This window comes from Schistocerca serialis, chromosome 7 (assembly GCF_023864345.2).
Source record: "Schistocerca serialis cubense isolate TAMUIC-IGC-003099 chromosome 7, iqSchSeri2.2, whole genome shotgun sequence".
Classification (NCBI taxonomy): Eukaryota; Metazoa; Arthropoda; class Insecta; order Orthoptera; family Acrididae; genus Schistocerca; species Schistocerca serialis.
In genome coordinates, this window is record NC_064644.1 from 373,467,878 (window position 1) to 374,621,310 (window position 1,153,433).

The window sequence follows — 1,153,433 nt, forward strand, 5'->3', positions numbered from 1 at the left end:
CTGCCTAGTATCGTGTAGGGCTCACGGAGCACGCAGAAATGCCGCAAACCGACGTGGCAAGGACCCGTCTAATGTTTGAACTAGTGCTGGAGGGAATTAACAGCATGAGTCCTGCAGGTCTGTCCATAAATCCGAAAGAGTACGAGGGGGTGGAGATGTCTGCTGAACAGCACGTTGCAAGGCATCCCAGATATGCTCAATATTGTTGATATATGGGGCGTTCGGTGGGCAACGGAATTGTTTAAACTTAGAAGAGTGTTCCTCGAGGGACGTGTGGGGTGTCGCATTGTCCTGCTGGAATAGCCCAAGTCCATCGGAATGCACCATTAACATGAATCGATGCACGTGATCAGACGAGATGCTTACGTGCGTGTCACCTGTCAGAGTCGTATCTAGACGTATCAGGGGTCTCATATCACTCCAAGCGCACACGCCCCACACCAGGGATTGATGAGGTCGTCTTCATACCCGTACACGTCCATCCGCTAGATACAATTTGAAAAAGAGACTCGTCTGGCCAGGCAACATGTCTCTAGTCATCAACAGTCCAAAAACGGTTCAAATGATTCAAATGGCTCTGAGCACTATGGGACTTAACTGCTGATGTCATCAGTCCCCTAGAACTTAGAACTACTTAAACCTAACTAACCTAAGGAAGTCACACACATCCATGCCTGAGGCAGGTTTCGAACCTGCGACCGAAGCGGTCGCGCGGTTCCACACTGAGGCGCCTAGAACCGCTCGGCCACCCCGGCCGGCCTTAAAACAGTGTTGACGGGCCCAGGCGAGGCGTAAAGCTTTGTGTCGTGCAGTCATCAAGGGTACACAACTGGGGCTTCGGCTCTGAAAGCCCATATCGATGATGTTTCGTCGAAAGGTTCGCACGCTGACACTTGTTGATGACCCAGAATTGAAATGTACAACAATTTGCAGACTCTCTTCAGTCGCCGTTAGTCCCGTTCTTGCAGGATCTTTTTCCGGCCACAGCGACGTCCGAGATTGATGTTTTACCAGATTCCTGATATTCACGATACACTCGTGAAATGGTCGTACGCTCGTTCTCCAACTGCGTTCAAACTCACTCAAATCTCGATAACCTGCCATTGCAGCAGCAGTAACAGATCTAACTGCGCCAGACCCTTGTTGTCTTATATGGACGTTGCCGACCGCAGCGCCTTATTCTGTCTGTTCACTTATCTCTGTACATGAATACGCATGCCTGTACCAACTTCTTTGGCGTTTCGGTGTACATAGGAACCAATGCAAATAATATAACTGAATGATTTACATTTAATCACTCTCCCGAAAAATATAAATGCTTGGCAAGAGCTGTTTTTGTAATCAACTCTTCGGTTTGTCGCCTGAGTTTTCATTAACGGGGCGGACGGCAGCGAAGTCCGCGCGGTGCGACGGCCGCCCGGGCCCGGCGCCGCGGCGGCGAGCTGATCTTATTTGGGAATGCGCGCGCAGATTAGTTTTCGCCGGTAATTGGCGCTAGTTTACCAGCCGCTCCGCTCGCCTGCAAATCCGCCGTAAGCCCGCGCGCCGGCGCTAGGGCCAAATTAATACCGACAAATCCGCGCCTCCATTAAATGCGCGCGCAATATAAAACGTAGCGCGGCGCAATGCAGTGTAACGGTTATGTACAACAATTTGCTTCGCGTTATTGCAAACCGGATTTAACGCATGCAAACGGCGCGGACTAGCCCGGGGCCGCGTAATGCTATTAGAGGGGGGCCGATGGGAGAGTGCGGGAGACGCCGGCGGCGAAACGTTGTGTATGCGCGCAGTGAACAATTACGCCCGCGGAAATCTATTTGGCTGTTCCGCAACCGAGTTATCTGAAGCCGTGGGTTGCACTGATTCTCGTGTAGAAAATCAGAAAGAAACGTACAGCATAACAGAACACATCGATCTGAGTCCGCACTCTCTCAGTAGCGACTACTCCACCGTACCTACAATTTGTAACACCAACACCGCATGTAATTAGTAATATTCAGTTGTTTGCAAATAACATTTTCCTTGCACTCTGCGTATACTCTGTTAATATTTATGTTCATTTATGATTTTTGTAATCAATATCAACAATTCCGATGTACAATGTGATTATAAATGATTAGAGCGATTTTATAAATTAATTGTAGCTACATTAATTGACATATTGTAGAAAACTCAGCACTCATATAGAAAAACTCAAGAAATTTTGTATTGTTGCAGCCGCTGTTCAGGAGTCTGTCCAGTGTTAGCAAATACAGCTTTTTTAGAGTTTACCATGGATTCTTTTTAAGATTGTGTAGTTGGTGAGAGCGGAAATATGGATTTTTTCACAATCATTTGGCTTTTTCTCTGGCTTTATTATTCTTGACCATAGGTAAGCATTAAAATCCATGTTGAGCAAAGGAAAATTATTTGCATTAAACTAAGTTTTCAAAAACACGCTTCAATAGCCCACAAAAATGTATTGTTAGATTGAACTAAAAAGCGCAACAAAGCAAACTAAAGCAGTGTTGGTAAGCATTCCGGACTCGTTAGAACACACACGCACAAGAACAAAAACATAACTACGAAATAAAAACGTTTGAGAGAGTTACTGGAAATGATGTTGCAGCGTAACTGACATCACCGAACTATCGCAGCTTCACAATAATAAGGAAGCTGTTCGAAGCAAAACAACCTTTGATTTATGCAAGATCAGTGTTGCCAACGCTGAAATGGAATTTTCCACTAAAAAGCTTATTCAAAACCACCAGAACCAATTACATATTTTGTGCGTTTAACAAAACCACTAGATTGTTGTTTTATTAAGCACTGAGTGTTTTGAGCAGCCAAAAACACGAGCCAATTCATTTTCTCACTTACGGTTAAAGCTAGAACAGTATTATGATACGTGTCAGAGTGAACTTATCTAAGAGAAAATAAACAGCTCGTATCAACGTCTTCCCCGACAGAAGGTTCAACACCAAATGAGAGGTAGTACTGGATGAAGTGCATTCAGGTACTTCAAAGGCCGTAACAGTTCCTGTCTGCTTCAGCACTTCTTTAAGCACTTCATAATTGTGGCAACATTGTTTCTTCCTTCTTAATCCTACTCGAATCGACAACAGCGAGTCCATCATTTTGCATTTCATCCTATTCCTCGTTTTTGTTCTAATAACGTTCATCTCGCTAAAAAAGTCTTTCCACTTCTGCATTCGACCACGGTAACACTAGTCGTGACAATGCAAATGTTGCCAATTCGTGAAATGAGTTGCTGTCATTTGCATATTTATATTTAACCACTTCACACCAGAAATACACAGTGTCTGTTGTTTCGGACAATTTGACAGGAGTGAAATTTTGCAACTGAAAATTAAATTTTGTTATTGTACCAGGATAAGCATTACACGTTTCAAGGATAGGAACCAATAGCTCTTTAACAACGCGATGAGCACTGGGCACGGACAGATGTGAAATTTTTTTCAAAATTTCAGTGTTGTCTCGAAGTCTTTGTAACAACTGAATCATTAACTGGCAGACAAGCTGGATGCTTCTCTGATGTAGGACGTGTTCTTGTTTTGGTTCTAATTGAGATTTTCTCAGTTCATCGATCTTTTTTTCGAATTCATATCCTCGATATGGTTTGCACAGCATATGTGGGGACAACAACTTTTTTACATTAACACAACGAGGTCATTTAACACCTTGCATGAATTCCTGTGCTGTATTCAAAGTGCGTATTGACCACCTGCAAATCTGAAACAATCGGCTTTTAAAATGTTAAATACGCCAAATTGCATCCATCAGAAAACACTGCATAAAGCATTTCTGCAGTGTAATACATGTCTCTGATTTGAGTTATTTCAAAGTGCGTCCTAAGCTCTAATCATTGGTCTACAATTCTTGTTACCGGAGGCTCTATGGACAACCATCGCTTATCCCCTCTGCGTGCAATTTTGCGGGGTTCTACTCCTTCATTGATTGACTGATAAATATCACTATTCAAGTGTTGGCGAATTGAAGAATGCCAGAACTAATTATTTGTTTCCCTGACTAAGAAGTCAAGATTTCTTGGCAGCATTTCACTCGCAGCAGAAGTAGGAAGCTAAATTGAATAGCATACACATTTTGTAGGGATCAAATGCGGAATAACTGTTTTTTAAATTTGATGGACACCATTGTTAACATCTACCATTCCATTCGCATTGTTTGTGCCTATACCCTGCAGCTTCCTTAGATCTAATTTGAATTCCTGAAGCGTGTCTGTAATTGCTGTTACAACAGACTGTGCATTAAAATGCTCGAGGTTGGCTACTTTCAAAGGTGTTGAAATGGCAGCACTGGCTGCAGCACTGTAGTATATTATTGTTATCATCCCTAAAACTTTGATCACACTGATATCTGTTAATTCACAATTAAATGTGCTGTACATGCAGTCACCGGTATCTTGCCCAAATGTTTCGTAAAATTTGGCCTCAGCACATGTTTTACAATTGCACTACACTTTGTTCTGTATATTTGAGATTTTCTGGCAGCATCACTGTCCGTGAATTTATTCTTGCACAAATCAAATAAGTGATGAGATTACACGATCGCACAATTGCTAGAAACAATTAATGCAATGGAACTTTCAGCTTGTTGCACTTCTAAAGATTCTTTCGCGGTTTTGAAAGGTATTTTTGTTCGACTCACGCTGGAAAATAGTGCTGCAGCTGTCTTGTGCTTTGTGTGTGTGTGTGTGTGTGTGTGTGTGTGTGTGTGTGTGTGTGTGTTGTGTGCGTGTCACGGTGGCGTACTATGTCAGCATCTACATCTACATCGACATATACACCCCCCCCCCCTCCCCCTCTGTTCCACTCGCGGATCGCACGAGGGAAAACCAACAGTCTGAACCTGAACGCCTCAGTACGATCTTTCTATCGGATAGATTGTAAGCGCGCAGTTTTTTGGAGCAAGTGACAGTGCGGAACTGAGTCGGCTTTCGAAAGTCGAGAAATATGGCATCAACCTGGGAGCCGGTATCTAGAGACGTATATCATGCACAAAGAGGGCCAGCTGTGTCTCGCATGAACGCTGTTCCCAAAAACTGTGCTGGGTTCGGCAGATGAGCATAACGCGCCAACGAAATACAATGATAAAATTTACAATATTCTCTTGTGTCATCACCTTCAACTTTTTCTAGACACTGCAAATTTACGATCGCGCAGCCATTCAGCTCGAAATTTCTATGTATCCTGTGCCTTTACTTTACCCATGTTTAGCAGTGAAACAATACTGACTGACGTAAAAAAAAAAAAACGAAAAAAACACCACTTTAACACAGGCACTACGAGTATCACTTGCACAGTGTGTCCTGCACCCTGGCAATCGGCGGAAAACCTAAACAAACGAGGACTTAGCAGCAGGACTAGCACCCAACGTCCGTGTTCGCTATTTCTGCGAAAGCTGAACCGACTTAATGGTCGCATGGTACGCTAATCCCTTCTCATGTTGTCAGAGCCGTATTCGAAAACGGCAACAGATCAAGAGTACTCTCTCAACCCATTTCAGAATAAGAAATGGATACACCGAGCAACGCACAACACAAAGCAAAGCGGAATACACTAAGCATTCAGTAATCGCTAAGCCGCAATTGTTTCTTGAGATTGGCATTGTCGTAAACGCGATAGCTCACGTCCGACCTCTATCGGTACCTTATACAGGCATAGACAAACCCCGCCCCCTCCCCCACCTAACCTGCCACGTAAAAGTGTCCGCATAATATGTACTATGCATGCAGATGGAGATTCATTAATACTCTAGTGCATAACAATATGAGCGCACAACTATACCGGAATGTAGACAGGATAATGTGTATTATAAAAGTTTAGCTGATATAAATTTAAGAATAACTAGACGTTAGAAAATTAAATAGTGCTGTTACTGTACGTTGCTTGGATAAAATATATAATTTTACTGTAAAACTACCCAAAAATTGTAAAATCCACCATATTTCCCACTAGAATCTAGATGCAAAATTTGCACACCAGACAGGTTTTCAAAACGACGAGACTTATTGGGAGAACCACTAATTGGCACCACTGCACAGGATGAATCAGAAGTTGTATGCTTCACAGTTGCTATAAACGATATGCCGGTGGCTGAAATGAGGGGAGGAACAGCAAACTTCAATTCTGTGAAGCAGTTTGCTTAGGTGTCAGCCTCACTGCAGTGCACAGATGACTTGGACGAAGCAATACTAAATAGATTTTATGAGTACAATTTAATATTTAAATTAACAAATATAATGATGCATATCATCCATTTCGAACTTTTAAAAATGCAGGTCCATTGTTTCTGTATTATCAAGGATATGTAATTCAAATAATGCTATAGATTCCGAAGTAACTATTTGTATTACTGTAAAGCCAACCAGATTCCAAATTAAGGAAATAAATATAAATTCATACTAGACTGTTACACAGTATAAGTACTCCAAAAATAAAACTTCACATAATATATGTTTTTTTTTATTTCAGCCTTTTTATGCTTCATTTATATTATTTCCTTTTGGAGAGTTGGCAACACTGATTCTGCCACGAGAGCATAGCAGTGAGCAGATGGACAAGACGGTGACAGACGCCGAGAAAATGTATGTTCTGCTTTAAATGCACTCACATCAGTCTGGCGTAACAGTGCAGCGATACTTCAGAACGAAGTTCAACGAAGATGCACCAACTGCCAAGTCAATTCGGCGATAGAACGCGCAATTTCAAGTTTCAGGATGCCTCCGCAAGGGGAAAGCAACGGGTCGGCCTGAAGTGAGTGAAGAAACGGCTGAACGCGTGGCGAGTTTCGCACGTGGCTCCCAGAAGCCGACGAACAGAGCAAGGAGACAACTGAAAATACCACAACTGACCGTTTAGAAGATCTTTAGGTAAGGACTGAAGCTGAAGCCTTACCTCTTGCTATTTCTACAAGCTCTGACCATCGATGACAAACTCAGACGCTTTGAATTTTCGGCCCAGTTGCAACAGCTTATGGAAGACGATGGGTTTCGGGAGAAACGCATCTACGGTGACGAAGCAACATTTTTTGTGAACGGCACAGTGAACAGTCATAATGTGCGAATCTGGGGGACAAAGAATCCCCACGCTATCGTGTGTCACATTCGAGATTCACAGAAAGTTAATGTGTTCTGTGAAGTGTCACGGTTAAAAGTTTACCGTCCCTTTTTCTTCTGCAAAAAAAAACACGTGTTTCTGGACATGCTGGAAAATTGGCTCATGCCGCAATTGTAGACTGACTGTGGGACATCGTCTACCAACAGGATGGTGCTCCACTCCACTTCCATCATGACTTTCGCGTGTTCTTAAACTGGAAATTGAGGAACTGGTGGATCAGTTGTGATGGGGTTAATAATTAGTAATTCATGTCACGGATTCCACGCTTTCCTCACGTAACCCCATGTTATTTTTTGGGTATCGAGGTATGTGACAGATTCAGTGGTTTCGAACAGACTGATACAGACGTACTTCGCCGAACGTGGGGAGAGCCTGATTATCGACTTGATATCTGCAGAATCAGTACGGGCACCTCTGGAACACATGTAACATATTAAAAAAGCTTTGCGAGTTTTTCTATGTGTGTACAAAGCCCTGTGACAATATGTTAAATAATATAATTACAGCAAATTTGTAAAGTCGCTTCTATAATTTATAATAAGCTTGTACATGTTGGGGTTAACGAACGCTGTTTTCTTCTCCCACGAAGTTTTATTTGAAAGTGGATGTCTTTACAAATTTTATTCATGAATATGGAATAAAATATACGAGTATATATAAAAACTACAGGCACCTTCATTATTGCAATACCTCACACATATTTTGCGGAACTGGCGACGATCTTTGACCTTAGTTTTGGACTATTTAACCCCAGGGCAGGGTTAACTGGGCTGTATACGAGGGGCGTCCACAAACTACGAGTAAGTTCCCTAAGGTCCCTAAGTTCCGTTTCTCTGCGGCAGCGCTACGATCGTAGTTCCGAGCATGCGCAGCAGTTACTCTGACTCAAGGAGAAGACATGTGCGCCACTTTCATTCAGATCGCTGCTGCCGACGTGTGCTTTGTAGTGCTTCTTTGTACTGTCAGCCGTAAAGGAAAATGCCACCGCGTGTGAAATCAGATCTGTGGTTCTTTTTCTAAATGCAAAGAAAGTTAAACCAAAGGAAATTGATCGGCAATTCTGCGAGGTTTGCGGACAAAATGCTATGAGTGGTTCAATGGTTAGAAGATGTTCAATCAAGGAGGTGATCAAGTGCACGATGAAGAACGAAGGTCGGCCGGGATGGCCGAGCGGTTCTAGGCGCTTCAGTCTGGAACCGCGCGACCGCTACGGTCGCAGGTTCGAATCCTGCCTCGGGCATGGATGTGTGTGATGTCCTTAGGTTAGTCAGGTTTAAGTAGTTCTAAGTTCTAGGGGACTGATGACCTTAGAAGTTGAGCCCCATAGTGCTCAGAGCCATTTTTTTTCAGCTCGTCATTATCGTTGAAGTGTTGACCACCAAGAACAGATTTTAGGTGTAAGAAGAGATGAAAGTTACGAGGAGGGAGGTCAGGGCTGTACGGAGGAAGGTCAAACGCGTCCCAGTGAAATTCCCGTAAGAGTTATTTGGTCACATTCGCCGTGTGAGGTCGGGAATTATCGTGGAAAAAAACAACACCTTTTGACAGTAATCCTCGCCGCTTGTTCTGTATTGCGCTGCGCAGTTTCTTAATGGTCGCTCAGTAACCATGTGCATTAATTGTTTGGCCTTTTGGTAAGAAATCAATCAGCAAAATGCCTTTTCTGGTCCAAAAAAAGGCGCACATGACTTTTCGTGGTGTCAAGATTTGCTTAGTCTTAATCTTCGTTGGGGATGAAGTGTGCCTCCATTGATTGCTGTTTTGTGGTGGTGATGGGTAGTGTTTAACGTCCCGTCGACAACGAGGTCATTAGAGACGGAGCGCAAGCTCGGGTTAGGGAAGGATCGGGAAGGAAATCGGCCGTGCCCTTTCAAAGGAACCATCCCGGCATTTGCCTGAAACAATTTAGGGAAATCACGGAAAACCTAAATCAGGATGGCCGGAGACGGGATTGAACCGTCGTCCTCCCGAATGCGAGTCCAGTGTGCTAACCACTGCGCCACCTCGCTCGGTTTGCTGTTTTGTTTCAGGGGTGTCATACGATACCCAAGTTTCATCCCCCGTGACTACCCGGGAAAGAAAACCATCGCCTTCTTCATTGTAGCGTGTCAGAAACTGAAGTGCACTGCCCACCCGTTGTTTTTTGTGTTGTTCAGTAAGAATTTTGGGTACCCAACGTGAGCAACGTTTTCGAAATTTTAGTTTTTCAGTAACAATTTCATTAATTATTGATCGTGAGATTTGCGGAACTTCCATAGCAAGGGCACTAAGTGTAAACTTACAGTTGTGGTTAATCTTCTCTTCAACTGTGTGAACCAGTTCATGAGTAACTACAGACGGGCGTCCACTTCGTTCTTCAAATGGTTCAAATGGCTCTGAGCACTATGGGACTTAACTTCTGATGTCATCAGTCCCGTAGACTTAGAACTACTTAAACCTAAGGACATCACACACACCCATGCCCGAGGCAGGATTCGAACCTGCGACCGTAGCGGTCGCGCGGTTCCAGACTGAAGCGCCTAGAACCGCTCGGCCATCCCGGCCGACCTTCGTTCTTCATCGTGCACTTTTTTTGTCATCAGTCTACTGACTGGTTTGATGCGGCCCGCCACAAATCCTTTCCTGTGCTAACCTCTTCATCTCAGAGTAGCACTTGCAACCTATGTCCTCAATTATTTGCTTGACGTATTCCAATCTCTGTCTTCCTCTACAGTTTTTGCCCCCTTCAGCTCCCTCTAGTACCATGGAAGTCATTCCCTCATGTCTTAGCAGATGTCCTATCATCCTGTCCCTTCTCCTTATCAGTGTTTTCCACATATTCCTTTCCTCTCCGATTCTGCGTAGAACCTCCTCATTCCTTACCTTATCAGTCCACCTAATTTTCAACATTCGTCTATAGCACCACATCTCAAATGCTTCGATTCTCTTCTGTTCCGGTTTTCCCACAGTCCATGTTTCACTACCATACAATGCTGTACTCCAGACGTACATCCTCAGAAATTTCTTCCTCAAATTAAGGCCGATATTTGATATTAGTAGACTTCTCTTGGCCAGAAATGCCTTTTTTGCAATAGCGAGTCTGCTTTTGATGTCCTCCTTGCTCCGTCCGTCATCGGTTATTTTACTGCCTAGGTAGCAGAATTCCTTAACTTTATTGACTTCGTGACCATCAATCCTGATGTTAAGTTTCTCGCTGTTCTCATTTCTACTACTTCTCATTACCTTCGTCTTTCTCCGATTTACTCTCAAACCATACTGTGTACTCATTAGACTGTTCATTCCGTTCAGCAGATCATTTAATTCTTCTTCACTTTCACTCAGGATAGCAATGTCATCAGCGAGTCGTATCAATGATATCCTTTCACCTTGTATTTTAATTCCACTCCTGAACCTTTCTTTTATTTCCATCATTGCTTCCTCGATGTACAGATTGAAGAGTAGGGCCGAAAGGCTACAACCTTGTCTTACACCCTTCTTAATACGAGCACTTCGTTCTTGATCGTCCACTCTTATTATTCCCTCTTGGTTGTTGTACATATTGTATATGACCCGTCTCTCCCTATAGCTTACCCCTACTTTTTTCAGAATCTCGAGCAGCTTGCACCATTTTATATTGTCGAATGCTTTTTCCAGGTCGACAAATCCTATGAAAGTGTCTTGATTTTTCTTTAGCCTTGCTTCCATTATTAGCCGTAACGTCAGAATTGCCTCTCTCGTCCCTTTACTTTTCCTAAAGCCAAACTGATCGTCACCTAGCGCATTCTCAATTTTCTTGTCCATTCTTCTGTTTATTATTCTTGTAAGCAGCTTCGATGCATGAGCTGTTAAGCTGATTGTGCGATAATTCTCGCACTTGTCACCTCTTGCCGTCTTCAGAATTGTGTGGATGATGCTTTTCCGAAAGTCAGATGGTATATCGCCAGACTCATATATTCTACACACCAACGTGAATAGTCGTTTTGTTGCCACTTCCCCCAATGATTTTAGAAATTCTAATGGAATGTTATCTATCCCTTCTGCCTTATTTGACCGTAAGTCCTCCAAAGCTCTTTTAAATTCCGATTCTAATACTGGATCCCCCATCTCTTCTAAATCGACTCCTGTTTCTTCTTCTATCACATCAGACAAATATTCAACATCATAGAGGCTTTCAATGTATTCTTTCCACCTATCTGCTCTCTCCTCTGCATTTAACAGTGGAATTCCCGTTGCACTCTTAATGTTACCACCGTTGCTTTTAATGTCACCAAAGGTTGTTTTGACTTTCCTGTATGCTGAGTCTGTCCTTCCGACAATCATATCTTTTTCTATGTCTTCACATTTTTCCTGCAGCCATTTCGTCTTAGCTTCCCTGCACTTCCTATTTATTTCATTCCTCAGCGACTTGTATTTCTGTATTCCTGACTTTCCCGGAACATGTTTGTACTTCCTCCTTTCATCAATCAACTGAAGTATTTCTTCTGTTACCCATGGTTTCTTCGCAGCTACCTTCTTTGTACCTATGTTTTCCTTCCCAACTTCTGTGATGGCCCTTTTTAGAGATGTCCATTCCTCTTCAACTGTACTGCCTACTGCGCTATTCCTTATTGCTGTATCTATAGCGTTAGAGAACTTCAAACGTATCTCGTCATTCCTTAGTACTTCCGTATCCCACTTCTTTGCGTATTTATTCTTCCTGACTAATGTCTTGAACTTCAGCCCACTCTTCATCACTACTATATTGTGATCTGAGTCTATATCTGCTCCTGGGTACGCCTTACAATCCAGAATCTGATTTCGGAATCTCTGTCTGACCATGATGTAATCTAATTGAAATCTTCCCGTATCTCCCGGCCTTTTCCAAGTATACCTCCTCCTCTTATGATTCTTGAACAGGGTATTCGCTATTACTAGCTGAAACATGTTACAGAACTCAATTAGTCTTTCTCCTCTTTCATTCCTTGTCCCAAGCCCATATTGTCCTGTAAACTTTTCTTCTACTCCTTCCCCTACAACTGCATTCAGTCGCCCATGACTATTAGATTTTCGTCCCCCTTTACATACTGCATTACCCTTTCAATATCCTCATACACTTTCTCTATCTGTTCATCTTCAGCTTGCGACGTCGGCATATATACCTGAACTATCGTTGTCGGTGTTGGTCTGCTGTCGATTCTGATTATAACAACCCAGTCACTGAACTGTTCACAGTAACACACCCTCTGCCCTACCTTCCTATTCATAACGAATCCTACACCTGTTATACCATTGCCCGCATCTCGTGGTCGTGCGGTAGCGTTCTCGCTTCCCACGCCCGGGTTCCCGGGTTCGATTCCCGGCGGGGTCAGGGATGTTCTCTGCCTCGTGATGGCTGGGTGTTGTGTGCTGTCCTTAGGTGTTTTGGGTTTAAGTAGTTCTAAGTTCTAGGGGACTGATGACCGTAGATGATAAGTCCCATAGTGCTCAGAGCCATTTGAACCATTTTTTTTTGTTATACCATTTTCTGCTGCTGTTGATATTACCCGATACTCATCTGACCAGAAATCCTTGTCTTCCTTCCACTTCACTTCACTGACCCCTACTATATCTAGATTGAGCCTTTGCATTTCCCTTTTCAGATTTTCTAGTTTCCCTACCACGTTCAAGCTTCTGACATTCCACGCCCCGACTCGTAGAACGTTATCTTTTCGTTGATTATTCGATCTTTTTCTCATGGTAACGTCCCCCTTGGCAGTCCCCTCCCGGAGATCCGAATGGGGGACTATTCCGGCGTGATGACTGGGTGTTGTGTGCTGTCCTTAGGTTAGTTAGGTTTAAGTAGTTCTAAGTTCTAGGGGACTGGTGACCATAGATGTTAAGTCCCATAGTGCTCAGAGCCATTTGAACCATTTGACTATTCCGGAATCTTTTGCCAATGGAGAGATCATCATGACACTTCTTCAATTACAGGCCACATGTCCTGAGCGTCTTGTGCCTTCTTCACTGTTTGGGCTACGGCGGAAGCTTCTGCCTCCAATGACGCAATCTGATGTAGCCCCGCTAACATTGGAATTAGAAACGGGAAGTCCCAGGTATTCGCAGAATCCTAATTATTTAACAAAACTTCTTCTTACTCCCTTCTTCCTCCTGTTCTTCAGCACACTGTTTCGCACTACCATCACTGATTGGATACAATTTTTTAATCATCCCATAGGTTTCTTCTTCTTCAGTGTATGATGAACAGCATTTATTATTTGTTTGAAATTTATTCCAGCACACAATTTAAAACTGATATGAACTGCTTCATTAAATTTGAATGCCGTAATATGTTGTCCTGTTATAAACTAGCCAGTAGCTATAGAAGCTAGCTTACTCTCTGTCAGCCGGCCGAAGTGGTCGAGCGGTTCTAGGTGCTACAGTCTGGAACTGCGAGACCGCAACGGTCGCAGGTTCGAATCCTGCCTCGGGAACGGTTGTGTGTGATATCCTTAGGTTAGTTAGGTTTAAGTAGTTCCAAGTTCTAGGGGACTGATGACCTCAGAAGTTAAGTCCCATAGTGCTCAGAGCCATCTGAACATTTTTTACTCTCTGACAGATATTACTTTACCATTACTTCACCATTCACTCCGAAATACATCATGAATTTAAATAACCAAGCCCAGATTTTGGTTTAATCGCAAGTTATTTATTGTCCACCATTCTTTTACACAGAATTAATAAGCAAAAATGCAAATATCATCCCAACTTTGAAAAACATTACTTACTGACTGTCCTTGCTCTGTACACATCTCAACCCACCCCCGCTCTCTCTCTCACTCTCTCTCTCTCTCTGTCAGAACCGCCAGACCACTGACTGAAACAATGCGTAAGTGCTGAGGACACAGGAAGTCAAAGATACTCTCTAAACTTATCGACTAGCCGCAGAAATTTTACAAACCCACAGTACAGCATTATTATATGCAAAGGTTGATACTGGGAGAGAGCCACTGACAGCATTTCACTATGCCTATGTCCCTTCTTCAAAATACTTGCTTGGTGTTATCGGCCAAACGTCGGTCTGCAGTGTGACCTTCTGCAAACCTTGATTTGTAGCATACACTAAATCATTCTCCTTGCCCGCCTCGTCAAGTAGATTAATCCTCCTATTGCCACGAGCCAGGCTTTTTTTCAGTTTCGTTCCAGGTCCACAGAAATTATATCCAGAAATGTGAAGTACAACTGGCAATTTATCGAGAATACTACCTCTGCTGATGCACTTCCTAGAACTCGCGGTACCTTACTGCACTGTCTGAGGTTTGCGCGCCCTTTCGTATTGCAAATCACGAGCGTTCATTCAAATGTTTTATGTTGCTGGAAACCGAGCCATACAAGTAAAGCCGTGATTCCGTGACGTCTTATAATACACTTGCTCGGTTCAGAAACCTTCTGTAATTCCTCTGTGTAAAAACTCCCTGTGATTTCTTCACTATTTCGTTACTATCCTCTGGAGTATTCTAATGAAATCACAGGCCAGCTACAGCTACTGACAGCGTAAGCCACAGAGAACGCAGGTCACACGAACGAAATAACATCAAAAATTTTGTATTTGTGGGGATCCACAGCCTCCAGATGCTTAGTAAACGTAAACATCGTCCGTAGTAGACTGTAACGCGATGTTTATTTCATCGTGTGTGGTCGGCTAATTTCGACTAAGTGTCATTGTCAAGCATCTGTAAAACCGACATGGAGAAGCTGGCAATATATGTAACGATTTTTTCGTACTCAATGTGTTTTTTTTTAAATAATAATTTGTGTATAGACATGACAGTTTAACATTTAGGACACTACCGACTAAACCACACCTTTGCAAGAACTATTATTTCATACTTCAATGAGACAAACAAGAGCATCGCTCCAACTGGTCCATTACTGAGCGATATGTCACCTGGTCGAAGTAGGGAGGATATAAAATGTAGACTGGCAATGACAAGGAAAGCATTTCTGAAGAAGAGAAATTTGTTAACATCGAGTATAGATTTAAGTGTCAGGAAGAATCGTTTCTGAAAGTATTTGTGTGGAGTGTAGCCATGTATGGAAGTGAAACATGGCCGGTAAATAGTTTAGACAAGAAGAGAATAGAAGCTTTCGAAATGTGGTGCTACAGAAGAATGATGAAGATTAGATGGGTAGATCACATAACCAATGAAGAGGTATTGAATAGAATTGGAGAAGAGATATTTGTGGCACAACTTGACTAGAAGAAGAGATCGGTTGGTAGGGCATATTCTAAGGCATCAATGGATCACCAATTTAGTATTAGAGGGCAGCGTGGAGGGCAAAAATCGTAGAGGGAGACCAAGAGATGAATACACTAAGCAGATTCAGAAGGATGTAGGTTGCAGTAGGTACTGGGAGATGAAGAAGCTTGCACAGGGTAGAGTAGCATGGAGAGCTGCATCAAACCAGTCTCTGGACTGAAGACCACAACAACAACATGTCACCCCGTGGGTGGGCGCCAGCAGCCATCTTCGGGGACCCGATAAGGCACAGGCCTTTGGCTCTGTTAGTGCAGGCTCCGTACCAGGGAGTCACTCACATGTGTTCGACTCGGCGGCATCGGCGGGCAGCATCAGGTGGTGGCCAGAGGTGGGGACTCGGGCACAGCACAAGGACAACACCGCCACCGTAGGCAGATGCAGTGGTAGCGACAGCGGCAGCGGCGGCTGTGGCTATCACCTGGGGTGAAGGAGTGTTCTGACCACCAGTAAGAAGCCTTCTGCCCACCATCTTGCAGCAACTCGACGTCGCAGGACCTCAACAAGTCGCTCGAAGCCCTCTGCAGAAATGTTGAGCCATGCGGCCTCTGTAGCCGTCCATAATTGCAAAAGTGTTGCCGGTGCAGCATTTTGTGCGCGAACTGATCTCTTGACTATGTCCCGTAGATGTCGGGCGATTAGAGTGGCCAAATCATTCATTCGAATTGTCCAGAATGTTCTTGAAACCAATCGCGAACAGCTGTGGTCCGGTGACAGGGCGCATCCATAAAAATTACATCGGTGTTTGGAAACATGAAGTCTCTGAATGGCTGCAAAATGGTCCCCAAGTAGCCAAACATAACAATTTCCAGTCAATGATCGGATCAATTAGACCAGAGGACCGAGTTCACTCCACGTAAACACAGCCCACACCATTATGGAGCTACCAGCAGTTTGCACAGTGCGTTGTTGACAACTTGAGTCCTCGACTCCGTGAGATCTGCGCCCTACCCGAAACCTACCATCAACTATTACAAACTTAAATCGGGACTCATCAACCAGGCCACGATTTTCCAGCCGTCTAGGGTCCAAATGATGTGGTCATGACCCCAGGAGGAATGCCGCGAGTGATGCCGTGTTGTTAGCAAAGACATGTGGGTCGCTCGTCTGCTGCCACACCCCATTAGCGTTAGTCGCATGTCCCATATTGATTTCTGCCGTTCTTTCAAGCAGTGTTGCTTGTCTGTTATCACTGGCGACTCTACGCAGACGCCACTGCTCTTGGTCGTTAGGTGAAGGCCGTCGGTTGTTGTGCGGTTTGTGGTGACAAGTAATGCCTGAAATTTGGTATTCTGGACACACTCTGTGTGTCTAGAAATACTGAATTCCCTAAGTATTTCCGAAATGGATGTCTCACGCGTCTACCTCCAACTACCACTCCGCTTCAAAATCTGTTAATTCCCGTCATGGGGCCATAATCAGGTTGTAAACCTTTTCACATGAATCACCTGAGTGCAAATGACAGCTCTGCCAATACAATACTCATTTATGTATTGTGTACTCTATACTACCGCCATCTGTATATTTGCATATCGCTATCCATGACTTCTGTCAGTCACCTCAGTGTATTTCCTTCGGGCAAGATAAGAAAATACGGCTGCGAAATTTACTTTTTTTTTATCGCAAAGCAATATGTGACTGTACTCTCAGAGGTGTTATGGGGTGATTTCCGTTGTCAGAGTGTGGTCCCCTTATTCAGCCTAAGAACTCTCTAAATGTGGGATGATATGAGCTCATTTCACATAATTATGTTCTGAGTACATTATAAGTGGGCTGCTTCTGTGTTGGCAGCACTGTGTAGCACTTTGCATTGGATCTCTGACTGCGCTTTCTTTGTAAGAGACTCTGTGGCTGTTTGGGCTCGTTGTTGGAAGTTAATCGCCAGTTGTGTTGAGCAGCTCGTGGTCTCGCGGTAGCGTTCTCGCTTCCCGAGCACAGGGTCCCAGGTTCGATTCCCGGCGGGGTCAGGGATTTGCACCTGCCTCGGGATGATTGGGTGTTATGTCGTCATCATCTCCATTACGATCAGAGGAAGGCAATGGCAAACCACCTCCGCTAGGAACTTGCCTAGTACGGCGGTGCGGGTCTCCCGCATCGTCCCCTACACTCTGTCGAGGAGTATGGGACATCATCATCATCAGTGTTGAGCAGTTGGAAGTTAGTCGCCAGCAGTGATGGAAGTACTGTTCGGCAGTTGGAGGTGAACAGCCAGCAGTGATGGATGTTAGATGTGAGAAGTTAGCATTGATGGAGGGCAGAGGTCTGAAGTGTTAGCGTAGGCTAACGATCTGTACATGTTCGACTTGGAGATTGAATATTATTCATGATTATGTACCTTTGTACTAGATGTCAATGACGTTTCATATTCGAGTTTGAACTGGATGTCACATTATTAAGGTAAAAAATACATTATTTGGTTTGCAACAAAATCTTGCCTTTGCTAACCACATGCCTATTAGTAGTTAGTGGCTTTAGTAGTTAGAATCTTTTATTTAGTTCGCGTAGTGAAAATTTTTGTGAGTTAAGTGCTTAATGAAATGTATAGGTTATTGTTGAGAATTCTTTTTAGTCAGGGCCATTCTTTTAAAATAATTATTTGAAGTCAGGTTGTAATTTTTTTGAGCAGTCAGATAGCGCTGCGCTAGAATATTGTGGGTCAGTGTTGACATGATAAGAAAAAGTAAAGAGAAAGTAGGCTCAGTACGTTCAGTTTTACTCAGCTGGTTCACAATCAAATACCGTAGAAGCTTCATCTTCTCAGTCATTCTGCAATTTAAGTGCAGACACACTCATTTAAATAAAGAAGTTTCAACATTAGAGAAACAATTCGGAGACGATGACTGTATCAGAATGACAAAGCACGCTGTCATAAAGCACCATCTGTGAAAGAACGGTTTGTTGATAGTAAAATTCCTGAAACAGGCTGACCTGACTGGACTCCATCTCCTGAACCCAATGGAACACGTTTGGGATGAGTTAGAACATAGACTTCGCTCCAGATGCCAGCATCCAACCGTCTCTGATATCCGCTCTTGAGGAAGAACGGGTTGCCATTCCTCCAGTCTTCCACAGACATTCAGACACCTGTTTGAAAGTGTCCTCAGCTGATTCCAAGCTGCCATAAATGTGAAGGGTAGACATGTCCCATATTAATGTTCATTAATTAAAAAAAATCTGTAAATTTGTGGTAAGATCTTATGGGGCCAAACTGCTTAGGTCATCGGTCCGTAACCTTACACACTACTTAATCCAACTTAAACTAACTTACGTTACGGACAACACACACACCCACACACACACATGCGCGGGGGAGATCTCGAATCTCCGACGGGGGGGAGCCGCGCGGACAGTGACAAGGGGCCTAGACTGCGCGGCTACCCCGCGCGAGCGTTCATTAATAGGTGTGCTGATATGTTTGATTAAAGTGCGCCTTATTTATGACGGCGGCCGAGTTTAGGTTCGTTCTGCGCGTCTGACGTCACAAAACACAGTCAGCCAATGAACAGAGAACGACGTTGCCAGAGCTCGACTGCAGTGCAGAGCACAGATGAGTGTCTTCAGTTTTAGAAACGTTCAGTTATAAATAAAGTAATTGAACAAAAGCAATGTATTGATAGCAGACTCTCTTTTATAGAAAGTTTGGAAAAAGCATTCTTTATACCAATTGCTTCATATTCTATTAATTAATTAAACCAAACAAGCAATCAGCCTCCTAATTCAGGCGATAGCAAGGAAAGGTGTTTGTATCATTCTCACTAACCGCTTTTTCGCAATAAAGAACAGTGGTAATTGTTTAGTTCCAATTGTACTTCGACGAAACGTGAGTAATTCATAACCATACCAACAGTGTTTGTCGGTATTTTGCGTGATATTTTAAAGTCATCCGGGAGATATTTTGAATGATGAGCTGCGTTAGTGAAATGGTTATAAGTGTATGGCTGTTAAGCGAAAGGTTCTGAGTTCAAACCTAGGTTGGTGTTTAATATTTTCTTTATTTAAAAACAATATCGAAGTGTCTTACTTCATGAATTTTATTCGTTTGAATGTAATTTTTTGAAATTTCTAGTGGCAACTAAAATCGACCATACGGATAGTATATGCTATGCACTTTTACCTCTGCAAACTCTTCAAAATTTCGTGCAATGGTTTACTACATCTAATGCTGCACAATAACTGCGTTGAACATCGAAACAAAATTAAGTCGTTTATGGGGGGAAGGTATCAGTCAAGAATATGTGTAAAAATCAAATTTTTGGGCCAAATAGTTCTTGTGAAATCGAATGATAAAGTGTGTCAAAGCAGTCGAAACACCGTGTATGTGCCTGCACAGGCGAGCAGTGCAATGATGACACAATCACGCACATCGCGGAATGCGGGGAGCACGTCTCTGTAGCATCGAAAGGGTTAATGCGGCCGTGGTGGCTTTACTTCATAAACTGCGCGCTCCCCCAAAACATAAGTTTGCGAACTATACTATGGCGCTGCTTCTCTTGGCGCGTACAACTGGCAACGGAGCAACCTCCCCCGTCTGGGCGGGCATGCGCGAACCGCCAAGATAAATTAATTGAACTATAGTTAATGTAGTGAGAAAACTTCACTGACTATCCTTCATATATTAAATAAAAATCTTTCTGCACACCGTCACAACAGATATTTGTGACAATTACAGATTGTATTCGAACAAGAATTAACTGTTTTGAAGCCGGTCGCTGTAGCCGAGCGGTTCTAGGCACTTCACTCTGGCACTGCGCGACCGCTACGGTCGCAGGTTCAAATTGTGCCTCGGACATGGGTGTGTGGGATGTCCTTAGGTTCGTTAGCTTTCGGTAGTTCTAAGTTCAAGGGGACTGATGATCTCAGATGTTAAGTTCCATAGTGCTCAGAGCCATTTGAACCATTTTTTAACTGTTTTGAAGAACGTGGGGAGGTTAGAAACTGAACAAGCATTATAATCAACCTACCTATTTCAGACGAACCTTCGCAGTTCAAAGAGAAATATATTTTTCAACATTCGACACAATTTGGACGAGTACAAATGAAAATGCGCATACAGTCACTCTCTTATTTTACAGGAACTGAACTAGTGGCACTGTGCTATTGGAAGGAATACAGGAGTTCATTTTACATTTCGTCGTCAGTCAGAAGTAGAAGGGCCAGACTTCATTATGATTCTGCCGTGCAGAGCCGCTCGTACAAACTCGCTCCAACAACTGTGGCCCCCCCGCCCCCAACCCCGCGCACAAGTTGGCTGCGTCAGCCCGCGGTCAGAATCAGCTGTGGTTACGCGCCCCACCGCTGCAGCATTGTTCCGCCTCCATCATCCGCGTGCTCCTGCTTCCCATTTTCCGGTTGCTGCCCTACTGCCTCCCTGCACTGTCCTCGCAACGGGGGAATCCCAGGAGAGTGGGGAAAATTCCTCCGCTTCCCTCCCCCCCCCCCCCCCCCACCAGGCCAACAAACCTCCCACCCTCACTTCCTCCGCCGATCCAACCGGCGACGACACCCCCCACCAGAGTGGCTCCAGCAGCCAATGCTCCCACCCCCTCACCCCCTCCCTTTTCTGCCCCACCAGCGCACCCAAAACAAAACGAGTCAACGCGATGAGCGTCGCAGTTAATTCCCCCACGTTATTTAGTGAAACCGTAATTAAAATCTTCGAATCAGTTAGCGCTGTGTTTAGGCTCGAAATTCGTTCATTTTAATGACATTTCAGGGAGTCCGCGGTCTCCAGCGGAGCGACACGCCGACGAATAAATATGGATGGCGAGACGCGGCGCCCCACCGACTTGCAATTTCGCGAGCGCGATATGGGGCGCGGGGAGGAGGAGAACCGAGTTTCCGCCGAAGTGTTTTTCAATTATAAACTGGATCCGAGCACCGCGCGGGAGGGGGACGGAGTGGGATTGTGTGCAGTCGCGAAAACAATGCCCCGCGGATTCTCTACAAGTGCGGGGATTGGCTGTTTCCACGGCTATGGCCCAGAATAGCCCAGAAGGACTAATGCGCTCTCCAACGTGGTTCGTCCGAGCGCATCGTAATTCCCCGAAGGCGAGAGGGCCGAGTGACGATCTAGTGACCCTAATTTGTCCTAGTGCGCAATTGTTCACCGAATAGACGACGAAAGGTTAATAGCTAGCCATCTGCACACTGCACCAGCGCCTCCTGTAGCTTCCAACATAATTTGTGGAACAGCCTACCGTCGCCGTTTGAAATTCTCGGCAGTGGATGTGGATTCGCCTCCGGTACCAGTGTACACCTGCGCTGCCGGATACGTAACCACAATGCTGCAATTAAATCTGAATCACCGTGAAGAAAGCTCCGGAAGAATACGAATTCGAAGATATGTCTCGAAACTGAGCAGCACACTTATATAAAAAAATGGCAAATCTCCTGTGTCTAGTCTTCTGGACAAATTCTGTGGACGCCCAGGTTCTGATCAGCAACGTTATGGAAGTTGTGCTAAAAGTCTTCACACTTGCATTTGACGGACGCAACATTCCACAATGTGGACCCAAGTGCCAAACAGACCGCACTTGGAGAATTCTGACTTTTACTTTTGCAGGGTTCATATACACTGACGGAAAACAATCGAAACACCGAGAAGGAATTGTGCGAGACAAACGAAAGTTGGAAGGCCTGTTTCTACATCTGAAAGATCATGTCTGTTGAAATTTCGCGCCTGTCGCAGAAGAGTGGCGCTAGTAGTGCCACTATGAGGATGCAAATCAGATTTGTTTTAAATACACGCTATAATGTTCGGGGGCGTTAGTTGCCTTTGAGACTGGACGTGGTGATATTAGTCGAGAACGCCTTTAATGCGGCAAAGTCGCCGTTATCGAACCCTAACTGAGTGTGAACGAGATCGTGTGATAGGGCTACGAGATGTTGCTTCTGCGACACTGCAGGAAAACTTGACAGCAATGTAGCAATTGTACGTTACGGGCAGCGGTGGTCGCGAGAATGTACGGTAGCCAGAAGGCCGAGCCCTGGCACTACCGAGAGAGAAGACCATCGTGTTCGGCGTATGGCTGTCGCACACTCTACTGCATCTGCAACAGCAGTTTGAGCAGCAGTTAGCACCACAGGGACACAACGATCTGTTACAAATTGGTTACTTCAAGGACAGCTCCAATTGGGACGCCCTGTAGCGTGCTCTCCACTGATCCTAAACCACCAGGGGTGTGAAGCTCACTGGAGGGCAAGGTGGAGGAGGTCTGTTCCGTTTTCTGATTAAGGCTGGTTCTGTCTCGGTGCCAGCGATTGGTGTGTGTTGATTAGGAGCAGGCCTGCATCTGAACTTTCTGTGTGCTAAACACACTGGAGCCGCGCGGGATTAGCCGAGCGGTCAAGGCGCTGCAGTCATGGACTGTGCGGCTGGTCCCGGCGGAGGTTCGAGTCCTCCCTCGGGCATGGGTGTGTATGTTTGTCCTTAGAATAATTTAGGTTAAGTAGTGTGTAAGCTTAGGGACTGATGACCTTAGCAGTTAAGTCCCGTAAGATTTCACACACATTTGAACAATTTGAAACACACTGGATCTACACCTGGAGTTCTGGTTTCACGTGCGATTTCGTATGACAGCAGGGCCACTCTCGTGGTTATTCCACGCACCCTGACTGCAAATTTGTACTTCAGTCTTATGACTGGACCTGCTGTCCTGTCATTCATGAACAGCAATCCAGGGGGTGTTTTCCTGGTGGAAAACGGTCGCCAATATACCGCTGTTGTAACGTGACTTGCTCCACAGAGCATCGACACGTTACCTTGGGTTCGATCACTGATCTGTCTTCAAGTGGGCACATATAGGACATCATCCGACGACGAGTCCAGCGTGACCCACTAACTGCACTAACCGTCCCTGTGTTGAATGACCAAATGCAACAGGCATGGAACTCCAGCCCAGAAACTGAGAATGGCTCTGAGCACTATGGGACTTAACATCTGAGGTCATCAGTCCCCTAGACTTAGAACTACTTAAACCTAACTGACCTAAGGACATCACACACATCCATGCCCGAGGCAGGATTCGAACCCTCGACCGTAGTAGCAGCGCGGTTCCGGACTGAAGCGCCTAGAACTGCTCGGCCACAGCGGCCGCCCAGAAATTGACAACCGGCACCTGTACAAAACAATGCATGCACGTTCGCGCGCTTCCATTCAAGTTTCTGGCTGTTACACCAGTTATTTACGTGCCAGCATTTCACATTTTCAGTGGCTCACCTCACGCTTACATTAACCTGTGAGCTTCCAACTATAATTAATCACTTAAATATGGTACCTAGACACACGTATTCCTGAAATTTCATTGCTCCACGTTAATTTTTTTTCTTTTTTGGTGTTGCGATTTTCTTCCGCCAGTCTAATTATTAATTTCTGTATTGACACCACCTAATCATTACCCAATCTTTACTGATGTGTACTTTTATTTCATCTTTTTCCTGTTTTTACATATGACACAATATGCATGTTTCTTGTGGTAGGATGATTTTGCTGACTATACTTGCCACTGATAAACACTACATTTGTACTTCCGGTTTTGCCTATTATGTTCATAGCTTTAAATTTACCTTTTTTATCATAGCTTTTTTGTAAGTCTTTAATAAGTTATATCATGAATTTATTGAAAAAAAATTTATATTACCAATGCCAATATTGTAATTACTTACGCATACATGCCACTTTCAATGCCTACATTGTAATCGCTTTTGAAACTATGTCATAACGTCTCCACATTTGTATTCTGCACCTTATTTTGATTAACGTTTCAGTTAATAATTCCTCTCGTTTTGTAATGTTTAACACATAATATCCTACATGAAGTCTGTATATTTTGTCTTATGTATTTATTTTCAGTACGTACATTACGTAATATATGTTTCTATAGTTTCATGCCAGCATGGCCCTCCATCGCTTTCAAGTGCATATAGTACATAACCGATATAATCTTTGCATGCTTTCTTGGTGGTTATGCTCTTTCATCGCCAACTATTGTCTGTATGATTGCTAAGCCATCTGTAGATGGCAGCTGCTTTATTTACCACTCAGTTCTCGATGCACGGTTTGGCTCCCGATTCCACACATATTGGAGCTATTTTTTCAGTACCTTATGTGTTCGTTTTTGTATGGTTTGTTTTCGTACTTCACTGTAAGTATTGACAGAAACTGCTGTCTCCAGTGCATATATCTTCCTGAGGCATACATTTCTATATTGTATTTCTCTTGCATATGTTAACAATATTGCATGTCTTTGTTTTTACCACCGCTATATCTGATGATGTTGCATCGAAACGCGTCCATAAATTAATCTGTGACTAAGACCTTCTACAACGGTACGTCCAAGTCAAGAATTCTTGGTAAGAAAGTTTGGTCGTTGACGTTACATTGGGGGGGGGGGGGGGGGGTTAGGCAGTTTTACTGCCCGCTAACATCAGATGTTAACAATTTTCGTATTCTTTATTTTTATTCTATCACTTTGCAATGTTTTCGCGAAGCAGTGCGAATGGTCAATGACGACTTGTATACTTTCTTTTTCCATTGACTATCCCTCAATAAGAAAGGCCAGATATTTGAAAGAGAGATGATTTAAGTTTTACAGTATCTGACTGAGAGAACATCTATACTGTGTATTAATAAGAACATGAATTGATCAAGAAGTTTCCATTACGTCAATGTTTTAACACTGAAAATGTTAGCTTTATTGAAAGGGAGAAAAGCGGTTGTTATTTATTTTTTTGTATTATAAAGAAAACAACATAAAGAAGGAGGTGAACAATGACTGTCTAAAGCCATTTTCAGTTTTCTTACACGTGTTGTCGGGCGAAATAGTTCATGTGCTGCACAGACGGTTTTGTTTCTGTGTTTTTTGTAACCATTTGGGAACAGAATAAACATGAGGCGACAATTTTTTTATGCAACAACCAGCTTCCCCTCATTCTCCACACCTTATCCAAGAATAATCTCTGTAAATATGAATGAGTGAGTGTACGTGCCCTTGAGGAAACAGACTTTCATGTGCTTTCTCGCAGTGTACCAACCTGCTAGACCTCTCCAGTGAGGCTTGACAATGGCTTTATTTTTGAGTCAAAGCGTTCTCATTCGTTCCTCTCCAAAACATTGAGATCCACTCCCACTGCCTTAAGTTAAGGATGGTCTTGACGGTGACTGTCATTGACTGGCCTACTTGAGCGGTTGGAAGATTTGTATTTAGGCGAATGAGAGCTTTTCCCGCTCTCCTGGCTTCTCGAATCCCTGCTCTCTCAAAACAAAGGGGTCCTAAGAGCAACTACCAATCATACCACTCATCGGCGTCTGGGAAGGTTAGTCCTAGGCAGGATGGCGGCATAGTAAGCAAGAGTTCCCTCCGGAACATGCTTTGGTACGTTCTGTGTTTGGGTTAGCGAGGGCAGATACTTACCTTTAGCTACGAGAATGCTACCTCAATTTCGCTAAATGTTCTGGAATATTTTTCATTTCGAATTATGGAGTTTTAGCGAGTAATTCTTGCAAGTGATGTCTGTACCTGAGTTCTCCCTTTGCTCTGGACTTTACAGTCACCTCGCATACATTTAGAAGCAGTGTTTTTTTTTTTTCAATTTCATTGTGTGACGATACTGATGTAAATTAAGAGGGCGTGCTGAAAAGCAATATCGGTTGGTGTATTACGTGTCTTGTATATTACTCGTTTGACTTTCCCGTTTCGCTGACGCAAGTTGCAACCCTCTGCTGCTAGAAGGCCCCAAATTTCAGTGTGTAACATGACGCTGTGTAACGTAACTACGGCGGTGCGTGAGAAACAGCTTGCTTCTAATGGCGGTTCCTAACCACGGAATACGAGCATCGAAATTAGAGATGGGGGATTCGCTCTTGAACTAATTCATAGAGTTGAATCTTTCAAAGGAGTGAACAATCAGTGATTCAGAAAAAAAGAACGGTAGCTCCAAACGTTTCCCACGGCAGAGAGAGAGAGACAGAGATGGAGGAGCGCCTCTGCTGGTCAGAGCACAGTGCACGCCACACAACACAGCCAGCGCCGGCCTCTGCCCTGCTTCTACCTTGGCTGCCTGCATTGTGCAGTGCCCCATTGGATTTTGTGTTTCACATATGCCGTGCCGTCTCTGTGCGTCGTCTGCCGTGTGCAGTGTCTGGCGCAGCTTAACTTCGCATCGCACTCTGCCGGCGATCGTTTCAGTCGCACGTCCTGCCCTCTGGGCAGTTGATGCGAGCAACAGGACAGAGAGCCACCTAGCGGATAACATAGGAACTACTTGCAAAAACCTGCTCGCAAGGGAACGGACGATTTGTCTCGGAGCGGGTGAGTTCACCGCTCCCCCCACCCTCGGAACTCGCCCGCTCAACGCTCACCCCACCGTCTCGACTCTAGCCAGAGCGTCGAGCAAAGCGACTCAGGAGTCACTCTGGTCTCTGCGGTCTCGGCTCATGCAGTAATACAGCTCGCGGCTCGACCTGCTCGACTCAGCACCTCTGCATCGGAGTTCGTCCCCACTGGATATTGTTCTTCGTAGTAATACTGCTATGTATATTACATTATTATGTTATGTATACATCAATTGTTTTTATTTTATTTTTATTTGTTTAAACTGATTAGATTAGGTTCCTGATGACTCCTCTTACTATAGGATTTTTATTATGGACACTCGAATTTACGCTTTAATTACGAACGAACCGATAAACGTATCGCAAAATGTGATACACCAATATTTTCCTTGTTTTATTCTGCGTAAGGCTATATGCAGCACTTTCGTTTTACAGTCAAATTTATATTTTTTTTTTTCTTATTCTGGTACGGATTTTGCGATTTTAGGCGTCTTTGGAAGGAAATGTTCACTTTAAAAATATATGGCTTGCGATGTATTTGTAGGAGGTTAATGAAATTTTAATACATTATAGCCAAATATATTGTTAATGTAAATCTCAAGTTACAACATTTTCCGATCACCCAAAAAACCACGATAGTGCAAAATAAATCAATAATCAAAAACTTTGTCATATCGTGGAAATTTCAATAAACAATACAAAATTCTTACTCATTATCTGTGTTACTTCAAAATAGGATGAAATAAGATCAAAATACAGGTATAGTACTGGAATAAACCAAATTTAAAGGGCAATGTGCCTTCCATTTATTTTCTATTGTAAATGAGTGGTGAGTCATGAAAAAGAGCTAATTCATTTCAGGGAGTGAACAGTTCTGATCCAATCTCTGAAAAGAACAGTTTTGCCCATCTCTAATCGAAATGAATTCCGTGGATGAAAGAAGTCACACTCAAGAACTGTTACATCTGCAACAATCCGAGCCTTGGCTTCACTGTCATCGATCATCCTCCACACAGTTTCGACTTAGCCCCTTTCGATTTTCATTTGTTTCCAAAACTTAAAAAACGCCCTCGAGGACTTCACTTTGACAGCGATAAAGCATTGTAAGCAGAGGTGATGTTGTGGTTCCGTTAACAAAGTCAAGTATTCTACAGTGACGGTGTCAACAAACTGGTCTCTCGTTGGGAGAAATGTGTTCGTCGCCAGGGTAACTATTGAGAAATAAGTATATCAATATGAGGAATAAAGATGTAAAAAAATACGAGGTTTTACCTAAAAAATTTGGAGGCATTACCGCTCAGTATGCCCTCGTAATTCCTTGGTACAGCAGGTTGGTGAGATTGCGGCTTGTGTATAACATAATTAAATTTGGCTACAACCTCATCAGATACATATGTCTTGGATAGGGTCCACCTTTAGCAAAATACAGTTTTGTTTTTTATTCCAAACATGTTTAACTGCAGTTACAGCATCATCAGTGGGCTTTTATTTTATCGCTGCTAAACATAAAGTATGTTCTTTACTGTTTGTATACATGTAAATATTAGTTTTTAAAATCGTAATTACAGATTTTCGAAGAAACACATAAAACTATGAATTCATACCTTTTTACCGCATGGTGCGGTTTTCCTGATGTGTTATGTTTTTACAGTGACTGATTTATTTCAAAGTTTGTCACCTGCAACCATGTACAACTTAATATATACAAATTATTTAAGCAAAAACTTAGGATTTGGAACCTGTAATGGCTATGCCTGAAATTAATTAATTCTTTGTGGAAGGTTGTGTGTGTGTGTGTGTGTGTGTGTGTGTGTGTGTGTGTGTCTGTTTACATTATGTTTCACTTACGTTTTCTGTTTTCCTCATCTTCTTCACTGTGACGATTAATGTATTGAGCTGTCACTGTGCATGGTATAAAGCGTAAAGTATGTGTGTAGTGGATAAACCACCTGCATTCGTTTTACAAGCTGTAAGACCCACAACATTGTGTATGTGTTTATGGTAGTATTAGAAACATGTAGTTATTGGTATCTTCTGTAGTAAATATTACGGTCATAAAAATTGTGGTAACAGTAAAGCTCTTTTAAAATTAATGTCATGATCGAAAACAATTGAACCGTTCAGTTTTTACCCTCAGAACATTTCAGTTTACAACCCCCCCCCCCCCAAGGTTGGGATCCACTGACCTAAGTGAAGAGTTCAAACGAGTATCCATTTTCCTGAAAGTACGACAGAATGCGCACTCTAACGCACCTGCGCCCCGCGGACCCGCGGACGAAATGTGAAGTTGCCGACGTCTCGGAGCGAAAAGCTACCTCTATGCTCTCTTTGCCATGACCAGTTAGACTGTAGAATGTATACACTGTCGTATACAAGGCAGATCAGAATCCACAACCAAAATTCGATCTGTCACGGATATTGACGCGGAATAAACTGCATTCACTTACAGTGAGTACGCTGGCCTGCTTCTGTTGCTTGCCGAATGCCGACACGATGGCAAAGAAGCAGCCAAGGTTATGCTGTGAGGTATTCCGGTCAATGAGCTCCACGTACGGAAACTTCGACGAACAACTAGTTCGAGAAGACGCGGCGGTAACAGATGAATGATGATGTTTGGATTTGTGGGGCGCTCACCTGCGCGGTCATCAGCTCTCGTAATTTTGACACAGTCCAACTTTTACGCAATCCAATCCAGCAACCGTCACGAATGCTGGTGAAATGATGAGAACAACACAAACACCAAGTCCCCAGGCAGAGAAAATCCCCAACCCGGTCGGGAATCGAACCCGGGACCCCGTGATCCAGAGGCAGCAACGCTAGCCACAAGAACACGAACTGCGGACGTAACAGATGAAGACCAGAAAGAAGTGAAGGTATGAAAGCCTTTGTTTCAGATGCAATACGCCACGATCTGCGTGTCAGCTTACGAGAAGTTGTTGCTATCACTGGTAACAGCCTTACCCTGAGGAGACAGCAGCCATGGGATACCTCCTAATATCGTGTCGGACCTCGTTTTGTTCGTAACAGTGCAGCAACTCGACGTGGCATGGACTCAATACGTCGATGGGAGTCCCCTGCAGATATACTGAGCCATGCTGCCTCTACATCTGTCCGTAATTGAGAAAGTGTTGCCAGTGCAGGCTATTGTGCACGAACTGGCCTCCCGATTATCTAACATAATGTTCCGATGCGATTCATGTCGGGCAATATGGCTGGCCATATCATTCGCTCGAATTATCCAGAATGTTCTTCAAAGCAGTCGCGAACAACGGTGGTCCGGTAACATGACATTGTTGTTTGGGAACATGAAGTCCATGAATAGCTGCAAATTTTCTCCAAGTGCCCGAACTGGACCATTTCCAGGCAATGATCGGTTCCGTTGGACTAGAGGACCCAGTTAATTCCATGAAAACACAGCACGCACAAGGATCAGTTCTCTCACCCTTACTGTTCAACCTATATCTATCCGATCTACCTGACACTTCGTCCAGAAAATACTGCTATGCCTATGACCTTGTAATATTGTTACATTAATTTGGTATGATGATATCGGTGCTAATTGACAATGAAAGTGGGTTAAAAGCTGTGATCTGTCTGGGGACGTTAACCGTGGATTACTGGGCAACTGTTTCATCAGATATTTAGTCTAGGTTTACCAAGCAGACTAACATTAATGATAATCTTTTAATAGTCATACAAAACCGGTAATATATATATATATATATATATATATATATATATATATATATATATATATATATAAAGAGAATTTAAATAAAAAGAAAGAAATCAGTTTATATTTGGAAATTTATTTTATGATTGTTCATTGAAATTTCAGCATATTATACGTGAGTTATAACTGAGCTGGTGCCTTATTTACGATTGAAAAATGTGAGATTGTAATCTTACGGAACACATAAAATATGGAGCCAAGATTGGGAGACTGCATACGACACTGCATTCATAAAATAACTCACGAAGAACATTGAAACATAAGCAAGAAGAAATTAACCACAACCAACAGATTCAGTTTTTACCCAAAGAAATTACGTTCATACCACAATCCTGTCCGTCATGTAATTACCACACACTGGTATACTAAATTCATATTAACTCTTTGTGAAATCTTCCCAAAAAGAATAGCTGAGGGCTACTTTGATGATTACACCACATGCTCCACGTGGTCAACTTGGTTTACACAAAGCGTACAACTCCACAATAATTTTGATAATTAAAATACATTAGATCGAAAAGCAATTGACAAAAGCAAAACCTTGAACTGGTTACTAACGTCTTACTATTAACCTGATGGGTCAAACAGTTATATAAGCACGTGGTACTGGTCTCGCAAAGTACACTCCACGTGGGTTGAACATAAAGAAAAGCATAAAGAAAAGTTGTTATATTGTAAAATATTGTCAAGACGAGACGTTATAATCACACAAGCATTCACATTTAAGATTGATGAACTTAGTTAGAGTTACTGATCAACACGTGGTTCCACTTTACTCGCAAAGTAATGACAAAGCAACTACCCCAAAATAATCTGAACTTCACACGAGAATTACACTACGCTGCAATTTAAGATAACCTTAGATATTTTAGAGCTAAACCCGAGATAAAGATGATTAAATTTTCAGTTAGGCTGAACTTAACAAATCCATTGTCCTATGGACTTAGCAGACACGCGCTTAGCCGGAGATCTTACCACTTCAGACGCTCGCCACCGCCAGACTGCCACTGCCCACTGCCGAGCGTGTTTCCTGAGGGTGGCTCACAAAGACAAAACGGAAGGGGCCAGAGGGGCAGCTTCCTATACCAACATGACAACGGACGGACAGAACCATACTAAGGATAGAAACCTCTCTGCTTTAAGAAAGCGTAGCTACCTGTTCCGACGTTGGTCCTACTGTTCTCTAGCAGACAGCCTTGTCTGCTACCCTCAAGCATGCAACTAGAAATACATATGCTCATTCATCCTCTCACACAAAAGGGAAGGGGGATGACAGTATCTTATCATATATAGTATATAACAGAAAGCGGATGTAGGTTCCGTATGAGACTGTGTGACATGAATTAGATATAAGAATTACATATAAACTGTGCTTTAAAGTGTAGTAGTGTGCAGATCGTTCTTGTCTACGTGTAAAGGTAACACGTTCCACTACTCAGTCTCCTCCCAGATAGTCAGAAACGCCACAGTAAATTTAGAAGAGGAATTTACTCCATAAATGACAACAGATTTACGAAATCAAACATGAAAGGAATCCAACAGAGACCTTTCATAACCCCAACGCTCCGGGAAAAGACTGTGCAGGGAATTTTCTGGCCATGCTAGGACATTCCCAAGCAGGCTTCTCACACCCTACTTAAACCAAAAGTGTAAAAGAAAAGGCAAAAGGACACCAGCTACTTGCTAAAACATAATAATTTCAACACATCTTTAGAATCTACCAATTTCAAACAGAAAAAAAAGAACACAATCTGTGACACCTATTTAAAAGGTAGTGTAGATCTAATTCGGTCAGCAAGTAAAAACAATGGTTCCTGTGTCATTAATATGAAAACAATTTCTGGTTGTTACCCTTATGGAGTTCACCAGTATTTGCTCATTGCAAGAGCCAACTGATCACAGGCAAATTTATGACTGTTTATTAACAAGTAAAATTTATGAAAATAGCAAAGATGCCACAGCAATTAAAAAAAAAGAACATCAAATAACATCGGTATTATAAAGCAGAACATTACAATGCACAATCCGCAAAAGCAAAAGTTGATAAGAAAAAAAAAACATGTTTTACAAAGTGGTTATCGCAAAAAAAATTCTATATCTTATAAAACTAATAATTTGTAGAATTAACATAACTATGTGGCATTAATTTAATCACTCTACTATATTTCAGTTAGTTAGCAAACAATGAGCACTGTGTCATTATACTGAAAATACAATTAATTATGTGATTGTTACCCTTAAGGGGTTCCTCACTATAAATATGCCCCATGCAAAGGCTAATCGATCACAGTCCAATGAGAATGAATAGCAATCTGACTGATAAACGAAGCAATGCCACATGAATGAATTTACGAAACAAAATAACACAAATCTAATACATCACACAAGAACAAACATTGATCAGTAAAACAGTACAATAGTCAATATCTAATAAAAAACACCAATAAATAAAACACCTGCAAAATACGAGAGTCAAAGTCTAAAATAAACAATAAATAGAACACCTGCAAAATACGAGAGTCAGTCTAGTAAACACCAATAAATCGAATCCCTGCAAAACACACGAGTCAAAGTTTCTGTGACAGAAACACACCTATATGCATTGAACTAAGAACCGTATAATCACTGTTCACTGATACACTCACTAGTTCCACTGTTCCGAGGCACAATATAAGGGGAGGGGAAGGGGGTGCGTCGCCGCCGCTGTCAGTAGGGATTTTTTGTCCATCTGTTGCGTGCAATCCCGCCGTCTCTGCCCTCTCATGAAGTTTCTCTTGGTGGTCTGTGTCATGTACATCTCGATTTGGTTCCATGCTTGTGTTGTCAAATTCGTGCGGTATCCTCGTTTGACACGCCAGGTTGATATTCCTGGGCAAGGATGACACTTAATGGCTCTTCTTTTGTGCCACCCTTAGCGACCAGAGAACATCGAACCATGATTTACTGTCACTTGACAGTGGGCATCCGTCAGGAGATGTTGATAGGCGTCATTGAAGTCTGTCAGTTACTCTGGACAGTATGTGTCAAAAGGCTCCACGCCCTTTGTGTTGTTACCTTCTTGGGTTATCCTCAATTGGCTCGCCGGTTTGATATTCCTGGGCAAGGATGACACTTAATGGCTCTTCTTTTGTGCCACCCTTAGCGACCAGAGAACATCGAACCATGATTTACTGTCGCTTGACAGTAGGCATCCGTCAGGAAATGTCGATAGGCGTCGTTGACGTCTGCAAGTTTCTCTGGACAGTATGTGTCAAAAGGCTCCACGCCCCTTGTGTTGTTTCTCCGCGGCCGTCTCGTCACGGTCGCGTGCGTGTGGTGCGTTGCCAGCAGATGGATTTCCGCGCGGTGGACCGCTCGCCCATCACAGGTCATCGCCTCGAGGAAGGGTCGCCCGGGGCGGCCGCCTATTAGCTCCAGGTGCAAGGGAAAGTGTTTGCCGCGTACCTTCTTTTGTTGTCGGCCGCGCTCCCGAAGTGGCCTGGCTGACAGCGTGTCCTGCTGGGAAACCCGCCAGTTTACACTAGTCCGGCTGCTCCCGCTGTCTCTTAAGAGTTTTGCCGGTTCGCTTTCACGTTCTCAACTGCATTCACAGAAATTTTTCATCATCCTTATGTGATTACACAATATCATACATATTACCACTTAGTATTGTCTTTCACAATTTTTAAGAACAACCGTGAGACTTAATTTTTTTTTTTTTTTTTTTTTTAAATTAGATGAATCGACAATATAAGATAAAATTTAAATGACTTGACAATGTAAAAGAATAAAAATGAAATGACTTTACAATGTAAAAAAATAAGAATTAAATGAACTGACAATATAATATTTAACTCCACATCACTAATGTGGTTCACTTACGTTTTAATAAATCCAATGCTACTTATTAATTCACTAAAATGAATAGGATTATCCCTTGTGCAAGTATAGGTCAGGACAGCATAGGGTTTACATGTTATTTACACACACATACATGCACACCTGTTGTCTATTCTACAAACTAACTACCCATAAACATGCATTACTCAATATTCTACTTCTATCCACCACTAGTTAAGCCAATAAGCTACTTCAATGCTATTTCAACACCGTGTATATACCACTACAACATTGTTCTAATTCGTCCTCTTCTTGACGCTCGCGGCATACGTCTTGTCACATGATAAATATGGAGAAACTTTCCTTAAACATACACAGTAAAAAGAACAATGGTTATTTACACACCAAAACATTTATACCAGTTCGCACACCTGAAAAGAGACTCGCAATTATACATTTATCATACTCATATATTCACACATAAAACAGTAAGAAAATTTCATCTAAAATTACGTTATTACAAGAATTAATCACACAGATGGCTCTGAGAACGGTAAAAATGTCTGCACTATACAGGTTATACTACATTTTCTTACCAATTTTGCTGCGATTTCGTTCCTTCTTTAAGTTACCTCTCGCTTCCAAATCAGTCATTTCGCCTGTGGTGGTTATTCTGGATTCATTTCTCATGAATGGCAAAATTGTGGTCACCTCTATTCTGTAAAACAGTTTCATCTTAACATGTTGAACTCACAACAGACACAAAAGATCCGAATCCTCCTGCAGTTTAAATGACAAATGTTTTGCTTCATCCTTATTACCTTAAACCAAGCTTTCCTTCGTTCCCATAATCAAAATTATTTAATCGTCCTCTACCTTCAAGAGGGAAATTTCCTCAGTACAAATCATATAGGCTGCAGTGCATCCCGCACCAGCGAAAACGGTAAGCTGTAATGCTCACAGAATCAGCAAAAATACATAAACGTCTCTTTTCTAGGACAAGTATTAACGCAGAATAATTTTTTTAGGCTTTGGCTCAATATCAATCAAGACTACAAAAAGGATCCATATTTCTGTTCCATTCTCCATTAGCTGAAAAACTGCTCGTATCTGACTACCACAATAATATTTCAGGGCCACGTAAATTACACAAACCACAATTCTTCTTTCACCTTGAAGGGAATCAATATACTTACGAAATCCACAGACAGCACTTCACGTACTCAGCTATAAAGAACAAAAAAGACATATATCATCAATATTAACATACCATCGCATATTGGGAAGCCAATGGTTAAACAATCGTATTATCGCATCCTGTTTTCAAGATTCCAAACTTACTCATTCCTTTCTCAGAGTTCTCCTATCTTAAAATATTCATACAGCACGCATACTATAGTAAGAGATCCTCATTTATACTGACAGATATAGAATAGTAATAGATAGATAGTAGCACTGAAAGCAGAAAATCGGAAACAAAGCTACTAACAGCTGGGGACCTGGGTTTGCCAGACCCATAATACCCACAGATCGGATATTCCCCTGAGTTTAGCATTAATTCAACACAGATCTTGCCTCTCTCAGGAGCGGCTCTTTTCAATTTACACACACAAAAAAAACAGCATTTCACTCGTTCACAAGGAAACCTTTTATCTTTACGTTTGAATCAAACTAAATCCTAATTTCACAAGGAAAGAAAACAAATTAACAACATCACTTCAATCAATCACATAAAAACATCTTTATCATTAATTTTTACCAACATATTATTCAAAATGCATGTCACAAACTTAAACTAATCAATTCATTCTCTTCACCATCCTCTCTACTCCTCACTGTCCTTTCTACTTATTTGCCATGTCGCTCATTTGTTCTGATTGGGCGCCTTCTGCGCTGATCATTTGTCATTGCCGGTTTTGTTCATTTCCATTTGCTGGATTATGTCTAGGATTGGCCGGCCGAATTTCAACATCATGAGGTGCTCCCCCTACAGTCCTATTCTCACCGTATTCATCGTAGTATCGATTCTGGTTGCCGTACCTGTAGCGTTCACGATCTTGTCCACGTCCTCGATCATTTCCGTTGTTCCACCTGTGTTCGCGACTGTTACTCCAGTTTCTATACGGCCGGTCCCGATTATTGTTCCGTTCGCGTCGCGACGACCAGTCACGCCGTTGATTAGTAATACGGCCACGACTGCGGTCGCGCTGCTGTGCCCCGTAATAACTTTGTGCCTGATTAGGCGGGCATTCTCCTGTATTGTATTCCAACTCTTGGAGAAGCGTCTTAAACGTTTCCACGTCCTCTTTGCATCGTCCCGCAAGAATGACGTGCCGCAAGTGCATCGGCAATTTGGTGATGCATATCCTAATTAGTTCCGCAGGCCCGTGTGGGTCGTATAGGAATTGATTTGCCTGCAGCATGTGGTCGAATAGGCGTGCAGGGCTGCCGAAACCAGACTGGTTCAAATTTGGCAGCATAATTATGCCATGTTTGACCCTATCTTGTGCCGCTTCCGACCAATAGGCGGACAGAAAGGCTTGTCGAAACTCCCGAGTGGAGTTGCAGTGACGCGCTGCCGACCTCATGCGAATCGCCGGTTCGCCTTCCAAATAGCCACACATATATTCTATCTTATGTGAACTTGCCCAGTCGGGAGGAAGACAGAACTCAAATTGCTCGAGCCATGCTCGTGGATGTATTCCTTTTTGCGAATTTCGGAATATCTCAAACTTTCTTACCGTAAGGAAATGTTTGAAATCAAATCCCCGCATTTCCTCCTGTCGAGGCCCTTGAATGTTTCTATTTTTTTTATGTCTGCCCCTCAAATTACATTCTTCCCTGTCGTCAAAATCTCCCTCGTGGCCGGAGTCCCTCTCTGCACTGTTCGTACGGCTATTTTTAGTGCTATTGGCGAGTTCGGAATCACACGCCATGCGGTTTTCCAGATGCGCCACGCGTTCTTGTAATTCGCCTGTTACAGCCTTGTGTTGCCTGTTCACTTCGAATTGTCCCTTCTGAAATCTCAGAAGCGAACGCACTTCTTCGGTCTCTGCGGCCGCTACCGGTGTAGTATTGTTCTCGCTTTCCGTCAGCTTCATCGTGCCTACAATGTCCGCTAATGCCGCAATCTTATCATCTATTTGTCTCTTGTCCTCCGCCCCAGTCTGCTTCAATTGTTCTACTTGCTGTTCCAACGCGTGGATCGCTAAACTGTTGTCCGCTATTGTGTTGCTAACGGACGTGGGACAATGCGTTTCTGCCTCTTGGACCCTCGAGAGTACCTGCTGATGTTCCCTTTGGCATTCTTCCCTCAGCTCTTGGAAATTCCTAAGTAGCCGTTTTTCGCTTTCTTTAGATTCGGCATCGCGACTCCTCTTGCTCTGTTCTAAGGCTTGCAGACGATCATCGATTTGTTCAAATGTACGGCCTAATTCTTTCATAATATCACTTTTTATTTCACTTGCCAGATTGTTTATTCTTTGTGAGATATCATCGGACACTCTCTGCATCGACTTGTCGACTTTATTTGTCTGCTGGATTAGTTTTTCGTCTATTTGTTCGCCTAGCTCGCGGATCGATTTTTCGGATGATTCTTTTTGTTCTCGGAACGATTTTTCTGATTTCTGCGTCATTTGTTCGCCTAGCTCGCGGATCGATTTTTCGGATGATTCTTTTTGTTCTCGGAACGATTTTTCCGATTTCTGCGTCATTTGTTCGCCTAGCTCGCGGATCGATTTTTCGGATGATTCTTTATTTTGTTGCAATAAGGCTTTCATGAGTTCTGCCAAATCAATTTGGCTAGTAGGAGGCAAATTTATTTCTGGCTCTGCTGTGAGCCCGTTCGTGCTGTTTTGCATTTCGTCTGAAGTATTCCCCATTGCATTTTCGGAACCGCCCGACGCGTTAATATTGGAAATCAAATTATCCCCTTGGTCCATGTTGCTTAAGTTGTTGGACCGCTTACTTTTAGCTTGGTTACGTGTTTGCATTAGTGCAATTTATACTCAGTACGCAACACACTAATCACAATAAATGTGTCCCCCAAAAATTACGACAGTCACACGAAAGATACCCAACCTAGTACACACTTTTTCACATGCAAAACAAATTTTTATCTTTGATCGAAACAGTGGAATATACAAGCGAGAATAAAAAACACACAGACATATAAAACACACAAATATAAAAAACAAAACAAGACAAACAACGCAACGCCGATCAACAACGCCGTGAATCTTTTGAAAGTCTGCTCGGAAACAACACAGAAGTTGTTTGAGCGCTGTAGAAAAAAAATTAAGATTATAACACGCTCGCAATCTAACGTTTCAGAGATTCCAGAGTCTAGCGGAATCGCAGAACAGGGTCGCCATGTGTAATATTGTTACATTAATTTGGTATGATGATATCGGTGCTAATTGACAATGAAAGTGGGTTAAAACTGTGATCTGTCTGGGGACGTTAACCGTGGATTACTGGGCAACTGTTTCATCAGATATTTAGTCTAGGTTTACCAAGCAGACTAACATTAATGATAATCTTTTAATAGTCATACAAAACCGGTAATATATATATATATATATATATATATATATATATATATATATATATATATATATATATAAAGAGAATTTAAATAAAAAGAAAGAAATCAGTTTATATTTGGAAATTTATTTTATGATTGTTCATTGAAATTTCAGCATATTATACGTGAGTTATAACTGAGCTGGTGCCTTATTTACGATTGAAAAATGTGAGATTGTAATCTTACGGAACACATAAAATATGGAGCCAAGATTGGGAGACTGCATACGACACTGCATTCATAAAATAACTCACGAAGAACATTGAAACATAAGCAAGAAGAAATTAACCACAACCAACAGATTCAGTTTTTACCCAAAGAAATTACGTTCATACCACAATCCTGTCCGTCATGTAATTACCACACACTGGTATACTAAATTCATATTAACTCTTTGTGAAATCTTCCCAAAAAGAATAGCTGAGGGCTACTTTGATGATTACACCACATGCTCCACGTGGTCAACTTGGTTTACACAAAGCGTACAACTCCACAATAATTTTGATAATTAAAATACATTAGATCGAAAAGCAATTGACAAAAGCAAAACCTTGAACTGGTTACTAACGTCTTACTATTAACCTGATGGGTCAAACAGTTATATAAGCACGTGGTACTGGTCTCGCAAAGTACACTCCACGTGGGTTGAACATAAAGAAAAGCATAAAGAAAAGTTGTTATATTGTAAAATATTGTCAAGACGAGACGTTATAATCACACAAGCATTCACATTTAAGATTGATGAACTTAGTTAGAGTTACTGATCAACACGTGGTTCCACTTTACTCGCAAAGTAATGACAAAGCAACTACCCCAAAATAATCTGAACTTCACACGAGAATTACACTACGCTGCAATTTAAGATAACCTTAGATATTTTAGAGCTAAACCCGAGATAAAGATGATTAAATTTTCAGTTAGGCTGAACTTAACAAATCCATTGTCCTATGGACTTAGCAGACACGCGCTTAGCCGGAGATCTTACCACTTCAGACGCTCGCCACCGCCAGACTGCCACTGCCCACTGCCGAGCGTGTTTCCTGAGGGTGGCTCACAAAGACAAAACGGAAGGGGCCAGAGGGGCAGCTTCCTATACCAACATGACAACGGACGGACAGAACCATACTAAGGATAGAAACCTCTCTGCTTTAAGAAAGCGTAGCTACCTGTTCCGACGTTGGTCCTACTGTTCTCTAGCAGACAGCCTTGTCTGCTACCCTCAAGCATGCAACTAGAAATACATATGCTCATTCATCCTCTCACACAAAAGGGAAGGGGGATGACAGTATCTTATCATATATAGTATATAACAGAAAGCGGATGTAGGTTCCGTATGAGACTGTGTGACATGAATTACATATAAACTGTGCTTTAAAGTGTAGTAGTGTGCAGATCGTTCTTGTCTACGTGTAAAGGTAACACGTTCCACTACTCAGTCTCCTCCCAGATAGTCAGAAACGCCACAGTAAATTTAGAAGAGGAATTTACTCCATAAATGACAACAGATTTACGAAATCAAACATGAAAGGAATCCAACAGAGACCTTTCAACCTGGCTCTAGCCGTAAAACACCAGGAAATGAAGACAACAGAAGAGATTCTAGCCAATGACCTGTCTGCATTAGATAATTGCTTCAAAATCTGGAGACTCCAACCCAGTGTGAGTAAAACAGAAGTGTGTTGCTTCCATCTAAATAACCGGTTGGCGAACGTAAAACTGGAAGTAAGTTTCAGAGGCAGAATTCTTCGTCATAATTGGAACCCAAAATATCTTGGTGTCATCCTGGATCGTACACTATGCTTCAAACAACACCTTCTTAACTTAGCTCAAAAGCTGAGGACTCGAAACAACATCTTCCATAAGCTATGCGGAACTACCTGGGGATCTTCAGCAACCACCCTGCGATCTTCAGCTCTGGGCTTGGTGTACTCAAGTGCTGAGTATTGTGCACCTGTTTGGATGAACAGTCATCATACAAGGCTTGTTGATACCCAGCTAAATACGACAATGCGCATAATATCTGGCGCAATCAGATCTACTCCAGTTTATTGGCTTCCACTGTTAACCGGTATAATGCCTCCTGATCTACGCAGATGAACTGCCCTTATGAGAGAATTCCACAAGATCTCCAGGAATCCTAACCTACCCGTGCATAGCGACCTGCCACTTTTAAATCGCAAGAGACTGAAATCACGCCATCCAAGTCTGTGCGATGCTGCTGACATGGTTGCTAAGAATTTCAAATCTCTTGAAGAATTTAAAGGTCGCGACTCCTCTTGCTCTGTTCTAAGGCTTGCAGACGATCATCGATTTGTTCAAATGTACGGCCTAATTCTTTCATAATATCACTTTTTATTTCACTTGCCAGATTGTTTATTCTTTGTGAGATATCATCGGACACTCTCTGCATCGACTTGTCGACTTTATTTGTCTGCTGGATTAGTTTTTCGTCTATTTGTTCGCCTAGCTCGCGGATCGATTTTTCGGATGATTCTTTTTGTTCTCGGAACGATTTTTCTGATTTCTGCGTCATTTGTTCGCCTAGCTCGCGGATCGATTTTTCGGATGATTCTTTTTGTTCTCGGAACGATTTTTCCGATTTCTGCGTCATTTGTTCGCCTAGCTCGCGGATCGATTTTTCGGATGATTCTTTATTTTGTTGCAATAAGGCTTTCATGAGTTCTGCCAAATCAATTTGGCTAGTAGGAGGCAAATTTATTTCTGGCTCTGCTGTGAGCCCGTTCGTGCTGTTTTGCATTTCGTCTGAAGTATTCCCCATTGCATTTTCGGAACCGCCCGACGCGTTAATATTGGAAATCAAATTATCCCCTTGGTCCATGTTGCTTAAGTTGTTGGACCGCTTACTTTTAGCTTGGTTACGTGTTTGCATTAGTGCAATTTATACTCAGTACGCAACACACTAATCACAATAAATGTGTCCCCCAAAAATTACGACAGTCACACGAAAGATACCCAACCTAGTACACACTTTTTCACATGCAAAACAAATTTTTATCTTTGATCGAAACAGTGGAATATACAAGCGAGAATAAAAAACACACAGACATATAAAACACACAAATATAAAAAACAAAACAAGACAAACAACGCAACGCCGATCAACAACGCCGTGAATCTTTTGAAAGTCTGCTCGGAAACAACACAGAAGTTGTTTGAGCGCTGTAGAAAAAAAATTAAGATTATAACACGCTCGCAATCTAACGTTTCAGAGATTCCAGAGTCTAGCGGAATCGCAGAACAGGGTCGCCATGTGTAATATTGTTACATTAATTTGGTATGATGATATCGGTGCTAATTGACAATGAAAGTGGGTTAAAACTGTGATCTGTCTGGGGACGTTAACCGTGGATTACTGGGCAACTGTTTCATCAGATATTTAGTCTAGGTTTACCAAGCAGACTAACATTAATGATAATCTTTTAATAGTCATACAAAACCGGTAATATATATATATATATATATATATATATATATATATATATATATATATATATATATATATAAAGAGAATTTAAATAAAAAGAAAGAAATCAGTTTATATTTGGAAATTTATTTTATGATTGTTCATTGAAATTTCAGCATATTATACGTGAGTTATAACTGAGCTGGTGCCTTATTTACGATTGAAAAATGTGAGATTGTAATCTTACGGAACACATAAAATATGGAGCCAAGATTGGGAGACTGCATACGACACTGCATTCATAAAATAACTCACGAAGAACATTGAAACATAAGCAAGAAGAAATTAACCACAACCAACAGATTCAGTTTTTACCCAAAGAAATTACGTTCATACCACAATCCTGTCCGTCATGTAATTACCACACACTGGTATACTAAATTCATATTAACTCTTTGTGAAATCTTCCCAAAAAGAATAGCTGAGGGCTACTTTGATGATTACACCACATGCTCCACGTGGTCAACTTGGTTTACACAAAGCGTACAACTCCACAATAATTTTGATAATTAAAATACATTAGATCGAAAAGCAATTGACAAAAGCAAAACCTTGAACTGGTTACTAACGTCTTACTATTAACCTGATGGGTCAAACAGTTATATAAGCACGTGGTACTGGTCTCGCAAAGTACACTCCACGTGGGTTGAACATAAAGAAAAGCATAAAGAAAAGTTGTTATATTGTAAAATATTGTCAAGACGAGACGTTATAATCACACAAGCATTCACATTTAAGATTGATGAACTTAGTTAGAGTTACTGATCAACACGTGGTTCCACTTTACTCGCAAAGTAATGACAAAGCAACTACCCCAAAATAATCTGAACTTCACACGAGAATTACACTACGCTGCAATTTAAGATAACCTTAGATATTTTAGAGCTAAACCCGAGATAAAGATGATTAAATTTTCAGTTAGGCTGAACTTAACAAATCCATTGTCCTATGGACTTAGCAGACACGCGCTTAGCCGGAGATCTTACCACTTCAGACGCTCGCCACCGCCAGACTGCCACTGCCCACTGCCGAGCGTGTTTCCTGAGGGTGGCTCACAAAGACAAAACGGAAGGGGCCAGAGGGGCAGCTTCCTATACCAACATGACAACGGACGGACAGAACCATACTAAGGATAGAAACCTCTCTGCTTTAAGAAAGCGTAGCTACCTGTTCCGACGTTGGTCCTACTGTTCTCTAGCAGACAGCCTTGTCTGCTACCCTCAAGCATGCAACTAGAAATACATATGCTCATTCATCCTCTCACACAAAAGGGAAGGGGGATGACAGTATCTTATCATATATAGTATATAACAGAAAGCGGATGTAGGTTCCGTATGAGACTGTGTGACATGAATTACATATAAACTGTGCTTTAAAGTGTAGTAGTGTGCAGATCGTTCTTGTCTACGTGTAAAGGTAACACGTTCCACTACTCAGTCTCCTCCCAGATAGTCAGAAACGCCACAGTAAATTTAGAAGAGGAATTTACTCCATAAATGACAACAGATTTACGAAATCAAACATGAAAGGAATCCAACAGAGACCTTTCAACCTGGCTCTAGCCGTAAAACACCAGGAAATGAAGACAACAGAAGAGATTCTAGCCAATGACCTGTCTGCATTAGATAATTGCTTCAAAATCTGGAGACTCCAACCCAGTGTGAGTAAAACAGAAGTGTGTTGCTTCCATCTAAATAACCGGTTGGCGAACGTAAAACTGGAAGTAAGTTTCAGAGGCAGAATTCTTCGTCATAATTGGAACCCAAAATATCTTGGTGTCATCCTGGATCGTACACTATGCTTCAAACAACACCTTCTTAACTTAGCTCAAAAGCTGAGGACTCGAAACAACATCTTCCATAAGCTATGCGGAACTACCTGGGGATCTTCAGCAACCACCCTGCGATCTTCAGCTCTGGGCTTGGTGTACTCAAGTGCTGAGTATTGTGCACCTGTTTGGATGAACAGTCATCATACAAGGCTTGTTGATACCCAGCTAAATACGACAATGCGCATAATATCTGGCGCAATCAGATCTACTCCAGTTTATTGGCTTCCACTGTTAACCGGTATAATGCCTCCTGATCTACGCAGATGAACTGCCCTTATGAGAGAATTCCACAAGATCTCCAGGAATCCTAACCTACCCGTGCATAGCGACCTGCCACTTTTAAATCGCAAGAGACTGAAATCACGCCATCCAAGTCTGTGCGATGCTGCTGACATGGTTGCTAAGAATTTCAAATCTCTTGAAGAATTTAAAGGTCGGTGGGAAGCAGTGACAGATGTGCACCTGCATAACTTCTTCTCAGGTGCTAAACTTCCAAGTGGATTCGACTTACCACGCAAGACCTGGACTACTCTTAACAGAATCCGTACCAGCCATGAGCGATGCAGGGATGCTCTCTTTAAGTGGAAGAAGCTGCCTGATCCAGCTTGTGACTGCGGGGCTCCATACCAGATTGTTCACCACATTGTCAGTGAATGCAGGATTCGAGCCTATCACGGCGCCAAAGAGGACTTCCTGCTAGCAACTCCAGATGCAGTGCGCTGGATTGAAGGACTGGATATTCAGTTATAAAAGACAAACTTAAGTTTCTTGTGTGTCAATATGTACATATGTATAAGTAATGTCATGATATGTCTGTATTAGCCATACGCTACATAAAATAACAGCACGCACAATCATGGAGTCACCTGCAGCTTGCACAGTGACAACTTGGGTCCATGTCTATGTAGGGATTGCGCCACACTGGAACCCTACCATCAGCTCTTACCAACTCATATCGGGGCTCATATGACCAGGTCACGGTTATTCAGTCGTCTAAGCTCCAACTGATATGGTCACGAGCCCAGGAGAGGCACTACAGGCGATAGCATACTGTTAGCGAAGGCTCTCGAGTCAGTAGTCTGCTGCCATAGCCCAAGACGCCAAACTTCCCAGCACTGCCCTAACGGATACGTTCGTCGTACGTCCTACTTTGATTGCTACTGTTATTTCACGCAATGTTGTTCGTCCCCTGATGGACCTACGTTAACAAATTATGTTGCAGTGAATCGTCATAACATGCATTACTTAACCACAGAAAATCGTAGGTGTGTCATGTCGATCTCCAACTGCGGTGATCCATTAACCATTTATTCACTGTAATTGCAAATCACATAAAATCGAGTTCCAAATTTTAATTTTAATACTTGATGAATTGTTACTAAATTACTAACAAATTATTTTCTTCCAAAAATGTTCCAGTCATTAAAATACATAAAATGCTATTTCTAAATGCAATTTTAAAGAAATCGTGAATGTAAAAGTAGCAAGAAACAGGGAATTTGATCTGATGGTTACCCGACTAAAATTAAACTGAAACTTCTCCCAATAAAAACTAGAAGAGACAGCAAAAATTAATTAAATATAATACAGACAGGCTCAACATCACCAAAGAGGAAATAAAAAAATTTCAGGAAGAAATTAAAGTAACTAAATCAGGGAAATTGGGAAGAAATATCGAAAGAAATCAGCAGGGCAGCGAAAAATGAATTTGGAACAAAAATGAAGAAGAAAGTCTGGTGGAATGAAATCTGTGAAGAGCAGTCACAGAAAGAACAGAACAGTGGAAGAAATGGAAATGTTCTGGGAAGCCCGAACACCTTGATGAATTTAGAATGAAAAGAAAAGAAACAGCAAGGATAATAAAGAGTGCTAAAAGATCTTTTAAGAAATCACAACTTCTTGACATACAAAACAACATTGTAAAAAATAACTCCAGGAATTTCAATTAAATGTTTAAAAGTCAGCTAAAGGGCTACCGAGCTCCAAGTATTTGCTTCACAGACGAAAATGGTAAAGTAGGCCTAAGCAACGGTCAGAATTGTGAGAAACTAAGAAAGTACTTTGAAAAATTATTGGACTATGAAGAACTGACAGTAAGGTAAAATTTCCAGATCTCCATTAAAATACAGAAGCAGCTACACCACCTACAGCAGAAGAAATTAAAAAAGCAATAAGTACCCTGAAAAACAACAAAGCGTGTGTAGAAGACTCTATTACAGCTGAACTTATTAAATGGTCTCACCCAAAAATTATAACTAACCTTCAGCACATGTTTGAAGAAATATGGGAAACTGAAAAGATACCAGAAGACTGGAAAGTGGCTCTCATCCATCCCTTGCAAAGGAAAGGTGATAAGCAAAATGCAAATAGCTACAGGGATATATCTTTGTTGCCAGTGGGTTATAAAATACTTTCAACAATACTACTAAACAAGGTAGAACAACGCTTGATAGCCATTTGGGAGAATATCAGAGTATATTTAGAAAGGGCAGATCCTGCTCAGAACAGATCTTCAACCTAAAGTCCATAATTCGTCACAGACTAACAAACTCCAAAGATATAGTTGTAACATTTATAGATTTTAAAAAGGCACTGACTCGGTTGATAGGGAAACGCTATATAAAGTGATCAGAGAATTTGGTATCAAATCTAAATTAGCAAACCTTACTCGTGAAACGCTCACAAACACCAAATCAAAAGTAAAGTTTCGGGGTGAAATATCGAAGGCATTCAACATAAAAACAGGTGTAAGGCAATGTGATGGCCTGTCTCTACTCCTGTTTAACTGCGTACTAGAGAAAGTAGTAAGAGAATGGAAACAACAAAGAGAACAGAAGCTATCACAAATCAGATTGGGAACTAAAAACAATGGTACTGAAATTCACTGTTTAGCATTTGCGGATGATTTTGCCATTCTTTCTGAAAGCCTAACAAATGCTGGAATACAAATCAATCTCTTAGAAGAAACAGTCAACAAAGCAGGTTTAAGAATATCTGCAGAAAAAAGAAACTTTATGATAAATATAATAAATGTTCCGGAACTCCTAGCAACAGATATTGGCCAAATAAAGAGGGTAAATAAATTCAAATATTTGGGAGAAATTATCCGACAAAATGCCTTAGAAAAATTCGCTGTAGAAGAAAAAGTACATAAAATGGAGAGAGCTTATGGAATAAGGAGGAATGTCTACAACAAAAGGTGTCTGTTCAAAAATTTGAAGATGTAGGACTACAAAATAGTAGTAAAACCAGAATGTCTTTATGCAAGCGAATATTTAGTACTGAACTACAAATTACACAAACTTGAAGTCCTAGAAAGAAAAATCATACGAAAAATACTTGGGCCACCAAAAAATGCAGAGGTATGAGAATTAAGAAGCAATGAAGAATTTTATCGCAACATAGATAACATAAATGAAACACTACGAAAGAGGCGACTGCTATTTTTTGGACACTCATACAGAATGAACAGCAACAAGTTAACCATACAGATTTTTAAATATCTGTGGGACAAGAAGTCAAAAATAGCCTGGATTCAAGAAGTTAGGAAAGATTTAGAAAGAAACAACATAAGTGAAAAAGATGCAACAGAAAGAGGGATTTTCGAGGGGAAAGTGTTAAAAATGGAAGGATTCCAAGGCAGGAGGGAGAAAAAGACAGGGTCAAAATGGTCCGTGGGGAGAAAAAGGATACATAGTGAAAACATGAAATAATACTGGAGGAAAAGGAAAGAACAACAAAGAAGGAAGCATTGAAATTGGTGCATGGTCCATGACCCAAACGGAGAAAGTAGAAGAAGAAAATGTTCAGAGGGCTTGTAAGTCCTGAAGGGATTATACTGGCGAAGTACATTAAAGGATTGAGAAGCCCCAAAAGAGTTATACAGCAAGGACTCTTGCTTCTCGTGATACTTGTAAAAACATTTCTTTTTTTTCTTTAATACACAAAAAATATTACGCCCTGGACACTTTGAATTGAGTCTATATTCCATCTTCGTAGATGAGAAAAGTTCACATCTGCCAATTGAATTAACAAATGTTGTCCAGTAAGATTCTGTATTCTGAACTCGCACGTCATTTCATAGTGAAAATACTGCCTTTTTTTTCTCCTTGGAGTTGAAAGAGGATAATTTTTAACATTTTTGGGTTTACCCTGGTTTTTGGACAATTTGCTTTCCAAGTGTGAGTAAACCAACTGTAGTTTTACGTTTGAAATCAATCAATGGGAGTCTCCCTTATACGTCATAGCATGAATTACAGGAATTCACAAAGGCTCTTTCCAGCAGTGTAACAACAATCTGTATCAATACTTTTTTGTCTTTGTGTCTATTTCATAAAGATACGTCACCAAGTCAGCTTTACCTACTTCTTGTACACCTGTCAGTGCCCCCACTTCAATCTTTGTTCCATCCTTCTGGGCTCTGTATACACTGCATACTTCATTTAACGATAATTTGACAGAAACTGAACACGCACGATTGTCACTCCCTATTCTGTGAAGTATTGACACATACCTGAAGAGACACAGTCTGAACAGTTTCTTCTCTCCTCATTAGCTCTTAGTTCATGTTTTGTAATATTTTGTGAGGTATCGTACTAGCACACGCCCAAAGAATTTCTTGCAGTACTAAGCATCATTCCATCTTCACTGTCACCCGTACATTTAGATACTGTATCAGTTGACTACGAATTTCTTCATCTGTAAGACCACTTCTGTAATAATAGACATAGCCTGAAACAAAACAGTGTCTTAATAAGTTCATCAATGTTTTACAAGTCATGCATTATTTCTATCGTTCTTTATAAAATGAAATGCCATATTGTCCTCAACAAGGATATGGTTTTATTTACAAAAGGTCGTGAAAGCAGGAAAAGCTTTAAACATCAAAGCAAAACAACCAAAATTCAATATGTAAGGTGGTATAATAAAGTCAGATTCGCATCTTACATGAGAGCTTTATACATCACAACGGGAAGGTGAATATAACACCTAACGTAATTCGGCGGTTATGAGAACATTTGCCTATCAGTATATTATGCAAAAGGAGATGAGTCAATCGACGGTAATTAACACGCCATTCCTATACAATGCATGTCTTTGAGCAGAAGGTGGAACAGGCAATGCGAGTCGTTTTTAGTCTGAAAAGCCAGGTGGACAATAGCATAGTGAAGGCACGCTGCAGGGGTTACAATGGAAGCCACATAAAGGGGTGGCAGGAAGTAGGTCAGCGACCCCGACCAGGCGATTCAGGAAAGAGGACCTTGTGTAGAGGCACATCTGCACAAGGGACAGAGAAAAAGCTTTAGAAAGCTGCGTTTTGGAATTCCAATGGGATACGAACAAAAACTAGTAACGCATTTCGATCACATGTCCAGCGAGTGCGACACACGGAAAGGTCAATGTACTTTAGACGTCTAGAACTGGCATAAAACGTCCGATTGGCGGAAACGCACTGGGAAGGAGAAAAATACTGAAGTTTCGGAAGTAACATCGCGATTGGTAGAGAGAGTTTCCACAAAATAAGAGGAACGCTCGTATTGGTCGAAAAAGGCCGTGACGTGGAGAATGAATGAACCCAAGTGAGGGAGGAAGTTCTACCATGAGTAGGACAAGAGAGATATTTTCGGGGACTCTTCTCTGAACTGCCGTCAAGTGCAGAACAGAGCGCTTAACTCTCTGTATGACACAGAGAAGAAATTTGTGTGGACACTGTGTTCACAGCGGCTGCAATCCAGCTAGAGATTAGCTGCAGCAACGCTTAGCTCCAACTGTGGAGCCAAATTAGTTAATTGTTCCTGTGAGAACTAAGAGGGCTCTATAAAATGCACGCTGCTCCAACCATGCGCGTGTATATCGCGACATACTAAGACTAGGGCTGAGTACATGTTCTCTCACATAAGGAGAAACATAGGGAAAGTTTCTGCTGGAAAGTTCAGCAAAGGCCTGGTTAGTTTTGTAGGAATTGCAATGGGAGAGAGTGGCCTTGCAGTCGGCAACTCGTCGCAGCTTAAGGTAAATACCGTACGCAGAGGCGTAAACTTTGTTGGTTCACCAGCTTGCGTCCACTGTAAACCCGAGCGGCCTTGGGTAGTCTTGCGCTCAAATTTGTCACACAACTAACATCCACCGTAGATTTGATTGTCGTCCTAAATAGTACCGACTTTGAACAGGAATCAGACGATTTTCGTAGTACTGACCAACATCATAATGTATGTGTAGGAGCAGTTTTGTAAAGAAACTTCCAATTAAACTTTCATATTATTGTGCTTAGGATTAATGTTGTTTCAGAGAGTTAATATTTAATAGTGTTGAGTATAGGATTATTTCACTTTTTGATGTTGGCGAGATGCATTACCCATTGCCCCACCGAGCGAGGTGGCGCAGTGGTTAGACACTGGACTCGCATTCGGAAGGACGACGGTTCAATCCCGCGTCCGGCCATCCTGATTTAGGTTTTCCGTGATTTCCCTAAAATCACTCCAGGCAAATGCCGGGATGGTTCCTCTGAAAGGGCACGGCCGACTTCCTTCCCCATCCTTCCCTAATCCGATGAGACCGATGACCACGCTGTCTGGTCTCCTTCCCCAAACCAACCAACCAACCAACCATTGCCCTGTTTTTATGTCGTCGAGTTGAAAACTGTGTAAAAGCTGTAATTTTTGTGCTAAAATTTGTGACATTAAAATTGTCATTTCAATTTACACAGTTGTTCTCAATTCTAGAATAAGCACCCACTTTACAAATGTAATATCAACTTGTGAAGTCACTGTCTGAACCTGAGGGACTACTGAGTCAAAATCGTATTTTACGTTCTAACTGAATATTACGAGGTTACTGTATTGATGTTTTATCTAAATTAATAGTAGTATGTATAACGGTAACTATACTGTCGGAAAAATAGTAGCAACATCAAAAAACAATTATTGTAGAGTTATGAAATTTTGGGAATACATATGTCTATGTACCATATATAAGCGCTTTATATTGCAAGACCACTGGTTAATGTGTGCATGAGAAAAGCTATTGCAAATGTGAAATACTTTAATAACCAGTGGAATCGCCAGAATGTTCAGTGCAAGCACGCAAACGTGCACGCACTGTGTCGAACAGGTGTCTGTTGCACTTGGTCGGTCAGTACAGGAACGGTTAAGGCTGTTTCTGGATCACGCTGGAGTTGTCGTCATATGCTGCCCCACATGTGTTCGATTGGAAACAGGTCTGGGGATCGAGCAGGCCAAGGTGACATGTCTACACTCTGTAGAGCATGCTGGGTTGCAGCAATGGTATGTCGGAGAACGTTATCCTGTTGGAAACACCCTCTGGAATGTTGTTCATGAATGGGAACACAACAGCTCGAATCACCAGATTTTCGTACAAATTTGCAGCCAGGGTGCGTGGGATAACTACGAGAGGCTTCCGGCTGTCATGCAAAATCTGATCCAACACCATAACTCCAGTTGTAGGTCCACGGTGTCTAGCACGCAGACAGCTTGGTTGCAGGACCTCAGCTCACCTCCTTCTCACCAGCACATGGGCCATCATTGGCACCGAATCAGAACCAGCTTTCATCTGAAAACACAACAGACCACCATCCTGCCTTCCAATGAGCTCTCGCTTGGCACCACTGAAGTCGCAAAAGGCCGTAGTTTGGGGTCAGTGGAATGCACGCTACAGTGCATCTGGCTCTGAGCTGTCCGACTTGTATCTGTGATGTCACTCTGGTGCCTACTGCTGTTCAAATTGGTGCTGCAAATGCAGCTCCAGAGCCATACGGCGAACACTGTGGTCCTCCCTCTCGGTAGTGCCATATGATGGTCCGGAGCCCGGTCTTCTTGCGACCGTACATTCCTGCCAAGTCTTTCTGCAATATCGTAGAAGAAATGTTCAGCTTCTCGTAGCCCTACACACGACCTCGTTCAAACTCAGTGAGGTGCTGATAATGGCGTCTTTGTCGCCTTAAAATCATTCTTGACTATTATCAGTTCACCACGTCCAATTTCAATGGTAACTACCGCTCACGATCGTTGAAGCACGTATTTAAAGCAAACCCATTTTGCATCCTCGTAGTGGCGCCACTCGCCCCACTCTTACGCTACTGGTGCGAAATCTGAATAGAAATCATCTTTCAGATGGTGAAACTCGTCTAGCAACTATCGTTTATATCGCACAACTCCTTGATGTTGCGATTTTTTTTCCGTCACTGTACATGTAAATTATCACTTCTCTCAGTTCACATATAAACCTCACTTTTATTTGCGTAACATTGCCAGCTTTATTTCACGCACAAAGCAACAATTTGCAGTACAGCTGTTCACATTTCAGGTTGACGTCTAGGCTTCGGAAAGGCGTGGAGGCAATAGCACCGATACGGTAGTTTGTGCGTGGGGGAAAGGGGGGGGGGGGCGAGAAGTAAGACCTTGGGGGACAGATTGTTTATTTTTAATATTTTGGGAGATGAATGACGACTTGTAAGTAGCCATAAAAACTTCCATTTCCGACTTGTTATAAACCAGCATAATATCGACTTTTAAATCATTTTCTTGAAAGGAAAATACCATACATCACTGCGATTTTTCATTTCCCTTAGAGCGCGGTGGGGAGGGGGCGGGGAGAGGGGGTGCCGTGGCCTTCACTTGCCCCCAGGTATGGGCACCCATCCATGCAGGCTGTACTGACATCCAAGCAGGAAACAAAAATTATGTAGTATGGGATATTCCGGTCCCTACAGGTCAAGAGTCTCGTTTGTTCCACACAGAATCTGCCGGGACTCTTTAAGTGACGTCAGTAAATACTTACATCAAATAAAGTTTTGCATCACCTCGGTTCCGAGTGTTCCGGAAGTTGTACAGAAAATTAGTATAGAGATCGACATAAACAAAATATCCGCCCTTTTTCTTGCTCATGAAAACCGCGCATTGCATGTTGTACCACCACACAGCGAGACCTTCAGAGGTGGTGGTCCAGACTGCTGCAAACACCGGTACCTCTAATACCCGGCAGCACGTCCTCTTGCATTGATGGATGCCTGTATTCGTCGTGGCATGCTATCCACAAGTTCATCAAGGCACTGTTGGTCCAGAATGACCCACTCCTCAACGGCGATTCGCCGTAGTGGTTGGTGGGTCACGTCGTCCATAACCAGCCCTTTTCAATCTATCCCAGGCATGTGCGATAGGGCTCATGTCTGGAGAACACGCTGGCCACTCTAGCCGAGCGATGTCGTTATCCTGAAGAAGCTCATTCACAAGATGTGCACAATGGAGTCGCGAATTGTCTTCCATGAAGACGAATGCCTCGCCAATATGCTGCCGATATGGTTGCACTATCGGTCGGAGGATGGCATTCACGTATCGTACAGCCGTTACGGCGGCTTCCATGATCTCCAGTGGCCTGCGTCGGTCCCACATAATGGCAAGGCAAAACAGTAGGGAACCTCCACCTTGCTGCACACGTTGGACAGTGTGTCTCAGGTGTTCAGCCTGACCGGGTTGCCTCCAATCACGTCTCCGACGATTCTCTGGTTGAAGATATATGCGACGCGACACTCATCGGTGAAGAGAACATGATGCCAATCCTGAACGGTCCATTCAGCATGTTGTTGGGCCCATCTGTACCGCGCTGCATGGTGTCGTGGTTGCAAAGATGGACCTCGCCATGGACGTCGGGAGTGAAGTTGTGCATCATGCAGCCTAATGTGCACAGTTTGAGTCGTAACACGACGTCCTGTGGCTGCACAAAAAGCATTATTCAACATGTTGGCGTTGCTGTCAGGGTTCCCCCGAGCCATAATCCGTAGGTAGCAGTCATCCACTGCAGTAGTAGCCCTTGGGCGGCCTGAGCGAGGTATGTCATCGACAGCTTCTGTCTCTCTGTATCTCCTCCATGTCCGAAGAACATCGCTTTGGTTCACTCTGAGACGCCTGGACACTTCCCTTGTTGAGAGCCCTTCGTGGCAGAGAGTAACAATGCGGACACGATCGAACCGCGGTACTGACCGTCTAGGCATGGTTGAACTACAGACAACACGAGACGTGTACCTCCTTCCTGGTGGAATGACTGGAACTGATCGGCTGTCGGACCACCTCCGTCTGATAGGCGCTACTCAGGCATGCCAGCCGAAGTGGCCGCGCGGTTCTGGCGCTGCAGTCTCGAACCGCGAGACCGCTACGGTCGCAGGTTCGAATCCTGCCTCGGGCATGGATGTGTGTGATGTCCTTAGGTTAGTTAGGTTTAACTGGTTCTAAGTTCTAGGGGACTAATGACCTCAGCAGTTGAGTCCCATAGTGCTCAGAGCCATTTGAACCATTTTACTCATGCATGGTTGTTTACATCTTTGGGCGGGTTTAGTGACATCTCTGAACAGTCAAAGGGACTGTGTCTGTTATACAATATCCACAGTCAACATCCAACTTCAGTAGTTCTGGGAGCCAGGTTGATGCAAAAGTTTTTTTGACGAGTGTGTAATCCAATAACTCGACAGCGATATGAGATATCGTTCAGACTCGATTTCAAATAAAATTTCGATATTTTATCCACATTTCATGTACCGTAATATCTGAGCTGATATCAACCATTCGCAAAGTTTATGTAATGCGTTACTACATTTGCAAACTCTTTCAAATTGCTTGCAGTTTTTTACTTAATTGGATGCAGGTTAGTAAGAACGACGGATAATGAAAAGAAACTCAGTTCAATATCGACTGAAGATATCAGACAGTAAAATGTGCGAAAATCAATTTTTTTCGCCCGTTATTTTTCTAGAAATCGGAAGACAAGTGTATCAAATCGGGCAGAACGTTATGTCTCAGCACAGGCACCACCATTTGGCGACCAGTACAGCCATAACAGAAGTAGCGCGTAGCATGGAATGTAGGGAACACGTCTGAGGCAGGGAAAAAGGCTTCGTTTGCAACTCTCTTGGAAATATGTAAGAAAATTATTTATATACTGGTTCCGATGCTATTTATCCATAAACTATTCTGGTGTGCGAACCTTAAAGCTGAGAATAATTTTCACATGTTATGTCACTTCCATATAATATAGCTCTTTGAAACTTGAACCATACATAGAAAGAGCTGCTACAGTGTAGTACAGAAGGTAACTGAAAGAAATACAGAGATGAACTGAAATGACACCTGTATACAAAGACAGAAGTTGCACTGAACTCACCACGATATATGATGGATCCTTGGACATTACAAAGAGCACGACATGGTTATTAATAGGCGTGTGATCACCGCAGGTGCCGTCCGCCCTGATAGCTGAGTGGTTGCCGGCACGGTAGCTCAGCTAGCTGCCCTCTGTAATAAAAAAACTGAGTTAATGGATCAAAAACGAACTGAAACGGGTGTCTTTCGACGTCCGCCCAGAGCAGGTACAACTTACGGAAACGAACAAAAAAAGTTCGGTCAGAGGGTTAGCTGCCCTCTGTAATAAAAAAGCTGAGTTAATCGATCAACAACGAACTTAAACGGATCTTTTAAAAGCAAACGCTGATTTCCATTTCCACGCCGGCACGGTAACTCAGCGTGTTCGGTCAGAGGGTTAGCTGCCCTCTGTAATAAAAAAAACTGAGTTAATGGATCAACGACGAACTGAAAAGGGCTGTCTTGCGACGTCCGCACCGAGCAGATGCAACGAACAAAAGCGAACAAAATGAGATTAAAAAAAAAAAAAAAAGGTGGTCAGCGTGACGGATTGCCGTCCTAAGGGCCCGGGTTCGATTCCCGGCTGGGTCGGGGATTTTCTCCGCTCAGGGACTGGATGTTGTGTTTTTTTCATCATCATTTCATCCCCATCTGGCGCGCAGGTCGCCCAGTGTGGCGTCGAATGTAATAAGACCTGCACCAAGGCGGCCAGACCTGCCCCGTAAGGGGCCTCCCGGCCAATGACGCCAAACGCTCATTTCCATTTCTACAGGGCTATTACAAATGATTGAAGCGATTTCATAAATTCACTGTAGCTCCATTCATTAACATATGGTCACGACACACTACAGATACGTAGAAAAACTCATAAAAGTTTTGTTCGGCTGAAGCCGCACTTCAGGTTTCTGCCGCCAGAGCGCTCGAGAGCGCAGTGAGACAAAATGGCGACAGGAGCCGAGAAAGCGTATGTCGTGCTTGAAATGCACTCACATCAGTCAGTCATAACAGTGCAACGACACTTCAGGACGAAGTTCAACAAAGATCCACCAACTGCTAACTCCATTCGGCGATGGTATGCGCAGTTTAAAGCTTCTGGATGCCTCTGTAAGGGGAAATCAACGGCTCGGCCTGCAGTGAGCGAAGAAACGGTTGAACGCGTGCGGGCAAGTTTCACGCGTAGTCCGCGGAAGTTGACGAATAAAGCAAGCAGGGAGCTAAACAGACCACAGCCGACGGTTTGGAAAATCTTACGGAAAAGGCTAAAGCAGAAGCCTTACCGTTTACAACTGCTACAGGCCCTGACACCCGATGACATAGTCAAACGCTTTGAATTTTCGGCGCGGTTGCAACAGCTCATGGAAGAGGATGCGTTCAGTGCGAAACTTGTTTTCAGTGATGAAGCAACATTTTTTCTTAATGGTGAAGTGAACAGACACAATGTGCGAATCTGGGCGGTAGAGAATTCTCACGCATTCGTGCAGCAAATTCGCAATTCACCAAAAGTTAACGTGTTTTGTGCAATCTCACGGTTTAAAGTTTATGGGCCCTTTTTCTTCTGCAAAAAAAAAAAAACGTTACAGGACACGTGTATCTGGACATGCTGGAAAATTGGCTCATCCCACAACTGGAGACCGACAGCGCCGACTTCATCTTTCAACAGGATGGTGCTCCACCGCACTTCCATCATGATGTTCGGCATTTCTTAAACAGGAGATTGGAAAACCGATGGATCGGTCGTGGTGGAGATCATGATCAGCAATTCATGTCATGGCCTCCACGCTCTCTCGACTTAACCCCATGTGATTTCTTTCTGTGGGGTTATGTGAAAGATTCAGTGTTTAAACCTCCTCTACCAAGAAACGTGCCAGAACTGCGAGCTCGCATTAACGATGCTTTCAAACTCATTGATGGGGACATGCTGCGCCGAGTGTGGGAGGAACTTGATTATCGGCTTGATGTCTGCCGAATCACTAAAGGGGCACGTATCGAACATTTGTGAATGCCTAAAAAAACTTTTTGAGTTTTTGTATGTGTGTGCAAAGCATTGTGTAAATATCTCAAATAATAAAGTTATTGTAGAGTTGTGAAATCGCTTCAATCATTTGAAATAACCCTGTACTTACCACAGGTAAATTTACCACAGCTCTGAAACAGGCTCCCATGATGGTCATAAGGCTGTTAAGGAGTTCTTGTGGTAGAACGTTAATTTCCTCCACAGCTGCTGTGTGGTTGTTCGCGCATATGGACATGCTGCAATGCGTTTTCCCAAGCACTCCACGCCACTCCAGGAGCTGCAATGACATGTATCCACTTTTGTTGGACATTTTACTGTTACCAGCTGGAGTCTACTCCCACTGCTGTTCCCACAGCCTTGGTCCATTGATAGTGACCGGGCCAAATATCTCACCAAATAAGCATCAAACGAAAAAACTACAAAGAACGAAAATCGCCTAGCTTGAAGGGGGAAACCAGATGGCACTATGGTTGGCCCGCTAGATGGCGCTGCCATTGATCAAACGGATAACAACTGCGTTTTTTTTTTTAAATAGGAACCCCCATTTTTATTACATATTCGTGTAGTACGTAAAGAAATATAAATGTTTTAGCTGGACCACTTTTTTCGCTTTGCAATAGATGGCGCTGTAGTAGTCACAAACGTATAAGTACGTGGTATCACGTAACATTCCGCCAGTGCGGACGGTATCTGCTTCGTGATACATTACTCGTGTCAAAATGGACCGTTTACCAATTGCGGAAAAGGTCGATATCGTGTTGATGTATGGCTATTGTGATCAAAATGCGCAGCAGTCGTGTGCTATGTATGCTGCTCGGTATCCTGGACATCATCATCCAAGTGTCCGGACCGTTCGCCGGATAGTTACGTTATTTAAGGAAACAGGAAGTGGTCAGCCACATGTGAAACGTCAACCACGACCTGCAACAAATGATGATGCCCAAGTACGTGTTTTAGCTGCTGTCGCGGCTAATCCACACATCAGTAGCAGACAAATTGCGCCAGAATCGGGAATCTCAAAAAGTCGGTATTGAGAATGCTACATCAACATCGATTGCACCCGTACCATATTTCTATGCACCAGGAATTGCATGGAGACGACTTTGAACGTCGTGTACAGTTCTGCCACTGAGCACAAGAGAAATTACGGGACGATCACAGATTTTTTGCACGCGTTCTATTTGGCGACGAAGCATCATTCACCAACAGCGGTAACGTAAACCGGCATAATATTCACTACTGGGCAACGGAAAATCCACGATGACTCCGACAACTGGAACATCAGCGACCTTGGCGAGTTAATGTATGGTGCGGCTTTATGGGAGGAAGGATAATTGGCCCCCATTTTATCGATGGCAATCTAAATCGTGCAATGTATGCTGCTTTCCTACGTAATGTTCTACCGATGTTACTACAAGATGTTTCACTGCATGACAGAATGGCGACATGATGAATGTCCGGCACACAGATCGCGTGCGGTTGAAGCGGTACTGAATAGCATATTTCATGACAGGTGGATTGGTCGTCGAAGGACCATACCAATTCCCGCACCTTCACCCGATCTGACGTCCCCGGATTTCTTTCTGTGGGGAAAGTTGAAGAATATTTGCTATCGTGATCCACCGACAACGCCTGACATGCGTCAGCGCATTGTCAATGCATGTGTGAACATTACGGAAGGGGAACTATTCGCTGTTGAGAAGAATGTAGTTACACGTATTGCCAAATGCATTGAGGTTGACGAACATCATTTTGAGCATTTTATTGCATTAATGTGGTATTTACAGGTAATCACGCTGCAAGAGCATGCGTTCTCAGAAATGATAAGTTCACAAAGGTACATGTATCACATATGGAACAATGAAATAAAATGTTCAAACGTACCTACGTTCTGTATTTTAATTTAAAAAACCTACCTGTTACCAACTGTTGGTCTAGAATTGTGAGCCATATGTTTGTAACTATTAGAGCGCCATCTATCACAAAGCGAAAAAAGTGGTCCAACTAAAACATTCATATTTCTTTACGTACTACATGAATATGTAATAAAAAATGGGGGTTCCTATTTTTAAAAACGCAGTTGGTATCCGTTTGACCTATGGCAGCGCCATCTAGCGGGCCAATCATAGTGCCATCTGATTTCCCTCTTCATGCAAGCCAAGGTTTCGTTCTTTGTAGTTTTTTCGTTTGACGCTTATTTCGTGAGATATTTGGCCCGGTCACGATCAATGGACCACCCTGTATAAGGTAATTCAGTAAGCTTCTACCATTATACTGTGACAATTACAGGGTGTTACAAAAAGGTACGGCCAAACTTTCAGGAAACATTCATCACACACAAAGAAAGAAAATATGTTATGTGGACATGTGTCCAGAAACGCTTATTTTACATGTTAGAGCTCATTTTATTACTTCTCTTCAAATCACATTAATCATGGAATGGAAACACACAGCAACAGAACATACCAGCGTGACTTCAAACAATTTGTTACAGGAAATGTTCAAAATGTCCTCCGTTAGCAAGGATACATGCATCCACCCTCCGTCGCATGGAATCCCTAATGCGCTGATGCAGCCCTGGAGAATGGCGTATTGTATCACAGCCGTCCACAATACGAGCACGAAAAGTCTCTACATTTGGTACCGGGGTTGTGTAGACAAGATCTTTCAAATGCCCCCATTAATGAAAGTCAAGAGGGTTGAGGTCAGGAGAGCGTGGAGGCCACGGAATTAGTCCGCCTCTACCAATCCATCGGTCACCGAATCTGTTGTTGAGAAGCGTACGAACACTTCGACTGAAATGTGCAGGAGCTCCATAGCGCATGAACCACATGTTGTGTCGTACTTGTAAAGGCACATGTTCTAGCAGCACAGGTAGAGTATCCCGTATGAAATCACGATAACGTGCTCCATTGAGCGTAGGTGGACGAAACTAAAATGAGCTCTGACATGGAAATTAAGCGTTTCCGGACACATGTCCACGTAACATCTTTTCTTTATTTGTGTGTGAGGAATGTTTCCGGAAAGTTTGGCCGTACCTTTTTGTAACACCCTGTATATCCTGCACATCATCATGATGAAAAGGTCAGGCAGCAGTGGGAGCAGCAGTGAGAGGACAGTGGCAACAAGATGCCTCATTTCATTGATGTTGATGATGACAGCGTATCGTCATTCTCTCTTGATGAGGTGTTTGCTGTTTTAATGCTTCGTTTTGCAGAGGATGAGCATTTTGCGCGTAAGTAGCAGTTATTTTTTGTGTGTCTGTACTTTCGATATTTATTGACTGTTCGATTGTTGTTTTAGGACTGATAACGGACGATAACGTCACCAATCAGGTGAACTATGACCCCAAGATCTTGAAAAAACTGGATGATAAGCTCAATCAAGGGTACACACCAAAAACTCACTCGGGCGAGGTAGTGTTTTTACAGAAGTATATGCCTGTCAGTCTTTAGATTTTTGTGCTGTGGCCCGCAGCGCAAGCATCATCAGTGGTCACCCAGTTATGAGCAGCAACTTTGCTGACATCCTGGCCATCGTGGACAACTTTTGCACCAGCTGGTTGGTATCTTGTAGTCTTAGTGACGATCAGCTATCTGTCAGCAGCAGCCTGTCTGCCTGTTCTGATAGTGAAAATTTTTGGTGGTTAGAGGCGCATTTGAACCCATGATCTTGCTTACCTGTATCCATAATACGCTTTGTATCGCGGTCCGATCCTTTTCATGAGTGAGTATCTACCCATTCTGAAAAGGGTACTTTCCAAGATCTTAAACGATCTGTAGTATTCTGGTTTAAGTACAGCACCACGTTATGCTGTGAGTTCGCTCTCTCTTCTAAGGAAGATGTCGCCAAACTCAGAGTTGTACATAAATGAGCTAAAAACGGAAAGCCAACGCAGAGCATCTCAACTGCTGAGTGGTTTGAGAAATTTACTCTGAAGCCAACGCCGGATGTGCTCTTATGGCGAGAGATGTAAACACGTAATGCACTAAGTATCATTATCAAACATGATCATTTTGGTGGTACAGGCGTTATGGAGTGTGTGTGTGTGTGTGTGTGTGTGTGTGTGTAGGGGGGAACACGATGCACTCACTGATCACCGTTATTGTGACACAGTGTTTCTTACCCACGCGCAGCTTTTCCGGTGTGCTTTCGGCGCTGACTTCATTTCTGTCGATGACAATGCACGACCACACCAAACATGATCATTTTGGTGGTACAGGCGTTATGGAGTGTGTGTGTGTGTGTGTAGGGGGGAACACGATGCACTCACTGATCACCGTTATTGTGACACAGTGTTTCTTACCCACGCGCAGCTTTTCCGGTGTGCTTTCGGCGCTGACTTCATTTCTGTCGATGACAATGCACGACCACACTGCAGATGAAGCAGTGCAGAGGATATTCGGCGAATATACTGGCCTGCCTGTTCCTCCTAATGAAATCACACAGAGCGTTTGTGAAATAAGAATACATTTGAGATAGTATTGAAATCATTTGTTTACAGAACAATTACATAATAGGTTTACATATCTAATGCACATACAAACGCCGGCCGGGGTGGCCGAGCGGTTCTAGGCGCTACAGTCTGGAACCGCGCGACCGCTACGGTCGCTGGTTCGAATCCTGCCTCGGGCATGGATGTGTATGACGTCCTTAGGTTAGTTAGGTTTAAGTAGTTCTAAGTTCTACGGGACTAATGACCTCAAAAGTTTAGTCCCATAGTGCTCAGAGCCACTTGAACCATTTGAACCACATACAAACAATTCTTCTTCAGCTCAAGGAGATGTGGACAACATCCATATTTTCCTAGATTTATATCAGCGGATTGCTTGCAGACTTCATGTACCTATTAAAATTTCTCACTACCCTTCATGTAAACAATCAAGCCAATATTATTGAAATTTCGGAGTATTTTCACCATACCTTCAAACATCATCCCTCCTTCAGCCCAGTAAATACCATGATAAATTCAACTTAACCGTAACACACTTTTATGTATTTTGAGGCATTTCATATCTCTGAAAGGTTTACTTCAAATAGACAGTTGTAGAAAACGTTGCGGAAACTGATCTCTCGTTTGTGAAGGTGATAACTGCGATGTCTTTAAAGACAAAACGTCAGTATTCGTCAAGGAAGCCTTGGACAAATGTTTGCATTTGAAGTTCCTCGAGAAATAATTTAATTTTTGTGCTACATCTATTATTTTATACAAGTTCCTCCACAGTTCTGGTAAATGGACTGTAGTTGACGATGCGATAGTGTAGTATTAAAATGAATGCTTCTGTGCCTATTGGGAAGTTTTTAGACACTTCAATTTGATATGAACGTCAGTAGGGCCATATTTTACACTTTTGTTCTGAATAGAGTAGCCTATAACGACAATAGGGCCAAATTCTTAGATTCCTTTGGATTGAAAAGACACCCAGCAATCTCTTCACTCTCATAGTATGCTGGACAAAACCTTGCATAGATATGGAGAAGCAGGCTGTATACTTTACTGAGCCACTGTTAATGTAAGTTGTCACATGGTTAAAATTCAAAATTCAAGCAAAGTTTTCCATTTGTTATATTACAGTTGTCGAATTCATTCGAATCACGCTTCACGCTTCAAGCTTGAATTGTAAATTTAGATAATTCATTATGTTTCTATTTGAACCAATGTTTCAATTGTCAGGATGAGTTTGGCAGTAGAGGATATTCAAATAGCAAATGTTAACTGAATGCCAGATCCAAGTACTTTTAAAAGTTTCAACACTTTCATCGTTTACAGAGGCATGAGGCATTTTCCAAATTAATTCCTTAAGCACTACCTTGTTCTCTTCTGCACTGACACCTTGGATATGTACATATTACCGTCCGTTCCCCTTCCTACTAATAAGTTCCGGCCTGACATTAATCAGAATCCTACTCATATGCTCAAGGTATCTCATATGCATTTTGAGAGGTATGCACGCACTAAATCGCTTGTAGTCGTCTGCTGATCGAGGTTCCTGCATTTACTAAACCGTTCAAGTCGGATTTTGATCTGAAATGTATGTTTTTAGCGCTGATGTGGTACCTACATTCCTATATCAGTTAATTTCAACATCACTCAGCTTGTATCTTATTTCTTTATTTCTTGAAACAGGAAAGTGAATATGTTACATGTAAGATAGAATGCTGCTGTGAGATTTTTCGTGAATTTCTGCTCGAAGTATATGAAACTGCTGCTTAAAATGGCGCTGGATGAGTATGCAAACCTTACCATTGTTCTCAAATGTTACTGAAATAATGATTTGTGCAAGAAGTATTCCCAATGAATGATTCGTTCATCTTATTCAAATCGAGCAGTTATGTTGAGGGCCGACATTTTTCTTATGTGGTTGCAAGCCCAAGGAATTAATGGTTCTTCAGTGTTAACACACTGTATTTCGGTTGTAAAGTAATGTGCTGCTGGCCACATGTGCTTGTTTTTATACAATACAACCATCCTGCTTCAAATGTTGCCATATCACAATTTCTTCACCGCAAAAATCAATTAGATGATCGTTATGATCCACAACCCTCAAGATGATCTTATGTGTGAATCTTCACTGACTTCGTTTGGCGTCTCTACGGTTTTATGTCCTGGTCTGACTATTGGGTCGAATCATTAAATTGTAAGAATCAGTTCGTCTTTGAGAATGAATGGGTCACAGTATTGCGCTTTACGGAAATTGTGCTGACCACTGAGTGGTTCAAATGGTTCAAATGGCTCTGAGCACTATGGGACTCAACTGCTGAGGTCATCAGTCCCCTAGAACTTAGAACTAGTTAAACCTAACTAACCTAAGGACATCACACACATCCATGCCCGAGGCAGGATTCGAACCTGCGACCGTAGCGGTCTCGCGGTTCCAGACTGCAGCGCCAGAACCGCGCGGCCACTTCGGCCAGCTGACCACTGAGTGAGCTGACATAAAATTTACTCGAATCCTTCTGCAGAATTTCATCCTCAGAGAAACCTAGTAGTGGGCCTATTGAATTTTCTTTTGTAAGGTGTGTTACATGCTCAGTAGTTTTTCTTATTTTCGTTTTATTGATTCTCACGCATAACTCGAAACGTGGTGCTGTCTGTTTTAAATTTTTTTTAAATCATCAGTGTCAAAAAAAATGGCTCTAAGAACTATGGGACTTAACATCTGAGGTCATCAGTTCCCTAGATTTAGAACTACTTAAACCTAACTAAACTAAGGACATCACACACATCCATGCCCGAGGCAGGATTCGAACCTGCGACCGTAGTAGCTTCTAGAACCGCTTGGCCACAGCGGCCGGCTCAGAGTGGTATATGCTGTGGATTGTATTGTATTGTATGTTAACCGGGCGCCTAGAAACGACGGAGAGGCTCCGTCCCCGCCGCAGTCGCAATGGTCCACAACCCCACGACGACTACAGCAGTCCACTTCACCCCTCCGCCGCCCCACACCGCCGAGCCACTCTTTCAGGGTTATTGTACGGTTCGGCCCCCCGTGGGCGCCCCCCCCCCCCCCCCCTCCAGGGAACGTCTCACACCAGACGAGTGTAACCCCTATGCTTGCGTGGTAGAGTAATGGTGGTGTAAGCGTATGTGGAGAAATTGTTTGCACAGCAATCGCCTACATGGTGTAGCTGAGGCGGAATAAGGGAACCAGCCCGCATTCGCCGAGGCAGATGGAAAACTGCCTAAAAACCATCCACAGACTGTCTGGCTCACCAGACCTCGACACAAGTCCACCGGGCGGATTCGTGCCGGGGACCAGGCGCCCCTTCCCACTCCGGAAAGCCGTGCGTGAGACCGCTCGGCTAACCGGGCGGGCATATGCTGTGGGTTACTTGCACAACTTTACCATTTCCCAGGTATCGATTGCAGTTTGATGCTATGATATTAGGAATAGTGTTTTACATTTCTAAACTGATCAATGCAATACTCTAATCTCCTTTTCTTAGTTCGATTGGTGGTAAGTAATGTACTCTTAGTTACTAGGATTGCTCTTTTTAAGTCAAAGTGTATGACTTCGATCCTCAAGCTCGACTGAAAAACTGCTATGTATGATTTTTTTTAGCTGTCAGGATAAAAAAGTATTGGTAACATTGAAAATTGTAGAATATGTGGTTACCGGTAAAGTAGTGTTGTAATTCTTCTGAAGGCTGTAAGTCACCGAATAGGCACATTAGAAGACATTATTTTGAGTTCTTCTTCTAACATACCCACCCAGCGAGTTCCAGGACCTCCAGCAACTTCTAAATTTTCAATTCCGCGTTAATTGGTTTCCCACATAGTCTTGGGTAATATATTCCACATAAACACTCCATGAAATCTAGAGATAGTGATCTTTTTCGCGAATTTAAGAAGATCGGTATTTGTAAGCAGTCTGTTGGGCAGTGTAGCTAGTAGCTTTTTTCTTCATGAACAATCCAAGCTCTTTCCTGAGCGGTTTTAAATACAGACCTTTCCCAATAGCTACGGATTCTATAATCTATTCTATCCTTTTGCCTCGTCAAGCTGCTGCTGTGCGTTTTCGACATTTTTCACTGTCCTGGCTATAGCTACCACGCCACCGTCCAAAAAACCAATCGCTGATAGCCTCATCATGGCTGAAATGATGAATGGAAGGATTCCGCCTCATGTGGTAGGCGGTGATATGATCATAGGCATTTAACCAGTTTTCCTTTTGAGGCCCCTCAGCTGCGGCCAATGATAACTAAATACATTTTTTAAACTCCCCAACATAGCCTTCTTCTTCTTATTCTCCAGCGAATGACGAGCTGCATTCATAACTCGTCAGTAATTTAACACCACATCCACTTTAAGTTTTTCATGCAGTGATTCTCTACTAAAAGCGTAGCGATATGCTGGCCAGTACCAATATCCCTTCTTGAACATACGAGGGCTATTAGAAAATTAAGGTCCGATCGTGCGCAAATGAAGCTTTTTTTTTTACAATGGTTTCCATTTTGGGACCGATCGGACCTTACTTTCCAAATAGCCCTCATATGTCCTCGGCTAGGCTGACTAATATTCTGTCTACAGTGTGACGTCCTGGTGTATAGTTACATGCTGCATATATGATATCGTGTGCTAGCCTCGTCTAAATGATTGATTCCATTGTCACCATGTGCAAGTTGCTTCCCAAGGATAGTTTCAGGTGTACGGTAGTTATACACTTGGGCAACGAAAGTCATGGACAGCGATATGCACATATACAGATGGCGGCAGTATCGTGTACACAAGGTATAAAACGGCAGTTCATTGGGGGAGCTCTCATTCGTACTCAGGTGAATCGTGAAAATGATTCCAACGTGATTATGGCCACACAAAGGGAATTTACAGACTCTGAATGCTGAATGTTAGTTGGTGCAAGACACATGGGGCACTCCATTTCGGAAATCGTTAGCACTGCCATGTACATCCGCTAACATGGGTTTAACAATGTTTTTGTATTTCGAACTGTTGGGGCAATTTGCTCCTGCTCCAATAGCTTTCCTATACAGGGTGGTCAGAAACAGTGTGGAACGCTCGTAAGGGTATAGCAGGGTAGGTTGTGCTGAGAAAGAATTATTCAGAAAAAATTCGATGGATTGAGCAGTTTCGGGATAATTAGCATTGAATCAGCCAATCAGGCTATTGCATATGCAAATTCTAGCGACTCACCAAATATAATTAGTATCAGTTGTTCTCATAGCGTAGAAGACAGCGCTAGAGACTGCTTAGCCATTGGATTGGGTTCGATCCTTTCTACCGTCCGATGTCCAACTTCGGCATCGCTCTCTGGTCCACTTTCAGGAAACCAAATGGAGAACACGTCTGGTGACCGTATCTGACGAGTGACTTGACTTTGCGCACACGGTGACCTGTGCTACTTAACTGAGAAACGGCGTAACGTATCGAATTTATTTTTTAACAATGATTTCTTAGTACATTCGACACCCTTACAAGCCTTTCAGTCTATTTCTGACCACCTTGTATATTTCTGTCGTATGTAATATCTGACTATGCATTCCTATACCATTTGGAAAATAGTTTACTAGACTGAGTATAGCAGGTGTACTTTCAAATTCTCTATCACTGGTCTGTATTGCAATCTTGGTTAAACTTATAGGTTGCACACCAAGCACTCATGGTTTTTCCCTCCTTACTGTGTACCTTCAACCTACCCAACTATCACTGTAATGAAATCACCAATAGCATTTTCTTCTTCCTCTTCTTCTTCTTCTTCTTCTTTAGTCGTTGAGAGTCGTTCAAAAGATACAGGCCTAAATTGAGCAACTGGTCTATATTCATACGCCCTCACCGCAACAGTCACAGTTTCTCTCGAATAGTCTCAGCACTTCCATGACTTCATGTATAATGGACATGCTGTTATATCTTAAGTGTACTTTGGAACTGTATACGACTTCCGTACACTCTTGTCTTCCTTCTTTTTAATTATATTAACCATTACAGTTAAACCGTTTGCTTCTTTTCATTTATACCAACCCTTGCAATTAACTCATCGATTAACTTCACCTGGGAATAAGTATCTAATTCCCTGACACTTTTGTTGAATACTTCAGGTCTAGTAAAACATTTAATTCAGTCACTCAGCATCTGAATTTACTTGTCAATGTACTGTTGAATGTCCTGCCTTCCCGTCTCAGACCGTTTACTGGGGGATACCTGTGCAAATTTGTCCATAGTGTAACATATAATATGTGCCAGAAGTCATGATCGAAAATTAGTCAAGTGACTTAAGATACAGTTTCATGGCTATGTGAGTGTGGAAATGTATTCTAGGTTGAAGATAGTGTTCCCTGCCCATAGTACATCCATCTTCTGGTAGAGGCCACTCAAATTATAATAATGCAGGTGTCACTCCATGAAAATATGGCATGTAATCGTGCTGTTTCGCTTGCGGTTCAGGATGATACTGTTGTAAACATTTGTGTTGTAATGGCGGGTACAAGCAGATTCACAATTGAAGAATTTCTTCTTCTCATCAATGGGTGCATGAAAAGGAACAAATGGGGTGAGACATATGATAAAATTAGGGAAAACGTTTTTAATCACTTCAAGAAAGAAGCCCTTTCGGAGGCTACTCCTCATAAACTGGAAAGAAAGGTGTTTGCAACTGGATCTGTGACAGATGCACCATACACTGCAGGACACAAGAAGTATGACAGTGATAATGAAGTCACTAAATGCTTCAGAATCGACAGGGAAGTGGTTAGCAGAGACAAACGTTCCCAGAAATACCAATTATCATTTATGGTCTAGATGAACAAAGAAGTTTACCATTCATTTCGTTGTGTCAGCATCAATTAATTTAGTAATCATGATGTGAATTAACAGTGGCGGATACAGTAAACCTCAAGGAGGAGGCGCTAAAGATATCTTGAGCTACATTTACTTTTACTGTAGTTAAAAATAATCAAGTCACATGCAAAGTTCTCCGGTGACAGAGAAAGGCTTTCCATTCTTCTTAGAATCGTAGTACCTTATACTTCACCAGTAACGCTACGCTCTTCATCTTGACTCTTTTCAGGTTCATCGTCAATGTTTCCACTACAATCATTGTCTTTATGGATGTCATCGAAACCCAAAAATCTTTCGTTTAATTTGCCGTCACCTCCAACATATCTTGCAGCTAAACTCAGTTGGGCGATGTGCGCTATGTCCGTAGTCTCATCGAATATTATGCTGTAATAACGAGAATCTTTGATTTCCTTCAGTATTCTCGATTACATCACTGTTTCACAGCATGAAATATAGTAACAATACGTTTTGAGGAATCTTCTCGAAAGCCACTACTACCGGAGATAATACGCATCAACAGTTTCCCATACCTAACTTGTATTACTATTGTTACATTGTTAGTAAAAATATTTTTACTCAGAAATTACTATGAATTACTATTATTAATACTTCACAATCAACTGATCACTCTCGCTCTTGACTAATCTTCACACTTACACGTGCTACAGCTAGGACTTTTTACTTATTCATTCTTCAGTCTTAATATTTCTGCTTCTAAATGTAAACTAGCTTCCTGCTCGGCGAACAGTCCGTATTTATAACGCTACGTATCGAAGGTTCTCTGTACAAGAAAACAGTAGAATATTCGCGACTTTTCCCGAGCAAATGCCAGACAGAATAACGTATTGAGATCACTAGAATGGCCGCGACTTTTCTCGTAGGTATATGTCAGCTATCTATGTGCCAGACAGAACTGCATAAAAATACGATGACGCGGACGCGTGTGCTACATAGGAAAGTACGACTCGGTAACTCGATTCAGTCAAGTCGACTCACGAACGAAACAAACGAATAGCGTGTGGGTTGACTGGCGGGGGGCGGCGCCCCACGGATTGTCCCCCCCACCCAACCCCCCCTTCCCCTCCGAGGCAACCACTAGGTATGCAGCGTGATTAGTGCAAAAACAGTTAGTTGTAGCTTTCCAACATTAGCGGCTCACCGTAATGTTATGATGACAGGTGAATGTGATGCATGTCTTAGCTCCCTGTCTGTTTATGTATGTATATATGTTTATGGCTTGGTGAAAGACAATCCTGAGAATTTTTACTCCTGAAATACTGTGTTAGGCAAGCAGACGCATATGGCAGCAAATCTAACTCTGAGCTGAGAATGATGATCAACATACAGAGAGAGTCTGAAATAAGTATCAAGTATTTAGAAAGAACATTCGTTTCTTTGATATTCCATTCTTACATATATCTGCTTCTTGTTTCAATACAATTCCGATTGTGACATTTGCGATTGTGGCTTCTGACCCATCCTGTGTAATTACATGTTTACCCATATGATTTGCTATACCTCCCATAGTATTTGAAATACATCTTGAAAGTTCCGCGGGTATTAGCTGTCATTATCAATAAACTGCCTCATTTTATTGATAACCAGCAAGCTGTACTGTGAATGATTCCAGCAGTCTCTACAAATAAATCATAAAGTTGTAAATTCATCGAATGTTTGGTTCCAACATGTGCCTGGTGTATGTGTTTTGAATGTATATTATACAGTCTGAATGCAATAATAAGGTTCCCATTACCTCTTATCAATTGCTTTGGGATCCTAGAATATATGTGACTTAGGTAAAAGATGTCAAAATCTCACTGGCAGCCAGAACAGACGCATTTTCATAATTGATTTTGATTATCCACCATGAAATCATTCAATATGAATATTATACAAGGTATTACTCCTTCAGTCCGTGCAACACCGTCACTTCTCGACTTGTTGGTATTTGGAATGAAATGGTGTTTTTGAAAATACATAAACATTCTCAATGTGAACAGCATCTAGATGCATTAGTAGGGAGTGAGAACTTTATAGTCTACCCACAATTACTGATCTGATACTGTCTTGCTGCAGTGGTCCATTCTTCTTACTCTGGTTTTATGAAGTATTCTCTGATCAATAAGTGACAGTAACATCCTTGTGAAGAGAACCTTTCATCCATATGTTCATGTTGAACACTATATGATAACTAGCATGCAAGTGTTTTTATAGGTAAAAAGAACACATATGTCATACACACTTCATTTATTTTTTTACATAAAATCAGGTATACATACACACTCAAATAAGAAAGCAATTCTATACCCAAATCAAGTACTGTAGACTCATGTATAGTTCCATGTAATGACATGCAAGTCTCATCAAAATACTGAGCTACATCTTCTTCCGTGGGATTTGGAATTTGTCATGACAGCTCTAGTAAATTAGTTCACAACGTTTCATAAAAGGTATTCACATAAGGCTGCCAGCTCAGTCTACAGCCAAGCACTTGCTGTATCGTGTAACTGTTATCCATTAAATTCTTTGAGGTCTGTTCCTGCTGGCCAGTCAATTTTGTTTTGTTGAAAAGTTTGATTGTTTGTGGGAAGTCACATGCAGTGATTGCATCACCACCTATAACCATTATAGGTGTTTGAGTGTTTAAAGTAAATATGTCTGCAATAGCTACTGACTTTTCACTCAGCCTAAACCACTCCACAGGGGTTAGTGCCACTTTTGTACCACAAAAGTGGCACTCCAGTGTGGATCTTGCAGGCAGCTCATAATTTGCTACCATGGATGCTCTCGGACGTGCCTGGCAGCAGAGGCAGAAATTGGGATGGTGGTGTCGCACAGAGTGGTCCCTGATGCAGTGTTTGTTTAAATAAAGGCAAAACATCCTTGCCCTACTCCAGCAGCTGTTTAAGCACTGCACAAGTAGACTTACGACAGGTCAGATCCAATCGTACAGAGACAGTTGTTTCAACAGGGACATCGGAGATGAACTGTTTAAACTTAAGATCACTGGGATTTAACTCAGGAAAAGTGGTATGTAATGTCAGGGGAAAGCTAGTGGCCATCTTGAATTCTATATTTAGAACAAGTAATCCGACACCCATGCAGGGTGCACCATCTTGAATGCTGATATCATAGATTTGTGTCAGTATCTGTTGTCAGCCATATTGGGTCGCCATCTTCGATTCTGATGTCATACAACTGCACCAGTGTCCTGGTCAGCCATATTAGATCGCCATCTTGAATTTTTTAATTTCACATCAACAGCACCATGCGCTATTTTGGATTTCCTGCCAGTGTTTACCTAGAACAGTAACCCTTCTTCTGCAATGACAGGATAGGAACTGGGCAAAAACAGGAGCGTAATTAAGCTACTCTGAAATCCCTGTCGAATTTTGCATTTCATGCCATTTACTTAACTTCCTGTCATTTTAAACATAGCGGAATTGACCTATGTCACAACAGTGTGTGCCATTATAAGGGAAGGGAGAAACCTGGCAATGTTGCATGATGTCGTAGGGGCACAGGAAAGGGATGGAAGCATCCTTTGTTCCCAAACACCCCTTGTTATACTACTACCAACGACTTTCCAGCAGCTGTCAGCTGCACTGCTGGAAGAATGGAAAGCCCTGCCCCAAGAACTCCTTACCAACCTTATAGCCAGCATAGGAGCATGTCACAGAGCATGCATTGCCATCCATGATGATCACACACCTTATTAAGAACAATGTCCTGCATTTCATAATGTTCAGGGGCCATCATGAATTGTAGTGACTTCAGTCTTCGAGTAAAGTATAATTTTGGCTCATCCCAGTACATACAGTGCATATTTCTTTCAGTTACCTTCTGTATTACACTTAAGCCATTCTTTCTGTGTATGGTTTATGTTTCATTGAGCTATGTTACTTGGCAGTGGCACACCATGCACAAGTTACTTTCGTTGCGATGACTTCTGTCTTCGAGTAAAGAATAATTTTGGCTCATCCCAGTACATACAGTACATATTTCTTTCAGTTATCTTCTGTATTACACTTAAGCCATTCTTTCTGTGTATGATTTATGTTTCTTGAGCTATTTTACTTGGCAGTGGCACACCATGCACAAGTTACTTTCGTTAATAAATTGTGCATATCAGTATATAGTGTTTTTTTTTGTTTTTTTTTTTTTTATGGACTTGTAGTCCGGGATGATATGTTACAATACAGCATCACCGGTCTATTGCGGTCTAACTGTGTTGGTGAGGCAGTAAATTTCCACAGGGCAGTGACGTATGCGAGAGAAAGTGCTATTACTATTAACACCATCAATACTGGTAGGTATTTTCTCGTGAAAATGTAGACTGTTTATCTGAGCCAGTACACTTTAACCCTGTGGCGCATAGTGTCCACTACAGTGGACAGCTGTTAATGGTCGTTTCTGTGGCATTTTCAATCAGTCCTGAGGCTGCAAATGCACACAGTTCATTGCAGTGGGCACTCCCTATTGGTGCTGTATCCTGCTTTCATTTTCAGCCTCATGACTGATTGAAAACGCCAGAGAATTGACCATTAAAAGTTTTCCACTGCAGTGAAATTCATGCACCACAGGGTTAATGTGACCTTCAGGTGGTTGTTAATTTTTGTACTACACACCTTTAAAGATGACGGCTGACAGCTGATCATTGGATCACAGGTATGTCCTACCCCATGAGGACTGCAGTGTGGTTCGAACTCGACATTGAATCATGGGCTTTTTGTGGTCTTGGCTGATGACCTCACGCCCCCGAGCACCTAGTGTGCCGCAAGATTTCACACTCGGCGAGTTGTTCTTTTGCAGAGCTGTAAAAATGACTGCAGTGTATTTGAGTTATTGTCGGATTTGTTACCCACTCTGATTGTGTTTGCACTCTGTTCTGACAGCATCTTGCGCAGGACTACGCTGGACATGCAGTATGTTTTCGAAGGCAACAGGCGACTCTAACTTACGGCTCTGACAGCAATCAATTTAACTAGTAAACCTTCCTCTTGACTAACTGGCCCATGCGTCTACTAAACTGATTTTCCACATTAATTGTGTTTATTGTTGATAGCTTGCATTTAAGGTTATCACAGTTAACAGAATCTTAGTGAACCTAAATGCTGGAACAGTTAAACAAAATTACTTCGTCGGTATGTTGATGGGGTTGATCAAAAGTTATGGCACAAGTTTACTGATTAAAATTGGACAAAAATACATATTAAGTGTGATGACAACAATAAAACATGATCTAATGACAGCGTAAATATGCGACGAACAGTCAACAACCCTGTGTGGTGGTTGGTTGGCAAAGACTAAGGTTTGACTGAACTATTTGCTCTGGCTCAAAAATATGGATAACGCAATCTGAAATTATCTAACACTGAATAGACCTTGATGGATTTATTCTACACAGAAGTTATACCACGTTGATGCAGCTGAAAACGAGTGGCAAAATTGTGATCTCGTTTGCCTAACAAGCTGGAGCAGCAATACAATATCCCTTCTCTCAAAGTGCGGCACTGCCTCAGTTGTTGGTTGTGATTCAAGATACTGCAGAACAGCGATGTGGAGCACCTGCATCTCCCTATCACGGGCACGAAATATGCAAAGTCACGGCTAGCGATCTGTTAGGTGGATTCCAATTACCCTCTAACAGAGTCCTGAAATCTCAGCAGATTCCAGTGAGTGACACTCCCGTCTGCCGGTCATATCATTGACCAATGTGACTCAGTTATACGGCAGTGCACACAGGAGATCAAACGTCAAAGTAGCAGACCCGTCACAAATCTATTTCTACGTGATTACTCTGCTACTCACGATAAAGTGCCTGACAGAGGGTTCAATGAACCACCTTCAAGCTGTCTCTCCACCGTTTCACTCTTCAACGGCGAGTGGGAAAAACGAGGACTTAAATTTTTTGTCCGAGCTCTGATTTCTCTTATTTTATCGTGATGATCATTTCTTCCTATGTAGGTGGGTGCCAACAGAATGTTTTCGCAGTCGGAAGAGAAAACTGGTGATTGAAATTTCATGAGAAGATTCCGTCGCAACGAAAAACGTCTATGTTTTAATGATTGCCGCTCCAATTCATGTATCATGTCTGTGGCACTATCTCCCCTATTTTGGGATAATACAAAACTAGCTGCACTTCGTTGAACTTTACCGATGTCATCCGTCAGTCCCACCTGATGCTGATCCCACATCGCACAGCAGTGCTCCAGAATCGGGCGGACAAGCGTGGTATAAGCAGTCTCTTTAGTAGAGCTGTTGCACTTTCTGCGTGTTCTGCCAATGAATTGCAGTTTTTGGTTTGCTCTCCCCCCAACATTATCTATGTCATCATTCCAGTTTAGGTTATTTGTAATTGTAATCCCTAAGTATTTAGTTGAGTTTACAGCCTTCAGATTTGTGTGACTCATCGCGTGATCGAAATCTAGCGGATTTATTTTAGTACTCATGTGAATAACTTCAGAATTTTCTTTATTCGGGGTCAATTGCCACTTTTCGCACTATACAGATATCTTATCTAAATCATTTTGCAATTCGTTTTGGTCATCTGATGACTTTACAAGACGATAAATGACAGCATCATCTGCAAACAATCTAATAGGGCTTCTCAGATTGTCTCCTATGTCGTTAGTATAGATCAGGAACAATGGAGAGCCTACAACACATCCTTGGGGAACGCCAGATATTCCATTTGTTTTACTCGATGACTTTCCCTCTATTACTACGAACTGTGACCTTTCTGACAGGAAATCATGAATCCAGTCACACAACTGAGGTGGTATTTGACAGGCATGCAGTTTGGTTAGAAGACGTTTTTGAGAAACGGTATCGAAAGTCTTCTGGAAATATAAAAATATGGAATCAATTTCACATCGTCTGTCAACAGCATTCATTACTTCATGAGTATAAAGAGCCAGTTGTGTTTCACAAGAACGAAATTTTCTGAATCTGTGCTGACTACGTATGTGTCAATAAATCGTTTTCTTCGAGGTACTTCATAATGTTTGAACACAGTACCTATATGTTCCAAAACCCTACTGCAAATTGACGTTAGTAATATGGGACTGTAATTTATCTGATTACTCCTACTTCCCATCTTGGGCATTGGTGCTACTTGAGCAATTTTCCAGTCTTTAGGTACGGATCTTTCTGTGAACGAACGGTTGTATATAACTGGTAAATATGGAGCAATTGTATCAGCATACTCTGAAAGGAACCTGACTGGTATACAATCTGGACCGGAGGCCTTGCCTTTATTAAGTGATTTAAGCTGCTTTGCCACACTGAGGATGTCTACTTCTATGTTTCCCATCTTGGCAGTTGTTCTTGACTGGTATTCAGGAATATTTACTTCGTCTTCTTTGGTGAAGGAGTTTCAGAAAACAGTGTTTAATAACTCTGCTTTAGTGGCACTGTCATCAGTGACTTCATCGTTGTTATGGCACAGTGACGGTATTGATTGCGTCTTGCCACTGGTGTGCTTTATGTATGATCTGCAACTCTTTGGGTTTTCTGCCAGATTCCGAGATTTCGTTGTGAAAATAATTAAAAGCATCTCGCATTAAGGTACGCACTATATTTCGAACTCCTGCAACACTTTGACAATCTTGGGGATTTTCGTTCTTTTAAATTGGCATGCTTTTTTCGTTGCTTCTACAACAGCGATCTGACCCATTCTGTGTACTATGGGGGATCAGTACCATCACTAATTAATATATGTGGTATATATATCTCAACTGCCATCGATACTATCTCTTTGAAATATTTCCACATCTTTCCAACACTTACATGATCAGACCAGAAGGAGTGAAGACTGTCTCTTAAAATGCCATTAAGAGAATTTTTATCAGCTTTTTTAAATGGATATACTTTGCTTTCTTTTTGATGGTTGTAGGTGTTATGGTATTCAGCGTAGCAGCAACTGCCTTGTGGTCGCTAATCTCTGTATTCATCACAATACTCCATAATTGAGATTGCCCTCGGCACAGTGAGTTGTCCAAGATGACTGAGGTCAAGTCTGTTGGGACAGCTAAGCTGTCACCACAGGCTCGCCAATCAAGACCAGTGTTAGTGCAGACTCACTCCCATGACAAGTGACCCAGTGCACCTCAATTACAACAAAAGTCAAGACCAGTTTCCTCTCCAGAAGATCCACTCCAGACAGCTGTGTGAATCAGAAGACCAAGTATCACCTCTCCTCATTTTCCATCAAACCTCGGTAAAATCCTAAAAGCACTTACCCAACTGCCCCCACAAGGGTTTCATGCCAATCACAAGACTCCATGAGCTCCATGTCTCCCCTCTAACTCATCAGCTCTACTCATCGGTGAATCCAAATCCATGTTAACAATATTCTTTTCTTTTCAGAAGAAGCGGCCAATCCCTTACTTGCAAATTCCCACACAGAGAGATGGAGACATTGTGCTCCCATGTTTTTTTTTTTTTTTTTTTTTTTTTTTTTTTTTTCTTCCCATGACCACTTTAGGCAGCACGTTATTCTGTGTTTCCACCAAGCTCTAAAATAAATAGCACATTTATCTTGGAGATCATTATTGGGGGAGCCTGAATCTTAGGATGTATCCGACCACAGGCCCTGACTAAACTGAGAGAAGAAAGAGCTTTTGTGTCCAAACATAGATCATTTTAGAGCCATCATTCATGTTATGTCCCTTCTAAGATTGTTTTGGAGGCCTGAGGCTTCCCAAAAACCTCTGCAGGCCATGGGATGGCACCAACTGACTACTCCCTCAATAGCATCCTGTCCACAGTGAATGTGGAGACTCTCAGACTTTTATAGCCACCATTCCTGTTCACAAAGGCCATTTATGATGCTGTCATAAAGCGTTGGCTGGATGACCTAGACTTCTTTCACACCCCCAGCCTCTGCTGCAGCAAGAGGAACCTAGCAGGTAGGTCCAGGTAGGCCATTTTTCCTCCATGTCGACTGAATGCATTGTTTGCATTGTCTGCACACAGCAAGACAGCTTCTTGGCCCCAGCATTCTGTCCCATTAAGTGCTTTGAGATGTTCCTTTCCCTAACAGCTGCATGTGGCTATCAAGCCCCAAACATTCACCATAAGATTTACTGTAAAATGACCAAATGCCTGCTTGTTCTCCTCTCCAGAAAAATACTATTCAAAGGGGAGTCACCAAAAGATCACGCTTACATTAACAATGTACAAGCATCCATCACTGCCTGCTCATGCTGATAACTTGCTGTTGTCTCACAAACACGATGTCCTAAATAAAAAATCAACATTAAATTGTAGCCTTGAATATGAAGAATAGTGAGAGAGTGACTTGTCCTCTCTCAGTTGTATAAATTTTATGCCTGTGAGTACATATATGAGATTTTATCTGACAACGGGTCCTTGTGGACTGGCCCTTTTCAGTTTTCTGTATTTATAGAATTTCAAATGTTGTGTCCAGACTTCAGTTTCCTAAACAGTGCAATACAATTTTAAAAAAGAAAACTCAATAAAGTTGCCTCTAAAAATGAGATGGTTTTCCAAGTTCTGTGTACAAAACAATTCTCTGTACAAAAGTAGGTGCTTGTAGCGGAATGAGTAGCATAGAAGCTTCCTAATGGAAGTGTTTCAGGTTGTAAACAACATTACTACACTTTCTTTTCTTCTATTTAAATTCTATACTTTTGTCCAGTAGAAATTACAATAAACAAATAGGCCTATAACAATTTTCTAATGAAAACAATATCATTTTTTTCACTTGTGGATCACACAAAACAAAATTTGATGCATACATTTAAAATGACTTATATACATTAATAATAATCCAGAATGAATTTTCGATCTGCAGTGGAGTGTGCTCTGAAATGATACTTCCTCACAGATTAAAACCAGTTTAATCTGCCAGGGAGTTTCAGCAATAATACTGGTGCATTTCAAATGCTCATTTCTCCACAGGATGAGGGAAGAAGAAGTTAGTGGACATCAGCACTAAATTCCCACACAGAGAGATGGAGACATTGTGCTGAGTAATACTAAGGGAAAATGCAACTGCAGATGACCAGCAGATCTTTCTGTAGAGAAAGTGCAGCCTTTTGAATTTTTATTTACTAGAATCTGTGAGTTATCTACTGTGAGGAACACCTATCATGATATATGTTTGCCTCTCCAGTTTTACATGACTATATTAGCTAGTTTCTGTAAACATCATTCGTCCCAAAAAGTATGGAAACGTACTGATTTTTTGATGGACTACATTGTCTAAATTTGTGTGCGAACAACCACCATCCATTATGAATGATATATCTCCCTGTCCTTGTTTGTAACATTAAGTTTCAGTCTCAGTTTTATCATGATCCAGAACACAAGGCTTTGTTTCAGTTTCGTTGTTACTGTTTACTGTTGGTAAAGGTAAATTGTGAGCACTTATTCTTTTTTCGCATTTGTAATTGGTTGGTGGTGGACCGTTTACTGTAAATAAGCATCTGCTTGAAGGTATTTTGCTAAACAAATTGCCTTGATAATACTTTAGACTACAAAGTTTGTAGTCTCATGACATAGCACACATGCAGGTTTACTGTCTAAATTGAGACATTAGTATTTATTGTGGAGTTTTTCTTATTTAGTGTAATGTGTGTCTCACATTTAACTTTGTGGCCAGTACAACTTTAAATATGTCAAAGGTATTAATAAATTAACAATAATTCAATAATGACAGTCAGTACTGTGTGATATATCAATGACTGTGTTGATCTTCTTTGGAGTTTGGACTGGTGCTTGTTGCTGGAGTGTTGCTCTCTGTCTTGCCATATGCAAATAAAGTGTTTGATATAAAAAATGTGTCCAAGCCTCGCCCCAAAACTTCTTGCCCTTGATAAAAAATGTCTCAAAGCAGCTAAATTTGTAGTACATGTGCTTGTTAGTTCTGTGATTTGGCTGCTGAGCAAGCTTCGAAGCTGAAGTACAAAGCTGCATAAACAACTTAATCATCCATAATGAGCTCCATGTACTGTAGCATAAGCTGTGCCAGGAAGATGTATTATTTGTCCAGTGAGCATACAATATTTCAAAACACATTTACTAGCCTGTTTTTCACAATTTCATATTATGTTTTTGCCTCAGTGCAAGAGATACAGCAGCAGAGTTTGACCTGGCTATTAAACGCTTGTACGTACCACAGCAGTTTGGCGGAAACATGGCTGCCATACAGTAGCGACGTTGGTCTCTCTCTCTCTCTCTCTCTCTCTCTCTCTCTCTCTCTCTCTCTCTCAGCACTAGGTACCTGTTGTGTAACATAACATGCCATGTACCCAGAAGGCTTTTGATTTAACATTGAGTTGGATCTATGGTGGCAATATTCTGCTGTTCTTGAATATCTCTGAACTGGAGTAATCAGCAAAACTGAAACAAATTTTTATTGCTACTTTGGCTTGTTCTTAACCATCAAAACATTCACTATAAAACCTAATTGTTTTCAACTGGAGAGACACAAACGCTGCTCTTTAACAATGACAGCAGCTTAATTATGTATTCAGATATATAGCTGTCAGTTTATTATTCCACTGAAAATGAAAGATTGCAAGCTTGAGTTTCACACTTCTAAACAAAGTTTTGTCTAAAGGAAAACACAGTTCTGTGTATATAAAATGTTCATTCAAATTCCACTGATATGCACTTGAAACAGCAAAGTTAGCACAACAGATGAGCGGCAGCTTTCATAATTACAGCAGCACACCAAGGTGCACCATCTCAATCTGTAATATGACACAGCTTCTAATAAAAGTGACATATTTTGAAATTCCTCTGTGCTCTTTAGTCAAATCTCTCATATTTTGTGCCTGTTTGTGTATTTATCAGGTACAATTCTGCTCTCAGTTGAGTGGCAGCTTTTGTTACAACAACAGCACATCAAAGCACGCTGTTTCGTTATGAGAGTTGACAAAGGTTCTCATAATGAGAAGTGACTTATTTTAAATTTTCTCTGTGCTCTTTAGTTTAATCATCTATTCTTCATGCTTGTGTGTGTATTTATCAGGCACAGTTCCATGCTTTATTAACTGTCTACCCATGGTCGAGTGGGAAATAGTTTCAAGGCAACGTGTGACAGGCTGTGATAAACTTCTTGAGAGGCAAATTGGGGGACCACTCAATTTATATGACAAACAGGCTTCAGATGTTATCAGTAGCTAACAAATACCCTGAGCTAGTTGGAGTCTCTCATCCTGTTCCAGAGGGTGCCTCTTGGCCTGCAAGTTCTGGGCATTCTCAAAAGGGGGGGGGGGGGGGGGGGGTTACTGGTGGAACACCAACTTTCGGCACATTATGGGGTCCTTTTGGGATATGGATGCTAAGGAGAGAAGGACTCAGTGTGCACTCTGTGTGCATACCAGGAGGAGTCATTCCAGATGTAGAACAGGTGCTTCTGGATACCACAAAGAACACAGGGTGCAGACAACTGTAGATTGTGGCTCATGTCAGTACCAGTGATCAGATGAGAATCTCTCTGGTTTTGAGCAGAGAGCTGGAGTTGTAAAGACTGCCAGTCTTGCTTCTGCTGCATCATCGAAAAAAACTGACTGTGGTCCTTTGCTACAGGTCTGAGTGAATGGTCTGAATCAGAAGCTCAGATGATTCTGCAAGCAAGTAGGCTGCAAATTCCTCAATTTGTGTCATAGGGTGGTGGCTGTCTGAATTCTGCTTAGTAGGTCAGGGGGTCCACTGCACACAGGATGATGCTACATGAGTAGTGGGAGCTGTGTGGAGAGGACTGGGCGATTTTTTAAGTTAGAGGGTCTCAAGAAACTACGAATATGTTGTCAGTCTAAAAGCACACATGGAAAACGCAGTAGTAAGGTAGAAGCAGCAACAATTGGTGTTATAGTTGTAAATTGTCGTAGCTGTATTTGGAAAGAACCAGAGCTCTAAGCGCTAATAGAAAGCACTGAAACTCAAATCTTTATAGGTAAGGAAAGCTAGCCCAGGCCAAAAATAAGTTCAGGTGAAATTTTTACGAAGGACCGAACCGTGTTCAGAAAGGATAGATTAAGTACAGTTGTGGTGGAGTGTTATTGCTGTCAGAAGTAGTTTACCTTGTAGTGAAATTTGAAGTAGATGGTTCCTGTGAGTTATGTAGTATGGGTAGAAGCTATACTTAACAACTGGAATAAATTAATAATTTACTCCTCTTACCAACCTCTCAACTCAGATGATACAATTGCTGAATAGTTCAAAGAAGCCTTTAGTCTTATTTCAAATAGGTACCCCACTCATACAATTAAACTTGGTGATGACTTGAATCTACCTTCAATATGGAGGTGAATTTGTATGTTTAAAGTTGATGGTAGGCATGCTTTATCTGAAAATTATTTTGAACATCTAGTTCAGTTGCCCACTCAAAGTGTAAATGGTTACAAAATGTACTTGACCTCTAAAAACAAATAATCCTACACAAATAGGGATCATTATGATGAATACGGGGATTAGTGACCACAAGTGATGAGACTAAGTACTATAACACCCAAACCCATCAAAAATAGAAACATTAAATATATCTGTTTAAAAGTCCAAATAAAATTTTGCTTGACACCTTCCTATGAGTCAGACTGCATTTCTTCCATACTTACTATGAAAGTGTAGACCATATACAGCTTAAATTCAAAGAAATAGTATTGACAGAAATGGAGATGAAACTTCCTGGCAGAGTGAAAATCGCATTCTAGAAATGGAGATATTTATACCAAATAAATTAACAGTGGACAGAACTGACCGCCATGGTACACAAAACAGCTCAGAAACACAGTTGCAGAAGCAACAAAAATAGCATGTCAGTTTTAAAAGAACCCAAAATCCTCAAGATCGGGAAAGTTTTACAGAAGCTCGAAATTTGGTGTAAGCTTTGATGCACAACAGAACTCCATCTCGAAATCTGGCGGAAAACCCCAAAGAGATTCTGGTCATATGTGAAGTGCAACAGTGGCAAGAGCAGTCAATACTTTCACTGCACAATAATGCTGGTGATGTTACTGGTGACAGTGCCACCAAAATTAGTGAACATAGTTTTCTGAAATTCATTTGCCAAAGAAGATGAAATTTGTTTTCCAGATTTCAAATCAAGGACTACTGCCAACAGGAGTAACTTAGAAAAAGATATCCTTGGTGTAGTGAAGTAGTTTAAATCACTTAATAAAAGCAAGGCCTCTGGCTGAGGTTGTATACCTATCAGGTTCCTTTCAGAGTATGCTAATATAATAACTCAATACTGAGCAATTATATTGAACTGCTCACTTGTCAAAAGATCCACACCTGAAGACTGGCAAGTAGCACAGGCCACATGGTACCCAAGAAAGTAAATAGGAGTGATCTGCTGAATTACAGATGCATATCACCAATGTCGATTTATGGGACGATTTTGGGACACATATGGTGTTTGAATATTATGATTTACTTTCAGAGAAAATGATTTATCGACAAACAATCGATACAGATTCAGAAAATATTGTTCTTTTGTATGTCCATCCTTTTAGCAGGATGTCTCTGGGATGACAGCTGTTTACTATCTTGACAAAAAATAAAAATACCTACAGCCATCCTTACGATTTTATTTTATGTTGTCACTACCAGTTTCGAAACTTCATTGCATCATCTTCAGGCTGTTTTGATGCGGTATAGGTGGATACGATCCCCATGCATAACCCATCAGTTGCCAGCCTTACTGGATTCGCAGATAATCTGAAACTCACGTGTCAGCACTCCAACCATCAACTGTCAACTCAGTTGACAGTTGACAGTTGATGGTTGGAGTGCTGACATGAGAGTTTCAGATTACCTGTGAATCCAGTAAGGCTGGCAACTGATGGGTTATGCATGGGGATCATATCCACCTGTACAGCATCAAAACAGCCTGAAGATGACAAATGAAGCATCAAGTACAGCTGTAGGTGCTTTTATTTTTTGTCAAAATATTGTTCTTGGTTCAAATGATTCAGATGGCTCTAAGCACTATGGGACTTAACATCTGAGGTCATCAGTTCCCTAGACTTAGAACTACTTAAACCTAAGGACATCACACACATCCATGCCCGAGACAGGATTCGAACCTGCGACCGAAGCAGCAGCACGGTTCTGGACTGAAGCTTCTAGAACTGCTCAACCACAGCAGCTGGCTATTGTTCTTGTAAAACATGAAATAGTGAGTGCTTTTGACAGGGGATATCAAATTATTTCCATATTTTTAGATTTCCATAAGGCTTTTCACAGCATACCTCACAAGCGACTTCTAATCATACTGTGTGCTTATGAAGTATTGTCTCAATTGTGTGACAGGATTCTTGATTTCCTGTCAGAAAGGTCACAGTTAGTAGTAATTTATGGAAGGTCATTGAGTAAAACAGAAGTCATGTATCTGCCATTTCCCAAGGAAGTGTTCCGGAAATATTTAAGTGTTGCTTTTACTGCACGCTGTTCAAGAGTGAAACAGTAAAGAAATAGCTTGAAGGTGATTCGATGAACCCTCTGCCACACATTTGATTGCATTATGTAACTTGAAGGTGGGGAGGGGGAGAGAAAGGAAGGGAAAGGGAAGGAATTATTTGATATCAGCTGCATCGTGCCCTAATGTGGTATCAGCAGTGATGAGTGAAAATGTGTGCCAGACCGGGACTCAAAACCAGGATCTCCTGCTTACTAGGCAGTTGTGTTAACAATGCACATACTGTTTCAGCACACTTCATGGCTGACCCACATTTCCACCTAGCGTCGCCTATCTGCAGTCCTGGTCCATGTCCTCCATACTTGCTAATTTTTAGATTCCCCTATGATGTCAAATGAAATGTGAATCAGCACTAAAGATTGTGTATTCATTGCCCATCAAGGCAAATATCATGAAATTAGTTTGGTAGGCTTCTCAGAATAAAGCCTGTGTAATTGTATTCTCTTGACCTGACTGCTGCCCATTCTGTAGAGTTCTGTGACTCTATGGCATCATCTCTTCTTCAATGATGTTTTATGCAATGATGTTTTCTTCAAACTAGTCTTCTGGCATGAAATCTCTTCTTTTCTTCTCCTGATGTTTTTTACTCTTGTGCCTTCCTCTTCTATGTCAATTACAAAAGAAGTTCTTCTTTTTAAAGTTTCAGTAATCTGTAGCAACAATAGTGCTGCAGTCCATCTTCTAGAATGTTCCAAGTTGAACTCATATTTCCTCACAAATAATAATTTCCTCCATCTCGAAACTACTGCTTTGTATTTCCCTCTAACAATACTTTCATCCACCACAGCCAAAATCATTCATTTTTCCACAAGTTAATGAAACATTTTACCAATTTACACTGAACTTGTGACCAACCCATCTCAACACCTATAAAATTTGCAATGTATTCACTACAGTGATACATTTAATTTGTTGTGTGCAATATTTGTTACCAATATGGTCTGTTTAACCAATATCTTTCAACAACATCTTATTTTTATTAAACCTTATTTTTATTACAGTTATCTACAAAATTATAAAGTCTGCTAAATCTGTGTAAAAAAATTACAGGAGGGTACTTTTATAGGAGTGTGGTGGGGCGGAGCTTTGAATATTCTGCCAGGGCTGCAGGACCATCTCAGTATGGCCTCAGTATGGCCCTGTCTGGGATATAATAAGTTTTTTGTCACCTAGAAAATGTAGTTCTTGTGGCATGACACATATTGTAAACCACCCACTCATCTATGTCACAAATGATAGTTTTAGTCTTGCTCCCCGCTCCTGGATAAATTTATGTGGACACTCAGGCAAATAGTAATCCACAAGTCGAGAATATCATCCAAGACTCAAGTATTTGTGAAAGTAAAAGCTTTATTTAGCTAAGTTTCAGGCATATTTTCATTGCAGGAATTTAAGTTTAAGCAGAGGACACAATAGAATTTCACCCATTTAAGCTCAATTAACTTTTCCCTTATGCTCATCTTATTAGGTCAACTAAGAGCTGGGCAAAAGTCAAGTAGAGATGACATTCCAATTGGAGTGTAGGGAATGTGAATCTCACAATTTGGACCAGTTGTTCTTCAGAGACATGCGGGTAACTGCCTATTATGGCTGAGGACATGACACTGGAGGAAAGAAGATTAGATCTTAATGTCCAATGTAGAGTGAAGTCACTAGAATTGTAGGTTTATGAGAAAGTCACAAGCTCTGCTACTGAAAGAAACAAAGGAGGCATCATCATCCCTCCATGCCCTATCAAAATACAAAAAGCTCTTCCCTGTGACCTTCATAAAGAAACTTGTACAAAGCCTTGTACTTCCAATTATTGATAATAGGAATGTTTTCCTCAAGAAAACACATGATACTTAGGCCTCAGACCTAGTGATGAATGTCAGCTTAAGATTCATCTGAGATGTACATAATTTTTACAATATATTCTGGGTATATGCAGACAGGCACTGATGATTCCATATTCTCTGCCTACCTTACCATCTGATCAACATTTACAGTCCTTCCTAACTCTCTTCAGCACTAATACTTTTATCTGCACAATACACAAAGAACATTTCTACCTGAGCACAGTCATTTCCATCCCACTCTAACACACAGCATTCTTCTTTAAATACTTTTCACTAGTGGAATCTGGCTTTCGAATGATCTCCTTCACAGAAACAGAGAACTGATTCACACCTGCAGCTAAGGATTTATCTCCCAAAACAACAATCATGTCTGCACTTGTTTTTGGATGTATCCATTATCCAATTAAAACTATGTACCCTCCCTTCCCATCAGACTTTTCTCATTCCCAAACGCTTACAATGGCCCAGTTATTTCTGCTTCTTTTATTCCCTATAAAATATTAATTTAAAACAAAAGGGAGTAGTTAAAAGGTTGATCCAGTACTGAGTGACAGATAAAGGAGGACAATTAGGAAAATTCCTGTAATTATACATTTTGTATTACTGGCTGGCCCAAAATATCTGAACCATCACTCAGTATGGCATAGTGTTGGACTGAGTACCTGGAAAACTAATGTGGATGCAACTGAGGCTGTGAAAAATGGGCATAGAATATGATGAGACAATGTCCATAGCCCGCACTTGTTTCCCAATAAAGAAAATTAACATTGTGTTGCAGCTAAGTCAGTCACTGCTTTGTGTTTAAACTAGACTGACAATAGTTGGTTGAACCACACTAGGAATGTTTCGACTTATTGTTCCATTTTCTGAAAAAAGAGATCTGGTTAGTTGATACAATGAAGTGCAGTGTCTGTAATTTTATTTCAGCATTAGCATTTTAAGGAATTTAAGTGAAAAGAAGAGAAAAGGGTGCTGTCAATCTTTCCTTTAGAGGGATACAAATTTTTAAAAGTAAAAGTCTTAATCAGTGCTTACATGTTCTTACACTTGTTTCTTTTTCAATGGCATTCCAACATTCTTCAAGCCTTTCACTTGATTCAAACACAGGGCACTGTGATCTGGACTGTGGAATTCATTGAAATTCTGTGATCAAGGCTAGTCTCTCAACCTTCTCTGTCAATCACTGGAATGATCCACAAGCATGACCTCAAAGCCCAGATGGCAGGCATCGTTTATTCCAAAGCGTGCCAGAATCTGCAGTTTGGTTGCACACTCCTCTCTCAGTGTCCACGGGAACAGTTTCTTCAAATGCTGAATACTCCTTCACGCATACACACTGAGTGCATAAGGTGATCGTTCTTATCCTTCTCTAAGGAGTACCATTATTTGCCATACATTTGAACTGCTGATGATTAACAGATCTGTACCCTTTACCATTTATTTCCACTAAACACAGGGCATGGCAGTCTTCCCTACAGGTGAAGTTGCTGCACTGGCTCAGTTTCAGCCTCAGTTGGGAAGGTGGATGAACTTCGTACCCTTCAGCTTGGACTGATCTCTGTGCACCCTGTGTACCTACCACTGACTCATTACTCAGTGTAATTGTTGAGTAGAAACAGATAACTTGTTTTTGGAGAGGAGGCAGTATCCACAGGAGAGGACAGTACTTGAGGTGCCTTTAGTATCTCTGGTATGTGACACTCTGTAATTCTCAAAACACACCTACTCGCAGCAGCTTCCAAATAGCAACTAATTTGTATGTGCCTGAGAATAACAATCACAAAGAGTCTGCATTCTGACTGATGAAACATGGACTTAAATTGAAATTAATCTACTTTTTAATTTCAAGAACTGTTACAATACAAGCGTTACAAAGTTCCAGAAGCTGTTACATCTCAAGCATTACAAGTTTCTCTCAGGAACTGAAGCTACAAAGCCCTAAAAAGTGGTATATGCTATAAGAAGAGAAAAAAACTAGGACAAAGTTTACTGGTTCCCTGATTGATCAGTTAAGAAATTTCATTACAACATTCACTATACTGCAGAGTGAAAGGTACACACTAAGAGTCTACAAGTATTCTGTATTAAATAAAGCAATGCTGAATGTAGAGAAAAGCGAGCACAATGGGAGTCATGTTGAGTATAAAAGGACACCATAGAATAAAACATTTACGTCTACCATGGGCAAACCCCAGTGAAGAGTATGCCAGAGAGGACTTCCAACTGTACCAGTTATCAGGACTTCTTCCCATTCCATTCACGTATGGAGCAAGGGAAGGATGGTTGCTTAAACACCTAAGTGTGCACCATAACTAGACTAATCTCATCTTTGTGAGCCCTCTGAGAGCAATATGTATGGCAGTGTAGTATATTCTTAGGTCCCTCACTTAAAGCTGTTATTTTAAAAAAATTTTAAGTACGCTTTCATGGGATAGTTTGCATCTGTATTCAGATTTTCCAGCATCTCTGTGATGCTCTCCCATGGGACAAACAAACTTGTAATAATTCAGGCTGCCTTTCTTGGTATATTTTCAATATCCCTTGTTGGATCTATTTCATACATGTCATCCACTTGAGCAACATTCTGGAGGGGTCACACAAGTACTTTGTGAGCAATCTGCTTTGTAGACTGACTGCATTTTTCTAGTATTGTACCACTGAACTGAATTCCCCCACCTGCTTTACTTACAACTCAGCCTGTGTGATCACTCTCATCATATTCCTACAAACTGTTACATCCACATATAAGTGCTAGTTGACTGATTTCAGTTGTGTCTCAACGATATTTTACTCATAGGATACTACTTTTTTCATTTTGTGAAGAGCATAATATCCCATTTCTGAACATCTAAAGAAAATTGCTAAGCTTCGTATCATCTTTAAACCTGATTAAGTTATGACCTGACAAATTTTGACACAACATTGCGTTTGAATATGCACATGTTTTTATATACCTTTTGGAGTGTCATATACATGTTATACCAAATATCTTGAAAAGTTTTTGACCAATTTACGTCAAAATTTTACATGGCACAGTAATACACAATCAGATGTACATAGGCTATACATTTTTTTTTTTTACATGACAATTTGTATTTACGGCTTATCGGCTTATGATTATAGTACTATTATAGAGTTTGTATTATTTGAAACTTTGTAATCCTACCCATTCACAGATTAAAACTATCTGAAATACTGTCATTGAGACAACTATCCTCACAGGTCCAGCAGCAGGACAGGTCTCTGTCATAGCCCGCATATCTGTGAAACCAACTGATCTACCCATTTATTTTAAGTGACTGCAATTCCCAATCAAGCTTTCGTTTGAAGTAACAATAAACAAGGATCAATGTTAGAAAGAAGGGTAAGGGAACAGGCAAGAGGGAGGGAGGGGTTATGAAATAGACACTGAAAGCGCAGAGGCAGTGATAGATGGGCAGAGAGAGAGAGAGAGAGAGAGAGAGAGAGAGAGAGAGAGAGAGAGAGAGAGAGAGAGAGGATGTGGGGAAAGGGTTATGATGTACATCCAATACCCATCAAGGAACCAATACCTCGTCAAGGAACAAGAGTGGCAGTATGTTTATAGTGCCGAAAACATAGATGACAAATATAATGCTTTCCTTAACACATTTCTCTTGCTCTTTGAGAGCCTCTTTCCATTAGAATGTTCTAAATGGGGCACTATCAGTAAAATGTAGCCTGGGTGGCCGACAAATGGGATAAGGATATCATGTAGAACAAAACAGGATTTATATCAAAATGTTAGAAGTAGCTAGAATCAAGCTACAGTAGCCCATTACAAACAGTATTGTAAGGTACTGAAAAATGTTATTTGGAAGGCAAAGGGTTTGTGGTACATAAATAGAATAGCTAATTTACAGGATAAAATTAAAACCATATGGTCAGTTGTGAAGGAAGTGTCTGGTCAGCAGCACAAGGTCGACATATAAAGTCAGTTCGTAGTAAAAATATTTTTTTTACTGATAAATCAGGTACATGTACAATATTTAACAATCATTTTCTGAGCATTGCTGGGGAATTAAATAAAAATTTTGCTTCTACAGGGCATCATCTAACTCTGTTGGCAAATGCCTTTCAAAGATTGATGTCTGAAACACCCCTCTGTGAAACAGACAAGGGGGAGATTGAGTCAATAATTAAATCACTAAAGACTAAGGACTCTCATGGAGATATATGATGGAGTGCCTAGTAGAATATTGAAGTACTGTGCTGCACATGTTAGCCCTGTACTTAGCCATATTTGTAATTTTTCCTTTAGGAATTGTCAGTTACCTGAATGATCAGAGTACTCAGTAGTAAAGCCACTTTCTAAAAATGGAGAAAGTCACAATGTAGACAATTCTATATCTATTTCTATGCCATCAGTGTTTGCTAAAGTTATTGAAAAGGCTGTGTATAACACACAATTTGCTATCAAATGTGCAGTTCGGCTTTAGAAGTCATTTAACAACTGAAAATGCTATATTCTCTTTTCTCTGTGAGGTACTGGATGGGTTAAATGAAAGGTTTTGAGCACTAGACATATTTTTTTGATGTAACTAAGGCGTTTTATTGTGTTGATCACAAAATATTGCTCCAGAAGTTGGACCATTGCGGAATACAGGAAGTAACTCACAATTGGTTCGCCTCTTACTTTAACAACAGACAGCAAAAGGTCATTATTCACAGTTGAGAATGGCTGTGATGAGGGGTCTGAGTGGGGTATGGTCAAATGGGGGGGTGTCACAGGGATCAGTGTTGGGGCCACTTCTGTTCCTTATTTATATAAATGATATGCCCTATAGTATTATGGGTAACTCTAAAATATTTCTGTTTGCTGATGACACTAGTTTGGTATTAAAGGATATTGTGTGCAACACTGGCTTGGTTTCAAATAGTGCAATTTATGACATTAGCTCATGGCTAAATCACAGTAAGACTCAGTTCGTTTCTAACACAAAATTCAACAAAACTCGTTGTTTTAATTTCACAGAATGGGCATATGATTAGTGAAACTGAACAGTTCTAATTTCTAGGTGTTCAGATAGATAGTAAACTATTGTGGAAAGCCCACATTCAGGATCTTGTTCAAAGACTTAATGCTGCCATTTTACTATTTGAAAGGTGTCTTAAGTAAGCGATCATTCAACACAAAAATTAGTCTGCTTTTCTTATTTTCATTTGCTTATGCCATATGGTATTACATTTTGGGGTAACTCATTCCATTCTAAAAGGATATTTTTGGCTCTGAAACAGGCGGTTCAGCAATAAGTGGTGTAAGTTTGCGAACCTCTTGTTGATGCCTGTTCACTAGTCTGGGTGTTATGACTCTGGCCTCTCAATATATAGAGTCTTTACTGTCATTTCTTGTTAACAATATCAGCTTATTCCCAAGAATAAGCAGCTTTCACTCAGTTAATACTCACCGGAAATCCAACCTGCATTTGGATCGGACTTCCTTAACTCTTGTGCAGAAAGGTGTGCAGTATATTGCTGCATCCATTTTCAATAAGCTATCACAATACTTCAAAAATCTTAGCAGTAATCCAGGTGCTTTCAAATCAAAACTGAAGGGTTTCCTCATGGGTCACTCCTTCTATTCTGTTGAGAAGTTCCTTGAAAAATTAAGTTGATTCTTATGTTATATTGTTGATTGCATTTACATAAACTTATGGCTTGACTTCTTTTGGGTTCATAAACATTTTATTTTTATCTGTTATTACATTTATGTTTTAATTTCATGTACTGACACATTCCATGAGCTTGGAGATTTGCTCCTTAATTTGGTCCTATGGAACTTGACGTGTAAATAAAAATAAACAATAAACAGTTCCAGAAAATTACTCCAGTATCTTCTTCTAATATGCCAGCACACAAGCTAGCATTGTAAAAACAAACCAGGGTTGCCACAAGTTTCCCCTAATGAAATTTCTGATATTTCCCTGATTTCCAGACAAGTTTTTGCATTTTTCCCTGACACATTTTGAGATCTCAAGCGGAAGTAAAGACGTAAGTTGACAAAAAAAGACTTCTGCATTTCTCCCCTGTGTGAGCAAACATCTTAAGTACTAACATCAACATCTTTTGTAATGAACTGTTTTTAAATGGAGAAAACAAGCCAAATGGTATATGTGTTTCATTAAGAATACTGTTGTTATTTTATTTCAATAAAATGAAACACATTTGGTGACAAATGTATGCATTTTGTTGGAGTTGCAAGACAGATTTAAAAGACCTTCACTGATTTCAGAAAAAGTAGGCCTCTTGGAAGAAGTGTATAAGGCAGGCAAGAGTTGTGTATATCAACACTGTAGGAGACCACCAATAACATGTTGGTACTACTATGTTCATTATAGTTGGTTATTAACCACAGTGATATGTCTATTATATTACAGGTATTGTCTGATTTTTCTTTCAAGAATAGTGTACAAACCACCAGCAAGTGCCACAATTTTCTTTTTCTTATCATCTATACTTTCTAATATATCAGTTATTTTTGAAGTGCCAAAATGTACTAGAATAAATAAAGTGTCTGTAACACGCTGCACTGAACAATGTACTTGATGTGAGATAATTGCAATTCATGAAATCCATTGCCCATGGCCTGTGGCCTGCTGAGGAGCACCACAGTCCTGGATCCTTGGATAAACCACGAAAATGAACCGCATTATGCCACACACAAACAGACCCGGCCTGATTGGTGGGACTTGCAGGGCTTGCACTTTAGTGAGAAATGATGGGCTTCGAATTGGCAGGCCCAATCCGTTAAAGATACCAGCAGAAATGGCCTGTGGTTCTGGCCCATCCTGAAAGTCCATTCACATGTCACAGACACCATGTCAATAAATGAGACTGCAGTGATCAATCCATGCAACACATAACTTGCACAAATACTCTGAGAATCAATACTAATGAGGATAGTTTGCAACTCGCTGCACAGGTGATCACTGAGCCACAGACAGAAACATAGACAAGACAATCACACTCTCACAACTAAATTTTCAGCCTTAGCTTTGTCCAGAAAATGAGAGCACACACACACACACACACACACACACACACACACACACACACACACACACACACACATATTCGAACAGTCACTCAAACACAACTCATGCACATGTGACTGCCGTCTCCAGTCACTGTATCAACAATCTCTACGAATCAGATCCAAACAAATCATTCCTCACACCTCCGTGCCTGTTGGCAGCTGCTAGGCTAGTGGCAGCACTGACTGCAAGCTGAGAAGCAGTAAGAATGAGGGAATAGGAAGCAGTGCATGTACTCAGATGCACCCAGCCAGTAATGATGGATGACATCTCAGTAAACAAACCATTTCATTTACCAAGACAAAAACAAGATTTTCCAGGGTTTTTCTTTTTTTCAAATTTCCCCGATATATCCCTGATTTCCCTGACACTTTTGAAATTCCCTGATATTTCATGATTTCCCTGATTACCAGAACTTGTGGCAATCCTGCAAACATATTAAAAACATGTGCTTCCTCTTTTCTTTCTTTTCCATTTAACCAGACTGAGCCACAGCAATGCATGGCCATGTGGGTTTGAAAACCACAGTACTTTATTACAAATTCCACTGTTGGAGGAGGTGTGCAACTTTGCAGTTTTGACATTTGCAGACCATTCCTAGGGATGAAAGAAGTAATTAGTGAGGAACTGCTATGACAAACCAGGAAACAAAGAAACTCCAACCGTTAACTTTCAAATTCACCTACTCAGCACTGAGCTATACACAAAACCTCACTGGATGATGGAGCTGTTCATAATGAGGCAATATCTAATTCCCAGACATATTAAAGTGAATACTTTCAGTTGAAAGTGGCTCATATTAGTTTCATCATAGAAGACTGCATGGTTTAGAAAACACTAATTTGTTGATTACCATCACTAGCAGATTGTTCTCAAACTTACTCCCAAGACCCTTTTTCTCAACAGCATGGAAAGAATAACATTCAGAGTTACTTAATTGCTTGTAGATGTCTCTCTGGGTTTGTTTGCTCTCTGTATTAGGAGTCTTGTAGTTTGCCAATTTCTACCATGCAGTTGTCATCCACAAATAAAATTTTAACTATACTATTGAATATTAGCAGCAGTTTTAGTCCTAATATTCACTGCCTTTTTTTTTACCACAACCAGCACCTATGATTGGAGTTTTCACTAGCTGCATTTCCTACACTTAGTACTCCTACTTTGTTTAATATATTATGGCCAACATTTCAAATGCTTTAAGAAAATGTAATAATATAGGAATTACATATGCCTTTGATGAGAGATGAAATCATTCACAGGAGGAGAAATTATTTATTGTACAATTTTTTTCCAATTTATATAATAAATTCTGTTAATTTTTGGATCAGTGTGTGTCCTCTAAGCTGTCTACCAATTTCCTGGTAATAGCAGGGATTTTGACCAATTTTCCACCCTTCATTTTGTAAATTTCTTTTAGTGCATTCTTGCAACTATGATATCAACTTCTTTAGTGAAATGTGTTGAGTACCCAAATTCTTGCACAAACCTTCCTTTATTTGTAAGTATCAGACATGACACTCTTTTTGAAATTTTAATTTCTTCAGTTGTACTGTCGTCCAAAGTGCTGTGACTACAATCTTAAAACAGTATTACCATTTTGTAATCAATAACAACTAATTATTACTTATTTCTTGCAGATTTTTCACCTTATTAAATTGCTATATTAACTTTTAAATGGTTTGTCATTTCTCACTTCATAACATGTACCATTACCCACACATGCACTAGGCTCCCCAGTGCTGTACAGTTAGTGTTACTGCAGTACTGTAAGGCTACAGTTCAACAAATAGATCTTTTAGTTAACATTTAACTGGGTAATTGTATAGGGAAATGATTGGGAACTCATTGTGATCTTGTATCTTGCTTTGACAGCCTCCTCTTCAGGTTTCACATTTAATAAGTAAGCTGTCAGAAATACAGCAGTTTACGTTTATGCCTCCTCCAAGGTAGTTACTGCTGTTACCTAAATGTATCCTAAAAAACATGACTTATTGCAACATCAATTTGACAAAATATTGCCAAATACCGATCCTCTACACATTTTCATTAATTATTTCAACTAAGATTCAGCTCCAAGTCATTTTGGCATAGGCTAAACACAGTAAAGCTCCAACACTACATCTGCATGGCTACTCTACAGTTCACATGGTGTGTGCCTGGTGGATGGTTCATCAAATCACTTTCACACTATTTCTCTACCAGTCCACACTCTAACAGCGTGCAGGAAAAATGAACATTTAAATCTTTCCATGCAAGCTCTGCTTTCTCTTAAATTTTAACATCAAGGAGGACATTGGAGATTCAAATTTCATGAAAAGATCTCACTGCAATAAAAAATGCCTTTGTTTTAAGATTGTCACCTCAGCTCATGTGTCATATCCATGATACTCTTTCCCCTGCTTCACTATAATATAAAACAAGTTGTGTGTCTTTGTACTTTTTTGATGTCCTTGTCAATCCAACCTGGTAAGGATCCCATACTGCACAGCAGTGATATAGCAGAGCATGAACAAGCATAGTGTAGGCAATCTCTTTAGTAGACCTGTTGCATCTTCTAAGTGTCATGCCAATAAAACATGCCTTTCCCACAACATTATCTATGTGACTGCTCCAATTTCAGCTCTTTTTAATTGACATCCTTTAGATTTTTGTGAGTTATCATGTAACTGAAATGTAATGGATTTCTTTCAGTACTCATATCAGTGAATTCACACTTTTCATTATTTAGTGTCAATTGCCACTTTTCACACCATACGGATATCTTGTCTAAATCATTTTGGAATTGGTTTTGATCATCTGATGACTTTAATAGATGCTGAATGACAGCATCATTTACAAATAATCTAAGGTGACTTCTCAGATTGTCTGCTAAGTCATTTATATAAGTTAGGAACAGTAAAGGACCTATAATACTTCCTTGGGGAACACCAGATATCATTTCTGTTTTACTTGATGACTTTCCATCAGTTACTATGAACTGTGATCTTTCCAACAGGAAATCATGAATCCAGTCACATAACTAAGACAATATTTCACAGATACACAACCTGATTATAAGCCGTTTGTGAGGAATGGTATCAAAAGCCTATTGGAGATCTATAAATATGGAATCAATTTGAGATATCCTGTTGATAGCATTCAGTACTTCATGAGAATAAAAAGCTGATTGTGTTTCAAAAGAACAATATTTTCTGAATCCATGGTGACTGTGTGTGTCAATGGTTCATTCGGTTCCAAAATTCTACTGCAAATTGATGTAAATAGTATGAGTCTATAATTCATCAGATTACTTCTATTTCCTTTCTTGAGTATTGGTGTGACCTGTGCAACTTCCCCACCCGTAGGTATGGATTTCTCATCAAGAGAGCTGTCATATATTATTGTTAGGTACAGAGCTATTATATCAGCATACTCTGGCAGGAATATAACTGGTGTACAATCTGGACTGGAGCAATTGCCTTTATTAAGTGATTTAAGCTGTTTTACCACACTGAGGATATCTACTTCTAAGCTACTTATGTTGGCAGAAGTTCTTGATTAAAATTCGGAAACAGAATTTTAGAAAACTGTATTCAGTAATTCCTCACACTGAAGTTTGTGCTAAATTTTGAGCTTTTTAAAACTATCCAGTCTTGGTAATTTTGCATTCTTTTAAATTTGGCATTCTTTTTTTTACTGCTTCTGCAATAGTGTTCTAACCTATTTTACATACCATGGGAAGTCAGTTTTGTCTGTTATTAATTTATTTGGAATAAATCTCTCCATCACTGTTGATGCTATTTCTCTAAATTCAAGCCACATCTGGTCTACACTTCCATAGTTTGGAAGGAATGCAGCCTGTCCCTTAGGAAGGCATCAAGTGAATTTTTACCTGCATTTTTAAACAGATATTTTTGCATTTTTTGGTGGATTTGGGCGTTACAGTACTCCGTCTCGTTACAATGACCTTGTGATCACTAATCCCTGTAGCCATCATAATGCTCTCACTATCATTTACACTATAACTGGGTTCTTGAACTAGACATTCACAATCATTTTCAGAGAAAGCATTTAGTATGATTTCGGACAACGTTGTATGCCCACCACCGACTTTAAACATGTAATTTTTGCCAACATATCAAAGGCAGATTGAAGTCACCACCAAGTGTAATTATGTGAGTGCAACACCTACTTTAAATGTTATTCAAGTATTCTTTAAACTGTTCAGCAACTGTATCATCTGAGCTGGGAGAGTGGTAAAAGGAACTAATTATTTATTTATTCCAGTTTTCAACTGTAACCTTAACACATGCTAAGTGAGAAGCATAATCTACTTCAATTTTGCTACAAGAAGGACTACTTCTAATGGCAACAAACACACCACCACCAACTGTCTTTAGTCTATCCTTTAGGAACACCTTTAGATCCTATGTAAAAATTTCAGCTGAACTTATTTCCAATTTTAGCCAACTTTCGGTATCTATAGTGATTTGTGCTTCAGGAATTTCTATTAGTGCCTGGATCTCTGGTTCTTTCCCAACACAGCCATGACAATTTACTACTATAATACCAATGGTTCCTAAACCAATGCTTGGACTGCGTTTGACCTGTACCCTTCAAGACTGAAATCTTTTTGTTGTTTCCCAAGACCCTCTAACCGAAAACACTGCCCAACCCATTCCACACTGCTCCCACTTTCCATGTAGCCTCTTCCTGTGTTTAGTGGGCCCGTGATCTTATTAAAAGGGGCCTGATACCCCACCACCCATAGTGCAAGTCCAGGAATCTGTAGCCTATATGGTTGCAGAACTGTCTGAGCCTCTGATTCAGATTCTCCACTTGACTCTATACCAAAGGTCTGCAATCAGTGCTGTCAATGATGCTGCAGATGGTGAGCTCTGCCTTCATCTTACAAGACTAGCAGTCTTTATCAATGAATTGCAGTCTTTGGTTTGCTCTATCCACAACATTATCTACGTGATAGTTGAATTTACAACCTTAAGATTTGTGTGACTTATCACTTAATCAAAATTTAGCAGATTTCTTTCAGTACTCATGTGAATAACTTCACACTTTGCTTTATTCGGGGTTGACTGCCACTTTTTGCACAATACAGGTATCTTATCTATATCATTTTACAATTTGTTTTGGTCATCTGATGACAGTAAATGACAGCAGCATCTGCAAATGATCTAATAGGGCTACTCAGATTGTCTCCTATGTTGTTAATATAGAGCAGGAACAATAGAGGGCCTATAACATTTCCTTGGGGAATGCCAGATATTACTTCTGTTTTGCTCGATGACTTTCCATCTATTACTATGAACTGTGATCTTTCTGACAGAAACTTATGAATCCAGTCACATAACTGAGGCGATATTCCATAGGCACACAGTATGGTTAGAAAACACTTGTGAGGAACGGTGTCGAAAACCTTCTGGAAATCTAAAAATATGGAATTAAATTGACATCCCCTGTTGATAGCAATCATTACTTCTTTAGTATAAAGAGCTAGTTGTGTTTCACAAGAACGATGTTTTATGAATCCGTGCTGACTGTGTGTCAATAAATTGTTTTCTTCATGGTAAGTCATAATGTTTGAACACAGTATAGGTTCCAAAACCCCACTGCAAATCGACGTTAGTGATATGGGCCTGTAATTCAGCAGATTACTCCTATTTCCCTTTTTGGGTATTGGTGTGACTTGAGCAATTTTCCAGTCTTTACGTAAAGATCTTTCTGTGAGCATTGCATCTTGCCACTGGTGTGCTTTCTGTATGACCAGAATCTCTTTGCGTTTTCTGCCAGATTCCAAGATAGAGGTTCATTGTGGAAATATATGAAAGCATCTCGCATTGAAATATGCACTATATTTCGAACTTCAGCAAAACTCTGCCAATCTCCAGGATTTTGCATTCTTTTAAATTTGGCATGCTTTTTTCGTTGCTTCTGCAACAGCAATCTGACCCATTTTGTGTACCATGGGGGATCAGTATCATTACTTATTAATTTACGTGGTATATATCTCTGAACTGCCATTGATACTATCTCTTTGAAATCGTTCCACATCTTTTCTGTGCTTACATGATCAGGTTGGAAGGAGTGGAGACTGTCTCTTAAAAAGGCGTTAAGAGCATTTTTTCAACTTTTTAAAACAGATGTACTCTGAGTCTCTTTTTTATGGAACTGCCCAGATCTCACAGGCGGAGAGGCTTCCTCCAAAACAGGACAGATGACTGCATCTGGTTCAGGATCTGTATCAACTACAGATAGTGCTGTAAACCTGTTTGTCAGACAGAGTGGAGAGGCCTTTCAATCAGCTCCCTGGAAAGTCTTTCACAGCCTGCCACACCTTGGAATAAATTCCTATTCGACCAAGGGTTAGGGGTCAACCACAGTGTGGGCAGTGACTGAGGCATCAATAGTAGTGGATCAGTGGAGGACAAGTGCAACATGTTGGACATCCCTTGGATTCCCATATCTGCTCCTACACAGTGATGCCCACTGGCAACAGCCTAAAGCTGCATGACCAAAGCCAGCACCACCCGAAGCTGTGGGTGAAGGGTCACCAGCTCAGTCTGCATGCAAAGACAGCAATCACAGTCCCTATCTGTACAGAAGACAGCAAACCTCCACCCTACACAGTTATTAAAAGTGCTAGACTGTGCATAGTAAGCACACAAACATGCAAGAAATTTAAGAATTAAACTAATAACCACTCAGATAACTGAAAATAAGTCATGCCTATTTGGAGATCATAAAAATCATTCCCAAATGTGTGCTGTACTCATCTGTTCTGCTGCAGGAACGGAAGGAGCTGCCTCAATGAGAGCTCTGTGACATACCACAGTAACAATTGTAATTTTAGGCATTCGTTCCGTTTCACAGATCCACCATGAAGTGGACTGAGTCATGGTACAAACACAGCGAGAGAGGTGTTTCCACAATGGGGCATTTTCAAGGGGAGTTGGGAAATTGTGCACAAAAATTGCAAAGGTACATCTTGTATAGTCTGTGGGTGATGAGGATGTGATTGAGTGGGGAAAACATCCAACATCAATATCCGATTTTCAAATACGAATGAGAAGATTTTCTGTTTCTGAGTACTTGCAGATTGCTACATTGGGAGTAATATGTCCAGGAGACAGGTAAGATTTTACTAATTGAAATCTCCTGCATAATATGTCCTTGAGGTGATTTCCTATGTTAATCAGAAACTAGTGTATCCCAGAAGTATGTAACAGTTACATTATTGGTAACATAAAGTGTACATAGTTTTTAGCATCTGCATCTCTTTGTTAATCTCTACATTGACTATTAATTATTAATTAATGTGGTTGAGTATGTTTTTAGACACAGTTGTCTAACATGATACATCCTAAATCACAATTTGTCAATAAGAAACACATATTGCCTTTCCTATTTCATGGTGAAGCTAGGCCTCTGGCAGCTAGTCAGTGGAACAGGACAACAGCTACAATAAGCCTATAAGGGAGATACATATTGAGCCATGAGCACTCTGCCCTGTTATTTGGTTTTAAGTGTAAGATTAGCCCTGTATACTCTGCTGTATTACATTAAAAGTCTGTAGTATATTTCCAATTAGTGTATATTTCCAATTAATAATGATTATGTTGAACTGAAAAATATTCAGTAGTGAAGTTCCATAATAAAATGTAATGTTACGGATTTGAGTCCAACAATGGCATCTTTGGAGTGATAAATTCGTATAGCAGTGAAATGCACCTACTGGTGATACTGTAAAACTCCAGTTGTAAGTAGTAACATGGATCTCTACAAATTATTATATTTTATTATATTTTTGTCTCTAGCTAAGATATTACTTTCCCTGGGCAATCATGCTAGGCAAGAACAGTTGCCGCCACATGAATGCTGAACTGGTGGACCACAGTCCAAGGACAGTACAGACTCCATACCAAGACGCAGCATACCCCAGCTTCCTCTCAATAACCAATCATCAGGCACGTGACACAGGCCATGTGAGCGGCTCACACATTTGCTTGCATAGACACACTCATGAGTCATGCTCTCTTGCATTTAGCCTCTCCTCTAGGGCAAATAACTTAAGTCATCTTCTGCTGCTCTCTCTCTCTCTCTCTCTCTCTCTCTCTCTCTCTCTCTATTCCCCTACATTCGCCCCGAAATATCTCCACCCCTTTCAAATATCTTTTTAGCTTTGGCCACTCCTCTTGTTGTCTATGAGAGTGTCTTGTGGAACAACTCCATCCTTCCTGGTGGAACCCATTGTAAACCAAAACTGCAATAAAAACAAATATTATTTTCATTGTATTTATTTATGAATTGCTCCTGACAAACACAATCTCCATCCTGCCCACATCCCACTTGTCACCCTGTACAATACTATATGCAGAAAGAACTTCTGGGATGTTAGAAGCACAAATTACGGCAAATTTATGATGCATATTTCTACAATTTCCTAGGACAGCTATTATGTGTTCACATATGAGCTCCGAGACAGCAGATAATTTACCTTTCTTTTGGTTCAGTTTCCATGCAAATAGTTGAACTAAAGCAACAGTGTTATGGAGTAAGTAATAATATACAGTTCAGAGAATAAGAGAAGCATTCATGTACATCCTGGGCCAGATACACATAAGATTCCACACTAATTACCATGATGTAGTTATGTAAATTGTAGGTAAACTCAACACACATTAATTCATGCACAGATGTTTCTTAAAAAGAGACACAGAGGGAAATAATAGTACATTTAAAAATAAAGCCATGATATTCTAAGAGATTTGTCATATACATACACTACAACAAATATGAGTACTTCATTATGTTGAAAAGCTCTCATTACTGATAAAAACGTCCGCGGTTCGTGGTCTTGCGGTAGCGTTCTCGCTTCCTGCGCACGGGGTCCCGGGTTCGATTCCCAGTGGGGGGTCAGGGATTTTATCTGCCTCGAGATTTTTTTTTTTTTTATTTATTTATTGTTCCGTGGGACCACATTTAGGAGAAGTCTCCATGGTCATGGAACAAGTCAATACATGAAATTATAACACGATTGTAGAAACAGATAAAATGAAATATAAGAAACATATTCAGGCGACAAGTCGTTAGTTTAAATAAAGAAAATCAAGAATGTAACACTGGAATTTGCTTAATTTTTTAGCTCTTCCAGGAGCTCCTAGACAGAATAGAAGGAGTGAGCCATGAGGAAACTCTGCAGTTTAGACTTAAAAGTGTTTGGGCTACTGCTAAGATTTTGAGTTCTTGTGGTAGCTTATTGAAAATGGATGCAGCAGAATACTGCACTCCTTTCTGCACAAGAGTCAAGGAAGTGCATTCCACATGCAGATTTGATTTCTGCCTAGTATTAACTGAGTGAAAGCTGCTAACTCTTGGGAATAAGCTAATATTGCTAACAACAAACGACATTAAAGAAAATACATACTGTGAGGGCAATGTCAGAATTCCCAGACTATTGAATAGGGGTCGACAAGAGGTTCTCGAACTTACACCACATATAGCTCGAACAGCCAGTTTTTGAGCCAAAAATACCCTTTTTGAATCAGAAGAATTACCCCAAAAAATAATAACATTCGACATAAGCGTATGAAAATATGCGAAGTATACTACTTTTCATGTTGAAATGTCACTTATTTCAGATACTGTTCTAATGGTAAATAAAGCGGCATTTAGTTTCTGAACAAGATCCTGAACATGGGCTTTCCACAACAGCTTACTATCTATCCGTACGCCTAGGAACTTGAACTGTTCCGTCTCACTTATAACATGCCCATTGTGTCTGATTAAAATGTCAGTTCTTGTTGAATTGTGGGTTAGAAACTGTAAAAACTGAGTCTTACTGTGATTTAGCATCAAATTATTTTCCACAAGCCACGAACTTATATCATGAACTACATTATTTGATAATGTTTCAATATTACACACAAGATCCTTCACTACCAAGGTGGTGTCATCAGCAAACAGAAATATTTTTGAATCACCTGTAATACTAGAAGGCATATCATTTACATAAATAAGAAACAGCAGTGGCCCCAGCACCGACCCTTGGGGAACGCCCCATTTAACAGTGCCCCATTGGGACTGAACATCATTACCACTCTCAATATTGCGGAGGATTACCTTCTGCTTTCTGTTCTTAAAGTAGGAGGCGAACCAATTGTAAGCTACTCCCCTTACTCCATAATGTTCCAACTTCTGCAGTAATATTTTGTGGTCAACACAGTCAAAAGCCTTCGTTAAATCAAAGAAAACACCTAACATTCACAACCTTTTATTTGTCCGTCCAAAACCTCACAGAGAAAAGAGACTATAGCATTTTCAGTTGTTAAGCCATTTCTAAAACCAAACTGTACATTTGACAGCAAATTATGTGAATTTAAATGCTCCAGTAACCTTGTATATACAACCCTCTCGATAACTTTAGCAAACACCGATGGCATAGAAATAGGTCTATAATTGTCAACATTATTCCTGTCTCCCTTTTTATAAAGTGGCTTCACTACCGAGTACTTTAATCGGTCAGGAAACCGACCACTCCTAAAGGAAAAGTTACAGATATGGCTAAGTACTGAGCTAACATACGTGGAACAATACTTCAGTATTCTGCTAGATACCCCGTCATATCCATGAGAGTTCTTGGTCTTTAGTGATTTAATTATTAACTCAATCTCCCTCTTGTCAGTATCATGGAGGAGCATTTCAGGTAACAGTCTCGGAACACTTTTTTCTAAGAGCGCTATATGATTCCCTGTTGGGACTAGGTTTCTATTTAGTTCACCTGCTATATTCAGAAAGTGATTATTAAGTACTGTACGTATATGCGACTTATCAGTAACAGATGACTAGATGTTGTGTGTCTTTCATCATCATTTCATCCTCATTCACTCGCAAGTTGCCATAGTGGTGTTAAAGAACTTGTCGAGCGGCGGCCAAACCGCCCCGCGAGGCATCTCCCAGCCACCAATGCCATATGCTCATTATTATTATTATTATTATTATTATTATTATTATTATTACTGATAAAAACTCTTACACAAAATTAAACATGTGCACCATGGGAATCTTTTCATTTTAAAATGTGAAAAATGGAACCTGAATTCTTGAAGTGTTAACTAAGCACTGAGTTTTTCTGGCTTATGTTCAGAATGGTGATACTGTGGTCCATTTTGAGTGAATCTGTCTTATTAATTGGTACTAAATCGATAAGAGACTATACCAGTAGGGCAGCTTTAAATTTTTAGGATTATAAAAACTGCCATGCAAGAAAACTGTAAACTCATACAGTAAGAAGTTTCATGGCTCTTTTTTTTCAACTAAAAACACTTTTTCACCACAGTATGACATATAACACATAATGTAATGAAAATAAACAAAGTAAACACACTTTTCCACTGAAAGTTTCAGCATTAGCTGATCAGTTAATTATAAACTGTCAGCTGGCACTATTTTTACACTGAGTTTTGATGAAAAATACCTTTCGAGTGCATGAGACAGTGAAGGTAATTTTGTTATTGCTTGTTGATTCTGGGAAAGTGATTTGATTACATTGAAGTGCTGTTAAAATCACTGACATCAGATGACTGGGTTCTGATATTTTGTAATTTATATTTTTAAAAGTTTAATTTTAGTGAATGTGTAGCTTTAATGTTATTAGCATATTTGTACCTCTAGTTCACACAGCCAAGGAAGATCTACAGCAGTTATCCACAGTCTCAGTGAGACTGCTTCACGTGCTTGTCATGACCAATTGCATAATGTAATTTTGCTTAAGTTTCTATAGCAATGCCTCAGTGTTTCTTAGGTTCTAGGCAACTGTGGCTTGTGTTGTGGCAGCTGTTTCCACTTTTCTCTTGAAAGCTGGCAACAGTGCTGCTAGCTTTCAGTGATCTACTGTCATTCAGTGTAGTACAGCAATTACTGTATATATGTGTTAAATTCACAGTCAGAAAAAATATACATATAAATCTGTATACATACTCTGCAACCATTGCGAAGTGGGATGACAGTGGACATTTATTGTGATACCATATATTAAGGTTTCTGCCCATTCAAGTTGTGTATGGAGCTGTAATTAGTCTAATATCATCTTTACAATCCTTATTAAAGCAATAAATAGATCCTGAATAATATCACTGGATGCTTCATGTAATACTAGTTCTTTAACTTTGTGAGTATGCTTTCTCTGGACCATTTGCAAATATCTTCAAGAACTTGCCAATGTTCACATTTTTCAGTATTTCCATGATCCTTTCACATGAGTCAAACAAACCTGTGACCATTCGTGCCAACTTTCTTTGTAAATGTTCAAGGTTCCCTGATTGTCCTATGTGGTATGGCGGTATTGTAAGAAGGAATGAACAAGTGATTTGTAAGCAGCATCCTTTATAAACTGACTGCATTTTCCTAATATTATGCCAGTGAACTGGACATCTGCCTGCCACCTCCTTGACCTACAACTGACTGAGCCTATGTGATAGATCCATCTAATTTCCTATGAATTATTATGTCCATGCATTTGAACGTATTGATCAATTCTAATTTTGACTCACTGTTATTTTAGTTATAAGATACCATATCTTTTTTCCTATTTAAAGCAAACTGCCAATCTTTGCAACACTTTGAAATCTTATCCAGATCTGAATTAGTATTTCTCAAGTTTCTCTCAGACAGTGCTTGGTCACAGATAACTGTATCATCTGTGAAAATTCTGAGGATTCTATTGATATTGCCTGCCAGGTCAATTAATGTATAGTATGAACAACAAGAATCCCAATAGCTCTCCCAGGTGCATTCCTTCTGTCGATGACTCTCCATCCAAGATAATATGCAGCAACCTGTCTACTAAGAAATCCTCAACCCAGTCACAAACTTTGTTTGACATCTCATACAATCACACTTTGTTAATAAACAGTGGGGTAACAAATCAAATGTCAGGAGTCAAGAAATACTGCTTCAACCTGGTTTTCTCAAACCATGGCTTTAAGGAAGTCATGCGAGAAAAGCACAAGATGAGTTTCTCTTGATTGATGTTTTCAGAATTTGTGCTGGTTGGCTTTGGAGAATGTCATTCTGTTCAAAATACCTTATTATGTCTGAGCTCAGAATATCTTCTAAGATTCTACAACAGCTGGACACTAATGAGAATGGATGGCAGTTTTGTGGAGCCCTCACATTTGTTCAAGTGATTTATGGCATATAAGGATTAAAACTGGAGAAAACTCAGCTGGAAATTCTGTTTCAAATCTGACAGGGTCCCATATATCACAGCATATGAGCTCAACAAAGGCCAAGCTTCAGTTTACTCACTTATGTTGCATTATAAGTAATAGTGTACACTGTAAACAGACTTCCATTGTTATGAATGTAGATGAAGTGCAGCATTTTATAAATCCCTATATGGTCAAGTGAATGTTTAGCTCAGTGGTGCCCACATGTTTTCTGTCAGTTGGGGCAATACAGTTTCCCCATACATGCTGTTTAGAAAATGCTCATCATTTACTCCTATTGGTATCTACAAAGCATGTTTAGTGACTGATCTATGACAAACATAAACAAGCTAACAGTATAATTATAGTAAAACCTGTTTTTACATTATCAGATGTTACATTTTCCCACCATTTTTGTGATTTTCTATTGGTACTGTTGTAAGCCCTATCCTCTCAATTAATTTTTTTCTGCTACTAAACAGTTTATGGAGATAACATTTCTCTCTTTTTGCAGTTGTGAACCACAACTACAAGTTTCACGATCGATCTTTGTAGAAATTACATCATGTAGATGCACAACCTGTAAGATAATGCATTGACATAAAACTGTACAGTTAGTTTAGAATCTTAATCATTTTTTATTTTGTGAGAAGTATAGGTGACATTTTGAGGGACACTTTTAAAATGTTCCCACAATGTTTTGTCAACTGACAGCACTTTAAACTGCACTAAATCATCAAAAACAGTATTTTAATTTGTTTTCCCTCTTAAAGGTAAGTCATATAATGCACAAAACAATACGCAAGAATCATTTCAATTGATGAAATTAGTTTTTACTAATTTCAGAAGATTCTCACTGACAAGCTTTTTCACACTCTCAGTTCTGTTTCTTAGAACATTAACAAAAGTACTTGACTTTTCAACTGCATCTTTATGCCATTTGAAATTCACACACATTTTTGCAGATTGGTGAAATTTTTTGAATTGGTGTATGGATGGCTTATGAATGCATCATGATGACTGCAATGCATTATTTTTGGCAGAATAAGAACACACAACTTACAAAGTGCTGCTTTAGCTGCTATAGAACAAACCAACCATGGACATAATGATAACCAAACAAAATATTCTCTTTATTCCATCTATGACAGTTTGAAATAATAATTTTTTGTCAGGCTGCCATGGATCCAATACTATCTGTTCTTCAGTTCATTTTCCGAAATCAGAATTGCTGACCAGGAAACTACTATTCTTTTCATCTAAGCACATGAAGCCAGCAGAGGTACTGGCTAGACCTATATTTTCATCATCAGTACAATTACTGCAATTTTGATTAGAGGTATTACAGTTTGATTCACCAATTTCTCATAATGTTCTGTCAATTTCATACCTCATTTATGAGGTACAAAAAAAACTTTTGAACATCAGTCATTTTTTTCACTTGGTTCACTATGCTTTTATACCCAAAAATGCACACATTTCTATGTAAACGACATTCATGCATCACTGCTCACTTACAACTCATTGTGGACTATGAAAAATTGAGAGATAACTTCATTCACTGCCAACAAAACTCTCACATTGTACTTACCATGTGAATTTCATGACAACACATTGTAAATACATTCACGATCAAATGTGGACTTCATTTTCTATAGTCATTATGAAATTAATTAAATGAAGGCTGTCATAGAATACTTGCTCAATGAGAGATACCGACTGTTAGGCTTCATAGGTTTTTAGTAGTTCCAGTGATGACAACTTCATGTTTCCAGCAACTGCTACATCAAATTAGGGCCCAACAGTTGTCAACAATTATTTGAATTCTGCAGGTACACTATGTATGATCAAAAATACCCAGGCACTCCTATATAATGCAGAATTGACCATTATGTGTCACGAGTGGCAGACTCACAAGTATAAAAGAAGGTGGAGAGTATTGTGTTGTCAATAGCAAAGTAATAACAGTAGAATGGGATAGTCAGAAGAGCCAAGTGGCTACAAACGTGAATTAGTCATTGGATGTCACCCAAGTAACAAATCCATCAGGGGCATTTCAACTCCGCAAAAGCAGCCCAAGTTGACTGTTGCTGATGTGACTGAAGTGAAAACAACCATATCTAATCCAGTACCAGACAGATCTCACACACCGACAGACGGACCATCGGACATTGTGAAGGATGCTTGTAAATCATTGCAAGAAATCAGTGTAATGAATCACTTGTGAGTACCACAGTGCTACCAGCAGTGCAGCTAACACAATGATTGTGCATAGTCAGTTAAAAAGAATGGGGTATAAGCATTGAGAACCTCCTTGTGAGCCACACATATCTGTAGCCAATGCCAAGTGCACCTGGCAATTCGGTGGAAGGGTTTGAGCTTGGCAAATGCCTAAATAATGTTACTTGTCATCATGTGTAATGCCGACAATGAAGCATGGAGCGGGTGTTGTTGCAGTACAAGTCTCCCCCCCCCCCCCCCCCCCCTCTCCCCTTGTGTTTAGGATGTGATTCCCTTATTGCACTTAAGAAAAAGCTGACAGTGCACCGTGTCACAAAGCAGCATCTGTGAGGCAATGGTTAGTGGGAATAACATTACTGAAATGGACTAGTCTGCCCAGAGTACTGACCTGAACCAAATGGAACACCTTTAGGATGAGTCAGAACATTGACCCCAGTGTACCACATCACTGCCTTCTCTGGTTTCAGCTATTGAGGAAGAATGGGCTTCTATTCTTCCATAGACGTTTACACACTTCATGGAAAGTATCCCCAGCAGAGTTCAAGCTGTCAAAATGACTAAGTGTGCACAAATCCCATACTAATGTATACTAATAGGTGTCTAGATACCTTCGATCCAATAGTGAATAAACGCCTATTGAGTATGTGTTCTTTTGCTTTTGGTTATCACGTGAACAGCCATTTGATGTGTAAGATGTGCTCACCTGGTGATGGGCGAACTGGAAGGGTGACTTTTTCGTTCCCTAGGAAGGTGACATTTTCAAGACAGAACTCTCACGTGTTATCTCAGATTTGTTTTTGAAACTAAAGGACAATATCAAAGTGCATGCTCCAGTAGTTTCGGCTAATGTTGGAAGACAAGCACATGTTTTAACAACAGATGTTCCCTCACTTTCAAGAACCTCTGCATGCTGACTGTCAAACATGGCATAGCTCTAAGATGGTTATACAACAATTTTTGTACATCTTCAAAGAATGAGATTTCGTAAAGAAAGCCATTGCAGTTTTGAATTAATAATCCTATTTGTAGTTTGAGTTCCAACTTCATAGAAAGTTTTTCATTATTCTATTTCATTTTTCAACTCTGTTTTAATATGTTTATATCATTTTTACGTAGTTTTATCGATATTTTCAGGTCATATTATTGATATTTTCCAGGTATTTTAGATAATAAAAACCCAGGACTTGCAGTTACAGGTCCTTTATCATATTCATAAACTAAATGACTTCTCACTAGGGCAGCTGCCCACCCCCCTAGCTGGTGCCTCAGAATAAGCTAGCAGTAGAAGATATAAACAGCCGTTTTCAAGTATCAGATTTTCTACTTACAAGGCGGTGATCGAATAGTTTCCATTTGAGGGCATTGCTGCAGCATATATAAAACATAGTACAACTCTAGTGTGTGTGTATACACACTAACATGTAGGCAAGGGATTAGTGTCTTTTTGATGTGCAAGTGTGGAAACATGAGCTATGGCGACATTATTACCAAATGCATCCAAAGAGACTGCCCAACCATTGTGGAAAGGTGTGCCAAGTTCCATGCTGGTCGCTCTCCAACACAAGACACCGTTCAATCTGTTAGGCCAGTCACATCCATTACATTTGAGCACATGCCCTATAGTCCTGTTCTCTCCCCACGCAGTCATCATGTCTTTGGGCCCTTAAAAAAGGCCTTGAAGGGTCTATGATCCCTCTCAGATGAGGACGTGCAGCAGGCAGTTATGAAATGGATTTCTTCATGCAGGAGGACACGTTTTTCACCTAACGGGTGTCTTCAACCTGATGCATCAGTGGGATGATTGCCTCAATGCTCATGATTTTGCCCGAATGGCATACTGATTCTGGACTGCATGACCTTCAAACAGATACTTTTTGATTCCCCTTTACATTTTACCACTTTAAATTGAGCCTTGCGGTATACAAATGATTAATAATAGTGAAGTAGCAGTTTCCTGTTCATACAGTTTTTCTTTCTACCACCCACTTGTCTTTTCCTGGGAGTTGTCTTTCATTATGGGTCTTGTATAATGAAATTAATTAATGAAGTACATTTGAGATCAGAACAACTTCAACAATAATCTTCTATACTTCTGAAACTATGACTACATTAGGACCCAGTTGTAACAGTATGTACCACTCATCTGTCAGATTGCAGTTCCAGGTCAATATAATTTGTGTGTGTGGCTTGTGTGTTTCCTTTTTTTGACCTGTTTGAAAGCTCAGCAATATTCAGTCTTGTTTATGTGCCTATCCATCACTCAGCACATCAGCTACACATGGTGTGCTTACCATTACCTCTTCCATTACTTTTATTCCACCCAGGACATTCAAGTATTGTACTCTGACTTTGTTGTACTGACTGTGTTGTGCATGACACATGTGCCTTGAATTTCCTAATGTTATCTTTGTGTCACATGCCCTTGCAATCTGAAGGAATGTATAGGCATGAATTTTTTGTTCAGAAATTGATATCTACTTGTCTTGACAATGGCTGAAAGTATTCAGCTGAGCAGTGTTACAAAGAATCAGTAATGGCCTGACCCTACACTGAAAAATTGTTGGACTATCCAATTCAACAGAAAACAGTCAAGAATCACAATGCTTTTGCTATCAGAGATATGCAGGAGACACCTTGAGTAGTACTGAAGGTGAGAGACAGGTGCTGGCTGACAAGATTTTTAACATGCCAGATGCTGTGGTGTCACACATCACTCCAACATTCCACATTCCACATCCCACGAGTAACCCAACATCTTCCTAGCCAACAAATGATGGTCACAATTGTTACACTGTATTATAGTTTAGTGGTTACAAACAGGAAGCCATTCAGAGATCTTTTTTGTTATTCGTTTGCATGGAAGGTGATGCAGATGGATGCTTCTTCACGGTGGGACACAATAGCAGTATTACCATGAGCCGCAGTGCCTGCATGAGCTTTGTGTTTGTTCCATCATTCCACATCCCAGTTTGGAGAAGTGCGATGCACCACAAAGTAAAAGAGTGTACCATAAGAATGTATAGTGTGATGGCATTACAGAATAGAAGTGTCCATTGAAATGTCAAAAATGTCACTCATTCAAATGTCAGATCTCAAGATGTTCATACAAGAAGTGTTCTCTGATATGTAATATTTACCACTGTGAGTGCATTATGAGATCCCTCAAAACTGGAGAGCAATGAGAATATTCATCTCTGTAACACAATGTCAGTACTACAGTATCAAGTTGGTATAAACATTACCAAGGTAATTACAAAACTTCAAAACTGAAAAGAATTTCGCTGCAACCCCAAAAAGAATTTCTAATAGAAGAGGAATTCTATAGTGTGGCTGAGTACATCAGACAGTGAGAAATAATAATACATAAAGCACAGTATGAGAAACTAGCATTATAAAGTAAATCAAAATGAGAATCACTCATGTATAAGGGGCATTCAAAAAGAAATGAGCCAGAGTCTGGAATGCGCAAACCGATGGCAGGAGGGTAATATTGTGGCATGGGTAATGAGGTGTGGTTCCGACCACTGTGTGGAAGTTCACAGCCCGTCGCTACAGGGCACACGTGCACATCACATAACTATACAGAGCTAACAGCAGCATGCATCAATTGTCCAACGCTGCCAGTCACATTGCAAACAGTGACATGGAGACGTCGACAGAAGAGCCAAGATGGCCCCCTTCTGATCCACTTCCTGCAGCTCGGGAAAACAGTGAATGCCCAACATTACTCGCAAACCTTGACCACCCTTCACCAAGCGATCAAATCAAAACAACCAGGCAATCTCATCCATGGGCTCATTTTGCTCCACGACAATGCAAAGCCTCATACGGCCAACACAGTCGCGGCACTCCTGCAGAAATTCAAAAGAGAGGTTTTCTGCCACCCTCCATACAGTCCAGACCTCTCCCCCTGTGATTATCCCATTTTTGGTCCCCTTAAAAAGGCTCTGAGGGGGAAACAATTCACCTCGGATGATGACGTCCAGCTGTACATGCCCTGGGAATTTTATGGGACAGCCATTCACCACCTTGTGTCACAGTGGGACAAGTGTCTCAACAGCCAGGGTCAATACCTCTAACATACTGGTGCTGGCTTCTGTAATTATGCCTCCGGCTCATTTGTTTTTGAATGCCCCTTACACAATCAGAGATATTACTTTAAAAAATTTTAGTTTTTAAACTCTGGTATTTTAAATCATTACAGACTTGTAATGCTATGTATTGTAAAAGATTATGTATTGTAAATTATTGTGCATTATGTATCATTATGTGTATGCTGTGCAAGTTATTGTGTGTATTTACTGTGTAAGATATTATACGTATATATTATTTAGATTGTATATGTAATGTGTATTATGTTACAAGTACAGAAGGCAACTTACTGGACCAATAAAACCACAGTCATTTGTTCTCATCTCAGATTTTGTATTTGTTCTAGTTTTCTTTCATTTCACACACTTACAATGCTTTCCAATACATACAAGTAGCTGAGGGGATAGGTAGATGTTCAGCAATACATGATGCATATTAATTAGAGGTAAAACAAACACACAGATACAGATATACATTATTCTTACATTTCAAATTTTATCATGTAATACAGACCACACTTTAACCATCACACTTAAAATATTTCGTACTGACATTTTCTGTATACAAAAATTATATACATTCATACCAATACACAAGATGGCACAATAACTCAGTATTATAAGTAACAACACAATTAAGTAATCAGTTGTGTCAAAACTAAATCAATAATAGCAATGGATGCCAAAGTGTAATTTCAAATGGTACCTTATGTGGTACTAGCACAGCAGCACTCATTTAGTTTTTCACTGTAAACTAAATTTTAATTCGTGACAAATGTACTTTATAACTATGTAAAAAAATTTTGCAACATTGCTAGTGTCAGTTTCATCACTGTAACAATGAACTGCTATTATAACTATGTAGTGTATATGCATATTTAGAAAAAAATAAATAATTATCAATCTTAAATTTCAGCAAGAACATCACATTCTAAATATTTCAAAATGGGTCAACAATGATATATTTCTGTAACACTGGCATGTTCCATATTTATAATAATTTGTTTCTTTTTAATACTGTTGCTGAATTTGAAAGGACTGAATGTCAGACACATTTGACTGATATGCACTTCAAAACCAGAAAGCTGTATCAAGAGAAACATAATACAATACTTGTAACATTTACATCTCAACTTCAATAACAGTCCATATAGTGAGTAATTTCATGTATACTTACATAGCACACAAATCTAACTTGTGCAACCTATTTTATATTACCCTCAGTAAAGGGTCACGGAACCAAAATGAAAGCAATGGCATGCAAGTGATCACAAACTCATAATTTTGTGTTTTCATCCACATGCTTATAAAATCTGCTGGAACAATAATTTTTAATCACACAAAAATTATATAAGTAAGTAAAAAGATGTCATATACCAACACTCAGAAAATATTATAGTTGAGTCTTGAATATTATGTTTCATAGTACACCTGAAGTTCTTTAGTATGCCACAGATATACATGGAATGTTTACAGTAGACAACTCCCAAAACATATCAACATAAATGCATAATATTTCATATGCCATTATGGGATACAAATTCCTTAAACACTGAACATCAGACAAACACAATCTCTCAACAACTCAGTCGTGTACTTTCATTAACATACACAAACACACACTCCAAAATGTTCAACACTCAAAAATAGCTAGATTCATAAGCTGCTAGACTGCAAGAAAATGCAAGGACTTTACACAGTCCTCTAGCGTAATAATTGCTGAAACATATAGTCATCAGTGGTATACATTATTTGAACATCCATCAGTACAGACAAACAACAAGAATTTCATAAGGAGATGATTCACAGAGCAAGTTTAACACATGAAATCTCAAGAACACTTATTGCTTATGTCATTATCTTTCTGTGAGATAGGAAGAATGCGTTCAGGAAATGAACTCTCTCTGACAGGATAGCTACTATAAGAATACTATGAGCCATTAGAGAACACACACAGTTGCACTTATGTAAATGTTTTAAGATGCTCACTGAGAAGCTTTTCTTTACTGATGTAATCAAGTGTAAACAAATATGACTACAAGATTATTTATTTCTTTGTAAGAGAAATGTCAACCATAAGGACAAATTGCATACTGAAACTAGGTAATTAAATGTGTACTTGTAACAAAGTTCCTTAAAGCAATATCGATAATATGGATAGGGCAAATTTCCTCACCAAATGGTAAGAAATGGAAATGTACTGTAAGTCTTCCTTGACTCAAGGTTCTGCGTGACTTTTCCAGTGTTCTTAAGCCTTACCAGTCTTTTTTCATTCAACACATTCCTCTCTTATACTAAAAGCAGCAGTCATTGGTTTAAAAGCTAGATTTTTATACCTTTCTCCATAGTTTTACATAATGCTGCTTGGTGAGTAAATATTCTCTATCCACATTACATTTTCAGTTCATTGATCAGTTCTATTACAATAATATCTGTTTGCTTAAAACTTAACTGGTAGGGAGCTTTACAGCTGCCTTCCATATGAGTTTATGTGACATAATGTACACTGAACAACATGGTTCCATTTTTGTGTTAATAATTCTACATCTAATTTATCATCTCTCCTGATTACAGTTCAGTAAATATTTGTACAGAAACACTGATATTCTACAGTTTCTAAATTCTCAATTATGGATTTAAATTAACAATTGTATTTATGAAATTGTGCAGTATTGCATCTAATAATCTAATATTTTATCAAATTGTTTGCTACAAGAGGACATACGCTAAAGCACTAGATGAAACAACACTGATAAAAAATATTACTGTATGTATTTATACATGAAAAATAATGGCCTTCACAATATCAAGAACAGGGTTTTCTCAAAATATATTGTCTGCTCTCCCCAATATTGTCAAGATACACAAGTCTAGAACACAAGTGCAATCCATTTCTTCAGCATATCCCGAAGTACAGGAGCATATAACTACTTGGCTCTTTTCAGTGGACTCACATGCAAACAATGACATCCCTGTCAAGTGATGGTTTGTGTTCCAAACATTAAGAACATTTCATTAAATGATTCCACCCACAAGTTATTCAACTATGTTAGAGAAAGTAGGAGGAAAGACTAAGAATTTCAAAACATTTCTCAATAACTATTGAATTACAACACACAACAATGAAAAAAAAAATTCCAACAGGAAACAAGCATATATCTTGCCACAATACTGAAGTATTTTAGAAGCAACATATCTCCATTCAGAGTTCAAAATAAGTAAGGTTTGAAAATACATTGCTTTGGAAGGTTTGATATTCTAATCATCTTTCATTTTCCTGGTTCTTTAGGCAATGTATACTACTGCAGCACAGGCATAGGCACAGGCAGAGAATTTCTTAGGAGGCTTAGTGTAAATTAAGAAACGAAAGAACAGAAAGTTAACAACAATACTGAGTTATTGCTTCCAATTTGAATTTGAAAACTGTTCTGGGATAAGGTACTTAGTCAAAAGAGCACAAATAAGAAATAAGTTCCAGCCCAGTTGTTCTTAAACAAAACCTTAAAACCTTTTTTTAAGTTAGATAATGTTACTGTTTCCATTTAAGTTCAATATACGAATGAAGTGGAAAAAATTCTCTCTTGTGGACATTTTCCTATATAAAGAGATCACTCATTGTTACTAGATGTGTTGCACTGCAAAACAAATAATTAAGAAGTTCTGTTAATCTGCACTGTGTAACCTCAATCAACTGAGTAATGTTGCATGTCATTATTATGTAGCACACTTCAAACTTCATTTAAATGCAGGTGACATAGACTTCATCCAATGTGTTAAACATAAATATCACTTCTTAATAGATTAAGCAGTCTATAGACAATCAAATATAGGTTGTACACTACACATACATAACAAATTCAGTTTCACTATGTTTGTGGCACAATAAGATAAAAAAAAAAACTAATCAACCTTCCCTATGATTACTGCAGAAAATTATCCACATCATTAATAACCCACCGGGATACTTTCTGAAATTCCATCCACCTTGTCATCTGAATTGAAATTTCGAAAAAAAAAAAATTATTTTATAAAAAGACTGCAATTAAAATTTACACTGAAAGACCATATTACCAATGTGCTGCCTATCTGAGAGCTTACAATCCAACATTTTTTCTTCAATGTTCAGTTGCAGGAAAAACTTATCTTTGGGCCTTAAACTTTTCAAAATATACTTTGGCATGTACAAAAATAGAATTGCATTCACATAACGCATGATCAATCACATTGTTCAATGATTATTTAAAAAGAAAGCATTTACAGTGATTTTTAATGCTGTCTTAAACATGGCCACCAATCTATGTTTAAAATTCAAGAAAAAAAACTAGAAACTTGTTGGTTTCAAGCATTATAGTTTATTATTCTGATTTTAAACCACAACAGATGACTAGAAAGGGGTATGAATATCATCCATCACTAAAATCATAAAAAAATGTTATTTGTGAAAGCAATTAATGTTAGCAATCCCTCATACATTTGTGATGCTTTCATGACTGACTAGATTCCACAGTCAAATCTTGTACTAACTACAGATCATGAGTGCAATTTCCTAGATAGAGAAAATAAATTAAAAAATTTAAAATGAAAATAATAAAGAAGCAGTATGAAGGCAATATTAACATTTTGATTACTTACTGTTCTATTAAATGAATCTGAACATTTAAAATACCCCTCTGAGACAATATGAACATCCAATAAATCTTAAGAATCATCTATATTTGAATAGGTCAATATCACAGATGATCCTGGAATGCCTGGACCAAGTTTCCCATATGAGGCTTCTTAAACTCTGCTTTCATTCTGAAGGAGTACTGAAGTATTTTCTTTCCTCTGTAGCTTTGTTTTATTCAACTTTCTTCCAATTTTCTACTGTTTAAGAACAATCATTTAGTTTACCATACCTGCAGAAGGCCCCTTCAAAAGAATGACAGCATCCAATAAAAGCTGAGCCACTCATTTAGCAAATGAAGTACCAGGAAATAATTAAGTTGCTGTTTCCATAAATGCATGCAATGAGAAAAGAATGAATATTTTATTTTTCATCAACAAACTCATCTGCTAAATGAGTGGCACATTACCTTCATTTGAAGCTTTATTGTTCTACTAGAAGTTCTCACCAAGTAATGATAGTATTGTCTAAGAAGGAAAGGAGAAATGATTCATATAATATGAACAAAAAGTTTTTAATTATTTTGTGAATGCATCAATATGCAATGTAAAAGGGACAGCTGATACAGTTTCTACCACACTATTTTTCTCCACTATCACAAACCTTGTTGAAAGCTGAACAAAATTTGTAGTATTTTTTAAATATCCTGTTTAAGTACTATGTTAAATGTACAGAATACTAGACATCATTTTAAGAATAACAATATATCATTTACATGATGCAGCATGCTCCTAAGTATATTTTTATATTTATAGTCCATCTCTAAATTCATTATATTTATTTTTTATTTTTATTTATTCAGCAGTTTTTACTTACACATTACTTAAGGAAATGCAGACTTTTTCATTTTTAATGTGTTCCATGAGAAATTGCAGTGAAATGGTATGTGTATTAACTACTTGTAATACAAACACAAAACAATACAGATGTAACAGTCATATCGCAAGTTATACAATAATCTGTGTGCCTCAATTCATGTGTGTGTCATGCATACTAATCTTATTGTACTCACACTTAAGTGAGCATTGTACTAAACGAAATTAAATCACATGACAATGAGTTTGACCATGTTTTGTTTTGGAATGCATCATTTAAAACTAGCAGACATATGAGATTAATAACACAAATCTCATAAATATTTTTAGTTTTCATTGCTGCAAGGACTATCTACAACCCTTCTCTCTTCCCATTATGAAATGGTTTCATGAAGTATGGTGTAATATTACCTCTGTAACAACCATGTTCTTTTCCTTTTTGGAAAAGAAACGACTATGAGAAAATACTTGTACAAGGGTTATAAACAAAGAAATACTTTTTCGAAAATTACTTCTTAATGCTGAATGCTCCAAGAAATAAAAGAACTACTTTTCCTAAATTGCTCATATATATCAGTTTATAGACAGCGAAGGTAGAGTACAAGTAATAACATTAGTGCTTAATTCATATTCTACAAGAGAATCAACACTGACAAGAACTTTCAGCAATAATTATTGTCCCTGCACTGTTTGAATGCAGTCATGAATCAACAGACTCTTAATCAGACTGACAGAACCAATACTGGGTATTAGCTCTGTTAATGGCCGCACCCCACCTAGCAATCAAGTAAATTACTCAAAGTGGGTACAGCCTTCACAAACAATTTCGTAATTAACAAAACACCAACAGAGCAATCAAATAGTGAAAGTACATAATACATGACAGTTTCCAACAGTCTTACCTAAGAGTATTGTTTTCTGATTTCACATAAAAAAATCTGCTTATTCCTTGGAACATTTCAATCCAAATAAATTGGTTTTATGAATCAGCATGCAGTATCATTCATAAAATTGTATAACTGAAGAGCTTACTAACAATTACCAAGTATCTGGATGGAAACAACACACATGTCAATATGAGAACAGTAGTAACAGCTGCAAATTGTAGTTTAATACAAGAGACAGTTCACGGCAGAGGGACAATAACCTGTACGTAAGTTACAGGGAAATATCCAGTTCGGCCATTGACGGTGCCTTCATACCAGTTCTCATCAATTTTGTTTGTTAGTGTTATTGTTTCTCCTTCCTGAAAGTGAAATACACAAAATAACTGTTAGCAGATCTGTAAAAACATAGCTTAAAAAAATAACATTTCTACAGCTTGAAGTTCCCATTCAAAAATATAAAGAATAAAGTGAAGAAGATAAGAACATACATTTCAGTAATACACAAAACTTTCATGGAAGAAATATATATAGTACTTACACAAAACAGAAAGTTACTTCACTCACAACTAAAAGTAGATATTTCTTCTTAATTCTAACAATAGATTTAATAACAGACTTATCATCATTAATAAAACATATAACTATTAGCTGTTCAAGCCTCCAACAGCTCCTAAAACGTAACTTTGTAAACAATTTAAGTTTTGAAATTCATTGACAAAGTCAAAATTATGAGGAATAACCATAATCATAGACATGTGCTTAAAATAGATATTGTTGCACTGTCTTGTTTGTTTAAAATAATGCCAATAAGGTCTACTTCTTCAGCTTGCATTACACTTACTTTTCTGAAAACTATGAGGATTACTGTGAGGAGCAAAATGAGTACTTTCACAAAGATATGTAGGAGACAAAGGGAGATGCTATGATTATTGGGCTGTCAATGAGCTTGATGACTACTGACTGTGCTTCAAGAGTAACATTTCACAGTCAAAACCAAAACAAAATTCTTCAACTGCTTTCTTTTAGACTCATGTTATCGGATTTTAATGCCATGTACAGGATTGTTCAGTGACTGAAAACAATATTTGTTACAATGATCTCCGGCAACATGACTGCCAGACTGGCAGAGAAGGCATTCGGCGTGATGAAGTTCTGTGCAAGACTTAGCCTGCAACCGTAGTGTGTGAGAAATTCAGGACCACATTCCAAAAAGCTCCACCTGCCAGACAATCCAGTTATTTGTGGGTACAGATGTTTAAGGAAACAGGATGTCTTTGTAATGGCAAGAGTGGGTGGGCATCAACATCTGAGGAGAAGTTGAATGGATCAGGGAAACATTCCTCATTCAGTATTATCTCGTTCAAATCAGAAGCTAGAAATTCTGCAACCAATTGTTTGGAGAATGCTGGAAAAATCCCTCAAAGCTCAACCATGTTGAATTCAGCTGTTCCAAGTCATTTCACATGGCAATAAATGTTTTCAGAAATGAAGGACTATTTTACCTGCAGGGTGATTTTCAGTGATGAGGTTACCTTTCACCTGAACTGTGCAGTAAATTAGAATAACATGTGGATATGGGGAGCAGAGAATCCCCACAGAGAACTGAACATGTCTGTGGATCTGCAAAGGTTAATATATGTTGTGCTTTGCCAAGGCAAAAAGTGTGTGAACCCCCCTCCTTTCCATAGGCAACAATCCGCGTGCTTCCTAACCTGGACATGCTTCTGCTATCGCTTATCCTGAAATTGCAAGAGGCCAGCGATGATGTCATTTCTCAACAGGATGGCACTCCAATATACTTTCACACTGATGTGCTTGAGCTATTAACATCATATTTAAATACTGAGAGTGAACATAAATTTAATATGATTTAGCAAACTGAACCACATTTGCAATTAAAAATTGAGAAAGAGAAAGAGAGAGAGAGAGAGAGATTAAAAGATGGAGAGTCTACTAAGCTCAATACTGGAAAAGTGGCTGGTGTAACCTGTAACATCAGTGTGACCATCACTCAGTTACACACACTGAAATACATATTTCCATTTTGGTGTCCTGTATTAAGTTTCCTAGACTTTTATATTTTACAATAAGCTACACTTCACGCTGCATCAATAACAAAAATTTTCGAAATATTTGTACAGCTTCAATCTGCCACATTTAAATGAGCCCTCCAGAGTCCCAAGCAAAAATTAGTTTTACTTTAACAAATTTCTGAATAAACAGCTTCAATCACCATTGCCCTTATAGGTTCTCTTTTGCAAACTCCGACTGGGTGCCTCCACTAGCAACTACAAACACTATCAACTGAATGTGGTTTGGAGACTTCCACATGAGAACACACTGTTGCAAGATCACACATGACAATGTCGAGACTAGACCTTACTGACCTTGACTCTTAGGTGAACAGACTTTTGAGATGAAGTCCCAAATTCTTCCCCTTCCAGACTGAAATGCCCCCTAAGACTTCAAGAAACCAATTTAAAGATAATAATAATTTACATGATAGTATCTGCAAAGTCTGTGATCCTCACATGTTCAGCAACAAATTCAAAGTGCTCCATCAAATGCATCTTAAACATACAGACACAGAGACTAATGGCATTAATTTACCTTAAAACCTAGCTCTCCTGGGTTCTCTGGTTCAAAATCGTACAGTGCAGTGCAGCATGGCATTTTTGGTACAGCAGACCGTGCAGGAGAACGCATAGGAGATGGAAGAGGAGATGCTGAAACATGGCATTTTAAATATTAACAACCAGACATATTTTATAAGAATTGATACAGCAATAACCATAATATTACAAATGAATGATATATTGTAGCAAAACATAATTTACTAACATCCTAAAATGTTTGTTATTGATGAAGTGTAAATAATAATTTCCATTTTTTAACTTACCAAAGAGATCAAGGCACTGAAAGCAGTACTATAGGCAATTAAAACTAGAAGTAATTGCTATTCTAAGAAAGGAAAGATGTAGTGTCTCTTGCAAGTAATCATCAGTATTCAGACTTGAATACACATCTCATCACAGCAGTAGCTTGCATGTGTCTAGATGTAGACACAGTAAAACTAGCTCAAAACAGAATCGCCTGGAACTAAAATAATTTTCCAAACTGGGCTGCCTAAAATTTGTCAGGTATCATGCACAAAAGAACAGTACAAATTTTTGATTACGTAACTTCACTCCAGCACAGCAGATGTTCATTTACTGTACACTGGAGAACAGAACACTGGACTATTACACTAACTGGTACACAACATGGCATTTCTATGTTTTTACTCGAACTGTAAATTCATTTATTATTGTATGTACATACATATTATTCCCATATTTATTTGCTTTACATTTCACTTTTTTTGCCACATATCAACGAGGGAATTTCCTATTCAAAATTGTTTTTTCTATACAATTTTTTGCACCATATAATAGTTCCAACAAGTTGGGAGAATTTTTGTGTGCTGCAAATTGCATTACATCGTTTACGCATGCAATGGCTTCTTCAGGCATATTAATTTTTCTAGGGAGATCATTTTGTTCTTGTTCTTCTTCCTTTGTTTCTTCTTCATCATCCTCTGTGTTGCGGATTTCTATTAAATCTGTTGCTGAAGTGAAAGTGGAGTGAATTACAAAAAGTCATCACTTCAAATATAATCACCTGCACTACATGAAATGTTTCGCATTTTCATTAATTCAGCAATTGCTGCAACATTTTCTTGAACTTTGATGGCCACCAAAGCATCTTGTTTCTCACCCCCAAACCCCACTTTGTTGAAGCACTTGGTGACAGTTTCAGGTTTTATTTCCTTTACTGCCAAACCAATCCAATTTACTGCATCCACGACGGAAACTGGCCATGGAAGAGCAAATGCAGTTTCAGCTTCTTCAACACTAAGAATAAGAGATTGCATCAGTAATGACCTATAATAACACTTGAATATGTAAATAACCCCCCGGTCCATGGGTTGAGAGAGACTGGTTGAACCTGGAGGGAACCAAGTCAATTTCATGTTTGATAACATTACTTTCGGGTGGCAGGCTGCATTGTCTAGGAAAAGGAGAACTTGGCAACTTCCTTTTTTTCATTTTGGCATTGAAAGAGCCCAGCCATTCTTCCATAAGACCACTCACCATCAGCACCTTTATATTGCTTCGCCATGTGCCTTGAAGCTTACTGACGTCTATGTTTTTGAAACAACGCAGTTTTTCCACCTTTCCAATCACCAGTGGCTTGTCCATTTCATCTAACATGTTCCCTCACAGCATTACAGTGAGTCTTTCCTTGAACACTCCTCCACCCGGGGCACTTTTCACCTCGAACTGATAGTGATTTTGAGGCAGTGCATAATAAAGCAGTCCCATTTCATTGGCATTGAACACACATTTTGGGTCATAATTCACAATTCAGATGCACATTATTGTCTTCCATCCTGCTGCTACACTTTCCTGCACATCTTTAGCCTCCCCACACACTTCAATTCACGCATTGTTGTGCCTAGCTTTGAAACTGCCCAGACATCCTGTGGATACCTTAAACTCCATTAATTCCAAGCTCTTTAGTGACTTTCAGGGACTCACTTTGCAACAAGGGTCCAGATAAAGTTAAGTTTTTTGCCTGTACACGTACGAACCATTCCCACATTATTTCATTAATTTCTTCGTTTCCGGTCTTCTTTGCCTTTCTTTTCATCTGCCTATTCCCTTTCATCCATTCATCCTGAATCTTATCCTTGTTTCCTAAAGTCTTATAAATTTCTCTTTTACCGCACTTGAAACACAACATAATTTTGCACACAGGGAGTCAAGTTTGAATGACAAATACCATTTGTTCGAGATCATGTTACTGCATGTCTTAAAGTGCTATTAGACAACTGAAACTGGCAGAAAATAATGACCTTGCCAAGTAAAACCATTGTACAATGGAACAATACCCACCTCTTTCACTGCGCACATTGCAGCAGAGTGTTGGTAGATGAACAACAATGTTCCATTATGTGCTGGCATGCGTCAATAGTGAGGAAAATGTGAAAGCCGACAAGCAGAGGGCTGATGAACGAACCGTTTCCTTTGATGAACTGTACTGACACTGAGTGTAACTTATTTGTTGTTGTACAGAGTGGTGCTGTTTTATGTCTACACCAGCAGCGCTGCGCTGCACTGGACCTCTTTTCTTGGTTTTGCGCCGGTTAACAGAAGTGTTAAAAGTAATATCCTTGTAGAGACATGATGATGTTTGGTTTGTGGGGCGCTCAACTGCGTCGTCAGCAGCGCCCATATAAGTTCCAATTTTTACACAGTCCATTTTCTTTCCACAATCCAATGTAGACACTCTCACAAATGGTGGTGATGATGATGATGATGATGATGATGATTATGAAATGATGAGGACAACACAAATGCCCAGCCCCCGGGCAGAGAAAATACCCAACCCAGGCGGGAATCGAACCCGGGACTCCATGCTCCAGAGGCAGCAACACTAGCCCCTAGACCACGAGCTGCGGACTTGTAGAGTCATGAGTAACTGATGAACTGTAATACCGTAGTATCGTATAGCCTCTTTTCTGCATTATACAATGAACTATTAAGTATGTTCTAAGATTTGCTTTCCATTTCCACATTAGGCATGTTCTGCATTATACAAAAAAACAGCATATAAAAGTGCAATGAATGCATCGGGACTGAAATACTTGTACGGTGTGGGCAGATTTCCAAATTATACATGTGCCAATTTGAGCAAGTTTTAAATCCAGCAAAGAATTTAAGTAAGTATACTAATATCTGAATGTTAAGCATAGTCCAAAAATGATAGATTATTTCCTAAACAGTATATCAGAAGGTTCACGGAACGGAATAGTGCTTAATCACAAGACATCTGACATATAATAGCACCTCAAACAAGTCATTATAAAAGTTTTGAAACTGAAGATACACTTTTAAAAACCAGAAAATCTCTTCTATAACAGCAGGTAAGTAATAATGGGAATATGGTAACACCTAGCTGCCACATAGCTTCGTTGTGACATGGCATTTCTATTTAAGATGGTTCAAGAGCTCTACCAAACAATCTCGTTTCTGAAAAAGAGCTGTGCAGCGGTCTGAAAGAGTACTTGGTGGCAGCTGTTGTACTTGAATTCATTGTGCTAGTTTCTCCCAAACAAGCTCTAATGGATTACGATATCTAAATAACCAGTCAATATGGAGGATATCTTCACCTCCAGAAACTAACTTCATCTACCAGATGATCTCAGCACAGATGGGCATTATCATGTAGGAAATGTAGGACTGAACCAACTATTCTACTGTCTGAAAAGTTGCTCATACCATTGCTGTGCCTTATCTCTGTACTTCTTAGCATTTATTGTATTTCTCTGATGTCCAACTAAAATGTAAAGCCCAGTATGACCATCCAACATGACATCTGCCACTCCAGGAACCCATTTCCACCAAGCTGGTATTATTCTAAAGTGATCCTATGGCTACACTGATGGCAACTTTGCCTTCAGACAACTGAAAACTGAAGTATAGTTCCTGTGTGAAGAGCACATTGCTTCACTCATCCCTGGTCCTGTCTCGTTGTTGAGTCCAAGAAAAAGAACACTAGTGTTCACTACCATGAGCAGAATACAAACTGCCAGATTTGCAGCCTACAAATCAACTGCTCTGAACTTCTTAAAGACAGTTTGTTGGAAAGCTGTAACTCCTGAGGAAATCACTGAAGATTAATATCTTGTACACACCATTGGATTTCATTACACACTTAATGCTACGACATATTTATCATCATCTGGGGTACAATCTCATTTGTTGACCTAGTAATGGCCTAAAACAGACACGTCCTGTGTCGCTGAACAGTCAACAAAAGCCTGAAATGCCAATATGTGTGCCTAATACACCTCATGCACACATGACCATTAACTCCAGCATCTCAGGCTCGAATGCCAGCATTCTGGCCTGAGATGCTGGAGTTGCCAGATGTGTGTGCATGACTTGTGCTAGCTTTTGTGTGTGTGTGTGTGTGTGTGTGTGTGTGTGTGTGTGTGTACGCGCGCGTCTCTCTCTCTCTCTCTCTCTCTCTCTCTCTACTGACAAAGGCTGTGGTTGAAAGCTATATGTGACTGTCTTTTAATCGCCTGTCTGCAACTTGACGTGTCTTCTTTATGGTAAGTAGCAATTTATCTTTTGCTACAAAGCTGATATTCCTACCTGGAGTTTCCATTGTTTGATTAATCTGTGTACCAAGTAATTCCACCCTGCAAAACAGGATTCACACTGCATATTTCTATTGAAGATGTTGCCAGGCACTACATGCTGCTTACTGTGAAATAGAAAACATGATAGATAGCATGCGTCTAATGAATGCTTTTAGTTACCTCTGAATCATGTGCTTATTCAGAATAAGGAGTACACCTTCCCTGCACAAACAGGATTATTCCACTTTAAAAGAAGTCTTTGGGGTCACTTCGATCTACCACTTTTCCTGATTCTTTAACTTTTGATATGGGTGTAGACCACTACTCACCATGGGAGGCATTAAGTAGTGGACTGACACATTAGTTTGTGAGATTTCAGACACAGTCCTTTCTCAGACCGCTAACAAACACACTGAGCTCTGTGCATATTGCTATTTATCTTCACAGTGCTACAGCCTGATTTGGGCACAAAGTGGTTTGGAAGAACTTGTGGATGGAAGAAAATTGTAGCATAATACAGGAAGACCTGCCGAGGGTCAACACTGTGTAGGGAGTGATAACTGACCCTCAGCATAAACAAATGTAATGTACTAGAAATACACAGACAGAAAGACCCTTCATTGTACAGTTACACAATTGCAGAACAGTTACTTCCATAAGGTACCTAGTAGTATGCTTATGGAAGAATTTGCAATGGAACAGTCACATAAAGTTAATTGTGTGAGGCAGATGCCACACTCAGACTCATTGGAAGATTCTTCAGGAAATTTAGTCCATCAACAAAGGAAGTAGCTTACAAACAATCGTTCAACCAGTGCTTGAATACTGCTCATCAGTATGGGATATATGCCTGATAGGACTGAGAGGAAGCAGAGCAGGTCCAAAGATAGGTGAAACATTTCTTTACAGGTTCATTTAGTAAGCACAAAAGCATTACAGAGATGATCAATCAACTCCAGTTGCAGACACTGCAAGAGAGGCATTCTAGCATCACAGTGATTTATTGTAAAAGTTCTGAGAGTGTACGTTCCTAGAAGAGTCAACAAATGTATTTCTTCCTCCAACATATATCTTGTGAAAAGCCCATTAAGGTAAAATTAGAGAGATTGGAGCCCACAAGGAGGCTTATCAGCAATCGTTCTTTCCATGAACCATTCGCAACTGGAATAGGAAAGAGGGGGAGTAACAGTGGTACACAAAGAAACTTCCACCCCACATTGAAAGGTGGCTTGCAGAGTATACATGTGGGTATAGACGTAGATGGATAAAGAGCAGGGGCAGCAGTGTATATGGCTGGAAAAGATCACACAAGTGTGGAAAGCATAAGCACATATGGTGAGATGCTATTATGGTTAATGTATGGGACCATAACAAAAATTCTAAGATGAAAGACAGGAGAAGGTTGAGGATGCAAAGTGAGTGAAAGTGGTAAGCAAAGGAAGAAACAAGTTAGCTATCATAAAGCAGGAAAGTAACTGGAGCAAGGAAAGTGGGTTGGTGTAATGATGTGTGAATTGGAGTGAGTATTTTGGAGGCAGGAGGGTGGGTGGGGGAGGGGGGGGGTATCAGTAATGAGGAATATACTGGAGAGCAATATGGTTCAGAAAATTTGGTCTACTAGAAAATATACAGATTGCAAAATAGCCCATAATAATAAGTGAACTACATTACCACGGAACTAGGCTATCTAGAGTCTTTTTCCTAATCCCAACCTTCCTTAACTACATAGGCAAGAAGTGCTCCTTGAACTTATTCTTCATTTCTATAACACCCCCTACCCTCTTCTAGCCTCAGTCTCCAATAACCCCTGCCAACTACTCCTGTTTGCACATCATCCACACACACTGCCTCCCACCCATCCCCCTCTCCAATCCCACTGGCTTGCCACTCATGTTATTATTTTCCAGTTCTAATTAACCTATACCATACTTTGTTTATCCCTTGGGGTTCACTCTTAACACTCCAACCACTGTTTTATTTTATTCTTCAGCACACACTTGTCTCTCATTTTGTGCATTACCTTAAAGTATTGGGGTTATCCATTTCCCATTAAGCATTTCATCAGTTTCAACAGCTGTACAATCATTTGTAGCCCCAAACCCAGTAGTTACCACTCTCCCTACTGCACCCTTCTTCCCAGTATCAACCACAACGGAGACCATACTTGTCCCACTTGACAGCAGCACAGGAAGTGCACAGGAAGTATGTATGCAAGTTTTGTGGGTTTGTTACATTTTTGATGAAAGATTTTGGCTTTAAGCTAAGATGCTGTTTGACTTTTCCTAGTTGCTGTTTGCTGCTGAACATCTTCTCCACTTGGTGAGTAGTAATATATCCTCATACAGAGGCTTTTTTAAATACTGTATTTACCCGTGTATAAGGCAGCCCTGAATATAAGACGACCTCCTTTTTTTAAGAGGCTCGTTGAGAAAAATCTACTTTTTAACATATTCTGACTCATCAAAATTTCAAACTTTTATGAGGTAATGGATCTGTTTAAAAAGTTATCATTATCCTTTCGTCTTCCCCTCTCCTTCCCTCTTTCCTGATGAGGCAACAGTTTGTTGCGAAAGCTTGAATTTTGTGTGTATGTTTGTGTTTGTTTGTGTGTCTGTCGACCTGCCAGCACTTTCATTTGGTAAGTCACATCATCTTTGTTTTTAGATATATAAAAGTTATCATTACATTCATTTTAAATTTATGTCATTTATTGACTGCATATGTTTAGATGATACAGGCAGAAATAAAATAAATGAATTATATTTATTTTTATCTTCACTGCCTTTTTTGTTTACTTAGCCTGTTGTCTGTGGCATCACCATTTTTAGTCATCATCATCCTCCTCCTAACAGGACAGCTGTGAAATGTACATCTCTGTTGTCACAAATATTTAGCGTTTCTTCCTAATATGTTGCAAATTCTGAGGTTGTAGTTAAGGTGGAACCTGAGAACACAGGACCCCCCCCCCCTTTTCCTGAACATTTCTATAACATTTCTATAGTATTTCATTTCTATAGTGCTCTGAGAATATTACAACATCTCTTTCTTTGAAACATATCATCCGCCCACTGCTCTCTCATTGGCTGTGTAGAACCAGCAGGTGACACACCCCCAATCAATTCCATCATACTTCACAGTAAGCGTCAACAACATTGCTGCATGAAGTACGTAAGTACGCTACTGGTCTCCTTCTAGACTTTCAGCATCTCCTGCAGAAATCTATGCTAATGTTGAGTATTTGTCCAATTTTAAAGACAGTTCAATTCTGAGTACAAATGGATCTAGGAAAACTGCAGTTTACACATGGTAAATGTTCATAAAAAGCCAAAGTACAACGAAACTTCTGCCTGCTCAACACTCCCCTCCCCACACTCATTGTACTTCTCAGCCAAGCTGGGTCACTGTTTCTCCTCCAATTTTCCGTAGTGCTGTACTTGAGCAACAGTGAAATATGGACGGCAATATCTTCTATGGCACAGGTCATAAATAATAATAGTAACTAATACATAAATAAAAGATCACAATCACTATTCAGTCCAATTTTAGAACTTTTGCTCGTCCCACAATCTAGTGATGTATGTTCATACTATCTCCAAAACAGGTATTTCGGCTGTAATTTATTCTCGCGACAACAATTACAGTCCATTTAATATGATTTATTTCATTTATTAGACATTTCAGTTTGGATTAATTTTCAAACATGATTAAAAACTGAATGATTTTCTCCTTTATTCTAACTTGTGTACAGCGACCATATTTCTCATTTGCAACCCACTTGGAAAGTTATTACTCAGCTCAGTTGGTAGAGCACTTGCCCGCGAAAGGCAAAGGTTCCCGAGTTCGAGTCTCGGTCGGGCACACAGTTTTAATCTGCCAGGAAGTTTCATATCAGCGCACACTCCGCTGCAGAGTGAAAATCTCATTCTGGAAACATCCCCCAGGCTGTGGCTAAGCCATGTCTCCGCAATATCCTTTCTTTCAGGAGTGCTAGTTCTGCAAGGTTCGCAGGAGAGCTTCTGTAAAGTTTGGAAGGTAGGAGACAAGGTACTGGCAGAAGTGAAGCTGTGGATACCGGGCGTGAGTCGTGCTTCGGTAGCTCAGTTGGTAGAGCACTTGCCCGCGAAAGGCAAAAGTTCCCGAGTTCGAGTCTCGGTCGGGCACACAGTTTTAATCTGCCAGGAAGTTTCAAATATGGTATAATCCAGCATTTTCTTCCCATGTATGAAAAGGTCAATCATTACAACACACTTTCCTTTTAGCAGAATATTAACTTCATTACGAGTAAATAGAACAAACATGGCCAGATGAAGAACTTTACATGATATAATTACACGATGTTACTTGCAAAACTAAGAAACAAAGACAGTGTTAATTTTCTAATATCTATCACTAGGTGCACTATACAAAAAAGTCAATAACAACCAACAGCAAATTCATCATTGTTTACACATTCATTACCTACAGAATTATATACACTTTTAATGATCTTTTTTAAGGGTTTGTATACTTGTAATTTCTTAGATTAGATTAGATTAATACTAGTTCCATGGATCATGAATACGATATTTCGTAATGATGTGGAACGAGTCGAATTTTCCAATACATGACATAATTAGGTTAATTTAACAACATACTTAAGTTAATATAACAAATTTATTTTTTTGTGTTTTTTTGTTTTTCTTTATTTTTTATTTTTATTTTTTTAAATATTTTTGTTTTTTTTTTCTTTTTTTTCTTAATTTATATCTAAAAATTCCTCTATGGAGTAGAAGGAGTTGTCATTCAGAAATTCTTTTAATTTCTTCTTAAATACTTGTTGGTTATCTGTCAGACTTTTGATACTATTTGGTAAGTGACCGAAGACTTTAGTGCCAGTATAATTCACCCCTTTCTGTGCCAAAGTTAGATTTAATCTTGAATAGTGAAGATCGTCCTTTCTCCTAGTAATGTAGCTATGCACACTGCTATTACTTTTGAATTGGGTTTGGTTGTTAATAACAAATTTCATAAGAGAGTATATATACTGAGAAGCTACTGTGAATATCCCTAGATCCTTAAATAAATGTCTGCAGGATGATCTTGGGTGGACTCCAGCTATTATTCTGATTACACGCTTTTGTGCAATAAATACTTTATTCCTCAGTGATGAATTACCCCAAAATATGATGCCATATGAAAGCAATGAGTGAAAATAGGTGTAGTAAGCTAATTTACTAAGATGTTTATCACCAAAATTTGCAATGACCCTTATTGCATAAGTAGCTGAACTCAAACGTTTCAGCAGATCATCAATGTGTTTCTTCCAATTTAATCTCTCATCAATGGACATACCTAAAAATCTGGAATATTCTACCTTAGCTATATGTTTCTGATTAAGGTCTATATTTATTAATGGCGTCATACCATTCACTATACGGAACTGTATGTACTGTGTCTTATCAAAATTCAGTGAGAGTCCATTTACAAGGAACCACTTAGTAATTTTCTGAAAGACAGTATTGACAATTTCATCAGTTAATTCTTGTTTCTCAGGTGTGATTACTATAATTGTATCATCAGCGAAGAGAACTAACTTTGCCTCTTCATGAATATAGAATGGCAAGTCATTAATATATAATAAGAACAACAAAGGACCCAAGACTGACCCTTGTGGAACCCCATTCTTGATAGTTCCCCAGTTTGAGGAATGTGCTGATCTTTGCATGTTACGAGAACTACTTATTTCAACTTTCTGCACTCTTCCAGTTAGGTATGAATTAAACCATTTGTGCACTGTCCCACTCATGCCACAATACTTGAGCTTGTCTAGCAGAATTTCATGATTTACACAATCAAAAGCCTTTGAGAGATCACAAAAAATCCCAATGGGTGGTGTTCGGTTATTCAGATCATTCAAAATTTGACTGGTGAAAGCATATATGGCATTTTCTGTTGAAAAACCTTTCTGGAAACCAAACTGACATTTTGTTAGTACTTCATTTTTACAGATATGTGAAGCTACTCTTGAATACATTACTTTCTCAAAAATTTTGGATAAAGCTGTTAGAAGGGAGATTGGACGGTAATTGTTGACATCAGATCTATCCCCCTTTTTATGCAAAGGTATAACAATAGCATATTTCAGTCTATCAGGGAAAATGCCCTGTTCCAGAGAGCTATTACACAGGTGGCTGAGAATCTTACTTATCTGTTGAGAACAAGCTTTTAGTATTTTGCTGGAAATGCCATCAATTCCATGTGAGTTTTTGCTTTTGAGCAAGTTTATTATTTTCCTAATTTCAGAAGGAGAAGTGAGTGAGATTTCAATTGTATCAAATTGCATAGGTATGGCCTCTTCCATTAACAGCCTAGCATCTTCTAATGAACACCTGGATCCTACTATATCCACAACATTTAGAAAATGATTATTAAAAATATTTTCAACTTCTGACTTTTTGGTCGTAAAGTTTTCATTCAATTTGATGGTAATACTGTCTTCCTCTGCTCTTGGTTGACCTGTTTCTCTTTTAATAATATTCCAAATTGTTTTAATTTTATTATCAGAGTTGCTGATTTCAGACATGATACACATACTCCTGGATTTTTTAATAACTTTTCTTAATATAACACAGTAGTTTTTATAATTTTTGATAGTTTCTGGGTCACTACTCTTTCTTGCTGTCAGATACATTTCCCTTTACCGGTTACAAGATATTTTTATACCCTTAGTAAGCCATGGTTTGTTACAAGGTTTCTTACGAGTATATTTAACTATTTTCTTGGGGAAGCAGTTTTCAAATGCATTTACAAAAATGTCAGGTCAGGTATTCAAGGTTATACTGTAGTTACTGCTGAAAGCCACAGTTTGCTCTAGTCTGCAATCACTGGTACTTCGTCATTAAGACACAAACAGAACTAAGTGTAGTGGACAAGAGCCAGCTATCTAAAATATCAGGTGAACAATGTGGCACCAGACGAAGTGTCTAACGTTCAGTGATTGCAAGAACAGAGCATTCTGTTTTTGTTCTACAAGAAGTCTTAGGACATGATGTAATATGATTAATGGAATGATATGATAGAATGAGGAAGAAATGATGAGTAAAGATGCCCATCATTGGTGAGGAAAAGGTAGGAAACTACTAGAAGAATGGAAAACAAACAGGTGTGAACAAACAGATTCTTAAATGAGCAAGAATAATATTTAAAAAATATTGCAAAGAAGTTTCGCAAGTGGAAATACAGAATGCCACCAAAAGTTCGACAAGAGGCAGCAGTAAAATAGATTAGATTAAGACATGACAAGAGCCTTGGAACAAGCACTCAGTTGCTGAATTTAAGAGGCAATGGGCAAATGACCAATGAACAATGATGTCATCTCTTCCTCATATACACTTCATTAAATGTTTATTGGTAATGTTGATAACAGAAGGTATGTCATGATTAAATCCTTTTTAATGTCTTAGCTCAAAAAGATGTGATTCCCCTTAGTATTGGCTGTAGTACACTGGCCAGATTTACAAACACTGTTTTATTTTACCTCAAACACCGAAATGACATTCATCATAGCATGCAGGTGATAAATTTATGTGCAAAAATTCATGTTTACAATATGATGGCCATACGCTATTGTTTTCAAACATTATCTATTAGCTATACTGTCTTCAAAGTAAAGTTTCATAATATATTACTGTACGTTTCAGTCACCAAGAATAAAAATTACCAACTTATTTGAGTAACTACTGAGTCAGTTCTGTGCCAATAACATCGTCCAACTATAAATTAAATGCCAAAATTCCAGGTATGAATGTTAAACACTGTATAACCCACCATATCAAAATAACAATTGTGGATAAAAGTCATGAACATTAACACATTTAGCTGACTAGAGAGATTATTTAAAAAAAAAATCAGATAGACATTAGAGAACTTATGATACTGACATTAAAAACTGCAATAAGGACAGATCAAATAGAGGTAGTGAGGAAATACTTCTAATAACGAATATAAGAAATAGGAATTCTGGTAAATTACTATGAACAATATGGCAGACAAAAGTTGAAGAGGCTTAACCCATGACAAGAGCTGCCGTAAGGCAGAATACCATACTATTACTATGAGCAATATAGTGAACACATTATTGTAGTCAAGATGGACACATAGCCAACTACCTTTAAAGTAGTAAAAATTTATATGTCTTCATGCTCTGTGGATGGAGAAGAGAGTGAAAGAATTTTTGAGGAGATAAAAGAAATTATTCATATTATTTAGGGAGACAGAAATTTAAATTTGATGGGGAACTTGAATTCGATGGTGGGGAGAAGAGGAAAGATTGTAGGAGAACATGGACATTGGTAAAGGAATGAAAGAGCTAGCCACCAGGAAGAATTCTGAAGAAAGTACAATTTAATCATTGTTGATAGTTACTTGAAGAATCATGAAAGTAGGCTGTATGCATGGAAGAGATCTGGAGACATCAGAATGTTTCTGATAGATTATGTAATTGTATGACAGTTTTGTAAATCAGATTTTAAACTGAAAAAACTTTTCCAGGAGCAGACATGGACTCAGCCCAAATTTATTGGGCAAGTCAGAACTAAATAAATAGCAGAAAAGTAGAAAATTAAGGAGTGGACCTTGATAAACTGGAAGAACCAGTGACTGTTGATAGCTTCAAAGGGTCCAACAGGCAACAACTGATTGAAACATGGGAATGGCATACAATATAAGACAAATTAGTGGCTTTGAGGCATGAAATAGTGAAGTCAGCAAATGATCAAATAGGCATAAAGACAAGGCTTACCAAGCAGAAATCTGGAATGGAAATTAAACTTCAAAAATAAGGAATAAAAACTTTGAGGTCTGCTGATGGTATTGTAATTCTGTGACAGATGACAAAGGTCTTGGAAGATCAGTTAATCAGTCATGAAAGGAGATTATAAAATGAATAGCAATAAAGGCACAACAAGAGTAACGAAAGAGTCAGACAAATTCAGGCGATGTTGAGAGAATTACATGATAAAATGCTACAATTTGAGTTTTGTTATTTGAGCAGCAAGATAACTTAGTAAGGTACTGAGGAATAAAAGCACTAGCAAGAAAAGTGTTTCTGAAAAAGAGAAATCTAACACTATATACAAATTAAACCGTGTTTAGGAGTCTTTCCCAAAGGTACTTGTCTTGGTAGCCTTGTACAGAAGCAAAATGAGGACAATAAACAGTACAGACAAGAAAGAGAATTGAAGACTGAGTAACATGGTGCTGCAAAAGAATGCTGAAGATGACATGCTTAAATCAAATAACTAATGAGGAGGTACTGAATACTACCTGGGAGGAAAGTAATTTATGCTATGCCATGACTAATAGAAGTGATCAGTCAACAGGACACTTCCTGAGGCATCAAGGAATTGTCAGTTTGGTAATGGAGGGAAGTGTATGGAGTCCACTTCCTTAGCTGAGTGGTCAGCACTTCTGACTGTCCTGCAGAGGACCCAGGTTCAGTACCAGTACTGGCAAGGATGTTTCCTTAGTGGGAGGACTGCAATGCGAAGTAGCAGCTCCAAGGTCATAAAAGCCAACTGGTGAGGACAGCAGCGTGCATACTACATGCCCACTCATTGCATATCTGAATGATGCCATATGGCAGAGGACAATACAGTGGCCAGTAGGCATTGTGCAATCCTGGGTCTAATGACAGAGTTTAGTTTATTTTAGGGTTGTGTAGGGGGGTAAAAATGGTAGAGGGAGACAATGGCTTGACTACAGTAAACAGTTTTAAACTGATGTACAAGGGAGTGCTGAAAAGTAATTCCACTAGAATTTTTAATGTGAGTACTTTTAAACCTTATTAAATAAAACAAAAAATTAACATTCTACATCTTCATTCTTCATGTCTATATATGTTGGCTGCACCTCGCTGCCCTACCCTCTCCCCACCACATCCCTGTACATCCCCACAAGCACCATTTTACTGTCCCTCACATCTACCCCACTCTCCCTCTCCCTCCCCACACCAACCTCCACCTTACCTCCATCACCCAGACTGCTTCTCCCATCATGCATGGTCGCTCGTAATCTGGCCTCAATGTTTAGCAGACTTTCTGTCATGCCTGTCTGCAATTCAACATCTCCCCTACATGGTGAGTAGCAATCCATACTTTTCATAACACTGTCATTATTTCATCCTGGATTTTCCAGTGTTTTATTTATTTCCAAACACAGACACCCTGGCAATAAACACCTTTCTCCCAAGAAGAGGCCACTTTGTTGATACCATCACTCTAGAATGTTTCACTTTGTTGACAGAGCTACAATTTCACCTCTGCTTGCACCGCTTCATCACTATCTAAGTGAAGTCCTCAAACGTGTTCTTTAAATTTTGAAAACAGATGAAAATCAAATGGGGCCAAGTTAGGACTGTATGGAGGATGAGCAATGACAGTTAACCCAAGGCGTCAGATTATTTCAAATGCTGCAGCACTCATGTATGGGTTGGCATTGTCATCATGAAGGAGAGGGTGCTCCATATGTGGACAAACTCTTTAAATTCAAAACTGCATAAACGCATGCTATTTCTCACACATTGACATAGTTATGTTACACCCACCATGTTAGACGCTACAATTCACAGGTCTTGTGTCAGAGAGCTGCAAATATGTAGAAATGAAGATTAAAGTTGTTGAATGTTAACCACCTCTGTTTTATTTAAAAAACTTTAAAGAGTTTTCACGTAAAAAATTTGGAGGCATTACTTTTCAGCATGCCCTCATAGGTTGCAGTAGTTATGCAATGATGAAGAGGTTTCCACATGAGACATTAACATGTACAGCAGCATCAAACTAGTCTTTGCTCTGAAGACCAAAACAACAACAGGGACAGATAACCACCTGCTATACAGAATGTCATCAAATAATGTCAGACAGAGGAAAAAGTGTGAGTGATGCTTTGATGAAAAATTTAACAATAGTCAAGTAAAATAACCTCTATATCTTATTTGTGTCTGTTCACAACTAATGTATCTTCCACATTGTAAATGGTTGCCTGTCCTCCAACCATTTTTTAACTTTCAACCAGAACTTTCATATTAAGACAGTCATAAGTACAATGAATTTGAAAAAGTAATAATTACATGAAGACCTGAAAGCAATTAGTTAGTTGTATATCAGAATAACAGACATAGAACAAACTGCACATCACAGTTGATAAGGGAAAGAAAAAGACGAATAACAAAAAGGAAACCATGTTCTTGATTAGTTGCCCTGACAAATGTTGTTGAGAAAATATATATGGATTGCGAATGCCTGACAGTCAGGATACCAGTTACTTTGGAATAAGGTTGGGCATCTCGGACATATTCTGAGTCGTGGTCACCTTTGTGCTCGGATGGCAAAGACTACCAAATCCAACGGTTAGTCCCTCAACCATTAGGGGTAAAACCCAATGGGACCTGGGGCAAGTAAGACTAGCAACCTGCTTCCCTGGTGCTTCAAATATGATGCTGGCAACAATCAGAGCAAAATGCCTTGGACCTTTGGAGGTGATGGAGTCCCACCTCTAATTTACAAACCAGGGACTCCTAATATATGACTCGGCAAACGAATGGTAACGAGATGGGGAGCTATTAATATCAATGGGGGCTACTCAGGGAAGGAGGTAGAGTTGCCAGAGGCTGCAAGTAAGATGGGGTTGGACGTTTTAGCTGTTAGTGACATTCGAGTAAGGGGTGAGAAACAAGAAGAAGTGGGAGAATACAAAGTTTTCCTGTCAGGAGTCAAAGCACGAATAGCGCAATGGGGTGTAGGGCTTTACATCAGGAAAGAAATGGAACCCAGCGTAGTTGCAATAAGGTACGTAAACGAACGACTGATGTGGATGGATTTGACAGTGCCTGGCAAGAAAATTAGGATCGTGTCAGTATATTTGCATTGTGAAGGGACAGATCAAGATAAGATGGATAGTTTTTATGATGCACTCAGTGACGTAGTTGTTAGAGTAAAGGACAAGGACAGTATTCTGCTCATGGGTGATTTTAATGCCAGGATTGGAAATCGAACAGAAGGGTATGAAAAGGTTATGGGTAAATTTGGAGAGGATATGGAGGCCAACAGGAACGGGAAACAACTCTTGGATTTCTGTGCCAGTATGGGCTTAGTAATCACAAACTCCTTTTTTAAACATAAGAACATTCACCGGTATACTTGGGAAGGCAGGGGAAGCAGAACTGTCTTTGACTATATAATAACAGATCAGGAATTCAGGAAGGCTGTGAGGGACACATGTGTATTCAGGGGATTCTTTGATGACACTGATCACTATTTAATCTGCAGTGAAATTGGAATTGTGAGGCCGGAAGTGCAGGAGGTCAGGTCCATTTGTAAGAGGATAAGAGTGGAGAAACTTCAGGATAAGGAAATCAGGCACAAGTACATAACAGCGATCTCAGAAAGGTACCAGTTAGTTGAATGTAGCCAATTACAGTCATTGGAAAAGGAATGGACAAAGTACAGGGACACAGTACTAGAAGTGGCTAAAGAATTTCTTGGAACAGTAGTGTGTAAAGGTAGGATGAAGCAAACAGCTTGGTGGAATGACACAGTCAAGGCAGCCTGTAAAAGGAAAGGATGGCGTATCAAAAATGGCTACATACTAGAACTCAGGTAGACAGAGAAAGTTATGTCGAAGAAAGAAACAAAGCCAAACAGATAATTGCAGCATCCAAGAAGAAATCTTGGGAAGACTTTGGAAACAGGTTGGAGACTTTCGGCCAAGCTGCTGGAAAACCATTCTGGAATGTAATTAGCAGTCTTCAAAAGGGAGGTAAGAAGGAAATGACAAGTATTTTGGACAGGTCAGGAAAACTGCTGGTGAATCCTGTTGATGCCTTGGGCAGATGGAGGGAATATTTTGAAGGGTGAAAATACGATTATTAATGTTTCAGATTTCGATGTACAATGGGATAGGAAGGATGATGGAAATAGGATCACATTTGAGGAAGTGGAGAAAATGGTCAATATATTGCAGTGCAATAAAGCGGCTGGGGTGGATGAAATTAAGTTGGAACTCATCAAATACAGTGGAATGTCAGGTCTTAAATGGCTAAACAGGATAATTGAAATGGCGTGGGAGTCAGGACAGGTTCTGTCAGACTGGACAAAAGCAGTAATCACACCAATCTTTAAACATGGAAACAGAAAAAATTGTAACAACTACAGAGGTATCTCTTTAATCAGTGTTGTGGGTACAATCTTCTCGGGTATCGTTGAAAGGAAAGTGCGAGTATTAATTGAGGACAAATTGGATGAAAATCAGTGTGGGTTTAGGCCTCTTAGAGGTTGTCAGGACCAGATCTTTAGCTTGCGGCAAATAATGGAGAAGTGTTACGAGTGGAACAGGGAATTGTATCTATGCTTTAAAGATCTAGAAAAGGCATATGACCGGGTTCCTAGGAGGAAGTTATTGTCTGTTCTACAAGATTACGGAATAGGAGGCAAACTTTTGCAAGCAATTAAAGGTCTTTACATAGATAGTCAGGCAGCAGTTAGAGTTGACGGTAAATTGAGTTCACGGTTCAGAGTAGTTTCAGGGGTAGGACAAGGCTGCAACCTGTCTCCACTGTTGTTCATATTATTTATGGATCATATGTCAAAAACAATAAACTGGCTGGGTAACATTAAGATATGTGAACACAAAATAAGCAGTCTCGCATATGCGGATGACTTAGTTGTGATGGCAGATTCGATTGAAAGTTTGCAAAGTAATATTTCAGAGCTAGCTCAGAAATGTAAGGACTATGGTATGAAGATTAGCATCTCCAAAACGAAAGTAATGTCAGTGGGAAAGAAATATAAACGGATTGAGTGCCAAATAGGAGGAACAAAGTTAGAACAGGTGGACGGTTTCAAGTACTTAGGATGCATATTCTCACAGGATGGCAACATAGTGAAAGAACTGGAAGCAAGGTGTAGCAAAGCTAATGCAGTGAGTGCTCAGCTACGATCTAGTCTCTTCTGCAAGAAGGAAGTCAGTACCAAGACTAAGTTATCTGTGCACTGTTTAATTTCTCGACCAACTTTGTTGTATGGGAGCGAAAGCTGAGTGGATTCAGGTTACCTTATCAATAAGGTTGAGGTTACGGATATGAAAGTAGCTAGGATGATTGCAGGTACTAGTAGATGGGAACAATGGCAGGAGGGTGTCCACAATGAGGAGATCGAAGAAAAACTGGGAATGAACTCTATAGATGCAGCAGTCAGGGCGAACAGGCTTAGATGGTGGGGGCATGTTACACGCATGGGAGAAGCAAGGTTACCCAAGAGACTCATGGGTTCAGCAGTAGAGGGTAGGAGGAGTCGGGGTACACCAAGGAGAAGGTACCTCGATTCGGTTAAGAATGATTTTGAAGTAATAGGCTTAACATCAGAAGAGGCGTCAATGTTAGCACTGAATAGGGGATCATGGAGGAATTTCATAATGGGGACTATGCTCCAGACTGAACGCTGAAAGGCATAATCAGTCTTAAATGATGATGTGAATGAACAAAACAATAACCCGCAGATCAATATTCCTCCTACCTTTCAACATATTTATCTATGAGTCTCTCATTTTTTAAATTAATTGTCTCAGTATCAGTAGCACATTAAATTCCAAACAAATCTGAAAGATACAAGAAAACTAATCAGGAAGACCCAAGTGAGACTTATTGGACAAGATGGAAGGGCAAGATAAGAAATCCTGATAACTTAGGAGTGGGGCTAATAGGAAAAGCTGAGTCAGAGTTGAGAAAATATATCAAATGAGTCACAAAGATGGAGAGTGGGAGAACTAAGTAGTGGAAAAATGTTATGGGAGGGGAAAAGCAGAAGAATTAACATGAAAATGGAAGACAAGTAAAGAGAGAACAAATAAAAAAAGGAGAATAATACCACAAAAATTGCCGTCTTGTACAGCAAGTTACTGCCTATAATGTTCTGAGGATTTGATACTGTGAGGGAGTACCCAAGTAGTAAGTGTAGTAATATAAGCACTGATGTCAAATAACTACCATTTAGAGGACTTAGGACATGGTATCACAGGGGAAAGTACAATAAGAAAAATTGTGTTTTAACAGGATATCTTTTTTGTTTTGGTGAAGTGGGTTCGGAGGAGTGATGTGGGGGTGGGGTGGGGGGAGAACATAGATATTATCCTTTTTAAAAAAGGCCACAGTCTGCTACAAGAGGACACATCAGCATGTAAGAGTTAAAGTAGTGTGTGGGGTGGCATTCTTCATAGATTTATGAACAAAACAGTTTTAGTCTTAACTTAATTTAATTTATATGAACTTTTAGTCAACAATTATTTTCTAATGATTGTAACACACAAAGCGTTATATTAATAAAGATGAAAGATGTTTTTCTTAAGTGCCATGAGAGCTTTATGTAAGAGCATGCTCAACTTCACCTTAACAAAAGCCAGGTAGCAACTGCACTACACTGAAAATGAGACCCCAGATTGATCAAGAGCAGCAATAGGTGAATATAGCATGAATAATAAAATTCTTCATTACCAATATACTACAATTTCATCACAATTATCTTTTAGGTTTCTGTTTCACTAATATTTCAGCATATAGCAGTGATAATCATTCTTGCTGTAAGACTGGCCACCTCAGGTCATTTAAACAACAAACTCAGCAATAGCAGTAAAAGTTGTTCAACATTGCAACTGAAAATAAAACTATTTTATATGAACTAACAATTGCTGAATCTCCACCATCATATGGCTCCCTGAGGAGCAGCATCTTTAGCTACCCACCATCAGGTTTGGCAACCTGTAAGACGGGACTCGTGGAAAACTATGCAGACGCAGTGCCACTAAGCTAGTGCCCTATGTTAAATGAACCAAATTGTATGTACAGGAAGTCAAATGTGTACATGCGACATACACTCATACACTGCTCTAGACAGGTCATGAGAGTCTGTCAGTCCCACCTGGCCACAACTATCCATGTTAATCCCAGTCCACACACTTCAGAAATCAGTCCACTGGTCTCATCTTCTATATCCAAAATGCCACAGAGGCTTCCAAAGTTCTTAGCCTGTTAGGGAACTCAGCAGGATTCCCACCTCCTGATGACTCCCAGGGTTTGAAAGGGCAGAGTGTTCCTATTACCCACTCTCAGCAGATAATCACGTGTCCATAATGACACCTGGGACTAGTGACACAAACCTGCCTGCTCTGCATCTGTTCCACTTAAGAGGAAGGACCACCCCTCTGTATCAGAGAGGTTTAGGGCAAGTGATGAGGACAAAGAAATTGAATGCTACACTACTGTCAACTCCCTCAGGGCTTTAAAGTCAAGAGCCATTTATCCAGATAGCAAGAAACAGCCTTCTTCAGAGCTTAAGAGGCACGCATGATCCACCACACGCACCTGCTTGGTTGTGTGATGTAATGCACCCTCCAAGCCTTCCTGGATGCCTGGACCTTAATGGGGGACACGTGAAAGGATACACGGGTATATATAAGGTAATGTAACTTTTACTGTTTGAGAGATAATTGAACCAAATTTTACACACACTGTCATTATGTTACTGGCTGTAATCTGGATTTATTTATTTATTTATTTTTCAATTTTCTGTCAAATAATTTGTTCAGGATATTGCTGGGTACTTTTAGAACACAGAGTACCACATGAGGAACTTTCTCACAGGTTACTTTACTTATCACTTCCAAAAATATACTAGGTTATTCTCAGTAATTAGATAAAAAAATCTGTGTGCCAATTTTTTAACCAATGCAACAATTTTTTAACTTTATTTGTACAATACATAGCAATTTCTATTTAACAAAAATTTAAATAAATTTGACAGCAATGCACTTCGAATAATTTTGTACCACAGGAAGTTATTATAACATGAACAAATTCAGAGGCAAATTTTGCCTTTATATGTCCATGGGAAATGGAGAAAAAAATATTTTATCAGCACTTAAGCCACAAACAAGTACCCTAATGCTGCCCATAACCATATATTTCGTCTTTTTGGTCTTCACATAGCTCTTTTCTTGTACTCTGATCCTTCTGTCACATGCTTCTGGCATTATCCTTCACTGACATTTCAGAACTGGCAATACGCACATCATCAATCTTCTTTAACAGGTTTTGAGTGAAGCAAAATGCATCAAATACCCAGTCTCATAAGGGTCCTGATTCTTCCATTGTTTCCATCATTGAACACCAGAAAAGCACTATATAAGGAAATTTTAACAATAGGAGATGAGCAAAATGGTGTCTTTTGGTGCCTCTTCTAAATCAGTTTATTAAAGCTTTTGTTCAGGTTTTGTGTTCCACCATGTTTGCATTTCTTTAACAAAAAGTAATTAATTGCTTCATAAATGGGCTCGCAGCCTTCTGTACTCTACAAAAGTGTTCTCTGATTGCAAGAAATAATAAAATATTGTAAGAAATAATAAAATATTGCATATAAGGATAGAGTTGTGTACAAAAGGGGCATGGCACTGCACATTGAAACAAGATGGTTTTTACACCATTTGTAGCATGAATTACACTCTGAAAATTGGCAACAATACTTATAACAGGCTACAGAACTATCTGGCGGAAAGCAAAAAAATTCAAAATTTGTAACAAATTTTACATACATCCCCCCATTAACCAGAACAGAAGGCCTTGCTGTACTTTGAGTTTAAACAAGCAAATCAAGGGGTAACCATACTTCCAGCCAGGAACATGACAGACAGAAAATCACTTCTTTGGTATCCAAAATAATTTTGGGCAATTACTGACCTCTAAGCTCCATACATGAGGCTGTCTAAGATATTATGTGGTGTTTATATGATTACTTTCTTGGTTATAGACTCTTCCTTCCTCAGTAGCACTGTTACTTCTGACTCTCTCACTGAAAGATGTTTGGGATCTCTAATTAACCAATTAACCAGAGAAATAACAAACACAATATCATGTGTTTAGTTTCACTTATTTACAAATTTATTTCTACCAGAACCCAACTGAGTGGTGATAAGCAGCACTTCATTAGTAATTCTCATATGATCTGATCTGATCAGTCCAGTTCCCTTCATAAGGTTTATGAACAACCAAGATAAGCAACCTTAAAACTTTACATTAGGAAGAAATGTCATAACTTAGTGGTATATTATTTAACCAATTTATTACCGATGTCCACCATTAAACGACTTGCCATGATATTGCTCTAGTATACACTTAGTTCATACCTAACACTGTCCGTGTAATCATCTGCTAATCAAAGTTCATGGGCCAACAACACTAAATATAGCAAGACACAATCAATACCTCCACTGTCCAACAGTGATGGTTTGACAATGCCACAACAGCAGTGTTAATAAAAACTGTTTTCCAAAATTTCTTCACCAAAGACAACTAGAAAATATTCCAGAATTTGAATCAAGAACTGCTGCCTATATGAGTAACTCCTCAGTGTAGTAAAGTAACTCAAATCACTTAATAACGGGACATCTTCCAGCCCAGAATGCATACCAATTAGATTCCTTTCAGAGTAGGCCAATATAACAACTCCATACTTAGCAATCATATACAACCACTCACCCTCCCTAATGTCAGTTTTCAATAGGATTTTGAAACATATACTGTGTTCAAACATTATGAATTACTTTGAAGAAACCAATGTATTGACACATAGCATGGATTCAGAAAATATTGTTCTTGTGCAATGCAACTAGTTCTTTATTCTCATGAAGTAATGAGTACTACTGACAGAGCATCGGAAATTGATTCCATATTTCAAGATTTCCAGCATGCTTTTGATAGCATTCCTCACAAGCTTCTAATCACATTGAATGCCTGCGGAGTATTGTCTCAGTTGTCGAATTGAATTCATGGTTTCCTGTCAGAAACATCGCAGTTCATCATAATTGATGGACAGTCATCCAGTAAAACTAAAGTGATATCTTATTTTACAATCTCTGTTGCTTCAGACATTCATGCATGTCCAAAGGAACAGACAATGATCTGTAGCTGTATTAATATTATGAAATATATTCACAACTGCAAATTCTGCTAACATCAGCTGTATCAAGTACGGAATTATTACCTATTGGTAACACAAAAAACTATGTACCAGACTGAGATTCGAACCCAGATTTCCTGCATATCATGAGCAGTTGCCTTGCCCATCTTGGCTGTCTATATATGCTCCCCAGACTGGCCCACACTTCTATATGGCACACTGTTTATGGCATGTGATTCAATGCCTCCTTTATGTGTTGAGTAGCAATCTATTCTTTCCATATTATGATACACAGTTCTATATGTTTAAGCATCGTCTCATCTATGGACAGATGCTAAGAACTAGTGACACAGTAAATTTTGAGGTTTTTCTTCAAAGTAACATCTTGATGTCTGGTGTACAACATTTTGCTTTTGTAGGTTTCCCGGTGCATTCAAGATATGATCAAACATCTCCCACTCTTGTCATGTTTTCTGAATTACAAACAGTTCACAAAAAATGGTGACGGAAACTGACACCTACATCTTCTTCCCTGTCTTTCTATTTTGTATCTAATGTCATCCCTTCCTCACTGATATACTAGTTTTCTGTAGCTGCCGTAGTAGCAGTCATTGACACAATTTAATTTCTTCACACAAATCACAACTATTTTCCATCCACTCAACACTGTCAAGACTATAATAATCAATACTAGTTTCTACTTGCCTCTCAGTTTCAATACCTTCAGAATCTTGCTCTGAAACACTCTGCAAAAGTTCTAAATTTTCTATTACTTCCTCATCTGACAGCCTATGAGTTATTTTCAATACCTGCATTATTACTTACACACAATAAGTACTTGAGGTAAAGTGAGATGCAATAATCAGCTCAGAAACTTCAGTATACATTGTAACATGTGGTCACAGTCACGTGAAACACAACTGAGCATTTGCAGTATGCCAGCCAGAGTGGCCGAGGGGTTCTAGGCGCTACAGTCTGGAACCGCGCGACCGCTACGGTCGCAGGTTCAAATCCTGCCTCGGGCATGGATGTGTGTGATGTCCTTAGGGTAGTTAGGTTTAAGTAGTTCTAAGTTCTAGGGGACTGATGACCTCAGATGTTAAGTCCCATAGTGCTCAGAGCCAGCCATTTGCAGTACTCTCAGGAAACAAGTGCATAAACAAAGTTAAGCAGTCAAAATGACCACTACCATGGTTCTAAGTATACAATGAAAACTGAAAGCAATGAGTATAGCTACAAATCTGTAAAATCTACAATGCAATTTCTGTTGAAAAGAAATAAAAGTCGCAAAATTTCAAAGTGTTATGAAAAAAAGTGCTATCATTACACACAAATACTGAAAACAGTCAATTTGATTGCCTCTACCACTCTAGTGGTAAACATTAGTCTAGATTGACAAGTAAACAACTAAGTAGTAATTTTTGATCAGGCACTATGAAAGTGAAGTATTAATTTTTGCTGTACAAAAATTTGTGGCCTCTCACTGTTTTCCATTCATTTCTATGGTATTCTTGTTTTGGATTATTTTGTTTTAGTATATCCTTTCTCTTCCTTTTTCCTCCTCTTTCCTTTTTCCTTCACTTTTGCCAATGAAGGACCTGTCTCCTTCCGCTTGACTTCTGTTCTCTTTTCTTCACTTTCTATCACTAATTGATCAAATTATCATAACATTTGGTCAACTTTAAAGTACTTGTACATGAACTGTTACAACCCATTGTCAATTTTCATTTTCTCTCCGGCTTTCCTTGCATACTGAACAGCTTCTATGAGCAGCCTTTCCCCTATTTCTTTCCCTCTCTATTTCTCACCTCCAGGAACCTCTTCTTTTCAGACAAATCTGAAACTATAACCATCTTCTGCCCTCATACACAGAACCTATGTTTCTGTTTATTACCTTGGTGAATTATTTATGCATTATTCTACACAAGGATTCACCTAACATTCAAATTTAAAGGTAAAAATACTATCACTGTCTATCCCAGTGAATTAAAATAACAAAATTTCCAGGTTTCCTGCTAGATAAGGCCATCAAAATGGAGTGATGCTTCAACAAGTACCACTCCCATCATCTTTTGGTGAAGTGAGATGATGGAAAAAGGAAGGAAAGAAGATCAGGATTTAACATCCTGTCAACAGTGAGGTCGTTAAGAGACCAAACACAACTGTCCAAAGGAATCATCCCTGCATTTGCCTGGAGCTATTTAGGGAAATCACAGAAAACCAACTTATAATGGTCGGATACGAATTTGAACCTTCATCCTCCCCAATGCGAGTCCAGTGTACTGACCACTTTGGGTGACTCTCATCGAAACATCATACCATTCTGGTGGATTCTCCTGGCTGGAAACCTGAGAACTTTATATTAGTCAGACAAAATACTTAAGGTATCTATAAGAATATAATATAACTACAGGAAGGCAGCACAGGCAATGCATCGTATATGGGGAAGAATGAACGTGATATCACAAAACTGAAAAACACTAATCAAAATCAGGTACAAGATCATAGTTGGTAATATCACTATTTTCGATTGTATAAAAAATTGATTTTTCTATTTAAAAAAAAAAAAAAAAAGTGTTTCAAGTATTCCAAAAGCATTGTGCATATTTGTAGGGAGGTGACATTCAACAATAGGCTATTTACGCTTATAGGAAAAGGAGGAAAGAATCTTCTCTCTACCAACTTCACAAGATGCTTCCCATAAACAAAGACATATTTTTCATGCGTGTACGTGCAGAGAGAAGAGCTAGATAGAAAGAGTTTACCATTAGCAGAACGTGGCACATTGCCTGAGGGAAACAGCTCCAGTTGGTTCGGTTTTGGGTGCACAGGAGAAGAGGCCAGTGAAGAGCCTACACAAGACATCAGAAGGAAAGATACAAGGATATAGTTAGTTAAAACACACACACACACAAACAGCCACTGATTTTGGAGAATTAAGGGCAAAAGAACAGATGCTATTACAGAGAAACAAGCACACAACAATAAAATCTCTTGAACAAAAAGGGTGAATGCAAGAAGAATGTCATAATAGTTTTTTGAAAAACTTTGAATACTTTTAGAAACAGATTTGTATTTACATGTGTTAAATAACATCAAACAAGCTTCTTTACACACACAAAGATATTAGAAGTGCTTGGATGTAATACTTATGATGACTGATAAAGCAGTGGCAAATGTTGTAACACTTATAAAAACAGTTCAGGTTAGTGAGGCAGAGCATACCACACAGCAGAAGTCAAACTACGTGGCTTAAGTCATACTTACAGTTCAAACATTGTAGAACAATTCTGAAATGTAGGTATGCAAGCAAGTAACTGGAAACACAGTCTTGTGCAACAATCGTATATATAATTCCAGTGTGTGAAGTGGAATGGTGCAGACAGTTAATGAAGTTAGTATTTCAGATAAAAACAGTTATGGAAAACAATATTAGATTTCACTCAAGTTCAAAATTTGACATCAAGTGCCTGCCAGTCTGGCCTGTGTGGCAGTGGATAGAACCAGATATGGACACCAAACACCAACACCATTCAAGCAAGGTGAGTGGGAGAGTGTTACAGAAACACTTATCAGCACCAACACCATTTCAAATGCAAAATCATAAATTTTGTATCACCTTTTACTGGTGGGGCATGCCAGGGATCAAATGGATCATCATGCCTTGCTCTGCCGTACTGACCCGTACTGGCTGCAGGGTGATGTGGATGCGTACCATTCAAACCATCTGTCAGGCCTTCAACATGCAAATCATGCAGAGTCTTTGGCACAAACTCAGACTTGGGTCGATTTGCTGCTTCCTGTTTCCTGCAAATTTAAAAGTAAATTTTAGAGACTGTTTTGTGTAAACTCGAAAATCTTAAATTAGGACATCCTACAAACAATAAACGTGAACAATGAAGTCTAAAATTATAAAAATTTAATACTATATTACCCCTTGCTCCAGTTACCATTTCATCCTTCATGAATACTTCTACTGAATAACAGCAATTCACCAATAGCACTGTCTCCACAGGGTACCTCCTTGTGGTTGCCACTTCTTTTGAATGGTCTATTCTCTTACATTCTCATAAAGTTAATAATCATAACTTTCATAAAATATTGTGCACAGATAAGGGAAAACAAGGCAAAAATTTAGTTTCTTTGCTAATTTAAACTGAACTGAACTGACTTTATTGCCCAAAAATAAAGCATTTATATGAGTCTAAGGCTTGTATAAGCAACATCAATTTCAAACACAAGAAGGCACAAATGAGTATGTAATTATAAACTGAATCTTAAATAGTTCTGGAAATCGTATAGAAAAGACAATTGCCAATAAGGACTTTTCCTCAACAGTTAACAATAACTGAGAGGACAGACCACTAGTCACCTTAAAGAAAGAAGAAGAAAAAAATAACCAGTGACTACGTATATAAATAAGTAATTGTTAATGAAGAGCTTTTGACCTTAGTTAATTCTGATGACACTGTGTAATTGGGTAAATAGTGACAAAAGCTAAGAAGAGTGAAGAAGAAAGTGAAGAAGATGACAAAAGAATGTAAAGAGCGGAGAGGGAGATGGGAGAAGAACAAGCGAATGAGAAAGCAGGAGGGACCTGTCAAGTGGTGAGTGAAAATAGGAGCCACATTATATTATACAACAGGACAGAGAAGTAAATGGGGAGGGGGGATAAGTAGAAGAATGAAAATTGAGCTTAAAAATTATGGGAATTGTGAAAGGGTAGAGGTTGAGAACAGAAAAAAAGTGTAGGGGGGAGGGAGATGTATGAGGACAGAAACTAATCAAGGTTCAAGTCCTCTGACTGTATGTGCTAGAGGTATTCTTCTGTTTTTCAATTCTTCCCTGTACTGTGTACAACAACAAGGAAAAAAATTGTAAATATTATTTTTGAATGCCCGAAATTTTAAGTACATACAAATATGCTCAGATATTGAAGTTTCAGTATCTGTTTACTGAAAGTTTCTATAATTTCATGAAATTGCTATCTTAGGAAAAGGTAAAAACTGCAGGTTTTTTGTAGTGTGATTCACAAAAGAATGAAGTCATAAATGAAGTAGTACATGCAAAAGTGTCCGTACTGCAGTTACTAAAAACATACTGTATAATGAGACATATCAGAAGATGCGTGCTGAAGAGTTGCATTTGTGGCATAAATAGTCTCTAGGTACACATGATAAATGCAATACTTATGCCTGGTAGCCTTAAAAATAATATATAAAACTGAGCCTGTACCTAACAAATATAATGCTAAACATATAAAAATTAACTTTGGTATTATCAATAATAAAAACCACAGTCATGAATGACACACTAATAAATTATTTAAATAAATATTAGTGGTTTGGTAAAACAGGGGTTCATTTCAGAAGTACTATGTACTATATTTATTTATTTATTTATTTATCCATCAGAATACATGCCATAACAAAACAATAAAAATAAATAACATGGCCACAACCTGCCACAATAATACTCATTCTTAAAACATTCAAAAATAATTATTTTCGGGATGGTACATGCAGGGGACAAAAAAGTGGAAACACCGCAAGCTATGCATCTTTAAACATAATCAATGCAGAAGGTATCCAAGCCTGCAGGTGGTGCTGTTGTATTTGATCATGGACAGCATATATATGATGTCCTTAACATGTTGCAACTGTCAGTTATAGTCAGAACAGTGTTCTGCGTAGTTGTGAGTGTATTATGTTGGAACTCAGAGCATTCAAATGTAGGAAAATTGCTGGTGCTCATATGATGAGAGCTTCTGTAATTAACATAGCCAAAGTTTTCACTGTTTCAAGAGGCACTGGATCAAAGATTTGTGCCACAAACAGGGAAAGCAGAAAAACATAATCTGCTAAGTCACAAATACAGTGAAAGTGTGTATTGACTGACTGTGATAGATGGTCATTGAAGAAGATAGTGACAAAATATAACATGATAAGAATTGCAAAATCTCCTGCAGAACTGAATGTTGCACTCATGAACCCAGTTAGCACCAGAACAACACGAAGCAGCAAACTGGAGGGCAATCTGGAATGCTAGAAACACTTATCAGTGGTGCAAATGTCCACAATAGGAAAATGAGGTGCCAAAGCCATAAAACCTGGACTATGGAGCAATGGAATAATGTCATATGGTTGGATTAGTCTTGTTTCACTCTGTTTCCAACTACTGTCCAAGTTATATATCCCAAGAAGAAACATGGTGGGGTTTGGTGATGATTTGGCCAGCCTTATCATCACATTCCATGGTGTCCACAGTTACTGTGCAAGCACATATTACTGCCAGGTATTAAGTGACCATTTCGGCTGATAAGGTCCTTCTCATTGTACAATGATTGTTCCAAATGGTAAGCTATGTTCCAAGACAACGAAGTCCCAATTCACACAACTCACACCATCCAGGACAGGTTCCATGAGCAAAAAGATGAATTGTCACATCTTGCCTGGCCACCAGTGTCACCAGCTCTCAATATTATTTAGCCTTTGTTGTCTAGTTTGGAGAGAAGGATGTTTGATTGCTATCTACCTCTGTTATCATTAACTGAACTTGCCACTAATTTGGGGGAAAATAGCATAAACTTCCCTTGAAAACCATACAGGACGTGTACTCATTCATTCTCAGATGAATGGAAGCTGCTCTGAATACCAACCAATGGTTTTCTTACATTGTATTAGGCATGGTAAAGTGTTTTTGGCATTTTGTATTTTTTTCCAAACCCTGTATGTTAGACCTGGCCAATGCTATCAACACTGTGAAGCATCAAATATGCATCCAAGATTTTTGACAGATAGAAATTCAGGTACAATGTTGTCAGAGCAAAGCAACAAGGTCAGGCTAGCTTCACCCCGACAACACTATGTAATAAAAGCCTCACCACAGTTGCAGAAGTGTATGTTTGGATGTCCGTGTGGCAGTGTGTACAAATGTGTATAATTTTACCAGAAAGAGAGTAAGAAGCGGAAAGCTAGTGTGAAACTGTTTTCTGTTATGTGTTTCTATACCCCACACATTAGTCCACTATAGGTGTGTGGTTGTCTTTCCCTTATTTTACATAACGGATAAATTGGGTAGACTACATTTCTGCATTTTGTGATTTGGATTCAGATAATGAATAACACTGCTCTAGACAGAAATGAACATTTTTGGTCATATGACCTGTAATTAATGTCGTACTTAAGGCCTCAGGATAATTTTGTTTGACTGAAACTGATATTTTAATTTATAAGACACATCCATCTACTATGCCAAAGTAAGATTTTTCAAAAATATTAACAGCTGTAAACAATCACCTCCTTAAAATAACATAAGTATACCATTTAAACTTACTTTTCCAGGAGTGTTTCTGTAAGGCTTCTCAGAATTTCAACACACTGTTGATGGTAATCAAGTAAGGCTTCTGCAAAAGTTGCCAACTGTGAAATTTGCTCGATCTGAGAAAAAGAGTTGACATCAGTTTCAAGCACTGCTTTAGTAAGAACAAATAAATTAAAAATGTGAGCTGCAGTCATTAAACTTTGGACAACAAAACATATTTAATAAGATACAAAAAAGGGAACTAATTTTCTGAATAAGGAGAGCTTCCCATGTTAAGGGTAGGAAACAATTTGTGTTACAAGAGAAGAAATAACCAACTGAATACAAAAATTAATTGAAAGTGACATGCTAAGAAATCAAACAAAATGAGAAATGACAGAAGTTGAAGAAATTAATTAAAATTTGTGCCAAGGCCAGAACTTGAACCTGGGTCTCCTGCTTACTAGGCAGACGTGTTAGCCATTACACCACAATAGCAGTATAGGTAACAGCTGCATGGACTACCCCAGTCCAAAGTCCTCCCAAATAAAAACTTCAATTCATGACTTCAGCCCATTTCCCCTTCTTAAACCATCAGTATTACCGAGGCTCTCCAGTATTGGAACAGTACCCCAGCTTTATACACAATGGGGAAATCCTGCCTGTAGTTCAGGGTGGAGGTGATCTACAGATCTTATATAATCAAATTTTCCTTGAGAATTTGACTATATAACATGTATAGATCACTTATGCCTGATAAGGAATGTTGCAAATAAGAATGAACACCATTTCTTCCAACATACAGCAAGTTAATTTTTTTAATGAAGAAACTGAGGAAAAGGATCACATCAGTTTGGATAGGTAATTATTGACATGTTAAATTATACAGCCTCAATGTAAGTTGTCTACATGGAAGGCAAGCAGACTGCTCCAATTTCTGCTAGAAACTGTACCTAATTTTATATGTGACCAGTTGTTTAGCTGACTGTATAGTACTTGTAGCTGCTTTAGTAATGCTTTTTCGTTCTTGTTTTATTGTAATCACATTTCATGTAAACTGGCATCAAAGGTCACACTACTGTTCACCCAAAGAGGCTAATCGGTCAGTCAGTGAGTCTCTCTCTCTCTCTCTCTCTCTCTCTCTCTCTCTCTCTCTCTCTCTCTCTCTCTGTGTGTGTGTGTGTGTGTGTGTGTGTGTGTGTGTGTGTGTGTGCGCGCGTGTTTATCCCCCCCCCCCCCCCCCCGATCTGATCGAAAGACGACATCCAAAATGAGGTTATTAGAGATAGAGCAAAAACTCTAATTGGTGATTGGCTAAGTATGGAGAAGAAATCACTGGTATACTATTCAAAGGAATTGTCATGCCACTTGCTTTACGTGATTTGCAGAAACTACAGAATACCCAAATCTTAGTGGCCAGATGGGGAATTGAATCACTGCCCTTCAAAATGCAAGTCCAGTGTCTCACAATACATGCAGGAAGGAAGGGAAAGAAAGATGGCTGGAAACTGCACAGAATGGAGGGGGGGGGGGGGGGGGGGGGGGGGCAGGGGAGCATGGACAAAACAGGAAGAATTGTGTCCTCATGCACAAAGGAAGCGAGGTGGAGGGTGGAAGGAACTAGTGGGACAAGCCAAAGAATAAAGCAGTCATACTGTACAGGAGGGGAGTAGCTCGTCAATCGATTTAAATACTACTACTATCACCACTACTACTACTGTCACTACTACATGGCAGTAAGAGAGAGAAAAACAAACAGTACACAAAAAGAGAATATAAGCTGTCAACAGAATACACTAAACAAGACAAAGGCAAACACTTCTCTGTAGGTAACTGGGAGAGCTTTTGAGCTCTCATTCTTTTCCTAGAAAGAGTACATAGACACAACCACACAGACATCCAAACGTAAATTCCCGTGGTGGCGGCAAGGCCTGATTACTGAATATTAATCATTGAAAGCAGTTGGCTCTGTAGATGGAGGTGGAGAGGGTGTAGTGAAGGATGCATGAGGCAAGAAGGAGCTATGACAGGGTGAGGCAGGTATTTCACTAGATGACTCGATGATGTTCGGAGGGCAGAGCATACTAGGGACTGAGAGAGGGAGAGGAAGGAGAAGGTGGTGGCATGGATGAGGGTGACAAGAGAGTACATTATCTGGATGGGGGAAAGAGTGGTACCGATAGAAGTTGAGGCAGTGGGAAACAAGACAGTGGAGGTTTAGGCTAGTGTAACTGCAAGAGTGCACGATATGCTGGAGAATCAATTCCTGCCTTCATAATTCAGAGAAACCTATGCTGGAAGGGAGTATCCAAATGACCTATTCAGTGAAGCAGCAGTTGAAGTCATCTGTGTTGTGGTGCACAGCACGTCAGCAACTGGGAGGCCAAAATTGCAGTTTGGCTGCAGCCATCGATGCAAGTGGACAGTGAGTTACTTGTCATGCTCACACAGAACACTGAAAAATATCTGCAGCATAACTCATTTATAACATGACTGCTTTCACATGTGGCCCTTGCCTTTTATTGGGTAGGAGGTGCCTGTGACCAGACTGTGATAGGAGGTGGTGTGCAAGATATGGCACAGGTCTTGCACCTGGCTCAACAACAAGGGAATGGCCCATGGGATGCAAGATAACGAACAGAATTGGATTAGGGATGGACAATGGTATTTTTGTAGCTTGGGTGGGGTGGCAGAACACTGCTATGGATGATGTGGGTGGGATTTTGGGAAGATATCTCTCAATCGAGGTCAGAAACAAGAGTTAGTCACAGCCCTGGTGGAAGAATGTGGTTGTGCTTGTCAAGGCCAGGATTATACTGGGTGATCAGAGGAGTACTGGTTGGTAGTTGGTTACCAGGGCTGCTGGTGTCAGAGGAAGTGAGAGATCAGTTTATGGATGAGGTGAGAGCATCTATTGACAGACAGCATCCTAACCAGTTCACCCATAAACAGATCTCCCATGCTGTCTCCTTCTCTGACACCAGGAACCCCATCAAACAGCACTCCTCTACTCATCCAGTATCACCCTGCTCTTGAGAAACTCAATCATATCCTTTGACGACATCAATCATATCCTTTGACTACATCATGTGGTGCCCCAAAATTAAAATATCCTAGTCAAAACCCCACCCATGCTAACCCAAAGTAGTACTCCATCACCCACCCAACCTACAGAATATCCTGTCCATCCCTCCTCCAATCCTGCTTCCAATCTTGCACCCCATGGTCATTCCCTTGTGGTCAACCCAGGTTCAAGACCTGTCAAATATATCCACCCACTATCTCCTATGGCAGTCCAGTCACAGGCACCTCCTACCTAACAAAAGGCAAGGCCACATGTAAAACATGCCACGTTATGCATCAGCTATATTGCTATTACCACACAGCATTCTATGTGGACATGATAAGTAACTAAATGTCCACTTGCATCAATGGCCACCACCTAACTAAGGCAAGCTGCAAACCATCCAGGTGCTGCTAATCATGCTGCACACCGCAACACTAATAACTTAAAACAGTTGCTTCGCTGCATAGTCCTTTTGGATACTCCCTTCCAGCATAAGTCCCTCTGAAGAACACAGGTGGGATTGTCTCCCCAGTATATCCTCTGCTCTTGCAATCCCACTGGGCTAAACCTCCGCTAACTTATTTCATCACTGTGTCACCTTACCTTTTCCCTTCTCTCTTCTGTCCACACCACTCCTTTCCCATCCATTTAGTGCACTGCCTTCTCCCCCCCACTCCCCCCACTCCCCCCCCCCCCACCTCCAGTGTCTCTCTCTCTCTCTCTCTCCTCTCTCTCTCTCTCTCTCTCTCTCTCTCTCCCCCCCCCCCCTCCCTCTTCCTCTATCCCTTTTTCTCAAATCTCTCTGTCCCCCCCCCTCTCTCTCTCTCTCTCTCTCTCTCTCTCTCTCTCTCTCTCTCTCTCTCTCTCTCTCTCTCTCTCTCTCCCCCCCCCCCCCCTCCCTCTTCCTCTATCCCTTTTTCTCAAATCTCTCTGTCTCCCTCTTCCTTCCTTCCTTCCTTCCTCTCCTCTCCTCCACCCTCCTCTTCCACACTCTATCCCTTAAATTTGCGACCCTATGAACTCCTTTGCCCTTGCTAAGCAGCTGATGAGTCATCTGGTGAAATATCTGCCTCATGCTACGCTGCTACTGCCTCCCCTTGCCTCACATGTACTTCCCTAACCCTTCCCCACCTCCCGCTAGCCAGATAACTGCTTTCAATACTTGCTGTTACTGGAAGTGTGTACAGTTGTGTGTCTGTATAGTTGTGTATGTAAATGTGTGTACTCTTACTAGAAAAAGAGCAAGACCTGAAATGCTTGTGTTACCTGTTTTCTATTATGTGTTTCTGCAAGCAATGTACCAAACCTCCATAAGTATGTGGTTGTCTTTCCCTTATTTACAAATGTTTCCATCTATGAATTTCCAGTTGTCAGTATAATATTTTTAAGAAAAGCAGTTGGCTATAAGCTATCATACAGTACAAAGAACACAGCAATCAGACACGAATTAAGAGAGCAAAGTATTAACAAATGTATCTAAGAAGAATAGAAATAAATGGAGAGACTAATGTTACAAGAATGAAAGAAAGGAGAATAACTAAAATGATGATGAACTAGTGAGCAATAAGGAAAAGATCATCAGATAGACCAAGAAAGAGGTGCAATAGCAGAATACATATAACAAGAGGAGTAACAGGCAGAAGCCTAATAGATGAATAAAGACAAAGGAAGGAATACGTGAAGCCAAAAAGGAAGGTAAAGGTAGGGGGAAAAGAGATCATTAAATGGGGCTGGTAGGATGATAATGTCTGATGAATAAACAATCCAGTGAGGCCATGGGATATGAAGATGTACTGGAGGGCAAATCCCATCATCTGCACAGTTCCTGAAGCACATCTTGTGTCTGTGGCATGTATATCACAATGGTTGCAAGCCGCTGTTAAAAACAATTGCACCGTGATAGATAGTAGCACACACTGCAACCAGACCTTTTTTTTTTTTTTTTTTTTTTTTTTTTTTTCCTAGGGAATATCTGCGATGAATATAGCCATTTACCTCTGTGGATAATTGACTGGTTTTCATGCCTCAAAAATGGAGCACAATGTTTGCAATGGCATCAGAATATGTTCTCACAAACTGTTTTACATTTTACAGGATAAACTATAAGGCAACTCTATTATTAACCAAAAGAATAGTTTGGAAACTGCAGCACTTTACTAAGTATGGTGCTATGGCAGGCAATATGCCCTTGGCTTCTTCCAACCTTTGAGTTGACTCACACAGCTACTTATAGTTGGGCTAAAGTTTAATCTCGACTCAAAACATGGTCCAGCTTGGCATTAACAAAGCACTTTCAAAGGTGAAAGAAGTGATAAATGATAAAATGAAAGCCCCAGGCTTGGCCAAACACTGAATCCCCCATTTTTGGATCTGTGGTCTCACATGGGCCCAAAAATGTAGTTAAACTGTTCAAGTATAGTATGGTACTGCATGCTTTGTGAAATAGTTGTTTGCGACTGGGTAATAATTACTGATGTACTGACAAGGGAGTGAGAGAATATGGTAAAGGAGATATGCTTGTGAATGTTAAAAAATTCAGAAATAACCATTTCCTTTTCGCATAATTGTCAGACACTAATCATTTTAAGATGGGTTACAATCTGTCATCTCGATTATCATGATAAATGCAGCCGTCAAACTGTCAGAACTCTTATCACCATGTCACGTGGGGTAGTCGCGCAATCTGAAGCATCTTGCCCCTGTTCGCACGACTCCCCTCATCGGAGGTTCGAGTCCTCCCTCAGGCATGGGTGTGTGTGTTATCCTTAGCATACGCTAGTTTAAGTTAGATTAAGTAGTGTGTAGGCCTAGGGACTGATGATCCCAGCAGTTTCGACCCACGGGAACTTACCACAAATTTCCAATTTCTTATCACAATAAATACAAGAGACCTGACAAAACAGAAATGACATCATCTGCATTGCTAAAGAAATTTTTGTTGCAGCACATTTTTCAGCCTTTAACAATGAACTTACACTGTGCAAAGTTTCACAAAAATCTGTCAAACCAATGACAGCTGATGCACTGTTTAGTAAAAATGTGGTCTTGCATTATAGATTGTATACAAGACATGAAACAAATGAAACAAGACAGCTGCAATAACTGTATGTACAGCATCCATCTTAGTACACTTGCTCCTTTTACTACTCAGAACTTTTGCACAAGGACATCATAGCAGTTGTCATAGCAAAGAAACATAGTTCAATACTAAAAAACAGTTGTGCACTAATACACCATGACAAATAGTGCCTTAGTAATTTAAGTATTATCTGTGTGTCCAAGTTTTTAATAATTGATGAGAAATACACTACATTTGTACAGGCTGCTTAAGACCATCATAACTATATGGCAACAGCAATATGGCAGCAACTATTTGGCATGAGACAGCAATGTTCTCAAAGGTGCAACAGTAGTGGCTACACAGTGGTGTAAGTATAATTCAGTGAATAACCTTCAGTCTGTTCTTCACAGTCCCATCTTTGTCAACAAAAGCCTTAAAGAAATGATTTCTTTCCATACACAGTGAGAAATTCCTGCCACGTCGATCTGCTACCGTTTGTGAAGAATTTCTCTGATGGACAGATTGGTATCTAACAATTATTTTCTGGCTAGCACAGAATGCCAAAGAGTTGTGCATGCAACTGATTGAAGACTTTATCAAAGAAGGTGGAGTGGTAAATACAGATATTATAGTTGCGCCTCATGATGCACGATGTCTTATGCTATCACGAAGTCTGTGCAGAATAGATGCTTTATGTACTCATTCCATAACAACAGAAAGGAATGAGCCTGAAAATATTACATTTAGACTACATTATCACTCGTTTTGAGTTTTTATGTACTACAACCAGCTGAGATAGAGTATGTGTCAATGTGGCAGACACAAGCTACATTTATCCATTGGGAAAGTGCAATTCTCAGTTTTCTAGAAAAATCAACAAATGCCTACTGCTCACCACAGTAGAGCCTCAACACGCATTTACTGACTTGTATTTTACATACACAAAAGATGCTGACATACAAACATCAAACCAGAAAATACAACCAAAAATTTAAGAAACAGTTTGTGACTTGGTAACTGAATACACCCAATTGTAAGTCACTGACATTTGAAAAACAATACACAAATAAGGCAACCATCTTAAAATCTAAACAGTTTTAAAACTCTTACCTATAAAACTATAAAAAAATTCTCATTTTTATGTTGACTGAAAATGTTTTCTTTGAATTAAGTAAACCATGCTTTGCATGTTAATAAAATTGCCCACAGATTATTTTAAATTATACTCATCAATTTCTAAACAGTTAGTGTGAGGGTATGACATGTAGGTTACTGATTTTGATCAAGTTTTGCAAGGGTGTTCTATATTGAAAATAAAGAGGGACACATATTGGCTTTTTGCTAGACACTCCGTAGTTTTTCAACAACTCGAGGTCAAAGTTGATGACGGAAAATGGTATTTTCAATTATATGAATTGAAAGATTGTCCAAAAACATTTTTATTAATATAAAATGGAGTCCAAAGTTAATAATATTCGAAGTATTAACATTTTTTTGTGTTTTCATGCTGTACCTTGAGTACCTGTCATTCGACATGTCCAGCAGAGTGATGTCTGTGGTCAAGCAGTTAAGGCATTAGACTACCAAACTGCCGATCCATGTTCAATTCTTGGATGTGGCATTTTTTTCCAATCAATATTCTTTTTATCGTATCTGACAATATTCTGACAATGGGAACACCTCCCCCCTCCTTCTTTTAATCAAGTAAGACATTTGGAGATGACATTAGTAATCAAATAAGCATATATAATGTACTGACAGTTATTTTCATCGTGTTACATGACCCACTACAATAGGACTTTCGTAGATTACAATGCTCATCTCACCTGCATCGTCAAAGCAATACCACCAAAATGTATCTCTATTTTTCAGCTGCGTACATTTACTACCTCCAACAGACAAAGAACTTCATTGCATGACTTCAAAATCATGTGACATCACAGCAGAGTAGAGGATTACAAGAGAGGGTGGATGCTATCAAAATTTATGCATTGGTCTGTAATCAGCTATCCATGTCTGTCTTTCAAGATATTTATTTTTTGCCTGTGTCTGTGGTAGGTTTCATCCCACTGTTTGCAGGAATGTTCGCAAATAGACGAAAAGTTAAGATTATGCTATGTATCATGATGAAAATAATATTCAATATGTTATAAATACTTATTTGATAATGAACCACACCTCCCAATGTTTTATCTAAAACAAATAGAAAAGGAAGGACAGGTATTCCAATTACCACAATATTATCAGATATACCCAAAAATATTGAATAAAGAAAAAACCACAGTCAAAAATCGAACACAGGCCAGCAGTTTGGAAGTTTAATGCCTCGACCACTTGCCCACTGACCTCGCTCTGCTAGACATTGAATGACGTGTACCCAAGCTACAGCATGAAAACACAAAGATGTTAATAACTCTAACATTACTGGCTTTGGACTCTAGATAACATTAATTTAAAAAAGTTTGGTTTTAGATAATTTTTCAATGTGTATCACTGAAAATATGATTTCCCATCATCAACTTTGACTTCGATTTTTTCAAGAACAAGGGAGTGTCTAGCAAAAAGCCTTATTTTCAATGTAGAACATCCTCCCAAAACTTGATTAAAATCAGTGACCCACATATCAGACCCTCCCCCTATATGTGACAAGCCATTATCACTGGTACAGAAGTGTCTTGACTTTATAAATTAGTTATATGGTTGGTAGAAAACTCGCACAACAGTCTGCAAGTTGTTTAACACACTTCATTTTACGTTTTAGTTACAGATGCAGCTGCACAGATCAGTAAACATAAGAGTGGGAAAATGTTTAGCAACAATAGTAAACAATTTATCTTCCAAATTACAAGTGGATTAAGTTTCTAAATAAAATTTCAGTTAAGAAGTAGGCTGACAGAAAGAACTGGTTTTATTTGCTTCTGATGTTAATCTTTCATGAACTTCATGTCGTTGCCCACTGTAATGGAGATAAATAAAAAGCATGTTTCATTTAGTACCACACATCGTGAAGCAGAATTTGAAATTCACAACTCTATAAAGAGACATGATTTTCTCTACATGATTCACTGTTCTTATGAAAAATTTCAGCTGCTTTCACACCTTTAGCACTAAGAATACAAATCACAGTGTGTATTTCAGTTGACAGGATTCTCAATTGGGGGAGATATTTGAGATATTCACAAAGATAGGTAGACTCCCTGAATACCAGGGTGGATGATGTGGAGAAGTAGGTTAAAGTACGAGCTTTCATGTAAAAATAAAATTGTTAATAAAAGTCTACTTGATTTATCTATTTATTTATTTTTTGAAAACAGTACTTACTTCAAAAACATGCCTCATATTACTTTTGTCATTGCTAATTGAAATGGGATGTGCAGTTTATTTTGTAAAATTACAAGGAGTCAGAATGTCTGGTCAATACTTACCTTCAGGAGGCAAAATTCCATGTACTACCAATAGAAACATATGTAAGTAGAAAAACCTATCTCAGCTTTCAGAACCGTTAGTTCCTCAGGGAGGAAAGACAGAAATGTTGAGGGAGGTTTGAAAGGAGGGACAGATCACTTAAATCTCAAATCATCTGAATATCTCTCACCTTGGGGACTGTGTACCTGTACTTCGAACGACAAGAGAAGAGCTCCGACAACTGGCAGCGCAGTTGCCATTATTCAACATGGATGAGCAGTGAGCCAGCAGTGGTCGCCCAGCACTACAGCAACACTGGGGCGTTGCCATGGTAATGTAAACAAAAGCTAACGATCTGACTGGTCATCGCCACATCAACTGCCAGAGCTCTTTTCTCGCTGTACGCACTGTAGCCCACATTTCTAACTTTCCCCATCTCATTCCACTTTCTTTTTGCAGAAGGTAATCACCATACCTGAATGCTAGGATAGTTTCTCCCCCCTTCTAACTGCTGTATGTGTCTGTCAGTGGTACTTGGAATTTCACGTCCTGGAGACAAGCCACTCATGCTGTCTTCTTATAATCTCACAGGTTTCTGAAGTTAATTTTCCTTTTGATATTCCTATACAATTTTCATAATTCTGCTTGTTGCAGATTAAGTGGAATGTTATTTGTACATATGAGGAAGAGCAGTGGACCCAGGACCCAATCTTGTGGAGCTTCATTAGCAATTTTACCATAGTTACAAGGCTCCTGCTGTCTCCATTAGCTGAATTACTTATTACAATTCACTGTCTCATATTTCTTAAATATAATAGCAACAAGCTGTCTGCTGCACAACTACTCCCTAAGACCTCCGTTTTTTCAACTAAATGTTAACAGTCTCCATGTGTAGATGCTTTGAACACATTAGAAATAAGATCAGCTAGAACTATTTTATTATTTAAGCATCAAAGTATTTGGAAGCTGAGCAAACAGCTGTGATTTTTGTTCAACAGCACTTTTTCTGACAAGAATCCAACTTAAAATAGACATTAGTATTACCAAGTGGTAACTACAGAATACACTCACTTCCAAACTATTTTATAAAACAATTTCATTAATTATTTATGTGTTTCCTATCACTGTTCTTATATCTTTGAGAAAATGCCAAGTTACTTATGTCATTTAAAACATATTTATTGAGTGAGATGAATTCCTAGTGAATGAGTTGCGTTTCTAACCTGGAAGTTGTTTTAATGGGAACTAAAAGCACTTACTGCCTTTGTGCCATCATTTACAATTGTTTCATTCAGTTTCATGATAACACTTTGTTCTGTAGCAAGCCACCATTTCAATATTACCCACAAAGAAAAAATTATATTGCTTTATTCATAATTTTTGGCTTATTGAGTATAATTTTTGTATTTTAATAACTCTTCACAATATACTGGATTAGTTTTATGGTATGCAACAACTATAACATTTCGGTTGTGTTAGCAAATATATAAACTTTCCTTTCCTATTTATAAGTATTTTCATCCCTGTACAGGGTGTTTCAGTGGCATTTCAAATTGCTATAATGATAAAATAATTACCAAATAACAATAAAACTGTATTAATGAAAGTATTAAATTTTATACTGGTATCTAATTTGTTGTAGGTATTGTCGTAGTCAACTTCTTGACATTCCTTGTCTCATCAAGTACTCAAACAGATTCCTAGAGTTTCTCTCTGTGGTGCATGGTGGTACGTCATTTAACTTAGTTAAATGTGCATCAAAATGTGAATGTGCAATTACTATCAGGAAGACATTTATTCATCTGTTTTACACGTGATGATCTATGACAACATGATACATCAGGATTCTACTGGAGACTTCTCTTATAATTTTCTTCACAATAGTTTACTTCAATCCTCACTCTCCACATAAAAATTAGCCTCTCACTTCAACAGAGAAGTGCATCCCCATTTCATAATAGCAGCAAGCAGCCATACATCTGTGAGTGACCCTTCATTTTAGTCATAAGTAACCTGTTTCCCTTCAAGTTTCCACAGCTTACAATAATTTTAACTCTGAATTTTTCATGGCACTGAAAAACCATGACAAAACTCACCCTTTTACATGTTTTCATTGTTCTTATTCCAGACAAGTGAACTGTAATGCTATGATCTCTATCTTTGGTCAAGCTGTTAGCTGCTATGTCTACTCAATATTTTTTGTCAAAACTCTTTAAGTACAACCTTTTTTCTGTTATAGTGCATTATATTAGGAGTTCATTACAACCCAACAAAAAAAATTGCTCTGTAGCTGCATGTCCATGCAACTCCTCCCAGTACCCTACAAATACTGCTCTTTCTTTCTATTTATACTCCCACTCCAAATGTTAATCCCTTTATTTTTCATTTCTTCAGATCCACGTTTAAGTAATGAGGAAAGAAGCTGGTAGATGTAAAGAATATATTTGAAATCTTACAAGGGAGTAGAAGTGTCCAGTAGTGAAATATCAGAGAGATCACTACACCACTGCTTCTCAAAATGCAACACTGTGAAGGAAGCATGCCAATAATATGAAAGTTACTGGACATTCAAAGCATGCTAAGATGCATTAACAATAAGAATTCTGAGTGGCAGAAAATGCAAATGGTGAGCAGCACCATTTAAAGAGTTTGTGTGTGTGTGTGTGTGTGTGTGTGTGTGTGTGTGTGTGTGTGTGTGTGTGTGTGTGTGTAACAGTGCACATAATGTGATGATACTCAGTGTCTTATTAAGGCTCAAGTAACATGGCTGACCACGTGATGTATCAAGCTGAGAGGGGCACCAGAGGCACCCCTAGCGCAAAATTTGTACACAGGATTTACCATAATCATAAATAACCAGAATAATAAAAAACTCATTTCAATGCTCAACAGATTTACATTTACTTTTAAAGGCCTTACCAAGAACTCCAATAATGACAGGTAATGTATGAGGAAGGGAGGGAAGAGGGGAGGGCACCAAATTATATGTCGCTTGTGTGGAAAAATGTTCCCAAATGGACCCTAATGAGGAGACAGAAAAACCAGGCAATGACTGACATTCAAGGAGACAGTCTGTCATAATGCACAACAATACATGATGTGGAGAATAATTCTGGTGTTAGAGAGACATGAGCTGAAGAGAACCACGTGAGTGAACTCTGACTGAGGATTATGAAATTCAGTAGTAACATGGAGTGACAGACACCACAAGGTTTCAGCATTGGAGCACTGCCACATGTGTGTCATCATCTGCTCTATTATCGATCAAAACTGTGTCAACAAATTGTTTTGTGCAGGTTCTCTTTGACACCAAATTATAGGTTGCTACTAAGAGCGTATCAACACTGACAGTGAGGCAGCAATTACCAACAAACTCACTCTAAATAGTTTTGATTCTCTTTGGAAGACAATGATATGGTGTTCAAGGATACCTCCTGCAGTTTTTTTTATTGAATGTTAATGCAGATGAAAGCTAGAAGTGACCACCTGATGCTCCACCAAGAATCATGATCAACTTGTTACACCTAATTCTCAGTTCTACTAAAACTTAGGCCTTCCACATGTTAAAATAAATGTACAAGAGTTGTTAGCTGGTTGAAAGCAACATCTTCTCTGATCTCTTCATTCATCTGGTATATTGCCCATTGGCAACAATCTAAATTCAACAAGTAACTAGATAATTATATGACTAATATGGCTAACTTTGGTCTTTGATAGAATCTATTTGAAATGTTATTCTTCAGAGACATACGTATTTTATTCAGTGATATAACATTTGAAGACTCTATGCCAATGCATGATAGTGATGTTGGGCATGTAATACAATTTTACTGCTCTGTACATTTAATCATTTCTTTGTATTGTTGTGGGGTCACACATCAACTAAATTTATTAATTTCTGATGATTCCTTCGTTGTGTTGCAATTTTCACAATCAGTGGTCTAAGATGCAGGAGACATACCGTCAGATTTCCAGAAAATATTACCTTTACTGTTCCAAAGATAGCAGAAGCAGATATCTGTGAAAATTAAATAAGAATGTTAGAAATGGTGAGTAACACTAAGCAGGACAAAAGAAGTGCATATGCTTATCAACTTCTGAAACATGAACAACTGGAATAGAGCTGAAAGTGAAAAAGAAGGAGTTTCATATTTAAGGGAGGTAAGACTGGATCATTAATTTTTAGAACTTCATACACAGCCCCTTCACCAGGAAGAGAGCAAAAAGCATCAGAGAGACTTACATGTGCTGGAGGAAGAGAAGACTGCTGTTATCCCTAAATTGGGCAAACTCATGGCTTCAGAAAACTGATTTGATATCTCTGTGTGTATGTGTGTGTGTGTGTGTGTGTGTGTGTGTGTGTGTGTGAGAGAGAGAGAGAGAGAGAGAGAGAGAGAGAGAGAGTGAAAGAGAAGAATTGTTTCATCCAATCGTTCGTGTTTCAGCAATTGGAACATATACATTCCTCTTCTGCACCACATAGAGTTGACCATTAAAGCCATAGCAAGATCAGTTTCATATCTCATGTGTTATAATCCTAACAAGGTAATTTGTGTATGTGTGAAATTGGAGCAAAAAAAGAAAAACAAGAAGACTAAAGAAGTAATGTTTAATGATCAGTTTGGGCTTTGGGAAAATGAAAATTTCTGGAAAGTAGTTCCAACTCTGTTTGGTAACAACTGGTAGATTTGAGAGGGAAAGAGGGGGATAAGGCTGTTATAACTGCATTTATGAAACAAAGTGGCAATGACAGACAAAAAAAAACAAGAATGCCAAGCTCATAGTGCACTACTTGACAACTACTGCAGAAGAGTCATACACTGTGATGTACTTGCTGTTAGCATTGTATCTAAAGACTGTGCCAACTTTATTTATGCGATCCAGGAAGAATTACCCTAATGCTTTACAACAGAACACTTATGAGTACTCTCACCACAAACTATTCATGTCTGTAGTTACCTCCATATAGTTGTTCATAACTTTCATAGATATCTTGCCACATTAGATCCTCAATGTGATTTCTGTATCTTGAAAGGACTGAGATGGTGGCATCGTCTTTGCAGCATTTCTCCTGAGGGAATTCCATCCATGTTCATGAGATTCAGATCCAGCAAATACACGGACGCACAAAATATCCAATTCTCATACATTATGGGCCAGCAGTTTGTGGGCATGGAGCTTTCCCCCGACAACATACCAGATGAATTCTACTGGATTCAGACGAGGAGCATTTGGTGGCCTCAAAGTATACTCCTCAAATCTCTACAGCATGATTCTGGCCTTATGATATGGACATTCATCCTGTGTGAAGATGCCATCATTGTTGGAGAAGACATCAAGCAGGGAGACAAGTAGGTGGTCTGCAATAATGTTCATTTAGCCTACGCCTGTCACGTGCCTTCAGTTACTGCTATGGGTCCCATAGAAGCCAGTAGCAAAGAATAATACTGCCCCCACTGACCCACATCTGTGACACAGTGCACATTTCATGCAGCTATTTACCTGGATGTTGGTAGATGAGGACATGGCCATGGAGTGGTGCAGCAAGAAACGTTAATCAAGAAGCCACACAACACATTTTCATTGACCTATGGTCCAATCTCAATTATCCCGTGCCAACTTCAATCATCATTGATGATGTCATTAGGCCAACATGGTAATACATAGGAGTGGTCTGCTGTGGAACCGCATGTTCAAGAAAAGTGTTGAAAAGTGTGCTTCAGAACACTTGGGCCTGAATATACATTGTACTCTGTCATCAAACCTGCTACAGATTGCCACCTATCATGCTTTACAGAGCAGGCAAGCCTCTGCCATCCACATTCTCTGATGAGGCACAGACTTTCAACATGTTGCTGCCTACTCACAGTTTCATCGTCCTTCAACCATTTTCCACAAATGCTTATGACCTTAACACACAAAAATTTGACTAGATTTCCTAAATCCTCATTCCCAGAAACCCAGCAATAACAATCTGCCCTTTGTCAATGACACTTTTGTCAGTGGATGTCTCGATTTGTGGCCTAAGTTGTTGTTAGAATGATTCCTCATTCATCTCTGCGCCATTTATACATTTTCCTTATTGAGTCAACATGCCTCCAACACTTACCAGGTGGGCAGTGGTCATGATGTTTGGGTTCATCGGTGTATATAGCCCACTCCAATCACTATACTTCCTTGCCCAGAGTCTCATCAAGATCTCTCTTAGTATGGGCACTATTATACATGAACATTAAGTCTGGGTGAAGTACTATAAACAATCCAAATACAGCACTTGATTATCGACAGTAATAGCATTCTTCTGTGATTAACTGTGCTGAAAAAATAGTCAGTGCCTTGATACTGGGCACTCATGAACATGCTGTCCTAGAAATATAAGGAGCAGAGGGACTAACAAAGTCTCTAATCATTCTTGCATAAGAAGCAGACTTGCTCATATTCACAATTTTCTCTATATGCTTTACACCTTTCATGTTCTCCATGAATTATAGCGATATCTATTCCTTGGTAAAAGCAATTCTCTGTAGTTGTAAGAACGTAATGATTCCCATGTCTATCACATTTGCAGAAGTAGTGACAATTTACATCACCCAACTGCTCTTACATTATCAAAATTACTCATATTCTATCCAGTAGGATTATTTCATGATGCACAGCAACAGAGCAGTTGGGAATGTGAAAATCCTATAGTTCCCAAGAAAACTGCTAAATGGTACACAAAACAGTTAAGATACTAGCCCAGTTTCTTGCTATCACATGCATATTATAAGAACAAGTGAATGAATTCAAAGACCAGTTTAATTTTACAAGTTGCTGTGACACTGAGTTTTGTTCTGAATACATGAAACATTTAAAAAAAAAAAGAGGAAGAACTAAAAAACAGAATGGCAGAGTTAATTGTTAAATCAACGGGATAATGAGTCAACAGAAATGTAAAAATAAAAGGCACAGCAGAAGTGAGTATAACAATCTACTAAGCAACACAATTTAAAATAACATGACAGGAGAAGTAGAAATTTTGATATTTGCAAAGTAGTAATATATAATATACAATGGAACCTTGCTTAACGAGCAATTCCTATAATGTGCAATTCACATAATGAGCAAAAAAATTGTAAAAAATATTATTTGCTTAACAAACGAAGTTCTGAATAATGAGTGATGACGATTTAGCGTGACGTCACCAGCCATTCACGCGCGCTTGGGGAAATGTTCAATGGTATGAACATGTTTCATTGTCAGCTGCAGCATATGAGCAAGTCTTTAATACATACCACAGTCTAGGTTTAGTGCTCTTTATGCTACCATCTTAGTCAGCTTAAGGTGACTAAACTTGTGTTCACACGGTGTTTTTGTGTGTGCAAATTTTGATAACCTTTGTAGAAATGTTCCTGAAGCTAAAGCTCCAAGAAGACAACCATGAGAGAAAGAAATGAAACATAAAATCACTGAGTAACGAAAACATGGTGTGAGCACTGCTGATTTAGTATGCACATACAATCGGTCTACATCAATTATCTGCACTATCCTCAAGAACAAGGACAAGATTAAGGATCTAGATTCTTCACAGGGAGTGACAAGAGTATCTAAATAATGGTTTCATATTCTGGATGCTGTGAAAATGTTGCTCCTTATATGGATAAATGAAAAGAAATTGCAAGGTGACACTATTAACAAGAATATCATTTATGAGAAGGTGAGAATGATTTTCGCCAACCTCGTTAAGAAGACACCAGGATCATCAGCAGCTGAAGAAGTGTTTAAGGGAAGCCGCGGGTGGTTTGAGAAGTTTAAGAGAAGAACCAGCATTCAGTATTGTGAAATTGTGAGGGATGGCAAAGCATCCAGCTCAGACATTAAGGCAGCTGAGAACTTCATCAGCAACTTCAGTTCCGAGGGTTATCTGCCACAATAGGTTTTTAATTCTGATGAGATTGGTCTATTCTGTAAGAAGATGGCGATGTGTACCTTTATAACAACAGAGAAGAATGCATTGCCCAGTCACAAGCCAATGAAAGACCATCTCACACTGCTATTCTGTGCCAATGCAAGCGGTGATTTGAAAATTAAACTGCTGCTTGTTCACCATTCAGAAACTCCTCTATCCTTCAAGAGTGTAAAGTCCAGAAGAGCAGGTTAAAAGAGATGTGGAGGACCAACAAGGATTGAGCGACACTTCATCTTTTTTGTGATTGGGTCAATGAAGTGTTTGGTCTATCAGTGAAAAAACATATGCTTGAGATGAACCTGCCACTTCATGTCTTGCTTCTTGTGGGCAATGCTTCTGCCCATTCTCCAGACCTACAAGACCACCTCCTTGAAGAATTTCAATCCATCAAGATCCAATTTCTGTCTCCCAACACTACTCTGCTGCTCCAGACTATGGACTGGCAGATTAACTCTAACTTTAAGGAGCTCTACATTAAATCATTCTTTGAGCATTGCTTTGAGTTGACTGAAGCTACCAACCTCAGACTGAGAGAGTTTTGGAAATATCGTGTCAACATCATTTTCTGCATCAAGATGATCAAAAAGGCATGGGAAGGCATTACAAGAAAACTCACATCTGCTTGGAAGAAGCTCTGGCCAGAGTGTGTTGTTGAATGTGATTGAGACATTTGAATCAGTACCCATGGAGTCTGTAGTCAGTGAGATTGTGCCTTTGGTCAAGAGCATGGAGCAGAAGTGGATAACAATGATACCGATGAGTTTGCCAAAAAATGACCACTAAAGAACTCATGTAGTTGCAGTGTGTTTCACAGCAGGAAGGTGTGGGGAGGAGTTCTTCAGAGGAGGAGGAGGAGGAGGAGGCAGTAACAGCAAAGCAGCAATCTTTTGGCGCAATACGAGAAATGCTGAAAGCATAGAAATCTGTTGCATCATACATTGAAAATCATCACCCCAATAAAGCAATGGCTATGCATGTTACAAATCTATTTGACAATAATGCTCTGTTGCATTTTCACCAAATGTTGAAGTGTCAGCAGAAACAAATGATTATAGACTGCTTCCTAGTAAAAAAGAATTAGTTATGTATCATGAATACTAAAATATGTATTACTACATGCGTAATTTTTTTTGAATAAATGGCATGAATAAGATAAAACTTTTAGTACTTTTTTGGCATGGAATGCATTATCCTACTTTACATTAATTTATTTGGGATAAATTGTTTCACTTAATGAGTGTTTCACACTACGAGCTAGGTTCGGGAACAAATTATGCTCAATATGCGAGGTTCCACTGTACAGCACAGCACTGCACAGAAGTAGAATAACGATAGCAGGAATTCTATGCAAGCTGAAAATTCCAGAAAAATGTATTGTAGAAGGATATTAAAAATACACACGCACACCAAATACGGAATGAGATATGTTTTTAGATGATTGGCAAAGAAAAAACAATTGTGGAAATCACATGTGAGAGTAAGGTGAGAGAATCATTTAAGTATGTGGAACTACTTCACTGATAAAACATGCGACAGGGAAGAGCAAGAAAAGTGAGGAAGCTATAATGAAGACATGCAACATATATGTGTAGGAGGGAAGCAGTAATATAGTACAGAAAGAATTAGATGAGCCAGAGATCTTGTGACTAAATAGGAAACTAACTTTGCTTTAAGAAGTTAAAAAGAATGTACCGTATCCTAGCTCTGCAAGTTTAGTTTGAGGGGAACATCCAAAGAAGACTACTGGGGGAGAAAAGGGATTACACAAAAAATAAGTACAAGAGTAAGAGGAAAGCCCCTGCTTGGAAGAAAAAATTGAATATTTGAGACAATATATACAGGTAAATATGAGAAATATTACAATGATGACAAATGTCCTTGTATGTCCAAAATAATAATGTTTCAAGTAACACTGTACAACATTAAAAGCACATACAAATTCATTCAGATAACTTACACACTAAATTGGTTTGCATCTTATTTTAATATCAAAGATACTAACAGAAAGTCATCAAATACTATTCAAGGGGCCAATCTACTCTACTACCCCCCCCCCCCCCCCCCCCTTTTTCAAGATTCCATTAGAGAGTAAGAGATTCTTGATCCTGGTAAGAATATAACTTCATATGCAATATCTTACACATTAAAATCCAGTCAGTCAATTTACAATGGTTGTCTCATGAAAAATTTGAAGCATTTTACTTGAAAGTGCCACGTGAATTGACACTGTAAGTTATCTGAAAAAACTGTATATTCTGTGCCTTGTAGCATCAAAATATGTATTCAATAACACTTTCCTTGTGCCTCTGCTATAACTTATTTTACTGTAAAGTACAGGACATGTTCCATACTTCCCACTATATTCAACTGTTCCTACATAAAAAGCAAAAAGCACATTAGAAAGGATCATATGTATACAGGCTCCAAATAAATAATGAAGGCTATTTTGACATGGAACTTACAACTGCAGAACAAAAAAGTTAAGCAAACTACTTCATTTACACATAAAAACATAAAGGTAATGAAGAACAGATGGGATATACGTACACAATGACACTATATCAACCCCTGCTTACCTGCATATGTGCATCTCTCTCTCTCTCTCTCTCTCTCTCTCTCTCTCTCTCTCTCTCTCTCTCTCTCTCTCTCGAAAAGGAGAGGAGCATAGAAGGAAAAAGACTAGTGGGTGCATTAGCAGAGAGTGGCGCACAAAGAGGATGAGGGGACATGAAATGGGAGGAGGCAGAAATTGTTGGTTGGAGGGTATGGGGACAACAGGTTACTGTAGTCAAAGGCTGGGATAATTTTGGGAGTAGAGAATGCATTGTAAAGATAACTCTGATCTTTGCAGTTCAAAAAGGCTGGTGGTGGAGGGGAGGATACAGATGGCCTGGGTTGTGAAACAGCCAGTGAAATTAAGCATGTTATGTTCAGCTGCAAGTTGTGCCGCTGGTGGTCCATTTTGGTCTTGGTCACAGTTTGGTGGTAGCCATTCATCCTGACGGGCAGCTGGTTGGTAGTCATAACAATACAAAAAGCTGTGCAATGATTGCAGCACAGCTCGTATATGAAATGGCTGCTTTCACTGGTGGCCCCCACCTCAGATGGGGTAAGATAAGCCTGTGACAGGACTGGAATACGAAGTGCCGAGTGAATAGATTGAGAAGGTCTTGCATCTGAGTCTTTCACAGGGATATGATTGCTGTGGCAAGGGGTTGGAACTGGGAGTGGCATAGAGACGGACTAGGATGTTGTGAAAGTTGGGTGGGCGAAGGAACACAACTCTAGGAGGTTTGGGCAGCATTTCACGATTTTGGGTAGGATGTCCCTTATTTCAGGGCATTATGATAGATAATCAATGCCCTAACAAAGGATGTGGTTAAGTTGCTCTAGTTTGGGGTGCTGCTGGTTGATGAAAGGTGTGTTACTTTACAGCTGGTTCTTGGAGGTGGTGGGAGGACTGGGGGGCGTGTGTGGGGATATGGCTGGGAAATCTGTCTGCAGACTAGATCTGGGGGATAGTGCCTGCCTGAGAAGTCATTTGTGATACCTTTATGGTGACTAATTTACCCTCAATATGTTGGCAGACATACATATTTAAATCTGGAGGTACGCATAAAACATCATCCGAAATTGTGCTAAACGTATTCGCTGAAAATTATTTTGAGCAGTTAGTTCATGAACCCACATGAATAATAGTAAATGGTAACACGAGTAGTAAACAGCTGTAAAAACACACTTGACCTCTCAGCAACAAATATTCCTGAGCTAATAATGAGCATCAAACCGAATATAGGGATTAGTGAGCACAGGGTTCTTGTAGTGAGATTGAATCTTGTAAACCCCAAATCCTCCAAAAATAAACGAAAAATATGCATGTTGAAAACAGCAGATAAGAATTCACTTAATGCATTCCTGCGTGACAATCTATACCCTTTCCAAATTAACAGTGTAAGTGCAGACCAGATGTAGCTTGAATTCAAAGAAATAGCATCAAAAGCAATTGAGAAATATGTACCAAATAAATTAACCGACGATTGAGCTGATCCCCCTTGGTACACAAAACAGATCAGAACACTGTTGTAGGGGAAAAAAAAGAAAAAAAAATGCCAAATCTAAATGACTGCAAAATCTGCAAGATTGGCTATCTTTTTCAGAAGCTCAAAATTTAGTGCAGACATCAATGTGAAATGCTTAAAATAGTTTCCACAATGAAACTTTGTTAGAAACCTGACAGAAAATCCTAAGAAATTCTCGTCATATATAAAGTATGCTAGCAGCAAGATGTGGTTGGTGACTTCTCTGCATGATGGCAATGGAAATACTGTCCTGTCAACGAGAGTGCTACAAAAGCACAGTTACTAAAAAAAGCCTTTCGAAAGTCATTCACCAAAAAAGACGAAATAAATATTCCAGAATCCAAATCAAGAACAGCTGTCAACATGAGTAACTTAGATGTAGACATCATTGGATTATTGAAGCAACTTAAATCACTTACTAAAAGCATGTCTTTGGTCCAGACTGTATACCATTATGTTCCTTTCAGAGTATGCTGATGCAAGAACTTCATACTTAACAATCATACACAACCGTTTGCTCAACAAAAAATACCCAAAGACCAGAAAGGTGCACAACCCACACCAATATTCAAGAAAGGTGGTACGAGTAATCCACTAAATTACAGGCCTGTATCATTAACATTGATGTGCAGCAGGATTCTGAAACATGTATTATGTTTGAACATTATGAATTACCTTGAAGAGAATGGTCTACTGGCACATAGTCCACATGAATTTAGAAAACATGGATTTAGAAAATATTGCTCTTGTGAGACATAACTAGCTCTTTACACACATGAAGTGTTGAGTGCTATTGAAAAAGAATTTCAAATTGATCCCATATTTCTATATTTCCAAAAGACTTCTGACAATGTACCATACAAGCGGCTTGTAGTGAAATTACATGCTTATGGAATATCATCTCAGTTATGTGACTGCTTTGTGATTTCCTGTCAAAGATGTCACGGTTCGTAGCAACTGACAGAAAGTCATCGAGCAAAACAGTAATGATTTCTGGTGTTCCCCAAGGTAGTGTTATTTATCTATATAAACAATTTAGAAGACAATCTGAGCAGCCATCTTACATTGTTTGGAGATGACACTTGTTTATCGTCTAGTCAACTTATCAGGAGAGAAAAAGAAATTGCAAAATGATCTAGAAAAGATATTTGAATGGTGTGTAAAATGGCAATTGATTCTAAATAATGAAAAGAGTGAGGTCATCCATATGAGTGCAAAAAGGAATCCATTACACTTCAGTTACACGATAAATCAGTCAAATCTAAAGGCTGTAAATTCAACTAAATACCTAGGAATTAGAATTAGGAAAATTTAAATTGGAAAACTGGTTCAAATGGCTCTAAGCACTATGGGACTTAACATCTGAGGTTATCAGTCCACTACTTAAACCTAACTAACCTAAGGACATCACACACATCCATGCCCAAGGCAGGATTCGAACCTGTGACCGTAACAGCAGTGCGGTTCCAGACTGAAGTGCCACACCGGCCAGCTTAAATTGGAAAGAACACACAGAACATTTTGTGGGGAAGGCAAACTAAAGACTGCGTTTTATTGGCAGAACACTTAGAAAATGTGACACATCTACTAAAGAGGCTGCCCACACTATACTTATCAATCCTCTTTTGGAGTACTGCTGTGCAGTCTGGGATCCTTACCAGATAGGATTAACAGAGCACATTGAGAAAGTTCAAAGAAGAGCAGTATGTTTCATATTATCACAAAATAGGAGAGATATTGTCATGAACATCATACAGGATTTGGGGTTGACACCATGAATACAAAGGTTTTCTCATTGTAACAGAATTTTCTCACAAAATTTCCATCACCTACTTCCTCCTCCAAATGCAAAAATATTTTGTTGATGCTGACATACATAGGGAGAAATGATCATCATAATAATATAAGGGAAATCGGAGCTCGCACAGAAAGATATAGCTGTTTGTTTTTTATGTGTAATGTTCGAGATGGGAATAACGGAGAATTATTGTGAAGATGGTTTGATGAACTCTCTGCCAGGCACTTACATGTGATTTGCTTAGTACCCATGTAGCTGTAGATGTACATGTAAATACTGGGCAAGGAAGATTTTTCACTGCAGATATCTCATCCCAGATGGCCAGGCTGTATGAAAGCAATTTTTTGGTGTGGAACAGATGACAGTTATTGAAATGCAGGTACTGTTGGTGGTTGGTGGGTTTAATGTGAATAGAGGTGTGGATGAAATCATAAGAGAGGAGGAGGTCAACTTCCAGGGAACTGGCATGCTGGGTTCAGAAGCACCAGATGAATCATATGGGGGATAAGCTGTTGACACTGTGAAGGAATGAGGACAGGATGGCTTGGATCCAAGTCCAGATCATGAAGATACCTTCAACGAACCTGAACAAGACCAGGGGTTTGGGGTTTTGGGATGCTAGTAAGGTTTCCTCTAAAGCAGGGGTGGCCAACTCGTGGCCTGTGGGCCATGTGCAGCCTGCGAGGTGCTAATTCTTGGCCCATGGAGCTGTTTCATATGACTTAAAAATTTAATTTTTATTTTAAGTAAAACCCCAAAAGGGCATTCCATCAAGTATCTTTCATATCATATCCAATTACAATAGGAATATCTCAGTTCACTGATTCAACTATTGTTAGATTATCATCTATGCTCTTGTTTGAAAAAACTCACTATGTTGGATCTCTTTCAAAAAGCCCACACACCATCTTGAAGAAAATATAGTTCACTTTGGCGATTTGCAGCCAACAATCAGGAGTAGTATGGACTGTGCAACCAGATACCTTTGCCGGCCAGAGTGGCCGAGCGGTTCTAGGTGCTACAGTCTGGCACCACGCGACCGCTACGGTCACAGGTTTATATCCTGCCTGAGGCATGGATGTGTGTGAAGTCCTTAGGGCAGTTAGGTTTAAGTAGTTCTAAGTTCTGGGGGACTGATGACCTCATAAGTTAAGTCCCATAGTGCTCAGAGCCATTTGAACCATTTTTGAACCAGATACCTTTGTTGCACTGCACGAGTGAGGTGAGTGCCAGACATAGCCAAAACATTGCAATTTAATTTTACTGCAATCTCACAAAACTATCGACTGTAAAGTTACGGCTCTTCAGGTGCGTAAGTGGTGCACATTCGATTGTGATAGATCTATCATCACTTCTGGTAAGTAAAGCCGACTTTTATCTTTTTACAACGTATCTGTGATGCCTGTTTTTAATTTTGGTAGGAACACATTTATTTTATGTATTAAGTTATGATGCGTAGGTACAACAGCCAGCATTAGCAATGGTTACTGCTTCAGTACCTTCCTTTAATTCTTGTACTACAAAATAGATAAATACTTAATTGTAACAATGTGTTTCAACTGACGACATTTAAGGATTGTGCATTACAAACGCAGAAAAGGGGCCCTCATAGTGAAACCTCATCCACCTGTCTTTCTCTCTTACTTACAGCAACTAATGATGTTATCGACTTGGAAATAATGTAGAATAGTTTTTTAAGAAAAAATCATAACAAAAGAAGTCAAAATGGGGATTGAAATTTTAAAATAAGGGTGCTAGGTTAAGAGAAGCACATGTAATTTTTTATATTTATGATAAATGACTTTCAGAAATAAAATATCAGTTTCCTAAAGCAGTTGAATACTACTCTCAAAAATTCTCAGGAGAACAGACAACAAAGTTTCCCAAGAGTGTGTAATACTCATAAGAAAGACCAACAACTCGATGAGCAGTGTGGCTGTGTAGTTCAATGCTAGACTTCCTTGATGATGGTTAGGCTTCTATTCCTCGGTGGGTTGTACTTTTAATCATAGGTGCACGTATTTCCTTGAAGCACGAAATATATAAGACTGAAAAAAGAAGAAGCATTTGGGAGACTGTTAATATCTGGATTGCTGGTTCAAGTCTAGTTTCAGTCATTACTTTTATAGTTTTTTTCTGTTCAGTGCGAATACCTATATCACATAAAAATATGCTAATTAGCACATTTTTAATTTGTCTTCTTATTTCTAATTACATATCTCTCACAAAAATCCACTTTTCATTGCAGATCATGAATCCTTAATCACCCATTTTATATATATATATATAAAACAAAGATGATGTGACTTACCAAACGAAAGTGCTGGCAGGTCGAAAGACACACAAACAAACACAAACACACACACAAAATTCAAGCTTTCACAACCCACGGTTGCTTCATCAGGAATGAGGGATGGAGAGGGAAAGACGAAAGGATGTGGGTTTTAAGGGAGAGGGTAAGGAGTCACATATGTGTGGATGGATATATGTGTGTATATGTGTGTGTGTGTGTGTGTGTGTGTGTGTGTGTGTGTGTTTGTGAGTGTATACCTCTCCTTTTTCCCCCCTAAGGTAAGTCTTTCCGCTCCCGGGATTGGAATGACTCCTTACCCTCTCCCTTAAAACCCACATCCTTTCGTCTTTCCCTCTCCTTCCCTCTTTCCTGATGAAGCAACCGTGGGTTGCGAAAGCTTGACTTTTGTGTGTGTGTTTGTGTTTGTTTGCATCTCTATCAACATACCAATGCTTTCGTTTGGTAAGTTACATCATCTTTGTTTTTAGATATATTTTTCCCAACTGGAATGTTTCCCTCTATTATATAATTGGACAGATGGAGGTCAACGTCAAGGAAAGTGGCATGGGATTTGGAGTAGGACCAGGTGAATCTGATGGAACCAAAGGAGTTGAGGTTGAAGAGGAAATTCTGGAGTTCTTCTTCACTGTGAGTCCAGATCATGAAGATGTCATCAATAAATCTGTACCAAACTTTGGATTGGCAGGCCTGGGTAACCAAGAAGGCTTCCTCTAAGCGACCCATAAACAGGTTGGCGTACGAGGGGGCCATCCTGGTACCCATGGCTGTTCCCTTTAATTGTTGGTACGTTTGGTATGTTTGGCCTTCGAAAGTGATGAATCTGGCTAAGGTAATGAGGAAAGAGGTTTTAGATAGGGTGGCAGGTGATCGCCGTGAAAGGAAGTGCTCCATCGCAGCGAGGCCCTGGATGTGCGGAAAATTTGTGTATAAGGAAGTGGCATCAATGGTTACAAGGATGGTTTCCAGGGGTAAAAGATTGGGTAAGGATTCCAGGTGTTCGAGAAAGTGGTTGGTGTCTTTGATGAAGGATGGGAGACTGCATGTAACGGGTTGAAGGTGTTGATCTACGTAGGCAGAGATACGTTCTGTGGGGGCTTGGTAACCAGCTACAATGGGGCGGCCGGGATGATTGGGTTTGTGAATTTTAGGAAGCAGGCAGAAGGTAGGGGTGCGGGGTGTCGGTGGGGCCAGGAGGTTGACGGAGTCAGGTGAAAGGTTTTGTAGGGGGCCTAAGGTTCTGAGGATTCCTTGAAGCTCATCATCAGGAATGGGATTACCTTGGCAAATTTTGTGTGTAGTGTTGTCTGGTAGCTGACGCAATCCTACAGCCACATACTCCCGACGATCAAGTACTACGGTCGTGGAACCCTTGTCCGCTGGAAGAATGACGATGGATCAGTCAGCCTTCAGATCACAGACAGCCTGGGCTTCAGCTGTGGTGATGTTGGGAGTAGGATTAAGGTTTTTCAAGAAGGATTGGGAGGCAAGGCTGGAAGTGAGAAATTCCTGGAAGGTTTGGAGAGGGTGATTTTGAGGAAGAGAAGGTGGGTCCCGCTGTGACGGAGGATGGAACTGTTCCAGGCAGGGTTCAATTTGGATAGTGTATTGGGGAGCTGGATCATATATATATATATATATATATATATATATATATATATATATATATATATATATATATATATATATAAAAACAAAGATGAGGTGACTTACCGACCAAAAGCGCTGGCAGGTCGATAGACACACAAACATACACACAAAATTCAAGCTTTCGCAACAAACTGTTGCCTCATCAGGAAAGAGGTAAGGAGAGGGGAAGACGAAAGGAAGTGGGTTTTAAGGGAGAGGGTAAGGAGTCATTCCAATCCCGGGAGCAGAAAGACTTACCTTAGGGAGAAAAAAGGACAGGTATACACTCGTACACACGCACATATCCATCCACACGTACAGACACAAGCAGACATATTTAAAGACCATATGTCTTTAAATATGTCTGCTTGTCTGTACGTGTGGATGGATATGTGCGTGTGTACGAGTGTATACCTGTCCTTTTTTCCCCCTAAGGTAAGTCTTTCCGCTCCCGGGATTGGAATGACTCCTTACCCTCTCCCTTAAAACCCACTTCCTTTCGTCTTCCCCTCTCCTTCCCTCTTTCCTGATGAGGCAACAGTTTGTTGCGAAAGCTTGAATTTTGTGTGTATGTTTGTGTGTCTATCGACCTGCCAGCGCTTTTGTTCGGTAAGTCACCTAATCTTTGTTTTTATATATAATTTTTCCCACTTGGAATGTTTCCTTCCATTATATATATATATATATGTATATATATATATATATATATATATAGAGAGAGAGAGAGAGAGAGAGATATAATGGAAGGAAACATTCCACGTGGGAAAAATTATATATAAAAACAAAGATGAGGTGACTTACCGAACAAAAACGCTGGCAGGTCGATAGACACACAAACAAACACAAACATACACACAAAGTTCAAGCTTTCGCAACAAATTGTTGCCTCATCAGGATAGAGGGAAGGAGAGGGGAAGACGAAAGGAAGTGGGTTTTAAAGGAGAGGGTAAGGAGTCATTCCAATCCCGGGAGCGGAAAGACTTACCTTAGGGGGAAAAAAGGACAGGTATACACTCGCACACACGCACATATCCATCCACACATACAGCTGTATGTGTGGATGGATATGTGCGTGTGTGCGAGTGTATACCTGTCCTTTTTTCCCCCTAAGGTAAGTCTTTCCGCTCCCGGGATTGGAATGACTCCTTACCCTCTCCTTTAAAACCCACTTCCTTTCGTCTTCCCCTCTCCTTCCCTCTATCCTGATGAGGCAACAATTTGTTGCGAAAGCTTGAATTTTGTGTGTATGTTTGTGTTTGTTTGTGTGTCTATCGACCTGCCAGCGTTTTTGTTCGGTAAGTCACCTCATCTTTGTTTTTATATATATATATATATATATATATATATATATATATATATATATATATATATATATATATATATTATGAGGTGACTTACCGAACAAAAGCGCTGGCAGGTCGATAGACACACAAACAAACACAAACATACACACAAAATTCAAGCTTTCGCAACAAACTGTTGCCTCATCAGGAAAGAGGGAAGGAGAGGGGAAGACAAAAGGAAGTGGGTTTTAAAGGAGAGGGTAAGGAGTCATTCCAATCCCGGGAGCGGAAAGACTTACCTTAGGGGGAAAAAAGGACAGGTATACACTCGCACACACGCACATATCCATCCACACAGTAGATGTGTGGATGGATATGTGCGTGTGTGCGAGTGTATACCTGTCCTTTTTTCCCCCTAAGGTAAGTCTTTCCGCTCCCGGGATTGGAATGACTCCTTACCCTCTCCTTTAAAACCCACTTCCTTTTGTCTTCCCCTCTCCTTCCCTCTTTCCTGATGAGGCAACAGTTTGTTGCGAAAGCTTGAATTTTGTGTGTATGTTTGTGTGTCTATCGACCTGCCAGCGCTTTTGTTCGGTAAGTCACCTCATCTTTGTTTTTATATATAATTTTTCCCACGTGGAATGTTTCCTTCCATTATATATATATATATATATATATATATATATATATATATATATATATATATATATATATATATATAGATATATAGAGAGAGAGAGAGAGAGAGAGAGAGAGAGAGAGAAACATTCCATCTGGGAAAAATATATTTAAAAACAAAGATGATGTAACTTACCAAACGAAAGCGTTGGTACGTTGATAGAAACAATAACAAATGTGTGTGTGTGTGTGTGTGTGTGTGTGTGGGTGGGTGTGTGTGTGTAAGGCTGTTTAAAAAAAAGAAAAACATCACAAATTAATCATTTTTTCATCTTCATGTGCTCTATGTTTCATGGAAATGCTTGTGGAACACAAACCTTTGTTTAAAAATTTACCACAACTGGGAACTGAAGACCACCTACATGACAGTTGGGCACCCTACCACAGAGCCACACAGCCCATCAAAATAGTCAACTTGCTTTATGGTGTTAAACAACACAGAATTTTTGAGAGTTGCATTGAAATACTTTAGGTAATTGACACTGAATCTGAATTTCACGTGCCATATACAGGGTGTCCCATTTATCTTGACCACCCTAAATAACTGTTTGTCCAGATGCAAATTACAAAATGTTTCAAGCAAATGTTCTTTAGCCATCAGGGGGACAGCAATCAGCATGATTGCTTTCGTTGTAGCTTTGCTTTTTTACAAAGATATGAACAGCGGTATGACTTTTTTAAATGGCACCCTGTATTTTTTATTCGGTAATTCATTTACTCTCCTAAAGACCTATTCAAAAATGTATCACAGTGTACCATTCACTGAAACACAGCATTATTAATTACATAACACAATATTGACGTTGATGCTCCCAGTGCTTAGTGCAAGTACTCGGGGTAATGGAACACATCTACATGCTGACATTGACAGAGGACAAATGTAAACATAAGTAGACTGCACACCCATCATTCCGTCAACCATCGTCAGTTGACGAGTTGTGCGAGTAGAATGTACACCAATGAAGAGAAGGTAGAAACGCTACTCATTTATCGGGAACGTAAGTAAGCAGAACAGTAACTGCAATACTGTTTTCTTATATACAGGTACATTTAGTACAGCAGTTTAGTCCTTTTAAGTACTGCTGTGTAGAGTAGGCATAAAGTAAAGGCTGTCCTTCCTACAAACTGCATCGACACAATGTTTCTTTCATTGTTGTTGCTGTTGTTGAAGGTAGGCGAAATGCTACGCAGTCAGCGGAACTGCACAGAGAGCAATATCCTGAAAAGAACTCACCTTCCCGACAGATGTTGCGATGCTTCAGGAAACAGGAAGTTTTAATCCACAACAATGCAATCGTCGTAGCACTCACACAGACGAAGCTGCCGAAGTCACTGTTCTCGCTTCCGTTGCTATGAATCCACATGTGAGCAGCTTGAACATGAGATTGGCATTCCTAAAACCAGTGTACATCATATTCTTACACATCACCAGTTCCATCCTTACCATGTACACCTACATCAAAAATTGCATGGGAATGATTTCCAGAATTGTGTACAGTTCTGTCAGCGGGCACAGCAGCAAATCCTCATCAATCCGAACTTATTTTCCAATGTTCTATTTACCGATGAATGTTCCTTCTCAAACAAAGGAGAGGTAAATACAAGAAACATGCATTATTGGTCCAGCAACAACCCACAATGGTTTAGACAGGTGGAACATCAGCATCAATGGGGGATGCTTGGTACTACAATTATTGGCCCTTATTTCATCAATGGTAGTCTAAACGGCACAGCATATGCCAACTTCCTCAGATGAATTCTTCCTCCTCTTCTGGATGAAGTGCCGCTAAGAACCAGAATGCTTATGTGGTATCAACATGATGGATGTCCAGCACATAATGCCTTGCGTGCACGTTATGTTCTGAACCAAAGGTATCCTGCCAGATGGATTGGTCAAGGAGGAACAGTTACTTGGCCTGCTAGGTCTCCTGATTTAAATCCTCTGAACTTTTTTCTTTGGGGATATATTCAAGACGTCTACCGTGACATTCCAACAACTCCACAGGACATGCAGGAACGTATCGTGCTTGCTTGTAATTCTCTTCAGCAGGCAACACTGGAAGAAATAAATAATTATTTCATTCAATGCGTGCACCAGTTTATCGGTGTCCAGGGTCATCACTTTGAGCACCTTTGAATGTTCTACTCCTGGGCAGTGGTACAGGAGAGACAAAGTCAATTTTTTGTTATGTTTTTACTTGGTTTTCATTTGTTTTCTGACAACTCCAGCGAGTGGATGAGTTTGTGATCCCAGGCTCAAAGTCAATGTTGTGTTATGCAATTAACAACGTTGTGTTTCAGTGAATGGTACACCGTGATACATTTTTGAATAGATCTTTAGGAGACAAAATGAATTACCGAATAAAAAATACAGGGTGCCATTTAAAAAAGTCATACCACTCTGTATATCTTTAGAAAAAAAAACAAAAAAAAAAAAAAATACAACGAAGGCAATCATGATGATTGATGTCCCCCTGACGGCTAAAGAACATTGGCTTGAAACGTTTTGTAATTTGCATATGGACAAACAGTTATTTAGGGTGGTCAAGACAAATGGGACATCCTGTATACAAAAAATTACAAAATTACAATTACCTTGCGATCAATTTGTCAGTTTCAGACTTATGGTAAAAAGATATCTGTTTCACTTCCAAATTTAAACATCTTTATGGCATCAACTAGTAAGCAAACAGAATCTAAGGAGAGGAATGTTACAGGGGAGTTGAGAACTTTTCAAGACACGTGAACTATTTTTTGGTGAAACGCAAAAAAAAACCATATGTCTGACACGCAATGAATCTGTCTCAGTCCCAAAAGAATGTAACATCAAACAGCTTTACGAGACTAAACATGCAATTATGTTTGATAAGTACAAGGGACAATTTTGACAAGACCACATAAACGACTTAAAAAGGAAACTTTCTGCTCAACGGCAGATATTTACAAGGGTGAACTGGGAGTCAACATGCTGAGTTATGCAATAGCTCTGATACTGGGAAAAAAAATCAAAGCCATTTTCAGATGGAAAAATGGTTAAGGAATACTTAGAGACCATCACTGAAACTGTACGAACAGAAAGAAAAAGGATTTCTCAAAAATAAGCTGATCTCGCTGAACTATTACTAGATGTTGTAATGCTTCGAGAATTTCTGCATTAATTCTAGAACCACTTGGCCTTCCTCCATCTCGAACACACGATTTTAAATAGAAGTGTGAGAGAGACAAATTTGACCTAATGTACATTGCATGTTTGTGTATGTAAGTGTAAAAACAGTCACAAGCAAATTGTGGACGCAGCGGCTGAATGGCGGCCGACAAGTACCTGCTGTACGATCCATAGAGTTTCAGTGTATGTGTAGAGAAGAACAAGGAGTGTTTATGTATTATTCTGTGCTTTTAGTGACTGTGATGATTGTTAAGGACAAATGAAGAAATTAGATTAGACTTTCAAGTAATTCATGTGTTGGACTTGCTAGAAGCAAGACATGTTCCTAAATTACGAGTGGTTCTTAAACCAGCTCGCTTATGAATGTCAATTTAATGCATTTCTAAAGATCGAAATATGAGTGAAATATGAGAAAACAGAGATATTTACATGTGAAATGCAAGAATGTTATTCTGCATAATCCAATACATCGTTAATTAGTGAAAACATAAAGTTTGTATATTTACTCCCCACGTTCCATCATCAAAAAGCATTAGAGCGTGGCGACCAGTGAAAAGGACTCAAAAAACAGGAATTTTGAGAAGAAATCAAAGAAGAAGATGTGATGTGTTGTCATAGCAACCACATATAACAAGACAAGAGAACTGTTTTGTGTAATTGGATTAAGTCCAAAAACCAAATGGAAAAATTTATGGGCAACAAAAGTTAAGGACTTTGAATTACCACATTTATCAACTGCATTAATGCCTTTACAAGTAATAGGCAAACCCTTTGTAGTAGAACTCTAATTAAATGTTTATTTGGCCTGAACAACCTACTGTCAATTATAAAATGAACCAGGCAATAGGAATTTAGCTGAAAAGGCCCAACAAAGGGTGAATAAGCATAATGAGAAAGCTGTAGAACCTCAATACAAGGTCGATGACCTAGTTCTAATGAAACAACATCTTCAAAGCCCTGCTCTGAAGAAAGAGACACAGAAGTTTTTACAAAAGTATGAAAGACCGTACCGAGTACAAACAGTACTCCATCCCAACACATTATTTTTAGCGGATCCAACAACTGGATCAGTTGTATACCCCCCAGGTACGTTAGCATTCTGGGTTAATGGGCAGAGTGACAACCATTGGATCCAGAGTTGTTTTCGGTGTTACTTCCAAAATAATTTCCTGCACCGAATTCCCTTCAAATCTTAAACTGTTCTGCAATCGATTATTGAATTCCCGAACTATCCTATAATTTTAGTACTGAGAAAACTGGATATGACAACAAAATAAAAAACAATTTAAGAGAATCACAGATAAACAGTGATCTCTAAACGAACTGAACAGAATAGAATACTATATTTGTGGAAAAAAGGTAATATCATGTAACTAATTGAACAACTGTTATACTATAGTGTACGGATTTTCTATTTTGTATAGAATACATACACACAAAGAAATATGAATACACAAACAATGAAATCACAGATTAGAAGGATGTTAGAACCACCAAGGGTTGTAGGGAAGAAGATATATGTACATCTAGAGAGAGAGAGAGAGAGAGAGAGAGAGAGAGAGAGAGAGTGTGTGTGTTTGTGTGTCTTTTATTGTGTCTGTCTACCAGCACTTTCTCGTTTGGTAAGTCACAGCATCTTCGATGCTGTAACTTACCAAATATATAATAGGTAGACATAGTGTCTACCATGAGTAGAATAATATGGGTAGACATAGTATCTAGTAAGATTATAGAACTATAGAAGTTGAAAAGTAGAGGAGGACTCTAGGGTATTAAATGAGATACTAAGAAGTGAGAGGGAAGTGTAAAATAGATTTTTATTTTACCAGGAAATATTTAATTATAGTGTGCATAAAGATGTATACTAGGGCAATGAATCATGAGGCCTATTGCTAAGGATATAGGGCAGGCGTACCTACACAGAGATAGGACAGCCTGTGGCCTGATGAATAGGGATGTTTTATAAAGGTGCGTACCTACCAGAACAGAAGGATGAAGTGAACTCATAGGGTCAACCTACATGTATGGTATAGGTACTGATCCAAGGGGAAAAGGATAGCATCGTGACGGAAGTCACACATTTAATAGGAATTATTCTGGTAAGTTTGAATTCTATATATCACTAGCATTATTATGTTTTTTGTGAATTTACAAGGGTCGAAAAATACACATTCATTAGCCCAGAGTTCCTCCAGACTACAAACTACTATAAATAATGATACTAGTACAAAAAATAGTTCAAAGAATTAGAATAAAGAATAAAGTGTCATGAACACCTGGAGCTTATGATTGGAAACTAAAGGTTTAGTCCTCATGATTCCTAGATATAAGGAAACGAACTCCAACACTGATTGAAATGTTCACATTTTACAGTTAACGTAAAAAAGAAAAAAAAAAAAGTATAGCTAAATAATAAGAAAAAGGGTATTCACAGTTATTGACAGAACGAGGTATACCATTGAAATATGAATTGTTATTATATGTGATATAAATGTACATAATGATTGTATATAAAATAACACATGTTCAATCTGAAAGGAGGGGGGGAATATGTAGTGCTTCAAGACTTTCTGTGTAAATTATAGAACCCTAGAACCACTTGGCCTTCCTCCATCTTGAACACATGATATTTTAAATAGAAGTGTGAGAGAGAAGAACCCAACCTACTGCGCATTGCACGTTTGTGTGTGCAGGTCTACAAACAGTCACGAGCAAATTGTGGACACGGCAGCTGACAAGTACTTGCTGTACGATCCGCAGAGTTTCAGTGTATGTGAAGAGAAGAACAAGGAGTGTTTATGTATTATTCTGTACTTTTAGTGACTGTGACGATTGTTAAAGACAAATGAAGAAATGAGGTTAGACCTTCAAGTAATTCATGTGTTGGACTTGCTAGAAGCAAGACATGTTCATAAATTATGTGGTTGGCAAACCAACGCTATTGTAGATGTATTTAATTGAGCCTAATGCAAGATGAATCAGTTGACTTGCAAACTTTTGAATATTTATGTGAGAAATTGTGAATTTGTTCTTTGTGGAAGTTGAAATATACCAACACTAAACTAAAAGTATTCTGCAGGTATCTACTTACTTCATGAATAGAGAGATAGATAGATAGATAGAGAGAGAGAGAGAGAGAGAGAGAGAACATGTGGATGACACTGGAAGGCTAACTGAAGATAATTTTTAAAAAATCATGCACCTGAGTTTATATTTTAATCTCTATCTTCAGGTAACTGCACAGATATGGCACATACTGCCCAAGTGGCAATTTATAACAGAGGTGCTGATGCCGATTTTAATAAAACAGAAGAATTAGTGGCATTGTATCCACTTAAGGATATTGTGAAGTCATGATATTTGTCAGAAGTAGTTATATCAACTAACTATCAAGGCCAACAACAGATGATGCTCTATGAATGGCTGGGAAACACGAAGTTGATTGCAAATGAGGCCAGCAAAACTGGCAATACATCAATGCTAAACTTTCACTGCATTATCCATCAAAAGGATTTATGTGCAAAGTCCCTCAAAATGGACCATGTCATGAAGGTAGTTGTCAAAACAGTGAACTTTATTAAGACAAAAGGATTGAATCACTGTCAATTCTAAGAATTTCTGAGGTCTTTGGATTCAGAGCATGATAACATTTCATGTTAAACGGAAGTAAGAAGGCTAACCCATGTGAAAATATTGAAAAGTGTGTTTGATTTGAAGAAAGGAATACAATCATTCTGTGAAAGAAAGTCAAACAGACTCTTGGAGTTTGAAGATAAATAATGGCTTTCTGACTTTCCATTCATGGTCAATATAACTGGCCATCTAAATGATGTTAATACTCAACTACAAGGAAAATATGAGCTGATTAATGTCATGAATGATCTTATTTCCACATTCCAAATGAAACTTGGGCTTTGGGAACACACTTATAAACAAAAAACTTCCCACATTTTCCTACACTGTCAAAGTAATCAGACATCACACAGGTGGCAGCAATTAAATACAATTCTTTGATATCTGACTTGAAATATGAATTCAAAAATGGACTTCAAGATTTCAAGAAAGATTGTATACTTTTTTCTGTATTTGCTACGCCATTCTCCATAAACATGATTTCACTACTGGGACATTTACAAATGGAATGCTGCAAAATGCAACTTGATGCAACATATTTGGACAAGAAGAAATATCCAGCACTTTACAAACATTTTTTAAAAATGATTTCATTATTTGGAAACACTTACATGTGTTGACAGCTTTTTAGTCAGATGCATTACATCAGATCACAAATGTGAACATGAATTAACTGATGTCCATCTAGAAAACTCTTTGCGTGTAGCAACAACTTCAGTTGACATCAGCACTGACTCATTGAGTTCAGTCAAACAAAGCCAGACATCCTACTAACAATGTATTTCATTAAATTGTATAACAAATGTTCTTTCCTCAGATTTGTTTTCTTTTCTTTAAAGAATAAATGAATATTTCTTGCATTTTTGGTTCACAAAACAAAAATTGGTAATGCAGCCTGCGGGATAAACCCCTCTCCAAAATCTGGCACGCATGACGAAAAGGTTGGCCATCTTCGCTCGAGAGGCCCATAAATAGGTTGGCAAAGGAGAGTGCCATGCTGGTGCCCATGGCTGTACCATGGATTTGTTTATGTAAATGCCTTCAAATGAGTAGTAGTAGTAGTAGTAGTAGTAGTAGTAGTAGTAGTGTGTTAAGATAAAGTTAGTAATGTATATGAGGAATGAGGTGGTGGGGTTTGAAATCTGAAGGACGTATGGAGATTACCGAGCTGTCAACATCAGTGCATATCTACAATTTCTGCTCTGTACCATGGTCTCCATGCATCATCACAGGAGAGCGGTCCAAAGATAAGCCACTCAAGTTGAAACCAATCATGACATATGAATAAAAGTGTTTTTATGTAATCAAGATTGTTCTATATAATATTTTATTACTACTTACTTTAGCAATCTAACCAGAAAAATCCAGAGTAAATTAGCTATTTGTGACAGATGTCAGCATGTAAAAGTCAGTAAGCAGACATGTAGGGGATTTGTACAAAACATAATTAAAAAACAAAAAAAAAAAAAAAAAAAATAGCCAGATGGTGCTTCTAGGTTTGACTTGTTTGCATAGTTACCAAAAACAAAAGGGGATTTCAGTTATATTTTTCTTGTGGTAGATCTGTTTTTCATATTCATGAAATTGTATTCATTAAAGAAGTCAGCCAGTAAAAACATAATTATGAAAATTAAAAAAGATTATTTTCAGAATATAGTTACTCTGAAAGACATTCTTTCTCATAATCGACCTCAGTTCAATTCTAAAACTTAGAAAAAATTTTGTAGAGGAAGAAAATATACGTAATTTGTTAATCTCTTCTTAGTAACCTACAATGAGGTATATGAAGAAGGCACAAAGACCAAGTAGGGCTTATTACAATAAGACCTTTATAATTGGATTGAATATGAACAGTTTCCACCCCCCATGAACCACGGACCTTGCCGTTGGTGGGGAGGCTTGCGTGCCTCAGCGATACAGATAGCCGTACCGTAGGTGCAACCACAACGGAGGGGTATCTGTTGAGAGGCCAGACAAACGTGTGGTTCCTGAAGAGGGGCAGCAGCCTTTTCAGTAGTTGCAAGGGCAACAGTCTGGATGATTGACTGATCTGGCCTTGTAACAATAACCAAAACGGCATTGCCGTGCCGGTACTGCGAACGGCTGAAAGCAAGGGGAAACTACAGCCGTAATTTTTCCCGAGGGCATGCAGATTTACTGTATGATTACATGATGATGGCGTCCTCTTGGGTAAAATATTCCGGAGGTAAAATAGTCCCCCATTCGGATCTCCGGGCAGGGACTACTCAAGAGGATGTCGTTATCAGGAGAAAGAAAACTGGCGTTCTACGGATCGGAGCGTGGAATGTCAGATCCCTTAATCGGGCAGGTAGGTTAGAAAATTTAAAAAGGGAAATGGATAGGTTGAAGTTAGATATAGTGGGAATTAGTGAAGTTCGGTGGCAGGAGGAACAAGACTTCTGGTCAGGTGACTACAGGGTTATAAACACAAAATCAAATAGGGGTAATGCAGGAGTAGGTTTAATAATGAATAGGAAAATAGGAATGCGGGTAAGCTACTACAAACAGCATAGTGAACGCATTATTGTGGCCAAGATAGATACGAAGCCCACACCTACTACAGTAGTACAAGTTTATATGCCAACTAGCTCTGCAGATGACGAAGAAATTGAAGAAATGTATGATGAAATAAAAGAAATTATTCAGATTGTGAAGGGAGACGAAAATTTAATAGTCATGGGTGACTGGAATTCGAATGTAGGAAAAGGGAGAGAAGGAAACATAGTAGGTGAATATGGATTGGGGGACAGAAATGAAAGAGGAAGCCGCCTGGTAGAATTTTGCACAGAGCACAACATAATCATAACTAACACTTGGTTTAAGAATCATGAAAGAAGGTTGTATACATGGAAGAACCCTGGAGATACTAAAAGGTATCAGATAGATTATATAATGGTAAGACAGAGATTTAGGAACCAGGTTTTAAATTGTAAGACATTTCCAGGGGCAGATGTGGACTCTGACCACAATCTATTGGTTATGACCTGTAGATTAAAACTGAAGAAACTGCAAAAAGGTGGGAATTTAAGGAGATGGGACCTGGATAAACTAAAAGAACCAGAGGTTGTACAGAGATTCAAGGAGAGCATAAGGCAGCAACTGACAGGAATGGGGGAAATAAATACAGTAGAAGAAGAATGGGTAGCTTTGAGGGATGAAGTAGTGAAGGCAGCAGAGGATCAAGTAGGTAAAAAGACGAGGGCTAGTAGAAATCCTTGGGTAACAGAAGAAATATTGAATTTAATTGATGAAAGGAGAAAATATAAAAATGCAGTAAGTGAAACAGGCAAAAAGGAATACAAACGTCTCAAAAATGAGATCGACAGGAAGTGCAAAATGGCTAAGCAGGGATGGCTAGAGGACAAATGTAAGGATGTAGAGGCCTATCTCACTAGGGGTAAGATAGATACCGCCTACAGGAAAATTAAAGAGACCTTTGGATATAAGAGAACGACTTGTATGAATATCAGGAGCTCAGATGGAAACCCAGTTCTAAGCAAAGAAGGAAAAGCAGAAAGGTGGAAGGAGTATATAGAGGGTCTATACAAGGGCGATGTACTTGAGGACAATATTATGGAAATGGAAGAGGATGTAGATGAAGATGAAATGGGAGATATGATACTGCGTGAAGAGTTTGACAGAGCACTGAAAGACCTGAGTCGAAACAAAGCCCTCGGAGTAGACAATATTCCATTGGAACTACTGACGGCCGTGGGAGAGCCAGTCCTGACAAAACTCTACCATCTGGTGAGGAAGATGTATGAGACAGGCGAAATACCCTCAGACTTCAAGAAGAATATAATAATTCCAATCCCAAAGAAAGCAGGTGTTGACAGATGTGAAAATTACCGAACTATCAGCTTAATAAGTCACAGCTGCAAAATACTAACACAAATTCTTTACAGACGAATGGAAAAACTAGTAGAAGCCAACCTCGGGGAAGATCAGTTTGGATTCCGTAGAAACACTGGAACACGTGAGGCAATACTGACCTTACGACTTATCTTAGAAGAAAGATTAAGGAAAGGCAAACCTACGTTTCTAGCATTTGTAGACTTAGAGAAAGCTTTTGACAATGTTGACTGGAATACTCTCTTTCAAATTCTGAAGGTGGCAGGGGTAAAATACAGGGAGCGAAAGGCTATTTACAATTTGTACAGAAACCAGATGGCAGTTATAAGAGTCGAGGGACATGAAAGGGAAGCAGTGGTTGGGAAGGGAGTAAGACAGGGTTGTAGCCTCTCCCCGATGTTGTTCAATCTGTATATTGAGCAAGCAGTAAAGGAAACAAAAGAAAAATTCGGAGTAGGTATTAAAATTCATGGAGAAGAAATAAAAACTTTGAGGTTCGCCGATGACATTGTAATTCTGTCAGAGACAGCAAAGGACTTGGAAGAGCAGTTGAATGGAATGGACAGTGTCTTGAAAGGAGGATATAAGATGAACATCAACAAAAGCAAAACAAGGATAATGGAATGTAGTCTAATTAAGTCGGGTGATGCTGAGGGAATTAGATTAGGAAATGAGGCACTTAAATTAGGAAAGGAGTTTTGCTATTTGGGGAGCAAAATAACTGATGATGGTCGAAGTAGAGAGGATATAAAATGTAGGCTGGCAATGGCAAGGAAAGCGTTTCTGAAGAAGAGAAATTTGTTAACATCCAGTATTGATTTAAGTGTCAGGAAGTCATTTCTGAAAGTATTTGTATGGAGTGTAGCCATGTATGGAAGTGAAACATGGACGATAAATAGTTTGGACAAGAAGAGAATAGAAGCTTTCGAAATGTGGTGCTACAGAGGAATGCTGAAGATTAGATGGGTAGATCACATAACTAATGAGGAAGTATTGAATAGGATTGGGGAGAAGAGAAGTTTGTGGCGCAACTTGACCAGAAGAAGGGATCGGTTGGTAGGACATGTTCTGAGGCATCAAGGGATCACCAATTTAGTATTGGAGGGGAGCGTGGAGGGTAAAAATCGTAGAGGGAGACCAAGAGATGAATACACAAAGCAGATTCAGAAGGATGTAGGTTGCAGTAGGTACTGGGATATGAAAAAGCTTGCACAGGATAGAGTAGCATGGAGAGCTGCATCAAACCAGTCTCAGGACTGAAGACCACAACAACAACATGAACAGTTTACAACACCCATCAAGTGGTTTATCCACATATGAAATCTTGTGTGATAATAAACCTGCTACTCTTATTAATGAGCTAATAGAGTATCCAGCATGCAAGAGTCTTACTACCAAGGAAACGAAAAAAAATAGTTAGGAAGACAATGGAGCAACAGGAAAACATTAGAAAGCAGAGACACAACAGGAAGTTAAAAGTGATACAATTTAAAACAGGTGATCTCATTCTTGTGAAAACTAATGGAAACTGTTGGGCACAGTAGACCATTTGAAATTTTGGAAACTCCTCATCAAAATACTTATAGGCTAATTTACCCAAAATAAAGGAAGTTGTTTTGTCTGAGAAGTATAACAAAATAGAAACAATATGAAAAAGCAACCAATGCAGGCTGCTAAACTCGACTAGAGTAGTGATTGTAAGACTTCTATATGTATTGATTTTCTCCTTTCTCGTAACTAAAAAATTTTTTCCCTTAGGGAGGCATACTTGCATTGCATGTTATGCATGTGGCAAACACAAGTGCCCCATCCATGTGGCATTTACTTCTGTACTTCTATTTCCTGTGTCACATTTTCTCTTTCTTTCCCTTAGTGCTGTTGTGTAAGGTGAAAAATAATTATGTTCATTAGTCGTGAGATATTAGAGTGAAAGTATGAGAAAGTATGACAAAAGATCTACATTGAGACTCTGTGTTTACATTGGGTAATTTGTTCATCTATCTTAACTTACATAAACATATCCCCTGATATTACCATGTAAACATGTATACTGCTACACCGTGGTCACAAAGGTGATAGTGTAATAGACATGTTATGTTTTCTTCTCCATGTCTTCAAGGCTTTTCATTACTGACATTATTATGTACAACATATAACACTGATCATTTCTATTTCACTCATGTATGAATAACTTTATTGCCAATTTTCATTTACATGGTATATATGAATTTCACAGATTGTGCAACCCTCGCAGTCATACTGGTCTACTTCCACTCTGAAAGGTATATAACAAGCTATGAATTTTCATATGACCACATGCCTTTCAAGTGAGAGTGACAGACACACATCCTGTACTACCTATTGAATTGTTTACATACTTATCACTCTTTTACCTTGCAAACGTCACTTATGTGGCAAAACATACACAAACCAATCGTTTTGTCATTACCTTATGTCACTTATACATACACATACATATAATACCATCACACTAGGATCTCTCTCTCTCTCTCTCTCTCTCTCTCTCTCTCTCTCTCTCTCTCTCTGTGTGTGTGTGTGTGTGTGTGTGTGTGTGTGTGTGTGTGTGTGTGTGTGTGTGTGCGTGGGTGGGTGTGTGTCATCATTTATGAAACAATAAGCACTTATACAAATTGCCTAACATGCATGTGCAAAAGCCGTATCACACTTGCATTACGTGCCTCCTTCAGACTAACTTGATGCTTGCCTTATTCACTTGTATATTTCCTTTCACATGAAGGAACTCTTACACAGATTTACACAGAATACTAGTACTATGTATAACACATTCACTTCCCTTTAACACTGTGAGATCAATGACTCACTTAACTACACCCCTGTATTAAGATAAATTTTTTAAGTCATACACATACCACACCAGTGCGTTTACACATCTTGCTCATTCACTACTTCCATCCTTATTTGATTCATATTTATTCCTTAATTTATTTGAGTGTTATTTTATGAAGAAACAGGTCTGCAGTGTTACATTTTTCTGCAATATCTTTTCAGTAATATATCATTAGTTTCTATGTTGAATGTGACTACTCAGACATTCTATATGCATAATCTATAAACTACCACACTACATAGATAATATGCATACACACACTGTAATATTACAAATGGTTATGTGCTACTCTGTCAATACTCACTATTTTTATAACATAGTCACACAATATATCCAATGCCCTGTTCCTCTCCCCACATTTACCATTGTCATTTCCATAACTAGAGCATGTAAATTACACATTCACAGTAAACAGCAATCTAACACTATGTGAAGATAAGCATCTCCACCATTTCTACACTTACTGTTTTGTACACACTTTATGATTGCTATCTCACAGCCATTTGGCCACAGACTTCACATACGTAAACTTGAGAGGAGTACAAGTTATCAGGTTTCTTCCTTTTACCTACAACAACAGTTATTACAAAAAAATTGAAACCTTTGTTTTCACCTATTTACAACCCTACACACACAAGGAATTACACATGCCTTGTGGATGATGTTACTCAATATTTTCTTTGGTGACTTGTCACTGAATTCAGAATTGTCTCACTACTCTTTAATTGGTAAAATATATCCCGTCCATATGTACATTTATATTATGAGCATATTTATTATGAGGGGATGTCTTTTGACATTATGCCTGGCCTTTTCATACCTTAGCTATGTAATAGTTAACTTACTACCCTTTGAATCAAGCAGTCCTCATTTATACTTCGAGCAGTAGTTGTCAGAGCCATCTCTGAATGCAGCAGTCCCCGCTTACATTTGGAACAGTATTCATCACACTCATCTTGTAATGCAGTACTTCATGTTTAAATTTTCTAACTTACACTCTTTCAATAATACTCACAACCAATACTTCTAGAGTTCTAGAGACTGGAATTATTTCAAAGATGTTTTCCTCACATTAGTCCCCATCAATTCCAAAATTCTCTTTGACACATAAGATGCTTTCCATGTAGCCTCTTACCTATTCCAAGACAATGACCCCCTCCCCCCCCCCCCCCAACATCAATCACTTGTATGAATTTACACACACACACAAATGCTTGTTGATTTATATGACAAAAATTTAGCTGAAAGCTAATCTACACACTAGACCATTAAAAATACTTTCCAAGAAATCATGAACTAAATCACTCACTATACGCGCTATGTAGATGGAATGTATGTTTTTCAACTACTAATAAATTAACATGCAACTGTAATATTATGAAGCAAATGTGTCCAATACATGCCAGAGCATTTATACATACAATTTTAACTTAAAAAACAAAGAGGTGATTGTACAAGGATGAAATTCCTCAGACTAAGATTGTTTTGTCGATATACAATGTCCTAACGAGAAGGTTACTGTGGCTACTACGCATGACTTTTCACAGTTATAAAAATCTGTGATTACTAACATGCCATTTCCATTTGTCACTACACTGGTTTTTGCTATTGTGTGATATGGTCAAACTTGAGATGAGAACACTAAATGATTCATAGTTCTGTTTTATTTGTGACCAATTGATTTGACAGGTAGTTTTGTGTGTTCACTGTAAAAACTGACATACTACTCACACTGCCATGGTGTTCGTACAAATAAATATGGTGACTAAATAATTTTGACACACAAGGATTTGTTGTTGTTGTTGTTGTGGTCTTCAGTCCTGAGACTGGTTTGATGCAGCTCTCCATGCTACTCTATCCTGTGCAAGCTTTTTCATCTCCCAGTACCTACTGCAACCTACATCCTTCTGAATCTGCTTTGTATATTCATCTCTTGGTCTCCCTCTACGATTTTTACCCTCCACGCTCCCCTCCAATACTAAATTGGTGATCCCTTGATGCCTCAGAACATGTCCTACCAACCGATCCCTTCTTCTGGTCAAGTTGCGCCACAAACTTCTCTTCTCCCCAATCCTATTCAATACTTCCTCATTAGTTATGTGATCTACCCATCTAATCTTCAGCATTCTTCTGTAGCACCACATTTCGAAAGCTTCTATTCTCTTCTTGTCCAAACTATTTATCGTCCATGTTTCACTTCCATACATGGCTACACTCCATACAAATACTTTCAGAAATGACTTCCTGACACTTAAATCAATACTGGATGTTAACAAATTTCTCTTCTTCAGAAACGCTTTCCTTGCCATTGCCAGCCTACATTTTATATCCTCTCTACTTCGACCATCATCAGTTATTTTGCTCCCCAAATAGCAAAACTCCTTTCCTAATTTAAGTGCCTCATTTCCTAATCTAATTCCCTCAGCATCACCCGACTTAATTAGACTACATTCCATTATCCTTGTTTTGCTTTTGTTGATGTTCATCTTATATCCTCCTTTCAAGACACTGTCCATTCCATTCAACTGCTCTTCCAAGTCCTTTGCTGTCTCCGACAGAATTACAATGTCATCGGCGAACCTCAAAGTTTTTATTTCTTCTCCATGAATTTTAATACCTACTCCGAATTTTTCTTTTGTTTCCTTTACTGCTTGCTCAATATACAGATTGAACAACATCGGGGAGAGGCTACAACCCTGTCTTACTCCCTTCCCAACCACTGCTTCCCTTTCATGTCCCTCGACTCTTATAACTGCCATCTGGTTTCTGTACAAATTGTAAATAGCCTTTCGCTCCCTGTATTTTACCCCTGCCACCTTCAGAATTTGAAAGAGAGTATTCCCGTCAACATTGTCAAAAGCTTTCTCTAAGTCTACAAATGCTAGAAACGTAGGTTTGCCTTTCCTTAATCTTTCTTCTAAGATAAGTCGTAAGGTCAGTATTGCCTCACGTGTTCCAGTGTTTCTACGGAATCCAAACTGATCTTCCCCGAGGTTGGCTTCTACTAGTTTTTCCATTCGTCTGTAAAGAATTTGTGTTAGTATTTTGCAGCTGTGACTTATTAAGCTGATAGTTCGGTAATTTTCACATCTGTCAACACCTGCTTTCTTTGGGATTGGAATTATTATATTCTTCTTGAAGTCTGAGGGTATTTCGCCTGTCTCATACATCTTCCTCACCAGATGGTAGAGTTTTGTCAGGACTGGCTCTCCCACGGCCGTCAGTAGTTCCAATGGAATATTGTCTACTCCGGGGGCTTTGTTTCGACTCAGGTCTTTCAGTGCTCTGTCAAACTCTTCACGCAGTATCATATCTCCCATTTCATCTTCATCTACATCCTCTTCCATTTCCATAATATTGTCCTCAAGTACATCGCCCTTGTATAGACCCTCTATAAACTCCTTCCACCTTTCTGCTTTCCCTTCTTTGCTTAGAACTGGGTTTCCATCTGAGCTCTTGATATTCATACAAGTCGTTCTCTTATATCCAAAGGTCTCTTTAATTTTCCTGTAGGCGGTATCTATCTTACCCCTAGTGAGATAGGCCTCTACATCCTTACATTTGTACTCTAGCCATCCCTGCTTAGCCATTTTGCACTTCCTGTCGATCTCATTTTTGAGACGTTTGTATTCCTTTTTGCCTGTTTCACTTACTGCATTTTTATATTTTCTCCTTTCATCAATTAAATTCAATATTTCTTCTGTTACCCAAGGATTTCTACTAGCCCTCGTCTTTTTACCTACTTGATCCTCTGCTGCCTTCACTACTTCATCCCTCAAAGCTACCCATTCTTCTTCTACTGTATTTATTTCCCCCATTCCTCTCAATTGCTCCCTTATGCTCTCCTTGAATCTCTGTACAACCTCTGGTTCTTTTAGTTTATCCAGGTCCCATCTCCTTAAATTCCCACCTTTTTGCAGTTTCTTCAGTTTTAATCTACAGGTCATAACCAATAGATTGTGGTCAGAGTCCACATCTGCCCCTGGAAATGTCTTACAATTTAAAACCTGGTTCCTAAATCTCTGTCTTACCATTATATAATCTATCTGATACCTTTTAGTATCTCCAGGGTTCTTCCATGTATACAACCATCTTTCATGATTCTTAAACCAAGTGTTAGTTATGATTATGTTGTGCTCTGTGCAAAATTCTACCAGGTGGCTTCCTCTTTCATTTCTGTCCCCCAATCCATATTCACCTACTATGTTTCCTTCTCTCCCTTTTCCTACATTCGAATTCCAGTCACCCATGACTATTAAATTTTCGTCTCCCTTCACAATCTGAATAATTTCTTTTATTTCATCATACATTTCTTCAATTTCTTCGTCATCTGCAGAGCTAGTTGGCATATAAACTTGTACTACTGTAGTAGGTGTGGGCTTCGTATCTATCTTGGCCACAATAATGCGTTCACTATGCTGTTTGTAGTAGCTTACCCGCATTCCTATTTTCCTATTCATTATTAAACCTACTCCTGCATTACCCCTATTTGATTTTGTGTTTATAACCCTGTAGTCACCTGACCAGAAGTCTTGTTCCTCCTGCCACCGAACTTCACTAATTCCCACTATATCTAACTTCAACCTATCCATTTCCCTTTTTAAATTTTCTAACCTACCTGCCCGATTAAGGGATCTGACATTCCACGCTCCGATCCGTAGAACGCCAGTTTTCTTTCTCCTGATAACGACATCCTCTTGAGTAGTCCCCGCCCGGAGATCCAAATGGGGGACTATTTTACCTCCGGAATATTTTACCCAAGAGGACGCCATCATCATGTAATCATACAGTAAAGCTGCATGACCTCGGGAAAAATTACGGCTGTAGTTTCCCCTTGCTTTCAGCCGTTCGCAGTACCGGCACGGCAATGCCATTTTGGTTATTGTTACAAGGCCAGATCAGTCAATCATCCAGACTGTTGCCCTTGCAACTACTGAAAAGGCTGCTGCCCCTCTTCAGGAACCACACGTTTGTCTGGCCTCTCAACAGATACCCCTCCGTTGTGGTTGCACCTACGGTACGGCTATCTGTATCGCTGAGGCACGCAAGCCTCCCCACCAACGGCAAGGTCCATGGTTCATGGGGGGGCACAAGGATTTATAATAAAAAAATCAAGTAGTTAATCATTCTGCTCATTATGCATACTTATTTGCAAACCACATCCAAAGAAAAAAGAGACCTGCACAATTCAGTTGTATACTTATTTATTAAGCAAAATTGTTAGCTGCTGCAAGTAGAAGCCGTGCTTTGTTGTTGCTCCACAGTTTTCATAGTTTTGACTGAGATTAACTGATACTGCAGTGTTTACCATCAGCATGCCACTGTAGAAGTTGTCATCACAGAACGAGCTAAGTAAACTTGGATATTTATTTATATGACACAGCCAATTTCCAAAACTTCCTTTGTGTGAGACGGCATATGCCAAATTCTTAAGCACATTTGAAATTATAGATTCTAATATTTTACTGTTTGTATTGCTTCTGTGTAATCATTCACTGATTGTGTCGGTTCTCTAATGTATCTTCATATATTATGAAATTTCAAACATTTGTGAGTGCCATGACAGACTCATACTACTATTGTCAGCTGTATGCCTAAACTTAAACAGTTCTCTTTCAGAAATTTCTGATAACAGCAGCCATACCCTCATTCAAAAACAATCATTTCCTAATTTCATTGTATAATTACTTGATAAACAGGCTTATTTTGAGACTTTTTTGATGTTTACAAAAGCATAATTTTGAAAAATTTTTAAGCTATGTGTGTCGCAAATCAGCATTTGTGATTTACAGTTGCAGTCAAGAATAATTCACATTGAATTTCAGAGTATATCAATGTGAATAAACATACATTTTTGAGATTTTTCAGAAGTTATTATTGTGTGCATAAGCTATTTCACACTAAATCAGTGTCTGTGGTTTAGTTACTGTAGCACATTTTATAACTAAATTATCATAATACATCTATTTCCCTTTCAAGAGGAGAGTATATTATCCAAAGTTATCATAAATTAAGACAATTTTTGTGTTTGTTACTGACTACAACCTCAAAAAGTTTTATGAAATAGTAATTTTTGCCACAGGTTTTTCTGCTGCATTAATAGAAATCTCATGTTTTGTGTACTAGTTGATTCAGTTCTTAAAGGGAATTTGTAATATTTAAGGATAATCATCAGGCTTAGTTCAAAGTTATTTGTTCACGATCCTGTAAAACATTGCACCAACCACAGTGCAGTCCCACTGTGAGTGCTGTTCTCAAACAGAGGATGAGTTAGTTGACAATCGTAAGCAGCTGGAAAACGCCCTGACTACTACAAAATAATATGCAGCTACTGCAAATCAGTGTGTTGGGGGAGCTTCCAGGAGTGGTGTACCACAGGTATCTCAAGTACTATCCTCTCCTGTGGATCGTGCCTCCTCTGCAGGAAGTATGGAATCTGGCATTACTCATCTACCTCACTGTGAGTAGCACGTCAATGGTATGTCTAGGCATCCTTTATAGGGTAGTGGGGATCACAGAGAACTCATATGGTTATACTGATAACCTTAACCAACAATTCTAGGTGCTGCCTTTCACTGAAACTGAAGCTGAGTCTGAGTCCGAGTCAGTGAGACACTCTTCATCTGTTTGTCCTGCGTCCAGAGAAGGAAAACGCAAAAGGTAGGGGTCTATTAATCATTGGCAGTTCAAACATATGGCGAATAATGGTAACTCTTAGGGAAATGGCAGCAAGGGACCGGAAGGATCAACAGGCACACTCAATGTGAATGCCTGGGAGCATCATTCAATATGTGAAGAGCTATTCTGGTAGCCATTGATGGAACAGAGTGCAACCAACTGCAGATTGTGGTACACACTGTAACAAACGATGCCTGTCGTCTGGGCTCGGAGGTCATACTTGAATCATTCCAGCAACTAGCAGAGAAGTTGAGAAGTCCTGCCTTGCACATGGATTTTCAACGAAGATCACAATATGCAGCATTGTCCCCAAAACTGATTGCGGTCCCCTGGTTCTGAATCGAGTCAAAGGACTGAACCGCAAACTCTGAAGGTTCTATGACAAGCTAGTAAGTGACTTCCTGGACCTGTACCATATGTATGAGAACTGTAGCTTCCCCCTAAATGGGTCATGTGTGCACTACACATCAAAGGGTGCTACCCAAGTAGCTGACTTTGAGTGGGTTGTACACAAGGGTCGTTTGGATTAGGTAACTCTCCATCCAATCCACATAATGACAGCTGTAGGAGACCAAAAAGTATTAGCATAAGATACAAAGGAATGCCCCTCATGGGTGAAAGTATTAAAATCCTAGTAGTTAACTGCCAAATCATTCGCAACTAAATACCAGAGGGTGAAGTGCTCCTAAAAAGCAGTGAAGCTCACATAATACAATGTACAGAAATTGATAAGTATATATCAAAAGGACAGGCTAATGGGATTTGGAGGCAGTGAATTTGTCACAGTAGAGAAGTTACTCAAATTCACCAAGATTTGAAATTAAAGCTGCATATGAGACTGGGCAGAACTCAGAGGTGTGCATAAAATTGTAATTAGATCCTTCTATTGACCACCACACTCACCTCTTGATGCAACCGCAAACTTTAGAGAAAATGTCAGTTCACTTGTAAGTATGTTCCCTGATCATACTGTGATCACTGGAGATTTTAATCACTCAACAATAAATGGGGAAAATTACACTTTTGTTAGTGGGAGGCATGACAAGATATCCTGGAAATCATTAATAAATGCCTTCAGTGAAAACTACCTAGAACAAATGGTTCAGAACTTCACTTGTGATGGGAATATTTTAGATCTAATGACAACAAATAAACCTAACCTCTTCGAGATGTCCATATCAAAAATGGTCTCAGTAACCATGGTACAGGGGTGGCAACAATTATACAAAACAGATGGGAAGATATATATTTTCAGTAAACAATATAAAAAAAGCAGTAGTGTCCTGTCTCAATTAGGAACTTCAAACTTTTAGCAGAGTACAGGAGCATGTAAAGGAGCTATGGCTGCAGTTTAAAAGAACAGTAGAACAGTTGACCATGCACCAGATAGATCTGTACCTAGTAGAACAGTTCACAATGGGAGGGACTCTCCATCATATAAGCAGAGGGCTATAGACAGAGAGATGCTAAATGAAAAACATTTAGCTTGAAGAGAGCAAAGAGTGAAGCCTTCAATGGCTACTGTAGCAGAATTTTGTCTAATAATCTTTCATAAACTCCCAAATGAATTCTGGTCATATGTAAAGACTGTTAGCGGCATCAAAGTTAGTGTTCATCAGTCACGGATGAGACAGAACTGGAACTGAGGGTAGTAAAGCAAAAGCTGAAATGCTTAACTCTATTTTCAAATGTTCCTTTACAAAGGGAACACTCAAAGAACAGCCCCAATTTAATCCTAATGATGACTGAAATATATATTAGTGGCCATGGCATCAAGAAACAGCTGAAATCATAAAAACTGAACAAAGCTACAGAGCCCAATGGAATCATTATTTGATTCTATACTGAATTTGTGACTGATTTAGCCCCTCTTTCAACTCTAAGCTCTCATATATCCCTTGAACAAGAAGTCTTTTCCAGTAGTTGGAAGGAAGCACAGGTCACACCAATTTATCATTGACATCTATTTGTTACTCAAGCTGCAACATGGTTGCAAATCAAACAGTGGCCCACATATAGAATAAATTTCCTTTTTTTTTTGTCATCAGACTACCAGTTTCGGTCTATAATAACCATCTTCCAATCTGTTTTATAAAAACATGTCCTGATGTACTGCAGCCATAGTTGCATCGTCAAATGTTATACACAAAATCAGCACCAGCATCGTCAAATATATGTAAATAAAAGCATATGCAAGAGTCATCTTGTCAGCAGCACTACTGTTCGAAACAAACTGCCGTACAGTAGCCACAAGATGTTTGTCGCTACTGTACTTGTGGCTACTGTAAGGCAGTTTGTTTTGAACAGTAGTGCTGCTAACAATATGACTCTTGCATATCCTATATATGCTATATATTTGACAATATTGGTGCTGATTTTGTGTTTCACATTTGACGATGCCACTATGGCTGCAGTACATCAGGACATGTTTTTATAAAACAGATCTGAAGATGATCATTATAGACCAAAACCAGTAGTCTCATGACAAAATATTTGTGGCCATAGATGTAAAGTAAAGGAAATATATTTGTTATATAATCAAAGAACATATTCTGAGCTCAAACATAATGAAGTACCGCAAACAGAATAGCCCCCTCCATGCCAACCAGCATGGATTCCAAAAACACTGATAATGTGAAACCCAACTAGCACTATTCCCACAAGACCTGCAGAAAGCCTTGGATCCAGGCAGTCAGGTAGATGCTGTACTTTTTTATTTCTGAAAAGCATTTGACTCAATACCACATCTACACTTGTTATCAAAAATATGGTCATAATGGGTATCATGTAAAATCTGTGACTGGATTGAGGATTTTGGGACAGGGAGAACATTGCATGTTATCTTGGATGGGGAGTCATCAACAGATGTAGAAGTAACTTCAGATGTGCCCCAGGGGAGCACATTGGGAACCTTGCTGTTCACATTGTATGTTAATGACCTTGCACACAGTATTAATAGTCACCTCAAACTTTCTGCAGACAATGCACTTATCTACAATGAAGCACTATCTGAAAGAAGCTGCATAAATATTCAGTCAGATCTTGATAAGATTTAAACATGGTGCAAAAATTGGCAATTTGATTTAAATGTTCGGAAATGCAAAATTGTGCACTTCACACAAAAAAATATAGTATCCTGAAACTATGATATCAATGAGTAACAGTTGGAATCGGCCAACTCCTACAAATACCTGGGTGGAACACTTTGTAGCGATATGAAATGAATTGCTTACATAGCTTCAGTCACAGATAAAGCAGGTGGTACACTTTGATTTATTGGTAGAAAGCTGAGGAAGTGCAATCACCCTACAGAGAAGACTGCTTACAAATCACTCATGTGACCCATTCTAGAATACTCCTCAAGCATATGAGACCCATTTCAAATAGGACGAACAGAGGATATTGAACATGCACAGAGAAGAGCAGCATGAATGGTCACAGATTTGTTTGGACTGTGGGAGAGAGTTGTAGAGATACTGAAGAAAGTGAACTGGCAGACTCTTGAAGATAGATGTCAACTAACTCAGGAAAGCCTACTTATGAAGCTTCAAGAAATGGCTTTAAATCGTGACTCTAGAAACATACCACAACCCTCTATATATTACTCCTGTTGGGACTGTGAGGACAAGATATGATTAATTACAGCACACAAGGAGGAATTTAAACAACCATTTTTCCCACACTCATATGTGAATGGGATGGTAAAAAACCCTAATACTCATACGGTGGAATGTACCCTTTGCCATACACTTCACAATGGTTCGCAGAGTATAGATACAGATTACTTGAATCCAATTTGGCACACTGATATAAAAAAGTGCACAGATCTTGTTACTTATTTGCCTAAACATCTGACTGACAGAAAATATTATGTTATAACACTGATACACGCACACACACATTCGCATGCCATGTACAGTTTTTCCAAATGAATAATAATTTTCTATTTTAATTCATGTGGCTGTGTGCCACCAGAAGTCCACTATATCTGACTCATAAAGAATTAATGATAGTATCCTTAGACTGTTTGCCGATGATGCTGTAGTCTACAGGAAAGTAGTATCACATGAAAGTTGTGAACAAATCAATGAGGATTTGCAGAAAATAAATGCGTGGTGTAATGACTGGCAGTTATCTCTCAATATTAGTAAGTGTAACCTACTGCGTATAACAAGGCAAAAATCCCCATTAATGTATGAGTACAAAATAAATGATCAGTCTTTGGAAGCAGTAACATCAGTCAAGTATCTGGGTGTGACTATTTGAAATGATCTCAAATGGAATGATCAGATTAAACAAGTAACAGGTAAGGAAAACTCTAGATTGCGGCATATTGGTAGAATCCTGAAGCGATGCAGTCCTTCAACAAAGGAAATAGCTTACAATATGTTAGTTCATCCAGTCTTAGAGTATTGTTTATCTTTATGGGACCCTTACCAGTTGGGTCTGATTCAAGAGATTGAGAAGGTCCAAAGAAGAGCGGCAAGATTCGTGACTGGTACATTTAGCCATCGTGAGAGTGTTACAAACCTCATAGGAAGTTTGAAGTGGGACACACTTGCAGATAGACGACGCGCTAAACGAAGGGGCTGCTCACTAAATTCCGAAATCAAATTTTCACCAAGGATGTAGAGCATATATTATTACCACCAACTTTCAAATCGTGTAATGATCATCATTCAAAGATAAGGGAAATAAGAGCTCGTACTGAGGCATTCAGACAGTCGTTTTCCCCCACGTGATCCGTGAGTGGAATAGAGGGGGGAGGGAATATGACTTTGATGCGAATTGTGCCCTCCGCCACACACCACTTGGTGGCTAGCGGAGCATATATGTAGATGTAGATGTAGATAAACAATGATTGTTTGTCAAACTTTTTCTTTATTAACCTTAGCTGTGCTCTGATTAGACACTTGGTAATGATGACAATTCATAATATCTTAGACTACCTGATGGGTTAAGGTGGAACTGCCTGACTGAAGTTGTGTGTGAGAAATGGGACACAAGATGGTGAAACTTCACGTACTTGAGTTTCGGAGCTGTTCGCAAGATTATCTAGCAAGATTATCTAATGAAAGGCAGACATATGGGAGGTATTTACAAAAATTTTATATATTAAAACAAATAGATATATTAATAGGTTACTTATTATCGCTATTTTGCCACACATCCAGAGACTTCAGAAGTATGGAGTTTTGTAACAAATATCCCATTTCTGCTCTATGCATGGCTCGGCAGTCTCTCATATAAGTCTTGTGTGCAATCTTCTGGAGGGAGTGGGTTATGAATACATCATGATGTATCTTCACTCATGATACGCATGATTTCAGAGATCGCACATCCCTACAGTTCACAGACCAACTTATAGAGGCCACCTGAGTCAGCCCCCTGGTTCACTCTGGTGAGCTACTAAAGAAACAGGATTATTTAAGCAATCGCAAACGAGTACTTAGCCTATTCTGTAACCTGTATTTCTGTTGTCCAGTCAATGTGTTCAGTGCTATGCCCAACCTGCACTTTGCTGTATCTTACGTGTTGCTCTATAAAGTACTATGTTCCATAAATTGTGTTTGTTCTTGCTATAGGACTTTGATACCACATGAATCTGAGAATACGTCGTGACACAACATTACCTGAAAACAACTTTCAACATTATTTGTCAATACATCTGTTACAGTACTTTCAGTAACGTGGTTAACAAGTCATGTTTAAGTGCATTAAAAATGAGCAGTCAATATAATTACAAAATTAATCAATGATGATATCACATGGTCTTTGTAACAACATAAACATCAACAATAATGAACTTTGTAATGTTTCCACTGTAAAAAGCATCTATTCAGTGAAAAGTGTGAGTACTATGAATTACTGTTATTATTTTGAAGTAAATTACCTACATTCCTACAATTATCACAAGTCTTTATTAGTAAAAGTAATTCCGTATAATTTTACATACTATATGTATACAACTGATGAAGGTATTAGCAGAAGTGATGGGGCTTGTACTGTTATTAATTAATATGTGCTTGATTTTCACAAACTTAAAAATCATTAACTGTAAATTCACAAAAGTTATATTTCTAATTATGTATCCTGTGTATTGTTCTGTTATAATGTTATTTAAACATGTCGTTGAAGACATGAGTAGTCAGCGTTGCATCCATTTTTGTGATGTCCACTATGTGCTTGTCCTGTCACAACTTGAGTGTTGTAATAAATAGCTAAAATTACACTTTAGTGAGTTGACTTTGTTATTCAGTAGAACCTATGCTGCAAAAAAGTTCTGATATTGCAAAAAAGAAATCACAGCTCATGTTTAAATGTAGAGGACATTATTTCACTGAGTTACATCACCCATAAATGATCTGCAGAAATTAAGTTAGGTATTGAAGCATACTCGTAACAGAACAGTAGTATTTCAACAGCCTTACGTAGATTTTAATGACAATATTATGAAAATGATAGATTGCTACTCACCATATAGTGGAGATGCTGAGTTGCAGATAGGCACAGCAAAAGGACTATTTAACAAGTAAGCTTTCAGCCAAAAGGTCTTCTTCTGAATTAGAAAATATACACACATTCATGCAGACACAATTCACACAGACATTACCACTGACGGTGACATGAGACAGTGGTTATGTGCATGTGAATTGCATTTGCATGAATGTGTATGTATGTTTTCTAATTCAGAAGGCCTTTTGGCTGTAAGCTTACTTATTTAGCAGTTCTTTAGTGGTACCTGTCTGCAACTCAGCATCTCCACTATATGGTGAGTAGCAATCTATACCCTTCATAGCAGTGTCATTATTTTATCCTGGATTTTTCATTGATTGATGAGTAGATTTGTGTACACCCATGTATGCAGTAAAGTTGCTACAGTTACATTGTCTGTGTACTCCCTTCACTTTCTGTTTCAGGATCTTTACCAGTACGTTTCAGTATAGTGATGTAAATCAAGTAGGGTGATTCAGTTTTTACTTTTTACTTCTGCATTGACAAAGCCTTCATTATTTTTTTTTAACCTGTAAACATACAGTGTCTTTCACTTTATATGGAAAAGACTACTGAAAATAGACACAAAATCTGAAATACATCCTGTACTTTGAAGAAAAATAAATAAGTTGTAGTGGTGGTACTATCTTAAATGAAATATAGACTATCAAATACACCAGTGTTTCTCAAAACTGCAACACCAGGAATGACATATGTGATTGAAACAAATTTTGATTAGGAACATAGCAAAACACAAATGATTAGGGTTAAAGAACTGGACAAAACCTGTGCCTTATATTCTTGCATGCTGCAATCACAGGTTCTGGTTATTTGTCAACCATATGCTAGCTGTGTTGAATGGGTGACATGTCAAGCAAAGTTGTAGACACAAGTGAAGCAGTGGTGCCAACTGCTCTTCAAATGAGGCTTGAAAATTTCCCACCACACATACCTTACATGGTCATGATAAAATACAGTTTGTAGAAATGAGTGAAGGGAGGCAGCATGGTGTAGTTCAAAGCCTCCAAAAACAGCACTGATTCATATGTATTCAATATACAGGAATCACTATAACATGTTGTATCAATGGCACTTCACTTCAAACAATGATGTGTTTGTCTGCTAAGCCACTCAACAATGAAGGCTGCCATATTGCAGTCAGCACAGTAGCAGCAAACACTTCTTTGTCCACCATTGCAGGATGTTTAAAACACAACAGGTCAGAAATCATTATGTTTGCTTTGCCATTCAGCATGTCAGTACTGGCATTCATGTGTCTAGTATAATCTGAAAATATTGAGGTTTCTAAACAATGGAAACTTACAAAATGCAAAGATACATGTGCTCCAATTTGTGCTGTATCAGACAATGAAAAACCATCAATACAGATGCATGGTCTGTTGTGGTTGTGTGAACAAAGATACAGTCAGCCTGAGCAGTAGTTACATTACATGGTTCAGTACCAGTTCATTGCTGCATACAACTCTGTTTTATTCACCTGTTGCCATAGCGGTGTCTCGTGTACCAGTCAAAATTATATGGTGTGGTACACACACTTATCAGAGTTAAGTTCTTCTACCCTGTTTGAACTCGCTCACATGTTGATATTGAGCTTTAACACATGCATTCCACTTTGTTAGATGGCTCTTCAGACCTGACCTTTCCAGTCACACAAGCTAATGCATATTTGTGCACAATCTCTCTGCAACCTTTATCAGCTGTTGCTACTGCTCTGGTCTAAACATCCTCAGGGCAACTCTTTCTGGATACTGCAGTTTCCACTAATTTTAGTGCACGCAGAAAAAAATTTATCTTACATCAAACTACAGTTGTAAGGGCAAAGGTCTACTTGAAAGAAACTTCTGCTTTAAAACGAAATAGGAAATTCATCTGAAACTTCCACCTCTCGTGATACTCCAGAATAGGAGTGATACCAACAATTAAATGCTAACAGCAACAAAGATTTGTAATTCTGAAAAGTTAGAAGTGGTAAAAAGGGCAGCTGGTATGTTAAATATAGCAGAGATAACTGGCATGGAGAGAAGCAACTGAGGGAAGAAGCAACTAGAGAGAGAGAGATACACAAGAGAGAGAGAGAGAGAGAGAGAGAGAGAGAGAGAGAGAGAGAATGACAAAATAATACAAGTGAAAAAATGCAAAAACAAGAGCAAAAACAAAAGGATGAGGAAAAGATGAAGCAGATTTCAGATTGCTTTCCTTTTGACATAATAGTTCTTTCCGGTGATGGAGCAGGAGTCTTTAGAAGTAGTGCAAGGTTTTCTGTGGATGGTGGTGACAGGGATATAAATCACATGCTGTGGGAGTGGTTATAAAAGATCCTTCAAGGGCAGCAACCATGTTGAGGAGATTCAGGGGATGAGAAGAAGCTACAACAAAGGTGTGAAGAGAACAGTGTGCTCTGTTGACAAAATTGTGGCCCATCCCTTGCACATATTTGGTTAAGACATTCAAGGCAATGAAAGAATTGTGTGATGAAAGATACAGTCTTTCTTAAGGCAATAATCCTCTCAACATCATGTCACCTAGCATAACTTTGTTACTATCTTCCAGAACAGCAGATGCACAAAAGTGGCGTTAACTCTCATTGAACTGTTTCTCAAACTAATTCACATATGCAGCATTTATTCTTACCTTTATGGACACTGAGTTCCTACACTATGTGTTACACTTTCTCCTTAATCAAATTCAGTACCTAGTTCATGCAGTAACACATGATTACACCTTACTATTTTGAATACTAAAAACTCTGCCCTCAAGAAAAAAGACATTACTATTATAATTAAGCTCTAATTCTCTGATCTTTCCAAAAGATGACTTCTTGCAATAATTATTTCTGTTACAAGCTTCCACATATTGCAAGTTCTCACAATCTTCTGTAGCAGTACTGCGTACATAAAAAATACACGGAATTGTAACGGTTTAACATTGTTAACCTTACTGTATCTCATATGACACTCAAAAATAAACTACAAATCCAGTGAACTAAAATTCAACAATCATCACTACAAGAGAGCACAAATACACACACAGCCAAAAGGAATGATTTTTTGTATGCTCTTTGACATTAATGTAACTCACAATTATTAAGTATGTGTCTACGATAATCATAGTTAAGCAAACACTGGAGACCATACAGCTGAATCAAGACCGTACAAAGTTGGTTGCTGACAACTTGATTCAACTGTATTTGCCCCTTTTAGAAACTTCAATTTTAATCTATGACCTTCATTTTTTAATATGATACTCAGACAATGTCCCTTGAAGTTCCGGATATTTCTACGTCACATTATAACCTAGTTACTTTCACTGCTCTTAATTATATTAGCTAAAGGTTTTATTTTTAATATAAATAAATTTTAACATCAAATGTAATAAAAAGACAAAATAATAATATTACAAATTTAGCTGTTGTATTTAAAGAGATATGTACATAATCAGCATGAAGTTATCATTTGTTGTTTAGTAAAGGCACTTAAAACCAAATGTGTGTCATTTTATCATTCAACATATATTCCAGCAAAAGAAAAATCTATGTTTCTCTCAACAATGGCATCCTTCGCATAGTCCTCCTGTCAATTCCTCTTTCCGCTAACACATTCAGAAAGTCCTGGCAGTGTGTACATCAGTATGGAACTCAGATCATCTTTTTGTTCAGTGTAAGCTATTTACCAGCCATTACATTGGTCATAACCATTAGTTCTCTGCTCTGTGAGATGGTTCTTGTTACCTCAGCTTTTGCAGTCAATCACTTCTTCCTTCAGGTTCTTTTGCAGTCAATCACTTCTTCCTTCAGGTTGTTTACTTACGTCCAATAAAAGACTGCCTAGGATATAGTCATCTTTCATTTCCTTCTCTTCTGCTCCTCTCTATACGCCCTATGATGGTATTTACAGTTTTGTCGTACTTTCTCCATAAGTGACTTTTCCAATATCTTTTAATACATTCAGTTTCATCCAGTAATTGCTTATTTGTTCCTACTCTCCTCAACACCTCTGTTTGTCACTTTGTTTCCCCATTTTATTTTTTCAGTTGTCTACTATGACTACATTTCGCAAGTCTTCAACCACTTGGTACCTTTTTTTCTCATGATCCAACTTTCCACACAGGGCTGTAAAACACTTCAGACACTTCAGTAATTTTTGCTTTAATCCCATTTCCACACTGCTACAGAAAATCCTCCTCTTCTTAAAGGTTGCTGATTTTTCCATTACTATTCCCTGTGCTGCACTTCCCACTTCCCCCCCCCCCCTCCCCCCCCCCAAATACTTCCTATTGTATTTACAAAATTCTAAAATCTGGCATATAATCTAGTTCATGTCCAATTAGCCTAATTTTTACTCTTTCATCTGCTCCTACTGTCATTATTTTCATTTTTAATATTGATTTTCATTCCATAATATTTCTTGGTAGCTTTGATTTCCTCTGAAATTTCTTTGAGCTCTTTCCATCCCTGGCTACGAAAACCTTATCCTCAGCATATCTCAAATACCTTATTCTTCAACCAGTGATTTCTAACCCTTGACCCTTAATAAACAGTGCTCAATCATATATATTGAATAGTGTACTTAATACACAACAACCTAATCTTACACCCTTCCCTTATTGTATCCTGTTGTTCTCAGCTCCTTTCAGTCTCAACTGTTCCTGTTGTGAGCATCCACAGAAAGTGGATGGAGGACTGTAAAGCTACATGTAGGCGACAAAATGTTGGTAGCCCATGTCTCGTCACAGAACGTGGAGGCTGAAGGCCCTCCCTCATAAAGCAGGACACGTGCCTCTGGAAAACTACCCCACAGTACAATCCCTATGCATTCCCATCTTTTTCCAATAACATCATCAATTATGACTGCAGTGGGCATGGGAGGATCACTGTAAGTTAATGGAAACCTGTTACTTGGTCAGATTCACCATCTTTGTCTGGATACGGAGTCATCTGGGAGAACAGCTGCTCACACCACATACCATGTCATGAATGCAGGCTGGAGGGCAGTATTATGATGTATGGGACATTCACTTCTTCCACAGGACTATGGTAATAATTGAGGGCACCACAACAGTTGTGGACTACATTAACATTACTGCAGACCACTTGCATCTTTTCATGCATGATGTCTTCCCCAATGGTAATGGCATCTTCCAGCAGGATAATGTTCATGTTGCAAGGTCAGAATCATGCTACAATGGTTTAAGGAGCAAGATAGTGAACTCACGTTGATGTCTTGACCACCAAATTTGCCTAATAAGGACCCAATTAACTCTTCTGGGATGTTATTCGGGCACCATCTCCATGCCCACAAATCATCTGCCAATATTTATGAGAATTTCACGAGGTGTGTGTAGACATGTTATGCCACATATCTCCACAACTTACCAAGGACTTGCTGAATCCATGCCACACAGAGTCATTCCTACATTGTGTTCCAAAGGTAGACCAACACAATATTAACCACATGGTCATAATGTTTTGACCCATCAGTGCCTGTATGTAATCTTTTGTTTACAAAATATAACATTATCTTGGCAGCATGAAAAATGAAGCTGACAGTTTTATGCTCACTGCATTTTCTGATACACTGTTTCTTTGTCAATGGGATCATCAATGGAGTCAGGAAATCCTCTGTCAATCCCTTTGAGTCATCTTATATTTCTTCACTCAAGCACTTCAATATTTCCCCTGGGGTCATATATGTTCTTATTTTTTTACTTTTCATTTGTCGGTATTAAGTTTGTAACAAAGTAAAATGAAGGAACCTCCAAATCCAAACAGTATGTTATAACTTTTCTGTAACTTAGTTAACAATTAATTATTGTTTAATGATGTTAGAAAAGTTTCTAATTTTTTAGTAGTAGTAATAGTAGTAATAATAACAGACAAAGAATAAGTTATAAACCACAATATTAATCAGTAATAAGGACTTATAAATTACTTGCAAAACTAAAATAGTACTTACATCATTCTCTAACAAATTGTGCATTCCAACTTGAGCAAGTTGGAGTGATTCTGCAAATTTTTCTTCTGACATCTTTATTTCCTCATCTGTAATGTGAGACCCTATAGAGTAAGGATGAGTTGAAAATAAAAAAAAACAATATTTCAATAGTTTTCTCATATTAATAAACAGAAGTAAAGAAATTGAATAATAAAACAGAAGCAATGAAATGACTTGTTGGTAGTTATATTACTGGTTCTTTCTCTACTTATACATCATTCAACATAACCGGAACACACTTTAGCTAACAGCTTTTTTATTCATACAAAGCATAATGCTATATAAAGATTAACAAATCATTGCATTTTCAGACTGCAAGCATTAATGCTCCTGCACAAATACAAACCTAAATCAGACATGCCAGCTTCCTTACCACTGTTTTTAGGACTCTTAATTACTGGCCATCATCAAGACTTTGTTCAGTGACAACTAACTGACCAAACTTGTCTGTAACACAAATAGAATGGAATCCCCATTGGGAAGTATAGGATTATTCATAGTATGCAAAGCATGCATGGCAAGACGAAACTACTCGTATACATTTACAATGTAGGTAATAAGTAACTCACGAAGCGGAGAGTCTTAAAATTGAGAGACTAGCGTTTATGAGGATTCATATCTTATGGTTTCTCTAACGGCATTTCCTGTTCCACTGTTTCTAATTAAATCATAATAGCATATCATAAATCATAATGCCCAGATGTTAATGGAACATTATTCATATTTCTGCTCCAATATTTTACAAACCAATAAATAAATGTCATTCTCATGAAAAGCAAGAATCCAGGTATCAAAAACAATAATGCACAACACTCACTCATATCTCAGACTTTTGTATCTTGAGATCTTGTCACAGAGCACTAATGGCAAAATGGGAAATGAGAAAGAAAGGATTACAAGTGTAGGAAAGTTACGAAAAATCATTAATCACTTAGGATACCAACTAAAAAAAGCAATAAAAATAAAATGAAAGATGTAATGTACATGCTAAACAGTGAACAAAATTATTTAAGAAAAAACTGATTCAAGTTACAAGACAGTCAATAACAGACGGAAGACAAGTGCCTGGCCAAAGGTTGGTGGGAATAAACAAAAGCTTTTTTTTTTTTTTTTTTTTTTTTTAGGGGGGGAGGTAACAATGATACTAACGATACAAGGATACAAGCATAAACTTATTTAAAGACAAGGTGGAAATGACTATGGTCACTGCCAAATCTCAGGTCTCCATATTTTGCTGGAATGATCTTTGAAGTGATAGCAATTCTGAGCCAGACAACCCACTTCAGAATAAAACTTTGACTACTTATAATGATAAACTGAGCTGACGGAGTTATATGTGAAATGCAAACAGGGTTAGAAGTAAATGCAAATGATAAGCCATATATATACTTCAACAGAACTGAAAAGGAAAATAGTAGAAGAAAAGACAAAAGGGGACTATAACAAAAATAAAAACAGAAAAAGAGAAAATAAATATGAGAAAAGAGGTGTAGGAGAGAATGGAACACAGGGAGAAAAGAAATTGAGTGTACACACATGCAAGTGAAGCAGATAACTGATATGAGGCCCAGGAAATAGAGTAAAAGACGAGATGGAAACGAAGGGAAAAAAAGAGGGGAAATTAGCATGGAGAAGAATTCTGTAATTTAAAATCAGTTGGATGGTAAGGTTTGATTGTAACCATAGTTATAATTGTTAAGAAACTACTGATAATGGAAAGAAAGAAAGAACAAAATACATTGCATGCAGTTGCAATATGATTCAGTTAATCCCTACTTCATATATAAATAATGAAAAGAGAAAAGATAGCCAGTTGCCATGTAACTGAACCCTTGAGCAGAAGACAGGAACATAAACAAGATTAGTTAGGCTGCAGAGAGAGAGAGAGAGAGAGAGAGAGAGAGAGAGAGAGAGAGAGAGAGGTCAATTTGAAGAATGATGTTATCCAAAAGTGAATCTACAAGCTCTAAATCTTGTGTAAGTGCCTGTGTGCTGTTCCCAAAGCTCAACTATATAGCGAGTTGTTATTTGTACACTTTCTATTATTTAACTGGTCACAAGACATACTCTGAGATACCTCTTAGGATGTGGGTGCTTCTTCATAGTTGAAACACACAAAGTAATGATGTTTCAAAAACACAGAAGCTGCATCTGGAATATATTGGTGCCTGATAATTCTTAAGCATACATCAGAGTTACTTATGTGTTCCGTAGATCATATTCATGATGAAAGTTATGCTGTGGAAAAAACTACTTGCTGGTCACTTACAGGTGTTTTTTTCTGGGTAAACGACTAATGGAATGAAATGATCATATGGCATTATTGGCTAGGAAACACTATCCGGGGCTGTTAGTGCAAGTCTTTTACTTTGGTACCTCTTCAGTGACTTGTGTATCAATGATGCTGACAAGAACACAACACCCAGTCCCTACGAGGATAATATCTCTGAGCCCAGCCAGGAATCGAAGCTGAGCGCTCAGCATGGTAGTCAGCTGTGCTGACCACTCAGCTGCAGAGGTGGACAATGACTAATAATTTCTATTCAAGAATTCCTCTACGGTATAGGAGAAGATGTAAAGGAGAATCATCTTTAATCTACACTGATCACCAGCCCTTTGCCTTTTGTTTTGTTTTGTTTTGTTTTAATGTGCAAAAACAACTGAGGTCATAAGCACCCACATCGTAACCTTAGAACATCAAGGAGCAAAAGGAGTTAAAAGCGACTATATGTTAAGCTCTATCGACAGAAGGAAAGGCAGCTAAAAACAAGGACTTCCTCTTGAAGAAAGGCCTATAAAATACACCGTAGAGACAGCGGAAGTCCCCAAACCAAAGATTAAATGTCCTTCGCTTATTGCTACAATAGATAAAAGTAAAACGTGATAAACAGCCCACGCATCATTCATTAAAACAGCCGATAACTCATATGGCAAATTTACACTAGAACGTAAGCAGTTAAAAAAAAGGCATTCAGTCAGGAAAAGGAAAACTGTCAAAGGTTGACGACAATGAGCACAAACCAGTGGGGGATCACCACTTAACAAATGGCTAAAAAGACAATGTCCAATACGCAACCTAGCTAAAATGATCTCGTGGCAAGAGGGCCAAGAGGATGTCAGCCAAGCCGCTGGGAGAGGTTTAATTCCCTGGAGCTTGGACCTGTGAGAAGACCAATGGTGATGCCAAAGTGACACCACCTGTCAACAGACGGCAACATGGAGATGACCCAAAGGAACAGAAGAGCTAGAAGGCGAAGGCAGGAGGATTGCAGCCTGAGCAGCAGCATCGGCAGCCTCATTTCCTATAAGACCGATGTGACCAGGAACCCACATGAACATCACAATAGCTCCCTCAACTATGAGCAAGTGGAAGCTTTCTTGGAACAGCTCTTTGCATTGGCATCTACTTTATGTAGCAGCAGAGAAACATAAGCAAGTGAGGGCATACATTTTTTAAAGAAATCCTCTATGAAAAAAGTGCTCATACATACTTTACATTAACCACCTAAACATTATGTATGTTTTTCATCTAGCAACATAGGTGATTTAACTTTCATCGTTGTATCTCTGCTATTTCTTCAAATTTGTCTTTTTTCCACGTGATGCAATAGTCTCCAAATTTATCTTTACACACTCTCACATGTTGTACGTTTCTGTCAGTTTTATTCTGATTTATACTTTTAATGAATGTGAATATTTTATATGTATACCATGTTTTATCTATTAGCATGAACTCTCTCATTTTAGGGTTTACATAGAATGCAAGAAGTATCAGACAAAGCTCATACTCATGAATGCAAGAGCTGTTGTGGAAGCTGATAACAGACAAAGTGGGCAGTGGGAATCAAATTAAATGCATTGAAGTGAAATGAATGGATTGACAGATATGAAATCAATGTAAATGCAGTTACATTAGTCACGCTGGGAAGTATGCTCACACAGCCTATTGGTTAAGGTGCTTGCTCACAAAAAGCAGAAAATCTGGGTTCGTGTTGGAGTACAGCACAGATTTTTAACTGTCATGGTAAAGTAATGAATAAAAGAAGACTGCCAAAGGTTACACATATAAATAAAACACAAAAATTGTCTTTCTCAAAAGGCATTTTTCTTCCTCAACAAATTACACATGACTTGTATCTCCGAGATGGCATCATTAAAATTGTGTCATTTCCTTTCTATTATTTTTCTTCCCTTAACTTCTTTAACAAACTGATCATTCATACCCAATATTCACTTTGTCAGTGCTTGAATTTCCACACTGCATACACCACATAAAATTTCTTATTTTTCCTGACTACCATCTTAAACTGACCAACAATTTATTATCTACAGTTGTGTAATGCATACGAAATAAAATATTTTTGTCAAAAATTCTGTCACTAGAACTAAAGTGGATTTCTTCCCAATTCTTCCCAGAATTCATTACACAAAACATCATTTTTTAATCGTTTATACAGTCTATCACAATCTTTCTCCTTTCAAACATATGTAGGAAGAATTGGTAAAACCAATGTAGAATAACAATTACATATTTTTCCTGTTTTGTCTCTTAGTCTATCAATAACTATAAAAAATGATGTTCAGTAAGACAGTGCTGCATAACTACAACCATCTGCATATTAGTAGACACTGGCCAATTTACACTTGCCACTAAAATTTTAAGAAATTAAAGAAGGAAAAGTGAAGGAAGTACCACAACTTTTACATTTCACTTGCAAAAATAATTCTTTGGAGCTCCGTGATGTATTTAACATGAAATAAGCAGTGAAATGTTTTCATCTGAGCTTTGTACACTAAGTATGACTACAAAATCTTTGTAAGATATCAATGGTGTGCTTGAGGTAATCTACAAATATACACTGCTCATATTGTCTATAATAACAGGTTTGCAAATTAATATGAGCAATAAATCAACTTTACCCTAAAACTGTTGTCCACATCTTTTTATGGAATATATGACACAAACTGTGGAAAAGGTAATGATACAAAAATAATTTTTCAAAAATGTAGCCTGCTACTCTTAGCTAATATGTGATTCTATGTGATGGCCACTAGTATTAACTGTTGCTACAGATATGGGAGCTCAAATACTATGAGCTTTTCCACATTTAAAGTTTTAAAATGTAATCTTCTAGCACTTCTGATAAATACAGGTTTGGATAATGACTAGATCATGTTTATGAACAAAAATTTCCAAGCAATTTAAATCTGAGAACAAGTCATGTTACAGTATGCATACGATACAAAGATACAATATGTGGGAGCTTTCACGTTCAGTGCCCGGACAAAAATGTTAAGCTCCAATGACAAACAGTCTCATTTAAATGCCTCAACTGCCAAATTCAACAAACAAAAAAAGCTTCTGATTAAAGGGTGGTCAGGTGAAGCCAAAATTATATGGGACACACGTACCCCCAATGGGGCTCCGAGCAGGACTCCCATATGGACTGCCATATGGACTACTGCTTAATCCAGCCTTCTTATGTGCAGCTGCTCAGGTATATAATCACACAAATAATAAAAAAACATTAAACAAACAGATATTAGATTCAAGTAACAAAAATACTTTCTGCAAAGAGCTGATTCTGAGACAAAAAGATATCTGTGGGCCATTAATGTGAAAAATACTTAGCTTTCAAATATTTCTCGTCACAAAATACAATAATTCACAGTTACTGATTTAACATATTTTAAAATGCAGTATTAAATATCCTTCTTTGTAATGATATTCAGAACTATCCAAGGTTTAATCCCTCATGTTCAAGTACAAGTTAATAATAATTTTTACTTCTCCCATTCATTCATAAATAATCTTTGCAAGTACCTAAGTATTCATGTGTGTTCTATGAGTTTCACTGAAGTTTCTTAAAGTTCCTGGAGTTTTTAAGTTCTTCCTACTTTAATTTGGTATCAATGTCTCCAGTAAGAATTAACAAAACAAAATATAGATACCACCAGCTGTACAAGAAATTCAGGTAATTGTGCAAAGCTTCCTCTTTTGATTTTAAAATTTTGTGAATTGAATAGCATTTATCCACAAAAATCAAAGCATCAATATTGCTACGCTACACTCCAGTGTACTTTTGCAAAGACTGTTTTTATTACCAAAAACACATATATTGCTCGGTGATCAAATTATTACATATCAGGTTACACAAAAATATAAATAGGGCCTTACTTATAAAAATTAGCATCCTGCTGCTATTTTATATAGAAGTTAGTCACATGAAAATGAGACAGATGGAAAACATAAGTAAACTGTTTAATATTTCAAAAGTAATACCATAACATGATGGATGAGTAAGGGCTTCCGAGCAAAACATCTTCTGTGTACTCTAAACAACCTTGGCAACATTTGGCCTGCACAAATATTGAGATAAACTGCATCTGTAGCTGCCCATAACTGAGAAAGTGTTATCAATGCAGGATTCTGTGCACTACCTGACCTCTCGATTACGTCCCATAAATGTTTGATGGGTGGCAGAACCATTTACCCGAACTGTCCAGATTGTCTTCAAACCAATCACAAACAATTGCTCTCATATCTCAAAAACAAAGTTTCTATTAATACAAGGGTGGTCTGAAAAGTTCTTGGAACAGAATAGAAAAAAAAGTACTTACATCACTTAACCTTTTTTTTGTTTTTCAAAGTAGTCTCCTTGTAGATTAATGCACTTGGTCCAACAATGTTCCAGTGCCTTGATCCCATCTCAAAAATGAGTTATCTCCAGGCCTCCAAAATAGTTGTCAACTCCGGCAATCTTCTTCGGTTGAAGTGAATCTTTGCCCACCAAGAAAAATTTTCAGTTTTGGGAAGAGATGGAAGTCTGAAGGAGCCATATCAGGTGCATAAGGCGGGTGTGGCAACAATTCATACCTTAGTTTGTATAATTTTGCCATGGTGACAGCACATGTGTGCGGGCACACATTGTCTTGATGGAAGATGACTTTCTTCCTTGCTAAACCTGGCTTTTTTTCGCATATCATTTGTTACAGTATTCTCCTGTAATTGTTTGCCCAGTGGGGAGATAATCTACGATCTACAAACATAATCCCTTTCACAACCTAGAACACTGATGCCATCACCTTTCCTGCCGAAGGAATTGTCTTTGCTTTCTTTGGTGGTGGAAAATCAGCATGTTTCCACTGGTTTGATTGATGTTTTGTCTCTGGAGTATAGAAGTGCACCCAAGTCTCATCTGTGGTCACAAACCGGTGCAAAAAATCTTGTTATTTTATCCTAAAACGGGCCGAACATTGTTCCAGTATGTCCATTCTCACGTGTTTTTGATCCAGCATCAAGAGTCGCGGCACCCATCTTGCAGATAATTTTTTCATTTCTAATTCTTCATTTAAAATGTGATATACTCTTTCAGATGACATCTGGGAAGTGCGAGCAATTTCACGCAATTTCAACTGGCGATCCTCCATGACCATTTTGAGCACTTTTTCAATGATTTCTGGAACAGTGTCACATCTTGGCTGACCACTGTGCGGTGCTCTCCCAACCAAATTTAAACACTTGGTAACAGTTGAATATAAAGGAGCAGAGTCCCCCAATGTATTCTGTAAATCGGCAAGAATGTCCTTTGCTTTCATACCTTTCTTTACAAAGTACTTAATCACTGTTCGAATCTTGATTTTTTACATCTTCTCAAATCACTACACGGGAACAACAACAGAGCCATGTCACCACTGCAGCTCTCTTCCAAAAACACTGATGTGGCACGTGTTTACAGATAACAGTCCAATGAATATCATGAGAACAACTCGTTGCACTAGTGCTGACTTCTCTTGGTGATTCTGAGAACTTTTCAAACCACCCTCATATTTTCTTCTCTGTTGACAAGTACTTAACTTACCAGTGTGAGAGAAAAGGGGGGGGGAATGTAACTCTTGAATCTGCACCTATTTGAAGGAAAAAGTTGTTCCTGTAACTATCAGATCAAGTCTATATAATTATGGAAACTGAAGGAAGGAACTAATGCATTGGGGTATTGGGGCTTTGTGCAAAATCAGTGACAACAAGTGAAAATATGTGCCAGACCGGGACTCAAACCCAGGATCTCTTGCTTACTAGGCAGTTGCGTTAATCACTGCACCATCCACTGACTACCCCAGATGCCCCCAGCAGAACCACAGTCCATCTAGTGCCACCTATCCACATTCCCCATCAGTGTTCTCCATGCTTGCTAATTTTAGATTCCTTCAGCAAATCAAATGTAAATGTGCATTCACACTGATGTCCGAAATAATACACACCAGGCATTCATATAATTGATTTGTCTTGATGGGCAATGAATTAATCTTCAGTGTGGATGCACATTTACGTTCGACCTCCTGTGAGAATCTAAAATCAGTAATTCTGGAGGACATGGACAGGGACTGCAGGTAGGTGGCGCTAGGTGGGAATGCGATTTGGCCAGGTGGTGAGCTGGGATAGTCTGCACGTCTGTGATAAACACTATGTCCAAATGGTGCAATGGTTAATGCAACTGCCTATAATCTGTTCATCATAAGAATAAACCTGATGTAAACAAACACAAACGCAATGATTGGCCAGAAGCCGTAGCACAAGTACACTGGTGGTGCTACGCTCTTGGAAGTAGGTCCTACTTATGTATTAGATATATTATTACTAAGTTACGTTAAATAGAACTTTTAAGATATTCAAATGTATTAAGATCCATCAATGTTTTTCTTAATCACGCTTTAGCTACATAGTTTTTATTTAAAAAATCATGTACAATCACAGTCTCTGCAGCGTTGTGCTCAGATTGTCGCGCTGTTAATGCGCAGTATGAAAATGGCTGAGGCTGTTTTCTGTTCTGTGGTGAAACACGCACATGGAATACGGTTAAAAAGTGCCAAGAAATGGGCTGGTCTTAATGTTTTTCATAAATTTATGGAGATAATCAGCTTAGAAGTTTTGCCAGTGACTTTATGTAATACAGTTGAGTTATAGGTATGAGTAATGCAGTCGATGGCATAATGGCATGTGAACTAAATACAGTTAATGGTTCGTTGGTTCAGATCTCCCCAGTATCCTTCCCCCCCCCCCCCCCCCCCCCTTCGTTCGATTTGAAATACCTACATCTCTTAATTACAAAACTTATCATCATTTTTTTATGAATAATGCACCATTTCTTGTTTCTAATTACATACTGGACATGAAATCCCTGTTTCCTTTTCAAATACAAACTCTTAATTATGGATGTTTTATGAAAGACTGTTCATAAAAGTTGCTGAAATTAAGAAAATTTAACAATTTAATTTTTTAAGGCAAAAATGAAAAACCAAATCCTCTTTGTTTGGACTTTTTCCATCGTTTTATACCACAGAGGTAGGTAAGTATTGTAGAATCACAAAAAACAATCATTTTCACAGCATCGAGCAAATCATACAAATGCTGCATTTTTACATTTGCTACTATACAATTACAATATGAATCCAACGGAGCCAAGTTGCAGGATTTGGCAGGAGGGGTAACAAGATTGTTAAGCTGCCAGACGTACTGGAACTAATGCACGCAGCTTTTTCACATGTCACGACCAAACGCTGGCGGTATATAGAATGGCTCATCATAAAAGAAGAAGAGAAAATGTGGCACCTGGCTGACTTTCTGGATTCTGTTGATGACAGGCTCGTTATCAACATAGCAGGTGACATTTCAGAACTGAAATGTACTTCTCGGATTCGGATAAGGAAGGAGCTAAGAGATTACCAGACTACTAACTGTAATCAATACCTCCAGTGGCTTCAGTATTCAACAGTCTGATGAAATCCCTGCAGTATGCTGTTGCATTACACACAACTCGCTTAGAAAAATTACCCTATGCTTAAGTTAGAAATTTTCATCACTCTTGTTTATAATTGCATTTCATGCTTTCCGTCTGGTCACCTAAGAAGTGCGCAGTAATGCTGGAGTTCCTCTGAATATTATTTCAGTCTCTTTAAAAATTAAATGAAATTCGAAGCTATATTGTTTCTTTGCTTGTCTCTTTTTACATCTGAACTGCAATGTTCACATCATGCGCCGGTAAAGCTGTTGTCCCACCTTATCACACAGTCTATGTGTGTGTAACACAGCATACAGCATATCCTTATTATTGTACTTGACTGTACTGGTCACAGCTTGGCTTCCACTCCACGCAAAACGAAATCCATTGAGATTCAAGCAAATGTGGAAGAATAGATGGTGTAATGTTTACATCAGGTTTATTCTTATGATGAATGGATTATAGTAAGCAGATAAAGGGGCAAAAATAGATGGAGGGAGGGGGGGGGGGGGGGGGGAGGTCATAGACAGGGAGAGGAGGAAGGATGTGCTAGACAGAGATAGAAGGGAGAACAAGGTTACCATGTATATCCTATTTCCATACATATCAGAAACATGTGCTTTCTCGTTTCTTCCTTTTACATTTAACCAGACTGAGCCACAACAACACATGGCCAGGAACAGCTAATACGTAATGAAATAAGAAAAGCTATTCACTTGCAAAATACGAATGTACTTCAACAGAGAAGTCAGAATGTTGTAAGTAATAAATGTAATCATTGCAAAGTTATTGTGTTGTGTCTTCCAACTTGATGAATTTAATCACAGCTTATACACTTATTGGCAGAGGACAAACATTATTTGCGGAGTTCATGTATGGCCTCAGGGCAAATGGCAAGCAGAATTGTTTGGAGCAATGGAAGAAACGAAAATAGAGGTGTATTGGCTCAAATGAATTATACTTTGAAAGTGATGACACAAATTTGCAACAGTGGTCTCATTTCTTTTACGCTGTTCCTAGACAAAATATTTTACACTGGCGTGCAGGAGTAGTGTTCATCCACTGGCTTGGAGCTTATCAATTTTGATTAAAATTGTGATAAATGACAGACACAGTCCAAGGTAAAAAAAGTCTTGGATTAAAATATCACATCGAGCAATTTCCAAGCAATGAAATCAGCCTCATTTCATTTCTTTATTGTGAATTTTTGTATACCATCCACTTATTAAAACAAGATTTGGAAATGAATGTTCACTATGTAAGAATGATTTGAAAAATAAATTTAAAGTGATGATGATGAAAAATAGTCATCTATTTTTACCTTTGGCTTGCCGTCTTCTCTTGCAGTCAAAATCTAGTCTTCGTCCCTGCAACTTCTTCCTGTGATGCTGTAAAAATATGACCAAAGCACAATTTACGTACAATCATCATGAATATAAATATGAAGACTGAAACAACAATATAATCAGTGTGGGATACTACTGACCTTAAGAGTAGTTTTTATACATCAAACAGATATGCCATTATTAGGCTAAGTCCTTTACATCTCAACCTGTACAAACCAACATCATTGGGTATGTGGATATGAATGGAATAGTATGCATATTTTTTAGTATTTTATGGTTTATAGATCACATTTGTAATTGTAAGTGTAAATTCAGGCAGTCTGTGGTGTAGTTGTTATTTATTTATTCTGAAAAGCCAGCAACCAACTGCTTCAGCCAAGTCAGTCAGGTTCTAACTGCCAACTGTTACACACCTACAGAGCAGCTAGTTACATATTTAGCTTTTACTTTGTTTTCTTGGTATGTTATTTTTTAAATACCATGTATGTTTTTTCTATTTAAGAGGTGTAGTATTGCATTTTTGTAACTGAAATGTAGAGTTAGGCAGTCTGTAGCACAGTTGTCATTTCTTCTGAACAGCCTGCTACACAACTTATTAAGCAGTCAGCCTCCATCAATGACACGTCAGGAGCATATCAATTTGCACAATTAGATATCTTTGTGTTTTTTATACTTTACTTTATAAGTTAGTGACAATGGATGGATAGGATGTGTGCATGTTGCGTGCAGATGCCGGTGGAGATAGTCACAATTCACAAACAGCTGAAGGCCTTTTGGCTACGGTCAGCTGTTTTCCAGATTCTGCCTCTGGGTGTAGTGGTGGCGGAGAATCTGGCACATTGCATGGGCACCTCAGGTGCCACTTGTTTTGCCCATAGGCTCTGCTGCTGAGGTTCTTTCTAGTGTATCCAACATGATGGACCTGCCTTGACTATAGGGTGAGTGGCAGGTGGTGACGCATTCATGTCACTCGAGGTGAATGGCCAATGTGGATGATGGCAATCTGGCCTCATCCATTAACCATGTGAGTGGACAGGTAGCCACTCCTTCAGCAGTGCCTGAGCAGGAACATGGGGGAGGGGTTTGCCAGTTATTAGGAACTCCAATGTTAGGCCTCTTATGAAGCCCCTTAGGGAAATAGCATTCAGGGCCAGAAAGAAATCTCAGAAATCTCACACACACTCGGTATGGCTGTCAGGTGGCCTCAGGCTGAGATGTGGAGGCTACTGAGAACCCAAGGTGCAGTCGTCTGCAATTGTGGCTCGTGTCAGTATCAATGATGCCTGTCACTTGGGTTCGGAGGCCGTCTTCAATTGATACAGGCATCTGGCGGAAGTGATGAAGGCTGCTGGCCGTGCACCTGGGATGCAAGTAGAGTTCACAATTTGCACCATTGTTACCTGAGTTGGTTGGGGTCCTTCAGTTTGGAGTAAAATGTGGCGTCCCAACCAGGGGCTTTGTACAACGTATACTCCGTGACAGTGTTCGCTGCAGATCTCTGGACCTGTGTTATTGGCTGGAGAGTTGTAGGACTCCCCTCAATAGGTCAGGTGTGCACTACACAAAGGAAGCAGATATTTGGGTAGCAGAATAGTTGTGGATTGCATACCTTTTTTTAAAAATTAGGCAGCAGTCTGAGGTACTCTAGTAAACAGTTACCAGATGATGTGCAGATAGTGAAATAAGACAGCGTTGAGAGTAAAGGCACTTCGACTTTCAAAATTTTATCAATAAGTTGTTGCAAGGGTATAAGCAACAAAGTTCCTGAATTTACTGCCCTCTAGGAAATATGACACACACAAATTATTCTGAGGACAGAGAACTGGCTGAAACCCAAAGTAGAAACATCTGAAATATTTAGTGTGGAATGGAATGTATACTGGAAAGATAGATTAGAACAGTTATGGAGGGGGGAGTGTTCATTGTAGTTGACAAAAATTTGTTTCTACTGAGGTCAAATATGAGTTTGACTGAAGTTATAAAGATACTTACAACAGGTCTAGGTGAAATTAAGTTGTTGGATGTTTTTAGCAGCAACCCACAACATTGCTGTTTCAGTTTTAGAGACATACAAAACAAGTCCATGCTTAGTGCTACAGAAATACCCAGATCAAGCAATACTAGTTGATGATAACTTTAACTTACTAAGTGTAGACTGGGATATCTACAGATTCATTACAGTGGGTACGGACAGTCTTCTGAAATACTTATGAACACTGTACTGAAAACTGTCTTGGGCAGCTTGTTCAATAGCCCACATGTAATAGAAATAATGTAGACCTTGTCGCTACAAACAGCCCTGACTTCCCTGACTGTGCCAGTGTTGTTAGCATCCCACTTAGGCAATGAATGGACATCATCTAGTTCCTGTATTATGGGACATAGAGGAATTACAGGCTAAGTTTAAACAGACTGTAAATTACAGTCTGGAGAAGAGTGTACCGAGTAAGTGGAGTAAGGACAGAAAAGACCGACCATGGTTTAATAACAAAGTTAGTAAAATGCTGAGGAAGCAAAGACTGTTGCATTCTTGGTTCAAAATAGAATTTGCAAATGATGACTTGCTAAAGTTAGTAGAGATTTGTACGTCTGTAGAAAGATCAACGTGCAAAGCATACAACAACTACCACTGTCATACATTAGCAAAAGGTCCAAGAGAATTATGGTGCTATTTAAAATCGCTAAGCAGGTCAAAGACTTCTACCCAGTCATTCGTCAACCAGTCTAATGTGGTATTAGAAGATAGCAAAAGGAAAGCTGAAGTTTTAAATTTCAGGTTTAAAAAACCATTCATGCACTAGAATCATACAAACATATCATTGTTTATCCATTGCACAGATTCCTGAATGGAGGGCATAGTAATAGGTATCCCTGGCTAAAGAAGTGACACAAAGAATTGAAAACAAATACGTCACTACGTCAGAATGGTAACCCAATACGGTTTCACATAGAGTATTCTATGGTGTTGGCCCCTCACTTAGCTTGCATTTATCACAAATCTTTCACTTTGTGAAAAGTCCCAAGCAATCAGAAAAAGCACAGGTGACGTGTGTGTATATGAGAAGGATAAAAGAATGGACCCACATAATTACAGACCAATACACATAACATGGTTTTCTGTAGAATTCTTGAATATATTCTCAGTCTGAATGTAATAAATACCTTTGAGATGGAAAAGCTCCTGTCCACAAATCAGTACGTTTTTTAAAAGGAAGGAAGATTGGGTTTACCATCCCAATGACATTGAGGTCATTAGAGTTGGAGCATAAGCTCAGATTTTGACAATGATGGGGAAAGAAATCAGCTGTGCCCTTCAATCAAACCATCCTTGCATTTGCCTGGAGCGTTTTAGGGAAATCATGGAAAAGCTAAATCTGGATGGCCGGGCGTGGGTTTGAACAGTCATCCTCCCGAATACAGTTTTAGAAAGCAGTGTTTGTGCTGAACTTTGGTTGTCCTTCTCCCGCACTGTATCCCGCAAACTATGGATGAAGGGCAACATATTCCTAGATTTTTGAAAAGCATCTGACACAGTGCCCCACTGCAGACTGTTGATGAAGGTGAGTGGCTCTAAGACTTCTAATGCAATAGAACCCAGTATGTTATCCTCAATGAAGAGTGTTTATCAGAGACAAGGTTATTGATGAGAGTGCCCCAGGGAAGTGTGACTGGACTGCTAACATTGTCTAAACACATGAATGATCTGATGAACAGGGTCAACAGCAGTCTGTGGTTGTCTGCTGACATCGCGGTGTACAGGCAGGTGTCGTTATTGAATGACTGTAGAATCATACCAAGATGATTTAGACAAAACTTCTAGTTAGTGTGGTAAATGCCAGCTAGCTCTAAATGTAGAAAAATGTAAGACAATGCATAAGAGTAGGGGAAACAACACCATAATGTTCAAATACAGAATTGGTAGTGTGCTATTTGACACAGTAATGTCAATTAAATATCTAGGTGTACTACTGCAAAGTGATATGAAATGGAACAAGCATATAAGGATTTAGCAGGGAAGGCAAATGATTGACTGCAGTTTATTTGGAGAATTTTAGGAAAATGTGGTTTATCTCTAAAGGAGACCATGTATAGAACACTAATGCAACCTATTCTTGAGTATTGCTAGAGTGTTTGGGATAACCACCAGTTCAGATTTAGGGAAGATATCTAAGTAATTCAAAGGAGACCTGCTAGATTTGTTACCGATATGTTCCGTCAACATATCAGTATTACTGAGATGCTTCAGGAACTCAGATGGGATTCCCTGTTCCCTGGGCAGGGGAGCAGGGGGTGTTCTTTTTGAGGGGCACTGTTGAGAAAATTTAGACAGCTACTATTTGAACATGACTATAGAATGATTCTATGTACATTTCACGTAAGAATCATGAAGATAAGATAAGAGAAATTAGGGCTCACACAAAGGCATATGGTCAGTCATGTTTCCCTCCCTCTATTTGCGAGTGGAAAAGGACAGGAAACGATAGCAGTGGTATAAGGCACCCTCCACCATGCACTATATGGTATTTTGCAGAATATGTATGTAGATGTAGACATAGAGCAGTGGGTTAATTTTCCTGTACCTATAACTCCTTCCAGCTCCTTTGTGATACTCCTGAGTAATCTGTGATCAAGTCTGTCGCTTACAGTGCAAATGAAATGGAGAAAAGAAAGGTACTGGGATTAGAGGTCAACAGTATCTCTGTCACTGAATTATTCTTCATCTTTCTTTTTGCCATAGAAACATGTAAGTAATTATAAGAAAAGTAATGTAGGTGTCAGAAAATGGCTGTAGAATTGTTTCAATGGTAGAAGTTTTAAGCAAGACTTCATCACCTAAAATTGTTATTATGTGAAACAATTTATCTTCATTTAACGACACACATCAGAAACACCAAGCATAGATCAAAACTTGTACTGTAACTTACCATTACTTCTTTCAAATCCTTTGTCTGTAGATGATGGAGTGGTTCTAGGAAATTCTGTTTAATGTTGTCATCCAAGGAATATTTTACATCAGCCATTTGTTTCATGGACTCGCCCATTTCACATAGTGCGGAGCCTGGAAATGATTATAAGAGGAGGAAAATTAAAGAAAGCAGCACAGAATATGTTGTAAATTGTTAAACAAAGAAATCTTCATGAAGGGTCACGGAGTGCGGGGGGATCCCTCAATAAATTCAGCGTAAAAGTAGCTATGGGTGGGAGGGAGGAGGGGGGGGGGGGGGGGGGGGGAACCTCAATAAATTCAGTGTAAAAGTAGCTGTGGTGCACGTAAGTTTATTCATTTCTACTGGGTTAGAATAAATTTTAGCTGGCCGCTAAGAACATTTGATAATATCTAACTTATTTTATCTTCAACTGTATATCCATCTTCTGCAATCATTGTTTACAGTTATGAGGTAAGGAAAACTGCTTAGTTATTTCTTCACTATCATCTGAAATGTATTGCTCTTGTATCACTGCCCCATCACATGAGATATATTTTAAAATTCACAACAGAATCAGTCTCAGATGTTAATCTTAATACAAAAGGCAGTTTGTGAGTATACAGATATATAGTTTAATGCTTACATGTGTGATTCATTTTGTTGGTCATCACATGAACATAACAGGGCAATTAAAATAATAAATATTTGTCTCAATTGCCTGTCTCACATTCTTTGTTTTACATATCCTGCAGTTTCTGTTTTTAGGTAATTAACATCTTTGTAGTATTTAAAAGGTCAGAAATTTAAAACATTTTGTTTGCAAATTAAAAACAGTATCAAGACTATTCCTCAATATTTTAGTGCTTTGCAAGCCCCTTCCCCCTTTGTTTTCTTGACTCTCTGGATCATTTTCAACTGACAAAGTTTCATTTGAATAAAAATATGTTATTTAAGGATGCTGTGTTAACAATAAGTACACACTCGGAAACTAAGTAAGCTTGATTACAAAAAAGAAGTTATTAACTATTTACTAACAACCTCACTGAATACAATCAAAACACTACCAATCCACATAATAACTAATATACAGAGTAGAATCTAATAGTAAAGATAAGTACTGAAGAATTTTCAATTTGTTCAGTCTTCCCTTCTGCAGCCTGTTTCTTTTATTTCTTTATCACCAGAAGGAAGAATCTATAACTTGAAATACTTAGCCTAATGCCAATTTTTGAATGTGCCTAACTTTTCTATCATGAACATAACTGTTTCATGCACTGTTTTTCTGCTATACATCATCAACAAATTATTTTTCAGCTCGGAGCTTTTGTTTTCACTTGGTATTTATGCAACTGCAAATGTTTACCTCTCTCCATCGTCTCACAAGAAAGAAGTCATCCAACTATAATATTACATCGGCATTATGTGAAACAGCAAATGAGAATCCACTAATGGATCATGCCCATGAACACAACAAACATGACAACATAAATATGACCAGAGAAAAATTTTGCCAGTTACTGAAACTTAAAAACAGTTCTTTCATCAGCAATTACTACAGAATGTATGAAGTGATACAAGGTTAAAGAGAGGGCAGGGAAACTTATCCAAAGAATAAATCAGAAGAAACAAATGAACAATTTATGACTGATCATGGAGTTGGGAGACTCACTTCACAGGTCACTCAATGACATTCCAATGCAGAAAATCATACTGCCTACAAAAAAATGGAGAGAAGAGGCCGTGAATATATGAGGGACTCTAGTCAGACAAGCCAAAACATTGCCTTACAACAGACACAGACCAGCTTCCCTAAAGAGAAGCTGGCATGGGATAGGAATAAGTGAAGTAGAACATATCGCTTAATCCCTTATCCATGCCAAGTAACAATAACTAAGTTAGTACCTATGTATACCAACAATTACTGAATCACTGAACTGAATTGTAAACAAAAGTAAAACTTATTGATTACTCCAAGTAGGTAACTGAGAGAAATTCCCAGAAACATTTTTTTTTTTCATGTTATTACAGCAGCACCTACTGAGCATAATGACATTACAATGATAGTGACTTGAGCTTATCACTGATCCATTCTGACCTTAGGTCTGGGCACCTCTGGAGCCTGAAGAATATGTAGCAGAGGTCAGATAGGTAGTGAAAGACTACAATGAATATGCTTGAAGTACTATGTGCATGATTATTTCATTCTGAGGCATCACATGAGAATCTCATGATATGATATAAACTACTCTAAATTATTTAACTTTAGGATAACACTGGACAACCAGATCACATTTCTCATGCACTAGTATATTACTGGTGCGTCAGGCTGAGTCAATATCTCCAGTATTTCTTTGCATTCAATTTAATCTGGAACATTTTGGAAGCACATTGTTTATTTAATTACTCATTTTTCCTTCTGCTCCATTTTAATCCTACCCTATATATCCTCTATATCCTGTGCTTTCCCTATACTTTTTAGTTCTCAACTTAATATCTCCATGGCCTGCAGCACACCATTAATAAGTAGGAAACTGAACCGCCGCTGGTGTATCGACTATTATTGTCATCTGTTTCGTATTTCATGGCCTGGTGTTTGGGGTGACGGTTGTTCTCTCCTCGACTTTTATGCACTTTTCTTCTTTAATTTAGCTGTCTCCAGTCTGCATTATTGCTTAATGAAGGAAATATTTTTAAGATTTGAAAATTGATATGCATTTTCTCTCACTCATATCACTCAGCACAGCTGCAGAAGCTCCTGCCCCAGTCACTAATTGGTAGGTGCATCTTTCCAGTCCCATGCACACTTTGTACTTCAAAATCTACGATAAGTGGAATTAAGATTTTCTGATATACCAGTTATTTCTTGTCTACAAAGTCCCACTGATTTAGTGACGAGTAAACAAATACAAAAGATCTTTCTATAAAGCAAAGTTTTTTTTTTAATATAGCTACTTACCGAAAAGAGAGTCATCACCAAGCCTTCTTCCATAGGTTACCATGCATTCACCAAGAACTCCTTCTGGCTGTGGGTATGTTGAGGCTTTTGCTTGCCCACTAAGCTTTGAGATTCCTTTAACAGCAGCCATCTTTGCTCTTGCTGTTGGATTAGGTTGCAGGAACTCCTTTGTTTTAATTTGTAGCTCTTCAACCAACTCGTAAGTGACATCCGTTTTCTATAGTAAGAATAGAATCAATGCATATAATGATCAATGATAACACAAAGTGAGGCATAAAGGTGATTAAAAAATTACATCCTGTGTCACAAATATACCACAAACTGAATGTTTTACACCAAATAAGAAGTTATCAGAATTCATAGAGAAATAAGTTTCCACTGTATAACTAACAGCAATACAACTGTGTAGCTAAAGTAGGCATTTTCAGAAATGGTTAATATTGAAATTCAAAATAGTGATAAACAGAGTTAAATTTGAGGATATTTTACATATTTACGACCATGCAACATGAAATTGTGGCGAAAATTCAATACACATTGAGTTTACTGATCCAGAAAATGAGAGACTCACATACAGATGCGACTGATTCATCGATCTCCAGACATATCACACAATATTTTCCACTTCTGATAATAAGCTAATTGCTTGATTTATTTGAAAACATTTAGTGCAAACAGAGCACTACTCTCACAGATTAATAATGTTTTCAAAGAATATGTAGTACAAATGTTTTTTTGTAGACAAAGCAGCAATATAACCATACCAACAATTGAGGAAAATTCTTTGGGGCAGAGCCACAGAGGCATACAACTGGAATGTTGTATAGTTATATTCTTCCATCATCCTGATATTTTAACAATCTCCCCCCCCCCCCCCCTCTCCCCCAGATTTACCTTCATATCAATGTTCTGTCTTAACTACAAAAAAGAACCAGTCCTTCATCTTTGTCTATTCCTTGGCCCACACTCATATTATTTTCGTCTTCTTCTTCTTCTTCTTCTTCTTCTTCTTCTTCTTCTTCTTCTTCTTTTGCCAATAATCTTACACCGTCTTACTTCACACATTCCTCACTAAGGAGGAAAGAGACTACAATAGTATCTTTCTTCCGTTTTCAGTCCCTAAGCAATGTTGGAAATGAAGTGTCTCATGACATTCTCGAATGAAGTATTATCCGGCTTCTTTCCAGATCTGTTTTAATATGAACATGACTGACAATTTCCTTTATTAGTCTTTGAAGCAAACGATTTTTATAAGAAGTCAGCACAGTAGCAGCCATGACAAAACGGTTAGCTTAAAATTGGCCAACCTTTGCCATTGTGATTTTACACAGAAGTCTAGGAATTTTCCTATGTTATAGATTATGTCAATCTCTATAAGAGAGAGACATAATCTGTGAAACACTCCCACTGGAAATTTATGTGACATATTTCTCTGTAGTATCTAACCATAATGTAGACTACAACATCCATTGTTCTGGCTAATGTAACAGCACATTTTGATTGTGAGAGGTGACTTGATGAGAGAATGCCAGTCGTATACATAATTTTGTTGTTGTTGTTGTTGTCTGGTCATTTTAAAAAGCTAAGTAACAGTCAGCAATATGCACAGACATCTAGGCAGACCAATAAGATTTATTTGTAGTGTCTTCAGCAATAGCAACTAGAATTTTTGTCTGGATGTTTTTACCAGTTTGTGATTTCGAATACAGGAGTTAGTTAATGGAATTTCTGATAGTGTACAGTTTAGTGATTTAGACTCTTTCTGTAAGGAATGCTCTGATCTATTAAGTTGGTGCTTAGTTCATAGCATTTTTGTTTTGCATGTAGGTATTCCAGTTGCTATAGGCTTATTTACCAAATTTCTTTTTTTTATTTATGGTTCACTGTTCCTATTTGAGTTAACATATTGCCATTTTGAAATAGTGAGTGGAGCTGTGGATGTTAGAAAATGGAGTGCAATGAGGAGAAATAACAACATTTTGGACATACTCCTCTGTTTAAGTACAACAGAAGGGGGACAGCAGCAGAGGCAGCCAGAAACATTTGCACTGTGTGTGGAGAAAATGCCATTGGACAAAGCATAACAAGAAAATGGTTTTCTCATTTTAAGAGGATCATTTTGACATTAGCGACTCTCCATGTTCAGGAAGACTGTTTAAACATATTAACCTACAGCAACCCATGTCAGAGTACTCGAGAACTGGCAAAAATGATGAACTATGATCTCACCATAGTGCGACACTTACATGCAAAGAGGAAGGTTCAAAAATCGAGTGTATGGGTATCATGTGCTCTAAGTCAAAATCAGAAAAATCAGTAGGTGGCCATATGTGCAACTCTGCTTGCTCGTCATCAACTGGTTTGTAAACAACACTGACTATTCCTATTCTGCATCATTACTGGTGATGAGAAATGGTGTCTTCATGCAAACATAATGAAAATAAAGGAATTGTTGAGCTCAAACAAAGCAGTAACTCCCAGTACAAAGACCTGCATGCATCCACAAAAGACAATGTTATGCATATGGTGGAACAGTGACAGTATGGTGTACTATGAATTGTTTCCCCAAGGTGTAACTGTCATTGCTCGCATTTACTGTAAACAACTGAGATGTCTTGAAGATGCAGTCCAAGAATAATGACTAGGAAGACTGCACAAAATGATGATAATCCACAGTAACATCTACCTGCACTGTTAGACTGGCAAAAAACACTATACAGGAGCTGGGTTGGGAAGTCGTTCTGCATCGACCTTATTCACCTGATCTTACACCCTTAGATTTTAACCTTTTCTGCTCTCTATCGAATAACATTCAAAGAACTTCTTTTCCAGTAGAGCATGTGCTCTAAATGTGGCTCAACAAGTTCTTCATCACAAAACCACGTCATTTCTACAGTTGCGGAATTGAACAGTTATGCCAGCATTGACAGACTTTTGTAAACAGTGAAGAAGAATATAGTATTGATGACTAAAGCCTCTGTTATGTGTACCTTTTGTGTTTACTAAACTTAGAGAAAAACATTATGAACTTACACACCAATCTAATACTTTTTTAAGCCAGATTATGTACAAAACTTTGTAGTGCACATGTCATTCAAAACTAATGCTTTTCTTTATTTTTCTGCATTAGCCTATAGCTTTTCCTATCAAGGAAGTGATTAAAGTGGAAGTCAGTCTGTCACGAGTCTCAATGTGAGCAAAAATGGTCAGGCCCATGTCAGCCCATGTTGAAATGAATGGCAAGCTTCCTGGACCCAAGGATTTGAATGAACTCCAGTTTGTCTTGGGAAAGATGAAGTATTATGGCTAACTTATACCAAATGCTGCACAGGTACCATTCCTCCTGGAGCAATTTTAAGGTAAGGTTGTGAAATTTCAGTGGTTCACCCTTTAACCGGACAGTGTTCTTGGAGCTAAAGTAGTGTTTTAAGTCTGCTCTCTACCGGCACATTTACACTTGGAAAACATTTAGTCCTGGAATCAGATGGTTCACAGTTTGGGATAGGCACTTTTCTATCAAGGAAGTGCTCCAAAGATACAGAACATCCAGTTACATGTGTGTCTAAAACACTAACAGCTGCACAGGTGAATTACAGCCAAATAGAAAAGAAGGTACCAGTTATTATTCACTGTATCAAGAAATTCCTTGTTTCCTTATATTTAACAAATTTACATCTGATCACCAACTGCAAACAACTGAGTTTGCTATCTGGTCCCTGAATGAACACACCAGATAAGATGGCACATCAGTTACACTGATGGGAACTGTTTTTGAGGAATTACCATTTTGAGATCCAGTAACAGCTCATTGCTCACTCAACACACCAACATCAACAACCTGTTTCATGTACCAATAGGTCCAAATCAAGAGCTCAATAAGAAAGAGGTATTTTGTTTCCAGCTGACAGAAAACATTAGGTATACAGTGGACAAATTCCCTGTAAAAACTTGGTAATATGCTGGGCTTACAAACAAGGACCCTATGCTATGGAAAGTAGTGTGTTGCACCCAAAGCTATGGAACTGGCACTATGGACATATTTCTCAATGTATCACAGACTCAATGTTAGACAAGAGGCTCTTCTTCTGGACAAAGAAGAGTCAAGAGTGCCAGATTGTGATCCCAACTACAGTCTGGCATGTAAAGCTAGTGCAATGGTGAAGTTGGGGGATATGAAGTATGAAGGGACTGGATATTGACACCAAATTTAAAGTGTAGTATATGATTCCTTTACAAGGGCAAAGATGATTTCCTTCCCCCTCTTCCCCAATCTCAGCTTATCTTCCATCTCTCATAAACTGGTTGATGGTCTTTAAGCATTAATATTCCTTCCTTCCTTCAGCCACATGGCACCAACACATATCTGTAACTTACTGGTCAAATGAAAGATAAGCATATCTAGTCAATGCGTGAGGTGGAAGGAAAAGGAAAGTTGCCATTTTTATAGTCTGGTTAGAAAGAGATGAATGAGAGCCCTCTAGTTCTGGCCTGGCAGAAGTCAGTAGAGGCCAGTCAAGTTTGGTCCACTCACATTTTGTGTCTGGGTACTGCCAACCACAGAGATCTAATACAGGACCTTGTGTATGTAGCCACTTAAATTGACTGTTGAGCTGAGTTGTTTTATGTCACAAATTAATAATTCTCTTGATGAGTGATGAAGTGGATCCTGACCCATCAAAAGTAGTGCCAGATACTCTTTCCACTCCTCAGAGAAACCAAGGGGTATTCCACTGGTGTCCAAAACATGCAGACAAAAGTAACTTTCACATGATGTGCCACTGCAATGCAAGTAACACAGTCTGATGAAACTTGGACCATATATAGAAAGAACTGCTACAGTATAGTATATGAGGTACATGAATTAGATATTCAATGACAGGAATGAAATGACACTTTTATTCAAAGGCTATAATTATACTGAAGCCACTGCCATTTAGTCATCTCCGAGACATTACAAAAGGCAGGACATGGTTCCTAACTGGGTGCGTGACGAGCCCGGATGACAATACATGCTCTACAATGTGTTCCCATGCTGGCCACAAGTTTGGTGAGGAGTATGCATAATAGGGTGCTCCATTCCTCCACCAGCTCAGTTAATAACAGGTGGTTGGCCGTTGGTGCATGTGGATGTGCTGGCATCCCACGTGTGCTCGATGGCATTTAAGTCGGGGGAACAGGCAAGCCAATCCATTTGCCGAATATCCTCTCATTCCCAGAGCCCCTCTACCTACGCCGTCCAACGCAATCATGCTTTGTCAGTGATAAAAATGTACTGTTTCTAAGACTTGGAAGTCAGTATGCTCATACAAAACCATAACAACTGGAGCACCAAAAAGATTATATTCAACAATGTTCTTTGATATATTGTATGTTCCCACATCTTGCCACATAAGGTCCACATTTATGTAATCCAGGTGTTATGGTGTGGAGAGACTGCATGGACCTACTGACCTCCAAATCTTTGAACATGGTACACTCACAATTCAACATTATTGTGACATTTTACTGCTTACCCAAGTATATTCAGGGGCGCATTCAGGCCTGACTTCCTTTATATGGATGACCATGAGTGACTGCATCAAACATCGCAGGTGGGGGAGCTCTCGGAGTGAGAGGATCTTCGGCGTGTGGACTTGTTTGCCTGTTCTCACAATGTAAATTCCATTGAGCACATGTCCGACGCCAGCACGTCCACATCCACCAACAACCTTCCAGCAATCATCAGCTGCACTGGTGGAGGAATAGAATGCCCTACCACAATAACTCCTCAACAAACTTGTAGCCAGCATGGGAACACATTGGAGCGTATGCCCTGCAATCTGAGGTCATCACGCCCTATATTGCAGTAACTTCAGTGTAATGATAGTCTTTGAATCAAAGTGTTATTTCTGTTCGTCTCATTGCATATTTCTTTCACAAAATTAACCTTTATTTTCATAGGAAGAAACCAATACTACAAAAGAAGAAATTAGGAAAAAAATAAAAACAATCTTCCTTTTAATTTTGATTTCACTTTGGAAGCCATGGCGCATAAAGTTTCAACCAGGACTGTGCTGAGGGCATGGCAAGATAGGCTCCCATCACAGGTGCAACACAGAGAGATTTCAAAAGTAGATTCAAAAATTAATCATGAGAAGTACCATTCTCCTACCTCATACTGTAAGGGTTACCTCCATACCTACTGCTTTCGACAATTTTTCCTCAGAGAGATCAAAACGATTTTCAGATTCTTTTTTTGATGCAATGTAATGAATTTGGTCCATTCTTGTTGCTGAATTTGTGTGCTCGGAAATTGCTAATGGTTTATGGTATATTTTAATCTATCAAGTGGTGCAATGGCATTGTCTAGTAGGATTCATATATTTGTTCTTTATTATACATCACACTAAAACCAAAGTATAGTAGCTCAATAAACAATACAATACCAGTTTACTTTAATTTTTTTAGAAAGTTTATAGTGCATGTGATTTATTTACTGTAATGATACATTTAATTTGTAGTGTGCAGTATTTTATGTAAACATAACTCAATTAAGTAATTTTTTCATTTATAAAAAAAATGAGTGGATGCGGGGAGGGGGTGAGCACAGATTTGGTGGTTCTGCCAATGGCAGAGGATCACCTTGGCACAGTTCTGTTTTTGACCACCTATCAGTTATCTTTGAAAGAAACTTCACATTTTTCTTGGATACAATCCCACGTCTCGAAACTTCAAGAATTCCTAAAACAAACTATAGTCCCAAATAACAAGCAAAAATGGGCCAAAAATTTAAGACATTTAATCGGAAGTACGTACTGCCCCAGTGGTTAATTTCAGAACAACTGATAACAGCAGTAGTATAAACTCAAACTTACATTACAATAATTTCGATATACTTTCTTTTGTTATCTGCACAATATGATCATTATAAAATAATTACGTTACAATCTCTTACATCAATCATGTAGCACAATCTCTGCACCGACTGTGCTGGTACCCAACGGCTTAACTTTTGTTTACCACTGTGCTTTATGGAGTGAAGATTGATAAATAATTAATGATGTCGCTGAATTTTTGGAGGAGCCAATGAGCCGACCAGTGACGAGCACAGGAGCAAGTTTCACCTGTATGAGAAGAATACACAATTTACACGAAGGTAATGCTTAGGAATCCCCAGAAACTGGACTTATCATTAGGGACAGCTTGGCCCGAAATAAGAATAAGCAACAGCATTTCACGGTATTCGGGTCGGATCACGTGACACCCCTCGCCCGCTACTCTGGAAACTCCATATTGGATTTAATCGTAGGGAAGGGAGACTGGGTTTAACGTCCCGTCGACATTGAGGTCGTTAGAGACGGAGCACAACCTCGGATTGTGTCATGGAAGGGGAAGGAAATTGGCCGTGCCCTTTCAAAGGAACCATCCACGCATTTGCGTGGAGCGATTTAGAAAAATCACGGAGAACCTAAATCTGGATGGCAGACGTAGGTTTGAGTCGACATCCTTCCGATTTCATGACTTCAGTCTGATTAAAAACCGAAAGATGAAACTCCTGCAAGTGAAACGACCAGCAATGATGTTTGTATTCTAGCTTGTAAGGAATTCTTTGCTGTTTATTCCAAATGTGCTGTATTTTCCGAGGGTGTAGATAGGCAGGAATGCAAAAGGACAGCTTAAATTGCTGCAAGTGAAACGTATAGAATCATAATTAACTTCGTCCAAAACAGAATGGACACTGAGGTTACGATGTCCAACTGTGATTTGAACCACAATTACCATAGTTCATGTTTCACGTTTCGCTAAATAACCACTTTTGGGCAAAATATACATTTAACTGTAGCAAGCAGCACTATTCTTGAAGGCAACCATTCAATACACTAACTGCTACAAATTATTAAATAATAGTTTTCAGTGAATCTTCGCATTATATGAATGTTCCAGAAGCAGAAACCGGACCAAGCCTTTCTCCCCTCCCCTTTTTCAAATGTAAGCAATCTGCTTTCGTAATGTCTGTCACAGCGTATGCAGAAAAAATGGCTCTGAGCACTATGGGACTTAACTTCTGAGGTCATCAGTCCCCTAGAAATTGGAACTACTTAAACCTAACTAACCTAAGGACATCACACACATCCATGCCCGAGGCAGGATTCGAACCTGCGAACTTAGTGGTCGCGCGGTTCCAGACTGTAGCGCCTAGAACCACTCGGCCACCTCGGCCGGCGTATGCAGACAACCAAAAATAAAAAAGGTCTATGCCCGACAGCATACAAGCTCGTCTGAAACAAATCAAGCCCATTGGCTCTCGCTATCCTGAAATGCTATTGTTATTCTTGTTTTGGGCCGAGCTGTCCCACACTCACCACTCGACAATCTAAGTGCTATAAGAATCGGTGGCCGGAACGAAAAGACAATATATGTGTTAAATGAATTTAAATCCGGTGGCACTGCTCAACCAATGTGCAAACTGCAAACAGATATATACAGAGTGACGTCTCAATTTGCTGAGGTTTCATCAGTCAGCCAAAAAGAGAGCAGTTGGAAACACAATGGTTTACATATCACCAACTGTTTCCTTACTGTCTGGATTCTAAGAATAAACATCCAAAGCACATTTTCTAAAAGACTGCCTGCGTACATTGAACAAAGCAGACACTTTAGGAAATGAACGCGCAACCATGTTGAACATTACAATACTCCGTTTTATGTGAGGCTCCATTCAGCAAAATTGTCAGGATTCTGGACACACTAAATATTAGGTCAATTCTTTTGACCACCCTAAAGATGATAGAAACCCTACCCTTGGAATTTACAACATTTCTTGTGGGTGTAGCAAGTCATATTGGTCAGTTCTATCTGATTATTTTATAATTTTCTCTAGTTAATTAATTAAAAAAGAGTGATTATTTAGAGATATTTTATTTCCCAAGCAACTTGCATTCTTCCAATGGGCAACCTGAACCTTCCCTTTCAAGGTAAAAGGTTGTTTTTTTTAGCGCTCACTGAAGTTTTATTTGCTTTTGTTTAAACAGTTATAATTATAGGGAAAGGCAAAGACGTACCCAGCGATGGACAAGGGAAAGTAGTGCCGAACCCTCCCCACCCTCCTCCGATCCCATAGAAAAAAAAACTTCGACATCTGAACTTCCTCGCATAATGTCCCCCCATACAAATAAACACCAAGTCAGTTTGAGTTTGAAGAAAGCCTAAAAATTTCCTCATTCTACGCGAAATTAATACGAGTTGCCGCCCTTCCCATTTTTAGATCCTGCGCACGCTCTTGGGCGAAAGGGATACTTACTGAAATTGTAGCGTAAAGGATTATAAATATTCAACAATTATCACTGCTTTTAATTAACTTAATCTAATGACAGAAAAGCAATGTTGCTGAAAATAATACCTTTTCCATATCTGTGAAGTCTTCATCCATCTGGGTGCCCTCGGCACCTCCCATTTTTTCCGTGACATACTGAAAGAAAGAAAAAATATTGTTATTACCAGCAAAAGTGAAACAACAGATCAAATTTCATGTATCGAAAACGAAGTATTAACAAATATTAACTTTTTTACTAGAGGTCATTCAAAATCATTTCCAACTACTGTGGCTGACGGGATTGATAATAATAATAATAATAATAATAATAATAATCATCGCAGTATCATATCTGCTCCCTTCGATAGAACGGGCTGTTTCCTCAAGAATCTCACAACAGGATCTTGTAGTCCCATACCAACAAATATCTTAAGCTCTGGAAGCTCAAAATGCCGAAAATCTGCATAGAAGGATAGAAAGTAAATGCACACCTAAGAGGGAGGAGGGAAGTGTGAGAGGGCACCCCCTCTCCACCAACTCCCCCCCCCCCCCCCTCTCACCAATTGCAGATCTGGAGTAAAGACTTTTTATTTATTATAGGATTCTCCTACACTTATACACACCGCTGGTTCAGGCATTCTAGCATAACGTGGACGACCATAATGAACGCCATCATGGTTTTAGCAATCGCTGCATAAAATATGTTTGTTTGACGGCTGGGTCGCTCGTTGAAATATTGTGCTGAAAATTGAAACAATAACCCGGCTGGACACCCGGAAATTCGCTATATTTGTTCGGTTGTGACACTGTTCACAGAAAATTACGCCATTTTTGCGCAACACAGATGCGAACGTTTCCTGAACAGTGCTGAAGACGAGCCACCAATCTTTTTTTCTGTCAATTCCGCATACCCGATATTGTTCAATACAGACCCGACGGATGGAGACTTATCAATCTTACACGGCAGATCATTGGACTGATCCACGAAGTACACGGTTGTGTTATACACAAGGTTTGCTTGTTTCCGCCATAGCAAGGCCCCTCTGTGACAAAACGTCTGTCATCTTAAAGGTAAGGCTTTTAACATTAATACGTGTTTTTATCCAGCTCATAGTCTACAGAGGTGATGATAGAATGGCTCATAAACCGGAGGAAGTGTTGGGAAGGTGTCAAGAACGTCTAGAGCGCCTGTAAGAGGCTGATCAAAACGAAATAATATTGGAATAGAAGAGGGAACGAGAATTTTAGAAGAGTGCAAAGGATGCTGCATCTTGGCACCAGAAGGTGAAAAGGCTATAAGAAAGATAAAGAAAAAAAAGCAAGTGGAAGTGATGTATTACTAGCAGAGTTGTTTAAGAGCCTTGAAAGTATTGGCGCGAAGGAGTGAACTGATCTGTGTAATAAGCTACACGAAAAATGTGAATGGCCGGATGACAATCTCTCGGCAGTAATGATACCCATTGAGAAGAAAAGCAATTCCAGGAAATGTGAGAATCTTAGAACCATAAGTTTGATTTCTCATCAGCGAATGTCCTACTAATGGTGATAAAAGGAAGACTTCGTGGAAGACTGGAAAACTGCAAAGGAATAGTGTGGATTTAGAAGAAATGCAACTAGATTGTTGAGAATTATAGATGAGAGATACATTGAAGGGGGAAGAGAAGTTTACACTGTTTTAATTGACTTGGAGAAAGCCTTTGAGAGAGTACAGTGGAATAAATTAATGGGCATTCTAAGGAAGGATGGAGTCGACTAGAGGGATAGAAGACTCATTAAGAACAGAAAATACGACTACAAATTGAGGATGAGGTGACAAAAATCACAAATGCAAGGGGAGCGAGGCAAGGCTGCTATCTCTCCCCAATACTGTTTAAGTTATATTTAGAGCACATTAATTATCCGGATATGTTTGAAATAGAAAAAATGGGCGCGAGTTGGCGGTAGGGGACAGAATGCATTCGAGCTACAGATGATCTGGTTGGCTGTTTTGGGGGAGGGAGCCAAACAGCGAGGTCATCTGTCCCATCGTATTAGGAAAGGAAGTCGGCCATGCCCTTTCAAAGGAACCATCCCTGCATTTGCCCAAGGCGATCTAGGGAAATCACGGAAAATGTAAGAAGAGGAAGCTTCTTTGTGAGTGCATGGATAGGGTATCCGAGGAAGAGACTGGCGAAGTGCTTTATATGGAGCGTGGCATTATACGGAACTGAGACATGGGCACTGAGGAAAGAGGAAAAAAGAAGAACAGAAGCATTCGAGAGGTGGATTAGGAAGAGAATGGAAGGGATACAAAAATGGTTCAAATGGCTCTGAGCACTATGGGAGTTAACTTCTTAGGTCATCAGTCCCCTAGAACTTAGAACTACCTAAACCTAACTAAGCTAAGGACATCACATACATCCATGTCCGAGGCAGGATTCGAACCTGCGACCGTAGCGGTCGCGCGATTCCAGACTGTAGCGCCTAGAACCGCTCGGCCACTTCGGCCGGCCGGAAGGGATACAATGGGTACACAAAGTGAGAAACTGTTGAGAAGAATGAGGGAAGAGTGAAAAATTTTAAAGGTAATCTGGAAGAGAAAACACAAATAGGTTGGACATTAGATGAGAAGTGACTGTTCACTGACGGAGGTTATGGAAGGAACGGTGAATGGAAGAAGAACAAGGAGAAGAAGAAGTAGAAGATTCCAGATCGTGGACACCACAAGGAGAGAAAACAATTATGAGAAAATGAAGAACGTATCAGATGACAGAGCTGAATGGAGAGCTACACGTGAGGACGTGAGGAACTACCCCAGGGTTTACTGATGCTGCTGCTGCTGCTACTGACGATGATTATGATAGTCTGTAGCTGGTTCAAATGGCTCTGAGCACTATGTGACTCAACTTCTGAGGTCATCAGTCGCCTAGAACTTAGAACTACTTAAACCTAACAAACCTAAGGACATCACACACATCCATGCCCGAGGCAGGATTCGAACCTGCGACCGTAGCGGTCGCTCGGCTCCAGACTGTAGCGCCTAGAACCGCACGGCCACGCCGGCCGGCTCGTCTGTAGCAAGCACGGTTTTATACGAAAGCTTTAATTTATTTAGATATTCACAAAAATCCGTCTTTAAAAAGGTGAATTAATTGTTTATTGTAATTAGATATTTTTTCGCTTTTCTGAAGAGCATAATCAGTGGTTTTTATGCTTTATGGAATCAATTATACAGGTTTGTGAGAGTACGGACAGATCCAATAATATGTACGCACTCTAAGAAGATTCTCGGCGAGGTCACGGATGTGATTCGCTGACTGTCAAAATCGACTGCCGATAATTGATAGTGACACATTTCCTATCGCTACCAACTTTAGACTGAGAGCCACACTGTTTTTAATGTGGCTAACTTGTCAATTAAATAACATGCTTCTAACGTTAATTACATATATAACGTCAGTGATCGTTAACTCACTGTATAACTTCTGCCCCCGTAGATGCAGAAGCACAGAACAGTGTTGTCTGCTAGATCATCTAAGAACCGGACAGAAATCAAACTGTTGTCATTCTAGGTCCTGTCCCACACCATTCAACATCATCATCTCTAGCGAATTCTCGAGCACGTTCCTTTCTACTTGAACTTGCTGGACCTCCAAATACGTTCCACCTACAGATCTAATCCGGGAAGCAGCCCCGGCAGCTTACGTTAACGGCACGTTTAATGCAGGTGCGACGAAACGGACCGCTTCGACCCCAGGCGACAGCTGCACAATGCGGCGGCGAATGCAGTACAGCGCGAATTCGACTGTGCCCACAGTTTTTTGTCGAGAACCTTGCCCACCCCTGCCAACGGCCTTGCTGCTGTGGTAATCGCTGTCGGGCTTGGTTAGCATTTGGATGGGTGACCGCCTGGGTCTGCCCAGGGCTTCTGGCAAGCGCGGTGCACTCAGCCCTAGCGAGGCCAATTGAGAAGCTATTTGACTGAGAAGTAGCGGCTCCCGCCATGAAGACTGGAAATGGCCGGGAGAGCGGTGTGCTGGCCACATGCGCCTCCACATTTGCATCCAGTGACGCCTATCGGCCGAGGATGACACGGGGGTAGGTCTGTACCGCTGGGTCTTTCGAGGTATGTTCGGAAGGAGAGGAGTTTGCCCACATTTCTGTGGCTCGAACGACCAAGCTTTTTGTAAATTGCTATCCTCCGCGATAACTTTCATTCAGCTAGTACGACGCCTAATGCGAAGCTTATCTTAGCATATTCGTTGTATTTTCCGAGCGATGCACTCTATTGTACGTTACATTAAGTTCAAGTCCCTTAAGGAGTAAGGCCCCATCCTCGTTAACCAGTCATGAGCTGTAAACAGTGGTAAACTCTACTGAGGACACATCACATGCCATTATGCACTGTTCTCCAAGGTAGGGCGATCTACGTCGATACGACACAGAGTTGATTTGTAAACTACTTTCATTTAACAACAAGCACGTACCAAACTTGTACTGGTCACTCAAGTCATAGGTACAAACTGAAAAACTCATTTCCGAGGATCGGATCGTGATCTCAACCTACTCAGATTACAACCATCGATATGGTTCCCATATGAAAGCTCCCTGATATCCGAACGCAATTAAAAAAACAACTACGAGACATAAAATACTTGCACTTTGCGACAAAATGTACTGCAATCCAATAAATTTTGTGTACTATTTTTGCTAAATGATTCCTTTTTTTCCGTCCCAGGTGGCAAATAATCACCACAAATGACTATACCTTAAGAGTGAGCCCAATCTGTGGAGTTGTTTGCGCAAACGCAATCACTCATTGCAGTCCAAAGCAATTTCCAACGTGAATTTCAAAGGCACCCACCAGACGTTAAGGCGAATACGGCTTGGGATGACAAGTTCTTAGCCACTAGGAGTGTGAACAGTCAGTCGGAGAGGGGAAGGTTCAAATGGCTCTGAGCACTATCGGACTCAACTTCTGAGGTTATCAGTCCCCTAGAGCTTAGAACTACCTAAACCTAACTAACCTAAGGACATCACACACATCCATGCCCAAGACAGGATTCGAACCTGCGACCGTAGCGGTTGCGCGGTTCCAGACTGTAGCGCCTAGAACCGATCGGCCACTCTGGCCGGCAGACGGGAAGGAAACAAACAACTGGTGATATGATGGCTGAGGTCAGAGAAACCTTCCAAGGAGCCCATCAAAGTCAGTTCGCCGAGGATGACGAGAACTAAAAATCCCTCGCTCAACAGTTCACGAGGTGCCGCATAAATAACTTTGCTTGCACGCTTTTCAAGTTCAGAATGTGCACGTATTGAATCTAAACGACTTTCAGCTTCGCCACGAATTTGCTATTGAGATGTTGAACCAGACTGGGTTTAACTGCAGCTATCTAGACAATGCCGTTCTCTCTGACAAGGCAACCTTCCATACACGTGGAAAATAAATCGGCACAAACCCTCACAATTTTTGGGGACATGCCCGAAACAGCGAAAAGGTGAATGAATGGTAGGCACTGATGAAAGACAGCACAACTGGACCTTTTTTCTTCATGGAATATACAGTGTCAGGAACCGTTTATCTGGACATAGTTGAGCAATTTACTGTCGCCTTCAGTCAAATTTTATCTTCCATCCGGATGGTGAAACATCATACTGCACTTCACATACTCGTGAATTCCTGAACCAAACGTTCTCACAGCGATGGATGGGACGTGATGTGTAACGAAGTGACGACTGCGATCTCTGGACGTAAGCCCTCTGGATTTCTTCCCGTGTGGTTACGTGAAAGATATTGCTTATGCCTCTCCTGTACCTTACTTTGGCGACTTCCGCGAGACCTGTGAATGCAACAACCTCCATCACACCAGATATGCCTGTGCGCACATGGTTTGAGACAGACTACCGTCTAGACAGTCTACTGATTGAGAAACTGTAGAAGTGTTGTTAATTTGCTGCACAAAACTTTTTGCTTTATTTTAGACGATGCTGCAAACCGCATGTATCTATGTCTCTTTCTCTTACTGTGTTAGTAAGTCAGCGATGTTTCATGAGGGCACTCCGTAATTTGGACACTGAAGGTTCGGGATATCTCGCGTAGGAGAGTACTAATTCTGGAGACACTTATAAAACGTACATCTATTCTTGGAACCAGCTAACCCACTGACTTACTAATATTTTTCGCCAAGGTCGAGATGCAATACTTATTATTTAAATTTGCGAAAATCAGCATATTTTGTCTTGCACACTTTGTCAAAATTACATACTTTTTTTGGCAGGAATTTTTTATAAATGTATCCTTACTATTTTTTGAAGAGTGAAGTGAAAACTGTTTTAGAAGGTTTTGTTGGCGTGGTATAGCCGAAAAAATACAGACCTGTGCAACGTCACCAGACATTTCTCACACTCATACCGTGCATCACTTGTCTTCTTCCATGCTTTGCACATTACACAATTTCTGGAGAGTGTTTTCTTGATGCTCGTTGTGTTGAATAGCCTCGTCAAGCGTGGCTCGCAGCAAGCCTGTAGTGTAACATGTAACAACCCCCCCCCCCCCCCCAACCCCCGCCACTTCAGTCGATCGATCACAACAAATTTGTTTTAGTCGAGCTATAGTAAGTCAATCGTCAAAATATTCCCTTCCTTCCAACGGTGTCGTCAACTCGACTGGGAATATGGAAATACGAGGGTGTGCTGAAAAGTAACGGCTCCAAATTTTTTATGTGAAAACTCTTAAAACTTTTTAAATAAAACAAACTTTATTAATATTCTGCACCCTTATTCTTCATGTCTACATATTTTCTCTCCAACAGAGTCACTCTGGCGACAAATACGTATCTCCCAGTGAGATACCAGAGCCTCACCTCTGCTTGCATCGCTTCATCACTATCAAAGAGAAGTCCTCGAAGGAGTTCTTTAAGTTCTGGGAACGAATGAAAATCGAATGTGACCCAGTTGGGACACTATGGAGGATGAGCGACGGCAGTGAACCCAAGTCGACGGATCGCTGAAAACGTCGCAGCGCTCGTGTGTGGTATGGCATAGTCATGCTGAACTAGCAATGGTGGTTATTGCTGAAACAACCGGTTTTCGCTTACACCGGCTATTTTTGTCTTCAGTTTAACCTGAGTGTTGAAAATCCCTCAAAATAACCGGTTTCTGAAATAACTGAATTTCGGTTTTTTTATTGCTATTATTTCGAACAAACATTCAAAAATTCTAATGAATGTGAAGGAGTATGGCACCACGGGGTTGAGGCTGTAGCAGAAATTGGTCTCATTGACTCCAGCAAAGTTTGCGACGGTGGACGAGACGGTCCCAGTGACAGCGAGAGCAAAATGTCACAAGTCGTTGACTCCCCTCTATCGTCAAAATGGCTCTGAGCACTATGCGACTTAACTTCTGAGGTCATCAGTCGCCTAGAAATTAGAACTACTTAAACATAACTAACCTAAGGACATCACACACATCCATGCCCGAGGCAGGATTCGAACCTGCGACTGTAGCGGTCGCTCGGCTCCAGACTGTAGCGCCTAGAACCGCACGGCCCTCTATTGTCACTTTTGTATGGTATCAGTTTTTCACTCTGAATAACCACAAAATTAAGGGTTCATTTATTATCCGAAGTTTATAGCACGTCACTAAAATTATAGCTATATCACTAAAATTTACTTTCTTTTCCAAAGAAGAGTGTGGATTTTTTCTCATTATATGATGTTGCAAGATTATTGTGCGTCCTCCCGTTTTTAATCGTATAAAGCAAATGGAGCACTGTACTTTACTGGCACTACACTTTGCGAAATTCTTCCGGATTAGGGATGATACCATTCTACAATAAACTGATGTCCGAGGACAACAGCGAGACACTACGGCACAGACCTTGTGGGAGTAAATCTTGCAAAATGGCTCTGAGCACTATGGGACTTAACATCTGAGGTCATGAGTCCCCTAGAACTTAGAACTACTTAAACCTAATTAACCTAAGGACATCACAAATATCCATGCCCGAGGCAGGATTCGAACCTGCGACCGTAGTGGTCACGCGGTTCCAGACTGAAGCGCCTAGAACCGCTCGGCCACACCGACCGGCGTAAATCTTGCACACTGGACGTAGATGCGTACCGTCTAACATGCCACGCCACATGGTACAGGTGCATTATTGTCTCTGCAGTGCTGTACCGATTCTTATGTCATTGTTGACAGTTCCTAACTGTAGGAGGTGTTATCAAAATAATGCTGATCGCTTTTCCCAGTTTCTATACTAATGCAGCATTTCAAAGCAATGGAAAAGTTTACGAATAAACATTACTCGTGTTTAAAAAGTTCTACTTAAAAATAAAAAATTTTAGCACTGTTACCCGGTTATAAGTAAAAAATGAAAAAAAATCTATTATAACGGATGTCAAACCAATAGCGAAAAATACTGGTTATTCAGAAATAAAAAATACAGATATCGGTCTTAACGGCTCGGTTTTTCCCATTCGTACGTTGAAGGAGAGAGTGCTCCTCTTCCAATTAGAAACTCGATTATAGCACACGCATCGACATAATAACGTTACACACCGTCATGTTACAAACTAGAATTCGGATCCCCCTAGCGGCAGTGGGTCACAATTGGCGTCAGCGATCCGGAGAAGTCGACCGAGTAATATGCATCACGTGTAATACATCAGCCGATATTGAGAACAGAATAAAAAAATTAGAGGCATTACTTTTCATCACCGGCTTCGTACATAATCAAGCAAGAAGTAGGTGGTCGCATCCCACTTGCGCTCTGATAAAACAGGATGACGAAATGCTGCAGGTGGGCATTATTTGCAACCAGCAGCTATAGAGAACTGTCGCTGGCGCCTGCGTGGGACGTGCAGAAGCGGATAGCTTCCGCTGCTCGTTTAAAAGTGAGGGAGCGACGAGATGCCCACTAATTGCCGCGCCGCGCAGAGCGGGCCCGAACCCGGTAGGGCGCATCCCACGCGTAGTGCGGGTGGCCGGCGCAGAGCAGCGTGGGCGCCAAATGTCAGACGGGTACGGCGGCGCGAGCAGTGGCCGGCGCAGGCAGAGACACAGACACAGACTCACACTCGGGTTCAGCTGCCGCTGCCGCCCGCGCTGTATCGACCGGTGGGCCCGCGGGCTGCGCCCGGAACACCGCGTAGCGTCGCGCCGCGCCGGAGCAACTCTCTTCGCTGCCTGCCGAACCCGCGGCCCTTGCTCCCTGATGCCCTTACTGTTAGGACACCAATAGTAGCGAACTGCAACATCTCGCTTCCGCTTCTGTCTACCACCTGACATGCAACTACGGACCTGATCTCTCACGCGAAGAGAGCAGTGGGAAAACGTATTCGGTTGTTATAATCAAGTGCAGCTGCTCCTGAACGTCTATTGTGGGCCTGTAATTACCGTGCGGCAGTGAAACTTGGTAGATATGCTGATGCGTTAATGCGGAACCGATTTATGCTGGAAAAAACTAGTTCCAATTGTGGCCACCAGGTGCAAATCTGGCGCTGTACAGCATCTCGTCGACGTCCAAGGTGCACATGTTGAACAAACTGTGTAAGCGGCGGTTAATACACTACTGGCCATTAAAATTGCTACACCAAGAAGAAATGCAGATGATGACGGGTATTCATTGGACAAATATATTATACTAGAACTGACATGTGATTACATTTTCACGCCATTTGGGTGGGTAGATCCTGAGAAATAAGTACCCAGAACAACCACCTCTGGCCGTAATAACGACCTTGATACGCCTGGGCATTGAGTCAAACACAGCTTGGATGGCGTGTACAGGTACAGCTGCCCATGCAGCTTCAACACAATACAACAGTTCATCAAGAGTAGTGACTGGTGTATTGTGACGAGCCAGCTGCTCGGCCACCATTGACCAGACGTTTTCAATTGGTGAGAGATCTGGAGAATGTGCTGGCCAGGGCAGCAGTCGAACATTTTCTGTAACCAGAAAGACCCGTACAGGACCTGCAACGTGCGGTCGTGCATAATCCTGCTAAAATGTAGGGTTTCGCAGGGATCGAATGAAGGGTAGAGCCACGGGTCGTAACACATCTGAAATGTAACGTCCACTATTCAAAGTGCCGTCAATGCGAACAAGAGGTGGTTCAAATGGCTCTGAGCACTATGGGACTTACCATCTGTGGTCATCAGTCCCCTACAACTTAGAATGACTTAAACCTAACTAACCTAAGGACATCACACACATCCATGCCCGAGTCAGGATTCGAACCTGCGACCGTAGAACAAGAGGTGACCGAGACGTGTAACCAATGGCACCACATACCATCACGCCGGGTGATACGCCAGTATGGCGATGACGAATACACGCTTCCAATGTCCGTTCACCGCGATGTCGCGAAACACGGGTGCAACCATCATGATGCTGTAAACAGAACCTGGATTCGTCCGAAAAAATGACATTTTGCCATTCGTGCACCCAGGTTCGTCGTTGAGTATACCATCGCAGGCGCTCCTGTCTGTGATGCAGCGTCAAGAGTAACCGCAGCCATGGTCTCCGAGCTGATACAGTAGTCCATGCAGCTGCAAACGTTGTCGAACTGTTCGTGCAGATGGTTGCTGTCTTGCAAACGTCCTCATCTGTTGACTCAGGGATCGAGACATGGCTGCACGATCCGTTACAGCCATGTGGATAAGATGCCTGTCATCTCGACTGCTAGTGATAGCCGTTGGGATCCAGCACGGCGTTCCGTATTACCCTCCTCAACCCAGCGGTTCCATATTCTGCTAACAGTCATTGGATCTCGACCAATGCGAGCAGCAATGTCGCGATACGATAAACCGCAATCGCGATAGGCGACCGAGACGGAAACGTGATGGTACGCATTTCTCCTCTTTACACGAGGCACCACAACAATGTTTCACCAGGCAACGCCGGTCAACTGCTGTTTGTGTATGAGAAATCGGTTGGAAACTTTCCTCATGTCAGCACGTTGTAGGTGTCGCCACCGGCGCCAACCTTGTGTGAATGCTCTGAAAAGCTAATCATTTGCATATCACAGCATCGTCTGTAGCACGTCATCTTCGTGGTGTAGCATTTTTAATGGCCAGTAGTGTATTAATCTAAGTTGTAACCAGTGCTTTCGAGAGATTAACTTATATAACACAAAATCATTGTTACGACTGTTATATCATTACAGTGTAATAAGAAATGGTATATCCACAGAAACGTGGAAAAGATGTGTGCCTTCATCCTGGATGGGAGGATAGGGGCGGGGGGGGGGGGGGGGGTTAATTTTCTCATGTCAGAAACTTCATATGTTGTTAGAAGGCATCGCTGATGTTTATGTTCCCTGTTTCAGTGAATGGTAATAACTTATCTTACTCTGTTTTAGCGCTAGGCAAGGGGGGCTAATATTTGTTGACAAATATATCGCGCCACCGTCGAGGGAGCGGTTACTGTAGATGCACTCCGTTACCGAACATTGCAGGGACTGGGCTAATATTAGCGTAATATCGCATGCTTTTAAGTCGTAACAACAAACGTATTACTCACAAGTAATGTCTCTGCTTTTAGTGGCAATTTATTAAACTAATCCTCGTTTCGAATGCCGGCCTATGCAATAATTTTCATTCGTCGCTAGAACTTTTTTTTTTCTTTTCATCGTAAACCAGTTCCGATTTACGCAATAGAATATCTACCACGTTTCGCTGCCTTTCGGTAATTATAGCCCACAGTGGTTCTTTGTGAGTAGCTGCTCTTTAAATTACGAGCACCTGCTACGTTGTTCTGTTGCTTGACGTCAGATTTTTACAGTGAGGAAAAAGCTCTGATTACAAAGAAAAATTAAGAAAAAATACATTTCATGCGCATCCAGAAAACTCAAGTGTATCGTTCCACAATACGGGGTAAAAATATTTAACAAATATTTGTATAGTTAATGTGGCAAACAGTTTAAACAGGTTCGTAATTTAATGTGTGAAAGAAACTTACGTGCATCAGATAATCGTACTGGTATGAAAATAAAATGTCCACTGACATTTCAGTCGTTACTAAGAAATGCTGCGTTGATCACTTGGCACTGAATCACGACGTGTCGATCGCGTCAAAAGTCTCTGCATTTGAATTTCTCTAGAAGTTCAGTCACTGGATTGAGCAGAAAAAATGATATACGTTGTCATTTTACGTTAAAAAGGTATCCGTAGTTCCCGAACAGTTGTGGGCGTTTTTGGCTACAGTCAACCGTACTCCTGCGCTAGGCGTAGCGCAGGCGGAGAATCTGACGCGTCGCATGGGGCATTTCACGTGTCGCTCGTTTCGCCCACGTGCTCCGCTGCCATGGCACTTTCCGCAGGGTAGAGTGGCGGGTGGTTCGCGTCGCAGGTCAATGGCTATCTAGCCTCGATCATTCATCCTGTGAGTGGTCGATCTGAGCAGGCATACAGGGGGAGGGGGGGGGGGGAGCGTTACTAGTTATCGTGAGAGGGGGGGTTTGGTTGGTTGGGGAAGAGACCAAACTGCTAGGTCAAAGGTCTCATCGGATTAGGGAAGGACGGGGAAGAAAGTCGGCCGCGCCCTTTCAAAGGAACCATCCCGGCATTTGCCTGGAGCGATTTAGGGAAATCACGGAAAACCTAAATCAGGATGGCCACACGCAGGATTGAACCGTCGTCCTCCCGATTGCGAGTCCAGTGTGCCAACCACTGCGCTACCCCGCTCGGTCAGTTATCGGGAGATCGGGAGCTCCAATGCCAGAGGCATTATGGAGCGCCTTCTAGAAATAGCAAAGAAATCCAGAGTGCACTAGGTATGACTGCCGGGAGGTCTCATCCAATATGTAGAGAAGGCCCTGCCTGCTGCTATCGAGCTTGCAGGGTGCAGACGTTTTCAAGTTGTGGCTCACGTCGGAAAGGTCGACGCCCCTCTCGTGGTTTCTGAGGGCATCTTCAGTTCATACCGGCGACTGGCGGAAGTTGCGAAGATTGCTGGCCTCGAGCGCTGGTCGCAACCTGAGCTCGCAATCTGCAGCATTGTTGCCAGGGTTGATCGGGGTCCTTTCGTTTGGAACCGAGTGGAAGGTCTGTGATGGTCTTGCCTGCAATTTTTCTGGACATGTATTATGAGGTGCAGAATTATAGGACTCCCGAACAAGTAAGGGTGCATTGCAAAAAGGAAGCAGAAGTATTTGTGGAGTATAAATGGCTTTTTTAGGCTAAGAGGTATTCTGAATTACTCTGATGAACACGTCGACACGCAGATAGCGAAATCAGATCTCATTCAGGGTACGGACACTTCGACTGTCAAAACTATATCAGTAAATTATCAATGCATTAATAACAAAGTTCGCCGGCCAGAGTGGCCGAGCAGTTCTAGGCGCTACAGTCTGGAACCGCGCGACCGTTATGGTCGCAGGTTCGAATCCTGCCTCGGGTATGGATGTGTGTGATGTCCTTAGGTTAGTTAGGTTTAAGTAGTTCTAAGTTCTAGGGGACTGATGACCTCAGAAGTTAAGTCCCATAGTGCTCAGAGCCATTTGAGCCAATAACAAAGTTCATCTACATCTACATCTATATCTACATTTATACTCCGCAAACCACCCAACGGTGTGTGGCGGAGGGCACTTTACGTGCCACTGCATTACCTCCCTCTCCTGTTCCAGTCGCGTATGGCAGGAAGAACGACTGCCGGAAAGACTCCGTGCGCGCTCGAATCTCTCTAATTTCACATTCGTGATCTCCTCGGGAGATACACATTCGTGATCTCCTCGGGAGATATAAGTAGGGGGAAGCAATATATTCGATACTTCATCCAGAAACGCAACCTCTCGAAACCTGGACAGCAAGCTACACCGCGATTCAGAGCGCCTCTCTTGCAGAGTCTGCCACTTGAGTTTGCTAAACATCTCCGTAACGCTATCACGCTTACCAAATAACCCTGTGACGAAACGCGCCGCTCTTCTTTGGATATTCTCTGTCAACCCGACCTGGTACGGATCCCACACTGATGAGCAATACTCAAATATAGGTCGAACGAGTGTTTTGTAAACCAAGTTCCCGAATTTACTGCGCTCCAAGAAATTTGCCGCGCCCAAATTATTCTCCGAGCAGAGAGCTGACGCTTTGAAATATTTGGCATATCACTGAACGTGTATCAGAAAGACACCTTAGACGCTGTAAAGAGGTGGGGGGAGGGGCGAGGGGAGGGGGGTGTTCATTGCAGTCGTAAGGATATTGTTTCTAATGAGGTAGAATTTAAGTGACTTTTACCGGCAACCCAATTCTACCCTGACAGTTTTAGTCATTCAAAGGAAGTTTACACTCAACAGCGCAATAGCAATCAGGCAATATTAGTTGGAGGCGACTTTAATCTACCGAGCATAGAATGGGACGTCTATAGGTTCATTGCAGGAGTTACGGACAAACAGTCTTGTGGAGCACTTCGGAACACTTTTCAGAATGTCTGAAGCTGCTACTTCAACAGCCCACATGCACGAAAATATTTTAGACTGTGTAGCTAAAAACAGGCCTGACCTTATCGATGGTGTCACTATACATACAGGAATTAGTGATCGTGACATCATAACGGCGATAGTTACTAAAATTAATGCATTGATCAAGGACGGTAGGAGAGTATTTTTACTAGAAAGAGCAGATCATGAATGGAAATCATTTACTTCCAATATGATGGACATAGTGGAATTATGGGCAAACTTTAAACGCACTGTAAATCGTTATTTGAAGAAATATGTGCCGAGCATACGGACTACGGAGATAAAAGACCTACCGTGGTTTAATAACAAAATAAGAGAAAGCATTGATGACGACAGCTAAAAGTTTGTGGAGATTCGTGCGTCTGTAAAAAGATTGATGCGCGAATCATATACCACTTTAAGGGGCGGTCAAATGAAAACCAAACACTTGCCACTAAGCGGGCATGGAAAGGTTCCATTCAAAAGCAATCACCAAAAGCGTTAAGACATATATTCCACTGGGAGACGAGACAATTAATTCCTGTTCTGTACAACGCGGTCGGCCGCTGACGGATCCATAACCGCAGCCTCTCTTGTACTTCCTCGTCCAACAAAATCCACGTCCACGCATGTCTTTCTTCAGGTCGCCAACGATGTGAAAATCCCACGGTGGAAGAGCCGAACAGTACAGGGACGCTGAAGTGTTTCCCAACCAAGTCGCTGCAGCATAGCCTTCGTCCAATTGGCAGTGTGGGGGCGGGCATTATCGTGCAATGGAATGATTCCTAGGCGCTTTGACTTTACGGCATGTAACAGTTTCTTCAAACGTCTCCATAGCGCTGCACACTGATTATGGAACACGGCGAACAGAGGGCCCCTGCAATCGAAGAAAGGGGTCATCATGACCTCACCGGACCTTGAGTGAGCAGCTTTGGATTTCTTTGGCAGGTGAACTGTGGGAAGTTCCCACTGCTGGCTTTGCCGTTTGCCCTCGGCTTGTCGGAATGCTCAATAATGCGTTGTTTTTGTCGTGATCTTCAATCCGAAGACTAGTTTGATGTAGTTCTACACGCTGGTCTATCCCATGCAGGGCTCTTCACCTCCGAACAACTATTACAACGTTCATCTATTTCAACCTGGTTGCTACATTCATGTCTAGGTCTCCCTCTACAATTTTACCCCACTTTTTGTGTTCTATCAACCGATCCCTTCTTTTATTCAAGTTGTGCCATAAATTTCTTTTCTTTGCAGTACTCATTAGTTACACATCTAATCTTCAATATTTTTCTGTTGCACCGCACTTCAGTAGCTTCTATGCGCTTCTCGTCTGAACTGCTTATGTCCACGTTCCGCTTCCGTACAAGGCTACGCTACAAATACCTTCAGAAATAGCTTTTATACTACAGTGCAACAAATTCCTTTTTATCCACAACTCATTCCTTGCTCTAGCTATTGTTCATTTTATATTCTCTCTACTTTGGCTACCATCAGTTATTTTACTACCGAAGTACCGAAACTCATTTACTTTCATTGTCTAACTCCCTCAACATCGCCTGGATTAATTGTACTACATTCCACTACCCTTGTTTTACTTTCGTTCATATTCATCTTACTATCGTAAAACAAGGGTAATGTGGCGATGCTGAGGGAATTAGTTTAGTAAATTAGGCACTTAAAACATAATGACATTATTGTTGAATTATATGTTTGTTGTAACGACTTACAAGGGTGCGATATTACGCTAATATTACGCCAGTCCCTGCAATGTTTCGTAAAGGGCTGTATCTGCAGTACCTACTCCCTCAACGGTGGGGCGATATATTTGTCAACACACACTAGCACCCTCCCAGAAAAAATAGTGTCAGACGTGTTATGCAACCCGCAATCTTACTGCTGGCCTTGAAAACCTACGCGCGCGACTTTCGTATTTTCTCGCTCGCTACGCGCAAACTATTAGCCCTCGAAATAAAAAGGAACATGATCTCTCTGCAGGAAATTTAATGTAGTTAAACTTTGTACTGGGATACGTTTACGTTTGAGTTCGTGGTTTTCATGTTACTCCGGAAAAACGCACCAAAGTGACCTTCAAACGCACCCCCATTCCCACATTGAGCCCCCACCATTCAGCATTGTTTCAGTGCAGACCCTCCTACCACTGCACAAAAATTTACCACTGCACGAATTATTTCCCACACTCAATCTTTTTTTTAGGGGGGGGGGGGGGAGCAAAGGCCTTGCCGCAATGGTAACACCAGTCCCCGTCAGATCACCGAAGTTAAGCGCTGTCGGACTGGGCCAGCACTTGGATGGGTGACCCTCCGGTCTGCCGAGCGCTGTTGGCAAGCGGCCTGCACTAAGCCCTTGTGAGGGAAACTGAGGAGCTACTTGATTGAAAAGTAGCGCCTCCGGTCTCTTAATCTGACGTACGGCCAGGAGAGCGGTGTGCTGACCACATGCCCCGCATCCAGTGACGCCTGTAGGCTTAGGCTTAGGATGACACGGCGACCGGTCGATACCGTTGGGCCTTTCAAGGCCTGTTCGGACGGAGTTTAGTTTAGTTTTAACCTCTTTTTGGTCCTCACTGAATGGCCTCACTGCGCCGCTGGCTTAGTCGGTGAAGCTAATGTTTGCGTAAATTTTACCTAACAATTTTTTTGAATCTTAGTAGCATAAAATAAATAATTACCTCATTGTATTCGTCAGGCCTTCTGGCAACATAAATACTGTGCTTTTAAGGGATCAGTTTAAATCGAACTGTCAAGGTAATTAGTTTTAGTCTAAAGTCTACAAAAGTCGTTTTCCTTTCATTACCCTAAGGGGCACACTTAAGCCAATAACGTTAACGAAACAGCCCATTATGCTGGTGGCGTAACAGCTCAGTCAATAGAGACCAAAAACGTCGAATATCGGGAACAGAGTAGTCAGCAATTTTTGTCAAGTTGTAGGAGGGAGTCTCACGAATAACATACTAGAAACCCTCGCTGAAAGAAGATATTTAACATACTTAATACTAACAATAACCACTGGTAAAAAAAAACACCTCACACACACACACACACACACACACACACAGGACGGACCCACAACAGAAAGAATAGCATCGTGTGGCGGGAGTTACAAACTGAATATTTTAGTTTATCATAACTTTACATAACTTGTTTTTTGGTACCAATCGTGAGATAGATGCTCACGTCTTGGGCCGCAGTGATACTTGCTTTGGGTCGCATGCGACTCGTAGGCCACGGGTTGGGCACCCCTGCTATATAATATAATCTAACTGAAGTTGTTTTGCTTTGGTGTATATTATATGTGTAGGGCATTCTCTATTCCCCTCTCTATTTCTGTGTGCTTTTCCTCCTTTAGCTTTTTTAGGCAGTTTCAAATCACTGTTTGTACTTTTTTAAGAACATGATATATATTTAAAATTAAAAGAATAACAAAGCTGTAGAAACTTACAATCAGCTATTGTAACTAATAAGGCGGATTAAACAGTTGCACCAGCAAAAGAAAATTTTAAGAAAATAAAACGAATGAAATAACCTGCATCGAACTGCAGGAAGATCTACCTAGGATCAACGACTGGTGTATGGATATGGGATCGGCGACTGGTGCAGGGATTTGCACTTTCCGAACTCGGAAATGCTATGCGGTCTGCTAAAGAGTTCACGAAGTTCCCAGAATCAGTAGGAAAGCGCGACTAAATGTTCCGCAAATCGGCCATGAAGAAGGTTGGCGGGGGGAGGGGGCGGGAAGCGCCTAACAGGGAAGCTCCAAATGAAAAGTACGAGCTGTTGTAATACAGGAACACAGCCGTCGAGATTAATCTCAGAGTTGGCTTCCGCCTGCGAGAGAAATTCCCTCGCCAGGAGCTTGCGACTGCTCCCACGAGGGGAACAGCCGAGAAAGCAACACCTTTTAGCTTTTCCTGATCTACCACGATCAGCGCCCAAAAGATACGGTGGACGGCCTGGACGAGTTTCTTTCTTTCCACAAATAACAAACATTTCAAATCACATGCATCGTTCAGTAAGAAGAAGTCTCGTTTTTCGACTCTTTCTTTTAATATATACAGATAATTACAAAGTTCCTGGGGAAGATGGGATCATTGCAAACCCTCTAATTGCGCTAACGATAAAACTGTTATCGAACTGAGAGAGTCAAATGGTGCTCAGAAAGGCTAAACAGCGGACAGTTTTGTAGCAGTGTTTTCGATAAGCTTTCTGTATGTTTTTGAGGGTGCTGAAACCGAATTGTCAAAGTCCCACCAAAATTTCGACCCAGAAATCGGCCGAAAAAGGGGAAAAACGAATAAATGGCACAATTTTGGGTTTTTCGCTTAAAACTCGGAAGTGACGCAATTTTCGGCGCAGTTGTGTATTATATGGAAACAAAGAGGATAAAATTTCCCGCAAAATAAGCATTCATGATCCCCTTTGTCACACCAAGTGTTTTGCATGCAGCTCATGTTGAAGTTAGCGCGATTTCAAAGCTGAGGAGATGGACCATTTCAGAACACCACCGTACTTTGTTGCACATTCATTGCCGACTTCCATCCTCCAGTAGTGACGAGATGTTATCGTACTGGTTAGTAGTCGATACTTGCCGTGATGGAGGGCTAAGTTGCTTCTGAAAGGGCACTGACCACCTCTCCTGATGAGCGATTCCTGTAGCATCGAACTGTTTTGCACAGTTGGCAGTCATTTTCAGATATCTGTGACAGCCTCGTTTCTTTTATTCAATCGAAGTACAATTCAAGATCTGTGTCTAGTGTTTGGTGGTTACCCTGACAAATTGAGCATCAGCACGAAGGAGAACGAGCAAGTGAGAAGGTCCCACAAGCACAGCTTACTAGAAACAACCTTCAAGGAAACGATGGTGAAGTGTGTCACTGATTATCTAATTCGAAGAACAAGAACCACGTAATACCATTATTAATGGGCAAACTGGCCAAAGGAGGCAGTGCTTCCAAGCAACCTGTGGAAGATGCCGATACTTTATCAAAACCCTTAGCCCCCCCCCCCCCCCCCCCCCCGCACACAGTCAACCGTTGTAGCTGTTGTTGTCATTCTAACAGGCCTCAAGCAACAAAATAACATATTTTGATGAAACCAGGGAGAGGGAAAATACCTCATCAGTTTTACGTTCCTCAGTGAATTGGCCACCCTACTAGAGAGAATATACCGATTTTTGCATGCAGTTAGTGGCTGTGACACTACTTCCGCTCTTTATAATCAGAGCAAAGTGAAATGCATCATTACACTAAAGAAAAACTCTGAACTACAAAACAGCATACAAATATTTAAGGATCCCAACACGGACAAGAGGCCTTTGTGCAGTGTGGTAAACAATTCTTCATCACGTTATATGGTTGTGCAACAGACAGAGTCTCTGAACCACCTCGGATACAGAAGCTACAACAACTCTGCATTCAGAAACGGCATATTAGACGCAGAACAAATCTTGAATCTAAAACTGGCACTCGCCTATCAAAAACAAGTTCCCACAGTCCTAGGCTTAAAGAAAACATAATACTCAATACATAGACAAAAACTGTTTCACATTTTGGAGAAGGCCAGTTTGGGAGAAAATCCAGCGAAGTGATTAAATACACCTTAAGCGACACGACAACCTATGTCAAGTTCCGAAGAAAGCTCTCAGACACTTTCAAAATCAAAGTCGGAGTCGGACAGGGAGACGGGCTCTCCCCACTTTGCTCTTTACCTGTGTGGCAACGAGAAATGAAGAAGAGTGAGTGGAATACAACTGGGTGAAAAAAAAGGAACAAGAGTAGATTCTTTGGCATTCGCACAAGATATTGTGATATTATCGTAATCATTATTTTATTTATTGAACCTGAGTATATCGGGGCCTTCAGGCCTTCTCTTACATCGGACTAGGGTTTCACATGTACAGTAGTTTTACTTCATAAATATCTACGAAATAACAATTTTAATATGACAAACAGTAATAACATGATTTTAATGTATGTAGAGGCAATATGAATAAACAATACTGACTAAAAACTAATGAAGTTAATATTGTCAGGCCTTCTACTACTGCTGCGGCTGCCAATGATGACAATAATAATAATGATAAGAATAATGGTGGTGGTGGTGGTAGTAGTAGTAGTAGTAGTAGTAGTAGTAGTATTTGCAGCAGCAGCTATAGCAGTAATAGTAGCAGCAGTAACAATAATAATAATAATAATAATAATAATAATAATAATAATGTAGTGAAGATATAAAAAGTATTTACCGATTTTCTGATATAGCGAATTCTGGGAAATGCAAGTTTAAATAGACTGCACCAGTTAAGGGCATTAGGGAACTAATATGTGAATGGAAAGAAGGACGTATGGAGGTACCGAGTACGTACAGGGACGAAGGTAGACATCGTTGTTGCATCATATTTATTTATTTATGAAATTTGTGGTAAGTTCCTATGGGAGCCAACTGCTGAGGTCATCAGTCCCTAGGCTTACACACTACTTAATCTAACTTAAACTAATTTACGCTAAGGATAACACACACATTCCTACTCGAGGGAGGACTCTAGCCTCCAACGGGAGGAGCCGCGCGAACCGTGGCAAGGCGCATAGACCGCGCGGCTACCCCGCGCGGCCGTTGCTTTATTAGATATGACATTACGTGCCTTCTGAAAGTGGAGATGTTATTCAGTTCTCTAATATAATGTGGGATATTCTTCCAGAGTCGGGTTCTCGCTGCAGAAAAAGACTTTTCGAGACAGTGGCTAAAGTGGCTCAGCGATGGAGTGTGAAAAGAAGGATTTTTCTCTGATGGAAACGGGTGTTCTACCATGTTGTTCAGACAAGAGCATTCAGGCCGAGGAGAGATATGAGGGACAGTGTAAGTTGATAAAACAGCAGAGGAGACAGAGTGGAATATCTCTGCGCGCGTCTGCACAGAAGCCAGCATGGCTACGCATATGGTGGTGAAATACGATGAAAGAGTCGAAAGTCACACATATATCGAACACAGGCGTTCACAACCAGTTCCAGGCGCCATGAGCTTCAAATGGTTCAAATGGCTCTGAGCACTATGGGACTTAACATCTGAGGTCATCAGTCCCCTAGAACTTAGAACTACTTAAACCTAACTAACCTACGGACATCACACACATCCATGCCCGAGGGAGGATTCGAGCCTGCGACAGTAGCGGTCGCGCGGTTCCAGATTGAAGCGCCTAGAACCACTCGACCACAGCGGCCGGTGCCGTGAGCTTGCCTGAGAAAGACCTTGCCGGATAACATCGCTGTAAGCAATAACTGGAAGTATAAGGAATTGTACAAGTTTCTTTTTCAAGTCAAAAGGACAAGCTTTTACATTTTCGTAGAGCATGGAGAGTTGTTCATGCCTTCTTGCACATTGCAGTTACGTGTTCAGTCCAATTTAGATTCGTATCTATTATTACTCCTCGAGTCTTTGCTGAACACGAGAAGTTGATATTTGTCACATTTAGGGTTAAAGTTGGTGGGGATTCCCGATAATTCCGGCTGATGATCCTAGAACGATCAACCATTACCGCTTGAGTTTTGGATGGCTTGAGCTTTAACCCTACAACCTATGCTCATTTTGATAGCTCAGTACTGAAATCATTAATAGCTGTCTTGAAGTTTATTGGTTTTGCCCTAACATACAACAGGAGATCATTAGCACAGTCATGTGGTATTTGCAGTAGGATAAAACTGATGACACTTAACTGACATACAATGAGAGGAGTACAAGATCTTATAACGAACCTTGGAGGGGGGGGGGGGGGGGGGGAGGACGACGACGCCTGATACTATCTGTATCGATTGTGATTTTGTGGTGCCGGACACGACGCATTGCTGGCGAGACGTTAGATACGAGGCCGGCCTGGATGGCCGAGCGGTTCTAGGCGCTACAGTCTGAAACCACGCGACCGCTACGGTCGCAGGTTCGAATGCTGCCTCAGGCATGGATGTATGTGATGTGCTTAGGTTAGTTACGTTTAAATAGTTCTACGTTGTAGGGGACTGATGACCTTAGAAGTAAAGTCCCATAGTGCTCAGAGCCAGCCGTTAGATACGAGCGAAACCATTGGACTGCAATTGGCGACAAATTTGTAAAATTGTAAAATGTCGAAGTCGACTGTGTCAAAGGCTTTTCTGAAGTCTAAGAAGCACGTAACAGACGCCTCTCGTCTACCCACGGCAAGCTTCAGGTGATCTGTTACCTTTACTAAGGCACATGTTGTGCTGCCAAGTTTATGGCCACATGATTGGCGTTAATCTAGTAAGTAGTTGGTTAAGAATCGGTAACCAAACCACGTAACTACAGAGACAAACCTCTAAGCTGGCATACACATCTGTATCGAGAAGAGACAGAGTGAGACGAAAATCAATGCGGCTCCTAGACGGGTGCCAATAGAAGGGTGGATTTCAGAAAATGGAGAGATGTAAGTACCTAGGAGAACGGATAGGAACTGGTCTAACAGAAGAATAAGCAATAGGAGCACGAATAAACAAAATGAATTTAATTTACAGACAAACTGTGAACATCTACAACAAATCGAATATTTCGTTCAGTGCAAAACTGAGACATTACCAGTCAGAGATTCGGCCTGAAGCCTTTTATCCAGCAGAACGTGGCAAAATGGCTCTGAGCACTATGGGACTCAACTGCTGAGGTCATTAGTCCCCTAGAACTTAGAACTAGTTAAACTAACTAACCTAAGGACATCACACACATCCATGCCCGAGGCAGGATTCGAACCTGCGACCGTAGCGGTCTCGCGGCTCCAGACTGCAGCGCCAGAACCGCGCGGCCACTTCGGCCGGCTCCAGCAGAACGTCTGAACCGTGTAAGAACAGGAGTACTTAGAGAGAGAAGATTGATTCTCAGGATGATATTGGGACCTCGTAGAATACAGGAGACGATCAATAAAGAAAGGGAGCGATCCATGAACTGCATAGTCGGATAAAGATAATCTGGGACATCATCGGGAAAAAAAGGATTATGTTCTTCGGACACGTCCTTAGAATGGACCAGGGGAGGTTGACACATCAAATACAATTTGTTGTGAACAAGATAACCGAAGTATGCTGGATCCAAGAGGTGAAAAGGGATGTGGAAGAAATGGGCATTAAGAAACGAGAGATTTACAACAGGGCGATTTTCAAATGAAAATTTCAAGCTTTCACAGCTTTCCCTGACGGAATTAGACCCAAAGCAATATCATCAAGGGAAGTAGAGCGAAGAAGTTTGCGAAGAATGAGGGTGAAATAATAATGGAGAAGAATAACGATCAGAAGAAACGAAGCTGACCGGAATTAACATGGCCAAAACATAACTCGCAATTAATCAGCTGGCAGATAACTAGATAACTGGAAAAGAAGGCAACGGGGGGGGGGGGGGGGGGGGGGCTGGAGGTATGCAATGATGAACACAGCATGAGGCTACGGAGCATAGTTGAGGTGCTTATCGATGAGTAACTCACAACAGTGCTACAGTGCTAATAGTGATGATACAGAGCAGAGCAATGGCAACAATAAACAAAGCAAACATTGCATTATATCTACACCAACAGTTGCTGGAGTTGACATTTCGTCAGAAAAGAACACAAGGAACTTCATAGAGTGAGAGAGAAGTGGCAGACGAAATATTAGCATTTCTGTAGGATAAGTCAGTGGAATGTGTGTTGTCGTATATCCTCGACTGAGCGGACAATGTACATGACGAATACAATGATGATGATACGTGCCTTACTAGTGAAAGTGATACTAAAACAGATCTCGTGCCATGTAGTCCATCATCCTTGTTGGAGAGAGAGCCACAAATCATGTCTCTAGTGATACGTAGGAAAGGACAATCGTTGTCCAAGAAGGGGGTTCTAAACACGGAAGATCATCCGTAACATGGTAAAAACAAATGAATAGAGTTCGAATAAGTCCGCAGCAATATCACCGTGAAGTGCATAAGAAAAACTATGCATATTCAACGGCGGACAAGGCGCACTCGTTACAAGAACTGGTGTTTGGGCGTTTCAGTTCGGTACAAAATACAGCATGTGCATGATAGTGACCTAATACATTGTGGACATCAAATTGCGTGCGACATAGATTACAATTATTTCAAGGGAAGCAATGGATGGTTGCGTAGCTTCAAACAGTGCTACAGAATTGGAAATTTGGCGATCACAGCATACTGGGAAATGCCGGCCGAAGTGGCCGTGCGGTTAAAGGCGCTGCAGTCTGGAACCGCAAGACTGCTACGGTCGCAGGTTCGAATCCTGCCTCGGGCATGGATGTTTGTGATGTCCTTAGGTTAGTTAGGTTTAACTAGTTCTAAGTTCTAGGGGACTAATGACCTCAGCAGTTGGGTCCCATAGTGCTCAGAGCCATTTGAACCATACTGGGAAATCGGCCTGTAAATCCCATCAATTCAGTAAGGAATTAGTTTTCAACTCCGACCAATCGTGTTTCGAAGAGAAAATGCATATCAAAGGAACTTGAAAATTAGAGGAACCAAGAGAGTTGCATCAAGATCAACTAACATCAATGCTTAACACATTCGTATACAAATCCACAGACTGTTAATCAGGATAATAAATTGGGTGGAAAGTTATTTGTTGTGTTGCGAGAAGTTGAAGGTGTTCTGGCCGTACGATTCTGTCTCGTGTGCGTGATCTTGCAAGGACAGTAGGGAATATTTTCGTCACAGCAAGCACAAGTGGGAAAATAGGCGTAAGAGAATTATAACTATGGTATGAGCACTGCTTTTGGTCTGCTTGATTCCTGGTCTGCGTATAAAAATCATACTACGTTACATGAAACTACCCTCATGACAAGTGTGTGATACTGCAATACATAACACCTGGAACCACTTTACCAATACAGCCTCTGGACTTTTTTTTTCTTTCTTGCCTATAAAATATGATCGATTATCGCACTATCTGCAGCTACGCCATAAAAGACAGCCAGTTTCACGACAAGCTCCACGACATACTGGTTCGCATTCGGTTGCATGCCATCACATACCACCAGTTACACCAAAATGATTCTATGTGCATTGTTTAAGAGTGGATACCTAGCTGAACATCCTGCACGGGTGCAGCTCCCCAGGTCTTCGCCTTTCGTATTGATGGTGAGAACCTGTGTGATTACAGCGGCACACCATTTTTCATTCGGTGTTCACGGCGCAAGTTAGTTGTTTGTTTTGAACGTTTCTTGAATGTCGACGATGTCCATTTTGTGAAGTGTAATATATGCGTCCCACAGAAGGTCGATCTCTGCACTTCCCGGACACTCATTTTCTGTCAGCCTTCTCATGCACATGATAAGTCATAAGCAATTAACAATTTTCTTGTCATTATTGTTAACACGTTTTCAAGTGCGCCCTACTAAATATTGAACTTGCGACGTTGCACTCAAGGGGTCCCTTGTTTACCTATTTCCCGGTCGTGCGACGGATGGAGAGGAAGACGGCGTGCCGGTGGCTCACAGCCGCTGGCAGACTCGGTCGGGCTTGGCGCGCCACGCCACGTGGTTGTAGTTGTGGTTGTCTGCTCAATCGGCCCCGGGCCCACCTCTGCCCACGCGTCACAGCTCATTAGCGGCGCTGCCTGCAGCTGACATTGCCCTACATTAACCGGCTTTGCCCCCCGTCTCCCCCCCCCCCCCCCCAGCGGTCCCTCACCCCGCCTCCTCACGAAACAACCATGTATTACACCAGTCTCTGTCGCGGACGTTTTCACTTGTAGTCTGCCATTCTTTACATAAACGACTAATTTATGGACAACAGACTCCTACGCTCCCGTGTAATACAGTATACACAAATCATTCTAGAATAAACTGTCTTATAAGAAGGTAAACATTAGTTACGTAAAAGATTTTTTTTTTAAGTAATAGAATTCCATTAGTATCTACACTACTGGCCATTAAAATTGCTACACCAAGAAGAAATGCAGATGATACACGGGTATTCATTGGACAAATATATTATACTAGAACTGACATGTGATTACATTTTCACGCAATTTGGGTGCATAGATAGTACGCAGAACAACCACCTCTGGCCGTAATAACGGCCTTGATACGCCTGGGCATTGAGTCAAACACAGGTTGGATGGCGTGTACAGGTACAGCTGCCCATGCAGCTTCAACACGATACCACAATTTATCAAGAGTAGTGACTGCCGTATTATGACGAGCCAGTTGCTCGGGCACCATTGACCAGACGTTTTCAATTGGTGAGAGATCTGGAGAATGTGCTGGCCAGGGCAGCAGTCGAACTTTTTCTGTACCCAGAAAGGCCCGTACAGGACCTGCAAGGTGTGGTCGTGCATTATCCTGCTGAAATGTAGGGTTTCGCAGGGATCTAATGAAAGGTAGAGCCACGGGTCGTAACACATCTGAAATGTAACGTCCACTGTTCAAAGTGCCGTCAATGCGAACAAGAGGTGACCGAGACGTGTAACCAATGGCACCCCATACCATCACGCCGGGTGATACGCCAGTATGGCGATGACGAATAGACGCTTCCAATGTGCGTTCAACGCGATGCCATCATTATGCTGTAAACAGAACCTGGATTCATCCGAAAAAATGACGTTTTGCCATTCGTGCACCCAGGTTCGTCGTTGAGTACACCATCGCAGGCGCTCCTGTCTGTGATGCAGCGTCAAGGGTAACCGCAGCCATGGTCTTCGATCTGATAGTCCATGCTGCTGCAAACGTCGTCGAACTGTTCGTGCAGACGGTTGTTGTCTTAGAAAGGTCCCCATTTGTTGACTCAGGGATCGAGACGTCGCTGCACGATCCGTTACAGCCATGTGGATAAGATGCCTGTCATCTCGACTGTTAGTGACACGAGGCCATTGGGATCCAGCACGGCGTTCCGTATTACCCTCCTGAACCCACCGATCCCATATTCTGCAGAGAGTCATTGGATCTCTACCAACGCGAGCAGCAATGTCGCGATACGATAAACCGCAATCGCGATAGGCTACAATCCGACCTTTATCAAAGTCGGAAAGGTGATAGTACGCATTTCTCCTCCTTACACGAGGCATCACAACAATGTTTCACCATGCAACGCCGGTCAACTGCTGTTTGTGTATGAGAAATCGGTTGGAAACTTTCCTCATGTCAGCACGTTGTAGGTGTCGCCACCGGCGCCAACCTTGTTTGAATGCTATGAAAAGCTAATCATTTACATATCACAGCAACTTCTTCCTGTTGGTTAAATTTCGCGTCTGTAGCACGTCATCTTCGTGGTGTAGCAAATTTAATGGCCAGTAGCGTATGTGACGTATAAAGGGTAGTCGAAGGAAAACCCATCACCGCCACAGCGGCTCGATAGAATGGTTCCATTCAAAAGTATTCACCACACGCGTTAAGACATTTATCGCACTGAGAGACGAGACGATCAATTCATGTTTGATAGAAGGTGCTCGACTGCTGACGGTTCCACAACCGCACCCATTCTTGCATTTCCGTCCGACTGAAACCAACGTCCACACATGTCTTTCTTCAGGTCGGCAAAGATGCGAAAATCACAGAGCGATAGATCCGTGTCGTATGAAAGATGTTAAAGTGTTCCCCAACCAAATGCTGAAGCGTAGGCCTTCGTTCGATTGGCAGCGTGGAGACGGGCGTTATTGTGCAGCAGGATGATTCCGTCTGACAGCATTTCTGGGCGTTTTTACTTATGCCGTGTCGCAGCTTCAGTGCTCTGACTGTGGTTTCATGCACGAGGAATTCGACGAGAAGAGGGCCCCATGCAGTCGAAGGAGGTCATCGTGACCTTACCGGAACTTGTGTGGACAGCTTTGGATTTCTTAGGCGAGGGAGATTGGGCATGTTTCCACTGCTGACTTTGCCGTTTGCTCACGGGCTGTCGGAATGCTGTAGGACGAATCATCCTGTTGCAGTATGACGCCCGCTCCCTCACTGCCACTCGGACGAAGGCTACGCTCCAGCGATTTGTTTGGGAAACACTGCAACATCTTCCGTACAGTCCCGATCTTTCACCGTGTCATTTTCACATCTTTGGCGATCTGAAGAGAGACAGGCGTGTGCGTAGGTTTCAGTCGGACGAGGAAGTGCAAGAATGGGTGCAGTTATCGATCTGTCAACGGCCGACCGCGTGCTATAAACAGGAATTGGTCGTTTCATCTCCCAGTAGGAAATCTCTTAACGAGTGTGGTGATTACTTTTCAATGGAACCATTCCAGGGTCCCACTGTGGCAGGTGTTCGGTTTTCATTTGACTGCCACTCATATAATAAACAGCCAAAAAGTTATGATCACTGCCCACCACCGGATACGGAACGTCACCTAGTGGCGTTGCAAGCACGTGACATACTTATAATGAGATTCTCAGTAGCAGATAAAAAATTGAAGAGGCATACCAAGTACAGAATAGTTATGAACTAATTAACTGCTTAAAGGACATACAGGTTCCTGAAACGGCTTAAGTTCTCATCATTTGACATCACTAACCTCTATCCAAACATACCTGTCTATGAAACAATAGAAATAATGAAAAATTACTTGCTTAAAAACAAAAACTTGGCTCTACCAGAAATACACTAGTTCACTAACTTCTCTCTACTAATACTGTGACATAGCCACTTTTCTTTTAATAATGAAATGTACCAGTAGGAATATGACCTAGCTACTTTGGGCAACTGCCTTGCCAGTTTACTTGCCGATATTCTCATCAACAACGCAGAACGTAAATTCTTTAAAGAAAACGCCATGAGAATTAAAAAGGTATATATTATAAAAAAAAAATATGGAGATGATATACTATTCTTATTTGATGGTACAGCAAGAGAAATTGATGACCTTGCTAAAGAAATGAACGAAATGCATCAGAATTTCATCTTCATTGTTGAACACAGTACAATTAAACGTTTAAATTTCCTGGGTTCCTCCCTACGTAGCTCCTGCACCAGAGAAAAATTTATGCATGCAGGAAACCAACATATGAAGAAGTCATAATCAACAAAACGTCATGCCACCCACATGAGCACAAAAAGGCTTCATACACAGAAATGCTCAACAGAATGCACAACATCTCTTTACAAACAGCGGCCCAAACTGATGAACTCAGCACCATTAAAACAACTGCTTACAGTAATGGCTGCAGTTCTAAATTATTACATGAGCTACATTTTAAAATAAATTCCGACATAAGAAACCACAAATAAACGCCAACAGCAAATAACATCACATCACAGCTAACAGAAAATATGTGAACATGCTGTTTTTTTTTTTTACACAAACCATCATATAAAGTTGCAAATCTTTCCTGAGGAACGAATATCAGAATCAGCTTTTTCACACATAACAAAATGAAGGACAGAGCCATCCACAATATTAAAAATAACACCAAGCCATACGATCGATCAGGAATATAAAAAGTTAACTGGAATTCATATTTGACGATGTACACTGGCCAAAGAGAAAGAAATCTCAATTTACGATTTCATGAATATATGAATGTCTATCGTTTAAAAAACTTAAGCGAAACCACATTCGCCATACATGTACCTGAAGCTGAACATCAAGTGGCATGCATAGCACACAACCTACAAATACTTCACCTGGAAAACAAAGGTAAAAGAATGGACTTACTCGAAGAAATAGAAATTTATTCTCACATATGTGCGTCCCCAAATTACATCCTTAATGACCAAGCATAGTTATCCAACGAAATGTTGTTTAAAAACTACCATAACGTACTTACAGTTTGTACAACAACACACTAAGAACAGTCGTGAAAAACATAAAACTAATCATAAACAGAAGACCAGGTATTTCTGTTGTCACATCCAATGTGAGCCCATCCATTATATACTGTAGATCTGCAGAGTATGAAGTCAGTCTTTGTGCTGTTGTTAAATATAAAAGCCACTCCAACATGTGAAATTTATCAATTCTAACTAAAATGGGTATATTAATTACTTATAATTCAATTAATCATCAATACGACTCTTATTAAATAACCATACATAACACTCAGTACATTCACGCTAAGCAATTTTAATTTTTGGCCACAGAAGCTTCAATTAGATATACACTACTGGCCATTAAAATTGCTACACAAAGAAAAAATGCAGATGATAAATGGGTATTCATTGGACATATATATTATACTAGAACTGCTATGTGATTACATTTTAACGCAATTTGGGTGCACAGATTCTGATAAATCAGTATCCAGAACAACCACCTCTGGCCGTAATAACGGCCTTGATACGACTGGGCATTGACTCAAACAGAACTTGGATGGCGTGTACAGGTACAGCTGCCCATGCAGCTTCAACACGATACCACAATTTATCAAGATTAGTGACTGGCGTATTGTGACGAGCCAGTTGCTCGGGTACCATTGACCAGACGTTTTCAATTGGTGAGAGATCTGAAGAATGTACTGGCCAGGGCAGCAGTCGATCATTTTCTGTATCCAGAAAGGCCCGTACAGCCGGCCGCGGTGGTCTAGTAGTTCTAGGCGCTCAGTCCGGATCCGCGTGACTGCTACGGTCGCAGGTTCGAATCCTGCCTCGGGCATGGATGTGTGTGATGTCCTTAGGTTAGTTAGATTTAAGTAGTTCTAAGTTCTAGGGGACTGATGACCATAGATATTAAGTCCCATAATGCTCAGAGCCATTTGAACCATTTGAAGGCCCGTACAGCACCTGCAACATGTAGTCGTGCATTATCCTGCTGAAATGTAGGGTTTCGGAGGGATCGAAAGAAGGGTATAGCCACGGGTCGTAACACATCTGACTTGTAACGTCCACTGTTCAAAGTGGCGTCAATGCGAACAAGAGGTGACCGAGACGTGTAACCAATGGCACCCCATACCATCACGCCGGGAGATACGCCAGTATGGCGATTACGAATACACGCTTCCAATGTGCGTTCACCGCGATGTCGCCAAACACGGATGCGACCATTATGATGCTGTAAACAGAACCTGGATTCATCCGAAAAACGGACGTTTCGCCATTCGTGCACCCAGGCTTGTCGTTGACTACACCATCGCAGGCGCTCCTGTCTGTGATGCAGCGTCAAGGGTAACCGCAACCATGGTCTCCATGCTGCTGCAAACTTCGGCGAGCTGTTCGTGCAGATGATTGTTGTCTTGCAAACGTCCCCATCTGTTGACTCAGGGATCGAGACGGGGCTGCACGATCCGTTACAGCCAAGCGGATAAGATGCCTGTCGTTTCGACTGCTAGTGATACGAGGCCATGGGATCCAGCACGGCGTTCCGTATTACGCTTCTGAACCCACCGATTCCGTATTCTGCTAACAGTCATTGGGTCTCGACCAAAGGGAGCAGCAATGTCGCGATACGATAAACCGCAATCGCGATAGGCTACAATCAGACCTTTATCAAAGTCGGAAACGTGATGGAACGCATTTCTCCTACTTACACGAGGCATCACAACAACGTTTCACCAGGCAACGACGGTCAACTGCTGTTTGTGTATGAGAAATCGGTTGGAAACTTTCATCATGTCAGCACGTTGTAGGTGTCGCCAACGGCGCCAACCCTGTGTGAATGCTCTGAAAAGCTGATCATTTGCATATCACAGCATATTCTTCCTGTCGGTTAAATTTCGCGTCTGTAGCACGTCATCTTCGTGGTTTAGCAATTTTAATGGCCAGTAGCGTATATAATGTATACACCTTACTGACTGCAGCAGAACTAAAAATGGTTCAAATGGCTCTGAGCACTATGGGACTTAACTGCTGAGGCCATCAGTCCCCTAGAACTTAGAACTACTTAAACCTAACTAACCTAAGGACATCACACACATCCATGCCCGAGGCAGGATTCGAACCTGCGACCGTAACGGTCGCGCGGTTCCAGACTGTAGCCCCTAGAACCGCTCGGCCACTACGGCCGGCTGCAGCAGAACTTCCAGAACATATAAGTAAAATGTAACTTTTATCATCGATATAATTTCCTTGTGTAAACAAACGTATCAGCCGACAACATGGCGGATAATGCGATGTTTTCGTGAAATATACAAAGAAAAAGTTTTTTGCGACGATTATAATGGCGGTAAATTTGAGCAACAAGCTGAACAGAAAACAAGTGCGTCTAACGATTAATATATTGTAAATACACAACCCGCTAAGTATAATAATCCAATAAAATTTTTATTCCGCACAAGGCAACTGCAACAACCGAATTGCAGTCGATGTCTTTAACGACGTGCTAACTGATGCTGTCAATATGTATTGAGCTAACTGAAGATAAAGCGCGAATCGCGTATTGGCATAAATAAAAATACGTAAAAGCGATTGGTTGCGGTGTTTGTTAAAATAATGTAGAAGGGGAGCAGAGGCCAATGGGGATTCACTCTAGCACGGGCAATGACATAAGCTACTCTGACAAAGGGCAGATTGTTATGGCCGGGCTTCTGGGAATCGGAGTTGCTGGTCTGCTGTTCGCGTGTTGTTGTCATGAGCTTCAACGGAAATTGGTTGAAGGACGGTAAAAAACGAGTGGGCGACAGACTGCTGAACGTCCACACTTCCACAGAGAACGTAAGCGTCGGAGTCTTGGCCACTCTGTGAAGTGGGATAGGCGGCGATCTGTGTGAGCAGGCACAACTGTTTCGTGTTTCGGAGCACACCGTGCAGTGCACATTGTTGAACATGGGTGGCAGGCTGGGAGCTGTCCGCAGCAGATGACCCGCTAAGCGTTCAGATGTTGACCCAACTACATCAATTCGTCGGCAGTTATTCATTGTGAACAAGGACTGAGGCAATAAACCTCACGAAACAATGCTCTATTGCGGAACAATTACGAAACAGTAATCAAAGTGATGAGAAGACTCTTCAATTCTTTGCACATCTATGAAAACAAAATTTTATATCCAGAACTTTGTGCTTCGGTGGAACACTGAAATTTCAGGGTAACTGCTTGGGAATCGCTGCCTTTATATACGGGTTGGCAGCTGCATTTGTCAGACGTCGGTGAGAACTGATGGCTCGCGTTCGGCTCTGAAACTTTAACGACGCTGTGCGGAAAATTTCGGTGCGCCGCTCTGCATCGATACGTCTACCGCACTATCGATTGGTGACGGCAAAAATAATATCCAGCAACCTTCTTTTGTGCCACGGGAAACCTCGATGTAGCCGGGTCTGTTTATCCTATTTGCTCAACACTAATTTCACCCAGCAAGCCACTGTATAGTGCATCGCGAAGGATATTGTTCCCTACCGTCTTCTGTCCAATTCCATTCGTGTACTGACTGGGGGAAAGATAAGTACCTATACGTCCTTATCGTCGGAAAATCTGCGAATTAGTTCCTAGATTGCGAGGGCATTGTCATCTGTGGCCGATGTTGATGGCCTTGCTTTCCGATTAGCATCACCGACGTCGGTGTCGCTTTGGCCAATGGCACCTTTTTATTACGGCAGGACGCGCCTCTGCATTTGGTACCTCTATCGCCAGAATTTCACGGTAAATCTGTGTTCAATTTAGAAGTTTTGTCCACAGGAATCGTCCGTGTCCCATGTGCTTCAACTTCGGAGTACCTATCCAGTTCTCGGCCCATTTCGTTCGCACACCGTGATTCGCCTTTTTCCGTACCGCAGCAGAAAAGTGTCTGCAGGGAACCCGGAACACGTACTCTCCTCTGACAATGCACCATCTTCGTTGCACAATGGTCTCAGAGTATGACGACATGTTATCCCTGATTTTGTAATTGCATACTACCCGGATTTCTGTCTCTGTAAGTGGCATTTTCTTGCATTTATGCACGTTTACAAGGAACTGTCACTTAGTACAGAAAGTGCAAGTACTGCCTAAGGTACTGTACGTCTCCTTACAATCATCCAGCGACGATGCTTCACAGTAGACAATAGTATGGTTAGCGAACAATCTTACAGTGTCGCTTATCGTATATGGCAAATCGTTTATGTGTTTTTAAAACATTAGCGGTACTATTACAGTTCCCGAAGACACACACGGTATTACTTTCTTTTCTACTGAACATCCGCCGTCTGAAACGTAATAGGCCAGTTTGGGAGGTATACTGAACAGATCGGTATCACAATTCTCAGATCATTGACGGCAAGTCATCATCCAGATTCCAATTAACAAGATAATTATAATGTCAGAATCAGTGATCTCTGCTTTGTGACTATGAAATACGAACATATTTACCCTACGAGACCCGGTCAGTTCGTAGGAACATCTGAAAGTGTTGCATTCTGTTTCATTAACATATAGTGATATTGTGTAACACCGTATCGCTAATTGTCGTTTTTTCAGCCAAATTATTCACGTGAAGTTTGCAATAAAATGAGCCTATTACTACCCGTCTCGGCAACTAATGTAGATAACAAAACTTACTAATTTTCAAAATATATGAGATTTTGTGACTCAGAGCACTATGGGACTTAACTTCTGAGGTCATCAGTCCCTTAGAACTTAGAACTACTTTAAACTAACTAACCTAAGGACATCACACACATCCATGCCCGAGGCAGGATTCGAACCTGCGACAGTAGAGGTCGCGCGGTTCCAGACTGTATCGCCTAGAACCGCTCGGCCACCCTGGCCGGCTCTTGTGTAATTAATGAAATTGTTATGATCATTGATCGTTCTACATATTTGATGTAAATTCATGTGATAATATATGAAACGAATAACAGCGATTGTAACACTTTTGCAAGTATGTCAAATTACCTAGATGTGATATTTTTTACTGTACATCTAAAATTTGTAATATCAGTTATGAAGTAATTGTTTGGAAGTTTATTTAAGGGTTTAAGTTGGAGAGCTCGGAGTTCACTGTTGTTCTGATATGCATGACGGACCACAGTTGTTGCTTTGAGTAACAAAATGCCATAAAACATAAATCGGGGTATGTTTTACTTGATTCACTTAGCAATAGACATAGATCGAAATGCTATTCTTTTAAACACTTCCAGGACATCGAATGAGAAGAAGTTAAGCACCTGAACTGCACCACCCATCTGAATCGCTTATATTTCGTCGAATCTTAATTCAACAAGCTACTATCATTTTAACTGTCAAGAAATAAAATAACATTTGGTTGAAGATGAAGTTACGTCACAGTGTTCGGTATAACACACTCTCTTCTATACAGCACGGTCGTCTCTTCATTATTAGTGGTACAGTGTCGAACGTTGTTTGAAACTCTAGGAAGAAGCAATAAAATTTTTACCTGCATCTACTATTTTTCAAGATATCCGTTACCCTAAATTCGTGGCAGAGGTTTCCTTTCGCCCGGGAACATACATCACGCAACAGCTTAGTTACGTTGCGCACTGCAAAGTAGACAAAACAGTGTGTTTTGTTTACACGATTAGAGTTCCGTTTAGTAACAATCGATGCATGTGGACATCACTCTTATATAAGTGCACTGGAGTTTTAAGGTAGATCCAAATGTGGCGCGGGCTGTCTACGGTATTATGTGCTTTTCGTTTGAAGGGAATACTCGTGTGACATATCCTGTAGCAACTACTAGTTTATGGCTCCTACCTACACTCCTGGATATGGAAAAAAGAACACATTGACACCGGTGCGTCAGACCCACCATACTTGCTCCGGACACTGCGAGAGGGCTGTACAAGCAATGATCACACGCACGGCACAGCGGACACACCAGGAACCGCGGTGTTGGCCGTCGAATGGCGCTAGCTGCGCAGCATTTGTGCACCGCCGCCGTCAGTGTCAGCCAGTTTGCCGTGGCATACGGAGCTCCATCGCAGTCTTTAACACTGGTAGCATGCCGCGACAGCGTGGACGTGAACCGTATGTGCAGCTGACGGACTTTGAGCGAGGGCGCATAGTGGGCATGCGGGAGGCCGGGTGGACGTACCGCCGAATTGCTCAACACGTGGGGCGTGAGGTCTCCACAGTACATCGATGTTGTCGCCAGTGGTCGGCGGAAGGTGCACGTGCCCGTCGACCTGGGACCGGACAGCAGCGACGCACGGATGCACGCCAAGACCGTAGGATCCTACGCAGTGCCGTAGGGGACCGCACCGCCACTTCCCAGCAAATTAGGGACACTGTTGCTCCTGGGGTATCGGCGAGGACCATTCGCAACCGTCTCCATGAAGCTGGGCTACGGTCCCGCACACCGTTAGGCCGTCTTCCGCTCACGCCCCAACATCGTGCAGCCCGCCTCCAGTGGTGTCGCGACAGGCGTGAATGGAGGGACGAATGGAGACGTGTCGTCTTCAGCGATGAGAGTCGCTTCTGCCTTGGTGCCAATGATGGTCGTATGCGTGTTTGGCGCCGTGCAGGTGAGCGCCACAATCAGGACTGCATACGACCGAGGCACACAGGGCCAACACCCGGCATCATGGTGTGGGGAGCGATCTCCTACACTGGCCGTACACCACTGGTGATCGTCGAGGGGACACTGAATAGTGCACGGTACATCCAAACCGTCATCGAACCCATCGTTCTACCATTCCTAGACCGGCAAGGGAACTTGCTGTTCCAACAGGACAATGCACGTCCACATGTATCCCGTGCCATCCAACGTGCTCTAGAAGGTGTAAGTCAACTACCCTGGCCAGCAAGATCTCCGGATCTGTCCCCCATTGAGCATGTTTGGGACTGGATGAAGCGTCGTCTCACGCGGTCTGCACGTCCAGCACGAACGCTGGTCCAACTGAGGCGCCAGGTGGAAATGGCATGGCAAGCCGTTCCACAGGACTACATCCAGCATCTCTACGATCGTCTCCATGGTAGAATAGCAGCCTGCATTGCTGCGAAAGGTGGATATACACTGTACTAGTGCCGACATTGTGCATACTCTGTTGCCTATGTCTATGTGCCTGTGGTTCTGTCGGTGTGATCATGTGATGTATCTGACCCCAGGAATGTGTCAATAAAGTTTCCCCTTCCTGGGACAATGAATTCACGGTGTTCTTATTTCAATTTCCAGGAGTGTATATTTGGAATACCAACCACATAAGTGCAAGACACGAATATCTCTGACAAACTCCGGTGGGAAGAAGAGTAGCTGGAAGTGACGCACAGTAAGTTGCGGTTGGTACATTCAACAAATTGGCTGAAGCCTAACTCCTCTCGACCACTGAGACGAAACGAAGTACTTTTCATTCGCTTTCGGGTAGGGCACAGTTTGATCATACATGCTTTCCAGCTTCGGCGAGAGGACCCTTCAATGTATGATGCTTGTGTCGTTAAGATTTCAGTATAGTGCAGTGGTTCCTAACCTTTCTTAGACCATTACCCCTGACTGCAACTAGACATTAACTAGTACCCTCGCTCTTCCCCCCTCCCCCAGCCCTATCCCCCACATTATCCATCTTTAGCATCTAACTAAACTGTAGAATGAAAGACTAGTGTGTGTGTGTGTGTGTGTGTGTGTGTGTGTGTGTGTGTGTGTGTGATCTGTGGTGTATCGCGAGTGCTACTCACAACTTCTTCTCAGATAAGAAAGCTAACTATCCACAATGAGGGCAGACACCTGTTACAAAACACACTTCCCCTTCGTTATTCGTCTCTACTGCGGCACTTGCTTGACCTGTACACTGCAACCCCACTCAAAATCAACCAAGTTAAAACGTTTACACTATACTAGCTGTTCGTAAATCACTTGATTGCTATACTCCTTACTTATGAAATGGAGAAATAGGGGAAGACTTCAGGCTGTTAATGCTTTGTATGACCACAACCACTAACAGTAGTAGTAGTAGTAGTAGTAGTAGATGCCAGTAATGAAGCAATTTCTGGACTCCTGCAGGTACTATCCACAACTTCGACAGGGCATTTTCTTGAGATATTTGGCATTTGTTACGTGTATGTCTCAGCTTTATCATCAGCGATGTACGGGACAAAGCACAACATGTGTGTGTAGTGGGTGGACTATGTGAGGAACCTGTAACCACCATCGCATTAATGCTAGTAACTGAGAAAAAGTGCCGGCCAGTGTGGCCGAGTGCTTCTAGGCGCTTCAGTCTGGAACCGCGCGACCGCTACGGTCGCAGGTTATAAAACCTGCCTCGGGCATGGATGTGTGTGATGTCCTTAGGTTCGTTAGGTTTAAGTAGTTCTAAGTTCTAGGGGACCTCAGAAGTTAAGTCCCATAGTGCTCAGAGCAATTTGAACCATTTGAGAAAAAGTAATCACTAATAACTTATATAAACAATATTAGAGTCTTACAAAATGGTGATAATAGCAATGATCTTTTGAAAATAGTTTAGTTTCGTGACTGAAACAGAATCGAACCGTTTAGTTACTATTCCTCCGAAAATTTCATTTTACCCCTCAGGGGTGATTACCTCCAGGTTGAGAACCACTGGGTAGAAGTCAGAATGCTTCAGTTAGTAGTCACTTGTTATAGTTTAGAGCCAACGTTAGCCAGCCGACACAACCGTACGACGTACCTATTGTTACTAATGTGTACGGGTCGCCTGGGTAGAAAGGCTCACACACGTCGCATTAGGTTTAGGTGCTTGAAGGAGGACGGTGGAATTGTGACAGTGCGAACAACAAATTAGTGACACACGAATATAAATTTTATTGCGCTGTGATGCGTAGGTACGACTAAGCAACGGCCTGTCAAGGCATTCGTTACTGAATACAATATCAACAGGAATACGTCGGTCCTGGGCGCCACACAATCAACCACTGCAGTAAATACTTGTCCCTATGCGAAGGCTGAATGCGACTCCACTTGTCTCGCAGGCTGATCTCCACTATGAACGGCAACACCACACGAGAACTGTCGTACATGAACGTCGAACATGAACCGCAGTTGCTGCCTATGGCCGCAGCTTGTCATAAGGCGGAAGTCCATCTCATTCTCATTGGCGGCGGCGCGGAGGTTACTGATTGGGCCGCGCTTGTGGTTGGCGGCAAGCTTCAAAGCGCCGCCGGTGGCGCCAGTCTGAAACTGTCTCAGCGCGCCAGTTCCGGTTGCGTCCACTGGCGAGGACACAATATTTACCTCTTTATTACAATTTTGAACTTCAGTCTGTTTCATCCTATTTCCTTTTCTTGTAGTTAGTGTACATAACTGTTGCAGTTACGATCTAATATTAAACAAATCAATACAGGTGACAATTCAGTTTCGATTACGAATACCGTTATAGAGCTGTTCTATCTCTGTGCGTGACATGCATTCACGGAAGCGTGAAGCACAGGTTAAGGACGCTAAGGTGTCCGTATTGCGGTAGGGAGGTGAACTTGCGTCCCCCCCCCCCCCCCCCCTCAGTGCACACCCAGTTGCAAGCTACGGAGGGGAAAGGGGTGTCCGGGCTTCCTCTGCTCCCTGCAACCACCTCTGGCAATTTTCCCACTAATCTGCATCAGTGGAACGCACATAAACCTAGTGGGACTGGTTCACACTGAGGTGACAGCGATACAACATCGAAACATATCTATGACGTAGCGCCCAACCCAATACGGAGTGCTGGTGCTCCATGCAACTAGTGTCGTACGACACACAGGGAGGGAAATTTCAAGTCATCCGATGTGCCTCAATATATTTATTTATTTTTGGTAGATACGTACGGTACAAAGAGAACGAAATTTCAAGTCATCCGATGTGCCTCGGAGTATTTATTTATTTTGTACAAGTGAAACAAGCAACATCCGTCTGTGTAGTTAGTTTCTTAGGAAAACATTTGGTTTTCACGTAAAAAATTGAAAACCATTGTTTCGGGATTCGCATTGCTATGCAGTCTATCTCATTCGATATTGAGGGAACTATTAGGTAAAAAAATCAATTTTTTTCCCTCAACTTACAGCCTGACGAGTTTGATAATGAACTGTTTTTCTTTTCACTATTGCACGTAGTTATTGTTGTACTTCAAAGAAAATTTAAACATTGAAACCTAAATTGTTATTAATAGTGGAAGGAGAGTCATCTCTCTTTTCAGGATGGAAAAAATATGCAAGGTATATAGGGCGTTGTCCGCGACGAGGTTGGTGCGAAGTGCCACGTGCGCTATGGCCTGCTATGAGTTCACGGACGAGGCAACGTTTGAAAAAGATGGTACAACAAATTTCGACGAATAACACAATCCTCACGCTACGGCATACGTTCTCCCAGTTCCTCTTACACGTGCCGTCTACAGAGACTTCACTAAGAACACCCACGAAGACCTATTAGAAGATGTGCCACTGCAAATAAGAAGAAATATCCTGCACGTTTCACCGACCTCAATCTTTTGAACCATTATCTCTAGAGGCACCTTACTATTGAGAACAGTTCTTGCAAAACTCAACATCTACCTAATTTTCGATTTTGAGTTATATATGAATTCATATATTTTAAAGTGAGAGACATCGAATGCACTCGTTAAAATTTAACAAGACTCAACATATACCACATTAAACACGCGTCTATTGCAGTATTTGCAAAACTTAACATTTGCACAACACTCTGTTTCGCACCACGTTTTAAAGCAAAATACATCGTGGTTTTCCGCTTTTGTAACGACGAATTTCGATTCCCTCCAATGGCAACATTGTTTTTGACTGTTCAACAACAGCAAAACATTTCCACTGGCTGTCTTTCTTTTGCAACAAAGGCTCAAGTTTAGAATTTGGTTGTTCAAAGACTAAACACCAAACACGAGTGTAAACTTCTTATGTTACTTAAATGAAACAACAAGTTTACTGTCACCAGTCATTGTTTATCTATGTCCACGACGCGTTTCAAAGGTTTAAACCTCCATCATCAGGCAGATTTACATTTGTTAGTATGACATTTGTGTGTGTGTGTGTGTGTGTGTGTGTGTGTGTGTGTGTGTGTGTTGTATTACAATTTTTTGGAGGATCTTGTGGCACTGTCTAGTGGAGAAACAAAACACTATTTCAGAACACAGTGTTGGGTTTCTTTTGACAATAAATTAAACGTGTATCTAACGGTAAACATAAAATAAGTAAAATAAAGTACCTCCAGTGGTCACAGGTTCCTTTCACTGTCGTAACACATCAAATGCATACTGTCATGTTATGTAAACAAATATGCCGTCGGAAACTATTGGGTTTGGGTGCATGGATCGTATAGCAGAAGAGAAAACATTATCACAAAGTACAAAGAATATACGTCCTAACAACATTATTACAGAATGAATTTTTTTAAAGGATTTGAAGGTGTTGTTTGAGGTGTTGAATACATTCGTTGGAATAAATACTTCAAGTGGTATATAAAATAGTAAAGTAAGTTAAAATAGCTTAAACTTCATACTCATTTATACAATCAGGTGAAGTGTTAGAAACTGTAAGTACAATAATCATATTGGCTAAGGTGGTAAAATTGTACACAAATAACAATTTTGGTTGGGATTCATAGATAGATATGAAAGGTTGGTGGCAGAGGGGGAGGAAGAAAAAGAGAAAATGAGAGGGAGAGAGAGGGTGGAAAGAGTGATTGTATGAGAGCAAACTTTACAAGGCAAGGGATCTTAAGATTATATTTGTTACATGTAATAACTGCCTACTACTACAGATATGTAGATGATACCATCACTTTAATCAATGCAACTAAAGATCACATAAGTGAGTTGAACCAGTTATTCAACAGCTCCCATGAAAACATAAAATTTTGCGATCGAGAAGCGTATTCACCCTCAGCGGGTGACTGTGTGGTGTGCAATGTCCAGACACAGAATAATCGGTGCGATATTCCTTGATGGCACGGTGACTACAGAACGGTACGCGAAGGTTTTGGAAGATGACTTCATCCCCATTAACCAAAGTGACCCTGATTTCGGCAAGATGTGGCTCACGAAAGACGCAGCTCGACCCCATCGAAGCAGGAGAGTGTTTGGTGTCCTGGAGGAGCACTTTAGCGACCCCATTCTGGCTCTGGGGTACCCACAGGCCACAGGCATGGGCCTTGATTGGCCGACATATTGCGATTACTTTTTGTGGGGCTATATTAACGACAAGGTGTACAACAATAACACCAAAACCATTGCTGAGCTGAAAACAGCCATTCAGGAGGTCATGGACAGCATCGATGTTCCGACATTTCAGCGGCCATGCAGAATTCTGCCATTCGTCTGCGCCACATCATCGCCAATGACGACATGCATATCGAACATGTCATAACCCAAATCCGAATATCTGTAGTGAAGTTTACATGTTGAATGAAGTGTGTGCACGCCGTAGTTTGTAACTAATTTACTTTTTTTTTTTTTTTTTTGCTACAGTTCAATAATTGTCACCCTGCATTTCTTTTGAAATGTACTAGCTCATACTTGTTACTCCAAAAGTGGAAAATATCTGGACTCGTTCAATAGAATTTGTGGGATTTGTCTTCGTGTTAGGAGAGCTCACGAGAAAGCACAGTTGAACTCTGTATCATATTTATAGCAGTGTACCGGTGCACCCAGTGCTTCCTTTTCTTTTTCAGGATTTTGAACTTTGTATAATGACAAGCCGCAATAACGTCGTCTTCGGAAGAGCTCATAATTGCAACTGACAATGAAACATGAATGTGAATAGTGCCATCTTGTTGCTTATCGGACGGCGAGTCGCATCGCGTATCCTATAGCATATTGTATCGTCCCAGTGAGATCACGAGCGTCACATCGATAAGCATCGCGTCGTGCTGTCTTTAATGTAAAGTGCTGAAATGTGTATCGTACCGTCTCGGTGTGAAACGGGTTTTGTTTTCATCACAATGCCCGCGACACTTTTAACTGAATGTATTTTATATTAGACAGGGAGGCATAGGCAATAGTTGGAATCACCAACGATGGCGGTAGAGTTTAGGCTTGATCTGCGCACCTACGTCATGCGATCTCCGACAGCCAATGAGCGTTCAGTAGTGTTCTGAGCGCTTTTCTGTACATGCCGTAGCTAATGCGAGCATTAAACGTGATCGTAGCGAGTTGTTTCCTATATTTCTGTTCCATTTGTTGCCAGTTGTCATAGCTGTGGTGATGGTAAATGATAAATTCTGCATAAGCAAGCGAGAGACATCAGTTAGCTGGATATACGCTTTCTTCATGCGCAAATCACGCGCATACGCGTGCTTCAACTGTCTCTTGGAACAGACAACAATGCAATCCCCGTCCATGCCTCGACATGCGCGAACCACCATCGTTCGTCGATCGGGTTATAGTATACCAGCCGACCTGTGCTTTACTTTAGCGAACGGCGAGGCAAACGTGATCCGACTTTTAAGATTTTGTCAAATGTCAGATTTGCTCCCTAAATATTAGGGAGAAGATTTTAGTGCTTTATGAGGTAGCCGGCTCATCGTGATGTTTTGTAAGTGATCACTATTACTTTCACGAATATATTTTTCATCTTTTACTCCACAGTTCACAGTTACCATTTTAGTAGCACATTTTAACACTGACAATTTTACATTATTCATGACTGGACACAACTAGGCAAGTGAATGTGAGTGAAAATGGGTGAAAATGATTGGAATATTAAGGACATTGTATTTTACGCATTTGTAGTTTTAGAGACATTCGTCTCAGACTATTTCATCAAGGGCGCTAATAATCTAGCTGTTGGAAACACTAAGTCCACACACACATCACTCCCCCCTCCCCTTTCACACACACGCACACACAGCGAGAGAGAGGGGGGGGAGGGGGGAGGGAGGGAGGGAGAGAGGGAGAGGGAGAGAGGGGGAGAGAGAGAGAGAGAGAGAGAGAGAGAGAGAGAGAGAGAGAGAGAGAGAATCTAACGGAGTCGAATCGAGTCATGTGATAGAGATGGGCGTAACGCATGTCTATCTCTCCTGCTCCCACTGCCTGGATATATTTAACCAAACGGTGGACGCATCTCTCGTATCAACCAAGGAAACTATATGAGTTCTCCTATTTTGAGACGAAACTCCCCAAAATAGAACATTCAGCGTTTTCACAGAGACAGGCCTTTGCTCTTCAGTTAGCTCGCTTCCACACACACTGTCCGTTGATCTCCGACATACAGAACGCAGAAGTTGGTGCAGTATTCGCTACACTCTAGGGCAGCGACGTGACCAGCCATCTACTGTGTTTGACCATAGTCCCCCCACACACTAACCGTGCTGGCGCACCGACAAGCGGTAATCCTCTTACCAGCAACGTGCTGCAAGCTTGCTGTGATAGGCTGTGGCAGCTTTTCGCTGAGTGGGCAGGGCCACTAATCCCCGATACGGCGCCCGGAAAACTCCCGTTGCTCGTTCTACAGCAAAAGGGAGGGGGGGGGGGGCGAGTGAATGAGAATAGGGGGAAGAGCTCTGCGAGAACTCTGCTCAGTGTCAAATCTACTAATAGTGGGTACGCTTTTTATTTTACTTAAACTACATACCTTTTTTTTTTCCTCGAAATGTGTTACCGTGGCGTTTCAGTCTCTAAACTGACTTTAAAAGAGTAGACTCCTGTGATAATCTCCTCAAGGAACTTGAAAAGGAGAAATGACCTTGGCAGGAAAACAGTGCTGAGTAGAGTGAGTGGAAATAAAATGTCTCGTATAACGTTTCAATAATAAGAACTGACAATTTTTCAACTCAAATGATCCAATAGGACTCTCATGCTGAAACGCGCAACGACATGGAGGTCTGGTGAGTGGAGACGTGGTGTGCCACACCTTCTACAACTGTTAACTGTATGCCCTTGTTGGCACGCAGGGACGCTTTATGAAAACTGGACATACTTGTCAAAGAGAGTTAGCCGCGATCTATTTCGTAGTTTTACTCACTTTGAAAATGACAGTGTGTGCTCGGCGCAGAGAAAGAGAGAGTGACAGAGAGAGAGAGGGGGGGGGGGTGGAAGTGGTTAATAACGGCGATAAATAAGACGTCTGACAAATCACGTAAATGCATGGGAATTGCAGGCACATGACTTTGTACATCAGTGAATGGTCCATACAAATGCGAAAGTTAGTCCACTGCAATAAGCTATCGGGTGCAGACACCTCTATTATACGTAGACTTTCTGTGAATGCTATTGAAACCAGTCGTAACTGGTTTTAGACCTGTCCACAAGGTGTTGCATCATGGTGTATGAGCTCAATTCGTTTGGTACCTGAAACCACATCGAGCGGGCGCCTGGTTACCAAGTAGTGACGTCGAGCGAGAGAATCCGAGAACGAAAATATGTTGCTATTGTCTTCAGTCCGAAGACTGGTTGGCTGTAACTCCCCAAACTAGTCCATTCGGCGCAGGTATTTTCACATCTGCACAATTACTGACACTGCATCCCACCGAACTTGCACACCATATTCAAACCTTGGTCTCCTTCTATAGTATTAACCCTGCTCACTTTACTTTATTACCAAACTAATTACTCATTAATGCTTCAGACGGTTCCTCTTCAAAATATACATACACATGTTGAAAAGTAATGCCCCCGAATTTTCTATTCTGTTGTCAATATCGACTGAGGTTTTACCTGTCATACATAATGCTCGGTCGGCTTTCCCGGTTCGCTAATGGAAGTCGCAACCCTCTGCCACTGGAGGGCTCCAGATTGTAGCGTGTATCCTTGTGGTATGCAACGTAACTATCTCGGTGCTTGAGAGACCACCAGAAAACTGAAAGCACAAATTCGGGCCACACACAGAGCACCCACTCCTTCAACATGCCGCACGGGGTAACCACGCGGTATAGGGGGACCTTGCCACGGTTCGCGCGGCTCCCCCCATCGGAGTTTCGCGTCCTCCCTCGGGCATATATATATATATATATATATATATGTGTGTGTGTGTGTGTGTGTGTGTGTGTGTGTGTGTGTGTGTGTGTGTGTGTGTGTCGTCCTTAGCGTAAGTTAGTTTAAGTTAGATGAAGTAGCGCGTAAACCTAAGGACCGATGACCTAAGCAGTTTGGTCCCACTGTCCTTACCATAAATTTCCATTTTCCTTCAAAATGACACTGCCAGGCCACATACGAGCGTTGGGACATCTGAAATAATTCTATGCCTTGAGTTTGGTCATCAATTATCATCCATACAGTCCCGACTTGGCCCCATCCGATTTTTATCTGTTTCCAAAACTTAAAGAACACCTTCGAGGACTTCACTTTGACAGTTATGACGGGGTGCAAGGTGAGGTGACGTTGTGGCTCCGTCAACAAAGCTTTTTGATGGAACATATTAGAAATGAATGTTATGATAGGCAACTGGCTGTATCCAGAGAAATAAATTGTAATGTAAACCACTAATGTAACTACAGATGAGACTATAGGCCCTTGAAGCACGTCGTGAAAGAAAGTAAAAGTGGCTGACACAGATAGCTGTTTTAATACGTGTCAAGAACAGCAGCAGTATCCAAGTCGAAGTCCAATGCGGATGACATAGTGTTACTGCTAGTATGGCACAGTGAATGTACACTGGAAGTTTACGACACGAGTTATCCAACTCGTTTTAGCACATGCATTCATGACAGTATGTATGTACCGACTTGACAGAAAATCCTAGGAAGTTCTGGTCTTACGTTAAATCATTAAGTGGCTCGAAACAGCATATCCAGACACTCCGGGATGATGATGGCATTGAAACAGAGGATGACACGCGTAAAGCTGAAATACTAAACACCTTTTTCCAAAGCTGTTTCACAGAGGAAGACCGCACTGCAGTTCCTTCTCTAAATCCTCGCACAAACGAAAAAATGGCTGGCATCGAAATAAGTGTCCAAGGAATAGAAAAGCAACTGGAATCACTCAACAGAGGAAAGTCCACTGGACCTGATGGGATACCAATTCGATTCTACACAGAGTACGCGAAAGAACTTGCCCCCCTTCTAACAGCAGTGTACCGCAAGTCTCTAGAGGAACGGAAGGTTCCAAATGATTGGAAAAGATCACAGGTAGTCCCAGTCTTCAAGAAGGGTCGTCGAGCAGATGTGCAAAACTATAGACCTATATCTCTGACGTCGATCTGTTGTAGAATTTCAGAACATGTTTTTTGCTCGAGTATCATGTCGTTTTTGGAAACCCAGAATCTACTATGTAGGAATCAACATAGATTCCGGAAACAGCGATCGTGGGAGATCCAACTCGCTTTATTTGTTCATGAGACCCAGAAAATATTAGATACAGGCTCCCAGGTTGATGCTATTTTTCTTGACTTCCGGAAGGCGTTCGATACAATTCCGCACTGTCGCCTGATAAACAAAGTAAGAGCCTACGAATATCAGACCAGCTGTGTGGCTGGATTGAAGAGTTTGTAGCAAACAGAACACAGCATGTTGTTCTCAATGGAGAGACGTCTACAGACGTTAAAGAAACCTCTGGCGTGCCACAGGAGAGTGTTATGGGACCATTGCTTTTCACAATATATATAAATGACCTAGTAGATAGTGTCGGAAGTCCCATGCGGCTTTTCGCGGATGATGCTGTAGTATACAGAGAAGTTGCAGCATTAGAAAATTGTAGCAAAATGCACGAAGATCTGCAGCGGATAGGCGCTTGGGGCAGGGAGTGGCAACTGACCCTTAACATAGACAAATGTAATGTATTGCGAATACATAGAAAGAAGGATCCTTTATTGTATGATTATGTGATAGCGGAACAAACACTGGTAGCAGCTACTTCTGTAAAATATCTGGGAGTATGCGTGCGGAACGATTTGAAGTGGAATGATCATATAAAATTAATTGTCGGTAAGGCGGGTACCAGGTTGAGATTCATTGGGAGAGTGCTTAGAAAATGTAGTCCATCAACAAAGGAGGTGGCTTACAAAACTCTCGTTCGACCTATACTTGAGTATTGCTCATCAGTGTGGGATCCGTACCAGATCGAGTTGACGGAGGAGATAGAGAAGATCCAAAGAAGAGCGGCGCGTTTCGTCACAGGGTTATTTGGTAACCGTGATAGCGTTACGGAGATGTTTAACAAACTCAAGTGGCAGACTCTGCAAGAGAAGCGCTCTGCATCGCGGTGTAGCTTGCTCGCCAGGTTTCGAGAGGGTGCGTTTCTGGATGAGGTATCGAATATATTGCTTCCCCCTACTTATACCTCCCGAGGAGATCACGAATGTAAAATTAGAGAGATTAGAGGGCGCACGGAGGCTTTCAGACAGTCGTTCTTCCCGCGAACCATACGCGACTGGAACAGGAAAGGGAGGTAATGACAGTGGCACGTAAAGTGCCCTCCGCCACGCACCGTTGGGTGGCTTGCGGAGTATAAATGTAGATGTAGATGTAGACAGTCACGTTACTGATTCCATAGTTCGCATAAGCATAATAACAATGCTAAAATTATTTCGTGACTGAGCTAAAAGGAATCACAGCAGCAATTAGATACAGTAAAATGGTTCAAATGGCTCTGAGCACTATGGGACTCAACTGCTTAGGTCATTAGTCCCCTAGAACTTAGAACTAGTTAAACCTAACTAACCTAAGGACATCACAAACATCCATGCCCGAGGCAGGACTCGAACCTGCGACCGTAGCGGTCTTGCGGTTCCAGACTGCAGCGCCTTTAACCGCACGGCCACTTCGGCCGGCTTAGATACAGTATTTTAGCTTCCTTTTAACAAGTCGAGATAGCAATGAAGCTGGCTGCGGAAACTGAATGAATAAACAAATAGATAAATACGATTATCGGCACAGTCAAGTGAGAAATTCCGCCTTTAGACGGGACGCCCACTACTCAGGAGGTCCGTACCGAAATACTCGTGGCCACATGCCGAGGCGAGCAGGCGACGGGCATATTTCAGACAGATGCAGTACACGCAGCAGACCATTTAGGGAACTGTGTAGCAGACGCCTCGTTTGAGTGTTCCAGAATGAACCTACGTACTAACGCAATCCTGCTATGAATCAAAATAAATTAAAGCCGTAGCACAGGAGATCGCTATATGCCAAAAGTCAGTAGCGATATTTTATACGACAGAAAGAGCACTTTAGAACGAAACATTATATACAGCCTGTTTCATTGGACACTCCGTATGTTTATATTACTGTAACAGAAAATTTGTAACGAGATTACGATGGAAAACTGTCGGTACATTCACTAGAATTTCAGGTTAACGTTTTTCAGCCTTTACTTTGTTGGAGACAAATAACGGCCTGTACATTACGTGTGGAAGAGAGAGATACCATCAAGGAGAGACCACGAGTGGTTAACTGTATTATCCATGAGTAACTGTATTACGCATGCAAACGCGGTAAATTCCTAAGAACTTTTGGTCCAATGTTAAACCAGTGACCGGATTGAAGCCTCTGTCCAGACACAGTGTGAATAACAGCATCGAAATGGGGGATTGTAGAGAGAAGGCAGAAATAATAAACTTTTTTCTCCAAAGCTATTTCAATGAGGCATGTCTTACTGCGGTTCCTCCCTTAATTCGTTACACCAACGTCAATGACAGATATCGAAATTAGTTCCCTCGGGATAGAAATGCTACTAAACCCAGTGAACACACGAAGAGCCAATGGACCTGCTGGGATACCAATACGGATCTATGTGGAGTATGCGAAATAACTCGCTCCTTTCCTAGCAGCAGCGCACCACAGGTCGCTGGAGGAGCGAAGCGTTTCGAATGATTGGAAAAAAAAACCTTAGAACATTCTCGTTTTCAAGAAGGTTCGTAAACAGATGAAAAAACTATATGCCTATATTTCCGACGCGTCTGTTGTAGAACTTTGAACAAGTTTTATGCTCGCGTTCTATTAGGTTTCTGGAGAATGAACATTTTCTCTGTAGGGATAAACAGTGATTCCGCAAACAAGGATCGCGTGAAACCGATCTCGCTCTGTTCGCCCAGACGCCCAGAAAGCAGTACATATCAGGACCCAAGTTGATACCGTGTTCCTTGACTCCCGGAAGGCGTACGCACTGCTGCCCAGTGAAGTAATTACGAGTGTAGGAATAGCAGACCAGCTGTGTGATTAGACTGAAGAGCTTTGAGTAAAAAGAACACAGCAAGTCATTCTCAAAGGAGAGGTGTCTTCAGGCGAAAAAGTAACCTCGGGCGTATCCGAAGGGAGTGTTATAGGACCATTACTTTTCACATAAATTATGTGATGGATAATGACGCAAGTTGCATGAGACTTTTCGCGGATTATCATTTTGTGTAAATAAAAATTGAATACTAGAAAATCCTACCAAAATGCAGAAAGACCTCCAGAGGGCCGACGCTTGATGCAGGGATTGTCAATTAACCTACAACACAAACAAATGTAATATATTGCGCATAATTAGGAGAAAGGTCCATTATTCTATGATGATACAATTGTAGAAAAATCACCGGACGATGCCACATCCATTAAATATCTAGGAAGATGCGTACGAACCGGTTTAAAGTGGAAGACCACAAAACTACTGGCAGTAACGCAGATGCCAACATGAGATTCACTGGAAGAATCCTTAGGAAGTGTAGCCCACACACAAAAGGGGTAGCTTACAAAATCCTCGTTCGAACAATACTGAGTATTGAACGTCTGACTGGGATCTGTACCAGAAGTCCAAGAAGAGTCAATCAATCCTTCTACGTGTATCTCGTGAAAAGACCATGAAGTTAAAATTAGAGAGATCCGAGTTCACTACTTGCCAACAATTCTTCTCCTCGCTGATCATTCGCGACAGCAAAAGGAAAGATGAGGGGGTAGGGGTGTGTGATTGATAATGGTACGCAAGCAATCCCCGTCCACACACCCATAAGGCGGTTTGAGGAGTGTAGATGCAGATGGGTGAAAGTGGGGAAAATATCGCGCTTTATGCAAAACCGATTAAAAAAGGGCTTTGGAAGCTGTTAACGAGGAGCAGTGCTGGCAATGTGAGGAGATAAAGAAGTCCGTCAGCCTCATGCACAGGCACCGACGTTGCTGCTGCAGAGATCACTGCTGTATTGTCTTGCGATTTTGACCTACCACTTTATGTGATTTGAAGCATTCGAGCAAAGTCCTTCCTCTTTAATAAATGGAAAACTAGAGCTCATGAAAAATTATGGGACATATGTAAAAAAAAGAAAGAAAGAAAACCACATCTCTTTGTTGCGAAGATGCGGCCGTTTTAGTTTGCTGTCGCCTGCTGAGCTGTTGTTTTCGTCCGTTAGAAACCGCCATCTCAGTTAATTACATGCTGATTTTCGTATTCATTACTCTAGTCAGAGACTACAGACTTGTCGAAATACTGATCGTACAGGCATAACCTGGTAACAAGATCGTATGCAGACTCACTAGCTGCAGCTTTGGAGTTTTACTCGCGAGAAAGCTCCAGCTGATGAACTACACATCTCCTACCGCACGATGGCTGCACGCAATTAATCCCCACCACTACCGTTGTCCCCTCCGTTTCCATACTGTCTTTGCAGGCAGGAACCAAGTTATTCTGTATGCACTGTACTTAAGGCTATGAGATCGGAAGACTGAGTTTGCTAAAAATTGTAAATTCTCAAAATTATGAGAGTGGATATAACTTACGCAGACGAACATAAAAAACCAGTTGAAGAAAAAATAGCTACCACATTGTGATTCATCACAAAGAATCTGAAGATAAGACGAAACTAATAAAACGATTCTAGAGAACCGTTGATAAGTTTGGGGCCCATAACAGGTAGGAGATAGAGAAGACCGAAAGAAGAGGAGCATGTTTCGTCATGGATTCGTTTGGTAAATGCGAGAGCGTCATAAATAAGCTACTACAGCTGAAGTGGTGGCTTATGCTAAAGAACATGCGTTATACATCACAGAGAGGTTTATTGTGAACTTACCATTAGTGTACATTCCGAGAAAAGTCAAGCAACACATTACTCACTTCCTCAACACATTTCGGCGGTATCTGAGCTCAAATGGAGTCTTACATTCCACGATTCTCGAACGGAATCGGAAAGGATGGTGGTAGGGATATGGGTGTAGATACTTGGACCGTCGTGATGAATGAGAAGAACTATCTGACGTCACATGAGGCCGTGTTTCACGTTAGCGTGGTTGGAAACATATGAAGTGTCAACGTTCGGTGAGTGTGACTGCTATCATTAACGGCTGAATGGAGTAGGTACGTCCTATGGTAACAGTGTGGTGCAGGATTACTGTGTTTTCTTTTTCGAAACTTCAGGACAAAGCCACACTGGGTCTCGAACCCGGAATCCTGCCTTTCCTGGGGAAATACCTTCCTGACTGAGCTGTCCAGCCAAGAAATGTGATTGCCCTCACACCTTTAGTTGTGCTAGTGCCCCAACCTACTTCCCAAAGTTCACAGAAGTTCTCCTGCATACAGTGCTGGACTATCATCCTGGAAGAAAGGATGTAGTGGAGAAATGCCTTACACAGGGACCGTACTACTAATCAAGGAATTCGCAGCCTAATGAGTAACCGCATAGTTTCAGAAGTGAAAGGCCTCTGGATCGAATCTTGTTGCTGTTACTTCTGTTTTGTTTTTCATTCCGACTAACAAGATTCCTGTATTTATTACGACTATGCAAATTAGTAATATTTTATGATTCATTTGTTATTTTCATAATCTTTATCCTGAAAAAAGAAGAAAACTTTTAGCTGTATGAAGATTCTTAACTAGTGTAATGAGAACCTTCAATTAAATGCCGGCCGGTGTGGCCGAGTGGTTCTAGGCGCTCCAGTCTGGAACCGCGCGACCGCTACGGTCGCAGGTTCGAATCCTGCCTCGGGCATGGATATGTGTGATGTCCTTAGATTAGTTAAGTTTAAGGAGTTCTAAGTTCTAGGGGACTGATGACCTCAGATGTTAAGTCCCATAGTGCTCAGAGCCATTTTTCAATTAAATCCGTATTCTAATTTTATTTATATTATTGTATTTACATTTGTGACAGGTATCATAAGGAACACTGCACGAGTCAGATTTCGCGACTTACCATGTATATCGAAATACATCACCGAATACGGGTGCAAACAACCTATAGTGTATGATTAACTTTTGTGCAGTTTTCTCTAGAAGCTATCTCTCTATTATGTGTGATGATGTATGCGCAGTTTTGTAGCCTTTTTATAAGGATCTTCGCCTGTCTCTAAAACAGTACAGGCAGCGAGATTCGACCCAAAAACCTTGCGCTTACGAAACTAAGCGCATACTCGCTCCGCTGTGGAAAAAATTTTGAAGTCCTAATCGCGCCCTCCATACCTTGTCAATATGAATCAGATCGATAAGCCGAAGTTAATCGATCCCCTTGTTAGCCACAGCGTACAGGGTTGAATCCTAGTGCGGCAAACAATTTTAACCTGTCATGAAGTTTCAAAAGAAAAAAAAAAAAAAACCGCACACTCTGCAACAAAGTGAAAGATTTATTCAGAAACCGATATCCTATACTGCGGCTAGACCACTTCTCCACAATAACGTACAGGAGTCGTATTTGGGAGCACTACGGTGCAACTCTCCGACCGGCTATTCAGGTTCAGGTGTTCCGTTGCTTCTCTAAATCACGAAAAATAGATATTAGAATGGTTGTTGTGAGAAGGATACCGATTTCTTTCTCCAGGCCGAGCCTGCGATTTGCCTCAAGTGACCTTGTTACTGATACGGTGAACCGTGATTTTCCTTCTATTGCTGGTCTTTTTACGCCCGATGACGACTGGTGAAATACCAGTAACGTCCCCACCCTCAAGAACGCCCACACGTTAGTTTGTAAAGAAGAGCCTGGATCTGGGGGTATGGAGTATTTTCAACATTTAGGGAAACAAATGTCGAATTTTAAGTAGCCATAAAAATCCCAGTTCCATTCCTGTTAAATCCTATGTAATACCGACTTTCAAATCATTCTCTTGAAAGAAAGACATCTGACTACACTACATTATTTTTACTTTCTCTGAGAGCAAGGTGGTGGAGGCGCGATACCCTCACGTGCGCGCGCGCGCGCACACACACACACACACACACACACACACACACACAGAGAGAGAGAGAGAGAGAGAGAGAGAGAGAGAGGGGGGGGGGGGGGAGGGCGGGGGAGTGTGATTTATCACTCAAATAATTATGCTGGTATGGACTTAATAGAAGGATAATAAAAAGAGGCTAAGTCACAAGTAATGATTCAGCCATTACTGAATGACGGGACTTCCGAAGTTTTTCGCGCGTGGTTGCCAACGAGGTTTTAGAGTGACCAATCGGGTCACTGCGTTTAATAAACATTAAACGCAATATTCCTGTTGAGCGCCAAAAATTCATTATTATTAATTACCGCTTGGCTACAAAAACTGTAATCCATCATCAAAACAAATTAAAACCTCGTATTAGTAAGAGAACGAACGTTAAGAAAGCTTTGAAAACTGCTCTGCATTCCAAATGTACTCTGATCCCTGAAAAACATGTATTACTTCACATACTGTCACAAGCCTCAATTATTTCAATCGGCGGTGTCTGGTTTTGAAGCGAATAGTCTGCGTGTGTATGCGCTACGGAATGCGTCTGCTTTGTACAGTGCCCAGTGTGAGCATGGATTATTTACATGTGTGAGTTATTTTAACAGCAACTCTGATTTGTCACAGATACCACCATAGAAATCTGTAGTCTAGTTTCCTCAGTGTACACCACGCACAAATACCCACTTTAATGTTCCCCCACTAATCATGGTTGCTGCTACTAACAACAACTGCGACAAACACGATGCATCTGAAAATGCTTATAATTGTGTTTCCTATTTCGTGCCACAGCCACAAATTTATTAAAAGACAATTGGATTTTCCTCCGTGGCTGTTTTACGATCACAGCCAATTAGTTCACATGATCAGTTGATTTCGCCGAAGTGCCATTTTTATGTGCTTACTCATCACGTCTTAATTTTACACAGTCGTCTCTGCGTGTATACAATGCACGACTGTCATCTAAATACGTAACTTCTTGTCGTAGCAGATTGGAACGTGTTCAGCGTTCCATATTCGTCAACAATTTGGTCAATTCAACCCGTGGAGAGCAGTATTATGCGCTATATACACCGAAGCGCCAAAGAAACTGGTATAGGCATGTGTATTCAAATACAGAGATATCTAAACAGGCAGAATACGGTGCTACAGTCGGCAACGCCTATACAAGACAACGAGTGTCTGGCGCAGTTGCTAGATCGGTTACTGCTCTTACAATGGCAGGTTATCAAGTTTTAAGTGGCTTTGAACGTGGTGTTATACACTCCTGGAAATGGAAAAAAGAACACATTGACACCGGTGTGTCAGACCCACCATACTTGCTCCGGACACTGCGAGAGGGCTGTACAAGCAATGATCACACGCACGGCACAGCGGACACACCAGGAACCGCGGTGTTGGCCGTCGAATGGCGCTAGCTGCGCAGCATTTGTGCACCGCCGCCGTCAGTGTCAGCCAGTTTGCCGTGGCATACGGAGCTCCATCGCAGTCTTTAACACTGGTAGCATGCCGCGACAGCGTGGACGTGAACCGTATGTGCAGTTGACGGACTTTGAGCGAGGGCGTATAGTGGGCATGCGGGAAGCCGGGTGGACGTACCTCCGAATTGCTCAACACGTGGGGCGTGAGGTCTCCACAGTACATAGATGTTGTCGGCGGAAGGTGCACGTGCCCGTCGACCTGCGACCGGACCGCAGCGACGCACGGATGCACGCCAAGACCTTAGGATCCTACGCAGTGCCGTAGGGGACCGCACCGCCACTTCCCAGCAAATTAGGGACACTGTTGCTCCTGGGGTATCGGCGAGGACCATTCGCAACCGTCTCCATGAAGCTGGGCTACGGTCCCGCACACCGTTAGGCCGTCTTCCGCTCACGCCCCAACATCGTGCAGCCCACCTCCAGTGGTGTCGCGACAGGCGTGAATGGAGGGACGAATGGAGACGTGTCGTCTTCAGCGATGAGAGTCGCTTCTGCCTTGGTGCCAATGATGGTCGTATGCGTGTTTGGCGCCGTGCAGGTGAGCGCCACAATCAGGACTGCATACGACCGAGGCACACAGGGCCAACACCCGGCATCATGGTGTGGGGAGCGATCTCCTACACTGGCCGTACACCACTGGTGATCGTCGAGGGGACACTGAATAGTGCACGGTACATCCAAACCGTCATCGAACCCATCGTTCTACCATTCCTAGACCGGCAAGGGAACTTGCTGTTCCAACAGGACAATGCACGTCCACATGTATCCCGTGCCATCCAACGTGCTCTAGAAGGTGTAAGTCAACTACCCTGGCCAGCAAGATCTCCGGATCTGTCCCCCATTGAGCATGTTTGGGACTGGATGAAGCGTCGTCTCACGCGGTCTGCACGTCCAGCGCGAACGCTGGTCCAACTGAGGCGCCAGGTGGAAATGGCATGGCAAGCCGTTCCACAGGACTACATCCAGCATCTCTTCGATCGTCTCCATGGGAGAATAGCAGCCTGCATTGCTGCGAAAGGTGGATATACACTGTACTAGTGCCGACATTGTGCATGCTCTGTTGCCTGTGTCTATGTGCCTGTGGTTCTGTCAGTGTGATCATGTGATGTATCTGACCCCAGGAATGTGTCAATAAAGTTTCCCCTTCCTGGGACAATGAATTCACGGTGTTCTTATTTCAATTTCCGGGAGTGTAGTAGGCGCACGAGCGATGGGACACAGCATCTCCAAGGTAGCGATGAGGTGGGCATTTTCCCGTACGACCATTTCACGAGTGTAGCGTGACTACCAGGAATACTGTTAAACATCGAATCTCCGACATCGCTGCGGCCGGAAAAACATCCTGAAAGAACGGAACCGACGACGACTGAAGAGAATCGTTCAACGTGGCATAAGTGCAACCCTTTCGCAAAATGCTGAAGATTTTAATGCTGGGCCATCAACAAATGTCAACGTGTGAACCATTCAACGAAACATCATCGATATCGGCTTTCGGAGCCCAAGGCCCACTCGTGTACCCTTGCTGACTGCACGACACAAAGCTTTACTCCTCGCCTGAGTCCGTAACACCGACATTGGACTGTTGACGACTGGAAACATGTTGCCTTGTCGGAAGAGTCTCCTTTCAAATTGTATCGAGAGGATGGATGTATACGGGTATGGAGACACATCATGAATCCATGGACCCTTCATGTCACCAGGAGACGGTTCAAGGTGGCGGAGGCTCTGTAATGGTGTGGGGCGTGTGCAGTTTTAGTGATATGGGACCCCTGATACCTCTAGATACGACTCTGACAGGTGACACGTACGTAAGCATCCTGTCTGATCACCTGCATCCATTCATGTCCACTGTGCATTCCGACGGACTTGGGCAGTTCCAGCTGTACAATGTGACACCTCCCACATCCAAAATTGCTACAGAATGGCTCCAGAAACACTCTTCTCAATTTAAATACTTCAGCTGCCCACGAAACTCCCCAGACATGAACATTATTATGTCTGGGATGCCCTGCAACGTGCTCTTTCGGATTTATTGACAGCCCTGCAGGATTAAAGGTGTCAGTTTCCTCCAGGTGTACCAGTTTCTTTGGCTCTTCAGTGTAGATCATGATTTTTTATGTTTACGTGCGTAAGCCACTATGGCTGTAGTGGTCTTTAAGTCGTTGACGAGTAAGGAACGCGTCTACTATGATAGCACTCATACGCAATGCGTGACAAAAAAAGTTAGGCATCAGGAAGACATGATCGAATCTCAACATAACATCATACAATTTCGCATCATCGGCGGGTATGTAAATCATTGCAACTGCAATTCTCTGCGGCAATTAAAGCAGTCACCACAATGCATTAGCGGAATTCGTGTTCAGTGTAGCTACCAGACCCACTAGAGCATAAACGGGCCGCCATTGTTGAGTGATCATTGTAAAAAAATAAGGAGCTTCCACGCCCCCGTGTAGAACTGTGTTATCAGCACCTGACAGAGTTTGTTAGTGGCGTCAGAGTTTGTTAGTGGCGTCATTGAGGCTCAACAAATGACCTGCTGGTCGAAACGTGCAGTATCCAGATTTGTGAGGCATCTGGATACTATAGTGGCACGAAGATGAAGTAAATGGGAACATGACGACAGGGACATTCGCCTTGAAGGTCCCTGGTCGACGACGTCCGACAACCACAAGGTAAGATCGCCGTATTGTGCAACGTTGGTCGGAGACCAGCCTAAGCTACACCAGGGTATTACAGTTCCTTACGTAAGCTGCCGTTAACACCACAAAAATGGCTTTGTTTGGAGTGCGGTGTAACCGGTAACAAGGACTGTTGATGAATGGCGTCTCACTGTTTCAGCTGTGAATCGCGCTTCTGCATTACCCTGAATGACTATCATCGACGAGTATAGCACCGATCTGGGGAAATGGCCCATTATTCCCATGTTTTGGAGAGGCACAGTGATGTTACTCCTACGTTATGGTATGGGGAGTCATCAGGTATGACATCAGGTCACGGCTGGTAGTGATAAGGGGGAGTCATCAGGTATGACTTCAGGTCACGGCTGGTAGTGATAAGACCACTCTTATAGCACAACAGCACGTCATGGACATCCTGCTTCCTCTTATGTTATCACTCATGCGACAATATAATGGGGTCGTTTTTCAACACGGCAATACTCGTTCACTCATGGTACTTGTCTTCACGAACTGTCTGTTGCGTGGCCTCAAGATCCCCTGGTCGGTCTCTGATAGAACATGTGTGGGAACTCAACTCCGTCCCAGTGTCAGCATCGGATGTGTCACGGACCAAATGCAACATTTGTGGGCCAGTTACCCCACAGGAGAGGATACGAACGGCTTTATGATACCCTTCTCAACCGAACCAGCGCATGCTTCAGTGCTACTTCATACTGATAAGCGAGCTCATACTGCTAAAGTTTTTGTAAATTTGACTCGATATTGTAATCACGGAAATAACATCAGATACCCTCTTATTCCGTAATGTTTCATTTGCTTCCTGAATGCTTCAATTTTTTTCAAGCACTGTATTTAAATGACGCATGTGCTTTGCACACCACCACAATCAGCTGAACGGGTGAAATAAATGGCTGTGAACGTAGTATAGCCAGCTGAAAATGGAATAGTCCTCAAGAACAATAATTGATAGTTAATACGTGTCGCTCTTCCGTACATTAAAGATGCGATCTGCGTCGTCTTTCGGAGATGTCCTGAAGTGTCAGTTTTTTCTTTCACCATAACGGGAAAAACGACTCGCGCACACTGCGTTAAAAATATGCAGCTCTGTTTGTGACGAGTTCAAGCACAATATTTTAATATACTGGAGATACAGCAACTCAGTCCCATATAAAAATCGCTTCAAACGAATAACCAAATCAAAAATACTACATGAGCGTATAATTCTTGCTTCCACAGACATTACTTCCAACAGTGATGAGTCAAATTAAGATGACCACTGCCCATCGCGAGACTGAATCCCGCCTAGAGCCGTTGCGGTCACTGACACGGTACGGAAGCCTATAAACGGAGCAGAGACGAATGGAGAATCATACATGTCCTCTTGTCCGACTATCTCTCTGTGGTGTCCTCAACAATAGTGCGACCAATCTCCAGTCCAAGACACGGTAACACATCTCCGTGAACTCAAATGTTAATCACTGAAGGGTAGGAATCGTGTTTTTCTCGAATAAGAACTGAGAATCGGCATTTGTGACAAACTGCGGCAGGACTCTGCTAGCACCTATGTAAATCTCGCGTAGGCGGCGCGCTGACAAGATCAGGTAATTGAGGGCATACACGTAAGCACATAGACAGTCGTTTTTCCCTCGCTCTGTTTGCTAGTGGGGAAAAGAAATGTCTAGTCGTGGTAGAAGATATCCTCCATTATGCAGCGTATGGTGGATTTCCATGTGCATATGCGAGAAATGCAAGTCCGAATATACACATCAAAAAAAGTTTTGCATCACCGCGGTTCTCAGAACTCCTGAAGACAGAAGTTGACTGTGGATACTGTATCACAGATACAGTCCCTTTGACTGTTCAGAGGCCGTGCGGTTCTAGGCGCTTCAGTCTGGAACCGCGTGAGCGCTACGGTCGCAGGTTCGAATCCTGCCTCGCCCATGGATGTGTGTGATGTCCTTAGGTTAGTTAGGTTTAAATAGTTCTAAGTTCTAGGGGACTGATGACCACAGATGTTAAGTCCCATAGTGCTCAGAGCCATTTGAACCATTTTTTGACTGTGCCCAAAGATGTAAATAACCATGCATGAGCAGCGCCTATTAGACGGAGGGGGTCTGACAGTCGATCAGTACCAGTCATTCCACCAGGAAGGAGGTACACGGCTCCTGTCGTCTGTAGTTCAACCATGCCTAGACGGTCAATACCGCTGTTCGATCGCGTCCGCATTGTTAATTTGTGCCAGGAAGGGCTCTCAACAATGGAAGTGTTGAGGCATCTCGGAGTGAACCAAAGCAATGTTACTTCCTGGCAGATTAAAATCTGCCAGGAAGTTTCATATCAGCGCACACTCCGCTGCAGAGTGAAAATCTCATTCTCAAAGCAATGTTGTTCGCACATGGAGGAGATACAGAGAGACGGGAACTGTCGATGACATGCTTCGTTAAGGCCGCCCAATGGCTACTACTGCAGTGGATGACCGCTACCTACGGATGACAGCAACGCCACCATGTTGAATAATGCTTTTCCTGCAGCCACACCACGTCGTACTACGACTCAAACTGTCCGCAATAGCCTGCATGATGCGCAACTTCACTCCCGACGTCCATGGCGAGGCACATCTTTGCAACCACGACACCATGTAGCGCGGTACAGATGGGCCCAACAACATGCCGAATGGACCGCTCAGGATTGGCATCAAGTTATCTTCACCGATGAGTGTCGCATATGCCTTCAAGCAGACAATCGTCGGAGACGTGTTTGGAGGCAACCTGGTCAGGCTGAACGCCTTAGACACACTGTCTAGCGAGTGCATCAAGGTCGAGGCTCCCTGACGCATTGGGGTGGCATTATGTGGGGCCGACGTACGCCGCTGGTGGTCATGGAAGGCGCCATAACGGCTGTACCATACGTGAATGCCATCCTCCGATCAATAGTGCAACCATGTCAGCAGCATATTGGCGAGGCATTCGCCTTCATGGACGACAATTCGTGCCCCCATCGTGCAGATCTTGAGAATGACTTCCTTCAGGATAACGACATCGCTCGACTAGAGTGGCCAGCATGTCCTCCAGACATGAACCCTATAATATGTATGGGATAGATTGAAAAGGGCTGTTTTTGGATGACGTGACCAACCAACCACTCTGCGGGATCTACGCCGAAACGCGTTGAGGAGGGGGACAATCTGGACCAACAGTGCCTTGATGAGCATGTGGATAGTATACCACGACGAATACAGGCAGCATCAATGCAAGACGACGTGCTAGTGGGTATTAGAGGTACCGGTGTGTACAGCAATCTGGACCACCACCTCTGCAGGTCTCGCTGTATGGTGGTACAACATGGAATGTGTGGTTTTCATCAGCAATAAAAAGGGCGGAAATGATGTTTATGTTGATCTCTATTCCAATTTTCTGTGCAGGTTCCGGAACTCTCGAAACCGAGGTGAGGCAAAACTGTTTCTGATGCGTGTGAACGCAGACGATAGACAAACCTGCAACTTGTGCTGCTATTGTAACCGACCACGAACGGAGCTTGTGGAATGTCCTCAGTATGCAAAATCACAACGGGGACAAAAGTGCGAGACGGTCGTTGAAGAGGATTGTGACGATAAATATGATGACAGTTGCAAAAGTCATTGCAGAACCGAATGTTGCACTCGCAAACCCTGTCAGCATCAAACCAACACGAAGGGAGGTGTAGAAGCAGTGAACTGCAGGAGACCTGAAATACGAAAACCACTCTTCAGTGATTTAAAGGCCCGTAACAGAAAAACGATGTGTCAAAGCCATAAAATTTGGACTACGGAGCAATGGAAGGTATTTGGTAGGATAAGACTTGCATCACACAGTTACAACTCCTGGCCAAGCTTACGTTCGAAGAGTGAAAAATAGTGTTAGTCTGGTGATTATTTGGCCAGCCATAAAGTCTGTTCCATGGACCCATGCTTGCTTTGTAAGGTCGCATTACTGCCACGGATTATGTGATCACTTTCGCCGAGCAGGTCCGTCTCATGGTACAATGTTCTTCGCCAAAGGTGACGCTGTGTTCCAAGACGACTGGGCCCCTCCCTTCACGCAGCTCGCATCATCCAGGACTGGTTTTGTGAGCACGACGATGAACTGTCGGATCTTCCTTGGCCACCACAGTCACCAGAGCTCAACATTATTGATGTCATTCTTTGACACTGCCAATAGGGAGACACGAGATCTGTTGATTTAAAACATGTGTGGATAAAAACCCTACGTCAAGATCGCAAATATTCTTTATTGATTGCCGATTTCGGCTCGCTGACGAGCCATCTTCTGATCTAAAATGAAGAAAATTGCACATAAAAAGTCAACAATACAAAATACATTAAATATTTTAATTTCTTTTATGCAATACACACCAATCTAAAATGTTTTCAGCGTGTTACAGTCATTACACATCGTCATATTCTTAGATCTAAGTCGTCCTAGTCTAATAAAAATAATCATATAGGCATAACGCGAAGAATATTACAACGTGATCCAATAAAAATATGCAGAAACATATGGTGAATAACATGAAATATCTTCCGTAAAATGAAGAATCGTAGTTGATTATGTAAATTGACAACCTTAATCACTAAACAAATATTGTCTCAGTGCCTATTTTGCCACACAAATGTACAAAACGATCGACAGCAATGATACTTACATTACCCGTGAGTGGATGTAAACAAAGTATCGCTTCTAATGTTCGTAGCAGGAACACGGATATGTCTGTGTGATAGCTATCAGCCAACTGGCCGAGGTGTAGCTTCATAGCTACCCGAAAACACTAACTGCCAGATGGCACTACCATCCAACTAATTAAATACAGTCGTGCCTCTAACAAGACAAAGGATGTTAAGATAATGAACATTTTTTATAAATTTACATTATATAAAAGCGACAAATTAAAACAGTACATTAGCAGTAAATAAACTCTGAGTATTATCCGTTTGTTAAATAATAAAAGAAACGAAAAACAGAAAGTACCGAATGTCAGGGAATTACGACAGGGGACGGAATATTATTTTAAATACAAAAAATATAACAATATTACTGACCAAAAAATATAAATTCGTAATACTGAATAGTAGGAGGAAATAAAATCTTAAACCGATTTCTAGGTGCCGGATACAATGAGCTCGATGAATGGCTATGATATCCAACCAGTACATATGAGGGTAATCAACAGTAATAGAATATAATACCTAAAGACAATTTTTTTAAGGTGACCTTATACTGACCTGTTTGTTGCAGAATGTGACATGAATTGCTGACGTGTACAATATATGTCAAAATAAAATAAGCGAATAACTGACTAATGAGCAATATTCCACTTTATTTTGTAATATGTTCGCGACGTCCATCACATTCGAAGACTGAAATCCAGAAGCATCAGGTTACGATGTTATTTCGTTTCCTAATATTCAGTATTAGGAATTAATGTTTTTTGAACAGTAAATATTTTATATTTTTTACATTTTTTGTATTTCAAATAATTTACTGTCTCCGGTCGTATCTTTGGAGGTAATTGCCTCACAATTAGTACTTCCTGCTTTTTTTATTTTTTATTATTTAATAAGGAACGGATAATATTTAATGTTTATTTATCACAAATGCACTGTTCTAACTTTTTGCATTTACATAATTTAATTTATAAAAGATTTTTATTATATTAACAAATTCTGTTTTACTACATTCTTATTTTGTCTTACTATATTCAATTACGTGCGTGATGCTACCGCCCAGTCAGTTGGCTGACAGCTGTCACAAGGGACTTCCTTGTTCCTGTTATAAATATTAGAAGTGATAACCTGTTTACATCCACTCACGGGCGATGCAACTATCGTTGCTGTCGATCGTTTGTACATATGTGTGACAATATGGACACTGCAACAACATTTTGTTTAGTGATTAACGTTGTCTATTTACACAACCAACTACGATTTTTCATTTTACGTACAGTATTTTATACTATTCACCATATACTTTTCCATGTTCTTAGTGTGTCACGTTTTAATATTCTTCGCGTTATGCCTATATGATTTATTTTTATTTGACTAGGGCGACTTAGACCTAAGAATATGACGATGTGTAATGGTTGTCACACACTGAACAAAATTTAGGCTGGTAAGTATTTCCTAACGGTAATTAAAATATTTAATGTATTTTGTATTGTTCACTCTTTATATGCAATTTTCTGTATTTTCAATCACAAGATGGCTCGTCAGTGGGCCGAAACCGGTAACCAACAAAGAAAATTTGTGAACTGGGCGTAGAATAGTTTTCCCCACATATTTCAACATTACTGAGCCATCGTCGTCTACTTTGAAGAGAAGGGTGCGTGATCGCTATTCAGCTCCACCGTCGTAACCTTGAAAATCATAGAAGACCTGTATTTATCCATTCCGAGACGTTTGGAAGTTGTTTAGGATGCCAACGGGTTTCCTACATCGAATTAGGCATGGTAATGTGCTGTGTTTGTGGGGTATCGATATTGCTGTGTACCGGGGCCCTTTAGATGTAGAAAGAATCCGCTAGCTACGCGTGTTAAGGAAGCAATATACGCCCCCTGCTACTGTACACGATGAGACAGCCCGCGTGGTGCGCCAGGTGGCTGGGGGGCGGCGACTGCAGCAGCGCGTGTCTTCTGGTCCCGGGCGGTCTCGCAGCCCGCCGGCCTGGCCGGTCGCAGGTATTGATCAGCGCCCACAGCGCAACGCAGGCCGGCGAAGCGCCAGCTAGCCCACGGCGGCGCCGGTGCCTGGCCGCCTCCCCGCTATACAGCTACGCACACCACGGCTGGCTCAGCCAGACCTACCACAACCGCCCAGCGCACCTGTCGTACGCCACCTACACGTCCACTCACTCACGCCGCCTGCTAGTGTCCACAGTAATTGACGACTGCAGGTCACAGGCAGCAAAGAGGATCTGGGAGTGACTCAATTAACTGCTGCTGGGACTCCAACGCTGTCCTAGCACGGGACGCAGACGTGGATGTGGTCGAGGTCTGTAACGTCACAACGTGGCATTTCAAGCCCCGAAGCGTGTAAGACTGAATCGGACACGTCACTGGTCGATTGTTCCAGCTGCGAGAGTCGAAAGGGCGAACTCTACAAGGCAATAGTCAAAGTGCAAATTCCCCTACGCACAAGTTAACGAACCTTGGTCGGCAGTCACAAATCCCATGTCCACTACGTAAGATATTTTCAAGATACGAACATTCGTCTCTAAAGTCCAACATGTGAAGACACTGAGCGACAGCAACCGCTATACTTTGATTCCACAGGTACGCTCCAGCAACTGATACCAGTACAATAAACCGCTTACAGTAATTCTACAATTCTTTATTTGTGTACAGTGTTAATCTCTTATACGACTAATTATTTACGAGGGTTATTCGGAAAGTAAGAAACGATCGGTCGCGAAATGGAAAATACAGTGAAAATATGATGAAGCTTTGCACAGATGTGTTGGGCACTGTGTCTAGTATGCCCGTCGATCGCATCACGTCGCTCTTTTCAGTTCTGAGCTCACAGTGAGAACGTAAAGGTGGTTAGAAATTAGCGTCTCCCGCCAATTATGAGGGCCTGGTGAAAGATTTCGCCTGAAGCTATGCAATCCATATAAAATAACTGTCATGCGGTTCGTTCTACACGACAATTCTCGGCCGTACTCTGCAGGGGCAATGAAGATGCTCCTGCAGCGTTTCCGACGGGAAGTGTTTGATCACCCACAATACAGCCCAAAATTGGCTACCCCTGAGGTTCATCTCTGCTGAAATGAACCGCTGACTATGAAGACAATATTTTGACACAGACAACGAGCTGCAGTTCAGAGTAGAAAATTGTCGAAAAACACTGGCGGCTGTCTTCTATAACGAGGGAATTGAAAAGTTGGTACAACGCTACGACAGATGTCCGTCTGAGCGAATGTGTAGAGAAGTAGCTGGACGATGTAGCCAACTGTTTAAAAAAAAACAGTTTTGATTTTCACTGTGGTTCCCATTTCGCGACCTATCGTTCCTTACTTTCCGAATAGCCTTGTATTTCCAAAATGAACACCATAAATCTTACTCGAGTGAAATATAACTGGCCCCTGTTAACACTCTCATCATAACAGTAAGAAAGTAAATTTGTTTGTGTTATTTGTAGTGATAATATGTAATTAAGAAATACAGGGTGTACACAAAGTCCGGGAACACTTTCAATTATTTATTGCACAAGAACAAAACATGGTACAGATGTCATACATATTGTATTTTGAAGAGAAACTCTGAAAGATTTTTATTTTTACAAGCAAACATTCGATGTACGAACCATGAGTGACCCGGCAGACGTCAATACGATAATCGAATTCTTGCCATACCCGTCCCAGCATGGCATCGTCGACTGTGGCAGTCGCTTCCCGTATTCTCTCTCGGAGCTCTGCTACATCACGTGGTAGAGGCGGTACATACACCAGATCTTCAATGTGTCCTCACAGAAAAAAGTCACACGGAGTGAGATCTGGTGATCGGCCACGCCATTTCATGAAACAGCTGTCACTTCACTTACACTGGGACGTTTGCTTCTCTTGGTCGGGCACAAGCAACCCGTCGTAAAGAATTTGTTTTGTCAGAGGTAAATGGCCTTCCTTGTTGGTGGCCTCTTAGCGTACTTGGTTCTAAACATCCGCTGAACAGCTGTAGCACACTTATTTTTAGCAGGCCGCTGTGGCCGAGAGGTTCTAGGCGCTTCAGTCCGGAACTGCGCTGCTGCTATGCTCGCAAGTTCGAATCCTGCCTCGGGCATGGATGTGTGCGATGTCCCTGGGTTAGTTAGATTTAAGTAGTTCTAAGTCTAGGGGACTGATGGTCTCAGATAGTGCTTAGAACCATCTGAACACTTGTTTTTGTCGAACTCTCCAACACCCAGAAAGCTCGCTCCGCACCTGAACTCGCCAAGTTTGCGACTAGCTCTGACTATCGGCAAATTACCAAACCACACTGTGGCGGTATACATGAAAAAAAAAACTTTCAGCGTTTCTCTTCAAAATGACATAGTATAATATCTGTACAATGTTTGGTTATGTCCAATAAATAACTGAAAGTGTTCCCGGACTTTGTGTACACCCTGTAGTGAGATTATTGAAAATTCACAGTTAACAAACATGCACTCGTAAATTTGAGGGGCGATCAAAAACTTCCTGTTTGAGGTGTTGCTGCAGCGTAAATGCAACGTAGCACGACTCCGATGCGGCTATGTAACCACAGACATGCAGACAGGGGATTAGTGTGGCGTTCACGTGTTTCAGACGTGAGTGCGTTGTTGCAGGCGACCAAAGCCGGTGCTTCGACGATGTAGTGGTGTTATCCGTCGTCCCTTCGTCCCAAGAAGCTCTGCTGGATAGGTGATACTCTTCCTGTTCTCTGATTACTGCGACGAGGCTTCTGCTGTTGCTGTTTCTTGATAACTACATCCCCATACCGCAAATTTCGTAACGCACAAGTTACGCCAACTCAAGTTGGAAACCACCCGCCCCATAGTCCTGATCTCTCAAATGTTCAAATGCGTGTGAATTCCTAAGGGACCAAGCTGTTGAGGTCATAGGTCCCTAGACTTACACAATACTTAAACTAACTTATGCTAAGAACAACACACACACACACACACACACACACACACACACACACACACACACACACGCTCGACGGAGGACTCCAACCTCCGGCGGGAGGGGCCGCGCAGTCCGTGACAGGGCGCCTCAAACCGCACGGCCACTGCGCGCGGCTCCTGATCTCTCACCATGTGATTGTCGCGCCTTCGGTCTCCTAAAAAAGACCTTCAAAATCAGTGATTCCTGTCGGACGCTGATGTGCAGCAAAAGGTTAAGGACTTCTTCATGCAGGAGGACACGGTATTTTACCAAACGGGTATTTCAGGCTGGTGAGTCAGTGGAATGATTACCTCTGTGCTCACGGGAACTTTGCCTGATTGGTATACCTATAGTGGATTGTATGGTCTTCAAACGGAACCTTTTGAATGCTCCTTAGATATTAAATATCAATGCAACCGACTAAGTTGCTGGAAAGCTGGAGGCCAAATAAATACAATAAATTAAGAAGGTCAGACGAGCCAGATTTTTGATTCGTGGAGAGGAACAACGTCAATGAGATGTATAACCGTTTTTAAGTCAGAAGCAGAACTCAATCACATGGTTTGCAGTTCAAGCTCATATTTGTGGAGTTTTGTAATATAACTTACGTCCTATGAATATATGCTGCCAATAGCTTGGCACGCTAGATACGCTGAAGTTAAACAACGTCGGTTTGTACCTGGATGGGCGATCACCTACGAACACTAGATTCGTTTCCTCACAAGGGAACCTCCCCATCGCACCCCCCCTCACATTTAGTTGTAAGTTGTCACAGGGATATGCCATGAAAAACTGAACACAGATCAATCGAGAAAAACAGGAAGAAGTTGTGTGGAACTATGAAAAAATAAGCAAAATATACAAACTGAGTAGTCCATGCGCAACGTAGGCAACATCAAGGAGAGTACCAGCTTACGAGCGCCGTGGTGCCATAGTTAGCGTGAGCAGCTGCGGAACGGGAGGTTCACGGTTCAAATCTTCTCTCGAGGGAAAAGTTTAATTTTTTATTTTCAGACAATTATCAAAGTTCAGGCTCTCACACATAATCAACTTCGCTCTCCAAAATTCCAGGGCATGTTCAGATTTGCTTGGACATATGCACAATTTTACGGTCTACACACGGGAACATTTGAAAACGTAAAAAACATGTGTTTTGACAGAGCACAGAGAAAACTGTGCGACTGTGAAACTGTTGGCTTCATTTGTTGCAGTTTATGTGACAAACTCTTGTGTTTTCATCACTGTTTTGGGAGTGATTATCACATCCACAAGAAAACCTAAATCGGGCAAGGTAGAAGAATCTTTTTACCCATTCGCCTAGTGTGTAAGTTAGGTGGGTCGACAACATATTCCTGTCATGTGACGCACATGCCGTCACCAATGTCGTATAGAATATATCAGACGTGTTTTCCTGTGGAGGAATCGGTTGACCTATGAACTTGCGATCAAATGTTTTCGGTTCCCATTGGAGAGGCACGTCCTTTCGTCTACTAATCGCACAGTTTTGCGGTGCGGTCGCAAAACACAGACACTAAACTTATTACAGTGAACAGCGACGTCAATGAATGAACGGTCAGATCGTCACTTTGCGAAAATAAAGAAAGTAAAATTTTCACTTAAGAGAGGACTCGAATCAAAGACCTCTCGTTCCGCAGTTGCTCACTCTAACCACGGGACCACGGCGCTCATCAGCTTATATTGTCCTTAAAGTTGCATATCTTGCACATGGACTACTCAGTTTGTATATTTTGCTTATTTTTTCATAGTTCCACACAACTTCTTCCTGTTTTCTCGATTGATCTGTGTTCAGTTTTTCAAGGCCTATCCACTGTGTCAATTTATAACTAAATCTGAGGGGGGTGCGATGGGGAGGTCCCCTTGTCAGGAATACCCAAGCCGCCGACGTGGCATCCAACTGGAAGACTTGCACCAGACCGTTGACCCATACGACATTATTTTTTAATAAGCGCCGTTTCAAAGCATTAATATGTTGCCTCTGTCTCTGAAACGAGTCATTTTGATACGATTTTTGTAATAAAATTACGGGAAACGTCGTATTGATGGCTAGCGTATTTTCGTCTTTGGTTGTGTTCTTCTCATAATTTGAGCGTTATGAATTTATACCGTTTTAAGGCAACGGCGCACTGAAAATTTATCGTTCTTGGTACACAATTAAATAGATGTTAGTTAATGACATATAGCCGTTTAAAGCCGTTGTATTACGACGGTTCACTGTATGTAGTCAATAGAATCGCCGAATTGCGAACTGAAAGATTACTGGTTTGCGCACTAGTACCAGTATTTTTTTTTTTTTTATTCGGCTTCATATTTTCTAAAAGATTCTCCACGTTTCTACAAGCAGATATCTAATAAAAATGACCTTACGCTTTTAATAAAAAGTGAAACTGATGAAATAATTTTTATCCTTTATGGAAAACTACCGTAAGTTTGCATAATAATATTTCTAATACTAATTTTTAAAGCTGGTGTTCTTACTGACTTTATATGGAGCTTTCCTTTTTGTCTTTTATCATGCTCATAGTTATCGAAGTGTTTATAATGTATACTAGATAAAGAATGAAATGGGTGCCATAACATAGTCAAGGGAGAAAATGTGAGCCTTGATAAATCTAATGTAGCAATTCTCCGCGCATCCGTTTTCGTAAACAAACTGTGCTATTTCCATTTTGGATACAGCCGAGAAGTGCCGCTGGAGAGCGCTGCGATCGCAAATCACGATGAGGAGCACATTTCGTGTGAAGTACAAGCTTGTTTTTAAGCACCAACCACGGTGAAAACCACGTTTGGCGTGCTTCGCGATGAGAACCACGTTTAACGTGCTTCGCGATGAGAAACACGTTCCGTGTAAAGACGGCTTAACGGTAGTTAGCGCCACGCTGTCTGCAGTTTACCCACTACCACTGGCGAAATATCAACACTCGACAATCGCGTTGGCCCCACAGATATTCATTTGGGTTACGACCACAGAAATTTACGGGCCAAATAAATACTATGAAGTCTCGTTCATGGACAGAATCTCTGGAAAGTTCTAGCATGATAAACCAAGAGTCGGTCCATCCTTCCTGTAAATCAGAAAACAAAACTGCTGTTTTTGTACAAAATTATTAAATCGAGATACGCTGCCATAATTTAACATCATTTACATAGTTTTAAATGCAGTGATTTTAGGTCATATCCAGTTCTCGTCCATAGGAATTTAAGATACTCGCCTATTTATTAATAAAAAGTTAATTACTGCAATGAAACAGGCTACAGACAAGTTTTTGTTGAGATAGGTTGGGCCTTCCACCGTAGTATACATGTTGTTCTTTACGTATGCCTGCAGTCATCGTCCCTCGCGTCTTATGGCAAAGGAGCTACACATTTTCAACGATGTTTATTCACAATAGTGGCTTTATTACACTCACAACCTATTTTCGCTAAGAGATACGCAAACAAATGAGCAGTTTCAGAAACAACGGAGAACTCCGCCATGAAATTCTTCAGAGGCGAACGAAAACGTATATAGGGTGTTTAAAAATCCCCGTTACAAACTTCTACGACTTGTAAGAGGGGAGCAAGTACATTATATTTTGAATAGGAATACATGTCGTTCTACGATGGTTTCATATCAGGTGTGTAACGGGTCCACTTCCGCTGAGGGAAAGAGAAAAGTCTCAGAGCTGCTTGTCCTGGTATGTAATAGGAAGACAGGATTACGTGTACTACATCAAACAGTCACCTGATGTACCTTAACGTCTGCCTTGCGAAGTTTAATTTACGAGACTCCTGTAGACACAGAAAAGGACCTCCTGGCACGAGTTCTGGCAGCTGCACTGGAAACTAAGACACCAGGTGGGGTGGAGAGTGTGTACCGGAACGTGCTTCGTAGGTACAATGTCTGTAACAGCATTGGTGGTCGCCACATCGATCCGCTGTTGTAATGCATCAGTACTGTTCTGCACGTGCAGTAAGCTGGATTCTTTTTTGTTTTGGAACAACATAAACACATAAGGGTTTAAGTGTTAATACAAACAACTGTGATTACGTGATAAATGGGTATTTCGTTATGTTTCCTTCCGAACTATTACTTAATAATTGTGTTGTGTCATGCGCAATTCAATCCCTCAAGCAGAAGTGGATGAGTTAAACACCCACACTGAAACCGTCGCAGAGCGGAAACGATACGTTGCCGGACATAAGTTCCTATTCAAAACATTAGGTACTCATTCCCCTCTACAGGTCCTAGAAGTTTGCAACGGGAATTTCCCAACATCTTGCATACAGTTTTAACGGTGTTCCATTCTCATTTTATCGGACGGGCGTGTTCCTTAGTACTATTTTAAATAAATGTTGATAACTATTCGATGCATTCCATACAAGAGTTTTACGTAAGCACCCCAGAAAAATTTTACATCATCTGGAAATGTTGTATTCGAGTATGTGTCAAGTTTTTGTAGAAATCATTTCTGTCCAGAAAACAGATTCAATCTGAAAAACATCGTAAGGTGAAACAAAGCAAGAAGGTCCAAATTTTGTATTTTTACAGTAGAGAAACTGAGTAACCGGAAGGAAAAATGTTAGAACATCCATCCCAATAAGCACCTTTGTGGGCAGATGCACTGTCATGTTGAAAGAAACTTTTCGTTTCTGTTATGAATGCCTCTGTTCAAGTAAATCATCTATCTGGTAGAGAAGACTTGCGCAGTATTCCTCATTTATTGTTTTACTCTTTGCATGATAACCAAAACGAAGACTCTGTCCAACATCGTAGAAATCATTAGGCATAACCTTTCTGGCACATGAAATCATCTTCACTTTTTCTGTGGAGGTTTATCGTCGTCAACTCAACGCTTTGCTGTTTCGCTTTTAGCGTGAAGGGTGAACGAAGTTTTCATCCTCAGTAAATAGTTGTGACTATACGAGTCACAGTATCCACTGAAATGTAATGCACTTAGATAAATGGTGAAAGATGTATTTTAAGTTGCAACCTTCTACAGTTGGCGGATGTGATCACACAGTAGTGGCGGAAAGGGCCTTTGCTGTGCAAGGACTGTCCCTTCTGTTTTTGTTGGCCATGAGGGCATCAACTCTTGTGTAGGATAGTAACCTGTGGTACTGTGCAGACACAGCATTGCCACAGGAATGTTGGCAACGTGAATCGATACTACAGATATTAGCGTGAGCTCGCTCCAATCAGCAACGAGGTACGGGATGCGGACCTGAAGACCACACCTCCCTTCTCAGCACAGCGGCGCCCTCACGCTGAGGTCAATATACACTCCTGGAAATGGAAAAAAGAACACATTGACACCGGTGTGTCAGATCCACCATACTTGCTCCGGACACTGCGAGAGGGCTGTACAAGCAATGATCACACGCACGGCACAGCGGACACACCAGGAACCGCGGTGTTGGCCGTCGAATGGCGCTAGCTGCGCAGCATTTGTGCACCGCCGCCGTCAGTGTCAGCCAGTTTGCCGTGGCATACGGAGCTCCATCGCAGTCTTTAACACTGGTAGCATGCCGCGACAGCGTGGACGTGAACCGTATGTGCAGTTGACGGACTTTGAGCGAGGGCGTATAGTGGGCATGCGGGAGGCCGGGTGGACGTACCGCCGAATTGCTCAACACGTGGGGCGTGAGGTCTCCACAGTACATCGATGTTGTCGCCAGTGGTCGGCGGAAGGTGCACGTGCCCGTCGACCTGGGACCGGACCGCAGCGACGCACGGATGCACGCCAAGACCGTAGGATCCTACGCAGTGCCGTAGGGGACCGCACCGCCACTTCCCAGCAAATTAGGGACACTGTTGCTCCTGGGGTATCGGCGAGGACCATTCGCAACCGTCTCCATGAAGCTGGGCTACGGTCCCGCACACCGTTAGGCCGTCTTCCGCTCACGCCCCAACATCGTGCAGCCCGCCTCCAGTGGTGTCGCGACAGGCGTGAATGGAGGGACGAATGGAGACGTGTCGTCTTCAGCGATGAGAGTCGCTTCTGCCTTGGTGCCAATGATGGTCGTATGCGTGTTTGGCGCCGTGCAGGTGAGCGCCACAATCAGGACTGCATACGACCGAGGCACACAGGGCCAACACCCGGCATCATGGTGTGGGGAGCGATCTCCTACACTGGCCGTACACCACTGGTGATCGTCGAGGGGACACTGAATAGTGCACGGTACATCCAAACCGTCATCGAACCCATCGTTCTACCATTCCTAGACCGGCAAGGGAACTTGCTGTTCCAACAGGACAATGCACGTCCGCATGTATCCCGTGCCACCCAACGTGCTCTAGAAGGTGTAAGTCAACTACCCTGGCCAGCAAGATCTCCGGATCTGTCCCCCATTGAGCATGTTTGGGACTGGATGAAGCGTCGTCTCACGCGGTCTGCACGTCCAGCACGAACGCTGGTCCAACTGAGGCGCCAGGTGGAAATGGCATGGCAAGCCGTTCCACAGGACTACATCCAGCATCTCTACGATCGTCTCCATGGGAGAATAGCAGCCTGCATTGCTGCGAAAGGTGGATATACACTGTACTAGTGCCGACATTGTGCATGCTCTGTTGCTTGTGTCTATGTGCCTGTGGTTCTGTCAGTGTGATCATGTGATGTATCTGACCCCAGGAATGTGTCAATAAAGTTTCCCCTTACTGGGACAATGAATTCACGGTGTTCTTATTTCAATTTCCAGGAGTGTAGTATTGAGCTAGCAAGGACTCAGTTCGAGGCATCAGTTACAGCAGTCAACATCATCGTCCTGGGGCAACGAATAGTCAATAGTATCAAGTATCAGATGAAGTTGTAATGTTGTTCAACATGATCGTATAGGAGCAACGAATAGTCAAAGTTTCAGACAAACTTGTAGTGTTGTCCACATTGAACGTTGCACTGCAAGAGAACAGTTTGTTAATTAGTGTATCAAGTGCCGGTTTGCTAGTCCATGACAGTTGTACTCTATCCAGGACTCCTATGGCAAAGAAGATTATCAAAGATACGTAAATCTTTTATTCATTTGTGTGTTAAAGCGAACTAATATTTCATGTGTTCTAGTTTGATGTGTCACCTCAACTAGCAATCAAAGAACCCATAGTTGTCGCCGGACGAAAGTAGTTTCGCCTGGTCACAACATAACCTGTGAGTTCAATAAATGTGTGTTCAGCGCAAGAGGACAAGTCTTACTTTTATTTCATCCAATCACGAAAATATTTAAACATTTAAGAATGCTTAGCAATTATCACATCAAAACTGTGATAGAATTTCTTATACTCTGCTCTTAAAATAAATTTGACCCCTATTCAACGGGTCTCAACATTGTTGCCAAATTAGATTCCGCATTTCGTTGTGATCTTCATTTAACAAATGCCGTACCCATTTTATATAAAGCTTTCTTTTAGTTAATTCCTTACTGTAAAACGCGCCATGCATTTTCTTCTAGTATGTCTACCGAATAAACTTTTCACACTCCTTCGGTTAAAGGCCGCTCAACAGAATACTGTACATTTCATCGGTATTTTAACTTGTGGTTGAAGCTTGGGGACGTGCTTCACGTAAAGCACTTCAAGATAAGTGCAGCGGCATCTGAATTTAGTTACCATTTCTTTCAGCTGTTCAAAATAAACTTCTTATATACCTTCAGCATCTTCACATAACTTTCCGTTTGTGATAAATCGTCCAAAATCAAAAATTTTTTACAGCGCAGTCTTATCTCAGATTAACCTTTTTAACGTAACGCCGTGTAAAGCAAAGTATTCTGTGGCCAAGCTATCACCCTCAGCTTACTGCATTTCATGTTCCGGTATAACAAAGTAGAAGTTCCTTTGACATCAGCACTGTCTCAATGGCAGGTTGACAAAGTTTCATCGTCTTGACCTAAAGAGCGACTCTTGACTCCACGCTCCTCCTTTCGAGGCGAAGGCCATCTATTTCAGAGTATCTTCCTGAGTTTTTGACTAATTGGGTTACATTTACGCGGCTTAGTTTCGAAGTAAGGTCCCCTCGATTATGAAAAATTACTCGGTAAAAGAATCTTTTATTGGTGGTTTTAGTTTCGCACAAACGTTCTTCACTTTTCCACGTCATCCCTCGCTTCTATGCTATTTTGTCTCCCTCGAAATTGAACCAGTTGACGACAGTGGTCTCGAATGCCCCGTAATCTTCAAACTGTTTTCTACCAAACCAATGGTCCAAGTACGACGAGAAGCAAGATCAGAATATGAAGTGGGTGATAGAAAAGTTGTCGAGGAGTAGGGCTATCCTCGACGAAAGTTTCCTGTGCAATCGGTTTCTGATGACATGTCTCAGTTTGGTGAGTGATTTGCAACTGACGTCAGCCGTAAATCTTTACCAAAGTTCCATGAAGTCAGTCAAAAAGAACCCCCTATTCATCCCAGAAAACAGTAGCCTTCATTTTTTAACTCGAGTGATGACTCGAAGATGGCTATTTCGGTTTTGCGTTTGTGTAGATTACGCAGAAAGACGGAGTTGAAGACCAATGGTATGGCGGAACTGGCGGAACTGGTTTTAGATTAAATATCGACACGTAGCTTCTGTTCTCCACTATAGGGGCGGCTGAATATTAACTCACCAACACACCTGGCAAAGGCAACGCTTTAAATGCCAATCGCCTTACAAATTCAAATAACGACGTCGAATTGTCAAAAGAAACTCCCCCAGGTGAGTAGAGTTAAATGCTCAGAATATCGCAGTGATGCCTCAATGATTCTGTGGGAGGCAAAAATTCGAGAAGAAAGAGTGAATAAATATGAGTAGCCAGATGCAGCGTAAGAACTATGAGACAAGCTGAAGACCTTGAGAGACTAGAACAAGAACTGCGAGACATTAAATGGGATATACTGGTCTCTGAGACATGTACACAAGGAGAAACGGCTCAGACTCTTCCATCACGTCACGACGGCTTAAGAAATAGTGGGGATGCTTCTGCAAATAAAGCTGCTATTCTAGTCAACACGAATCCCAAAGAATTCATATACAAGATGGTTTGCGTTCCTCCTAGAATGATATACAATGTTCTCAAATTGAACAAAAAAGTTACAGGCCATTCAAATTTACGCTCCAATCAACAATCCTGTTGAAGATAAGGTTGAGCGATTAAATGAAGATATCACTAAAGCAAAAGACTCTGAGAAGACACAACTGTATATCATCATGGGAGATTTCAATGCAAAAGTAGGACAAAAGAAAGATGCAGACCAATGGAACAATGTTTACTTTGGGTTAGGCAGCAGGAATGAAAGAGATGAACGAATGAGAGAATATCTTAGAGCTGAAGATCTCTATTGCGTGAATGCCTTCTTTAAGAAGCTCATACAACTTTAATGGACATGGAAGAGCCCTGATGGTCAATGCAAAAACAAATTGACTTCATTCACACGAACAAAGAACAGAAATGCATAAACACACAAATGAGGTAAGCAACCATTCCCACTTTGTGACTGGGGAGAAACAAAGCCCATTGGACGTAGAAAAATGCCACACAAGATCATACTATAGTAGCCGATACATTACATAAATACACTAAATGTTCGTTTGTGACATTTTGTATGTATTCCTATACGTTACGTTAGTGGCTATGGTGGTCTAGCGGAGGGGCAGTAGACTCTGGCCCAGGTTCGATCCCGGCAGGAACTGGGATTTTTGCTCATTGCAGACAGTCAGGACAGCCCCAGGTCCACTACGCCTGGTACCAAATTGGAGGACCTTTCTCAGGGGTAAAAGGCAGCTGGGGTGATAGGCTCGCCCCCCCCCCCCCTCTCCCCTTGCGTCTGTACTCTACCTGCAGCCAGGCCAGAGGGCTGTTCAGAGTTTTAATGTGTCAAAAAGCCATACAACAAATAAATTTAGAGAGCGCAGGGATTTGCCTGCAGGGGAGCAGCGTTCGTTAGAAATTAGAATTGTGGGGCTCGCAGAAGTCGCAAGTAATATTTTCTTTACTTTTACGTGTTTCATTCGTCCAGCGGAAGCATCTTCAGAACTGTGGAAAAAAAGTGTGTTACACAACCATACAATAAGATAAATTCACAGGTGTATCTTACAACGTTATAAGTTACAACATTAGCCGAGGGCTACACTTTCAAGTATCAGTCTATGTATAGCGCCGCCGTCATACATAAAATTGAGAACGTTGGTTGTGTACAATTAACGTAAACTCTCTGGCCAGCTACAGGCGCATTCTAAGATTACAGAACAAGACACATAATTGAGCGAGTCAACGCCCTATTAATATGTGCTTTGGTTGAAACTACCTTATAGAGCCTAAAATAAAGCCATGCAATACAAAAAACTCTATCACTAAACTACGGCAAATATCCGCAGCTTTTTCGGGCATTCACACACATAAGTCTAAAAACCGTACCTGGTTGTTAATATAATTTTAAAAAGACATAGTAAAACTACAAACGAAAATTATAATTGCCACATTAGTTGTTGGTCGTTTTTAATGACCACTCACATATACGACATCCGCACGCCAACTTCCGAAAAAACGGACTTTATTTCTTTTTTATGTCAATTTAAAAGGTACTTATAACCAGTTACGAATGTTAGTAATGTGTTCATGCCCGTAAAAGTCGCGACCTTTTTCCGTGTTTATGATGTCAGCATTAATTGTCTTCCTAATTGGAGTCTGGTTTAAATGCGAAAGTTCCGTGCAATTTGAAATTTGTTACCTTCATGAGTATAAGCATACACGTACACTGAGGTGGTGACTAATATCGTGTCGGAGCTGCTTTTGCCCGGCGCAGTGCAGCAACTCGACGTGTCACGTACTCCAGAAGTCGCTGGAAGGCCCCAACAGAAATACTGAGCCATACTGCCCCTGTGGCGGTCCATGATTGGGAAAGTGTTGCCAGTGCAGGATTTTGTCCGCGAACTCGCTTTTCGATTGTGTCCCATGAACGTTCGATGCGGTTCCTGTCGGGCGATTTAGGTGGCCAAATCATTCGCTCGAATTGTGCGGAATATTCTTCAAACAAATCGCGATCAGCTGTGGCCCGGTGACATCGTGCACTGTCAGTCATAAAAATTCCGTCGTTTTTGGGATGATGAACTCCACGAATGGCTGCAAATGGTCTCCACGTAGCCAAACATAACCAGTTCCAGTCGGTTCAAATAGACACGTAAATACAGCCCACACCTTATGGAGTCATCACTTGGATCCATGGGTTCGAGGGGTCTTTGGCACACACGAACACTGCCATCAGCTTTTACCAACTGATATCGGAACTCATCTGACCAGGCCACGGTTTTTCATTCGTCTAGGGACCAAGTGATATGGTCCAGAGCCCAGAAGACGTGCTGCAGGCGATGTCGTGCTGGTAGCAAAGGCACTCGCGTCGGTCGTCTGTTGGCATAGCCCATTAACGACAAATTTCGCCGAACTGTCTTAACGAATAAGTTCGATGTACTTCCAACATCGGTTTCTACTGTTGTTTCACGCAGTGTTGCTTCTCTGTTAGCTCTGACAACTCTACACAAACGCCACTGCTCTAGGTCGTCAAGTGAAGGCTGTTAGCCATTGCTTTATCCATGGCGAGAGGAAATGTCTGAAATCTGATGAGAGGTAATGGCTTAAATTTGGCATTCCCGGGACACTCATGACACTGTAAGACTCAGAATACTGAATTCCCTAACGATTTCTGAAATGTGATGTCCCATGCGTCTAGCTCCAACTAGCATTCTACGTTCAAGGCCTGTTACATCCAGTCGTGCGTCCATAATTAGTCGCAAACCTTTTCACATTAATCACTTGAGTACATATGACAGCTCCGCCAATGTACTGTCCTTTTATAACTTGTGTACGAGTCACTATCGCCATCTGTATACGTGCATATCGCTATCCTATGACTTTTGTGATCTTAGTGTATATGTACGAAACATGTACGTTGTAAATAAATTTTAGTATATTGTAAATACTTTCCTTTCGACATATTGCACTCTAATAACTAAAGACGTAAGAGGAATAATGTCACCAGGCCTGAAGATTATGTTTAATATACATTAATATAGATTAGCTTTAATGATATTAATAACATGCTACGTACATGACACACATACATTAACGCCTGTAAAAGTGGCAATTATAATTCAGTTTTTAATTTTAACTACATCTTTTGAAGGCCAACGGCCTTCCGGTTCCCGTCAGGGGCTGGGCTAGCACTTGGATGGGTGACCATTCGATCTGCCGAGCGCTGTTGGCAAGCGGGGTGCACTCGGCCCTTGTGAGGCAAACTGAGGAGCTACTTGATTGAGAAGTTGCGGCTTCGGTCTTTTAAACTGACTTACGGTCGGGAGAGCGGTGTGCTGACCACATGCCGCTCCATATCCGCATCAAGCGACGCCTATGGGCTGAGAATGACACGGCGGCCGGTCGATAACGTTGGGCCTTCCAAGGCCTGTTCGTACGGAGTTAAGTTTTTTATATATTTTGAAAGTTATTGTAATAAAAAACATATGCTTTTTAGCCTTGTGTGTATGAACGCCCGAAATAGCGGAGGATGTTTGTTAATTTATTTATTTATTTTTTTACTTCAGGTTTCACGAGGTAGTTTCAACCAAAGCGCAAATCGACAGGGCTTTGACTCGCTCAACAAGAAATGATATGTCTTGCTGTTTAATGTTACAATGAATTTGACCAGAGAGTTTATGGAAACTGTTTATAACACACTTACTCCATTTTAAGCACGACGGCGGCGTTATACACAGCCCGATATCTGTAACTTGTGGCCCTTAGCTTCGTGATGTAATTTATCACGCTGTAAGCTGAATCTGTGAATTTATCTTATTGTATGGTGGTGTAACACATTGTATTTCCACAGTTCTGAAGATGTTCGCTTTGGTCGAGTGACACACGTAAAAATAAAAGGTTACATGCGACTTGCGAGTGCGCTGCTGTCTTAATCAATGAAACTACCTCGAACAACAGGGTAGAACAAAACTAGCAGGAACAATGATGAGGCGGAGGAACAGAAACGATGCGGAATGCGAAGGAAAGGCAACAACAACTGCACGATCAGCTTTTAACGAAATTGCTAAAGTTCTGTATAGTAATTGGAAACACGTAATGCAGTTTGCATCAGGCGCTGAGTGCCAACGGCAGAGCGGCTGCGTATTCGCAGTTAAGACACCGCCATGGCCGAAATAGCAGCCAAGGCTGCGGTGGGTGGAGAGCAAGGGAACTGCGGTTGCGCACCGGCATCTGGCAATGCTCCGGGCGTGTCTTCCAGAGGCCGCTGGCCAATCGATTCTGAAGGCTCAGCTCCCTAGAAGTGGTGGCTAAACGTACGCCAGTGCGGATTAGCCAGTTCGAATCGTGCCAGTACTAAATTTTTAGTCTCCAAAATTTGGTCAGTGCAGGAAATTGGTAGGAGTATAGTCAGTCATTTCCAGACTGTGCATCGCTGTTCTGGTTACATTTGAGCTCGTGGTACGTAGTAATAGTAGTCATAAAACCGTTATCTTCATCCCAGTGACCAACTTTGAGACGGGTGTACTCATGTCTTAGCGGCGCCTTTGGAGCCACATCTGTACACTCATTGCTTGTCATTCTGGTCATTTAACTACAGTGCGAAACGTAAATTCGTAGGCTTTCAAGACCAGTGCCAACTGGAATAGAACTATTTTGGGTATTACGCAAAGTCATTATTGAACATTAAAATAAACACAGCACTGATCTATCGACCGTTTTTCCGCCGGTCCTCTTCAGGGCAAATAAACTCGTTAGCCGCCCTGAAGAAAACCGCTCCAAGGACTGTCAAAGTGATGGTGGTAGCGAGTGGTTATAATTGGAGTGCAGCTACCTACACAGGTATTATTGTATTACTGTAATTACTGTATGGCAGCGAAGATTGGTAGATACGCTAATGTGTTAATGCGGAACCAACTCACGCAGGAAAAATATCAGTTCTAGTATTGGGTTTCAGGTGCAAATCAGGCGCTGTGAATGCTAGAAAGAGGTGAAGAAATGTTTCCGCATGTAATCGATCAGGAACGGGACGTGGGCAGAAAAGATCAAACAACTGAGAAAGGCGTAATGTTGATTTTATCATTAACTGCCGCCTACAGAATTTGTTCGAAATGAACATCGGAGACGTCGATGAGACGCTGTACGGCGCCAGATGTGCGCCGGGTGGCCAAAACTGGAACTAATTTTTTCCCGACGTTCATTAGTTCTGCATTAACGCATTAGCGTATCTACCGAGTTTCGCTGCCATACAATACTTACAGCCCACATTGTACGTCCGTGAGTACCCGCACTTTAATTTTAACCACCCAGTACATTTGTTTCAGTGTTTTATAACGCCGTAGCGTAGCAGCCACACTGATATTATTCGAACAGAGGGATAAGCTTCAACATGAAAACGCTTATCAATAAAAATAGTTGCTACTGTTGCTATGATACAACTTGTCTTTGGGCATTTTGATAGTCAAAGCGTTAAGGTCAGTTCTCAGATTCGCTGATGGGTGTGTAGAATGAGGTGACATTGTGTCAAAATTTATAAGACTGTCCTGCACTACCGATGGATGACTTCGTCGCACTCAAAGATGGTGTGCAGAGCGCCTATTACGACAGACGATGACATTCTGGAAATCATTCAGAGCTCAAAAGGTCACATCGATTTGGACGATGACGACAACAGAGTCAACATTTTAGTTCCTGTGCTATCCTTTCTATTCGACGTGGCACTAGGAAATGGGTGGGGTGGGGTGGGAAGGGGGGGGAGGGCTGGCGGGTTACTCGCTCGGTCGCTTATTACACCCGGTAAAGATCCCCGGCATTCATTCTGACAGCAGGCTGAGTGGACATGAGGCCGTACTGGCGAGATTGGAATGATGAAAAATCGCCGCCCCGGTCATGTGGTAGAGCCTAGTGCTGTATCCGCTAGGCCATCACGCCCACCTGTTGTACCTTCCTGCAAGAGTGGATTTTAGCACTATTGAATTACTGCACTTTAATCTCAAGATATCGGAAAAGTAATCTTTTTTTTTCCCTTCCGCCGCACGCTTTAATTTAACACGAAGGAATATTTCGCGTCTCCTCATGTTCGTGTTAAGCTTTGTCGCTGTATTAGACTGCACGCTACAGTTCATGGAAGCAAGATGTATAACAACTGAAGCGCTCGGGCTAGATAATGGTAAGCCGCATTAACTAAATTTTACAGCAGACACACATGAAGATTCAAAAAAAATTCATAAATCAGGAGATGGGCATAAGAGGTATATTTACTTTATTATAAGGCTCTACATACACGGTGTTTCATTCAAGTTACACACTTCTAGAGCTTGTAGGTACGACTTTGTAGAGCGAGTTGTCTCTAGGAAACCATGTCCGGAAACGTCATCCAACGACAATACAGAGGGTCAAAGTTACAGCCACCAGCGCCTGTAAATGTATGTTATATATATACAAGATGACTCGGTGATGACATTACAAACATTCAAGGATGATGGAGACGGACAAATGAATCAATTTGAGATAAGGGTCCCTGGTTCCGAAACGAACGAGTCCAAAGTTACAAGCGAAAATCATTCTGATACCTCTGACAGTGGAATACATGTACTAGTACTGTTGTTGATAAGACTGTAGGGTAGGCAGCTTTCAGAGGTGGTAGTATGGAACAAGACAAGAAAAAATGTCAAGTAAACATGGGCTCCAAAAAGCATGCCTGAGAAGCTGTGAGCACTTGTTCATCTGTGCTAATGTGGTATACAGGGAAGCTGTCGTAGCGGCCCCTTATCCTTTAGAGGGCCCGCACAACAGACCAGCACGGCGGACTGCCGACCTCCCTTCTAGGGCTCATATCAAAACATCGCCAGTGAAAGTAAACATCACCAGACCTGTCGCATAAACACGGCACTACTTCGTGAAAAATGATGTGACAGAGACCCAACAATTGGAACTAATGTGACTAAGTGTAGCACTCCGCAGAATCGGCGTTATAAGCACGCCACCAGAGTCAGACTGGCAGTGTGTACATACAACCAGGACAGCTCCGGCCAATATCCACACCTAGCCCAGTAGACACTCGCCGTAGTCTTCTGTAGAAATTTTTATCCTGTTAGGAGTAACGCCACTCTGGAATTGTGTAGCGTAGTATTTTGCTTGTTGTTATTTCTTTTCATTGTCTTGTAACCACAAGAATTACTGTGTATCTTGTTGTTCTTGAGCCTGGAAATTAGTGCACGCTAAGAAGGCGTTTTAGTTAAATAAAGTGTGTTCAGATTAGATCGTTAGTTCTTTCCTGCCGACCGCAGGACACTACAGAAGCAGTCCATGACGTCAAGCAGTTCCTTATGTTGTATAAGAATAGGACGACGACGTTTTGACGTTAAAGATCTTAATCCATTATGTCTGTGTAGGACACGCTTCTTGACACTAATTTCGCCCAATTCTCCGTGGACAGCGTGCTTCAGAAAATCTGAATCATGATTTGAGGCCAAAAATTTGAAAGCTGGAGCTTCTGGAAAGTTAATAGACCGTTTATCCGTTGGTGTATTTCTTTTTGTTGTGTTAGGACTTAAGCCTGCCTCCATACATGAGAAAAACATGCAAAAATTTCTAATAACATGACCCTACGAAACTATGCTGAGTAATATAGCAATTTAGCAGTTATATAATGGTAAGCTACAATAATCCCTATAATAGCCACCTAGTGATACCGATCACAAGTATAACATCATTTACGGATAATGCGGTGCAGACATAGACTTAACAAATTATCCCACAGTTCGCTGTTCCATTAATATTAGTGTTATTCAGGATTGCCACATGTGCCGCATTGTCATGATATACCGCATATTCACATTCTATAATATGGCATGCCACAAAGTTATATTTTGTTGTTGCTTACCTCTGCCGATGATGCAATATCACATGGTTTTGGCTGATAACACACATTTACAGCCCTATCACTGCAAGAGGGTTCTCTCTCTATACAATTGGGCTTCCGTATCGGTTCTACAATGCATATTTTCATCTGAATAACGCGCGCTCTTTCCTCAACAAAATGCCATCTTGCTGTGGCTTATCATACTAAAGCACAAAAATGACATGCTGTCTCTTAGTGTTATACATAACAAAGTGCGTGCTGGCATCTTTTGGTTTCATCAAGTACTACTCGACCAATGGCTTGCCATCCTCTCCAGCAGACAGGAAAAAGAGTATAAATCTTCCAAAAAGCAACAGCCATGCTTGACCGCTTTGCGATACTGGAAATATGGCGGCGATGGCCGATGGGAGCGGTAACAATGATTCGCCGCCCACCAGGTATTCTGCCCAGTGTACCAGGACTCACAGTGCAAGATAACATTTTTGCACAGACACGTGGCTGTCAAATTGGGCAGCTTTAGGAAGGCGAACGCCAAGAAACAATCATTCTTCAATTGCAGTGATTTTCTTCAGCGATTGTCGTCGATTGCATCTGGCGCACCAACCACACAGGTTTTGCTTCCGAAAATTGGCACCCTTGAAATGACTGTGTTAACTTCATTAGTGATTCTCGAAGTTGCGCGGGGGAAATCCCAAACAACACTATGGAGGCGGCATCAACATGTCGAAAAGAGAGCTTTTTTTATTCAGTTTTCTCCTTGATCAAATACCACTGAAGGTTTAATACATTCGAACAAGCATACGTGGTTTCAACTTTCATCGATAAGAACACCTAAACGTTTTGAAGTTTCCACCCTAGTTATTATTTCCTCATTATATGTTACATGTATCATAGGATTCCTACCTCTAGAGGTGCAGAACTGAATAATTGTTATGTCTCACTGAAATTGAGAGTGAAACGATTTGCAGAATACTTTTAAGAACATTATTTACCATTTCTTTTGTTGTTGGCTACATGTAATACTAGTGTCATCTGCAAAAAGGATCAAGCCTGCTTCCTGTACATACGGGACGAAGTCTTTAATATATGCACATAAATAAACCGCTAATCTTTGATCACGTTCGCATCGCAGGTTATTTTTTGAGTGTTAGGTATTAATATGTTACAGGAACACAGTATCAATGAGCTGTATCTATAAGAAGCGAGTGGGACTCCACAGAAAAGTGAAGCCGTCGATATCGACTTTAATCTAATGGAGGTAGCCAACGAAGCACTCGCTAGTCAAGCGCGCTCAAGTAGTATCGACCGGAGACCACTCATGCCGGAGACCTTGGAGGCTTACCACGGGAACCCAACACCAAAACAGCTGAGCCAAGACTCTGTGAACTGGGATGGCGGGGGAGCGTATATCGCAACCTCGTTCTTGTTACGTCTTATTTGTGCAATCAAAACGTACGGAACTACAAAAAATTGAAAATAATTACAACTGTATCGGGTATTTGCAATATATTACTGACAGTAATATACGATAATAGTATATGAGGTGGGCCGAAAAACTACTTTTTTTTAATATCTTACCTTTTAACAGAAATCGTACTTGTCTTTTGACCATCCCGTCGTAACTAGTTTTGTCTCGATGAGAAAAGATACGATGAAGTCACGTCTTTGGCCGCTTCTGGATTCGATATGTTTGAATGACATTCTAGACTATGTCGGTAAGAAGTTACTGTCGTCTCTTCTCAACATGTGATGTGTCTATGTGTCCACTTGTAGCGAACAGAGTGTGAAGTGAAACCACGGCTGGTACAAGTGTGCGAAAAGAGAACAGGAGTACTTTGAAGGAGAGAAGGACTAAACATTTGCAAGCTGAATGAAATACTATTATAAAAATTTCGGTAATTTTCTGGATAGACCTCGTAGTTCATCGAACTTCGGTAATTTTTTAGATGTACCTCGTAGTTCACCAACACAAAGCGTTCTACGCATCGCTATATTCTCGTTCCTTGGTTGTGTTTTCTCTAAAATATAGCATGATAAACTAGAAAGTGTGCGTCAGCTCCGATAGGCTGTATTATGTTGTATAAAAGCAACACGATAAGCAGCTAACCTCTACAAATGACACCATAATAAAACAGACACCCTGGTCCACGAGAGAAATTAGGTTCCGTGATTCAAGACTAAGACATAATACCTAATGATCTCAACTGAAGTCGTTATGTCAGCATCCACCATAATGATTTAGTTACACCACGAAAGAAAAGACTAAAAATCACAAACTAAGTCCAACTTATACGGAAGTCCTTGTAGGACATTTCGTCATCCCGCCCGTTGTGTAGGAACAGTATGCGTGTCAAATACCTGCAGTAATTTGAAACAAAGTAGGCCTCTGGAGACAAAGTCGTTTCATCGAAATCTACTCTTTTAGTATTATCCAGTAACAAATACTTTACTAGCAAAAAGGAATCTGAAAATCGATAACAGTAATAAAAATGCAAGCACGCGTTTTGAACTATCTCCAGACAGTGAACAGGCCACGTATGGAACTTTTTGCCGTACTCTCAAGAGATACCTAAACGCATTCACCATTTTTATACTTGTAGAAAAACTATAAGTATGTCAGCATTTTCACGAATAAGAATGCAGTAAGTCAAACACAGCTACAGCGTTATTGTAAGAAATCGTCTCACACTTTCGGCCAATAAAACAAGTAACCTTCAAATGGATGACGATACCAGACTAGCACAAAATCCTTAACAGATGAGACTACGTTTGAAGTCGAAGGACGTTTGATAAATGCAGTGCAGCAAAGTTCCGTTCACGAAATCTAGTCATCGTCACTGCTACGATATGAAACGGTGCATTGTCCTTGTCTAAGAGCTTCTGTCAATACATGACAATCCTCGTTTTTTTTTTTTTTCATACAGCTGATACATACTTCAAATACTCAAATAATGCAGTATAATAGGTCCCACTGATGGTTCTGTCCTGTTACATATAATGCATAAAGATTGAGCCTGCGATCGCAACCAAACAACAATAACAATAATAATCCAACCATTAGCTTACTATGTGACGAATCAGTTTCTCTCTTCTTAGAACCATTCTTACCAGATACGACGATCACACACTCTGTGCTTTGAATTCTAGTTCTGGAATGGGAATCACTACCGTAGACGTTCTTTCAGCTTGCCGACTGCCTGGACATTGACGCCTCTGGTCGGTGTTTATGGCCTTCCTTGCCGCTCAACATCACCCACGTTTGTGCGGCGTTGGTCAAATTGTTGTCACCATGTGACTACAGCTGGACGCGACATTGCATTTGGGTCATATACCGCCACAATTTCGCGGTGAATCTGTGTGAAATTTAGACATTTTGCCCATTAGAATCGTACTGTCCCGCGTACTTCCACTTCGGAGAACCTTTCCAATTGTGCCATCTTTTCGCTCTGACACTGTAATGGGCCTGTTATTCATACCTCAGCAGCACTATGTCTGCGGGAAACCCAGAACATGTACGCTCTTACGAAAAACGTCACACTTGTTGCGCAACTATCTTAGCGTGAGACGACACGTGTAACATATTTCCTGAAGTCCCTACAAAAATCTCAGACGTTAACTGCAAGGGATATTTGGTTCAATTTTTAGTTTATAGCTGCTACAAGAATGATGCTTAGCGAAAGAGATGTCGTACACATATCTGCCGCCACTTCATAACAAATTGGCTTGTTCATCAAACTGTTCTCGTAATGACTCTGTGGTGTGGCTCGGTTGTCCAGTGGGCATTTCGACATACTTACAGCAACTCATTTTTCTTGCCAACATCTCTGAGAATCGTTTAGTCCTTTAGAAATTTTCCTTTTACGAAAAAATGCGTTTTAATTTCAGTTCAACGTTTTCTGTGGAATTCTTTATTTTAACCTGCTTGAACAGTCCAATGGGTACCTGGGTAGGGGAAAACCTATCGAAATTTGTTCGACATACGTTGCACGAATATAGTTAAAGGAAATTTAGTTTACAGCTGGAGTGTTTGTAGCGATACCAATGTCAAAGCAGTGTTAGTTACCCTAGCAAAAAAAATACAGTTCAATTTTTTAAAGTGTCCCAACTTCGGTTACCTCATAAAATAAAACTTTCAAGGGCGTGGTCAGAACCGCATTTTATGCAATGTTTTTTTTTTTTTTACTGTATTGCAGAAAATGACAGCTGTCCCAAAAATTTTAAAAATGTTATTTTAAATAAAATAAATTGTTACTGTGAACACGAAAAATGTGGTTGAAGTATGTGCTTATGAACTACGAATGCACGTATCTGATTCTCAGTAGAGACAGTATTTATTTGTAAAGTAATAGCCGGCCGGAATGGCCGAGCGGTCCTAGGCTCTTCAGTCTGGAACCGCGCGACCGCTACGGTCGCAGGTTCGAATCCTGCCTCGGGCATGGATGTGTGTGACGTCCTTAGCTTAGTTAGGTTTAAGTAGTTCTAAGTTCTAGGGGACTGATGACCTCAGATGTCATGTCGCATAGTGCTCAGAGCCATTTTGTAAAGTAATACTTCTCATAAAATGCTCAACTTTTTTCAGGGGGGAGGGGGGAGGGGAATGTGGAGATGAAATTTAATAATAGTGATTTAAAATTACAAATCCAAATGTTTAATCGTCAATTTGTTTTCTCTCATTCATCACTAGTTTTATCTCTGACAAAGATTTCGGTATGCGCCAATGACATCAGCACTATTGTTCGGACATGTTAAACTGCAGCCCTGTAAGTGACTGGGCAAGTCAGTTCAAAGGCTGGAGGAAGGCAAGGGAAAAACATCACCTGCAGTACAATACCTACTACGGCACTGTGATGAAAGAACTAACCTGAGTTTTGAGAACAGCTTTACGTGTTAATGACGCAACCGCACAGGCACTAGAATTTTACGGGCGCGCGCAAGTACAGCCGGAGTTTGACAGATATCTTATACAGTTTCGTGGTCGTCGTCGTCGTCGTCGTCGTTGTCTACTACTACTACTACTACTACTACTACTACTACTAGTAGTAGTAGTAGTAGTAGTAGTAGAGTACGTTGGTCTGGAAAACTTCATGACGAAAGCAACTTTCGCATAATGCGTCACTGCCAAGTAACAGAACTCCATGAAACTTGGACCATACACAGAGAAAAGTGGCATAGTGTGGTAGAGAGGTAACTGAAATAAATTGTAATGATTTCTTGTGTTAGTGTGTTCCATTCCTCCACCAGTGTGGTTGACAACTGGTAGATGGGCGTTGGCACATGGGGACGTACTGCAATACGTCTCCCAACGCATCCCATACGTACTCGATGGGATTTAAATCCGGGAAACGGGCAGGCTCGTCCAATCGCGAATATCCTCTCACCGCAAGACCTCCACCACTACCGCTGTTCCATATGGTCGCACAGTGTCATCCACAAAAAATGAGGTCAGGGGCGAATGCACCGCTGAACAAACGCACGTGGGGAAGGAGTACAGTGTCACAATAACGCTGGCTGGTGAGTGTACCGAATTCAACGATCTGATGGTCAGTACGCCCATGGTACATGATGCCTCCCAACACCATAACACCTGGATCACCAAAAGGACCATGTTCAACAACATTCCTTGTTGCATTACGTGTAACCACCTCTCGTCCTGCATTGTTGTCAGAGGTACTGGTGGAGGAATGGGACGCACTGCCACGAGAATTCCTCACCAGCCTTGTGGCCAGCTTAGGAGCACATTGTAGAGCATGCACTGCCGTCGGTGATGATCACAAACCCTATTAAGAACCACGTCTCGCCCCCTGTAATGTGCAGGGGATCATCACACATCGCATTGATTCCAGTGTAATTAAAGTGTTTGAATAAAAGCGTCATTTCTGTTCGTCACATTGCATATTTCTTTCAGTTACCTTCTGTACTGTATTGTACTATACCAATTCTTTCTATGCATGGAGCAAGTTTCATCGAGCTGTGTTAGTTACTTGGCAGTGACATATGATATTGTTACTTTCCTCTTAATTTTGTACACGATTGCGGTAGTTGTAGTAGCAGTATGATGATGATGATGATGATGTTTCGTTAGTGGGGCACTCAACAGCGCGATCATCAGCGCCCATACACATTCCCAATCTGTACACACTCCAATCTAGCCACTTTCATGAATGATGAGGACAATACAATCACCCAGTCCCCGGACAGAGAAAAATCCCCAATCCGGCCGGGAATCGAACCCGGGACCCTGTGATCCAGAGGTAGCAACGCCAGCCACTAGAAGAAAGTAGTCGTAGTAGTAGTAGTAGTAGTAGTAGTAGTAGTAGTAGTAGTGTTGTCCATTCGCAGATCACTTTTACAAGGATATTGGACATGTAACGGTAATACCGTTTAAGAACAAGGAAGAAACATAGTTCATATATACAGTCATTTACATACTTCAAAAGTCTAGTTTGACAAGGATGGACACTTTCTCGGCCGTGGCCTTATGGTAGAAATCTTTTGCCTGAAGTATTTTTAGACAACCACGGAAAACCCGAATCAGTATGGCCGGACGGGACTTAGAACCTCCACCCTCCCGAATACACGGCCAGTCTGATTAACACTGCGCAACCTCATTCAGCTTATCGTTAGTTTATAGATTGTTCGAAAGAATTTACTTGATAATGTAAATAGCCAGTGACATGCTGTTCATTAGTTTCTCGACACGTCACCACATACACGAGCCAAACACTACACTTCTTCACTCATTTTCCAACGCCAACAACTGCACACACTACACAAACGTTATCAGCTGGCGCTAGGATCCTACCATGATTTTTCTTTCCATCTTTCATTTGATTACCTAATAAAGTCGCTCATTATCCCTCTCTAATGAGTGAGATGCTGAGCTCTTAATATGGATAAGATGTTAGTATTATCCACTGTTGAGCTTTGACATAAGGATTTCCAGATAAGTACGAGAATAAAAGAAAACCTAGACTCAAACTGAAACTTCTTGGCAGATCAAAACTGTGAGCCGGACCGAGACTCGAACTCGGGACCTTTGCCTTTCGCGGGCAAGTGCTGCCAGGAAGTTTCATACCAGAGCACGCTACGTTGTAGAGTGAAAATCTCATTCTGGAAACATCCCCCAGGCTGTGGCTAAGCCATGTCTCCGCAATATCCTTTCTTCCAGGAGTGCTAGTTCTGCAAAGTTCGCAGAAGAGCTTCTGTGAAGTTTGGAAGGTAGAAGACGAGGTACTGGCAGAACTGAAGCTGTGAGGACGGGTCGTGAGTCGTGCTTGGGTACCTCAGGTGGTAGAGGCCTTGCTCGCGAGAGGCATAGGTCTCGAGTTCCAGTCTCGGTCCGGTTCAAATGGCTCTGTGCGCTGTGGGACTTAACATCTGAGGTCATCAGTCCCCTAGAACTTAGACCTACTTAAACCTAAGGACATCACACACATCCATACCCGAGGCAGGATTTGAACCTGCGACCGTAATGGTCGCGCGATTCCAGACTGAAGCGCCTACAACCGCTCTGCCACACCGGCCGGCTAGTCTCGGTCCGGCACACAGTTTTAACCTGCCAGGAAGTTTCATATCAACGCACACTCCGCTGCAGAGTGAAAATCTCATTCTAGCTTCAAACTGTTCAGTGGGACTCTCACGGCAGAATTCAATGAGAATTGTGCTATTTATTTATTGTTAAAAAAATATGGTTGCATATCAACAAATCTGTCTCCTACTGGAAAGCTTTAATTGTTGTTGTTGTTGTGGTCTTCAGTCCTGAGACTGGTTTGATGCAGCTCTCCATGCTACTCTATCCTGTGCAAGCTTCTTCATCTCCCAGTACCTACTGCAACCTACATCCTTCTGAATCTGCTTAGTGTATTCATCTCTTGGTCTCCCCCTATGATTTTTACCCTCCACGCTGCCCTCCAATACTAAATTGGTGATCCCTTGATGCCTCAGAACATGTCCTACCAACCGATCCCTTCTTCTGGTCAAGTTGTGCCACGCACTTCTCTTCTCCCCAATCCTATTCAATACTTCATCATTAGTTATGTGATCTACCCATCTAATCTTCAGCATTCTTCTGTAGCACCACATTTCAAAAGCTTCTATTCTCTTCTTGTCCAAAGTATTTACCGTCCATGTTTCACTTCCATACATGGCTACACTCCATACAAATACTTTCAGAAATAACTTCCTGACACTTAAATCTATACTCGATGTTAACAAATTTCTCTTCTTCAGAAACGCTTTCCTTGCCATTGCCAGTCTACATTTTATATCCTCTCTACTTCGACCATCATCAGTTATTTTGCTCCCCAAATAGCAAAACTCCTTTACTACTTTAAGTGTCTCATTTCCTAATCTAATACCCTCAGCATCACCCGACTTAACTCGACTACATTCCATTATCCTCGTTTTGCTTTTGTTGATGTTCATCTTATATCCTCCCTTCAAGACACCATCCATTCCGTTCAACTGCTCTTCCAAGTCCTTTGCTGTCTCTGACAGAATTACAATGTCATCGGCGAACCTCAAAGTTTTTATTTCTTCTCCATGGATTTTAATACCTACTCCAAATTTTTCTTTTGTTTCCTTTACTGCTTGCTCAATATACAGATTGAATAACATTGGGGAGAGGCTACAACCCTGTCTTACTCCCTTCCCAACCACTGCTTCCCTTTCATGTCCCTCAACTCTTATAACTGCCATCTGATTTCTGTACAAGTTGTAAATAGCCTTTCGCTCCCTGTATTTTACCCCTGCCACCTTTAGAATTTGAAAGAGAGTATTCCAGTCAACATTGTCAAAAGCTTTCTCTAAGTCTACAAATGCTAGAAACGTAGGTTTGCCTTTCCTTAATCTTTCTTCTAAGATAAGTCGTAAGGTCAGTATTGCCTCACGTGTTCCAGTATTTCTACGGAATCCAAACTGATCTTCCCCGAGGTCAGCTTCTACTAGTTTTTCCATTCGTCTGTAAAGAATTCGTGTTAGTACTTTGCAGGTGTGGCTTATTAAACTGATGGTTCGGTAATTTTCACATCTGTCAACACCTGCTTTCTTTGGGATTGGAATTATTATATTCTTCTTGAAGTCTGAGGGTATTTCGCCTGTTTCGTACATCTTGCTCACCAGATGGTAGAGTTTTGTCAGGACTGGCTCTCCCAAGGCCGTCAGTAGTTCCAATGGAATTTTGTCTACTCCGGGGGCCTTGTTTCGACTCAGGTCCTTCAGTGCTCTGTCAAACTCTTCACGCAGTATCGTATCTCCCATTTCATCTTCATCTACATCCTCTTCCATTTCCATAATATTGTCCTCAAGTGCATCGCCCTTGTATAGACCCTCTATATACTCCTTCCACCTTTCTGCTTTCCCTTCTTTGCTTAGAACTGGGTTTCCATCTGAGCTCTTGATGTTCATACATGTGGTTCTCTTATCTCCAAAGGTCTCTTTAATTTTCCTGCAGGCAGTATCTATCTTACCCCTAGTGAGATAAGCCTCTACATCTTTACATTTGTCCTCTAGCCATCCCTGCTTAGCCATTTTGCACTTCCTGTCGATCTCATTTTTGAGACGTTTGTATTCCTTTTTGCCTGCTTCATTTACTGCATTTTTATATTTTCTCCTTTCATCAATTAAATTCAATATTTCTTCTGTTACCCAAGGATTTCTACTAGCCCTCGTCTTTTTACCTACTTGATCCTCTGCTGCCTTCACTACTTCATCCCTCAGAGCTACCCATTCTTCTTCTACTGTATTTCTTTCCCTCATTCCTTTCAATTGTTCCCTTATGCTCTCCCTGAAACTCTGTACAACCTCTGGTTCTTTCAGTTTATCCAGGTCCCATCTCCTTAAATTCCCACCTTTTTGCAGTTTCTTCAGTTTTAATCTACAGGTCATAACCAACAGATTGTGGTCAGAGCCCACATCTGCCCCTGGAAATGTCTTACAATTTAAAACCTGGTTCCTAAATCTCTGTCTTACCATTATATAATCTATCTGATACCTTTTAGTATCTCCAGGGTTCTTCCATGTATACAACCTTCTATCATGATTCTTAAACCAAGTGTTAGCTATGATTAAGTTGTGCTCTGTGCAAAATTCTATCAGGCGGCTTCCTCTTTCATTTCTTAGCCCCAATCCATATTCACCTACTACGTTTCCTTCTCTCCCTTTTCCTACACTCGAATTCCAGTCACCCATGACTATTAAATTTTCGTCTCCCTTCACTATCTGAATAATTTCTTTTATTTCATCATACATTTCTTCAATTTCTTCGTCATCTGCAGAACTAGTTGGCATATAAACTTGTACTACTGTAGTAGGTGTGGGCTTCGTATCTATCTTGGCCACAATAATGCGTTCACTATGCTGTTTGTAGTAGCTTACCTGCATTCCTATTTTCCTATTCATTATTAAACCTACTCCTGCATTACCCCTATTTGACTTTGTGTTTATAACCCTGTAGTCACCTGACCAGAAGTCTTGTTCCTCCTGCCACCGAACTTCACTAATTCCCACTATATCTAACTTTAACCTATCCATTTCCCTTTTTAAATTTTCTAACCTACCTGCCCGATTAAGGGATCTGACATTCCACGCTCCGATCCGGAGAACGCCAGTTTTCTTTCTCCTGATAACGACATCCTCTTGAGTAGTCCCCGCCCGGAGATCCGAATGGGGGACTATTTTACCTCCGGAATATTTTACCCAAGAGGACGCCATCATCATTTAATCATACAGTAAAGCTGATGCCCTCGGGAAAAATTACGGCCGTAGTTTCCCCTTGCTTTCAGCCGTTCGCAGTACCAGCACAGCAAGGCCGTTTTGGTTATTGTTACAAGGCCAGATCAGTCAATCATCCAGACTGTTGCCCTTGCAACTACTGAAAAGGCTGCTGCCCCTCTTCAGGAACCACACGTTTGTCTGGCCTCTCAACAGATACCCCTCCGTTGTGGTTGTACCTACGGTACGGCTATCTGTATCGCTGAGGCACGCAAGCCTCCCCACCAACGGCAAGGTCCATGGTTAATTATAAGGTGCAAAAAAATGGCTCTGAGCACTATGGGACTCAACTGCTGTGGTCATAAGTCCCCTAGAACTTAGAACTACTTAAACCTAACTAACCTAAGGACATCACACACATCCATGCCCGAGGCAGGATTCGAACCTGCGACCGTAGTGGTCGTGCGGTTCCAGACTGTAGCGCCTTTAACCGCTCGGCCACCCCGGCCGGCTATAAGGTGCAGTCAAATGAAAGCGAGACAGATGGAGAAAAAGTAAGTAAACTGTTTATTATTTTGAAAGTACTAGCCATAGCTGTTGGTACATTAATCCATCTGTGAGACAAGACGGTCAGTGCCTTCATGGTAAAATGTTTTTGGTTGTCTAAGGAACCATGATTGTATCTAGGCGTCCACCTCTTCGTACGAAGCAAATCAACGGCTACGAACGTCTTTCTTCAGGCTTCCAAAAACGGGTAAATCACATAAAGACTATATGATGGATGTGTAAGGGCTTCCCAGCGAAACGTCTGCGGCGTAGTCGGAACAAGAGGCACGCCAGCTCCGGGAAAGTCACGATGACCTTTTCCTTTGACTGCATGGACTTGCTGCTCACTGATTGTCTGCATCACAGCGCCGCTACTAACGCACAACAATACGTGGACACTTCACAAACTATGAATCATAGCATCAAGTCTGAACGCTCAGCATTGTTAACAGACTGCATTATCCTGTTGCAGGTAACGCCCGCCGATACTGTATATTGCAAAGGTTGTTCCGAGTACGCTGCAGATATTTCACCCTGTGACTTCCATGCTTTTGGTGCCCTGAAGAAAGACATTCATGATCGTCGATTTGCAATGGGCGAAGAGTCAATCTTTCAGACAAGCAAATGAGAAGATGGAATTCAAACAACAGCCTAGGGTCCTGGCGCCAGCTGATAATGCTCGCTTAGTGTGTGCAGTTGTTGGCGTTTAAAAATAAATGAACAGAGCAATACTAGTGTATTGCGTGCGGTGACTAGTGTTGAGAAGTGAATGAACAGCATCGAACTGGCTTTTTACATTATGAAGTAAACTGTATGAAAAGCTAAGGCGATTTCTTTTAAAATAATAAACAGTTTACTTACTTCTCTCCATCTGTCTCGTTTTCATTTGACTGTCCCGTATAAAACGACACAGCAATTATTTAAATGGAGGGATGTTCAGTGTAGAAACAATAAGAACTTAACAAGCTGGAGCTATCAGTGATTCTGAATAGTAATGAGTCTGAGCACTTTCTAGACAGAAATTTCTGCTTGCAGACACAGCCGGTGGACTGGACCATATTATGCGGCAGATAGCGATCCCCAAAGCCGAGCGCTGCCTGGACGGTGGCGAAGAACCACGCACAGTGGTATCGACCTGTCGGCTGCTCGCATGCCAGGCTGTATAATGCAGCAGCCGAAGCCGACAACACGCACGTCAGCCGGCGAGTTCTCTGGAACGCCGTTCGGTCTGCTCCTTTTGTTTGCAGCAGGTTCAGAAGCCTATCCGTGCAATGCGTACAAACTGCTTTACGTTATTAACGGACGTTAGCATACATTACGGGTAAGAAAAGAATGGTCGCTGACTGTCAGGCAAGTAAAAAAATTGCGCAACATTTCCGAATGCTGCTCTCATCCAACGTAACAGGTATGTAATGTACATTACTCTTTTCCCGTACAGGTCTCCCCAAGTGCAAAAACACAAACTCGTTGCGGATAGTAATTAAAGAGGAAAAAGCTATCAGAGTAAGCAGGTTATTCTGCTTCTCGTTTCTATCTATCTGTGTATAAGCCCACAGAGACAATCAAACAATACGGTCAAACTATTTAGCAGTGTACCGCTTTGACTGGCGTGTTTGTCAAACACAGACGTTTATTAAACAAAACCCAGATGCCTGCTAGGCTCCCTAGATGGCGGCCCGTACGCATGCAGACATTTTGAACGACAAATATTGTGGTGTTGGTGTTAATCTCGTAGTAACGTGAGTTCCCTCAGTTGTGCCAACTACGATCAAAGAAATATATGTTAAAAAATAAAATATCACAGCCATTACAGGAATGATAGACGTGTTACCTTTCCCTGTACCACTGAAACAGATGAAAAATGTAAACTAAAAACATAAAAATTTACCCACGACGTGTGTGAATCATACAACCAACATTACATCCGTTAAAAAACATTGTACGAATCGTCATGTAATTTCATACTGACCGACTAATCACCAACGCAATATCTCAAATTCCATAATAATGTCATTCCCTGTACAAGATGCAATGCAAGATCCATATCTTTGAAATTTGCTCTAGTTGCAAGGCATCTATAAGTTATGGATAATCGCTGAGCAACTGAAATAGATTTTCGCCTGTGTATTCTATTTTGATACGACGTGAAGGATCACGGATCAGTAACGAAGAGATCAAGTTTGCATACTGTAACTGATAAAAAGAAGCAAGCAGTGTACATAAGCTGCGCACGTACCAGGGGCAAGGGAACCTTGTTCTATTGATAACACGATACTACTTCGTACACCAAAATAAGTTTCTTCAGATGACTGTTACATTTGAATGGAAGAATTACTTAATCGTAAATCTGTTACCAGACTGAGTAAGTCTTGATGCATATTACAGTACATTTTTGCCATATCAGTAAAGAGAAAGAAAGGAGAGGAGGGCGTTGTCAGAAGAGAGAAAGAAAGGTCAATGCGTTGAATCTCGTGGAAATCGATCTGATGAGGAGCAGGATCATTATTAAATATTTAGCATTTTGGTCACGGCAGGTGCAATCTTTTCTAGCTGATGTCTTTTGGGCGAATTGCGTGCCAGATGTCCTGACTGTAATTGTCTGTTTAGGCGACTGTGTGTGGGGGTTGTTTCTGTAACAGTAAATAAACTACGCCGTAACTTCTGTGTTCACTTCGAAAAGTTTAAATCGCTGGAACTTGCCACATATCGGCTGTATTATACAGAAGCCAAACTTGAGAAATGCGAGCAACAGAATGGCGATTATCATATTCGCCCTCACACACTCAATATGTATTGGTAATACTGAGAATAGCCGCGCGGGGTCAGCCGAGCGGTCTCAGGCGCTGCAGTCACAGACTGTGCGGCTGGTCCCGGCGGAGGTTCGAGTCCTCCCTCGGGCATGGGTGTGTGTGTGTTTGTCCTTAGGATAATTTAGGTTAAGTAGTGTGTAAGCTTAGGGACTGATGACCTTAGCAGTTAAGCCCCATAAGATTTCACACACATTTGAACAATACTGAGAATATTTTATTCGGCATCAAAGCCGTTTGTCAATATTTCTAGTACTCAAAATGTGACAATACTCACCCGTCGATGATCATTATATTGAAGTACTTATAATACTATTGTATGTATGACTGCCCATTATTATTACTATACGACATTTCTATCCTTGCAGATGACACGCACACGTGTTGTTAGCAATGTGCGAAATGGCCAACATTGCTCAGACCAAAGATAGCAGCAGAGCTTTCAAAAACTTCTAAGAGTTGTACGGCCAATACGGAAGCAGTACTTAATGTAGCGAGCTGTGAGCGGAAATATCCGGAAACGCGTTCCGGGCGGAGTACAATGCGAGCACTTCTCCGCTCTCCCACGAATTTCTTCCGTTGGCCGAATTGAGACCAATCGCGGATCAGATCCAGCCCGCGGGTCGCCGGGTGCACGTTCCTGATATGAAGACTCAATCGGTTTCACACTTAAAGTGAAGCAGCAAGCCAATCATATGTATCCGCGCAACTGTTGTGTCCTGACGTCAGACTGCTGCTCTCACCTTTCTTGTTGGTTCAAACACTATATCAATGCTGTGTCTTCCAGTATTCTGATGAAGCGATGACTTTTTACGAATGGATGGAAAACTTTCCCTTTAGTTAGGCACAGAAATAAGCCTGGGACCACTGCCGAATACCGCAAAACAAAATTCACCAAGGATGCAAATATCGTCCGTCTGATCTGTAGTGGCCTGGGTGGATACCTGTACTACTGTCGGGGTGACGCAGTGTGGAGTGCGATGGAGCAGGCCAGTCTGCAGGCTGTGCGCTAATTACACAACATTGGAGGAATAAGAATTTATTCATTTACAAACGTATGTTCTCCTGTGAGGTGACGCTCAGGCCAGGGCGGTGCCGCGTCGCGGCCTCGGAAATTGCTGATGCTGTCTCAGCGGGCGTTGCTCTCGGCGCGCGGGTCACGTAATCAAGGTGTCGAGCAGGTGGCAGGTCTCGGAGGCGAACGGCGTAGCAGCTATGCCGTAGCCTGTACGTCAGACGAGGCAGTCCAGGATGGAGACCGCGAATCATCAGAGCACTCTGACGTCGAAGAGGTTGTGCTCCAGCAGCTCTGCACGGTATGGAGATGGTCCACAGCGTAGTCCTTCCACCAAGGAGGGCCGAGGATCTCTATGACTGACTACAGGTACCAGTTGGGGACAGCAGCGGTTAGCGCATCTCCCGAATACTGTGACAGGTATATCGTGCGTCAAGGACGATCAGTTGAGCTCAAAAGCCATAAGCCTCCAGTTTCCTCATCAGTGGTTGCAAGATCGGCAGCTCACAGTGACAGTGTATGGTAGACCAGACAGGTAGCAGTCTCGGAAGAGGAAGCCATCTTGGCGAAGCAGCGCATCACAGCATCGGCCTCGCAGCTGGTATACTGCAATGTAAAGATGGAACCAAAAGGCTCTGAAGAATGTGTATTTATTACCACTGGTTTGAAACAGTGAAGTTACGTCGAGCCGCCGATGAGCGAATGTGACCCACTTTTCACGTTCATAAGTGGTCTTCACCGCTCTCCGATTAGCAAGAAAGGCTTTCAAGGGCCTCAGCTGTTTTGTGAAAATTTTACATATTCTTATGAAATCGAGCTCAGCTGTTACAGTAACGTCGTGACTTCTGCTCACGTAGGACATGTTTCTGAGTTCACGATTCAATCTGCCCATGGCCGAGCGAGGTGGGAAAATTTCTGCCAGATTTGTTCCATTTTTCGGAGTATCTGCTTTGCATCTGTTTGTCGTTTCATTACATCATAGGGCGCTCGCCAGCCCTGCTAGGTACTGGCTGGAGAGGACTTTGAGAAAATGCTTACATCTGTCTATATGAGAGGGTTGGAACTAAAATAGTGGGAACTATTTATTCGCAACCGATACAAAATAGTTACATGTTTGCACCTGTCACTGTCCTTCAAAGTACCAGCGTTGTGTAGAACCCGTTGCCAGCGATGTGGAAGGCGTAGTATACCGTTAGCAGAGCCTGTTCTGTTGAGGGTGCGAATGGAGCTGTCTACTGCCTGTCGAATCTCCGGAACAGTTCTGAAGCGAATGCCTCCGTCAATGCACAGTATTACTGTTCGTTTTTGGAGCATCACCTGCGACCAGCTTTGCGAAACAAGCGGCGACACTTTCTGCGCAACCCATCCATCATTCTGCACGACAATGCGCGGGCGCATACAGTGCAAGCTGTGGCTGCTCTGTTCAGTCGATACGACTGGGAAGTACTGTACCACCTAATATACTCCCCGGACTTAAGTCCTTGTGACTTTGATTTGATTCCGAAAATGAAGGAACCATTTCGCGGCATTCGCTTCAGAACTATTCTAGAGATTCGACAGGCAGTAGACTGCTCCATTCGCACCATCAACAGAACAGGCTCTGCTAACGGTATACTACGCCTTCCACATCGCTGGCAACGGGTTCTACACAACGCTGGTGACTACTTTAAAGGACAGTAACAGGTGCAAATATGTAACTCTTTTGTATCGGTTGTGCACAACATGTCAAAGAAAAGTACGTTTATTATTTGAGAGAAACATTATTATAGTTAAACCCTTAAAAATTCTCCAAGTAAGTAGCACATTACGAGTGGGCAACCAATTCTTATTTCGTTCTGCAGAAGGTTCAAAGAAGAGAGGCTCTGTATCGAAGCACCATAGATTAAGGTGACCATATATATATATATATATATATATATATATATATATATATATATAGGGTGTTACAAAAAGGTACGGCCAAACTTTCAGGAAACATTCCTCACACACAAAGAAAGAAAATATGTTATGTCGACATGTGTCCGGAAACGCTTACTTTCCATGTTAGAGTTCATTTTATTACTTCTCTTCAAATCACATTAACCATGGAATGGAAACACACAGCAACAGAACGTACCAGCGTGACTTCAAACACTTTGTTACAGGAAATGTTCAAAACGTCCTCCGCTAGCGAGGATACATGCATCCACCCTCCGTCGCATGGAATCCCTGATGCGCTCATGCAGCCCTGGAGAATGGCGTATTGTATCACAGCCGTCCGCAATACGAGCACGAAGAGTCTCTACATTTGGTACCGGGGTTGCGTAGACAAGAGCTTTCAAATGCCCCCATAAATGAAAGTCAAGAGGGTTGGGGTCAGGAGAGCGTAGAGGCCATGGAATTGGTCCGCCTCTACCAATCCATCGGTCACCGAATCTGTTGTTGAGAAGCGTACAAACACTTCGACTGAAATGTGCAGGAGCTCCATCGTGCATGAACCACATGTTGTGTCGTACTTGTAAAGGCACATGTTCTAGCAGCACAGGTAGAGTATCCTGTATGAAATCATGATAAACGTGCTCCATTGACCGTAGGTGGACGAAACTAAAATGAGTTCTAACATGGAAATTAAGCGTTTCCGGACACATGTCCACATAACATCTTTTCTTTATTTGTGTGTGAGGAATGTTTCCTGAAAGTTTGGCCGTACCTTTTTGTAACAACCGCCATGATCAAATACTAATTTGGCAACTAACACTATACGTGATACATGTGATATACACAACGTCTTACGCCGCTTGAGTTACTTGTCAGAGGAACATTCTGCAATGAAAAATGACGTGAGGAACCTAACTGACTAGTAACGTGCTAAAAAGCATACAAAATACCAGCAATTCTTTTTCTTGACTTTTATGCTTGCTTCGGGCCTCATGAATGCTACGTATATGTAAAAAAAGTACCGAACCTCGCTCTGTTCTTTCCCTCTGTTCCAAATTGGAAGTTCTTATAAACGTCCGTAAGAGCTGGTTCTCTAGTCAGGTAAAGGTGCTGGTGTATCACGTCCAACAGAATTATACACAGTAAAGACCTGTGGCGTCTGATTAAACATCGGTTTGATAACTGCTTTATTTGAGGAAAACAACACTTATAGATATCCCTCTGTATTAGAGAGAGAGAGAGAGAGAGAGAGAGAGGCGAGACAAGATTACAGGAATCAAGTTTATCTGTGCGCCGAGGGGCTGTGGTACCCTCCCCTTCCTATCGTTATTCGCTGTTGGCTGCCGAGAAGCCGGTGGTCTGCTGCTGTCGCTCTATCGAATTACTGGGAGCACTCTCACTTTATTTCCCCTAACCGTCTTTTGCCGCTTCCTTCTAAATAATGAAATTACTAACGAAGTCACGCGAACGGCGAAATTCAGCCGCTCTGCTGGAAACCGCAGCGTGGTCGTCCTCGCGGTCTTATCGGATTATATGTATGTGTGTGTGTGTGTGTGTGTGTGTGTGTGTGTGTGTGTGTGTGTGTGTCGTTTGTATTTTTCTTTTTCCCCTTCTAGATGAGATATACTTCATGAGAATGATGGAAGAAAAGCTAAAACTGCTGCAAGTAGAGAGAGGATTACAAAATTGTTTAATGTGAACACTACATGATAACATTAAATTTAGGCGTACAAACGTTATTTTGTGACCCGATATCATTGGCACAGTGACTGTTAAAAATGTATTTAACAATGGGGGATTGCCGGCTAGTGTGGCCGAGCGGTTCTAGGCGCTTCAGTCTGGAACTGCGCGACTGCTACGGTCGCAGGTTCGAATCCTGCCTCGGGGCATGGATGTGTGTGATGTCCTTAGGTTAGTTAGGTTTAAGTAGTTCTAGGGGACTGATGACCTCAGATGTTAAGTCCCATAGTGCTCATAACCATTTGAACCATTATTTGAACAATGGGGGATTAATGATTGTCCTTCTTCGATTTCATTCATATTTATAGGACTTCAACGTCGTTGCCCAGGCGTTTTCTACAGTAGTACGACGCACTTCTCAAAAAAACTCTCGCCAATATATTTCAAGCAATTTATCAGAGTCCACACGTAATTTGCGTTCTGTTTAATGGAAAATACTGGCATTCTCATTCGATTAGTAATTAAAAATACAAAATGTTCTTACTAAAAATTATGATACAGTATTTGTTAATTAACATTTCGATTTCATACGAGGGAAGGTTAAATATGAACTGTATCTTTTTAACTTTCCTGCAGGGGTTTCCAGACGGTGGTACGTGTACTACTGATGGTGCGCAGGGGCACTTCAGGTGACACGCGTACAAGTAAAAACAGCAAGTATTGATATAAGTAAAACGATTGTCTTATATTACCCTCCTTTTAAAGCAAAATGTCTGCGAGGAACTGATTTATAAAAGAAGAAGAATGTTGGTTGATGTTCTTTCACCACAATATAAATTTGAAAACTGACTAATTGCTGATTTTGAAGTCTCATTTAACGTCAAACTTTGATCTGATTCTGAACTGTTTCGCTTTTCGGACTCTAATTTACTATTCTCCGTGTTCAGTTTATTACTCTCTTGCACAACTGGTTTACATTATTCGTGTCGTAAAAGAAGTACAACATGAAAACATGGACGACTCTGTGAAAAACTGCTTCCACGAACCTATACTGGTTATGATTGCCAAATTTCTACCATAGCATTTGACCTGCACGACCCAAAAACCGTATGTGTTTTGTAAGCACTGAGCAATATGGCGAAAATTATACTTTCGGCACTGTTTCCCACCCCTGCGGCAAGGGTAGCTCAACCTCACGGTTCGCTAAAAACTGAACAATCTATACTGGTACCTCCAAATTTCTAAAAATGTCAACTGGTACGCAGCGACGAAAAAGTCTTGGTACCTCTGCTTTATTGAATCAACCAAAACAAAAACATCCATTTTTCTACAGAGTCACCAGACTTCACTAAACATTTTTCCCATCGAACTGCCAACTTCTGATGCCATCCGTGAAGAAAGATGAGGAACATGTGTGCAGTCACTTGCGCACGAAATCCTTTTACCGCTACGTTGACATCAAACTGTCCATCAACTTCTTCTTTCAGGTTTTCAAACATGTGGTGATCGCAGGGAGATCAATCTGGATTGGAAGGATGATGTTCGAGAGTTTCCCAACGAATTTCATCCAGTTTTTCCCTCGTTAAAGCAGCAGAGCGTAGCCTTGCACTGTAGTGCAAAAGCGTCATCTTTAGGATAGGTTGCCGGTGTCGCCTGAACCAAAAGCCGGTAGTATGAGGTATTCTGCAATAAAGTCCTGTACGGCACTAATGTTCTTCTGCGGTCTTCCTACGTGGGATACGTTTTCCACAGCTACCCGTCCTGCCCCAAATGCTTTATGCCATTCATCCACTTAGGTATTCGAAATTGTTTCTTCCCAAAACTGTACATGAAGCCTCCTCAAAATTTCCGCAACTTTGGTGCCTTCATTCGCGAGAGACTTGACGATTACGCGCTGCGGAACACCTTTTGTATTTCTTGGAAGCACGTGATGGCCTGATTCGAGCGGCAGCGGTACACTAACAGCGGATCACACGGCTATTCCAGACATCCCCACCATGATCCTGTCAAGGTCTCGCCCAAATTTAAGCGCCGGTTCATGCTGGTACACCCTAGTAACAAATAATTGAATTCAAATAGAAGCAAAAACTAATTAGCCATCAGCGAGAATCGAACCAGTGAATACTAGGAAACGGAATGGGTATGAGTCTTATATTGCGGATACTTTATACATCATTGCGTCGCTGTTACATCAGTGCTAATGGGCTTCTTTCGTTCACGCTGTAGCTCCGTTGTTACGAGGCGTCAGAAAACTGTGGCGCTGCGGTTGACTCATAGACTTGCCTCTCTTACTAAAGTACGCACAAGTGTTAGGCTAGTCGTAACTTACTGTTACGACGGAACATGACCACACAATCTTGCTGCTGTCAAGTACCACTAACAAGGCGGAAAGACCGATTGCACGGATCAGATGGCTTTTAACGAAGCTGTGTTTTGTGAGACTTTAGAGGGTGTAAGACGAAAATCAATTGATGCAAAGTATGTAACTGCAAGTATGTTCCATGTGAGAATGAGTTATTTCTGGGATAAGTTTCATGCTATAATCCACGCTTCAGACAAGGCACGTAAAAATTTCGTTCAGTGGAAACAAAATGGTTGTATTCCTTTTTATTGCACCTCCGCCATGAGATAACATAGTGCTGCGTCAAACGAAAAATGGCTACAGAGGAAGGTCACTGTTGTATCCCTGCGACAAAAAAGCACGCTATATTGAAACATCCCCTTAGAAAAATTAGTGAATTACTGTGCTGGTAAACCCCTTACGTTATTTGATTTTCAAACAGCTGAGCAGAACTGAACGTACTCAGACATTTCTCTCTTTACTTATTCTGATCAACACTAAACTGACACACAATATTTTTAGCGCAACGCAATCTGACTTTCAATAATCACTACAAAAGAATGGCCCTGACTAACAATAACCTACACCTTTCATGAATCACTTACCTCACAAAATCTTCGTTACTCGAACTACTGCAATACAGCGAGCACCAATACTGCCAGCTAAATAAAAGATTCTAACTACTGAAGGCACTAACTACTGATAGGCATAGCTAGCAAATGAAAGATTCTGATAGAGAACAAACAATGTATTTACCTTAATAATGTTCAAAAGTCATCATATATATACATCAGTTCATGATATCCAGTATTACAAATTTACTCTTTCTGATGGACACACGTCCAGATCGTCCGCTCTCAAAATTCTGCCATCTCTCTCCCAACATCCACCACTGCTGGCGGCTCACCTCCAACTGCGCAACGCTACGCGCTGTTCACATCCAGCTGCCCAACACTACAATAGCAAATATTCCAACAATGCAAACCAGCCACTGACTGCACACAGCACAATCAGTGATTTTCATACACAGCGCTACGTGGCGTAACCAACATAAAAACCTAAACAGCCGACTTACAATATCTATATTCATTTGGTCATGGGGCTTTGCGTTTATGGGCTAACAGCGAGTTGTGTAGCTTATCATTCATTTTTGTAACGTCTTCGAAAATTCTTATAAATTTATTTTAATAATTAATCACCGGACATTCTCCGAATAGATATTAAAATAAATTTACAGCATCTTATATATATATATATATATATATATATATATATATATACATATATATATATATATAAGAGAGAGAGAAGAATTTCACTGCTAACCGATCAGTCATTATATTGATATGACGATGCCATATGGTTGATTATGTCATTCAGGCAGTTTGGACATTTTGTGACATTTGAACTAGCGTTTAAGAATGGCTACAAAGCCGAAATTATGATTGTATGAAACAAATGAATGGTACTGTTTAATGGCGAAGATTCGTTTCAAAAAGGCTTTGTATGTAATAGAAAAGCCTCGATTTCGCGTTTGTACTAGCGAACTCGGGTACTCGCTCTGCTTTCTGAGCGAGTCGAGTCGACTTGTACCCAACAATCAGGCGACGAGCGGGCAGCGGCGGAGACTCGTGAGTCGAGCCTACGAGCACACGGAGACGATGAGTTCGAACATGACGTCACAGGACTCGCTGGCGAGTTTAAACCGAGAGTGCGGAGATCATTTCTGATCTTTAGGGAGTACGCGACTTACGCACTCACCTACCGCCGGCTCTGTTAAATTTTTTGAAATGTACTTAACAGCGTTCCAAAACTTTCAAAGGAGATTTTTTTTTGTTTTTTTTTCATATAATTGCGTTGTGCTGCTTTAGGAAATTCGTGTCCGAGCACTGATCTTCAAACACTGAAGTATCAAGAAAACTGAAGAAGACCAATCCGTAATATCACCTTGTTAGACGAAACCAGAAGTTATCAAATAAACTAAGCATGATGGCCATGAAAGTAACTATGAAACTCTCCGGAAAGTTGGAGTTTTCATGGTATCGACTCGCATTCAAAAATGAGGACACAGAAAGATAGTAAAAGTCGCCGAAGTGGCGTCCAACTGAAAGACTTGCCCCACACCGTTGAGCCACGCGACATTATTATTTACAAAAAACTCGTGATTTTTCAATGCTATGAGAAATTTACAGAAAAAAATATAATTACAAAAGATACATGACTCTACAACATTTCGAGGTAAGCGACAGAGAGCGTAAGGGTCCTGATTACCTTGTTACTGAGCGCCGTATACATAATATACCGCCACCGCCATCTCTACCACCACGTCCTCAGATTCAACAAGAACATAATGAAGGAAATGCTTAACGGCATGTTCATAATACTGACATAATTTAACCGCTATATATTTTTACTATAAATATACGGCGAGTAAATAAACAACGTACACAAAATTTTATATTGTTAGAAGAGATGAAAAAGGCAAGATATACTATCTTGGAAAGCGATGTGATACAAAGCTAAGCGTTACATATCTTGGTAGGCAACTAATTTCCACTGTTTCCTACTATAATCGCGATGGTCTTGTGAGCATTGCATCTAAGTTGACGAGGGCATTTGTACGATCATCTGATGGGATTGTGGGACTTCATTTGCGACAGAGCACTCAGGGACATTTGCTCCTTCCGCAGCATCGCACTGTACTATCAGATGCGCAACAAACTGCCACCGATTCGAATGATTTGACTTACAGAATATGGCTTGAACATTGTATATCAGAGGCTTGCCCCAGTCATTTGCCCACTTTCAGTACAGACCAGGTGAGAACACTGCAGGAGCCTCACCAGTTTCGTGGTACTAGTTTCAAGCTGTACGGACGTCACAATATGCGATGTGTGAAAGACGCTGAAAGTAACAACGTTCCTCAGTCTCCGGACACCAATTGGAACAAATCACTTTTCTTCATCCCCAGCATCAATTCCAAACCGTTTGCACGCGTCAAGCGCACTCCACGTGACCTGGGCTTTGGCGTCACATGACAGAGGGGGCTCGTTCTGCAGCGGATTATTCGCTCAAATGACAATCCTTCATGTGTTAGTTGCGTGGAGTCCCGAAAGTATGAGCAAGACCGTCGCAGACCGCAGTTTCAGTTCGAACCGTGCGACCTATCGAGATATCACGGTTGACACGAGCATCGTCCACGAGATCCAACGGAATTAGGTTGATGCCGTACGCCTTGGCTCTACACGCTATTCGATACCGTTCCACAGTCTGTTAATGAATGGAAGAAGGAGCAAACGGAGTAGCGAACCAGCTTTATGACAGAATTCAGACCTCCCTAGCAGGAAGGACTGTACATGGCGTTTTTATCTGCTTAAGATCGTCGAAAGTTAACGTAATTTCGGCCGTACACCAAGGAAAGGTTACATGGCCATCATTCTTCACGATATGTACTACCGATTTTGTGATTACATCGGAAGCTCTTGAGACTAGATGCGTACCGTGCTGCTGTTTACAGGACTTCATTACACATTTTTCCCATCGGACTGCTAACTGCTGATGCCAACCATGAAGAAAGAAGAGGATAGTCGGAAAGCAACGAAACTATTCTCGAGAGCTACTCGTCAGGTTGCGACGCTTAGCAAGTACGATTTATAACAGAGAAAGGGAAGTCCCAAATAAAAGCGGCGAGTTTCATCAAAGAGCCTCTTAGTAAGTGTGAGAGCGCCATGAAAATGTTTATCAAATTAAGTTACTAACATTAAAAGAAACGTACAGCTCTTCACAGAAAGATTTGCTATTCATCAGTGAGACACGAAAGGGGGAAAATCATGAACGATTTTGCAGAATACAGATGTAGATGTTGAGTGTAGGTAAGAGGTTCAATGTGACACCACTATTTTAACATATCTGAAAGTTTCGTTATTGCCAGCCGCGGTGGCCGAGCGGTTCTGGGCGCTTCAGTCCGGAACCGCGCGACTGCTGCGGTCGCAGGTTCGAGTCCTGCGCCTCGGGCATGGATGTGTGTGATGTCCTTGGGTTGGTTGGGTTTAAGTAGTTCTAAGTTCTAGGGGACTGATGACCTCAGATGTTAAGTCCCATAGTGCTCAGAGCCATTTGAGCCAAGTTTCGTTATTGCCGGTCATTATGATGTCTCTAACCAACGTAAACTGCGTGACGGTCGCAAACTCGTCCGAGTTTAGGAAGGTGTCAGCGGGAGTGTAATGGGCATCGCAAAGGACAGCGTCAGTAACTCAATACTGCAGAGTCCAATCGTACAAGGGAAACGTCACGGGAACTCATTCTTCTTGAGCAAATTTGTTCCAGTTGCGAAACACCAGCGTAGTAACTTTTCCGTCGGCTTATGTGGAGGACGTATAGAGTTTGTATGTAGTATCGCTGCCTGTCTCAGGATCGACATTTGCCTGTTACGAGAGCGCGGTGAATGATTTTTAGGTGAGTATTATTATTATTATTATTATTATTATTAGTATTAGTATTATTGGTTTGTTGGGTTCGGTTGTTTTGGGGGAAGGAAGTCGGCCGTGCCCTTTCAAAGGAACCATCCCGGCATTTGCCTGGGGCGATTTAGGAAAATCACAGAAAATCTAAATCAGGATGGCCGGACGCGGGATTGAACCGTCGTCCTCCCGAATGCGAGTCCAGCGTCTAACCACTGCGCCACCTCGCTCGGTAATTGGTTTGTGGGGCGCTCAACCGCGCGGTTATCAGCGCCCCTACAAATTCACCATTCTTTGCTCAGTCCAATCTCGCCACTTTCATGAATGGTGATGAAATGATGAGGGCAACACAAATACCCAAGTCCCCTGGCGGAGAAAATCCCCAACCCGGCCAGGAATCGAACCCGGGACCCCGTGATCCAGAGGCAGTAACGCTAGCCATTAGACCACGAGCTGCGGATGTGTTTTTAGAGTCGTGTGTGATGTTTAGTTGTGGGCAGTAGGAATATTGGCGGAATAGCGGTTTATACGACGCTAACTGTGGCATTGTAAAAAATGTATCGCTTCCGAGTCAGCCAATCACGCCGTTGCGAGCGCAAATTTAAACGGCCCGCCAGAGACGGTGCGGCGAAGAGACGATGCGGCGAAACGTGTTCTTCATTATGTTTCCTAAAACCGAACAAGAGAGCGATACTAAAGTTGGACGGTAATGAGGATCAACCACGCGTCAAAGATTGAGCAGTCTCGTGCTCTATCATCTACGCCATGAGAACAACTGACACTAATTGTATCCGGGTTCGCGCACGCAACGGCTTGACTGACTGACTTCAATGCTAATTAAATCGGGAAACGGCGCAACGTATCGGATAATTTTCTTAACAATTGTTTCTCAGCACAACCTATACCTGCAAAACCCTTACAACTTTTCAGTCTGCTTATGACCATCCTGTTCCACTATGATAAGTACACTTCCGTTTTCGTGTGTCATGTCGCCGAGGTAACAACTACCTAACGCAATCATAAAACATGGACTAGGGCATCATTTGGTGAGCATTGTAGCTGAGAGGGACTATAAATTGTGTGCAGTTAGAAATCACTAATGAAGGTACTTTCATTCGTACATCGTGTAGCGAGATCGGCAGCCAACCACACGTGAAAGATACCCCGCACGGTCAAGGTGAGCCAATGGTTGTTACAATGATGTTGACTGCCAAAATCAAAACTCAATATTCGCGCAGTGACTCAAATGATTGAGGTGCTAGCACATCAACTACAGAATGAATTAACGGCACGACAATACATCACAAGGTATTGCAAACAGATTACTGTGACATTATTGCATTATTCAAAGAGTTTGTGAATAGTGCAACCCATAGTTGCGTGTTTCTTGGTGAAATACACGTTGATCTTTACCACATACTTGTGGTTCCTCGTTATATGTACGCTAACTCGAACCTGCAGTTAATTACACGATTTCAGGACTGGGTGGAGATTGCAGCAAGGAGAAGAAAAGCGACGAGGGAAAAAGGGAAACGTGTGATCTTGGCACACGCTCGTTAAATATTCTCATGCAAGTGGCTGTAATTTGGAGGAGGCAGAATTGTCTTTCGTACACCCCTCCCTCAGCCAGTAAAAGCTTAATACCTGTGCCATTGTGTATCTACGTTTCGTATGGTTCTGTGTATTGCTCCTTGGTTACCGGTGGTACAGGGGCGCGGCACGAAAGTTTGAGGGAAGGGTCTCGGGCAAGCTGCCCTCACAGAGACCGCACAATGCCCTCGCCCGGCACAAAGGGCGCCCTGTGTATGTACTCAGCGAGGCAAAGCCGGTCGCTAACCGTCGGTCCAAAGCAGTTTCGTCGTCTGCGGTCGGAAGCCACCTGGTAAGCTCCCACTGAAGCGGTGTTCTGTTTGGAAAGGTTGCCTCAGTAGTTCGTGAGAGCGCTACTAGGTTCGCAAACTATCGTTGTTTAGTTACGCCGTATCCCATAGTCGTGTCCCCACTTTCCTTTGAACTAGGGATGTTCGATGGTCATCGATATTCACGAAACATCAATGTTTCGTATTTCAAAATCGATGTTTCAATGTGGGTAATAATGTCCTTGAAACATCGTCACATCGGTGTTACAGACAAAAACTTGAGGGAATACTGGAACATTGGCTACTGTTGTATCTAAGCGAGGACTCTACTTCGATTACGACAAGTTCGTGATTGAAAGAGTGCATGGAGGAGGTGGAGGGGGAGAGAGAGAGAGAGAGAGTCTTGTCGCCATGCAGCCTGGCACGCTTGACAAGCCTCTATAGGCACCTAAAAAAATATACAACGTGGCGCTCGAAAAAGAACTATTGTCTGGCGGCTGCCGGCGCTACCACTCGACTCGCCGAGACATCAGTCACAAGTTTATTTTAGTCGAAATACACTATCCGTCCAAAACGTCACGAAACTGATTTTATTCCCAATGTTTAATGAATTACGGTGGTAGTTTGAACGACCAGTCAGTTGACGGTACGCAGTGTTAAGCAGGTGTGCGGCCATTGTTGTGTTACAAACTGCAATGGAGCAACGTCTCTAAATCGAGTGTTCGAGACGCTCTCCAGAATGTGTGTGCTAAGTGCGTCCTGCACTCCTGAACAAAAACAACGACACTCAGACGCCTGCTGCGACTTGATTGAAATTACAGACCTAGACAACTCTTTTCTGGAAAAAAATCATCATGGGCGACGAGATTTGTTGTTATCAATACGAACCTATCTTAAAACGACACACTGCAGAATGGTTCCCTGATGCTTCGCCAAGACTGAAGAAGGTGCGAATGGGGCGCGCAAGTTGAACAATATCCCAAAGAAGGACTTTTCTGAAAGTTTCACCCGATTGTGCGAACATTCTGGCGTTGTAGTCAAGTGAAGGAAGTCAATATAGAACACCTAAAGCATTAAAATACAACCTTCACTTTCTACATTCTTTTTTTTTTTTTAACCCTGTCTCGAAACTTTTTGGACACACGGGGTATAATATCTTTAACTGTTCATTCATCTATGCTTTCGTGGCTCAAGTAGTGTGCGCACGCATTATTTGGAAGATTTCTTTTATTTGCTGAAAATGATACTTCGCGTCACCTACGTAAAATTTCCGTTTATCATACGTAAGAGTACATCTGATCCGCGTAAATGTTGGTAACTTACACATATTTTGTGCTTGCCACTACTCAAATACTTTACTCCTTTCATTTCTTACTTTCAAAGATTATTATTCGTAATGAGTAACACTTGCAACTCCCTTTTATTGTCACGCGGACTGTGGTAACATCACAAATAATTACGAAAGGATACGGCAATATAAGGAAGTCGTGCTCGACAATTATCACTGGTAGAAACTGTTGATACCTTTCATTAACACTTACGTAGTTATGAAACGCACTACAAAAAGGGAGGGGAACTCCATATCACTTTAAATGTGGAATGTGCAGCGACAGTAAGAATCAGTTTATACAGGGATCATCGTTGGAACTACCAACAAGTCGTAAAAGTCATTATAGTTTGTAGGCAAAAATTGAGAGTTAAGCAATGTTAATTATTGCTCTATTTACTGACTAATAAATTTGACGTTAAATGTATCTGCAAGCTCTTTTTTACGCCATTCCTACCTATTCACCACTTCACATCGATGTTAAAAACATCGACAGCTTCGATTATTAGCGGACATCAACGTTTAGAGGTCGATGATGTAATCGAAATCAGCACTGTTGATTTTCCAACATCGCACATCCCTACTTTGAACTGCTCGACATGTAATATGGGTTTTGTTTACCACAGCGATTTGAAAAAAATGGATGAAATGTGAGGGTTTTCTTATTTCATAGCCCCGTACATAGTTATTTTTGACACGCCTTATTCTGATCAGCTTTAAGCAATCATAGTTCGTTGCTACCACAGTTTCAAAAGAATGGATCTTCTCTTACTTCACAACAATGAGAGACGGACAGTACTTAATTTGGTCTACTATCTGAAGAATTACACGCACAGTTTACAGCAATATCAAATTTAGTGAATGCCCCTATGTCTGTAACTAAATCACTGTACTCGAAAACGTGTCTCACTTTCAGAGTTCCAGATGACCAAGCTTCGACCGTTCCTCCAATTATATTAACTAAAACCGTATTCAATATCCACGTCATCCATTTTATTTTCTTCGGTCCAACCTTGCTAATTTTCAAACAAGCACCACTTACAAGCGTCCCCGTGTAAATGCCGATGCGCAGAATAATCTTAGAACAGTGAACAGTAATCATCATTGGTTGCATAGAGTTTTTACTTAATAAGAGCGTAGTAACTCCCACCGGTCACAACAGTACATGTTAAAGAATTGCAAAGGAGGCAATGAAACGGGTATACAACCAGCACAGCTTAATAGGGCAAAAGGTTATCGTGGATTCAAACTGATATTAAACAGGGCCCAATTGTAATTTTACTGTATGATTATCCATCATGCACGAAACATATAGTAAAGCAGCAAACAGTGCTCTCAAAATGGATAGTGCGAACCATCGATGAATGGTAACAGGCAGGTTCCATATACCTAGATTTCCGGAAACCGTTCGACGAAGTGCCTTGTACAGACCCCAAACGAAGGTACAGATTATCCGATATGCGAGTGTCCTGAAGACTCGTTAATAAAACCCAGTACGTTTTACTTGGCGGCGAGTTTTCATCAGAGACAAGGGTATCGATTGGAGTGTCCCAGGGAAGTGTGATAGGACTGCTTTACTTGCTGTATACAAAGAGAATCTGTGAATAGGATGCGCAGCAATCTGTGACTGTTGCTGATGACTTAGTAGTATACGAGAAAATATCGTCGATGAATCACTGCAGAAAGAGAGCGGAGGAGCGGACAGAGGTTCAGGGCACTCTCTTGTTCTTGGGGTGGGAAACTGCTTCTAAAGGCGGAAGAATCAGCAACGATCAACGGCATGAGGATGCAGAAGGCAATGGAAAGCTACATTAAAGACACACAACCTGTCTCCACAGGACATGTGACCTGTAACTCAAAAATTGTCATGATGATCTCTACATTGGCAACAGATTCCAGAATAGTCCCCCATTAGGACCTCCGAGAAGCGACTGCCAAGCGGGAGGTGACCATGAGAAAAAAAAAAAAAATGGTCAAATGTGTGTGAACTCTTATGGTACTTAACTACTAAGGTCATCAGTCCCTAAGCTTACACACTACTTAACCTAAATTATCCTAAGGACGAACACACACACACACACACACACACACACACACACACACACACACACACACACCCATGCCCGAGGGAGGACTCGAACCTCCGCCGGGACCAGCCGCCGGCCGCACAGTCCATGACTCCAGCGCCTTAGACCGCTCGGCTGATCCTGCGCGGCCCATGAGAAAAAGATTGCATAACCAAGAGAGGAATAACTTTCTACGAGTCGGGGCGTGGAATGCCAGTAGCCTGAACGTAGCAGGGAAGCTAAAAAAATCTGGGAAATGCAAAGGTTCAATCTCAATATAGTGGGGTCGGTGAAGTGAAATGGAAAGAAGACAAGAATTTCCGGTCAGATGAGTATGGGGTAATATCAATAGCAGCAGATAATGGTGCACCGGCAGTAGCATTCGTTAGGAATAGGAAGGTAAGGCAGAGAGTGTGTTACCGTGGACAGTTCGCTGGTAGGGTTGTTCGTATCAGAATCGACAGCAAACCAACACCGACAACAATAGTTCAGGTATACATGCCGACGTTGCAAACTGAAGATGAAGAAATAGAGAAAGTATGTGAGGTTATTGAAAGAGTAATACAGTATCCCACTCCGTAAACGGAAATGGGAATCTAACAGTCATGAGGGATGAAATGCAGTTGTACGGGAAGGAGTAGAAGAAAAGGGTATAGGAGAATATGGGCTTGGGACAAGGAATGAGAGAGGAGAAAGACTAATTGAATTTTGTAATAAGTTTCAGCTCGTAATAGCAAATACTCTGTTCAAACCTCGTAGGAGGGGAAGTATACTTGAACAAGGCCGGGTGATAGGGGAAGATTTCAGTTAGAATACATCATGGTCAGACAGAGATACCGAAATGAGATACTCGATTGTAAGGCGTACCCAGGAGTAAACATAGACTCAGATCACAATATAGTAGTAATGAAGAGTACGCTGAAGTTTGAGACATTAGTCACGAAGAATCAATACACAAAGAAGTGGGATACGGAAGAACTAAGGAATGACGAGATACGGTTGGAGGAGGAGGAGGATATTGGTGTTTAACGTCCCGTTGACAACGAGGTCATTAGAGACGGAAGTCAAGCTCGGATTAGAGAAGGATGGGAAAGGAATTCGGCCGTGCCCTTTCAAAGGAACCATCCCGGCATTTGCCTGGAGTGATCTAGGGAAATCACGGAAAACCTAAACCAGGATGGCCGGACGCGGGATTGAACCGTCGTCCTCTCGAATGCGAGTCCAGTGTGCTAACCACTGCGCCACCTAGCTCGGTACGGTTGAAGTTATCTAAAACTATACATACAGCAATACGGAATAGCTCAGTAGGAAGTGAAGTTGAAGAGGAATGGATATCTCTAAAAAGGGCCATCACGGAAGTTGCGAAGGAAAACATATGTACAAAGAAGGTAACTGCGAAGAATTCAATTGAACGAAGTACAAAAATGTTCCAGGAAACTCAGCAACAGAGAAATACAAGTCACTAAGGAATGAAATAAATAGAAAGTGCAGGGAAGCTACGACGAAATGACTGCAGGAAAAATGTGATGGCATCTAAAAAGAAATGACTGTCGGAAGGACAGACTCAGCATACAGGAAAGTCAAAACAACCTTCGCTGACAAATGCAATGGTGATAACATTACGAGTGCAACGGGAATTCCACTGTTAAACGCGGAGGAGAGAGCAGATAGGTTTAAAGAATACATTGAAAGCCTCTAGGAGAGGGAAGATTTGTCTGATGTGTTGAAAGAAGAAACAGGAGTCGATTTAGAAGAGGTAGGGGATCCAGTATTAGAATCAGAATTTAAAAGAGCTTTGGAGGACTTAAAATCAAATAAGGCAGAAGGGATAGATAACATTCCTTCAGAATTTCTAAAATCATCGGGGGAAGTGTCAACAAAACGATTATTCACGTTGGTGTGTAGAATGTATGAGTCTGGCGTCATACCATCTGACGTTCGCAAAAGCATCATCCAGACAATTCTGAATGGTGCAAGATCGGACAAGTGCGAGAATTATCGCACAAGCAGCTTAACAGTTCATGCATCCAAGACGCTTACAACAATAATATACAGAAGATTGGAAAAGAAAATTGAGAATGTGTTAGATGACGATCAGTTTGGCTTTAGGAATGGTTAAGGCACGAGAGAGGCAATTCAGACGTTGCGGTTAATAATGGAAGCAAGACTAAAGAAAAATCAAAACACGTTCATAGGATTTGTCGACCTGGAAGAAGCGTTCGACAATGTAAAATGGAGCACGATGTTCGAAATTCAGAGAAAAGGGGTAAGCTACAGGGAGAGATGTGTCATATACAATATAACAGCCATGAGGGAATAATAGTGGACGACCAAAACCGAAGTGCTCGTATTAAAAAGGGAGTAAGAAAAGGATGTAGCCTTTCGCTCCTACTGTTCAATCTGCACATGGGGAAGTGGTGATGGAAATAAAAGAAAGGTCCAGAAGGGGAATTAAAATTCAAGGTGAAAGGATATCAATGCTACGATTCCCTGATGACATTGCTATTCTGAGTGAAAGTGAAGAGGAATTACATGACCTGCTGAACGGAATGAACAGTCTAAGGAACACAGAGTATGAATTGGGAGTAAATCGGAGAAAGACGAAGGTAATGAGAAGTAGTAGAAATGAGAACAGCGAGAAACTTATCAGGATTTGTGGTCACAAAGTGGATGAAGTTAAGGAATTCTGCTACCTAGACAGTAAAATAACAGTTGAAGGACGGATCAAAATCAGACTAGTACCCCCTAATATCAAATATCGGCCTTAATTAGAGGAAGAAATTTCTGAGAATGTATGTCTGATGTACGGTAGTGAAACATGGACCGTGGGAAAACCGGAACAGAAGAGAATCGAAGCATTTGAGATGTGGTGCTACAGCCGAATATTGAAAATTAGGTGGACTGATAAGGTAAGGAATGAGGAGGTTCTGCGCAGAATCGAAAGGAATATGTGGAAAACACTGATAGGGAGAAGGGACAGGATGATAGGACATTTGTTAAGACAAGAGGGAATCACCTCCATGGTACTAGATGGAGCTTTAGAGAGCAAAAACTATAGAGGAAGAAAAAAATGGCTCTGACCACTATGGGACTTAACATCTGAGGTCATCAGTCTCCTAGAACTTAGAACTACTTAAACCTAAATAACCTAAGGACATCACACACATCCATGCCCGAGGCAGGATTCGAACCTGCGGTCGCGCGGTTCCAGACTGAAGCGCCTAGAACCGCTCGGCCACACAGGGTAATTCATTGTTAATTAGCATTAACACAAATCAACTAACATAATAGCAACTCGCTTGTCTTTTAACATATGCTCGGGACTGAAGGGGATAAATCGTTAATGCGCCGTTGACTTGAAACGGCATACGATCATAACATGCAAGTTATAATACGAAAACAACGAAATAATTTACTGAGGGAGCCGTCAGAAATTCAATATTTATTGCTCAGTACATAGTATTGCTCAATAATATTGTCCATCTAAGAGCTGGATTACGGTTTGCGCAATACATTGACCGAGACTGCGGTGCCAAAATAGCACTGCCAGTCTAACCTCTACGATCGTGCTTCCAGCATTGTTGAAAGTGCAAGCAGAGGTATATATATGAACAATATCTTTTCTGCGTTCGTAAGGTGTCACCAGGGTGAGTTCGTTCAAACATTCATACTTCATCCATAAAGAATGGCCATAGGCATCGGGCTCAGCTGTAAGTTCTCTAACCATGTTAGTAAGGCTTTCCAAGCCACCTTTTCACCTCTGGCTGCTTCCTCTTGTTTTTCTATCTCCAGCACACGGCGACGGAAATCGCAATGCATGTGAGGTCATCATGGAGCAATGGCAATGCTCTAAGTTACGCGTCGACGGCATAAATATTGCGCAGTAATATTGTGTCGTTCTTGGCCTCGCAGTTTCGCGCAATATATTTAGACATTATTGCGCAACAATTACTGAGCGCGTGAGGGCGCCCTACAGGCGACGAAAACCAATGTCTCGTCTGCAAAGTTCTTTATTTGTCGACTGCTATCAAGTTTCGTGGTCTTATCATTTTGACTTCACTTCCCAGTGACAGTGGCTTCTCCCAGAGCGGACAGAGGCGTCGGCGAGATCGGCTGGACAGGGTACAGCGCACTCGACCCGCCCGCGCCCGTGTGCCATGGACTGGCGGCGGTCCTTCGCGACGCGTCGTCGCGTCTGGCTGGAAGCGTGCCAGCTGGACACGGGCAGCCGGCACAATCGATCGCCGGCCCAGTTCCCCAGCGCCGGGGCCCGGCGCCGCCTCTCCCGCCTGCCCGTGCTGCGCTGTGCTGTGCCGTGCCTCTGGCTTCCTCAATGAACTGCGTGCTGCGCTGCGTTGGGCCGTCCATTCACCATTCACCCGCCACAACGGCCGTATCGAGCGCCAGCGCCGCCCACGCGCTCCGCAGCAGGCCCCAGGCCTACGCCGCGACCGCTAAAAAGAAGGCCACACGCCAAGTTTCTTCGGCGCACCTGCTTTCCGCTGTCGGTCGCTCCAAATGCACCAAACCGACATGGAGCCGGCGTAAAATATAGATCGCGAGCGTAATTACAATCCTAGAGCTACAACACCCAAGCCACCATACATTATGTGGCGTTGGGTACATTCACTTCTTTCCTTGCCGGCCGCGGTGGCCGAGCGGTTCTAGGCGCTACAGTATGGAACCGCGCGACCGCTACGGTCGGAGGTTCGAATCCTGCCTCGGGCATGGATGTGTGTGATGTCCTTAGGTTAATTAAGTTTAAGTAGTTCTAAGTTCTAGGGGACTGATGACCTCAGAATTTAAGTCCCATAGTGCTCAGAACCATTTGAACTTCTTCCCTTCCCTGTTCCAGTCGTGAATGGTGCGTGGGAAGAGCCTCTGCTCATATGTCTCTGTTTGAACTTGTAGATCTCCAAACTTACCTTCTTGGTCTTTTCACTGTCCAGTCACATTAATGTGACCACCTATCAACAGCCCGAAAAACAACCTTTTGAAGATGTTCTAATGTGTGTGAAATCTTATGGGACTTAACTGCTAAGATCATCAGTCCCTAAGCTTACACACTACTTAACCTAAATTATCTAACGACAAACACACACACCCATGCCCGAGGGAGGACTAGAACCTCCGCCGGGACCAGCCGCACAGTGCATGACTGCAGCGCCTTTGACTGCTGGGCTAATCCCGCGCGGCACCTTTTGTAGACGTGAAAGTGGGAGAGCCAATGAAGTTCTGAAAGCTACCGTGCTGTGACCATCTGCTATAAGTTTCTAGATAAAGGATCCATGGCGCGAACAGCCCGATCGAGGTGGTACCACAGGTTGTCAATCAGGTTTATATCCGAGGAGCCTGGTGGCCAGGGGAGTACGATAAACTCATCCTGCATCTCTTCCAACCACGCACCTACACTATGAACTGTTTCACACGTTGCACTGTCCTGCTGGTAGACGCCATCGTGTTGAGGAAAAACAGACTACATGTAGGATGGGCATGGCCCTGAGGGACTGATGCATACTTGTGTTGATCCGTTGTGCCTTTCAGAATGACAAGATCACCCAGAGAATGCCACGAAACCATTCCCCAGGCCATTACGCCCCCTCCTCCAGCCTGTATCCTTTAGACGATCCAATGGACATATGTCTGGCGAAGCACAAAACGTGATTCATCTGAGAAAGCCACCTGTCGAAACTCAATGGACGTCCAGTAACGATACTGGCGTGCAAATTTCACATTCGTCGCCACTTAACAGCAGTCAGCTTGCGTGCACGAGTCTGGCGCCTGCTGCGGGAGGCCACACAGAGCAACGTTTACTAACAGGTCGTTGGGGAGACACTGTTGGCAGGCCTTAGGTTTATCTGGGCGGTCAGTAGCTTAACAGCTGCAAGTCTATCCGCAGCCGTCGTTCACCCCTGTCATTTGTGGCCCATGGTGCAGCACAGTCCGCTCGACGCCGGTTTTGAATAGTGCTATTTTCTCGTGCACGATGCACTTGAAACACGGCGGCACGAGAACGGTTTACAAATTTGCCCGTTTTGGCAATGCTTCCAGCCTTGGACCGAAAGCCAATGATGATATCGTTTTGGACGTCAGATAAATCGCTTCGTTGCCGCAGCACGACAGCGACTGCACTGTTTTCCGCCTCCCCACGACACGCTTTATATACCCTCGACAGATAGTGCTGCTACCTGCCGTCTGTGAGTGGTTACTGTACGCTGACATGGAACACAGGCGGTGGTCACATTAATGTGACTGGACGTGTATGTGCAGGAAGAAGTGCTAACAACAAACAGATAATTAGTCACCACCAGGACACATCACGCTAATGTCTTCTAATATCCCTGTAGCCTTGATAATGGCTTCAGTTCAGAGAAGAAGAGATAGTATCAAGGATTTTCTATGCTATTCAGATCGGGTGATTTAGAGAATCAGCCGATGTGCTGTCAAACACTGATGGGAACAACCGAATGAAAGTAACCGATTTAGTTTGCTGTTCGACAATAGTCCCTCATTCTGCTATAATTTTATGTATCGGTTGAATTACTCATTTATCCTTTCGAGGAAAACCAATCTGTGGGACCCACGAAATGGAAAAAAAAGGTCCATCGTGGCTTTACTCACTGAATTATTCAATCTTCTTTTTCCAATAAAATCAGTACATAGTTTTTCGGTCGGATGAAACCTGTACTCGTTGTTTCAACTGAAAACTTCTTTTGGTATTTTAGTTGACTGAGCTAGCCATTCACTGTTCTATGTGAAACCAGTTTGTGGTATTTTCATTGATAGACCGAAAGCAGTGGTGTGGCAACACATAACCCCCCCTCACCCCGAGGCCGAGGTGAGATGGTTTAAATGGCTCTGAGCACTATGGGACTTAACATCTATGGTCATCAGTCCCCTAGAACTTAGAACTACTTAAACCTAACTAACCTAAGGACAGCACACAACACCCAGCCATCACGAGGCAGAGAAAATCCCTGACCCCGCCGGGAATCGAACCCGGGCGTGGGAAGCGAGAACGCTACCGCACGACCACGAGATGCGGGCAAGGTGAGATGTCGGCATATCTCAAGCGTGAATGACCATTATACAAGTTCCATTGATTATTTACTACATATGCTAATTCTTCTTTGCAATTTAAAGTTATCTCCGGAAGTGATTTTACGTATACTGAAATAGTCTTCAATTTAGTGTTACTGTCCGCAGCTCGTGGTCTAGCGGTAGCATTCTCGCATCCTGCACACGGGGTCCCGGGTTCGATTCCCGGCGGGGTCAGGGATTTTCCCTACCCCGAGATGACTGGGTGTTGTTGTGTTGTCTTTATCATCATCATTCATCCGCATTACGGTCGGAGGAAGGCAATGGCAAACCACCTACGCTACGACCTTGCATAGTCGGCGGTGCGGGTCTCCCTAAACTCCTCGAAGTATGGGACCTCATCATCATTAGTGTTACTGTGTATAAGGGTGCGATTAAAAGTTTCGTTTCGAGGACCGTACACTGCAGAATCGCTATGCTAATCACACAAAATCGCCGTGAGCATTGAGACAATCATCCCACCAAAGCACCAGGTTCAAGATACCCGTTTGGCAAAACACCGTATACCGCTGCGTGAAGAAGTGCGTAACTGCCTGCTGCACATCTCCGGCCGACAGGAATGGTCGATCCTTTACGGCCTTTTTTATGGGACCGAAAGCTTGATAATCGCATGCGGAGAGATCAGGATTATATGGTGGGTGTTCGACTGTCTCCCATACGGGTTGGCGTACTTCTGCGTTACGACATTTGTGATATGGGAACGTGCGCATCACGATGCAGCAGCACCCCTTGTCGTAGTTTACCCGGATGTGTCGCCTGCCCCATACACATTCTTCGCTCTCGGCTTGATCTCTACCGATGTTTGTCGTTCGGCAGACTAGAAAAGAACAACAGCAAGTTGATCCTATTGGGACACAATTAGTAACAACGTCACCATCGTCCACGTTTCTGCATTCACCGCACGTACTTCGGAAAGACACGAATGCCACAGTAATAACTTGTCTGCATGTCGGTGCTTGTATGCCTGCACAGGAGTCGCGCCACGTTGCATATACGCTGCAGCAACACCCTCAATCTGGAACTTTCTGGTCGTCCCTAATACTACGTTTTTCCTGTTGTAAGAGATTTTGTATCGTGTTAGTGATGCGGAAATGGCTAATCAGAGGTGAAGTTTGGTTGATCTCCGCAATGAGCTTACTCATTACATTTCAGTACTTTCACCTAATCCTAGATCACACTTTTTGAGCCTAGGATCCAAAATTGCCGCTCTGACACTGATGTCTGTGCTGTCTTCTTCATAAGGAGTCATCCTTGATAGGATCGCCATTAGATGTTTGCTCAAAGCAATACCTGCTTTCGTAGATGGCGTTTGTCTATCACTATTCTGTGGCATCCCTGGGCCAGTTGGGCCACAATGCAGGAGACTGCGGAAGTGCTCTCCGGACATTTCTTCTGAACACAGAGATGGCGGTACAGAAAGGTCGTCTTTCAAAACGCCCCACTCTTCTTCCGCAGAACCTCATAGTTGACACATGAACATGTCATTTTGGGGGTATTTCTGATCAACACAGGGCTTTTCGTTTTAAGAAACTTAGAGTCGCGCCTGACGGTGTCTCGTGTTTCAGGTGAAACTATCATTTGATCGTCAGCTAAACTTGGCAGTCTGCCAGTTTCACAGTGGCTACAGGAGTCCTTTTAGACAACACGATCATTTTGCGATATTTCCGTCTTAAGAAGCCAAGCGCTGCTAATGCAGGGTAGTCAGCACAACTGACACTACTAAATAAAGTGTGTGATCAGTGCAATCGAACTGAACCTTTATTGCTACGTTCACCAGAACACTTGCGTTGTCAGTGAAAAAAACATTTTGCCACTTATTCCCCAACTGTTGTTTAACACTCACACTTTCGGAATGCGTCGATTAGCAACGTTACAGTAGGCAGAGCAGAAGACTGAACTTCGTGCTGCTCAACAAAGAAGACTGTAACTGCCAACAGCACTTGTGAATTTACTGTATGTTGATACACACGTCGGCAGTCATTACAACTTATTCCCTTTCAACTACATGAAAAACGAAAGCAGCTTACTTCTACCAGTACTACTTCTATATTCCAAAAAAGAGGTACTAGCGGAAGTGAAGCTAAGGAGGATACATGAGTTGTGCTTGAATAGCTCGGTCGGTAGAGCACTTGCTCACGAAACTTTCGAGTTCCGGTCCAGCACACCGTTTTAATCTACAATAAAGGCTGAAGTGTCCATTTCACACGTCACTTAATCCCTTCCATGGGACGGCAGTCTGCGATCTGAAACATGCTCTGCACTCGCGAGTGTTACCTTCACAGGCTACGAACGTCAACGTCTCCATGTATGCACAAAATACCAATGGCTGACCTAAGTGTTTGTATAACGTGCATCGTCTTGAAAGCAGTTATTTGTGTTTTGGTTCACATCAGCGTGCCCTCAGCCTTCACGGAAGAGCACCAGTGGAAAAGTTCCTTCTGAGACTAGTCAGCCTTCTCACAGACGCGGGAACTCTGAACCTGGGACATCCACACGTCCGCGATTACGTCATCCCCTGACTCAGCGGCACACGCCGGCGAGGTTGCCCCAGTGCCACCGCCTGGAATCCTGACGCAGCAGTTTCGTCACAGTTCTGTACGCGCCTCTAAAGAACACCAATGACTATGCGCCATCAGTTTCCACGATACATTAACTGTATACTCTGATTACTTTCTGCAGCCTAGTTGCTGCTCCATTCTCAAGACCGAGCGTTGTCGGAACGAACCCTAAATAACATCAGGCAAAGTTCTGGATAGTTCCTTCAATATGATAGGCCAATGTTCTTCTCATTCTTGATTATTATATCCCGAACTACCACTCAAAACCTATACGTTTCTTACGTCCTTCAGATATAGGCGACTGAAAAATCTTCTAAAATTGAGGTAATAGCTCAGTGGTATCAGAATAAAAAAAACTGCACGGCGGTTTTACAGCTCACCAAGATGACTTTATTCTTCCGCCCTCGACTCGGCTACAGTTGAATCACTTACACAGAAATGGCACGTTTCTACACCGCGCTCGTATCTTTCCTTTCTACGTCCATGCTTTAGCGCAATCAGAACAGGAGTAAATATTTTAATGTTTCTATATTTTTCCTGACTGAAAATATTTTATGATCTCTCACAGGAGTTTGCTTCCCACGTAAAATTCCACGGCGCTGCCTAATCTATCGAAACAGTAGAGAAGTACAAAGATTTTGCCGATGCGAACGTACTCCGATAGCCTTACAGACAGACTGCCAGAGAAGATACGTATTGTTCAAACAAACTAGTGCCCTGTTACGGCCTCACAGTCTACAACATCTGAAATTTTAATCTTCCTGTAATTTTGACTAATATGTTTATACACAATACTCATCTATTTAACGCTTCTCGTTCAGTATTACCGAAAATGGTGACCCAGAGGTATAAAACCGGACTCGATGCGAGAGGATGGCGGTTCGAATCCCCGCCTCCGAATAGTTTAGATTTCCTGTTCTTTCCCGAAATCGATTAAGGCAAATGCTGAAATTGTTCATCTGAAAAGAGCACGGCCAATTTCCTTCCCTGCCCTTCCATATTCAGAACTTGTGCGCGGTCTGCCATGAGCTCGAAGTCGATGGGACGTTAATCCCTAATCTACCCCATCTATCTCTCCCCCCCCCCCTCCTTACTGTCAGAAAATATTAATTCTCAAGTCAGCAGGAAGAAAATCAGTCCTGTATTCTTAGCACAACTTCATCCACATCTATACCCCATCAATCACTACACCGTTTGATTCAAGGGGTACTTTCCATTGTACCATATATTAAAGTCGCTTCACGTTCTGATTGTGGATGTAGCATGAGAGGAATGACTGGCTGTACGCTATTAGTAGTCTAATACAGAAGTAGTTGTCACATTAATATTAGTTCGTGAGGGGATTAAGAAGCATAATTCCGACAAAATAGGGACTATGTTAGTTCTGTATGACAATTAGTGTAATACCACTGACTAACGTAGCACACGAAAAGGGGTCCGTAAATAAAGTACGACGGCGTTCTGACAAGTATTGCCACCGAATTTTTTTATGTGACAAGTCTTAGAGCTTTTTAAATAAAACTAACTTGTTAACAATCTACAACTTCATTCTTCATCTCTACATATTTGCAACCCTTGTCGCTTTAGGTCTGCGAATTGTAGCGTGTAACATGGTGGTTTGTAACTTTACTATGTCGGTGCGTGACAAATAGCGCGCTGTAATCGAGTTTCTAATTCGAAGAGTACGTTCACACATGTAGCATCCTGTCCTTCAGCATGAGAATGTCAGACCACAAATGAGCGCTACGATATCTGCAATAATCCGATGCCTCGGGTTCATTGTTGTCGATTATCCTTCATACTGTTCCGACTTGGCCACATTGGGTTTTTATCTATTTGCAAAGGTTAAAGAACACCTTCGGAGTGTTCGCTTTGATAGTGATGAAGCGATGCAAGCAGAGGTGAGGTTGTGGCTCGTGAACGAAAGCAAACATTCTACCAGTATACTGACGGTATCAACAAACTGGTCTCTCGTTGGCAGAAATTTGTTCGTCCCCTAGATGAGTATGTTGAGAAATAAATATATTGTTATGAAGAATAATGTGTAGCATGTCAATTCGTTTTATGTTAAAGGCTTAAGAGTTGTCACATAGCCTAATAAATTCCGGAGGCAATACTTTTCAGCACGCCCTCGTGGAATCCTCCCAAGTTTAGGGTGTACACATAGATGAAAATCTGAACTGGGACAAATGAAGTTAAATTTAAAATTGTTCCAAAGAAATGGTTAAGTAATAACATGTTATTCTGAGACGCTCTTCTGGTCATTTTACGTAAAAACAAGCAACAAGCTTATGGAGCTAATGAAATACTGTAGTATAAAGTCGGTAGAATACCTAGAGAAAGAAGTGAAAAGTGTGAAAACATAAGACTAAAGTAAATAATCAGCGACGTACGTTGGCGTAGCCGCCAGAATGCAGCATAAGCGAGAGAAGTCGGAGAACTTACCTGCCACAGGGCCCTTCGACACGACGTTCAAAGATATGCATACGAGAGGCGTTCAGTCAACAGTTCCACTCCACATTAGAGCTCCTTTCTCCTTTGCGCTCTACGCTCACCCTTACCCCTTCCTTCCTTCCTGTGCCACCACCCGCTGCCCACAACTTTATTCCTCATCCTCTGCCCTTCCCATTGCCTGTATTCCCACATCTGCTTCAGCTCCTACCTAAACTATATGATCAAAAGTATCCGAACACCCCCAAAAACATTAATTTTTCATATTAGGTGCATTGTTCTGCCACCTACTGCCAGGTACTCCATATCAGCGACCTCAGTAGCCAGTAGAAATCGTGAGAGAGCAGAATGGGGCGCTCCGCGGTACTCACGGACTTCGAACGTGGTCAGGTGATTGGGTGTCACTTGTGTCATACGTCTGTACGTGAGATTTCCACACTCTTAAACATCCCTAGGTCCACTGTTTCCGGTGTGATAGTGAAGTGGAAACATGGAGGGAGATGTACAGCACAAAAGCGTACAGGCCGACCTCGCCTGTTCACTGACAGAGACCGCCGACAGTTGAAGAGAATCGTAATGTGTAATAGGCAGACATCTATCCAGACCATCACTCAGGAATTACAAACTGCAACAGGATCCTCTGCAAGTACTATGACAGTTAGGCGGCAGGTGAGCAAACTTGGATTTCATGGTCGAGCGGCTGCTCATAAGCCACACAGCACGGCGGAAAATGCCAAACGACGCCTCGCTTGGTAGGAGCATAAACATTGGACGACTGAACAGTGGAAAAACGTTGTGTGGAGTGACGAATCACGATACACAATGTGGCGATGCGATGACAGGGCGTGGGTATGACGAATCCCCGATGAACGTCATCTGGCAGCGTGTGTAGTGCCAACAGTACAATTCGGAGGCGGTGGTGTCATGGTGTGGTCGTGTTTTTCATGGAGGGGGCTTGCACCCCTTGTTGTTTTGCGTGGCACTATCATAGCACAGGCCTACATTGATGTTTTAAGCACCTTCTTGCTTCCCACTGTTGAAGAGCAATTCGGGGATGTCTTTCAACACGAACGAGAACCTATTCATAATGCACGGAGTGGTTACACGACAATAACATCCCTGTAATGGACTGGCCTGCACAGAGTCCTGACCATAAACCTACAGAACATCTTTGGGATGTTTTGGAACGCCGACTTCGTGCCAGGCCTCACTGACTGACATCGATACCTCTCCTCAGTGCAGCACTCCGTAAAGAATGGGCTGCCATCCCCCAAGAAACCTTCCACCACCTGATTGAACGTATGCCTGCGAGAGTGGAAGCTGTCAACAAGGCCAAGGTTGGGCCAACACCACACTGAATTCCAGCATTACCGATGAACGGCGCCTCGAACTTTTAAGTCATTTTCAGCCAGGTGTATTACCTCCACAGTTTACCCACCTAATAGTACCCTATCGCCTTACTTTTCTACCCAGTGCAGGTCATTCATGTGTGAAGTGTGTATAATCTTCGTACTTTTAGCTATGCGTCAATAATTTTTTTAAATTAAAACGTAAACAGTCTCCATATTTTCATTTGTTTATAACCTTTGTTATCTTTTGATGAATGTTCTTGGCTGAAGAGCGGAGTATTGTACCGCAGACAGCCCACTCACAGCCCATATGGGGCGTCCAGAACGAAACAAAAACATAGATAAAAAGCAATGATCAAGGTAACGATTTATCAAATAAAGCAAAGTACTCAGTGGACACAAAATCGCGTTACCAATTGAGCACTTTTGCTGGCTCCTGCTTTTTGGCTTTATAGATTTCAAGCTCTTCGAATAAATCGAGAGCACAACCTTTTTGCGCTCTGTGGGGAATAAGTATACTTTTCTCAACGCTCCCTATAGTATGGCCGGTTTCTGCTAAGTGTAATCAAAAGGCAGTTTTGTTACTTAAACCTCACATTAAAAGGGCTGCCGGTTTGGCCGATATAACTATCACAATTATTACATTCTATCCTAAATCTGAAAATGGTCTTAGCTGACCGAAACCATTAGACTAAGGACCAAAAGTTAGCCTAAGGACCGAAAGTTTTGTGAGCACTGACGGAAATAGACGAAATTTATTCTACGGTCTAGTTTCAAGATCCAAGAACGTTACCCACCCCCACTAGATTTTAGCCTATGAACATGGCTGAACTGCGAAGTCTACAAAAAAAAATAGTATACTTAAGACATGAATATATCGTTAGGATTACGAACATTTATGCCCTCATAAAACAATGCCAAGACGACTCCAGAAGAGTTACACGTGGTGTCGTCAAGATAATTTGGAAGTCAATTGAGAGAAGAGGCGAAACTGATGAAAATCAACTTTGAACTTGATCACTTGACTTTCTTAAACACCTTCTGTGGTCATCAGCTTGGGTTACATGCTAACTACTGTATTCCTGCATCAATAAAAAGTGACATATGTTATATGCAACGTTTTATTCGAATTAGTCTACGCTACCAGCTCCTAAAATGTTTACAATTTCTCCTAAAACACACCGTGTATCATAAATAAAGGATATTCGCAGTGAATAAATACCAACTGTGACATTCTAGAAGTATTTTAATAGGCTTAAGTGGTTATGCAACAATATCGGCGACTACGGTAATGTATTAGGCCGTACAGGCTTCCCCCTGTGTTAATGGTTCATTTCGCGTGTATTACAGAAACAACAACGGTGACAAAGCCCTTAATCGCAGCTCTATATATAACGCTGCTACTGTGTCGCCAAACAGGCTTCAAAGAGCTCTTTGATTCCGCAACAACGTCGACACGACCCTGCAAAATTAGCTCTGCCGGCGGTACCCTTGTCGGGCGAACGCATAAAAGAGTGGAAATTGAGTGGGCAGCGTTACAGTGTGTGACGAACGGTAACGGGACAGACACTGTTTTAGCGTTTGCACGCTTATGGAAAAGGATATGAAGGAAAAGAAGTGGGTGAAATCATGTACCATGAGCACAAAGTGTACCAGAAAAAGAGGGAAAAGAGTCTTGGACCTTAAGGCTCACATGGCTCTGAGCACTATGGCACTTAACATCTGTGGTCATCAGTCCCCTAGAACTTAGAACTACTTAAACCTAACTAACCTAAGGACATCACACACATCCATGCCCAAGGCAGGATTCGAACTTGCGACCATAGCGGTCACGCCCTGCGGACCTTAAGGCCTGGGTAACCATCAGTAACGTGTTGTACTGTCGCCTGTCTGAGAGCTAAGGAAAAGTTTGAAATTTAATCGTGTGGAGTGTATATTCGAAGTAATCTTGTTGCCGTTGATGACTTATGGGGGGCGCAAAGATACAAATGTGCTCGTCTTCGATAATCTCCACGTATCAACATTAGGGAATTTCTGTCATATTCCATCGCGTATTGAGTAAGGGAAAATGAGACACTATATGCCTCTGTAAGGGCCCTAATCTGCCTTATCTTATTCTCATTATCCTTACGCGTAATATACCACGACGGCAGTATAATGGTCGCACAGTCTTCCTCGAATACTAATTCTGTAACTGCTGAGTGCGTCACAACATTGCGGGCATCGGTGCGCGGTCGGGCTGCTCTACGCGGAAGTGTGCGCCGCGCTGGATCCGATATAGGGCTCAGCACTGCAGTGCCTAATGTCCTAAGTTGTCATCTCTCACAAGTAAGTTCTTAAAATGAAGTGTACTTGGAATATTCTCTATTTTGAAGTTTCTAAAACGAGATAATATTACAAACAGGCAGAATACGATTCCAGAAATAAAATGAATCACGTGACTATTGTCTTTTCGATGGCACTTGAAGAGAGAGCTGCTGAGCAGAGAAGCGCAAGGCTACTAATCCCTAAAAACTACTGCTGACACTAAAAGACTCCGGGAAAACACTCGCCATTTCCAGTAACAAAAAGAAGGAAGACATTGGTTAAGCCGGAACCGAGTCACGGGCTGTGCCTGGATTGGCATCCGCAACACGAACACGGGAATCGCGGCCTACCAGGCAGTCGGAACGGTGCCTCGAGGTCACCAGCTGCGCCGGAAGCGAGTGCAGCGAACGCAGGGCGTCGATGCCAACGTGGGACAGACCTCGCTACTGGCCCGGAGACCGCATTACACCACCAACCGAGGAGTGAGCTAATGTCCAGACACCGTTCAGGTACTGTCTCAAGTTTATAAAATAACGAATAGGCACTCAGAGCTTTAGAAGTACCTCCGCACGAATTGGCTCAGTCAGCGGAAGTCATCCACAGACATTGAAGTAGCATCTGGTGTGCCCCAGAGGAGCGTAATGCCACTGCTGCCTTTGGTGTTGTACCTTAATGACTTAGCGGCGAGCACTGATTGCTATCTCAGGATTTTCGCAGATGATGCAGCTTCCTATGATTAAATTCCATCTGGTAAAAATTGCAGTAACATCTACATGATCTCAACCTGGTGCAATGACTGCACTTCCCTACATAAATAGCTAGTTGCCAGAGTTGTGCACTTCAAGAAACGCGAAACTGTGGTATTCTTTGACTAGAGAACTGATGAGTCACAACAAGACTGTCACGTGATACCAATGTTTCGGAGTAGTAACAATATATAAGGATATGAAAGGAAAGGATCACTTAGGTACAGTTACCTAATGTGTAAGTCAGGTTATGATTGATTAACAGAACGCTGAGATACTAGCATTTGTCAGTTAGTTACTTAAATGTTCCGCAAATACTTTGAACGACTATTTCGTCGAAATGATGTGGAACGAGTCAGTTTCCAAGATGATACATGATTAGTATCAGTGAATGGTTACATGCTGGCCATTTACAAGTTCCTAAATCGCACACTGGCCTACATTCAACATTATTGAACATATTTTTCAGTCCCACTTACCCTTCAGTTACACTTAAAGCAAGTTCTTTTTAGTGCTCCGTACCTCAGTCGGTAAAAACGGAGCCATTGTACGGTCATTTTGTTACGCGTCTGTCTGTCTGTCTGTTTGTCCGTCTGTTACGACTCCCATTTCTCAGAAAAGAGCAGAAGTATCAGATTGAAATTTATGTCAGGTGCTATGGTCTACGGTCCGTCGGCGGTGTAAATAATTTAAGCTCCTCAGTCAATGGAATCATATATTCTGATACTCGCAAACTGGCTTATCAAAAACCATTAGATGAACAACTATCTATACGGAAATCGGAACCTGGTGGTCTGGTGGCAAAGCGCGTGCCTAGACACCAAGAGGTCGTGGGGTCGAATCTCTGTCGGACAACGGATTTTTCGCCCGCATCTCGTGGTCGTGCGGTAGCGTTCTCGCTTCCCACGCCCGGGTTCCCGGGTTCGATTCCCGGCGGGGTTAGGGATTTTCTCTGCCTCGTGATGGCTGGGTGTTGTGTGATGTCCTTAGGTTAGTTACGTTTAAGTAGTTCTAAGTTCTAGGGGACTGATGACCATAGATGTTAAGTCCCACAGTGCTCAGAGCCATTTGAACCATTTGAACAACGGATTTTTCAGTCTTCGCTTTAGCCTAGCCTTCACCTCTCAACGACGTGTGGAGTTGTCAGAAACAGCACGTGATTCGTATTCGACACCAAACGGAAGGTCCCGTTTCCCTGGTTGGATAACTGGAACACGCTTAGGGGCACGCAAGTCGACAAAGTGACGTAAAATATAAAGACTTCCACCAGTCCATTTGGTTATCAGCTCACACGAAATTATTATTACAGCAAGTTGTAAAGCTACTAAGAAATGCGGATCTTCCCTTTCCTTTCGTTTTTAGTAATAAAGGCAACGAATGACAACCGTTAAGTGTAAACATTTACTAACTTTTAATACAGGAAGTATCGCCCGTCTCTTATTTTAGTTGGTAAATTATATAACTTTGAATAAAAATTTTAATAAGTACTTTTTCACAAATGCCCAGATTTTGGGCATTTAAATCTGCTTTGGGTAAATTTCCGGCCATAGGCCAATTTATAAATGTGCTGCGCACTGGATACTTGCCGGGCCCACGTCACTAATTACACATAAGTATTGCTGGGATTTCAGGAGACGATTGCGTGAAAACTATGTGTGTCTGTTCGCAATGAATGTTACCTTATTTAATCTTGACGATCACCTTGTTCTATTTTCTTGAAGCAGTGGACCTGCAACTCAGCTCCACCAATTATATCGTGCGCACTTCTTCCCAGTCTGCAGAGGGCCGAGGCCTGTAAGAAAGTTCACAACTGCGTCAACTCACTACAAAACGACGTTACCGCCTCTGAAAGAACTCTTCTGAATTTTGTTGCTCAAATAGAATCAGTACCCAGCTGTGTGAGAAGATCTCACATTAACTCGAGCAACATGTATGGAGTGAATCTTATGGCATCGTCTCAAAGACTATATAAAGTACCAGACTTAAAACATTTCAATTGTTTTCTTGGGCGTTCACATTGCAGACAGCTCACCTTTCTCTCTTCCCCAAAACACTGTCAAACAGCGACGCCAAAGCATAAGCGACCCCTTTACACCAGGTGGAGACGTTCAATTATTGTCGCGCTTTGTCAATGTTGTGTGTCCGAGCTTCGTTCATCATTTCTGCACATACCAATATAAAACGTGCACAGTTCCATGTTCGCTATCTACAAACTACCTTAAAAAGTTTTCTGCTTCCACGAGTATCTTTCGTCAACCTAAGAGGATTACAGTGAAACATGTTGTTCCGGAGAATTTCATGTTACACTTCATTACGTGTGTGCATCCACTGAAGTCTCCTGCGTTGCTGCCGCCTGATGAAGCGCGACAGAAGCACGCTATGGAAATCTGTTCACTGGGTTGCATATCTTCAGGCGCGGACTAATACGATGCGACAAAACAGAGATGACGATTTGTCTACATGTTCTGACACGCATGCAGCATAGTGGTACATCTGCAATTACGCCATGGCGCGTGTTACGAATCGAAACTTGTGCAGACTCGATACATGCGTATGTGTCATTTTGCTGTACGTCTTTTAGTTTTCACACTATCGTTTTCTAAAATCCCCAGAAGTATTTCTGAATACCCCTACATATACAGGGTGATAGGGGTGTAACTGTAGATATTTCTATTAGTGACTGAGAACATTATACTCAGAAACATAACGTCACTATTTACTTCCTTTACACACTAATTATAGTCATTAGAAGCAAAATGTTTTTAGGTTCAAGTAGCAAGATAGCAAGAGCAAACCATTACCGGACGAGGTGCCGCAGTGATTAACACGCTGGACTCGTGTTCGGGAGAACGACGGTTTAAACCCGCGTCCGGCCATCCTGATTTAGGTTTTCCGTGATTTCCCTACAGCACTTCAGGTAAATCCTGGGATGGTTCCTGTGAAAGTACAAGGCCGACTTCCTTCCCTATCCTTCTCTAATTCCTTGGGAGCGATGACCTCGCTGTTTGGCCACCTCCCCCGAACCAACCAACGAACCAAACATTAATGCTTATTTTCCCCTAGGCAGCGAGTCAGGTGTCAATGCGTTAATGCGTGGAAGCAAAACGGTTAGCCTATACTGTCAGGCGTAGTCCACTTAGTGGTGCAGTTACAACCATGCGCAACAGATAAGGTAGAATATTATGTAAAGAGTATTTGAGGGAAGACTGTTCAGTGCAGAGAGAAAACAACCAACACACTGAAGTTTGTACGTGTTAAGGTACCAGTTACATCCTGTAACGTGAAAGTGTGCCTATCTCCTTGAAAGGCAACTACAAGATGAATACAGGTGAACATTATATATTATTCTCACTTCTCGCTTTTGTTTAATCAATACTTTCTTTCTACGTTATAAATTACCCAAAACTTATTCCCTGAGTAACTGATGCAGTTTCGCTGCATTAAAACAGCATCCTCAGGTGAATTACATATTACAGAAAGGATCCCATATAATACATATGACCTCAGTTAGTCCTTTGCTGTCTTATTATGGTTAGGTTGTCCTTTCGCTTGATATATTCTGCCTGACAAAAAAAATTCTCCGACACAGAAACTCTTGCGTTACAGGAGAACTACCACATCCATTCGTTCAGGGAAGTTACAGAACTACGCTAACATAGCAATACCCTCAACAAGAATGAGAGAGGCCTCAAGGTGAACGGATGATTTATTCTCGTGCTGCAATGAACGACCATTGTAGGTGGTGCGGACAGCACCACAACGGTAATGACCACGGAAAAGTCCTTGGGCGTTGACGAGCCAGTTACCTACATTGACGGAAAAAAATTCAACGCCTGGAAATAATTAACGTACAGCAATGAAATTCCGGAAATACATTTATCTACGTAATATTTTAAGCGATTAACGTTGTCAGATCATAGGTTAATGGAAGCGCGAGAAAACCATTCGGAAATGTGAAATCGTTCTACATTAATAACCGGTGTAACAACCAGAATGTTGAATGCAAACATGCAAACGTGCATGCATTGAGTTGTACAGGTGCCGGATGTCAGATTGTGCGTTGGATTTCCATGTACTTGGTCTGCCAATAGAGGAACGGTTAATACTGGTTGTGGGTGACGCTAGAATTGTCTGCTCGACTGGAGACAAGATCTGGTGATCGAGCAGGCCAACGCAACGCTATGTAGAGCATGATGGGTTATAACAGCAGAATGTGGGCGAGCGTTATCCTGATGGAAAACAGCCCCTGAAATGCTGTTCATGGGGCAGCACAATAAGTCGAATCCCGAGACTGACGTACTAACTTGTAGTCAAGGTTTGTGGAATAATCACGATTAGTGTTAATGCTGTCATCACACCCAGACGCTGCCTTACCCCTTTCCAACAGGTACGGGGTGCTTCCTAGTGGTGATGACATCGTTTCCGAGCCACCACAGGATGCCTCGCCTGTTGGGCCAGTGGCCGATTCTCCGGCAAGGTCCCGACAGTCACAGAGGGCGGGCCTATTAGTTATAGGGAGCTCCAACGTTAGGCGGGTTATGGAGCCCCTCAGGAAAATAGCGGGTAGGTCGGGGAAGAATGCCAGTGTGCACTCGGTGTGCTTGCCGGGGGGTCTCGTCCGTAATGTGGAGGAGGCCCTTCCGGCAGCTATTGAACGCACTGGGTGTGACCGGCTGCAGATAGTAGCACATGTCGGAACGGATGACGCCTGCCGCTTGGGTTCTGAGGCCATCCTTGGTTCCTTCCGGCGGCTGGCTGATTTGGTGAAGACAACCAGCATCGCACGCGGAGTGCAAGCTGAGCGTAATATCTGTAGCATAGTGCCCAGAGTCGATCGCGGTCCTCTGGTTTGGAGCCGTGTGGAGGGTCTAAACCAGAGGCTCAGACGACTCTGCGACTATAATGGTTGCAAATTCATCGACCTCCGTTATTGGGTGGAGAACTGTAGGGCCCCCCTAGACAGGTCAGGCGTGCACTACACACCGGAAGCAGCTACTAGGGTAGCAGAGTACGTGTGGCGTGCACACGGGGGTTTTTTAGGTTAGAGGGACCCCCCCTTGGGCGAAACGATAAAATACCTGACGGCTTACCAGAGAGGACATTATCATCGTTGATAAAGAACGTCCGTCCTCAGAGACCAAAAACAGGAAAAGTTAACGTAATATTGGTAAACTGCAGGAGTATCCAGGGCAAGGTTCCTGAATTAGTATCTCTTATTGAAGGAAATAGTGCGCATATAGTATTAGGAACGGAAAGTTGGTTAAAACCGGAAGTGAACAGTAACGAAATCCTAGACACAGAATGGAATATATACCGCAAGGATAGGATAAACGCCAATGGTGGAGGAGTATTTATAGCAGTAAAGAATTCAATAATATCCAGTGAAGTTATTAGCGAATGCGTATGTGAAATAATCTGGGTTAAGTATCAAAGGTGGGTCAGATATGATAGTCGGATGCTTCTATAGACCACCTGCATCAGCAACCGTAGTAGTTGAGCGCCTCAGAGAGAACCTGCAGAACGTCGTGAAGAAGTTTCGTGATCATACTATTGTAATAGGGGGAGACTTCAATCTACCAGGTATAGAATGGGATAGTCACACAATCAGAACTGGAGCCAGGGACAGAGACTCTTGTGACATTATCCTGACTGCCTTGTCCGAGAATTACTTCGAGCAGATAGTTAGAGAACCAACTCGTGAAGCTAACGTTTTTAGACCTCATAGCAACAAATAGACCGGAACTTTTCGACTCCGTGAATGTAGAAGAGGGTATCAGTGATCATAAGTCAGTGGTTGCATCAATGACTACAAGTGTAATAAGAAATGCCAAGAAAGGAAGGAAAATATATTTGCTTAACAAGAGTGATAGGGCACAAATCGCAGAATATCTGAGTGACCACCATCAAACGTTCATTTCTGAGGAAGAGGATGTGGAACAAAAATGGAAAAAATTCAGAAACATCGTCCAGTACGCCTTAGATAAGTTCGTACCGACTAAGGTCCAAAGCGAGGGGAAAGATCCACCGTGGTATAACAATCATGTACGAAAGGTACTACGGAAACAAAGAAAGCTTCATCATAGGTTTAAGAGTAGTCGAATCATAGCTGATAAGGAAAAGCTGAACGAAGCGAAAAAGAGCGTAAAGAGAGCAATGAGAGAAGCATTCAACGAATTCGAACATAAAACATTGGCAAACAATCTAAACAAGAACCCTAAAAAGTTTTGGTCATATGTAAAATCGGTAAGCGGATCTAAATCCCCTATTCAGTCACTCGTTGACCACGATGGCACCGAAACAGAGGACGACCGAAGAAAGGCAGAAATACTGAATTCAGTGTTCCGAAACTGTTTCACTGCGGAAAATCGTAACACGGTCCCTGACTTCAGCCGTCGCACGGACGCCAAAATGGAAAATATTGAAATAAACGATATCGGAATTGAAAAACAACTGCTATCACTTAGTAGCGGAAAAGCATCCGGACCAGACGAGATACCCTTAAGATTCTACAGTGATTATGCTAAAGAACTTGCCCCCTTTCTATCAGCAATTTATCGTAGATCGCTGGAAGAACGTAAAGTACCTAGCGACTGGAAGAAAGCGCAGGTCGTTCCCATTTTCAAGAAGGGTCATAAATCAGATGCGAATAATTATAGGCCTATTTCGCTTACGTCAATCTGTTGTAGAATAATGGAACATGTTTTGTGTTCTCGTATTATGACGTTCTTAGATAATACAAATCTCCTTCATCATAACCAACATGGATTCCGCAAACAGAGATCATGTGAAACTCAGCTCGCCCCATTTGCCCAAGAAATTCACAGTGCCGTAGACACTGGCGAGCAGATTGATGCCGTATTCCTGGACTTCAGGAAGGCATTTGATACGGTTCCGCACTTACGTTTAGTGAAAAAAATACGAGCTTACGGAATATCGGACCAGGTTTGTGATTGGATTCAGGATTTCCTAGAAGAAAGAACACAACATGTCATTCTTAACGGTTCAAAATCTGCAGATGTAGAGGTAATTTCGGGAGTACCGCAGGGAAGCGTGATAGGACCTTTATTGTTTACAATATACATAAATGACTTAGTTGACAACATCGGTAGCTCCGTGAGGCTATTTGCAGATGACACGGTTGTCTACAAGAGAGTAGCAACATCAGAAGACTCGTACGTACTCCAGGAGGACCTGCAGAGGATTAATGCATGGTGCGACAGCTGGCAGCTTTCCCTAAACGTAGATAAATGTAATATAATGCGCATACATAGGGGCAGAAATCCATTCCAGTACGATTATGCCATAGGTGGTAAATCATTGGAAGCGGCAACGACCGTAAAATACTTAGGAGTTACTATCCGGAGCGATCTGAAGTGGAATGATCACATAAAACAAATAGTGGGAAAAGCAGGCGCCAGGTTGAGATTCATAGGAAGAATTCTAAGAAAATGTGACTCATCGACGAAAGAAGTAGCTTACAAAACGCTTGTTCGTCCGATTCTTGAGTATTGCTCATCAGTATGGGACCCTTACCAGGTTGGATTAATAGAAGAGATAGACATCATCCAGCGAAAAGCAGCGCGATTCGTCATGGGGACATTTAGTCAGCGCGAGAGCGTTACGGAGATGCTGAACAAGCTCCAGTGGCGGACACTTCAAGAAAGGCGTTACGCAATACGGAGAGGTTTATTATCGAAATTACGAGAGAGCACATTCCGGGAAGAGATGGGCAACATATTACTACCGCCCACATATATCTCGCGTAATGATCACAACGAAAAGATCCGAGAAATTAGAGCAAATACGGAGACTTACAAGCAGTCGTTCTTCCCACGCACAATTCGTGAATGGAACAGGGAAGGGGGGATCAGATAGTGGTACAATAAGTACCCTCCGCCACACACCGTAAGGTGGCTTGCGGAGTATAGATGTAGATGTAGATAACTCCAGTACAGGTCCAGTGTGTCTTGGCCGCAGACAGGTTGCTTGCAGACGCTCACCACGCCTGTTTGTAACCAACATACAGCTATCACTCGCGCCGAGGCAGAAGCAGCTTTCATCAGAAAACACGACAAACCTCCACTCTGCCGTCCAATGAACTCTCGCTTGACATAACTGAAGTCGCAAATGGCGGTGATTTGGGGTCAGTAAAATGCACGTTACGGGGCGTCCGGTTCGGAGCTACCCTTCACGTAGCCGATTCGTAACAGTTCGTTGTGCCACTGTGGAGCTAACTGCTGCTCGAATTGCTGCTGCAGACGCAGTACGATACGCCAAGGCTGTACGCCGTACGCGGTCTTCCCTCTCAGGAGTGTCATGTGGCCATCCCGAGCCTCGTCTTCTTGGATTGTACCTTCTCGTGACCACCGCTGCTACCAATCATGTCAGTGGCTAAACTCCTGCCAAGACTTTTTCCATTATCGCGGAAAGAACATGCACCTTCTCTTAGCCCAATTACGCGATCTCGTTCAAACTTGTTGAGCTGTTGATAATGGTGTCTTTGTCGTCTTGGATAACATGAATGCACTGCGGCGTATCTCAGAGGTAACTAACGCTCACGACCGTTACAGTGTGTACCTGATCTGTATCCTCATAGTGGCGCCACTAGCGCCTCTTATGTGACTGGCGCGAAATTTGAATGACATCTTTGAGATGTACAAACACGCCTAGAACTTCCGTTTATCTCGGTCAGTTCCTGCATGCTGTTGGGATTTTCTTCCGTAAGTGTATTAGGGATGGCGATGAAATTACCGGATTTCGGTTATGTCTTTTTTTTCAACGACCGCTCAGAATAAGCGGATTCTAGAATAATCGATCATTGATTTTTTATTACATTTATATCCTGTAATAAACGTAGGAATCGATCGCGGATTGCAAAATTCTGATTACCTCAGTTTCAATATACATAGGCTATAAATATTAAATTAAATAAGCAAATAAAAGAAAAGTTAGTCGCCCACAGTTCGCTGCTTTTCTCGAAAACTGATAAGTTGTTGAATACCACAAAAATCACCAGTATTCTCCTAATGATTCCAATTTTTTGGAACTCTGCTCAAAAATCATGTCGTAATCGGGAATCAAGGCAATATTTGGGCATTACGAATGACCAGCGCTAAAGGGTGGAAACTGAAGTTGAAGAAGTCTGTTTTTCGTGTTAATTTGTCCGTTTTCAAGGGTTCCAAGCAGATGAAGGCATATTATGTAGACAGAGGCAGCAGATGAACTACTTTCTATTTTTACCGTATACTATGAACAAACTGTTGTTAAGTTTTCAATTTATTACTGTCACCATAACTTCCTTCTTCTTTTATTATTTCACAGAAACGGCAATCAAATCTTTAATCTTTTAGAGCGAGTTAAGCATTGTACTTAATTGTTGCGTCACTTCGTAAAAATATTTCCAGACTAGGGGTGGTGCCATTCTGCAACACAACGGACATCTGGCGACGACAGGGAGAAGGCAACGCATAGACCAGTGGGGGCACGTCTTGCACACTGCGCACACACACACACACACACACACAACAACAGGGACACTGTTCTCTCAGCAATGCTGTTTTGGGTTATCGACATTTCGATTTTTTGACTTGGTTATTAGTAAAAAGTAAAAAACACCTGTGATACCGAGACCAAAAAAACACCGAAAATACCATTTATTCTGAACTAAAATACCGGTATCAGTTTTAAACCGTCCGTTTTTTCTATCTCTGGTATCTAATCTGCGGCCGTGGGCTCGACTCCAGTCCACCACCAAGAACGGAGGGTGAATCTTTGACAATGCAGGTGACTCGTGCTGGCGAAACGTCAGAAAAATCATCAAACGTCGGTCGAAGAATCCGAGACAGAAACGAACATGTAATTTGTCAACAAGTGGCGACGAAAGCCTTAACGATTTTGTATCTTACAGCATCACTTTGCTGTCCGTCTGTCTGTCCGCTGGTTAAAAACCCTTTTTCTCACGAACGGGTAGACGTCTCAAGTGGACAATTATGTCACCAATAAGCTCTACGCTCCCTTGGTGGTGTAAAAAATTTAACCTTCTATGTCAATCCAATCAAATGATAGAGGCATTTACGTCACTTATTTTGATGCAAACTTACTCATCAACACCTACTTACTATGATAGGCAGCGTTGATCCAGAATTATGAAATTTGGAAGACAGTACAAGTAAAGGTAAAAATTCGAAACTGTTAGTTTTTAATTATATAACACGAAAAAATAATTCTTTTGTCATCAAGATTCTCGTTTCCCGGGAAGGCCGAACTGTCTGCATACAAGCACGTAATTAAGTTTGTACGGAACCCTCAGAGCGCACGTGGACCACCTTTTAAATACACTACTGGCCATTAAAATTGCTACACCAAGAAGAAAAGCAGATGATAAACGGGTATTCATTGGACAAATATACTAGAACTGACATGTGATTACATTTTCAAGCAATTTGGGTGGATAGATCCTAAGAAATCAGTACCTAGAACAACCACCTCTGGCCGTAATAACGGCCTTGATACGCCTGGCCATTGAGTCAAAAAGAGCTTGGATGGCGTGTACAGGTACAGCTGCCCATGCAGCTTCAACACGACACCACAGTTCATCAAGAGTAGTGACTGGCGTATTGTGACGAGCCAGTTGCTCGCCCACCATTGACCAGACGTTTTCAATTGGTGAGAGATCTGGAGAATGTGCTGGCCAGGGCAGCAGTCGAGCATTTTCTGTATCCTGATAGGCCTGTACAGAACCTGCAACGTGTAGTCGTGCATTATCCTGCTGAAATGTAGGGTTTCGCAGGGATCGAATGAAGCGCAGAGCCACGGGTCGTCACGCACCTGAAATGTAACGTCCACTGTTCAAAGTGCCGTCAATGCGAACAAGAGGTGACTGAAACTTGTAACCAATGGCACCCCATACCATCACGCCGGGTGGTACGCCAGTATGGCGATGACGAATACACGCTTCCAATATGCATTCACCGCGATGTCGCCAAACACGGATGCGACCATAATAACGCCGTAAACAGAACATGGATTCATTCCAAAAAATGACGTTCTGCCATTCGTGCACCCAGGTTCGTCGTTGAGTACACCATCGCAGGCGCTCCTGTCTGCGATGCAGCGTCAAGGGTAACCGCTGCCATGGTCTCCGAGCTGATCGTCCATGCTGCTGCAAATGTCGTCGAACTGTTAGTGCAGATGGTGGTTGTCTTGCAAATGTCCTCATGTCTTGACTCAGGGATCGAGACGTGGCTGCACGACCCGTTCGAACCATGCGGATAAGATGCCTGTCATCTCGACTGCTAGTGATACGAGGCCGTTGGGATCCAGCACGGCGTTCCGTATTACCCTCCTGAACCCACCAATTCCATATTCTGCTAACAGTCATTGGATCTTGACCAACGCGAGCAGCAATGTCACGATTCGATAAACCGCAATCGCAATAGGCTACAATCCGTACTTTATCAAAGTCGGAAACGCGATGGTACGTATTTTTCCTCCTTACACGAGGCATCACAACAACATTTCACCAGGCAACGCCGGTCAACTGCTGTTTGTGTATGAGAAATCGGTTGGAAACTTTCCTCATGTCAGCACGTTGTAGGTGTCGCCACCGGCGCCAACCTTGTGTGAATGCTCTGAAAAGCTAATCATTTGCATATCACAGCATCATCTTCCTGACGGTTAAATTTCGCGTCTGTAGCACGTCATCTTCGTGGTGTAGCAATTTTAATGGCCAGTACTGTATTAGCACCATCAGAGAGCAAAGCCTGCCGGTTTTTTTCCTGTTACGAGGAATTCTGTATCAACGGTGGTAAAGCTTTAATTAATACGTGGGGAAGTCCTACGCTCACACGAAGAATAGGAATCTACCGGTAGCACAAATCGTATAAAGGCCCCATGGTGACTAATGTTGATCTCACCACAGCCCGATAATGTCCTTTTGGTTATGTCTTCGTTCATGGCGATACGACATATCTTTCTATATGTTAATGGCCACCTATTTATTTTCAAGCACGAGGAAGAGGGTTGGGTTGGGTTCTTTTGGGGAAGGAGACCAGACAGCGAGGTCATCGGTCTCATCGGATTAGGGAAGGACGGGGAAGGAAGTCGGCCGTGCCCTTTCAAAGGAACCATCCCGGCATTTGCGATTTAGGGAAATCACGGAAAACCTAAATCAGGTTGGCCGGACGCAGGATTGAACCGTCGTCCTCCCGAATGCGAGTCCAGTGTCTAACCACTGCGCCACCTCGCTCGGTCACGAGGAAGAATTAGCCCTTTTTGCAGACTCAGTAACTATCTTTGTCAGTCCGAGAAAAGAAATATCTATACACAAAATACCGTTTTACTGTTTTTTTTCACAAAATACTATTCAGAACCGGGTGATATGAAATAATTTTAATTTTAATCTAGGAGTGTACGTCCCAGACTAAACTATGAAACCCTCACGTATGCTTATTTGCTTTGCGTATAATGTAGCATCGTTGATGACTTCCTCGAGTTTTGCAGTACACCTGTACCGCTGCGGATAGCGTGGATCGACGACGACAACGATCGACTGATAGCGTTGCAACCTAGCACATATGTCATGTTAAAAAGCGCGAGTGATACATGTAACTGGGAGAGTATTATGCGAACACGTCACATTTGATGTTCATAAAGTGGACTTCGTCGGAGGGGAGTTATTTTTGGACAAACCTGTCAGTAACGTGAAACGGCTGTAGAACCAGTAAATGAAAAAGACACATTTGTTGTTTTTTGGAGGAAATACAGCATTATTATTCTGTTGTAATTTCGCAGACAAGCTGACGATGTCCATTTGTTCACGTTGGAAGTTTCCTAACGATTAACGAAACTGGATTCGGACGAACGCTTTATAAACAATCTTTTACATTTTTCTTGTTCGTGTGATATACGCAATCCTTGGTGTAATTACGTTTGTCATTTTTTTTAAAAATGAGTGTAATAAGCGTTCTTCATTTTTTCTTTCTGTCTCCGGCTTTCATAAAGTTACTTTCTCTAGCTTTCATAAATGTAAGACATACTTATTATTATCTTTAATCTAAATGCTAATAATTACCATAATTTTGGCAGATATTGGATTTATAATTTTCCTATTGAGCTATCCCACAACCTAAACTATTTGTGTGCCAGTAATCTGTGTTTCGTATTTAATTTTTCGCTGCGAAGCGTAAGTTCGGTGATGTGGAGACTACGCGCCATCACGTACTTCTACATGAATGATAACTTTGCTCATTTGAGAACTTTCAGACTTATTTGCTTTTAAAACGAAGTTCGAAGATTTATTGCTGTACTTTGCGATTCATGTTGCCACATTGTACTGCAATATTACACGGTCGCACATCACCCGACTTATTGCTGTCCAACAGCGTACACTGCGGCTGCAAATAAATCTTCAAACACAAAAGGTAACTAGAACAAGCGCAAAACCAGCTGTGGAGGGAGTCAGGTACAACGAAATATCATGTTCCTTTTTAGAAATTCTTTCATTAGCCATTTCCACTCAGAAAGCAGCTCTTTTAACATGTTACGTAGTGAACAAAATAACAATCTTGACATTTTAGCTTATAGAGATTATGGGACAAATTACAACTTCCGCAGGTCGCGAAAAACAACTAGCATATTATGAATTAAAGATGAGTTAAGTACTACAGTACTCTTGTTGACATTGTTAAACCCACGTCAGTAGCTAAGAACTACATCTACCAATATCTTCCATATACACTGACGAAATGAGTACTTACCACAATACGATGAACTCTAATATCGATGGACAATGTTATTGCCTTTCTGGATTTACTGCAACATATGTTCACGACTCAAAGTTCTTCCCTACTCATGAAAGAGGTCAAATACTATCTCACTGTTAATCCCACTGCCCGCCAAATGTCTCAAGCATCCTTAAAATATATAGCTAACGATAGCACAAATCGTACTAAGCGAGAGCATCCCGACAATGTGGTAACAAGGAAGGAAACAATTTAAAACAGACATTTCGAAACAGACATTTCGAAACAGATGTGGAACTTACTTTAGAATGTCGTTCACAAAAATCCATTGTTTTTGAACGTCATGTATTAGGTCCAGACTGAATCGCTGATGCCTGAAACCTATAAACAAAAATACTTTAAAAAATAACCTTCACGACATTACTTTTACACGAGAGTGTCCGAGAGGTCCTTAGTATTTCTGGCAACTATTTACTTTGAGAATTTGAAAGTCACCTGTAATGCCAATTTTCTGCTGAATTTATGTTTGCATGTGGAGGTCTCAATAATTTCACTTCGTTAGAGAACTACAAGAAATTAACTGATCTTCACAGAAATACAGGGTGGCCCAAGAGGAATGGCCAATATTCAGGGGTGTGACAGGAAAGATCATTCAAAGCAAAAAAGTGTAGTAAACGTGGGCTCTAAAAGGCACTTGTTCAGCAGAAGAGACATGTTTCACAGTAAGGAAGATGATGAACTCTAATAGCTCTTAAGATGTCCATTTTACAGCCCATGTTTACTAGACTTTTTTTGTTTCGAATGATAGTTCCTATCATATCCCTCCTGGAACACCAAGTATAGGCTAAACTATGAGAAAGTGTGTAGTTTTATTATGGTATTTTTTGTTTCATTCTGGTACAGTGATGAAAACCGTGCAAGCGTAAAACAAAATACAGTACGTTGCACTGAACAATTTTCTACCTATTGTATCCCCTGGGGGGAGCATCGGAATACGCTTCTTTGTATTTTGAAGGACCAGGAAAGACAAACATATTTCAAACAAGGCTGTTGGGACACCCATCCGTAGTAGTAAATACAGTGAGAAGCAGAAAACACTGAAAATCATGGGAACCTCCAGCGAAAACGCTCAAAACAAGGATCGAATGTGTAGGCATCACATTACGAGCACCACTGTCTCGTCCATTGTATTTAGAATCGATTGTCAGCATTCAAAATTACGATATAGCAGGTCGCTTATTTGAATAAACATCAGGACAGCCTCTCTGTAAGAGTTAATGATATTTTTTCATGTACACCGCTGGGAAAAGAAACAACACCACCATGAAAGAACCATTCAACACTAACAAAAGTTATCCAACGCTTAAGTAGCTAATACAACTATGTTACAGCTCTGAAGTAATTTACGTATTGCTCCGACGTTCTTGTCTCTAAGTTAAGGAGTCAATTCAAAGAATTTCAGAAAATTCAAAGAGCATTTGCTGTATTTTAGACTTGGTACCTGTTAGCTTTTGGTAATTTAGACTGAAATACAGTCTCTGAAATTCTCAAGTTGTAATGGATAAAATACACGGAGCAGAAGGTTATTTACAACTTGTACAGAAAACAGACTGCAGTTATAAGTGTCTCGAAAGACATAAAACGGAACCAGAAATCGCGAAGGAAGTGAAACAGGGTTGCTGCCTGTCCCCTGCTTTACTCAGTGTGTACAGAGTGTCATAAATTAAGGGAACCAATGAGAAATTTGCAAAGGAGATTAATGTTCTTAGACAAGAAATAAGAATTTAGAGGTTTCCCGAGCACATTGTAATTCCGTCAGAGATGGCAAACGGCTTGGAAGAAGAGTTTAAGGGATGGATAGTATCTTGAAGTGAGGTCTGAGATGAACATCCACAAATGTAAAACAAGGGTAAAGGGGTGCAACGAAATTAAATAAGTATTTGATGAGTTTTTGACAGTTAGATAACAAAAAGGCTGACGGCGGCGGTAGTGAAGGGGATACAAAATGCAGACTGGCAATGTCAAGAGAAGCGTTTCTGAAAAATATTAACCTGTTGCATCGATTACAACTAAATTCCAAGCACACCTAACTAAAAGTATTTAATTTACAGTGTGGCTTTGTATGGGAAGTGACATCAAAATACATCTTAAAGCTGATCAGACTGACTTCAAGTTTTCCAGTATGGTGGCTACAACAGAAATAAAATGTGAGTCCATTTTGATGTCTAATAATTTTATAAAAATTTCCCTGGATGATACTAAAAACCCTCGATTTACTAAAAGTAATATTTTATTCTAAGTCGGAAGTCTAACGTGTTTCGAATGTTAGGTCCCACAACATTCACCAGACTAAAAGCCGCTTTCATTCGAAAGGTTTTCACTGTTACTCAATCAACTTCGAATTAGAACTGAAACACGCTGGCAGGCAACGCCTCAGAAAGATATCAGATTATGTCTCCTTGACTGAATGTCATGATGTATATAACGTTATTGTATCTTTAGAAAACATAACTTAGTGGAACACGTGCTTATTTGGAATTTTAATCGTTTACCTACCTCAGCGTTAATCTTCTGGACACCAATTTCCCTCTCCTACTATGATTCCTTCATGGTGGTACGGATTTATTTATTAACTTTTTTTCAGGAGTACAGCTGAACTGTGTCTTTTCCCTCTCCTGCCGCTGAACAATCGTACGGCCTATTGCGGTGGCGTTACCAATTCACATGTTTCTACTAAGCTAAGGAACCACTAAACGAAAAAAACCGGTTGCCCGATTATGTAGCCAGCCAGAACAGACGATGACGTTCACCGAGTTGTACTGAAGGCCACAAGCAGTTTCGGAACCAGCGGTGTGAAGCAATACTCTGTCTCGTACGGTCCTATTAGAACAACGTGTCAGCATGTGGTATGAGTGTTTCTGAGGCGCATATGACTCTAGCTTACAGGCAAGCGCAGTTTCCTCAGAACTATGTAAAAGTATCTTGGACGTACGAGCTAAGTTTCTGACTTAAAAAAAACTATTCGTTAATAGTTTTCTTGCCAAGAGGCGAAGCGCAATTGAAGTGGAAAGTTTCACTTTTGCTTGCAACTGCGTTTTGGTCGTCCGGATTTAGCTTTTTGTAACTCAGTCTATCACTTCTGGTGAATGCTGGAGTGGCTCCACAGACGAAACCTTCTCATTCTCCTTCTCAACCGAGTCGTTTCAGTTCTGATGACTATGATGCCAGTGACAGGTAATACTTTTTATTCTGAATGATTTTTTGTCGGAGTTTATTACTATACTGTAAGCCTTCGATTTTACACGTCTTCGGTAACTATGTTACAATTAGATCGTCGTTTCCGCGTTGTAAAATCTAAGGATTCATATAAATTAAGGTACCACCACTGAACGCCTGGCCTTCCACAGTGCCCATGTTGCTGACGAAAGAATCGCCTTTCTGGTACCAGCGCCGTAGCGACGGTAACGATGAGGTGTTTTTCACACCTAAAGTCGGCGCACAGAGTTGGGGTTATCAGAGGCAAATGTTTGCTACTGCCGTGATTAACAATACGTTACTAGGTAGGTTACATACCGTAACGCAATTCAGGCCCAAAATGTTTGATGATGACCGAAATCCGAGAACCTTGCGTCTCGAGTTGACAATTTTTTTCCATCATTGGATGTTTATCACATCAGTCTCAATCAAATTGATCACTTCATCACTAACACAGTCAGCAGTTTGAGTATGTAGATGAAGGATTTAAAACAAGTACTACAATTCTTATTTTACCGCAAATCGATCTACCATCAAGATATATTTTCAGCTTGATGTTTTGCTCATAATCAATTTTCGCAGCCGAAAATTTAAATAGATATACAAGAGAAACCTGGTGTTTTACAGCGAGGTTTACAAGGCATGCGAAGAGCAAATGTAATTTGGCGTACCTTTACGTTTCTACTTTCTTACATGGGAGCGCGAACCCATTCAATGGTACTTGGGCATAGAAAGCAACCTACGCTTGTTGCTGTTGCGTACGCCCAGAACCACTATGCAGACTATCTGTTCCCGTCCGTGAAGAGCACGCGACCCCACCACTCGTTGGTTCAATTCTTATGATCTTGGAATTATCGCAAATGTTTAAAAACGGTACGCTCATCGGTCAACGTTATTTTGACACTGTACTTCTTTCCCGCAGCGTATTTTCACGGATACATTCGGCCGGAACTGCTTGTTTACGGATGCCTATGCGCGACCGCATCGAACAGCGCAGGTGGAGAACCTCTTGGAACGAGAGAATATGCGCCGAATGGACTGGCCTGCCCGTTCTTTGGCTTAAACCCCCGTCGAGCACAGTTTTGATGCGTTGGAGAGAGATACTGCAGCACGTCCACACGCACCGACGACCATCCAGCAGTTATCAGTCACGCTGTTGGAGGAATTGAACGTCCTACCCCAACAACTCTCAACCAACCTCGTGGACAGCGTGGGAGCACGTTGCAGAGCATGCATTACTATGCGTGGTCATCACTAACTCTGTTAAAAACTATGCCCCGTCTTTTATAATGTCCACAGGACCATCATAAATCGAGGTGACTTCAGTGTTATTATTCATGAAACGGATTCGCAGCTGCAGATATGCAGAACCATCAGCTGTATAATGGAATGATAATGAAAATTTGTTCCGTACCGGGACTCGAACCCAGATTTCACGCTTATCGCGAACGGAAGCGTTACGTTAGGCTATATGTGCAGGCCTCACGGCCATACTGAAACTTACAGATATCATCAGCCATGTGTCTACAACCTGCACACGTACACCTATTATGTATATTCCTGTACAGGGGAGATATGTTAATAGAAAGTTGCTTGTCAGGTGTCGGTGGATAAATACGATACTGCAGTGTCTGTTTCGTTCAAGACTACGATGCAATGTTCCTTCGGACTTCGAGCGACCGACTTTCAATTAAGATGTCTCCCCGTACAGGAATATATATAATGGATGTACAAGTGCAGGTTGTAGACTCATGGTTGCCGACATATGGTAAGTTCGCGTCTGGCCGTGAAGCGTACACGGAGAGCGTAACGATAAAGCGACCGCTCGCGATAAGCGGGAAATCCAAGTTAGACTCCCGGTCCTGTACAAATTTTCCTTGTCGTCATTCGATTATATACCTGATGATTGTCCATATTCGCAACTGCGAATATATTTCATGTATTTCATAAAGGCTGTAGTCGGAGCAGATGATGTTCCTTCAGACATACATGCATGTCCAAAGGAAGATTGCATCGTATTTCTGAAAAACACAGGCACTGCAACATCGTATCACTGTTATTATAATCTCATTCCTTTATTGCGTTTTACTTCCATTATTTTCTGTACCATAGTGAAGAAGTTCTTTCTGTATACACTATGTGATCACCAGTATCCGGACACTTGGCTGAAAACGATTTATAAGTTCGTGGCGCCCTCCATCGGTAATGCTGCAATTGAATATGATGTTGGCCCACCCTTAGCCTTGATGACAGCTTTCACTCTCGCAGACATATATTCAGTCAGGTGCTGGAGTGTTTCTTGGGGAATGGCAGCCCATTCTTCATGGAGTGCTGCACTGGGGAGAGGTATCGATGTTGGTCGGTGAAGCCTGGCGTGAGGTAGGCGTTCCACAACATCTCGAAGGTTTTCTATAGGATTCAGGTCAGGACTCTGTGCTGGCCGGTTCATTACAGGGATGTACATTACAGGCCGTGCACTATCAACACGTGCTCGATCGTGTTGAAAGACGCAATCGCCATCCCTGATTTGCTCTTCAACAATAGGAAACAAGAAGGCGCTTAAAACATCAATGTAGGCCTGTGCTGTGACAGTGCCGATCGCCACATGGTGTACCGTGATTCGTCACTCCACAAAACGTTTTTGCACTGTTCAGTCGTCCAATGTTTACGCTCCTTACATCAAGCGAAGCATCGTTTGGCATTCACTGGCGTGATGTGTGGCTTGTAAGCAGCCGCTCGACCATGACGTCAAAGTTTTCTCACCTCCCACCTAACTGTCTTAGTACTTGCTGTGGATCCTGATGCAGTTTGGAACTCCTGCGTGATGGTCTGAATTGATGTCTGCTTATTACACATTACGACCCTCTTCAACTGTCGGCGGTCTTTGTCAGTCAACAGACGAAGTCAGCCTGTACGCTTTTGTGCTGTACGTGTCCCTTCAGTTTCCACTTCACTATCACACCGGAAACAATGGACCTAGGGATGTTTAGGAGTGTGCAAATCTTGCGTACAGACGTATGACACAAGTGTCACCCAATCACCTGACCACGTTCGAATTCCGTGAATTCCGCGGAGCGCCCCATTCTGCCCTCTCACGATGTCTAATGACTACTAAGGTCGCTGATATGGAGTACCTGGCAGTAGGTAGCACCACAATGCACCTAATATGAAAAACGTACGTTTTTGGGGGTGTTCAGATACTTTTGATCACATATTGTATAGTCAAGTTTCATCGTGCAGTGTTACTTGGCAGTGGCACATCATCGAAAGTTACTTTCGTCCTTAAGTTTTTCACACCAGTGTTTTGCGAGCTTGTAGCTTCCAACGAAAGTCAGCCTCAAATGGTCTTCCGGTTTTCACTTCAAAGAGCACAAGGAGTGATTACGTCCCTCGTGCATACCGTCTGACTCCAATGTGAACTGTTAAGCGTATAGAACGACTACAGAAAAAAACGATCTCCTCTGTGACGACAAAACCTAATACTCACGCGCCACTGGGTATCCTCTTCCCGTCCCCCTCCACACAACCCTGTGCCAACGTCACACAAGAGAGCAACTCTAGTGACGCAATTAACTGGCTGGCAGACTGGCGACGAGAGCACTGCGAAACTCAATTAACGGAGTTTCAGTTATAATTAATCTCACTTTATTGCCGGACGCGGACGGGAACTACTGGGTCGTGGCTATTTGCACAGCCGGAGCTGGAACCGGCGCACAGCGGGATGGGTCCGCGACCGATGGCATCGCTGAAGCAATTGCTCTGCGCAGCGATGAGGGGGGAGCGGATCCCCGCGGCACGGAAATGTAGGTCTCCTGACCCGGGGCATGGAATAGTAGTAGCTTTATTCATCCGTAGATCTTCTTTACAAAAATATTGCAAACTAGAATAATATCACAATGAATTATCTGAGTCTCGCATCAGTTGAAGATTGGTAGATATTCTAATGCATTAATGCAGAACGGATCTTTCTTTTGCTACCGCCTCTATCCCGCATTGTGCGCAGGGTCGGCAGGGTTAAGTACGGATTTGGCATGGTTAATTTAAGGGGTGGCCGGATGCCCTTCCTTCTGCCACCCCATACCCCCCGTGACGGAATTAGTGTATCCCAGCTGTCTGCGCCTAGTGTAAATTGTGAAATAGTGTGAATGTGTTTCAAATGCCTGCGAGTCGTGGATATACACTGTAAAAAATTAGTTACAATTTTGGCCACCAGATGCAAATCTGACGCTAAGAAAGACGTGTAGAAATGTTTCATATATAATGGATTAGGAACGGCACGTGGGAAGAAAAGGTCAAACAAGTGAGAGGGGCATAATATTGATTTTATAATTAGCTGGCACGTACACAAGCTGTTCAATATGAGCACACGAGAGGTCGACGAGATACTGTACAGCGCCAGATTTGCACCTGGTGGCCAAAACTGGAACTAATTTTTTCCAGCATAAATCCATTCCGCATTAACGCATTAGCATACCTTCCAAGTTTCGCAGTCAAATGATACTTATCTTCGTGAGTAGCTGCACTTTAATTATAACGACCGAGTATAAGTGATTCTTACATATGATGTCTCTTTCGTAAAATATATTTTAAAATTTTACGTGCTAAAAATGGTTTTGACGTAAAATAACACACATTTTAATCCACTACATAAAAATGCTGGTAATTTCATGTATTATTCATACAATGTGAATCTGACAATCTCCTGACCACCTGTTTGGAAAGTAAACAACGGAAGATAGGTAGATTTCAACCTCTAAATCGAAAAAAGGAAGCCCAACGCCGAAACGCAGTGCTCCCTGGCGTAAGGACCAAATCGGTTACAAAGGAGACGCTCTATATTTGTGAATGAGAGCGTTTAGTAACTTCCAACTAACTTTACATATATATCAAGCCTTTACCAAACATTTTCTCGCTGACATCTCCCACACAATGATGAAACGAAATAATTTTATCGTTACCTACACTTTCGCTGTTCACGCACTGGAACTGTCGCATTAGGCGTGACGTTTTAATTTATTGCGTCTTTACTACTAACTCTATTCGCAACACATTTTGCAGACAATATCTATATATGCCACTGAATGTACCTGCAAAATTATACCGTTGTATGACATGTAGTTATGACATCATATACTTTGAAATGGGTGAAAAACTAGATTTTCTTAACACGAAGAGCAAATTACCCAGACTAGACTCATCTTCAGACATGGAAGCTGGGTCCCAAAAACAAATTTAAGCTTCACAGGCTTTTGTTGGTCTTACAGCTGTCTGTGATACAGTGTGGAAATGAGGACTCCTGTACCAACTCGCAGGTGTTACACAATGACAGACCATGGTTAGGCTCATAAACTATATGTTACCTGATAGATATTTCCAAGTGGTCCTTGGTAACCTATTGAGCAGACAGAAGACACTTAATACTAGCCTTCCCCAGGGTTTAGCTTTGGCAACAATTCTGTTCAACATAAATACATCCGATCTCCCTGAAACAGGCTGGAGGAAGTTCATCTAAGCAAGTGACTTGGCTTTGGAAGAAGAGATACAATGCATGAATACTTCAAAATGTGGAGATTAACACCAAATCCAACGAATCTGGAGTTAGCTTCTTTCATCTTGACAACAGAATGGCCAATGTAAAGCTAAATGTTACCTTCAATGGTCAAGTCCTCAACTACCAAGACCTTGCAAAATATTTATGAGTAACTTTTGACAGAATCTTGCCATTCAAGAAATACATAGAAAACACAGCAAAGCTCATACTGTGCAGTAGCTTGACACAGAAGCTGAGTGGTACCTCATGGGACACAGGAGGTACAACACTACAATGTTCCTCCTTAGGACACTGTGCTCAAAGAATGAGAGAAATTAATTAAAATCCCTCAACTCCCAATGAACTATAATGTACCTGCACTTAGAATGAGCTGATTAAAATGCAGTCACCTATCATAATGGCAGAATCGCTGCAAGCAGTGCATTTTAACATGACCAGGAAGTGATCACAAATGTGGAACAGAAATTGCCCATGAGGTAATCAGACCCTCATAAGAGCCAGCATGGAACAACAACAACATGCTTGGAAGAGAGGTAAGAGGATTCGTTCAGGCCATCGCATCCATCTAGAAAGCCTCCACCAATGAGAAAAGGCTTCATCTTCTACATGTGACTGTGACAGAAATCAATTGATTATCACAAACATTGTAACAAGCTGTAGCAGATGAGCTTATCCTGGAAATCTAGAAGATTTCTTTGAAGAAACAGAGGCAGCCCCAAATGGCTTAACAATTTACATATTACTCTGTAGATGTTTTAGTTCTTTTTATTTTTTAAAATTATCCAATTTATGAGTGTTAGTTGCACTTCAGTTTATATGGTTTTTCAAAAAATGTTGTAGATATAAAGCAGTGTGCAGTTTATAACTACTTAGCTCCAACAGGAGCAGAGGTATGGGCAAAAATGTGTTTTTCCAGCCCCTGGCATACAGGCATGTTATGTAGAACAGCAACGGCCTGCCAAATCAAACAGCTTGGCAGGGCAGCCTACAAAGAGCTCGGCAGGGCAGCCTACATGTTGGGAGCAAGAAACAATTTTCTGAGCGCTGAGAAGTATGCTGCACTCTATAATAGGGGTGTTGTGTTGGAGTTCTATTCGCCTACATTGCATAGCGGCCATTATGTCAGGGGCAAAGCAATTATTTTCAAGCCCCTGATGTGTAAACTGCTCTGCATTACAGACAAGTTGTAGTAGGAGAGTAGTAGTAGCAGCAGCAGTACGCGGTAGGCCAAATAAAAGTGGCCCAGAGAACAGAGTTTTGGGGTACAAAGAAACACAGCAGAGCAAAGGATAAACAGTACTAACCAGAACACAGCAAATGTTAAAAATAAACAACGTTCATCTCTTGGCACTTTTGGGCACTTGACAGCAAGTTTCTGAAGGTGGATTGAAGGTGGACTGCTGGAACTGTTGCAATCTCATACGAAATGTTCTGCTGAAGTTCTTGAAGACTATGGTGATTGTTGTGATACACCATACATTTTGGGCTCCCCGCACACACTGACATATCAGGTGACCTGGGTGGCCAATTAGAGTTGCAACGAGACTGCACTCTGCTAACAACTGTCAGGTGCGCAGATTGCATACATGTGCTCCAAGGTTTGGCTAGCTCTAGAGGCAGTTGCTACATGCTATTGTAAGTATATGTAAGGTCTTTTCCTCTTCTGTTAATGCTGCCTCAAATTCAAGTTCAACTGTATCCACACATCTGAGCCACTTTTATTTACCCCACTTTTATTTTGGAGTATCAGGCTGCTTTGTTGAACTCTCTTGCATGGGCTATATGTACTGATAAGATTGGCTAGGGAAAGACTGAGATGGGTAAAGAGGAGGACAGAAAGGGGGGGGGGGGAATGAAGTGAACAAAGACAGGGGAGGAGCAGGAGATGCACGGGGCACGAGGAAGATGTAGAGGAGCAGTGGGCAGGTGTAAAAGGAAGAGGGCATGGAGGCATGGAAAGAGAGAGGAGGAAGAGGATTTGGTCAGAGAAAGAGGACAGAAATATATGGTCATAGAGAAAGGGTGGTGGAAATGGACAAAGAGGGAAGGGTGGAGGGGTTGAAGAGACAGAGAGAGGAGGAAGAGAACGTGTTCTCAATATATAGGATGGCAAGTATTGAACTATATCAAATACAATCGTCATAACTTCTGAATGGTTTGTGTTAGGATGTTCAAACAGCACAGTTGGTCGCAGCGTATCATGGGAATTAGTGTGCAGATGCGTGGTTTGTTTTAGCTGCAAAGCCACTTTCATTTGGGTGGGTTCAACAATAAGTAAAACTGGCGCATTTGGGGGACTGAGAATCCGCATTTCACGATCGAGAAGTCTCTTCATCCTCAGTGGGTGACTGTGTGGTGTCCAATGTCCAGTCACGGAATAATCGGTGCGATATTCCTTGACGGCATAGTGACTACCAAGATTACATGATGGCACAGTGACTACCAAATGGTGTGTGAAGATTTTGGAAAATGATTTCATCCCCATTCATCAAAGTGACCCTGATTTCGACAAGATGTGGTTCATGCAAGGCGAGGCTCGACCCCATCGGAGCAGGAGAGTGAGTGATGTCCTGGAGTAGAACTTTGGGGACAGCATTTTGGCACTGGGGTACCCAGAGGCCACTGGCATAGGCCTCCATTGGTCGCTATATTCTCTGGATCTGAATACAAGCGACTTCTTTTTGTGGAACTATATTAAACACAAAGTGTGGAGCAATAACCTCAAAACCATTGCTGAGCTGATGACAGCCATTCAGGAGGTCATCGATAGCATCAATGGTCCAATAGTTCAGCGGGTCATGCAGAAATTCGCTATTCGTATGCGCCATATCGCCGCCGAAGATGGCAGACATATCAAACTTGTCATTACCTAAATCCTAATATCTGTAGTGACGTGTACATCTTGAATAAAGATGCCGTCGTTTGTAACGAATTTACGTTTTTTTTCCATATAGTTCAGTAACTGTCACCCTGTATGTGACGAATGCATACGTGGGGGAAGATGCGGTGAAATGGCTAGTAAATACATAATCCGAAACTAATAAAACCAACATCATTAGGGTCTTGCGTCTTCAACCACACAGGTTTTACATGCTTTACGTGAAATACTGAACGAAGTAACTCATTTGTAAAGCTATCACACGTTTGAAGCTTTTTTATACATGAGAGTTCGATTCTTTACAGAATGGGGGGAGGGGGGGGGGTGCGGTTATTGATAGAGCTTTAGTAGCTGAAGACGAGTGACACGTCCTCGCGCTGCTGCTGTAGCTGGTGGTGGTGGTGGTGGTGGTGGTGGTGGTGGAGGTGCGGTCGCACCGCATGCTTGTCCTGCTGCACCGGGACTGGTGCTGAAAATTGCAGACGGCGGTGGCGGCAGGCAATTTCGGCGTCTGCTTTAGGGCCTGGGGGGAGGGGGGCGGGGACATGGCGGCAGTAAGAAGTTGCGCCGTTACGGCAGCGGAGCAGGCCCGCGCCATCTGTCGCCTAGCTGCCGCTCTGGCTCGGGTTCTTCCTCTTTATGAGGGGGAGGCCAGGCCATAGGCGAGAGGCGACAGCTGCTACCGCGCCACGGCGAGAAACCAGACCTCCAGCCCGCACTCACACAGCCCTTCTTAACAGGAAGGCCCCACCCGTTATGCGTAACGTATTGGCGCAGAGAGACTTCAGGAGGGGATTTCAGGAACGCAACATTATGATAAAATGACTAAGAGATTTTCTCCGCGATACGTTAACGCGCGGTCATATGATCGGTTATAATTCAATGTTCGACGTCTAAACGCGCGATTTGAAAACACGCATCAGATGTCGAACTCAGCCCTATTTTCAAGTAAACACACAAATTATACGTTACTTTCACATATTATGATCGGATATTATACTGGATCTGTACAAGGAGACACATTTGAAGGCAGTATTATACAAAGGAAAGATGTTGTAGATGCATATGAGATGGGAGATATCATGCTGCGAGAAGAATTTGATCTAGGTCGAAACAAGGGGCCATGAAGTAGAAGACATTCAGTCAGGACTTCTGACAGCCTTGGGAGTGCCAGCCATGAAGAAACTGTTCCATCTGGTACGCAAGATGTATGAGACGGGCTAAATACCATCAAACTTCAAGAAGAACATAGTAATTCCAATTCGAAAGAAAGCAGCTGCTAACAGGTACGAAGGAAAAACTGGTAGAAGCCCATCTCGTGAAAGATTTGGATTCCGGTAATATGCAGGAACACGCAAGGCAAGTCTGACCCTACGACTTCTTTTACAACATAGGTTAAGGAAAGGCAAACCTACGTTTATAACATTTGTAGACTTAGACAACGCTTTTGACAATGTTGACTGGAACACTCTCTTTGACATTCTGAAGGTAGCAGATGGGTCTGCCGAACTCTGTGAACTCCATGTTAAAATCAGTGAATTTTTTGTCCAAACCTTTTGGTATTCTTAGTTTTAGTTGCACAACAGTACATGTATTTTTTAACTGCAACGTCTGAGAAAGCACGACGACAACAAACTCCTATTCGTTTAAAATTAAAATGGCATTGCTTAACACACATGTGGAAAAACGGAGATCAGAATCGGAAATCTCCCGTTGCTAATTCAACATGGTCTACAGCTGCTAATCTTACACTATTATTTCACGCTCTTTTTCTGACCAGTCGACTTCTTCACCACATTTTTTCTACTTGTAATGCTGCCACACATTTCTGCTTGATGTCATTACTCACATCTGTATTAGTGACTAACCCAGTTTATGGAGAATGGTTCACGATTCGCAGTTAACGATCCTAGTTGCAAATTGCCTGCCTAACGGGTTGCAGGGCAGCAAAAAGGGTTTTCAATATTTCAGCTAATCGCTAACAGAATTTAGAAATTTAACAGGCTGTGACAACCTACTCGTTAACAGATTGTCTTATGTCAAAGGTTTAACACAGTACGACACGTAGTATAACTAGCAACTATGTATAATCGTACGTCTTGAGGCAGCGTAGCTCACTAAGTGCAAACTACCCCCCCCCCCCCCACCCCCCCTCCCCCCCGTATAATCAAAGGGCTCTGAGCACTATGGGACTTAACATCTGAAGTCATCAGTCCCCTAGACGTAGAACTACTGAAACCTAACTAACCTAAGGGCATCACACACATCCATGCCCGAGGCAGGATTCGAACCTGCGACCGTAGCGGTCGCGCCCCCCATATATTCATTCAACATTTAATGACGAGAGCACTTAGCGACTTCCAACAAACTTTACACATAATTTCAATCCTTTACGAAACTTTTTCTCGGTAGCAACCACCCCAAAATGATGAAAGGAAAAAAGTTTATCGCTTACTGTCTCTCCGCTGTTCTCGTACTTTTAACTTCAGCATCAGGCATGATGTTTTAATTTATTACTTCTTTACTGCTGACTCTATTCGCAACACGGTATCCACATATACCACGGTATGTAACTCAAAATTAGATCATTATGCGACGCGTAATTGCGGAGATATGACGTCATAAATATTCACATGCTTGAAAAACGAGCTTAAGACGTTAACTCATTTGTAAAATATTCAGACGTTTGAAACTGTTTTATACACGGGAGTTCGACCCTATTATCAACTGTATTAATTACTACACATATACTGGGTGTACAAAAAGCATGTAGACAATACTGTAGAGTGTCTGGACACCATGAAAAGAAACACTTCTTTAGAGATAACGCTGAAAATGTCGTCCAGCTGTATCAACCCACAACTGGCATCCGCGAGCTAACGATTATATCTGCATCTACATATATTACAAGACCCCAAAACAGCAGTCCCTGTGTGTGGTCAGTGTAATCTCAGGGTCTATTATAGGGATTCCGTACGGTTTCGACTAATAGATACATTGATTCACAAGGAAGGTTTGTTTTATTACCGCTAAGTAATGATGAGTGTGTAATAAATGTATTCTTATCTCTTCCAAATTTAATTGGCGCTCGGAGCGACATCTCTCGGCAATGATAGGAGGTACGAGATGGACAGCTACATAAGAGCGGTATCTGGCAGGAAAAGCACTGAACAGCCTCCCCAACCTCAGAGAAAAGTTTAGCTTGGCCAGAAACTACACATATCTATAAATGTTACTAATTCAGTTCCCCGCCGCGTTTTTCTGTCTGTAGATGAAGGCTAATCTGTGGAACTATTGTAGGGGTTTTGATACATTAGTAAATTGATTCACGGGGAAGGTTTGTGTATCATTTATTATGCTGCGTTCGACAAGGCGTCCAGCCGCAGATAGTTACGGCTACCCGAGCGAAGCTAGGGCGGGTCGCTAGGGTATACACAGGGTGTTCCAAAATTATCTGTACCGCTTTGATCGGGTATATTTCCGGAGTGTGGATTGACAGGAAGTTGTGGTTTGCGCCGTCATGTTTACATACATCTAAAGTCTTCTTTTTTCCGCAGGTTAGCTGTTGAAGAAAATGGTCTTGTTTACAATCCCTTCGAAATCGCTTCTCCGTGAAAATACTTATCCAAGAAAGTCAAGGAGTTGTTGATTGTATGAACCGTAGAATTGTCATGTTGAAACCATGTACACCATATATGGTCTGTATGTAGGGTTCAGTGTCCACTGTAGCTTGAAAGAACATGGTGATAACCGCCTGTGTGACATAGCACACCAAACACACTTGTGCTTTCAAAGAGCAAAAGTACAGCTGACGTACAATTTCGAGCATTTACGCGACTGTCAACGTGAAGTCATCCCTCGTCCACCCAAAATAAATGATCGAGTTCGTACCCATCTGGCTTTAAAGATGGCATTGGACTCCCACATAAAATTACACGTTTTCCTTCGCTCTTACTTTAACAATTGGGGAATAGCATGAAATCTGTCCATTGCATCTGAGTAATGCCACGTCGACCAACTTTTCTGGTATAGCTCTTTAAGTCAACCACTTTTGGCTGAATCTGCCACGTTTCACTTCTTCTGGACCTTGTCGCACAGTTGTCTGTTCGTGGACCTAGTTGGCACATTCTTAACGTACTTTTCTGTAAAGGCATTCCGAGTCTCGGCATAGCTCGTGCATCTAACTTACTTTGTGGGAATACAGGTCCTCTGCCGTAATATGTAACCCATTCTTCGATCAATTAAACGAGGAGCATACCTGCAACAAAAAAGAAACATTTTTCCATAAGATTGAGTCACTTTTTGTACGTCACGTCAATAATTTTGTTTACATAGTAGGATACATGGAATTCATAAGGCATTAGCAGTAGAGTGTACAAGGCAACAGGCCCTGACGCAATCTCGATTACATGTTGCACCGGATACGGTAAAGTAATTTTTAAGCACCACTGGTCCGGAAGAAGCTGGCAGTACATGTTATGTACAAGCGTTTTGCTCGACCACAACGTGATATCATCAGGCGTACTGGCGGACTTACAGCCTAAATGTTCAGGAGGAGCGTGTAGCTGAGATAAGCGTGAGGCCATTCGGCGGAAGATCAAATGCAAGCGGATATTCTTCATCAACAGCTACAGGAGATTATGGTCAAAAAGAGTGTACGTGGCGAAGTTCAATTAAAATGAATAAACTGTGCTGTTTCCAGGAACCCAAACTGTTTCATCTCATACAAAGACTTGGTTCTCCTGTCAGTTTTTGCTGAGAGAACCATTTACCATCCAAGGTAGTTCTGTGGGGCACCACTAGCATTCGGCGCCTACTGCGACGAGGCGCCACAGGGTTCATCTTTTGATGCAGTGGCCGGATCTGTGAAATTTTCTGAGTAGCATTCATACTGCTATATAAAGATGCATTTTCACTAGACCAGTGATTCCCAACCTAGAGGTAATTACCCCCTGAGAGTAAAAAAAAAAAGGTTCAGTAGTGTTTGGGTCTTGAAACAGAAATATTTTCAAAAGATCATTATTGCTGTCAGCATCATTATTTCGTAAAACTGTAATACTTATAAGTTACCAATAATAACATTTCTTTATTTCAAATACAAGCATTAACTTGTGAGACAATGTGGTACAGATTACAACTTAAACGAATGTATGAACATCATTTGACTTGTTCCTCGCGTAGTGCACCAATTGCAAGTATACTTTGTATTATCCATCTGTGACAGTAAAATTGTTACATTTATGCTTAAATATGTCATAAAATGCCTTCGCCGATTTGTATGTAGTTCTCACAATGGACAAGAAATGCTTCATTATTCACTTCGGTACAACAAACAATCTGATTGAGATCAGAACACAACTCTAATTATGTAGAGGCTGCTACATTGCTGTGCAGCAGTGTACCACTTCAGGGGTAAGGAGCCCAGGAATTCAGTGGCACACAAGCAGTAGATACAGTGTACACCCTTCGGCTCGATTGATTTTAAAATGGGGTTGCGGGGTGTGAGTGAAGGAATGATCACTAGGGAGAGGTGTAATGCAGAGGAAGCGCGTTTTGTAATAAGTATTCACCATCAATGTGGATAATTAGCTTTCTTTCCGCAGGAGGAGTTGTAGGTAGCACTCGCGATGCATCGAGAATACTTAATCTTTTTATAAAAATAACGAAAATATTGTTGGAATTAAGCCATACCAATTGTCTCATTGTTTCATTATTTCAGGGTTTAATAAGAGACCTACGAAAAATAAATATCATTTATCTTCCATCATTTAAACAATAAAAGCGTTCAAAGAAAATTCGTTTTCATTGTAAAGTTTAGTTAGGCGCTAATGCTGTTGGTGGGGGGAGGGTGATGACTGCACTCAGGGGTAACAGTCTTAGAAAGGTTGGGAACCACTGTACTAGACGGAACAGCCTTGTGCAGCACTTCCAGTCCTGCGAACCATTCTGCGCGAGGCTGTTTCGCAATGAGCCGCCCTGTAGGTGGTGGTGGTGGTGGTTAGTGTTTAACGTCCCGTCGACAACGAGGTCAGTAGAGACGGAGCGCAAGCTCGGGTTAGGGAAGGATTGGGAAGGAAATCGGCCGTGCCCTTTCAAGGGAACCATCCCGGCATTTGCCTGAAACGATTTAGGGAAATCACGGAAAACCTAAATCAGGATGGCCGGAGACGGGATTGAACCGTCGTCCTCCCGAATGCGAGTCCAGTGTGCTAACCACTGCGTCACCTCGCTCGGTCCGCCCTGTAGGCTTTAGGGGGATAAAGTTTAAGTGTCTCGCTTCTCTTCTTTCGCGTAGTGTAAACGTCGTTCCTTGTTGCGCACGAGACACTGAACCATGGCAAAGTACAGGGATAGTTCCCGATATCGTACGCTGAAATTTTACAGGGGTGCTGTAAACGTATGTCCAAGCCGGTCGGGAATCGATGCCGGGCCAGCTAATCAGGCGGACTTTTCGTACACAAACTTTTAATCAGTTTCAGGCAGGTACAATTTCGCTATTCTCTCACGAACATTCTGACGAAATTTCTACTTCCTCTCCTCGCTTTGTCAAATTCATTTTGTTCGTTGCCTTATATTACCTCATACCCGGACCTCACATCTTCATTTCTGCTGTTGTTTCCATCCAAATAAATTAAACAACTTCTCCCTAATCGTCCTTTAAGAAGTTCACAACATCATCGCTATGGTGGAAGGCAACGCTGAGACAAGACGGATGCACAGAATGACTAAGCACACAGAAGCACTCTTTAAATGCCTTCCATAGCCTAACGACTTACACTCTATAACATCCGTCAGTTGCTGCTAACGACTTATCAATTTACTGCTCCTTTAGTCTAGGTTACTGTTTGTATGAAATATTTTAGTTTCAGTACAAATTTAGTAAATTCAGGAAAAAGTCTCAAAACAACTAAAACATAATCATTTAATCACACGTCGAGCAGTACATTGCGAATAGTTTGTTAACCCCATGATAGACAGCTAATTTAATGAAAATTTTAACTAAATGTTGAAACACTACAGATTTTACTACAGGAAAGTTAAAATATTCCTAGACCTTATACTATTAAAAATGCAGTTTATCATAATAATGCTCCAAGTTCAGGATGAGTGAACTCACTTCATTCTGGAGAAAGAAAAAGATGGTAGTCAGTCACTTATGAGGAGAAGTACAGCAGGATAATCTACAAATGACGCTGGTTTACTTTAAGAATATATTCTAAAATCAAGTGAATGTCTTTAGCTGAACGACGTTAGACAATTACTTAATGAACTGGTGGAGGAAACAGGGCATGATATAATAACGATCATAATGAAGTGTTCAGACAGAGGAATTTGTAAGGATATTCTACATTTGATAAGACTTTTGATTAGCCCCCATTTTGTGACTCTTAAAAATAAACGAATAGACAAATCACATGAACTAACAAACCTTCTCTTTAAAAAGGGTATCACGGTTATAGTAACTGTCGTCCCACTATACAATTAGATGAAAAAACTAGCAAGTAAATGTAAAAAAAACAATTAATACAAGTATCTGCTATTGGTAGTTATTGGAATCAATTAATTGTGGAAACACTCTATAACGTCAGTCACATTCACCTGCTACTTCAGCGACGTGATATTTATTGAACATCTGACTAACTATCTCTAAAAGTAAAGTCGTATGGCATGAATGTATAAGAGACCCCATGGGGCAAGTTCATCCACCTAATTGGAAAAGTTTTTCTGTCCTCCGTGCACGCTGGCTCCTCCCTTGTGAGACTTGTATGTTTAAGAGTATCTGATAACCTTAGGCAACTGTAATTTGAGGAAGAATTGTGAAGGTAGTTGGATGAACCCTCTGCCAGGCACTTAAATGTGATTTTCAGAGTATCCATGTGGATATAGATGCATAAATCATTTTCCGCAAGGAATCTAAGCGCCACAGCCAACCTTCCTCGAACACATACTGCTTCCTTTAGCTTCGTATCAATTTTTTTTTCTGTTTTCGGACCAGTCAGTGGCCAAGTCACACGGATGACGTTCCTGATGGTATCTTCGATGGGTTCCGCACAATTTCCCTCGTGATTTGTCTCCCGTATTGCCATCGCCGACAGAAGAATTCTCTACTCCACCAGCGGCGAACTCGTTTTCTTTCCTTTTTCAAATAAGACATTGTCACGAGAACAAACGTGGTTGCCGGAGCTGGAGATACAACAGGGAGCGGCAGCATGGTTCTCCGTCAAATTCACGGCCCACCATTTCCCTTCCTGTTTCGAGCAATGTATCGCTCTGTGTATATGAAAAGGCTAGACAACTGTCTCACGGAGCAGTCTCGCGTAGTGTAAAGGCACCTTAAGAGAGTCTAGCGACATGCACGTAGTAACTATTTACCAATTATAGGAGATTTTGGAAGTTAGTCCAGTTCTGCCAAATGATACTGATTTCGCGTCCAGTGGCGTATTTCTGACACACAGTGAACATGCGCACGCGCGCGCGCGCGCATACACACACACACACACACACACACACACACACACACACACATACACAAATGACGCTGGTTTACTTTAAGAATATATTCTAAAATCAAGTGAATATCTTTTGCTGAACGACGTTAGACAATTACTTAATGAACTGGTGGAGGAAACAGGGCATGATATAATAACGATCATAATGAAGTGTTCAGAAAGAGGAATTTGTTCTTAGTATGTAGACTGCAGTCGTGGATGCTTTTTCATGACTACGCGAGGAAAACGAAAATTTCCAGAATCAGATGTGTAGATCGAATCGGCGAGCCAGCCTGTAAACAGGGGACATCAATGTACGTGGTCCATCCATGAAACAGGAAATAAGAAAGAAACACCGGTGCTGAGGTTAAAAAAAGTTATTTGATTTTTTCCTTGTAATATGGAAATAGCTGTTCGTGGGTATGTTGTCGTCGCTGTTACTGTATTCAGTCCGAAGACTAAGAGTAGTTTGACGCTCTTTCCACGCTACTCTGTCTCGTGCACATCTGCACATACATCCATATCCACTCAACCTACATCATTTCTGAACACGTTTACTGCTTTCACGACTTGGTTTCCCCCCTACATTTAACACCCCCCCCCCCCCACACACACACACACACAAATACACACACTACCCTCCCCATCGCAGAACTGACAATTCCATTATCCATGAACGTGTTCTATCACCCGATCCCTTCTTTTAGTCATGTTGTGTAGTAATTTCCTTTTCGATTTTTTTTGTACCTCCACATTACTTAACGAACTATCCATATAGTTATGAACATCCTTCTGTACTAACACATCTCTTATTCTCTTCTTGTCTGAACTGCTTATCTTTCACCTTTCACTCCCACAAAAGGCTACAGTCAAGACAAATCTCTCCGAAAAGGGTAACATAGAAATTTATATTCGACGTTAACAAATTTCTCCTGTTCAGTAACGATATTCTTGCTGTTGCCAGTCTGATCAATTATACAAGGCTATTACAAATGATTGAAGCGATTTCATAAATTCACTATAGCTCCATTCATTGACATATGGTCACGACACACTACAGATACGTAGAAAAACTCATAAAGTTTTGTTCGGCTGAAGCCGCACTTCAGGTTTCTGCCGCCATAGCGCTCGAGAGCGCAGTGAGACAAAATGGCGACAGGAGCCGAGAAAGCGTATGTCGAGCTTGAAATGCACTCACATCAGTCAGTCATAACAGTGCAACGACACTTCAGGATGAAGTTCAACAAAGATCCACCAACTGCTAACTCCATTCAGCGATGGTATGCGCAGTTTAAAGCTTCTGGATGCCTCTGTAAGGGGAAATCAACGGGTCGGCCTGCAGTGGGCGAAGAAACGGTTGAACGCGTGCGGGCAAGTTTCACGCGTAGCCCGCGGAAGTCGACGAATGAAGCAAGCAGGGAGCTAAACGTACCACAGTCGACGGTTTGGAAAATCTTACGGAAAAGGCTAAAGCAGAAGCCTTACCGTTTACAATTGCTACAAGCCCTGACACCTGATGACAAAGTCAAACGCTTTGAATTTTCGGCGTGGTTGCAACAGCTCATGGAAGAGGATGCGTTCAGTGCGAAACTTGTTTTCAGTGATGAAGCAACATTTTTTCTTAATGGTGAAGTGAACAGACACAATGTGCGAATCTGGGCGGTAGAGAATCCTCACGCATTCGTGCAGCAAATTCGCAATTCACCTAAAGTTAACGTGTTTTGTGCAATCTCACGGTTTAAAGTTTACGGCCCCTTTTTCTTCTGCGAAAAAAACGTTACAGGACACGTGTATCTGGACATGCTGGAAAATTGGCTCATGCCACGACTAGAGACCGACAGCGCCGACTTCATCTTTCAACAGGATGGTGCTCCACCGCACTTCCATCATGATGTTCGGCATTTCTTAAACAGGAGATTGGAAAACCGATGGATCGGTCGTGGTGGAGATCATGATCAGCAATTCATGTCATGGCCTCCACGCTCTCCCGACTTAACCCCATGCGATTTCTTTCTGTGGGGTTATGTGAAAGATTCAGTGTTTAAACCTCCTCTACCAAGACACGTGCCAGAACTGCGAGCTCGTATCAACGATGCTTTCGAATTCATTGATGGGGACATGCTGCGCCGAGTGTGGGAGGAACTTGATTATCGGCTTGATGTCTGCCGAATCACTAAAGGGGCACATATCGAACATTTGTGAATGCCTAAAAAAACTTTTTTTTGAGTTTTTGTATGTGTGTGCAAAGCATTGTGAAAATATCTCAAATAATAAAGTTATTGTAGAGCTATGAAATCGCTTCAATCATTTGTAATAACCCTGTATTTCTGCCCAAACAGTCGAACTCGTCTACTGCATTTAATTTATCATTTTCTAACAAAATACCCTCAGAACCGCCTGATTTACTTCGATTACATTCCATTACCCTGGTTTTACTTTTATTGGTGTTTATCTCATAACCTCTTTTCGAGATATTATCCTCTCCGCTGCTCAGGTGCTCTTCCAAATTCTTTGCTATCTCCGACAGAATTATAACGTCATCGACAAACTTCAAAGGTTTTATTTCTTATCCCTGCAGTTTAATTCCCCGATCAAATTTTTTATTGGTTTATTTTCCTGCTTGTTTATCGTGCAGACAGAATAACATCGGGGGATAGGCTACAACCAACACCGACTCAAAGGAAGGCCTCGGCGCTTGTAGGTGACGTCACGTCAGCCAGGCACGGCGAACGCCAGGACTGTTGCAGGCAGAAACGCCTGGGCGTGCTTATCACTATAAATCTCTTATTTTTGGGCTAAATGTTTGGTATTGTTTTGGATTCTGCAGTTTTATTTAGATGAAAGATTTTCTTACTATCGTAAAGCTACAAATGAAGATCATAGTTCTGTATTACTGAATCCTGTCGAAACAAACGTAGATGGCCGGCCGAAGTGGCCGTGCGGTTAAAGGCGCTGCAGTCTGGAACCGCAAGACCGCTACGGTCGCAGGTTCGAATCCTGCCTCGGGTATGGATGTTTGTGATGTCCTTAGGTTAGTTAGGTTTAACTAGTTCTAAGTTCTAGGGGACTAATGACCTCAGCAGTTGAGTCCCATAGTGCTCAGAGCCATTTGAGCCAAACGTAGATGAATATGAGAAGATGCTTTGCCCCATTGCAAGCTTCGGAAATTTTACATTCAAGTAATTATATTTGCTTGATCCATTTTGTTATCTAAACTTACGCCAACCCCCTTACAATGAACTCGTTTCTTTTATTTATTTATTTTCGTTTGACATCGTCACTGGAAATGTGAACTAATTTACATGTGTAAATGTCCAACTGTTGCCAGTCATTAGATTACAGTCGTTTTCAACAAAAGGAATTCAAAACAGGAAACAAAATAGCTTCATACATCGAAAATACTGCTGAGCTTAAACTTTTTTGAACATGCACATTAGAAAAGATAAATATTCCCCTCTTGCTACTGAAAAGAGAAACTTTATAAGATAAAAAAATTTTATTTGATAAAACAATTATCTCTCTTTTGCCTCTTCTTCTGTCCCCCACCCCGTCCCCCAACCTGTACAATCGCAAGACATTTCATTAACATTCAGTGCTCCTCACTCCATAGTCAACCAAGATACCTAAAGAAGAGCACCAATATGTTCACAGTTTCTTGTAAAAGCAACCCAGTACAAACGTAACTTTCTCAGATTCACAAATAAGGTAACGAAGCACGAATTCAGTTGCTGCTGGACCATGAAGTTGTTTTTGTATGTCAATCCTTAAAATAGGTGGAAATTTAAGTTCAGGAGTACACTATTTGTTAAGAAGTGTAATGAATTGCACAATTAATTGATTGCAGAAATCTCTCAGAACAATGTGTGTTGGTCAACTACCGCCAATAGTTTCACATTTTCCTGTGTCAGAGAGGGAGGCACCACCATTATGAATATGCCTGCAACAGACCTGGCGTTCGCCGTGCCTAGCTGACGTGACGTCACGAACAAGCGCCGAGGCCTTCCTTTGAGTCGGTGTTGCTACAACCCTGCATCGCTCCCTTCTCAACTACTGCTTCCTTCTCATGTCCTTCGACCAACATAACACCAGGCCGCTTTCTGTACAAGTTGTAGATAACCATTCGGTCCGCGTACTTTATCCGACTGCCTGCCGCCAGAATTTCAGAGTGTGGACATACGTTCCTCTAAACAGCTGTGACTATTAACTGCCCTCTACAGCCTCCAGAAGAGCGTGGCAGGAACTGTGAGACACTACGTATGTGACAGTAGAGATAAATGTCCCTAACGGGAATGTCCGCAGAGGTGAGGTGCGAGAGCAGAGCGCGGCGGCTCCGGTGTCGGGACTGGATCGAACTCGATACGCACACTCGGTGGCGCACGACGCCGGTGAAAGCCGGCGGCGCGCCCAGGGCGTGTTTGGCCGTCGGCAGGCGGCTTTACGTAACACGCGCCGGGATGGCGACCGTGACCACTCCCCCCGCGAAGCGAGTTCGCTACCTGCACGGCGCGTCCCGAAGTACTGACGCATCTTTGGCTAATTGCTGCGCATTTCCACTGATACAGGTTTTTACAAACGAAATTTGTTTTTCCTAATGTTCTTTCAAATTATTTTTTCGTTTCAATTTCATCGAATTTAATGTTTTCATGTTGCTCGTTTACAGAGACACAAATTTTTTGCAAATTAAAATTTATTTCCACCTATGAACACAGTAGCTTAATGCGAGTAACTTCACTTGAAGGAACTGATTTTTAACGCTTAAGGGGGGTAGGACGTGAAACGGGCCGACTTGGAGCAGGAGAGGCACCATAGGACATTTTAATTTACACTGCCTATACTTTTACAAATAAATTCATAAAACTTTGTTAGCATGACCAGGAAGGATTCAGGATTCACACTCATAGCAAAAACATAACAAAACAATTTTTTTTACATGTGAAATTTCATCATTTTTTCACTTGGTATTGGCTGCATTTGTTGCTGTAGGTACACTTTTCTTCATAAGTAAGACAGATACTTCGATGAATTTTGCACAACACACAAACCCTACTTACAGGTGTATGAAAGTCTAGAATTTCCCAAATCTGTTAAAACTGTGGTAAAAATTGAGACAATTAACTATACAATTCGAGTGTTCTCTAAACACAAAGTTTAAAACATAACAGCCCATTCATTTTTCCATAGATTACATAAATTCTAGAGTTTCATACACCTGTACGTATGGTTTGTAAGCTGTGCAAAATTCATAGAAGAATCTCTCTTACTTTTGAAGAAAAGTGTATCTATAGCAACAAATGCAGCCAACAGTAAGTGAAAAAAAATCATGAAACTTCACATTTAAAATATATTATTTTTTCGTGTTTTTGAACTTCCACTGCTACGAGTGTGAATCCTGAATCCTTCCTGGTCATGCTGACAAAGTTTTACGAATTTATTTTAAAAGAATAGATAGTGCAAATTAAAATGTCCTGTGGTGCCTCTACTTCTCAAAGTCGGTCAGTCTGACGTACTATCCCCCTTAACGCGAGTAACTTCATTTGAAAGAACTGATTCTTAATTCTTCTTCTTCATGTGCCGTCTCCTCTAAGAAGGTTGGCTGTCATCATGGCAATTTCTGATCTTGATTTGGCTGATCTAAGGAGTTCTGACGTTGAACAGTTGTACCAATTTTTTAAATTGTCAATCCAGGATGTCCGTCTTCTACCCCTCGTTCTCTTCCCACAAATTTTCCCTTCTAGTATTATTTGCAATATTTTGTAATTTACTCCCCTAATAACATGGCCTAAATATTGTAGCTTCCTTACTTTAATAGTTTTAATTAATTCTTTTTCCTTTCCCATTCTTCTTAGGACATCTTGATTAGTAATCCTCGACACCCAACTAATTCTAAGTATTCTTCTATATGCCCACATTTCAAAAGCTTCTAAACTGTTCATGTCCTTCTTTTTCAATGTCCACGCTTCCATTCCGTATAATAATTTTGAGAATACATAGCATCTTAGCAACCTCATTTTTGTGTTTAAACAAATGTCTCTCGAACAGAATGCATTTTTCATCTTATTAAAGATACTTCTGGCCTGTCCTATTCTCGATTTAATTTCTTCTGAGCTTTCAATCTCCTCATTTACAATTGTTCCGAGATATTTAAATTTACGTACTTGATCGACTCTTTCCCTATTGATTGTAAGATTTTCTTGTTGGTGTGTTTTAGATATCACCATGAACTTAGTCTTGCTTACGTTAAGAGTCAAGCCAAATTCTTCACTTTTTTCTGCGACTTTTTCAAGAAGTAATTGTAGATCTTTGAGGTTTCCAGCTAGTAGTGCAGTGTCATCAGCAAACCTAACATTGTTAATGTTTAGCCCATTCACTTTAATGCCAGCTATTTCATCTGATAGAGCTGCCTGGATTATGTCTTCTGAATACATATTAAACAATAAGGGTGAGAGAACGCAACCTTGTCTCACACCCCTCTTTATTTCTATATCATTCGATAACTCATTTTCTACCTTCACGGTTGCGGTTTGATTGTAGTAGAGGTTATATATAATGCAGATGTCTTTCTTATCAAGTGTTTTCTTTTCTAACAATTCTATGAGATGATCATGACGAACTTTGTCAAATGCTTTATTATAATCCAGGAAGCACACATATAGTGGCTGGTTAACCTCCATACATCGTTGCGCTAATATGTTAAAAGCAAACAATGCTTCTCTTGTACCGAGGGAACTTCTAAAACCGAATTGTGTTTCACTTATACCTTCTTCTACTTTTTTGTATATTCGTTGGTGTATAACTTTTAGAAATATCTTTAAGGTGTGACTCATTAAGCTTATTGTACGGTGATCATTACAAGTTTTGGCATTAGCCTTTTTGGGTAATGTAACAAAGGTAGATGTCAACCAATCCCTAGGAATAATTCCCGAATTATAAATATCATTAAACGATTGTACAAATATATCTATATGGTCTATTCCTATGAGTTTCAGGATGTCATTTGGTATCTTATCCGATCCAGGGGCTTTTCCTGTCTTTGATTTGTTGATAACATGCAATATTTCTTCTTTCGATATGCTTGGTCCTCGTTCTCCGATCATGTTATCATAAAATTTTTGATCTTTTCTTGTATCTTCAAACAGTTCTTTGACATATTCTGTCCACCTGTCCAGTTTACCTTTAACATCAGGAATTATTTTGCCATTTTTATCTAACAATAAACTTGTACTTTTCTTTTTATTAAGTCCAGCTAAATCTTTAACTTTTTTGTGTAAGTTGAAACTATCATGTCTTGTTTCATAACTCTCAATTTCAGAGCATTGTTCCTTGTACCATTCTTCTCTTGCTCGCCGTGTTTCTTTTCGTATTTCTGCATGTAATCTTTTATACTCACTTTCATCTCTATTTTTAAGTATTCTTCTTTGTTCCATCAATTGTAATATCTTCTCTGTCATCCACGTCTTTTTCATGTTGTCGTGTTTGGTCGCCATTGTGTTTTTACATGCATTATTTAATGTGTCTTTTATAAGTTCCCATTTGCCATCAATGTCTTCTGTTTGATTATTCTTTATCCTAACTAATTCCTTATTAATCTCTTCAGAAGTCTTTTGTTTAGTCAAGGGGTCTCTTAGAATAGTTGTATTTGTATAGTCCTTCTTTTGTTTCTTTTGTATGGCTTTCAGTTTCACATGGAACTTTGCTACTAAAAGGTTATGATCAGAAAATATATCAGCTCCTGGATATGTTTTCACACCATGAATAGAATTCTTGTACCTCTTGTTTATAAGTATGAAATCAATTTGATTTCTGCAAACTTCTTCATTGCAGTCTCTTGGTGATTTCCAAGTATAAAGTCTTCGTTTAGGGAGTTTAAAAAATGTGTTTGTAATAGACAGATTGTTTTCCTGGCAAAATTGTGACAGCAAATCTCCTCTTTCATTTCTTGTTCCTAAACCAAAAGGTCCAATAAGATCACCTTCACTTCCTTCACCTATTTTGGCATTAAAATCTCCCATGATGATAATAATGTCTCTGCTTTTTGAGGTTCCTATTGCTTGTGTTAATTCCTCATAAAATTTTCCTATTTCTTCTTGGTCTTTGTCGGCTGTTGGAGCATAGATTTGGATTAAATTAATATTTGTTTGTTTCGTTTGTAAATGTAGACTGATTACTCTATCTGAGATTGGTAAAATGCTTTTGACAGATTTACTAGCATACTCATCTAAAATTATTCCTACCCCATTCCTGTGCTGGCTATCAGAATTTCCCGAGTAATATACTTTCATGTTGTCAATGGTCATTTCTCCTGAGTCAGGCCATCTTGTTTCACTTACACCCAAAATGTTAATTTTTAGGCGTTTCATTTCTTGTATAACATTATTTACTTTGCCTGGTTGGTATAATGATCTTACATTCCAAGTTGCTATTGTTGCATTATTTTTTGTATTTACTTGTGGCATTGTTCAAGGCTCTCCCCCCCCCCCCCCCCGGAGATCCGAGTGGGGGAGTTGAAACTCCGGATAATTTGACATTGAACCCTGCCATGATGAGTTTTCCTGGGGATATCCATTGGATCTTTAATGCTGTGGTTTCCCGTTGCCTTCAGCATCCTATGCCGTTGACCACCCTTGGTGATTCTTCCGTCTTTAGGAGTGATTTCTCACTCCAAGGACAAGAGGGTGCCCTTGCTCTACCAGCTCATCCGCCCTCTAGAAGGTCGTTGACTTAGTAGAGGGTTCTCCTTATCCCGGGAGAAACTCGGTCGCCAGAGCCTCGTTAGCGTAGCAGGGGATACCACGTGCCGGAGAGGTTGACATTTGTGTGGGAGAGGCTATTGGTGACGCATCCCACACCTTCTTAATAACATATCTATAAATCAAAAAGCTTATTAATTACTTTTTCTTATTTCAGCAGGACTAAAACTGGATCAACATATCTCAGTTTGCTAAATTCCTTGTGCTTGATAACGGTAAGAAATATAAAGCTTCTTTTAATTCGTTAATACAAATATTGGGAAGACAGTTAACTGTATTTTAGAAAACAGTTTCAAAATTACCTTATCTGACATATGTTACGTAAATTGACAAAAATCCTTTATAAATGCTTAATCAGAAATATATTTTCATAAAACACAAAGGTAAGGGCGTGAAGAGTGTGAAGCGTATGCTTGAGCTTGAATTTTCTCAACATTTAACTGATTTCTGTCTCTGATTTATTTTTTTATAGATTTTTAAGATTGTATTAAATAAGATTTATTTCACCTTAAATTTACGTATTTTAGAAAAAGGCATGATATTTCATTGATTTTTCTTTGAATGTACATTTCTGTCCATTTTTAAGCAATTTTCCGTGTAGGGGCTTTGTGGAGAAAAAACAGAGTAACTGTACTGCAAGGCTGTTGTCAGAGCTTAGACCTTTAACAATATCCGTAAACTGTGATTTTCAGTTCAGCATCTTATCAATATGAGCACCAAAGAATTTAGAATATTCCGTTTCACTTACTGATTTATCTCTCGTGCATTATTTCTAATCATGTGGACAGGGCTTGTTTTATTTGGATTCAGTGACGGTTCATTTATGGAGAACCAGTTAGTAATCAACAAGAAAATATTGTTTACATTTTAAAGAGTTGAAGTAACTCCACTAGGTGTAATCTGACAATTCATGGCTTCTGATTTATAGTGGAAGATCATTTATATATAATAACAGAAACGGATCCAAAATAGATCCATGCGGTACATCTGTAGTGGTTCTTCATTCAGAAGGTGCTTTTCCATTTGTAGACTTCTTGAGTTTCTTAAGGTAGCGTTCTGGAACGTTTTAATCAATTCAGTTACTGGCAAAATCTCGTGCGCTTATCAGAAAATGATTTGAGTGTCTTTGTCACGGTGTCATGTCTTTTGTGGTCACTAAACGAAATGACGAAAACGTATAATGCAAGGGTAGTGAACTTTTTCACGTACCATCCACTTTTGTATGTCTGTTAGTAGCAAAATTTTCTAACCGCCGACTCGTTCCATAATAATGGTGATTTTTGAAGTAGGGAAGTAACTTTACTTTACAAAATTTATAACGCAGAGTTTCAGCAGTTTAAAGCCTGTAATAATGATTACTTACCAAACGCTTTATATTAAAATTTTACGAAAACCTAATGAAAGTTGTTCTAAAAACCCTACCGTTTGCCGACCACCTCGAAAGCTGGAACGCCCCAAAGCAGACGGAGGGGGAGGGGGGGGGGCGCAAGTTAACTACAATTCGTTCGTATAACATACCTTTTCAAGACACAAGGTTGAACCTTTGTGCCTGACTGAAAAGACCCGAAGAGACATGATAATAATAATAATAATAATAATAATAATAATAATAATGTCAAGTACTTTTCCTGCATACGCATTGCCATGTAACAATTCCTAGTATTATTTCAGTTAAAATATTTGCAATATTACGCTAATTACATTCAATGAACAGTAAAGAACTATTTCTTGGTTGTACTTAGCGTATAAAACCAAAGACTTGGAAAAATTAATATCTGTAAGCCATTGATGTTATGTGAATTTTTGTTCTTCGATAATTGATAAACGATCTATCATTAGTTATTTATCATGAAAAAGTTGAGCCTGTATCTTAATTCCAAGTCCGATTAAACTCTTACAAAATAAATCCTTTTGTGTAAACATTAATTACATACACAATCATTCTTACCAAGCGCTCCGTTAACCAACATTGACCTTTTAGCTTGAGACTCCCCTTTTTTATCGGTTTTGGTGTGGATCCTTTTGTTTGAAACTTTATGATACTTACAATCTGAAAAATATAAAATCAATTCAATGTACAAGATGATGACATCATGATTGGGAATACCCGTGTTCAAATGCGAAACTGCCACATGGAGTTAGGCTTCTCGTAGTTTTCCTTAACTAATACACGCCACGATAAACGCCCTCTTTGTCGACGGGTTGTAAAGACCTAGGTAGATACACCTTATCTGATTACTAGGGGCTCAGATGCTGGGCCAGAGCCCCCGCGGAGATCCTACTAATGAGTCTCAATGTAACAAGGTAAGGTGTGTGTGAACTGAGCGAGAGAACTGTGCAGGGACATCGGTGCCGCGGCTGACCAGTTGCCCATTTCCGCAGCCGCAGCGTTTCACGAAAACGGATTTCCGAGCAGCGAGGGGCCCCAGCTGGCTGCTGGCGGCCGGAAAAGCGAGTTAAACGCCACTTCTCCTGTTAGCCCGCCGCCGCCCATTACCTTCCATTTCCCCCGCCATTTACCTAACGGAATCAGTCGCTCAGACGGTTAGGTCCTGCGCCACTGCCCGCTGACAACTTTGTCAACCCCCTGTCCCCGCGACGGAACACCAATTACCAGCTAACTACTGCAAGAGGACGCTTGCTCCAGCCCGCACTTTGCTAGTTACGCTTCCACAAAGAGTTAATTACTGAGTTTCTTTTAACAGTAACACTTACACAGTGTGACATACGAGTAATTCTACTGAACTCGTCGCTCTTCTCATCAATCCGAAATGGTATGATCTGATACACTGCTTCAAAAAACTTGTTTTGTAATGTATGTCCCAATTTTTTTACGTAGTCAGAGGGGTCAACACATACTTTCGTGCGCTATATATCACTCCGTCTTCAGGCCACAAGTGGCCTATCGGCACCATCCGACCGCCGTGTCATCCTCAGCTGAGGATGCGGATAGGAGGGGCGTGTGGTCAGCACACCGTTCTCCCGGGCGTTATGATAGTTTTCTTTCACCGGAGTCGTTACTATTCGGTCGAGTAGCTCCTCAATTGGCATCACGAGGCTGAGTGCATCCCGAAAAATGGCAACAGTGCATGGCGGCCCGGATGGTCACCCATTTAAGTGCCGGTCATGTTATTAATGCAGTTCTCCTGCTGGTAAAGTTGTTTGGTGGCTGTGCGTGGCAGTGGGTCAGTGTGGTGGGCAAAAATCCGCGAAATATTGAGGAATAATACTCTTAAGGAAGGCTATTTAATATATGACTTACGAAATTTATCGCATATGTGAAAATGTTTTTATTGTTTCTTGTATGCAATATACTGGTGATAGTCATCAACGCATTTCACCCATATCGTGGTTGGTGGAAGTGGGTGATTGTGGGTGGCAGATTCCCCAGTCTAACGCGCGATATGGCACACTTAGTTCTCTTATAAAAAGCTATATTCTCTATGACTCTTGAACTTTACAGTATTAGTGAATATAATTCGTATATACAACCCTCACTCTGTCCCATCCATACTGGCATTAACATTTTTACGCAGACATATGAAAAGGATCATGCTCACGAAGAAAACATGAAGCGAAATATTTATCCGAAATCACTCTAGCGTACCATTAGATTATTCATTAGTTAGCTACAAGTATTTTTATATTTGAACCTATCTGGATTTTTTCTTTGTGTCTTTGTTGATAGTCGGTAATGTGTGATTGACGAAGACGTGCCGACAAATTAGAAACTGATGTATTTGATATTACACGCCGTTATTGAAGTCTGAATGGCGAATCTGCGCAAGCGTCGTATTATGTCAGACGAATGAAACAATAAGCGCATTTTCATACGTACGGTAAAGCTCATAGTCACAGAGTATATAGCTTTTCCTAAGAGTATTTACTGCTCCATATTTCGCGGATTTTTGATCGCTGCACTCACCCACCGCCAGGCACAGCGACCAAACTCCCTTACTATCAGTATGACACCAACGGCTATTTACCATCACATCTGCGAGTGGGTGGCAGTGTGTGGTCCTTGAGAAAATTCTGTCAATGCGTGCACACACAAGCCTTTTATATATAGATATAGATCTGCTTTACCAGCTTTCTTCGTGCATTTCATTTGACATTTGCTTCCCTTTCAAGGGTTCCCTACCTCAGTCTGTAAAAAGGGAACCCTTTATAGGATCACTTTGTCGTCTGTCTGTTAAAAGCCCTTTTTCTCACAAACGGGTAGACGTATCAAGTTGACATTTACGTCACATACTATGGCCTACGGCCCACTGGCAGTGTAAAACATTTAAGTTCCAAAGTCGAGTCGAAAGATACGGCCATTTATGTCACATATTTTCATACTCGCAAACTCACTCAACAACGTGCAATAACCTTTCCTGTGTATCTGATTATGGATAAATTTCGAAAAACTTGATAATAGCAACAAAATCCATTCCTTGCCTAATGTTTGACCTTTAACATTGCGACCCAGTCAGCCTGAGTGCAGAACTGCTGATCGTTATAACAGTCGCCTGCCTCCTGCGTGACTTTATGTCACATATATATCTACAAGTCTACTCAGCAAATCACACTTAAATGTCTGGCCGAGAGTTCACCGAACCACCTTCACAATAATACTCTGACATTCAGCTCTCAAACAACGAGCGGGATAAACGAACATCCATATCTTTCCGTGCGAATTCTGATTTCCCTTATTTTATTGTGATGATCGTTACTCCCTACGCAAGTCACCGTCAACTAAATATTTTGGGATACGGAGGAGAAAGTTGGATAATGACATTTGGTGAGAAGATCCCGAAATTTCAATCAACCAGTTTCTCCTCCGAATGCACAAATATTTTCTTGACGCCGGGATTTATATTATTGAAATTAAAACATTCCCGTAAATCTCGGAATATCTGGGACCGATATCTTGCCATTATCAATGTCGATAACACTCAAAATTTGTCGAAATTCTCGATTCTCGGAATGAGTGATCTACCTATGTACATAATTACGTTTGCACGGAAACGTCAATGCGCGATTCCTACTCGCACGTGGCCAATTTTTAGGAATAATGTCTAATGCCAAGAACATTTATTTGAAGTCAGAACCATTGAACTGCCAAATGTTGTCCAGAAAATCGACAGATCCGACGAAGGAAGTAACGGAAATAGAATCAATAAACTGATCTCCATGAGCAGTGAAAGGAATATACAGAGCCCTTACTAACTATTTCACAAAATTTTACCAGAAAGGATTTAACTGAAATTAATAATTTAAGGAGCAACAGTGCTTTCTCCATTTATGGTGACATAATGGTAAAAGATAGGTGCTATGAAAGTTTGCGAAATTGGTAAATCAATGAGGAAATTGAGATGCTCTCCTAGGAATAAAAGAACGTATCTAACGCTGACGGAAGGGAACAAAAGTATAAATCGAGCAGGAAGTGTGGAGGAAACGTATGGTTGACCATAATTTTTGTTAAAGATACACCCTGATACTGGTTATGGAAGAGTCTAATTAATTTTAACTAAGTGACAGAAATTTGTTGGAGGGAATCAGTTTTTCTCTGTTTATTTGAGCAAAACGTTTCGCTCACAAGACAAGCACTCTGCAAGGTTTCCCGCCAGCATCCAGTCACCAACGCAGTTGCAGGCGACGACCAGTGGTGTCAGAAAGGAGCTAATTAAATTTTGCTTGTATTGTACTTCGCATTACTGTAAAACTGTTTCCTGATGTTGTAAAACAAAAATTTAATGTGTGCGACGTCATCTAGACATTCAGTCGCCTTTAACGTGCCCATTCGGAAGATTATGTATGGTCTACATTTAGCTCTGGCGAAGACTTGACTTAAATAATACTGCAGCAATATGTCAACAAATTGATAATATAAGAGAAAACTGTTATTAATTGTTTTAAGCTGAAGATGTATGTATTTAAGAATGGCCTGAAGTCTCAGATTATGTTGAACCACATGAGTTTTTCACTGAGGTAATACTCAATGCAGTAGTTGCAAACAGCTTCATAACTTTCTTTTCCAATACAGACATTAAATACTTTACAATACCGAAAAACGAAGATTGTGGAGGTGTTCCGGGCGATTCTCTACTCCATTCTCGCTTATTAAATGAATCTTCAATATTTTCATCTACTTAAGTGGCACGATCATCATATCGGAAGACGCCCTACGTGATGTGCTCCCTTTCTTTATCACTGAATGATCACTTGAAATGCTTTCTTAGACCCAACCAACTACCTTTCCTTGTTCTGCAAACAGCGGACCCACTGAAGGAGGTAAGAATAGGATTTAGTGCCTTGTCAACGACATGGTCATTGACAGTACAGCTTAGATTGTGGAAGGATGGAAAAAAAATATACTGTGTCCTTTCAGAAGAACCGCAACGGTGTCACGAGAAACATTTATCATGAGGCCTTGGTGGGATCTGAACTGCTGTCCGCAGCTCGTGGTCGTGCGGTAGCGTTCTCGCTTCCCACGCCCGGGTTCCCGGGTTCGATTCCCGGCGGGTTCAGGGATTTTCTCTGCCTCGTGATGACTGGGTATTGTGTGATGTCCTTAGGTTAGTTAGGTTTAAGTAGTTCTAGGGGACTGATGACCATAGAAGTTAAGTCCCATAGTGCCGTTCTCCCGAATAAGAGGACACCGTGCATCACCACTGCGCCACGTTATTCGGTATCGGATATTTGAAAAATAAGATACGGCTTCTAGCCATTTCAGCACCTTGACCACACGCCTTTATTGTTTGAAAACACTCCAATTAGAACAGATCCTGTAACGTTCTCATTACATAAGATGGTAACGTAGCTGGGAACAATCTACTACCTGACAGATCATACTACAGCGCATGCCATTAACTGACGGTAGTCCAGGTTATGGGCAAGTCATTTCCGCAGTCTCTGCTTTGCATTTACCTGATCGTAAAAGATTTCGCATTAGTAGCTATATCACGAATAATATGGTTATGTACGAGGGGACATGAAAAATGAGTTACACGAGCTGAGACCATTTCGCAAGAAATGTGCTCCATTGTCAAAAGAGTGTACGTGCTCTAGGTTTCCTGTAGACACAGGTCTGCTGCGGTACGGATAAAAGGTGCATCACAGTGTGCGAGTGAAATGGCGGGACGACAGGCAACTTACTCCAGTTAAAAGCACGCAGGACAATACGATTCGCACGGGCAAAGCGTCTAACTTGCACCCAGGTTCACCGTGAAATTCTGGCGGTAATGGACTAAATGCAACGTCGCGTCCAACCGTAGTGAAATGGTGCCAACAATTTGACCAAGCCCGCACAGACGTACGTGATGCTGTTATGGAAGGAAGACCATCATCGACATGTCCAGGCAGTCGAGGATTCGGAGCGGCTCTCGAACGGGTCCCTGATCATGGAATAGATCTCTATCGTTGAAGTACAAGTCCCTCCGTAATTCACAAATCGCAGTGTCTCACCCCCTGCATTCTCTTAAATACATGATGACTTGTTTCTTACTACGAAGTGATAATCGTCTTAAAAGCTCTCTTCTCTGTCAATATTTTAGTTTTCCTTCGAGATTTCTACGTAGCTGACCAAGTTCCCTTAGACACTCCCCAGGGTAATGACATTAGATAAATTTATTCTCAAAACACACCTTACATTTGCTGCATAACAAAAGCACACCAAATAGGAGGGTGCCAACACTTTACCTTCACTGAAACTCTATGAACCGAGCGAGGTGGCGCAGTGGTTAGCACACTGGACTCGCAATCGGGCAGACGACGGTTCAAATCCGCGTCCGGCCATCTTGATTTAGGTTTTCCGTGATTTCCTTAAATCACTTCAGGTAAATTCCAGGATGTTTCCGTCGTATGACAAAAGTTAGCGAGTTGTTTAGACATTCGAAGACAATTATAATAGAGAAGATGTTGATTTATTCCATTTTCAACCGAATGAAGAAGTTTTGTGCTTGTCAACGCCGATTTAAAGAATTTTATAGACGACTGATAGAATCGAGGCTGTCAGAGTCGTCATTTGTGCTCTACGTAAGTTCAGGAGGAGGAGATTAGTGTTTAACGTCCCGTCGACAACGAGGTCATTAGAGACGGAGCGCAAGCTCGGGTGAGGGAAGGATGGGGAAGGAAATCGGCCGTGCCCTTTCAAAGGAACCATCCCGGCAATTGCCTGAAGTGATTTAGGGAAATCACGGAAAACCTAAATCAGGATGGCCGGAGACGGGATTGAACCGTCGTCCTCCCGAATGCGAGTCCAGACGTAAGTTCAAAATGTGTGTGAAATCTTAAGGGACTTAACTGCTAAGGTCACCAGTCCTTAAGCTTACACACTACTTAAATTATCCTAAGGACAAACACACACACCCCTGCCCGAGGGAGGACTCGAACCTCCGCCGGGACCAGCCGCACAGTCCATGACTGCAGCGCCCGAGACCGCTCGGCTAATCCCGCGCGGCTACTCTATGTATCCTAATTCTTTTCCTCCTCACGGTATAAAAAGCCGAAACACCAGAACCAATGAAAATTAAGACTATCCGTCAACAACGACGAAACAATAAACATAGTAAGTACAGGGTGTCCGAGTTATACGCATAATAACATAAAATGTATCCAATCTCTATTTCATTTCTGTACGAGTGTTTTGCAGCAGTGCAGGCGCGACATTTGCGACAGCTGTACGAATCCGATTGCGCAGATTTGATAATTACGAACTGCTTCTGATACACTTCTTTCTTGATAAACCCCCACAGAAAAAGAATCAAGTAGCTTTATATCGGGGCCTCTAGGGGGCCAGGCAATCCATGGAATACCTCTCCCATTCCAGCGATCTGGGAACTCATGATCCAAGAGATCCCTCACGATGTTCGCAAAATGGCATGGTGCGCTATCTTGCTGAAAGACCACGTCACGAGGAAGTCGTGGACAGTATTTAGCTCCAAAATGACTACGTTCGTTGTTGCATTAAATGTAGGTAACGCGAAGAAGAATGGGGCTATAATCCTGTCCTTCAGCTATCCACACCACACATTCCCTTCCATTACTATGTGGTGAGGTTCAACTGTTCGTGTTTACCGATGCAGGACGACAAGGGAAAACTCCAGTTGGTTACAGGCAAGTCAGAACAAAAAATTCGAGAGAACAGTGTTCACAGGAGGGCGTTCGAATACTTTGTTCATTCCCCGTGCCACACTAGTTTTTCTACCCCTTTTCCGTCTCGTTCGCAACCAAGGAGGCCGCTAGGGTGAACACCTAGCCAAGTGTGCGTCCCCTCGAAACTGAGCTGTCACAAAGTTGTCTGTCCTGCAAGGTGTGGGTACGGCTATGTTCAACAGGTGCAGTATTTGGTGTCAGCTGAAGAAGGCAAGGCGCTGACTTGTCACGTCCGCGACTCTGCGCGTGCCCACGCCGTGGACTGGCCAGCTCACGACGCACGGTTGCGTCGCCAGACAGGCCGAATCAGGTCAAGTGGGACTGCCCGACCACACGATGGATGGCCGTCGCCTCTCCAGGCCACTGCAGCTGCTCTGGTTTTCATTGATCCCAACTTACTCCGCACACGCGACTCCAGGAATCCGCGAATGTGCGGTTCACTGCCTAACGTCCTATAGCGCGACACGGAGTCTCGACTATATGATTCAGCTCACGGGCCCCCACCATTGAAAGGTGAAAGCGCTTGTGTCTGCTGTCACAGATATTGCAACACCTTTGAGGAAGTGTTCGGCAAGAAGTAAACTTCATTTAAAACACCGTTGACATTAAATTAATCTTTTACTCTACCCCAGGGTGTGAGATATTCTGAAACTTCCTTAAAGATAAAAGCTTTGTGGGACTGGAACCCGGGATCTTGCTTTTTGCGCAGCGCTATTACCTACAAGTGGTGGTGGTTAGTGTTTCACGTCCCGTCGACGACGAGTTCACTAGAGACGGAGCGCAAGCTCGGGTTAGGGAAGGACTGGGAAGGAAATCGGCCGTGCCCTTTCAAAGGAACCATCCCGGCATTTGCCTTAAACGATTTAGGGAAATCACGGAAAACCTAAATCAGGATGGCCGGAGACGGGATTGAACCGTCGTCCTCCCGAATGCGAGTCCAACCTACAAGTAAAGCCTGGTTTGCACCAGAGATAAAACAAGCGATCGAGACGCGTCTCTGGTGCAAACGGTAAGTGAGCGCGAGCGAACTGCATTTAGTAAAGTTCGGTAAGCCTTCTGCATCTACATACAGTACATACTCCGCAAGCCACCTCACGCTTCGTGGCGGAAGGTCTCCCGCACCGTTAATAGTTGTTTACTTTCCTGTTCCACTCGCAAACACAGCGATGGAAAAACAACTGTCTGCAACCCTCCGTGTGAGTCCTAATTTCTCGCATCTTGTATTCGTAGTCGCTACGCAAAATATACACTCCTGGAAATGGAAAAAAGAACACATTGACACCGGTGTGTCAGATCCACCATACTTGCTCCGGACACTGCGAGAGGGCTGTACAAGCAATGATCACACGCACGGCACAGCGGACACACCAGGAACCGCGGTGTTGGCCGTCGAATGGCGCTAGCTGCGCAGCATTTGTGCACCGCCGCCGTCAGTGTCAGCCAGTTTGCTGTGGCATACGGAGCTCCATCGCAGTCTTTAACACTGGTAGCATGCCGCGACAGCGTGGACGTGAACCGTATGTGCAGTTGACGGACTTTGAGCGAGGGCGTATAGTGGGCATGCGGGAGGCCGGGTGGACGTACCGCCGAATTGCTCAACACGTGGGGCGTGAGGTCTCCACAGTGCATCGATGTTGTCGCCAGTGGTCGGCGGAAGGTGCACGTGCCCGTCGACCTGGGACCGGACCGCAGCGACGCACGGATGCACGCCAAGACCGTAGGATCCTACGCAGTGCTGTAGAGGACCGCACCGCCACTTCCCAGCAAATTAGGGACACTGTTGCTCCTGGGGTACCGGCGAGGACCATTCGCAACCGTCTCCATGAAGCTGGGCTACGGTCCCGCACACCGTTAGGCCGTCTTCCGCTCACGCCCCAACATCGTGCAGCCCGCCTCCAGTGGTGTCGCGACAGGCGTGAATGGAGGGACGAATGGAGACGTGTCGTCTTCAGCGATGAGCGTCGCTTCTGCCTTGGTGCCAATGATGGTCGTATGCGTGTTTGGCGCCGTGCAGGTGAGCGCCACAATCAGGACTGCATACGACCGAGGCACACAGGGCCAACACCCGGCATCATGGTGTGGGGAGCGATCTCCTACACTGGCCGTACACCACTGGTGATCGTCGAGGGGACACTGAATAGTGCACGGTACATCCAAACCGCCATCGAACCCATCGTTCTACCATTCCTAGACTGGCAAGGGAACTTGCTGTTCCAACAGGACAATGCACGTCCGCATGTATCCCGTGCCACCCAACGTGCTCTAGAAGGTGTAAGTCAACTACCCTGGCCAGCAAGATCTCCGGATCTGTCCCCCATTGAGCATGTTTGGGACTGGATGAAGCGTCGTCTCACGCGGTCTGCACGTCCAGCACGAACGCTGGTCCAACTGAGGCGCCAGGTGGAAATGGCATGGCAAGCCGTTCCACAGGACTACATCCATCATCTCTACGATCGTCTCCATGGGAGAATAGCAGCCTGCATTGCTGCGAAAGGTGGATATACACTGTACTAGTGCCGACATTGTGCATGCTCTGTTGCCTGTGTCTATGTGCCTGTGGTTCTGTCAGTGTGATCATGTGATGTATCTGACCCCAGGAATGTGTCAATAAAGTTTCCCCTTCCTGGGACAATGAATTCACGGTGTTCTTATTTCAATTTCCAGGAGTGTATGTCCGCGGCAGTACGATCGTTCGGCAGTCAGCCTCAAATGACGGTTCTTTCAATTTCCTCAATAGTGCCTCGAGGAAAGTGTGTCGTTTTCCCGCCAGGGATTCCCATTTGAGTTCCCGTGGATTGGGTGTCTGTGTTGTCCTCATCATCTCACCACCATTCGGGAAGTGTCGAGACTGGAAATGGAAAGATTTGGAACTTGTATGGGCGCTGATGACCACGATGTTGAGTGCTCCACAAACCATCATCATCATCGTCGTCACCACCACCACCACCACCACCACCACCACCACCACCACCACCACCATTTCAGTTCCAGAAGCATCTCCATAATACTTGCAATACTGACGGAATCCATCGATAACAAATCTAGCAGCCTGCCTCTTAATTGTTTCGATATCTTCCTTTAATCTGACAAGGTGCGAATCCCAAGAACGGGTCGGACTAGTGTTCTACATGCAGTCTTCTTTACTTTCCCAAAAGTCTCCCAATAAACCGAAGTCGACCATTCGCCTTCCCTACCACAATCCTCACGTGCTCGTACCATTTCACACCGCTCTGCGAAGTTACGCCTAGATGTACGTAACTGAGGTGACTGTGTCAAGCAGCACACTACTGATGTTGTATTCGATCATTAAGGGTGTGTTTCTCCCGCTCATCTGCATTAACTTATATCTTTCTACATTTAGAGCCAGCTGTCATTCATCATCCGGTAGTGTTCACTCTTGTTCCGCTGGTTGTCGATATTTTAGCGAACCAAAAAGGAAGTTGTGTTGTGTGAGCAACGGACTGCGCTAAAGAGAATATAAAGTTGTTGACAGAAGCACACAGATATCACGGGTGATTGTGAGATCCAAGAGACCCACAGCACAAATGCCGAAGAAAGCGAAATATGATTGGTACGAAATTCACGTAGCACTCGAATGTTCAACAGGGATGGGAAAAAGACACTGAATTCATTTGATTACATCAGGAGAGAATGGAATCAGTAAGCACAGCTTTGTATTTCTTCTAATTAAAAAGAAAAAGAATAAATTTTTCTGAGTGTAAACAAATGCGAATATGTATCCATTATGCTGATTAAAGTTAAACATACACGGAGGTCCAGACCATCCTCATTGCTTACGTTCATGGTGGATGTAATGACGTGGCTTCAAAATGGTTCAAATGACTCTGAGCACTATGGGACTTAACATCTGAAGTCATCAGTCCCCTACAACTTAGAACTACGTAAACCAAACTAACCTAAGGACATCACACACATCCATACCCGTGGCAGGATTCGAGCCTGCGACCGTAGCAGCAGCGCGGTTCCCCACTGAAGCGCCTAGAACCGCTCGGCCACAGAGGCCGGCAATTAAGTGGCCGAAGTAACACATATACGTTAGAGATTGTTAGTGTTCAAGATAAATGAACAGGATTTGCCCAGGATGTCGTTACGTGGCCTCTCACAAACGCTGTACCAGATTTTATTAAGTAGCTTATAGGGCAGGTCGCACGTACTAGAATATTTCACATTTATTAATCACATTTTACTGACATCTCCCTCAAACATACTTCAATAAAATATTTGAAGTGCTTCAAATACAGGGCGATCAAAAAGTCAGTATAAATTTGAAAACTGAATAAATCACGGAATAATGTAGATAGAGAGGTACAAATTGACACACATGCTTGGAATCACATGGGGTTTTATTAGAACCAAAAAATACAAACGTTGAAAAAATGTCAGACAGATGGCGCTTCATCTGATCAGAATAGCAATAATTAGCATAACAAAGTAAGACAAAGCAAAGATGATGTTCTTTACACGAAATGCCCAATATGTCCACCATCATTCCTCAACAATAGCTGTAGTTGAGGAATAATGTTGTGAACAGCACTGCGAAGCATGTCCGGAGTTATGGTGAGGCAATGGCGTCGGATGTTGTCTTTCAGCATCCCTAGAGATGTCGGTCGATCACGATACACTTGCGACTTCAGGTAACCCCAAAGCCAATAATCGCACGGACTGAGGTCTGGGGACCTGGGAGGCCACGTACGACGAAAGTGGCGGCTGAGCACACGATCATCACCAAACGACGCGCGCAAGTGATCTTTCACGCGTCTAGGAATATGGGGTGGAGCGCCATCCAGCATAAACATCGTACTTTCCAGCAGGTATTTATCAGCCAAGCTGGGGATGATGCGATTCTGTAACATATCGGCGTACCTCCCACCCGTCACAGTAGCAGTTACAAAACCAGATTCACGCATTTCCTCGAAGAAAAAAAGCCCGATAACGGTAGATGTGGTAAATCTAACCCATACCGTGACTTTCTCGTCGTGCAATGGAGTTTCCACGACAGTTCTAGGATTTTCGGTAGCCCAAATTCTGCAGTTGTGGGCGTTGACAGGCCCTCGGAGCGTGAAATGAGCTTCGTCGGTCCACAACACGTTACTCAACCAATCGTCATCCCCGCCATCTTTTGAAACGCCCACACCCCAAATGCCCTCCGCTTTACTAAATCGCCAGGTAACAGTTCGTGATGCCGATGGATTTTGTACGGATAGCATCGGAGGGTACGCCTCAGTGCCAACCAAACAGTAGTGTATGGAATGCCGGTGCGACGTGCGACTGCGCGAGCGCTGACTTCCCCGTGCATAGAAGAACCGGCTATCTCCATTTCTTCCCGAACTGCCGCAGCAGCATTACGCCTTGTGTTCGGTCGGCCACTACGGGGTCTATCGTCTAAACAACCTGTGGCTTCGAACTTCGAAATCATTCTCGCCACAGCTGCATTTGTCAACGGACCTTTACCCGTTCGAATCTCTTCCTATGGCGATAGGATCGTAACGCTGAACTAGCGCATTCCCAATTCTGATAATACAGCTTCACTAAAAGCGCCTTTTCAGGTAACGTCAACATGCTACGACTGCTGGCGCATCTGATTCTCTCTCTCATTACAGCTCCTTTTATACACGATTGTCATGCGCAGTCACTGACGTTTTGCTGTCCAGCGCCATCTGTCAGACAGTTTGTGAACTTCGTTCTTTTTTTTTGTTCTAATAAAACCCCATGTCGTTACAAGCATGTTTGTCAATTTTTACCTCTCTATCTACGTTATTCCGTGGTTTATTAAGTTTTAAAATTTATACTGACTTTTTGATCACCCGATATGTCACTGCAGACATCAGAAACTACCTGAAATGAGGCAGTTAGTTAAGTGCGAAAGAAACACTAGCGTATATGTCTCCAGTTCTTAATAACGAAAGTGTAAATAATAGCCTTTTTTCAGTTTCTGTCCGAGACGCAAATTACGGGCAAGAACAGATGAATGAGATGGATATGGAGGTTATAATATGAACATTACTAAAAGTAAAATGAGATCAATGGGATGTAGCGGAATTCAATTAAGTGATCCTGACAAACAGATTAGGAGATGAGACACTACAAATAGTTGATAAGCTTAGCTATTTGGGCAGCGAAATAACTAACGGTTTACGTACAATGCAGGCTGGCTACATCACGAGATACATTTCTGAATAAAAGCAATCTATTAGCATCTAACATCAGTTTAAGTATCAGGAAGTCTTTTATGAAGGTATTTGCCCAGAGTGTAGCCTTCCTAGGAAGTGAAATGTGGTCGACAAGAAGAGAATAGAAGCTTTTGATATGTGGCGCAGCAAAAGAATACTGATGATTAGTCGAACAGCTTGCGTAACTAATGAGGAAGTACTGAACAGAAGTGGGGAGAAAAAAAATTTGCGGCGTAACTCGAATAAAAGAAGGAATCTGTTGACAGGACATCCTGGGGCACGAAGATATCGTCAGTTCATTAACAGAGTCAAGTGTGGGAAATAAAAATTGCAAAGGGAGACCAAGAGTTCAGGAGAGTAACCAGATTCAGATGGATGTAGGATAAGACAGTTACGCACAGGTTAAGAGGATTGAGTAGGAGAGCTGCATCTAGCCAGTCTTCGGACCGAAGGCCTTGTTCGCATGACAAAATTTTTGCGAATTTAAAGGTACACTGAGGCAACTGGTACCCCACTTTTCAGACAGAATCTTTTAAATAAACAGGTACGTATTCGCAATTTTTGTGCTCCGATAGCAGCATTTTTCCACTTGATCCGCGATCTCTCTCACAGCTGGGTGACAGTTTACCATTTAGCTTCCCTGTCAGTCATCAATGCTCACGTATTTGAAAGCCAACCCAGGTAACGTAAGCCAAATCTTCAGACAACTGCTAGAGGTAATATCAGAACCTAGCTCTTTTGCAATTATTACCTATTAAATTGGCGCCTAGTTTGATGCAGAAGTGATTGTAAAGAAAATTTTTGTAATAGGTGTCGTATTTCTTGGCCTTTCTGCTAAGGTACTTCCATTAAGAGCAGTTTATCCCAAAGCAGACAATTATTTAAGGTACCTAGTAATTCTATGGGCAAATATTCTAGCTTACAATCTTCGTGTGGGGCGCTTCCAGGCTGAAGCCTCTACTGTTATTTCGCAGCGCTGCTTCCCCTCTATCACTACTGAAAGTTCGTCCCTGCAGCTGCAGAGACTGAGGCACCGTGTGTGCGCCCTGGACGGTGCGTTCCGGGAGAAGACGGAGTGGGCGGCTCTCCGATAGCTGCAGTGGCCGCCGATACGGACGCCAGCGTGGGCGTCTGCGTGGGGCGCACACCTCGCGCATGCGCACTCTGCTCGGGGCTGCTCCGCCTACGCCCACCTCGGCTGCGGTCCTGTCAAAGTTGCCCTACAGCCGCCCCCTCACAGTCCCGCATACATCAAGTTAAATGCTTCGTAGCGTCTGATGAGAGTTTTCAAACTCTTGACAAGCAGAAATTGTATGACCAGACTTCGTTTCAGTAGCGCCTCGAGCAAAATTTTACCAATGTAATATAATGTGGTGACCTCTAGCCTTAGGACTTACAAAACAGTAATTGTAATAAATTGAAAATATTAATTTTACGTATATAAAATGAAATTTTTAAATATATCTAAGTTTTATAAAATAAAAAAATGTTGGCAACAGTTGGAATCGAACCCTGGCATACGAATTGCCAGTCTGAGCATTAAAGCACTCTGCCACAGCACGGTTACAGCAATAGTTCCTCAAAAATCCCTTATCTTGAACAATACGCTACACGCAGTTTCGAAGAAAAGTTCTGACCTGGTGCTGTGAGCAACATAACACTCGTAGTGCCGAAAGGGATGACGTCACACCAGGATAACCGCAGTAGAAATAAAGACAGCTACGTTCTATGTCTCAAGGTCTGTGGAAAAATAAGGTTGGCTGACTGTGACATCACTAAGGAACAGCACCTGCCTCGTGGACAGTTTTATAACATGTGAGTCGCACATTATTGCGGTGTATTAATGGTCTGTTTCAGTTTCTTCTGAAACGTAAATTGCTATTCTGCTATTGTTACTGCTAAATTCTGTAATTTGTCCAGCTTTTAAACTCACATTGCAGATTTTTTTTTTAAATGAGCATCTACTGCAACGAAACAAAACCAGCTCGAATTATAGCCTGTTTTTGCAGTCCTGTGTCAAAGTAAATGCTCGAAATGGACATATAATTTTTAAGTGGGCTCTGAGAAATGTTTTACCGAATTAATATCATCTATGATTTTTTTTTCAAATTTCGTATTCATCAAATGTTTAAAAGAACTTCCATTAATAGGTAGATACTTTCGTTTTCACTCAAGAGATTATACAAGAGCCTTATTTGCAGAAAGGATTTGAATTAGCTAATCTAACTGAAACATCCTTCAAAATACTCGGATGGCAAACAAAATCCTTTTTGCCAAATGGAACTGTGGTTTATCCAAGAACAGAAGGTCGACACTGCAGGTAGAGGATGTCCTACTTTTTCCCTGAGAAAACTGTAACTTTTCTGCGAAATGGTGCGCAAAGTAATTGGCTTGTAAATGTCCTCTGTGACCCATCGCCCTTTTCGACTCTTATAAAAAATATACAATTTGATTGTTTTGTCAAGTATTTGATTAATTTCATAAGACACAACTGCATTTTTATTACTTTCTTCCTCGTACAGACACCCTTTCGTTGATGAATACAGACTTGGAAGATATTTATTGCGTGCTCCCAATTTCATGTACTTATTTTTCAGAGGAGCAGTTCTCCTCTGTAATTCTGCTACGGAATTCTGTAAAATGGCTTTATCTGAATCACTTCAGCTGTAATGTACATTTATCAGCAATCTTTTTCTGTCGTGAAAGCTTTTCTAAGGTCTCTATGCTTCCTTTATCTATCTTACGTTCTGTTGCGCGTGCTGTGCTACCACTGGCGCTACTAATACAAGGCTAACTAAGCGATGGAAATGCATTGCTCTTAAGCGCTAGTTCCGCGGTAAATTTAGCAGTCCCGAACGCAAGTCTCCAGCATAATCTGTTACTTTGAAATGGCGAGAGCATATTCTAGCACTTTCAACATTCATACCGTCTTTTCTACAGCATTTCGACAGCCAAATCTTCCGCACATAGGCATTGCGTAGGAAACCATGAAGCACTACTTCTGTCCCTTTAGTGTTGCGATTGTGAGAATTACAGCCAACAACGGCACAACCTGACATTGCTTACACACACTCAAAACACTTTCATCTGTAAATCACTCACTGCACAAAAGCAACTAAGCAAACCGACAACGCTCAAGAAATTTCAGTCATCAACACGCTGACGTCATGCGCACATTGACCGAGGCCTACGAGAAAGACAGGCCGCGGCGCGTACGTCACGAAGGTAGGCCTGCGCTCGCTCGCTCCACTTATCAGACAAACTACGTTTGTACACCTGTTAACTCGTAACTAGGTGTGTACGTACAAACGAGAATTGCATCTTCTAGTGGAATCCGCTATTATGGAGCTTACTGTTATTAGTCCTACAATGATCGGAGGTCCGTAGGCCTACTTATAATTTGTGACGGCTGTACTGGTTCAAATGGCTCTGAGCACTATGGGACTTAACATCTGTGGTCATCAGCCCCTAGAACTTAGAACTACTTAAACCTAACTAACCTAAGGACATCACACACATCCATGCCCGAGGCAGGATTCGAACCTGCGACCGTAGCGGTGGCTGTACTGGGGTACAGTAAAATTAAAATCATGCCAAAATGATTAACAGTTGCATAAGGCACCACTTCTTGTATGAAATGAGGACTGTTAAGCAGTACAGACTAAATGCTATCAACAAGCCGTTATACCATTTATACCGAGTATTGATTTTAAATTAAATTTTGTTGTAGTACTGTGAATCACTAAGACATCATAATAGCGGATTCCAGTAGAAGATGCAATTGTCGTTGGTACGCACGCGCCCAGCTGCGAGTTAACAGATCTAGAAACGCATTTTGTATGCTGAGCTGAAATGTCGTGTGACGAGGGCCTCCCGTCGGGTAGACCGTTCGTCTGGTGCAAGTCTTTCGATTTGACGCCACTTCGGCGACTTGCGCGTCGATGAGGACGAAATGATGATGATGATTAGGACAACACAACACCCAGTCCCTGAGCGGAGAAAATCTCCAACCCAGCCGGGAATCGAACCCGGGCCCTTAGGATTGACAGTCTGTCGCGCTGACCACTCAGCTACCGGGGGCGGACTATACTGAGCTGAGCGAGCGAGTGTGTGTGTGCAGACCTACCTTCGTGACGTAAGCGCGGCAGCCTGTCTCTCGTAGGCCGCGCACAGTGACAGAAATGAGTTTGCTTCTACGCAGCGTTTACTGCGCCCCCTGTCCAAATTGATGGTAGCACAGACGACCATCATTTTAGCACTCCACGCTGGTTCCTAGTTACCGCGGAGACAGCGCTTACAGAACATATTTTCGTCCGTTTTATTTGCATACTAGCACGCATTCGAATAGAAATGACGTAATTTTAGTGCAATTTCCGGCTCGCGTTCCAAGAGAAATGGTGTAATTGTTGTGCGATTTCCGGCTCGTATTCGAAGAGAAATGGCATAATTTTAGTGCGATTTTTACAGCATGCCGTAGCACATGATAACCAGCCGTCACTGCTCGTTTCCTTTCAAATTAAAAACTAACTGGAAATGATTTTTTAACTTCACAACGCACAGCCATCTGAATACTCGAGGAAAAATGAAACCTGGATTTTCAATGCAGTTCAATAGAGCGGCAAGTGTTTCTAATCATGTACAGGGCAACGCGGCATGTGCGTACTGCTCAGTCGGTAAACATGCTTCGCAGGTTTATAGTAAGCTTAGGCCGTGCGCACATAGTCACTGCAAGGCAGGAAGAGTTGTCACTAAAGAAAGTTGCTCGTTAATTGGCTTACACCACAGCGATGCAGTTCGAACACTCAGCACCTATCGTGAGGGACAAAACCTGGATGATCTGCCTCGAAAGCCAACGGTCAACAACGCCAGTTCGCCCATTTAGACCACAGGATGTAGTGTTTATCTCAAACGGAACAACTCTTTCGTTTCTCTGATCGTAACAGAACTGTTAGAAATTGCTTTTCCCTTTACTCCTTTTTTAATGCAATGTCGCCGTTACTCTGTGACAACAATGAAATGCGACATCCTAGCAAAGAAAACAAACAGTTTCAGTTGTGTATGGATTTACAAGCAAGCAGGAGCGTAATGGAGTGCGCATATTTTTCAGTAGTAGGTATTATTATTATCGTTACAGCGTCTGTTATTATCGTTGTTACTGTTAATGCTATTGTAATTATTATTACTACTGTTGTTGTTATTGATTCTATTCAGAGCTGAGAAGGAACTGCAAGATGAAAAGGTTGTAGAGATGCTCATGATGTCCAGTGATTCAGATACAAATTATGATCCTTCCTATCTACCACATGAGTCTACTTATTCTAGTGACCAGACAAACAACTAGTGGATGCTACTGCATTCCACAGCCAATTTCCTTTTCTCATCCTCGGAACACTTACCGTGTTAATGCTATAGACAGCAGTATTGAAGACGGAAGCTCCGTTGTAAAGAATGTTACAAAAGCTGGCAATGATGTACCTAGTGGACAAGTAATTCATCACAATCAGGGCAGGGAAATTAGATGATAATGCTGATATTGGAAATAGTGACAAAACGAGGGTACGAAGAAGGGTAACAGTTAAATAGGAGTGGAAAAGAAATCAAAAATCAATCGACTGCATATAGAGCGTATATTTCTAAAAAGAATAGCGAAGTTCCTGCAATAAATGTGAAGCTGAAAGATTACTCTAAATGTCGAAGGCAGTGCAGTAGTTAAGTTTATTGGGCCAGACAGACAAAATATCCATAGAGCCTACTGAGTACTGGATTAGTTGAGCTACTTCAGCTTAGTTAGTAAGTTAGTGGAGGAAGAATTAAGCAAGATGGGAAATCAAATACGGTAGCTCACGAAGCAATAAGACCAAGAAATTATATCTGATGAAAGAAGCTGATACGATTTAACTGTGTATACGGTTTTTTCTTAAGACGTTTGACATTTCTGAAACCTTCATAAGAAATACTATTAAAAAAAAGAGAGATGAACATCACGTAACTGACAAAGGGACTAGAGGAAGTCATGAGCCAAGTTAAAGAGAGCAGACGAAAGTGGAGGCTATAAGGAAGCACAATGATATATAATCCTGGGTTCGGTGTGGGGCGGCGGGGAGATGAATGGACTGCTGTAGCCTGTTGTGGGGTTGTGTACCACTGAGGGCTACGGCGGGGACGAAGCCTCTCCGTCGTTTCTAGGTCCCCGGTTCAATACACACACACACACACACACACACACACACACACACACACACACACAATGATAGTTTCCCTACCCTTCCTTCTCATTACAAGAGAAAGCAGTGTACAGCAGATTATTTACCTACTGACATGACTATTAAGACAATGTATGAGTTACACCTGGAACAACGCCATGAAGAAGGAAAGACAGTGGAGAAATTGTGGTTGTATCTGCAAATATTCACAGCAGAATTTAATCTTAATTTCCACACACCACGAAAAGTTACGTGTGATAAATGTTTCAAGTTTTCACATCCTTTGATTGAGGTCCAACGACAACAACGCCACTCAGTTGACACTTCTACCCACAAATTACAATGCACAGATGCTCTACGGTGAATGAACTGAACTGTTGGTTCTCTTGAGGCAAGTGTAGACCCATGCAGTACGCAACCCTATCTACACGATTAACTTCCGCCAACAGGCGTCGGTTACGAAGAGCAGTACGAACCTCCCTCTAGCACCTTAGTGTGCGAAGAAGGTGGCCAGGACAACACCTGGAATGGAACCGGGGTCAGTGACATCACGTTCTTTTCATTGACGAGTGCTGGATTTTTCTGAAGCCTTGTGATCGTGGTGGAAGAATATGGAGGAGGCCAGGTATCAAGGTACGGGTTCTCCGAGATGGTGGGCCAATCACGTTTTGGCCTCATATAGGGTAAGGATGTGGAACGGCTTTCATCGCTATGGTTTTGTAATTTGACAGCTGTACAGTATTGGGACGGGGTCATCCGACCTACTGTCCAGCCCTACAACAACATTTCTGTCTCCATGAGACAAGTGTCAATCGAATCGAATAGCTTGTGATACATGATGACACGAACCTGCTAGAGTATGCTTGATACCAGTTGGAACTCTCTGTGTATCGACACAAAACACATTTACACATTGGACATAAGGTCCACTGCCTAAGAGTAGGGCAAGCTTGAGTAGCAATATCTCGACCATCTTGTGAACAGCAAGCCAGGGAGGAACCAAGCATGTTAAAAAGCACTAGGTAGAGCAACACAGTATACAATGTTGCCCAGTAATGGACTTCTATTTCACAGATGAACACTTTTGAACAGACTGCCTTCACTTAGCATACTATTTTTACACTGAAATCTTCCTTTTTAAATTTTATAAGGCTACTTCCCATGAATTAAATCCACATACGTTTCCACGTATGTAGGTGCTGCAGAACATTTTATGAACAGTTTGTGTTCCATTCATTTTTATCTTTTAAGTAAGGACGGTAACTGTACATCGTGTTAACTGCAAGTTGGTCCATTGCCTGTGGAGTTTGCAAGGAGCAGAGGAAGCAAGCCCAGTACCCACATACACTGAAGAGCTAAAGAAACTGTTACACGTGCCTAATATTGTGTGGGGCTTCCGCGAGCACGCAGAAGTGCCGCAACACGACGTGGTATAGACTCGACTAATGTCTGAAGTAGTGCTGGAGGGAAGTGACACTATGAATTCTGCAGGACTGTCCATTAACCCGCAAGAGTACGAGAGGTGGAGATCTCTTCTGAACGACACGTTGCAAGGCATGTCAAATATGCTCAATTATTTCATGTCTGAGGAGTTTGGTGGCCCGCGGAATTGTTTACACTCAGAATAGTGTTCCTGGAGTCACTCTGTAGCAATTCTGGACGTGTAGGGTACCGCATTGTCCTGCTGGAATTGCCCTAGTCAGTCGTAATACCCAACAGACATGATTGGATGCAGGTGATTAGACAGGATATTTACGTATGTGTCACCAGTCAGAGTCGTATCTAGATGTATCAGATGCCCCGTATTACTCCAACTGCACACGCCCCACACCATTACAGAGCCTCCACCAGCTTGAACAGTCCCCTGCTGACATGCAGGGTCCATGGATTCATGAGACTGTCTCCATACCCGTACACGTCCATCTGCTCGATACAATTTGAAACGAGACTCGTCTGCCAAGGCAACATGTTTCCAGTCATCAACAGTCCAATGTAGGTGTTGACGATCCCAGAAGAGGCATAAAGCTTTGTGTCGTGCAGTCAGTCGTGCACTCATCAAAGGTGGATGAGTGGGCCTTCGGCTCCGAAAGCCCACATCGATGATGTTTCGTTGAATGGTTCGCACGCTGACACTTGTTGATGGCCAGCGTTGAAATCTGCAGCAATTTGAGGAAGGGTTACATTTCTGTCACGTTTAACGATTCTCTTCAGTTGTCGTTGGTCCAGTTCTTGCAGGATCTTTCTCCGGCCGCAGCGATGTCGGAGATTTGATGTTTTACCGGATTCCTGATGTTTGCAGAACACTAGTGAAATTGTCCTACGGGAAAATCCCCACTTCATCGATACCTCGGAGATGCTGTGTCCCATCGCTCGTACGCCGACTGTAGCATCACGCTCAAACTCGTTTCAATCTTTATAACCTGTCACTGTAGCAGCAGTAACAGATCTAACAATTGCGCTAGACACTTGTCTTATATAGACGTTGCCCACCGCAGCGCCGTATTCAGCGTGTTTATGTATCTCTGTATTTGAATTATTTATTTATTTATTTATTTATTGTTCCGTGGGACCAAATTAAGGAGAAATCTCCATGGTCATGGAACTAGTCAATACATGAAATTATAACACGATAGTAGAAACAGATAAAATGAAATATAAAAAACATATTCAGGCGACAAGTCGTAAGTATAAATAAAGAAAATCAACAATGTAACACTGGAATATGCTTAATTTTTTAGCTCTTCCAGGAGCTCCTAGACAGAATAGAAGGAGTGAGCCATGAGGAAACTCTTCAGTTTAGACTTAAAAGACTTTGGGCTACTGCTAAGATTTTTGAGTTCTTGTGGTAGCTTATTGAAAATGGATGCAGCAGAATACTGCACTCCTTTCTGCACAAGAGTCAAGGAAGTGCATTCCACATACAGATTTGATTTCTGCCTAGTATTAACTGAGTGAAAGCTGCTAACTCTTGGGAATAGACTAATATTGCTAACAACAAACGACATTAAAGAAAATATATACTGTGAGGGCAATGTCAGAATTCCCAGACTATTGAATAGGGGTCGACAAGAGGTTCTCGAACTTACACCACATATAGCTCGAACAGCCCGTTTTTGAGCCAAAAATACCCTTTCTGAATCAGAAGAATTACCCCAAAAAATAATACCATACGACATAAGCGTATTAAAATATGCGAAGTAGACTACTTTTTGTGTTGAACTGTAACTTATTTCAGATACTGTTATAATGGTAAATAAAGCAGCATTTAGTTTCTGAACAAGATCCTGGACATGGGCTTTCCACAACAGCTTACTATCTACCCGAACGCCTAGGAACTTAAACTGTTCCGTCTCGCTTATAATATGCCCGTTCTGTCTGATCAAAATATCGGTTCTTGTTGAATTGTGAGTTAGAAACTGTAAAAACTGAGTCTTACTGTGATTTAGCATCAAATTGTTTTCCACAAGCCACGAACTTATTTTATTAACTACATTATATGATACTGTTTCAATATTACACACAAGATCCTTAACTACAAAGCTGGTGTCATCAGCAAACAGAAATATTTTTGAATCACCTGTAATACTAGAAGGCATATCATTTATATAAATAAGAAACAGCAGTGGCCCCAGCACCGACCCTTGGGGAACGCCCCACTTAACAGTGCCCCATTGCGACTGAACATCACTACCACTCTCAATATTGCGGAGAATTACCTTCTGCTTTCTGTTCTTAAAGTAAGAGGCGAACCAATTGTAAGCTACTCCCCTTACTCCATAATGGTCCAACTTCGGCAGTAGTATTTTGTGGTCAACACAGTCAAAAGCCTTCGTCAAATCAAAGAAAACACCTAGCGTTCGCAACCTTTTATTTAATCCATCCAAAACTTCACAGAGAAAAGAGAATATAGCATTTTCAGTTGTTAATCCATTTCTAAAACCAAACTGTACATTTGACAGCAAATTATGTGAATTTAAATGCTCCAGTAACCTTGTATATACAACCTTCTCGATAACTATAGCAAACACCGATGGCATGGAAATACACTGCTTATTCCAGTTTCTTTGGCGCTTCAGTGTAGAATGTCACGGGCTGAGGAACTGTGCGGGGGGGGACAAGTCCCACCTGCCTCTCGCAGTACCATCACCTTAATCTGTGCGTTATGTGTCGCAAAAGCTGAAGTCATGCACTTAGGTAAGAATAGCTTAAGTTGTCCGTAAGTTGAACTGAACTCGTCTTATGTATCTACATTAATGATCCCAAATGCAACAATTATGTGCACTTATCACAAGGAAAGGCAAGGAAAAAAAATAGAGTGAAGCACAAAACTGAAACATAACAGACAAGTTATCTCACACAATACGGTCAGCTTCTAACGACTCAGTTCCAGGGAGCCGATCGGCCAATTTAACGTTAACACACGGTACGCGCAACATAGAAAAAGGGCACTTCAGAGCAGAAAAGACATTTTGCTACCCGAGTGAAAGTGACTAAATTACAAAATGAAAATGGGCGAACAAACGACGACTAGACTCAATAAAGGTCGAGCTCTTAACGTTTATCTGCGTCCACATCAACTTTTTTTGGCATTTTTATACTGTTGTATCCCACATCGCTAACGTTGTGGGTAGTCTACCCTTCTGACATAGCGGCGTGTCAGTGTGCCTACGAATTGCATTCACGCGTAACGCAACATTTTTTTTTTTTTGCCACATTCGGTTGAAGAAATGCGGAATTTGTTGTGGAACATCGTGGAATATTCCCACTTCAGCCCCTATAGTCTCATGAAATACCGGTAAGTGGCTGCGCTACGCGTAGTCTTCAACATGGCGTCTATAACACAGGTGCATTTCGAGCAGAGGGCTGTCATTGGGTTTCTTTTGGCAGAAAACCAGAGCATCGCATATATTCATAGTCACTTGCGGAATGTCTGCGGAGATCTGGTAGTGAACAAAAGCACATCGAGGCGAGGCCAAGAGCGGTGAGGACTGTGGCGATTGTCACCAGGTGACATCAGCAGTGACCGCACTATTTTGCCATACATCGTCGCGAGCGGCAATCTCGCACAATGACGACATGAGTCCGCTTGCTGAGCCAACAAGCGGGGCACACGTTCTTGCCAGCTGCGTAAGTCAATCGCACAGATTCAGTGTAGTAATCCACGCTGTTTTATAACTTGCAACCCAGCGAGTCAGAACACAGTTCATCACTTCGGCAGAGTTCATTATCAACCAGCAGTTTATCACTGGCAGCCGGAAGTCGTCTTTACGAGTTCTCAGACAGAGGGATCATCTACGTAGGCCGGAACTCGCATTAGCGGCATTCGGAAGAGAGTTGCGAGCATCCCGAGTAAACAGCCCACGATGTTACAACACCATTTCCTTACAGTGCCAAGGTAACTGTCTCTGGATGGGTTTTTACTTCTGGAAGAGAGTGATCGTTTATGGGACTTACTTCACACCCTTGACCGATTCATCCTGTGTTTAATCCGAACTAAACGTACAGTTGTGTTTATGTTGCAGAGCACTTTTACTAATTACATTGTGGAGCAGTGTGGCATAACCTATACAACAGCGGCACAGTCGTACTGATTAACGAACGAACTTACTACCATCCAGGTAGTAGGAACCGGGAAGTGCACTCACAGGCAGCCACTGAAGAGGAACTTAAGCGTACCACACCGACCAGGCATTTCAAGTATCCAGGGTGCAAGGTAGAATGTATTTTCTACGTTGGCTGACTCTCTGTGTGACTTCGAGACAGTGTCCTTAGTGAATCTTGAGATTATTCTATTCGGAACTATGCAATCAGATAATTTTTCTTGTTGGAACCTTTGGTACAGCTTATCTCATTACCATATGAAGTTGGCTAGAACAATAATCTCACAGTAATGTGTACATTCCCGATGGCGCAGCAAAGTGATTTTCCACTGCAAAGATGGAACCCACTCTGGTCCACTACTGTTACTATGGAAAAGTTGAGAGCTACCAAGGAAAATTTGTTAAATGGTTGGAAGAAAGGGACCGACGGTAAGACGACATCAAGAGGACGCCACTGGCGTCCCTGTCATTCGATCCAGCAAAAGTAACAGCGGGTACAGCTATGTAGACAAGCTAGAGCAACACTTTTAGCATATGGAACTTCACGTAATGTAGCCAAACATGCTTTCTCATTATTAAACGCCGGGGCGCCGTTCTATACCTTGGCGCAGCAGATCTTTAGATAAAAAGATTCGTTAAAGTTAGAATACACGGTAGTAAAGCACAAATTATCTGAATATTCTGAGAATAAGCTTCTGATGGCGGTAGGACGCCATAAATTTTCTAGGGATGCGTTGTCATGTTGCGAGGACTCATTCAGGACTGTAAATTCAAGTGTGAAAGCCAGAACTTTCTTATGGCAAGAGATCAGTTAGGAATACGCTTATCGTTCATCCTCCAGACACAAAATTGTGAAATGATCTTATTCGCCTGAATAATTCCAAGGTGGCAGAGTGTTTATCGGATATTCAAGCTAACTGAATAAGACGTAAAAAGCAAAGAAACCGAGACTTTCGGTAGCGATACACCTTTTAGTCGCAACGGTCAACAGGATGGTACAGTCTGCCATAGGTCTAACAATAGTTCCGCCCCTCAAAACAGGGGGGAAATCAAAAATCTGTTGATTACCAGTCTTCTGGGAAACAAGGTCACAACGCAGATGTTTGTCTATATAAATAACGGCGCACCGTCAGATACTGTGCTTGTACAGGTGACATCGAAGGCATGGGCGAGCGAGGTGGGGCAGTGGTTAGCACACTGGACTCGCATTCGTGAGGACGACGGTTCAAACCTGCGTCCGGCCATCCTGATTTAGGTTTTCCGTGATTTTCCTAAATCGCTCCAGGCAAATGCTGGGATTGTTCCTTTGAAAGGGAACGGCAGACTTCCTTCCCCGTCCTTCTCTAATCCGATGAGACCTATGACCTCGCTGTTTGGTCTCTTCCTCCAAACAACCCAACCAACCAAATCAACCGCCCAACCGAAGGCATGGTGGATGAGTTTGAATTTAATGTTCACGATTTTGAAAATACTCGTTACAGTATTCTTCCACACGATAATAAGGAAATGTTGGTAAGATGTTGAGCTACATGGATGCAACATCTAATTTCAAAAAAATGGTTCAAATGGCTCTGAGCACTATGGGACTTAACTTCTGAAGTCATCAGTCCCCTAGAACTTAGAACTACTTAAACCTAACTAACTAAGGACATCACACACATCCATGCCCGAGGCAGGATTCGCACCTGCGACCGTAGCGGTCGCGCGGTTCCAGACTGTAGCGCCTAGAACCGCTCGGACACTTCGGCCGGCCATCTAATTTCAAGTTGACATTGTGCCTCGAAAACTATCAAACAGTACTACATATGCTTTTGTTTGTGCTCCACAGTTATCCAATTTTCACGGCAAGATAAAGAATTATATTGAACAGACAGTTCAAATCAATATGTGAATCAAACTATGAAAGTCAAATATAAAAACAAAAATGTGCAGGTAACGGCACCCAGTTCAAGAAGTTTCGCTGGAGAGCTTCTGTGAAGTTTGAAAGGTAGGAGATGAGGTACTGACAAAGCTGTGAGGGCGGGTCATGAGCCGTTCTTGTGTAGTTCAGTTGTTAGACCACATGACTGCGAAAGGCAATGGTCCGAGCTCGAGTCTCGGTCCAGCAAACAGTTTTAATCTGCCAGAAACTTTTATTCCCGACACACCATGATTTTTCTTTTGTGGAGGCACAGCTGTCGGGATGTAAGCGTAATTCAGTGACTGACAGAAGAACGCTCGGCAGAAGCTTATAGAGGCAAGTGCATACTTCGTGCGGCCCCTGTTTTCCATTGCTTCCATAACATATATACAAACGTGTATTTTTTTAATTACATGAATAAAAAATACGTGAGCTTTTAACTGTTGCAGACAAAATGTATCCTCGACAGGTATCTACGGAAATTTTTTACATATAGTCAGAACTAACAGCTTCTTCTGTAAGCTTTGTAAAAAAAATTTAGGCCCTTCTCTTATGAAGCATTAGCTCTCTATTGGCACGGCGCTTTACAACGTTAAGATGAGGGACTTCATCTTCATCTCAGCTCTACACATGTCTATTTGAGGACGTCCTAAATGCAAATTTAAATTTCCCTTGAAAAATGTTACTTGCGGTGACCTTTATCTGGGGATGTTTCTCCATAAACAACTCATAACAGCACTAGAACGTTAAGTCTGGTACCTAAATATTTTATATCTATGCCTACAAAATGATTTCCTTTTGTGGAAAACTTTCAGTGCGTTGCCGGATAGACTCATTTGTTTATGCTGGAAGGGCTCCCTTGACTTGCTAGACGAGCTTCAGTCACTGACTGAAGTCCTTATCCCATGTCTAGCCTATTATAAATGCTAAAGTGTGTGTGAGTCTGTTCGTTACGCCTTCACGTTTAAGCGGCTGGACGGATTTGGATGAACTTTGGAATGGTGATACCCTATACCTGAATTAACATATAAGCTCCCCTCTAATTCGAAAAAAATCGTTGTTCCCGTGGGATGGTCAACGTATTACTGTAGATTTCTGGCCCTCCATACACACCAAGATAATTATGAGTTTTTCAATGCTAGGCGTGTCGCAAAAAGTCGTGAAATTATTTACTCCTCTTTCCTGTCACATTTTTTAATTCGCTACTAGGTCGCGTAATTTTTTCCCCGTAAGTAAACCAGTGAGTTGTGAGCAACACGTGTTCAGTCAGGTTTTCCTACAATTTCAAAATTTACTGTTTTTTTCCCCCTGCTCGATATCCCGCGGTTTGCTGGGCCGTAATCGCTCGCGCATCGACACCCCCAAAACATACCTTTCGTGATGAAACGTAAGTGTGGATAGTGAGCTTCAGCATTAACATTTCTTTCCAAATAACTGTTTAACCGCGAGCTAAGTCGGCGGGACCCAGCTGGTAGCATTTAACTTACCAAGCATCTGACTGAGTACCTACTAGCATTAAAAGATGCGGCTACTTTCTAGCAACACGTCAGTGTGCTTATCTCCATTTTGGATATTTCCTGACTGAGGCCGTTTCAGCATGTGGCGATTTACAACATATATGTGTAATTTTTCTGTATTACCTATTTGCATAGCAATAAATAATTAAGGCAATTTTGTCATATGATGACATGGTTGGAGACCGTGGCTGTTATTTGAAGGCAATTGTTGATGGTGTTGGGACAGGAACCAGCCACAAATTTACTTTCAGTTCCCTTATTCAAAGGGTACCGTTACAGGTTTCGTATCGTTGTGGTTCATCTTCAGACTGTTTACACACTTTCCTTATAACATGTGGTGTTTTTTTTTTACAGATTAATTGTCCTAAAATATAAATAATACATAATTATAAGCACGCCACACACAGATGGTTGCGTTACAATTTTCGTTGCATGTGGCTTACGTGAAATGTCGGTCTGGAGTGTTCGTTTTCATAACATTCGTCCAACAGATGTGAATACATTCCCACTGCATTCTTATGGTTGCACACGTAAATTTTTCTCACTGAACACTTTAGATTTGTCACTGACGAGATTTCTACCACGCACCACATGTTTGGATACATACAAAGAGCTTACAAACATATGAGTATCAAAGATGCTATGATGTTGTTGTTACGGTGGTCTTCAGTCCTGAGATTGATTTGATGCAGCTCTCTCTCTCTCTTGGCAGCTATGATATATTGTAACATTTGAAGATGTCCTATGTTTGGAAAGGATCATATTTTCACTTACGCAACCGAAATGCATTTTACACTAGTGCAGAGACATTGAATTTTTGAGTTGATACTGTTACAGTAATTATAATGTTGTTCCTATTTTTACTGTATAGGTAAAATAGTACATTATTTAATTACATTTAGCATCATGAGAATTATAGTAACATATAATTTGCTACTTGATCTGCAGATAGGCGTACCAATATTATTTGCTTTGTAGGTTGGAAAATAATTTTTGGAAATTTTTCAGGAAAGGGATGTTAGCTAACTCTGTTTGTTCATTAAGGATATAGTCTGGGGTGTTGTTTCTGTGTGTGTATATTTCAATTTCTTCTAATATATTCATTGTGGCTCCTTTTTCTGCTAGATGAAAATTTTTAAGTTGTTCTCAATGTTTCTCACTGAATGGTTTTCTTCAGCAGTATGGGCTGCAAATGCAGATTTGTTCAATTTACCAAGTCTTAAAGCATCAATGTGTTCTTTGTATCTAATTTCAAAACTTTTGCCTGTCTGTCCAATGTAGAATTTTGGGCATGTATCGCATTTGAGTTTGTATATTCCTGATTTACGGTAGGGGCTCTTGGAGGTATTCACATCATGGATTACTTCTTGTTGTAATTTATTATTTGTGGAAAAGCTGATTGTGGTATTTTTCTTTTTAAATAACTTTGCTATTTGGTATGATAGTGAGCCTGCGTATGGGTGAGTAGCATATTTAGGTTTGGCTTCTGTGGCACACTGATTTGGCTTGAAGTGACTGCTGTGAAGTGGATCTGTGGTTTTTGTCTGCATTTTGTTGTGAAGTTTTTCTATTATTGTAGGTTTATATCCATTATTATGAGCGAATGTTTTAATTATATTGATTTCATTTTGTTGGTCTGTGTCACTCATTGGTACTTAATTAATAATTAAGGTTTTCATTTGAATCATCCTCGTACATATGAAAGAGACCAGTGACGAGAAACGTAACATCACTTCCCGTTGGGAGCCGACTACCTCTGAACTCGTCCCCCTCCCCAGCCCCCAGCCCGCTCGCTGCGCAGGGCCCCCTCTCGCCACTCCGGGACGCGAAACTCGTCGCGACCGGAAGCTGGCGGTCGCCCGTCACGTGCGCCTTTCTGTGACGCGTGTGGCAGCGCTGGTGCCGGCGTCCTGCCAGCACGCCGGGTCAGGCGGCTGGAGGTGAGGTCAGTAGCGCGCCGCCCGGCAGAACAACTGCTCACGTGACCCATCACGTACCGGTCAACTCGTCTCTGGCCCCGAGAGCCTGGTTTGCAGAACTTCCAAGAAATCACGTAGCCCGCTACGTCGCACCACCGTGGCACCAGCGTTCACAACGCTTGTGCCGTACAGCAGTCCTAAATGTGTAGATCAAGGGAAACCGATAAATAATACGCTACAACCATTTTAAATTTAGTGCTACAAAAGATCTTAAAACTGAGTAAACACGACTGCGGCAGCATAAGTTACAAAGTTGATTCAACTGTAAAATCCTTAATTATTTCGTACTTGCTCAGTACCAAGCGTTATCCTGGTATGTATTTATTTATTTCAACTTTATCGTCTCCTCTTCCCACTCTCTCTGTCCATCTCCCCTACCTCCTCCATCTCCCGTCTCTGTCCGTCTCCTTCTTCCCTAGTATCTCCTGAACTACGTGTCGGCCGGCCGGAGTGGCCGAGCGGTTCTAGGCGCTTCAGTCTGGAACCGCGCGACCGCTACGATCGCAGGTTCGAATCCTGCCTCGGGCATGGATGTGTGTGATGTCCTTAGGTTAGTTAGGTTTAAGTAGTTCTAAGTTCTAGGGGACTGATGACCTCAGAAGTTAAGTCCCATAATGCTCAAGAGCCAACTATGTGTCGTACAATGATATAATTTCGTAAGTACATACAGCATCATACGTGGATACCAGATATTCTCTACTACATGTGCTGCAAATAAAGTTAGTAGCAAAGAAGCAATAAATGTAAACATCATGAAGTCACACCAGATGCGACAGTTTTACTGCAAGAACAGCGAAAATTTAGTAAGCGATAAACTTTTTCTCCTTTCATCATTTTGTGGGGGCTGTGACCGAGAAAAAGTTTCGTAAATTTCTGAAATCGTGTGTAAAGTTCGTTGCAAGTTACTAAGTCACTACGTTCTCCCGTTGTAAAATACACGATAAATGAAATCTGGGTATTCGCGCGTGATACCCTACACTTGCTTTTTACAGCCCCCCCCCCCCCCACCCTACTTGTTTGATAGGTAGGTGGTTCTTACCCCCACAATGATTCTTTCCAGGCATTAAGTGATACGTGTACAAGTTTGGTTGAAATTTCACCAGTGGTTTAGAAGATGCGGTATATACAGGGTGTTTCAAAAATGACCGGTATATTTGAAACGGCAATAAAAACTAAACGAGCAGCAATAGAAATACACCGTTTGTTGCAATATGCTTGGGACAACAGTACATTTTCAGGCGGACAAACTTTCGAAATTACAGTAGTTACAATTTTCAACAACAGATGGCGCTGCAAGTGATGTGAAAGATATAGAAGACAACGCAGTCTGTGGGTGCGCCATTCTGTACGTCGTCTTTCTGCTGTAAGCGTGTGCTGTTCACAACGTGCAAGTGTGCTGTAGACAACATGGTTTATTCCTTAGAACAGAGGATTTTTCTGGTGTTGGAATTCCACCGCCTAGAACACAGTGTTGTTGCAACAAGACGAAGTTTTCAACGGAGGTTTAATGTAACGAAAGGACCGAAAAGCGATAAAATAAAGGATCTGTTTGAAAAATTTCAACGGACTGGGAACGTGACGGATGAACGTGCTGGAAAGGTAGGGCGACCGCGTACGGCAACCACAGAGGGCAACGCGCAGCTAGTGCAGCAGGTGATCCAACAGTAGCCTCGGGTTTCCGTTCGCCGTGTTGCAGCTGCGGTCCAAATGACGCCAACGTGCACGTATCGTCTCATGCGCCAGAGTTTACACCTCTATCCATACAAAATTCAAACGCGGCAACCCCTCAGCGCCGCTACCATTGCTACACGAGAGACATTCGCTAACGATGTAGTGCACAGGATTGATGACGGCGATATGCATGTGGGCAGCATTTGGATTACTGACGAAGCTTATTTTTACCTGGACGGCTTCGTCAATAAACAGAACTGGCGCATATGGGGAACCGAAAAGCCCCATGTTGCAGTCCCATCGTCCCATCGTCCCTGCATCCTCAAAAAGTACTGGTCTGGGCCGCCATTTCTTGCAAAGGAATCATTGGCCCATTTTTCAGATCCGAAACGATTACTGCATCACGCTATCTGGACATTCTTCGTGAATTTGTGGCGGTACAAACTGCCTTAGACGACACTGCGAACACCTCGTGGTTTATGCAAGATGGTGCCCGGCCACATCGCACGGCCGACGTCTTTAATTTCCTGAATGAATATTTCGATGATCGTGTGATTGCTTTGGGCTATCCGAAACATACAGGAGGCGGCGTGGATTGGCCTCCCTATTAGCCAGACATGAACCCCTGTGACTTCTTTCTGTGGGGACACTTGAAAGACCAGGTGTACCGCCAGAATCCAGAAACAATTGAACAGCTGAAGCAGTACATCTCATCTGCATGTGAAGCCATTCCGCCAGACACGTTGTCAAAGGTTTCGGGTAATTTCATTCAGAGACTACGCCATATTATTGCTACGCATGGTGGATATGTGGAAAATATCGTACTATAGAGTTTCCCAGACCGCAGCGCCATCTGTTGTTGAAAATTGTAACTACTGTAATTTCGAAAGTTTGTCTGCCTGGAAATGTACTGTTGTCCCAAGCATATTGCAACAAACGGTGTATTTCTATCGCTGCTCGTTTAGTTTTTATTGCCATTTCAAATATACCGGTCATTTTTGAAACACCCTGTACATGCATACATATACATCCATCCATACATGCATACTTAATTGTAATATTTTGTCCGTGATCTGATTTTTACGAACCTATATGTTGCCCCAAACCATGTTCAAGTTACCGGCGAAAACCCCACGAAAATTCAACTTGTAGTTTTGAGGATTAGCCAGTGCGAGGACATTAGTATAGAGCAGGAGTTCCCAACAAAATTTTCTCGAGGACCCCCTCATCTAGCATGATTGATACCTTGTCACATCACAGTATCAAGTACCTAAAAAAGCCAAATTAAGAGTCTTTTTCATACGTTTTATATTTTTGGTACTTACAAAAAACATTGACATATTCATGAGCTTAAAACTGCTCGTGCAGGAAACAGCCAACACAAAAAAATCTGTTATCATACGAAATATATTTAATATATTTTTTATTCTAATAGCATCTTGCGGACCCCTGGGGGTCCGCGGACTACCTGTTGGGAACCACTGGTGTAGAGTATGCAAAATTACAGATATAACATGATGTGGGATGCACACATTCCACCGTTTCGGAACTGCATGGATACCTCGTGAGAAGAACTCTTGTAAATTGAGCTTCTCGTGTACAACGGTTTTTCGCCTCTTCGCCGCTTCTGAAATGCTTGCCCACCACCGTCCAAATTCATGACAGACATTCAAGGCCAGGTCTGGTGAGTAAGGTGGGTTTTCGAGACATTCAAATTTTGTAACTTGTACTGCTGCTTCTGTTATACGGTTTGTATGACGACGCCGATGTCGTGTTGCAGCAAAATGCCTGCAGTCAGAAGTCATCGTCGTTTACTACTGACTGAAGGGTCAATGTGACTTCGAAGCAGATATGAATCTGAATAAATGGTCACTGACAAACTCCTTTCTATGTAATGCTCCAAAGTTACCCATTTTACATCTCAGAGAGTGAGCGTGAATTTTCATACAGATGGTTCAGTGTGGAATCGTTATGGTAGTAACCAACAGCACTGGCGCCACTCCTTGCTGAATCTTTTCGTTTCAGGTAGATAATAGTGCATCCAAGTTTCATCTCCTGTAACAGTTTTGTCCTGAAATCCATTACCTTCGACCTGGAAACTACGCCAAATGTCCTCGCAGGCATCTACTCTACGATCTCTTAATTCAGTAGTCAAGTGACGTGGCACCAATCTTGCGGACACTTACCTGAATCGCAAACGTAATGGACAATACTGTATGGTGAACCACTACTAATATCATAAACAACGGTTATTTAGTTTACAGTAATGTCACCCTTTTCTACAAAAACTCTTCCACTGAGGAAATGTTTTAGTTAGTGCTTGCACAGTGCTCCTGGGCGCGGAGCTTCTTTCGCAGAAGTCACCCCTCTTTCTGCACAATTCGCACACTTGATGCGGGGACACACACGAATCATTATGTTCATTCTGCGATACATTCGCGCATCCTTAAACAGCTTCACTACACGAAGAGAACACGGCAAGTGCCAAAACCCAATTCCTCAGAAACTTCGCTCAGTGGAAGAGGTGTCAAAACAAGCGACAAACTGCCTCTGCTTATCCGTACCGATTCTGAGAAAACGACGACTAAAGTTTTGGATGTAAGTTAAGTTCTAACGAAGTGATGGCACTGTGGCTAGCGTCGCGGCTCCACACCTTCGCGCCCCGTGTTCAAAACCCAATTAATGTTTTTATATTTTTCATTTATCTTCTCATTTCCGTAGGTTGGTACACGAATTTTTCTTAAGAAGTTAATGGATACATAGTGTTATATTAATTTTAAAATTATAACTTGGTTTCTGCGCTGTTGGTTGCTAGAGTACGTTGAACATACACCATCACACATTTATTATACCATACATGTGCGTTTGGTATTTTCTGGAGTTATAATTTTCTTAAATTCTATTTTTCATTCTTGTATCAATTGGTATTTTAATTCTTATATTTTATTCTTCTGTTTATTTTTCAGGAAGATTTGGCGCATTCATTTGTTGTTTTATGCATTCGCGTTATAACCTTCCACGGACACGGGTAGATAAACTAAAAAAACAGAGTACATGACAGACGTGAAGGAGGCACTGAAATATATGGAAAATGATTATGGTAGAATACAAAAGGCTACAAAATTTAAATATCTAGGTAAAATAATACAACGAAATGCTTTAGACAAAGAAGCTAACCTCAAAAATGGCTCTGTGCATTATGGGACTTAACATCTGACGTCATCAGTCTCCTAGAAATTAAAACTACTTAAACCTAACTAACCTTAGGACATCACACACATCCATGCAAGAGGCAGGATTCGAACCTGCGACCGTAGCGGTCGCGCGGCTCCAGACTGAAGCGCCTAGAACCGCTCGGCCACAACGGACGGCAAAGAAACTAACCTAGCAAGGGCAAAGAAAATGGAGTGGCTTTTCAACTAACAAAAACACCTGTCTTACAAGAAATCTATTTCCATTAATGCAAAACTTCGGCCCTACAATACTGTCATTAAACCAGAACGCCTCTGTGCATCAGAATGTTTTTCGTTAAATACAGCCAAACAATCAGGTGAAATGAAAATAATCAGGAAAATCTTGGGACCAAAATATGAGAATGGGAAAGAAAATTAAGAAGCAATAAAGAATTTTATGAAAAACAGAATATCAGCCACGATGAGGAAGAGAAGAGTTCAATTCTACGGAGACCTCAAAAGGCTAGATGAAAACAGGAAAACTAAAAGAATTTTTAGCTACTCTGACAGAGACTCTAAAACATCAATGGCGTGGATAAAAGAACTTAAAACAGACCTGAGGGAAATGGAAATAATGGAGGCACAAATAGAAGAAAGGTTCAGAGCAAAAGTAAAAGGTTTCAAGGGCTTCTAGGAGAAAACAAAGGAAAAGAGACGTGCAATATCGTCAGAAGAAAGAAAAGAAAAGCATAGGGAAGGAAAGAAAAAATACTGGAAAGAAAGAAAGGAGAAAACAAAGAGTACATAAGTTACTTCCTGTAATCCTTAGAAGGCCAAACCAATTTTTAAAAAATCAGTTTTGAACAGGAGGCGCAAACTTGTAAAGCCTAGAAGCTAGCCTCTGTGCCACTATATCAGTTTATCGTGATGCGCGTTAAAACGCACATAAAGTACCTTAAAAACTTTGACTGCCATTTTCTCAAAAAGGGTGAAGTATCTACGGATAAGCTGAGACATGTGCTAGCTTATTTTGACCCCTCTTTCACTGAACAACGTTCATAGGAAATCGGATTATGTATTCGCCGTGTTCTCTTCGTCAGGTCACTGCTCAACAATGGGGCCGCCGCCTTTGCACTGACATTCCTGTTGCGTGATGCAAGTGCATGCTGCCAACTGTTCGTCATTTGTCGAAACACAAATAACTTCTGCAAACTGTCAAAATGATTGTACAACATTTGAAAATCTCATTGCACTATTAAGGTTTAGATTTGAATTACCCTCGTTTTAGAAAAACTATAGGAGGTATGAAGTCTTACGAAAAACAGCTACCAGAAAAAGGTGAAATGTGTGTGATATGTGCTAACAGATTCACATGGTTAAGGCGGCACCGACCGGAGTAGTGTACCTAAAGAAATTTAGAACGTGTAGAAACTGGAGATTGATAACCTTGTGTACGGTAGCTATACAAAAAAGATTAGTCTTAGACCATTAGGTTAGTACTCGTACACTTACCAATCTAGGCATAGAATCTGCCTCCATTTCAACTTTAGAAAGAAAGTAAAGGTGTAATCAACCTGACGGTTGTTTACTAGGCACGGTGCTAATGGAGGTAGGTGTTCTGAACTTTCTACTGATTTACCCAGCCATTTACTGGAGGACCCACAGTTTAACGGGCACTCCGAATCACCGAGCACCTCGGCTTTTGTCACATTAAAAACCATTGCCGAGGATGATAGAAGAGACAAGAGATACACAAAAATCCTAGGACCTACCAGGAATCGAATCCGGGACCTTAAGATCCGTAATCTGAGATTTGACCACCGAGTCACTTTTCTTCCCTCTGAGCCACATTACAGTAGGTTAAATGGATGAAAACTTTCTCATGTATAAAATTTCACACGTACTCGATGATCACACTAGTTGAAATTGGAACGAACTACACTGGAAAAGCATACCTTTGTTTAGTAGCCAATGACCTCTTGTGCTTAGCATCCCAGGGTTTCTTGGTTTAACTAAAAATTGTGTGTAGCAGTCGCTGGTGAAATGTGAGGGCAAGCACACAACCTGAATTTCTTAGACATCTACGTCCTCATAACACTTGCGCCCCGTCTGCTCCTGGCCTGATAAATTTCGACACCACGGCTGATTTTCTATCAGTCGGGTTTTGCAGCAGTGACATCAGCAATTATCACAACCTGAAGATGTCGAGCAGATGCATCGATGAAATATTGTGGGATTTACACAACATGATCCAGCGACAAACCCAAGGAGCGTAACTGCAACAGATCCGTCGGAAAATCTTGTAAAGTCACATCGGGAGCCACACATATTATTGAAAAGTAAATGTATATACAGCCTCTCAACAAGAAACTGTGCGTAGTTAATCTGACGGAACGTTAATTACGGTAAAACTGAGAACACAATTAGCTGATTACCAATGATTGTTCGGATCGTAAAGCTTCGAGGTCCGTCTCATTGTTTTGTGCGTTGCGGAGCGTAAATGTAAAAACGAGTAGGCGACCCAGAACGAAGGAAGGGGCGAGTGGGAGGGGGGGGGGGGGGAGCGGGGGGTTGGGGGTTGAAGCAATAAAAGGTGAACTAGCGCAGGGATCGATCGCACTTTTTTAATTTAGTTACAGCGCCACTGCAGTTCCCAACGGAAATGAATAAAAAAAGGAAAGCGACATTTCAGTGGGCCGGTAATCTGTGGGAGCATCGACCGCGCGTCGCAGATGCCAGAAAACAAACTGCGTATTTTATTTTTTAAAAATAAGACTAAAGGACAGAAACAAAATTCGAGTAACGTTCCATCCAAATGCCACAAAACCAATTTGGAGGGAGTAAAATATTTACACATCTGGCGCCAAAGCTCCAATTCAGCCGTGGCACCCATCAGGCTAAGTAGCTGAAATTAATTGCAGTAATTCTTTTGACAAAGAGCCTTTCACTCGCTGGAATTCCTTCTTTCGTGGACAAAATGTTACATACTGATGCGTTAGCAAAGCATGTAAACCTCCTCCAAGAGCAGATGTAAATCTTATAGCCCGCATCCGTAAGATAACGACATTGAAAATTCATCGTTTTGGCAGTTTGACACATTCTGAAACAATTTGCAGTTCTTTATATGTACATCATGATTGGTAATTGTTGACTACGAAGTGATGCTGCAACATAATTACAAACTGTGATTATAATGTTGAATGACACACACACACACACACACACACACACACACACACACACACAAACACACGCGCGCGCGCGCACAGAGAGAGAGAGAGAGAGAGAGAGAGAGAGAGAGAGAGAGAGAGAGAGAGGGGGGGGGGGGGAGGGAAGAGAGGGGGTAAGACCGGGTACTGAATATTGATTGCAGTTATTCCACAAGAAAGTAAGAAACATTTAACATTTACAGGTGTCCAATTGCGCGCCATTGTGCGCAGAACGCAGCAATCGCTCTTGCATTGCAAATATATTCCCTTGTGTTATGGCGTTGGGGTACACAAGTCCTGCTTATACCCTCAAAGCCAGAAGTCACGGGTTGCAGAATCAGGTAATCGCGCTGGCCTCAAAACAGATCAGAGTCAACCTCCCCCTCCCCTCCACCCCTGGGATAATGTTAGCACTACATATTTTGGTGCGTTATTTGGTAAACATACTCCAACAAGTGGGGAAGAACAGACTGAATATCCCTCATGCAGTCATCATTTCGCAGTCAAGCAGGCAATCTAATTGGGCCAAGAAGGCAACCAAGAGTGTTCGCACATACCATAAACACAGTGGTCCCGCAGTATCAAAATTTCAGTGCTTTTTTTTGTAATTTTTATATTCCACTGCTTTACTTTGTTATCAACAAATGAAGAGTGTAACCAAACACCAGCTATGTGCCATTTTTTGAAATAAATTCGCTTTCCCATTACAACTCATTTAGGTAACATTGCCAATGCATCCAAGACATTGCTATGTGCCACAGTGGTTAATTTAGTTCATAAATTCGTCGCAAGATGGAAGCTTTGCTATGCTACTCACCTTTAAGTACCAATATGTGAAGTGAAAAATGGAGGGTAATAGTTCGTGTGCTTTGCACGCAAATGTTGAATTTCGGGCGAAAAGAAGAAAGGAGGGTACACGACATAAGTTAGATGTGCAGAAGCTGAGAATTAGTGAAACAAACAGAACATCTACGATTGAGCAGAAACCAGAAAAAAGCCGCCAAGTCCACAGGTAAGATACATAACCCGAAATACTAACGCCACAATATTTCACTTTAATAGAGAATGTGGAACAGTCATTATTTTGAACTTTTAAAGCTATATGTAACCGCTGTTCTTCTCTCTGTATAAGTTGCATACAAGTGTAGGGACAACTTCAGTAATGTGTTACCTCAACCAGAAAGAAAATTTATTTACTACATTTTATACACGTTATTATACTACCGAGAGCAACTACGTGACGAGGTTAGTATAAATTGTACCAGTGCAGCGGCGAAGACATGATACGTACACAGTGTCAGAAAACAATCGACGACAGCCTACAGTTGCATACTGTACATCAGGTGGAGAAGGTAATGATGTCAGGGCACGTCAGCAAACGTCTATAGATATTTTCTGCAGCATCTAAATGCCATATTCTACCTTCCGATATGTTTTGTACGAGACAGTTATCATGCTATAATTTTTTTTTCCATGTCTGGGATTTTAATAAATCCTAAATCTGCATGTGGCATCCATCAACTTACTGCAGCCTGAGGAGGCCATGAGATAGAGTCCTGCCTCGTTCATGTACTAAACAGTATTGACTTAAAAACACACTTGATATTATGAAGTGACAACTGCGCCGCAAAGAATAATAACAGGATGATGACCCTCCTTTTTGTTTATCTTGTGAGCTTGAAATCTTTGACTTAATCGAAGAACAGTTCTTAGTACCTGGCGGAGGTTCGGTCCTCCCTCGGGCATGGGTGTGTGTGTTTGTCCTTAGGATAATTTAGGTTAAGTAGTATGTAAGCTTAGGGACTGATGACCTTAGCAGTTAAGTCTCATCAGATTTCACACACATTTGAACATTTATTCAGTACCTGGCCGTTGCTACTTGCCGCGTGATAGGGACTTCCGGCTGACAGAAAAGGAAGCGGCTGTGCAATGCATTTGTGCCCGAAGACCTGCACGACACGATAAGATTCGCTACATAGGCTGACAAATTTGAAGTCGCTGACTTAACAAAATTTCATCAATATTCAGTCTGCTGCCGATTCCTTGGTAACGATAACGGTAATGGCGGTACGCTTCTCAGCAAGGAATTCCAGAGTCATAGAAGTGAAATATACCTTGAGCGAATTGAGAAATTGGAAGAATATTAATACTCTGGAAAAGGGAGTGGAGGTTTCTCACACCATAAACGTAATATTCAACGAAATTGAAGGGCAAAGAGTACTTAGAAAGAAAAAATGAAAATTTCTTATCAATGAGAACAACTTGGGTCACACAAATTTGGACTGAATTGAATTTTGAGTTTCTTTCAAATGGTGTACTGATATTGAGACTGACACTACCTCTGGCACTTAGCTGATTTTTGAGTAAAAGGGTATACACACTTACAGATTAGTAGAGATTCGTGCGTCTGTGAAAAGATCTATGCGCAAAGCATAGAACAGCTACCACCGTCTTACTTTGGCTAAAGATCTGGCGGATAACCCGAAAAAATTCTGGTCCTATGTAAAATCGCTAAGCGGGTCTAAGCCTTCCAGCCGGTCCTTCGGCGACCAGTCTGGTTCGGCAGCAGAAGATAGCAAAAGGAAGGACGAAGTTTTAAATTCCACGTTAAGAAATGGTTCATGCAGGAGAATCGTAAATCGCACAAACGCACCAGTATGAATGACATAGTAATAAGCATCACTGGCGTAGAGAAACAATTAAAAGAGTTGAAAACAAGTAAGTTGCCAGGTCCGGATGTAATCCCAATTCGGTTTTACGAAGAGTGTGCTACGTCATTGACCGTTTACTTAGCTTGCATTTATCGCGCGTCTCTCTACCAGCACTAAGTGCCAAGCGACTGGAAAAAAGCACAGGTGACTGCTGTATAAAAGAAGGGTGAAAGAACGGTCGCGCAAAATTACACACCATTATCTTTGACATCGGTTTGCTACAGAATTCTACAGCGTATTTTAAATTCGAATATAACAAATATCCTGGAGTCCAAAAAGCTCATGTCCACGAATCAGAACGGTCTTAGAAAGCATCGCTCATGCGAAACTCAGCTTGCTCTTTTCTCGTATGATGTACTGCGAACTATGGATGAAGGGCAACAGGCAGATTCCGTATTTCTAGATTTGCGAAGAGTATTCGTCACGGTACCCCACTGCAGACTGTTAAGGAAGGTACGTGCAAACGGAACAGGTTCCCAGATATGTGACTGGTTCGAAGACTATTTAATTAATAGACCCCAGAATGTAGTCCTCGACGGCGAGTGTTCATCGGAGACAGAGGTAACATCAGGATTGCCCCAGGGAAGTATGACAGAACCGTTGCTATTTTCTACATATATAAATGATCTGGCAGGTAGGGTTGGAAGCAGTCTGCGGTTGCTCGCTGATGATGCTGTGGTGTCGAAGATAAGTGACTCTAGGTTGATACAAGATGACCTAGACAAAATTTATAGTTCGTGTGATGAATGGCAGTTGGCTCTTAATGTAAAAAAAATGTAAATTAGTGCGGATGAGCATTAGTAGTGTCCTGCTTGACGCAGTCACGTCGTTTAAATATCTGAGCGTAACGCTGCGGAGCGATATGAAATGGGACGGGCATGTGAGGACTGTGGTAGGGAAGGCGAATGGTCGACTTCGGTCTATTGGGAGAATTTTAGTTAAATGTAGCTCATCTGCAAAGGAGATCGCATCTAGGACGTTAGTGGGACCTATTCTTGAGTAGTGTTCGAGAGTTTGGGATCCGCACGCGGTCGCATTGAAGGAGGACATCGAAACAATTCAGAGGCGAGCTGCTAGATTTGTTGGCGGTAGGTTCGATCAGCACGCAAGGGTTACGGATAACTTCGGGAGCTCAAGTGGGAATTCCTGAAGGGAAGAAGACACTCGTTTCGAAGAACACTACTGAGAAAGTTCAGAGAAGCGAAATTGGAAGCTGACTGCAAGACGATCCTACAGCCGCCAACAAACATTTCGCGCAGGGACCACGAAGGTAAGATTCGTGAAATTAGGGCTCATACGGAGGTATATAGACAGTCGTTTTTCCCTCGTTCTATCTGTTAGTGTAACAGGAAACAAAACGACTAGTTGTGGTACAGGGTACCCTCCGCCACGCACCGTGGCTTGGGGCATATGTATGTAGGTGTAGATGCAGCTATGTTTAGTATTTCTGCCTTTAACAATTCATACTATGTAAGCGACAAGCAAAACCATTAATTAAATAAAACAATCTAACTTCAACAGTCCTCCCATTTTGTGTACACTATATTTGATACAATTTAAAATGAAATTTCCTCGGCACATTTTTTGGCACTTAGCAAGTTTCTTGAGTTACACTCTTCGGTTACGTTATCAGCTTGTATAAGTCAGTGACTTGGCTACTGTGACGGTCTGTTCATACGTATATAGCCCTGATGTCTACGAGGCAAGCTGTATTTTTCCATGCTTCAAATAGTGGTGCAAAGCTGTTTCCATTATTGGAATAATCATGTTTATCTTCTGTGTACTGTACCGATTACGGGCAGAATCACACACATCCAATCGCGAAGTTGTAAACAGCGTCCAGATCCAAATGTGTAAATTAGTATTACAGTAAGTAGTGAAACATGTTGCGTTTTGTTACGGATGTTATTATTTCAGTAATCTCTTTTTATATCTGGAACTGAGACGATTGCTTGAATTTATTCAAGTTGCACTTGCTTCTCTGTTTCGTGATCATTTTTATGGAATACCAAAATCCTGTTCATTTCTCTACAAATGGGCATTAAGTCCCCTGAATAACAGTATTTGACGGTTTGGTGGATTTCTTCCTGAATGCATGTCTCACATTTCTTTATAAGCAATCAAGCTTGATGTAAATAAAGTAATAAAACGAAATGTCTTTGAGATTAAATAATGAGGAAGTAGACGTGTAAAGAATGTCTTTTTGTAACGGGTAAAAAACTGGGGGGGGGGGGGGGGGGAAAGAATATAGTACATCCAGCGTATAACACTAATTTGATTTGAAATGACAACTTATATTTAAGATACAATCTAAAAATTATGTTCTTGACAGATCGTCTGTCTGAAACTTTTGTCGCGCTGGTGCTGAACAACCAGTTAAGAAACATACGCAACATAATGTTGCATAATCTATGTGTAGGCAAAATAAAACGATTTAAATTGGTTTTAGCAAAAATGTCGAATAACAGGGTTGTAGTGACTACGAGTTCAGGAAATTATATAGACTGTCTGATAAAACGTGAAGTACACAGAAGACATGATCGAATGTCGATGTTACTTCGTACAATAGCATCGTCAGGTATGTAAATGATAGGAGTTGGCAGGCAGAATGACCACAAGAGTGCATTAGCACTGTTCGTGTTCAGTGTTGTTACCAGGCCTGGAACGCATGTAAGGGGCGTAATAACGTCAGGTGTTGAGTGATGGACACGGAGAACAGGCTTACTCGTATGTGTCACCGTTATCAGCACCTGACAAAGTTTGAAAGGCGCCTCATTGTGCGTCTCCATTTGGCCGGCTGGTCGAATCGTGCAATATCCATATTTGTGGGCGTTTGCATGTGGCAGAGGCCCGACGCTGGACTGCATGGTAACGTGAAGGCAGGCATACTCGTCTTCAAGGTTCCGGTCGACCGCATCTAACCACCACAAGATGGGATCGCCGTATCACGCGGCAAATACATGGTTAACACCCGTGCGTGCCGTCAAGTAACATAGTGTCTGCAGCATTCTGTGTCGGCCACCACCAATGACTGGAGGGTAGCAGCAATCGAAGTAGAGAACTACCATCCCATGCGTAGAATGCCGTTACCACTTCACCATAAACGGTCGCGCTGTAGTGTCTGGGGCGGTGCTGTGACCGGGAAGCAAAAATGACCAGGAAGCACAAACTGTCGATCAATGGCGTCGTACTGTGTTCAGCGATTAATCGCGGTTTTGCACTACCCCAAAGGACCATCATTGGCGAGTACGGCGGTGACCTGGTGGGAGATCCCATGCTTCCAATGTTTTGGAAAGACACAATGGTGTTAACTCCTGGCGTCACGATGTGTGGAGCCATCGGGTATGACTTCATATCATGGCTGGTAGTGATTAAGCAACTCTGACGGCCCAACGGTCCGGCACGGACATCCTGCGTCCGTATGTGTCACCTCTCACGTGTCGTTATCATGGCGCCGTTTCTCAACAGGACAACGGGCCACACGTGTCCACGAACCTGTGCGTGATACTGAGGCACTCCTGTGGCCAACAAGATGCCCAGATCTTTCCCCAACAGAACACATATGGCACTAGCCTACATCTCAACACCGTCCCTGTGCCAGTATCCGGGTTGTAGGACCAGTTAGAACAGTTATGGGCCGGCTTGCCTCAGGTGTGAATGTGTCTCCAAGCCTAAAGTGGTGGATATATCCTGCTGTGCAGTCCGAAAGCATCGACTGCTCACCGACCAGCGCAGCGCCGCGCACCAATGGAAAGGGCGGGCAGCGCCACACCTTCAGAAGACAAGGTTCAGCGCCCGCTGTCAACGCTGACTTAATCAGTCGCTCATCGCTGCTCTGCCTCAGTTCGGTCGCGGACTTCGAGAGCATAAATACTAAGTAAAACGACGACGTTACTTAAGACTGTTCTGCGAGTAGTAATAGATCGTCAATGTAATTGCATGTAGCAAGCACAGGAACTGTTGTTTCTTTCCTTTTTGGAAATAAAGTGTTATTACTAATCGGCATGTGATACGTACAGATAATTTTGGATTCCTGACACCAGCCATGTCAACTTCTCTCCTTCCTTGTCTGTGTCAGTGCTGACTCCCACAGTAGCCGGCGCAACACCTACGATCGTGTCCTCCTCGGCTGGTCCACATTTTAGGTTAATACAGTTAACTACTACTACTACTACTACTACTACTACTACTACTACTACTACGTGATCAGGCCCAGTGGACCGCACGCATCTACAAGTTTCCTCCTCCACTGTATTCTGCCAATTGATGCTATCTACCATCCGACCACATCTATTGACACTTGGTTTAAATCTTCATGGAGTCTATCCCTCCAACGCTTCTTGGGTCTCCATGGCGGTCCCTTTCCTGTAAGTGTGAAATCCAGGAGCTTCCGAGGCCATCTGTGATCCTGCATCCGGCCACATGGCCGGCCCATTGCATTCGTTTGACTTCGACAGTTCCTGCTATGTTGGGCTGCTGATATAGTTCCTCAAGCTCTTGGTTGTATCTGATCCTCCATTCCCCTGTATCTGCATCCAGAACCGAACCGAAGATCTTCCGAAGCTCTTTTCTCTCAAAAACAAGTAGCTTATGGAAGACCTGTTAATACGATTAAGGTTTTCAGAATTTTCTCTTAGGTACGAGGCAAATATAAAAACTGACCATCGCAAAAAAGTCAGTTTCAGCTTCCTTTATCCCACCCGCAGTTGTTTGGCTTCTAGATGCGTGCAAGAAAGAACTCCGTAAAAGTACATCTCACTTGCACTTAGTAAGATAAGTCTGTCATCAGTCAGATGTTTGATTTGAACACCGCATTGCTCTACTAGGGATGGTTTTATCTGAGGTGGTGAGTCTTCGCCTTTTATTCAACAGACATACCTAGCCAGTTACATGCGAAACCTAGAGTTTGACTTAGCTGCTATTCGCGATGCATCATGACAGTTTTCATGTTAAAAAATTATTGCTAGAGATAAACACGAGGTAACAGACAGAAAATTCGAACAGAAGATTAAACCTAACGGCATTACCCTTATAGTCTGACACGTGCCTATCTATTCATATCATATTAGGAATGAAAAATATACAAAACAATTAGTGGGTCTTGCTGCGCACAACTGTTTTGTCACTGTCCTCCTCAGGATTCCGCTAATGAGAAGGGAAGAAGGTCAATGACACGCGTGCCGGCGACGCTCGCTGCATCCGGGTCTTATCCCACGCTGTGATTGCTCCCGAGAGCAAAAAAAGACGGCGCGGTCTATCTGGTTTCCTGTCTAACAAAAAGGACCAACAGCAGCGGCGCACCAACTAGCTTCTAACACAGCGCGTGTGCCACAGAAACTAGTGAGAGGACCTCGAGACAGCCGAGATGTCACCAGAATTGCTGGTTGTGCAATCGGATACGACAGGTCTGCGTTCAGTGTAATTATATACACACAAAAAGCATCGCGGCAACCCCCCCCCCCCCCCACACACACACAAACAAAAAAATGATGAAATGTTGGGATTTGCATACCATCGATGACAGGGACATTAGAATATTTTTCACAGGAACAGTCATGACATTTCCCTCACGCGATTTAGGAAAATCACAGAATTTGGACGACCGAACGTGAATTTGAACCAAAGTTCTCTCTAACTCGAGTCTAATGCCTATCACTCCATCACAATCGGTTCACACAAGTAGGAGAGATAACAATACTAAAAATGACAATAATACATAATTATAATGTAAAACATATTCATTTCTACACAACTGGATACTACAGCAAATTGTAACTGTAACACATGGTGAGGAAATAATAAATAGCGTGGAAACTTCAAAATTCTTAGGTGTCCAAATTGATGAGAATTTAAACTGAAAAATCACACTTTGGAACTCCTAAAACAACACAGTTCATTCACATTTGCACTTACAATCATTGCAAATCTTGGGAAGAGACAAATTAGTAAGTCGACATATTCTGCATATTTTCATTCAGTAACGTCATAGGGAATATTGTTCTGGGGTGATTCATCTTTAAGAAAGAAAGTCTTCGTTGTTCAAAAACGTGCTGTAACTATAATATGTGGTGCTCACCCACGACCATCTTGTAGACATCGATTTAAAGAGTTGGGCATTCTGACTACTGCTTCACGGTATATTTATTCCCATATGAAGTTTGTTGTAAATAATCCACTGCAGTTCAGAAGAAACAATGATGTACAGAATGACAATACCAGAAGGAAAAGAGGCACTCATTACTGCACAATACAGGTGCCTTTAGCACAAAAAGGAGTGCACAATGCTACTATTAAAATTTCTGATAACTTATCCTGTGAAAAAGTCTAAATAACAGCAACTTTTAACCTGAAAATAAACTGAAAAAGTTTCTCCCAGACAACTCCTCCTACTCCGTAGAAGGATTTCTGTTATTTTAATACGTAAAGGGTGGTGGGTACCAATTACTGACTCACGTCTGTATATTTAATAACAATAATTTTGAAATACTTACAAATATTTAGCATATAGCCATGTTTACAAAATTAATGGGTAATATGAATGTGAAATGACTCGTTCCATATAGTTATGATTTACCAAACAAATGTCTTTGGAACATGAAACTAACTGACCGAGAGAGGTTCGGACAGTAATCGCCGTTCTAGCGTGGCGCCAGTACCATTACTTGTGCGCAGAACGCCGCCATTGTCTCGTCTGCATGTTATCTGAGTCAGCAGGCGCCCAGCTGTGGAAGTGTGAAACTTGTTTTTTCACGCGTACGCTTGTGAAAACAGAAGCGCTGTAATTAAAAATCCTGCGAAATGTGAGCAATAATAAGATTTTTTCGGCGCAAAGTGTTTCAACACCAGACATTCAGCGTCAGATGTATACCGTAAACGGTCCGAACATTCGTAAATAAGCATTCGTGATGAGGAGAGAAGTGGGAGGTCTTCTGTTGTGAGTAAAGATCTTGCAAAGAAAATTGACGAAACAATTCGTGAAAATCGAAGATTCATCATCTCTGAACTTTCTGAACAATTTCAGCAAAGTTCTATAACGGTTTTGTGGAACGTTGCACCTATAACCTAAGCTATCGAAAGTTCAGTGGTCAGTGGGTACCGCAGTGCTCAAGAGGGGCACAAAATGAAACGAATGGTCTCTGCCTTAGACTGCCTTTCACGGTACGGTGCAGAAGGAGAAGGTTTTTTGACGGAACTGTACTGCTGACGTAAGCTGAGTGACATACGAAAAAGCCGAAACGAAACAACAATCGATTGCTGGGCGTCATATCAGTTCTCCATGCTAGCCGAAGGAAGCCCGCCAAACTTTGTCATCGTGGGAGGTATTGACAACTCTTTTTTGGTACACCGAGGGGAACTTCGCTGATTGAATTTATGGAACGTCGATCACTTCAGATGACTTCGGAGACACTTCGATGAAACTTACGTGAACCACTCAAAATAAACGTCGCAGTGTGCTAACATCTGGTGTAGTGTTATCTGCATGACAACGCTCGTCTTCCCTGAGTTCAAAAAAACTCTAGAGGTTTTGAAGCAGTTCAAATGTAGATTTTCGATCATTCCCCATACAGATCGGACTAGGCGCCAAGTGATTTTCATCTCTTCGCTTTCGCTCACATGAAATTGCTTGCGTCGCGGCACTTCTACGTCAACGACGACGGCGAACCCAAAATGCAGTGAAAGATTAGCTTCGCGCCCAGGCGGCATAATTTCATGACTAAGGAATTCGTATATTAGTGAAACGATATGGCAAATGATTAAATTTAAACAATTACTATTTTGAAAAATTACAAAAAGCTGTAGCTTCAAGATATTTATAATGATTTTTCCCCATGTAACTTTACTTTTTGAACTGCCCGCGTAGTAAGTAATTCGAGGAAAACAGGTCTGGAATACAGAGGAAAACATGGAGTATTTTCACGATAATCTTAAACTAAATCAGCTATTAAAAGGTTGACTATCCAAAGCAAAGTGGGCTAAGAGGTATTACCCCAGCGACGACGTGTACTGCTTTATGCTTCCAGGCTGAGAGATACTGAGCAGCGGCACGAAATGCGACTTTGGAATTCGCAGTATAATAATCACAACAGCAGACCATCAGTTCCTACAACAATAGTAGCCGCAGGCGAGAATTACATACCATTCAATCTGGGGGAGACATCGAGAACAGTCTCACGTCAAACATAGAAACAGACACTGAGCTAATAGACTGGCTTCTAAAAAGACTGCACCCGAAACTTGCTAACGACCTCAGCCAAGATAATGTCGATCTGCAAGTATCGAACAACTGCTTGACGAATACAGGTTTGCACGCAGAAACTGACGGATTTCTAGAGCAGCGATGCAAGATCAGGTCGCTGCAGCGACATGCTATCGGAAGTATAACCCGAAAGAGCAAGAAGTCGATGATAGCTGCAGGAAGTGTGGTGATTAAAAGGAGACGGTATACACCAGTATTAATTACCGAAAGACTTTTCTCCATGCTACATATACGATCATCTCACTGTTATAGAAAACAAAAATTTCAAAATTTAGTACAACCGTAGAATAATAACTATAAAACAATTCGCCGTAACAGACCTGATATGAAATAAGACTAAACAAGTCACTTTCCTCAGAGACATCGCTGTGTACCAATGTCCACAATTTGCAAAACATTTGCAATGAGAACGTGGCCAAACGCAGGGGCATGACAGATGAAGTAAGAGCCATTTGGAAAAGAGAAGTCAGTACACTTCGTCCCTGTGATAATACCTCGCACTGACGTTTGCCAAAATGGACTGCGAAGAATCTAAGGGACCTAAAACAGCATACTTTGCTGTGTTGGCTACTGCAGAAGGCAGTTTTAATGAACACCTGCAAAATAGTCCATTGAGTTCCTGAATAGCACTGGCAATTTAGTGATAAGTTGTTATTTAAACCTTTATAACAATATCAATACCGTGCAAAAATATATGAGCCAATCAATAATTCTAAAAACACTAATAATACATGTGGCGTCTCCATTCGTTGCATTATTTCTACTTGAAGCCATCTAGGCAGCTTGCATGTTAATTTGCTGTTTCTTTTATCACAGGGCTTCTCATTCGACCTCACAAAGCCGAGAAAATCCCAAAAACTATAAGGAATTAAAAAAAGCTGGCTGATGAGGAAAAACAAGTACTAGATGCTTTTTAGACCCGTTTATTTTATTCTTCATTACACGTTTTGGGCTCTGCCCATCTTTAGATGACCTGATAAGAATACAGAAACAAATATTAAATTACATGATGTACGTAAAACACAGGTGTCTTAAATAAGCAGTGTATTTGCAACACATTTGCACAATAACTGTTTTTAATAGACCATTTGAACTAAGTGTTAAATGTAACTTTCACAGGTGAGTCGAAAGCCGTCTGGAGAACTATGATTTTAAGAAAACAACAGCAGTAACTAGGTACGATGACCTAACAGGGGCAAAACTGAACAGATGAATGATAGGATCGGCCTCTTGTGCCTGCTAGGTAAACAATCTATCAACGGACGGCATGCTATAGATTATTGTATTATATTAATGAATAACAAACTGATTTAAATGAAGTTTTAATTTTCAGACATTTTAAGAAACTTTTTATCTAATTTTTTTTATGTTTCATTCCCTGAAGCCGCCAATAAAAGCCACTGTTTATACCTCAGAACTCAAAATTTTCATCCAATTGAGTGGAATACTTTACTTCTCACAATCACGCCCTAGCAACATGATGTCACGAGACTGTTACAGAATTATGTGGAGAGCAAAAGGCCTTATACAAGTATCAATCTACAATCTCCAGAACATTAATCTGCATGTAGTTGCGAAAAAATAATAATCAGATGATCAGTTCGCTACAAACAACTGCAACGTAACTTATCACAGTGAATTTAAAGGAACTTGGAATAAAAATTAAATCAGCTTGCACAGGTCAGGTTTGAACATGTCATTGAGTCTGAAATGTTACTTACGCCCATTCTTTGTTCTCAACGTTGTGACTTCAAAATACAGATGGTAAGGGAGTACCATTCCATCAATCGTTAACTGTGTTCCTTCGAAATTCCTTACAGTTTCTACAAAGTATTGTCCAGAGCCTTTATGTTATCCGTGAAAATGGACATACCTGCTTTCCGAGAACTGAGGTACGGTACATGACGGTTTCTAATCCACTGTCATACAGGAACTGTGTCTCACTAAGGAAACGAACATTCTTAAGCAGTTCAATTAATTCCAAATCCGTCAGCGTTTTACTGCTACAATGAAAACCTATTTGTGGACACGCTTTGTGGCATTTACATCATTCGTCTTACAAACGCCACTCTTGTTTAGAACCTGCCCACTGTCAAGCTATTTTTAGTTCGGTGGAAGGTCACTAGTGGAGAAGCGTAAACACTATGACCGTCTCTGCCTCACTGCCAGCTAGCAACGTTGTAATGTTCCACAAATCTTGTTCGCGATTTCTTGTTAGGGTGTGGTGCGAGTTAACTGGTTTACCAAGAAATTACACTTTCTCAGTTAAAAACTGGCTGCCTGTTAACCGTTTTTACGAGCAGTTTCAACTCATACGTAACATTAACTGATTACTCGGAGCTGTCAGGTTATTTATGTTCACAGAACAAAGACTGGGCAAATGTTCTTGCACGTTTACTTCTGATAGAATATTCTACAGATTCTATTCGTCACTGAAAGGAATTATTCGACTAAACCTGAAATAAAATACCGTCAGGAATGCTAATAAATCAGAAAACTTAGGATTCGATACAAATATTGATCGTTTTCGATTACTTTTACATGTGACCACACTCTCATCTCAAATTCTCTCTCTGGGGAAGCTACGTCTGCCTTACTCCGACAGTACCACTACTACTATAGTTATTTTTACTGTGAAGTATGAAGCCACAAATAGGCCAAGTTTGGTTGAAACTGCCACGACTTACAGACCTATGCAGGAACCACCACTCACTCCCCATTCCCATATAACGACCAGAATTAATGTACATTCCGTCCCTCTTCGAAATAAGGGAAGGGGTTGGCATTGTTCCTCCACTGCTCTCGACCACACTGAGCAGTTTTCAACCAAACACGCGAGTTCGACTGACAAATGCCACTATCCCTACTTATTTAAAAATAATTTTGGCATGTAAGTAAATAACGGGTCAAGCGCCAAAAAATGAAAATTTGAGTTATGTAAAATTCCGTTGTAACAGCCAACGCCAATTAACATATATTCTGATACAAGCGCTCAGCGCGAAACAGTATTTACAGCTGTCACAAGATGGCACCCGCGTGAAACACCAACATCGATGTTCAAATAACGAGTCATGCATCCTCTGTTCTCTGTTATTGTCTTGGCGCGTACTTGTGTGAATTTTTGACAGCAGAAGTAGCTCTGTGGTTCGTTTGCAACAATAGGACACTGCTGAAGTAATTATTACAGATACATAATAAACAATATACAAAAATGAAAAGGAAAACTGAGCCAAAACGGAGGAAAAGAGGTAGTGCTCAAAGCGAAAGGAACAAATTGCGCAGCGAAGGAAAGGAATATACTCGAAAAGACAGCACTATGGTTTCAGCTGAACAGGCTCCCAAGCACCAGGTAGGCCTTGATCGCCGTTTTAATTTTTACTAAAAGAGTTGGAACCCGCAGAAGTTATGTTCTAGTAGTTTAATGCGTTTAATTTGTTATTGAAACGAATTTCGTATGGACAAAAATAATCGTTCTGATTATGAGGTTATAGTTAACTACTTGAATGAAATCATTTGCTTACCTGCAAATACCTAGGCATGTTGATTTAAACATATTATACATACTGCTTGAGTGTTTCAGGTCTCCTGTGAAGGTCAGTTTAAATGCAGACGCCTTGCATATGACCTGAAACTTAAATTGTTTAAGGAATTCCACTCACTAAACGATACAGTGAAGCAAAATAACTATGCAATGTCTCAATACATGTTTGCAAAGTGAAGAGGCGAAGGCCAAAAGTATATAATGATAGCAACGAAACTGCTCAGCTGCCTACTGACGAAGGTGCAGGACAACTGGTCGTACCCAACAAGAAAAACGTAACTATGTGTTAAACATTGCCTGATGGCGAGGGAGATGTAATAAGAGTATGTAAAGGAAAAATTATTGACGTTCTCGCTTTGACCAAAAGAAGAGTTCAGACATTAACGCAGTTGAAGCAGAGTGGTGAGGTTGTATATGAAGAAAAGCGAGGAAATAAGACAAAACACCGTAAATATACAGAAGAACATGAAAAGCTGGTTGTTGCTCATATTAACGCCATACCAAGCCAAGAAGGGCGCTTGTCAAAGGAAATATCGGGTAATAAACAACACTTAGTGAAGACCTGACTGTTTATCGTTTATTTAAGGAATTTAAAAGGCAACCTGAAGACACTAACATCATATACCGCTTCTATGCAAAAGTCTAAAGGCAAATTCTCCAAGCTAAAATTTCAACGTTCCTCAAGTGACACTTGTTCTACATCTCACCTTCTTAAAGCCACATTGAGGTGTGATCCCAATAATAAAGACGATGAACTGCAGCTAGAACGCCATCACCGAAATGCAAAGAAAGCTATGGATTCCATGAAATCTGACACAATCAAGAGTCAAGAGCCTAATTCGGAAGTATGAACAGCTGCCATGGATGTGCAAAAAGTGATTTGTCTTCCTTCATTAAAGCATAGTGAATGTACTACCTATGACAGCTCTCAATTATTACAACTTTTACATTCATGTTGGTGATAATCAAACCGGTCACATGTTTTTCTGGCATGATCCCGTACGTGGCAGGGGTGGGAATTAAATTGTTTCCTGTGTGCACAAACCTTTTACTTCGACACTTACTTGTAAAAAGAAACTAATAATTTGGAGTGGCAACTACTGCGAGCATAACAAAAACAAAATGATGTTTTCGTGAGTTCACCTCACAGCAAAGGGTTACTTCACGGAAATTGAACGCAAGTTTTTTGTGAAAGGACACACTTACGTCTTGCGGTCGTGATTTTGCTCACTTTGAGAAACGAAAAAGGCTAACTGTGTGTGAAGTTCCGAAAGATTTAGTTCGCCTCATCACTGAAGCTACGCACACAACACCATTCATAGTGATATTATGCAAGAAACAGTCAGCCGCTGAAAAATATATGAATCTCACCAATGTGCATATTTCAAAAGCACAATGGATCAGACTGACTGCTAAACTGCCTGGGGTACTGCAAGTTCAGTCAACTCTTAGTGAAATTGAAGATTTCAAGGAATATTACATCTTGAAGAGAAAGGTGAAGCCTTCGGATCTTCAACACGTGCAGCTGGAAACACTACACCGTGAATGTAGGCGGTCAGAAGAAAAGAGAAGGGATTAGCTAAAGTGATATCATTTGTAAAAGAGGAGAATAAGTGGTTTTACGTGAAACTTGTGAAATGAGTGAAAATGGACATGATGGCACTTTTATCGTCATTTATTTTAAACCCATTGCAAACATAACGTTTCATTTTCTTCAAATTTTGTATAATTTTGTACTTAAATACATTATCACAGAATAAAAACACATATGTGACAAGAAACCTGTGCAGCTTTTGTGTTTGTATAGTGATCTCCAACATTTATACTGCTTTTGTTGAAGTGCTGTACACATTTTGTTGATTATCTCTAAATCAGTGTTTTTGGCGCTTGGCCCATTACTTACTTACACGCCACGATTATAATAGGATTTGCAGATCAACGACGTATAATGGGTATTAATAACTAGTAGTCAGTTAGCTCTTCATTACGTAAAGGCAGCAAACTCGATTTTGGTCTTTACTTATAATACCGAAAAGCAATACAAAGAAACACTACCGACCTCAGGTACCGCACTAAACCGAGCGACTGTCACATTTGGATTTTCAACTACTATGTAACATGCCGTCCGCTATTACATCAGAGCAGTCTTGGTGTCTGACTGCTATGCAAATGACCAGCGTTCGATTCCTGCTACTGCCCCGGACTGTTCCTTCATGATTGGATTAGAATGCGAATTACTCAGCATCAAGAGAACAACTGGGTAGCTACTTGTACGGGAAGTAGCTTCTTCGGTGTGGAGTTGCTGACATCAAGCACATGCTACCCCATTCTGAAGTCCGAATGAGGCAGTAGGCACACAGCTGATACGGGGGTTGATCGACATTGTGGGATAACCTGTGCCTCTGGAAGAGTTTAGTTTGTAAAACGTACAAAGCACGTACTAAAAGGCATGAGAACATTTCTTGTATTATGACGCGTAGGGCACCTTATGCGTTCGGCGAAATGTAGACAGAGATTTTTTTTAAATTCAGCCCAAAAATCTTTCCTGTCGCTTTTTATGAATCTACGGTTGTGATAAAAGTAGTGTTGTCACCCAGTGTTAGAGTCCATTATTCAATAAAAGGTTGTTGCTTGAATATGGCGTATCACATCTCGTATTTTTTGAATTAAAACAACAATAATTATCATGCCACGAGCAACCACGTAAAATAAACTGGATTTATTAACGCCCACATCACTTCGACGTAAGATCGGCCTCCTGTACTCCATGTCTGATAAGAAAACATCAAAAACTGGAGCGAAAAATTGCGTTATTGTCTAAAATGTGTCCCACGAGAATAAATTTATTTGGCGTTTAATGCACAACAGAATAATGATTCCAGTAACTCAGCAAAGGTGACCCACTGGAGTAACGTGCAGAGCTGGAGTGAGCAAACTGAAGTAGTGAGCTTCAGAGACAACATTTATTAACCCATATAATCCTAGAAAATTGTTTAATACGGTGTCTCATGATTTTCACATATTTCACTTATTACTGACCGTAGACAAGAGCTGTAACAGTAATTTGTAGTTGTCAGTTCTGAAACGAGTTGGGTAGAGAATGACCCGCATCGCCGGCCGGTGTGGCCGAGCGGTTCTAGGCGCTTCAGTCTGGAACCGCGAGACCGCTACGGTCGCAGGTTCGAATCCTGCCTCGGGCATGGATGTGTGTGATGTCCCTAGGTTAGTTAGGTTTAAGCAGCTCTAAGTTCTAGGGGACTGATGACCTCAGATGTTAAGTTCCATAGTGCGCAGAGCCATTTGAACCATTTGAACCAATGACCGCATGGACACAGAAGGCCGTGCACTACTACTGAACACGAATACTCAAAAAAACATTTCACGCTAATCAGTGTTTATTATTACGATATTGATAATCAGTCTTTATTATTACAAGTTGTGACGTACTACATAATCATATTGATAGGCAAGGAACATAAAATATATCACTACGCATGAAACTCTGCAAAGTATTTCTCATGCAAATTTACGTTACATTTGCGGCACATATTGACAGTTTTATTTTTACAAAGCGCACATGTTCCTCTGACCTGACCTGGCCAGAGAGGATAATATGTTGACCTTTTCGTATCGGAGCAGGGCCATTGTCGACCCTGTGGATGTATGTATGGTTAATCACAAATGAGACATTGACGAAAGTAGCGATTCTGACAGTCGGTGCTATTTTGAAAAGCGTTAAATGGGGTTTTTCTTATGATGAGAATATAGCGAGAGACAATTTTTATCTGAATGTCAATCAATGGAAACGCTGCTATATGCCGATAAAGGGCAGTTATTCCTAGCTACGGCTATTTTCAGCGAGTAATTATAACGGGACCGATTTCAATTCTGTCTGAAAGGACGCGCGGCCGCCATTCACATGGAAGAAGCAAAAGGCCGTTTTGATGCCAGTACGCAGCAGATCGCATGTGAAGCGCTGCTGAAAAGCTTGGGTGGGCTGTCGGAAAACGGTCAATTGGCTGTAAGTAGCAGGCCCACACAATGTTTGTTCCTTCGAACTGTGCACAGATTAATTATTGTCGAACTTCAATTGCGCGCTGTACTCCCTAGCTGTGAAACCGTAAGTAGTCGGAAGACTTGATTCACTCTCCACCTTGCAGATCTAACAATAACAATACTGCAGGGACGACAGTAATAACAATTAAGAAGAAAATATTGTGCTGTGTTGTCGGTCTGGGATATTAAGGGTCTTTCATTAAGAATGATACTTTTTAAAACTTGAAAAACAAATTCACCACTCAACGGATCAAAGAAAACTGTGCTTTATTTTGATGCTAAGACGTAGCAGTTATGCTCTGAACAAAATATCGTTCAAATGTCCACCACTTACGCGCACGGTGGATCCAATCGTTAATCAAGCTGCCCAATAATAGTGGCGTAATCTCGGCGGTAGCCTGACGAATGTTCGCCTCCAAATGTTAGAAAGTTTATGGCTTGTCAGCATACACCTGGGCTATAACGTGACCCCAAAAAAAAAAAAAAAATTGTGAGTGTTAAATAACACGACCATGGCGGCCACTTCACACAGATCTACGTCTTGAGATGATCCGGTCGCCAAACTGCCCCCACAGCAAATCGAGCTTAGCATCACCTGTGACCCAAATAGTGCAATCCTGCTGGAACCACATGTTTTCAATATCTATGGTACTGTTCCGGCCACAAGAAATACGCGTTGACGGTAACGGTTCTTCTCTCTGCATCTACAAAGAATAAAAAGGCCAACGACGCCGACACGCCATAAACCACATCACAAAGCCAGTTTTTTCTGAACGCAATGCCACCTCATGGTCCACTCGTGAGTTCTTATCGCTCCAATATGAAAATTTTGCATACTGATAAAGCCACTCAGACAAAATTGCACCTCGTCTAAAACTCTTCAGTCAGGAGAGCTTTGTACTGAAGCAGGCTCAAATCCTTTCGCACAATTCACCAAGCTGATGTTTCATATAGCCGTAACCGCTGAGATAGTCTTGAAACTGACACATCTAGCTCTTCCTCAATACTGGCCGCTGCTGCTGCTGCGATGTTGTCCTCACTTCGCGCTTTACGTTGTCTTGTTTGTGGCTTCTCGACAAGTAGAGTCAAATCCCGATCAAACTTAGCCACAGTGCTGCATATTGACTGACTAGAGAAACGACAACTGAGCTGCCAATAATGGATTCTGAATGTTCAGGAAGCTTGAGTTGCTACATGATTAAACTTCAAACTGCACTGGATATTTTCACAACTGGAAGCACACAACAAAATATATTAGAAACTGGAAGTTTAAATTTTAAAAAGTATCATTCTTAACGAAATGCCGTTTATAGCACACTGACACCAGACGTCAGGTTTGGCCATGACGCCATCATAATGAGAGACATCAACTACACATCGACGTCCAGTTCGTGTACATCAAGCGCAATATTAAGAACTACAGTTAAAAATAACTTTCATCCACTATGGAAGCGCAATACAGCAACCGCGATGAAATGAGCACCTCCAGATACTGTAGTTATTTCTTCCATTCGGTCCCATATCCTCGTCTACCTGTCTCACCATGCAGATTCCACACAACTGACAGGAACGTGCGCGCGGGCGCGCGCGCGCGCGCACACACACACACACACACACACACACACACACACACACACACACACACAGAAACTCGCTGCCGTGATTTAAGGTGGTGCCCTCTTTGAAAATTAGAAAAAAAAGATTTCTTTGGTTTAAAATATTCTCTGTGATGCCTACTTTATTCTAGCGTTCATCTAGGTTCGCAAGAATGCCGTTATCGAGTTACAGTCTGATCTGTGAAAAAGTTTCTCCAAAAACAATTCACAGTGGGAACAAAATAGTCGACGTATAACTTCAACGATGGTCTAACATTCATTATCGAAATTATGAACATGCTCGAACTTGAGATCGGACCAGCCTGTTACAACTTCTGCAAAAAAGCGGATGAAAAGCTTATCGAATGAGTAGAGCTATGGATGACACAACCTGCTAAAGTGGCCGCAGGATCATTATGGCCACGAAGATGGTGGATGATCTGCTATTGAATCTGGAAGGGTTGCTGTATGGTCCAGGGATTGTTGACTAGAGGTATGTTTAACTCAACTACTAAAAATGTAACACAAAACTTCAATTGCGGTTTTCTCGAAACTGTATTCTTCAAACTGGCGGGAAATATAACTTGAGAACGGTACATGTAATAGACGGAATTCGATAACGGCATTCTAACCTGAATTCTGTATTCGTCTGCTTAGCCGTTTTCCGATATCTTCAAAAGTCTGTTTCAGGCGCACGCTTTTCTTTAAATTTTCTGGACGAGGAAAATGACATTTGTTTCAACATGTCACCATTTCCTAAGAACTTAATATTTTTCAATTGTACTACGTACGCTGATATAAAATATATTGAAAATTGCTTTTACAAAATTATTTTGTTACAGTTTCAATAGGACGGCTTCGGTAATTCCCGCCGATGACCAATGTTGCGGCTACAAGGGGTCCTTCCATCTGATGCAGCAGTTGCAGGGAGCGTCGTCCGATGTGGACACAAGTAATTTCTTAAAAACAAAGGTGTAAGGAATAAAGCACCTATCATCATTTTTAGCATTACCTTTTTTTTACTTGAAAAATCACGAAAATAATCTATTGCCCATGCTTTTTAAAGAGGGATTCCCCCTTAGGGTCAGAGGGGGAGGCTGACACTGTACGTCTGTCGTTTGGTGAACTTACCGAAGTATTCAAAACGTATTTCCAATCATCCTCGGATGTGTTGTCGATAAAGTTCGGGTTCGTCCTGTAGTAGTAGAGACTATCCTGGCCTGAAGTGATTTTTACGAGGGACGTTCCATGTGGTGTCACCGCCAGACACCACACTTGCTAGGTGGTAGCTTTTAAATCAGCCGCGGTCCGCAAGTATACGACGGACCCGCGTGTCGCCACTGTCAGTAATTGCAGACCGAGCGCCGCCACACGGCAGGTCTAGAGAGACTTACTAGCCCTCGGCCCTGTTGTACAGCCGACGTTGCTAGGAAAGGTTCACTGAGAATTACGCTCTCAATTGCAGAGACGATAGTTAGCATAGCCTTCAGCTAAGTCAATTGCTACGACCTAGCAAGGCGCCATTTATCCTTTGTTATGTATCTAATGAAGCATGTACAGTAACAAGACCAATGTTCACCAGTTGTGGATTAAAGTTAAGTATTCCAGCAGCTACGTACTTTTCTTTATAGCATTCATTACGTATCCTGTTTCAGATCTCACGCCAGCCTGCGTGAGTTTAAGCGCGTGCCTTTCGGTTACCCGTCACTGTGGACTGGCTGTCTTGTCAGTCCACAACATTCCAAAAGTAAATTTTTCGTCGTTGTTTTTCACACGGAAACTTTATTTCTAAAAACAAATACACCATGGCACAGTGAAATACACACATTGTACTATTTCCCGACATGGTCGCCACCGACAAAGATATTTGTCGTAGTGTTCAATCAGTGTGAAGAAACCACTCTGTGCCCTGCGATGCACGGAATTGTTGCACTGTCTGCTCCGCCTCACACCTAGTTTGGAACTGATGTCGCGAGAGTGCGGTTTTCAATGCAAGGAATAGGTGAAAGTCAAATGGGCAAGATCGGGGGGTGAAGGCCAGACAATTCAATCTCTCCCATCCGAAGCGACGAATCTGATATCCTGCGTATGATTTTGCGTTGTCGTCCAAGAGTACAAGACGTTCACTCAAGAGCCCTTGTCCCTTTCGTAAAATGGCGAACCTGAGTTTGGTGAAGGTGTCGCTGTAGTGTGCCGCAATGGTGGCCCCTTGCTGGAGGAAATCGTGGAGAATCACACCTTTCACGTCCCGGAACACTGTGGCCATTACCTGCGGAAGGTGACACTTCGAATTTTTTCCTTACTCAGATGCTTCCATGTCATTCACACGGCCTCGGATTATGGAATAAAGTGATGCACCCATATCTTATCGCCTGTGCTGATTCTGAAGTCCGTTAACACCGTGTTCCGAACTCTATCAATATTGTTTTCATTCGTGGATGTGGAGGGATGCCCACTCCGACCTTCATCCTCCACTCTCTGCGTTCCTTCTCTGAACATGTAACACCAGCAACTAACCATTGGACGATACATACCCCTTCATCGCACACGGTCTGTAGGCGTTCATGGATGAGAGAAACACTAGGCCCACATGCCCGATCGTACTGGATAACAGCAAGCACTTTCATTGGTGACCATCTTGTCAGTATATGTCCGCCTGTCATCGTGATGTGTACTCAAATAACCTAGCGCACACCGGTCTGCTGCTACTCTCTTTTCTTTGATCCTCTGCGCATGTCATACCTCCTCCGCTGATGCCCTTTCCGTCGTTTAACCAGCAACGGGTGTGGATTCATATGGCGTTTGATATGTCCTATGGTGTACTATCTTCTCTTTCAAAAACAATGACGAAATTTACTTCCGTAGAAGCCCCCCCCCCCCCCCCCGCGGACTTGCGCGTGGATACACTATCGATGAGACAGCACGGCCCAGTAATATGTGCAAGATGTGGAACACTTTGGACAGGTTTAGGGATCTTGCGAGCGGGGGACGGGGGGGGGGGGGGGGGGGGGGGGAACCAAAAGAAACCGGATTGTTGACATAAAAAAATTTATTGATGAACCTTTTTACAAAATTACTTCAGTCACCTTCAAAATACTCTCCATTACATGCGATGCACTTGTCAAGTCCCTTTTCCCACTGTTGAAAGCGTGTTTGGAACTCTTCAAGTTTGATATTGTCCAGTGCCCTTTGCGAAGCTGTTTTTACCGCCTCCACATCGTCATAACGCTCCCATTTTAGCGTTTTTCTCATTCGTGGAAATAGGAAAAAGCCGCACGGGGCTAGATCCGGCGAATACGGAGCGTGGGGAACGACAGACCACCTCTGAGATGCCAAATAGAGGGTCACTCATAAGGCCGTGGGTGCTGGAGCGTTGTCGTGATGCAGAAACCAGTCACCTGATCGCCAAAGTTCCGGGCGTTTCCTCCTCACATCCTCTCGCAGACGCCTTAAAACATCCAAGTAAAAGTGCTGGTTAACAGTCTGGCCAGGGGGTACGAATTCCCGATGCACAATTCCACGAACATCAAAAAACACAATGATCATCGTCTTCACATTTGACCTCACTTGCCTTGCTTTTTTTGGTCTGGGAGAGTTGGGAGTCCTCCACTGGCTTGACGCTTGCTCGGTTTCTGGATCATACCCGTAACACCAACTCTCATCCCCTGTAATGACTTTATTCAAGAAGTTTGGATCACGTGAATCTCTGTTTTCAAGTCCTGACACACATTCATGCGGATGGTTTTATGCTCCTGTGTGAGAAGGCGCGCAACAAATTTAGCAGCAACACGTCTCATGTGCAAATTCTCACTCAAAATCCGCTGGCACGAGCCCCAACTGATTCCTGTCTCTGCTGAAATTTGGTCGATGATCTTTTGGCGGACCTTTTCAATGTGTTCCTCATTTCGCGATGTTGAAGGGGGTCCAGAACGAGCTTGGTCTTCAACACACATCTCACCACGCTTAAAGCGCCCAAACCACTCGAACACCTGTGTGCGGCTCATAGCGTCCTTCTGGAAAGCTTCCTGAAGCATTTGGTGTGTCTCCGTTGCAGTTTTTTTAAGCAGGAGCAAAATTTCACACACACTCTTTGCTCTTTTAAAGTTGCCATAACGACTTCGCAGAGGTAACCCGACAACAGTCAGAAAAACACAATACCGCACGTTCAGCTCTACACTGACGCCGTCTGCACAGCTGTTTCATGAAGGTCTCTACTAACACCATCCAGCGTGAGAACCCTGAACTACGTCTTCGAGTGGCAGCGCCCTCGGAGTCCGGTTTCTTTTGGGTCCCCCCTCGTATGTCAGCATCCCCGATGCATTGTTCTACCTGTCCGGCAGGGCGTCAAGCAGAAGCACGGACCTCCGCAGCTCCTCGCAGCGGACAAGGCTGGGCAGTGAGGCAGAAGGAGAGCACACGTCACGCCACGTCACCGTGCTGAAGCGGGGCGCTGAAAGCCCCGTCGCCGCCCATCGATCCCGCCATTACGCCGGCCACAATGGCGGGATTACTGCCTGCGGCGGTCCCTCCACTCTCAGCACGCCCAAGTTTCCACTGGATTACCTCCTCCACCGCGACGACAGCTTCCCAGTTATCGCCACATTACTTCGCTTGTTCAGCTCTTCGGCAGGTACGTCCTACGTCTCTCTCTCTCTCTCTCTCTCTCTCACACACACACACACACACACACACACACATATACTGGCCAGTGCCATGTGGCGCTCAATCCCTGAACAAGTAAGTGCTACTGTTTCTTTTTCTTCTACACGATTTTTCTACTTGTTGTTGTTGTTATGGTCTTCAGTCCTGAGACTGGTTTGATGCAGTTCTCCATGTTACTCTATCATGTGCAAGCTTCTTAATCTCCCAGTACTTACTGCAACCTATATCCTTCTCAATCTGCTTAGTATATTCGTCTCTTGGTCTCCCTCAACGATTTTTACCCTCCACGCTGCCCTCCAATGCCAGATTGGTGATCCCTTGATGCCTCAGAACATGTCCTACCAACCGGTCCCTTCTTCTTGTCAAGCTGTGCCACAAACTCCTCTTCTCCCCAATCTTATTCAACATCTCCTCATTAGTTATGTGATTTACCCACCTTATCTTCAGCATTCTTCTGTAGCACCACATTTCGAAAGCTTCTATTCTCTTCTTGTCCAAACTATTTATCGTCCATGTTTCACTTCCATACGTGGCTACACTCCATACAAATAGTTTCAGAAACGACTTCCTGACACTTAAATCTAGACTCGATGTTAACAAATTTCTCTTCTTCAGAAACGCTTTCCTTGCCATTGCCAGTCTACATTTTATATCCTCTCTACTTCGACCATCATCAGTTATTTTGCTCCCCAAATAGCAAAACTCCTTTACTACTTTAAGTGCCTCATTTCCTAATCTAATTCCCTCAGCATCACCCGACTTAATTAGACTACATTCCATTATCCTCGTTTTGCTTTTGTTGATGTTCATCTTATATCCTCCTTTCAAGACACTCTCCATTCCGTTCAACTGCTCTTCCAAGTCGTTTGCTGTCTCTGACAGAATTACAATGTCATCGGCGTACCTCAAAGTTTTTGTTTCTTCTCCACGGATTTTAATACCTACTCCGAATTTTTCTTTTGTTTCCTTTACTGCTTGCTCAATATACAGATTGAATAATATCGGGGAGATTCTACAACCCTGTCTCACTCCCTTCCCAAACACCGCTTCCCTTTCATGCCCTTCGACTCTTATAACTGCCATCTGCTTTCTGTACAAATTGTAAATAACCTTTCGCTCCCTGCATTTTACTCCTGCCACCTTCAGAATTTGAAAGAGAGTATTTCAGTCAACATTGTCAAAATCTTTCTCTAAGTCTACAAATGCTAGAAACGTACGTTTGCCTTTCCTTAATCTTAAGATAAGTCGTAAGGTCAGTATTGCCTCACGTGTTCCAACATTTCTACGGAATCCAAACTGATCTTCCCCGAGGTCGGCTTCTACCAGTTTTTCCATTCCTCTGTAAAGAATTCGTGTTAGTATTTTGCAGCTGTGACCTATTAAACTGATAGTTCGGTAATTTTCACATCTATCAACACCTGCTTTCTTTGGGATTGGAATTATTATATTCTTGTTGAAGTCTGAGGGTATTTCGCCTGTCTCATACATCTTGCTCACCAGATGGTAGAGTTTTTTCAGGACTGGCTCTCCCAAGGCCGTCAGTAGTTCTAATGTAATGTTGTCTACTCCTGGGGTAGATTAGTTCCGGCACAGACGACAATGATCTTGTAAGATCAGTTGAAAATAGTACATAGTGACTCGAAAAGAAGTTATAGGACCACAGGCGTCCGCAAAAGGATGGGGTGCAAATAGGTCACTTGCCCCCTCCTTGAATCTAAACCTTGCAGTCATCACAAAATTCTCTGGATTTCTAGCAATGACTGTCCGCGGTCGTTCTGAACAGCCAATATTGCACGGTCAAGCACGCTAAAGAATATTGTGTGTTTTTCGTATCGATAAGCATAAATGCTTAAGATTAGATGGGTAGATGAAGTTACTAATGGAAAGGTGCTGAATCGAACTGGGAGAGAAGATCTTTATCTCACAACTTGACTAAAGTAAGGGCTCCATTGATAGGACATTTTCTGAGCCACCAGCATCCCTGCCACATTCTGAACTTTCTATGATTGTCTCTTTCTGTTTTGTTTCTGTTTTCTTTCTTCAGTCTCATCTGCTAATGCTACCCCATTACTTGCCGCCTCTCTTATTCAGACCTACCAACTTCTTCACACTGTTACCTTCTGTATTGCTGTCACACGTTTCTGTTGACGTCACTACTCACATTCGACAAGAAAATAAAGAGTAAACTGTTTAGTCCAAATAAGAGTCGGGGCGTGGAATGTCAGAAGCTTGAACGTGGAAGGGAAACTAGAAAATCTGAAAAGGGAAATGCAAAGGCTCAATCTAGATATAGTAGGGGTTAGTGAAGTGAAGTGAAGTGGAAGGAAGACAAGGATTTCTGGTCAGATGAGTATCGGGTAATATAACAGCAGCAGAAAATGGTATAACAGGTGTAGGATTCGTTATGAATAGGAAGGTAGGGCAGAGAGTGTGTTACTGTGAACAGTTCAGTGACCGGGTTGTTCTAATCAGAATCGACAGCAGACCAACACCGACAACGATAGTTCAGGTATACATGCCGACGTCGCAAGCTGAAGATGAACAGATAGAGAAAGTGTATGAGGATATTGAAAGGGTAATGCAGTATGTAAAGGGGAACGAAAATCTGATAGTCATGGACGACTGGAATGCAGTTGTAGGCGAAGGAGTAGAAGGAAAGGTTACAGGAGAATATGGGCTTGGGACAAGGAATGAAAGAGGAGAAAGACTAATTGAGTTCTGTAACAAGTTTCAGCTAGTAATAGCGAATACCCTGTTCAAGAATCACAAGAGGAGGAGGTATACTTCGAAAAGGCCGGGAGATACGGGAAGATTTCAATTAGATTACATCATGGTCAGACAGAGATTCCGAAATCAGATACTGGATTGTAAGGCGTACCCAGGAGCAGATATAGACTCAGATCACAATATAGTAGTGATGAAGAGTGGGCTGAAGTTCAAGACATTAGTCAGGAAGAATCAATACGCAAAGAAGTGGGATACGGAAGTACTAAGGAATGACGAGATACGTTTGAAGTTCTCTCACGCTATAGATACAGCAATAATGAATAGCGCAGTAGGCAGTACAGTTGAAGAGGAATGGACATCTCTAAAATGGGCCATCACAGAAGTTGGGAAGGAAAACATAGGTACAAAGAAGGTAGCTGCGAAGAAACCATGGGTAACAGAAGAAATACTTCAGTTGATTGATGAAAGGAGGAAGTACAAACATGTTCCGGGAAAATCAGGAATACAGAAATACAAGTCGCTGAGAAATGAAATAAATAGGAAGTGCAGGGAAGCTAAGACGAAATGGCTGCAGGAAAAATGTGAAGACATCGAAAAAGATATGATTGTCGGAAGGACAGACTCAGCATACAGGAAAGTCAAAACAACCTTTGGTGACATTAAAATCAACGGTGGTAATATTAAGAGAGCAACGGGAATTGCACTGTTAAATGCAGAGGAGAGAGCAGATAGGTGGAAAGAATACACTGAAAGCCTATATGAGGGTGAAGATTTGTCTGATGTGATAGAAGAAGAAACAAGAGTCGATTTAGAAGAGATAGGGGATCCAGTATTAGAATCGGAATTTAAAAGAGCTTTGGAGAACTTACGGTCAAATAAGGCAGAAGGGATAGATAACATTCCATCAGAATTTCTAAAATCATTGGTGGAAGTGGCAACAAAACGACTATTCACGTTGGTGTGTAGAATATATGAGTCTGGCGATATACCATCCGACTTTCGGAAAAGCATCATCCACACAATTCCGAAGACGGCAAGAGCTGACAAGTGCGAGAATTATCGCACAATCAGCTTAACAGCTCATGCATCGAAGCTGCTTACAAGAATAATACACAGAAGAATGGAAAAGAAAATTGAGAATGCACTAGGTGACGATCAGTTTGGCTTTAGGAAAAGTAAAGGGACGAGAGAGGCAATTCTGACGTTACGGCTAATAATGGAAGCAAGGCTAAAGAAAAATCAAGACACTTTCATAGGATTTGTCGACCTGGAAAAAGCGTTCGACAATATAAAATGGTGCAAGCTGTTCGAGATTCTGAAAAAAAGTAGGGGTAAGCTATAGGGAGAGACGGGTCATATACAATATGTACAACAACCAAGAGGGAATAATAAGAGTGGACGATCAAGAACGAAGTGCTCGTATTAAGAAGGGGGTAAGACAAGGCTGTAGCCTTTCGCCCTTAATCTCCAATCTGTACATCGAAGAAGCAATGATGGAAATAAAAGAAAGGTTCAGGAGTGGAATTAAAATACAAGGTGAAAAGATATCAATGAAACGATTCGCTGATGACATTGCTATCCTGAGTGAAAGTGAAGAAGAATTAAATGATCTGCTGAACAGAATGAACAGTCTAATGAGTACACAGTAGGGTTTGAGAGTAAATCGGAGAAAGACGAAGGTAATGAGAAGTAGTAGAAATGAGAACAGCGAGAAACTTAACATCAGGATTGATGGTCACGAAGTCAATGAAGTTAAGGAATTCTGCTACCTAGGCAGTAAAATAACCAATGACGGACGGAGCAAGGAGGACATCAAAAGCAGACTCGCTATGGCAAAAAGGCATTTCTGGCCAAGAGAAGTCTACTAATATCAAATACCGGCCTTAATTTGAGGAAGAAATTTCTGAGGATGTACGTCTGGAGTACAGCATTGTATGGTAGTGAAACGTGGACTGTGGGAAAACCGCAACAGAAGAGAATCGAAGCATTTGAGATGTGGTGCTATAGACGAATGTTGAAAATTAGGTGGACTGATAAGGTAAGGAATGAGGAGGTTCTACGCAGAATCGGAGAGGAAAGGAATATGTGGAAAACACTGATAAGGAGAAGGGACAGGATGATAGGACATCTGCTAAGACATGAGGGAATGACTTCCATTGTACTAGAGGGAGCAGTAGAGGGCAAAAACTGTAGAAGAAGACAGAGATTGGAATAGGTCAAGCAAATAATTGAGGACGTAGGTTGCAAGTGCTACTCTGAGATGAAGAGGTTAGCACAGGAAAGGAATTCGTGGCGGGCCGCATCAAACCAGTCAGTAGACTGATGAACAAAAAAAAAGAGTGACATTTGTTAAATTCCATGTATTCACTACTATTACATATAATCGTCGTAATTATCGTAATTACACTCCTGGAAATGGAAAAAAGAACACATTGACACCGGTGTGTCAGACCCACCATACTTGCTCCGTACACTGCGAGAGGGCTGTACAAGCAATGATCACACGCACGGCACAGCGGACACACCAGGAACCGAGTTGTTGGCCGTCGAATGGCGCTAGCTGCGCAGCATTTGTGCACCGCCACCGTCAGTGTCAGCCAGTTTGCCGTGGCATACGGAGTTCCATCGCAGTCTTTAACACTGGTAGCATGCCGCGACAGCGTGGACGTGAACCGTATGTGCAGTTGACGGACTTTGAGCGAGGGCGTATAGTGGGCATGCGGGAGGCCGTGTGGACGTACCGCCGAATTGCTCAACACGTGGGGCGTGAGGTCTCCACAGTACATCGATGTTGTCGCCAGTGGTCGGCGGAAGGTGCACGTGCCCGTCGACCTGGGACCGGACCGCAGCGACGCACGGATGCACGCCAAGACCGTAGGATCCTACGCAGTGCCGTAGGGGACCGCACCGCCACTTCCCAGCAAATTAGGGACACTGTTGCTCCTGGGGTATCGGCGAGGACCATTCGCAACCGTCTCCATGAAGCTGGGCTACGGTCCCGCACACCGTTAGGCCGTCTTCCGCTCACGCCCCAACATCGTGCAGCCCGCCTCCAGTGGTGTCGCGACAGGCGTGAATGGAGGGACGAATGGAGACGTGTCGTGTTCAGCGATGAGAGTCGCTTCTGCCTTGGTGCCAATGATGGTCGTATGCGTGTTTGGCGCCGTGCAGGTGAGCGCCACAATCAGGACTGCATACGACCGAGGCACACAGGGCCAACACCCGGCATCATGGTGTGGGGAGCGATCTCCTACACTGGCCGTACACCACTGGTGATCGTCGAGGGGACACTGAATAGTGCACGGTACATCCAAACCGTCATCGAACCCATCGTTCTGCCATTCCTAGACCGGCAAGGGAACTTGCTGTTCCAACAGGACAATGCACGTCCGCATGTATCCCGTGCCACCCAACGTGCTCTAGAAGGTGTAAGTCAGCTACCCTGGCCAGCAAGATCTCCGGATCTGTCCCCCATTGAGCATGTTTGGGACTGGATGAAGCGTCGTCTCACGCGGTCTGCACGTCCTGCACGAACGCTGGTCCAACTGAGGCGCCAGGTGGAAATGGCATGGCAAGCCGTTCCACAGGACTACATCCAGCATCTCTACGATCGTCTCCATGGGAGAATAGTAGCCTGCATTGCTGCCAAAGGTGGATATACACTGTACTAGTGCCGACATTGTGCATGCTCTGTTGCCTGTGTCTATGTGCCTGTGGTTCTGTCAGTGTGATCATGTGATGTATCTGACCCCAGGAATGTGTCAATAAAGTTTCCCCTTCCTGGGACAATGAATTCACGGTGTTCTTATTTCAATTTCCAGGAGTGTATACGTTGTGTCCCTCCTAAAGGTCACCAGGCGCATTTTCGTGGTGTTTCGGAGGCTATTTGTAACTTTGTTTCCGCGATGTATAGCTGGACTCGCCTAAAACAAATGACGTCCATCACGTCTTTCATGCGACGGCCAGTGTCGTCGGAAAGCGTCGGTTTGTTTCCCATTACAAATAAAATGATTTATAAAGCGGAATGCTACGTGACCACTCGATAGAGCGGTCACAAAATAGTGTAGTGCGATATTCGCATTAACGAAACGTATTCACAGGGACAATAAAACAGGAAGAACAATCAGTACTCCAACTGCGACCGAGCAGCACTGCTCCTCGGCGGCAGCAATCAGCTCTGGCAAGGATAGCGCAGTCGCTGCTGTGTTACTAGTTATTCTTCCTGTTTTATTCTCCCTGTGAATAAGTTTCGCTAATGCGAATATCGCACTACACTATTTTGTGACCGCTCTATCGAGTGGTCACGTAGCATTCCGCTTTAAAAAGCCTCTTGTTTTTAACGAGAAACGGACGGTTTCGTCGACGCTAGGCGTCGCATGAAACATGTGATGAGCAGTACCTGTATGCACTGGCTCCAGCTACATACTGCAAAAACCGAATTTGCAATATATGTCCAAACACCAGAGAAAATGCGTCAGGTGACTTTTAGGAGGGATACCCTATATATGCAGGCGAAAGGAGTTGCAGACGTCTAAAAAAAATGAGATTGACAGAAAGTCCAAATTGGCTAAATAGGAATGCCTAGAGGACAAATACAAGGCTGTAGAAATAAAGAAGTTTTCTGGAGAAAAGAGAAGCAGCTGCATGAATATCAAGAGCTAAGTTGGCAGGCCAGTTCTAAGCAAAGAAGGAAAACCTGACACATGGAATGGATACATAGGACGGCTATACAAGGAAAATGAACTAGAACGCAATATTATAGAAAGGAAAGGGGAAGTAGATGATGATGAGATGGGAAATATAATAGTGCAAGAAGAATTCCTTGACAGAACAATGAACGGAGAAAGTCAAAAGAACGTCCCTCGATTAGACGGCATTATCTCGGAATTTCTGAGTACTTGGCAGAGCCAGCCATGACAAACTACTCCACTTGGTGTGCAAGATATATGAGGCGGGGAAATCACACTCAGACCCCTGTAAGAATGTAATAATTCCAATTCCAAAGAGGCACAGTTGCTGACAAGTGTGATTACTATCGGCCTGGTAGCCTCAGCAAGGTCAGTTTGGATTCCGGAAGCATGTAGGAACACAACAGGCTATTCTGACCCTTCGACTTATATTTAGTCTGAAGATAGGAAAACCAACATCTATAGCATCTGTAGATTTGGAGGAAGCCCGAAATAATGTTGACTGGACTACAATCTTTGAAATTTTGAAGGTATTATACAGATAAAAATAAGTAGTAAAAAGACATTTACAAACTGAACAGACTGCAATTATTAACTGAAGGACACTCAAGGAAACAAGTGATTGAGTAGAGAATAAGACAGAGTTGTAGTCTATCGCTTATGTTATTCCATCTGTACACATAGGAAGCACCAAAGGAAACAAAAGAAAAATTTGGAGAGTACTGCAAGTCTGAGAGAGACGGATAAAGACTTGAAAGAGCAGTTAAACTGAGAGGATAGCGTCTTGAAACGAGATAATAAGATGAACGTCATTAAAAGTAAACTAAGGGTGATGAAATGTAATCGAAATAAATTTTTAAATCAGGCGATGCTGATGGAATCAGATTAGGATCTTAGCCGCTGAAAGTTCTGCATCAGTTTTGCTATTTCACCAGCAAAATGAATGGTGATGGCCGAAACATCGACGATATAAAATGCAAACTGGCGAACACAAAAAGCGTTTGTGAAAAAGCGGAATTTTGTTAATATCGAATATAAATTTGAATGTTTGGAAGGCTTTTCCTTAGATATTTGTCGTGTGTAGTCTTGTATGGAAGTGAAACATGGACGGTTAGCAGTTCAGACAAGAAGAGAATAGAAGCTTTTGAAATGTGGTGCTACGTAAAGATACTGAAGATTAGGTGGGGGATGATCATGTAAGCAGTAAGGAAGTACTGAATGAAATTGGGTGAAAATGAACTTTGTGACCCAACTTGACTTAAAGAATGGACAGGGTGATAGGATTCATCCTTACACATCAGAGAATCGTCAGTTTGCTAGTGTAAGCAAGTGTTGGCGGGAGGGGGGGGGGGGGTGCATTGTGGCGGGAGACCAAGGGATGAATACTGTAATAAGGTTCAGTTGGATGAAGCTAGCAGTAGTTATACGGAGATGATGAGTTTTGCATGGCATAGAGCAGCCTGGAGAGTTGCATTAAACCAATATTCGGACAGATAACGCGAGTAACATGCCGAACTTCTGTGTCTTCCCGAATGAAACCTTCACGCCGCAGCCAGGACTTCGCTGAAACATAACTTTCATGCAGATCTGAACTTTGAGCCAGGCAGAATTTGAATCAGGATGTTATTTTACCGCCTTTGCAGTACCCCAGTGAGCAATACCAGCTCACGTAAGAAAAGACCTGCTAACTTCTCCATTCAGTCATTAACTCCCTACCTTTATTTCACGACGTATTTTCAGGTGCCATCCATTATGCTCGATGTTTCGATTGCTGACGTAGTTGTCTTCGTCAGGTGATGCGAGAGACTGTGTTAGACCTACTCACTCCCTGAATTCCAACCATGGAATTAACTTTTGCAGTCCGCAGTCCGCTTCCATAGCTGAGTGGTCAGCGCGGCAGAATTCCATGCGCGAGGCCCGGGTTCGATTCCCTGCTGGGTAGGAGATTTTCTCCACTCTGGGACAGGGTGTTGTGTTGTCCTCATCATCATATCATCCTCATCGACACGCAAGTCGCCGAAGTGGCGTCAACTATAAAGACTTGCACCAGGCGACTGGTCTACCCGACGGAAGGCCCTCGCCAGACGACATTTCATTTCAACTTTGGCAGATATTCAAACGACATCATCGCCTGATAGCCTAGCATAGTTATTTGTCCTTGTCAGGGAAGTTTCTGGGCCCCTTATTTGATTACAGACGGATATGAATACGACATCAACAGCACGAAACATTCTAAAATGCCGTAGTGACCGATCATGATGAAGCGACAGAGCACGTCTGCTCCAGATTAACAGACTTTAGCGGGGTCCTGATTGGCTCTCGGACGCTATTTCTAGCCTAAGTACACTGGTTTGTAAACCACGATCTACCGTCTGATGGAGCTTCCCACGATGTCAGACATACAGATTCTTGCCTGACCCGTAGTTGTCTACTACATGATAGAACAATCAGCCATAGAAATAGCGTTCTCGAATACCCTTCGAGCAACAAAGCTATATTTTGAGATCCGCCCGAAAGAATAGCAATTGGTATGTACAAAATACGTCCTTTACCTTTGACTGCAGACGGTTTCCGAGATTATTTTATACTGAAAGTAAAAGACGATGTAATCAACGTCGTATTACTAAAATATTACTTCATAATGTTCTGAAACAGTTATCGCAACTACGCACCAGTCATGATGGATTTACTCGTATGGAGGTTCCTTGCCTATACTGTGATTTTTCCCAACCGTCTCCTCAAAATCCTCTTACTAAGTGAGTTATCACCTAAAACGCAAAAAAAGGAAAGAGGAAGATAAGTGTTTAACGTCCCTCGAGGACAGGTCATCAGGGACTCGGCTCAGTTTCGGAACGGCGACTGATAAAGAAGCATATCCTTTTCAAAGAAACCATACTGTCATTTGCCTTAGGCGGTTTAGGTAAGAAATAGAAAAATAATTGTTCACATGGGATACATTTGTGCTATGCAATTGCTAATCTACTCCGACTTCATGAGTGCACTGAAATCCATCCACTGTCTGTATTCCCAGTGTTATTTCAGGAACTGCATTGCAAATTGACAGTCTCTGTATGGCAAATTGGAAATTTGTGGTAAGGTCTTATGGGACCACACTGCTGAGGTCATCGGTCCCTAAACACACGCACTACTTAATCTAACTTAAGCTAACTAACGCTAAGGATGACACACACACACACACACACACCCTTGCCCGAGGGAGGACTCGAACCTCCGACGGGGGGAGTTGCGCGAGCCGTGACAAGGCGCCTCTGACTGCACGGCTACCCCGCGCGGTCTCTGTATGGCCTCCTTGGTCCTCCTGTAGCATATACGCTACACCCAAATTTTACTTTTTATAGCTCAAGGAGTCAACTAAACTCGCTGTGCCCGATTGAAGTATATACTTTACACCACGTGCTTTCAGTGTATCGCCTGTTTTCGTTTTTGCACGTCCCCAGTAGTTGGCAACATCTGCATAAAGAAAGCTGTTTATGCATTATGAGCATGTCTTCGAGAAATAAAGTTATTTTCTGTTTGTTTTTAGTATTAGTGGACTAGAATGTGTAATATGTTGATATACAATACACTGTCGAATTAGTGACTGTTTACTTCATCACATGAATTCAGCGGTACAAATTAATTGAGGTATGAAAAATGGATATAGCATTCTGGAACAGTCTTCATCAAAGCACTGGGACGACATTGGGCATTCCAGTGACATTGTTTTCAGAACAAATTAACGCATTAGTGCCTTAATTTAGTTTAAGTAACTGTTGTCCCAAATATGAGAAACATCCCGACGGTTTGTCACTGAATACTGACTCTATATGAAAGAAAAATTATCGGAACTCCCTGAAGCATTGTCAGACAAGGTCGAAACAAACTAAGGAAAAAAAAAATTATGAAGAGCACGACTTGCAATGCATCTGCGGAAGTTTATAGACTTGACTGCTTATATGTAAATGGTTTCAGGATTTACGCTAATTATATTCCTTTAGTATATATATATATATATATATATATATATATACAGTGCCTTTATTGTATCCTGCTCTCACTAACACAGGCACATGGAACAGTTGTTTTCATATCGGAGACTTAACTAAATTGATAATTTTTATTTCCTTTTCTGAGATTTTCAGCCAGTTCCTCATCAAACTAACAATGTAATTATCGCTGTCGCTATCTATAAATGCTTTTGTACGGGAACAACTAAAAAACCTGCGACGGAGATTTTTTTAACGAGCGGCAGAGAGCTGATAATTATCCCTGCTGCCGCTGGAAGAAATTTTGATCGCCAAACATTGGCCGACAAGGAGAAGTGTGGTGTTGTGTCCTGAAGTAATGCATTATAACCAGTGCATCCTCAGTGCAGTTTTTGCTATTTTTTGAGACACTTCTGATATTTTCGATAATGCAATGAATGTCTGATGATCACGATAATGAGTGTATTAATCACGTAAGGGTAAATACCGGTGACAAAAATTGTATTTCATCAGTAGAATGCTTTAGGTCATCAGTGGGCGTTAGGGAGTTGATTGAGGAGTTATTTGTGATGGTTAAGAACCTATTCAGATGATTCATGTGTAAGAGGATCTCACCCAGTCAGGCTTAGAACAATCTGAAATGTGCGGTAGTGTGCACGGTTTATGTACTCACTCTGATCGAGTATTGGGGCACTTACTAGTGGACATTAATATTGGGTTTGCCCACCCTAAGCCTTTATGACGGCTTGACATTTTCTGGGAGCACTTTCAATGAGATGTGTGAATGTCTGTAGAGTGGAGGGATGACAGCCCGTTCTTCCTCAATAGCCGAAAACAGAGAATGTAGTCATGTTGGACGACGGATCTGGAGCGTAACCGACGTTGTAACTTATCCCAAAGATGTTCGTTGGGTACAGGTCGAGGCTCAGGGCAGGACAGCCCATTTCAGGAATGTATTTGTGCACCGTCCATTGACTCACAGACGCTGCTTTATGAAACGGCGCACTGTCTTGTTGATACAAACAACTACGTGTTCCTCTAGAGTACCCAATACAAAATGCTGTAAAATGTGTTCATGTTCTTCGGCATTTAGCATTTTCTTAAGCGCAAAAAGTCACGAAAAACATCCCCTTATCGGGACACTACTTCCTCCATATTTCACTGTTGGCACTGCACATCCATCGGTTTGCAACAAGATACGTGTGATTCATCAGTCGAAAAGACTCGCTTCCAGTCATCCACTGTTCAGGGCTATTGCTCTTTACGTCACCTCAAGCGTCGCTTAACACTCCGTGTAGCAACGCGCGGCTAACGAGGAGCTGCTCGACCAATGTACACCATTCTTTGTAACTCCCTACGCACTATCACTGAGTTAGCTGGAATGCTGGTAGCATTTCGGACCTCACGAGTGATTCTTTCAGCTGATTCCATGCGATTTTTCATAACATCCTCCGCAATGTTTCACGGTCACCATCCGTCAGTAGAAGAGATCAGCCTGGTCCTGGTTTATCTGTGGTTGTCACTTCTCGTAACCACTACACACTGACATCCCAACAGTCGATTTGGGCAGCTTTAGAAGGGTTGAAATGTCCCTGATGGATTTCTTACCCAGATGACATCCAGTAACTTGTCTACATTAGAAGTCACTGAGCTCCACTCACCGACCCTTGTTGCTGTTACTGCTTCTCTACTGACTGCCTCGTTCTACCAGGTGTACCGGTATGAAGTGAGCGTTAAGGTACAAATGTGTCGATAGCGAACATTTGTTGTGAACGAGCCTTAATTTTTTTTGTTTGGTTGGTATGACATCTGTCAATGTCGAATTTTGTACCAGAAAGTGATGATTTGCGGAAAGCATTAATTTTTTGTTTTCATTTGAAAAAAGGTGCTGCAGAGTCGCATCGAATGCTTGTCGAGGCATATGGTGAACATGCTCTATCAGAAGCAACATGTAAAAGATGGTTTCGACGGTTCAGGAATTATGATTTTGATGTAAGAAATGAAGAACGTGGAAGACCACCAAAAAAGTTCGAAGACGCCGAATTGCAAGCAATGTTGGATGAAGATGATACTTTGAGTCAGAAGCAAATGGCAGCATTGCTAAATGTTGCACAACAAACAATTTCTGACCGTTTGAAAGTTATGGGAAAGATCCAAAAGTGTGGAAAATGAGTGCCACATGAATTGAATGAAAGACAGATGAAAAACCGAAAAACCATTTGTCAAATTTTGCTTCAAAGACATGAAAGAAAATCAATTTTGCATCGAACTGTTACTGGCGATGAAAAATGGATTTATTTTAAGAATCCTAAACGGGAAAAATCATGGGTTAATCCGGGACAACCATCAACATCGACTGCAAAACCAGATCGATTCGGCAAGAAGGCAATGCTCTGTGTTTGGAGGGATCAGGAAGGTGTGGTGTATCACGAGCTCCTAAAACCCAGTGAAACTGTGAATACTAATCGCTACAGACAGCAAATGATCAATTTGAACTATGCATTGATCGAAAAAAGACCAGAATGGGCCAGAAGACATGGCAAAGTAATTTTTTTTACAAGACAATGCACCTGTACACAAAGCAAAACTGGTTCAGGATACAATCAAAACACTTGGCTGAGAGCAGCTACCCCACCCGCCGTATTCCCCAGACTTGGGCCCTTCCGACTACGCCGGCCGCGGTGGCCGAGCGGTTCTAGGCGGTTCAGTCCGGAACCGCGCGACTGCTACGGTCGCATATTCGAATCGTGCCTCGGGCATGGATGTGTGTGTGATGTACTTAGGTTAGGTAGGTTTAAGTAGTTCTAAGTTCTAGAGGACTGATGACCTCAGATGTTAAGTCCCATATTGCTCAGAGCCATTTTGAACCGTGCGACTACCATTTGTTTTCATCAATGGAACACGCATTGGCTGAGGAACACTTCGATTCCTACGAAGAAGTCGAAAATTGGGTGTCTGATTGGTTTGCTTCAAAAGACGAACATTTCTATTGGCGTGGTGTCCACAAATTGCCAGAAAGGTGGTCAAAATGCATAGAAAGCAATGGTCAGTACTTTGAATAAAATGTTTTTACTTTTCAATTCAAAATTAGTGTTTCATTTTCACAAGAAAACGCTCATTTCATACCGGTACACCTGGTATACCTACGCGCCTGCCTTTCATTACATGTAATGATCAATACGATATTGCAGTACCTGTGTTATTCTGAATACGATGTCCAAAGGAACTTTGAATCATATTCAGAATACATGCCTGTCCAAAGCAACAGGCACTGCGGCGACTACCGCTCTTGGTAAGAGGAAAATCCGGGTTCGAGTCCCGATCCGGTACAAATTTTCATTGTCATCATTCCATTCTACAGCTGATGGTTGACCATATTCGCAGTTGTGAATCCATTTAATGTAATGATCAAATCCGTATTATACAGTGCTGTCCAAGTACTTTGATCACATAGTGTACATCTTGCGTACCGACAGCCAAGACACGGCAAGATAAAACAGGGCTCGTACGTCGTTTTTCCATCGCTCATCGCTCCATATGCGCGAGTGGAACGGGAAGGGAACTGACTAGTAGTGGTACAAAGCACACTCCGCCAAGCACTGTATGGTAGCTTGCGGAGTATGTACGTGTGGAGAGAGAGATATTGAAGATTGATATTAGAAACCCTTTCGCGCTAATCATAATTTGAGATTCGCGAGCAGTTATATCAGCCTACTCCGTATGACGATAAAACTCGGGCGCCGTCCGGTTATAAATATAACAGGTCCGCAGACTGACAGATACGGCGACGCACGTTTGTTTAAATCATCTGCAATGGCAATCGCAGCGCCGCCTCGCCGACTGCGCGGTTTTACGGCCCGTAAATCTGCCAGCGGGCAGCCAGACTGCGAGATCTGCCCCCTGCACACGCGGACGCCGCTTCGCCACAGAGAGACTGGCAGGTCGCAGACAGTGAATGAACCGTTCTCCACTCCACACGCGACTTCCCTCTCTTAGGTTAGCCGGCCGGGGTGGCCGAGCGGTTCTAGGCGCTACAGTCTGGAACCGCGCGACCAGTACGGTCGCAGGTTCGAATCCTGCCTCGGGCATGGATGTGTGTGATGTCCTTAGGTTATTAGTTAGGTTTAAGTAGTTCTAAGTTCTAGGGGACTGATGACCTCAGCAGTTAAGTCCCATAGTGCTCAGAGCCATTTGAACCTCTCTTAGGTTAAGTGAAGACTGTGGCGACGGGAAGGGCATCCGCCTACAAAGTTAAATTAAGTTTGCCTCGTCACGAAAAAAGCGGATGAACTCTTGGAAAGACAGACAGATTACAGTAAGGTGGATCGTTGTTATTCTTGTTGTTGTTGTTGTTGTTGGTGGTGGTGGTGGTGGTGGTGGCGGTGGTGGTGTTGCTGTCATCAACTTCAGTATGAATACTAGTTTGCTGAAGCTTTCCATGCCAGTATTTCCTGTGCAAGCGTCTTCCTCTTTTCGTAACGACCGCAACTTAATATCATTTGAAGCTGCTCGCTATGGTCATGCCTTGATCTCTCTCGACAATTTTGCTCCCCCATACTTCCTTCCCTTAGTAAACTGAAGGTTCCTCTATCCTCTAGAATGTGTGCTATCAACCAATCTCTTCTTTTAGTCAGCCTTCACTGTACACTTCATTTCTTCCTAATTGGATTCAGTACGTTCCTATCAGTTATTCGATCTACTCATCTCGTTTTCAACATTCATCTGTACCACTACATTTCAAAAGATTCTACTTTGTTCTTGTAAGACAGGCTTATCGTCCACGTTTCACTTCCGCACAAAGCTAGACTCCAGACAGATACTTCAGAAAATACTCCCTAATGTTTAAAAAGTTATTCCATATTAACAAATACCTCTCTTTCAAAAATGCTTTACGTTTTGTAGCCATTCTGTATTTTATACACTTTCTAGTTTGGCCTTCATCGATTATTTTGCTGCCCAAAAAGGAAAATGAATCTACTACTTTTGATGTCTCATTTACTAATCTGATTCCTTCACCATCACCCGATTTAATGTAATTACATTCCACTAGCTTTGTTTTGATTACGTTCATTTTATAACGCCTTTTCAGAACACTATCAATTCCGTTCAACTACGCTTCGAAGTTCTTAACTGTCTCTGAGAGTATCTGCCGCATGATGAACCAGACCGTACAGTACGTAAAGATGATCGTATCTGCCGACGTGTTATAATGGTGAGTGACATCTCGTGCACAGAATTCTTGCATACTGCTGGGTCCGTTGCTTGTATACAGGGAAACTATACATCGTCGTTTACACTAGTGCTTTGTATGGCGATTATCACTTACCCGCGGCATCGTACACGTAAGTCGTAACTATAACATAAACGTCGCTACAGGTCGTACAAACTGTAACAGAATGAGTTATCTGAAGAGTGTCTCGTAGTCTATGGTGCGTACGACGTCTGTTGTAGAATATGATATCACAGTGGGTAACCACATTATAAAAAATTAAATTCCTCGCCACTATATAATACGATAATGGTCTGACTAAATTCTAAAACTTTCAATGTTATATTATGGTTAGGTTGTAAGTAGAGCTAGCATTTTTATGTAATTACATTTTTTCTTCGCTTTTACGCACCTGAAAAGTGTAAATATTCGTGAGTTACGTTACCAATGTCGATATTCTTCAATTTATCGTTGCACATTTTTACGTATTTTATTATTAATACATCAGTGTACATATTTAACTTGATGTCACAGGCCGTACGCTGTGGCCGAGCGCTTCTAGGCTCTTCAGTCCGGAACGGCGCTGCTGCTACGGTCGCAGGTTCGAATCCTGCCTCGGGCATGGATGTGTGTGATGTCCTTAGGTTAGTTAGGTTTAAGTAGTTCTATGTCTAGGGGACTGATGACCTCAGATGGTAAGTCCAATAGCGCTTAGAGCCATTTGAACCATTTTTGATGTCACGTAAAGTTACAGATTATTTATTTTACTCTTCTTTATATCACACTACAGCCTAAATCCTCAGCAGACCGCTGCCTTGGGAAAATATTTGATTACGACCTACCATAAAAGTCGAAGACAGGAAGTAAATATTATTATATTCTAGTGCAATTAACTCCACTTTCAGTTGCTTGATTTTCTAAGATTCGGAATCTCTGCTCTCAAAAGCAAAGCAGATACAATAACAATACTGTGTGTAGCAATGTAATAGCCATTACGATGGGCAGCAAATGGATTTGTGTGTGTTGTGAAGACTGGCATCGGGACAACAGTTTCTCCAAAAGGCTAGCGGCCTGTAGTTTTCCGACTTCGAGCGATTTATATCGATTCAGAAGTAGGGAGTGAGTGCGCCACTCAAAATTGTCAAATAATGCTCTTTAAAGAGTTCACGACTGTTTATGTTGATGATTCCGAATACGCCGTGTTTAAGAAAAATGACCTCTCATATGCAAAATGTCCACCCATGAAACAAATTTAGCCGCGCGGGATTAGCCGAGCGTTCTGGGGCGCTGCAGTCATCGACTGTGCGGCTGGTCCCGGCGGAGGTTCGAGTCCTCTCTCGGGCATGGGTGTGTGTGTTTGTCCTTAGGATAATTTAGATTAAGTAGTGTGTAAGCTTAGGGACTGATGACCTTCTGCATCCAAATTATCATCTAAATTAAGATCTTTGGTTAGAAAGGGAAATGCTTTCACAACTGATGAACAGATTGTGCCATCCCACTCGTGCAATAAGCAGATCGAGTGCTCCATGGAGTCCCAACTAGAAATATATACGTAATGATGTATACAAAGAACGGAGCAGTGCAAGCGTCAAGCAGCAATCGTTAATGACGCAGTTTTCCCTTGCTGCGCCCATTGTAAATCGTTGCACTAATGATGTAACTGTTCACTGCCTATATAACTTACCGTAAATTGTTTGCAGTCAGATCGCGTTACCAAATTTGTTTCAAATGTTCAAATGTGTGTGAAATCTTATGGGACTTAACTGCTAAGGTCATCAGTCCCTAAGCTTACACACTACTTAATCTAAATTATTCTAAGGACACACACACACACCCATGCGCGAGGGAGGACTCGAACCTCCGCCGGGACCAGCCCCACAGTCCAAGACTGCAGCGCCCTAGACCGCTCGGCTAATCCCGCGCGCCTAATTTGTTTCATGGGTGGACATTTTGCATATGAGCGATCACTTTTCTTAAATCAAAGCGTATTCGGAATTATTTTTCAAGATAAACCCATTTCTGAAAATCTTGCGGTAACCTTACAAACGTGGCACATTATCATGGAAAAATTCATTTCTGGGGTTCGGAGTATTTTGCACCAGCGTCAATAACACACAATATCCTCCTCTGCCAAGTTCATTGGTGAGAATGAATGTTTCACTCTATTCTAAATGGACTGTGGGAAGCATTTGACCGGAGGCGTGGTGTTTTGTACGCCCACGCCATTCAATTACAATAATTACTGTTGTTGTTTTGAGCATTTGCGCCATTATTTTTGTTACTCTTGCTCTCAAACATGTTCGCCTCGTATCCAATACTTACCCAGCGTCTGGCAAGCAGTCTGTAATTCGCTGATTGAAGTACTTGACCTCCTTCCCCTATACGAAACGCCCGTAGTGCCGCTCCTCTTTGTTCGCGTGTTATTCTTCGTTGAAACGCAACGACAGCTCACAATTGGGGCAACTGGATGATGGCTGCACGTCTACGAGGCTCTTCACGCAACATTCCAGGCAGCAGGCGCCGAACATTGTCGTCATCGCCATTCGCTTGCGATTTGAACAACCATATGCCGTGTGTCTGTTTCGCTGCGGCCTTACTATCATTTTTTTTATCTTCCTATAGATCAGCTGGTATCACGCAACTATATCAATTCCTCTTTTTCTTCCTTGTTGTTGTTTCCCGTTCCTCCAATTCTCCTTCATCTTCTCCCCACGTTGTCTTTTCGTTCCTTTCTTCTGTCCATGTTGTTTCCGATTTCTGATTCTTCTGCACTGAAAGCCTTCTAAATTTAGTATTTTATTCTTAAAAATGTTTCTGTCTCCTTTCCCAAGCTTTGATGTTGTTTCTTCCTAGTTTTTTCCTTATTTCTGTAATCCATGCTATTGTCGATTTCTTCTTCCAGGTATTCGTTTCGTTACGCCTTTCTGATTCATTTGCTAGAAGTTTCCAAAAAAGATTACTCTTCTTTTAACTATTACTTCTGATATTTTCTCTATATTTTTGTAGATCACCTCATTTCCAGACATCTTTAGTCTGTATTCAAAAAATGGCTCTGAGCCCTATGGGACTTAACATCTATGGTCATCAGTCCCCTAGAACTTAGAACTACTTAAACCTAACTAACCTAAGGACATCACACAACACCCAGTCATCACGAGGCAGAGAAAATCCCTGACCCCGCCGGGAATCGAACCCGGGAACCCGGGCGTGGGAAGCGAGAACGCTAGCGCACGACCACGAGCTGCGGACTTAGTTTGTATTGCACCCATTAATTTTCGAATAATCCGTCTCTGAAGTACCTCCATTCTGTCCAGCTTATAGTTCATCGTTAGGCATCCACATTCATATAAACATTCCGATCCATTTCTTATTGTAAATATTCTTTGTCAAACTATATTCTCTCTCCATTTCATTAACTCCTAAATCTACTGCAAATTTTTATAGTTCATTTCGTTGTTTAGTTTCTCCATGGTATTTAAAGTTAATTACTCGCTTTATTTTACCTATTTGTGTTTGTATGAATTTTGGTGCATTATTTATATTTGTCATGGATTTTGTTTTTTCAGCTGAAACTTTGAGACTACTTATATTTCTATTTCTCCCAAAAGATTTATTTGAATACCAGTGTCTGTCAGATTTTCTGAAAGTACTGCGAAATTGTCTGCAAAAGACAAGCAGTTTATTTTAATTTCATTTGTTTTACTTCCTGGAATTACTTTATTGTTTTTATTTCTTCCCTTTATACGTACTTTTATTTATGAAAGAGTACATCGGGAAAAACTGTCTTATTCATCCTCCTTGACCAGAATAGCGACCAGTACATACCTGAATAATAAACTCAAACGCAGGAGGCTCGCCTTTCAGCTACGGAGATGGAACTTGCGAAGACTTCCGTTAAGACCTTGTGGGCTTGCGAAGACTTCCGTTAAGACCTTGTGGTACGCATCTGGTGATGACGATGGGGCGGACTAGACATCTTCCGAACTGAACACCAAGCGGAGTTCTCGTCTGCTTCAGTCTAGCGCAATTCGCAGCCTGCCAACATTTTCATCAAATCGCTGCACGAGAGAATGTGGCGGTGCAGTCACGATGAAGAGTACACAGTGTTTGTTATGAAACTCGCACTACTTGAGAGAGCCCCAAGACAAACGAGTGATCGTAGATCAATGAGACACCGTGGAAACATTTATAAGGACATGCTGAAGAGAAACGACGACTAAACCACTGAAAGGAACACGATTTAATTTCCACATGTGAGGATAATATTTGTTAATTGTGTACCGAGTTTACGGTCCAGAGTACAAACATTGCCCAATGTGAGGACCATCTGTATTCACGACAGCCTGCAACGACACTAGAGAATGCTTTACTGCTGCCCGAAACTACGGTGGACAATGTAATGTTCAGCTGCCGTGACACTGCTCGTGCACTTTTGCGTCCAGCATTCTCAGCCATGGCAACAATTTGTGGCGCAAATGGACGCCAGCCTCTCCCAGGAACAATTCCCACATCGCCATGTTCTTCAACCCTGGCGCGTAAAGAGGACCTCTCCCTATTCCTTTAATGCGTCGATACTGGCAAAGAGCAGTAACACTATTGCTGTTGTTTCGATCAAACAGCTTTACGTTTAAAACCCTATTCACCTTCTCCACACCCATGTTGTCTGTCTGCATCTGTAATGCTCACTAATGCTTATGATTCAGCCGTATGTCGCCGTAACAGTAACGACACTTAACTGCAAGCCATGACACTAAAACTATTAACAACGCAAATCCTGCAGTGTACAGTCTAAACATCATTCCTACACAACTGGGTATCCATATAGTAAAATTTTCCGTCTACACTGGCTCGTCCTGTGAAAGATTAATTACAATCACCCTGTATCTTTCGGCGGAAACTGACTGCAGCTGCAAACTACGTACAGCGCTTCATCCCGTTCGTAATTATCAATAATTGTGAGCTCAAAGCGCAAATTACGAGGGCTATCCACAAAGTACATTACGTTTTGGAATTAAAAATAAATAAAGTATTGGAAATTTTTTTATTATATACAGATGAAAGCCACACTTAAATACTACTCTTCTACATAGTTGCCATTTAAATTAAGGCACTTATCGTAGCGATAGACGAGCTTGGAAATTCTTTCGTCGTAAAATTCTGCCGCCTGCGCCTTCAACCACGTGGCGACTGTCTTTTGGGACAGAAACTGTATGATTTTTGTGTATTTCCTGGAAAGAGGCACTACAATAAACTCTCAAAGGTATTGCCAAACTCTGCACAACCTCAGAAGAGCAATACAAAACAAGCGCAGTGGAAAGTTGGGCTCAAAGATCTTGCTGATTTACGACAACGCCCGGGCCCACACGGCAAATGCCACTCTTTGAAGTTCTCGAATCTTTTAAGTGGGAGTTGTTTCCTCATCCGCCGTACAGTCCCGAGCTGGCACCGAGCGACTTCCACTTATTCCCAGCAATGAAGAAGTGGTTGGCTATGCAGCGTTTTGATGACGACGCACAGCTTCAAGAAGAGGTAACCACGTGGTTGAAGGCGCTGGCGGCCGAATTTTACGACGAAGGAATTTCCAAGTTCGTCCATCGCTACGATAAGTGCCTTAATTTAAATGGCAACTATGTAGAAAAGTAGTATTTAAGTGTGGCTTTCATCTGTATATAATTTACAAAATTTCCAATACTCTATTTATTTTTAATTTCAAAACGTAATGTACTTTGTGGATAGCCCTTGTACGTCCGGCACTGCAACGAATGTCTGCCTTGGAATGACCAAAAAAATCCGGATTTAAATACAGTCGAACATATTTGGTCATCGATAGTTGGAGACAGGGACCTGCGTCGTAAACTCTTCGTAATCATGTTTTGCTATGTGGGAGAGCACCTGGCGACGTCAGTATATTTGTAGCCCCACAGTCCTGTCCATCGTTCGAAGACTCAACAAACTATTCGACAATGATGGTGGTATTTAAATGAAAAAAAATATTTTTATTTCATAATTTACAAATTATTTTTTAATTTTTTGTTGGCAAACTAGTGCGATGATTCCCTCATGACAATAGTTTTGGCCAATAAAGATTCAAGAGCCAGACATCTATACACTGATAAGCTAAAACATTATGATCGTTTGCTTAACAGCTTGTTATCCGTCTTTGGAACGAAATACGTCACCGATTCTGCGTATAAGGTTCAAAATTGTTCAAATGGCTCAAAGCACTATGGGACTTAACATCTGAGGTCATCAGTCCCCTAGACTTAGAACCACTTAATCCTAACTAACCTAAAGGGCATCAGACACATCCATGCCCGAGGCAGGATTCGAATATGCGACCGTAGCAGCAGCGCGGTTCCGGACGGAAGCGCCTAGAACCGCTCGACCACAGCGGCCGGCTGCGTAAAAGGGATCCGACAGTTTGTTGGTAGGTTCGTGGAGGTATGTGGAATTAAATATCTACGAACAGGTCACGTAATTCGCGTAAATTACGAGCCGCTGATCTGCGTACGCTGTGATGGCGCCCAATAGCGACTCACATGAGTGCCTTGGGATTTACATCAGGCGAATTTGGTCGCCGAGACATCAACTTGAGTTAACTATAATGTTCTTCAAAACACTGTACCACGGTTCTGGCTCCGAGACACGGAAAATTATACTGCTGAGAGATGACATCACCGTCGGGAAAGATATCAAGCATGACGGGATGCAGGTGGTTCGCAGCTGTCAACGTGTCTTCAATTAATATCACATGTCCCATGCAAGCGCAAGAGAGTGTCTCTCATAGCATAATACTGCTCACACCAGCACGTTTCGACCCGCCGTTTACCTCTATGACAGCGTTTGGGGAGAAGACCGCATCATCATCATCATCATCATCATCATCATCATCATCATCAGCCAATTCAATCATTAGATGATGTGGCCTCTTCGAGTCGTGGATTCAGGTAGGCTTTCAGAAGTCTTCTCCAAGTGGGACGGTCTTGGGCAGTTCTCTGCCAGGTGTTACCAGCGATCTTCTTGATGTCTTTGTCCCATCTGTCTGGTGGTCTTCCTCTAGGCCTCCGGTGCTCTCTCGGACTCCACTCCAGTACTAACTTCGTCCATCTGTTGTCTTTTCTTCTTGCGAGGTGGCCAGCCCACTGCCATTTCAAGGAACCTACTCTCTCTAAGATGTCATTAACCTTCGTCACAGACCGGATGTCATCTGCCCTTTTCCTGTCCTTTCTTGTATAGCCCAGCATTGATCTCTCCATGGCTCTCTGTGCTGTCCTAAGTTTCCCTTTTGTGAATGAGTTCAGTGTCCACGTCTCGCATCCGTACGTCATCACAGGAAGAATGCATTGATCAAATACTGCTTTCTTCAGATTTACTGGCATTTTTGATCTGAATACTTTTGAATTCTTCCCATATGCTTGCTAGCCAAGCTTGATGCGTCGATAGATTTCTGGTCTTATGTCTCCCTTCATATTTATAATCTGGCCAAGGTAGACATATTCACTGACCTCTTCTAGTAGACTGTCCTTGACTTTCACATCTCCAGCTGGGACCCATTTGTTGGATATTACTTTTGTTTTGGAAAGGTTCATGTTCAAGCCAACCAGCTGACATTCCGATGCAAGATCTGTAACCAAGTTTTGGAGCTCTGCGAAGTCTTTGGCCAGTAAGGCAATATCATCAGCAAATCTCAAGTTGGTAAGCCTTCTTCCATTAATTCTAATTCCCTTACCTTCCCAGCTCAGCTTTGACATAGCCATTTCCAATACAGCAGAGAACAGTTTTGGGGAGATGGGATCGCCTTGCTTGACACCCCTCATGATGCGGAATTCTTGAGTTGATTCGCCGATGTTAACATAAGCTGAAGAATTCTCGTAGATTTTCCTGAGCACTTCAATGTATGCTGCTCCCACTCCTTGCTCACTCAAAGCTTGGAGGACAGCTACATGGCTAACGGAGTCAAATGCCTTTTCAAAGTCAACAAAGGCAATGCAGAAAGGCAGTTGGTATTCATTCGCTCTGCTTATCACTTCACTAACGGTCAGAATGTGGTCAATAGTGCTAAAATTGCTTCGGAATCCAGCTTGTTCTATAAGTTGGGCTGAGTCTAGGGTGGAACTAATTCGGTTTAACAAGATCTTTGTAAAAATTTTGTACAAAATTGAGAGCAAGCTGATAGGGCGGTAGTTTTTAATATTGTGAATACTTCCGCATGCGTGTATGTATTTCAAGTGTTACTTCCTCTAGCAGGGCTGGCAGCACTTCGGCAAGAAAATGTGCCTGTCTTTTACCCGTTATAATTTCCTCAATTAAGAAGGACCAATCATGAGATCTCCATTAAGACCGCGCTAAACGTTCAAACTTCGGTACCTCTAATGTTCAACCTGCCTCAGGGAGTACGGATTCTCAGCAGCCCAATAACGCATATTTATTACTTTTTGCTTTCGACGATTTGCTATCGTAGCTTTGAAAGATTCTCTTTATTGATGAAGAAAGAACCCACGAGGATCATTTCAAAAGTCTACACACTGCGGATGCGAGACTGTTACAGTGGCGTGATCAGTGTAAAATTCGTAACAGTTGTGAGCGAGACTAGGGGCCTGACGGTCGTTTACGTGTTTCCTGGTTCGCCCGGCTGCGTCGTGAACTGAAAGCGAGTCAGGTCGGATTACACATAGTTATCAGTGGTTCTCCATCGAAATCGAATCTCTAAGTGGAAAGAACTCAAACGGAAATTTACAACGCTTTTAGAGAGGTGTGTGGAAATAGTGTAGCGGATCGTAGAAGAGTATCATGTTGGTCTGCCCGTTTCCGTGAACGTCGGGTGAGCACTGAAGACAACCCAAGAAATGGAAGATCACCAACTGCAACAGACTACAAATGGTTCAAATGGCTCTGAGCACTATGGGACTTAACATCTATGGTCATCAGTCCCCTAGAACTTGGAACTACTTAAACGTAACTAACCTAAGGACATCACACAACACCCAGTCATCACGAGGCAGAGAAAATCCCTGACCCCGCCGGGAATCGAACCCGGGAACCCGGGCGCGGGAAGCGAGAAAGCTACCGCACGACCACGAGCTGCGGACGCAACAGACTACACCTCTGAGGTTATTGTTAAAGACATTTTGAAAGAAGATAAAAAAAAATAATTTGAGGAAATTGTATTTGAGGCCAGAATGTCGGACACATCAGTTTACAGAATCATAACTGAAAAGGTAAAGATGAGAGGAGTTGCTACCAGATGGGTTCCGTGTGGTCTGAGTGAAGCGCAGGACAGGTCGCAAAAGAATTCCTTCTATGTTATATCGAACAGAAGGAGAACGGTTGGTAGAAGTAGCTGTTGACCTGCTGAGACCTGGATACAATCAAAGGTGAAACTGATGAAGGAGTCATAGCTACAGAGTGCTCCAGGAGACATAAGTAACAGGCGCGTACTACATGCTGTTTTTGCAAAATGTTCTACGCCCGAAAATTCGTAAAAGATGGGCTGACGTGCTTGCAGCTCGTGACCTCAATTTTGCACGATAACGCAAGACCGCATATTACCCTGCCAGTGAGGGAAACGCTCGTCAAATACGGATAGGAAATGCTTGCCCATCTACCACATAGTCCTGATATTGGCCCACCAGACCTAGACTTGTTTGCCAAATTGAAGGAAAAACACCGCGGTAAACGATTTAATACTTTCAGTGGGGTGACCCAAGTAATCAAACAGTTCACCAATGAAGGTGCCCTATCCGGAATACAGAAGTTGCCAAAACATTGGTAAGCTGTCACAAGCAAGAACGGAGATTAATATAATCTCCGTTGTACAAAATATCTTTACAGGACTTTAATATAAAGTCCTGTAAAGATATGTTGTACAACAAAATTATTTTCTTCATCCTTATCTTACAGCGTGCAGAACTTTTGAAAATCACCCTCGTACTATTCTAATGTCGCGACAGAATTCCATACATCGTCTGCGATGTCTACAAATACGGAAAACGTGCGGCTGACTTATTCTACATCTACCATACTCCGCAAGCCACCTGACGGTGTGTGGCGGAGAAGCACTCGCAATTTCTTTGAAGCTAATGTGTGAATTGTGAGCAACAGCTGCCAGAACACCTATTTCGTTCGGCCTGCTCACTGTAGGTTTGTTCCCTACCCTCTGCTTAAGTAATCAAGTGTCCAAGATTTTTTTTTATTCACTGTAATTGTCATTCTTGTTTCATCTTCAACTGTTCTCGTCACGTCCCTTCTGCATTCTCCGTAAAGAAGTACGGTATCTAGTTTCTCCTGGCTTGTGAAAGAAATTTATTTTCTTAAACTAACGAACTCTCTACAAATGCGAACTAAACGATGAGAACGGAAGCTGCATTTCCACTGCGACCCTGAAGTACAGGTATAGCGATCACTCAAAGTTCCTTCCTTATATGATATGAGGTATTTCCTTTTTCAGATATGAAATTATGAACTTCCGGGTACTACAGAAATCTAATTCAGGTTTAAAAAGGAATTCTTACTTCTACTTATTGCAATTTATCAGAAACTACTAATAGTTGTCTGAACAGTGAAACGCGGTTGAATTGATCTCTTTTCAACTATAGTACTAGCAGCAGAAATTATTGTGGATCCATTTAAAAAAGAGAAGTCGATACCGATATCTTAGCAAATAAATATCTACGAAACTATTATACAAGTAGGTCATTTCGTGAGGACTTTCTCATAATTTATACGAGAGAAAGCAGAGCTACGGTATCCTGCAAATAGTTCGGGAAATATTTTGGAGGAATTGATTGTCGAATCATCGTGTATATAACAAAGAAAAAAATCTCAATGGTTGCTCATTGTCATCTTATATCTGTGGACGTTTGTTTATGTATTTAACCTGGCAAGTCCTCTCTTAGATCTAACGAGGCATTTTTTCCAATTACACAAAAATATCAAATTGTGAACGAGACATACTGATTGTTAATTACTGCTTCGCCTCTTCCATACTAAAGCAGCTTAGTGTGTAGACAATGAAAAGTGTGTTTTCAGGGTTGGTCTCTCATCAACGAACTGTCTTTCGCTCTTTGCGACAGATTCACTTGGTGACTCCTGCCTTTTCTTCTTTCTTCCTGTTGCTTAAAAATGGTTCAAATGGCTCTTAGCACTATGGGACTTAACATAGGAGGTCATCAGTCCCCTAGAACTACTTAAACCTAACTAACCTAAGGACATCAAACACATCCATGCCCGAGGCAGGATTCGAACCTGCGACCGTAGCAGTCGCGCGGTTCCGGACTGAAGCGCCTAGAACCGCTCGGCCACCACGGCCGGCTTTTGCTTAAAATTCCGAATATGTAACAATATGTCACATAAACATCTCACATAGAGACAAGGCTTCACTGGAATAAAAATAAATAAAATAATTATCTACACATTTACCGTAATTAATAACTATCACAGACAGATCACGAAAACATTACCAATGTAATCAAATAATACGAAGTGTCCGTTTTTAGCTAAAACTCTTATTTCTGTTTTGATGTGGCAGTTCAGTACACATACGTTGTCAAAATTGTCGACTATGGACGAAAGAAGACCTGGAAACAGTAACTATTACATATTAGTTTTCAAGTTCTTTTTGTAAAGTATTTTGGAAGCTGGCGATCCCCAGTGCGCGCTAACTCAAAGTCTTATCTGCTCCTGTAACGGTCACTGTTCGAAACAGGAGAACTGCCCGTGGTGGTTAGTTTTTGAGTCAAGTCAACACACACAAGTTAAGTTGGCACTATAATTCAAATATGTCACATTTCTATTTCTGTACTTCTAAATCGAATCCTGTATCTACTGATGTTTTTCAAGTTTATTGTTAGATCGGTGAGGCATATCTGTATCATTCATTTTAATGTATGCAGTTGCCCGAGTCTGAACGACAGAATCAACAAAATTATATATACGTGGATGTGTATTCTGAAAATTAACGCCGAAAGCTCTGTGAAAAGCCTCAGAAGCATTGGCTGTTCTTTCAGAGCTTGTAGTACTGGAAGTCCAAATTCTGGGCAGAAACCTAACAAAACAGCCAGTATAACCATTTACCTACATCGGTGTTATTCTATTTATAATCGGAGATAGCCCTGATGCCTTTCCGAAATGTGTTTCCAGCAACAACGATCAATTGTCATGTGCTCCACAGGAACATTACAATCCATTTCCAACTTGCTAGTTACAAACGAGCAGTAGGAACCGGCACTCGTATCACGGCACTCAGAGAAAGTGACTAATGACGACAGTGCTACCAACAGTACAATGCAAATATTTTCAAGGAGCAAATAAAACACTCGTGCGCAGTCGACCCGTTTATGACATACCTCATCGCGCGCAGTCGACCTGGTTGCTGATGTAATGCTGAAACTGCTCGTGCGCAGTTGGGCAAACAATGAACCTTGTCCAGCGCAATCTCCACCCATATAACGACTTTCTGAAAGATTATGAGATCTGACCACTGGACTGAAACATTTACACCACTAACAACGGGAAATGCCGCCTCATAACTTCTACCGATAATCTCCACAACAAGAAAATAGGGATACACTTCAATGTCAAATGGGAAAGAGTGACGGATAAATACCACAGTCAAAATTGCACAGAAACGAATGTAACTTACTACCTTTTCATGAAAACCTCGTCAAGTTCGACTCGTCCACCCAACGCCGCTGTCCAACGAGCTTCATGACTCCGGAACCGAATTTGATGTGTTTTTACTGTGCCTCTGTAAAGACGCTGAACGGCAACAGTCGCCTAGAAAACCGTGATAGATCAACCCGAAAACCCCGTCTGCACACGGCAACGCCCTTTCGGAATCTCCCAGTGTAAAAAATAAATCGAACCATTACCATCCGTCACAAAAAAATTCGGTGCTAAGGACTCGGTGCCACAGAGGTCGAACACTTTCAGACGAGAAGAGCATAGCCGGAGAATTGCAGCACCTAAGATTGGTGGTTCGAATGAATGCATACTCCGACTGTCAAACTGACCGGTGTCGCACTCTAAATCAAAGCCTTAGAAAAAGGTTGAGACTGATATCGAGGAAGAATTAGGGACGGCGACTATCACTGAAACAACCGGTTTTCGGTTATACCGGCTTCTTTCAACGCCAGTTTAAGCAAGTGTTAAAACTGCTAAGAATAAACGGTTTCTGAAATAACCGATTTTCGGTTTTTTATTCCTATTATTTCTTGTAATAAACGAATAGACGCAAAATATTAAATAGCCAAATAAAAGAAAAGTTAGTACGTCCACCATTCGCTGCTTTTCTCGACAAATGATAAGTGATTGAACACTACAAAAAAAACAAAAAAAAAAAAAACAAAAAAAAAAACACCAGTATTCTCCTACTGATTCTGATTTTTCGAAACTCTGCTCAAAAATCGCGTCGTAATCGAGGATCATACCACTATTTGGGCACTACGAATAGTCAGTGCTAAGGGGTGAAAACTGAGGCTGAGGAACTATAGTTTCTATGTTATTTTGTCGATTTTCAACAGCTACAAGATGGCATATAATGTAGACACAGGCAACAGATCGGCTAATTTCCAATTTTTTTTTTTTTTTTTTTTTTTTTTTTTTTTTTTTTTTTTGTGGTTTTAGGGCGCACAACTTCAATGGTCATTAGCGCCCTGACTACTCTAAGAATGCACCGCGAGGCACAAGTTGACCACAACAACTAAAAGGGAAAACACGATAAAAGACAGACTGACAGGCATAGGATTAAAAAACAGCATCATCAAATGTCCTTAGCGAGGTTTGTCAAATTGATAAAATGAAGAACACGAGCAGCTGCTCGTGGGTCATCCGCTAAAATTCTAATTTTATTGTAACCTATTAAAGAATCGTCGAGTTTAGGTTTTCTCCTTATATGATATCGCAAGTTTGTTGTGGCTCATCCCGTTCTTAATCTTTTAAAGCATTGTACTTCACTGATACCGCTCTTCATAAAATACTTCCAGACTAGGGATGGTGTCATTCTGTATTACAACTAACGTCTGACGACAATGTTATTAAAATAGCATTGATCGCTTGTACTATTTTCTGTAATAACGCAATATTTCAAAGGTCTGGGAATACTGCGAATAAAAATTACTCTTTTTTTTTAAAAAAAAAAAGATTATTTAAAAGACAAAAACTTTAGCACTGCTGTTATGGCTAATTAATATTTCGGTTTCCTTGCCTGGTTACTCGTAAAAAAATAAAGAACATCTGTTGCAACCGAGAGCAAACAAGCACCGAAAAATAGCAGTTATTCAGAACTAAAACACCGGTATCGGCCTGTTTTTCCCATCACTAGGACGAGTAGCCAAACATCGCAGATCTACCTTAAGCTGGTCCAATAACCGGAAAGACCGGTAGACTCCTACAAAAACATGGCGACCAGAGTACTACGCTCCCTTCAACTAAGATAAGAAGTCGTCTTTGTGATGTTAAAGACGACCTACGACACGTGTTCGTGGCATGTCTTGAGTGAGGCAGATTAATCAGAACAGTCGAAACATCCTAGCAAATGAGCTATCACCGAGCACTGCCTCGAATGCAATCACGAAATGAAAAACAATGAGTCTAGGTGCAATTGTCAAGTTTCTACCACTGAAAAATTAAGGCGACCATCGAAATAAAGACGTCATACAACCTTATGAACAGCGCCGGAAGTTTCAATAAGACAACTGAGTCGGGCGTCGATGTATTTGTGCATAAAATGAGAGCAACGATTTGGCTGTATATCCAGAGGCACACTATTAACCAATCACGCCGATAAAGCCTCAGATGTCTCATGTAGGTATTTTCACTGGTCATTTCCTACTATCGCTAACAGAACCTCTGTATAGTGCAGCTTTCTTGCAGGACATTTAGAAGTTTCTAGGTCACGGGTGTCATAAAATACCGGCCAAGATGGGAAAACACACTTGGTGGCCAGACACGAAGGCTCCGGCCTCATCCCATTTAGTTCGCGCGGCTCCCCCCGTCGGAGGTTCGAGTCCTACCTTGAGCATGGGTGTGTTTGTTGTCCTTAGTGTAAGTTAGTGTAAGTTAGATTAAGTAGTGTGTAAGCCTAGGAACCGATGACCTCAACAGTTTGGTCCCATAGAACTTACCACAAATTTCCAATTTTTCAACCCATTTAGCAGGATTAGGTCAAGAACGACCCATCACCTCCGGCCGGAGAACAACACCTTTCCTCGGATACTTGCTCAGGCCAGGTAATATTTCACAACCTGGTTCCCTTGACACATGGCTTTCATGATATGTGAAAAAAAGTGCAAGCTGGGTCTAGAATGATCGATATTTTCCAAATTCATGCTGCTGGAGGAGGTCACTCTGTTCGCGATACCACCCTACGTTTGATCTTAGAATACGTTCCACTGTTCTCCAACACGCGTGTGTCAATGAGACAGGACGGTAATTTATATAAATTCTGGCATCCCCAAGCGGCAATACGGGGCAGCAATGGGGCGTAGCGTAGTGTCTTACTTGTTATAGGAGTCGTGTCTGTTATAGTATTCTTATCTCACAAGGTGGCACATAAGTTAAGGCACTAGACTCAACTTGTAGAGCGAGCGGCGGCTGAAATCCGCTACCGATCACCCGGATTTAAGTTTTCCGTGCTTTCTCTAACTCGCTCAAGCCAAATGCCACGATGGTTCCCTTGAAATGTACAACACGTAATTTGCTTCCTTATCCTCTCCTAATCTAAGGCTATTCACTGTCTCGAACGACCTCGTTGTCAATGGTATCGGAAACCCTGACCTTCCTTCCACTATTCTTACTGCATCCACATTGCAGGTGGTATGTAGTCTATGCCGGTGTCTATTTCTTGAACACAATAAGTCAAATAATGATGTAAAAAATTGCAAAGGTAGTTGAGTGCACTGAACTGTACGTAGACCAGATATGTAACAGTAGAGAGTATACGACGTACAGAGAGAGAGAGAGAGAGAGAGAGAGAGAGAGAGAGAGAGAGAAATATTTGACGGCTCATCAATATATGCCGCTTGGTGTACAAAATGAGGTAGTCCAAAGATGTCGCAGAGTAATAGACCACTGCAGTAATTGACTTACCTGTTCAACGTGAGGTAGAGAACACGTACAATATGTACGGAAATCGAAGAAAAAAATTTGGAATGTAATTTGCTCGTTCTTGGAAAGGACAAAAAAAAAACTATAAAACTGTGCACAAATTTATACAAATCTACATTCAGGACCTAGTTGCCAGTGTTGCAGCACCAGCAGAGCTCACTGTACTTAATATGGTGCTCGCTTAGTCCACTTTCTGGAAAGTCTTAAGAGGCATTTTATCCTCTGCAGAGACATTCTGGGGCAATTGCAGTCCTCTTTCTTTAAAGTGCTTGCTCAGTTATTTTTTTCTTCAAATGCCACGTTATGTGGATAATACTAATATACGTGGGATTGGTCACTTTTTATTAACACATCTGCGTCTTAAAATGCATGGTAATACCCCTACTACACTCCTGGAAATTGAAATAAGAACACCGTGAATTCATTGTCCCAGGAAGGGGAAACTTTATTGACACTTTCCTGGGGTCAGATACATCACATGATCACACTGACAGAACCACAGGCACATAGACACAGGCAACAGAGCATGCACAATGTCGGCACTAGTACAGTGTATATCCACCTTTCGCAGCAATGCAGGCTGCTATTCTCCCATGGAGACGATCGTAGAGATGCTGGATGTAGTCCTGTGGAACGGCTTGCCATGCCATTTCCACCTGGCGCCTCAGTTGGACCAGCGTTCGTGCTGGACGTGCAGACCGCGTGAGACGACGCTTCATCCAGTCCCAAACATGCTCAATGGGGGACAGATCCGGAGATCTTGCTGGCCAGGGTAGTTGACGTACACCTTCTAGAGCACGTTGGGTGGCACAGGATACATGCGGACGTGCATTGTCCTGTTGGAACAGCAAGGTCCCTTGCCGGTCTAGGAATGGTAGAACGATGGGTTCGATGACGGTTTGGATGTACCGTGCACTATTCAGTGTCCCCTCGACGATTACCAATGGTGTACGGCCAGTGTAAGAGATCGCTCCCCACACCATGATGCCGGGTGTTGGCCCTGTGTGCCTCGGTCGTATGCAGTCCTGATTGTGGCGCTCACCTGCACGGCGCCAAACACGCATACGACCATCATTGGCACCAAGGCAGAAGCGACTCTCATCGCTGAAGACGACACGTCTCCATTCGTCCCTCCATTCACGCCTGTCGCGACACCACTGGAGGCGGGCTGCACGATGTTGGGGCGTGAGCGGAAGACGGCCTAACGGTGTGCGGGACCGTAGCCCAGCTTCATGGAGACGGTTGCGAATGGTCCTCGCCGATACCCCAGGAGCAACAGTGTCCATAATTTGCTGGGAAGTGGCGGTGCGGTCCCCTACGGCACTGCGTAGGATCCTACGGTCTTGGCGTGCATCCGTGCGTCGCTGCGGTCCGGTCCCAGGTCGACGGGCACGTGCACCTTCCGCCGACCACTGGCGACAACATCGATGTACTGTGGAGACCTCACGCCCCACGTGTTGAGCAATTCGGCGGTACGTCCACCCGGCCTCCCGCATGCCCATTATACGCCCTCGCTCAAAGTCCGTCAACTGCACATACGGTTCACGTCCACGCTGTCGCGGCATGCTACCAGTGTTAAAGACTGCGATGGAGCCCCGTATGCCACGGCAAACTGGCTGACACTGACGGCGGCGGTGCACAAATGCTGCGCAGCTAGCGCCATTCGACGGCCAACACCGCGGTTCCTGGTGTGTCCGCTGTGCCGTGCGTGTGATCATTGCTTGTACAGCCCTCTCGCAGTGTCCGGAGCAAGTATGGTGGGTCTGACACACCGGTGTCAATGTGTTCTTTTTTCCATTTCCAGGAGTGTAGATTAGGAAATGAGTCACTTAAAGTACTAAAGGAGTTTTGATATTTGGGGAGCAAAATAACTGATGATGGTCGAAGTAGAGAGGATATAAAATGTAGACAGGCAATGGCAAGGAAAGCGTTTCTGAAAAAGAGAAATTTGTTAACATCGAGTATGGATTTAAGTGTCAGGAAGTCATTTCTGAAAGTATTTGTATGGAGGGTAGCCATGTATGGAAGTGAAACATGGACGATAACTAGTTTGGACAAGAAGAGAATAGAAGCTTTCGAAATGTGGTGCTACAGAAGAATGCTGAAGATTAGATGGGTAGATCACATAACTAATGAGGAGGTATTGAATAGGATTGGGGAGAAGAGGAGTTTGTGGCACAACTTGACTAGAAGAAGGGATCGGTTGGTAGGACATGTTCTGAGGCATCAAGGGATCACCAATTTAGTATTGGAGGGCAGCGTGGAGGGTAAAAATCGTAGAGGGAGACCAAGAGATGAATACACTAAACAGATTCAGAAGGATGTAGGTTGGTGCCAATGATGGTCGTATGCGTGTTTGGCGCCGTGCAGGTGAGCGCCACAATCTGGACTGCATACGACAGAGGCACACAGGGCCAACACCCGGCATCATGGTGTGGGGAGCGATCTCCTACACTGGCCGTACACCACTGGTGATCGTCGACGGGACACTGAATAGTGCACGGTACATCCAAACCGTCATCGAACCCATCGTTCTACCATTCCTAGACCGGCAATAGGAACTTGCTGTTCCAACAGGACAATGCACGTCCGCATGTATCCCGTGCCACCCAACGTGCTCTAGAAGGTGTAAGTCAACTACCCTGGCCAGCAAGATCTCCGGATCTGTCCCCCATTGAGCATGTTTGGGACTGGATGAAGCGTCGTCTCACGCGGTCTGCACGTCCAGCACGAACGCTGGTCCAACTGAGGCGCCAGGTGGAAATGGCATGGCAAGCCGTTCCACAGGACTACATCCAGCATCTCTACGATCGTCTCCATGGGAGAATAGCAGCCTGCATTGCTGCGAAAGGTGGATATACACTGTACTAGTGCCGACATTGTGCACGCTCTATTGCCTGTGTCTATGTGCCTGTGGTTCTCTCAGTGTGATCATGTGAGGTATCTGACCCCAGGAATGTGTCAATAAAGTTTCCCCTTCCTGGGACAATGAATTCACGGTGTTCTTATTTCAATTTCCAGGAGTGTAATTCCCTCAGCATCACCCGACTTAATTCGACTACATTCGATTATCGTCGTTTTCCTTTTGTCGATGTTCATCTTATATCCTCCTTTCAAATCACTATCTATTCCGTTCAATTGATCTTCTAAGTCCTTTGCTGTCTCTGACAGAATTACGATGTCATCGGCGAACCTCAAAGTTTTTATTTCTTCTCCATGGATTTTAATACCTACTCCGAATTTTTCTTTTGTTTTCATCACTGCTTGCTCAATATATAGATTGAATAACATCGGGGAGAGGCTACAACCTTGTCTCACTCCCTTCCCAACCACTGCTTCCCTATCGTGACCCTCGACTCTTATAACTGCCATCTGGTTTCTCTACAAATTGCAAACAGCCTTTCGCTCCCTGTATTTTACCCTTGCCACCTTCAGAATTTGAAGGAGAGTATTCCAGTCAACATTGTCAAAAGCTTTCTCTAAGTCTACAAAAATGCTAGAAACGTACGTTTGCCTTTCCTTAATCTAGCTTCTAAGATAAGTCGTAGGGTCAGTATTGCCTCACGTGTTCCAAAAAACTCGGAAATAATGCAGTTCAGACAAAACTTATTTAACATTTCACTCTTATTTTGACCCATACATTATACTCACGAAATGTGTACAGCTATTTTTGTACCACCTTGCATAACAGTTGCTGTGGAAAGAGGCATTCGTAGGAACATACCATGTCAATGAACAGTTACAGCCCAATACAGTTGACTGCAATGGACACACCGAGTTAGGTAATCGCGTAACAGCCGTCTTTCACATTCAAACCCTCCTACGAGAACGTAGTATGGAAGCGGTCTCCCACAGGGTATGTCACTGCTTGTCAGTCACGATGGATGTATCCAACTATGGTGCTTGCCGGTGAGTTACAGGAGCGTGAGAAATTGGCGAGGCTGTACGAGCGGCAGGCGGCCTTACCTGGTTGGCTTTGTTGATCTGCTTCTTGAGGCCCGCGAAAGCCATGGCTGCGTCGTCTGTGCCGGCTGGAAGGTGGGACTAGGCGAGAGCGGCTGACTCTGCAACACAGCATGGAGAGAGAGTGTATCAGAGCGCTGCAGGGACAGAGCCGGCATGGAGGCGCAGATTAGATAGCCGGCTACCCGGGTAGTGGGCGCATTGCGCGCAGCGGCGGCCCGGCACCCGCCGTAGCCAGAAAACAAAACAAGTGGCCAGGCGCGAGTCATCCACAGGCGGACGCACTGACCCGTCTAGTATGGTGCGCGACTACCTTTGCCACTGAAAAATAGCACCAAGTTTCCTGACGTTCAACACCTCTAATAACAGATATATGCGTCTGATTTTACAACACTGCTTGTAATTAGACTGTTCACCTGTTTCACAGATACTGAAAGACGGTAACTCCAACTGCTTTTCCAAAACAGAAAACAATGGTTACATAATGTATAAATCCAATGACTGCGGAAGCCGGGGAAGACGTGTAATTTCATCTTGAACATTTACATATATGTGAGTTTGGACGTAAATGGTTTTCAAATAACCCTTTCACACCCTCTGGCTACTAGTATGTACGTTAACTTTTACTGTGCCTTACAAGGAGAAGCCCCCAGCGCTGCGATTAGCTTTTAGAAACTATCTATTCGATGACGTAGGCTAAGATCCTGTTTTTTCGACCACATTATTGCGGTCATTATATCTATTTCTCATTTTGCTCGACTTTCGTTTTACTTATAAACCTGTTTGTTTAAATTTTCATCTACGTTATTTTTTCCATGGCGCAATAAGTATTTTGGTTATTTTCTAATGTTTATATGACGATTACCGCGTAAAAAATTTCATATCTGATAACAAAAATACATTTTTCACACTATTTCACAAATATAAATAGATCAAAAAAATGGCTCTGAGCACTATGGGACTTAACTGCTGAGGTCATCAGTCCCCTAGAACTTAGAACTACTTAAACCTAACTAACCTAAGAACAGCACACACATCCATGCCCGAGGCAGGATTCGAACCTGCGACCGTAGCGGTCGCGCGGAAAATAGATCATTTCGTCTTTTGTTTTTCAAGTAATTGAATATTATAATAGATAAATACAACTGAATTCATTTTAACAAAAATTCGAATTGGAAGGAGAATGTAAAGAAAAAATGAATTTTATATCCTCTCTACTTCGACCATCATCAGTTATTTTGCTCCCCAAATAGCAAAACTCCTTTAGTAAAGTGTCTCATTTCCTAATCTAATTCCCTCAGCATCACCCGACAGTGTCTGACAGAATTACAATGTCATCGGCGAACCTCAAAGTTTTTATTTCTTCTCCATGGATTTTAATACCTACTCCGAATTTTTCTTTTGTGTCCTTTGTTGCTTGCTCAATAAACAGATTGAACAACATCGGGGACAGGCTACAACCCTGTCTCACTCCCGTCCCAAACACTGCTTCCCTTTCATACCCCTCGACTCTAATAACTGCCATCTGGTTTCTGTACAAATTGTAAATAGCCTTTCACTCCCTGTATTTTACCCCTGCCACCTTCAGAATTTGAAAGAGAGTATTCCAGTCAACATTGTCAAAACCTTTCTCTAAGTCTACAAATGCTAGAAACGTAGGTTTGCCTTTTCTTAATCTAGCTTCTAAAATAAGTCGTAGGGTCAGTATTGCCACACGTGTCCCCATATTTCTACGGAATCCAAACTGATCTTCCCCAGGGTCGGCTTCTACCAGTTTTTCCATTCGTCTGTAAAGAATTCGCGTTAGTATTTTGCAGCCGTGACTTATTAACTGATAGTTCGGTAATTTTCACATCTGTCAACGCCTGCTTTCTTTGGGATTGGAATTATTATATTCTTCTTGAAGTCTGAGGGTATTTCGCCTGTCTAATACATTTTGCTCACCAGATGGTAGAGTTTTGTCAGGACTGGCTCTCCCAAGGCCGTCAGTAGTTGTAATGGAATGTTGTCTACTCCCGGGGCCTTGTTTCGACTCAGGTCTTTCAGTGCTCTGTCAAACTCTTCACGCAGTATCATATTTCCCATTTCATCTTCATCTACATCCTCTTCCATTTCCATAATATTGTCCTCAAGTAAATCGCCCTTGTATAGACCCTCTATATACTCTTTCCACCTTTCTGCTTTCCCTTCTTTGCTTAGAACTGGGTTTCCATCTGAGCTCTTGATATTCATACAAGTGGTTCTCTTTTCTCCAAAGGTCTCTTTAATTGTCCAATAGGCAGTATCTATCTTACCTCTAGTGAGATAGGCCTCTATATCCTTACATTTGTCCTCTACTCATGCCGGCTTAGCCATTTTGCACTTCCTGTCGATCGCATTTTTGAGACGTTTGTATTCCTTTTTGCCTGCTTCATTTACTGCATTTTTATATTTTCTCCTTTCGTCAATTAAATTCAATATTTCTTCTGTCACCCAAGGATTTCTGTTAGCCCTCATCTTTTTACCTACTTGATCCTCTGCTGCCTTCACTAGTTCATCCCTCAAAGCTACCCATTCTTATTCAACTGTATTTCTTTCCCCCATTCGTGTCAATTGTTCCCTTATGCTCTCCCTGAGACTCTGTACAACCTCTGGTTCTTTCAGTTTATCCAGATCGCATCTCCTTAAATTCACACCTTTTTGCAGTTTCTTCAGTTTTAATCTACAGTTCATAACCAATAGATTGTGGTCAGAGTCCACATCTGCCCCTGGAAATGTCTTACAATTTAAAACCTGGTTCCTAAATCTCTGTCTTACCATTATATAATCTATCTGATACCTTTTAGTATCTCCAGGCTTCTTCCATGATTCTTGAACCAAGTGTTAGCTATGATTAAGTTATGCTCTACGCAAAATTCTACCAGGCGGCTTCATCTTTCATTTCTTACCCCCAATCCATATTAACCTACTACGTTTCCTTCTCTCCCTTTTCCTACTACCGAATTCCAGTCACCCATGACTATTAAATTTTCGTCTCCCTTCACTATCTGATTAATTTCTTTTTTTTAATCACACATTTCTTCAATTTCTTCGTCATCTGCAGAGCTAGTTTGCATATAGACTTGTACTATTGTCGTAGGCGTGGGGTTCGTGTCTATCTTGGCCACAACAATGCGTTCGCTGTGCTGTTTGTAGTAGCTTACCCGCATTCCTATTGTTCTATTCATTATTAAACCTACTCCTGCATTACCCCTATTTGATTTTGTATTTATAACCCTGTATTCACCTGACCAAAAGTCTTGTTCCTCCTGTCACCGAACTTCACTAATTCCCACTATATCCAACTTCAACCTATCCATTTCCCTTTTTAAATTTTCTAACCTACCTGTCCGATTAAGGTATCTGACATTCCACGCTCCGATCCGTAGAACGCCAGTTTTCTTTCTCCTGATAACGATGTCCTCCTGAGTAGTCCCCGCCCGGAGATCCGAATGGGGGACTATTTTGCCTCCGGAATATTTTACCCTAGACGACGACATCATCATTTATTCATACAGTAAAGCTGCATGCCCTCGGGAAAAATTACGGCCGTAGTTTCCCCTTGCTTTCAGCCGTTCGCAGTACCAGCACAGCAAGGCCGTTTTGGTTAGTGTTACAAGGCCAGATCAGTCAATCATCCAGACAGTTGCCCCTGCAACTACTGAAAAGGCTGCTGCCCCTCTTCAGGAACCACACGTTTGTCTGGCCTCTCAACAGATACCCCTCCGTTGTGGTTGCACCTACGGGACGGCCATCTGTATCGCTGAGGCACACAAGCCTCCCCGCCAACGGCAAGGTCTATGGTTCATGGGGGGGTGAGGGGGGGTGGGGGTTGGGGGGGAATGGCCCATAGTTTTATTTAATTAGTTTAAAAAATGACTGTCTCTTCCTCCTCTTTAATAGCGTGCAAAATAACGTGATATATGAGCAGGTTGTCGTGCAAGCCACTTCGCTTTCTGTTATCTCGATGGATTTGACCTCCAATGTATTGAATTGTATTTTGCAATTAATGTTTGCCCTAGCAGATTCTTTTCAACTAGTCCACACTGCATTCAGATACATGTACGTGCCCTCGCCCAAAATTTTCTAATATATTGCAGTAATTAGCCAGGAGCAAAGATTTTTCCATTTTCATAAGTTCTATTGCTCACCCAAAACCTCGATCAACTGCCAAATAACTATTTCCTCGTACTTGGCTAATAATACTGATTATTATCTGAAACACGTTACTTGGTAGTTTTTGCAATGAGCATCATCATGTTTACAAGCTAGGCCAAGAGGCGAGTAATCACGGGCTTATTTACGCACTTTCTTTAAGGCATCTTTCAAATGGAACGACTAATGTGAGAGACTTTCTTCGTTGGCACAAGTAAACAGAATAAAATAGTTTACGAACGATAAAATGCTTTTTGCTAGTCGTAGCAATGAGACACATGGTAATATCTACAATGAGTCGTGTGATTTCTTTGTGTTCATGGATTAGCCAGGAGGATCTTAAACACACTGGAAATAAACAAAGTGAGGATGTAAGATGATTTGGAATGGAGAATAATTTCCAGACAGAGTTTAACATGTGAAACAGTTTGACGAGTAATCCGATTTGTTACCACTCGCCTCATCCAAGTTCAAAATTATAGATTTAAGACATTTTACGTCCTTCATTTCTACACATAAAAGCGTACAGCAGCAATGACATGGACCAGAGTCGGCATGTAAACCGGAATCTTCCATCAAATTCGAATGTAAATAGTGATGAGAATTTAAATTATAAAACCGTTCAATTCCATGTGCACTTCGCCTCATTGGTATCTCTAGATAGAAATAAATAAGTAAATTATCATATGCACTCATTTTAATTTAACTATATTTGTATAATTATGCCTGTGGTAGCTGATTTAAATGGAGAAAGTTGGTTTTACACAGTAGCTTAGATCAAGAACAATACATGGAACTTGTTTACGTAGTTAAGGATTTCTCTCACAAACAGCACTCTTCCCACGCATTTTTCAGAACAATGAGTTTGGGAATACTGGTATTACCAATTCACTGTACATCTTCTTCCATGAGCTACTGAATAAAAAGTAAAACCCCCCATCCAAGCAACGTTGTTGTTTTAGTATCTCAGTAAACTAAAATGTTACGAATATTACCTAATCAGCTAAATAGCGGACGCTTAGTTGACACCACCCAACGAAACCCTGTATCGATATATTTAACCTTTGAGGAAATATTAGTAGTGTCAAAGATACGTAGGGCGCATTGTAGTTTGCAGACATTTGATAATGCTTGTTGATCTCTAATCTTCGAGCCTTCTTTCTGAACAGCAATATTCTTCGTCCTTGGCACAAAGACACCATTTTAATAGCAAGTCTTGTTTATTGTATTACCCACCTATCATACAACACGGTTTCAATAAATTCTCTTACGGAAAAAATTATACGCGTAGCTTGCGATGCCAACTCGCTGTCGACGGCACTGGTAATGAAATGCTTCTCTGGTCCCATATGAGTACAGTGAAAAGCTCGTAACTGACGAGGAGCCGTTGCCACTAGCCTCATTCGAACTGTGCTCCAAAGCATTGATACGCATCACACACATTACTGCTCGGTAAACACACTTGACTCGATTTGCCTCCGAACACAGCGGATAATCATTAGTGCTACTCGGTGCGTGCTAATGCGCACATTAGCGGAAGACACCGTAATTCCTGATTACTGCATCAACGGCATAACTTCCTAACCAGCTAACAAGAAGCGAGGATCGAATGAACACACAAAACAAACGAATCTAATATTATCCATTTCAAGGATGTGAGGTAGCGGTTGTTAAAACAAAAAACAGTAACAGCAATAACTGGTAACATTCACCGTTTTCATGTTCTACGCACAACTCAACAACGCGTTTCGGTAGACAAAGCTATATCATTATGCTGTCAAATTCAGTTCATGAGGCTGAGAGACTATTTATTGTCTCGCGAAACGCGTTATTGTGGTGTGTAAGACACAAAAACGGTTGAATGCTACCAATTATTACTGTTCAAATGAATCCACTGACGGACTTATTTGTTAGGCTGATTTTTATCAGCAACTATTTCACAACCCTTGTTCTTCGATTCGAATGTATAAAAGCTACGCGGCAACGCCACCAAAAACAAACTCGGTGTGCGAATGTCAGTTATATGTGAAACTAAGCAGTGTTACGATGCACAATTGAATCGTAAAAACCCTAATAGCTGTTTGAAAGGTAGAAGTCTTCAACAGCGGTAAACTTTTTTATTTGCGTGAATACTCGAAGATCATCTCTGTGGAAGCGAAGCTGTGGCCCACATCGGCATGTATCGCGAAGCTCGCGTGTGGCACGAAATCTGGTGACGTCAACACAGCACACAGACCAGTCCTCGTTACGAGTAATTCGGTATAGCCTGGCTGAAGACACTTCTCGAGAATTTCTGAAGTTGTCTTCCTTTCCGTTCCCGAATGGCGCATGGAACGAAGTTTGCCGATAAACTTCTGCATGAGCTCTAATGTCTATAATCTTTTCCGTCTTGGTCATTTCGTGAGACGTATGTGGGAGGATCCCATGGTGAAACGTGTGCTGCCCTTCGATGGGTCTTCTCTGTTAATCTTACTTCCAAAGGGTCCTACGGTTGAGCCCGTTGATTCTCGACAGTTGGGCTGGGGCGGTAACTTCGCACGCATACTTAAGCGAGTCACGTAACGAATTTTGTAAACATCAATATGGCAACGCCTCTGTGTTGTCAGAACGACGGCTGTTCGTTTCGCTTGCACACGTTTGCGCTTCCAAGTTTAAAGCTGGCAACAGTCCTCCGCCTTCTCGACTATAGACTACAGAACAATACCCGAAAATAGGTCGAATAAGCGCGTTGTAAGCCACTTCTTTCGTGGATAAATGAGAGTTTTTTTAACTTTCTTTCAATGCATCTTAGCCAGCCCTCTCATTTCCTATAATTTGTCTTACGTGACAATTCCACTTAGGTCATTCCGTAGGATTACTTCTATGCATTTCACGGTTGTTACTGTTCCAGTGATTTTTCACCAACAGCGTAATCTAACAGTAATGGATGTCTTCGCCTATTTACGTGCAATATGACAATTATTTACGTTCAGAGACAACAGTCAGTTCCAGTACCAATCAGTCTGCCTTTTGCTACAGTATTCTGGCCTTGCAAACTTCTTATAAACAACAGTATCGTCTGCCAAAAGCCCTTTAAGAGCTGGCAGCGTTATTCACTACATCACTAAAATAGTAAACAGTAATGGTCCTCTAACACTCCCCTTGGGTACTCCAGATATTACCTTTATATCGGTCTATTTCATCCCGTAAAGAAAAACGTTTAGGGTTCTCTGTGTTGGAGAGCCCTCAATCCAGTCACAAATCTGCTCCGGTACTCAGTAACCTCTTTTTTTTTCACTAAACGGTACTGTGGTATTGTATCGAATGCCTTTCAGAAGTCGAGGAACATGGTTTTTTGGATTCCGTGGACGAACAAAGTGAGCTGCGTTTCGCTACACCTCTGAACTTACTGGTGCTATTACAACGCACTATCAGTTTCATCCATTTCTCCTCCAGTACTCTCTGTTATAATCCTACCCTTTCCACTTCATATCTATATTGCTAACGTTTTCTTTACGGACACCCCGCAGACACGTCTTCGGCCTGGAATCTCATTGACTGGAGTACAATCGTCTCCAGTGATGAACCCGCCTCGAACTGAACCCCAGTGACCAAAGTAGACATGTCTGGAGACGCTCCGGGCAGCGGTGGGATACCAAACTGACTGTCGCTCGCCATACGTCCCGACGACCGGGAGTGATGGTCTGGGGTGCCATTCCTTTTCATAGCAGGACCCCTTTGGTTGTCGTCTGCGGCACTCTTACAACTTACAGCACAGCGATACGCAGACGATATTCCATGCCTCGTTCATGGCAAGCCAAAGTAGGCTTACATTTTAGCAAGATAACGCCCGCTCGTACATGGCGAGAGTTTCTACTACTTGTCTTCGTGCTTGCCACACCCTAACTTGGGCAGCAAGGTGACCGGATCTCTCCTCCAATTGAAAACGTTCGGAGCATTATGCGCACGGCCCTCCAACCATCTTGGGATTTTGATGGTCTACCACGCCAACTGGGCAGAATGACGCACGATATCTCTCAATTGTATCAATCAATGTCAGGTCGAAAACTGCTTGCGTCAGGGCCACAGGGGAACCAACGCGTTATTGACTTGCTCGATCAGTGAAGTTCTTTCTTCTGCATAAATCATACAATTTTTCTGAAATTGTATTTATTTGTTTGCCCCTACATGTTAGTCACATCTAGCGATTCATAAAACAATATTAGGTGTTTTTATAGACGAGCGATAGAATTAACTGTAATCTGTAGTCGCAAACGTCTTGTATGTCCCCTTCGTTCTGGTAAGCACCATTACACCACTTCAGGATGTCCGTTTATCAGTTTTTGAAAACTATCAGTAAGTCTTTTTCAGGATGTGGCTATGACTATTACAGAAGTTATGTTTTAATTTTTTCTGCCAAGTTAGCTCTGTTACTTTTATCCGCTTTTAATAGCATCTCCTTTTATTTTATTTTCATTTTTCGAGTCCAGGACATAAAATAATTACAAAAACTAATAAGTATTGATTCACATAACAAATTTGCAAAATTAAATATGTACATTAGTATTTATGACACAGATTCAATAATATATACAAACAAGCAGCAAGATGATTATATTTTTTGACGGGCCCCGTATTCGCCGGTCATCACAGCAATTTCGCTGGCTGCAGCAAGATCACAGATAGTGCATGCAGCCGGTAGGTTCCTGCTGACTAGCAGATGTTGTTCGTCCTGTACGTCACCACACTGACAAGTTTCCTCCTCATTCCTGAGGTAGGCTTTGCACCTTGACACCCCAACACTCAGTCTGTTCGAAGTCTTCCAGGTCACGTATGACAGGTGTGAACCTACGGCTATTTCCTCCCTGACCCTTATGTGATTGTCTTCAGCTGGGGATTCTCGCCAAAGCTCCTCTCGGCGAGTTCTGGGAGATGAACGAATTGCCATAGTTTTCTGTCGGAAGCTTTTTCTTGATCTCAGTCTTGGCTGTTGAGGGTCATGGATGTCTAAGGTCGATTTCTTGTTTTTTCTTCTCCAATTCTGTTGCAGCTTGCCTTCGAATGCGTGGCGTTGCTATACCCATAATTTGGTACAGCATCTCCTTTTAATAACACCTTACTCTGTCTTCAATGGTGCGTGTTCCGAACCCCTCTATGTTCCAGTACATACTTGTAAATTTCAACAAAAAATTCTTCTCTCAGCAATTCAAACTTAAGATATTTTTCAAAACCTAATATTACCCCTTTTATCATTAGACATTCCGGAAGGAAGGAGGAATGAGTGGATGGAATGAAGATTAGGGTTTAACTTCCCGCAAACAACTTTGAAGAAATACGACTTACTTGATTCCACATCACACATCTGGAAGAGTGATACTGTTAGGCACTTACAGATATTTATATATCGTCGTGAGTGATGGAGATAACAGAGGAACAGCATGCCGCACTTATGGACGCGCGTCGATGTGAATGTTGTACAATGACCGTTTCTTGCGATAGATGCAGGGGATGGACAAAAACATGGAAACACCAAAAACACAAAACGTTACCATGCCCAATACCGTGTAGAAAACCCGTTGGCATTCAACAACTTCCAGTCGTCTGGAATGGATAAATAAAAGTCCTGTGTGATTTTCAAGAGACTCTTATGCCATTCTTCCTGCAAAACAGTGACAAGTTCAGGTAACGACGGTAGAGGTGGATAGCTATCTCTCACCCTTCTCTCCAAAGCAGACCACAAAAGCTCAACGATATCGAAATCTGGTGACTACGGTGCCCAGAAGAGATGCGACAGTTCATCCCCGTGCTCACAAAACCAACCCTGGACCACGCGAGCAGTGTGAACACGGGCCGCTTCAAACGGTTCAAATGGCTCTGAACACTGTGGGGCTTAACATCTGAGGTCATCACTCCCCTAGAACTTAGAACTACTTAAACCTAACTAACCTAAGGACATCACACACACCCATGCCCGAGGCAGCATTCGAACCTGCGACCGTAGGGTCGCGCGGTTCCAGACTGAAGCGCCTAGAGCCGCTCGGCCACAGCGGCCGGCCCGGGCCGCTTCGTCTTGGAACATAGCATCGCCATTGGGGAACAAACACTGTACCATGGAACGGACCAGACCAGTCAAAATGGTACCTAATCATTGGCAGTAACGAGGCCCTCAAGAGTAATCATGGGGGCGTGAATACCATGACATGGCTGCCCAAATCATTACCAAACCCCTGCCATGCTTCACTCCTGGAACATAACTTCAGCCACATGGAAACAGCGTGAAGCAAGGCTCGTCAGACAAAATGATGTTCTTCCATTACTCCTTAGCCCACGCTTTACGGTTTCGGCTCTAAGTTTTCCTGTTACGGGCGTCACTAATGAATAGTTTTTGAATTCCAGCCCCCACAATTCCCTGCTTATGAAGATCCTTTCGTGTTGTTTTGGTGCTGACAGTGGTCGTGAGTGTGACATACAGTCCTCCTGTGAATTTTGCAACATAGTTATCATATTTTTCGTCGCAATCCTCTTCAATGATCGTCCGTCATCATCACTCACACATTTTCGTCCGCGTTGCGGCTTAACGGATGATGTTTCTTAGCTTTCCCTGAAAGCGAAATAAATCTTCGATGGTGCCTCTTGAAACACCAAATACTTCGGCTACCTTGGTCACAGAAGCACCCACCATACGAGCACCAACAATTCTGCCCTTGTTCGAGTGCACTCAGCTCCAATATAAGCCACTCTCAACAACCCAGAACACTGTTCTGACCACGACCGACACTTGCAACAAATTGAGGACATTGCACAGGTGCCGTTCATGACTAGACACAACAGCACAACTTGCAGACTTGGCTTGCATCTGTATTTATGTTCAAGCATACACGTATCGATGTGTTTCCATTTTTTTTCCAGTGCCTGTAAGTTTCAACACGGCGGAAAGGACAAAGATTATTGTCAATTACAGTTGTACGAAATCGACTTCACCGGGAAACTTAACACAGAACAGTTGCTCTGTGGCTCCTTTGTGAGAAAATGCCCACAAGACCAATAGGGTTGCCAACAAAAAGAGGGGCTACAGTCGGAAATTCTCTGAAGTCAACAGTTGAAGAAACGCCAACTGTTTTCGTCACGTAGTAAGACGTTGCCTTCAAGATGGACAGTGTCGCCCAGCCATCTCCGGGAAACAGAGCCACTGCTACCGTCAGCACGTCCGTGCTCAGAAAATGGCCCTGAGCACTATGGGACTCAACATCTGAGGTCATCAGTCCCCTAGAACTTAGAACTACTTAAACCTAACTAACCTAAGGACATCACACACATCCATGCCCGAGGCAGGATTCGAACCTGCGACCGTAGCGGTCGCACGGTTCCAGACTGAAGCGCCTAGAACCGCTCGGCCACACCGGCCGGCCATCCGTGCTCCATTGGGGTCACTGTGATGCCATAAAACCACGTTTCAGTGTGCAAGTAAACTCTCTGCGTCTAGCAAAGCCCTGACACAGTTATTTCTCTAATTTGTCTCTCGTCCACGTCAATGACTGTGTTAAAAATACATCTATATACCTCTAACACTGTCTCAGTATCACACGTCCAACTGTGAGGTGACTGATCAAAATATTCGTGTCATTACACATGTTATTAGAGACTGATCTCCAACTTTGATTAGACAAGAATGAGGAAGGAATGTAGCCGCGTCCTTTTCAAAGAAATGATCCTGACATTGGCCTTAACTGGTTTACGGAATTCTTGTAAAACCTCAATCCGGGTCGGTGGTACTCCAGAATGTCATTGTGCTATCTCTACGTCTCGTGGATTTCTTCGATCGTCTTTTCTATGCGGGACAAGTACAATGTGTGCTGGCACAATAATTACGCACGAAAGCAGCTGTTGAATCGGTAAGGATCAGTCCCGACGTTTCAAAAGCACAGCAATGGCCGCATTCTATTGGCTGTTCACCTGAAGCCGTGAATGAATACTGCAGACTTTCCTACGGCTTTATTCACTGAGTCAACATTTGCTGATTAGGAAGGATTTTTAAACATTTATAAAAAGATTAGTTGCTCCACATTTTCTGGTCCTTTGAACACTCGTGAATATTAACTGTAAAGGCGATGCAATTATTCTTCAAAGCTTATCCTTCGAACGATGAAATGCCTTACTACACACCATGAGAGTTTAATCTGGCGTTGCAGCTCTAAATTCGTCGAGGTAATTACGCTGAAGCCTAGAGCTCTCCCTCACGAGCGTCACAGGGACATCCGGTCTCGCTGCTGCTGCCCTTTAGGGTGCAAATGAGGGCCGACGGCACCCACAAAGCAACGCGATATTGGCTTCCGCAAAGTTGCCCTCTAACTAGTCGTTACCTAATTGGAAGCCTCGACTAGAGAGCTGTGCTGACGGCCGTAGTGACACGACACTCGTCCTCACAGGAAAGTACCTCACCATAAACTTTCTGAATAGATTAGAAAACCATTTTGTATATTACTGAATGATATGTTGTTTTTCATTAATCAGTCCATACTCTGCTTCGATGCAGCTCTCCACATTAGTCGATCCGGTGCAATTTTCTTCATCTGTGCGTAAGTCCTGCACTAGACATCAATTTCTATTACGCTCCTGGTGTCCCTTGATAATTTTACATCCTTCTTCTCATTACCAAATTAAGAGTTCCTTGAAGGTTCATGGTGGTGTTACCCAGCAACCTAGCCCTTCCTATAGCCAGGTTGTGCCCTAAACTTCCGTTTTTCCCAATTCGTTTGAGCGCCTCTTCATTAGTTTTCCTATCCACCGACCTAATATTTAGTACTGTTCTGTAACACTATCTTTTAAATATTCACTATGAGGCGTCAGTTATTGTGCTGCTCAAATATCTTAACTTTCGTATTTTCAGAATTTTTTTTCCTAGTGTAATTTCCTCAGTATCATCTGACTTAATTCGACTACGCTCCATTAGCCTTGTTTTAGCTATATTATTGTCCATATTATAACTTTTAGAATGTGCTGTAAAAAATATTACTGATCAGGACATTGTGCAACGCGAGCCTACTAATATGGAGTGTATACACAAAAGTTTTGCATCATGAAGCACCCGGTGTACAAGCTACAACCTGCATCCGTCTATGCTTCGATATTTCTCGTCAGTTTTGTCACAATTATAGGCCCATTCAGATAGAAAGAGGTTGCAGAGGAATGACGATCAGTTTTGCGTCACGTCTTTTCTCGTAGGTTTGTAGCGAACCAGTGCTTCGACAAGGTGTGTTAAATTCGTGGAAAAAAACTGTTCACACCCATATATCACTGTCGAAGTGCTCCCTACGTGACTGTGGAGAATATCGCTGCACAGCAGAATCTTGAGCTGGAAGCCAAATGGCTAAATTCTCTGGTAGCTCTCAACTTACAAATACGTACGTACAATTTTGAAGCCCACATTTAAGTGGGGTATCTTTTCCCTTGCTATACCACGCTCCCTGACAGAGTAATTGATGGTGCATTGCGAATCGACAAGCACTGAAATAAATAAAAATGTGCAAGTGGTGCTCTCGCTACACCGATATCACTGTTACAACTGCAGTACAACTACGTACTCTTTGGCTCACTTTGGCCGACCTTGAACCCTCGTGCTGGCACACGCACGGTTCAGTACCACACGCACGACGTCACACGTGTGTGTTGTCTACAAACATGGGTAGAGCAATCACAATCCAAGATGTTGGAATCTGTGGGTCACGTGACATTATCATGGCCAATAAAACGAAACATCCAATCAGTATCAGTACGATCTGAATTTTGTGTAAATTGGCGCCATATTCAAAAATAACGGAACAATCTGAATAACTTATCAAAACTACGTTAAGATATTGAAAATGTTATTGTAACGTACAATATTTCCACATCTGTATTAGTGATAAAAATTTGTATCTACAAAAAAATTTCTACAGCACAAATATTTTGTCATAAAATTTAACTTATTACGTTAAGCAGTTACTGATGTTGAAACGCACAGGTTAAGATACACTTGATAACGAACATAGTTAGAGTACTGTACCAAACTTAAGAGAAACCAAAAATTGTATTATTTATCTAAATACATAAAGATTTGTTGTATAAGATTACAGAACGCTCACGGCGCTGCGCTGATTTAATATCCCTGTGATTAGTGGAATAAAAGGGGCACTTTTTTAGGTTAAGAGTTACGTTACAGAGAGTACTGAAAGAAATTAGAACCGTACAAGATCATAATACATGCAACAGTTTCCAGAAGAATAAAATTAATATGTTTCATCAGAGCATTAGGGAGTTCACAAACAAAATAGATGAACTCTTGTATATCTAGCCGATGTGGAAAATTCTGGAAGGGTAGATGTTCTGTGTCTCTCTGAACACCATAAAACCACAGGGGTGGAGAAATTAAGTATCAGGGATTAAAGATTTGCGTCATTCTCGTGTAGAGTTAAGATGGATAAAGGAGGAGTTGCAACATACGTACTAGCTGTATACAAAGTCAAGAGTAGTGAAATAGATTTTGTGTTGATCAGAACCAACAACCACATACTTGTGAGTTGTTAGTGAGGAATACTTCTTTGGTAATTTAACAGTCTAACTGTCTGTAGATCGCCTCTAATATATAGTCAATTGCTTTTTTATTTTTCCAAGGCCATCGATTGTGTAGATCACGATGCTCTCTTAGAAAATCTCAAGTTTTACGGAACTGATGACTTTTCATATAGCTGGTGGGAATCACACTTGACAAACGGAATGCAAAAGGCAGTGCTGAACAATTCAGACAATATCGGAAAGTTAGAAAATTTTAGTGACGGGGGTAAAAATCATAAAGGGGGTCCCATAGGCTTCAATTTTCGGTCCACTCCTATTCCTTACATATGTTAATGATCTTCCACTTAACATTCACAAAGTAAAATTGGTACTTTTTGCAGACGACACTACTTTTATAATAAATCCCATTGGAGAGAAAGCAACAGAAGAGTTACTAGACGACATTTTGCAAAGAATTATTAAGTGGTTATCTGAAATAGCACAGGGAGCTATTACACTGTCGGAGTGCCCCGAAAATACTGACGATTTAAGAAGGGAAAAATGGGATGAAGGTGTGAATTTGAAGTTTGTGTTAGGAAGGACACTGGACAAGGGTAGACGGTGCAGCTATGGTGCTGTTAGTGGTTAGCACATCTGCCTAGCATGCAGGAGACCCCTGTTCAAGTCCCCGGCCATGGCAAAAAATTTGAATTCATTGCTTCAGCGTCTATCCTTATCTAAGAACAGTGTTCAGGTTCAGAGTCAGTGCATGAACATTTTCAGGAGGTATCACTCAAATTGGCATGAACAAAAAGTAAGTTTATTCCTTATACGGAGTATGGTCGGGCGCGCGCAGGTTGGCTTGCAAGGCGCCAACGTGCAAGGTGCCACCCAAATTACATCTGCATCTACATCAATCCCCTACCCGATGGTATATGGCGGAGGGTACTTCTCGTACCACTATCTGTTCGCCCCTTCCTTGTTCCATTCGCCAATGGCGCTTGGGAAGAATGACTGTCGTTAAGACTCTGTATTAGATCTAATTTCACTAATTTTCTCGTTACGGTCATTTCGCGAAACGTATGTGCGTGTGTATGTTTGGGAGGGGCGGGGAGGGAGAGTAATATGTCGTCCGACTCTTCCAGGAAAGTACTCTCTCTTGGGTTGGATTGGATTGTTTGAGGGAAGAGATCAAACAGCGAGGTCATCGGTCTCATCGGATTAGGGAAGGACGGGGAAGGAAGTCGGCCGTGCCCTTTCAAAGGAACCATCCCGGCATTTGCCTGGAGCGATTTAGGGAAATTACGGAAAACCTCAATCAGGATGGCCGGAAGCGGGATTGAACCGTCGTCCTCCCGAATGCGAGTCCAGTGTGCTAGCCACTCGCCACCTCGCTCGGTACTTTCTCTAATTTCGAATAGTAAATCTCTACGTGATGCACAACACATGTCCTGTAGCGTCTGCCAATGGAGTTTGTTGCGCACCTCTGTAAAGGTCTCGCGCCGACAAAACGACCCAGTGACGAAACGCACTGTTCTTGGTTGGATCTTCTCTATTCATCTACTAGTCCTACCTGGTAATGGTTTCAGAGTGATGAGAAATATTCAAGAATCGGTCGAACAACTGTTCATGGATGTGTTACTGTCCTTAATATTCTTTGATCAATCTGTCCACCAACTGCTTTTCTTATTGTCTGTTTTATAGGGTCATTGCACTTAACATCGCTTTCGATAGTTACTCCTACATATTTTATGGTACACACTATTTCCACCAATTTGCCATCAATGCCGTAGTTGTACAGCAGTGGATTTCTTCTCCTGTGCATGCGCAATGTGTTACATTTATTTACGTCTATGGTCACCTGCCAGAGCCTGCACCACTCACCAATCCTCTGCATGTCCTTTTGCAAATCGACACGGTCTTCTGTCGTTGCTACCTTCTTGTAGACACTTCTGTCGATGCTACCTTCTTTAGACAACCACACCATCTGTGAATCGCCTTATGGAAAAATTTTCTACTAATCGTTTATACACGTATATTGTAAACAGTAACGAGCCTGTCACGCTTCCTTGGGGTACTCCCGAAATTACGTTTACATCTGTCGATTTTGTTGTGTTGAGAGCGACGAACTGAATTCCGCCTGCAAGGATGTCGTGAATCCAGTCACTAATCTGGTCCAGTACTAAGTAAGCATTTTTTTTCATTTAACGACAGTGTGGGACGGTGTCAAATGCCTTCCTGAAGTCTAGGAACACCGCAGCAATATGAGAGCTGATGTCTATAGTGACGTGGTTCCCATGGAGGAAGAAAGCGAGCGGAGTTTCTCGAGAGCTCTGTTTGCGGAATCAATGTTGACTTTTATGCAGGAGATTTTGGTTGCCAAAAACTGCATGAGAATAAAACATGTTCCATGACTACAAAAGACTGCCGGCCGAAGTGGCCGAGCGGTTCTAGGCGCTACAGTCTGGAACCGCGCGACCGCTACGGTCGCAGGTTCGAATCATACCTCGGGCATGGATGTGTGTTATGTCCTTAGGTTAGTTAGGTTTAAGTAGTTCTAAGTTCTAGGGGACTGATGACCACAACAGTTAAGTCCCATAGTGCTCACAGGCATTTGAACCATTTGAATCTACAAAAGACTGACGTCAGCGATATAGGCCTTTGGTTAGCACTGTAAGTTAGTCATAGTTTAACTGCTGGGCCTGACAATCTAGCGGTAAAGCGTGTGCCTAGAAACCACGGGCCGCGGCGTCGAAGTCCGGTCGAACAACGGAAATTTTCAATCTGCCTTTATTGTAGCCTTCAACGATGTGATGAGTCCCCAGGTACGACACGGGGATCGGTTTCACGCGAAGCTGTAGGTCCCCTTTTACCGGATGCGCAACTACGTAGTAGCATCCAACTGTGAAGACTTGCGTCAAGCCATTGAGCCATACGAAATTATAATTATTGCAGAACTTAAGTCCACAATGGAGTTAGCACGAAAACAGATGCCGACGCTCTTCGGCGGCGGCCAACAGTCAACACGTGATTCCTCTCTCCGACGATCCTTATTGGCTACACACAGCTAGGTCACAGAGGCCCAGCTGAATTGAATATCTTACTCGACTTGCAAGCCACAATGAATTATGCCAGAAAATCACAAGAAAATATTTAAACGAAAAATTCTAAATAAATATGAGACTTTCTGATTGACCTGTGTAATACGATGCGGAGATCACTTGTCGAGCTACAACTGCAACCGAGTCATAAACAATATTTGCAAGCGAGGTGACGATACGGAGTTCAGTCCTGTCAATAGATTATCCAGTACAGTATCGCAAAAGCCATGTGTTCCACGTACATCTCGGCAAAGATTCACTAAAAACTTAGTGGACTTGAATTGTACAGTTATTATTATTATTATTATTATTATTATTACAGGATTATTTAATACGGAGATCAATTAACAACAATATTTTGTTGTATTCCTGTTATCTTCTGCCAAGCGTCTCTATTCAGTGCCATCTCCTTGAGTATCCCGCGATGCTCCATTATTCTGTTGATATGGTCATTCCAAGAACGTCGTGGCCTCCCGCGTTTACGTCTGCCAGGTGGTTTCTATTCAAAAATTTTCTTTGGCCATCGATGATCTGCCGTTCTGCCCATACCACTTTAGTGATTTTCTTTCAATTCTATCAGTGTTTCATCTGCCTTCGCCGGGCGGGATAGCCGCGAGGTCTAGCGCTTCTTGTCACGGTTCACGCTGTTTGCCCCGTCGGAGATTCGAGTCCTCCCTGGGGCATGGGTGTGTGTGTTGTTTTAGCGTAAGTTAGTCTAAGTTACATTAATTAGTGTGTAAGCCTAAGGACCGATGACCTCAGCAGTTTGGTCCCATAGAACCTAATTTCAAATTTCATCTGCCTTCATCCGAACTCTCATTTCGTCATTACTTTTCTTTTCGATTCTTGATGTTCAGGCACTCCTTCGTATTTTCACTGCTGTTATTCTTCTTTTCAGGTCAGCATTTGAATGACTCTGAGCACTATGGGACTTAACATCTGAGGTCATCAGTCCCCTAGAACTTAGAACTACTTAAACCTAACGAACCTAAGGACATCACACACATCCATGCCCGAGGCAGGATTCGAACCTGCGACCGTAGCGGTCACGCGGTTCCATACTGAAGCGCCTAGAACCGCACGGCCACACCGGCCGGCTCAGCATTTGAAATCCACAGTACTGACCCATAGCACAGGACAGATTCGACCGTTTGCCTATCCACATTTTTCTTATTGTTATTAGAGATGTTCTTGTCCCATCAGAAAGAATTCATACACCTTATTACTTTTCTGCTTTGTTGCGTTCTGAATTTTATTCCTGTAGTACACAGCCCATTTTTGTCAATATATGCCCCTAGATGTTTAAATTTTTTTTACCTGTTTTATAACTGCCCCGTCACTGACGTGAACTTCAAATTTAGTGTCACTATTCACTACCAGATATTCGGTTTTCGTCAGAATCACTTGCAGTCACCATTTATCATATTTCTGATACAAACGCCGTATCATGAACTCAAGATCGAATTCATCTTTATCATCAGCAAAACTTAACGAAAACAGCTGTACATCGTTAACAATAATTCGCATTTCTCCACAGGTGTTCTTCCACCTTTGGAATTGTACAAGAATAACTAAAAGAATTTCACTGCCTAACACCCGGTTTGAATGGTAAACCTTACCCGGTGCTCATTCGTGGTGTGCTGCCACGTATCGTGTTATTGTCGGTGAGAGGACGTTTTTTTAACACAACGGTGCACATCCTATAATCACATTTTTTTTATCTGCGAACAGCTGAACAACAGATGCTCTCATTGATGGTTAGGAAAGCTGTCCTGTCCCGTGGCTATCGCCAAATCTTGAACAGCTTGGTGGGTCCCAATTCCCAGTCTCATTATACAACCGACAACAGAGATATCTGACACACTGTGACAAATTATTATATTTCATTTTAATGCATGTATCGAAACTGGTTGTCGTCACTTTGAACAGTTGCTAGGAGTTTAATTTGTTGCTGTATATAATAACAGGACACAATAAATTATCATTTACAACAATTGCTTCCTTATCTCAAAGTAGGCTATCTGCAGTGAAACTGAGGAAGAATCGCTGGATCTACTGAATGAAATGAATACAAAGAATGGCTAAACAGTAAACGGAACGAAACGAAAGTAATGAGGCGTAGAGATTAGCGTTAAGCTTAACATCAAAGCGGACAACCACAATGTAGACGAAGAGAAAAACTTCACCTATCTTGCAAACATGATAACGTATGACGGACACATCAAGGACCTAAAAAGCAGACAACCAAAGGCAAAGAGGGCTTTCCTCGCTAAAAGAAAGCTACAACTATTAAACATCGGCCTTAATTTAAGGAATAAATTTCTAAGAATGTACGTTTGGAGCACAGTATTATATGAAGTGAATCACGGATTGTGGGAAAACCGGAAAAGAAGAGAATCAAAGCGTTTGAGATGTGGTACTACAGAAGAATGTTCGAAATTAGGTGGACTGATAACGTAAGGCATGAAGAGGTTCTCTGCAGAAACGGCAAGAAAAGGAACATGTGGAAAAATGGAAATGACACACGATGACAGCACATATGTAAAGACATCAAGTATTTCGATGCTAATTGAGGGAGCTATGCAGGCTAAGAACAGAGATTAAAATATATCTAACAAATAATTGAAGATGTAGCGTGGAAGTGCTCTCCTAACATAAAAAGAACCGTTCGCCGGAGAATCCTTTACCCTCCTGCGTAAATTTGGTTTTGGGCAGTAAAATAATTGTTACAACATAGATGTCTTGGAAGTTACAAAACAACGGCTACATGAGATAGGGTATCTATAGAGTCCTGAGAATTGTCGTACCCTAACAAACGATAGGGGGGAGGCAGAGGATTACAGGTCAGTCTGCAATTTCCGAGAAGTTAGGAGCAAATGCAGAAAGACAAACTTCCAGTGGAGGCAGGCCGATCTCGTGCATCAGCGCCAAACACTGGCACAAGGCATATACGGGAGGCGCGCAGTTTGAGACTCCATAGGATACTCGCAGCAGGACACTCAGTGTTACTCAGGGGTCTGATTAACACTGTTTACTTGCAATCACACTAACAACTACCATGAAGACTAATTCTCAACATTAGAAAAAAGGATGCAACTGGTTGCACAATAAAAGCCAGTGTCGGAGTCCGTGGGGTGAGAGCTGACAGAAATGGCAACCACTGGCAGCACTGTGAAGTGCGAACTGTGAGAGCAGCAGTCCAAGTGAGGAAAAAACTTGTCGGAGCTTACCCGAGACCGGCGGTGAGCGCCTGGAATGGGCGCCCTGACGATCTGACTGAGGTTTTTAAAGAATTGAGACGACGCACTATTTCTCTCTTCCTATAGTATGCTCACCAATCCAGTGGCACTTTACAGGCTTCGGGCAATCTGACGAATGGCTTTGCACCTTCAGGACGTACGTCTTTGGCCAATCACATTTAGATCCCTTCCCTTCTCATACACTGTAGGTAGGGATATTTCTGGACTATATGTAAACAAACCGCTTCAAAGAAAATTGTGGAATTGAGTATAATATCAACTGTAGTTTACAGTAAAGTGGTTCTGCAAATCGGTCTTGCGAGCCTCCTAAATAATGAGCAAGGCAGTAATCCAATTATCTACGATAAACAGCCAGATGATGTATTATCTATAGGGAAGATGTGGTTCATATGTAAAGGAGACCGCTTATGAAACACTAATAGGACCTATTCTTGAGTACTGCTCGAGCGTCTGGGATCCCTATCAAGTCGGATTGAGGGAGGACATAGAAGCAATTCAGAGGCGAGCTGCTAGATTTGTTACTGGTAGGTTTGATCATCACGCGAGTGTTATGGAAATGCTTCAGGAACTCGGGTGGGAGTCTCTAGAGGAAAGGAGGCGCTCTTTTCGTGAATCGCTACTGAGAAAATTTAGAGAACCAGCATTTCCTACCCTATCCTCCCCTAACCCGAGCTTTCTCTCCGTCTCTAATGACCTCGTTGTCGACGGGACGTTAAAAACTAATCTCCTCCTCCCTCCTCCTCCAGTGGTATTATCTTTACCTACAGATTCAAATAGTTCAAATGGTTCAGAGCACTATGGGACTTAACATCTGAGGTCATCAGTCCCCTAGAACTTAGAACTACTTAAACCTAACTAACCTAAGGACAACACACACATCCATGCCCGAGGCAGGATTCGAAGCTGCGACATAGCGGTCGTGCGGTTCCAGACTGAAGCGCCTAGAACCGCTCAGCCACACTGGCCGGCTTACCTACAAAGATTAGCTGCTTTTAAATTCAATAAAAAGTTGTTTATTCCATCCTGTTTCTCCAAGATCGTTCCACACAGAGAAGTGGAAATTAATTCAGAGGATCAATAAGGATTTCTCCCAAGAAATGTACGTAAGTGACGAATACAAACACTATTTAGCATTAATATGTAGGAAGGACGAGGAGAGGGTTTTGGGTCTAGACAGGGATTGCATCGTGGGAAGGACAGAGGGACGCAGGAAGGGAAAGGGGAGAAGTGAAGATGAATGTATAAGGTCTGAACGTCACGCAGTAGGTCAACGGCATAGTCTTAAACAACGCGCGAGTATAAGATTTTTTCGAGGAGAGGAGAGGAGATGAGGCCCGTCGGAATGCGGTCAATGAGATACGTGCGTGGTGGTGACCTACGCCGACGCAAGCTAGTGGTTCGGTATTGCGCGGTTAACAGAGTGCGTTCAGTCAATTTACCGGTTCGTGGCTGCACGCGACTGGGATGGGGGAGGCCCCTGATGCGGGCGCACAGTAGCTGCCAGTGAAACGCGGCCCGGAAATTGAATGCGGCAGAGCTAGAGCTGGAGAGGGGTCGCGAGCGCACAGCTAGGAGTGGTGAAGGGCAGGAGGGTGGGGGGGGGGGGGGTGGCAGCGTAATACGAGCCAAGCGGCCCTGTGCCCATATGGTCGGAACTCGGAGGGGATTGCTGCTCTGGTCTGTCCGCTCTCCCGCCCTGTCAGCGGTGCAAGATGCAGCCCGGCGTTGCCGGGGAATCCGCCACGAATACATTTCTCGTTCGCACTAAGTATTTTGTGGCGTCGGGGGATGTAATGCTTCCTAAGGTCACCAGGCGGTGGCATTCTATCAGTAACTCAACAGTACATGACCCACCGCACAAGCAAGTAGTAATTTCCATAATGCTTTGTGACGGCGCAAGCTCAACACGGGTGTGAAACTCATGTATGGACTTTTATTACTCGATCTTGGTTCACTGCCAGGCCACTTGGAGCGCTGCAAGTGTGTCAATCCATCATCTCTGTCTCTTATCTGTTGTGGTTCTGTTCAAAACAGAGGTGATTTTATAGCATTGTGTTCCTGATTGCGATTTCGTGTGTGTATTGAACTTTTTGAACTGCATTGTGAATATGCTGGTTGTATTCTGTATTAATTTTGCTCACATCCATAATAATAGCTGGAGTTAATGATTCCGTATTTGTTGTTCTTTCGTATAAAACAGAAGCTGGTTTCGTCGCTCAGTGTTCTGTTGACATTTGTTCCTGCCTAGGAATCTGTATGTGAACTGCTCAATTTAAATGTGTTGTAAGTGTATTGTTCGATTCTATTTTAGTTAACATCCGTTTTTCGTACTTTCTTGCATTTAATGGAGAATGGAGAGGTAGCAGATTTTGAAAGAACTGGTATTCAACTTTATCGCATCTTGTCACGGAATGAGTACGTATTTCTACTTTGTATGGTGTTGCTTCTCGTCACTGGGTATGCTTCGTAATACTCTGAATAGAGCATTCTTCGTTGCCAGTGCTAAAAATGTAAGTACTTTTTGTACCAGTAATATTCTACATCGAAATGCACATTTGTACTTGGGATCGTGTGGTATAATGTGAACGTACTTCCACCGTACTGAATGCTAATGCATTTAGGAACTCTAGTTATACGGAATTCACTAGCAGATTCAATGATGACAGCATAGAATGTACTACTTCCTTTTAAATTTTCACTGTAGTGGGAGGATGGCTGTAGTACAAAGAATTCTGCTAAAATATATTGCTTCTAGTGTTTGCCAATAACGTGTGAAGATATGTGCATAACTCCTGTTGCATTTTTAGCATTTGAAAGGAAGAATGCCTCAAGTCTTTACGAGTGGAAAGCACAATCCCGTGACAAAGAAGCAACACCATTCAAAGCAGAAATACATACCCACGCTATGAGCAGATGTAATAAAGTTGAATACCAACCGTGCGGTTAAAGGCGCTGCAGTCTGGAACCGCAAGACCGCTACGGTCGCAGGTTCGAATCCTGCCTCGGGCATGGATGTTTGTGATGTCCTTAGGTTAGTTAGGTTTAACTAGTTCTAAGTTCTAGGGGACTAATGACCTCAGCAGTAGAGTCCCATAGTGCTCCGAGCCATTTGAACCATTTTTGAATAGAAATTTTGTAAAAAATTCCTAAAGCGCAGTTCTCCATTTAATGCAAGAAAGTAGCAAAACGGATGTAACCAAAAAAAGAATATGAGCAACGCCAGTTGACACACAAATCCAAAGGAGTGTTGCTACATTCGTAATCAACCGCTGCAGTGAATAAATGAGTGTTTTACATAAATCTATTTACAAGGTGTTTCAGGAGAAACAGTAAATATTTTAGGATTTGGTAGTATAGTCTACTTCGAATAAAGCACTCTAGGTAAAGTTAGTCCAATTTTTAACGGTTACAGATATACAGCTCGTTACAGAAATAAGTTCTCATTTAGCGTGTTGCTACTCAAGTTGCTATGGGTTTACTTATGGATTTCCATTTTTGTTTTGATGTTCAAGTTGTGATTTCTGTTTGAGCTTACATAACTGAATTTTTCTGTTGTGATTGTTGGCCGATTCTATCGAATCGTTCAAGCACGCCGCACGTATTTCCAAAGGCTGAGCAAGTCGATGTGGTGTTTGTGTACGGCTTTTGCTATGGAAACGCTGCCACTTGTAGGAAATAAGACGGACGCTTTCTTAACCGCAGAATACCAGATTCAAGAGTCTTTACTCGTATTTCACAAAACTGCGTGAGAAGAGTGCAGTGCCCAACAATCATATTTCATCTTAAAGTGCGAATGAATAGCTTGTACATGAAATAGAAGACATTATTCCGTTACCAAAAAGTAGCCCTTCAACAGACACACAGAGAATACCTGTATTATGTACTGATGTTCTAGATACAAGAATATGGCGGTCATTACGTATGCACGGCTTCTGTAAAAACCTTCGAGAAGGAGGTGAACGTACACGATTGGAATTTTGCCGCTAGATATTTTCAAATCGCCATGGAATCCCATTAATGTTATTCACCGATGAAACCGCGATCAGTCGTGAGGGCATCAGTAATACTCCTAACTCAAATCGGTGGTCCGAAGAAAACCAACATGCCTTTGTAGAGAGACAGTTTCAAGACCGCTTACATGTAGAAGTGTGTGATTTGGTATGGTAGATTATCAGTTGTTAACTTAACGCTTTGTCTTACAGGGCTCTGTTATCAAAACATTTTTGATACCGAGCTTCCAGCATTGCTGAAATAAGTTCCTTTGGCTACAAGCATGGATATATTCTTACAGCATGACGTGGACCCTGCACATTCTAGCCGTCGGGTAACACGTTATCTAAGCCGAATATGTCCAGAGATGTATCAGAAAAATGGTCACTTTTCTCTACCACCAAGATCCCCGCACCCTAATCCTATAGGTTTTTGCCTGTGAAAATCGTTGAACGGCGAAGTCTACAAAGAAAAAGTAAATAAAAGAGATGAATTAATCGTTGGAATATTAACAGTGATGCTATCATAAAGAACGCCAAGACGAACTCCGAAAAGCTGCACGTGGTGCCGTCAAGAGAATTCGAAAATGCAGTGAAGCCTGAGGTGAAACTTAACGAAATTACTGTTGATCTTAATCATTTGGCTTTAACACCTTCTGCGAATATCTGTCAAGGTTACGTTGTAACAGCTGCATCTATGTAACCACAAAAATTAACCTCTTGTTATGTCGAATGTTTTATGCGAATTAGCCTACGTTAACACCAAATAAAATATTTACTGTTCCTCCTGAAACACCCCGTATAGCCCACCGCATAAGCAAGGAGGCCGCAATTTCCATACTGCTCTGTGGTGGTGCCGACTCAACATAGGAGATATACCAAGTTGGGTTAAAAAGGAACTGGCGCAATGAGTAAAAGAGTATTCTCTCTCTCTCTCTCTCTCTCTCTCTCTCTCTCTCTCTCTCTCTCTCTCTCTGATGTTTCAATGGTTTTCACGAACAGATACAATGACTGACGAGGAATATTTGTGCGGATTTTTCAATAGTTTTCACAAACAGATATAATGACTGACGAGGAATGTTTGTGTAAATGTTTTATTAGTGCTAACTAACGACGAGAGTGTAACATTGGCATTGTTAAACGACGAGAGTGTAACATTGGCTTAGTTATTTGACCCTCATTTAATTGGCGTTTGGAATGATATCTCATGGCAATGAGGGGAGCTACGAGTGGGCAGACAGAAAGGAGATTGTATCTGGCGGGAAAAGCAGTATATAGCCGCCGCAACTCCAGAGATCTGCGAAGTTCGACCAGAATCTATATAAAAATTGAAGTCCCCCGCCGGTTTTTTCTCTCTGTATGTGAAGACTAATCTCAGGCACTACTGTAGGAATTCTGATATAGTTTTCATTAATCGACAGACATTCAACAGGGTACATCACAATGTATTATAAACAAGTCGTCCGCCTACTTAGTGCTACTTGAGCGAGCCGGGACGGGTCGCTCAAACCATTGTGTGAGAGAACATCGTATCAGTGTTAACGATTTTCTGTCCAATTCCTTTGGTAGAGGGGCAAAGATGACTACTACTCTCCGAAACCATAACTGCACGTAGACCCTTACTGTCTCTCTCTCCTGTGAGCACGAAAGTGCCTTAGCCCCGACGTCAAGAGACGGGCGCTCATGGCACATGAAGACACACTGAAGGAAGGCTTATGTTGTTCTTTGGATGACTCGCGAGTTTGTGTCAAACCTGACAAACGAACCGTTTATACATGGAGAGACGTGATAACGAAATAAAACAACACTTGTACAAGAAACTACGTAATATCACTGTGAAGAGCTAAAGGTCATAAAGGGACTTCCACGTCACTCAGAAGGGTTCTTTAACAGCTCATAGGTGGACAAGTTCTTGGATTTATACCTTATGGTCGTATGCTGCAACCATTCGAAAGCCCAGCGTTTTTATCACAGACAACGGAGTATTATGCATTTGGTGGGCGAAACTGCTCGAGGTAAGGTATAGTTTGATCGACGTAAGCAGGGCGTTGTACTAGCTTTCTCAACTGCGAAACGAAAGGAGAAAAAAAAACTCTGGTGTTTACCTTGTGTCAAAAATTCATTCTTGGTTGGTTCTATTTCAGATTAATGAACTTTGTCTAAAATGTTGCCAGAGAGTAGGTTCCATCCCTGAAGTATCATACCGCATAATCAGTCAAAGACGCATCACGTCTGCGGCGACTGCTTCCTAGGACTCAAAACGTTTCCGAGTCGTCAACAACTGTAAGTGAGAGGGTGACGAATATGCTGATAAGGATGCAAGTCCAAACAATTCGTACTTCATGTAATTCAGTTTCCCATTGCTTAAGGATCTTTGGAAGCGGAAACAACTCCAACATCATTTCTACATACTGTTTCATCCAGCAGGCCGAGAATCTTGCACGGTGCAGACATGTAGTTTAATTATTTGCGCGTTTACCAATAACAGAAACCTATTTTACATTCCAGAAAGAAATGACCGTACCGCAACCTTCTCAGCAGATGAAGTCTACTTCGATGTTGTAGGGCTGCAGGCTTCTGTCAACTGCTTCGATAGCTTTTTCGTTTCTGGAATCTGCATCTGCATCTACATACATACTCCGAAAACCACGGTACGGTGAGTGGCGAAGGCTACCCCGTACCACTACTGATCATTTCCTTTCCTGTTCCATTAGCAAACAGAGCGAGGGATAAACGACGGTCTACAGGTCTCAGTAAGAGCTCCAATTTCTCATATGGCATCTTCTTGGTCCTTAGGCGAAATTATTTTGGCGGCAGTAGAATCGTTCATCAGTCAGCTTCAATGCCGGTTCTCAATTTTTTGTCACTAGTGTTCCTTCAAAAAACATTGCCTTCCCTCCAGGGATTCCCACTTGAGTTCCCGAAGGATCTCTGTAACACTTACGTGTTGTTCGAACATACTGGCAACATATCTAGCAGCCCGCTCCTGAACTGCTTCATTGTCTTCCTTCGATACGTCTCCTATACAGATTGATCCACCACTTCAACAATTCTCCCAATAAACTCAAGTCGACCATTCGCCTTCCCTACCACAATGCTCACAAGCTCGTTCTTTGATATCGCTATACACTGTTACGCCCAGATATTTAAACGATGTGACTGCGTCAAGCAGGACGCTACTAAAAAAAGGCCGTATCCGAACATCACGGGTTTGTTTTTCCGACTCATCCGCAACCACTTACATTTTTCTACATTTAGAGATAGCTGCCATTCATCACTCCACCTATTGGTTTAAATGTCTCTGAGCACTATGGAACTTAACATCTGGGGTCATCCGTCCCCGAGAACTTAGAACTACTTAAACCTAACTAACCTAAGGACATCACACACATCCATGCTCGAGGCAGGATTCGAACCTGCGACCGTAGCGGTCGTGCGGTTCCAGACTGAAGCGCCTAGAACCACTCGGTCACATTACTCCACCTACAAAAGTCATTTGTATACTGCTAGTCACTCAACTTCCACACCTCCCCGTACACCACATCACCGTCAGCAACATTTGTATACTGCTACAGTCACTCAACTTCCACACCTTCCCGTACACCACATCACCATCAGCAACATTTGTATACTGCTACAGTCACTCAACTTCCACACCTTCCCGTACACCACATCACCATCAGCAAACAACCGCAAGATGCTGCTCACCCTGTCCGCCAGATCATTTATGTATATAGAAAATAACAGTGGTCGTATCACACTCTCATGGGGTACTCCTGACGATACTGTTGTCTCTGAAGAACACTTGCTGACGAAGATAACATATGGGTTCTATTAGTTAATAAGTCTTCGAGCCACTCACATATTTAGGAACCTATTCGATATGCTTGTACCGCCGTTAACGTTCCGCAGTGGTGCACCGGTTCAGATTCTGGAATCTAGTTACCGTTCATCCACCAGGCCAAATCAGAGAAAGAACTATGGACCAATTTCCATCATCGAAAAACTTTCTATACCAAAAAAATTATGACAGAACGATATTCCAGTTCATTCATTTGAATGAAACATACATCACGAGTACTTTAAAAAGGGAGGAACGGCAGAAGGCCTATAATCCATCCACATCCAGATATTACTTCTGTTTTGCTCGATGTCTTTTCGTCACTTACTACAAACTGTGACCTGTATCACTGGAAATCACGAATCTAGTCGCATAACTGAGACCACATACCACAGGCACGCAATATGATTAGCAGTCCCTTGAGAGCAACGGTGTCGAAAGCCTTCAGGAAATTTAAAAATATGGGGACAATTTGACATTCCTTGTCGATAACACCTGCATTGTCCCAAATTTAGTTGTAATGTTTAGTACGCTTAGATGTAATGCTTGCAGCACACAGTGTTCATTCAATGTCTTATTACTGAAATACCATTCACACAATGAAAAATGTGTTCTAAACACAAAAATGTACTGTATGTGCGGCACAGATGTTCAGTTTTCCTGTCTTCGGACTTAGAACATATCATGCATTTCATCGAAATTGGTGTTACATTTTGTTTTCAGTGTCAGTTGAACATTGTTGGCAATATACACTCCTGGAAATGGAAAAAAGAACACATTGACACCGGTGTGTCAGACCCACCATACTTGCTCCGGACACTGCGAGAGGGCTGTACAAGCAATGATCACACGCACGGCACAGCGGACACACCAGGAACCGCGGTGTTGGCCGTCGAATGGCGCTAGCTGCGCAGCATTTGTGCACCGCCGCCGTCAGTGTCAGCCAGTTTGCCGTGGCATACGGAGCTCCATCGCAGTCTTTAACACTGGTAGCATGCCGCGACAGCGTGGACGTGAACCGTATGTGCAGTTGACGGACTTTGAGCGAGGGCGTATAGTGGGCATGCGGGAGGCCGGGTGGACGTACTGCCGAATTGCTCAACACGTGGGGCGTGAGGTCTCCACAGTACATCGATGTTGTCGCCAGTGGTCGGCGGAAGGTGCACGTGCCCGTCGACCTGGGACCGGACCGCAGCGACGCACGGATGCACGCCAAGACCGTAGGATCCTACGCAGTGCCGTAGGGGACCGCACCGCCACTTCCCAGCAAATTAGGGACACTGTTGCTCCTGGGGTATCGGCGAGGACCATTCGCAACCGTCTCCATGAAGCTGGGCTACGGTCCCGCACACCGTTAGGCCGTCTTCCGCTCACGCCCCAACATCGTGCAGCCCGCCTCCAGTGGTGTCGCGACAGGCGCGAATGGAGGGACGAATGGAGACGTGTCGTCTTCAGCGATGAGAGTCGCTTCTGCCTTGGTGCCAATGATGGTCGTATGCGTGTTTGGCGCCGTGCAGGTGAGCGCCACAATCAGGACTGCATACGACCGAGACACACAGGGCCAACACCCGGCATCATGGTGTGGGGAGCGATCTCCTACACTGGCCGTACACCACTGGTGATCGTCGACGGGACACTGAATAGTGCACGGTACATCCAAACCGTCATCGAACCCATCGTTCTACCATTCCTAGACCGGCAAGGGAACTTGCTGTTCCAACAGGACAATGCACGTCCGCATGTATCCCGTGCCACCCAACGTGCTCTAGAAGGTGTAAGTCAACTACCCTGGCCAGCAAGATCTCCGGATCTGTCCCCCATTGAGCATGTTTGGGACTGGATGAAGCGTCGTCTCACGCGGTCTGCACGTCCAGCACGAATGCTGGTCCAACTGAGGCGCCAGGTGGAAATGGCATGGCAAGCCGTTCCACAGGACTACATCCAGCATCTCTACGATCGTCTCCATGGGAGAATAGCAGCCTGCATTGCTGCGAAAGGTGGATATACACTGTACTAGTGCCGACATTGTGCATGCTCTGTTGCCTGTGTCTATGTGCCTGTGGTTCTGTCAGTGTGATCATGTGATGTATCTGACCCCAGGAATGTGTCAATAAAGTTTCCCCTTCCTGGAACAATGAATTCACGGTGTTCTTATTTCAATTTCCAGGGGTGTACTTCATAACTCTGCTTTGGGTTGGGTGAAAGTTTCTATCATCTGAGATTCAAGGGTCTTTTGAAATTCTCTTCTCTCCAATGTTCCAAAACCATACCACATGTGTACTGATTTATATTAAAATTTCAGTATACTATAGTTGTGAAGGCAGAGACATTCCACTACTATGTGATGGGATCTGATAACCCTAGCAGCGGAAACTGCACATGTCTTCCTCTAGAAATGAAACTAAACTAACGTTAACTATAATAACGTCAGCTACAGTTTTTAAAAATGCGCTGTTGAAGTATTCAGGTACCAATTACGTGCCATCTCAACAAAACGTCGAGCAATACGTGGGCGGCGGTGTATGAAAATCTAGCGCAGTAACGAAAGATTATTACCAGTTTAGATCAAATTATTTGCCCAAATATCGATCTATTATACTCACAGAAACCAAAGAATTGTTTGCGAACAAAAAACACTGAAGATTCACTACTGAGTCAGTGTAGACGGAAAACTATTTACCGTAGGGTTACCCAACTTTGTAGGAATATCGTGGGCTGCAGGATTTGCGCTGTTATTAGTACTAGTGTCACGACTTGCCGTTAGGCGCCGGTACTGGTACGGAGACATACGGCTGAAACACAAGCACGGCCATCCTGATTTAGGTTTTCCGTGATTTCCCTAAATCGCTCCAGGCACATGCCGGGATGGTTCCTTTCAAAGGGCACGGCCGACTTCCTTCCCCGTCCTTCCCTAATCCGGTGCGACCGATGACCTCGCTGTCTGGTCTCCTTCCCCAAAACAACCAACCAACCAAACACAAGCATCACTGTGCATTACAGTTGCAGACGGTTCTGGGCAAAGCGAACAAGGCTTTACTCATAAGGCTGTTTAATAAAAAAACAGCAACATTGCTGTTGGTCTTCGCGAATATCGACGCATCAAAGGAATACGGAGAGCTCATCTTTCCGCATCAGTCTTTAAGAACCTGATTCGGAAGTTTGAATTAACTGGAGTTACTCCTGGGAGAAGCCGACAAACTGTTGACGTTACTGTTGCCACGGCTGAGAATGCTGGACGCAACGTGCGATCTCCAAGCACTGCACGACCTGTGTCACGACACCTGACAACATGCTATGGTCCACCATTCGAGAAGTGCTGCGGACAATTATGAGACGGTATCTGTATTGCGGTTCCAGGCTGACGTGGATGTAGTGGTCCTCATGATGAGCAACGTTTGTATCCTGGGACGTAAACACGGTACGCAACTGACAAATGTTACCCTCTCATGTGGAAAGTGAAATGCGTTTCTTTCAATGGTTTTTTCGTTATTTCTCTTCGGCATGTTTCACTATCGTACGACCACTCGTTTGTCAATTTAACTATCACTCATGGCAATACATTGAAGTCTGTACCTACAGTATCACTACAGAGCCAGTGGCCGGCACCACACTACGGAAACAAACATGTGCATCATCTGGAGATGAAGATGAGCCTGAAAAGGCTCCAAAACGCTTTTATGGGAATAACCAAATATTTCAAAATATATTTCTTCCCTTTTTATTGCACTAACAATTTTACTTTTCTATTAAGAGTCGTTAAACTACCGTCGGCTACAACAAGTAAGTGTAGACTACGACAGTTTTCCTTGTAGCTTTGGTCAGTTGAGATCGCAACCGCATTACCTGAACGGTAGGTGTGTTGCATACTCACCGGGCGTTATCTCATTCCGGTCGCTTTGTGTGCCTATGCAATCAATGTCTTACAGTATTCTCCTAGCAACAGGGACTAACCGAGGTGGCGCAATGGTTAGCACAATGGACTCGCATTCGGGAGGACGACAGTTCAAACCCGCGTCTGCCCATCCTGATTTAGGTTTCCGTGATTTCCCTAAATCGCTTATGACAAATGTCGGGACGGTTCCTTCGAAAGGGTACCGCCAATTTCCTTCCCCATCCTCCCCTAATCCAAGCTTGTGATTCGTCTCTAATGACCTCGTTGTCGATGGGACGTAAAACACCAATCTTGTCCTCCTCCCAAGAAACCATCCAGAAACTAAGTGAGAATATACAGTGGGTCCCAAAAAGAATGACCCGATTTTAAATAGAAAAAAAAAATGGTTCAAATGGCTCTGAGCGCTATGGGACTTAACATCTGTGGTCATCAGTCCCCTAGAACTTAGAACTACTTAAACCTAACTAACCTAAGGACATCACACACATCCATTCCCGAGGCAGGATTCGAACCTGCGACTGTAGCAGTCGCGCGGTTCCGGACTGAGAGCCTGAACCGCTAGACCACCGCGGCCGGCTTTTAAATAGAATTAGTTATTAGGAAGAAGGGCTTAACACCAACAAATTGCATACTAAATTACTCAGAAAAGACATAAGTTTATAAAAATCAATCATAAATGTTGAATATGTCCTCCATTGGCTGCACGGAGGACATCTAGCCGATGTCCGAATTCATACCAAACAGAGCGAGCGTAAGGTGTCTTCTGTCATTGAAGCTACAGCAGCTGATATTCTGGTTTTCAGTTCGTCAGTGTCACGAGGTAAGGGAGGAACGTAAACACATTGTTTAACATATCCCCAAAGGAAGAAATCACATGGTGTTACGTCAGGGGACTAGGAAGCCAAGAGTGTAAAGCCTGGTCTCGCGGTCCTGTACGCCCTAACCAACGTTGAGGCACGTTGGCATTGAGGAAACTGCGCTCGTAGCGACATTTAGCGGATTTTTTCTGAAACTCTAGACCATGTCGATTACATCTAGCGCTGTTTCAGTTAGCTAGTGACATTTTTTTCAATATTATTACAAGTTAAAATCGGGTCATTTTTTTGGGACACCCTGTATAAAAGATCGCGTAACGTACGAAACATTTTTGTTCCTCATATTTATCCGCCTTTCTGTTACTTAAAAATAAACACTGTTTATAGCAAAAATGAAATTATCAACATTTAATTCATGTCTTATTCGAAAATTGTTGACTTTTAACATGAAACAGAGGGACGTTATAATACAAACGAAATACCGATTTATTAAATCGCACTAGTAAATGCAATTTCTTCAAAAAAAGTAAAGTTATAATTCGTGTTTTATTTGAAAGCTGTTGATTTTTAACGTGAATCAGAGGGACGTCACAGTAAAAATAAAATACAGATTTATTATATAGTGCTAGAAAATGCAATATCCTCAAAAAGGCAAAGTTATAAAAAAAATCAAAAATCGCTTCAATACTTCGTCGAGCTTACATAAAACATGATTTTGTTACTTGTTACTTTCGCACTTAACAATAATAAGAGGAAACTCTTGCCTTTGATAATGATGAAAAACATATTGATTACAAAGTAACAGTAATTATATAGATTCTTTGTATTTGCATATGTAAACTGTACTTGCATCGTAAGTAAGAGCTTCGGTTACATAAAAGCGCAGAAGACGGTGGAGCAACTGTTTTTTTTATTAATTATAAAATGCTGTTTATATTCGGTAAGGATGTAAAATATACAATGGACTAACTCTGAACGATGCGAGGTTCTAATTATCACTTCCTCTCTCACACATTCATTTGTTTCTTCCCTTACCAATGCCAGCAATACTACCGGTATTCCTACCATTCACTACGTCATTATGTTCTCTATCAAAACTACCGAACCATACTTTTGGTAGAGCGCAAGTCTAGTTAGTACACAACAGAGTATACGGAAACGGGAAAGCGTAATTATAAAATGGTTCAAAAATGGTTCAAATGGCTCTGAGCACTATGCGACTTAACATCTGAGGTCATCAGTCGCCTAGAACTTGGAACTAATTAAACCTTACTAACCTAAGGACATCACACACATCCATGCCCGAGGCAGGATTCGAACCTGCGACCGTAGCGGTCGCTCGGCTCCAGATTGTAGTGCCTACAACCGCTCGGCCACTCTGGCCGGCCCGTAATTATACTCCAGAATCGAAAACAGATCTAAATTTGGCAGCATGTGTCGATCTGTAAGGCCTCAGAATGGCGTGAGACGCCGAGCACGAAACGCTGCTGCGGCTATTCGCGGCAATTTGATTAGCCGCACGCGGGGCCGTATCGGATTCTTCTAGACGGGAGCGCGTCTGCAGGCGGCCGCAGAGGGGCGCCGGTCGGCGGTAAACGCTTCAACCCGAGCCGGATCGATAGCGCGAGGCGGCCGGCGCGCGGCGAGCCCAAGTGCCGCTACGAGTTGCACAACGTCGCAGTCTCCCCGCCGCCTCATTGCAAACTGCGCCATTTTCGTCTCACAATACGGTCACCAGCTCCTGCGACATCGCAATACGGGACACAATCGGTAATTCCAAAAGTTTTACGTCGATATGGAGGACAACCACAAAAATTGTGTTACTTACTTTACTTTTTCGTGTCCGGAGTTGTCAAATTTTTCGGCCTAATACAGGGCTACGTCAAAAGCTTCAATCTCCCTTAGCCAGAGGTCGTCTAGAGAGCAATGTGCAGGACACTTTCGGCACGTTAGAAGATGTTCCACGTTCTTTATTTCTCCGCAGTCGCAGTTATTGTCATTAGGTTCTAATAGGCTCCACAACTGCTCGTTATGTTCATGAACTACCCTATGAGACTTTGGACTGCTGAAACCTGAAGCTTGGTAGAGCTTTTCCAGTGGATGGGCTTCTTGCATCCTGTGACTAGCTTACAGGTTTCGTTATGGTTTATATCGATCTTTTTGCGTGCGCCAATGTAGACCAGACAGCGCATGCGTACTCAGCTGCAGAAAAGCAAATTGCTTACGCGGTGGTTTTGGGAGCATTAGGCTTGGCGCCCCACTTACTGCCAGTTAGCTTTCTAAGAGTACTGTTTTCTTGCGGCTATCTTATAACATCGGTTTTTTTCGCAGTGATTTTTGTATGTGAGGGACCTGTTCAGCGTCACTACGAGGTATGTCGGCTGGTCTGTGCGTTCACGGGTAGACCCGTTCCAGTTAAAGATTTCTATTTGCTAGGCGTGTGTGTAGGTAAAAAGCGCATTTGTTTGTTTTAGTGGGATTTGGTTTGAAAGAGTTGTCATCGTAGTATTTTGACATAGCTCCTAGGGTATTCTCCATTACCTCTACTTCCTATTGTGTTAATCAGTTTAGTTTTACTTTTTTCATTTGCTTTAGTCAACACTTGTCAGATTTAACAATATTTAAAAAAATTCTGACGTCTATAACTACAAGTTACAACTTACGAATTTCGTCTTGAATTGTTATTCACGTGTGCTTGCCATGGATACTTCTTCTAAGATAAACACACAGCCTTTTTAACTCGCTTGGGATAGAAACACAATTAAGCCGATGTCAATAGTTTTCGGATAACAAAGAGTACGTCGGGCTGCCAATATTGTTTAGGTGTTACCACCGCAGTTAGAATTATCTCCTTTATCTTGTTGTTAAATCGTTTTCTGTTGACGCACTTTTTAAAACTTCAGTGCGTAGCCTAATAAAACATAGACTGTATTATTTAATCCTAGCAATACCATGGGGAGGGGTACCTTATATCCACCTTTTGAAAATATTGAAGAATATTTATTGTTTTTAATGAACTCCTCTACCAGATTTCACATATGTTTCGAATTTTTCATTTGAACTTAATCCAAAAATTTAAGTCTCGGTATCACATGTCCCTTGCCCCAGTGACCACCATAATCGATATTTCCAGGTTCAGGGCCTTACTTACACATCCACATCTCTTTGAAAAGTATGTTGCGAGTATGGCATTTATTGCCCGGGATATCTTCTTCGGGGCCGCCACTTCAGCGACTTGCGTGTCAATGATGATGAAAATGATGATGAAGGACACACAACACCCAGTCCCCTGCCTGGAACCGAACCCGGGCCCCTTGCGTGGTAGGCGGTAACGCTACCGCTGCGCTACGGAGGCGGACTAAAAGTCAACGACAACGAATGAAACTTGCATCTTTTTAAATTTTTTTGTGATGGTCATAAAGTCGGTAATACACGTCACTGAAAATGCATTGACGTTGCTAAGGCGGTGGTAAAAGTTATTTTCAGGTTCTGGTCTCTACTTACACATCAATACCTCTCTGAAAAGTAAGTTGTTAATATAATTCAACAACAAATAACATTTTTTTTTAAAATTTTAGTGTGGGTATAAAGTACACCCTATCCCTGGTAATGCGTGCTATGGAAAATGCCGTCCGCAGCTCGTGGTCGTGCGGTAGCGTTCTCGCTTCCCACGCCCGGGTTCGATTCCCGGCGGGGTCAGGGATTTTCTCTGCCTCGTTGGGTGTTGTGTGATGTCTTTAGGTTAGTTAGGTTTAAGTAGTTCTAAGTTTCTAGGCGACTGATGACCATAGATGTTAAGTCCCATAGTGCTCAGAGCCATTATTTTTTTTTTTTTTTTTTTTTTTTTTTTTTTTTTTTTTTTTTTTTTTTTTTTGGAAAATGCCTTAGAATTGCTAGCGTTAAATTACTGTGATAACTGACCTGGGCTACATTTTCAATAACACAAATTTAGACTTTAATTTATTGTCTTGTCTAAATAAGTAATGTGATATACTGTACCGAGATTCCGACAAACTTCTAACAAGACCAGTTCATACTTCAATATAGCCATCAGCAACGTAAAGGCCAAATATTGATGTCATTTCGACAGATGACTTACATGAATAAGATAAATTACTGAAAAATATTAAATTCTGGAGTTAATCGTTCCATGCAGAGTTCCTTATGACTTAACTTTTTTTAACCCAAAAATATGATAAATTCTTTACTATACGGAACAGTTGGCAAACCCATCTGAGACAGTGGTCGTACTCCAACTATAGTAAAAGAAATCGTCCGTCCCCTGATCCCTATCAAATTTCAACTGTATGCTTCTAATACTGAAGGGAAGAAACGTAGTTTTCATTTGCAATACGAATAAAAATTTTGCTGCAAAATATTCAGAGCAACGCAGTGACAGCAGCTTCCCACAATCGTCGGAAGACAACGCAGATTATCGTTGCCTGCAAACGCGATCGCCGAGTACTTCTTCAACAGCAATTTCCTGTCGAGTGTGAGCTCCATCTCTCTAGCGATACACACACAGACGAGTCGTTGAACGCACGAAGAGAGGCGGTAGATTGTAAATATTCAGTAAAGACCGAACAGAAACGCCCCAGAAAGGGGAACCTTAACTGACGTCTACTATGATTAAAATATCTCTGTAACTGAAGTTTCACTGTGTTGAATGGCAGGAGCCGATCGGCAGCCAGTTCTAGTTCTTTCTCGAGAGCCACGTTCTCACTGCGATTCCTGTTTCGTAGGCAGATGCAGCGTCTTGCCAAATGTGGCTGGAAGATGCACACCGACAACACTGAACTCCAGCAGCTGCAGGCTGTCAATCTGAAAACAATTTTATTAAAGCTATAATATGGTGCATAGATCGGGAATTTAATAGCGTCTCACCTCGGTCAAGGCTTCTGTACTGTAACTACTCTCTTGAGAGAGGAGAAAATATTCCAGTCGACTGATGCTTTCAAAAGCATAGTTCTAACAATAATAAAGTAATTTTTTTCGATAAAACTATCCTTCTTCATTGTGGCTTGTGCTGAGCTATTAAATCGTTCTATGGAAAGAATAGAGGTGATAAAATCTATCGTAACTGGACCTCTTTTTTTTCCTTCAGATACCTTAGAACCACGTGAAAAATGGCTGTAAGCACTATGGGACTTAACATATGAGGTCACCAGTCCCCTACAACTTAAACCTAACTAAACTAATGACATCACACACATCCATGCCCGGGGCAGGATTCGAACCTGCGACCGTATCAGTCGCGCGGTTCCGGACTGAAGTGCCTAGAACCGCTCGGCCACCGCGGCCGGCTTAGGACCACGTGAGACAGAGCTACTTGGTCATGGAACGAGTCGTTATATAACTCTCAAGAAGCTGATTAAAATTAAAAACAAAAAAGGTGGCCATAAATATCATGGAAAAAGAGTTTCAAAGCTTTTTGTATAGAATCTACAATAAACAATGCATTACATATATGAGTGACAGATACTATGTCAAAAAAAAAAAACGAAATATCCGTAGTAAAATAATAACCTCATCTCAATTTTATAACAATGACAAATGAGACTCGAAGACGTTTTAGATTTACGGAGCTTAGCGGACAAGGTGTCAGTAATTCTGCGGTGAAGAAAGTGCAGGTAACGAGAAGAAGAAAAAAAAAAAAAAAAGTCTGAATGTGTCACCCGTTTTAAACGTCCAGTCGTCATCGAAGACACTACACTGGCTATTTATTATCACAGTTGTGCGAAAACGCCGGTGCAGTCTGACTGTGGTCTGGACACTGGGAAGATGCCGGTACTCGCATTAGGTGATTCAGCGAAGCGATGGGGAACTTACATCTAAATAGCTCTTCTCTCACACGAAAGACCCTGATATTAACCAATGTGCTACATCACTTAGTATGAAATGAAATGACCGTATGGCACTAATAGCTGAGAGTTCCCACCTGGGGTATTTGGCCGGCGAGTTTCAAGTCTTTTCAGTTGACGCCACAATGAGCGACTTATGTATCAATGATGATGATGAAATGACGATCAGGAAACCCATCATTCAATCCCTGAGCGGACAAAATCTCTGCTCCGGCCAGGAATCGAACCCGGGCCCGCTGCATGACAGTTTGACACGCTGACCAGTTCATTTTTTAATCTCATTTTGTTCGTTATTTTCGTTGCACTTCTTCGAGCCAGACGTCCCATGACACCGTTAAAGTTCATCGTTGATCCAGTCACTCAGTTTTTTTCATTACTTAGGGCGGCTAATACTCTGACCGACACGTAGAGCTACCGTACCGGCACCGCTCAGCTAAGGGGGGCGGACGCTTGGTATGTCAGGCGGGAATACAATAAGGAATAGAAAAGGAAGCTGCATGGTTTACAGGTATCGAGCAATGGAGAAGTGTCATGTTCGGATGTAGCTGCAAAAAGATAACGACGCGATGCAACACGTGGGGAAAAGGCCCCAACGTAGCAGGATTTCTTAGAGAAATAATAAAAGTAACACGAATTAAATATTGGTGATTAGAGAAAAAAAGTCATGCACGCTGCAGGCACAATACAATAGAATCCATTGATTATAAAAATGGCTGCTGAATTCTTGGGTCACTACTCTCTTCACATTACCCACCAGGAACCGATAACTGCTGAACACTAAACATGAGCACATTCTAATCGGCTCACAATTCAAAAATTTCTTGAAGTAGTGGAGTCAGATAACAAGGGGGATAACTATGTAGTGTTAGGCGAAAGGATAATAAAGGCGACTGCAACTACGCGATCAAGGCGATTCCAAGTGGTGTGGCCAGCAGCGCAATGCGGCTTGGCCCTCGGCGATGTTCTTTCGGCTCTTGGTCAGCAAGCGAGCTGGTCCAGCGCCAAGATGGTGGCGTGTACTTCGGAGGAGGTCCTGTCAATGCGAAACACCTGTTTCCTACCAAAAATACTGTGAGTTCGTAAAAATTGCTTAAATCGTAATCTTCCCTTAAAAGTGACTGTCACTGACATTAATTAATTGCCTGCAACTAGCCGCGCGGGATTAGCCGAGCGGTCTTAGGCACTGCAGTCATGAACTGTGCGACTGGTCCCGGCGGAGGTTCGGGTCCTCCCTCGGGAATGGGTGTGTATGTTTGTCCTTAGGATAATTTAGGTTAAGTAGTGTGTAAGCTTAGGGACTGATGACCTTAGCAGTTAAGTCCCATAAGATTTCACACACATTTCAACATTTGACTGCAACTAATGTTATCATCAATAAGGTACATAAGAAAACCAATAACTTACAATTACTCTGGGGAGCAATGACTTACGTTTATGACGGACATATTAAGAAACACTTTTTTTGTAACAATCTACTGTCTGTGATCGGTTACAAGATACCACGAAAAAGAAATCTAAAGCAAAGCAATATATTCTATCTGGAGCCATTTCGAAGCGAACTGTGCCTGACAGCGTTTAGCTAAGAGAAATGATGTGCCTATTACAGTCAAGATAGTTAAGCAAGGTAGTGAGGACAAAACGAGCTCTGTATCATAAAGAGCCAGGAAGAAATTTTTTGCTTCTCTAACCTTGATTAGATGTGATATGTGCTGTTTCTAAGTTGTGAAGGCAAAAAGATAGAGAATTGCAGGGGGCGAAGAAACAGATGCACAAGAAGAAGATGAAGTTATATCTAACACTCCGTCGACGATGAGGCCATTACAGACAGACTGACCACGGGGCCACACCGTTCATTGAGCATCAAGAGTTGTATTGCTAACCAAGAAAATCACCCATTTCGTGTAAGATTCGCACAAGAGTTCTTGGAGTGCACAATGATGTACTCAGGTCTCAAGGTGGTGATTTTTGTTTTGGCATATACGATGACTGGCATTTCACTAGTGTATCCTAAATCCAAATGGCGAATTGTTTCAAAGAATTTAGCAAATCGTTGAAAAACCATGAAAGTATTGAATAGTGTTAGTATGTTTGTTCAGCGACAAATTATCTGTGAGGCTGACAAAGATGAGTCTCAGGCTCGCAAAACATATACAACCCATGATTTTTGAAAAAAATGTAGCAGACGACGTGCGTGAGGTGAATTTTCGTGGTACATCAACCTCCATTGCATCTAGTTATAACACTGCCTTTGATGGACAAACCTTTGTAAAACACGCGTTTCGTGCCCCCATGAAAGCCCAGCTTATCGCTATCAACGGTAGAAATGTAGGTGAAAATACATATTCTGTGAATGGGATAGTAACTGGTTCTTTACATTCGGTTACACATTTTCCACTGAATGAATTTTGTCTGGCCCACTTTCTCAGCTCTGTGTGAAAATGTACCAGCGCAGAAAGCACGGCGAGGAGCCTCTGACACACACACACACCACACACACACACACACACACACACACACACTGGGGGAAAGGGTGGGGGGGGGAGGGGAGGGGGAGGGGGAGGGGGAGGGAGAGAGAGAGAGAGAGAGAGAGAGAGAGAGAGAGAATTAGCGCTGTCAGAATCGGAACTTTCAATACCGGATAGCGCAACGATCCCCCATCGAATGTAGGTCATGCTGTTCCAGAAATGGGTCAGCGGCTCCAGAGCGCCTGTGCAGAATCTCTGATGGCGATCACTGTTTCGCCACAGATCGAAAGTGCCCATCTGCTATTTGGCGCTTGTAGCCTCACTAGCCCTCAGAAGTTGCTCTATTCGGAGATTGAAAATTCTGCTACGGGCGACCGTGAGCCCCAGGATGCACACATTTCCGCAGATATTCGAGACGAGGTTCTACAGAAAAATGTTTACCAAGACTCCAGATTTAGCAGCATCACTTACGTTTGGTAAGCAGTCGGTAACCGGCTCGAGTTGCAGGCGGCGGAACGCTGACCAGGTTTTGTAGCGGCTGGCTGACTATATGTGCGCGGGACAGCTGCTCGACATGTCGCCAACACTGGCCGGGCGGGCACCGACGCGCCGGGTCGTGTCTACGGCTCGCGAGGTCGTGCAGAACTGGCACTGGCGCGGCCGCGCCGGGGCTCCGTCGCCAGACGTCGGCCGCACCGCGACGCTGCCGCCCCCGTGCCCCGCGGCGGGCGCGCGAACTACCGGCCACCCCCTAGAGGAGAACAGGACGACGGCGGGTCGCTGCACTGACGGCTCGCGGGTAATGGACCGCCCCACACACGTGCCATGGGACACTCCCGTCTAACAGCGTTTTATTCCTGTCTGGAGACTCCGGGCAGGCCTTTCGTTAAAAAAATCTGTCTGAACAAACATCTCCTATCGAGAAATACAGCAGATCGATGTTCATTCAGCTTATTTTGCCTTCAGTACTAATGTTTCAATGAACTCATTTTGGGCCTGGTCTGCGCATTTCGTAATTCTCTTACTTAAAACACTGTTGTTGTTGTGGTCTTCAGTCCAGAGACTGCTTTGATGCAGCTCTCCATGCTACTCTATCCTGTGCAAGTTTCTTCATCTCCCAGTACCTACTGCAGCCTACATCCTACTGAATCCTCTCAGTGTATTCATCTCTTGGTCTCCCTCTACGATTTTTATCCTCCACGCTGCCCTCCAATGCTAAATTGCTGATCCCCTGATGACTCAGAATATGCCCTACCAACCGATCCCTTCTTCTAGTCAAGTTGTGTCACAAATTTCTCCCCAATTCTATTCAATACCTTCTCATTAGTTATGTGATAACCCATCTAATATTCAGCATTCTTCTGTAGCACCACATTTCGAAAGCTTCTACGCTCTTCTGTCCACACTATTTATCGTCCATATTTCACTTCCATACATCGCTACACTCCATACAAATACTTTCAGAAACGACTTCCTGACACTTAAATCAATACTCGATGTTAACAAATTTCTCTTCTTCAGAAACGCTTTCCTTGCCATTGCCCGTCTACATTTTATATCCTCTCTACTTCGACCATCATCGGTTATTTTGCTCACCAAATAGCAAAACTCCTTTACTACTTTAAGCCTCTCATTTCCTAATCTAATTCCCTCAGCATCATCCGATTTAGTTCGACTACATTCCATTATCCTCATTTTACTTTTGATGATGTTCATCTTATATTCTTCTTTCAAGACACTGTCCATTCCGTTCAACTGCTCTTTCAAGTCCTTTGCTGTCTCTGACAAAATTACAATGTCATCGGCGAACCTCAAAGTTTTTATTTCTTCTCCATGGATTTTAATACCTACTCCAAAATTTTCTTTTCTCTCCTTTATTGCTTGCTCAATATACAGATTGAGGAACATCGGAGACAGGCTACAACCCTGTCTCACTCCCTTCCCGACCACTGCTTCCCTTTCATACCACTCGACTCTTATAACTGCCATCTGGTTTCTGTACAAATTGTAAATAGCCTTCCCTCCCTGTGTTTTACCCCTGCCACCTTCAGAATTTGAAAGAGAGTATTCCAATCAACATTGTCAAAATCTTTCTCTAAGTCAACAAATGCTAGAAACGTACGTTTGCCTTTCCTTAATCTTTCTTCTAAGATAAGTCGTAGGGTCAGCATTGTCTCACGTGTTCCAACATTTCTACGGAATCCAAACTGATCTTCCTCAATGTCGGCTTCTACCAGTTTTCCCATTCGTCTGTACAGAATTCGCGTTAGTATTTTGCAGCTGTGACTTATTAAACTGATAGTTCGGTAATTTTCACATCTGTCATCACCTATTTTCTTTGGGATTGGTATTATTATTTTCTTCTTGAAGTCTGAAGGTATTTCGCCGGTCTCATACATCTTGCTCACCAGATGGTAGAGTTTAGTCAGGACTGGCTCTCCCAAGGCTGTCAGTAGTTCTAATGGAATGTTGTCTACACCCAGGGTTTTGTTTCGACTCAGGTCTTTTAGTGCTCTGTCAAACTCTTTACGCAGTACCATATCTCCCATTTCATCTTCATCTACATCCTCTTCCATTTCCATAATATTGTCCTTAAGTACATCGCCCTTGTATAGACCCTCTATATACTCTTTCCACCTTTCTGCTTTCCCTTCTTTGCTTAGAACTGGGTTTCCATCTGAGCTCTTGATATTAATACAAGTCGTTCTCTTTTCTCCAAAGGTCTCTTTAATTGTCCTGTAGGCAGTATCTATCTTACCTCTAGTGAGATAAGCCTCTATATCCTTACATTTGTCCTTTAGCCATGCCTGCTTAGCCATTTTGCACTTCCTGTCGATCTCATTTTTGAGACGTTTGTATTCCTTTTTGCCTGCTTCTTTTACTGCATTTTTATATTTTCTCCTGTCATCAATTAAATTCGATATTTCTTCTGTTACCCAAGGGTTTCTACTAGCCCTCGTTTCTTTACCTATTTGATCCTCTGCTGCCTTCACTATTTCATCCCTCAAAGCTACCCATTCTTATTCTACTGTATTTCTTTCCCCCATTCGTGTCAATTGTTCCCTTATGCTCTCCCTGAAACTCTGTACAACCTCTGGTTCTTTCAGTTTATCCAGATCGCATCTCCTTAAATTCACACCTTTTTGCAGTTTCTTCAGTTTTAATCTACAGTTCATAACCAATAGATTGTGGTCAGAGTCCACATCTGCCCCTGGAAATGTCTTACAATTTAAAACCTGGTTCCTAAATCTCTGTCTTACCATTATATAATCTATCTGATACCTTTTAGTATCTCCAGGCTTCTTCCATGTATACAACCTTCTTCCATGATTCTTAAACCAAGTGTTAGCTATGATTAAGTTATGCTCTGCGCAAAATTCTTTCAATTCTTAGCCCCAATCCATATTCACCTACTGTTTCCTTCTCTCCCTTTTCCTATTCTTGAATTCCAGTCACACATGACTATTAAATTTTCGTCTCCCTTCACTATCTGAATAATTTCTTTTATCTCATCATACATTTCATCAATTTCTTCGTCATCTGCAGAGATAGTTGGCATGTAAACTTGTACTACTGTTCTAGGCGTGGGCTTCGTGTCTATCTTGGCCACAATAATGCTTTCACTATGCTGTTTGCAGTAGCTTACCCTTACTCCTATTTTTTTATTCATTACTAAACCTACTCCTGCATTACCCCTATTTGATTTTGTATTTATAACCCTGTATCACCTGACGAAAAGTCTTGTTCCTCCTGCCTCCTGTCAAACACTAAATCGCACTGCTGATGTATTGTAGTGGAAAAAGGCGACAAGCGTCTTCGAGAATACAATATTGTCAAGCACCGTTTGTCGGTGGTAAAATATTGTCAAGCACCGTTTGTCGGTGGTAAGGCCTGCTATGATATACGGTGCAGAGACATGGCCAACCATAGTAGCCCAGGAAAGGAAGATGAGAGTGGCGGAAATGAGGATACTGAGGTGGATGTGTGGGGTAACAAGGAAGGGCAGGATTAGAAATGAATTTGTTAGAGGAGCTGTGAAAGTGGGACCCATGAGGAAAAAGATACAAGAGAGCAGACTAAGGTGGTATGGATACCTACAGAGAAAAGGGGAAGAGTATATCGGAAACAGAGTTGAAGATATGAAGATTGAAGGAGCGAGAAGGAGAGGAAGACCGAAGATGAGGTGGAAGGATAAGGTATCCGGCGAGCTAAGGGAGAAAGGATGGAAGAAGGAAGAGGCAATGGATAGAGTACTATGGAGGAGGAGAATCCAGAAGAGCAACGCCGACCCTACGTGACGTGGGACAAGGCGACGATAAAAAAGAAAGAAAGAAAGAAGAAGACCGTTTGTTTTCCCTGTATGTGAATTGTAATACGTCGGGACTATTCTGTAAATATCGTTTCTTTGCCTACGACGTCTAGCTTTACATAATTGCCATACTTTAATTTCATCATCGTGCTATGTCCCTAAGAGTGTCGTCATCAGTGTGTAGCAGACAATGCCGTTTCTAGAAACATACAGGGGGTGGGAAAAAAAAGTGGAAACACCAAAAACACAACACATTATCATGCCTCCTCATACGATGTAGGAATACCGTTAGCATTAAAAACAGCTTCCACTCTTCTCGGAATGGATATATACAGGTCCTTCATGCTTTTCAAGGGGTATCTTACACCATTCTTGCTGAAAAATGTGGTAAGTTCAGTAGAGGCGGTCAGTAATCACGCACACTTCCCTCCAAAACGATGTGAGCTGAACACAGCACCACCACTGGGGAACGAACATTGTACCACAAGGGATGAACCTAATCAGCGAAAATGGTCTGTAATCGTTGGCAGTAATGCGACCTTGTAGAGTAACCATGGGGGCACAAAATACCACAACATGACTGTCCAAATCACAACCGAATCCCCACCACCTTTCACTCTTGGGACGTAAACTCTGAAAGAAATTCGAAACAGTGCGAAACAAGACTCGTCCGACCAAATGACTTTTCCATTGCTCCGTGGCATACATTTCATGACTCCGGCACATGTTCCCGTTACGAGCATTTCCATCACTGGTCAGTGGTTTTGGAATTCCAGCTCGCCGTGAAATTCCCTGCTTATGGAGCTCCCTTCGTGTCGTTTTCGTGCTGAAAACATCTCCCGAGTGCGACATTCAGTTCTGCAATGACTTCTGCAGCCGCAGTTTTCTTTGTCGTCATAACACTCTTCAATGACTGCCTGTCACGATCAGTCGACACACACTTCGGCGTGAGTTGTGACTTAGCGGATGTTTTCCAGTTTCCCTTATTGGGTATAAATCGTCGATACGGTATCTCTTGAAACACCAAACACTTCGGCTCCCTTGGTTACGGAAGCACCCACCATATGAGCACCAACCATTTTCCCACGTTCACTTAGCTGTGACATAAATGCACTCACAATTACGCAGAACACAGTTCTGAGCAGGACTGACGCTAGCAACGTTTCGAGGGCTTTGCACAGGTGCCGTTCGTGATCAAATACATTATGTACCTGTCCAACCTACAGACATGTACAGTATCTGCATTTATGTTCAAGAATGCATTTCTCACGGTGTTACAATATTTTTGTCTAACCTCTGTACTATTCCTATATCCGCAGGATCTTTAGATACGGAATCTTCTTTTGTGGATGCCTTACACAATATATGGACACAGTCTTCAAAATACAGAAAAGAGCCTGAAAGAGAAATAACAAAAATTAGTAACCGGGCTCCATGTTCAAGCAGCTGCGGATTCTAACTGCCACCATGTAAGTATGTTTGCCAATCTGTTATGAACATCAATGAGAACAACTGCTAGTGCCGCATAAACGGCAGGAGTCATGATCATGGAACAAGAGCAAGACTGCCTTATTTAGCAAGAGGAAACGACCAAAAAACACACAACAGCCTTTTCTACAACGGGTCAAATAGTACAATAAATTGTCCAACGAGGTTAGAGAGACAACTAAAACCAACCTGTTGTAAGCTTTCTGTAAAAATACTGTCTGTACAAGAGAAAACTGAATACACTGATGTAAATAAATTATACACAACTGCAACCAGTCACTTTTTTCACTAATAATGCTTTATTACATTAACCGGTTTTCGAACCCTTTCAGGTTCATCTTCAGATGATTTCGGGAGAATCCGGGAAGTTACATCATTACTGGTAGTAGCATAATGCTGGGTGCTGGTTCTATGGCAGAAAGATGGGTCACACTTTAATAGAACCAGCACCCAGCATTATGCTACTACCAGTAATGATGTAACTTCCCGGATTCTCCCGAAATCATCTGAAGATGAACCTGAAAGGGTTCGAAAACCGGTTAATGTAATAAAGCATTATTAATGAAAAAAGTGACTGGTTGCAGTTGTGTATAATTTATTTACATTAATATACAGTCACGGTTCTAAAATATCCGTAATGGATAAGCATAATCTGAATACACTGATTTCGAAAACTTTCTCCTCATGTAACGTGTACTTTAGATAACGTTTTCAATTGCTGAGCACAACTGACTGTTGGTTGGCTCTTTGTTGCGAATGTCAACAGTGGCGTGAAATACACCTTTAAACTTCATGAAATGAAAATTTTGAAGTAAAGAAAATGAATCTAATTAAATGCCAAAAGAAACTAATTGTGTGCTCAACGAAAGCTGAATAACTAAAACTCAGGACAAAGGAGGTCAACATTATGAACGTTGCGTGATATGAAGTGCAATGTTAAGACTTGGAAATCTACAAAAAATAAATAAATAAATTATTGCTCTACTCACAAGAAAGTACCTGTTTGAAATTACCAGTACCTAAAATTAGCTGCTTCCTAGCACAGCACCTGACAATTCCGACAAACTGCTCAAGAATGCAAGATGCGATCTGCCCGGGCCTCTCGCTCAGAATGCTTTTTTTTCTGCTGCAATGCACATGCTACAGATTTACTGCGAATCATGGAGGTGGGCTTAACTTAAGAGAAAATCGTTCTTAAGCAATCTATCTCTTATTATTGACGAAAAGACTGCACAACATAAGAAGACTCTAGCAGTTACTAAATTCTCTCATTACACAAATTGCCAACATACCTTTAAAACACCTTCGAAACCTTCTCCATCAATATAACAAGAAATTATTATAAACTTTTCATCTCCATAATAAAGTATTCCAGATAGTTATTACCAGACTCACAAATACGACATCTCTTTCTTTTAAAAATTCAACTTCTCGCCTCAAATTAAGAATGCCCCGGCGCTGCACAACTAACTGACTAGCAGGTCAATCACATATAAAGCTAAACACAGAATCCAGAATCTTATTCACTACTCAAGCAGAGCGCTCATTCATCTTTGCTCCAGTACAGTAAAGACGAATTATTTGCAATAGCAAAAAACATATGAGAACCTTACAATATCTAGAATGTCGGATAAAGCATAAGTCCTATATATTCATGCCACAAAGTCTAAGATTATTTAGACAACACAGAGTAGCGAATGGCAAAAAAAATAACTATTCGATGAAAATCATCTGTCATGCTGCAGTACACTGTTATAGTTCAATGACTGTTACTGTAAAATCCTTGATCTGGGATCTGTGATGGACAATTCTAACATTTTCCATTTTATTGAGCTCGGTATATCGTCGCATTCACTGTAGTGAAGTGCTGACAAAGGTTTGTCACACGGACAAAGGAACACCACAAGGAATTCAATAGAACGGTGAAATATCGTCGAAGTCCTGAAAGAGAAAAAGAGAGAAAGCGCGCGCGCGTTTGTGTGTGTGTGTGAGTGTGTGTGCGTGTGTGTGTGTGTGTGTGTGTGTGTGTGTGTGTGTGTGTGTGTAGTCTGGGTAATGACCAGTGTTGTCATACAACCGAATTGTGTAAAAGATAATTTTACTGTATACTTGTGTGAGTTAATTTTCTTAAAAATTGTTCGTTTTTCAGGTGTGATGAAAAGCTCAACAGAAAAACCCCTAGAGAAATCATTACAAGCGTAATTTAATACCGTGTAATCCTGTTCCTGCTTCAGATAACCGCCTGGGTTCACTTAGGAAGTTGAGTCACAAGGCTGAGCAGGGACGTTGCATCCATGCTAAACCACTCAGTGGTGTTCTCATGCGGAATTCCACCAAATTCGGGTACGCTGATGTCGGTGGTTTACCCATTGTTCCAGTAATTACTACAGTATTTCTAAGAGGTTCAACTACGATGACTCTGCAGACCAACCGAGATTTAATAGGTCGGAGGAGTGTCCAGAAAACCATTGACATAGTCTTACAGCCCGATAAACTTTGCTGTTATCTTCATTTGCCTGTGTGAGCAAGTGACCAACTCCAAATGTTCACTGCATGTAGTTACCATTGCAGTGTTCTTTCGCTAACAGGTTTGGATGGACCTTCATTCGGTGACTGCAACAGTTCTTTTCGGATTTAGAAACGATTTTGATACACAAACTGTATAATGCATCTCTGGTCCCTCTCAGAATCTTTTTCCGACCCCAACTCTGACTTCGTGTTTCGTGGCCACGTGTATTACACCACTGCTTGTAGACATGCTGAACAGTCCGCCACGAAACACCAACAAATCCAACCACTTCACACACGATGGACACGGCCAAACACGATTGCCGCTTTCTGCCACTTTATCAAGTTCTTCCATTTATCCATGTTTAAGTACAATGTCTGTCTGCACGAAACAAATATCTCACTAATCGCTTACTGCCTCATGCTCACGCAGAGGCAGTGCGCGCGCAGTTCAGCACGTGATTCGATCGTTGTGCCATCCATAAAGGTTTAACTATTCGTGTGTATGTGTGCGCACTGGGGTGACTTAATTTCTTGATCTGAGAGCTTATGTCTGAAATGATTTTGTAAATGATCCACGGAGGCGTAGAAAGTAACTAAATGACTAAATAAGAAATCAATACAGCTGTCGTCGAGGTAAATGATGATCTGTTCTCAGGGGTAAGATGGGAGCAAAAACTGAACGTGGACCTCTTCTAGACGGTATTTCAGTACCGTATTAGAAAACTCTGAAGGACTTGGGCGTAACTTTGGGTGAGCGCCTGAACTGGGCACAAAATACTATTGCCAAGTGCTGGAAGACTACCGCTTGTCTCTGTGTCCTCTAAAAGTGTCGGAACATATTTCCACCGGATGTGATACGTAACCTCGCGCAATCGTTCGTTCTGCCGAACCTCCACTACTGTGACGTAATCATACACGAGTAGTCAGAACGCCAGTAGGTTAGAACAAGGCATGAATGCTTGTGAGTGTCATGTCTTCAACATCTACGTCACTACTTCATACGCCGAATTAGGATGGTTCCTTGAGAACCATACACCCCAGTGCTTCGGATTAGAGTGGCAGCTACTTATAGCTGCCGCATCAACATAATCGAAACACAAGGTGTCAGTTATCTAGTGTCCTTGCTGTCTTCATTCATAAAACAAAAACATTCGCGAACTCCTCCTCTGTTGCTGCCCTGCACTGTGCGCACATTTCGATGCCCTGTTGCTTTTGAGAAGGGTTTAACTCACTTCCTTTCGTCAACCTCAAAACTTGAAACAGTAAAGCCAATGCTACCATTTTCTCCCAGTTATGTTAGTTCCCTGTTCTTTACTCAGTCACATCATTGCCCCCACCCCCCGCCAATCTTCCATTAACTGTGTTTTATAAACTCTTTCGCTCCTCCTTCCATCCTTTCTCTCACGCCCGTTTCTGCTAGCTCTCACAGTTTAAATATACCTCCCCCAAATCTGTCTTTACTGTTGTTCTTGTCATAAGCGAAAGCAAATGTTTTTTTTAATGCACTATTACATTCCGAAATGCTGTATTCTATAAGAGGCTACTAAAAATTTACGTTTGAGGGCGTTGCTGCATTGTATATGCAAACCCAGCGCAGCTCCGATGTGGGTATGTAAGAACCGCCATGTGGGAAAGGAGTTAGTGTGGCGTTCGAACGGAAACATTTTTATCGTCCCTTATGTACCGAATATAACTTACACCATGCTTACCGCATTGAATGTCACGTGAAATATGTAGTATGCCTGGTTAGATGTAAGAAAGGGTACGACAGACCCAAACTCGCCAGGTTGAACAAAATGAATAAATATATAAAATATTTCATTCATAGCAGAAGGTGGGAAAATTCTAAGAACGAAGATTAGGGTTTAACGTCTAGTTAACGGTGCGTTCGTTAGAGATATAGCACACACTCTAACAAACTAATAAAAAATCAGCTTAAGAGGAGCCCAAAGGATTTATTGGTCCCATCTCCTGCTTCATTGAGGAATTTCTTAGTAGAACCGACTAATGTGTTTATATTATTATTATTGTCATCAGATAATGCGAGTATTATGTAAAATGTTACGTCTATAAGTCTTATACGCAGTAATGCGATAAATGCAAGTATGTGTGGTCAACTGATATTTCTCTTTGATGATGCATGGTTATAATACTCCAAGAGTCGTATGTACCTCATTATACTGTGCATTCACATGTTTCGTGACAATATTTTGAAGATTTTTTGACTTATTCCCCATCCATGGGGACCATTTCACTTGATATAAGTGCAAGGCATATCTCTTTTTCTCTGTATATATGTATTGTTTATTCTTGTTTTATGGCATGTCCTACATCCCTGAGGGTCTTCTCACTATGGATCTGTGGAACGAAAAGTGCATCTAATGTAATCGAAACAGGACGGCTAAAGACATTGTCTGCGTCCTTTTCGATATTACCTTCACACAGCAATAATTTCCATTTCTTTATTTATTTTATTTCAAACTGCTTAGGGCAAAGGCTCGTACAATCAGCTAGAGATCTCAGAAACGCGAACAAACAATAAACTCTAGTTACTTTACATACAGTGCACGAACATACGAAATTTTTGAAACTGATATCTGTATACTTTGTATCATGAATATAAGAACGCCAAATACTGTTTCACACAAAGTTAAGCATTTGTACAAAATAATCACATCAACGGACCAATCACGCAATAAATAAAAACTTGGAGGTATAATTTTGTTACTGTGCTCTCGAGTCAAAAGATTCGTTCGATGGAGCTTTCGACCCTAGTCTCTCCTGCGCAAGCTTCTTCATCTCTGTATCACTACTGCAGCTTACATCAATCTGAACTGCTTACTGTAGTCTTCCCCTACAACTCTTACCCACTGCATTTCCCGTCACTGGGTATCCGTGTTGCCTCAGGATGCGTCGTATCAACCGATCCATTCTTTCAGACAGATTGTCCCAAAAATTTATTCCCTCCTCGATTCGATTTTGTACCTCCTCATTAGTAATCATGTCTGTCAATCTAATCTTCGGCATTCGTGTATGGCTCTACTTTTCAAAAGCTTGCATATTTTTTTGTCTGAAGTTACAGTTTATCGTCCACGTTTCACTTCCACATGGACGACGTTACCGGCTGAAGGCCAGAGAATATTTCAGAACTTAAGTTTATATTCGATGCTAACAATTTTTTCTTTTTCAGAAATGCTTTTCTTGCACTATCAGCCTGCATTGTATATCCTCTCTACCTCTGCCATTGTCAATTATTTTGCTGCCCAAATAGCAAAACTCATCTACTACTTTTAGTGTCTTATTTCTAAACCTAATTCGCTCAGCATTGCCTGATCTAATTCGACTACATTCCAGGACCATTGTTTTACTTTTGTTGGTGCTCATCGCACAATATTTTAAAGACATTATCCATTCTGTTCAACTGTTCTCCCAAACCCTTTGCCTTCTGTGATACAATTACAATGCCATCCTCTAAGCTTTTACTTCTTATCTGTGAATTTTAATTCCTATTGGAATTTTCTCCTTTCTTTCTTCACCGCTTTCTCGACGTCCTGTTCCAGTAACACCGCGGAAGAGGTTACAACCATGTCTCACTTTCCTTCTCAATCTTTCCTGTACAAGCTGTAAATAGCTTTTCGCTCTTTTGTTTTAAGTCTCCTACCTTTATAATTTGAAAACGTGCTTTCCAGTCAACATTGCAAACCGTTTCCCTTCATCCACATATACTATAAAAGTAGATTTGCCTTTCTTCAACCTATCTTCTGTGGCCAATCGTGGGGACAGCATCTCTTCTTGTGTGTCACATTTCTGCGGAACTCAATCTGATCATCTCAAAGTTCGGCTTCTACTATTCTTGCAACTGTTCTTTAATTAAAATGTCTCAGTATTTTGTAATATCACATTCGCCAACACCTGCCTTCTTTCGAACTGGAGCTGCTGAATTATTCTTTAAGTCTGACGATATTTAGAGTGTTTCGTGTCAGATGAATACTTTCCTCGTGGCTTGATCTTCCAAGGATCTCAACAATTATGCGTCGTTTACTCCAAGAGCCTTGTTTCTACTTACGTCTTTCAGTGCTTTTCTAATTCCTCTCGCAGTATCGTATGTGCCGTATGGCAGTTGTCTCTTTCCGACGTGCGTGTGGTAAATGCGGAAACGTGAACTATAGCGACGTTATCACCAAATACGTTCGAACTGGACCACGTGCTGTCATTCATTTCTTGGCTGCCGAAGGACAAACACTGGTAGACATTCGTCGAAGAATGAAGGATGGGGTAGCACACCTGTTGAAAACCACCGTTGTAGAATGGTGCGCCAAGTTCTGTTTTGGTCGCGACTCGACACAAGACGTCGAAAACGGTTCAAATGGCTCTGACTACTATGGGACTTAACATCTGAGGTCAACAGTCCCCTAAAACTTAGAACTACTTAAACCTAACTAACCTAAGGAGATCACACACATCCATGCCCGAGGCAGGATTCGAACCTGCGCCTAGAACCGCTCGGCCCCACCGGCCGACGGTTCAATATACCTACGTGTGATAAAGCAAAAGACATCGGTAACTGCCTGCTGCAGATCCTCGTTCGACAGGAATCGTCAACCCATATAAGCCTTTTTTTAAGAGACTGAAGGCGAGATAATCGCATGGGGAGAGATCGGAACTATAGGGCGGGTGCTCGAGTGTCTCACACATAAGTTGGCGTAATTTCTGCGTTTCATTGGCGATATGGGGACGTGCGTTATCTTGAAGCAGTAGTCCTCCTTGTCGCAGTTTTCTCTAAGATTTCACCTTAATTGCACGCCGTAATTTATCCAGCGCTGCGCAGTGCCCTTCTCCAGTAACACTTGTGGCCAGCCGGTGTGGCCGAGCGGTTCTAGGCGTAAAGCTGCACAGTGACGTGAGAGGGAACGAGCACGAAGTCGGTTGTAAGGAAGGCGAATGATTGACTACAAGGGAGAATTCTGGGAAATTGTAGGTTATCTATTAAGGAGACCGCATACAGAGCAATTGCAAGTTCTATGCTTGTGTGCTGCTCGAACCAATTCACAGACGTAATGCTAGATTTCTTACCGGTAGATTCGATCAACACGCGACAGTTACGGAAATGCTCGGTGAACTGAAATAGGAGTTCCTGGAGGGAAGAGGACGTTTTTTGGCGATTCACTAATGAGAAATTTTAGAGAATTGACATCTGCGACAAACTGCAGAACGATTCTAGTGCCGCCAACGGACGTATAGCGTATGGGCCGCGATAATAAGATAAATCAGGGCTCTTACGAAAACACAGAGCCTGTCGTTTTTCTCTCATTCATTTCGCGATTGCAACAGCGAAAGAGAATGGCTCTAGTAGAGTCGGCGAGAGTTGGTCCGTTACAGCTGGCAGCTCTGTTAAACTGAGAAGCGCAAACGTCTGCTGGCGAAAACAGTAGTTGTCTATACAGCTGTGACAACGCCGAGGCGCTGTCATAGAGACGTATGAAAAACCGCGTTACATGATACGTTGAGGTACACGCGCGAGGCAACCGCTCCACTGCAGCTGTCTTCTCTCGCTGACACAATGTACGTTCTACCAGGCGTCTTGGGATGGCTTGCTGAGTAAGTGTGTACATGAAAAATGGGAGTCCAGATTTGACCTTTGTCCACCTTCGTTGATAATGTTTCCAAGTCTCAGTTCGTGTCTAAAACGCTAAATGTTTCATTCTAACACCCCCACCTCCCTCCCCCAGTGATATACACACAGCTGAAATCACACGTTCTCGAAAGCCGGTGGTAGAGGCGTGTATACAGCCGTTAGTAACACTGTAATAGCTGTTGAAGTTAGTACAAATTCCGAATGCGAAATACTTTGGATGAAGATAAGTGTTAAAGATTGATCAAACATGGTAATCGGATGCTTTCATAAACCCTCCTATCTCAGGAGCATTAATGGCGTAACGTTGGAGGAAAAACTTGAAGAAGGTTGCGCGTTTATTTCCGCGTTATGGTACAGTACCAGGGAGAGATTTTAACTTACCACTTATAACAGACTCCGAGGTTCTACGTAAAATTTCATCGATCGAGCGGGCAGAGAAACCTAAACGTTTTCGTCTTATGTTAAATCAGTAAACAGATTTGTAGATATCTATGCGGACTTTTGCAAAACTGTTTCACTGAGAAACATCATAGCGCCGTGCCTCCGCTAAGCCGGCCGCGGTGGCCGAGCGGTGCTAGGCGCTTCGGTCCGGAACCACGCGGCTGCTACGGTCACAGGTTCGAATGCTGCCTCAGGCATGGATGTGTGGGATGTCCTTAGGTTAGTTAGGTTTAAGTAGTTCTAAGTCTAGGGGACTGATGACCTCAGATGTTAAGCCCCATAGTGCTTAGAGCCATTTGAACCATTTTTTAAATTTTTTTTTTTGGCTCCGATAAATCGTAGCACGAATCGAAATAAGTGAGCGCGGAACAGAAAATTAACTGAAATCGCTCAACGTTGCAAACGCGACTGGATTTAATTGTATGCCTAGATACGATCACAGATGGAGTACGCGAATGCGTCTGATTCTGTTCTAGCTGCAGTAACAGTGGGTCGCTGCAGGAGAGAAGCTTTTCTAGTGATTGGAAAACGCGGAAGACAATCCTCTTTTCACGAAGGGTCGTCGAACAGATACATAATATTATACCCCTTATCGTCGACGTCAGTCTTTTTTAGAACTTTGAAATACTTTTCATATTCGCGAACTATGACGTATATGGAGACCGAAAATCTGTTCCGTAGCAATCAATAAGGACTCAGCAAACAAGGATCGTGTGAACACCAGCTCGCTCTAGTCATCCACTAAGTCCAGGAAGCAGAAGATACCGGCGTCCACGCCGATCCGTGTTCCATGACGTCCACAAGACGTTCAATACAATTCTAGACAGATACTTAATGAACAAAACGTGAGTTTACGGAATATCAGACAAATTTTGTGATTGGCTGGAAGAGTTCCTAACAAACAGAACATATCACGCCATTCTTAGTGGACAAAAATCTAAGGTCGTAAAAGTAAGTTAGGGCTAAGCACGTGGTGGCGATTAAAACGGCAGCACAAGAAAGGAAAGCAATTAACGAAACTTTACTGATGTGCGTATAGGGTACTGAAGAAGAAGAATACATGGTTAAATCTGTAAGTGATTTGTTGGCGTACTGGACGAGAAATTTATATACAGGACTGCCAGCTCTGACAGCGACAATGACTCCAACGTGTCTGGACGTTGAGTTGAACTGAGCTCGGATGACAATGGTACATCGTTCAGTGCTGCTTCAACTCTGTGCCAGAATTCATCAATCGTTATATCTCAGCTTGTGGTGGCTTGCCTGTCTCTCAGCAATCCGTGACCAGATGTGTTCAGTGGGTGACAGTCCTCGAGAACATGCTGGCCAAAGCAACAGTGGATTGCCCTCTGTAGTGAAGTAGGTCAAAACAACACCGACAACATACGGTCCTGCGTTATCTTGTTGAAAGATCTCGAAGTACGGGCACAGTAGTGACTGTGCGCAGAACCGAGACTAGTCTAAAAGACGATAGCCTGCCAGTTTGGTGTCGCCTGCTGCGTCAAGAGAAGCTGCAACAATGGCTGCCGCGCTGTTCGAGACGTCGTGCGGGTGGATATCATTTCCTGATAAAGCACGTAATCTGGTTGTGCGATCCTGCACATCTGAGCGAAAAATGTGTGTGTCCTCTCTGATGCTAGTCTCGTAGGCCCTTGATTCCATTTTCGCATGGCAGTATGGTATCCCAACCAACGCTAGCAGGAATGTTGCAGAAAGATAACCACAGCCAATACGTTCCAAGACGCCGCGCATAAACACGTTATTTTTCTGGGGCTCATACCTCTGTATTTACTGGTGATGGAAAGGTAGGGTCACATGTTTTGTACACCCAACAGAAGGATCGTGTTACAGTAGCTATCTTACAGCACAGGGTCAAAGAATTACACACTGTGTGTCGTTCTGCCTTGAAGTGGAAGAAGAATGTTTACCGTCGCTCTCTCTAATGTGAGCGGACGATATGCAATGGGCTGTCGAGGTTTTACACATTGCACGAGAAGGACTACTAACAAATACCCTTGAAGAGATCAAAATATATTCACACACACAAGATTACCCCCAAAGAAACTCTAAATGAACAGATCGATTTGAAACAAAAATATTACATAGTAAATTGTACTAAACTATCCACCCAAATACGAAAAGAATAGAAAAACAAAATCTACAAACATATCAGAGATCATGTTACTCTGAAATTAAAAATAACCATTGAAAGCATAGTTTAAAAATAAAACAACATCGGTAAATTGTCATAAACCTCGCGCATTACAACTCCTCATACAGTAGTAACAGCAACTGAGACATCGACGTCATATGGATATTAAGACCACCTGATGTACGTAGCAAAGCATAATTCTATAATATGTTAAATTATCTACTTCAAAATCTGAAATATTGTACCAAACTATGTATTGTCCACAAATAACCTGAAGATGGCAATCACGCCGAAATAGGCCTGTTGCAATAAAAAATATAATCGAACACAGCAGCGCCTTGGTCTCATAGCGTAATACATATCGTCATTATACGACATGTATGACGTAGCGGGCTCAGATGAGTAGAAATCTACGTTTGCTGCACACCGTTTTCACTTTGTTGCAATTGTCACGTCCAGCAGTAAGGACTTCCTGACCATTATCTAGCGACGATACTCCCTTATACACGACAGCATCGTCAGCGAAAACTCAGACTGCTGCAGACCCTATTTGCATGGTGAATATTTAACACAAACGAGAGGTGTGTCCTAAAAAACGACAAAATAACCACTAATGTTCTCGATAATTATAAACGAAGCATCAGATAGGGTCTGCAGCGCCCTACGACCGTTTGCTGTAAAAGCTGTCGTCTACAAAGAAATACTGTTACTGGATCCTCGTAAGGAAAGACTTTTGGTCGCTGCTGCAATATTTTATTATGCTGGTGAGATTACAGGTGAACAATTGTAGCGTTAACTTGGAAACTTTACTACAAAAAACTTTACTGAAAAATGAGAATAATAAAGAATAGAGAAGAGCAACATTCGAACTATCTTAACAAACGCATAGATCCACTCTCAAAACCATCTCCAGTACGCTTTATTACACTTCAACGGTTGTATATTGCAGTTGACGGCGGATTTCTTCGAAATTTTAGACTTTAGACAATGTTGGAAAAAAAATGGTCATGTGCGAATAGGACTCGTGCGCGGCGAGTTCCTTACAAACTTAATTATATACACTGGTGTCAAAATTAAAGCAACAAAAGGAAATTTTTCAAGGTTGCGTTTATTTTTCCAAAACAAACAGTATAAACGGGTGATAGTAGAGCAGGAACAATGTAAAGAATACAGAACGTAAGCAATTGCAACATGCATAACGGTAGACAAAAATGTTCGTTTTTTCGAATTTAACGGATTTGCACATGCATTCTGACAACTAGTTAATGTGCTCAGTATGGGATGTGATTATCTCTGGCAGCAATACAGGTCTAACAACACGGGGCATGCTGTGGCCGATGTCATCAATCTCTTGTTGAGGCAATAACACACCTTCTTCCTGAAGAACGGCTCACAAGTCTTTGAGTGTGATTGGTGGGTGCTGACGTGATGCAATCAGTCTCCTTAGTGCACACCAGACATGCTCTGCGGGATTCAGATTGGGAGAGCATGCAGGCAACGACATGTGTGCAATATCTTCCGTTTTCAAGAAAACATCAATCACTCGTGCTTCAGGAGGTCGGGCATATCGTCCATCAATACGATGTCTGGGTCCACAGCACCTCGCAGCAACCGCACATGAGGTCCGAATATCTCGTCACGATACCTGGCAGCAGTTAAACCTTGCCAATTCGCCCGTACAGTTTCATGAAGAGCTTTTCATGTGGTCAACATAATCCTTGCTCAAACCATCAGTGATCCTATTCGATACCGCTCTCTTTCCACAATGTTTGGGTCCCGAAATCGTGTTCCATGTTCCCTCCAGATGCGAATCCGCCGAGAATCACTCTCCAGACCAATCAGGACTCATCTGTACAAAGAACATTAGCCCACTGTTCGGCCGTCCACGTAGCATGTTGACAACTCCACTCTAGACGTTCCCTTCTGTGAAGACGCGTCAGAGGTACACATACAGAATGTCTCCGACAATAAGAGCCACTCTGCCGAAGCCTTCTGTACACCTTCTGCCTCGATACAACACGTCCAGTGGATGCTGCGAGGTCAATGCCAGTTGCTGTGCAGTACTAAGGCGGCACCGTCGTACCCTTACAGCCAAATAACCATCTTCTCTTTCTGATGTCACACGTGGTCGGCCTTACCCTGGTCTGCGGGATATAGTTTCGGTCCCTATCAACTGTCGTTACATCCGAGAGAGAACGGAACGATTCACATTAAACCATCGGGCCACATCAGTTTCCGACTGCCCTGCTTCCATTCTTCCTATGGTCCTACACCGCAGAGTGTCTGGTAGGTGTCTTCTCTGTGCCATACTGCACAATCTGTGACTGTGTACACAGCGATGGTGGATGTGAGACTAGCCGGCAAACATTATTCCGTTTGATAGGTGCCCCGACGTCAGCGTTGGCGTGGTTGTGCGTGGACCGGAGTCCCATCTTCCGAGCAGAACACTATCGTACGGACGCCTGTTGGCAGTTTGTATGATAATGTCCTGAATCAGACACAGTATGGGGAAACAGCGGTTTGTTGCTTTAATAATGGTCCCGCAATTCCAAGACCGTATCAAAATCTCTAAAGTAGTTCCTCAGAGTGGCCCGGACAAAATGAAGCGAGCAAAAGACTTCACTTGACGCATGTAGTGAGAGAAGATTCAATAAAACATTTTTATTTACTTTCTAAAACGTGACTATAACTTACATTTTATGTTTGCATGCAGTAATGTTCGTGTATTATGCTTTTGACGGATGATGAATGCAATATACGTTCAAATGGTAAAAGATATTTTGTATGTAATATAATTACAATTAATCAGTTTCAGATGTTTCACTTTACTTGTACAGTGAAACCTTGCTTTTGGCGAATTTTATGATTCTAGGTCAACAGGGAGCAAAAAATGGTTCAAATGGCTCTGAGCACTATGGGACTTAACATCTGTGGTCATCAGTCCCCTAGAACTTAGAACTACTTAAACCTAACTAATCTAAGGACATCACACACATCCATGCCCGAGGCAGGATTCGAACCTGCGACCGTAGCGGTCACGCGGTTCCAGACTGAAGCGCCTAGAACCGCACGGCCACACCGGCCGGCCAACAGGAGGCACTCTATAGGTTTTGATGAGTGAGTTTTCGAGTGCCAAAATACGTGACATAAATGGCCGTATCTTTCGGTTGAAGTGACTTACAAGCTTAAAATTTTTACACCGTAAGGGCCCATACATCTTACTATGTGATATAAATTTGAACTTGATACGTCTACCCGTTCCTGAGAAAGAGGTGTAACGTGCCGGGCTGAATCATTGTACTTAAAGTTCCCGTCACAACCGGATGTTGTGAAACATTTCCTCGCCCAGTAGATAGTGCGCAGTGTTCCTGACCTACCTTGCTTTGCTTAATCAATATTGTCTTCTCGCTAGCTGCGTCCATCTCACCTAAATCACACTGCAATTAAGTAGCCAGGATCCTAGATTATGTTTTCCAAAATCAAAAGTCGAGACCGTATTCATTGTTGAACACTTATGACAACCACAGTGCGATTTATTTGTTATCACTCACACACACAATATTCATGTGACCAGGCCTCTTACACTTAATAATCGTCAAATTAGGTAGGTCAAAAACTTCCAGTCTTTAACAATGTTCACAATACGCGTTAAATGTTCAAAGCCAAATACAATTACACTTTTTTGGTACCGACCGGAAAAGTTATCACATCACATTCCGGCAGCGACTTGCCGCACTTTTGTTCCATGGGAATCTGACCGAGAACTAACTGAGAACTGCACCAGCTCAGACCTTATATAGACGAGTGCTTGAATATTTGACGATTTCTGTTAATATATTATAGTTTATAACTTCCCAGGGTTAAAATGATCCTTTCTAATTGGTTTTGAAGTTAACTATTGGGTTTTATGACTTAAATAACATGATTCAGCTGTATCAATTTAAATATGCAGAACTAACTTATGCATCCGCAATGGGAATTCCCGACTTATAACCATGGCAGCCCTCTTGAACAATAATTTTTACTTATTCAAATTTACTTAATTCTTAATTAATGCACTTACAAAGTTGACACTGGAGTCATTTTACGTAGAAAAATATAGGTAGAAAAAGTATCAAAACAGATCTCGGAATTACTCAGAAGTTTGGTCGCAATTGGCACTGAAAGTCATACAGGCTACAGATTTCAAGTCTTAATATCTATTTAACCAATAGACTTTAGGTTAATTTAAACACTTTGCTGGAATCATTAAAATTTAGGCTTTCTTTTGGATGCAGTCTTATACCTGAATTCGATCTATTAGCTCACTCGAATTTTACTTAATATGTATTGCACAATATACGTCATTGTTCATAACTTTTAATATGATGCATTTCCAATAAAACTAACTAGCTCAATACTTTCAGAATAGACATTAGAATGTACTGAAATAATAGATTTTACTAAGGGAATTTTATTTAAACTATTTCTGAATTCTGTGCTATGAGGCTGAGGGCCACAGAATCTGTAGTCGGAATCTGAGTAGTGAAAATGAAAAAAAAAAAAAGTTCATTGCTTAACTAAGTTACTGAAGGATTGTAAAACCACAACAGGGTAGCAGTGGGCAACCCTGCTTCGTTACAGAGGATTCATAACAATCGCACAAACAGGAAGACAGACGGAGGGACGGAAAACAAAGCGATCAGACTGCGGCACGAAATCCTAACAACGGAAGGAAAGGCGCTACGTTGTTCCGCGTGATATGCTAAGCTCTAGCCTTATTGAAACACAGAAGCGTCTTTCCTTCAACGGACGAGAAGTACGCCGAGAAAATCCGCGGCCTTTGTCAGTTATTTAATCAGCCAACGTACCCCATCACACGAGGCCCTGTAAAGATGATGGAGGTGCTCTCCGGAGGGCCGTAATGGGAAGAGATTGGGAGGAATCTCCGCTGCGCCGCGCCGGGCGCCCAGCCCCAGCTCGAGACGCAGCGGTAATTGACTTCGTTAAGCCGGCGTTGCCCTCGCCCGCACAGCGACTATAACCGCATAAGCGTCCCAGGATATAAAGTTACCACGCATACCCGCCGCGCCACGCTGCAGTCACACACCGTACCTGCACTGCGGATACTGGAACGTAACTTGGGTGTCAGAGGCGTGGGGGTGTCGAAATACTACACACAACATGAATAATATCACGACAAATACACTCATGCTCATAAATTAAGGATAATGCTGATACATGGTGAAACAACGCTCTGGTGGGCGGCTTGCGGGATTAAATCACATCGGGGTATGACCATGCGGGCATTTGACCTGCGGTCGTCGCACGGTGGCGCTGGCAGCAGTTCACATATGCAGAGGTGTGTTGGTGCTTGTAATAGTACGATGCAGCGAGTAAGTACGCAGACGTTTTCAGACATGTTAATGGTGACTATGTTGAAAATGGCTCAAAGAACACATATTGATGACGTTATGACGGGTAGAATGCTACGGCGACTGGAGGCTGGTCAAACACAGCAGGTCGTTAGCACGGGTCCTCTGTGTGCCACAAGTGTGATCTCAAGATTATGGCAACGATTCCAGCAGACAGGAAACGTATAACACCACAAGAAGACCGATATCTCACCATCAGTGCTCGCAGACGGCCACGGAGTACTGCAGGTAGCCTTGCTCGGGATCATTACCACAACCACTGGAACAGTTGTTTCCAGACACACAGTCTACTGACGACTGGACAGACATGGTTTATTCGCCCGGAGACCTGCAAGACGCATTCCACTGACGCCTGGTCACAGGAGGGCCCGTAAAGCCTGGTGTCAAGAACACAGTACATGGTCATTGGAACAGTGGTCCCAGGTTATGTTCACGGACGAGTCCAGGTATAGTCTGAACAGTGATTCTCGCCGGGTTTTCATCTGGCGTGAACCAGGAACCAGATACCAACCCCTTAATGTCCTTGAAAGGGACCTGTATGGAGGTCATGGTTCGATGATGTGGGGTGGGATTATGACTGGTGCACGTACACCCCTGCATGTCTTTGACAGAGGAACTGTAACAGGTCAGGTGTGTCGGGACGTCATTTTGCACCAGTATGACCGCCTTTGCAGGGGTGCAGTGGGTCCCACCTTCCTCCTGATGGATAACAACGCACGTTGAAACAGAAGATATCAGACGAATGGAGTGGCCTGCCTGTTCTTCAGAATTAAACTCCATCGAGGACGTTGGGGGTGCTCTCGGTCGACGTATCGCTGCACGTCTTCAAACCCTACAACACTTATGGAGCTCCGACAGGCACTGGTGCAACTATGGGAGGCTATAACCCAGCAGCTGCTCGACCACCTGATCCAGAGTATGCCAACCCGTTGTACGGCCTGTGTACGTGTGCATAGTGATCGTATCCCATATTGATGTTGGGGTACATGCGCGGGAAACAGTGGCGTTCTGTAGCACATGTGTTTCGGGACGGTTTTCTCAATTTATCACCAATACCGTGGACTTACATATCTGTATCGTGTGTGTTCCCTATTTGCCTATGCTATTAGCGCCAGTTTTGTGTAGTACCACGTTGTGTGGCACCACATTCTGCAATTATCCTTAATTTATGAGTATGAGAGTAGAGCTTACGAGGGGCGCTGAATAAGTAATGAAACCCATTTTTTTCTGAAAGCAGGTTGGTTTTAGTCAGGATTCAAATACACAATATTATTCCCCACTATTTTGGCCACAAAATCCGTTCACTGCGACGGCCTTACGCCACCTCACCGGGAGGGCCAGTATGGTCGTATGGTACCACTGCACTGGTCGACGTCGGAGCCAACGTCTCCTCACATCAATAACCTCGCTATCATCCACGTGCTGCTTCCCGCGGAGTGTACCCTTCAGTCGGCCAAACAGATAGAAGTCGGAAGGTGCGAGATCAGGGGTTGCAGGGCGGGTGAGGAAGAACGATCGAACGAAGTGAGCTGTTCTCGGGTGCACAGACTTGCGTGAGGCCTTGCGTTGTCAAGGAAAGGAGAAGTTCGTTTTAGTGGCGACGAACACGCTGAAATCCTTTCTTCAATGTCCTGAGGGTAGCACGATACACATCAGAGTTGATCGTTGCACGATGTGGGAGGACATCAAACAGAATAATCCCTCCACAGTACCCAGAAGACCGTCGCTATGACTTTACCGACTGACGGTGCGGCTTTGAACTTTTTCTTCGGAAGAAAGGTGGTGTGGCGGCACTCCATGGACTGCCGTTTTGTTTCCGGTTCGAGCCGATGAATCCATGTTACACAGCCCGTGACGATGTTCCACATAAAAATGTCACTATCAGCCTCGTAACGCGCAAGCAATTCCGCACAAATGGTCCTTCGTTGCTGCTCTTTATGGTCTTCTGCTAGGAGGCGAGGACCCTGCGGGCACGGACACGCACACAGTTAGTTAGTTAGTTACGTGTTCCATTGATCAATAGCACGGAAAAACCGTTATGATGTGGAACGTGTCAGTCAAATGCACAAGAAATGCGCACAGGAAACAAGTTTTTTTCTTTTTTTTGTTTACATTATAGTGTTATACCTAAATATTTCTATTATCTATCCCATTCCCTTAAATAAAACAAAATGCATATATTATAACTCCAGATTTATTTACTCACATTCAAGAATTCATCTATGGTATAGAAGGAGTTGTCAAGGAAGTATGATTTCAATTTTTTTTTGAAACTATTATTGCTGTCTGTCAGACATTTTATTTCATCCGGTAATTTATCAAAAAGTTTTATAGCAGCATATTTTACCCCTTTCTGTGCCAAAGATAGGTTAAGTAAAGGATAGTGTAGGTCTTTCTTTTTTCTGGTATTGTACTCATGAATGTCACTGTTGATTTTAAACTGGTCCATGTTGTTGAGAAAAAAATTCATTACTGAGTAACTGTACTTTGAAGCAGTTGTAAGAATTCCTAACCTTTTACACAGATGCCTACAAGATGTGTGACTATGAATCCCACACATTATTCTAACTACTTTCTTTTGAGCAGTGAACACCTTTTGTCTTAAGTGTTGAGTTGTCCCAGAATATTATTTCGTACGACATCAGAGAGTGGAAGTAAGCAAAGTATGTTAGCTTACTAATTTCTACATCCTCAAAATTGGCAATTAGTCTGATTGCAAAAGTTGCTGAACGCAGTCACCTTAGGAGATCCAAAATATGAATTTTCCAATTAACATCCTCATTTATATGTACACCCAAAATCTTAGTATGCTCTACCCTGGCTACTGACTTCTTTTGATGTGTTATGTTTATTGAAGGAATTATACTTTTTGCAGCAGAAAATTGGATGTACTGTGTTTTTTCAAAGTTCAGAGCAAGCCCATTCGCAGAAAACCAATTAATAACTTTTCCAAAGATCTTATTTGTAACATTTCCTATCGAACTTTCTTTTACTGGTTTAATAATTATGCTTGTATCGTCCGCAAACAGTGTCAGTTCAGCATCTTGTTTCACATAGGAAGGGAGGTCATTCACATATATCCAGAACAGGAGGGGACCCATGATCGAACCTTGTGGAACACCTAATGCAATTTCACCCCAGTTAGACGAAGTGGCAAACTCATTTGAACCACTTGAAGCATATAAAGAGACTTTTTGCTTCCTGTTCTGTAGATATGGCTTAAACCACTCATATGCTGTTCCATTTATACCAAAGAATTGTAATTTCTCTAACATAATGTCATGGTTCACACAGTCAAATGCTTTGGATAAGTCACAGAATATTCCTACTGGTGATATTTTACTACTTAAAGACTCTATTATGTGGACAGTGAAATTGTATAGTGCTGTCTCAGTGCAACAGCATTTCTGAAATGCTAACTGTGATTTACTAAGTATCCCATTACTGTTGAGATGGCTAACCACTCTTGAGTACATTACTTTCTCAAAGATTTTTGAAAACGCTGTAAGGATACTAGCCGGTAATTATTGACATCTGTGGTTTCCCCCTTTTTGTAGAGAGGCCTGACAATTGCATATTTTAACCTGTCTGTAAAAATACACTGAGTCAGTTATGCATTACATATGTGACTCAAAACATCAGCTGTAATTGCTCCACATTGTTTTAATAACTTGTTAGAGATGTCATCTACTCCAGCATAACACACACACACACACACACACACACACACACACACACACATATCCTACTTTTGAGTACCCAAACTGGGCGACGTGTGTGTCAGCACGAACAGAGATGTCCAGTTGAGCAGCGAGGTGTTTGTAATCCGTCGACTACTTCGAATCAGTGTCTGCACATTCCTACATTGCAGGAATCACAGCTGTGTGCGGCCGACCTGCACGCGGGAGCTCGGACAGGTTTGTGCTACCCCCTTGCGACAGGCGCCTCGCCCAACGACTCACCTTGCTTTTGTGCACTGCCAGATCTCCGTAGACATTCTGCAAGCGCCTATGAATATCTGCGATGCCCTGGTTTTCCGCCAAAAGAAACTCAGTGACAGCTCTCTACTTGGAACGCACCCACATTATAGACGTCATGTTGAACGCTATGTATAGCGCTTCCAGCTATCTGAGCTTCATGAAACTGTAAGGGGCGAAGAGGGAATATTCCATTATGCATTACGTAATGAACACCCTACGTACTGTGGCCCAGAAGGGAGGGGAATGTGTCCTATCCCCGATATTATTCAATCCATACACGGAACAAGCAGTAAATGAAACCGAGAAGAACGCCTACGTACAGAGGCTCAGAAGGTAAGGGGACGTGACCTATTCCCGGCATTATTCACTCTGTGCAAGGAAGAAGCAGTAAACGAAAACGAGAAGAAATTTGGAGAAGGAATTAAATTTCAAGGGAAAGAAATAAAATCTTTGAGGTTTGTTGATTACTTTGCAGTTCTCTCAGGCAGCCGGAGCAAAGGACATGGGAGAGCAGAAGGAATTAGATTACGAAACGCGACACTAAATGTAGCAGATGAATTCCGGTATTTGCTATGATGGTCGAAGTAGAGGGGATGTAAAATGTAGACTGGCTATGGCAAGAAGAGAGTGTCTGAACAACAGAAATACTGTGTGTTAGAATCGAATATAAATTTAAGTTCTAGGAAGTCTTTTCTGAAGATATTCTCTGGAGTGCAGCCTTGCATGAAAGCGAAACGTAGACGATAAGCAGTTAAGAAGAGGGTAAAAGGTTTGGAAATGTGGTGCTACAGGAGAATGCTGAAAATTGGATGGATAGATTGAGTAACAAATCAAGACATACTGCATCGAAATGGAGGAAAGAGGAATTTATCGCAACACTTGACTGTAAGAAGGGATAAGTTGATAGGACACGTCCTGAGGCATCAAGGAATTGTCAATTCGGTAATGGAGGGAAGCGAAGACCGTACAAAATTGTAGAAGGAGACTAAGGCTCAAACAGAACAGCCAGGTTTTAATGAAACTAAGCTGTAGCAGTCATGAAATGAAATTAAAAAAAAAAAAAAAAACCATTCTCTCATCAAGATAGGCTAGCGTGGAGAGATGCATCAAAACAGACTTCGGACTGAAGATGACGACGACGACTACAACCAAAAACAACACACGTAATTGACTTCTTATACTTGAGAAGTTTTAAATACGTAATTTCTTCTCAACCCCAAAATCAAAAACATTGTCTTTTGCACTTTCTCCATTTTACATGCAAACTTCACATCCGCGACAGTGGTGCCCATATCTACGACGGTCGTTCTATCACACGAAGCCTTTTCCCCATATTGTGAGTGGGATACGCGCCGAAGTGACAAAAGTCATGGGACGCACATCCTATTGCCCGGCGTAATGTACAACTCGACGAGGCATGGACCCAACAAGTCTTTGGAAATCCACTGCAAAAATACTGAGCCATGCTGCCTCTATAGCCGTCCATAATAGCGACAGTGTTGCCGGTGCAGGATTTTATGCACGAACTGACCTCCCTATTATACCCCTTAATTGTTAGATGGTATCCATATCAGGCGGTCTCGCTGGCCAAATCATTCGCTAAAATTATCCAGTATGTTCTTCAAATCAATGGCAAACAACTGTAGCCCGGTGACATGGCGCACTGTCATTCATAAAAATTCCATCGTTATTTAGAAACACGAAATCCATGAATCGCTGTAAATCATCCCCAAGTAGCCGACAATGACTGTTTCAGTTGGACAAAAGGGCCCACTCCATTCCATGTAAACATAGCCCACACTATTATGGAGCCACCACTAACTTGCATAGTGCCTTGGTGACCACTTGCATCCATACCTTCGTGGGATCTGCGCCACACTCGAACTCTACCACCAGCCCTCACCAACTGATATCGGTACTCATCTGAACAGGCCACGGTTTTCCCGTCGTCTGGGGTCCAACCAACATCGTCACGCGCATAGGAGAGGTCCTGCAGGCGATGTCGTGCTGTAAGCAAAGGTACTCGCGTCTGCGGTCTGCTCCCATTGCCCATTAACGCGAAATATCGCCGCACTGTCCGCACTTTGTCGTACATCGTTCACTGATTTCTACGGTTATTTCGCGCAGAGCTGCTTGTCTGTTAGCACTGACAACTCTACGCAAACGCCGCTGCTCCCGGTCGTTAAGTGAAGGCCGTCGGCCACTGCGTCGTCCGTTGTGAGGGGTGATTCCTGATGTTTGGTATTCTCGGCACACTCTTGACACTGTGTATCTCGGAATACTGAATTCCCCTAACGATTTCCGAAATACAGTGTCCCATGCATCTACCTCCAACAACCATTCCGCATTCAAAGTCTGTTAACTGCCGTCGTGCGACCATAATCATGTCGGAAATCTTTTGCACGTGGATCACCTTGGTACAAATGACAGCTCCGCCAATGCACTGCCCTTTCATACGTTGTGTACGCGTTACTACCGCCGTATGTATACGTGCATATCGCTATCCCGTGTGTATAAAGTGCTCTATGCGTAACAATGTTTGTGATGTACATTACTATTATGAAAATTGCAACCGTAAGAAAAGACATACGATTACAATGACAAAACACAAATGATTTTCCGTACAAATGGTTATATTTAAGACCTGTACACGCACTCCGATCGGGAGAATTTAATACACTGGTCAAGCTGCGACAAGCTGCAGTCCGAACCTGTTCACGCTGTCGCAAGGAATCGAAGAGAGTTTGGATATGCTGCTGAGGAACACACTTCCTTTACGGTTTTTAAACACGCCTACAAAGCACCGACAGCAGATGTAGGAGAACCAGCAGGAACAAGCTGCCGGTGACACAACAGAAGGCACTGCTCGACGTAAGTGCACGCCACTTCTCTGCAATCTTAATAGCTTTCTGTACTATGGTTCTGCTGTTCCACAAATCCTCCGATTCTGGAATTATTCAGACCATTCATTCTGGGTGTTGAAATGTTCACAAACATTAGTGTGGCATGATAAAACCCAAGGGGTCAAATTAGGTAGCTGATTGATAATTAAATAAATAAAATGGCTACACAACTTAAGACCGCCTATCCAAGACAATGACTTCCAGTAAGATCTTCATGAAATTTAAAAAAAATGAAATCCAATGAGTTAGTGTACTTCTTTTATTCACCCTGTCTCGACTTCAAAGAGCCCGTTTATCTTTCGCAATACTTTTCTTTCCTTTTTCGCCTCTGTCTATCAGCCGTCTTCCCTCGATTTTTCTTCTCCAGGAAACCCACGAAATTCGGAAACAAATTAAATATAACTTTGTGTTGTATCATGTGTTCTGTTACATCCATTTTTGCCAAGTATTTCTTTATTCCTTGGATCCACTGGTTGCTTTTCAGTAGCCTTGTAAACATGCTTGGAATTCTTTTGGAGAGTAAACTGTTCTCCGCCCTCTTCTCAAGGTTGAAAAATCCAACTTGCTTTTTTTAATTTATTTATTTATTTATTTTTGTAATAACAGATACTCCCTTTCTTCATTCTTGCTGAGACTGACTGCAACACCCTTCAATTGTTTGGTCTACGTGGAGGTATCGTAGCCTAACCATGATCTTCACAAAATTAAGTTACCCAGAAGTATGACTGCTAAAGTTAAAAAACGTTCCACAAAAATAAACACGACAATTTATACACCTTCTATAGATTTTATCAATTGTGGCAGACAGATGTTCAGCTTCAATACCTTAAGATTTACACAGCGCATTACAAACAGCCGCGAGTACGTCCACTCTGCACTGTTAAATGTAAACAGCGCATGTTCCGGATATATTCGAAATGTTAATACCTTCGTTAGGAGCTTTCGCAGGCTGACGATGCCACTGATTAGCTGAATCCTTCTGGATTATCGGTCCCCGATGTTCTCGTTAACGAGAAGTCGACCTGATAACCTATGCTACACTGTTCCGAATTCCAGTCCCACGTGAACGGAAGTGTAACAGATTATCTCCGAAGCTGTGCATTCATTCCTACATGTCATAGATGCAAAGGACAGCTAGACGAGTTGAGCAGCCACTACATGAAGATATATATATTTAGCGGCCTCGATTATTCGCCATGAAGGCAAACGCAGAAGACTGGTACACTAGAAATTTAACATGACTAGCTTTTAGCCTGCGGCTTCATCCACATACACATATTTCACATGTATTTTACACATATATCTACATATGTTTCATCTTTGTCTATAGTGAATTTATCACTCAAATTTTGTCTGAATTCCGAGGAAACTTTTAACTGTACCGACTAATAAATAAACACGTAAAATGTGGTGGACAATAGTTAAGACTTTGTAGGTGACAAAATGGAACAAGCACTTTTTACATTTGTAAAACGGAAAACATTTAATCTCATTCCTTCACATTTAGCCATATTCTTTGGGTTTGTTAATTTTGTTTATTGCAAGAGTATGTTTTTGAAAGCAAAATTTATTTCAGCTTACAAACAATACAACACAAACAAATGAGTATGTCTTATTTCCACAGTATTTTTAAATGAATAACGAGTCATGTATGTACCAACTTTGGTTGAACTTGCTCCAGCTTTCCTAACTTCCGGTTTTCTGTCACCACTTTCCACCCGCAGCATAAACCATAGATATGCTGTACGTGTCTTATTTATTGTCACAGTGTTTTTCTTTTTTTCTCAAACAGCAAGTGACACGTGTGCGAAGTATGGTACAAACTGGTTCAGCCGTTAGAGAAATGCTGATATGCCACTGTGTTTGAACCCCATCCTAGGGGTGCAACGTCATCGGCAAATTCACCAATGTGCCAAGCAACCCCCCCCCCGAAACAACGGATTGAATACTAATACCGGTCGTTATGGCGTATTTTTATAAATCTCGGCTCCTCACACCCAATCTCACCCCCATGGGTTATAGCGGTATTACTTCCACAGTATTTTTATACAAATAATGAGTCACATGTGTATATCAAATTTGGCTGAAATTGCTCCAGGTTTTACAGATTATCCTATGTCACCTTCTTCTCCCCCATCTAGAGCTGCGCTCTGCCAAAACTACGGTTGAGTAGTAAATAGTAGGATTACCGGTACTATTGGAGGCATTGGTAGGGAAAGAAACATGTGTGAGAAAGAAATGGGAGCCGAAGATTCTCTTTGTTTTCCGTTCATTTGTTTCTTTCGCATATAAATAGAACCGCATGTAGTTCAAAGTTAGTTCGCTGTGTATTTTATATGCTTATAAAATACATATTGCATTTTACAAGAAAAAAAATAATTGATCGCGTAACTTGTGCGCTTTTATTGTCACAAAAGCAGTTACTTTGGTGCAAGTAAAGTTTGCACACGCACAAATATAAAAAAAAATCTATATTATTATTGTTATTTTGTAGTGAACGCAACGCTCAATACGTGAATGGAATAGGAAAACACGATGCACTGCACAGCAGCTTGCGGAATACTTATGTACATATCGTTTTGGCACGTCTTCGCCTGTCATCGGAGCTGGACACCTCACTGAAGACGACTCAAGTTTCAAGGCCGAAGACGTGTCTGGAGACACCCTGGACAGCGGTGAGATACCGAGCTGACTGTCACAAGCCATACGGCACGACAATCTGGATTGGTGGTCGGGGGTGCTTTCCATTTCATATCATGAGCCTTTGGTTGTCATCCGCGACACCCTTACAGCACAGCGGTACGTCGACGATATTCTACGGCCCGTTTTGTTGCCTATTTCAGCAAAATAATGGGCGTCCGCACACGTCGAGAGTTTCTATTGTTTGCCTTCGTGCTTGTCAAGCCTACCTTCGGGAGCAAAGTCGCCAGCTTTCTCCCAGTTGAGAACGTTTGGATCATTATGGGCAGGGCCCTCCGACCAGCTGGAGATTTTGACGATGAAAATGGCTCTGAGCACTATGGGACTTAACATCTGAGGTCATCAGTCCGATAGAACTTAGAACTACGTAAACCAAACTAACCTGACATCACACACATCCACGCCCGAGGCATGATTCGGACCTGCGACCGTAGCGGTCACGCGGTTCCAGACTGAAGCGCCTAGAACCGCTCGGCCACACCGGCCGCCGTTTTGACGATCTAACGGTCCAATTGAACGGACTTTGGCATGTTATCCCTCATGGGGAGTTCCAACAGCGCCATCAATCAATGGCAAACTGACCATTTGTTTGCCTGTACATGCGCATCACATACGTATATCCGTCCCAATCGGATATTTCTTTCCTTGTGCGTCGCTTTTTTTGTCTTAGTGTATGTATTACATGTACAAGTAGGGCCAATGTGTTGCAAAATGTCGAAGCGTCTTTGCCTTGCAGATGAGGTTTTTATTTCACATCCGGAGTAAATACCATAGTGCCAATAAGTAGGGCAACTATGATGTTCACAGCTCTTCAGTTGATTTTCGATGACAGAAACAGAAGATGGAACGACAACATTAAAATCTTCACGCCAAAGATCGAGCTCTTTTTTGATTCCGCTAAATGTGGAACCTAGTAATTAGAATTTCTGTTTACCATGACACCGAGAGCAACAGTTCCGCCAACGATTAAAAAATTGACCAACTACGCGTCACGCACAGACGGTTCCGTACAAACTTACAGTTCATCAATCCTGCGACCCGAGAATCTCAACGATTTTTGCCTGCTACCAATATCGATACTGGCAAGATATTGCTACCGGGAATTTCAATACTGGTCAAAATCTCTACAACAATTCCTCAGCCTAGGACTGACAAACACAAAGAAGCGAGCACGGAGCTCCGGTTTATATACGTAGAGATAGAAGAAACAGTTTTATTTAATTACAAACACGTGACAGCAACTTACGTTTTATGGTTGCATGCAGTAACGTTCACCTGTTATGCCTTCAACGGATAATGAACGCAAAGTATGTTCAAATGGCTAAAGATACTTTTCATGTGATGTAATTATAATTTAACAGGTTTCAGATTTTTTACTGAACTTTTACCGTGAAACCTTGCGTCTTGCCGAATTTCATTATTCTAGATCAAGAGGAGGTACCCTACAGGTTGTGATGAGTAAGTCTGTGAGTATCAAAATACGTGACATAAATGACCGAATGCTTTGTTTGCATTGACTTAGAAGCTTAATTTTTTTACACAGCCGAGGGACCATACACTTTAGTAGGTGGCATGAATGTTCACTCTAAACCCCAATCTTTTTCAGAGACAAAGCGGTCTTAAAAGACGGGCAGACAGATAAAAAAGACAAAAAAGATATTTTTTCGTGTGATATAATTACAAATTAACAATTTCCACATTTTTTTCCTTTACATGTTCCGTGAAACCTTGCTTCTAGTCAAATTTAATGATTCTAGGTCAAAGGAAAGCACCCAATAGGTTTTGATCAGTGAGTTTGCGAGTATCAAAACAGGTGGCATAAATGGTAGTGTCTTTTGATTGAAGTGCGTCAGAACCTCAAAATTTTTAAACCCCGAACGACCACAGACCCTAATACGTGACGTAAATTTGAAGTTGATTTGTCTACTCGTTCCTAAGGAAAAGGGTTCTTAACAGTGGGACAACCAGACAACAGCGTAATCCTATAAGAGTTCCCTTTTTACAGACTGAGGCACGGAAACTTAAGAAAAAGAAAATCAGAGGAATAAATAAATTGGTAGGAAAGCGAATCAACTACCAAAGACATCTCTCTGATACATTAGCGCTTTGGACGACGGTTCAATCCCGTCTCCAGCCATCCTGATTTAGGTTTTCCGTGATTTCCCTAAATCGTTTCAGGCAAATGCCGGGATGGTTCCTTTGAAAGGGCACGGCCGATTTCCTTCCCAATCCTTCCCTAACCCGAGCTTGCGCTCCGTCTCTAATGACCTCGTTGCCGACGGGACGTTAAACACTAACCACCACCACCACCACCACCACCATTAGCGCTTTGCAAATGGACGTTCCTATAGCGCAAAATTTCATAATGCTGCTCTATTTCAAAATTCCTCTTTCTCATTCGTTATCAATAAATTTTAGAAACTACGTACATTAGAACTATTGGTCAACACTTTCTGGCGGTGCGGGACACATGTTGCAAGCGAACTTGTTGGTTGTCAGGGTTCAGCAGTACCTTTCCGTTATTGATGTTTGTGTAATGGCGCTTTTCTCGCTACAAGTAATAATTTGGGGTAAGATCGATTGACGGCGTAGCGCGACTAAGCGACGCAGAACACGCAATGGAGCACAAATAGCCACACGCTTACAGCTGTTCTAGTGACACACTGCCTGTTGGCTTGTGTTTTGGGTAAGGCGACGTTCGTTTGGCCAACAACAAAAATCGTCAAACAAACTTCGGGCGATGAACCCGAGACAGAAGCCAGCAGGCAATTTGTCAACAATGTCCAGGAAAGTCTTGACAATTTTGGAGCTGTTTTGGTGTTTCAAAATGGCGGTATTTACGGAGCGCGTGTAGAAAACAGCACGTATTTGAGGTGGCACTGTGTCAACAGGCCTAGCTCTTCGTATAAACATGAGGCCAGTTTTCAATGGTTATCGAGTTACCGCTGCGTGAACGCAGAATTGAAAAAAAAAAAAAAAAAAAAAAGAAATCTTACAAAAACCCATTCTGGCTTTTAAACCAATAAATAATATGATGAGATCTTGCAATCGCCGACATTGTTTACTGAACATTGGATTTAGATGTGTTACCTCACGCCTAGCGAAGTGGGCGGCCTTCCTAGTGTTGAAATATGACCAGTGTAACAGCATCCACGAATAATTTTCTGTAACAGGGGAAGCCTATTTCGGGGGAAGTCCTAGATACCATCACTAAAAGATAGATAGGTCAAACAGCACGCACAGTTAACAGACCAGGGAGCAGCGATGTGAACTGAAACCATAAGCATACAAAGTCCTTCGAAAAATTCTTGGAAAATTCAGTATTTAATATGTCTCATTCCCGTCACGTAAAAAACAGCTATAAACAAACGACACAGAGGTGAAAAATTCTCAGCGATATCCACATACAGAGATGGTGGTAGTATAGCTTATATGAGGTATGAAAGGGCAGTGCATTGGTGGAGCTGTCATTTGTACTAAGGTGATCCACGTGCAAAAGATTTCCGACATGTTTATGGCCGCACGACGGGAGTTAACAGACTTTGAACGCGGTATGGTTGTTGGAAGTAGATGCATGGGACATTGTATTTCGGAAATCGTTAGGGGAATTCAGTATTCCGAGATACACAGTTTCAAGAGTGTGCCGAGAATAACGAATTTCAAGCATTTTCTCTCATCACGGACAACGCAGTGGCCAACGGCCTTCACTTAACGACCGAGAGTAGCGACGTTTGTGTAGAGTTGTCAGGGCTAACAGACAGGCAACACCGCGTGAAGTAACAGCAGAAATGAATGTAGGATGTACGACGAACGTATCCGTTAGGACTGTGCGGCGAAATTTGGCGTTAATGGGCTATGACAGCAGACGACCGACGCGAACGCCTTTGCTAACAGCACGACATCGCCTGCAGTGTCTTTCCTGAGTCCGTGATCATATCGGTTGGTTGGACCCTAGACGACCAGCAAACCGTGCTCTGGTCGGACGAGTCCCGAGTTCAGTTGGTAATAGCTCATGGTAGGGTGCGGTGTCGTGCAGACCCCACGAAGTCAAGGACCCAAGTTGTTAACACGTCACTGTGCAAGCTGGAGGTGGCCGCATAATGGTGCGGGCTGTGTTTAGGACCATGGAATGAACCGTGTCCTCTGGTCCAACTGAATCGATCATTAACTGTAAATGGTTATGTTAGGCACTTAGAGACCATTTGCAGTCATTCACTGACTTCATATTCCCAAATATGTCACCAGCCCACAATTTGTTCGCGACTGGTTTGAAGAACATTATGGACAACTCGAAGAAATGATTTAACCATCCAGATCGCCCGACATGGATCCCATCGAACATTTAGGGGACGTAATCGTGGGGTCACTCCGCGCTCAAAATCCTGCAGCAGTAACATTTCCGCAACTGTGGACGACTATGGAGGCAGCATTGCTCGCTATTTCTATAGTGGATTTCCGACGACTTGTCGAGTCCATACGTCGAGTTGCTGCACTACGCCGGGCAAAAAAAGGTCCGACATCAAATTAGGAGGTATCCTATGTCTTTTGTCACCTCAGTGTAATTAAAAAAAATGAGTAAAGACGAGGTTAAGTTGAGACATCCCCAAACTGTCACAAAGATGGCTTTAGCATAATTTTTTTTATACGTTGGTATACATTATGCAACGTCCGGCTCTACAGCTGAGCGCTCTGCCATGCAGACTACCTAGGTTCAATGCCTAGTACCGCCAGCGATTTTTTCCATGGTGGAAGGGATGCACTCAGTCTCGTGATACTAGCTGAGGAACTTCATGGATTATAAATAAAGGGTCCTAGGTCTGAAAAGCTGAGAACGGCCGTGATAGTGGTGTGCTGAGCCCATGGACCTCCATACCGCATCCAGATGACGCCAATGGTAGAGGAGGACACGCTGAACCGGCTGCTATCACAAGGGTTTTTGACAAGGGGACCGCGCCTACGCGTCGTCAGCGATTTCGTCTAAATTTATGGTATATGCACGGGATGGTCAGAAATGAAGAGATTTAGCACGTGTAAAACGAAACACCACTAACGACGGATAATTAGCGACCCTAGGCGTTGATCCAAACTCTCATCGTAAACACATTTTCCTCCATCAATATTAGCTATGTGTTACAGTTTAAAATGTAATTGAACAATTTAAGTACATCACTGTGCATACAAAACTTTCTTTCAGTTTTCTGTTCCAACGAGTCCTTTGTATGTACCGGGCCGCAGTTTCCTGTGGAAAGTCATTTTCCTGCATAGGCTGCTTTATTTTGAAATAACCACTTTAAATTTATCCATGTTAAATGTATGCTATTTGAAAACTGTGCTGTAAGATTTTTATGAAATAATATACACGGCAACAATCGCTTCTAACTAACATTTCATTTGTACGACGCGTTTCAGCAGCATGCTGCCATCATCAGGTGCATTTACAGTGTAATTAAAATCAAGAGGGGTTAGTTTCCTTTGCTCTGTGTGCCATTGAGGTTGTGTGTCGAAAAAGGTGCCGCGTCAGAAAGATAAATGTGTTACAGTGTGTGCATAAAGTGATAAGCATGATTATCCATTTTTAGTACATGTACTTACATTTTTCTTGGTAATTTCGTTTTCTGGCACACACAGCACAGTAAAAAGTACATCACAACTTAACGCTTTTGTTTACATCAACCCAAAGAGTCTTAAAAGCAAAGGTAAACTAGTTTCTATTGTTAATACAGTAGTGCACACTGAAGATGAAACATTTATACGTATTTATTTATTTATTTAGCGTATGGCTAGAGATACATCATCAGGAGTGAATGAAATAGGCATTCAACATTGGAGGAGTTAATACTATAATACTATAATTTTTAAATTTTTCATTTAGTAACATATCTCCGAGTACTGTACCATGACTGAATATTTCCAGTTCTTCATAAAAGTCTACTTGGTATCTCATGTCCATTTTAGGCAATATGCACTATGTGATCAAAAGTATCCGGACATCCCCAAAATAATACGTTTTTCATATTAGGTGCATTATGCTACCACAACCTCAGTAGTCATTAGACATCGTGAGAGAGCAGAATGGGGCGCTCACGGACTTCGAACGTGGTCATACGACTGTACGCGAGATTTCCACATTCCTAAACATACCTAGGGCCACTGTCTCCGATGTGAGAGTGAAGTAGAAACGTGAAGGGACACGTACAGCACAAAAGCGTACAGGCCGACCTCGCCTGTTAACTGGCAGTGATCGCGACAGTTGAAGAGGGTCGTAATGTGTAATAGGCAGACATCTATCCAGACCATCATACAGGAATTCCAAACTCAGGATCCATTGCAGGTACTATGACAGTTAGGCGAAAGGTGAGAAAACTTGGACTTCATGGTCGAGCAGCTGCTCATAAACCACACATCACGCCGGTAAATGCCTCGCTTGGTATAAGGAGCGTAAACATTGGACGATCGAACAGTGGGAAGTTGTGTGCGTTGACGAATCACGCTACACAGTGTGCAGATCCGATGGCAGGGTCTGGGTATGGCCAATGCTCGATGAACGTCATCTCCCACCGTGTGTAGTGCAACATTAAAGTTCGGAGGCGGTGATGTTATGGTGTGGTCGCGTTTTTCATGGAGGGGGTTTGCACCCCTTGTTGTTTTGCGTGGCACTATCACAGCATTGGCCTACACTGATGTTTTAAGCACCTTCTTGCTTCCCACTTCTGAAGAGCAAATCAGGGTTGGCGATTTCATCTTTCAACACGAACGAACACTTGTTCATAATGTACGGCCTGTGGCGGAGCGGTTACACGACAATAACATCCCTGTAACTGACTAGCCTACACAGAGTCCTGACCTGAATCTTATAGAACATCTTTGGGATGTTTTGGAACGCCGACTTCGTGCCATACCATACCGACCGACATAGATACCTCTCCTCAGTGCAGCACTCCGTGAAGAATTGGCTGCCACTTCCCAAGAAATCTGCCAGCACTTGATTGAACTTATGCCTGCGAGAGTGGAAGCTGTCACCAAGGCTAAGGGTGGGCCATCACCATACTGAATTCCAGCATTAGCGATGGAGGGAGCCATGAACTTGTAAGTCATTTTCAGCCAGGTGTCGGGATACTTTCGATCACATAGTGTATAAAGATCACGCACAATATCATGAAATGGGTGGCGTACGTTTTTGACGTGGGTGGTTATTGCTGATTTGTTATAGTTTTTAGTGTGGTAGACATTTATGTGTTTATTGCATCTGTTTTGGAAGTCTCGCCCGGTTTTGCCTTTAAAAAAAAGGTCTTTACCAACTACTCACCTAATATTTGCCATGGCATAAATACATCTAGATATGAATGTTTTATCTTCATACTACACTACTGTTTTAGCAAGAGAAACTAGTTTATCTTTGTTTTTAAGACTGTTTGGGTTGACGTAAACAAAAGATAGTGATACGCTGTGATCTATCTACAACTGTGCCGTATATGCCAGAAAACGAAATTACTAACAAAAATAAAAGCAAATGCGCTAACAAAGTTGCTAATCATGCTTATCACTTAATGTACATGCTATAACACACTTATCTTCCTGAACAGGCGTCTTTCTCGACACATAACCTCTGGCACACACAGTTAAGTTAAATAACCCCAATTCATTTTAATTACAATGCAAAGGAACTGCAAATGCACATGATGATGGTATCATGCTGCCGAAATGAGTCGTGCTAATAAAATATTAGTAACAAGTGACTGTGTCAGTATTTTATTCCATAGAAATAACCACTTTATTTCATTATTTGGCGATTATCAAACTTCGCCCCCTTGAGCATTACCTAGCTACCGTCTCAGGCGTGAAATCCATATGCGAAAAGGGAAAAAAATGCTACCCTTACACGGGTTTTGGCACTGTGCCAGCATAGCACACATGAAATTAAAATTACACAAGCCTTAGACGGCGTCTCAAAATGGAATGGAGTGGAGTGCATGCCAGCGAACTTCAAAATAAAAATCTATGCAGGAAAGTGACTTCTCTGAAGAAATACTCTCTATCACGCACATAAACCACTACAAAGCTTTAGCGCTGCAAAGGGCTTCTCCTACCCCTACATACAAAAACTTATTCATGACGCTGTTTCGGTATTTCAAATAGTTAACTTAGAACAGTGTTTCTCAAACTTTCCGATATGTCGGACCCCCTGTTTATTCGGAAAGTGATCTGCGGTCCCCCTGTATGCTACCTGAAATTTCATATGGTATTGAAACATGACTCTAATTAGTACATCACCAACAAGAAAAAGATCAAGAAAAATACCGCAGCAAGCAATTTATTCTGAAGATGCTTGATTGTCGCCTAGTGAAAGAAATTTTATTTGAAAGTACAGTACCTTACATTAATACAGCAACAGTACACTAATACAGAGACTGAAAAGCAGTCTAGATTTTTTTAAATTTTTTTTACGGAAATCCACTTGATAACCAATGTTCTGAAATGTTGGGTCACTAATGTGAGGAGGAACGAAATTCTTTGCAGTTTTTCCATTGGAATCTGGAATAAGTTTTCTCACTATGAATCTTAGGTCCGATTCCACAATAAGATGATTTCAAGTTTTAATACCGAAAACAACAGAAGAGATTTGGCAACATAAGTAAGTGGTAGAGAAAGGCCTCAAATGCTGCAATGCCTTTTTTAGACAACTCTTCATTCTCACAGCGTACACGTAACCAAAGGTTACACAGTTCATTTTCTTTGATAACGTTTGTCCATGAAGTATTGCAGGATAATTCCAACAGCTGTTCTTGTTCTGCGTCACAGAAATTCATTCCTTGTATGTCATGGATTTTTATATTAGTGAAAGGATTTTCAGTTCAACAATTACCAGGTTGTGGGACACGGAAGCATTCTGGACAACTTGCAGCTAACGCTCTTGTGTCCTTCCTTACAAATGTTTTGAGCACTTAAGCATAGAGTTTTTCACGTGAAGAATCAATTACCTCCTTGAGCATTGGTAATGATGACTAGTCAGTGTTTTGCACTGGAACTGCAGTCTCTTAATCGTAGCTTCAACTGTACTCTGGAAGATATTACCATTTCTTCCTTGGAGACCTAAGTTAGGTTCGTTGAGAGAGGAGAAAATATACACGAAATAGACCACTTTTATCAACCAATCAAAAACACAATTTCTCAGTGCAACAAGAATGTTGCCTGTCTAAAAGAAACAAGCACACTTCATCACGCAGCTCAAAGAAACCGCACAGAAATTCCCCTGTTGTCAACCAACGCACTTCAATATGTAAGTAAAGTTGAGAATGTTCACTTCCTATTTCTTCACGTACAACTGTGAAAAGACGGGAACTTAAAGAATGTGATTTAGCAAGTTCATACAGAACACATTTCCAACACCCAGGCATTTTCACGCTGCTACAGCTTCTTGCATAACAGCTGTGAGTTCCTCCCCCCCCCCCCTCTCCCAACGACACATTGCAATTTTTTGGCGTCGCGGACCCCCTGGCTGTGTCCAGCGGACCCCGCTTTGAGAAACACTGACTTAGAAGTTTCAACATTTCATGAATTCAGGCGTCAGGCAATGTACGTCTCGCGTTCGAAACCGAAGAGCTTGGGAAAATAGCTTATGTAACAGCGTCGTTTATTATTTGCTGTACGAAGAGATTATTACAGATATGTAACATTCCAGTACCCCATTGGCAGTTATTTTCAACCGCTTACACAGCTGAACTGCTTTCCATTAATATTCTCGTGTGTTAGTTCTCCATGGATGCTCTATTACCCACTTTTTAACTGCTTTATGAATTATCACAATGCCCCCGATAAAATCAAATCGGAGCTAACTGACTAGTGATGCTCGAGCAATAAATTACAGTTGTTCGGCAAAGTGCGTCACACGGCGGGGTAGCTTGTTTGCGGAGTACACACGGTGGCCACGCCACTGCCGGCAACTGCTTGATATCGATGTTCACGTTCGCGGGCACGAGCCGTCCCTCTGCTGCCAGCCTGTCTAACGAAGCGTTCCCGTCAGCCTGTAACGCGACCGCACAGCGATTACCGCTGGTCTGCTGTCGGTAGACTACGCCAGTTACTGGCGCCATACTGAACAGCCAGGTCCAATTGTTGTTACGAACGGTTTCGCTTGTCAGTGGCTATCACCCAATTACACTAGCGTAGTTCGCGCAGGATACGGTGGCTGATGCGCAGTGACCAGTTTTAGTTTTCACCCAAAGCGCTGGGCGAGTTCTTTCGTTTGTTAGGAAGGGGAGGCCCAAGTGTTTTCCGCCTTCAGGCCGGTCAGCGATGACAGAATCGAGGCGCGCACCCAGCAATCTTTGTCAAATGATTATATAGAAACTGTTGTTGTTGTGGTGGTCTTCAGTCCTGAGACTGGTTTGATGCAGCTCTCCATGCTACTCTATCCTGTGCAAGCCTCCTCATCTCCCAGTACCTACTGCAGCCTACATCCTTCTGAATCTGCTTAGTGTATTCATCTCTTCGTCTCCCTCTACGATTTTTACCCTCCACGCTGCCCTCCAATACTAAATTGGTGATCCCTTGATGCCTCAGAACATGTCCTACCAACCGATCCCTTCTTCTCCCCAATCCTATTCAATACCTCCTAATTAGTTACGTGATCTACCCACCTAATCTTCAACATTCTTCTGTAGCACCACATTTCGAAAGCTTCTATTCTCTTCTTGTCCAAACTATTTATTGTCCATGTTTCACTTCCATACATGGCTACACTCCATACAAATACTTTCAGAAACGACTTCCTGACACTTAAATCTATACTCGATGTTAACAAATTTCTCTTCTTCAGAAACGCTTTCCTTGCCATTGCCAGTCTACATTTTATATCCTCTCTACTTCGACCATCGTCAGTTATTTTGCTCCCCAAATAGCAAAACTCCTTTACTACTTTAAGCCTCTCATTTCCTAATCTAATTCCCTCAGCATCACCCGACTTAATTCGACTACATTCCATTATCCGCGTTTTGCTTTTGCTGATGTTGATCTTATATCCTCCTTTCAAGACACTGTCCATTCCGTTCAACTGCTCTTCCAAGTCCTTTGCTGTCTGACAGAATTACAATGTCATCGGCGAACCTCAAAGTTTTTATTTCTTCTCCATGGATTTTAATACCTACTCCAAAATTTTCTTTTCTTTCCTTTATTGCTTGCTCAATATACAGATTGAATAACATCGGGGAGAGGCTACAACGCTGTCTCACTCCCTTCCCAACCACTGCTTCCCTTTCATGTCCCTCGACTCTTATAACTGCCATCTGCTTTCTGTACAAATTGTAAATAGCCTTTCGTTCCCTGTATTTTACCCCTGCCACCTTCAGAATTTGAAAGAGAGTATTCCAGACAACATTGTCAAAAGCTTTCTCTTAGTCCACAAATTCTAGAAACGTAGGTTTGACTTTCCTTAATCTTTCTTCTACGATAAGTCGTAGGGTCGGTACTGCCTCTATTTCTACGGAATCCAAACTCATCTTCCCCGAGGTTGGCTTCTATCACTTTTTCCATTCGTCTGTAAAGAATTGGTGTTAGTATTTTGCAGCCGTGACTTATTAAACTGATAGTTCGGTAATTTTCACATCTGTCAACACCTGCTTTCTTTGGGATTGGAATTATTATATTCTTCTTGAAGTGTGAGGGTATTTCGCCTGTCTCATACATTTTGCTCACCAGATGGTAGAGTTTTGTCAGGACTGGCTCTCCCAAGGCTGTCACTAGTTCTAATGGAATGTTGTCTACTCCCGGGGCCTTGTTTCGACTCAGGTCTTTCAGTGCTCTGTCGAACTCTTCACGCAGTATCACATCTCCCATTTCATCTTCATCTACATCCTCTTCCATTTCTATAGCATTGCCCTGAAATACATTGCCCTTGTATAGACCCTCTATATACTCCTATCTTTCTGCTTTCCCTTCTTTGGGTTTCCATCTGAGCTCTTGATATTCATACAAGTGGTTCTCTTTTCTCCAAATGTTTCTTTAATTTTCCTGTAGGCAGTATCTATCTTTCCCCTAGTGATATACGCCTGTACATATTTACATTTGTCCTCTAGCCATCCCTGCTTAGCCATTTTGCACTTCCTGTCGATCTCATTTTTGAGACGTTTGTATTCCTTTTTGCCTGCTTCATTTACTTCATTTTTATATTTTCTCCTTTCATCAATTAAATTCAATATTCTTCTGTTACCCAAGGATTTGTACTAGCCCTCATCATTTTACCTACTTAACCCTCTGCTGCCTGCACTACTTCGTCCCTCAAAGCTAACCATTCTTCTTCTACTGTATTTCTTTCCCCCATTCTTGTTGGTAAAAAATTGTCATTTTTGCTTTACTTATAGGTTTATATGTTAAGTTCATGATGATGTGCCCATCATTTCGTTAATGGTCATAATTATTGTGATATTTAAGTGAAAGTAGGACAATGCGTGAGATTAGGAAAAGTGTGTAAATAAAAATAGAGGTCGCTACGATTTTGCGTTTGGTGCATATTACGTAATATGTTGTTACGTATGAAATTTAGCTAACATACTGAATTTTTCTCCAGACTTGGGTAGAGGTATCTGTCACGAAACTCGAGAGAATTGATCTAATATAGCACATTCAGTTGCGATCGCGAAGCCCCAGCGATAAAGCCAGAGTGAAATATCCACGACATTCCTTATATTTCATAAACGGTTTCAGATATAGGAATGAGTGTCTGGCGAAAGATAGCACGCAAGGAGGAGAATATTTTACCATATCGTTATTACGCAATACTTCATTATGTCAAATTTCATTATCGACAGTGTTATTCCAATAACTACAGACTTTTTCGGTGAAAAAATTTAATTTTTAAGGGCCATCGATAGTCAGTCAAACGAGAAATGCAACGGGTTTTGGAACAAGGTGAAGGCATTACACGCTTCTTTGTACCGAGGATGTGCTTTTTCATCAGCTGCTGACTTTATTTTTCCTCAGTTCCTCACTTAATAAACTTAAACTACTGTTTTAGAATTCTATGGCAACTGTGTCTTCACAACATTTTAGTGACGTGTGATAGTGTAAACTCCACTGTGTTTTGGCTCTAAGCACTACGGGACTTAACACATCTGAGGTCAACAGTCCTTGTGTTTTGGCAAAAGAAGCAAATTTTGACATAGCAACCAGAGAACCGTGTAGACTTTACTAAAAATCCGCTACTCATGGCGCTTCTCTGAAATTTACAAATGGTTAACAAGCCAGGCGAAAATAAATCTTTGCATTTTCGGCGGAATTCTTTTTAGATACTAACGAAAGCAGAGGTGACAGTAGATCTTTTTGAATGGTCACCATGCAAGTGAGGGCGTGGAGAGGCCCCACTTAATACTTACAAAGAATGTGAGTGTAGGCTTCACTTCAGAGCGTCACTTCCCCTACAGCAGTCCTCATCAGTGCCTCACTCCCCACGCTTCCCCAGCCGACTGCGCATCTAGAGGCCACGGCATTTTGCGTGCACTTTACCGAAGGCGTAAGCATAGGAGGCTATACTGCATGGCTAAATGTTCAAAAGGGAAAAAGACTCATGAAGAGGCTGCATGAGAGAATCGATAGTATTAAGGTGCAATCCAACGTGTCTCTTACGCATCGCAGGTTCTCCGGAAAATACGAAGCTGAGTGCGACTTAACCGGCAGAACCTTGCGTTGTAGTTTAATATGGAAAAGCAATACAGTAACAGCAAACTTCAATGTGAGAATGGGACTAAACTTAACTGCTTATAGTAGCATGGTTGGGTCTAACCATAATTAGGACATACTTTACTTACTCGTCTTTAAACGAAGTACATGGTATGAGCTATTATCCTTTCAAAAGAACCATTTCACTTAAACTGAAGAGCTGATGACTGTAATACTCTCTAGAAGACAGACATATTTTCGCCTAGGCGACACGGTCAGGTTTCGTAAGAAGTGTTCTCTTTATTAACCATCCGTTACCTATGCCTGATCGCCATAAAGAAATGTGTTTCAGTCTAGAATCTGTAAAATATGGTGGCGGGCAGGTTATAAGGCTAATGAATTTTGGTGCCCAAGAAGCGGAATATGTAAAGAAGGAAGATAAAAGGAAGGTATAATGGCAAGGATTGACAACGCAATAGTGCTTCGGACAAAAAGAAACAGCTGCTGATATCCAGAAATGTTAAGTATGCGACCACAAAAGAGAGAAGTGGAAAGCTATGTTTAGTACAGCATGCGAAATGTCGACAACAGAAAGACAGATATGTAAGCTTTGAGATATAGGAAATGTGGTGTTCCCATAGTTTGTATAAGGTCAAATAGGTTGTTCGAGTAAGTAATGGAGACGTCCTGCAAAGAGTCAACGAGGAAAAATGACTAATAAAAAATACAATACATCGGCGACACACAGGGTGTATCAACGGAAATGATCAATATACAGAGGATGACAGAAAAGATCATTCGAAGCAAGAAAGTGTAGTAAAATAGGCTGCAAAATGCGTAAGTTAGGAGCTATGAGTCATTGTTCAGCGGAAGGGACGTGCTTTGCAGCAGCGAAGATAAAAATGTGCTCACATATGCATTTTAGACCCCACGTTTATTATAGGCTCATTTGTTTGGAACGATAGTTCTTGTGATATCCGTGAATGCTGACCATTCCTCCTGGGACACCCTGTAGAACGGTTTAGCACATATTAGGTCACAAGTCGTTGCTGAAAATTGTAACTGAAGGAATGACGGAAGGAAAGAATCGCAAGTGTAGTCCTCGATATGACTGCCTAAGGCGGATCGTTGGAGTTGTGATGTTCAGCCTCATGCTGAAATGAGGAGAAATGGAGTCGCTTTCTCTTCATTTCTTCAAACTGCTGCATATCCTCTCTTCCAGGAGTACTTGTCCCGCAAGAGAACTTCTGTGAAGTTTGGAAAGCAGGAAAAGTAGTTCAAAAGGCCCGCGTAAACGATCGAACGTGTTTGACAAAATGGCTCTTATCTAGTCACGGGTTTGTCAAGCAAGCCGGTACACGTTCAAACAATGTTTGTCAGTTTAACCTCACTTCCAAGCAGACGCTATTCGTGTACGTGTGTATTTTAACAATGAGAAAGTCCACAAATGCAGGCAAAGCAGTCCTGGCACTGACTTTGGCACAGAGTTGAAAGAAGAAGAAGAAGAAGAAGAAGAAGAAGAAAAGAAGAAGAAGAAGAAAACGAGACTATGGTTCAGGGAATGGCTTACAGAGGTTTACCCATGAAAATCTGCTGAAGGAAATATTACTCTCAGAACCAGATGATAACAGCAACTTTCTGCGAATAGACAATGAAACTACTGAAAACTTGTTAAGGCCCTCCTAAAAGAGCAAATTTGCCGCTCAAGCTGGGTCTTATGTAGTCACAGATGTGTGTAACCGTACCAAGAAAGCTTCTTAGCTTAACCTTACATTTGAAGCAGACGCTTTTCGTGTGTGCTGAATTATGGCACCAGTGGGGACGGCTACAATTGCAGATAAAGCCTTTTTAACATTGCCTCTGGCACTGTTTTTAAAGAAGAAGAAGAAAACAAGACGCAGGTCCACGGAATGGTTTAAAACGAGCAATATACAACTGAAAAACCCGTTAACGGAAATGTTACACTCAGAAACTGATGATTACATCAACTTTCTGCGGATGGACAGTGAAGCGTTTAATAACTTGGTCAGCGTTACTTTGCCCTCGCACTGAAAAAGATGACAAGTACACGGAAATGTATTCTCGTCTAATTGGTCTTCTAACGACAGTTCATTAAAATACCACAACAATCCATAACTTCTTCATGTGTAATACACAGAAGAGCCAAAGAAACTAGTACACCTGCCTAATATCGTGTTGGGCCCCTGCGAGCACGCAGAACCATCGCAACACGATGTGGCACGGATTCGACTAATATCTGCTGGAGGGAATTGACACCATGAATCCTACAGGGCAGCCCATAATTCCGTAAGAGTACGAAGGGGTTGAGATTCTTCTGAACAGCAAGTTGTAAGGCATCCCAGATATGCTCAATAATGTTCATGTCTGGGGAGTCTGGTGGCCAGGGGAAGTGTTTAAACTCAGAAGAGTGTTCCTGGAGCCACTCTGTAGTAATGTGGGGTATCGCATTGTCCTGCTGGAATTGTCCAAGTCCGTCGGAACACACAATGGACATGAATGGATGCAGGTGATCAGGCAGGATGCTTCCGTAGGTGTCACCTGTCAGAGTCGTATCTAGACGTATCAGGTGTTCCATATCACTCGAACTGCACACGCCCCACGTTATTACAGAGCCTCCATCATCTTGAACAGTACCCTGCTGACATGCAGGTTTTATGGATTAATGAGGTTGTCTCCACGCCGTACAAGTACACCCGCTCGATACAATTTGAAACGAGACTCGTCCGACCAGGCAACATGTTTCCAGTCATCAACAGTCCAACCTCAGTGTTGACGGGTACATGCGAGACGTGAAGCTTTGTGTCGTGCAGTCATGAAGGTTACACGAGTGGGCCTTAGGCTCCGAAATCCCACATCGATGATGTTTCGTTGAATGGTTCGCACGCTGACACTTGTTGATGGTCCTGCATTCAAATCTGCAGCATTTTTGCGAAACGGGTGCACGTCTGTCAAGTTGAACAATTCTCTTCAGTCGTCGTTGGACCCATTCTTGCAGGATCTTTTTCCGGCCGCAGCGATGTCGGAGATTCGATGTTTTATCGATTTCCTGATATTCACGATACACTCGTGAAATGGTCGTACGGGAAAATCCCCACTTCATCGCTACCTCGGAGATGCTGTGTCCCATCGCTCGTGCGCCGACTATAGCACCACGCTCAAACTCACTTAAACGTTGATAACCTGCCATTGTAACATCAGTAACCGATCTAATAACTGCGCCAGCCACTTGTCTTATACAGGCGTTGACGACCGCAGAGCCATATTCCGCCTGTTTAAATAACTCTGTATTTGAATACGCGTGCCTATACCGGTTTCTTTGGCGCTTCTGTGTTTCCGTTGTTATATGTTCTTATTATGATAGGCACTTTGCTTGACACGTAAGAAATGTTTTCAGGAATTTAATGATTCAGTCATTCTTATACTTCACTCGAATTTCTGATACACGAATATTTTTGAAAATGTAATTACTTTTGTTTTAAAAGCAAAGATATTGAAGATTCTTGCCATTTGTGGCTCCGGTGTGGTAATAGTTGTGGACTTACAATCTTTCCTATTGCGAAACTGTTTTATTGTTTTTTGCCGGTTTATTACGATGTCCGTGCGTGTTTCCCTTTAGTTGCAGGTGTGGTAGCTTATTTCGTACGTTAAATAATGTACGTATTACATTCCATGCAGGTTTCCTACGTTCCACATTCACTTACTTGGCTGGAAGTGTAGCGTACTAAACTTCGCGTTGTTGGTTTGATATATGGCGTCTTTCTGCAGAAAGTTGATCATCTAGTGTTGTTGTTGTTGTGGTCTTTAGCAACAACAACACTAGATGATCAACTGCCAATTTTTAGTTTTTAAAGGAAAATGGAATTATTTATTAAGTATCTGGACTTTACAAGGGGATCGTAGAGAAACTGTTGCATGATTTACAGTTTCATCCCTCCCAAGGACCTTTAGAAACAAAACCATGACAAATGTGGGGTCATTTTTAGTTGTAGATTTTTATGACTCTACACGCGCTTCCCTATTGTAAACACTATGTTACAAATCAATACTAACGTTAGTACTAGCACTCATCCGATATCGTACTCAGAAGTGTCACTTGCTGGTCGCTTGGCGCGCTGGTAACAAAAGCCAGACGGAGCATCGCGACTGTATTGTTATACTGTAATAGAGTAATGTTTTGGAACTGTAATAGAACGAAAAATGCTTCTAAGAGTTAAAATGTGAAGGAATCCATTTACAAAGATATATAATAGTTCAAAGGTGATTGCTATTAATTCTTCAACAATTGTATACAAATACAGGCAGGTTCATTAATATGACTTAACTGGTGGTGAAGTAATGGATGACGTAACTGAGATCTTTTAAAGTCCAACGAAAAATCGTAGACTGACCGTTTCCTGCTCTTTCTGAAGACACGAAACGCCGATAGGGATACCAGAAACAAAACTGCTGTAAACTGACACACGTTGAAAATAAATCTGTCAACTGGTCGTTTCCACTACAGTAACCGTGGAAGGTAATTTTTATGCCATTAAGCGAGCTCGTGCAATCAAATGTACTGTTTCATTGTTAGAAATAGCAAAATACACAGGCAAGGAGTTGTAAGGTCTGTACGTCGGTCTGAAGGAGTGAGAAGTGTCGTTCAGGCGTCGGAACCCATACAAAACGTACACGTGAACCAGTTCAGAGGTATTCGAAGACAAATTTGGCACTATGGTAAAAATACTGCATCCGTATTCAGGACAAACAGAATTAAAATCTCGGGAAGGCATCCTGTTTTAATGTTATAATGTTCCCCTTGACCACATCATAGTGAATGCAGGCCTTCCACGTTTCTTCTCCAACTGAGTAGTTCCCTCTCTGATGATATTCGCATCGATGAGTATTAAACTATCACCACGCTCTAAAGAAAAACCGGGCTACAATCTCACTGATATCAGATCACTGATATCATATCAGTATTTCACCAAATATTTTTAACTGTTGTGAAATTGTCTTCTTACTGCCGAAGAGTGTCATGTAAAACGGCAATTCGGAAATTACTTACATTTGGTTATTAAGTTCAAAATGGTTCAAATGGTTCTAATCACTATGGGATTTAACATCTGAGGTCATCAGTCCCCTAGACTTAGAACTACTTAAACCTAAGTAATCTAAGAACATCACACACATCCATGTCCGAGGCAGAATTTGAACCTGCGACCGTAGCAGCAGCGCGGTTCCGGACTGAAGAGCCTAGAACAGCTCGGTCACAGCCGCCGGCGGTTATAAGTAAACGCTAACGCACATGACATCATTTTACTATAAACATATGAAAACCACACAGGATAGAGTAGCATGGAGAGCTGCATCAAACCAGTCTCAGGACTGAAGACCACAACAACAAACAACATATAAAAACCAGCAACCTTAAGTCATTTAGCAAAACAATTTTTTGGACAATAAGGTACTTAAACCCCAATGTAGCGTTTTTCTGTACACCTTGCCGTAAAATCCTAACGCTTACGTCCATAAACAAGATTCGAAGACATCAGAAAGCTCCTCAAAGTTTGTGAAACGTTGTGAGACAGCGTTTTTTTTTTTTTTTCATATTAGGGAAGAGCAGTAATCACTAGGAGTACAGTCACGGATATACAGAACAATTTTAAACACGAGTTACAGAAATTTTGTGAGAGGATGTAAACGATCCTAGCCTTGCATTTGCTTTAAATTTTTCTCTTAAAAGCTTGTTTTTCCAATTTTGTTTTACATCGTTGAATTTTATAGACAAAACTGTCTAGACCACGTATTACTAACTATTAATATAACGTGATCTAGACGGTCTTGTTCATAAAGTAATGAAACAAGATCAACAGCGTCTCCTGTGACACAATGACGCCTTTCTGTGACCGTGAACTGACTTTATGCTGCGTTCAGTGAACTGAAATGTGTGGGTACGTGCTTCCTGTCCTAACAGACGTAGATAGTTACCTACTTCGTAGAAACTTCTGTTCAAAAAATGGTTCAAATGGCTCTGAGCACTATGGGACTTAACATCTTAGGTCATCAGTCCCCTAGAACTTAGAACTACTTAAACCTAACTAACCTAAGGACATCACACACATCCATGCCCGAGGCAGGATTCGAACCTGCGACCGTAGCGGCAGCGCGGTTCCGGGCTGAAGCGCCTATAACCGCTCGGCCACCACGGCCGGCTGAAACTTCTGTCGCCATTTAATAAGTACTATACGATATTGCAGTGCCTGTGTTATTCTAATTACGATGCAAAGTTCCTTTGGACATGCATGCATGTCCAGGAACTTTGCATCGTGATCAGAATAACACAGGCACTGCAATATAGCATTTATCTGCCGATACCGGGCAAGCGCCATTCAAGCACATCGTCCGACTTGTACAGGAATATACACAATCGATGTACGAGCTCAAGTGGTAGAAGCATGGATGACGACATATAGAGGTTTGGGTCTAGCCTTTGGATAGCCAAATGGTAAGGCAACTGAAGTGGGAAATCCGGGTTCGAGTCCCGGTCCGCATAAATTTTCATTGTCGTCTATCCATTCTACAGCTGATGGTAGTCCTTATTCGCAATTGGGAATTCATTTAATAAGTTTCCGTGATAAATAGATGTGCGCCCATTACAGAGACTGTGGTTCTGTCCCGACGTTCTCATGTCCGTGTTACATCACGTGTAAGAGTGTGATGAAGAAAATTAGCTACTTTGTTTGCGTACCGGAGCAGAACCTGAGGGCCAGACAGGTTCTGTGGGCCTTACGGAGCTCACGAGGAAACTTAGGCGTCCAACTAGTATAAAACTTGAGGCACTGTCATCCACAAAACTGTTCGAGAAATATATGTATGGTCTGACAGCAGCATTTTCTGTACAAATTCATTGGTGATTACAAACGACAGTCCACTCCGTGGGTGATCGTGCACGTCACATCATTGACAACAGAACATGAGATAGCTTTACCTGTCTTATTCTTTGAAGAACAACATTATAATCGAAGATGTCCATGATAGCAGTGTGCTTAAAAAATGTTCCTAACAGTTCTGTTTATATTCTCAGGTGTTCGGTTTCAAACGAATGTAACTGGCTTACTACATATCAACAGCTACAATTGCTATCTTACACGGAGACCTTACAATCTGGTGCTCTTCGATTTTCTTTATATTTGTACTGGTTTCGAATCTCAGTTCACAGACATTGACTTCCGAAAGCAGTACGACGCAATTCTAGATTTTAAAAAATCGCCGTTGAATATTACTAATTGGATAAAATGCGAATATTCAAAATACATTAAAATTTGATACAAAAATGCGAAATATCAAACAGAAAATAAAACATTTTTGTTTCATTTTTTAGAGATCGAATAGTATTACTGATATCTTATTTAACAATAAGGCAATTCTATATCGAATTTTTATTTATTTCCATGCGACCAGAGACTAAAAATAAAAGGGTTAATTTTTATTAAGGAATTATGATTCAATACCAATTAATTACTACTGACATTTTTATAATAGAAACTGAATTTTAATAAGTGTAAAAAATGTTGACCCTAGGGAGAATCGAACCAAGGACGTCATGCATTCATCTACCATCGATTCTTTTCATACAGTGGAAATTTTTGTACTTATCAGCCACAGAAACTTTCAAACCTTCAAGGGCGATTGTTTTTTTAGTTTTATTCACGCACGCGCACAGGCGCGCGCGTTTACTGTATTGCCTTGAACATTACTGATTATATTGCTTGACTACTTGTTCAAAAATCATGATACATATCATATACTGGTGCTCAAATTAATGAAATAAGATTGTATTACACGCTATCTATGCCTATCACAAGGAAGTAAAATAATACGTTTAAAAAATGCGAGTACGCACTGCTTTACGGGCCCGCTGTTTATTAATGCCAAGCGCACCTTAAACCCGGCCTGTCTCACAGAGCTACAGACATCGTCTGTCACGTCATGTATACTGCACAGATCGCTAGATGATTCACACCGTTGTAATCGATCAAGCTGCTGTCTAAACCGTCGGCAGAGGCGGACTATTGCCACGAGACACTTCCTGCGATACGCGTCTGCGTCACACTACGATCGTTACGGAATGTTCGGGACTATTTCCGCATGCTGCCGTCCCGTACACTGGTTTGAAACACGCAGTTTGCTGTTCCAAATGACTGTCTCGTTGACGCGCATGCCGGAGCAGGTTTACGTGTCGAACGTGGTCACATTTTTCTGTCCCACTGCGCGCTGCCTCTTTTGCAAAGGTGTCTACAACTTCGTTTCTCCTCCGGCCGAAGTGTCCCTTTACCATGGCGATATGATCTAGCCGTTACTTCTATTATCTAATACACCAAATAACTGACGCTGTTGTTGACTCTAACAATTTTAAGGCAGAAAGAGTGTCTATCAAGATTTGGTGAGGACCGTACATGATATTCCGTGGTCCATAATGATACTATAACAACAACGCTGCATACTGATCTGAAAGATAATTGTTGATGTGACTAAAGCCAGACAAGTAATAATGTGAACTTGAGGTCAGGATTCAACTTTGCAGCTGGTAACAACGGCACCATGCATAAACTCGGCAAGTTTCACCGTGAATGAATAGCTGCGACTTCCGTGCAGTCAGTGAGAACTGCGGCTATTAAAAGCCTTTGCCACCCAAGATGCGACGTCACTGCGACCTTTCCTTTCGGGCTGTAGGATGGGTACGTGTGCGCTACCTAATATATGTCGCGCACAAAGACAGGTTTCTTCCGGCCTCATACCTCAGGTTATGTTGGTGGCAGAAAGGTAGGGTCAAGTGTTTTGGATAGCCCTTGGTCTAGGGACTATTTGTATAACCAACAGAAGGATAGTTTTAGCTTATTATCCTACGATGAAGGGTCAAAGTCTGAATATTACACATTTCCTCCTGTTTAGGCAAACAGAAGAAATCAGTTTGTTCCTTTTGAATTTGATGTGGTCTATGCTGGGCCTTGAGGGGCTTGAGGCACCATTGGTTAATGGGTGGTTCTTTAGAATACCCCAAAAAATGTTTTCAGCGTTTTTTCGTAACAAAACCGAGCCGCGGATTCCAAGGCGGCTGTGCACGGCAAATGGCTGAAATTTTTACGATATATTTGTAAGATCAGGATCTCCCACAACCTTGAAAATTTTCTTCATATCTTTATCCGTTTCCGAGAGACAGAGGTTCGACGTTACCCTACTTGTACACGTAAAATCTGGTGTGAGGCGAGAAGGTAGTTTATCAAGTAACATAGCACGGAAAATTATGCTATAAAGTGTCTCCGTTACGATCTGACAACCCCACGTTGAAGAGTGTGTATTGTGGATTGAACCGGGGACCTAGAAATGACGGAGAGACTTCGTCCCGCCGTAGCCCTCAGTGGTTCACAACCCCACCACAGGCCACAGCAGTCCACCCACCCCACCGCCGCCCCACACCGAACCCGGGGTTCGCACAACGCTAGTGCACGCACAAGTGTTTCAGCTCATCAGTCGTCATACATTGCTCAATATGGAGCTCCACAGCTGACCATCCCTACGTGTTCACATGTTGAACCAACGACGTCGTCAGTTAAAATAGCAGTGAGAACGGGACCATCGGGATTCGACCGTCGCTCAATGGAAACGTGCCGCTCTTCGCGTGAAACATTTCTGCTACGCTAGGTTGCTGAGTGGTCGTCTCCACAAACGCCATCATCGAGGTGAACGGAGACTCGAAACGGGCAGCACGTCACAGACGCAGGCTGGTGAGAGCAGTATTATGCTATGGGAAACATTCTCCTGCGCTTGCATGGGACATGTGATAGCAATTGAAGACACGCTGACAGCTGCGAACCACCTGAATCCCGTCATGCTTGATATCTTTCCCGACGGTGATTTCATCTTTCAGCAGTATAATCGTCCGTGTCTAGGAGCCAGAACCATGCTACAGTGATTTGAGGAGCGTTATAGTGAATTCATGTTGATGCCTCGGCGACCAAATTCGCCTGATGTAAATGCTGTGGCACCCATCTGGGTGGCTATCGGATGCCATTACCGCATACGTAGATCAGCGGCCCGTTATTTACGCGAATTACATGACTTGTGCGTAGACATCTAATGCCACATACCTCCGCAAACCTACCAAACTGTCGGATCTCTGATACGCAGATTCAGTTATATTTCGTTCCAAAGATGGACAAACAAGCTATTAAGCAGGTAGTCATAATGTTTTGGCTAATCAGTGTAGTTGACAGTGACAGAACAGTGCTAGGAAAAGAATGAAGGAGACGGTACCAGAGAGAGAGGAATAAAATGACGGAGGAAGTGGACGTGGGTGACAGCCAGTGATGATGTGACTCAGAGCCCACGATAATGATAACGAGGAAGAGACAGCACGAATGGGAAGGTTTGAATGAGGTAGTGAGTGAGTGAGTGAGTGAGTGAGTGAGTGTTTGTGTGTGTGAGTGTGTATGTGAGAGAGAGCGAGAGAGAGAGAGAGAGAGAGAGAGAGAGAGGAGACTGTAGTAGCAAGTCAGAACGGAAGAGCCTGTGGCGATAATGGCAATGAGTTGGGCTTAATGAGTGAGTGAGAAAAGGGCAGATGGGAGTGGATGGGTATGAGAGACTTGGCACCGATGGACTAGTGAGTGTGAGCGAGTTACAGTTAGGGGAGCTTGTGGAAGTGAGACGTCATTTCAAGCTGAAAAGGGTACGGATATGTTTACATGCCGAAACTTGTGGGAATTTTTTTTAAACAAGCTGAAGAAGGTAGAATAAGGCTGCTGGTACCCCACATTTCAGTGAAGAGTCTTTTAAACAGGCCCATATTCGCCTTTCTCTGCTTTCATAGGAGCATTTTTCCGCCGGTGCATACTGACCGAAGCTATATTTTGGTGTACTGGAAATATCACGAAGTATACTCTTTTTCTTCCAGTATACAATCGGAATCCCTGTCGTATGTCCTCTGGTATGGTTTTCGTACGAATGAAGTGTTTCGCTATATGCTGGGTGATACACATACGGGCCAAAACATTACGCCTATGTGCTTAATAGCGAGTTGATCCACTTGTAACGCAACACAAAAGCGATTCTGCGTGGCACGGGATACGTGCACTTGGCTGGTTTCTGGAAGTATGTGGCAGCAGAAGGTTACGAAGAGATCACGTAATTCCCGTAAATTACGAGGCGGGGGTTCGTGGGCCCATAGCGTCCCAGTTAAGTTTCATCGGGTTCAGATGAGGATAATTTGGTGGTCGAGACATCAACATGATTTCAGCACGATTCTGACCTGGTGTCATAAAGTTAGTATGCTGGAAGATGCCACCGCTGTCGAGGATGAAATAAAGCATAAAGAAATGCAAGCGGTCCGCAACAATACACATCTAGTCCACAACTGTCATGTGAGCTTCAATTACTACGACAGGTCCTATGGAACCACCGGTAAATGTCCCGCAAAACGTAATATCCACCATCGGTCTGCATGCATGGCGCCGTACATGTTTCGAGCAGCGTTTCGCCTGGACGGCGATGTAGCCGGGCACGTCCATCAACCAGCTGAACAAGGACATGATTCATCTTAAAAAGGCGACACGTTTCCATTAATTCACGGTCCAACAATCATGATCCTGTGAAAATTGCACTCGCTGGATGAAAATGGGAACACATACGGGTCGCCTGCTGCAAAGCCCCATGTTCACTAACATGAGCTGAGCGGTATGCTCCGTAACACTTTTGCTTGCATACGCACTGTACCTGTCGCCAGATCTGCCACAGACCGCCGCCCATCCTGCTGTACACATCGGACAAGCCTCCGACCACTCAACCATTCTCCAAAGATGGTCACGACAATAGTACGCGAAGAGCCGACCACTTTCGCCGTTTCCTAGATCCTCGATTCCAGGTGCTAGCCCATACCACTCAGTGCTTTGCCAAAGTCGCTTATGCCGGTGGATCCTCCACCTCCGGTCTCCATCGTCGCTAGAATGATTCCCCATTCGTTTCTGATGCGCTTACGTTCTTTCCTTACCGCGTGATATGCCTGCAACGCCTCCAGGCGGAATTCAATCTTTCGGTGGACAGTGGTCATAGTCTTTTGGCTCATGAGTGTATACTGAGTATGTAGCAGCTTCGGAGACTGTAGTGCCTGACTAAATACGTTTCTTGGACGAACTAAGTGCTCAGGTAAAATACCAAACTCACTAGAATCATACTAGTTCTCTTTTAACAGCTAATATCTCTGGTGTCTTTCTGTTTCTCTAGCCCTCACTCAAATCTTTACTTGAAGATCAGAGCCCGAAAAAACATTCTGATCTATTCAACTGAATACCAGTACCTCTGTTATATTTGCGAATGCACCTTTCGTTCTGTGTGAATTCTCTCGCAAGTGTCTTATCCGTATGAATTTTACTCGTATCTTGGATTCCAATATCATCAAGATACATATCAGTACGACACGTTATTCCACTCAAGGCTTTCATGAAAAAGTTTTGTGTACTTATCTCTTTCTACGATTTTGACAGTTGTTCTCCTTATCACGTCTTACGACTAACCAAGAAATTAGAACGATATCATATTTAGTTCTGGCTCTTACTGATACAGACATGTTTACAGCACCAGAAAATATACAAAGACGCATCACGAAGGAACTTTTCGAATGAGACATATGTGCTGTACATGTACAGACATGCAAATGATCACAATTTCAGAAAAATTAGGTGATTTATTCAAGAGAAAAAACTTTACACATTGAGCAAGTCACTAGCGCGTAGGTCCACCTCCGGCCCCTATGCAGGCAGTTATTCGGCTCGGCATTGATTGATAGAGCTGTTGGGTGTCCTCCTGAGCGATATTGTGTCAAATTCTGTCCAACTGGCGGGCGCCATACATCGTCAAAATCCCGAGCTAGTTGGAGGGCCTTGCCAGCAATGATACACACGTTCTTAGTTTGGGAGAGATCTGGCTTTCTGGCCAAGGTAGGGTTTGGCAAGCACGAAGACAAGCAGTAGAAACTCTCGCCGTGAGCGAGCGTGTATTATGTTGTTCCTCGTAAGCCCAGGATGGCTTGCTGTGAAGGGCAGCAAAACAGGGCGTAGAATATCGCCGACATACCACTGTGCTCTAAGGGCGCCCAACGGGTTCTCCTACGAAATGAAGGGGAAACCCGGACCATCACTCCCAATTGTCGGCCCGTATGGCGGGAGGCAGCCAAATTGCTATCCCACTAATATTCAGGACGTCTTCAGAAACGTCTTCGGCCCAGAATCTCACTGACTCCCGATGACCAGCGAAGAAGTTTGTGGCGGAAATCCCCCCCCGCCCTGACAGCACTACGATACAAATCCCGACAAGCACGAGTGATGATGTGCCACTTCATTTCATAGCAGGCCCCTTTGGTTGTCATCTGCGGCGTCATTATAGGATAGCGGTATGTCGCCGATATTCCAGGCCCAGTTTTGTTGCCCTTCATGGCAAGCCATGCTGTGATGACATTTCAGTAGGATAATGTCCTTCTGCACACGGTGAGTTGACTGCTCGTCTTCGAGCTTGCCAAACCCCACCTAGGCCAGCAGGGTTGTCGAATCTCTCCCCAATTGAGAACGTTTGGAGCACTATGGGCAAGGTCCTCCAATCAGCTCAGGATTTTGACGATCTAACACGCCAATTAGACAGAATTTGGCACGATATCCCTCAGACGAACATCCAACAAGTCTACCAATCAATTTGACACCGAATAACTGCTTTCGTAAGGGTTGGAGGTGAACAAAAGCATTATTGACTCTTTCAATTTCTGAGGCCCTTTCTCTTGAATATGTCATCAAATGTCTCTGAAATTGTTATAATTTGTTTGTCTATACACGTACATCACATCTAGAGATTTCCGTCCTATTCCGATAATTCCTTCGTGATGCGTCTTTCTTTTTCTTCTTCTTCTTCTTCGAGAGTATGATGACGCAGCCGGCCGAAGTGGCCGTGCGGTTAAAGGCGCTGCAGTCTGGAACCGCAAGACCGCTACGGTTGCAGGTTCGAATCCTGCCTCAGGCATGGATGTTTGTGATGTCCTTAGGTTAGTTAGGTTTAACTAGTTCTAAGTTCTAGGGGACTAATGACCTCAGCAGTTGAGTCCCATAGTGCTCAGAGCCATTTGAACCATTTTTTTATGATGACGCAAGACAATGTTGTAAAAGCACATTTCTGTTGAGTAGTGTGGAAGAAATTTCTCTGATGTGTTACTATATCAAGAAGTACGTTCTGAGGAATCTAACCGAGTTTAGCAGAAATGAGATTATCGATAAAAAGTGCGTTTGTCTATTACAGTGTGGCTCACTCCTTCTTTACTGATCCTTGTACAATACCTGAAAACATCTCTTCATTTTTAACATATACTAGAATCTTTGCAAAGTTGATTGGAAGATGAAATTTTTAGGGCAAATAATAGCTGCCGAGATCTACTTCGGCGTGGTCGTGGTGGGGTGATACACTCCCCACCTCCCTCCGATCAGACAACCGTTTCATCCAGCCACATACAGAGCGACTTAACAATATCAGTTAGAATCAGAAATACGTGTAACTTCGCATTTTTCATACACAGTCAGAATATAACGTCACGGTAAGTGCCGCAAGACAGGCACAGGCACTACGCCGTATAGTGGTTTGTGGAGTAGATGTAGACTAGGGTTTGAACATACACTGAGGTGATAAAAGTCATGGGATACCTTCTACTGTCGTGTTGGACCTCTTTTTGTCTGGCGTAGTGCAGTAACTCGCCATGGCATGGACTCAACAAGTTGCTGGAAGTCCCCTGCAGAAATATTGAGCCATGCTGCCTCTACAGCCGTCGGTAATTGCAAAACGCTGACCTCTCGATTGTGTCCCATAAATGTTACAACAGGATTCGTGTCGGGCGATGTGGGTGACCAAATCATTCACTCGAATTATCCAGAATGTTCTGGAAACCAATCGCTAACAACCGTGGCCCAGTGACATGACATTGTTGTTTGGAACATGGAGTCCCTGAATGGCTGCAAATTGTCTCTAACCAGCCGAACATAATCTTTCCCAGTCAATGATCGGTTCAGCTGGACCAGAGGACCCTGGCCATTCCTTGTAAACACAGCCCACATCATTATACCGCCTCCACCAGCTTGCACAGAGCCTTGTTGACAACTTGGGTTCATGACTTCGTGAGGACTGTGCCGCACTCGAACCATACCATCAGTACTTAACAACTGAAATCGGGACTCGCCTGATCAGAGCGCGGTTTTACAGCCGTCTAGGGTCCAACCGACAAGGTCACGAGGCCAGGAGACACTGTAGGCGGTATCGTGCTGTTAGCAAAGGCACGCGTCGGTCGTCTGCTGTCAGAGCCCATTAACGCCAAATTTCGCCGCACTATCCAAACGCATACGTTCGTCGTACGTCCCATTTTGATTTCTGCGGTTATTTCACGCAGTGTTGCTTGTCTGTTAGCACTAACTCTACGCAAACGCCGCTGCTCTCGGTCATTACGTGACGGCCGTCGGCCACTGCATGTCTGTGGTGAGAGGTAATGCCTGAAATTTGGTATTCTCGGCACACTCTTGACATTATGGACCTCAGAATATTGAATTCATTCTCAATTTCCGAAACGGAATGCCCCATGCATATAGCTCCAACTACCAGTCCGCGTTCTCAGACTGTTAATTCCCGTCGTGCGGCCATAAACACGTCAGAAACTTTTCCCATGAATCATCTGATTACAAATGACAGCTCCGCCAATGCACTGCCCTTTTATACCTTGTGTATGCGATACTACTGGCATCTGTACATTCGCATATCGCCATGACTTCTGCCATATCCGTGTATTGTAACATAACCGGTACTATTCAGTACTTGGTTTTTGGTTTTCTGATAATTAGTAAGTTTCCAGAACGAAATTTTCACTTTGCAGCGGAGTGTGCGTTGATATAAAACTCCCTGGTAGATTAAAACTGTGTGCCCGACCCACACTCGAACTCAGGACATTTGCCTTTCGCGGGCAAATGTTCTACCAACTGTGCTACCCAAGCACGACTCACGAGCCATCCTCACAGCTTTAGTTCCGCTAGTACCTCGTCTCCTACAACTAGTAAGTTTACACGCTGCGTCTATCATTGCTTAATCACATGTAGATCGACGGAAATGATTTGCTTATTCCCCATAGACCGATGCATGGAACACCAGAACAGTGTTTATTATTACAGAAACCTCTTCCTCTCGACTTTTTCCGCTGAAGCTGCAGCCTTGCACTGTTTCTTGTCACCTAGCGTGCGGATGTCAGATGGTTCCATGAGGGGTACTATACTTAGTACAGAACACATTCTTCGCATATTACATTTTTATTCAATCTTATGTCTAGCGTTGAAGGTGGTTCAATAAAGTTGAATAATCACAGGATATAAATTAATATTTTCCTTCTCTGTGGAGCCCTCAACTACGGTACATTACGTAAAACGCTCGGTTTCTCTGCAGGCCACCGCTCCACTGCACTAAGATTCATATTGTTATAACTTTGAATTTAGCTTCGCGGATCTTCGCAAACTCTCATGGGTGACTGTTTCACAATGCAATACTGTATATACAGGATGAGTCAAAAAGGGCTTTACAACTGTGGAACAAAACAGAAATTTATTGAAAAAACTTACAGAATCGGTAAATGTGCCATTTTGTAGCAAACAACCTCGAATTTCACATAAAAGTGTCAAGTGTTAGTTCGATTCGATGTGATTAGCATTTGTGATGCAGCAAACATCCCACCGGAATCAATTTCTTCCCACACCTGTTGCAGCACATCGCGCTTAACATGTGCTACGGCAGCGACGATTCGATTCTTCAGGTCGTCTAAATTGTTTGGTAGGGGAGGAACATACACGGTCTTCAATGAAACCCAGAGAAATAAATCCAGTGGTGTCAAGTCTGGAGAGCCAGAATGCGATTGGCCTTTCACCACGGCCAGTCCAACGACCAGGGAAGCGATTATCGAGGAAATGAGGTGGCGCACCGTATTGCTGGTAGTAAACTTTCCATCTCGCTGATCTTCATCGATCTGTGGGATTAAAAAGTAGTTGTTTGACATAATCAACGCGCGACCGACCTGGTGATTTGTCAGGTCGCAGTGAACAACTCGTCTCTCAACAAAGTTATGTACCAAGAGTGAATTGGAGGCCTGCTTAGAGGTTCTTTAGCGTATTCGGTGCGAAATTTACACCGAGCAATTGTTGCAGAGTTCGTTTCATGAACCCAAAACACACAGCGGGCACGCTCCGCATCAGTGCAAGAAACCATCTGAACTGTGCACTACGCCGGCGTTTCTGGTGGAGGAATGTAGTACTGATGCAGTACGTGAACCAAGCTTGCTACAAAATGTCACATCTACAAATTCTATAAGCTATCTTAATAAATTTCTATATCATACCGAAGTTGTAAAGTCCTTTTTGACTCACTCTGTATTATGGATTTATTAAATAAGAATATATTCATGTCCTTAGCCGTTCAGAGGCTGAGGCTACTGCATACGTTACCATCAGCTCTTGCTTCTCTTAACGCAAATTACCACGCGGGCCATCTACTACCCCGGCCATCGCTACCTATAGCTGCCATGGCAACGGTACGTAGTCCGGTGCGCAATTTCTAAATAACTCGGTTGCTCGCGCAGAAGGTGATTTGATCCAGTACAACTTCTAATAAAAATGTCCGGGAAAGCACATGTCGTTTGTGATGGGAACTTCACAGTATCACCTTCCAATTATTGACTGACAGCCACACAGGACACCAAGTTATGGTACAAACAAACGCTCCACATTAGTAATAACTGTTTTCACATGAACTTTCCAGTGATTTTTCCAGTGACTTGTAATTTCGGCACAAAGTAGATGATGGTATACCAAAAGGTTCTGTTTCGGTCCCATTCCTCTTTAATTTGCATACAAACGACCTTCAGAAATAAAAAAATTTAAAAAATCCAGTAAATGTGTTTTCACAGCTGTTATTGCTTTCATCGCTCAAGGCCGAAAGTTTTTGGGAAGCTGAAGTAACACGAACATCAGACACAAAGATGTTGAATGACTACTTCAAACGTAAGTATCTCCGACCAAATCGTCATAAAAACGTCGCATCAACTTTGTAGCTACGGAACAAGCAAGCAAACTACAAACCTAACTTCTTCACATTTGGAGAACTGACTCTCCATTACTGCAATACTTCAAAATGCCTAGGTGTGGGCCTAGAGAGATCACTGACCTACAAAATCCGTCTCCGGAGTGTGAAAGCTAACATCAAAACTCGAAACAATATAGTCCAGAAGTTAACAGGTACCGCCTGCGGTGCCATTGTGACAGTCCTTAGATTCTCAGCCTTAGATCTTCCATACTCAGTCGCAGAATACTGCTGTTCTACCTCTCATAAAAACTGCTCGTTTCCAGTGCAGCTGGTCTGTAGCAGAGCAGCCTGGAGGAGGGACCTAAGTCAGTCTGCTGTGTACACATCTAGCTGGCTATGACATTCTGTGAGACAGCAACACCCTTTGTGGAAATTTTGATGGTGTTGGTGCCGCACGTCATCGATCAACATCTTCACGACTACCTTGCAACTCACACATAAGTGCTCTCGCGAAAATAACAGACAGCTCAGTTAAGGAATGCACCTCATCATAAAAAGGTGACAGTCACTTCTGAGCGCATGTACTAGAATAAAACAACAACCTATAGTTACCAATTCGTTCTGCATTTTCATTATCAGAAAATCAGTGACTGAGGTCTAGAAAATCATCATGGCTCACAGGTATCTGCAGAACAGCCATTTAAACATGCAACATATCTGTAACAATCAATGGCAGGAGCAGACTTCCTTGTTGCATCACCAACTAATTCAAACTCAATGGGGGGAAGAGTCCAAATTTATACATCGTATCACGTTTAAATGTTCCCCTAAATCAATCAAAGTGACAACGAAAGACATTCATAATTTCTCTGCAAAAGCTCCTGACTATTTTCATACCTAGTGTGTGAACCCATTATGAACTTAATATCGTACGCAATGTTTCGAAACGTATAGATTTGTTGTAAATAGTTGTTTAGTGTTTTCTCCTCTCACCACACAATAAATTAAACTGTAGCATACTTGTAACAAGTGTTAGGTTAGTGAAGCATAGCGCTCGAGACACGCTCTAAGGCTCTTACGTGATTGTTTTTAGTTAAAGAGCAAAATTATCGTTTTCGCCGTTTACTATGAGCTGCACATTGCAAAGCTATGATACTCCTCTACAGAGGTACGACTAAGCCATCTATGAGAGCAACTTGTGATAATACTTTGACGTAAGTAATCGCGTCATGTAACTCTCGTCCATTATTTCGGCTGATCTTATCTAGCATATCATCAATATAAATATTTCAGATAAAGTCATTTAGCACTCGCCATACTAATGACTATACTGTATGGCTATGACAGCGAGTTGCCAGTCTAGTAAAATGTGATGTGAACGGGGCCTGGGCGTTACAGCAGCTGTCAATGTTCTCTATAGAAAGGATTGAAAAAATACAGTTCCATTTTTTACACATGGAACTATGGGCCAGTTTCCCGGCGCCAAGTTCTAGAGCTGCGCAATACTGGAGCAGTATGGAGTCCCGTAACGCATGCGCGATGAAGTCCACTATGCTGGCGAGTTCAGTCGCTCACATTCCGTAAATCGATAAAGCAAGGCTGACGATTAACTGCCCCACTGACACCGTGGCACTAGGTCAACGAGCCTGCCGCCACTATCGATTCATTCTGGCTCAGACCGAAAGAGTATACTGCAGAGAGAGCACGCACGCCGCGACTGTTAAAATTACATTCAAAGAGAATTCAGGATTGTTTACGTTGCAGTCTCGCTGCTGGCACGAAACTGCCCGCCGAGAGAACGGAAGTTCGTTCATATCACTAGTGGAGTGCATTATTGCAGGGGTGTGAAGCGAAAACGGTATTCTCTGAATTGTCTGACGACAGTAAACAATAATTCATTCATGACAAGTAAGGACTTACTAACAAGGAGGAAGGAGAAGAGGTATGCAGTGCGCCCTTTAATGCTGAATGTCCACACTCTAGATACTTTCATTTGTTCTACATACAGCTCGACATTATGCCGAGCATTTTTTCCGGCAGTTACGAATTTCCAGCTTATTTTAAATATTTCTCAACCAGAAATAGTTAAACATATTAATGCTTCTAACCAATCATTATCCCATTTCCTTGGAAGAGCGAGGAGTAGGTCTACTTACTCTACATTAAAAATAATGTTCCAATGGCCGTTATTTTTACAGATTTTTATTTAGGCTACCAATTTCGACACCTCAGTAGTCATCTGCAGATCCTGTAGCATGAACGACTGAAAACATCCAGTTGTGCACGTATGTAACAAGGAACCAATATTTGCGCCTGGTTTCCGTAGACGACTTCACGAGCAATGTGTGTTTGGAAATTTGTGGATGAGACCAAACTGCTGCGGTCATCGTTCCCTACGCTTACACACTACTTAATCTAACTTACTTACGCTAAGGCAAACACACACACCCATGCCCGAAGGAGGGCTCGAATCTCCGACGGGGGGCAGCCGCGCGAACCGTGGCAAGGCGCCATAAACCACGCGGCTACCCCGCGCGGCGCAATGTGTTCTCCACACATCAGAGTGTGCGACTGATGCTTTCTGTCGTTCATGTTACAGGGCCTGAATATGACTAATGAGGAGTCGAAACTGGTGGCGTAAATGAAAATGTATAAAAATAACGACTGTTGAAATATTATATTTACAATTCATCAACCAGCCGCAGTCCCACACTCCATAATTGCAAGACAGAATTACGTTTACTAACTTTGCGATGATATTTCATCAGTTCACGATTTACTCACTATGGGGTAATATTTCGTCAGTTTTTACCGACATCTACTTCCTGTATTACACCTTCCGCATGTAGATTTTCGTTCGAATACGAGGGTCGTCCATAAAGTAAGTTCAGTTTCTATTTCTATCCGCGGCAGTGCTACGATCGCAGTTCCGAGCATGCGCGGCAGTTACTCTGACTCAAGAAGAAGACATGTACGCCATTTTCTGATCGCTGCTGCCGACGTGTGCTTTGTAGTGCTTCTTTATAATGCCAGCAGTAATTGAAAATGCCGCCGCGTGTGAAATCAGATCTGTGATTCGTTTTCTAAATGCAAAGAAAGTTAAACCAAAGGAAATTCATCGGCAGATCTGCGAGGTTTACGGACAAAATGCTATGTGTGATTCAATGGTTAGAAGGTGGGTCAGACTGTTCAATGAAGGACGTGATCAACTGCACGATGAAGAACGAAGTGGACGCCCATCTGTGGTTACTGATGAATTGAAGAGAAGATTGAGTAAAACTGTAAGTTTACACTTAGTGCCCTTGCTATGAAGTTCCGCAAATCTCACGATCACTAATTCATGAAACTGTTACTGAAAAACTGACATTTCGAAAACTTTGCTCACGTTGGGTACCCAAAATTCTTACTGAATAACACAAACAACAACGGATGGGGAGTGCACTTCAGTTTTTGACACGCTGCAATGAAGAAGGCGATTTCTTTTTCGGATAGTCACGGGGGATGAACTTGGGTATCGTACGACACCACTGAAATAAAACGGCGATCAATGGAGTGGAGGTATACTTCCTCCCCAACGAAGGTTAAGCCTAACCAAGTCTTGACACCTCGAAAAGTCATGTGCACCGTGTTTTGGGACATAAAAGGCATTTTGCTGATGTACATGGTTGCTGCGAGACCATTAAGAAATTGCGCCGCGCAATACAGAACAAGGGTTGAGGATTACTGTCAAAATGTGTTGTTTTTTCAGCGATAACGCCTGACCTCTCACGGTGAATGTGACCAAACAACTCTTACGGGAATTTCACTGTGAAGCATTTGAACATCCTCCGTAAAGCCCGGACCTCACTCCTAGCGACTTTCATCTCTTCTTACACCTAAAACCTGCCCTTGTTAGTCAACACTTCAACAATGATGACGAGCTGAAAGAACATGTTACCACATGGGAGAACACACAGGCGGCAACCTTCTATGAAGCAGGCATACAAAAACTTGTGCCACGCAATGACAAGTGCCTACAAAATTTCACAAGCTATGTAGAAAAGTAGCTTAATAGTTGTAGGTGTTTGTACAGTAAATATTTTTTTTGTATCTGTACACGTTTGTTTTATATAACCAAACAGAACTTACTTTGTGGACATACCTCGTATTTTACAGCAAAAACGAATGACAAAATTATGTGAATCAGAGAAACCAATTTCCAGAAATTATTACATCAAATTTATCACTCACGACAAGGACGTTATGATCTCTGCATCTCTCAGATAGTTTTCAGTCCAAAAACACCTGTTTAAAGTCGTCATCATTTGAAGTTTTGTCTTGAAATTATCTCGTAAGCTCACAATAAACACTTCTGCTTATATATCGCAGTTTCGTTTGTGGGATACTGGGAATAAGCAGTTAATCTACAAAGGAAACTGCTTAAAAAAAACACATGTGAGAGCCATTCTAGAATACTGCTCAAGTGTGTGTGATGCCTAGCAAGTAGGACAAGATGGGGACAAAGAAACACATACCAAGAAGGGCAGCTCGAATGGTCACATGCTTGTTTGATCCGTGGGAGAGTATCAGGGAAATGCCGAAAAACTTGAGCTGGCAGATGCTTGAAGATAGACGTCATTGACGCCAGCTATCAAGTGACAAATTATTTACGTATTTTCAAGAACCAGGTGTAATGTGACCATTCTGTTTAAGCTCAGTTAACTTTCCCATTCTTTTCAGAATCTGGAATACGCTGTACTCATCCTTGTGAAATATGTTACAATGGTGTTCCGAACCAAACTTCCGCTTACCAACGACATTACGGCCAGATATGAGCCTTCTTGAATTTTCATTATTTTCAGTCCGTCTTAAACGCCCTAACGTCGCCGCGTCTTCCATTCTTTCTCTGAAATGTGCGCATGGCATTTGTGGCCGGGTTCCGCCTTCCGGGGAATTTGACTGCCTGGTGCAAGTCTTTAAGTGACGCCACTTCGAGGACTTTGGCGTCGATGATGATGATAAACACATAGTTACGAGCGAGAAAATTCCCGACCTGGCCGGGAGTCGAAACCGGAGTCCTGAGTTCGAGAGTCAGCAATCTAACCACAAGACCTCAAGCTACTAACGATTCTTTCACCGATACTGTTGCCTGTTCTGTGTTGCCTGTAATATAACTTACGCTATCTAGTGACCGCTTCTCATCAACTTCGGCAGCTACGGCCGGTATTACACTTCCGCTTGCCTGAGCAATGCTCATGTGCAGCGCTTTGTGCTAACAAGCCCCGTGCAATGTTTGCCATCCACCCCTCTCCCGTCTCAAGTGTGAGATATAATTTCCCGGCCGCCCGCCGTGCTGTTCTATTGTAGTAGCATCGCACTGCTTTTGGTTGCAGGGGAAGGGGTTCTTATTCAGACTGAAGACGATGGACCGGTCTTTCCTTAATCCTCGTAAACTGATGGCGGTCGCTGCCGGACAAGGCTGATTTTACGGCGGTAAGTTCCCCGTGACAACTGGTGCTTTCAAACATCCGTGGCTGAGAAACCCATAGTTCAGGTGGGAGGCAGTACCTTACAAGAGTTGTGTTAGTGGGAGCAGAAAATGATCAACGACAATTCCTGCATTCCGCTCCCCATTCTGACTGAATGCATGGCCTAAATGTGAAATAATTTTGGTCCCGGCGGAGGTTCGAGTCCTCCTTGGGGCATGGGTGTGCGTGTTTGTCCTCAGGATAATTTAGGTTAAGTAGTGTGTAATCTTAGGGACTGATGACCTTAGCAGTTAAGTCCCATAAGATTTCATACACATTTGAACATTTTTTTGACATAATTTGTGGATCAGTTTGTTAGCTCGTGAAATTGAGGTCGAGGTGCTGGTTCGAAATTCTGACTGATTTCTGTGTGCGGAGACAAAGTATGTCTTCCTCTACGAAAAGGTAATAGGACGGTAAATACGTTTCCCGTTCGTCAGAGTGTGAGGCCAATGGTTTTACTGTTTTGGTGGCAGAGTGACACTCTCAGGGAGTGTGCACACGGGCATTAGGCAAGTTCTCAAACTAAGCAGTGGAGTTAACAAGCTAGTTGGATGGTTCATGTTTTAATGAACGAGACGGACTTGGCGAGGTTTTCATTGAGGCCAATAAACTGTTTTCATTTCTACGAACTGCCAGGATGCTGGAATAGCTGTGCATCAGCAACTTCAGTTAATCAGTGCAACGAAAAACCGGTCCAAAGTTGCAAATGTCACTTTTTTTATTCACTCGATAATTAGTTTCGGAGCGGGACTCATTTTCAAATCGTCTTACAGGGCAGAAAACCAAATTTACTCTCACGTACAATACAGGTATTACCAAATTTTTAAGCACATGCCAAAAATACAGAACATATCTTTTCAAGACTTAAGTAACACAGTCAAAAAAATGGTATTTCCAAACATGCACAAAAGCCATGTCAAAAACGTGCGAACGACCGGTTACAGCGCATACTGATAAATGGAAGTCTACTCCTTCCGCTGCCGTAACGAAACTTCGAGAAGAGGGAAACCTCGAGAAGAGGGTGCTCTATGAAGATATAGGAAACGGGGGACGGTGGAGCATGAAGATGAAGGAGCACAAATAACGTATGTTATTTTTCTGTCGAATAAGGTAATTCTTACTTATTTTGAAAATGACGAACAATCGTTTCTGGTCCAATTTCAGTAATTTTCTTTTATTACTACTGATAATATATTATTTACTTTCTTGCCATGTTGGCCACTTGATCCCCCCCCCCCCCCCCCCCGCCTTATTTGCTCCTTTATATTCGTACTCCTCCGTCCCCCCGTTTCCTAGCCGTCCATCGTCTCCCCAATTTCCTATCTACATCTACATCCAAACTCCGCAAGCCAACTGACGGTGCGTGGCGGAGGGTACCTTGAGTACCTCTATCGGTTCTCCCTTCTATTCCAGTCTCGTATTGTTCGTGGAAAGAAGGATTGTCGGTATGCTTCTGTGTGGGCTCTAATCTCTCTGATTTTATCCTCATTGTCTCTTCGCGAGATATACGTAGGACGGAGCAATATACTGCTTGACTCTTCGGTGAAGGTATGTTCTCGGAACTTCAACAAAAGCCCGTACCGAGCTACTGAGCGTCTCTCCTGCAGAGTCTTCCACTGGAGTTTATTTATCATCTCCGTAACGCTTTCGCGATTACTAAATGATCCTGTAACGAAGCGCGCTGCTCTCCGTTGGATCTTCTCTATCTCTTCTATCAACCCTATCTGGTACGGATCCCACACCGGTGAGCAATATTCAAGCAGTGGACGAACAAGTGTACTGTAACCTACTTCCTTTGTTTCCGGATTGCATTTCCTTAGGATTCTTCCAATGAATCTCAGTCTGGCATCTGCTTTGCCGACGATCAACTTTATATGATTATTCCATTTTAAATCACTCCTAATGCGTACTCCCAGATAATTTATGGAATTAACTGCTTACAGTTGCTGACCTGCTATATTGTAGCTAAACGATAAGGGCTCTATCTTTCTATGTATTCACAGCACATTATACTTGTCTACATTGAGATTCAATTGCCATTCCCTGCACCATGCGTCAATTCGCTGCAGATCCTCCTGCATTTCAGTACAATTTTCCAATGTTACAACCTCTCGATATACCACAGCATCATCCGCAAAAAGCCTCAGTGAACTTGCGATGTCTTCCACACGGTCATTTATGTATATTGTGAATAGCAACGGTCCTACGACACTCCCCTGCGGCACACCCGAAATCACTCTTACTTCGGAAGACTTCTCTCCATTGAGAATGACATGCTGCGTTCTGTTATCTAGGAACTCTTCAATCCAATCACAAAATTGGTCTGATAGTCCATATGCTCTTACTTTGTTCCTATCCGCCCCTCCCCTTACAAACACACCCCCACCCTACACGCCCATGAGTGTGTTTATGCTATGTCTTCCCTCGGTATGGCAAGAGCATTTTTGGTGTTTTGTAAAAGACAACTTTGTAGTTTAATGTCTGTTTTTACTTGAGACGGGTTTGAAAAAGTTGTTTTATCTTCACATATTTTGCAAACTTTGTTATGGTAAAGTTTTAATGCCTGTAGAGGGTTGAAAGGGATGAAGATTTTTTAATCTCCTATTACTTTGGTTTCTTTTAATATTAATGTTGTTCACATTTAATGATTTTTACGTGCCAACATGGCATACAACTTTGTGATAAGCGTCATATGCGGCGCGCTGTATTTTACTGCTCATGATTTTAAATATTTGTTTTTGGTAAAGATTTTTAAAAGGTGTTAATTCTATTGTTGACGTTTTCGGTTATTGTATTAACTGTTGTATTTTTGATACATTTTAATAAATACATAAGGCTTCTTATTTCTTAATAGAGCACCCCCTTCAGGCGGTTTCCTTACGGCAGCGGAAGGACTAGACTGCCAGTTATCTATATGCGCTGTAACCGGTCGTTTGCACATTTTTGACTCGGATTTTGCATTTTCGAAAATACCATTTTTGACTGTGTTACTTAATTCTTGAAAAGTCATGTTCTGTATTTTCGACATGTGCTTAAAAATTTGGTAATACATGTATTGTGCATGAGTGTAAATTTGGTTTTCTGCCCTATAGGATGATTTGAAAATGAGTCCCGCTCCGAAACTAATCATCGAGTGAATAAAAAAAGGACATTTGCAACTCTGGACTGGTTTTTCGTTATATTGTTTTCATTTCGTTGGAAATTTGAGTGTGTGTTTGTGTTGTTCTTTCCCTACTGACTTCGCGTTGTATGACTGTTCTGTTAACGCGGAGAAAATCGGCAGGAGTTGTTAGAGCAATTTGGAGAGTAGATGTGGACTGCTAGCAGTTAACATATTCCAGCTCACTCGTTGGATCTCAGAATCTATTCTGATAGTGTTTGGACTGCTATAGGTCATTAATTATAGACGAACAGTGAGAAGTTTCACCCTGCCTCGCGGGTCAAAATGAGGCTGGCGACCCTTAGTCCAATTGATTATACATGCGTGGCAACGCAGAGAACTAATCCCGGTCCGACAACAAACGTTTCAAATTACATCCGCGAAGCAATACGCCGCGTAATTTGTCTCGCACGCCATACATCGGCAAAAGTGGACTCGCCGTGGGCGCAGCGAGTGTGACTTCGTGCAACGCCTCAGAAGCTTCGAGACGCGGTCGAACGGAACGTTTGAAAAAATCTTCCCAACAGCCCAGAAGCAGGGATTTATAAGTACCAATCCCCATCCGGCACTTGATTTTAGTCTGCCATTAAGTTCCTTTATATTCCGGAAGCAGTAAAGGAAGCAAAAAAAAAAAAAAAAAAAAAAAAATTGTAGTAGGAATTAAAGTATAGGGAGAAGAAACAAAAACTCTGCGGTTTGCCGATGACAATGTAATTCTGTGAGAGACAGCAAAGGTCTTAGAAGAGCAGCAGAACGGAATGGACAGTGTCTTGAAAGGAAGGTATAAGATGAATGTCAACAAAAGCAAAACAAGAATAATGGAATGCAATCGTGTTAAATCAGTGACGCTGGGGAAATTAGCTTAGAAAGTGAGACACTCTTAGTGGATGAGTTTCTCTAATTGGACAGCAAAACAACTAATGATGGTTGAGGTAGAGAGTATATAAAATGTAGACTGAAAATGACAAGAAAAGTGTTTCTGAAGAAGAGAAATTTGTTAACATCGAGTATAGCTTTAAGTATCCACTTACCAGTATCAGTCAATAAACCAGTGTCCATCATCATCGTATCATCATCATCATCATCATCATCAGTGTTGTACCCTAGGACAGGTCTTTACATGTAGCTCTACATGCACTCCTGTTATTTGCTACCCATTTCGTTTTCTCATAATTGTTTTCTATCCTTATGCCATCCACCATCTGATATTTTCTGCGCCCCTTCTTCTTCTTTACTATTCGTGAATGGGAAAGAAAGAAAAGAAAATTATTGTGACACTAAGTGATTGGTATCCCCGCCAGACAGCGATTGAGATCTAACTATGCGCTCACCACAGAGATTCCGGCCGCCACTGTAAGGAGCGTGCTTATCCTGTCATCTGTAAGCAGGATGTCGAGATCCAGCTGTCTAAGTGTGCCGGTCAAAGATCCTCATACTTCGAATTATGACGATACGATCAGACGGTCATATATACACAGATCAATCAAGGGACGCGAGGTTTAACCACTGAGTAACAGCATAGTGACCGGGCCAGGCCAGTAGCGGATTTCCTGACGGGGGAGAGGGTTGAACGACGACACCGCGTGGATGGTGACGCTAAACAGTATGGCGAGGTTCTGTCGGGATTCGTTAGGTTCACCCCATTGATACTTCTCCGTGACGTCATTATGATGCGTACATGTCCAGTTTCGACCGTTTGGGAAGTCTATCGGCTTTCGTGGTCATATCGAGTTCTGGGAAGGGGGTGAAGCCATGTTGTCCTCTTAGCTGAGGGTTGTATGTGATAAATTTTGAATTAAAACGCATGTCGTTTTTCAAATAGGTATTGATACGCTGATTCATTATAATTAAACGTAAGTAAAGACGTATTGGTTGTTAAGGCTTTGAGGAGGTATATGGTATAAGTACAAAACTTAATCACGATTTTCGAGCGTCCATAATGGCGTAGTGCGTAAGGGTGTCGTGTTATGAAGAAAGGTGTAGTTTAAACGAACCCCATAAGATTGCAGCACAAATCAGTACATTGGTCCTATATTGGCCAAACCTATAAATCCGTGTAATTCGTACAATGAAGTATCGTAAACAATGCGGAAGCCTCTGGTACTAGATGGAAACAGTTTGCTTCCTGCAAGATGTACACGGTACCGATACAGCTACACGAAATATTTCTGGATCGCTCAATTTTCTGTTACTTTTTACAATTCACCTATCCTGCAACAACCTTACAAACTCTTCGGCCTGTTTCTGACCACCCTACATATAACTGAAGTTGCAGATGAAATGCCTAGTTCCTCTATGAGATGCCGACAAGTGAACACTAAATATCATTCTTACTGCTCGCTTTTGTGCAATCGTTACTTTCTCGAACCAAGGAAATTTTTCCTTAACACAATATTGAGTGCCAATATGCAAAATATCTTAGGATGACGATTCGTTGGCTTCCATGACTAACAATTATGTAACCAGAAAAGTCTCGGAACTTAACTGTTTGAAAAGCTCAGTAATACGTTTCTAACTGTTCAAGTTTTGATTAACAGGTCCACCAAAAAATTTGGAACATTCTACCCGGTTTACCGGCTGCTGTTCAAGGGCAACATCAACTGCTGGTACGACTGTTTGTTGCAAAGAAATTAAGGGAGAGATTTTCACAGAACCACTTAATAATTCTTCGAAAAACACCAGTAACAATTTCATCTTTCTCGTCTACACCTGAAAATATTTCACTCCGCTTTGGAGTGTGCGTTGTTTTGAACTTTCCTAGCAGATTAAAACTGTGCATACGTCCAGGACTTGAACTCGGAATTTTGCCGCCTACACCTCCTCGCTACACCAGTTATCGGAGCTTTCTTTCTCCTGGACTGCTCTCTGGTTATTTATTTGTAACTCTGGTACGGGATTGGTCTTGTTTCGTACGTTATCTCATTTCTCTTTAGCCCATGACAACTGTCCTCCCTCTAGCCTTATCACTGTCTGTGTCCTCTCCTCCGGAGCTTCTACAACGCTAGTAGTAAACTTACGTCCGTACAAATACCAAAGTACCGGGTGGCTGTAATTAATGTTCAGCTACTCAAGAGGTCCAGTGTGGGCTATAATTATCGTACGACAGCGAAACTTGGTAGATATTATGGGGCGTTAACGGGGAACTGATTTACGCTGCAAAAATTAGTTCCAATTTTGGCCACCAGGTGCAAATCTGGCGATGTGAATGCAAGAAAAGACATACAGTGTTTCCATACGTAACGGATTACGAACGCGACGTGGATAGGAAAGGTCAAAAAGTGAGAAACGCATAATGTTGATTTCATTATTAATCTCCGCTTACGCTATTCGTTCAATATGAGCACCAGAGATACTGCACAGCAACAGATTTGTACATGGTGGCCAAAACTGGAACTTTTTTTTTTCTTCCAGCGTAAATCGGTTCCGTATTAAAGCATTAGCACATCTACCAAATTTCGCTTCCACACGATAATTCCAGCCTTTGAGAAGCTGCTCTTTAATTATAATCAGGCAGTATGTACCGGTGTTTCGCAAAGTTTAGACGTGGACGGAAGTTACCGCTAACACCGCGTGCTGTTGGAGGTTTTTCTGCACCATGTGACCAGGGATCGCTTTCAGAGGCCGCGCGTCGTTACGGGCAGCCCCGCTCATTAAGGTCCCTTTTGAACCTCCGCTATCTGCCTTGCCTGAGCTCCTGGGCTTCAGCGGGTTTTCAGACGGCGGCTGCGACGATAGCGGTGAAGCGAGCTGCCACGTCGTGCCGCCCACCTACTTGCGTGTGCTGTTAGAATGGGCGAATAAATGGCCACGACACAAAGGCTGCCTATGCGAGACTCATTTCGCGCCACGCAAACTGCCGCTCCACGAACAGCTGCGCAGCTCAAATGGGAAACGATCCGTGCCAAGCGGATTTCTGCTGCCACACTTACCTTTTTACATCCACGTTCACATATTCAGCATGGCTCACGCCAAAGCGTATTTTGTACCTTATTATTCATTCTGATCTACATGGGAAGTTTAGTAAGTAACGCAACACTTTTTTTTTTTTTTAATGCAGGCTGGTTTTATTAAAAAAATTGTTCAAATGGCTCTAAGCACTATGGGACTTAACATCTGAGGTCATCAGTCCCCTACAACTTAGAACTACATAAAGCTAACTAACCTAAGGACATCACACACATCAATGCTCGAGGCAGGCTTCGATCCTGCGACCGTAGCAGCCGCGTGCTTCCGGACTGTAGCGCCTGGAACCGCTCGGGCACAACGGCCGGCTGGTTTTATTCAGGACTCGATACACCAAATTATTCCCCACTCTTTTGGCTCAAAACCCTATTTTGCAACATCATCTTCGTTCAATGCTACGGCCTTACGCCATCTTACTGAGAGGGCATGTATAGCTGCATGATACTACTCCACAGGCCGACGTCGGAGCCAACGTCTTGCTGCATCAATAATCTCTCCATCATCCACGTACTGCTTTGGCGGAGTGCACCCGTCATTAGGCCTGGCCGGCCGTTATGACCAAGCGGTTCTAGCCGCTTTAGTCTCGAACTGCGCGATACCTTCGGTGGCAGGTTCGAATCCTGCCTCCGGCATGGATGTGTGTAATGTCCTTAGGTTAGTTAGGTTTATGTAGTTCTAAGTTCTAGGGGACTGATGACCTCAGTCCCATAGTGCTCAGAAACATTTGAAACATTTTCATTAGGCCAGACAGCTCGAAGTCGGAAAGAGCGAGATCCGGGCCGTAGGGAGGACCAGGAAAAACAGTCGAATGCAATTTTGCGAGCGCCTTCCAGGTGCGCAGACTTGCGTGAGGTCTTGGTTTCTAGTGGAAAAGGAGAAGTTTGTTTGCAGTTTGTTGTCGTTTCTTCAGCTTCCTGAGGGTAGCACAAAACACTTCAGAGTTTATCGTTGCACCATGAGGGAGGACATCAAACAGAATAACCCCTTTAGAGCCCCAAAACATCGTCCGTCACGGCTGAGGGTACCGCTTAGAACTTTTTCTTCAGAGCAGAGATGAAGTAGCACCACTCCATGCATTGCCGTTTTTTTTTCGGTTCGAAGTGATGAACCCTTGTTTCATCGCCTGTGACGATGTTAGACAAAAAATTGTCACGATTTGACTTGTAACGCTCAAGCAATTCTGCACAGATAGTCCTCCGTTGCTCTTTATGGTCTTCTGTTAGACAGGGAAGAGCCCAGCGAGCACGTACCTTTGAGTACCCTAACTGGTTGACAAGTGTGTCAGCACTACCAACAGAGACGTACAGTTTTGCAGCGAGGTGTTTGATTGTGATCCGTCTATCACTTCGAATGAGAGTGTCCGGACGTTCCAACATTTCAGGAGTTAAAGCTGCGTGCGGGGGGTCGACATACGGGAGATCGGACAGGTTTGCGTGACTCTCCTGCGAGCCCACGACTCACCGTGCCTTTACTCCATATACATTCTGCAAGCGCCTATGAATATCTGAAATGCTCTGGTTTTCCTCCAAAAGAAACTCAATGATAGCTCGCTGCTTGGAACACAACTCCTTTACAGACGACATTTTGAATATTACGTAAAGCTCCGCCACCAAGGACTTCTTGAAACTATAGGGACTAAAGCGGGAATATTTCACTATATCCCACAACAAATTCAGCAGCTTTTCAACGGAAATTGGCGGAGGAAAAAAAGTGTTGCATTATTTAATGACAGCCCCTCGTACATCTGTACCTCCGAACGAACCATAATCTCTTTACATTGCTCTTGTGTTACAGATGTGAAATATACGACGGTATCATTTTATAACTGATTAAAACACAATTCCATTTTACACCTCGGCTGCAAATGATCAAAGTCACTCATTTCACACAATCAGCTGATTTCGGCCTTGTGCCATTTTCAAATGCTTACTGTGAAACCCAAGCACAACACATATTACATTATACAGTGTGTGTACGGTAATTGTTTACGACGTCTCACAGTGGTGTGCAGGAACTAAAGACAACGAATTTCATATATGGCACTTTTGATTGATACTCAGAGTTAATTTATTAATGTTAACGAAAGCCAATGGCGTACGAGGGGAGGGGATATGCACTGTTGCCTAAGTGATGTTTATAGGTCAATTTGAGGTTGTTTCCAGTCGTGATGGATCAAAAGTGTCTTATATAAAATTGTTCGTGCCTACTTACTCTGCTCCACTTAGGTACATAGTAAACAGTTATCGTTTACGCCCTATATAATGTTAAACACTTAAAAGTTTTGTGGGCCAGACTGTATTAGTTGTACGTACGTACCACGTCCTCGTAATTTTACACAGTCACTTCGTGTGGATGTATATAATGCACGTCTATCATTTATATATAGAGGTTGCGCCCCCCGTCGGCCGGAGTGGCCAAGCGGTTCTAGGCTCTACAATCTGGAACCGCGCGACCGCTACGGTCGCAGGTTCGAATCCTGCCTCGGGAATGGATGTGTGTGATGTCCATAGGTTAGTTAGGTTTAAGTAGTTCTAAGTTCTAGGGGATTGATGACCTCAGATGTTAAGACCCATAGTGCTCAGAACCATTTGAACCATTTTTTGTTGCGCCCGCCCCCCCTCCCTCCCAGAAGTCGTCAGGAGCATTTTCTCTGGTGTTTCGGCAGATATCTTCAATTTCATTTCTGCACTCTGTAGATGGAAATGATCTGTAAAGCTGTAATTTGCGTGCCCCTTCGCCAGAGCGGTCTCAGATTATCCCAGTCCGATATTGTGTTTAGCGTTATGTATTAAGAGGCGCAGTAAGCCACGAAGAATAAGCAGTACTGCAGCAGCGACTGAGTTGCGCTGCTGTGTGACAGTAGCAGACAGCGCGGCTCAAGGCGGCACACGAGCGGGTAAGTCGTGCAACGGAGAGGTGCCGAACAAAGGCTCTACTGCGTTTTACTGTTAATACACACATCAAAAAAAGTTTTACATCACCCTTGTTCCCAGAAACCATGAAGTTAGACGTTGACTGTGGATATTGTGTCACAGACACAGTCCCTTTGATTGTTCAGAAATGTCATTAAACCCGCCCAAAGATGTAAACAACCATGCACGAGCAGCACCTATTAGACGGAGGGGGTCCGACTGCCAATCAGTTCCAGTCATTCCACCAGGAAGGAGGTACACGGCTCGTGTTGTCTGTAGTTCAACGATGCCTAGACGGTCAATACCGCGGTTCGATCGCGTTCGCATTGTTACTTTGTGCCAGGAAGGGCTCTCAACAAGGGAAGTGTCCAGGCGTCTCGAAGTGAACCAAAGCTATATTGTTCGAACATGGAGGAACTGTCGATGACATGCCTCGCTCAGGCCGCCCAAGGGCTACTACCACAGTGGATGACCGCTACCTACGGATTATGGCTCGGAGGAACCCTGACAGCAACGCCACCAAGTCGAATAATGCTTTTCGTGCAGCCACAGGACGTCGTGTTACGATTCAAACTGTGCGCAATAGGCTGCATGATGCGCAACTTCACTCCCGACTTCCATGGCGAGGTCCATCTTTGCAACAATGACATCATGCAGCGCGGTACAGATGGGCCCAACAACATGCCGAATGGACCTCTCAGGATTGGCATTATGTTCTCTTCACCGATGAGAGTCGCATATGCCTTCAACCTGACGATTGTCGGAGGCGTGTTTGGAAGCAACTCGGTCCGGCTGAACGTCTTAGACAAGCTGTCCAGCGAGTGCAGCAAGGTGGAGGTTCCCTGCTGTTTTGGGGTGGCATTATGTGGGGCCGACGTAAGCCGCTGGTGGTCATGGAAGGCTCCCTAGCAGCTGTACGATACGTGAATGCCATCCTCCGATCGATAGTGCAACCATATCGGCAGTATATTGGGCAAGGTATTCGTCGTCATGGACGACAATTCGCGCCCCCATCGTGCACATCTTGTGAATTACTTCCTTCAGGATAACGACATCGCTCGACTAGAGTTGCTAGCATGTTCTCCAGACATGGACCTTATGGAACATGCCTGGGATAGATTGAAAAGGGCTGTTTATAGACGACGTGACCCACTAACCACTCTGAGGGATCTATGCCGAATCGCCGTTGAGGAGTGGGACAATCTGGACCAACAGTGCCTTGACGAATTTGTGGATAGAGTGCCACGTTGAATACAAGTATGCTACTGGGTATTAAAGGTACCAGTGTGCACAGCAATTTGGACCACGACCTCTGGGTCTCACTGTATGGTGGTGCAACATGCAATGTATGATTTTCATAAGCAATAAAAAAGGCGCAAATGATGCTTATGTTGATCTCTATTTCAATTTTCTGTACAGGTTCCGGAACTCTCGGAACCGAGGTGATGCAAAACTTTTTTTGATGTGTGTATATATATCTCTGAATCGAATACAGCACTAGGATATTTTGTTACCGCTCTATCGGCTGGGCACGTGAAATTCCGCTCTTAAAAATAATTTTGTTTGTTACGGGAAAAGAAATCGACGCTTTCCGTTGATACTGGGCGTTGCATGAAATATGCGATGAGCTGTACTTGTTAGGACTGACCCCAGCTACACACTGTAAGAAAGAAACTGCAAATATCCGCCAAAGCAAAGGAGGAAACGTGCCTATCGACACTTGAGAGAGTCACACAGTATAACTGGTGGACTAGCAGACTGTACCGCAGTGTTTCCCAACCGTTCTTAGACCGTTACCCCCGAGTGCAATCAGACATTAGCTAATATTCCCTCCCCCCTACCGTATGTAGCTCCTCCCCCACATTATCACCAACTTTAGCCCGTAACTTAACTGTGGAATGAAAGACTTATTTTTGAAATGATGATATTTAGTTCGTGTGTGTGTGTGTGTGTGTGTGTGTGTGTGTGTGTGTGTGTGTGTGTGTGTGTGGTGAATGACGAAGGAATTCATGGTGCATCGGATGTGCCACCCACAACTCCTTCTCAGATAAGAAAGCTAACCATCCACAGTGAGGGTAGACACTTGTTACAAAACATACTTTCCCTGCATTACTCCCCCGGCCGCTATGGCCAAGCGGTTCTAGGCGCTTCAGTCTGGAACCGCGCGACCGCTACTGTCGCAGGTTCGAATCCTGCCTCGGACATGGATGTGTGTGATGTCCTTAGGATAATTCTAGGGGACTGATGATCTCAGATGTTAGGTCCCATAGTGCTCAGAGCCATTTGAACCTGCGTTACTCCTCCTCACTGCGGCACTTTATTGACCCGCACACTGCAACCCCATTGAAAATGTGTGCATTATACTTACTGCTCGTAAATCTCTTGATTGCTACACTCCTTACTTCTTAACTGGGAGAAATTGGAAGACTTCATGCTGTTAATGTTTTGTGTCTGACGACAGCCAGTAATAGTAATAATAATAATAATAATAATAATAATAATAATACTGTTTACAGCAATATAGTAACCCTTATGGAGTTACTGCTGTGTGCTGCTATTAATTAATTCACATTTTGTTTGGACGCGAGTAATGAAGCAATTTCTGGGGTACTGCAGGTACTATCTACAACTTCGACACGGCATTTTCTTGAGATCATTTGTTACGTATATGTCTCACTTTTATGATCAGTGATGTACGGTACGGCACAAAGCACGACATATGTGTGTAATGGGTGGCCTAAGTGACGAACCTGTAACTTCCACCGCATTAATGCTACCAATTGAGAAAAAGTAATTATTCATAACTTATATAATTAATATACGTCTTACAAAATTGTGGTAATAGTAATGATCTTTTGAAAATAATTTAGTTCCGTGACTGAAACAGAATCGAATCGTTTAGCTTTCACTCCTAAGAAAATTTTATTTTACCCCTCAATGGTAATTATCCCCATGTTGAGAAACGCCGCTCTAACGAGAACCATACTCAGTACTCGTCAGCCATTTGCATAACACTACCGCTGTGGCGGCATAAGTAAGTAAATATAAAAACTCGTGATATACTGCACAGAGCACTGCTCTCCAAGGGTTGATTTAGCATTGTCCTGTCTAGAACAAACAGCGTTTCAAAGATCTACCGACAACGGCCACCACTACCCAGCTGACCGATTCTGTCGAAGTGTGCCGGAGACACGGTGCCTAATTATTATGTATCTTTAGTAAGCGACTACCTTATTATGCACAAGAAGTGGGTGTTTGGTGTACAATGTTCAATAAGCAAACCTTTTTTCATATTTATTCGTGCCACACAGAACAGTGAGCGCCACAGGGAAAGGATACAATTATTTGCAAACAATACACTTGAAAATCGGATATATGACACGTAGTTTCAGCACGCTCATACAGCCAACACCATCATTACTTTCTAGGATTATTACGATTTTGAAAGCGTTATGACTCCATCTGTCTCCTTATTTATCCTCATCTGTTTTTTTTCCCTGTGAGGACACCATAGTCCGCAGTTCGTGGTCGTGCGGTAGATTCTCGCTTCCCACGCCCGGGTTCCCGGGTTCGATTCCCGGCGGGGTCATGGATTTTCTCTGCCTCGTGATGGCTGGGTGTTGTGTGATGCCCTTAGGTTAGTTAGGTTTAAGTAGTTCTAAGTTCTAGGGGACTGATGACCATAGACGTTAAGTCCCATAGTGCTCAGAGCCATTTGAACCAATTTGCGGACACCATAACGTTGCTGCTTAAATAATTCACTCTCACATTACTCCAGAATTACGGAAACAAACTACACGATGTGTTACTGCAATTCCTCCACAAACTTTACAATGTGATTTGTGTAGATCATGCTCCCCAGCTTCGAACCATTTACAAAGTAGTACGTGACGGCTGACAAGCTGCAGTAGAATTTTCCTTTATTAACGAGCTATTCAGAAAGCACTATTACCATCTGGTAGAACTGAATTGTGGCATTCTGACTGAGATGACCAGCCATTTCCAAAAAGGTCATTGCAGAAAACAAGCATTTGTACGTGCAGCCGTACAAGAAAGTCTCACAGACTACGTCAGTTATACAGATACATACACAATGCTTACAATGTTCAATTATTTATGGCACATGACATTGGCTCGCGTTAGTTAGCCAGTAGGTATCAATTGCGTTCGATCAAATAATGATAATGGTTTCGAAAATGGACCTTGAACAAATCAAAGTCATGTTGCAGCTGTCTGGCGGCCGAGTCTTCACATTTCATTTACAATATGTGGTCAAGAAGATGCAACGCCATATTAAATTATGTCAATCGAATAATGTAGTCACTTTGTAAGCGAGTCATTTCTCTATGACTTTGCCTTACTTTTTCAGTACATATATGGACAGCGAAAATATTTCATTAAGACAGAGTAGACGGTGGTACACGAGCTCTATGGAAACGGCGTAACTACAGGAACTTATCTTTCCTTGTGGTGCGCGCGCGCTTTGTTTGGATATGAGAATTCCTAGCATGCCTTATAACACCGATGTCTCTCCATTCCTCCCGCCCCGTTTTCTTACACACACACACACACACACACACACACACACACACACAGAGAGAGAGAGAGAGAGAGAGAGAGAGAGAGAGAGAGAGAGGGTTAGGCACAGGGAAACGTTCATTGGCGCAAGCCGGCGCCCGACCACATCTTCAATGCTATGTTGAGCAAAGACAATCGATAACCCCTTGCTCTGTAGCCAACGACAGATAAAGTGCGAAAATGATTGAGAACCTTCACGATGCAAAACTGATTGTCAGAGGAATTCTTCTCAAAACGAAAACTATTAAAAGGAAACTACTGGGTTGTCATGATTAAAGTGCAGCTACTCGCCGGCCAGTGTGACGAGCAGTTCTAGGCACTTCAGTCTGGAACCGCGCGACCGCTACGGTCGCAGGTTCGAATCCTGCCTCGGGCATGGATGTGTGTGATGTCCTTAGGTTAGTTAGGTTTAAGTAGTTCTAAGTTCTAGGGGCTGATGACCTCAGATGTTAAGTCCCATAGTGCTCAGAGCCATTTGAACCATTTGAGCAGCTACTCACAGAGTCCAGTGTGGACAGTAATTATCATGCGGCATCGAAACTTAGTAGATACGCTAATACGGTAATGCGGAACCGACATACGATGAAAAAAATTAGTTCAAAATCTGGCGACCAGGTGCAAACCTGGCGCTATGTACCAAATAAAGGCGTATATTAATGTTTCCATATGTAATGGATTAGGGACCAGACGTGGGTAGAAAAGGTCAAGCAAGTGAGGAAGACGTAATTCTATTATTAACTGCCACTTAAACAATCTGTTCAATACGAGCACTGGAGACGTCAACGGGATGCTGCATCTGTAAAATGGCGTGATCAATAGTTACCCTCAGCAGTTCCGGTGGAACAAAAGCTACGTGTTCCCGTTTACTGGCCTTCAGATCAGGTAGAGACCGAATGTGTCTCTCGTAAACGGGTTCTTTCTTACATCCCCACAGCCAAAAGTCACATGGATTCAGATCATGCAAGCCATGCATCTGAAAGACCTCTGGAGATAACACATTCATGGAAGCTTGCATTGTGCACATCTTTCAATGGGCGAGTGACATGAGGTGTTGCTCCATCTTGCACTAAAACAGTGGTTTCCATACAGTTGATCTCTTCGAAAACAGGAATCACATGCTGTGCAAGGTGGCCTCGATAATGGGCAGACGCGACACACTTGATAGGCCCTTATAGTATTCTCTTCAAAGAAGAAAGGACGGAGAATAAAGGTGCTTGTGAATCCAGACTACATTGTCACATATGTCGAGTGTAATGCCTCTTCGTGCACAACACGCGGTTTAACAGTACCCCAAATACAGCATTTCTGTGTATTCAGTGCACCAACTAGTGTAAAATGCGCATAGTCACTCCCCAGAATATTCCCTCTACACTTGTCAACAACTTTGACCCGCGCCAGAAACCGAAGACAAAATTCAGAACATTGCTGAGGATCATGAGATTTCAGATGCTGCATCATCTAGATCATGTACGGGTACCACTGCGAAACAGACAGCAAAACTTTCGTTGACCATGGGATGGACAATTCTCGTTACACTGCACGGGCAATAGAACTACAGGGGACACGTGCTGCACGTTTAGTTACAGCAACAGCAACCTCGTCAATATGTCCACCCGAATGGGACGCCTTCCTTTTACAGGTGCCACATCAAGTGGACCCGTGTTTTTAATTTTCATTATGTGTTCTTTAAACCCGTTCACATAAAACAGTTTCACTAACAGTGAACGTCTCTCTTCTCGATAGCCATACTGTCGACTCACGATGTGGCTTCTCAAACGACAGCGCGGATATCACATCGTCATATGAACAGCGTATAGTGCCAGGTGGCCAAAAGTGGAACTTCTTTTTAAGCCTACGTCGCTTCCGCATTAACGAATTGGCATGTCTTCCAAGTTTCGCTGCCCGTACTATAATTATAGCCGGTACAGGACCTCCGTAAGTAGCTGTACTGTAATCATAGCCACCCGTTAGTTAACTATCGGTGTAGATAAGCTAAAGATTCACTAAAAGCAACATAGATGTTAGTAGACAAGATCTGCAACCCTGTGTACTAAACAGCTAGTAAGAAAGAGCTCATAAAGGAAACTATTCGACAAGTGCTATCGGCAGAAGAAGGTACCCCAAGAAAGGAGAAAGTAAGGTACAGTGAGAACAGACATCGTAACAGATTTTAAAAAACTACAGTAAAAATAAAAAAAACTTCAAACAATATTGTTACGGGCCTCTCTTTGTTCATTCAATAACTAATTTCGGTATTTTTTAAATTAGTGCAAAATTTCAGGCTCTTCAATTGTGTTCAAATGACATCCTTTGAGAACACGTTAAGAGATATCAACATGTTGATGTTTGTGTGTACTATGTTACGTCAGTTTTTTTATGTAAACCAGAAAATTTTCTGTTGCTACCTGTGTAACGATGCTCTCTACAGTGAACATCGACAGAACTGCCCGTTTGACAGGGGCAATACTTTATGTTATCTTATACCTGAAAGTGAAAATATACACAGCGTGAGCAAAATAAAACTGGCCCGGAAAATATTTCATGCACCTAAAGGTAGGCAACCCGACTAAAAATCATCTGCATCCGGGGGGGATGGTTTATGCTGGGTTGCCTATTTTAAAGTTGTATAGCAGAGACTTCTCCTTGACCTATAATAAGGCGCGAAGAAGCAGCAACGACTGCAGCCCTGACCAGCCTCATGACGAAGAGAGAGTAGTTAAATGAAATTTAATGTACACTTGCGATAGTAAATTCAGTGTGTTCATAAAATATACGAATCTAATGATAGGGCTCACGGGTTGCCGAGATTATTACTTCGAAAGTCAATGAAATTATTTGACAAATAAATGATATTAAACCAATTCCCGCGGCAGTCAGAAACTGCTGGGGCTCATGGCGGGGATAAATTTTTCGGACCACGGATTAATTATTCCTAATGATTTGCAAGAAGGCGACATTCTGAAAGCCTTCCAAGGCGTTACGTTGAACTTCAAGCCGCGGCTGTCCGAGGCGCAAAGATACCAGACTTAATCGCCTTCGCGGAATTGGCGCCAGAGTGTCGCTCGCCGGAACAGATCGTAAACGCCACGGCTGTTGTAAGGTTGGCCAGAGGTTTCTCCTCCTGCCGGAAGACGCCTACTAGTGTACGGCGTCCACATTCACGAAACTGACCAGTGGGTCGCAGTTCTTGGTCGGACCCACTTCGTGAAAGCACTAGCGCGGGTGTCGCCACCACTTTCACGACGGTGCGCATGCTTTCCGTAGTTGGTAGCAGTAGCTCGTGTTAGCACTGCCTTTGCTCAGTAATAGGTTCGCAATTATTTGGGTTGTGATTTTTTTTTGTCATGCTTCCGCTAGCATCTCAATCGATAGGCAGAACGAACAGTTTATGCTGCCCTACCTGGGCTTGAGCCAACGTAGAACTCCAGGCTTTAGCAATTTCCATTAAGGTTATCAGTTTGCTCTCTATCCTGTGGCCTGACTCGTTCCACATCATTTCGATACGAGTCGTTTGAATGATCTACGGAAAATGTAACTACCTAACTAACTAACTCTCAAGAAAGGGGCTGGAAGACTTATTCCAATTTTATTTCAGGTATTCAGCTATTTGTATTATATTGTCTTGACCTGTAGAAAGGCGTTTGCGTGCCCTGTTGTTGCTTTACTTATTTGTGGATTAAACTGCGAATAGAACGTAACAGGCTACCTCGAATTTCATGTGTTTATGGTCAATATGTCCGCCCCCTTAGCTGAGTGATCCGCGCGTCTGACTGCCATTCAGCGGGCCCGGGGTCGATTTCCGGTTGGATCTGAGATTTTCACCGTTCGGGAACTGGGTGTCGTGTTGTTCTCATCACCATTTCATCATCATCGACACGCAAGTCGCCTAGTGTAGCGTCAACTGAAAAGACTTGCAAATCGGTGGCCGACATCCCCAAGTGGGGGCTCCCGGCCATCAATGCCATACAATCATCAGCACCATGTGGCGATTCAATCAATCTCACTTCCTTTCCGTTTATCATTTTATCAGTATCACCATTACCGCCTACACGGTCCATAAAATAATTTCTGGGCCGGTTTTATTTCGGCCACCCTATGTATTAAAATGTTATCATGATGAGTCCCAAGTTCTCAATATATGGAATACCAATTACAAGGTTCGTCGCCGGCTGCTGGTGGCCGAGCGGTTCTAGGCGCTTCAGTCTGGAACCGCGCGACCGGTACGGTCGCAGGTTCGAATCCTGCCTCAGGCATGGATGTGTGTGATGTCCTTAGGTTAGTTAGGTTTAACTAGTTCTAAGTTCTAGGGGACTGATGACCTGAGATGTTAAGTCCCATAGTGCTCAGAGCCATTGGAACCATTTTTGAACAAGGTTCGTCCTCAGCAGACGAAAAGTCCGGCCAGGAGCAAGCCTACCATCACAGACGTAGCGTACCGAACGGATTAAAGTGACTCAGAATATTTTAATACCCGCGGATGCGCATAAAAGACTTGCGGACACGCAAGAAGGACTTGCAGATGGGGATAGCATTTTCCTTACCCGCGCAGTGATAGCTGAGTTGCTACTGTGGCGAATTGAAGCGCACGAGTTTTGAGCGGTCTCCCGACTGCCACAGTCACAATTATTAGCGCTTATGCTGGCACACGTCTTGCAGGGGTCAGCTTTTGACGGCGGACCGCGACCGGCTCCTGGGGCGGCAGTGACGTCTGTGGGCGCGCGTCAGCGCTGTACCTTGCCCCGGCGTGGCATGGAGTGGAGTGCAAACTGCTAGCTGGAAGGCGGCCGTGGCACGCGGCCAAGGTCACCTGAGGCTGTCGCGTCGCGCAGCGTGGGGTAGACTGCAGAGGACGACGACGTGTGGGCACGGCGCTCCGTGCTCACGACGCGACCGACAGTCTAGCGTTACTGTCGTCCTTGTCTCCGGCCACTACCGCGTGGGTACTATTCGCCTGGCGGCGTCCAACAAATTCAACTATTTTTTTTTCGATTTATAGATTTTTACACACTTTTGCTACCACGCTACTTGATCCGAAATCTGGCTGTGTCCTACCCGCTTACCGATGGGCTTAATGGTAGCGTTTTATGAGATGTTACACCCCATGAAAGGGGAGTAGTGGCTGAGTAGGGAATCAGACACGGTTGTCGCCTATCTCCGATGTTGTTCAGCGTGTACCGGGTGATCAAAAAGTCAGTATAAATTTGAATACTTAATAAACCACGGAATAATGTAGATAGAGAGGTAAAAATTGACACACATGTTTGGAATGACATGAGGTTTTATTAGAACAAAAAAAAAAAAAAAAAAAAAAAAAAAAAAAAAAAAAAAAAGTTCACAACATGTCCGACAGATGGCGCTGGACAGCAAAACGTCAGTGACTGCGCATGACAATCGTGTATAAAAAGAGCTGTAATGAGAGAGAGAGAATCAGATGCGCCATGTTGACGTTACCTGAAAAGGCGGTTTTAGTGAAGCTGTATTATCAGAATAGGGAATGTGCTAGTTCACCGTTACGATCCTATCGCCACAGGAAGCGGATTCGAACGGGTAAAGATCCGTTGACAAATAGAGCTGTGGCGAGAATGATTTCGAAGTTCGAAGCCACGGGTTGTTTAGACGATAGACCCCGCAGTGGCCGACCGAGCACAAGGCGTAATGCTGCTGAGACAGTTCAGGAAGAAATGGAGACTGTAGCGGGTTCGTCTATGCACGGGGAAGTCAGCGCTCGTGCAGTCGCACGTCGCACCGGCATTCCATACACTACTGTTTGGGTGGCACTTAGGCGTACCCTCCGATGATATCCGTACAAAATCCATCGGTATCATGATTTAGTGAAGCGGAGGGCATTTGCGGTGTGGGCGTTTCAAAAGATAGCGGAACATGACGATTGGTTGAGTAACGTCTTGTGGACCGACGAAGCTCATTTCACGCTCCGAGGGTCTGTCAACGCCCACAACTGCAGAATTTGGGCTACCGGAAATCCTAGAACTGTCGTGGAAACTCCATTGCACGACGAGAAAGTCACGGTATGGGTTGGATTTACCACATCTACGATATCTGGCCTTTTTTCTTCGAGGAAATGCGTGATTCTAGTTTTGTAACTGCTACCGTGACAGGTGAGAGGTACGCCGATATGTTACAGAATCGCATCATCCCCAGCCTGGCCGATAAACACCTGCTGGAACGTACGATGTTTATGCAGGATGGCGCTCCACCCCATACTGCCAGACGCGTGAAAGATCTCTTGCGCACGTCGTTTGGTGATGATAGTGTGCTCAGCCGCCACTTTCGTCTTGCTTGGCCTCCCAGGTCCCCAGACCTCAGTCCGTGCGATTATTGGCTTTGGGGTTACCTGAAGTCGCAAGTGTATCGTGATCGACCACATCTCTAGGGATGCTGAAAGACAACATCCGACGCCAATGCCTCACCATAACTCCGGACATGCTTTACAGTGCTGTTCACAACATTATTCCTCGACTACAGCTATTGTTGAGGAATGATGGTGAACATATTGAGCATTTCCTGTAAAGAACATCATCTTTGCTTTGTCTTACTTTGTTATGCTAATTATTGCTATTCTGATCAGATGAAGCGCCATCTGTCTGACATTTTTTCAACGTTTGTATTTTTGGTTCTAATAAAACCCCATGTGATTCCAAGCATGTGTGTCAATTTGTACCTCTCTATCTACATTATTCCGTGATTTATTCAGCTTTCAAATTTATACTGGCTTTTTGATCACCCAGTATATTGAGCAAGCAGTAAAGGAAACCAAAGAAACATTTGGAGTTGGAATTAACGTCCAGGGAGAGGAAATAAAAACACTGAAGTTTGGCGATGACATTGTAATTCTGTCAGAGGCAGCAATGGACTTGGAAGAGCAGTGAATGGAATGGAAAGTGTCTTGAAAGGGGGGTATAAAATGAACACCAACAAAAGCAAAACAAGGATAATGGAATGTAGTCGAGTTAAATCAGGTGGTGGTGAGGCAATTAGGAAACGAGACACTTATAGTAGTAGATGAATTTTATTATTTGGACAAAAAAATAACTTATAATGGCCGAAGTAGAGAGGATACAAAATGTACACTGGTAATGGCAACGAAAGTGTTTCTGAAGAAGAAAAATTTGTTAACATCGAATATAGATTTAACAGTCAGGAAGTCTTTTCAGAAAGTATTCCTATGGAGTATAGGCATGTATGGAAGCGAAACATGGACGATACACAGATTAGATAAGAAGAGAATAGAAGCTTTTGAAATGTGCTGCTACAGAAGAATGCTGAAGATTAGATGGGTAGATCACGTAACTAATGAGGATGTACTGAACAGAATTGGGGAGAAAAGAAATTTGTGGTACAATGTGGCAAGAAGAAGGGATCAGTTGACAGGATACATTGTGAGACATCAAGGGATCATCAATTTAATACTTCATTTGATGTGTCTTGAATAATTTTTCGATATTAAATGACACACCACCAACATAACGCAGAAAAACAATCCTCGTCGAGTTCTCCGTTTCTTCTGGCTGTTACTGACGTCTAGCGAGTGCTGGTTGAAGTGTATTTCGAATCAGCCAATCACAGCACTCGTTCTGGACAAACACAACAGAGCGAAGATGGCTAAGTTCTGCTGATAAACTCTCTGGATCTGAGGTAACTCTAGTCCTACGAAAGATAGTCCGTAATACTTACAACACTACGTTGGGATGGTGACAGCAGCTCGTATCTGGTACATATAGGTCAGTGAGAGTTGGTTTACGGAACACACTGTGACCCAATAAATTCACTTCTTTTCTACGGACAAGATATCTAAAAACGGAAGGTCCTCATTTTTCTCCAATTCTGTGGTGACGAAATCCTCCGATGGAAGGAGTTAAGGTGTTCCAGAAATGAAGCAAGCGTTGCTGAGCCAAGTAGCTGTACCAAAAAGGTGTCATCCACATACCTCCAGTATCATTTGGGTTTCAACACTGCCAATTTAAGTGTTTTGTCCTTGAAGTCTTCCCTAAAAATGTTAGCTATTATGGGAGACAAAGAGGTACCCCTAGTAAACCGTAAGTTTGCTCAAAATTTAGTTCGTTAAATAAAACGTAAGTCGAGGTAAGGACATGTCTGAAAAGATTAACAAGTCCTCTTCCAGTTTAGTTCCTATGAGCTGTATTGAATCCACCAGATGTACTCGTTTGAAAAAAGATAGCACATAGAAACAAGTTGGTTCGAGAGAGAAATTCTTCAGTCGCTGTATAAAATCTTCTGACAAGGGGACGACACGGATTTACTTCAAACATTGTACACTTTCAAAATCCATTAGGACAACAAAATGTTCAAGTTGTAAGGCGTACTACTCAAGCGATTTCGAGAGAATCGCAAGAGAACTTTTACGCGTCAATAATGTGCAGGAGAGTTGCGTCCCTGCGCACGAGCTGGCGGCCCTCATGTGGTTACCGTTCACGCATCGTACTTGATGGATCCCTCGAACGTGTCCCGCTGTTTTTTTTTTATTTATATTTTCTCAACACTAGTCATATTATTCCAATATATATTACATTTGAAAGGTAACACGATGAAAAGAAACGTTTGTATTTTCATGAACTTTTACTGAGTTTCCAATATTTTTGGCTGTTTACTATTCTTTGTTATTACAATGAATATTATGCGATTTTTATTTCTATGCGTACCTTCAGAACTCGTTATATTTGATTGACACCTCCTATAAAAATACCTTTAATTGTACATCGTCAACTGATACTTATGAAAATGTTGCGTTACGCATGGTTCGCACCCAAATTGTCGGAAAAAGAGAAGTTTTTGAAAATGTCAACAAGCCTTGTTTTTCATGGAAACTGAAGATTCCTTGTGCTTGCAGGAAAACTGAGTTCATTCTATATAGTAGATGCCGCTTTAATTTATGTTTTCCGTTTCTCTACAGAAAATATCATCCTGAACTTGGAATGTCGAAACTACATCCGGTGATGAATCGTACAGTACCCCCATATTCTGGCATATTGTAACTCATTTTACAATCGAATAAAGTTATTTCCACCTTTATTTACCGATGTCAGACTTGGACTTTCCAAGCCCATCCCTCGTCCTAGAAACCTATGTCTGCAGACCGAAGCGCCCGGGTGCACAGCAGTTCTCGGTACCTTACTGGATTGAAGGTATAAGGAATTTCGGTCATTTACATATTAATAATTAGAAATGCAGCATTTGTTGTCGTAATAAAAATTAGCAAACAACGGAACAACATTATTCCATAAAAATTCCCGCAAACAGGCGTGTCTTTCCATCAGATTACCTTTCAATGTATGAAATAATATGATTATCATTGAAAAAAAATTAAAATAAAAGAAAAACATGAGCGGGACGCAATCAATCGATCCACGATTACAGGTCTTCAACGTTAACCACATGACCGCCATCGCATGGCCTTCTTATATACTGCAGTCGTCTGTGGTTTTTTCCAGTCGCTCGGGATCTTGAGCTGTGCGAGAGATTCGCGAGATTTCCATTTCATCTTTCCTTGATTTGTTACGGTGAGATATTTGCGTCGATGTACTTTAGCTGCCGTTCACCAATTGTTTAGGCATAAACACTCATAGTTTTATCATTAATATGGCTACATTAAGAACTACTTCGAAGACTTTAATGTAATGTTAACTATTACTCAGGCTACAACAACTAAGCAATGAGTAAGAGGTTAATTCTTACGCACAACATAATATATCATTGTTGGTAGTTGTATGGATAAGTACAAATTCCAAAACGTGAGAGTAAGGCTAACACTCTAAAAATTTAACCATTTTTGTGTTCTTTGCCTGACAGGTGATTTCACATTGTTGTATGCACGTCAGATACCATAATAACTGTTTATCGCGTTACGAGATTATTGGGCCCTCAGGGTGCAACACACATGTATACAATTGGTACATTAGATAGTTATTAGTTATGGTAAAGGCTACTTACAGAACAGTTAAGTGGTTTGCCTCTTTGTCAGGAACCAAAGTCGATGCAGTCGCTGATACCTACATAAAAAGAAAAAGCGTCGTTTCGTCAGATGAACTGCAAATGAATCCTGCATAGTTAAAATAAGAACTAATAGACCAAAGTGATATAACAACAGTAAGTACAGAAAAGTGATTGGGCAATATTTTCAGTATTACAGGTGACAGCTATTATCAAGGATGCGAATATCCGCACTTATAATTATTTTACAAAAACATATTGCTCAGAGGCAGAAATTCGTCGCTATACCAACATACAGATATTCGAAATAGTAATTACTTTGTGTCAAATGGTGAATAACAGTGTCAACATTGCAATATGATTTTTATTAATCTACATTACATTCGATTGATGTACACGTTAGCCTGAAACAGCAGCGCACGTCTGCAGACGTCATAATCGACCTTTACGTCCACATTTTACAAAATATAAATTTCGGGGTTTGTCCGCGTTACACTCAAACCGGGAATCAGCAAGTGTATCTCGTCAAAATGCGTAAACGGAAACGAACAAAGAAGATTATGTCATCCCCTATTACTCGTGGAAAGAAGCGAGGTTAAATTACATGTGATTGACATTATGATACACCACCGTAAGATACAATGCGAAGCTTCAGAGATGAGTGAACCAACTTCCGCAAAAGAAAGTAATTCAAACTGGCACCAGCAATCAATCAGAGTCCCGGGACACCAACTGATTGAACTCGTTTACAAAAATGTAATATCCTCGGATACGAATCAGACTTGCGTATGACTGCAGACGCCGGCCGGAGTGGCCGTGCGGTTCTAGGCGCTACAGTCTGGAACCGAGCGACCGCTACAGTCGCAGGTTCGAATCCTGCCTCGGGCATGGATGTGTGTGATGTCCTTAGGTTAGTTAGATTTAATTAGTTCTACGTTCTAGGCGATTGATGACCTCAGAAGTTAAGTCGCATAGTGCTCAGAGCCATTTGAACCATTTTTGATGACTGCAGACGACAGTTCGACGGTTCGCGCAATAACTGGCTGAGAGAGACTACGTAATTTCAAGCAGACTTTCTCGATACGAAGTCCGCATCCGCGGCTGAGCGTTAAGCGTGGCTGACTGCTATGCGTAGGACCCGGGTTCGATTCCCGGTACTGCCAGGAACTTGTCCTTGGTGGGAGGACTGGTGCGGGGTATACTCTGCGTTGTAAGGTCAACTGAGAAGCTACTCGAGCGATTAGTAGCGGTTACAAGGTCAAGAAACACGACAACGACAGGGAGAGCGGTGTGCTGTCCCTTCCACCTCCAATGGCGCCATCGGCATAGGATGACACGGCGGTCGGTTGCGCCCGGTTGGTCCATCTAGGGCCAGAACGCTGAGTTTACTTTACTTCGATACGGAAATTATTCGGCTTTCATAGAAAATCAGCATGGTATAACAGTAGCTGCCGAAAATGAACAGTTAAAGACGATACTTAATGATATGGAACATGCGCAAGTTGATTTCCATAGCACGCACATAAGCAAGAAGAGAACTAAGGTAATGGTATCTGCAGTCTTGTGTCTTCCACTTCACCTATGGAAAAATATCCCAAAACCTAAAAATAATTAATGTAGATTAATGAAATTTCGGGAATATGTTCATCTAGGTAACATATTTCATGATTAACATTGCAAAATCATAGGTTAATTTACGCGCCAGATAAGCTACTGTAAATGTGATATGCTGGAACATTAATGACCGATGTAATCTCCAGAATGTTGCATGCAAACGTGCTTAGATTGTGTTGTACAGGCGCCGGATGCCAGTTTGTGGGATGGAGTTCCATGTCTGCAGCAGTTGGTCGGTCAATACAAGGACGGCTAATGCTTTTTGTGGATGACGCTCGAGTTGTCGCCCGCTGATGTCCCATATGTGCTCAATTGGATACAGATCTGATGATCGAGCAGGCCAAGGAAACATGTCAACACTCTATAAAGCATGTTGGGTTACAACAGCGGTATGGTCGACAGCGTTATCCTGTTGGAAAACACCTCCTGAAATACTGTTCATGGATGGCAACACAGCAGGTCGAATCACGAGTCTGACGTGTAATTTGCAGACTGCATGTGTGCGATAACCACGAGACTGCTTCTGCTGTCATACAAAATCGCATCACGGACCATAACTCACGATGTAGGTCCAATGCATCCAACACGCAGAAAGGTTGGTGTCAAACCCTCAACTGGCCTCCTCCTAACCAACACACAGCCATCACTGGCATCGAGGCAGATCCAGCATTCATCAGAAAACACAACAGAGCTGCGCCCTGCCCTCCAATGAGCTCTCGGTTGAGGCTACTGAAGTCGTAAATGACGGTGGTTTGGGGTCATTGGAATGCACACCACAGAAAGTCTTGCTCGGAACTGTCCCTGAAATAGCCGATTTATAACAGTTCATTGCGTCACTGTGGTGCCAATTGCTGCTCAAACTGCTACTGCTATGGAGTATGATGCGCAAGAGGCATACGCCGAACACGATGGTCTGCCCTTTCGGCAATGCCACGTGGCCGTTCGTAGCCCAGTCCTCTTGCGACCGTAGATTCTCGTAACCACCTCTGCCAGCTATTACGTACAGTGACTACATTTCTGCGAAGTCTTTCTGCAATACTGCAGAAGAAACATCCACACTCTCGTATCTTTGTCACCTTAAAGGCATGTTTGCCTAATATCAACTCACCAAATCCAGTATCAAAGTTAACTAATACTCACGACCTTTACAGCTCGTATTTAAAGCAGGCGTGACTTGCATCCTCATAGTGGCGCTGCTAGCGCCACTCTTATGCTACTGGCATGAAAATGAGATACACAAATCAGTTCAGTGGGTGGTTTACTTGGCCAGATAAGTTAAAACTCATCGCCACAAGCCAGTGATGGAGTGGATATCGTTAGATTAATACTTCTTGTAATCATAGTTTGTACTTAACTTAGATGTAGGATTAACAGGTCCTGTGTTCGTATTTCGTAATAATCGGGCACGCTTTTTTTACGACTTTTAATTATTGCAGGCGCAGGCGAACATTATTATTTTTACCAACCACCATATACAAATTTTATATGCGAAAAAAATTCTTTGAGGAATAATTAAAACTGAGAAAAATGTAGGGAATACATATATTAGTTTTGTGTATCGAGTCCCACAGTACTACTTGGCACTGAGAGTTACGCTACTACAGCAAGAGGCTAAAGATTACACTTGGCGAAGACACTCTATAAGAGGCACACGAATTTTGCTATTTCAGAAGTAGTGCAGTAAAAAAAAGGAAGATGCATAAATGAGTAGTAACAAGGTCTGAACAAAGCAAAAGGGCTTTCTGTGAAAGAAAACAACAGCTAACATCCGAAAACATAAACCACAAGACAAGGAAAAATTTGTGTAAAACTGTATTTCAGAGCCCAGCTCTGTATGAAAGCAAAGAATGAAAGACTGGTTTTAACGTCCTGTCGACGAGGTGTTCACTGGACGAGGCTCAAATTCAGATAGAGGAAGCAAATTGCCACGTTCTTCTGAAAGGAACCATCCTACCAACTGCTCTCAGTAATTTAAGGAAATAATGGAAAACTCAAACATGGCTCGCCGGACGAGAATTTGAACCGTCGACTTGTGGAATGTTAAGTTTTGGATCTTGCAACTGCGCCACCTCGGCGGATTAGCTCTGTTAACCGTGCATTGGAACGTCAATGTTGAGAGTGGAGAGTTTTGGACGTCATAGCGCGTAAAATGCACGTCGAAGAGAGTTTCCGAACGTGTAGAGCAATGTCAAGCATGACCGATATCTGAACGTGCGTTTGAACGTACATCAGTGAACTGGAAGGATACCACCTACATCATATACAAGGCATCTCTTTTTAGTAAGGAGTCTGGAGAAGCCACACTGGCTTTCACTTTAAGTCCGTATGTGGTGGGTTTTATACTGTAACTTACGACCCATGAATATATGCCGTTTCAAAGCAACCGCAAATTTATCTCTCAAAAACCTCCCTCGTCTAATAGTTGACTTGATGTGATAAAATGACAAGAAACGTCACAATGGTGATTAAATAATATTCAAAATGTAACTAGCGTGTTACGTAAGCATGACGTTACGACAGACACACCGAATGTCTATTAAAAACAATTTTTTTCTTGATACGATTTATACGGTCAGTTAATAACAAATCTGCCTTCAGAAGACAGTAACATACAAGACAAGGTCACTTGGTCCGAAATTCAGTGCAGCGTAATGAACAGAGAGAAGTTATTAAGTGATGCGCGATGTGTTGCAGGATTCAGGATTCCAATTTGCCCCCCCCCCCCCCCCCCCCCTCATGTTCGTGTTTTCTAATATGTTCTGCGACTGTCTTATTAATTTACCCAAGTGTAGAATATCATATTAGATGTTATGTAAACATAAGTGCGTGTCCTCTCTCAGGTCTTTGCGTGTTCCATAGGCTTTTTCTACAACAGAGACTGTACTATTTGCAGTAAGATACGAGGGTAATCCCAAAAGTAAGGTCTCCTATTTTTTTTTATAACTACATAGACCTGTTCCTTTCTACAATGGTTTACATCAGTTTACAGCTTGAACATTTAGCTATTTTCGACATAATCACCATTTATGTCGATGCATTTTTGTAGACGCTGTGGCAGTTTTTGTATGCCCATGTCATACCAGCTCCGCGGCTTTGGCGAAGAAGGATGCCGCCACTGGCGTGATTGTTGTTTGGTCTCAGGTGTAAAGCGGTATGCCCAGGTTTCGTCACCCGTGACAATTGAGTCCAGAAAGTTGTCCTATTCGGCTGCAGAGCGGTGAAGAAATGGGTGGGAAGCATCAACTCGTTGCCGCATGTGGTCCTCAGTCAGCATGCGTGGCACCCATCTTGCGGACACCTTCCGGTAGTTCAATGTTTCCATTAAAATTCTGTGAGCAATGCTTCGGGAAACCTCAGGAACCAACGTGCAGAGATCATCCAGGGTGATCCGCCGATCTTCACGGATGCTTTGCTCAACCTTCAACCTCAGAAATTGACGGTCTCCCGCTCCTTTGCTCGTCGTGAATTTCGGTCCGACCAGCTGCAAACTCTCTACACCACTTACAAACACTTTTGACATCCATGCACGACTCACCGTACATTTCTACATCTACATACATACTCCGCAAGCCACCTGACGGTGTGTGGCGGAGGGCATTTCCGTCAATTGGTGATGGATTTCAATCGGTGCAGTGCCCTTTGCGTTCGAAAACCGAATAACTGCGCGCAATTAGCACTTTGCGGTAACTTCAAAATAACATCCAACGGGAGCTCAATTCTCAACGGCTGCCAAGCCAAGGCTGAGCGCCTCGGTGCGGTGCACGCATGTTTACACACAGCACGTGAAGCACTCTTCATAACAGCGTGACCAACTGCCACACAAACAAGAGTTCTGTACTTATAAAAAAAATAGGATACCTTACATTTGGGATTACCCTAGTATTTTGCACTTTCTTATTCAGTTTTGTATTTCACATGTTCTAAGTATTCTGCCTACTTAATAGAAACAGCGATCGAATAAGAATGATCTTAAGGTTTTGCTAAACGGTGAGAATGGTGAAATAATTTTTATCTTATGTGGAAGACTATTTTAAATTTATATTGCACTATTTCCAATTTTTGTAAGGAGATGTCCTTTTAAAATGGAGCTTCCCTTTTTGCATTGTAACGCGTTCATAGATATTGAAGTATTTATTTATGTATACTACAGACAGAACACCATGCCTAGCATGTGGACAAGGATGAATATGTGCGTTTTAACATAGTTGGCTTAGACATTTTACGCCCGTAAATTTCGTAAACAAACTGTGTGATCTGCGATCCAGATACATTCGCTGGAGCGCGCTGCGACCGTGTATACCACGTTGAGACGCGCATACCGCTTGTGATCCACAAACCGCATCGCTTCTGAGCGTTCAGCAGCACGTTGAACTCGGCACGCTCAACGCTGACTTTCGAGTACACGGTCCGTGTGGCGACGGCTTAAGGGTGCCAAACGAGCGAACTAGGGAAGACAAATGCAACGATTACAAGCTTGTGAAATCTGGAAAGGAAAAGTAAGGCAACCTGGCTGAGAAGTAACTTTAACTTAGAAGAAATGAAGGGACGGGATATGGAATAGGACACTTGCATCTTCTGCAAGAGCGATTCATTGAGAAGAGCTTTTGCATATGCTTTTTATAAACAAGAAGAAATATACTGACTGTGTGAACTCAAAGAAGATTGCTAGTATACTGAAGGTTGCAGTGAAATGGAAAGTTTGCTTATGGACTCACTAAATCTTGAACAAAAGGCTTAGCCTGGAAAGGGAGAGAATACCAACTGGATAGAATTAGGAAAAAGTGTAAAACGAGATGGTTGTAAGCCACCTACACACCACAGCATGTATTTAGAAGACATGGCTGAGTACTGCTTACTAATAGAGTACGCTTTAAAATCGTTAAAAGAGCAATGCGATTTTGGGATTCGCAGATGGCTTGGTTTTTCTATTCAGCGATATAAAAGAGGTCCAAGGACATCAAACCTATAGAAAACGAATATGGAATGAACAAAGTAAAGGAAACGAAAATAATGACAGTACGAAGACAGAAGTGCTGAATGTGATGAAATTTGAATAGATGCAAGGTTTTTCATTACACTGGATGTAAAACAAAACATTTTAATAATCACATGCGCAAATTTGGTATTCGCTAATAAAGAGAAGGATATTCTGTAGCTTCGTGGGAATGGGATCTAGAAAAATGTTGATGAAATGTTTTGTCTGCAGATTCCTACTGTGTGGCGCCGACACTCTCAAACTGAAGACAAAAGACAGGAGCAGTTTGGAGTCTAATGAAATGAGGAATGGTGAAGAATGGGAAAATTTAAGTAAATAGAGAGGCGATGTCCACGTGCTGAGAAGCGTGGGAGGAGCGGTAATTTCTGGACGTAGCTGAAAGTAGAAAAAGGAATGGATTGAACACACACTTACGAGGCGGGAAGGGGTTACAAAAACTGTTTATAAGGATATGAGTATGGAAAGAGAAAGCAAGGTCAGAAGGGTTAAAGCCCTGAACGATCTACTCAATGTTCGCAACTAAAATAGCCCGAAGAAAGAAACGATCGACCGTAAAAAGTTGAGGCAACTACAACCTGCTCGTAGAGCAGAAAATACGACGATGATGATGATGATGATGACGGTGACATCCTACTGACGATGGCCATAATGATGTGCAAAATTTCACCTATACAAGAGTTCACCTCAAAATTATATATACACGGTCGTTAGAAAGAATCTAAAAAGCTTGTAAGGGTGTTGGAGGGTAGGTCGTGCAGAGAAATACTTCTCTAGACGACATTCGATACGCTGTGCTGTTTTCGTAGAGTTAATTACCACTGAAGTTAACCAACCTGGCAGTTGCGCACGCAACAAATTAAAGAGTCACCAAACGTGTTCTTCTTTTGGTTTCCTAAAACCGAACAAGAGAGCGATACAAAAATTGGACATGGGACAGTAGTAAGGATCGATCCCGAGGGCCAAAGGCTGAGCGTCTCGTGCGCCATCATCTACGCTAATAGAACAACTGACACTAATTGTATTTAGAGGGCCGCTCGAATTTGCGCGTGCAACGGCCTGACTGGCAACCTTCAGTGCTAATTAAATCGGAAACGGCAGAATGTATCGAATTTTTTTCTTAACAATTATTTCTCAGCACAACTTACCATACTTACAACCTATTCAGACTATTTCTGTCCACTTTGTATCTGCGTGTTAGCCATTGCACACAGTGTGTGTGTGTGTGTGTGTGTGTGTGTGTGAGAGAGAGAGAGAGAGAGAGAGAGAGAGAGAGAGAGAGAGAGAGAGAGACCCATTCGCGCGTGCGCACGAACATTCCTTTTACGATCTTTGAGCACTATCAAGCGACAGGTCACAAAGCCGTACCTGCTGTGGTTTCAGTACGCTCCCTGCACATGCTACAGAACTGTAATTTAGTTATTCCCGGCGGGGTCAGGGATTTTCTCTGCTTCGTGATGACTGGGTGTTGTGTGATGTCCTTAGGTTAGTTAGGTTTAAGTAGTTCTAAGTTCTAGGGGACTGATGACCACAGATGTTAAGTCCCATAGTGCTCAGAGCCATTTTTTTGTAATTTAGTTCGCAACTCCGCTCGGTTGCCCGTGACGTTTGTAAAACTGCTGAGAACACCGCTAGCAGTCACGCATTGTGAATCGCGTGCAGACCAGAACCGCCAGTTTCAAAGCGCAACGCACAAATTTCAAGTGAGAACGTCACGCGATATCGAAGGGCGCCACCTGTTGTTGCTATGAGGAAGTAAGGAAAATTCGGGTCACGTTCCTTCAAGAGCTATACCGCGTGACTTCTATAACTAATAACTGTTCACGAGCACACACTAGCCCTCTAAGGGGGAATGATTAGAGTAAAATATCACACACACACACACACACAGTAGGCACAGAAAGAGGGCTGCAGCTAAATTGGACAACGTGAGACGAAAGTATTTTCCGTGACCGCGTTCTACAGCATTCGCCAGACGTGTAGTAGGGAATACACGGAATATTTCTCATCAAACTCTCATGGGTTTTGGAACACCGTACCTCCTGAATAGCAGTGTGACACACACTCGCTAGGCAAAAGTCAAAGGTCTTCGGAACTACTTTATTTCTGTTAGTATTGTCTTGTTGCCCAGATTAATTTCTTTCTATATTCTCATTCCGCTATCTCCAGTAGCTTCGCCGGAGTCGCCCGGGGGATTCCCTCGCGCACTCAAACGACTGATTCCGCAAGCGACTGAGTGATTCCACTGAGCACGCAGTGGCCGCCGGCGGTGGCGGTGGTGATGATGGTTGTAGTGGTAGTAATAGTAGCAGTAGTAAAAGTAGTTGTTGTTTTTGGTCGTGTCGACGTCGTCATCTGAGCCCGACGACTTAACTGATGCAGCTCACAGCGCTGGTCTATCTTGTGCAAGCGTCTTCATCTCTGCATAAATTACTGTAACCTACATCCATTTGAACCTGTTTACCGTATTAAAGCCTTCCTCTCCCTCTTCAGTTTTAAGCCCCCGACACTTCCACGATCAAACTGACGATTCCTTTATGTCTCAGGCTGTATGCTACAACCGAACCCTTCTTTTAGTCTAATTGTGCCGCAAATAAGCACAAGAACTAGAACACTAATAAAATCCCTCAGCGCTGCCTTACTTACTCTGTGTTCTGTAACAGCTGTGACTATCAAAAATCAAGTCAAAATTTACGACTCTGTCGGCGCTTTCGTTTCCTGTCGCGACAGAAAATAAAAGAGGTAATGAAATTAAATAAAACTGAACCTCAGCTGACTTCATGAACGCTCTTTCGATCGCCATTCACAGTCGCGTATGGGGTGTCACAAACCTTTAGAGTGAAAATTATACAGATGGCGAAAGATCCTGAACTCAGTAGTTTGCGGTAAGGAATCAATGGTCGGAAATGAATATCTTGTTCTTGTTATTGAGAAAGAACTTACATCTTACACCAAGATTTTAATCTCAGGCATGTTCGAGAAATAAGATCGAACTAACTTAAATTTCAAAATTTTTTAGCCTTTCTTAACAGTCTTCTATCACACATAAACATGTTCTGCTCTGTGCAGTGTCGAAATCTCTTTTACCGAGATCCACAACTTCATCAAGTGTCCATATAATTCTTCAGGAGAGGAGAACTATTTTCAGCTTACAAATACAATCTACAATTCCCAAAAAATACAAAATTACGAAAGCAATCCGCATTTCTTGAACGTAGCGGTTGCGACGATGCTACCCAGCAGTGCACGGGATTTTGCGTGCTGGGCGTATTTCGTGCACAATGCAAGTTGCTCAGCAGTTGCGTTACTTTGACTACACGGCTAGGATTGGGGAACAACAGAGAAAATAATCGGCCGTACCTTTTCAAAGCAATTACGCCGGCATTTCGCTTAAACGATCAGGAGAACCCATGGATGACCTAAATCAGGATGGCGGGACGGGTTTCAACTTTTGTCTTTCCTAATGCAAGATCAGTGTTGTTGTACCACAGCGCGACATCGTTCGGTTTACTTTGAATGACGTAAAAAAAAAATATACCTGGTGAGTAAAAGAAGTTTTCTGGAACGCGAAAAGTGTTTTGAAAACGCGACATTTCCTAGACCTGAAGTACGAAGGGTTGAAATATTCATTCAATATAATAGATTGCGCGTCCCCTGATTCACATATCCCAACACCTATATAAATGTGCACATGTAATCTAATTAAATCGCTATGGTAACGATGGATGGTTATTTTGCAGGCTTTCTAGAATAGCACATAAGGGACGGAATCTCTCACTGGAAAAACGTTGCACGAAATGCTCAGACTTAAAAGGTAATTAATAAAAAAAAGTGCTTTTTGGATTTGGAAACAAAGTCGTTATCTGAGTTGCGAATCTTTTTTCCTTGTCTACTTAGCTGAGAAAGGAGGCGGATTACTACCTCTGTTTTATGCCTATCTCTAATGAGTACCACCTCGTGTGGACGGTGAACAGTTTCCTCTCTTTGGTGTCCTACAAAATGTTTTGCACAGGTCAATATAATGTATGGTCGTTGGCGCTTATTAAGTGGAAAAACCACTGAAGAAATGTACTTAAGGGGCAACAAACTGATACGGAAATATAGTGCTAGGAAACGAATTTTAGCTATTTTGTAGCTCTGCTTTTCAGTGAAGCCACATACAGTTTTCGACACATTACTAAGGTCAGATTCTGATCATGTAATCATAATACGGGATGCTTCATGATTAATATACCGGTTTTATGGCTCTGTAGCATTTAATACATTCAATTTACAATTGTACACAACACATAAAATGAAACAGCAACTCAAACAGTTTAGTTTGTATATCCGTGCGCAAAGGGAAGAGTACTGAACAGCCAACAGTGAGTGAAGAACGTGTTGAACGAGTGACGGTCTTTCAAGCGTAGCCGCAAGAAATCAGTTCGGACGGCTAGTAGTGAATTACCAGTTCGAGTGACGTCTGTGTGGAGACGTTTAAGGAGACGCTTACATCTACGCCCTTATCGTTTGCAGTTATTACAAGCTCTAAAGCCTACAGACTGCGGCTTACGTGCTAACTTTGCAAACGAAATGTTGCTGCATGACGATGAAGCTCTTGTGGATCATGCCGTCTTCAGTGAAGAGGCAACATTTCACCGAAGTGCAGAGTTAACAGACATAATGTGCACATTTGGGAGTTAGCAGACCCCATGAGATGGTACAGTTGCAACGATATCCCCCTACACTGAACGTTATTTGTGCCATATACGGTGGAAAGTTTATGAGACTTTCTTTCACGGTGAGGAAAGTAACTGGTGTTTCTTATCTTGATGCGCCAAAACTATGGCCCCTTTCTCAATTTGGAGATATTGAACCACAGAACCTTATTTGGCAGCAAGATGGGACGCCGCCTCACTGGCATAACACAGTACGCGGGTTGATTAAACGTCGTTGCACCCGACTGCTGGATTTGCCGCAAGAGGCTGGATGACCTCAAGGTTCACACACGATCTGATCCCACGCGATTTTTACCTTTGTGGGTTCATAAATGATGATGCGTATGTCCCTACGCTACCAGCTGATCTACCCGACTTTAGAAAAATCACTGCAACAATTACTCCAGACAATGATCAAGGTTTGGGAAGAACGCGCCTATCGACTCGATGAGTGTCGAATGGAGCTCTCACTGAACACATGTAAGAAAAATTGTTTGAGGTGCTCTTTCATTTGATGTATTATTTATAATTGCAAGTTGGGTGTAATAAATGCTACAGAGCCTTAAAACACGTTTATTCATTTTGAAACACCCTGTATTACGTCTATCCAGGGGCATTTCAATCGAATCTGCGAACTCCACTAAATGTCACTACGTGTTCAATATAGGTAGTTTCAGATGCCTACCTGTCAATTGTGATTTAGATTCCATTTCTTCCTTAAATTTTTTCAAGCAGTTGTTCCTTCAAAGGAGGCTCACTAACCTAGAAGACAACTATCTCGAAAATAAGTGATGTTTTTTTAATCTAAAAACATTTTTTCACTCTCAAGACGAGACATTTTCATGCTGTCCTTGCGGTGGTAACAGCCTATATGCAACACTGTTTTTTAACGAGATAGGCAGAGAGAAATAGCGTGGATGGTAATAGAAAAGGATGCCTCGCGTAAAACTAAATATGAAGTTCGCCACTAATGCTCCACGAACAGTACAAACGATGTTCGTAGACGCTTTTAAGATACTGGAGTCTACACCAATGGAGCATCGGTATGTGTGTTCCTTATACGCAGTGCCATAGATGAAACTGTTTACAATCACTTAATATTTGTCAATTGGTTCCACTAGCCGAAGTATTAAACCTGTTTTATACTGCTTTTGTAATGAGTGTTTCTTGTTGGGTACAGATTTCCGTATATTCCAACGTAAGACGAGTCACAAAAATAAAATGTATAAATATCCTACGTTGACCATTTAGCAATTGGTGCCAGTTCGAAAGGTTCTATTCTCTTATTCCCACTTACTGTTTAAGAATGACCCTCCCCTCTTCTTAGCTCCGTTACCAAGCCAGTGTCGCGCTTCACGCGTCAGGCCTTTGCAAGGCACGCGATCCCGATACTGGACGTAACTGCACCGCTGTCGGCCAAGGGAACAGTTATCGGCCAACCCACATGAACTCTCCGACTTCGGTATTAGTTTTGTGAAATGAAGAAACCGCACAACAGTTGTTCAATGAATAATCTTTAACTGCTTATACAACCGGTTTCGGAGCACTTGAAGTCCATCATCAGGTGTAAACTGTAACAATGAAAATATTGTATTATAAGACAATTGGAGAAGTTCGCCAACTTTAAAAAAAAAAAAAAAAAAAAAAAAAAAAAAGTCAGGTAAGGAATTGCAAATAAAATCACTATACCATCTAAGATTTCCCTCGTGCTAATGTTGTCATGGAACGAAAGTTCCATGCTAAAAAAAAGACTGAAAGGGGGGGGGGGGAAGGTGGAGAACCTAGAAAAATCCCAAAAATCGACATCACGATCGGATAACGAAAGTCACCAGAATAATAAAACATGTGTGCCATAAAGATGTGAAGAGAAAACACGAATTGTGTGAAAATACATAAATTCGATGAAAGCCGTTCGCCCATACTGGCCGACCGGGAACACTAACATGAAATCTGTGCAATAGTAAAAACCTGCTAGCCGTGAGTACAGAGGACGTACACGACTCACAACGCAGGCGCAGGCGCGGTATGAATCAGATATGCAATTGGCGAACTATTTAAACCAGAAAAGCGGAAAGCAACAGTAGAAATGAGACGAAACCATCACAACATAAAGAGAACCTGTACACCTAAAAACAAGGGAAAATATTATGTAACATACACACCTTAACATGCCTGAATAATTTCACAATTAACTAAAATATTTTTGTGATGCAGTTCAGTGCGTTGACTAATAGTATAAAGAGTACGGGAATGAAGACGACTTAAGAAAAATGTTCAAAAGTGTGTGAAATCTTATGGGACTTAACTGCTAAGGTCATCAGTCCCTAAGCTTACACACTACTTAACCTAAATTATCCTAAGGACAAACACACACACCCATGCCCGAGGGAGGACTCGAACCTCCGACGGGACGACTTAAGATTTCTACTTCTTCCACGACAATGAGTACCCGATCATTCTTTGCAATGCAGAAGACACTTAACACTTTGCCGCCCGGCAACACCACAGTGGTGTCGTGCGCGAAAATGCCGGTCAACGGCCGGCTACACCATAGTGGTAACGTGATCATAGTATCGCGCAGTGGCCGGTGACAGCACTTTAGCATCTTTTCCATTCTGTTGGTGTTTTGTTTAGGTAACAATAAGTTACACACGTCAACAACATTTTTATTTTTGTAAGTATTTATGCACTTTCGTCATGGCAGATGAAAGAGACGATACGGTTATTTACGATGAATGCGCGGTCGTCTTGTCTGACGTTCCGGACGACTTGGCCGATGGGGCAGAAGACAGAAGATATCAAAACAAAGAAAGTGAAGCAGAATCGTCGGAAGATAGTGAAATACGTCCAAGAAGAATCCGGCGAACGCTACTGTTGCCAACTGATTCGGATGGATCAGACGAAGAAGACAGACTATGATTTACTGAGGACCGATAATAAATTTGGAGGATCTCCGGGTCCGCACATATTTCTCAAAGATACACAGAGCGTCGTGGATATCATAGAATTATATAATGGAGACGATCTATTTGAATATATTAGCAACGAAACCAACAAGTATTACAGTCAAAATTGCAATAGAAGGAAACTGGATAAAAAAGGCCCAATCTGTCGACATTACGGGACCCGAACTTAGAAAATGGTTTGGGCTTGCTATCCTTATGGGAATCGTAAAAAAAGCAAGGATCGATGATTACTGGTCAACGAATCCGTTGACAGACACACCGATAGTTCGCAAAACGATGTCCCGCAATCGATTGAGACAAATATTACCATTTTAACGATAATAACAACAAACCTGATAATGCCAACCGGCTTTTCAAAGTTCAATTCGTGATTGATTTTAAAGTTTAAAATCCGTCAAAAATTACGAAATATGGGATACTCATTCGGATGCTGAGTGATTCGAGTACGGGATATATTTCCTCATTCAAGATATATTCCGGCGCTGGACAACATTAAGCAAAAACAGTGATTCAACTACTGACACCTTCTTATGGAAAGTGTCATCACCTCTACATGGATAATTATTACAACAGTGTAGAACTTGAAGAGAAGTTACTTGAAAAGAAAATTCGAGTTTGTGGAACGATACTGCAAAACAGAGGATTTCCGGAAAAACTAAAGCGCGCAAAAGTCAGTGTGTTTGAAGCTTGTCATCAACGGAAAGGTGACAAGCGGCCGGCGACAGGCCAAGTAATCCGAATTAGCGCTGCCGGCGCTAAGCGAATAAATTTGTACGACACGTGTTAAATTATCGCTAACCTGCTACAGCTGGCCTGGAATTGGCTGTCTTTGTTGTCTTTAAATCTCGTACGAAAATTGCTGTCTACCTGACCAATATATCTGGTCGTACACAGATGGCTTGTATCGCCCTCAGTACGCACCCTGCCTTATAGATCGTGTGCGCCCTCAATATGCACGGCCAGCGAATATTTGCTATTGCAAAGTTTTCCTGTTAATGTTCCCGGTCGGGCGGCACGGGGAGACGGTTTTTATTGAATTTATGTAAGTAATTCCATACAATACGTTTTCTCTCCCCGTCTTTATTACATCTTACACGTATTATGATTCTGGTGCCTTTCGGTGTCCAGTCGTGATGTCGCTTTTTGGAATTTATCTAGATTCCCTTTTTTTACTCTTTTGACATCTAACTTTTGCTCGATGACAAGAATGGGACAAGGATGTGATTAAGTGATTTTATTTGTAACGTACTTGTATAGTTGCGGCTGCCCCACAAAAAGAACTCTTTGTTCTTTATTAGTGGATTACTTCTGGATGAGAATCACCGGCTTTACTCCAAACATACAACGCTGACGATGTGTTTCTCGTCGAACTGGCCCCTTGGAACATTCTCGGTCGTATTATCGGAGGAAAAACACCACTGGACAGAAGTTCTAAGAAAGAAACTTTGAAGCCCATAAAATAATTAATGACTACAGTTTTCATGGAAGTAAAACAGTTCGTCTCCACTTTAGTAAAGATCATCACGTCTGCTTCTCCAAACAGTTTCTCTTTCAGCTACCTCTTAGTTTCTCAATCTAACACACAGCTGCCACACAGTAACAACCATTTGAGCGAAATCACCGTACACGCGTTTTTGAAAGTCACGTCTTAGTTGCCGGCTTGTCTCCACAGTAAAGCTGCTGCCATAGTTCACGCGTTCCTAAAAATATTCGTCTACTAGACACTGAACTGTCGATAACACTCGGCGAGCCACTGTTGTCGGAACTACCGCGACTGAGTTTTCAATTTTTCGAGTTGAGAGCTGTTATCAAAATCTGCTGAACATTTGAGGCCTGGTCTACAGTACGTTTATTCATTTACACAACTGTGTCATAAAGTATGTTTTGTTACTCAACTAATCTGTGAAGATTCGGTGACTTGATACGTGTATAACCCGGGTCTCTGACAGGTGAATCACGGCCCTGTTAACAGAAAGATGAAACAGGTCTTTGTAACGTGAAATCGTAAAATGTTGTTGCTGTTCATTCTTCAAAGTACGCAGTAAAATGTACTGTGTGATAAAACTCATTTTTAGCATTACAGCAGTTGGTGTGTGAGTGGGGATGGGTGGGGTTGACGTAGAAAGAAAGAGAGAGAGAGAGAGAGGAATCAAAAAACAAGGCCGCAATTTGGAAATACTGCAACGTCGGAAATTCGCTAGGTATTCGATTTCATTATGTACTTATCCCAAACGGTACAATACTGGAACTAATCATCGAAACTGCGACATACAAACAAAATAGATTTGAACAGATTGGGTATCCATTTTGTAGAAACATATACAAACATTCGTGGCAAGCTGAAACTGAGCGATTCCCGAAGCAGGATCTCTGCCTTTCACGAGTAGTATGTCGGACCTGCTGGTCTAGCAGTAAAGAGCGTGCCTGGAAAACGAGAGGTCACGAGATTAAACCCGGTCGGACCACGGAAATTTTCAGTCTGCCTTTAATCAAACCTTCAACTCTCAATGGGGTTCTTATCGCATGTTAAACTATAGTTCCTCTTTCGGTGGTACGAAAGCGGGCTATAAGAGAGACACGTCAAGTCGCCGAACTGGTGTCCAATTGTAAGACTTGCAAACTCGCCATTTAGCCACACGATATTAAATGAAATACGAGCAGTACTCCAGCAGTTATGTTTTCTGTGCACCCTTCTCAGACTGAGGTAAAGGTTCGAGCTGTCACCTAGTTTCCTGCACACTTTTCTAAGCTCCACGGTGACCAGTGGGTACCAAGGCTGATTGTGAGGCGTTCACAAATAGCGCCACTGAAAGTACACTGCCCACGGAAGGCAGCGATCTCGGGTCGATTCCCGCTAGGGCACAATAATTTTAGCTTGTCACAAACGTTCGTCGCAACGTATAATTTACTAAAAAGTAGAGCAATGTAATCGCTGATATGACAATATCGCATACACTGTATGCTTTACCGGCTGCAATAACGATGACAAACTATTGTAGGTGTTTAGCACTATTGCACACAGCAGAAAATCTTGTCGGCACGGCAACCACAGTTGGTGATTACGAAGCCGCTTCAGCTTTATTTTATCTTTTTATCATCAGATCACAACCGGTTTCGTAGCACTGAGAACCACAGCCTCAGGTGATATGTAACTACGTCATAAGAGCTAAGGAATCCGGAACATGGAATCCAACTAATGAACCGATAAATGACAGTACGTTAATGAATCAAAATCAGCCAGACGTAGGGATTCAAGTTCAAAACGGTCGCTGGAGCTTCCGCTCCAGTCTATGTGCGTCCCCGGAACACGAAACGCGACCATATACTGTCGAAGGATGTGCTTTTCAGTGGCACGAAACCGGTTGTGATCTGATGATAAAAATATTAAACATAGCTGAAGTGGCTTCTTAATCCCCACGAAATACCACAAACATTCCAAAATTTCAGCTGCTGTTTGAAGAAGTCTGCATAATACCGAATAATTGTAGCATACTAACACGTATCTGATCATATCGAGCGAGGTGGTGCAGTAGAACAACCATGGGTTCTCATTTGGGTGGACGGCGATTCAAATCTCCGTTCGGCCGTCCAGACATAGATTCTCCACGGTTTTCTTAAATCGCTTAACGCAAGTGCTGGAATGGTTTCTTTTTACAAGTGCAAGACCAGTTTCCTTGCCCAACCAGAGCCTGTGTTACGTTTCTAAAGATATCGGCGTGATACGACGTTAAAGCTGAACGCATCAAATCTGGTCGCGCAGAAGTCGGAAGATTGATGATCTGCCTTCAGGCATGATCGAGACACACAATAGAAGGGCAACATCTTCATGAAACCTTGCGTGTATATTTTCAAAATCATAGCTACCTCGCTGAATAGCTACTGAAATAGCGCCTGGGGAAGGAAAGATAATGCGAATTCACGTTTGGAAACGATTGTAAACATGTACCAGAGAAGATTACGCTCAATGTATTGGAATAGAACAACAGAATGATTGGCTAGTTTCTTATCCAAGAGCATTGTTATCGCTACCATTAACAACTATTCATTTGGTACTGCTGCCTCGGAGAACAATTCTTAACAGAAACTTTAGATAAAAACCTCAGTTCGCTTCTACGTTCACTCCCTAATCATGTTCGCAACTCGTGGTCTAGTGGCGAGCGTCGCTGCCTCTGGATCACGGGAAACGAACAATGTTCGTGCCACAGTCCAAAAACTTTTAAGCAGGGCAGATGTTCATTTCTGTGTGCACATTACATAACAATGAAACATTTCTTCCAAGATAATTGTCATCCACTTACGAATCACGCATCATTGACTGTCTATTGTCGAAGACAAGTGTTGGATAACACAATGCGAACATTGTAACATGGTGCATGGTCATCTTCATTCCTGTGGATCAATGCAGATAAACAGTGAATAGTAGTTTTTACACCACTCAACAGAAGGAAGCTGCTTCAAATGGTTCAAATGGCTCTGAGCACTATGGGACTTAACATCTGTGGTCATCAGTCCCCTAGAACTTAGAACTACTTAAGGGGCTCCGGAACGCCCTATACTTGCAATGTTAAAATAACGCTTATAAATTACATCTTTCCTCACAAAGTATTTGAGGTAGGAAGTTGAACTTTTTACAGATTATTTATTGGAATATGGGCTACAACTTAACACAGGGATTTTACAAAATTTTAGTTCAGTTATTAAAGATGATTTTTTTTTCAATTGTAATGAAAATTCACAACATTTTTTTGCAATTTTTTATTTATATATTCAAAAATATACAGTTTTTTGGAAAAAGGCTATGTTAAATTATGCAGAAGGTACTGTGTAACATTTACTGAAAGTTTGAAACACATATGTTTGGAAGATCCTTAGAAAACATGTAATTAGTATGAGAAAATAAAAGTTTTGGGAATCGAGCGACAAAGATTGGATTAACTTTTTAGTGCATTCCAGGTCCATAGGATGGATTATCTTCATCCTCTGCAAACTCCTCCTCCAGCTTCCTCTTGTTCCTCCCCCTGTTTACTCTTGCTTGTATTTCTAGACTCTTTACAGCCCTGTCTGCAGCCCGAAGGCGTTCCTTGTCTAAAGCAAGCATCGCTCGTTGTTATGTTCGTAGATTTTGCTACCATTTTCTTCAGTTGCAGTTACTGCAACACTGTTCCAAAAGGTGGTCATGTATGAACACTTATCACATTTCAGTTGTATTTCCCTACCAAGTCCTACGTGCTTTATTATGGAGAGTTCCAGACCAACTTCACTACAATGAATACATCTTACACAGTTTGAAAAAATTCCTTTGAGAACCGACATATCAAATATTTCATTCACATCCGATTCGCCCATAAAGCATTCATAGTTTTCACTCATTGAACCACGCTTCTTCTGTGAAGTATTTTCTTTCCCACTTTGACTGCTATGGGCAGGTGTACTTGAGAGGTTAGGTTCACTCACTTGGTTATCGTCTTTATTGTTTACAGTAATAACACATACCTTTGGCTTTCCAACATTTCTCCTTTTCTTAAAAGCCTTCAGAGGATTTCTAATAACTTTACTTTTACTCATTATTATACTTCAACAAAACAGAGACTCAAGAAACAGAATTAATTACGAATATATTCGAGATAACGACAGAGTAAATAAACATGAAACAATCGACAATCACACCAGCGATATATATTGAACCATCACAGGTTAGCCACAACACATACTTTATCTCACATCACTAAAATGTACCTGATGAACACGGACGTTAATAATAACACCATTTGACAGCAGTTTAACAGCGCCACAGTGGGTCACGCCCATGTAGAACACATTTAAAAAAAAAATTTAAAAATAGTTGTAGTCTTCGGAATTGAATAAATTATATATCTATTAAAAGGTAATAGTCTGCAGATTCAGAAAACGCAAAAAAGTAAAAATTGAACTTTTCATGATTTTGAGCCTTTCCGGAGCCCCTTAAACCTAACTAACCTAAGGACATCACACACATCCATGCCCGAGGCAGGATTCGAACCTGCGACCGTAGCAGTCGTGCGGTTCCAAACTGAGCGCCTAGAACCGCGAGACCACCGCGGCCGGCAGCTGCTTCAAAACTTGAAAAAATGCTGGAGCAGAGTGGCTATTCTGCTTCGACGAAAATCATTTTGTGATTGCGGAGTTTAAGCGACTCGAGAGATAGGAGCGAACTGCCAGCCAATTCTGGTTCTTTCTTAAGCGTCACGTGCTCGCTGTGTTGCCTGTTTTCTAAGGACATACAGATGACACTGGCCACACTACCACCCATCAATGCAACCTGTCAACCACAAAGTTATTTTATTAGGGCTCTAATTATTCTTTCAATACAGGTCACAATGGCTCGAAATAATTTCCTCTTTATCTTCATCAATGAAAGATAAGATGTAGTAACCTGCTGTAGACAATGAGCTTATTTTATTCAAGCTATAATTATTTTTTCAATACAGATCACAATGACTCGAAACAATTTCCTCTTCATCTTCATCAATGAAAGATAAAGTGTAGTAACCTGCTGTAGACAATGTTGGCTCAACCGAATCAAAATGCTTGCCTAGTGTGATATTAAGGGATGCATCAGTTAACCTTCCTTTCAGTGTGACCACAGGATCCAACGAAAACAGTGAAAACGACCACACAATTATTACAACCACCACCATGCTCCACTACTGAAAACGACATGCATTCTGTACCCTTTCACTGTGCACGCCAGAACTGTCTTGCGGATTCAGAGTTCACTGAAGAAGGCGATATTAAACGAAGAGAAAGCCATTTTGTGTTACGCGTACGTCAATGCTTTATATTGTGAACGGGTGCTTTATATTGTGAACGGGGGCAACAACGTGTGCTTCTCGTATAACGTGAAATCAATTTCTAATAGTTCTAAAGTTACACCACCTTCTTCTTCTTCTTCTTCCTTTCTTTCTTTTCGTTTTGGCCCTATCAAGACCGCGTTAATTTACGCCAGATTCGTTTTTCTGGCCTTTAACCTAATGTAATATTCTTTCATTCTGAAACTTTGCAACCCTCTTCCTCCTACTATCCATGATGATTTTGCCCTGGGTCTAATTTTGTCTTGGAAACCTGTGAATGCAAGATTAAAAAAACCCTGTAGTAAATCTCTGGTCTCTGTATTTCCATTTGTTCCAGGTCCATTTGTACTTCTTGGCTCCAGAAACAATCTGAAGACAGTGTATCATTTGGTGTGTCAACCTCCTCTACTCCATTCTTAGAAGTGTCCGAAGAACATGATACTTTTCCTCCTGATGTCCAAGATTCTCTCCATCTGGATACAGAGTTCTCGGTTAGCTAGCCTTGTATATTGACTTATATGGATATGGTATCTGTTCTTTCGGACATGTCCGAAAGAACAGACACTAATGATGACCTGCAGCCGTCTAGAACGAAATTAGAATTGTATTAATACCTTCAGCTGCTAACGGGCGTTGATATATATCAACGGGGACAGGTGAAAATGAACTCCTTCTCCTGTGCGGATGCACACATATTCCCCGAACTCTTACGGGACTTGGTAAGAGTGTCTTCCACGAGTAATGAGTGTGTTGGGGTGGGACACTACGAATGTAGTGTGTGGACATACAAGGTGAGAATGTGGGTCTCGCGGGAGGCGTGCGCGAGATAGTCCCTGCAGTCGCGCTATCGTCTGTGTCCTCAGTGGCTCAGATGGATAGAGCATCTGCCATCTAAGCAGGAGATCCCGGGTTCGAATCCGGGTCGGAGCACACATTTTCACCTGTCCCCGTTGATATATATCAACACCCGCTAGCAGCTGAAGGTGTTAATACAATACTAATTTTGTATATTGACTGTCTCCACTTCTTCAACGTCCAGTTTCACCTGAGATACCCTCGCTTCATCAATTCTAGTCCAAGTACTCCTGTTCTTACTAGGTTCAGACGTCCTGCTCCGTATAACGCTTCAGGGTGGATCATTGTCTGGTAATGTCTCAGTTCTATATTGATCGAGATATTATCATCATTGCAGATGCTCAATGCTAAATTCATTTTGCTTGTTCGTGCTCCCATTACTACTTCTTGTCAGACCAATATCTGCCCATTCTCCCAGGTATTTAAATCTCTACACCTTCTGAATTGTCCTTCTTCCTATTGTCATCCACCCACGGTGGAGTTTTCCACTATTTATATAGTTCACCGCTGGTAGTCGAAGACAGAGCAAAGGAAGTTGGACATTTACATTACTATCTTATATTGCCCAGAAAGCCGAACAAATGTACACAGAGATTTCGTAATAGACGTCATGCTAATTGGAAGAAAGCTATCGCCGGGTACAGAAACCAACGTGAAACCTGGTTTCTCAAGACGCAATGATCAGGCGAAATTTAAGGACAAGAAACTGTTCGCACAGGAAAATTTACAAAAACACAGAAAAAACCTACTGAACCGTGTCGGAGCACAGTTATCAATAAATGCCAGTGAATCAGACTACGTAATGAACACTTTGAAGAATACAGTGTAGAGAGTATTGGCAGAACAACATTACAATCCTGTCGCAAAAAACTTTGTAACCGAATTTACAAACTTAAAATGGTTTCATAATCTACTCTTTAAGAAGTAGACTCTTATGTTACAGGTTTAACACAATAAGTCAAGTATTTAACTTAGAAACTGTGTACACGTCTTGAAGCAATGAAACTCATAGCGCGCAAATTACCAGACTATATTCATACAGAATTTGAGAATGTGAGCACTTAACGACTTCCAATAAAATTTACACTATATCTGAAAGCCTTTAGAAAATGTTCTCGCTCACATCGCACCACAAAATAAATGAAAATATGATTATAGCTTACTACATTTTCGCTGCTCATGCAGTAATTTCAACAAGGGCATGAGATTTTAATTTAATAATTTAATCTTTCCTACTGACCGTTAGGCAACCCCTTCGATATCCCTTTGGTACAGTTTGCCTACTTTCAGGCACTAGAGCAGCTGCCAGGCTGAAATGGTGTCTATGTTCCAGACAGGTAAATTTGTAACGCGCTCAACCAGTCCCGCGGATGACACCGAGGGTACTGATGAACTGAGGGGGGGGGGGTCTTAAAGGGACCCATTCACGCAAATGTTAATGCTGCAATCCCGCGTGATCAAGCCACAGGAAGACGGAAATAGGAGGATTGAAAAATCGTAAATATCCTTTGATGCTTCGGATCACGTTCAAATTTCCTCGAATGGTTACAGCCTGAACACCAGAGCTAAACTGCAGTCGCACTGCACTCCAAAGCGGTGTGATCAGTTTCAAACGGATTGCTAGCCCGCGATGTCCTTAGAGAACAGTTGTAGTGTCTGAGATACGTCAGTAATACCATAAATCGTTAATAACGTCGTCGTGCTGTTCATTGCACTGCAAACTGTCGTTATCGACCGCGAAATACCGGGTGATCAAAAAGTCAGTATAAATTTGAAAACTTAATAAACCACAGAATAGTGTAGATAGAGAGGTAAAAATTGACATACATGCTTGGAATGACGAGGGGTTTTATTAGAACAAAAAAAAACAAAAAAAAAAACATATTGCTAGACACGTGAAAAATCTCTTTCGCGCGTTGTTTGGTGATGATCGTGTGCTCAGCCGCCACTTTCGTCATGCTTGGCCTCCCAGGTCCCCAGACCTCAGTCCGTGCGATTATTGGCTTTGGGGTTACCTGAAGTCGCAAGTGTATCGTGATCGACCGACATCTCCAGGGATGCTGAAAGACAACATCCGACGCCAATGCCTCACCATAACTCCGGACATGCTTTACAGTGCTGTTCAAAACATTATTCCTCGACTACAACTATTGTTGAGGAATGATGGTGGACATATTGAGCATTTCCTGTAAAGAACATCATCTTTGCTTTGTCTTACTTTGTTATGCTAATTATTGCTATTCTAATCAGATGAAGCGCCATCTGTCTGACATTTTTTGAACGTTTGTATTTTTTTGGTTCTAATAAAACCCCATGTCATTCCAAGCATGTGCGTCAATTTGTACCTCTCTATCTACATTATTCCGTGATTTATTCAGTTTTCAAATTTATACTGACTTTTTGATCACTCGGTATATAGGAATCAGCGCCCCAAGGGAAGGGGTGTTGTCACTAACGCCCTTTGTGCCACCCCCTGAGGTGATCTCGTGTCGATTCTGAGCGGGGCTGTGTCTTAAACGTTTTTCTCGGCCAATTCTACAAAAACTGCGTGATACCGACGCTTGGTGTCGCTGTTCTTACCTCCACCGCAGACGTGTCAAAAGAAGGGATGAAATGTGGGTAAGAGGGGCTATGACGACTGTCCCATCGTGAAACACCTCCACGCTAGCGTTGGCCAGAATTGGGCCGAAATTTGGTGCCAATGTGACATCATTATTAATCCACCTTACAGCTCACATGAACTCTGAAGTTGTGGCCATTTTTACGCATGTGTCGACACCTTGTTGTTGGAAGCGTCGACGAGCACGCGGGTGACGTCGCAGGGTACTACGCTTTACACCTTTACAGAGGAAGGTTGTAGGCACCTTTGAGCCAAATGTCGAACTTATGCGTCGCAATGAGAGAGAATTACGAGGTTTCGAAAAAGTGATCACATGGTTCAAATGGCTCTAAGCACTATGGGACTTATCATCTGAGGTCATCAGTCCCCTAGACTTGAACTACTTAAATCTAACTAACCTAAGAACATCACACACATCCATGCCCGAGGCAGGATTCGAGCCTGCGACCGTTGCAGCAGCGCGGTTCCAGACTGAAGAGCCTAGAACCGCTCGGCCACAACGGCCGGCGAAAAAGTGATCCTTTAATTTTTTTGAGCAGTCTATTTTCCAGTCATCATTAGCCCATAAGCGTCACAGGATGCATACAGGAAGGACATGTGGTCTGCTTTCGTGAACGGATTCATAGCCATTAGAAGATACAATTTTGCACAGATTTTTCAATATTATAAAAACCGAATGCTGTCTTAACGTTTAATTCGACAATACGGCTTCTTGAACATTCGGGAGAACAATGTTTATTTATATATGTTACGGGCAAAGTGTAAAATCGGCTAACGCCGGAAGTGGCCAGCCAAGTCAGGAAATGGCCAGTGTCCGATATTTTCTTGAGTTCAAGATTTGGTCAGCCAGTTCGCGAAATGACGTGAACCCATCACCCAAAGTCGGAAGAAAAAAACTGAATCTATTTGAAGAGTCTGTATTATTTCAAGCTTTATATAGTTATTCGTTTTGATGTCAATTTTTATGACATTTGGAACAGCACAACAGTTTCTTATTTCTACATTTCCAACCATATGTTGCCCATTTATCAGCGCAAATGCATTAAGTATACCCTTGGCCGCCAGTCAGTTATGAAGAAGAGATGGTTCGTAATGATCTTTCTTCTGTAACCACGGATTCCACCGTGAGCAGGTTCTCGTGCAAAATGGAAATCTCACTTTTAGTATGCAGTTCCTTTAGAACACCATTCTCTGTTCTTTGCTTTTGGAAAGCACCCCCGACGATCTTGACAACTGCAAGAACGCTTCTGGGATCACCACGACTTCTGTCAATGTCTGATATACGGACTGAACACTGTCCCCAACCTTTGCTAGTGGGAACCTAGCATTTGGATTTTCAAGCATTTTCGCATCTTGCATTTGCAAATTGGCATGAGCTCATGATTTTTTTTTTTTACTGATTTCTTGTTTATTTTGACATAGTCTGCGTGTAATTTTCTCTCCGTATCCTTCGTCAAAAAAATGGTTTAAATGGCTCTAAGCACTATGGGATTTAACATCTGAGGTCATCAGTCCCCTAGACTTAGAACTACTTAAACCTAACTAACCTAAGGACATTACACACATCCATGCCCCAGGCAGGATTCGAACCTGCGACCGCAGCAGCAGCGCGGTTCCGGACTGAAGCGCCTAGAGCCGCTCGGCCACAACGGCCGACTATACTTCGTCGCTTATTCCACAAATTGCACAGACATCTCTGCTGCAGGATACATAACAATGGGTGCACTACACTCTGTTTAAGACACCACACACAGTATTTTCGCACTGTTATCGTCAGAGAACTAGACTGTAGATTCCGATGACTCCAGTGCCACGGCGACATTTCATTATCGGGGGGAGTTCCTGCATTTATAGCATCCTCCAGTTCTCGTTCAACGCTCTCAGTGTCTTTATCCGTCACTATGTCGTCCATAACCTCTATGGGAAGATTTGAGGTACTCAGACCCACTTTTGCTTTGCAGCTAAACATGGCCTCAAATGGCGACTGCTGAATGCCTTGATGAAACGAGCGGTTTTTCACAAATTGAATAAATCGGAGATTTCAGCCCAATGTGTTGATTCCTTCGTCAGAATCCATATCATTATCCTATTCTGAACATCCTGGTTGGCGCGTCGACGGAGCCTTGGCTTCGACTATGTCTGTTTTCCATGTACCAGTTACAGTTCAGGCCACATGTTTGTTTGTTTGTTTTTTTGTTTATTTACAATTTGGATCGAAAATTCTCTCCCGTTATCTGACTAAAGCACACATGGAGCGTCTATAGTGGTGAAAATATCGAGCAGCTCGCAAGCAACTTCTGCTCTTTTGATTAGCAGGGAGTCGTAATAACATAATCTTGGTTAAACGATCCTGATCAATAATGGCCGTCTAAGAAACCAGATTCACTGATGATATGGCTTTGCATCGGAAGGTTATAGAATAATGAAAGGGAAGCCGGCTTCTAAGAACACATATGGCTCCAACGTTTTTATTGGTTATTGGTTTGGGGGGGATTAAAGGGACCAGACTGCTATGGTCATCGGTCCCTTTTTCCAAAGACAAAGAACACCCACAGAGAATAAAAACGAGGAACAGAAGAGATCACAGACGATACAGAACAAGAGAAACTGAGACAAAGACAAGACAAAACGAACTAAAACCACACAGAGTGTGACGGTGGTTGGCCGACCATAGAAATAAAAAAGGAAAAGCCAACCACTTAGAAACACATTAAAAAAAATCAGTTGAAAATCATAGGCCAAAGGCCAGAATCAACACAAAACAATAAAATAAAACAGAAACACTCAGATTAAATGATAAAATCCCCCTGCCAGAATAAAACGTAAAACTAAGTCAGCCATAGTGGAGTCGTCTGTTAAAAGGGCAGGGAGCGTATCAGGCAGCGCAAATGTCTGCCTGACCACAGCTAAAAGGGGGCAGGCCAACAGAATGTGGGCCACTGTCAAAGCTGCCCCACAGCGACACAGAGGAGGGTCCTCCCGGCGCAGTAAATAACTGTGTGTTAAACGGGAGTGGCCAATGCGGAGCCGACAAAGGACGACGGAGTCCCTGCGGTTGGCTCGCATGGATGACCGCCACACAGTCGTCGTCTCCTTAATGGCACGGAGTTTATTGGGTGTAATCCGATCGCGCCATTCAGCGTCCCAAAGCGCAAAAACTTTTCGGCGGAGGACTGCCCGCAAATCAGTCTCTGGGAGGCCAACATCCAGAGATGGTTTACACGTGGCCTCTTTCGCCAGGCGGTCAACATGTTCATTGCCCGGGATACCGACATGACCGGGGGTCCACACAAAGACCACAGAGCGGCCGCAACGCGCAAGAGTATGCAGGGACTCATGGATAGCCATCACCGGACGAGAACGAGGAAAACACTGGTCGAGAGCTCGTAAACCGCTCAGGGAATCGCTACAGATCACGAAGGACTCACCTGAGCAGGAGCGGATATACTCTAGGGCTCGAAAGATGGCGACTAGCTCAGCAGTGTAAACGCTGCAGCCAGCCGCCAAGGACCGTTGTTCGGAATGGTCCCCTAGAGTTAGCGCATACCCGACACGACCAGCAACCATCGAACCGTCGGTGTACGCAAGGCCAGAGCCCTGATACGTGGCAAGGATGGAATAAAAGCGGCGGCGGAAGGCCTCTGGAGGGACCGAGTCCTTCGAGCCCTGTGCCAAGTCGAGCCGAAGGCAAGGGCGAGGAACACACCACGGGGGTGTACGCAGAGGCGCCTGGAAAGGAGGCGGAACAGGGAAAAACCCAAGCCCGCAGAGAAGCTCCTTGACGCGTACGGCGATCGGACAACCCGACCGGGGCCGACGGTCCGGCAGATGGACGACCGACTGTGGGAACAGGACACGGTAATTTGGATGCCCGGTCAAACTAAAAACATGGGCAGCATAAGCAGCCAGTAACTGTTGGCGTCGTACCCGCAGTGGAGGTACACCTGCCTCCACTAGTACGCTGTCCACAGGGCTGGTGCGGAAAGCACCAGTGGCAAGGCGTATCCCGCTGTGGAGAATTGGGTCCAGCACCCGTAACGCAGATGGGGATGCTGAGCCATAAGCCAGGCTCCCATAATCCAGACGGGACTGGATTAACGCCTGGTAGAGCCGCAACAGGGTAGAGCGGTCGGCGCCCCAGCGGGTGTGGCTCAAGCATCTCAGAGCGTTTAGATGCCGCCAACACGTCTGTTTAAGCTGCCGGATATGAGGCAGCCAAGTCAACCGGGCATCGAAAACCACCCCCAAAAACCTGTGGGTCTGCACCACAGCAAGGAGTTCGTCGGCAAGATAAAGCCGCGGCTCAGGATGGACTGTTCGGCGCCGGCAGAAATGCATAACGCGGGTCTTGGCTGCCGAAAACTGAAACCCATGCGCTACAGCCCAAGACTGCGCCTTACAGATAGCGCCCTGTAGCTGACGTTCAACAGCTGCAATGCCAGTAGAGCTGTAATAAAGGCAGAAGTCGTCAGCATACAGGGAAGCGGAGACAGAATTTCCCACGGCCGCAGCAAGCCCGTTAATGGCTATTAAAAACAGACAGACACTTACAACAGAGCCCTGTGGCACACCGTTCTCCTGGACGTGGGAGGAACTATACGAGGCCGCGACTTGCACGCGGAAGGTACGACACGACAGAAAATTGCGGATAAAAATCGGCAGAGGGCCCCGAAGGCCCCATCCATGAAGCGTAGAAAGAATGTGATGACGCCATGTCGTATCGTACGCCTTCCGCATGTCGAAAAAGACAGCGACCAGGTGCCGACGGCGGGAAAAAGCAGTACGGATGGCCGACTCCAGGCTCACCAGATTGTCGGTGGCGGAGCGGCCTCTACGGAACCCACCCTGAGACGGAGCCAGAAGGCCCCGAGACTCCAGTACCCAATGCAAGCGCCGGCTCACCATCCGTTCAAGCAACTTGCAAAGAACGTTGGTGAGGCTAATGGGACGGTAGCTGTCCACCTCCAGAGGGGTCTTTCCAGGTTTCAAAACGGGGATGACAATGCCTTCCCGCCATTGCGACGGAAACTCCCCCTCGACCCAAAGACGAAGATCGAGAAGGCGCCGCTGGCAGTCCACTGAAAGGTGTTTCAGCATCTGACAGTGGATGCCATCTGGCCCAGGAGCGGTATCAGGGCAAGCAGCTAGGGCACTGCGAAATTCCCACTCACTAAATGGAGCATTGTAAGATTCTGGGTGGTTGGTGCGAAACGAAAGGCTCCGACGTTCCATCCGCTCTTTAATGGAGCGGAAGGCATGGGGGTAATTCGCAGAAGCGGAACTCATAGCAAAATGCTCTGCTAAGCGATTTGCAATGACGTCGGAGTCAGTACACACGGCTCCATTCAGTGAGAGCGCAGGGACGCTGGCAGGGGTCCGATAGCCGTAGACGCGTCGAATCTTGGCCCAGACCTGCGAGGGAGTGACATGGAGGCCAATGGTGGACACATACCGCTCCCAGCACTCCTCCTTGCCTTGGCGGATAAGGAGGCGGGCCCGCGCACGCAGCCGTTTGAAGGCGATAAGGTGCGCTAAGGAGGGATGTCGCTTGTGACACTGGAGCGCCCGCCGGCGATCTTTAATCGCTTCAGCGATCTCAGGCGACCACCAAGGCACAGCCTTCCGCCGAGGAGACCCAGAAGAACGGGGAATGGCAGATTCGGCGGCAGTAACGATGCCGGTGGTGACCGATTGAACCACCGCATCAATGTCATCAGTAGAGAGAGGCTCAAAAGCGGCAGTGGAGGAGAACAAATCCCAGTCAGCCTTATTCATAGCCCATCTGCTAGGGCGCCCAGAAGAGTGACGCTGTGGTAGTGACAAAAAGAGCGGAAAGTGGTCACTACCACGCAGGTCGTCATGCACACTCCATTGGACAGATGGTAAGAGGCTATGGCTACAGATGGAAAGGTCAATGGCGGAGTAGGTGCCATGCGCCACACTGAAGTGTGTGAAGGCACCATCATTTAACAGCGAGAGATCGAGCTGCGACAATAAATGCTCAACGATGGCGCCCCGACCTGTGGCCACTGACCCACCCCACAGAGGGTTATGGGCGTTGAAGTCGCCCAATAGCAAGAAAGGTGGCGGCAATTGGGCGACCAGTGCAGCCAGGACAGGCGGCGAGACATCAGCATCCGGTGGAATGTAAAGACTGCAGACGGTAACAGCCTGTGGCGTCCACATGCGTACAGCGACAGCCTCTAAAGGCGTCTGGAGAGGGACAGACTCGCTGTGCAGAGTGTGAAGGACATATATGCAGACGCCACCAGACACCCTTTCATAAGCTGCTCGGTTCTTATAATAACCCCGATAGCCACGGAGGGCGGGGGTTCGCATCGTTGGAAACCAAGTTTCCTGGAGAGCAATGCAGAAGAAAGGGCGAAGGCTGAGAAGTTGGCGGAGCTCAGCTAAATGGTGGAAGACACCGCTGCAGTTCCACTGGAGGATGGTAGTGTCCATGGCGGACAAAGGCGTGACGGGACTGGGAAGGCAGATTACGCCGCTGGGTCACCTGCTGCCTCCGATTGAGCACCCGTGCTAGCGCTATCCATGGCGTCTGAGGGACCGGCGAGATCGAGGTCCTCAGCGGACGCCAGGATCTCCCCCTAGTCCTCAGACGCAGATCTGGGAGGTGGCGGTGGGGTGGCTGCCACCGCGAGTTCCTTGGGCTTAGAGCTCTTCTTCTTTGATTTCTCACGCTGCTCCTTGGGTTTAACTGGCTGGGAGGGCTTCACCGATTCAGTCGCCGGGACTGAGGAGGATCGTGAAGCCCGTCGACCAGCTGATTGCGGGCACTTACGCCACTGTCGGTCGTCAGCCTTCCAACTGGTGGAAACCTGGGAAGGGAGGGACCCGAGGGACCCCTTGCGAGCGTGAGAAGCCGAAGAAGTTGGACACTTCTCCGGCTTAGAAGCAGGGACGGACGTCCCTGATGGGGGGGATGGTGTTGCCCCTGAGGTAGGTGGCGCAGGAGCAACCCGGTGGGTAGAGCCCCCCACTGGCAAGGGGGCAGGAGGAGTCTTACTGCTTATCGAGCTGGCTGGAAGTCTCGAAACTGATGGGGCTAGCACAGGTGTTGTAGCAGCTGCATAAGAAGATGTCATTCTCACAGGATGGAGTCTATCATATTTCCTCTTGGCCTCAGTATAGGTCAGCCGGTCCAGGGTCTTATATTCCATGATTTTGCGCTCTTTCTGAAAGACTTTGCAGTCTGGCGAGCAAGGTGAATGGTGCTCCCCGCAGTTGACGCAGATGGGAGGCGGGGCACATGGAGTATCGGGATGAGATGGGCGTCCGCAATCTCGACATGTGAGGCTGGAAGTGCAGCGGGAAGACATATGGCCGAACTTCCAGCACTTGAAGCACCGCATCGGGGGAGGGATATAGGGTTTGACGTCACATCGGTAGACCATCACCTTGACCTTTTCCGATAACGTATCACCCTCGAAGGCCAAGATGAAGGCACCGGTAGCAACCTGATTGTCCCTCGGACCCCGATGAACGCGCCGGACGAAATGAACACCTCTACGTTCTAAGTTGGCGCGCAGCTCGTCATCTGACTGCAAAAGGAGGTCCCTATGGAAAATAACACCCTGGACCATATTTAAACTCTTATGTGGTGTAATAGTAACGTTAACATCCCCCAACTTGTCACAAGCAAGCAACCTGCGTGACTGGGCGGAGGATGCCGTTTGTATCAGTACTGACCCAGAGCGCATTTTAGACAAGCCCTCCACCTCCCCAAACTTGTCCTCTAAATGCTCGACGAAGAACTGAGGCTTTGTGGAGAGAAAAGACTCCCCATCAGCTCTCGTACAAACTAAGAATCGGGGCGAATAACTGTTACCTCCATCCTGAGACTTACGCTCTTCCCACGGCGTGGCCAGGGAGGGGAACGTTTTCGGATCGTACTTCTGAGCATTAAATTGAGCCCGAGAACGCTTAGAGACTGCTGGCGGCTGGCCGCCAGCGAGAGATGATGTACCACGCTTCATTGCGGGTCATCCGCCCTGATGCCACCTACTCCGACCAAGGGCCCTCCCCACGGGCGCCACCCAGCCACAGCAAAGGCCACCTGGCAGGATGGCCGTTGCCGGGAGTCCCGATACCCCAGGAGGATAGGCATCTACTCCTTGGCATACGTGGGGAGTTAACGGCGCAGGCATCAGTAGAGCGATCCCTGTGTTGTCAGGGGGCTACAACCAAGAGGGTACATGGCGGCCCCACCACAACGGGCTGGCTACCGTGCTGGATCTTAGGTGCAAAAATGTCCAAGGTCGTCGTCGCAGTGAAAAGAAACACTGCAGAGGGCAGCGTGGTAATCGCACCCAGGGACGTATCCTCGCCCAAGAGATCGAAAACGAGCGGAACACCATTGCAACGACGAGAAATCCGGCTAAAGGTCTAATTGCACGACGGATACAGTGCACCATGTAAGGCGCCCTTCCACAATTGGCTCGCTCTTCGGATAAATTTAGAAAGATGGAGGTCAAACCCGAGAGGGGACCATCACATAAGGCCGAAACATGTGAGACTCCTTTTAGTCGCCTCTTACGACAGGCAGGAATACCGCGGGCCTATTCTAACCCCCGAACCCGCAGGGGGGTCCAACGTTTTTGGAACAGTCTTTTTAATAACACGTGATATGATGGATTCTGTCATCGGATTCACATCAGCTAGCGAACGCATCTGTGTGTTATTCCTAAGGCAACAAGGGATACTCTATTGTAAATGCACATGCTCCAGTTAATGATGACAACAAGAAAGACCCTGAAAAGGACTAAAGTTTCTAGCAGATGATAGAAGACGAGATCAGTAAGATCCCCGATCACCACGTCAAACTACTGGTAGGTGACTTCAATGTTAAACTGGGGAAAGAACGACAGTACCAAGACATACTGGAGCCTTACAAAGTACAGAGACCAACAAATGCTAAGGGCAAACGCTTAACTGAACTGTGTAGGCTGTATCAGTTGAAGATCATGTCCACAGTGTTCCCTACAAAAGGCAAGATACCAGACCACTTGGCAATAACCAAACGCAGCTATTGGATCATTTCAAATCGATCATGTTGCAATCAGTTTAAAGAGTAGGAAAGAGATCAGGAATGTCAGAGTACGCAAAGGCTGCAATGTTGACTCTGACCATTTCTTCACAAAAATAAAGACCAGACTACTACCTAGTCGAAAGGTACCTCCGACCACAATTCCGCCAAGGATTGATCCCCAATTCTTTGCAGAGAATAAAAAACGCTTTAAAACTAGCAACTGAGATCCATTGTAAGCGAGGCGACCAATAACCTCGGACAATCTCGAAGGAAGCGACGTCATAGGTGGTGGAATTCTGAATGTGACCTTGTAGTTGACGAGCGTGCCACAGCTTGGAGGAAGTGGAACTCGCCTAAACGACAAGAAGACTAGAAGACTTTCACAAAGGTGCGGAAACTGACAGGCAACACCATCAGGCATAGGAAGAGATCTTCCGATCAATCAAGGTTGGAAAAGTTGGATGAAGAATTTAAAATGTACAACACCAGAAATATTTAGCGGGCCTCCAAGGAGGAACTCTCACGGTATAAAACGCAATGTCTTCACATTAAGCAAACGGCCGGGGAGCTGGTCACCAATAACCGCGAGAACGTCGAACTTTTGGCAATTGCTTAATTGTGAAGAGCGCACGAAAAGACTGCCTGTTGAAGATCCTCAAGACCATCTAACCCACCAACCATACACCAAGTTGCTAATGCCATCAACCATCTTAAGAACTGCAAGGCACCCGGGGAAGATGGCATCATTACAGAAGCTCTGCAAGCAGATGGAAATACGATCACAGAGGCCCTACACCGGATCTTGGCCGACTGTTGGGAGACTGGCAGCATCATACACCTTTTACATAAGAAAGGCGATCGCAGCGATGTCAAAACTACCAGGTCATTTCTCTGCTGCCAAAAGGATACAAAGCGCTCTGCAAGATTATACTGGACACTGTAGAAAGTCCTAGTGATCAAAAAATTGGTGAATATCAAGGAGGATCTCGACGTGGAAGGTCCAGTACCGAGCAGATCTTCAATGTGAAAACCATTCTCCAATTAAAACAAAAAAGGAGTACGAACATCATTGTGGTTTCCGTCAGCTTTACGAAAGCTTATGATTCCATCGACCACCAAACACTCCTCTTAGTACTCCAAGAACGAGGTGTGGGTTACAACACACACCCTCACCAAACAGACTTTCACGGATACAACCTCTAAGGAAAAGTTCAGAGGAAAACTATCTCGGAGTATCGACATCAGAACGGGAGTACGACAGGGTGATGGTCTGTCACTCAGTCTGTTTAATCTGGTGCTTGATAAAGTCATCGAAACCTGGCAATGTACGCTGTGGGATCTACGAATCAAACCGGTTACCACTGGAGCCGGGAGCCGAAGAATTGAGATAAGGTGCCTTGCTTTCGCAGATGACATTGCAATCTTAACTAACAACTCTAAGGATGCTGTCATCGCTCTCCAAGACCTGCATGATATAGCGATGAAGTCAGAGTTACAAATATTGTATGACAAGACCAAATACTTTGAGAACCGTCACTCCAATAACACCCCTGCGACTACTATACATGGAACGACTGGGAAGGTCAACTGCATTCGTTATCTTGGTGAATGGGTGCATCTCAATGGTAGAGACGGCACCTCCATCTTAGAAAGGCGTAACTAATTCAACGTGGCATACCATCTGTCCCACAATCTGTACAACAAGAAGTGCATTTCGAAGAATGCTAAGGTCTGTCATTACAGAACTGCAGTCAGACCACAGTTTGTTTATGGCACAGAGATCCTCTTGATGAACAGAAAAGGCACGATGGATGACCTGGAGAAAGGCGGCCGGATTGGGCGAGCGGTTCTAGGCGCTACAGTCCGGAACCGCGCGACCGCTACGGTCGCAGGCTCGAATCCTGCCTCGGGCATGGATGTGTGTGATGTCCTTAGGTTAGTTAGGTTTAAGTAGTTCTAAGTTCTAGGGGACTGATGACCTCCGATGTTAAGCCCCATAGTGCTCAGAGCCATTTGAATCATTTTTTTTTTTTCCTTGGCCCGAGATTGCTCCCAGGAGGAACCTACCAACCGAAGTCTAATTCTGAACTGTGTCAATAGTTAGAATCAGCAAACACCAGTATGCAACGTAGGAGGCTCAAGTTCTATGGGCACCTACAACGAATCAACAACAACAGGCTTACCAAGAAGATCTTCTCATTGGTTAATTGTTACAAGACTGGAAGCCCGTGGCTTAATGACGTACTAAAGGACTAAAGGACTCTGATCTCTAAGTAGAAGATCGTTCCAAATTTTGTGCTATGGTAGAGTCTTGGAGCCCACCACCTAGAGTCCCTAAACGTCGGAAGACCCTTTCACAGGAGAGGAAGGAGACATTATCAGCAGGGCTCAAGAGTTATTGGGAACGGAAGAGAGCATCGAAGAAGAAGTAGTTATAAGCGCTCAATAATAATAATAATAACGATCCTGGTAATGAGTATAAACTTGTACTCAGCGCCGGGGTACTTTGTACGTCTATCAGATCTATACAGCATCTTCAGTAAATTCTTTAAATATCAAAGGTTTGGAAACGATGTCTTTCTTGGAATTAGACAACTTAGTCTGACAAGGCTTGCATAAGCGGAATACAATGTAATGAACTCTTTGCTGACATTTTGTATTTAGTTTGTAGTTTCTTTCGTTGTCTCCTGTTATTGGCACAATAAGTTTTTCTTTCCTGTCAACTTCAATAACGTCATATTTTCTTAGCTGACGATAGTCAAAGTTCTCTTTTCTCTGCTTCGATTTGTCTTCTTTAACGTGCTCTATAAAAAAGCAGTAACAATCTCTTATGAGTACTCAGTTGTTATTTGCTTTTCCTCACAGCAAGTATTCAAAGTGTCCGACAACCTGCTTCACATATCGGATGTTGGTTCCCCATTTCCATGCATGCCAATTTTACCTTGTTGATTACTCCCGTGTGAAGTACCCATGGGACAGCTTGCGGAAGAGTAGTAATTGGAATCGACGTACCGTTATAGGGATAGATCTTCAGGCCAAATAAATATGTTCGGTTGCTGACTTAACATATTAAAGGAAAATGTTAGGAAGCATACAAATATTACAGATAAAACATCATTAGAACCCAGTCAACCTACTTTCGCTAATCTGACCTTCCATTTAATCCGAACCGGTATCAGGAAAGAAAGGTAACTGTAAAAAAAAAAAATTAATGTACTTTATCAGTTTTAAAGGAAGTTTTGTCACTTTCTGTGGCATCCACCCTTGCTGCCCACCCGACCAGGCCATGGCCAGTTCAGGTCGGATAAATGGGTCTCTACTACATTGTATAGTACAGTACAGTACAGTACAGTATAGTATAGTATAGTATAGTATAAATACCATAAATCAACACAGTACTCACAATGAAACCGATTTGTCTAAATAAGAGTACGTCACAGAGGAAATACAAATACCACAAATATCAGCAATTACTATAATACTTACAATGAAGCCGACTTGTCAGAAAAGAATAAGTCGAAGTCTCAAAGGCTAAACCGTCTCCGAAAATCAGCAGCTGGAGTTCACGCAGAATAACGTGTGGAGATGCGCAACCGGCAGCGCACGCGTAAGGAGAGTGGTAATGGTGGGAGTTACTTGCCGTTCTAAACTGAAGTCTACCCTCACACTTTTTGTGAATACTAAGTGAAACTCCGCCACGCCCACACTTGCATGGTGACCATTCAAAAAGACCTGTCACCTCTGCTTTGGTCAGTATCTAAAAACAATTTCGCTGAAAATGCAAGAAAAGCAGCAGAGTTTACTCAGTGTCACCTGTGATGCAGATGCAAGTGCGAGAAAATTCTGAAACAGTGGTTTATTAAGTGAGAAACTGAGGAAAAGTACGGTCAGTAGTATGAAGAAACACATCCTCGGTACAAAAATAAACGTGTAATATGTTCACTTATGTTGTTCCAAAACCCGCAGCATTTTTCGTTTCACCAGCTATCAGCGGCCCCTGAAAACTACATTCTTTCATCGAAAAAGTCTGTAGCCAGTGTAATAACACAGTTGATAATGAAGATTTCCATAACAACAATATGGCAAAATGTTCTCCTCCTAGCACGCTATCAATTACCAAAATCTCATTTCGATACCTTAAACCGTTTATGAAATACGAGAAATGTTGTGGATATTTCACTCTGGCATCATCGCTGGTGCACGAGCGCAAACGAATGTGCTACATCTGATCAAATTTCTCAAGATTGGTGACAGACAGGGACCTCGACCCAAGTCTGAATAAAAATTCAATATGTTAGCTAAATTTCATACGCGGCAAAATATAATGTAATACTACAAACTTTTTCGAATTCGCTAAGTGTCTTACTACCATGCAAATACACTACTGGCCATTAAAATTGCTACACCACGTAGACGACGTGCTACAGACGCCAAATTTAACCGACTGGAAGAAGATGCTGTTTTACGCAAATGCTTAGCTTTTCAGAGCATTCAAACAAGGTTGGCGCCGGTGGCGACACCTAAAATTTGCTAACATCAGGAAAGTTTCCAACCGATTTCTCATACACAAACAGCAGTTGACCGGAGTTGTCTGGTGAAACGTTGTTGTGATGCCTCGGGTAAGGAGGAGAAATGCGTACCATCACGTTTCCGACTTTGATCAAGATCGGATTGTAGCCTATCGTGATTGCGGTTTATCGTATCGCGACATTGCTGCTCGCGTTGGTCGAGATCTAATGACTGTTAGCAGTATATGGAATCAGTGGGTTCAGGAGGGTAATACGGAACGCCGTGCTGGATCCCAACGGCCTCGTATCACTAGCAGTCGAGATGACAGGCATCTTATCCACATGGTTGTAACGGATCGTGCAGCCACGTCTCGATCCCTGAGTCAACAGATGGGGACGTTTGCAAGACAATAACCATCTGCACGAACAGTTCGACGACGTTAGCAGCAGCATGGACTATCAGCTCGGAGACCATGGCTGCGGTTACCCTTGACACTGCATCACAGACAGGAGCGCCTGCGATGGTGTACTCAACGACGAACCTGGGTGCACGAATGGCAAAACGTCATTTTTTCGGATGAATCCAGATTTTGTTTACAGCATCGTGATGGTCGTATCCGTGTTTGGCGACATCGCGGTGAACGCACATTGGAATCGTGTATTCGCCATCGCCATACTGGCGTATCACCAGGCGTGCTGGCATGGGGTACCATTGGTTACACGTCTCGGTCACCTCTTGTTCGAACTGACAGCGCTTTGAACAGTGGATGTTACATTTCAGATGTGTTACGACCCGTGGCTCTACCTTTCATTCGATGCCTACGAAACCCTACATTTCAACAGGATAATGCACGACCGCATGTTGTAGGTCCTGTGCGAGCCTTTCGGGATACAGAAAATGTTCGACTGCTGCCCTGGCCAGCACTTTCTCCAGATCTCTCACCAACTGAAAACGTCTGGTCAATGGTGGGCGAGCAACTGGCTCGTCACAATACGCCAGTCACTATTGTTGATGAATTGTGGTATCGTGTTGAAGCTACATAGGCAGCTGTACCTGTACACGCCATCCAAGCTCTGTTTGACTCAATACCCAGGCGTATCATGGCCGGTATTACGGCCAGAGGTGATTGTTCTGGGTACTGATTTCTCAGGATCTATGCACCCAAATTACATGAAAATGTAATCACATGTCAGTTCTAGTATAATATATTTGTCCAATGAATACCCGTTTATCATCTGCATTTCTTCTTGGCGTCGCAAAGTTAATGGCCAGTAGTGTATCACAGTAACTATGACCATTAACGAAATGATGGGCACATCATCATGAAGCTGAAATATAAAGGTATAAGTAACACAAAATTTATTTTTTGACCGAATAGTTTCTGTAAAATCGTCTGACAAAAATTACAGGGTTTGCGCCTCGATTCTGTAATAGCCGACCAGCCGAAGGAATAAACTCTTCCAGAGCTTTGAATGAAAATTAGCCACTGCGCATCGGCCAGCGCATCCAGCGCGGACTCTACTACGCGCACGACATACCTAACACTGGAAGCGAAAGGCTGCCTCCCGCACATTGTTATATCATCACACCCAGCTTTGGCCAGAGATTTCCAGCTAATGCGCGAAATGGTCGGCCGAAGTAGTATTTACGTTGTTACTTTTGAATAATCGGATATAGTATGTGTCGTCTGGCCACCAAGAGTTGTTGCATAAGTATCTGATTCACGGATCCAGTTATACGGCTCCTTCCGTGTATAGCGATTTTACGACTATGACGTGTGGGGCCTGAAGATAGTATGAATGTAATGCCGAAACTGGTAGCACATAAGAAATCCATAAAATAAATTTCTACAATACGTACTGCTGTTGGTAAATTATTGCATCAAGAAATACATGCCAGCCGTTGTCCCATGGTCCACAATGGATCAACGAAGAAAGAATTCGGGAAATGGCTGCACTTCGGGCTTTGGCCGTAACGTATATAAGCGCAACTGTGTGTCAAACGTTTCATTTCTGTCTCAGTTCTCTGTAAGCACTTGCACTTCCACTTGCACTTGCATCGTGAGAGAACAACCATCAACAGTGAACGACCTGTGGACCTATTCGTCCCCTAATTAGACGAGTTGCGCTGCGTTCTCAACAACAAAAATAAGTATTTATCATTCGATATCAATATTCATGAAATTTAATTTTGAATGACTTTTCATTCCTTGATTTCTAAATGTACTAAATTAGCAAATTCAGTGGCTAAAGATCTACTTTATTTTGATTAAAATTAGGGAAGAGGGATATTTGAGGTGGTTCTGCCTGCAACCGCGCGACCGCTACGGTCGCTAGTCCGAATCCTGCCTCGGGCATGGATGTGTGTTCTGTCCTTAGGCTAGTTACGTTTAAGTAGTTCTAAGTTCCAGGGGACTGATGACCTCAGATGTTGAGTCCTATAGTGCTCAGAGCCATTTTTTTTATTTGAGGTGGGATGGCTCGGCCGGCATATTGAGAGAGACCACTGACGCTGAAAGCTTGTTGTCAAAGATACACTACTGGCCATTAAAATTGCTACACCAAGCCGCGCGGGATTAGCCGAGCGGTCTTTGGCGCTGCAGTCATGGACTGTGCGGCTGGTCCCGGCGGAGGTTCGAGTCCTCCCGTGGGCATAGGTGTGTGTGTTTGTCCTTAGGATATATTAGGTTAACTAGTGTATAAGCTTAGGGACTGATGACCTTAGCAGTTAAGTCCCGTAAGATTTCACACACATTTGAACATATTTTTGCTACACCAAGAAGAAATGCAGATGATAAACGGCTATTCATTGGATAAATATATTATACTAGGACTGACATGTGATTACACTTACACGCAATTTGGGTGCATAGATCCTGAAAAACCAGTACCCAAAACAACCACCTCTGGCCGTAATACCGGCCATGATACGCCTGGGCATTGAGTCAACCAGAGCTTGGATGGCGTGTACAGGTACAGCTGCATATGCAGCCTCAACACGATACCTTGATCGAGAGTAGTGACGAGCCACTTGCTCGGCCACCACTGACCAGACGTTTTCAATTAGTAAGATATCTGGAGAATGTGCTGGCCAGGGCAGCAGTCGAACATTTTCTGTATCCCGAAAGGCCCGTACAGGACCTGCAACATGCGGTCGTGCATTATCCTGCTGAAATGTAGGGTTTCGTAGGGATCGAATGAAGGGCAGAGCCACGGGTCGTAACACATCTGAAATGTAACGTCCACTGTTCAAACTGCCGTCAATGTGAACAAGAGGTGACCGAGACGTGTAACCAATGACACCCCATACCATCACGCCGGGTGATACGCCAGTATGGCGAAGGCGAATACACGATTCCAATGTGCGTTCACCGCGATGTCGCCAAACACGGATGCGGCCATCATGATGCTGTAAACAGAATATGGATTCACCCGAAAAAATGACGTTTTGCCATTCGTGCACCCAGGTTCGTCGTTGAGTACACCATCGCAGGCGCTCCTCTCTGTGATGCAGCGTCAAGGGTAACCGCAGCCATGGTCTCCGAGCTGATAGTCCATGTTACTGCTAACGTCGTCGAACTGTTCGTGCAGATGGTTATTGTCTTGCAAACGTCCCCATCTGTTGATTCAAGGATCGAGACGTGGCAGCACGATCCGTTACAGCCATGCGGATAAGATGCCTGTCATCTCGACTGCTAGTGGGGTCCAGCACGGCGTTCCGTATTGCCCTCCTGAACCCACCGATTCCATATACTGCTAACAGTCATTGGATCTCGACCAACGCGAGCAGCAATGTCGCGATACGATAAACCGCAGTCGCGATAGGCTACAATCCGACCTTTATCAAAGTCGGAAACGTGATGGCGTGCCATTTTCTCCTCCTCACCCGAGGCATCACAACAAACGCATTTCTCCTCCTTACCCGAGGCATCACAACAACGTTTCACCAGGCAACGTCGGTCAACTGCTGTTTGTGTATGAGAAATCGGTTGGAAACTTTCCTCGTGTCAGCACGTTGTAGGTGTCGCCACCGGCGCCAACGTTGTGTGAATGCTCTGAAAAGCTAATCATTTGCATATCACAGCATCTTCTTCCAGTCGGTTAAATTTCGTGTCTGTAGCACGTCATCTTCGTGGTGTAGCAATTTTAATCGCCAGTAGTGTACTTTGTAGAGATTTTAAACAAAAGTGCGTGTTTTGCCTAATTTCTAAATTTGCAGATCATTTTACTTCCCTTCCTCCTCCGCATCTCTGCATGAGTGTGGTCGTATTACTTATGTAATTTTAAGAACTGTAGAGAGACACTTATCAAAGGCTTCCCAGCGTGTTTTCGAAACTCTGCGAAAATTCAGAAGTTTATCAAGAGCAAAACAGTCACGGCAGCCCCTCGCAGTCTGCGTCTACCTCGGCATTTGCAAAACAAACGAGTCAAACTGCGGTCGAAGTTTTAATTACAGCAGCAATTTTATGTGGGGCGCAGCTCCCCCCCAGAGCGTTTGCACCGAGCTCCAACTGCATTAATGACTCCGCCCGGTATCACAGTCTACTTTTACGACCGCAGCTCTTTTCCGCCAACTTTTTCTTTCCGCATTTAGGGGTCATGTGAACATATAATTTCACTGATAAACAAGAGGCTTCACAGTTTCCACGCTTCATTATATTTCTATTATGACTGCGAGACGTGAGTTTTGTGTTACAATGTAATTTTCTAGTGCAAAATTAACCCGGGCCACTAACAAAACACACAATGTGAATTTAATATTCTTGGAAACGTATTAAACTTTCACGCATTCTTGAATTTAATGAATACGCCGAAACATGTTTTGTGACAGTGTATCCTTGCCTTATTACGTTGGCGAACACAAACCTGAGCAGCTTAATGACACCAAGCTTATGCGCCGTGCAATCAACTCCAGAAACACTGAAAACGTTCGGTAGCCAACCTGTTTCAGTGCCAGTTGAAACTGTGTTTGTTGGCCGTGATGGTTACCGGGTGAACGGCATTCACCACGGTGTTAGGTGAGCGTCTAATTTGTGCTCCGGCCTCTACTGCTGCTCAATGACCAACTAGCGAAGGTGGCAAGACTTTGGTTCACTGTATGATGCTGAGAATATGTAGTTAGTCTACAAAAGAGACAGATTACAAAACACCTGAACGTCCCATCTTAGAATATTTTTGAAGTGTGAGAGACCCACGTAATAGGACATACATGGGATATTGAATGTACTCCAAGCAGAGCAGTACGAACGTTAACAGGTATGTTTGACTCACGTAAGAACATCACGGAAATGTTAAAGAAGCTGATCTAGCAGACGCTTGAAGACAGATGCCAATTTGCCTACAAAAGTCTATTGGCAAAACTGCAAGAGGTAGTATTAACCCTCGCAATACCAAGGAGGATCGGTGGGGGTGGAGGGGTCGGGGGAGGGGGGGGGGGGGGGGAGTGTGGTACTTTAATGCCCACCTTTTGAGAAGAAATTGTAATCTAGTTAGTTGCCATGTATTTTACAATTCTACCAAACTGCATGTGTGTCTTAAATTTTTCAGTTAAATTTAATCCAAAAATTTAAATCTCCATAGTGGGCGTCACTTCCCCCAATGAATGTTTTATTCAATATTTCGAAATTCAGAGCCTTACTTACACATCAGTCTCTCATTACAAGGTATGCTGAGAGTAAAAGCCAACAAAAACTGACGTAATTTGCATTTTTTAAAATTTTTTCTGTGGTGGTCATGAAGTCAGTAGAACACTTCACTGGGAGTGCATTGATATTAGTAAGTGTGTGCTAAAAGGTATTTTCATGTTCTGGACGTACCTTACACATCAGTACCTCTTTAAAAAGCATGCTGTTCACACAATTCAACACAAATTAACGCATTCTCTTTATTTTTTTATTTTCTGGGCGGGCAAAGACATCCGTCATTGGTAATGCGCGTTATGGAAAATGCCTTGGTGTTGCTAAGGTTAAGAGAAGAATATGGAAATATAATTCAGCCCAGAACGTATCGTTCCCGTAAGAAAAAGATGACAGAAATTACATCACGCACAGAAGCATTTAAGCATTCATTCTTCTAGGACTACAAATGCGATTGGAGCTGAAAGAAACCCTGACACGTGGAACAATGCTACGTAACCACTGCCATGCATTTCACAGTGATTTACTGAGTATGTATGTAGCTGTAAACGTAGGTGTGCATCAAAATAACCACAGTAGTGTGTTTCGCCACACTGTGACAGCAGTTTGGAATCTGACCATCTCTATGTCACCATAATATGGCCCCTTCTCACATAGAAAGAACTATCGTATCACAGCGCGAAGAAAGTTAGGACGATCGATGTATGAACATTTGTGCCTGTTCCGTGCCAGAGAACGCGCTCAAAATGTCAGTAGCAGTCATCACACATCTACGTTAACATCTACACTCCACACCTTCAGCAAGGGTACTTCTGGCACAATTATCACTTCCTCTCAGATCGCTCTCTTGTCTGTCTGTCCGGTATAAATTTTGTAACTGATCGGAAACTAAATTCCTGATGGACTACACACCTGAAATCTCAAACATTGCTCATAACTGGATGACAGTCCAATATTAGCTCACTTTTCTCAGTTTGTTCGACAGGTATGAAAAAGGTTGGTAACGCTTGACATCTCACCTGTCTTGCAGCACCGGCGTGTATTGTGAGTAGTATCGGTGTGTGTTCCAGGTGGTATGCAAGTCGAAGAGCGCGGCTGAACAGGGAGAGGGGGTAGAGAAGCTAGGCAGAGAGAGGTGGTGGAGGAGACGTGTGCATATGTGTGACATACACGTACGCAGACAAAGCTGCAGGTAATGAGCTAGTATATGTATAAAAAGTTATTTAATTAAAAATATACTCTCATCAGAATGTTTAAAATCCATCGATAAATTTCAAACAGACATGAGTAAAAACAAAAATAATTATTTAAAAAAAAGAAAATTTCGATATACTACGTTTCTAAATCAGACTGAAAAGTATAAAATGATTTCTCATGCAGATAGTCCTGAAAAATTTTGCTTATTAACTTTTAATAGTTACGACAATTCTTGCAATATTTATAGAACGAAAAATGCGAGGCCCATGCAATAGATAGTTAGGAGGTGACCTATTCTTGCGTCAATCATGTATTGCATGTGTCCCCGTTTTCGTTGTAACTCTTATAGGTATTGGCACTGCTTTAAAAATTTATAAGCACTTGTATCTGTATGGGATTTTGTAATCTGTTATGGGCCGAGGAGACATTTTTTACACTTCTTACTCTGATTTAAAACGTGTTACATTAAAAATTTATTTTTATTTAAATAATTATTTCTATTCCACTCGTAAGTGGTGTCTCAGAAGAACAACCGATAGTGAACCTCCGTATGAGCTCTAGTTTATCTAATCTTCCAGTCACGGATGTTCCGCAAGATATTCGTGGGAGCAAGTAATGTGTAGCCCGAATTTTTCTGGAATTTGCGCTCTCGGAATTTTAACAGTAAAGTTTTCTGTGATGCACAACACCTCTCTTGCAGCGTCTGCCACTGGAGGTAGATGGTTACCTTTTATAACTTCCCGCAATTATTAAACGAAATGAGCGTCTCTCTCTCTCTCTCTCTCTCTCTCTCTCTCTCTCTCTCTCTCTCTCTCTCCCTCTCCTCTGTTAATTCTACCCGGTAAGGGCCCTAGATCGACCAATATAGTCATGGATCAGTCGAAGGGAAGTTCGTAAACAACTTCTTTCATGGATGGATTACTTTTCTTTATGATTCTTCCAATGAATCGCAGCCTGGTATCTGTTTTTCCTACAACTCATTTTATCACATGTTCCACTGTAGGTATTCCCGACACATGCCAAGTGCGTTCAGAGAAGTAATGCTTCAAAAATTTTAGTGTGAAAACTCTTCAAGCTTTTGCTGTATAACAAAGTTTATTGACATTCTCTATCTTTACTCTGCATGTCTACATATGTATTTCTCAACATAGCCACCCTGGCGACGAACACATTTGTCCTAACAGGAGACTACTTTGTTGATACTGTTACTGCAGAACGTTGACATTGTTGACGGCGCCACAATGTCGCCTCTGCTCGCACTGCTTCATCACTATCAAAGTGAAGTCCTCAAAGCATACTGAGTGAGGTGCCGCAGTTGTTAGCACAATAGACTAGCATTCGGGAGGACGACAGTTAAACCCGCGTCCAGCCATCCAGATTTAGGTTTCACGCGATTTCCCGAAATCGCTCCCGGTAAATGCCAGGATGGTTTCTTTAAAAGGTTACAGCCCATTTTCTTCTCCATACTCGGCACATTCCGAGCTTGTGCTCCGTCTCTAATGACCCCGATGTCGACGGGACTTTAAACTCAATTTTCCTTGCTTCTTTCCTTCCTTCGTTGTATGGAGGATGATCGATAACAGTGAACCCAAGGGATCGGAATGTTGCAGATGGCGTAGCGCTCGAGTGTGGTCTGGCTTCGTCATGCTGTAGAAGAGGGTGTTCATGTATGTGCTTTCAGTTTCCTTGAGGTTCTCTCACGACCGACAAAGTTGTCGAGTGAGTAATAAGCAATACACGTACTACTGCAACTAATATTGTGAAAACAATAAAAAATTCAGAGGCGTAACTTTTCAGAAAGCTCTCGTACAACCAAAGATATGACAATTGTGACTGTTTCAATGATTTACCGACAGCTGTGTAATCGAAAAGCGAAGGGCTTTTTTGGTATTTATAAGCCACACATGAAATTCATTGACACTGATGGTCAACTTCCAGTCTCTGAACCATGTGATGATCCTCTGCACGTCTTCATACAATTCGCTATAATTTTCAGTGTTGCTGCATTCTCACATGCAACAGTAACGTTGCTACAGCATCATTGCAAACAGCCTCCTGGACCTTCATACGTTATGCGTTAGATCGTACACAGTGATTCAACTAAGCCGTTCACCTCAGATATTTCCTGAATCATTTAAAATTTCGCGATATTGTTTTGACCCAAACAGATCGTGAAAAGGAGGTCTATAAATGACGAACGAAATGTAGTCTTTTTTCATAACTATATTCATTACAGACATATCGCTTTTTCAAATGGTACTATACACTGAGGTATAAATACGGTGTCCGACCCCCTTTTGCCTGACGTAGTACAGCAACAGGACGTGGCATGGACTCAACAAGTCGTTGGAAGTCCCCTGCATAAATAATAAGCCATTCTGACTCTACAGCTGTCAATAACAGCGAAAGTGTTGGCGGTGCAGGATTTTGTGCACGAACTGACCTCTGGATTTCCCATAAATGTTCGATGGAATTCGTGTTGGGCTGTTTAGACGGCCACATGATTCGCTCAAACTGTCCAGAACATTCGTCAAACCAGTCACGAACAATTCAATTTTGCCCCAGTGATATGGTGCCTTGTCATCCAAAAAATTTCATCGCTGTTTCGGGATGTGAAGTCCATGAATGGCTGCAAATGGTCTCCAAGTAGTCGAACATCCGAGGACCCAGCATATTCCACCTAAACACAGCCCACACCACTATGGAGGCACCACCAGCTTGCATACTGCCTTGTTGACAACCTGAGTTCATGGCTTTCCGGAGACTGCATCATATTCGAACCCTACCATCAGCTCTTACCAACTGAAATCGAGACTCACTTGATCAGGCGACAGTTCTCCAGTCGTCTAGGGTCCAACCGATATGGTGACGAGCCTAGGCGAGGCGCTGATGGCGATGTTGTGCTGTTAACAAGGGCACACTCGTCGGTCCTTTGCTGCCACAGCCCATTAACGCCCAGTTTCGTCGCACTGTCCTAACGGATACGTTCGCCGGACGTCCCGTATTGATTTGTGCGGTTACTTCACGCAGTGTTGCTTGTCTGTTAGCACTGACGACTGAACGTAAACGCCGCTGCTCTCGGTCGTTAAGTGAAGGCCGTCGGCCACTGCGTTGTCCGCAGTGAGAGGTAATGCCTGAAATTTGGTATTCTCGGCACCCTCTTGACACTGTGGATCTCATAAAATTGAATTTCCTAACGATTTCCAAAATGGAATGACCTCTGCATCTAGCTCCAACTATCATTCCGCGTTCCAATTCTATTAATTCCCATCGTGCGGTCATAATGACGTCGGAAACCTTTTCACGCGAATCACCTGAGTACAAATTACAGATCTGCCAATGAACTGCCCTTTCATAAATTGTGCATGCGATACTACCGCAATTTGTGTATGTACACATCGCTATCTTCTGACTTGAGAGTATGTTGCGTCAGTGTCGTAATATCTGCTGTTACTATCGTAGTTCTAAAGCGGAGTTTCACTCTCCAAAGTACTGCATCAAGGGCGGTAAACATGGATTCACATCACATAGGTAAATCATCTCTCTGTGCTTCTGTGTAAGAGGTTCTTCCTCAAAAGCGAGGATGAATGCTCCACTGTCAACCTTGTTGTCGACATACACGACGTAGAAATGGATCCCACGCTTCTCCAAGTGTTCGCCTAGTTCCATCTGCGACGGTCCCAATGAAAAATAATATCTTGCACCACGTTTAAACTCTTATGGAGTGTTAAGGGGAACAGGTACATAACCAAGCTTTTTACAAGAGAGTAACTGCCGTGACTGGACATGTTCGCCGTTTTAATAATGATGGAACCACATCGTTCAAGTAAATATGAAACCAACTCCTAATGTACAAAGGGAAGAGACTTCCTCAAATGTGTTTCAATATTCTCCACAAAGAACAATGGATTAGTAGAGGGAAAGAAACCTCCGTTTGTTAGAGTGCAGACGTGGAACTGATGAAGAAACTGCTGGAGCCTCGCGGCCATCGGCTGATGGATTAGGTCTTTTCACAGTGCCAGATATCCACCACGATCCCTCCTACTTCGAACGAGGGCTATCTCCTTGTCTCCATCCATAGGCGCCACCCGACCACAGCAGTGGTCACCTGGTTTGTTAGCAACTGCCCGGAGGCTGGTGCCTCCAAAACGGAAAGGTAGCTACTCTCGCTATGCGTGGGAAGCTAACAGCTCAGGCATCAACAGTGCGTTTCCTGCGTTGTCTGACAATCTACTCCTCCCCCCCTCCCCCACCCCACCCCGACTTGCTGGCATGCTGGGTATTGGGCAACCCTTCCCGCATGTGCCGGACTTCTGTCAAAGAATTTTTAAAAGTAGAGGTCAAACCCAGATGTGGGAACTAGACGTAAGTTAACCGAAATGGGTGATTTAAAATAAAGAAACAAAACGGTAAAGGCCAGAATCGACGTCCCACGATCAAGTCATGTTATCAGCAGGAAATGTGTCACAGAGAAAGACTGCAAAAACATTTGTCAGACAGTAAGATTGTAGCACAGGAAAGGCAGAAGTGCTGCCATGGCTTGCGGCTGCGTGCTCGCCACGCACGAACTCACAAAAGAGTAGAGAGTCCCTTGGTGGCAAGTTGAGAATTACGTTCCTGTACTAAGAACAGGGGAAACATGTACACTGAAGCGCCAAAGAAACTGGTATAGGCGTGCGTATTCAAATACAGAGATAGGTAAACACAGCAAGTGTCTCGCGCAGTTGTCAGAGCGGTTACTGCTGCTACAATGGCAGGTTACGAAGATTTAAGTGAATTTCAACGTGGTGTCACAGTCGGCGCACGAGCGATGGGACACAGCATTTGCGAGGTATCGATGAAGTGAGTAGTTTCCCGCACGTCCATTTCACGAGTGTGTCGTAAATATCAGGAATCTCAGACATCACAGCAGCCGGAAAAAAATCCTGCAAGAACGGGGCCAACGACGGCTTAAGAGAATTGTTCAACGTGACAAAAGTACAATCCTTCCGCAAAATTGCTGCAGATTTCAATGCTGGGCCAGCAACAAGTGTCAGTGTGCGAACCATTCAACGAAACAACATCGATATGGTCTTCCGGAGCCGAAGGCCCACTCGTGTACCCTTGATGACTGAACGCCACTTAAGCATTACGCCTCGCCTGCGCTCGTCAACGCCGAAAAAACATGTTGCCTGGTCGGACGAGACTCGTTTCAAATTCTGTCGAAAGGATTACGTGTACGGGTATGGAGACAGCCTCATGAGTCCATCGACCCTGTATGTCAGCAGGGGACTGTTCAAGCTGGCGGAGGTTCTGTGGTAGCCGAGCGGTTCTAGGCGCTTCAGTCCGGAACCGCGCGACTGCTACGGTCGCAGGTTCGAATCCTGCTGCGGGCATGGATGTGTGTGATGTCCCTCGGTTAGTTAGGTTTAAGTAGTTCTACGTTCTAGGGGACTGGACCTCAGATGCTAAGTCCCATAGTGCTCAAAGCCATTGGAACCATTTTGGAGGCTCTGTAACGATGTGGGGCGCGTGCAGTTGGAGTGATATGGGACCCCTGATACGTCTAGGTACGATTCTGTTAGGTGACACGTACGTAAGCATCCTGTCTAATCACCTGCATCCATTCACGTCCATCGTGCATTCCGACGGACTTTGGCAATCCAGCAGGACAATGCGACACACCACACGTCCACAACCGCTACAGAGTGGCTCTAGGAACACACTTCCGAGTTTAAACACTTCCGCTGGCCACAAACAGCCCAAACATGAACATTACTGAGCATATCTGGGATGCCTTGCAAAGTGCTATTCTGCACCCCCTCGTACTCTTAAGGATTCGTGTCGACAAAAAATGGCTCTGAGCACTATGCGACTTAACTTCTGAGGTCATCAGTCGCCTAGAACTCAGAACTAATTAAACCGAACTAACCTAAGGACATCACACACATCCATGCCCGAGGCAGGATTCGAACCTGCGACCGTAGCGGTCGCTCGGCTCCAGACTGTAGCGCCTAGAACCGCACGGCCACTCCAGCCGGCCGTGGTGACAGTTCCCTCTACCACTATCTCAGGTATTTGTCGAGTCCATGCCGTGTCGAGTTGCGGCGTACTCGCGGTGGCCCTACACGATATTAGGCAGGTATATCAGTATCTTTGGCTCTTCAGTGTACTTTTTCGTCTAAATATTAAATATCTAGACATTCGACTTTTACGAATTGAAATTTCTCCTACTTTGGGATGAAATGTCTACTTGGGGACACACTACCTTTCACCAGCAAATAAGATGTACGGCAGCTATTCCGTGACTGATATAAAAGGGTGCTCTTGGATGGGCTAAGTTCAGAGCGATAAATTGCTAAAGTTACCTTTTTGCTCCTACTTTGAGTCACAATTCGACGTCTTCGCAGCAGGCCACATTAATTCAGTTTTTGTTTGTTGTCTCTGCAGAGAACTTGGTAACAATTTCACTATCCGCAACAAACGAGGCAGCCTGTGTACCATACGTAAACAGGGAGGGAAATGAAGACGTCAAAATAAAGTGTGTAACGATGGAAGAAAAGTGTGTGTGTGTGTGTGTGTGTGTGTGTGTGTGTGTGTGTGTGTGTGTGTGAGAGAGAGAGAGAGAGAGAGAGAGAGAGAGAGAGAGAGATAGAGAGAGAGAGAGAGATAGAGAGAGAGAGAGAGAGAGCTGATGCTGTGATTTACACAGCGTCGACGGAAAACGTAAATCACATTCGCACGGCCGGAAATTGAGCTCCAGCTGTTCCGAATACGAGACACGTGCTCAGCATGTTGTTCATCTTGGATACCAATGAAGGGCCGGAGGGAGAAACGGGTGGGGAAGAAGGGGGGCGGATGGTTCACGCGAGGAAACTACAGCCACTGTGAACTGCACATCCCAACTTTACAAGAAAATTTGCAGTTACTTTAGTTTGGATTCATGCAGTTGGCGTATTCTATGCGGAGTTGTCAGCCGTACGGGTTAAACAGCAAATCGATTTCCAAGATCACAGGAGTTATAGAGATGCTGAAACACGCGTGAGTAAAATAATCGCAATTAATCTACGTATACATTTATATGACTCCTGTGCAATTCACATTTAAGTGCTTGGCAGAGGATTCAGCGAAAAAACTAAAAAGTGTTTAATATATAACTCGGTACAGCGTGGCGAAAAGCACACTTCACTATTAATTTTATGATGCGAAGCTCGTCTTTTTCTGTAAGAGACGAATAGCCACCTTATGATAACACTAAATTCGAAGCATTGAAATACAATTTATTATTATTTTTAAATTTATTGTGTAAGCAGCTGTAATGATTTAATCGAACTCTGTTTCTTTTATTTCAGAATTAGTTGACAACGCTGAACTGATTTCTGCTACAGAATAATCCAAGGGATAGCAGATGGATGCATGATATTAGCATCTGTGCTACTGCTTGACGAAGATAAATGACACATGATAGAGTTGAGCGTACTTCTCATTTTACCATTTCCAAGATTTTCCTACAGGAGGTGGTTCGGCCCAGCATCAAATTGAGACATCCATGGTTGTTAATATTCACAGTGAATTCTTATTCACGCAGATGATGAGTGTTCACTTCGGTACTCACGAACGGGAGTTTCATCTATAGTAGTCAAAGACAAAGAAGACCTTTCGAACATGCGGTCATTGGAGACGGAGCACAAGCTCGGATTGGCGAAGGAAATTAGCTGTGTTATTTTCGAAGGAACCCGTCCGGAATTTGCCTTGAACGATTTAGGTAAACCACGAGGAAACTAAACCTGAATGCCCGAATGGGAATTTGAATCGTCTTCCACCTGAATGCGAGACAAGTGTTTCACGGTTGCACAGCCTCGCTTCAACAGCCAACACAATCTGTAACTTTGTAGGACGTAAGGTCCGCCAGTTATGCAAAACACCATTTTTTCCAAGTTCCCAAACACGTTTCAGCACCACTGTGCCATCATCAGTGGCTACCTGTTTTATTTAATCATTACACTTCGTGTGCATGATTTTTCAGGACCACTTGTGTATTATTTATTACAGGTAGCTTATCATGTTTTCGTGTGGCAAGCCTTTTTATTCTCAGCATCATGGTGAGGTGTCGTAATCCACACGTAAACACATATTTTCACAAATACGGTCGTGGTTGTGGTTGTTACACTGTGTTGTGGTGAAGTGCAAAATGCTCTTACGACCGTATTTGTGAAAATAGTGTTATATTTACGTGTGCATCACGACACCTCACCATAATGCTGAGAATAAAAGGGCTTGTCACACGAAAACGTGACAAACTACCTGTAATAAATAATACGCAAGTGGTCCTGAAAAATCGTGCACACCAAGTGTAAAGATTAAATAAAACGGAAACCCACTGATGATGGCACACGGTGTTTTGCATAACTGGCGGGCTTTACGTCCTACAATTTTAACTGCAAACACGGTAAACACAAGGAGCTGCAAATCCAAACGATGAACAATCTGTAACGGTTATCTTGATTCATCCTCTACTAAACGACGTCTTGAAGCTTGCGAGGATCCCGTTACGTCACCAGCCTACAGATAATATCGATACGCCCGTTGATGACGGATCATCGGTAGGCTAGAGATTTAATTATTATTATTGTGAAGAATCTGTTTAGTGGTCTCTTTTATGGTTCATCTCCCTCTGTTTTTCCGTGAAGTCAATAAGGCATTGACAGCGATGCACAACTTGCAATTTTTTTTCAGTTTCACGATAATATGTTGAATTACATTTTTAGCAATGTTTGGATTCTTGCCCAGAAGACACAGCTGGCCGCGGTGGTCTCGCGGTTCTAGGCGCGCAGTCCGGAACCGTGCGACTGCTACGGTCGCAGGTTCGAATCCTGCCTCGGGCATGGATGTGTGTGATGTCCTTAGGTTAGTTAGGTTTAAGTAGTTCTAAGTTCTAGGGGACTGATGACCACAGCTGTTAAGTCCCATAGTGCTCAGAGCCATTTTGAACCCAGAAGACATAACTTTGTGTTTTAATGGAGGTAAGGCAATCATTTGTCTCACTGCACAATTTGAGCACAAAACAAAATTTGTAATACAAAATGCTACTATAAGCAAAGAAAATTGATACATAAGAAATGCATCATATGAATGTAACCTCTCTCGTATCTAGTTCCTCGACAAAATAATACATTGTTTCTTTACTTACGAAAGACATTCTCCCTGGCAACACTACAACGAAACGCTGATCTCCCAATTATACTTCTCTTTTCGTCTCTCAGCCGTGCCACTTTGATTTCTCCTCTATTCGTTACTCGTGTTTCTATGACGTTCCTCTCTCTCTCTCTCTCTCTCTCTCTCTCTCTCTCTCTCTCTCTATCTCTCACTCCCTCTTCCATATCTTTCCACACGTTTATTACCTGCCAGTGCTATCATTTTAAATCTACAAATAGTAATCAGATTTTATTCCTCTATTTTTTATGAATTAATATAAACCCAGCCTTTTTCTACTATAGACTCCCACATTTTTGTTATTTTAAGGTGTGGTTATGTGAACATAAACGTAAATTACAATGTCTGACAAAAAAGGTGAAGTCCCAATAGGGAAGGAGGAAATGAGATGAAACTTCACTGTTTGTGAGTACAAGTGATGTTATTTCAGTGATTACAATATTGAATCAAATTTACAAAGAACTTGGCAGTATAAGTTCATTTATCAGTACGACACTGCAACCCCTCTGTCCTGCATGCACTGATTAGGTTGAGAGGCATCACAAAGCCGCAATTTTTGTAGCTGGTCCTGGATATTTGCATTGGGTAACGTCCGACCTGTTCTTTGTTGGGGACAGATCTGGGCCGGCCGAAGTGGCCGTGCGGTTAAAGGCGCTGCAGTCTGGAACCGCAAGACCGCTACGGTCGCAGGTTCGAATCCTGCCTCGGGCATGGATGTTTGTGATGTCCTTAGGTTAGTTAGGTTTAACTCGTTCTAAGTTCTAGGGGACTAATGACCTCAGCAGTTGAGTCCCATAGTGCTCAGAGCCATTTGAACCATTTTGACAGATCTGGGAACCTTTATCTCCCCTCGAGTACCTCAACATCACGCAGAGTGTTCATAGAGACATGTGCCACGTGTGGACGAGCATTGTCCTGCTGAAAAATGGCACCACGATACAGCCGCATAAGAGATAACACTTGACGCGGGGAGTCCGTGACGTACTGTTGCGTAATGATGGCTCTGAGCACTATGGGACTTAACATCTATGGTCATCAGTCCCCTAGAACTTAGAACTACTTAAACCTAACTAACCTAAGGACAGCACACAACACCCAGCCATCACGAGGTACAGAAAATCCCTGACCCCGCCGGGAATCGAACCCGGGAACCCGAGAGTGAGAAGCGAGAACGCTACCGCACGACCACGAGATGCGGGCGTACTGTTGTGTAATCCGAGTTCTCTTAGTCACTACCAGCCACGATTTGAAATCATATCGGAGAGGTCTCCACTCTAGGATGCTATGAGTAACACCGCTATACCTGTCCGCCTCGGTAGCTGAGTGGTCAGCGTGACAGACTGTCAATCCTAAGGGCCCGGGTTCGATTCCTGGCTGGGTCGGAGATTTTCTCCGCTCAGGGACTGGGTGTTGTGTTGTCCTAATCATCATCATTTCATCCCCATCGACGCGCAGGTCGCCGAAGTGGCGTCAAATTAAGAGACCTGCACCAGGCGAACGGTCTACCCGACGGGAGGCCCTAGCCACACGACATTTCCATTTTACCGCTATACCTGTCCAAAACATTGGAAGGACAGGACCTCTGACCAGGTCGCCGCCATACTTGCCAACAATGGTCATCCAGGGAGTGCAGAATCGTCATATAACGTTTAACACGATGCAACGCCTCTCATCAGCAGTCCAAGCTTTCCTGTTGCGGTACCACTCCAGATGCAGCCCAGTGTCTTGTGGCGTTATCGGAAAACTTCACATTAGACGGTAACATCCGGTACGAGTGCAAGATGCGATGGTGTAACTGTTTCCGTGCGATTACGGAAAAAAAAACTTATGTCGACCCACAGAATAAAGATAGACGTATGGAACACCCACTTACAGCATCCCAACAAGTCTGCAATAGCAGAATACTGCACTGAAAACGGGCGTAAAATGAAATTCCAGAAAACGAAAGTCATAGTTACCACAGATAAATTTTGGTACTACATTTTCAAAGGAGTAATCGAAATTCGCGTGACTGATAATTTGATCAACAGGGACACTGGCTTCCAACTGAGCGAGGCATATGAGCCATACTAGGCTCCATCAAAGCAAAACGTGACAACCGGACGCGAGTGCGACAGGGACGGCGGGCGGAAGGCTACTGAGTCTCCCTTCCCACCATCGCAGCCGCAGTCCCCCCAACCCCCAACTACAGAGCACGGCGTGGGGCAGCGGGGCCTGAACTCTGGATCGGAAGGCGTAAATATCGCGAATCTGCCGCAAACACTTCACTTCATTCCATCAGTACCACTGCGATGATGACGGAACAGTTGCCCGTCGATACATCGTGGATCTTCTTCATTGTGGCTGGGCGTTGCTAGGTAGCCGACTCCGTGAAGAGACGCCTCAGGAGTTTAGCTGCTGCAGCTTTCTTCTCAGGTCTTGACGCACTGTGTTGCTGTGTGCTAGTGATGGCGGAAGCTCGTCGGTTTGTTGGTGATTTACTGTTTTTTTTCCACGTCTAATTCCTTAGGAAGAAATCTCCATGCTCATGGGACAAGACAGTACATGAAATTAAAATGGTTCAAATGGCTCTGAGCACTATGGGACTTAACATCTGTGGTCATCAGTCCCCTAGAACTACTTAAACCTAACTAACCTAAGGACATCACACACATCCATGCCCGAGGCAGGATTCGAACCTGCGACCGTAGCAGTCGCGCGGTTCCAAACTGAAGCGCCTAGACAGCACGGCCACACCGGCCGGCTACATGAAATTAACATCTGAATAGTAACAATAGATAAAATATGTACTCAAATCATATGGAGACGACAAGCTTCTAATTTATATTAGTATAATCAACAATATAACAGTTGCAATGTTTTAACTGTTTCAGTTCAAACATCCATAGTGGAGGTTCCATAAAAAGCATGCAGGCCTGTTTGACAGGGTGGCACTAGAACAGAAATGTGACAACACAATAAGAAATGATCAGTAAGAGTTTATAATAGCAATGAAGCACACTTTTACTTAACTTCGGTGTGATGCACGGCACTTACTCTGAATAACTTCACTGTCTCCTGGCAGTCTACCATATAGTCACTACGACAAAGTACACTCTAACACACACTGTCTGGGGCGTCTCAGGACACTTCTTCGGCCTGGAATCTCATTGGCTGATGTAGAATTGTCTTCAGTAATGCGTCCCGCTTTGAATTGAGCCCATAGACCAGCGAAAACGTGTCTGGAGACACCCCGAAGAGCAGTGGGGTACCAACCTGACAACCATACTCCCTGACAACCATGACGGATGGTCTGGGGTACAATTTCATTTCATAGCAGGACCTCTTTGGTTGCCATATGCGGCACCCATACAGAACAGTGCACGTTGGCGATATTCTGCGCCCAGTTTTGTTGCCCTCCATGGAACGCCATCCTAGGCTTACATTTCAGCACGACAATGCCCGCTCGCACATGTTGAGTTCCTACTGCTCGTCTTTGTGCTTGCCAACCCTAACTTGACCAGCAAATTCGCTGGATCTCTTCCCAATTGAGAACATTTAGAACATTATATCCAAGACCTACCACCCAGCTAGGAATTCTGACGATCTAACGCACCAATTGGACAGAATTTGGCACAACATCCATCAGTAACACATACAACAAATCTAACAATCAATATCAAGCCTAATAACTGCTTGCATAAGGGCCTGAGGTGGACCAACGTGTTACTGACTTGCTCAATTTGTGAAGCTCTTTCTCTCGAATAGACCATCCAATTTTCCTAAGACTGTAATCATTCGTTTGTCGGTACATGTATATCATATCTACCGATTTCCGTCGTCTTTAGATGACTCCTTTGTGGTCCATCTTTTCTCTTTCTTGTAGTGTATTATGCAGGCACTCGTTCCCATTGCTCCTTAAATAGCGACTGTTATGTCAGAACTGTAGCCTTCTGAACATAACTTCCGGAGCTCTTGAACTGCAGGAACTGAGTGAGTGTCGGCAGTAGGTCGTCTTTTGTGGCTGAAGGATATCCATCCACTCCAGCACTACGTGCAAACAAAGTAGTCCACAGTTGACAGCACTTTCTCTGGCGACTGGCAACACTGTCGGTGGACGACTAGGACACGCTGATGGATGTGGTGCAGGAGCAGAGTGTAGTCCCGATCGCCGAACGCCACCTGGAGGCCAGCTGCTCAGAACCGAGAGTGCGCCTGGCATGGGCTTGTGCCTGTGTGGTGGCGGCCCTTCGTGGTGCTTTGTGTACCTCTGAGCTTTGTACACAGCTGTAAAACAGGATTTAGCTTAATTTTTTTCCAGGAACTCCCAGTCAGGATATAATAGTGCATCATATGGGAATTAGGCACCTTGTTGGCCAACAGGGTTGGTGACGTTAATCACACTTTTTTAAAGTCTGTGTCTGTCGCTATGACTAGAAGTTCTGGAAAATTTCTTTGTATTTTAGAAGTAAGAAGCAGTAATTTCTCCTTGTGTAGCAGGTGGAAGATGGCGTGCGCTGTGTTGGCGACTATTAATGTGGTGGCTCATCTCTTGTATCAAAATGGTTCAGTATGATTCAGTTGATAAGCTGGATACTTATTTACTAGTTTGCCCAATGGATAAGACGGTTGTCACGTAATTCTGTGCACCACAGTGGCCAGTTCGCTGCATGCGTCCGGATCATGTGTATGCCTGCCATATTTTCACTGGTCGGTATCGTCCGGTTTACAATCTCGCACCACGGGCTGCGGACTTCTCGTGGTGCAAAACTCGCCGAGACCTTTTCCCATACCATGTTCCACTGGTACTGTAGAAACATGGACTCTATGGCGTTTTCTAGTGGACCGCCTTTGATGACGTCGTACAGTTTCTCTGCGGTCTGCTCTCTGGGAATGAGGGCGTTCCTGTACAATAATGTTGCCGAGCGGCTCGCCGGGTTGTTTTCTGTAATTGCACATGAGCTGTGTATGAGCAGAGCAGTGCATTCTGAGATGAAGTCGACCAGGTCGAGGCCTCCTTCCGAGCGAAAGTAGCCAGTAGAGCGCTTGTATTACAACTCGTTCCAGTTCTTTAGGTAGGTGCTGAATTTGGGCCATGTACCAAAATTTTCCCTCTCTCGCGCGGAGTTGCGATAGCTGTCGCCGCATCCCGCTTACCTCTCGCATCTCACATATCTGACGCCATCGGTTTCTATGTCCCCGTGCTTCTTCGTCTTATTATATTTCTCTTTTTCTTACGGTCTCCTTTATACCATCTGACCAGCTAACTTTTGGTCTTCCTGTTCTTCCCTAAGGATGGTAAATGAAGATGATCTTTGGAATCGGTCATTCGCATTTTAAGTCCTTAGCAGGCTAGCTCCCGTTCTTATATACTATCAGCGTCGCTTTCTTGAGTGCGAGTCATTTCCCTAATCGTTGTACTTCTTTTGTGGTCTGGTCGAGGTATTCTACACGATCTTCAGAGATAATCCATTTCCGAAACTCTCAATTTGTTTTTATTTTTTCCAGTAAACTCTTTTCCAGTCAGCTCCCAGCACTTGTTCCACATGTCCTTATAGTCTTTGTAATACTTCTTTTGAGCCTTTGCTTTACTTTCCAACTATCTTAGAAGATCTTAACAAAGTGTTTAGCTTCTGGATTGCGGCGTTCCCATGGGCTACTCTTTGCTGTATTTCCCAATTATTTGTTCCGTCTTCCTATAGGATGCTAACCAAATATTTAAATTTTTTTACATGTCTTGATCAGTTGGCCCTCTATTATTAGGTTTCACACGTTTTCTCGACTGAAGAAGTATTTGGTCTTTTAAAAACTTAATTTGAATCCCACTTCTCATACTCCTCTAATAATTTTCTTATTATAAAGCAGATATCCTCCACTTCACTGGAAACCACTACGTGATCATCTGAGAAGAACAAGGTGTACCAAGACTGATGCTTAACAAAGGATCCTTCCTGTAAATTTCCTACTCCACAAATCTAAGGCTTTCTGGATGTATATTTTAAACAAAGTAGGAGACAAGCAGTATCCTTTTTTTAATCCTCTTGTAATTTTGAAGGGTCGTGGCAAAATTTTATTTCCTGTTGTGACTACACTCTCTGCAAACTTGTATACGTCTTTGGCCCCGGCACCGTGTCATACGCCTTCTCGATATCTATGAACACATAGCTACTCAGATTCCTTCCCAGTCTCTTTGCCACTTGTTGATTCAATTAAAAATGTTGCCATTATAAGATCTTCCTTTCTGGAATCCACTTTGCTATTCAACGTCCACTAACATCAAGATTTTAAAGGTAAAAAATATGTTTCATAATTTTACTTTTTTCTGTCAATGTCAACTTTCTCATTCCTTTCGCTTCAGTTAATGCTCTAGCAGAATGAAGCATTGCTCGTCAGTTGTAAGCTGCCAGATTCAGACAGTTCGGTGTTCTAATCCAACTGCCGTCAATCCGACGCGTGGATTCGATTCACGTTTAACTACTTCGCTCTCGCGCAAGCTACGGCGCTGTGTGTTAAGCTGTACGACGAGGCCTCAATGTTTGGATTTACGGCAAAAATAAGTTAGATGAGGAACTGACGATTCAGAATCAATGTAAGGAATTTTTAATGAATCTAGGAAAAGTACCTTTCAAAATGGCAGTGCAAGTTTTCTTCCTCGCCCTTTTATAATGAGCTAGTGAAATTGATATAATGTAAAATGAAATAACTACTGCACCGATATGATAAGCCCACCGGTCTAAAACGTACCCCCTAGAAAAATCATTATAAGCATCATTTAATACCGTGGAATACCACCCCTTGTTACAGTACATCGCATCCAAGGTAAACGACTAGAGCCACTCGCTGAGGACTGGATCGCGCGCGCAATTCCACCAAACTGGGAGAATGCTGACGTCGGCGTTTTACCTGCTATTCCGACATGTCCCACAGATTTCCTACGGCGCTCAAGTCAAGTGATTTCGCAGGCCAATCGAGACATAATAATCTGGGGGAGCGTCAGGAAACCAGACACATATTCCTCCAGCCTGATGAACTTAGCTGTTGTCTTTATTTGCTTGTGTAAGCAATGACCTCTTGCGAGGTAACCGATTCCAAATGTTCACTGGATGCAATGTTCTCTCGCTAACAGATTGGGATGGACCTTCATTTACTGCCTGCAGCAATTTCCGTCCGGTTTGGAAGAAATTTTGATTCACAACCAGCGAAACGCGTCTCTCAGTCACGATCTTTTTCCAACCAGAATTCTGACGTCTTGTTCAGTGGCCACGTGTGATACACTTCTGTTTCTAGACACGCTGAACCGTTCGCTGCAAAACACCAACAAATCCAGCAACTTCCACCGTGAGCACTGCCAAACGCGATTGACTCTTTTGCCATTCTGTCACGTCCTTACATTTACCCTTGGTTAAGTACAAAGTCGGCGTCAAACATGAATCTCTCACTGATCGCTACTGCCTTATACTGACGTAGAGGCAGTAAGGATCGGAAAAACTGAGCAGTTAAAACCCATGCCGGTACCTTTGTTCTCAATAACCGGCATTTTTCGGTATTCATTTGGTCTCGGTCATAATATGGGTTTTTCTTCTAATTTTTTTTTTACTAATAATCACGTGAAAAACGAATCAACAATTAGTAATAGCAACAATGCTAAAATTTTTGATTTCTAACTATCCTTTTTTTTAAACGAGTAATTTTTATTCGTAAAATTCCCATTGATCTGCAATAGTGTGTTAGTTTAGGAGAAAACTTACCAGTTCTTTCATAGTTTACAAAAATGGTTCAAATGGCTCTGAGCGCTATGGGACTCAACTGCTGAGGTCATAAGTCCCCTAGAACTTAGAACTACTTAAACCTAACTAACCTAAGGACATCACACACATCCATGCCCGAGGCAGGATTCGAACCTGCGACCGTAGCAGTCGCGCGGCTCCGGACTGAGCGCCAAGAACCGCTAGACCACCGCGGCCGGTCATAGTTTACAATAGAAGGTAGCTGACCGTCTGCCTGTGTCTGCATACTACGCCTTTACCTATTTGAAGTCCTTGTAAACGGACAAATTAACACCAAAAACAGAGTTTTTTCAGCCAGTTTTCACCCTTGAGCACTGAAGATTCGTAATGGCCAAACAGTGATATGACTCCCGATCGCAACATGATTTTTGAGCCAAGTTTCAAAAAATTAGAATTAACAGGAGAATAATGGTGATTTTTGTGTAGTATTCAACCACTTTAACCGCTTACCGAAAAACGGACTAAGCTTTCTTTTACTTGCCAATTTCATTTTAATATTTTTATTCTATGTATCTTGAAACTGAGTCAAAATTTTTCAATCCGAAAATCGGTTAATTCTGAAAGCGATTATTTTGAGCGATGTCAAGAGTCGAGTTAAACTGGAGTGAAAAAATAGCCGATACAACCGGAAACCGGTTATTTCAGTGACAACCGTCATCCATAATGAAGTCAGTGAGCAGGTCATTCGATTGCTGCGCCAACAGTAAAAGCCTAACGATTCATCCGTGCGTGCGCACAGGGATGACTAACTTTTTTGTCCGTTGAGACTATTAATTCGATGGATGGCCCTGGGAAAATTAATAAACGAAAAGAAAAGGTTAATGTATCACTGCTGACAGTTATATTTTCAGGCGAATAGTTGGTTATGTTAGGGACGAGCATACTATCAGAATATCATCGGAAGGAAAAGAAGAATACGGGAGCTGCTACAGACAGGTGAGGCAGAAGCAGCGCGAAGCCGGGTGGACTGCTGGACGGTCACGCGACTGCTACGCGTTACGAAAGCACGCTCGCTTCTGGGCGGGCGCGCCCAGAGCGTTGCTTTGTACTGGTCGTTTTGCTTCAACTGCAGACAGCAGCGACAAAACGTGCCGGCCTGCTTGCACTGCGGTTACGCAACACAAAGACTTCAAAGCGCGACGCCGTTAGGGTAAAATCCTGTCCTAACGAGCCGGCAGGGCGAAAAAAAGGTTCTGGAGAACTTGAGAAACTTCCTGCGCTATGCCAGTATGCTTACTTTCTGCAAATCAAGGCAGCCTGCTGTAGTATAAGTTCGTACAAAATACAACCTTATGTCAGTCGGACGGGTAGGAGGAGAAAAGTTTTTGGTCTGTTGGGGAGAGGGTGTTAATATCAATGTGTTTTTCTTTCCGACATGTTGTTTAATACGCCAATTGTAAGTTTGATATACGGAGCAGTTTCGCTTATAAAGTATCCGTGCTGTGTGTGTTTCGTGCACGTGGGTATAAACTGGAATACCGTACCGTTCGAAAGTTGTTTGCTTTGGATTCATCCGTAATCGATGAAGGGATATTGGGAGTTTGTTCCTAAACTTTCAACAACACAGCAGTGGTCGAAGCTGAATTTAAACATGGAAGCACGTGTCTTGATGACGATTATATTTTGGATGGGCAGCAAACCTTGGAGAAAATTACAATAGACTTGAGGTTTATATCTTTAATGATAAATCTACTCTCTAATTATTTATTTCCGTATTTATTGCGTCAACCAAAGCCAGGGCCTTTAGGCTGTCTCTCTTGAATTTAACCAAGCGTTCTACGAAATTCTCTTTACAATAAATAAGCCATAGTAATGAACTAAATTAATATGTTAATTTCCTTGTGCACGAATCTTCACCCGAAGAAAACTAATATTAAAAACACTGTATCCATAAGCTGTTTGTTACTGTTGCAGCTTCGAGTTCGAACACCTGTTAGATGCAGCTCTCCACGCTAATCTATCCCATGCAGGTTCCTTCATCTCTGCTTTTAGTACAACTCACACTCGATTGAACCTGCTTGCTGTATTCAAGTCGATATCCCCTCCACAACTTTTAAATATACATATAAAGTTCGCAGTGCACCGTACGGCGCGTGGTGGAGGGTATACAGTACCACGACTAGTCAATTCCTTTCCCCTTCCAATCGCAAACAGTGCGAGGGAAAACAACTGTCTTCATGTCTCTTCGTGAGCCCTAATTTCTCGCAGCTTATCTCGGTGTTCCTTAAGCGCAATGTAAGACCAAGGCAGTAGAATCCTCCAGAAGTCAGCTTCAGTTGCCGGTTCTCTAAATTTTCTCAATAGTGTTCCCCATAAAGAATGTCGCCTGCCTTCAGTGATCGCCACTTGAGCCCCCGAAGCATCTCCATAACACTTGTGGGTTGTTCGAACCTACCAGTAACAAATCTACCAGCCCGACTGTGAATTGCCTCGTTGTCTTCCTTTAATCCGACCTGCTACAGATCTCTAACACTCGAATAGCACTCAATAGATCGCCAAACATTACCGGTTTGTTTTTCCTACTCATTTCCATTTTCCACGTTAAGAGCTAGCTGGTATTCATCACACCAACTAGAAATGTTACCCAAGTTATCTTGTATCCTTCTACAGTCACTCAGTTTCGATATCTTAATGTCACTACAGCATCATCACGCAAACAAACGCATATTACTGCCCACCCCGCCCGCCAAATCATTTCCGTATACAGAGAATAAGAGCGGTGCTATCACACTTCCCTAGGGCACTCTTGACGGTAGCCTTGTGTCTGATGAACTCTCCCGTCAAGGACAACAAACTAGATTCTAGAACTTAACAAAGCTTCGAGTCACTCACATATCTGTGAACCTTTTCCCTATGCTCGTATCTCCTTTAACAACCTGCAATGGGGCACCGTGTCCCACGCTTTCCGGAAATCTTGAAATATGGTGTCTGCCTATTGCCCTTGATCCATAGTTCGCAGATTATAACTTGAGAAAACGGCAAGCGGAGTTTCCCACGAGCGATGCTTTCTAAACCATGCTGATTCATGGACATAAGCTTCTCGGTTTTTATCCCCCACACTCTCCTTTTTTTCACATTAACCACTCCCCGAAGTACGAGATGTGCCCTACCAAAGGATTCCATCTTTTAATCAAGTTGTGCTACACGTTTATTTGTTTTCCCGATGCGATTTGGTACCTTTCCATCAATTGCCTCATCTCATCAACCCGTCTAGTCTCCAGCATTTTTTGTAGCACCACATTAGGGAAAAAACTATTAGGGTGAAACCCATCTTGCTTCATTTATGTAGGGTATCTTGGAAACAAGGAGAAAATATAAAAATGCAGTAAATGAAGCAGGCAAAAAGGAATACAAACGTCTCAAAAATGAGATCGACAGGAAGTGCAAAATGGCTAAGCAGGGATGGCTAGAGGACAAATGTAAGGATGTAGAGGCTTATCTCACTAGGGGTAAGATAGATACTGCCTACAGGAAAATTAAAGAGACCTTTGGAGATAAGAGAACCACATGTATGAACATCAAGAGCTCAGATGGAAACCCAGTTCTAAGCAAAGAAGGGAAAGCAGAAAGGAGGAAGGAGTATATAGAGGGTCTATACAAGGGCGATGCACTTGAGGACAATATTATGGAAATGGAAGAGGATGTAGATGAAGATGAAATGGGAGATACGATACTGCGTGAAGAGTTTGACAGAGCACTGAAGGACCTGAGTCGAAACAAGGCCCCCAGAGTAGACAACAATCCATTGGAACTACTGACGGCCTTGGGAGAGCCAGTCCTGACAAAACTCTATCATCTGGTGAGCAAGATGTATGAAACAGGCGAAATACCCTCAGACTTCAAGAAGAATATAATAATTCCAATCCCAAAGAAAGCAGGTGTTGACAGATGTGAAAATTACCGAACAATCAGTTTAATAAGCCACAGCTGCAAAGTACTAACACGAATTCTTTACAGACGAATGGAAAAACTAGTAGAAGCCGACTTCGGGGAAGATCAGTTTGGATTCCGTAGAAATACTGGAACACGTGAGGCAATACTGACCTTACGACTTATCTTAGAAGAAAGATTAAGGAAAGGCAAACCTACGTTTCTAGCATTTGTAGACTTAGAGAAAGCTTTTGACAATGTTGACTGGAATACTCTCTTTCAAATTCTAAAGGTGGCAGTGGTAAAATACAGGGAGCGAAAGGATATTTACAACTTGTACAGAAACCAAATGGCAGTTATAAGAGTTGAGGGACATGAAAGGGAAGCAGTGGTTGGGAAGGGAGTAAGACAGGGTTGTAGCCTCTCCCCGATGTTATTCAATCTGTATATTGAGCAAGCAGTAAAGGAAACAAAAGAAAAATTTGGAGTAGGTATTAAAATCCATGGAGAAGAAATAAAAACTTTGAGGTTCGCCGATGACATTATAATTCTGTCAGAGACAGCAAAGGACTTGGAAGAGCAGTTGAACGGAATGGATGGTGTCTTGAAGGGAGGATATAAGATGAACATCAACAAAAGCAAAACGAGGATAATGAAATGTAGTCGAGTTAAGTCGGGTGATGCTGAGGGTATTAGATTAGGAAATGAGACACTTAAAGTAGTAAAGGAGTTTTGCTATTTGGGGAGCAAAATAACTGATGATGGACGAAGTAGAGAGGATATAAAATGTAGACTGGCAATGGCAAGGAAAGCGTTTCTGAAGAAGAGAAATTTGTTAACATCGAGTATAGATTTAAGTGTCAGGAAGTTATGTCTGAAAGTATTTGTATGGAGTGTAGCCATGTATGGAAGTGAAACATGGACGGTAAATAGTTTGGACAAGAAGAGAATAGAAGCTTTTGAAATGTGGTGCTACAGAAGAATGCTGAAGATTAGATGGGTAGATCACATAACTAATGAGGAAGTATTGAATAGGATTGGGGAGAAGAGAAGTTTGTGGCACAACTTGACCACAAGAAGGGATCGGTTGGTAGGACATGTTCTGAGGCATCAAGGGATCACCAATTTAGTATTGGAGGGCAGCGTGAAGTGTAAAAATCATAGGGGGAGACCAAGAGATGAATACACTAAGCAGATTCAGAAGGATGTAGGTTGCAGTAGGTACTGGGAGATGAAGAAGCTTGCATAGGATAGAGTAGCATGGAGAGCTGCATCAAACCAGTCTCAGGACTGAAGACCACAACAACAACAACAACAACAACAACAGCATCTTGGAAACAGTATCCGAAAGGAATTCAACCACCACTAACAAAGATACGATTATACAGAGTATCTCTGCAGATATGCGATAGGATCCATGAATGAGATTTTCACTCTGCAGCGGAGTGTGTGCTGATATGAAACTTCCTGGCAGATTAAAACTGTGTGCCGGACCGAGACTCGAACTCGGAAGCTTTGCCTTTCGCGAGCAAGTGCTCTACCATCTGAGCTACCCAAGCACGACTCACGCCCATCCTCACAGCTTTACTTCTACCAATACCTCGTGGTAGAGCACTTGCCCGCGAAAGGCAAAGGTCCGGAGTACGAGTCTCGGTCCGGCACACAGTTTTAATCTGCCAGGAAGTTTCGGATCGATGAATGTTTGACTAACAGACGTTATACTGGGTGTCGAATGTTCAACAGAAACGGAAGTAACGCACGGTGTGTGAGGCGTAATAAGACATGAGACCTCTCCTATTCCCTACACACCCAACCACCGACCTCCCCCTCCACACACACACACACACACACACACACACACACACACACACACACACACAGGCCAACAAAACTTACTCATGACCCCCTTATTTCGAAATACATGACACAAAAATCATAATTTGGCTATGGGGCACGAGTATATTTTAATATCCAATGTGTACAGATGATCAGGTAACAAAAGATTTGTGTAACGACAAAACTGACTGTTCACATTGTGGTGCTGGTGGAGGCGGGAGGTGTCCACAGCCCTACTGAGCGGGGTCAAAAAAAATGGCTCTGAGCACTATGGGACTCAACTGCTGAGGTCATTAGTCCCCTAGAACTTAGAACTAGTTAAACCTAACTAACCTAAGGACATCACAAACATCCATGCCCGAGGCAGGATTCGAACCTGCGACCGTAGCGGTCTTGCGGTTCCAGATTGCAGCGCCTTTAACCGCACGGCCACTTCGGCCGGCGAGCGGGGTCAATAAGTGGTGGAATGTCCCCTTGCTTGTACACAGGCTTCAATCCGTCGTGGCACACTATCGATGACAAGATCAAATTGGCCCAAATTTGCCCACACTTCAATGGCGATTTTGCTCAAGTCACGCAGAGTGGGTGGTCGTTGCTTACGTCCAAAAACAGCTTGTTTCAATCGTTACCACACGTGTTCGTTTGGGACCATGTCAGGGGAAGTGGCAGGTTTTTTCATTTTGAAGATTCTATCATGCTGCAGCACGATGACCAAGCGTGTTATCATCCCTTACAGAGAATCATACCTTGAGGTGAAACTCTTAACAAAATTTTGTCTATACGGTCACATTATTGGTTGCAAAATCTCTTACCGGTACCTTGGAGCAGTGAGATTGCAGCCAACAACCACGGGAAGTATATGGTGGCCCGATGTAAGGCCACCCTTGATCATCCCTCCAGGAGCGCCTTGTTGCAAATGCGATTACCAGAGTACTAGTCGACGGCAATATAATTGCACCACGGCGTGAGAGCGATTCAGTCGGTTTATACTGATTGTGTGTGTAATCAGGGTATGAGGTGGTAAATGCTCAACTGACCTGAAAGCATTGACACTGCGACGCGTTTTCCTTGGTTATCACCATAGCCTACTTGTTCACTGTTAAGTCACATGTTTCCGATAACGGCCAAGTGCGATAATGTCGTGGTTGAGTAGTACAAACAAATCAGAGCATCGTCCATAAAAAACATTAGATGCCAATCCTAGGTCGTCCGTTCTGCATGATTTCTCGGCCATCTGTAATGGAGTCCATGGTGTTGCAGTCCAAGACGTGGCGCTCGTCATGCCATCGTGAACGGAGATTCGTATCCTGCAGTCGTATCGCCTCCTAACAGTATGACGCGGTACATGACGACCTTTAGCGTCTTCAAACACCGAACTCTTTACTGGATCACCGTTCCATTAATTCAAAAGCAGTAGACATTGATTATCCTGTATATCTGTCGAATCTCCACGGCCTGTGCTGTGTTAAGTTCTCAACACTACCTGTCAATTGGTACCGATTCTATGTCCCCACCACATCACTTTGCTCCGGTGAACATCTCGAGCAAACTTCCCTGGTTAAGCCATCTGCGCGTATTGATATGACGCGCATATGATTATTAGTCGCTACTACCATTCGTAGCATTATGAATGGTCTCTCCACAGTTCCACAGGCGTCTCTAACGCGTCCCTACTGGTGCTTTAGTTTCAACTGAAATGTTACAATCCATTCGAAAGCAGCGTTCTACCCGAAAGTAGCGCTCATGGTAACAGCCTGTGTGTCTACAAACAACGTCACGAGTGACCTTCCGATTGGTAGAGGACCAGTCACAATAGTAACACACCTGAATGACATATCAGGGTGATGCAACAATTTTGTTGTTGTGTGTACATAAGATTTGTCAGTTACATGGTGTCCCACATAAAACGGGTACGCCTCACGTCCGAGGTTCTGTCCCACTTCTGTAACAACTCAACAATACAAGCTTCTCAGAACAACTGGCGTAGAACACACAGTTGCACTCAATTTTCCGATAAAATGCAGTGCAGCCAACTTTCGAGGCAGTGCTGCCACTTCACAAACAATTCGACTAGAGATGATTAACCGATACGTAAGGCGTACCGGTTTTTGCGGGACGCTCTGTAGCGTCAGTTCACTGGCGATGTTTTTGTTAATTTATACTTGATGGCTTTCTTTACATGTGGATGAATTCTAGATAACAAAGAGAAAAAAACACGATAGTACCCGATGAGAAGAATTGTGGTGAACATCTTCAGCACGTCGCATCGCATAAGCATTTAGGGATAATGGTAAGAAGAGGTATGAAAAGGGACGATCACGTACAGATCAATACCAATGAAGGAGAACTGAAGACTTCGATTCGTTAGAGTTATTCTGGGAAGGTGTAGTGCATCTGTAAGGTGATTATAAAGGCGCTAGCGCGACGAATTATGTGGAATTGTTTTAGCTGTCATGACAATAGATGGGTCACACGGTCTTCCTCAAACACAATTTCTCTAGATTTATACAGCGGGGATTTGCGAAAACTAGTTGTCTTGCTTCCAACAATTCCCATTTATGTTCCCCGAGCACAAATCTTCCACATTCGTATGGGCTATCCGGGCTATACGAGCTACTGAGATCCAAGCAGCGCTCCTCTGCTTTCGTTTGATGTCTGTTCACTAACTTTGGAGTGCTTGTCAAGCAGACATCAAACGGATTCAAAGAAGCGGTGGTTGGACGTCAATAGGTCGTACAACCGTATGAATGCGGAAAAGATGTGCTCGGGAAACGCATAGAAGAATTCTTGGAAGCAGGGCGACTAGTTTTTGCAAAGCACTGCTCGATAAATCTAGAGAAGCCTCATTCGAGGAAGATACTGCGACCCTTATACTGCCACCATCGTGTAAAGTACTGCGCATAGTGATCATAACAATATAAGAGAGATCTGAACGCGTACAGAGTTCTCCCCTCGCTGGATACGAGAATAGAATGACAGAAAACCGCTATTATTGTACGAAGTACCCTCAACTCTCCGCTGTAAATAGCTTGCGGAATAACTGAGTGAATTTCAAACGCTTCTATTTTATTTTTGTCTGCACTGTACTTTTACTGTTGAATTTTTTTAAATTAAATGCTTCTGTATTACATCATTCGCTTATGTGCTGGAAAGTGATTTAGGCAGCTGGCTATTATCATGTGCATTTAAAATCAAAGCTCCATCTACACTACACAGCCACTGCAATAACAGGGGAGTGTAAAGGAAACTCTCGAGAGCACGCGTTATATCTGCCGCTATAAAGACGAATCAACATCGGAACAAATGTGATCTGACTAATGTTAACGATGAAAAAATCGACAAATACATTCAACTTCATTTTACATCATTTGCCAAATGTCTGCATGAAATGAGCATAGTTCAGTTTCCGCACTCATGCTGATTTACGGAACCTCAGTGTAATCTCAGGATGCAGTCATGAAACTATTTTAGTTATTTCTTTGCTCGTGGTTAAATGATCATATAGCCATCTATATTTTATAGATGTTAACACTTGTCAATTTTTAGTTTCATTAATATACAATCTACACCTGTATCTATATACATACTCCGAAAGCCATCGTAAAGTGCGCGCGCGGCGTAAGGTACGTTGTGCCACTACTAGTCATTTCCCTTCCTGTCCCAATCGCAAACAGGGCGAGAGAAAAAGATTGTCTATATGAGTCCGTACAGGCCCAAATTTCTGTTATGCTCGTGGCCATTAAGCAAAACGCAAATACGCCGCCGGCAGTAGGACTGTGCTGCAGTCAGCGTCAAATGCCAGCTCTCTAAATTGTCTGAAAAGCCTTCCTCCAAACAAGCGTCTTCTTCCCTCCAGCGATTTCAATCTGAGTTACCGAAGCAATGACATGGGTACACACATCAAAAGCAAATAATGGTGCTACAGAATATATGAAAAAAGTCATTGCAACACAGAATATAATTAGCATTAATAGGTAGTAAAATTCGGTATGTGTAGACGCTAAAATATGTACGCACGTCCATTTCGTCTTGTGCAGTGTTGGGTACTTCAAATTAAATCAGTTCAAATCCACCAGTCCGACTGAGATTCTCAATTGGGATTCCCTCCGCCCCACTCCAAGCCTGCTGGGATATTTGGCTCAAAAGCACGAAGTCCTCCAGCAACCAACCCTGCTCTCACTAACTGAAGAAAAAAGATTTTTAAACAAGTATCCGTACTCACACATGGTTAAACTACACTACTGGCCATTAAAATTGCTACACCAAGAAGAAATGCAGATGATAAACGGGTATTCATTGGAAAAATATATTATACTAGAACTAACATGTGATTACATTTTCACGCAATTTGGGTGCATAGATCCTGAGAAATCAATACCCAGAACCACCACCTCTGGCCGTAATAGCCGCGCAAAATTAGCCGAGCGGTCTAGGGTGCTGCAGTCCGGGAATTTCCGGCTGGTCACGGCGGAGGTTAGAGTCTTCCCTCGGGCATGGGTGTGTGTGTTTATCCATAGGATAATTTAGGTTAAGTAGTGCGTAAGCTTAGGGACTGATGAACTTAGCAGTTAAGTCCCATAAGATTTCACACACATTTGAACATTTTTTGGCCGTAATAACGGCCTTGATACGCCTCTGCATTGAGTCAAACAGAGCTTGGATGGCGTGTACAGGTACAGCTGCCCATGCAGCTTCAACACGATACCACAGTTCATCAAGAGTAGTGACTGGCGTATTGTGACGAGCCAGTTGCTCGGCCACCAGTGACCAGACGTCTTCAATTGGTGAGAGATCTGGAGAATGCGCTGCCCAGGGCAGCGGTCGAACATTTTCTGTGTCCAGAAAGGCCCGTACAGGACCTGCAACATGCGGTCGTGCATTATCCTGCTGAAATGTAGGGTTTCGCAGGGATCGAATGAAGGGCAGAGCCACGGGTCGTAACACATCTAAAATGTAACGTCCACTGTTCAAAGTGCCGTCAATGCGAACAAAAGGTGACCGAGACGTGTAACCAATGGCACCCCATACCATCACGCCGCGTGATACCCAGTATGGCGATGACGAATACACGCTTCCAATGCGCGTTCACAGCGACATCGGCAAACACGGATGCGACCATCACAATGCTGTAAACAGAACCTGGATTCATCCGAAAAGATGACGTTTTCCTATTCGTGCACCCAGGTTTGTCGTTGAGTACACCATCGCAGGCGCTCCTGTCTGTGATGCCGGCCGGAGTGGCCGAGCGGTTCAAGGCGCTACAGTCCGGAACCGAGCGACCGCTACGGTCAAAGGTTCGAATCCTGCCTCGGGCATGGATGTTTGTGATGTCCTTAGGTTAGTTATGTTTAAGTAGTTCTAAGTTTTAGGGGACTGATGACCTCAGAAGTTAAGTCCCATAGTGCTCAGAGCCATTTGAACCATTTTTTTGTCTGTGATGCAGCGTCAAGGGTAACCGCAGCCTTGGTCTCCGAACTGACAGTCCGTACTGCTGCAAACGTCGTCGAACTTTTCGTGCAGATGGTTCTTGTCTTGCAAACGTCCCCATTTGTTGACTCAGGGATCGAGACGTGGCTGCACGATCCGTTACAGCCACGCGGATAAGATGCCTGTCATCTCGAGTGCTAGTGATACGAGGCCGTTGGGATCCAGCACGGAGTTCCGTATTACCCTCCTGAAACCACGGATTCCATATTCTTCTAACAGTCATTGGATCTGGACCAACGCAAGCAGCAACGTCGCGATACGATAAACCGCAATCGCGATAGGCTACAATCCGACCTTTATCAAAGTCGGAAACGTGATGGTACGCCTTTCTCCTCCTCACACGAGGCATCACAACAACGGTTCACCAGACAACGCCGGTCAACTGCTGTTTGTGTATGAGAAATCGGTTGGAAACTTTCCTCATGTCAGCACTTTGTAGGTGTCGCCACCAGCGTCAACCTTGTGTGAATGCTCTGAAAAGCCAATCATTTGCATATCGCAGCATCTTCTTCCTGTCGGTTAAATTTCGCGTCTGTAGCACGTCATCTTCGTGGTGTAGCAATTTTAATGGCCAGTAGTGTACTATAGTCACGGAAACTGACAGCGACACGCGGAGCACGAGGGAGGAAGCGCGGGTGATGAGGTCCTCGTAAGGGTGGTCGGGGAGGGGGGGGGGGGGGGGAGAGGATGTCGGCTATGTACTTATAATAAGGTGGTCACCTTTAAACCGGGCTATAAGCATGTGGCACTGGCGAAGCAGGCCTCTGGTGAACACGAGCGGGACTTCTCCATGGAGTCGCCGGCAGCCAGTGCTGAAGTAAACCGCTACAGGGCCAGCCAGCGCCGGCACGATAAATTTGTATCGACATTCTGCCCGGGCCCATTCCGCCTCTGCCGAGCGCGGAGATTTGCCCGCAACAAATCAGCGGCCCTCCCCTTCGAACCCGGCAGCCAACTTGTCCGTCATTTCTGCCGCTGGCGGAAGAGGGAAGAGGCGACCGGCGCTGTTCGCCTCGCCTGGGCCGCGGAGCTTCGTAATCCAGTAATCCGATTTGGAGCGCCTCGGCTCGCGATGCGTGGGCGGCAGGAAAGTATAGGCCAGCGAACAGTAAAGATAGCTCCTTCCCGCCACCTCCTAGGCCGCTGTGGACGCGGCCGGAAGCGAACACCTGACGATACCTAGGCGAAAGAACGCTACATGGCCTCATTCATGTCATGTTGCAAATAAAACGGAACTTTTTCCGACTTTTGCGACTGTAATAAAGTCCGCCGGCCGGAGTGGCCGAGTGGTTCTAGGCGCTGCAGTATGGAACAGCGCGACCGCTACGGTCGCAGGTTCGAATCCTGCCTCGCGCATGGATGTGTGTGATGCTCTTAGGTTAGTTAGGTTTAAGTAGTTATAAGTCCTAGGGTACTGATCACCACAGCAGTTAAGTCCCATAGTGCTCAGAGCCATTTGAACATTTTTGTAATAAAGTCCTATTTGAACGAGACTCGTTTCGGTGTACTTAAGATATCGTAAGTGGCCACTGTAACAGTTGTAGTTTTCATTAAAAATTGATTTAATGAGATCATAAACACTTCCAGTATTTAAAATTACTTTTATTGCTCACGTTGTTTTTTGGGCTCCTGCCTTATTCCCATGTGACCCTCTATACACAGGTGTTAGATTTTTAGCACTTTGCACTAAAATGGGACACAATAATTTCTCATTCACATGTTTTTATTCATCCATATTTACATCATAAATGTGGCTCTGAGCACTATGGAACTTAACGTCTGAGGTCATCAGTCCCCTAGAACATAGAACTACTTAAACTTAACTAACCTAAGGACATCACACACATCCATGCCCAAAACACGATTCGAACCTGCGACCGTAGCGGTAGCGCGGTTCCAGACTAAAGCGCCTAGAACCGCTCGGCCACAGCGGCCGGCTTAAATATGTTACATATTCATACAGGACGCAGCAAGGATCATAACTAGAAAAAGATCCCTATAACAATACGTCCGGAAAGCTGTACCTCCGAGATATGGACTCAACTTTCCTTGAATTCCACCTTACTGTTACCTGGGAGTAGACACTATCGGGCAGTGGTCACCAGACTTATGAAGCTTTTGAGAGACGTACCGTTCTTACAACCTACAGTGAGCAACCAAAAGAACTTTTTAAAAAATCTCAATTTTTTTTATTGCTCATAAACTGACATTTCTAGCAAATATGAAGCGAATTTTAATGAAACTGTATACAATAAAAGAAGCTGAAACTGAAGTGTACTTAGTAATAAATTACAATGTAAGAATGCATTTTTATGTAATGAGATGGCACTCTTTTTTTTGTCAAGTTTTTTAATGTTGGGAGAGTAGGTAGAGGGGCTATTCGAACACAGTTATCCAAGCGCTCGTAAGTCAGTATGTTTTTATATGCATTTTTTGTAAATTTCATACTGGAAACTGGGAACGACGCCTCAGTTGCTGCTTCTTCTTGTCTAATGGTTTTAAAAAAGTTGACTGCTGAGCATTAATTTTGAATTTTAGATGCCTTACCTTTTCTTTCCTTAGAACAGAGTCCAGTGGGAAACCTTTTCAAGAGACGTTCAACGTTCCCTTTCTTTCCAGCTTCTTTAACTGGGTAAAGAAGTAATAAGTTTCCCATTCCGAAAGGAAGTGAACAGTTTTTTGCTTTTTGCTTGCACACGCTATCATCATAACAAACCTAGCTCAGTATCATTACGTAAACGAAACTATTCATGTCAGCAAATGTCTGATACTCACTGCAAAAACATAATGTGCAGATCATCAAGAGTATACAATCAACTACGGGGCTGACAATGTGTTATTCTTGATTCACTAGTAGGTCGCGATCGGCAGTTTGGCGATCACTGCTATAGGCAGTGCTATATGTGGTTACCAAGCATCCTGTCGCATGTTTCAGCCCTTGTTCACAGTGAACCGCGCGCTCTTTCAAATACACCTCGCTCCATTCGGACTGCGTCAAATCCACTGCTCACGCTACTGCAACGTCTGAAAAGTGCTGATGGGCTGCATATATACCAATGCCTCTAAATTTACCCACAGCCAGAAATGCCACGGTCTTGTGTGTAGACGATTCCACGAAAATAATCTAGCAGACAAAAAACCTTGAGTAATAAAAGTAATTTTAAACATGAGAACTGCTTTTTATACCGTTAAATCGATTTGTAAGGAAAACCACAATTCTTACGGTGACCACTGAAGATGCTTTCAGTGCTGCCAACCTGTGAAACGTGTGTGTGTGTGTGTGTGTGTGTGTGTGTGTGTGTGTGTGTGTGTGAGAGAGAGAGAGAGAGAGAGAGAGAGAGAGAGAGAGAGAGAGAGATAGTTTAATTGTCTTGTATGTAAGTACAGACGTGAGAGGAGAGTTGGGGGGAGAAAGACAGGGATGGGCCTGGATAGTGATTATAGGACAGAATCTGGGAGGAGATAGTAGCGGCAAATGGAGCCTATGGTTATATACGTACATTTAATGTTATATTAATTGGTCAATCAGTTTAAATAGTGTGTGGTTCGCCAAGTTGGCCTGGTCATTTATGAGTTGTTTCTTTTCTGTTCTCGTCTTTTGGATATGATAGTTTTCTTGTAAGGTGAGGAGGAGGTGTTTTTTGTTGTTGTTTATCTTTATAATTTCCATGTCTGTGTCTCTGGTTGTAATTTTATGTTGGTGTTGGTGTAAGTGTTCTGCAAAATTTCAATGATGTATCCTATACTGCCATACACTTACATGTTCTTTGTATCTAGTGTCCAATGTCCTGCACAATGAATGGATACAAAGAGAACTTAGTAACAAAGCTCAACAAGAAAATCAAGAAACAGAAAAGAACAAATACCCAATTGTCACCATAGAGACAACAAATAGCACACCAACCCAACACCTCAATTCAGAAATACTTCCCAAAAAAATAGTAAAAACTGATCTGTATCAGAAATCAGGAATATACCAACTGAAATGCAGTACATGTGTTGGAAGACACATAGGTCAAACTAGGACATTTGACACCAGATACGAAGAATGTGTAAGAGCATGGAAGTATAGGACACATTATTCAACTTTTGCAGAACACTTACACCGCCATAAAATTACAACCAGACACAGACATGGAAACCAGCAAAAACACACCTCCTCACCTTACAAGAAAACTACACATCCAAAAAACTGGAACAGAAAAGAAACAACTCATAAATGATCAGACCAACTTGACAAACCACACACTCTTTAAACTGACTGACCACTTAATATAACATTAAATGTACACATATAACCACAGGCTCCATTTCCCACTACTATCTCCTCCCAGATTCTGTCCTATAATCACTGTCCTGGCCCATTCCTGTCTTTCACCCCCAACCCCCGCCACCCCCCTGAAAAAAAGATCAACTCATTTCTATACCTACATACAAGACAATTATTTCTCTCTCTCTCTCTATCTCTCTCTCTCTCTCTCTCTCTCTCTCTCTCTCTCTCTCACACACACACACACACACACACACACACACACACACACACACACACAAAACCTTTCACAGGTTGGCAACGCTACAACGTGAACGAAAACAAACTAACAGACTTAAACACTGATAGTGCAAGACAGGAAATATTGCAGAATACTAAAAATGGCCACGTGCAGATGTGAAACGAAGCCTTTTGACACCAGCTGCTGTTAGCAAGGAGGGAAGGGGCAGAATTTGTAAAGAAACACCGTAAGTAACTTGCACACTAACTTTATACAGAAAACGCTGTTTTTAACCTTAAAAAAATCAAAAATGGTACAAATGTATGTATCCAGTTTACAGAAGAACCATGGAAGGTGCTTTATAAATACACTCCTGGAAATTGAAATAAGAACACCGTGAATTCATTTTCCCAGGAAGGGGAAACTTTATTGACACATTCCTGGGGTCAGATACATCACATGATCACACTGACAGAACCACAGGCACATAGACATAGGCAACAGAGCATGCACAATGTCGGCACTAGTACAGTGTATATCCACCTTTCGCAGCAATGCAGGCTGCTATTCTCCCATGGAGACGATCGTAGAGATGCTGGATGTAGTCCTGTGGAACGGCTTGCCATGCCATTTCCACCTGGCGCCTCAGTTGGACCAGCGTTCGTGCTGGACGTGCAGACCGCGTGAGACGACGCTTCATCCAGTCCCAAACATGCTCAATGGGGGACAGATCCGGATATCTTGCTGGCCAGGGTAGTTGACTTACACCTTTTAGAGCACGTTGGGTGGCACGGGATACATGCGGACGTGCATTGTCCTGTTGGAACAGCAAGTTCCCTTGCCGGTCTAGGAATGGTAGAACGATGGGTTCGATGACGGTTTGGATGTACCGTGCACTATTCAGTGTCCCCTCGACGATCACCAGTGGTGTACGGCCAGTGTAGGAGATCGCTCCCCACACCATGATGCCGGGTGTTGGCCCTGTGTGCCTCGGTCGTATGCGGTCCTGATTGTGGCGTTCACCTGCACGGCGCCAAACACGCATACGACCATCATTGGCACCAAGGCAGAAGCGACTCTCATCGCTGAAGACGACACGTCTCCATTCGTCCCTCCATTCACGCCTGTCGCGACACCACTGGAGGCGGGCTGCACGATGTTGGGGCGTGAGCGGAAGACGGCCTAACGGTGTGCAGGACCGTAGCCCAGCTTCATGGAGACGGTTGCGAATGGTCCTCGCCGATACCCCAGGAGCAACAGTGTCCCTAATTTGCTGGGAAGTGGCGGTGCGGTCCCGTACGGCACTGCGTAGGATCCTACGGTCTTGGCGTGCATCCGTGCGTCGCTGCGGTCCGGTCCCAGGTCGACGGGCACGTGCACCTTCCGCCGACCACTGGCGACAACATCTATGTACTGTGGAGACCTCACGCCCCACGTGTTGAGCAATTCGGCGGTACGTCCACCCGGCCTCCCGCATGCCCACTATACGCCCTCGCTCAAAGTCCGTCAACTGCACATACGGTTCACGTCCACGCTGTCGCGGCATGCTACCAGTGTTAAAGACACCGATGGAGCTCCGTATGCCACGGCAAACTGGCTGACACTGACGGCGGCGGTGCACAAATGCTGCGCAGCTAGCGCCATTCGACGGCCAACACCGCGGTTCCTGGTGTGTCCGCTGTGCCGTGCGTGTGATCATTGCTTGTACAGCCCTCTCGCAGTGTCCGGAGCAAGTATGGTGGGTCTGACACATCGGTGTCAATGTGTTCTTTTTTCCATTTCCAGGAGTGTAAGAACGAAACGTGTATGGGGGATTGCAGTCAGCAGAACACGGATAAACTATAGTAACAGACTATGAGGGTTGTTGCGCTACACCTTAGACTTGAGGGCTCTCTGTAAAAAGTAATGGCACAGTTGTAGATCAGGTGACCTGGGTGGGCAGGTTGGGCCGCGACCAGAGTGACCTCTACTAATAACTCTGTCAGGCTTGAAGACTGTGTGAAGGTCCTCCAATGTTCGTCCGGCTGTATGGGAAGTAGCTCCATCATATTGGAAATAAGTTGGTGTGATTGTATGCATACATTATCGTACAATCGTATCCACCGGGCCGGGCCACTTTTTTTGCCCCACTGTGTACTATCATTGTGTTATTAGTAGTAGCGTTTGTTGTTGTTGCTGCTGTTAGGTGGGGGTGGGGAGATGGTGATCGCCAGCAATATTATTAGTGACCAAACGTGAAAGAATACACAGTCATAAAACACGCATAAACTTTTTATCAAAAATAATAAGAATAGTAAACTACCCCCAGAACAATTTCAAATGCAATTTCAAAAATAAAATTTTGTGTGAAATACCCTATACGTTCAATATTAACAAGATCGTAGAAAATTGTAATTCCTCTACCTCTTCAAACTGCATCTTGGAGAAAACGGCAGGAAGGATATGCACGTAAATATAAACGAGCACAGAATATCACCAGTCATGCATGCGACCAAAAAGCGAAGGTTTTCAAGTACACAACCTATCATTTGCTAACGATTTTTCCCTCAGTTCTGAACAAAAAAAATGCAGCTAGTGTGATATAAGTTAATCTTCTGGAACCAACAGAGTAGGTGTAAGGATATGCACACGGACCAATTAATATTAGAAGTTATCAAGTAATACTGATACACCAGATCATAGAAAATATAGCAGAAACAATGCAGAACAGATCCTTTATGTTCTCTGGCCGTATGAAGCCCACGAATGGCAAAAACAAAAAATCATGGGAACATGGACTTAAAAATGGAAGGATTCCAAGGTAGGAAGCAGAGGATGTCCGGCGCAAAGGAATCTAAGCAAGTGGAAGGGGAGAAGACACACAGTGAGAGAATGAGAAAAGGGAATAATGAAACACCACAGGATGCAGCATTGTAATACTCTGTGATCTTTAGAAGGCCATAATAGATTACGAATGAATAACCATTAGCTCGCCAAAAAGCGATACAGCCAATAAATAACTAATCAGGAAGAGAAAGTCTGGTTGCCGTATTTCTTCACGTAATTAAATTCACAGCCGTGGATATATTAACATTTTTAATCTACCTGTAAGTTTTAAAACAGCGCATATGCTCCACAGTGAAAAATTCTTTCTGGGGAGTATTTCTCTCAGTTCGAGAATAGTTCTGTTCTGTAATAACTGGTTAAGATAATACCGTGACCAGATCTGTACTGAGATATACGTAGCTGTTTTCTGTTCAAATTATGCAAGAAATTACAAAAATATTTTATGTTTCGTGAATCTGAAACTAACATTGTCAGTTTAAGTACTTTAACAGTACTTTAATATCAGAAACCGTCCTTTGAGATGAGTTACGTAACGAACTGATAAAAATGGAGAAGTACAGAGGAGTACCGAAGTTAAAAGTATCTAGTGCCACGGCAGCACAACAGGAAATGTAAGGAAAAGGAACTTGGTAATAGACGCGAGGCTTTTAAGAAGGAGTGTAATTGTAAACCCGCATTCTTAGCGCGCTTTGTCTCCAACCATGAATGGGACAATGCATTTTGTGAAGTGTTCAGTCTGCCTCTATGGATGAGATTAAGACGAGCGCGCATTTCAGCTTAACGGCAGGAATGATCGCCAGTACGGGAAGTAGACCGCGCGCTTTAGCCTCAGCACAGTGTCGTCATTCGAACGTTCTACCGCTATCGTGACACACAAAACAAGGAAGTACAGAAGTTACTAGTAGCAGTCGCCTCCCACCCGCCGTCAAGAACACCAGTTTGTGAACACTACCTATCATTTATGATTAGTAGTTTAACAGAGAAGAAGACAACAGGATTGCGCTGTACCTTTTTGGGAAACAACTGGGATGGACGGGTCAACCCAGACAGCACGCATTTCTACACACAATCAATTCGACGTGTAGGCATCAATTTCGAACAAAGGGGCAAACCTCGCAGCACAATACTGCGTGAAGGTGGTGGACAAGGGAACACCTGGTTTGTAATCTGTATTAATAGCGTCGCGTTGTCTACACCGAAGAGCACCTTATTTATCTGACGGTTGACGATCGTCGTAAAAGAAAGTTACAGCGACCATGTACCAATGTAAGTCCCAGACACACAAGGAGGAGACGAAAGTCATGGGATACCTCCTAAAATCGTGACTGACCTTCTTTTGCCCGGCATAGTGCAGTAACTCGACGTGCGGAAGTTCCTTGTAGAAATATCGAGCCATGCTGCCTCTGCAGCCGTCCAGCCTTGCGAATGTGTTGCTCGTGAAGGTTTTTGTGTACGAACTAACCTCTCGATTAGGTTCAATGTCGGGCGATCTGGGTGGCCAAATCAACCGCGAACAATTGTGGCCTGATGTCCCGGTGATGGCACATTGTCATCTATAAAAATATCATCGTTGTTTGGAAACATGAAGTCCATGAATGACTGCAAATGGTCTGCAAGTAGTAGTTGGGCCAGAGGACCCTGTCCATTACTTGTAAACATAGCCCACATCATTATGGAGCCATCACCAGCTTGCATGATGTCTTGTTGAAATCCAGGGCCCAGGGCTTCGTGCTGTCTGCGCCACACTCGAATCCTACCATCAGCTCTTACCGACTGAAATCCGGACTCATCTTACCAGGCCACGGTTTTCCAATCGTCTAGGGCCCAACCGAGATGGTCACCAGCCCAGGAGAGGCGCTGCAAGCGATGCCCTGCTGTTAAGCCCGTCTCACACGGAGCAAGGTTCGCTGCAAGTTTGCGAGATGGCGTGCATGCCTGCCGCCTTGCAGGGAAAGGAGCCGGCTATCTTCCATGCCGAAGCTCTCCCACAGTGCATGATCGGCAGCTAGTTGTGTTGTGATCGGCTGCATGTTGTATCGAACGAAGATGGCTGCTTCAGGTACAGATGTTCAGAGCAAACTGGCGTTATTAGCTGTTTTGGTGCTAAACGATGCAGAAATGCACGTTAATGGGAGGAGAAGAAAGAAAGAATGGATGAAAAACTGGATTAAGAGGAGAAACGCTGGAAAAGGTGCGCTCTTCATGCTTCATAAAGAGTTGAGGTTAGTTCGCGTAACACCTACTTTTGTTTGAAAAGTATCACCATTTCATTACTGTTTGATTTTATAAATATACCAATAATGACTGTTGTATACGACTTTATTTTATGGGATAGAAGATCGTACATCCTTTGCAAATTTTATACGAATGGAGGTATTGGTATTTTGCTTCAATCGCTTCCTTGGACCACTGCAGTGCCATTATTTAATAATTATAAGAACTTCCTAGCGCACTTCACAACAGCAGAGAAGCTGCTATCAACAAAGGCTTCCCGCCCAAGCATTCCGCGTCTGACCTCACAAACGAAACGCCTCATGATTGGCCAACGCAGGTAGCATGGAGGGAACCTTGCAAGAAAAATAGCACCGGACCTATCCTGGAAATCTTACAAGGTTCCCAGCAAGGTAGCCCGCTTGCAGACGACGGAGCCCGCAAGGTAGCCGCCGCGCGAGCCAGCAAGGAAACTTACAGCGTATCTTGCTCCGTGTGAGACGGGCTTTAGCATAGGCACTCGCGTCGGTCGTCTGCTGCAACAGCCCACTGACGCCAAATTTCGCCGCACTGTCCCAACAGGTACGTTCGTCGTGCGTCCCACACAGATTTCCGCGGTTATTTCATGTAGTGCTACTCGTCTGTTAGCACTGACAACTCTAACCAAACACCGCTGCACTCAGTCGTTAAATGAAGGCCATCGGCTACTATGATGTCCGCGCTGAGAGGTAACGCCTGAAATCTCGTATTCTCGGCTTACTCTTTACATTGTGGATCTCTAACAATTTCCGAAATGGAATGTCCCATGCGTCTAGCTCCTAGTACCATTCCGTGATCAAAGTTTTAATTCCCATAGTAAGGCCTTAATCACGTCGGACGCCTTTTCACATGAATCGCCGAGTACAAATGAGAGCACCGCCAATGCAGTGCCCCTTTTCCACCTTGTGTACGTGATTCTACCGCCATCTGTATATGTGCATATATGTATCCGATAACTTTTGTCACCTCAGCGTACAGTCGCACAGGTTGAGCAGGGGGGCAGGCCTCTCATGTTTTGGGCTGTTACCATCTGCAAATACCGGATACCTCACATCGTGACTGGCCTCCTTTCTGAGACCATAGCCGAGACCATAACCGCTGGGTGCAGTCAGATACAAGGTATTACCTCTTCCATCTCTTCCACTATCGACAACAACCTCTGCATCTAACTTAACCCTAGCATTACCAACGTATTTTTTGTTACATGTAATACCAACGGGGGGGCCTCAAAGGCCCATAAAGAATACCACAATTTATTTTATCATAAATCAAGTTTATTTACTTCTGATACCTCTAATAACAATTCAAAATGCTTAGACATTGTTTTTGTATACTGGATAATAAAAGATGTTATTATAATAGGAATAAAATGAACAAATCACGAGATTCAGTTTATATATTTTTTGGAATAATGTTTCAAAATAGTGTTTTCTTATAAAAACGACTTTTTTAATTCGATACACTACATGAAGCAAACAAAATTTACTGTCTCATTCTGCAACGCATTTTTCACACAACACTGTCTTCCTGCAGTGTTTCCCACAGACGTGTTTGTGGCACTGAGAGCAGGTAACAGTTGACTTTCCCAGCTTGTTGTACTTGAACTTTTTAGATGCAGCTTCTTGGCAGCATAGGTGGCACCGTCCACGTGTTCCTGGTTCTGCTGTTGAGGATGATGGTTCTACAGAGCAGCTGAGCTTCCGTTGTGTGATGCTTTCCATTGCCATTATTACTGGCTTCTGAAGTCCATACAAATTTTGTGCCCGTTTATCTACTTGAGATCTTATTAGTTCGAGACCTAAATTAGTGATAAAAACTCTTCTGCGGTTTAGCAAATTCTTTTTCCAATTCGGAAAGTTGAGGAGGAAGAGTGAATATGCATTTATTGCTGCTATGTCAATGAGTGTGTAGAAGAGGGACAAAGGCCATCTTCTTGTTCCTCTCTTTGTGCTGTAGTGTCTTGCCATCTGGTCTATGGTGTCCACGCCTCCCTTTGTAGAATTATAAAAAAGATTTATGTTAGTCTTTTTTGAGTCTTCATTCAACACCCCTTCTGAGTGATAAGTTGAAAGCATCAACAGCAGTCGTTTTGGCTTCTCGCGGACTAGCGTTGATGCAAGAGTAACTGGTGGCCTCTGTGTCTGAGGGTCAGTATAAGCAAAGATGGAAGAGTGTAAACTGCGGCCAGTTGTAGTCTTCAGCTCTTCAGGTATGTGTCGTCTGTTAGACTGTAGGGTGCCAACAAGTGTGAGGTGAAAATCATTCCATAGAGTCTCAGCAAGCTCCACTGAAGTATAGTACCGATCTGTGGTAACATTACGGCCTGATTTTTCAATAGGTTTTATTAGTCTCTTTACAATTTCCATCGGTCCATTTGAATGCTGTGTATTTCCTGACTTGCCTGTATAGATGTCCATGCTGATCACATATCTAGTCTCAGAATCACACAGCATTCGAATTAGAATGCCGTATTTTCCAGGTTTTTCTTTTAGAAACACCTTGAATGGACAGCGACCACGGAACAAAGACAACATCTCATCCACTGTTGTATGTAGACCAGGAATGAAATACAGTGGAAGTGAAGAATTGAAGCTTTCAAAAATTTCCCTCATTGGAGCAAACTTGTCAGTCTGGCGACGAATTTCTCTTGTGTTCTTATCATCAAACCTCAATATTTTAGTCAATTCGAAAAATCGGGTCCGACTCATTGATCCATAGTACACTTGTCGGCCCTGAAGCAAAGACCATAAATCTTGGACAGGTATCTTATTGTCTTGATTTGAACCCATGATTAGCAAGAGTCCTATATAACAAAATAACTCATCTTCATCTGTGTGCTGAATACCTAGTCGAGAAGCCTCTTCATTTGAGTGTAGTTTTATTAGATTCATAATTTGAGGTGTAAAAAAGAGCTCTATAGCCTCTTTCGGAGACGCAATTCTTCCTTGTTGTCCTAGCCCCATTCTTTCTCGCACTATATTTTGTACAGAACGCCGATATTGTCGAGATGGCTTCGTAATATACTCTCGTCCACTTTTTGCAATGAATTTATCACATTCCGTATCATTATCATCTGGTGGATTGGCTTCAACCTCATCTTCATTCTCAGACGATGAATCAGTTCTAATTTCTTCCACATCATCATCCACTTCACTTTCCTCTAAATCTGATTCGTTCAAAACTTCTTCTAGCACTCTTTCAATGGAACTATCACGTAAACGATGTCTACTCATGTTGCTGGTTCAACAGCAGCAGAAACACTGAAAATAACAATGGTCCGCTTCATAATAATATGTCTGAAGGCAAAAATGCCAAAATTCGTTTCATGGTAAGAATTTGAAACGAGAGACTCAACCTCGTAAATCTTTCCTTGCTGTTACCAACGGGTGGGCTTCTAAGGCCCACAGAATTAAATCAAGTAAATGAATTTTAATTACATTTTTATTCCGAAATTCTGTAATGACTCAATAGTACATTCAATAACGAACAATTACCTTTGCTTTCAAGTTCATATATCAAAGGGTGTGGATACAACATAGAAAAACTGTGTCAGTGGGCCTACGAGGCCCCCCCGTTGGTAATGCTAGGGTTAAACTTCAGAACAAAAAATATTTTCCTCTTAACATTTTTACCTCTTAAATGATGATGAATAAATAATATTTTGTTTTGTATATGTTTTATTAAACCAGGAACTAATGAGTCAACGAGACGATTATTTGTAACAATCTTTCACATACTTTGTTTGTTCTCAGTGAGTGCACACCATAAGTAGTGCTGAAAGTCCGTTCACTTCTTACTTTTTCTCAGATCTATGAATCTCGAATGCCAAGTTTCTGTTCAGGTGTTACCTGTACTATACTCAATGACGATGTCATTTCTTGTTCGTCGCAAGTGCTACTTACAGCTCCACGCCAGAAAAAAAGCTAATTATCCTGAGTAAGTGGTAGATAGTTGTTACAAAACATGCTTCCTCTGCACCACTCCTCCACCTGATGACACTGGCTTCACTCACACCCTGCAGCCCCATTTAAAATCAAGCAAGTTAAAATGCTTACACCCTACTAACTGTTCGTAAATCACTTGATTGCAGGACTTGTTACTCTTGAAATGTCAGAAATTGGAAGACTTCAGGCTGCAAATGCTTTGTGTCCTTCCACTGTCACTAATAATAATAGCCGGCCGGTGTGGCCGAGCAGTTCTAGGCGCTACAGTCTGGAACCGCGCGACCGCTACGGTCGCAGGTTCGAATCCTGCCTCGGGCATGAATGTGTGTGATGTCCTTACGTTAGTTAGGTTTAAGTAGTTCTAAGGTCTAGGGGACTGATGACCTCAGCAGTTAAGTCCCATAGTGCTCAGAGCCATTTGAACCATAACAATAATAATGTGTCCAGTACTACTGTAGCCATTATGTATTTACAGTTACGTTGTGCTGCCAGATAGTTCGTTTATATGTTTCGAGGTGAGTAATGGAGGAATCGTGTCACTCAGTTTTGCTAGTATTTGGAGAAAAAAAAAAGCAGTTACTGGTAACCTGTGTACTCAATAATACAGTCTTACAAAATTATGAGAATACTAACGATCTTTTCAAAATAATTTAGTGCCGGCCGTTGTGGCCGTGCGGTTCTAGGCGCTGCAGTCTGGAGCAGAGGTTCGAATCCTGTCTCGGGCATGGATGTGTGTGATGTCCTTAGGTTAGTTAGGTTTAATTAGTTCTAAGTTCCAGGCGACTGACGACCTCAGAAGTTAAGTCGCATAGTGCTCAGAGCCAAAATAATTTAGTTTCGTGATAGACACAATCAAGCCCTTTTGGTTTATTCGGATTCGCAACCTGAGAAGGGGGCTGTTTGTGGCGTGTGTGTACGACTGTGACTGGTGGATTGCAGAGATTATAGACACCAGTTACGATTTAAACGAAATTGTAGTGTACTTTATGCTACCACATGGACCAGCTGCTGGATATACGTTTCCAGCTGAAGGACAGCAACAACGCCATCAGTGCTCTCTTTCTGTTCACAATATTTTTAAGATTTTAAGTGCTCCAGTTCCTATTGGTTCAACAGGAAGGCATCACTCTATATCAAAGGAAGACACTGAATCAGTGGAACACATTTTTGGTTCACTGACTGGCTAATTTCAGTACAAAACAGAGTGCACAGAAGTTGTATAAATTGAAACCTGTAAGTCTTTGAACTTTCACATACATTTTGGAACCATTTAAAATACTTGAAAAATGAATTTCTTAATCTCTCAAAACTAAAATTATGATAAATAAGGCTAGGTTTTGATTTCTACGAGCCTGTTATGTGATAATGTGGTAATAAAACAGGTTTTATGCATGGCAAAAATTTCAATTGTTTATAAAACCGGTTCAATTTAAAAGTAGAAACTTTCCTTTTCAAGAAATGTAGAACTATATGGTACTAATCAACAAAAAAAAAAATTTATGGATTGGCACTTTCGAAATTTTTTTTCCGTAAATTATAAAAAAGTTAACAACACTATAGTAAAAGACCTTTGACAGCTAAAAAAGTTAACAACACTATAGTAAAAGACCTTTGACTGCAAAGTCCAACTAGAGGACTTCTTTGTAATCATAGAGCAATTATGTTCCAAATAATAAAAAACAGCAAAATATCTACAACTGTTCCAGAGATACAGCATTTTAAATTTTTTTCCAAAATTCGCATCTTCAAAATGGTATGTGCAGTGTCACCTTTTGAGGGCTGTATCTCGGAGCAGAAATTTTTTTTGGAGAAAACAAAACAAAAAAATGTCTGCCCCTTACTTAGTCCTTTATTTTAACAAATTCAATAACATCCGAGACTATGAAGGTAACATTTTTTCCTAGCCTGCCTGAATTGATATGGACTATCCCTTTGACACTCGACACGGTGGCTGATAGGATCAACCACAAAGGGGGAATGCCTTTACGGTCGCTCCCATCAACCACTGCGCGACGTGTCAACTTCGTTTGCGCGGACAGAATAACTTAACAAAGGATTAGTAGCTGAAACATGCTTGTGGTGAATGTCAATAAATTGCTAATTCTTACAAAAAGTTTGCAGCCCCGGTACAATGGTGTTAACACTCGACGAATACTATGAAGTTCAGTTGGTCACCAGTCAAGGTTTGTACGCATCGAACACCAAGAGGATTATTTGAACTCGACTATATTGGTTGGATCTTCGTATTCTGTTTAGTACCGAGTGAGATGGCGCAGTGGTTAGCACACTGGACTCGCATTCGGGATGACGATGTCCAAACCCGCGTCCGACCATCCTGATTTTCCGTGATTTCTCTAGATCTCTTCAGGAAAATTCCGGGATGGTCACTCTGAAAGGACATGGTCGATTTGCTTCCCCATTCTTTCCTAATCCGAGCTTCTGCTCTGTCTCTAATGACCTCTTCGTCGACGGGACGTTAAACACTGATCTCCATTTTGTTTCGTTCCTGAATATTATCTGTAGTAAATATTTTAAGGAAAGGCTGCTGCATTTCAATGGTTCTCTCTGCAGAATCTCCAGAAGTAAATAATTTGTACAAAAAGAGTATATTCGTCTGCCCCACAGTGACAGAGAAACGCTCATGAAAAGCTCCACTGCCATGTAACGGGATGGGGAGAAATGTGCTCGCGGTTCTGCCCGCACACTCGGCAAACGGCCCACAAACCAACGTGCGGAACCCGCAGAGAAAGTGCGCTTTCGCTTCACTTTCCGTAGTCTGTGCGGTTCTTACCCGCACCATACGTAATTGAAATAAAATCTTCATATTTCAGTACCGATAAATACACTGTTTGACAAATGCTGTTGTAGGTCTTCCTGGTTGGTACTCTAACATTTATTGAGAAGATGACTATACTGAGATGACGCTAATTTTATTTACTGCGGCACGCCAAGCATTACTAAGCCAGGCTGCATGAAGGCTGACAACTACCCTCGGACCATCATAGTGCCTTGAGGAGACATTCAATAGCCCTTGGTAAGAAGCGGTCGATTTTCTTCGCCATCCTTTCCTAACCCCAGTTCCTTCTCCGCCTCTAGCAGCCACGTCATCTACAGGACACCAAACCCTAAAATTGCTTCCCCCCCTCTGTATGTTCCATCATGCAGTGCGGTCTCCTGTGCTTATACCACTCTGGGTGGATTGTGCCCCTATGTCCAATGGTTAACCGGTACGTTCGAACTAGTGTTGTCCGTTCCGGATTCATGGCACGCTAGAGGAACCGTGGACCCATACTTTCCGCTTACATGAAGATCCGTTAATTGCGTCATTTATTCATAGACAAGGAGTGTTCGGTCTCGTCCATGTTGCAACTTTAATGTCATGGTTAAACATATTTAACCTAATGTTGTGGTTTCTAGGTTATGTCGTTAAATAAATTATTAACAAAAGCAGCCGAACAGTTATTATTCAAGATGACTTCAAAACTGAAACTGAAAATTTCCAAACGCTGCTCAGTTTAAATATTTTCTAATGTATTATTACAATCGTTGGTGGACCCCCTCAGCTTTATGTGAAGTGTGTCATGTCCAAGCGAATGTGGCACACATGCACTGCCTGACCAAAAAAGTCAAACGCCCAGAATGAGAACAGGGAAAGATATAAAACTTCCCTGGTTGAGAGGACATGTGATGTTGTTTCAGTGATTACAGAATCAAGTCTAATTTACGAATAGTTGGACTATATGAGTTCGTTCAAATGGCTCTGAGCACTATGGGACTTAACTTCTGAGGTCATCACTCCCCTAGAACTTAGAACTACTTAAACCTAACTGACCTAAGGACATCACACACACCCATGCCCGAGGTAGGATCCGAACCTGCGACCGTAGCGGTCGCGCTGTTCCAGACTGTAGCGCCTAGAACCGCTCGTCCACCCCGGCCGGCCGGCTGTGTGAGTCCACTTATTTATCTGTACGACATTGTACCCCGTGTCGCCTAGATCCAAGCACTCAATCAGTTGAGAAGTGGGTCATAAACCCGTCGTTTCCTCTCCAGATACAAGTTGGGCTGCAACTGTTGTAAATGGTCCTTGATAACCCGCATACAGACTCTACGACGGAGTTTATGTCCAAGCTTGTCCCGCATATGTTCCAACGGGGATAGATTTGGGGATGTTCCTGGCCACAGGTATACCTCGACATCACGCAGACATTTCATAGAGATAGGTGTGAACGAGTGTTGTCTTGTTGAAAAATGGCACCACATTACATTACACTACATTACATTAATCATTGTTCAATGATCATGAATACGACATTTCGTAATGATGTGGAACGTGTCACTTTAACATAAGTTTTCTTTACACAAAATAATTAATTAATTTTTTTTCAGTTACTACTTCACATCTAGGAATTCATCTATTGAGTAGAAGGAGTTGTCATTCAGAAATTCTTTTAATTTGCTTTTAAATGTTGGTTGGCTATCTGTCAGACTTTTAATAGTATTTCGCAAATGACCAAAGATTTTTGTGGCAGCATAATTCATCCCTTTTTGTGCCAAAGTGAGATTTAATCCAGAATAGTGAATATCATCCTTTCTTCTATTGATGTAACTATGCACTTCGCTGTTATTTTTGAATTAGGATGGGTTATTGATGACAAATTTCATAAGTGAATATATGTATTGCGAAGGTACTGTGAATATCCCGAGTTCCTCATATAAATGTCTGCAAGGTGATCTTGGGTGGGCTCCAGCTATTATTCTGATTACACGCTTTTGTGCAATGAATACTTCCTCTCTTAATGACGGATTGCCCCAAAATATGATGCCATTTGAACGCAGTGAATGAAAATAGGCATAGTAGACTAATTTACTGATATGTTTATCACCAAAATTTGCAATAACTCTAATAGCATAAATAGCTGAACCTAACCGTTTCAGCAGATCATCGATGTGTTGTCTTGTTGAAAAAATGGCACCACGTTACAACACAATCGTATGAGAGGTAACACAAGGACGCATGATGTCAGTTGTGTATCGTTATGCTGTCAGAGTTCTTTAATCACTACTAGCCGTGACCAAAAGTCATACTGATAGCTTTCCGCAAAGAATGCCAGGGGTAAAACCGCTGCGCCTTTTCAAAATGTTGGAACAATGGGATCTTCTCCCAAGGTCGCCACCATACTCGCCGATGATCCAGAGTACTGAAGAACCGCGATTCTTCGTTGAACACAGTGCAATGCCATTCATCAGTGGTCCATACTTCCCAGTCGCAAAAAAAAAAAAAAAAAATGGTTCAAATGGCCCTGAGCACTATGGGACTTAACATCTGAAGTCATCAGTCCCCTTGAACTTAGAACTACTTAAACCTAACTAACCTAAGGACATCACACACATCCATGCCTGAGGCAGGATTCGAACCTGCGACTGTAGCGGTCGCGTGGTTCCAGACTGAAGCGCCTAGAACCCCTCGGCCACCTTTCCCAGTCGCAGTGCCACTCCAAACGCAGCCTTTTGTGTTGCGGTGTTAACGTCAGCGTACGCAAAGGGCGGTAATTCACTAGTCCGGTTGGTGCTAGTCTCCGAATAATGGCGTGCGATGACGCAGAATGCTACGGGCAGTCCATTACTTGCTATTGCACGGTAGGCGCAGATGCAAAGGAGTTACGACGTGCTTGGTCCACAGTGCAGCGATCCTCCCTTTTGGCCGACCGCAACCTTGGCGGCCAGTATGCCTGCCCTTACGTTCCCATGCAGTTCAATATCGGGCCACATCCGAATTGCCCACAAATCTGGATTTTGCACGATTCGACCAGTCAGACAAATCGAGACCCAAAATGAGGTCCCTTTCAAACGCTTTCAGGTGCTCATAACGCAGTTTCACACTGTTACGCGGCATCTCCGTATGCTTTACACTCATCACACATCAGACCCTTATAAACACAATGTGATCAAAAGTATCCAGACACACTCAAAAGCATACGTTTCTCATATTAGGTGCATTGTGGTGCCACCTACTGCCAGGCAAGGTACTCCATACCAGTGACCTCAGTAATCGTTAGACATAGTGAGACAGAAGAATGGGGACGCTCCGCGGAGCTCACGGACTTCGAATGTAGTCAGGTGATTGGGTATCACTTGTGACAAACGTCTGTGCGCGAGAGTTTCACACTCCTAAACATCACTAGGTACACTGTCCCCGTTATGATAATGAAGTGGAAACGTGAAGGGACACGTACAACAAAGAAGCGTACAGGCGACCTCGTCTGTCGACTGACACAGACCGCCGAAAGTTGAAGAGGGTCATAACGTGTAATAGGCAGACATCTATCCAGACCATCACACAGGAATTCCAAACTGCATCAGAATCCACTGCAAGTACTATGACAGTTAGATGGGAAGTGAGATAACTTGGATTTCATGGTCAAACGGTCGCTCATAAGCCACACATCACGCCGCTAAATGTCAAACGACGCCTCGCTTGGTGTAAGGAGCCTAAACACTGGACGATCGAACAGTGGGAAATTGTGTGGGTTGACGAATAACGGTACACAATTTGGTGATCCGATGGCAGGGTGTGGGTATGGCGAATGCCCGGTGAACGTCATCTGCAAGCGTGTGTAGTGCCAACAGCAAAATTCGGAGGCGGTGGTGTTACGGTGTGGTCTTTTTCATGGAGAGGGCTTGCACCCCTTGTTGTTTTACGTGGTACTATCACAGCACAGGCCTACATTGAAGTTTTTAGCACCTTCTTGCTTCCCACAGTTGAAGAGCAAGTAGGGGATGGCGATTGCATCTTTCAACACGATCGAGCACCTGTTCATAATGAACGGCCTGTGGCGGAGTGGTTACACGACAATAACAACCCTGTAATGGACTGGCTTGCACAGAGTTCTGACCTGAATCCTACAGATCACCTTTGGGATGTTTTAGAATGCCGACTTAGTGCCAGACCTCACCGAACGACATAGATACCTCTCCTCAGTGCAGCACTCCGTGAAGAATGGGCTGCCATTCCCCAAGAGACCTTCCAGCACCTGACTGAACGTATGCCTGCGAGGTTGGAAGCTGTCATCAAGGCTAAGGCTGGGCCAACACCATACTGAATTCCAGCATTACCGATGGAGGTCGCCACGAAGTTGTCAGTATTTTCAGCCAGGTGTCCGAATACTTTTGATCACACAGTGTATCTTACGTGGCCTGGTAACAGCATTAATCCGACCACGTCTTCTTGGTGTGTGACCTTTTTTGACACTATGTGAATATCTGCGAAAGTATTACCATTTGGAACTGAGTGAGTAAAAACTATTTACTTCGATCAAGTTATACCGCCAGACTAGAAATCTTTTCCAGACGCAACATGCAACGCCCTTTCCTGGCTAGTCCGAGATTTAACACTTTTTCCCGCCAAACTCGAGGATACTAACAAAACGGAATTTCCTGACTTTTTGTCACCGCAACAATGTAGTGTCAAATCTCATCTAAGAGCCAAATATGGTCCTTCACTGCAAAATTATCTGCATGTGACGTTCGAGAATACGACAGTGACGAGTTCGCATTAAAACCAGCAACGCAATCACCTTATGGAATAAGACAGCTGGGAAAACCCTCTAAAACTACAAAAAAATATAGACTACATAAGCAGGCTGTTTTGAGATTACGTACTCCGCAAAAGCGACAAAGGTTTTGTTTGGTGCAGCACTCGACTTCTTTAAACTACAGGTGAAGAAAATAATGGGTTTTGTATTTCAAGTCTTAATTTTATCTTGTATGCTGTATTGCTAACAAAAGTTTGGGTGAAACATTTTCATCTATAACAAATTTGATCAAATCATGCATATCATTAACATAAATATCACATGTTCACTTCCTTGAAGTACTCGAGAAATGATTGGTTTCAGTATTTGAATTCTATGCAGTCCTGTTTAAATGTCAGAAATTTTTTACACCAAGGAGCGTTTGGACATATTGAAAGTCGATTTCTTCGAGTGGTTTTGAGAAGTGAATCGTACTGCTTTGGGACCTATATGCAGGGGCAGCGATTTTTAAATTCTGTTAGCATGAAGAAACTAACCGGCGGTTAACCTTGAGGCCCCTCGTAAGTAAGACGCGCAAATAAGTAAAATCCCTGCTACAATTAAAACACCAATCGGATTATCGCTCCTCCGAAAACTTGTCTCTGCAGCCACGTAAATGATACGCAACATAAAAAATGAAAGTCGTAATCAATAAATAAGTCTTCATGTTTCACGTAACTTCGGCGGATTGCACTCCAATGTTGCTCCTTATTTGCTCAAGCAGCTTCTTATTTGGGCTCACAAGGCAGGCTTAATTATTTTTACAGACCGCTCCACGACAATAAATCAGGTGATCTTCGGTGGTGGTGAAATAATCAGGAACCTTCGCATCAACATTCGTACGTCAACGCGAGTAAATTAACGTGTCCGCCTTTACAGGACCACATTAACGTGTCTACAGAACAACTATATGTACTAGTAATACTGCAAAGGCAGCAGAAAAAACATTGAATGTGAACTTTTTTTAAAGCATTCGTACAGATTTTCGTAAATTAACAGCTACAAAAGTTATTTATATTCTCGTCTTCATTCTTTGGAGGCTTCTTGTATGTGTCGGATTCCAAACAGCCACAGCTTCGCAGCCGTCAAAAACTGGGCACACGCTTGTACCAAACGTTGACTTGCGACTGCCCCTAACGGTAAGACCTTCTGTAGTACAATCGCATGCTGAAAAGTAATGTCTCCTAATTTTTTGCTTTGTTCATAGTATCGGTTGAGGTATAAGATATGACGCATAATTACTCGGTCGACCTTCCCGCTTCGCTGACCCAAGTTACAAACTTCCGCCACTAGGGGGCTCCGACTTGTCGTGTGTAACATGGCGCTGTGTAACGTAACTACCTTGGTGCGTGAGAGACAGCGCGCTGTAATCGGGTTTAGAATTCGAAGAGTTCGTCCACACATGCCCACCCACTCCTTCAATAAGACAACGCCAGACAGCACACGAGCGATGCGACATCTGCAACACTCCGACGCTTTGGGTTCACTGTCATCGATCATCCTCCATACAGTTCCGACTTGGACCCATCTGATTTTCATCAGTTTCTGAAACTTAAAGAACACCTTCGAGTACTTCACTTTGGTTGTGATGATGTGGTGCAAACAGAAGTGAGGTTGAGGCTCCGTTGAAAAAAATGAAATGATCATACGGCGTTGTTGGCCGGGAGCTCCCATTCGTGTTCGCCCGCCAAGTGTAAGTCTTAATTCAGTCGGAGCCACATCAGGCGACTTGCGGTCGATGATGAGGACAACACAACATCCAGTCCACCAGAGGAGAAAAGCTCCAACCCGGCCGGGAATCGAACCTGTGCCCGCTGCATGGGAGGCAAACACGTTACCACCGTCTTTTTTTTAAATCTCATTTATTCGTTGCATCTGCTCGGGGCGGACGTCGTACGACATCCGTTTAAGTTCGTTGTCGATTGATTTACTCAGTTTTTTTTTTTTTTTTTTTTTTTTTTTTTATTACAGAGGGCTATTAACCCTCTGACCGAACACGCTGAGCTACCGTGCCGGCAGCCCTCTGACCGAACACGCTGAGCCACCGTGCCGGCTGTGGACTAAGGGTCAGTTAATAAAGTCGAACATTCTCCAGTGACGCTATGAACAAACTGGTCTCTACTAGGGTGAAATGTGTTCGACGCCTGGGTGACTACATTGAAAAATAAATATGTAGACATGAAAAACAAAGCTAAGAGTTTCCACAGAAAAAATTCGGAGGCATTACTTTTCAGCACGCCCTCGAATTTCATACTCCACCTTAGTGTGGATGAAAGCTTTACTGAATACTTTCTGAACTACTACGACTAGACATGACAATTAGCATACTGAGTATGATCGCAGAATGTCTCCCTCCATACGTGCTGTGCCGCACCATAAACTGTGACAAAAAAAGTGAGGCTTGTGATGTTGGCAACTCTTCGAGCTGATCATTCACGGAGATCGGCGGGGGGCGTGGGCTCCGAGACTCAGGGTTTGCCAGAATGTGACGAGAAAAGGGCCAGGGGGGGGGGGGGGGGTGAGGGAGGAAGTGTGGAAGAGGAATTGAGAGAGAGGGGAAGAGGAATTGAGAGAGAGGTGGAGAGGAATTGGACGAGGGAGGTGGGGAGGGGAGAAGCCCCGACATGGCGGCGCCGTCGGCTCTGCAATGCGACACGACGCCACAGCCGATATTATTTTTAAAAGCGTGTCGAGATAACGAAACTGTTAGAAGCCGTGCTACATCTGTACTAGCTATAGACGTTATTATTATCCAATTCTAATAGCACATGTTTCTTTCATACCGTTGTTTGCCTTACAAGTTGTAAAAAAAAAGTGTTGAATATTCTGAGATGGAAACATGGAAAAATCCAAATAACATAGGTCCGAACGGCGTACTTTCTGAGATCCACATCTACATCCATATTCCACAAGCCACCTTACGGTGCACAGCAGAGGGTAAAACATTCCTGTTCCATTCGCAAATAGAGCTAGGGAAAAATAACCTTTCATATGCCTCCGTATGAGCCATAATTTCTCTTATCTTCGTCGTCCTTACGCGAAATGTACCTTCGCTAAGTAGAATGTGCCGCAGCTGGCCTCAAATGCCGGTTCTCTGAAATTTCCTCAACAGTGCCTCACGAAAAGAGCATCGACTTCCCTCTACGGATTCCCATTAGAGTTCACAAAGCATCTCCGTCATACTTGTGTACTAATCCAACCTACCGCCAACAAATCTTGCAGCACACCTTCGAACAACTCCAATGTCTTCCTTTAATCCCAGCTGGTGATGGTCTGAAACACTCGAGCAGTACTATAGTAAATGATCGCCCTGGTGCCCTACCGCCATCTCCTCTAGAGATGAGCTACACTTTCCCACAATTTTCCCAATAAACCGAATTCACCATTCGCATTTCCTACTACAGTCCTTGCGTGGTTGTTCCATTTCACATCATTTGCAACGTTATGCCTAGATATTTAATCGATGTGACTGTATCAAGCAGCACACAACTAATGCTCTAGTCGAAAGTTACAGGATTATTTTACCCACTCATCGGCATGGACTTACATTTTCCGATATTTAGAGCAACCTGTCAATCATCACACCCAATAAAAATACTGTCAAAGTCATCCTGTATCCTATCATCCTGTATCCTCCTAGAGTCACTCAACGACGACATCTTGCCATACGGCGCAGCATTATCAGTAAACAGCTGTAAATTTCTGATCACCCTGTCAGTCAGGTAATTTATGCCTGTAGCCGTCCTATAACACTTCGCCGGCCCTCTCCTGACACACCCTTGGTCTCTGATGAACACTCGCCATCGAGGACAACTTGTTCAGAAAATGATTGGTTGGTTGGTTTGGGGGAGGAGACCAAACACCGAGGACATCGCTCCCATCGGATTAGGGAAGGATGGGGAAGGAAGTCGGCCTTGGGCAAATAACGGAAAACTTAAATCAGGAAGGCCAGATGCGGATTTGAACTGCCGTACTTCCCAAATGTGAGTCCAGTGTGCTAACCACTGCGCCACCTCGCTCGGTAAGGAAAAGGTGAAACATGTCTGGTTGAAGTTATGAGTACACTAATTGCAATGCCACTCCATCAACAGGATCAACAATGTGTTTTGTTGTTCTACGTAACAATAGTCTAGACACACATTAACCTGAGCATTGGGTAGTATCCAGTCAGATGTGTGGTTTGAGTTTTGTTACAGTGTAGTTTCAATAGTGTTAATGTGTGTTACTGAACCGTAAATTATTCGAAATCCTTAATGTGTGCTGTGGTGTCATTTTTAACAAATGACTTTACTGTCATGTTTACTATTATTATACTATACGTAAGCACGCCAGACAAAAAAAAAGTCTCCTGAATGACACACAACACTGATACCGTGTAACATCGCCTCTAGCTTTGATAAAGGCCTCAATTCAGTAAGAAGTCCTCAAGTTTCTTCGGATACGCCGTATCCAACTGAAACCACTCACTGATAATTAGATCCCGTAAATCCACCAAATTGCGGGGATGCTGATTGCTACTATCACCCATTGTTACAAATAGCGCCAGACATCTATCGGATTAACCTGGTGTGGTTTAGAAGGCTAGTCGAGGGGCGGTAGCGAGCTTGAGTATTCGTCAAACCAGGAACGTATGCGTGTGCCCTGTGAACTCGGTTATTGACGTCTTGGAAGACTGGAATTGTCACACCATATGCAGCGTGAAGATGAAAGTACAACACTTGGTCCTTGACACTTCTGAAATAAACATGCTGGTTCGTGTTCACGGTAACTCAACTGAGCAGACCCATGTCACAGTGAAGAAAAAACGAGAACCATATACGGCCAGTACTACATCCTTCACACTGCGCGTTAACGACTCATTGCACCGTCGACCTTCTCGATACCTTGTATCATTAGAAAGGAGGCAAAAACGGGACTCATTGGACCACACTAACTATACGCTTTCAGTCAGTTGTTTCTGTGTTGTTTGGCCCATTAAAGACGTGCCACTGTAAGAATGATCTTTAGCGATGTATCAAATTTTGAACGCCCATTGCAAGCATTTGCCTCTGATATGCTCGGTCGGAAATTGTTTTAGATGAATCTGATTTCGCTGAAGACAACAAATCTTTCCCGGTTTTAAATCGGACTCTAGTCGATGTGATCTTATTACGTCCGTTATTCTAGCGCTGTGTACACGGTTGTGAGTGGTATACAATTCCTTGTACACGCGGTGTACAGTCTAAGTTGATACACCAACAAATCTGACAACACAATTCACTGTGTGACCGTGGGAACGTCCAAATACACTGTGTGATCGTGGGAACGTCAAAATAGGATAGATCCTTTCTGCCATTCTGTCACGTCTCCATGTCGACCGATCTTACTAAGCTGCTCGATACAACCGACTGTCACATACAGGGCGTTCGGAAATTCCCGTTACAAACTTCTAGGCCTTGTACAGGGGAGTGAGTACATACTATATGGAATAGGAACACACTTCCAGAAACGTAATGTGTCCGTGCTTCAGCCGTTTGGAAATGTGTTTGCTAGGTGGGTATGCAACGGGGTAGTCATGGTTGGCTGGTAACGTCTATCCTACAACTTTGACCTGGTTCGATCCTAATTCAAGCGTTGTGTTGAACAGCATGGTTGAGTATCCATTTGCAGAATACACCGCCATGACCCTTCTGAATGACGGAGATCACGGTAATCGAAGAGCCGCTCACCGCCTTTATCAAGATCGTTCTCCACAATGCCCGAATTCACCGCATACCATTTTCACCACAATTGCGCAACGGCTTCGAGAAAGGGTGGATTCACCGTCAGCAGGCGTGACTGTCGTGCACCAAGGAGACGCCGCACAACCGAATTGGAAGAAGCCATACTGCATCACGTTGAAGGGAACCCGTCAACGAGCGCACGAGCAATTTCTTTGGCTATTAATGGGTGGAACTGTAAAGCAAGTGATGTACTGGATCACGTCTAATCAATTACTTATGAAAGCAGTCGCCCTGCCAACATGTTTTAAATTACCATTTCCAGACAAGTACACCAATACCTTAAAGTGGAAACGTCAGTGCATGTGCCCTATCTTGCGACAATTTTGAGGAAGCTGTTCCAATTCAAAATATTATCTACTCACTCCCCTCTAAAGTCACAGAAGTTTGTAACGGGAATTTCCGAACACCCTATATACATCAGCTCACAGTACTAACATACGTCAGTGGTGGAAGGTCACATGGCCGCGTGTTGCCTGGTGCAGACCCTTGTTTTGCGCTCCAAAGCGATCAGTGTTCTCTTTTATAGGGGTGACTAATATGTTATCCGATGAGCTCTCAAATGTTTATGTGAATGGTACAATACTTTCCATTTTCTTGTTACCAATCGAAGCCTAAAACTCCACAAGTGACACAGTGGCTGAGTTTTTCTACTACAGTTTAGTGAATGGAAGCGGGTTGCGTGCTCGTGCTCTCTGCACTGAAAATATGGACGTCGCAGAATACCATCTGATAAAGCGCTCCTCCAACTTCTCCATTTCCTTATGGATATAGCTTTCATAGTACTCCAAAAGGTAAAGAGTGGAATGCCTCCTTCAGTCCGTACGTGAGATAAAACAGCGTGTGCTAGATTTAGTGGACGAAAATCTTGAAACCAGCGTGAGGGAGGTCTTCATGAACAACAGCCGGAGCCATATTATCTTCAGCGTGTCAACGTTCTGACATCACAAGACCATCGTGGTTGATTACAATTCTGTCAATGGCTCTGCAGACATGTAATGCAAATACACTGTTTGCACCTGAGATTTTATTTATTGATAAGGCGGTGCTAACAAACGATGATGAAGTTAAATTTCATGATCAGCTTTTGAGGATCGATGTCGATTCGCATGTAACTGCAGAAAGAGGATATCATCAGCAACTTTCTCAAAGTAGAAGCGGGTACTCTTGGAGAGAAATTAATAGGATTATAGGGCTGCCGTAGATTACTAACAGGACTTTCTGATTAACACATTGCCTGCCTTTTTGCAGGACGCCATGACAGCAAAGACTACAGATTTTGGGTCACGCACGATGGGGTACCACCACGTTTTCGCAGAAACGTGCGTGAAAACATGACGTTGGCGTCTCCGGTGAGGCGACGTTAACAAGCCCCAGCATAACAATGTATTGGTCGGGGAGACCCCACATCTTCGTTCCCCTTGTTACCCAGACATCAACCCCCTAGACTTTGGATTACTGGAACACTTGAATGGTCTAGGCCACTTCGGTCAACGATGTGCAGACACTACAGGATCGTGTAGTCAATGCACGCCAGTACCAACAACAACAACAAATGGGACAACGAGGGTGCGATTCCTTAAGCCAAAGGGCAGCGGGAATCATTGTCAAGGATGGACGCTACGTCGAACTACTACTGTGAAAAAACGTCATGACTGAACTTTACGTTAGCGTTCCTTACGAAGTGTTCAGATCTCAAAAAAGTTTAAGTTTCCGAATCAACGTTTACCTGACTTATTTTCGTGTTTTAATAATAACTACCACTTCTCAATTTATTCGACACTTTTACACACTAGCTTAGCGCCCACTGCTTCGCTCGCGTAGACTGTATGGTCTGCACAGATTTCTTTGTGTTTTTTGTTTTTCTTCAATCGAATTTTTACGTTGTTCACAAACTGGAACACCTAAACTTTTCACCCTTAATAAGGTTGCAGAAGCATGGTCTTTGCAGAAAGTACTTCTGGCCAAAAAGCGACTCTGATAGCTCGAGTCCTCGGCTCTTGTTAATCATGCCTCTTGCGTTTTTCTGGTGGTGTCTAACCGAGAAGTGAAATAGCAATTTTCATAGGTTTAAATTTAAATTTTTTTATATAATGAAATACGTTCTTAAAAAAATTTATCCTCTATTTTACCCTCTTAGTGATTGACTTTCCAAAAATGCAGGAACACGTATTTTTTTATTTCTGACTGAAAAACCAAAACCGAAATTTCGTAGTTCTAGGTTCAAAATTGCTTTAATAGCGACATCCCCTATTTCACCCCCTTAGGAGTGTAATTTCGAACAATCCCTTCTTAAACGATGCCTACAGTATAAGATCCACACCCTCTCCAAACTTCAAGTTTCTGTCCTAAGGGGTTTGGGCTAGGCGATGATGAGTCAGTGAATCAGTCTGGCCCTATTCCGCCCCCTGAGGGGTTGAATTTCCAGAAACACTGAAACACTTAGGTTTTTTTTTTTTTTTTTGTTTCTAACAGAGATGAGTGGCGTACTTTTGTTTTCAAATGCAGCCATGAACCTACAAACAGGGTCTTCCTAACAGATTGAAACAGTATCTCGATCCCGGATCCCTGTCTTTTGCGAGCAAAGTTCTTACCAACTGACCTACCCAGTACAATTTTAGCAGAACTGAAGCAGTGATGACGAATTTTGAGTCGCACGTGGATAGCTCGAACAGTGAAAGCATTATTGCCGAAAGGCAGGTTGTAGGGTTCTAGTCTCGTTCCGGCGTTCACATGTGATCACACACTACGCAGCCGAGTGAAAGACCCAAGCCGGAACTCATGCAAATCCTGTTTAGCTACCAGTGGGACATAACCAGCACAACTGCCTTTATCATATCTGTGTTCGTGCCCAAGATATGAGCAGCGGTACGTCTTTTTCAAACAGCGCCCTACATTCTTTTATTCAGTATTGCACAACTCCTCCCCCCCCCCCCCCCTCTCAAAACCTGTTTAAAAACGTAGCACAGTGTACCACTCACGTAAACATGACATTATTAAAATCCTTGCACTAAACTGACTTTGACTCTGCTGTATAGCACACAGTACAGATACTGGGGGTAAAAGTAACTCGTCAACTTTCTGGAGTTGGCAACAAACAAATGGAAACACAAGGAAAATGCCCATCGCTCATTCACTCAATCGCCTTCAGGTGAAGGTTTGTGCACATATCTTGTACACCAACGAATAGAATGCCGAAATGCTAGGCATATATGGAGAATGTAAGTTAGGAGAACAGTAATTGCAATATATAACAACTACTGTTGATATCCTTGTAACGAACAGTTACACGGAAGGCAGCCTTGCTCGTTAATGTCCCCTGGAAGCTAAAAAATATTTTCCTGTACATTTTTCATTTTACTTCTGTGTAAAACGTTATTTGGGGCGGTCAAGACGTACGGATATCATGTCGGGCGTGTCCGGCTGAGGGCATAGAACGTATACAGAGAATGACGCGGGAGTGTCACAGGTTATATGAGTGGCTTGACAGTTAAGATTTTTCAATAGGTCTATTACAGACACACGAAAAATGACGCCGCACATTTCGTGAGAATCTGCTTAGAGAACTTAAAGGTCCATCTGTAGGGCAGAAACTACGAATATTCGTCAGTATATTACATACCTATCACGGAGAGATTGTGGAGATAAAAATAGGTACTCGCAGAGAGCAGCAACAGGAGCTATCCGTTCTTCCTGTACTCTTTCTGTTAACTGAACGGGAAGAAATGTATAGATTGGTACAAGAAAAAGTATCCTCTGTTACATACTTCATAGTGATTCACAGATAACAAAAGTAAATCTATAACTACAAACATACTTCGCAAGCCACCATACGGTGCATATTTACGGTGTGTATATTTACCACTACTATTCATTCCCTTTCTTGTTCCATTCGCAAACTGAGCTAGGGAAAAATGGTAAATGTCGGTTCTCTAAACTTTATCTATAGTGTTTTGCGAAAAGAACGTCTTCTTTCCTCCATGGATGACGGAGTAGTTTCGTTATACACGCTTGTTGATCGAACCTACAGGCAAGTAATCTAGCAGTACGCCTCTATACTGCTTTGATTGCCTTCCTGTAACATGACCTGGTAGGCATTTCAAACACTAGAGCAGTACTCACGAATTGGCCGCACAAGTAATCCGTACGCGAGTCTTTATAGAAGTGCTACACTTTCACAGAATTCTCTCAATAAACTGAAGTCGAGCATTCACATTCCCTACAACCGAAATTAAAGTGCTCGTTCCATCTGATGTCGCTTTGCAACGCTACACCTAGATATGCAATCCACGTGACTATGTCAAGCAGCACTCCACTGTATTCCCATACTAAAGGATTGATTTTCCTATTGATCTTCATTTTTATCAAATAGAGAAGTTGCAGAAGATCTTCACGATTCTAGATGCTAAGGAAACCTCTACAACCAGTTAACACCTTTCATTTGGGACATGTAAAACGCTCGGCCGACAGAAGAGGAATGACACGGCGCATGTACAAAATGAAGTGGAACAGTACCGAAGACACGAAATATGCGACTCTGAAAACGTGCAATATCTCTTAACACCAAACTGCAGTAACTCGCCAGAACAAAGTGTAGTGCAGGAAACTTGTTTTGAGACAATGACAAGACCGTTCAGGCATCCGAATGTTGGATTTCATGACTGCAATCAGTCTGTCTACGGTATTTTTAGCATTCTGCGGTAAAGTCACAATTCGAATGTCTCGATTTTCTTTGCTGTTGGCATATTTACTGTGGATCCTTCAGAACCGTACAGAAGTAGAGACCAGACGTAGCATCTTTCAAATCGAACTCCAAAGGCTCTGCTTAGATCTATGTCTGTCTTGTGGAAATTTTCTTGAATTTTATGTAAGCATTACGGGCGAGCGACATTTTATCTCCATTTCTAATCTCCAGTCTTCACAGAGGTACTTAAACTACCCTACTTTTTGTATTAAGGAGCCACTGAAATGTAGATAAGCATTTGTAAAGGAGTCGGGCCGTCGCGTGATAATAACCAAATTGTCTTTTGCGTGTTTATATTCAGACCTAGATTACTGCTGTAATGTATTACTATGTTAAGTAGTCATCATCTTAATTATCGTCAATAAATACTATATCACCAGCATACCGTGTTAGTGACCTCATTATCAAATTTCACCTGGGCTGTCTGGTTACCATATAAATTCTCTATGCAGCGGACCTTTTTCTGACGGCCTTTTCAGAATCAATAAGAAAGACCTACGTTTTTATCCTGATCATAGCATATTTGCAATGTAACGTTCGTGGAACTACTATTACTTTTGAACCTAAACGTTTCCTAAACGGAAACTGTCACAGAAATGACTTTCTTATATATTTCATATAACCTTTGATGGATGGATGATTTTCAGAAATATTTTAAAGGAATGGCTCATAAGACGAACGTGTCTATGATCTTCACGTTTTCGGTGGAGCACTACACCGAATACACAAATTGCGAGAAATGTTGACAACGTAAAGAAAAGAGCTGAATACCTACGATATATCTGTCGGAATATCAAATATACAGCCCGTCAGTACAAAAAGTTTCGAGACAGGATTAATAAAAAAAATGGAGAAACGATAAATGGTGGTTCTTACACTTCAACTGTTCTACATAGTGCCCCTCCCCTCACCCACTTGAATATAATGCACAGGAAGTTCATACAATCATGTAAAAATGTCCGAAAAGTCATTCTTTGCCATGGTGTTAACTAGTGCGTTACGATGGCTTGAATGTCGGTTATGTCCTCAAAGCGTTGACCCTCTATGTGAATTTCTGAGGGCCAAAAAATTGTCAAGAAAACACTTTTTTTAGGTTGTTACAGTGATGTTACCCATTAAACACTGATTCACAGATGTCGCTCCACTGCGATTTGTGACACAACAACTTTGACATACTACGATCGCACGTCTATTACTTAACACCGCCTTCTCGCGAGTGACAGGTCGAATGAACATTATTTTGTTGTCTGCATGTGTTATTTTACGCTGCCACGTAGATACCGCGCTGACGTTTCTTATATGCCAAGAATCAAATCGGTCTCTGAATTTTCTAGTCAGACGGTTTACTTCTACAGTTCATAACGGAAAGGAAGATCGAAGCTAGAAGGAAAAAAGGGCGAAGAAGAATATCTTGACATAAAGCAGTGGACAGAACTATCAAGTGCAGATTAACAGCAACATACTGCGGTTCATAGACTAAAGCTGCATCGTGTGGTCGTCAACAGGATAGGCAGAAGAAGAAGAAGCAGCAGCAGCAACAGAGGAAGGAGGAGAAAGAAGAACTAGGTTGCAGCTGTAACTTCCACTTTTGTGCGGTCCGCTATATTTAAGACTCGCGTACATAGATCACAATGGTTGACAATGAACTCATTCACAAGCATATCTGACACAAATCTAGAATTTCTTTGAAGTATTCAAAATGTGGCTTTTTAATCGTTATAATAACGCCAGAATTGTTTGTGAAAGTTGTAGTATAATCGGCTACAAAAAGATGTTTAATTTTATAGTGTATACTACACCTATATAGTTTGGTAATATTGTAATGTCGATGCCTACATGTTTCTTTTACATGTAGTTTTTCACGCAAACTTAAGCAAGGGGCGATAAAACGACAGGTACTTGCTTTTATGAATTTCGTAGCTTCAAGAGATTATATTAACTGTCTTGATGACTTCTAATACATCTGTGGCAAACTTGTAGTGAAAAAATAGCAGCGAACAATGTCAGACTTTGTCGAAATAGTGTATTTGGCGTACTTTGGCGTAAAGGTTTGGGTTTGGGACGAGTCATGATCCCCACATCGAGTGTGATTAAGTTGTACGGATGGATCCCTGATTCTTGTGCTGATGGGGTAGTCGCGGAAAAGGCAGGCACTGGTCTAAAAAAACTGGCCAATTAGAATACCAAAACTTGGAGGGAAAACAATTTAATATCCAATTCAAAGGTGGACCAAAATAGCTCTGCCTACAGCTCAAATACAACTTGACACTATAATACAATTTGTTAAAGTCCTATCAGAAGATGTTGAAACTTTCGAGTATCTGCTACGTAGGTTCTCGTAGCTAGCAGAAGCTAAGGTAAAGGAAAGGGGGTTTTTGTCAGCTCTGCCGTTCGGAAACTAATGAAAGAGAAAATGAATGAAATTTAAAGATCGTCTTGGATACGCTTTAAGCAAATTGTCAAAAAGTGTCTTGGCAACCCCAAAGGCCTTGATTACGAAAATGAGCAACGAACAAGCTGAATAACTTGAAAGTACTGGATGCCTCAATGAGATTCAAGTTGCACTTCTGGGTCCTCACAATTACTTTGTGAAAAAAGAACTTATGTGATAGACGGAATTTCTTAAATTATATATATAAAAAAAGCATAGGCGTCACTTGAAGTGATTAAGAAAGAATTGTGAAGTATGAATTTGTAGAAGTGTGATAAACTACTAGCCATTAAAAATGCTACACCAGGAAGAAATGCAGCTGATAAACGGGTATTCATTGGACAAATATATTATACTAGAAGTGACATGTGAATACATTTTCACGCAATTTGGGTGCATAGATAGTACCCAGAACAACCACCTCTGGCCATAATAACGGTCTTGATACGCCTGGGTATTGAATCAAACAGAGCTTGGATGGCGCTACAGGTACAGCTGCCAATGCAGCTTCAACACGATACCACAGTTCATCAAGAGCAGTGACTGTCATATTGTTGCTCGGCCACCATTGACCAGACGTTTCCAATTGGTGAGAGATCTGGAGAAGGTGCTGGCCAGGGCAGCAGTCGAATATTTTCTGTATCCAGAAAGACCGGTACAGGACCTGCAACATGCGATCGTGCGTTATCCTGCTGAAATATAGGGTTTCGCAGGGATCGAATGAAGGGTAGAGCCACGGGTCGTAACACATCTGAAATGCAACGTGCACTGTTCAAAGTGGCGTCGATGCGAACAAGAGGTGACCGAGACGTGTAACCAATGACATCCCATACCATCACGCCGGGTAATACGCCAGTATGGCGATGGCGAATACACGATTCCAATGTGCGTTCACCGCGATGTCGTCAAACACGGATGCGACCATCATGATGCTGTAAACAGAACCTGGATTCATCCGAAAAAATGACATTTTGCCATTCGTGCACCCAGGTTCGTCGTTGAGTACACCATCGCAGGCGCTCCTGTCTATGATGCAGCGTCAAGGGTAACCGCAGCCATGGTCTCCGAGCTGATAGTCCATGCTGCTGCAAACGTCGTCGAACTGTTCGTGCAGATGGTTGCTGTCTTGCAAACGTCTCCTTCTGTTGACTCAGGGATCGAGACGTGGCTGCACGATCCGTTACAGCCATGCGGATAAGATGCCTGTCATTTCGACTGCTAGTGATACGAGGCCGTTGGGATCCAGCACGGCATTCCGTATTACTCTCCTGAACCCACCGATTCCATATTCTGCTAACAGTCATTGGATCTCGACCAACGCGAGCAGCAATGTCGCGATACGATAAACCGCAATCGCGATAGGCTACAATCCGACCTTTATCAAAGTCGGAAACGTGATGGTACGCATTTCTCCTCCTTACACGAGGCATCACAACAACGTTTCACCAGACAACGCCGGTCAACTGCTGTTTGTATATGAGAAATCGGCTGGAAACTTTCGTCATGTCAGCACGTTGTAGGTGTCGCCACCGGCGCCAACCTTGTGTGAATGCTCTGGAAAGCTAATCATTTGCATATCACAGCATCTACTTCCTGTCGGTTAAATTTCGCGTCTGTAGCACGTTACCTTCATGGGGTAGCAATTTTAATGGCCAGTAGTGTATTTAACTTGTCGCGTTAGTTCTGGCGACTTCATGTAGGAACGTTCAGAGCCAGAAAGTGTGTGCCCCTGGCAAGCAGTGAGCAGCGGGTTGCCTGTCGGTGGCGGTGTTTGCCGGGCCAAGGGCGGCACGCGGTTAACAAGGAAGCGCCCCTCGCCGCCTCTAGTGGAGAACCGGCTAATGAAACCCAGAGGAGCTGCCGCGGCACAGCTCTGCGACACACTGGAGAGAGCGCGGCGCGGTGCAGCAAGGTGTTTCACCACGGCGCTTTTCTTCAGGTAAATTCACTACAGCAGCCGTCGGGAAAATAGCCACCTCAAGGTCATCTCATCGACCTACAGCACTGCCAGTTAGTGGTAGTTCCAAATGTAAGTAAAAGTTAAGAGAAAAAATTTAAACATCTCTACTTTTAGTCTACAATATGATGGAATACTTTCAACAACAAAACTCCCGTCAACTGCAACGAAACAAAAACTAATGCTACAAAAATTTGTGAACAAGAATATTTTTTCCTTCAAGCTGTGGAAAAAAAAAAAACAGTATCACTGACATATTTGTAGTGAAAAGATTCTCAAAATTTCTAGTTGCCTGTGATAAATATTTTATCGTGAAAAGATAAAGGTATTCCGAGGTAAGTAATAAAATACCGTGAGAGGTATGAAACTTCCACCTGTGTAACGAAAACTGTCGTCGCTGATCAATTTGCGTTGCGCTGGACCTTGTAGAAGCTTTCAGCGAGAAAGTTGTGAAGAAAACTACCAAATTCATTTTGGTAACATCTTCGACATCCTTCTACATCTAAATCTACATCTACATCCATACTCCGCAAGCCACCTAACGGTGTGTGGCGGAGGGTACCTTGAGTACCTCTATCGGTTCACCCTTCTATTCCAGCCTCGTATTGTTGTTCGTGGAAAGAAGGATTGTCAGTATGCCTCTGTGTGGGCTCTAATCTCTCTGATTTTATCCTCATGGTTTCTTCGCGAGATATACGTAGGAGGGAGCAATATACTGCTTGACTCCTCGGTGAAGGTATGTTCTCGAAACTTCAACAAAAGCCCGTACCGAGCTACTGAGAGTCTCTCTTGCAGAGTCTTCCACTGGAGTTTATCTATCATCTCCGTAACGCTTTCGCGACTACTAAATGATCCTGAAACGAAGCGCGCTGATCTCCGTTGGATCTTCTCTATCTCTTCTATCAACCCTATCTGGTACGGATCCCACACTGCTGAGCAGTATTCAAGCAGTGGGCGAACAAGCGTACTGTAACCTACTTCCTTGGTTTTCGGATTGCATTTCCTTAGGATTCTTCCAATGAATCTCAGTCTGGCATCTGCTTTACCGACGATCAACTTTATATGATCATTCCATTTTAAATCACTCCTAATGCGTACTCCCAGATAATTTATGGAATTAACTGCTTCCAGTTGCCGACCTGCTATATTGTAGCTAAATGATAAAGGATCTTTCTTTCTATGTATTCGCAGCACATTACACTTGTCTACATTGAGATTCAATTGCCATTCCCTGCACCATGCGTCAATTCGTTGTAGATCCTCCTGCATTTCAGTACAATTTTCCATTGTTACAACCTCTCGATATACTACAGCATCGTCCGCAAAAAGCCTCAGTGAACTTCCGATGTTATCCACAAGGTCATTTATGTATATTGTGAATAGCAATGGTCCTAAGACACTCCCCTGCGGCACACCTGAAATCACTGTTACTTTCTTATGGTATCGTGCCAAGTATGAACGCACTTTATTTACTAGAGACGCCGTGGGCGACAGCGGCAGCTCTTATTGACCGTTCGTCACTTCAAACGTCACCCAAATCGCCGATATACGCTATACAAAAATAATTGTTGGTATTTTCAGGCGAATATTTCCGTGCAACTACAGCAAAATATATTTTTGCTTGTGGTTTTGTGAAACCCACGTTCTATCCAAGTACACTCCAAGACTATTATCATCTGCATGCAGTAAGTGCATTTTACAAAAAAAAACATCGTTCTTGCTGCAGTACTGTCTCTGAATTACATTAAAAAGTTTCATCCATTACTATACTTTCTGAATCAAAAACGAAATGAGCGGAGAAGACAAATAACGGAGGGCTCTGAGCCAGAACCATTAATTTTTTCATGGAGATCACTCTATATTTTTCTGGCCTCTTCCATATTATCGAAGTACAGTTCTACGCACTAACGTTTTGTAATTTCCGTTCTCATTTATATTCCTTTCTCGGGGAATCAAAATAGTTGCTCACACCTAGAGATACTGCCGATGTTACTACACTGTAAATACAGAAAACAGTCGACTCGAAAATACTACAAGGTTCTGCTGTCATTTTATGAACTTGCGCAAAATTTATATTATTCCTGGCTTCTTCACTGTTGGCCAGTTCAGCAAAATGTCGCCAGTGCGTTCTATACGGCAGTTATAGACTGTTTTCGAATGTCTTTCCGCTCTACACGCACAACAACCGGAGTAGCACTACACGTGATTCCTTGCTCCTGCAGTTCGCTCACTACCAGACACTCGTCAATGCATCGTTTCACGACGGCTGCAACCAAACGTGAAAACACGACCTCGAACAGTAGAACAGAACATTCTGCCGACTCTGACGTAATGCTCGATTAATAGTGTACATGCGACAATAAAGCCATGACGCGGCCTAATTGCAGCAGACTCGTTTCTTGTCTATCACAACATACACGTAAAGCACTGAAATGCTCCTTTTCCCGCGTGGTCGCTAAAGGCAAACGTGAAAAAAAAGACAGCAGCCTTTATAGTATTTTTTACATAGCTCAATTTCCAAATTTCACAGCTAATTTTCGGAGAATGATGTACCATGAAAATAAAAGTGTCGAAAAAAGGCTAGAAATTTTAGCAATTACAAGCTATCTTTAACACACGATACTTTTTTCTTGAGTGAGGACCCGTTTTTGTTGATGGGCTTGCAACCTAACTGGTATCAGACCAGCTAATTAAAGGCACATATTGACAGGTTGGCTGTTCCTGCTATCAACAACAAATGCGACACGGTTCTTGAGTCCACAGGCATAATGGGAAGTGTAGTAAGTAACGACAGAATGGAAAAGTCCGTATGCTAAGGGGGAAAATAGGACTAACAACAATAATAATAATAATGATAATAATAATAATAATAATAAGCGTGTCGGATTTGTTGTTGATAGCAGGCACAGTCAACCTGTGAATGTGTGCCTTCAACAATAATAAAAATCTCTGCTTTAAAAAACAAAATGGGAAAATTAGCTCCTACTAATGAAGAAAACTGCAAAGAACTCGAGGTTTACTTCGCCAACTTACTAAATTGTCCAGAACCCACAGAAAGAGTCCCACTTATTGAACCCGCACACACCAACCAAGACTCAAACCACCTTCAAAGGAAGAAATCCTCAAGCACATCCACCATCTCAAAAACAACAAAGCGGTTGGTGAAGACAATATAGTAGCAGAACTACTGAAAAATTTAGACCCTAAACCACTTGAGAAGCTCACCAATATAATCAAAGAAATTTGGACAAGAGAAGAATTACCTGACGACTAGAAGCGTGCACTTATCCACCCCCAGCACAAAAAAGGCGACAGAACGGATGTCAACAATTATCGAGGCATTTCACTACTACCATTACTACAAGATGATCTCTTAATGCCTACTGGAACAAATTGAACACAAAATTGGGGAGTATCAAGAAGGTTTCGTACTCGGACGTTCCTGCCCTGGACAAATTTTTAATATAAAAACAACGTTGAAGTACAGAGCTATTAGCCCACCATTTGTACATTCGTCGACTTCAAGAAGGTGTATGACAATAGAACTCGGACTTGAACAGAAAACACGTAAACTCACTGAACAGACACTTTCCAACACAACCTCTAAAGCAAAATTCATGGGTGAAATCTCGGAATGTTTTGAGATCAGAACTGGATAAGACAAGGAGATAGACTATCTCCAATTCTGTTCAATATCATTTTGGACAAGGTCATAAAGGAATGGGAGAGAGTGCTTAGGAAACGTGGCCTATGGAAACCAGTGAAGATTGGAAGGAAAACTGAAGTCACCAGCCTAGCCTTTGCCGATGACCTTTCAGTTTTGACAGACAATGAACAAAATGCAATACATCAAATAGAAATACTCAAGGAATGCGCCGAGAAGGTTTGCTTAAAAATTTCTTTTGAGAAAACTGGATTTATTTGTACACTCTTAAACATACTGAATCTCACCACAAAATATGGACGGATAAACAGAGTTTCACATTTTAAATACCTGGGGGAACATTTGGAGCCCATTGGATTAGGAAAAAAAAAATCTCAAGAAACTCGAGCACAGAAACTAAACAGAGCCCACGGTCGAACACACCAACTTTACAACAAAAAGTGAATGTCCATGTATGCAAAAATCAGGCACTACGGCACTGTCGTTAAGCTCGAGGTGCTATACGCAGCAGAAACCTCCTCAAAGATGCTACTGCAAAATCTACAAAAAGAAGAACGATAGATCATTAGGAAAATCCTTGGGCCACGAAAAACTGATGCTGGATATAGACCGCAAACCAACAAAACTACAGAGGAAATTTCAAATATTACTGCTGACATTAGAAAATGACGCCTTACATTCTATGGACACATACACAAACTTCTTAAGTATAGACTCACACACCAGATACTCACAGCCACTGAAAACCTTAAAGGTATGGCATGGGCCGAACAAGTACGAAGAGACTTTACTGATGCTCAACTCACCATCCAGGACACTGCAGACCTTAACACCTACAGAAGCAAACTAGACAAGTGGGAAGTCCAGCCAGAGACAAGAGCAAAAAAGACTGGTACAAAGTGAACGGATGATAGACAGAAAGAAAGCCACGAGCGAGAAAATGAAGGTCTCATGGAAAAACCGCAGGAAGAGTTGTAGAATGGCTCTGAGCACTATGGGATTCAACATCTGAGGTCATCAGTCCCCTAGAACTTATAACTACTTAAACCTAACTAACGTAAGGACATCACACACATCCACGCCCGAGGCAGGATTCGAACCTGCGACCGTAGCGGTCGCGCGGTTCCAGACTGTAGCGCCTAGAACCTCTCGGCCACCTCGGCCGGCAGCTGTAGAAGCTTCACGTGATCCACAATGGGTCTACTACGTGAATAATTAATAATAATAATAATAATAAATAGATATTACCAAACTTGTGAAGAGAAGACTGGAACGGTATTCTTCTCTTTAGACGCTCGTAGAGACTATAGTTTGCAAATCTGTGTGTACCAAATACTGATTTAAACAAATTATTATTATTATTATTATGTTTAAACATTTTATTATTATTAAAACCGTGTGAATATGGAGCACGTTGAAAGCAAACGTGATGGCACGTTATATTTGCGACAGCGAGGACTGAGGGGGTGTAGGGATGGGGGAGGGAAGGAGCAGTAAGGACAGTGCCACATTCTGGCTCCTCCTCCCCCAGAACGGAACCCTGGACCGGCGCCTGGATAATGACCGCTACCTACAATGGTCCACTCCATTTGATGCAGACTGTTCCTTCCGCGATTGAAGCGGATGAGGAGCTTTCGTCACGAGACGTATTAGGTATGCGAAGTCCTTTGGCTACGAACGAGCCCTCTCAAACTGCAATCTCCCTCTTGCGTTCTTGATGTTGTCTTCCGTCCGAAGACTGGTTTGTTGCAGCTCTCCACGCTAGTCTATCCTGTTCAAGCATTTTCATCTCCGAATAACTACTGCGACCTACAAGAATTTGAACTTGTGTACTTCAATCACCTCAGCTCCTTTCATGCTCAGTCAGTCTAGTAGTTACAGCCCTACCTGACTGACCTACATATAATTTGCCACACAAATTGCAGGAAATCCTATAAATTCCAGTCCTTTCTAAAGGTGTAATTTTGTCTTCACAGAATATGAAGAACAGTATTTCTAGCTGGAGTGTATTTCCTGGATGTTAGTTTGCTGGTAAGTGCCGGTGAACTCCTACCCACATACAGCATGAGGCCCATTTGTTATCAACATGGTTTATTGCTTTCAGAGGAAGATATAAACGTGGTTCATGGGCACGTATCAAGAACATTAAGTCGAAAACCGTGATCCTGTTGTCATAGATGTTGCAGAAGGCGGCACATGGCCAGTTTAGCCGACTAGTTTAAGTCTGAAAGTAAATGCGCTCTTTAGGCGCCCGACTGTTACATTTCTTTCCAATGCCTGATATCGATTTTAAGGATGTTTTCATTTTTGAATTATACACCACTTCTAAGTATCTTTATGTGAAAAACATCTTTAATAATAATCATGCACTTGCCTAGGAAGGTGGTTTGACAACAATAAAACTGAGCATGTGGCGAACGAACCATTAGAACGTCCACTCTGTTCGCTGACTTTGCGATCTCTGTCTGCCATCCATTTCCAAATCTAACCATATCTGCGAATGGAAAAAATTCTGAACAGGTTATGGTAGACTTAAAATAGTGGCAAACTATTCAAAAGAGCACTTTATGGGTGGGCTAACCACTGGAAAAAAAATTTGGATGCAGTACACAGACCAGCCTAAAGGGCCTCACGCTGAAAAATAAGCGCGTTATTTATCTAAAAAGACAGCCTTTCACTTGCAGTTTGGGAATTTTGCACTTTGGACTCGTAGAAGAGGTCCTGGCGCTGTTAAGTAATCACACCCACAGCAATCCAGTTCGTAATAAATGACTTCTATTGTCTACATAAGTTGTTTCAGAGCTGTTACCAACGAGCAATGCCTAATAGATAAAAACCCACAACAACATTTCAGCCCAACATTCTCCTTGGAGTTAAATTGTTGACGAGTTAAATGGTCACCGGTCAGAAAAGCGAAGCAATTTATTTGCGATATCTTAGAACTTGCGTATGGACTTGCAGGCTCATCTGGTTTCCATACTTACGTCAGCAGCAGTTGCGACGGCCCGCGACACTCCGAAGTTGATCTGTAAAAAAAACGCAATCCATAAAGTGGACAACCAACAACAATCGAAGAAGAAAACTTAGTCAGTATCAGCGTGTGACATACGTCGGAAAAAAATAGAAATACAATAGATTTAGGTTTATCACATGACAATCGGTTCGCGGTGCAAAGGCTAAACTGGATAAATTTAAAGATGCTTACAAATGATTTGATACGTGCCGCTTCATAACAGATGAGTCATTCAGAACGAGACACATCACTGAAGGCAATTCTGTTTCAGTCAATGAGACGTATATGGCATAAGACGTATATGGAGACGTCCTGAACAGCGGTGGGTACCAACCCGACCGTCACGGCCCCACAACAGCGAGTGCCCTTTCTTTTCATAAAAGGCCTCCTTTGGTTGTCGTCCACGGCATCCTCACAGCACAGCGGTACGTCGACGATATTCTACACCCCATTTTGTTGCCCTTCATGGCGAGCCACCCCGGGTTTGCTTTTCAGTTAGTTAATACCCGCCCGCACACTGTGTGTGTGTGTGTCTGCTGCTTGACTTCGTACTCGCTATTCCCTACCTTGGCCAGCAAGGTTGCCGGATCCCACCCCAAATGAAAACGTTTGGAGCATTTGGGCAGGTCGCTCCAATCAACTCGCGACTTGGATGATTTAACGCGCACATTGAGCAGAATTCGGCACGATGCCCTCAGGAGGATAGTCAACAACTCTATCAATCAGTGCCAAGCTGAATAACTGCTTGCATGAGGGCCAGAGGTGGACACACGCGTTATTGACTTGCTCAATTTGTGAAGGTCTTTCTCTTGAATAAATCATCCATTTTTCAGTAATTGCGATGATTTGTTTGTCTGTACGTGTACATCACACTTACCGATTTCCATCCCCTTAAGATAATTCCTTCGTGGCGGTTTTTTTTTGTCATCTTAGAGTGCATATGAGAAACAATCTGTCTAATGGTTTAAGTATCCCTTTATTGTAGTTAAAACTGACTGTCAGAAAGAAAAATAGACCGCACATTTTCACAGCACAGCACAGTATTTTCTTTCTCGATGACTGATTTAACAGATGATATGTGTACATTGTAGCTTTTTTAAAAAATATATACATCCCCTGTATATCAGATTTTTTATTAGAGTATCGTGTAAAAACTGGTTAAGAACTTTTCGAGGATTTTGCTAACAATGTTTTCTCTTTATATATTACATATACATACCTATATATTATAAAAATACATATGCTATTTCTATCCAAATATTTATTAGCGCACTATGTGAGGATCTGAAGTAAATCGGTGAAGAAATTTGAGGTTTTTGGCAGCATCGTCTTATCTGTATATAGTAGAATAGATTAACAATCCAGAGCCACCGTGGAAGTAGGTACGAGTAACGCGATTTACAATCCGTATATAAGGAAAGACTACGTAACACTTTTATCATTCTGAAATCTCATTTGAATGTCGTTTGTTTGTGAGCACATCGTGTCGTGTGGCGTGTAAGGAGGAGGAATGTCAACCAGCATTGTAGGAATTCAACAGCGGCAGGATCGTGGGCTATTAACAATGCGTTTTATCATTCCATGATACTGCTGCCCGTGTTGGTCGGAATACGACTGTCAGGAGAACATGGTATCGATGAATTCAAAAGAGCCACGCTCAACGGCTTGCAGGATCTCAGTGGCCTCGCGCAATAACTCCAGGCATGTTCTTGGCTCGGCCGCGCAGAATAGTCACGTTCCTTCAATCAGTGTGCTTGTATCAAGACAAGTATCGACACGGACAAAGCGACTACGTTTGGAGCCTTACGGGCTGCCAGCATGGGAACCATTGTTGCGCTGTAATTTCGCTGCAGCTGAGAGAGACGCATCCAACGGCAACACCACACAGCAATGGCACCACGCCGGCTTTCCAGACGTGTTTCGGTTCCGCGTACAGTGGAGGCTCTGAGGAGAACTAAGACTGTCAAATTGCATTCATTATCGCCACATTGGTCCACCACGTGGCGAGGTGGCATGGAGTGCCATTGGGACCACAACACGATAACTTCTGCTTTGCATAGCAAATTTTTGATGTATTAAGGTTGGCGGCTGTGCCCTGTCTTCGTCGTCTCCATGAGGTTGTCTTTCAACTAGGTAACACAAGATCACATGAATATCTATGTCTGCACACATAATCCCCAAGCCACCGTACAGTGTATGGCGGAGGGTACCACTTACTACTGCCAGTGATTTCCTTTCCTGTTCCACTCGAAAATAGAGCGAGGGAAAAATGACTACATGCCTCCTCCGTACGAGATCTAATTTCTTGCATCTTATTTTCGTGGTATTTATGCGAAATTACCGTTGGCGGCAGTTCTACATCTACATCTACGCGGATACTCTGCAAATCACATTTAAGTGCCTGGCAGAGGGGTCATCGAACCACCTTCACAATTCACTATTACTCCAATCTTATAAAATGAACACCTACATCTTTCCATACGAGCTCTGATTTCCCTTATTTTATCGTGGTGATCGTTTCGCCCTATGTAGATCGGTGTCAACGAAATATTTTCGCATTCGGAGGAGAAAGTTGGTGATTGGAATTTCGTGAGAAGATTCCGTCGCAACGAAAAGCGCCTTTCTTTTAATGATGTCCAGCCTGTATCATTTCTGTGACACTCTCTCCTATATTTCGCGATAATATAAAACGTGCTGCCTTTCTTTGAACTTTTTCGATGTACTCCGTCAGTCCTATCTGTTAAGGATCCCACACCGCGCAGCAGTATTCTAAAAGAGGACGGACAAGTGTAGTGTAGGCAGTCGCCTTAGTAGGTCTGTTACATTTTCTAAATTGAATTGTTCTGCAGTCGGTCTCAAATGAGGGTTTTCTAAATTCCCACAACAGTGACTCCCGAAAAGAGCGCCATCTTCTCTCCGTATGTTCACATTTGAGTTCACGAAGCATCTGTATGATACTTGCAAACTGACAGAATCTTCTGGTAACAAATCTAGCAAAACGTATCTGAATTGCTTGGTCTCTTCCTTTATTCGACCTTGTGGGGATCAGTACTCTAGAATAGGTCGCACTGGCGATCTACACGCCGTCTCCTTTATGGGTGAGCTACACTTTTCCGTAATTCTCTCATTCCGTTTCATATCGCTTTGCAACGTTACGCCTATATATTTAATCGACCTGACTGTGTAAAGCTGTACGCTGGTAATGCTGCATTCGAACATAACAGGTTTGTTTTACCTACTCTTCCGCATTAACTTACTTTTTTCTACATTTAGAGCAAGTTGCATTTCATCACACCAATTAGAAATTTTTTCTGCGTCATCTCGTATATTCCTACATTCACTCACCGATGACAGCTTCCCGTACACCACAGCACAGCGAACAACCGCAAATTGGTGCTCATACTGCCCGCAAGGTCATTTATACATATAAAGAATAAAAGCTTCCCTCTGGCACTCCTGACTGTACCCTTCTCTCTGACGAACACTCGTCATCGAGGACCACATACTTGGTCGTATTACTTAAAAAGTCTTCAATCCACTCTCATATCTGGGTACCGAATCCGTATGTTCGTACCTTCGTTAACAGTCTACAAAAAGTCACCGTGTCAAACGCTTTTCGGAAATTTATAAATACAGAATCTGTCCATGGTTAACAGGATATTTTGTGTGAAAAGGGCAAGATGAGTTTCGTGCGACCGATGCTTTCTAAAACCTTGCCGATTTGTGGACAGTAGCTTCTCAGTCTGAAAGAAATTTATTATATTCGAAATCAGAATGTGTTCAAGAATTCTGCAGGAAACCAGTGCTAGGAATATTGGTCTGTAATTTTGCGGATCCGTTCTTTTATCGATCTTATATACGAGAGTCCCCTGCGCTTTTTTCCAGTCGCTTGAGACTTTGTGCTGGGCGAGAGAGCAGGCTGTTCTGATTTATCTCAATACATACGACGTTCGACCACTGCCGAGGCCAACGTGTTCTTCAGATCTTTCTCACCCGTTGGAAACATTTGGTCATGGCAAGAGGAGAGACTGGCACGCCACCAAACGCCAACCACTACAACTACTGAATTCTTGCACTAAGTTAAAGCAGCGTGGAATGATACACCTGTACTTGTGACCAAAGCTCAGTTCGACTACACGCCTAACCGGTTTAGAGACGTTGTCGCTATAAGAGGTGGCAGCAATTTCGCTCTCAGTATACCGCCAAATCACCTACAAATTTAATAGCGTAATCTTACTACCATAATGCATACATACAATATTTGTGTTGTTGTCTGTTCTTCATGTTGTTGGCGTTTTAATGGCCACTAGCGTACTTACAATTGGACATTATCAGGTTTTTCGGTATCTTTCCTGAGTTTAGGACAGAGTCGTCTCTGTCATATTACGTTCAAGAGTGAGTTCATTATCATTCGACATTCAGGATTGGCTGCGACTTGCGATATAACAGAATTAAAGGACGCCGTGGTATCGAGCAGTACTTGTTCTAGGAGCGACCGGAGTAATAGAGTCGGCTGCCACAACAAAGGGACGCCCACCACTCAACGCTGTCGGCGTATTGCAGGCACAGCGAAGCATAGGCCTAGGCCGCGCTACTGGCTTGCCTCTGGCCACCACCAGCTGTGTAAACGCCGGCCTGCGTTCACGCCTGATGCAGAGAAGTGCAAACCTAGAACCCGTCAGCGGGCGTCTCCAGAGCAGCTGTCGAACTCGCCTCCAGAGCAGCTGTCGAACTCTCGATTGTATTAATGTATCGTAAGCGCCACGCCTTACACAGCACTCACATACGACTTGATGAAGAACTTGGATGTGTTTCACAGGACGGTTGCTAAGCGCACAGAAAAGATCAGTGCTCTCGTCATTGTTATTTGCAACTGAAGCGCTCTCAAGTGGAACCACAAAGATTTTGAAACTTCCGTGCTAATTAAAACTGTATTCTGGACCGTCACTCGTTTCTGGCCTTCCCAAACTTCCCAGGAGCTCTCCTGGATATCTTACTGCAATGGCACTCCCGGAAGAAAGAATACTGCTGAAAACTGGCTTAGCTACAACGCAGATAACTGTTTTGACAGTGAATATTTCAACCTGTCCCGGAGTAAGCGCTTTTTGAAAGAAATTTTTCCACCTGACTGTAAATTACTATTCATTTATTTCATATAATCGTGATTTCGGCTTTATAGGCCTTTTCAAGTGCATGATGAACTGAAAATTAATAATCTTCGTATATCCATAGTTGAAATGGAGGACAGTGGGTCGTCAGCTGGTATAAATTTATATTAAAAATGAAGAAATTCCTCCAGCTGTGTTTAAGGTGTTGATTTTATTTTAGCAACTAGTTTCAACGTTGTAAAAATGTCATCTTCAGGCCCTATAAAATATACCATACATACAACAAGCAATTTGACATCAGTAATCTATGAATTATTATGTAAACAAATATATTATAAACATATTACATAATGGACGAATTCAATAAAATTAATTACATTTTGGCCGTTTTCATTAAATGCAATCATTCTGGAAATCAACAATTTATGTGCTACCAATAAGTACAAATGAAATTATATATACATGATCGTTTTTATTACAGATCAATGTTTAGCATTAAATGAAATGGGAGTATATATATAAAAAACCTTAAGTGACAGGCGTTACGCTTAGGGATAATAAATAGTGCTAAAGGTAATATGCATTGATAATCAGACATATGTAGGGTAAGATCCATTATTAAAGAATAGTAAAGGGAAGGAAAGGCTGTGATTGACGTTGTTTAAGTAACTTGCTACACTGTCAAATTGTTCAAATGGCTCTGAGCGCTATGGGACTTAACGTCTAAGGCCATCAGTCCCCTAGAACTTAGAACGAATTAAACCTAACTAACCTAAGGACATCACAAACATCCATGCCCGAGGCAGGATTCGAACCTGCGACCGTAGTGGTCGCGCGGTTCCAGACTGTAGCGTCTAGTACCGCTCGGCCACCTCGGCCGGCGCTACACTGTCACTTTAGTATGATGACAATGCGATGTTATGCAAACATAACTCTATTTCTACCTTTCCCTCCCTTCTTTAATAATGGATCTTACCCTACATATGTCTGATTAGCAATGCATATTCCCTTTAGCACTGTATATTATCCCTAAACGTTAACACCTGTTACCTAAGTTTTTTTATATATACTCCCATTTCATTTAATGCTTGACATTGATCTGTAATAAAAACGATCATGTATATATAATTTCATTTGTACTTATTGGTACCACATAAATTGTTGATTTCCAGAATGATTGCATTTAATGAAAACGGCCAAAATGTAATTAATTTTATTGAATTCGTCCATTATGTAATATGTTTATAATATATTTGTTTACATAATAACAAATACATTACTGATGTCAAATTGCTTGTTGATTTTATAGGGCCTGAAGATGACGTTGCTACAACGTTGAAACTAGTTGCTAAAATAAAATCAACGCCTTAAACACAGCTCGAGGAATTTCTTCATTTTTAATATGAAAATTAATAGTGTGCTTCCCATAAAGAGCAAGGCATAGGAACGAAAAGTCATTGTGTATTTCGAAACATTACTTACATGTTACAACATGCTCTGTCCAGTCATATTAATGTGACCACCGCCTATATTCGACGTCAACGTGCAGTCGCAGATAGCCGGTGGTAGTACTAGCAGTGGAGGATGTCTACAGTGTGTGGGGGGATGCGGAAAACAGTGCAGTCGTTGTCGAAGTGCGAAAACGGTGCGATTTATTTGACAGCCAAAAGAAAATGATAATCGTCCTTCGGGCCAAGGATGGAACCACTGCGAAACGGCTAAATTTGCAAACTGTTCACGACCCTCAGTAGTTACAGTATACCGCGCATGGCAAAATGGCGCTATCCAAAACCAGCGCCGAGCCAACTGTGGTGGACCACGGGCCATAGATGACACGGCTAAACGACATCTCTGCAGATGTTTATACGGGCAACTGTTGAGCAACAGACCGCCCAGATGATCCAATGGACTAACAACACTATCTCCTCAACGACCGTTCGGCTAACGTTTCTACATATGGGCCACCGCAGCACGCGTCTGGTTGGTTGGTTGGTTTGGGGGATTAAAGGGACCAGACTGCCATGGTCATCGGTCCCTTTTTCCAAAGACAAAGAACACCCACAGAGAATAAAAACGAGAAACAGAAGAGATCACAGACGATACAGAACAAGAGAAACTGAAACAAGGACAAGGCAAAACGAACTAAAACCACACAGAGTGTGACGGTGGTTGGCCGACCATAGAAATAAAAAAGGAAAAGCCAACCACTTAGAAACACATTAAAAAATCAGTTTAAAACCGGAGGCCAAAGGCCAGAATCAACACAAAACAATAAGATAAAAACAGAAACACTCAGATTAAAGAATAAAAACCCCCTGCCAGAATAAAACGTAAAACTAAGTCAGCCATAGCCGAGTCATCTGTTAAAAGGGCAGGGAGCGAGTCAGGCAGTGCGAACGACTGCCTGAGCGCGGCTAAAAACGGACACTCCAATAAAACATGAACCACGGATAAAACGGAGCCGCAGCGACATAGAGGCGCGTCCTCACGGCGCAATAAGTGGCCGTGCGTAAGCCGAGTGTGCCCAATGCGCAGCCGGCAGAGGACAACAGACTCCTTGCGAGAGACCCGCAAGGAGGAGCGCCACACACCGGTAGCCCCCTTGATGGCCCGAAGTTTGTTGCGTGAAGGCAAGCCGCGCCATTCAGTGTCCCAAAGGGCCAGAATTTTGCGGCGTAGGAACGCTCGCAAATCTGTCTCCGGGAGGCCAACGTCCAGAGATGGTGCACTAGTCGCCTCTTTCGCCAGCCGGTCAACATACTCGTTGCCGGGGATCCCAACATGGCCTGGGGTCCACACGAAGACCGCAGAGCGGCCGCAACGCGCAAGAGTATGCAGGGACTCATGGATAGCCATCACCAGACGAGAACGAGGAAAACACTGGTCTAGTGCTCGTAAACTGCTCAGGGAATCGCTACAGATAACGAAGGACTCACCTGAGCAGGAGCGGATATACTCTAGGGCTCGAAAGATGGCGACCAGCTCAGCAGTGTAAACGCTGCAGCCAGCCGGCAAGGAACGTTGTTCGGAATGGTCCCCTAGAGTGAGCGCATAACCGACTCGACCAGCAACCATCGAGCCGTCGGTGTAAACAATGCCAGAGCCCTGATACGTGGCCAGGATGGAATAAAAGCGGCGGCGGAAGGCCTCTGGAGGGACTGAGTCCTTCGAGCCCCGTGCCAAGTCTAGCCGAAGGCAAGGGCGAGGAACGCACCACGGGGGTGTACGCAGAGGTGCCCGGAAAGGAGGTGGAACAGGGACAAGCCCAAGCCCGGAGAGAAGCTCCTTGACGCGTATGGCGATCGGACAACCCGACCGGGGCCGACGTTCCGGCAGATGGACGACTGACTGCGGGAACAGGAGACGATAGTTAGGATGCCCGGGCGAGCTTAGAACATGGGCAGCATAAGCTGCCAGCAAACGTTGGCGTCGGAAACGCAGTGGAGGGACACCTGCCTCCACGAGTAAGCTGTCCACAGGGCTGGTGCGGAAAGCACCAGTGGCAAGGCGTATCCCGCTGTGGAGAATTGGGTCCAGCACCCGCAACACAGACGGGGATGCTGAGCCATATGCCAGGCACCCATAATCCAGACGGGACTGGATTAACGCCTGGTAGAGCCGCAACAGGGTAGAGCGGTCGGCTCCCCAGCGGGTGTGGCTCAAACATCGCAGTGCATTGAGATGCCGCCAACACGTCTGTTTGAGCTGCCGGATATGAGGCAGCCAAGTCAACCGGGCATCGAAAACCACCCCCAAAAACCGGTGTGATGCCACCACCGAAAGAAGTTCGCCGTTAAGAGAAAGCTGCGGCTCCGGGTGGACAGTACGTCGCCGGCAGAAATGCATAACGCAGGTCTTGGCTGCCGAAAACTGAAACCCATGCGCTACAGCCCAAGACTGCGCCCTACGGATAGCGCCCTGTAGCTGACGTTCAACAGCTGCAATGCCAGTAGAGCTGTAATAAAGGCAGAAGTCGTCAGCATACAGGGAAGCGGAGACAGAATTTCCCACGGCCGCAGCAAGCCCGTTAATGGCTATTAAAAACAGACAGACACTTAAAACAGAGCCCTGTGGCACACCGTTCTCCTGGACGTGGGAGGAACTATACGAGGCCGCGACTTGCACGCGGAAGGTACGACACGACAGAAAATTGCGGATAAAAATCGGCAGAGGACCCCGAAGACCCCATCCATGAAGCGTAGAAAGAATGTGATGACGCCGGATGGCCGACTCCAGACTCACCAGATTGTCGGTGGCGGAGCGGCCTTTACGGAACCCACCCTGAGACGGAGCCAGAAGGCCCCGAGACTCCAGTACCCAATGCAAGCGCCGGCTCACCATCCGTTCAAGCAACTTACAAAGAACGTTGGTGAGGCTAATGGGACGGTAGCTGTCCACCTCCAGAGGGGTCTTCCCAGGTTTCAAAACGGGGATGACAATGCCTTCCCGCCATTGCGACAGAAACTCCCCCTCGACCCAAAGACGGTTGTAAAGATCGAGAAGGCGCCGCTGGCAGTCCACTGAAAGGTGTTTCAGCATCTGACAGTGGATGCCATCTGGCCCAGGAGCGGTATCAGGGCAAGCAGCTAGGGCACTGCGAAATTCCCACTCACTGAATGGAGCATTGTAAGATTCCGGGTGGTTGCTGCGAAACGAAAGGCTCCGACGTTCCAGCCGCTCTTTAATGGAGCGGAAGGCCTGGGGGTAATTCGCAGAAGCGGAACTCATAGCAAAATGCTCTGCTAAGCGATTTGCAATGACGTCGGAGTCGGTACAAACGGCTCCATTCAGTGAGAGCGCAGGGACGCTGGCAGGGGTCCGATAGCCGTAGACGCGTCGAATCTTGGCCCAGACCTGCGAGGGAGTGCCATGGAGGCCAATGGTGGACACATACCGCTCCCAGCACTCCTTCTTGCCGTGGCGGGTAAGGAGGCGGGCCCGCGCACGCAGCCGTTTGAAGGCGATAAGGTGGGCTAAGGAGGGATGTCGCTTGTGACGCTGGAGCGCCCGCCGGCGATCTTTAATCGCTTCAGCGATCTCAGGCGACCACCAAGGCACAGCCTTCCGCCGAGCGGACCCAGAAGAACGGGGAATGGCAGATTCGGCGGCAGTAACGATGCCGGTGGTGACAGATTGAACCACCGCATCAATGTCATCAGTAGAGAGAGGCTCAAAAGCTGCAGTGGAGGAGAACAAATCCCAGTCAGCCTTATTCATAGCCCATCTGCTAGGGCGCCCAGAAGAGTGACGCTGTGGTAGTGACAAAAAGAGCGGAAAGTGGTCACTACCACACAAGTCGTCATGCACACTCCATTGGACAGACGGTAAGAGGCTAGGGCTACAGATAGAAAGGTCAATGGCGGAGTAGGTTCCATGCGCCACACTGAAGTGTGTGAAGGCGCCATCATTTAACAGCGAGAGATCGAGCTGCGACAACAAATGTTCAACGATGGCGCCTCGACCTGTGGCCACTGACCCACCCCACAGAGGGTTATGGGCGTTGAAGTCGCCCAATAGCAAGAAAGGCGGCAGCAATTGGGCGACCAGTGCAGCCAGGACATGCTGCGAGACATCACCATCCGGTGGAATGTAAAGACTGCAGACGGTAATAGCCTGTGGCGTCCATACGCGACAGCCTCTAAAGGTGTCTGGAGAGGGACAGACTCGCTGTGCAGAGTGTGAAGGACATATATGCAGACGCCACCAGACACACTTTCATAAGCTGCTCGGTTCTTGTAATAACCCCGATAGCCACGGAGGGCGGGGGTTCGCATCGCTGGAAACCAAGTTTCCTGGAGAGCAATGCAGAAGAAAGGGCGAAGGCTGAGAAGTTGGCGGAGCTCAGCTAAATGGTGGAAAAAACCGCCGCAGTTCCACTGGAGGATGGTATTGTCCATGGCTGAGAAAGGCGTGAAAGGACTGGGAAGGCAATTTACGCCGCTTGTTCACTCACAGCCACCGATTCAGTACCCGTACGAGAGGCATCCATGGCGTCTGAGGGACCAGCGAGATCAAGGTCCTCAGCGGACGCTAGAATCTCGACTTCATCCTCAGACGCAGAGCGCGAAAGGTGCGGTGGGGTTGGTGCCACCGCAAGTTCTTTGGCCTTAGAGGTCTTTCTCTTGGACTTCTCTCGCTGAACCTTGGGTTTCACCAGCTGGGAAGGCTTCACCGATTCAGTCTCCGGGACAGAGGAGGATCGTGAAGCCCTACGCCCAGCCGCTGGTGAGGACTTATGCCACTGGCGGCCGTCATCCTTCCCGCTGGTGGAACCCTGGGAAGGGAGGGTCCCAAGGGAACTCTTACGGGCGAGAGTAGCCGAAGAAGTTAGACGCTTCTCCGGCTGAGAAGCGGGGACGGACGTCCCCGACGGGTGGGAGGAGGTTGCTCCTGAGGTAGGTGGTGCAGGAGCAACCGGTTGGGTAGAGCCCCCCACGGGCAAGGGGGCAGGAGGAGTCTTACTGCTTATCGAGCTGGCTGGAAGTCTCGAAACTGATGGAGCTAGCACAGTTGTTGTAGCAGCTGCATAAGAAGATGTCATTCTCACAGGATGGAGTCTGTCATATTTCCGTTTGGCCTCAGTATAGGTCAGCCGGTCCAGGGTCTTATATTCCATGATTTTTCGCTCTTTCTGAAAGACTTTGCAGTCAGGCGAGCAAGGTGAATGGTGCTCCCCGCAGTTGACGCAGATGGGAGGCGGGGCACATGGAGTATCGGGATGAGATGGGCGTCCGCAATCTCGACATGTGAGGCTGGAAGTGCAGCGGGAAGACATATGGCCGAACTTCCAGCACTTGAAGCACCGCATCGGGGGAGGGATATAGGGCTTGACGTCACATCGGTAGACCATCACCTTGACCTTTTCCGGTAACGTATCACCCTCGAAGGCCAAGATGAAGGCACCGGTAGCAACCTGATTGTCCCTCGGACCCCGATGAACGCGCCGGACGAAATGAACACCTCTTGGTTCTAAGTTGGCGCGCAGCTCGTCATCAGACTGCAAAAGGAGATCCCTATGGAAAATAACACCCTGGACCATATTTAAACTCTTATGTGGTGTAATAGAAACGGTAACATCCCCCAACTTGTCACAAGCAAGTAAGCTGCGGGACTGGGCGGAGGATGCCGTTTGTATCAGTACTGACCCAGAGCGCATTTTAGACAAGCCCTCCACCTCCCCAAACTTGTCCTCTAAATGCTCGACGAAGAACTGAGGCTTTGTGGAGAGAAAAGACTCCCCATCAGCTATCGTGCAAACTAAGAATCGGGGCGAATAACTGTTACCTCCATCCTGAGACTTACGCTCTTCCCACGGCGTGGCCAGGGAAGGGAACGTTTTCGGATCGTACTTCTGAGCATTAAATTGAGCCCGAGAACGCTTAGAGACTGCTGGCGGTTGGCCGCCAGCGAGAGATGATGTACCACGCTTCATTGCGGGTCATCCGCCCTGATGCCACCTACTCCGACCAAGGGCCCTCCCCACGGGCGCCACCCAGCCACAGCAATAGCCACCTGGCAGGATGGCCATTGCCGGGAGTCCTGATGCCCCAGGGAGATGGGCATCTACTCCTTGGCATACGTGGGGAGTGAACGGCGCAGGCATCAGCAGAGCGATCCCTGTGTTGTCAGGGGGCTACAACCAAGAGGGTACATGGCGGCCCCACCACAACGGACTGGCTACCGTGCTGGATGTTAGGTGACATGTGGTCCATGGGCGTCGTCAGTGTAGAAAATGGCCCTGCACAGTGCTTGGCAGAAAGTGCACGCAGGGGCGCATCGATGCCCAAGAGATGAAGAGCGGGCAAGACTGCAATGCAACGACGAATAAGATGGCGAAAGTTCTCAACACAACACGGACACAATGCACCAAGTAAGGCGCCCTTCCCCAATCGGCTCGCTCTTCGGAAAAATTTTGAGATATGGAGGTCAAACCCGATAGGGGACCATCACATAAGGCCGAAACGTTTGAGACTCCTTTTAGTCGCCTCTTACGACAGGCAGGAATACCGCGGGCCTATTCGAACCCCCGAACCCGCAGGGGGGAGCACGCGTCTGGTTCGTGGCTTCATGCACCCCAGCTGATTGCAGTTCTCCGGTGAAGAAGGCGGGAATTAGCACACCAGTATCGCAACTGGACGTCCACTGAGTGGTGACAGGCGGCCTCCTCTGATGAAACGTTTTATGCTCCATCTTGCCCGCTGGCGTGAACGACGTGTACCGTCTGAAAGCCGACATCCTGCAACTATCGTGGGAGATACAGGCCGGAGGAGGCAGCGTTAAAGTCTAGGGAATGTTTTCGTGGCATTCCCTGGCCGATCTCGTAATTCTAGAAGACAGCGGATCAATGCAAGTACGTGTCTATCCTTAGGGATAACCATGTTCACCTCCAAATGCAGTTTTTTCTTCCTCGGCTCGATGGCATGTACTAACGGGACATTGCTGCTTGTGACACAGCTCCCGGTACATGCATGGTTCGAAGAGCATCAGGTTGAGTTTACTAAACTTCGTGCATTAAAACCCAATCGAGAATCTGTGGGAACACCTCGATAGGGTTGTTCGCGCCGTGGATCACCAACCGAGGAAGCTAGCGCTGCTGGCCACGCCTCTGGAGTCGTCATGGCTCCACATCCTTGTCAGTACCATCCAGAACCGCATTGACTCCCTTCTTGCACGTCTCCCTCCGGTTCACTCCATAAATGGTTGTTATTCGGGATTTTGACTGGGGTCACATTAATGTGACTGAACAGTGTAACTAGCCTGTCTGCGTAACATGTCATCGCCGAGAAAACATGTGTCTCGTCTTACAAAACCTATTGCCGTATAATAGAATATGAGGATATCTTGTTGTTGTTGTTGTTGTTGTGGTCTTCAGTCCTGAGACTGGTTTGATGCAGCTCTCCATGCTACTCTATCCTGTGCAAGCTTCTTCATCTCCCAGGACCTACTGCAACCTACATCCTTCTGAATCTGCTTAGTGTGGTCATCTCTTGCTCTCCCTCTACGATTTTTACCCTCCACGCTGCCCTCCAATACTAAATTGGTGATCCTTTGATGCCTCAGAACATGCCCTACCAACCGATCCCTTCTTCTGGTCAAATTGTGCCACAAACTTCTCTTCTCCCCAATCCTATTCAATACTTCCTCATTAGTTATGTGATCTACCCATCTAATCTTCAGCATTCTTCTGTAGCACCACATTTCGAAAGCTTCTATTCTCTTCTTGTCCAAACTATTTATCGTCCATGTTTCACTTCCATACATGGCTACACTCCATACAAATACTTTCAGAAACGACTTCCTGACACTTAAATCTATAGGCCTACTCGATGTTAATAAATTTCTCTTCTTCAGAAACGCTTTCCTTTCCATTGCCAGTCTACATTTTATATCGTCTCTATTTCGACCATCATCAGTTATTTTGCTCCCCAAATAGCAAAACTCCTTTACTACTTCAAGTGTCTCATTTCCTAATCTAATTCCCTCAGCATTACCCGACTTAATTCGACTAAATTCCATTATCCTCGTTTTGCTTTTGTTGATGTTCATCTTATATCTTTCTTTCAAGACACTGTCCATTCCGTTCAACTGCTCTTCCAAGTCCTTTGCTGTCTTTGACAAAATTACAATGTCATCGGCGAACCTCAACGTTTTTATTTCTTGTCCATGGATTTTAATACCTACTCCGAATTTTTCTTTTGTTTCCTTCACTGCTTGCTCAATATACAGATTGAATAACATCGGGGAGAGACTACAACCCTGTCTCACTCCCTTCCCAACCACTGCTTCCCTTTCATGTCCCTCGACTCTTATAACTGCCATCTGGTTTCTGTACAAATTGTAAATAGCCTTTCGCTCCCTGTATTTTACTCCTGCCACCTTCAGAATTTGAAAGAGAGTATTCCAATCAACATTGTCAAAAGCTTTCTCTAAGTCTACAAATGCTAGAAACGTAGGTCTGCCCTTCCTTAATCTAGCTTCTAAGATAAGTCGTAGGGTCAGTATTGCCTCACGTGTGCCAACACTTCTACGGAATCCAAACTGATCTTTTCCGAGGTAGGCTTCTACTAGTTTTTCCATTCGTCTGTAAAGAATTCGCGTTAGTATTTTGCAGCTGTGACTTATTAAACTGATAGTTCTGTAATTTTCACATCTGTCAACACCTGCTTTCTTTGGGATTGGAATTATTATATTCTTCTTGAAGTCTGAGGGTATTTCGCCTGTTTCATACATCTTGCTCACCAGATGGTAGAGTTTAGGAGGATATCTTATGGTGTGTTTAACAGCCAATGCACTTCTGTGACCTGCCGTTCTCCATCCCTTGCATCAACTGACGTTAACATTTGTAAAAACAGCGGCAGAGATCATAGCAAAGCGGCATGAACGTGTGAGCAACCTGATCTTTGGATTACCGGAAACTTTACCAGGAATGGAAAGACAGGTATTTATGTTCTAGGTGATTAATATATCCTTGTAATACACGCTCATAACATATTTATGAAATACTCCGTGCACAGAGTGTAAACATAACCACTTTAGGTGTACAAAAAAACTGGCCTCAGAAATAATAGCTTAGATGCAGTATCATAAAATAGTGATTCACTGGTTCCTAGAGACCTGTCTAAAAGAAATCATACATATACCGCAATATACACCCCCCCAAATCTACCGTAAAACACTGTTCAAGAAAACTGAAAAAATCTGATGGCAAGGGACGGGTTGGTTATACGAAATATAGGGGGAGGTGGCGAAGAGGGAGGGGGCGCAGAGGCGTGTGGTTGTTTGGGAGTGAAGAGGACAGTTGAGGAGAGCAGGTGGTGTTGGGGGCGGATGGCGAAAGTGGCAGTATGTGCTATTGCGAAACTTATTGGCAGAATGAAACTATATGCCGGACCAGGACACGAATGAGGAAACTTGTCTTTCGGGCAATGAGATTTTAAATTTCAAAACAAAAAAACCTTATCACACAGGTTTTGATTCCCAAAATGGCACGCGTGAAATAGATGCGTTAATTTATTACAGATTTCGATAGAAAACTGGTGGATAAAAAACCTAAAGAACATTCTGGGGGCGATTAAAACGTTGCTAACAGAGACTTCGCATTACAAGTACATGTGTGTCGCAAGTCAAAATTGGTATACAAACTGATAATAAACCCTCCGTTTCCGACACACAGCAGGCGTAATTTTGAAAATATTAATTAATATACAAAAGGCAACTCAGATCATTGTTACTCTCTTTCTTTTCTGTTCTTCCAATCAAGTCTTCAGCCACCCTAAATACACTCCTGGAAATGGAAAAAAGGACACATTGACACCGGTGTGTCAGACCCACCATACTTGCTCCGGACACTGCGAGAGGGCTGTACAAGCAATGATCACACGCACGGCACAGCGGACACACCAGGAACCGCGGTGTTGGCCGTCGAATGGCGCTAGCTGCGCAGCATTTGTGCACCGCCGCCGTCAGTGTCAGCCAGTTTGCCGTGGCATACGGAGCTCCATCGCAGTCTTTAACACTGGTAGCATGCCGCGACAGCGTGGACGTGAACCGTATGTGCAGTTGACGGACTTTGAGCGAGGGCGTATAGTGGGCATGCGGGAGGCCGGGTGGACGTACCGCCGAATTGCTCAACATGTGGGGCGTGAGGTCTCCACAGTACATCGATGTTGTCGCCAGTGGTCGGCGGAAGGTGCACGTGCCCGTCGACCTGGGACCGGACCGCAGCGACGCACGGATGCACGCCAAGACCGTAGGATCCTACGCAGTGCCGTAGGGGACCGCACCGCCACTTCCCAACAAATTAGGGACACTGTTGCTCCTGGGGTATCGGCGAGGACCATTCGCAACCGTCTCCATGAAGCTGGGCTACGGTCCCGCACACCGTTAGGCCGTCTTCCGCTCACGCCCCAACATCGTGCAGCCCGCCTCCAGTGGTGTCGCGACAGGCGTGAATGGAGGGACGAATGGAGACGTGTCGTCTTCAGCGATGAGAGTCGCTTCTGCCTTGGTGCCAATGATGGTCGTATGCGTGTTTGGCGCCGTGCAGGTGAGCGCCACAATCAGGACTGCATACGACCGAGGCACACAGGGCCAACACCCGGCATCATGGTGTGGGGAGCGATCTCCTACACTGGCCGTACACCATGGTGATAGTCGAGGGGACACTGAATAGAGCACGGTACATCCAAACCGTCATCGAACCCATCGTTCTACCATTCCTAGACCGGCAAGGGAACTTGCTGTTCCAACAGGACAATGCACGTCCGCATGTATCCCGTGCCACCCAACGTGCTCTAGAAGGTGTAAGTCAACTACCCTGGCCAGCAAGGTCTCCGGATCTGTCCCCCATTGAGCATGTTTGGGACTGGATGAAGCGTCGTCTCACGCGGTCTGCACGTCCAGCACGAACGCTGGTCCAACTGAGGCGCCAGGTGGAAATGGCATGGCAAGCCGTTCCACAAGACTACATCCAGCATCTCTACGATCGTCTCCATGGGAGAATAGCAGCCTGCATTGCTGCGAAAGGTGGATATACACTGTACTAGTGCCGACATTGTGCATGCTCTGTTGCCTGTGTCTATGTGCCTGTGGTTCTGTCAGTGTGATCATGTGATGTATCTGACCCCAGGAATGTGTCAATAAAGTTTCCCCTTCCTGGGACAATGAATTCACGGTGTTCTTATTTCAATTTCCAGGAGTGTACAAAGAAAACTCATCATGGTTTATATCTTCACTGTTAACTTATCCTACTGAGACAAATGACAGCACACAGTAACGCCTCCACTGCTTCAATATCTCTTCATATTGCTTGCTTTTCTTCCGATATCAACACTATCTCTTAAGCATTAATAATATTCCAGTTATCAAGGCAGTAAGATCGATCACAACAACGCTGAACAACAACGGGCTGTGAGCGTTGCCCCGAAGTGGCCCCAACGCACAGAACAAAACTGCCGTTTCGACTAGTCTCTACGTGCAAGAAATTCTCTGTTGCAGGACCGCGCCTCACGGCTAGTAGCTTCCTAAGTCTTTCCTTATCATCTTACATCCTCTAAGCAACAGGACAGGGCGGGGTACAGCAGTGGCAGAACTTCCGTTATTTCAGCCAAATCTCAGCCAACTGCGAATGGGGCGAAAAGGTTTCCAAATTGGGAATATTTGGGATTTCTAGTTTCGGCGTTCACCTCATAATCAAAGAGAATCCCCTGAAACCCTTGGTCGCAACTGATGTACTGAAACTGATTTCAGTTCAACTCTGGGACTATGATATTCCAGTTAAAAATTACTGTGTGTGTGTGTGTGTGTGTGTGTGTGTGTGTCAGCTTAGATCTGGACTATCCATGACACACCACCTTGCAGCAATATTTCTCGTTAAAAGTACACTCATATCTTCAAAAATAGCCCGTAACAACTAAGCAAGGCATACTTATTAAAATACGACTCAACAAGCACCTCAAATCGCGAAATGAGCTCTAATGAATGGTGCTGATTAATAATCTTCCACTTAATCTGAAAAAATCAGTGAAGTGAATACGCAACATTTATATAGCTGCATATACTCGCTTTCTGAGTATATCGCAATGTTACGCCGTGTAAGGACCTTGATAAAATAATCACCTAGCGTTAGCCTCTAACAGTCCACTAATTGGTTTAAGCAATAGTGGTAATTAGGATGCACACGCCACGAGTTAGCGACAGACAAAGAGTCACACTGATACACACACACTGACTTCCATAAATAAATGCATATAACTGGACGCGTACCTTCTTTCTGTGACTGTGAGTTCAACTGTTGCAAGCGACAAAGTCATTTGAACCAGAAAAAAAAAATCTCATCACGACGCGTTTCGGAGGCCTCGCTCCAACTTCAGGTAAATGTAATTACTGTAATATGGCATTGCTGTTACGTGGAGATGCTGGTGTCACATGCTCTGTGAGAAAAAAAGTTTGCGAGCATAAAGAGACACGGTAGCTAGACAGACTTAATGGGAAATTTGGAATGAAAAAATTTCTGGATATCAGAGCTGACAAAAAATATTGTATTAAGCAAGCACAGAGACCAGACTGTAGATACATGAGTTTAAGCACATGAGAGAGACAGTGGCTGAAAAGGGAACGACACAGAATTTGTAGTATATTCTGAATATTGTTCAATCTCTACGTTGAGCAAACAGTAAAGGAAACCAAGTACAAATGAGGAAAGGGAATTGAAGTAGAAGGAGCAGAAATAAAAACATTGACTTTTGCCGATGATATTGTAATTCTGCCAAAGATAGCAAAGGAGTTGGAAGAGCAGTTGAACAAAATGGATAGTCTTGAAACTATGTTACAAGATGAACATCAACAAAAGTAAAGCAATTATAATGGAATTCGGTCGAATTAAATTAGGCGATGCCGCGAAAAAAAGAAGTAGAGGTAACATGTGATTTCGTCACGTTGGCATCAAAATAACTCACGGTGGCCGGAACAGAGAGACTGGCTATAGCAAGGAAAGCATTTCTGAAAAAGAGGAATTTGTTAAAATCGATTTTAACTTAAAATGTAAGGAAGTCGTTTTTTCACGGTATTTGTGTGGAGTGAAGCATTGTACGTAAGTGAAATGTGGAGGATAAACTGCGGTGACAAGGACTACTGTGCTACACAAGAATGCTGAAGATCAGATGGGTAGATCTCTTAACTCATGAGGAAGTACTGAAATGAGGAATATACGGCACAACATGACTAAGGGATCGTTTGATAGGACATATCCTGAACATCACGATTTCGTCAATTTGGTAACGGAGATAAGGAAGGGGATGCAGGGCAATTGTCGAGGAAAGCCTAGGTATGAATACAATAAGCAGATTCAAGTAGCTGTAGGTTGCAATAGTTATGCACATATGAAAAGGCTTGCACAGTATAGACTAGGGTGGATAGCTCCATCGAACCACTCTTTGCACTAAAGACGACGATAACGATAACAGTCAAGTATTAAACAGAAGACGGTTGCAGCTTCGAATCCTGCCTCGGGCATGGATGTGTGTGATGTCCTTAGGTTAGTTAGGTTTAAGTAGTTCTAAGTTCTAGGGGACTGATGACCACAGATGTTAAGTCCCATAGTGCTCAGAGCCATATTAAACAGAAGAAAGCATCGGAGTCTCGGAGGGTTCTACACTGTTTTTGTCTTACTTAACGCATACTTCCCCCGCGGCAGTGTAAAAAATATCACGTTGCGTCGTGCTTCGGAGTCCATGTTAATCCGTTGGCCTCTCTGTGATTGGTAGGATTTGTCAGTTCAAAGATACGAGGAAGGCAAGGATATATTACCTCCGAAAGGACCATACCTCATACAGATCTGTGATGTTGAGCTGAGAGCCGATTTATCATACCTTATTCTTAGTGGTTTGTACAGAATAGTAACGCCGCACACAGTTAACAACGGCTGTCTTCAATAGCCTGATAGCATCAGCTGCGGTGGAACCACTCGAGTACTGATCAGCCAATGCTTGAAAGAATATAGACAGAAATTAAAAGTTTTAAGAATGAGAAGCTATGATGATGCCGTTGAAATGGGGTGAGATGAAAATGGCGATGACTTGGAATGAGATGCGCATGGAGATACCGATGAGATAGGTCTAGCGATGAAATGGGATGAAATGTATAGCGCGTAACACAACAATGATTTCATAGTATACAGCGCATTATCTGCTGTTTTAGTTTCCGCAACTGCTTTAGTGGTGGTAATCTGGAAATCGTTTGATAGTTTGAAAACAGAAGTAATATCAAATACATATTACTCCAATTATCCCACATCTTCAGGCGCTGCTGTATAGTGTGCAGTCTGTAGGACGCACCGATATCCACATGTACAGAGTTTTATGTACGAGTAGATATATAGTGATCAGAAACAGTCAGAAAAGTGTTGCAGGGTAGGTTGTGCTCAGAAGTAATTGTTTTGCGAGCGTAAGTTCGAGCGACCCTCCAAAAACGGTGTCGCCAAATGTACTTGTTTACGCCTTCGCCAGCACACCGGTCGGCACTAGGAAACATTGTATAACAGGCGCTGAACTAAGCGCGCCTACGACGAGAGAAGACAAAGACGCCCCCAGGCTACACGCCGACAATGCCCCCTGGGCAGCATGCATATAGGCCGCCGCCGCCTACCTAGCTGTCTCAATCTCAGTACGTCGCATCGGGAATCAGTCCGCATTGCAACTCAGTACGTCACACTGTGCTCTATTCTTCCATAGTGATAGTCGTCACCTCACGCGTAAGTTAGCTGTCACGGAACGTTAGTTATTGTATACAGTTGTGATATGGTCACGGACAAGATTCAAGAATTAGTGCGTGTTACTTGATTGCTGTTAACCACAGAACTTCAGATTGGACATCATTGAAGTCAAGTACTCAATCGGTTCCTGTAATAAAGTGTATTTTAACCACGTGTGCATTTTGTGTTCTAGTGAGAGGAAACCGGCCACCCACCTATCATACGACCCTGTCCTCATCCAGCCAGGAACCACAAAGCATTACAAGATGGCACAGCCACAACACCAAAAGTTTTCTTCGTCTGGTTTCCTAAAACCGAAAAGGACAGCCGTACAAAAATTAGACATTGGACGGTAGTAAGAATCGAACCCAAGCCAAAGACTGAGTAGTCTCGTGCGCTACCATCTACACTATAACAACTGACCCTAATAACTGAATATGCGCGCGCAACGGTCTGGTTGGCTTACTTCGATGCTAATTAACTGCGAAACGACGCAACGTATCGATTTTTTCCTTAACAATTACTTCTGAGCACAATCTACCCTGCAACACCCTTACAAGCTTTTCAGACTGTTTCTGAACACCAAGTATTTAATTGGTTGGTGCATAAGTTCGTGGAGTTATTGTTTTGCATGTTGTATTCCGATTGTTATGGGTTTCTTTACGGATTGCCATTTTTATTTGTTCAGTGTAGCAACTTCAGTTAACATATTGTCATTTGGAGATAGTGAGTGGAGCTGTGGACGCTAGAAATTGGCGTGCCAAGGGGTGAAATTTCCGACATACTCTTCTGTTTGAGTTCACAAGAAAGGTGATAGCAGCGGAGACAGCCAGAAACATTTGTGCCATGGATGGGGATAATGCCACTGGACACAGCATGGCAAGAAAATGGCTTTCTTGCTTTAAGGAGGATCGTTTTGACATTAGTGACTCTCCACGTTCACGAAGACCATCGGGGTTTGATGACGATCGTTTAAACGCATTAATCCACAACGATCCACATCAGTGTACTCGAGAAATGGCAAATGTAATGAACTGCGATCATTCCACATCGTGCGACATTTGCATGCAACGGGAAAGGTTCAAAAATCGGCTGTACGGGTACCGCATGCTTAAAGTCGCAAAAATTTGCAGTTGCCCATACGTGCATCTCTGCTTGCTCATCGCCAACTGGCTCGTGAACTACAGCGACCATTCCTCTTTACTGGTGACGGGAAATTGTGTCTTTATGCTAACATACGGAAAAAAGTGTGGTTCAGACAAAACAAACCAGCAACTCCAAGTAGACAGGCCTACGCGCATCCACTAAAGGTAGTGTTGTGCATCTGATGGAACAGCGACGGTGTAGTGTACTACAAATTGCTTTCCCAAGGTGCAACCATCACTTACTGTTAACAAGCGAGACGTCTTGCAGACGCAATCCAAGAACAACGACCAGGAAGATTGGGTGAAATGATATTACTCCACAAAAAACACTACACAGGAATTGGGTTGGGAAATCATTCGTACCCACCTTATCCGCCTGATCTTGCACGCTCAGATTTTCACCTTTTTCAGTGTCTATTGTACAACTTTCAAGGAAGTTTCTTTCCAGATGGAAATGCGCTCCGAACATGGCTCGACGAGTTCTTCGCCTCAAAACCAAGCGAGTTCTACAGTCGCGGAATCGAAAGGTTAGCCCAGTTTTGGCACACTGTTGTAAATAGTGAAGGAGAACATAACAGTGATGACTAAAGTCTCTGCTATGTGTACCTATTGTGTTTATTAAACTTATGGAAAAAACGCCAAGAACTTATGCACCATATACCAACATAAATAAATTTTTGGTATCAGGGAAAGACTTTATGGTCACACTGTGTATCATATATAAGTTTTTCCCTGACCACAAAAATTTATTTCTAACAGCTGTTGACGTTGCTAATGATAGCTTAACTCCTGAAGTTTTTATAGCTGCACTTCTACAAGTACTCTGACAGCATCTGATTTCTCTGTCTGTCTGTCTGTCTGTCTGTCTGTCTATCTCTCTCGCGCTACAGGTATAAAAGTCCTGCTGTCAGAGTGGCATGCATGCAGGACAAATCGCTGTTTTTATGAAGCGCAGTCGCCTATTACAGTTCAGTGACAGCTCTTTAGTGCCACTCGTCGAGTTCCGCGAGATACGTAGAGCGTCAAAGGATGGTATGAAAAGTTTAAAGAGACTGGCAGTGTTGGCGAGAAGGCAAGAAGAGGCTTTATCCCTGGACTGAGAGACGACACGGTCGATACCGTGCGCACAGCATTCCAACGCAGTCCCTGGAAATAGACGGTCGTGTTCCCAGAGAAAGAGGTATCCGCAGTAAACTGTGGTGCCAATGTTACAGAAACGGTTGCGTTTTCATGCTTGCAAAGAGCAACTCCTACAGCCAGATGATAGGCTCAGGAACTTGCTGGAAAGAATCGATGCAGACTAAAATAAAATTTGTTTCACTGAAGAGTCGACTTTTCACATTCCTAGGAAAATAAAGAGGCATCATGTCAGGATCTGGGGTCGGAGCACTCAGATAGGTGGTGAGACAGATCCTAGTGAATGTGTGGTATGGTTTAATGCACAATACAATTATGGGACCGTTCTTTCTCAGTGGGCCTACCAATAGTTTACCATGACGTGCTCCTAGTCTGCGTTGCACCTCACTTACGGGAATTACACCAAGGGTACTGTTTCAACAAGATGGTACACCGGGGATGTGGGGAGAGGGGGGGGGGGGGGGAGTGATATATTTGTTCGCCAGTTCTTGGATGAAACCGTCTGGGCAAATGCATAGGTGGAGAAGGCCCAACGTCATGACCATCAAATTCACCAGAAAATCTCTCTTGATTTTTTGTAGGGTAACATTAAAGAAGAAGCGTTCAGTTCAGCAGTTCCAGATGTGCACTGCCTTACGGCACGAATACGAGGTACTGTTGAGGCGGTGACGAAAGAGGTGTTGGCAGACCTACAGAGTAACTAAGTATCACTTAGACGTCTCACAGGCAATAAATGGAGCCCATATGGAAGCGTTACATTAAAAAAAAACTATGCGTTAAACCACCAATTGGAACAAACCGCATAGCATCGTTCATTAGAAATACATTTTGTGATTAAAGACTGACTATGCTCGCCCTGTATTTTGATACAGATTCACAGCCCACGATGTACTACCCTTTTCCATCATTTCCTGTAAGCGACGTTCAGGTCATACCTCAGATGCAGCAGGCCCTTATGTGCTGGCTCGTTCCCTTATTCCTTGGAAGCAACGTTCACTTTCATCTTCAGATTCTCAATTCCGCATTGTGGTGAAATGTTCTCTCGTATCTTGAAGTCGAGGGTGTCGTTGATAATTTGTTTCATTTCTTCGCCATAGTTTCGCTCGCTTCCTTGTTTTCCTTTCTGCTGAATCTGAACGACAGACTCCCGTTTCATCTGAGGCATACTGACAACAGTAACCGACTGTCATTTCCAGAAAAAGGACTGTCGCAGGCAGCCAAATAGATTAAATTTCATAGCGTGGCTGTACGACCTCCATGTCTGAGACAAATTGAATAGCCATTTTTTCGGGGGTAAATGGCGTCAGCTAGTAAACCAAATCGACTCGAAAATCTTATCTACTTGGTTTTGAAAACATTTCCGCAATTTAAGTAAAAATTGACTATTGGACATCAATGAGCGTAAGGAGCCGTCGGTATTACATACCAGCTAACAAACTTTACCTGTGTAAGTTCAGTTCGCCTCGAACATGCAGGACATAGAGGGAGTATAGGCACGCTCAGAAATTTAAACTCTTTGTCGGAAACTGTCCGATTCTCCGCTGTTTACACCATGTGACACCAGAGAGGACCCGCGCGGTTTAAGGCACCTTGACACGGTCCGCGCGGCTCCCCCCTTCGGAGGTTTGAGTCCTCCCTCGGGCATGGGTGTGTGTGTGTGTGTGTGTGTGTGTGTGTGTGTTGCCCTCAGCGCTTAGGGGTGCTAAGCGTGTCTTACTGCCACAGTATTTTTTTTCAGAAATCAGTAGTTAGTGGACTATTAGATTAAGTAGTCTGTAAGCCTACGGACCTATGACCTCAGCAGTTTGGTCCCGTAAGAACTTACCGTCACCATCAGAGTAAATGTATCTGGAGTATTCATCCGTGCGATATGATCTCTGTCCCGAAACAAGCAGACAAAGTTAGTGGCTTGTTGCAGTGTTCATTCTTACGAACCAGTTGTCGCTTTGACAACACAAATAAAGAGACAGATTGTGCTTCACACATTTAAAGTATTCTAAGTCAACTAACTACAGGAAATAAATACCTGCATTTCATTTTCGAACGTGTAACTGCCCCTCGTCGTCTCCATCCCAGGGTGTAGTGGAGGTACCTTACTACAAAGTATTTTTGTAAAAATAACGAGTCATGTACACAAAAACTTTTGAAATCGCAACAGTGGTTACTGAGTTACGCTTTTATGTCAGCCTTTATAACCCAACCCTCAGCCATAGGGGTGCTAAGCGTGTCTTACTGCCAAAGTATTTTTTCCAGAAATCAGTGTCTCAGGTGCCACAATGTTATATTGGTATGTAGCTGTCTTTGCATCCCTCCTGCCGTGTTTCACATGGGGGTGAAAAGTCATAGGGACTGTCATCCACGAGCATAGCGATTCGGAAAATTAAGGACTCGTCACTAACGTCAGTCGTTATCGAATATTTTTACACATCGCGGCTTCTCACTCCTACCCAGCCAAAAGCGTTGTTATGGGTATATTACTCCACACAGTATTTTTAAATAAAAAATACAAATAATGAATCGAATATATACAAAATTTAGTTGAAACTTCTCCAGACGATTCTTCTGTGTCATCCGTATTTCACCACCACCTGCACAGTACAGCTTTCCAGCTAGTAAGTGATTTGTGTACAAAGGTGTCCAACGTACATACACACAAACAATGATTTTTTAAAATAAATGTATCTATGAGCGTTTTAAGCACATTGTGATTTTTCACAGCTGTCAAGTATTCGCATATTTTCGATAGAGTGACCAAATTGTGATTTTTCACAGCTGTCGAGTATTGGCATATTTTCGATAGAGTGACCAAAAGTCTCTGCAGGAAGCAACATACCGTCGACGTCAATGCATCACAGAATGGCAGGAATGCTGTATTCTCACTGCACTAATGAAGGAGATCGTGTTGCGTGCCCCCATCAAAGACGGCGCCAGATTAGCTTACTTTGGTCGGATGACGCCGTGTCTCGGGTAAGTATCTTCGTTAAGACTGTAGCTCAGCGTACTGAGCGCCTCAAAAATATGGGCCTCTGTGAGAAGCGCTGGTGACTGAGTGTAGACAGACAAATATCCATGTGTGGAAGTTCCCTATACGGGCGAGGCTGAAGCAAACATTAAATTAAGGACGGATGTCAAGCAAAGTTAACGTGTTGTCTTTCTCCACTTTCACTGTTAAACCCATACCATTAAAATGTCCTATGAATTACTGCAGTGATTTTCATGCATATGGCCAAACAATGTACGCGTCATCGACACAGCGAAGACAAGTATATGTCAGCTAAGCTGTATCCAAAGAAATGTCTTTAAAGCTGTCCATATGCGGGTGCGTTGTGAATACAGCTTAAGAATTTTCACTGCCGTCACCTGATAGTTTGGTCGTAATACTTACCACCGTATAAGAAAATACAACTACCTCAAAACGAGCCTGTGTAGTATGCCTACACTGCAATCAAAGAATGGTAGAACAGGTCTATGGAATGTCTGAAGTAAGCACACCAAATTACGACTGCACTTCAGTCCAGACAAAATGATCATTGGCAGTCGGTAAAATGAGAATAAACGACGAGTACTCATCCGAAATCATACAATGTAAGCTTTCACATCATCACTCAAAGTTTCCGTGCAAATAGGCCGTGGGCGATGTACAAAACTTTCTCCAAACGTTTCCTCTTCGATTGTGGCACATATCTTCAGAGGTAAAATGGCGAACTGCATCCAGAACTCGAGGGAGCGCCGAATTTACGGGAAATGTAGAGGGCACCACAGTCCATCACATGAGATTATCTCTGGTAGTGTCAACATTCTCGAATGAAAGTAATCGATCGTCATTCTTACGTTGCAAAGTTGACATCCAAATTTTATTTAATTTGACACCTTCCTCTTTTCTGTTAAAATTATTACGGCGTTTATAAATCTCAATAGCCTCTCTATACATAAGGGCATTTTAATGCGATGTTTTCGATGTAACAATCGTCTCAGTGAATTTTATTTCACGATCACTCTCGTGGTAAAGATGTCCCATCATACGATCATGAAGTAAAATTCACTGAGACTAGTGTTGTATCGAAAACATCGCGTTATCATGCCCTTATGTATAGAGAGACTATTGAGACAATTGAGAAAGTTTAGCAGAAAAGGGGAAGATATTAAATTAGATAAAATTTGGATGTCAACATCGCAACGTAAGAATGACGATCGATTACTTCAGTCGAGAATGTTGGCACTACCAGAGATAATTTCACAGCCGACGTCATGTTATGGACGATGGTGCTCTCTACACTGCTCATATATTCGGCGCTCCCTCGAGTTCTGGTTGCACTTCGCCATTTTACCTCTGAAGATGTCTGCCGCAGTCGGAGAGGAAACGCTAGGAGAAAGTTTTATGTATCGACCATGGTCTATTAGCCTGGAAGTTTTAAGTGAATTCAGCCGACAGCTTAACGCGACTAGCTCAGGGATATTATAGCACAATGTAAAAGCCTCCCTCACCTTCCTATCTCTATCTTTCCACAAGCATTGACCATTTCTCAACAGTCTAAACTAACTCTTCTTTCCATCACTTACGAGGCCGAGGCAAAGAAGAAATGGGAATGAGCCAACACAGGACGGTGCTAAGAACAGCACTGAGGCTCCAGGCGAAGTCAGGAACACAAAACATCCTTCTGAACACCCATGCAAACAACTAATTTTCATTCAGATAACTGTAAAGTGGGTATTCCACGAATAACGCCCGGATAAAAACACACTGTTGGCCTTCAAGCGAAGCCATGTGCTGATGCTTAAAGGGACACCCACAGATAAGCCAGCCGGATAATCGTAAAGTTTTTCTTTATTCTTCACTATCGGTATGTTGACTTTGCGCTGTTGTGTTTTAACTGTCGCTTTCCGGAATGATGACCATATGAGATCGTGGAACTGTGTTTGACGTAAATGATGTGGAAGAAAGAGAGGATGAACATTCCTGATAAGTACACAGCTCTTGAATAGCGTTAGGAGGGCCGCCTTGGAGCTTAACGCCCGCACCCGATAGACGTATGAATGCATAGTTGATGATACCACAACCTTCTCTCTATTAGAGCAGCCAACTACAATGGGGTCTTATGTGCACGTCATGTGATTTTGGACAGTGGTCAGGGACTTCACCTGGTATGTTGGAGCACAGGGTGATCGTTATGAACTGTACGCAGTTACCTCTCCTCATGTTACCTGCGATGATGATGATAATGATGATGATGAAGGTGGTTGCGATACAACTCTATTGAACTCGTCGCTCTTTTTAAATTCAAGCTTGACCGTAGCCACTCGATCTATTCCAAATCGGCTGCTTCAAATTAAAACTGCTTTGTAAACAATAACCTAAAATTCCAGGAAATGGAAGTTGATCCTGTTTCAAAAATATTTCTACGAACTATGGGGACAGGTTCCTTACAACAAAACAAGGATAAAGTTCGCCGCGCGGGATTAGCCGAGCGGTCTATGGCATGGACTGTGCGGCTGGTCCCGCCGGGGGGCCGGCCGGAGTGGCGCGGTTCTAGGCGTTACAGTCTGGAGCCAAGCGACCGCTCCGGTCGCAGGTTCGAATACTGCCTCGGGCATGGATGTGTGTGATTTTCTTACGTTAGTTAGGTTTAACTAGTTCTAAGTTCTAGGCGACTGATGACCTCAGAAGTTAAGTCGCATAGTGCTCAGAGCCATTTGAACCGGCGGAGGTTCGAGTCCTCCCTCGGGCATATGTGTGTGTGTGTGTGTGTGTGTGTGTGTGTGTGTGTGTGTGTGTGTGTGTGTGGTGTTTGTCCTTAGGATAATTTAGGTTAAGTAGTGTGTAAGCTTAGAAACTGATGCCCTTAGCAGTTAAGTTCCATAAGATTTCACACACATTTGAACATTTTTTTTTAAATTTAATATGTCCGAAAATACTTCGTTTTCGAGTTATTAATGAAAGCCTACGATTTAGGTGATTGGAGCTCATCAACACAAACTGATGATACATACTGGAAATATTCTTCTCTTGCTTCTAAACGCGGCATGCAGTCGTCGAATCATGCACTTTCGCACTCTTTCAAAGACTCCATGACGAATTCGAAAGGTTTCGCAGACTACCATGACAAGTCGATGAACAGTTCCTGCATCCAGGTGGTGTGCTGCACAGAGGACAGGTCCCCCCCCCCCTCCCCCCGCAGATAATAATCCAACGGATTGACGTCGGAGGAACGGGGGCAGGCCATGGCACTGGTCCTCCTCCATCTATCAATACCTCATGGTCGACACCAATAAACCACACGTTTTCTCATCTGCAGGGGAATATCTTCTAGTAGGTCTTGGTCTGAATGAAGTCCCTGAAAACAACACCTGTAAAACTTGCCGGAAGAACGTGTGGCCCTACCAGACAGTCTCCTAGAATACCAGATTTGATGCTGATGTCTAGCTACTACTGCAGCTTGAGGTTTCCGATCCACCCATATATGTTGGTTGTGGAAACCTGTTGCTCCATCTGTTCCAAACGGTGCCTCGTCTGTAAACAAAACTGAAGAGACAATCATTTGGTAGTTTGTACAACAAACCATCGGCAAAAGTTCTCCAGGTGATCGGCAGGTGTAAACTCTTGCAGACGTTGAAGATGACGGGAATACATCAGATGTTCGTGAAGTATCCTCCATGCTGAACCTGTAGGTGTACCACACGCCACTAGGGCCATTTGTCTAGCGTTGATAACTGGCTCTTCTTCGACTCTCTGTAGAACATACTCTTCCTGGCTAGGCATACGAGCAACACGTGAACTTCCTTGGTCAACAGCATGTGATGCTAAGGATCCTTTCTCGGCAACGCGACGATGCACAGCGCCAACGTTGCGTAACTCGACTGTCTTCGATTTGGAAAATGCATGATACAGCCGTATAGCCACATGTCCATTACCACTCGCGCGGCCGTACATAAAAGTCTACCTGCTCAAAAAATGAATATCCTGTCATGTTTGAAAGGAGCACTTTCAGTTAACTCGCTACCTTAGTACATGTATGCATTGATAACGTCACGAATGACCAACGTAAACAAGTCTCCCTCGCGACCGCGACACAACGCCATTTAGGATACAATTATTCAGACGAGTGCATAGGTAAGTGAAGTTGTTGAGTTGTACCTGAGAAGGCGTTGAACATCAACCTTCATTAACAACACGAAAAGGGATGATTTTCGGACATATGTTTATATGATCATTCTTTCTTGTTCTGGTGTAAGGAACCTGTTCCCAAAATTTGTAGAAGTATTTTGGAAATACCCTTTATAAAACTGGATGAAATTACCCATCCCTTTCCATATCAATCTTCTTAGTTGTACTTCTTGAGCTTCCTTCGTGTGGTTCAAGTTTTCGTATTTTGTTTATCTGTTAGAAATTACCCCAGTTTTATGAATATGTATTGGAAGTCAGAAATGTCTATTATTCGCAATGACATAACATTTTTTGTGGGGAAGATTTTCTAGCAACTAATAGTCCACATTATGACATGAGAGCACTGCTCATCCGAATTTTTGTTTTTTGTATTTTTAGGAAAAGCCTTTTGAAGCAATTAGTGTATTTCAGTCAAGCACGAGGTCAAAATACCTCGATTCTGACAGCTAATTTCACTTAAAAGACAACCTTGTAGTTACTATTAATTCATTAAAACATTTATAAAGATACAGGGATAAATCTTGTAATACACTGCCAAGACAAAATCCAATTTCAGTTTCGTAATCCTCTGATTAAATGAAAACTTTTGATTTCGATCACGATAGCACATTGTTTAATGTTTATTCCGGCATTTTTCCGGCGACTGTATTAGATTTGTTGATGACATCATAAAGTTGTAGACTCCGGAAAAGGAATGAATATAATGTTGCAAGTGCTATCAGACACTCTTGAACAATGGAAATTATAAGTGAACAAACGGGCAATAAAAGTAACGGTAGTACATAAAAATATGGGAGAAATTAAAACCGATATAAAAATTGATAACGTCAGAATTGGGCAGATGAACGAATTATGTAATCTCGGTAATATTGTCACCGAGGACAATAGATGCTTAATGGAACAGAAGAGAAGGATTGCACCGGCAAAACAGGCATTTACGGAAAAACATTTTAACCGGCAACCTTAAGGATATGGATGTCAGAAAATCTTTTGAAAAATCATATGAATGGAGTACACTGTTCTGTGGAAGAGAAAGTTGCACTCTCGGTTAACTGCAAAAAATAACGACTTGAAGCTGCTGGAATGTGGATATGGCGGAGATGGACGAAAAGAAAAACCAACCTGGAAGTCTTGAGGGAAGCCAATGAAGACAGAAGACTATTAAAGAAAATTGGAACGGAAAAAAAAGATGATTTACTAAACAGGTCATCAGAGACAAAACCTTTTACCATTAAAATTCTTAAAGGGAAACGGCTGGTAAAGAAAGGAAGAGGACGGTCTAGGATGAAGTACACAATGGTTATATTTAAATTTACGCTATTAGAGCCAGTGTAGAGTCAAACTATTTACCGTATGGGTACCCAGCTTTATTGGAATGATGTCCAGACTGCTTGCTGCAGGATTTGCGTCGTTAGTAGTGTTAGTGTCACAACCTCTCGTTATGCGCCGGTGCTGGTCCGGCGACGTTGGTTGAAACACAAGCATCAATGTGAATTACAGTTCCAGACAGTCGACATTGGTCTGGACAGGGTTAGTAGGGCTTTACTCGTAACGCTTTTTTATCAAAACTACGGTAACAGTACCTATGTTCTTCGATAGTTTCGACGCATTAAAGGTACACGAAGAGGTCCTCTTTTTGCACGGGATTGAAGAACATAATTCGGAAGTTAGAATTAACTATCGAAATTGGGAATTGCGCCACAAATTGTTGACGAAGTTACTGTTGCCACGGCTGAGAATGCTGGACGCATGGGTCATTTTCAAGCCGTGCACAATCTGTGTCACGACAGCTCAGCATTCCATAGTCCACCGGTCGAAAAGCTATGTTAACAATAGCGAAATGGTATCCCTACAGCGGTTCCAGGTTGTCGTGGATAAAGATGATTGTCACACTGAGCAATGTCTGTAATCTGGAACGTAAATGTGGTAAGCGCTTAACAAATGTCATTCCCTCGCGTGGAAATTAAAATGTGTTTCTTTAATCGTTCATTCGTTATTTTTCTTCCTCACGCCCTTACAAATGTCTCCACAAAGTTTTACTGTCCTACGATTACTAATTTTTCGTGGGGGCTCTCTGAAATAATGGAAGTTTAATCATAACCACCCAGTATCTGCTAGGCCTCGACATGGGAAAAGCAACATGGAACTCAAACAAACAGTCAATAAGGGAAGAGAGTGTTTGCTTCTGCAAGTTATTAGCCTTTGGGACATGAATGTATTTCTGTTTTTATATGTTTTTAATCTTCCCTCCACCTTTCAACCCGGATCAATCAATATTTTATGAACGTGACTTGTGGGCAACAAGAACCGGCAATTCGCGAAAGACACTGAATGCCATTTGGATAGTAGCTTGAAATAGCTGAAACAAAATATCACTAAACATCTTGCAATTCTGATGTAGGGCTTGTCTGAAGCCATGGTGGTAACGTCACAAGTCACTAGAATTAAAGCAAAATCCTCAGCTGAAGGTGGGCACTTCAGCAGTACTGGCTGTTGTGGTCACAGACTCAGCACGCTACCGATAGGTACAGCAGGCAGACGCTTTGGCAGCTACAGATGTGCGTGTGTTCTCAAGATGGTACCTTATTGTTTTCGCCCAACGAAAAGGGGGTTGGAACACTCGTGTGGAGTGATAATTCTGCAAAGAGACATTTCTGCATAGCCAGAGGCTCTTAGCCGGTCGGTGTGGCCGTGCGGTTCTAGGCGCTTCAGTCTGGAACCGCGTGACCGCTACGGTCGCAGGTTCGAGTCCTGCCTCGGGCATGGATGTGTGTGATGTCCTTAGGTTAGTTAGGTTTAAGTAGTTCTAAGTTCTAGGGGACTGATGACCTCAGATGTTAAGTCCCATAGTGCTCAGAGCTATTTTGAACCTGAGGCTCTTCCTGTGGTAAGTGGCTTTCAGCAGGTGGAGTGAGTGTAGGGGAAACCAACAAATTTGAAAATAAAAAGCTCTGGTTGTGGAGACAGGCTCATCTGTGGCTTAGCCCGAGGTCTAAGCTGGATTGGAATGTGGCAGTTTGGCTGTGAGCTGGCGAAACCAACGAAAGCAAACGAAAGAACCTACCTGAAGTGTCTTGGGATCGGCAGAAACGTCAACACGTTCTTTCTCCGCACAGCGGTCACGAACTCGCGTGACGGTGACGCCGCCGATGTCGCAAAGCAGTTGGGTAAATCTCACTAGTGTTGTTTTTATTATGGAAGTCAGATAAAGAGACATTGCGCAAAGTTTTTGTACAGTACTTAGAAAATTAAAACAGCAACACATGAAGCCAGTCGAGATGCCTTTAGTCCAACCATCAAGATCATTCCGAATGACATATTCTGCATGGGCGATAGAACACAACCCTCCCTGACACCTTTTGATACACCGAAGAAATGAGACGTGCCAGCACTTGTTTTCACAGCTGCGTAATCTTCTGATCAGTGCTGTAAAGTGTGACGGGACACTGAACTCTGCGAGCACCTGCCACAAGTTCTCCCAGACAACTTAGTCAAACGCTTTTTTCCTACAGTCAAGGACGCAGATGAAGACATGAACACAGAACTCTCGCTATTTCTCGATTATTTGTCCTATGTTGAGAATCTATTCATGAGTTCCTTTTCCTTCAACAAAATGTGCTTGTTCTGTGGATATGTCAGCTGAATGTATGGCATCAAACGCTGTTTCAAGATGTAGATAAAAATTTTGCTTGTGTGGGATATGGCTCTGAGCACTATGCGACTTAAACTTCTGAGGTCATCAGTCGCCTAGAACTTAAAACTACTTAAAACTAACTAACCTAAGAACATTACACACATCCATGCCCGAGGCGGTCGCGGTCGCTCGGTTCCAGACTGTAGCGCCTAGAACCGCACGGCCACTCCGGCCAGCGCGAGGGATATGAGAGCAATTCCTGATTGACCCCTGCTTCTGTACGGGGATGAAGAGAGACTTCGATCAGCCTTATGACCACTCCCCAGTTCCCCATATTCGTGTACACATTCGTATACTCTAGAATATTTGATGTTTGCATAAATGGCGGCATTCATCATCTAAGAAATAAACGCGCTTTCAGTGCTAAGTGTTGTACTTCAGTGACGATCCTGCTATAGAATTCTGACTCGCTTGACAGCATTAGTTCGGAATTGTTTTCTTGAAGTACTTTGGCATGTTCTTCTTATTTTAGTGTTCAACCCTGGGGTTGGTTTGCAGCAGAACGCCATTCCTCTCTTCTGTCTGCCTTCCTCTTCATTTCCACGTATGTGTTACATCCAACGTCATTCATGATCTATTGCATGTATGATATCTTTGGTCGCCCCCGCCGATTCCTTCCCTCAATAACTCCTTCTGCTATTGTTCCAATGATGTGTCGTAGGATGCGCCCTACAAGTTTGTCTCTTCTTGTTTGGATGTGCCTCCACAGAAATCTGGTTTCCTGTACTCTTCTAAGCAGCTCTTCGTTTGTTACTTTGTCTCTCCAGCTGATCTTCACCATCCTTTTATAGCATCACATCTCTAGGTTCTCTAGCCGTCTTCTCTCTTCTTTTCCAATTGTCCCAGTTTCACATCCGTATAGGGCCACAGTCCAAACGAAACCTTTCATGATACATTTCCTTATTTTCAGACTGATGTTGTTGCTGGTGAGTAAGTTCCTTCTCCGATTAAATGCAATTTTGGTCTTTTGTATTCTGGTCGCAATTTCTTTCCGGCTTCTACCATCTCTTGTGATTTTGTTTCCCAGGTAAGTAAATTCCTCTATCACCCCCAGCTCCTCTTCCAATTCTCATTCTCGGAGGTTCATATTCTGCTCCTGTACTGCATACCATCACTTGAGCCTTTTGCTTGTTTATTCTCATTCCATACTGATTGCATAGAATTTTTTCCATTGTTCTGAGGACTTCCTCTAGATCTTCTTTGTCTCCGTGACTATAGCAATATCACCTGCATAACAGCAAATCAGTTTTTTAACAAACGTAAAACAACACTCTCAGGCACAATAGAATATAAGGGGGGAAAATGCTGTATGGTGAAGACATGGTGAAGAGATGGAAAGAATACATAGAGGAATTGTATGCCGGAACACCACTTTCGGAGGAAGTAGTAGGAAGAGAAGCGCAACTTTGATCCCCACCTCAGTAGTTTCTCGAACTTGGTCTATAGCTTCATGGATGTAAGCATTGAATATAAGAGGAGAGAAAGCTCATCCTTGCCTTACCCCTTCTCTAATATTTGCTTCTTATTCCTGGTGACAGTTCCTAATTATTGCCACCTCATTCTTATAGAAACTGAGTATCACAGGGATGTCTTTGTACTTTATTCCACTTTTCCTCAGCACTCTGAACATCTCTTGCCAGATAACGTTATCAAATGCCTTTTCCATGTCTACAAAGGCAATATAAGCTGGTTTATTTTTCTGTAATTGCTTTTCGATAACGAGTCTCAGTGCCAGAATCGCCTCTCTTGTTCCAAATCCCCTTCCGAAACTGATCTCATTCAGCATATCCTCCACCTTCAATTCTCTTCAGAACTATTTTTATGAGAATCTTTGATGCATGTGATATTAAGCTTAGAGTTCGGTACTGTTCGCATTTTGTAGCTGCTTCCTTCTTTGGTATAGGAACAATGATCCATTTCTGGAAGTCTGTCGGCATCTCTCTTGTGTTATAGACGGACCTAATAAGTTTAAGCAGCACCATTTTCATGCTGTCACCAGCATTCTTTATTAGTTCTGCAGGGATGTCATCAATACCCGTTGCTTTATTGTCCCGTAGTTGTTTTAGAGCTCTGTCAAATTCTTCTTGCAGAATGTCATCTTCCTTGTCATCTTCGTCTACTTGCTCTTCTCTTCCTACTACTTCCTCCGAAAGTGGTGTTCCGGCATACAACTCCTCTATGATTCTTTCCATCTCTTCACCATGTCTTCACCATACAGCATTTCCCCCCCTTGTATTCTATTGTGCCTGAGAGTGTTGTTTTACGTTTGTTAAAAAACTGATTTGCTGTTCTTTAGGCTAAATCAGTTCTTCCGTTTTGCATATTTACTTCCACTTCTCTGCACATTTCTTCAAGAAAATTTTCTTTTGCATTCCTAGATTCTCTACTAACTAAATTCCTTAGTCTTCTGTATTCAGCTTTTCCTTGTTCATCAGTTGCATTTTTGTATAATCTCCTGTTTTCTATAAGCTCAATAATATCTGCTATAATACGTGTTCTAAGTCTGTTTAATATTAGTCCAGTTTCTTGATGGTCAGACCAAGTGCTGAATTCTCTGTGTGCGCGGAGACACAATGGCGGGTTTCTGTTTTAACGTTGTCAGCCACCGCTATAAAGAGGGAACGAAAGCTGGAGATGAGCTGGGAAAAAAAGACAGAAAGAAATTTCCGTTAAGCGAGGGGAACGCGCAGTTTTTCAAAGCAGTTCGTCGACCGAGAAATTCAAATGGAAGCTGCAATATGCGTGGCGGCAACTGCTGGTTTAGTAGCAACGGAAATGGTATTCGGAGAACCCGTGCAAGGCTGAGTTCTTACGTTTGACATTTCGCTGAAATGTAGGAATAAAAGAGGAATGGCAATACGGCCAACTGTAATGGCTTCAGGGACTCTCTCTACAAAGAGCTATATCGCGGGCTTGATATTACGTGTCCATTCGTCAGTGTGAACTAGCGTCTTACAAAGATAGTAAGAAAAAATGTAAAACGTACTGCTCACTCGCTTTTTTGCTATTTATTTACATTCCTGCTATAAACTGAAGTTTCGTTTCATGGCCGTTAAATTTATGGGAACACTTCTGTACTGCCAAAGATAGTGGTAACATACAGTTCTGCCTTTCAAACAATAACTGCGCCAGACACTTGTCTTACATAGGTATTAACTACCGCAGCGTCACATTCTGCCTTTTCATATTATCTCTGTATTTGAATACGCATGCCTATACCACTTTCTTTGGCGCTTCAGTGTGCTTGCAGTCTTAAAAAACTAGAGTTGATTTATATCTCCTAGAAAGATTTGAATCCATTCATAATGCTCGTCCGATATTCCCTAAGTTCATCTTTTGTTCACTAGGTGCCACTGAGGAAGTGTATGAATGGCTTCTGAATGTCAAGGCACATTTCATTCATCTACCGTCCTCGGTATCGCGTGAGCGAACAGAGCTAATTGAATTCGAAAGACCGCTGTTTGCAGAACTGTGGATTTCTTTCTCCAAACAGGTCACAACACGCAAGCAAAAAATTGGTTCCGTAATACTACACAAAAATGCTTCTCCAAGCATGTGTTCCTTTAGTGGGAGAGAGTTTTGTTGTACCTTGGTATAGTTTCAGACTTTCACCTCTAGCCAGTTCCGTTATAAATATTTAATACATTTTCTTATTCCATTTTTAAATGGTGGCATTAACTTTTTACGTGCTGCAGTCTTTTTCTGGACAAAAATTACCCCGGAAAATTAAGATATTTCCAAATGTCAAAACACGTTCGTAAGTTCCATGGTCATGTAACCCATGACCAAATATTTCATTGAAATTTAAACGCCTTGCAATCGAGAAAATCTTGTCAGTATCGTATTTAATAGTCTGTTACGTTATCACTCTATCACATTTCAACAATCAGTAAACGATATCAAATTACATAGAAATATTGTCAAAACTAGTTAAGTTAGTTTTGAAACATAAGTTATTGTGGAATAACACAAACTGACAGGTAAAACTGTTAAAGATAAAGGGTATTTTTGCGATTCAATATTATGTAAAAATCAACATCTATTTCTTTCAGGCACTGTTTATAATGTATATGATTTACAGATTTTTGTTGATATCAGGTAATGCAGCACACTTTCTAAACAACTTAGAAGTATTTTGAATAGTTTTGAACCTGCTTAGGGTTATTAAAAAACTGCAAAGAATCTGATGCAATTTTTTTTCCAAAATGCGCCCTCAAATTGAGGTACCATTTAACCCAATGTTATACATTTGAAGGAGACCAAATTTTTACCAGATATGCATGACATGATGGCTGAGGTACTAGACCTATTTAATTCCACATATTATTTACATTACAAGGATAAAAAAATCACATCTTAATTTTTATAATTTTTTTCCTAATAAAATGTTATTTTTCTGTAATTTAGTTGATTCTGCAAAAAAGCTCAGGTCTACAACATAAGTATGAACTATTGCAAGTTACAGAAAAAAATCAGAGCAATGTTTTATAAACTTTAGGAAATATTTTTACCTGAATTCTGAAAAACAGAACTTACGGGAAATTGCGAATGAAGATATGAGACAAATTAAACGGTGCCGCGGAACAATCCAGAAGCATAGTTTTCATCCTGCAGAATTTCTACATCTTCAAGCTTCCTCTTGGTATTCCTTTTAGCAGTTCTTACTTCTTTGGTAACTTAAAGAGCGAATCTTTCAGCTTCATGCACTCGTTGTCTGTCACATGCAAGCACTTGATCTTCCATATTAATGCCACATTTTATGCCTAAATTTCTCAGGACTTCCAACCATATCACTGCACCTAGTACACCAACTTGTAATGTATTTAGTTCTACAAAAACATTCTTGGATAATCTTTCCCATATGCAATGGCTGAAACTTTTATTTGTATTCTGAGTATCCCCATGAATACATTTATTAAGCAAAACAGGGTCACTCAGGTCTCTTAAAATTGGTTTTATTTCATTCATAACAGGCTCAGGAAGAGAATGCTTATGATGGTATATTTGACCAATTTCTTTTGATTTTTTGCAACCACGCCAAGCCTCCTTTAGGGCAAAGTCCGTAAACAGGGTAGTAGTCTGTGGATTTTTGGTGACCACGTTAAAGAAGGACTTGTCTCTATATAGTAGTATAGACTTTACTTGCCATAAAATTCTGTACCTGAAGAATTAAAGTTTGTTCCAAGTAGCTTTAAAACATTATACAGCACTTAAATGCATAGATGTGAAAACTCTACCAATGTTGCGCAAGACACAACCTCGTGTCTAACAAGAACAAAAACTGTACAAAATGGCGGAAATAGCTTACGGTGGTCCCTAGTGCGCTTTCCTTCATGCGTGATTCCAAAATAACTCATTAGACTGAAGTACCAACCAAAACAGGTCGTGTGTTCGTCGGTACACTATCCTCTAGGTAGTGCACTCTCCCGTACCCGAAAGTTTCGATATCTGCTATGAAAAAAAAGCTGCCTCGAGCCCTTGCAGGCACGTATGGTAGCTAGTTAAATGCCCCCTTCGGTTGTGAATCGCTTAACACCGGAGTTCCTTTTCAGTGGATTCACATCCAAATGCACATCTCCCCTCCCCCCTCAGTTTTTGTACATCGTATCGGTGATGCACCTGGGTTGACCAACGTGCACGCAACCAGGATGTGACGTGCAGCCTAGCTCATTCACTCCTGTGAGGGCAGAAATTGTTCACCGTTTCCACTTCAAACGCGCGCCCACACAATTAGAACACTTACTCGCATACTCTCATGAATCAGTAAAACTGTGTGCCACTGTGTCGTGCCCTTAGGGCTTTGTTACAGTAGCGCTAATGGCGACGAGTCACAAAATGCTAAAACCTGGACGTTGGTTCAACAAATTACTGTGGAGAAGTAGCTGCGGTTCTATTTCGTTGTGCGTTGAGAGCTATTCACAGCATCTTTATGGCGTTTTGACGTCATCTTACTTCATTTGTCGCGCGGTGGGGAGGCATCGAGGCTCTGGGCCGACCTACTTGTTGCCAAGATTGTTTCGAGTAAACTACAAAAGTTTCGATGGGAAGCCTCAGACATTTTCTATATATAAACACATCAAAAAGAGTTTTGCATCACCTCGGTTACTAGAGTTCCGCAACCTGTACAGAAATTGGAATAGAGATCAACATAAACATAATTTCCGCCCTTCTTCTTGCTCATGAAAATCACACATTGCATATTGTACCACCATACAGTGAAACTTCAGAGGTGGTGTTCCAGATTTCTGTACACACTGGTACCTCGAATACCCAGTAGCACGTCCTCTTGCATTGATGCATGTCTGTATTCGTCGTGGCATTCTATCCACAAGTTAATCAAGGCACTGTTGGTCCAGATTGTCCCACTCCTCAACGGCGATTCGGCATAGATACCTCAGAGTGGTTGTTGGGTCACGTCTATCATAAAAAGCCCTTCTCAATCTATCCCAGGCATGATCAATAGGGCTCATGTCTGGAGAACATGCCAGCAACTCTAGTCGAGCGATGTCGTTATCCTGAAGGAAGACATTTAAAAGATGTGCACGATGCAGGCGCGAATTGTTGCGAATGGTTGCACTGTCGGTCGGAGGATGGCATTCACGTATCGTACAGCCGTTACGGCGCCTTCCATGACAACAAGCGGCGTACGTCGGCCCCATATAATGCCACTCCAAAACATCAAGGAATCTCCACCTTGCTGCACACGCTGGACAATGTGATCGGGTTGCTTGAAGGCATATGCGACACTCATCGGTGAAGAGGACGTGATACCAATCCTGAGCGGTCCATTCGGCATGTTGATGGGCCCATCTGTACCGCGCTCCATGGTGTCGTCGTTGCAAAGATGGGCCTCGCCATGGACGTCGGGAGTGAAGTTGCGCATCATGCAGCCTATTGCGCACAGTTTGAGTCGTAACACGACGTCCTGTGGCTGCACGAACAGCATTATTCAACATGGTGGCGTTGCTGTCAGGGTTTCTCCGAGCCATAATCCTTAGGCAGCGGTCATCCCTTGGGCAGCCTGAGCGAGGCATGTCATCGACAGTTACTGCCTCCATGTCCGAACAACGTTGCTTTGGTTCACTCCGAGACGCCTGGACACTTCCCATGTTGAGAGCCCTTCCCAGGACAAAGTAACAATGCAGACGCGATCAAGCCGCGGTATTGACCGTCTACGCATCGTTGAACTACAGGCAACACGAGCCGTGTACCACCTTCCTGGTGGAATGACTGGAACTGATCGGCTGTCGGACCCCTCAGTCTAACAGGCGCTGCTCATGCATGGTTGTTCACATCTATGGGCGGGTTTAGTGACATCTCTGAACAGTCAAAGCGACTGTGTCTGTGATACAATATCCACAGTAAACGTCTGTCTTCAGGAGTTTCGGGAACCGGGTGATGCAAAACTTTTTCTGATGCGTGTATTACCGATATCTCCCCATGCGATTTCCATTTTTTCGAGCCCTGAAGAAAGACACTCGTGCCCGTCTATTTGTTTCGGACGAAGAGGTGCACGCCTAGGTACACTCATGGTTCCGTAGGTAACCACAAACATTTCTCCATGAAGGCACTGACTGTATTGTCTCACAGTGAGATAAATGTATTAACTGTTATGACATTACTTTTGAAATAATAAATAGTTTACTTTCTTTTTTGCATCTGTCTCTTTTTCATTTGACAGCCCCTTATGTTCACATGTGTGTGAATTGCTGAGGGACCAAACTGCTGAGATCATCGATCCCCACACTAACTTATGCTAAGAACACCACACACACACACACGTATGCCCGAAGGAGGACTCGAACCTCCGGCGGGAGTGCCCCTTAAGGTTTCATTCTTTCGCGATGAGTGGTCACATATATTAAGCTACAAAGGTGAGCTGTTCTTTCTCTTCCGTAATAATAGGTACTTGTGCAGTATACAAGCAAGAATGATTTGTTTTTTTTAATGCTCACGTCAACGTGCATTGTTTCGGAACACGCGGCGTTTGTCGGTGCTGGTGAAAAGATAATACGCAAAGCCAGCCTCTCCTCCCCCTTCCACAACTTTCTTACTCCTTGTAAGGAACAGAGGACGGAAAAATAAAAGAAAGACTAACGTCTAACGTCCCGCGTACCACAAGCTCGGAATGGAGAAGGAAATCGGCCGTGTCCTTTACGAAGGTACCATCCCGTCATTCACCTAATCCATTTAGAGAAACCACTGAAAATCTGAATCTAGATCTGGATCTGATAAGCTGCACAAGAAATTCACACCCAGTCCTCTCGAATGTGAGCACGCTGTCTTCACCACTGTTCTTTCTCGCTTGTTTTCCACCACATAAACTAAGACATTTACCTACAGTCCCATTATACACTGTGTGACCGAAATGTGAAGCATCCAAAAAACAAGGTCGGATGTCAGTCAACGTAACTTCGTACGCGTACACGGGGCATGTATGGAAATGATTGGAGTTGCGATTCCCTGTGACAGGAAAACCGGCCACGCGACTGCATCAGTGCTGTTCGTGTTTAGTGCGTCAGATGTTGATTGGTGACTGAAGGATATGGAGAAGCCGCGTACATGCGTGAAACAGCGTTATCAGCACATGACAGAGTTTGAAAGGGACCTTATTTTGGGTCTCCATTTGGCGGGCTGGTCGAATCGTGCAACATTCACATCAGTGGGGCGTTCAAATGTGACAGTGGCCCGATATTGGTCTGCATGGTAATATGGGGACATGCCTACTCGTCGTCAAGTTTCCAGTCTACCAGGCTTGACCACCACAAGGCAGGATTACAATATTGTGCACCAAGCACATCTTAACACCTTCGCATCTGCACCTTCCATCAGAGATCAAGGAATGGGGTCCATGAAACATTCTGCAACAGTGGTAGGAGACCAGTAGCTGCAGGAATTACTGTCCCATGCCTAAGCTGCCGTTAACACCACAATACAAAAAGCAGTATTTGGAGTGACCCCGCACTGGGAACCATTGTAGCTAATGAAGGTGTCGAAAGGTGTTCAACGATGAATCGAAGATTGTGCACTACGGGTGGATCACCATCGTCGGCGACTCTTCCAATGTTTTGGAGAGGTACAACGGAGCTACTCCTTGTGTCACGGTGCAGGGAGCCATTGGGTATGACATCAGGTCTCTGATGGTAATGTCTGAGGGAACTCTGGCGACGCAACGGTACTTCAAGGACATCCCGCAACCACATGTGTTATCTGTCACTGACATTAACGTGGTGCTATTTTCAGTAGGAGAATGTCCGTTCACACATGGCACTTATCTCTTTGGACAGGCTGCGTGATGTTGAGGTATTCCTGTGCCAAGCAAGCTCTCAGATCTCTCCTCAACAGAATATGTGTGGGACCAGCGTAGAAGTTGACTCCATCCCAATGCCAATATCAAGGATATCACGGTACAGTCGTGGAGCAGCTTGCCTCAAGAGGGGATATAACACCTTTATAGAACCCTTTCCAACAGAATCAGTGCACGTATCCAGGCCAGACGGGATGCAACGTCATAATGATAGTTGGGCTCATACACTAAAGCTGTTTGTTAATGTGACTCGATATTGTAATCGCTGAAACGACATTACGTACCCTCTCAACCCGCAAATGCTCTGCGGGCACACACTGGGATTTGGACAGGGCAACTCCTACGTAGAACTTTGCTGACCATTCGTGTAGAATTTGCCACAATCTTTAATTAACATGAACCGGCTTTCATTACTTTGGGTAAAATCACATCGATAGAATTTCGGTCACAACGCAGGAGTACGCACGGGTCTGCCTCGCTAGCCGTAATTATGCGAGCACGCAGATTCGCTGCAAGCTGTACACACAACGCTCACGCCGACACTGAAAGGGTACGAATTGTCGCGCCTTATCGCCCTTTTAGTCCGCCTCCGTAGCTGACAAAGAGCCTCTTGAGTGCGAGGTCGCTAAAGGCCAATGCTGTTTACGCCATTAGACGCCTCACATATTGTCTACCATGCAACCACAATATTGGCTGCTAATGGCAACAGGGGGCGGGACTGCAGGTATACAATGTTGAGCATATACGGAGCGTAGTGGAACTGCTTTGTCGACGAGTAACTCACAACAGTGCTACAGTGCTAATGACGTTGATACAAAGTAGAGCAATGGCAGCTATAAACAAAGCAAAGATTGTATTATATCTACAACAGTTACCAAAGCTTTCATCAGAAAGCAAGGAATTTCACAGAGTAAGGCGATATACAGGGTGTTTCAAAATGAATATACGGGTTTTAAAGCTTTGTAGCATAAATTATATTCACCTTATAATTATAAATAATACACCAAATGAAAGAGAAACACAAACAAATGGTTCAAATGGCTCTGAGCACTATGGGACTTAACTTCTGAGGTCATCAGTCCCCTAGAACAGAACTACTTAAACCTGACTAACTTAAGGACATCACACACATCCATGCCCTAGGCAGGATTCGAACCTGCGGCCGTAGCGGCCGCGCGGTTCCAGACTGTAGCGTCTAGAACCTCTCGGCCATTTCGGCCGGCAGAAACACAAACAATTTTTCTTACAATTCTTCAATGTGAACACCGATCACACATCGAGTCGATAGGAGAGTTGTTCCGTGTAATATTACTGCTCATAAGGAGAATTTGATGTTTTTCCAGTTGGTAATATTAAACTCGTGGTTACTGAACTAGTGTGTGTAGGTCTCTGTTTGTATGTCTGTGAAGTACAATATTCCGAGGGGCGTCGAAGACCGCCCACAACGCACGTAATTTCGTACACGTAGACAAGTTTCTCTCTTGGCGGTGAAGCAGCTGCCGACTCCGACGTTTGCCCGTAAAATTCTTGAAATGTGAGAGAAAGAAAATTTCTACAGGATCTTCTCGAACTGAAACACTGCCACTCGCATTTGGTCATTCGATGATTGTCTGCGAGTGAAATGAGTTGCTTTCTCTAAGCTTTTGACCGTGTTATTGAAGCACGTTCTACAGCAAACATCGATCACCAAATGTTCGAAGTCCCACACAAGCTTACAGTACATGATAATTCATCACAGAATCCTTTCATAAAAATTAAATACGCGCAATTTCCTTTGAAAAGCAAAAGACTGTATTATGGCCGTTGCTGAACTCCACATTAACATTAAACATCGCTTGTACTGGGAGATGAAAAAGCTTGCACAGGATAGAGTAGCATGGACAGCTGCATCAAACCAGTCTCAGGACTGAAGACCACAACAACAACAACAACATCGCTTGTGAATCTAAAAAAAACACAAATTATACAATGTGGCGGTTAACAATGATTGTTTCATTGCCCACACTTCCTACACGTCCTCTAGTTATCCTGTCTCGTAACAAAGTCCCGTCACATTCCGATTTTCCTATTTTTCTTCGCTCGCCATGGGACATCTCTAAGTCAATGAATAAACATTTCGCTCGCGCAGGTGAAACGCACCACCTCGCGATATATGTTCACTTTAAACCAATAACAACGAAAAGGTCGTTAAACAGATGCGTATCCGCTAGTAGGGGCTAAGGGACATTATATATGAAACCTTGATCAATGTGTCAGGAGTAACTGTTGCATTAACACTGTTTCTAAATTCGGATACGTCAGCTGGTATCGGAGGCACATACACATGATCGCGTCACATGATGTGTCAATGTGGAGGCCATGCATAAAATGCTGTGTCTACTGGCCCGTCGCGCCCAACTTCGTTTAACCAGTCGCGCACTGAGTTATGCCAGTGAGGCGGCGCACCATTTTGCTCTCAAATAAAGATGTGTTGTTCAGCTTCTTCCCATTGAGGCACAGGCCATAGCTGTAGCACATCAAGATAAGGAACATCAGTTACAGTTGATTAGATAAGGAACATCAGTTACAGTTGATTCACCGAAAAAGAAAGGCCCATAAACTTTCCGCGGGGATATTTCTTGGGGCTAAGCGTGAAAAGCTCGCACTCGTTCAAGAGGTTTTTCAGTCACTCGTTGTTATTCCACACTCTTCCCATTGCGCACCGCTATACAAACAAAACTGTATGAGTTGCTCTTTCATTTGGTGTATTATTTGCAATTGTAAGTTGAACGCAATAAATGCCACAACGTCTAAAAACCGGTATGTTCATTTTGAAACACCCTGTATTAGCGTCTCTGCAAGATGAGTCAGTGGAAAGTGTGGTGTCGATACGCTCGACTGTGTGGACAATGTACATGAGTAGTACAATGATGACGATATGTGCTCAACAAGCTAAAGTGCTACTGAAATAGGTGTCGAGTCACGTAGATCAACATCCTTGTCGAACAGGGAGCCACAAATCCCGCATCCAGTGAAACGTAGTAAAGGTTAATCGTTGTCCAAGGAGCGGGTACTAAACATAATTACGTACAAGGAAAATCATACGCTGCATGGTTTAAAAAATGTTATGAACAGATTTCGAATAAGTGCGCAGCAATATCACCATATAGTGCATACGAAAAACTACGGATATTCAAGGGAGGAAAAGGCGCACTTTGCTTGTTTCAGAATGCTTGATACAATTTACAGGATGTGCGTGCTAGTGACCTCCTACGTTATAAACATCAAACTGCAGCGATATAGATTACAGCGATTTCATTGGAAGCAGTGGGTGGTTGCTTAACTTCAAACAATGCTACAGAACCGGAAGAAGTAAGATAACAACTTCAAACAAAGCATCTACGAGGCGATGCACAGCAAACTGCGGAAATATGTAGATGAGATAAACAAACTTGTACCGTCGTTCACTACGGAATATGTTTTAAAGTTCGATCAATCGGGATTTGAAGAGGAAATGCATATGAAATGAACCCTGGAAATCAGAAGTACCAAGAGAGTTGTATGAAGATTAACTAACGTCAGTGCCTTAACGCATTCGTATACAATTATGCCGACTGTTACTACAGATGATAAATTGGCTGGGAAGTTATTTATTGTGCTGCGAGAAGTTGGGGGTGTTCTGCCCCTCATCATGTGCGTGATCTTGCAAGGTCAATAAGAAATACTTCCGTCACAACAAGCAAGAGTGGGAAAATTGCATAAAAGAACTACAACTATGGTACGAGGATTGGTTCTAACCACTATGGGACTTAACAACTGAGGTCATCAGTACCCTAGAACTTAGAACTACTTGAACCTAACTAACCTAAGGACATCACACATATCCATGCCAGAGGCAGGATTCGAACCTGCGGTCGTAGCGGACGCGCGGTTCCAGACTGAAGCGCCTAGAACCGCTTGGCCACACCGGCCGGCGGTACGAGGATTGCTTTTGGCCAATAGCTGGTCAAGATTAATTCTATTGCTTGATTCCTGGTCTGCGTATACAAATCACATTCCTTTAGAGCAAACTATCCCTCCTGACATCGCAGTTCATACCATCTGGAACCACTGGACAATTTCGGCCTCTGGGCGTTTGTTTTTTCCGTGCCTATAAAACATATTACCGCACTATATGCAGCTACGCCTTAAAGGAGAGCCGGTTTCACGACAAGCTCCACGACAGACTGTTCCGCATTCGGCTGCGTGCCAATACAGTTACACCAATATGATTCTATATGGATTTCAGAGTGGATACCTAGCTGAACGTCCTGCACTATTGGTAACTTCCAAGCCACAGATGGAGTGGAAGAATTTCTAACTTCCAAGGAGTTCATCTTCGATAACGATAGTGCGAACCTTGGTGATCACTGTGGCGTGCCGTTTTCCATTCGGTGTTCATGGTGCAAAATCAAATGGCTCTGAACACTATGGGACTTAACATCTGAGGTCATCAGTCCCCTAGAACTTAGAACTACTTAAACCTAACTAAAATAAGAACATCCATGCCCGACTCAGGAATCGAACCTGCGACCGTAGCGGTCGCGCGGTTCCAGACTGAAGCGCCTAGAACCGCTCGGTCACAGAGCCACCGTTCACGGTGCAAGTTAATGTTTGTTTTGAATATTTGTTGAATGTCGACGATATCTATTTTGTGAAGTGCAATACATACATTCCACAGAATGTTGGTCTGTGGCCCTCCCGGACGCTCATTTTCTGTCGCCCTCCTAATGCACAAGGTGAGTCAATAGCAGCCAATATTTCATAATTTTAACACAACGTTTTCAAATGAGCCTTATTTAAGATTGAACTTGCGACTTCGCAGTCAAGAGGTTCCTTGTGAGTGGTCGGTGCGGCTGACTGCAATGTGCAGGACACCGTTCCGATTCTCAGAATTGCCAGGGATTCTTTTTAGGTGGAGCCGGCCGTGATGGCCGTGGGGTTCTAGGCGCTTCAGTCCGGAACCGCGCGACTCCTACGGTCGCAGGTTCGAATCCTGCCTCGGGCATGGATGTGTGTGATGTCCTTAGGTTAGTTAGGTTTAAGTAGTTCTAAGTTCTAGGGGACTGATGACCTCAGATGTTAAGTCCCATAGTGCTCAGAGCCATTTGAACCGTTTTTTTCTAGGTGGGAGGGCTAGTACGGGGTGCACTCAGCCTCGTGAGAGCGACTGAAGAGCTACTCGACCGATTAGTACCGGCTCCACGGTCAAGAAACCTGACGACAACCAAGAGAGCGATATGCTGGCCACATGTCCCTCCATACCGCGTCCGATGACGCCATTATGAGTGGATGACATGGCGGTTTGCTGGACCCAATTGGCCTATCCAGGGCTGTAACGCAGAACTTCCCATTTACTTTTAACGCCTTGTGTATTCGTATTCCCATCTTTCGGGGTCAACGATTATACTGCTTCTGATGGTTACTCATGTTCCACTTATTAGGATGCAGTAGGGACTGGACAATCTTTCATTTCTTGTTGCCTTGTTTTTCTCTTGTTACTTGTAGTTTGCGAAGCAGGACCAGCTAAACGACCAGAAATCCAGAACTGCAGGCTGACAAGGCTACTTCCCACTGATGTGTGTTTATAAAAGTTGAATATTTAATTATTCTGGTTTGCTGTCTTCCCGTTATCCCTTTTCGCATCTCTCATTCGGACGAAACACCTGTCTTACCCGTCATCCGACGCTGCCACGACCAAGGGACACATGATCTGCAGGTAAGAATTCTTTTAACTGCTGATATAGGGTAGTGGTATCAGGTTACGACAGCTAATTCATTCTAATTAATATCTCCTTCATCAATCGATATTCAAGGCACCACGCTACACAATCTTTCATATATGACTCTCAATGCCGGGAAGTGATCCATACTGAAGTTATTATCCTAACCTAGTTCTACGCCCCCGATAGCAAGATGACTCTGGGTGAAATACGAGTATGATCATTAGCATTCCAGTGAGGTGTCACGGCCCCCCTCATTCCTCAACGATAGAATGCCAGATTGTACAGTCTCAAACGCTACAAAGCATCGTTTGAACTGGTGAATGCCTGTAACACCACAGTTTATTTCGGTGTTTACCTACGCGGAAATCTTCGCACTGAATGGAATACAAACCGAATCGTCTTATCTGCTGGCAACACAGACTCTATGCATGAGTCACAGTAACGCTATCTGAAGAACTTTCTGATTTACTACTGCGACCTCGAACTGAACAAACACTTACGTCAAGTTACATCGGCGACAGGCATTCGTCCCAGTATTCCCAAATAGATAAGCGCGTACAAATGTTCTTATTTCTGCTGTCCAACACGACCAAAATATTTTAACTACCGGTATTTGTTTAATAACTCGACGCATCAGATGGAACAAATTTAGGGAGAAATACAACTAGTTCTCTTGGTAACGGATACTGACAATCTCCCAAAAGCCACGTCTGGAATTGACAATGGTGAATCTGTGTTACGAGGATTCAAGAAAAACGTTCCGCTACTTGCGCAAATGCTGCTGGGGGCTAAAGAAGTCGAAAACAGACTAGTCAAGTGGGATTCAGTAAGAATCTGATAAAATTTGGGAGATGCAAACACAAAATCTGCTTGAAACAGAACAAAGGTAAAAAAGGGACAGAAAGAGAAGGAAATAAATGAAGCCGAGATGTGGGGTATTTAAATGTGTCATTATACATTAATGATGTTGGATTTGACAACCACTGCTGAGTAGAGACCGACCTGGAGTTTTACTTAAACGGTCTTCAGCGGCAGCATCCATGCTTATGCTTCTGCATGTTTTCTAATATCATCTCCCACATTCCGTTAAGTTGTCTCCCCGCTTTTGTCGTCTCTTGGAATCCGTCAAAGAGCTTTCTTGGTCCATCTAGAATCCATTCGCCTGGCTATGTGGCCAGACCACCTCCATTCCATTTTGATCGTGGTCAAAACGATCTTCTCGTTCGAGACTTTTCCGGCGTACGCATACGTGTTACATATTTCATAGGTATATGTGTTTCACATATATATCTACACATATCTCATTCTTACCTCTAACTCGCATTGAGGTGACACGTTCCCACACAGCAAGAAAAAGTCGATGGTGCAGTTGATCATCTGTTTCATTTCTTCGCTACCGTTTCGCTGTTTTCCGTTATGTTGAATATGACAAACTGACGTCCGTTTCGTTTGATGCACACTGGCAATAGTAACTGATTGTCATTTCGAGAAATATATCTGTCGCTGGCAACTGTGATTATCCGCTGTTTCCCACCACGCGACTCCACAGAATACATTAACTATATTTGTAGTATTCAGCCTGTGGCCCTAAAGCAAGCTGAAAAATTCCTGGCTCGATGCATTAGGCATTCTCCTCGTGTGGTCGTTGCGTTGAAAACAGATAATACGAAGACTGCGTTTCATAACATTAAAGTATTCCAAGTCAACTAAATGCAAGAGATAAACACTATCAGGGCGCTTTCGAACGTTTGTACATTTCATCCCTCCTTATCCCCATCCAGACACTTAAGTTATTTATACTAAAATTGGTTGAAATGGCTCTAGAAATTCCTAAGTTAAACTTTCACGTCACCTCTTTACACTGCCTCCTTCAGCTACAGGGGCTGCTAGGACTATCTCCCCCCCCCCCCCCCTCTTCCTCTCCAGATAGCAAGTGTTACATGTGCCAAATGTTATGTAAATTGCTTCACGCTTTATGCAGATATGGTGGTATGTCACTGTTTTTGCACCCCCTCTCCTACCCCTAGGGGTGAAACGTCGTAAGCACTGTCATCAATGAGCCTAGTGACTCCTAAAACTATGCAATCGTCACTAATATCGCATGATTGACTGTTTTGTACTTCTAACGTTAACCATCACGGCCTTGTTGTGCTCATACTGCGAACGACGCCTGCTGTTTTTTCCGGGGGCGTACAGCTCTACTGTATTGCTTAATGATGACAGCATCTATTCCGGTGGTAAAATAGCCGCCATATAGATCTATGGGCGACGACTATTCAGAAGGATGTCGTCACCAGGAAACAACAGTAGCATTCTACGGGTCGGAGTGTGGAATGTTAGATTCCTTAATCGGATATGTAGGCTAGAAAATTTAAAAAAGGAAACAGATATGTTGAAGTTCGAGATAGTGGGAATTCGTGAAGTGCGATCGCACGAACAAGAGGATTTCTGGTCAGGCGATCAAAGAGTTGTTGTTGTTATTGTGGTCTTCAGTCCCGAGACTGGTTTGATGCAGCTCTCCATGCTACTCTATCCTGTGCAAGCTTTTTCATCTCCCAGTACCTACTGCAACCTACATCCTTCTGAATCTGCTTAGTGTATTCATCTCTTGGTCTCCCTCTACGATTTTTACCCTCCACGCTGCCCTCCAATACTAAATTGGTGATCCCTTGATGCCTCAGAACATGTCCTACCAACCGATCCCTTCTTCTGGTCAAGTTGTGCCACAAACTTCTCTTCTCCCCAATCCTATTCAATACTTCCTCATTAGTTATGTGATCTACCCATCTAATCTTCAGCATTCTTCTGTAGCACCACATTTCGAAAGCTTCTATTCTCTTCTTGTCCAAACTATTTATCGTCCATGTTTCACTTCCATACATGGCTACACTCCATACGAATACTTTCAGAAATGACTTCCTGACACTTAAATCTATACTCGATGTTAACAAATTTCTCTTCTTCAGAAACGCTTTCCTTGCCATTGCCAGCCTACATTTTATATCCTCTCTACTTCGACCATCATCAGTTATTTTGCTCCCCAAATAGCAAAACTCCTTTACTACTTTAAGTGCCTCATTTCCTAATCTAATTCCCTCAGCATCACCCGACTTAATTAGACTACATTCCATTATCCTTGTTTTGCTTTTGTTGATGTTCATCTTATATCCTCCTTTCAAGACACTGTCCATTCCATTCAACTGTTCTTCCAAGTCCTTTGCTGTCTCTGACAGAATTACAATGTCATCGGCGAACCTCAAAGTTTTTATTTCTTCTCCATGAATTTTAATACCTACTCCGAATTTTTCTTTTGTTTCCTTTACTGCTTGCTCAATATACAGATTGAACAACATCGGGGAGAGGCTACAACCCTGTCTTACTCCCTTCCCAACCACTGCTTCCCTTTCATGTCCCTCGACTCTTATAACTGCCATCTGGTTTCTGTACAAATTGTAAATAGCCTTTCGCTCCCTGTATTTTACCCCTGCCACCTTTAGAATTTGAAAGAGAGTATTCCAGTCAACATTGTCAAAAGCTTTCTCTAAGTCTACAAATGCTAGAAACGTAGGTTTGCCTTTCCTTAATCTTTCTTCTAAGATAAGTCGTAAGGTCAGTATCGCCTCACGTGTTCCAGTGTTTCTACGGAATCCAAACTGATCTTCCCCGAGGTTGGCTTCTACTAGTTTTTCCATTCGTCTGTAAAGAATTCGTGTTAGTATTTTGCAGCTGTGACTTATTAAGCTGATAGTTCGGTAATTTTCACATCTGTCAACACCTGCTTTCTTTGGGATTGGAATTATTATATTCTTCTTGAAGTCTGAGGGTATTTCGCCTGTTTCATACATCTTGCTCACCAGATGGTAGAGTTTTGTCAGGACTGGCTCTCCCACGGCCGTCAGTAGTTCCAATGGAATATTGTCTACTCCGAGGGCCTTGTTTCGACTCAGGTCTTTCAGTGCTCTGTCAAACTCTTCACGCAGTATCATATCTCCCATTTCATCTTCATCTACATCCTCTTCCATTTCCACAATATTGTCCTCAAGTACATCGCCCTTGTATAGACCCTCTATATACTCCTTCCACCTTTCTGCTTTCCCTTCTTTGCTTAGAACTGGGTTTCCATCTGAGCTCTTGATATTCATACAAGTCGTTCTCTTATCTCCAAAGGTCTCTTTAATTTTCCTGTAGGCAGTATCTATCTTACCCCTAGTGAGATAGGCCTCTACATCCTTACATTTGTCCTCTAGCCATCCCTGCTTAGCCATTTTGCACTTCCTGTCGATCTCATTTTTGAGACGTTTGTATTCCTTTTTGCCTGTTTCACTTACTGCATTTTTATATTTTCTCCTTTCATCAATTAAATTCAATATTTCTTCTGTTACCCAAGGATTTCTACTAGCCCTCGACTTTTTATCTACTTGATCCTCTGCTGCCTTCACTACTTCATCCCTCAAAGCTACCCATTCTTCTTCTACTGTATTTATTTCCCCCATTCCTGTCAATTGCCAATTGCTCCCTTATGCTCTCCCTGAATCTCTGTACAACCTCTGGTTCTTTTAGTTTATCCAGGTCCCATCTCCTTAAATTCCCACCTTTTTGCAGTTTCTTCAGTTTTAATCTACAGGTCATAACCAATAGATTGTGGTCAGAGTCCACATCTGCCCCTGGAAATGTCTTACAATTCAAAACCTGGTTCCTAAATCTCTGTCTTACCATTATATAATCTATCTGATACCTTTTAGTATCTCCAGGGTTCTTCCATGTATACAACCTTCTTTCATGATTCTTAAACCAAGTGTTAGTTATGATTATGTTGTGCTCTGTGCAAAATTCGACCAGGCGGCTTCCTCTTTCATTTCTGTCCAGCAATCCATATTCACCTACTATGTTTCCTTCTCTCCCTTTTCCTACACTCGAATTCCAGTCACCCATGACTATTAAATTTTCGTCTCCCTTCACAATCTGAATAATTTCTTTTATTTCATCATACATTTCTTCAATTTCTTCGTCATCTGCAGAGCTAGTTGGCATATAAACTTGTACTACTGTAGTAGGCGTGGGCTTCGTATCTATCTTGGCCACAATAATGCGTTCACTATGCTGTTTGTAGTAGCTTACCCGCATTCCTATTTTCCTATTCATTATTAAACCTACTCCTGCATTACCCCTATTTGATTTTGTGTTTATAACCCTATAGTCACCTGACCAGAAGTCTTGTTTCTCCTGCCACCGAACTTCACTAATTCCCACTATATCTAACTTCAACCTATCCATTTCCCTTTTTAAATTTTCTAACCTACCTGCCCGATTAAGGGATCTGACATTCCACGCTCCGATCCGTAGAACGCCAGTTTTCTTTCTCCTGATAACGACATCCTCTTGAGTAGTCCCCGCCCGGAGATCCGAATGGGGGACTATTTTACCTCCGGAATATTTTACCCAAGAGGACGCCATCATCATGTAATCATACAGTAAAGCTGCATGTCCTCGGAAAAAATTATGGCTGTAGTTTCCCCTTGCTTTCAGCCGTTCGCAGTACCAGCACAGCAAGGCCGTTTTGGTTATTGTTACAAGGCCAGATCAGTCAATCATCCAGACTGTTGCCCTTGCAACTACTGAAAAGGCTGCTGCCCCTCTTCAGGAACCACACGTTTGTCTGGCCTCTCAACAGATACCCCTCCGTTGTGGTTGCACCTACGGTACGGCTATCTGTATCGCTGAGGCACGCAAGCCTCCCCACCAACGGCAAGGTCCATGGTTCATGGGGGGGGGGGATCAAAGAGTTATCAATACAAAATCAAACAGATGTAATGAAGAAGAAGGCCTAATAATGAATAAGAAAACAGGAATGCGGGTAAGCTACTATGAACAGAACAGTTAACAGACTATCGTGGTCAATACACACACGAAGCCAACACCCACCACAACAGTACAACTTTAAATGCAAACTAGCTCCGCAACTGAAGAAGAGATTGAAGAAATGTATGGTGAGATAAAAGAGATTACTGAGATAGTTAAGGGACACAAAAATTTAAGTGTGATGGGTGACTGGAATTCCATTGTAGTATGAGGAAGAGAAGGGAAAATCGTAGGAGAATATGGACTGGGGAAAGGAATGAAAGAAGAAGCCATCAGGTAGAATTTTGCAATCCTCGCTAATATTTGGTTTGAGAATCATGAAAGAAGGTTGTATAATGAAAGAGGATACCTGGGGATACTGAATGGTTTCAGAGTAGTTACATAATATAAAACTAAGACATTTACGGAGACACAATTTCTTTGTTATAAACTGCATGTTAAAACTAAAGTTACTGTAAAAAGGTAGCAAATGAGAAGGTTGGGACCAGAATAAATTGAAGGAACCAGAGGAAGCTGACAGTTTCTGAGGCGGCATTCCGCAACGTTCGACTACAAATGGGGAAGGAATACATTAGTAGCCGAATGGGTAGCTTTGAGACATGAAACTGGGAAGGCGGCAGAGGTTCACATAGGTAAAAAGACAAGGCTTAGTAGAACTCGCTGGATAACATCGGAGATGTTAACTGACGAAAGGAGAAAATATAAATATTCAGCAAATGAAGCAAGCGAAAGGGAATACAAACGTCTAAAAAATGAGAGTGACAAGAAGTGCAAAATGGCTAAGCAGGAATGGCTAGAGGACAAATGTAAGGATTTAGAAGCATGCTTCACTACGGCAAAGATAGATAGGGCATAGAGGAAAATTAAAGGGACCTTTGGAGGAAGGAGAAGCAGCTGTATCAATACCAAAAGCTCACATGACAAGCCAGTACTGAGCAAACAAGGAAAAGCTGGAAAGTGAAGGACGTATACAGAGGGGCTAAACAAGGGAAATGGACTTGAAGGCAATGTCATTGAAAGGGAACAGGACGTAGATGAAGATGAAATGGGAGGTATGATAGTGCGAGAAGAATTAGACTGAACAATGTACGACCTAAGTCGAAACAAAACCCTTCGAGCAGTGGACACTCCGTCAGAACAACTGCTTATCCTTTGGGGAGCCAACCATGACAGCACTATTCCACATGGTGTGCAAGATATATCAGGCAGGCGAAATACCCTCAGACTGCTAGAAGAATTATATGAATGCACGTTCAGAATGTGGAAGAACGTGATAGCTCAAATTCCAAAGAAGGCAGTTGCTGACAGTTGTGATTACTATCAACCCATTAACTTACTACATTACAGTTATTCGCAATTGCGAATATGAACATCTATCACCTGTAGAATGGAGTGACGACTGCAAAAATTTGTGCTGGGCCGAGACTCGAACCCGAATTCCCCACTTATCGCGAGCAGTCACTTTACCATTTGGTTCCCCAAGTACGACTCACCTAAGGTAGCCAAATGCTCAGCCATGTGTCTACAGCCTGTAATCGTACATATGCATATTCCCGTACAGGTGAGCCATTTATTTGAACGTCACTTGTCCGGTATCGGCGGATAAATACGATACTGCAGTGCCTGTGTTAATCCGAATTACAATGCAAAGTTCCTTTGGTGATGCATGAACTTTGCATCTTAATCCGGAATAAAGCAGGCACGACAATATCGTATCAGCTTAGTAAATCATAGTGCGCAAAATACTAACATGAATTATTTACAGAAGAATGTAAAACAAACTGGAAAGAAATGACCTCGCGGAATTTCATTTTGGGTTCCGCAGAAACCTAGGAACACGCGAGGCAATACTAATCCTAGGACTTATACTAGAAGATACGAAATTTGTACAGAAACGAGTCTACAGTAATAAAGGGTCAAAGGAAATTACAGGGAAACAGTAACTGAGAAGGTGTAAGACAGAGTTGTTGTCTACAGAAGGAAACTAAGGCGACATTTGGAGAAGGAAGCAAAGTTCAAGAAAAGAAATAAAAAAAAAAAAAACTTTGAGGTTTATCGATTACGTTGTAATTCTGTCAAAGATAACAAAGGACATGGAAGAGGAGTTGAACGGAACGGGTAGAGCCTTGAAAAGAGATTATAATATGAGCATGAAATTACGTAAAACAAGGATAATGGAATGTAGTTGAATTAAATCAGGCGATATTGAAGGAATTACATTAGCAAATGACACACAAAAGTACTGGATGATGATGGCACAAGTAAAGAGTATACAAAATGCGGACTAACAATAGCAACAAAAGCATTTCAGAAAAAGACGAATTTGTTAAAATATAATACGACTTTTAAATTTTGGGAAGTCTTTTCTAAGGGCATCTGTTTGGAAGGTAGCGTCGTATGGAAGTGAAAAACAGTTCAGACAAGAGGAGAATAGAAGCTTTTGAAACGTTGCGCAACAGAAGAGTGATGGAAATTAGATGCGTCGATCGAGTAACAATCCAGCTGGGAAGAAAGGAAATATATGCCACAATTTCCCTAAAAAAAAGGGCTCGGTAGGCAGACGGCATCGTGATGAGACATCAAGGAATTGTCAGTTTGATAACGGAAGAAAGTTTGAGGGGGAAAAACTGGAGAGGGAGACCAAGGCTTGAATGCAGTACCCAGGTTCAAACGTAGGTTTTGGTAGTCAGAGAGAGATGAAGCCACTAGCAAATAGTTCAAAAAAATGTTCAAATGTGTGTGAAACCTTATGGGACTTAACTGCTAAGGTCATCAGTCCCTAAGCTTACACACTACTTAACCTAAATTATCCTATGGACAAACACATACACCCATGCCCGAGGGAGGGACTCGAACCTCCGCCCGGGACCAGCCGCACAGTCCATGACTGCAGCGCCTTAGACCGCTCGGCAAATGGTTCAAATGGCTCTAAGCACTATGTGACTTAACATCTGAGGTCATCAGTCCCTTAGACTTAGAACTACTTAAACCTAACTAACCTAAGGACATCACACACACCCATGCACGAGGCAGGATTCGAACCTGCGACCGTAGCAGCAGCGCGGTTCCCGACTGAAGCGCCTAGAACCGCTCGGTCACAGGGGCCGGCAGCCGCTTGCGCATGATAGACTGACTAGCATGGAGAGTTACAGCAAACCAGTCTTCGGACTAAAGACGATATCGACGACGACGACGACCACACGAGATACGAGCGGTTCTCCCCGATACTGTGAAACAAATCTCTTCTACTGCAGGATCTTTGCCTTCCCTATTTTGAGAGGTGTTAGTATAGGCCGAAACAAGAAGAAATTGTGTAGTAAATACGGGCTCTTATTACAGCTTTGAGCACTTGCTCAGCGAATGAGATGTGTTTTACAGTAGCGAAGATAAAGAAGTGCTCAAAGCTCATATGGGACGCATTTTAGAACCTATGTTTGTTATACTTTTTTGCTTCCAATGATCGTCCCTGTCATGACCATTCCTCCTGGGACACCCTGTAGATAATAACAATGTACACCATTTGCAGACGAGGATTTGTATTTTTCTGGAATAGGTTTAAACTACTGAGAGGATCAGTTTCGCATATTTTTCAAAGCAATATTTCATCTTCCACATGTTCCCAAAGTAAATGGAAAAACAGACATGTCGATTTTTATTCGCGCCAGTGCTGATACGACTCAAACGCTGGCTGCGATTGCCGACGGGCAGTTTTGCGCTATTTGATGAACGATAAATGTTGACGCAAAGAAGGTATATCTCATCTATATAACGTTGACACTGCAGAACAATTTGGAGACCCAGTTACAGACTTAATTATGTTTAACTCGGAATGCACCACACAAAATTGAGCAAACTGGTCTACTTAATCACTGCTACGCATGTTTAAAGTGTACGAAACCTTAGGTCTATTAAAGGAATTCGAAACTATAATACCGATTTATTCGTGTAGTTATACGCGTTGTGTGCTCACGGTTGTGAGGCGTATCGGTTCAACACCGTGCTCTGCATAAACGACCGACGGTCTGCAACAGGGCTCAGCAGGGATACAGTTTCTCTTTTTTTTTTAAAGTTGTCCACAGTTGTCTCTGGTTCAGAAACACAAACAGCTAGAATACGAATAAACTCATAATACAGAGCGCACATGGTCTCGTTCTGACCACATAATTAATCAACCGTAATCACCAAATCATGGATAGGTGGTTGACAATCACAGGCGGACGCTGCCACGGGTGGGCCGGACGAACACTGAACACCACCTCGAAAATTAACAGAAACGAAAATTCGGAACGAAAAAACTGACTAACAAATTTTTTCGTGAAAAATCTGGACGCTAAATTTAATCTACGCACTAAAATATAATAAGCTCGTACAAACTAACATTCTAATAGTTGAAACTGAAACACAGAACAATCAATGACAGAGACAGAGAGAGAGAGAGAGATCACTGGGTGTAAATTTAATGATACTGTATTCACCTGCGCATAACCATGTCGCATCGGCAATGGTGGAAAGCGATAGCAGAGGCACCAGAAAGGTCGAGGAACTTTTACTTCCGTATTTCTCGTCTGACAATGAGATATCTTGCAAAAGCCGATTACATCACAGGCATCGCTAACATTACCAGGTATAAAGCGAAAGTACGCTGATAAGATAATTACTCTATACTTGATAAACATCACATTCTCCTTCCATGGTTATACTGTTTGTACAAAATCTCACCTGAAAAAAGACACAGGCATTTTTAATAAGTTTCTGCATAACGTCTGCTTAATATGACATTCATAAAAGTGAAGCCTCTCAGCATTCAGCAGTTTTTTTTCTGTTTTTATACTAGGGCAGAGGAGTTGTCTCGGAGTTGCGTTTCATACTGCTGTCCTCCCTGGACTATTGTTATATAATCTCCGGTATTTTCGATGAGGAATTATGGAATGTACACAGATGGAAATTTTGTGTGGCAGGGATTCGACAAGTTCTCGATAAGTTTTAAGGTGAAAGAAGAAGATCTCTATGCACAGGTCACGCAATTCCCATAAATTACAGGAAGCTATTTTGTGTGGGCGGAGCTGACGCAAGATAGCGTTCCAGATGTGTTTCATCGGCTTCAGATCAGGCGAATCTGATGGCAACGAGATCAACCCGAGTTCACTACCATATTTCTCAAACCACTGAAGCCCGATTCTGCCCTTTGGACAAGAACAGTTATCCTGCTGAAAAATACCACCGCTGTCGGGAAAAACATCGAGAATGAAGAGACCCAGGTGCCCGCAACAATGTGCACGTAGTGCACAGCTATCACTGAGCTATCCCATTTCCACGCAAGTCCCCTGTACAACAATGCCCACAGCGGCCTGCAAGAGTGGCGCGATGCATGTTTCAGGCATCCGTCTGCCTGGAAGACATCTGACCAAGCGACACGTTTCCATAGATCCACGGTCTGCTCTCTATGATCCCGTGTTCACTGCTATAGTAGCAGACGATGTCGTATGGTCAACATCTGCTACGGAGCCCTAAATCCAATACTGTGTGATAAATGGTGTGCTCCGTAACACTTGTGCCTGTACCAGCATTGTGCTCTGTCGTCAGACCTGCCACCGATCGAGACCTACCCAGCTTTACATACAGGGAAAGCTTCCGATATTCAAGTTCTGTGATGTAGGCGTGAACGTCAAACTCCTTGTCGATTACTCGTACTTTCGCCGTCCTCTGACCAACCTCAACACATGCTAACGACAGCAGGCACGGGAAAAGCCATTCTGGTTCGCGACTTCGGGGAAGACCGTACAAACGCACTAGCCGAAAACAAGCTGCCCTTTGGTACAGTCTTTTATGTCAGTGGATTTCTCCATGATGCCTCATTCGTCTCTGCTCCACAACGCCACCTGGTGGCATTCAATTCGTCATGTTCTGTCTCATCAGAGTCTTTTACATTATAATCGCATAACGACAAAAATATTATAGTTACATTTTACATGCGGTGTAACACACAAAAGTATCTACAACATAAATAGTTAGAAGCTGCAGCAGAAAAAAAAGAGTTCAGCGAGAGAGATTTCCAACTGTTTTGTAGGTTCCGCAGGACTCGTGGGACTTCCAACCAAGCGGTTTTGTACCGTGGGTTGTTTGATCAGAGCTTCCGCAACTGCTGATTTACGCCATTTGTTCACCAGCAGCGAATGTGTTGTCACAGTCAGATAGTGCTTTCACCGGCAGCCTTCGTTTCCGTATAGCTTCGTAGGCTTAAGCTACTTAATGGAAGGAAGTCAGGGAAAGGAACCATCCCGACATTTGCTTTGAGCGATTTGGGGAACCGACGGAAAACCTAAATCTGGATGGCCGGACGGGGATTTGAACCAAACCGAATACGAGTCTAGCGCGCTAAGCACTGCACCACATCGCTCAGTAAAGCTACTCGACTTTTATACACTGAGGATTACGGGAATTATTACAACAACGAAAGGGAAGCTGTGCCTCCAAGGATTGTCACCGTTACCGGGTGCACAGAAAATGTGAGGGGGTGTACGAACTGGCTGTGCGTGAATTCCGAATGCAGTAAGTAGCGGGGCCGTTTAAAAATTACAAATGGCAGAATCATGGCTGAGCAGCAACATTCTTGCCCACTTGACGAGGCAGATGTGCAGTTTAAGAAACGAATACGTAACTGCAGGAAGAGAGTCCAATAAGAAAGGAGCGTGGCTGTTTTCCAATGTCAAGATTTGAAAGATGAAGGTTTAGATTTCGTAGCAACTATGCCAGGGAACTCGAAAGCTGCATCGCGTAAAGGAAGAAGGGAAGCAACTGCGATGACCTAGAACCCTGACACTAGTTTGGATATCAACTGAGCAAAGACATTTTGAAATTACCGTAAAGTAATAGTTTTTTGAAAACTGATGATAGGACTGTTGTTGACAAACTAATGTTGGTTTTCGTTTGTGAAGAACAGGAGAAAGTCCTGTGTGAAAATGTAATTGCTCTTATTGACGCAATATGGCTGCAGTTGGAAACAATTCAAACAACTGTATACCATGCACTTGACACCGAGAGCACAGAAGGGGAGAGGACGATATTTCCTGTTTTATTTGCTTTGCTTCCAGATGAAGGTCAAAATACTTACGAAAGACTTTTTTCTGGATTGCAAAACATGATGCCTGGATGGTCACTGAAAACTGCGGTGCTAGGCTTTGAAATGGCTACAATTGAAGCTATGTGAATAATGTTCCATGAAACATCCTTTTCCGGGTCACTTCAACCAAGGAACTGGGATTAATGGAGAAATACAGGGAGTGGAAAGTAGTCCGACTGCTTTGCCGTCACATTTTCCAAACAGTGTTGATGAAACATAAATGGTAACAATGGAGGATATGCCCAGTGGAGAAAGGACCATGAAATTCGAAGATTATATGGACCATCAATGGATGGAAAATCCTTGTATTCCAATTGAAATGTGAAAAGCTTTGAAGAAGCGGCACAGGATCACAAATGCTTTCAAAATTTGCCGCAGGAAACTTAACTCCTGAATACATAAAAAAATCTGAAAGTATACTTTATGATAAATGGGTTCAAAATGGTTCAAATGGCTCTGAGCACTATGCGACTTAACTTCTGAGGTCATCAGTCGCCTAGAACTTAGAATTAATTAAACCTAACTAACCTAAGGACATTACACACATCCATACCCGAGGCAGGATTCGAACCTGCGACCGTAGCGGTCGCTCGGCTCCAGACTGTAGCCACTCCGGCAGGCGATAAATGGGTTGAAGTCCTTTTATCATCATAAAAGTCGAAGACATGATTATTCATGTATGGTCTATTTCGGCTCTTACATCAGCAGTTGCCTCTCAGACGTCGAATCCAATTCCCAATGACCTCCGTTCAAAAGCGTGTCCTTTGAATTGGCAAAATCACTAAGCCTGTATCAGGGTGTTTAACGAAATATTGAGGGTTTGAAGTTGGTTCGATTTTGCGGAACGCGGATTTTGGATACCTCAGGAGCCATAGAAATGCTTACTTCCTGTCGCTGGACACGGGTTCTTGAGCTCTTGAACTTAGGGGAAACCATTTTCAGATAACATTCGTTACCGAGAAACTGCGGGAAACGTACGAGAAGTCTCAAGATCCATAGCGTCTGACAAATTATTGACTCGTTATGCAGCCTCTGATTGTTTTAGCGGGAAATTCGAAAGTGGAATAAACAAAAGAGTTTATTTTAAATACGAACGCATTTTCATAACAATATTTTTGGTACTACTAATTACAACACCAACAACATGAAACAACTCAAAACATTTGTAAACGCCCATATTATAGCGCCTTGCCAACAACTACCGCTGTGGCTACACCTACACCGTAAACGAAATACAATGTAAAAGCAAAGCAGAGCTATTAAACATTTTTTATAACTTTTCCGTTTAATTTCATTATTATATTATGGGCTCCCTTTATGTACTGACTAATCGTCACAAAAAGAAAGAACATTTTAAAACTGGACAACCCAAATAGAATTTCTTTCCATTTTTTAACACACTGCCGATCGGCGACACCACAATGATGTCGTGAGCGAAATAGCGGTCAACGGCCGGCGACACCACAGTGGTGTCGTGAGCGTAGTATCGCTCAGTGGTCGGTGACAGCACTTTAGTATCTTTTTCATTCTGTTGGTATTTTGTTTAGGTAGCAATACGTTACACACGTCAACAACTTTTTTGTTTTTAAAAGTACTTGTGCACTTTCATCATGGCAGACGAAAGAGACGATACGATTACTTACGATGAATGCGCGGACATGTGGTCTGACGTTCCGGACGACTTGGCCGATTGGGAAGAAGACATTGGATATCAAACAAAATGAAAGTGAAGCAGAATCGTCGGAAGATAGTGAAATACGTCCAAGAAGAATTCGGCGAACGCTACGGTTGCCAACTGATTCGGATGAATCAGACGAAGAAGACAGACTATGATTTACCGAGGACCCATAATAAATTTGAAGGATCTCCGGGTCCACACATATTTCCCAAAGATACACAGAGCGTCGTGGATATCGTAGAATTATATATTGGGAATGATCTATTTGAATATATAAGCAACGAAACCAACAAGTATTACAGTCAATATTGCAATAGAAGGAAACTGCACAAAAAAATGCCAAATTTATCGACGTTACGGGACCCGAACTTAGAAAATGGTTTGGGCTTGCTATGCTTATGGGAATTGTAAAAAAGGCAAAGATCGATTATTACTGCTCAACGAATCCGTTGATAGACACACAGATATTTCGCAAAACGGTGTCCCGCAACCGATTCAGACAAATATTACCATTTTTACACTTTTCCGACAACAACAATAAACCGGATAATGCCGACCGGCTTTTCAAAGTGCGATTCGTAAGTGATTATTTTTCCAAAAAGTTTAAAGAAACGTTTCATCTAAGTCAAAACCAACTGATGAAGGAACGATACCGTGGCGTGGACACTTAAATTTTAAAGTTTACAATCCGTCGAAAATAACGAAATATGGCATACTCATTCGGACGCTGTATGATTCGACCACGGGATGCATTTCCTCATTCAAGATATATTCCGGCGCTGGACAATCTTTAGTAAAAACAGTGATGGAACTACTGACACCTTCTTATGGAAAGTGGCATCACCTCTACATGGATAATTATTATTACAGTGTAGAGGTTGAAGGGAAGTTACTTGAAAAGAAAATTCGAGTCTGTGGAACGATATGGAAAAATAGAAGATTTATGAAAAAATTAAAGCGTGCAAAAGTCAATATATTTGAAGCTTGTCATCAACGGAAAGTTGACAAGCGGCCGGCGACAAGCCCAGTAATCCGAAATAGCGCTCCCGGCGCCAAGCGAATATATTTGCACGAGACGTGCGGACGGCAAAGTGTTAATATGATCAATTCATTAAACAATAAATTGTATAGTAAAATTTTATATGTTTGTTGTTGTTGTGGTCTCCAGTCCTGAGACTGGTTTGATGCAGCTCTCCATGCTACTCTATCCTGTGCAAGTTTCATCATCTCCCAGTACCTACTGCAGCCTACATCCTTCTGAATCTGCTTGGTGTTTTCATCTCTTGGTCTCCCTCTACGATTTTTACCCTCCACGCTGCCCTCCAATACTAAATTGGTGATCCCTTGATGCCTCAGAACATGTCCTACCAACCGATCCCTTCTTCTAGTCAAGTTGTGCCACAAATTTCTCTCCTCCCCAATTCTATTCAACACCTCCTCTTAGTTATGTGATCTACCCATCTAATCTTCAGCATTCATCTGTAGCACCACATTTCGAAAGCTTCTATTCTCTTCTTGTCCAAACTACTTATCGTCCATGTTTCACTTCCGTCCATGGCTACACTCCATACAAATACTTTCAGAAACGACTTCCTGACACTTAAATCTATACTCGGTGTTAACAAATTTCTCTTCTTCAGAAACGCTTTCCTTGCCATTGCCAGTCTACATTTTCTATCGTCTCTACTTCGACCATCATCAGTTATTTTGCTCCCCAAATAGCAAAACTCCTTTACTACTTTAAGTGTCTCATTTCCTAATCTAATACCCTCAGCATCACCCGACTTGATTTGACTACATTCCATTATTTTATATAATTAAAAATAAATGTCAAATGTTGCGCTAATTCGAAAGCCTGCTTTAGGCCCTGATGAAACAAGGCTACTACACCACAAGAGAAATCATTTGTATGTTGGAATTTCTGCGAAGTCAATCCATTGTTCAAGTGCGTTCCGCCGTCGATTCAGCAGCAACAAACCGCTTCTGCATAAGCAAATTTATGACTGGCATACAAACTTATTTGAAGTTGTCGCATAAAAAAAAGTAACAGCACCGGTCGGCCACGCACGTCTCACGAAAATGTACAGCGTATTCGAGATGCGTTCACACGGAGCCCTCGGAAGTCCACAAGACGATCAGATAAGGAAATTCAAATCCTCAAACAACAGTAGGCCGTGTTCTGAAACGACATCTACTGATGAAGCCTTACAAATTGCAGTAACTGCAGGAACTGCGTCCCGGCAACCATGGCAGACGGTACGAATTTTGCATTTCAGCTCTCCAGGATATGACAGAGGGCACATTTCCCGAACGACTCATCTTTTCGGACGATGGACGTTTCATCTGTCGGGTAAAGTAAATCGTATAATGTAAGAATTTGTGGTCACAATATCCAGGCGTTGTCGTCGAACATGAAAGAGACTCACCGAAACTGAATGTATTTTGTGTCGTTTCTGTTAACAAAGTTTATGGCACTTTCTTTTTTGTGGAGGAAACCGACAGGTTCAAAATGGTTCAAATGGCTCTGAGCACTATGGGACTTAACATCTGTGGTCATCAGTCCCCTAGAACTTAGAACTACTTAAACCTAACTAACCTAAGGACATCACACACATCCATGCCCGAGGCAGGATTCGAACCTGCGACCGTAGCGGTCATGCGGTTCCAGACTGAAGCGCCTAGAACCGCACGGCCAAAACCGACAGGAATGTCACACCTGCAAAAGCTACATACTTGGTTGTTTCCTCAACTTCACGAAGATTCCGTTCGACCCTGAGACTGAAGTGCCTAGAACCACTCGGCCACAGTGGCCGGCGCACCAGTTACTGTTGCAGTTTTATTTTTTATCACGAATGACACAGTTGCAGGTTTTCCTGAATCATCTAATATGATAAACGAAATTAAACTCACAATTATGCAAGTACTGCTTCCCGTGGGGCGCATTCTTCACTGAGCCAATCGGACGGAAGTCGGAATGTGCGAGATCCGGTCTGTAGGGTGGTTGAGGAAGTACAGTCCAATGAAGCCAGCGGGCACACACCTTTTGAGTACCCCAGTTGGTAGACGAGTGTCAGCATTACCAGTTGAGAAGCGAAGTGTTTGGCTGTGATCCGTCGCTTACCTAGAATGAGAGTGTCCGCACGTACCAACACTGCGTTAGACCAGACAGCTCTACGCGACCTTGCTGCAATGACGACACAGCCTCGCCAACGACTCATAGTTGTTTTGTTAGCTGCCAGGTCTGCGTAGACATTCCGCAAAAGTGCCTACGAATAGCCGCGATGTTGTGGTTTTCTGGTAAAAGAAACTAAATGACAGCTGTGTGCTCGGAATGAACCTCCGTCGCAGACGCCGTTTTGAAGGCTACGTAGAGTGTCGCCGCCCACCGGAACTTCATGAAACTATAGGGGTTGAAGCGGGAATATACCACGATGTCCCGCATAAAATCTGCATTTTTTCAACCGAAATTGGCCGTGAAAAAAGTGTTACACTGTTTATTGAGTGCCCCTCGTATTTGACCACGAACGGCACCCGTGCAATGCCCTCAATATACTGCAAGTTTCAGTCATGGTCAGAAGGTGTTCTGTGTAGTTGTGAGTATATTACGTCGAAGCTAAGTGAATTCCAATCTGCGGGAACTGATTGTGCTCGTATGGTAGGTGCTTCCGTTGTCACGTTAGCCGAAGTGTCTGGTGTTTCAAGAGGCACTATATAGAAGATTTATACCGCATATAGGGAAAGCGGAAAAAACATGTCACAACGCGGACGAAAGTGCGTGTTGAGTTATCGTGACAGACGGTCAATGGAGAGAACTGTGATGAAAAGTACGAAGATGACAGCTGCAGAAGTCACTGCAGAAATGGTTATCGCACTCGCGACGCATGTCAGCAGTAAACCAACATGAAGGGAGTTCCAGATGCAGGAAATTGCAGAGCGATTAGGAATTACAAAACGACTCATCGGTGAAGCAGATGCCCGCAACAGGAATACCGTTCCGAAGCCAAAAAACATGGGCTATGGAGCAATAGGAGAATGTCATTTGGTTGGAACAGTCGTCTCTCACACTGTTTTCGACTTCTGCCCGAGCTTACGTCGCAAGAGTGAAACCCGGCGGGGTTTCGGTGATGATTTGGGCAGCCGTATCGTGATACTCCGTGGGCCACGTGGTTACTCTGCAAGGTCGTATTACTACCAACGATTATGTGATCATTTTGGCTGATCAGGTCCATTCCATTGTACAATGTTTTTTCCCCAATGGTGATGCTGTGTTCCAAGACGACACGGCCTCTATTCACACAGCTTACATTGCCTAAGTCTGGTTTTGTGAGCACGAGGATGAAATGCCCCATCTCCCCTGGCCACGACAATCAACAGATCTCAGTATTAATGCGTCTTCCTTGCCTACCTTGCAGCGAAGGGCGCGTGATAAGCATCCGCATCCATCATCCTTACTTGATCTTGCCAGATTTTTGCAGTAAGAATGGTATAAGATGCTCTTGAAAACCATAAAGGACCCATATTATTTGGTTCCCAGACGACTGGAAGCTGTTTTGAATTCCAAAGGTTTCCCTATATCGTTTTAGACATGGTAATCTGTACTTTTTTTCCATATTTTTGTCCACCGCATGCACATTATGCGTAACATTCCATCTTACACTATTGGCCATTAAAATTGCTACACCCAGAAGAAATGCAAATGATAAACGGACATTCATTGGACAAATATGTTATACCAGAACTGATAAGTGATTACATTTTCACGCAATTTGGGTGCATAGGTCCTGAGAAATCAGTACCCAGAACAACCACCTCTGGCCGTAATAACGGCCTTGATACGCCTGGGCATTGAGTCAAACAGAGCTTGGATGGCGTGTACAGGTACAGCTGCCCATGCAGCTTCAACGCGATGCCACAGTTCATCACGAGTAGCGACTGGCGTATTGTGATGAGCCAATTGCTCGGCCACCATTGACAAGACGTTTTCAATTGGTGAGAGATCTGGAGAATGTGCTGGCCAGGGCAGCAGTCGAACACTCTCTGTATCCAGAAAGGTCCGTACAGGACCTGCAACATGCGGTCGTGCATTATCCTGCTGAAATGTAGGGTTTCGCAGGGATCGAATGAAGGGTAGAGCCACGGGTCGTAACACATCTGAAATGTAACGTCCACTGTTCAAAGTGCCGTCAATGTGAACAAGAGGTGACCGAGACGTGTAACCAATGGCACCCCATACCATCACGCTGGGTCATACGCCAGTATAGCGATGACGAATACACGCTTCCAATGTGCGTTCACCGCGATGTCGCCAAACACGGTTGCGACCATCATGATGCTGTAAACAGAACCTGGATTCATCCGAAAAAATGACGTTTTGCCATTCGCGTAGCCAGGTTCGTCGCTGAGTACACCATCGCAGGCGCTCCTGTCTGTGATGCAGCGTGAAGGGTAACCGCAGCCATGGTCTCCCAGCTGCAAACGTCGTAGAACTGTTCGTGCAGATGGTTGTTGTCTTGCAAACGTCGCCATCTGTTGACTCAGGGATCGAGACGTAGCTGCACGATCCGTTACAGCCATGCGGATAAGATGCCTGTCATTTCGACTGCTAGTGATACGAGGCCGTTGGGATCCAGCACGGCGTTCCATATTACCCTCCTGAACCCACCGATTCCATATTCCGCTAACAGTCATTGGATCTCGACCAACGCGAGCAGCAATGTCGCGATACGATAAACCGCAATCGCGATAGGCTACAATCCGACCTTTATCAAAGTCGGAAACGTGATGGTACGCATTTTTCCTCCTTACACGAGGCATCACAACAACGTTTCACCAGGCAACGCCGGTCAACTGCTGTTTGTGTATGAGAAATCGGTTGGGAACACTCCTCATTTCAGCACGTTGTAGGCGTCGCCACCGGCGCCAACCTTGTGTGAATACTCTGAAAAGCTAGTCATTTGCATATCACAGCAGCTTGTTCCTTTCGGTTAAATTTCGGGTCTGAAGCACGTCATCTTCGTGGTGTAGCAATTTTAATGGTCAGTAGTGTAATTAGGTACATTTTCTCGTTAACACTTACATCTTGTTCCTTCCGACACAAACAAATAAATAGAGAAGTAAGCTTTTTGCTTTGACTTTAACGTAGTCAACGTGATTCAGTTAAGTAACGTGTCAGGCAAAACGTCTGAGATTTCATGGAGTTAAGAGATACTAAGAAGTCTTGCCCAGCTCTATTGTTATCGGACAACTAATTCTGAATGACAAACTGTTAAAACATACAGCTGTTCAAGTGTACCGTTAGACACCACTACAAAATGCACTGAAACGCTGTAATTTAGAACACAGTATTACAATAAGTATAATTTTATTAAAGATTTACACATTCCTTCGATGTGAAACTGCGACAGCAAAAACCCACATTTTCATAAACGAATATCTCTAAAAAATAAATGATTCCTATGTATTTTGTAAGAGGGTGAAGAAAGTAAGACCGGACTGTTCTTTTACGCCATCAACAAACTTTTCTTATAAAGCTTTAGGGTAGAAGTTATTCACAGCAAAAACTGAGTTCTCTACAGTCTGGCGACACTGATCTCGTCGGAGAGCTGCCATACCTCGTAAAGGAGGTCACGACGTGGCCTCTAGATGGCTTCTATAAGACGGATTAATCTGTCCTAATGCGCTGATACACCCACGGTCTTACCACACTCTACAAATTCCACACACGACTGACGCCAAGCAAAAGTAGCCATTATCTTCTCCGAGCAAGCGAACATCATTGCCGCTTCTCTTTTCGTATGTACACAGCGGGAAGTTCAAATTCCATTCCTTCCTTTTCTGGATCCGGTTCGACGTGACTACGCGAGCATTTTCTGCCTTCACTGCCATTTCAACAACTTTGCGTTCCTCAGCTGCCGCTGCACCAAGGTGTACTTTTGAGTCTGGTAGGTACGTACATTGACACCACGGTGTCAGAAAGTGTCTACATCTGCGGACATTCTTCGTAAACCCATGTGAAGTGCATGGGAGAGGGTATTTAGCATGCATTGTATCATAAGCCAAGGTTTCTTCCCGTTCAAAACGCTTATGAAGCGCGGGAAGAATGACTGACTGAATGCTCTGTAATAGCTTACTCTTGACTTTTCGGATTTTATTGAAGCGATATGTTGGGGGCTGAAGTATGTTTCTAGATTCTTTACTTGAAACTGGTTCTTAAAAGTAGAAGGCTTTCGCGGGATAATTTGCCTCTATCTTCGAGCGTCTGAAAGTTCAAGGATTTCAGGATTTGGGAGGGAGGGAGGGAGGGTTGAGGGGTGGGAGAGATGGGGGAGGGAGAGGGGGGGAGAGGGGGAGAGAGGGGGAGAGGGAGAGGGAGAGAGAGAGAGAGGGGGGTTGGGGGGGGGGGTACTGTAGAAATATGTGGGATGGTAGGTCGCCGGATTGTGGCCACGCCCACAGAACACAATTTATCCCTTAATTCGGCTTACACCAATTAGACGCGACACCCACATTTAATACTTGTTCTTATCCTTTTCCATTTAACGATAATTTAATACAATTAAAATACTATTTATAATAATCTGTGATTTTTCCATCCACTTCGACGTGCAAACTATTAGTCCTAGAGAAAAAAATGAATAATATTTTTAATATACGAAATAAAAGCAGAAGAATCTCACTTGGAATTCACACAACAAAGAAAGATAACCGAAAAATAGTAAGAAGGGTTAAACGCCAATATCAAAAAGACATACTTCTAATGATAGAAACAAATGGCAAGGAAAAAACTCAAGGAATTACTACAAAATACTTAGCAGACAGCTACACAGATATGACCCTCCATTGCTAATTTTCATGGATAAAAATAATAAGATGGTCCATAACAGTAAAAAAGAATACATAAACTCTAGCGTAATCATTTAAAAAATTACAAAATTGTGAAGAACCTCCAGAATTAATACAAATAAATAAAGTTACTCCTGTTACAACACCAGCAGAAAATATAAACCTACCCGCAATCCAAGAAGTGTACAAAACTTCGAAAGAGCTCAAAAACCACAAAGCAAGTGGAGAAGATCAAACATTTACGGAGCTTTGGTAACAGGCCGCAGAATCAGAAGATATCATTACACCAATGCACAGAAAAAATGTGGCACAAAGAAAAACTACCAGAACACTGGACTATAGCTGTAATTATTACCATCCAGACAACTATAGAGCAATTTCCGTTCTCGATATCATATATAAAGTTCTGTCAAGAATTCTATATAATTGTTGCAAAGCTCAAATTGAACTACGAGAATACACAGAAGGATTTAGGCCGTCGAGAAGCTGCCCAGAACTGATAATCACTCTCGAATTGGTAATGAATTACTATAAGAGAAGGCAAAAGCAGCAAGTCACAAACTCTGTAGACTTCAAAAAAGCTTATCATTGTATCGACAGATGTACAGTGATGACTATACTAAGTAATTTCGGTCTCCATCCCAAATTAACAAAAATGATAAACTCCAATAAACACCATATCTAAAGTGAAGTTCAGAGGATAAATATCTGAGCCATTTACGATTGAAACAGGGTTAAGACAGAGAGATGATTTATGGCTATTACTTTTAAAGTGTACTTGGCAGTACGTGATGAGCGAGTCGTACAAGGAGAAACCTAAAAACATAAGAACTGGAACCAAGAAAGAGCAAATAAACTTACATTGCTTGGGATTCGGAGATGGGCGTTATTAGCTAACAACATTCAAGAAGCCAGAAATCAAATAACACGCCTATAAAATACACCACTAAAAACAAGACTCCCGATATCAATCGAAAAGACTGAGATAATGGCAGCAGATCCACCAGTAATCAATCACATAACAGTAAATAACAGGTAAGTACAAATAATGAAACAATTTAAATACCTAGCAGATTTAACATACAACCTGGACGAGGCACCAGTATGGCAAGAAAGAGTAACACAATAATAAAACCTCAAAAATTAACTTCGCCTGCATACAATGTAAACATCTATTAATGAAACTAAATAAACATATCACAAGACGGTGGTTCAACCAGAGGTGACGTACGTATGCGAAATTGTTTTCAGAGTTACCCAGAAAAACAGAATCGACAAAATCCTCCAAGCAGAGAGGACAGTAGCCAGAACATGAATAAATAAGAATTATCAAGAAGATGAACGATTGCAGATAGTGCCAAATGAAGAGGCGTACAACGAACCGAAGCCTATTGCAGATATTATACAGTAGAAAAGGATCTTTTTTTTTTGGTCACATTAGTAAGCCACCAGAAACCAGATTACTAAGAAAAATTACAGAGGAACTTTGGAACATAAGGCAACAAATAGGATGGATAAAGGAACTCTGGGAGTATATTGAAAGAGCTAGACTTAACCCTGAACGATTTGCAGAACAAAACACAAAATTTAAACAAACTGGAAAAATAAAAATAAGATTTAAACCAAAAATAGACATACGAAACACAATAAATAGGTTATCTACGGATGAGGCCGTAAAACAGAAGAAGAAATAGGAAATTTATGTACCGATTAATTTCATTTAATGCTGGGAAACAATTTCGCCAAAAGGCGCAATTTTTCAGTTATTCAATAAAAACATGAAAAATTGACCGTTCAACGACTCCCCCCCCCCCCACGCACATACAGATTCCTCCGGTACGGATTTTTAGTGTGATGTTCATGGCAATCCCTCCTACCACAGTACAAAAATTAGCGACTATGCGAATTCTTTCATCTACTCGAATTTTTCGGTCTTCGTTGACTGGGCCATTGTACTCTGCGTCAGATCCGACACAGATTCTATCGTGCTTCACGGGAGACATCTTGTATTTTGCTTGTCATTCCCTTTTCTGTTCCACTCACAAATGACCACCGAGCAAGGGGGCGCAGTGGTTAACACACTGGACTCCCATTCTGGAGGACGACGGTCCAAACTCGCGTCCGGCCATCCTGGTTTAGGTTTTCCGTGTTTTCACCAAATCGCTATGCCTGGATGGTTCCTTTCAAAGGGCATGCTGACTTCCTTCCCCATCCTCCCTAATCCGGTGGGACCGATGACTTCGCTGTTTCGTCCCTTCCCCCAAATCATCCAACCAACCAACAAATGATTGTCTATATGCTATCGTACGAGTTCTCGTATCTCTTACCTTGTCTTCGTTGTCATTACGTGAGATGCAAGTTGGTGCCAGCCTGTCGCCAATTACTGGTTCCCTAAACTTTCTCCATATGATTTCATTGGAAGAAGTCTACTTCCCTCCAGGAATTCCCATATGAGTTCACACGGCATTTTCTTAATGCTCCCGTGTTGATCGAACCTATCAGTAACAAATCTACCAAAACGCCTCTGAATTACTTCGATGTTTTCCTTTAATCCGATCTGATGGAGATCCCAAACACTCTACTCAAGAATGGGTCGCAGAATTGTCCTGTACCCGGTCTCCTTCATAGATGAAGTACATTTTCCTAGAATTCTGCCAATAAACAGATGTCCACCATACACCTTCTCTACAAATAACCCTACGTGTTCGTTTCATTTCATGACGCCTTGTAATGATACGCCTAGATATATAATCGGCGCGATTGTGTCAAGCAGCGTTACTGCGTTCGAACAGTACAGGATTTTCATTAACTCACATTTTTCCACATCTAGAGGACGCTGCCCTTCATGTCACCAAGTACAAATTTTGTCTAAGTAACCTTGCATTCTCCCACAGTCACTCAAAGACGACGCAGCGCCATTAGCTATATACAGGGTGTTACAAAAAGGTACGGCCAAATTTACAGGAAACACTCCTCACACACAAAAAAAGAAAATATGTTATGTGGACATGTGTCCGGAGAGCGTGGAGGCCATGGAATTGGTTCGCCTCTACAAATCCATAGGTCACCGAATCTGTTGTTGAGAAGCGTACGAACACTTCGACTGAAATGTGCAGGAGCTCCATCGTGCATGAACCACATGTTGTGTCGTACTTGTAAAGGCACATGTTCTAGCAGCAAAGGTAGAGTATCCCGTATGAAATCATGATAACGTGCTCCATTGACCGTAGGTGGAAGACCATGGGGCACAATCGAGACATCACCAACAATGCCTGCCCAAACGTTCACAGAAAATCTGTGTTGATGACGTGATTGCACAATTGCGTGCCGATTCTCGTCAGCCCACACATGTTGATTGTGAAAATTTAAAATTTGATCACGTTGGAATGAAGCCTCATCCGTAAAGAGAACATTTGCACTGAAATGAGGATTGACACATCGTTGGATGAACCATTCGCAGAAGTGTACCCGTGGAGGCCAATCAGCTGCTGATAGTGCCTGCACACGCTGTACATGGTACGGAAACAACTGGTTCTCCCGTAGCACTCTCCATACAGTGACGTGCTCAACGTTACCTTGTACAAAAAAAATGGTTCAAATGGCTCTGAGCACTATGGGACTTAACATCTATGGTCATCAGTCCCCTAGAACTTAGAACTACTTAAACCTAACTAACCTAAGGACATCACACACATCCATGTCCGATGCAGGATTTGAACCTGCGACCGTAGCGGTCACGCGGTTCCAGACTGAAGCGCCTAGAACCGCACGGCCACACCGGCCGGCTTACCCTGTACAGCAGCAACTTCTCTGACGCTGACATTTGGGCTATCGTCAACTGCACGAAGAATTGCCTCGTCCATTGCAGGTGTCCTCGTCGTTCTAGGTCTTCCCCAGTCGCGAGCCATAGGCTGGAATGTTCTGTGCTCCCTCAGACGCCGATCAATTGCTTCGAACGTCTTCCTGTCGGGACACCTTCGTTCTGGAAATCTGTCTCGATACAAACGTACCGCGCCACGGCTATTGCCCCGTGCTAACCCATACATCAAATGGGCATCTGCCAACTCCGCATTTGTAAACATTTCACTGACTGCAAAACCACGTTCGTGATGAACACTAACCTGTTGATGCTACGTACTGATGTGCTTGATGCTAGTACTGTAGAGCAATGAATCGCATGTCAACACAAGCACCGAAGTCAACATTACCTTCCTTCAATTGGGCCAACTGGCGGTGAATCGAGGAAGTACAGTACATATTGACGAAATTAAAATGAGCTCTAACATGGAAATTAAGCGTTTCCGGACACATGTCCACGTAACATCTTTTCTTTATTTGAGTGTGAGGAATGTTTCCTGAAAGTTTGGCCGTACCTTTTTGTAACACCCTGTATATAGGAAATAAAGCGACCCTGCCACACTTCTCCCCGGGCGTTCCGGGCAATACCTTTTCTCTGATTAACACGCGCTGTCCAAGGGTTCCACTACTTAAGAAGTCTTCGAACCATTCACATATTCCGTATGCTCGTATCTTCATTAACAGTCTTCACCGTGTCAAACGGTTTTAGGAGTATGAAATTTGCCTGTAGTCCTTCATCCACGGTTCGCAAGATACGGTGCGTGGAAAGAGCAATCAGAACTTCGCACGAGCTACGCTTTCTAAATCTCTTCTGATTCTTTCCCAATGAAATTTCTTACATTCAGACTTAGATTATGGTCAAGAACTATGCTGCAAACCATCGATAAAGATATTGGTCTGTAATTCTGCCGGTCACTTTTTTTACTCTTATACTGGGTGTGTCTCCTACGGGGATTTTGGCGCGTTTTCTCTGGTGTTTCGTCAAATATTCGGAGATTCGTTTTTGCAACGTATAGCTGGAGTAAACCCAAACAAATTCTGCTGGTCTCATATACGATGCCCAGGGACGACGGGAAGCGCCCGTCTGTTTTCCATTACATACAAAAGTCTTTTAATGCGTAATTTTACGTGCCCATTCGACATAACGGTCCCGTGTTGGGTTAGTGCGTTAATCGTTTTATCGATATGTATTGACAGAAACAGTAAAACACGATCAATAATCAGTACTCTAGCAGCGCCTAACAAAAGCTTCTGCATGGCTGTAGCAGTCAGTGCGAGCCACGGCGGTGCTGTCACTGCTGGAGTACCCGTAATTGCCGGCCGAGATGGCCGAGCGGCTCTAGGCGCTACAGTCTGGAACCGTGCGACCGCTACGGTCGCAGGTTCGAATCCTGCCTCGGGCATGGATGTGTGTGATGTCCTTAGGTTAGTTAGGTTTAAGTAGTTCTAAGTTCTAGGGGACTGATGACCTCAGAAGTCCCATAGTGCTCAGAGTCAGTACCCGTTATTCTTCCTGTTTTACTATTGCTGTTCACACACACCAATAAAACGAATGCCGCACTAGACTAATTTGGGGCAGCTCTACCAAATTGGGACGTAAAATTCCACTTTAAAAATAATTTCGTTAGTAACGAGAAACAAAACGACGCTTTCCATCGACGCTGCGCGTCGTACGAAAGATGTGTGAACGGTGTTTATTTGGGCTGACTCCAGCTACATGTTGCAAAAACGAAATTGCAAATGTCTGCAGAAATACCACAAAAAGTGCGAGTGATCAACTTTCGGAGAGACACCTTGTATCCAGGAGTCACCTGCGCTTTTTTCCTGTCGCTTGCGACTTATCCCTGAGCAAGGGATTCGCGATAAATGTGGGGCCAAAAACGAAGAGTGTTCTCTGTCAATTCGAACTGTGATCCCATCCGGACTTGGCGACTCATCTGTTCTCAGTTATTTCAGGTGCGTTTCAGTGCCAGGGATCCCCATTTCTAAGTCTTCTGCACGGGTATTTGTGCGGCAGTCAACGATTATATGTCTGTACGACCCTCCTACGTGAGTGATTGTAAAACGCGAAATTTGAAACTTCAGCCTTCCTTTTGTCGTCTTCTATTGGCACACCAGATGGTTAACGCATTTAACGATTTTGCGTATAACCTTAATTTCCACGGATTCTCGGCAACATCTTTTGCTAACGTATGAGGTGGAAGTAGTTGTACGCTTCGCGCATCGATCTTTTTATAGACATAAAAATTTGTATCAGATTTTTGCCTGCCTACATTTCAGCGTGTTTATTTGCACCTAGAATGCAACAATCTCTTAGCATTTTGCGAATTTTGTTTTTAAACCACAGTGGAACTTTTCGATGCTTAATCCGCTTACTTGACGGATAGTTCTTCAGAACGCGATTTACAAACAGATTAAACTTTGTCCGTAATTCTTCCACATCCATCACACTGGAGCTGAAAGACGTCCATTACTTGTCTACGAAAGATGCTAACAACTTTTTATCTGCTCTTTGCAGCACAAAGCTCTGTCTTTTTGATGGATTTATTAACTTTATTAACCATCGTGGCTATGATGCTCAATCCTAGTTTCTATGACGGCACTGTCGATAAGGTAAGGCCTTCGGTGCACACTAATGTACTCGAGTAGCTACTACCTTTGGGCAGTGCACACATGACCCATACGGGGAAATCTTACAATTCTCCACCCCATAAAACAGGTTTAGATATGTTCAGCCAAGGCACAGAATCGACGGTTGAGATTCTCCTCTCGGTTCCAAACCAAAGGAATCAGACGAACCCACTGAATGATATTTGCTAACTGCAAACTCTATTTGCACCCCGCGCTCAAGGCCTGCGATCTTCACCACATCCGCCACTCAACGCAAGCGGCATACACTGAGATGACAAAAGTCATGGGATACCTCATAATATCATGGATGACTAGTGCAATAGATCCACTTAGGCATGAACTCAACAGGTCGTTGGAAGTCTCCAGCAGAAATATTGAGCCACGCTACCTCTACAGCCGTTCATAATTGCGGAAGTGTTGCCGCTGCAGGATTTTCTGTTCGAACTGACCTCTGGATTATGTCCCATAAATGCTCGATGGGATTCATTTCGGGTGATCTGAGTGGCGAAACTATGCGCTCGAAATGTCCCGATTGTTGTTCAAACCAATCGCGAACAGCTGTGAGCCAGTGACATGGGGCATTGTCACCCCGGAATTTTCATCGTCGTTTGGGAACATGAAGTCCACGAATAACTGCAAATGGTTTCCAAGTAGCCGAACATAATCATTTCCAGTCAATAATCGGTTCAGTTGGGCCAGAGGACTCAGTCCATTCAATGTATACACCGCCCACACCGTTATGGATCCACCACCAGCTTGCACAGTGCCTTGTTGTCAACTTGGGTCCATGGCTTCATGGCGTCTGCTCCGGACACTAATCCTACCATCAGTTCTTAACGGGACTCATCTGATCAGGCCACGGTTTTCCAGTCATCTAGGTCCAACCGATATGGTCTCGAGAGGTGCTGCTGGCGATGTCGTGCTGTCAGCACAGGTACTCGCACCGGCCGTCTGCTGCCATAGCCCATAAACGCTAAATTATGTCGCTCTGTCCTAATGATTACTTTCATCGTACGTTCCACACTGATTTCTCCGATTATTTCACGCAGTGCTCTGCTTGTCTGTTAGCACTGACAACTCTACGCAAACGCCGCTGCTCTCGGTCGTTAAGTGAAAGCCGTCGACCATAGCGTTGTGCTTGGTGAGAGGCAATGCCTGAAATTAAGTACTCTTGGGCACGTCCTGGATACAATATATCTAGAAATATTAAATTCCCTACCTATTTCCGAAACTGATGTCTCATGCGTCTAGCTCCAACCACCACTCCGCATTCAAAGTTATTAATTCTCGTTGCGGCCACAATCATGTCGGAAACCTTTTACATGAATCACCTGGATACAAATGATAGCTCCGCCAATGTACAGCCCTTTTGGATCTTGAGTACGTGATACTACCATCATCTATATACATGCATATTGCTATCCCATGACTTTTGTGACCTCAATGTAATGTACCAGTGTAGCCAGCATTACTGATCTTTCGCCTGATTCAGTCTGATCGATTAAAGTTCTATGGGTACGTTCTGACAAAAAATGGTTCAAAGGGCTCTGAGCACTATGGGACTTAACTTCTGAGGTCTTCAGTCCCCTAGAACTTAGACCTACTTAAACCTAACTAACCTAAGGACATCACACACATCCATGCCTGAGGCAAGATTCGAACCTGCGACCATAGCAGTCGCGCGGTTCCGGACTAAAGTGCCTAGAATCGCTCGTCCACCACGGCCGGCTTCTGTCCATCTGTCTGTGTCTGTCTGCCCCTCTGAATACTACGCAGGACTGGCATGTTTAAAACCAAGTGTTTTTAATCACATGTTAAAAATACGCTTTCTACATTTTTACGTACTTTTAACCCGACTACAGGGTAAACCTCAAGTGCGGGGCAGGGGCGGGGTGGGGAGGAGGTCTTGCCAAATCTTACTAAGGGGGGAAGGGTGGATTAAATTTTAAATTAAATCCCTCATGTAATTAATGGCCGTCAGGTCTACCGGAATCCATGCTCTTTTAGCGATGTGGGGAGTACGAGACAAATTACGCGATTAGCGACTGGAAGTTTATCGACGAACCCGTATCAGTTCTCATCACGAATACACCCGTAAGACTCTCCTAATTGGGTTCGCCTACCTCGATTAGATCCGCGCGAGAAGACTAACATTATTACTTATTATAGTCACCATTTCCGCAGCTATCTAATTACAGTGGAAACTTGTTTATCCGGATATAATCGAAAACCAAGAAAGTCCGGGAAGTCGGAGAAAAGAGAATGACACGAATTAAATGCTATAAAGACACGAGTTACATTTATTTTCACATGAGAACATAAAAATTATTTTCACACAAATATTGACTAGATATTGAAAAAGAAAACGTGAGCCTTATACATTGACATAATCAGTATTATTATTATTATTTCTTTCTTTTCTCAGACGTTATGTCTGGTTAAAAATGGAAAGTGACGCGGACCTTGATCAAGCGTGACTTCCTTTTAACTGTACGGTATTTGTTATATTGCATTTAGGAACTTTCGGGTAATTGAACATGTATCAATAATTACGGATTTCTGTAGTTGTATATATAAGTTTGGATGTAGCTGTATTGCATTGATGTACTGGTGGATATTGTGTGGTATGACTCCTGTAGTTGATAGTATAATTGGTATAATGTCAACTTTATCCTGATGCCACATGTCCTTGACTTCCTCAGCCAGTTGGATGTATTTTTCAATTTTTTCTCCTGTTTTCTTTTGTATATTTGTTGTATTGGGTATGGATATTTCAATTAGTTGTGTTAATTTCTTCTTTTTAATGGACAGTATGATGTCAGGTTTGTTATGTGGTGTTGTTTTATCTGTTATAATGGTTCTGTTCCAGTATAATTTGTATTCATCATTCTCCAGTACATTTTGTGGTGCATACTTGTATGTGGGAACGTGTTGTTTTATAAGTTTATGTTGTAAGGCAAGCTGTTGATGTATTATTTTTGCTACATTGTCATGTCTTCTGGGGTATTCTGTATTTGCTAGTATTGTACACCCGCTTGTGATGTGATCTACTGTTTCTATTTGTTGTTTGCAAAGTCTGCATTTATCTGTTGTGGTATTGGGATCTTAAATAATATGCTTGCTGTAATATCTGGTGTTTAATGTTTGATCCTGTATTGCAATCATGAATCCTTCCGTCTCACTGTATATATTGCCTTTTCTTAGCCATGTGTTGGATGCGTCTTGATCGATGTGTGGCTGTGTTAGATGATACGGGTGCTTGCCATGTAGTGTTTTCTTTTTCCAATTTACTTTCTTCGTATCTGTTGTTGTTATGTGATCTAAAGAGTTGTAGAAGTGGTTATGAAATTGCAGTGGTGTAGCCGATGTATTTATATGAGTGATTGCTTTGTGTATTTTGCTAGTTTCTGTTCGTTCCAGAAAGAATTTTCTTAAATTGTCTACCTGTCCATAATGTAGGTTTTTTATGTCGATAAATCCCCTTCCTCCTTCCCTTCTGCTTAATGTGAATCTTTCAGTTGCTGAAAGTATGTGATGTATTCTATATTTGTGGCATTGTGATCGTTGTTATTATTATTATTAGCTATAATTGTATGACTTTCTTGTGCAGTACAATCGCGTACGCGCTTCAGCAGTCATAGTTCGGCCGGAGTTGCTTCCTTCCAGTGTTCCAAATAACACATTTTATCCAGCTATGTTTTTGCCTTTCTATGTTTAGTTGATGAAAACTGCTACAGTTCCTATTGCGGACTTGATTTTGTCCACTACTTTTTCGGCCTTTACGTTACGCGATTTTCTAGCGGCTCTGAAAACTGCCATAAATATGACGCATGTTATGTGTCAACCTGTCTTCGGGTTGAAAGCCAATTCTGTCATCTCATCCATCATCACAAACGTCATTGGCTGCAGAGGAATGAACCGCGACAATTTTGTTATCATAATTCATATCATAGCCACTGCCATTTCGCAGCCAGTCATTTACGTCTGAGATCCTGGAATCTTTGCAGATACTTCAATACCAAATTCAGCAGCAGTGTTTTTCAACAATTTCCCGTTATCCATCCTATGCGATGTGTCTAAATTTTTGTCTATGGACAATATCATTTTCTTTCTCTATGATATCATAATACACTCGCAACAAAGAGGTGCACTACAGTATTGCACAACTCAATGATAACTTGCCGTCACCTTGACATAATTTGTGTGTTCCGGTTGACTGAATTTGAATTTAACACTAGCAATATCAAAGCATTTTCCATAACTCGCTTTCCCAAGGAAGGGGGGTACTTTATGAACACCTGAAAAACATTAAAAACTAAATTCGTTAATTCTTGTTTTGTTGTTGTTGTGGTCTTCAGCGCAAGGACTGGTTTGATGCAGCTCTCCATGCTACTCTATCCTGTGCAAGCTTCTTCATATCCAAGTACCTACTGCAGCCTACATCCTTCTGAATCTGCTTAGTGTATTCATCTCTTGGTCTCCCTCTACGATTTATACCCTCAACGCTGCCCTCCAATACTAAATTGGTGATCCCTTGATGCCTAAGAACATGTCCTACCAACCGATCCCTTTTTCTAGTTAAGTTGTGCCACAAACTTCTCATCTCCCCAATCCTATTCAGTACCTCCTCATTAGTTATGTGATTTACCCATCTAATCTTCAGCATTCTTCTGTAGCACCACATTTCGAAAACTTCTATTCTCTTCTTGCCCAAACTAGTTATCGTCCACGTTTCACTTCCATACATGGCTACACCCCATACAAATACTTTCAGAAACGACTTCCTGACACATCTATACTCGATGTTAACAAATTTCCCTTCTTCAGAAACGCTTTCCTTGCCATTGCCAGTCTACGTCTTATATCCTCTCTACTTTGACCATCGTGTGTTACTTTGCTCTCCAAATAGCAAAACACTTAGGCCTAAGTGTCTCCTAATCTAATTCCCTCAGCATCGCCCGACTTAATTCGACTACATTTCATTATCCTCGTTTTGCTTTTGTTGATGCTCATTTATATCCTCCTTTCAAGACACTGTCCATTCCGTTCAACTGCTCTTCCAGGTCCTTTGCTGTATCTGACAGAACTACAATGTCATGGGCGAACCTCAAAGTTTTTATTTCTTCTCCATGGATTTTAATACCTAATCCGAATTTTTCTTTTGTTTCCTTTACTGCTTGCTCAATATACAGATTGAATAACATCGGGGATAGGCTAAAAGCCTGTCTCACTCCCTTCCCAACCACTGCTTCCCTTTCATGCACCTCGACTCGTATAACTGCCATCTGGTTTCTGTACAAATTGTAAATAGCCTTTCGCTCCCTGTATTTTACAGTTCTTGTTTTGTATTAACAAAATACTTTTTGAAGAGCTGCTGATGATTCTGCGTAAGGTCCTGATCCTGAAAATCATTTTAGCACGCTCTTAGCAATTTCAGTACACTTTCAAAAACTTGTTCTACCAACTTCATGGCCACACAAAAAATTTAAAAAAATGCAAATTTAGTTCGTTGCTGTTGACTTTTAATCTCAACATACTTTTTAAAGAGATATTGATGTGTAAGTAATGCCCCGAACCCGGAAACGCTGAATACGACATTCACTGGGGAACGTGACATCTGCTATGGAGACTTAAATTTTTGGGTTAAGTTTAACTCAAAAATTTAAAACATAGTGGTAATCTGCTAGACGAATTCACTGGAAACAACAATCTTTTTTGTTCAAAATTTTAAAATATAAAGTATCTGACTAGATCAAAATATTGCAATTCATAAAGTGACAAGGGTCTATGACTTTCGTCGTACATGGTTGCCACTATTACGTCCGGAGTATCAAATCCAGTACGGTTACTGTAAAAAAAGGATCCAGATTCAAGCACAATAACAACGCAAAGCCATATAGATTAACAGCCACGACAAATCAAAACAAGTCAGCCTTCCATATAAAGAAATGAGGTCTATTTATTTTAAATTATAATGCTCCACGCCCGCCTCTTCCATCTATGCCATCTCCAGCTAGCTAATAGCTTCGCCATCTAATACTAGCCCTCCACCGACTAAACGCGTGTGCATACACTAAGATGCAACACTCCGCAACGATCTTGGGACTCTTGTAATCTTTCTGTATTGGCAAAATAATTATATCGATCGCTGAGGACCCATAAGACTTACACTTCAGCCCCACACGGCTCATGACTTTCTCCCTACACCTAACACAGCCGCCGTGCGACTGCCAGATATCTCAAGTTCCAAGAAACTCCTGAACTTGCTTTAAACAATAATGCCCATCAGTCAGACAGGCCTCGAACGGCAGAATGATTGTCATCTGACTTGAAAGAGGGCACCATCATCTCCACCTGCCGCAGATGGCACTTCTCGAAAGTCCTCGCAGCTACCAGGACATCTCGCATTATTATTTCCAGTTGTATGGTACTGAGAGGATACCTGACATTAGAAAATCTGTAGCCATTAAGCTAGTCTAGCGAACTTGGAACCCAGCATTTGGCACGCATTTTGAATTTCCCTTTCCGCTCACCTGATGCGGGTTGGGGAAACCAACCAATCGGACACCGGATTCAAAGCGAGCACACTTGACACATTGGGATCGCGGGTACTCCACCGGACAACAGTTACTGTGTCGCCAATAGCCAAGATCACGACCGAAGAGGAGGCTGATTTTCGGATGACACTCAAAACAACACTACACGCCCGTCGCAATCCAAATCATTCTACAATTCTGAAATCATTTTACAATTTTTGCCAGCGTATAACTAGGAACGCGGGCGAACAAAATAACTGAAGTAGCCTCGGCTGATAGAAGCAGATATCGTGGATAATCAGCTTGGGCTCCGGAAAAATGTAGCAAGACGCCGGGCAATACTGCCCCTACGACTTGTCTTAGGAAACAGACTGAAGAAAGACAAATATACGTTTTTTAGCATTTGTAGATTTAGAGAAGGCTTTTAACAATGCTGGAAACACTCTTTGAAATTCTGCAGATGGCACGGAAACATAGAACTAAAAGTTATTTACAACTTATGCCGAAACCAAGCTACAGTTATAAGAGTCGAAGTACGTTGCACGGAAGCACTCGTTAAGAAGGGGACGAGACAGGATTGCAGTCGCTCCAAAATGTTATTTAATCTGTAGATCGAACAAGCAGTGAAGGAAACCAAGGAGAAATTTGGAAAGAGGAAGTTCAAGGAGAAGAAATAAACGCTTTGAGGTTTGTCGATGACGCTGTAGTTCTGTCAGAGATGGTACAGAATGACTTGAAGACCAGTTGAAAGTAACTGATAGTGTCCCTAAAAAGAGGTTATAAAATGAAAACCAAGAAACGTAAAACAGGGGTAATGGAATGTAGTCGAATTAAATCAGATAGATGCGTACCCAGACTCTACAACAGTTGCACAGGCCACATCAGTATTCAAGAAGGCAATAGGAGTAATTCACTAAAATACAGGCCCATTTCATTAATGTCGATTTGGAGCAGGATTCTGGAACATATTTTGTGCTCGAACATTACGAATTACCTCGAAGAGAACGGTCTATTGACACGTAGTCAACACTGAATTAGAAGACATCGTTCTTGTGAAACATAACTAGCTCTTTACTCACGAGCAGTGTTGAGTGGTGTCGACAATGGATGTGAAATTGATTCCGTATTTCTAGATTTACGGATAGCTTTTGACAGTGTCAACTAAATACCCAGGAGTTGCAATTACGAACAATTTAAACTGGCAAGAACACATCGAAGACTGCATTTTATCGGCAGAATAGTTAAAAGATGCAACAGATCTACTAAAGAGACTGCCTACACTACGCTTGTCCGACCACTTTTGGAGTACTGCTGCGCAGTGTGGGAACCTTACCAGATAAGATTAACGGAGTAAATCGAGAAAGTTCGAAGAAGGGCAGCACGTTTATACTATCGAGAAATAGGGGAGAAAAAGTCACGAACAAGATACAGGGTTTGGTACGGACATAATTAAAACAAAGGCGTTTCTCGTTGCGGCGGGATATTCTCACGACATTCCGAAAGCGAAAATATTTTGTTGACGCCGACCTACTTGGAGAGAAACGATCATTAGAAAAAATAAGGGAAATCAGAGCCCGCGCAGAAAGATACAGATGTTCGTTTTTAACGCGCGCTGTTCGAAAGTGGGGTAACAGAATTATTGTGAATGTGGTTCGATGAACCCTCTGCCAGGCACTTACGTGTGATTAGCAGAGTAGTCATGTAAATGCAAATGTAGACGACACTGACGGAACCAGATTAGAAAACAAGACACTTAAAGTAGCCCAAGGATTTTGCTATTTGTCAGCAAAATAATTGACTATAGCCGGAGAAGAAAGGATGTAAAAAGCAGACTGGGTATAGCATGAAAATCATTTCTGAAAAAGAGGAGTTCATTAACACCTACTGAAAATGTAAGTGTTAAGGAAGTCTTTTCTAAAGATATTTGTGTGGAGTGTATCCTTGCACAGAAGCGAATGGTGGCCAATAAACAGTCCAGACAAGAAGAGAGTATAATCTTTTGAAATGTGGTGCTGTAAAAGGCTGCTGAAAATTAGATGGGTGGATCGACCTGGAGACAAAAGAAATGTGTGGCGCGGTTGGACTAAAAGAAGCGACTAGTTAACGGGACACATCCTGAGGCATCAGGAAATTGTCACTTTCGTAATAAACGGAATTGGGGGGGGGGGGCTGAAAATTGTAGGAGACCAAGGGATGAATACAGTAAGCAAGTTCAAATGGTTGTAAGTTGCAGTAATGATTTGGAGATGAAGAGGCTTGCACAAGATAGACTAGGGTGGTAAGCTGCATGAAATCAGACTTCGGACTGAAGACCACACCAACACTCTCTGCCGCGCACCAAACAGTGACTTGTGAAGTACTTTTGTATAAGGGCCGATCAAAAAGAGTTCCCGTCCGAAGGCCGTACAGTCCAGAACCCGTATGTCAATCACGCCAAATGGCCGTGAGCATTGATGTAACCATCCCACCGACACAGCAGGCTTAAGATACCCGTCGGGTATAACACCGTGTCCTGCTGCGTGAAGAAGTCCGTTTAACTGCCTGCTGACATCCTCGTCCGACAATAATAGTCGATCATTCAAGGCCTTCTTTAAGGGATCTAAGGCGTGATAATCGCATGGGGAAAGACCAGGACTACATTCTAACGACCCCGATGCCGACGGTAGCGTCACGACATTTGGGATATGGGAACGTGCTTTATCACGAAGCAGCAGCACCCTTTGTCGCTCACCTTACCATAACTGTGGTTCTCGACAGACATATTATCAAAAAAAATGGCTCTGAGCACTATGGAACTCAACATCTGAGGTCATCAGTCCCCTAGAACTTAGAACTACTTAAACCTAACTAACCTAAGGACACCACACACAGCCATGCCCGAGGCAGGATTCGAACCTGCGACCGTAGCAGTCACGCGGTTCCAGACCGAAGCGCCTAGAACCGCACGGCCACACCAGCCGGCAGACATATTATCCCCACACACATTCTTTATCACCTGATGGATGTCTACCGGTGTTGCCCTTTGGTGCCAAGAAAAGAATGAAAGTACGTTGGTCCTGTCTGGACGCTTTTGATAACAACGTCGCCACAGTTCATGTTTCTGAATTTACCGCACGCATCTCGGAAAGACACAATACGCCAATAACCCCTAGCCTACATGTCAGTGCTTATATACCCGTCTCGGAGTCGCACTACGTTGCATAGGCGCTGCAGCAACGTCATCAAACGGAAACTTACTGATCGCTCCCTTACAGGTATAGATGATGGGAGAAGCTTCAACAAGCTACAAAATATATATATATATATATATATATATATATATATATATATAAATAAAAATTCTGTTGAATTCCTTATTAAAAACCTGCAAACAAAGTCGAATACCACATAACGTTTTCGACTCAAAGAGGATTACGTGTCTTTCCAAACTAAGCACAAGCTCTGACTGAACGAGAATACGAAGGGAAAGCGGCCGTGACCCCGTTAAGGGAACGATACTACCATTCGCCTGAGAGAATTGCTGAAAGGTTTATTCAAAATTTGGACTGGAGCACGATAAGCGTCAGGCCTTGAAAGTCAAATGAGCTAATGCGTCTGTCTCACTGAAGGCTGTAATAGGGAAGTGCTCAAGCGCTGCTTGCATTCGTGTGTATCGGGATTGGTGTCAACGGGGAAAAACGTCAATACATTTGGGGAGGAACGAGAAGGTTCAACAGTTTATGTGAACATTTGTTAATAGAAGTATCAACAAGTTACACGAGTATTTGTTAATAGAAGTATCAACAAGGAACAGCCAGTCATCAACAGAACAGTGACCAGCACCGAAACACCCCTCCTGATAATATCATGCTCTCCACAAAACACTCAAGCTATAGTTCAACATGTTTGCCGTCTTAGTCTTCAGTCCATGTAGTTAGAGGTTAAAAAACTTCGTCTAGCAACATCCACAAGCTGTACAGAAACAGCCCACCGTAAAAATCCGTTTTCTTGTGTGGTCGCATGAATTATTCAGATTTAAGGCCTGCTGAAAACGTGTGGGGCTTCACACAATGGGTACACATCGTCTTAGCTCGCCAGTGAAGCGGCCCGCGGGCCGGATCCTGTCCGCGATTACTTTCAGTCCGGTCCGCAGAAGAAATTCGTGGAGTGCGAGTGAGGCGCCGCAGAACTTTTCAAAGTAAGTTTTTAAGACAGTCATTGTAAAATGTCGTAAGTAAGGAAACGATGTTCATGACGCGTAAATAACGGTAAAACACAGGGTTGTCGTAGCGAGATTGAATATTGTAACCGCCAATTCCTCCAAAAACAAACGAAAATATACCTATTCAAAAAAGCAGATAAAAATTCAGTTGAAGTCTTCCTGAGAGACAATCTCCACTCTTCAAAATTAACAATGTAAGTGTAGACCAGATGTTACTTGAATCCAATGAAATAGTATCGCCACAAATTGAGAGATATATACCAAATAAATGAACAAACGACGGAGCTGATCCTTCTTGGTACAGAAAACGTTTGCAGAAACAAAAACATGCCAAATTTAAACGGACACAGAATCGCGAGATTAGCTATATTTTACAGAAGCTCGAAATTTAGCTCGGACTTCAACGCGAGATGGTTATAATAGTTTCCACAACGAAACTTTGTCTCGAAACCTGACAGAAAATCCAAAGAGATTCTGGTCGTGTGTGAAATATGCTAGCGGCAAGACACAGCCAATGAGCCTCCTCTACGCGATAGCAAAGGAAATACTATAGACGACAGTTGCTGCCAAAGCAGGGTTACTAAACACAAACTTCCGAAATTTCTTCATCAAACAAGACGAAGTAAATATTCCAGTATTCGAATCAGGAACAGCTGCCGACATGAGTAATGTGGAAGTAGATATACTCGAGTAGAGAAGCAACTTAAAATCACTTAACAAAAGCAAGTCTTCCGGTCCAGGCTGTATACTAGTTAGGGTCCTTTCAGAGTATGCTGATACGGTAGCTCCATACTTAACAATCATATACAATCGTTCGCTCGACTCGACGAAAGATCCGTACCCAAACCCTGGAAAGTTGCACAGGTCACACTAATATTCAAGAAAGGTAGTAGGAGTAATCCACTAAATTACAGGCTCAGATCATTAACGTCGATATGTAGTAGGATTCTGCAACATATATTGTGTTCGAACTTATGAATTACCTCGAAGAGAACGCTCTATTGACACACAATCAACACGGATTTAGAAAACATCGTTCTTGTGACAAACAACGATCTCTTCACTCACGTAAAAAGTTGAGTGCTATTGACAAGGGATTTCAAATTGATTCCGTATTTCTACATTTCCAGAAGGTTTTTGACACTGTACCACACAAGCAGCTTGTAGTGAAACTGTCTGCTTATGGAATATCGTCTCAGTTAAGTGACTGGATTCAAGATTTCCTGTCATATACGTCACAGTTCGTAATAACTGACGAAAAGTCATCGAGCAAAACAGATGTGATTTTTGGCGTTCCCCAAGGTACTGTTATAGGACCTTTGCTGTTCCTTGTCTATATAAATGATTTAGGAGACAATCTGAGCGGCCGTTTTAGGTTGTTTGCAGATAATGCTGCCGTTGTCGACAAGTAAAGGCATCGGAAGATCAAAACAAATTGCAAAACGATTTAGAAAAGATATCTGTATGGTGCAAAAATTGGCAACTGACCCTAAATAACGAAAAGTGTGAGGTCATCCACATGAATGCTAAAGGAAATCCGTTAAACTTCAGTTACACGACAAATCAGTCAAATCTAAAGGCCGTAAATTCAACTAAATACCTAGGAATTACAATCACAAACAACTTAAATTGGGAGGAACACAGCAAATGTTTTGGGAAGGGCTAACCAAGACTGCGTTTTTTTGGCAGGTGTAATGGATCGTAAACAGTGTAAAACTTTGACTCAGGTGCGGCGAATAATTAATGCCGAGAGTAATATAAACTGCCTGCGAGAATTGGACGTTCCGTGCTATGGACGCATCTCTTTGGAATAAGTAACCAAAGAAGTATATTTGAGGACTCTGTGTGAAGCGATTACAGAGATCGGACGTGTTTTATGCTGGAGAGATTTTGCTATTGTTGTGCTACGCTATTAAGCTACCTTGTGAATGTTTAGTTAGTCGGTGGCACAATAAACAAATTCAAGAAAATACGCATTCAAGGTGTTTATCAATTTATAAAAGATTTGACAAACATTCTTCACATATCACGTGACGTAGATCGATCGGAGGTGCAGTGTGGAATGATAGTGCGATCCTGCATTTTTTCACGGTCAATGTTCTTCGAGAGAATATCTCAAAAGCAATAAACTTTTCGTTGATAAAAAAAGTTAGACACATCAATCCATACGCATCATACAACATAGCACCTAGTTGTGCCGAACGATCTTCGAAGCGAAACAAACATTTTAGAGATTTCAGGTGGAGCAGTTCCGACGAGGAGTATCAGCGAGATCGACGCTGCGGTATTTAAAACCAAAGGCTTATATTCTTTAGCTTTTAAGAGACTGGAGATAAAATCTGGAAATCGTAACTAAAAATACCAAAAATAAGTAAGAAGCAGAAAATTTTGAAATAAATAAATAAAATTAAAATATAATACAGGACACTTAGAAAATGTATCACCAAAGAGACTGCCTACACTACGCTTGTCCGTCCTGTTTTAGAAAACTGCTGCGCGGTGTGGGATCCTTACCAGACAAGATTGACGTGGTACATCGAGAAAGCTGAAAGAAGAAAAAAAAAATGGCTCTGAGCACTATGCGACTTAACTTCTGAGGTCATCAGTCGCCTAGAACTTAGAACTAATTAAACCTAACTAACCTAAGGACATCACACACATCCATGACCGAGGCAGGATTCGAACCTGCGACCGTAGCGGTCACGCGGTTCCAGACTGAAGCGCCTTTAACCGCACGGCCACACCGGCCGGCCTGAAAGAAGAGCAGCACGTTTAGTATTATCGAGAAATAGGGGAGATAGTGTCACTAAATTGATACAGGGTTTGGGATCGACATCATTAAAACAAAGGCGTTTTTCGCTGCGGCAGAATCTTCTCACGAAATTTCAGTCACCAATTTTCTCCTTCGAATGCGAAAAATTTTGCTGACGCCGACCCGCATAGGGAGAAACGATCATCATAACAAAATAAGGGAAATCAGAGCTAGCACGTTTTTCCCGCGTGCTGTACGAGATTGGAATAACAGAATTATTGCGAAGGTGGTTCGATGCACCCTTTGCCAGGCACTTAAATGTAATTTGCGGAGTAGCCATGTAGTTGTAGATGTAGATGATTGTGTGAACAAAAAATTAATATACTCTCAAAAACGCGTGTTTTGGAGCGTAATTTGTTGGTGTGGTGTATATGTAAAAGGGTGCCACTCATGTCGGTGCGTTACCGCATAAATATTAACCTTGCGTACGCCGAAGTTTTGGCTTCATGCGTCAAGAACGCTGCTATCACGTGACCTGACGAGGTAGCCCGCGAGCCTGGGGAGGGGGGGGGCATTCATGAAACTGACTCAAAAGTCAATTTATCATTTATTCGCTAGTAGAACTCATGGACAATAATTTCCAAAGTTTCAATGATGAAATCACGTCCGAAGTGCCTGAAAATAATTAAATAAAATGTATGACGTGACCTTCCTGCCAAGCCCACTTCTAGAAGGAATGCTTCAATACTAGCTCCGCGAACAACTTTTCTGTGGATTACATGTACAAGGAGAGGCTTCCAAATTGTATACTGGATGTTGCAAAACCCACTTACAGGCTTCTAGTTGGTCCTGAACTTCTAAAAATGGTTTCGTGGCAAAACCCAGAAACCAAATGAGCCTTTAAATTCAATCATATGGAAACGATAAATTAAAACCACATTTTCGTCAGCTAAAGTTGTGAGAATTGCAACTTATGATGCAGTTCTTGTATTTAACGACGGGAACTTTGGGAGGATGAAGGTATTAGAGAGAATGGGCTTTAAGATAGCAAATTTCACTCAAGACATTTTGAGAAAAATTGATTTACACTCTCATCCGCAGCTGAAATGTCAGTTGAAGACCTGGTAAAGGAAAGAATGCGTAAAACAAGAAACCAGAAAAGAAACCTTGAAGGGAAAGAGGGCCCTGAGTACAAATCTAGGGCCTTCTGCAGACGTAACACGAAAAAACGTTATGTTAAACATTAAAATGCATTTCCTGATTTTTTTTAAGTTTATGTACCTTTCTCTCTCCTATAAATAGTTTAGAAAATAGATTAAGGAAAGGCAAACCTACGTTTCTAGCATTTGTAGACTTAGAGAAAGCTTTCGACAATGTTGACTGGAATACTCTCTTTCAAATTCTAAAGGTGGCAGGGGTAAAATACAAGGAGCGAAAGGCTATTTACAATTTGTACAGAAACCAGATGGCAGTTATAAGTCGGGGGGCAAGAAAGGGAAGCAGCGGTCGGGAAGGGAGTGAGACAGGGTTGTAGCCTGTCCCCGATGTTATTCAATCTGTATATTGAGCAAGCAGTAAAGTAAACAAAAGAAAAATTCGGAGTAGGTATTAAAATCCATGGAGAAGAAATAAAAACTTTGAGGTTCGCCGATGACATTGTAATTCTGTCAGAGACAGCAAAGGACTTGGAAGAGCAGTTGAACGGAATGGACAGAGTCTTGAAAGGAGGGTATAAGATGAACATCAACAAAAGCAACACGAGGATAATCGAATGTAGTCGAATCGGGTGATGCTGCGGGGATTAGATTAGGAAATGAGACACTTAAAGTAATAAAAGAGTTTTGCTATTTGGGGAGCAAAATAACTGATGATGGTCGAAGCAGAGAGGATACAAAATGTAGACTGGCAATGGCAAGAAAAGCGTTTCTGAAGAAAGAAATCTGTTAACATCGAGTATAGATTTAAGTGTTAGGAAGTCGTTTCTGAAAGTATTTGTACGGAGTATGGAAGTGAAAAATGGACGATAAGTAGTTTGGACAAGAAGAGAATAGAAGCTTTCGAAATGCGGCGCTACAGAAGAATGCTGAAGATTAGATGGGTAGATCACATAACTAATGAGGAGGTATGGAATAGAATTGGGGAGAAGAGGAGTTTGTGGCACAACTTGACAAGAAGAAGGGACCGGTTGGTAGGACATGTTCTGAGGCATCAAGGGGCCACAAATTTAGCAGTGGAGGGTAAAAATCGTAGAGGGAGACCAAGAGATCAATACACTAAGCAGATTCAGAAGGATGTAGGTAGCAGTAAAATGGTTCAAATGGCTCTGAGCACTATGGGACTTAACATCTATGGTCATCAGTCCCATAGAACTTAGAACTACTTAAACCTAACTAACCTAAGGACAGCACACAACACCCAGTCATCACGAGACAGAGAAATTCCCTGACCCCGCCGGGAATCGAACCCGGGAACCCGGGCGTGGGAAGCGAGAACGCTACCGCACGACCACGAGCTGCGGACAGGTAGCAGTAAGTACTGGGAGATGAAGAAGCTTGCACAGGATAGAGTAGCATGGAGAGCTGCATCAAACCAGTCTCAGGACTGAAGACAACAACAACAACAACAACCTTTCTCTCAGAATCTATGAAGGCTAGAACTGCGAAATTTTGTACACTTATTTCTATGGACCCAATAAATGTTATCTCAAGAGAAAATTTCGAAATTCTAAATGTATGTTGATATATGGGTCAAAGCGCTTGGAATTTGGTGCTTACAGAGTAAGAATTAGAACTGTCTCAGAAGCAAATTCAGATATTCGCAAAATATGTACAATCAGCTACCGAGGAAATGAAATCAGCGCAGATTTAAAATATTGTTTCCTAAATTATAATACACAGGGGCGCCGGCTTTTAAAACTAAGTGTGGGTGCTCTGAATCACAGCTCACAAATGTTGGAAACAAACCCTCCTGAAAATACGAGGTACGATCAGAAAACAACGGAAATTTTTCTTTTTCTTAAAGAATCTTTACTTAGTCATCAACATCAACTTAGTTCCATTTACAGTAATCCCCCTCCAGATAGAACACAACAGTGCCAGCGCATTTTCATTCGTGGAAGCACTTCTGTCTGCAACTCACTTTCATTATACAGGGTGAGTCACTAACTATTGCCACCTAGAATAGCTCAGAAAGTATGTAGTTGTTGTTGTAGAGGGGTTTTGTGGGCGCACGACAGCAAGGTCTTCAGCGCCCGTTCAGTATCATAGTGAGACGGGTGTCAAGAAAAAAAAAAAAAAAAGAAAAAAAAAAAAAACTCAGAACATTTACATAAAACGGAACATAAAACACGGGAAACAATCATCGGAAAAGATGTGCTCACCCACACCGAAGCGTGGGATGAAGCAGGGCGTCAGCAGTAAAACATGGACAACACAGGAAGAAAACGAGAGAGGGGGCTAAAACAATGTAGCAGATGGAAGTGGCTGGCTGACCGCAAGGAAAAAAAGGGAGGAGTCAGCCACTCTGCAAATCACTAAAACCTCCAGCCTAAAAGTTTAGGCCAGAGTCCAGACACATCACAAAACTTAAAAACCCTAGACACACACGACTCATCATTAGCTAAAACACAGGGCAGATCCCCATCAACTGAAAAGTTTGTGGGACAAATGTTGCATGGGACAACGGGGACCATAATATGACGTTGTTTATTTTTATTTATTTATTTATTTATTTTGCTAGGTGGGGTCGCGTCAGAAGGTTTTTTTTATTTTTAAATGTGATGCAATAGTTTGGTACTCGTTTTCTGATAGTGGCTATCGAGACGAATCCAATGGTGTTTAGCAGTAAGGTCTTTGGAGGTCAAAAAGGTGGCATGAACGTCCATTTACAGAAGGCAGTGCTACAATCTCTTATCATGGATTGAGTGATATTCCTTATCACATCGGCATTTATCGAAGCATATACTCTGACAGTTCTCTCTCGCATATCTTCAGGTGTAGTTGGAAAGTCTTTATAAACAATGTCTTTTACGAATCCCCACAAAAAAAAATCCAGAAGCGTCAAGTCTGGCAAACGAGCCGGCCACGACACATCTCAGCGTCCAATCCAACGATTTGGGAATTGTCTCTGCAACTCATTTCTAGCCATCAGCGAAAAATGTGCCGGACACCCATCATGTTGATACCACATTCTGTACCTTGTTCCTAAGGGTAATTACCACGGTTTTTGGTGTGCAACTTGCCGCAGCCAACATGGATTTTCAGTTGCCCAATAATGCATGTTATGCAAATTAACATTCCCATGGTTAGTGAATGCAGCCTCGTCAGTAAATAAATCCAAATTAATACATGTGTCATCCCTTTTAATCTGAAGTTGAGAACGATCGGCAGAATTCAACGCGACGCATACAACCCGTACCAGTTGTTCTTAGTGGACACTGATACGCTAAGGATGATATTTATAGCGATGCAGAACACGAGCAACACTACTCCGGCTCATGCCAGATTCCCTTGCGATTTGATGCGAACTAATACAAGGATCTCGAACCACAGTGGCAAGAGTACCAAGTTCCGTTTCCTCGTTAGTAACTTTCCATTGCCGGATATGTTACCGATGCGTTAAAGATCCAGTTGTTCTCAATTTATCTTACACATATTTAAATTAAGACATATAAGGTGAGTACGTTGAGGATATCTTTCAGGGTATAAGTCTCTAGCTCTCACTGAATTTCGTCGGCATTCACCGTAAATGAGAAGTATATCGACTTGTTTTTCGAAGGAATACATCATTCATATTTGCTTGGTTCGACGATATTAGTCTTACCGTTCCTATTAGTGTTGTATTGCGAAATCGCTAAGCACTCGAAAACACATATTACCTGTTTGACTTTAACCAATGAAATAAATATTCAAAACAGCTGAACACGCAGACATAAATGAGGTCCGTGTGTACCAACAATATAAAAAATTTCAAAATCAGATGCATATTTTTTGATAACATGTCGTACAATTTCAGGCATTTTAGAACGAGCAACACTTGAAAAAGGTAAACAAATTATTATTTATTAGGTTTCTTTTTCCACATTAGAAATTAATACAAAAATAAATACACAATCCACATGGAACTATTTTACTCTTTCAAATCTTTCTGTAATTTCTAATTCTCACAAATGAAAGTGTGTTCCTAGAACAGTGGATCGTTTGATGAAATGTTCAACACAGCATCAAAGTTCAAGTTTTTTACTTCTTGTTTATGGATATGCATTATAACGTTATTGTTCGATTTTCTTGCGTCATGGTTTTGCGCACGTACATTTTTAATCTAAGCGCCGAGAAAGAACGTTCTGCTGCACATGTAGAATCTGGTATACGTAAAGCGATCTTTATCAATTTCATCATCTCTGGAATCCATTCGTCGACGTGCATATTTGAGGAAAAGAGGCGCGCTAGTAAATCTTCCATATTTCCAACGAAACAATTTTTAAATTTACAAACATCTAACATATTTCTGCGCAAAGTTAATGTTTCTGGGTAAAGTCATCCTTATGAAATTCCATTACATAACAGTAATATTTAGTTTTGGAAAGAACAAATATTTCCATTTCTTTGAGATGAGACATAGCAGCTTTAAAAAATCGATCCGCGAAACACTGAATCAAAATATCTAAAAACTCAAGTCACGGGCGCTGTCGAAAGCACAGGGTAGAGCGCCGTCAGCAAGTTCTTGAGAAATCTTCCGAACTTTTGGAAGTTTCGTATCTTCGACATCAAAATTTTTGGTCACTACCAAGCAAGCACTGCATACTTCATCGAAACTTCTACATCTACATTTATACTCCGCAAGCCACCCAACGGTGTGTGGCGGAGGGCACTTTACGTGCCACTGTCATTACCTCCCTTTTCTGTTCCAGTCGCGTACGGTTCGCGGGAAGAACGACTGTCTGAAAGCCTCCGTGCGCGCTCGAATCTCTCTAATTTTACATTCGTGATCTCCTCGGGAGGTATAAGTAGGGGCAAGCAGTATATTCGATACCTCATCCAGAAACGCACCCTCTCGAAACCTGGACAGCAAGCTACACCGCGATGCAGGGTGCCTCTCTTGCAGAGTCTGCCACTTGAGTTTGCTAAACATCTCCGTAACGCTATCACGGTTACCAAATAACCCTGTGACAAAACGCGCCGCTCTTCTTTGGATCTTCTCTATCTCCTCCGTCAACCCAATCTGGTACGGATCTCACACTGATGAGCAATACTCGAGTATAGGTCGAACGAGTGTTTTGTAAGCCACCTCCTTTGTTGATGGAATACATTTTCTAAGGACTCTCCCAATGAATCTCAACCTGGTACCCGCCTTACCAACAATTAATTTTATGTGATCATTCCACTTCAAATCGTTCCGCATGCATACTCCCAGATATTTTACAGAAGTAACTGCTACCAGTGTTTGTTCCATCAGCTCGTGATAACTTCACATCTCTGACACGATTAATTCTGTCCATGGCTTTGTGTAATTTTGTCCATGGGTTTGTGAAGTCGTACATAGGAATTTTGCAAGAAAGCATTCAAAGTTTCAACTGGTTCTAAAATTTTTGCTAAGAAATGTAGTGACAAAGATAAATTCAAAAGAGCACAGAAAGAAACCTTTAGCGTTAGCACCGGCGCAGGATTTTTCGAGCTGCAGTTCTTCGAAAAACAAAGTTAACTGTTCGTAATTCTGGAAAGTACTTTTAAACGAATTCTGGAAAGTGCTTTAAAACGAACTTGTTCTATGAGGGTTGATTGAAAAGTAATGCTCAAATGGCTCTGAGCACTATGGGACTTAACTGCTGTGGTCATGAGTCCCCTAGAACTTAGAACTACGTAAACCTAACTAACCTACGGACATCACACACATCCATGCCCGAGGCAGGATTCGAACCTGCGACTGTAGCGGTCGCGCGGTTCCAAACTGTAGCGCCTAGAACCGCTCGGTCACTATGGCCGGCGAAAAGTAATGCCTCCACCTTCATTAATTGGGTTTGGTTGGGTATATTTTAATAAATCAGACGCAGAAATAATCCTTAGAATGTGATCTTTAATTACCAATATTCACTTTTCCACATAATCACCAACCAAGTGAATACATTTCTGCCATCGAACGAGTTTACAAGTTTTCTGAAGCCGTCACGGAAGAAGTTGATATTCTGATTCGGTAGTCACAGTCTCACAGTTCTCTCAACGTCTTCATCAGAAGCATAATGATGTCCCCGCACATCGTCTTTCATGATCGGGATCAGATGGAAGTCAGACTGTGTTAAATCTGGACTGTATGGAAGATGCCGTGCGATGGTGAAATTCAGTCTCTGAAGTTCTGCTGTGGTGGCACGTGAAGTGTGTGGTTTGGCATTGTCATGCTGCAGGAAAACATTTCCCTTTTCCTTCCACATCAACACAATCACCATAAACCGCTTTCATTCTCTGATGAATCTCCTTTGGGGTGACACTTTCTGCTCTCAGGAATTCAATGTTGCTTAAATCGCATTGACCGACAGTCTGCACAAGGGTTCCATACTTTACAGTTTACACTGTTACAATACAACCGTTTAATGTTAAGGCTTCCCGCCAACTGGAGCTGTAGAGAACAGGCTACAGAACAAACCAGTACCTGCCGCATACCAATGCTGCCAACTGTTGAAGAGTTATGAAGGTGGAGGCATTACTTTTCAGTCAACCCTCATACAACATCCCATGACACGGCAAAAAGGTCAAAGATCTGTAGAACGAATAAAAATAGCATTTTGGTGTAGCTTGCAGAGACTCCAAATATATCGGTAATCGCTTGAGAGACCCGCGCACGAAACTGATGAAGTCTTTCACACTTGGAAGATAGTCTCTCACAGTCGTCACATTTTGCATTGGCCCTCGGATCTCATGGCTGAAAGAATGGCCCAAAGAGTGACCATGCAGAATTCGCGGCTCAGTTTCTCTGCTTTTTGCTTGCATATGTCCCCCCCCCCCCCCCCCCCCGCCACAAAAAAAAGGCCGACGGTCATATTTGCCGCTTCCTCAGTAACTATATATCTACATGACTTGATATCTAGAGAGAAACGAGAGAGAACATCCATTAAAATTGTAAAAATACTTCAGCTGTAGTAGATTCAGTATTACAGAAACCAAAATTTAATTAATTTAAAAATGATTATCACTGACACATTGTAAACAAACTAAAACTTTATCTTGTTGACATACGTCGTTAGTTTCATCCACAATTATCAAATAATATTGTAATGTTTTAAAAATTTAATTGAATTGTGTAAAGCCTCGTTACCCATAATAGAATCCACTTCAAGTGTTTGTGTCGTAAGAACGCTGTCTGTACTTTGTACGCCTAAGCCAAGAGGTTAAATCCGAGTTACCTTCACCAACTAACTCTACCAATCCACCAATTATAATTTTCATGTGTGTGATCACGGACTGCCATCCCATGCACCACTGAGATAACGCAGTGAAGATAAAATTCTCAACAGAGCTGCTCTTGCATACTTCATTTCTCCCTCATAAGCCTTGGACATTAAACACTGCATGTTCACATGACCATACAGAAGCATAGCGACAATCTTTCTTTCCACGAACAATACGAGACTGGAACAGAAGGGAGAACCGATAGAGGTACTCAAGGTACCCTCCGCCCCACACCATCAGGTAGCTCGCGGAGTATGGATGTAGATTCGACTTTTCATGACAAGCACACATTTCTAACGCATCGTTCCAACAACAAAAACCGTGTTCAATGACTGGTTTTATCACATCTAGCGGAACGTTCTAAAATTTTCGGGACCTTTCTGCGAGAGAGTAGCTCTGAGCACTTGTCCGTTGTTCGGGAGGAATGAAAGTTGAGCACCACGGCATTGTGGCGTTGAAGACAACGAATCTTTGCCTACACCAGATTTGTTCAACATCCAATGACATCTTCAATACCACTGTAAAAGTGATCCACGGATGAAAAAAACCACAATTTTCACCACCACTTCCCATGAACTAAATTACCGCGTCCGGCCATCCTGATTTAGGTTTTCCGTGATTTCCCTAAATCGCTCCAGGCAAATGCCGGGAGGGTTCCTTTCAAAGGGCACGGCCGACTTCCTTCCCCGTCCTTCCCCAATCCCATGAGACCGACGACCTCGCTGTCTGGTCTCCTTCCCCAAACCAACCAACCAACCAACCAACTAAATTACCCAATGTGTAACACGGGTGCCGGTACCTACATTTTACAGCTTGGCATTTTTCACGAATAAAAATTATTGAAACAAATGATAACTGCCAAGAAGACCTTCGGGGCGCATTAACATAAAAATTACCTATTAGCCACACAGCGACACTGGATATGAGAACTAACGAATCTCGAATTGAATCTGGAGGACATGTAAGGACCGTGTGAAAATAGGTGTCAGGAAAAAAAACGGTACGCTTTGAAATAATATTAAATTATTTCTTTTTCTCAAGTTCGTAAGGCTACAAAGTTAAAGCAGAGCTACAATGATACTTGCTATAACGTAGAATGTTAAAAAAAAAACACTCATGCCCGGAAACAACAGATTTGCAACAGTATATACAAATTAATAGCACACAATATCGAAAAGCTATAAGCCGCTGCGCAGAACTCTCGTATTCATTTTAGATGTACTATGCCGCAAGAAAACTTTTCAATCTAAATCTGAAACACTAGTTTGTACTCGACATTTTTTAAGTTGTGAAGAAAGTCTAAATTACAACAAACAGAATACTGTTCACCTTCCTGTACAATGACCACGATCGTTATCCAAGTGCAAATGGGTTTTCTTTGCAGTGCGCACTGAGCGAATGAACCAGTTCCTTTTTAATAAGTATTATCAACCGCACATCGCATGATGGACCCTATGTTAAAAAATGGAGTTGTTCATTTTGGACGCTTCAAGAACGGCCTGCCGAAAGTTCCATAACGCCATTTATCAAGCTGCAGTTTCTTTCTGGTTAGTCTGCTAACTGTTTTGTACACTAGCACATACCATATATCGTGGAAAACAATGGCTACTTGGTAGGTATTCCATACAGAATACTATAACGTCTAGTCCACTAGTTCTGGATCAAATTGTAAAAGGTAGGTCAATAATTTACAAACAATTGGCGAGCTCTGGACGATTATCTAGGAATGCTGGAAAAAAATTTGAGTGGTACCTGGTAAGTACAAAAATATTTCGCAGTCGATCGTGGTAGTTTTCATATCAAGGAGGAAGTACTTCTCTACATTATTTACGGCACGTTTGGTGGCCCATAATCTCTACGCTTGATAACTGTTTACCCGTAAATACAATCAAAAAATTCCAAAATATATCGATGTAATTTCATTGGGAAATTTCTCACACAGCGCTTTTTCATTCAATTTCCGCCTTTGAACACAACAACGGGGCGTGCAACCGTCGAAATTTCGGCTTTCCTGTAACCTGTTTGATCAGAGTTGTTACGTATTGTCATTCATTGCTACCAGTTGTATGTAGCCAAGACAGAAATACTGGTTTCGATCTCTCTCTTGTTGACCGACATTAAATAAAAGCGAACCATATGTAATTACATCAATAGTGCTCTGCTGTGGCCTGAACCTGCTGTCACTGACCCCGAGAAATTCCAAAAGGATCTAAACTGAAACGTGGAATCCTGAAAATGAATGTAATAACCGTTTCTTTAATTGTCACTGTTAAGGTCGATCACCAAAACCAATGAGGTGTCACGAGCAACAAAATTACATCTGTTATGGCTCGAGATTTCCATCAGGCGCTTCACGTTCCTCAACTATAAAAGATGAAACCATATTTTTCAGATTCACTTCGCTTGGTAGGCTGCTAGTTTCTGGATACGACTTTACGAGCAGTTCTTGCGGCTTTGAAGCACACACATTTTCAGACATTGATTAACATCTGCCCAGCTGCATCAAGGGCTGAACAGCCTCTGAGAAGCTGAATGATGCGCTATCAACGAAGATGTCTTATCTGCCGCTGACAGCTGCTGTCGATAATGGGGAGACAGAAGAGCCAGCAGATCTTACGCAACAGTTGGTAATCAAATATACTAAGTACCATATCGAATAAACGTATGTAACATCGCAGTATACGTAACTCACCAGAATGAGTGAGACTATATTCCATGTTGCCAAGAGTTTGCAACTGTTCCAGAGCAAGAGAGGGAACAGAATTGACATTTAAAATGTGGAACTATTGACTTATCTGTCATCATTTACTGCGTTGCAGGAAGCACTCTCGTGTGGTAGCAGAGGCAAAATATCTACAAAGATTCTGTTGTAAAACACAAGCAATGATATCCTAAAAGCTGTACTGAAGGCAGTCAACCACCAGGTATCAACAGTCATATTAACATACTACATCAAAGAGATGATAAGTCTTTCCTTTTTTTTTTTTTGTTTACTACATATTCTTCAACTACTGACAGAAGAAAGGTGTGCTTATACCAGCATGTGAAACGTTTTTACGGCGTCTGAATGTAAACTATGTATTTAATTAACGTATTATCTTTACTATTGCATCTACTGTGCCCGCTGACAATGTGCCGCGTTGTTAACACCATAACATATTTGTTTATCCTTGTTAAATCAACACGTTTTGTGTATCGTTACATATTAGTCAATCCTACTTTAGGATGTAAATGGTTTTAAGTTTGACATTAGATCTTTAGCTTTGGCTACCGAATCTGATTCAACAGAAATATTATTGCAGAAAAAAATATTTAAAAATCGCCTGAGCTATACAAACCATCCGTCAATATCACAGGGCTGAGACAGATAATATAAGGTCCAAACGCTTACCGACAAATGATTAATCAGCACAAATTTCTTCTTAACGAATGTCAACAGAAGTATTCCTTAACGGCGAAATCCTCGACGTATCAGATCTCCGGTAGTTCACTCTTTGAAAACGAACTATATTTAATACGCGGCACTTTGTTGTCGCCTATCTCTGAGACTTCAACAAATCAACTAACGAAAACAAGATCTGTACGCTTTGTATCACACCACTACAGAATATCGACCATTCCTCATTCACATATTTTGAAAGTCGTTGTCGAACATCGTCGATTAAAATCGATAGTATCGGTAAACGAAAGCTTGCAGGGGAGAGTGGGTGGTACTGTGGCAGTGTTAATTTGTGTCGGAAGGCGTATTGTATTTAAAATGGGTTTAAAGAAACTTCAGATAGTTTTTGATAACCCGTGGTCAACATATTACAGCGGGCAGCCAGTTTCTGGAAGACTTATCATTGATGTTGATTCTCCTAAAAAAATTAGAGGTAAATGACGGAAGGCGTGCCTTCGTGTCATTCTGATGACTGTATGTTTATAAATAGGCATTAGTATGTGTTTTGTGTATACAAGTCTCGTTGGTCTAATTTGAAAATTTATTTTATTTACACGTTTCTGCCTATGTTTTGCCTATCGTATATGTGGGACACAGCTACTATTACATTTACTATTTGAAATAATAATAATAAGTAGCAATTGAAAATTTGTTTGAAGTATTCATAGCGGTACAATATTGAATTCACATAAGAAGTTGTTCATAGTATAATCGCACCTAGATAATCAAGAGGCTTTAACATGTGACAATTATGCCTGGTTTTGTCACGTTAAGTTATTAATTTCGTGACCGTGGACATTTGTAATTAATTGTTTTTGTATGGACCACGGCCTACAGTTAGAAAATGATAACGAATTGATAATTGATTGCCGGTTTCAAGCACTGCTGTAAATGTTCTTACTGATTTAAAATTTCGAACTCGGGAGCTCCGAGAATTCTACACAGAGATAGTTGAACAATACAAAACGACAATGCGACAAAACTTTCTGTTACACCCTACTTGTTGCTGCGGATAAAATGAATAATTTTGAAAGGCAGAATTTAATGGCATATGGACGTCACAGTTTTATTCCAAGTAATACATTTTTTTAATTAAGAGGCTCTGTCTATGCACATGAGCCATATAACAGTTCACTGTAATATCACAACCTTTACTTTGCATTAACATTCGTTTGCTTCACCACCTCATAACCAGGTTATCACATTCCATTTTAATATGGAACTCTGGCTATTCTAGACATCAGTTTGTCACCACAAACAAGATTATGGAGGGGGAGGGGGGGGGGCAATATCACAACTTTAAGCAATGCATCACTGCATGTTCTATAAATCATATGCTCAATTTTCAGGGGCACTAAACTGTCGATTTTACCTGGGCAGTGATACTCTGTCAGTCATTGTAAATGTTTCCCAGAGTGATGTTGGTAGGTACTTACAAGTGTTCAAACTGTTGCTGCAGTTATTGTCATAAAAACACCTCGTTACAGCTTGTTTACTTTTCTTCATTTGTCTTTCAGGTTGTATGTGACCCTTTTTTAAGTTCCTTCCCTTTAACATAGCTCCTTTTATATTTTTCTGTTATTCCGTAGTCCTCTTATGATTTCTGTTTATGGATGCTGAGACACTGATTTATACTTGCAAAAGGTAGCTCTGCTAATAATTGGTGAGACCACACTTAATTAAAAATTACTGAACAGAAAGTGAATCAACTGTGGTAGATCCCCTTATCCAAGCACAACAGTCTCAAATCATTTCATTGGGCTCATATATGAATGGACTGCTCATAAACCCCTCTAAACAGAGAGCATGACAAACCAAAATCTTCTATGCTCTGGACAAAATATTAATTATTTAATGACAATACAGACAGTAAAATTGTGAAACCTGCTGGCATGTGATGAGCATGCAGACTGATTACAGGCTCTAAGATTCATAAGCAGCCAAGCCTCGTCTGAGGCTGATGTGAGTATGCTGAATCAACTGACTATTCATATGTCAGAGTAGAAAAATCTTTTATCAGTTTGAAAGTGTCTTCCGTAAGTCGTCTTTTATCAGTTTGAAATTGTCCCTTTAAGTTACCTTCGTAATCAGTCAAGGAGTATTTCATGAAGGAGTGAAGTAAGTGGTATAATACTCATGTATAGAAAGTGGTGATAAAGGTAGTGGAAAATCTCTCTGACAATAATCTTTTGACATCACTCAAATTGGGTTTCATAGAGGTTGCTCCATAGAGAAAGCAATATATGAGCTCACAAACTCAGTCCTGGTAGAACTCAAGAAGGAAAATTAACCTTTTAATGTTTTCTTTGATCTTGTAAAGATATTCAGTTGTGTATGTCATAAAATTATACTTGGGAAGCTACAATGGTATGCCAATAAAGGCTTTCCTTTCATGTATGGAGTCATATCTTAGCAACAGAAAACAGTGTACAATATTAATAAATAATCCCACAGGAATGGGAAACATTAAATATGGTGTCTCATAAGGTTTGGTGTTTGGTCTGCTACTGGTAAATGACATTCAACTGAAATTTTCAAACACTATGTCACTTTAAGTCTCTGCCACATCAACACCACTGGATGAATATAATGTGAAGTTATGAGTGATTTTTTTAAAACAGGCTAAAGTACAGATCAGCCTGTCACCACAACCAGGGTTTTTTTAGTGTCACATTTGTTGGCTGTCACTTTCCAACCTAACGTAGACCTCAGGCAAAGCTACGGATCAGTCTGTCACAACAGCTGTTTTTTGCCAAATTTGTTGGCTTTGCTTACTCACAACTAAACTCTTACCTTTCAAACTAACCTATACCTTGGGCTAAGCTATAAATCAGGGTGTCTCTACAACCAGCTTTAATTTTGTTTCTTTCAAATGCATTGGGTTCTCCAGATAACAACAAAACTGTGAATATAGATACCGAAAGGTGTGGTGACAGCAGCCGTTAACAGTACGTCACTTGCCAAAGCCGACAACTCAATTAATGTGATTATCAAGTTGCAATTTTGCAAAGCCACATATGTGATATTGTGAGAATAGCTAAATAACTATAATTCTTGTTATTGTGCCTTGGTTATGCATAGTGCATTCAATGAATGGTTTATGTTCACCATTTTGTTGAAGTTCTGAGTCAAACCAGATGGATGGTATTAGAAGGTTAGGATAAAATACACCTATACTATCAGCAGCTCTACTGCCATGTGGATGTTGGCATTTTGTTTCTGTTGGGTGTAGTCAGTCAGGTGATAGTATATGGTAATTGTTGAGAATCACTGAATCTAATGACTTGTTTTGGTGGAAGATATGAATTGACCACTTTTAATTTTTCATGGAGAGCCTGAGATTGATGATATTGATCTGGCTGTTACATATCATAAGGTTGGTTACTTTTTTCAACATAAGGTTGGTTACTTTTTTCAAGTCTATTTATTGTATTTTATGTTTTTCGGACTATGACAAGATTTCTTGGAAAATTATATTGTATTCCAATATTATAGTGTGGTTGCGAGTTGACAAAGCTAACAAATGTGACTGGAGGAAAACTAGTTGTGGCAACAGACTGTTCTGCAATGAAGCACAAGGTCTAAGTGAGGTTGGAATGTTAGTTTGTTAAGAGTTGGTGAAGCCAACAAATATGGCTGGGAGGAGACTGGTTGTGGTGACAAATCGATCATTAGCGTAGCCCAAGGTCTAGCTTAGGTTGAAATGATACAGTTTGGTTCATATGTCACCAGAGGACCTGGCCATGGTGATGTACGTCTGATCTGTAGTGTAACCCAATGATCATTTCAAAAACTTTATGGGGCATTTTTAGAATATGACAGCACTCTGTACAATATATTGCATTATGCTGCCATTTAATTTCATACACTGACATCATGATGAAGTTTATCAAACACCATTCTCTCATTGGTTCTGCCATGTTGCCTAATCATCCATATCATCATCATTCAGCATGTTTACTTCCCGTCATTCACTGCGCGAAAATTTACATGTCACAGCAGGCAACGGAAAAGCCGTTTGTACGAGCCTGGTAGGTTAGTCCTTTGATATTTCTACCTACTTTGAGATCTTCAATCTGTTAAAGGTTTCATAGGTACTTTTTGAAGTCGGCAAACATGGCAAATCAGCTGATGCCTCTGCAGCATTTTCTGAAGCTTGCTTGGTATTAACCAGTCATTTGGTCTGTATGCTGTAATTGGTGTGAGAAAGCTTTCAGAATTTGCCAGTGATTCACAAAATTCAGAAGCTTCTGTGCCTTGTGTTCACAGTGAATGTATCAGCATACTTTTTCAGTTATGTTAGTTATTACAGTTTCTCTGATGAGAATGTATGCCTTCACTTCATGAGGTTTTCCCTCCTGACACTAGCAGTAATGCTGCCCTTCCCAGGTGCTTTACGGTTTCCAGGCAGTCAGATGCTTGCTTTTTATTGGGGACTTCTGAGTAAAGCCTAAGAAAAGGTTTTTCAAAGGGCAGATTTTCATTGGATGGGTCACAGTTGAGTATGTCTTTATTGTACTAAGCAGAAGTGTGCATTTGCCATAAAATAATTTTATCTGTTATGTTTAATACTGTTTCTTGCTAATCAATATATTTGTCTTTAGTATATGTGAAAGTGTTTTTATTACACATGTAGATTTTGGAAATTGAAATGTGTGCCACATATATATCTTCTTTTTCAGCAATTTCGATTCAGTTCAAGGGTGAAGCATGTGTGAAGTGGGATGAAATGAAAACAAGAAAAACTAATGAAGGAAACACAACGAGGGAAACGATTGTGTATACAGCACAGGAGAATTACTTTGAAAACAAATTCAATTTGGTTGGTGGAAGTGGTCAGTAAAGTACAAATAACTTCTAAGCTGCACTTCTATAGCTCTTTGCTGCAGACCTCATGCTCATTAATAAACGATTATTACACAAGTTATAATATTTTTATGTTAACCTTTTTATATCCTTGCCATAGTTGAAAATCTTGTATAATAGCAATTGTATAAGTTGTAATGTTTGTGTGATAACATAATTCAGTTGTAGCAGTTGCTCGTGAACTGCATATTTCATTTTAATTTTCAGGTGAGATGATAATTGAGCCTGGAGAGAAGATATACCCTTTTAGCACACATTTACCACCTAACTTGCCATCCTCGTTTGAAGCTGAATTTGGTTATGTAAGGTATACTGTGAAAGCAGTACTGGATCGTCCCTGGAAATTTGATCAAGAAGTGAAATCTGCATTTACAGTGATTACCCCTTTGGATTTGAATACACATCCTACAGCCAAGGTCAGTTATTCCTGCATATAAAAAATTTGTACTTCATTCAGTTGATAGAGCTACAGCAAGCTAATAACGGAAACAAGATTGTGTTTGTGGCGTCTCTGATGAGAAAAGTAAGAGTGGGAGATGAAAAGTTCTTGGCGTACTACAGAGACAACATTGATATCTTCTTTTTTTCCCCCAACCAAAATTTATCATGAGGAGAAGGAGAAATGTGTTCCTTAATTTTCAAAGGTTAAGAAATTAATGTTTGGATTCAAATACGGTTGTAATTCTCTTGAAGGTGATGCATGTGGAGGATGTGACAAAACTGCAATCAATGAAAATATCAATAAATGTGTGAAACAGATGGTACTGTAGATAAATAAGCTGAAGAGTACGAAAATATCAATAAATGTGTGAAACAGAAGGTACTGTGGATAAAGAAGCTGAAGAGTACATACATTACATTTCACATGGGAAACTGAGAAAGCAATTTGCAAAAGGAGTGTTGCATTTTCTGAATGACTGAAAGGAACTGATAAATGAATTCCTCGGCTATTTTGAGAACTTTGTGAGAAGAATCAAACTAATGTTATGTTCCAAGTTGTTTCAATGGATGGCATGCATCCACCAATTTCTGTGAAAACAAAACAGCAATGAACCAGAGTATGAAAGTCGGCCCAACAAAAATAGATGAAGTTGATTTAATATGCTGGAAGGGTTATATCCAGTATTATCTGGCATGAAAAAAGCATTCTTTGTGTTGGTTTTGCTGCAAAAGGTAAAACAAGAACTGACAAATACTGTGCATGACTTCTGGACCACCTGAATGAAACAATAAATGAAAGGTGGCATATATTACAAAACAAAAAACCACATAGGTACTCAACACTGGGAGAAATCAAAATGTGTTGTATGAATTGTTAAAAAATTCAATCTGTTCATCAGATTTGGCATCTTATGATTTCTGTTTATATCCACAGTTAAAGAGAATTGTGGATGGAAAATATTTTGAGTGCAGTGAGAAAACTATGACTGCTGTATATGGTGCATTTTATAGACTTCCTTTAGTAACACTTAAGAGAACCAATCCAATGGATAAATGACGGAAAAATGAATTGACCATAAAGTTGATTACAGTGAAAAATAAGTTGTTTTTACCGTAAAAAAAACAGCAGTCTTTTAATACCAGTTCAGTAGTGTTTCACTTTTTCTGGCAGAGGGCGCATGTTAAATTGAAAGTAAACATAGTGATCTGGAAAGTTTTTGGCATTTAGGTCAGTATCTTCAACACTGGTCCTTCTCTTTGCTTGAAGACTTGTGCTAAGAGACCATTTATCATAACAAAACTAATTGGGATACTGAAGCATAAATTTGAGTACATACAAACCAAATCTATTTTACATTACTCCTGTTTTAAACTAATAGAAAATAATGTTGTGAAGCAGATTTTGCAATGGACTAAGCCACATTATTGTCATAGTGCAAATCTAAAGACTGGTTACAAGCAATTCTCCATGCTAGCCTCTTCATCTCTACATAACTGCTGCCTCCTGCATCCATTTGGATTTGTTGATTGTAAGCAAGCCTTGGTCTCTCACTACAATCCTCCCTCCTTCCACACTATCTCACTCCGTTTCATTGCCAAAATAACAATTCCTTGATACCTCAGGAAGTGTCCTATCAACAGGTCCCTTCTTTTAATCAAGTTAAACAATAATTTTTTTTCTCCCCTGTTTGATTCAGTACATCTTGGTTAGTTGTCCAATTTCACCCAACATTCTTGTGTAATATCACATTTCAAGAGCTTCTGTTCTCTTCTTGTCTAACCTGTTTATCACCCACATTTTATTTCTATAGAAGGCTACACTCTAGACAAATACTTTAAGAAAAGACATCCTAACACTTAAATTTGTATTTGACTTTCACAAATTTTTATTTTTTGGAAATGCCTTTCTTGCTGCTGCTGTTGACCATATACCATTGATACAGCATTTATCACTAGAAGTTTGCTTTCCTTAGTTACTTATATCACTACTACTGAAGACATTAAGGAGTGGTGGTTGACTATGTTGTAGTCAATGTTTTCAGTCCAGAGTCATGTAGTAAATGTCCTAAATTTTTGTAAATTGTTCAGGTATTTTATTTTCAGCTTAGGTAACAAACATAATCTAATAAAACAGTCTCAGGCATCAGACAAAACTTGAAACTTATCATTTAAACTTGTGTGTACCAAGGTACCACATGTATACTTTCCTTAAATGCTTCAGTGATTAAATTCCTTGCATATTTTCCATGTCTGTTTGAATTTGTAAAATTAATATTCTTGGGTGTGACAATCTAAACAAAAATAAAACCAAGGAAATGGCATCTGATTATGCAACTGGGTAGATCTACTTGTGAAGCAATTGCAGGAGAACACACTTTTTAAAAAAGGTTTTACTTTCGCAAGCCAGTGGCTCTTTCTTCCGGCAGACATGTTGAAGGGTAGGGGAGAGGGTAAAGGAAAAGCATTGGAGAGGTTTAGGAAAAGCCACCCAGAATACTGGGACGAGGAGACTTACTGGATGGAATGGGAAGGAAAGACTGATTGTCGTGGACTGCACTGGATGACATGTGAAAACCTGAGAGCTTAAAGGTGGAAGACAAAGTAATATGCCTGACAGAGATTGATGCTAGAACATTGTGCACAAGTTAATAAGAGTGAAGAGTTAAGTTCATTTAATGTAACAGATGAGGGAAAGGGACGGCAAAAAAATAGACAGGTCAGAAAATGAAAGATGTATAAAATTATTACGGAGTGAAGAAAGTATAGTTACTATGAAGAAATACTGAGATGGGAAAAATTAATGGAAATTGAGGCCAGGAGGGTGGTGAGAACCAAGGACATGTTGTAGGGCTAGTTCCCACCTGTAGAGTTCTGAGAAATGGTGTCCAGGGGAAGAATCCATATGGTGTGTTTGGTGAAACAGGCACCAAGGTTCAGATACATTGATGACGTCTAGGCCTTATGGATTCATGGTGAGGCTGACCTGTTAAAATTCCTGGAATTTTGTGTGGTTCTATTCTGAATCCCATGCCAATTTCCTTGATGTTGATCTCATCCTCACTGAAGGCCAGCTGCACACTTCTGTCGCGTTAAACCTACTAATAATAGTAATTACATTTTGACAGTTGCCATGTCAAACGATCCCCCCCTTAAAGCCTTGGGATTTGAGGCAAACATATTTGTTTAGATGCCGATTATTTACAGCAATATACTACAGTTATCACCTCAGCCTTCACTGGACGTAATTACCCCCACCAGCCTAGTTCAAAAGGAGATTTCCTGGGCCATCACATCCAATCCTGGTACTGCTGATCTCTCTAAAAAACAACTTTGGAGCACACCACTTGTCACTTATTATTATGCTGGTCTTGAATGTATTAATCAGCTACTTTGAGAAGGACATGACTTCCCAAGAGTATACCCTGAAAAGAGATCCATTCTGTCTGAAATTTTACCCACCAAACTTAGAGTGGCTTTTTGTCACCCTCCCAAATTCTGCAATATCCTCGTCAGACCGTGTGTTCCTTCTGCACACATCTCCTTACGCCATGGCTCCTACCTGTGTGACCGTCCCCACTGCAAGACTTGCCCTGTGTACCTTCGTACCACTACTTTTACCGGCTCTGTAACATATAGTATAAACGGGAGAGCCACCTGTGAAATGACACATGACACATAAAAGCTGTTACATAAACACTGTTTGGCCGTTTTCATTGAACTAGGCTGGTGGGGGTAATTACGTCCAGTGAAGGCTGAGGTGATAACTGTAGTATATTGCTGTAAATAATCGGCATCTAAACAAATATGTTTGCCTCAAATCCCAAGGCTTTAAGGGGGGGATCGTTTGACATGGCAACTGTCAAAATGTAATTACTATTATTAGTAGGTTTAACGCGACAGAAGTGTGCAGCTGGCCTTCAGTGAGGATGAGATCAACATCAAGGAAATTGTGAGTTCTGAAGTTTACAGTTCCCATTCGCCACTCTCGCATGGAGAAAAAGAGTAATTCTACATCTAAAATTAAATACATATCTCAAAAGCCACTGGACAGCACACTGCAGAGTGTTCTTAGCACATATATTAGTGATTTTCTGTCACACTTCAATTGCATATGGAGTAAGAAAACCGTGACAGTCTATATATGTCTCAGTATGCATCCTAGTCTCTCATCTTACCCTCACTATCCTTACGTCAGATTCAGAATGGCGGTAACAAAAATGTTGTGCAGGTTTCCAGGAATAGTGGTTTTCTAAATATATTCAACAGAGGTGTGCGTGAATAGTGTTGCCTTTCTTTGAAAGATTCGCACTTCATCAAAGTCTTTCTGTATTTCCTCACAACCCTCTACCAACGATACTTTCCTGTAGTTAACTGCAACAACATTGTCTGACAATCTTATAGTGTTTCTGAACCTACCTGATTAATCATTTACGCAAACTGACAACTGTGGCAGCCGTATATGCCTCCTCGAGGCGCAGCTGATGTTACAGTCTTTTCTGTTAAACATTCGCCCTTCACATTAAGCTGTCTGTTGTATTAGACAAAAACTCTTTGAGCAAGTTATATATTTTTAAAAACAATCCTTAAGCTCATTCAGATTAGTGTATTTTAATCCCCCCAGTACACAAATACTATGAGAATTCAAGGGCAACATTATCCTCTACTTTAGTAACAGTTGGCTGACAAAATTAATCCTGGCAACTTCTGAAGTTCAAAGACAACCACAGATGGTAAAAGGAAATGGGTGAATATTTAACAATGATATTACAATATGCTCTGGATAAAAACAACTCTCAATGGAAAATAAAGATCTAGAAAGCACGCACAGCAGAACTCAAATCTGTCAGCTAACAAATACAAACAGAGGAAAGAGGCCATGCTTAACTAAATGTAATAAAGGACATCCTAAAGCTAACAAATCAGGATTGTAAACTGAAGAAAAAACTGAGCAAAGAAGTCTAAGTGATCACAATATTACTAATGGACATTCAAGGGTCCACTGGAGTTGGATAACATGTCTGTGATGGTTAGCCTCTCACAACTTTATGTCCAGATTAATGGTACACACGGTATCAACACTCCATTTTGTTCACAAAACTGATAACTGAGACTGCGGTCAACTACTCACAAAGGTGAAGGAAAATGAATTGGAGAGGTTTAGGACAAAGGGTAGAGTTCGCAAAAGTCACCCAGAACCCTGGGTCAGGGGAGACTTATCGGACATAAATTAAGGCGAGGTAGGTGGCGAGAACCAAGGAAATGTTGTAATGCACCGAGTTCTGAGAAACTGATGTCTGGGGAAAGAATCCATGTTGCGCATTTGGTGAAACAGGCACCAAGATCATGACTGTCATGTTGTACAGCATAATCGACAACAGGATATTGTGTTGCCAGTATACACCCTCTGCCTATGCCCATTCATCCTAACTGATAACATGGTATTACTCATGCCAATGAAAACGGCCAAACAGTGTTTATGTAACAGCTTTTATGTGTCATGTGTCATTTCACAGGTGGCTCTCCCGTTTATACTATATGTTACAGAGCCGGTAAAAGTAGTGGTACGAAGGTACACAGGGCAAGTCTTGCAGTGGGGACGGTCACACAGGTAGGAGCCATGGCGTAAGGAGATGTTACCGCCATTCTGAATCTGACGTAAGGATAGTGAGGGTAAGATGAGAGACTAGGATGCATACTGAGACATATATAGACTGTCACGGTTTTCTTACTCCATATGCAATTGAAGTGTGACAGAAAATCACTAATATATGTGCTAAGAACACTCTGCAGTGTGCTGTCCAGTGGCTTTTGAGATATGTATTTAATTTTAGATGTAGAATTACTCTTTTTCTCCATGCGAGAGTGGCGAATGGGAACTGTAAACTTCAGAACTCACGTATATAATTATTTTCGCTTATAGTTGTCTGTGATTTTTTACTGTTTGCTGTTATAATTTTGACTAATTGTCATTATTAATCATGTGAATGTGTACCATAGATCATAGAACATTTGCATTTCTGTGATGTATATTAAGTTTTCAGATGCTTGTTAATGACTATTAGTTAAAACTGCTATAATAACCACTAAAATAATTGATGAAACTGTTTTACTGTTAATGTACTTATGACATCACACAAATGTACACAGTTATTGGTGCTCTGTAAGTGAGCATTCCACTGTAAGTAATTTAAGAATGTCAGACTTTGTTATGATTTACAGGTTCTGTACTCAAGACAAGAGTATTTGCTTACTCATTCCCAAGAAAATGTACAGTCGCAGAAATACTCCATGTTATCAGACTTAATGTAATTGGATAGATAAAATCTACCCACCAAGCGGTGGCAGGAGAATAAACACATAAAAAAAGGTTTCAATTGTGCAAGTTTTTGGAACCAGTGGCTCCTTCTTCTGGCAGATGGGTTGAAGGGGAAGGAAGATGGCGAAGGAAAAGGACTGGAAAGGTTAAGGAAAAGGGGTAGAGTTCAGAAAAATTATCCAGAATCCTGGGTCAGGGGAGACTTACTGGATGGGATGGGGACTGCATCAGATGAGGTATGAAAACTTGATAGCTTAAAGATGTAAATCAAGGTAATATGCAAGACAGAGATTACTCATAAAACAATGTGCACGAGTTAATAAGAGTGAAAAGCTAATGCATTGAATATAACAGAGGTGGGAGTGGGACGGTGAAAAATAGACAAGTCAGAAAATGAAAGATGCAGGAAACTAAAACACAATGAAGAAAGAAGTAGTTACTGTGAAGACATGCCAAGACGGAAGGAATTAACGTAAATTAAGACCAGGTGGGTGGCGAGAACTGAAGGCATGTTGTAGTGCTAGTTCCCACTGATGGAGTTCTTTGAAACTGGTGTCTGGGGGAAGAATCTAGATGGCACATGTGGCAAAACACACACTGCATTCATGACTGTCATGTTGTAGTGCATGCTGTGCAACAGGACATTGTGTGTTGCCAGCATACACCCTCTGCCCATGCCCATTCATCCTAACTGATAACTTGGTGGTTATACTACGAAAGGGAGAGCCATCTGCGAAATTACATGTCATATACCAGCTGTTATGTAAACACTGTATGTCCTTTTACATCGGCGTGACTAACACCAAGTTATCACTTAGGATGAATGGGCTTAGGCAAAGGGTGTATACCAGCAACACAATATCTTGTTTCAGAGTGTTCTGTACAACATGACAGTCACGAGTTCGATGCCTGTTTCATCACATGCACCATCTGGATTCTTCCCCCAGCCGCCAGTTTCTCAGAACTCCACAGGTGGGTACTAATGCTGCAACATGTCCTTGGTTCTTGCACCCACAGACCTTAATTTACGTTAATTTCTTCCATCCCAGCATTTCTTCATGGTAACTACTCCTTTCTTTCCTTCATTTTAGTTTTCTGCATCGTTCATTTTCTGACTGTCTATTTTTCACCGTCCCTCTCCCACCTCTGTTACATACAATGCACTTAGCTTTTTACTCTTGTTAACTTGTGCATGATATTTTTATAGTAATCCCTGTCTTACATGTTACCTTGTATTTCACTTTTAAGGTCTCAAGTTTTCAAATCTTGTCCAGTGCAGTCCCCAACAGTTCTCATTCTGTTCAGTAAATCTCACCTGACCCGTTGTTTTGGGTGATTTTTCCGTACTCTTACCCCTTTTCATAAACCTCTCCAGTACTATTCTTCGTCATCTTTCTTCCCCGTCAACCCATCTGCTGGAAGAATAAGCCACTGACTCTGAAAGCTTGCATAAGTAGTACCTCTTTCTATGTATGTGTTCTCCTGCTGCTACGTGGTGAGTATATATATCTAATGTCATTATATTGTCAAAAATGATTATTTTCATTGTTTTAGTAGCAGATCTGATGCACAAGTATATGTTAAGGAAGAAAGGAGAGTGACAAGTTCATTCCTTTTAGAGTATCCACCACTGCCTCTTTGTCATAGTGCCGAAAGCAATGTTATGCATATTCTTATTGACAATAGATGAACAACTACTCAGCTTCCAAGGAGATCTGAATTACACTTCTATGTGCAATCAGAACAGCCTAAGTCTGATGTGGAAACAGTTATGATCCCTGATAGATCAATAATATGCAATGTGAATGCGCAGATTAACAAGTGAGAAGAAGGGTGCCAAGTTGTTGTGACGGTGCAGTCTGTTCAGAATTGGACCATAGTATCCAAATAGACAATTTTTTGGTGAACTGCCATTAATTTTCTCTCAGGGTCACATTAAGAGATGAATCTGAAATTCCACGTGACTTCAGCCTGTGTGTTTGTTTTCAGCAAGGATCTGTCTGTGGTTTGATATATGCCTCCCAAAAATAGAAGAGGTAAAGCAGTTATTCCTTTAAGAGAAAAAGCTTCACAAGTTGAGCAAATCACTAATGCTTTGGTCTTCCTCTGGCCCTTATACAAGCAGTTATTCAACTTGGCACTGATTTTTAGAATTTTTGGTTGTCCTGTTCAGGGATATTGTGCCAAATTATGTCCAATTGGCAAGCTACATTGTCAAAATCCCAAGTTGGTTGCTCAGCTTTGCCAATAATGCCCCAAATGTGTTCTCTTTTGGGGAGAGATCCTGCAACGTTGTTGGCCAAGGTAGGATTTGACATGCACGAAGACAAGCAGTAAAAACTCTTTCCATGTGCAGTTGGCATTATCTTGCTGCAATGTAATCCCAGGATGGCATGCCATAAAGGGCAACAAAACAGTGCATAGAATATCGTTGACATACCACTGTGCTGTCAGGGTGCCACGGATGACAACCAAAGCCGTGCTGCTATCAAAAGAAATGTCACCCCAGATTATCACTCATATATGCTGGGCCATACAGCCCACGACAGTCGGGTTGGTATCTCAACACTGTCCGGGATATCTCCAGACATGTCGTTGATGGTCATCAGACCTCAGTTTGAAGTGGGACTCATCACTGAAGACAATTATACTCCAGTCATTGAGATTCCAGGCTAAAGACGTGTCTGCAGATACCACAGACAGTGGTGGAATACCAAACTGAATGTTGCCCACCATATGGATGGCTCTGCAACCCAGAGGGATGGTCTGGAATGACATTTCCTTTCATTATAGTCTCCTTTTGTCATCTGCGGCACCCTTACAGAGCAACGGTACATTGATAATATTCTGTATGTCGTTTTGTTGCCATTCTGGACATAGATTTCAGTAGGATCATGCCCACCTGCACACAATGAAAGTTTCTAATACTTGTCTTCGTGATTACCAAACGGGGGTCCAATGTGTTAGTGACTTGCTTAGTTTGTGAAGCTCTTCCTCTTGAATAAATCATTCACTTTTTCTGAAATTGTAATCATTTGTTCCATCATCTTTCGGGCGTGCACTCGGGACAGTGACAATTCTTCTTGCGATATTTCGGCTAGAAACCTCCCAGCCATCTTCAAGGCAACTCGCCTTGAAGATGGCTGGGAGGTTTCTAGCCAAAATATCGCAAGAAGAATTGTCGCTGTCCCGAGTGCATGCCCAAAATATGATGGAACATTATGTCCGCCGGGAAAACTTCAAGAATCACATTGTAATCATTTGTTTGTAAATGTACATCACATCTACAAATTTCCATCACAGTTAGATAATTCCTTCATGGTATGACTTTTTAAATAGTGTATTATCTATTACATTTGCTTTTAAGCTGAAGTGCAGGAAATTCTCTGAAATTTCTATAGAGTGGGAATCAGGAACCAATGTAACTTTAGTAGATGGCAGTGTTATAAAAAAGAACTTGATATGTAGAAAGGTTTGTGATTTGCTGCTTTGTTGCACTGCAGTCAACATTCACATGTCTAAATTGTGAATATATGTCTTTTTCTGAAAGTCTTAAACACATTCTCTCCCGTTTGCTTCAGCAACTGCAGGTTACTAATTTATAATTTTCTGAAATATCAGGCTCTAAAAGTTTGTTGCTATGACAAATGGAGTAGATGTTGATGTTAATGAACATGAACATTGTTATTTGCTAACTGGAGCAAGTGTAGAGAAATGATTGTCAAATTTTAATTGTATTCCTCCTTTTCGATGATTTTTTAAAAAATGTACAATCACAGTGTCTATTTTAAAGGAATGTTTTGCGTTTCCATCCCTTTTTCAGACGTGTTAGTATGTAAATTGGATCATAAGATTCCTAAAGCATTTTTTTTTAATTTTATGTAGGATCCTGTGAAGAAGGAGACTGAGAAAAACTTCTGTTGTTGCTGCTGCAAGTCTGGTCCACTTTCCCTAGTGATGTCGATACCTGTGGGTGGATATGTTTCTGGACAAATTATTCCAGTCACTGTGGAGGTCGACAATGCCAGCAATGTCAATGTTGACAATGTGTACTGTGCTCTAAGGAAGGTAATATTTATTTAGCTATTAGAATAATCCTTTGGAGGGTGTGATAAATCAACTTTCATGTTGCTTCTTTGTATTTAATTTTAGTTGCTCCCAGACTCCCTTTGTCCTTGAAGAATGTCGTTCCGTTTGTTCCTGGGTCCACTTCTTTCTATTTGCGTACTTATTTCTTTCCTGAAATCCTGCTGAAGTATTTTGCTGTCTATTATGTCCATGCTAATTTCAGGTTTTTTTTATACATTTTGTCAGTTTCAGTGTGCCATGTGGGCTTGGATTTGTAGCTACTTAGTAAGGCCGGTATTACACTATCATATTTCTTTGACAAAGATTTGATCAAATATTCGTCAAATTTGTTTGACAAAAATATTTGATGTGGCACTAAAAAGGGGTATTACACTGTCGTCATTTTTTTCATCAAAGTTCAAGATGGCTGACAACAACTTATTATGCGCAGCAGTTGCATGTATCACAATTGCACTGTGTGCGCATTTAGAAGACAAGTGGGGGGGAAAAAAGAAACTTACCTGGGTGAAGCCGTGGGTTTTACAATGAGACGATAAAAGCATTCAACAAAATTTATTGTTGTGAGCTTCTAGTGGAGGACTCCAAGTCATACTTAAGTTACTTAGGAATGGATGAGAATACATTTCAGTATTTGCTAGTGAAGTGTCTTGTCATATCACAAAGCACAATACTCACTCAAGAAATGCTTATCTGCAGAATACAGGTTCATGGTAACACTCCATTTTCTTGCTACAGGAGAGAGTTACTCTAGCTTACAGTACAGCAATCGAATACCACAGTGCACATTAACTAAAGTAATACCTGAAATGTGTGAAGAAATTTATATAGCACTAAAGGACCAATACCTCTGAAAGTCGCATTCGGGAGGAAGACGGTTCAATCCTGCGTCCGGCCATCCTGATTTAGGTTTTCCGTGATTTCCCTAAATCGCTCCAGGTTAAATGCCGGGATGGTTCCTTTCAAAGGGCACGGCTGACTTCCTTCCCCGTCCTTCCCTAATCCAATGAGACCGATGACCTCACTGTCTGGTCTCCTTCCCCAAACCAACCAACCAACCAACCTCTGAAAGTAAATAAATGTTCAATATACTTAATGTGCAGTAAAAACTATTTTTATTGTAGATCAAAGTAATAATTAAATTTTGTGTCCCATAACCAAAAAAATTAATAGAAGTGTATGAAGCAGATGAGATGCTTTACAATGTGAGGTATCCTGAGTGCAAAAATGGGGTAAGAAGACTGGAGAGTTCAGTATATATATTAATTTTGTAGTTGATGGCACACACGAATTAAACTTCACAGCCATGTTTACAAACGTACCACTGGTGACAGAATGCTGCAGTGATGTTAGTGCTCCAAGTGATAACATTTCACATTGTGGTGGACAGAAGACAAGTGACGTTTATGATCCAAATCTACAGTGAGGTCCTAGATTTGATCATCTTTATTTGATGACAGGCAAGATTTGACAAAGTTCCCTATTACACCATTAAATTTTTTTGACATAAATGTTTGACCTATCAACTTTGACAAAGAAATATAATTGTGTAATACTGACCTAAGGCAAAGAACCGCTTGGTTAGTCCATTACTATCCATTCAGCATAAGTTCCATAAAACTGTAGTCTTCTTTTTCTCAATACATAAGTTAGTTTTTTCATTTTGAAATAGAGCTCTCTGTTTGATTGTTGTTTTTGTTCAGAATTATTACTACTTTTAGGCCCCAGTATTTGCCATGGAATTCTTCTTTCAACTTTTTACAGTTATTCAAGATCCCTAAATCTTGTTAGTTTAACCGTTCCTGCTACACGCAGTGTTCTAGGCCTTACCATTGTTTGATAGTGGCTTAGATTTGTGTTCCAGGACAAAGATTTTTGTGTTATGTATACGTTGTGTCATATGGAATCTACATCTACATGATTATTCTGCAATTCACATAGGGTTCATCGAATCATAATCATACTATCTCCCTACCATTCCACTCCCGAACATCGCGCGGGAAAAAACAAACATCTAAACCTTTCTGTTCGAGCTCTGATTTCTCTTATTTTATTTTGATGATCATTCCTATCTATGTAGGTTGGGCTCAACAAAATATTTCCACATTCGGAAGAGAAAGTTGGTGACTGAAATTTCGTAAATAGATCTCGCCGCGACGAAAAACGTCTTTGCTTCAATGACTTCCATCCCAACTCGCCTCTCTCCCCTGTTACGTGATAATACAAAACGAGCTACCCTTTTTTGCACCCTTTCGATGTCCTCCGTCAATCCCACCTGGTAAGGATCCCACACCACGCAGCAATATTCTAACAGGGGATGAACGAGTGTAGTGTAAGCTGTCTCTTTAGTGGACTTGTTGCATCTTCTAAGTGTCCTGCCAATGAAATGCAACCTTTGGCTCGCCTTCCCCACAATATTATCTATGTGGTCTTTCCAACTGAAGCTGTTTGTAATTTTTACACCCAGGTACTTAGTTGGATTGACAGCATTGAGAATTGTACTATTTATCGAGTAATCGAATTCCAATGGATTTCTTTTGGAACTCATGTGGATCACCTCATACTTATCGTTATTTAGCATCAACTGCCACCTACCACACCATACAGCAGTCTTTTCTAAATCGCTTTGCAACTGATACTGGTCTTCGGATGACTTTACTAGACGGTAGATTACAGCATCATCTGCGAACAACCTAAGAGAACTGCTCAGATTGTCAACCAGCTCATTTATATAGATCATGAACAGCAGAGGTCGCAGGACACTTCCCTGGGGAACACCTGATATCACTTCAATTTTACTCGATGATTTGTCGTCTATTACTACGAACTGTGACCTTCCTGATAGGAAATCACAAATCCAGTCGCACAACTGAGACGATACCCCGTAGGCCCGCAGCTTGATTAGAAGTCACTTATGAGGAACGGTGTCAAAAGCCTTCGGGAAATCCAGAAACATGAAATCAACCTGAGATCCTCTGTCGATAGTGGCCATTACTTCGTGCGAATAAAGAGCTAGCTGCGTTGCACAAGAACAATGTTTTCTGAAACCATGCTGATTACGTATCAATAGATCGTTCCCTTCGAGGTGATTCATAATGTTTGAATACAGTATATGCTCCAAAACCCTACTGCAAACCGACGTCAATTATATAGGTCTGTAGTTCGATGGATTGCTCCTACTACCCTTCTTAAACACTGGTGCGACCTGCGCAATTTTCCAATCTGTAGGTACAGATCTATCGGTGAGTGAGCGGTTGTATATGATTGCTAAGTAGGGAGCTATTGTATCAGCGTAATCTGAAAGGAACCTAATGGGTATACAATCTGGACCTGAAGACTTGCCCGTATCAAGCGATTTGAGTTGCTTCGCAACCCCTAAGGTATCTACTCCTAAGAAACTCATGCTAGCAGCTGTTCGTGTTTCAAATTCTGGAATATTCCATTCGTCTTCCCTGGCGAAGGAATTTCGGAAAACTGCGTTCAATAACTCAGGCGGCACAGTCGTTGGTAACAGTACCATCGGCACTGCGCAGCGAAGGTATTGACTGCGTCTTGCCGCTTGTGTACTTTACATACCACCAGAATTTCTTCGGATTTTCTACCAAATTTCGAGACAATGTTTCATTGTGGAACCTATTAAAGGCATCTCGCATATAAGTCCGTGCCAAATTTTGCGCGTCTATAAATTTTAGCCAATCTTCGGGATTTCGCGTTCTGCTGAGCTTCGCATGCTTTTTCCGTTGCCTCTGCAACAGCGTTCGGACCTGTTTTGTGTACCATGGGGGATCAGTTCCATCTCTTACCAATTTATGAGGTATGAATCTCTCAATTGCTGTTGCTACTATATCTTTGAATTTGAGCCACATCTCGTCTACATTTGCATAGTCAGTTCGGAAAGAATGGAGATTGTCTCTTAGGAAGGCTTCTAGTGACACTTTATCCGCTTTTTTAAATAAAATTATTTTGCGTTCTTGTAGACAACCACACCACGTAGACACCCTGTCTTCTCTCTGCCACATTTCATTTCAAAAGAACCTGTCTTCTCAAATTTTGTAGTCATTTTCTCCATCTGTTTGCAGACATTGGACCAAAGTCTTTTTTGATATTCTAGAGTGTCCAGAACTTTATCAGCAGCGTATGATACTTCATAGAGACAGTCACATCGGGCGTCTCGGACGCACTCTGTTGGTGTGCCTTTTCTGATGCTTACAGTGTCATCTGTTGATAAAGTTTTTGTATTTTTGCTCCATGACGTTTTTGCCTGTGTCAGTAATACCCTGTAAAATTTGATAATTTGATGTCATTCTGAGCACTGATTCTCTTTCTGCAGTGTTTTGAAACTGGAACTTTAATTATGTATGCCTTCTATATAACACAATCTCTGCATCTGGCAGTGCGCAGAGATCAGTACCAGAGAGGTAGGATGGTGTATTGATTGTGGCCAATCTAGATGTGTTATGAGCAGCCATGGAAAGAAGTCTGTGAAAATTGTCGGATCATTTGATGTGTTACTAGCTTCTGCTCAAGGAGATTTGCACAAACTCCAACTGAAACATTATAAAATAATGGCAGTTCTTCAACTGAACAACTGAATAGGATTCTTCCTATCATCAAAAACATTTTGTAATACTGTCATTGATGCATTTGTGGCATGTGCACATATATTCTCCCGCAAATTAATAACAATTGTTCTTCTTGTTAATTCTCTGCATAAAGGTTGCAGTATATTGCTCACTTACCTATAAGAAGTTTTGGTTTGGTGCAAAACATCTGTTCAGTAAATTGTGTTGTGCTGATTACACATCACACTTCTGTTTTCACTTCATGAAGGGACTGTTTATGGAAATAATAAGTAGTTTCAGAAATCCAAAATCAGTTCCTCGGAGAGTTCATGCACCCTTACAAATGCAGCCACTCTTCATCAGTGAAAAAGAGCATTTCAGGATCAACATCTCCGTCATATGCAGACTGCAGTAGATGGTTGCAGTACTGATGTGTGGATGTTTGGTATGTGAATTGGTCAGTCAATGCACTACCATTAGTTTGTAAGGTTTCAGTTTAAATATGTTCACAGATCCAGTGAGCAAATGCTACTAACACACCTGTTTTAAGTACTAAAGGCCACAATGATTTTGTCTGACTTCTTTCCAAGACCACTTTCAGCTCATCTAGTTTGGATAAATCTGATGCACCACTTGCCAAAATCAAGGGGCTGGTCTGGAGCATAGTCATCGATTGGAGCCTGCCTGCCCATTATTGGTCCTCACACAGTGCCAGACAAAGGATTTGGGGCGTATGTTAAACACCCTCTACTCATAATAATTCTCCAAATATGCCTTCAGTTTTGGGCAGTCCCAGTATTTCACTTTTGGATGGCCTCATCAGTCACACACATTAAAGTATCTCCTTTGAATATATCCTGGTATTAAAAGGGCATGATAATATACTTTTGGGCCAAAGGTGGAAGCATTTCCGAAAGGGATGAGTTTGTAAACTGTCTGCATTCCACCGTGGTTAAAATACAGGGTGTCTTACTCAAACCACCCAGATTTCAAAGACCCAGGGAAAAAAAAAGAAATCCACAGCAGATACGACAATGATAAATGCACTACAGTGTAGAGCATCTCAAAGGATTTATTTATTTATCATCAATACACTTGTACAGGTGAATCATTTGTAGTACGAAGAATATTGTGTCTATATTGAATTTCTTGCCAAGTTCTTTGTAACATTTCCTTTGTTATTGTTGCAATTGCATTAGTGATTCGATGTCACAATGTAGGAATATCGCCCACTTTGGTCGCATACACACGGTCCTTCACAAGTTCCCACATGAAGAAATCAAGTGGCGTAATGTTGGGTGAACGTGGTGGCCAGCCAATGGGTCCTCTGCATCTGATGCAACGATTGAGAAATTTCCTATCCAGGAACTTGCAAACAGCCATTGACCAATGCGGTGGAGCTCCATCTTGTTGAAAAATGATGTTGTGTTGCAAGTCTTGTATCTAAGGGTACACAAACTCCTCCAATGTGTTCACTTACACTGACCCATACACTGTTTGTCCCACAAAGAAGAACTGTCCAACAATCCTGTTGTGCATTAGCCCTCACCAGACGTTTGGTTTAGGGCTATCATGAACATGTTCAATGACAATGTGTGGATGTTGCGAACCCCAAATCTGAACATTATGCCTATTAACCCTTCCTGATAGATGAAAGGTTGCCTTATCTGAGAATAAATGTCTTTGCAGGAAGCTGGCATCCATATCAGTACGCTGTAGCATATCCGCAGAAAATTGTTGTCGGTGTGGTTGTTGTTTGGCCTCAGATGTTGCAGAATTTGCACTTTCTAAGCACACATATGAAGGCGCTGGTGAACCACATGATTCGATGTTGATCGAGCTACATCAAGTTGCCTAGATGCTTGACGAATTGACTTATGTGGGCTTCTGAGAAGCGTTTATCTGGTGTCCTCCACTGTCTCTTCTGAAACTCTGTAACATGCACCGCCAGAATGCTTGAGAATAGTTCCTGTTGCCAGAAACTTCCTATACCATTCCTTAATTGTTTTCACGTCAGGTAGATCACACAACTATAATTTCTGTGCACAATAATCGGCACTCAGGATTTCAAATCTCATCCAATGCGGTCCCCAACAATCAGTCTTTCCTTCTCAACCTGTGCGGTAAGTCTCTCCTGATCCTCAGTTCTGGGTGACTTCCCTAAAATCTCCACTTTTTCTAGACCTTCCCCTTCAACCCTTCTGCCTGAAGAAAGAGCCACTGACTCTGAAAGCTTGCCTGTCACAACAGTCTTTTATGTGTGTGTTATGTCGCCGCTTAGTGAGTAGAATTTTTACCTACATGCAGTTTGTCCTTCCTCGGCACAATGGCATCTACCAGCAGAACAGTGCAACATGTCACACAGCTCTCAATGTATGTGCGCTGTCAAGAATCCAGGATGAGTTTACCATACTTGGGCACCAAAGTCTCTGGAATTAAACCCAGTGGAGAATCTATGGGATCATCTCGATCAGGCTGTTTGCACCATGGATGCTCAACCAATAAATCTAGTGCAACTGGCCAAGGCACTGGAGTCAGCATGGCTGCATATCCCTCTGTGTTCCTTGCAGAACCTCATTCCACTCTTCCTACACGTCTCACAGCAGCCCACTATGCTGGTGATTGCTCAAGGTTTTTACCAGATGGTCATATTTATGTGAGTGGATAGTGTACCCTTTATCCTAAGTTTGATAAATGATATCCAGTTTCTTTCATTCTGTTGCTGTTGCGTTTGTGCACATTGACCATTATGTTCCATTAAGAATCACCCAATATTATCCCGAAGCTCTGCTTCTCAGTAAGGTGACACATTTAACTTCAAGTTTGCACTCCATCTCTGTTTAGGAAACATTTATCATGCTTTAGCAAGACCTACTTCATTAACTTCAATAATAATTTCATTAGTTATGATTCATAATTACATTTAATGCAGAATTTAAGCCTACTAAACCACTATCAATGACCAACCACTACTTTAATAAATCTCAAAGTTCTTAACATTGTGCACACAATGCATGTTCTCTTGAATGGTAGAAATGCAACAGGCTGTGTATGGCCTTCCGGATTAATCTGAGAAATTAAATAAGTAAATAAATAATGTTTGGGCAGTTACTGCTATGAGTGATTGACAGCCTTCTTTCAAGGCTGCAGTTAGTTCTTTACTTTCCTGTAGCTGCTTCTTTGTTTCTATTTCAAGTAGGTGTTTTTCAATTTTTATCATAATTGTAGTAAAAGATATCTTAATAATATGACCATGGTTTCACTGCAACCTATTTCCTGTTCCCATCATCATCACCTATTTAAGTACACCACTAAATTTTAGGTGGCTTACATTCTTTGGCAATATGTGTCCATGTTGCTCTTACATATTTTCTAATGCTGTCTACCCACTTCCCATTAAATTGTTACCTTATCCTTTCTCATGTCTTGGAATTCAGCAAAGACTACATACAGTCTTATTCTCCTGTTTACAGTCCTGCACACCTCTATTTCATTTTCATTGTCGTCATACTCACGTCTTCTGTTGCAGTCTGTTTTGTGATGTTTTTTAGTAGTCAGTCAGTTGTAGCCTCCAGTTACAATGATCAGAGTGCAGATGTATTTAAATTGTGACTGCTTCTCTGGTCCTACTCAGTTATAAGTTACTGTATAATGTATTCAAGTGTTTATGACTGTGTATAGAGGTAAGTATGATTTGTAGTTTTCTAATATTTTACTGTATCTCTTTTTCTTTCTTTTTAAACAGGTCATCTGATGATGATTTATTAATAAATGCAAATGAGTAACAATACTACTTGTGTGGCACGAGGCTGAAATATATAATGATAAAAACAGTAGTGAACTAATACTTTGTTAAAGTACACGTCACGTTGGAAGGCGGCCCAGTTTTCAGCCGTTCTGCACATCCCCCTCCACTAGCCACTGGCAACCAATAATATTCATTCTCTTTCTGAGCAGCTAGCAGCAAGTTACAGCTAGAAAGTGAGAATTTCGCTCCGACATGCTGCACTGTTGCCGTGCTTCGCGACAACCCAATTATTCATTCAAGTGTCAGTTTTTTTTATTTTTTCTCTTGTAGCGGTATAGGTGACAATGTGTATCTGTAAATGTTGAAGTGTGATTTAAAGAAAAAAGAACCAAGTGACTGCAATAAATGTGAAGTGCTCCACAAGCAGGTGAGGGGGATTATTTACCACATTTATTAAAAACAGCTTTGAATTTGAAAGCAAGTCTCTTACTGTTGACATTTGAAAATACAAGAACGGACTCCAGAACCATTTGGTGTCAGCAAGAGAACTGTAAATGAAAGTGTCAGACCTGTAGGAAAAGTAGAAAAAAGTTGCTTTCGTGTCACCTGGAAAGCATCGAAATCACAAGGGACCTGTAACACAAATGGATGGTTTTAACAATCATGTTTTAAAGTGCTCCATGTGAGTGATGAATGCCCGACATCACAAAAACGTGTTACAGGTATGCAGGAGAAAACTAGCTTCAATGGTAAGCGCTTCAACAATGTAAATAATTTTTAGAGACATTGGTTACTGATATGTTAGGAAGAGAGTTTTTAATTCAAATAATTGACATAGGTGCAGCATGAACTACATCCCGTATAAAAATTCATGAGACAAGAGAAGAAGGTAGTTAAACATTGTGTTACCTTGATGAAACATGAGTCAATTAGTCATTCCATGAAGGTCTGCTGAAAAATGAGTGATGGTACTGGCGGTTTTAAAGTTCTTATAGGTATAGGTTCTCAGATAAATATTCTGCATGCTGACTCCTCTTCTGGTTTTGTTTCTGAGATAAACTTGTATTTACGTGTAAGAAAAACAGCAGTGACTACCATTCGGAAACAAATGCTGTCAGTTTTGTGACGTGATTTACAATTCTTGTCATACCTTGCTTCGAAGTCGACACTGCCAGTTATAACTCAATTGTTACAGAGAAAACACCAAGTATAAACACCAGAAAAGTGGATATTTTTACCTAGCGTAAAAATAAAAATATTAAGTATAGTAAAATCAGACTCGTGCCGATCTCCTGCAGTTCGTTAATTAATACAAGTCACGTGACAGAACGTGACTTCCTGGCACGTGAATGGGGTTACACAGTTTTGCATTTACCCACGTGTCACTGACAGTTTAGCCCTATTGAATAAATGTGGGCAAAGGATAAGGGTATGTGGGAGGGGGGGGGGGGGGGGGGGGAAGGAAGAGAGAGAGAGAGAGAGAGAGAGAGAGAGAGAGAGAATTGCCTTTTGGTATGTGAAATGAAAGCTGATTCGTAACACAGTCAATGCTGACTACATGGTGATTGAATAGCTTTCACACCCAAAATCTTGTGAATTGTTTTGTGTACTATAAGAATGGGTATGTGAGAATGTCGCAAACTCAGCCCCTACTTTTACATTGCAGCAGAACTCTCTTCTTGAATAGTATGTCATTTGGAGCAAATCTAACTACTGTGAATTACTGTTAGTACCTACTCAACTAGCGCAGAGGTACATTAAAATTTCCTGAAACAGTATGGTTTGGTCCAACCATGTTTCTTGATGATGGATGACCTAATGCAGGGACACTCGTTAACAATTTGTTGAAAGATTTGTTGTGGTCTTCAGTCCTGAGACTGGTTTGATGTAGCTCTCCATGCTACTCTATCCTGTGCAAGCTGTTTCATCTCCCAGTACATACTGCGGCCTACATCCTTCTGAATCTGCTTAGTGTATTCATCTCTTGGTCTTCCTCTACGATTTTTACCCTCCACGCTGCCCTCCAATACTAAATTGGTGATCCCTTGATGCCTCAGAACATGTCCTACCAACCGATCCCTTCTTCTAGTCAAGTTGTGCCACAAATTTCTCTTCTCCCCAATTCTGTTCAATAGTTATGTGATCTACCCATCTAATCTTCAGCATTCTTTTGTAGCACCACATTTCGAAAGCTTCTATTCTCTTCTTGTCCAAACTATTTATCGCCCATGTTTCACTTCCATACATGGCTACACTCCATACAAGTACTTTCAGAAACGACTTCTTGACACTTAAATCTATACTCGATGCTATGGGAGGGAAATCCTATCTACAACCCTGTGTCCCCCAACCATCTCCACCCCATTACCATGTGAATCTCTTTTCGTCGTTGATCCCACTGATCTATACACCAACATCCCCCTTACCTATTGCCTTGTCATATTTGAACACTACCTTTCCCAGCATCCTGCCACCTAAAACACACTACATTTTCTTTATACAACTGACAAACTACATCCTTACCTGTAACTACTTCATCTATCTCAACCTCTTTATCGGCTATCTAGAGGAGACTGTCCTAGCCATTGAAGATTCTAACTCCCTTGTCCATTACAGGTTCATTCGTGAACTCTTCACAACCTGGACCAAGTGACAAGATAATGCAGTCTCTTTCCACTTCAACTTCAACACTTTTCTTCCATCTGCCTCCACTATCTGCCCATTATGCCACCTTTCTGGACATACCTCCACATCTCCCACTAAAAATCAATGGTCCCTCCGTTTTGATAGTAGCCATCTCATCCACATTAATATGTGTGTCTCATATGTGAAGGTCTTACTATGGTCCTCAGAGGCAAGTATTAACCCCCCACCCAAATCCTCTCTCAGAAACAAATCTCATGTGCAAAAGCGATAAGTGCCCCTAATCCTACTACTGCATGAATCAGCTGCAAAGGAGCACACCCCATCCCTTAAACTCAATATCACCCGGTCTGGAACAACATAACCACATAATTCACCAGAGTTTCAACTATTGTACTTGTAAATGATGGACAGGGTACCCACAAGCCTTCCCACTTCCCCCAAAGTGGTATTGTTGTGGCTACCCAGTCTATAAAGTATCATGATCCATCCTGAGTAGTACATCATTTTGAGCAAATCTGACTATTGTGAATTATTGTTAGTACCTACTCAACTAGCACAGAAAAGGCCATTAAAATTTCCTGAAACACTTGTTAACATTTTGTTGAAAGACTGTGGGAGAGAAATCCTACCTACAACAATGTGCTGTCCGTATATATCCTCCAGACCTTAACTTTTTTTGCAACTGGAGAAACTAATGCACCAACATTATTTTGTGGTACCAGGAAAGGCCTGTTGTCATCAATCACACAGTCTGCAGCCTAGATGAAAATGAACTCCTAAGGGAATAGGATAACTTCCCTTATAAAAGAACACAAATCGCTTCCTTCATCATCTCTCAACCATTACTACTTGGATTCCTTTTCATTGTTGTTGATCCCACCAACCTATACACCAACCTACTCCAGCATCTTTTCACATACGTCATAACTCCTCTAAGACCCAGCTGCAAGACATGTCCTCTGCAGCCATCCAACACATCAGATATCAGTCAGATCACAGGCATATCCTATCCTTATCAGAAGCAAAGTCACCTGTAGAAAGCATTCATATCATACTACAGCTCTGCTCTAACTTCTATCACAATCTCTTGTGTGAGTGTGACAAGAAATCAGCAGCCAACTTGAGTGAATGGCTACTGCCAAATTGTGACCAAGAGCAGAATTGAGCACCAAGTGGCAGAATATGCAGCTGAACACAACTTACTTGGCTTCAGTGGCTGCTTCACTAACGTGATTACTCCTCCAAATATCATCATCTCCAAACTACTTAGTTGGAAATTGTCTTCACAATACATTCTTCAGTCCCACAATCCACCTGGCCTCAGTCTCCACCAGTCCCTTTCCAACATCCACCTCCAATTGTATTCATGCCCCTTTGTTCCTTCCCCACACTTCATCCACGTCACTCAGTCTTCGCTCAAACCCTTCTCTGTTGCACTTCTGACTGGAGCACGGGGTCTACGGTCATTCACTATTGTAAGAAAATGAAACAACTGCAGCCATCCTTATGATGTCATTTATTGTGTGGCTACGTTTCGTCACTGCAGTGCACCATCTTCTGGCCTTAGTTGATGCTGAAGGGGTTAACATCATCCATATACACTATGCATCAGTGGCCAACATAACCAGTGTACGCAGACTACCTGTAACTATGATGTTGTCTTTTCAATCATCAACTGTCAATTCATTGTTGACAGTTGATGGTTGAAGAGACGACATCACACTTGCAGGTACTCTGTGTACACCAGTTATGTTGGCGCATCATGCATACATATGGTGTTAACTCCTTCAGCATCAACTGAGGCCTGAAGACGGTGCATTGAAGCACTGAAACTGTTAGCCACTCAATAAATGCCAGCATAAGGATGGCTCTAGGTGTTGCATTTTCTTACAATACTTCTCTGTTGTCCCCCACTTCTGTATTCTATGTCCCTCTCACAGGCCTCTCCTTACATCATTGTGCACTGTACACAACTTCCAATGCCTGTGCCAGCACATGCTCACCAGCACTATTCTGTACATTATCCATCTCTCCCTCCCATCTGTCAACCATTCTGCCCTCCAGTCCTCCCTTGCATTCTCCACTTCATTTCTTCCATCACTTGCTCCACCAGGTACAACCTCTCACTCTAGGTGAATTGTAGTGCTGGTGCAATGAAGTTGGCTGCGACATTGTGTATTTGGTAGAGCCAGGTCTCTCTCTCTCTCTCTCTCTCTCTCTCTCTCTCTCTCTCTCTCTGTTTGTGTGCGCATGCATTTTCAGTACTAGTTAGCACTGAAGGAGGACACCATCCAAAAACTTACTTTCAGTCTTGTTTATGTGCCTATTGAAAGGTCAGGCCTCGACTACACAATGATTTTTTATCTTTATTGTTTGTATGCTTTTATTCCAACGAGTATGTTCCACATTATTTTTATGGAGTCATTTAAAGACATCACCTTCGATATGGCTCCAGATAATACAAGTTATTTTTGTTGTTATGTTGACAGCACTTTTGTCATCTGAACATGGGACATGAAAAACTTCGAGAATTCTTAAAACACCTGAATGGTATTCCTGACCACATCAAGTTTACTACGGAAGTAGAAGTAGGAGGTGCATTGCTCTTTCTTGATGTACTCGTTTGCTGGAAAACCTATGAGCACCTCAGCTACAGAATCTACATGAAAACTACACACATGGATCAGTACCTGGACACTTGCAGCCACCATCATCTGGCACAGAAATGTAGCATTCTGACCACCCTCATGCAACATGCTAAGGTTGTCTCATAATGCCTAAAACCTGTCACTAGAACTAAGCCACCTCAGAAGATTCTTCTGGAAAAATGGATAGTCACTGCCAGGTATCACAGAGCATTTCTGGTGAGACGCACAGTGAAAACGCCACCAAAGAAGTGACCAAGAAACTTGCGTTATTGCTTTTCTGTAGCACATTATTGGGAGTTGTTACCTTTCTATGGCGCAGTGTTGGGAAAGATTAACCAACTCCTGAAGACACACATTATTCCATCAGTGTTAAGGTCCTCCCACCCAAAAAAATCCCTGTGAAGGATGAGTTAGGGTTCCGAACACCTGGAATGTGCAAGATACCGTCTCAGTGTGGCTGCTACTACATTGGGCAAACAGTGCACACTGTGGAGCAACGCTGGACGGAACATGAGAGGTGCTTTTACGCTATCCTGAAAAATCAGACTGGCAGAACACACTTTAGAAAATTGACAGCACATTATGTTTGATGAAAAATCTGTCATTATGATGACCCACGGATTTTGGGGTATCTTTATGAAAAAAGCTATAGAAATAAAAATGTTTGGAAACACATCAGTGAGCTAGGCAGTTCACAGGTCAGTACACACTGCGACCTGCTCATAGCATGGTTGTAGTAGGCGTGACAGACGTGCGACGAGAACATTACCATGTTCGGCAGGCACAAGTGATGTCACAGCCAGCAGTGCGACTATTAATGATGAGGCCATGGTGACATGGAAGTTGGACAAATAATTCCAGCTCCTGCAGTGTAAATAACAATGGCTATCATTCCAGACCACACTTCAAAAGAGTCCTCTCTGAATAGAAATACAGTCACTGTCAGTAATTGTAATACTGTCTATTGGAAGACAGAATATAGCTCAAAAAGTCAAGTCTGTCATGTAAACTTAAGACAGTAAACTTTGTTTGCAGTACTAGATCTTCCAGTGTTCTGTCACTGCCCTGTTGTAATACTAAGTAATGATTCTACATGATGATTATGTTGCAGGTTGTAACATTTAAGGCTACATCGCCACAGAGGACTGAGCGCAAGGACAAAGTTACAATAGCTGAGCAGAATTTCGGCTCAGTAGCAGGTGGTGGCTCCAACACTTGGTGTGAACAAATCACAATCCCACCATTACCACCATCTAATCTTAACAACTGTAATATCATTGACCTGGAATATGATTTAAGAGTAAGTTGTCTTGTTCCTTATGTAAAATTTATTGTGCATGACGTCTGAAAATAAAATATGAGACTATTTTACTAGGTTATTATGCAGTATAAATTACAAATGCAGTTTGCTTTTATAGACTGTCCCATTGTGAAATTTCACAGCCTTGTAACAGACAGTCCATTCTACATAACACTTCTGGTGTTCTAGAATTGAAATTTTTCTCAACTGGCTTGTTGTTCAGAAATTGTCTTTTCAGGTTCTTTATGAGTTTCAGCAGGAGAAGGAAATCACATGGAATATTTGATTAATATTGAGGACTAAGGAACACAAGAACATTCATAATCATTCATTAAACAAGAACAAAGTGTGACAGGATGAACTTTTTTGGCACAGGAAGCATTTGTGTACGATGCTTGATCTGTTACAAGTGACACTATATTGAGACCCGTCAAATACTCCTCAGTAAAAATGCTGGTTTATCGTTTCATCTTGAGTCACACCTTATTAATGGATAATCAGTGTGTGGTTGCATACTATTTTTTTTTTTTTTTTTTGGCTCATTCTCACATGTTTCAACTGGGGCCAGATTGAAGTACATCACTAAGCTTTGGTGCTTTGTTACTGGATCGTATTTGTAAACCTCACTAGTAATTGTGTGTTATCTTCAATCAGACCAAAAATATTGAGACAGGCCCTCACGTTACCTTTTTGCTCTTGAGAAAGATTTTTCAAAGTTCTCTCTGAGTGCACTTCCCTGAACAGGTATGGATTTATTAAAATCTTATGAGTGATGGCAAAGATGCACCCATGGTCTAGGGGTAACTTCTTTGACTAACAATCAAAATGTCCTCGGTCCCAGTTTCAAACCACACCACTGCTTGAATTTTGAATAAAAGTTATCAGCGACAGTGGCTAAAGACTTCTGGCATAAGAAGTTGCCCCCATTCTGCCAGCAACCTGGTCAAAGAGGGTGGAAATGGACAGTGGGTCAGGCTACTCTGTTGCCCTTGGGATGATAAACTGCCCCTAAAAGGCAGAAGAATCAGCAGTGATCAATGGCATGAGGATGCAGAGGGCTATGGAAACCACTGCATTAAAGACACATATTGTGTATCTGCAGGATGAAAAAAAGTGCCTTGATGATCTCTCCACTGGCAAAAGATTTCAGGCTAGCCCACCATTTGGATTTCCAGGAGGGGACTGCCAAGGGGAAGACGACCATGAGAAAAAGATTGAATAACCAATGAAAATGTAACAGTCTACAAGTTGTGGCTAGGAATGTCAGAGGTTCAAATGTAGTAGGGAAATTAGAAAATCTGAAAAGGGAAATGCTAAGGTCAATTGAGGTATACTTGGACTCAATGATGTGAAATGGAAAGAAGATAGGGATTTCTGGTCAGATGAGTATTGGTAATATCAACAGCAACAGAAAATGGTGTAATGGGGGTAGGATTCATTGTTAATAGGAAGGTAGGGCAAAGACAGAGTTGCTGTGAACAGTTCAGCAGTAGGATTGTTCTCATCATATTTGGTGGCATCACATCATATTCAGTGGCATTCTGGCTCAAGATGCTGGAGTTGGTGGTCATGTGTGCTTGAGGTGCGCTTGCTTGCATTTATGAATTGTGTGTGTCTCTCTTTTACGGATGAAGTCTGTGGCCGAAAGCTTTTTGTAAGTGTCTTTTAACTGTGCCTGTCTGCAACTTAATGTTTCTTCTTTACGGTAAGTAGCAATCTCTCTTTCCTTATATTGTTGTAATTCATAAATACTTTCATTAAATTCTTTGTTATGTAAGGATAAAAATGAAATTGTTTGTCAGGTGTTTGATATTATATTGAAGTGCAGGATAGTTTGAAATAAGAATGATTAATTTATCATTTTTTTTATATGTTGAGCATTAAATTAACTTTGCAGATAATGTCTGATATCAACTGTGAAGCAACAGTCATTTGCAGGCCTACTGCATGAACACTGTTGGAGGTCTGTGTGCAGTGTCTGATTTTCTTTACTTTTCCTTTCTTTCTTTTTTTTAAATTTATGGTTTTAAATCAGAGTTATACATATTATTAAGAATCATTATTTATGCTTTGTATATTGAAATATGTGATGTCAGTGGTTACTTTATGTATTCGTTAATCCTTCTTCTTTTAAAAAATCTGTGCATTGTGTGTTTTGTCACTTTAAGTATATAACTTTTGTTCGTAAATGAGGTTTCAACTATTGCTATTATGAAGGCCACCTCGTGATCGTTAGTTGGATGGATATGACATGGGCTACCATTCCTGACAAAATATGCTGCACTTGACATAGCAGTCCATTAACTGTGAGGAATTGACTAGTCTTGACATCAGATAAAAGCTGCATGCTCCTTTTTTCAGTACTTGATACTTGCAGCTCCGGCTGAAAAATATGTGACATACACCTAACCTAAATTTGAAAATTGACAGTCTCTAAACTGTCTCATTCCATGCCATTTAAATATGCATTCATGCCATTTAAATATGCATTCAAATAATCCATGGAACGTGCAACTAGTCCTTTGTTTTCTCTTCAGGTATACATACATTCCTGGTTGTACACTTCCCTTTTCCGAAGGAACCAATTTACTGAATTTTAGTTAAGATTACTTTTTCTTAATTTTACAGGTTGAATGCAAAGTGGCGGGATTCTATCATAGAAACTTGACAGTAAAGACACCTATCATACTTGGAAGCATCCCACTGGCATCCTACCAGTCACCTGTTCCATTGCAGAAACCAGATAGTGAGAACAATGGAGCAATCATTCCAGATGGCCCACCCACTGACCCGAGTGGTGACCACCATCCACAGTATGGACCTGCTGGTCACCAATCCCCAGGAGGGTTTGCACTACCACAGTGGGGCCCTGCACCTCCAGGTGAGTATTTGTTAGTGGTTTGATGTTATGTGGATCATAATTGTGATCTCTCTCATGATGAGGAATGTGTCATTTAACATTATGATACACTTTGCCAGTGAAGATTATGGCAATTTGCTTCACATGATTATTTCAAGCCTCTCCTTTTTTTAGGTTCATCTAGGAGGAATTTTTAAGTGAATATGATTCCAATTTGTGTTTGAAGTTAATTGTATTATTTCTAGATTCTTTTTATCTCCTAGTAAGTGGGGAAAGATTTTTATGGCTGAATACCTCACTCCTTCATGGCACACTAAAGCTGAGTGATGGACAGTGATCGATGTTACATGCTATGAACTTAATTGCTATGAATACATATTATTAATTAACAGAATGCCAGAGCGAACACCATAATCAACTTTTTCTGTTGTTTGTTTGAGTGTGCGCGGTGAGAGTTCCAAGTGCATAGATTTGGAGAGCACACATTATGAAAATCTTAACTCTGTTACATGAAGAAATTCATGTTACCACCATATGGCGTTTTTAGTAAATAATGCTTTATTGAAGACTAGTTTTGATACAAGTTCCATTTTCAAGTCTACAAAAAAATATGTTATAATAAATATCTTGGCAGGATAAGTCGAACATTTGCCCTGCAACAGGCAAATCTTAGACCTTTTAATATGTGCCATACAACTGTGACAGGCCTTTGTCATTACATATGATTTGATGTGGAGAATATGTGACAGTGGTACAGATGATTCTGATGTAAACTTTCTTTACCGAAACAACTGTTACCTCAATACGTCATCTTCTGTGTTAATCTAGCCCTCATGGGTGGGATCAAGTTTTTTAACCATCTGTATGATAATGTACATTAGAGTGCCTGGTATCTCACCCTGTAGCCATTCACCATGGTAGGCCCTCGCTTGTGAATAAAAAAAAAAAAAATTAAAAAAAATTATATTTTTGAGTTACTTGCTAGAGCCTTAAAATTGATAGGTGTTCATAAAGTGGTGCTATTATGTAGGAGTTATCGTGTTAGCCTGCCATGCAGGAGATTGCGGGTTTGAACCTTGTCAGATACTTCAATTTTTTTATTTATAAATAGTTATCAAAATTACTTTAATCATAATTTGTATTTAGTGAACTGGTTTAAATGTAATTTTTTAAAATTTGTATCCCTTTGTCACATCATCTTGATCACTTTTTGTATTATTTTTGATTTAATTTTTTTCTGTCCACTCATCTTAGATTTTCATCCATATTATTGCTGTCATTATTTCAGTTCCTCATTTTGCACATTTATTTGTAATCCATTCTTTTGTTTAAAAGTTTATCTTGTGTTACTTTGTCCAAAATGCAACAGGAATTTGTGTTTTAGTGTTCATATGAACAATTACCACCCAAAAAGATGCACGTGTTGTACGTAACGAAAAATACATATTTGATGACGCCAATGCACAGCCAATGTAAATAAATTATTTTGTCTTTTGTTTTTTAACCTACAAATTGGCATTTTTAAATCTATAAATATTGTGGTAGGTAAATAAAAATAATTAAAATCAAATGCATAAAGATTCCAAATGAAAACAGTATGACAAAAATGGGTCTGAGCTCTATGGGACTTAACATCTATGGTCATGAGTCCGAAAACAGTATGATAAGGAGAAAAAATAAGTGCAAATGAAAAAGGTAACACAGCGATTAAAATGACTTGCAAAGAATTAGAAATTTAATGTCACTGTGTGTCGACAAATTACTCGCAAACCAGGGCACACCAGGGTGAATGGCTGCAGGGTTGCCACCTTGGACCTTAACCTGTATGGTTGCTTCACGTAATAATGTACATAGAAGAGTAAATGTTGACACTAGTGTGTGAAATGACATGATGTTTTATTGAAATCAAAGAAGTGCATAAAATGATCAACAGATTGCAGTTCATATGATACAAAAACAATAATTAAAATAACAATTTTTTAGCAAAAATGATGTTCTTGATAATAAGTGCTCAACATGTTGGCCATCATTCATCAACAATCCCTATAGTCGAGCGACAGTGTTGTGAACAACACTGTATTGCATATCAGTAGATATGGTGATAGATTGCATCAGATGTTGTCTTTTAGCATCTCTAATGAGGTCAGACAACTTCCAGCTTCAGGTAACCCCACAACTGATAATCGCCTAGATTGAGGTCTGGGATGTGGGAGGCCAGGCATGATGGAAATTGTGGCTCAGCACACAATCCTCACCAAACTATGTGTGCCAGGTATCTTTCACACTTGTAGTAATATGGAGTGGAGTTCCATCCTCCATAAAAGCCGTACCTTCCAACAAGTGTTTATCAGCCAGGCTTTGGATGATGTGATTTTGTACCTGTGTGCTAACAGTCTGAAAAGTAGCACCCCACATTTCCTTGAACAAATGAATTCTATCATGATTGATGTGGTAAATTTACACCACACAATGACTTTCTCATCATTCAGTGGAGTGTTCTGCAACAGTTCTAAGATTTTCAGTAGCCCAAATTCTTTAGTTGTGGGTGTTGACGGATCCTGGGATTGTGGAATGGGCTTTGTCTGTCTACAACATGTTAGACAACATTTTTTTGTAGTGCCCACATTGCAAATGGTGTCTGTGTTACAAGATCAGTGGCTAACAATTCATAATGACACTGGATTTTGTACAGATAGCATTGGAGAGTACTCCCTAATGTGTGGAATGGTGGTGCAATGTGCGACTTCATGAGTGCTACCTCACCATGTGGAGATCAACCCGCTGAAGTCTGCATTTCATCCTCGACTGTCCGAGCAGCAGTAGCACTTGGGTCTGGTTGTCCAAGTCAACATTCCACACTTTCTGGTGCATCTGACTCCCTCCCTCATTACAGCACATTCTCTCACTACAGCTCATTTGATACACAATTCTCATGCAACGTGTTGTTTCCCAGATCCATATGTTGGCCAATTTTTGCACTGTTTTGCGGTTCTGGAAGATGCCATGTCATTTTAGGCCTGTGTGTTAAATTTTACCCCTCTGCCTACATTATTCTGTGAATTCATCCATTTTCAAATATTAATGGACTTTTGGGTCAGTGTGTGTAAATGGAAATATATGTAGGTTGCTGGCTACTTTGCAGAAGTGAAGCTTTCTGCCCCTCAGATAGAAAACTATATGAGAATAGATCATTGCTTGCCAAATATAAGAGGCAGTGAGTCGTGATCAAGTGCATAGAAAAGGACTATAACATCTGAGCTGCAGCACAGACTTAAATGAAGATTAGTTAGAATTTGGCAGGACATGTGGACATAGTTGATGGACCAAGGAAGTTGTTTTCTAGATTGAAATAGTTAAGAGAAGTCCAAGATGGTGATGTAAGCATAGGGTTGGTTGATGACGTTAGAAAACATACAAGGACAATATGGCTGTGTACAGCTCACGACTGTAATGCTTGGAAAAGTGTAGAGGAGGCCTTTATCCAGCATTAGCTGTCAAATGATTTGCTGCTGCAGATTGCAATTATGATCCATTCAGTAAGTCTTTTACGTGTCAGGAATGTTATCTTAGCTGTGAAACTGGCTAAATTGAAACTGTTTGCTCTCCAGGTCCTGCAGTGTCTCCTGGAGGACAACCTCAGAATCCACAGTGGGGCCCTGGCCCAAATGTCAGCCCATCTGCACCACTCCCTACTGGGGGTGCTGGTGCTTGGGTTCCTCCAACTGGGACTCCTCAACCAGGACCACCTGCTGCCCCTGGTGGAGCTCTGTACCCTACACTGCGTGAGTAGCTTCCAGTGTTATATCCACAGTGTTCTGGCATCTGCAAGAATATAGAAAAGTTGCAAATCAAATAACAGTATGCACTGGGATAGATTGCTACTCACCACAGGGAGGAGGTATTGGGAGGTATTGAACACCAGAAAATCACGTGTAATAGTAGAGTGTTAGATTTTTAGTTATCAGACAAAGTCTTTCATCAGACTGCATGCCCCCCCCACACACACACACCTCTATGTGGTGAGTAGCACTCTCTCATAATTAACACTGTTATTTCATCTGGGGTCTTCCATTATTTGTTTCAAATGAAAGTTAAAACAATGGTGTGCATCCTTAACTGCTGCCTATTTATTAAAATAAAATGTTGACATTCATGTTTGATTTTTACTGTCAATAAATATGGACACATACACTTCTTTAAAAAGTTCTTTTTAACTGGAAAAATAAAAAGCTGTTTGGCTTGTTGTGACATGACCACTACAAAATATAAATTTTTTGGTTATATAAATGTTAGTGAACTCTGTGATGCTGCCCATGGGTCTCACTTCTTTAATGAAACAATTCCTGAAGGATGGAACTGAGGGTGGGATACTGCTCTTGTGTTATAAACATATGACATTCTTTAATAAAGCATCAAGGTGGTAAGAGTCTATCTGTTTGTGATGCAGTGAAAAGAGGATGACATTTGATGTGATTGTGGACAAGCTTTATAGACAGATTTCTGCAATAGACATACCAAATTTTCAGTTGATGTACTTGAATTCTCAGGCACATCAGCTGGTGGGACAGGATGCCCTGAAATTGAAGATCTGAAATAAAATAAAATCAGTAAATTTCAGTCTGAGGAGTTAATTAAGTAAGACAACATAAAATTATGCTCATGTCCCTCAAAACTGTTATCTTTTCCAATGGCTTATCTGTTTTTTTTTTTAAGTTGATGATCTAAACTTCAGCATATGTGACTTCATTTGTCACGACATGAACTGTTGAATTATTCTCTTTATTGTGTAAAATAAATTTGTTTAAGCAAAGGACAAAGGGTTTATACATTAAATTGTAATGGGAATTTGGTGGAGAGTCAAAAATAGACAAATCTCTATGGAAATAATGTTCAGCATTTCTCCTTGCGTTTGTTGCCTTAATTGTCTTTAGTATCCAGATGAATGATTATTTATTGGTCTCTTATCTTCTGCTGCACAATTTTTAATTTTTATTTACATGATAGATTGTCATCCACTGAAAGATTTGTAACTGCATGTTGATACAATAAATTTACAAGTCAAACATGTATTAAAGAAAACTGAGAAGTCTGCTTTAGGTTTTCAGTATACATATTCTTCTAGGAACAGTCAATAGAAATGATATCTAATCTAATGCAGTGCATTTCATATGATAACCCAGCCAACAAATAGGTAGAATAGCAACTGCTTATTTTCTGAATCAGTAGAGAATCTACAATATGTAAGAGTTTGGTAGGAATTCAACAGGCAAGATGGAACAGTGGTAACAGTGGTAACAGTGCTGGGTTGTTCCGAAGAAATGGGCCCAAATTGTCATCTGGTATTCTTATTTTTGTTTACTGCAGTTTTCCTAATCACTCCAGAGGAATGCCACCATAAATCATTCAGGGAGATCATAGTCAATTTCCTATCATATCTTTGTCCAGCGATGATATAATGCATGTCACATTGGCCTAATTTTGAAATTTTTTTTATCCAGCTCCAGAGTAATTTTTTTCTTGCACTTCTCCTAGTCTTCAGTTTGGAGCAATTTTTCTCTAACACTTACTTGCCTAACCTGTATTATCCTTGTCTTTCCTTTGATAAAGAAACTATCTGTATTTTTGAAAGCTGGCGATTTCGTAGTTTATTTTTTTAATATCTTTGCCCTAGGTGCTGTGAGTCATAATTATACATTCGTCTTCTTTACCCATTGTCCACAATATGATTTTGCTTGAAAATTAAACTGTTGTCTTTTCATTACTTTCTTCAATGCGTCTTTTAATTTCTTTAGCAACTATATTAATATTCTAACTTTTTTTGTTTCATGTACTTTTAAGGGATACAATTTCAGTGAACTCTCATATTTCTGTTCAGATATACCCATTTATTATGGTTGCCATAAGTTAATGACCGTGATGTATATCAGTGTGAATTGTGCAACCCATCTTCATAAAATTTCTCATTAGTTTTGTGTTTGCTACTGAGGCAACTGCTTGTTGGTGAGCAGTGAAGCTGTAAATTGTGTATCTATTTCTCAGCAAAGACATAATTCAAAGAACCTTAGTGCAAATCATTGTGTCTTGAATGCAGTTAACTGCCTGAACTCCAGTTTTACTCTTCTTAGCATCAAAAGCTTCCACTGCAAACTGCTTAGCTAGAATCACAACTTCATAGAAACTGAGGGTATCTGATTTTTCAGTACTTCATTCATTTGTTTTTGTAATTTGTCATCTGAGAATGCACAGTAATTTTACTATCAAAAAGTTTAGTATGTAACAAAACAAATAAAATCACAAATCAACTTACATCTTTTACTACATTTTTTACATAGTCACCAACTTTCTCAATACATTTTTGCCATTGTGGTCACAGTTTCAGCATGCCCTGTTTGTAGAAGTCCATGTGATTGGAGTATAGCGATCTTCAGACTGCTTATCTCACTTCTGCATCTATCACAAAGCATTGGAGGGCCAGAAATTTCTTCACGGGACCAAACAGATGAAAGTCCGACGATGCAAGGTCCGGACTGTGTGGTGAATGCTATATTACCTCCCACCAAAGTTTAGTGATTTCCTCATGAACAGAAGCAGCATGGGGGTGAGCATTGTCATGAAGAAGTTTCACACCGTTAGCAGTAATATTCTGGCATTCGTCACGAAAGGCACAACACAACCAAAGTTTTAATATAGGCTGCAGCATTCACAATGGTTCCACATTCAGCAAGTCCACCAGTAACACACCATGCAGATCTCACAATACTATCCCAAGCACTTTCCTAGCAAGTTGAGTAATTCAGAATTTTTTTCGTAATGTGGAACCAGCATGATCCCATTCCACACAGACCTGCTTGGTTTTGGGCACACAACTCATCACTAGTAACGATTCCTTTCAGAAACATGATGTAACACATTAAGTGAACCAGGCTTGTCATTCACTGGCCCTTGTGGTTGTCAGTCAGGCTCTTAGGCAACCAGCGAACACTTACTTTACGAAATTTCAGTGTGTCATGAACAATATCATACACCGCACCATAGGAAATCTTGAATTACTAAGATAAGAGTCACAATTGCCCACGCCAGTTATTCAAAATTGCTGTCTCAGTGGCTCTGACATTCTGTGGGGTTGCAGCTGTTACCGGCCGCCCAGAATGTGGCGAATCAGTAAATTTCACACAGTCCTCTTGGAAGAATGCACACTATCTGGAGACATTGTTACAGTCCATACAGTCGGTACTCCACATGCCACACATGTCCTTGTGAATTTCACTCAGTTTATGCCCTTCGGCCCACAAATACTGAACTACACATCGCTGTTCTTCACAAGTTGATGACAGTAACATGCATACCATTTTTGTTTCGTAGTTCAGGGTTCTTTTGATAGAACTGAACACAAAAACAAAATACCCTCTGTAGCGCAAACTTCAAACTACATTGTCATCAAATTTCAGCATTCCAACTGCAATACCAGGGAAGAAAAAAATTGTAGTGCATTGCTTTCTGATCTTCCCTCATACTTCCTGAAAATCACCAGAGTAGCAACTGCAATCTGTTTTCCACAATGTTCATTAAGTCATGCATATGAAGATTGAAAAAGCTCCATGTTATAAATAACATTTGTAAATGGTGAATTGCTGTCTTGTCAAAAATACACTACAAGAACCCCGACTGTAGTAAAGTTGTGAGGTATGTAGTTTACTACAGCAACCAGCGCAAGTATGGTTTTCAAAAGTTTATTGGTTCAAACTGTTATTGGTTTCAGGTTTACTGCAAATCCATCCACAGATGGATTGTACAGATTTTTTTGCTTTCCTTCTGAGGCCTCATTTTGTAGTCATTATTAGTTTTGTGTGGTAGTGTAGATTCCTGTGTGACAGATTCTTCATATATTTGTGTTATACATTTTAAAGTTGACAGATTGTGGCATGTGTGCTATGTGTAGCAGGAATGATAATTTGTAGTTAGGCAGTTTTGGACTATTCCTCTCTTCCTTAAGAATTTTTTTTAAAAATGTTTATTGGTATGCTAGCAGCTTCCCATGTTTACCACAAAGCTAACAAGTTTTTATTTTCAATACAGCACAACCCATGTTTGCTGAGGGGACTTTTGGTGGTGCAAAAAATATTCGAGATGCATCTGACAACCAGTACACGCAAGGATCTCAGGAGTTCACTCCACGTTATCCAGTGTACAACTTTCAGCCACCTCAGCAATGATTTTAAAGAGGAAGAACATTTTTTTTTTTTACAATAATTTGTATTGCTCTGAATGTGATACACTAACATAGCTAACATCTTTTGTCTAACATGCAATACCATACTCTTGTAAATGGCACAAATGTTTTCATTTTTATCATCTGGTTGTTGGGACAAGCTTTTTATAATCTGACATAACTTCATAAACATCAGTGAAAACTCTTATACCAGGAATCTCAGATTTTTATTTGCTTTGAATACTAACTTAACAGATTTACTGCTTTTTATTTCTTTTACATGTGTACAGAATGAATTTTTTAATTATTAACAGCTTTGTAGAAGCTAAAAGTGTGCATACTGTTCTTTTTATACAAGCATAGTCAAGACTGTTCACATATTTGTATACAAATTACTTTTAAGACTTTCTTTCAAGCTAGGAAATTGTTTTATAAATGTTGCAAAGACCAAATATGAAAGAATATGATGATACACGAATGTGAAACTGTTAAAGTAAGGTACCATATAACTTCATCAATATTTCATCAAACAAAGTAAATAAATACTTATTAAACTGAGGAACTTTACCCTTAAGCCTTACCCTCAGGTTATCATGTAACCCTATTTGTTTTTTGCTGCTGTTCTGTCATTTCCTTTTCTGGTATACTATGTAAAATATTCCATTTCACACAGCATCAAAAAACTTTTCATTTACTTATGTAGATCTGCTGTTACAACTGTTTGTCTGTTCTGGTACACATATTAGATGTCAAATTGATGCATCATACTCACAGGCAAAATTTAATTGAAATTAATCTGCTTCTCTCAGATCCATGTTACAAGTAATAATGAAAACGGGGCAGAGAAAATATGGTATATGTTGCATCTTATCCCTCTTGACACCAATGAATAGTTTCGTGATGTGTATGTGTATGTTGTTTGCAAGTTATAGTTTCTTACAGAGAAATAGTCATCATGTTAGAAGTGGTTAGTTTATCTTATGTTATTGCTACTTAATTTTATCTTTTAAATATGTAGTGAGAGAAATTTGAAGAAGCGTGTGCCCATGAATACCACACTTACAGCAACTACAATATTTTTTCATGTGTGGCTTACAGAGTACTAATTGAACCTGATATTTTACAAGCTTTTGTTAATATTATTAGTTATTTATTATTTGGGAGAAAAACCTTGTAACTTAAGCCACAAATTAAAATTATTGTATGCTAATGCTCCTTCCTGTAACTAATACTTCAACCTCCCTTAATATTCCTTTTCCATTTTTTGAAATGTGGAGATCAGCCTTCCTCAATTATTTTTGTCAAGCCAGCATCACAATAAATCTCTCTCTGCTTCTTTCTCCTCTTTTATGGCCTTCCATTTTCATTTTATCTTTTTCATAGTTTCATACATTCTGCTCATCAACTGTTTGAGCCAATAAAAAACTTTAATATTGTCAGTGATACCATGTTTCAAACACATTTTTTATGCTCACTAACCATGCTAGTTTTTCCATGAAAGTAGGACAAACAAGAGAGGAGTAAGTTTTTTCTGGCAGCTATACCGTTACGCCAATATTCTGAGTCTGATAATCACTACTTTACTGTGAAAGCTCTCTACAGTGTAGTTCTTTCTGCTTTCTTGCATACTACTAGCTATCTGTTGGCAGATATTTTTAACTGAGCAGATGAATGTTTGAGGAGGGCCTCTATACAGCCTTCCTTCCAGTCTGTGTTAAGTGAACCTCATGAATCTTCCAGTTATTTGACCATGATGCTGATAAAGATGAAATAGTCCTTGAACATACATATCCTTATGTATAATACTTTGTACACATGTGTGCACCTAAACTTTTGTTTTACTAAATAACAGATCTGACCCTTATTCTGATTTTATACTCATTCATTTCAGTGAGTGCGAATATGTTTATAAGCACAAACTTTGTATAGGGCATTCCACAAACATCAATGAAAAGTAAGTTGCAGAATCCCCACTATGCAGCAAAACCAAAGCAAATAAGTTTTCAGTGTGAACAAAATTCTAGACATGCACAGTTTATTGTTTTGTAATGTGTTTATTGCTTGTTATGTAGAAACGTAGTAAGGGTTTTGCTAAGCAGATGTACCTAAATTATCAAACATATTTTGAGAAAATTTTACAAGATATGACAGCTTATAACATGTCCATAATTTGGCATGTTTTATTATGAAAATAACTGAATGTTCCTACATTTATCAAGAAAATTAACAAATATCTTGCATGATTCATTAGATCTGAAATGGCTTGCATAATTTAATTTTTGTTATATGTAGAGCATTTAAAATATTATAAATGACTGAAAATGAAATAACTGACTGATGAAAATACTCTGATTTCTCACTGTGATCTTATATTAGTTGCTTCTTTACTTCAGAAATAATTTGTGATGAATGAATCTGAAACTGGAAGAAAAAATAGTTATTTTTGACTGAAAGATCATAGTCTATATTCTTATGTTATAGATTTTGCTCGTTATTTGTCCATTTGTTTTTTGATTAATTCAGTGTATTTCACCATACTGGTAAAAAATGTTAATAATTATTCAAATTTTAACTTCATGGTCCATTATTGTTATACCTTTTAATAGTCATAAATACAAAAGCTCGTGTTTTAACTCTGCTCAGAGAATTATGTTTTTAGTGACAAAATGATATATAACATATATTATGAGATGGAATTTCTGACCAGTAAGATGCACTAAAATTTTTAGTACTGCATATAGATACACACAAAAATACAAAAAATTATCGCATCTTTTGGAACTATTGGTTCCTTACTCAGGTAGGGAAGAGGTACGGAGGGACAGGAGTTGAATGTTGGAAAGGAATGATAGGTTCTCAGACCCCAGGATGAGTGTGACCTGCCAGTTGTGAGGACAAGGGAGACAAAGATGTGTCTACCGGCTGTACTAAAATTTTTCATCTCCTGAAAATAGGAACTGGCCAGCAATTCTGCCTCATAATTTTATAGCTTTCACAAGTGAACTCTTCTTTTGATACATGTAATGTATGTTGGTAATCATAATATATTTTATGACCTGTTATGATGGATCCATGATCCACTTGTCTCGTTTGTAGCAAGCAAGCTGTACTGGCACTAACGAATTTTTCTGCTTCATACATATCTGTTTCTATAACTTAGCAATAATTTTGTGCATTAATAAGATTTATGGGTTTAAGATTTACTCAGCCTTTAAATGCATACTAACAAAGCATTTACCATGTTTTTCAACAGTTAACCGAGACTTGAGCACAGATATCTTTTTAGATTTTTGTAACTGATCTGTATAACTTGACATTTTTAGAGTTTGTCATTATCTTGTCACTGGTGACATGTTATCTGCTTTAGCTTGGTACTAGCTAGTAGCTTGTGTTACTTTAGAATGGTTGAATTTTTGTGTGGAGTGTTGTTCCCACACATAATTGTTTTATATTGCTTTTCACCTTTTGTTTGCATCACTTATATTTTGATATGTAATATGACTGTTCAACTGGTCAGAAATATATGTATACTTCTGTTATTTGTCATTATCTAATTTTTATTGATGCAGGACTCTGCTCTGGAATTACCAAAGCAGGATACATAATAATATGAGTTATAAATGGGCAAGGGCACAACTTTGGTGCTATTAGTTCCTGTTTTGTATGTTAGCCATGTAACGTGAAGAACCTGTGGTAATAAGCACAAATTTTGCAAGAATATGGAAATTAAGGCTGTAGTTATTCTTGATCCAAGGATACACTTTTATGCCACAGCAAATCCATGCACACTATTCACACTTTTGAAGTCTGTGGGTTTGGATACTAAGCTTTTATGAGAATAACAAGACTTTGGTGAACATTTTGCAGCTATATGTTAAATGTGACCTTAAAGAAATAAAATGCAAATTTCCAAAGCATCTTATGAGTATAGCCTTCTTAAATTAATGTTTTATCCATTTCTTTGACACAACAGTGCAAACCTTAGTCAGGGTGTGTATATCATTCAAAAACAAAAAAAGTGTTTTACTTGAAGTAATTTAAAACTGTGTTGCTTCACTGAATTTAATTGCTGTTGCAAAGAAGTGTAATATTAATTTGAATTACTTTGTGCTTTGCTGATGAGAGAAGGTTGATAGCAACACAATATAGGTATATATAATAAAGCTAAGTATAAGGCGCTAGTGGCTCGAAGCTTGGATCAGTGAAAGGACTTTGAGAGGAGAGAATAGATGTATAAAGATGCCAAGGAGGATAAATAAATCATTTAAAATTCTTGATAAAATTATACTCAGTATGCTTCCAGAATGAAATTTTCACTCAGTACTGGGGTGTGTGCTGATATGAAACTTCCTGGCAGATTTAAACTGTGCTGGACCAAGACTCGAACTCGGGACCTTTGCCATTCGCTGGCAGGTGCTCTAGCACTGAGCTACCCAAGCACAACTCACGACCTGTCCTCACAGATTACTGGCGAAATTAAGGTTATGAGGACATGTTGTGAGTTATGCTTGGGTAGTTCAGTGCTAGAGCACGTGCCCGCAAACATTAAAGGTCTTGAGTTTGAGTCTCAATCTGGCACACAGTCGTAATCTGCCAGCAAGTTTTATACAGAATATAGTTAAAAAAAGCAGCAGAGAAATACAGGTAGTATGTAAATTCCAGAGTTGCTCTGTCAATCTGATTACATATTAACATATGCGATCAGAATCAGGAAATGTAATAATTCATCTTACACAAATAATTTGCAGGCTTCTATGTATTTCACAATAAGGATAATTTATGCAGTTATTTGTGGCACCTTCCCATGTTCCACTTGGAACCAGAGCATGAAAAAAATGATGAACTTTTTTATATATTACTCTTGCAATTTGGGGATATTAATGCTGAAGGCTGTAGTGACAGACAAAAACTCACATGAGATATCCTCGGCAAAATTGTAGTGTGTTGTAGCAAGTGTAAATTAACTTCTGGAGGAAGCCATGTGGATACTACAACACAAAAAAAATATTAGATCACTTTGTTATTATTTGATCAATATAAAACACTTATCTCGGAAGCAATCCATATCCACAGGAATGTCATATACCTGTTTCTGTCAATGAATTGTATAACTGTTTTCACTTGATACAGTGCAGAATGACAGTCTCATTTAAAGGTACACTTGACTATAAATTTTGATATTTGGTCTGACTAATAGTCCGTTAGGTGACAACTGGATCGGATAAGTGAAGACGATGCTGATGTAGTAAGCGATGATTACTGAGTGGATGAGTAGACTGCTTTGTGATGTAAGTAGTCTTCCAGCAGCAGTGGCATGTGGAACTTCATGAGGGTGTGTGTATGCTAATGTCTCTTTCATTGCTGCATCGGGCAGTGATTGTCCTTACTTACGGTTCCATCATGAGGTACCAACTTTGACATGGAACCTCATTCTTCAGATGACACCACATTCCTCCTCCCCAAACCTCTGCCCTGTTATTGTGTAAGATGTATCATGTGACAACGGGGCAGGCCTGAATTTGGATATAGGTGAGGAGACAGAGAGTGAAACGATGGCCAATGGCAGCTCCCTGTCCACACCCCAGTATGCATCTTGTGAACGACAGGGAACACCGGCTGAAAAACTGGCCACAGGATGCACACCTGCTTCCAGTGATACGACGCTGTGACCAGGTTGATTGCAAGCGGAATTCTAGGGACATTGTGACGGTCGTCTGGGGGTGGCACCTCCATGAACATCAGTTGAGGTTGCAGGACCGGCAGCAGCGGTGGTGGTGCAACGTCAGTCTGCATCAGCACCACTCTGGATGGCGCCAATCGTGACAGGCAGAGAGGTGAAAATGACTGCTGTTGCAGATTCCAGTGGTGACTGTGGGCAAAAATTCTGTTACAGAATCTCTGACATAAGAGCATCACAACTAGTTCTAGTGATGCCAATGCAGCTCTGAGGAACAATGAATGACATAAAATGAACGATCCAAATCTTGTGTGATGCTACCATGTTCACAGTGCTATTTCTTGCCAAAAATTGTAAAGAAAACTTCATCCTGTGGCTGAAACTTACTTTGACTCAGCACAACAATCTGTTTCTGTGTGGGCTGCAGAAGCTGCAACATTGTATGGTGACAATGACCGTGTAATAATTCTGCTGCCAACTTCTTGTTTCATCATAAGGAGTGGTAGAAGAAAAGGCTTGCTCCCATGTGTCGATCGAATGTTCGAACAAACTGTTCAGCTTCACTATTAGACTGAGGGTGAAAAGGAGCAGTAGTTACATAGTGTATGTCATAGTTGAGCACAAAACTGATGAAAATCAGTGGGCATGAATTGTGGTCCCATTGTCAGATACAAGGACCTCAGGAATACTTTAGAGACAAAAAATAGAAGACAAAGTGGATACAGTACCTGCATTAGTGCTGGTGGATGTCATGGGGACTACAAAAGGAAATCGACTGTATGTGTCTACTGCCATCCATCATGTGTTCGAGAATGGACCTGTGAAACCAATGTGGTATGTTGCCACATTCCTGATGGACAAACCCACTGCAAAAACGTTGCAACAGAGCAGATTGATGTTCCGCACACACATTGCAACTAGTTATCATTTGGTGAATTTGGGCATGCGTGCCCTGCCAAGTACAATAACACAGAGTTGGTTTGTGCGAACTATGCCCCAGTGACCTTAGCATAACAATGACGAAACCTAGTGCTGGAGAGACTGTATATCGGCATTCTCTGTCTGTAGCAGCAGTGTACCTGAGCAAGTGCATAGTGTGTGACCATGTGAAAAGTAGTGATGTGCCACTGGATGAGGAATTTTTAACTACATGGCCACCTATAGTGTACATGTTGCAAAACTACATGAAAAGCAAGGTCAGAAACAGTTGCTCCAGCAATATGCTGAAAGTCAAGAGGAAATTTCTGAGGAATTTCAAAATCCAGAGTATTGACTTGAAAACATGATTCATCAGATGAATCAAAAGCTGTCGGTACCGGCTGTTAACAGAGACAAGAAGTCAGTATTCAAATGTTGTGCAGTGGGCCTGTGAAACATCTTGTATCTATAATTAGACAATAACAGAACCCAACATTGCTATCCTTCCGTGATGGGACAGGCTTGGCAGGATAGAACCAAGCTGTTGAAGGCTAATGATCTCTAATCAAATAGAACTTCTGACCATACCGATCTTGATGAAACAAGGTAACACAATAGATATGACAAGTCTCTTTTTCAAGCTGACTAATTGCACTACTTTATTGAGAGTTTTTGAGGCAAAATCAGTGGGTCTATCATAGGAACCATTTCTATGGGAGAGCCCAGCTCCACTCCCATAAACGGATGCATCTACAGTTAACACGACAGGCGTAACTGCACCAAAATGATTCGGTCATTTTGACTTCACAGTGTGTCCTTTAACTGCTGAAATGTGTTCTGACATTCTTGAGACCAGCACAGAGTGAACATCTTTCCCATGCACCCAGTTTGCAGATAATATAATATGTTGGCTTCCAAAGGATGGACTATAACTCTTTGATGTTGTTGGATGCTGGCAAATTTTTAATTGTAGAGTGCAAAAAAGCAGGATGAATACCCTGTACAGGAGGAGGAGCACTTTTCCTTGTTACACTTTGTCAGCTGCAGAAATCTCTAATTTGACAAATGTTCTGCAAGCATACAATCCACAGCAACAATAATATCATCCAGGTACTTTGTACACAAAGGGACCGGGGCTGTTAATTGTTCCAGGAAACATTGAAAATAGCAGAAGCTGAAACACTTCCAAAAGGTAGTCTTTGAAACTGGAGCAGTCCCAGGTGAGTGTTGATCACAAAACATTGCTTGACTGCTCATCCAGTTGTAACTGTGATTATGCCTCACGTAAACCAGTCTTGGAAAAGAATCTGCCCTGTCCCAATCTGTCTGTTAATTCCTCCAATCGTGGAAGCGGAAATAAACCCCTGACATTTTGTGGACGGTATCTTTGAAATCGGCACACAGTCATAAACCTCCTAATGACTTTTTTTGGTATAACTAGTAACTAGGGCGATGTCCACTGATTTGCCGAAATGGGTTGTACCACCACATTGTCTTTCCATCGTTGCAGTTCCTCAGCAACCTGCTCACTTCCGGTATGGGGGATATGCTGAGCATGGTAAAATCGTGGTTACACACTGTTTTTAACAGAAGTGTGAGCTTAAATACTGTTTGGTAACACATTGTCTTGTATGCAGAGGTTAAACAAATCATTTAAGTCTAAACCAAAAATGTTTGCACTACTTATAGCACAAGAAATGAAATATTCTTTGTAATTTCATGGAAAGTTGCTGCCAAATGTACATGCCAAATACTGATATTTTGTGTCTGTTATGTGGAGACAAACCAGAAGTAGGCTTCAATAGCTGTGGGTTACCCTCCATTTCATAAGTGCCTTTGTTGATTAGAGAAACACACACACACACACACACACACACACACACACACACACACACACACACACACACAAAGAAAAACCACCCACACACCAATCTCTAACTGAAATTTAATTCTCTGTTGAGCCACTCTTAACTGGACAAAAAGTTTTTTCCCCTGTCTGTGGACAACAGCACAAGGTATCCACAAAGCGGAAAAGTGAGCTTTCGTTGCTTCTGGCATTACTGTGTGTGTGGACACAGCAGTCACTACCTGAAAGCTATGAATGAGACAGGTATCTACCCTTGCTGCCTTGTAAACAGACTGTCTGAGTTTGACCTTGTTTACCACTCTTAAAACGTTTTGCACCATGACAAGGACAAGCTTTTCTATTATTATTTGAAAAAGACAGAGGACGAGACTTCCCCACTTCAAACTGAAGTACACCTCTAGCAGCTCATGTCTGAAAAGTTTTTCCTTTACTTTCACTGTTAATCTTAGCCCTGTCTTGATTCACTTTAACATTAGCATGATCTGGAGACTGAGTATCTTCTGCACTATGAACAAGAGAAATAGAGAGAGAGCATCAAAATCATTTTCAATTGTGCCCACAATACTTTGAGACTCTACAATTGACAAAACTGTTTGCAGATCCAGGTCTGGCAATTTTAGGATGATAGCACAAATGCATGTTCCCGACACGTTCGAGTCGGGCTCGGTATTCTGATGAGTCATCTTATTTCCTGTTAAAGTAGAGAAACTTGGGAGCAGCAACCAGTCATTGGGCTGCTTGTTGCAACAATAAAGTTGTCATCTGTTGTACACTTAGCAGCAATTGTTCAATCTGCTGCACCCGAAACTGAACAACTTTATCTAAAGACATTTCTCATGGGTATTCAGACATGGTTTAACATTTTATACTACAGAGAAGACAAATAATATTTAGGCTGCTGAGATTAGCAGAACACTAAAGAGAGCAAGGTGGAAGGCACTGCTCTGAAGAAATGTGCACACAACATGTCGCCGATTTAGTGACAGCCAAAGAACATTTGAGACATCCTCGTCGACATTGTAGTGTTGTAGCATGCCAAGATTTGCTCCTGGAGGAGGTCGAGTTGATACTACAACACGCAAAATATTAGATCACTTTATTATTGTTTGAAGAATACAAAATACTTAACTTAGAAACAATCGGTATCCACAGGAATGACATATTTATTACTGTCAGTGAATTCTAAAACTGTTCTATTGTCCCTTGATACAATACAGAATGATAGTCGTATCTCAAGGTACAATTGACTACAAAATATGATATCCAGTCTGACTAATAGTCTGTTAAGCCACAGCTGGGTACAATGAGCTAAGACAATGCTTTTGTCATAGGCGATGATTGCCAAGTGAGACTGCGTGGCGCTGTGCTCTTACGTAAATAACCTTCCACCAGTGGTAGCATATGGAACTTCTTGAGGGTGTGTCTATGCTGACATCTCTCATTCATTGCTGCATCAGGCAACGATTGTCCTTATTTGAAAATTTTGTTAGAGTTCCTCTGAATTCCTATACAGTCACTCAATGAATATACTTTGAGTATTGAGCCTTGAAAGAAACATAATTTCATGTGCATTCTTTACCCATCATGTGTCCATCACATTCAACCAACCACTACTGGATTTTTCTTTGTTTTACTGTAATGCACTTATGATGAAACATATCCAGATATCTATTAGTGGACATTAATATGGGGTGTGTCAAGCTTTCATCTTTGTGATGGCTTGAAATCTTTGTGATGGCTTGAACACTTTCAGTGAGGTGTCTAAATGTCTGTTGAGGAATGGCAGCCCATTCTTTTTCAAGGGCCAAAACTGGAGCAGGTATGTCTGTTAAGGAACGGCAGCCCATTCTTCTTCAAGAGCCAAAACTGGAGCAGGTAGTGAAGTTGGATGCTGGGATCTGGAGTAAAGTCAACATTCTAATTTATCTCATGGGTGTTCCATTGGCTTCAGGTTGAGACTCTGGGTGAGACAGTCCATTTCAGGAAAGTAGTTGTCCACAAACCATTGCCTCATATGTGCTGCTTTATGACAGAACCCATTGTTATGCTGATACAGTCATCCTCTCTGAACGGTTCTGTAAAATGTGTTCATGTACATCCAGATTTGGTGTTTTCTTAAGTGCAGTAAGGAGATCACACCCTAACTTTGAAAAACATGCCCATCCACCGTAATACCTCCTTTGTAACTCACTGTTGGCACTACACATGACGACGGGTAACGTCTTCCGGGCTATCGCCAAATCCAAACCCTTCTATTGAGTTACCAGAGGGTGTAGCATGATTTGTCACTCCAAATCAGTTGTTTCCAGTCATCTACATTCCAGTGGTGTGTCTCTTTACCCCACATCAAATACTGGTTAGCATTCATCACAGATATGAGTGGCTTATAAAGATCTGCTCAACCATTGTACCATTCTGACTATTTACACACAGCCTGGACTGCTGCTAGCACTTTGGAACTCATGAATGATTCCTTCTGCTACTTTCATGTAATTTTTTACAACCACCCTCTACAATGCTTGACTGTTCCTGTCCAGGAGTACATAACATCAGCCTGGTCTTGCATTTCCATTTTACAATCATATCACCAGCAGTCAATGTGAGTAGCTTTAGAATGGCTGAAATGTCCCTGATGGATTGGTTACTCAGGTGACTAGTCCACATTAGAAGTCACTAAGTCCTGTTGACCTGCCCATCCTGCTGTTACTCCTTCTCTACTGACAACACAATACTTCCCAACTCATTTTGTACTTACAGGTCTGCCTTTCATGACATCTAGTGATCGATTCTGCATTACATAAGGGTGCCTGGTTACTTTGGATCAGATAATGTATATTAGTAATGTTAGATAAAAACATATGAATGTTGGGATTACTGTTAAGACATTCACGCTGACTTGTTCTGGTAAAAACATAAACCTCAACAGCAGATATGGTTGTTCATCTTGCTGTCTTTCTTCTGTTGTGCAAGTGGTATTTATATACTCTGTGTAATTCTTACTTTACTGTGCCTTCCATGCAATGAAAACTTTAGCCAAAAATACTTGTGTTTGAGATATTTTTTCACTTTGGTATGGGTATTTACTTACTACTGTTTTTACTTCTGGTTTTCTAGTTAGTTCTAAGACGGTTGTGATGGTTTACGGCATTCATGTAACTTAGAATTTTTGAGTGTGAGAATTTTTTTTTTTTTTTGTGATTCTTATTCATGTGCAATAGGCTGTGTATCATAACATATTTCTGTGCCTTATGTTTCCTCTCCTAATGCTCACATTTTATGAACGCTTTCACTTTGTTTTAACTTACTTTCCTTCGTGTATACATTATCCTCAGGGGACACCACCTTAATGAAGCACTGCCCATGCGGGTGAGGAGGTTTGCGTGCTCGGGATCCGGAGGGTTATGCCGGCGGTAGCTTAGCTACCAGAACGGTCACCCATGCCAGACAGGCCGAAGGGGAGTATCCAAACAAAGTGTGTCCCACAATGTCCTATCTATCCCCATTTTCCTATCCTCATCCTGTCCTAGCCTTGTACTTTCTCCTACCATTTCTTGTCATAAGTCATTGGTGTAGGAGGCGGGTAACGTCGATAGGCAAATACTCATGGCTCCTGTATCAATGAGACAAGGCATCTCTGATATGCCTCAATGGCATATGTCAAGATACTCCTACTGGCATGCGGTCATTCACTGCATTCTCTGCCTCTTGCCATTTGTATTGGCCTTGTGTTCCACTGCCAACCGATGTTGAGGACAGAGAGTGGAACTGCGCCTGCGCAACTGCTTGTCCACTTAAATATATTCACGCGCAGATGACTCCAGCATAGTTTCATAGGCTATGAGTTTTTTTTAAAAAAGTCCAGTGGTGATGAAGTACTGACGGTGAGGCAAGAGCTTGGTGTGCCTGAACCTTAGTTGGTGCTCTGCACGTTAGGCGGTCAGACAGTGATGGTCATCCTGGAACTCGACAGGGATGGGAACTCAACAGGGATGGGAGGACTGGTTCGGCAGCTTGTCAGACAGCAAAGCAACCCTATTTAGGATCGCTCTGCTTTCCCTAATCCAGGGAGTGGCCTAGAAAAGGTGACCTTAACATAGTCTGTCTCAACTCAGTGCAAGTCGCAAACTGCGGTCACTTGTTCACCAAAATCTGTGGCCGAAAAAATAATAAAGGAAGTACTTGCATTAAACACTTTATGACTGGTACATGAAATGTCCATACTTTTCTGGATAATGACCATAATCATTGTCCAGAGAGAAAGACGGCACTTATTGCTAGAGAGTTGGCTAGATATTACATCAACATCGCTGCCCTTAGTGACTCTGGAGAGCTGTGTGAACTGCTCGGAGGTTACACCCACTACTGGATTGCCATACACAATAAACTGGCATGTTCATTGATGGAACTTCCAAAAGGCATCAGCGACAGGATCATAACACTCAGACTTCAACTAACATCTAAGAAATACATTCACCTGATCAGTGTCTACACACCTACACTGCCATCTCCCGATGAAGAGAAGTACAAGTTCTACCTAGATCTCCAATATGTACTTCAGGGCATTCCTTCTGTGGATAAAGTCCTGCTGCTTGGAGATTTCAATGCTCAGGTTGGCAGTGACTTCAATGCCTGGAATGGAGGCATTGGTCGCCATGGAATAGGAAAATGCAACTCAAATGTTCTTGATCTTTTAACTTTAAGTGCTGAATTTGAACTCTGTTTGACAAGTACATATTTTCGGATACCCGATACATATAAAACGATGTTGATGCAACCAACATCTAAACACTGGTGCCTTCTAGATTATGTGATCATACAGAAAAAAGATCTTGGTGAAGTACTGATCACATGTGCTATGAGAGGTGCTCAAGGTTGGACAGACCATCATCTTATGAGGTCCAAATTAAACATAACTTTGAAAGCACCATGCCGAGTGTCACACAAAATACCATCAAAATTATCCTGCAAAATCTTGGTCCATGATCAGACTATGAGAGCAAAACTGGACAATGCATTCAGTTCTGATGGGCTTTTGATATCCTAGTCTGCCTCTGCAGATGAGCATTGGAATGTATATGCTACCAAACTGTGTAGATGTGCCACAGAAGCCTTGGGAAAACCTCAGAAAAAGAACCAAGATTGGATTGACGATTCAGATGCAGAGATCAAAAAGCTTGTTATTGACTTCAGAGCATCTCTTTGCAGTCCTGATCTTGACAAGCGTAAAGTAGCACATTACAACATGAAAGTGAAGGTGTGTGCCCCCAAAGATAGATGGTGGCTGAATAAAGCCAATGAAATGCAATCATACACTTACACAAACCAAACAGGCAGATTCTTCGACTGCCTGAGAAATATCTTTGGCCCAAAATCAAGGAAGATAGCACCTGTTTATGACAAAGATAAAACCTGTCGGCTGACGCAACAGAGTGATATCCTTGCTTGGTGGGCAGAACATTTTGGTGACTTTCTTAATCCCAACCATCAGACGACTGATACCCCATACATGGAATCACTTGAAGGCCTGCCAGTCGATGAACAACTTGCTGATGCACCTTCATTCAGTGAATTCATTTCAGCACTGGCTAAGTTGAAAAATAACAAATCAGCAGGATTAGACAACTTACCTTCAGAACTTTATAAATATGGTGGACCAAACCTTACAAACCCACTGTTTGTTGTAATTTCAAAGATTTGGGAGTGCAAAATAATTCCACAAGATTGGAAAGATGCCTGCATTTGCAAGATTTACAAAGGCGGAGGTGACATTTATGACTGCAGTTCTCACAAGGGAATCTCTCTTCTCTCAGCAGCAGGGGAAGTACTGGCTCATATACTCAACAACCGGCTTACACACCTTGCAGAAAAAGTGCTACCAGAGACCCAGTGTGGCTTTGGCCCAAACAGAGGCACAGTGGATGCCATATTTGTTGTCAAACAAATGCAAGCGAATAGCTCAGAGCAACATCAGCCCCTGTTCATGTACTTCGTAGACCTGGAAAAAGCATTCAACCGAGTCCCACAGGAAGCTCTCTGGATTATACTAAAGAAAACTAACTGCCCTGACAGAATTTTTAACTTGATTAGTCAGTTTCATGACAACATGATGGCAAAAATCCGCCATGAAAACGAGCTTTCAGACTGGTTTCTCGTTACGTGTGGTGTAAAACAAGGCTGTGTACTGGCTCCCACACTCTTCTCACTTTATTTCGCAGCTGTTATGAGAGAAGCGACCAAAGCCTGCAGTGGTCATATGGGTCTTGACTCGAGAACAGACAAAAGTGTCTTCAACATTTCTCACCTCAGAACAAAAAGTTGTGTAAATAAAATATCTATTTTAGAAATTCTTCATGCAGTTGATGTATGTATAATGGCTAACTCTCCTGAATCTCTCCAAACATACATGAACCTGCTAAATGACTCCTGCAGAAGATTTGGTTTAGTTATAAGCATCACCATGATGCAAGTCCTTCAACAACCACTTAGGTGTTCCAATACAGACGACTGCAGTATTAAGCTGGACAACAAACATTTGGAAAACGTGTCACACTTTAAATATCTAGGTAACCAAATTAGAAGTGACAACAGCCTGATAACAGAAATTGCAGCTTGTATAGCCAATGTAGCCTCAGTTTTTGGCAAACTGAATCACCGAGTATGGAAATCACATGATCTCAGACTACAAACTAAAATTGCGGTCTACAAAGCAATAATATTACCAACTTTACTCTGTGCCTCGGAAACCTGGTGCTGTTATAAAGCTGACATTAGGAGGCTGGACACCTTTCATCTTCGCTGTCTGAGATCAATTCTCCGCATGAAATGGGATGACCGTGTTCCAAATATGGACGTTTTGCGTCACGTGAAACTGCCTGGCATTGAAGCTCTCTTAATGAAACACCAACTGAGATGGAGTGGCCATATCATACGCATGGATGACAGTAGACTTCCCAAAGTGGTGTTCTACTCAGAGCTCTCGTGTAGAAAGCGGCGGCAAGGTGGCCAACATCTACAATATAAAGACACCATCAAATGCCAACTCATAGCCTGTGACATTCTGAGCAAACGTTGAGAGGAGCTTGCTTTGCAATGATCAGAGTGGCGCTTAACTGCACACAAGAATTTGGAACAATTTGAGCATATCTGCCTAAAGAACCTGGACAATAAACGAAAGCTCCGCAAATCTAAGCCCAAGCCTAATTACATCTATACTTATAACTCCACTGGGCAACTGTATTGCACTTTGTGTAACCGGATCTTCGAAGCAAAGCTCGGTTTTGCAAGTCACATCCAAGCCCGCCACAATACAGACTAACGACTGATGGAGTCGCTGTCACCAGACATGGCAAGGAGGACATCACAAAACAGTAATCAGAATTGTTTCAGTATTTACAATACACTCATTTGTTCTGAAATGTTGATTTTTGTATTCTGAGGAATACCTAAATTTATTTATTTATTTAGAGAGAGAGAACTATGTGTTTTGGGAATACAGATGACTAGACTGGCATCCAAATCATGATCCTGCATTTTGCAACCAATTCTCTCATATACTGAGCCATTCAGGTATGGTGTATGGCTTGATTCAAAAAGGGTTTAATCTGTGGATACCTCCCATTCTCCCCAAATTCTGCTGAGGCTTTCACACATACGTAACTAGACAAACCAGATGTGAAGATATGGCAGACAGTGATATAGCCACAGCTCTGAATTGTTTCCAGATTGCTGGGTAACCACACTGAATACTAAACGTCTTTTATACAGCAGAGAGGAGCCATTCTATACCAAAACGTAAGTCTGTATTAGCTAAAAGAGTAAATTTTGTTGTCAACTATTCCTTACATGCTACTGTAGGTGTATACAATATGTATCTAAGAATAAAGGAGAAGACCCACTGAAAGGCAGAAGGGCTGTCTCATCATAGGCGCACAACCAAGGGTACAGAGCGTGGCCAGCTTTTAGAATGCATTTCCTTTTTATAGCTGTAGGAAAAACACACACACACACACACACACACACACACACACACACATATTCACATGCACATGCCTGTCTCCCTACATCGTGGTGAGTCAGCTGTCAACTCTTTGCTGGTCCAAGGTGAGTGTACTGGGGTGATGTGAGGGATAGAGAGAGGTGGAAGGCACTGAGGGGGTCGGTGGGGAGAGTGTGTAGGCACTCCTGGGAGAGTGGGGAGACGTCTGTGGGCTAGCTAGGGGTGCAGGTAGAGGGGACAGATGATAGACTAGGGCATGTGGTAACAGCACTCAACTAATTGGTGTGGGGGCACAACTGGGTGGCGAGCTCAGGGCACCTAATAAAGCAGCCGTGTTATATTGTAGCTCTGGTGCAACCACTGCACAGCATTTTACATTGGTATGACAACCAAACAGTTATCAACTAGGAATGAATAGACACTACTAAACTGTTGCCAAAAACAAGGTGAGCCACCCAGTGGCACAACATGCAAGATTTCAATGGCTGCTTGACAACCCACGCCATCTGGATCTGCCCCACCACAACCAGCTTTTCCGAGCTGTGCAGATGGGAGCTATCCATACAGCACATCTTTCACTCCTGTAACCTTCTTGGCCTAAACCTGAGATAACTCGCTGCCTCCCCACTCTATACGCAATAGTGCATGTGTGTGTAAATCTTTTCCTTGGTACTCTTTTGACCACCAAAAATAGCTGTCAGCTTTCTCGTGTGGTTAATATAAACTTGCATTCTCAGTGAGTGCAGTTCACTTCAGTCAGTCAGTGGATTATGTACATTGTCCAACTGTCAACTTGCCTCTAATGTTCCTTTCAAGCTTAGACTGTGCATGCATTTTCACTTTATGCCAAGAAAGATTGTCAGCACAGGAAGTCTGCTGATTTGGCATCACCACAATGACATCATTCAAATATTCAGCAGGTTAGTGCATCAGTAACATCTTGTGTGGATATCAGGCGCAGATGTTGTACACCTCTCATGGGCAATTTAAGGGCTGAGCACTATCAACAGAGAATCCTCCAGCCTTCTGCCCAGCCCTACAAGCAATATTTTGACAAATGTGATGATAATGCACAAGCATGTCACACCAATGTCATGAACACTTTCTTCTAGGCAGTAGAAATCTACCAAATAGAATGCCCTGCCCAGCAACAGCTCAGTCATCTTGTGCATGACTTTGGTCGCTTCTCTCATAACAACTGCAAAATAAAGTGAGAAGAGTGTGGGAACCAGTACACAGCCTTGTTTTACACCTCACATCATGGGAAACTGGTCTGAAAGCTCGTTTTCATGGCGGATTTTTGCCATCATGTTGTCATGAAACTGACTAATCAAGTTAAAAATTCTGTCAGGGCAGTTAGTTTTCTTTAGTATAATCCAGAGAGCTTCCTGTGGGACTCGGTTGAATGCTTTTTCCAGGTCTACGAAGCACATGAACAGGGGCTGATGTTGCTCTGAGCTATTCGCTTGCATTTGTTTGACAACAAATATGGCATCCACTGTGCCTCTGTTTGGGTCAAAGCCTGCAAGGTGTGTAAGCCGGTTGTTGAGTATATGAGCCAGTACTTCCCCTGCTGCTGAGAGAAGAGAGATTCCCTTGTGAGAACTGCAGTCATAAATGTCACCTCTGCCTTTGTAAATCTTGCAAATGCAGGCATCTTTCCAATCTTGTGGAATTATTTTGCACTCCCAAATCTTTGAAATTACAACAAACAGTGGGTTTGTAAGGTTTGGTCCACCATATTTATAAAGTTCTGATGGTAAGTTGTCTAATCCTGCTGATTTGTTATTTTTCAGCTTAGCCAGTGCTGAAATGAATTCACTGAATGAAGGTGCATCAGCAAGTTGTTCATCGACTGGCAGGCCTTCAAGTGATTCCATGTATGGGATATCAGTCGTCGGATGGTTGGGATTAAGAAAGTCATCAAAATGTTCTGCCCACCAAGCAAGGATATCACTCTGTTGCGTCAGCCGACAGGTTTTATCTTTGTCATGACAAAATCGGACTTGCACCACATACATTCACTGGTTTGATTTTAAGTAGCTTTTTGAGTTCGCATTTTTAGTCATTGAATAGGCTTTCTTGCACAGTATCCTTTCTTGGTTTGGAATGTTATGTTATTCATAGCTTACATAGTCTCCCTGGGGATGTTCACGTTTTGCAGTCAGTGCTTCATTTTCATGCCTCTGCTTTGTGAATAGTGCAAATGATAGTGATCTCAAGAATAACATTTTCTAAGTCTATAATTAAATTGAAAAGAGTGTTGTTTACTCATGATGTTTATTGCAGAAGCTCCAAATATATGAAATTATCTTTAGTTTTCAATGCATTTAAGACAGAAAACACAAAAAAATTGTGGAATTTGCTGATTTATGGTATTTAGTTTGCAGTTGGTTCATCTGAATATTATTAGTAACTACACTCTAGTCCCTAAAGCTAGTTACAGAAATGCAAATAAGATCTACTGACACATATTTTAATTATTCTGGCTCTTAATATCCACATCTGAGGCATGAGCTGTGGTCACTTTCCATTCAAGAAACGCTTTGGCTGCTAGTATGACTAATTGACTCTTGGTAACATCAGAGAGTATGTTTGGGAACTCTGTGACTGATGAGTTACTTCATGGATCTCACAGAATTACCCCACTAAATTTACTTGATATTTTCTTGCCATTTCCACTGAATAATCTTAGTGATTTTCACTTGCAATATGGAAGAGACGAAAATCACAGTTCTTTGCTAAATCTGAGGTGACAGTGTCACCCCTAAAGGGAAGGCTGCTTTAGCTTACAGTTCTAGTCTCGTCAAAGGCCTGATTTTTAGCCATTCTGTGACTGAGGCTACAAGCAATCAGATCAAAAATCAGTAAAGATATCTCAAGAAAATTTCTCCATCAAAAGTTGTCTCGTTACATCTGGAACTCCATTGTGTAAAGGCGAAAAACTTATAATACTATTGATGTTTCCTCCAATCTCTTCAGTTTTTGTGAATATAGAATATTATTTATGAAATGCCACATTTCCATACTACAAGGGATGTCTAATAAGTAATGCAAATTTTTTTTAGTGAAAGCAGGTTGTTTTTATTCAGGATTCCAATACACCATATTATTTCCCACTTTTATTTTGGCTATAAAACCTACCAGGTGTACCAGTATGAATGAGCGTTTAGAAACAAATGTGTTGATAGGGAACATTCGTTGTGAATGAGCCTTAATGTGTTTTTTCTTTCTTTTCATTTTATTTTATTTTATTTTTTTTTTTTTTTTTGTTGTTTGGTTGGTATGACATCTGTCAAAGATATTTAATATACATCAAGTCATGGAACAAACAATATCATATGTTTTCATCGTGTTAACAATGTTGAATTTTGTACCTGAAAGTGATGATTTGCGGAAAGCATTAATTTTTTGTTTTCATTTGAAAAAAAGTGCTGCAGAGTCGTATCGAATGCTTGTCAAGGCATACAGTGATCATGCTCTATCAGAAGCAACATGCAAAAGATGGTTTCAACGGTTCCGAAATAATGATTTTGATGTAAGAAATGAAGAACGTGGAAGACCACCAAAAAAGTTCGAAGACGCCAAATTGCAAGCAATATTGGATGAAGATGACACTTTGAGTCAGAAGCAAATGGCAGCAATTTCTGACCGTTTGAAAGCTATGGGAAAGATCCAAAAGTGTGGAAAATGGGTGCCACATGAACTGAATGAAAGACAGATGGAAAACCGAAAAACCATTTTTCAAATTTTGCTTCAAAGACATGAAAGAAAATCAATTTTGCATCAAATTGTTACTGGAAATGAAAAATGGATTTATTTTAAGAATCCTAAATGGGAAAAATCATGGGTTAATCCGGGACAACCATCAACATTGACCGCAAAACCAGATCGATTCGGCAAGAAGACAATGCTCTGTGTTTGGTGGGATCAGAAAGGTGTGGTGTATCATGAGCTTCTAAAACTCGGTGAAACTGTGAATACTAATCGCTGCAGACAACAAATGATCAATTTGAACTATGCATTGATTGAAAAAAGACCAGAATGGGCCAGAAGACATGGCAAAGCAATTTTTTTACATGACAATGCACCTACACACAAAGCAAAACTGGTTCGGGATACAATCAAAACACTTGGCTGGGAGCTGCTACCCCACCCGCCATATTCACCAGATGTGGCCCCTTCCGACTACCATTTGTTTTCATCAATGGACACGCATTGGCTGAGGAACTCTTCGATTCCTATGAAGAAGTCGAAAATTGGGTGTCTGATTGGTTTACTTCAAAAGACGAACATTTCTATTGGTGTGGTGTCCACAAATTGTCAGAAAGGTTATGAAAATGTATAGAAAGCAATGGTCAGTACTTTGAATAAAATGTTTTTACTTTTCAATTCAAAATTAGTGTTTTATTTTCACAAAAAAAAAAAAAACGCTCATTTCATACTGGTACACATGGTATTTTTCAACACAGTCTCCATTCAATATGATAACCTTAAACCACCTTACTGGGAGGGCCTGTATGCCTGCATAGTATAACTGTACTGGTTGACACTGGAGACAACATGTTGCTGCTTTAATAACCTCCCCATCATCCACATATTGCTTCCTGTGGAGTGCATCCTTCATTGGCCAAAACAGATGGAAACCAGAAGGTGTAAGATGTGGGCTGTAGGGTGGACAAGGAAGAACAGTCCAATGAAGTTTTGTGAGTTCCTCTTGGGTGCGCAAACTTATTTGAGGCTTTGTGTTGTCATGGAGAAGGAAAAGTTTCTTGAGGGTAGGGCAATACACTTCAGAGTTGAATGTTGCACCATGAGGCAGGACAGCAAACAGAATAATCTCTTCAGAGTTCCAGAAGACTGTCACCGTGACTTTACCTGCTAAGGCTGTGGCTTTGAAATTTTTCTTCAGAGGACAGGCAGTGCGGCATCACTCCATAGATTGTCATTTTGTTTCTTGCTTGAAGTCATGAATCCATGTTTCATCACCTATGACAATGTTCAACAAAAAATTTTCACAATCAGCCTTATAATGTGCAGGTAATTCTGCACAGATGGTCCTTTATTGCTCTTTATGGTCTTTGGTTATGCGTTGACGAATCCAGAGGGCACACATCTCTGAGTACCCCAACTGGTGAATGACTGTGTCAGTACTATGAACAGTGACATGCAATTGTGCATTGAGCTGTTTGCAAGTTATTCACCTTGAATGAGAGTGTCTCCTTATTCCAGCATTGCAAGAGTCACAACTGTGTGCGATCAGCTGGCAACCTTGTTGCGATGATGACAGATGCCTCGTCCAAGGAGTCACTATGCTTTTTTTCACTGCCAGGTCTCCATAGACAGTCTAAAGCATCTATGAATATCTGCTATGCTCTAATTTTCCCCCAAAAGAAACTCATTTTCCACACTCTGCTTGGAACACACACACACACACACACACACACACACACACACACACACACACACACAGAAGCCATTTTGAAGGCTATGTAAAGTGCCACCTCATATCGGAAATTCATGAAACTATACAGGCTGAAGCAGGAATATTCCATGATGCCCAACAACAATTTCTGGCTTTTTTCAACCAAAATTTTCCAAGGAAAAAAAAGTGTCGCATTACTTATTTAATGTCCCTCATACTAGAGTATGACAGAGGACAACAAGTAAAAACAGACCATTTTTAAGTCCTAAGTGAGTCATATCTTATCAATTTGTGCCAAAATAGGTGTGCTTGAGTTATAGATATTGTATGTTTATTAAAACATACGTTCATTAAAACATATGTTCATCCTAAGGTTATCGTGATAAGTTGTATTTCATTTCTATCACTACGATGCATATTTTAAGTGTTTCTGATTAGTTTATTGAATTCCACACCTGTAGAAATCTACTGGATCTGAGTTAAAGAGGCTGTAAAACCAGGTTTGAGGTGCATTTTTGTCTGGAAAGGAATATTTTTGATGGTTGTTTGACAAGAAGTGGGAAAGATAAATATTTGAGGCCCTAGGTTTGGAAAAATGAGTATGTGAGGGATTACTTCTGAAATAAACTCCTGGATAGTTTTGTTTGTGAAATCGGCAGAGTGTGTTATAATGCAGTATCAACAGCTGATACAATGTCAGTTGTTTTTCTTACATTTTTCAGTTGTTGGCAACAAATATCAGCTGCAATGAGTTCACAGTGCACAGCCGCCTTTTCGACCCACCAAATGCAAATTGTTATGTCCACACTTCCCTTTGCTTGAATGTATATCTTCTGTTAGAGCTCTGCCTTTAATGACTTAACATAAAGGCACCATAACTTGTCACCAGCAACATCACTGCACAGGAATGATCAATGAGTGATCTGATTATGTTCAGACAGAAATATAGGAATAGTCACCGCCTTTTCTGAATTAGACCTTACAGTACTCCCCCACCTGACTTCTGAACCTTGCCTATTGAATGCAAATATAGCATGATGGTTGCCCAAAAACACTCACCCCACATATACTACAAATGTTTCAAGCTGCTTTCACCCTTTAATTAAACTCACAGCGAGCAGTATGTCACAAATTAGAGCTTTTTCCCCTTGTGATTCTTCTGAGGCTTAATTAAAGTTCATAAGTTTCAAGTATGCAAAAATTCAATAGATAACTGCATGACATATACCATAACTTCAAATGAAAAATTGTAACTTTTGCTTTTTGTGTTATTGCATGGAGTTTACTTGGTTTTTCAGTGTTATTTTGCGAGGTAAATCAAACAATAATAATAAACAATTTTAAGCTTGTCAGTGCAAGAGCACAATTATGCTCTAAGTGTGCCACTCCTTGTTCCCCTGGTTGGACAGCACTTGACGACAGGCAGCCAGTGGCTGCTGTCAGGCGAGGAAAAGGTGAGGAAACTTTCGAGCATAAAATGTGGTGATCCTGACTCAGCCATGAATTGTTTTGCAGGACTGTTTCTAGAAGCTTTTGCTATTCCTGGTGGGTCAGACAGTGAAGCAAATTATGTTTGAGGTTCCAGCAAAGTATTACTATTAGCAGACAGCCAAAATGTGGTTTTCCAGAGTGTGCATATTACTGGACTTAGAATTCTGAAGGGCAGTTGGTTATATTGGTCACCTTACATGTACGATTCTGACCTAGTCTCTGTGGTGGCCAGGTTTTATATCTAAGACTGTATGTTCTCACCGGTAGCTACCTCACATTTTCTCATTGTTTAGCTCTTTTTTATACAACCGTTCATAATGCCATTCCCTTATTACATACAAACTAAGGTACAGAGCACATCAAATCTCTCTTAGTTACACTGATCCTTGCCAAGTTTATGAAGTCTAATTTGCCTATACACAACCTTCCTTAAACTGTTCACCTGGAAAACTATCACTACCACATGTCCTTCAGTACATTGATCCTCCTGGCTTTGGTCTCTCATTAGATTTATACATATGCAACCTCTTTGACACTAAATCCTCTTCCCTTGCTATCCTTTCTTCTCCCTTGTCTTCATTCATGCCTATACCTTGCCTCTTCAACATTCACCCAACTGTGCAATTAAGAAAATCAATGCGTAGGAGCACAGTTTTGAAAGCACCAGACTCCATTGTGTGTGTGTGTGTGTGTGTGTGTGTGTGTGTGTGTGTGTGTGTGGTTTTTTTTTTCCAGTTGTAGACATCCTTTATGTAGTGAGTGGTTATGATTCTTTACATAAACTTGCTAATAGGACTGTTATCTCAAATGAGATATATACTGTCACAAAAATGACTAGGAGTACACACTTAATGAAATCAATTTCATGGGCAGGTGTAAATAAAATTTTTATAGAACTTCCACTACTACCAATTCTCCTGTAACATAGGCAAATACAAAGAAGAGGTTTCAGTGATACAATGAGTGCAAAACCTTTGTACACACACCAAAAAAAGTTTTGCACCACCCTGGTTCCCAGAACTCCTGAAGATAGACGTTGACCATGGTTATTGTATCACATACACAGTCCCTTTGATTGTTCAGAGATGTCACTAAACCCGCCCAAAGATGTGAACAACCATGCATGAGCAGTGCCTATTAGACGGAGGGGATCTGACAGCCAATCAGTTCGTCATTCCACCAGGAAGGAGGTACACGGCTTGTGTTGTCTGTAGTTCAACCATGCCTAGACGGTCAATACCGTGATTCGATCGCATCCACATTGTTACTTTGTGCCAGGAAGGGCTCTCAACAAGGGAAGTGTCCAGGCATCTCGGAGTGAACCAAAGCGATGTTGGGACATGGAGAAGATACAGAGAGACAGGAACTGTTGATGACATGCCTCACTCAGACTGCTCAAGGGCTACTACTGCAGTGGATGACCGCTACCTATGGATTATGGCTTGGAGGAACCCTCGCAGCACCGCCATCATGTTGAATAATGCTTTTCGTGCAGCCACAGGACATCATGTTACGACTCAAATTGTGGTCAATAGGCTGCATGATGCGCAACTTCAATCCCGACGTCCATGGCGAGGTCCATCTTTTCAACCACGACACCATGCAGTGTGGTGAACATGGACCCAACAACATGCCGAATGGACCGCTCAGAATTGGCATCATGTTCTCTTTGCCAATGAGTGTTGCATATGCCTTCAACCAGACAATTGTCAAAGACGTGTTTGGAGGCAATCCGGTCAGGCTGAACACCTTAGACACAATGTCCAGTGAGTGCAGCAAGGTGGAGATTCCCTGTTGTTATGGGGTGGCTTTATGTGGGGCCGATGTACGCTACTCATGGTCATGAAAGACACCGTAACAGCTGTATGATACGTGAATGCCATCCTCTGACTGACAGTACAACTATATCGGCAGCATATAGGTGAGGCAATCGTCTTCATGGATAATAATTTGCGCCCCCATCGTGCACATCTTGTGAATGACTCCCTTCAGGATAATGACATTGCTCGACTAGAGGGGCCAGAATGTTCTCCAGACATGAACCATAAAGAGCTGTTTATGGATGAAGTGACCCACCAACCACTCTGAGGGATCTACACCAAATCGCTGTTGAGGAGTGGGACAATCTGGACCAACAGTGTCTTGATGAACTTGTGGATAGTGTGCCACGACGAACAGAGGCATGCATCAGTGTAAGAGGACATGCTACTGGGTACTAGAGGTACCAGTGTGTACCATCAACTCTGAAGGTCCTGCTGTATGGTGGTACAATGTGTGGTTTTCATGAGCAGTAAAAAGGGTGGAAATGATGTTTATGTTGATCTCTATTCCAGTTTGCTGTACAGGTTCCAGAACTCTCGGACCCGAGGTGAAGCAAAACATTTGTTGATATGTATATTAACCAATGGAAACATGCAATATGGTGGACAGTCTACTATTGACACATCAAAAAGCACACACGAAAAAGGAAAAGATACGTGCTAGCTTTTGGTGTAATCCTTTTTCGAGCTACAGTGACCCATGCCCCCCTCCCCCCCCCCCTACATGGCTCTGGTTGGATTAACAGTGCCAGTACTGTATTTCAGCAACTGGACTGGCTGTGTTGGGGTTGGTGTTGTGTGAGGTGGGTAGAGGGAGAGGGACTGAGGTTGGGTAACTAGCATCTCGGATGGAGGTAGCCATTTGCCAGCTAGGAATGTGGGGCAAGACGGGTGGTAGATATATGGGCTAAGATTGTAAAGCACAATTTTAGGGGCAGTATGGAGGAAGGGTAAACTGTTGGGTGCAGAGGGGGGGGGGGGGGGGGCAGTGGATTAACTCAGATTGAGACTAGGACAATTATGGGAGTGGAGGATGTGCTGTAAGGATAAATCCCATCCGTGTAGTTGAAGCTGGTGGTGGAAGGAAAAATCCAGTTGGCCTGAGTTATGAAACAGCCTTTGAAACTGAGCATGTTGTTGTCAGCTGCATGTTGTGCCACTGTGTGTGTGTGTGTGTGTGTGTGTGTGTGTGTGTGTGTGTGTGTGTATGTGTGTGTGTACCAGCTGACAACTCAATGCTTCTGCTTTTCAGTGAGTGACCTCCTTTACTCCTAAAGTATTTACAATCTACCATAACTTTCCTACAAAAGAATCTAATATTATGGTGTTCCCTAGGGATATTATCCTTGTGGAAAGGGGTTTGGTTTGGGTGTGGCATAGTAATGGATTAGAATGTTGTTTAGGTCAGGTGGGTGATGGAACACCGCTTTAGGAGAGATGGGAAGAATCTCGGGTAGGCTGTTGCTCATTTCACAGCACAATGAGAACTAATCAGAGCCCATACGGAGGACATGGTCCAGTTTTTCGAGTCCAGGTTGACACTGGGCACATCTTTGTAGCTGATTCTCCGGGTGCTGGGAGGATGGGAGATGTGTGAGGATATGGCACAGGAAATCTGCCTGTGGACTAGATACGAGGGGTAGTGTCTGTCTGTGAAGACCACCATGAGATCTTCAGCATACTGGGAATGAGAGTTTTTGTCACTGGAGATACATTGTCCATTGGTGGCCAGACTGTATGGGAGGGATTTTTTGGTGCAGAAGGGGTGGCAGCTGTTGAAATGGAGTTACTGTTGGTGATTAGTGAGTTTAATGTGGACAGAATTGTGAATAACCATCAGAAAGGTGGAGGTTAACCTTAGGTTGAGGACCAGGTGGAACAGATGGGAGAAAAGTGTCGAGGTATTATGGAATGAGGATAGGGTTTCTTGGCTCTGCTTCCAGATCATGAAGATATCATCTGTGAGCCTGAAACAGATTAGGGTTTGAGAGTTTTGGAAAATTCAGAATGTTTGGTCCAGAGCCCATAAACAGGTTGACATATGAGGATGTCATGCAGTTGCCCATAAACGGTTGGTTGGTTGGTTGATTGGGGTTGAAGGGACCAAAGAGCAGGGTCATCAGTCCCTTGTTTCAAAGGTGGTCCATTCGGATGGATTTACATAACAGAAGATATCATAACGATAAAGGTAAAAGGCTAAAAAAACATAAAAAAGCAATTGTGTTGTCAATGGTGAAAACAAAAGGTGGAAAGTCAGCAAGTGGACAACCCCAAGGCTATGCTACAGGTAGGAAATATCCCACCTCTGATGCAGTACAGGCAAGACCACCTGATATCCGAAAGCGCTCAACCGCTAGAATGTAAAAGTGCGTATTGTAAAGGGAGACTAACCAAATCTAAAAAATGACAAAAACAGAGTAAAAGGGAGAGAAAAGAGGATCTTGGCCAGGAAGGGGAGTCAGGAATCTCCAAACACAGCTTACAGTGGGAGACACACCAACCCTCACCACCCTGCCCCTACTCCAGAGGGAGATTAAAAACCTTAGAACTGAAAATAAAAACCACTTTCATGGAGGAAACCGAGAATCAGTCCAACCATCCAGGAATATTCTGCCAATATTATCGGTAAAGTGCGGGGAAGTCTGTACTTAGTACAAAGAGCCAAACGAAGGGGGCATTCCACCAAAATGTGGGCCACTGATTGGATGGCTTCAGAACCACAAAGTGGGGATGCCTCACTACACAAAAGAAAACCATGGGTCAGCCTGGTATGGCTGAAGCGGAGATGACACAGGGTGGTCGAGTCCTTTCGGGAGAGGTGGAAGGAAGAACACCACGGGACAGGTGTCACCATAAGCGCATGAAGTTTATTAAACAGGGGGTTAGCCTCCCAAAAGATGGCCCATGATTGTGCAAAGTGGGATTTGATATGAAGCCGTAAATCTGCCGCAGGAGGGATTACAGAGAAGGGGGGTTAAGTGACTGCTCCCCCCAGCCAAATGATCAGCAAGCTCATTAACTGGGATACTCACATGGCCAGGGACCCAAAGGAAGTCAACGGAACAAGCAGCATGGTGAAGATCAGCGAGACGGTCAGGGATGGCCAAGATCAAGGGATAGCGTGAAAAACACCAGTCAATAGTTTCAAGGCCACTCATGGAGTCTGTGCATAACAAAACGTAGTTGAGTTGGGACTGTTTAATAAGGGCCTGGGAAATTGCCATCAATTCCACAGCAAACACTCCACATGCAGTTGGCAGGAGATGATTTTTCATGCCAGCAGAGGACATGAAGCCATATCCCACATGATCAGCAGATTTAGAGCCATCGGTGTAAGAGACAACAGCATCCCAAAACTCTCACAAAATTCGGCGGAAAAAACAATGGAACAACCATCGGGGGGGAACGGCATCTTTCGGACCTTGGCAGAGATCCATCCATATCTGGGGCCAAGGAACTAACCAAGGGAGGGTGGTGGGGGGGGGGGGGGGGGGAGGGAACATGGGAGACAGGACAAAGGAGGATACCATGATGGTGGACCGGATACAGGAGGCACAGTGTGTAAGGAACAGCCCAACCATAAAATTGACAACCATATTCCAAGTGAGACAGCACTAAAGCTAGATAAAGGCGGAGAAGGATAGAGTGGTCCGCACCCCAAGAGACACTGAGTTTATGGAAACATCCTGTCTTCAGAAGTCTGATATGAGGCAGCCAAGTGAGCTTGTTGTCGAAAAGAAGACCCAGGAAATGAAACTGTGGGACCATAGGTAATCGCTGTGTATCGAGGTGGAGCTCCGGATCAGGGTGGACCATAGAACAGCAACAGAAGTGGACCAGCTGCAATTTTAAAGGAGAGAATTGAAACCTATGTGAGAGAGTCCAAGCAGAGGCATGCATGTAGCACCCTGGAGCTGCCGCTCTGCAGAGGCCATCGAAGAGGAACTAACCCTAACACAGGAATCATCCACATACAGAGCAGGGGTGACCAAAGGACCGACAGAGGCCACAAGCCCATCTATAGCAATGAGGAAAAAAAGTACACTCAATACAGAACCCTGTGGGCTGCCATTCTCCTGGGTCCGTCGAGAACTAAAAACAGTACCAACCCGAACCCTGAATGACCGATTTAACAGAAACTGGTGGTTAAAAATCGAGACTGGGCTCCGAAGGCCCCACTCATGAAGTGTAAGTAAGATATGATGGCACCAAGCCGTGCCATAGGCCCTGTGAAGGTCGAAAAATACTGCAACCAAATGGTGGCACTGGGAAAAAGCCTGCCGAACTACGGATTCCAAGTGGAGTAAATGATCGATCGGAGAATGTCCCTCTCGGAAGCCACACTGGTAAGGGGACAATAATCCCGATATTCAAGGACCTAATTGAGCCGATGGGCTACCATCTATTCAAGTAACTTGCGAACAATGTTTGTCAGACTAATTGGCTGATAGCTTTTGACAAACAGGGGGTTCTTACCGGGCTTAAGGATGGGAGCCACAACGCTATCTCTCCATTGAGAAGTGAAGTCACCCAGAGCCAAATATGGTTAAGCACCTGGAGAAGATGTTGTGTTGTGGAGCACTGAGATGTTGAAGCAATTGGTTATGAATGGAGTCTGGGCCAGGGGCCATATCTTGAGAAGAAGAAAGTGCGCAAAGAAGTTCCCATTCAGTAAAAGGTTCGTTGTAAGCTTCTGATTGACGAGGGGTAAGACATAAGGTGGAAGCTTTGGCCCACTGTTTCTGGTGAAGGAAAGAAGCCGGATAGGAGGTTGATGCTGATGCTGCTGCAAAATAGGTTGCAAGATGTTCCGCAAGAATCAACCGGGAGAGTAGACTGCCAATGGCAACCTTGGAGAGAGCGAAGTGTAGCCCATACCCGCGACACAGGGATAGTAGAACCAAGGGAAGAAATAAAGCGTTACCAACACATGCATTTGCCCCGTTTGATTAAGTAATGGATTTTGGCATGGAGGCGTTTAAAGGGAATAAGATTGGCAGCAGATGGGTGCCTCTTAAGGTGTTGCAAAGCTTCATGGTGATCATGGATGGCAATGGCAATGGCTGTACTCCACTATGAGACTTGCTGGTGGTGAAATGGTCTAGATGAGCATGGATAAGCAAGGCTATCAGCGCGAACAATCGCATCAGACATGTCACGTAGGGCGTCATCAATACAACTCGACAAAGAGGGAGAGAAAACGACCAGTGCAGTATATAGAGGCCAATCGGCGCGTTGGAAAGACCAACGAGGTAACCTGTCCATTGGGGAGCGGAAAGGGAGCGAGAAAATCGACGGGAAGTGGTCTCTATCTCAAAAGTCATCGTGTGGCGACCAGTGTAATGAAGGGAGGAGGAAGGTAGAAGAAAGACAAAGGTCAATGGCAGTAGAGGTACCATGACCGGCACTGAAATTAGTAGGGGAGCCATCAATAAGAAGGCACAAGTCGCGGTCTGCAAGAGAAGATGCTGACTAGATGGAAATTCGCTGCTCCACAAGGGATGATGGGCATTAAAATTCCTGAGGAGGAGGAAGTTGCTGAAGAAGGGCAGTTAAGGCAGCAGGTGTAAGAGTCCCGTCAGGAGGGAGATAAAGACTGCAGACTGTGACCCCAGAATCCACGTGGACCCTAACAGCAACTGCTTCCAATGAACCTCGAAGAGGAATCCATGTGCTAGAAATGTCCGTTCGGACCAATGTACAAATGCCACCAGAGGCCTGCAGGGGGCCGACCCGATTGCGACAGAAAGCATGGAACCCACAGAGGGCCGGCGAGTGATCATCAGTAAAATGAGATTCCTGTAGAGCTACACAAGCTGCAGTGTAAAACGAAATAAGGGATTTCAACTCCGGAAGGTGATGGTAATATCCATTATAATTCCATTGGATAACCACAGAACGATGATTCAAATGGGGGTTGAACAGGCTAAAGCCAGTCATGCTGCCAGGTCACCATCCGATACCGACAAGGAGGAGGCGACATCCATGAACAGCAGGTCAGAGTCAGGTTGCAAAAGTGGGGACAGGACCTCTGGCGACACCAGAGGCTCCTTGTACCAGGACTTATGTTTCTTCTTCTTTTCTGTTTGAGATCGAGGAGGACTGTGCTGCAAAAGGGAGCCAGCTGCAGCAAGATCTGGAACAGAAAGAGAGCAGGCGACCTGGGGGCCCGCAGACAGTGGTTCTCTTGGTTGTCATGTAGCAGCAGACCTTTGGTCTGGAAGGTGCCAGGAGAGGGGGTCCTAGGAGGGCACCCTTGACTGGCAGACGCCGAAGAAGTGGGACACTTATCCGGCTGGGGAGGGGAAGCGCCACCCGGAGGGATGTGTGTGGGAACTGCAGCGGAGGGGGGGGGGGGGGGGTAGCGGAGGGGTTTGTGGACTGGGGTAAGGCAGGGGGAGGAAGGGGTGAAGATGTAACTAAAGCATAGCTAGACGTCATTGACACAGGATGAAGATGTGCATACTTCTTACGAGCTTCAGTGTAGGTTAGGCAATCAAGGGACTTATACCCCGGTATCTTCTTTTCCTTCTTTTTCCTTCTTATAAGCCAGGCAATCTGGTGAACTGTGAACTGGGAGAATGATTGCCATGACAATTAACACACACAGGAGGTGGAACACAGGAACTTCCCTCATGGAGTGGATGTCCACAGTCACCACAGAGAGGGGTCTGTGAACAGTGGGAAGACATGTCCGAAATGGAAACACTTAAAATATGTCATAGGTGGTGGTATGTATGGTTTCATGTCACATCGATAAACGATAATCTTGACCTTCTCAGGGAAGGTATTCCCTTCAAAGGTCAGGATAAAGGTACCAGTATCAATGCAATTGTCCTTCGGGGCCTTCTGAACATGCCGAACAAAGTGAACACCCCGCCGTCCTAGATTGTTCCTAAGCTCCTCATCAGTTTGAAAGATGAGGTCCCTGTGAAAAATTACATCTTGAACCACATTCAAAGACTGGTGGGGGGTAATGGACACAGGAATTGTGCCAAGATGGTCACAGGCACAAAGGGCAGCTGAAGCACTTTTGATCAACAACAAACCCGGCCGCACTTGCTTAGGGAGTCCACTTCGCCTAACTTGTCGTCAATCTGTTCCACTAAAATAAAGGTTTGGTATTGGTGAAAGTATCCCCATCAGACCAGAGAGCGGGGAAAGGTTTTGCCACTAGCCGACAAGCCTGACCCTCCTCCTAGGGGCTAGTCATGGAAGGGAAGGCCGAAGGGGCAGAAGAAGCAGCCCTAAAAGAATCAGTTCCATTCAAAGAGATGGCCATAGAAAAACGGCCAGAGTTCTGGACCCATATGCGTTCCATTTGCATAGCATCCATCCTCATACCACCCACTCTGATCAAGGGCTCTCCCCACAGGCACCACCCAGCCACAGCAAAGGCCGTCTGGCACGGCGGCCATTGCTGGGAGTTCCGATGCTTCAGGATGACAAGCAACCACTCCTAGGCTTACAAGAGGTGGTCACAGCTCAGGTATCAGAAGTGTGATCCCTGTGTTTTCAGGGGCTCAACCAAAAGGGTACATAGCGACCCCACCACAAGAGCTGGCTATGTACCCTAGCATCAATGACGTGAAGGAAAAGATGGAAGGAACTAGGAGGGCACATGCCGGAGACACTAGGTAAGTACTCTTCCCCAAATGGCTCACACTATGTAATAGAAATTTAGTAATGGAGGTCAAACCCCAGAGGGGGACCAGAGGATGCCAAAAGGATGAGGTGATTACGCAACAAAACAAAATCGCAGAGCCAACATAACCAGGAGGATAGTGGGACCAACAAAAACAAGGACGCCAAGAGAGGGAGAGGAGAGGGTGGAGGGGAAGGAGCAAGGACAGGAAAGAAGGGGAAGGGAAAGGAAAAGCATCCTGGGAAAGGAGGCAGGCTTGCGGCTCCGCGCTCGCCACGCACGTACTCACAAAAGGACCGTGAGCCCCCGGGGGGGAGGGGGGGGGGCATAAATGTGTCATGGATATGTTTGTTTATCATACCTTCAAAGGAAAAATAGTTATGTGCAGTTAGTAAGGTGTGGAAGGAATGAGATAGTGTGTCTGGCGTCTGAAGAATACTGGGAGAGGTAATGTTCGATAACAGCATGGCCATGGGCATGAGGCACATTGGTATATAGGGAGGTGACATCAACAGTGATGAGTAGGGATCCAGGAGGTAAACAGGGGGGGGGGGGGGGTGACAAGTTGGTGAAGGAAGTGGTACCTTTGATGTGGAAGGCTAAGCTTCAGGAAGTTGTTTGGAGATGTTGGTCAACAAAAGTGGGAATTCTTTCAGTATTAGCACAATGGGGTGTCCAGGATTGCTGGCTTTGTGGATTTTGGGTAGCATGTAGAAGGGTGGTGTTCAGTGCGTCATTTAGGTTAGGACAGAGAGATGGACTTGGGGTGAGGTCCTCAGAAGGGACTATGGATTTCAATAGGAATTAGAGGTTACGTTGGGTTTTTGGGATAGACCACTATGACGGAGTTTGTGGCTGGAGGACTCAACAGTAGGCAGCAGGCAGGTAGTCACTGCAACTTGTCAAGACAGTGGTGGTGCCTTTGTCTGCAAGGAGGATGTTTAGGTAAGGATCTGTTCTACCTACGTAGTGCTTCCTACTCCAGTCCTGCCACAAGCTTTTATTCAATCCTATCAGAGACCAGGCCTTCAGTGAAAGCAGTCATGTCATATACCAACTCTGCTGAAACTACACACAGCTTTGTAGTTCAGTATTACCATCAACCAGCTGTCCAGAATAAATTGCCACTGCTGAACTGTTGCCAAGAACAAAGTTGCTCACTCAGTGATACAACAAACAGCAGAGTGTAATGCGCTCAATTTCAACGGCTCCTTCACAACCTAGGCCATTTGGATCCTTCTCTTAAATGTGTGAATGGGGGTTAGCCTTGCAACAGTCCTTCACTCCTGGTCTCAATCTCCACCAAGCCACTGTCCCTCCAACCTTCAGGCAACAGTTTCCCCTCACTTTGTCCTGTCACCCCCTCTCAATTCATGTTCCTATGTCACCAACAGTGTGCACTGCTCCCCAGTGGCTCTGACAATGGTAGCATCATATGTTGAACCCATACACCTTCCCACCTGCATTCTGAGCCAGAAAACTTGTGTACTCTACCTCAAAAAACGATTAAACAGAAAGCTAGTAAGTTTTCTTCCTTTTTTGTGTGTGTGCATCTTTTGATGACTCAATGCTCCTTTTCAGCAAGTGGTCTCTTTTACTCTTAAAGTATTTACAGTCTACTCTAACTTTCCTTTGAAAGAAACTACTCTTATGGTGTTCTTTAGTGTGGGACAACTTGTGCACGAAGAACACTAGGCAAAACGTAGAATCTGGACCATCTTCTTCGTACTGTAAAATGTTATGTGGTTTCTGAATGGCTGACATACTGTGGTTTTCAACGGGGTCCACAGCCTCAGTGACACGAAACACAACTCAGAAGTCAATGAAATCCGTTTTTATGACCACAATATAGCTACTTTCTAAAGAGTAGTATAAAATCTCACTGATCAAGACTGAAGATTTATATGCATTGATCCCCAGGAGAATCCATGTTTTGTATGCAGGAGTAGACTCTGCAAAATTGCAATGTCAAATCCCTCTAAGACTGGAATTTATGTACAGATACAAATTTACTATGATACTTCATATTTGAGGAAATATCAGGCATTCGTATGATGGACTGTCCAGTGGGAATATATGTGAAATTATGTTTTTTGTTATTCGGTCTTCAAAATTTTATCATTTCCCAACTTCATGGGTCAAGATGGGTTCTTTTCAAATAATACAGAAATTAGGGATTAACCACAGCCTTTGATAGTGCTTTGCAAACTCACAACCAGACTGTCACCTTTCAAACTACTTTAGACCTTGGGCAGTGCAACAGGTCAGTGTCTCCACAACATACATTCAAAAAAATATATCGACACAAAAAATCCGTTTGCACACATATGACATCACTTACAACTAAACTCCACTCGAACAGGCCATGAAGACCCAAATGGTACGGACAGGCCGCCGTATCGTCCTCAACCCACAGGCGTCACTGGATGTGGATATGGACAGGTTTGTGGTCAGCACACCACTCTCCTGGCAGTGTCAGTTTACAAGACAGATGACATCACTTGCTGCAACCCAATTATGTCACAGCCCAAGGCCAAATCCAGTATCGGTACATTGAGAGGATCCAAAATTACTGAGTTTTTGTTTTTAGGTGAAAATAATCCCTTAATGACAACACAGTGATGATTAGGTTGATTTAAGTGTGACCACATGGCCAGTGCCTCTCTGAATGATCAGGTGTCAAGTGGTACGTATGGCAACGGCTGGTACCAAGTGCTGTGATGTCATGGTCCCTAAGATCCTTGGCTCACTGCTACTTTTGACATGTTAGTAGAGTGAGTTATGTTATGCCCTGTGCTGGCCAGATCAGTGCAAATTACCCGATATAGAGTTATATCGGTATGTTGCTTCTGCACCTAATTGTACTTGGATAATTCAGAAGAAGCCTGTGTCACCTTTGGCACTGGGCTGGTTTCCTGTCAGCCAGTTCCAAAGGATTGAAAACGAGGGAGACTGGTAGGTACGACCAACCAATTGCAGCAGTAGCTGATTATGCTCCTACTATCTGGAACTTATGGTGAGCATTCCATTTCAGCTACAATGTTTATAGTTTTTGGGTGAAAAGGGCTATTTCCTTACCTGTCATCCTGGTTATCCATTGTTGTTGTGGAGCAGTTTTGTGAATATTTGAAGTGATGTTAGTCAAGGAATTTTACTGTGTATTTTTTGACTATTATATTCACTGTGTGGAAGCCTCTTGCCTGCGTCTGGCTAACTGGCGGTATCTAAATTAAGCAGCACACAATGTGATTTCAATGCATGGCTCGCTTTTTCCAAACTGTCTGCAGTGTCTTTTGGTGGTGTAATTTTTTCTAAAATCATAACTATTAGTTTATATGTTACAGGATATCTTCAGTACATATGAGATTTATTCTGTGAGTTCTCCTAAAAGAATGTTTAGTAAAAGAAACGGCCAATCAAAAAGTATCTGTTCTCTCTGTTAACAGTACTAAAGCGAGAGCCTAAAAATTCACCTGGCCAACCAGACTGAGTGTTGTCAATCATGAGGAAGACATTATCTTGGGCCTACATAGATACCTTGTCTGCATGACCAACTAATTGTATTTTATGGATTGCTTACTTTTCCTTATTATGTGCAATATGTGTTACTTGCTAGTGGATGCCAAATGTTATTGTCCTGGGAATTTACTGTAAAATGCCACATTGTTTATCTTATTAAACATCTGTGTTTAGGCTTGGATTTAATGTCAAGATGTAATAAAATTTTTCTTAAGATTATTTTCTTAAATGTTGTATTAGAGGTTTTGTAAAGTCTACCACCAGTTGCCTTGCTTCAAAAAAGTAAAGTCACTAGTAAATTAAATTCTGTAGGTAGCTGCTGAGAATCTGAGAATTTTATCTCTTTGTTGTGGCAATATAGTGATTCATTTTTTATTAAATTTGTTAGTAAAATAATATCTCAGTATCCTACTACTAAAAACCAGCTCCCTACAGCATTTCAACAAGTATCTATGTGAGCACCAGAGAGAAGTAAAGCAAAATCATTAATGCATAAACTGAACATTCTCAAAAGATGCCAATATTTGAGATTTTGATTAGAATGTGATTTGTACTGCTTGCAAAACAATCCACTAAAGGTTTGTATGCCCAACCACAGATCTTTCCATGCAGCAGTATTTGTAGTATATAACTGAAAATTCATGAAAGGAAACAGAAAATTTGTCCTTTTAAGTTACAGTAAATTTCATATTATGAAAAAGATGACCCACATTTTGAGTTGATTGTTAGCTGGAGAGTAGGGCAGGGAGAAGGGGGGAATAATGGTAGAGATGAGTCCTCAGTCAATTGGGAAAATTAAAGTTTAGTGAGAAGAAATAAATACTATATGACACTTGGTGTTGGCATTTACAGCTTGTTAATGACATTTTAATTTGCCAGAAGTGGCAAAGGAACTGGAAAATAATTTGAAAAGAAATTGATGGTGTCTTGAACAGAGGTTATAAAATGAACATTGATGAAAATAGAAACAAGGGTGACATTGGTGGAATTGGATGAGGAAATAAGATGCCGACAGTAGTAGATAAGTTTTTCTGTTTGAGCAGTAAAGTAACTAATGATGAATGATAAAAAGAGGATATAAAATACAAGCTGGCTGTAACATGAAATGCTTTCCTAAAAAACAAGTACATGAGCATTGAATATAGATTTAACTGTTAGGCAGTCTATTTTGGAAGTATTTGAATTTACTGATGTTAACTGTATCGGGACATTACGCAGAATCAGCAGTGACGAGTGGAAAGTGTGCTGGACCAGGAGCCAAACCTGGGATCTCCTGTTTACTATACAGATCCATTAAACACTGCACCATCCAGGACATAGTGCTATCACATCTGTGCAGACTATTTTGGTGTGCTTTAAGGCTGACCCAAACTCCCGCCGAGTGCCCCCTATCCACAGACTCTCTCCGTGGAAGAGGAATGCAATCAATATGTACACAGAGCAGTCAAGATGAGAATGGAAGATTTAGCTTTCAGTGTAGTTTAACAGAAGAACGGTGAAGATTTTTTGGGTAATCAAGTAACTAATGAAGACATTTGGAAGTGAATTGGGGAAGAAAAGCTTCATGGCACAATGCGACTGAAACAAGGGATAGATTGATCCAACATGTCAACTGTAGTAGCCACCAGGAAGATCGCGGGAGGCGCACATTGGCACGGCGCGTCACGGACGGTAGTTGCCGCAAGTAGAGTCCTGTCCACCAGAGGGCACGCGAGAATTCGGACGCGACCTCTGCCGGCATGACAACAACAACAACAACAACAACAACAACAACAACAACTCCGGCAGCACGGGCCGTGCCCAGTCAGTTAACATCGGGCATGCCTAGGATACAGTCCCGGTCTACGCTAAGTGAAGTGCGACGTAAACGTGAACAGTGTTACTACACAATTGGCGACGAGTAGGGTTGTTCTTTCGCGTGTAGCGTCGTTGTTCCGGTTTCGCAGCTTCTCCACGGCATGGAGGATTTGGTGTGAGTTTTGGTTGCGCAGCAGACGGAACTCATGGCCACTATGAAACAAGTGCTTCCGGCATTGCTCTCCACGCCGTCTGCTCCGGCGCCGTTCCCTCCTCCCTTTCCCCCGTATGACGAGACAGCGGAGGATTGGGACGCATATGAACATCGCCTTCGGCAGCATTTCCAGGCGTTTCATGTTGCCGATGCGGAGGTATGTCATGCTCTCTTCTTGTCTTGGATATCTCCCTCGCTGTATCAAGTTTTGCGGCAGCTAGCGCCGTTCAGGAACCCTCATCCTTGTCTTTTGACGCATTGTGTTCCTTGCTGTCTTCATATTATCGCCACCGCACACATGTTGTGGCGGCTAGGGTCGAGTTCTATCAATGCAAGAAACAGCCCCATCAGTCTTACCGGGCGTGGGCCGCTACCCTGCACGGTCTTAGTCGCAAGTGTCATTTTGTCACGGAGCAGTCGCGAGAGTCGTACGCCCACATTATGGTACGCGATGTCATTGTTCGTTCGGCCCCTGATAGGGAGGTCCGGCAATGGGCCCTGCAGTTAGAAAACCCTTCCCTCGAGGAAGTCCTGTCCATTGCTCAATCGTATGAAGTCTCTCACGCAGCAGGTCAACAGCTGGAAGCATGGTGCGACGTCGCGGCAGTTCAGGGCGGCGTGGCCGCGTCCACTGTGTCAGGGGTGGATGATGTGCGAGCAGTACAATCTGGCCGTTACGGCTGCTCCCGCACGGCGCGTAAACATAATTCCGGCCGCCGGCCCCTGTTGCCGTCCTGTGCGTCGTGCTATATACATAATGATCGGTCAGAGTGCCCCCAGCGTTGGGCCGTTTGTCGCAAATGTAATAGAAAAGGTCACATTGCTAAAGTTTGCCGCTCAGCCTCAAAAGAATCGAAGGAAGCAGGTACAGAGGACATGGACGTTGACATTCAGGAAGTTTCATCGGGCCAGGCTCCCGACGCATCGGCACGCAAACTCTTTATCGAGGTGTTGGTTCGGTCGCACCGGTTACAACTGCAAGTCGATATGGGCGCGGCAGTTTCGTTGTTGAATGCACAAACTTATTCCAACCTTGGATCGCCCCCGTTGGCGCCAGTTTACCGGCGTCTACGCGGTTATGGTAAACAGTTCATTCCCCTACTGGGTCAATTCACTACCGACGTGACTTACAAATCAGTCACTCGGCCTATTACTTTTATTGTTGTCAGTGATGCGAGCTCAGCTAACCTTTTTGGCCTGGATGCCTTTCAAGCTTTCGGTTTTTCTATCGCTGACACCATACAGTTGGTCTCCGAAGACGTTCCCTATCAATCATTGGAATCTTTGATCTCCGACTTTCCAGATAGTTTTGAGGAGGGCCTGGGGCGTGTTTCAGATTTTGAAGCTCACTTAACGTTGAAGGCGTCGGCTCGCCCGCGTTTTCTACGCGTGAGGCAGATCCCCTTGGCTCTCCGCTCTCAGGTAAAGGAAGAGCTAGACCGGCTGACAGCCCTAGGGGTCGTTCTTCCCATTTCTTCCAGTGAGTGGGCTTCACCCCTCGTTATTGTAAGGAAGCCTTCGGGAAAATTACGTCTTTGTGGCGATTTCAAGGCCACCATTAATTCCCAATTGGTGGTGGACACCTATCCTTTGCCTCGTGCTGATGAATTTTTCTCCTCCGTGGTGGGAGGCCAATATTTTTTGTAAATCGATCTGTCGGTGGCTTATCATCAGATACCACTTGATAAGGACTCCAAACGGTTGGCGGTCGTCAACACCCCGTTTGGCCTTTACCAATACCAGCGGTTGGCCTTTGGAATATCCAGTGCCCCGGCGATATTCCAGCGTTATCTTGAGCATGTCACGTCGACAATTCCTCATTGTATTAATTACCTGGATGACATAATTGTCACAGGCCGCAGCACGAAGGAACACTTGCACAACCTTCGCACCCTCTTTCTCAAATTCAGGTCTGTGGGCTTGCGTTGCAACCTGCATAAGTCAACTTCTTTCAACCATCCATTGAGTATGTGGGCTACACCATCTCTCGGCACGGTATCCAGCCACTAGGAAGTTTGGTCCAAGGTATTGTCAACCTTCCTCGGCCCGCTTCGCTGAAAGAGTTACAAGCTTTTTTAGGCAAGATAGCCTATTACCACCGGTTCATTCCCAGGGCTTCCACTATAGCCCACCCCCTGTACTGCCTTCTGCACAAGGGTGTTCCTTTTGATTGGTCGCCTGCATGCGAGCGAGCGTTCACCTCGTTGAAGGGCCTCCTCACGTCAGCCCCTTGTTTGGCTACTTTTGATCCCCATAAGCCTTTGGTCCTGGCTACAGATGCTTTGCAGTATGGGGTGGGGGCAGTCCTGGCCCATCGCAACACAGATGGTTCCGAGCAACCACTGGCGTTTGCGTCTAAAACACTTAGTCCCGCGCAGGCCCATTACTCCCAGGTGGAAAAAGAGGCTTTGGCCATTGTCTACGCTGTTACCAAGTTTCACCCTTTCTTGTATGGCACGAAGTTTCAGTTAATCACTGACCATAAGCCGTTAATATCGTTATTTGGCCCCGCCTCTCAGATTCCGGATAGGGCGGCCCACAGACTACAGCGCTGGGCCTTGTTCCTCTCTAAGTACCATTATGACATTCATTTTCGCCCTACAGGACAGCATGCCAATGCCGACGCTCTTTCCCGTCTTCCGGTGGGCCCGGATCCTACGTTCGATCGAGAGGAGATTATGTGTTTTCATTTGGATGTGGCGTCCCGCCAAGCGATTGATGGCTTCCCCGATCACTAGTTCTCGAGTCGCCAGGGAAACGGCAGCTGACCCGGTTCTCCGGCAAGTAGTTCGCCTCATTCAGCAGGGGTGGTCATCCCGCCCTCCGGGCCGGGCCTCGGACCCTCTTCGTAATTATTTTCTTCTACGGGACTGCCTCTCGGTCTTGGAAGGCGTTCTCCTTCTGGCTACCGATGATACAGCTCCTCGCGTGGTTGTTCCTGCAAGTTTACGACGGGAGGTCCTCACGTTATTACATGCGGGGCACTGGGGTGTTTCCCGTACTAAAACCTTGGCTCGCAGACATGTGTACTGGCCCGGTATTGACAGAGAAATTGAGCACTTGGTGGCCGCCTGTTCCCAGTGTGCGAGCCAACAAGCATCTCCCAGGGCAGCGTTCTCTTCATGGCCGCCGGCAACCCAAGCATGGGAACGTGTTCACATCGATTTTGCGGGCCCGTTTCTCAACGGTTTTTGGCTCATTGTCATTGATGCTTATTCCCGATTCCCATATGTGATTCGCTGCTCCTCAACCACTTCAGAAGTTGCAATCCAGGCACTAGCAAAAATCTTTTCTGTGGAAGGTCTGCCAATCACCCTGGTCTCGGACAATGGACCGCAGTTTATTTCGCAGACCTTCCAGGATTTTTGTAGGCGCTTCGGTATTCGGCACGTTTGCTCTCCCCCCTTCCATCCACAATCGAATGGGGAAGCCGAGCGCATGGTGCGCACATTTAAGACGCAGATGAAAAAGTATGTGCACGAATTTCCTGCGGAGGAAGCATTGATGTTTTTCTTGACGGCATACCGGACCACACCAATGGGAGAACGCAGCCCCGCAGAGCTCCTCCATGGGCGTAAACCTAGGACTCTGTTGCACCTCCTCCGGCCTGGTCCTCGCCAGTCTTCACAAAATGGAGTAGCTGGCTTTCCACTGGGTATGTCGGTCTGGGCCCGTGGGTTTGGTCGCAATCCACATTGGATACCAGCGGTGGTCCTGCGCCGAAATGGCCGCCGGCTCTATACCTTGCAGGCGGGGGACCGGGTGGTACGTCGTCACCAAAATCAGCTACGTCCACGTTCGAGCACCCACCCTCCGCCCTCTCGGACACCGGCTTCCCCATTGCCGGCACCTGTGTTGGTTTCACAGGGGACGTTGCCTCCTCTCCCCACTGTGCCTCTGCCGCACTGCGATGGTTCTCAGCCTTGGCAGCCTCCAGTAGCTCCAGCACTGGCATCGCCATCGTTCGAGATGCCCCAGCGAGAGCCGGCCCCCCTAGCAGGCCCGGTTTCTCAGGAGGTTGGTTCACCTGTGGTTTCGTCCCCGCCACTGGGTTTTGCCCCTCCCGGGGTGGAACAGGATCCGGAGTTCGACAGCTTGTCGCCCGTTCTGTCCCGGGCTCCGGTTGTGGGACGACGGGGGCCTCTTCGTGTGGGTCACTTCCAGCCGTATTCGAAGGTTCCGGCTCGAGGGTTGGCAGATCCCCTCGACTCCGGCCATCCAATGGATGTGGAAGTCATCGCTCCTGCCCGACGCTCCACCTTCCGACGCAGTGGATCACAGTGGCTTCACCCCCCGAAGGAGGAGGAGTGTAGTAGCCACCAGAAAGATCGCGGGAGGCGCACATTGGCACGGCGCGTCACGGACGGTAGTTGCCGCAAGTAGAGTCCCGTCCACCAGAGGGCACGCGAGAATTCGGACGCGACCTCTGCCGGCATGACAACAACAACAACAACAACAACTCCGGCAGCACGGGCCATGCCCAGTCAGTTAACATCGGGCATGCCTAGGATACAGTCCCGGTCTACGCTAAGTGAAGTGCGACGTAAACGTGAACAGTGTAACTACATCAACAATATTTAATTTGGTAATGGAGGGAAAGTGTGGTCTAATAACTGATGAGGGAGAACAAGGTTTCATTGCAGTCAGCAGGTTCAAATGAATTTACGGTGGAGTAGTTATGAAAATATGAGAAGACTTTCCTAAGAAAGACTAGCATGCAGAGATGCACCCAATGAATTTCAGACCGATGGCTGGCTGGCTGCCTGCCTGCCCCTCCTCCTCTCGTCTCTCTCTCTCTCTCAGTTATCACTCTCTTACCGGTTAAGGCAACCAAGCTCACTAATCCATCATGTAACATTAATGTCCTTATACCAGAATGATTTTTGTAGACGTAACTTCACATCCACGTTGCTCTCCTCTATTACTTACCTTTGTTTGTAGGAAACGATGAGCTTACTTGTGCCTTTAGTTCAATTCCACATAATATAAAACACAGTTAATTTCAAACAATGTAATAATGTAATTCACTGATAACAAATACATACGATGAAAGATGGTCCAGGAGTAACTTTCAAGTGTCACAGCTGTTAATTCAGGCAGCAGAAAATGCCATCTGCATGCTGTACACACATAACACATAAATAAGACTAGCTTTTGGAATGGCTGGGTGGTTCTTTGTGATGAGAGCAGAGGAAAAACTTCGGATGGTAACAAAAGTGAGGGGTGTTCAGGCTGCTTACAACCCATTAATTACTGACTCAAGATGTGCATTATGGAAGAGAACTAAGGACAGAAAGAATATTATCATGGGCACACTCTATACAATAAAAATAGCAAGTGTAAAGTAGATTAGTAACCCTCATGAGACAGCCCGCTAATACCAGGTAACAATAGCAAAGTCTGATATCAGGGAGGAGGCTGCCGTCTTGATGTCATTTGTTAAGTAAAATTTTTTTAAGGCAAAAAACTTTTAATGCCTAGACAGCAATTTTCCTATTACAGTTAAAGTATGATAACTAGTTTTAGTCACTATCTGTAATCATCTTCAGATCTAAAAAAATGGAGGAAAAGTAGCCTAAAAAAATTTGTACAATCATTTAGGGTACAAAAGCTGAACAAAAATATAATATGGAGCCAATTATAACACTAAAAGTGAACATTTGACAAATCCATTTAGCAGTGTAGTACAAAATATGTTACAACTTAAAAGGTAACATACCATTCAAAATGTAAAAAAGAGGTGAATGTACACTGGAAAGCATCATTAGCTATAGCCATGCAATGTGAGGCATTATAAATACCATGACAATCACAGCACGTATTATTAACATTATGGTGTGCAGGTCAGATTGCAAACCTGCCAAAAGGATTTTAGACCAGAAATCTTAAAAATATTATCTCTACATCTAAGTGAAATTTAAAATTATTAAGACAACAATGGCGTGAAGTTAAGTTTTTGGTCAACTTTTATACAGAGTTTTTATATCCTACTTGATTGTACAAATTTTCTTAGGCTACTTTTTGTCCATCTGTTTACAGATTTGAAGATGGTTGCAGATAGCAATCAAATCTAGTTATCGTACTTTAATTGCAATAGAAAAACTGCAGTATGGGTTTTGAATTTTTTTTACTTTAAATTTTTTTATTTAATAAACCATGTAACACTGCCTGTAGCCTTGGTAATGGCCTCAGTTAGGCAAGGAAGAGTGTCTCCCAAGTACTGTGAGGTACCAAATTATGGGGATGTTGATTGTTACCTTCCACTGACTGTTCCAACTATGGGACTAAGAATGGGTGGCTTAACATGTCAGTCAAGTTGGGATAAGGTTGAACTAGCACACTGTGTGTGTGTGTGTGTGTGTGTGTGTGTGTGTGTGTGTAGCAAAGGGCAGCACTCAGTCTCTCTGAACACTGAAATAAACATCCTTGTAACCTAACTGAGTGGGACTGGTATAAAAAAACACCTGAAAAACATCACAGAACTGCCTCTGGCCCAAATTATACCCTCCACACAATGCAGGTTAAATGCCTCATTGAGCTGCCTGTGCACTTGACAACTTGCATCATTTGGAAAGAGGCAAAACCATGATGTGGTGGACCACACTATGTGCTTCCAGTCACCTACTTTCCAGCTTTTCTGTTGTTTGGGCCACTGAAGACATAAAGTTTTATGTGCTACTGTGAACAATGACTCTTTGCAAGGTACCCAACTTCAAATGTCCAATGTATTGCATTCCCTTCACACTCTAAGAATGATCCAAGATGGAACTGTGTCCACAGTCAGTAGCAATTCCTATCACTTGTCTCAAGTCCTTGTTGGTTAGGTATTTTTATGATTTCTGTTGTTATGCTGTTGTATGACAGTGAGTGGTGCATCATTTTTGGCACAAACACTGGACAGTGTCTTGATATGCCAACAAATAGGGCACTGTCATTCACAGTGTTGTCATCGGCACATTCAAGCATGATAGCTCCTTTCTGTCACATCTCCACATCCGCCCATCTTACTGCACTGATCCCATAAAAATGACTGGCACGTACACACCACTTCCCTGCCACGACTTATGACAATGGTCGAGAGTAACATGACTGACTGACACCAATTCCAGACCTAAAGTCTGTAAATAACTCTGCAATCTTGTTTGGCACTTTATTCATGATGTTAGTCTTGATAACATATGCTATAAAATTCACAATAACAAGTTTCAGGTTACTGCAATTATCAGATCTGTAAAAAAGAGCCACTAATGTGACAAAAATAAGTGCCATTGGTTGATAGCTGTATATACATGGAACAGCTACATGATCAAGAGGGACATTATGAAAGAACTGCCTGGTACCAGTCCTACTCTGTCTACAGCACTCCAAAGCAATCAGTTTGCGCTTTTAAAGAGTGTGACTTTATTGTCTGGTGAGCTTATACTACTCACAAAACAATAATACTGCAAATTATGGCAGTGCCTGTAAAATGATGCATGCAACATTCTTAAAATAACATGACTAATATAATTTTTGGAACATTCTCTCTTTCGCAGCCCACATTATGCAAGCTAACTTACAGATTGCACACTTTTACTGGCTGCCGAGTGGAGCATGCTGGAGGAAGAAGCTTGTGATGGCCTCGTAGCACACTGACTGCTGAGACAAGGCTTACCACCTCATTCCACAGCAGCCAGCTTGTGGCTTATAAAAGAAATGAACACATAATGGATTAAAGTGTCAGAGAAGTGACACAAAAGGCGATGGTAAGTTGCTAAAAGGACCAAGTACAGCCTCTTTGCTCATTTTGTAAACATTATTAGCAATCACTATGCACAACACCACACACAGATCAACACTACACTCCTAACAGATACCTATTGCTACAGCACACAATACTGTTACATAGCACAAGCATAAACATTCTAGAGTGGCACAAAGTCAGTTGACTTGCACCACTCACAGAGGAACCAAGATAAAGTGTGCAACCTGTACTGACATTACACGGTGCACAATTTCATTGTTAATAAGCACCATATCTTGCTGGCTAGCACTTATTATATAAGTTATTTTTTCCATTCAAATGTAAGCTTTGAAAGACCATCATATATCTGTGACATCAGAAACTTATGTGGGTAATGTATTTTTAATTTTTCATACCAACCTGCATGTAGCCACGTTCATTACTGCACCTGGGTGGTGGAGTAGGTTATGTGCCTGCAATGGGTTTCACCCTCTCCCTTCTGCCACCTTCCTACACCATAAACATAATACTATACTATACACACTTCCATTACACTCACCTACATTCAACACATGCACATCTGACAGCTCTCTCATATCTACAAGGAAAGGGACCAATGTGTGTGGAGGAAGAACACAATTTCTGACAGGTGGCTCAACCTTCCCTGTACCTAGGGTATCCCCACCAACAGTGCCAAATGACATTTACATTATTAATAGTTGTCAAATAGCCTCAATTTCAATATGCCTCTGCTGTTTTAAGTATTTCACAATCCTCCTCTGCAGTTCACTGACCACACAGCAGCTGTTAATACCAAATATTTACTATTCAGGAGCATGTTTTGCTCTAAGCTGCTACTTACATCCAAATGCACTGAATTTTGCGACTTTAGTGATCTTACATATGTAGTGAGGTCCCTAAGCTTACACACTACTTAATCTAACTTATGCTAAGGACAATACACACACCCATGCCCGAGGCAGAACTCGAACCTCCGACAGGGGGGAGCTGCCCAGACCTGACAAGACGCCTTAGACCGCATGGCTCTTGCATATGTGATGTTAAATATTTCTACAATACAAAGGAATTAATGACATTAGCTGCTAGTGGCAATTGATTTAAATCAATGGGCAAAATTGAAAATTTGCGCTGGACTGGGATTCGAGCCTGGATCTCCTGCTTATTAAGCAGGTGGGATGACCGTTGTGCCATCCAGATACAGTGGTTATCGCAACTGCACAGACTATCCCAGCACACCTCCTATCAGATCAAAATTCGCAACTTATCCACACTCTACTGATGCCATATCCCTTGCCCATTATCCTCATTAATCATGGCATTTTGCTGACTCCCATAGGAATTCGAGCATGGTGTGCATCTGCACTGAAGTAATCGATTGGTCATCCTCACCTTAATTATATATGTGGTGCCTGTTCTTTCAGACATGACTAAAAGATTAGACACCACATATATGAAATATTTCTGCATAGCTGGAGAGTGACAAGTGTGGTTAGCATCAAAGCACAAATCACACAGAGTGATGCAATTTTCTGTAAAACAGAAGCGGCGTTTTCTCAGTCATTATATTGCAGCTTCTAGCACATCTCTCGGCCCATAATGGGAGGAGAGGGAGGAGGTGGGTCTCATATTAAATGTACCTTAACTTCATTGCTATAATGCACAGCAATACTTTATACTCAGATTATTGTCCTCTCCTTTCCTATGGTTTGCAAAAATAACCTGACTAAGCAAGGTTTATTCCTGTTGGCTAATCATTCCTAATTCGCCATTGTTCACAGTACAATATGTTAAAGATGCATATGCTGATGCAACATTATTCACCATGAAATAAAAAACAGGTTGGATGACAATTTTTTGATGAATTAAGGAGAATATTACCCAGCTCTCAGGGAAATATTGAAAAGCAAACAACAGGAAAAATTTGAAAACTAGATAAATTACTCAAATGCAGTTCTCCAGGTGAGAAATTTTGTGGATAACATTACAAAGTATCTGCAGTGTGAATATGAATATAAAATTTTGACAAACAGTTAACACAACAATTTTATTCATGAATTTTGTACCCAAAATACCAATGTTTGCTATATATTCAGAATCCAACCATGTAAGCATTCAGTATCTTTGTCACAAACTTAGACCTGCGAAAATTTTGGTAAACTGATTGAGATGCAGAATCCCTATGAGACAATATCAACAGCAGTAATGAATATTAGGATAAACTGCTCCTCACAACATAGAGAAAGTGTAGGACTGTGTGTGTGTGTGTGTGTGTGTGTGTGTGTTTCCTTCTGTCTATATATTCTGCCTGACAACTAATGTAAAGGTCTATTATTAAAAGTGCCCGACTGTTGTTTCCTCAGTGTGGTGAATAGCAATCTATCCTAATATACATATCATCATTCCATTCTCAGATTTTCCATTGTTAAATGATTGAGTACAAATGCTTATATGTATCTTAAGACAAATTATTTCATTAAAAAGAATTCCATTCCTGCCATACAACAGAGTGTAATGTCAATATCCACACACACTGAAGAGGCATAAATGTCTATCTACAAGCTAATAAAATATGACAAAAGGTAATAAATCTTTGAACAAATGGAATTTTCGTGAGAAGTGAAAACTGTTATTTATTTAACATAAATATTTCAAACAGTGAATCGATGTTATGAAAATAGTTTGCTACTCATCATGTAGAAGAGACGTTCAGCAAGCCGGCATGACAGAGAGACCACAATATCTGCTATACATCTGAGCTTTCAGCCAAAAGATCTTCTAAAGTAGAAGACACACACACACACACACACACACACACACACACACACACACACAAAAAAAAAAAAAAAGCAGAATTCACACACACGATCAGTCTCTGGCCACTGGATTTTCCATTGTTTAACTTTAAACAGTGATTCTGGTATTTCTAGTATTGTCAAATGTTCTTAAAAGTAATTATGACAAAATGAGAATGACAGATAAAAATGAGAAGAATGATGCGAAACCAAAAAAATTATCTTCAACAGAATACTTAATTTTATGTAAAATGAAGGTGGAGGGGGAAGATAGGAAAGGAATTATTGATGTCAGCTGCATTGGGACTTATGCAGAATCAGCAGCGACAAGTGAAAATGTGTGCCAGACCAGGATTTCTTGCTTACGAGGCAGAAGTGTTAACCACTGAACCACTTGGACACAGTGTGTATCGCAATTGTGTGGGCTATCTCAGCACACCTCCCTGCCGACCCACACGCACACCTAGTGCCATCTATCTGCATTCCCCGTCTGTACTCTCCACAGTCGCTAATTTTAGATTCCCACTTGAGGTCTAACATGAATGTGCATCCACATTGAAGGGTGGATGCGTTGCCCACTGTGGTGAATCAGTTATTGGAATGTGTGGTGTGTGTGTTCTTCTGCACATCTGCAAGAACAGACACCAAGCATTTGTATAACATACTTGATTTCCCCCCCCCCCCCCCCCCCCCTCTCTCTCTTGAAAGTACAGATCATCCTTCTTTAGTTTTGTGTATTTTTGTTGCTAACCAAGAAGTTACTTACCATTGCTATCTATCATTCCTTCTAATTACCCTCTTCTTTTTGCTATTCACCTGTCTTTCCATTAAAATTTTGCTACAGCATCCAATAACATGTTGTATCACCATTGACATGACTTACTATTTAGACATAATTTACACAGAAAGCAGCTTACATACCAATAAAAGTGACAGTGTACCATACAAGTTTTTCTACATGTTTATGAGGTGGGAAGAATATTTTCAAAATTGAAGAAAATTTAACTATTTCATGCTGTACATTTTATTTTACTGCAAAATACCATCAGGCTTATGTTTTAACACATTTTTCTTATACAACGTATCAAAAGAACACAAGAAATTAATATACTGTAAATGCAGAACTCACTGGTATAATTGAAAATCACATCCACATGATTGTAAATCTGTCATCACTACTCACAAGCTTTCAATCTGTCTTCAATGAAGTCTATCACATAACGTTGTCTAATGGTGTCAATTTCCATTTGCTGCGCGTATGTGCGTTTCATCTTCTCTTGCCTAACTAGGGTGGTGAAGATGCATGGCAACCTAAAATCAAACTGTTTTATGTTATCTAGCGTAAGTCTGTCCACTAGTTCCAATGATTCTGGCATCTTAACATTATTCGTCTTGAGAACAGGAACGGCTTTCATTTCACCGATGCTTTTTGGACAAAGAACTGTATCCCTTACTAAATGACAACAAAACTCATCTGATATAAACTTCTCACTTACATAAAATAAGATTTTTGTACTTCTCAGTTTGCAGTCCTCAAAAGCAAAAAATTGATCCATTCCTAACCCAGCAGAGTCCCATATCACATGACCCACAAGCTTATGTTTATCATACAACTCCTTCTTAAGAGAGGCAGCTTCATCATAATCATCATGTACACAAACTACACAATAGTCATACTGTTCAGGAATGGAAAATGGATGGGTTTCATTGACCGCTTCATTTATATATCGAGGAAGCAGGTCCACTGGCACTGAATTCAATGATTTACTTTTCTCAAGTAAAATTTCTTTCAGAAACATCTCCAGTTTTTCATGTGGCCATGTTAAAAGTTCAGGGGCTTTTAGTTCAGGAACATCTGGAGTGGGACTGTCAGGTGGCTCTACTGGAACATTCACATCAGGAACATACTCAGAGAGGTACTTCTTCTTGCCTTTCCTCTTCAGACCAAAGAAAAATTTCTTAATTTCTTTATTATTTCCTGCTTTTTGTGGAGTATTCAGTACAATGTATCCTCTGAGCATTGTGTTGTTACTTTCCCTCTCTAATTAGACATAGCCACCTGCAATAGAAAATCAATATGAGTCTTACTAACGTACTGCAACACCGGGAGGATATTACTAACACAGAATGCACAACACTATAGTATGGCTCAACTTTACCATGTTATAACCTGATATTACGAGCGTGTAGAAATGTTGTGTCTTCGCTGGATATTTTTCTGTCTCAAATTGTTACCAAAAAGTGATTCAACCCAGTATTTATTAAAGAGCAACAATGTTCAAAGAAGCACTAAATGTTATGAACATGGATATAAAACAGAACTTTTAGAAATATTTATGTACACAAGAATTTTATTATACAAAACAAGCTGTTCATACAAAAAATTATAGAACAAAATTACACAGTTTATACTACAAATGTGGTGGTACTGTACAAATTTCTATTTTCACATAAACATGACATAAAACTATTACAATGAAAACTAGACAAAGCAACAGCCCCTTATACAAAAGAAGCAAAGTATTTTATATTTTAATTTCGTCTGTGGTACTCACATTAAAAAATGTATGAACAAAGGGAAAGTAAACACTGGCAGCAATGTTTGACTCAAATACACTCACGATAATTTTTTGTGATAGTATTCTGAAGAGTCCCTACATTGGATTCGAAACAAAGAAAACGATTAGGATACCCCATGTAGTCTGATAACTTGAAACATCATCAGACACACAATCTCAATACAGTTTTACAACAAACACAATTAACTTGCATTTAGTCAGAAGGGGTGCACCACTGGCAACATATCAACGAAATGGTGACCGTAGGTAACTTTGTGATGATCCCGCTGCGTTTATAAGCACATGAAGAGAGGACTCTATGTGAAATATGAAATAAAGAGGAAAATAAATAATAATAAAAAACCCTACTACTTTAACGTACATATGAAGCAATAGAAAATCTACTAACCACTTTATTTTAAACATTCCTTGAAATGTAGAATCCATGTCACAATGAATTTTCACTATAATTCAATACTTTGTTAACTGGTAAAAGCATGTAGGTATCTGAACATGACCTGAAGACAAAAACCAAAACAGTACATTTATATTACACTCTAGTACGGTTATTACAGACTCCTCTTTCCTTAACGTTTAGCTCTCTTGGATTATCAAGTCACTGGAGGCAAATATTGACTAATATTCAACAGATTCAAGAGAACAAGTTACCTTCAGTAATTGCTCAAAATGCTCTAAGAATGATTTGTAAGAAACTAAGGTGTGACCAAGTTATAACACATGACAACAGTTGCTATAATGGACCGGACTCTGATTCAGTGTCTTCAACCTCAAAAATAATCCACTCATACAATTATTATTAAGTGCAACGGTGTATGCAAGTATCTGCACATATGCTCAATACAACTTTAAACTTGAGACATGTCACCTGGGCAAAAACTATTTTTGTTACTTTATAAAAAGACTGATAAACTTATTTTGAAGTTTAAATCATTTATACAGTAGTGGAAACTAATGAGCAACACATTACAGAAAAAGGTCATTATGTTCCCTGCCTTAACCATCCAGGGTGAAAGGAGGATCCAACAAATTAATATAATTAAAAAAATATAATAATAATAATAATAAATCTCAGTGAAGCAAAAGTTAATAAGAAACTCTTGAATTCATGATCAATCTGTACAAGGTAATAATGCATCTAAGTACACAATAATACTTTCTATGGAGCCAAATAGCAATCATCAGAATGAGCAAGAAGAAGCATTTCCAATCAACGAGCAATGTGGGAGGTTGAGAGGAGTATGCTAACAATGGTGTTATTGGTGTAATATCATTTTAAACAATTGCTGGGCATGAATATAAGAGTCATTCTCTTGTGCATATGGTAATACTTAAAGCAATCATTTCCTTCAACTACTCACTCTTGCAACACAATGCAACCTCATAGTGAATGTGGAAGTGCGAAAAAAGCTTGTATGAAACCTTATACAAAACAACAAATGACTTACACAAAACAAGTTTACAAATTCAAATGATACAAAACATCCACTGGCTTTAAAAACTGGCAAGATCTATTCACTGCTGATGCATTTCAGTTACTGCTGCAAATTTACGATAAATCTACATCACAGCCACATACCAAAATGTTTTTTAGTGCCAAAACATTTTGTTCTGGCAAATATCTCTACCCCACACCATTTTACAGTATCTCATTAAAAAATCACAAAACATAAGAGCCTCATTCACAAAAACTTTTTGTGGGGATAAGGGAATAATGGTCTACATTACTCAATTAATGAATCTTGACACTTATAAATAAGTCAATGCACTAGAATGAATTATGAATATTCACATGTCTTATTACCAACTTGTTTTGGCATATGGTATTGCTTTGTCTATCATTGTTCCCTTATGTTTGCTGTTGTTATCATAAACACACATCTTGAAAACCAGGAGATGCACTGTTTAGCATGTAAACATAAATGGATAATCTCTTCTTCAGAAACACTATATCAGACTCATTCACTTTCAGAAAAACTGTCTGAATCACTGTCATTCATTATGGCATCACCTGTGGTACCTCCAGAGTATGACACTGGTGGATTTATGGTCAAATTCACAGTAACTTTATTTCCCACATGCACTGCTGAGGAACTCGTGATGCTCACATTTGTTGCAGGTAGTGGACTGGACTGTGATACTACTTGCATTATACATGTCCGCGCTTCATCATCCATCGGCAAGGAAGCAAGGGTATCTGCTATGGTGTCACCTGTGGGCTGTTCATTCCCAGCATTCACGTTTGAGGAAACTTCTGGCAAAATGCTGGTACTGGTGTGTACATCAATTGCTGAATGGGCATTCTCAATTTGTTGCGTTTCTGATGTTGAGTTCTGTAATTGTTTCTTTTGAATGAAATCACTCACACTAAGTCGCAGCTGTTCACGGAATGCTAACCTTCGTTCTTCATCATTCAGTCTATCTAAACATTTTCTTTTTTCTCTGAGAGGTAAGGTATATGTTGTATTTACACTTTGTCGCAACGCTACTTTCGATTTAGGATGCAGACCTGCTATACCTGAGAGGGGTAGTGGAATGTAGTTAGGAATACCATTTGGGAATATTGGTACACATTTTTCTCGGTGGGCTTGAACGCTGGACATCAATGACTGAAAAACGGCTCCACTCTGGATGCGGCGATAGAACTGGCTTGCATTAAAATTGTCTGTTAAGTAAAACAGCACTTTGCTGCTCCTCGACATCATAAATTCAAAACAGGAAAATATGTCTGCACCCGCACGATAAAAGCCATCATGAACCATACATCCTGTTAAGTCGAAAGTGCGGCACAAGTAATGCTTCAGTTCGTCCGCTGAATCATAGTCCTCTTCGTCTGCTATAATGCAAAAGTCGTAATACGACGGAAACTCCCTGCAAATTTTTTCGGCTAAGCTACAAATTATAGTTCGCAATTCATTATCCGTCAGGCCTTCAGCACGGTAAATGTCAATATCTGCGTCATTTGCATACTCACAGATCACTTCAATCGGAGTTTCGTTCACATTCTTGTTCTCTTCATTATTGCATACCTTCCCTGAATTAGGAGAGTCAACTGTAGACTTCACGTTCGCGGAACTATTATCCTTGTTGGCACATGCATCTATATCTTCAATACTTGCCGCATGTATGTGTTCTTTGTCCGATTGTTCAGTAACGCCGATAAGTTTCTGAGGATCAGATACTCGTTCTTGCCTTCCTTTACGCTGTTTCCTCCATGTCTTCCAAGCGCTGCGGAGCTTCCCTAAAAGCTCTGCCATTTCTTGTATTGTCGCCGCCCTGACACCTGTTGATTATGCAAACTTTACAAAACTACGGAAACTCTTTATGACTTACCTCCATAATAGGAGCAAGTTAAAAATCTGTTTGTTATAAATACAGAAGCACAAAACTGAAGATTTCCACTTTCTTCGTGTTACACGTACGTTTATTAGCACGACGAATGTCAGATTTCTCTCACATACTCAAAGACAATGCTTGTTGCGCTTACGTCAAACCTGCGTCAAACTGCTACAGAGAGTGTCTTTGGTGAATTTTATGGTCACGTTATTTCCTCATTTTTTTTTTTTTTTTAAACTGCGCAGTGCTACTCACTCCTCAATTACCTACAAATTAACAGTGTACTTCTGTGACAACATTAATGGGATAGATGTGATATATCTAACTTTTTGAACTCATAGCCAATGTTTAAGCATTTCTCTTCGTCGGCAGAACTATAGTACATTGCATATTTTATTTCCACAGAAATATTTCGATATTTCTCAAGATTAGGCTGACATACGCAGAAAAACAAATATTTTCTCAATGTTTGTTCCGATTCCTTCTGCAGGTGTTGTTGATTTAGACAACATAACGCTCTGGATCTGCCTATTTTGAGAAGCCCATGATTCTGCAAAAACTTTGCAAATGTTGTTATTTTTATCGTATACTCTCCTTGTTTGACTTTTCCTTGGTGTCTGGATTCCCTAGCTATGAACTAGCAACAATCGAGACCTCTGATCACTAGTGTTCGTTTCCAGTTGATAACAAACTTAAGCAAGCAGATAATACTTCGTGGAGTAGCACTGTATGTTGTCCTGATGCAAGTTAGGTGACAGTATTATGAGACAACATTGCAGCTCCTGCGCTATTCCGAATTACCATGCAATGTTCCTTTAAACATGCATGCATGTCCAAACGAACAGGCACTGTGGCGACTACAGCAGTTATGAAATACATGAAGAGTCATACTCGAATAGCCTAAGGGTGAGGTGCCCTCTCGCATTAATGGGAAATCCGGGTTCGAGTCCAGGTCCGTCAAAGATTTTCATTGAGTCATGCTCGGATAACCTTATAATAAAGCGAACACTCGCGATAAGTGGAAAATCCTGCTTCGAGTCCCAGTCCAGTACAGATTTTCATAGTTGTCACTCCATTACACCGCTGATGGTTATCCATATTCACAGTTGTGAATACATTTCGAGTATTATGACAGGTGGGAGATGAGGCTCTACCAGACATGGTCTACACCTGAATACGAGAGAGCGAGACAGGCAGACTGGCTTTGCTTCTGCAGAAAACATATGAGAGGCTGCTTCAAGCAAAACAAGACCCCTGTTATTACTTGTCTCAGAGGGGTACAGCGCCTTTCTTATGTGGTATCGACAGCTATGATGCCACAATGTAGGTGAGTCCTTGTAGGTTGGCACTAGGAGAGCGAACGATTAACACCGACCACAGCACCCTCTAGCCCAACGCTGTGCAGCTCTACGGGCGCCGCTCCACATTCAGCCCATTTGATTCCGAGCAGACGACCGACCAACATTGTTTCATTTTCATAGTGGGCGAACCACTACAGATTTTGCCTGTGTAACTTTTGTGAGCTTTGATACATCCGGCTTCGCACCTATGTGCTCCTCAGTGCAAAGTTAGGTATTCACATTGAGCCATAGTAAAAATTTGCTGTTTTGAAGAGCACGCTGCAGCACGTACTGTAAAGCAGTCGCCCTCCGTTTCTGGCGGTGGCGCCGCTGTGGCAATCGCAGCTTTGGTGTCTCACTCTGGTGGAAAAGGGGAAAGGTTGCCTGTTCACGTGCATTTAAGGGGTGCGATGAGATCGGAGAAGGTGGTGAGTTAGTCGGAGGTAGTTGGTCAGCCAGGGCAGTCTGTCAGTCTGAGTCTAGTCAATTGGTCAGCCAGCTCAGTGTCGGGCAGTCAGTGACTGTCTGTCTGTCGGTCTGCCGTACGTTAAGGGGGTCAGTCAGAGTGAGGCTAGGTCAGTCTCGCGTCACCAGTTGCTGGCCTGTCTCTCGTTTACATTTCTGCTGCAGTTAGTGTCTGTCTGTCGTCGGAGTGCTAGTATGTCTGTCCTTTGTATCAACTTTAAAGCCAGAAAATGAGAGTTTTGCCACTCTGCCAGTAACAGAACTCAGCTAGTGGTCGCCCGGTCAGGGCTGAGTTCCTGCATCTGAGTCTGCGCATTAGGCTGTCAGTCTGCTCGAGTTGCTCGGGCAACAGTCATTGGCGGTTGTATCGATCGGTTGGTCGGTCGCTCACTGATACACCAGATGACTTGTCTGCCTCGAGGGTCTGCGCATGTGAGGTGGCCACATGAGTCCAGTGGCTGCGCCGTATAGCGAGGCGTAGTGGCTTCGTGGCTGGTACGAGAGTGACAGGAGCCAACCTACGACATCAGTCTGGCCAATACGAGTTGCGACTTCCTGCGCCAGTTGAAGCGGCTGACAGCGGATGGTTCTTGAGAGCGTTTTGAGGGTGCTGCGCCAGGTCTTCGCCAGAAATCGCAGTTATTAGAAGTTAAGTGACTGGAAATATGCTGTTCATTTACTTGTTAAATTTTATTTGTTTTCTTGGTCAGTCTCTCGTCCCCAGCTTGCTCTTCTGTTTCTCGTCAGCATTTGTTAGGCAGTTAGTGTCTGTCTGTCGGTCTGCCGTACGTTAATAGCTGCCTCTGTCATGTTTGTTGGATTCGGTGTAATCTTGCGAGGCGCTATATGTGTAATGTAGAACATGTTGTACTCTTTATGTAAGTCTGAATTTCATGGGTTTTATTTAAATAGCAATTTTTATAAAGTTGCCACCCTTCCACCATAAGAGCCCTTTTAAAACAAATTGTACTTTTGGTGGCAAATAATATTTTAGTATGAGTGTTTGTACCATTTCCATCCCTCTTACGGGGTGCGTAGTTAATGTGTTTGTGTGAGTTGTTAAAATTTTTAGTTTAAAGTAATCTTGTGTGTTGCAGATTTGCACCAGTGCAGTTTTTCAGAGGTCGTTGTGAGCGTTCGTGACTACGGCCATGTTGAAAGGGAGCAGAAGCTTCTCAGCCCGAAGGCTCCTACTGTAACAATTTTTTTTTTATTCTGCCTCTGAATAATTGTAACTTGATATTTCGTGGGTGCTTTTCTACTTATAATTTTAAATCTGTTTTGAAAAAGCTTTTAGGAATAAAATTCACATTTGTTAAATTGTAACTTGATATTTCGAGGGTGCTTTTCTGCTTATAAATTTTAAATCTGTTTTTGAAAAGGCTTTTATGAATAAAATTTCCATTGGTTGAAATTTAATTTGTTTCCATCAGTTACTCCTTGGCAACTACTTCCTCGCTCACATAGTGTGTTAATGTTCTTGCTGAATCGCTAGTAAATAAAGTAAATTCTTTAAGAAAGGATTTTGAAAGTAAATACCATGGTTTACACGTTATTATGTATTTCAAGTTAAGATTGTTGTGATATAGTAGAACCACTTTTACCTTAATAGCAGTACCGTGAGTTCTACCTCACCTGCTCCTCCTAGCTTCCTACATTCGGCCCACCCTTAAGTTTTCAGTAGCAGACCCACGTGCCGCCTTCCAGGCGGGATATTCAAAAGAGTGGTGACGAGCAGGGACTAAATTTTTTTTTTCCTCTCCACTTACCTGCTTTTTTGCTCGGTACTGCTTTCTTTTCGTGCTAGCCCAGTGTGACTGCATGTGCGAGTGCTTCCACCCTTCGCTCTGAACAGGCTTCACTGTCCGATCTTGTACTTTTTCAGGCTCAGCAAATGACGCAACTGCTTGCTGCCGTAAATGGACTGGTCACACTACAAACTGCAGCTGCTACGGCGCCTCCGACGCCACCGCCTGTACCGACGCCGATGACGCCTCCAGCGCTGCCATTTCGTGCCTTCAATCCTGACGTTGAACGCTGTTCAGAATACATCGCCCAGATCCAGGCACACTTCGCAGCATGCAACATACCAGGTACAGAGCGGCTTGCCATTTTCATTGTTGTGTTTGACCACGTGCTCGTAAAATTGTTTCCCACCACTCGCCCAGAAACTAAAACTTACGACGAAGTGATTGATGCTTTGAACTCTCACTTATGTGACAGTGTATATGTGGTAGCTGCAAGCTACAAATTCTTTCGTCTCTGGCGTGGTCCTACTCAGTCAAATAAATCGTGGTTAGCGGACCTTCAGGGACTAACGTCTGATTGTGACTTTAATTGCTCCTGTGGGCGCTCGTATGCGGATACACTACTGACCATTAAAATTGCTACACCAAGAAGAAATGCAGATGATAAATGGATATTCATTAGACAAATATATTATACTAGAACTGACATGTGATTACACTTTCGCGCAATTTGGGTGCATAGATCCTGAGAAATCAGTAACCAGAACAACCACCTCTGGCCGTAATAACGGCCTTGATATGCCTGGGCATTGAGTCAAACAGAGCTCGCATGGCATGTACAGGTACAGCTGCCCATGTAGCTTCAACACGATACCGCAGCTCATCAAGAATAGCGCCTGCCGTATTGTCACGAGCCAGTTGCTCGGCCACCATTGACCAGACGTTTTCAATTGGTGAGAGATCTGGAGAACGTGCTGGCTAGGGCAGCATTTGAACACTTTCTGTATTCAGAAAGGCCCGTAGAGGACCTCCAACATGCGGTCGTGCATTATTCTGCTGAAATGTAGGGTTTCGCAGGGATCGAATGAAGGGTAGAGCCACGGGTCGTAACACGTTTGAAATGTTACGTCCACTGTTCAAAGTGCCGTCAATGCGAACAAGAGGTGACCGAGACATGTAACGAATGGCGCCCCATACCATCATGCTGGGTGATACGCCAGTGTGGCGACGACGAATACACGTTTCCAATATGTGTTCACCGCGATGTCGCCAAACACGGATGCAGCCATCGTGATGTTGTAAACAGAATCTGGATTCATTCGAAAAAATGATGTTTTGCCATTCGTGTGAGCAGGTTCAAATGGCTCTGAGCACTATGGGACTTAACATCTGTGGTCATCAGTCCCCTAGAACTTAGAACTACTTAAACCTAACTAACCTAAGGACATCACACATATCCACGCCCGAGGCAGGATTCGAACCTGCGACCGTAGCAGCCGCGTGGTTCCGGACTGCGCGCCTAGAACCGCTAGACCACCGCGGCCGGCGTGCACGCAGGTTCGTCGTTGAGTACACCATTGCAGGCGCTCCTGTCTGCAATGCAGCGTCAAGGGTAACCGCAGCCATGGTCTCTGAGCTGATAGTCCATGCTGCTGCAAACGTCGTCGAACTGTTCGTGCAGATGGTTGTTGTCTTGCAAACGTCCCCATCTGTTGACTCAGGGATCGAGACGTGGCAGCACGATCCGTTACAGCCATGCGGATAAGATGCCTGTCATCTCGACTGCTAGTGATACGAGGCCCTTTGGATCCAGCACGGCGATCCGCATTACCATCCTGAACCCACCGATTCCATATTCTGCTAACAGTCATTGGATCTCGACCAACGCGAGCAACAATGTCGCGATACGATAAACCGCAATCGCGATAGGCTACAATCCGACCTTTATCAAAGTCGGAAACGTGATGGTACGCATTTTTCCTCCTTACAAGAGGCATCACAAGAGCGTTTCACCAGGCAACGCCGGTCAACTGCTGTTTATGTATGAGAAATCGGTTGGAAACATTCCTCATGTCAGCGCGTTGTAGGTGTCGCCACCGGCGCCAACCTTGTGTGAATGCTCTGAAAAGCTAATCATTTGCATATCACAGCATCTTCTTCCTGTCAGTTAAATTTCGCTTATGTAGCACGTCATCTTAGTGGTGTAGCAATTTTAGTGGCCAGTAGTGTATAATGATTAAGAGACGCTCTTGTGCAGAATGTGGTGGATCACCGCATCCGTGAGCAAATCCCAAAATTTGAAAACCCATCCTTGCTGGAAGTAGTGGACTTGCTAGACAGACAAGATACATATTGCTACTTCCGCATTCGACGTGACTCAGGGTGTGTGTACTGTTAGTGCGGCACAACACGTGCTCTCGCGCCCGGCACCGGCACAGCATGCCACACCGCTCCGCTTGCACGCAAGTAAACAAGTTTCCAACCAGGCACCCACTGAGAAACCGAAATCATGTCCGAACTGCTTTCGTGCCCACCCACGGGGCAGTTGCCCATCCTGTCAAGCACAGTGTTATTTTTGTAATAAGAGAGTACATGTGCAAGCTGTATCTAGTAAGAGAAACTCTAATTAACGACTTGTCTCCCGTTCGCATGAATCGCGTCACCACAACGGAAACAGCCTTGATTATGATTCTCATCAGCCCATGGTTGTTAATGCCATTTATTCAAAGCCTTCTGCTTCACGTGCTTCTACAGCTCGTCGTGTGAATCAACAGGCTTTGCCAGACACTTACACTCGTATCCAGCGCGATGCGAGGAAACTTTTTGTGACTTTGAACATTTGTGGATGTTCTGTTCGCATGCAGCTGGACACTGGTACGTCAGTTTCTTTACTGAACAGATCAACATATGACTTGCTTGGTTCGCCCCCGTTTCGTCGTTCACAATCCACACTGACTGCATTTACTGGACCGGAAATCTCACTGCTCTGCGTGTGTAGTTTGCAAGCCACGTATAGTACAACGACGAAAACATGTGTCTTTTCATGTGCTCCGCTCTAGTGATGCTCCAAACATTTTTGGCATGGACGCATTTGAACTTTTTGGCCTCGCAATTCAGGACAATGTACTTTGCATCAACGCTAGTGGCCACGCAGACAGTGTTGCGGCACTATGCGATGATTTTGCTGAACTCTTTTCTGATGGCCTTGGTTGTACCACAGACTTTGCAGCGCATGTTGTAGTTAAAGACAATGCCATGCCTGTTTTCCGGCGCGCCCGCCCGCTACCACACGCACTGTGCAACGCCGTAGCTGTTGAACTTAAGCATTTGCAAGACAGTGGTGTCATTGAACCTGTTTCTGCTTCGCCTTGGGCTTCGCCTATAGTGTATGTGAAAAAAACAAACAGTCGTCTCTGTATTTGTGCTGACTTTAAGTCTACCATAAATCCTCAGACAGTTTCCCTTACCGCGTCCCGAAGACATTTCTGATAAGCTTGGTGCGGGAAAATTCTTTTCCACGATTGACTTGCAGCACGCATACTTTCAAATTCCGCTCGACGAACAGTCGCAGCGCTATTTTGTGATCAACACCCACCTTGGCTTGTTCAAGTTTCGCCGCCTTCCGTTCGGTTGTCCTTCGGCTCCTGCTATTTTTCAATCTTACTTGCAGCAGTTGTGTGCCACTGTCCCTGGTTGTTCCAATTATCTGGACGATATTGTCGTATCAGGTCGCACCCCTGACGAACATTTGCAGAATTTATGTGCCTTATTTACTGTACTTTTGCAGGCAGGACTAAAGTGTAGCAGAGAACAGTGCAAATTTTTTCAAACTGAGATTCAGTATTTAGGACATATGATTAACGGACAGGGTATCCACCCCTCACCGTCACATCTCCGTGCGATTAGACTTGCCAGCACCCAGGAACTTGAAAGAACTTCAGTCTGTGTTGGGAAAAATTACATATTATGTTCGGTTTAAACCAAATGCAGCGCAGATTGCAGCGCCTTTGCATCGCCTTCGGCGTAAGAACGGTCCTTTTTTTGGTCTTCAGAATCTGATGCTGCTTTCCACAAGCTCAAATCTGCTTTGTTAAGTGATCGGTGTTTGATTCCTTTTGATCCCTCCAAACCAGTTGGTTTCGCTGTCGATGCATCTTCTCATGGCATCGGATTGGTTCTCTCACACCGCATTAATTCTGTCGATCACTCGATCACCTTTGCCTCTAAGTTGCTCAATTCTGCCCAGCAAAACTGTTCTCAAATTGAGAAAGAAGCTTTAGCTACTGTGTATGGAGTGACAAAATTTCATGATTTTTTGTACGGTCGAAAGTTCTATTTGGTCACCGAGCATAAGCCTTTGACGTCGTTGTTTCACCTGTCAAAGCCAGTTCCGGCCCATACTGCACAAAAGTTGCAATGTTGGTCTTTGTTTTTGTCTAACTACAATTACGAAATTTTGTTTCGGCCTACGACTCAACTTGGCAATCCTGACGCTTTGTCTCGTCTACCTATCAGTCCTGACGAAGTGTTTGATTTTTCCAAATTGTCATGCATGTTTATTGATTCGCAAGATAAGGAATTAGCTGATGGTTTTCCGATGGCTTTTCGTCGCATTGCTTCCGCGACAGCCGCCTATGCTTCGGTGCAGATTGTTTTGCAGTATATTGGTACTCAATGGCCTCCATCTGCTAAGCAGATTCGTGATCCACTTGTGCTACCACCTTACTTTGCGCAACGTCACAACTTGTCTGTACACCACGGTGTTATTTTGTAACGAACTGACAATGATCAGTGTGGTTGTACCTCGTTCGTGGCGGTCGGAAATCCTCTGATTGATGCACACTGGACATTGGGGTATCGTGCAGACGAAGCAATTAGCGCGTCGTCACTGCACTGGGGTCGGCATTGATAAACAAAATGAGAATTTGCTTGCTACTTGTCGCTCTTGTGCAGAGTATCAGTCTGCTCCCTGCCAGCACTTCCTTGCATAGCCGACTCCTACTGCACCTTGGCAGCGCGTTCATATTGATTTTGTGGGTCCTTTCTGGGACTCCCGCTGCTTAATAGCTATTGATGCGCACAGCAACTTTCCTTTTGCTGTGCCTATGTCTCCTACTACATCTGCCAGTACTGTTCGGGCTTTGACATCTATTTTCTGCGTTGAGGGCCTTCCTGAAGTTATTGTCTCCGACAATGGCCCCCAATTTGTGTCCTCCAAGTTTGAACCATTCTGTGCTGCTAATGGCATTCGCCATCTGACCTCAGACCCGTTCCACCATCACGTCGAACGGTGAGGTGGAACGTTTTGTGCGTACATTTAAGTCGCAGATGAGCAACTTGCGCGCCACGCACTCTCGTAAGCGCACACTATGGATTTTCTTTGCTTCATATCGCTCCCAGCCGCGAGGCACCCGTTCCCCAGCGGAATTGCTACATGGCCGCGCCCATCGGTCGCTCCTGCAGCTATTGCCCCCGCCATTGTGCGCTCCCGCTGCTTCGCCTCATTCTGGCTTGGCGCGGCATGATTTGGTGTTCTGTCGCGTTTTCTCTGGCAGGCAGCATTGGGAGCAGGGGCGCATTCTTCGCCAGCTTGGTCGCGCCTTGTTTTTAATTTCTGGTCCCTCCGCCACTGTCAAGCGACACCGGAACCAGATCAGTTTGAGCCGCCCTTGGTTTTCTGCAGCTGGTTGTTTTCCAGCAGAATTGTTGGCTTCGTGGCTTCCACTGCCTCAGCCCACGACTCCACTGATGCATGGAAAGCAAGTATGTTACCACCCAGCTAAGCAGGCAGACACCTCATTACGGTTGTATGGAGATGAGTGTCCAAATTTGTCATCTATAGCACAGCATTAGAAAAAACTAATTTGTTTTATTTAGCACACAGTGCCAAAATAGACCTAACAACTTAATTTTATTTCTGTCAGTGTTTCTTCCATGATTGTATCACTTCCATAAAATGAAGAACAACTGCCTCAAGTAACAATCGTGATTTTATTGTAATGCACAATGCATTTCCAGACTTGTGGGCTCATCTTCAGGAGAGTTGACAATCAACTATATCGATTATTTTTCCAGATTTGGGTTAATTTTGGTCCTGTTAAGATTACAGTGGTATATTACAAATCAGACACATTGTGAATATAAGTTTACAAAACTAACACTAATAGAAAAATAACTTACTGTTTGCAGTGGTGGACACATGGTTTTCGAAGCACAGCATGAGGAAGTATGTTTAACTAAATATACACACCTTTTGTTCTACAGTGCGTTTTGTAAACACAAGTCAAAATAAAGTCAAAGAGTTTAAAATGTAAAGATGCTGCATCTCTATAAATACAAGGGTATTAGTGTGTCAAAAGAAATGCAAAGCCTTTATATTATTAGTTATATAGGATATCATTTAAAAACAAATTTTTGTGAATATTTTAAAGATGGATTATGTTATCAAATGGTTAAACTATTAAATAATTGTTTCTTTAGGAAGAAATAAACTTTTCAAATTACTGAAAAAACTGTGGCTGCTAAACTCTGTTTGTTGATTCTACATGTCTTCAGAAGATTTTACTTTGTGTAACGTTATTTCTAGTTGTTCTAGTAAATCAAGTCTTGTACCATGGTTTTCTGTGTGGATTACTGTTAGGCTGTTGTGGATGTCATTTAGTCTGTGTCTGTTATGGAACACATGGTTGGCTATTGTGGATTTGTCAAAGTGGTTAATTCTAAAAACACCAGCATGTTCTTTGTATCATGTGTGGAACATTCTTTCTGTTTTGCCTATTTAAAATGCAGGGCTTCTCTTACATTGTAATTTACATATTCCACTGGGGTGTTGTGTTGTTGGGGTGTTTGTGTTTACTGTGTGATATAAGTGGTGTCCAAGTTTGTTGTTTGAGGAGAATAATATTTTAATATTTTTATTTCTAAATAAGTTAGTAATTTTTTGCGTTGCTATGCCTAAGTAGGACATGCCTGTGAAGAAATGTGCTATATCAGTTGTTATTCTTGTACTGCTTCTGTTACTGACGTTGTTCTGTAATTTGTTGGATAGTTTGTCTATTGATTTTTCTGAATACCCATTATTTACTGCAGTTGATTTTATTGTATCAGTTTCTTGTGTTAATGCTATGATTTTCAAAGGTTATGTGTGTGCCCTGTTCAGCATGGATTTAAATGCAGCATACTTGTGTGTGTTTGGGGTGTGTGATTATTTATGTATTGTGATATCAGTGTTAAGTTGTTTTCCCCTAAATATAAAAAGTATGTTCTTTTACATTAATGATAAAAGACGAAGAAATGAATTAAAATTTGTGTCACACCCATGACTTGAAGCCAGGTCTCCTTCTCATTAGGCAGATGCGCTAACCATTACACCATTGTAGCAATAGTGCCAAGACAGCTGCATGAACTACCTAGCCAATGCCCTCTTAAATAATCGACATTGTTGAGTCTCTCCAGTATTGGAATACCACACCAGCTTTGTACATAAAGGGCAAATCCTGCCTGTACCTCAGGCATAGGTGATCTATTAATCTGATGGAATTACTTTTCCCTTGAGTCATATGAGCCTCAACTTTATCTTTACTAATGATAAAAGCTCCACATATCTTCCGTAATATATGATTTTTTCAGCAAGTTTATTTTTCCTTTCAAAAAATTTATTTTCTAAGTGGCTGATATATATATATGTGTTAATCATGGCAGTTCTTTGTTGTAATAAAACGAAAATAAAGTAAATATAAATGGGGCAATATATTTTTATTCTGAAAAGATTTCTATTAATTTTTCTTTTCTAATTCTAATCTTGAGCCCTATGCTCCTTTTTAACTGATGCAGCTCTTCTTTTCTCCTCTTGGATCTCATCATGCTTCTTTTGAAGCGACACCGTCTGCAACACCGTTAATTTTCGTGTACACAACTTGTAATTTCCACATTGGCCACCATCAGCCTGTAGCCTCTCCTTCCTTTTCTTTGCATAATATTTACATTCTCTTAAGAATCATACTTCTGCTGTAGAAGCGCTGTCAATCTATGTGAAGTTCTTTGTTGCATATTTTTCCATGGTTCGGTCTGAAACTTAGAAAAATGTCTTACTGGTCAAACAAAAAATATCTGATCCTTTAACTAATTTTAAGATGGAATGTTATGTTATACATACAAGTACCTTATATGCTTAGTTAAAGGTTTTGCACTAACCTTTAATTGCATGAGACCGTGTCAGTATATGTTTATTCTACAACACTCCTGAACTTGTTTAGAGCATCGGCCTGCCTCAAAATATCCTCAAGGGAATTGTTTTCAGACATGGAACATTTATTGCTCACGTTAAACATGCCTTTCTGCAGATGGCTACTAAATAAATATGAATGACTTTTCAGAAAATGCCTAGTATGTCCAATCATGTAAAGTTAACTGGGAATGCTGTTCTAGGAATAACCAACCAGGGAATAAAATGGGATTGTACAAATTGCATTCCAAGTTATATTGTGATGAGCGTATTCCTTGGTTAGCTATTTCTGGATTCATCCCAAGATCATACAAATTACCTCATAATGGCAAGACTAGAATAACAAGTCACAAGTAGCAGGTATGTTTAATAATAATTTCTTAAATCTACTGCAAGCTGTGGGTACTGTGGGTAACTGCTTGGAAAAAGTTTAAAATTTTTTATCCTATGAGTAATCATGGGAGTTTGCCAGGTTTCCATAGGCTTGAATCTCTTTTACGTGTTCATCCCTCAATTACTGCCCGTAGAAGCACAACTTGAGTGTGAAAGGCTACCTATGCGACTTTCAACATGGCGACAAATGAAAGAACTCATACTGGAGTTGCACAGCTTTTAGCCAATGTGCTTGTAGTGACATTCATAAAGGAAAAACGGACCCACAGATGTTGCATATGGAAATGAGCACCTCGTAGGAATCGTTTGGGAACATCAAATATGCTAATAAGGACATTATCTAATGGGATGATATTTTGTTAAAAAATCATTTTAGGATGGGTCAAATCAATTTTGAAATCTTTTTGAGCCATAAAATCAGCTCTGTACAAAAGTCTAATGAAAGTATGTGAGATACCTTGCCAGCCTACATCCTATTAGAAAGATTGAAAAATCTGCTAACTGGAGTCACTGTAATATACGTATTGCATTCCAAAGAACATTATTTCTAAATTTCTACACTATCTGTGATACACTGAAAATACATTGGAAAGTAACGTTGTTGTCTCAGCAATTCAACTTCCCTTTTGTTTTCTGAGTTAGTCTAGGTTTCGTGAAATGGAAATTTATTTATGGCTTTAGAGATTTAAAAATACTCTTAACTTTCATTAAAATCCTATGTAAATATAGCAGTATTAGTATGAGTGGTAGCACACAGTAATATTATTCTGCACTGAAGCACAAAGTTTGGTTACAAAATTAAGCACCATACCATTATAAAAAAATATTTATTTACAAGGCTTTTGACCTGACAAAATCTTTTGTTTCTGATGTAACTTCTGGATATTACACATAACATTAAAATTTTGAACTAGTGTTCTCCAGATAGCAATATATATGCTGCAGTCACTCCAGCTGCCAGGTATTTCAATTTTGCTTGTAAATTAATGTGATCTGCATGGCATTTCGTACTTGTATTAGACTTATGTACAGAGCCATAAATATGGCTCAACAAGATTTTGAAATTGATTTTAGTCATTCGAATATGATTTACGAAAGAAACGTCGTTCTCATCAGACAGCGTATTTGATGTTATCAAATGATTTCTATGAGATGGTCATTTTTATATACCACATCTGTGGGTCTGTTTTTCTTCGTCAACAGAACTATAAGCTCTTTGCCTAAAAGCTGCACAGCCCCCATACGAATAATTTCAGTTGTTTCCATCTGAAAAGTCGCGTAAGTAGCTTTTCCAAATCAGGCACACGGAAATGCCAATGTGTGTGTAAGGATGGTGGTAGGGGGATTCATGCGTAAGAAATTGATGCCTGCGGAAGCTTGGCTCAAGCCCATTTTTCTGGCATAACGCTAACTTTCCATGTTCATGAACAAACGATTCTGGATCTGATTAACTTCTCATGGTCAGTGTATCCAGCCATGTAAAATTTTTTTAAGGGACTTAATATTAGCTGTTGACTGTAGAAGTTGTTTATTTCAAAACTGCAGTTTTGGTCTTTGTTGCTGCAAAAGCTAAAAGAATACAAAATGAAGTACAGAGTGTATGCATAGAACTGCACAGACATGTCATTTAGACAGTAGTACACTATTAAAATAGAGAAAATAATACATCATTTATGTGGGATCCTGCCCACTCGTCTCTTATAAGATACCTAGGAAGCTGTTTTTTCGGATACGTAGACAAAATTCAAACAAATCATATTAATGGAGTTTATTACAGTAATTGGATTTGTAATACTTAACTTTCAACTACTTGATTTAAAACAGATGCAGTCGATTAGCACAAATTCATTTTAACTCCCGACCTTCAATCATCACATTACAAGACTCCCCTATCAGGCAGTGGTAATAAATTGTGTTTATTTGGAGTAAAGTGCGATAAATCAAAATTAATTCCTATCGACTGACCCAGGCGTAATGCGAAGTGTGAGAAGAATTCCCCAATACACGGCCCATGAAACTCTCGTGGAAACTTTGCCGACGTGATCCAACAAATTAATGGGCCGGAGTGGGTGCAATATCACCGAATTCAGCTTGGCGGGGCGTCGTCCTTGTCAGGACGTCGGCCGGCCTCGTGGTGCTGCAAGGCTGCGCTCGTCTATTCACTCCCAGCTATCTTGCTCAGTACATAGCTGAACCAAAACTTTCTATCTCCAAGCTCAATCGTCCATTTGCTAAGTCCTAAACTGCAGAGATGCTCACTCTTTCTCAGGCAAGCTGAGTAAAGAACGCCACGTCCGCACTCTAGGCAAGCTGGGAACGGGAGACCTCTACAAAGACTTTTCCCAGTCCGTTCTTCGCGTCGGTTTCCCCTCCAGCAAAATCACTTACGCCAATTGCAGCGCAAGTCGCGTTAATTATGCATTGCTTCCCAGCGCCGACCAATGCCTGCTCTGGGAAGTTAACAAATTCCCACAAAATTTCCCTTCCTCTCAACTTCTGCTATGTAGCTTCTCCCAGGCCGTCCATCAAGGTTAGCGTCTGCACAAAACACCAGTTTTTCCCGAATTCTGACTTCCAGGACAGTACTTCAGATTCCTTGGTCCTACGTTCCCATCGGAGGCCGGCGTATTTCATTCCGTCGCTCTTCACCTGATTTACTTCAGTCTCTGCGGACCGTGAATTCAGTGTGAAGTTGCTGTAGTCACGAACACGCATATTTTGGCCTCTGTTGACCGCTCCACCGTAGCTTTGCGCGGCTTTCTCGCATGTTTCACTGAAAACGGGACGACAGACATTTATCAACAGGCGTACAAGTTCTCCATCTGCTTCCCAGTACACCAGTATGGGGACAACCACCCACTCACTGTCACTCATCTTAAGGCAGCTGGAGGCCGCGCCCTGTTACCGCTTTCTCAGAGCTTGAGATGCCCTAAGCTGCCAATTGTCATTTCCCTTCGCCGCTCCCCAGCCAGCCACAGTCAACTCGAATACTTCCCTGTGATAAACTAGCCTCCAGTAAATCGACGCGTTTCCACAAAGTTTTCATGTTGAGTGAATTACTTTAAAACCATCACCTGACATTAATTATTCCAATACGTCCATACTATACCCTCTACAAAATGCATTGTGCCATGTCAGTCATTTTTGTTCAGCCCTACTGTTCGCTCAAGGTGAGTTAGGTGATCTTTAATGACTTCATGTAAGGGGCATAGTTCTTGCCATCTTACAATATAAATAAGAATTACTTGAAGCAATTTTACTAAACAACATTTTAAGTGAAAAAGTCAGCTCTAATTAATGAAAAAATAGAGTTCTTTGTTACGTTAATAGTTACATAAGAAAGAAACAAAATGGAGAAAGTAAACACATTCTACTTATTCCCAAACAAATATCATTTGATACATTTGTATGTATAAACTTTAGCTAGCACACAGACGTCAATGTTTTGATATGTTTCTCACTTCTCAGTATTTTACCACACAAAATTGATTAAGAGCATACGTTATGAACTTTGCTTTGGTCATTAATAAACACTATTGTTGTTAGTTCCTAATTTCCAGTACTATACTTTGACGTTTTGTGTCATGGATGGTAACTCATAACCTCACTTTCACCGTTCGGTGCTGGGCTATGTGAGTTGATGTCATGGAATGTAACGGACAGTGCGAATACACCATTACAGTACGGTGCTGTGAGGTGACAGTGGTGTGACAGCCAGTGTGAATTTGCCTTTAGATAGTATATGAGGGGAAGTCAAAAAGTAAGGTAGGTGACATATTCTGGACAGTTTCATCCAATTACGTCATTTGAATAATGTACTTGATTACTTGATCTTTAAGAAAGAAAACTTTCACTGCTCAAGAACATGCTGTACGAATAATATGTGGTACTCAGTCACAAGCATCTTGTAGGTACCTGTCAAAGGATTAGGGATTTTGACCACTACTTCACAGTATATAAATAGTTCATAAGAGACAATGATGTACATAGTAACAATATTGGAAGAAAGTGTGACATTCATTATTTCACATTAAGTGTCTGTAGGGTGTCTGTAGTGTGTCTACAGATGTTATCTGTCGAAATGTTGTGTGGACAGTTTGAACAAATTTTAAAGGTGAGATAGAAAATTGTACTGAATCTGCCAATACTGTATCCATAATGTTATACTATGAAACCACGATAGTATAAGTGTCTGCATCTCTTTGTATGAAGCAAATCGAGTTGGTTCCATAGGCAACTGTAAATGTTTTTCCACAAGGCACTGTTCATGTTTTGTTTCAGAGAGGCGCAAATGTATTTACAGGAATGACGATTACTTTTGAAACAATAAACGGTTTACTGACTTTTTCCCATCTGTTTCTTTTTCATATCACTGCCCCTTAAAGCATTATTTTGTTCTCATAAGAATACAATGCAACGACTGATGCATTACAATATACTTTTAAGATCTTTATTAATTTGCCATGGGTTCCAGACACTCTTTGCTTAACAACCTATATATACAACATAAACTGGGCAAGCCGCCATATTTAAATCCAGTTGTAAACTTCCGTTGTGTTTTTCAACATCAGCTAACACGGAATCATATGTCTGTTTTTGTTACACAATAGCATTTATTGTTACCAGTCACAGAAACGACGCGTTTCGGGAATTAATTTCCATTATGAAGTGCGTTTGCCGAGTACTATGCCTTCTTAGGCGTGATATTTGCGATGTGTGAACTGCTGCATTATTTTTATGACTTTACTAAAATGAAAACAAGTGTATTTTTGTAATTACCTATGAATCTTTTCGTATATATAGAGGCAAATTCGTTCATAACTTTCACATTCGGTTACTTTGCTTATGAGTCGAATTTCATATCATGCTTGGAAGTACTGCCTTACACATTTATTAGAGTTGTATATAACAGATGGTTAGCATTCTTAGTGAAAACAAACTACAAACAAGTAAACAATTAACAACTTGGTTCAAAGGCTTAATTATCTTTGCTATTAAGGAGATTTCCAGATATGCGGGCAACATTGTTGTATCTAGTTTTATGTTGATTTCGTGTGGCTTTGAGCAGTTTTAATGGAAGTTAGGACTGTCATGCTTTATGTTGTGTTAGGATATTTGTTTCTCAGAAAAGGCAATTATCAAATCATATAAGATCAGCTAATTTAGGTCGAATATTTTTACATTTGTATAATCTGCTGCCCAAGTCAACATCCTACAGGACACCACAGATCAGATGTCAGCATGCTGCTGTCAGTGTATAAAAGCAATTGTTACTGTTTAAGAAACAAAACTATTATTTTTACCATTCTGGACTTATAAGAATCATTTGATAAGAAATTAAATAAAACTGAATCATATCATTATACATTTTACACTGAGCTAAATAGAAATCTTAATTGACAATCTAATACTTCTGTTGTGAAGCTAAAAGAAATAAAGAGAAATTAAATTGTGGTATAAATTAATTGACAAGTTTGATAGTAAATAGTGCTCTGTTATCCAGGCCTATAGTCATTCAACATTGAAATGTAGCTGAAACTATATTTCTGAATTAATTAGGACAGTTTATAAGAAAGGCACATCATTGCCTTTTAAACAATATTAACTTTGTAATGTTAGTCTTACCTGTTTTCCTCTATCTTCCATTGATTCAGTTTTGCACAAATGATTTACTGTAACTTACAAGTGAAGTAATATTTTACAACGCCTTTATCAGAATAGAACAATGACAGTCATCTCCAAATTCAAATGAAAATTGTTAGATGATTACTCCTAGAAAGTAAACTTGGGCTGTGCCCCAACATTCTGAGCACATCAAGATATAATCTTAAGAGAAATGTATTTTTTCCAATTGACACTTGACTACTGCTTAATACCCTTCCTGGCACTCTGAACATATGCTGGGAATGATTTATGGGTCAATAAAACACTGATATGTTAGATTTTGAAACGAAAAGAAATCTTCTGTCACAGTCACCTCATTAATGTGTTCAGTGTGTTGAAATTACATGATATGGCGGCTAGTGTTGCTGCTTGCTGCCATCCAGAGCGCGGTTAATGCATAGATACCCTCTCAATGTTGATTACACATCTCTTTGTCTTTGCTGGTCGGTCGATTGTCATATTGCTGTAACTGCTCGCGCTGCTTACGACTGTTCCATGGCGAGCTGAGTTACTGCATGGCTGTCTGTAACTTATTAAGACAATTCTTGAAACAAATTAATGAAGTATTATTCTCCACTTACAGTTTTTCTTGCATCGCTCAGAAAATACTTTTCCAACATCGCCTTAGCCTTGTCACTTTGCAGGAGGAAATATAAAGTGTATGGCCGATGTAGCAGATGTCGTTTTATACTTCTGAGAACGTAATCAATATTTGTAGAGAGTATCGATGGCGTTGTGTCAACCAAAGCACAATTAATTTCTTATTTGTTCCTATATCTAACGTACAGTACACTGTCGTCGAAATTATACGCCGCTGAATGTATCTACAAAATTATATCTTTGTATGACACATGGCACAGAAGATTTGACTTCGTAAATCTGGAGCTGCATGAAAACGAAACTACAGGGTGAAATTCACTAGACACTCAGGTGAAATATGTGTACAAATATATGTCAAATATATGTGATTACATGTGATGTGTGCATTCAGGCGAAGCCCCAGATAAAAAACTATTCCTAAGCCCATGGATCGATTTCATCCATTTCATTGGTACACATATTACTTACTATCTAGAAAGAAATACTTTGCAGATAAGAACCAGCAACCTCCTGTTAGGGTGGGGGAATGGGGGGGAGGGAAGAGATGAACAGACAGAGAAAAGGAGTGAGGAGATGGGCACAGATAAAGGTGAAGAGGAGATGGACAGAGAGAGGGAAACGCGGAAATGGAGAAAGAGAAGTTAGAAGAGGAGATGGACACAAGGAGTGAAAGGATGAGATGGACAGAAAAGAAAGAGCAGTAGGTGGACAGAGAGAGGGGAAGGAGGACACAGACAAAGAGAGGAAGGATAGGAAATCGACTGAGAGGAGGAGAGGAAGAGATGGCATGAGAGAGGGGGAGGAGGAGATGGAGATGAATATCGACAGGAAGGAAGTCATGGAAAGAGAAAGGGACAGAGAGAGAGGGGCAGAGGAGATGAACTGAGACAAAGTGAGGAGGAGATGGACAGAGGGAGAGGGATGAGGAGATGGACAGAGAGGGGCAGGAGGAGATGGAATATCGGAAAAAGGCAACAAACAGAGAAAGGAATTGATAGGGAGGGGAGGAGGAGATGAGCAGACACGGAGGGGCAAAAGACCGGCAGAAAGGGGAAGTAGGAGATGGGCAGAGGGAGAGAGACAGTAAGAGGAGTAAGAGGGGAGTAGGCGAAAATATAGGGGGCAGAATGAGATAAGGGCAGAGGAGAAGATAGACAGAGGGGAAAGAAACACATGGGCAGAGGGCAAGGAGCAGATGGGCATATAGACTGGGGAGGAGCCTCTGAAGAGAGAGAGGTGGAGTAGTAGATGGGCAGAGAGAGGGCAGAAGATGGAGAGACAGTGGGGTTGGAGGTAGACAGAGAGCGGGGAGTATGAGAAGGACAGAGGGGCGCAGAGGAGATGAACAGAGAGTGAAGGAAGGATGAGATGGACTAACTGAACTGGAATAAATACATACCCATTCAATATCAGGTACTCAGCTAATATTAAGAAAAATGATGTGAGTGAAAATTTAAACCTAACACCTCTTGTCTTGGTTTTGCTACCAAACTAGAGTAATATTATTTAGTCTCTGGAAAACTGTTTTGCATTTCTATTAATTCTGTAATTATTTTTGTACTTGTACCCTCTTCTGATGTTCTAGCTACATTAACCTTAAATACTGTTATTTCTTAATTTTAATTAGTACTAACATGTCCAATCATTTTATATTTTCCGATACAACTATTGCTTTTGTAACTGATTAAATTATTCAACACCTTCTTGGTTATCCCTGTCCTTAATTCCTAACCGAAAAATTACAAGTAGTGTTAATGTATTAATTTCAAATTGAATATTAGCTTCATGTAGTCATATTTTAATGATTAACTTTTCTCTCCTGGCAGCATCGGAACTATAGATGATGCTGTGAACTGCACGATCTACTAATAACATTTCAAACTTTATATTCCCTTCCTACCACAGTTTCAACACAGACAATTAATTGCTTCACGTTGTTTGCTATCTCGGTCACATCTCTCACATCGAATATAACTTCTACATTTCCATACATCTGTAATCTCGGACAGGCAAAATTTTGGTCTTCCCTAGATGATTCCGAGAAATGCGTGTCATTGCTCTTCTCCACAAGCATAGATGAAGTTTCCAAATGATCTTCAGCAAACTGTCTGGAAGTGAGCTGTTAATAGTGCATTGTAATGTCGATTACCTGTCACACATTACGAAGAACTGACTCGTCTTCCCCATCACCTAAACTTCCACAATCCTAACATACAAAAAAGTGACTAAACCTATACACACCTTTTGCATCTGTTCATATCGCGCAATATAACATTCCCAATAGATAAGACAAAAGGGGCAGTGGCCACATGTGTACCATCTATCCATGAACCCATAGCCTTCACAGCATTCAACCTTAATGAAGAAAAGCAGGCAGAACTTGCGTTCAACGAAATTATCTACAGAGACAAAAGTGCTTCATTACGCCATTAAATCTCCAAAAATCATCATAATGTCGTACTTTCAGTTGGAACTACATTCACTTCATTCTCAACATGAGCAAGAAAATGTAATGGGAGTCATAAATGTAGACGTACATTTGCTGCGAAATATTGCTTTACAATAAACGGAAAAAATGTGCTTTAGTTGCAACAATTTGAGGATATTTGCATTATCATTGGATTCACGAACAACAGCTGTCAGAATTACATTCTTCTGTGTACCTGATGTCGTTCATTCTCCGATAGCCAATGTATGTTCAGTAGTGGTCTGAACGGTTTGCTGTGAACTTCGTGGCCAGTGCGAGCATTACAAGTGATCGTTGCAAGTCATTTAGTGAAATTTTGTTCCATTTCTTGTGAGTTATCGTGGATGACGACGGTAGTAAGCAACACAGAGACATAATTTGTAGAATACAAGCTTCCTTCAAATGTAAAGCCCCTCTATGCACTTATTGCAACTGTCTCTTGGAACCAGCAACATTGTTATCCCTGGTCATGCCTTGTCTGTCCAGACCACCTCGTTTATGTACGTCCAAAAACAGTTGTCAGTTTCTCCTAAACGGTTTGTTTATATGGATTCATTTTTTCACACAACAGTAAAGAGACACTCTAATGTGGATGCTGCAAGTGGCATTCTGTGATGGTAAATGTTTATTTCGTTATGGATCTACAAATGTAGTATCGGTTGAACCCAGTGCCTGAATGTAGATCTTATTGTGAGTTTGGTATATATCGCTCGAAAATAATTTTAGGTTCTGAAATGAATTTCTTTATTATACGGCAAGGATCCTGTGTGTTTCAGTAACTGTGTGGCAATTCCTGCTCAAAATGCTCGTAGTGAGGGCAAATGAATGAAATTCACACACACTTCATTGCTTAACATGGAGATGCAAGATGCGTGTACATGATGGAGCAGCATAAAGTTGACTGCACGTGTCAAAGATACTCTCCCCAACCACTAACCAAAAAACCTTATTATCTTGCATTTGCGTTAGCGATGGTAAGATCCCCACAGAGGCGCCTCCCTCCCCCTTTCTCTCTCCTGGAGTGCAGGGCACTGGGAGAGGAGGCTACTGATGTCATCTTTGTGCAGGTCCATGTCACCAAGCATGCTGTGGCTGGCTGCTATTTAGGGCACAGCTGGGCCATTTCTTGGCGAGAGAGAGAAGCAAACGAGCTGGATGTTGTGATTCTCACCCTATCTTGATACAGGTAATACTTGCAGGGTTAGGGTGGAGGTCGGAGGGAATGGCTGTAGTGGGATTGCTGGTCAGCATTGGGGTTGTGAAGCTATGGTCGGGAAATGTTGGGCTGTGGAGGTGACAGAGTAGTGGGTGCATTGCCAACCGACTCCAATTGCATGCTCTGAATCAATTATTGTGTCCTAGGAGTTATGATGTTTGGGAACCCATCAGTCAACGATCTTGACGTAGACATACCTGGTTTGGCAGCAATGGACCGTTTGTAGCTGTGAGTGGACAGTCTGGAATTAAAACCTTTGTCATCCTGTTGTTGCTTATGTTGTTAGTCGACTGAACAATCATGTGTAGTATGGGTCCTATGCACAGTTATCTCTCTGCTGAATTGATCGATTCTCTAACATTAGCGACCAAAACTGCCATGAAAATTTTTCACATAGGTCAAGGTCTATGATGGAAGTGATAGTTCTACAAAGTTTTATAAGAGAATCGTTTGTAGTGCGTAATTTTATGACTGGTGTAATAACCTTCATTGATGGGTTCTACCTGAAGGATGGTGCTCACTTCAGAGCCCATGTCAATCAGAAATTATTGATTTGTTGAGTGATTTACCACCTAGAGTCTACTACTGTCACTTAGAGCTGAGACGAAACTAGAATGATCTATGTGTCTGAGATGTGGGCATCATAATCATGTGCTGCAACCTGGATCACATCTTGTGTTTGGGTGGTTGCACAGCATGGAGCAGTTGTATGCTCGAGTACCAAAGCGAGTATGAAACCAATACAGTCACAGGTGCGACGATTAGTTTGCTTTCCATCGTTTCGTTTTATGTGAGATTGATGCGAGCTGTATTTGTAGCAGCAGTTTGAAGGCCTATCGTCCAAAACGTAATGCCCGGCATTAGAAATGAGGTGATTGAAGTACAGATATGTCTCCAAAGCTGAGACTGTGATCTATTGTCCGAAGTGATCTCATAACTAACCTCTTGCAACTGTTGCTCCAGTGTTTTTGCGAGCCAGTGGAGCAATGCCTTTTCGGCAGGGTCAAACTACAATCAGACAGAGATAGTAGTAAGGTGTCGCTGATAATGCAGCCATACTCACTTACGTTGCTCAATAAGGCAATGTATTTGGAAGTGTCACTGGAGATGCCATGGTTTCACATGATGAAGTCAGTGGTCCCAAACTATGTTGCTTGGTGTTGCAATTGGAATGGCGATAGCTTGGGATGAGAACTTTCCTGTATATATGCTCCACAAAAATTTTGCTGTTGATTTGCTGGGTCGTATGGTCTAAGGGAGGCCGTGAAGGAAACCCCTGGGACGATGTGCAGTGTGAATGAAAACCCAAGAATCTTCTCACATGGCTCAGCTGCCTGTGCCCCGCTTGAGGTTGTGAGCAGATTTGGATTGTGCCTGATGTGGATGACTGATAAAATCGCGCGAGTTGCTTGTGTGTGGACTTGGAACAGTTGACGAATTTCGACTTAGTGGTGCGAGGAAGCGTTGAGCCTATTGCCAAATCAGTGAGGAGATCTGAAGTTGTTACACACTGTTGGCTCACAGGCGCTTAATTGTTCTTGTCCACAGTAGGACACAATAGAACCTCACTTTCACGTTTCACTTATACTGTAATTTTATCCAGGTAGTGAAAACATTATACACAGCGCCATGACAGTCACTTTCTTGCACCTGTTGTCCATAAGAGCGACAAGCGTGGGATGGTTCCATTGTCATAGGGAAGGGAATTGGGTGGAGTAGACTAATTAATCATTAGTAGCTGATGTTTTTCACTGTGGAAATTCCTACCTTACTGTCAGTGTCAAAGACACTCCCCTTATGATAGCTCAACCACTGACCAAAGAGTCTTGCAATTGTGTTATCGATGGTGACGTTCCTACCACTGAGTAACTCGCCAAATTGTGCTGTACAAGTTATGCTTTACGTTTTACATGTTTCTGGTGGTTGACAGTATACTGTTTTGTGCACCACCAGGAAATTCGACGAGATAGTCTCTAATGTAGACTTAAATGAAGATGGAAAACCATCTTGTTCGAATAGGAGGCAGGAGGGTAAGTCTTTTCAGTTTGTTCGACAACAAATTCATCAGGAAGAGATTATGATTACAGATTTGGGAAGGATGAGAAAGCGGCATTTTCCTTTTCCAATGAACTACCCAGCATTTGCCTGAAGATTTTGAGGAGAACCACAGAAAACCTCTCTCTAGATGGCTAGTCAGAGATTTAAACCACCATTCTATCAAGTATGAATCCAATATTTTATGTCAGCACCACCTTGCTCACTCATCCAATTAGAGAGGTGCAGACTTCGTACCAAGCACATCCTTATCGAGTCACAAGATCTCAGAAAGGCAGTTTAATGACCTCATGAGGGTCTAGACCTTCCTCAAAATAAGGCAGACCTTTCGGCATCATGTTTAAAACAGCAAAATTATCCACACGAATGTCTGACTACATTTCGCGAAAGAACGAAAGACTGGAACAGTAAAACTGAAGTCGACATCACATACTGCAAACGTACAGATCGACAAATTGAATATGAAATACAGTTCTCATCAAGATCTAACGTTGTTTGGCGCTTCTAATACGAGTATCAAAACAGTACGTTTACACAGTAGAAACAAGAAGGCCTGTACATAGGGGGTAACGAGATATGTTCCTGATAAGAGTGCAACCCCAGAGGAGGCGCACAAACTGGCAGAAAAAAAACTAAAAAAAAAGAAATAGTTTCAGAATTAACGTGAGTCTACTCCTCACGTTCCCAGTTTCAGCGTTGCTCTCGAACTTTCAGTGTTATTTCGTCCAAGCAGCATGATAAAGGAACGACTATTACCGAACAGTCTTGTATTCGACTCCAAGCGAGTTCAGCAGAATATGGTTAGAAGAGTACAGACCGATCTGCCTTCGTTACTTTTGTAACGTTAATAAGAGAAACTAGGTAGAACGCAACATCGTATAGCAGAAACTTTCTTAAGTAGTAAAGACACTGTAACAAATTCGTCAGTTAAATGTAACGGAACTGCAGAACCGATTAGGTCATTGCGAATGGCGTCATAGAGCGAAGCCTCTCGTCGACGACATAAACACTTCATCCTCACTAGTCTAGAGCAGTCAATCAGTAGGATCGATAGCGTTCACGTCGTTTGCACTCCATTCTCTGGTTATGGCATGGTGACTTCTTGTGTGAGAGATTGTTCCAGTGTTGGCCTTACACTTGGTCCTTCACGAGATAATGCCGATAGTGAAGTCCAGCATCCAGTAATAAGGTCAGCACTGCAGCCAGCACTGATGGGTAGTCCTAAGGTCTACCAATGCTGTTACGGTCCAGGGAAAAAACTGCCCTAAAACTCCAGCGTCGCAGGAGTCTGACGGCCTACCGTACCAGTGGGCCATGTTAAGTATTCAGCACATCACGGCATCTGATATTGCTTTCCACCTGAGGGGCCAACATGGGCAGTGATCTGAGAAAGATTGAGTACTCCGCGAAATGGCATGTGAATCGAGACACACGTCTTGATCACCACCATCTCCAAGCAGGGCTACTGACGGGGTGTGCATACATCGACAAAAGGCGGCAAACTGCCGCACCAGGGTGTCACTGACTTCCACTCCCAGTTGATGCAGCATCCTTGGCTCCCGTGAGTTCACTGTTGGACTCTGCAGATCCCCTCCGGGTTATGCAGACAACAGCCATCACAGCAGACACTGCAACAAATCGTATTCTGAGTAATAAATTGAATAATCTTGAATACTGTTTTATAGCATCTAATGACGTCACAAACGCTGTCAATATGCAGCCTGACAAAACAGTAGGGGTTTCCACCCTGGCAGAGGGCGATCCCTATACTTCTGTGGCTGATTACTAATATTACAGGAGGTAGTAAAGGATAATTTTTATTAAACATAAATACAAAAACGTAAAATTTGCTGAATCCGTGTAGAAAAGTTAAAGGAAGGTAGTTTACTGGGAGGAGGGGCGTTGGGGGGATCATGTGTTTGTCACCTCGTTGTGATAACAGGTTTCCTACTATTCTTGTGATATATACTACCAATACAAAAGCAGCATATCCAAAAATGAGAAAAAAGATTTCTGGGAATAGACTATGTGGAGAGACTACTCCAAGCACAACCTTGCTGATTCAAAATGCTGCACAGTGGGAACTCAGCGACCCAGTCAGAGATCTGGAACCTGTTTACTTAGAAAAGTGATTGTCGTATTGTTAGGAGTGCAATTCGCATACTATAAGTATCGTTGTCTCCTATGTGAGTAGGATTTACTACTGAAATGAAAAACGTTTTACATAAATCACTGATAGAACTAAGCTAATTTTTGGTTCCAGAATCACATACAAAATTAAATTTTGACATAACTACACAGGGCTTCACAGCCACCACAAGATGATTCAGACTGTTCTGTTTTGTAATGTGTATTTTAAAGTATTTCATGTTTTACACAATGACACAGTACACCACTCAGAACAATTTTAGACAAAACTGGATGTTCTTTAGAATTTTTGAAAATCTTTACTCTGTGAACAGCTGGGCAGTCACTTGCATTAAGAGTTTCCCAGACTCAGTTTCGAAAAAGTGGAAACAGATATGTTTCTGGGTTCACAGATTAGAGAACGTTTTAGAGACTTTCAGTTTCAATCATTGATAGAGAAGAAAGGGAAAACAGAATTACACTCATGTAATAATATATTGAATTGTTTTCTGGGAAATGTCAGATAATAAGACAAAAAAACTCGTGGATTTTAGTTCCACTCGTATGAACGGCTGTAACAAAAAATATAAATAATCATAATACTTTCACTACCTGCATATTGACTCTCCAAAATGTGGCGATGTTTGTGACAAACATTGTAAAAGCTTTGGATCACAGTTACAAAAGGAAACAGTGCTATTTTTTAAAGTGATTTACTGGTTTATGAAAAGGGATGTTCCTTCAAAATAATACTATTGTCACAAAAATAAGAGTACATAATTAATTTAAGCTCCCTTTCTTTTTCTATGGCCCAAAACACACAAATCATATGCTAACATTCACTCTTTCAAAAATTTAATCTGAAATGTAGAGAACCTAATCTGGCGTTTTATTGTGATTAATTTCGGCTTCTGAGCAACCTAAAAATTTTATTTCAACTAATGAACCCAAAACAGCTGCCAGAAATTGGTTTATTAATCACTCAGTCGCAACTAATTTCACGATCATGAAATCACATCATCAGGTGAAAAATAGGTGAACCTAAAATAGCTACAAAGTTTACAATTAGAACTAATCATATCTCAAATGTATGAAAGTGCTGCCATATCAGTTAGGATGTGAGGATTACGGGTCTTAAATTGTGATTAGATCTCCATGAGGGTAAATAATAGATGCTCCACATTTTCCTGTTTGAAACTGGGTTATAAAAAACGCACACGTCATCTATAAAATGACGGAGGACAGGACACAAGGGAAGAAAAAGCTCTAAACAGATTGTGATGATTAGAATCGAATCGAAAAAATTGACAGGAATCACCCAGTAGATCTAGCTTACCAGTAAGTGGAGTGTGAAAACTGCAGGTGAAGCGGCCAGGACACCAGCATGACACATACTAAGTGATTGGGTCATCTTCATGGAAGACTGTCTAGGCACTCATGTCCACAACCAGAGGACTAACATAGGAGCCTGATGGCCCCAAACACATGTCAGCATGAGTAGGAATCAAATGGAACTGAGACAGGAACTACATTACAGCACAAGAAGGTAGGGAAACACCTGCACAAAAAAAATCAGGACTCACTAGTGTGAAACTTAGTATACTTGACAACCATGCAAACTACCTTGACTCGTTGATAGTATTAGAATATGCTATTGTGCTTAAGTAAGAGTAATACACCACATTTGCGCAAGAAGTAAAAAGTAAAATACAAGAGTGAATTGACTACAATATATCAGATAAAAATATATTGCTTGGAAAGGGCACATATGCATTCAACATTAAAACATGTCTTAAACCAACAGAAACTTTAAAAAATAGATGCTAAAAGATAGCCACTTCTGAAAACCGTATAGGACCTATATCGTAAAATGAATAGTCATAAAAGATCAAAACCTGACCTAGACGAACCTTAGAGCTATACTCTCAACAAAAATAGAAACTGGTATATGCAGTCAATGTGTGACACTTTTTCTAGTGCTTGAAGTGTGAAGTAGAACAAATCAGTAGTGCAAATAGGTGGAAATTAATTTAAAACCAACAAGCCAAACAAGAGGAGAAAATCGGGCTGCCACATTAAAAGAACACTTAACACAATATTTTGAAATGGAAAAATATTGTGAAATTGTATAAAATCTATACAGTGGGAACATCACAAAGAGGACCTAAAAAGAATACTACCATATCAATTCTCTCTTCCAACCTGCATATTAATAACCACAAGTGGTGAACAGCAAAATGCCATGAGCAATGGAGGGAACATATAACCTTCCTCTTCATCATTGCTCGTACATTCATTGTACAAAAAATGAAAATTAGCCAGAGGGCATTGTGGCGTAGCTCTATGTGTTCATTAAGAATTAACTCCAGACTACTATTGTGCTGTTCCATTATTTCCACCTCTTCTAAAATATGCGGTAAGTTCCCTCTGTACAATTTTCAGGTTTTAAGAAATTTCGAAATAGAGTGTCCCTCAACATGTACATGAGCACTGAGGGCTGTTATTGAATTTGTCTCATCAGCACTCTCTTTAAATCAAACAGTACAGCTTCTTCCATCTGACCAACTTATTTAAGACCACAAAAATCGCAATTAATTCTATAAACACCAGTTACATTAAAATGGTCTGACTCTGCTGCCTCTTTGTATCTGATGCAAGCACCAAAATTCCTAAGCATGAAAAAAGTGGCTATTGCATTCTGCCAGTTCCACCAGAAACTCTACCAAAGTAGTATTTTCATGAGAGTTCTGTGAGCAAGAACATTTTCTAGTAAAAATTCCAGGTTGCAAACCAAGAATCTAATTTTGAAGTTTTCTTCAACTAAAAAATCTCATCAGCCTATTCTAAGAACCAAAAAATCCCAAAGGTACATATTAAACAAAAATGTTTCAATAAATTTAAGAAATCAGATTTCATTGTATATAAATACAATGGAATAAAATGTTAAACAAACCTAAACTATTGAAGAAATAAGAAAATTATGGGAAATGAAATATGGGTGAGTTATGAAAATTTAGAAAATTATCATAAAGAAAATGGTTATTGAAATGTATCTAGAGAAGATCTGTTGGAATTTATTGATTACTTTAATAGGAAAGAAATGTTATTTAAAAAGTTATAAAATTGTAATAAAGGAAAGAATCGACTGAGTTATAAAAATTTTAAAAATATTTTAAAAAAATGGTTACTCAGATGTAACTAGAGAACAGCTGTTTAATTTATTGATGGTTTTACTAGGAAGGAAATAATAAAGAAATACAAAATTTTAAAACAACTTTGTATACTTGCTAAAACAGAAAATTTTGAAAATTATTCCAAAATTAAGAAACAAAAATTAACCTATCATATTATAAATAGTGTCAACAATATTAATAACAATTATGAATTGAATAAAAAATCTTTAAAAAAACTATGTCAACTCAGTAAAACGCAAAATATAAAAAATATTCTAAACTTAAAAAAGTCAATTAATCAATTTAAAAAAAAATCTGAAAGTAAAATCAATAGTGACAATAACTTGAGTAAAAACTCTGCAAGTGAAGTTTCTAAAATTTGTTAAACGAAAAATTTTAAAAATATTTCTAAGCTTAACAACCTACAACAAATCAATAGGTCTGCGAAAAATCGATAATAATGACAGTGAGGACTATTTTCAAAAACTTCTAGTAGATAAATATATTATTCCAACGTTTACTACATAATTCTTTAATTCATAAAACTTTAAATCTCCACCAACAAATTAATAACAATTATTATTCGAATTTGTATCACCATGTCTAAAAATATTAAATATTAAAATATATCGAACTAATTGTTTTGGTATATTTGAATAAGTTTGACTACAATAAAAACAATGTATTCCTTTATGCCTTCCCCTAGTAAAATATTCTCCAAGTATATCTTGCTTTTCATGAATGAAATCATAAAAAATTGCAACTGAATTAACTTCACATCCATCTAATTGAACAATTTCGTAATTGTTTTCAATGAAACTAACAATTTCTTTATTCATTTTATCTTCAATTTTTTCGTGTCTGTTTATAAATTGTAGATGTTTTGTTTGATCTAAAGTTTTGAAGAAATATACAAATAATTATTTTTTTCCAATTTAACCATCCAGGTGCTAAAATGCAATTATCAATCATTAACTTAGTATTTCAAGAACCACTTGGTCCTATAATTGCACATCGAACTGATTTTGGTGAGAGTTTACCACATTTGGTTTTTAATTTCTTTTCTAGAATTTATGTTTTTGGATCCCAATCTGCCATTTATTTACATAATTTTGTAATATAACTGTGCAGATTATTTCAACTGAGTAATAATTGTTTTGCCTTGAGGAAAAGGTTAAATGTTCCAAAAAGGGAAACATAAAAACGTATCACTAGTTGGTTTTTATTCCAATTTTTTAACTCTGAATATTATATCTAAAAATAATAAACTGTATTGTGATGGAGAAATGATAGTAATTCCTGTTGGTGAATATAGTTTAAAAATTTAGAAAAGTTTATACATTAAAATAATCCAAATATTCATATTTAAGGAGAGAAAAATGGAAATGTAATTGTTATCAAAAGTGAAAAAAATTATAAGTGGATAAAGTAGATTGTGTTGGTAAAATTTAGGATTTAATAATCATATTATCGAACCTAATAAAAAACTGTTGTTGAAGATGTGCCTAAAATGATTTCATTTGAATTAATAAAGGTGAATTTTAATTTAACAGATGGAATGTTTGTTGAGCATAATGATCATTTTCGTAGAGAAACTAACATTATTGCTTCATTTAAACCTATTTCAAAATTTGGTGGCCAAATAATTTATACATCAAATAATAGAGAAAAAATTCCAATTTTTGATACAATTCAAAATTTAGAAATAGCTATAACTGATGAAAATTGCCTTTATTGGTTTTTACACAAGATTTGTTATAAAAATGAATTAATAAATTTTTCCTTTAATGAATCATGAATGAAATCGAAATTTAGCAATTTTACTCATTTTCTGTTACTGAGAAAACAAAAAAAAATTTAAATTTTCCTAACAAGGAAACTGAAATTAATGTTAATATTGGTGATTGTTGGATTAATCCGAATTTCTCGCTACTTTGTATTACTTTTGAAGTTATTGATAAAGATGGAACTGATTTTTCAGCAACTGATTTTAAGTCAAAATTTAAATTAATTGGTGATTATGTTTTAAAATTGTTTGATGTTATTACCATCAAAAAAGGGAAAATAGTTTATCTAAAGTCGAAAATCCTTTCATTTCTTCTTCAGCTCTTATTTGATTAACTGCTTCTCTTGTGAAGGAATAAAATATGTAGTGACATATTCTTAACAATGGAAAAATTAAAACTAAACAAAATGAATTTCTTTATCCATCAGAATTATCTGCTGGATTTTTTAAAGATGATAATCAACTTATTTTATAGGGAGATTTAACTGTTATTTTTACTTGGAGTTTGAGAAGAGATCTCGAAGATTCTATTTTTTGTTGGGCAACAGAAAATGATAATTCTACACTTCAAAAAGATATTGAAATTATTGTAAAGGTTATGGAAATTCGTGTACCTGTCGTTAAATATTAACTAGAATTTTCATTTTAATTTAGAACAAGAGAGACTTAAAAATCCAAAAACTCATTTTCATTCTTTGAACTTCAAACAATTGAATTTGCTGGCTTACAGGGAAAAATAAATTTTACTAATTATTATTATTCTACAGAATTTGATAAAACTTACATTATTTTTGTTGTTTTTTTTCCCAAACTAATGGAAAAAATAAACAATTACTTGATTCATCTTTATTCGATCATGTTAAATTACAAAATATCTCTGTAAAAATGGAAGAAATGAAGTTTTTCCATCAGAATTATGCGATCTTGATCCATCAAATAACTTCTTAAAAGCTTATGAATATTATGGAGATTTTACAATAATAAACCATTTAATTAAAAATTTTCTATTTATGTAATTAATATATCCAGATGAATGTATGTTTTAATTACTCAAAAAACACAATGAAATATGTGCATTCTTTAATGAAAATGTTCTAAATGATACACTTGCATATGTTATTATGTATGGTAAAAAGAATTTACCTTTTGATTTAGAATGTAGAATGCTAATTGAAATTTTCTAATTAATTAAATGAAAGAATGAAAAATTAGAAAACATTAAAGAAGTTTTAACTCCATGTTTTCACTTCGTTTTGAAACATTTTCAGAAAGCTAGAGAAGGTAAAAACTGAGACATTTAGTTTTTCAAAATTAAAATGTTCTCCAAACATTTTCGAAATGTTAGGAAAATGTTTTAATTTTTCTTTCTTTAAACATTTTCTGTATAAATAACAAAGAGCATGAGTCGTAGCATTGAAAAACCATTAAGTTAACTTAACAACTGTAGTAATGGTTGTTAAGTGGTGTTCACTAAATGATCAGCACTTAAGAAACATAAATCTTACATCATTTAAACAGCTGAAATTTTACCAACTAAATTTGGGGAAAATGTTTTATTAATTTTAGATGATAAATATAAAATTACTCTCCCAAATTGGTATTTTAAAATCCTTACAAATGATGATAATAAATTAGGTAAAATTGTAGGACTGAAATTTATTTATCAAGGTAAAAAAATTAATATCGTCCAATTAATTTTAACAATTTTAAATAAATTTTAAAAATTTGACAATTTTTCTTTTGATTAAATTAATGTTTCCTTTTCTATAATTTTGTAAGTTCTTAAATAGTTAAGGTTTGGTGGTCATTTTCTTTTTGTTTTATTTATGTAGAATTTGCTAAGGGAAAACTTTGAAATTATATTCCTGGTTTGCAACCTGGAATTTATACTTGAAAATACTGTTTGTCACAGAGCTCTCATGAACATACTACTTATCAACATAAGGCCAATTGATGACGAGCAAGCAGAGATGCACATAGGTTCACCTGCAGATTTTTTGTGGTTTTGGTTTTGAGTATGCACAACCTCTACATGACGTACCTATACTCTCGTTTCTTGAACCTTCTCTATTCCTTACAGATGTCACACAATGATGAAATGATCACCGTTCATCAAATTAAATTGTCAGTTCTGGAATACACTGACATGGATCATCGAGAATTAATGCATTTAAGCTATCTTCATCATTCCCCATATGTCTTGTCAACGGCCAGCCGGGGTGGCCGAGTGGTTCTAGCCCTAAAGTCGGGAACCGCGCGACCGCTACAATCACAGATTTGAGTCCTGCCTCAGGCATGGATGTGTGTGATGTCCTTAGCTTAGTTCAGTTTAAGTAGTTCTAAGTTCTGGGGGACTGATGACCTTAGAAGTCCCATAGTGCTCAGACCCATTTAAACCATTTTTTGTCTTGCCAAATGTGTGGAGTCACTAATGTCAAATTGGTCTTCCTTTCGTGTTGTTCTCTGTCCGGTGACACTATCCCCATACTCAGCGCAAATGTTTCCAACTGCTCAGCTGCTGTCACACCTCTTCTACACTCAAACTGAAGAATATGTCGAAAACTTCCCGATTTCTACACTTGGTACTCCATTTTCTAGCTTCCATAGCTCCACTCACTATCTCAAAATGACAAGATGACAATATGTAAACTCAAATAGCAACAATGAGTTACAAATAAAAAGTGACAGTCTATAAAAACACTTAGCTGCTGTAATACCACCACGAAAACAAAAACGTTATGAACTTACATGCCAACCTAATAATTTCCCTATTTTTATTACTTAGTGCTTAATATTTCTTATTTGTGACACATTATGCTTATTTTGGCATTGATTTAACGTAATTTAAGATATAACATTTGGCTCTCTCATATGTTATCCACTGCTTAAACTAACTATTATTTAATTACAGGTTTATGCACTTTTTCTGATAAACGAAGTTCATCATATGTTGTTCGTTCCTCAACATCATTTCCTTTCAGATATATTTTAACTGTATGCAGGTGAAATGGTATATGTAATTTATGTATAAAAATGTTTTGATGTTAAAGGTTTGTTGTTATTTATATTTCTGCCATGATGTAGTCTCACTACACATCAGGCATATCCATAAAACTTGCATCAGAAAAAGTAAAGTATTTTGACATCATTGGCAGAGAGACCCCAGGGGGCAGGTTCAGCTGCCTGGAAAGGTTTTCCCTTCCTTCAGCCACAGTGGCATCTTTCCTTCGCAAAGTATGAGATTTGTGTGCTAAGCATATCTCACACATTTATATGATTATAATGGACATGGCACAGCTTGACTAGAAGAAGAGATCGGTTGGTAGGACACGTTTTGAGGCATCAAGGGATCACAAATTTAGCATTGGAGGGCAGCGTGGAGGGTAAAAATCGTAGAGGGAGACCAAGAGATGAATACACTAAGCAGATTCAGAAAGATGTAGGTTGCAGTAGGTACTCGGAGATGAAGAAGCTTGCACAGGATAGAGTAGCATGGAGAGCTGCATCAAACCAGTCTCAGGACTGAAGACAACAACAACAACAACAATGGACATGTGTCTGTAGTGTGCTATGTTTGCATTGTATGATGGTGACAGAGGGCAGAAGCCGAAGTCTGCACAATGATATAGCCTACTTCTGTTGAAGAGCACCAAGGGGGCACTGAACTTAACATCTCCATCCTGTGGTTGGATCACCATCATGTCCTCACTCTATGAGACTCTGTGGAGAGGTTTGGAATTTAATCCAGGATGATGATGCGAAGTCTAATGATCAGGAACTCTATGCCAACACCCCTTTAACATAAAGTTAAAGGGCAAATTGGTATCAATGCATGATGAACCTGGGTGGTAACCCATCTAAGTACTGGCCACACTCTGCATTGCTTAAGTTTTGCTGTGCAATGGGAACTGGGGTATTCAGTGAGGCAAGTCCATTAGCAGTTTATGTTAGGAACATTACCTTCTCTACACTCAGCTGTTTCCAGCAAACTGTATGTAATTCATACATATTCTTGTATCATTTTCTAGCTTAAGGTCTTAGCTAGAAGTTTCATCATATGTTTTATGGAGTGTTGTTTCACCAGCCAATGAGAGAAAACTAAAATTAGCCAATTTGTAATAATTTAGCACTGCACAATTCAAAAATAAGCAAGCTATCAAATTATGTGATATGAAGAGTATTGTAAGGTAATGACCATATATGGGTGTATTAGTGTGAGTGTGAATGGTGTGATACTGCAGCTCTGATAGCATTTGAGTGCAGGATGATGTCACAGTAATAATTTAAGGGAACCCGGAACATAAAAATTATGAAATTTTGGGTTTTCAGTTTATTGTGAAATAAAATACTACAGATCTTCCTCTTTAAAATGACATATTAATCTTACTTGTAGCTCAACTCCAAGTATTGAAAATATTATTTTCAATAATGTGCTGTAGAGGGCATGTCGCGACATTGAATTTCTATGGATACATGTTCAGTGAAAACATCGTTTTTCAAAACTTCCAGTCTTTCCAAAGATTTTATATTATGTTGGCAACACGATTTGATAGGCAATTGTTTTGTCTGCATATTGTAGTCTTTGGATACTGTTGTTTACATTGAGCATTTGGTGATTATTGCACGATTTGTGTTGTATTTCTATTGCGTAACTGGAACTTATCGAATATGCCTCGATTTAGTAACAGAGTTTACAAGAGGAAAAAGGCTCCTCTGAGGTACACTAGTGGAACTGTGACAATTTCTCCGACCTTGGGAAATGATTCTGAAAATAGTGAGGTTATTCATGAGGTGAAATCTACTCCTGTATCTATCACAAGCAAGAAGTTGCATGGATCAACTGAAAAATACTGCAGTTTATTGGAGAAGTGTAGTGAGGATAATGTGAGCGAAATAATTAACATTTCATTGCTCTCAAAGGTGATTGAGAGTTCAGTACTGCATAAGGAATGTTGCAAATTGAGTATGTCAGTAAATGTCAAGCGACACATAGGACTTGCAGCAGAAATCTGTCTCCATTGTACTAGTTGTCGTTACAGTGTTTCATTTTGGAACTCAGAATATGTCGAATAGGCCAAAGTGAAACTGATAGTGAGAAAAACAAGTACTATGGTGTAAATATCAGATGTGTTTATGATCTAAGGTCAATCGGTGAGGGATACTCTGCTGGTCAAATGTTTTGTGGTGTAATGAACCTACCACTACCACCAACGAAATTCTCAAAATATAACTCGGTTGTTGGATCCTGTGTTGAAGATATTGCCCAAGAATCCATGAAAGAAGCAGTGGAGGAGGCTGTGGCGGTGAATGAAGAAATTGCAGATATTCAGAATCCTCAGGACCTGACTGTCACACTAGATGGCACGTGGCAGAAGTGCGGGCACACTTCACATAGTGGGGTAATAACGGCAACAAGTGCTGATACTACAAAAGTTATAGATGTTGTAATTAAATCCAAGCACTGTATGTGTCCTAAAAGAGAGAAGGATGAGCATGCAGAAAACTGTCGAAGGAATTACAGTGGGTCTAGTGGGGCCATGGAAGTTTCCTGTGTGAAAGATACTTTCAGTCGCTCTCTTCTGTGGTACAAGGTCGGATACCTACAGTTCCTGGGTGATGGTGATTCGAAGTCTTTTGCTGCTGCATCTAAGCTGAAACCTTGTGGGAATGATGTTACCATACTAAACAAGAGACCAAAGGTCACGTTCAGAAACGTATGGGAACCAGGCTGCGTCAACTGAAGACCAAAATGAAAGGCCAAGTACTCAGTGATGGAAAACCTTTGGGTGGAGCTAAAAGATTTACAGACGAGGTAATCAATAGATTGCAGAGAGACTATGGACTGGCAATAAGACAAAATACTCACAGTGTTGATGCAATGGAAAAGGGTGTAATGGCACTTTACTACCACACCTTATCGACTGAAGAGGAGCCACTACATGGACTATGCCCACAGAGACCCAATTCCTGGTGCAAGTACAACAAATATCAGGGATCTGAACGTGTATACAAGCATCATCACAGTCTACCAGAAACTGTTGGATGGTTGGTTGTTTTGGGGAAGGAGACCTGACAGCGAGGTCATCGGTCTCATCGGATTAGGGAAGGACGGGGAAGGAAGTCGGCCATGCCCTTTGAAAGGAACCATCCCGGCATTTGCCTGGAGCGATTTAGGGGAATCACGGAAAACCTAAATCAGGATGACCGGACGCGGGATTGAACCATCGGCCTCCCGAATGCGAGTCCAGTGTCTAACCACTGCGCCACCTCGCTCGGTACCAGAAACTGTCATGAAGGCTATAAAACCAACTGCAACTGAACTTTTGAAGAAATGTCTCCATGGATGTACACAAAATCAAAAAGAGAGTGTGAATAATGTAATTTGGACCAGAATCTCAAAAAATGTGTTTGTGGAAATTCATACTGTGCATTTTGGAGTATGTGATGCCATTGCGACGTACAACAAAGGTAACATTATAAAGTGCAATGTGCTGCAGAAGTTGGATGTGATGCCCGGAAAGTACATGGTGAGTGCAATGATGTCAATAGACAATGAGAGGAAACGGGATCCTGAAAGGAAAGAAAAGGAATGTGAGAGGCAAGCCAGACAAAGAATGAAAGGTGTGAAAAGAAGACTAGATTGGGAGATGTCTAGTGACAGTGAAAACCCCTCTTATGGTGCTATACTCCACCTAAATGTTAGTGAAACTTTGAAATTCGTTTTCCACAAGTTCACCTTTTTGCCATATAAGGAACATTTTCTGCTAAACTATTAGAGATAAAGACTCAAAATTTTCAAGGAATGTAAACAGTGCCAATATACACCTTGTATCATAGCCTTTTTGTGATACATAATTAATAACAGACTTTATTTCAAAGATACTATGCCAAAAAATGTGTCAATTATTTTCAGTAACAAAATAATTAATATCTTCCCAAAAAACACCAATAAATTAAAATCCATATGGTACATGGTATTAAATATATGTAATATTATACTGTAAAAGTTTCATAATTCTGGTGTTAATAGTTCATAAGAAAATGTTCCTTACATTTAACATTGGAAGTATAGGACGTTCCGGGTCCCCTTAACAAGCCTGATGCAGTGTAGTGAGGCAGGTTAGCCTGTTGAAACAGCGAACTCAGCAGTACTGTACAGACTAGTGCAGCAAGAGGCAAGGCAGATTTCCACATTGATAGATGCAGTGGTGTTTTAGTATATGTGAGTGGTAGTGCTGCATATGCACAACAAGTGGGCCACTATCGACTACAACTACTAGACATTTTAATTACAGAACTGTTTTGAGTCTCGCATCTCAACCATGATGAAGGGGCTGTGCTGGACAAGGACACCACATGGACCTGCCAGTAGAAGCCAACTGTTTAAGGCCATGGCAGGATAGCAGCTCTATGCACTAAGTCCCTTCCCAGACCTTGTTGCCATGGTAGAGGGCGCCACACCAGCTCATCTGCAGCAGCATGGCCGATTCCTGCCCACAGGACACTGGATCGCGCCCTGTGCACACCAACCATCATCCTCCATCACTGGGCAGGCATCTCCAAGTTGTGGGTGACCCCACCTGTGATGCAGCCAGGTCTTGCCAGGGTCCACATTGGATACAGCTATGTTGTGTATGCATGCTGCTGGTGTAGGGATAGCATGGCCAACTTTTGGAATGAGACTGTCAGTGCTTGGCAGAACTATCCAGTCAGCATCACTGGGTGTGAAGGCAGTCAATCCAGCAGAATTCAGCAATCACCCACCCGCTCATCCCGCACAGATGCATCAGTTAAATAACTTGTTACATGTGCAGCTGCCTTTCTGCCTACCTCGCTTCCACGTCGCTTCCAACAGCTGGTTGCACCTTCCTCATTGCCTCCCTCCCCCACCCCGCACCAGGGGCGCTATATGTTGGTGTCAGAATCTGAGGCGGCGTCTTGATGCAGCACAGCATCTGGACCTTGATGTACCGTGTCAGCATGGTGCGGTGAGTGATGAATGATTTGGTTATATTTTGAAGGGTACAATAGACATGTAAGTCATTGCAACTTGAAGATAATCTTGTTTATGTTGGAAGACTTGACTGCATTATCTGAGTTAAAGGGCAGTTGTAGAGAGTGGTATGCTAGGGTATGCTATAGCTTATGTGGGATCGAGGGTAATAATGTGAGACCCCTTGGGTCAGCAACATTGGTTTTCGGATAGAGACTGTTCGATTTAAAAAGTGTGTAGTGGTGATACTGCGTGTAAGCGAGGACTACAGCATAATGTTTAGGTCTGACTTTTTGTATCAAAATTGTGCTAAAATTGATGGAACATACAGTATGACTTAGTGGAATGACATTCCAACTAGGGGAAGCTGTTGCCAGTGTAGAACCGTTTTGAGGGGCATCTAGCATATTGGATAAACCAGAGAAACTGCATGTAATTGCACTAAGACTTGATTTGCAGGACTAGTCCAGGTGACATGGGGAATTAACTTGATGAATGTGGAGTCACATCTACGTTTGGATATGTTATGTTTGTGGAGCTGCTGGAAAAGAACGATATACTGGATCCAGCAAATTGTTTTATCAAGAAAAGTATAATACTTGCATAAGTAAGGTATGGCAGGAGAATGGTTCGTATAGATATAAATATTTTGGCACTGAGGAAGTGAAGTAAAGCAAGGAGATGTTAAAAACGAATTTAGACATTCTGGATGAGAATTCGTGGTGCATGAAGAGTGTGAACCAGAAGCAACCATGAGCTGCTGTTAAGAATTCGTTATGTAGGGAGACAGAGTACCTAAAGGGAATAGAGAGAGAGAGAGAAAGAGAGAGAGAGAGAGAGAGAGGGAGGGAAGAATTGTTGTTGAAACTTCAAGATTTATTTTCTCTACAGAGTCTACCGCCAGCAACACCCGTGATTCAGCACTGGATATCAACATGGAATGATGGAAGGGTATATCAGAAACCATATCACATGCCTGGTATTCGCAGCCTTTTATCAAAGCTTTTACTAACCAGCTGTTAGTTGACAGTTTAATGGAAGAGATAATAGTCCATGTGATGCAGGAATTGTAGTCATATCCAAAACAGTCTATGGATGGTTTTAGTCAAAGCAGGCCCTCCTATGATTACTGTCACTTGAACAGCAAGGCCATAGCAGATGCACACCCCAACCCAGTACTACTGAGACCATCGATAACTTGAGAAAATGTCGGTACTTTTCGGCCATGGATTTGAGGACTGGTTACCATAAATTGTAGGTTGTTCCCAAAGACTGGCTAAAGAAAGTATTTTGTTACCTCAGGGACAGTATAAGTCCAAGAGAATGCAGTTCGTCTTGAAAAACGCCCCTGAAACGCTTAAGAGAATATTTGAAAGTGTGCTGGGAAGTTTGAAACCGCAACACTATCTGGTTTAGATAAACAATATCATGGTATTTTCAAAAGACAAGGAATAGCATATAAAATGTCTGAAAGAAATGTTTAAGAAATTGTGGGCCATGTGTCTGACATTCAGCACAGATAAGTGCCATTTTGCATTAGAAGAATTAAGGTATTTACGTCATGGAATTGGTAAATATGGAATAAGGGCACACCCAAGGCTAGTACAAGTTCTGTGAGAGTTCAAAATACCTAAATACGTTCGAGAACTACAATATTTTTTGGGGACCCCAAATTAATACAGAAAATTCGTAAAAGAGCTTGCTGATATAGCACAATCATTCATGCAGTTGCTAAGTAAACATGTAAAATTCATATGGCCAGAAGAGTGTCAGGGTGCATTTGAAGAATTAAAGAGAGGTTCGACATTCAGCCCACTTATAGCTTTACCTGGCTTTCAGAAGGAGTCTGTCGTTTATGTGACGTATCTAACAAATCTTTGGGATGTGTTTTAAGCCAGGAGATTAGTGGGGAAGAGCAGTCTTTAGCATAGACATTGAGACAGTTCAATGCAGCAGTGGAGAACTTTTCAATGATAGAGGAGCAGATGTTGAGTCTCATTTATTGTCTCCCATATTTTAGGTATTATTTTTAGAAGAAAGTTTTGGGTCATTACCAAACACACTACTTTGAAGTGGTTATTGGGAATGAAGGACCTGTCTAGCAGGCTGACAAGATGGGTCCTGAGAATTTACGAATTTGACTGTGAAGTAGCACACAAGCCAGGGGAGAAGCAGATGCATGAAGCAGGAAGATAGCACTGGTGAAAGTACTGAGTCACGGTCTTGCAGAAAGTGAATCACCTTACCTGAACCGTATTTGTGAGGTTGTGTATGGCTTTCTTTGTGCAGAAGCTTATGAAAGCCAAACTCAGATTTAATTAACAGCTTCAGGTTAGAAAAAATGCATAAGTATTCTAAATTAGGTCACATTCACTAAAACAGTGAAATGACTGAACAGATTAGCTAGAGTTTTATAGGTGCATGTTGCGACAGTCTATTTAACTCTGTTAGTATCTATGTTTTGACGCTCTGACTTATGAGAAAGATAGCACAGTTGAGTCAACATCTAATTTTAGTATGCTCCTAAAATAATCACAATAGCCTGCAGAATTTCTACTTTTTAGTGTCCTGGTGAATTACATATTTTCAATATGAGTTGTATTTTTTAAACTGATTCTTATTGGTGATGTATGCAATGTTTGCCAAAAAACTGTAAGTTGTTTATCACCGTACAGCATTTTCTGCCGGTGTGAGGAAGTAATTATGGAATTTATTTAGTAATTGTTTCAAAGTATTATTTTCCCCATAGTCGTTTTTTGGCATATCAGTGCCATCCACATGTGTATTTTTGTTTTTTTCTCTTTTAAACATATACCAAACTGTTAATGCTTTATTGAATGAATATTTTATTTGTCTGTATATAATGTATGCTTTACACCTTTTTAATAACAGACTAGTGCATTTTGAAATAGCGGTTACAATGGAATTTCTATTGTTGATCCCAAATTAACCTTTGAATTAGATCAAACTCTCTGTTACATAATATACTTCAATCCCAGTAGTCGTCCATCAATTGTCTGTATTTTTGTTTAATTATATCGATGCTTAATTTAGGTGTTTCAAGATAAGTAAGACTTTAAGCATATTTTAAGAGACAATATTTTCACCTGCTTTGGTATTTTATATATCCGTTTCTGACATCCATCTTGTATAGTTCCTCTAAACATTATGATCTAGATGTTGTTTGTGTTTATGTGATACAATACATTACTCCAGTGATCTGAACGTAAGAGGAGAAAATGCTTTATGATTTTTGAACATCGTAGACATATGAACTGTATCCTATTTGATTGTTTAATCATAATAAATACCGATCAATGTCGTTGAGAATGAGAATCTTCCTTCATAACAAAGTGGTGTTAGATGAAGCTGTGTTTTGAAAGCAATTACACGAAATCAAAATGTTCCAAGTATATTGATTTCTGGCACCCCATTCCATTAATTATCACTACACATTGTGATCTGAAGGTACTTGAACGTAATGAATTGTAACTTTTGACAAATCATCTTAGTATCATGTTAAATGCGTCATTTATTTGTTTATTCATTAAGAATTCTGTGAATCCATATTACAATGAACTGTAAGGATGTAGAATGAATCAGATTTATGTCATAATAGACATACAATAAACAAATGCACAGTATTTAAACTGCAGAAAATTGATAAGTAAGCTTAAAAGTTGAAGTAGAATTAATAAGTTACAGTTCGAGTTACTTGATACAAATTATTGTAAATAACTTTAGGAACAGAAAAGTAATATTTATACATCGATCCTCTTAAACAAGGAAGGCGAATTATGGCCAACGCATTATAAATAGAAATTCTGAAAATATAAATACAAACTAAAATACAACTTTACAAAAACGGTACTGCTAATTTACTAATCAGCAAGTAATCATCGTGAGAGTATAAGTATTTGCCAGAAAGTTTTTTTATTAATTTAATTTTAGAAGTTGGCAAGATAGTAATGTGCACTTTGATATCTGATGGAAGAGAGCTGAAAACTTTTGTGGCACAGTAACGGACAACTTTTTCTGCAAGGCTTAAATGATTTTGGGCCCTATGTAAATGATTTGTACGCTTAGTCATAATTAAGTGTACGTTAATCTTTTTCTATTGAAGACTTACAACACTGAGCAAACCACCTTAGTTTGTTTCATGTTGATATATTATTTGTTTTATTTTTTATTATGAATTATGTGAATCCATATTTTGATGAACCATAACGATATGGAAGGAGTCGGATTTACACCATAACCGACACTGCTTTCCCATATGTAACAGCATTGTAGAAAAATTTTGCCAATAGATCATTTAATATTGTCTAACGATTGCATTTCTTTCAGTTAATTGGCAATAAGGATTCTACTAACTTCACTATAACATCTGCGATATGACGATCGATGTGGACTTCTTTTTTACTCTATTATTTCCCGGAGAGCTGGTGTTAGATCTTTTAACTGGTTTGATGTGAGGCGTATTTATGTTCCTCTTTGAGTCGTGAACAGATGATCTTGAAACAATTTTGATATGTTTTTATATTCATCAGATAGTACCAGAAATTTACGATTTCAGCTGATGATTAAGTTTCACACCATTTAGGGCTGCTATATTGAAAGAAAAATAAAAAAATCGTCTTCAATTCTTAACTGCGTACGATGTAAGAATTTATCACAAGTCGCAATTTAAATGGCACCAGTTATTGGGGGTGTATGGTAGCTCTGCAGCAACTGCATCTTTGGGAAGTTGTTTTCAACAGGTTTGGCAAGGTTTATGTTTACAGCGTGTGTGGTGATGCTTTGTAGGTTATGGCTTCCTTCAAGAAAACGAATGTAAAAATATACACGAAACCGGGAGTTAAAACTACTCCCGACACTATCTACTGGAAAAAATTGGGGGTAACGTTTACATTTGACATCCATACAGTATTACTCATCGATTTTTATTTTTCCTCGAAACTGTTATTTGTTAGTCTGCATATGACAGTGACATAACAGTCTTAATTGTACCACGTAATACAGAAATAATACATTTTTAAGTGATGTGACTTGGTACGGTAAATCTAAAATGGTTTTTATTATGTTGATGCAGTTTGTTTGTGTTGTAGGTTCCTGTCCTGTTGAAAGAATTTGGTCCTGTAGACTTCATTGATTTTTCACCCGTCGAACCTCACTATTTTGCAGTTACTTGTTCCGTGAAAGTAAGTTTGCAATTTAAGTTATTTACATTGACTGACATTCACTTAAGACCTGTTTCAGGAATTTGAAAGTAAATTCATTAATTGCATCAACAGGTCCAGGTTTATAATGCGATCACAAGGCAAGTGTACAAGAATTTGAGTCGTTTTCGTGAAACCGCTTACGGTGGATCATTCAGGTCGGATGGAAGACTTCTCTGTGCTGGAGGTGAAGAGGCACATGTGAAACTGTTTGACGTGTCATCGAAGTCACTTTTAAGGGTGTTTAAAGGGCATAAGAGGTAAGATATTTTAAGTAGTCACCTGTTGCAAATAACGCTATAAACATTAAACATGAAGGAGAGCTTTGTTTGAGCCTATGCTTTTCTCGTTTGATAATTTGTTTCGAATGTAAGTTCTCATGGCCGTAATCACCTAGGATAGAACTTTTCTGCGTAATTTGCCACATCATCACGTGTTTATATAGGGTCAGCATTTAGGCCATTTCATCATGGCATGTACCGTATTTTGTAAATGTGGATGAGTGATTATGTGGTTCTGCCACTGTTAGAGTATTAGTGAAGATTGCAGCTTGTTGCTTCACCTGTTTTGTTTACAATATTCGATGGAATTGAAATCTCATTATGAATTATGATGAAATTTGGACAGTTACTCATTTATAAAATCACTATTTTATTGAAGCCATGGCGGATTTGAGTGGTTATACACACCCACAGACAGTTCTGTTGACTTGCAAGTCAGTTCATAGCATAGTGCATGAGACTGGCATTGCAACAAGTGATGTCTAGCTAAGACTACACACTGTTCTCAATATTTTAACATGTAAGTCATTGTGGAAGATACATAACTATAAGTGGGTTTCAGTAATTTAGAGGAGGTAAAATTTAACATTCATTTGTGCACTATCATGACTATATACTGTGTGAAGATTTGTTCTTATTAGCAGACACACCTACTTGCATTACTGGTACTCATTGCCACTTGTGTGATACAACCATTAAAGTATTATTCTTGTCATTATTACTATTTTATGAATGCACGATGCCTGTTATTTTGGACATGCCCGTAAGAACACCTCGCATTCGTAAAACAGTTATCTTGATGGCCAATGAATCCACCTTCTTCAGTGCAGATGCATAATTGTGTTCAACATCCTGCACGAATCTCAAAGTAGCAAACATGGAGGACACAGATGGGGACAGCCAATGGATAACATGGTAATGAGCATTGGCCACGGGGCATGCGAGGTTGTCCGTACAGTTGTGATAAATACTGTGTCCAGATAGTGCAGTGGTTAACGTAACTGCCAAGTAAGCAGGAGATGCCAGGCTCGAATCCCATTCTGGCACATATTTTCAGTTATTGCCACTGATTCCCAATGCAGTTGACATGAATATTTCCTTTCCATTCTGCCCCCTCCACCTTCAGTTTACATAATTGTAAATCCCTCCCCATGAACCATGGACCTTGCCGTTGGTGGGGAGGCTTGCGTGCCTCAACGATACAGATAGCCGTACTGTAGGTGCAACCACAATGGAGGGGTATCTGTTGAGAGTCCAGACAAACATGTGGTTCCTGAAAAGGGGCAGCAGCCTTTTCAGTAGTTGCAGGGGCAACAGTCTGGATGATTGACTGATCTGGCCTTGTAACACTAACCAAAACGGCCCTGCTGTGCTGGTACTGCGAACGGCTGAAAGCAAGGGGAAACTACAGCCGTAATTTTTCCCGAGGGCATGCAGCATTACTGTATGATTAAATGATAATGGTGCCCTCTTAGGTAAAATATTCCGGAGGTAAAATAGTCCCCCATTCGGATCTCCGGGGTGGGGACATCGTTATCAGTTGCTTTAGTGCAGTCCATTGTCTGTTGTTTGATCTTTTTGAAACTAACACGCTCCCATTAATATGGGGAAAATAAAGTTTTCTTCCTCGAAAAACAATAAAGGAGAGTCCCCATTCTTGAAGGAAACCATGAGCACGAAGGTAGAATGTGCATTGTGTCATTCAGTTTTTTCTATTGAACACGGAGGACATGCCGATACAACACAGCACGTAAAGAAAAAGAAGTGCCTGTTGGCATTTTCTGTGAAAACTCTAGCACTGTAGCTTCCTTTGTATTTATGAATAAATAAAAACAGACGAAGATAAACATATCACTACAGAAGTAGGGCTGTTTGCATTACATGCCACAAAACACAATCATTCTTTCTGTCCAATGGTCTGCATGACTCTTCTCATTAGAGGCCTATCTGAGAAGAAATTCGCATGTAGGAAGAAATGTGAGTCAATTTGAGTGAATGTTTTATCTGTGTATGCAATGCATGAAGTTCAGTCAGAACTTAAAGATGCTAAATATATGTCTGTGATGATTGATGCATCAAATCACAAAAGCTTAAAGCTAGTACTGATTCTATCTAGGTATTTTATTCCCACCAAAGGTGTTCAGTGCAAAGCAATCTATCTTCAGAACACAGGTGGAGAAATGACAGAATTGTTAACTAGCTATATTGTGTGTATTTTTAAAAAAAGCAAGAGATAGTTAATGAGATTGTTGCAGCTTGTGCCGATAACTGTAATACCAACTTTGGTGAGTACAAGAGGCAGGAACAAGCAATGTTTATTCCAAACTGAACAGTGCTCTCAAGATGAACATTCAAGGCATGTGGTAATAATGGAGTTCAAACAAGGGCAGACATTCTTATTGACATAGAAACAATAGTGAATAAATTTTTTTAATATTTTCACATTTACACTGTGCATGTGGAGGAACTGGAATCATTCTGTGATTTTGTTGCTAGAGAATACAAGTAAGTTCTAGGTAGTATTAAAACTACATGGTTGTCATTGTTGCCAGGAGTTACAAGAGTTGTCAGTACTTATGAACCTTTGAAATCTTATTTTCTGTCTCAGGATAAGTGTCCTACATTTCTGAAACAGTTTTTTGAGAAGCTTCGTTTCACACAAAGCTTGAAAATGTTTTCAAATTCAATCCAAAAGTTGGAAAGAAACTCATTTTCAGCTACAGAATCAGCTGAGGAGTTAGAGCTCCTTAAAGAAAAAATCAGTAATAGGAAATACAGTAAATTTAAAGCTTCACTTATGTCTTTAATTTTAATTAACTTGGAAAACGTAGATAGTTTCAATCAGTCAAAATACGAGACAATTACCACCTTATTTTAGGACACTTTTGTGCCTTATTTGGAAAAGTGGATTTCTCCATTTCAACCTCGGAAATCAGTTCATTATATAACATGTAAAAACTCTGTTTCTTGGTCTGAACTTTTAAATTGTTTGAAACCTCTTAAGACAGTAGATTCAGGTGCAGCATTTCAGATAGATGAAGATGAATTGTTGATGAGATAGGGTGCATGAACAACATTTTGTTGAGGATTCTTGAGGAATGGGGAAAAGCTAATTTGGAGACAGATAGAGATGGTGTGATGTATTCCGTATACTCAAAAGTACAGGCAGCTCATGTAAAAATGTAGACACAGGTGAGTTTTGCTCTTGCTTTACCAGGCACAAATGCTGTTGTGGAAAGGGTATTTTCAATTGTGAATTCCCTTTGGATTGATGAGAAAAACCGTTTTATCACTGAAACTATTGAAGGAATTGAAATTGTTAAAATTCTTCAAGACCTTACCTGTCCAACATCTCAACTGTTTTGTCAGTGATTACCTGTACTCCTCTGTTATATTTATTCCATGAAAGACTTCCTAGCATCAGTTTATGTGCTCTGCAGAATACAAATTCATAAGTTGAGCTGCTGTGTCCTTTGTAATGGAGAATAAAATCTCTCTATAGCAATAATACATTATTGTGCTCAAAGAATGATTGGAACGTAGTCACTGAAAAACCGTGTCTAAGTGTTCTCTTAGTGTGACAGGCAATAATGTAGTGATTAAGTGCTTACTGCAGTTCATGTATAAAATTACTTTGTTTAACTATCAAGTGAGACTTTAACTGGCAGCAGATATTGAAAGATTAATAGTAAAGGTGGAAAAGAAACCTCAGTGACGATTAGCATCTCCTTTAGGTTTCTATTCATTATTTTTTTGTTTGTTTGGTGATAAGTTGATTCATCATAACAGTTTGCTGTGTTGCATTTTCCTCATATTTTTGATGTTTTTTCCTATTCATATTTTGTGATGTATTATAAAAATACAATTTGATACTGTTCAGTCAACATGAAAATTGCTCAAACAGTATACTGATTAACCTATAAATTTAATGCAGTTAAATTTCATTGTAATAAAGTTTTTTAAATTTTATTTTGATTAAGTGTTTGATTTTTTTTCTATAATGTTGTTCCTAATATTGATTCCAGTGCTGTGCATCGCTGTTTCTTTACAGCAGATAAAACGCATATTGCTAGCTTCTCCGATGACAAAAGTGTTTGCTTGTGGGATATTCCTAGTGAGAAGGAAGTTATCAGCTTCAGTGAGCATACGGTTAGTTTTAAAACTTGATAATATCATTAATAAAGTGGCTACTATGACCTTTACAGTTGAACATTTTTTAATATAGGGGATACAAAGAATCACGCAGTGCCATGATATGATGTGTTAGCAGATCCTCTGCTCTTAATTAAGACAGATTGTGTAATGTGGCTTATTTATGTATTTTTGCATTTATAATACTTGAAAACATTTAGTATGATTGATATTTTAACTGAAGTAATGTATATTAATTTTCTGAAAAGAATGTTATGAAGCGATTAATTGGTTTGTCATCTGTCATGATTTCACCAAGAGTATAATATTTGAACCCAGTTTCATACCCACTAATCAAGTTTCCGTTACAATGAATGAAGTAATACCTGTTTTCTTTTTTCCCATTTCCTTCATTATCAAGAAGTACCTTACCATTTACTTTTATGCCATGTGAGCACATCTGTTTCTCTTTTGTCGTATTTAAACAAAATTTAAGTGCATTATCTGCTGCAAGGCACAGAGTCTCAAGAGGGATACCTACCCAATGTATAACACATTGTAACCAATTACTGCAAACATGTTTCTGAAAATTATTTAAAGTTCTAGTGGCATGCTAATTCATTACCTAATTTGTGCAGGATTATGTTAGAGCTGGGACCGTCTCACCAGTATCTGCAGACATAATACTGTCTGGAGGATACGATAATATTGTGCGCATGTATGATACACGCGCAAAAACTGCTGTGTTCCAAGTGGACCATGGTGCACCTGTTGAAAGTACATTATTTCTCCCAAGTGGAGGAGTGTTTCTATCTGCTGGTAATTAAATTAGATTATTGTTGCCATGGTGCAGATATTATGCTCATATGTTCATTATTATTTTTGAATGGCTTGCTGGCAAATCAGAGTGTACTAATAAACTTAAATAATATTTTACAGGAGGAACAGAAATTCGTGTTTGGGATGCTCTTGCTGGAGGAAAATTGCTAGCAAAAGTGTCTCAGCACCACAAGACAATTACATGTTTGAAATTGTGCTCTGAAAATAAGAGACTTCTTTCAAGCTCTCTAGATCGCCATGTCAAAATATATGATATTTCAACATACCAGGTTGTTCATACCCTTGATTACCCCAATGCTGTATTAAGCTTTGGAGTCAGTGTAAGTGTACAGTACATATATAAAAGTAGTTATGCAGATTGATATTATCCTTTCTGAGATTTAAGTTTTTGATTGCACTTGTTTGTTAAGTATTTCCAACATTTGTGGGTGTTTTCTTTTGTCATTGTAGAAATGGGTATATTGGCTGCTGTACATGCAAAGTAAATGCCCCCTGTGTATATCTTTTGTCCTTTTGTGCCACTGATTTAGTCATTATTAAAATGTGTACAAGAAGTGTGTCCTTCAGGATGTTCACTAGTAGTTCATCATATCCAGTATGACATGTCCAATAACATTTCAGAGAAGAGATTTAATTATATTTTGAACATATTTTTATGGTTCTGTAGTTGTAGTTTCCAATTAAAAATGTTGAGTTTAAATTCAATCAAAAGTGAATTATCTGGAATACATCTATTGTGTACCAAAAGGGAACACTTTCGAGAAATTTAGAAGGCCGTTTGTGACTAAGGAATGAAACTGTAACACAAGTTATACTGTAAAATTCTCAACTCTGCTAAAAAAATAGAAAGCAATAACAAATAATAATAATAATGTTTACCATTCACACTCTCAACTGTGAATATTGATATGAGCGATGCTTCACTATGCTTACAAAGGTCATCATGTACTCCCTCTGTCATAGGCCTCTTGTCTCTGCAGTGATTGCATTTTTGATGTCTGGCCTATGTATGCCAGACTGGTGTGTGGCACCTTGATCATGGACATTAACTAGTAAATGGAGTCATTCATTCACACTCTCTCCTGTGTAATTTCTATAATGTTTGCTACACTGCTAAAGACTGATGGAATCTGTAACATTGATGTGCGTGTTCTTCAGTATACTAGCTTAAGTTCATCAATACCTTGTTTCTATAGGTTCTTTTAGTGCAGATTACACCAAAGCTGACTCAAAAGTTTTAAAATGATTGTGAATGCAATAAATGTGGTACATCACACTCCTTGCTCCTTTTAATCATCTTGATTGTAATTTGCAAGTGGTACATTGCCATACATCCACTTGTAAAAGAAGCTCCTTCATTTGCTTGATTGAAAACCCATATATTTTCTCTGTATGTGGTAACAATTTTAGTTGGTATATGCCGAGGTGACAAAAGTCTGCAGATACCTCCTAATATTGTGTCAGACCTCCTTTTGCTTGACCTAGTGCAGCAACTCGATGTGGTATGGACTCAACAAGTCGTTGGACGTCGCCTGCAGAAATATTAAGCCATGCTTCCTTTGTAGCCATCCATAATTGTGGAAGTGTTGCTGGTGCAGGATTTTGTGCACTGACCTCTTGATATAAATGTTCGATGGGCTTCATGTCAGACAATCTGGGCAGTCAAATCATTCACTTGAATTGTCCAGAATGTTCTTCTAACCAGTTGCGAACATTTGTGGTGCAGTGACGTGGTCCATTATCATCCATAAAAATTCCATTGTTGTTTGGGAATAAGTAGCTGAACATAGCCATTCCCAGTCAGTGATTGGTTCAGTTGGACCAGAGCACCCAGTCCATTCCATGCAGACACAGCTCACACCATTATGTAGCCACCACCTGCTTGCACAGTGCCTTGTTGGCAACATGGGCCCATGCCTTCGTGGGGTCTGCGCCACCCTCGAACTCACATTACCTGTTCTGGATTGTTTTAAAAGGGTGTTAGTGATTAAACTGACTGACAGTTGTCTCTAATGCCTTCTTCTAGAGGGATCTAACACTAACATACTTTAGTCTCTCTATAAAAGTGTGCTGATGGGTATGATTTACTGACATTCCTTAGATAGTAGAAAATTCTGGGTCAAATATGAACATCTGTTGGCTTTCCCTCACCTCAACCTGTTTCTACCATTTTTCATCCTCTCCTCCCTCCCCCCTCCCTCTTTCAACTCTCAAATTCAGTCCTCAGTAATTTATTCCTGACCATTAAGGCAGAATTTTTTTGGTCAACAATTATGAGAAAGATAGAATACTTACTTACTGTTTCATAAGTGTTGATATTCCAATCTGGACTTTCCACTGTTTGAATTGCATATCTGAGTATCACACCATCACGGATGACAGCTCTGCCAATGCACTGTCCTTTTATACCTTGTATATGTGATACTACTGCCATCTTGTATATATGCGTATCACTATCTGATGACTTTGATCACGTCAGTATATTGTATATTACAGTGAAGAGGCTATTAGGTGTACAGTTCTTTTTTGTGAACAAGAATTACTTCATTGTTTCTGTATCCTTCCACAACAGCTCTGTAAATAATTAAAAAATTTCTTTTCCCCCATGTTAAACCTTTCTATTGTTCACATCCATACACATTTCATGCAGTGGCTTTATCTATCTCATTTAGCATTACTTTTGGATTTCATTATTTTCAGTATTTATAACTGTCTGTTCTGATGGTCTCTTGACCAACACAAGCATTTAAGGAAATCTTTCATTGCTTGTAAAGTTTTCACCCCGTTGTCTGGTGCCGTGCTATTTGCCATCTTAACTGATGAAACACATTGTCTACTCAGGTTGTTTGTTTGTTTTTGGCATGTTAAGTTACCAAAATTTTGCTGCCTCAACCCACATACTTTCAGAGCTATTTTGAAATAGTTTTGGTTTACTCAGCATGTTCTATCATTGCTTGATTGAAACTCTCACCATATTCTTAATTTCCTAGTTTCATTTGAGGTTGGCTTTTTGTTTTGCTTCCTTTGTGCAGACATCATCTATTGCTATTTATGCAAATACCTTTGTTAAATAACTATACTTTTATGCTTTTCTAAATAACCTCACTTTGTAAGTTGTTTAATTTGAAAAACCATTAAATTGCTGAAAAATACCCATTATTCGTATTAAGAGTGTGTGTCCAACAGAGTACCAAAACCCTGAGCTGACTTGGTTAGAGGTCTCTAGAAATGCAATTAGTCAATAATCCAAAGTTTTCATTATACTGTAAGAATACCCATTCATAAACTGTCTTTTTTTCTCAAGGAAAATTAATTTCAGGGCCATCTCCATACTTCTGCTTTCCTCAAAGATACTGAGAAACTGACTTGTCATAGGATACATTTCTACTCTTCTGAGAGCTACTTGCAGTTTGCCCTATGTAAATGTTTTTCTACAAGTAGAGCCATATTTGAGCTTCAAAGCGAAACTGTCAAAGAGCTAAAATTTTATAATGGGTGTGTTTATGAACTAAATTTTTTCTGCTGTCAGTCAAGATTATATTTTTATTTATCTCTTGCATGCCCTTTTTCAAGAAATGATTCCCATTTTCAAGTACATTTTTCACATTTCACACTTTTCATTTGTTTCCAATACGTGAGATGCTACATTGTTCTGTTACCTTTGGTGTAATATTTACACACACAATTTTGTAATTAATGATCAGTCTTTATATAGAGTTAGTGGCAAATTTGGAAAAGCTCTTACTTATTATTTTCCTGTAGTCCACCTACGCCAAAACTGTCACATTTTAAACGTCACTCACATAATTTTCATTGCACAATACATATTGAAAACAGCAAAAGTACAAAAAGAAAACAGTTGCAAAGATATTTTGACACATAGTAGAGACAATGCTACAGGTCATCCATACATTATGATATAATATTCTTTCATGCCAAGAGTACTTATTCTTCTGTAAGTTGAATAACTATTTGTAACAATACTAGAGAAGGAAAGTTGCTACTCACCATATAGCAGAGATGCTGAGTCGCGATAGGCACAACAAAAAGATTCACACAATTATAGCTTTCGGCCATTAAGACCTTTGTCAGCAGTAGACACACACACACACACACACACACACACACACACACACACACACACATGTCTGCAGTCTCAGAGAGCTGAAACCACACTGTGAGCAGCAGCAACAGTGCATGATGGGAGTGGGGACTGGGTGGGGGTAAGGAGGAGGCTGCGGCGGGGAGGGGGAGGGATAGTATGGTGGGTGTGGTGGACAGTGAAGTGTTGCAGTTTAGACGGAGGGCAGGAGAGAAGGTGCGGAGGGGGTAAGTAGTGGAAAAGAGAGAAATAAAAAGAAATTAAAAGACTGGGTGTGGCGGTGAAATGACGGCTGTGTAGTGCTGGAAAGGGAACAGGGAGGGGGCTGGATGGATGAGGACAGTGACTAACGAAGGTTGAGGCCAGGAGGGTTACAGGAACATAGGGTGTATTGCAGGGAAAGTTCCCACCTGTGCAATTCAGAAAAGCTGGTGTTGGTGGGAAGAATCCATATGGCACAGGCTGTGAAGCAGCCATTGAGATGAGAGATATCATGTTTGGCAGCGTGTTCAGCAACAGGATGGTCCACGTGTCTTGTGGCCACAGTTTGTCGGTGGCCATTCATGCGGGCAGACAGCTTGTTGGGTGTCATGCCTACATAGAATGCAGCACAGTGGTTGCAGCTTAGCTTTTAAATCACATGACTGGTTTCACAGGTAGCCCTGCCTTTGATGGGATAGGTGATGTTAGTGACCGAACTGGAGTGGGTGGTGGTAGGAGGATGTATGGGACAGGTCTTGCACCTAAGTCTATTCCAGGGGTATGAGCCATGAGGTAAGGGATTGGGAGCAGGGGTTGTGTAAGGATGGACGAGTATATCGTGTAGGTTCAGTGGATGGCGGAATACCATGGTAGGAGGGGTGGGAAGGATAGTGGGCAGGACATTTCTCATTTCAGGGCATGATGAGAGGTAATCGAAACCCTGGCGAAGAATGTAATTCAGTTGCTCCAGTCCCGGATGGTACTGAGTTATGAGGGGAAAGCTCCTCTGTGGCCGGACTGTGGGACTTTGGGAGGTGGTGGTAGACTGGAAAGATAAGGCACGAGAGATTTGTTTTTGTACAAGGATGGGAGGATAATTACGGTCAGTGAAGGCTTCAGTGAGACCCTCGGTATATTTTGAGAGGGAGTGCTCGTCACTGCAGATGTGATGACCATGGGTGGCTAGGCTGTACGGAAGGGACTTCTTGGTATGGAATGGGTGGCAGCTGTCGAAGTGGAGGTATTGCTGGTGGTTAGTAGGTTTGATATGGATGGAGGTACTGATGTAGCCATCTCTGAGGTGAAGGTCAGCATCTAGGAAGGTGGCTTGTTGGGTTGATTAGGACCAGGTGAAGCAAATGGGGGAGAAGTTGTTGAGGTTCTGGAGGAATGTGAATAAGGTGTCCTCACGTTCAATCCAGATAGCAAAGATGTCATCAGTGAATCTGAACCAGATGAGGGCTTTAGGATTCTGGATTTTTAGAAAGGATTCCTCTAGGTGGCCCATGAATAAGTTAGCAAAACCCAGAATCCTAAAGCCCTCACCTGTTCCCTTTCCAGCACTACACAGCTGTCATTTCACCGACACACCCAGTCTTTTAATTTCTTTTTATTTCTCTCCTTTCCACTACTTACCCCCTTCCCCCTCCGCACCTTCTTTCCTGCCCTCCGTCTAAACTGCAACACTCCACTGTCCGCCACTCCCACCATACTATCCCTCCCCCTCCCTGCCCCAGCCTCCTCCTTACCCCCACTCAGTCCCCACTCCCATTGTGCACTGGTGCACCTATCGGGACTCAGCATCTCCGCTATATGGTGAGTAGCAACTTTCCTTCTCTGATATTGTTACATTCTATCCTGGATTTTTCATTGTTTGAATAACTATTTGTTTTATACAAAGGTACTTCTATTATTATAACTATTTTGTTTGCTTGCTTAAAGATACTGTCGAAGCATGTGAAGAAGCTCAGACATTTTCCGGGTTTTCATTTGATATTTTGTCTTCATGTTTTTGTGATGTGAATAAATCTCCAATTTTTGTAACAGATTTGTTTAACGATCTTTATTTACTTGCTTGAGTAGTTCAACTTTTTGCTTTAGATTTTCAAATGGGAATTGTGTATGTTTGTGGCTATTGTTCAGTAATCTGCTCTGTATAGCTGGCATGGAAACCTGTGTCTATTTGCCCTGGGTAGAACATGGAGTTTTCCTTTCATGTTGTGTATATTGCAGTTCCTGAATATGGGTTATGATACTGATAGGCAAGATCCAACAGACAATGGAACATTTCATCACAGGAGCATTTAGCTTTCCTGGGAATGTTATACCACCTGGCCCAGAAAAACAATAAATGAAAAAGAAATCATTGCATTAATCAACTTAACACACATCTCAGTTAAACAAGATTGACTCTCCAAGGTATCACTCATAGTCATCATCTCTACCAATGAATGCTAACTGATGTTGCACATTTTTTTCTCTGTGTGCCTTATGGAATAGTCATCCCTAAAAATGCAGCCGAGATCAATAAAGTATTAAATCTGCAAAAATAAACAAAGGACATTACATAGAATCAATAGCAGCACTATTGACCTTCGAATACTTATTCTTACATGCTACTACATTAACTACTTAATTTATGGCAATAATAAAAGACATTTTTAAATAACAGTGGCAGACCATACTAAAAAATATAAAAATTGTTTCAGTCTCTATTGATCTATTGTGGACATTTCTGTGCAGATTTTACATTCTTGTCAGTGATATAGGGTAGGGACCTGAAAATGTAGCAGCTATTTTTGGCAAAATAAGTAGCAGTTTTTGTAAATAATTGGACATATAGATTTAAAAGTTTGCCTCATTACATGCCTGAAGTCTAAAATGATCACAAAAGAAAAGAGACATTGATTGGGGATTTAATAATAATAATAATAATTAATAATAATAATAGGAAATAAATAGTATTTGCTTTAGGAAAACTTCAACAGCTTTTTCCAAAATAATCTTTGCTTCTTTTGGTCTTATTTAGACTTTCAGAAAATGTATGTTTTTGTTGAGAAGCAGCAGTATTTTCTCACAGGTGAACAGAGTGCGCCTCTGATTTGACGTGCATCTTGGCATTATCTTTCATTTCCTACACATCTTGATAATTACAAAATCTGTAGAACAATGATTTCAAATCTGTAGCATATCAGCACTAATTACCTTACTGTAGAGCTCTTTCATGGACTATGTGACCCATACTTGACCATACTACAGACAGAACAAACAAAGGTTAGGTTGGTGCATAAGTTTATAGCATTTTTGTTTTGCATGTAGGTATTCTGCTTGCTGTGGTTTTCTTTATCAGTTGTCATTTTTTTATTTGTAGTTCACTGTTGCTATGTTTAAGTTCAAATGTTGTAATTTTGTCATTTAGAGATAATTAGTGGAGCTGAGGGTACTACAAAATTGAGTGCCAAGTGAAGAAATCTAAACATTTTCAACATAAATGGTTTGTTTTAAGGAGGATCACTTTGACATTAATGATTCTCCATGTTCAGGGAGACATTCGAGGTTTGATGAAAATTGTTTAAATGCATTAATCACAATTATCCACATCAGTGTACTCAAGAACTGGCAAATGCCATGGATTGTGATCATTCCACCATTGTGTGACATTTGAGTGCAAAGAGTAGGGTTCAAAAATCAGGTATATGGTTGCTGCTTGCTTGTCATCAATTGGCTCATGAATAATACCAACCATTCCTACCCTGTATCATTACTGATGATGAGAAATGGTGTCTTTATACTAACATAAGACAAAGAAGGGAATAGTTGAGCCCACACAAAGCTGCATCTCCCCATACAAAGACCTGTGCATATCCCAAAAGATAATGTCAGGCATCTTGTGGAACAGCGGTGTTGTAGTGTAGTATGAATTGCTTCCCTGAGGTGTAACCATCACTGCTGACATTTATTGTGAACAACTGAGATGCCTTGCAGATGCAGTCTGAGAACAAGGACCAGGAAGACTGTGTCAAGTGATGCTACTCCATGATAACTACTGCCTATATTCTGCTAGACTGGCAAAAAGCACTCTATAGGAGTGGGGTTGGAAGTCATTCTGCAACCACCTTATTCACCTGATCTTGTACCTTCAGCTTTTCACCTTTTCCACTCTCTGTTGAACAACCGTGTTCTGTGTTTCTGTGAAAGTAGATCTGCCACATGATCATAGGGTGGCTGGACCCTTCTGGTGTCTCAAAATTCATACTTGAGCCACATGATGGATCAGGATTAGTCTCTTCATTCATTTCAAAATAAGGATAGAAAGTAATGAGCTATGCACAATGCAAAGTTAAGCAGAGTGCACAAAGCATTTGTTAATGGCTAATGCGCATATGTTTGCTGAGGTTGCCTGCATCGTAAGTGAAGCAGTTCAGGCTTGACCTTTAGTGATGTGTTATGCAACCATACTTGCAAACATCCTGCACCTAAAACTGCTACGTTAAATTGTCCACAATTTCGCTTGATTCCAGTGTTACCTAACAGACAAATGTAGGCATTCCCTTGTTATACAGTGCTATGTCCCACAGCTGACTGCTATGTTGTCATACACAGTGTGTATGTCAGACACCACTCAGCTACCCAGAGCATAACTTACAAGCTCACTGATATGTTGTTATGTTCATACATAGATCCACTCTTTATTTTGCACATGCATTTATACACACTTTCTCTTTCCACAGTGCGCTTCGCCAGATGTTGTGCAGTTCCATAACCAAAAAATTGTTTATTTTTTTTGGTATTTACTTTCTGATAAAATATTTCCTCAGATTACAAACTGCTATGAAATAGAATTTGTACATATATTCACCCTTTTGCCTTTTGAGGCAGAATTCATATCTATACGTGCATTCATCACAGATGTGAATTTTTTTAGGTCCGTAGGTATAGGGTGAAATTCTTACTTGGCAGCAAAATTTTTAACAACCTTATCACAAGTATTAAGTAAGTTACTTGAAATTTGAAACTGAATTAAATGATGTCTTGGTAGCAACACATTCTGTACATACCATCTGAATATTTGAGCCTGTTGTTGTGGTCTTCAGTCTGAAGACTGATTTGATGAAACTGTGCATGCTAGCCTATCTTGTGCAAGTCTCATTATCTCAGGATAATCATTACAACCTACATACATTTGAATTTGTTTTCTGTATTCATTCCTTAGTCTCCCTCTACAACTCCAAAGTTACTTGCCATATAAACTGAGTTACTAGTGTGGTGAGCAATGGCACTATGTCTCTCTTGGCTATGAAAATGCATTCACTGTGCCGTTTATAGAAGCTTACCTGCATTCCCATTTTGTTAGTCATTATTAGACATACTTCTGGATTAATCCTATTTGAATTTGTATTTATAACCTTGCACTCACGTAACCAGATGTCCTGTTATTCCTGCCGAGGCACTTTGCTAATTCCACTGTATCTAACTTCAGTCTATCCATTTCTCTTTCCAAATTTTCTAGTATATATACCCAGTTAAAGGATTTAACATTCCTGCTCCAGTGCGAGTTTTGTTTTTCCTGATGGCATTCTCTTGCATATGCCCACATGAAGAGCCAAATGGTGGACTATCTCATCTCCAGAATATTTTACCCAAGGGAATACCATCATTTAACCATTCAGTAGGGTTCCATGCCCTTGGGGAAAAGTAACAGCTTCATAGTTCCAGTGTGGCAAAACCTTGCTAACTAACGTTATTTTCAGATTCTTCCTAGCACTTTAGGGGATTGTAGGCATTGTAAATGAGACTACATTCAGTTATCCTACTGTAGTAATCGGTATAATTTTTATGTTTATGAAAAGTAGAGAAGCACAGCTAACTAATATAATGAGAATAGCAGCAGATTGTTCAGTGTAGTGGCTGTTCTACTAGATTTGTAGGACATTAATTTACAGCACTTTTAAGTGATACTAGAGAATCGTAAATGCCCTCAATAATTAATGTGTCAGCACTCATTAATGCTAGTTGGTTGTTAAATTAGTCCATAGAAGCTGTTTATCATCCTTGCATCCCTGTAGAGAGACATACGAGGGCTATTCGGAACGTAAGTTCTGATTGCCCACGAAATGGAAACTGAAGTGTTGGCAGAAGAGCCAACACTGTGTTGCTAGAGGAGGCCGAAATGCACGCGTTTAATTACACGCTGACTGGCGCGAGGTCTGGAACAGTTAAGGGAATTAATAGTAGCAAATAAAGTACGTAGTTGATATAATACTTAACTTTAATCCACAATTGGTGTACATTGCTCTTGACGGTACATGTTATAATCTCAATATCAAATGCTATGGCGCCTTGCTAGGTCGTAGCAAATGACGTAGCTGAAGGCTATGCTAACTATCGTCTCGGCAAATGAGAGCGTAGTTGTCAGTGATCCATCTCTGGCTAAGTCGGCTGTACAACTGGGGCGAGTGCTAGTAAGTCTCTCTAGACCTGCCGTGTGGTGGCGCTCGGTCTGCAATCACTGACAGTGGCGACACGCGGGTCCGGTGTATACTAATGGACCGCGGCCGATTTAAAGGCTACCACCTAGCAAGTGTGGTGTCTGGCGGTGACACCACAGAAACCACTGTGAAAATATGAAGAAGCTTTACACATATGTGTTGGACAGTGTCTGTAGTACACCCGTCGATTGCATCATGTCGCTCTCTCCAGTTCTGTGTGCACAGTGAGCACATAAAGGTTACTAGAAAGTATGGTATCCAATCAAGTATGAGGACCTGGTGAAAAATTGCGCCTAAAGCAATATAGCTCAAATAATAAAACTGTCATGCATTTCCTTCTTCAAGACAATTCTCAGCCGCATTCTGCAGGGACAATGAAGGTGCTCCTGCAGCGTTTTCAATGGGAAATGTTTGATCACACACAGTACATTCCGTAATTGACTCCCTTTGAGTTTCATCTCTGCTCACATGAACCACTGGCTATGAAGACAACATTCTGGCACAGACAATGAGCTGTAGACCAACATAGAGGCAGAAAGCACTGGTGGCTGCCTTTTGTGAGGAGGCTACGGGAAAGCTGGTACAACACTACGACAGGTGTCTAAGTCGAATTGGCGGCTATGTAGATAAGTAGCTGGAAGTTGCAGCTAACTGTTGCAAATAAAAAATTTTTGATTTTCACAGTGGTTTCCATTTTGTGGCCAATCAGAACTTACTTTCTGAATACCCCTTGTCTTTTGACTTGTTCTGCATTTCTGATGTCTCTATGTCTCTGAGGATGAGGTTTACAGATAGTGGTGAGTGAATGGATGGGTGGATTGATTGATTGATGGATGTACGGGCAGATGGATGGATAGTGATGCCCGGTGAAAGTTCACTGGATGAAAGTATGTTCTGGTAAAAAGACTGCCTGTTAACACTGGATTATAAACTGATGTGTAGTAATTATAGTATCAACTTCAAGAAATTTAAAGCTCTTTTGCTTGTATAGGTGCATTTGGTTGAGCAATGTGCATGTACATGACAGTTAGTACCATTACTATTACGTACTGCATTATTTTGTAAGTTTATTTGTTGTAAGTGTCTGATAAGTACATATAGGGCAAACCAGAATTTCACCAACAAACTTTCAGAGGTGATAGTATGGACCAAAACAAGAAAAAAATTCCCAGTAAATGTGGGCTCTAAATTGCATACCTTAAGAGTTGAGAGCATGTTTTCAGTAGAAGAGGTATGTTTCATGCCAGTGAAGATGAACAAATGCTGACAGTTCTTCAGGAATGCACTTTAGAGTCCATGTTTAGTGGATATTTTTTGTTGTTTTGGTCCATACTACCACCTCTCAAAATAAGGGAAGCAAAGAGCTTTCAGTAGAAGAGATATGTCTCACAGTAATGAAGATGAAGAGATGCTCATGTCTGTTAATGTATGCATTTCAGAGATTGTGTTTACTCGACCTATTTTCTTGTTTTGGTCCCTACCCCTCTAAAAGTCTGTTGCTGGAATTCTGGTTCATCCTGTATATTATTTCACAATTTTAGACTAGTGATGAAACATTTATAGCTGAATTACTTGTGAGTTGCAGATAAGTATGTATATAATTTCCACAATTTCAGGCCAAGGATGAAACAGTTGTAGCTGGTATGGTGGATGGTTTGATATCAATATCTAGACGGGAAGATGAAATTCAACCATCCAGACAAGAAAGACGCAAAGTCTCATATCGTTATGCTCCAGATAACTACCAGCCAGCTTCTGTGGATGTTGTTGTACCTGAAAAGAAACTTGTGCAGATGTCGAACCATGATGTACATTTAAGAAAATTCCAATACTCAAAGGCACTGGACTGCGTTCTTAAACCATACGTTGTCAACAAGACTCCTCATGTAACAGTGAGTGTGCTTCTGGAGTTAATGAGGTAATGTACTACCTTTGATATATTTTATGTTTGTGGAAGGATGGATGGATGGATGAATGGAGAGAGAGACAGATAGAGTCAGAGGGTTGCAACTTCAGTCCACTCCACAGAAACACTAAAAAGTAAATAATGACATTGCTAACTCCTAGAACAACAATATTCATTGTGGAGAATAGAGGAATGTTTGGAGGGGGTTGGGGTGGAGGGGAGAGGAGACATTCACTCAGGACCTAGGAAAAGAGACATTGAAGTTCTCTGAGAAGAAATGTATAATTAAGGAAGAAAGTAACGATCTGAATATCAAAGATGGCAGATCTAATGGGTATGAGTGTATCAAACCATTAATTTAACCCTTTTAGACCCACTAGCTACAACTGTATACATTAAATTTTACTCTCTTTTAGTTGCAACAGAAATATTTTCCCCCCATTGGAAACCTCATGTACACATTTATGAATGTTCAAACATTTTACATGTTCAAGTGCTGCCACCTGTTGGGCATTAGAAAAATATCAAGTCGCTGTAACAGTGCACAGAGCTTGTGATCCCCAGAATACACGGAAGTGGCTGGTTAGTTATATTCCGCTGTATAAATGAATATTATTAATATTGTTATATTGCATTACACACTGAAGCACCAAAGAAACTTGTATAGGCATGCATATTCAAATACAGAGGTATGTAAACAGGCAGAATATGGCACTGAGATCGGCAATGCCTGTCTAAGACAAGTGTCTGGTGCAGTTGATAGATCGGTTACTGCTGCTACAATGGCAAGTTATTAACATTTAAGTGAGATTGAACGTGGTGTTATCGTCGCGGCATGAGCGGTGACACACAACATCTCCGAGGGGATTTTCGTGTACGACCATTCCATGAGTGTACCGTGAATATCAGGAATCCGGTAAAACATCAAATCTCTGACATCACTGTGACTGGAAAAAGATCCTGTAAGAATGGGATCAATGACAATTGAAGAGAATTGTTCAATGTGACAAAAGTACAACCCTTCCCCAAATTGCTGCAGATTTCAGTGCTTGGCCATAAACAAGTGCCAGCATGCAAACCATTCAACAAAACATAATCAGTATGGGTGTTTGGTGCTGAAGGCCTACTAGTATACCCTTGGTGACTGCACGACACAAAGCTTTACATCTCACTTGGGTTCAACAACACCGACATTGGACTGTTGATGACTGGAAACATGTTCCCTAGTCAGACAAGTCTCATTTCAAATTATATCGAATGGATGGATGGGAATGGGAATGGGCATGGGTATGGAGACAACCTCATGAATCCAGGGACCCTGCATGTCAGCAGGGGACTGTTCAAGCTGGTGGAGGCTCTATAATGGTGCAGTTGGAGTGATATGGTACCCCTGGTACATCTAGATATGATTCTGAAAGGTGATACATACATTGGCATCCCGTCTGATCACCTGCATCCATTAATGTCCATTGTGCATTATGATGGACTTGGGTGATTCCAGTAGCACAGTGCGACATCCCACATATCCAGAATTGCTACAGAGTGGCTCCAGGAACACTTTTCCGAGTTTAAACATTTCTGCTGGCCACCAAACTCCGTAGACATGAACATTCTTGTGTATATCTGGGATGTCTTGCAACATGCTATTCAGAAGGATCTCCACCCCCTTGTACTTTTATGGATTTATGGACAGCCCTGCAGGATTGATGATGCCAGTTCCCTCCAGCACTTCTTCAGACCTAAGTTGAGTCCATGCCACGTCATGCTGCGGCACTTCTTCGTGCTCACGGGGGCCCTACACGTCATTGGGCAGGTGTGCTAGTATTTTGGCTCTTCAGTGTAATTATTGAATGGCGAGTTTGTTTGTCACAACAGTGAATATTTCAGAATGGTTTATTTTAGACCATACAAAGAAGCCAAGTTTACAAAGTGTGTTTTGGTTACATGTTTTTGAATAATCTTGCATCTAACATCATTAAAAAGATCACCTAAGAGCATTACAGCATAAAGAAAAATTTTCCTCCCTCCAGAAAAAAACTGGGTCTGGAATTGTTAAACAAAGGGAAACTCTAGGTAGGAATATCAACAATGTAGGGAAAAGAAAGATTACAACTTACTGTAAAGATGACACATTAAATTGCTGACAGGCACAACTAAAAGACACTTACATATTAGCTTTCAGCTATAGCCTTTGTCAGAAAAGGAAACACGCATACATCCATTCACACTGCTCATACACATGCGACCACCATCTCTGGCAGCTTGACCAGAATGTAACAGTCATGTAGAACGGAAGCAGCAATCTGGAGGGGATGGGGAAGGGGAAGGAGTAACAGTGTGTGGGTCGGGGGAGAGAAGATTGCTGTCTGGCGGAGTGAGCAGGGACTAAACTGCCAACAGGCACAACGTCAGGAGGTTGTGGGGCAGGAAAGTTGGGGGAGCGGGGCAATTGGGGGGGGGGGGGGGGGCAGGGAGTGAAAAAGGAAGGGAGCAGGGAAAGATGGGCAGGTGCGTTGGCAGAGGGTGGCACACAAAGATATTGAGAAACATGATAGGACAGATGGGATGGAAACTATTAGTTGGTGAGTGTGGGGACAGTATGTCATTGAAAGTTGAGGGCAGGATAGTTTCTGGAGCAGAGAATGCTTTTTGTGGTAAGGATAACCCCACCTCTGCAGTTCATAAAAGCTAGTGGTGGAGGGAAGAATCCAGGTGGCTCGGGTAGTGAAGCAGTCATTGAAATTAAGCATGTTATGTTCAGCTGAATGTTATGCACCGGTTGGTCTACTTTGCTCTTGGCCATAGTTTTGTGGCGGCTGTTCATCCTAGTAGTCATACCAATATTAAAAGCTGTGCTGTGGTTGCGGCAGAGGTGATATATAACATCCTACTTTCACAGGTGGCCTGGCCTCTGATGGGGTAGGATAAGCCTGTGACAGGACTGAAATAGGAAGTACTATTCACTAGCATTAACAGCCACCATCAAACTTTGACCAAGAGCAAAGTAGACCACCCTGTGGCACAAAATGCAGCTGAACATAATGTGCTGGATTTCAATGGCTGTCATTGTGCTGGAGTCATCTGGATCTTTCCATTCACCACTAGCTTTTCTCAACTATGCAGGTGGAAGTTATCTTCACAACACATTCTCCGTTCCCAAAATTATTCCCACATCAGCCTTTGGTAACATGTTGGCCCTGCAGTCTCCACCCAACAGTGTTCACCCTACCCGTCCTGTCACCTCTTCCATATTCATGTCTCCCATATCTCTTTGTGTGCTGCCCTCTACCCCCTCCCTCCACACATGTGTGTCCCACAGCCTCCTGATGGTTAACTTGATGACAGTCTAGCCCCTGCTCAATCTTCAAGACCCTTCCCCTTCCCCATGTGCTCCAGATTGCTGCTTCTATTCTATGTGACAACTGCATTCCAGTCCAAGCTGATAGAATTGGTGGTCATGAATGCGTGAGGTATGCTTGCTTGTGTGACTGAATGTGTGAGTTCCCTTTTCATATGAAGGCTGTGGTTGGAAGCTAATGAGTGAAGTTTCTTTTAGTTGTTCCTGTCTACAATTTAATGTGTTGTCTTTACAGTAAGTAGCAAGCCATTAATTTAATAAGTCATGATGTAAAAGTACTAACGTATATTACGCGTGTAAGAAAGGATCAGTACTGTTAGAAGCCTGCTTGGGGGAAGATTCACTTGGGTTTCAGATAACTGTGGGCAAACATAGTGCATTACTGATGCTACAATGTATGTTACAAGACAGGTTGAAGGAAAACAAACCCTCCCTTTATGGTATTTGTAGATTTTGAAAACACTTAAGTGTTGACTAAAATAAGTGCTTTGAAGTTCTGATGTTAGCAGGCATAAAATACAGAGAGTAATAAGTTAGGTTCAACTTTCTGAGATTCGAAGGATGTGAAAGGGAAGCAGCAATTGTTAGGTTCAACTTTCTGAGATTCGAAGGATGTGAAAGGGAAGCAGCAATTGAAAAGTGTGTGTGGCAGGTTTGTAGCCTAGACTGGATGTTATTCAGTCTGTACATAGAGCGAACAGTAAAAGAAACCTATGAGATATTTGGTAAAGGAATTCAACTTCAGGAAGCAGGAATAAAAACTGCTTTGGTTTGCTGATGACACTGTCTTCTGGTCAGAGGAATCAAAGGACAAGAAAAATCACTTGAACAGAAAGTTTAATTTGTTGAAAAGAAGTCATAAGATGAACATAAACAAAAGAATCTGTTATGACTTCAAGTTGAACAAATATATTTCAAGGAAGACGCAATACATGAAAGTCACAGATCAAGTAAACAGAGTAAGACGTGTGTACACTTTAACAGTCAAATCATAACTGAGTCCAAGTCTAGCAGCCGCTGGCTGGCTGGCCGCTTAGGTGGCGCTGCTGCTGCATGGCTGGCAGACAGTGCCGCATGTAGAGGACGCGTGTAACTGCGCGGCGGCACTTTGAAAGATCGGTGAGACACAACAGAATCTCTGCTGGAGAAGAGAGATATTGTAATTTGAAAGAGATTCGTCACCAGTTGCACTTTTATTTTATACATGACTGGTTTCAGCCCCAAAGGTCATCAAGTGTGGCTATCTCAAGTATCGTGAATATGTTCACGCACATCACGCACTCACTTGCGTGGAGTGTAGCCTTAGATGAAAGTGAAGTGTGAACAGCAAACAGCACAAAAAGAAGAGAATGTTAACTCCTGAAATGTAGTGCCACAGAAGAATGCTGGGGTTTAGATGGGTAGAATGAGTAATTAACTAGATGGTACTGAATCAGAATTGGGGGGGGGGGGGGGGGGAGGAGGAGGAATGAATATGTGCCACAACTTGCCTAAAAGAAGGGATTATTTGATAGTGCACATCAATCAATAAAATATCCAGCCGCATCAGTTGTAGAAAGTTTAAATAAATAAACTTGACCTACATTTTGATACTACTGTATGTCCTGCAGAAGCACATGATGTTACCTAAAAATTGAGGCAAAACAGACAGTAATATCTAATTACAAATTATGATGTAAAACAATTAAAATTCCCAATATTAATTACGGTCACTGTACGTGTACTGAGCTTGTTAGCACATGATTTTTGTAACACGTTTTGATTAATGTTACCAAGTTAGTAATAGTTTCATTTTCCAGTTGAGAAATTTAATTATTTTATAATGGGTTGCTATAAGTGAGTGTTTGTCTTAACACAATTTTTTGGTAACATCATGTATTTCTGGAGAACATACTCACAGTAGTATCGAGCACATTCAAGATTGTGAAATTCCTACCTTCCCAAATATCCAAGGCTGTAACAAATTATAAAAACATCAGAAGAAAAATACTTAACATAGGTATGGCTATCCGATTCAGTAGATGTGAAGAAATGGAGCTGCTACTGAACTGCATTAAAATCTTTCATTGGCATTAAACAGTGTATGAGAAAACCATTCAAAAGATGAGATCAACAAATAATATCAGATAGAATACATGTGCTGTACAGAAAGAAGGACAATATGACTGAAGAGACATATCATTTATTTTTAGAAGTAACTAAAGTTTTTATGTGAATTTTAATTTTCAAATAGACATGCTATGGGTCTTCATTAATGAATAGCTAAGTGATTGCAAAGACAAAATTTGTGAAAGACATGAGAGGAAGCTAGCAAAATTTGAAAATATATTCCCTACAGTACAATATCCTAATTTCAATATTTTTCAACAATCTGGCCACATATTCTTCAACAGAGTGTTTAATGAAGTCTGAATAAATTTTACAGAAGAGGAAAATACTCCTTTGAGGAAAGGGCTTAAGTATGATGCAATGTCTAATATTAAATATTCATTTATAGTAGAAAATTTAATTGTAGACTTTAAAATAGCTTTAGCTAATACAAGAATGTGAAGTTCCAAAAGTGGTCAGAGTATCTCATGAAATTTATAACTCACAAAATAAAGATCTACAGGTGATTAAAAATCTTGATAAAACTTAGACAAGGGGAGGCTCTTTGTAACAAAATCAGATAAAGGAAATACAGTGGTTATCCTCAGTGAGAATGAATATGTAGCCCAACCAAAGAATTCTTGGAGGAGAATAATGTGTCTGAATGAGAGGAAGTTCCGATTATAAATATGCAGAAAGAAATTAGGATTTTTGAATTGAGGAAGCATTTGATAAAGACTATTTAAAAAAAAAGGAATTTATTAACATAAACCCAAAGTCTCCAAAGGTACAATCCTGGTTTAAAGTGCATAAAATAGGGTGGCCAATTCATTTTATAGATAACAGTATAAATGGCGGATACCATGATTTAGCAAAATTTTACACACTCAGGTTGAAAAATCACATGTTTTTCAGAATAATGTTTCAGTAAATATCAGTCACAGATAGGTTGACATTATGAACCTTTACACCAATGTGACAGTTCATATCAGTTTAGAAAGAGTGGAATAAAACCTGAAGGCTAATAAAAAAGAAGTAACAGATGAATAGATTACAGGATTAATACAGCTGCTGAAAGTGGTAGTAAAACATAATTATTTTGTCTTTAGTGGAAACCTTTTTCAACAATCAGATGACTTCACAACAGGTAACCCATTAGCCAGCATTCTGGCCTGTATTTTTATAAACGTGTTAGAAGAATTTTTTTTTTTTAAAGTCAGGCACAAACCAAATTAGGTGATCAATTTTGATTGCAGTATGTTGATGACATCTTGAACGTGTTTACTGAGACAAAAGATGAAACTGACCTACTTTTTAAAACATTTAATAGTCTTCATGAAAAAATTACATTTACTAGTGAGTTACAGAATGAAAATTATGAATTAATTTTTTTAGATTTCAATCCTGTGATTATAAGTGCCAGAATAACTTTCAATATTTTTCACAAAACCCTAGTACAGATCATATTATACCACGTGACTCAACAAACCCTGAGTCTCGCTAGATGGCTTTTTTCACTCATCCATAAATCCTGCAATAGTAACACCTTTAAATACAGAAAAAATAGTGAAGGAGATGTTGTAGCCTATAATAATGGATACACACCATCTATAGTAGACAGTAGTTGCATCTGTAGTAGACAATTTTTAGGAGAAAACAAGATATAGAGGTACCACCTTAAGTGACTGTAAAAATGAGAAAAGTGAAAATGAATGGTACATTTTGCTACCTTTTGTAGGCAATATGCAGTATCTTATAGGATTAGACCACAGGTGGTTAAAAATATAACTGCAAATTAACTTTCTCTGCTGACAGTAGCCTCTTAATTCATAGTATTAAGGCAGCAAATTAACCTTTATGCAGTTGGGATGTCTATAAGGTGGCCTGATAGATGTCCAGTATTTTATATCAGACAAACTGCAGGGACATTTAAAATAAGATATGAAGAACATCTTTTAGGTGAAAAAGGCACTAATCTGCATAATTCTACATTCACAGAACACTTACTATTGTTGGGTGATAATCCAGAAATAGTCGAATAAATTGAGATCTAGCATAAAGAAGATTAGATATATTAGAAAGAATTAGAGATTTTTAGGTACAATATAAGAATAGAGGATCACCTTTTAAATAATAGTTACACTTGTGAAATAGAGACTTCTTTGATGGTTTCAAACTGTTTCTTGTGTGTGTGTAAATATTTTGCCGCATTACCTTGTTGTCAACATCACTTCCTCTTTGAAAGCATTGTTTTCAGTTCTTCATGAGAGAAACCTGTAATTTATTACTGAGACTTTTTATACCAATATTGTGCGAAAAATATAGTTATTTTATTTAAGTCTATTTGGTACTTTTTTATTTTTCATATGTTGCCAAGTAAGTAATGGTTTCATTGTCCAGTTGGGGATTTTAATTATTTTACTTTATAATTGGTAGCTAGAAATTATTGTTTGTGTTGCAACAATTTTTAAGTAACTTCATGTACTTCTGAAGAAGATATTCATTGTAATATCAAAACCTAGGTCAAATTTAAATGAATAGACTTCCTGCAGCTGATAGGCTGGTTACTTCATTAGCTGCAGTTTAGTCACAGTTGATGTTAACAGTGATGTTCAAGATTGTGATAAGAGCATATTATGAGGCATCCAGGAATTGTCGGTTTGGCATTGGAGGGAAGTGTAGGGGCTAAAATGCTAGAGAGAGACTAAAGGGCAAATGCAGTAAGCAAATTCAAATGGTGATAGGTTGTAGTAGACACTTGGAGGTGTTGGAGATGAGGAGTCTTGTGCAGAATTGGTTAGTGTGGGGAACTTCATCAAACTAGTCTTCAGACCGAAGATGATGACCACAATAATAATAATAATAATAATAATAACAATAATAATAATAATATGTTTACTTTTCTTAAGTGATACTATAAAAGAGTCTATACTGGAAGATGGATGTCAGTTGTGGCAAGATATTAGACAATTGTTGGTGTAATGCTGATACTAACACCCTATTATAATCCATTTACTTGCTAAGTAATGCATGCACATGACCAAGCCTTTTGTAAGGGACTAAAGGAAAACATTTAGGCAGCAGAAGAAACAGGCAGATATTACAGTAAATGTGATTCAAGATCTCCGTGAATGTGATACATGTATGTGATCACTTGAAGATCTTTCTTAGTCATCATTGATAGATAGGGCTGCAAGAATGTGCTGCCTCCAGGGGCTCAGCATTCATTTGCTGGGTACGGGCTTGGTGACCCCGGGGTTCCTGAACTGGTAAGCGCCGCCAGTCCCCTGTCATCGTAAGCTCTGGGCGTACTTCAGCGACCACCGTGTGGCGCGGCGGTGGAATGTTGTGTGTCTCAGGGAATGAGGATCTCATCTTGACCACCCGGATCGCGAGGATGGAATAAACCTCTATAAACAACCCCTCAATCTCAAGGTGTGCTGCGTGCTAATGAGATGCATGGCTGTTGAGGTGGAACAGTTGTTAGTGGGCAACCTCTGGGGAACCTGCCGCACCTCAGTTGTATAAGGCTTACCTAGGTATGCGGGGCTCTGTCTAGGTGGACTTCTAGTTCCCTAGCTGCTCGTGGGACCGAGATAGAACCCTCAAACTTTTATTCTTCTCCTCCCAGCAGAAAGGGTGGGCCGCTGGTAGGTTCTAACACCCAATCCAACAAGAGGGCTCATGTAGCCAGTCCTCCTGATTCAGTTACTGGTAACAGAATGCAAACTGCTTCGCAGAATGTGTTTCTTATAATTAAAAGAAAAGAGGGGGGAGTTTCGATAAAGTTTCACCATTTTATGTACAGAAAGGCTTAGAAGGCATTCCTGGCACCTTAAAATCTGTAAAGCGCTTGCGAAATTGAACCTTGTTGGTTGAAACATCTAGCTTCCAACAAGTCAAGAACCTTTAGAAGGCACAATTCCTTGGGTAGTTTGCGATAGAGACTGAATTTCACAACACCTTGAACTACAGCAAAGGTGTTGTGACTTGCAGGGATCTCGTTGACGTTCCCCAAGACGAAGTGAAGGCTGAATGGTCCCGGGAAGGAATTGTCGACGTGCAACACGTTATGAAACAGATGGATGGTGCTCTTGTGAAGTCCGACTTGTTTATTCTTACTTTTAACAGCACCAAATTGCCAGAGCATGTGAAGGTAGGTTTCCTACGTCTCAGTGTACGGCCTTATTACCCCACCTTGCGGGAAATGTGGTAATGCCGCCCATGAGGGAGTTGGTTGCTCCTCTCCTCCCAATTGTGTCAACTGCTCTGGGGATCTCCCTGTGTGGAGTAGGGAATGCAGAGTTTTCCTTGAGGAATGGAAGATCCAGGAACTTAAAACCACAAAACGCATCCCGTATGGTGAGGCGAAGAAAATATACAAGTCCATGCAACTGACCAAGTTTGCTGCCTCCTTTTCTTCTGTTCTGAAACAGCTAGTCTTGAAAACTGATGCTGCTACACAAACGGAGGTTGGTATTGTCAGCACTAGCACCTGCGTTTATCAATGTACGTGTGCTGCTGCAGTTCCCGTGAAGCGTGCGCCCCCCCCCCCCCCCCCCTCCCCCCGGCCTTCTGACCAGGCCATGGTAGCTGACATCATGTACCTTCCTGCCCCTCCCCAGGTCAAGCCTTGTGCACTGCCCAGCGCTGCTACACCCCCTACCACTTCTGAGGTTTTGGCTCCAATCTCCAATGCCACCTCAGACCAAAAAATCAAAGCCAAAGGTAAAGACTCGTGCGCTGGAGGAGACTGAGGGTATGCAGTCTGCTGGTGTTGATGTCATTCTCTCTGACGTCTGTCTCCACTCCTCCTCAGAAGCGATGGAGGTTGATGTCAGACTGGGGCCATCGTCTCGCCCCAAAACTGAGCCTCCACCTGTTGTGGGCTCTCCTCCCCGACAGAAAGTGAGGATGAAGGTCACCCTGATAGATGGCTCCCATTAGACAGTGGAACATGAATGGATTCCGGACACATGTGGAGGAACTGAAACTCTTAGCACAGCAACACCCTTTGTGCTTGTGTTTACAGGAAACAAATTTAAAACCATCTGATGCTCCTGTACTATATCGCAAGGATGACCTGACTGGGGAAAGGGCCAATGGCGGAGTTGCCGTGTTTGTCAATAATGGCCACCACTCCTCTGCTCTCCCCCTGGATACTGACCTGCAAGCAGTTGCAGTTGAAATTCATTCACGTCAGAGGCTTACCCTGTGCTCCCTTTATTTACCTCCTCTGGATGCAGTGAACTTAGAGGCTCTCACAGATCTTATCGAACAACTCCCGTGCCCATTTCTCCTCCAGGGCGACTTCAATGCCCATCATGCCCTGTGCGGCTCAACTTCTCTTTGCGCTCGAGGTCGAGTTTTGGAGAGCTTCCTGACATCTCAAGTGTTGTGCATCCTTAACACTGGTACTCCGATCCATTTCTCTGCTGCTACTGGGTCATTCTCAGCCATTGGCGTATCTTTCTGCTCTTCAACCCTCACCAACTCTGTTCACTGGGAGGTCATTGACAACCTTCATTCCAGCGATCACTTCCCCATCTGCATTCATCTCCTGGATGGTGTATTGCTGGAGCAGAGGTCACCATTGTGGATGATTGGCAGGGCTAACTGGTCACTGTTCAGTCGGTTGGCTGTCTTTGAACGCCGCAACAGCGTACAGGAATGGGTGGATCACATCACATTTGTGATCCATCATGCTGCTGACCTGTCCATACCAAAGTCTTTTGGCCCTCTTAAGCGGTGCCTTGTACCTTGGTGGACAGAAGAGTGCCATTCAGCCATCCGGGACAAGCGTGCGGCTCTTCGCCGATTTAAATGCCGCCCAATAGCAGTCAATCTTACCGCCTTTCAAATCGTGGGAGCCAGGGATGCCATGTCATTAAAGAGAGCAAAAAAAGGTCATGGCAGGAGTTCCTGGACTCCATCAACTGTTCCACTTGTTCCACAAAAGTATGGGAAGCCATCCGGAGGATTTCCGGTAAACGCAGCCGTTTACCAATAGCTGTAGTCGTGAACCAGGGATGCCTGCAAACGACACCCAGAGACATTGCTCAGACGCTTTCAGAGCATTTTGCACAAAGTACTGCCACAGCAAACCAGGATCCAGCATTTCATCGCTACCGTGCGACTGTTGAGAGAGCAAACTTGGACTTTCGGTCGAACTGTTCTGAGGCGTACAACTTCCTTTCTCCATGTGGGAACTCAAATCGGCACTTACTGAGACTTCTGACAGTTCACCAGGTCACGACTGCATCCGGTACTCCATGCTTCAACATCTGCCAGCGGCGTCAAAGGAAATCCTCCTCGAATGTTTTAATCTCATATGGCAGACAGGAGTGTTCCCCACCTCGTGGAGGGAGGCAATTCTCATCCCTCTCCTCAAACCAGGAAAGGACCGCACATGTCCCAGTAGTTGTCAGAGTATCACCTTGACGAGCTGTGTCGGAAAGACCCTGGAAAGGATTGTTAACCGTCGTCTGGTCTGGCTGTTAGAAACCAGGCAGCTCCTTAGCCGCTCTCAGAGTGGATTGCGATAATTTTGGTCCACGGTTGACAACCTGACCCTCCTAGAGGCAGCTATTCAGCAGGCTTTCCTCCATCAGCATCACTGTATCGGTATCTTCTTTGGTAAGGCATATGATACTACTTGGAGACACTGTATTCTTGCACAGCTGCATCAATGGGCCTTTCATGGTCAGCTGCATCAATGGGCCTTTCATGGTCACCTCCCCATTTTCATTTGGTCTTTCCTGTCTCAGCGGTTTTTTCGTACCCGAGTTGGTAACACACTGTCTGATCGCTTTGAGCAAGAGAACGGTGTCCACCAGGGCAGTGTTTTAAGCATTACCCTCTTTGCCATAGCCATCAACAGTATAACGTCTACTGTGAGGAGTCCAGTACAGTGCTCCTTATTTGTGAATGACTTTGCTGTTTTCTGTCCCTCCTCCAGTGTTGCAACCGTGAGCCGTCAGTTGCAGCTAACAGTGCAGCGGTTAGAGGAGTGGGCTGCAAAGACGGGTTTTCGGTTTTCTGCCAATAAGTGTGTTTGTGTTCATTTTAATCGTTCTTGTCGTCTTTTTACTTTGCCTGCCTTGCATATAGGGGATACTGTCCTACATTTTAGAGACACAGTGCGGTTTCTGGGCCTAATTTTTGACTCCAGCTTGTCATGGCTGCCACACCTACGAGACTTGAAAGCCAGAACCCTGAAGACACTGAACATCCTCAAGTGCCTCAGCCACAGGTCTTGAGGAGCGGACAGGGCGTGTCTCCTTCAGTTTTATCGGGCTTTTGTGCGTTCACGGCTGGACTACGGGTGCACAGTGTATGGGTCAGCGAGGTCGTCTTCTTTGAGGATCCTTGACGCTGTCCACCATGCAGGGATTCGACTTTCCACGGGTGCGTATCAGACCAGTCCCATACCCAGCCTCTGTACTGAGGCTGGGGAACCGCCTCTTACCATCCGGCGGCAGCTCCTGCTGATGCGGCAGGCTTGTAAGTTTCTTGGAGCTCCCACCTCGCCTGCTCACCATATTGTTGCTCATCCACCTCTGGACCGCCCTTTTTCCCACCGTTTCCGGGCTACGTTGCCATTTGGGATCTGTGTGCAACATGTGCTAGAGTCCCTCGGTGTGGAGTCTGTACAACCCCAGATCCTGGGTTTTAACCGTCTGCCACCCTGGTTACTGGAGAGGCCCAGAGTGATTTTAGATTTGGTGCAGTACAAGAGAGATTGCTCTCCTGCCACCATTTTTAATGCAGCATTTTCTGCCATTTTATCTGAACACCACGACTATGTACCTGTTTTTACGGATGGGTTGAAACAGGGGGATTCTGTTGGCTGCTGTGTTGTTTTTCCGGATCGTGTCCTCAAGGCTCGACTGCCTCCGACTTTTACTGTCTTTGATGCAGAATTGTCTGCTATCTTGCGGGCACTAGAGCAAATGAGGCATTCTTCCTGTCCTAAATTCCTTGTCTGTTCCAATTCAGTAAGTGCCCTTCACTCATTGCAATGTTTGTATCCAGCAGATAAAATAGTCCAGACCATCCAGGATGCCCTCCTCCAACTACAGCGACTGGGGAAGATGGTGGGTTCCGGGGCACGTTGGCATTGCTGGGAATGGAAGGGCAGATCTTGCAGCCAAGGAGGCGTGTCTCGATCCACAAGTATTTCAGTGTGCTATCCCCCTGCACGCACTCACCTCACTGTTGAGCTCATGCGTCATGCGTCGGTGGGATGATGAGTAGCTGGAAGTGACTGACAATAAAATCCGTTTAGTCAAGCCCACAACACGTGTGTGGTTTACTTTCTTTCAACCCCATCGACGGGATGAGGTTCTCCTCACTTGGCTTCAGATAGGCCACCGCCCTATGACGAATGGCTCACTGTGTGACAAGCCCTCCCCATATTTTATGTAAGTGGCCAGCCAATGACAATTTCCTGTGGCATTCTTGCTGCTACGTTTTCCCTTTCCTTACGTTTTACTTTCTTATGTAGCATTTTCCTTCTTTTCCTGCTTTCCTTGCGTGTGTGCTTCAGTTTTATTAGGTCTGTCCACATTCGTTCCTTTTAATGTGTGTCAGAGCACTGATGACCTCGACGTTAAGTGCCCATAAGCCCCAACACACACACACACTTACACACACAAGAATCTGCCAGTACATTTTGAAACAAAACTGTGATGTACTTCTACAAAAAGTTGTTGCATGGGGAGACTGCATTGGAAATGAATAGTAGTCGCAACAGTTATAGTCCGTGAGACGAGTGATTGGTACTGACAGTTCCGGCGGGCAGACGGCGCTGTTGCCGAACGTGGCTCACAGCACGCGGTGCCCTGTCTGCTACACGCATTCTCTAGCAGCAGAAATAAAAGCGAGACAAAATACAAGTCGTATTGGTACGCGTGAATTTATTTAAAGTTGATGCTTGAAATATATTAACTCGAAAACTGATAAGAGCTATTTAGTACAAGTATCTAAGATGCTGAAACATAATAAAGTTATTTGTTAAACTTCACAACTGAAATGAAAACTATTGTCGCAAGTTGTTGAACATTAAAAAAAAAAAAAAAATGGCTCTGAGCACTGTGGGATTTAACATCAGTGGTCATCAGTCCCCTAGAACTTAGAACTACTTAAACCTAACTAACATCCATGCTCGAGGCAGGATTCGAACCTGCGACCATAGCAGTCGCGCAGCTCCGGGCTGAGTGCCTAGAACCGCGAGACCACCGTGGCCGGCGAACATTAGCAGTTTTGGTTTCCATTGTTAAGTATTAGCATTATTAATTTGTTCTACTACAAGCTACAGAATAATTGGTCAGTGTATTAAGAGTTGTAATCTGAAGAAAGTACTCACAATATGATGATCTGGTTGTAGATCGATAGCAAATTCCCTCCTTACATTCCTGAATACGTTGTAGTTACTGTAATGGAAAAACACCACTCACATCACTGTCAGAATCTGATTTGACATTGTCTTTCTCAGCACTACTCGAACTATCACTGCTCTCTCCCAGAAGTATAATTAAATTTTCCATGCATTCTTCCACAACCCCTTCGGTTTTGACCGCCTCTCTGATGGCACTTGCAGTGCTGTTTACAATTTTAGCCCACGTCTCGCTTGTCACTTTATTGATAGCTGCTGGAAGGAGAGTTTCCACTTCAGAGATCGTGAATTTTTTTATTGTTTGCAGCAGTGTAATTTTTTATCTGCGCCCACACTCCTTCAATTGCATTGAAGTGACAGTGGTATGGAGGAAGCCGAACGATTTCATGCCCGTGCCTTTTAGCAATCTCGTCAATTACATATGTTGGAAATTGGGGTTTCTTTTGTGCCACAATTTCGAGCAGTTCCGCCTTCCTTAAATCTTCTCTGAAATCTACTTTTCGCCTGTTCAACCATTGAATGATATCGTCTTTTTTTGTTGCCAAGGTTGGTGCCTTATCGTCAACAACGGAATGATAAGGCGCATTGTCCATAACAATCACTGATGGATTTGTCAGATTCGTCATAAGCAATGTCTCGAACCATTCTTGAAATACTGCACTGTTCATTTCTTCATGGTAATCTCCCGTCTTTTTTGACTGAAACATTTTCAAGCAGTTTGGCACAAAACCTTTTGATTTTCCTGCATGTAAGACAATAATACGCCCTCCTTTGCCAACAGGCACTGCCATTGTCCCCTCGGGCGTTCCATCATTCCAGCCTCTACGTAAAGAATGACTGGCATTGACCCAAGTTTCATCTAACCACACTATACTTTCGAATTCCACACCCATGATCCTGCACAGAAATCTGCACCGCCATGCAACTACATCTGTCCTTTCCATTAATATTTTGCATCCGTTAAACAGTGAATAGCTGAAGCCTATGTCTTTCAACACTGTACGCAATGAAAATTTGCTCCCTTTAAAAAGATCGTCTTTCTGAAGCGACACCTGTAATTTAGATAGAGTGGGATGTTCCCTTCTCTTATAATAGCTGTATATATGACGACGAATAGCGTCTTTCTGAAAATTGTCCAAAGCTGTCACCTGCTTATTTCTCGGTCGCTTCTTTCCTGGCGTGTGCAGCTTTGTTGTGCCACTCTCGTCACAATCTACACTATATTGTTCTTTCCCTATCTTTACAACAGTGTTCTTACTTATTTTCAATGCTGTTGCAGTTCTGTTCACAACCTGAACAACAGGAATTAAGGGCCCACCTTTGTCCTTTTCTTTCTCAAAGTAATCCCTCACAGAGCACACGAATTCACGGGCCTGGGTGTGTAGCACACTTTTCTTCCTCCGTTTCACTTCTTGTGTTGGGCTGGTACTACCCGCCGCACTAGACATTGTTTGCAACGAAACATAAACAAAGAAACACTAAAAACAACAAAAACGAAATAAACTGCGAATTCAACTTCAGACAAATGACGAACGACCACACCGCCTGCACGCGAGACACTGGTAAGTTTCATAAGCGCTCGCGACCGGGTTTCAGAGCGGCAACGTGTCCCTTGCTACCCGCTCAAAGTCAGGCCGTCATTGGCTGCCTGCCTGCGGTCACTAGGCAACGGAAAGACGCTACCGAGCTGTCAATACCAAAGACTCGTCTCCTAGACTATAGTTTCATATATTGCCATTTTATTTCACTTCTGCCTATGAAGCAGCAGAATTTCAAGACCAGATACTGGTAGTCACTAAGAGAGAGGAAAGAACTGGAGGGAGTACACTGCTCAGGGACTGATAAGCTATGCCACATTACAGAATGAGAAGGAAGTGAACACCCATAGTATTGCTAAAACTAAAAATGTGATTCTCACTCTGATGCCTTCATTATTTAATTAAATTGATAAATATGTTCAGTATTCATAGGAATATAGTCCTTCCATTTTTAATGTGTAATGAATTACTTATCGACCAATAAATACTGCTTTTTATTATGCAGTGTTGCAAATATGCTGTAGAGCTTTCATAGAATAATATATTGAGCACATTTTGATGGACTGAGTGAGGTGGTGCAGTGGTTAGCACACTGGGATTGCATCTGGGAGGACGATGGTTCAAAACTGTGTTCCGCTATCCTGATTTAGGTTTTCTGTGATTTTCCTAAATTCCTTCTGGCAAATGCCGGAATGGTTCCTTTGAAAGGACATGCCTGTCTTTCTTCCCAATCCTTCCCAAATCCTATGGGACTGATGACCTCGCTGTTTGGTCCCTTCCCCCAAATCAACTAACCAGCCATTTTGATGGATAGTTGCCACTTGTTGGTTTTTCTCCTTCTTATTGTCACTGATGTATCAGACAATGTGAACTGCTGTTGTTGAATAATGACCATTCAAGACTAGAAACTATGCTGAGATACGAGGGCATTTCGAAAAGTAAAGATACAATGACTCGCAGTCCTTAAATGGAACATTTATTTAGAAAACGTCAGTTACATCTTATTAACTGGATTATTTGTTATTTTTCGACATAATCACCCCCGTTATCCAAACCTTTGTTAAGTCGGTGCACAAGCTTTTGTATCCCATGGTCATAGAAGGTTGCCGCCTGTTGTCGGAACCACATTTCAACTTCATCTTAGGTCTCTTTATCGCCGTGGAATGATTTTCCACCAAGATGTGACTTCAGGTAACAGAAGACATGGAAGTCAGTGAGGGCAAGGTCCGGGCTGTATGGTGGATGGTCCAATATGTCCCTTTTTAATTGTTTGAGTAGAGCTTTGGTTACGTGCCCTGTATGAGGCCGAGCGAGGTCATGAAGCACGCAGACTCCACTTGTCAGCATTCCCCTGCATTTGTTTTGAATTGCTCTTCGAAGACGTTTCAAAGTTTGGCAGTATGAGGCAGCATTATTTGTCGTTCCAGGAGGCATAAATTCCAACAGAAGAATGCCTTGTCTGTCCCAAAAAACAGAAGCCATGATTTTCTTCACTGAAATCGACATTTTTCATTTCTTGGCATTTGGTGAATTCGAATGGCGCTATTGCATTGATTGTTGCTTGGATTCAGGTGTATGGTTCTAAACCTGTGTGTCATCACCTGTCGCATTGTTATCAAGGAGCTCATCACCTGCTTCAGCATAGCGGGTGAGGAAGTCGAGTGCCAAGCCCATCCTTTTCTTTTTGTGTTCTTCCATTAACAGTTTTGGAACCCAGCGCACACACAGTTTCCTGTACCCTAACTTGACAGTCACAACGTCATAAAGAGTTGTCATTGACACGTCCGGTATGATCCGATGCAATTCGTTCAATGTGAGACGTCTATTCGCACGAATTTTTTCCTCCGTTCTCTGAAGAAGGGCATCAGAGATCACAGATGGCTGACCTGTTCTTTGTTCGTCATGAATATCACTCCTATTGTCAGAAAAACGAAGACACCATTTTGTTACATTTTGTCAATTCATAATGTTCCCATAAACAGAAACAATTTCTTTGTGAATATCGGCTGGTCACTGACCTTATGCATGAAGAAAACGTGTGACGGAGCGCATTTCGCATTTGATTCTGAATCGGCGCATTTTAAACAAGCCCTACTCCAACCAGAAGCAACGTTCAACTGCCGAATGACTGCGAGGAGAAAACTAACGGTTCAAGGTTAACACCAGTGTTGCCAGCTTGCTTGCCAAAACCCTTCTGTTCCTCTGGTGTACGGTGTATCTTTACTTTCCAAAATACCCTCGTACCTGATCACATCATACTGTAGAGCTGATTTTCCATCAGAAAACTTTGTATTGTGTTTAGTATGTCTTGGGCTTTCTTGGCTTGTAGAATATTGATTTTGTGATGTTAATGGGATGGGCTGGTTCTGAGTTTTGGCTCTTGATGGATTGTCCATCAGTGTCCATCCACAAGTGAATGAAATGGTCACAAAAATGTACTGAGTGAGACAACATTACATTAAAATTTCATGGCAGACTGAAATTGTGTGGACTGGGGCCTGAACCTAGTATCTTACCTTTTGTGGACATTGCTATCACTGAGTTATTCAGGTGTGACTCACTACCACTCTTCTACTTTCCAGACTTCTAAGAATCTCTCCTGCGTACATTATTTGACTGTCTGTCTGGAAAGATACGATGTTGCAGAGAAATGGCTTAGCTGCGATCTAAGCAGTGACTGCTTTTTTGGAATTTCCTGGTAGTTTACTATGTGTTGGTCTGGGGCAGCCGGGTCAGGTCCTAATGCCTGGATAACTCAGTCGGTGAAAGCATTTCTCCTGAAGGGTGAGGTTTTGAATTTGAATCCTGGACTGGTGAACTGGGTTTACCTCCAGAAAGTTTGAAAACAGTGCACACTCTGGTGCAGAGTGATGAGTCTCATTCTAAAAACAATTCTCTAAGCCTTTCCCCATAGTATCTTTCTTCCAGGAATGTTACTCCATTAAGGTATGCTATAAAGCTCCTGTGAGCTTACATAGGTTAAACTGTGAGGACAGGCACTCTTGTGTAGCTCAGCTCAGTATTCCCAGCAAAAGGCAACGTTCTCTGTCTGACATCTTTTATTGTAACACTCCAATTTCTAACTTTTGTTCTGTGCATTAGTTACCAGTATAAAAATCTTTTAATGAATTTGTTTTTATCATTTTTTTTAGGCGGAAGGCCTTGCGGAGTGCAATTGCTGGAAGAGAAGGGAGATCTTTGCTAACCATTCTAAGATTTCTGATTAAGTATATAGGTGACTACAAATTTACAAGAATACTAATTGATGTTACCAACATATTCATGGGTTAGTACTTAATATAACATTTTATATGCTGACTGTAGTTGTTATATCAGATATTAGAGATTTTCTGAGTATATTACATTGTAGCTTTTAAAATATTAGAAGTAAATGATGAAGACAAAAATAACAACAATCTCATGCCTTGGTACATACTGTAAAGATGACCTGTTAAGCTGCATACAGGTACAATTAAAAGACTCTTACACACACATTCATTCACACAAACAAGCACATCTCACGTGCACATGACTGCTGTCTGCAGCAGCTTGGACAAGAATGCAGCTGTCACTGTTGATGCCCCTCCCTGTACACCAACATTCCTCGTGCCCATGGTCTTACACCTACTGAACACAAGCTTTCCCAATGTCCTTCTGACACAAACTCACTACATCATGCCCCATACATCTTGCTAACTCTGTCCTAACTCACTACTACTTCTCCTTTGAAGGGATGGTATACCAACGAATCTGCAGCACAGCCATGGGCACCTGCACGCACCTTTTTATGCCAACCTGTTTGTGGGCCATCTAGAGGAGAACCTTCTTAGCTTTCCAAAACGCCAAACCCCTAGTCTGATTCAAATTCATTGATGAAATCTTTATGATCTGGACTCAGGCCCAAGGCACCCTATCTTCATTCTTTCACAACCTCAACACTTCTCTCATCTGCTTCATTTGCTCCTCCTCAGTCCAGCATGCCACCTTCCTGGATGTTGATCACCTCCTCTCTGGTGGCTCCATCCACACCTCTGTCCACATTAAATGCACCAACCACCAACAATACATGCATTTCGACAGCTATCATCCCTTTCACACCAAAAAATCCCTCCCGTACTGCCTTACCATCCGGAGATGGTGTATCTGCAGCAAGAAGAACATCCTTGCGCAGTGTGTTGAGGGTCTCACCAAAGCATTTACACACAGGCACTATCCCCCAGACGTAGTCCACAAACAGATCTCCCATTCCGTTTCCCCTCACACTCCCTATCCTCCCACCACCCTTTAAGAACCAGCTAGCTACAAAGGAGTGCCTCCCTTTGTCAGCCATTACCACCCTAGACTGGAAGAACTGAACCACATCATTTGCCAGGACTTTGATTACATATTATCAAAAGCTGAAATAAGTGATGTCCTACCCAAGATCCTCCTCCCCCACCCCCCCAACCCCCTCCCCCAAAAGTGATGTTCCAACCTCCACAACATCCTAGTCTATCCCTATGCTACTCCCAATCCCAACTCCTTGCCACAAGAGTCATATTCCTGTGGAAGATCCAGGTGCAAGACCTGTCCAATTCACCCACTCAGCACTTCCTATTCCAGTCCTGTCATAGGCTTATCCTACCTCATCAGAGGCCGGACCACCTGTGAAAGCAGCCATCTCATATACCAGCTCTGCTGCAACCATGAATGGCTTTTTATTCTGTTATGATTATCAACCAGCTGTCCACCAGGATGAAGCCACTGCTAAACTGTGGCCAAGAGCAAAGTAGACTACCCATTGGCACAATATGCAGCTGAACATAACATGCTTGCTTCCAATGACTGCTTCACTACTGGAGCCATCTGGATCCTCCCTCCACCACCAGCTTCATGGATGGGAGTTCTCCTTACAATCTATTCTCTGCTTCTGAAATTATCCTGTCCTCAACCTATGGTGTGCCACTCTCTGCCAGTGCATCCTCCCATCCTCTTTCACTCCGCCCCCCCCCCCCCCCCCCCCAAATCTCTCTATCTCTCTGCCCCACAGCCTTCCAATGCTGCACCTGTTGGCAGTCTAGTCGCCGCACCCTTCCCCTCCCCCTCCCCGGCCCCTCACCCACCCCATCCCCCTCCCCCTGCCCCTCTGGATTGCTACTTCCATTCCACATGACAGTTGCTTTCAAGTCCGAACTGCTCGAGGTGGGGTCGTGTGTGTGCCCAGAGTGCTTGCTTGTGTGAAGGAGTGAAAGAGAGAGAGAATGTGTGTGTGTGTGTGTGTGTGTGTGTGTGTGTGTGTGTGTGTGTGTGTGTCTTTTTCTGACGAAGGCTGTGGCTGACAGCTAATATTTAAGTGTCTCTTAATTGTGCCTGCCTGCAATTTAATGTGTCGTCTTTATGGTAAATAGCAGTTTGTATTTTCCTTACATTGTTGTTATTACAACCAGGAGTTACAGTTGTTTGAGGACAGAAATAATGTGTTCACAGACCGTAAGGTCCTCCATGTTTGTGTGTAGGAAGATATACTATAAGACAAATGAATTATAAGCATAACTTTTTTTACAGTAGCTGCTCCTTTCATTAGAGAGCTGTACTTGCTGATGAGACCATAGTGTACAGCATTCCACATGCACCCCCCCCCCCTTCCACACACACACACACACACACACACACACACACACACACACACACACACACACACATGCAATGATAAGCCAAAATATTAAACCACTTCTCGCTGCAAGACTGAATGATGCATGTTGATGTAGAGGGCATGTGAGTAGGTAAGTAATGCGTATAAACTGAGCAGAGAGATGAATGAGGAATCATTCTAGTGACAATGTGTGCTGCAAATCAGGAATTCCATTGACATAATGGACTTTGACCAAGGGTAAATTGTTAAGGTTCCGTGCCTGGGAACAAGCATCTCAGACGTGGCAGAAATGGTTAGATGTTCACTTACCACTGGCACGAGAAGTTCTGGAAAGTTGTTGAAGGACAGTGAATCTATGACTACAAGGAGTTGGACATTGACACATAGTGTACGAGGTTGTATACTTGCTCAGTCTGTAAAGCAGGACAGGCTGTGATCTGTGGCTGATCCGGTAACACAGTAAAATGGCAGAGGTATTTTGGAGCACACCTTTCAGCACACATTGTTGAACATGAGGCTCCACAGCAGATGATCTCTGCGCGTTCCCATAATGAGCCAACAACATTGTCTGTTGCAATTTTAATAGGCACAGGATCTTCAAGATTTGATCATGTGTTAGTGGAAATGTGTCACTTAGTCAGGTGAATCACAGTTACATGTCCGAATACACTGTTATCCATGTGAACAGCTGCTTGAAACATGCACTGCATTGTGGATGCATGATGGGGGGAGATTCACCTGGTCTTCCAAGGGATCTGTTGTAGGAATTAAGACACCATGATAGCTGTGGACTACGTGAATATTATTGCACCTATGTCCTCTGGAAACTTACCAAGGACTTTTTTAACCCATGATGTACAGAAGCACTGCTGTATTGCATTCTGAAGGTGAACCAGATTTGCTCTTAAGCTGGTTTCATAAATGTTTTGGCTCCTGTGTGTGTGTGTGTGTGTGTGTGTGTGTGTGTGTGTGTGTGTCTGTGTCCCAAATTGACACTAATCCCAATACTCTTCAGTTATGGTGCACCATAACTGCAGTGCTTTGAAAGATTCTGGAATCTGTCTTCCAGATCTGATACAGTTAGCTCTGCGTAAGACACTGAGAAATTCTAATGTATTCCAACTTACTCAAATACTAAACACTTGCTAAATGACTAGATGTGACATAATATGTGATGTAGGCACAAAATTTTAATTACTACTTCAAAAATTAAAGGTATGTGTCTGCAGTCCCGTTACACATTATAATCCCCATGCCACAGTACTGTAGCATGCTGCTATAGCCAAAACAATATGGTGCAGCACATTAGTAATTAGTTTCCAGTAGCAATAGAAATGTTGCTGCTGTGGCAGGCAAATCGAATGGCTATACATGTCCTTTAAATTGGTCTGATAGAGCTGCAACTTTCTCTACTGCTGTAGAAAGTGAATTACAGCACAGTACACCAATTTATCAGTGAGCTGCACCATAACTTTTGGTTGATTTAAAGGTATGCTGTCATGCTGTGTTGTGGGGATTTAATTGTGTGCCGGGATTGCAGATGTACCTGTAAACAAATAAAAAACTAATTATGTAACTGTATTTTTTGAGGTGATAATTCAAACTTTGACTACCCACATAAACCATGATATTGCACAGGAAGTGTTCATGTGGAGCTGTCATAAATTAGGGCATAATTTGAAAGTAGTATAAATCCGACTTGTTGCAAAATGCATACATTCTTTTGGTAGACATGGTATACAATATCACTAGTACTTCGGATGTTGAGAGAGACTGATGCTGAGATGATCAGAAGTTGAAGCAAATAAACATGCAACTAATTAAGGTTTGTAAGAAATAAGTTCAAATATATCTTATTTGCAGATGTCTACGAGGATGTAATAGATCAGGACCCTGAGGTTAGCAAAATGTGCAGTGTCCTTGCGGAGAAACTGAGGAAAGAGGAGGAGCTGACTAAACAACTCTTAGAAGTGCAAGGAGCACTTCAGCTTATTCTCTCAGCAGCAAGTGTCGGAGAGCAGAACATTGAAACCCGCTTCACAACAGAAAAATTGTATCCATCTGAGAATGCCCAAGTTAATCCAGTTGTTAATGTTAAAATTGAATAGTTTCATTGTGCTGTAAATTACTTTTGTACATATTTTCAATATACGAGTTTTCTTAAAGAAAATTTTTTCTGTTATTTCTGTGTGGAACATGACCAAAATTTTGAAGCAACTCAAAAGTTTTGTGTTAGCAGAAGAGCCAACACTGTGTTACGAGTGGAGGCCGAAATGCAGGCGTTTTAGCTCACGCAGTCTGGTGTGAGGAGGGAAGAACTATACTGACATGAGGTCTGGAACATGACAAGGAATGAGAATTCAGAAAGCGGACGTAATTAGTTTGATACTTAACTTAAATCCATTAATGGTGAACGTCGCTCTTGACGGTACACGATTCACAATATTATCTGTTCAGAATACATTCTTGAAGTAATTATAGTAACTGAATATGGCGCCTTGCTAGGTCGTTGCAAATGACGTAGCTGAAGGCTATGCTAAACTGTCGTCTCTGCAAAAGAGAGCGTATGTAGACAGTGAACCATTGCTAGCAAAGTCGGCTGTACAACTAGGGTGAGTGCTAGGGAGTCTCTCTAGACTAGACCTGCCGTGTGGCGGCGCTCGGTCTGCAATCACTGATAGTGGCGACATGCAGGTCCGACGTATACTAACGGACCGCGGCCAATTTAAAGGCTACCACCTAGCAAGTGTGGTGTCTGGCGGTGACACCACAAAAAGTGACGGTGCTATTGACCCTTAAGATACATTATGAGACTTTGATTTACTTCTATGGATCTGACACTGAGATGAAGCCTAGGGAATCTCAAAGTTTTTCAAGGAAGGAGAAACCCAGAATATGCCATTGAAAAGGAAATTTATGGCTCTTACCTTCTGGGATATGGTGGGGTTGATTCTTGTTTACAACCTTAACCTGTAATGTGTATGTACATTGCACCAACCATCTGGTGTCTTTCTTTTAGTTGACAAAGTAGGGCCACACCATAGAGGAAATTCCAATTTTTTTGGGGCGATTTGTGACCCATCCACCACACTGCCCAAACCAATGTTATCTTTTTTTTATCTTATTGGGTGCTAAAGTCACCACATGGGAATTTATGAGTCAGTAGAGGACAACGATTATACAAAATGGTGGTGAATACTTTGAGAGAGAAAGCAATCACAGCCAAGATTATCATCACAACTTGTGTAACTCTGTTGTAGTTTTATAACAATGAAAATAATCAATTGTTGACAAAATAATGTAGATGGATAGATAAAAAATCTACTCAACACGTGGTGGCAGGAGAACACTTACACAATAAAAGGTTTAACTTTTACAAGTTTTTGAAAAGAGTGGCTCCTCCTCCTGGCAGAAGAATTGAAGGGGAAGGAAGAGGGGTGCAGGTAAAGAACTGGAGAAGTTTAGGAAAAGGGACAGAGTTCAGAAAAGTCACCTAAAACCCAGGGTCAGGGGAGACTTACCAGATGGAATGAGAAGGAAAGACTGTTTGTTGGGGACTGCACTGAACGAGATTTGAAATCCTGAGAGCTTATGGTGCAAGACAGGCGTAGTATGTAAGATTGAGATTATCACTAAAACCACTAAAACACCATGCACGAGTTAATAAGAATGAAAAGTTAAGGGAATTGTATGTAACAGAGGTGGGAGGGGGACAGCGACAAATAGACAGGTCAGGAAATGACACCCAGACCTAGAAAACTAAAATGGAGTGAAGAAAGGAAAAGTTACTGTGAATAAATGCTTAGACTGAAGGAATTAACATAAATTAAGGTCAGATGGGTGGTGAGAACCAAGGACATGTTGTAATGCTAGTTCCCACGTATGGATTTTTGAGAAACTGGTATCTGGTGGAAGAATCCAAATGGCACATGTGCTGAAACAGGCACCAACGTCATGACTGTCATGTTGTACAGCATGCTCTCAGCAGGATATTGTGTGTTGCCGGTATACACCCTCTGCTTATGTCCATTCATCCTTACTGATAACTGGGTGGTAGTCATGCTGATGTAAAAGGCCAAACAGTGTTTACATAACAGCTGGTATATGATGCATCATTTCACAGGTCGCTCTCCGTTTGATAGTATATGTTTTGCCAATTACAGGGCTGGAATAGGTGGTAGTAGGAGGGTGCATAGGGGAGGTCTTACAGTGGGGTTGGTCACAGAGGTAGGAGCCATAGGGTAGGAAGATGGGTGCAGAAGGGCGACGAAAAGCTAATCTAGGTGTGGTCGGAAAAATCTCAGACACAATGGATTTCATTTCCAGGCATGATTTTAGTAAGTCATGGCCTTGAAGTAATTGATTAATACATTCGAGACCAGGATAATACTGAGTGACTAGATGTATGTTTCAAAGTTGTTTTGTGAAGGGATCAACAGTTCCAGGATTGGATATGACGGCCTGGGAAATCTGCTTTGGAACTAAGCTGTTGGGGTAATTATGTCCAGTGAAGGCTGAGGTGAGAATGGTGGTGTATTGCTGTAAAGTGTCTGCATCCAAACAAATACATTTGTCTCAACTGCCAAGGCTGCGTGAGAGTGAATGTTTGATATGGAAAGGATAGTAACTGTCAAAATGTGAGTACTGTTGTTTGTTAGTAGGTTTAATGTTGGCAGAAGTGTGTAGCTGGCCTTCGGTGAGGATGAGATCAACATCAAGGAAAGTGGCATGGGGTTTGGAATAGGACCATGTGAAATTTAATTTGGAGAAGGCATTTAGAAATTCCAGGAATTTTAACAGGTCAGCGTCACCACGAGTCCATACAGCAAAGGTGTCATCAATGCTGTAAGAAACGGGCTGAAGGCTTATGGGTCCCAGGAAAGCCCCCACCAAGTGACCCATGAAAAGGTTGGCATAGGAAGGAGCCATCTTGGTTCCCTTGGCTGTATCCCTGATCTGTTTGTATGGGTGCACCTCAAAGGTGAAGTAATTGTTGGTAAGTATAGAGTTGATTAAGATGAGCTAGAAGGATGTCACAGTTTGGAATCAGGTGGGCATTCACTGAGAAAATGTTCAGCAGCAGACAGATCATGTATGTGAGGGATGTTGGTATAGAGGGAATGGCATCACTGGTGACAATCAAGGTGTGTGGTGGGAGTGGGAGGGCTTGGATTTCAGGTGTACTAGGAAGTGGTTGTATTTTTAATATAGGAGGGAATTCTTTGTACTATGGATTGCAGGTGCTTATCAACTAAGGCAGAGTGGGTGCTTTGAAGCCAGCAGCTGTTGAATTGCCAGGATAGATGGGTTTGTGTATCTTAGGAAGAAGGTAAAAGGTGAGGTTGCGTGGTGTAAGAAGTTGTATGGATTGTGAGTGGCCTGAGGTTTTTAGGAGGGATTGCAGGTTGATTTGAATCACAGGGATGGCATCTTGATGGCAGATGCTCTATGTAGAGGTGTCAGACAGCTGGTGTAGACCTTACCAACATACTCCTGTCAATCAATACCACAGTGGTAGATCCTTTGTCTTCTGGGAGGATTATGGTAGAGTCATCAGCTTTTAGGGAATGTAGAGCCTGGAGTTCAGCAGAGGACAGGTTAGGGTCATGTTGTTGGGACCTGAGGAAGGGTTGTGAAGCAATGCTGACTGTGAGGAATTATTGGAAGGCTTGTAGGGGATGATTTTGAGGTAGTGGTGGCAGTTCAACTCAGAACCGTTCAAGGCAGGATTCAATGTCAGGTTTGCTGTTGGAAAGGTTTTGCGGTTGGGTTGCAAAGCGATATTTCAAGTTGACATTACGTGCAAAGGAAAGTAGCATGATTAAATGCAGGTTTAGGGCTGAAAGTGAGACCCTTGGATATGACAGATAACTCAGGAGTGGAGAGTGATTTAGATGAGAGGTTGAGAACAATGCCCTGTTGTGACTGGTTCTCGTAATTTTGAGTTACAGCTGGTCTGGAGGCAGTGGTGAAGACTGTGGGATATTAAGGAGGTTGGCCAAGCTCGGTTTGTAGGAGAGGAGTGGTGGTTGATGGTGTGGCTGTTTGGGGAGCTGCAGAGGGACAGGAAAGGAACCACCATTGTTGAGGTGTTTAGGAGAAGGTGGGATAGCTTTTTGAGGTGTTGCAGTTTGAAGTTGGCTTGATGGGTGATAGCATCCAAGGCAACAATGAGGGGCAGATAACTGTAGGATTTCATAGAAGAAGAGAAGTCTGGTGGAGTGGAAACTGGCAGATGAGGAATACAGGTCACCAAGTAGTAACGTAAGTGCAAGAGATTACTGCATTTGAACCTGTAAAAGAGCCAGGCATAGAGTAGGATTACATCCAGAAACAGAGACTTTCAATGTTAAGCCTTTGGGAGTAACTCCAAGGGACAAGCAGGTTTCAAGGACAGAATGGGGGACCTCAATCATAAAGAACGGATGTTATGTGTTATGGGATTCATCATGGCAAGAGAGGACTGTTTGGAGTGGTCCTACTGTGAACCCCATGCCACTTTCCTTGATATTGATTTTATGATCACTTAAGACTAGATACATACATCCGTCAATGTTAAACCTACTAGCAAACAACAGTACTTACATTTTGACAGTTGCCATCCTTTCCACATCAAAAGTTCCGTCCCATACAGCCTTGCCATTTGAGGCAAACATTTTTGTTTGAGTGCAGACGCTTTACAGCAGTGCACTACGATTGTCACCGAAGCCTTCACCATACGTAATTACCCCAACAGCTTAGTTCAAAAGCAGATTTCTTCGGCCATCACATCCAGTCCTGGTACTGTTGATCCCGCCAAAAAACAACTGCAGAGCACATAGTTAGTCACTCAGTATTATCCTGGTCTTGAATGTATTAAGCAGCTACTTCAACAAGGCCATGACTTCCTAAAATCATGCCGTGAAATGAGTTTCACTGTGTCTGAGATTTTTCCCACCAACTAGAATAGCTTTTCGTTGCCCTCCAAATCTCTGCAATATTCTTGTCAGATCTTATGCTCTTTCTGCACCCATCTCCCTACCCTATGGCTCCTACCCCTGAGACCATTCCCACCGCAAGACTTGCCTTATATACCCTCCTACCACCATCTATTCGTGCCCTGTAATTGGCTATACTATCAAATGGAGAGCCATATGTGATATGACAGGTCATATACCAGTTGTTATGTAAACATTGTTTGGCCTTTTACATCGGCATGACAACTACCCAGTTATCAGTCAGGATGAATGGACATAGGTAGAGGGTGTGTACTGGCAAGACACAATATCCTGCCACAGAGCATGCTGTACAACATGACAGTCATGACATGGTGCCTGTTTCACAACACGCGCCATCTGGATTCTTCCCCCAGATACCAGTTTCTCAGAACTCTACAGGTGGGAACTAGCACTACGACATGTCCTTGGTTCCTGGCCTTAATTTGCTTTAATTCCTTCAGTCTCAGCATTATTTCACAGTAACTACTCCTGTTTTCACCGCATTTTAGTTTTATACATCTGTCATTACCTGACCTGTCTATTTTTGTGTTGCAGTTTTGACAAAAACTGAAGACAATCAAAAATAAAATACAATACTTTGTGATTGGTAGCACAGTTTGTAGCTGCATTATTTCTTTTGTACAATAGGTAAATGGTCAGCAGGATGTCACTTGGAGAGGAATCTCACTTTAGTTAAAACCAGCTGAGGAACCAGTGTTGCCCAGGTACATATTGTATTTACTCCTATATTCTATTTGTCCATCTGCTCCTCCCTCCCTCTGTCCATCTCCTCCTCATTCCCTCTTCTCTCTCCATGTCACAACTCTCATCCCAGTAGGAGCTTGCTGGTTGATACCCCACAGTAATTCTTTCCAGATAATAAGTAAGATGTGTGCCTTTTTACCCGTGGCTTTGCCCACATACACAATCACATATATTTAACACAACTCACACTTATTTGAACACATATATCACCTGTACATATGAAGAAGAAGAAGAAGAAGAAGAAGAAGAAGAAGAAGAAGAAGAAGATGATGATGATGATGAGTCGTCGTTTGGTTTGTTGGGGACTCAACTGCGTGGTCATCAGCACACATACAAATTTCCAACCTTTACTTAGTCCAATCTCGCCACTTTCATGAATGATGATGATGAAACAATGAGGACAACAGAAACACCTAGTCCCCAGAACGAGAAAATCCCCAACCCGGCTGGGAATCGAACCTGGGACCCCGTGATCCAGAGGTAGCAACGCTAGCCACAAGCTGCGGACATAATGGCAAGAAATGAAACTGCTGAAGTAACAGGCACATTTCAGTGACACAAACTGTCCTGAGAGCGCTACCTTGCAAACTTTCAAGTCTCAACTATAAATGATTAATCCAGGAATATACTACAGTTCTCTATGTAGCATTCCTGTATGAACTGAGAGAACAAGATTAGACTTTGTAAAGTATGCACAGTTGCATTTAAGCTATGGCTCTTCATGCATTTAAAGTGCTATGACCCGTACAAGCAGCACAAGCATAGCTATGTGTCACACTGAGTTAGCATTCAGTATTCAAAATTAAATAGCTCCACTGCATTGGGATCACAGGAACATTTTGTTTTCAAAGTATTTGTGATTACAGTTTCATCTGAAATGATTATTACGAGGGCATGCTGAAAAGTAATACCTCAGATTTTTTTATTTTTTTTGGAAAGCTCTTAAAGTACCTTAAATAAAACAAACATTATTAACATCTTTATTTTACTTGTCTACATTTTTATTTATTAGTATAGTCACTCTGATGGTGAACACATTACTCCAAGTGAGAGACCAATTTGTTGATACAGCCTCAACCTCACTTCTCCTCGCACCACCTCATCACTATCAAAGTGAAGTCCTCAGAGTTGTTCTTTAAGTTTAGCAAACAGCTGGAAGTAGGCTGGGGCCAAATCAGGACTGTACAGAGGATAATTGATGACAGTAGACCCAAAGTGTTGGATTGTTGCAAATTTCACAGTGCTTGTGCATGGTCTGGCATTGTCATGCTGAAGGAGGGGTGCTCCAAGTGTGGAAGATGTCTTTGAATTTATTTTCTGCAGTTAAAAACTCAATTATAGCACGCTGTTTCTCATGCACTGACATTGTTACTATATACACTGCCATGTTGCAAAAAGGTGCATGTTTCTGAAATTGTTATTGTTACCCCAAAAATTAATTACGAGCTCAGAACACCTTTAAGACCCGAGCAGAAATAATTGTGTGCAACAGAGTGATTAAAATGGAGAATTGCTTTACTTTATTTGATCAAAACATGAACATAAAAACACACATGGCTATGAAAGAACTTCAGCTGATATTACAGGTCTGCCTTGCATGAATAACACTACGTGATCCTGCTGTTTTTTAGAATTAGATGAAGGTGAATGAAGACATACCCTTTAGAAGCAACTGACATTCAAAAAATGACCCACGCATTTGTAACTAAGCAAATGCAGTGACTAATGGTCTGAGAGTTAGATTGAGAGAAGCATGCATCCACTAAAGCAGTTCTGGACTTGAGACAGATAACTGTAATGATCTGACTAAATACAGACCAAGGGTTGTTTTAAGATGGCAGTGTTGCTAATATTGCTTACCATAAATAATCAGTATGGGGTGTGCAGGATGATACCATCATGTCTATGTCTCTGAAGTACAGGGCACAGGTCATGTTTCCATGGATACGACCTCTGGACCCTGATCAGCTGTTCATGTGCTCACCAAATGTGCACACCTCTCCACCTCAGAAAGAACTTCTGAATCTGCCCTTGTCTCCATCTCTATATGAACTCTCTCAATTTCTTTTAACTGTTCCTACAGCCTGCCAAACATGAAAGGACCACCATTCGCTGAATAAGAACACTCATCTGGCCAATGACATGATAGCTTCTTTCGCAAATATCCTGCCAAGAAAAATGGGTCATACTAAAACTCCACTTAGTCCAATTCACTTTCATGAAACATTCCAGTCTTATTCTGTGCCATCATTATCTAAGTACAGGGTGATTCTTATATTAAAAGAAAAGCGAAATACCAAGTGGCCTACTGATTTTCATAACATCCCCTTAGTAATTAAATTTTGTACCAGCAGTGATCCTCTTAAGATAGATAGAGGAGCAGCGATAAGCAAAATTTATTACCCACAATGTATTTAATTTAGAGTGAATGTTAAGTTTGACAATCAACATCGACAACTGTCAGTATGATAGAACAAGAAACACTGACAACCACATGTAAATAATGACCAATTGACAACCAGAGATGGTCTCAAAGAGCTTTCCCAAAACCACCCTAACGTTTGTTTAATGCTGGCTTGAATACTGAAGGCAAATCCGTGATCACTTACCAAATGTTCATCACACACAAGGATTCTATTACCAGCTTAACAACACACCTCTCTTTACCAATGCCAGAGTGAAATTATATTGTAAAGTTACATCTGGTATTCTCCCTACTATCAAATGTGGTTTCTTATCTATTAATTACATGCCAGGATAACATCTGATGACAGGTAGTCCTCACATACCGAATACCATATGAGAATATTTATACAATTACTCAAAAGTGTACCGATGGTACATGATCTACTGATATCTGTTCAAATGATGTTACGAATTTAGCTTTAAAGAAGAACTGGAACGTCCTAAGGATGAACTCACTGACAAGTTCAGCAAGAGACACATGTAAAGAACAGTTTGGTAGTACACAATGATGCATAAGACAAATTAGATAACACTGAAACATTCCCAAAACAAACACTTGATTCCAGTAATGACTAATCTAGTTTTCAGTTACATGAGAAGTGTAATTTTCTTGTCTAAGGTGGTTCTAATCATGTTTATACCTAATCCTGAAATAAAGTCTGTTACAATTTACTAAAATAGTTTTTTGTGTAAAAAACAAGGTGTTGTACATTGGAAGAGCTGTGGATCAGTTTGTTGCATCTCCCTGTGTTTGGTACTAGCAATGTGGACATGATGCTACTGGCATGCAGGAACAGCAGTGGGTAACAGATATGTCATTCTCCATGTCTCTCGTTATAGTCAGGAGAGAGGTGTAAGTGATGGTAGGCGAGACATCATGTGTTCCGATGATGACGTGGCTCTCCTCTTCTGTAGTGTCATTTCAATGGCAACGCAGAAACTAACAGTCTGTGGTACTTCCGACCTATCAATGAGCTGTTAACAGTGCTAGTCATTTATTGTCAACTTGACTATATCATGACAGCATGTTGCTAACTCGCTCCCTTGAACTGAACAGTGACAAGTTGTGGAGTTGCTTGAACAATAGGTCCTTACTATCGAGGGGTTTTGTTTGACAGTGGGTTTAATGATCAGTTCTGAACAAGACGACCAATAGTGTCTGGGTATTTCACGAGAAGAATAGAAAATCTGATCCTGGATAGTGGTTATTTAGTACAAAACTGCATTGTGGTGCAGACTAATGCATAGAACCCTCCATGAGGAGAAAAAGAGGTGAGTATATACAATATTAATGTAGATCATTCATGTGATGGATTCCTCAAGGTAAAGAGTTCATTTGTTATGATATTGTAGCGGTAAGTCCAGTTATTAGGGTACTCATAGCACATGAGGTCCCCATGTTTACATTAACAGCTTTGTCGCTCTGTAGGGTGACAGCTGAGCTGCCGTCTGCCCATCTGCCCCTATCCCCCCTGAGAGCTGCTACTGAGACTCCAAACCCGTCAGTCTGCCAGTCATGTTTATGTCGCCAGTGAGTATGTCCTGTCTGCCTTAACTGGACAACCTTTGCCTGAGCTGCCACCTGCTGGGGTGGCTGCCGCTTGCCTGCTTTTCCTGGTGCAGCTTGCCATGGCACGCAGTGCTGTTATGCCCCCACTCCCTGTGTGCATGTCTCTGCACCATACTCAGGACTAGTTCCAGTAGAAATGCTAACCTTTTACAATATAATATTGAATATAAAAATATTGCAATATAAAAATATTCTACCATAAAAATATTGTAATATAAAATATATTATAAAAATGAATTACATGTTCATGAGTATAGTCCTTGGCACAGTATAGTCCTTGTGGCACAACTTGACTAGAAGAAGGGATCAGTTGGTAGGACATGTTCTGAGGCATCAAGGGATCACCAATTTAGTATTGGAGGGCAGCGTGGAGGGTAGAAATCGTAGAGGGAGACCAAGAGATGAATACACCAAGCAGATTCAGAAGGATGTAAGCTGCAGTATGTACTGGGAGATGAAGCAGCTTGCACAGGATAGAGTGGCATGGAGAGCTGCATCAAACCAGTCTCAGGACTGAAGACCACAACAACAACAACAACAACAACAACAAGTATAGTCCTAAGTATAATGCAAATACAAAAATAGAAAAAAGTTACTTTTCTCCAGAATCTCTGTTTACTCTTATTACTAGTTGTCTTTTATCTTGTTGATATTCTATAATGAATCAAATTCAGAAATAGAACATTTTATGGCAGGTCAGTTATTCTACTTATTGTACCTCATGGAAATATTTCTTGTTGCAGATATAAGGTTAGTACAAGATAAATGAGAGATGTTTGAAGATTAGTATTGGTACCGGCCTTCCTCTCATGCCATGCCTTAAGTGGAACAATGTTAGTTATTTGCATGGTTATTGTATCCCATTAGTTATGTAGATACTGCAAGCATAATAAAAGATAGAATTATTAATAAATTAGAACATTCAAGATTATTGTATACATACAGGTGCTCACCATTGATGGTACTGACAAGAAAAACAATATTGCACTGCATATTATGCATTCATCAAATTGTTTTATCCCTTTTAAAATTGGATGTGAAGATGAGCTGAAATGCTCACAATATTACCTTGTAATCCACATGACATACATACCTGTGTATGTGCAATGATCAATGTGCTAGAACTCCAGCATGGTCAACAATCTGTCTCTGCCATAATTCTGTTTCATTATTCATTTTCCATCTGCCATGCTTCCTCTCTCACCTGTAGGCTACTAAAAACAAACAAATGACACACAAGTAAAAGGTGTGTGGGAAACATAATAAAACTGATTTTTTATCTACCAAAGCTTTTATTTTTTTCAAAAAACAGTACTGTCTCCTTCAAACTAGTTCCCTTCAGCAGCTATAAACAAGCGGAGTCGTCGTCCCCAGTCTTGGTAGCAATGCTGAAAGGCTTCAACTGGTAGTGCCTTTAACATGTTGGTTACTTTCTCTTGAATGTTCTTTAGAGTCGCAAAGTGACACCCTTGATATTTTTCAATTTCAGGAAAAGAATTAAGCCACATGGACTCAGATCAGATGAATAGGAGGACTTTGAAACAACGGGAATGCCTTTTGAGGTGATAAATTCTGTAGTAGAGGTGTCCGTGTGACATGGGGCATTTTCATCACGTAGTGTACACATGTCTGCAATGTCCAGTCTCACTCGATTCATGCTTTTCCTGAGCCCCAGTAGGTCACCCATCATCTGTATTGTCAAACATCCATCTGATCTCACAAGAACGTGCACACGTTTGACATTTGACTTGAGTTTGAAGTTGAAGGTCTCCCTGAGCAAGGTTAATCTTCAACATGTTCTTGGCCTTCCAAAAATGATTTGTGCCAGCAAGAAACTTGTGCTCTTGAATAGGAATGTTCCCCATGGACCTAATTCAACTTTTCAACGGTTACTCTCATGGATTCCCCAAGTTTAACACAAAACTTGATTGCATAATGTTCCTCTGAATTCCGCTGTTCCATTTTTGTAACACACAACAGAAACATAGCTTCACTGATGGTGCTCTTTAAAATCACGTGATGGCTGTATGGAGCTGACTCTCAGACTGAACATCTGAAAGGGATGAACACACCTGTCTATACAAGAACAACAACATAGCATTGCCTGATCACTCACAGTGTTGTCAGACTCATTACTCTTCTCACACACCTTGTACAAGTGTAAGAGCAACATCGTATCTTTATCTTCACACCAGTGTGAACCAAAATACATCATAATTTCCAGATGGCCTCAAACACAGCTCTGGAAGCCACTGTACAGTGGATGGCAAAGGGTACCCTGTACCACTATTAGCCATTTCCTTTCCTATTCCACTGACAAATAGATCAAGGGAAAAATGACTGCCTATGTGCCTCCGTATAAGCCCTAATTTCTTGTACCTTATCTTCATACTCCTTACACACAATGTGTGTTGGTGGCAGTAGAATTGTTCAGCAGTCAGCTTCAAATGCCAGTTCTCTAAATTTTATCAATAGTGTTTCTCGAAAAGAATGTTGTCTCCCCTCCAGAAATTCCCATTTGAGTTCTTGAAGCATCTCCGTTACACTTACATGTTGTTCGAACCCACCGGTAACAGATCTAGCAGCCCACATCCAAATTGCTTCAATGTCTTCCTTTAGTCCGATCTGGTACAGATCCCAAACACTCAAGCAGTACTTAAGAACAGGCTGTACAACCATCCTATATACAGTCTCCTACACAGGTGAATCACTCTTTCCTAAAATTCTCACAATAAATCAAAGTCAACCATTTGCCTTCTCTACTACAGTTCTCATGTGCTCATTCCACCCAATGTTGCTTTGCAACGCTACATCCAGATATTTAAATGACATGACTGTATTTAAGAAGGACACTAGTAATACCGTACCTTGAGTATTACTCATCTGTGTCAATGTACACTTTTCCACATTTAGCGCTAGCTGCCATTCATCATACCAACTGGAAATTTTGTCTAAATCATCTTGCACCTTCCTACAGTCACTCAACTTCAACACCTTACTGTATACCATGGCATCATCAGCAAACAACCGCAGATTGCTGCACACTCTGTCCGCCAAATCATTTGTGTGTATGGACAACAGCAGCAGTCCTATCACACTTCCCTGGGGTACTCGTGACAATACCCTTATCTCTGAGCTCTTTTCCTACTTATTCATATACTATATAATTTACTCTAAAATTATACTGGATGAGAGAAGAATGGGTTCTTGGTAAACGAGGAATGAAAACATACACACTAAATCATGGCCATGATAACCTACTTACATTCTACTTAAGATTAAACACAACAAACAGTACTCAAATTCTGTGCCCTGGTGTATATAGCATCAGAGGTAAATTCTCATAACCAATAGTACTTAGCCTAATGACTCATGCATTAAATGTAATCCTAAGCAAAACACACCATTCTGCTCTCCCTCCTCTACCAATAACTGTGTGTTCTTGATGTGGGTAAAATATATGACTGTTAGGATTTGCCTTGTTATAATAAGGTTCTTTGACTGGTCCTCAACCGAGCACTTTCGTTTCCATTATGTCTTTATCTACTACTCTTTACGGCTTACTTCCCAAAGTGCTGCTCTCTCCATTGATGATTACCATGCACAAACAGTTTATTTTGTCACATTTGTTGGACATACTAATGGATGTCAGATCTTCTTCGCCACCTTCCTTCCTTCTCTTCGCACTCTATACGTCACATGCCCTCCAGTCATCTCTTAAATTCATTCATGCTCACATACTTCTGACCAACTAAGGCTCAATAATATTTCTCTGGCAGCTTGTCATGTCACCACATGATCTGTGTCAGAATAGGTTCATCAAGATACATATTATCCTCTTCCAGCTCGTCAAGTAATCGAACTGTGTTATAGAAACTTCCTTAGCCCTGGTAAATCTAACAGTTCTTGCTTAATCTCATCTTGTTTCATGTGTGAGCAGTACATCGATAAAAATTTCTGCCTGAATACCACAACTGACAAAATTTTCTAATGAAATGGAAACAGTCCATTTTCTGTGTCTGTGTAAATGTGACTCATTTTAAAATCTAAATGATGACATGTGGACCAGTTGGGAGGAAAGCAATGTCGAAGTGTCGAACCAAGACTAAGACATGTATCAATGAACCATTCTCTTGAAAGTCTTTGAATGCATTGTTAACTTGAAGGACTCTATGTCCACATCTTCATTTCTTCACTACATACCCCTTCTGTCTGACTCACATCCTCTGCCTGTTCCCAGCTCATCAACATGGACAAGGCTATTCTGTCTATTAACAGTTGATTTTTCACTGTCTTACTCGTGGCCTGTCCGCAGTTTCCTGCCCTAAAAGCGTCTGGTCTGTTGTCTAACAAACACACCCCATATATTTCGTACCTCACTGCATGCTCAACTTGCGTCTCTGTCTTTTTGTTCACCACATGATTGACCTTGTCCTGCTGTTGTTTTGGTGTAGGCAGTGACTATTTCTCTGGATTCTACTTTCGACACTGTGTGTGAGGTTTTCAGGCCCTCGTGTGCCTTTCGTATTGCTTCTGCTACTAGTTCATGATACTTGACCTTAAGCGATTCATGGTCTCGTGCCTTAATATTGTCTTTTAGTTGGCTGACACGCTCCTCGCTCAAGTCAACAGCTTTCTGTATCTTAGTGCACTTAGTAGTACATAGATTATCTGCTCTGCTTATGTTCCTCTTGAACTGGCTCAAATTGAGTAACGCAGTCTCCAGTAACCTGACTCAAAATATTAGATATTGTGACATATTCTTAAAGCTAACACGCTCATGAATGTAAGCATCTACTGTCAAGTTCTGCATGCAATAAATCGCACTCACATAAAATTTGCTCACATATTGAAACTTTCCAAACTTTTTTCACTTCTGTAGCTCGACGCCAATAAACACTCAGACATGGAACAAAATCCATGAAACCATAGATATGAAGTTGAAAACAAAAATAAAATTCTATATGTTTTTTATTTGCACCTGGAAAGTACTATAAACTATCACGGTTCATTGTCTTTACCCATGCCAAGTCACTTACCATGAACATAAAACATGATACCTGATTGGTTTACATAATTTCCAATATTGTGATCATCCTGGCAGGGTCAGCCAATTTATGTAAAACCCAATGTAATTGTTAACCTGACCCAGAAAATTAATTAAGAGCTGGACACACTTTTCAGACCCAATCTGAAATTACTGTGCGCAACAAAATGACTAACGTGAAGAATTTGTGGCTCTAGCTGTGGATCCTAAACTGTGTAACTGCATAATATTAAATATGTTATTAAGTGAAGATGTTAACAGAAACAGGTTTTGAAGGAGCATATTAATTTATTCAGTTAAAACACAAACGTAAAACACATCTGACTATGAAAGAACTTCAACAAATATTACAGATCTGCCCGCATGAATTACACCACGTGAACCTCCTGGTCTTCCAGAGTTACCTGAAGATGAATGAAGACTTGTCCTTCAGAAGCAACTGACGTTCAAAAAATAACCCGCGTGTTTCTAATTAAATGAATACGGTGACTCATGGCCTGACAGTTTGACTGAGAAACACAAGCATCCACTGAAGTAGTTATAGGCTTGAGACACACAACTGTAATGATCTAAATACAGACCAAGGGTTGTTGTAAGGTGACAGTGTTGCTCACCATCAATAATCATCATGATATGTGCAGAATAGTACCATTGTGGCTATGTCTCTGAAGTATAGGGCGCAGGTCGTACTTCCACAGATACAAACTCTTGACCTGATCAGCTATTAACATCCTCACCAATTGTGAACACCTCTCTATCTCAGAAGGAACTTCACGATCTACCCTCGTTTCCATCTCCGGATGAACTCTTCTGAATTCTTTTAGCTGCTCATACAGCCTTCCAAACAAGACATGATTACCAATCCCTGAATAAGAACACTCGTCTGACCAATAGCATGTTAGTTTCTTCCACAAATATCCTGACAAGAAAATGGGGTAGGGTTAAAACTCTAGGGTTAAAACTCCAATGGCTTGCCGATCCATCCCTCTTTTTCACGAAACTACTGCTTATGCTCCGACTTCTTGAGTTCACAAACATTTTTACCTTTCAGAAAATATAAAAATATTGTATAATAAATTCGTTCTGTCCTTAAATTTCAAAACGAGAGATTAGTAGTTTTCAATTGCTGTAATAGTCATTATTCATATCTTTTTCCTTCTTCAGAATCAGTTAATTGTCATTCAGTGCTGTTTGCTTTCAAAATTCGCAACAAAAAACAACTGCAGCTTAGTTTTTTTTTCATCACTGAGTACAACATACCCCAAGTATTAAAAACTTTAAGTCAGGTTGCAACATGTGTGTGAAAGGATGGTAGATCAATCAGAACCTATACAGGGTTATATTAATATTTTGTTTTTGTGAGATTTGACGAAGAACAGTCGATTTATTGACAGAACTTCAAGAAACACACCTGGGGAATGAACATCATCTAGGACGTATGCGATCAGACGACTTGAGAAGCTTTGTACTGTGCTCAGAAGATCAGTCAGATTACGCCAAACCTAAGCATGGAGCATTCAGCAAATAAAAGCACCAGCAAAAATTTTTTGTTTTTTTGTTTTTAGTAACCAAAAATTCATTAACATGCAGAAAAAATAGATTATAGACTTATATCACCTTATCACGGACGGGCAGAAACTACATAGTAGCACAGCATCATACAATGCATCACTAGGCATTACGTACGTGAATGAAACTGGAAGAGTCCCTAATATCTGGTACAATGGAAAATGTACTCTGCTATGCACTCCACAGTGGTTTGCAGAGTATGGGTGTAGTTGTACGTGTAGAAATGGGTGCCTCTCTGGAAGCTATGGGGAATCAAGTATTAGAGCCTGAGTTTGACAGAGATTTGGAAGATTTGTGTTCAAACAAGGCAAACGACGTGAATAGGAGTGCGTGCTGAAAACCAATGCCTCCAGATTTTTTATGCAAAAATTCTTAAAGTTTTTTAAATAAAAAAACTTAATTAACATTTTATGTTTTTATTTTTCATGTCTACATATTTATTTATCGACATAGTTATCCCTGACGTCGAACACATTTCTTCCAACCAGAGGCAAGTTTGTTCGTACTGCCACTGTAGAATGTTTCACTTTGTTGGCTGAGCCACAATATCACTTTGCTTATACCGCTTCATCATTATCAAAGTGAAGTCCTCAGATGTGTTCTTTAACTTTTGGAAACAGATGAAAATCGTTTGGGGCACTGTATGGAGGATGGCCGATGACGGTGAGCCCAGGGCGTTGGATTGCTGCAGACGTCACAGCGCTTGTGTGTTGTCTGGCATTTTCATACTGACTGAGAGGGTACTCCACGTGTGGATGAACTCTTCGAATTCGAAATTCGATTACAGCACCGACGTAGTTACGCTACACACCGTCATTTCACTTGCCACATTTTGGAGTTCTCTAGCAGCAGAGGGGTGCAGCTTGTCTCAGGGAAGCGGGAATGTTGACCGAGTGATGTATGCATGACATGTAATTCAACCGATACTGAGAACAGAATAAAAATTCAGAGACATTACTTTTCAGCACGCCCTCATCACATTCTTCCTGAATTTTCTAAAATCGTAGGGAAGGGAGGAAGCCAAAGGATTATTCAAGTCAATGTGTATAATTTTAACAAAACAATAAGAGTGGCAAATTGCTTACTGTCTAACAATAAATATCATTTAACTTAAAATGGGCGTCTTATTATTTATTAATATACACAGGATGCATAGTAATGTACGAGTACCACTTACAATAATCAAGAAAGCTAAATATGTCGGGTATGTCTACCAACACTTAAATCGCTGACCCCAGACAAAAACTCCGAACTCGCTGGACATCTGGTTCAAATTGTATTATGTTCCTGGGAACACAGATTCTGTAGACACGTTTTTACCCTGAACTCCAAAACAGTTACCAAAAACTACCAAAATTTACCAATTTGTTGGTGGAGGACCCCAACTCTCCTTTCCTTTTTGTTAAGCGATATTCCATACCCCCAAATCCCCCCCCCCCCCCTCCCCCTTGACCGATTGCTAGAACTGACCCACGGTTCAAGACATAATTTACGGAAGAATATTATGAGAGCATGCTGAAAAGTTATGCTTCTGAATTTTTTTTTTCTTTCTCAGTATTGATTGAGGTAATACATGTCATGTATATTACTCAATCAACTTTCTCACTTCCATGAAACAAGGTGTAACCCTCCGCCACTAGAGGGCTCCGAATTACAGCATGTAACGTAACTATATCGATGCGTGAAAAGCAGCGTGCTATAATTGAGTTTTGTATTCAAAGAGTTCGTTCACACATGGAGCACTCTCTCTGACAGCATGAAAATGTTAGACAACAAACAAGCGCTGCGATATCTGCAACAATCCAATGCCTATGGGTTCACTATCATTGATCATCCTCCATACAGTGCCGACTTGGCCCCATTCGATTTTCATGAGTTTCCAAAACTTAATGGTTGGTTTGCTTTAAAGAGGGGGAAGGGGCCAAACTGCTTGGTCATTGGTCCCTTGTTCTGAATAAAACAATGCCACAAGGGGGAGAATAAAACAAACAAGACGTACAACACAAAATGGAAGGGAAGAAAAAACCACAAGAATGAAGGAAAGGTAACAAAAACTAAAAGGAACAAAAAAGAGGACAAGAAAACAACAGAGAGACGCAAGAAACAGAAGAGAATAAAACAAGAAAGCAGATTACAGTGGCTGGCCGACCACGAGAATAAAAAGGAGAAGCAAGCCACTCTGAAAAACATCAAAACCTCCACCCTTAAAGCGCTGGGGTGGAGGACACAGTGGGACAAAGGACATGTGCGAAAACTTAGATCAAATGATAAAACCCACCCTCATGAATAAAACGTAAAAATAAGCTGTGGTTGGGGCATTGTCGCCCAACATCGAAGATAGGGTGCTGGGAAAGTTAAAAGTCCACCGGCAGAGCGGCTAACAGTGGGCAGTCCAGCAAGAGATGGACGACCGTCATTTGTGAGCCACAGTGACACCGAGATAGGTCCTCATGACGGAGGAGGTAACCATGCATTAGCCATGTATCACCAATGCGGAGCCGGCAGAGGATAACAGATTCTCTGCAAGAGACCCGCATGGAAGACTTCCACACATTCATAGTCTCCTTAATGACATGCAGTTTGTTTTGTGTCTGTGATGCCATTCCATCTCCCAAAGCCGAAAAATCCTGTGACGCAAGACAGAATGCAGGTCAGGTTCAGAGAAGCCGATCTCCATAAGCAGTTTCCGCATAGCCTGTTTGGCCAGCCTGTCGGTAAGTTCGTTGTCTGGGATTCCAACGTGGCCTGGGGTCCAGACAAACAACACTGAATGACTGGACCATCCCAGGGCATGGATGAACTCCTGGATGGTCACTACCAAAGGATGACGAGGGTAGCGCTGGTCAATAGCTTTTAGGCTACTCAGGGAGTCAGTACACAGAAGAAACGACTCCCCAGGGCATGAATGGATGTGCTCAAGAGCACGAGATATAGTCACCAGCTCTGCAGTGAAAACACTGCAGCCATCGGGCAAGGAATGTTGTTCACTGTGTCCTCCACGGACATATGCGAAGCCGACTTGACCATCAGCCATTGAGCAATCAGTATAAACCACTTCATGGCTTCGGTACATGTCAAGACTCGACAGGAAGTGGCAGTGGTGAGCCGTCGGGTTAACTGAGTCCTTAGGGCCATATGATAGGTCCAGGCGAAGCCGCAGCCTAGGTGTACACCATGGAGGAATGGACCTCACATGCAGGTGGAAAAGTCAAGGACTCCAGCTCGGATAGAAGGGATCGGATGCAAACTGCAATTGTAAGCCCTGACTGGGCCGCTGATGCGGGAGATGAACTGCTGTGGGTGGGAAAAGGAGACGGTAATTCGGATGCACAGGAGAACTACGAAAGTGTGCAACTTAACTGGCGAGCAGTTGCGCATGCCTAACCTTCAATGGAGGGATCCCAGCCTCCACCAGGATGCTGGTCACTGGACTCATCCTAAAAGGTCCTGTCCCTAGTCGAACGCCACAGCGGTGTGCTAGGTGGAGTAGAAGCAATGCTTAGGGCGCTGCCGAACCATAAACCACACTCCCATAGTCAAGGTAGGGTTGAACGAGGGCTCTGTAGAGCTGCAGCAGCGTAGAGCGATCTGCACTCCAGTTGGTGTTGCTCAGGCAGCAGAGGGTTTTGAGGTGCTGCCAGCACTTCCGCTTAAGCTGACGAAGGTGAGGAAGCCAAGTCAATCAGCCGTTGAAAACTAGTCCTAAGAATCGATATGTCTCCACTACAGTGAGTGGATCGTCATTAAGGTAAAGTTCTGGTTCTGGATGAATGGTACGACGCCGACGGAAATGCTTATTGCACGACTTTGCGGCCGAAAACTGGAAACCATGGGCTAGAACCCATGACGGCGCCTTGTGGATGGCTCCCTGTAGGCGCTGCTCAGCAACACCAATACTGGTGGAGCAGTATGAAATGCAGAAATCGTTTGCATACAGAGAAGGTGCGACGGACGGCTGTACAGCTGATGCTGCTGCTAAAAATACACTCCTGGAAATGGAAAAAAGAACACATTGACAGCGGTGTGTCAGACCCACCATACTTGCTCCGGACACTGCGAGAGGGCTGTACAAGCAATGATCACACGCACGGCACAGCGGACACACCAGGAACCGCAGTGTTGGCCGTCGAATGGCGCTAGCTGCGCAGCATTTGCGCACCGCCGCCGTCAGTGTCAGCCAGTTTGCCGTGGCATACGGAGCTCCATCGCAGTCTTTAACACTGGTAGCATGCCGCGACAGCGTGGACGTGAACCGTATGTGCAGTTGACGGACTTTGAGCGAGGGCGTATAGTGGGCATGCGGGAGGCCGGGTGGACGTACCGCCGAATTGCTCAACACGTGGGGCGTGAGGTCTCCACAGTACATCGATGTTGTCGCCAGTGGTCGGCGGAAGGTGCACGTGCCCGTCGACCTGGGACCGGACCGCAGCGGCGCACGGATGCACGCCAAGACCGTAGGATCCTACGCAGTGCCGTAGGGGACCGCACCGCCACTTGCCAGCAAATTAGGGACACTGTTGCTCCTGGGGTATCGGCGAGGACCATTCGCAACCGTCTCCATGAAGCTGGGCTACGGTCCCGCACACCGTTAGGCCGTCTTCCGCTCACGCCCCAACATCGTGCAGCCCGCCTCCAGTGGTGTCGCGACAGGCGTGAATGGAGGGACGAATGGAGACGTGTCGTCTTCAGCGATGAGAGTCGCTTCTGCCTTGGTGCCAATGATGGTCGTATGCGTGTTTGGCGCCGTGCAGGTGAGCGCCACAATCAGGACTGCATACGACCGAGGCACACAGGGCCAACACCCGGCATCATGGTGTGGGGAGTGATCTCCTACACTGGCCGTACACCACTGGTGATCGTCGAGGGGACACTGAATAGTGCACGGTACATCCAAACCGTCATCGAACCCATCGTTCTACCATTCCTAGACCGGCAAGGGAACTTGCTGATCCAACAGGACAATGCACGTCCGCATGTATCCCGTGCCACCCAACGTGCTCTAGAAGGTGTAAGTCAACTACCCTGGCCAGCAAGATCTCCGGATCTGTCCCCCATTGAGCATGTTTGGGACTGGATGAAGCGTCGTCTCACGCGGTCTGCACGTCCAGCACGAACGCTGGTCCAACTGAGGCGCCAGGTGGAAATGGCATGGCAAGCCGTTCCACAGGGCTACATCCAGCATCTCTACGATCGTCTCCATGGGAGAATAGCAGCCTACATTGCTGCGAAAGGTGGATATACACTGTACTAGTGCCGACATTGTGCATGCTCTGTTGCCTGTGTCTATGTGCCTGTGGTTCTGTCAGTGTGATCATGTGGTGTATCTGACCCCAGGAATGTGTCAATAAAGTTTCCCCTTCCTGGGACAATGAATTCACGGTGTTCTTATTTCAATTTCCAGGAGTGTATATACTCAGTACAGAGGCCTGTGGGACCCCATTCTCCTGGGTATGGGAGGAATTATGGGAGGCACCAACTTTGACATGGAAAGTACGAAGCGACAGGAAATTTTGGATAAAAATCGGGAGCGGGCCTTGGAGACCTCACTCGTATAATGTGGCAAGGATATGATGTCGCCAGGTGGCGTTACACGCTTTTCGTAAATCAAGAAAGACGGCAACAAGGTGTTGCTGCCGACACACCATACGTTCTAGCAGCTTACAAAGAACGTTGGTGAGACTGATGGGCCGATAGCTATCCACATCAAGCGGGTTTTTGCCAGGTTTGAGCACTAGTATGATGGTGCTCTCCTGTCATTGCTATGGAAAGACGCCATCGCACCAGATCCGGTTGAAGATGACGAGTAGATGTCGCTTGAAGTCAGACAAGGGATGTTTAAGCATCTGACTGTGGATCCGAATTGGTCCAGGAGCTGTTTCGGGGCAATGTGCAATGGCACTGAATAGCTCCCATTCTGTAAATAGGGCGTTATAGGGTTCACTGTGGCGTGTAGTGAACGAGATGACTTTCCCTTCCATTTGCCATTTGAGAATGCGAAAGGCTGGAGGGTAATTCTCCGATGCAGAGGCTCGAGCGTAGTGCTCAGCAAAGTGCTCGTCAGTCTTGTTTACGTCGGTAGGTAACAAGCCATTGATGGTAACGCCAGGGACACCCGCTGGGGTCTGGTACCCAGAAACACATCTGACCTTCATCCAGACTTGGGAAGTTGACGAATGGCACCCAATGGCCGAGACATACCTCTCCCAACACTCCTGTGCAACTAAGCAAACAGGTCCATTATCGTCGTCAGTGCAGGAAACGATACTGCATAGTGGATGGAGGAAAACGCATCCAAGAGGGAGACCGCGCCAACAAAAAAATGGCTCGGGGCACTATGGGACTTAACTTCTGTGGTCATCAGTCCCCTAGAACTTAGAACTACTTAAACCTAACTAACTTAAGGACATCACTCACATCCATGCCCGAGGCAGGATTCGAACCTGCGACCGTAGCGGTCGCGCGGTTCCAGACTGTAGCGCCTAGAACCGCTTGGCCACCCCGGCCGGCCCGCGCCAACAGCTGGACAATGAGCAGAAGTGCAGATCTACGTCAACGAAGGATGCGAGAGGTCTCAACACATGATGAACACGATGCACCTTGTAAGGCACCCTTCCCCATCGTCATGCTCTTCGGGAAAATTTTTAAAAATGGACGTCAAACCCGACAGAGGACCACACATAAAGGCCGAAAGTGTGAGACTACTTTTAGTCGCCTCTTACGACAGGCAGGAATACCTTGAGCCTATTCTAACTCTCGGAACCACAGGGTTGCCAAAACTTGAAGAACGCCTTCGAAGACTTCACTTTGATAGTGATGATGTGGTACAAGCAGAGATGAGGTTGTGGCTCCGTCAACAAAGTGAAACATTCTATAGTGACGCTGTGAACAAACTTGCCTCTCGTTGGGAGAAATATGTTCGTTGCCAGAGTGACTATGTTGAAAAATAAATAGTAGACATGGAGAATAAAGACATATTGTTTTGTTTTAGGGCGCAAAAACAAATAAAGGCGTAGAATGTTAATAAACTTGAAATTCGGAGGCATTACTTTTCAGCACGCCCTTGTACCTACTGCGGAGCGACTAGCTGATGTAAGTCCGGCAGCGAAATTTCTGCACTAGCTTTCGCGCGTAGCGTTAATCAAGGTTTCTTGTCCCCTGGCAGGCAGGCAGCCGAGCGTTGCAGCCACTGGCTAATGACTACGGCGTACGGCGGACGACCGCAAAGCAGGACGAGGAATTTGATTATTTCGCAGAGCAGACAAGAGAAATTTGACGTGCTCGCGAAACGTCGTTACGGCCGGGAGAACGGCTAATTGTGAAAGAGCATTCATGTGCATGGGCTAACTGGCGTGGCTGGGATTCCAGGGGGCAACCGAGCATAACGAAGGCTCTGCGGTGAGCGGCGGGCCGAAGATTGCCACTCAGTGGAGGGCATCGCGATTGCAGCAGAGCGGAACGAAAGCTGCGTTTACACTGCTGGAAGAAAATTAGATACCCTTTTACCCTTTTAGAGGTTTCCAATTCACTCAAGATTCATTGTTGCAACAGTGCATATGGAGTATATGAAATGATTACATTTACAGATGTATAGCTCTTAGGTTCTGAAACACCAATATTAGTAGGTGGTGCAGCCTCCAGAGGCGGCAGTGCAGGTGCTGTACAGATGGTGAATACTGTCCTGGGGTACATTACGCCATGCCTGCTCCATCTGCTCATGTAGTTCTGTAAGGATTGTTGGTTGAGAAGGCACATGAGTCACTTCTCGTCCCTTCGTATCGTACATGTACTCTGTTGGACACAAGTACAGAGATCATGCTGGCCAAGGAGGTCACTGCACTTCTCGCAATAAATTTCGCGGGCAGTGTGTGGGCGAACATTATCCTGTTGGAACAATACAACACCTTCCTGTTGCATGAACGGCAAAAGACCTGGTCTATCAACATTCTGCACGTACCGAGAGCTGGTTAGCGTCATCACGAGAAACAACAAAAGTGAACGGAAGTTGTAGTTTATCGCACCACAGCGTTCAGGTTCATTAACACACATCGCAGAAGACCACGGTCTGCCATTCCACCTTCCAAGTGATCCTCTGGCGGCACCAGTTTAGCCGTGCACGTCGATGCTGCAGTGTGAGTAGAAGACGGCCTAGAAGTGTGCATCCCCTTAGTCCCAATGCTAATAACCCTTTCGCAACGGTTCGTGCTGAAGCGTCTGGGCTCAAAGCCCTCTTATCTATGCTGTGGTAGCCGCACGATCTGCCACTGCTGCTCTTACAAACGATCCTGGCGGGCGTCTGTGCCGTGCGGGCATTCAGAATTTCGTCTGCGGGTGTGAGAATGTTCACGTGACCACTGGTAGCAGCATTGTTGCACAACTGACGCAGCAAGTCCAACTTGTGATGCAGTTCTCCGAAAGGACTATCCCGCCACTTGTAAGGTCACAATTTGACCCCTTTCAAACTCGAACTTGGCTGTAGGAGGCATGAGAGCATGATTACCTGCCTGCTTCACATGTTAGCACCACACGGAGTCTTCTGACTGTGAACATTCCCTATCAAAGGATAGACAAAGAAGGCGTTCTGGTAGCTATGCCGCTACACTATCTACGTTGAAACTATTATCCGATGCTGCTGACGAACTCAACCTGCAGTGTCCTTACTTAACGCAGGTTTTACAACATAATTTGTAATTGTATTTACATTAAAGCACCATTCATAGAATCACTATTCGGTGTTGAATAAACCTGCTACATCTAGAATGATCTATCCTAAGAACACACCACCTATAATTTAAAACTAAATGTCAGGATTATGTCACTGTGAGGCGATGTGCTACTTGTTATATGAATTTTGACATGCCATTTTTGTAGCAACTGGTGCTCCGGTGCTTTAAGCCTAAGCATTCATAAGCATTCAAGAAGAATCCTTGGCAATCAAAGCGAATGTCATACATTGTTCTGGAAAAAAGAAAGAAAACGTAAGAAGGAGAAACCTCACGCTACCGAAAAAACTCTTCCCTCCTAAACATCAGAGAAGCTTCTCACCCTTACCTTGAATGAGATGTGTGATATTTTACTGATAACAGTGGTTATCGAGGTTTGTTGTACGCTTTAAATATGCAAGATGCCAACACTTCTGAGATCATTTTCGGCCGAGTAATTGGGAGATTCTTTTATTGCACCAACTTTCGTATGTGCAGCATCAAATATAATGTATATGTATGCCTTATTACCCAATGGTTGAAGGTGGCATTTCTATAACAGAATCATGAATAACTAGAGACTTTCGTGGGAAAGGTGTTCTTATTTGCATTTTGATTCTCACATACATGACAGACGATTTCAGTGTTTCTCCATCTTGATGCGAGCAGTCGATGGAATGGAACATAATACGACTCATGTACGGATTTCTTCTTAGTTCTCTTGGTATGACCCGGAAGATTCTTATCGATACTGGCGCGCTTTATCTCAATGATCAATGAGGAAGTTTTTGACGTCCTCAAGGACCGAGTGAAATGAGAGATTCTGCTCGTAGAGTAGAGGATGGTACTGGCGCCAAATCAAAGGCCATTCTGGTACCGCGCGCCGCGGAATTTGAATCCACGCCAGATGTCATGGACGTCAAAGACCCATAGAGGTCGCTGCACCGTAAGCTGTGGTGGCGCGCTCCTCCTGGCCCGCTTTTAGTGTGGGGGCGCCACAGTGGAACACGTGTTCCCAGCGGCCAATAGCGGCGCCCCGATAGCGTACTTAAGCGCGGCCACTCGTTCATCCAGTCCCCTCATCTCCTGACCATCCAGCAGAAAGCCCATTCCCGCCTCCGCCTGCTGAAACTCCTGTCCGGCCGGACATGGGGATTGCATCCTTCTACCATCCTCCACACCTACAAATCCCTCATCCGTCCTATCCTCTGTTATGCCAGCGTCGCCTGGATCTCCGCCCCCACCCGCTTTTACAAGGCCCTCCAAATCCTTGAACGCCATGCGCTCCGCCTTGCCTTCCGTATCCGCCTTCCTTCCCCCACACGGCTCCTGTATGAACTGATCCCCTTCCCCCACCTCCTCCTGTTCCTCCAACATCTCCGCATCCTTTACATTGTTCGCAGGCTTGATTCCCCCCACCCTCTGGTTTCCTCCTTCCTCTCCACCACCCGCCCATTGCCGCGCCTCTATCGCTCTATCCCTCCCTCTCTCCACCTCCACACCCTCCATCTCCTTCATCAGGGCAATTTCCAACGCCTCCCCCTCTCGGATGACGAACTTCGCCGTGACATCTACCCTTCCTTCCAACTATAACCTGGCCTTGTTCCCCGCCCCCCTCCCCAGGGCCCCCTTTCCCTCTTTCCTCCTTCTCCCAGAACGGATTTTCCTCCGTCCCCCCCTCCCCTGAGACCCTGCACCCCATACTTGCCTCTCTCCTTCCCACATCCCTCCCTACCTGGCCCTCTTCCGCGCGCCCCCCGCTCCCCTCCCGCATCTCTTCCCCTCCCTCCCTTCTTCAGGTCTCCCTCATCTCCTAGCGCCTGGCAGATCCTCTGTATTGATCATCATCAGTGTGTCACATCAGTGTTGTGTTTAGTGCTGTTTCTCGTGTGCTTCAAGAGGTGTGATTTTAATTGTGTACTGCCTTGAGGTTCGCCGTCAGTGTTACGTTATGTGCTATGCCATCCGTCGCTACCTTTATGCTCCTGTCGTACTGTGCCTTGTGTTCTTTTAATCGTCGCAGTGTGTGGCTTTTTGTGTGTGCTACTTTTAAACAGTTTTTTATCTCCATTTTACAGTCACCCAGTTTTTTTGTCTATTGCCTTCCATGAAGTTCCCCCTTTTTTATATCTATGTTCACCTTATTCTCTCCTTTGCTGTTTTTAAATGTCTTCTCTTGTTTTGTTCTATGTCTTTCGGCTGAAGAGCAGCGCATATGCTGCTGCCAGCCCGCCCCGATGGGGAATTGAAATACAATAAAGAAAAAAAAAAAAGTTCATCCAGTCAGTCTAATCTCGCTTACGTCGGTTTACACCTCACTTGCGCTAGACTGCTTTCTTCCTGGTTCGTGTACGAGTTTGTTTCCTTGTGACTCTGTTGTTCGGTCTTGTCGTATTCGTTCTGTCCTACATTGGTCGTGTCCGTCCTTTTCCGTTGTGTTGTTGTTCGCGGGCCTCTCCGCGGGTCCCGCCGCGCCTTCCGTCAGTGCTGCCCCGCGACCGTCCCGGTCAAAGTTACAACAGCCATCGGTAAAGAAGCCGTGTTACAATTATCAACAGCACTCGTAGAGAGTCGACTGTGCCTGTCATTCTAGTTGTGGACCAACTGGGTAGCACAAAAGCCGTTACTGATTTTGAAAGGAAAGAGAATAGCGTATGTGAAGGAACTTCACAGCTCAGTGACAATTTAAATGCCGTGCCAACGCGTCGTGCGCGTGGCGGCAAGTAAGTACACTGACGTGACAGAAGTCATGGGGTAGTGAAAACACATATGCAGATGGCTGTGGTATCGCATACACGGGGTATAAACGGGCAGTGCATTGGAGGAGCCGTCATTTGTACTCAGCTGATTCACGTGAAAAAGTTTCCGAAGTAATTATGGCTGCACGACGTCAATTAACAGACTTTGAATGCGGAATGATGGTGGGACTAGACGCAAGGACATTCCATTTCGAAAATCGTTAGGGAATTCAATATTCCGAGAGCAACAGAGTGAAGAGTGTGATGAGAATACCAAATTTCATTCATTACCTCTCACCAAGGACTACGCAGTGACCTATGGTCTTCACTTAACGACCGAGAACATCAGCGTTAGCGTAGAGTTGTCAGTATCAAGAGATAAGCAACACGGCGTCAAATAACACCAGAAATCAATGTGGGCATACGACGAAAGTCTCAGTTAGGACATTGCGACGAAATCTGGCGTTGATGGGCTCCGGCCGACGTGTGTGCCTTTGCTAACAGCATAACATCGCCTTCAGTCCCTCTCCTGGGCTCGTGACCATATCGGTTGGACCTTAGACGACTGGAAAACCGTGACCTGGTCACCATTTCAGTTGTTACGAGCTGACGTTAGGGTTCGAGCGTGACGCAGACCCCACGAAACATGGACCCAAGTTGTCAACAAGATTCAGTCTGGAACCGCACGTCCGATACGGCCGCAGGTTCGAATCCTGCCTCGGGCATGGCTGTGTATGATGTCCTTAGGTTAGTTAGGTTTAAGCAGTTCTAAGTTTTAGGGGACTGATGACCTCAGATGTTAAGTCCCATAGTGTTCAGAGCCATTTGAACCATTTGTCAACAAGACACTGTGCAAACTTTTCATGGCTTCATAATGGATGTGGAGTGTGTTTCAATGCTAAAGACTGTGTCCTCAGTTCCATCTGAATTGGAGACAAGTTGCAGCCATTCATTGACTTCGTGCTCCAAAACAAAGATAGAAATTTTATGGATGACAATGCTCCGTGTCACTGGGCCACAGTTGTTCACTAATGATTTGAAGAGCGTTCTGGACAGTTAGAGCGAATGATTTGGCCACCCAGATCACCCAACATAAATGCCATAGAACATATATGGGACATATTTTAGAGGTCAGTTTGTACACAAAATCAGGTACTGGCAACACTTTCACAATCATGTACGGCTGTAGAGGTAGCATGGCTCACAACTTCTACAGGCGACTTCCAACGACTTGTTGAGTCCATGCCACGGCGAGCTGCTGCACTACACCAGTCAAAAGGAGGTCTGACACGATATTTGGAGGCAAAATAAATGGTTTAAATGGCTCTGAGCACTATGGGACTTAACTGCTGAGGTCATCAGTCCCCTAGAACTTACAACTACTTAAACCTAACTAACCTAAGGACATCACACACATCCATGCCCGAGGCAGGATTCGAACCTGCGACCGTAGCGGTCGCGCGGTTCCAGCGCCTAGAACCGCTCGGCCACTACGGCCGGCTATTGGGAGGTATCCCACGACTTTGGTGACCTCAGTGTATGCTGGTGAGTATCGCCGTACAGAGACGATCATACAGCTCGGCTCTGACAGTGTACTCTGGTTCAAATGGTTGGTTTAAATGACTCTGAGCACTATGGGACTTAACATCTGAGGTCATCAGTCCACGAGAACTTAGAACTACTTAAACCTAACTAACCTAAGGACATCACACACATCCATGCCCGAGGCAGGAATCGAACCTGCGACCGTAGCGGTAGCGCGGTTCCAGACTCTAGCTCCTAGAACCGCTCGGCCACATCGGCCGGCAGTGTGCCCTGAAGAACTGAGCTGTCGGAAGCGCGCTGAGCTCGGCTGTGGATCGTCGGCTGCGCCTATGCGAGGACGACGGTTGAGAGGACACAACACAATGACAACGGACTGTGGGAGGCTCTGTATGACTGTGTTGTCTGGATGCCGTGTATGCTCAGTATTTCTCATATTTCAGTATTTCTCATAAACGGCCGAATAACTGTTGGTTAATCGATAGATTTTTTAAAATAATTACCGTATTGGATTATCGTTTTAATCAGTCCGATTTGTAATCGTGGCAAAATCTAAAACTGTGCATTCAATCATAATTTGACTGATGTTCTAGAACTAGGATCAGTGTAGCCTTATTTGAGTAGTTAACAACTTGAACGATTACACTGAGATACAATTTTAATTGATTTTAAATCGCCGTTGAGTGCCAGTTAGTTTCTCGGTGACTTGTCAAATTAGTATAGATAATGAGTCGCTGACAGCCATAAGGGGCCCAAAGGACACGCACAAAGTTTTGAGGTAAATAGGTGTTTGTGAAAATCAGATTTGTAGGAAAATCACCTGTCTCATAGGTGTGCCTTGGTTTTTTGGTTTTTAACTAAGTCTCAGTATCCTGTATTTCCTATAAAAAGTAATGTACCAACTTTATGCAATTAATTTTAATTAATATTTAGGGTTATTATTATTTTACGATTTTATTATATTTTACGATTTACATAAACGATCTGGTTGACGGTATTGACAGCGGCCTGAGACTGCCGATGATGCTGTAGTCTACAGGAAAGTAGTATCACACGAAAGTTGTGGACAAGTCAATGTGGACTGGCAGAAAAAAAAATGCGTGGTGTAATGACTGGCAGTTATTTCTCAATATTAGTAAGCGTAACCTACTGCGTATAACAAGGCGAAAATCCCCATTAATGTATGAGTACAAAATAAATGCCCACTCTTTCGAAGCGAATTCGTCCGTCAAGTATCTGTGTGTGACTATTCGAAATGATCTCAAATGGAGTAATACGTCGTGTGACTAGGGCCTCTCGTCGGGTAGACCGTTCACCTGGTGCAAGTCTTTCGATTTGACGCCACTCCGGCGACTTGCTCGTCGATGGGGGTGATATGATGATGATTAGGACAACACAACACCCAGTCTCTGAGCGGAGAAAATCTCCGACCCAGCCGGGAATCGAACCCGGGCCCTTAGGATTGATATCTGTCGCGCTGACCACTTTTTTTAAATTTTTTATTTACCACTCAACTACAGGGGGTGGACCGCAAATGGAATTATCAGATTACACAAGCAACGGGTAAGGCGGACTTTAGATTGCGGTTTATTGGTAGAATCCTGAAGCGATGCAGTCCTTCAACAAAGGAAATAGGTTACAATACGTTAGTTCGTGCGGTCTTGGAGTATTGTTCGTCTGGATGGGACCCTTACCAGTTGGGTCTGATTCAAGAGATTGAGAAGGTCCAAAGAAGAGCGGCAAGATTCGTGACTGGTACATTTAACCATCGCGAGAGCGTTACAAGTCTCATAGAAAGTTTGAAGTGGGACACACTTGCAGATAGATGGTGCGCTAAACAGAGGGGGCTGTTCACTAAATTCCGAAATCCGATCTTCACCGAGGATTTAGAGCATATATTATTACCACCAACTTTTAAATCGCGCAATGATCACCATTCAAAGATACGGGAAATAAGAGCTCGTACTGAGGCGTTCAGACAGTCGTTTTCCCCTCGCGCGATCCGCGAGTGGAACAGAGGGGGGGGGGGGGGGGGGGGGAAATATGATTTTGGCGCGAATTGTGCCCTCCGCCACACACCGCTTGGTGGCTAGCGGAGTATATATGCAGATGTAGATTATGTTAATTCACAAAATTTTGATATATATATAAGCTAGTATCAATCATGTCTTTTTGACTAATGTGTGGTTTGTAGTTAAAGTGAAACTATAATCAGAACATAAAAGACAGATGCTAAATGCATCACACACCCAATTATGATCCGTCCCAATGCTTCATGGTCCTCGCTATCATCATTTTCGCTGGCTTGAAGTTCAGATGAAACTGTTCACCTCAGGCATGAAATCCAGAAATTTTATTAGTCTGTGTGATTCAAATTTGATCTAGTCGTCTTGTTAAGTCTTTGTGTCCCAAGACCGATGTTTGCCTTCCACCGACGTATTTGGGCAGTAGATCTCGCGAGGCGTATACAAATTGTGGGGAAATGATGAGTTGCAGTCTCCTTCGACGTGACTCGAAGGACATGGTGACCTGCCACGACTCTAATGGCAGTCTTTTAAATACTTCATCATTGTAAGATTTCCGAAATGTACATTGTAACCATGAACATCAACATTTAGTCTGGTAGTGACGTCGGTAACACTGTTTAAAGTTTTGAAATCCTCAGCATCCATTTATTAGACTTGAATGCTGAAACAATGGAATGTGAGGTTGTGATAGGGAATTCCTTCAAGAGTTTCCAGCTTTTATAGAGAAATATGGCTCAGTGTTGGCCAGTGTTGGACCCATATGGTAGAGAATATCAGAGAAATCGGTGAGATAGCTTTTCACAAATTGTCATGTATGTCAGTATAGGAGTGCAGCAGAGATAAAGCTGGTCCACCGTAAGACCAGCACACGTCAGGAGCATGCATACATACTACAATCTCAGAATCGATGGCGATGTGCATTAGGCTCTTTAGATTCTCAGCACCTAAATTGTTCTGTTAGTTTATTACTAGTTAATTGATGAACATTAAAATTTAAATATGGTTTATTTAGAAGGGGGAGGCCTTAGATACGGGCAACCACTTCGGTTTATATTTGGCAAGACGCGTTTGCACAACCTAAAAAGACTTTAAGAGATATGTTCTTCCCCCACCCCTTCGTTTTTAAGAAAACTACCTTTGAGGTGCAAGACGTGCGATCGATTCAGAATTGACGGGGTCGATAGATAATTGAAAACTGGATGTTTTTCATCAATATATGTATCGGGTCCGCAAACGCATATTTTCCTACAAATCAAGGGAAGAAACGTTTCTGACTTGCGCTTAAATATCCATAAGGTGTGCGCTGTTCACTGTAAAGCCGCAGGCGTAGCGACCAAGGCATCTGGCTCTGCAACAGAGAACTTCTGTTTGATTCCTAGGTGCATTCTGGAATTCCTTTTTTACATTTGCTTGTTTTTCCGCATCGAAACTGATAGGAATGGGAGGGTTAATGACATAAGTAAAGCAAGAAGGAATAATAAAGTAGGAATGTAAATTTCTCAACCGACTTGGATTAGTAAAGAATTAAAATTTTAAGACTAGTTGTATGAAAGCAGTTCCGAGTTAGATTACTGCGAAGACGAGCATTCGGCTCACGTAATCGCATAAGGGAGAAAAATAACGCTTGGCGCAGTTGGTAGCGTACATAAAATAACGCATTCGTACACGGCGCAATATTCAATGGCAGCGTCTGGAAAATTGTCGCTTAAAGTTTTCCCAAGTTTATAAGAAACTAATGGCTAATTTGGTTCTCGGTGTATAGAAGAGGTCAATCGTTTAACCAATTCGTTAAAAATATTTTCTCTATTTACTCCAAAACCGAGCAATAGAAAAACTTAATATTCTAAATATATCTTGAGCAAATTTTGAAACCATCTTTGCTGATAAGTTTTGACTGATACTGGATTTCTGGGGTGGAAAAACTAACACTGTCATCTGTGGCAGCATGTTTATAGACGACGAGGATCAACCGACTTGCTCGCATTAGAAACTTCACACCTGTGAGCCATCCATGAGATCTTTATTTTTATAGCCAAGTTAAAAACCTTATTTCGAAGCATCAAAATTACAGCCTGCTTATGGAAACCTAAAGGGAACTGCTCAACCGAGAAGATGCAATAACAATTCACAGCATACTTCATGATTAACTCGCAGCACCGATTTTCCAGATAATTTTATCGTATGCGAGATACGTATAAAAATTAATTCCCGAAAAAAGATGGATTTTCATATGGAAATCAAGTTCGTTTTGCTACGAAACTTCGGAAGGAACGATGTAGCTGAGCGAAGATTGCATTCGTTAGATGTTCCTGGTGGCGCGAGTGTATTCGCTTCGAATGTTTATATAAGTACCACGCCTCTAGTTGTTCGAAGGAAACTGAAGACATGTAATACAGTGAGTGTAGAGACTTGTAAAGCGACCAGGAGTGAATTTTTAATTCTTTACTTATCCAAATCGCTTGAGCAATTTATTTGTCTATCTCGTTATTATTCCCTGTTGCTTTACTTACTCGTTAACCCTCCTATGGCTACCAATTTCTAAACGGAAAAAATTACAAGTAAAAAACCTGCAGAATGCATTTGGGAATCGAACGCAGGTTCTTGTCTCAGCAACCAGATGCTTTGGTCGCTGCATCAGCGGTGGTCTCGGTGAACAGTTCTTACCTGACGGGTACATAAGAGACAGTCGAAAAAGTTTCTTTCCTGTATTTATAGGACAGTATGCGTTTGTGACCACCATGTATGATCAGTTTTCAATTATCTAACGATCGCGTCTAGAATGAGTAGATTTCGCGTCACGAAATTTAGGAGATGTTTCCTCTAAAACGGACTGTTGTTGAGCCAAAACATCTTAAAATCTTTCATTTTAGGTTGTCATCGTGTAAAACAAAAGTGATTTCGGGCGTTCCCCAAGGTAATGTTATGGGCCCTTTGCTGTTCCTTATCTATATGAACGATTTGGGAGACAATCTGTGCAGCCGTCTTCGGTTGTTTGCAGATGACGCTGTCGTTTATCGACTAATAAAGTTAGCACAAGATCAAAACAAACTTCAAAACAATTTAGAAAAAATATCAGAATGGTGTGGAAAGTGGCAGTTGACCCCGAATAACGAAAAGTGTGAGGTCATCCACATGAGTGCTAAAAGGAAGTCTTTAAACTTCGGTTACACGATAAATCAGTCTAATCTAATAGCCGTAAATTCAACTAAATACTTAGGTATTACAATTACGAACAACTTAAATTGGAAGGAACACATAGAAAATGTTGTGGGGAAGGCTAACCAAAGACTGTGTTTTATTGGCAGGACACTTAGAAAATGTAACAGACCTACCAAGGAGACTGCCTGCACTACGCTTGTCCGTCCTCTTTTAGAATACTGCTGCGCGGTGTGGGATCCTTACCAGATAGGACTGACGGAGTACATCGAAAAAATTCGAAGAAAGGCAGCACGTTTTGTATTATCGCGAAATATGGGAGAGAGTGTCACAGAAATGGTACAGGATTTGGGCTGGAAATCGTTAAAAGAAAGGCGTTTTTCGTTGCGACGGAATCTTCACATGAAATTCCAATCTCCAAATTTCTCCTCCGAATGCGAAAATATTTTGTTGACACCGACCTACATACGGAGGAACGATCACCACGATAAAATAAGGGAAATCAGAGCTCGTACGGAAAGATATAGGTGTTCATTCTTTCCGCGCGCTATACGAGATTGGAATAATAGAGAATTGTGAAGGTGGTTCGATGAAACCTCTGCCAGGTACTTAAATGTGATTTGCAGAGTATGCATGTAGATGTAGATGTACACAAGCGATTTGCCAAACACACGGTCCAGTCACATTAAAGAGACCACTGCCCATATTCGACGTCAATGTTCAGTAACAATTCACAGACTGTAGGTGGCAGCACTAGCACTGTGGGGCGTATAAAGAGTATCGGTGGGATGCGGGTAACAGCGTAGTTGTTGTAATTCGGAAACGGAGCGATTTATTTGACGTCTAAAAGGGCGTGATCAATGGCCAAGGGTGTAAACATCTCCGAAACGACTAAGTTTGTAAACTGTTCGCGTGCCGCCGTTGTTAAAGTATACCGCGCACCTATAGATGGCACTATCCAAAACCAGCGCCGAGGCAACTGTGATGCAAGACAGGCCAAAGATGATAGTGGTTAACAACGGCTGCGAAGATGTGTACGGGGGGGATAGAGGTGCAGCTGTTGAGCAAGTGAGCGCCAAGATGAACCAAGTTGCTACTAGCAATGGCTCCCCGACGACTCTTCAGCAAACGTTGCTGCATGTGGGCCTCCGCAGCCCCGGCGCCTGGTTCATACACCCATGCTGACTGCTGTTCATCGGCGATGGAAGCTGGAATTTGCACGCCAGTACCTCAACTGGAAATCCTCTGAGTGGCGACAGGCAGCCTTTACAGACAAATCTCGTTTAGGCTCCATCGGACAGATGGCCGTTCGACCGCGAAATATCTGATGGCAAGCACGCTGCAACAATCGTCGGAAGGGTTCAGGCGGAAGGAGGGAGTGTTTTCGTCGCCTTCCCTGGATGGTCTCATCATCCCGCGAGGCACAGTGTATCAAGATAAGTATTCATCTATCCTCAGGGCCCTGTCTACCCCTAAATGCAGTTTGTTCTTCCTCGCCACGATAGAATCTACCAACAGGACAATGCAACATGTTAAGACAGCTCATAGTGAACATGCGTGGTCTCATCATCCTGCGAGGCACAGTGTATCAAGGTAAGTATTCATCTATCCTTGGGGCCATGTCTACCCCTAAATGCAGTTTGTTCTTCCTCGCCACGATAGAATCTACCAGCAGGACAATGCAACATGTTAAGACAGCTCATAGTGAACATGCGTGGTCTCATCATCCTGCGAGGCACAGTGTATCAAGGTAAGTATTCATCTATCCTTGGGGCCATGTCTACCCCTAAATGCAGTTTGTTCTTCCTCGCCACGATAGAATCTACCAGCAGGACAATGCAACATGTTAAGACAGCTCATAGTGAACATGCGTGGTCTCATCATCCTGCGAGGCACAGTGTATCAAGGTAAGTATTCATCTATCCTTGGGGCCATGTCTACCCCTAAATGCAGTTTGTTCTTCCTCGCCACGATAGAATCTACCAGCAGGACAATGCAACATGTTAAGACAGCTCATAGTGAACATGCGTGGTCTCATCATCCTGCGAGGCACAGTGTATCAAGGTAAGTATTCATCTATCCTTGGGGCCATGTCTATCCCTAAATGCAGTTTGTTCTTCCTCGCCACGATAGAATCTACCAGCAGGACAATGCAACATGTTAAGACAGCTCATAGTGAACATGCGTGGTCTCATCATCCTGCGAGGCACAGTGTATCAAGGTAAGTATTCATCTATCCTTGGGGCCATGTGTACCCCTAAATGCAGTTTGTTCTTCCTCGCTATGATAGAATCTACCAGCAGGACAATGCGACATGTTAAGACAGCTCATAGTGAACATGCGTGGTTCGAAGAGCACTTGGATGAGTTTATAACGATGCTACATTCTTCTTGATCGTTACTTAAGATTACTTAACTTTTTCCTGGATTTCATTTTGATGAAAGAAAATAAATTTGCAACTTCTCATTATTTATTGACAACAGAACTGCACTCTCGACACGTTTAAACAAAGCACTTCACAGACATCACTGATCTCTTTGACTTCCAAAAGTAACTTCAAAACTTCCAGAATGAGATTGTCACTCTGCAGCGAAGTGTGCGCCGATATGAAACTTCCTGGCAGATTAAAACTGTGTGCCCGACCGAGACTCGAACTCGGGACCTTTGACTTTCGCGGGCAATTGCTCTACCATCTGAGCTACCGAAGCACGACTCACGTCCGCTCCTCACAGCTTTACTTCTGCCAGTATCTCGTCTCCTACCTTCCAAACTTTACAGAATCTCTCCTTCGAACCTTGCTCAGTTGGTAGAGCACTTGCCCGCGAAAGGCAAAGGTCCCGAGTTCGAGTCTCGGTCCGGCACACAGTTTTAATCTGACAGGAAGTTCCACATCAGCGCACACTCCGCTGCAGAGTAAAAATCTCATTCTGGAAACATCCCCCAGGCTGTTAGCCCGCAGTATCCTTTCTCTCAGGAGTGCTAGTTCGGCAAGTTTCGCAGGAGAGCTTCTGTAAAGTTTGGAAGGTAGGAGACGAGATACTGGCAGAAGTAAAGCTGTGAGGACCGAACATGAGTCGTGCTTCGGTAGCTCAGATGGTAGAGCAGTTGCGTGCGAAAGGCAAAAGTCCCGAGTTCGAGTCTCGGTCGGGAACACAGTTTCAATCTGCCAGGAAGTTTCAACTTCAAAACTGACTGACAAAACAACAACTCAACAACCCTCTCGCAATCTCGCTGCATCGATTTATACAGCATTTTAACAATAGCTTTCAAAATAAAGCATTATTAAATTTGTAAAATTCAATGTTACAATTAAAATTTACAAAACGTAAATAAATTGATGTTACAGCCGATTAAGGTATAAAATACAATATTTGAATAACAATCTTTTCTAGTTCTAAAATGGTTCAAATGGCTCTGAGCACTATGGGACTTAACTTCTGAGGTCAGCAGTCCCCTAGAACTTAGAACTACTTAAACCTAAGCAACCTAAGGACATCACACACATCCATGCCCGAGGCAGAATTCGAACCTGCGACCGTAGCGGTCGCGAGGTTCCAGACTGTAGCGCCTAGAACCGCGCGGCCACACCGGTCGGCAATCTTTTCTAGTAATATCTTTAGTTTTTCATAAGAAAATCATTCTGAACTTTAATTACAATAATATCTCTCGTATTATTTTAGTTACATAATTAATTACAGTTTGAATTTGGTTACTAACATGTAATGGTATTACAAATCTTGTGCTTTATCCGACTGCATATGAGAAAGTTACATGAAATTACATCGCTTGCTAATAACTTTCAAACCGTTTCTAAAGATAATGAGGTTCTTTGTATTAACTCCTTACTTGATTGTAATTATGGTAATTAGAGGCGCCGGCCACCTATGCCAACACTTCCACAGCATTGTAATGTTTCCCGCCAAATATTTATCCCTTCAATTTCTTTATTATACATTTAATCCAGCATTTGTATGTAATTTTGTTAATGACAACAATCTCTTGATATTGATGACAACCACGATCTTCTAGAACATTCCATACGCCTTCGCAATGAATATCAAGTTTTTTATCAAATAGGACAGAATGATATATATAAAGACATACATACAAGGTCTTAGGAGGCACTGAATTGTCCGATAACCATCCGGATGCATATAAAAAGGTCGTATCAGACATTTCATATGAATTTTGGGGAAGGCTGTATCGTTACAAGTTAAACGTGCTCCCCTGCTACTCAAGCTCCCCGAATTAAAACCCAGTCGAGAATCTGTGGGGTCATCTCGATCGGGCTATTCGCACCATGTATCCTCAAGTCAGAAACGTAGTGCAGATGGCCACAGCACTGGAGAGGGCGTGGCTAAACATCCCTGTCGGTATATTCCAGAACCTCACTGACTTACTTCCTGCACGTCTCGTAGCAGTCCACCGTGCAAAATTTGGTTATTCAGGCATTCGACAAGAGGTCACATTAACGTGACTGGAACCATACCAGTTGGCCGTGTCTTGCGCCATTGCCCTCATTAGTGCTTGTAAGTGCATCTTAATTTGACGAATGGTCGAAGGATTTGATATGAATCTTGAGCACTCATTAATGCTCCCTTCTGATGCTGGATATTTTGTGTGGAATACTTTCCTCTTCCATTATAGTGGGAACAGAGAAAGAACAATTCTGTCTTTCTACAAGCCACTAATAGTACACGGGAAGAGAGGGAGCCGTTACCCGCTAAGTTTGTGAGGCCGTGCTCGGACGGTGTGGAACGCGAGGGACAAGTTTTCAGTCAGACGGTCAGGTAGTAGCTTTGGTATCCTGTGACAGACGCTCCCCACACCGTACTCCCAAGGGCCGAGCTGGAGAGGAAGGAGGATACGAGATGGAAATTGTTCGTCTCGGGAACAGCAGACAACTTCGTTCACAGAACTGCAGCCTTATGCCGAAGTTTTTCAACAGAGACCGGGAAGACTTTCGATCTATATCTGTCACCTCCAAGTGAAAGAAGAAGAACTATTTTATTCCCCTCCAAATTGCATTATCTGACGATCAGTTTGGCTTCAGAAAAGATAAAGGCACCAGAGACACAGTTCTGCCACTGCATTTGATAATGTAAGAAAGAGTTAAGAAAAATCAGGACATGTTCATTAGCTGTTTCGACATAGAAAATGTAATCGACAATTTAAAATAGGAAAAAGCTATAGGAAAAGACGTGTAATATACACTGTGTACAAAAATCAAGATGGAAGACTAGAATACCAAGAACGAAGTACTCGGAGTAAAAAGGATGTAAACAGGGATGCAGTCTTTCATTCCCACTGTTCACTCTGTAAATCGAAGAAGCAATGACGGAATTAAAAGAGAGGTTCAAGAATGGTATTAAAATTTAGGGTGAATGGCTATCAGTGATAAGATTCGCTGATGACATTGCTATACTCAGTGAAAGTGAAGAAGAATTAAAGGATCCGTCGAATGGAATGTACAGTCTAATGGGTTCTGAATACGGACTGAGAATAAACCGTAAAAAGACGAAAGTGATGAGAAGTAGCAGAAATTATAATAGCGACAAGCTTGACATAACAATTAGCGATCACGAAGTAGACGAAGTTAAGGAACTCTGATACCTTGGAATCAAAATAAGCCATGACGGTCGAAGCAAGACGGACATAAAAAGCAGACTAGCACAGGAGGCCAAGAGCAGATTACTGGTATCAAACACAGATTTTAATTTCAGTGAATCGTGGACAGAGGTAAAACTGCAAGAGACGAGAATCGAAGCGATCGAGGTATGGTACTACAAAAGAATGTTGAAAATTATGTAGACTGATCAATTCACGTATCATGTCTGTGGCACTATCTTCTGTTTCACGATAATACAAAACGAGCTGCCCGTCTTTTACTTTTTCGATGTCATCCGTCAGTCCCACCTGATGCGGATCCCACACCGCACAGAAATACTCCAGAATAGGGCGGACAAGCGTGGTGTAAACAGTCTCTGTAGCAGACTTGTTGCGCCTTCTAAGTGTTCTGCCAATGAATCGCAGTCTTTGGTTTGCTCTACCCACAATATTATGTATATGATCGTTCCAATTTAGGTTATTTGTAATTGCAATCCCTAAGTATTCCGTTGACTTTACAGTCTTCAGATTTGAGTGACTTAACGCGTAATCGAAATGTAGCGAATTTCTTTTAGTACTGATGTGAATAACTTCACACTTTTCTTTATTTATGGTCAATTGCCACTTTTCACACTATACAGATGTCTTATCTAAATCATTTTGCAATTCGTTTTGATCACCTGAAGACTTTACAAGACGGTAAATGACAGCATCATCTGTAAACAATATAAGACGGCTACTCAGATTGTCTCCCATGTCTTTAATATAAATCAGGAACAACAGAGGGCCTATAACACTTCCTTGGGGAACGCCGGGTATTGCTTCTCTTATACTCGATGACATTCCGTCTATTACTACATACTGTGGCCTTCCTGACAGGAAATCACGAATACAGTCGCACAACTGTTGCGATATTCCATAGGCAAGCAGTTTGGTTAGAAGCCGCTTGTGAGGAACGGAGTCGAAAGCCTTCTGCAAATCTAAAAGTATGGAATCAATTTGACATCCCCTGTCGATAGCGCTCATTACTTCATGAGTGTAAAGAGCTAGGTGTGTTTCACAAGAACGATATTTTCTGAATCCGTGCTGACTATGTGTCAATAAATCGTTTTCTTCGAGGTAATTCATAATGTTCGAACACAGCATATGTTCCAAAACCCTACAGCAAATCGACGTTAGTGATATGGACCTGTCGTTCAGCGGATTACTCCTCTCAGAGGAACCTGACTGTTATACAATCTGGACCTGAGGCCTTGGTTTTATTAAGTGATTTGGAATAATGATCCACAGGACGAGTGTCTATTACATGACAACTAATCTGATTGAAAGTAGGGAAGTAGGGAAGCTGGCAAGAATTCACTGCCGCGCGAAACACACTAAATGGGTAGAGTACATTTATAAGTTCGAAGAAATTAACAATAGCATGGTCCTCGAAACTACTTGTTATTTCCTAGCCGAACTGACGTTAAACAGGTCTGTTCTCATGGCAGTTAGAGAAGTGGCGAGATTACCCCCTTCCCCTACAGTTGATCTGGACAGTAAACTAGCAGTTACGTTGAGGAGAATCAGGAGGAAGGAAGCTGTGAGGCAAGAAAGGTTTACCTGCACCTCAAAGAAACCTATAATCAAAGAAACAGACCCGGTACTGGCCCAGATTCACCTTCGGCCAGACCTGGTCGAGCAGAAAACATCCAAATTCTGTCATTTATATGACGGCCATTGCAGAGTGGATAACGCCGTAGTCATCCACTTATGTGTAGTTATAGCCCACAATAGTGGCATCTAGAACAAAACATTGGAAACAAACCATTTATTAATGAAGTCTTCTCCTCAGCATTTGTATTGATGTACGTGTATAATAACGTGTTGTTGCAAAGTAATTTGTGAGACCAGTTTACTCTGCATAATTATTGAAATGTCCGTGCATAGGGTGGACAAGGCATAGGAGACGTGGAAGGGCGGACCCAGGCTGAGCACATCATTTTTCTTCAAAAAATTACAAATTTATTTCAAATGTAGCAACAATAAGAATGGTAGTTAAAACCACAATCTTCTCTTGCACGGCATATACGAGGGTCACTTCAAAAGAAATTCGCACTATTTTTTAAATCCATCTTTTATTCTACATGTTTGAAAGTTTTACAACGTGTAGATATCGGTACATCCTTTAGGAACAATATTTTTATTTCTCCACATAATTTCCATCCCTCTAACTGCCTTACGCCATCTTGGTACCAGCGCCTGTATACTCGCACGGTAAAATTCTGGGCTAACCTGTTGGAGCCAGTGTTTGGCAGCGTGCACAAGGGAGTCATCATCTTCAAACCTTGTTCCACGAAGAGAGTCTTTCAGTTTCCCAAAGAGATGATAGTCACATGGAGCCAGGTCAGGACTGTAAGGCGGGTGTTTCAGTGTTGTCCATCCGAGTTTTGTGATCGCTTCCATGGTTTTTTGGCTGACATGTGGCCGTGCATTGTCGTGCAACAGTAAAAACATCCTGCTTTTGCCGATGTGGTCGAACACGACTCAGTCGAGCTTGAAGTTTCTTCAGTGTCGTCACATATGCATCAGAATTTATGGTGGTTTCACTTGGAATGATGTCCACAAGCAAGAGTCCTTCGGAATCGAAAAACACCGTAGCCATAACTTTTCTAGCAGAATGTGTGGTTCTGGATTTTTTTGGGGGTGAATTTGCATGATGCAACTTCATTGATTACCTCTTCGTCTCTGGTGAAAAATGATGGAGCCATGTTTCATCACCTGTCAATTCTTCCAAGAAATTCATCTCCACCATTCTCATACTGTTCCAAAAGTACTGCATACCGTTTTTCTTGTTTCTTTGTGAGCCAATGTCAACATCCCGGGAACCTATCTGGAACAAACCTTTTTTAACGCCAACACCTTCAGTATTCTGCAAACAATTCCTTCCCCTATCTCAACGTAGGGTGACAATTCGTTCACTGTGATACGTCTGTCAGCAGTCGCCAATTCGTTAACTCTCTGCACATTGTCTGGAGTGTGTGCAGTACGAGGCCTGCCGCTGCGAGGACAATCCTCAATATTGCCGTGCCTGTTTTCATCACGTAACCTACTTGCCCACCAACTAACTGTACTGCGATCGACAGCAGTATCTCCATACACCTTTATCAACCTCTTGTGGATGTTTCCCACTGTCTCGTTTTCGCAGCACAGGAATTCTATGACAGCACGTTGCTTCTGACGAACGTTAAGTGTAGCGGCTATCACGAAGACATGCTGTGACTGCGCCAGTCACGGGAACAGGTTGGACTAAGTCTGAAAACAAGCAGGAAGGATGTATCTACACACTGTAAAACTTTCACACATGCAGAATGAAAACTGTACTTTTACAAAAATAGTGTGCATTTCTTTTGGAGTGACCCTCGTATAATAATTGATAGCAAGTATCTCTTAGATACTTTAGACAAGAGAAATATCAATTTAAACACAAGGAAATTTAAAACGGAGAATCAGTAATTGAAGTAACTTCCGTTTATCACAACAAGTAGGCCGAAGCCACCGCTAACCCCACAGGGGCCACTCTTAAAACTCAGTAGACAAGACGTTAGCCACACAAAATTTTAAACAGCCATAGGGCTCTTAAAAGCCACACAAGTATAACAGTAGAATTAAGTAAAGGTTCCTAAATAAAATTATACAACAACCAAGAACAAGAATCAGTTCTCCGAGAAAGAGAGAAAATTCACAACTTTACGTGTGGTAATCTTAGAATGAGTTACAAGAAGTGTGCAACCAAATTAGGCCAAGCTGACTATCAAGAACAGTGAATCACAGATGGAGTTTAAACGTTCAAAAACTTAAGTCAATAAATGTTCGTAAACTCAAGTACAGAAAATTAATTCTTAGCTTCGTTACGTTAGACCTGAAGATAGGGAAAGCTCGAAAAGGCAGTTCATTAAAACCACCTATCAAATAAAATAACCGGAAAACTTGTTCAGTAGCTGCAGCTGGAATGAAAATTCCATCGAGAGCTATCGGCCACCGGAGACGCCGTCCGCTTTCGTGCACAGGCCGAAATACGGGAATACAGACACGTGGGAAGCGCCACGTCTATTGCAATATCACGGCTCAGAAGCCAAGGCCGTTGACAAATTGCATAACATTACTGCACTAAAACGAAGAGCTCCGGCAATAAGGTGTTCGGGTCTTCCAAGACTTAATAAAGCCGTTAAAGTAACTTAACGTTCGCTAAGCAAGTTAAGTGAACAAGGCTTGAACCTTTTAGTTATAAGCAGAAATTTCAATTATAGTACTAAAACTGCTAGTACAAGGATAAGACACTTGTGATAACCAATAGCAGATTTCCCAACAGCCATCGAATGCTCTTTTGAAACAACAGAATAATAGATACAAGCTTACCTGACTGTCACGGTCTTTACGCTTAACATTTTCAGATAAGACAGGTTGCAGACCCTCAAGAGTTGAACCCATCTAAAACATCAAAAGCTGATTCAACATTGCTCAAAACTTACAACAGATAAGTTATGTCTTAAAGCTAAAGAACAACAAACGGAAACACCAGTACACATTAAGTACCGCCGTCAGACTCGGAATGGAACAGTTCAAAGCCAAATTTACCCCTTCAGTCAGTGGCCCATGTAACCTGAGACGAACTCGGAGGTTATAACAGAACATACAACAGTTATTATAAACACATGTAGAGAAATCACTAAGCAAATCAGCCAATTTACAATCGCGGCTTCAAATAGGTTGCAGCATTTGCAACAAAACCAAATATTTCAAACTCCACAGGCGAGGTTCACACAATACACGCCACAACTTCTTCAGTATTCCATTTGCCATCATTTAAAGACCTATTCCGGCCGCCAACATCCAAACTGCACACGGCGAGAACATTCCAGAAGGCAAGTTACTGGTGCACTCTCCCTCCAAACCCAGATATCAGTCTCAATGGATGCTATCGTGCTCACGGCTCCGAATATGTTAAGAGGCCCCAACGGCCACCATGTCAACAGACTGGCCGCTCGTACCAACACCAGCCCGGCAGCCGCGGCAAGGGTCCCGCCTTTTCCTCACTCGCAAATAGCGATAAACCGAACTAATCATTGCGACACTCGCACCTCCTACCGGAACGCCAGTCAACCAGAGGATCCAAAGATAGCACAATACTACCACGGTTCAATGACATGGTTGCAAGTAAGAGCTCTCAAACTAATTTTCTTGCAGATAGAATGGGACTGTTTTCTGTTTGTTTAGGATTGAAGTCATTAAAAAACAGCATAATCACTGGCAGTTCCGCTAGGTGAACCAGGAGGGAAGAGAGAGGGAATACCCCTGTCAAGGATGTTACTGAAATGTTTGACAAGGACGTGAGTCACGGAGACAGAGAAAGTACCAAGAGTAAGGCCATGCGTCCCCGAATGGGCTGGGCGACTAGCGAGAGTGTAAACAGCACGAGGGCTGTTTACTCCTGCGGCAGAAAACATTCTTCAGGTGAGTGCCGTGTGTGACTGGATCTAACAGACGCACTAGCGAATCCCTTCCAACTCAAACACTTGCCGAAAACAGTGGCGCGGAGCCACTGGAAGTGTCATTCAGCGGGTGTGAGACAGATGTACCTCAGGGCCCATGGAACCTGCATACTGGTAACTGAGCCACGGGGAATGGTGTTACAGGATTTTTCAGCTGTGAACGAGACCCAAAAGGAGCGGAAAGAGGGCAAGTGACTGCTGAAATGCCCCCTTACCCCCTCCCTCTCCCCTGCTATCCCAGTAGACGGGCCAACCTGCCACATAGATGGTCACCTTGTCTGTCCATCACTGGCTCATTTCGTTGGACTGGCTGCAGGTATTCTCTCCTCAGCTGGGAAAACAACAGTTGGGTAAGCTAGTAATATTGAATCTATGCATTTCTAGAAAACCTCACTATTTTTGCAATGTGTATTTTAATGTTTCGAGAGAAGATGTTATACGAGTGCTAATCTGGGGTATGGCATTAGCGTCCAGGGGTTGGCATCCAACAGAAATCTTGATTGAAGTACATATCATCCGCGTTTTTAGTTGGGTAAGACAGGAGAAAATGTTAACTTTTAATTTTGACGTCTTATATTTTGATAACATTAAATTAGCTTTACTAACAAGCAGTATAGATCATATCACAAATCGAACATTTTTAACATAAAAGGAAAGCAATTACATGCGCAATTTCTCATAGGAACAAAACACAGCCTATATGCATAGTGTACAAGCACTCTGAGTGACACACACTGAGTGTTCACAAGAAGTGTCTGAACTCATGTGCCGAACTGAAATATCGAACTGAGCTGTGCACCTTGGTGCAAATCTCAACATTTATTAAAGTAGTGTTATTTCCAGAAGATTCTGAAAGCTTCTGTGAATCCAATGATGAAATTTAAGTGAAATTGAGATTTTTAATACCTTAAAAATTCTCAAAAATATAACAGAAAGAAAAGATATTTACATAAAAAATTAATTCAATAATTATCAAAGTACATCAAGTCTCAAGATACGTTTATACTTAATCAGAATTGTATTAATACTTTCAGCTGCTGACGGGCGTAGATATATATCAACGGGGACAAGTGAAAATGTGCGTCCCGATCGGGATTCGAACCCGGGATTTCCTGCTTGCATGGCAGACGCTCTATCCATCTGAGCCACAGAGGACCCTGCAGATTGCACGACTGCAGGAACTATCTCGCGCACGCCTCTCGCGGGACTCACATTCCCACCTTGTATGTCCACACACTACAGTCGTAGTGTCCCACCCCAACACACTCATAACTCGTGGAAGACATTCTTACCAAGTCCCGTAAGAGATCGGGATTATGTGTGCATCCGCTCAGAAGAAGGTCATGGCCGGTATTGCCAGAACTACACTCCTGGAAATGGAAAAAAGAACACATTGACACCGGTGTGTCAGACCCACCATACTTGCTCCGGACACTGCGAGAGGGCTGTACAAGCAATGATCACACGCATGGCACAGCGGACACACCAGGAACCGCGGCGTTGGCCGTCGAATGGCGCTAGCTGCGCAGCATTTGTGCACCGCCGCCGTCAGTGTCAGCCAGTTTGCCGTGGCATACGGAGCTCCATCGCAGTCTTTAACACTGGTAGCATGCCGCGACAGCGTGGACGTGAACCGTATGTGCAGTTGACGGACTTTGAGCGAGGGCGTATAGTGGGCATGCGGGAGGCCGGGTGGACGTACCGCCGAATTGCTCAACACGTGGGGCGTGAGGTCTCCACAGTACATCGATGTTGTCGCCAGTGGTCGGCGGAAGGTGCACGTGCCCGTCGACCTGGGACCGGACCGCAGCGACGCACGGATGCACGCCAAGACCGTAGGATCCTACGCAGTGCCGTAGGGGACCGCACCGCCACTTCCCAGCAAATTAGGGACACTGTTGCTCCTGGGGTATCGGCGAGGACCATTCGCAACCGTCTCCATGAAGCTGGGCTACGGTCCCGCACACCGTTAGGCCGTCTTCCGCTCACGCCCCAACATCGTGCAGCCCGCCTCCAGTGGTGTCGCGACAGGCGTGAATGGAGGGACGAATGGAGACGTGTCGTCTTCAGCGATGAGAGTCGCTTCTGCCTTGGTGCCAATGATGGTCGTATGCGTGTTTGGCGCCGTGCAGGTGAGCGCCACAATCAGGACTGCATACGACCGAGGCACACAGGGCCAACACCCGGCATCATGGTGTGGGGAGCGATCTCCTACACTGGCCGTACACCACTGGTGATCGTCGAGGGGACACTGAATAGTGCACGGTACATCCAAACCGTCATCGAACCCATCGTTCTACCATTCCTAGACCGGCAAGGGAAGTTGCTGTTCCAACAGGACAATGCACGTCCGCATGTATCCCGTGCCACCCAACGTGCTCTAGAAGGTGTAAGTCAACTACCCTGGCCAGCAAGATCTCCGGATCTGTCCCCCATTGAGCATGTTTGGGACTGGATGAAGCGTCGTCTCACGCGGTCTGCACGTCCAGCACGAACGCTGGTCCAACTGAGGCGCCAGGTGGAAATGGCATGGCAAGCCGTTCCACAGGACTACATCCAGCATCTCTACGATCGTCTCCATGGGAGAATAGCAGCCTGCATTGCTGCGAAAGGTGGATATACACTGTACTAGTGCCGACATTGTGCATGCTCTGTTGCCTGTGTCTATGTGCCTGTGGTTCTGTCAGTGTGATCATGTGATGTATCTGACCCCAGGAATGTGTCAATAAAGTTTCCCCTTCCTGGGACAATGAATTCACGGTGTTCTTATTTCAATTACCAGGAGTGTATATACTTATATGGAAGTGGTGCCTGTTCTTTCAAACATGTCCGAAAGAACAGACACCATTGATGCCCTGCCCTTGGTGGCTCAGCTGGACAGAGCGTCTGCCATGTAAGCAGGAGATCCCAGGTTCGACTCTCGGTCGAAGCACACATTTTCACCTGTCCCCGTTGATGTATATTAACGCCCATCAGCAGCTGAAGGTATTAAATATAATTCTAATTTCGTTCTAGATGGCTGCAGGTCATCAATGGAGTCTGTTCTTTCGGACAGGTCCACATAAGTATACGTATATACTTAGCTTTCACGTAAAGATATGTTATTCCGATGATGTAATCTAACGGGTTTTTACATTAGGAGGTAATAATAATAATAATAATGAGTGTGACGAGCGCCTCCCGTCTCGTAGATCGTTCGCCTGGTGCAAGTCTTTCGATTTGACGCCACTGCGGCGACCTGGTCGTCGATGAAGATGAAATGATGATGATTAGGACAACACAACACCCAAGCCCTGAGCGGAGAAAATCTCCGACCCAGCCGGGAATCGAACCCAGGCCCTTTGGATTGACATTCTGTCGCGCTGACCACTCAGCTACCGGGGGCGGACTCATTACGCAGTGAACACAGGTCAAGTGTGGGCCATAATTATTGTAGCGAAACTTGGTAGATATGCTAATGCATTAATGCGGAACTGATTCATGCTCGAAAAAATTAGTTCCAGTTTTGGTCACCGGAGGAAATCTGGCGCTGTACGCTGTATGACAGTACGAAACCCGTGCTGCCATTTGACAAGTCGTTATGTGAAGGAGCAGTATGGCTATGTAGAAGAGATGCCGCGCGCTGTTAATAAACCAGTTTTATGTGAACAACAGCAATTACAGTGCACCTGAAATATCCGAGGAGAGGCGTGATGTTACTATACGGTTTAAAGAAGATGATAATGAAATTCGAAAACACGGATGAATCCGGTGTGGCACCTGGAAAAGGAAGGCGTCCTATACCGGTGGAAGTTATTGACTGACCGCCCGCATCTCGTGGTCGTGCGGTAGCGTTCTCGCTTCCCACGCCCGGGTTCCCGGGTTCGATTCCCGGCGGGGTCAGGGATTTTCTCTGCCTCGTGATGGCTGGGTGTTGTGTGCTGTCCTTAGGTTAGTTAGGTTTAAGTAGTTCTAAGTTCTAGGGGACTGATGACCATCGATGTTAAGTCCCATAGTGCTCAGAGCCATTTGAACCATTTTTATTGACTGACCATGCGGTGCGTGCTCCAGGTAGTACTATTGCAGTGTCACGAGAATTGTCTGTCCCATGGTCAATGGTACGGAAAGTTTTGCAGACTATTTTAAACTTGTACCTCTGCAAGATGCAGACCGTGCAGCAACCGAAACCTCATGGTCTGCAGCAACGTTCTGAATTTGCTCTTCAGTTTCTGGCCCGGATCGAAGTTGATGACATATGACCGGTCAGTATTCTGTGAAGTGACGAGGCACATTTTACACTACACGGTGCAGTGGATACACAAAACTGCAGAATTTTAGGTACTGTTAAACCGCGTGTTGTCCACGAGGAGTCATTGCTCTCATTGTTTGTGACTGTGTGGTGTGGATTCACATGCAACTTTACTGTCTGCCCGTTCCTCTGAGCCGGCCGAAGTGGCCGTGCGGTTAAAGGCGCTGCAGTCTGGAACCGCAAGACCGCTACGGTCGCAGGTTCGAATCCTGCCTCGGGCGTGGATGTTTGTGATGTCCTTAGGTTAGTTAGGTTTAACTAGTTCTAAGTTCTAGGGGACTAATGACCTCAGCAGTTGAGTCCCATAGTGCTCAGAGCCATTTGAACCATTTTTTTTTCGTTCCTCTGAATAGAATACACACAGAGGGTGTACCCTGTCGTCTGCACGTCATCGAGACCTCTTTGTACTGCGCGTGATTCCTGCTTAGGGAGAGCGCAGCTGTGTGGAAACCACTGTTTCCATGAAAGATGGGGCAATACCTAACGTCGCTCACCCAGTGAAAGATCTGCTTAGCGCAACCTTCCACGAACATGTTATCTCTCAGAGCTATTCGAGATGCATGGCGTGCAAGATAATCTGATCTGAATCCATGTGACTTCTGGCCCTGAGAATATTTAAAAGCACACGATTTCCACGGACATGTTCAGTCTTTACCTGATCTGAAGGCCAGTTTAGGGGAACACATTGTTCAAATTCCAACGGAACTGCTATGGCCAACTCTTGGTCACGTCATTTTACGGATGCAGCATCCTGTCGACGTCTACGGTGCTCGTATTGAAAAAAAGTATACGCAGTGACTAATAATAAAATCAACAGTATGCTTTTCTTACATATTTGGCCTTTTCTGCCCCCACACGTTCCCAGTCCATAAGATATGGAAATGTTTCTATACGTCTTTCTTGCTTTCAAAGCACCAGATTTCCATCTGGTGGCCAAAATTGGAACTAACTTTTTTCCTGCTTAAATTGGTTCCACATTAACGTATTAGTATATCTACGAAGTTTCGCTACCATACGGTAATTACAGCCAACTGCATCTGTGTGAAAAGCTCGACTTCAATTATAGCCACTCGGTTTGACTTTGAAATATAAAAACAATTCTTTGTTTAGTGAGCAGTAAAATCTTATTAGACAATACGTAAATTAAATTTGGAAAATAGTTACATACAATCGGCATTTGCTATGAATGACACGAAGAAAAAATAAAAACCAGATTATGTTCTGCAGAAATGCATACTATTTTGAATCTAGCCCATTATCAGGGGAACATTGTAGGACAACTAATATCTGTAGCACAACGTTGTAACACATAAACATGAATAAATGTTATTATGTTATGGACAAATTTGGAATGGTATAAAATATCGTAAGTGCACCAATGTATTGCATAAATATGTGAGAAACTTGGATCTCGTATTTTGTAGTCGAAAATCGGAACAAACGTTACCGAAAAGAAAGAGGGTTGCAAAACTTAGGTAACCCAGGAAGTTGCCGTAAATCTTAGTTTGTTATACCTATTACAGCACCCTTTTCTACCACCGGCGAGTGCAGTGAAAATGAGAGTATTTTGGTAAACAGGAAGGGTGACAGGTAGATACTTTCCCATTATTAAGGGATTACATATGTAAACCTGCAGTTTACGTGAGAATCCTTTCAGAAGAACCATAGATAATCGAATGTCTCCAAGGGAACTCTAATGTTCATTTTGTGTTTATAACATTGTTGCAATCTTGAAGAGTCTGTCATGGCCGAACAGTTCTTGCGTACTGACAGTTATCAACATTTGAAATGACGTTTGTTTTTACCTTAATGTGCCTGTTTAAATTACTTGTAATTTGTTGACTGCGACAAATTAAAATTTTGGTTGGCCGACTCGGACAAATGGAATAGCACTCGAAAGCAATATTTAGAATCGTTGTTTTCCTTTTCTTTATAACCTTTTATACTGAGACAGCCTTGGACGGAAATTTCATCTCGATCTTTGTAAAATATTTTTGTATAATTGTTATTTCTTGTTTGCATGCTTTTAGTTTAGATATGTTCCATTACCTGCTTTCAGTTTGTGCCTCATGGATAGGAGAGAATTTTATTTCCGACAAGGGCAGCTATCCATCGAATTGGAATCCTTGAAGGAGGCAGGATGCAGCCTTGAGGCTTTTCGGAGACATTCAGAGCATGTGGCGAAGTGTTAGTAACACAGAGCGAGAGTTAAATACAGTTACAGTCGCTTTCCCAATCACAAACTCGGACTGATTATGCAATTACTAGCTCAGTGATAGGAGCCACAGACCGGTAAATCAATTAATTAAAAGTCTGAAGAATTTAATCTGCTTATTTTTACATGAAAAGTAGTTTTCCCCACCCCAAATTAAATCACCGTTATCGAATGGTGGGTGTGGAGTAATTTTCATGGCTTCTAATCATTTCAAGCGTGATTTTTTTATTATTTATTTTATAGCCTTCATTGGACCACTCTAGTCAAAAATACAAAGTTTTAAATGAGTTGTTACACAGGGATATAATTTGGCTCAACAATAACTTAATATCATACTTCGGTAACATAATTATTAGAGTCTATTCTTGTATGAGAGCTGTTTTGCTCTTCTGTCTGCCCAATATTTCTTCATTCTTTCAGATATTTTCTTTCTTTCTTCATCTGAGACCACTCTTCCTGCACTCCTTTTACTGACTTTCATTTGTAGTCTGGTTTGTGGGTCTTGCAGTATTCTGGTTTTCTCTGTTTTGTTTTTTAGGTCATCTACTGTAATTTGGAGTTCTTTTACATTTTCCTTAATTTCTGTGATCCATTTAATGTCGCTCTTGCTGTTCCACAATTTTTGTACTATTTTTTTTACTAATTCTGTTTTCTGGAGTTCTCATCAGATGTCCAAAGAATGAGATGCGTTTCTTCCTGACTGGTTCTATTTTTTTATATACTGTTTCATTTGATGCTATTCTCCAATGTCCATTTATTTTATACTGTTTATTTATACATGTCCTAATTATTCTTCTTTCTATTTTTAGTATTCTGTCAGTTTCTGCTGTATTAGTTGTTTCGAAGATAGTTTCAGCACTCCGTGGTCAGGCCACAAGTGGCCCATCGGGACCATCCGACCGCCCTGTCATCCTCAGTTGAGGATGTGGATAGGAGGGGCATGTGGTCAGCACACCGCTCTCCCGGTCGTTATGATGGTTTTCTTTGACCGGAGCCGCTACTATTCGGTCGAGTAGCTCCTCAATTGGCATCACGAGGCAGAGTGCACCCCGAAAAATGGCAACAGGGCATAGCGGGTGGATGGTCACCCATCCAAGTGCCAGCCACGCCCGACAACGCTTAACTTCGGTGATCGCACGGGAACCGGTGTATCCACTGTGGCAAGGCCGTTGCCTGAAGATAGTTCCAGCTGCATACGTTATTTCTGGTTGTGTAACTGTTTTATAGTGTTTTAATTTTGCATCTATAGATAGGCTTTTTTTGTTGTATGTAGTTTTGGTAATGTAGTTTGCGTAGTTCAGTTTTTTTATTCTATTTTGCCATGATGGCTTCTCATTTAGATTGTATGTTATTATTTCGCCTAAATATTTAAATTTATCAACAATTTTGATTTCCTGTTCTCCTATTGTAATTTTGTTTGCAAGTGGTGGATCAGTTAGCATAATGTCCGTTTTTTCAAATGATATTATAAGGCCTACTTTCTCTGCTATTTCTTGTAGTGATTTCACTTGTTGCCTGGCTTCTTGAACGGTGTTGGCTAGGAGAGCAAGATCATCAGCGAATCCCAAGCAGTTTTTGCACTTCCAGTTCTATCATCTTTGGATTGTCCTTGTACCATTCTCTCATTATGTATTCCAGTAATGGTGGTAGGCAGTCACCTTGTCTTAAGCCTGTTTTTATGAGGAATGGTTCCGAAATTTCTCCTCTAAACTTCACTTTTGATTTGGTGTTGGTTAGAGTGAGTTGTATTATTTTAATTAGTTTTGGATGAAGTCCTAGATTTCTTAAAATTTTTAATACTGAAGGTCTGTGGAGACAGTCATATGCCTTCTTAAAATCTACAAATGTTATTGCCAGAGGTTTGTTCCGTTTCTTGTTGTATGCCATAATCAATTTTAATCTAATTATCTGCTCTGCACAGCTTCTCCATGGTCTGAAACCTCCCTGATATTCCCCTAACTCCTGTTCCAATTGCTCCTTGATTCTTTCATATAGGATCTCGGATAGAATTTTGTATGTGCAATCTAGGAGAGAGATTCCTCTGTAGTTGTCTGGGTTGTTCTTATCTCCCTTTTTGTGTAGTGGGTGGATGATAGCTGTGGTCCAATGTTCGGGGAATCGTTCTGTAACCCAAATTTTTGTTAGCGCCGTGTGTAAGGAGGTCTTGATTGTGTCACTTGCATATTTCCTGATTTCAAGAAAAACCTGATCTTCTCCACATACCTTATAATTTTTTTGGTCTTTAAGAATTTTTTCTACTTTTTGGAAAGTTGGAGGGTCTAGTTTGTTAGGTTTTGTTTTTATTGGGGTATTTATGTTGATTTGTAAGGGTTCTTTGGGTTCCTCGCAATTCAGAAGTTTGTTAAATGCTTTTGCCACAATTTCTGCATTTTCCTGTTACTGTGTGTCATTCTTCCATCTTCATGTTTCAGTATTAGTGTAGGGGCCTCATATTGTTGTAGTTGTTTCCCAAAGATTTTATAGTAGTTCCTGGAGTTGGTTTTATGATAATTACCTTCTATAGAGTTTATAATATCTTTATGGAATCCTCTCTTGATTCTTCTAATATTTTGTGTGAATTTTTTTCTTTCATTTTTTAGGTTGATGGCATTTTCTTCAGTTTTGTGTGTTTGAAACTTTAACCATACTTGGTGTCTATCTTCATGGAATTTGTCACATTCTGATGTCCACCATGCATGTTTCCTTCGTGGGTTCAAGGGAGCTAGATTCGCTGCTCCTTTTTTAAGATTAGGCACTAGTTGTTCTAGATCATCTGTTAATTTGATGGTTTGTGTTATTTGTTGGTACTTATTATTTTTAATTAGCTGATGTGGGTCAAACCTCCTTTTTATTTATTAGTTTTTCCGGTCCTCTTCTTTAATGGTGTGAATTTGATTTTAATTTTAAATATATAATGGTCTGAGCCTGTGTCTACTCCTCTCAATACTTTAACATTGTGGATCTCCTTATGAAAATTTTTGTCCATACAGATATTGTCTAGCTGCCACTCCTCCTTCCTCCAGTCTGGATGTTTCCATGTTTTAAGTTTACTTGGCTTCCTCTTAAAGTATGTTGATTTAGATATAAGGTTGTGTTCTCTGCAGAGTTCTACAAGTCTTTGACCGTTTTTGTTCGCAAATTTATGTGGACTCTATTTTCCAATTACATTTTTATATTTCCTTTCTTTTCCCAACTGAGCATTGACATCTCCCAATAAGAGTTTTAAATTCTTTTTATTTACTCTGTTCACAGTTTGTTCTAGAAGGTCCCAAAATTTATCTACCTCTTCCTTTTTTTTGTTAGACAATTTTTTTCATTTGTTGGGGCATGAGCATTTATTATTGTATAAGTTTTATTCATTGTTTTAAAGCTTAGAGTCGCAATTCTTGGTGATACTGCTTGGAAATCCGTCACTGAATCTATTATTTTTATGTTTAGTAAAAACCCTGTTCCAAACTGGGGACATTGCTTCATTGCCCTCGGTCCTGGTTTCCCATTACAGATTCTGTATCCTTGTGATTCGAATGGATCCTCTGTGGTGTTTCTCATTTCTTGGATCTCTGTTATTAAAATTTTTTGTTTATTTAGTTCATCTGTGAGCTCCTTGAGTTTTCCGGTCTGAAGTAGTGAGATTATGTTGTGTGTTGCTATATAATTTATTTGCTCATGTTTAAAATTCTTTTTGTGTTTTAGTGTGCATTTTGACGGTTGCAAACGCTCCGATTCGTTGCTGTCTTCTAGTTGACTACCCACCGAATGCGATGTAGCCTTTTCCTGCCTTTGTGAGCAGGACGGTGGAATTTTTTTCCTAAAAGACCTTTCTATTTTTGACTTTCGAAGGTTGTCAACCTTAGTTGGAGCAAGCTCCGATTTACAACTACGGTTGTTAACCGCAGAGGGTGTGTTTGGTCCGCGAGAGCTATTTTATTTCACTCAAGTTCGTCGGTAAACCTGTGAGGACTTCCCTATCCGCCACCTGGGACGCGCCACGTGGGAGTATCACCTCTCCTCCTACTATGACAGTTCAAGTGTGATTAGTATGTTTTAAATGAAACTTTCCTCCACTATTCTGCTTTTGTAGGCTACGCCAGCTGTAGCGCACCATCATGCTGGTACAGCGACTGCAAAAATCAGCTGTTAAAACAAATACCGGTATTTTAGTTCTGAATAACGACTGTTTTTCGGAGTTTGTTTGGTCTCGGTTGCAACAGGCGTTTTTCGTTTTTTTTATTAAAAACCGAGTAAAAATCGAAAATATGAATTAGCCGTAGCTGCAGTGCTAAAATTTCTCGTTTTCAAATAAACCTTTTTAAAAAGGTAGTAATTTTTATTACTAAACATTACTTTGAAACATTGCGTTGTTATGGAAAGTGGGATAAGTGATCAGTGCTATTTTAATAACAATGCCGTCAGAAGCGATCAACAACCATATGGATTAAGAATTGGTACAGCGTTGCTGAGACAATAGCGTACCTGTTGCCGTTTATCGTGGCTTAAGGTACGTGTGCACGTGCAGTGTGGAAGACCTTCCCGAACCTGTTCTATACGGTTGTTTTCCGCTGTCCTGGCCGGACATCCGTTATATTGCGGGATGGCACCAACACTACTTTGGCAATATTTTTACGAAGCGACGTAACAATGAAGTACAATTCTTCACTTGTTTTATAAGACTAAAGATTAGAAATAAATTATAAACCTACGAACAACGAATCATTTGTAGTAAACAATACAAATAGAAAGCAGCTGGTCTGCTTCCTGTGTCTACATTAACATGCGTCTGCCTATAGCCCTTGAAAACAGACAAATGAACACGAAAAGAGAGTTCTTCAACCTAAGTTTTCACCCTTTAGCACTGACTATTCGTAATGTGGACGGACTAACTTTTGTTTGCCTATTTAATTTAATATCTTCATTCTATGTATCCTGAAACTGACACAGTCAAAATTTTTCAATCTTTGTTCCATTTCTGTGTTTATTATAGGAAGTAATAAGAATAAGAGACCGAAAATTGGTTATTTCAGAAACTGGTCAGTTTGAGCGGTTTTAACAGGTTAAACTATCTTGAAAAAAAAAAAAGACATAACCGGAAACAGGTTGTTCCAGCGATAACTGCCATCCCTATTCAGTTAGCTACACGAAATTCCGCATAGTTGCGATTCCAATGCTGCGGCTGTGGTTACCCGAGCCGCACCACAGTATCCGTGTCCCCGTCCAAAGGTACTCCCTCATCTACATCTATTGCATCTACATGAATACGCTGCAATTCAAATTAGATGTTTGGCAACGCTTCATCGAAACACCTTGAAGCTATTTCTCTGCCGTTCCACTCTCGTACAGCACACGGGAAAAATGAACACTTAACTCTTTACGTGTGAGCTGTGATATCTCTTATTTTGTTACAATGGTAAGGCACCAAATAGTATTTTCTCGTTCACATGAGAAATTAATGATTGAAATTTGATGAGGAGATCCTGCAGCAACGAAAGCCGCCTTTATGTAATGATTGCTACCACAATTCGCGTATCAGATCCGTCGCGCTCTATCCCATGTTCCGCGATAATACACGAACTGCCCTTCTATGAACTTTTTCGATTTCCTCCGTCACTCCCACGCACTGGGTTTCATTATTTAATGTATCTGGGAACCTATACCATATGGTTGGACCTTCGTCAACAGTCTGGGTCGTGCGGGCTCATGTCCGTGCCTCCTTATTTAACATTTTGTTTTTACCGTACGGTCGCCTCGTCATTTTAATTTCAATTACTGGTGTCACTGAATTGCTGTCTTGCCTGCCCGTGAGCGGCAGCAGCAGCGTGTATCGATAAGGGCACTGTCGTACTATCTCTGGGCAACCGATAGTATTTCTGGGTCGTCGTGTGTCTGGAAGTTAGTTGGAGTTGGAACACGGCTAAGTGCAGTCGGGGGGGGGGGGGGGGGGGGATGGAGCCCCAGTGAAGTCCGCACAGCCAGTACCAGCGGGGACGACGGTTGGTTGATCGTTAGGTCGGTCGTCTCATCGACGACGTGTATTTGGGTCGTTTCCTTCTTGTGCAGAGGTGTCAGTTGTGTTTCCTCTGCGTGGTTGGGTCCGAGCCAGTGTCTCTGGGACGTCGTCCATCCAAAGGAAGTCAGAGAGTGGGAGACGCACCAGCAGTGCAGTCGGCGACGGAGCAGCAGTCGCGGACGGACCAGCAGTCCAGTCGGTCGGTTGGCGTGGACCAGCAAGCAAGCACCCGTCGCGCGAAATCAGACTGGAGCCGCTGGCGGCGTGCACACACGGTTGGAGTGTGAGGTGCTGCTTGCGAGTGCTACGAAGTTCATCGCCCACCGATCTTGGACATGCAAGATGAGTCCTCACTTAACTTACTATCGAGCCTCAACTGTTTACATTTCTTCGTTTGATCCTGGTTGTCGGTTTTGGGACATTCCCGCGAGCAACAACGTGTGTGTATTTAAGTCGGCTAAGATTCCAGCTGTCTTTCTGTGAAATTTAACTAAACTTAATTTATTCCCTGTTATGGAAGTTCACCAGCGGTATCTTCTGCCTTGTGGCCGTTGACCTCCCGGTTACCTGTCCTGGTCGTTGACGTAATTTTAGGCAGTGTATTTTCCTCGTCGTGTTGTTGCTGTCCAGCGCGGCGTGTAATTGGACAGCTGAGGTGTTGTTGGTCGTTGTGGGCGCCAATATTCTGTGTGTCGTGTATTGAAATCTTGTCGTCGTTTTGCTGGTTACCGAGCGAGTGGGCGCAGTGGTTAGACACTGGACTCGCATTCGGGAGGACGACGGTTCAATCCCGCGTCCGGCCATCCTGATTTAGGTTTTCCGTGATTTCCCTAAATCCCTCCAGGCAAATGCCGGGATGGTTCCTTTTAGAGGGCACGGCCGACTTCCTTCCCCGTCCTTCCCTAATCCGATGAGACCGATGACCTCGCTGTCTGATCTCCTTCCCCAAACAAACCAACCTTTTGCTGGTTACGTGGAGCGGAACTGATTTGGTTGATTGATCGGTCGGCTGAGTGTCGGTTGCCTTGCCTGTCGTTGGACAGGCTGCATGTCTCACGTAAACGGGCGTTAGTGCTACAATCCCAGGCCAACCCTTGGAAACTTCTGAGCGCCGTTCCTTGTGTGTTATGTAGTAATTTTCCTGTTTGGATTTTAGTTATTTGGTTGATGTGTAGCTTTCAGTCGAGTATCAATGTCTGTTAAATTAATGTTCTTGTCTTACCCTTAAGGCATGAGATTGTTATTCTTTATTTTATATGAAATGTTTTAAGATAGGCCTTCTGCTTTTTGATTGAAACCCCTCTCATTACTTAATATGCGACCTCCAGCCTAGTTCCATCAAAATTAAATTGCTAAGGCCTTCAACCGATTAGATTGAAGATTTAGAAAGTATTGTTGGGTGACACCTCCAGAAGAACCTTTTATTTCAGTTTTGCTTAAGCCTTGTGACTTGGATTTTGAATGTGACATTCAGCCGATCTAAAATTGATCAAAGGAGGTCGATTAAAGTTTTGAGTGTTTTACATCCGTGCTGTAACACTGTTTGTTTATAAATAAAGTTTGTATGTAACTGACGGGAACTCATCTTGGCCCATTTCCACAACCTAATCCGCTCTCTCCTGCTAGCCCAGGCATTTCACAGTCTTCAGTGGGGCACCGTGTAAAACGCTTACAGGAAATCTACGAATGTGAAATCTGCTTACTGCTCTCTACCCATGATCTGTAGGATTTCACGCGAGAAAAGGGCAAGCTGAGCTCCGCACAGGCGATGCTTTCTAAAGCCGTGCTACTTCGTGGTTAGAAGTTTTCCTGTCTTAAGGAAATTTGTTGTATTCGACGTCGGAAGGTGTTGAGGAATTCTACAGCAAACCGATGTTAAGGATATTGGTCTATAATTATGCAGGTCCGTTCTTTTGCCTTTCTTGTACAGGAGTCACCTGCGCCTTTTTTTCCAGCCGCTTGTACTGGGCGAGAAATTTGCGATAAATGCACGCTGAGTAAAGGACCAATGCCGCAGAGTATTCTATGTAAAACCAAATTGGTCTTCGATCTGGACCTGGCGATTTATTTGTTTCCAGCTCTTTCAGTTGCTGCCCTTCGTCAGAGACGCCTATTTTTTGTGTCCTCCATGTGAGGCTCTGTGGGACGGCCAAACGACGGTATGCATGTACGATTTCCTTTCGTGAGTAATTTCCTAAACGCCAAATTTAAGACTTCAGCTTTCGTTTAGCTGTCTTCTATTGCCACGCCAGTCAACGAATGACTGGGTAGAAGCCTTCGGCCCATTTACTGATTTTACGTATCACCAGAATTTGCTCGGGTTCTCGCGAAGATCTTTCGTTAAGCTCTGTTTCCTCAGCATTTTCTGAATTTGACTATTAAACCACGGAGGTTCTTTTCCATCCTCAATCCACTTACTAGGCACACACGAGTCTAGAATATTTACATGTTCTTCTTTGATGAAGGATTTTCGGGAGACCATGTTCAGTAACTCCGCTTTATTGGCGCTGTCATCAGTAATATTAGCATTGCTATGGTGGTACGTGTTGACTGCATCTTGCCGTAGGTGTACCTTTCATACGACTAGACCCTCTTTGGATTTTCTTCCACATTTCGAGACCGAGTTTAGTTTAAATGGCTCTGAGCACTATGGGACTCAACTGCTGAGGTCATTAGTCCCCTAGAACTTAGAACTAGTTAAACCTAACTAACCTAAGGACATCACAAACATCCATGCCCGAGGCAGGATTCGAACCTGCGACCGTAGCGGTCTTGCGGTTCCAGACTGCAGCGCCTTTAACCGCACGGCCACTTCGGCCGGTCGAGTTTAGTTTCTAAACCGTTAAAAGTATGCTGGATTGATGTCCGCGATAAGTTTCGAGCGTCAGTAAACCATCGCCAATGTTGGAGATTCTGCGTTTTTTAAAATTGGGTATGCTTTTTTCGTTACTTCCGCAACAGCGTTCTGATCTGTTTTGTGCGCCATGGGGGATAGGAAACATCTCTTACTAGTGGCGCGCCATTTGGAAGTGCGTTATTCACAACAGGGGCGCGGATATTGCCATGTGGCTTCTACCGCTACAGCAGCAGCATTTATAGCGTTGCTCTTGGGAGGTGAAAAGAAAAAGAATTGTTATTTTATATTTTTTTTGAAAAATGTCGAAAAAGTAAATATTTTGGTGGGCCACTTAGCAACAGAATCAGGGATTGATTACACTGTTATAATAACATACGTTGAGCATTAAATACCTGAATAAGAGCAGCATATTGATATATTTGAGATCGTTCGGAAGAAACATTATCATTTCTGTGAATTTTTATAGTCGCCACGTAGTAATACCCGGAACAACACTAAGGGACCAGAAGATTTATACTTTAAAAGAAATGCAACACTTCACAATTAAAAATAAGAGTTGATTCAGAAATAATAGGAAAACGATAATGTTCCTTCTGCCTCATGCTGCGTTCGGCCCATCAGCGTGGTCGTAATTTCTGGTGATGAACTAAGACAAAATAATTATCAAGCATGTAAATGAGGAGATGGAAATCATCAAGGTTAATTTACTAAAATAAGCACACTTATCTTTAACACACGTTTTTTTAATGCTACGTACCTTTTCATGTTAAATAACAATAGATGACCGTTGTGGTTAAATACTTTATACATAACAGTCAAAATGTCCTCTTGATGCTGTCTGTTCGTAATCAATTACAAGAAACTACATGTTTTCTGATTGTAAAAATGACAATTAGCATATTCATTCAATATTTTTCACATAAAATATAAGATACCGATGCAGAACGCAGTAAGTCCGCATCCGCCTTTCATGGAATACAAACAGTAAAAAAAATGGTTCAAATATCTCTGAGCACTATGGGACGTAACTTCTGAGGTCATCAGTCCCCTAGAACTCAGAATTACTTAAACCTAACTGACCTAAGGACATCACACACACCCATGCCCGAGGCAGGATTCGAACCTGCGACCGTAGCGGTCGCCCGGTTCCAGACTGTAGCGCCTAGAACCGCTCGGCCACCCCAGCCGGCTACAAACAGTAAAAGGTGAGGCGCCCAATGTCTCATTTGTCTTGAAACAACAGAATTCTTTTTTATATCATTAATCGATACATGTACCAGAGATAAAGAATAATAGATTCTGTCGCTGCTATGTGTGGTTCATTTCTTTACAATTGTTCGATAACTTTAGGCCATCAGGCGTGTACTATTGAGCGTATATTACTGTCTGTGAGGCGATAATTACTAATATTACACACTGGAATGGCATCTTGCGACTGCAATCGGTTTCTGTTCAAAACAGGTAAATCATAAGTTCTTAATATTGCAATTACTCTAGTCATTGGGTTTTAAAGAGTCAAACGTCGTTGAAATTAGCTCTTTTAGAACTACGATACCAGGAGCAGAAATTACTCCACTTTTATAACAAAAAAAAAAACAGAAAAAAACGTGATTGATGCCGATATTTCTGCAATTATGATAGCCGTAAAAAGAGACTAGGCGCCGTTTGGTAAAGATTTTTCACAATTCATCTGCATGAAAATAGAATGGTGATATTTAAACGGTTACGTAAATATTTCAGGTCAACACTTTAGCTGAATCACCCTGTTGATAAACTACTCAGCCCTCCTTATTGCAGATATTACATCAGTTGCTACTGTACCTGGGCCCACATAAAGACGCAAGTACTATGACCAGAGTCCTAGTGGATTACACGAGACTAAGAGCACTAGGAAGAGATTGTAGAAGCCAGCTATGGCTGCGCAATAATTTGTATCTTTTTACTGCCTTTCGGACGTTTATTGCCAAAATAATAAACAAGTGATTTAGTTATGGGGGAAACAAATGCCACCTGAGCCCATCTAGCACAGGGTAATAAAACGTTGCATTTGCCGACGGTGATCGGAAGGCGTGAGGAGTGCCACGTACGTACCTTGGGAACAGCAGGTCGCTAGGCATCGTTTATCTTCTTCGAGTCGCGTTTGTGGTTTCGGTTATAAACTCTAGGGTTGGTTTGATGCATTTCTCCAGCGTGCCATACCCATGTGCTGCAGCGCCTATGATACTGAATACATGTATATGCTATTCCGGCGGTATCATAATTCACTACTGGCCATTAAAATTGCTACGCCAATAAGAAATGCAGATGATAAACGGGTATTCATTGGACAAATATATTATACTAAAACTGACATGTGATTACATTTTCACGCAATTTGGGTGCAAAGATCCTGAGAAATCAGTACTCAGAACAACCACCTCTGGCCGTAATAACGGCCTTGATACGCCTGGGCATTGAGTCAAACAGAGCTTGGATGACGTGTGCAGGTACAGCTGCCCATGCAGCTTCAACACGATACCACAGTTCATCAAGAGTAGTGACTGGTGTATTGTGACGAGCCAGTTGCTTGGCCACCATTGACCAGAAGTTTTCAATGTGCTGCCCAGGGCAGCAGTCGAACATTTTCTGTATCCAGAAAGGCCCGTACAGGACCTGCAACATGCGGTCGTACATTATCCTGCTGAAACGTAGGGTTTCGCAGGGATCGAATGAAGGGTAGAGCCACGGGTCGTAACACATCCGAAATGTATCGTCCACTATTGAAAGTGCCGTAAATGCGAACAAGAGGTGACCGAGACGTGAAACCAATGGCACCCCATACCATCACGCCGAGTGATACGCCAGTATGGCGATGACGAATACACGCTTCCAATGTGCGTTCACCGCGATGTCGTCAAACACGGATGCGACCATCATGATGCTGTAAACAGAACCTGAATTCATCCGAAAAAATGACGTTTTGTCATTCGTGTATCCAGGTTCGTCCTTGAGTGTACCATCGCATGCGCTCCTGTCTGTGATGCAGCGTCAAGGGAAACGCAGCCATGGTATCCGTGCTGATAGTCCATGCTGCTGCAAACATCGTCGAACTGTTCGTGCAGATGGTTGTTGTCTTGCAAACGTCCCCATCTGTTGACTCAGGGATCGGGGCGTGGCTGCACGATGCATGCAGCCATGCGGATAAGATGTCTGTCATCTCGACTGCTAGTGATACGAGGCCGTTGGGATCCAGCACGGCGTTCCGTATTACCCTCCCGAACCCCGCCGATTCCATATTTTGCTGACAGTTATTGGATCTCGACCAACGCGAGCAGCAATGTCGCGATACGATAAACTGCAATCGCGATAGGCTACGATCCGGCCTTTATCAAAGTCGGAAACGTGATGGTACGCATTTCTCCTCCTTACACGAGGCATCACAACGTTTCACCAGGCAGCGCAGGTCAACTGCTGCTTGTGTATGAGAAATCGGTTGGAAACTTTCCTCATGTCAGCACGTTGTAGGTGTCGCCACCGGCGCCGACCTTGTGTCAATGCTCTGAAAAGGTAATCATTTGCATGTCACAGCATCTTCTTCCTGTCGGTTAAATTTCGCGTCTGTAGCACGTCATCTTCGTGATGTAGCAATTGTAATGGCCAGTAGTATATTAATACGTGAACACGATAATTGAAGTATCGATTTTTAATATTTATTTTACACGGAGGCCAATGATCCTTATGTAATTTGAAAGGCAGTTTGCATAGATGTGCACAAAGAAAAAATAATGTGTGTATGTAGCCGTTATGAGTGGTAAAAGGAAGTAGAAACTTTCACATTCATAACACTGATGGTAAATTCTCTATCACACATTAAAATCTCCAATTCCTGCACATCGAAAACTGGAGTGCTAGCAACCTTTGTCCTACGCACCGATCAGGTGCTGGTGGAAATGACACACGAAAATAATGCCATTTCGCGAAATTTCGCCCATTTGCAGTAAAACACCATATCGGACAGCTACAATGCGACAACTGCTAGGTCGATGATGCCAGCACTGAAAATCAACTTACTTACTCCTCGACTCTACAGCCCTTGAAGGGCCTTGGCCTGCATCACAATATCCTGCATTTCTATCCAGTCCATGGCTTTCCGTCTCCCTCCTCTGACACCCAGCTTTTTCATGTCTTCTTCGTCCACCCATCTATTTCTGGGGCGTCCCCTCAGCCGTCTGCTTCCAGCCTTGCCATCAAAAATCCTCTTAAATGCTCTGTATTCTTTCATTCTGACCACGTGCCTTGCCCACCGCAGTCTTCTTATTTTAATGGTAGTGACAATGTCAGGTACTCCAAAAAGGTGTTGTAGTTCTGCATTCGTGCGAATGCGCCAACTTTCTTGATCATATATTGGGCCATATATTTTACGTAGCACCTTTCTCTCCCAAATGATAAGGATCCTTTCCTCATTTACAGTCATGGTCCACGTTTCGGCACCATACATAATAACTGGTCTTATAATTGTTTCGTAAATGAGGATTTTGGATTTGTGTGATAGAAGCGAACTCCTAAGCATGGGTAATGCGGCAAAGTAGCAGCTGTTACCTGCTGTTATTCTGGCTTACACCTCACTGCCAATGTTATTTGTCTCAGTGATAGTCGACCCAAGATACTTGAAGTCCCTCACCCTTTCTAACTCCCTGTCGGCTATACTGAGATTTGGTAGGTTTTGTTGGTTGGTCATTGCCATATACTTGGTCTTCTCGACATTGACTGTCAGGTCAAGTTCCCTTGCACCTTTCTCCAGTTGTTGATAGGCTTCGCGTAGCGCAGCAGTGTTTCGTGCGAGTAATGCTACATCGTCAGCGTAGGCTAGGTAGTGAACGATTTAAGAAGGTTCCTCCTTTATTTAACTCTATCTGACTTATGACTTTTTCTAGGCAAAGGTTGAATAGCAATGAGGAGATATTGTCACCCTGTCTAAGTCCCTTCTTCACTTCCACTTCTCTGGAGATTTCGCCCTGTATTTTTATTTTACAGTTGGTTTCGCTGAGGGTCATCACAGAAAGTTTAATGAGCTTCTTAGGTATTCCAGCCTCTTCCATCACGTTCCGCAATGCCACTCTTGAGATGCTATCATAGGCTTGTTTAAAGTCGATATAAAGCTGGTGTATGTTAATTTGATGTTCGTAACACTTTTCAAGCAATATGGTTCAAATGGTTCAAATGGCTCTGAGCACTATGGGACTTAATATCTGTGGTCATCAGTCCCCTAGAACTTAGAACTACTTAAACCTAACTAACCTAAGGACATCACACACATCCATGCCTGAGGCAGGATTCGAACCTGCGACCGTAGCGGTCGGGCGGTTCCGGACTGCGCGCCTAGAACAGCTAGACCACCGCGGCCGGCAAGTAGTATGCGCAATGTGAACATCTGGTCAGTTGTTGACCTATTTCTTCTAAACCCACCCTGATAGTCTCCAACTCTCTCTTCCACAGACGGAGTAGGCCTGTTGGTTAGAATCTCGGAGAAAATTTTATATGTAATATTTAGTAGGGAGATTCCTCGATAGTTCTGGCTGTTTAATTTATCTCCTTTTTTATCTGTGGGGCACATTACAGCTGTTTTCCACTTCTTTGGCATGCTCTCCTCTTGCCCGATATTCAGTATTATTTTGTGAATTGCTCTCCACAGCGTTTCTCCACCATATTTGAAAAGTTCGGCCTGGATCTGATCTTCTCCAGGCGCCTTATTGCTTTTTAAGGCCTTAGTGGCTTTCATCACTTCTCCTAGTGTAGGTTATGGTTTTAAAACCTCTGGTTTATAGTAAGTTAGTTCCACCAGTTCCTCTCGTTCTAACCCTTCTACTTCTGGGTTCAGTAACTCTTGGAAGTATTCTGCCCACCTGTCAAGTATTTTATTACTCTCCCCTATCAAATCCCCTTCTTTGTTCCTACACATATTTGTTCTGGCTTGGAACCCGGTCTTTTCTTCTTTCATCTTTTGGTACGTTTCACGACCTTGCTTCTCTTCTCCTAGCTGTTCAATTTTTTCCAGTTTTTCTTTTTTAGTGCTCTTTTCTTCTGTCTGCAGACCCTCTTCGCTATACGGCACTTTTCGTTATATTCATTCAGATTTGCTCGAGTTCTTCTCTGCAATAATTTCATTCGTGCTATATTACGTTCCTCAATTCTTCTCATACATTCTTCGTCAAACCAATCTTCCTTCCTCAGAGCCCGTTCTTGTTCTAAAACCTCTCCAGCTGCCTCGAGGATTGCAGTCTTACATCGTTTCTACATTACTTCTATATGTTCATTTGATGTGTGGGTATCATTCTTAATCCCCTCTTCTATTATCGTCTGATATGCTCTCCGTATTTCTTCTAACTTCAGTTTCTTAATGTCAGACCTCTTTTGTTTGCGACCTTTTTGTTTACTCAATAGTGAGATCCTTTGTCTATATTTAATTCTCACTAGATGGTGGTCTGAATTGCAGTCAGCTCCACGTTGGCTCTTAACATCCATTATGTCCGATCCGTGTCTCCGATCAATCAATAGATGGTCTATCTGATTTCTGACTGAAAATCAACATATTGTAGAAACGAAATCTATGAGTAAAGCTGCACACTGAAACACCAAAGAAACTGGTTAAGAATGCGTCTTCAAATACAGAAATATGTAAACAGACAGAATACGGTACTGTGGTCGGCAACGCCTGTATAAGGCAAGTGTCTGGCACAGTTGTTGGATCGGTTACTGCTGCTACAACGGCATGTTATCAAGATTTAAGTGAGTTTGAACGTGGTGTTATAGTCGGCGCACGAGCGATGGGACACAGCATCTCCGAGGTAGCGATGAAGTGGAGTTTTATCCCGTGCGACCATTTCAAGAGTGTACCGTGAATATCAGCAATCCGTAAAACATCAAATCTCCGACATCGCTGGAGCCGGAAAAAGATCGTTCAAGAACGGGACTAACGACGACTAAAAAGAAGCGTTCAACCTGACATAAGTGCAACCCTCCCGCAATTTACCGCACATTTCAATGCTGGGCCATCAACAAGTGTCAGCGTGCGAATCATTCAACGAAACATCACCAATAAGGACTTTCAAAGCCGAAGGCCCACTCTTGTACCCTTGATGACAGAACGACACAAGGCTTCACGCCTCGCCTGGGCCCGGCAACACCGAAATTGGACTGTTGATGACTGGCAACATGTTGTCTGGTCGGACTAGTCTCGTTTCAGCCTCATGAATCCATGGACCCTGCATGTTGGCGGCGGACTGTTCAAGCTGTTGGAGCCTCTGTAATGGTGTGGGGTGTGTGCAGTTGGAGTGATATCGGACCTCTGATACCTCTAGATACGACTCTGAAAGGTGATATGTACGTAAGCATCCTGTCTGGTCACCTGTGCAGTGTGCATTCCGACGGACATGAGCAATTCCAGCAGGACAATACGACACGCTACACGTCCAGAATTGCTACACAGTGGCTCCAGGAACACTCTTCTGAGTTTAAACACTTCCACTGGCCACCATATTTCCCAGACTTGAACATTACTGTACGTACCTGTGATGCCTTTCAACGTGCTGTTCAGAAGAGACCCCCACCCCCTCGTCCTCTTACGGATTTATGGACAGCCCTACAGTATTCATGGCGTCAATTCCCTCGATCACCACTTCAGACATTAGTCGAGTCCAAGCCACGTCGTTTTGTGGCACTTCTGCGTGCCCACCGGGAGCTACTCGATATTAGGCTGGTGTACCAATTTCTATGGATCTTCAGTGTCTAATGGCGTCGTTATTTTGCTTATTTTTCTGTAAGAATAACTGTGTGGTCATTTGCTGCCATTACTAGAAAATTCGAAGTAAGTTTGTAAGTTTTAATTTCTTCATTTTGAATAACTCTGACTTCCGACTGCCCTTATCATGCGGAAACTATATTCGTTTTAGTGTATGCCTAGAAGGAGAATGAGAACGGGTCAGCGAGAAAGACGCAGAGCTAGACAAACACAATTTTTGCGTAGAGAAAGTAATAGCAGTGTGAACATTGATAATGATAATGCATCTGTTTTATTTATCGTAATATTAACAAGTGAGTGTCGAAAATTGAAGTACCGATTTTGAAAGTTAATTATACAAGGGGCCAAAGAAACTTATATAATTCGATAGAATCTTTGGCAAAGATGTGCACAAAAGAAAAATATCATTTGTATACATAGCCGTTAGGAGAGGTAAAAGGAAGTAGACTGAAATGCCTGGGCTAGCAGGACAGAGCGGATTAGGTTGTGTAAAGGGGCCAAAAAGTGTTGCTGTCAGTTTCACTGAATATACAGACTTTATTCGTCAACACATATTACAACAAGGATGCAAAACACTCAAAACTTCAATCGACCTCCTCTGTTTAACCTTAGATCGGTTGAAGGCCACACTCAGAATCCAAGACACAAGGCCTAAGCAAGAAATTTTCTAAATCTTCAATCTAAACAGGCTGAAGGCCTTAGCAATTTAATTTTAATGGAACTTGGCTGGAGGCCGCATATTAGGCAATAAGGAGAGTTTCAATCAAAGGCAGAAGGCCTTATCTTAAAACAAAAGGATAGCAATCTCATGCGATAAGAGCAAGACAAGAACATTAATTTAAGTGACATTAAAACTCGGCTGAAGGCCACACATCAACCAAGTAACTAAAATCCAAACAAGGAAATTACTCCATAACACACAAGAAACGGCGCTCAGACGTTTCCAAGGATCGGCCTGGGATTGTAACACTAACACCTGTTTAGATGAGACATGCAGCCTGTCCAACGACTTTTTAATCTGGAGGCAACCCAACCGACAGACAGACGACCGACCAATCAACCAAATCAGTTCCACCCCACGCAACCAGAAAAACGACCACAAGATTTCAGTACACGACACACAGAATATTGGCTCCCACAACGACCGACAACACCTCAGCTGTCGAACTACATGACGTGCTGGACAGCAACAACACGATGAGGAAAATACACTGCCTAAAATTACGTCAACGACCAGGACAGGTAACCGGAACGTCAGCGGCCACAAGGCAGAAGATACCGCTGGTGAACTTCCACAATAGGGAATAAATTAAGTTTAGTTAAATTTCACAGGAAGACGGCAGGAATCTTAGCCGACTTAAATACACACACATAGTTGCTCGCAGGAATGTCCCAGAAGCGACAACCACGATCAAACGAAGAAATGTAAACAGTTGAGGCTCGATAGTAAGTTAAGTGAGGACTCAACTTTCATGTCCAAGATCGGTGGGCAACGAACTTCGTATCACTCGCAAGCAGCACCTCACACTCCAACCGCGCGTGCACGCCGCCAGCGGGTCCACCCCGACTTCGCGCGACGGGGGCTTGCTTGCTGCTCCACGCCAACCGACCGACTGGACTGCTGGTCCGCCCGCGACTGCTGCTCCGTCGCGACTGCACTGCTGGTGCGTCTCCCACTCACCGACTACCCGACACACGACGACCCGGAAATACTATCGGTCGCTCCAGAGATGGTACGACAGTGCGCTTATCGATACGCGCTGCTGCTGCCACTCACGGGCAAGTAAGGCAGGAAGTTAGTTAAAACATTGGATGGTTCAAATGGCTCTGAGCACTATGGGACTTAACTGCTGAGGTCATCAGTCCCCTAGAACTTAGAACTACTTAAACCTAACTAACCTAAGGACATCACACACATCCATGCCCGAGGCAGGTGCGAAACTGCGACCGTAGCGGTCGCGCGGTTCCAGACTGTAGCGCCTAGAACCGCTCGGCCACCCCGGCCGGCCAGGAATAGTGGCGCACTTGCTCGGAAGGAACCTGATACAAGTGCAGAAACAATTGCTGAGGTTGGTCAGACAACGTTCGACAAGACGGTTAGTGTTCAAACTATACGAAATGTGTTGAAAAAGCCATACATATCGGAAATTAACCGTCAGAAATGCCTGCAGTTTGCCAAGAACTACATCAGCAGCCGTCCTTACTGAAGAAACAGATAAGCACAGTATTTAGTGAAGTGCTACCGCCCGTTTTCCTATGGTAAAAACTACGTGAAATACGTAATGTATGTGGTACCAGTACGATAGGTCCCTACTCACTACACGCTTGTGGTTACGAAAGCGCTCACCCAGCTGTTTCCTAGTCGCTGGGTATGTTGTGGAGGCGTTATAAACTGGCCTGCACGTTTGCTTGATTTCACGCCACTAGATTTTTGTTGTCTGGTTTAAACTCAAAATCCAAGTTTTTCACAAGTTCCAACGACCAAAAATGATCTTATACATGACGTTCTTGCAGCATGCGCGGTGGTATAAAAGGAATATCTTCAGTCTGTCCAGATGTCCTTAACTAACGACTGCCAACGTGTACTGCAGTAGGCGGTAGGAATTTCGAACGCTCGATGACATAAATGATATTTTAAGGAAGTGTTTACGTTCTTCTGCGATCTCCTTTTTGCTGCTGTTACTGATGTAATTTGGCGATGTGACTCTGTATCTTGTCATTAAGACTCCATTCTCCTCTTCAGTCAGCCTATAAAATACGATAAAAAACTAATGAAGCGATCAACGTAAACCTTTTTGCACATCATTTATTGATTCTTGGACAACGCTTTCTGATTTCTTAAAGAAATTCGATCAGCATTAAGCCCTCCGTCCGAGCAGATAAACTTGCTCTGTCAACCATGAGATGTATATATATCAAGCTGATGGAATAGACTGGGGGCACGTTAAAAAAGATATCTTTCTGAAATTTTTGTGAATTACTGCTCAGGCATGTCTGCAGGGAGTAATCCGCTAATTTATTATTTTAATTTATTCATTACTTTTTACAAAAAACGCGACTAAAACACACGACAAAACTACATATTAGTTTGAAACGTACACCATTCTATTATTTTTTCAGATTTGAAAAAAACTGTGCTATTACTCCATGTGCAATATCCTATAGATTAAGAAAATTGTTTTTTCTTTGATTTCAGATGAGATTTGCAGACTGCAGGACTTCCGACATGGACACATCTTTATTTTTGGACAGAACAACTTTCACTCTCCAGATGGACAGCTTAATGATGACTGAATTTCTGTAAAAAAATCAGAAAAATGTTTCGTGCCTTCGAGACGGAGCGTCGGTCTAGGCATATGTATCTAAGTGCAATTAGTACCAGTTTGTAATTATCTTTCCTTCACTATTCTGCTTTTGTAAATGAGAAAAATAGTTGATGGTTCAAATGGCTCTGAGCACTATGGGACTTAACATCTCAAGTCATCAGTCCCCTAGAACTTAGAACTACTTAAACCTAACTAACCGAAGGACATCACACACATCCATGCCCCAGGCAGGATTCGAACCCGCGACCGTAGCGGTCACGCGGTTCCAGACTGAAGCGCCTAGAATCGCACGGCCACACCGGCGGGCCGATAGTTGAGGACGTAGGACGTAGGTTGCAGGTGCTACTTTGAGATGAAGAGATTGGCACAGTAGAGGAACTCGTGGCGGGGCGCATCAAACCAGTCAGAAGACCGACGACTAAAAAACAAGTCGGCTCTCTTGGTTGCGTCGAACTGACGCGATACTTACAACAACACGAAGTCCGCATTACAGAGCAATCCGTTTAATTTTCAGGTCAAATCATGGTAGTCCCATAACTCTGGGAATGAGCATAAGGGAGCAGATGCAGGAATCCTGCGTCGCCGTCCATAGCAGTGTCGCAGTGGAGGTGGTTTTACGTTACCTTCCTCCGACCTACTACGAAGTGTGTATCTCTGTCGTAAGGATGACAGTAATGGTGAGCGATTGTACGGTGGAGCTTTGGGTTTGTGCTGTTAAGGATGAAGGGGAGGGAGAGGGTGAGACCCGGCGCCGGCATACAGTCCGTCCCCCTCAGATAGCCCCAAGGGAGCGGCCGAGCTTAATTTCCCCATCCAACGGACGAATCACCAGTAACAGCGTCACGTGTTCTCACGTCATGACACACTGTGGGCAGATAGGGAAGGAAGGAAGGTAGATTTTAATGCTCTCTCGACAACGAAGTCATTAGAGGCAGAGCACAAGCTCGGATTGTTTAATGGACGGGGAAAGGAAAGCGGTTGTGCCCTTTCGAAGGAACCATCCCGGAATTTGCCTGGATGGGCGGACGCTGATTTGAACCGTCGTCCTCCGTCAAGCGAAGCCAGTGTGCTAACCACTACGCCACCTCGCTCGGTGGAAGATTTGGAATTTAGTACAGGACACCAGTAAGAGGACTGGTGGTCAGGGACTTTACGCCAGCACTCCTCGTCCCCTTGCCAGCCAAATATTAGGAGTCAAAAATTTTCTACCTCCAGCATTCGAACCGGCTTACCTCCTAATGGACTGCGTTAATGAACTCGGCTACGGTGGTGGGTGGTTTAATGTCCAAAACAGGTAAATTACAAGCTTCAAATAATGTAATTTCACTCAAACTACTAATCGGATTTCGAAGAGTGAAAAGCTGTTGAATTCGCTTCCTTTAGGACTACTTCGCTACCAGCACAAATTACTGCAGTTCTGTTTGGGAAAAGCGAAGTTGATACAGGTATGTCCATAAGTACAAATAATATATCTATGGCAAGAGACTATACGTCATTTAGTGGAGAATTTTTCACAGTTCTTTTGGATGAAAACAAAATCACGATACCTTAAACTGTTCAGGAAATGAGGTGAACATCTTTTTGAGGTCAACAGCTTCGTTGAGTCGACCGGTACATCTAAGAGAGTTATGCATTTGAGAAACTACTGTTGGCGCGCTTTTTGTGCCAGAATCAACGATATGTAAGTGGATGTGAGGAGCCTACTGTTGAACCATAATTGGGTTCAGAATGAGATTTTCACTCTGCAGCGGAGTCTGCGCTGATACGAAACTTCCTGGCAGATTAAAACTGTGTGCCGGACCGAGACTCGAACTCTGGATCTTTGCCTTTCGAGGGCAAGTGCTCTACAATCTGAGCTCCCCCCCAAGCACGACTCACGCCCCGTCCTCTGAGCTTCACTTCTGCCAGTACCTCTTGTCCTACCTTCCAAACTTTACAGAAGCTCTCCTGCGAACCTTGCAGGACTAGCAGTCCTGGAAGAAAGGATATTGCGGAGACGTGGCTTAGCCAAAGCCTAGGGGATGTTTCCAGAATGAGGTAGGAGACGAGATACTGGCAGAAGTGAAAAAAAAAAATGGTAGAGCACCTGCCCGCGAAAGGCAAAGGTCCCGAGTTCGAGTCTCTGTCCGGCACACAGTTTTAATCTGCCAGGAAGTTTCATAATTGGGTTTCGCGACGTTGGCTACTATGATAAGATACTGATTTCTTGTAACGTTTCTTAAAATCGTTTCATTATACGTTTGACCAATTTGATCACGTTCTCGTCCCATTTCCTGTACCGCTTGTCCGCGGTGTACTTCTTCAAACTCGCCCTGAAGAACTGAGCATGTGACTGATATAAATTTAATCATTATCTGACGTTTATATGCAAACAACTTTTTCTCTGCATCAGACATTTTACATGCTCTGTAACTGCGTTACTTACCCTGTGTATGCTTTGTAATCCACATTCACATTTGTGTAATAACAGTCTACAAATCATGCTTCCTCCCTTACCTTGCCTTTTGTGTGAAAGAATGAGAGAGTATCTCTTCGGGTTTAGAAGGCATGTGGCAAACTAGCTGCTTTCTGTCCGATGGGTGGTACTGGTAACAAACTTAGTGTTCCTTTACCTTGGCAAAGAGGTCTATTACCACTATGCGTATCTTGTTTGTTTTTTATGTTGGCTGTGGAAACGACCCCTCTGGTCTTTTCCGCTTTACCTGGATGTCTCTCTGAGTGCTACCGAGCGTGTGACACTCTAACGCTGGCTGTTGATGAGTTTCGTTCGTAGTGATTAAGTGCGGTTTTGCTATTTAAAAGTCGTGGCTAATATGCAAACTATTCAACCTAACTAAAGCGTTTTATCCCATTTTCTAGGACGTGTTGAGTTAAAATCATAATCGTTCATTAGTGCTAAGGAATGTCCGGGGTTCGATTTATTCGGTATTCTGGGTTTGCTCTGTTCCTTCGGAACATTGTAGTGTGGAATATTCTCCACCGCGTATTGGTTAGGCCAAGCTGCAGCGATGTTTACCTTGAGTGAATGTGAGAATAAACGTATTTGGCGCGTGTGTGTTTCTTTCTGTATTAAATATGGGTCTTTTATTAAGGTGTACTTAGACATACCGATTTCCACCTGTGCTTAGTTACACAAATTTCCACGTGTTTCTCGTGACACCGCAGGTCCAGTTTCTGTATTTCAACCCATGATCCTAATTAGACTGATCAGCGCCTGACACGGCATTTGAGTATCCGTATTTCGAATTTTTGAGAGATTTTATTAACCTCCTTTGTTTGTGGCGACCACGTGTTGCATGAACCAGTGGGACCTTCATCTTTTCTGGTCTCGTTAGTTCTTTTCGCGGTTCTTCATGATTTAATCTAGTCTTTATAGCCAAGTGCTGTTTATTCAGTAATCTCGTGATTTTTGTCCGTTTCACTAAGGTGTTTCGCTCGATGAGTGATTAATTCATCCTCGTGTTCTTTCCCTTTCCCCATATATATAGAGCGCGAACTCTCATATCTAATACGTACACTAGTAAAACTGTTTCAGTCTGTATAACTCTCTTTGCCATAATTGCATGCTTATGCTTTACCTTCTTGTTTGAATCTAGTATGAGCGCACAAAGCTGTACGCTCCTTCGTCTCCTTTCACCTCCCATATGATTAATTAAGATGTACGAAGTCGTTTTGTTTTATCGGGATCTGGTGAATTGTTTCATGCTCAGCCAAGAGACAGCTATGGATGTTCCACCTTTTTCTCATATGTGAATTTGAGAATAAATTTTTCGTGTAAAACTAATATCGTATCTCCCGTCCAATTCTTTATACTTACACCTAGTCACCCTCATTGCAAAATATAGTTGTCGGAATGCTTATGTTTTGCAAGAATATTTCAGTGCTGTTTTCATAAGCTGCACAAACGGGGCAGTGATAATAATGAAACATAATCTGAGAGGAAGCCCTCCCCGCTAGAGTGCATAACTCATTTAACACATATTTTATAGCGCGATTTGATTTTGCATAATTTTACTGAATTAATTTAATTCCGTTTAATTCTGATTATGCAATCATACATAATTTCCCTGTTCGGTCTGATTATTAATGTGTAAAGATCGGCTTGGGCTGGTGGCAATCGTGTAATTTATAATAGTTCATACCTAAAGTAAGAGCCCTGAACCCAGAAATGGCATATACACCTGCGTCAGTACCACTACCAGTACAGGAGGGGTATGTTGCAACCTGAAGTTGTACAAGTTCATAAGAAATGCAATTACAAGAAATGTTGGTTGCCTGGGAGGTCTTTTCAGTCCATTCAGCCTCACTTTAATGTAACAGCCGCTCGCTTGGCGCTGATGATGCAAGAGTTCTGCCTCTCTCGAGATATGACCTGTTTCGTAACTCTTTCTCGCTGCTATTCTTAAAATTAGTATCGCGGCGGACATGTATTAGGTCGTAAGGACGCGTAAACAAATGCGGTGGGCGCCACAGGCTTTCGTCGTCGCCCACTACCCACGCGGTATCAGCTATCGAGCGAGTGCGCATGCGCGACGCCTCCCGTAGCAGAGGCGCGCACGGCTCCGCGCCTTGCGCCAGTCGGACGCCGGCAGCCGACGCCGACGCAAGCTCCACTGCGAAGCATCGCGCGCCGCCTCACCGGACTACGGACGCGCCGCGTCCTGTCGGAAGAATAAACAGTGGGTAGGCAGGTCATCCTCCGACTACCAGTTTAAATTTCTACCGTGTCATAGGTAAAAGCTCATTTCTGTCGGGTATCAAAATTTTTTAACTGTGAAGAGTACTAGTTGTAAACGATGACATCGTGAGAACCCATGTGCTGGTTTGAGTCGTGTTGAGAAGGGAAAAAATTTTCAATGATTTTAGTTTTACATCAGACATGTTCTAGTGGAGGATGAAGAACGTAAGACTAGTTTTCTTCTCTTCTCTTACAGGCACGAGGGGGGAAATGGCAATAATGACTTGGCCACTCTACATGAAAAATTTCGGATAGTTACGCAGTGCATCAATAACGAAAAATATGTTTCCGTCGGCAGTAAGATTCTGTCGTTTTTAGCAGTACTGTGGTAAGCTTTGCGCTTACTTTTCAAGGTTTTTATCAAGATCAAGAGTTATTGAAACGTCGCTTGGTTGAGTGTATGGAGCTACAGTACCTATTTCAAATTGCGTTCGCTGTCATGAAGGCACCTGTATTACTACTCTAATGCATCGTTATGGACGTAATCAATAAATAGTGACACTATTATCATCTGTGAGGTAGCTGGGACCACGTGTACACCGAGACGATGACGACAGAAATTATTTTCACTTCTGAGGGCGTAGTGAATGGGACGAAGATGATGGACACGTCGAGCGAAGTGACGGCTGCCAACGCGACGGTCGAGCCGCTGTTCTGCGGTTCGGGCCTGCAGCAGTTCCACGCGGGCTACAAGGAACTGCACGGCTACTTCAGCCTGCTGGTGTGCATCTTCGGCTCGGTGGCCAACTCGCTGAACATCGCGGTGCTGACGCGGCGCGAGATGCTGTCGGCGACCAACAGCATCCTGACGGGCCTGGCCGTGGCCGACCTGCTGGTGATGATGGAGTACGTGCCGTACGCGCTGCACATGTACCTGCTGCGGCGGCCGCGGGCGCTCACGTACACGTACGCGTGGGCCGTGTTCGTGCTGTTCCACTCCAACTTCGCGCAGGTGTGCCACACGGTGTCGATCCTGCTGACGGTGACGCTGGCCGTGTGGCGCTACCTGGCGGTGGCGCACCCGCAGCGCGGCCAGATCGGCATGCCGTGCACGCTGGCCGTGGTCGGCTCGGCGTACGTGCTGGGCCCGCTGCTGTGCACGCCGCACTACCTCGCCTTCGAGGTGGCCGAGCGGCGCGAGCGCAACGCGACGCTCTACTTCGTCCAGATGAGCCGGCTGAGCCAGGCGGCCGGCGGCCTGCTCGGCGACGTCAACTTCTGGGTGTACGGCGTCGTCGTCAAGCTGACGCCCTGCGCCGCGCTCACGGGGCTCAGCCTGCGCATCGTCGCGGCGCTGCTGGAGACGAAGCGGCGCCGGCGCCAGCTGACGGCGTCGGCGTCGGCGCGGGCGTCGGCGTCGGCGTCGTCGCGCCAGCAGGACAAGGAGCGCCAGACGGACCGCACGACGCGCATGCTGCTGGCCGTGCTGCTGCTCTTCCTGGTCACCGAGCTGCCGCAGGGCGTGCTCGCCCTCCTCAGCGGGCTGCTCGGACACCGCTTCTTCGCCGAGTGCTACGTGCCGCTGGGCGAGCTCATGGACGCGCTCGCGCTGCTCAACTCGGCCGTCAACTTCATCCTGTACTGCAGCATGAGCCGCCAGTTCCGGGTCACCTTCTGCCAGCTGTTCCGGCCGCGAGCGCTCGGCCGCTGGATCGCGGTCGAGATGTCCCACAACGGCGTCACCACCACCAACAACGCGACGCAGGTCACCCAGCTGTAGTACGTCCGGTGGGCCAGCTGGGGATGCTCCGACGTGGTGGAGCGTCATTCCCTACCCGTCGCCTTTATGTGCAGGCACCGCCGTATGGCCTAATCCCATATCAGACACCATCCACTATTTCCCACCTTGGCCGTTTTATAGCACAGTCATTTATTTCACATGTAAATAAAATGTCGTGTGACTAGGACCTAGCCGGCCGGCGAGGCCGAGCGGTTCTAGGCGCTACAGTCTGGAACCGCGAGACCGCAACGGTCGCAGGTTCGAATCCAGCCTCGGGCATGGATGTGTGTGATGTCCTTAGTTTGGTTAGGTTTAGGTAGTTCTAAGTTCTAGGGGACTGATTACCTCAGAAGTTAAGTCCCACAGTGTTCAGAGCTTTTTGAACCATTTGACTAGGGCCTCGCATTTGCCGGGTGCAAGTCTTTCGATTTGACGCCACTTCGGCGACTTGCGCGTCGATGGGGATGAAATGACGATGATCAATCAGGACAACACAGTACCCAGTCCCTGAGCGGAGAAAATCTCCGACACAGCTGGAAATCTAACCCCGGCCCTTAAGATTGACATTCTGTCGCGCTAACCATTCAGCTACTGGGGGCGGACATTTATTTCACCTGGTCAGCTGATTTCAGCACTGTGCCACTAGCATTCTCTTACTCTTAACATCATAATTTTACTGAGTCAACCTACATACCGGGTGATCAAAAAGACAGTATAAATTTGAAAACTGAATAAATCACGGAATAATGTAGATAGAGAGGTACAAATTGACGCACATGCTTGGAATGACATGGGGTTTTACTAGAACCAAAAAAATACAAACGTTCAAAAAATTTCCGACAGATGGCTCTTCATCTGATCAAAATAGCAATAATTAGCATAACAAAGTAAGACAAAGCAAAGATGATGTTCTTTACAGGAAATGCTCAATACGTCCACCATCATTCCTCAACAATAGCTGTAGTCGAGGAATAATGTTGTGAACAGTACTGTAAAGCATGTCCGGAGTTATGGTGAGGCATTGACGTCGGATGTTGTCTTTCAGCATCCCTAGAGATGTCGGTTGATCACGATACACTTACGATGTCAGGTAACCCCAAAGCCAATAATCGCACGGACTGAGGTCTGGGGACCTGGGAGGCCAAGCATGACGAAAGTGGCGGCTGAACACACGATCACCACCAAACGACGCGCGCAAGAGACCTTTCACGCGTCTAGCAATATGGGGTGTTTTTTTTTGTTCTAATAAAACCCCATATCATTCCAAGCATGTGTGTCAATTTTTACCTCTCTATCTACATTATTCCGTGGTTTATTAAGTTTTCAAATTTATAGTGACTTTTTGATCACCCGGTACTTACACACGAGGGCTATTTTTGCCCAGCTCCGACAGTTAGAGAAATTTAACTAAAAATCTAGACTAAGTCCGAACAGGCTTCGGGATGCTCAGTGGTACCGACCGACCGCCTTGTCATTCTCAGATGTTAGGCGTCACATGATGCAGATACTGAGGAGCATGTGGTCAGCACACTATTCTCCCGCCTGTTGCCAGTTTTCGTGACTGCAGCCGCTACTTCTCAATCAACTAGCTCCTTCATTGGCCTCATAAGTGCTGAGTGCATCCCACTTGCTAACTATGCTCGGCAGACGCAGAGGGTAACCTATCTAATTGCTAGCCAAGACAAACAGTACTTAACTTCGGTGATAGACGGGAACCGGTGTCACTCTTGCGGCAAGCCCGTTGGTATGCGAAAGTAAAACTGCTGTGGAAATCTGATTAACCTCTTCGCAGATGGGTTTCACAGTGTCTGCCGGCCGCTGTGGCCGAGCGGTTCTAGGCGCTTCTGTCCGGAACCGCGCTGCAGCTACGTTCGCAGGTTCGAATCCTGCCTCGGGCATGGATGTGTGTGATGTCCTTAGGTTAGTTAGGTTTAAGTAGTTCTAAGTCTAGGGGCCTGATGACCTCAGATGTTAAGTCCCTTAATGCTTAGAGTCATTTGAACCATTTTTTCACAGTATCTAGAACTGACGTCAATTGCGTCACGCCGCACTTTTCAGTTCTGAGCGCACAATGAACACGTAAAGATGCGCAGGATAAGAGTGTCTCCCGTCAAGTGCGTGCTGAGGGGCTCACTCAGATTTTTTGCATCCCGCATAACGTAACTGCCATGTGTTTCTGTCTTCATGACAGTGCTCAGCCGCACACCGCACGTGCAACACAGACGCCCCTGCAGCGTTTTCGATGTGAAGTGTTTGGTCATCCACCAGAGAGCCCGAACTTCGCTCCCTCGGTTCTTCATCTCTCTGCTCACATGAACCGTTGGCTATGACAGTATTTTGGTGCAGAGAATGGACTGAAGACTAATGCAGGGGATTGGCTGAAAGCACATACGGTGGTATTTGAAAGTTAATACCAGGCTGTAACAAATGTGTAAGTCGGGGCGTCGACTAGGTAGAGAAGTAGCCGGACGGTGTAGCTAAATATTACAGATAAAAGATTTTTTATTTTACTGCAGTTTCCATTCCACTACCAATTGGAGCTCGAAAAAAAATCGCCCTCGTACATTGTACGTATGATTTAGTTAGTTACTTGTTCCGTAGGTCAAATTTACGACAAAAGTTATGATGTGGAACGTATAAGCAGAACAAACACAGAACACTTACGTAAATTAAATAAAAAATATAAATGATATTTGCATGGATGCGTGGCAGTCATTTACAACTTTTTTTTTTGTGGCCTATTATGTCTACTTAAGAACTGCTCTTTGGTAAAGAAGAGATTGCTAAGGAGAAAGCTCTTTGATTTATGTTTGAAAACATTTCTTCTGTCAGAAATTTTATTTCCATGGGTAGATTATCAAAGAGTTTTATAGCTGCATATTTCACCCCTTTCTGTGCCCAAGTTAGATTTAGTAAAGAGTAATGCATATCATTTTTCCTTCTACTGTTGCACTTGTGAACATCTCTGTTACTCTCAAACTTAGACTGCGTTTTCCAAGTGACTAATGTGTCGTAAGACGTGGCTGACATTCCCATCTACTTGAAGCGTTGCCTGCGAGATGTTCGTGTATGACCTTCACACGTATTTTTGATTACTTTCTTTTGTGTAACGAATACTTTTAACAAACGTAATATGCTAATATAATATATTAAATGTAGAATTGTTATTGTTACAGTTTCGAACGAGAACAGTTTTCGCACTCATTGTATGAGTATACTAAGACAGTAATTATATATTTAATTGACAGATGTACATTTTATGAGTAACCACTTGAAAATGGCACATCGCCGAAATCACCTGATCGTGTGAAGGAAATGACTGTGTCGTAATACAGACAAAGATGGAAAAAAGAATTGTCTTTTAACAAATTTATGATTGTGGCATGCGATATGAAAAAACGTATTTAAAAATCTCATTGAAACACTATCTGCATCTACATTTACGTGACTACAGAGCAAGAATCACTTTGAAGCTATTTTTCTATCGCTGCACACTCGAATAGCGTGGGAACACCTAAATCTATCCATGAGAGTTTTGAATTCTCTGCTTCTATTACCATGGAGGTTTTTCCCCGTGTAGGTAGCAGCCAACAAAATGTTTTGGGATTCGGAGGACTAATTTTGTGTTTAAAATTCCGTGAAAAGAACTAGCCGCAACCAAAACTACTTCTATTTTAGTGGCTGCCGTGCCAACCAACTTATCATATCCGTGACACACACAATCCTGTTAGGCGCTAACACAAAACAAGCTGCTCTTATTTGTTTTTCGTGTGCACCTTTGGGCCTATCTGTTAAAGATCCCATACCGCTCAGCAGAAATCCAGAAGAGGAGGATCAAGCGTAATGTGGGCAGTCTCTCTAGCACATTTGTTGCATCTTCTGTTTTGTTTCCTGGTAAATCTACGGACCAATATGTCATGTGCATCTGCATGATCACTCTGCAATTCACACATTAGTATATGAATGCGTGGTGTCTGTTCTTTTGGACATGTGCGAAATTACATCACCACACATCCACATAATTTGTTCGCCTCAATGGGCTGTGACTCCACCGCCCTCAGTGCGAATACACAATCACCTCCAGCAGGAATCTCAAAATAGCGAGCAAGGGGGACTTGGACTGGGACTACGAATAGGTGGAGCTGGGTGGGAAGGTGGGCCGAGTGACGCACATAGGTAGTTCGTCCAATTGTATTAAACACTATGTGCAGGTGGCGCAAGGGTTTTAACGCATCTACTTACTCAGCAGGAGATCCGCTGTTAGAATCCTGGACACATTTTTACTCGTCGCCGCAAACTCCTCATAAAGTCTCGATACAGCTAACATCTTGGATTCCTTCCGTTTCCTTCCCTATTTCCCCCCTCCACCTTCATTTTACATAAAATCACACTTACGTATTTAATGGAGAGTTCACATTATTCCTCTATCGTTCACTTTCGAATAGCATGTGGGAAATATGAACACCTAAATCTTTCAGTGTGAGCTCTGATTTTATTACGACGATCATTTTTTTCTGTGTATCTTCCAGTCAACAAAATATTTAGGCGTTGGGAGGAGTAAATTAGTGACTGAACTTTCGTGAAAAGATCTCGTCGCAACGAAAGACGCCTTTGTTTTAGAGACTGTCATCCCAAATCACTATATCCGCGATACTTTCTCCCCTACTTCGCGATCATACAAAATGTACTGCCCTTCTGGGGACACTTGCGATGTCCTCCGCCAATTCTATTTGGTAAGGATCCCATACCGCGCAGTAATACTACAGTAAAAGACCGGCAAGCGTCGTGCAGGCAGTCTTTCCAGCAGATTCGTTGCATCTTCTAACTTTTTTGCCAATAAAGTGCTGTCTTTGGTTCACTTTCACCTCAATATTTTCTGTGTGGAAGTTCCAATTCAAATTGTTTTAATTGTAGTCCCTAGGTGTTGTGGTGAAAGGGAAAACATTAAATTTATGTGATATTTCGTGTAATCTACATTTAAAGGAATTTCTTCAGTACTCATGTGGGGAACATTGCAAATTTATTTGAGAAAAAAACGGCATCACGAAACCACCACAAGCAGCTGTAATATACAGGGTTATTACAAATGATTGAAGCGATTTCACACCTCTACAACAACTTTATTATTTGAGATATTTTCACAATTCTTTGCACACACATACAAAAACTCAAAAAGTTTTTTTAAGCATTCACAAATGTTCGATATGTGCCCCTTTAGTGATTCGGCAGACATCAAGCCGATAATCAAGTTCCTCCGACACTCGGCGCAGCATGTCCCCATCAATGAGTTCGAAAGCATCGTTGATGCGAGCTCGCAGTTCTGGCACGTTTCTTGGTAGAGGAGGTTTAAACACTGAATATTGCACATAACCCCACAGAAAGAAATCACATGGGGTTAAGTTGGGAGAGCGTGGAGACCATGACATGAATTGCTGATCATGATCTCCACCATGACCGATCCATCGGTTTTCCAATCTCCTGTTTAAGAAATGCCGAACATTATGACGGAAGTGCGGTGGAGCACCATCCTGTTGAAAGATGAAGTCGGCGCTGTCGGTCTCCAGTTGTGGCATGAGCCAATTTTCCAGCATGTCGAGATACACGTGTCCTGTAACGTTTTTTTAGCAGAAGAAAAAGGGGCCGTAAACTTTAAACCATGAGATTGCACAAAACACGTTAACTTTTGGTGAATTGTGAATTTGCTACACGAATGCGTGAGGATTCTCTACCGCCCAGATTCGCACATTGTGTCTGTTCACTTCACCATTAAGAAAAAATGTTGCTTCATCACTGAAAACAAGTTTCGCACTGAACGCATCCTCTTCCACGAGCTGTTGCAACCGCGCCGAAAATTCAAAGCGTTTGACTTTGTCATTGGGTGTCAGGGCTTATAGCAATTGTAATCGGTAAGGCTTCTGCTTTAGCCTTTTCCGTAAGATTTTCCAAACCGTCGGCTGTGGTACGTTGAGCTCCCTGCTTGCTTTATTCGTCGACTTCCGCGGGCTACGCGTGAAACTTGCCCGCACGCGTTTAACCGTTTCTTCGCTCACTGCAGGCCGATCCGTTGATTTCCCCTTACAGAGGCATCCAGAAGCTTTAAACTGTGCATACCATGGCCGAATGGAGTTAGCAGTTGGTGGATCTTTGTTGAACTTCGTCCTGAAGTGTCGTTGCACTGTTATGACTGACTGATGTGAGTGCATTTCAAGCACGACATACGCTTTCTCGGCTCCTGTCGCCATTTTGTCTCACTGCGCTCTCGAGCGCTCTGGCGGCAGAAACCTGAAGTGCGGCTTCAGCCGAACAAAACTTTATGAGTTTTTCTACGTATCTGTGGTGTGTCGTGACCATATGTCAATGAATGGAGCTGCAGTGAATTTATGAAATCGCTTCAATCATTTGTAATAGCCCTGTATATTTATCTACCGAAAACTGTGTGGTATGAAGATACAATATGCGTAAAGTCATTAAGAACATAGATGTTTATACACGTTGCAGATATTCAGATAATTTTTGGGGTTGACCGTAAACAACCGCCGGTATTTCCACAGGAGAACACCCAGGATAATTTTGAGGACTTAGTCTTGAGCGTGACAGGGTGTGCGCCTACCGAAACGTCGACGATTGTCGACAACGTCACCCGGCTGCTTCCCCGTAAGTTATTAGAACTTCATATACCCCGGGAGACACTCAAGTCACATTCGTTATAGACAGATGCAAATCTAACATCACTCGTAACTTAGCCATGCGTACGTTGTCTTACACATGTTTCTATCAGTCGCTGACTTAACGTACATTTTTTCTCTAACGGTTTTTTTAGATACTGCAGCCGATAATAGTTATATTCTTGACAACAAAGAACGTTCGTCTAACGAGATGGGATGGTATCCATGAGAATCTGCTACACACAGTAGTTCATCCTAATTATTATGACACTTAATTACCTGTTAACGTGTAAGTGACTGGAAGATGGTCACCTGACCAAAACTGGCTGTCCATAAATAAACACACATTACAGCGGCATTGGTAATTCCTTGATGCCGTTTTTTTTTAAACGCTTTGAAGCTGCGCAGAACTGTTTACAGACAATGTTTTGGACACTTTTTTGGTGTTTAGCATCAATTACCACTTTTAGAACAATGGAAGTATCTCACTGGAATCATTTTGCATTTAGTTTTGATCTTCTGAAGTAGTTACTAGACAGTAACCGACATCATCTTTAAACTACCGAAGAGGGCTGCTCAAATTGTCTCATGGATAGTTTATATAGATTAAGAAGAGCAGAGGGCCTATAATTCCTCCTTGGCGAACGGCAGATATAATTCCGGCTTCAGCACTTCCCATCAATGGCTACAAAGAGCGACCTTTGTGACAGGAATTAAGGAATTCAATCGCACAACTGAGACGACGTTTCATCGGTACTCAATTCGATTAGAAGCTGCTTGTAAAGAACGATGTCAAAAGCCGTATGGAAATATATGAATATGGAATCAACTTTAGATCCCCTGTCGATAGCACTCATTACTTCGTGTGAATAAAGAATCAGTTGTGTTTCAACCAGAATATTATTTTCTTAATCCGTGCTGGTAATGTGCAAAAGATCGTATTCTTAGCGGTATTTTATAATGTTCGAACACAGTATCTTGACAAATTCATGGATGCAAGCAACACCTTTTCCTTTGTTACTCCAACCAAATGCCATTGTTGTTGTTCTTTCCGCCAAAATTTCGTCTCCTAGAACTTGCTTTCGGCTTTACTTACTTTATTACCCTTTCCTTTTCATCGTCCTCTGATGTAAACATTTACTTCTTCGACAGCAGATGCATCATGTTTCGAAAATGAATTTTCTACGCTGCAGCGGAATGTTCCACGTTTGGACGGTAGGGACGAGGTACTGACGGAACCAGCTGTGAGGTATTGTGTGTGAGACGTACGACACGCAGCGTTGAGACAGCGTCCCTATTGGAAATACTTATTTTCAAATATCTTTGTCGACCGTGTACAGCTACGTGCACACACTACTTCTGTTTATTTGTTGGTTTGCAGATTCTGGTTTTATCAGAAAATAGATGCGCCATCGAGTGAAGACTTCTTGTTAGAAATCTGCCTGAACTTTTCTGAAAATAAGTTGTTTACTGCCACATTGGTTAGACAACCAGCGATAACACTTATTAGACCGCATGCCTCAGTATATTTCATCTCTTGTTTTACGCTATCAGCCAAACTGAAATGAAATGATTTCAACGCTACTGTCTTTTTATGAATATTTTCAGTTAAGTGCCATCAAATAGTTTTCAATCGCTTTCCAATGAACATTAAATTACTCTTTAAAAACACTTATTGTTCAGTAAAAATCATATTCGGTAGAACTCTTTTAACACAAGATGATGTTCTTTTTCACTTGCTATACCGTTTCACGAGTGTGCGCTGATATGAAACTTCCTGACAGAATAAAACTGTATGCCGGACCGAGACTCGAACTCGGGACCTTGCCCTTCACGGGCAAGTGCTCTACTTTTTTTTTTTTTTTTTTTTTTGTAGGTCTCATTTGTTCTATATTGTTCGTTGAATTTGTTCGGGGCGGACGTCCGATGACACCCATCCAGGTTTTTCGTTGATCCGCTCACTCAGTTCTTTTATTAGAGAGGGTAGCTAACCCTCTGACCGAGCACGCTGTCTACCGCGTCGGCACTACCTGAGCTACCCGGCGCCCCGTCCTCACAGCTTTACTTCTGCTAGTACCTCGTTCCTACCTTCCAAACTTGACAGAAGCTCTCCTGCGAACCTTGCAGAACTAGCACTCCTGAAAGAAAGGATATTGCGGAGACATGGCTTAGCCACAGCCTGGGGTATGTTTCCAGAATGAGATTTTCACTCTGCAGTGGAGTGTGCGCTGATATGAAACTTCCTGGCAGATTAAAACTGTGTGCCGGACCGAGACTCGAACTCGGGACCTTGCCTTTCACGGGCAAGTGCAAGTGCAAGTGGTAGAGCACTTGCCCGTGAAGGGCAAGGTCCCGAGTTCGAGTCTCGGTCCGGCACACAGTTTTAATCTGCCAGGAAGTTTCAATAATAGATGTGTTAATTGTACAGTGGGCAGAATGTAAGTAATGACAGGGACTCGAATCCATATTTCCCGCTTATCGCTCATCAGTGCTCGCCTCCAAAACCAATTTAAACTTCCATATATCATAGTGTCTACGTCCCACAGTGCTCACACAGGGAGTAGCAAAGTTTTTCTAATCAGTTAGCCTTGTTTTGGCATGAAATACAGTTAGTGCAAAGTCTGTATTTGACAGTACTTGTATAGTCCGATAAAAATGTCCTTCAGACATGCATGTATGTATTAAATTACGAAATACATTCACAGACTGCGAATACGATATTACATCAGCCGTACGGTGTACTATAGACACAAAGCGGGGAATCCGGGTTCGAATACCAATGCGGCACAAATTTTCATGTCTATAGTGAACAGTACAGCTGATGTAATACCGTATTTACAGTTTGCAAATGTATTGTATAGTTTGACACGGCTGTCTGTCTTCAGCAGTGTTTGTTCCTTCAGACTTGCAAGCATTCTCAAAGACATTTCCATCGAATTATACAAACACTGTCAAATACAGACGCTGCTCTAACTGTACAATTTTGTCCCTTCCATTTTTTGTTCCATTGTTACTAATAATTATGGTAGAAAATGTGGCGCGGCTTCGCGCTGGTGCTTGCTTTAGATGGCAAGGCCGTCGACCCGGTGAATGTTTAATCCGATGACTGGCCGCGCCGAGAACAGCTGTCACTTCTCGCACGATCTTCTGCGTCCCTCACAGTATGGAAAACCCAAAACAAAAACTTTGTAGTTTTTATATCGGGTAGGTACTACAGTCAAAATCTTACCATTCACGGCGAGCGAGGTGGCGTAGTGGTTAGCACATTCGACTCGCATTTGTGAGGACGACAGTTCAAACCCGCGGTTTTTCGTGATTTCCCGAAATCACTTCAGGCAAATACCGGGATGGTTCCTCTAAAAGGTCACGGGCGACATCCTTCCCTAATCCGATGGGTCCGATGACCTTGGTGTTTGGTCCCCTCCCTGAAATCAACAAACCATTTTACCATTCACATATGCCGTGTTATATAGCCCAAATCTATCACTGTAGAGGGCGGGTTGTCAGTTGTTGGATAAATCAGTCGGTTAGACCATTTGCTGCAAAAGGAAAGTTTTTGGATTCGAGACTATGTTCGTCACAAAGTTTCAGTTTTACAAGAAACTTAAACTATCGTGTCGTTCACCGGGTTACTGAGCTTCATTAACACCGTCTACTAAAGACAATACCTAGTTGTCTCAACCTGCACGTATCGATTACAGCCGCTACAGTTGCTTCTATTGATTGCACTCTTCAGAAATTTTCTGTGGCAGATGTTTTTCATGGAGTCGTTGTGCCGAATTAGGTTCTCAGTTAAATCAGTCCTTACGATGTTACTCATTGTCAAATTACTATCAATATTTCTTTAAGTGCAGAATATTTTCTATTCTCTTCTCCATACCTACGTTTCTATGACTTCTCTTTTATTCCTTTCCCGTTTCCGCAAAACCCACCCAAAGCTTAAACAACATCTTGATTTTATATTAATGGTATTGTTTGTTACTACGTTACTTTTGGCGATTTATCTGGTAATAGAAATGCAGTCAGTCGCTTTTGTACGATTTATTCTTGGAGCCACTACAGGCTCATCATCAGATGGAGGTGTTACAAGAGCATTATGTTATGGACCAAGTTAGGCTAGATGGAGTGCTGATGCTGAGTGCACTGTCCAATGGTATCCATATCACATCTCTTACTATAATGTTCATTATTAAGCTACGTTCACAAATATCCACATTATTTAGCTGCATTTGGTTTACACTGATTCATAGAAAGTAAACACTGGATATGGATATATCCATATTATTCGTACAACCATCCAGTGGATATATCCATATTATTTGTAAGAACATCCAGTGTTTTCTGTCTGTGATTCAGTGTAAAACCAAGTGCAGCTAAATACTGTGAATATTTGTGTACATAGCTTAATAATGTACATTATAGGAAGAGATCTGGTATGGATACCACAAGGAAGTGCACTCAGCATCAGCACTGCATCCAACCACACTTGGTCCTCAACATAATGTTCTTGTAACACCTCCATCTGCTGATGAGCTTGCAGTGGCTCGAAAACATGTTCGTGATTGAATAAATCGTAAAAAAAAGCGACTGTTTGCATATTTATCATCAGATAAATCGCCAATTTAAATCACAGTTGCAGATTTTCATTCGCAAAGCATATACTCAACAACGTTGCTTTTATTTAAGATGTCATTCTTCCAACCGATTATGGCATGTCTGTGAGATTCTCCGGTTTTGTCGGTTACTCAGTTACTTCGCTATAAATCCGACTGGATGTTAAATCTGAGTCTTTCCTTCCTTCCTTCTGACTCCTGTCTTGTGATGAATCTTTTCGTGTTCTCAGCAGGTACTCGGCACGCGAATTGCACTGCGCAACACATCTCACCTATGAAGCAATTGTCATTTGTATCAGCCCTTCGTCAGTTGTGTTACCTTTCGCCATCATTTAGTCAGGTATTATTTCTCTTTGACTCCCCCTTCATTGACGAAATACCTATCGTACAAAATTAATCAAACACTATATCGAGCATCTGATTAATTATGAATCATTAAAGAAGGTAATTTTCTTCTACACCTGCGTCTACTTCTTTCTGCCCCTAGCGTTCATCACGGTTAGTACGGGATCCGCTTTTCCATGATTTGGCAAGTTTTGTGTTAACATTCAACTTTGTCGCTGGATCCTCTTCCTGATGACGTGGTCGTCTAGTTACCCAGAGGGAGGGAAGTCGTTGAGCTGTCTGTCTGCGAATCGTCTAGACTTTGTTCTGCGTGGTATCATAACTGCTTGCGTACTGTATTCTCTGAGGTTGAAGTCGGGAACCACGCTAGCACTTATGTAAACGAGCGAGGCAAACCGCCTAAAACCCCACTCAGCCCCCAGATGCACTCAATACACGGTCGTTAATCTGTCACGCCGATTCGATCCAGCTCTGACTGACCTTCCCGTCTCGTAAGTTAGAGCACATGTTTACGACGTTCATACATGATTATTTTTGACTCATCCGTTGTGGTTGCTCATAATGCGACTATGGTTATTTGGCAGAAATAGTAACCACTCGCAACTTATTGTCTTCAAATGTTTATTCTGTATTGAGCTTGCTCCCAAGCCACTTCCGGATTATCAATTACAAGAACATATTGAGTTGTTGCATAAGTTGGTAGTGTTTTTCCGTAAGTTTAATAAACGCAACAGATACACATAACAGAGACTTTAGTCATCAATAATATATTTTCCTTCACTGTTTACGATAGTCTGCGAACACTGGGCTTACTTTTCGATTCCGCGACTGTTGAAGTCATGCGGTTTTGAGACGAAGAACTTATCGAGCCATGTTCGGAGCAGATTTTCATCCGGTAAGGAAGTTCTTTGAAAGTTGTTCGATAGAGAACGGGAAAGGTGAGAATCAGACGGCGCAAGATGAGGTGAATAAGGTGAATGCGGAATAAGCTACCAACCCGAATCCTGTATAGTGCTTTTTGTCAGTCTAGCAGAATGTGGACGGGCGTTACTATGGAGTAGCATCGGTTCAGGCAGTCTTCATGGCCTTTGTTCTTGAACTGTGTTTGCAAGACGTCTCAGTTGTTGACAATAAATGTCAGCAGTGATGGCTACACCTTGGAGAGGTAATTTGTAGTGCACCGTCGGCGTTCCACCAGAAGCCTTACATTATCTTTTGTGGATACGTCCAGGTCTTCGCATCGGGAGTTGCTGCTTGTTTAGGCTAAGCAGTTCCTTTCTTTTGCTTATGTTAATATAAAGGCACTATTTCTAGTCACCACTAATGATGCGGGATATAAATGGTCGGTGTTGTTCATGAGCCAATTGATGACGAGCAAGCAGAATTGCAAATATGGCCGCCCACTACTTTTTATGGTTTTGACGTAGAGCATGCGGTACTCTTACATAAGGGTTTCGAACGTTTCTCATTGGATGCTGATGTTGCATGACGGTGGAATAATCAGAGCTAATCACATTTGCTAGTACAATGACGCGCATCCGTGTGGATTAAAGCGTTTAAACGATGTTCATCAAACCCTGAAGGTTTTCCCGAACGTGAAGAGTCACTAATGTCAAAACGATCCTCCTTAAAACGAGGAAACCATTTTCTTGCCGTTCTCTCACCGACGGCATTATCCCCATACACGGCGCGTATGTTTCTGGTTGACGCCGCTGCTTTCACTCCTCCGTCGAACTCAGACAGAAGAGTATGCGGGAAATGTTCCGATTTCTCCAACTGGCACTGCATTTCCTAGAGTCCACAGCTCAAGTCACTATCTCCTGATAAATAAACCCATAAAGCCGGATTACCAACACGCAAAACAGAAGCGCTACGAGCTTATGCACAAACCTAGTAATTTCGCAAACAAAGTGGAAATCTCATTTTTAAGTTTATTTGTGAAACTGACAAACTTCACAATGTAGAGTTTGTGGCGTAGTTAATGCTGTCACTGGACATGGTTTCGACAGTTTCCCTAAATGTCTTCTTCATCTGTGTCGAGAGGAAATCCGTATTGTTCGCTGTCTGTACAGTAACCAAACAGTTGGGATGGAGTATAAAATAATGAGCACCTATATCTGTGCTCGACGCAGCTGAAGACTAGGGAAGCTGAGGAAACACAGCGTAAAACTGACAATATTAACTGGACTGGAAACTCTAAAATCTGAAGACTGTCGTGCGCATATTATTAACAATGCTGTGGTGACGTTATGGAGTCTCGAATTTTTGTAACGTTCAGTGAAGACGCGCAAGTCAGTACAAGGTAACGGCATGAATTAATATCGTTCGAAACATATGGAGTTTAGTGACTCCATAGAATCAGTGATTATCTCCAGAAAACAATCCGTAACTTGTGCCTTTTTCTCCATGAGTAAGTCCTTTGCCCACATTTGATCACTCTTCGATAACGAGGGTACACTGATCAACAACCATGGCCAACTGATATGGGTAGTAGACGAAACTGCACCAGTTGACAAGAAATAGGTACAAGAGTCGTCACTTTATTCTTTGCTTGAATTTTACAAGGAAAAAAAAATATTTGAATACGTGTTCAGTTAGGAGATAAAGAATAGGGAGGTGTCCCTGTCCATCTATTTTATCGTGAACACAAGAACAAATATAATCGATTTACATCTCCAAAAGCTTTCAATAATTCTCAGATTTGGCAAATGTCTAATATTTTTTCTTTCAGAAAACGTGTGAAATTCTATAAGAGTGTTTATCGAAATTAGCACAATCCGCTTTGCTTCAAACACTTTGTACTAAAGGAATTGGGAAAACATTTTTCGGCAGCACGCTGCCAGCTTCGTACGTATACTGTACTATACTACCAGCAGCACCATCAGATTATTTGCCGGCTATTGGAAAGTGTCACAACGTTACGATCGTAAGGGAGTGCAGAAAAACTTGGGACCAATTTTCCGCTTGGGATGGTGAATAGCAGTTATCTTTAAATGTTTTCTTTAAGCAAAAACAAAGGATTCAGCAGTGCCAGATTACAAGAATAGTGGTCAGCTTCTGGAATTCGTCACATCGTTTGCATTTAGTGGGTATTACCAAGAAGCGATATGGACACGTAAGGTCAATGGAAGGGGAAGTGAATGACAGGCGAACGGAGTAGATTTGTAGGAAAGTTGCTGGAAAGGCGCAGAGTATCTGTAAAGGAAATTCCATACAAAATGCTATAAATTACTCTGGTACAATGGTACAGTGTTTGGGTTTCTTGTGAAATACTTATGATAGAAGAGGTAGTCCAAACGAAAGTATTGTATATATGCCCGGAGAAGTTAATGGGAATCTTTGGAAGAAAGGCGACAATGTTCCCGCGAAATCCTGCTGGTTGGATTGAAAGAACGGGTACTAGAAGAAAATTATGCCACTGCCCTGCTGTCGCCATCGAATATCTCGCGTAGAGGTCATGAGAAGAAGGGAGATGTGGGCGCATATCGAGTCTTACAGTCTTTTTTCTCTGGATGAATGTGAATTTTACTTCATTATCATGCTCACAATTTTTTTGAATATAATTACCGGTTTCGGCTTTGCAGTAGCTATCTTCAGAATCTCTCACTCATCTGTGCTGCAACAAGTCATCACGTAGAGAAATAACTCTAGTCAAAAGTAACTTTTACTTGTTATTATCTATCACAGTGCATCGAAGCTGAAGATTCTATAAAAAATATATGAGCTAGAGGCAGTTAAATATAAACTATATACACGATGATCGCTGTCCAGACTGACATTTTATGCGAAATTCTGTGCAGAGAAGAAAACTACTCGTACTGGTACGATGCAACCTGCGCTGTGAATTGTACTGCCACATGGGAATAATTAGTTAGTTACGGGTGCCATAGTTCACATTCGTGATCAACGTTACGATGTGGAACGTGCCAACTGAACAAACAGAGAAAACTTAATTCGAAAAAATATTTATTTGCTTACACGCTGGCTGTTTGCAACCTTTTTCTTCATCAATGACTAATTATTTATATTCAAGAATTTCTCTACAGTATACAAAGAGTTGTTATAGAGAAACATCTCTAATATACAATTGAAAACACTTCTGCTTTCTGTTAGATATTTTATTTCCATTCATAGATTTTCAAAGACTTTTATGGCTGCATAGTGCTGTACTTGCGAATATCTTTGAGTCTCTCAAACTCAGACAGATGTGTGAACGCTGCACATAGTTCTAATTACTTTCTTTTTGCAATGAATACTTTTTACGAAAGTAAGGAGCTATCCCAGCATATTAACTCGCAAGACATGAATGAATGACAATATGCAAAATACGCTAATTTACTAACTTCTATATCCTCGGTGTTGACAATTATTCTTACGACAAAATTATCTGAACCTAAACCTTTTAGCAGGTCTGCTATATCATTTTTCCTGTTTAAATTGACATCAATATGCCAACCTAAGAAATTATTATTTTACTAGGTTAAAGGGTAGTGGAACATTTCGGCAGCGCAAAACTGAAAGAACTGTATTTCTTTAACGATTAAAACAAGCTCATTTGTGAAAAAACTGTCACTAACTTTCGCAAAAACAATTTTTGTTTTCTCCTGCGATTTCCGTTTAACCGACTTCGCAACAACGCTTTATCATATGCAGACACGACTATTCACATAAAATAGTTTTCAATGGTATAAAGCGAGGAGGTTAGCGGCCCAACGATGTAACCCTGTGGGACTCCCATAGTAATCTCTCCCCACGCAGATTGTATGGCGTTCCTCTGTATTAGTCGAGCAGCCTTGTGTAACTACCTGCGCCTGGAGAAAAGGGGAGGTGACTCCTGCATGTAAGAAGGGCAAAAGAACGGACCTGCAAAATTACAGACCAAATCCTGAACATAGATTTGCTTCAGAATTCTTGAACATAATCTGAATTAAAATGTAATAAATTTCCTTGAGAGCGAAAAGCTTCTGTCCACGAATTAGCACGGTTTTAGTAAGGTTTGCAATTTTCTCGCATGATGTACTGTCAGGTAGGGATGAAGGGCAACAAGCAGATTCCATATTCCTAGATATCCGAAAAGCGTTTGACACGATGCTCCACTTCAGACTGTTAACGAAGGTACGAGCGTACGGACTAGGTCCTCAGATATGTGAGCGGTTCGAGGACTTCTTAAGTTATGTGACGCAGTACGTCATCCTCGAAGGCGAGTGTTCATCAGAGACAAGGGTATCGTCAGGACTGCCCCAGACACCATATACATAAATGATCTGATGGATAGGAGTGTGCAACAATCTGCGGATATTTTCTCATAATACTGTGGTGCGCGGGAAAGTGTCGTTATTGGTTGACTGTAGGATGATACGAGATGACTGAGACAAAATTTATAGTCTGTGTGATGAAAGGCAGTTAGCTTTAATTGTATAAAAATGTAAGTTTCTGCGGATGAGTACGCAAAACAAACCGGAGTGTTTGAATACAGCTTCACGGGTGGGCTGCTTGACACAGTCAGGTTGGTTAATATATGGGCATAAAGTTGCAAAACAATACGAAACGGAACGAGCATGTAATGACTGCAGTAAGAAAGGCGAGTGGTCGACTTCGGTAATGGGAGAATTTTGTGAAAGTGTGTTTCGTCTGTAAATGAGATCGCATACAGAACATTTGTGCGATCTGTTCTTGAGTTCTGCTCGAGTGTTTGCGATCCGTACTACGTCGAATTAAAGGAAGACATAGTTCAGAGGCCGGCTGCTGAATTTGTTACCAGTAGGTTCGAAGAACACGCAAATATTACAGGGATGCTTCGGGAACTCAGATGAGAGTCCTTCGAGGAAAGCTAATGAGAACATTTAAAGAACCAGGATTTGATGCCGACTGCCGATCGATTCTACTGCCGCCAACGCACATTTCGCATAGGGACCACGAAGACAAGAGAAATTGGGGCTCACACGGAGGCATCTAGACAGTCGTTTTTCTCTCACTCTATTTGCGATTGGAACAGGAAAGGAAATGATTAGTATTATTACAAGGTACCCTCCGGTACGCACCATTCTGTG

General features: G+C 42.1%; 5 protein-coding genes across 8 annotated transcripts; 3 read left to right on the forward strand and 2 right to left on the reverse strand.

Annotated features, from left to right (window-relative positions):
* Positions 1 to 112,823: 112,823 nt before the first annotated feature.
* On the reverse strand, positions 112,824 to 874,537 carry LOC126412177 (endophilin-A). 4 transcript variants are annotated; one of them, XM_050081658.1, is made up of 15 exons: positions 874,382 to 874,537; positions 770,501 to 770,542; positions 654,762 to 654,820; positions 519,455 to 519,552; positions 242,722 to 242,790; positions 233,343 to 233,559; positions 230,384 to 230,517; positions 225,434 to 225,500; positions 219,746 to 219,823; positions 214,295 to 214,395; positions 152,383 to 152,486; positions 148,763 to 148,854; positions 147,813 to 147,899; positions 121,489 to 121,604; positions 112,824 to 119,237 (listed from the first exon to the last, which is right to left on the reverse strand). In XM_050081658.1, exons 4-15 carry the CDS (start codon positions 519,497 to 519,499, stop codon positions 119,118 to 119,120), a joined length of 1,230 nt encoding a protein of 409 aa, XP_049937615.1. In that variant the 5' UTR covers positions 519,500 to 519,552; positions 654,762 to 654,820; positions 770,501 to 770,542; positions 874,382 to 874,537; the 3' UTR covers positions 112,824 to 119,117. The 4 variants fall into 4 exon arrangements, with proteins under 4 accessions (XP_049937615.1, XP_049937617.1, XP_049937616.1 ...); XM_050081660.1 differs by lacking the exons at positions 147,813 to 147,899; positions 219,746 to 219,823 and having other exon boundaries at positions 148,667 to 148,854; positions 214,295 to 214,380; XM_050081659.1 differs by lacking the exons at positions 147,813 to 147,899; positions 219,746 to 219,823 and having other exon boundaries at positions 148,667 to 148,854.
* A 137-nt stretch (positions 874,538 to 874,674) lies between these two features.
* On the forward strand, positions 874,675 to 919,650 carry LOC126412219 (arrestin domain-containing protein 17). Its single transcript, XM_050081706.1, has 8 exons — positions 874,675 to 874,862; positions 879,112 to 879,264; positions 879,503 to 879,711; positions 889,938 to 890,120; positions 904,854 to 905,042; positions 907,671 to 907,923; positions 911,511 to 911,684; positions 915,979 to 919,650. Exons 1-8 carry the CDS (start codon positions 874,748 to 874,750, stop codon positions 916,113 to 916,115), a joined length of 1,413 nt encoding a protein of 470 aa, XP_049937663.1. The 5' UTR covers positions 874,675 to 874,747; the 3' UTR covers positions 916,116 to 919,650.
* A 46,374-nt stretch (positions 919,651 to 966,024) lies between these two features.
* On the reverse strand, positions 966,025 to 971,097 carry LOC126412490 (uncharacterized). Its single transcript, XM_050082111.1, has 4 exons — positions 971,015 to 971,097; positions 969,397 to 970,875; positions 967,984 to 968,092; positions 966,025 to 967,075 (listed from the first exon to the last, which is right to left on the reverse strand). The coding sequence occupies exon 2, from the start codon at positions 970,847 to 970,849 to the stop codon at positions 969,551 to 969,553; it is 1,299 nt and encodes a 432-aa protein (XP_049938068.1). The 5' UTR covers positions 970,850 to 970,875; positions 971,015 to 971,097; the 3' UTR covers positions 966,025 to 967,075; positions 967,984 to 968,092; positions 969,397 to 969,550.
* Positions 971,098 to 1,014,933: 43,836 nt separating this feature from the next.
* LOC126412758 (U3 small nucleolar RNA-associated protein 15 homolog) lies at positions 1,014,934 to 1,057,311 on the forward strand. Its single transcript, XM_050082509.1, has 9 exons — positions 1,014,934 to 1,015,078; positions 1,015,288 to 1,015,380; positions 1,015,474 to 1,015,658; positions 1,019,705 to 1,019,828; positions 1,020,449 to 1,020,629; positions 1,020,750 to 1,020,970; positions 1,032,839 to 1,033,140; positions 1,052,662 to 1,052,795; positions 1,057,005 to 1,057,311. The coding sequence occupies exons 1-9, from the start codon at positions 1,014,989 to 1,014,991 to the stop codon at positions 1,057,247 to 1,057,249; spliced, it is 1,575 nt and encodes a 524-aa protein (XP_049938466.1). The 5' UTR covers positions 1,014,934 to 1,014,988; the 3' UTR covers positions 1,057,250 to 1,057,311.
* A 77,276-nt stretch (positions 1,057,312 to 1,134,587) lies between these two features.
* LOC126413098 (G-protein coupled receptor dmsr-1-like) lies at positions 1,134,588 to 1,135,760 on the forward strand. Its single transcript, XM_050082993.1, has one exon. The coding sequence runs from the start codon at positions 1,134,588 to 1,134,590 to the stop codon at positions 1,135,758 to 1,135,760; it is 1,173 nt and encodes a 390-aa protein (XP_049938950.1).
* Positions 1,135,761 to 1,153,433: the final 17,673 nt, after the last annotated feature.

Excerpts from the sequence above, each read along its gene's own strand:
- LOC126412177 (XM_050081657.1), bottom strand. The coding sequence starts at position 519,499 with ATGGCTTTCGCGGGCCTCAAGAAGCAGATCAACAAAGCCAACCAG. Across the intron at positions 230,518-233,342 it reads TGGTGATGACTCTCTTTTCG|GCTCCGCACTATGTGAAATG; the intron begins GTAAGTAGCTAT and ends AATCATTTCCAG. Across the intron at positions 214,396-219,745 it reads TGCTCGGAGCCCCATTGGGG|GGTCTCACATTACAGATGAG; the intron begins GTACGTGTGTCC and ends CTTACTCTATAG.
- LOC126412219 (XM_050081706.1), top strand. The coding sequence starts at position 874,748 with ATGGGTTTAAAGAAACTTCAGATAGTTTTTGATAACCCGTGGTCAACA. Across the intron at positions 879,265-879,502 it reads CAATTTGGTTGGTGGAAGTG|GTGAGATGATAATTGAGCCT; the intron begins GTCAGTAAAGTA and ends TTTAATTTTCAG. Across the intron at positions 911,685-915,978 it reads AGCTCTGTACCCTACACTGC|CACAACCCATGTTTGCTGAG; the intron begins GTGAGTAGCTTC and ends TTTTCAATACAG.
- LOC126412490 (XM_050082111.1), bottom strand. The coding sequence starts at position 970,849 with ATGGCAGAGCTTTTAGGGAAGCTCCGCAGCGCTTGGAAGACATGGAGG.
- LOC126412758 (XM_050082509.1), top strand. The coding sequence starts at position 1,014,989 with ATGGCTTCCTTCAAGAAAACGAATGTAAAAATATACACGAAACCGGGA. Across the intron at positions 1,019,829-1,020,448 it reads TCAGCTTCAGTGAGCATACG|GATTATGTTAGAGCTGGGAC; the intron begins GTTAGTTTTAAA and ends TAATTTGTGCAG. Across the intron at positions 1,052,796-1,057,004 it reads TGTTACCAACATATTCATGG|ATGTCTACGAGGATGTAATA; the intron begins GTTAGTACTTAA and ends TCTTATTTGCAG.
- LOC126413098 (XM_050082993.1), top strand. The coding sequence starts at position 1,134,588 with ATGACGACAGAAATTATTTTCACTTCTGAGGGCGTAGTGAATGGGACG.